Genomic DNA, 1,153,433 nt, shown 5'->3' on the forward strand with positions numbered 1-1,153,433 from the left:
TTAAAAGGCCAGATCGTCAAATGAACTCACTCTTCGGGCTTTGCAGCAGGCCCTGAATTGTCATTCACTTGCTAATTATACAGTCTGTGGTGCTGGTGATTAGGGAGAAGAAAATAAAGGCTGAGTTTGACTGCAGATCTGAAAGTGAGCTTTCAAAGGTGACTATTAGTGAAACCCTCTTTTGACTTGCAAAGTTGATACAGAGAAAGATTAAATCTGGATCCAGGAGTCTTGTTTTGATTGAGAGACATTTCCAGCTGCAGCTACACTTTGCATGGTTACATTTTAGCCCAATCAATATGCATAGCGGGTGGGCCATGAAGAATCCTCAGTATCAACTGCTTACAGGGTTAGATGTTTGCTTTCCAATCAGACATGAACGTTAGGCTTCAGTAAATCTACTGTACTGAATCTGCGAAGCAACGCTTTTCAAATATAAGGCACTATTGAAGTAAGTGAGTATAAAGAAATTGCGTTATGCTGTATAATAGGTAATAACAAATTTTGGCAATGCTTTAGAATAAATGTTCTTCTGATATTGTTCTGTTACAGATATTTCTTCTGAAAGAAAATGCTGTAACTTCAAAAATGGCAGTCTTCCAGAAATGGAAATACATTGATCAACAGGAAACCTAAGGTCTAAAACTGCAAAGGTAAGATTTAATATCAATTTAGAACTTGAAAAAGAAGTTAAAATATATGGTAGGGTATTTTAACAACCAAGACTAGATGATAGCAAGGAAAGAAACTGCGGATGGCTAAAAGGGGATGGATTTAATGATAGCACAGATGATTTCCAAAAATTTGGTGATTTTGTGTGCTTCAGTAGCCAATTTGGGCAATGACTCTGAACTTGAATGGGAAAAAATTGGCTTTATGGAAGTATGGGAATGATGCAAAGATCAAGGAGTCGTTTCTTGGGATTTGTGTCACAGTAGTTTGAAGGAATTGACGTTTGAAACTGCATTTGTACTTGAAGGATATTTTGGAATATGTTCAAGTAGGAGCGGTATGAGAAATTTCAGACAAGGTTCCTATATTTAAGACAGGAAAAACTGTAGTCTAGTTAGGTGTAGGTATATTAGTGTGACATCAGTAATATGCCAGGCTTTGGGAAAGAAGGGTAATAGAAAACACAGCAAATGGAAGAAGTGGGATAACACACAGTATCGGTTTACCGAAAGCAGATTTACTGGATTATCTTGATAATCTTTCTTTAGATTATCCTGATCTTTTTAGACAAATGACATAGCAATGGATGTGATGTATATCCACAGTGAGAGAAGCATCTGACACAGAGATGCATGGAGAGTCATTTGACTGGAAAAAATGAAGATTATACCCAGAATTGTAAAATGGGTAGGAACTGGCTAAAGGAGATAACAGATGATGTTGAAAGAAGAAATACCAGGTTAGAGGGAGATAAAAATGGAGGTTTCTGAAGTCATGTAGTGGGGACCTATATCCCTTAATATTTTCATTAATCAGCTAAGCACAAAAAGAATAAGAATCTGCTAGAGAAATGTGCTGATGGCTTAAGCTGGGAGGGAATTGTCAGCAGCAAGGAGCCTCAGACCATACAAATAAAATGTCCTCAAGGACTGGGGAAATATAAATGGGATTACATTCAACAGGTCAAGTAGCAAGGTCATGTAGCTGGGGACTAATGACAATTTCTAATATAAGGTAAGGCTTGTTAGTTGGACTGATACAGGAGAATTGGGCATATATTTTGGCACTATTTCGGAAGAAGCATTTCCAGTCAAAATTGGACTGCAGAAGGCTTTGGTAAGACTTCCCCAGGAATGTGGAGAACAACTTTGGCCATTAGTGTTTGCAAGAAATTCAGCCTAGAGCAGGAGCAGAGAAAAGGTGAATAATTTGATGGGGGAATAGACATTGCAATGTAGCACACTGAAGGCTTTAAAGAAACAGCCATAAACGTGACAGGAGTGAAGAGGAACACTTTAAGCTGACTAACAGTAAACCACTCATCAGTAATTTTACCTTGCATTTTAGCAAAGAATTTCTAATGTAAGATATGGGTTTCTGGAAAAGCATTTAACAGGAGCTGTGGGAAAACCACTCTTAATTGTGGAAATGGACACATCTGAGGGATTCAGCAACGCATCTTCATGCTGCAACAGCAGACTGGGCTCTGTAGGTCAGTGGTCTCTGTTCAATCATCTTGTTCTCATTCATTCTGTTTTCATGGTCGTACAAAACAATTTCAGCTTTTAACTCTGAAGTCCCCTTAGATGAAACCCAAGCACTGCTGATCCAGAGCAGGATGGTGACACTTGTAAAGGCTCAGCAAATTTGGAGACTGGGGGAGTGTTTTGCCTGTACCCATCTCCTTGGTACTGAGAAGAGAGAAGCAATCAACTGTAGTCCATCAAGAGCTGAGGTGGGGCTGTTCATAAATAAGTGGTGTGTTTCCCCAAATGTTCTTTTGAGTAGTACAATTTTAATCCAGAATACTTAGCTGAAAATATTGGCTTTTCATTGACAAACCGAACAATTTCTCTTCCCCTAGCTATTACTGTTTTTTTTTTTCCTTTTCGTTTCTGCTCATATCTCTTCCATTTCCCTTATTCAATTTGTCTAGCAAGAATGAAATAAAAACATGCTGACATTTTCAAAGAAATCAGATACTTCCCATGAAAGTTTTGATGGAAAATTTTCAGAGCCCTGAGGCTCAGAAGCTAGTTACATTGGGGTGTGGCCAGCTAAATCTGCTGCCTGAATCAGTGGGAGTAATGCCTCAGCCTCTCTTGGACCTTTCAGGTGATTTACTTCCGAGAGGGAAACTTTTGCAGGGAGCCTCGTGCTCTGGGTGGCAGCAACTTTGCTCTCACAGCAGTTGTGGCTGACCTTGCTGCGAGTGGTGCAGAAGGCTGAGCCGTGCCTGCCTCCACCCTCCTCTCCCTCCCCCCTGCACTGCAGAGGTACACGAGAACTGACCACACTATAGCATTAAATGCTTTATTTTTGAATTTTGCCAGACAACACGTGTTATCTGAGGGAAAAAAAAAAAAGGCAGAGAATGGGGTATAAGTGCTTGTCAATGTCAGACTGGATCATTGTCAAATAGGGACTGGATTCTGCAGCTATGCTGCATGCAGCGCTCCTGTTTCCTTCAGTGGTGCTCCCAAAACACAGCAATGAATGCCTAGAGAGATGGATAAAGGCAGACAGACGTAGATACAGACTGACAGAATCAACCCCCAGATGGAGGTTGCTTGAATTTACCAGAAATTAAGATGCTGTACTGCTTAAGAAAGAGTTCCACGATCTCATTAAGTCTCTTTTATGTCTCCCTTTTTATTTTGTCCTCCACCTTCCTACAGAAAAATACTTTGTGTCATTTCAGATTGAATTAGAGGAAAATTGCCTATGGACTAAATAAAATGTTTGTATACTTTCCTACTAGCATAGTCCTACACTGAAGGCTTGTGTTTTTTAAGGGAGATGAAAATACAGCACGTCGTAGTAATGTCATATATTCCAACTTACTGTAGCAAATCAAGACTTCTTAACATTTTCTTTTTAAATAAAAATGCCGTTTATCGTATTCAAATGAAGTGTTAATAGAATCAGCTCATACAAAACTCATGCATATAAATCTATAAATAAATATATATATTAAAAAATCCTTACTGCAAAGAATGATCGAGCACCTCGTCAGCAATCCATATTATATTTGTTAATTTGATTCCTGCTAAAAGATCACTTAAGTGAGACCTGATTTCTTTCTTTAACGCTTCAGGCTCCTTTCAGCTAAGCAGTGTTTATTAACCTATTTCTGGAAATCAGCATAAGCACAAGCTATATTTAATCTGTCCTTTGCATGTTCTTTGTTTTTGTTTCTGTGTTTTATTTTATTTTTAATTCCAGTTTAAGAATTAGTTACCGAGCATTGGTCAGTATTAAAAATAACTGAGTTCAAATAGTGAGAACTGAAATAATAAGTTCTAAGATTTATTATGCGTGCTTATGTTCTTTAGGAGGATTCTGGTTGTAGTTTAATTCCAGAACTAATGATAGTGACAGCAGGAATAGAATACCCACTGCAAGAGTAATATTGGGACCTGATGAGTGAGCGTTTGGGTACTTCCCACTTTCACTGGTGGCCCAATTGTTTTGAAGGCAGAACTCTTGCCCGTATTGCCGTGGTTCCCCATCCAAAAAGTGGACATAAAATATTGAGCTCTTCCATTAACTTGAAATCTGCATATTGTACTCTATGTCTAGAGTACTTTCTCATCAAAACTTAAGGCCCCAGTAACTGAGATATTCAGGATTTCACTCACACGTTTCATCAGGCCAAGGGGAAGGAAGGCTGCAATAAAGCAAACTGTTGTGTTCAGTGTGAGAGCACAGCAACTTAGGATCACCCATGTGAGCTGCACACTATACATCCAGCTACATCATCAAATACCCTCATTCTCCAAGGGTTCCACTTTCTCAGTATTAGAGCTGAACTTTTGCAGCTCTGAGGAGTTTCTCCTAACAGTTTATGTGATGGGAGCTTTTGTCTTTCTCCTAGCTTAGTGTGCAAGGACAAAACTCTTCTGAAACTAAATTCTTTGCTGCATTTAACAACTCTCCATTTGCCCCACCTAGGGTTGCGGCTACAGATTTATAGAGGAATGAACCACACTGACTGGAGATCCACAGAATTCCTACCAAAAGGATGAAACTTCATGCCAAGCTACTTCAAGGAGAAGACTGTGAGAATGAGAGAGTCCTTATAAAAATGAACGTAATCTGAGAGCAGAGGTGAAATGATACAAAAAGAATCAGGTAAGAAAAAGGTATTTTGCTGTTTTAGCCTGTTTATTTATAGCAGTAGGTGGCCTACAGCCAGGAGACAATGTTGGGTCCATTGGAGAAAGTTCCTAGGCATTCCCCATCAGGCATGCAGGGAAAGCAATGAGATGACTTGTTGAATATTAGAGACTGAATCGATCTCAAATTCTTTGACAGAACCCAGAGCAAATACAATTTGCTGGAGCCACTAAGTTCAAACATGTTCCCGAATGTCTTTGTACCTCACAAGTGTCTTGGATTTGCACGCACTGATAAATAGAGAGGTAATAAATCTTCATACTATTTATTGCTCTGCCAATATGTATCTTGGCAATATTCAAAGATATGTATGCATACTTATGAATTTTATTTTTCTTCAAAGGAGCCAGCTCCTTGTACTAACAATCACAGCTATGACTTGATAGACTCCTCTTTACCTGTCATGCCTACAGAAATCTCCAGAGAATTAGAATTCTCATTAAGTGCTCTGGAAAGCAGAATTTAATCAAATGTATGCCAAAGCTCGCTGTGAAAAAATGTGCGACTATAAATTGCATTTCTGTGGAAGTTGTTGCAGTCCTACAGTAACCACTGAAGTCTTTTTTTATTTATCGTACCAAGAATGCAGAATAGATAAAATTAAATCCTCCATAATCAATGGCTGCAATTTACATGTGCTACTTGTCAAAGTGACTCTCCAGTCCCCCCAAAATGCCATGTACTGTGACATCTCACACGTCCTCAGGAACACCCTAAGATGAATCTGAAAGATAAATATTGCAGTTGTGAGTCTTTCTGTCATGATTCAAATAATTTTAAAATTGCTAAGATGTATTCCTCTAACAATGTTAAAATTGTTCTAATGCAGGATAAAATGGTAGTTTTAGTCTCCGTCATTTTTACAGCAGCTTGTAATTTCCTTGCACTCGTTACAATTCTCAGATGAGGAAAGATTATGGGAGAAAATGTTTTCGCTGGGAAGTCTGCTCTGTTGCTCATCTTCCTCATGAAGAATATACTGAGTATTTAGAATTGAGGAAGGCTTTTACAAGTTGTTTGGTACTGTAAGTGTAAAGTTTGGCCATTTGATTTGGATTAGTGCCATTTCTGGACTTCATTAAAGGGATAATGATGAGCCCACCTCCTGGTTTCTCCCCAAAACTTCCTTTTATGAACACTGATGCGCTCATTTATATCTTCTGTCTGGGGTCACTCAGCAGTGAGCTGGGAAATTTTAGAGAACTGTGAAATGTCAGAGTGCAATACTTGTGTCCTTCAGTTCTGCTTTGAATTGGTTTTAAGCCTCTGGATTAGAAGAGCTGTGATTACAACAGAAGGAGCTTTAGGAGAAATGTTTGAACAGTAAAACACCTCAAAATGCAGGTACCTTAAATGTACTGAGATCTGACAGAGTGCTGTTGACATGTGTCACTATTGTTACATGCACTGCACTGAAACTTCGGGCTTATTTGGTGATGTGTACCACACTGATCCTTCCAGGCTGTCGTTGGGCTAGGTGCTGCTGTGACTGCAGCTGTGCTGACATGACTCTGGCTGAGGTTGAGAGAGGAGGAGGATGAGGTGGTGTTCAGAGAGACCTCTGTGAGGTTGTTGCATCAAAACATGTTGAATCGGTGTCTTGAAACATTGATATTAATGCTCTGCTGAGCTGTACACCTACAGCCACTGCATCAGCACTGTGTTTTTTGCTATGACGAGGATACATTTCATAGGTGGAGTACCGGTATGGGCTTAGGTATGTCATTTTGGTACATGAGAAGGACTGTGCACAACTATACTTCTCCACAGCGAGTTCAGGGAAGAGCCTGAGCAGATCAGGCAGGAGGAATCCTTTGGTGACCTGCTGGCATGGAGTGAATGTTTGAGATCAGACAAACCCTCTGCCATGGGACTGGGCTGGCAGTTCAGTGCCTCTATCTGTTTGCCTGGGAACAACCTGGATTCCCAGAGCACTGAAGAGAGAGGGGTTTTTTTTCATATCAGTGGTCAGTAGAGAATTCCCTGCACCCCTCTCCCATTTTATATATCCCCATACCTTCCTGGGGCAGCCACTGGCCTTTTCTCATTCTTTGGCTGCCAGGACTGGCTCTGAGGCACAGTGTCCTATATTACATGCCTAGAGAATAACAAATCTGGCCTGTGCCTTTATACTCTCAACCTTCATTGAGGTAGAGTCCAAGCAAACACCTTCATTTTACTATGGCGAGTTGTCAGGGCGATAGTGCTTCACTGTAATAGGCCACATCTTCTTAACTCTTTCTCTCCATTCTTAGAGTGTGAAATGCCATAATTAAAAATTAAGACAAGTGTATAATACAAACTTTTGATCTAGAAACTAAGAGGTAAGCCTCCTCCCCACCCCCTTAAGAATGCTGTATATCTTTTTTTCTTGAGAGCTGTTGAATACATCATCACCTCAATTACAATTAAATGGCAAAGAAGTTCCACACTGGGAAAGGTTTTCTGAGGGTATATTCTCAGTTACTGCTGAAGATTAAAAATAACCTTCTCAAGCAATAAATTGCTTGAGACAGTAACAGGACCAAAATCATAGTGAAATCAAGTAATGAAATATTAATGCTACCATGTTAAGCTGGGAAAATCATAAAAATTCATTTTGCAGAGCTGCGTTGATCCTATCACAGGTGTCCTGAGCTAGCTGGATTTTAACGTGCAGGGCTTTCTACATGTGTCCTGTTCCTATTTACAGCTCCTATTAGCAGAAAAGATGACCAAACTCTTAAGTCATGTAACTGCTTCAGGAAAGCAAAGAAACCCTGTTGGAGTACATGGCACTAGCTCTCTAGAATTAGAAGGCATGTTGTGAGTGACACAAAGAGAACTGTCAAGTACCTGGTGCTCTGCTTTACTGCTCCGCTAAATGGCCGTTGTAGAGCTGTGGCAGACATACGGGGGAATTTTATTTCTAGGGCAACATTATTTTGTGTGAAACTGAAATTAGATAAAATCTAGGCGTAAAGGTACGTTTGAATTTCAGTTGATCTTTGTATGCTGAAAGGGCCTCCCTCGGTTACTCAGTCTAGCTGCAGGCTTTCTTTCAGGTCCTGGAACCTGCAGCCTTCAGAAGTCAGGCCAATTTAAATTGTGTAGATTTTGTTGCTTTCCATAGCCTATTTGAATTCTGTCGGCTTAAAAACCTGCAAGGTAAATCGGTACACTCTGCATATGCCTGTCCTACTGTCTCAAGCCGTGGCTTTCATGTCACACAATTAAATAAGGCGGGCAGAGGAAGCCTTGCAAGATCCAGCCATGTGTCACTGACCATGGGTGGTGCTTTCCAGAGCAGGAGTAGCTATTCACTGTCCAACCAAGGAAACTCTGTGTTATCAATGTCCTTCATCCTCTAGCCTGTGTCACCTTTCTGACACACTGCAGAGCAGCAGTGTGTTATTAGCAGTGGCCACAGCCCAGCTGGAGATGTCTGCATTGAACTCAGAGATGCGACAAGGATCTGCATACTTTGTTCCACTGGCTGGAAGGAAGGATATGAATCTGGCAGCCAGGCTGGCATCGTTAGCCCAGGAGTAACAATTCCTGGAGTCACACTTGGGCTGAGGTATTGAGTGGAAGAGCCTGGAGGTTCACTTTGAGAGGAAAGAGGACTCAGGATCTGAGCAGCAGTGGCTAGAGAAGCACATCTTGCCACAGAGCCTGTGCTTGGCTGGTGGAGGGACAGGCATAGATTTTTCTAGAAATTGGTATTGGAAGAAAAAGCTGAGCCTGAGACAGAATCTTGAAAAGGATACCCAAACCCACAGGGCTGGCCTCGTGTCTAGGGCAGACAGAGAGCTTGGGGCTGATCTGCCCCCAGGTCAGGGCTGTGAACACCAGCAGCTTGTCCCAGCACCTGGCAGGAATCCTGCTCCTCAAGTCCTGGGCCTTTCCTGTTGCTTGGCAGCTGCAGAGCTGGGAGGCTGAGTTACCTCCAGGACATCATTACGGTGCTTTTTTTTTCTCTAGGGACTGAATCCTGTAGGGGTTTGCACCTCTTGAAGATTCAGAGGAGAAATCAAATAGGAATCAAATACATAGGTGCTTTGCTGCCTGTGTGCCAAGGATAAGGAAGCTAAACAAAAATATCCCAGCAGTTTCCAGGACTATGCCCGTGAGCATCACCTCGCAGCCCTGGTCCCTTGGCACACATGGACCTCACTGGCCTGAATTGTGCCATTTGCTGAAGGCAAGAGCCTCACAGAGTCGCCAGGAGGACTCTGCAGGGTGGCTTTGCTGGGTACTTGTGCCCCAGGGCAGCGCCTCGCAGTGCTGAGCCTCTCATCTGAGGGCTGAAAGGCAGCAGAGAGCATAATCTGTTTTAATGGATCCTTCTGCTGCTGTTGAATAGCTCCCTGGTTTGGATTACTTCTGCTGCAGGCACGATTAGTCAGCATTTGACAGGGCAGGGGGTCTCAGCGGGGAGTCCACAGCTAGCTAAGAATAGGAGCTAAACATTATTTTCTGGCTTATTTGGGAGAAAAAACCTGAAGAGTGCAGAAAGTTTGTCCCTTGTTGTTTTCCTGGGTAGGGGAGCAGTCTCAGAGGTGATGAGACAAACACTTGAGGATGGCTGATAGCACCGGAGTGCAGAGTAAACAAGAAGATGGTACTGGATCCCAAGGCATGGAAAAACATCGGGAAGAAAAGCTTACTGAAATCACGTGAAGTCATAAAACAACTGACAGGATGCACAAACGGTTCTCACCCCTTTCCACCTGAAAGAACTGGGCATGTTGAGAAAATGCTCAGTGTTTGCCTTTGAATAATGAGATAAAATATAATGGTCAGTAAAGTTAAGCTTTTAAGAGTAAATCAGTTCTGTTTTCACTGGAAGGCAGCCTGGATTGCTCTGAACACTGAAGCCATCTGCAGTTCCCACATCGATTTTCTTCTCCATGGCACCGAACATACAAAGCCAGCAGGAGCCTTTGAGTGCTCTCTCAGCCACATGGAGAAAACAGATAAAGCCCTCTGGGCCTCCTGCATGTTTGTGCACAGCCTCACCTGTGTGACACCTGGCTGTGCCCAGCACAGGAATCAGCACAGCGAGCTGGGAAGTCTGCTGAATTGGCATATTTGTGTGGAGGGGGAAATGCTGCCAGGGAACTGTGACCTGCCTCTTTGCAATGCACTGGCGTGCAGCATCCCAACAGGAGCAGCATTGTTTTGTGCCAAGTGCCTCGGAGGCAGAGGAGACTGTGCCCAATTCGGTGGAAATAAAAAGCAACCTCCTATTTTTGTTATTTGCTGCTCTAGTGAAATCCACGCTTAGCCTGATCCATCAGAAAATACTGTTTTCCTTTCAGGCAACCATAGTTTTGGCCTTTTCAAGTGAAAGTGCCCCAGGAGGGAGGCAGCTTTCTGCACTGTGCCTGATGTGCTGCTGCCCAGATGATGGTGGCACCAAGAGCGGCTCCCATGCCTCCAGCTGCTGGAAAACTCCATTCTCCACCAAGCCAAGTGGCTAAGCAGCACGTGGCAGTTCTGTGTGCCTCCTTTCATTAGACACTCAGAAAAGTGAGAATAGCATCAAATTAGGTGAGGTCCCACTATTAATAACCAGCAAGCAAGTGTATATTTACAAAAAAGATGCAAATAAAAACCTGTGAGCTCAAGAAGAGACAAAAAGAGCCTTTGATGTTTCTGGGCACATGTGAGCTCTCAAGTCAGGGTGTAAGCACCCATCGTAGAGCTCAGTCATGGCAGTGCTCTCTCCTTGCATTCAGCATAGCTGCAATTGGTGGAAGTGTACATAGGAGGGAGCAAGGCTGCACGGACTGCATGCCCTGCACTGTATCTGCATCCCCTGCAAAGCGAGTACTTCTGCAAAGGGCACCAAACCCATTCCCTGGCCCCACGAAGCAGAAGACTGGGTGTCCTCATCACTCCTGGTAATGCTCAGCATGGGAATGGCACTACTGCTGCTCTGCTGCAGCCCTGTGTCCTGCAGAAAGCCACAAATGTCAGAGGAAGATGACGGAGTATGAATTCAAAGGTTAGTCTGTTTTTTCCCCTAAGCTGTAAAGGAGGGATTCACTATCTTCTGAGATGGATAGTACCATTAATCAGACACTGAAGGGAGTTCACTCCCTTGTACAGTGCCAAATCATCCGGACTTTTATCTTCACAGCCCTGCGCAGACAAATCTGGGCATGCTGGTGATGGGGGGGGATGGGGACAGAGTTATTAGGGGGAAATTTTTGAAGCATAAACAGAATTTCAGCAAAAGGTTGCTGCTGCCATGACATGATTATAAATGAGGTGATCAACCACAAAGAACATTGTTTTTCATGGCTTTAGCTGTTCCAGCGCTAGAAGTAAAAAATTTAAAGGAAAAGGAAGGGAGTTCTTTTAAAAATTCCAGATATTTTAATTAATGCCAATAGCATTAAAATATTACGGCTTGAGATGCTTATGAAAAGTCTCTTTTATTCATTAAATTTCCTAGACCCAATATAATTAGAATTCTTAACATTCATGATCTCTCAGCATTGGCTTCCAAAATTAATGGTCTGAGTAATTTTTTACAGCAGATGACCTGAGCTTAAAAATAAATGTATTGCAGTAGTAAACATCAGCTTTTTGTAAAGGCGGTGCACCATTTAACTACAGTTCTGAGGAGGAGAATACCCTCCATTTTCTCTCATCCAGATTTCTCTGTTCAAAGGACGTATTGAAAGACCAGAATTTCCCACATGTGTAGGAAATCCCTGAGCATCACACATTCTTCCTGCAGGCTGCTTATCTGTGTGTTGTGGAAGCTGAGAGGGCTGTGATTTTTGCGGTGGGCATGGGGAAGAGTCCTGGGTGAGGCAGCTGAATGGTGTCCTGCAGACGTGGCTGCTGCCAGCTCTTGCTCTGTCAGCCTGTGGCGGTCATTTAACCCTGATGTTTTGCATGGGGCTGCTAAATGTATGCGGCTCATTTTGGCATCTGCTTGCCAGAGCACGGAGCTCCTGCTGCTGGGATGTGAACTCAGAAGAGACATGCAGTGCTGGGGATGGAAAGCTGCTGCTTCCCACCGGGTGTGGCAGGATCACACAGATCGTCTGGCAGCTTCTGACAGTGAGCCTTGGAGTGCTGCAGCCTATTGCTGGGCCTGGAGAGCCAGCAGTGCTGGTTGGTGCAAATCATCTGCCTACTTCCCTGTGTCTCATCCTTTCACCAGGTCTCTCTTTGCTGTGATGGTCTCAACCCCCACTACTGTTTCCCAAGACTCAGTCCCCTTCTCACACTTCAGCAGGGGGCTTCCCACCCCTGCCCCATTGCCTGGCCCCACTAGCTTCATCCAGCCCATCAAACTGTCCCTACCACTCCTTGTGGCTGCAGTTCCTCTTAGAACCTGGCCTGAGTCTCCCCTATGCTAACCCGGCTGAATTAATTGTCCTGGTGGTCTGGATGCTGGAACACAAGTGATCTTCATGCCCACAACACAGTGATAGGGCCATAGGGAAGCTCGGTCTGATGCTCTGGACAGGCAATAATACCTGGTAACCAACGGTGTGTGAGGCTGTGCTGAGGGTAGTGCTGTGTGAGCAGCTCTGCTTTGGGGCTGGAAGGGACTGCCGTGTTTGGGGTGAGCTACAGGGCAAGGCAAGCGCTGCAGGACAGGATCTGCAATGTTTTTTGGATTTCCCACTGCAGAAAGTCTTTACTGAGGAAGTCGGGTTGGATTTTTTTCAAGTGCTCTCACTTGGCCACACTTACATGGATTTTCACAGCAGCAATGAAAGGAGCATCCTTAATACAAAGGTCACAAGTCGGCTAAATTTCTGCTCCCTTATCCAAAGCATGAGGAGACGTGGTGCATCTTAAAGAAGAGGATGTCAGTTCTTTTTCTCTTTTACCATTACAAAACAGTGCATTGTTCCCTGGCCTTGCCCTTGGGAATAGCTATATTGTTTTGGCTGAAGCTTTCAAAAAAAAATTCAGCCTGAGGCAGATGCCCAGAATGGAAAATGACAAGTTACTGGTCAAAATATGACAGTTATAAGCAGCTGAAAGTAGGGTCTTGTAATTGGGAATGTCAGACGGTCTTGACAGTAGGCAGTGCTACCAGCCCACCGACCTCAGGAAGGCAGCTCAGGATTCGTGCGTAGGTGGAGCACTGTGTGCATCTCCTTGAAGCCCTGGTAGTTTTATACGTGCTGCAAAAAGGGGCAGCAGACGTTGCTTTCCTGGGTGTTAAGGCATGGCAAGTGCTGCCGCCAGCTTTGTCCTCTATTCAGCCCCGAGCTGGAGACTGCTGCCAGCTCGGCACAACCCTGCTGCTGCCTCCCAGACAGGGAGAAGGGGACAGAGCCAGAGCAGTGTGGCCAGGCATGCCCCAGCTGCCCACAGCTGCTGCTTGCTGGAGGAGCTGGCGTCCTCACCTTCTGGTTGCTAAACCAGGCTTTGGGAGCAATCTCAGAGGGAGCAGTGCAGGTCTCTGCCAGCAGCCCCATATGCTGTAGGCGTTGGAAGTGCCCTGTGCTCCTTTTCATTTCTTGGTCTGCTACAAGTGCAGTGAGTGGGTTTGTATTTTGTGAGCTCTCTGCCGGCTTCGTTACAGGGCACTGTGACTTGAGCTAGGAAGGCTGCAACAGGCCCCAGCCACTGCGTGAACCTCCGTGGGATGCAATTCCAGTCCCTGGCACAGGGACAACTCCCAGCACCGCAGTCAGTCACCGTGCTTTCATTAAGTTTTATATTTAACTTTCCCCCAGCACCTGGGACCAGGAGGAGTGTGTTAGTGTCTCAGAGCTGGATCACTACATTGAATTACCTTGTTGGTTTATCTGGTCATAATAGCAGGGAAGATCCCACTGCTATAGTTAAGAGTCTGTCAGCATTTCCATTATAAACCTCCTATTCTCAAGAGGTTTCTACTTAGCTGTAAAAATCTGTTTCCGTTGCACAAACTTAGTTTATAACATGGCATAGAACTATATTTTATCTTTTAATATTGAAAATACACACACAGTTCATACCGAAGTATATTTGTGAGTATCCAAAGAGGTACTGCTCTCTAGCACAGGGAACAACCTGTTCAGCATTGCCTCTGCAGTTTAGCTGACAAAACATCACTCTGGCCATTCTCACAGATAAGCTCCTGCAGTTTGACAATCTCTTCTATTACTGGCACATGAACTCATTATATATATAACATACGTTAAAGTGAACATTCACAAGTGCAGCACAGTGTAAAGGAAGGGATGGGTTTGGCACAAAGGCTGCATGCCCTTCTTTTCCCTTTGCTCTGGATGCTGATTCAAGGACAATCCCCTCATGCTCTGAAAAAGCAAAGCCAAGCCTCTGACCGGCTGCCTGGCAGGGAGGGTTTGGCAGATGTGTCGTTGTGGGCTTCTGTGCTGTGCTCTGTGGGGAAGAAGGCAGAGGGAACTGAGGCACAGCCCTGCAGGTCCCTGTGAAGCGCGGTTCTGAGTTTTTTCTTTTCTCCAAATACAGGCTGGCACAGAAGGAGGATCCTTCTCCCAGAACCTCCATCCTCCTGAGGGGGGATGGCGATTGCAAGACACAGAGCAGGACGTGCTGCACATTGAGCCTCTGTGGTGAGTGTCACAGTAACATTTTCCCTAGAAATTTCTTTTTTTTTTTTTTTTTTTTTTCTTCTGGAAAAAAAATTGCTCCTTATGTTTTTCCTTGGCCTTTCTGTCTTTTGAAAAATCACGGCAAAGCAGATTATGCCTTGGAGACCTAGAAGTGCTCCCATATTCCTGTTGTGGCTGTACTGCTGTCCAAGTGACTCTGACAAGGCACCTTTCTGTTGGCTGCACAGCCTGGCGCCTCTGCTTCCCTCCCAGCCATAGCCCACCTTTATTCCTGCTCATTTGGTGACACTGCTGAATTTGATGGTGTTTGCTCAGGTAGGAATTTACCTTCAGCTTCTACCACCTTCACTCAAGGTGGCTTCCAAGTGGAGTCAGGGTTTTCTTGCTCCCAGCTTTCCTTTCTCCAAACATATGTCTTCTTCTAACAGTTCTGTTTCGAATCCTCCCTTTACACACTTCTAGCCCTTTGACAAGGCTCATTTTTCAGGACAGAGGTTATATTTCTCATCAAAATGCTGGCAAAGATAAGGGCCACATAGGCCCATGGACCAGCTGATGGAAATTCATCTAAATCCCACGCTGACGGTTCCCCACCAATAGCCAAGGCTATGCAGGCATGGCTTCGAGCCCATGATTCAGCAACTTTCACTGATTAATCAAGTCACTTCATTTTTTATGCATGCAAGTTTGCCCAAGGCAGCTGTGTTCAGTTGCTTTCTCGTCAGAACGTTAGCAGTGCTGCGGATGTCACAGGGTTTGTGATATTGATATAAATACATATAGATATGCGCAGGTTTCTGATTAGGTTGAGATTTTGAATACTCTTTAGTGGCGTTTGTTCAGCTGATAGAATCCCTTCTGCACATTTACATGCACGTTGTATCTCTGATGCTGCTTTTCTTAATTGCCAACACACTTTATCTGAGCAAAACATGTAACAGGCCCCTTAGCATAAATTCTACCTGTGTGTGTGCTGAGAGCCCTTCCCAGGTGTGAGGGGATAAACACATTAGAAAGCACACACACCTCAGAATGAGTTTAAGGAGTCTTCTCATTTCTTGAAAAGTTCTGCTACGTCCCTTAAGAGCACCAGTGCAGAGCACATGGTGGCTGGGGCAGAGGGAAACTGTGTCCTGTGTTTCCTGCATGACCTCGTGGGTTGCTGGGGATGTGGTGTAGATTTCTAGATGCTGATGGGTTTGGTTTGGTAGCATTGTATGCGTGTGCCTTGAGGCAGCTCTGGTACTGAGCAGTGAGGCACGTTTTGCTGGCAGCCTTGGCCCACAGAAGTCATTGCCTTTCTTGCCATGAATTCAGCTTGGTGCCGTATCCCAAACTCTGCCCCTTGCCTCGGTACAGGACAGGCAGGAGCTCAGGACATGGGACTTGATATTGGGTGGCTCTGCCAAGTATCAAATCATAAAATCACCTTACATTAGTGTGTTAAAAAATGAGGAGGGAATATTAGAATAGGAGCACAAGGCTTCAATGGAGTTAAAGGGATACAACAGATATTTGTGTTTGTTGGAATTTTTTTTATGGCAGCAGTATTTGTTGATGTTTATTTTTCTCCTCTTCAGTAGAACTGTGTTTGTTAATAATTCTAATAATAAAACATCCACAACCAATGTAAGATTTGCCAAATTTTCAAAATTGTGGCTAAATTGAAGAGAAAAAAAAAAGGACTTCTATCTTTTTTCTTCCTTTTTTTTTGGTTTTGTTTTGAACTCTCCCTAAACCCACAGCACCAGGTGCAAACTGGCAGCACCTCCACAGTGACTGCGGCCACCAGGAGTTCAAACACACCCATTGGCTTCGCACTGTCAGTTGCAACAATTATTGCAAATGAACAGACACCACGAACAAAACAGAAGCCCAGCCCTGCTAGAACCTACTCGCAGATGGACAAATTTGTTATTGTTTTCACGATCTTTTGCAATGTGTTTGCAGGTTTCTACAGCCTTGTTTAAATTCAAGCAAGGACCTTTTTGCACCAACTTTGCAGGATTTCATTTGTGAGTTGTACATTTAATTCTCCGCAGCAGATGGTGATGTGTGGGTGTACCGCTGTATATTTGCAACAGATTCCTTATCCTACAAAATTAATTGTCTCATGTGCTGATTTAAAATCAGAATTGCATTGTTTGTAAAAAGCTAATTCTTGCATATCGTTTTGCTGGGACCCGTGCAACTCAAGCACAGTGTAAGGAAGAGAAGGCTCAGTGCTTCTCTATAGCACATGGCAGCGCTGCCAGTCCTGCATGCAGTCTAAGAGCTGTAGATCTCCGTGTTTGTTACTGAAATAAATGTCCTTATTTGATTCTCTTGTGGGGTCTGAAAGGGTGCCGTGGTCTGTGCAGCTGCTGCTGGGAGGAACCCTGGCTCCTTATGGCCCTTGGTGCAACGCTGATGGCTTCTGGGGTGGGATCCTGCACTCAGCACACGGTGTGCATTAGGTCTGAGGGACAGAAGGAAGCAGTCTTGTGCTGTATGTGACTGGGAGCAAGCAGCAAGAGCAGGGGCAAGGCTGGTGATCCCACTGCTGCGATGTAAGGAGGGCACTTGGCTGAGGAGCAGCTCAGGTAGCAGACTTGGGATTTTGATCTTTTGCTATTTCAATGGGAGATAATTTGTAGCCTCTTAACATTTAAAATTTGAGTGAAATTTAATACAAAATAGTTTAAGCTCTTTAAAACGAGCTGGCTGTTTACAAATGTGATACAAGCTTGTAGATAGCAAAATGTCAAGCATTGTGTGAAAAGCAGCTGCTTACGTGTGTTTACATCCTCTTCCCAGTTATTTCTGCTGAAAGGGCATTTCAGAAAATTGCTAATATGATGATAGATGAACCTGTCTGACATCAGATGTGGTTGGCTTAAGTTAATTGGACCTTGTGTCTGTCCCTCTGTTTGCCTTCCTTCCTAGAGTCCTTCCCGGTGCACTTACAGGCTTTCTGAAATGTGGGATATGAGAACAGGAGCTCAGTGACACCTCAGTGGGTCAGTCTCTGTGCTCCCTGCACAGTGTTTCTGCTGATGGCCTCAGCTGTGCCTGTCACCAGTACTCGTGGTTCTCGTGCGGTGGCAGTGACCCCTCACCACCCCTGGGATCACAGCGGTTGCTCAGCACTGGGCTGCAGGGGCTGCGCGCCCTGTGAGGTGTGTGTGGGTTTTGCTTTTTGGTTCCTTCCAGCAGCTCTTATTTTGCCCACTTCAGAACCTACTGAAGCTCGGCTGCATTGTCTCCATCACTTCTGGGTTTCAGAAGTCAGTTATTTTTAGACTAGAAATACTGGATTAGCCTGAGACGGCAAAGCTTTTGTAATGTTCTGGATTTGATCTTTCATTCTGCTCCCAATGAACAATGAATTACTGCTGTGCAGTGAGCCTGGGCCCTGCTCCTCAGGGCAGGGAACGAATCTGCCCAGTCCTCGCTCGCTGACCCGGCTGTACCTCACCTCATTGCAGCCACTGAAGGGGATGTGCAAGGTGACAGCCCTGCCTGCTCCAGGTGATGGCAAAAAGGGACAGTCCCCCGGGCCTTTCTCTCTTGCCCCCACAGCTGAGCCAAGTGCTCAGTAACCTGGGTGAGGCAGGGTACATTCAGCCCCCATGCAGTGCCAGTGGAAGCAATTAATGGCAACAGGAATGAGTCTGCAAGCAACAGACTGCCCTGCTGCCATAGTACTGGAAGCCAGGCTCCCAGAGCAGAAGATCAGGGCCTTCCCACCACCAGCCCCTGCCCACCCTCACCCCACCCCACTCAGCCCAAGCACAGTGCTGAAGGAAGCACCCTCCAACCCCCCAGGTGATTTTCCATTTAGGCAGCAGGCTCGCTAATTGCACAGTGATTACCCTTTCATGAAAGGAATATAAAACTTGATTACTTCCAGTGAGTGGTGGGGAGCAGTGGTTCGGAGCAGAGCCTGTGTTTCAGTGGGAATTCCTGGATCTGCTCAGGCAGGATGGGTGCAGGCAAAGGCACCACCTGTAGCCCCTTTTATCCAGCACACAGGTGTGCTGCTCTCCTAAAGCAGGTCAGGGCTTTACATACCACAGCCATGACACCAACGTGGCTTTTTGCTTTTCTTAAACAGGCATAAAAGCCTTTGTACAGCTCCTATAAGAGTATTTATGAGTGCGATACGTAACAGGGACGTGGGCACCTTACATCAAGATGCTGAGGAACAGCAGCTGAGCCTGAAGTGGACTTAAGGAAATTAGGCCCTTTTATAGTCAGCATCACAACCCCCAGGGCACAAGCAGGCTCCTGCCTTAACCAGCCTGCCCCATGCTGCCTTCTTACTGCTGGTCTGGCCATGTGAGGAACACAGCAGAAAGGAGGGGACAAAAAATAAATCAGGTGAAGGGAACAGATGGCATGGTGTACCTGGTGGCATTCTATTACAAGCACTACTGCCTGGGTAGTTTGTTTGTTTTTAAACAAAGTAGGTTCAGATAAAAAGAAGTGGACTGGTGCATGTTGAAGCCCAAAGTGTACATCTGCATAGAACTAGAGATGGGTAGATGAATGGAAGGCATGCTTCAGGGCCAAGTCTTTAAACAGAGCCACTGCTTCCTGTATTTCACATCGGAGAAGGGGCAGATTGATTTAAGGATGAATAAAGCAAACTGTAAATTTAAGAACCAACTCATGCTGGGGCCTGACATTAATTATTATAATCAACAGGGTAACTTAATCTCACAAAAACACGAGTTTATTAATAGGTGAAGGAGCTGAAAAATTGCACAGTCCATCCAGCCCACTGATACTTCTCCTAATCTGTTACGAGATTCAATGCTGCAGTTTTACAAGGTACACATTCTCAATTAGTGAATGTTACATAACATAAACATGAAGTGAATATTTGCATTAATGGGATTCAAACAAGTCAACTGAAATATCAACTGTTATAACATGGTGAAAAGAATCAAATTGGGAATGTGGTCACACACTGTTGTACAGCAGGTATGTACACTGTTTCATCTCGCGTGACATTCACAGCATGGTCATAGAAAAGTCAAAGTAAATGACTTAGAAAATATTAATGCTGAAATTCTCATTACTGTTGTTTAGAGTTGATATTGAGTTAATATTTTCGTTGTGTAAAAACATCGTATATGGTAGAAACCCTTCAGCATCTCCCACATTCAAATAAAGGTATTGAATCACAGTTACAATTTGGTCTTTGGTGTCAAACATCTTAAATGGCAGATTCCTTCTCGCCTTCAGAAGGAGAAAAAGCAAATAATGAATATTCTTAGTCTGGTCCAAGCAAGACATTCGTCTCCGAGACCTTGCTTCTGAGATCAGACTAACATCTCCCTCATTGAAGGTGTGGCTGGGATCACTACGACATCTGAACACGGTTAAAAATGTGGAAAGTCCATAGCCATTCTACACACTTTCATTTATTGTCTGGACAATTAAAGTACAAATAATTCAAACACAACAAGGTTATGAAAAAAACATTTACAATACTTTCCCTCAGAAATGATCTAAACTAGCAAGGTTAACATGAAGTCATTCATTATAACTAAAGTATACAACTGCCTGGTCCTAAGAAAGATTTTTTTTAAATTATTATTATTCAGATAGTAAAACACATTGTAGAGAAAAGATTCTGACATGCCTTCCCCACTAATGCTTAGCAAATGCATCAAAACTTTCCCAGCAAACTGCGCTCATTCATAGCAGATGATGTATAAAGGTTTCCCTGAACATTGAATGAGTGTTCCTTTAAACTAAAATCTAACATTGTTAAAGTAAAAAACTGATAAAATTATGATGCAGCCTTTGCTTCAGTTATTTGTCTACTACAAAAGTTTGCCTCTTCAGTGTGAAAAAACAATACTTAGTCTACATGCAGTTAGTGGGTATAGCATGGAAAAAATGCACAAAATAAGCACAAGTTATAAATAACCATAACGTTTTATTACCATTAAGACTAAACTTGTATTGAAAAGATTTTATATAACAAGACAAGAAAAGCAATAGCAAATTTAACTATCAACTAGATTATGCATAGCGAGTAACTGTTTCTAGTACTCAGGGAAGAGCATGACCCTTTTTTGTTTTAAATATATAACCGTACAAAGCACAAACATACTAAAATGATCAGTGCACTGGACATGGGAGAGCACCCCCTCAGTCATTTTGTTCCCTTAGCTCTGTTTTCCCCAATCTGAATTACATTAAAATAAAGACCCAGTTGTTTTCTTTTCTACTGTGCAGTAAGAAAAAATATTCACAACAAACATGACAATATATCAAACAATATTTCTACACAAGTTACCTTGATACCTCTGTCACTTAAGTATCATAAGAAAACATTTTAAGACATATACAAACAAAACTAGCAAAGTGTTACAACTTATAATAAATTAACCAAAAGAAAAAATAACTTTATATATATATATATTTATATTATATATACACATACACACACAACAAAATGACACAATAATATGCTTCTTCCCATAGTTTAAGTAAACAAATAAGTAGACTAGCCAAACTAGCTATATTTGATTTTGGCCATATGCATCACATCGGCAATTAAATAAATAAGTGTTTCAAGCAACATAAACAGTGTTCCAAATGTGCCAACACAGCCCAATTATATTAGCATGGGCTATAAAGTGAATTTGAAAATTCTTAACAAATTTAAAGCAAATGTATTCTTTCTAAACACATTACATTTAACTATGATACTAAGATATGTAAATAATTTCGTAGCACCTACTGCTCAAACCAAGGAAGTTTTTGATCAAAATTAAGTTTTTTTTTCTTTTTTTTAAACTTTTGTTCTGCTGATATCCCATACTGATGACTTAAAGAAAAACCATCTTGCAACTCATCTCCTTGCTTTTGGGTTTTGACTGTGGGTAACTGCGTGCCTGGGAAGAACACTCTCCCGTACTGTATTTAATATTTTTATTACATGCTATGAAAAGATACGAAGATCATCTGTTTGTAGCCCATCCTTCAAAAAACAATCTACTAATCCAGTTTAAAACACACATCTTGATCTCTAAAAAGTTACCAGTGCAGTATGAACATGACAAAGTTGTCAATTTCCCCTAAATTAGCCAGTCAAAATATTTTTTCTCAAATCCAGATTCTCTTGTAAAAATTCTTTATATTTTATAAAAATAGATTTTTCTTGAAACCCATTTTCAGCAAAGAGACCACCTCTTTGGCAACATTGTTAATGTTATTTAAATTGTTATGTCATCAGGTATCCCCCTCTACCCCATTCCCTAACAGAAGACTGTTTAGTTCACATGATATAAAAGAAAAAAGGAAAAATAAAAAAAGTTGCAAAATTATGTTCTTCTTTTTGCAATTTTTATTGTTCCTCTTTAATTTACCAGGGGGGTTTACCAATCTGATTAGATCAATGTTTTCAAAAGAAGAAAAGAAAAGAAAAATCTTTTTTCTCGCTTTTAATCCCATTAGTTTGTAAAAATTGTTTCTGTTTTCTTATTTTTTTTTTTCAAATGAGTGAATGGTCATCTTAAAAAGACCCACCTTCAAGGAAGGTAGTAAAACTAGCTGGCCGGGTAAAAATCCCTGCACATTGTTATCTATGTATATTATATTCAACAACGACAGCTATGAAAGAACATTCAATGCATCAAAGGTTTTTTTTTTTTTCTAAGCATTATAAAATCCTTTCCTGTTCCTCACAGGATATCCAATGTTTTAATACTTAGGCAACACTGGCTTATAAAGTCCATGGTTGAATATAAGCCTTGAAGAGTTTTTTTGTTTTGTTTTGTTCGTATATATATTTATATATATATATTTTAGTAAGTAAGGATATGAAATTCAGGATTTGTGGGTTTTATTGGTTTTAAAGGAAACTTGCAATACTCTGTCTCCTAAACGGTATCCATTAAGGCTGGCAATCGCCATGGCAGCTTCGTCGTAGTTGGTCATGGTGACAAAGCCAAATCCCTTGCACTTGTTGGTGTTGAAATCGCGGATCACCTTGACGTTATTGACTGCTCCGAAGGGACCAAACAGCTGCCACAGCACGCTCTCATCTGAGTCGGGAGACAAGTTGTAGACGAAGATGCACCATCCAGTTCCAGTGTGACCAGGGATATTCATTCCGACAAGGCTCGTCATACCATCAATTGTGATCGGGGAGAACCTACCAAGTAAAAAGAGGGGTCTATTCTAAATATATCTCTTGGTAAAAGCTACACGGAACCAAGACTTCAAAGTAAATAACTGGGTGTTAACTTAGGTTCTCAATCCTATCCCTGGAAGATGACCACGTAGCAACCTGAGTCTCTAACTCCTATGCACGCGGAAGGGACCTCTACTAGATAAAAAAGACTGAATCTGGGCATAAAGGCTTTTCCCGCCAAGGATACAGCCAACTGAAATGTTATAAACATCCAGAAGCCTGTCCTTAGCACTTCTTTCAAGTCAAATACGGTCTTCACATTCTGCTTAAAAAAGTCTGTAGGCGTTTGCCTCTTATTTCCAACATCACGTTTCAGAGTGATGGAAAATTCTTTACTTGTAAGAAGTTTGCTGTGCAAAAAACAGAGCCTTCCAAGTTTAAATGAAGGAGTAACAGGAAATACCATTGTTAGGATTCACCTGTACCAGTAACCTCTTTTGGCTGAACGTACCATCAGAGAGCTCTGGAAGTGGTATTTTAGTTCTCCCCTCACAGCCCTTATCTGACAAACTAGGAAAAAAAATCCAGTTTAAAGAGTCCTAAAGCCAGTCAGCCAAATATACGAAGATTTACGCAGCAATCACAAAGTAGAAAAGTCCATCAATGTAATCATGGGGCATATGTCACTAATACCTTCACAATGTGAGACTCCATGTCCATAGCAGGATCTAAGGCTCTTCAGATAGTCAATGTAGAGAGAGACAAGCTCCTGGAAACCTAACACAGAACTCTAAGCCCCCTGCACTGCCTTTTACCCCTTTTTTAGGGGCCTGCTGTGCTTATCTGAACATGTGAACTAGAAAGCTGAAGCCAGGTGATGTGTTCATGGACAAAGAACTGACACAGATAAGCACAGGCTGGGCAGGACCTATGGAGGACATCTGAACAGCCTTCTGCTTGAAGCCAGACTAAATGGAGTGAGACTGGGCCTCACCCACAAAAGGTTTTGAAATCTTCAAGGGTGGGAACTTCACTTGCAAAGCCTCTGCTCTGGGTTCGACCATCCTCACTGTTCACAATCCTTCCCATACATCCAGTTGAATTTCCCCTGCTGCAGCCTGTTTCTGTTAACTCTTGCCCTTCTGCAACTGACCTCCAAGAGCTTGGTTTCATCTTCTTTTTAATGCCCTTACAGGTATCTGAAGACAGCAGTCAGAGGCTGAATTCCCCATCTGCCTTTCCTGAATTTCCCCAGGTTCCTCCAGCTCAGCAAGGTCACCCCAAAAGCAGCCACAGCCAACAGCACAAGGACTGCCCCCACTCCTGCACCACACCAGTGCTGCCCATACAGGGAGGCGTGCTGCAGCCTGTGACTCAGGTTATTAATGAGGATGTTAAGCAGCATCAGCCTTCAGGATCAACATAATTTTCCTTTCATGAGTTTGAAAAACAGACATGATTTCTGAAGCTACACTTTGGGATGTTTTAAAATAACTGCACAAAGTCTTAATAAAAACCCGGTTTCACACCAATTCAATGATGAGTTTTAATACCTGAACTGAATAACAATTATTCCTCAGGAATTTAAGTGAGGACTGAGGGAGTGAAGGGGGGGCACTCGCAGCATCACTAAGATGCTCGCGTTCATGCTCCAAGACTTCTTTTATAATTCCAATGTTTGCACACCCGTTTTGCTATCCACACATTACACAGCGCACACTTCATAATCATAAAAGAAACTGCATGCTTGATGGCTGCTTCTTTTGACTCCTGATGGCACTTTATACATATATTTGAGGAGAGTAGATGCTTGGAATATCCATTTGGAGCTGAAGAACATCACTGGGGTATTGCTACGCTATAAATGAGCAGTTTGCAAGAGCTCACAGCCTTGGATCCTCAGACATACACAGACATTTGTAAAAACAGCTTATTAAGAATAAATGACAGTCTTCCTACTGAACTTCACTTTTGCAAGTGAACATCCTTTAGTTTCTCTCCCACATACTGGATCTAGCAACAATATCGCAACAGTTCGTTCAGCACAGCTCTGCTAACTTGCTTCTAAAGCTCAGGAAATGGAGATGGCAGGACAAAGCCAGTTTAAATGATCTTTTTACCACCTGACATGGTGGAACTTAAAGAGCAGCAAGGACAAGAGCTTGTACAAGCCAACAGCTTCACATTCCTTTAAAGTCAGGAAGATGGAACTAAAAGCCTGTTGCTGTGAAGTGCCAACTGTGCTAGTAACATATGTAAGCCAGGAAAACAGTTGACTGTTTTCTGCTATGTTTAAATTTAACATGAAGACAGCACTAATATGTACACAATCCTGTCCGTGACATTACTATAAAACTGTACAGTGCACAGAGCCATGCCTATCATGCTCTTCCATAAAATTATGCATTAGGAAGTTCTGCATGGATACAAAGGGGTAAGGTTTCACACAGTTTACTGAAGAGCAGTTTTTCCCCTTGAAACATTTAGGCACTACACAGCTTTCTATCAGCAGGCCATGAGCACAGGAGCTAACATGACTCCAAGAAAACATCCATGAAACCAGTACAAGTTTACTGACACAAATAAACATTACCTACTGCTGGGAGCAGAGCTCTGAGTTGCACACGACCTGAAGTCAGTGTCAATAAAACCTATGATCCACCCCAGCATATCTCATCTGCTGCCTGTATACAGGATGCAGGAGAACAAACTGAGTCCCCAAATCCAGGAACACTACACAGTTCAGAATCAGTTCCAGAAGTCAATACAGTATTTTTTTTAGTGACCCTACACCTATAATTACAGAGTTTGCTAGTAAAATTTTTCAAGACCTGAAGGGAGGAAAAAGCTACTTCAAAATGCCTGAAGAACAACTAGTTAAAACAAACAAGCCATTGCTATTTCAAGTTTATGCAGATGTATCACGAACAAGCAGGGAACTCATTTTTGTTCTCTCTGAAGGTAATATGAAATCAGAACTGTGAAGTCTTGCTAGTCAGAACCAAGCACTGCAACTCTGGAGGAGAAAAAAACCCAAAGAAAACTCCCTGAATACCACCATCTTCTAAGAGTTATTCACATCTGATAGATGTTCGAGGCTCTGAGTTCTGCAGTTTCCAGCAATTCATCAAGAGACAAAAGAGGGAAGAACTCAGCAGAAGCAGAGCATGATAGGCTGGTGCTAGTTCTGAGACCACCACCACCAAGATCACAGTCATGAAAACAGTGCACTGATGAACACAAGGAGCGTGCAGGGAAAGCATGCAGCCTGTTTCGAGCACTGCTTCACTTCCATAAAGCGGTCTTGCAGTCTCTGTACAGCAGCTACTGTGGCAGCAGTTAGAAGTATGCTGCTGTCCTCTGCTAGCTACAGATATACTTACCATACCATTCAGTGTGAGCTTTTTAAAAAATACCAAGCCATTTTCACGTGTGGTGAGCAGAACACTTCAGAAGATTAAGCAGTATTTTCGCATCTTAACTGTGGGAATAGCTGGACGTCTTACATCAGGAGTAAGACTACACCTTTATTTTGCTGTAAAGTTAGCTTGAACTGATGCGTACCATTAGGAGAAACACTGACAATGTCAACTCATTTCAGCTATCAGACATTAAACACACTGATGAAACAGCATAAGTGACATCAGCTGGACTTTCACGCACAAGAGCACATACAAACAAACACCGCTACGTGAAACAAAAAATAAATCAGGCATCACTAAAATTTCAAAGTATAAAACCTGTAACAAAAGAAACGTAGGGCAGATTAAGGTGCACGCAGCTACAGCCTGAAGTCAAACTTGGGAAGCCTGATGTAGGACAATGAAGGTCTTAACTGAGATTTGGACAGCAGTAGTCGAATTCCATTTTCAGCTGTTACATTCCACACGATCAAATAAGAAATTACTTAGAAACCTCAAGTTAATAGTTCTGATTCTGAACCAAATAGGATGACTTGAGTTTGAATGCTTGTAGCTGTTGCACCTCAACCATTTGAGAAGCCCGCCTGTAAATAAAAAAAGGTTGAAAAACCCACAGAATTTGTGTGGCCTTGAAAAGGAACAAAACCAACTGAAGTCCAAACTTAAAAAGAATTTGACATGCTGGTGGAAGAAAAGGAATTAAAAAAAAAATAAAGTTAGTGAATTAAAAAAAATAAATTGTAGCACCAATCTGTGCCAACACGGACATCTGGCAATCTGTGGAATTCTAATTACCTCTTTACGCCATAGGCCATATTAAGCAAATTGTCCAGCCTGAAAAGAGAAGGAGGGTCTTTGGGTTAATGTCTCACAGATGGCAAGATCGCTCAATGGAACTATTATTAATAGCATTCCATTTTCAAAGAAGAAATGTTCAACAAGTTTCCCACACATCTAAAGAGCCTAAGAACTCGTGGCCTGCTTTGTTAAGTTTGAGATTGGGCTTAAGTTTCCACCACTGGATTCAAAGCAATTTTAATTCATCTACCACCTTAAAAACCTTACTTCTCCTGGTTTGACTTAGTTTTATCAAGATAGACTTTTGGTTTGTCAATTTAGACAGCGTTACGAAATCTTTGCAAATATTCAACTGCTCACCTTCCAAATTAACTGGGAAAGAATGGCAGTACAAAATAAATGGAATTGAAGAAAACCTTGATTTTAGCTACTTCGACATAATCTCTCCACTAGGATACACTTAGTAGCAATCCTGCACAATACATCAGTTCAAATGACCATAAAGTTTTGCAGAACACATACAGTCATCAGCTTTCTGAAAGCCCTTTACTGACAGAACATTAAGCTGCATTGCAAGATACACTAAATACGTGTTCGCCTTTGAATCAGTCAAATTACTTCATGATCTTCATTCATTAGCACTTAGCCAGCAAAAAACTAGAGTAACTTTTTGAGTAATTTGGTAAAGCTACTCAGTTACGGAAACATTCACTTTTTTCCCAAAGAGGCTTCAATTTGAATGCTGAGTTGCCTGAAAGCTGTTACGAGAATAATGAGGACATCATGTATTGCAAACACTGGTTTATGTATCAGATGGAATACAATATACAATAAAGTATCTCCAAAGATATCTCTGGAAACACATCAAGCACTAATACAAGGTCTCTTCACAGTAAGAGCAGATATCTTAAGCTAAATTTAATGATACTGCTGCCGACTGGAACAGACTCAGCTTTTTTCCTGCTGCCAATCCATTGTCATTAACATCAAAGTCTAGGCTGCATCAAAACTGTAATAATACAGCAGAAAATAAAAGCATTACCAAAAAATGCTAAGAACAGGGTATTCACTGCTCATTTGATTATCAGTGCAACTTTGTTCTGTCCTCCCTTTTTTCTATGAGGCTTCATGAGATCCGATAGTACAGTACTTCGGCTGTTTTAGTAAATACGACATGACTACTGCTGTCAGCAGATTTTCCTCCTCATTCTCCAGGAAAGAATATTTAATTTTACAAAGAAAATCAGGTCAGCCTACGCAACTAAAGCACATTTCTCCTGCATAGCACCTGCCCCACATCATCGTCGCTGGTAGAACTTCAGTTCTTTTCCAGGTAATTACCTGAATCTCTGAGCCTGGTGGTGAAGCGGTCCAGGGTAGCGTCTGTTGGGAGATTGATACAGCTGTGAAAGGAGTGCCTGGCTTGTTTTCTGGCTGGGGTTATTGGCAAACTTCACAGTAATTGGTTCTGTAGCACCGCTAGGCTTCTGGCCATTTAGTCCCTTTATGGCTTCTTCTGCCTCTATTCTCTTATCAAAACGGATAAATCCCACACCTCGAGAAACCCCTGGGAAGTAGAAACGTGCAAACAAATGAATATATGCAGGAACTGCCTCATCTATGTCACGATGAAACAGAACGTTCATTTTGATTTAGCACACTGCTTGCAAATTAAGATAAGTCTTATTATAAAGAAAAATACCATTCCCCAGTTGTGTTCTTTGCAATTAGACCCTACAATATTTAATATACTCATTTCAAGACAGCAACATTGTGTTTTCCAGCCCCTCATTAAAAAAAGCAACCAAGCACAACTCCAAGCAATAATAACTATAGAGTACTAGATATGTGTTTTACACAAGAAGAAAAGTCACATCATCTTAAACCCTACCACCAGCAAGCATTTGCAATTTTACCATCTGGAAAAACATGCACGCGTCAAGGAAACTTTTTTGTTTAACCTGTGACTTGATCAACCAGAATCCGTGAGGTGATGATGCGCCCATATTGTGAGAATAACTGCTCTAATTCTTTCTGGGTCATTGTTTTCGGAAGGCCGCTGACATACAAGTTCGCATCTCTGATTGATGCTGAACTTGGACGGGCATACGACACCTAGGGATTTAAGACAAAGAAATACCTGTTAGTAAGCAGGGCTGCCCTTTGCATTTTAAAGACACAGATTTTCTTCTCCACAAGAATAAACCTTACATGGGCTGAACAGCCCTGAAGCCAAGGTGCTACCTGTCAAAAAAACCAAACCAACCAAACCAGGAAAGGTTACAAGAACAAAGGCAGCTGGAGACTTCGACAACAAATGCAAGGGTTCTTTAAGCACAGGCACAAAATAGCTTTTGTTCAGAGGTAGATTAATGTGCGACCTCCCACGCGCTGCTTTGTAAATTTACCCCCATGAGTTGTGGGTGTATGGATGATGTACCGCATCCAACGTGCAATAACCTTAGAACACACAGCATCCTCAAGTTCTAGGGTGCTTTTCTTCAAGTATCTGAAGCAGATCAGGTTATTTTCAGAATGATCTTTTGTGCTCTTTGTATTCTCATCCTGAGCTGGCGAAACCCGCTCCAGATGAAGAGCAAAGCGCTGGTAAAATTCAACTAAATGAACATCTGCTCAGGGAACTGCATACCGACACTCATTGTCATATCTGCAGTTTATCACAAGAAGTTCCTTGCGCTGCAAGCCCAAACCAGACCATAAAATATTATGACCAAATAAACAAGAAAAGCAAGCTGAGGCACTGCATGTATGCCATCAAAAAATTATTAAATCAAATCCTTCAACTGCTCTTCTGCCTACAAAAACACAAATTCAGAGCTGAAAGAAAAATCAGATCTATAAACTGTAATCAGATCTATAAATTGTAGTATGTGCATGAAAAGCCCTCTGCACTGTTACGATATACACATTTAGCATAGCAAATTGAGCAAGAACACTTCCCAGATAAGGCCTAATTGCAAGCATTCAGCACAGATCACGAAGAACTACTTTGCAGCACATCTGAAACAGAATCAGATCTAAACCTGAATATTTTGCACTTCATCTTGATTTAAATATAAACAGATCAGTACATTCCTGCACCATGTCTTAAAATGCCTTCTCGAAGAAATGAGGGGTCCTGTCACAAATATAATGCTTTCAGTGATCGTCTTCCTCTCCTCCCCAGCCTCAGCCCCAACACAAATGATGTCAAATGGATGCCTTTATGTGTTTTTTGTGTCAAAGAGTTGTCTTTATGCGCTCCGCACCTAAAAATAGATGTTGACTCAACACAGAAAATGATGTGAATGACTAATATTTGCTTCCACTATCTTCTGCACATAATAGCAGACAAACTCAAGATTTTTTGTTTTAATATTTCTGGCAACTTCTTTATAACTCGTACATTTATACATAACCTTTTCAAACTAACATTTTGAGAGAAGGCTAAAAAGAGGAGGAAAAAAATTAGGGAAAGAGATGGAAAAAAAAAGATTAAATAAAACATTTGCATCAGCTGAGACGAGCTCAGGGGAAGCACACAGGCCTAACAAGCTGGGAAACACTAGACATGGTGCTTGAAATCAGCTTTGCTGCATTTGGTTTGGTGGCTTCACCCCTCAGGCAAGTACTGCTGCATGGCCATGGTGCGACCTGGCACGGACCGTAGAAGACCAGGAGGCCCAGCTCAAAGCCTCCCAGAACCGAGACCTGCTGCCAGGCACAAGGAACAGGGACCAGGGTGGGCATTCGAGTTTCAGAGCGTGGCCAGATAGCAGGCTGGAGGATCAGCCCCACATGGGGTGCAGAGCGTGGGGCTGAACCCATCTCCTGAGGTCAGAGAGGTGCCTGCCCACAGCCAGGCCCACACCACATGAGGCCAAGCAGAGCCTCTTTGCACCCGCAAGCACCTTACCTTAAGAGGGCACTGCCAAGGTTCAGACACCTCCAGCTTAACCTGCTTCAGGAATAACAATTTAAAAAACACTTAAGAGCCTCTCCGGAGCAGGGGTAGGGACCTTTCCTATTCCTCAAAACTGAGCTCTGCAAAATTAATAAAGTTTCTAGGAAAACAGCCAGAGGTTTCCTTTGGGTTTTCTCACTCTGGCACATTCATTAACCAAACGCCACATTACAGGGAAGATGAAAAGTACTGGGATATGCAAAAACACTGCTTCCCAGAGCACGGAGTGCCTGACATTTCATATATAAGTACATACACACACCTCAATGGAGGAAAAAAAAGGCTCAGCTCTTTTCTTGTGGGCTATGCAGAAATGCAGAGCTAAGAGTCTGCATGCTCAGAAATTCATCTGCTCTCCATACATGTAAGACGCATCATCACTCAGGTCTAATTCTTATTTCCTCCTGCAATCAAACACTCAGGTTGCAGGGGAGCCTGGGCCAAAGAAAGAAGCTGCCAAAAGCAACTCAGCTCTCTTCAATATCAAGGAGAAAAGGTTGCAAGCTGAATGGACACGAGGCAGTAGTGTCAATTATTTATCTCCTTTTGAATCTTTTTCATCTTCCCTCTGAGGTCAGCCAATGACAAATCGATTGGTTACACCACACCATCCTGCTTTCAAGCTATTATTCAGTTAGTGCTGAGGACTGGATGTCTTCCCATTTATTAACTACCTAAGGAAGAAAACATCCATCCCAACCCTCCCTCCATCTGACCAAAAGCAACGTATACTAAGCAAGCTAAAATGGGTGCTGAAATCAGCCCTCATTTTATCACTGAACTATGAAGGACTCAGGAGGAAGGCTGCATTAATTCTTTATTTTTACATCACGTTGCTCAGAGCTCTGTTAATGCTCTATAATAAAACAGCTTGTTGAAAAAAAAAAAAAAAAAAAAACAGAAATCTCAGCCACCAGAAGAAACAAGCATGAGCCAAAGTACACCAAACTGCTGCCTGAACCAGGCATTTCTCAGCACTCAAGTGCCTGTCCACATGTCCATGCATGATATTGCATTTCACTACATTGTACACAATTCTTTGCTCCTCTGCAAGGAAGATAAAATACCATCTGATTCATTTTACAGCTTACCAACCTCCAATGTTAGATTCTAAAATATACAGAGATTTCCTAGCTAGGAAAACTCTCGTCTGTGAGCATCAACTTGTAAGAGCTTCTCTCTAGGACGAGCTATCTTCAGAAGAATCTAGGCTGCACTGTTCTCTCCGAACACTACTGGGGAGATATAGGGTCCAGTGCTTCATACCTTTCACAGCAATGAACCATTCTCTTTGCTCATGAGCAAAGAAGAATCTCCAAGTCAAAGCAATTACTTTCTCTATTGATTCCGTACTATTTCCCAACGCAGAAAACTTTTTGAAAAATGTCTAACCTCCAGACTTCCCATCACGTAAATCAATGCAGTCTGGTCTTTCCAAGTCAGAGAGCCCACAAAGGCACCTAGAGGCATGAATGCATCCCATTTGTCTTCCAAGGCATGGCTCCGGATATTATCAGCCACCATTTCAAGAATGAAGCTCCTGACCGTTTCACTGCTGTTTCTCTTCAAAGACTCCTTCAGCTCAAATGCTAATCCTGAACTTGTCAAAGTTTTCATGAAACGAACCAGAGCAACCTTCCTGGCTGCTGCCCGCTCCAGAGAGGACATCACTGTTAAGTGACACCCTGGGCAGCCTTCAAGAAGCCCTGTGTAACATCTTCAGAAGTACTGAGCTTCGCTGTGACCTCAAAAACATTTCTGAAAGGCTTTGTTTTGCCTGCATGATAAGCTCTCAGATGTAGGATCTCTATGTGATTTTGGGGTGAGTCACTTAGTTCTCATGCAAGGTCCAACTACATAAAATGGGGACAAACCTGTCCTGTGCCCACCGCCTCCTATGACACTGATGCTTATTGGAAGCACTTCAGAAGCACACATGGACACAAGCACAATCTCCCATTCTGACCATGATCTACATAATGCCAGACAACTCATTACAGCCAGAAGACACTGTTTCCTCACAGCCACTCACTCATGCCTCAATCCTGTGTCAAAACTCAGTCAGAATTAACTTTATCAGAACCAACCCAAGAACTAATATCTGGAATAACTTCATGTCAGAGGCACTACTTTCTCTCCTGTTCCTAGCCCTGCACTAAGGATGGCAGTGATGGGTTTTTGGAGTGACAGTGCACTTTGCCACACAGCAATTCAATGCTGTTTTGCTTGGACTCATGATCACTGGTAAGAAACAGTCTATCCCAACACTTCAGGGGAAGCATCCACAGATGACAACCTACAGGCACTCCGACTGTTTCAAGAGCTGGGCTAAGAAATAATTGCTCCAGCTCTGTAGAATGAAAAGGAGCTCATTGGCAAAACTGAAGCAGTTAAGAAAGACATTTCAATTAAGAGCAGATGCACAAAACTACAGGTAAAGACTCTCTGGTGCCTGCTGAAAGCAGCAGAGCCAAATCTGAACCTTCAAATTCACCCCTGAAAGGTCCTTTGAGTCACATCATCGCTACAGGCAAAGGGATTTGTTAACCAGCATTGAAGTCCAAGCAAGAATGCAGACAGAAGCCCTTAAGGAGCAAAAACCTCAACTCCGTCACAGCTTTCCAGATCCGAAAAATCCTTCCATCCAAGGCTTCATCCAAGTGCCGCAGTGGCAGCATACACTTCTCTTACAAACATTCTAACGTGCAGAAGCTCATGATAAGCGATTACCTTAATGACCAAAGGAGGCACAGAGCAGCTACGTCCCAAACCCACAGCTGCGCATCCCATAACCTGAGTTTCCAGAGAAGGAAGGCGTGCACACGCCGCAGCTCTGTGGAACAGCACATGCAGACCTTCACAACACACAGCCAGCCCCACTGTCCCCATGCTCAGCTCCTGACATCCTCACAGCCCCGCTCAGATCCACCACCAATAGCTGTTCCTTCCACAGAAGGGACCAGAGGTGGCTGATCTTTGGTTATCCTACAGCAACAGAATGGGCTGCAGCCTGGCAGACAACCATGAGAGTTGCACAGAGCCTGAATGCCACAGAAATACCTGGCCTTTAGAGAAACACCAGAGCAACCAATAACCAAGTAGTAACACTTCACTTCCAGAAAATACAGGAGTATTTTCTCCCACAGACCTGTTTGCTGTATTTTCAACTACCACCACCCTGTCCTATTGATCAGAACAGATTAAAGTAGAAGTAAACACATGAACAACAAAAATCGTAGCAGTTCTATCCCTTGTTATTTTTTCACTGAACTGAAAGTGAGAATAACCCGAGATGCAGAAGCAGTCTCTGACCAGAGAGGAATGATGCTACTTCTTTGGTGTTAAGTCCACCAAAACTTTGACACAGAACCAAAAGGAATTCAAGGCTCTCAGAACCCAGCTCCCTTCTCCCCTCACAGAGGGTTCTTTCCACTCCAGCAGTTGGCACAGCACATTACCTGCTCCTGTGGGAGAAGAACAAAACAAATCTATTCCTCAGGCGACAGAGAAAAGGAAGAAGGGGATATAAGACCGCACTTCAGGTGGTCAGCTGCTATCTTTTTATTTCAAACCTGCTTTCAAGATTCTATTCTGCCCTTGTTCCAGCATCCCCCAACGTGAACCAGGTCACCTGAATCATCAGTAAATAGCAGAACACCTCCTTCGTGTCCTTTCAGATGCTGCCTGTTTTTTTTCAGGGCAATGTAGGATTTAAGCAGCCTCTGCCCCACGTACCACACATTGCTTTCTCATATTTGATGCAACTGAATTGCAAGGCAATCTTCAACAGCAGCAGTGACCTTTCATACGCTTTTATGGATGGGCAAATTTAATTTCTAAAAATAGACTCAATTTCTGGAATATACATTTATTTCAACACATGCTGCATCTTCCCTCATTCTAGACTATTTTGTAGAACTATGCCAACCTTTAGCTGTAAAAATGAAGCCCTTTTCCTCTGCCCCGACAAAATGAGGGTGCTATGAAACAGCATAAATAACACATGCCCTGCAATCAGCTGAGGAGGATCACAACCTGTATAACCTATTACCACTGAACGCGTAACACTTCCCTCAATGCTCACATCCCCCAAACAGATTTCTGCAAATAGTCACCTCTCGACTTTGACTTGAAAGGGCATCACTGACTTAAATAAAATGCACATAAATATTTTAGCTGCTTCAGTGAAAAGGGATTATTTATTCTAACAATGAAATAACAAAATGCGTTTCATTCGGTTATTTTAGTCCACACATCTGAGAGCAGGCTGTGCTGGGCTGTTCTGCTGATCCTGCTGGAAGCCAGATCCTCCGGAGCCAGCATGGCTGCTTTGCAACGCATCAGGAGGAAGAGAGAACATTCAGCTGCCACGAGATGTTACAGAAGTGGAAAGGACAGGATCTGGGGACACATGCAGAACTGGAAGCTACTGAAAATGCTTTTTTTCTTCTCGTCAACAGGAATTAAGGCTTCTGGGGTCAAAATACAAGCGCAAATGTGACCCCCTGGAGCCAGCTATCACCCAGCCCAGGCACACAGACATAGGATTGCTGAAGCAAGGAGATGGGAGGGAACAGCCAGCAGGGCCAAGGTGACCTTGGGGTGCGGAAGCGATCCGTGTCTCTAAAAGGCCTTGCACAGCTTATTTATGTGAACTTGCTATCCAGGCAGCTCTCCGACAAAACGCAGCTGAAGAAATGCTAGCGCAGGCTGCAGCTATCCAGCACCCACAGAGAGGCTGAGGCCAAGGGCTCAACCCATCCAGCAGCACCGCACTGCAGAACAAAAGCTGAGCCCTGCTCACAAGGAGAACAGCATAAATTCATGCTCACTACTTTTCCCATTCAGTGTTATTTTAGTGTTTTAACTTATTTTTAGCCTACAGAGCTATATGCCACCAAGTCCCTCTCCATATATCACCTGAGAAACTTTTTTAACGCATTGGAGGTGAGCAGAACGTAACAGCACTGAGCACAGCTCCGCTGCTCCAGGCAGTAGGGACACGGCTGGTGGCATGGGCATGGGGAAAACATGGCTCACTGCTCAGCTGCACCAACACAGGAAAGCCACCTTCTCCACAGCAGTGCCAGGGAGGCAGACTTCATCTAAGATTTTTTTTTAAATGAGCAAAGATACAATTTAGAAATACAAAAAGCCATGGGTGAGGCAGCCACACAATGTTACAATTAAGAACAGGGCTAGAGGCAGCTGGTTTGGTGTCCCTCTGTACAAAGGTTGGCTACTTCAACAGCAGACTCCTTTGGTTTGGTTGTTGATGGTGTTAATATTTAAAAGCACACTGAAGTCTACACAGTTCCTACCAAAATCACTGACAGAATTACGCAGCTCCTGTACATGCAGGTTAGGTTGATCTCTGGTTTATTAGATTTAATGGCTTTCGGGGGTCCAACAAAGTGTCACAAGCTCCAAAGAAGTCCTGCAGCTATTAATAAGCATGAAACAAGCACCAATCTCATGAACTATCAGTATTGATAAAATCTGAAGTGAATAAAAAAAGAAAGGAAAAAACATTTGGTAAGAAGTTTTGGCATGGTAGGTTTCTGCGTAGCACAACGAATTCATTACTAAAAGATAAACCATTAAGCCTTCCCTTTTTAATTCTGCAATTTAATTAAGTGTATTCATGAGAAATGTAAAATCGTTTCAGGAGTTTTTGGAGGTTATTTTTCAGCTTATGTGGTTCTGTAACTGTGGAGTTATCAAATACAACAGCTTCGATCTGGCTCACAAAAGAAACATACAACACAAAATCAGTACTTAAGACAAGAAATGCAGCAGCTTTGATAAGCTGAATAGTGTTCAAAATATAGATTAGTTTTTAAAGATCTAAATCAAGTGTGGCATCAAAGCTGCACGAAGTTTTTAATGAAGTATTTAATAGACAGTAACTGTTCTCCAAATATTTTACTTTTCCTGACAATGTAAAAGTAATCTGGAGAGCAACTCACTGCTCAGCTTTTAACTGTAAGCAGAAGAAAGTGCTGAGTCCAAGTGCACATTTCCACCTGCAGTGGTAGATAAGACTGGAGATTCTGCTGCTCTGCCATATATTTTCCTGTAAGTTTTTCTCTCAATTTAACTTTTCAAAATCAGGTGGAAAGCACTCAGATATACAGCCTGCATCCATATCTTTGGGATGGACCCGTCTGGTCTAAGGAAGGTCTGGAAGGAGTACGGTCCATGCAACTGCTATGCTTAAAGCCCTCAGAACCTCCGCTCCTGAGCAGCCAGAGCAGGGAAAGCTTGCTAAAAAATGATCCTCAGTGGTGCTAAGGAACTAAAATAAATAAATAAACACACTTTTGCTTTAAACAACAACACTACCTAAACCTCAACCATTAGAGAGAAAAAGGAGTACTGACCATATGCTACTTTCTCTAAGATAAACTGGTTCATGCTCCATGGATGCTTTCAAAACAAAATTATTCTATTTTCGTATTCTATAATATTTTTAGCTTTAAGCACAATTGAAGCAAAGAATGTTAAGAAACACATCTAAATTCAGCATTCTCAAATAATCTACTTCAGTTTGAATCACATTTGCTGCTTTGTCCCCTTCAGATTTTTATTCATATGTCCTAAGCTGCACTATTTATCAGATCTCGGGATGGAGAAATCTTCTGTAAGCCTTTCTGAAACAGCTTCATCAGCCAGGCAGCAAACAACGCGACTGTAGAAATTTGCTTTTCTTGTGAGACCACTAAAAGAGGTCATTGAATAACTAATGGTCTATTACAACAGTGAAATGAGAGACTTCAGTGGGATCTCTAATCCCTCCAGCTTTTAAAAAGAGTAAATCAGACTAAGGATGGGGAAACGGAGATTTTTTTTGAGAATGAAATATCTTAACTTGAGAGATGTACCTTCAATACCTGCTAATGACACAAGTGTCACTGAAGACTAACTCCACGTGAAGGTGCTTCCCATAAAGACAAAGGAAAGCGTGCGAGTTAATTACAAATACGCGGTCCTGTATTTTACATCTGTTTATGGTAACAGCATCACTGCGGCTGTTCTATTCTACATTTAGATCTCACTGCAACATTTTAAGGGAGAGGGAGTAACAGAAGGCTCCTTAACAATAGCCGCAATTTTAGAGAAGAGATTTCATCTCCTGCACATCTTTCCCCTGTTCCAAGAAGGAGTTTGTTAGCTGAGTGCCCCTCGCAATGACAGATTAAAGTAGTGGCGAAATTGCCAGAAACTGTTTCAACTACTTTATCTTCTTCCTGAATTGAACAAAAGGCTTTTTGCATTGTCTTACCTTTATGGTTTTGGTCTGGAGTCTGAGTCCATTTAAAGTATTAATGGCTTTCTCTGCATCCTTTGGATCAATGTAGTTAACAAATCCATATCCTAAACTCTGCCCTGTTGAAACAAAAAAACAAGGAAAAAAGGATTCAGTGTGGTTTTTTTTTTTGGAAGCACACAGCTTTCAATATCACGATCAACATTTACTTTCACTGTTCCTTTCACCACTGCTATTCCCTATGGTCTGTATGCCATTCTTCACTACTTTGTTACCATCCAAAAAAATTTTTTTTTTTAAATCAGTTTCTGCTGTTGAAGCTCTCGCTCTGAAGATCCTACTTGCAAAACAGAAGGAAGCAAGTCCCACCTTCTCCAAGAGGTCACTGTAAAGGTACAAGGCTTGACATCAGCAAAATTACATAAGAGTTCCCATTAAACCTAACTGGTTGACTCGCCAGAACAATAAGGAGGCCACCACTTCAAAATTATAAACACACAAATGCTACAATTTATAAACAAATCTGTAGGTGTTTGGAAATGCAAAAATTAGGAAACAATGTCTTCAGATCAACCTTTAGGCAGCTGACTGGGAAGCAGACAGCCACCTTTACATCTCATTCCATTGCTCAGCGAGCAGCCAGGAAATGGGAGGAGAAAGGACAGCTCTCGGATAAAAGATTGCATTAAAGCTTCCCTCAGTGCATATAAGACGACAGCAAAAGCAAAACAGCACAACTGCTGCTGTGCATGGGATGGCAGGAGCCCGTTTCAGCAGCCAAAATCATTCCAACAGCTTCTGTTTTTGCTGTCTGACTAGCCAAACCTTGCTTGTGTTTGCAGCAGGAAGAGGAAATCCAGTTAGGAACTCCAGCACCAGCGATGCAGGGCCAGCAGCACTGTGAGAACCTCATTCACACAGCACAGGAACAGAGCAGTGCGTCCGCAGGGGGCCATGGAAGCCCTACCAAAGACACCTCTTCCCAGTTCCAAGTATCACATTGCAGCATTGATCTGAATGCAATACAGGAGCACAGCTTCCCCCTCCTTCCTCTCACACCTCCTCCTGAAGTTATTTTGCACATTTAGAAAACGCAGTAATTGCTATGTGTTTTTCCTTAAGGCACACGAACTTAAGACCCCACTGGCACAGATAAGCTCACCGCAAAAGCCACACGAACCCAAGCAGGAAGCAGCGCCTCCTGCACCTTGGCCACATTGCTGCCCATGTCAGCAAAGCCAGCAAAAAGGGGGAGTGTGAACACCCCCTAAAGGGGACAGCAGTGCCCTTGGACTCAGCTTGACAGAGGGTTTCCAAACAGCACAGCAACAAACGCAGCTCCCTCTCACTGGAAGAAAGCAGTGGCTGAGAAAGCAGCCGCACACGGAGCGCCTCGATGTACCCTGCAGGCACGGACTCTGCCTCCTCGGCACAAGGCTTTGTTTCTTTGTCTCCTGGACTACAAAAAAAGCATCTGTGTTTTTCTCAGACACCACCAAAAATACAGTGCTTCGCTGTACCACAAATACGGAGTGCTTCTGTCTTACAAAATCTGATCAAAGCACTAAGAGCTGCTAACCACGCTATGGAATACCTAAAAATCCATGGAAACTGCAGCTTGTTCCTAAAGTGCCCACACGCAGGCGTATGGGTAAGAAATAGCTGTTTTAAACTACAATATATTCAGGGAGCAATTTCATCCAATCAATTTAACTACAGACCAAAATCTAAGAACATACCCAGTCCTCTTGGAGAACTGAATTAATCCCAGCAAAAAAATATATTCTTACCTGATTTACATAGCATTAACCAAGAATGAACTGAAGGCTGCCTGAGCAGAAGCTCCTCCTGCTATGCCTTCCTCCTACTGCCTGCCCAAGATGCTCCATACAGCCCTATCCCCTGTGCATCTGAATGTGCCTTAATGCATTTTGTTTGATACACTCCTAGGGAGAAGGGAGCCCTTCGCTAGGAAGCTACCCTTGTTTTGATAGAAGATAAAAGGGATCAGGGCCTGGGTACCCCAAGTCCATCTGCCTGCTCTTCCATCTCTCACATACTGATCCTCAGACGTATGCAGCTAACACAAGGCTGGACAAGCCTTTAATCTTTACACTTCTGAACATCATAGAATGTGTAACTACTGACAGTTGGAAGTTAGCTATCCATAAGCTATCTATGATGACTTTGTGTTAAGTACCCGTATCAAGTATCTTAACTGCTTTAATGGCTGTTCTAAATAAGTTAGGATGTGCCTATCCAGCACTCTGAACACCGAGTTCCTTGTAATTAAAGAAAACCCAAAACTTCAGATAAAAAGCCCAAACCTCACACCCTTCACAGTCTGAATCTCGGCACCGTCGCTTCAATTAGCAAATCCCCACTGCTGCATGAGGCCATATGCTTCACTTTGCACCAGTGAAGCTGAAGGGAAAAATCTTTCCATTAAGACCATACCTCTTCAGAAAGATCTTTTGCTTGGACTACTTTGTGCTTTCAGGTATTCTGTATACAGCACATCTCTCCTGAATGCCACTGCTTAATGAAGACAGTCACACCTCTCACAGAAAGCAAGAAATTGGAAAGAAAATAAACCCAGAACCAAAATCATTTTGTGCAGAGCTTTACGACTGCTGGTAGACATCATAAAGTTTTACTGTGCTAAACATTTACAGCTAAGAAGCAACAAAGAAAGATATACCCAGCTAAAAATATTATTTTCAAATTACTCTCAGGAGCAACACACCTTATGTCAGACAAAATAGATTCCAAAAATGAATAACTAAAAATTGTTACTGGAAAAGAATTTTATTTCTTCTCCATATTCTAGAATATGGAAGTGAGAACTTAGGCTATTATCCATCTCCATCACATATTCCTATTGTATGTACTCTAAAAGGGCAACATTTCTTAGGACGCAATCTGGCACCACAAAGCAAGCAGCTGGACCTCTCAGTGGGATGCCACACAGACACTGAAGTTCATTCCCATGCTACACTTCCCAGGAACAGCACCGTAAATAGTAAATATTTTCTGTGATTTGGAATCTAATAGGTCACTGCATGCTGTGATTCAGTAGGGTACGCAAGAGATACTTAACGATCCTAAATCACCACCTTTCTGCAGCGCTATTCCCACTCCTCTTTCATTACTTGTGAAACTTGTAGAAAGTAGCAGACCTCCTGTGATGAGGTAACAAATGGGTCCAGTTAGTGCTAGAAGCGATCCAGATTTCACTGCCTGAAAACAGTCAAAAAACCCAAACACAAAGCCAAGTCCAAGCCTGCAGTGTAAATACTCGCTATTTCAGAAGGCTTCATTTCAGAGCTGGAAGCCACTGAGATCACAATGAAATCAGATGAAGGTGGAAAAATAAATATAACCTGTTCAGAACATTCAACCACATGCCCTCAAATCTGCAACTATTAAAGAAAGAAAGAAAGCCATACCAAGGCTTTCAAGGCCTGTACTTGCCTTCCTCTACGACGTAGTCTGCTTGAGCCAATGCCATATTTGCACTTGAAGAGATAAAGGGGAAACAGATGGCAACGTAAGTTACAACAGAAATGCCAGCGGAAATTGAGGTAAATAAAGAGCCCAAAGAAACTCCTGGCAAGGAAAGTTCAGAATAACCCTCTTTTAAAAAAAAAGAACTACGAAACTACAGGGTGAAAACAGACCTTCAAATTAGCACTGACTCATTAGTGGATCTTAATAGCAATGGGGCAGAGAGCAGATGTGTTATATACACCTAAAGAAGCAGCATGAAGTGCAACCAGCAACTCAGGTGGACATAAAGCAGCTGCTCCTAGCATTGTTCATGTTTAAATGAGGTGACTGTGCTACTTGCACAGAATAGCCCTCAAAAAATAAGAGGCAAATGACTCGTTATTTTCAGTAATTCTTAGAGCACTAAGCAAATTCCAGGAGCTTAAAGGAAAGAATTCTGCACTGAAATAGAAAGAGGTTGGACTGGTTGACCCAAGTAATTACAGGTCCATCAGCCTAGTGCCAAGCAAGGCAAACTTACAGAACATTTGATACTGGACTCTAATAATAAAGAATTAGTGAAGGGTAATATAATCAGTGTCAATCAAATTAGCTCTATGAAAAATAGATTCTGTCAAACTGAACTGACATCCCTCTTGATGGGATTACAAGTTGGACTTATAAATTTTAAGAATGTCAATTTAGTAGCATCAGTAGTGTCAACTGATAGACTCAGTCTTCTATAAAGCACTTGATTTGTTACTGCCTATTAACTGACTAAAAATTAACATGGTACACATTAGATGAATTAAAAAAATATCAGCTGACATTTCAAACAAGGAGTTGTGAATAAGAAGTCAACAGAAAGATGCTTTCCTGTCCATCTCTCTCTGTAAACAGATCTTGGCCTTGAACTGTTAAAACATTTTTGTTGACAAGTAGAAAAAAAACAAACTCCTGGCTTCAGAATGTTGCAAACAGCAGAAGGACAGGATTAGAGGAAATGAACTAAGATGACAGAACTCAGGTACAGCGCAACTAAAGCTCCCCAAAGCATTCCAAGTAGCCTTGGACTATATACCTTCAGACAGCACACACCCAAGATCACAGCCCTGCAAAGCACAACTCTCAGCGTTATTTCCCAAGCACAAATTTGCAAGGGAAGCAAAAGACTCAGAAATATGGAGATAATCAACCACATGTCAAGCCTGCAATGCTGCCAATAGGGTTACAATGATTCTTTGTAGTATAAAACCCACACATTTGACTAGGGAAAAAAAAAAAAAAATAGTTGCTATAATCCAATTTAGTTGCATGGTTAATTGCCGTTCACCAGACCTGGGCATGGTGCTGCGTTTCATGTTGAATACCAGTGCCTTGGAGATGGTAGAGAAACACCATGAAAAGAGCCAGGATTGAAACGCTCTTTCAATCAAAAGGCTAACAGAGACCAATCCGTGCCCGAGATCAAGGTGAAACTTAACAACACATCAGCATCTGAAGTACAGATTTCCATCTCCCCCCAGTAATGTCTGTTCTCTGGATTACGGAGAAGTATTAAAATCTATGGTCTCCACTACAAAGAATTACTCATGAAAACAGCGGAGAACAGGAGAGCAACAATGCTAACTTCTTTAAGCTGTTGTTTTTTTGCCTCTTGCCCAAATGTAATACCTAATTAAAGCTGCCCGCCTGACAGCCATAACACGCACAGCAGCAAGTGCCGATGCCTCTGTGACATGATATCTTCCTCCAGAACTAGGCCAAGTCTGACAGCTCATCTCGCATTAGCCAGGCAGAAGCCGTCAGACTGTAACAGCCTTCAGTCACTCTGGGTTTAGGACCAAAGGAAAGAACAATGCTTACCGCAAATTCTCTAAGGCTCCTGGCTCCAATTTTCAACCACTTATACCTCAGCCAACATTTAGGGAAGAAAGCATGGCTAGGTTGAATGTGTCTACTGAAAAAGCTGAACTCGGCAACAGCTGCCCACATGTGACTTAGACACATCCACCTGTGTACTTTTGGACCTGACCAACAATCCCCATTCATTGGATACACTCCCAAAAGTGCTATCAACAGTAGCAAGAGAATATGCTCATCACTTCTGCTTGCTGGATAAAAGAGTTACTGTTTTCTACATCTTCTAAATGACAGCCTCAGAAGAGATTTGATGCTCAAGGTTCTGCTCCTGGTAGCCTTCTTTCAGAGCACAACCTTGTAAGCCTCCAATCCATCTCAGGAGTGTTTTAAATGCTTTCCTGGAAGGACAAAGAACGGCTGCAACTTGTATGAAAAGCCATATGAAGTAGAGGCTTTTGGAGAAGGTTACATAAATGCCACTGAGATGATGCATTCAGAATGTACAAAGAAGGTCAAGTGAGCTGTCTGTATTTTTATTTTTGTATGAAGTTTCTGTAACATCAACAAAATGCTGTTTACCTAGAAAAAGGAGATGAAATACGTACAGAACATTCTGACTAAAGGAAAATGATATCCGAGCATAGGACTGAAGCTTTTCTACAATAGCACCACTGGTTTTACTCATCCCATACTACTTCATCAAGAATGAAAACCTGCTCTCACCCCAGCAATGCACTCTGCAGTTACAGAAGGCAAATGGGAGGGAAGCAGCTCGAGCACATATTCCTCCTCAGCCCAAACAATTAAACCAAGGCCGTCACAACTTGCTGTAACAACTACAAAGGTAGCTAGCATGCTCTGTGCTTAGCACAGCTCTCACAGAATCCATCTAGCCTACAGTACCACTGTACTACTCACACAGATGCTACATATTTGTACAGACTAAGATATATTCAAGAAATGTTGCCCATTAGGAGTGAGAAATCATCTTCCACCACAACAGGACTTCCACTACTGCCAAACTTACGGGAAAAATATGTAGCCTTAAAAAAAAAAAAATGAGAGAGACAGATGAGAATAGCTTTTTTATTCCTCCACTTTTGCAGGAAGCTTTGTCTGGGAACTCTGTCAAATTAATGTATAATGGATACCCTTACTAGCTCTTCTCAAAAGATGCTTCTCAAGAATAACAAGCTAGCTGTGTTTAAATATAGCCCAGCCTAGAACCTCAGATGGGTTTGATGCTACAGTACACCTACAACTGAGGAGCACTGCTAGCTCTTAGTTGAAACCATTACTGGCAAGATTCGAATAGCAGCGGAAGATGCATCTGCTGAGGTCCTACCAGAGGAGAAAGGCAGGATTTAGCCTCACACAGGGAAACACTTTTAGCAGATGCCCCCAAAAACGATCTCTGGAACTTCTGGAGTGAATAGATAAGCAAAATTAAACCCAAGTCTCAGCAAAAAATCGTCCTGCTCCACAGGCAGAAGGCAGCTAGATCAAGCTAAGACACCTGTGGAAGTGTACATGCTGACACAAACCCTGCTCAGGAAGAAGATCCCTCAGCAAATTCTTCCCTTAAAACACCGAAGCCCTGATTCCCAAACAGCAAAGGCTGAGCTCTCCCTGTAGGTGGGAGGAAATGCCAGGACTGAGGCAGCAGTAGGAATGTCAGAGAGACCTGGATGAGAGCTTATTTGCACGGGAGACAACGATCTTCTGTGGGCAATTGCTTATGCAATGGACTCCCAATATGATCTCAGCACTGAGGACTCAATGCCCCCAGCCCAAGTGGAAGGGTGTTCTCCACCCCAGTCCCACTCTGCAGGCACAGCACTGGATAACTGAGAATCCCCAAAAGGAAGCCCTTGCCAACAGCGAGCTGCATCCCACGTAAAGCACTCCCTCAGGGAGAGGATAAAAGGGAAAACGAATCAGACATACAGACACCACTCACTCAATTTTAATATCTGAATGGGAAGTGCCAGATACCATGACAACAAGCCTCTAAGAATAAAAGGGGAAAGGAAAAAAAAAAAAACATGGCCCAAAAATGTGAAGCCAATGCTACAAATGTAGCTAAAACAATCAAACCATTACTGTTAGTGAGGTATCTGTGATCTCTGATCTCAATGTTGCCATGAGGAAAGCCACCTGGCCCAGAATAGTCACCTCAAATGAGAGACTCAAAAACCGAAAGCCCACAGCAGAAAACAAGGTCATTCAGCCAAAACCTGCCTGAAGTGAGAACTTGGTTTCACCAGGCAATGCCAGAGGAGATTAAAAGAGGATCCGTTTTGTCCTTCTTTGCAATTTTGACAAATCCCTTAATACAAGACATTATTTAATGCCTTGATTTTCAGAGATGCTGAAGCAGTAACAGTTCTTATAGAAGTGAAATGCCAACTGACAGCAGCTGCTTTCCCTCAGAAAGCAGAACAACACAAAATCAAGGGTGCTAGGCAGAGCCCACTACCATCCAGGCACCACTAGATCCTTCCAAAAACCAGGCTCTCACAGAAATTTCAGGAAGATGTTCAAAACCATGCAATCACTCCTTTTTAAATGTGACCACAACAGTACTATAAAACATGCTTACTCTTGCATATAGTGCTTTAGAGTCTTTTTAAAGCCTTCCAGCATTTCAGATGTTCTGCATCTCATGCAAAAGACAACTTTGCTCTTACCTGCATGCTATACAGAGCCCTAACAAAGTCAGCTGTGTAATTACTGTACTTGAGGACATGGACTAATCTGCATGCAAAGCTTAAGTGTCAGTTTGAGACAGATGCTGCTGACTTGGCTGGAGCCTTCCCATTACCCATACCATGGAAGTGCTTTATCTCTGCAACACACCTTTCCATGCAAACACACTTTCAAGAAAGTACTTTGATTCTTATTTTGGAGGAAGAAAAACTGAAAGGCATTGCAATTTCCAGGGTGAACTTGGATGGCATAACATTATCAGAGCAGGAAACTAAAGCTGTATTCCCCCTTCCCCCCATCCCTTGCAAGACAGTAACCTTATTATTGGACCACAGTGCTTTTGTGTGTTGTGCTGGGCTGGAGAATCCTGTAAACAACACACACATTCCACATGCTGCAGAATATCTTGCCTACTTTCTCTTGTGATATATATATAATTTTTCTTTGCTGCTTTTATCAGCTTCCTTCAAATGCAAGAATTCATTTTCAGCATGGGTGCATACATACTGCTGGATGCTGTGATCAAGTCTGTCTTCAGAAAGCACTGCTCCCGTCATACACAGGACAAACAGTTCAATTTCTGAACAAATATTAGGATTTCCCCTCCCCTAGTTGACATCTCCTACTTTGCTTTTTCAATCTTTTCCCCCTTCCCTAAAGGAACCACACAGCCCCTGAATTAGCAGCTGTTCTGAGAAGAGTAAGGCTGCACTCCTCCCTGCTTTGTCCCTGAACAGAACTGGGACTGTACTACAAAAATCCACTGTTCGGGAGACAGGCATGAATAGAAAAGAAGCAGCCATGACTTATCTATCTTAAGCAGTACATTCAATGCTGAAGAAGGGACAAATTGAACACAAGAAAACACAATACAGAAACATAACAGGCTAAATTATAACAATATTCAATAAGAAGCAGCGAAAACAGACCGCAGAGAAGTGAAAAACAAACCAATGCAGAAAGTGGGAAGCAGCCATGTGGAAAGAAATTTGCAATAGCAATTAAAGGAGTCACTGAATTAGACAGAAACGTGTCATGTGTGGCAGGAAGCCTTCCACAGCCAAAATAGGCTGCTGTCACATCATGCAGAGGGAATACAACATTGCTGGAAGAGCAGTGTATAAAAAAAACAAGCAGCTACCTTCAACTATAACAACAAATGTATGCACTGAAGATGCAAGAAGGAGAGCAACAAACTGAAGACAAATGTCAATGATCAGCACGGTTTTAAATCAAGCATGACTTAGGGCTTGAAATGACTTAGGATACAAGATTAGGAATGTACAATGTTAAAAGAACATGCTACCCCTTGGCTTAATGGAGACTAAAAGGAGAACCAAAAGCCTAAGATACTTCAAACATGTAAATACTGAAGAAATATATTTGAAGCGTGTTACTCAGTGTTACACAAAGGGTGAAATTAAGAAGGGTAAACTACATGATCTAAAACCCAACAGAAAAAGTACCCCAACAGTGAGATCCAGCAAGGTACATCACTGACAGCAAGGGCACCTTCCTCTCCTGCATTCTATTCCAGAAACTGCTATCTCAAAATTTTAGAGCAGAGAGCAACTCAAACATAATACTTAACGAGGGAACAGAAATGGAAGGCAGACTAATTTGATTTAGGTCAGGCTTCAAGCAAAGTGACAGTGACTTCTGAATACTGTGATCCCATCACGCTTCACACAGATTTGGTGCAAGTACACCAAACCTTCAGCTTTTTATAAGATGGCAGACATCCAGAGATTATGTTTGTGAAAGCATGCTGTTGTAGAAGGAGAGTGGAGGGATGAGGAGGAGAAGAAAAGCAGAGCCATGGTAGAGCCCAACTACTCACTGGGCTCCAGCTTCCCCGCTGGATCAGAACATCACCAGCACAGAGAAAAGAAAACTCTGCCTTAATGAAATACAGCAGAGCTGAGTTTATAGGAGATGTTTGTTACAAGATTAAGAAAATGCTCTCCCACAGAGGAACTACATAACTGAAAAATCAGGAAAGGCACAGCTGAAGTATGAAAATCCAGTGAATCTTCAAGCCTGGAAGCACTTTGTGTGGAAACAGCAGCAGTAACACTTGAAAGGAAATGGCAGAGGCACATAAAGCTGGAGAAAAGGGAATATGCTTCGCAAATTACGTAGGACGTAAAACAGCAGCTATATGAAACGTGGTTGGCCGCAAATTCAAAAAGCCTTGGTACTTCTGTCATTAAATGATTTAATTTAGCAGTATTTAGGGTTTTGTACTAAACAGGCTGTCAGACAACAAAAATCCAAAAGCCACCACAAGACTAAGAAATCTCACAGCAATTCCGAACAATGACTCAGAATGCTTATTCTGTCTCAAGCAGCCTGCTAATTAAACTCTTTGAGCTCTACTAGCCAGTCTTTCCAATGCACAGAGAACAGTCATTTATTACAGGCCAGAACACAAAATTTAATATTAGCAACAAAACCTGTCTGCAGCATTTTTGATCTGATCAGTGAAAACAAATAAAAGCTGCAACCTACCAACTCCAAAGGTTAATCTGCAGTATTAGATTTACTGAGATTACTTTACATAGCATCTGGGAAGACGCCGAGAAAAGTAAAAATCACTCGATCATATTCCAAACTGTACTACCTATAAAATTCTGCTGCCTGTAAGTATTTGACTGTATCGAGCCTAATTAAATTTGCTTTAGCTTCAACATCGAACTTTCAAGAACTGCTAACAAGAGGATTTTTTTTAAAAGGGTATTCCCAATGTCTGTTATATTTCTCAGATATTACAGAGCTAATGAAAGCTGCTTAAATCTGAAAGCATTAGAACTGTTGTGTGCATTACTAACCAGTTCTAGCACTCAAACTTATTGATAATTTCACTGAAAAGGAAACCAGTTCTCAGTAATTGCTTCCTTTCCCTCCCCGGTCTGCAGCACGTTTCCACATACTATTTTCAAGGCTATCAGAAGTAATACGCTCCTCATTTGATTTTTTTCTCCAGATTGAAAAACAAGCCTTTTTAAGGGTGACACAGTCTACCAGTACGTTCTTCAATGCTACATGCATGGCTCTAGATACACCACGTGCAGAAGTCACAATCACAAGCAGTTCTGGCATGGTGATCACCACAGAACATGGTACAGATTTTGGTAGATGAGTTCAGTAAGGAGACACTACTTTCCACAATATTAAGCATGTAGGTGTGTAAGCAGTGGAAGGGACAGGACACAAGGAGCAGTCAATTTACACATAATTTCTCCTTCCTTCTGTTTCCAGATGGCCGAGTAGCTCACCTGGAGCAGGAAGATACCACAGCTTTACAAAAGAAAAATCAAGGTAACAAAGCAGCTATTCGAGTGCAGTACAAAGTACCAGGGCAAAGGACCTACCAGCCAGTCTGGCTCCCAAGCTGCTGTTCATAAGGTCTGGAGTTGTTTTGTTTAAGAATGAAGTTTGCAGAACAAGAAAGAAGAAAACAAAATGGGGGGAGAGATGCATGGGTAAATGAAAATGACACAGATACAGTACGTAGGAGAACAGAGGAGTCTAAAAAAGGAATTGCTGGAAAATACTTCTTCCTTGTTACATGTCCTATCTTACCATGCCCTACCTACCAGGGAAACTGAAAACACCCCCTCCATCTAACCAGCAGCATCTTAAGGAAGACGGCCTCATTTTTGGGTCCTAGGATGCTGTAAGCAGGAAGAAGCCTGTGGATGTAAATTCAGATGCTTTAAAAACACATGTGAGAATAGACTACCTGTATAGGGCAGCAAGGACATTGTACCTCCTACCACACAAACAGCATCCCCTCCAGTGCAGCAACAATTAATCATACTGAGGATGCTGCCATTTATTTGCTTGCAGGTGAACACAGTGCAGTTTTTCACCCATCTGTTGTTTCAACACCGTTTTAAAAACCAACTAATTGAAAAATATTCCAGGCTCCTGTGAATAAAAATAATGAGTCCAGTTTTCTCCTCAAGCAGATATATTCCACTGATTAAACAGATGCTATGAAAGCCATAAGAACAGCAGTACTGGGTCAGAGCAGCACTCTGCCTAGTCCAATATCCTGTCTTCAGCAGCACCTGCAAGTCAGTAACTTGCACTGAAATTCCCCAGGGAAACAAGCAGCAACACCTGCAAAGTCAGTGACAGATCCTGCTCAAGGAGAACACATTCAACAAACCAAAGCAGTGAGTCAGCCAAAACAGAGCTGGTGAGCAGAGTCAGAGAAATAGACCTGGACTTAAAATCATGGAATTGCTCAAGTTGGAAGGGACCTTTATAGGTCATCTAGTCCAACTCTCCTAGAATGAGCAGGGACACCCACAGCTAGGTCAGGCTGCCCAGAGCCCTATCTAGAATTCACTGACATGAAGTTTCTTTCTCTCCTTCCTCTACATTTTTAGAGGAAAAAAATCTCACAGGGAAGAAAGGGGCCCTAAGATTGGCATCACAGACGGGAAACGAGTCAAACCTGAAACAAAGCTCAGAGTCTAAACAGAGATACAGAGGATCTAAACAAGACCCATCCTGTACAATCCACTGTATAGGAAGTCAGAGGTTGCAACTCTCTTACCAATGACTGCTCCAGGAAAGGATACGAATCATGAGCCGAAGCTCAGAAATGCCCATTTGCTGCCAGAGGCTGAGCATCAGAACAGCTTCCAATAGCTAACAGATTACTATAATCATGTAACTGCTGTTGAGCTGCATACAAAGGTTACTGGACATGCAATTTCAGCTAGCAAGTAAAACTGTTCTCTAAGAGCGAGTACAGAATAGATAAGGAGCATTAATGATATGCAGTGTAGAAAACTAGTAAATCCTCCTCCCATCTACTCTTCAATATAATGACTGTTTGATTACAAAATGACCCTCTTAAGTCCAATACCTTAGATTTTGAAACACTGGAGTTTGAACCTCTGAAATTTTCTGAAAGCAAAACACAAGGATTTAAAGTCCAGCAAAGCCTTTGTTTAATAGCTGTCCCTGAAGAAGTGCTACCCTCTGCAGAGGGTCACTCACTTGAGACACAGCTGGGAAACAGGCTGACTTGATCACATAAATGGGTCCTCACACAAGTTAGATGTATCAGAATGACTCCAAAAGCAGAGATCTGAGGGACAGGATTTAGAACGGACCAGGGTCTGAAGAGGCAGTCTGATGCACAACTCGGATAGCAGCAACAGAGAGGAAAAAGAGGGGAGTGCTCAATATGTATACTTCCATGGGCAGCAGATCCCAATCTGGATTTGAAGGTCTCAAGGTGACTATTTCCAGTAGCTGAACTGAAGGAAAACTTGCAGTACTCTTTTGGCTGTAGGGAGAAGCATCTGCACTCTAGAAAAAGTAATGATGGATCAGGCCTGTAACAGAAGGGGCAAGAACTTCCTAGCTCATGGAGTCTGAGAAAGCTACTGCAGGCAGGTCAAATCATCCTGATCACAATTTGTAAGACACAATCTTATAGCCAAGAAGAAACTCCTACCACAGTGTAAAAAGCAGAGTCTTGTGAAAAGAAAGCAGGAGCTAGGGCAGTTGCAGAACTATTTAGAGTGGTTTTGCACAGGTCACTTCTGTCCTTGGACAAACTGTCTAAGGAGAGAGCTGGACAGATGAGCAGGGGTTAACTGCTGCAGCACGGCATGGCTGAAATGCAGAAGATCTTGAGCAGCACACAATGGATGAGTGCTTGGAAAATCAACCTTGGAGCCCTGGAAGGTGAAGTATCTCTTGGTGCACTGCTTATTGCTGCCTTAACAGGCAGCAATAACTTCCAGCTCAGCTGGAAGATGGCACAGCATTAACAGACACTGCTTGCCCATCTCCCAGTGCTTCATTGGAGTTTATTCCTTTTCTCCCTTTTATCCTCGTCTTCCTTGTGCTATAAAGAAAGAAACAAAGAAGCTAAATACTGGAAAACTGGACAAGTGCTGAAGCACAGACCTTGTACATTAAAAGGCACTATGGTTTAAAAAAGGGAAAGCAAAACACTGGAGCCAAGGACAGATAGTCACCTAACAGAGGATTTCACCAATCGACCCACTTCACCTGTTTCATGGTAGATGGAACATCTTCATGCATGTGAAGGGCAAAAGAAGCCTTAGACAAGAAGGGCAGCAGATGCATGGAAATGCCTTACCAATAGCCTTCTATCAAGAGGTCACAGTTCCAGAAGTAAATACGCCAGTGCTCTACAGGAAACAGTACTTGTAACTTATTAGACTTGACAGGAAGGTGTTATTTACTCAAAACAAAGAGAACTACAGAGTAAACTAAAGCACGCATTGAAGGCATCTGACACTTGAAAACTGTCCCAGTATTCAGACTGTTTAATCACAGAATGGCCCAGGTTGGAAGGCACCTCAAGGATCTTGAGTCTCCAACCCCCCTGCCACAGGCAGAGCCACCAACCTTCACACTTAATACTTTACTTCAGTTAATTAGAAAGGTTGTTCTCAGCTCAAGGGTCAAGCCTTCTTCCTCTCTGCCTATTTGCCTCTACACTTAAACTACTTCTCCCCAAATAATCAAGAAATGAAAATTCTTTTGTTCACCTGTGCAGAACACGCTCCAGATAACTGCAGAGGTGATAAAGAAAGTGACAGATGCAAATTTGGTCATTATCCCATGTTCAGAAGAGACATCAACTCAAGCCAAATACATTTTTAGAAACCTGCCAAGATGGTCATCATTACTTCTGTGTTCCTTCCCATACAGCACTGATGAATTTAGTTCACACACTTAATGCAAATACTCATTTAGCTGATCAATATTTGGGAATTGTCTTGAATCCTCAGCCTTTAGAATAGGCTAAAACTTTATTTCAGTGTTACTTATCTCCTCTCCAGCAGAGAATATACTTGAAGAAATCAGAAGCTACAAAAATAAATTGATTTTAATTTGGTGACCTAGTTATTTTATTAAGCCTTTAATAGCACTCAGAACCATATAGTTATAATATGGATTTTGGGTTTAAAGAACTCTGACATGCCTGCTTTTTAGGTCTTCCAGTATTTTACCTTCTGTGTGCAACAGATGTTACAAAGACAATTATAGCCAAAAGTTAAAGCATGCTCTGTATTCCATCCCATCTGATTTATGGAAAGATGGAAAGTCCCTTTTTCCAGAACACACTGCAAGAGTTCTGTTTTCATGAGGACCTGACTTTCAGCTATGCTGTTCTGACCACTCTTTCCACACTGCATTTTGACCATGGACTCACCTCTGATGTACATCTCCTCCATACCTACTGAAACATAGCAAGGCCAATCTCAAATCACTTCCTGAACAACTGAAGGTAATTCAGCAAATTTGACATTATTTTCCAGTTAAAAGAACTCCAGTAGGGTACTAACTCTGCTGCACGTTCATCTATCTCCCCTACTTCATTTCAGCAAGTATTTAGCCCTTTATTTTTAAAGAAGTGAAATGGAAGGAAGTAAAATACTACTGTTTACAATTTTTTTTCATCCTCCCTCATTTGGGTTACTAAATGTTGCCCACTAAATGCAAGTTAAATCCCAGAATTGTATTCACTTTGCAAATGGTGAATGCCACAATACACAGTGTTCTTCTATTCTGAAGGACTGCAAATTCTCATCTACCACTGGAACAAAGCAGTCGCTGTCAAGCTGATCTGACAAGATCTATACCAAATAAGTAATCAGAGATCAGTGACTGGTTATCACTGCTTCACAGAGAATTACCACAATATCCTTCCAAGTCAACAAGGGAATAAACTACCTCTACAAGGTATTTTTCTCCTAAACCCTGTTATTAGGTAGGCTTTATGCCATGAGGCATGAGTTTACATACTTCCTAAACGTTTTTATAAATCTTATCAATCTAATCCCTACATTTTGTAATCCTCTCTATTTAATGTATTTTGAATGGGCAAAAACTGCTGGAACCGGTAACATCTCAAAATGGGATGAACTTCCCAAGCACAATCACCGAACAGGACATCTGATGTAGAAGCAGTTGATGCCCAGAGCAGGCTGTTTCACAGCGAGCTATTCTTATCTGCATATGGGCCATATAGCTATTTTCTTCTTCCCAGCAGGAAAGATTTTCTGTATGCCCTTTTACAAAACTGCTACAGCAAACATATATAAAGCACTGGTTGTCTTTGTACATGAAGTTCCTACAGCTCCTAAACATAAGTGATTCAGCAATTTATTTTAAAATAAACAGGTATTTCACCCCATGTTAACAAAAAACCAGCACAGTTTTAATATCTCAGCAACTTCCAAGCTGTGCCTTTCCAGTTCAGAGTACACCACCCAACTGTCATCTACTGTCACGAACTGTATTACATAAAGGTCTCTTTCCTAAAGAGAAATACAACTAGTAGTCTTGCTTCTGCTTTGCATCTTTCATTATGGACTTGGTTTTCAAGCTTTTCAAGTTTGCTCCTGACCCCAAGATGGATACTGTGACTTCCCCCTTACCTACTCTGTCAGGGAGCACAATCTCCCACTGAAATAAAACTTGCTCCAAGCAGTGGGCCAATACCTGAAGAGGCTGGCTTACTATGCTTAAGTACTGTCTTCTTGCTTTTGCACACACTGTCAGACTCAAAAACTTCCCTTCTGGAGAGTCTTACTATTAGGCAACACGATGATACCTGGCTTTCTTCCCTCTTGCCTCCTAGGGTCACTGTCACCTCTTGCAGCACCAATTAATGGCTTCTCCTGAGGACACAGACCATTTTCCATGCAAGGCTCTCAGAAAGTCATTGGTCCTGGATGTGAGAATTAGAACTGCTTTAAAAAAAAAAATTTAAGTCCTAGATTTCACGAAGTGCCAGATAAGAAACCTCAGCACAAAGCATCCCAGACAGAACCAGCAGTTCAGCACCATTCACCATCTAGCCCCGGTTAAATTACATGCGCGCCTTTCGTTTTATAGCAGCACATCCTGGTACCTGTTTGTAAGCTGTTTCTTATACAGGGAGCTTGAAAAAAAGAAAAAAAACAACTAGTGCAGAGATGAAAGATACCAGCTTCACCCCTCACAGGGTTCTGGAGCAGAGCAGGTTCACACTGGTGTGCTGAGAGTACTGCCAGAGTATCCACACCACTGCAGGCTCAATTTACTGGTGCCTGTAGAAGTAAGCTGACATTGTGAACACTGCTCACATGGAAGACTGTGCCTGTCTCATAATACTGTATAATTTGTGATTCTGCCATTTTGTAGCTTTTAGCTGCTGGCTGGACAATCCACTGCTAGACAAGTTAGTAGTTCTCTCCTAACATGTTCTAACACAGATGATACCAATTTGAGTCACCCATTTCTTCATTCTGTCTCTGAATCATCAATATTTATATTTACAATGCCATGATTATTTGTGAAATGCAATCTGAATCCTGGTCTATATCAGTTCTGTCATACTTGAAATTAAAATAAAACACATGAAACTGTATAATCAAGAAGGAATTCAAAAGGAACAATTAAAAACAAATGCTTTTTGGGGATAGGAGCAATGAAGTTCCTTGATTACGCATGCAAAGAACATAAAATTGCACCACAAGCAGGAATATGCAAACTCTTGTCATATGTTAAGTGATGCACAGAAATCCAGTATCAATAAATATTCTGCTTTACAGTGTGCCTGAATCATCGTAAGGTATGAAAAGAGTGAGATCTGAGGATTTTAGATACTGTTCATTTGAAGATCAGGTGATATGAATTGCTCTGTAGAATACAGAGAAAAAAAAATGTAATTCAGAAGAGCTCAGATCAAGTAAAAAAAGAAAATCAAATACCATTCTTAACAAGCATCTTCTCCCACCCACAAACAAAGACAACAAGGACGTGGTTGGCTAGCAGTGCTCACGGTAGTTCTTATAGTCACTACACTGAGTTAATCTTTTACCTCCAAGGATGGGACAGAAGGTCAGGAAAATCTGAGAAAATAAATGCTGATGAACTCAAGCCATTCCCTTCCCCAGCTTAAGTCAGAGATTCACTGCTAGCTTCCTTGGAACAAAAGAAGAAATGAAGTGCATCTGCAAAAACATGCAGTTTAACATCACTTTAAGCACAGAGCCTCATATCCATCCAAAAACTACAGTGCTTCTCCATAAAGTTATCTCCTTTCATCTAAAGCTGTACTAAAATGTTTATGCCATTTGTGGTTTTTTTTTTTTTTTTTTTCAAACTCAAATTCCTTCTCCTCATTTTTGGAAAGCAGCTGATTAAACCTGAACAACTGGGTTGTTGGACGAAATATGCTGTAGCTATGAAATGGTACAGCAGGGACCAGTTTCACTGTTAATTTAAAATGCTAGAATTAATTAGGTAGTGTAAATGAAGAATTTAATAAGCACACTTTACAACCACAAGTTCTGCTTTTATTAAACATCCCAGCCAAATGAAGGCAACTATCTTCAGTCTGTTTTTCCTTGTCTCGCTCCCTTAAAATCTCTGCAGTGGAAAAAGCATTTTCCTATCGCAGCCCCTCCCCCATAATTAAAATTTATGCCTGACTTCCATCTCCTCTTTCAAGTCATTAGCATCTTTTAAAAATGCTACTGTATATCCTGCCTGTTCTGCAAAGCTACCAAACAAAACCCAAGTTTACAATTTTGGTTTTGAATACCAAATTAAAGGCTGTCTTAGAAGCTGTCATCCCTATTCAACTCAGCACGGTGTACTACCAAATTAGCATATATTTTTTAGTAAGGGAACATGGTTGTTTAAACATGTGTCTTTCCAAAACGAGGGGTAACATCACGAATCAATTTCCTTAAGAAAATCTAGTGCTGCTCTAAAAGACCTGCAAAAAGCCTCAGACCAGATGATGATTGCTGACACGTACTCTTTAATCCACTTAAAATAAAACAGCTCAGACCACAAATTCTCTCAAAGGGATACTTTAACAGACTTTGGTTAGCTTTAACTCCCTGAAAAAAAGAAAAAGCCTTTTGAGAATCTAAACATTTTTTCACAGTATCTGTGCACCTGCTTTAATGGGATAGGGAGCACAGGATTTCATTGGTTCACGCAAAAATGTTCAGTCTAACCTCAGAAATATGTTGAAGACTTTATAACATGGTTTCTCCAGACTAGCTACTTAACATGATTTGGTCTGTGACCTTTTCCATGCCTCTAAAGAAATATTTTAACATTTGTTTACCAGCATACATTTAGCTGAGATTTAAGATAAAGTTCTGAACAAACAATGAAAAATTCAAAAGCAGACAAACCCAAACTAATTGTTTCAGACCTTCACGAGCTCAGCGCAAGCAGCTTAAGAATTTAATATTTTTTCTACAGTACAGCTTCACTGTCAAATAAATCTACAGCGATTTTTAATATGGAAACGCAGCAGAAACCCCCTGGGAAGTCAGTTACTCCTTAACAGCCTACTGCTTTAGCAACCCTGAATTAACACAAGGGTGAAAATCACATCCTGAAGTGCAGTGATGCTGTATCATCACAGGTCTCAAACCTGATCAGATTAGATTGTTTTCACAAATTAACAGCCCAGGCTTTACAGGACAATCCTGGTGGCTTTTTTCCTACCTGAATTTCGTTTGGTTAATTTCTACTTGCATCACATTTTAAAACATGGAGGCTCTTACAACACACAGGGATGGTGTCCAGAAAGCATATATTTAAATAAAAAGGAATATTTGCTATGAAGTTACTGACTTTAACTCTTAATAAGCTTTTTAAAGAAAAAATATAGGTAAAAAGCTACCCAAGAATATGTCAGTGAGATCACATCACCAATTTTCTCACATCTTCAAATACAGAGACAAAAGCCTGGAGATGAAATATAACAAGCAGATGAAGTAACAGCTCTCCTTACAAAGGCTGCCAATTCTCTACAAAAACAACATAATATCTACAATTCTGAGATTCTGTTTCAAGGAAATCCCCATCAATGAAGAATACAGGAGGCAAAAAGTTACTAAAATACAAGACCTGCCACAATCAAAATTCAAGCGAGGCACACTTGTAGATGAGTCAGTAATTCACTTGGGTCTTGAGTAACTCAAGTAACTTGCAGTTCTCTTTCCCAGACCATTTTCAGACTGAAAAGAAAAAATACCTGGGGCCAAAGCTTGTTTGGTAGTAGGAATCAAGCGTCATATTGGGACAGACAGGCACGTAAAAGCAGAGAACTTGAGCTCTCAGCATGGACAATTTTTGGAAAGGAGAGTATGAGCAAACTGTTTTTAAGTTGAAAAAGAAGAAGAATAAATAGAAGTCAACTTGATTTTTCAATCTGTTTTTTTCCATACCCTGAAGCTGTGCCCTAATCAGAAAATATATTGAAATAGATACATCATGGTCAACGTGCAAACAGAAAGCTCTGCTGGACTACACTTCTGAGGACTTGAGCTGCCCTGGGGCTACTGCCATTTATTATGTGCCTTGCGTTAAACAAGAACATTGCTGTATGTCAGGAAGTAAATAAAGAAGAAACATTGCATGTTTAGAAGCACTAAGCAGATAACCCTAATGCTGCCAATAAAACAGCTGCCAGGCTGTTACAGATGTAGGTATGAAGACTTGTCTTTTCAATTCCTCATTTTGACAGTGCCTCTTTCCAGATGATGCGCACTCAAACTGCCAAGAGCGCATACTTGAGAAGGGACTGCTCCTGTGCTAGAACCCTTTCCTTCCCAAGTCTGCTGCACTTGGTGCTAAACATAACACTGGTGACATGCTGATCAGCAGAGATGTTTCAGCTCTTCACCACCTACAGTGCAAGTAGACACAACCTATAAAACTAACCTATAAAGCAAACTACATGATGTCACTGCTCACCCTGCTGCTGTTCTGTCCATCAGTGAATTTCTGGTTGTGGCAGCAAGGATGCAGAATAAGTGAAGTGCATCAGCACCTACCTACACCTTCTTTAGCAGAAGCGGAGACACCACTGTCTTCCATGAGGTAAGATCTGTAATTGGAAGCTTTCCTTGTTCTGAAGGCACCAATCAACGGGTGCTACCACAAAGAGGTCACTGCAAACTATGGTGTTTTAGGGAACAACGTTCATTAACCAATAATCACAAATGTTCAAATGAGAACTGGAGCAGTAGCTCCTAACTACACACCACTGCTGCTCCAGGAAGCTAGAGATAAGGGGCTGCAATGGACACATAACCACTGTTGCTCTGAAATGTTAACGTGCAGAAGTTTGATGAAGGTACTATGAAGTCCATAAGAAAGCCAGAGTTATAAATTGTTGGTTGGCTCAAGCAATTCAGATGCATTTGTATAACTGAGTCAACATTCATCAGGAAAAATAGAAGAATGATGAGGAAAGCCATGTCATCATCTGAGCTCTGCTGCAAGAAGCTGCCTAGGAAGAATTAAACGCATGCACACTGGTAGTGTCTGCCCCACTCCCCAAAGCTGTATGTGAGCTGAAGAACAAGGGTTCACCTGTAAATCTACAGCCAGTACACAAAACTGAAAACTAAAGGTTTGAAGGTTTTAAAGGTCAGAAGAAGCTTGCCATAATACCTGCAGCATTTCTAAGCACTTGCAATATGAGCACTGAGGTTTTGCTGACCTTAAGTGTAAACAGACCCTGATGTACAGGAAAGCAACGCTGAAGAGCTTACCTGTGATTTTGTCTCTCACGAGCTTGCAGGATTCTATTTCACCAATGCTCCCAAAGAGACTCCTGAATTCCTCCTGGGTCATGTTCTGGGGTAAATAGTTGACTATGAGGTTGGTTTTGCTGTCATCTGTGGCAGCCCCCGTCTGCATGGGGGAAGGGCAGTTTCTACTGTTGCTGGAGGGTCCATTGGTTGTATTGGAAGTAGGGCCATTCGACACCTGAGGCTCCATGGTGCTAATTATCTAAATTAAAAAAAAAAAAAGAAAAAGAGAAGAAACCTTAAGTTTCATAGATATAACTGCTGTTTTTAAAAGATACTTACAAACGAATGAGTAGGTAGCATTCACGGCCAATTTAGATACTTCAACAAAAGAAGCCGGCTTGATTCCTCTGTTATTGTTGCAAAGTAGGTCATGCTAGTCTTTGGCTGTGAGCATACACTAAGATGCAGTTTAAAAAAATCCTTTTTAGTTAATGCAAAGCTGATTTCTGCTTTCATCACACAGCCATTTTCACAAATGTATATTTAAACCACGTAAATTTAATTATAATTTAAGGTAATAATCATAATTAAAATTATAGTTCCATTAAATCAGATGAAATAAGTGTATGGCTCTATACGAAAAGGTAAAATATTTTACCTATTTAATAACTGTATCACAAAGTGCAATGACAACAACATTAACCAAGCACATACGGGCTGTCTTTAGTTAATAAAGGCACTTTGTCCCAAGACATACCAGTTACTGGTTCCAGGGATGACCTATATTCTCCAGTTATATTTTCACTAATGAACTGACGCCTCTTTAAATAATAAAGCCCTGGATCTGCAATCTTCAGAGATACAAAGGTCTTCAGATAAGTTACTGGAAAGGTTTAATCAGATAAAGCTTATTCAGCGCAGAATGGTATTTTAACAAGTGGTTCTAACTTGAAACATGAAACTCCAGTTTTTCACCAAGACTTCTCCAAAGTGCCACCTAAGAAGCTATTTTGCTCACACAGACAGGCAACAATGTCCCTGCTGTCACAAGTGTGCCCAACCATGTGGGCACAGCTGCCTGCATGCCCCTCCACCTGCAAGATACACACTGGAGAAGGCAGTCTGCAGCAGAGCTATACAGACAAGGATGAAAACAAACCTGGGTGCTTCAAGGCTCTGCAGGGACCTGCTGTGCCCGTGTTTGGGGCAGGACAGAGTGAGCAGGAGCCATGGGAAGCTGCACCACAGGAAGGGCATGGAGGAGAGCTACTAGCACTGAGCCTCATGCTCATTTCATCCTGTAATTATTATAATTACTCATGACTTAATTAGCTTTCTTTTTTGAAACCAGGGAGGTATGTATTGTGACAAATTAGGCTTGTAGTTGGGTGAGAGGGGGGCACCAGAACAGATAAGTATGATCTAAAATTAACTGTACCAAGGTGCTTAAGTCTCTAATTAGCTTAAGTTCTGGTCAGCATTTTTTGTTTTTACATTGATACATGTGTCTTTATTTAAAGCTACATTTATTAAATAATCCTTCGTTTTCATCAATGGAAACAAGTTTTAAAATTACTACTGATTTTGATTACTGGACTCCAGAATACATTACGCGGTTTGACCATTTCCAAATAAAAGGAAACCTTGCTACATTATGCTTAAACAGCAAGGCCTTCAGCCACAAAGCAGAACAGTTCCAAAGAAGTGCCAACCTTGGGGCAGCCAGCAGCCTCAGAGCCCCACTGCCCACTTCGGCAGCCACGCGCACCCAAACCCCGACACCTCGGGTGAGGCAGCACCCAGCCATACGTTCAGCACTGCAGACCGTCTGCTTACCCAGAATTGGCCATACTCTCTTCCCCAATCCGATTTCTGACATGTATTTACTCACACACACTAAGTGCTTCAGATACCACTAAATCTGTTTAGCTCAGATGTCCAGCTGGAAGATAATCTTTTGATCTCTGCATCTCTAGCCTTACAGCAGGTTCTTGCTCCAATCCTAAGCTTTGCTAATAACCCGCTGCCCATGCAGGCTCCTGCCATCCTGAAGATAATATACCGAGCTCAGCAAGCTTATATTATTCATATGCACACACAAACACACCATATAAGTCTCATTAAAGTAAAATCCAGTTGGGGTTTTCCCGCTGTTCCCCCCCCAGGAGCTGATGAGGAGAACACAGGCCATCTCAGGCAGGAGAAGGCCTGGTCCTGCCCCACCAAGCAAAACCTGACAGCCAGGGTCAGTCAGAAGACAGCAGCGACACAGACATGGCTAACAGCAGCTCTAAGTCATCCCACTGTATCCTTTCCAACACAAAAGCCACCAGACACACTGCAGTTTTAGGTACTGGCCCTCTGAAGCCAAGAGGAGCACTTCTTGTGGCTCCAGCTGCAGCAGAAGCTGGCCTTCAGCACGGCGTGCTGACAGAGCTATGTCACCTATTATTAGCAGCAGCAACAAAAGCTATATACAGTTTCCCACGATAAACAGAAACCTCAATCTCTTCAAAAAAATCTACTCAAAATTTGAAGCTAGCTGTGTCCTACTTCTGCATTTTGCAAACTCCTTTTAGCTGCATCTTAAGCATGCTTACCTTCTACTCTATGCAGTAAATACAGTTTAAGGTATTTAACAAATACAGAACATTGGGAGTAACCTAGGCTGCTCAGTAAAGTGTGTTCTTGAACAAATACACTTCCTCATATAGCATCTCCAAATATCTCAGCATAAGCCAGTGTGACCCCAGGCACCAGGGTTTCCTCCTGGCTGCTCTTAGCTCCAGTCAATCTCCAGATCAGTCATTTTACACATATGTACTGATTCATATCATTAGTAAAAACTTAGGAAATTAACACTAACAAGAAACATAAATCCCAGTCCTCCTTTTCAATACTGTCCTCAGCCCTGCAAATCAATGAGAACACTGATAGCAGCTGACTTCACATCAAGAAGCTGCCAGCACACTGTTCTTTGAATACATGTAGTTTCTCCTCATGTAAAGTTTCAGCATACCATTCACTTTGTCCACAACATGAAGACTGCAACTTTGAATTCAATACTTATACCGCAATATGAATATTTTTCAAGATGATGCTACAGTTTCCTCAGCAAATAGTTCATTCTGACTATGTTGTAATTACTGCTGATAACGTTAATTAATATTAGTACTTTTTATAAAATCATAAAGTATGAAAGGAGGTTATGAATTTATCTTTAGCTCATGAAGGGCTCACCTGGATATCAACAAAAAAAGTGTTGAAAACCCACCAGCGACTGCATACAAAGATTTTTTTGCAATATAAATGTACTGTAATTCCTTAAAGATGTTATACCTCCTTACATGTTACTTCAATCTAGCAACATTTTTGTTGTTCTGCAGCTCTTCTCTAACCTACTTTAGCTGGAATCTCACTAATACAACCACCATGTGCTAACGTGCCCGTGCTACTGGTACAGAATCACAGCTTTTTGCTCCCTTCTCACTCCTCTTCTACATGCAGATGAACAATAACTGAAGAAAAAGTAAACTGCAGTTACTATTTTTACGCATTAGTAATTTAAGCACCAATACTTTGAGTGCTACGTGTTTGTAATGTTCAAAACCAAAATTTCTACGATTGCAATTGTGGTGGTTTTTTTTTTTTTTAAAGTTAAAAAAGGCAACTCGTACCTCAAATTCTAGGTACATTTCAGACTGCTGCTTATAAGAATTGCTTCTTGGTGCACTACTTTTCTCAGGATGGCAATGCATCAGCCAGGCACCAGGTATTTTCGTTTGACAGATTTCACAAAGGAAAGCTTTGCTGCTCAGGAATTCAGCATCAGCCTTGCCTGCATTCTGCAATACACTGCTTACCAAAAGTCTTAGTATAACCCCTGCTACAAAATATCAGCAGCAAATACACAGTACAGCAATCCCTATGTTTCAAACTACATCTCAGAAATACTTACCGTATCTTCTTACACATTTTCTCCAATTAATTCAATTAATTTAGTGCTGTTGAATTATTAGTGCCAACAATAATGCAAAGAGTACCTGTATGTATAAACAAAGCGATTACAAACCTTAAACAAGCCACAATGACTGACATTTATCTTCAGCTGCTGTTACAGTAAGTGTGTAACATGCATCTATCATTACAAAGCACAGTTAATGAATCATTTAGAAAACTACCCACAGACTGAATTAACACAGGCTTATCTTCCTATTGCATGCATAAACAATAGCCAATGGCTTCATAAATGTAAATATACATGTTTTATATTTACAAGATTTGCTCTCAGTAGACTGAAAGAGATCTGTCTGTTGGACTGAAAGACTGTCACAAGCACACACTGCGAGGAGTGTGTGCTCAGCAAATTATTTAACACTCATTCTTGTTATTCAAGTTACATAAGCTCTGCTGCCCATTTTCCACAATAAAGAGAAATTTATTTTAGATGTCGAAAAAAAACAGAGCAGCAATTAACAATCTCAAAAATAAGCATAGGCGCAGGCACTGAAGTGTTTTAAACATACCACCACCTCTCCCTTAAGAGACCGAACAAAATCCTAAGGACTCTAAAGGATTCGTGTGGACAGCTCCATTTTGAGGACTCAGAAGTCAAAAATGTTATCTATGAATAATAAACTGTTCACAGCACCTAAATGCCAAGAAAAGCGATGGTAAATTACACCTCATGAAGAATTCATGAGATCTAATTTTATTTTATTTCTAACTGTTCATTAATGAACTCAGAACATTCTCTCAAAAAAATTTAAATAATGCAAAGCTCTTACTTCACCTAAAAAAGCTCTTTAATTAGCATTGCAAGTTGTTTGCTTTTACTCGGGAAAACAAATGGTGCCATGGCAGAGGTCCCACAGCCATCTCCTGAATAAGATGACAAAAGGAAAAACAAACAGAACCTCTCAAACAAAACAGAGTCACAATAGTTTTCTTCCTATAGAAAGAAACAGGTTTTTAAACTCCCAGCTTCTCTCTGCCTGTGAAAGCAAGGAAGTCAGCATGGCACACCAGCCTGGTCCTACAAGAACCTTCCTGCAGGTTGAAAAGCCCATTTTGCAGGAGCTGCCTGAGCAGCTCAGCCACAGGCCTTCCATCAGCCCCCACCAACAGGAACTGCCATGCCAAAGCCAGAGGGTCCCTCACAGGCACTGAAACAAGGAGCTTTAAGACCTGGCCTCCCTCAGCACCGTACGGCCCTACTCCAATCTCATGCTGCTCCTTCTACTCACTTCACTGGCATTAAGCACAGCTCTACATTTTGACTAAATTCTGCTGGATCATAAAAATCAGGACAAATCTTGTCTTCCTCTCACTGGAATGTTTAAAAACAATAAGCCAGAGCTCCAGCAGCATGGGTAACAGGCACATCTCTTCCACACACTCTCACAAGTGCCCTTCCCCTCCCTTCCAGAGGAAGGGATACTTGATGTCTTAAAAACAGATTTGGTCAAAGACTCAGCTGAAGATGAGCAGTCACTGCTGAGGGTGGCAAGGCCTCAGTCTTCTTACTGATGCATTTCAGAACGCACTGTACTCAAGTTGAAATGGTGTCCAAACATTTTCACCATGTTCATATTGACCAGGTGCCACAAGAGCGCACAACTGATCCCAGTGGAGAAGACAAATGCATTCACTTCAATAGACTACTTCTGTTCAAACAAGTTATTTTCATAGCTCAGCTTGCCTTGATCTAGTTTGTTACAGGCTGTTGTGTGACAGTGCCAAAACAAAACAGCCTGCCCCCAAATTGCAGCACAATGAATGTAAAGTTTATTGGCAACATGACTTATCACAGTAATGCCTGAAGGACAGAACTGATATTAGCATCAAGTTATGCCAGATACTGTCAGGGTAAGGACTGTTGCTGCACCAACACAATGAAAAAGTTTATTTTTATTTCAGATTTTGCAGAAGGGGCAAAGCAAAATAAACCAAAAGGAAAGTATCTTAGCAGACTGCTGTAGACACATGCTAAGCTGTGACAGCTCTAGAAGCTCTAACTATATCTGCAAACCCAGCCTAGTCATAGGGTTACCTTTCCTTACAAAACTGGTAAAAGGCAAAACAGCAACTCATGATTTATCTGCACCTCACCAAGCGGTAATAAATGCTTTCTGCTCCCACAGAGTATGGGATTTACAGGTTACATTTGACTTCAATGACAAAAAAAGATCGGGTGGAAAAAAAAAGGCAAAACACTCAAGTAAGTTGGATCCATTTCAACATCAAGGTCTGACTAGAGGAAGCCCTCCTCAGAGCTACGTGTCCAATAACCACACAACAAATAGTAACAAATGCACTATATCAAAAACTTCACCTGGTTTCTTATCCTCATTGCAGGTACTCTGAGGTTGAGAAACAGGACTGGGAAGCACTACAGTTAGGGTCCTGTAGTTCAGCACTCCTCAAACCAACAGGAAGCATGCTGAACTGGAGAGCAAGCACAGGCAACCACCCCAGACAGGGATTTCTGGGAAGCAGAATAAAGCAAGCACTTGTGAAAGGACACTGTCAGAAAGAGAGCATGGAAACAACTTCATCATACGCATTACCTAAATCCACAGTAACTGTGGTTCTTTATGAACTTCTAGCAGGCTTGATTTCCATCATGGCAAGCAGCTCCTTCGCTTTAAGATGTCTATGAAGAAATTACGTATCTTGGAAACTTCAGCACAGTTCGGTTCTATTCTTCAGTGCTCTGCAAGCACCAAGCAAAGGCTTACAGCAATATGCCAAACAGCCGTGGAGTGCCCAAGCAGCTGGACTTCATCATTTTAAGTCCCTCCTGCCTGAAACATTCTATCAGCACGAGGGATAGGAAGAACTAAGGTAACAGGCAGCATCAGGGAAGTTACCTACTACCCCTGCATGAGGTTAACTCTTGCAAAAGAAAACTGACATCTAGGAAATCAACCAGTTATACTTTAGAGTCATTTCACTAGAATTTGCTTGTAATCATTTCTGACATTGAACTTCATTTACATATGAAGATATAAGAGAATTCAGCCTTGATTTCACAGTATTCAATCACAGCTCTGGAATGCAGCATCAAAGGAAGCAATCAGAAAACACCAGGAGAGGAAAGTGGATGCATTTTGGGTCAGCTTGATAAGTTCTACAACCAGCTCAGCTTAGAATACTTTGTAGTTCCTTGCGTGCCACACATCACAGCCCTGAACATGGTCGTGGCAAGGACAGGACATGGCATGGACCTGTGCCAGAACAGGGCCACCACTGTTCCTGCCCACTGTGCCTCTAGGGCAGCCTCTGCCAAGAGGCCCAAACATTTCTGAAACCCAAGCAGAGGAAGCACGGTCAGGCACTGCCTTTAGAAAGAACATGGTTTCAATCATCCTGCTGCCTCTGCTGAACTCCTATTGGACAGCTCCATTCCTAAGAATCTCACAAGGGTTTACTTTATTTATTTAATCAAGCTGTACTGCTCCTTATTCCCTCCTGGCTTTTTCAGAAATCAGGATCTACTACTTGTTCTTTCAAGATGCATATGAAGGCAGAAGGAGTTTGAAAAACAAACAATTTCAGCAGGAAGATGACATTTCTCTGATTGATGCTCCAAGCCAAAATCTGATGAAAGCTTCTTTTTTGCAACAGATCACATTTTATTAGACTGATGCCACAAAGGCAGGAAAGAAGTCTCCCACTAGCTGCTTCATCAGTCTTGAAAAGATGGAGACTAGGAAAACCATATTTAAAGACCTGCCTCTGCAGGGTGATAAAACTGGAAAACAGTGAGTATGATGCAAACCCTGAATTCTGGCAAGGTTCGCAAAAGCCCAGATAGTAAGTAGTACTAATAATACAAGAGAATGCTAGGGTCAGACAACTGAAACAGCTCTTAAGTGTAAAGAAAACAACCCAAGAATACAAATAACCATACAAATTTAAATGTACTTAATCTTTCTATAGTTTTAGTGACTTTCTGAACTCTATTCTTAGCTCAGTTTCGTTTCCTAGCCGCTGCCTACCTTACTGACTACATTACTGTGTTACATATTACTAACCTATGTTAGAATTATATTACGGATGTGAGAATACCTATGTCCCACCACGTAGTTAAGCAGATTTCCACAGCTATGCATTGTTAATGCAATAAGCAGAGAGCTGCAAGTTTTCATTTGCTGTAGAGCTGTCACAATTCCACCTTTTTTCCCTTTAAAGAATACCCAGAATTATTTGAAACCCAGAAATTTAGGTAGTGAGAACTGCACTACAAGCCATACTGTAAAACCACTACGGGATCAAGATGGCAAAAGCCTGAAGTCTACTTACCAGCAGTTAAAGCAAAGGCAGGCCAAAGCAGGCTCTCCCTGAAGCCCAGGGACATCCAACTCCCCACCTCTGTTATTACTACTGAAGTCCTAGAAGCAAAAGCTATGATTTTCAAAAGCCTCTACATGATTTAAGGTTCATTAATGTTCACTGCAATAAGATTTCTGCTTCTAAGCCATTTGTTCTCTTTAGAAAGTACTGCCAGTATGTTTTCCAGGCAAGCGAAGATTATGTAGGAGTTTATAGCTTAGCAAAACACACCACAACCAATGTATTTCAGGCTCTGTCCTCAACAGGACCTTAATGAAGACACACTGGTAAATGCAATTCAGAAGCACTAATGAACAGGTGGACATCTTGACTGCTGGCAATAACATCTCTATAGATATTACAGCTCACGAGTTCAAGAGATATACCCCCAGACCAGACATGGGAACACTGGAATTTCCATTCTACTCATTAGAGATGTTAGCTTACTGCTGAGTAACAGCACTTTACCCTGTCCAGTCTTCAACTGAATTAGACTAGTAATAACAAACATTCAAAGCATTTCTGTAATTAACCTCTAATTCTACTGCCCTGTAACACACCATTATTACTTCCAGGAATACTGTCACAAAAAATAGGGGTCCTTGATTCCGCAAGGTGCTATGGTAGACAAAGTTCAAGTGAATTACCCTGGAGTAATGACCACATAAGAAAGCAATGGGCACAAACACAAAATTTAATTCCTGGCGGTAAGTGATAAGAACTGATCTTCTGGGATACAGAGGAGCTGCTCAGTCTGATGCTATCACAGGTGAAGCACCCACAAAACTGCTTACACAAAGTTAAGCAAAGCAATGTATGGGACAAATACCTCAATAATATAGAAAGATCTCACGCAGAAAGAACACTTATGATGAGATCAAGGACCATTACCCACAAATTAACAGTGTACTATTCAACTGATGAAGGACAAAATATCAAGCACATGTGCGTCTATCACAGGTCCAGCTAAAAGATCCTACCAGCTTATCCCTGACAAACTCCAATAGTGCCTACACTAAAGAAAGGAAACAGGCCCCAGGCCAAGCCAAACATCTTCCTTATTCAAATTACTAGGATGCTTCCTGAAGTTGCTAAATAAACTCATTAACTACATTCTTATTCAAATAAATGAACATACCCTGAACATTCAAATATCTTTTGAAACTCCTGGTAAGGAGTGAGTCTGTGGATAAAGTAACCCTAGTTAAAATACAACAACCGCTTCTGCCAGGTGCAGATGCACGAAGACAACAGGTCTCAGGCCACCTGCAGAGCCCAACCTCAAACCCTGTGCACTGTGTTTTGCTTAGATGACAATAGGCAACCATTAAGAAAGTGAAAACATTAGCGATTATTAGGCAGAACTGTCCTAAAAACCCAAACACAGACAAACAGCTTACAAAGGTACTTAAAGAACTGAAGGAAGAAGAAAAGAAACAATGCTAATACCTTTTCTGTTGAATAGCCTTTCCTTCCAATCCTCAGCGTCTAGACTCAAAGCTTCTTTAGAGCTGGATCCAATCCATCAGTGTTTCACCTCAAACAAGAACTCTGTCATTGTCTCGAGGTGACCTTGGGTCATTAAAGCTAAAAAAGTCCTCTAAGCATCTCTGGTTGCTGGGGCATTCAGCCTAGTCACTTTGGGGTGGGAAGATCTTCCTGCAGCAGCCACCAGGACCACATATGGCTGTAAAGCTCCTTGATAGCCAAAGATCATCATGTAAATGCTTGTGGTTTTTTTTTTCTTCCCCCCCTCTAAGTAGAAAGGACTAATCATGGAAATTAAACTCAGTTTCTATCCCAGTGAGCATCTACATTTATGAACACTTCTTTCAGTAGCTGAGTAATGACAAGCAGAGACAATAAAAAAGAGTCTAAAAATACACTCCTCTTTTTCCTGGATTAGTGTGTCTACAGTTAAATATAAACTGTGCTCTATAAATTATCAAACACAATGTCAAATTCTGAAGCGTACTCCGGAATCTCTCACAGAGCACACGAAACAGAAAATGATAATTTTGTTCTGGCCCACTTAGTCTGGAGAACAATATGCTACTGTGCTGGATCACCGAGGGCCTTCCATCCCTGGTCACACTGAAAATGGCCACCATCACCACAGCAGTTGCGTACTGCATTTTTTAGGGCCCTCTGCATCAAGTGAAGAGATTAATTCCCTGAACAGCTGCTCTTACAGGAAGGAAATCAAACGGCAATATTGCCACAGAATAGCTGGCACATGCATATTAGGAAGAATTTCCATCGTTCACGCTTTCTGCTAAAAATGAACTTCCCCCTACTCATCTACTGCCAGTATCTTCATTTGGAACAAAGATATGCAGGGAACACTATTAGAACTGTTTTTATTTAAGGAATATTCGTTTATATGCATTATTACTTCTACAGCACTGTGACAGTGCCTTCTGCTTTGCAGGAATGAAAGGGACAAGCATGCCCACAAGCCTCAGCCTTTTCCAGAAGCACACAGTAGAAGAAGCCACTGGCCACCATTAGAATACTGAGGTCTATCAGCAGGAGAAGGCGAATCCAAGGACAGCAATTTAGTGCTGCACTTACCTTTTCATTAAGTACCCCCAAGTCTCTGATTCCAAGCGAATAATGTGCTAACAACTCACCACAAAGCAGTGGCTTAAACGTGGGTTAATTTGTATCGTGTAACATGGAACTGCACAAAACTAGGGGAGGCCACACTGCAGCTCGTGAGGGCTGAGGAAAGGCCTGGCCTCCTCCCCACCTACCAGCATTTGACTCTCACCAGAAGGCTTCTAATATTTTGCCCAATTCACCACAAGCTCTCAAACCTGAACTACTATGAACAGGTCAACATCCACACATCATAACAAACATTTAGAATTTAACTGAACTGAATAAAGTCTTCCAGTAATGCTTACCTTAACAATAACAACCTTTCAAGTCACAAATACCAGTTTTCCTTCTAACAACAGTAGAAAAACACAGACTTATGGCAACTGCACTCATCTGCCCCACAAGAGATAACGTGACAGTCAGCTCCTGGAATTCCACATTCTCAATGGGCCACTGCGCACAACATTACGGGATGAGTCAGATCCATCTTAAATTATAAATTGTGAGTATTGTTGTCTTTGCCAGTTTTCAAGTATGCAATGATGAAAAATTCATAAGGGAAGGAAAGAAAAAAGGACGAGCTTCCTTCATCCCTCATGTACCTACAAAAGCTTTTAAGCAGCACTCAACCAGGGAGTGAATACAGAGAAGCCTTCAGCTCCTCCGACCAGGCTCGCACGCAATCACAGGCAATGCACAGGCCCAAGCGCAGTGCAGTGACCTTCCATCTTCTTTTCAGCTGCGTGTGGAGGGTCAGATGGGACCACATCCTCACCAGCCACCTCGGAGGAAGCAAGGACTGAAACAGAGACAGCTTAGTGGCCACCTGACAGCTCTGCAAACACTCCAGACTGGAGCAACCGACTCCAAAGAGCTTTGCTATTGAAAGGGCTCCAGTGGTGCCAGTGCCCTCTGCCAACGCTGAAAGTGACCAACATGGACAGAAAAGCATTACGCAGAGAACATTCCTGAAGCACTGAATTAGAGGGCAACTTTCATTTGCATCTGTTCCGAAACAGATTATCGTGCTGCACCCCCAGGACTTCTGGAAGCTCAGAAACCAAATACTCTATAGCCCCAACCCTGGAAAGTATTGGTGCATGATCTCACACTGGGGAAAATATACCAACTGTAAGATATTTATTGCTATAAAGCATCTCATAAGAATTTAGTAATAAAAAAAAAAAAGTGAACGTAGGGAAAATTATTTGAGACTTCAAGAATGCATAATTCTCCATCACAACAGCATCACTGACGCAATTGCATGTGCCTTAGCAACAAAAGCTTACTACAGAATCTTATATACATCACAACTCTAAATATCAAAGCCAGGCTTGCCTTTCATCGTGTAACTAACCCTCTTCAGAAAGGACACAAAGGTCTAGGTTGTGTGTCTTTTTTTTTTTTAACATTTTCAATCTTTAAATATGGATTTATTTCTTGACTCTTACAGATTTTCTTCATTCAGGGGAGAATCATCAAATATGTTGCAATCAAAGGTAGAACAATAGGTAAAAGATGCTCAGCCCCTTCCTTCACTTTACAGGGTCCTAAAGAAGAAATAATTAGGTGACCCAGTATGATTAGGGAAAACGTGAATTATCATTGCCAAAAATAAAGAGATATCTAACACTGGTGTTACTGAGCTTGTTCTTAATTTATGCAAGCAATGTAACAAATAGAACAATATTAGGTAGTTGAAAAAATTGCTTTCTTACTGTACCTCATCTGAAAACACCTCATTTCTAACAGTGATGTTCCACCACTATTGCATTCTCCCAGAATACTCAAGTAAACAAAAGGTCTTATCTTCACTGCCCCAAGCTATCACCCAAAACTGGTTATAATTGAAGGCATGAACAAAGTAAGTAACAAACCTGCAAAGTCAAGGCTCTGAGGAATCAGCGGGCATCACACCACAGCACCAGCTCAGCTCTACCACTCAATACCTCTCAAGTAGAACAGCGCAGTTTCATGTATTTGTGCTTCAGTTCTTCCCTCCAAGCTTCTCCTTCCTTTTCTAGATAGTTAATTTTAGACAATTATTGCCTCTGACACATTGAGACCTTCTCTCTGCCTTCTTCTTAGTGTGTATCTAGTGACCTACAAAAGCCCCCTGCACCTAAAACATTCTGGTATTTTAGAAAGATCATTTGAAGGAGGAAAAAAGAGCAAGCAAGGGAATTCATTTGAACGCCCACTTCTTCAACATCTTCACTTGACAGTATCTCAAACATTTCGACACACTCAAACATTACATCTAAATCCATATTAGATACCGATTTTACTACAACTAAGTCTATTTTACTTATTAAACTGTAAACATTACCTTCCTCTTTCCTTTTCTACAGAGTCCCGCAAAAACACGTCCTGCTTGTGGAGCTGCTTGGAAGTCCTACGCTTTTGATAACCAGATGTATGCACATACAATTGCAGAGTATTACCTTACAGAAACACCCTTTCCATTTTCATTCCCATGCCAGCTCTTCCTTTCGCATCCATTCGAATGGCACAGAAAGACACACACAGGAACACATGAAATACAGGCATGCTCATCTCTTCCTCCATCCTTTGCGGAAAGGAGAGAAGAAGTGCAGTGGGGGAAGGGTGCCTTTCCAGAGAGAAGCAAATTCTGTGAAATCTGGCCTATCATTTACAAAGGCAACGTGGTTTATCATTGTTTCACTTGCCAAGAAAACTTTGCGCCCACTTCTCCCCCCAAACCCCAATGACATTGAAAAAAATACTGCATTGCAGTATTTGCCAGTGCATCCAAGTGTATCCAGTCAGCTGTCCCACCAACAAACAAATGTACATTTTAATGTGCCCAGGCATGTAAATTAGTTGTTTAGCAGACACAGATTGCCAAAACAGACGAGTAGATTTGTCAAGTTATCTGCATCTCTCTCACTATAACATCCTCTGCCACTGCCCATTTCTTGCCTGGAGTCCCTACTGAAAAATTTTCAAAGTGCAAGTTCCTAAGGAAGACACCAGATTCCCCTGCCAGAATATGGGATGCAATCAGACTTTATTTCTCCCGAAAAACCTCGGGGAGCGCAGAAGATAACCCGCATTTAATTAATACCCTCACAGCATTTCAAGTAGGAAGGTTGGTGAAAAAAGTCATCGTAACCTAAAAGATGTTTCCAAAAATTAATATATGCAAGATTAACACAACCAGATTTTCTTTCAATAGAGTCAAAATATTTATCAGGAGCAAATAAAGATGAGGAAGACTATTCCAAACCCATTCAAGTGAGATTTTTAAGTACACCCCTTCTAATTCATCCTTTGTCACAACAGCTCGGGCTCACTTCGAGAGCTCAAAAAAGAAAAATTAATAAAGAAGAAAGCAGAGGAGGCAAGAAAGCCAGACAACAGCACAGACATCTGAGTCTAACATGGGAACTTGATTAGTGAAGTACATGGAGACAGGATTTAAAACTGCTGGACAGGACTCACACTGCATCAAAACCTAATTCTGAATTTCATCCTTTCTGACTAGGTGTTCACCAAGACAGCAGTGTTCTTTTTTTTCCTTCCCAAAACATGCCTAAATACTGCTGCAATTTCTCTACCTTTTAATTTAAACTGGAAGAGGCTTTACGTTTTCATCTTTCTATAGTAATTCTGAGCAATTTAACTATTAATTTCACTAACCTCACAGCTATTTTCCTATATGAAGGTCTACAGCGTGATCCCTTACATGCAGAAAGAATGCCACTATGTGCAGGCTGTATTCATTAATATCATCCTAAAACAAAGAAAAGAGGAAGACTGAGGCAGGAACACGTGCGCCATAAGACAAGGACTACATTTTAAAATCTTTGTAGAAATACCAAACTGAACAAAAAGTGAAAATGTAAGTGCTAGCTGATGACTCTTAAACAATGCAGCTGTGTATAATAAAGGCACCCTTATTTATTGGCGTGACTAAGTTAACAGATTTAGAACACAGCATCTCTGTTTCAGATGGAAGAAAAATCTTGCTCACACATACAACTATAATACTTGTCAGAACACATCTCTGCACACGGACAGGCTGTGAAATACACAATTTTACACATACACACACACCCTCAAGATTTTTCCCCTTACAATGTAAAACAGTGCAGCTTTCAGAGGGCCATTCAGCCACTTCTTCACAGAAAGGACTGCAGCAGAAGCAGCACTAAAAACAAAGCAAATCAGAAGGGGGATTTAATTTCTTTTTATTCCTACTGAAATCGAGCAATAACGTCCCTGCTCCGATTTGCATTTGAAGCAATTGTGCACGAGAGAAAGGAAGAGAGTAAGAAATAATCTGAAAACGAAGGCAGAAAGAAAGGCGTGTTCTGTATCCGTGCTCCGCTCCTCTTGTGCCTCCTGATGTGTGATAGATGAGCATGTTCTGGGCAACCACATTTTCCTATCTCTTACACTACCGTCTATCGCCCAGTAGCCGCTACGCCGTTAACGCTCCAGCACCGACAGCCTCGCTTAAAGATGCGCTTCTCTATGGCACATTGTTTGCCACCACAATGAGAGCCCATCACCACCAGCACAATATTCAGCTGCAGTTCCCAAAGTAAAGTTGCCACGCGCAGCCTGCCATTGGAAGTGGCACTGCTACAGCAGATGGAGAATAGATGGTGGCTCAAGGTGGGGCTGGAGACGGAGAGGAAAATAATCCCATTATTTTCGTAAATTCTGCTCAGCGCATAAACGGCAGGATCTGGTGAACTCCCCTGAACTGATTATCCTGCCATATAACCATCTGATTTTGTAAAAATACCAATATCACTTAACACAAAATCACCGCTTAGGGTAAATTCATTCTACCTACTGTTCTCATAGGGACATTTGCTGGAAAATTCTAAGAAATGATTTGCAGAAGCTATCAGCTGTGGGAGTTCACTATTATACCTCTGTCAACTTCATTCAATATAATTTACATTTTTTTTTTATACTGCCTCGCAGGATTCCTTGCCATTTTTTGCACGTACAATTTCACAGCAGGGAGGGGAAAAAAAAAAAAAGGAGGAAAAAAAAAAAGATAACCCTCTTTTGCAAAGGAGAAAGAACAGATGCTTAAAAACAGATTTCTAGAAATCACTGTAAGCCTGAGCCAGAAATGTAATTAACACCTATTTATAAGGAATAATTAAAGTTGTGACTGCCACAAAGAATAGCACAGATAATCGAGGTAGCCCCTGCTTTTTTTTTTTTTAGTTTTTTTTTTTTTTTTTTACACTGTTTGCAGTATTCCCACATGATTGCCACCTGCTCCCCCACTCAGCTTCCCCTCTGCTCGTTTCCCCGGCAACCTTTCATTGGCTTTTCCTCCCAGCTATCGCTTTCAGTTCGGCTGCTCAGTCTAATCTTATTTGTTTTACACCCATCAAAACAAGCAGGCAGACAAAGGCAATCCTGTAAGAAAGGGAAAAGACCGCCGCTTTGTTTCCCCGGCCGCGCTCCGTGGCGGCGGCGAGGGGACCGAGCGGGGGTGCATTGTGCGCGGCCCCCCGCCCCCGGGATGCGATCGTGCCATTTTGCACAAGGCGAGCACAAAAGGGGAGAGAGCGGCTCCGGTCCCTCGGCTGCCAGCGCGGGCTAAAAATAGAATTACTATCCGCGCACAGAAATATGGCTTTGCCCTTCTCCTCGGTACGAAGGAATAATAAAAAAAAAAAAAAAAGCAAAAAGCGCACAGACCGCGGCCCCCGGCCCCGCGCAGCCCCGCACTACCTGACTCCCCGCGCACGGCCCCACGCGGGGCCACCCGCACCCCCCGCGGCGCTCCCGGCCCGGCGCGGCGCTGCCCATCGCGGTGGCGGCTCCCGAACAAAGAGCCCCGCGCGGTGCGGTGGGGCGAGGCGCCGCGCTCACTTACCATCTTCAGGCCATTCCACTCCATCTGGGATCGCCAAGATGGACCCTCAGAGCCCCTCACCGAGTCGGAAGCAAAGAGAGCGTTATGTAAAAGCTGACATTCCTTCTTACAGCGCGGCTGCCCAGCGATGCAACAAAATCGACATAGACTAGGCGCTGCAACACACACAGCCTCCTCCTCTTTTTATGAGGTCATGACAGGAAACTCTTTGAAATACAATATGCAGCATTTACCGAAGCTCATATAAATCACTCGCTTTTAAAATTACCATACCTATTGCGCAGTCCACCAAAAGAAAATTACCAATCTCGAGGCTTTTTTTTTTGTCCTCCCCTCTCCTCCCCCCCACCCCCCCCCCCCCGAGGATTTCGCATCTCCGAACGCCGCCGTGCACGCACCCCCGCTCGCACAAAGCCGCCGTCCCCGCGCCCGCCACGCACCGCCCGGCATCAGCGCTCCGCTCCGCTCCGAGCGCACCGCCGCCACCTCGCAACGAGAGTACATCCTTTATTAAAGGACGCGCAGACATTAAATATGAAAGGGAGGGAGGGAGAGAGAGAGAGAGGGAGAGAGAGGGAGAGATCATGGACGAGCACAGCAAGCCACCCCCGTGTGAGACAGGCGGAGAGCGATGCACGTTTGGGGAAATCTATGTCAGCCTCTACGTCTACCTCTACAAACACCCGCTGCGCCCCGAGCTTAAATCTACCAATACCTACCATAACCATTCTTAATGGCAAATATTGGGTCTTGAAAGGCTTCAACTCTTCTACAGACTGGCTAAGGTTTCGGGGACCTGACTTTTATTGGTATTTGTTAAGATCCACCAAGCACAGTGTGCGCAGCGGGCGCGGGGGGCGCGGGGCGGGCGGTGGGGCCGCGCTGCCCGCTCGCTGCTGGCGCTGCCGCTGCTGGCGCTGCTGCCGCCGGCCCCGCGCCGCGCCCATTTATGGCCCCATCTGTCAGCGGCGCCCGCGCGCTCATTGGCCGCCGCCGCGCGGGGAGGCGTCGCGACATCAGGTGCTATTGAAATGAGCCGCCGCCAGATTGACGGTGTTAATGAGCCGCTGACCTCCGCCCGCCGCGGCACCGGGCGGGGTCCCGAACCGCGCCGCTCGTTAAGGCCCGCGCCGAGGAGGGCCGCGCGGCCCCTCCGCGCCTCTCCCCGCGCCGCCGCCCGGCGAGGAGCAGCGCGCGAGGCCTGCCGTGCGCCCCAACGGCCGCGCCGAACGCCCCCCGCTCGGCCCTCGCTCGGCCGGGGCGGCCCAGCCCTCGGCCGGCATTGTGCTGAGCGGAGCGTGCCCGAGTTCACACACACACACCGCTGACAAAACCGCCGCCCCACGCAGCGCGGCGGGTTAGTGACAGTTCGTGACAGAGCAGCGCGTTCCTATTCCATATTCTACGATTCCTCGCTCGCAGGTTGGCCGAGCCAGCAAGGCGCGGCATCCTTTCATCGCAACTGACCTGGAGTTCGCACGCACCCCCACTAAAGCGTACTGCTCTACACACACGCAGGGATCGCCTCGTTCCACCATTCGGGCGTTCCTAGCAGCAGAGACGGTCCCTCGCAGTTCGGTACTAACGGGAGCGCTCCCAAAGCTGAGGTAAAAGCAGAGCGGTGGGATGAGCCCACACAGAGCTCCTTCCGAGGAGAAAGAAGGGCACCTCCGCACAAACCACCACGCACACCTTCAAAAAACACCTAACTGGATAACCACTGCTCAGAAGTTGCATTTTATTTTGCAGTATAGATGTGCCCCCTCGGAGCTGCTCGGCTCACAGCTGACATGCCGCACATCTCACATTGCTTTCAGTCACACACACTCACTGAACACGGGAATACAATGTATGAAATACAGTCAGATTACAAAGCCCAGCTCCAAGCTGACCCATCACCGAGAAAAACCACATTTACAAGGCATCACACAACCTAGCTGCGGAATGAGTACTGAATTTGATTAAAATAGGAACAATGTAAGGATGCTGCGGAAGGTTTCTCTCACCATACATCTTTTTGAGCACATTTCTAGCTTGGTAAAAACTAACAGAGATTAAACTCGCCCAGAAGATCCGTTTCCTAACTCGACTACTGAGGTGATCCACTCTCCACACACCGGCATCACAATGCTACTGAGCCACTTTATTACCATACATTTGCGTGCAAATATACATTGAACACTGAAGTTAAATTTGTAATGCAAATTTTTACTTAAGGTATCTTCTGGGTTAATAACAATTAAAGAAGGAAATCCAGACATTATTTTATGTCTTTTCAAGTTCAGCTTACTTCATTGCAATAAATTGGTTATGCATATCAGAAGATTCAGCCATTTTTCTGAAACAATAATTGCACGCTGCTCCCCTAAAAAACACATCAGCTCTTTCGTTTGTCTGTATATCCAGGTGCTCTGCACACCGACCGCGTTCCCCAAAAGCGCCCCACACACAGGCTTTCCGAGGAGCACTAAAACAAACGCTCAACCGTCCTCAGAGGCCTCCCTCCGTAAAGACAAAGGCAGAATCCTATTGTTGAAAAAGTCAACCTTATTCTCCTCTTTCCAATAGTACCATTTATCTCTCAGGGTAAGCGCCTGGCCACGGCATCACAGTTGTGACACATTCGTAAAGCATCAAATTCTCAATACAGCCCCTCCAGAATCCACCCGCAAGCATATTTTTAATGCAGTCTTCCATCCCCACAAAATAGAAACTTGTCTTAAACAGCTAATCCAATATCAAAATGAAATCACAGGGTTGTTTCCCACCCCCACCCCCCTCTCCTTACCATAAATGAGCAGTTTCTTGACTCATTAATGACAGTTTCCCTTAAAAGAAGTGATCTCATATCACTGAGCCCCTCTCCACCACGCATACATCCCAAAGGTTGCGGGTATCTTAGCATCAGTAGCCGCTAGCAAGCTCTCTCATACAGAGCCCAGATGGACTATACCAGAAGCCAATTCAGCGTTAATAACTACCTACTCTGTGCAGTTTAGAAGCCTTACGTGGCATAATGTCCTAGGCAACAGCAGCCGATTCAAACCGCAAATAAAAGACAACCCAATTCTCCAAAAGCATCAAAAGGAAAAAAATCATAATAAATTCAAGAATGATTTTTTTAATCTCTTACTTTCAGAAGATTAATCTGAAGCCTTCATAAACATAGAAAAAGGAGAAAAAACAGATGCTGCCCAGAAAAAGTGACAAAATATTACCTCATTATTTAACAAAGCAGCATTAAGCGTCCTGCTGATTTCAAACATCTTGCCACAGATTTTGGTTAAGAGAAACAGAAAGAATCCTTTGCAAGCCCTCTGTCTGCAAAGGGTTCTTCAATTTTCTTGCGCACAACAGAATAGTCAATATGTTATTTCCCTAGAGTTCGCACATTAAAACATCTAGTCAGTGAGCTGAATTTTCCCCTTATCACACAGTAGACTCCTGTTATATGTACTGCTCTCTTTGCAAGATTAGCCTGCCCCAAACATGGCTGTTGTTTAAACTATTCTTTAAAGTAACAGTTCACTCCATAACCACCAGGTGGGCAGTGAACACAGATTCAAGTAACCATCTTAAAGATTTCTTCTTGGAATCGCTTTGGAAAGGCTGTGATATACAGCAGAACCCACAGCACTATGCCTATCAAGCAGGAGGAAAAAAACACACGTGTATGATTTAAATACATGTATGTGGTCTGCACTGTTTTGTGCACTTCCCTCTCCAGAAGTAAGCTCAACTAAAAGAAAAAACACCAAAACTTCCACCATTATTATTCTTTAAAGGGACCTTAAAATTTATGAAGACCATTTCATTCAGCAAAAATGGACTAAATGGTAACACCCTATCAGTTCAGAGAACAAAATGTAATTAGAAGGGAAAACACACCCACTGAAATGGTCTGTACTGCAGACCAAAATTAGCATCAAGTTCAGCCTGACAGCATCTCAGGAATACACAAAATTCAGTGTGCAAATAATTCACATGTGGGTAGAGTCTGCTAGAAAATACTAACTATACCTCCAAGCAAATTTGCAGACAACTTGATCAGATAATGCCATGACGTAGCTCGGCTTAAATTCATTTATGAAATCACTGTTGTATGCATCAAAGCACATGACTGAAAAATGTATGGGAAGGACACTTTTCAACAGTGCACGAACCTCCAAATAGATCAGACTCCCCATTCCCATGGCTGAGAGCTTCCCCCCTCCACCCCCTTCTTACTTAAGACCAAATAAGAAATATTTCCATTACTATAATAAACAAATTTACTCAGTGCTCTACAGCAACACCCAGAGGCCTGAATGAGACTGGGATCCTTTGAGCTCAGTGCTATATACAAACTTTTGAAGTTGTTTCTTACCAAAGATTTAGAAAGGCACCAAGACAGCACAACACAGATGTGCAAGAAGGAACAAAGATAAAAACCAAGTGTCTCTGTGGGCCAGGATGGACAGGTATGAGAATTATGGGATCTCCAGTCACTTCCTGCACTAAGGCAGAACCCAAAAGGTTATTTACTGTGGTTAAATAATAAAAGCATGGTATGGACCAGGGATTCTTTAGATTTTTCACCTACAAAGTATCACTAATTCTTTCAAACACAGCAATCCTTGCTGAGTAAGTACAAGCAGAGTAGTGGTTTTCTTTGTTGGCCTTTAACTAATATTAAAGTGATGCAGTAATGACTTAACCTTCTTGAATATGTATTGAGTTTCAAGTCATCCCTTTTTTATACGAGGAGAAAGAGGAGAAAGGTTATTTGCATCGATTTCTGTTTGCATGAAATAAGCTTATTTTCTCATTCACCATATGCCTTGAACACTAATTAAAAGTGTCATTTTCTTCTAATGTAAAAGCATAATCATTCAGTAAATAAGTACCCTTGGCTTTCTGGACTTTGTGATAATCTATTTAAGGACTTTTTATTTCCAGGTACCTTCAGTGCTTGAATTACTACATACTCCTCTGATTTAAAGTGAAGTGTTTTATAAACATACATTTCCTTCCCTCCCTCCCCCCCCCAAACAAAAAAGAAAAGAGGTAGAAGTGCACCTCTAAGGCCCCACACTCCTCTTATCCCGAGGCAAATCCATCCAATCAATATGAAACCATTCACATGCCACCATCTGCCAAGCTGTAGAGCAATGTGGCTGGAACAGACCTCTTATAAAGCAGCAGTAGTCTCATTTTCAGTCTATTAGGAAAGCACCAGAGCTCTCATGTGCAAGGACACAAAACTCCAGCTCAGGCTCTTTCACACCAGTTCCACTGCCGCATAACTCCTGTAATTCTGCTGCTTGAGTTTTCATGCTAATCATCAAAGCATGAGGGAGGAGAAAATGATCAGTAACAGTCCTATTTCACTGCAGTACAAAATAAAGAATTCAGTTTAATTCTATCCTAATATGATTACAGCAAACCATTTAAGTGCTGCTGCCTGCGAACTACAGCCTGACATTTTCCATCGCCTCATTTTTCACTCTTCCAGAGGACTGAACATTTACACTTCGAACTACGTTTATTCTTTCTGAAGACATTTCTATCAAAGTTATTCTTTGATCAGCATTAAATATTATTTTGTCGCTTGACAGATGGAAGGTGCAGGTGGATGAGGAACAAAGGAGATGCATGTGAGTGTAAGAGATGGATTTGAACTCTAAAGTGATTTAATAGAAAACAACAGGCTAGGAAAGGACATTACACAATGCAAGCACTAGGGTTTGCCCTATGCAGTAATTCAAGAACCTCTGCAGATAGTCTCCTCTTCAAGCTATCACATCAACACTATCTTTAACAACACTGAGCTCACACACAGCCTTTTCATCAGCAGATCTCACAGTAAATTAAGAACTCATCCACCATTTACAGCATCGGCAAACTCACTGCATGAGTCTACTTTAAATAAAGCATTAGAAGACAAAGGGAACTATCAGGGCACAGCCACTTATTAACGTACACAAAGAAAGTAGTTCATCTCTTAAAGCCATCCACAAAATGCCAAGAAAATGTGAGAAGCTGCTTGGGAAATTCATGGATGCTGGAAGTCACGAATCCAGACAGACAAAACTAGGGCCAAACAGCCCATGGCACCTCACTGCAAATCAGACTTCAGCAAAGAGAACAGAACAGAAAAGCAACCAAAAAACCAGTCCTCTGGTTCACTGGATCACCAGATCATTCTGAATGGGTACAGGAGTTGGGATACAACAGAGCAGAGGTCTCTCCACCTGCTGCTACTTGAACAGTTCATTAACTTGCTTATATAGATACCACATATATATATATTTTTAAATTGAGTAGTGTTAGAAAACCCAGCAAAATAAAACACTTCACCAGCTACCTTGTGGAAATCAAGAGACTGCAATGCTCTTTAGGCAATTGCTCTTGGAGGTTAGTGAACTTATTAGGTGTTCAAAGAGTTGAATTTAAGATCTCACTATAAAAATGTATAAAAATAAGAGTGATAGCCCACAGGTGGAACACAGCACAGTTTTTGAGGAGATAGGTGCTGAAACAAGACAACCATTGTGGTTTGGAGCTTTTGTTCCCTTCTTCTATTTGATGAGAATCTCACAAGGACAAGAACCCATCACTGCCTCCTGCTCTGTCCCCGTTATGGACCCACCAGAAAACGAACAGCCCTAGGCTGATGCAACATGCTGCCCATGTGCTGAAGCTGCCCCTGGTGCAGGAAGACTAAACATGCCATGGAAACCCTGCCACCTTTCTAATTGGTGCCAACAATGACAAATCCAAGAGGAGTTCAGGATCTAGCTCCTCAAAAATGCCAGGAGTAAAAAGACAAGAGATGTAAAACAGGTATATTTGATACATAAGCTTCCTAAAGAAATCACAATTCAGCTGCTTCTGTACAAATATGCTATTTAATGTTGCTTGCCCACTTTTTTTTCCATGCCATATAAGATGTGTAATTTGGATGCTGCATTGCTGCTCTAAGTATCATACACCAATTTTCCACAGACAGGTATATTTGCAAATCCCACTGTGGATACTTATGTGTGAAAGCTGGGAGACTGGAACAAAGCTCCCAAGGGCACGGCAGAGCACAGAGGTAACAAAATGAGTAGATGTAAATAGCTCTGATCACGAGCAAAGTCTCAGCAATGCACTCAGATTTGGACATGCATGTAGGGCAGTGAATAAACACACATCGAAGAATCTAGAGAAGAATCTCTACTCCCAGGAGGGGAGTAAACTCTTCATAAGGGCTGACAACAGCAGGACTAGGGGAAATGGTTTTAAGTTGAAGGAGGGAAGATTTAGGTTGGATGTTAGGGGGAAGTTCTTTACTAGGAGAGTGGTTAGGCCCTGGAACGGGCTGCCCAGGGAGGTTGTGGATGCCCCGTCCTTGGACGTGTTTAAGGCCAGGTTGGACGGGGTCCTGGGCAACCTGATCTGAATGTGGATGTTTGGTGGCCCTGCTAGGCAGGGGGGTTGGAACTACATGATCCTTGGGGTCCCTTCCAACCCGGGTGATTCTGTGATTCTGTGGTGACAACCCAGCAATCTCATCCCATGCCAGCTCCCAGCACAGGGCTCCTGAGAAGGCAGGCAGCCCCACTGAGGGCCAGGAGGGCTGGGACACACAGGAGTGGCACCTGTCCTACACTTCCCGCAGCCGGTGTTGGCATCACAGCTCCACTCTGAGTCTCAGCAGACAGACACCTCAGAGACCACAGCATCCCTTAGTCATACTGCTCCTCTTCCCCGGCCAAAATTCAATGCCTTTTAAAGAACTCAGAGGCACTGCACTAAAGTAAGAGGCAGAATATATTCTAGGAAGACATGCTAATGAGAGACAAAGCCAGTTCTTTCCTCCCCTCCTGGCTGCTTTACTTTTGCTTCACAAATACACAATTCAACACTTTCTCCCCAATATTGTTTCCTTCTTTTTAAATCTACAGATTTTCAAACTTGGATTCAACAGCAGACAGCACGGAATCAGCAGCTTGCTTTGCCATCACTGTGAGCAGAATTCAACCCTACCTACAAAGAGAGGGTAAACATTTCTACCTGCTGTCAGCTTTGCATAAAAAAGTTTGCAGAGTTTCAACCAAGCACAAATGAAGAAGTTTTCAAAGATTTATGACTGCATTTTTAAAATGTATTTACTTGTAAATAATGAAAGGACTTAAGACACTGAATAAGTCTAGACTTGCCAGGGAGATTTACAAGAGCTCAGCCATTTTTAATGCACCTATGCATGAGCACAAAAGCCCTCACAGAAGTGGAAACTGGGCCCTTCAGCAAGCACTGCCTGGTTTTATAGAGGCTGATGGATTTGATTTAGACTCTTCTGTTGCACGGCATTCTATACACCTTGCACTCAGGCCAAATAATATCAATAAGAACAAAGCTGAAAACCTGAAAGGGGGATTAGTCAGGTGACTTTTCCAAGCTTTGAGACAGTGATCAGAAGAAGATCTGGGGAAGATGTGAGGTGGTTGATAGGGGATCAGAAGAGAGGTATAGCAGGAATCAAAGGAGACCAGCAAGCAGAGTGCAGAAGGGTTACATCTCCTTCAGCCTGCAACTATGCAGGAAAGATACAGGGCCAGGGAAGACAAAAAAATACAGAAACAGTACGAAGAGTTAAGAGTTATCAGTTGTCCCAATTTCTTATTAGAACAGCTGGCTCTTGGAGCATTTCAGTAATAGCAGGCAGAATGTAAACCAGTCTTAAAATTTCACACTTAAAAATTGTCAGTTTCAACTGAGTCAGCCCCATCGCACACCTAACAGTAACAGCCATACTACCCGAACCTCAGGGGCTTAAAAGGCAAAAAACCAAGTCTGAAGTGGCTGAACTAACAAATCAAACTTCTCTTGCAAGTACGAGCATAAGCTCTGGGACACAAGCATCTCTACAGGAAGCTTCTAAACTACATCTATTTTTTATGCCTTTGGTTTTATAGACAGATAAGTAAGGGTTAAAAACCTGCTTGAAGAGTACCCCAAATCCCAACTGAGAGACCAATGGCTCCATCATAAACATGACTCATACCTTTTTGTTGTGCAATCCAGATTCCAGAAGTGACAATTTTATAACAGTAACAACAACAGTAAGGTACAGAGAGGCTAAAAGGTGGAGGAAAAAATCAAGCAGGCACAGTATTTCAGGATGGGCCAGCAATGATTCTGAACTCTCCATACTGAAACACGAACAGGAAGGGGTTAGAGAAAGGCAACCATAGGAACAGCAGAGAAAATCACAAGGGGCTCTTTCTCCCCAGGATTTATGCTGCTCATGTCCTGGCATCTGGATGACTCTCATTGGTCTGAGAGACTTCAGTTTTTCCTGCCCAACTTTCAAATGCTTTTGTTACTTCCATTACATTACTTCTTGCACTGTCACACATATCCTTGCAAATACTTCTCACCTTCCTTTGAATTAAGGCAGATGAAGAACAACAGATATTTTTAAAAGAAAACCTATTCCAAATTAATTTCTAGCAATAAAAACTTCTCTAAAGGTTTAACTTGCTAATAAAATGACTCTGGTTACAACTCCTAAGTACTACATATTTAGTGCTTGGATTTCCAGGGAAGCCCCAAGAAAAGGGTTCCAACCCATCCAATTTATAACTGACAGTACAGCAACAAATTGCATCAGAACAGCTGCTCTGAAAAGCTACCCAGCTACAGGCCATCTCCCTGCAATTTAAAGATTTCACTCCCCCACTTGAACACATTTATACGCTTCCAAGCAGTTTTCCTGATATTTTACAAGGATTCCCCAACACAACAATCTTTCCTTTAATAATACCATGGGATGCACTGTAACCCGCACCTAGGGACACCCAGCTCTGCTCAGAGCAAACTTACTTGTTCTTCTAACATTGAACAAAACAAAAAACAGGAAGTTTAAACTTGCCCAATGAAGTTTTCAAGTTTACCATTTTCCATGGCCCCAGTGCCAACAGTAGCATGTATCGAGAAAACAGTCACTTGGAAAATATTTCAACAGAGCTCAAGTAACCTGCATATACCTAGAGAACAAGGAACACATTTCCTCTGCTAAACCATGACAAATGAGACTTCTCTTGCCTTTGTCACCTTCCATCTACCACTGGCTATGGCACAAAGGCTTCAACGCTACCAGCGCAGAACGCTGTGTCTCCTCACACCCAGATTGCTTGAGGTACAAATCTTGCCCCACTGACATCAGTTCACAACTCCAGTCTTCACCATCAAGACGCTCCACATACACTGCCATAATGCCACAGGCTATGCAAACACCCATGATGGAGATCACACACTGCACACATTGCTGGCAGACGCAAAACTTCCCAAAGCAACAAACTCTGGAATCTCATCACTCGCTTTTCCCTGTGGAAAGCAGGGCCAACCTTTTTGCTGTATCGTAAGATCGTAACAGTAATTTATTAAAAGAATCTGTCAGAACTAGACACTACTGCATGTTTACTAAGCTTTTAAGTAATGAATGAAGGAAAAACATCTGACAGATACATCACATCAACTACACAAACCAAAATAAAAAGATCTAAAAATGCTGTTGAAGACAACATGTAAAAGTAAACACTAATATCCTGCTCCAAGTGCTTCCACAAGACTGACGGCAATAGTTTTAAAAATATTGCAAACATAATAAAGGTTCTACTTTATTCAGATCCCATAAAAACTTCAGTTTCTACACAAGAGATTGCTTGTAAGGCTCAGATTAAGACAGACAGGCCAGATGCTCTGCAGTGCCTAATTCACCCATCAGCACTTTACTATCCTGCCCACAAACTCAGCTTAACCATTCTGTTAACAGTTAATCACTGAGTGCCACATCAGACAGGTTAACAGCAAGGAGGAAGCAGCATGTGGTATGAGACTGCCATTGAGTGACAAAAGGATCCCCAAAGCATCATTCAATGCTAGATAAGCAACGCAACCTGGCAGAATTTCAGCCAGGTTTCCAGGTGAATGATCTGCAGAGAGCAGCATCAGGTTCAGAGAAAGCTTCAGATCAGGCTGCAGCTTCTGGGCTTCCCCTGCCTCACTCCTCAGAGTCTTCTTTGTCTTCAAGAGCGGACGGGAAAAGCTGTGACCCCTGGGAACACCTTTCAGGAGGTATGGCTGGTACTTCTGATGTCATCACGAACCTTACCTAAAGGGTAAGATGAGTGAAATCCATGCACAGAGCCAAGAAGTACACGCCTGTGCTACACTGCAGCATCTCATTATTACAGATGATTTCTTTGAACTCCTGTTTCATAAAGGGTAGTTAGTTCTGGGTGCTAATAACCCTGATTCAGAACTCTACTCAGCAATGTACTCATTAGCTAGACCATCTGTGTAAAGGGAACAACCTACGCTGTCACAGCACACAGAGCCTGGGGCTGACCTTAATATCTTCCCCCACATACCAGCAGAGGACAAGAGAGAAGCCTGGCATCAGTTTCATCCTTTCCTCTACTGGAGGAAGATGTCTGGGCTAGCAAGCAAGCTTCACACCCCTCATGTCACACTGCCAGCTGTGGGAAACGCACTGTAGCAACTCCTTTCTCTACAGTCCTGGTGGTAAGGTGGGAAATTTGGCTGCCCTGTTAGTGCTAAGACATGACAAATCTGACTTAAAGCAAGAGAGACTTTACAGGCTATGTGAAATAGGCCTCTTGACACTATTCACAGCCACTGTGAGCTAGCTGATGGACTGGAAAGCACCCAGTGTGACATGGAACTGCAAAGTCTACAGCATTTGTTGCTTTTCATCTTCTTGTTCCTTCCTCTGTATCACAGATATCCCTGCAAGGACAAACTATCACAAACTGCACAGCAGGCTCTTCTACGGATTCTTCCTACCTGCATGTAAGTCGCCCTCAAGACTCAGACCAAACCACTTGGGTGACCCATTAATGCAGGAACAGCCTTCCCAGACACAGGTTGAAGGACAACAGAACAGTGAGGACAATCCAAAAACAAGTGAAACCGCAAGTTCAGATTTTGTCCTTTTTTCAAGCAACTTAATTCTTCTGAAACCTGCTTTACTGGTCAAGAAGTTTCACAAAGCTGGTATCAGCTTAGCATCTTTGAACTCCTACCTTTTCGTCATTAATTCCAGACAGGCCAAGGGGTTAGAAAGCCATCAAGCATACAACACAAATAAGCAAACAGGATTGAGTAAGGACTTCCCTTAGAAAACTAGCTCACCACCAAAAAAAAACACCAACAAAAACTACTTGAAAACACATCCACTTGAATGGGGAATGGTTATAAATTACTGGCAAGTGACAGACCTGGAAACAGGAGTCTCGAGTACATGACTGGATTCATATAAAAACCTTCTGTAATAAAACTTGCTAACCTCCCATCTAGAAACAGCAACAACCTCTAGCAAAGCCACCAGTACTCAATACTACACTGTAGCATAACCTGATTCAGAACAACCAAGCCCTAAATAAACCCAAAGCAGCCAGAACCAAGTGATCTGCAGATCCCTAGGAAACTGGCATCACCCAGGCAAGGGCTAACTTGCAACATTCCTCAACCAACTGAGCCAGATTAGCTGGGAATATTATATTTCCATAAAACAGCATGCATAAGGTGAATAAATCTTCACAGCTAGACTTAAAGTAATGTGCTTTAGCATCCTGCAGCTGGTCAAAGAACATGCTTAGAAGAATGAGGTTTTGAGGTCTTAGTGGGCAACGTGCACAGGAGATGAGCAAGCCTTCCTTGCCCCAAGGGTGCCAGACCTTCTCTTTTGGACCTAGCAAGCCTCTCCAATAACAGTGTTCCTACTAAATTATGACAGTTTCGATATACCTTGGAGTATTGGGGTTCTACATAAACAGTGAGCAACAGCTCAACCAAAGGTAACCTCACATGTGCTGCTGCAACTAGAAAGGATGTCAAAGTGCATGAACCGGGGTGTGAAAACACTCGGTACAAACCTGCAATTATACCTTCTTAAGCACAAATAAAGACAAAAAGAGTACACAGTGAACAGGCTTGCAGGGAAGATTAAAATCCACTATTTACATCTTACCCTCAAGGAAGCATCAGCAGCTATATGTATTTTTTTAATAGCAGGCCAGTGCACCTAGCTGAAAACTAGAAATAAAGGCTAACTTAAGTAACAAGACGCAAGGATTCTAGTTATACACTGCAAGGAAGTATGCAGGACAACGGTTCAAATAAAGTCAACTGTGTTGGAAATAGTGCATGAAATCCCAGAAGTGACAAAACTACCAGTCAGTGAAGAAGATGAAAGGAACCAAGTGGAAGAAATCAATCAAGAAGAAAGATTTTTCTCCTTTTTTAAAAGGCAGGCAAGGGGCCAGATAACATAAGTGGGCACACACGCAAAAAATACCCCACAACATTAGTGTGAGTACAGCAAATGACAAATTTGATAATAAACTTAGACACAGGGACAGATTTGCTTCAAACTTAGGAATGACAGCAAGCATTGAGGGGTGCAAACAATTTTTCTTGCACTGGAAAAGAAAATTGTTCTAATGCAAATGGATGAGCTGATTAACAAAGCTTGCAGAGTCTGTTGTGAAAGACGGGTGAATGGAGAGAACCCGAGGGAGACACTAAGAGCACGTAAACCAAATCAGGGAGCAGCTGACTGCATTTAGAAGGAAGCAGCTATAGGAGCACTTAGAAACACGAAAACAAGAATATGACCTAGGCACAGTAAACATGCTGAAGTGGACAGGAATAGAAGGCATCTGTTCATCGTATTCTTGAACTGGAGAAGCATCAGTGTAGTTTCACAAATACCATTTGTTATTATTACTTTTGACAATCAGGAGGAGGTAGGGGATTATCAGAGCTGTTATTTTTTACTGAATTCTTAAAAACTTATGTGTAAACTATATTTACTCTTTCCAGCACTAAAACCAACTGTTGAAGAGGGGGGAAAAACCCTTAATTTATGGAAATCCCAAACTCACCCTCCCATGCATTAACTTCACATCATTACTAGGACAAAGGCTACATGTTTTCTCTATTGTGAGGATATACAAGCATTTTTTTCTTGAAAAATAGTTTACTACGTCATTGAAATTGCAGAAGCATCTGTGCACTCTGGGGACTTCAAACATTGCATCAATTATCTGAATAAATAATGAAAAGACACTGTGAATAAAATGTTCCATCAAGCCCCATTCACAAGTCAATTGCTTTTTGAGTCTAGCAATATACTGTAATATTTATATGTTATTCCATTTTACAGGAGGTTAGGAGTTTTCTGTGCTTCTGTGCTATAGTTACTACCGTTTGGGAACAAAAGCTGCTAGAATACAAAAGGCTACAGGAAGCATAACACACACTTAGATCCTCCGCTGTAAAATCTCTTTCCATACTAAAACCAAACAAAGGAAGCATCAAAACTCCAACTGGAAGCAAAGGGACACACCAAGTCCCACCAGCAGGTCAGGCCAGTGACCAGCACTTAATGCTTTAAAATTGGGTCCCTGTCAAGCAGCACTTGGTCAGGGCAGAGCACGAATGCCTGTTTGTTGAGCTGTCGTTTCCAAAGAGTCTCTGGCTGGCACCTGGAAACAGCACAAGCATAAGGCTGATTATCATTTCTGTAACCCCAGAGGAAAACGATCAGGCAAGATGTTTGAGTAAGAGCAATGCTGTTCGAAGGCAGCATTCATAAACAGAACAAAGACTAAACAAAAAGCTAAACAAGTACATCATAATTAACAACAACCACCAAACTTTTAATTAAGATACGCAAGAAAAATCAAGGAGAGCTAATTAAAAAACACAAGCGTATATACTTCCTTAGAAAAATCTGAATTGGTTCTGCAAACCAAACAGGCTAATTGTAAGTGATCACAATTATTTTGTCACTGTTACACAGTTCGGGAACGATTTTTTCAGCCTGCTGCTTAATCCTGATCTTGTTTGTACTTCCCTGTTCTCTGATCTAAGATTCTCCAAGCCAAATTCTCCCAAAACTGAGCAAAACTGAAGAACACACCACAGAAACTTAACTTCACACAGCAGGCCTATTTTGTAATTAGTCTGAGGCACTCTTTCCTGCCTAGGACAGTATTATTCTCACAAGGCCAGAATTCTAATTACGGTGCACTCCCCCTATTCACTCTGAACAAACCCAGAGCTCACAGAAATGGGTCCTGATGCACAGCCACATTAGGGCCACTGCACTCCACCTGCTCTTGTATCCAAGGCTGCCAGACCAATGTAAAAATACGATGCAATTTCACATCTTTATCTGGTAGGTACGAACTTCCCTTAAGGCTAAAAAAGAAGTTAAAGATAATAGTAATCTAACTGACATTATTAAGGTTTTACTTCTTTTCTCATGTAGTACCCTTACATAGAAATACATCCACTTGGATTACTAATCCAACTCTACAAAATGGTACCAGGCCAACCTGAACACTACCAGGTAGTTAATGGTGTCAGAAATGTGCCAAGAATGCAGACAGAATTAAAGAGCTTATTTGCTACATATCTATTTCCAGAAAATTAAAGTTTAATATAGCAAATAGCTATAACAATCCCAAGTATGCCTAAGAAAAAATAAAAACAGGTAAAAAAAGAAATTACCACACAAAATGCCACAACACCAATACCAAAATGACATAACACTAACAGCCTCCACATCTCCCCAGAGCAGAGTAGAAATGAACCTACCATCCCATCAAGACCAGCGCAGCTGAGAAAAAAAACTATCTTTTGAAGTTCTTTCTGTGCCAAAATCCTACTTTCTGAAACACTTAAAATATCTTACATACAATAGGAATTTACAGGCCAATGGAAGTCACATGCAATTGGTGAGGGAAAAGGCTCATTCCAGCACAAAGGCCTTGTTGCCTGCACAGCCATAAGCAACATCTCCCAATCAGTCTTTTTTTTTTCCCCCAAGCCTTAACTGAATTAATTTCCTATGGCTTCTCTTGCTCTCCCCTAAAACAACTCCAAACATTAACAACCAAATAAATGCCACACCGCTTTAACGCCTCTGAACGTTACCTGACGTACAAACCCGATTGCTCCCCACGGCCCCCAGCACCGCGCTCCTCAAGGTGCCCTTCAAGGTGTTGTAAACAAATAAATAAATAGGAATGGCTTAAGAAAAAAAAAACAAAAAACAAAAAACCAAACCCAAACAACTTACTTTAAAGGCCCCAGCCGCTTTTTTTAACCTCGAGCAGCCAGGTGCTGGCACACAACAGCCTCACCCGCACCTGTGCAGAGTTGCAGCACGTGCTGGGGCAGCAGGCGCTCATCAGCAGCCACTTAAAACACATTACTTGCGCTGACCTCACCGCACCGAAACCGAAATGCTCGCAAAGTTCACTCTTTCCCCCCGTTTACATGCAATATCGCAAATAAGCAGCGCTGCTGAGCACGAAGCGACCTGCTAGACCTTAATCAACTGCAGCCCTCTCCCTCCTTCCCCCATCCCACAAAGAAAAGTTCAGAAAACTCCCCGAATCCATTTTTCAGCCCCCTCTTTTAAGCTCCCCCCGACCCCGCGGGACCCCCCATACTGTGCTCCCCCCCGCAGCCCCCATCCCGCGCCTCACCGCGCGGTGCACGCGCATCTTCCGCCGCGGGTTGCAGGAGTCGCGGAGTCGGCGGCCCGAGCAGCGCGTGCGACGGTGGCTGCGACGGCACGTGGCGGCTGCGGGGTCTCCCGCGCTGCAAAGCGGGGCGGGACGCGGCGCTACGCAGCGGCGTGAAGCGGCGCCGCCATCTTGTCGGCGGCAGCGCCCGGCGGATTAGGGCTAGGGGGAGCGGGGATGGGCTTTTTATCTCGGCAGGCGCTGCGGGGAGTCGGCTCCGTGCTCGGCGGCGGCGGCAGCCGGGGGAGCTGTAGGGGCGGCTGGGGTGGGGAGGGGGGGGGGAGCCGCGTGGCTGGGTGAGCCCCGGGCGGGGTGAGCCCGGAGGTCGGTGCCTGAGGGGAAGAACCGAGCCGAGGTAACGTACCCAGCGGGTGTGCAGGCTCTGCTCCCTCCCGGGGCCGCGACGCATCCAGGTGCCTCGCGGAGCGGAGCTGGAAATAAACGAAAGGCAGCCGGTGGGACGCGGTGCGTGCAGACCCCTGCCTGGGGTGCTTCCTTGCCGCCGGTGACCTCCTCCGATAAAGACGTACAAAGAAGAATTTTGAGCAGGTTAAAAAGCCTCTTTTTCAATCAATGCTCAAGGAACGGATAAGATGATGTGACACAAATGTATGATCGTGTGCCACAAATAGAACATTGTGGGAAGCTTTCCCTTAAACATAAGCTTTGTCCTATATTTTTTCAAACAGTTTATTTCCTTGCTGTGTAGGTCATTCTTAACATTAGGCTAAATTTAGCCGAAGATGCACCAACAGCACAGACCGCCTCGGGAAGCTGAGCGGGCTGCAGGCTGACTGCTGGCCTGGGCAGGGGGCTGGCTGCAAACCCTTGGCTTTTTTAGTGACTTTTTCTCTGCACAGCTCGATGAGGGGTAATAAAGCCACAGCTATTTAAATAAAATATCTCGAGAAAACTAAAAGTTTACAGTGTGGTTTGTCTGGTACGCTCGTGCTGCAAGCCTGAATGCAACCTGCATTAATTTCAAGGGTATTTCTGCCATGTAGCGAGGGAGGACTGTTGCCCTGACATCTCAGGGCTTTTGAAGATCTGTACCTGGGACTTCAAAACGGAGGCCTAATCTCTGCTTCCACTAAGGATGGCAGAATTTGTACTTGTTTATGGACTTTGATTTTCAGTTCTTTGTGTATAAATTTAGCTGTGGGTGGGGTATCCTTGGCCAGATTTTTCCCTATATGCTATACATAACAGAATGACAGAAAGACATACATGATTCTGTGTTAGATTGACAATGAATTGCATTTGCTAGCAAATACTGGATCAGATCCATCTGTTTCAGAAATTAGCATAGCAGCAGTTTGTTTGTTTGGCTTCATCTGTCTATTAGTTTGGTCAAAATCCTCATTTTAGAGACAAACTAGCACATACAGAAAGGACCTGTGATATTGTCTGTGCAGGCATCCCATGGAACAAATTACTGTAAAAAATGAGGTTATGAAATGCAATTATCAGAAAAGTAGACAGAGCTAAATTAAGATTTTTTTTTTTTTTCTGGAAACAAGTTTGATTTTTTTTTTGTTAGTGCATTCTAACAGTCTTAATATATGGAAAATATTATACCCCTAAGCAATACGCCAGTAGCAAAATACTTCTCTCCAAACCTAAGTTGTGTTGCTGTACTTGTAGATACTCCACGCCTTTTCTTTTGGTATATTTTGACAGAATTCAGGAGATCCTTCCTGACTCAAGCCTCCAGAGCCATCTTTTGAGGTGGTATTGATATTCTTAAAAATTGAGAAGTCCAGTTTCAAACGAGTCAAAAGGACGTAGTCCATGAAAAGATATCACAGCTTTTCTAAAACCATTTCATTCTGAAGTCCTGTACGCCTAAATTAAATTACATCTTTTAGAAAGATGTGCTGTTTCTGTTTTTAATTTATAGTATATTGAATCTGCACTTTTCCGTATTTCACTTGTTTCCAATGATTTATTAGATTGTTGAAAAAAATATTTAAAAACTATACTAAATATTGGTTACAATGCAAGTATATCTCCACGAGTGTAGGAAAAGGTCTGCATCGCACAGTTAATGATCCTTATGTGATATTTCCTTGTTGATACGAGTCTGGATTCATAGGATATTCCTAACTGTCTTTTAAAACTATAGCAGTAAATAGTGCAAAGAAAGTCTTCGGTAATCTTCAGAGTACAGACTGAAACTTATTCTAAAAAGGACAAATCTAAGTAGGTCTGTTCAAATACAAAGAAACGTGGATGTTATCAATATATCTTACGAATGAATAGTGCTAATATATTTTTAACTATGTGGTATGCAGAGTAGATTTAGTTCATTCTCATGTCACTTTGTTTCTTAGTTACATATCAAAGCCACCAACAAAAACACCTTCGAAAATAAGAACTTACGTTTGTCCTTCAGAAAAATGAGTCCTATGTTGTAGGCAATGGAAATGCTGTGTAGTCTCAACTCAAAGGCTGTGAGGGCTCATTCTACACAGGAATTAGGAAAGCACCTGTGTTGCTTTGTCTACGCACATCTGTCTCTACCTGAGCATCTAATTCATATTACTCCTCCCACAGCCCGCCCCATTTCTTTGTCAAATCTGAGCACCCAACAATAGGCTCCATAGAAGTTTAGGAACCTGGGCTGAATGGAGGGGGCGTGATTTGCTAATGAGAAGTGGCTTACCTGGTGCACTGTTGAAATCATCACAGTTTGATTGTGTTGTGTTAGGATTAATGAGAAATACTAATGTCGGCGACAAAGTCTGATAGCTTCTCGGGGCTATATGAGCATGATATTGAAATCTATTCAGAGTATAATACTCCAAATCAGTATATTGTTAATGCCTACCACTTTTTAGAGTAAATACCAAATGTTGTCAGAAATAAGTATTTATGTGTTTTTTGCAGTAGAGTACAGTTTTCAAGGTAAGCGTAGAAACCCATTACAAAGCTTATCTTTGGCTATAAAAGCTATAAACACATAAAAGGCTTAAAGGACATCAGATACAAACTTTGATTCTTCACGTAGTCAAAACTCCCATGCAGCCAATGTTCCAACAACGAGTGTTCTTCAGGAATGCTAATAAAATATATGGCCGGATTCATTCAGGATTTTCATTTAGATCATGTTACAGTGTATTGAGTAGTGATTTTTTAAATTATAATTAGGTATTGAATGTAAGGCATTGTGGTACTATTTTTGAAAATGCACAGAGATGTGGTTCACTGTAAATACTGAACATGACATCCAGTCATCATGAGCTACTGTACAGAGAGGGGATGAAAATGATGGTGGATCCCACTGAAGATTAGCCTTAAGTCTCTTTCTGGTTTTACTTAGATTCAGAATAGTAGGAGTTGGGAGGAAGAAATAAATAAAACATCTTTTTGGAAAGCAGGTGACTATCAGAGCACTGATTTAAACCATGAAGACTCGTCTCTGATCAGCCCTTTAGCTGATCAGAAGAATAGCGTTAAGAAGTGAGGTTGGTTCAGAACTCTCCACGCTGCCCCCCAAGTGGCATTTATCAGAAAATTCCCGCTTTTCTTTCGACTGCTATTCCATCCTCTCTGAAGTTCTCCACATAATTCAGTCAGTGAGTCCAACTGATTTATCACAGTCACTCAAACATGTTTTTACACCAGTCATTGAATATTTCAGTACAGGTCTAATCTCATTTGGATTTATTACGATTTATCTTGGATTAAGCATTTATCTGCTAAGGATTTTGACCTATTCTATGAGGTACTGATGAAGCATAGGAGTTCAGGAACTTCTAAGCACATTAGGATGAATCAGCAATGTTCTTTTTTAACACAGACTTCACACGTTATCTTTTTTTTCAATCAACTTTGCAACATTCATGCAGATACATTGAATGAGCATCTAATTTTCACTTAATACAGCCAGTAACCTGGAAGACTCAGCATGAAGTAGGAGGAAAGATGCATTTAATTAGGAGCGGCTTAAAAGATCAGGCCTCAGAGCCATGTGACTTCATATTCACTCTCCCTTCAACAACCAGTGTAACAATTGTTTTTTTATGTACCAATTTAAATGTTTTTCCTTCTTTTTGAATTGTATTTTGGCAAGTCTCCTTTTTGTACTTTTTCTTGTTTGCGCAGTCTGAAGTGGAAAAAAAAAACAAAACCAAAAACAAACAAAGATGAATTAGATATTTATCTTAATGTCATTTTTTTCTTATTTGGATAGGTTCGTACTGCTTCCTCTACTGATATACACAGTACTGCACCAGTGGGAGTTGAGTGGTATTCTCATGTGACTAAAAGAAGTTAGCCTTTGGCTTTAGTTTGTGGCAAAGCTACCAACGAATACCCAAAAAGAACTTCTAGATTTTACCATGCTTACTAATTTTGTATATTTATCATGTTTTAGAACTCACATTTTGTGCCACTGTAATTGCGCAAAAGTTAGAATTGGAGTAACCGCTTTAATTTTGTATGTCGGCTTTTCTCATAGCTTGTCTTTCTAATTCATGATAACACAGCACAAAGTGTGCTTAAATACTTTAAGGCAGTCTTTGGTAACACTAGAAATCAGACACTGGATATGAAACTGCACAATTTAACATGTTTACACACTCTTATTAATGGAATTAGGAAGAAAATGTATGTTTCATTTCCAGTACGCATTTCTACCGTTTGCTAAATACAGTCGCATTTAGAATGTGCAGTCATGTAACAAATGACTATATTGTAGTAGTATTAGTCATGTTGAGGACTCTCCTTGCTTACCAGGGAGTTTACAATATGGATGTAACTAAAGAGATGAAACCTATGATTTTAAGAGGACACTAGCACCTGTACATCTGAATTAATTAAATGGAATAATGTAATTTGATTGTGTGTTTCACATGAACACTTCATATCTTGTTTCTTTACAGCATTGACACCTGGCCATTCCATCATGGAAGGCAGATGCACTTGGTCAAGCACGGCAAACCTTGGTCAATCCATGCTGACTACTGTTCGTAATCACCTTCTCTTCCTCCTTCTCCAGAAATTACATGTAAGGATGTGCACCATTATTTTCTCAGAGATAAGCAAATGCTGATTAGCCTATAGGTCTCCAGATTGTCCTTCTTGTCTTAGCAGAATGGGATTTTGGGTGGATTTGTGTGTGATATCAGACTTCCACTTCACAGTTAAGAGATTTGACATAGTCCGTAATAATATGCTCCATATAAACCAGGATTGAAAAGTCTATAAACAGTTATTGATCTCCACATGCTACTGAGGAAATTTTCCAAGATCAGTGACAGCTTGGAATCACTGGCATTTTAAAATTATAGATCACTGCTTCACTTTTTTTGGCATTGACAATCTTGCATTATGGCAATGAACATGTTAGATGTGCATAGGAAAAAATACAAAGTGCTTTTAACATTTTAGCATTATTTGTTTGAGCAATACTAAAGATAGAAATTTCCTGATAGTATTCAAAATAATGGTTTTGTTTATTAAAGATATACATGAATTAAAGTGAAGTTAGGATAAGAAAAGTGCTTGTTTGTGTGAAAAGAATATCTGCTTTCTCTACACAAACATCTCCTGAGGTTACTTTGATTCATACCTGATTACGTTAATGACTAAAACAGGTTTTTACTCCTGGTAACACTGCAGACTGCCTACAGTTATAGAAGAGTAAAAATAATTTTCCATCTGCCCCAAGTCCTTGGCAGTACAACTCACAGTCATTTCTTTTCCTGAAGTTATTTACAATGAGGAGGATTGGTTTCAAGTCATTGTCCTTATAGGCACTGTCAAAACCTCTTTGGCCAGCCACTGAACTTCCCTATCATTCGGGAGGAACTGTGCACTCACCTCCAAAAGGGCAAATTTTACATGACAGGACAGGGTGTGTTTATAATGTGTTCACATGCTACGTGTTAGCTGTTAGTGCATGCTAAACCACCTCTTCATTGTTGATGACAAAATGTTTGGAAATCCTGAGCTTGTTGCATGCTGCCTGAGGTAGGAAGGACCTAATGCTGCTCCCACAGGGATCCCTCCAGCTGGTGAATTCTGAAGGACATTTCACATGCCTTGGCTGGAAAGGTGATGATTTCTATGTATTGGCTGGGAGAAATGAGAAAGGTAAATGAGTGCTAGTTTCATAATTTACTGTATTAGATTCCTGCACCACAAAAGCACATTGTAGATATGTTTTAATAATTTGACTAATAAGATTAGTTGGCAAGTAATATTTTAAGGCAAAAAGAATGCAATAGAAAATGTTAAATCTGAATTTGGAAAGAGGAAGAAGCATTGCAAATGATAGGCAGCTTTGAACTAAGAACTTTGAATACAGACTCAAATTGTCTAAGATACAACTGGGCTCGCTTTATTTCTATGACAGCATCAGTTCATCCACAGTCTCTCACGGCATGATATATGCAAAGGTATCTTTATTTTGCTATCTCAGTTTCTTTTAGGGAAAGAATTGTGATCACTTATCTAGCATTAGGAGTACAGAGACTTTCAAATTTCTCTTAAAATATGTGGTACTGCAAACAACGGATATAAAATGAGATTCACACACATAGCTTTGCTCGTGGCCAAGAACTGTGTTGCAATATGCCGGAAATCCAAACATCCTCCTACTCCCAGAGCCTTGCTGACAGATCTGCAACAACTTCTTTCTCTTGGAAAAGCTACGTACAGAATCAGAATAAGAAATAGAGAAGCATGCTTATTCTGAGAAACTAATCTAATCTATAAAATGAAGGCTAAAGATTCCTTATCAATATGAAAATTGCATTACTTTTGAAAATTCTACGCTGCCAGGTAACAGACAGATTATCTAACCCCCCTGAAGAAACCCCACAAAGAGTAAACCTTGTCATTCCTGAAACAGCAACAACAGCAACCCTTAGGATTAGTGTCATTGTTTTCTTATGTAGGCATTTAGACTGACAAATCGTTTGGTTTCTGCGTAAGTACAGGGGTGTGCATTAATGGAACTTGATACAGAAATAGAACCTTAGTTCAGCAGATCCTCCTTTGTAGAAAAACCAATTAAAAAGCAAACACAGGGGAATAGAAAAACAAGTAACTTTTATAGGAACGTATTTTTTAAACAGAGCACACTTTGCAAGAAGTGCTCTATTAGATACTACATATTTTAATTAGCTGTTTAGAAAATCAAGTTGACAGTGTCCTTTAATTAGTAGACGTTGACTTATTCCACATGTATTATGGCACAGTGAATCTTATTAAGATAAATGTTTCTCTCTGAAGATACAAAAAAAAAAAAAAAATCCACTATCATTTGTTTGCCTACCAGATTGCTCACCATCAATACGTCTGCTACTTAAAATGATGAATTTTAGTCACATATTTAATTAGCTAATAGCTGATCTCACTGTAGGGTCTTGATCCTCCTTACATGTATTCTTTCATCCTCAAAAAGTCTCTGGTTATATCTTGTTTTTGAAGTTTTCTTTTGAAATTGTCCTTGCTACTTTCAGACTTAAAACGCAGCAAATTAAATTAATAAAAGTAAAAATTATTGTGAAAACATTTAAGGTTTTGAGTACAGTTGTATATCTACTGTTCATTACAACGCATTGCTAGAGGCTATGGATTTTAAAAACATTTAAAGATGTTAGTTTTTCCACTTGGATTGCTTCAGATACTTGGTCTGAGAGAAAATTATGTGTGCTTTTAAAGGCTATTCGCTCATTTAAGGGTTCTGTGCACTTGCACATCGCCGCTCAGTATGCAGCCTTCTGGTAGAATTTGTGTTGTTTGATGGCAATAGTTGGACAGTGCAGTGAATGTATTCTGGGTCAAGATAACTGTTAAAAAAAAGATGTCTTATAGTGTTAACACTAATAGTGTTCATGGACATCATTGGTTTGGAAGAGGACTCTTTGGGAGGTACTTTGTTATTAGCTGTTCATGGCGTATGACGAATGGTACTTCTCAGTCTAATAGAGTAACATTCAAGGAGAGTGGTGACTGAAGTGAGAGCCAATGTCTGGGCTCCAAACCTGTGTTTCTCTCTACGATGTGCAGTGATGTATCATGCCACCAGTACCAAGAGGATAAGCGAGAAGAAAGCTTCCTTGTTACAGGGATTGCATTTGGACAGGTGACAGTGACAGGCGTGGTGCTGCCAGCACCAGAGATGGTGTTGCAGTTTGGAGCTTCCCTGTGAATAACCTGGAGGCAGACTGGGGGGCTTAGGGCAATGTTGGCTGCCATCACTTATTAAAGTTCTGAAGAAGCTCTGTGAGATGGATTTGTCAATGAACTTGTAGCTACATGGACTTGTCTGCACCTGCCATTCAGCTGGCTTTAGCTGAACTATTTATCTATATATATACACAAAATATCTGTCTTACTTGTAAATGAATTTTCTTTGAAAGGAAACTTTGAAATGCTATGTGGTTATTGATATGAGTCCTTCATAAACCAGATATCCCTCACTGGCAGATGACTCAAAATCAGAGAACTTGCTCTGAGAGCAAAGGGCGTGAAGGAGCACCTAATGGATGGACTAATGGTATGAACAGAGTCTGATATTTATTAGGCTGCTTTTGCTGCTTTCAGCTTCCTCACAAACACTGAACAGTATTCAAGCTTCTCTATAGAAAAATGACTATATTACTTAAAGAAAATTATTATTTGATCTCTGGAGCATGTTATTACTAAGAGATGGCCATAACTGACTTTTTGGATAGATGATTATTTGTTCTTCCTGTTGTCCTATAACAGCATGGATTATAAACCTTATATCCTAGTCATGCAGGCAAAGCAGCTACCCTAGCCCTGCTGTTTAATTAGTTTTTGCAATTGGACATTGTTTATATCTCAATAAATGTGGCCTGAGTAAAGACTTCCCCTCACCCAATTATACTAGATATTTTTTTCAGTGAAGGTCCTAAGTAAATAGCATCTATTCTCACGTTTGTTTTAAATGCTGCCTGTTGTGTAAATCTCTGTAGGTGTGCAATGCTAGGCTGGGACATTTTACCAACATTTCTATCACTTTTTGCTTCACTGAATGGAGCAGTTCTCTTTAAACATTCTTGCTTACTGTAAATCTCAGGTTTACCCCCACAAACATCAGGACCGTATGTACTCGGCCGGGCCTGAAACTTGGGAAACCAGATCAGTTCATTGCCCTACAGTGGGCTTTTCAAATGATGGAATAATGGGCAAAGCATAATTGTTCTTGCCGTTCGCTGTAGAGCGTGAAAACAAGAGTAAGGCAAGCAAGGACCTTGATGGCTGAGTCTCACTGATCTGAAGCCCACATCAACCTAACTACCAAAGGCTATCTGCATGCACCCTTTGAATTCACTCCTTTGATACATTTAAAATCATTTTTTTCTTTAAAAAAGCCCATGAGTGCTCACTTCTGTCATAGGCTGATTTTACCTCTCTCATCTTTCCAGAGGTACCTACATTAAAATTACCTACATTAAAAGATTTTTACTCCTGTGGATGCTAAAAATGATTAAAAGATACAAGAGAATTGCAGAGTATATAGAATCTTAACGTACAATGCTTAAAATACGCCTGCAAATATAAGTGTAGGAACAGTCTGGAAAATAATAATGCATACAGATTCATTGAAAATAATATTTATTAAATATTTTTCAATAAATATATTAAAACATAACACAGTCATCTATTTCAGTTTGAAGCAGCCACGACTGTCAGTCATGTTAGCACCCTGGAAACATCAACAAGGTACGAGGGTATAATGCATTAACATTAGGTTTGAAAGTTCCTCAGCTGTCCTCATCCACACATTCAGACACCCAGAGATCTGACTCAGCCCTTCACCTTTCCCAGATAAAATGCACTTTTCTTGTGTAGCGTGTAAACCTTTCCAATGGGAACTTAAAAATGAAGGTTCTTAATTTCCCCAAAATAATTTTTGAAAATTGATCTCGTAATAATGAGGGTTTGCTCCTGTCCTTGGGGAACATTTATTTTTCCATTCTGCACCCAGTTGTCTGACCCTGACCTTTCCCTTGGAGGTCTTTCCTCACCAATTGCAAGGCATAAGCTCATACTGGCAACCAACCTCTTTCCAACAAATCTCAGAATCACAGAATCCTTAGAGTTGGAAGGAACCCTTAAAGGTCATCTAGTCCAACTCCCCTGCGACGAGCAGGGACACCACAGCCAGCTCAGGTTGCCCAGGGCCTGATCCACACTCACCTTGGAAGTCTCCAGGGATGGGGCATCCTGGAGTCACGGATTGCCCACCTGTACTCAGTATGGTTGTAATCTACTCACTGGGTTCCTTAGGCCAGTGTTTTCTCTGTGTAATTCCACAATACTGCCACACATCCGTGAGGACAATCATTAGGGCCCAGTAGTTCAAAAATATCCATCAAATGTAAAATTAAATGGGATAGTGCTTTGATTGCATGGGCACAAATTGATCCAACTTTTGTGATCATGGTGTCTCAGGTCTCATATCAGTTATCTCAGCATAACTTTTTGATTATTTCTGAAGTCATGCACGAAATGAAGGAAGACACAGTCTGACCTTTCCAGACTTGCTGCATTTTAATTTTTCTTATGCTTAGAAATAATTCAGAAGAACCCAAGAGGTAATATTATTTTTGTATAGAACATCTGAAGAAATACTAGGCATGTTCAGAATACATTAAAGATACTGTACTGACCCAAGAAATTTACAGTCTGCTTTTTTGTATTACATAACTAATGAGAGCAATAAATGCTAGAGGAATGGAAAGAGTGGAATGAGTTTACAATAATAAGATTATAACATTCCTCCAATATGTATGCATGTTTTAAAATTCACTTCAATTTTTGCTACCTCAGTATTGGCTTTGATTTTTCATTTTGGCTCTTTATCAGATTACATTTTCTGTCTGAATCTACCAAACCATAACATCCTGGCTAAAAACTCAAACCAGACTATTTTTTTTTTGTTTTTAATCGTGTTATGTGTTTGATTGCATTTGGATTGTACCTCCTCTGCTCTGCCTTCACAGCCAATGTTGGTGGCCTGCTTGTAGAAGAAACCCTATGGCCTTTGCTCTGAAAGAAGTCCAACAGATTTGAAGTACTTGCATTGCATGTACTCAAGTTCATGCACGACTTCTATGCTGGGGGGAAAAAAAAATATCTATATGATTTCTATATAATTGCACTTAGATTTTTATATCTCCACTTTGAAAAACATTTTTGTACCATACACCATATGTGAGGTGCTTGAAATGCATGCACAACCTGTGCATTAATATTCTAACTTTCCATTCTCCTCCAGCCTTAACAGCCTTTTAAAAACGAATTGTGAAAAACCGGTAATGCCCTTTTTTGGCTTCTTTTTTGCTATGTATAAAAACGGGTTTTTTTTCTTTTTCAACTTGCCAATTTTTTACACACTCTGAAATTATCAGGATTGTAAAATTGAGTTTTTATTGATCTTTCTGGAAGATATTTGAGATTTCAACAGGTATGTATTGACCCCAGCCACCTCCAGTTGAATCAGAAGGACTGCATGCACAATGCAAATCAATCCGTCTTTGACATATTTGAATTATCTTCATGTTAAGAAAAAAAGGAGTGATTAGAAATAATTTTTCCTTTATTTGCTTTTGTGGCATTACGTTGTCTCACGTTCTTTTGTAGCCCTATAGTATTCTGGGCTGTGGCAAAAGATAAACAAAACAATAGAAAATCTGACATTTTAAATACAAGAAAGATTGAAAAAATAGAGTGCTCCTCAAGTCCCTATGGACTATAAATAAACAGAAAGACAGCACAAATCCATATTTAGAAAAATAATTTCTTGCTTGATATTTAGAACGGAGTTGTCAGTCACATTAATTTTTATGTAAATTTGTCTAAGCTGATGAATCACAACTGAATAATTGCCTCATCTTTGTGGTTTTGGCCAGTATTTCCATTTGTATTTCTATTACTGCAGTTTATTTTTATTTGTTTATATAATGCTTCTAAAGAGTCCATTCTGGGAACCCATATCTAACACAGCAAGAAGACAGGGCCTGCTTCAAGTCACTTTCAGTCCACACAAGTTGATGCCAAAGACAGACAAAGATCAGAATAAGACAACACTAGTCACACTGACAGACAGTAATCTTGGCTCACAGCTGACTATTTATTATCATTTCTTCAGTAGACATCACAGCATAGGAGATTTTTAGGGAGGGATTTGAAGGAGAAAAATTAGGTGAGTGGGAGTGAGAAGCAGCAGTGAGGGAAAGCAAGAAGGTGCTGGTTTGAAAATGTAACAAGTAGAGTTATTACTGAATGAAATGTGTGGGGGGAAGACATTGATTTCTCTATAGGATATTAAAAGATGATAGGGTGGGAATAAGCTGTGAAGAGCCATAAAAGTGAAGTAGCTTTTGCTTGCTAAGATATTGAAGGAGGGATGCAATAAAATAAAGAATATGGCTGAAGTAATAAATGTGAAGATAACCAAGGAGTTAGCATTTTGCTGTAGTATTCTGTTACTCCCTGTTGTTGCGTGATGTCCAAAATTAGATTATTAGCTTTGGAAGGGAAGGGACCAAAGATGTCTTTATATTGAAGAGCACCCTAACATCTTTTCACATGCTCTAAAAATGCATAAATAAAAATGAACAAGTGCTTCTCCTGATCATTCTTTCCCTCATTTTTCAGTCCTCATTCTTCAAGTTTACACCATTCAGGTATCTTTCCCTTTTCAAAAGAACTTTCTATATGAACTTTCCAGTTCTTCTCTCAAGTCAAATTAGCTTACTGTTTTTGGAAAGACTGCATATCATCTATATTTAACATCATTTCAGCTTGGTGAGGTGACTATAACATAGCATTAAACTAGACTAAAAAAAACTTGAGCGTGGCATTTCTAGGTTTTTCAAGTGTGTTAACTCAGAAAAGCCAATTTGACTGAAAAAAGAGTGCTTTCCCCAGATATCTCTTATTTCAATACATCTACAAATATCTGAGTTACTGGCAGCTGGAGGCAAAAGGCCTTTGGATTAGTATTTGTGGTCACCATAGAAGTGAGTCTCTGGGAGAAATGTGAATAAAGAGAAGGTCATACCAAGAACTGATTTGGAAGGTTTCTCCACAGGCACTTAATTCTTAGAAATTTACAGATGAAAAATGCTATCTGACTATTAATAGATAGGAATGAAATATGGATGAGGGGACACTAAAGCTGGAATAGCAAGTGGAACAAAGGGGATAGGGGACTTGGGGACATAAGAAACCAGACAAGAGCTGCAGACTTGGACAGAACTATGTAAGACCTGGATAAAAAAGGAAAGTTTAGATAAAAGAATGAAGAGCTGAATGTTATGAGAAAGTATTTTAAGAAGGACTGGGACATGGCTACCAGGGAACCTTAAATAAAAGAAGTTATACAGACAGGATAAAAGATGAGCAGAAACAAAAAAGTTGCCCTAGCTACTGATACTGATATGGTCAACTTTGCAGGGAGAAAGCCAGAGTTGATAACAGGCTAGAAAAATAAAAGGGAAAAGCAGTCAGGTTAGGTCTGTAGTTTATGTGACAGACAGGCAGGAGGTACAGTAATGCGTGGAGAGTTTCCACGGGAGAATGTAAAGTACATTAAAAACTTGAATTAGTGCTAATAACATTTCCAAATGAATATTTGATGAACATTTGATATAAGCAGTCATCAATGAGGCCTGAATGGACAGAAGAGAATACATGCAGCATAATCTGAAGTGAGGTCTCCCAGGATCATTGCCATCCATCAAGCAAAAAACAAGGCCTGGGAAATTTTCTAGTCCAGGGAAATGGTGTGAATGGAGAGCATGGGGTGGGGTGCTCACCATAGTTCATTGTCAGCAGTGAGACAAACCAGCCTTTGCAGTATCCTAGTTACCACATGTAGTTTATGAAGGCTGAAGAAGTATAGACATTATTTTTTCCAGGGCTTGAATCTAGATGTCCCTTGATGGCTTTTAAGTGCTGGCACAAAGCAAAGAACAATATCCATGTTCCAACAGGACTTCTAACCCCATCAGAAAGCCCCCTTGGTGCACTATTTTAGACACATATTTCAGTCACTGGAACAGGAATGTGGCTGCGTTTGAAAACTTGTGGCTGTGGCTATGGTATAGAAATATGTTGAGAATGAAGAGAAAAATAACCAGAACAGGATGAACTGGAGGAAGAATCGACAAGGCTGTGAAAGCCAAGGAAAAACACAATGAAGAGAAGGTAATAGATCCTACAGAAAAATCTAGCTGTGTAGAACCATGTGAGTCTTGTTGTCAGGTGTTGCACTGGAGCAGAAAATGCACATAGCAGATAGGAAGACAGAGAGATGGAGGAAGGTACAGTTTCACTTGCCTTCATTTTCAGGCTTGGAGTGTTTCAGTAACAGATCACTGGTCTCTGTAGTAACATTAATTTATTAGCTGTAAGTAAGCAAACACATAAATGTTTATGTAGCCATAAACAGTCTTGCCCATTTCCATTGCTTAGCATTGCACACATGCTTCCCATTTCAGTTAGCCACTCATTTTGGAGTGTGTTCATCCCTCGTGTGTCCATGGATGCAAATACAAGTGACTGAAGGATCTGTGCTTGCACTTGTGACACTGCCTGCCCCTCACCTAGGCTTGGAGCATGCACCGAGGACACATGATGAAGGTCTTTGGGGAAACACACACATAATTAGCCCCTCTGCACCACACAACTCACTGCTGTATCTGCCACATGCTGGGTGTCACCCAGCGGGCCTGCAGCACACGTAGGAGCCCTGCCGTCCCTAGGAAGCCTGACTGTGTTTGCCATATGGTCGCACTCACCTGCTAGGGCGAGAGACAGACGGGCAACACACACACTCATAATGAAGCCCCCCACTGGGCTGCCCTAAAAAACGAGGGGAAAAAGTGGCCGTAACTGCCGTCTAATCAGAGCGCCGTGCGGGCTGTGCGGTAGGGCGGGATGGTGGCACACCTCTGCCCGCGGCCCGGCCCCTCACGCGCGGCCGCCACGTTCGCCAGCCTGGGAGACAGCGGCAGCCCAGCGATTGCAGCCCGCTCTCGGGGTGGCTGCGCGCCGGGGTGGCTTCTCCCGGGCAGGGGGCTCTGCCAGCGCGATGCTTCTCCACACCCCTCGCCTCCCCTCCCTTTCGTTCCCGCCGCGCCACGGCGGCTGCGCGCGGTCAGAGGGGGAGCGCGGGGCTCCCCGGCGGTGACGTGCGTTGCCATGGCGACGCCCAGGCGGCGTCTCGCGCCGTGGGGAGGGGGGAGGGGGGGGACTGAGGGGATGACAACAAATATGGCGGAGAGGAGCAGGACGGCAGAGACGGGTCAGTGCCAGCCGCAGGCGCCTGGGCGGGGGGAGAGGGGAAGAGACCCCATCTCCAGGGGATGAAGGCGAGGGGCTTCCAGCAGGGAAGAGAAAGCATGCCTCGCTTGGAGTGAAGGGAACGGAGCTCTTCCCGCCGGGAAAGGGAGGGAAGCTCTGAGGTGCAGAGGGGGCCCGGAGCAGGGAGAGAGCTCCTTGCACGGGTCGCTGCGAGGAGGGGCAAGTCCCATTCCCGGAGGGACGTCTTCCAGGGGCGAGGTGGCCGTGGGGTAGGGAAAGAGGAAGGGCAGGCTCAGGACCCGTGCGGGGACCGCTCCGGCGGCGGGGCTCTGCGGGGCGATCGGCGCCGCGCGCGGGGACGGAGCGCTGTGGTGAGGAGGAGGGCAAAGACTGGCGGGAGGGAGCGCCTCACACGAGAAACCTTTCCCTGCTTTACCTAGAATGGAAAGTAAACGATATGTGAAGGCGGAGGGTTGGAACTGAAGCCGCACCGCGGTGCTGCCGGCTCTGGGCTGACCTGCAGGTGCTGCCTGCCCTGTCCCTGGGTCTGTATGGAGCGCTTCGCTTATGGCACCTGCTGCGCTGTCAGGGGCTCCAGCTGGGGGCTGAAGTGGGATTGTCCCGTTCCGACCCAGCTGGCGATAGCTCTGGCTGTGTGTGCGAAGATAAGTTTGTAGGTGAAACTCAAGTTCTGGGCTTCTTCGTATGTGGTATGGATTGTCTAGGTACAGGGCTCTCTCCTGCTGTAACAGAACACAGCAAAGGTCTTTTCCATCTCACAAAAGCTCCCAAACTAACTTATGAAAACGTATCAACACTGTGACGATGAGACAAAGGTGGTGACAGCTTTTCTGAGTATTTAATACCCCATAACATCATACACATGAATTTCCTAGATTCCTGGACCAAAAGCTCATTTTCGTTGCCTTCTGTGCTGCTGTGCATGTGCTTTTCTCCCCCAGAAGTGGCTCCATGTGTGTGGAAGATGCATTGTCTATAGAACTGACTTTGGATTCTTGGACCACTCAAGGTGAAATAAAGTGAAAAATATGCGAAATGCTCTTGTCCTCTGAAAAACAAAACCACAAGGGCTGTATCTGAGTTGATTGGCCTGAGGTTCTTGAACTCGCAGTCTGTTTCAAGCCTACGCTTTATGAACCCCTGAAACTGTGCTGAGAAGTTTCTTATATTAAGCTTTCCATGGAGCAGGTGATTTGTTTCATCTGCTGTACAACACTGTACTAAACACAGCTGATCCACTCTGATTGCACCATGGAATGGAATGCATCTCCAGTGGCCATTTGACTTTGTCAGCTTTTCTGCAAACTTCATCCACTTCTGCCTATGTGCTTGTTAGTAACTTTCTATATAACATGGTAGAACTTGCTCACTATTTCTGGATTACTGCATAAAGTAACTTTTACATTGTGCTTCCTGCTATATTCTTTAAATCTGTATTTTTACAATATTTGGTTTTTGTTTTTTACTCTGTCATGTCCATTTCAGCTGGGTAATCCATCATTTTCTTATAAATGCACTGGTTCCACGAGCTTGTGCTGAGATCAAGTTTTGTTGCATGTTCCAGATACATGTTCATTTCAATTTTTCAGTGCCTGTCTGGCCATTTTGTAATTCTAATTTGCAGGCCCCTTCCTGTCTGGATTATTAGTTGAGTAGTTTAAATGCAAAAAGTCACAAAAATAGGAAAAAGTCCCAATATTTTCATAGGGCTTGAGGAATCTGAATGAAACAAACTTGTGGTCTTGGCCTATTTATTTAGAGAGGGCATAAAAGGTAGGCTCTGGAAGAAGTGTTTGTCTCCCCCCACACCTAGTATAGGTTTCTGACACAGATGTAATATATTGCAGGTAGGGAATATTCTTGTTCACGGCACATCCCACTTCCTATGTCATCATGCTCTGTCAGATTTGGGACGTTCTTGAGGAGATCTGAGTCTAGCTCTGGAACCTGCATTTTACACACATTTAAATATTTCTGTGTGGTTGGATTGGATGATCTTTGAGGTCTTTTCCAACCTTGGTGATTCTGTGATTCCGAGATTCTGTGGTTTGCAGGGAGAACGAAGCTGTCAAAGGACAACACTGTTCAAACTATGTAAGTTGATTTAGCCGGTGGGACTCTGTTACACTTGCTGTTACATTTTTTGCAAATGTTTCTGTTCCTGAGTCAGAAGATACAGATAATAGCTCTCTTATCTTCCCTTCTTGAAATATTGTTATTTTTTATTTTCAAAGAAAGAACTGCAGTACAGGAAGAGTGAAGGTAATTTACCCAGGCTTTACAGCAACACAGATCACTTGTTATGGAAATGCTGTTATTTTCCTTATTTGCTTACACACATCTGGGGTGTTTTCAACCTGCCTAAATTTAGTTTTGAAATATGCTGTGTCAAGAGGTTCTGTATATCAATTTTTGGTAAGCATTATGGAAAACATACCTTTTATCATGTAAGAGCTTTGTATTTCAGTTTTATTTGTATTTCCTTGTTCTTTTGTCATAAGAAATTAAATGTTAATTGTTCACGCACTGATCATTGTAGTTATTGTTTCTTTATAAAATCTTTTAATATTTTAATTCTTTTTTTCATGTAGAACATTTTTGTTTCTGTAGTAGATTTTGCACATTTTTAAGCCTTTTTTATTTTTTTCTCATGAGGAGGATGAGGACACTCAACTTTCTATGAAGTACAAAAGAAAGACTGCCACCAACCCTTCTTACACTGTCATACTTAGCATTATTTTTTAGATCATAGCTTAAGCCAATCTGTGTGTTTCAAATGAGGCTGAGATTTGATATAGAAGGTAGATTACTTCACATCTGTCTACTGCAGTGTTCATATTCTGCATATTCTGCATATTCTGCTACTGGGCACCCTGGACTAGGCAGACATTTGTTCTAATCCATTCAAATAGTCCCTGTGTTCTGACGTTTGGTTACAGTGCTGCAAATCAACTACTTTTGGCTGGTTCCTCTGAACTTCTCAGACCAGCTTTCTGCAATAAGCCGTAAGTTTGTCAGCTTCTGTGTTTAGGTTCTCCATGTCACAAGTTTGGGATAAAGTTTGCTGGAGAATGAAAAGGATTAAGACTAATGAGTTACCTCCAGGTGCTTGTTGGTTTGCCTTCTTGGTGTTCTGCTCAGTGGCCCCTGATGTCTCACACCTGTAGAAATGTGGGATGCAGCAAGATAACCGGTTCAGTTGAGTTTCTTCAAAAATTAGGCCCACATCATTCTTACAATTCAAACATGACTTTATTAATTGTCAAAGGAAGTTGCAAGAACAGGTCTGAGTGAGTACAGACTGCCTGAACTTGCTTATTTTTTAACCTGTAAACCAACTTCTATCAATATTTACATAATCACTTCATCTTTCTCATAAATTGAACATGAAGATCAAATGAAAGTATTTATCTGACTTCAATGTGATAGTGCTGAGTTGCTGTTTTGAAGGAGAGCTTTTTATTATTCAAAGAATAATTATTCCTTGAAAAACGTTTGTCAGGTATGGTATGAGCACATTCTAGTATGAAGAACTTCCTGCCTTCTTTTAGGTGGCATTAGTTGTTAAATAAAGAGCTGAATTAAATAAGACAACCAATTCTATAGTCAATTTTTTTTTTCTTTAAATATAAGCTTTATGGGAAACTGAACTCTCATTCTTTAGCTTTGTCATGAAGAAATTTAAAATAGGGTAAATTACCTGACTATTTTACTACTAGTACTTATAGTCTTGGTCATTAAAATAACTCCAAATGTCACTGGTATTTCTGCTCTCCTAGGCAAATTTAATTTCTCAAATTGAGTTAGGCTTTCTTAAATTCTTTCTGAATGTTCACAATGTTCACATGTATATCAACAATAAAGCTCATTTCCTAATCTACACAACTATGTAGCTTTGCAGTTGACTAGTCTGTATGCATAGCTGAATCCCAGTGTTGGGGAAAGGAAGTACATCTGCCTCCTGTATCCCCCTATCAGCAGGAAAAGATTTCTAATCAGGCAATTTGTAAGGGTATTGGGCCCAGACTTGCAGATGTTCCCACATGGTAAAGAGCGACTTGCAGATGTTTATGAAATGCTGCAGTGTGTGTTTGTAAACAAATTCCAGATACGTTTTGTTCAACAAAGACGTTTGCCAGAAGTTACTGACAGCACGGGTTCTTTATTTAAGGCATGTCAAAGTCATGGAGATACTACAGGAAAGTGTACTGGTAAATGTTTAGCACTCTAAGGCATTAACTACTTTGCTTTTTATTTATAGAGACGAATAATGGTTGCTACAGAGAAATAATACAATAATCATTACAGTATGTTACTGCTAGTCTCACACTCACCTTATTTCCCACTTTTTAAGTTATGTAGTTGAAACAATCCCCACTGGAAGAATTTGCTGAAGAAGAGCTGCTAATATCTTTTTGGTGCTTATAGCTTTGATCATGTTCTGTTGCATAATTTGCCATATAAGGAAATCTGAGAAATATTAATGAAGCCTTTATACAGCCAGAAGATATAATTTCAGAAAAAGAAAGAGAAACAGCACTGTGTTGGGTATTCCAGTTGCCACTTCTTAATGGTTTACCATTTCCTAGCCATATTTCAAACACTTTTTTTCTTTGACAGATAATCAAAGCTTTTGAAAGTTACTTACCTCAAGCCTCCCAACGTTTTTCTTTCAGAGAAGTTCAAAGCACCCTATTAATTATTAGCACTTGTGAGATGAGGTTTTTGAATTTATAAGAAGTAAAATGAGACATAGTGTGAATTTAAATAGGTTTTATACTGAGATTTGTAAAACAAGTTTCTGCAAGTTTCTTTAGTGCTGCTGTCACCGTATTTGCAGAAATCTGATGCCAAAAAAACCAACAACCAAACAAAAAAAACTCCCAACAAATAACACAACCAAAACCACATCAACCTCAATGCATTTATATGGCCTACTCAGCATTAGCATTTTTTTTAAAGTCCAGTTTAAGTTCATGAAGATAGCTTTTACATTCAGCTTCCTGTGCTAAAAGATTTGATCTCCACGTGGGGCCACTCACAGGCCTGGGAAACTGACCTGCCTCACAAGCAGGATTATTGAATAGGATACCTAATAATGATAGCTGTTATCTGTCACAGATAACTGGGCAACTTATCTAGCCTTTTCCTTCCTCCTGCTCTTCTCTTCTCCAGCAACACCTGCTTAGAAGTAAGAGCAACAGAGTGAAAGGACCGTATCATCTTTACGTTTGCTTTTTTTAAGAGCTAGGATACCACTATAGCAGAGCAACACCAAACCTTGGATGAATCAGGTGCTACAACACACGGGGAAGAATTTGGTACAGACATTTACTGCTAGCATCGTTCAGATCCAGCAGTGCTGCCACTGCGCTCCAGCAGACCCACCTGGCTGTTTGCACCATGCTACATCACTCCAGTTTCTGGAGGGTTAATTGTACTGCCCTTTTCCAGAACTGTGTGATTGTATAGAAACCAGCTCAGCTTTCTCAAGTAATCCCCAAATGTAGTTGGCATGCAGAGCTTTGACACAGAATTGCTATGTTTAGTTTGCATTGTACCTGAGATAATAAGTCTTTCCAGCCTCAAGCTGTGTCTGCAATTAATCTACCATAGAGGTAAACCAAACCAAACTACAAGGAGCTGAGAATTGCAATTGGCTATAGGTGCACATTTACGTGCCCCATATCCCACTTTCCTTGTCACGTTGTCTCAGTAATTCCTCTTTTTTTTTTTTTTTACATTGCCACACAGGGCAAGTTTGTCATTTAAGAACTTTGGAGTGCCATACTTTTTAACATCAGTTTGAAATACGTTTGGTGGGGTTTGTTTTTAAATAGTAATTTTATGATTTGTGTATCAAAATTGTTAGCACGACTCTGATAAGTAAAGATATTCACATATGAATGTGTTCAGTAATGTGCTTTCGTGATTGATTCTAGTTTAGGTCAAATAATGTGTTAAGGTTAGAGAAAACACTTATACAGTGTGGTACATATGGTTCCTAATATACCTGTCCCCATTCTTGCAGCATGGTTAACTGGCTAACTTCATAGATTTGTAGTGGCAAAAACCAACCATTAAAAAGAGTGTGGGGGTGGAAAATAGTAATCTTGAAATATTATTGTTACATACATAAGCTGACTTAATTTCATTTGCTTGCTAATTCACACAGCTGTTTACTAAGCAGTGGCTCTCTCGGTTGTGAATGAGAACTGGCAAGATTTCACTTTTATGTATTATTTCATAATCACCTTGAAAAATGTGTTGAATTTCAATCTCTTCAAAAGCAAGAGGAATACCAGTTCCTGTGAAACACTAAAGCAGAACAGCAGGAATCCATTGCAAAGAAAGCCCAACTGGATTCATTACAGGTCTGCTGATGTGTTTTCATTTGCAGTAAGCAGTAAAGCTACCCTGCGATTACAGTAAACTTTAGAATAGGATAACACCTATCAAGTGGCTATTATGTTTTCATGCATATAATCTGCACATGAGATAGCATACACTTGATGAATGAAATATTCCTTAAATAACCTATACAAATCCAAAGTCGGTGTGGTTTCTTTAGGGAACCTGTCCATGTAAAATAGGATTGGGAGATAAACTTGCCTGGGGACTGCTTACCTGTGCCTGCAGTCTGTAGTACTGCTGAATCACAGATGGTTTGAAACTGCACAGAAGCACGTTATATCAGGCAGTTATTTATATCTAAGGAGTACAAATAGTTATTAGTTTGATTGTAGAGCTTTCTCTGTATAAACCTTCGAGTAGGTAGAATTTTGGTTCGTGTTCTGAATATTTGAAATAATTTGTATGCATTTCACATTCCTATAAATATTGTATCAATGTAGCATTTGCACAGTTAAAAAAACTGCTGAATATGGTGTATTAGTAGTGTGCTCAGTAGTGTTCCTGTTACTACATTGCTGATGCAAGGGACTTAATGGATCAAATTTGCTTTGCTGACACTTTTATGTTAGAAAACAGAAATTCTTAAACAACACTTAAACCTTTTGCTCCACAGTAATTACACTCTGTGAGTAAAATAAAACACCCCAATGATATAATGATTTAATGAAATTCTAGATTATGTTGTAGTGTTTATTACGTAAAGAATAATATCAGCTATTTGTGTGGGCAGTGCTTGGGTGGAAGAAATCCTGAATGGCTTTAAAACTCAGTAAACTAAATAACTCAAAAAATAAACTCAGTGGCTTTTTGAAAGGGACTATTTCAGGAAGTAGAGGGAGAGACACTATTCTCAACTAAGAATTTAAAGGAATTCTTTCAATGAGTAATTATAATTATGGCAGTAATTAATAGTTGATTAATTTCAACAACCTTGGGGAAAAAAGTTATTCCGAAAGTAGTACTAAAATCCCCAAATTATTTTTGATGTATTCCAATTAAGAAAATGTTAACTTTGTAGTGAAGGAATCAAAATCTGCCTTGCTGTGTACAAGACTACCATTGACTGATGGAAAACATGCCTTCTGCTAAATGAAAAGTAAACAGGAAGCAAGGATAAAACCATATTTTAAATTGTGCACATTTGAGAGCCAAGGAAAAGTAGAACTTCAACCCAGAAAAAAAAAAAAGCAAAAATCATGTTGCCTAATGCACAGGATGGAGATCATCACTGAACTTAGAGATGGCCCAATTTTCACTTGTCATACTTAACCCTGGCAGTTGCAGCACTCCACAACTAGCTCTTTTCCAATCCCTTGTGAAATGCAGGGTGTTGAGGAGAAGGGTGGTGCTATGCAAAGCTGCTGATGTGCTCCCCCATAAGATTTTGTGCTTGGTAGAGTCACTGTGGAAGGCTGTCTCCTATGGCCAAGGGTCTGTTGCCATTGTAAAGATGTCAGTGGTTGAGTCAGGAACTGGATTCGTGCCTCTTGACAATTAGACACAGTGATATTCAGTTTTTGTTTTTTTTCTTTAGACAGGTCCATCCACAGCAGTTACTGCAACCACAAAAAATAGGCACCAAAAAAACCCCAAAATACCTCTTAAGAATGGATTTGATGTAGTACCACACCTGATGCATTTGGGGAATACTTGGGAATTAGAGAAACGTCAGATCCAAGTTAGAAGCCACAGCTGTATTGTCTCTGTGCCAAACCTGAATTAATTCACATAGTCTAGTTTGTATCTCCCATCTGTAGCTGGCTTTCTTTGGCCTTTTCTGGCTCCCAGCAGATAAGCCAGTGTCCATCAAAATATGGTATGGACATCTCTTGAAATACAGGTCTGGAAGCCCCTGCAAAATCAGCAGTGAAATGTGAAAGGTGTAATTTTCACAAATGGCAAAAATACTGTTGATAAATTTCTTTTATAACCTAGCCAGTATTCTTGATAGAATGTAGTATTCTTATACTGAAAGCAATAAAGGATGATTGTACTACATAGTCTGTAGGTCAGATCTGTTGCTTATTCAGTGTAAGTATGGATTAAGTCTGCCTCTTGAAAGCCTTCTGCATTTAAAATTAAATTTGATCTGCCCCAACCATAACTAGCTGAATCAACATCTTTTGGCTGGTGCTATTGAGGTTACTCAGAAATATCTTTTAGTAAGCATTTTGTTGGTAGTCATTCTGCATTTAAAAACTTTGTCAAAGAAAGGCTTTTGAAGATATCCGGTGTAGACTTGTGTCTGAATGGTGTACCCGACAGCTTAAGCTAGTTATCCTGCTTTTATTCAGTGCTTCACATCTTGGGCAGATATTGGAACCATGTACGTGCAGAGTGTTCCCTTCCTTTTCTACCACTTCTTCCATCTGCCCCATGTTACTAGAAAAATAGGTGCAAAAAATTGGGTTTTTTTTTGTGGGTTCCCCTCCCTCTCCCCAGAATTACGCAACATGGGAAATGTTCACAGCACTTTAAGAACTCACCCTTCAACTTCTTTCTCCAGTTTCTTATGCATTTCAAAAATGCGTGAGATCCTGAGAAAGAAAGCTGTAGTATGACACAGGGCATCAGCTTTTGCTCTTCAGCTTCCCCTGTGTCATTGAATCCTTATTTCTTCTTCCTTGGTAGGAAATGTTCCCTCCCTCCTCTAATCCTTTGCTGATCTAGAACTTGAATTCTTCTGTAGTCTTCAGCCGGCATTTCATCATCTCCCATTATTCATATGTAGACATAATGCTCTGAGTCATCTCTTATGGCATGGACTTTCTCAAACAACGGCCTTTTTTTTTGGATGTAGTTCTGAGGACTCGCTGAGTCCTGTGGCTGTTATTTACTCCTTTCTCTGCTAGTGGGAGATGTATGTGATGCATCACACTTTTCCTTACTATTTATGTGTTTTATGCTTTTATTTGGTTTGGTTTTTTTTTGTTTAAAGAAGTATTGCTACTATAGCAACTGTAGCATCATGTGATACTTTTGATACTATCAAATGCCAAATATTTGTTAAGGAATAGATCAGTGTATCAGATGAAATTCACTGTTTCTTTCAATGTTTCTAAATAAACATATTTTTCAGTGAACATATTTAGCACTGTTAATTTTTTCAGCATTTTTTTCCTTTATGGTGAAGAGTATTCTAGTGGAGAGGTTAGAAATTGTAAGTACAGTAAAAAGAGTAATGGATATATATATATTTTTTCCTGCTTTACTGCATTTGAAACACAACTCGCATCTTTTTTCTTCTTTTATGTAGGAAAACTGTTCATACCTTCTTGGATATTTTTAGTTTCACTAAAGGGATACAAAAAAATTCAATTTCCATTTGTATCTGAATATATATCCTCGGAGATTGTCCATGTTTAGGTAATAAATACATTTTCTTAAAGTAAATAATGAAGTTACACTTTTAGGTTCAAGACTGGAAAGAAATATTACCTATAAAACAAAAAATAAGTCATATTCTGTCTTCCTACAAACTCATAAGGTAACACCAGTATCTGGACATGAGGGATCAATGTTCAGAGCCAGATGATGTCTTCAGTTTTCTTCACTTGGTTTCAGAAAGGAGGTATAAATGATCTTGGACTGATAATTGGATCTCTATCTGCATTCTTTTTTTTTTAAAGTGGATTAGATATTACAGATTTCTCATCATCTTTTCATGCTTGATCAGCAGTAAGTTGACAACTTTGTCATGGGCAAAGCACCTTTATGTACTTTTTTGTTTCTGCTTCCTTTTGGGCCTCCTACTGTCTGCTCAAACTGAGCATTCAAGCAAAACATCCTTTGCAGTACATACAGACTGTGTGTGAACATCTTCACTGCTTATTGTACTTTGATGTATTTGCACATAAGAACCAGGCTTTTTCTACTCTCAGCTTTGATGCCATTCCTCTGCTTAAGTACATCAGTTTGGACGTATATGGAAAGAGGCGTGAGGTATTTAGGTGTACTTGGCCTTCTGACCCAAAAGAAGTTAATGGTGCATTAGCCAAGGAATTGCATTTAGAAGGTTAAGAGCCTGGTAGCCTCTGTAGAAAAAGAAGCCTATTCAGTAGAAGTAACAACATACAAAATGAAAAACAAATAATGGCAATGCTTCCTTCTTATTTGCACAACCTAGTGCTTTTTCTAGTTGTTAACATGAACTGGCAGTTTATTTTTCCTGAGCAGTTTCAGAACCTTTGCAAAACTCAGAATTTACCTGGTAATCTCTGCAAAAGTTGCGTTTGTTTTTTATTTTGTATGCATTCTTGGTTATGAATATCTTCTCAGTGTTGTGAGACAGTCTCTTGACAAGCAGTCTGTTGGTCAAACTGTGGGAGTAAAGTAATTGAAGTGACAATTACTGTAAAGATGCTACATTTCAAATTGTGTTTCTAAATAATAATACAAGATGTTACTATTTTTCAGAACTAGACCAAGCTGTGAGAGAATGTGCTATTATGACATTCTAATTGCTCTGCTTGATCTGTAAAGCAGGCAGGGGTAACAGTGTGGGCACACTGTACCTGAACATGAGACATCAAGTAAGGTTGGTACCATGGAGGGTGTTTTTCCAAAACCTTGGGATCTGTAGTCTTAATTTAATTTTTTCCTTTTCTGACTACAGATAGTGTGAGTTAAGTACATTTCAGATTGACGGCGCTATGCAGTGTGTTCAGATTCTGAGGATCATGCCCAGTCTTCAGGATGTGTGTTGTGAAGACCAAACTGACAATTGCTGCTGCTTCTTTTTTTCATTGCATTTTCGAAGCCAGTGGAATTGAAATTCCGAGTTCCTGACTGTTGCTGCCATAGAACTTTTAGGATAGCTATAGAGCACCCAGAACTTCTAGCAGACATAAGTTCTACCAGTGTTGCAGAAGCCTAGGAACATTGTTATCTGAATCTTTTAATTAAAATATTGAAAGAAAAGTGGAACATAAAGAGCTACTAACAACACAGATTCTAGGAATTCCCCTATAAAAGCAGATATAAAATACTTTTGATAATATTACACTGTTTGCAGTTCTCTGATTGGTGGAAAAGACACTGTTATTGACATATCCTTCATAATAGTTTCTGGTCCAAAACATAAGTTGAACAAGATTTATCTATGGACTTGTTACATTAGGAACTACTGTTGAACACCTGAGCAAATTTCTGTTTATTGCAGACTGTACTGAGAGTCCATATTCACTTCTTTGTACGGGCATACAACAACTATACTGTTCAAGGATGATGATGGTCTTTGCTACAATACTTGGAAACTTCTCTTGGCCTGTGGAGGATGAGAATCTGGTTATTAGATCTTTAAGCAGTATAAGTTATCATCATAATTGGCCAATATCCAGATAGGGGAAGTATGGTAGCTGAAAAGATAGGTTTTAAAATTCTGTAACAATTTTACTCTATTTGGCATTAATTTAGCCATTAAGTTTCAGGAAGTCACTCAAAATAAAGTAGTTTTCACAGTGTATATTTTAGACCTAGTGGCTTGATTTTGATGTGTGATGTGATGATTTTGATGGGAACTGTTGAGTCACAGCCCAAAGCACTGATTGATCACCTGGGGAAAGGACTGGCTCAGCCCTGGGAGCACAGGTGAAGGCAATTCAGCTGTGTGACCAGAAGGGGGTGGAGCCTAGCTGCACCTTTAGACCTCATGTAAGGGATGACTGTGCCTGTGGAAAGATCTCTGGTTGGAGATCTCTCTCTTGTGGAGTCTTTCTGGATCTTTGGAGATAGCTGAGCACCTTTACTTTTCCTTTAAACTACCATCCTGTCTCTCCATGGTGGTCTCTTTCTTGTTACGTTCCTGTACTGCCCTTCCACTGTATTAATCTTTCTGATTATAACAATGGATCATTCAGAATTCAATTCCTATTCTGGACAGAACCCAAAGTAGAATGTTTAGATTGTTCAAAACTGATTAGAAGAGCCAGCCTATGCTAGATTTGTAATCAAAGGTGAAGCAAGTTTGTTTGTTTTGCTCATTTCCCTTGAAGAATGCTGGATTTTTTTGACTTAATTTTTGACTGCACAGAAGAGATGAAATTAACATGAGAATTGCCATGTTTGGAAGCCAGTTTATTTGCTCATCCTATTGTTAAGAGTGGTAACTTAACAGCAATAGTAGTTCTCTTTTGTGAACTATAGCAAGAATCCTAATTTGGTCCTGATAATAGAATGAGCTGAGAGACGTTTTGATGACACTTCAAAGAAATCCTTTGACAAAGATCAGTTGCAGCTATTGGGCCTTTTTGGGTTATCTTACCTTTCCACTCATGTATCCTTGTTAGGCAGTAAGCCTGATTACGATGTGGGTTTTCCAGGCAAAGTTCTGTCTGTTTTCATGCAGCTGTGCTCTCTGCTACTTAATGTTGCATGGGGATAGCTGCTTGCTGCCATCTCCCTGGATTCTGAAGTTCGTCACAGCTGGAAGTGGGTTTGTTATTTACCCAGTGCAGGGAATAACTATTACTTTCTGCTTCTCTAGAAGCTGCAGGCATTTTTGTTTTTTAGAAAATGTACCTGAATTTGCATGATGTTTACTGTGGCAAATACTGTTTTCAGCTTTGCCTAGATTAAAAAAATTGTTTGCTTTACCCTTTGAACTTGAGAATAATAAGAAGCTCTGGAAGTTTCCAAGTCTTCCTGCTAAGACAGAAGAAATTCCTTGTTACTGATTCTGTTCATTCTCACTCTTTTGATGTGGAGCTTGACCATAGTGATGAATGCAGGCACTGAAAGACGCTATCCAGGTTGAATTTTAAAACCTTGTTTAACAACTTAGAGATTTTGTTCACCTACAGATTTTATTCTTGTTAGAAAATTGCCACTGAAGTTTAATACTGTGGTAGAAGTAAATGGTAGGGATTTGCTGGGCACTCTAAGTATTGAAGGTATGTAGAAACAGTATAAATAGCCATGTGCCTTTCAACCTATAAGGAAAATAATTGACCAAATAAGACCTACAGTATGAGAAAATTTCTTTGCTAAATTACTTTTGCCTTTTCTTGTCTTATCTGACCTTTTTTCCAAAGGACAGCTTGTTCTTGAGAATAGTGCAGTCCGTTCTTCAGTTAATTTTCTTCTTCTTCTTTCATTCTGATTGAGATTGGAGTGCTATTACCCCACCCCACAGTGTTCCCTTATGCATCCAGGAGCAACTACATGGGGTTCCTAACTTGTGAAGAGAAGGGGGCCTTCAGCACCGTGTAACATGGTTCTCACCATCTAAAGATTGTAATGTATTGCGACCAGCACTTGCTGCATCTGCTGAACACACGAGTGTGAAGCCATGTCTATTTTGTAATACAGCAGTGCAAGCTCAGCTTAGGTGTTCTCTATATTGGGTAAGGGAGGCACACCAAATGGGACATGATGTTGTTGTGCAGTGTTGTCTGTTTGTCCTACAATCGTCTTGAAGCGGCCATGCTGTTACCTTTCCTCACTTCATCTTTGTCTAAGTGGTATTTCTGGTATTTCCCAGCAATCTTTCAAGAATTAGAAGCCTATAATTTTTAGTTGAGACTTGCAAGTGAGCATTTACCAAGAGGAGAAGTTCAGTCTTCTTGCTGCTGTACTCAGCTGCCTCCCATCTTTCACTTTGGTCCTTGGCTACCCCAGCATTCCTGGAGGAGATCTGCAGGTTTTCCCTGAGTGTTGCTTTGTATTTTGGACTTGATGCGTTGAACTGCAAACAATGAATTTGACTAACTGCTACAGATACGTGGGGTCCCTTAATCAAAGTGGCACTGAACTGCAACTTAGGAGATTGTTTTTCTGTGGCTGCTGTTGCTAATTGCATGATTCAGAGGGATAAATTGTATTGAGTGATATGATCATGGCCATACAGACATATGGATGCCCTGTTCAGGTCTAGGTCTGCCTCTGGTGTTACCAGCCAATAGCAGCATTGCTGATGCCTTTTGTTTACACTCTGCAGAGTTTAAAAATAAAATAAAAATATATATGGTTAAGCAAATGATTCTATATTTAAAGAAAACAATTACCCACAAATTGCTGTCTATGGGTAATCATTGTAAAACTAATAACATTGAGGTTGCAAATAATAATTTGGCTAAAAAATATTAGCACACGGTATTTCTCAATTTTTGTATTATGGTAAAATAGGGAAACAACTAACCTATCTCTTCTGTTACAGGAGTTCTGAAAGAAAGTTTCAAATTCCTTCTATGGAAGACTGCAAATTTGTATGCCAAGTATTGACATAGATATACGTATTTCTAAATCTGGATTTATATACCTCTGAAAATATGGGTGTATAATGGAAGGGCTGCCAGACCCTTTAGCTGTGGTGTCACTAACACATTGATGTAATTTGTTACCTCAGCTAAGGTGTTTTGCCTCAAGAGGTGGAATACATTTATGTATGGAAAGGTCACTTTTAATTAATAAGCTGTTTTCATCATTCAGGGCAATATGAATTGCTTGTAACATTTGTGTGAAATAGTTTTCAATATAAAAATAAAACAAATTGAGCTTTGTGTCACATTCATCATCGCCTATAACCCATTTAAATGTCAAAAAATCAGTTCAGACCAAAATTCTATTTCTAGAAGCCTCAGTAGCTGTATTTATCAGAGTGAAATAAGATATTATCATCCCATTATTCCATCATGCACCTTCTGCACTTGAAGACATAAAGTTTACTTCTAGTTTTCCCTAACACAGAGTATAACTGTTCTATTGTTAAATATTTTTGTCCAAACAGTAATTAATGAAGAAAATAAGCCAGTGTTGGAAGAATAAACAGCTAATTATATTATTGTATATCTCTTTCATTAAAATGTATAATGCAATATACAAATACTAAATTATTTTCTTCTACATCTCTCAAATGGGAATAAAAAGTCACTGTTTTTGCATTCCTATTTGGAAACAAATTTTGTACACACTGTAATTTACTAGACAGTGTAATTTGACTGAGAGGACAAGGTTTTCAATATATGCACTAATGGTGCATTTGGACAAAAGCTGTGTGGTAGTGTAAAAAAAAATGTGTCCTTGTATTTAATTTTGAAATAAAAACTGTATTTTTGACATTTTTCTTTGCTCAAGTTCACTTTCTGGGCCTTATTTGCTGAGAAAGGAAGGTCTGCATGATCACCTCTCCTCGAATATATTTCTCTTCTAAGGAATTTAAATTCACAAATGGGAGTGGGACCTAAATGTTCTAAGTTTACAGTAAGATGCATGAAAATGGGCACCAGGATAGAGGAAAAAGGTGCCATTGATGTCCATGGGATATGCTGCGATAGGTGTTCAGTTCTGGGCCGTCCATGCAAAGTATATGTATTGGAGAGTTCCAGTCAAACAAAGTAGATCCAGCTGAAGATTAAATTTCATTGCATAAGAGAGTGTTCAACTGCAGGACATTAAAAAACAAAAAATCAGGCTGTGTGTTTTGTTGGAGAAGCTTTAATTTACAATGTTATTTTAACCAAATTCTTAAGTGAACTTTGAAAAGAAAGCTCATTGACTGGTGGGAATTCCGCATTATTTAGAGAAGCACATCCATCTATTAGCTTTTTAATTGTTTTTTTTTCTTTTTTTTTTCATGCTCATGCTTTATTTCTGCTTTTGCTGCAACAGGTAGTGACATAGGAGGCGATGAAATCATAGCAGGGAACGTGAGCAAGTACACTGTTCTCCCAGCTGGTTATTCTGGACAGCCTAAAAAAGGACATCTTGTATTTGATGCCTGTTTTGAAAGCGGTAAGCATTTTCAGCATTTCTTTGTTACCAGACTGTCAGTGTAGTAACACATACATCACTCTTTGATAAAAAGCATCTTAAATTAAAGATTTGTATTGAACACTGTTTTACTCACTGATTCGCTTCAGAGTTGACATAGTGCCCAGTAAGAGAGAATGTGAAGTCTCTTGCCTACAATACACATTTGAATGGGTCTTTCTCTCTTGTTAAATGTAGGCACCTAAATAGGTTTTCTTCTAGCATTATATGCATCATTATACGTGCAGTATTTGTAGAAACAAATTGAAGATTCAGGATATTATAAATGTTATTACAGGAATTCTCAAGTTTGCTGCGGAGGTTAACCTGACAAAGCATCAAGCCCATCCTTATGTAGTTTAAAAAAAAAATTGTAGATATGTACTTGTTTTCTTCAAATATATTTCTTGTTTCAAACTGAAATAGATGCAATTTCTGTAGTCCACTCTTTTATTGTTTTATTTTTATTGTATTTCTTGTGGCTGAGTAATGTGTTGCTGAGGTTGTTCCAAGTTCTGCCTCTGATGTCAATGGGAGCAGATGTAGTTTTTAGGAAGCTATTTCAAATTGAAAGAGAAACTATTTTTACAAAAGTTATAGTTAGTATACTGATTTAAATAATCTTTTAATTATGTATGTTTATGTGCTTGTGAAGGTATATAGATAATATATGTATGAACATGCAGCTCAGCTTAAATCTTCATGTTGCATGTATGCTTGTCTAGATTTTTAGCTTACATCTATTGTTACTGGCTTACAGACCTGCAGAGTGCTGTTAAACACCATATGTACAAAAGGCATTTGGCAAGATAAACTATGGTTTCCAGCATGGTTTATGTGAGAGATGTTAGTAATGCCAAAACTGCTAGAGTGTCATGTAAAATGAGGTTTTTATGAAGAGTTAGATGCCTCAGGGTAGAATAGTGGCTGCCAGTTCCTGGATAAATATTAAACTGAGTTATTTAAATCCTCTGATTATTTTGTGTAAAAGGTGTAAATGACAGTTACTACTAAATAGTATCACTTCTTCTATCTCTGGAAGTTCTAACATTAACACATTTCTTAACTTATGAAATAGCATGCAAAATATTTTATCAATTTATGAATTTTTAAATCTGAAAACAGTTCATGAGGTTTGTTCATTAGCCAAGTAAGAAATTGAGCTTACTGTATGAAGCTGCTGTGCAGTGAAAAGAAGGATCAATTGCAGCCATGAAATTGTATGTGAAGTAATGTGAAGAATGCTGTGGTGGTTAAATTGCAATTCTTGAACAATAGAATTAACTGTATTTTTAAAATAAAGCTCTGATGTAGTTCAAAGGTAATGTTCTTAATTTGACAGTTATAGCATGTGCTAGAGGCAGATGCTGTATGAAATACTGTGTTTACGCTGTAGGATGATGAGTCTCTGTTGCTTTGCATAGTCAGATACCTTCAAAATAGAAATACGAATAAAATTAATAACTTTGTTTATTTTTGCATGATGATGATGTATTAGCAAGAATACTAATAATGTGTTTATTTAACAATAAAGTGAATTTACAAATTATGTCAGCCAAATAATTGTTTACAGTAACTTAATGGGTCAAAACAAATTAACTGCTTACTGAATACTTGATCAAATCCTTATTAAGGCTACAGTCTATCCCCTAATATCAACCTAGGAGTAATATATGGCATTTCATAGCATCATAGAATATTCTGACTTGGGAGGGACTTACATGGATCATAGACTCCAACTCCTGGCTCCTTACAGGACCACACTGAGAACATTGAACTCCTGCAGTCTGGAGTTTTTCCCTGGAAGTGGTCATGGTTCTGATAAAATTATGACAGGATGAAGCAAAACTGACTGACGTTGGTACCTAGAGAGTAACTTGATGATTTCCTTTCCAAATAAAAGCTATATTAAATGCAGTTCCACAAGTGGCTTTCCTATCCTTACATTCTGGGTTTCCTTGATATATCTGGTTGATAGAACTGAAGGGTCCCTTCTGGATTTATTTTTCAGTGACTCTTTTATATTGCAGAAATGGAGGTATGTACCTTTTTAGAACAGAAAGATGACTAAACTTGTAGAAAACAGGGAAAATATTAACACATGTAAAAGAAATGTTAATTAATTGTCTTTCATTTTTTTTGTCGTGGCTGTCACTGTGTTAAGTAGTGTTGAGGTGTGTGAATTTGAGGCAGAGGTGTTTTCATGTAGTCTGAAAAGCAGTGCCTATTTAGCTTTATAGAAGGACCTTGTTTTTATAAAATCGAACTGAAATAGATGCAATTTCTTTATTCCACTCTTTTACTGAAAAGCAAAATATACTACTTGTACTATTCCTGACAGATATTTGTCTTTACTTCTTGCTGAGACTTCTGGTGAGGAATGTTTCAATAAGAAATCAGGAATCCACTCTGATAGTTCTGTTTGCTCATTATAAGAAACTTTTTCTTTCAATGAGAGATGTTCTCACCAAAAATGGATTAGTTCTTTTCCAGCGTGATGGGTACAAAAAGGAGATAATTCCTTTCTTTGGCTTAGTGGAAAGCTGTTATCTTCCCTTGACCTTTCACTCCTCAGGTTAAATAACTGCTATTTTTTCAATAGTTCCTCACTGGCCATATTTTCCAAATTTCCTATCTTTCTTTATTTCCTCTGGATTCCTTCCAGCTGTTCCTTGCCTTTCTTGACGTGCGGTGATCCTAGATGAACACGATACTCAGATATGCTGATGTCAATACCTTGTAGACTTTATTGCATGATATGCCTTGCAATCTATTTACTTCTGTGACTCAGTCCAATCTTCTTCACAATAGCATGGCACTATTGACTTTATTAGATTTGTGATCCTTTGTACTCTCCAGATCATTTTCAGATGAGCTAGCTAACTAGACTGTAGCTTGCACTTAACTTATTCTAGATGAATTTAATAGTAGTGAAAGAATATTTACGGTAAAATAAATAATTGAAAAGGATGAGTAGAGGTTGAATCATTTATCTTATAAATAACAGATGGAGGAGTAAAGCAGAGAGAATATAATCCACTTGCAAATATCAAGGAATTTGACTTTGTGTTCCCATAGTTCGAGCTAATGTTCTAACAACTGGAATTTTCCTTGTTGTCTTTATTAATATTTAAGGATATGAGTCCAATAGAAACTTTTCACATTCATTTATTAGCAGAAGAAAATTTAGATTTCTTGTACTCATATGTCACTATGTATTTTTTGAGTGCTGATTTTCCAAAGAAACATGACTTAGTTTTGGGATGGAATAGGAACACAACTATCTCTACATAGAACTTTAAAAAGTTAATAAGTCTCATACTTGAAATGTATGAATTTGGATCGGTAACAATTTCTTTTTGCTATTATTCATTAACACATTATCAAATCATCCTGCTGGAGTGCAGTGCTCTGCAAATGTTTCTCTTGTCCTCTGCTCTAGAAAAACTGAGAATTTTGCAAAATAAAATCCTTCTAGGAAAGGGCTGTGTTCACCCCTGCTGTACGAAGAAGTCCTTCCTAATTGTGTCAGGCCCAAACTTTGATGTTCTTTAGGGACTCTGGTACTGTAACATCTTCAGGGCAAATTGGTATTTCAGGCATTTTATTTTGTGAGGATCTAAATGACTTTTAAATTTAGTTTAGCTAGTTACCTGTACTATCTTGTATTGGCTTAGAACTTATTTCTGATGGCATTGGTTTAGTCAGTGGTCTCTTTAGTGGTTTGTTTTTATTTGCTCATTTTTGGAGATGATAAACTAGTATCCCCCAGTGATGAAAAAACTGCTTTTTTCTTCTGGGAACTTATGTAACAGCTTCACTTCCATTTGCAGAAGATGATAATTCTTTATTAATTTTGTGACTCACACAAAACCTTTCAAATCTGTTTTGTGAAGTGAACAAAGAAAACATGAAGCAAATGTCTTGGTCTTTAAAAAGAATCTGGTATTTTTATGGTGCAGATGTCAGTTCAACCTTTTGTGATGAGTGCAAGTCTGATGTTCCCTCTCTACAAAAGGGAGGGTTTAGGCAATAATCCTGCAGCATGGGAACTTCAAGAGTTTGACCATAACTTTTGCAGGCTACAGAAATATTTTGTCAGGACTCAGATAGAAGGAAGGACCTGGAAGTGACATTATAACTTTCTTCTAAGCCCAAAGGCATGGCTAAACAAGCCACAGTATAATATTGTAAGGTATTAGAAATAATTCTGTAGCTCTGAAATGGACCACAAAACACGGAGAGATCGAAATCTGTGGATTTGAATTAATGTTTTCTTCTGAGAATGTTGGTGGCTTATTGGGTTCTTTGGGTGTTCAAGCAGACTTCCTTGCACAATCAGCTCTTAAATAAGGAGAAACCACAAGTATGCTGGATTCTTGGAGTACTCTAGAGGGTGCCATCAGACAACATGGATGACTTGTTCTTTGAAATGCTGTCTGGAGACTGTTCTAGGAGGGTACAAAGCATGGCACACGCTGGCATGTATTCAAACTGTGTTTCTACAACCTTCAAAAAGCCTGCAAGTGGTGACATCCACTGAGCAATCATCTTGCTCACTGCACTGGTCATAGTGCTTTGATAGGACCAAATTTCCTCTGAGCTGAGAATACATGTGTACCAGAGAAGCTTGCAGACCACTTTTTTTGTACTGTGCAAAGGCTGTTTTTCAGGATATAGCTGTCTTTGCATCTTAGTCAGAGAGTGCTTTGAAGGCAGAATCAGAACGGATGTGTCTTTTTCCTTCCCCTGATTTTTGATGTAGAGAGCTGGCAAATGAAAACTGTTGACACTGCCAGCTATGTCTCCACTGAAGGTCAAAGCAAGGAGGATTAAAGTATTGTTCATTTTGTTTAGTATCATCTGGATTGTCAGTCTCTATAGGAGTGTTGGTTGGTCAGTCTGGCCTGTACACGCTTCTGGATTAACCACAGCGCATTCTGCCTTGCCTGGAAGGATGTCACGGGGTTAGAGTATAGAGTGTTAGGTGTTGAATTGCAAGGGCAGTTATGGCAATAGAGGAAGGAACAGAAAACAAAACCCTGATGTCCCAAACCTGACAGTTTCTGCTGCTTGTAGCTCAAATTGCTTGCTTTATCATTACATTCGAGGATTAAAGAGGAAGACTGGCTCACAGAGGTTCTTAAATCTCAGCATTCATGCTGTTAAATACAGGGGCCTGTTATAAGGTTTTGAAAATACATATTTTTGTCTTGTTAGTTGAATATAATGCTGTTAAAATGTTAAAAATACTGTGTTTCTTGAAATTAGAAATGAAGCAGCCGTCTGCTTTTATTCTCGTTTCAACCAGAAGTGGAACTCCGCCAAGAGTCATTAAATCTTCCATCCTCTGGATGGATTCTTATTTTTTATGAAAAAAATGTTGTGATTGGGTAATTTGTGTATTGTGGCTTATGTTCAAAAGGTTGTAATTAAAGTTCTGTGAAATTTTAGATTCAACCTCAATTACTGTAAGCCTCATATTATTATGTTGATAGAAATACCACCACCTTACAGCGAATATGTTTGACAAACATAGATGTGTTGTTTCCTGCAGCTGGTTTATAAAATATTTCATATTAGAAATCTGATAAAAATTCAGTGCTGATGAAAATGGTTTCAATCAGCTGGAAAAAAAAATTAAGACATACAATGTGTTAAAAGATCCCATGTGACTGAGAAGTACCCTCGTAAATTTTTTAAGGTTTTAAAAATCTTTCTGTATTTCAAAAATAGGATAATGCACTTATAAAACACTTTAGGCAACACTTAAACTTACAGTAAGTGATTGTAATTCTGCTGATCTCATTGTAGCCACTTACAAGCGTGAAATAGGCCTTCAAGCTTTACCACCAAAGACAGCATAGGATGAATTACCATTTGGGGATACTTGTGTTCCAGTTGCTACGACTTGACATGTAACTTTAGAAAGGTAATATTAGATGAGATTAATCTTACTCGTGATTACAAAAGTACTGTGAAATTTGAGTTATAAGAAATATTCTGAAATGGGTATTTTTGTCTGTATAAAGTTTTTTTTTTTTTTTTTAAAGGCAACTTAGATGATATAGGAGATGATGCTTTTAGTATTATGGACAAAATAAAACTAAAGCGCACCATAGCAGGTAGTTGCATTTTGTCTATCTAATGTACTATTGCAATATGCTTCAAATTTGTAAAAAAAAAAAAGATCCTGACTGTGTGTGCATTTAAAGGAACAGAAATACCTTTCTTTCACCTTGATTTCACTGGCACTACTATAATGTACTAGATGGTGAATGAAGCAATACAAACAAGGGTAAAAATGACAGTAATAGAAATATAAAGTTAAAAAGCAAACAAACAACACTGGTTAAATTACTTTCTTCAATAAACATTGCCTGTAGGAGTCCAACCTGCTTTTTGGAGCAAAAACTTATTTTTGTTCCAGACTTCCTAATTCATGGTAGGCCCTGTTTAGGTAGAATTGCTAGATCAGGTAGATTTTTTTTGGCTTTCACTTCTATAAGGATGCTCACATGCAGTGTAGGAGCAAAATAAATGAGCATTAATATATTATAATTAGTGATGATGCCTGTTTTCAGCCTACTTTTGTGGCATTGAGGTGTATCTGATTAATGAAACAGTTTATTTTAGTTATTTTCTTACTTGTTGGCAGTAATTTATACCATATTTCACATAAAGATATTAAGTGGTTATTGCTTCCAGCAGGGATAATTTAACAAATGTTTCCCTCCTCTGGAAATGTCTGTTTCCAGTTCAGAGCGGTGTTATTCTATCAGAGTATCAATACTTGTGGGCTACTGCAGGTTAGAAGTCACAAAAAAATTAAGAACAAAAGATTGATTTAATATTTTTTATTTTTTAATGATGACCCTGGGCACAGATTAATGGATGTAGCATGCACAAAGTGATATCAGTTAACATACATGACATTACTCAGATGTCTCAAACTCCGGAAAAAGCATGTGAATGATTTATGGAATTGATATTAATCTCTTTCCAGTAAATGCATTACTAAAGTTACATGGGAAATTGATGTTACTGCTGTAATGCCAAATTAATTTCTTTCTTGCTAGGTCAGCATTTCAAATTGAACTAAATATTAACCTTTTAAATATCTAAACAGAACAAGTATGGAAGACGTTTTTACAAATGGAGGAGTGCTTTGTGTTGATGTGGTATCAGCGAACAAACACAGCATTAGTCAAGTATATTAACTTAGGAGAAATGGATATAAGTGACTTATGGAACTAATGACAATGTGATAAGAACTGCAAAGTATAATAGTACTGGTAAAAATTAGGGGATTAGCTGTAGTTGGTGTGATATTAATTTTCGGTCAGTTTACTTGACAATCATGTTGTGTTCTTCAAGACTTAACCTTTCCTTCCGCCTCTTACCATGTTTGCATCCCCACAGCAAATACAAAAACAGAAGTGTTTGATTTGTTGTTTGACTGGCCTGAAGAAGGTTGAGAATAAGCAGCTGGAAATGGATACACAAGTGTCTTAGATTGGAGCAGTTCAGAGCAGAAATTCAATATTCTCTGTATGAGGGACAACCAAATAGAGTAGGACTCCTTAGTCAGGAAAAGAGACAACTGGCAAAGTATATATATATATAATTCTCAGTTAAAATGGCACTGAATATTGAACAGTGGCTCCCTGTCTCTTTGTACAAGAAGTAAGGACTATCAGATGAAAGTAGCAAATAACATGTGGAAGGCAAACAAAAGGCAATGGTTACTTACATGTTGTTTAATTAAGTTGTGGAACTTGTTCCTTTGTGATATTGTGGATGCTAGTTTGTGTGTCATGGCTTTCATTGGCTTTCAACCAATAAAACACCTGATAAGATCAGGGAAGAAAAATAATTTGAGAGCTACTACATATCAACACCTTCTCTGACTCAGAAGTTTCATAAGCTGCTTGTTGTAAATTGAGGAATTATTCAGGAGAGGTATCTTTAAATGATTGAGTTGTTCCCACTCTCTAATCCAGGGATCCCTTCCTGGCACTTTCTGCCTAGACTTTGATCTCACTTTAACCAGATGTAGATACATGTGGTTAAATGCTTAGTCATTTTTAGTTCATATGTTAATCTTTTATATTTGACTATATTCTAAAAATAGATTAAAAACTATAATCACAACATTAGCATCATTCAAATCTATAATTTAATCAGGTAACTTCAAGTTTTTCTTTCCCATTAATGTTTCCATTCAAAATAATTTCTTATGAAGGTAATGGTTGAAGATGCTTTGCTATCATGAGCAGCAGTTATCCAGAAATACCTTCTATATATTCCTAGTACCTACTTAGATACATTTACATCAAAATTTCAGATTTTGGTGTTTTTTTGTTCTAAAATTGCTCTTTGACAGAAAATAAATTATAGAAGATCAACAAGAAAAATATTGCGTACAGAGGTGATTATGATGTTTTTCAGAATAAGTAGAAGAATTTTCATGTAAACGGGGTTCTGAGATAAATTTCCCAGTTTCCTTTTTCTGGCTCCATTCACATTTTTCCATCTGGAAAAATGATAGAGGGAAATGTAAGAAAGAATAGCAATGTCCTTGCCAGTATGAAGGAACATTACATTACATTGAGCAAATACCCTTATCTGAATGTACAATCACTGGAATAAATGCAGCTGTGTTTATTTCAGCATAATCAGATATATTTGAATATAAAATCATTGACATAAATGCAGCTGTGTTTATTTCAAACTGCACATGTTAATATGAACATGAATATAACATCAGTTAATCACTCATGAATGTATAGAGATAGGTATATACAGTGACACAACAGAGGGGCCTGTAACTGTTGAAAGTACCAAGAAAAAAAAACACCCAGCTGAGTTTGTGATTTATCTAAGAATATTTATAACAGCATTGGATGTGGAGTTGCAGAATTCTCCTTTGAAATCCCTGGATTTGAATGAACCTACAGTTACTCCACAGAGAAACAGGTGAACTGTTCTTCGGTTACTAAGGAAATGATCACTTTGAAATATTCTTCAAATAGAGAGCAGGTTAATTTTCTGTCATAGTTGGGTTTGGGTCAATCTCTTCTGGTGAATGTAGTTGATAGCATTGCAGACACTATCTTTACCATAGTTTTTCCTCTGATTTTGAGCCTTGAGAAGAGCTGTGAACCACTGTTACAGAATTTCACTATGGGAGTTCTCAAGTCAAGGGAAAATTCAGAGAAGAGCAGTGCCAGTGGGGAAAAAAAATCAGTATTGTTTGTTTTATTAGGGATACTTCGTGCCCTTTCCCCATTGTAGTTCTCTGCCTTCCCTGTGCTGTTTATTCTTATCTCTTCCTTTTTGAATCAGAGCTATCCAGAATTAGAATAAATTTGTACATGTTCTTTATGCAGATGATGGTATGTAGATGGATCAGAAAGAATTGCTGTACTCAGAATAAAGTGAAGTGCTGTCAGAGTAGTAAATATTTTGTGGCTAAGAGGTAGTTGTAAAGCTTTATTTTTCACCTGGGAGAAGACTGGAATATTCTGCTAGACTCAATAGTGGTATTTTGTTCAGTTAGTTCAATAACCTGCATTATTATTCAAGTTATGAAGAAGATAGCAGCACAAAAGACTTGGTTCTTGACTGCCTAGCAGCTTTGTAAAATGAGTGCAAAGTGATTGAGAAATTTGAGTGCCTTGCATTAGTTTCGTATAAACCAAATGATGAATGAAATTTAGGAAATTTCATATCTTATCTTGTATTACATCTACTGGGATTTGATCCAGCAGTGATGTTACAAAGAGTAAGGAGAGGGGCTGAAGCAGTGAAAATACAGTATGATTTGAACACTTCCATCAGGCCCTGCACTCAAAAGGTCCACACATTTTGGTGCTGCCATTACTCTGCTCTCACTGACATTGAACTAAGGAAAGGAATGGTCTTGGTCATTTCCAGAGGTCACTTAAAATAATCTAGAAGATAGTTACCTGTTTTGAAGTTAGAATACACCTCAGGTAGATTGCATTCATTTCCTTCTCCCTCTACACTGTTTAAAAATTCTCAACTGCCTACTGTTCCAAAGTTAACAATCCAAATTAAGAGCTTTATTGTCTTCAGCTGCCCACTGTAATGTATGAAGAGGCAGAAGACTGAGATATGTAATGGTCTATAGTCCTGAAAGAATAACTGTTGAAAAACACAATTCAGAAGTGGTGTTTCTACATCAAATGTCAAATTTTTATTCTCTGAGTGATACTGTTTGATTTTTAACAGAAAATATTTTGCTCAGCTTAGCAGTACTTTAAAAACATTTGGGTAAATTAAAGGCTGGTTTGCATTTATTGATTCTATTTAGTAACCTAATTGCCTTCTAGGTTTGGCCTTTAGCATACTAATTTTGATTTAGTGTTTGTATTTCTGAAAACAAACTGGGAAGAAACCATATGTTATCACATGCGCTCTTTAGACAGCTACTTTTTGCTACATTCCAAGAACAACTACAATACCATAATGGGAAGGTAAATTACCCTAATGCATTAAGGATTTATTATTATATTCCAACAATTAGTGGTAGAATCACATCTCTGTTTCTCTCAACTGAATCTATAACTTTGTGTTCATAGGAAGTATGATTTATTCTGCTTTTTGAAAATTGTTTATTCTTGCTACTGTACTGTAATGAATAATTTATTTCCGGTAACCTTTTCCAAGTTGGTAAATGAACGTCAAATTTCTGATATGAATAACTTTTAATCTTTTTCATGAATGCAATATTTAAAAAAAAAACCCCACACAACATAGAGCAAAAGAGTAATACATTTAGATTTTTGTTTTAGCATTTTGGTCTTTGACTTAAGCAATTATGTTCACAGTGAGATTCAGTAAGTTTGGATTTTTTGGAGACTGATGTCTCTCCTTTATCTTTATTCTTATTTGCACTTTTTTGTTTGTATTAAGGTTCATTTATGTATGCCTTTCATACATCTTTCATGTTGCTGTTAAGTTATATGATGAAATGACTTCAATGCTGTAGTGATCATATAAAAACATATATATACCTGCACTGAATTGACTGCCCCTTTTGTAGACACATTTTGGGTTGCATAGCAATGGTAGCATATCTCCATATATCTTTAGACAAATACTGAGATGGTTATTTTACTCTTAGTATTGTGCTGTTACATTGCTGTCAGAATATCTGAACTGGCCAGTTTGTGCCTGTGTTGGACAATGTGACATGATGATGCATTTATTCCTCTGAAATGTGTCATAGGCACATTCCCTACTAAGTAGTAAAGCTAAGACAAAGAGTATTACACCAATGTAGTAAGTAATCTATGCTCTTATCTGGAAGCTGATAGATGATAGTAAGTTGTAAATTCAGCTTTTGGCTATTGCTCTGCATTTCCTCCAGTTCTCCTGTATCAGTAACTTTAGAATGGATCCATTTTCACTTACTCCAAATAATTGCCATTTTCTTGCTTGGTTTTCATAATCTTTTGCTGTGTTGGGTTTGTTTCCTCTCTGCATTTTTCTAAATGCTGTTGCTAAAGTATCTTCTGTTTTGTACTGAGAGAATTTTGGGCTTCATTTCATGAGTGCATATATCCAATGCTATATCAAATTAATGCTTGTCATCTGCATCTCCAGGACTCTGTTATGTTCTTTCTGTTAGCATCTACTTTTTTTTTTCACTACTGCCGTCTGTGTGCTCCTTATCCTTTTGGTTTTAGCAATATTTTTGTTTCCTTCCCTTGTATTTGCACTAAATTTTCATCAGGAAATGCTTCAGTCCATTATTCCAGTCATGATTTCCCATTCGCTTGTTTTTCTCTCCAAATATTCCCACAATTTCTCCTTGGAAGATTTCCTTAAATGTATCCTTCCAAAATCTCTCTCTTTTATATTATTTTTTTAAATGGACCAGGATATGCTTAACCTGTCTGTACGTTCTTTTGGACGGGAAACTTTTTCCATAACAAACATTGACTGCGCATTTAAAACTTTTCTCTGGCACGGAGGATTTATGCTGACAGATACTTATGGTGAATCTTTAGGGCCTGGTTACAAGCAGAGATCTTTGGAAAAATTTCAGTAAAACTACAGTGATTTCTGTTGTCTTTGGATGACTCAGAAGTTTGTGAAACTTTCTATTAATGAATGGTCATGTGGCAGTTGGGAAAATGTTCTGCTAGTCAGAGGGCCAGAGGTCAGTATGAGTGAATGCTAGAAGTAAGATAACTGATTAGATGACATGAAAGTAAGAACATTTTGAGTGATTACAATCAGGTTCTATTAAAAGTGTCTGCTTGGTGTGTCTATAGTGCAACAATCATTATGACATCTATGTATCTTTTAGGGTGCTTATGCTTAAAGTCTCTTATTGCACATTTTTCATTATTAATAGTAACATTTAAAGAAACATGCTCCTACTTCATTAATACAGTAAATAAACATTTTTATTTCTATATGAATAAAGAAGCATACCTTATAAAAGTTATGCAGATTGAATATTATCAAAATTAAAAATCAGGAATAATTAATTAGTTCAAAAGAGAATTGTTTTCTTGTGCAACTCCTTGTACAGGAATGAAATAAATGCTTCTAAGGCATTTAATATAGAGAGATTTTTTTGTGCATCACAATGAACATGCTATGACAAGTGCGTGCATGTAGATTCAAACTCAAAATTGCATATTTTGATATATTGGATATATCAAAATATATTTATGGATATATTTAAAAACTAATTTTAATTAACCCTTTTGTCTTCTGGTTTATGTGCTTTATATACCAAAGGACTTATACACCAGTAGCTTCTTACATACAAAGAATTATTTTAAGTTTAAATTTCAGTATAAAATGACCTTGCTATGGATTCTCTGGCAGGGTGTATGTACCATTAGTATAATACAGTATATAACAAAAATGGTGTTTGTTTTTTTTTTTATTGAGAAGATTTGAATACACCTTTGGATTATTACATAAATAGGTGAATTAGCACCTCTCTTTAGAAATCCAATAAGACTGGTTTTGAATAGAAATAGTGCTTTGTGTATGTCACTGCTTTTGAAGACTCAAAATAAATATTTGAGCTGTAACTGATCAAGGTCACGTCATGCACACAAGAAACGATAATACAGCTCAACAATCATTTTTTTCTTTTTTCAAGCATTTTTCTTGCTTCACAATATTGACTTTATTTTCCATTTTTCCCAACCATCTTTTAAGAAAACTTGGTCTGTTTTTAACATATGTCCTTATTTTCTCATTTTGTATTACTATGGTTCTACCAGACAGAAATAACAAACTTGACGATGCAATAAAATTAAGAATTTTTAAAAATAATCCACATATTGAAATCCTCAATGAAGCTTAACTGGACATGCTGATGGGCTGAGAACTCTGGATAGTAAAGAATTACTATAAGAACAGAGAAGCCAGTATCTGATGGGATTGACTTTATCTATTAATACTGGATCATCCCGGCAGACTGTGCCCATAGATAGCCCAATCCTCATGCTTAGCTCTCCTTCCAAGGCTTTTGCAAATAGCTTATTGACTCAAATATGCCTCTGACTATACTGTGTACTCCAGCCTATATATAGACATAAATAATAAGAGAATAATCTGACTGCTCATCTTACCTCTTTCTTAATATGGAATAAAAATTACGCAGATAAAGCATCTCAGCTGAAGACTTGCAGAAAAAATAAAGATCGCTCTTCCTCATTAGGAACCAACTGGTATCTGTAAAACCAGGTGCTACCTGTCTTTCTTAAGTGATTGATAGAAATCAGACCTGCAACATGATGGAAATGCTCAGAAAGAGAAGCTGACAACATGTTTAGGAATTGTAAGGTGGTACTTCCCCTTCCAGTAACTGTGTTTCCTTTTAGCTTAGGAAGAAGAAGACTTGCTCTTATTACATGTAGAGAGGGAAATAAATTTTCCTGTCTCTGTGTTTTAGACTCTTCAAGACCAATCTGGGCCCTCTGACTGCTCTTCGTTGCCTTCATTGCCTACTAGCATAGCTGTGGCATGAAGTACTGTTTTGTCATAATGTTTTTGTTGTAGCAATTCTCTTTTTTTGGCTGTCAGAAAGGCAATAGGATTGTGGAGACTTAGTTGGGAGAGATCACACATTTTGTTAACTGTAGTGTGGTTGTATTTTGTTGTTGTATTTTGTGGTTGTATTTGTAATTATGGTTGTAGCAGAAATGCTAAGTCACAGCTTGAAACAGTGATTGAACACCTGGTGGGCAGGCGGGGCCAACCCAGAGGAGCTCAAGAACATGCAGTGCACCTGAGTGACCAGAAGGGGGTGGAGCCCTGATTCATCTCTTCCCAGACCTCATTCAAGGGTTGGCAGTGGAAGTGATGGTATCTTGTTGGAGATTCCTGCCTATCTGAAGCCTTCCAAGACTGAACAGCTTTTTTTTTCCCTTTATTTTTTGTATTCAGGCTGCTGCACTTGGACTTATCCTTACTTGCTGCAGCCTAGGGCTCTGCTACCCTGCTATTATTGCTGTGCTTTCCATTATATTATAACGTTACAAGGTAAAATAGGAATTAAAATAGTAGTCACATTTCATAGACCTTTTAAAGTCACAATTTCTCATTTTTATGTTTGTGTATTGAAGATAAATATGATAAGTAACAGTAAAAACAAACAAACAAAAAAAGGTGGGAGACTATTGGGCTGGCTTTACCTCTTTGAAAAGAGGAGAACTGAAATCCTGGGTTATGAAAGTAGTATCCTGTAGTAGCTCCTGTAGTATCCTTTCTGCCTTTTGTGAGGACATGTGAAAGCAGAATACAAAGGGCATGCTGAGAAGGAGCTACCTAGTATTGTGAGATATTTATTTAATTGTAGCACTGGCATTGTATCTGCATATATCCATAATATTTGAGCTCCACTAGATATTGTACAGAACCTGGGAGAAAGATTGAAGCTGTCTTTTACAGTGTTGGTTTAATAAAGTTGAAGCAGGAGGAACACAGACTAGTGAAACTGCTGTGTAACTGACACATGATGTTTACTGCTGGTGTCCTGAAGTGGGAGGCTGTATGAGGATACAGTAAATACCTTCTTCTTTCTGTCATACTCTTGCTTCTTAAATCTATTGCTTAGCAAACTAGTCTTAATATTTTCTAACCGTGTGAATCCAATTACTTTTGCTCATTGTATGAGAAAAGTGACCTGAAATTTTAGGAATGTTTCATATACAAGTAACTTGCTGTGCTGTACGGCAAAGCTATTACTTTAAAAATAGCTTGGTATTTACTTGGCTACATACACAACTTCAAACTTCAGCAGCTTCCTTTGGAAGAGAGGATAATGTTACAAAACAAATGCTTATGAAGGATAGTAGCACATTTTTAATGTATGTAATGATGTATTCTAAATCACAGATATACCCAAATGTTAACTTACACGTTTATATCTATACAGCATACATTCATAAAAATTCCTGTTTCTGTACATGTAGCTGTTTTACAAATCTCAGCTGATTAACATTTAAAATTAGAATTTAATTTAACATAATACATCCAATCATAAAAAGAACATCTTTCCTACCAATTTCCGCTTTCTAACAGTCTCTTCCTCAGTTGTCTGCCTTTCCTTTTCTTTGCCCCTTACTCTCTATATGCTTTCAGCATTACTTTCTGATGAAATCTTCACTTGTGTAAACCTGGGGAGTAAAATATTATGTTGATGGTTTGGATTCTGTTGGTATTATGATGATCCCCATGTAATGCGCTGTCATTCTTACCATAACTGTTCAAGGCTGAGAACTTTATTACATTTCTCAATCTTTTTACTTGCATCTGAAAATGAAAGGAAGCTGAATAAAATCAAGTTTACATTTGAACTAAGCTGCATGATCACTTAGGTATATAAAACTCCTTAGGAAACCAGCTTTAATTTTATCTGTTAATACAGTTTTGTTCCTACTTTATGACAATTATCATATAAGGCATTATTTTTTTTTTTTACTGCCACAGTTTCAAGTGAGAGCATTCAGTTAAATTAATTTAACTTTGGTCGGCTAACGGTAATAGTGGTGCTTCAACAGCTGTTTGCTTTCCTGAATTGTCCTTGGTGCTGAAATTGCTTTTGTATCTAAACAGCAAAATGCGTTTAGAGGGCTACAGAATATGGAGATAAATTCAGCCTGTCAAACAGATATTATTGGGGCTTTTTTTATACTGCATTTCTGGGAGTAGATCTTGACTACAGTGCTTTAATTCTAAGCTGTGTTGTGCCTTTGGACATCTTACAGAACTGTCCATGGAGCTTTTCTGTTTGATTTATGACCTTGCCTGCACGGACTTCTGATCAGATTTTATTCTCATTTAGTGCAAGAAGGGCTAATTATGAAAGTGACAAAGACTCTTTCATTGTGCTAAAGCTTTTTGAATGACAAAAAGGGGGCTTTAAATTAAAATGAACTTTAACAAGGCATTTTCACATTGAAGTGATACACACTCTACCACTGATAGAGTAATTCATTTTCAACCCTTTCTGATTCTATAAACACATTGTCTCACAAGATCAGTAATTTTTTACCTCTCAGGCTAATGAAGAGTGGATTGTAGACCAATGAATTCTCTTCTTGCAGAGCTGTTTTGACATTCTTAATTTTTTCTTAAATATCAAAGAAAGGACAAAGAGCTGTGATTTTATTGCATTAATATTAATAATCATTTATCTGCCAGAAAACATTTAAATATCACTTGACATTTGCAGAGAAAGATTAATGTTTAATTTACTACAAACATAGAAATACTTTGAAATAATAAGAAAATGCTTTTGGATTTGCAAAATGGGAAGAAAGAACCCCAAATTAAGACAGACATTCAAATATAGTGAAATACTCTAACTATAGCAGAAGACAAAAACATGTTGCTGCCATTTAAATGTCAATATTTAAATAATCGCTTATGATTGAAAAAATTACACCAACTAGATTGTTTAGTTAAAGTTTTAACTAGATCTTAAAGAAAGTGCAAGGGGTTGTTTTCTTTGTACATCCATGTTGGTACAGTTAAGAAAGCTGCTATAATTTTGATCACTATCATACAAATCAACATCGTGTAGCTTCTTGTACGTAAATTGTGTATTATGCACTGGAATAAAGCTGAGTTGTAAATGGTATGGGCATTTTATAATTGCTGGTAAGACTGGAGTTCAAGGAGGGCTTCCAAAGCAAGCTGGTGACTGGAGGACTGCTAATATAGCAAGGCAAAGGAATCTGAAGAATGTACATGAACAAGTTCTGTTTCTGAAGGATCAAAAAACAGTACAATAAATGGGAACACAGAAATCACCTTGGTGTAAAAACACATCATACTAAGAAGTACAACAGATCAGCAGGTAGATGATGAAGCTGTGCATATCTAATCTGATGAAATAGCTAAAAATGTGCCTAGATTGCAGGAAAATTATAATACAGTGATTTTAGCTCAAGGTAATTAAATAATGGGGTTAGTGTAGTGAATGAGAATAATGTTTCTAGCCCTCAAAATGAGGTGTTTTTTTTTCCTACTAGATTCACAGTAGCATAGAGATCAAATTCAGCCCTAGTAGAAGTTTTATATAGGACAGGCATTTGTAATGAAAATTTATCTCAGGCCAGTGTTCACTGAAACTTTTAAGTTACAGAAGGAAAATGTTAGCTATAACATTTTCAATTTCTTAATTAAAAATAATCCCACTTGTGATCCATCTCAAATGCAAGATTCCTATGCAAAATGATGATTGCAGTCTTTCAATTTTTACTCTTCATTATTACCTTAAATAATAATAACAAAAAATCAAACTTATTTACAGCTATAGTGACTATGGAGCTGTCTTTGAGGAAATAATTTAACTACAGGTCTTGACACTGATTGAGATTTCTATCAAATAATTTTCCTCAAGTGGCAGTTAGTAATTATGTTGTGGAAGGATTCACCTGGAAAAATAGATCTGTAAGTCGGGTGCTAAACTAGACCAATAGCAGAATTACAGCAATGCTGTAATAATAATGCTGTAATAAATGAACAAAAATATCCTTGCTTGTAGGATGAAAGAACTGCTTTGTCTTTTGTCTTAGACCGCACACAGTCTTTGCAAAATGATGGCTATATTGAGAAGTAAGCATTAAATAAATAGGGATACTGTAATGTACTTCAGAATGAAGATGTGTAACTTTCATGTTTTAACTGTTTGCAATGTGCTGCTTGCCCATTTGTGATGTCTAGGCAGCAGATGAATAAAAAATGTCTTCTCGTGTAAGAGACAGCAAAAGCCTTTAATGATGCATATTGAGCATCATGCCTGGGCAAAAGAAGTAGATGTGTTTCTCCCTAATACGTACCAATAATGGCACATCCTGTTGTGGTACAATAGTTCATATTCTCTGATCTGCCTTGGTGTTTTCTTCTACGGTGAAGGCTGCAGATCTTGTAATTTATTTATTAGCTTATTAATTATTTATTTAGGATAGCACCCATTGTATGCTAAATGACTTACAAACAGCAATTTCCCCAAATGCTTTTACTTAAAAAGCTCTTCTTTGAAAGATGAGGTACATACAAAACAGTGAGCTACTATTTCTGATAACATATGTATGTATTTAAAAAAGCTGGATTTCATGATACTGATACACAATTGTATTCTCATTTTCTTTTAACAAAGATTTGCTGCAATGGGTAAATAACTGCCCATCTGTCATTGGAGGCCTCTGGGGAGTTGATAAACAAGGAGCAGAGAAATCAGTAGTATACTGTTTTTTCTGGGCATTTGGTGGTTTTGGTGTAGTGGGTGTACAATGGCCACCTTAGGATATGGGCCACCACTTTTTATGCATTCGTGGCACTCCCATCTACTCTTGTGCCCTTCTACTTTATTGCTGCCAATTTCTATATTTAAGTCATTTCTACTTCGTTAGGAGTATTTATACTGCAGTCTTGGGCTCTACTGATTTTTTTTTTTTTTGCAGTTCTTAAAAATCTCACAAATGTCAGATTAAAAATACTGTTTTTTTCATTCTTTTTCAATTTCTATACAAAATGAACATTGATATTTTATTATTTACAGCTCGAGATTTTTAACTCCTTTAACTGAAAGCATCACTATTTATTGATAATGACAGTTTTGAAATGAGGTTCTTTGGCTGCGAGGGATTAAATATCAATCTGATTTGATCTAAACTACAAAATTCCTGAAGCAAGATTTTATCATAATTTCATTATATATACTGGTAAACCAGCTGTTTACACAATAATGCTTGTAGTATATGGGGATGTCCATTACTATTTTGCTCATGGTGGTTATTTTGAGCAATAATCACAGAATTGGAGGGGTTGGAAGGGACTTCTTGAGGTCATCGAGTCCAATAATAATGACTTAAATATTTAGAATTGTTTGTTGCTTTTTGTCATTGTTCTCTAAACTGACATCAATATCAAAACAGGTTTTGTTAATGAATGTCCAAAGAAGAAATAATCCAGTTCTCTTAGTTTATGCTTACCTGAAAATCATGGTAGAAACAGGACAAAGGTTGCTCCAGAAGTACCATGGAAAGTACAACAAATAAAAATTGTACAATAACACTATTTGATAGAGCAAATTCTAAGCTAAGGCAGTATTTTCAACATTCACCTCTGTTAGCTGTTTTCACTAGTGATGAACAAGAGCCTGCATGCCATGCTTCTAACAGTCTACGTCAGTGGGGATGTTAACTACTGTCACCACTGCTAAAGTGCGTCATGCACCACCTCACTGTTGTGGACAGTGTGAAACAAGTTCCACCTTGTTTCATGTGAAACTCTCCTGCTTGTTTTCTTTCCAAATGGTGTTTATTCTTCTGAATTACCTTTAAAGGAATGTATTGGGTAATGTGAGTAAGAAGACTTTGGGACAAATGCTTGAGAGGATTTAAATAATTTATTTTGTGAAATCTTTAATAGTGTCTCCACCGGAGGAGAACCTTCACAGTACTGCCCCAAAAATATTAATGACAAGTCCTTTTCTTGCAAAGGCTCTTGCTTTCACTAATTTTCTACACTAAAGAAAATTCTTTGGCTTCCTTACAAGTGGCATTTTCCTTTTTTTTTTTTTGGCTTGATTCAGAGGTTGATCTCACAGCCTTTATTTTAACTTAAAATCTTTATTTTAACCTAATGATACGAATTAGAAGCTGTGAGTGATAAATTCTGCCTTTGATTCTAATTACAAAGTTTCGATAAGATTGTAGGTGTGGTTTAGTCTAAACCACACTGTTCATCAAGTTAAATTTCAGAAATATTAATACAAAGGATTTTTATGTTTATTCATTATGCTTCATGGGATCACTCAAGCAGTTGCTGTGATCCTTGATAGTACAGACTGCTCTTAGAGAATGGGCCTAGAGCACCTTACTTGTATCAGTTGTGAGAAAAAAATATTGGAAAAGGTATAACTTGAAGTAGGATCCTGACAAAGTATGGAGAATTAGATCATGCTTTCATAGTTACAAATCCAGAGGAACACCATTAAAATCAATGTTTCACCAAGAAAAGTTGAATTGGAAAAAATAAGAGCATTTTAAGTTTTGGATTCAACACTCTCCATGCTATTGCTGAATCATTTCATAGTGGAATAAATAAACAAATACTTAAAAGACCAACAAGATGTATTTTACGCTTTATTATTCATAGATAAGAAAGGTGTAAAAGCTAGAATTTTGATATGCTGTCAGTCACAATTAGATTTTATCACATTGTCTAATTTCAGTCAGAATGGTTTGGCTTCTCAGAGTTGTGCATTAATATGTACATCTCCCTTTCCAGTGATGGGAGCTGGCCTTTTACCAATTGATGTTCATTCCTATAAAGTCCTTTTCCACAATTAGACTCTCAAAATCTACTCATTTGCTGCCCTTTGGATGTTGTTATTGATAGAAATTTTAAAATTTAATGAAGGCATGGCAATTTTAACTAGTTTAATTGATGTCGGGTGGGATAGAGAAGAGACTATCAATAGAAGTCTGAAGCATGCAGCCATGCTTTTGAAACACTTTGCCTGTTTGTTAACACTGAATATTTTTCTAAGGCTATGTGGATTTTGATAGGATGTTATGATCATCAGCAGTGTTTTACAGGAAACGTCAGGTTCAAAAAGTGCTTAATTTTGAAAAGTATTGTGATTATTTTCAAAATATTGATTTAAGTGCAGAAGCGTAAATATTACTCTGCAGTTTGTAAATACAATTTCAATAATTTAAATATATTTAATTCTACACTTTTTAATTATGCGTATGTGTCTTATGGTATTTGTTTTTATTCAAATCATGTTCTTTGCAGTTTCATGAATGTTGATTTGACATATGCTTTGGGCAGGAGTCCAGATGATGCTAAAATGATCAGGTTTTCAGATATAGTTGTTACTTCATCATAGTTTTTCCTATTTAAAATCAAATTGTATTTACAAGTTGCTTGGTCCTAGTAGTGCTAAATTACTTTCTAAAAAATCTTTCCACAGATAAAGAGCATAAAGCTAGTGGGAATTAACAACTGGTATTCCTAGATGTGAGAAAGATTACCTTCTTCTGAAAAAAGCACAAGAAAGTTTTTATGGATCTTGGTCCCAGTGATTCTGCTTTCATTTAGGACACATCAGTAAAACTTCTTTACATTTTCATCTTGGTGTGTTTTGTGATCTTCAAGTGTGACTACTACTGGGAGTATTCCACTTTCTAGATCTCACCTTATTTTGTAAGATGTGGAATTGCATGAAAATATAGATTAATACTGTATGGTGATCTTTGGACTTGATCTCAGGTTCAGCTGGTGAAAATGATGTATATTCCAATATGTTTCTTGGTTGTTTTTGTTTAAAGAATTTGTATAGATTGAAATGCAGCTGCAAGTGTATTAGTGATTTTTCTATTTCTTACTTGTCAAGATTTTTATTGTGTGGATGAAAAATAGTATTTCAAAACCTGGCAGCATATTGACAAAAACAGAAGAGCACTTTATGTAATTCTCTTTTTGAAAAACTACCTCTTTTAGAGGCAGAGATTGCCTCGGCTCCTTCCATTCATATGTAACTTGATCAATAGATTTATTGATAGCTTTTAGCCAAGGTTAATTTTCCCCCACCCCTCCACAGTTCACCATAGCGCTCGCTATTTGGAATTAAGAAACTAGAATTAGGCTCCTGTAAGCAAGGCACACAATATGCAAGTGCTCTAGGTGTAAAAGGAGGCATTTGACCTTTTGTTGCTAATCTGTGACAGGTGCAGGCTATTTTCTTCCAAATGGTGTTAATTTTCATGTGCAAATCCACCCCCTGAAACCTGCATTCTATATATCCACCACAGGGGAATTGGTGGTCATCATGAGTACTGTAATGGACAGCTGAGAGGGATAATCACTGATATTTCAGCACATTCACGCTTTGCAACTTAGTCGTTTTTAGTGCACTTCTGTTTTCACTGCTTATTAGGGAGGCTGAAGTTAGTTATTCATTGCTGGACAAAAAAGTGTCTGAGAAAGTTCATGTGCAGGGAACAGCACATTGTTACAAATTAGTTTCCTTTACCATTTCTGGCAAACTCATTACAAAGTAATCGCGCCCTGCGCTGAAGTGCACTTCCTCTGGGACCAATAACTGTAAATAAGCAGGGCTGCAAGCTGGCTGATAAGTTGTTGTTCTGAAGATAACGGTCCTTTTTAGCGGAGTGTTTGACCTTTTTCTTTATATTGCCTCAGGCTTGTCTAAGACCCTCAAGGTCTATTTTTCATCTTAAAATTCTCTGTAGGAAAGCACAATGTGTGGTTTAAGAAGATTTTAGGATTGCTTAACATATCTATATTTTTCTAGCATTTTTATGATAATTGTTAAAATGCATAATAAGTTTAGCTAGTGTTTTCTTAAACAGGTTTTCTTTCTTTGTGTAAAGTATACTTACTATTGATGTAGGAAGCAATATATGTTAATATTTTATGAGGACTAAGTGTGTGTTGCATGATTAATAAATAGTACCATGTTTTTTTCCCTGACTTTTATAGAAACTTGAAACGTGTCATTGACCCTTTTTACTACTTGCACTTTGAGAGCATTGCACTAAACATTACTCTGTAAAGCAAATATAATTAAAAATTTCAGCTTGAATGATTAAAGAAAAGGGTGTCTCTTCTTTTCTCAGCATGTAAAGAGTATTGAACAGAACTGTGACTGAAAATTGAGCATGTCTTAAAAACAAACCTCAGGGAGACCTCAGGGCTAAGTGAAAGTCAGTTTATAGGCATTTGGGAACCTGATTTGTTCGCATCTTCCTTCGAGTTTAAAACAAAATCTGTGCCAGTATTTCTGTAAAGTAAAATAATAGGGAAGAAAAACCCACAACTATTCTCAGAGTGGCCAACTCCATAATGGTTTGTAAAGTGCTGACTACTCCAGCAAATTGTTTATTTTTACTGTTAAGATATAGTCAATGATTTCACAACTGCAAGTGCACCCAAGCTGTAAAAAGAGAAATAAAACAAGAAATAACTGAAATTGTCAGAATTCTAATCTTACTGCTTAATTTGTTGTTTTTCCTCTGCTGACCACATTATTTCATTATTAATGATATTTAAGATAAATGTATTCACAAAATATGCTAATCACAAACTATACAGTGATGATCTCTTAACATCTCCTAGTTTCTAATGCATTTCACCGTGTTACGTGTAGTATTGAAATATAATTCTCACACATTAGAATATATTTCCCAGCATCACTGTGATATTAACTTTGATTATGATTAATGTTGGGAGGCTTCTTCTTTGATACAAAAAAATTGATGTTGTTCATTTTCTATGAAGCATATATGAAAGTCAGGAAGTGTTTTGTTCTTGCAGTTCTAGGCTTCTTTGTACCAAAACTGCTGTCTTGTTTAGTGACACTGCTATGTGAGTTGAAATTAGGCTGACAGATTGTGAGCAAAGGCTGTGGTACCACGAACAATAGCCTATTGAGCATGAGGAACTTGTTGAATTGGTTACCAGAGGCATTAGTGTTAGGTCCAGCCTATTTAGCATCTGGAAGACAGAGAAGAAATACTGTGCTAATGGAAAGTACAAATGATACTGAACTGCACATGGCTGCAGGTGACTGCAGCAGCTGAGATGTATTGTGCAGGAACCTAGTAAGGAGCAGTTCCAAAGGCAAAAGGCAATAAAGCGTTGTTGGGAGTCTGTGGGAAATCCTTCACACAGTGTTGCAGCTGCTGCTGGGTTTGAGTTGAGTATGTAGCTTTCCCAGGGCAGACTGGGACCAGCTTTTCACCATCAGAGTTTTCACTGACCAGTTCTAGTTCAGGAATCCCCTGGGCTTTTTCAGAAAAGTAGCTCTGAGTGAGCAACCTGTCCCTGGAACAGTTTAGATCAGTTTGATATTAAAACAGAAGCTGAGATGTGTGATAGGTCAGAAATCAAGATCTCCTTTTGCTCTGTTTTTTATTTATTCACTCAATCTTTTAGTTTTCCATGGCTTGCAGTTGAAATTCTTGATGGTCTTTGAACTTAAGTAAAAACATTCAGGCTTAAATTTTATTTGGAAATCTTTCCATCAGATTTTGTCTGCTGTTTTGTGCTGCAGGTAACTTGCACTGCGTGGGGGGTTATTGTGATCATTGAAGGCTTTTACACCTTGTAGTTTACAAGCAGGACATTTTCTGTGAATGAAGCCTGTATTCATGCCGCCTTCTGCCTTCATGTTAGAGGATCTATCAGCACTGCACAGACCACTTGAGTTGCCATGACTCTGGGTGCCCATGCATTAAGCTATGTCCAGAGAGGGCTTGTGACCCGTGACCTGAAGAGTGGCCTGTTCCTATTCTTGTTTCCCTGTGACCCTATGTGAGGTAACTGGAATCCAACCTATGCTGCTGCACAGCTCGGACCACCCAGCTGTACTCTCACTGCCCTTCCTCAACAGGAGGGGAAGAAAATAAGATGGAAAAAATCTCATGGCTTGAGACGAAGACAGGGAGGTCAGCTAGCAATTACCATCAAAAGCAAAACAGAGTCGATGAGGAGAAAACTTTTAAATTTATTGCGAATTAAAATAGGGTTGGATAGTCAGCGAGAGACAAATTTTAAGTGCCACCTTTCCCCAGCCCTCCCTCTTTCCCAGGATCCTTCATTCCTGCCCCCACAGTGAGTGGCACAGGGGCACAGAGAAGGACAAGTTCTCAGTTTCTAACAGCCCCTCTGTGCTCTGTTGTTATCCTGGCACATTTCCCTGATCTGGAGTGCATCCTGTCCAGGCAGCAGGGCCTTCAGGAAACAGCCCCCTGCTCCAGTGTGCTCCCTGCACGGGCTGCAGGTTGTCTGGCCCTCGGCACCTGGAGCACCAATTGCTTTCTCCTCCCCTGGCTGTGGTGCTTGCAGGGCTGCTCCTTATCTGTTCCCTCAGAGTATGTGCCATGTTTTGCCCCTTGAGCACTCCTTCACCCCCAGCATTGCTGAGAGGCCTGGCCGTATGCTGAGGAGGGGCCATGGGAGCAGGCCCAGCATCTCCTCACCACAGTCCCTGCACAGCAGGTGATGTTATCTGTGTTTGCAAAAGAGATTCTTATTGCACAGCATAGCTTTTCTCCCCCCTCCCCAAAATTTCTAATTCCGAATGTATCCTTCAGGCAAGTGGTTAGGAACAGATTGTTAGCATGAAGAGGTTTTCTGAAGTGGGAATCGGTGAGAAGAATCTTCCTCTGAAAAGGAGGCTGTGGGCAGGAAAGTAGACGATAACATTAAAAATAGGAAAAGTTGAAAGTGCTCGCTGTTCATCTGGTAAAGCCAGTAACAATTTAATGAAGAAATTCTGCAAATGTATTGGTGAACAGATTTGAATGTTATTTACTGCTTCACCCCAAAGCAGCTGATGATCCAAATTTTCCTACTTCTACTCATGTTTAGTAGCTTGCTACTGATGATCAGCTATATTGACTGAGGTGAGACTTGCTGAGGAGGAAGTTGTTTATTTTCAATGATGTTATAAGTAACTTTTTGAACAGCATATATCCAACTTGGGAATATATATTTAAATCAACAAATATATCTGAAATCACAGAAACAGATCAGGTCATCTCATAGTGCTACTTTGTTTTACGGGCATAAACTGTAAGACAGCGAAGTTCAAATTGTAAGGTGTGATAGGATGATATTTGTTTTGGATGAGGAAAATGTGAAGTCTTGTTTCTGAATTAGTGTTTTTGTAGTTCCCTGTGAAGCAGACAGCCTAAACCCTGTATTAGGTATCCTAGAACACTTCAAAGGAAAAATGCCAATTTTGCAATTTAAAAGAACTTAGCAAGTTTTTTGAGTGCTGAACTTCACTTCTATAGACTGTGTGTTGCTTGCTGAATAATGCTGTGGGGGCAATTTGGCTTGACTACATTTAAAGTTTTTATTCCATGAAATTCACCAGGGAAAAGATGAAGGGTTGTAGCCTCATTCTTTTTGTGGAAGGAGGTGATACTGTTCCCACCTTGTAAAGAAGTATTAAGATGGCTTTTGAATCATGGAAAATGTAAAGTGCTTGCCATCTGAGGGAAGAGTGGGACAGCCAGAGGTGCCAGGTGGAAGTCTGAGGCTTTCAGAGGTGCTCTAACATGAGCAGCAAATGGAAGGAAAGAAATCCATGCACAAGGGACCTGAAAGAGATTTAGAGATTTTTTTTTTCCACGAAGTGGGAAAACAAAGTGAATATAAACGTCCTACTATCATTTTTGTTAACTGAAAGAATCAAAGAAGAAGTCAATTTGAATAATAAAAGCCCTTGCAGTTGTCTTTTTGGTGTATTCAGGTATATTTTGTTTACTGGTATGTGTGAGGTTGCTCTGAAAGTAATGCCTCGTAATTTATTGTGTTGGCCCATGACATCAGAAGTAAATGTTGGTGGTATGGCAGAAGGGGTTGAACCTGCTCACTGATATTCCTTTATGTTTTGTTGCCATGTGGCAGATGGCAGTGGAGGGGCAGCCTGACAAAATGGTGTCTGACACGGGAGTGCATAGCAGGCAAGGGGTGTCATTGAGTTCCTCTGTGAGGAAAAAATGGACCCACTGAAATTTGTTGACACTTGCTGAATATTTGTGGAAACCCATAGCTGTGAGTGCAGTGAGGTGGTGGGTGGTGCGCGTCAGCAGTGGCTACAGCAACATGGAATACAAGCCACGTTGTGGATGGTCACACAGATTTTCACAAACATAGCATGCAGTTCTTGTTCATTGTTGTTGGAGACTAGATAGAAAAGTACTGTTTTGTAGTTGAGAATTTGCTCTATCAAATAGTTATTTTGCTCTTTGTAGCTGTTGAATTTTGTGGATATAAACTACTTTTCTTTTACTCTGCGACCATAATTCAGTCATTTAAAAATAATTTTGTTCTATTGTAAAGCCCCTTACATATGTGATATACATTTTAAACATCAAAGTTAATTTTTTCAAAACTTTTCTGTTTGTAGTTCTTGTTCTTATCCATTTATTAAAATCCATTATAAAAATGCATTATTTTTCAAATGCTTTTTATAGGTAACCTTGGAAGAGTGGACTACATCACAGAATTTGAGTACGACCTTTTCATCAGACCAGATACCTGTAACCCACGCTTTCGAGTTTGGTTCAACTTCACTGTTGAAAATGTAAAAGAATCACAGGTAAGTACATACTAATTTAAATAGTATGACAGCTTTAAACGTTGCTTACCCCAGAATATCTTATATTTTCTTTCTAAAAAAAAAAAAAAAAAGATGCTGTCCAGGGCTTGTAACTATCAATTTGTTGTAAAATATGTTTCTGTCCTTTGAATTTTGATAAGTAAAAGCAATTAGCATCCTGACTGGACATCACTGTTTTTTCTGCTGTCTAAAAAAGGTAATCATTACAAAGACAGCATAAGAATTGCCACCTAATATTATTTGTATTAATAATGGCTGATGTATACTAATATATAAACATTCATCTGATCTATGTATGAAAACCAGGTCCATCGTATGTGTTCAAGTCTTAGCACTCAAGCCTTCATTTAAAACATCTAGAACAATGAGCTAGCATTCCAAACAGATATTACTGTTGTGTCCTGTAACAGAAGAGAGGTAGTCTTCTTATGTGGGCCCTGTGGAAAGCGTTTATCTTCAAATGTGAAAGAACTTGATAGGAAACTCCTTCATCTACTTTTAAATAACATATATTTTCATTAAAAAATGAAACCAGGACAACAAAAACATGATGAACAACTGGAGCAAGTAAGTATTTTTGTTAGTTTAAAACAAATGAAAATAAAAAAAGTCTTTATTTTTACACTGACAAGTCAACAAAGATTTATTTCCTCTTTCCACGTGTTCCTCGCATCTTATTCTGGTATTTTATTGTTTATCACAATCAGACTGATTTTTCACCTAATGGGGTGAAAAGCCCCATACTTAGAAAGAGAAAAACTGGAGAATCTTGATACTTGTATTCCTATGAGGCTAATATCTTTATATCCACTGCTGTACTATTCCTGTTACAACTAGAAATCATGAAATTGTTTGTTTATCAATTGAAATGTTTGCTTATCAGCCTGATAGTTTATCAGACAGGCCCTTTCCCCTGCTGTGCCTTAGTCAACTATGATCAAATTATATAGTCATGAGATGAATGAGAATCTGTCTCAAGGAGGCAAAGAGATCTGGTAGAAAGATACAATATATATCTAGTGCTTACAGGATATTTGTTTTCATGGTTGTCTACATGAAAGAGAACGGTTTCACTATTAAGTTTGACTTGTGAGGTCTGTTTTTATAATGTGTCTTCCTATAATCTTTTTTTCATCTCTCCAATTTCCGTTGAAATGAGACCTGTATGAACGTAATCTAGTCTGGAACCTTATTTAGGTCTTTGTGCTAGCAGACATGGGCAGTATTAGTCATTGCATCTCAGCTATATTAAATGAATTCTAGAAATTGCTATTTCAAATGTTCTGTGTAACCTGGTTTGTACATTTTGATTATTTTTATTGCTGTAAAATAACAAAAACCATCCCATGCCATAGCGCTTAGAACTGCTGTACTAATGTGCAAGTAACTTCTATCTCTTTACTGGCAGAGGCACATATCTTAACTCTATGTAAGTAATTGTCTGTATAAATTATACTTAGTGTTGCTGTAACATATAGATAATGTGGTAGATAGACAGATCTTTGTGTTAACACATCTCAGGTCTGGTCTCAGCCATTTAGATGAGGTTACTAAATTTACTAATTTTTCATATTATGTAGATTCAGTTTCCTTCTTACTGTTCCTTTTCATTGTTTAAAAATCTTAGCTTGTTTACTTAGATTTAAAATAAAAAAGAGAATTTTTATGCGGTAAGAATCTCTTCAGCCTTGCTTAATATTTCACACTAAAGCTTTTATTCATAATGAAATTTATTTCAAATTTATCATGAGAAAACAAGCAACTTCCTTTCACTATCTGGCTTAGCAATCATCCATTACATCTTCTGTTGCATCAGACATTGACATCTAACAGTGGCAAACTGATAAAAAGTGAATGAAAAAGGCAAGGTAGAAAGGCAAGAACGGTACAAACACTGTATTTTTCATTTATTTTCCAATTCAACTACAAGAAAGTAGTGATTTTTACAGTATGTTTAGTGCACTGTGGTGTATTATGAATCTGGAGAGACATATGAGGAGAAACCTTGGAGATATTCTTGTCAATCTCACTGTCCATGTGTTGTTCTGCTTTTTATAGTGCAATTTTTGTCTTAAGCCACGGATCTCTCACCACTTGTATTTGGAAACCTTTCCATGGATTCCTCTCACTAATACCATTGCTTGATATTTAGTCTCCAACTTTTCTCCATTTAATCTCTTCATTCTTGGTTGTAATTCTGCTTAGTAACTTCTCCTGATACAAAAAATCCTCTTCATCTTTGACTAACATGTACATTTGTTTATCACATTCTTCAGCATTTATCTCATATCCTAGCTATCATGTTTGGTTCTTTCTGTCCTGCATCTGACAGATCACCTCAGCTTAAAGTATTTTTCTGCTTGGGGACCTTTGGGCTTTCATAAGTGAATCTTTCCAACCCTTTGATAATTATCCTAGTTTCCTAGGGAAACAAGTCTTATATGATCACACAGTCACAGTTACACTTGCTAGCCCAGATTTTTGTGTGGTTAATGATCTTTCTCCACTCCCTTCTCTCTCAATAGCTTTTTAACTCTTAGCCAGTTTCAACCCTACTAGACAAGAATTCCTGTAGATTTCAGGAAAATAAACAGCCAGATGGGCAAAAGACCCCATTAGTGTTCCCACTGGGAGAAAGGCTGTAGTATGAGATCATTTCTTATTGAACATCAGAGAATCCACAGAGGAGGATTCTCTGCACAGGAAAAAGTACTCATTGGAATTTGCATAGGTAAGATAGCAGAGAATCCAACCACGAAATCCAAATCCCTAGCACTTAACGGTTTTACTTCTTGCAGAACTTCTTTTATAATTATTCCTGTTTCTGCAATATTTTCTTCATAATATGGAACTGGCATTTAACAGTCAATTCTGAGTTCACTATCATGCCAGCTTGCAGAGAAGAGATTCTGGTCCCTTTGCTCTGTTGCTCTCTGAGTATAGACAGCTGAAAACTGCAGCAGCCTTTTGTTACTTAGTCACTATGGAAACCCATACCTAATTTGTTGTTCGCTATCATACATAAGTCTTTTTCAGAGTGATTGCTTCCTTTCTTATGTTACACATATGTTAGTTCCCTGTTGTACTTCACTAACAGGGGCGGGTAAAAGAACTGTTATGTAGCATGAGAGCCAGAATCTTTTCAGAATTACTTTTAGAAATTTATGATAAATTTATTTGATGCTTTTTGCTGTACTACATTAGAACCAGTATAAATTTTCTTTCATGGGGAAACTGGTAATCAAACTCCTTTATAACTTGGACTTTCAATATCATACATCATTTTGTTAGGCAAATCTTCTGTTTTGTTTTTAGCTAGGAAAAATAAAGTAGCTAATGGTTTACATTTGTGGGTAGAAAGAACCATTACATAATATGCCTGTGAGTTGTAAAATTTGGCCTTCTGGCCTCCCCATATGGTTTCTGACTTGCAAGTCAGTTGGTCTGATAAGATCTGAATGGTGGATTCCTTTAGTAATTTGTTCAATGAGTTCAATTAACACCGATATGGGAACGAACAACGAAAAAAACCCCACAACTGATGTGTTCTATGTAAGGACTGTCATCATGCTATGATTACATTTACAATAACCTTGAAAAGGAGAATGAAGAAAATAGGATTTTCTGTAGAACACTCATTCTGATGGGCAAAGCCACCAATTTCTCTAATTATACATCTATCACAGGCTACTGTCTATTTCTGGACAATGCTCTTTATTGGGTAAGGTTTTTTTTTTCCATTAATAATTTTAACCATGGCCTCTACAACGCTGTGATTTTGCTAACCTTCTTTGTGAAACTGAAAACTGGATGAACAAATGTCACGTCTAGTTTGCATTTCAAGTATTTTAAATAGACAGTGCTTCAGATGCACGATTGCTTCTGAGCTAGAATGTCATTAAAGGTGTTAGAAGCAACAGTGATTAATTTGAGAACTAAGGAAAAAAAAAAGAAATGTGTGTACATGTGATAAATTATATATAAAAAAAAAGAACTTGCAAGAATACCTCAGAAGATTTTACAGGTGATTAGTAATTATTTCGTTCTGGGGCCATGCCTAGGAATTCTAGTTAAAGTGTTGACCATCAGTGTTCCAGATACAGTAGCCACACTAGGGAAAGATTATCTCTGTACTGGCAAATTTACTTCTGCTGAATTTGAGAAGAGATAAGTGTTGAATGCAGCAAAGTGATGAAAAGATGAAAAATGTCTTTGAGGTTATTAACTACCATAAAGAACAGCAGCCATATTATACCAATTCACATTTAGGCTATATAATCTATTTTGTATGTGTATGTACTCTAAACTCCGCTGACGAATCGTGCTCAGAAGTGATATTTTCACTGAGATTAAAAAAAGAATTTCCAACATAAGGGGTTTCCTAATAGTGCCAAATTTTGTTCAGTAAGTGTTGATAAATACTTTAGGAGTTCTCCATCATAAAGATACTGACAAAACATATTGAGAAGGATAGAGAAAAAAATGGGATATTTGGCAAAGGATTTGATCATTATCTATAGTTAGGAAGTAAATCAAGGTTAAAATCAAAGAACCAAATGTTATTTACTTAGAAGACATTCTCCCTGTTCTAATTCAGTTGCAGCTGGATTGAGAATAGAATATTGAATCAACTTTTTTTGTTTTTCTTATGTGTTTCTATGGAGCAGGGCACAAGGTAACTTAATTTTCTTTAGAAGTTAGACAGGATGCCAAGTTAAGACAGATAGTAAATTTGGACATCACAAGTTCACAGATCTTAGTAATAGTTTATTCTCCCTCCCCCACAAAGTAATTTAAAAAAAGAATAAAAAAAAAACCACCACAAAACAACAGTAACCAAACAAACTGCAACCTGTACAATCTTTATTTTTTCATTCTGTTTTCAGTATATATTCATCACTGGCACTAGGCTTTTCAGTTTTCTCCGGTCTCTATTACTGTCCTAATACAACTTGGAGATCATTATTGGAGATGTTTTTTTCAATATATATCTGCATGCCTTTAAAGCATGAGACAGGCTATTTCGAGTGCATTTTGACATCTTTTAAGTAACTGCATTTAATACAGGGTAAGCAAACTATATTTTTATAATACAGATGCCATTCAGCTTAGGGGGGGAGAGGAAGGAATAACAGAGCCAGATCCATGATGCAAATTTTGTAAGATCTTATAGGACTGTAGCATGTGATAATATGCATCCATTACAGTTGTTATGAGAAGGGCTTGAATTATCTGAAATGTGTATTAGATTGTTTCGAATTATATTTCGAAGGAGCCTCAGAACTTCTAAAAAGTAGTTTCACCAATCTCTTCATTAGAAAGCGTTTCAATATTAATACGTATTAATGTGTAAGTTCATTATTGTAAGTTGTGTAAGTGTATTATATATATTAATGTGTAAGTTGAAAGAGCAAAGTGCTTAGGGTTAGATGGTATGTATAGTAGTAATTGAAGTAATTATTTACTGAAGAAGCCACGTGAAATGTTAATTAAATAAGAAATGAAACAATGACATTGGGAATAGATTTATGTTCATCTCTACATTAAAAAAATAAAATCAATTGAACATACTGCAGCTCTGAAGAAAAATAGTTTTTCCATTTTTGAAACATGTGCCTACGTTGGTCATATATAAAATCAGATTTGTAAACGATGGTTCTTCCAAGCTGGAATCCTTTCAAGTATGCATAAATTTATTTTGGATCGATAGTTTTTGTTGTGCTCGTAATAGGTTGAGGGCGCATGTGAAGCTTTAGTAAGTTCAGTACAGTATGCATGTCCATGAAATCATCCAAAATTGTCATGATGTGACATCTTCTGAAAAGTTACAAAGTTTAGTAAATCCAGACAATATTCAGTAAAACAACTGCTGTCCGGATGAAATTTTCTTTTGGCATGACAGTGTTAAATTCATAAACTTTTCCAGGTATCACAAAGAAAATTCTAGATGCCAGTATTTTTTAATTATTGCAAGCAAACTGTGTGTTTGAGATATTACTCTGGTTTATGCTTACAGGTGACTAATGGCCAGGTGTGTTTAATTTCCTTTTTATGACGGCATCTGTCACTCTGAATGTCAAAAATGTTATAAATGACATAAACAAAATCAGCATTATGTCGATCTTGATGTCAGCGATGTGACATGCTTATTTTCTTTCATTTGAAAAAACTTTATGATTAAATACCTCCTTTTTTATTTCCAGTGTTAATTTACCTTCATGCAAATCTGTTTTAATTCTATTTTTATAAATGGAAAGTGTTTGTGTTATGGTCGTCACTGCAATATTTTAAGGGGACTTGTAAGAAAGATGGAGAGAAACTTTGTATAAAGGCACATAATGATAGGACAAGGAATAATGCTTTCAAATTAAAAAATAGTAAATACAGATTTGTTATATGGAAGAATTATTATTTTTTCCTTATGACAGTGGTAAAATCCTGAAACAGGTTATTCAAAGACGCTGTGTGTTTCATCCTAGGAAATGCTGAAGACAAGGCTGGATGGGGCTTTGAGCAACCTGTTCTCATGAAAGATGTCCCTGCCCATAGCAGGGGAATCAGACTAGATGATCTTTAAACATTGTTTCCAGACCAAACCATTCTACAGTTCTACAAAGTGAAACTAGTGCTGAAAAATCATTTTCTTTTTTCTGCCAAGGAAGTGTAAGCAAGGAATGATATTTTGTAGGACACAGTTAGCTTAGAAATAGTTTGGAAAGAGCAGTGAAGCAACCAGTGCTATGGCAGGTGATTGAGTGTATTAATCATATGCCTCTAAGAAATCCTCTACTCTGCGTTTAAGTGTTAGAGATGAAACAAGAGAGCTAGATCCTGTAACCCATTTCCTTCATCATTGTTTTATGCTACCTGTGATTTTAACACGTGAGCCCAGTGTTGGGTCTTTGTGCCGAGAGTCTTTGCGTTTCTGATACAGTAAATGGGGGGAAAATCAGAAAAAAACTTGAATTTTGTGTTGTGAGAAGTAGTAAATCCTTCACTATAGTGAGCACTAATAGCCTCCATCAGAATAATAAGTACTACAGACTAATAAGAATAAAGCAGTACTATCACTGCGTTTTGTTGGAAAGAGTGTGTATTTGGGAGACCCATTTAGTTAGTGTGGATTCACTCACCGTTCACCAACCAGCAACTCATTTTTAGTCCAAGTATTTCACACATTTTTTTCAGTAAATTTGGTGGAAATCCAGTCATAACTCAGGGCTTGTGAATTCAAATCATATTGCTCTTGGATTGCACAAGAAAACCACGAGCAACTGGTCCTACTCTTAGCTGAAGTAGTCTGACTCACTAAATAAATAATGGGAACTTCTTCAAAGCACATAGTGACAAGGACTACAGCTCTGGAATGTGTGTCTGGAGCTGCTCTGGAAAGCTGAGGGGTATTTGTCTAATAATGAAAAATGATGGAAAAGCAGCCCACTTGTTCTTGCTGTGTTCTGCCCTGTATCACTGATTCTCATCCATCTTCCCTCTTACAGCATTGTTGTCTTGTCATTTTTGTGGATGTTAGAAGTGGAATCATACTCATGTAGCGAGTCAAGTTAAGGATACTTCTAGTCTGGTATCTTATTCTGGACATTGTCCAGTTGATGCTTAAAATACTGTTACAAAGTAGGAAAATATAGAGTTTTAAGGAGGTCATTTTAAACATCTCTGTCAGCAGTATAGGCAGAACTGATCTGTGTGCCAGGAAAGCAGGAAAATTCTGGTTACCTGCTGGCCAGCCTGATGGATATTCATCATGCTGTGTGTTGTGATACCACAGAGTTCTCACCCTTCTAACTGATCAGAAGTCACCAGAAGTTGCCTCCAGATTACTTTGAGCTGGGGCAGGTGGATCCTGTGAAATATTTCATGGCTGTCTAACTTAACTATATATTTTGTAACTTCAAGCAATATTTCTACAGGTTAATTACATGGTTTATATAAAGACTAATTTCTTTTTTAAACATGCTGGTTAATATTCACTATCATTTTTTTCCCATTATGAGAAATAATGGATCAGGTATTTTGTTCTATTGATATATTTCTTATAAACACACAATTGATTTGTCAAATTCTGGAGACAGTAAGTTTTAAGTTATACAACTTAAAAAAAAAAACCAATAAAAAACCCAAAAAACATGCAGGGAGGAAAGAAAACAAATAGCCTCTGGTATTATAGCAATTATTTATTTTTACATTAACTGAAACTGGAAGTTACCTCTGCACATTATAGGTGACCAAGGTATTACAATAAGTATAATTAAAGCAGTTTTTTCTGAAGCCAAAAATCCTTAAATCTTCCTTTGAAGAAACTGTGTGAAATCTTTTTATGGGGGGAAAAAAAATCAAATTTTTGCTTTGGGAAATTATGAAGAATAGCAGTGGATTTATGTATTGGCTCTTCCCCCCCAAAGAGAACCACTGGGTATTTAGTACTTAATATGGTATCACCAACTGATTATAATGGTTGTGTAGAGTTGTGCTGGTGCAAGACCTGGCCTGTAAGCCTTAAATAGCCAATGTCTGCTTATACACTCCTGCTCATGATGGCTCTGATAATTTTTTTTGCAAATTGAGAAGCTCTATGGAAGCTTCTAATTTTCATACTAGTGCTACTGTGATGAACTGCAGCTCATTACCGTAAACTGATGGCAGCTGTTAATAGTATTACAGGCAGACACTTTTTATTTAAGGGAAACATTAGCCAGTAACTGGTAGGTTTCTGACACAGTATTACATAAAGCTTCCTGTTAGGAAGGAGAGCAAAGAGAAATGGATTTGAACCCATTAGTATCAGAATTACGTGTCAAAAAGCTAGAGCAGAGTTCAATTTATTTCTGCAATAAAGTGTAAGCTAGAGATTGACTTGACAATTATTTTACCTTACATTGCTCTGGTTGTTCTGAGATGACTATTCCAACATCAAATCATCTTGTTTGGACATCTTTTACTAAATAACGTGCTAGTCTAAATATGCATTATGTTATGTTGTAGCTAAAACTCAGAAGGCTTTTCAAGAAGAAATGAGTTTTTTATTACTGTTTTTACCAAAGAATGCATATACAGTGGAATGTATTCAGTGTAGATTTAAAACAACTGCAAGTGTTTCTGTGAAATCTGGTGAATGTTGCTGACTATAGTTTACATTGTCATGGAAAAGATAATCTTTCTGAAGCTTTTAGTAGATTGGTATAAGCAATATAAATAATCTGCCCCAAACTTTTGTTTTCTCTAAGCCTGCTACTGTATGAGATTATTGCTTCTGCTTTCTGTTTTCCCTAATAAGTTTCCAATGTAAATGACAACAAATTAACTACATTCTTACTATAATTTTTTAATGTGAGAAGGATGTTCTTATCAATATTCTTTTGTGTTATATGTTTAGCTTCTAACACTGAACTCTAACACTGAAGACCATGAGTTCAAACCCTTAAATTTGCACATTTTAATGGGCTTTTCTTGGAATGTCGAATCTATTTCTCCCTCAATGAAATAGTGATTCTCTACACAGTGCTTCTAGTTGTATAGAGTATTTTCTGTTTTGTGGAGGCTTGTTTAGTGTGCTCATACAACCCTCTGAAAACTCATGTGAAGCTCCACACACAGGATTGTTATTTTTGTGCACTGAGGTATGGTTTCTCCTTGCAGGATTTACACACTTTAGTGCACAACTGTCAGGAGTGATGCAGAAAGTAGAATGTTGCTTACACTGCATCATCTCGTGTGTTTGTATTCTGTGCAGTTCTGTGGGCAAAACTAATCCCAATGCTTGAGGACTACAGAGTATTGTGGGATTTGTGGTAGGACGTGTTTGCTCCTTAAAATTTGATACTGAGTTCCGTATGTTAGATTAGAGTTGCCTCAATAGCCAGATTAAACAGAATATCCTTCCAGCAGGCGTGTGGAATGGCAATTCCATGGGTTTGGAGTAGCCAGGATTCTAGTATAATAGCTGTTCCCTGTGGGCTGTGTCCTCCCTATGGCTGCAGAAGGAGAAAACAAATTTCTGTGAAGCAGAGGCTAATACAGCTTCCTACCTAAGTAAACCATTATTTTACGTGAATTCTAGCTGTTTTTACCACAAAACTTATTTGAGTAATATATATTTATTTTATTGATTTAAAGTCTGCTAACTATAAAAGCTTGCAGAAAGAGACTGTATGCATGGAGGAAAAGAATTTCTTTTTGCCAAGAATATCTCATGCATAAATACAAATGAATATTTTAAATGTAAATGTTTGGTTAGATTAGTCTTCAGAGACGCATATTGATTTTTGTTGTTACCCTTCAGTGAGATTTAATGTAGATTACCAGGAAATCCTTTCCAAGCACATACTGGAAGAAAGAAAAAGGAAAATATTTCCTTGACAGTCAGTGAAAAGAGAGTAAATATTAACAAATTAACTGTGTTTACTCCATCATCCCTACTGGGAGTGTCTTTCAGCTTTTTAAAAAATTACTCATTTGATGCTTATCGCATAGAGGTTCAAATTGTGGTTGATGTGCTTGGAAGAAGGTTTTCCAATTCATAGCTCAGTGAAAACAAAGCTTCAATGTTCTTGATTTTTCTTTCTTACTCTAGATGTAGAGTTGTGGCTCTCTCACTGTAGCAGTAGAAATAATGTAAAAGTTTGTAGTTGAGACTATTGTAACGTGCAATAATTTGCATCTACTGGTATTGGAGATCAAGTTCAGCACTAAAGTATGTTCTATTCAATTCTCTAATAAGCCTTGTATTCAGAAATTTTTGAGTGTTTCAATGGGTTTGATAACTAGGGATTATAGTAATTTTACACTTCAGTGGTTAAATACACAAACTGTTGAAGAAATAAGATACTTTTTCCATATTTTTTTCTTCTTTGTTATTTAGATGTTACAAAGTAGTTGAACAATCCAATTAGTCAGAAGAGGAACTCAATAGTTTCCCTCCACAATTTGTATAATTTTTTTATCTATCTATAAGAAAGTATCATTTTTAAGTCAGTCACTTTTCGTTTTCAAATACTTACTAGAAGATTTGAGACTCAGGAAATATTCTGTGATCACTTGGATAGAACTTTGCAAACTGCATCTGGCAAAGCAGGGATTTTCCCCCTCTTGTCAAATTGGAAGTTTTAGGTAAAGACATTTGAATTAAAACAAAACCCAGACAGTTACAAGGAGTCTTAATATTGTCTTTCAATTCTTATTTCTGCTTGTTATGGGCATTATGTAGTTGGGTCATTTAGTTTGCAAGTAATCCATAGAATTTTATATAAGAAATGCAATCATTCATACGTGAGCTTAAGAGCTATAAATACATGATGCAACAGGTACAAACAGTATCCCATATGAGAAAACAAGTAAGAAAAAGCTTTAACAAGCAAATGCAGTCTGTTGTATTTCTACTGGTACTGATTGTGTGAGTAGAAATTGAAGTTATTTTAAAGCTTACGTAGTGTTTTTGGCTTGACAGTACTGTTAGCTTTAAGTGTTGCACCTTGATATTTATTATCATCTACATCAACAAATCCTAACAAATCATAAGACAGCTATGAAGTGCAACTATTTTGGCTTTCTTGACAGTGCTATTGCTAACCTTCCTTCTTTTCTTGCAAATGGTTTCAAAACTATTAATATCATGTCACTTAAAGGACTGTCAATGATGCAGGAGAGAGATGACACTGCAGCACTCCTGTACATTACTGTATTGTAATAAGGTTAAATCAGATGTCCTATGCTCCACATTGCTTATTGTATAGAATAACAAATATTCAGACTTGTTAACAAAACTCTGCTTCTGTTATTTCAAAGGAACAGCGATGCTTGTAGTTGTATAGGGATAGCTGTAAAGTTACAAATATGAAAATTAAGCATCTATGAATTTGTATGTTCTCAAAACATTTGGGAGCATTTGGAATTTGGCTTTTATTACAATCTCTCTCAGATGTACTTGAGGAAACAAAGCAGAAAGACTTAGGAAAAATATTAGTCTTTGTGATAGAACTGGCTTTATAAAAAGTCAGCCAAGCAGAGGCTTTTAACATAATTTTCTCCTGACTTAAAACAATCTGAATTTTATCACTTTATCAAACTGCATTCCTTTGCATGAAGTATGTGCAGGAGATACTTTGAATTTGCATTTTCATTAGATTTAGCATTCAGCACCTAATGCCATAAATTTGTTTTTGAAACTCTTTAATTCCCCTGAGTGTTCCAACATATTGAATGCTATTTGCTTTGTATTATGTTGGCAGCAAATCTGCAGTGAAAATGCTGTCAATATATATTCATAGCTAACATTGTTAACTAAAAGCAATATTGTTTTTCTATTGTAAGCTGTCACAAATGTTTGGCACCCTGTTGTGCAAGCCAAAAATATGTCAAAGAAAGGAATGAACATTTCTGAAGGAAAGTGCAGTGATAGTGTCAAATTTTCTGCATTGAAATACTTTTCTGTTTGTACAGACCTTTACATTACTATAAAACACAGTTTTTAAGAATTCTAAGGTTAGGATATTGTGAGAGCATGCATGCTGTTAGAGATATTATGTGACATGATAGGAGCACAGTAAATGAGACAGCTATTTCAATTTCCAATGCAGTACTAATCGAGCTGTGAATTCTGTTCTATTAAACAGATTATTTTATTAAAGATTTACTATTTATGGAAAATGAATGAAACTTTAAAAATACGTTCAGGTATAGTTATTTTTATTCTAGATCAAGTGCATAATTAACTGCAAAGTTTTTAAACATTTCTCTAGGAGTTATCCTTATCTTTGTGTAAATTACACTGATTTGTTTATTAGCTTTTTTTTTTCATCAAGAATTCATTCTCTTCTAAAGAAACCGGTGTATTTTTGTGTCTGCATGCACCTCTTGCTTAGGAACATCTCAGAACAAAATACTTCTGTGGGTAGTAATAGATGTAAGAATAAAAAGAATAATCTGTCCACCACACAAATAGCTGTGGTAATGCTAATAAATAATAAATGCCTATAAGTTAAAATAGGACAAATTGAAATCTTTTGTGCCACTCTTGCAAATATTTTAAGCCACTTTTGACTTGGGCAATGTAAATTGAAAGTGCAATAAAGATTGCTTGCCATTAGGTATATTACAATCGTTATCAGCATAGAATTCAGCTAATAACAGGGAAGAACACTGAAAAATGAAAACTTCAACCATGTGTGTGTCTCTCACTGAACTATCAGAGCTTTACAAAGATGCAGATTTTCTAATATTCTCATCTGCCAAAGGTAACTTTTCTTCCATATTTACCAAGGTGAAAGATTAACCCACAGCTATCCTCAAAGAGTCTCATTTTGTGATTCCTTTTCTCAGCCCTTAGAAACCAGTGTCATTTTTGGAATTTACGTAATCATGAGGTCATGTATTTTGGAAATGTGTTTGGGAGAACCTTAACACAGTCAATGTTCAGTGATGTGTTCAAAAAAAATCCCTTATATATTCTAGTCTGCTGCTCAAGTACAATCCTTGGTAAGTCTGGTTGACCACTTCTTTACACCCAGCAGTATATTGGTGATACATACTAATGTGCATTGTCTTTATAGTACTGGCATGTGTCCCAATACACTGATCTAGCTACATGCATACATAATGCTACATAATAATTTAGTTGTTCCTTTCAGCTGATTTTACCACTCTGCTTTATAGTAATCTCTGCTTTCTTATGCAGTTTACCGGGGGAAATTCTACCACAAGTGATTTCACAAAATCTCTGTTACGGAATCACGATTTTCACACATTCTCTGAGAATGACAAAATAAACCGTTTCCAATGACTTCAAGTGAGATTAATAAAGTGCAACCAGTATGTTGGAAAATTGGCCATTGTATTTGCTTGCACAATCTTCTATACAGTCACTAATGTACTTTCAAATATTGCAGAGAATTCAGAGATTCCTGCGGTGATAATGGAACAATATGTGACAGTAGCATAATTGTGGTGTACGCAGCAAATATTTAAACATCAGGAGGCATTTGAAGTAAATATCTTTAATGCTGTTTTGCTTTTTAGTCTCCCGTAAAAAAAAGTTAGGAGAGATTTTCTCAACCTGTTTAGAGCCCACCTTTCTGGGATCATGTTTCTACGTTCATTTTGAGAAGACTATCACCCACCCATAACTTTAATACTTCAAGATAAGAACGTTCATCAGTAGTAACTTTTTCCTCTTAGAAACTGTCTACACAATAGATGCAGTAATGTGAGACATAAATTAGAGAAATAACAGAAACATAAAGGCACATACTGATGGCTCCCTTTACAACTGGGGCCTGTGACGTAGTCATACAAACTTCTATGAGAAAGACAATACTTACTGTTCACTTTCCAGGGAAAATCATAGGCTTTAACCACTTCAAAATATTTTTTGTCCAGGTGTAAGTAATCTTGACGTGGACTGAGGGGACAACTGCATCTGTGTGGGGAGACTCGCAGTACTTCCTAGAATAGTGTAGGTGACATGTCAACAAATGAGGTTGGCCAGTGCAAATGAGGATGACAAAAATCAGAGCCATGAGCATGTGGCATTGTGTGAAGTAAAATACACACTGAGTGTGCCATCTCTAGTAAATTAATTTTGTTTATTGTAACAGCCAGCACTGTATAACTTGGAGCCAAAACTAGGGCTTATTCACTTACAGACAGCATCCACTTCATAGACAAAGGAATAGTAGGTTCTGTTTTTTCACAAAAACAATGTCATTAACAGAAAAAAAAAAGACACCGATCTATGATTAAGTAGACTATAACTTTGCATAGCTACTTTCATTACTGCATCAAGAATGTAAAAAAAAAATCTAGGAAATATTTTCATTTTTAAGAATTATACAGCAGTTGGAAAATGAAATTAGGGCTGAGAGACTTCAGAAAGTGAGAAGTAGATTGTTTTCAATCATACAGCACCTTGGTTTATCACGTCTAATGAATATGCTTGTGTACTATAGTAGTCAAGAGATAGTAACAGAAGCAGGCATATCTGACTATCACATATTCTGTTTTAATTAGGTTACATCTTTTACCTGACTTTTCCACTAATGTCCAAATTATTGACTGTACTGAAAAATAGTGTTTTGTATCTTAGAATTTGTTTCATCAAATAATATTATTGTGCTCTTAGTACTTGTTATAGCTTCCATTGAAATGAATGGGAGCCATTATTTTTTTGTGCAACCTACATACTTATTGTTCAGGATCATTTTCATTGTTTTATTTGTTTTACTGTTTTGTTAGATAAAAATCTGATGCTGTACCAAGAATGAAATGTGTACAACAAGCTACTGTGAACAAGTCTGTTTCTATAGCATTTGTTCTTTGTCTGTCACCCTTGCATGAAAAAAATACAATATTTCTATTTGATACTGTTCAGTTTAGCCTTTATAAATGATGGCCTGTTGCCAGTGTCTGTTTGGAGAAGTGATGGTGCAGAAATGAGCAAGACACTTTTAAACTTTTTCTGGTAGTTAGATTTATGCTTACCTGTTGAGGTATTTATATGAAGACTTCTCTGTGATGTGTTACCCTCTTTTTCTACTAGAAGGAATGACTCAGAATTATCCTGTGGGTGGCTGTTGCTGCAGTGGAACATGAAGACTAAGAAATTAATAAAGTAAATATGAAAGACAGTAAATATAGACCAAAACATCCTCATTTACTGCTAGAAATCAGAAAGGAACAGTATTAAGGTACATAGATGAAACAAACTAGCACTTATCCACAGTGAAATCTATAAAATGTCTTCGATTGCTCAAGGGATCTTTAGATATAGCATTATTTTCTCTATCTTATGGATGACTTGACCACCTCCGCTATGAATTTTTCATGATTTTCCTGACCCAGCAGCTCTTGCCTGTGGAGAGAGTAATACAGTATTGATTTGGGTGTTAGGTTTCTGCCTTTTTTTGCCACAACAGGATTTTTGTAGGCTAGAAACCTCAATCCCTGATTACTCGTTAGAGACTTGAACAACTTTTCTTAGATTTGGAATGTAAAATCTCTTAGCTACATTGTCATTGGTAGCCTTTGTAGTGGAATTTCATCTCATCTTGATAATTTGTGTTGTTGTTATTAAACTTTCCTAATTGAATCGGCACTACTAGGCCTTCAGATTGAAAAGCTACTGTTGTCTGTTTAACAATTAGTGTTTTTGCTGCAGAATTATGCTGGTGATTGTGATTAGTTAGAAGCACACTGAAAAACAGTAGAATAAGTAGGGGTCTGTCCTCCTGCATTCATCCTGGCATTGATGTCTTAGTGACTTATTTTCTGTGCCTCTCAAGCATATTAGAACATTGAAAAGAGGCCACGATGTTGCTATTTCTCATTTAAACTGTTTTGTTGTTTTTTTTTTTTTTTAAATAAAAAATCCATATCTTACATCCTCTGAAAACTTACTTGCAGGATTGCCATGGAAACAAGATTTTGAAAAGGGACTTAACTGAAATTTAGCAGCAGTTTTTATTTCTTTGTGATTCATACTTCATAAAAATGCAAATGTCAGACTAATACATGGTTTACCTTAATATTTTATACTACCATTTAGCCTTAATTGGTCTAATGTTTTTCTTAATTAAATTTTGAGCATCTTTGAATTATTTTGAAATTGTACTGTGGACCTATCAAGCTTTAAATTTTGACTATGTGACAAACATTTAAGACATTGTCATAGAGGAAAATCAATCATTTCAACCTGTAATCACAAGCACAACAAAAGAAGATCTAAAGAGCCTTTTGTCCTTCTGGGAAATTTCTTTTCCTTTGTAATCTTCGTTTCTAGTGAAGTATCATACAGCAAAAAGCATCATTTGTTTCTTTTTCACTTTACTCCATTATACAATGGATTATTGGATAGATTTTGTTGTTCTCTTAAATAAAGTCTTTATTTATATATATCTTAGGAGGGATATTCTGATTATCCAAAGTCAAAGCTTGTACTTTGGTATACACTCATATCAACAGGTGTAAACATGCTACATAACCTGAACATTTTCATTAAAAATGAAGATCAGGACCATTAGAGTGGACAATCTGATCAAGACTGAAATGCAGTGTTGATGTAGAAAGGCAAGCTGATGTGCTTTTGCTTTCAGTGTGTCCTACACTGAAAGAATACTGCAGTACAGACTGAATATGGCTTCGAAATTGTTTAATTTTAGCTGGCTTACAAAGATAGAAAGGTAGAAATGCATTATGTTAGAAGACAGTTGTTGCTGTATCTCATATTCCTAAAGAAATACACTGTTGCTTTTGAGGATGTGTACATAGTCTTTTAAATAATGCCACAAAAGTGTTTTGAGATTTAATCTTTTTGAAAATTTAGATATCAGAAGTTTTACTGCAATGTCTTTTTTAAATGAAGAGGATTCTGGGCTACTGTTAAGGATTCTGCTTGTTTGCAAAAAGTTACGAAGCCAGCTATTTTCCTTATTCTCTTTTGGCTATTACAGACTTAAATATTTATATGAATCTTATGAATAAATACACTTCTTTTTTTTTAACATTGTCATGATATATTTACACAAGCAAAATTCCAAAATTTATGGAAGGTGAAAATCAGTTCCTTTAGTTCTTTATTTTATACTTGTGTATTGTCCACACAAAGCAACTTACACAGTGTTGTAGCTACACTAGTTCTTCACTGGTGACATAAGAATTGGTCCATTACTTCGGTAAAACAGCCACTTAAAACCAGTGTCTTTTCTATGCTATGCAACCTTAAGAGTTTGTATTACTAGTAATAGAAATTTTAACAAATTCACAAATGCACTCACTCAGAAATTGCTTGTGTAGTACTTATGGACAACAGATGCTACAATATTGAACTGTAAATAAACAACATTTCCTTTTCTCTTTGTATTTTAATGTGTTTTGAACATATCAACCAAGTGGAAGATTCATGTAGAATTGTTTTACTGAAGAAAAGAGAAGTGTAGTCACATTAAACGCAGGAATACATGAAAGCTTTTTCCTAATTGATGTAAATCTTATATTAAGAAACTTTCTCTAGTAATTTACATCCCTTATCTTAGTTTAGATTTGCATTACACCTAGTCAAGATTTACAAATGTGCATTCTCCTCTCTCTACAAACACCTTGTTGGGATTAGAAGGGTTATACATGTATGCTGAATGATGAGAGTCAAATTGTATTTGAAGCTAGATTTTATGCTAATTTTCACTGAGATTAAGCAGCATTAAATATTTATAATAACCTGCTGGGAAAGAGGTAAGTTTTCCTATCAGACAGTGGTTGCATGAATTTGACCACTCAGTAGGGTCTGTGGAAAAATGTTTTAGGTATATTTGTAATGTTTAGTGCAAGCGAAAGATAAGTGCATTTATTCTGAAGTTGTCCATTATTTAAATACATGAACACGTCAAGCAAACATATCATCACTGTCTATGGTACAACTGCATTTAAAAGCTCAGAAGCATGTTGGTCATGTTCCCAGGGCTGCCCACTCAGATTTAGATGAGTGTGTATAAAAGCTTTCTGTTGTAAACACAGCAAGTCCTACAGTCTGAGCAGTGTGTTTGCCCATTTTTACATGCTCAGCTTATGTACGTCCTTTTTAGGATTAATGCCTGACATTCGAGACTAGTTGTACTTACCACAATGAAAGATAAAATTCTTCAATATTCAGACACAAGTGTGCATTTGCAGGAATAGTAGTAGAGAACCAAACTAAACATACTGACAACTAATCAAATCTGACTTTTGTACTGAAACAAGCAAATAGTATTGTTCAGCAGTGTATCTATGGACACCGTTGCTAGCATATTACTATCACACCTAATTGACACCATTCCTATTTATGCTTTGAGCATGGTACTACTTGCAACATTCACTTTTCCTTTTTAAGTCCTTGTTTCAGCAAAGTTGAGGCACGTTCTTCCAAGTTCCTGTTTTACTTAAGATGCATATCGGCAAACTTTTTTTTTAAATGTAATTGACATGACATGACATTAAACACATGACTGTGTTTAACAGTTAGTCTTGAGTTCCTCATCTTGTAGTCCTTGAGTGAATTCAGAATGTGCATTTGCCCATAAAAGAGCAAATGATCAGATTCACAGAATCACAGAATCACCCGGGTTGGAAGGGGCCCCAAGGATCATGTAGTTCCAACCCCCCTGCCTAGCAGGGCCACCAAACATACACATTCAGATCAGGTTGCCCAGGACCCCGTCCAACCTGGCCTTAAACACGTCCAAGGACGGGGCATCCACAACCTCCCTGGGCAGCCCGTTCCAGGGCCTAACCACTCTCCTAGTAAAGAACTTAATTCAGCGCTTGTTATCACATGTAAAACTGGAAAGGAGCATAATTGTTTCACTTTCCTATTTCCTCATAGGTGTGCATTCAGTTAGTAGTACATAATATATTAACTTACACAGTTTCATTTCCACTTTGCTTTTTAAGAAGAAACTAAGGGGTAAAGAAAAGTTAATGACAAGATTGTGATCTCTTTCTGAAAGGCACGCTTCTAATTTTCACTTTGCGTAGCATCAGGGCAGAAAACACATTTCTGATAGATTTTAGTAACTGCACGTTATTCAGAAAAAAAGTTCTCAACATGGGAAAACAGGACATTTTGGCTTCGGGTGCTCATGTGATTCCTACATATATTCGTGGTATAACGGAACAGCTGTAAGCAACAGGGTATGCAAAGATGTCTCCAATCTGTAGAGTTATTAAAACAAATAGACACTAATTATTGCTACCTTTTATTTTAAAATTTGTATTACTAAGTCAAAAATAGCGTGGGCATTGTCCTAAAAAGTGTCATCACCAATTTGATGTTCTTTTTCTATTTTGATTCAAAGTATAAGGAAAACTAAATGCAGTTCAACCAGCGTGTTGCTTGATATAATTTTTATTTCTGTGGGATTGTTTTTCTTGTCCCTCGAGAAATCAAGCATTATTGGGTTTGGATATCCAGGCCTGTTTGCAGGGGCTTATTGAATGGATAGCAGTTGCTTTGCCTCCATGAGGGATTCCACTTGTCAACAGCAGGATCATAAAAAAAAAAAAAAGAAGTGCAGAAGTTCTGCACTTCTTTGCAGGAATGTTGTGTTGCTGCTGAATAAAAAACTGCAAACTTATGTGACTGCAGACTGAGTTGATAGACATCGATGAAAAGAGCTGTAACTATAGAGAAGAATGTCATATCAATTCATACTAAGCTGATTCAAGTCAAATGGAATGGTAAACAGGAAGTGGTGCAAGAGAAGATTTTGATTTTAAAAGGTTAAGGTATGAGAATGCAGGGAGAGTAGGACGTAGTAAGAACTTAGGGGTCAGTAGCCGGTCATCCTTTGACTGTCCTTCCTCCTTCTTCTGATATACAGTAGTAACACGATAATGGATGTGAAAGGAGCTTCTAACTTAGAGAGTTCAGTGCTCTGTTCTATCAAACAGTGCTATTGCGCTCTTTGTATCTCTTGTAGTTTCCACAGAGAGAAACAGCAGTCATTACTTTCAGTGCATCCTATGCATTCCTATGCGTGCTGATAGCGTCAAATCATTTTAACGTGTATCTTTTAATGAAAGTAGGAATTAAACTTAGAGTGACTTGTATTTCTAAATGTTACAGTGATTAAAGGTGTTACCACAATAATGAAAACAAGATGTTTTACCAAAAAAAGCTGAAGACTCTATCTGAAAGCAATACATTTTATTTTGTAAGTGCTCTTATAGTCACATGAGTCTGCTAGTTCAAGTTTCTGTGTGTGCTTTTAAAGGTTCACATAAAATAGTAGATGTAGATTTTTAGTTTCTTAAGCTTGTTTAGAGCACTAGAATTCTACTTGAAGGGAGAATGCAGAGCCAGGACTATACTTCAGTTTGATCAATACATTCATTCTTCCATTAATATCAACTCTGGTTTCAATATTATGAGACATAAATAAAATATCAATGCACATAATTTGTGACCTCATATTTTCCTTGGGTAGCCCCAGAGCAATAAAGCATTGGTAAAAATAAAGCTGTAAGCATGGCTGCTGCAGAAGGATAACTTCAGATTAGTATTGAGCAGGAACTGTATCAAATATGGGAAATCTGTGTAATGTGGTTCTTTTCTCATAATAGTAGGTTTAAGTTCAGTTCTGCGTGAATCCTGAGACCACACAAACACATTATCATCATAACAGTTATTTACAATCTTCCACCACAATTCCAGGAAGTCTCACTTTTCAAACTGCAGTGCACTGCTGTCCACTAATACTGTTTTGTTTGTTTGGAATGGTGATCTGAGTAACTCCAAAAGGCTGAGAATAGTAGTATTATGATGACTATCAGCATTTTCCATCTACTGGTTAGTCAGCTAGTCAGGGATTGATAAGTAAAATATTATTAGTCAAGGATGAATGTCATATCAAATGTGTGAATAGAAAATACAAATAGATAATGAAATACTTGTTTAGCAGCCTAAATAATGCCAGTGAACAACTACTTTTTAATGATATGCTACGAAAAAATAAGATAGCACTGTATGAAAACTGGTCTTTCTGCCTATTCTGCAATCTTGAAGTCTATATTATGTCAAGATAAACCAGAGAGTGTTAATAGATAGAAAACTTGAGAATATGCTGCCTAACAATACAGTATAATGCTTTATGTGCATGTATGGTGTGGTTGGGAAGGGGTCTACCAAAAATGTGCTGAAGGGAAAAACCTGACTGGCCAAAATAGTTGGATAAATTTCCCTCTATTTTCTATAAATGTTGTTATATATATGGCTATAATTTACTTGGCCTTTAAGATTTCTTAGAATAGCAATAACTAAAGATAGGAAAGAAATATTAGCTGTTTTTTTTTTTTGAGAACCAATGAAAATTACCACCTAATCAGAGGAGAGAAAACTCTAGTTCATGCATCAGCAAATCTAAATTTGATAGTAACATTTAATATTCTTTACCACACTGAAACATTATGTATTTGTGGTCTCGCTCACTCTGTCTTCCTCCAAGACTGAAACTTTATTTGGTAATGATAATGTTCGATGATATATTTATGATTGTTTTTTCAGGTTTTTTTTTTGTTGTTGTTCTTTCCTCCCCTATTGGTGGTCAGAAATTCCACAATTATGTTATGAAGGAAAATATTCACTATTTTAGCTTTACTTTCAGTGGTAGATTTTCTGCAGTGATAAATTGTGCTGAGAAAATTTTAAATCGTTATTCCTCTTTATTTTAAATAATTTATTTAATTTTTTATCTATTTAGTGATTTATATATGGAATATATTTGTTTTGTAACTGGAATGACAGGAATTTTCCTGGGCAGCTTGTTCTAGTGGGTGGCAACCTTGTCCATGACAGTAGGGTTGGAATTAGATGATATTTAATGTTTCTTTGAACTTAAGCCATTATTTCTATGGGTTGTTTTCAATTCATAGGATTTTCATAATCCTAGCCCTTAGCATTTTTGTAGTGAATGGCAATTCTAGTTATGCTGTATGAACAATGAACAGAGTGCAAGACCCCCTGTCAGAATTACAGACTTCCATTTCGACGTAAGGAATTTTTCAAGAGTAGAGAAATAGACTTTATTGGAGACCATCCACATTTCAGGAAGCAAATTCTTATAATTACTGATTAGGTTGGTTTTCAGCATAAATCAAAATTTGGACCAATGAAATTTAATGCAGTAGTTGAACTTGTAAGTAAGAATCTGATTTTCATAATAAAAGCTAAAAGGCAAAGAATATGCTAACACAAAGAGTAGCATTTTAATAGTGATTTGGAAGTAACAACAGTGGGAAGCTTCATGTGAGAAGGGGAGGTGAAAATGCAAAGGAGGCAGGAGTAGACTTCTCTCAGATGAAGAAAGCAGGGAAAGACTCAGGTTGGTACCAGATTTAGCCAAGTATCCATATTGCCATGCATGTCCAGAGTGACACTCCAGTGTCAAGACCGGGGCTCAGAGTGGAGTATCTAACAAGGGATAGGCCATGTATACATACAGCTCATGTGAAAGTCAAGGTCGAGGCATGAGCTTAAATGCAGCTCCCAAATGAAGCGGCCCATGCTCCTGCTTCTAGCAGTATTTCCCTGAACAACCTGAAAGAAATTGTGCGTCAGGTCTGGCCTTGCTAAATGGGAGCTAAAAGCTTTCACAGAAACTGAGATGGATATTTAGGGGCCTTCAGTAAAGTTTTACTCTTAATGAGGGAGGAATATTGGAAAAAATAGGGGATAAACTGTAATATTTTTTTTGTTTCCTTTTTCCCAACTTTAAAGAGCATTCAGAATCATGATAATAGGGACTGAGGAGTTGAGATTACTAATTGTTTGAAAGTTAATAGTCTTTGTAGCATCAGAACTTATAATTTTTACCTTCTCTATTGTCAGAGGATTTTTACTGTCATGTATTAAAGAGCTAAAAAAAAAAAAAAAAAAAAAAAAAGGCAGCAAAATAATCCTGCTATTGAGGAAATAAGGAAATTATTTTTGTCCTTTTAAAATGCCTGACTTTATTTCTTCTGATTTAGATGAACTGGAAAATGAAATTTGCAGAACCTCTGAAAGTTTCTATCAGTGCAGAATTGTATGTTACTAAGATTTTAATTGTAATGAATAAATATACTTGCTAAAATTTAATATTTTTTTCTAAAAAATCCCAACTGTCAGGAAAGTACCAAAAAATATGAAACAAAGAAATCTGTGAACATATTAATAGAGTGAAAGTAAGAGAATCATCTTGGTAAATATTCTGGAAATGTTTGTGGAACGGTGGAGCGAAGATTAGGGCAGCTGCATACATGACGGGAAGGAAATGGGAACCAGCATGTGACAGTGGGCCAGTCAGCAATTGTACCTGGGACTGTTTTGTTCCAGTTGTAATAATCAGACAAAAGCAGCAACAATGAAAATAACACAAGTTTTTTAATAACATTAATTGTTCCTACAAAAAATGTATGTAGGTGTAAAGCAACATATGCACTGTAGTATATAGAAATGTGAAATATGAAAATAGACAAGATAATTTCTAGTAAGTCGAATGTAAAGAGTGAAACTATGATAGAGGACAGGCATAGAATGAAAAATTACTGAGCATACACAAATGAAAAATAATTACAACAAAGATGAAACTGATCAGTGCAGTACTGCCAAGTTTGGTGACAAGTATAATTTTATTTGACAATTTTCTAAATGATATGGAGGAGTAATAGACCTTGAATTACATTCTTACATTGTACTAAACTGGAAAATGCTGTGTGTTAATGAGGGTAATAATACTTCAAAGGTACTGAAAGGTTTTAAAAATATAAATATATTCTATAAATATTATAAAGTCAAAGAGTTTGAAAATAAGAATCCCTTAAAAGAAAATTAAGCCATAAACGTTATGTTGATCATATATCTGAAAACTGGAAAATGGAGATTTTACTAATCTCAACTCGACTCCTGTTGATTTGGATAGGGAAAATATACTCTGTTAAGAAGCCTTAAAAGAGAAGGGTATACTATCTGGCAAGATTGCAATCCTTTCAAAACTCTTCATTTAAATAAACAATATTTCCTGCAATGTAAAAAATGTTTACTTTAGACAGATTTCATTATGTTTTATGATGCAGATTAACAGAATGCATTAGATGCTGCAGAGTAAATTTTTCTCCAAATCTGAGTGATTTTATATTTGTTTGTTGGTCTTGTTTTTGTTTTTTCATGAAATGGACTGATTTTTGAAGCTTGAATATCAGGCCTATGTTACAAAAGTAATCAGCGAGGGAATATTTATTAATTAAAAGTAAATGTAAAAGAAATACAGCTGAAAGCTGGAATAACATCAAATTGCATACTGCTCTTTAATTTACTCAATAAAAATATGTCGCTACATTTTGCTGAACAAATAGCTTACTTCCCTTATTATTCTGAACATACTTCCCTAAATGTATTATTTTAGCAAAAATTTTTCTCATACCTCTGTCTCTTATTTTCTTGCATTTTACTGCTTTTGCATTTATTATTTTTATCACTTGCAAAAGAACTACATTTTTAAATTCAGCATGCATATTGGAGTGGTATCCCCAAAATACAAGCATGTTAGTAAGTATTGATCCTCCAAACCACAATGTACGTGTGAGGCTCAAGGATGAAAGGTGCTTATTAAATGTTATATATAGTGCACCAGATAACCTCACACAGGCTTCAGAGACAGTTTTGAAATTGAAGTTTTCTACTGTCTCTATCTTGTAACTACGTGCTTTCCCTTCTCACTTTATTTGTGGGCAGGCTTCTTTTTTGTCTATCTGTCATATGAAAAAAGTTATAACTACTGTTTTTTTTCAAGAGGGGCACTGCAGAAAAATGCATTGTCAATCTACAGTAATACAGAGCTCTATTTGTTGTTCAGTAAACAAAAATTTCATCCACAGGAAACCGTTCAAACAAAGTGTGTAATTCACATCCCAGGTCTTTCTTTAAATAGAAATACAGTGATAGAGTTTTCTCTGGCTTCTTTGAGGACATTTAAGTTTCCTTTTACTGGCATTAGGAAGAATTTCAGACGAACGATTAAGTGGTTTCTTCACTGGAACATAGTTTTTATCTGCTTCTCATTTTCATTTGTAGTTTTACCATAATTGTATTGTGCCAATGAAATTTCAAGAATAATATGGAGATGGGAAGTATTGTCGTTAAAGACAAGGATCAGATTTGATGGACGTAGAGGATCGTGTAAAATTTAAGCAATATAGTTGAAATAAGGTATGACAGCATGTACTGAAAGATTTAGTGGTTAATAAAATGAATTTATGTCATAAAATAGAAGCTGTTAATTGCTAAACACAAAACACGAGAAATTTTGTATATTAGCTGATTAGCTGTGACTGTCAGGCATCAACAGTGTCTTTATGAGAGGCAAGACCTATTGCCTTCAATTCTGGTTACTGCTGTTGAGAAGAAGTTCAAAGACTAACCAGTACAGAGAAGGGTTACTACAATTGTAGATAAGTGCAGAGCTATCTTACAAGAAATGACCAACCATTCCTTTACCTAATATCTGTTAATTGTGAAGAAATTGTCCCAGTTGCTGAATAAGTTGTTTTAGCTGTTAATTATCTCAATTAACAGAATGTTGTTCCTTACTTGTGTATTTGTCTAGTTGCAGTTTCTAACTATTGGGTATCGTTATGTCTTTTTCTTTTGGAGAAAATTGCTGTCTATAACTGTCTGGCATTTTCTACAGAACTTCAGCTGCAACACGCAGTCTGTTTTAATCAAAATTAAATTGTTTCAATCTCTTTTAATTCCTTTATCTACTGTTTTAGTTGTTTGAAGGAAGATGAACTTGCTGCTTATAGTATACTTTCACAGTTCCAGAGAAATTCGTCTCTAAGTAAGAAATGTGGATGTACACATACATTTCTGTCTTTGGGAAATAGAAACATGTTTGCTTTCATGTAGCTGGCTGTCTTTACTGACTCTTTAATCTTCTAGCAGCCTGCATGCAGAGCCCTTATAACATAAAGAAAAAAATTTCTCATGGCCTCCAAGTTTTGGACAATACCTACATGAGATGACTTTATGTTTAAAGGAAGAAGGGAAAACACTTATTTTACCATTTATGTGTTAAGTATGTTTATGGATATCTATATAGTGTTTCCCACCAAATGGCACTAAAGTTATCACGGCTTAGTGAATTGGGATTTTAGAATTGCAAGGCTATTCATTCCAAAGCAGTTTTTGTGAATTCTTTTATATGTCAGCTCATGTTGGTAAATCAGTAGATGATTCTTTAATTAGTAATGCCAGCAGGACTGCAGATGGAGACATTATGCTCTGAAGGTGCAAATGAAGTTGAGATTCCAATCTCTAGTGAACATTAAATCTTCTGGGATGCCTTTCATAGATAAGTGTTGACTAAATATATTCACTAGATTGCATTTTGGTCTTTGTTTCTTATCTTATTTCTTATTTCCATCTCACTGTGGTTAGAAAACGTCAGTTGTATTTCATCTGCAAACTATATGTTTGTAATGGTATATAGAGATAATTTTAATGTTAAGTTCAAAATATATATCAGCCAAACAGTCTTACAAACCAATTGAAGCTTAATTTTCTGAAGCTTAATTAGGTTTCTGTGGTTCACAATCTAGTGTTGCATCCTATAGTATTTTCCTTGTGTCAGAAGATAGTTTTGAACAGGACAATGGAAGATGAAAAAAAAATCAATCATTTCTTTGTAATTCTCTCACAGTTGTTGTCTGAGTAAAGCTGATACATATAAAATGCAAAATTACAGACGTTTTGTTTCTAAAACAGCTGGAAAAATGTTATAAGGAATGCAATTTTCTACAGAAACAGTGTTCCCTTTTCTCCATTATCATAAAACACAAAGTATACTCAGGCTCATAAATATATAGGAGCTGAGAACTCCATCGTTATCAGTAAGTGTATAATAAACAATGCAAGAGCAGAAAATTTACTCTTTGAATAGGTTTTATTTCATTCCTTTGACTTCCTGAGCAACAAATTATTTTAAAATTCTGGTACAGGCTCTAGGGATTACCACAGCACCTTTTCATTCAATAACAGAAAGTTTCCCATGTAAAGACAATAATTACAAAATCCAGGGCTGTATCACTTGCAGAGACTGGTCTCCAAGATTGATGTATAACTGGCACATAGACTTAAAACAATGAGGAAGCGTGCATTAAATAATTTTGGATTGAAGTATGTGCTGTAAAAATTACTAGCAGAGCAAGAGCTATTGCTGTTATTTATACACACCAGCCACAAAAATGTCAACTGTAGAAAGGCAGCTTAGAATATGTAACTAGTCTACATATTGCACGACGCTGACATAATTGCTACCTCTATTACAAACAGATATACGTATGGAAGTAGAAATAGAGTCTTCTTTCTAAACTTCACTAAATGTGTTCAGCACTGAAGCTGAAAAGACTTCCTTTAGTTAACAGAAATAGCAGGTTACATGTTCTGTTCTGTTTAGGAAGGTGTCAGAAGATGTAGATATAAAGCCAATGCCAGGCTATCTAGCATTTGTAGGACAGGAAATTCCATTATTCAGGATTTCAGGATGTTTTTTTCTTCTTTCTTTCCTTCCCCCATCTCCTCCTTCCTTTCTTCCTTGTTGCCTGCCTTTCTGCTTCCTTCCTTCCTTGTTTTTTTTTCCCCTGTTTCTGTTTCTCTTCCTCTTTCTTTCTTTTTCTTTCTCTCTTCCCTTTTTCTTGTTTTTTGTTTTTTACTTTTTTTTCCCCCAAAATATTTTAACCTGTGTCTGTTGTCTTGTCCTATTTCCAAGGACATTTGATTCCAAAGGTAACTTTAAACAAAAACCGAAGAGCGTTAACAATATTTATTGACTTCTGCCTGCCAGGAGGTCTTATGGGTATGTGAATTTACTTCCAAATGTCTAGGTGATCAGACTTAATCATCCTTAGATAACAGAAAATTTAGAATTGCTGAACACTCCGTCCTTCTACGTATCTAGAAATAAAGTGTGCAGGGAAGTATTTTAAAATCTCAGTACATCCATAATGAAAGAATCTTTTAGCTGAATGCTAAAGGAGGATGGCATCAGGGTAAACTAGAGCGGTGTTCCAGTGTCACATGGTGCTGAGGATCAAGGCTCAGAGGTGCTACCTCTCACACTGTGATCAGAAGAGAGAAAACTAAAGCACGTGAGCTGTATCTTCTTTGGTCTCATATGGCATATGAAGTCATTCAGTATTTTTTAATTACTGCAAGAAAACTTTTTTTTTATCGTCAAGATTGGACACTACATACATTTAGTAGAATAGGTCAACATAATGGGTTGCTTCTAAGAGCCTGGTTTGTTTATTACTTGAATTATTTAAACCTCTTTTTTCTCCAGCCTAGCTGTTGTCATTGCAGATGCCTCCTCCTTGGAGCTTTTCAAGTCAGGTTGGATGTGATCTTGTGCAAAATGATTTGGTGTAGGGCTTCCTTGCCATAGGCAGAGCGGTTAGAAATAGATGGTGTTTAAAAGTCCTTTCCTACTCAAAGCATTCTATGATTCTATAGCTCTGCAACCTGCAGTAATGCAGATGTTACTGCAGAGTAATTCTGAGCTAAGGACAATCAGAGCTATCCATAACTGACAGAAAAAAAATAAGGAAATCACAACTAGTGAACCTCTTAGAGGTTTTGTTTGAAACATCAGAAAAGACTTCTTTAAATTTCTACAGATAGTACTTTACTGACATGCTGACTGTACAGTCCTAAGACTGAAGATTGCAGTTAAGACAAGATTACTTGTCATAATTCATTTGTTAAAGGAAAAGAGAAAAAATATATATATTCCTCCAACTTAAATATTTCTGATACGCCCTAGAAATGCATTTTCTCTTTAAATAATCCTTTTTTAAAAATTTTGTTAGTTTGCTCTTTTCTCTTTACACTTGAATCTGTTTCATTTTCATTTTTCCTCCTTCAAGCACAGCTGAGCTCTTTTACCTTTCTGACCTGGTCTAACAACTGTGTCCTGGTCTATTTACTAGCTAAGTGAGACTCAAGGGTATTTGAATTCAGTTTGGGTCCATCTTTATTCCAACAACAATGTTGCTGAATTAATATCATTATAGATTGCTATGATACTGACTAAGAACACAGTATGGCTAAGAAATGTTGGTATTGTTTTGTTTTGTTTTTGTGGCCAAAGTAACAAGTGCATGGTTATAATTGATGTTCAAAGATAGTACTGACATACTATAAATTCCAAGCTCTGTTTCATATTCTGCAAAATGCTCTCTCGTCTGTTCTTTTTCAAAGCTGATTCCCTGTAAGAGAAGTTTTGTAGGTTTTTTGCTTTTTGAATGATTCATTTAAGCTCGACACATCTTAGTGAATGCTCAAACACTGGGGACAATATTTTTCCCCATTTGCGTTCTTACCAGACAACAGCTTGTCTCTTAAGAGGAAAGATTCCCCACAGTAAACTGTAAAAGCAATGTGGTTCTTTTTGTTCAATAAAAGAGAGATAATATTAGAATGCTTTTTAAGTTTTACTTACAGTTAATACATAGATGGCTTAACTTTAGTCTGTATAAAACAGTTCTGAAGTGAAGCAAATGTGAAATCCAAAAGAAGCTGAAGTATAAACTCAACAGCGAAGTCAGCATAGTTTCAAAAAAGAATGTTTTGTAAGTTTTATGGATAGAGAAGAAACAGTAAATGCTGTTTAATCCTGATTTATCCAGACTTTTGTCTCTTATATTACTAATAGTAACAAAACGAGGAAATAAGGTCTAGATGAAATTACATTATGAGTGATAGAGTACTGCTTTGAAAGCTATCTAGAGGGTGCTTTTTAATGGTTCAGAGTCACAACTGAAGTATTGAGTGGGACTCTGTGGTGTTCTGTTGCTCCTGTTAGAATTCCTCATTAGACTTGGATGATAGAATTAAACTTTTAGTTAACAACAGCATTCTGGAAAAGATAATTAGTATACTGAGATAGAAAAATTGAATTCAAAATAATCTGACAGCTGGAGAGGAGAAACAGCATCCTTCAATGCAGAAGCAGAATCATAACCTACAAAATATGTGGAGTAAATTTTTAGGTCTGCACTGCATGAGAAAGGCCATAGCGTATCTAATTTTGCATACTTCCCTTGAAGGAAACCGTGAACTGACTGAACACAGCTGAAAGAATGTGAAGAGACTGATCCGAAATTGTGATTGGGAGAGTAACTTACAGACCTACCCTGAGAATTCAAAATAGTTGTTAGGTGAAGGTGTCTGACTGTGGAGGCAGCGAACAGCTTGAACGGCCTGCCTGGGAAAATTATGGGGTGTCCACCATTATGTATCCTTAACACAGATTAAACAGAAAGCTGCTTACAGTGGCAAAGATAGACCTGCTTCCTGTGTGTTGAGTGAGATGCAGTAAATGACATCTGAAACCATTTGCTTTAGAACAATGCTTATTTTCTTGGTAAATCAAACTTTAATTCATGTTATATTCATACTAGCAGGAAAACAGCAGAATCTTGATTTACATCTTGATTACCTCCTTTACCTTCTCATTACCTAGGGGAAATTAAGTAGTTTGCATTAAAATTGGCTTGCATATAGAACAATGTAAAATATTCACTATGAAATATGTACAAACTGCCTAGTGCAACAATTCTTGCATTCAAATTAGCAGTTTCACACATTCCTGTTGACAAATGATAATCATAGGGATTTGTATGTAAACCTTAATTCTCATATGGAAGCCTGATTTATGCAAGTAGCTAAATAAAACTACTTGCTTTTATGATAACAAATAAGTTTCAGAATTAAGATTTTAATTAATTGATTTGGGGTCAGTCCTGTGAAGTTGCAAATTGGGGCCCCCACTTAAGTTGATTGTGTCCAACATCAGTGAAAGTCTCCTTGTGGTGCAAATGAGGAGTTTGCTTTACTGGATGCTTTACAGTATGAAGGCCTGAATATGCATCATCCTAGTTTGCTGAGTCTTATTTAATCAAAAGATTCTTTTGGTATGTTCTAAGGTGGAAAATCATGAGGTGTGTTACAACTTGAGAGAAAGCATGTCAATACCTTGAAAAAATGATGTGGGCCCATGATGTTATTCTGTAGAGGGAAGTTGGAAATAAGGAAGTTCTCTGCCCAGATTACATCTTCACTATATATCCAGGGGTTATCCATACCATTAACTCAGCTTCACCTGCTAGAAAAGACAAAAGTACATCATGTATTTTTAAAATAATGTGTATTTGTGTAAAATACTACATGAATTATTAATACTGTTGTTATTATTTCATACCTTTTATTACTAATTCTAATTATTTTTTCCCCAAAAGAAACATCTCCATTTTAGAATACACCTAAATTCTGTATTTTGTGTGAAACATAGTAACTTAATGAAAGTCAGCTGAAAAAATATTTGTATTTGTTGCATATAGTGTAGAAAAAACAAAGTAGTCTATAACATCCATAGGGCTGTTTAAATTAAAGCATCTAAATTAAGTCTGTTGGCAGAAAGATAAAGTTTGTGTACATACATGTATATCTATTGATTTAAATGGTCTTGCTGCCAAGGCATTACAAATGGGACTGTCAGTAAAGCAGCAGAGTACATCAGCAGTATCAGGACAGGAGACTTGGACAAAATTCTTAATGGACAAATCTTATTTAAGAGCTAATGTAACTCACTTTTCTTTTACTCTTAAATAAGATAAACTATAATTTTGAGGTAAATATGGTATTTTTTAAATGTCACTAAAAATGAATCCAATTTGGGTTGTACTCTATCTTGAATAAGTATTTGGCTATTCCATAGTTTTCTTAAAAATGTCTTTTGGGGGAATCTTTGCCAAATGGATGTGTTCTACTTTTTACAGTGAGAAGCGTATTTGTCCAGATTAGAGTATAATCTGTGCTTTTGCTCCTGATATACATGGGAATATATATATGTGTGTATATATACATGTATATTTATACACATATATATACAGTAGTTGTGTTTTGAGCCATATAATAGCATAGTTTTCTTATGGGTGATGCTAAGTACTCAGGGCTGTACTTGAACTATTTTTGTAAATCAGGTTTCGATCTTCAGATTTTTTCCTTTAAAAATGGGATCTTAGTTCATGAGATGGGAAGTGTTAAACTACATTTGTCCTTGATTCAGTTTGCTGCTTCTTCATGGTCCAAATTGCCCTTCATGCAGAGCTGAGCTTGTAATATGTACTCTAGATGCTGAGTAAATGCTTTCGCTGGCTGTCCCTGGCTAACTTACTCAGCCAGTCTGAGTCACCTTCAAAACATCAAGATTATGTGTACATGCACTGCAATAAATAACCACCTGCACTGAGGTAATGCAAATTGAATTTGTTGAAATATGGCCTATTATATTAAAATTTATGTTTCTATTATAATTTTTATTGTATGAAACAAATTTGTCCTGTATAAAATTACTGAGAAATAAGACCTGTATCTACATACAGGAAAGCTTATCTTTTCTTGTGAACTATTTAATAATAGAAGATATGTGCATGGCAAGAATCTAAGTGACTTTTTTTTTTTTTTGCATCCTCTTAAAAAATTCATAGCTGGATTTTGTCATCCTTAAAACAGGTCAAACGACTTAGTCACAAAGTACTCATGTACGTACTCTGAATATGTATGATTAGAGAGTTGGTTTCTTTTTGTACTTGAACCAGTTATTTTCAAAATAATGTCAATAGATCAGAAATACACCTAAAACAAACTCATTAAAGGAACTTCAAGACAAAACTCAGCTGTAGGACTTTTCTAATTCCGAATCTGCAGAAAAGTAAAGATACGTTGAGAACAGGGGATCTTGTATTGTGCTGTTCAGAAGCTGATGTACCTCTAGCCTTCACTGGGCTGAAACAAGTTACTTAGTGAACCGTGTGCTTTTTCTGAATGAGAGAAATAAACATTAAAGAAGAACATTTGAAATCAATTGGTAAATATGCAGGTACTACATTAGCCTTATTTCATGTTAATTCAGCTTTATTGAATTCATATTGCCATCCATAAAAGCTGCCTCTGCTGTTCAAAGTAATATCCAGTATATCTCAATTAACAGTGTGTTAACCTTTCATCCAAGTTGGCAGAGTGAAGCTACATTGTTTAACTATAAAAAATGCAAATAAAAGCCTAAGAACAAAAAGAGAAGTTAAAAGTATTTTTATTTCTGATCATTGAAAAATTATAAACAGAACAGACAAAATATCATTAAATCATGAACATTCTTAAGTCTGGTAGAATGGAGTGTTTTTGTTTGGTTTTAGATATTTGACTTACAGAAACTGCAAGAGTTTAAAAAGGGTTGATATTGCAGAAGGCCGTACCTGGTTCTAGGTTCTGTAGCCTGTTTAGGCCTCATAGAGAAACATTACATCTGAAGAGGTTGTATCTGTCTATTCCTGCAGACAAATGGGAATCTTGACTGAGTCTATTCTGGGCAGCCTTCTGTGGTTATTTTGCATTAGTAGTCTGCGCTTGCTGGCCACTGCAAGCAATAATGATCTAGGCATTCACTGCTATAATTGGGCCAATGTTTTTCTGTGTATTAAAATTCAAATTCAAATTGAATTTGTTTAGTTTGTAAAATGTATCTTTCTGCTAGCATGTTTTGTAGAGACTAGGACTAAGTATAACAATTGTCACTCATATTTTCGGTCTTTTAGTCGTAGATTTTAATCATTGGGACGGGAATGGGATACTGGCTCTTTGGAATTCAACTCTTATATTTTCTATAATACCAAGATGTTCTTTAATACCAAGGTGCTATTTTTTATTAATTGCTCTTGGCTTGTTTTAAACCTTATTAGCTATATGTGGCATTATTTTTTAATTCCATGTAAAGGCTTTGTGCTTTTACTTTGTGTAAGTAAAGAAATCTTTGATGTTCCAGTAGCATGGCTCACAAATACGTATTATTATGAATTTAAACTGTTTTATTTTTCACTTTTGTTGTCAAATGTAGCCCTAATACCGAGTACTTTGTGTTCTTAAAATACATTATAAATCATATAGGATGGGTGATGTTCCTGAGATGGTGTTGCTATTAATACCTTCACTCTTGAATCCCAAGTTTTGCTTCTTTTTTTTTTTTTTTTTTTTTCTGGTACAATCTGAATATGAAGCTTTTTCTCCTTTACTCACTAATAGAAATGGTGGCTGTCATGAATGGAAGGGCCATATGCTGCTTTGAAAAAGCAGCAGGGGCCATAGAGGCAGTTTATAAATGATCTGAGTAAGAAATGAACAGAGACCAATTAAGCTAGTCAGGAGGCCAAAGGTTTGGGGAAGTGAGGATGCTAAATTTGATTCCCTTCAAAAATAAAGATAGAATGAAAAATTACTAAAAAAATGTTTCTATCTTTTCCCTAATAATTCCTTCTTTGAATAAACTATGGCTTTATTTTTCTACTTTTTTTTTTTTTTTAAATGTGAAACAAGGAGTTCAACATTGGAAGTTGTTGAATGTCAGTGAAATTACCAGGGCAGAAGCAGTGGCCACTCACAATAGGTCTTTTGTCACTGAAGGAAGTCTGCGCATTAAAGAACGCACGCACAATTACCACATTAATCAGGCCGGTCAAAACAGGTGATCCAGTGAATGTCTTTGTGCCCACTGCCTTTTAATGCTATTCACCCATGTATCTATTATAACTATTCATTTAACACTCCAGGTGTGCTAAGTGCTTTGCAGATAACCTGAAGATGAAGCTTCCTTTCTTAAAGAACTTAAATTCAGAATATCCAGAATACAGATTAGATGGTAATAAATGCAGGAAAAATCTGAGTGATACTTTCACCATACTTCTGTTAATTTCCTGATTCTTATTTAGTGTTTGAGAGCTATTTTGGGAATAAGTTTTAGTCTTTTTCAGGTCTCTGGAAATCATCCAATTAGTGAGAGAAGAGGAAATAGCCAACCAAGGGTTTCCAGATGTAAAAGGCAAAACGAAAATGTGCTGCAGAAGGGAGCTAAGGGACAATTTGAATGCAAAAAGCAGGCAGATTAAGACACAAATGTTTTATTATAGTTACTATTATATATTTCATAAATGCTAAAAAAAAAACCACCAAAAAGTGAGTTCAGTATTCTATCTATATTCATTATGTAGAAAGAGAAAAACGGGAGAGACATTGTGCTGACTTAAATGTGTGGGGAAATTCATATTTACAGTTATGAAGACATTGATTACAATAAATTTAATCTTTAGGAAAGAAAACACTTTCTGCTAAGGAACATCTGAGTAGCCTTAGACAACCTTAGATGTCAAAACATCATGGATGTATTTAAAAAAAAGATTACACAGATAAATACCTCAAACTTCATACTGCAGTGTGTGAATGACTACAAGTTATTATTTGACTGCTTAGTGATAGCAGTCACAAAACTAATTCAGTATTTGCTTTTCTCTTGTCCTCTAGCATAACTTTGCCTCCCTCTGTACGTACTATAAAACAATGTGACAAGGGCTAGACTGCTGGTGTATGGGGACCATACATTCAGTTTGACCAGTGCTGTCTCGCTGTTTCCTTATGCTTTCCCATATGTCTGCCTCTTAGTGTACTGTATGTAATGCTCCTTTGACAGAGATCATTTCTTATTTCTGTTTTCTGGCAGCACCCAGAAGAGAGATGCTGATCAATGTCTTAATCTCCCAGTCATCAGGGTTGTATCAGCAGTACACAACAGTAGCAAAATAATGTGAATAATATAGATTTCTGTTTTGCCTAGATAAACAGAACAGCATAACATAGAGTATATGAAATGTACTGCATATTTAAGTACCTCAAAACCCTTCAAGATTATTGTGATTCATTGTAATTGCATCATGATATTGCCATTATATTGCAGTCATGTTATCATTTCAGTAATAAACATTTATCTTAGGAATGTTTGTGTGTACAACATAATTAGTTCTAGAATAAAGCGTGCTAAACATGAGGTGTGATTCATTAGAAGGATGATACAATTGATTTTTAAATTCTAACAACTTCTTTTAACTGTTGCTTGTTAAAAGTGAAAGTAGACAGTAAAGTTTTGTTAATTACAAACTCTCATGTAAAACAAGTAGTGATTGAAAGCTCATACGTATTTAAATACTAGCACAATTAGGTATTGTTGAATTTTTCATTTTCTGTCACTATAAAATCTAATTAGTAAGTCTAGATCTGCCATATTTATGGTGTGAGGTCTTAACTAGGACTGTCCTTTATGTATCAAAAAATGAATTAACAGAACAATTTAAACTGGATCTTCATAGCAAAATCTGACCTTGAGATTCAATATAAAAGTAGTTTTGTTAAGTAGCTATAAAATAAAAAATAATTCCATTCAGTTATTGAGATAATAACCATAAAAGTAGAAGCTGGAAATCTGTATAAAAGTTTGCTGAATTTTAAAAGAAAGTGTATTGTTGTAAGCTAATCACTTAATTATTCCATTTGTTAAAACTTCTGCCTTCTGAGGATTGTCTGCATAAGCTAGTGATCTAACTCCAACTTAATTAGCTTTGTTAGTGGGAGAAATATAGTTGTATTAGATCAATGTTTATATAACAGTAAGTTATACTGTATCCATGTCTTCTGAGACTAAGGATGTCATCCACTTCTAGTAGGTATGACACATAACACCAAAACAAACAGGCAAACAAACCCTGGAATTGTTGAAGCGTCATTTTCGTAACACAATCTAGTAGTTTTTGAGGTCAATGCAATTAGCTCTAGATTGAACAAATTAATTTACATGCCATTTTCACTGCTGCTTTTGGGTTGCTGTTTCTGAACAGCATGAAATTATGCTTACTCATTTACCTGTGTAGTTGCCTACTTGGTTCCTGCTGAACCACCTGAATTTTGTGTCAGTTTGGTGCAATTTCTAACTTAGGTGTGATTACTATTATATGCTTTCCATCAATAAGAATCTTTTAAAGCTATGTGGAAAAAAAAATCAATGTGTTTATTATCATGTAGCATATTATGCTACATATTTCAGCAGATATATAAATGTTTTTAACATTTGTTTTCTGTCTGATTTGATAGAAAAAAATCATACATCTGGACAAAAACTAATGCTTGTAATGAATACTTTTCCAAATCTCAGTGTGCAAAGCAAAAATGGTAGCTTTTGTTTGTGAAGATGTTTAAGGACAAAAAGGGGCTATGGGGAATGTGGAGAATGACCTAGTTCCTTTCAGCTGTGCAGAAGGCACCAAATAATGGCTGGCTTCTTGCAAAGAAAGTTCTTATCAAATTTAACACCTATCAGCAATAACATTTTTCTACAGTACTTTTAGTCACTGTATTACATATCTGCAGGTTTTTAAATTGCTTGTCAAAATTGAGTTCTCTGCAGCTTTATAGGGAAAATAACTATCGGCTCTTTACTAGTCATTATAGGTTAGTCATATTAGAATCAAAGAAACATTATAAGTCTGATCAGGAAGGGATCTATCCAATTTCTATCTAAATCTATCCTGTATTCAAGTTGAAACTTTCTGTAAGAATCGGATCATGTATTCTTCAAGGTGATAAATGGTTGTTTACTACAGGTAAGAGCAGGCCTTTTTTCCTAGACCTTTTTTGGAATTTAATGATGTGTCATCCTGCCAATTCTTTTTTTATTTGAAGTTTTTTGGTGTTATGTTCTCTAAGCAAATCACTAAAGTAGTTAAAGCCCAAACTACTAGAGACTATGAGGTCTCCAGTTTTCATTTGTATGTTTTTCAAAATATTCTTATGAATAATTCCTTTATCTCCTTTATTTTACAGCTTTATGTGACAACTTATATTGTTTCAGTATGGTTTGTTGCACAATGTAACTGCTACCACTTCTAACGCTTCAGAATAAATTTTGGAATTCTTTTACTGTTAGTCAAAATAATCCCTCCATCACGTTCTTCTGTCCACAAAACCGTCTGCACTTATTTTAGCAGTTCCTTGTGTGCTTTGAAAATGGAGGGCCAGATTTCCCGAGATCCGTGTGAATTGCATTTCCCATATTCTTCTTGTCACAGCACAGTATCTGCTTTTATTGAAACAGAAGAACGTAAGGGAAAAGCATATGAGAACTCTTTATCTGATCAACGAAGTAATGTGAAGTATCGGATTCATCAAGTTTGTCAATAGCCAATATATATTTATCAAAATCTGCATAGAGAGCCCAGGATCAGAATAATATCTTGAGTTCCCTAAAATTCATACTAAAGGAAGATAAATCAATGAAAATAATTTGAAGTGTTTAGATTTTATATCAGCCTGATAAATCTTTGGGGACATTTGAAAATATAATATTAATATAATCTGTGTAAAGGTGCAGTTATTACTACATGTGCTATAGTAGGCACACTGTGATGATCAAATAGAGCTTGGCAGATGTGAAATAAAGCCTTATTGCTGTAGTTGAGTTTTATTTTTTGAGAAGAAAATAGCATTATCCTCTTTGGAAATGGTCTCTTAATCTGAAGATATTTTCCTCTGAGGAGATGTGAGTTATGCATGGGAAGTGGTACTCAAAGCTTTGAATATAGACCTCCTACAAATTTTTTTCTTTATAGACATATATACGTGTCTTAATAACTTCAGCAAAGAACCACTTCCTACAGTAGTACGTAATTTTTGAGCTCTTAGAGTTATTTTACTCATCTTTAATATCACAAAAGAAAATAAAATGCTGATGAAGGTCACAATAACGACCAACTGGGAAAGTAATAAATAATGGAAAGGACGGGTGTGCATGCTCGTCTGGGAGGGGAACCTTTATCACAGAAAGAAAGGCTGTGAACAAAACCAGGGTAAAATCAGGGTAAATTATGGACTGAATATAAAAATAAAGTCAAGAAGCGTCTGGATAAATTGAAATGCTCTAGAGAAGAGCCACAGGAATGAGAAAACAGTGCTTTGATAATGAGCTCTAGAGTTCATTGCATAACAGCTTAAACGCAATCACTGAAAATTCATAGAATCATAGAATGGTTTGTGTTGGAAGGGACTTTAAAGATCATCTAGTTCCAAACCCACTCCCATAGGCAGGGACACCTCCCGCTAGACAAGATCATCTCTACTATAAACTCTTCCTCCAGTTGTTTTGCTTCTAGCAAAGTAAATAAAAATGCTTATATCAAGAAAATAGCGCATAATTACTACCAAGTATTGTCAAGGTGAAGTTGTAGGCCTGAAGATTCTGGGAAGTTGTACACCACAACCTGACCACTTCATTTTAATCAGGTATGGTACCTTCCTGAGAAAAGTACATAAATAAATAGAAATCATAGGGAAATGCCTACAATTGAAATGTGTTGTCATATGAGTAGTATGGAAATGAAGCTTGCAGAACTACAAGTTCTGAAATTTGAGAATATACTTATATTTAATCATTAAGAAGAGATATTTCTTGTGTTATGTTCCTTTTCCAGGTTTGTATGTATGTTTCTTTGAAGCAGTGTTAGCTTTTGACTAGGGTGTTGCACTAGATAAACTTAAAAAGGAGTTAATTTTTTGCTAAACTGCGTAAAAATTTCAGGTCAGCCAACATGATTTTCTCTCTTTTAACACTTCACAAACAGCCTCACTAGTTTGCGTTGGAGATATCGACATCAGTAATCATTGAACAATTAGTCGTCCTAAGATTTTGGCTGTGAATTTGCTTCTTAATTTAAAGAGAATGCTGCGTCATTAATACCAAGAAAAAACCTTGGTAGGTAGTGCAATAGGCAGTTACCTGCTGAGTAGCCAGTGTGTTTAAAGGACACAGTGAGACACAGTTCTTCATGAACTGCTCATCCTGAGTCCTTCTCATGAAATACAGTTCTTTAAGAACTGCTCCAGCCTGGATCTTTTCCACAGAGCACGGTGAGCTGTACCTGTTCTATGCAGGAACAGATTGCTCCAGTCTGAGTCTCCCAAGGGCCACAGATCCTTTTAGAAAACCTGCCCCAGTGTGTATTCTCTGTGTGCTGCTACTTTGTTGCGGCACGTCCATCTGCTGCATCGTGGAGTCCTCCGTGAATTGCAGGTGGATATCTTCTCCAATGTGATACACCATGGACTGTATGGGAGCGTTTCTCTAAGCTCCTCTCTAGATATTGCAGGCTAATCTCTGCTCCAGCACCTGGAGCACTTCCTCACCTTCCTTCTTCTCTGACCTTGGTGTCTGCTGAGTTGATTCTCTCACGTTTATCTCACTCCTCTCTCACAGGTCTAGTTTTCCAGGCTAGATCAGATGTTGAAGTTCTCTCTATACATCAAAAACTCCCAAGGCTCTCTGAGGGGCCATTCATTCCATTTTAAAACAATTTCTAAAGGGGAGTGATGGACTGCTCTATAGAAATACCTGTTTGTCTCAATTTCCCCAAACCTGTGCTTTTGATCACACCTATCAGCCTCTTTGTTTGATCTATATCCAAGCCTTGCAAGCTCTTTCTTTCATCTGTCACAGATGTTATTTCTTCCCTACACATACTCCTAAAAATCTTCCTCCGCAGTACTTCCAATTGAATTGCTGTGATTCAGATTTATGGAAGACAAAGGATGAATTTAAGAACCCACACTTACATGCATACACACTTTACATGAATTTATAAGACCAGGACCCACACCAAACAGAATCCCTGTAGTTCCACTGCTCTGTGGATATACAAGCTTCCCATCCCATGTTTCCAGGGAGAGACCACATCAGTATTCTTGTTTTGTCTTTTTGTCTTCTGCTTTGTTTGTTTGTAATCATATCGAGCAGATAAACTTCTCTCTCCTGAGCCAACATCCTGTGGCCACATCTCAGCCAAAAAGAACATTTATCTGTGTGCCTGTTGTCAGTCAGAACACCTTGGAAGGACTAAAATATCTCTTCAAACCTGCAGGTACAAATTTTGCAACAGTAAAAATTCCCCAAAGTATAAATGCCATGGAAAGGAAGTTAGTCATTTTGTTATTAAATGCTGTATGTAAAGGACAGAAGACTGACTTTCCAGAAGGACTAACATTTTTTTGACAGATACAATTGGCTGGTTTTGTCTATGTCCTACCTTAATGGATGACACCTGTAAAAAAAGTAAATCTATTTTTAATGGGATAGTATGCCTAAATGACCCAATTTCAGGAAGAGTGCACTTTCATGAATATTTATCTAATATGAAAACACTAAAGTAAACTAGAAACAACGTTCTATAAATAAAAACAGCCCGGAGGGTCAAACAGTGATAGACTGTATGATATGAAAGGTAATTTAGTATTGCCTTATGCACTAGGTTAGCAAAACAGATGCTAGTACATAGCTGTTCCTCACAACAGCAGTCAATAACTGTTTTCTTACCTTTACACAGGCAGCAGGCAGTTTCCGTGTACTAAGGCACTGAGAGCATAGACTAAGGAATGTCTGACGCAGTTGACACATTTTAAACGTGTATTCTCTAGTTTGCTGTAACGCCCCCCTCCCTTTCTTTCCCCACACTCCGATTTTATTTCCTCCCTCTATACAATTCTCAACATTCGTTGTTAGTGTGGGCTGACATTCCAGTTTATAGCATGCTTAGGCAGGAGATGCGTTTGAGCCTGCACGTACAGCTGAATCTGTAATCTTCCAGATTCTTGCCGGTAAGTTTAATTCCATCAGGATGTTCCTATTCAATATAGACCTCTTTTTCCTATAGCAGAACAATAGCTAGTGCTATCGGATGTCCTGGGAGGTGAAATTAAGACCATCAAACAACATCAGGGGATGTGTACTTATTGATTGTATTCATAGACTATCTGGCAGAGTGAAGTTAGTCCTCTTCAACGCTCTTGAAAATCAAATGAAGTCGTGTAGGCCTACCATGTGATGTATATGTTTTCTTAGGCTGTGTGCAGTTTATTTAGTTTCTAAATATATCAGTAAGATCTAGGAGTGGGCCGCTAAGTACTAATATTAATTAGAACTAGATTGTACTCTTATGTCTGTTATGCTTACAAATGAGGGGAAGCGATCTAGATAATGAGAAGATCAGTATTAGAGCAGAACAAAGGACTGCACTCATATACTCTTCCAAATAAACATATGGAATCATTACGAATACCTATTATTTTAATAATCTTTATCATAAAATTATATTGTAGTCAGACAAACAACATATTTATGCCGAGTAACTTTGTTCAAATTATAAGCAATTACATTTATTTCCAAGTCATTCCTATAAAATTTTGTAATTTTTTAAGTTTGGCTTTTTTATATGTAAGTACCAATACACCTTATTCTTAACCAGTGTTGAATTTGATGCTTTACCCATTAAATCATGTATGGTTGATCATAACATTTCTCTCTACTACTTTTCAGTAGAGTAATACACATTCATTTATGGAACAATCGGTATTTGAAACAAGGCAACATGTTGATATAGCTTCTTTTATTATTATTATTATTTAAGAAACACCAAATAATCACTTTTTGAGATTAAAAGAATACCCAGTTTAAATAACAACATATATAGGAAGCATGTGAGAACTGCTTTCCTACACAGAGATGAACTATATGCAAACCATCTGGTTCCAGGCAGACTGTAACTCCTGAACCCACTAAATTCTTGCAGGTTCTGTTTAGCAGGCTGACCTGGGTTCCTTCCCTTACAGAAAGGCAGGCTATTGTCAGTTAGGTTATCATTAACAACTTGCTGCATGAAAGCTAAAGTCCTCAATGGTATCGGCAGGAACACTGAGACCTGGAGCCACTTCCTTGTAGGAGGATGCTGATTGGATTCATTTTCTCTGTGTCATGCATCAGTCCTGAGCTATTTTAGTATCCACCCAAAGCAGCGAGCCTCTTCACTTACTTGAGGATGGTGAATACTTTATGCACAGTTGTTCCTCACGTATTTAAAATTACATGAGGTACAAGAAGATGGAAACATTTTAAGAGCTGAAGAAAATGCTTTATAGTGGGAGATTTAAATAGCTCAATCTGTTTATCTTATCAAAAGAAGATTGATAGGTAACATGATTACAGTGTGCAAGTAAATTCACAGGAAGAAAATACCGGGTATTAAAAAGCTTTTTAAAATTAAAGTACAGAAGCATGTTAGAAACTAATGCCTGAATCTTAAAACAAATAAGTCAACTTGGGAGTAAGGCACAAATTCTGACTGATTGGCATCATTAACTACCAGAGCAAGCTCTTAAAATGGGACTCTTTGTCTTGTGACTTCTTTGAAATGGGACTCAATATATGCTAGCAAAACCCAGGTCCTTGTACTAAATGAGAGGGGGAGTGGCATCTTTAGTGACCTATGAGCTGTAGGAAGCTAACTTAAACATCTTACAATGCTTTTGGCCAAACCCTTTAAGGAATGAATCTATGAAATGCCAAAATTCTCTTCTGCTGGAGACATATTGAGCCCACATGCTGAGTTTGTAAAAACACTTATGCACATGCTGAACCTTGAAGTGTTCCAAGATAGTCAAAACCAGAAATGGGAATTTATTATTTGCCAGGGCTTTTAAATATTATTTTGTGTGACATTTTACAGCAAAGATTCTCGTGCTGAGGTTCAATAGTAGTGTGCTCACCTCTTGCAGCTGATCAGTTGCAGAGGGTTTTGTTTTTCTGTTTCTGCCTAACAACATGTATTTAAAAAAACAAAACAAAATGTTCTTTGACTTCACAGAAGTCAAAGGCAAACGTCTAACAAGCTGTGACAGGGATTTCACCCTAATATTTAGCTAACACTTTTGTCTGGATATACGCAGCTCCTGTACTTCTCACAAAGCTTTTAAGGTTTTATGAGTTGGCAGATGGAAGGCCTTAGACAATACAGTTGTGAATGAAAGAAGTTGATTATGAAATTACCTTATTATTATTCATTATTATAAGTTATTAATCATAGTAGGTGGAGTGCTATGAAAAAATATTGTGAAATTTTATTTTGTAAAATTTGATATTTTACTTATTGCCATATTTTATTATTATAAGGTCGTGGCAATGCACTGAAATGTTGGACTGCAACAGAATAAACTGGGAGCATCCAATATGTCTCCACATATACTACAAACGTTTTTATTTTAAAAGTCAGTAAAACAAGTAAATGACTCTTTCTTATTTTACCAGTGCACAACTTTTTCCTAGATTGCCACCAGTTTTTCATTTTCAAAGGCCCCATTCTGCATTTTTTTTTGTCGTGCATCCTCATCTCCCTTTTTATAACACTGTCTTGGAGTGATTCATTTGTGACAGTCACAGAAGCATGCACTCCAACACCCACACGCAGGTAAATCTGCTGTGGTGATATATTTTAATTACAGATTTAGTCAAAAGTAATTAAGGTTTTATGTCACAGGGATAGCGGAGAGTTTTAAAAATTCATGTGGTTTCAGTCTTTGTGAGTGTGCAGTTTGTGACACAATGGCTTGCAAAACAAGAACGACCCCTTAGTGCTGTTAGATTAATTAATAGAAAGAGAATAAACTTAATGGAGCTAGAAAAGTGCAAAAAATTGTGTTTTTTACACTGTATATCACACAGATGGAATGGTCGTCCTGGGATTGCGGCGGGGGACAGTAATTGCATTTTAATTACAGTGCTGATGGCTTCTGCTTCCTACCAGATGGAAGGCCCTTTTAAAATAGAGGCACAATAGCAAGCCTCTGCTTATTTTCTCTTCTGATGCTGGCTAACATAAAGTGACACAAGACAAAAGCTATTATGGTATGGTTTGATCAGAAAGACTTTATTCAGTGCTATAATACTTTCTAGTATGAAGCAAATCCATTCTCTGCCAGTATTAAAGAGACACTTTTTCTGTCTAGAAACTAAAATGCAAATATCCAGGAAACTACCTACTGCTTTTATTAGTAACAATCATAGTTAATCACATTGTTGCTAGGTTGATAATTTATAGAAGGAAAGACAGACAACTAAGACTTTCTTTGTTTAGAATACATAGAAAAGATGGTTCTCAGGGTGTATGGAGCAAGGCGTAGGTTAGACTGAAGTTAGCAGATGTGAACTTTACTGTATGTCCTTTATTTTACAAACATTATTGGAAGTTAACAAACATGAAAGTGCTGATTATTGAGAAACTGGTGTTGTGGAGAAGGGTCAGATCTGCAAATAGTGTGAAAATTGCATTCAATGCTATTAAATTACATTAAGAAGCATACCTTTGTAGATGCACATACAGTATTCATAAGTGAATAAATGAATTATATTTAATAATGTTTCACCTCTTTGTCATAGTTTAAATGCTTTATACGTTAGTTTTCTTCAGCAAGATGTCCTTCCACTGTCACTGCATCTTCAAAATTAGTCTTTGTTATTTATTATTTTAAAGATATATATATAGCAGTAATGTTATTTAATAATCTAATAATTAATAAAAATTAGCACATTGTAGCTCAGAAAGGTTTGAATTTTAGAGCTAGGTTGCCAGCAATTCAGCCTTCTCCTGAGCAGTTTCCAATTAACCTGCTGGAGTCATCTCCATATTATCAAGTATTTCTGCTCAGAAAAGAAATTCTGAGCAGGCTGCCCAAAATGCATGCTGTGGGGCTTGTGAAAATGGGGAAAATATTTTGGGAAAATTGGAAGGTCCACCCAAAAGATTCCCCCTGCCCCTTCCACAAAATCTCCTCTGTGGATTTTGAACACAGACAGTAGTGAAACATCTCTAGTCTGATTATTTTTTCTAAAAATATATTTGCAAAAGCCAGCATTTTTTTTTTGCAGCCAAATAAAACATTTACCATCTTCTCACATACTAAATAATGTCAATTTTTTTACTACTATAAAAGGTCACTTTGAGTATCAAAATGAATTACAGAGCAACCAGAATATTCAGTTTTTTCCTCAGTTTGGTTTTCATCAAATTGTAATCAGTTAATTTATTGTAATCAGTTGAAGTGGGAAAGCTAGCAAGCCTGCTGGAATAAGGTCTGAGAATTCTGAGTGATCTTGACAAAACTGCAGAATTGATTCAGAAGAGGCAAGACCAGAGTGTTAAATGTAGGAAGCAAAAGAAAACCTTGAACGAGCTGTAAAATCTCCTAACAGGGAGTGTGCCATCTGAAATGGAGGGTGATAGAGAAATAAAACCTGAATTTGATTTATTGTAGCTGAATGGCAAAAAAAAAACCCAACCCAAATAACAATAATTGCAAACAACAGGTATTATTCTGAAATTTATAACTGCAAATTTGTTGTGTTTAAAACATAAATATTACACTTTACCTTAGTCTGTGGTGTTAACATGGGTAACAACTCTTGCTGTAGAGTTTACTTGAAGAAAGATAGAATAAACTTGAAGTTTAGAGGGAAGCAGTTTAAAGATACAGCGATCAATGATTCTTCTTATCTTCGTGCCATGGGATTTTACTCACAGAGAAAAATATTTAAATTTAATTGTAAAGGGTTTTTCTGACTACAGGGATAATCAGGCATTCAAACAGACTGTCTAGGTCATATGAAGCCCCTTTTATTTGAGACTTTAAAGATATTTCCATAGTCTAACTAGGGATGTGTTGTCAAGATGAAATTGCAGCTATGTGGATAAACGCCTATGAAGAGTAGTTTTGGTATATGTCAGTCTATACTTCGTCACTGTTTATTATCATCTCTTACAGTCCAGATATGATGTGGTTTCTTATAGCTCTTCACTGCTTACGATTCTTGCTTTTTTGTTCTCTCTCCAGTTCCTCTAGATAAATATAAAACAACAGCAACAAAGCCAGGCATTAGATAAGGTGGCAAAGCAGTGCCCATGTAAGATATGAAATTTCTAGTATTGAAAATCGTGTTTGTGTTGGGAGTTATGAAAGTGGTATAAAATGTGAATTTTTTTAAAGCAGCTTAAAGCGTGACTACAATTTTATTGGGACATACAATTCAGAGAAACACTGGTATGTTGAGTAAGTCAAGAGAAAAATGACAAAGATAATAATGAAATGGAAAATAATTACTTGCTACCGTGGACAAGGATTGAAGGTCATGATGCAGTGAGAGAAAACATGCACTGAAAAGTATACGTAGGTACACTGACATCAGGGTTAGCACATCTTTTTGTTAAATGCTCCCTTGGGTAAGGTATGATCAAATAATGTTTGGGAAAGGCACATCGTGATGACCTGTAAATATTTAAAAGCTAAAAAACCGGAAGGAAAAGAATTTTGATGCAGTGTAGGAAACCATTAAAAATTAATGGAATAAAAGAAAACACTATTCTTCTTCAATATCAGGAAGTTAAATATCCATTTACATCTGAGGATGAGGGTAGGATAGTGGGATGTTAGGATGGTTTTCGAAGAGCAGTGATACATAAAAACATAAAGGTGGTAGCATAAGGTTGGAAAGAAGTCCATCTGTGACAATCGCTTGTGACCTTTAGCAGATACTTATGTTAGAAAATAAAAAGAGAAGATGGATGAGTAGAAGCCATGGCACTCAATATTTAAAAATCAGAAGCAAACATTAGTAGAAAAAATATGATAAAAACAATGCAGTACTGATTATTGGAATGGGATACATGACATAACTTTGTGTTCATGGTCAACAATTGCTCCTCATTATTGCAGTGTCCACTCATATTTTAGCTTTTCTTTCTAGATATGCTGCTACATCTTTGGAAATAGGAAAAAAAAAGTATTTGCTAAGTAGAAATGAAGTTTATAATCATTTCTAAATAATAAATATCAATATCTAGTCGTGTCAAGTGGAATTTAGAGTAGTCCCATAAAGGAATAACACAATGAAATGCATACTGACTGCACTGTTTCATTGTGATAGTGATGTTTGTATGACTGTTTGCAAAGGTCTGAAATGGCTAAGAATTCCTCACTGTCAAGCTCTATATTTAAAGACATTTTTACAGGTGCATTATTTCTAGCATTAAAACTATAGAATTATCTCACACATTATACACAGACTAGAGTACAAAAATGGCTTTGGACTTGAAACAATTAATATGCATTTCTTCATGTGAAAATTGCTACTAATCATCACAATACTTGTAAGTAGTTTGTATGATAAATATGCATTCAGCACGTATACTTTTGTACTGACATGATTATGATACTCTGGCCTCCAAAATTTCAAAATAAAAAGTCATAAGTTTTCTTTCATTCTAAGATGTAGAGCAATTGCACAAATATACTTAGATCACAGAAAGTGTAGTAGCATTGTCAAACACAATGGACATTCTTATCAAATATCAACTTTAATTGTTTATATTATGTTTCTAACAATAAATAAGTTAAGATTCATCTAAATACATTGGTTATAGGTGCTATAGAAATTAGTTAAAAGAATCAAATATTTGACATGTGTATGTCCATATTTAGGCAAATTGATGATTTCTGGCACTGCTATAAATTTCTACATTGTAGAGAAAGTTTGCCAGCAAGGAACAGAAGGAATATTGACTTTTTACTAGAATGACATTTCTATCAAATTAATTATAAACTCAGGAAATATTAATCTAATTGAAATAATAGTGGCAAAAGAAAAATGTGTGCATGTGTTTTTGTTTTCTTTTCCTGACAGTTTAACAGTTAGCAGAAAAAGGAAGGACCTGAAATTCAGTAAGAATTAGAGGAAGTAATTGTGAAGATTATAGTAATTCATATAAATATTATTGAAAAATGCTAAAAATAACTGTTTACCTTATTAAAACTCGATCTGACAACTGTGGAAGTAATTTATCTGTTAGTACAAATAAAGATAATTAGATAATTAAATAATAAATAAATAAATATGTAATATTCATTGGTTCTTTATCAAGACACGTGCCAATCAGCAGATTATTACACTTAAGGAATTTTTATGACACAACAGGAATGGCAATAACCAAATTAAAGTGGGATTCACCTTCCTGTTGCATTTTTTATTTCACAGATTAAAGAAAGAGTATCCCAAAATAGATTACAGAGTTTAAATTTAAAAAATTTATTTACTCTTAATGAAGGAAAGAGACTATTGGTGAGGTTAGTAGAAGCCTCTAGTGTGTGCCTCGGGCAGGTGTTCAGATGGACTGTACTAAAACCAGAGTAAAAGGCAGAAGATGAGAGAAAGCTGTGCTGTCTGAGAGCTGAGGAGTTAGGGGGTGCTCTGCATGTTTTAGGCACAGTATTTCAATGTAGAATGGCTTAAATACACAATTCCATTAAAGCACAGTATACAAACACAGACTTAGAATAATAGTAGCTTTTTCACCAAGAAAACCAACCAAACCGATGGACAAAACAAAACAAAAAAACACTGAAAAAACTGCAATGGCAAGCTTCTTGCTTGCATCTGCAGTGAATTTGATAACGATCTGTAAACACTGAATTATCTTTGATGTTGATGCCATTTTCTTTTTAGGTGCATGAGTGGAAGTTGGTGAACCTGGAAAACGGAGCACTGAGTGCTCTTGACCCCAAATAGTTTCCATCAGTATTCATGGCATCTTCCATTATATAGATAAACATATTCTTAGCTTTCTGCAAAGAGAAGCTACACTGGCCTTTGTCACCTCATTTCGTATTGACTGTCAAAAACAGGCTACACAGGCTGGGTAAGGCTGTAAGGTAAGAGTGTGTTTTAGAACAAGCTCAGTAAGTGGTTGATTCTTGAATCAGGAAGTTTGCCTGACAGTGTACAAGACTTGCATCTTTTGTTAACTTCTTTTGTTATCTTCTGAATAACATGGGATGATAATTCCTCCTTTTAATTATATATATATATATATATATATATATATATATATTCCTAATATATTGCTTGGTTTACTGAAGAGTTATTGCTGGAAAGAACAAAATCTTTCTTTGTACCGTGAAAAAACATGGAGCACCTTAATGGTCATCAGTACATATTCCTCGCTACGTCAGCCATATGTATGTTAGGCTATTTATTTGTGGGAGGTTTGCTTTGTGCACTGCGGAACTCAGATGCAGGCCCAGCATTACTCTTGGTTCATCTTCCTTTTGAAACACTCAAGAAAAAGAGATGACTGTCAGATATAAACTTCTAAAGCACAGTGCCCAAAGGTCAGCACAATAGGTCTTTCAAACCTGGATTTCTCTCTCGTCTCAGGACACCTTTGAGCTTTTGAATGGGCACACTTCTCATTTTAAGCAGCCACTTGATTTGGTAAGCATTAACATTTTATACTTTCCTGGAAAAGTGATCCAAAACCAGGTTGAAGCATCGTGTCTTACTGTCTGAGCAATACTAATGTTTTTAATTTTCAAGCTCAAGGTTGCTTTGGGCTTGAGAAGCTAGTTGACTGATTCTTAAATATTAGGATGGGCTTTCCAAGCTCTAACTGCATTAGATTCAGGGAAGGCTGAGGTATCTGGAACTTGATTGAATTCTCTGCAGGTCCTGGTACTGGCCATGTGAAAAAAATTGCACCACAACTGATAACAGCACGTAGCTTGATTTTTGTTAGATTTGCAAAAAGTAAAATAATTGGTGCTGCTTGATTCTCTGCAACTTTCTCTTGAGAGACTGGTTGTATTCACAAGGTAAAATTGCTTTTCCTGCTTGTGAACAGTAGGTGGGTAGAAGCCATTCTTTGGGGAAGGTTGTTAACTATAAAATAGAATGAACCCATTCTTGCTATATCCGAAAGTTGGATTTTGGAAGCAGAACATTTTGCTCCAGTGGCATGCTATGGTGAGGTTTGCGCACATCTATTCCCATGAGTCTTGCCTTTAATCTGGGCTTTCTAAAGATACAGATGAACTTGCTTATTTAGCCCTGTTCAGGAGCTTGCTTTATGCATGTTTTTCTAAATAGCAGTTCTTACTTTTGTTCTGAAAGAGCTTTGTCTGTTTAGGGATACAAAGCATAATAGAAGGGAATGGTTTCAAAAGCAGCTGATACTTCTGAATGATGTGCTATAGAGAATTATATTCCACCTGTAATGGCAGTATTAACTCTGCCCTTATATAAAACACCTGTGCTTTTGGTATAACAGTATTACAAATCCGTTCTTCCTATTATATGTGAAAATTTTATCATTGTATCATCAAATACATCATGGCTGCACATTGCTTATTTTTATTATCTTTGTCACATAATAAAGATAGTGTGAGAATTACACAGAAATGTATCACTTCTCCAGAAACATTTATTTAGGTAAGCATTTGCATATTCTCCATATGTTGATTCGTCAGTGAAGTAGACAACCCTTATCTAAAGGATGCCCACATAAATAATACTGTAAATATATAAAAGACATTTATCAGAGAGCATAGTAAGCATAGTAAGAAAACAATAAACATTTTTGTACCAGTTACTAAGAGCAGACGTTATAGTTGATAGAACACTGAACCCAGACACAGGAGATCATATTCACTGTGTAGGGGAAATCTGCCTGATTGCCTCGTGTTCGATATCTGTACAGTGGAAAAAATAATGCTGTTATTGACTTCCTTTGTGAAACAATTTTCAGATTTAATGCTGAATAATGACATATATGAAGTATTATTCATAGAGTACCGAAAACAGAAGTACAGCATCAAAGGGATGCTTTGTGTCTAGAAATTATCCAGAGTATGGATTTGCAAGTTTTCTGGAAAGCGTGTTACAGCCATTAAAAAGCATGGATACAATTTAGACCATTTAAACTGGGGAATCACTGTAACAGGAACCACATGGTGGTGATGTCCATGAGACGATGTAGAGAGAAGACTTTGTGCTTTGAATCATTGCCTATTTATTCTTTAGCCTGCAACAAGAATTATTCCATTATATAAATCATGTATAACTTCTATAGAGGTTCCGCAGTTTTTAAGTGTTGGCTATAATTTAATTTGATTTATGTACAACAAAGAATTATAGTGTGCATATCAATATTACAAATGCAATAGTTTCATCACTCAATTGAGAAATAAAGTAGTCTGTATGCAGGCAAAACAACTTCAGAGCATATCCATCCTTTTTCCTTTGCCATTTATTATTGGTACTCTGATTCCTCATTACATTAAACAGGATGAGGAGAATTGTGTGTGAATCCTTTTACAAGTATCTTCTCCAGCATTACAAGTGTAATATATCATTCTCTTTTCCAACATTTCTACATAGATTTAGTTCTAAAAATAGATATTCCCTGAGCAGAAATTCTGTTCCACACTGCTCATTCCCATGTCCGAGCCCAGTCAGTCAGGGTGGTTATTGAGAACGTCTTCCACAGCACAGCTCAAAAATTCAATGAGCTTGATGAACACAGACAAAATAGAAATTATGACTTATGAAAGACCATGGAAGATTTTTTTCCTGCCACAGTGTCATCACGCTCTGACAGTTCCTGTTTAAGTTCTGCTCTTCCTTCGTTTCCTGAGTCGCTTTCTAGACCAATCTATCTTCAATAGTTTTCTGGTTTGATTGCCTGAAAATTTCTTTATGTAGGTCAGTTTATTGAAATATAAAATTGAAGGAATATGAAACCTGATTAAAATTCCTCTTAAGACCAAGTCTGCCTGTTTAGATAACGCTCTCCCTAAAGGTTTTCTTTCAGAATAAATGCCTCTGTAAAACTTTTTTTTTGGTTGATTAATCAATATATTATTAGTAAGATCTTTTGCTCATAAATGAATGCATTTTATTAAATGATTCCTTATGAAAAAGGTCTGATGCCTCCTTATGGAGAAGCCTCTTTTCTGTCACATGTTCTGTGCATAAAACTATCTGTTCTTATGCATATAAATGCATGTGCATTTACACTACACAAATAGAGTATTTCTTTATAGACTGCTTCTGTTCTTGCGTATCTCAAATTTTTCCCATTTAAGTAACATTTATTACTACGAATGCTAACAGAGGACCTATTCAGCTGTGATATTCATCTAAGAAGAGAGCAGCAAAAAAACTGTTATGGTTATCATTATCCGAACAACATTTCTGTGATACATATCCATAACAAAAAGTGTAAAAAGAAGAGACATTTCTTTATGAGAGAAATGGTCTGCAAACTTAGCCTTCGTTAGAGCATCATGTCTACAATGAGGTTACAGTATGGCAGCCATTTACGTTTGTATAGAAAAAAGCTGTTTACCAATTAAGTTGTAGCAAAGGTCAGTGAGAAGGAAAGAAAATGTGGGAGAAATACTTAGTATTAAGTACAAGCTATAGCGAAAAATCACAGAATGGCCAGGGTTGGAAGGGACCTCAAGGATCATGAATATCCTGCCACATGCAGGGCCACCAACTTCCCCATTTGATACCAGACCAGACTGCCCAGGGCCCCTTCCAACCTGGCCTTGAACACCTCCAGGGACGGGGCATCCACAGCCTCTCTGGGCAGCCTGTTCCAGCACCTCACCACTCTCTCTTTAAAGAATTTCCCCCTGATGTCCAACCTAAATCTCCTCTCCCTCAACTTAAAACCATTTCCCCTTGTCCTGCTGTTATCTACCCTTTCAAAGAGTTGACTCCCCTCCTCTTTATAGGCTCCCTTTAGGTACTGAAATGCTGCAGTGAGGTCACCCTGCAGCCTTCTTTTCTCCAGGCTGAACAAGCCCATCTCCCTCGGCCTGTCTTCATAGGGGAGGTGCTCCAGTCCCCTGATCATCTTCATGGCCCTCCTCTGGACCCTCTCCAACAGCTCTCTGTCTTTTTTGTACTGGGGGCTCCATGTTTGGACGCAGTATTCCAGATGGGGCCTCACAGGAGCAGAGTAAAGGGGGACAATCACCTCCCTGTCCCTGCTGACCGCCCTTATTTTGATCTACTATTACTATTGGGATTTACTGTAAGCCTTGAAAATTGTGTACAGAGCACAAAATATTTTACTGTTGCACAAAAAGCATGCACACACAGAAATTTTAAATAAATTTAATTTTTTAAAAAATTTAAATTATAAATTTAAATCAATTTATTACTATTATTTTAAATCTACTATTCTGACATGGGTCAGCTAATGTATCATTTCTCCACCTCCAGTTTTTAAGGTAGTAGATTATTTGAAGCCAGGTTGATGTGCTAAAAACAGAAACATGATTACTATTTTTTTTCTTCTGGCATTTGACATAGTTCTAGAATCAAAGACTGAAATTCTATATTGTAGCATTTATTAGGGATTAATATATAGGTGTGGTGTCTCTTATTGGACAGAATGGTGAATATGTGTGTCATATGTGTATTTGTTAGGTTATACTTATGCACTGGCTCATGTGCAGAACAGTAATTGCAAATTTATTTCTTGATTTTACTTCACTAAAATTCTCACCAGCAATATTTCATCAATGTGTTTGTAGAGCTAATAAGTTTCAATGAGCCTCAGTTAAAGAATGTTAATGGCCATAAGTAGATTTCTAAAGTTTTTTGCAATAAATTGCAGTTAAAATATTGAGTTATTACAGTATCATGTGACTTGAGAATTCAAGAGGTGAAGTGCAGTGAATTTAAGGTACTGGCACAGAAAAGACCGATATTCCCTTCACAAAGTTTTAGTCAAAGTGAAACGTCCTTTACTGTTAGAAATAGGTTACACTCATATTTTCAGAGAAATTTACTTCATCAAGGGCTGAAAAAAACCCCACTATACATCTTACCACTGAATAAAATTAACAGTTACATCTCTCCCACCAATGTCAAATTGAAGTCCTGAAAAGAGAGGACAACCTGATGCAAACTCTTTGAGAGGACACAAAAGAACAAAAGAGAAGGATACAGTTCTCTTGTATAGTCAGAGTTCTGCCTAGAAGAAGCCTATGGGTTACAGCCCTGGAGATCCAGGAGAGATGGTTGATTTTTAAGAATCAACTCCTCCAACCACATGAGTAGAAGCAAAGACGAGTGACCTGGGAGAAATATAAACATACTGAACACGCAGGGATAGTGTTTAGAAAGCTAAAGCTCACTTGGAGTTGAATCTGGCTAGAGACCTGAATGACAATAAGGAAACTTAATGCAAGTTCTTAGCAACAAAAGGAAGACATGGGAAATGTGTCCAAACCCCAAATGGGGCAGGGAATAAAAGGCCCAGAGAAGACTAAGGATATCTGAACTTCTCTGTCTTTGCTGCTAACAGCAACTGTCAGGAATCCCAGATCCCTGATACTATTGGTAAAGTGCAGTGCAAGAAAGGATGAGAGAGGGAGGATCTGACTAGGGAACATTTAAACACGCTAGATTGGCTGTTTAGTGGTCTTATCAACGTGTGTAATATACAACGGCAAGGTGTAAAGAAGACACAGCTATGCTCTGTGATGCTCAGTGAAAGAATAAGAGACCATGCATGCAAATTATGATACCAGAAAGTCCATGCAGAGAAGAGTAAACACTTTTTTTTTTTTACTGTAAAGTTAGCTGAACATTTTGACTATGTTAAAATACTGGGTCCATTCTCTATGTGATTACTAAGATTAATGGCCTTCTGTGTAATTCAAAGAGATTTAAATGTACTGAATCTTTATTTAAATTTTCTGTGTGTGCATGCTTGTTGTGCAACAGTAAAATGTTTTGTGCTCTGTACAAAATTTTCAAGGCTCACAGTAAATCCCAATGTTTTTGTATCTCCTTAAACAAAGGTTGAAAGGGAGATAAGCAGGGGTGTCAGTGCATGGTGAGGGAGTATGATTTCAACTTCCCACCTTCCTGCAGTGCAAATGGCAGTTTCTTGCTGTAACTGTGACCTGAGAAATAGGACCGGAATAGTTATGTTATGTTATGTTATGTTAAGGAAGTCTTTTTTTTTTTTTTCCATAGCATTTATCTTTGTTCTGATGCCTATTTCAAAATACAGAAGAGGGGGGATATCTGCTTTGCTTACATTGGTTGCAGGCATCTGGCTTGCTTATTTCATTAGTTTAAGAAATATGTGCATAATAATAACGTTCTATTCTATTAATGAATTTTAATGCAGCTGTTACTTAAAATTCCATTGATTTCTTACAATATTACATATTTTGGCACAGATTTCAGGGAGATTTTGATCTATGCCTTATAAAAGTGAGTGAGAATTAGGAAGTCAGCATGTCTTTCCAAAGCTAACCTTAAATCCTCAAGGATTCTTGTGCGAAGAGATAAAAAGAATGAATTCTGAAAGGAAATCAGTCTGGAACAAATGGTACTTTTATTTACCTTCTGTGTTGTAAAGAAACTGCAAGGCAGGCAAGTCTTTTGGTTCCTTTAGTTCATAAAATCTACATGAACTGATTATGATCACACAAAAAAATCCACTGCATAATCTTATTAGAAATGACAAAGGGCTCTGGGTCTTGTGCTCAAACTGGTAGGTCATATTGCCTCATTTAACTTAGGAAGGTACTAGGATTATTTAAATCAATTACTTGACACTTCAGTCTCAAAGCCAGGAACAAAGATGTCTCAGCTGTGTCTGCAGGCCCTTTCCCTAAATTGCTGCCAAATTTTTTTTTTACACAATTTTTTTTTTTTTAATATATATACCCAATGAGTTAATGAGTCTATTTTCTTGAAGAATTACATAATTTTCTAACATTTCCATATAAAATTAGTATGTATAGGGTGCATGCATGTTTGTGTCCATTTTTTTGGTTAGAGAACATTAGCATGCCATGCAAAGTGGTGCAGTACTTGCCATTAAGAAGTAAGCATTTACCGTTTGTTACTTGCACGGTGATGTACCATAACTTCACTCTGTTAGTTCAGGTGCTGAAATAAAGAACAAGATAACATTTCTGTCAAAAGGTGTTAGTGTAATTCACCAGACAGAAGCACAGAATGAGAAAGTTTATGACAATTTTCAGTTTGCGCCTGTATGAGCCACCATAGTGTTTGAGCCTCGGTTTAACCTAAGATGGGCACAGTTTAGCATCCCAACATATGGGTAAGCAAGCAAGGCTGTACTTCCACATGGTTCATGTTACTATGCTCAACTCCATTTTTAGGTTTATTTTTTTCTATTTAAGACGCATGAGCCAAGAAGGGCCTAGCTTGTCATTCAGACCACAGGTTGCATTTATGTGGCTGGGAGTTAGCATGATTCTCTCTTCAACAGTAACAAGCAATTAGACATAAACACAGTGGAAAGACAACAAACTGGAACTGTAGAATACTTTCTTTAATGCTATTGTTTACTATGGGCCTTTTAAACCACCAGACCGCTGATATGTCACAGCCTGAAGTGATTGATGATTGAGCACCTGGTGAAGGGGAGGGGGGGGGGGGGAGGGGGGGGGGCAAGAAGCACAGGTGCAAACAATTCATCTGTGCTTCCCAGGTGAATCCAGAGCCCCTCCCTCCCTGAGTTCATTTAAGGACTGGCCTCTGAAATAAGGGGCTATTGAAGGACTGTCTTGTGAGAAGGAGTGGGCTGTAAGTAGAAAACCCTATTGCTGGTTGGGTGTGTCAACTTTTTCCTGTATATGATTGTTGATATTTGTAATAATACTTTGCCTGGTATCGCAGAGAACTTGACAGAAGAAATTTCATTGTTTTTAAAGACCAACATCTAATTATGAATGTCAAAAACTGCTCTTAAATAACATAAAAAAAATTAAAAGCACAGATACTTCTTTAACATAAAGTGGGAGTACAATAGAAAAAAAAACTCTGGTTGCTCCATTGAGTTGTTGTGTACAATCAACTGTACATCAACTTTTGAAGTGCCACCATGTTTTTTATACTTTCAACCCACTGAACTTGCAAAGAGAAGAATATTCCTGAAGTTGCAGTACCTCACACTTGAAAACTGGGCTGCCTGCAGTTTTAATTTAAATGTGTGATTAGATGTAGCTTTATTTCGCTAGGGAGGAAAGGATTAAACAGTTGTTTTTGAGATATGTGGTTGTAAGCACTTTCATGGGACTGACATAGGGACTGACAAGCAGGTAACAGAAATTGAAGGATGGGTCTTAAAACATCCTGTTTTTTAATCCTACTTCTATAGACCTTGTAATAACAAGTGAAGTTTTTAAGACTGCGAAGGCTTGATGGCGTTAAGAGCTTGTATAGTTATGCGAATTCAGGGTTATGACAAAAGCCAACAAGTGAAGGAAGAGTTATGCAAAACTGAGATGCAACAAATACTGGATAAGGACGGTACCTGTGAAAACTCTGAGGACTGACTGTGGACTACTGAGGAGCTGGAGATGCCCACGTAGACTTCTGTGTGAGCATGTGTTGTTGTACGGTCTCTAAATACATAATCTGGTATTATTTCTAGTCCAAGGTAGAAATTTAATGAATAGTGATTCAGTATTTTGTTTTATCATGTTCATGTGTGCTTCCAGGCTGCAGTATATGCTGTTTACTGTATGCTATTTAAATGCTATGGTAAAGGCAGAATAATTAACTTCCTCATGGGCTTTTCTGTAGCACTCATTACTGTAAGACTGGAATATCCTACAATCAGAAATAAATTGACACCTCAAACCACGTACCTTGAGGATAAACTATTTCTGCTCTCAAGCATAGACAAACATCAGGCATATTGTATATGCCCAGTTTGGAACATTTGAGACTTGATTTCTTTGAGCACTCGCTGGTATGCAGTGCTTTGTTTGATGCATACATCCTATTTTCTTCAGTTGCAGCTGAGACTACTCAGCCATTCTGCAAATTGCGAGCTGAAGAAAGGATATAAATAGGAGCACCTGGGAGAATCCGCTGTTTAAGTTGTTTGCTCTGGATTTGGAATTTCTCACAGAGAAAAGGGTTATGTGCAGCTCTGTTTTGTATGAGGAAGTTCTTGTGTGCTCCTACTGTCATGTTGAGGTTTTAGTGCAGTAATTTCCAATGCTGTGAGGTAAGAGCTTCAGGTTATTTATGATTTTCACTAAGTTGGAGCAGGTGGATAACACTGGAAAAAACTTTCAAAATTGCCCAACAACACAGAAGCAGAACTCCCATTTTCAGAAGCACATACATTACTTATAAGCTTAGGTGCTTTTGGAAAATTACTTTGTCTTTTTCTGCAATAAAGATGATGAAATAATATCTATATCATTGCTGAAAGACAAAAATTCTAATCTGAAAATTATCTACATGCAATTTCCAACAGTACTTCAAAATTTAGTTGAAAGCTATTAAAGAAGTATAGCTGAATTAAATAAATGCAATATATCTGTCTTGTGAACAATATATAATGATACTTAAAAAAAAAATCCATTGCGTAACAAGGCTGGTTCTTCAGAGAGCTTGAATACTTTTTGAGGCAACATCTTTAACTTTGCTGCAGCCAACAGCAGCACAAATACTTGGTCTTCTATTTATTATTCTTACTCAAAATGCTATATTAAATATTCTTGTCTGAGAGAGAAAAAATCTCCTTGGACTTGCGAAAATAAATTTGCAATGTATTTATGAACATTTCAAACTGCTTTAAACTCCGTGTGGAGTACATTGTCTTCACTGTGCAGACAAAGGTATACCTGTTCTAAAAAGGTCATCATGAGAAAAACAGTATGGTTGAATTTAAAACTGATTATTTCTTAAATTGCTGCATGTAATTTAGTATATTAACATCGATTAGTGCTTACAGCATAATATAATGAAAATACATAAATTGCTTCTCAAAACTGCATGGGAAAGGATGAAATAATACAGGCAATGTCACTTATGAAACCGAGGAACGTTTTCATAATTAGTAACAAATTAATATAGTGCAGAACATAGAATTAAAATCATGCACAATTCTTTCTCTCTATTTATTCCAGATTTCATATGCTTACCATTTCCCTTAAATACTTCTGTTTTCTGTAATGCTCCACTGAAGTATTTGGAGGACTGCTCGTATAGAGTGCAATGCTTTCTCATGAGAATAAAAACGTGTGTTACTATAATGTGCACTTTTAACCAGCTTTTGACTATGAACTGACCTGAGATCTCCAAGTTCAGTTTTCCTATATTTTCCAGAGTTTGTGGTATTGATCTGACTTAGCTCTGTGTTTTCAGTCTTGTAAACTTTTGAAATACTGTCAGTAAGTCAGCTCTACCATCTGGTTGCAAACAGCGTTTTCAGAAACTTTTTCACTGTCAGTTCAGCAAGTTCCTAGTATATCTAAATAATATATACTTACTGATATTCTCTAAGGATAATTCTTAGGTTAGTTTCATGCAGCATGGAATGAGATAGTTCATAAAAGTGCAGGTAGATTACATCTGTGAGATTAACATGATCAACCCTACTTTCAGTTTGAAATAATAAAATCATTTTTGACAAGTCTCACTTCCTGTAAAATCACTTTGTCCGGCATTATTTATATTCTCTCCTTTAATTCTTTATCAACAGAATCCCCATATCAGCTTTTTCCTCTGTTTTCCCTGCAATTTGTAGTTACCTGGGTCATCTGTTTTGCCCTTCATGAGTATTTGCATCATCTTTTAATGCTGTTAGAATTTTTTTTTCCCTAGTTCTGTTCACTTTGTTAAAAGTAGCATCCCTTGGTAGACAACTTCAAGTTTGTCAGAACAACTGAGTGAAAAGACATTTATCTGAATTATTATGTAATGCTTTGAAGCACAGAAAGTGAATCATTCAGCAAGTGAAACTGTACAAACACCAAGAACCATTTCAGATTGTCTGGGCATCATGGGTGTCTTCTGGGATATTTGGGACTGAATTGAGCCCTGACATTCCTTATGATTCTCCCTACTACAGAAGAACAGAATGATTTCCAATAGCTATGTCTAACAGAAGAAATGCCTGTCTATTTCTTTATCTGCATTTAACAATTCCGTATTATAAATCTTGTAACTTTGTTGCTCCAGCTGGCTTGCTAAAAGGAAGTGCATAAGAAAAGAAATAAGTGCGGTATTTGTTGCAGAGTAAGGAAAGTGCAGGAAAGTATGTTTTAGCCAGCCCTTTCACGTTGGCTCGTCTGTGGTTTGGCCTTAACATTGTTCATTTCTCTCCTAGCAGTGATGATGATTCTTTTTGGATGAGGTTGAATTCATCGTATTGTATCTTGTAACATTTTTTTTGAAGCCCATGGGGAAATTACTATAGAAATGCAGCTCATAATTTTATGGCAAGGATTGCATGTGGAAGTAATATTAACTTCATGAGCATAATGAACTTCTTGACTCTGTCCATGTCAATGGCAAAATCATCACTTCATTCAAGTAGGTGTAGGATTTCTGTCTAAATCTTAATTCATTGTCAGGCCTTTTAGTTATCAGTGAAGAAAATGGTCCCCAATGAAACTGAATTCACTTTTTCTTCTTCAACTACGAATGATAATTGTCACTTAAGAGTCTAGAACATATTTATTTTCTCAACCATTCACAATGAAACTTGGAAAAGAATTGCTGCTGCAAAAAAAGTCTTTCCCAAAGTTTAGGTTAGGGACCAACTTGCAGAGGAAGCTGAAGTTCAGCCTTAATGACTAACTTTTCCTTCTGTGCCTCCTCCTCTCTAATGTGTTAATGCCTGAACTTTGAAAGGTCCTTGATCCACTCTGCTTGGCCATGGTAGTGGGCAGATTTCAGTCAGATATGGAATGCGGGGAGGACTTTCAATAACAAGCTTGTGTTGCTAGACTTTGTTACAGTTAAATGTCTATAGGCGACAATTCCTGTATTCTCTCTCCTTTGCTGCCTGCCGTATTGCACATTGAGGATTGAAATGCTAGTCCTTAAACTTTTTTCCCCTGTATATTTATTTATAATGTATATACATATATTAATGTATATATATTTAACATGGAGAAGACTGAGGGGATCTTATCAATGTTTATAAATATGTAAGGGTGAAAGTCGGGGTAAGATGGTCTTCAGCAGTGCTCAGTGGCAGGACAAAGGCAATGGGCACAAACTGGAACGATAGGGAAATCCCATATAAACATGGGTTAAAACCCCTTTGCTTTGAGAGTGACAGAGCCTGTACATCAGGCTCTCCAGAGAGATAGTGGAGATCTCCAAAACCCACCTGGATGCTTTCCTGTGCAACCTAAAGCACAGAGCCTACTTTAGCAAAGGGTTTGGACTAGATGATCTACAGAGATTCTTTCCAACCCCTACAGTTCTGTGAAATATGGTGCTTGGTGTGTACTACCATACATTTATAATAGAATGGCATGTAATTTTAAAGCGTGTTTCTTAAATGATTTTGATGACATTAGAGGCTCTTAGTGAGTTAAATACTGGAGTTAAGTATTGCACAAACTCTGTGAGTCACCTTGTGTATCCTTGATAAGAGCTAAGGCAGAGTGAGGCTGGTAATCAGATCTGCACTTAGAAAGCAGGTGCTTTTCAATACTAAAACACAAGCTTGATCTCCTAATCGTTAAAAAACAAAAACAAACAAACAAAAAAACACCTTAACCTATTTTGAGCCCTCTAGAGAACTCGCCTGCCAAAGCTATGATTCAGTTGCATAGTAGCCATGTCTGGATTTTGTGACATATGTGTGTTTTTTCTCATATTTCTCCTTTCTCTCTTTTTTTTTTTTTCTACTATGCATGTTTCTCTTTTATTTTGGCATTGATTCTGCAGTACAACTCAGACGTGCTCATGTGAGCCCACACAATGTAAGGTAGGTGCAGCAAATTGCACAATCAAGCCTATTAAATAGAATTTTACTTCCATAACAGAATATGACAGCTGTCACTTAAAACTGAGAATTCTTTTCCCCAACAAGCATATTTTATTCTGAGACAGTATCACAGGAGATCCTTCCCCTTCTAAAGAGATAGAAAAATAGATTATAATACAGTTATTTTAATCTTGTTTAATCACCTGAAAAAATATATAGCCTGGACATGAACTGACTTACATGTTTGACAACAAAAGGTGGGGGTAAGAAAATTTCTAGCAAGTGACCTGCATTTCTTTGGTATTCAATTTGAGAAGTAAAACAGGCTTGAGTTTTATTTTGATTATTCCATCTTGTTCATAAAGAAACTATTCTAAACTGAGAACTCAGTGCAGAACAGCCTTCAAGTTCTATATAGCCATTTGTGCTGTGTTTGGATCATTGGGATATGTTCTAGCACTGTTCTGTGCCTGTGTATATGCCAGGAAACCAAAGATAATCATAGAACACAGAATGAGAACTTTACTCTGCACTGTAGCCTTTCCATGGAGTCTGTTAAAAAAAGAAACTCTGAAATTCTCTACAGCAAAACTCATAGGAGGACTTCCAGGAACAGTCTGTGGCATTTTTATTTCTTCTTCACTATGACTTTTATGAATAAGAATTGAAATGCATATTACTGATAATTCTGCTTCCAGAAAAAAACCTCTTCATAGACCAGAAATACTGGTGTTAGCTTATGATCTCATGTGATTTGTGTATATGTTTATAATTGAGGGCAGCAGTCCCAGATTTGGTTAGATAAAGGTAAAATGCTTAGTAGCTAGGTTATTTAGTAGCTTCTGCTTTTTATATGATGCTTGAACTCTGAGTTTATGAAAATACAAAAAAGAAAAGTGTAGAAACTCATGTATATTTAAGCGCCAAGTTAGACAGTAATGGCAATATAGTAGGCTGAAAGGATACTTAGATACAATATTGTAAAAGTGTTTGAAATTTCACATAAAAACAGAAAAGCTACCAGGCAATCTGTAGGACTATGAAACATTTGCCTTACAAAAGGATAAGGTAGTAACAGAAGCTAAACAAAATAAGCATTTTCATTCACATTAGAGAAGTTTAGGGAAGCTAGCACACCAGAATCTATGGGATTCTCACACTGCAGTTTTTATAATCTGTTTTTAAAAAAAGATCTGTAGTATGAGTAATAAAATGCTTGAGAGATCATAGAAAGGAATACGTCTGGTGTCTACTAAATTGAGAGTGGCATAGACAATTTTACTGGATGCTGCCCAGTCTTGTTATCTGGCAGAGTATTTCACACAGCAGAAAATGCTCCTGTAGATTATGTTGCTGGACTTTGTTTTAGAAATAGATTCTTGAAATCATTAGACAAATTGATGTCGGGCAACATCTCCAAGGGCTACTAAAGAATGCAAACTAGTTCTTGGTGTTACTAAAATACTGACTACTGGGGTGTACTGGGAGAAATACCACTCTGTAGCTGTCATGAAATAACCATTTCCATAATGGCCACTGGCAGGCAGGATGCTGTTTTAGATGGACCTTTGTCTGATTCAGTCCTTCTCCTGCTGTGTAATGCTTACAAAGGAGCCATGTTAGACTGGAAAAAAAAGTGAAAGGTTGTAAATAGTGAGTAATGGGGTACCCAGACTGGTGGAATTTCTGATGTGCTCTTGCTAGCACTGCTAGCTGAGAATAGAATAGCTGAGGTTTTCTGTACAGACTGCATGTTATGTTCTGGAAGGAGTATGAAGCTTTGCATAAAATGCACAAATGATGGTAAGTTGTCAGAAATTGAAACTGGCAGTGAGGGCAGTGGCTTATTCCAAGGATCTTGAGGTCTAGTCTGACCTTCTTGGGTCTTCTGGTGAAACTTCCACTGAATAAATTTTTAGAAATGTAATCACCAAAAAATGGCGTTGTTTCTTCAGCTCTTCTGTGTGTACTCAAAAAACTGCCAACTACAGCTCACCTTATAATGTTACATTCAGTGGAATATTTGCTTGTGTGAGGACTACACTGAGCAAGGTTGCCTCCATTAATAGAAAGATTTTTATTCTTCTGAATACATTCAGAATTATAATGAACTTGAACATTTATTTGTGTTTCTGTGAATAAAACACAGAATCCTTGTTCTGTTAGTACAGCTTCATTCATCTGGTTAAGAACTTTGTTTTAATGGGTCTATTCTGCATTAATTTTTACATAAATGTGCTTTTTTCCCCATAGGTTATATGTAGAACTGGCTCATAATAGCAAAGTTCATACCGTTGGAGGCCAGGGTCTGCTATTAAAAATTGCAATATGAATTGACAAGTATTTGGAGAAAAATATCCAAGTTAGAGAATTTATAGAACCTTTAGCTTTGTTAAATAATATTTAATAGTAAGCTGTTGACTGGATGACATTAGAATCATTTTGATGTAGTTTTTTTTTGCTTCCTAAAGCTGTATTTTTTTCTTGTCTCTCTCCTCAATATTAAATTTCATGTTTCTAAATGGTATGAGTTGGCTTTATTTTCCTCAGTCAGAGCCTTTAACGTTGATGTTATTGATTCAGTCTAAAAATGGAAACTATGAAAGGCTTCTTCAAAATACATGAAATTTGATCAATTTTCTTCTTTCAAATTGGAAATACAATATGCCTAGTACTCTAGGATATGTGTCTCTAAGTGCAAGCAGTTGGAGCATACATAATAATTTTCTGTTTTATTTGAATGTTCTGGCTCAGCACCTACATTTTCTAGATGCTGATGTTCTAAAGCTAAGTAAGCTAACGTGGTAGTTTTTGAGTAGTAATTTATATTGCAAGTAAGGTATTATTAAAGTTAAGTGTTTCACAACCAACTTGATCATGTACATTTTTAGAATACTTAGTATGATATTTGTAGGTACGTTTCTACCATATAAGCTTTTAGAATATGGTCTGAATTCCTATCATTTTCTCTCCAATATGAATTTTATCTTGGTGCATGCGGTTGTGTGAGTGCTAAAAGGTGAGTGACGATCCAAGGAGGAAAATATAAACAAAAATGGATATCTTCTGTCGCTGTCTTACGACTGTTAGAACTTGTTCCTGTCTTTTTTAAATTCAATTTTAATCACTAGGGGAAATATCTTTCTTAAAAAAAATAAAATAGAGAGAAAAGGAGAGATCTTTGTCATGTGGGTAATCAGATCAGTTGAACTACATAGTACTGAAGTATTCAACTCTGAATTTCTGCTTTTACTGCGTTGTGACCTAAGAACTGAGGTTTAAGTATTTCTCTAAGGTAAAATGTACCATGCTTATTTTTCTCTTCTAGAGTGACTTCTCTTTATACTGGAAACATAAAAAGAAATCCATAAAGACTTCTTGAATGTAGAAAAAGATATTTAGACTTCAAAGTTCATTTTTGTTGTTTTTAGTAACAGACTGACTATACAGGTAGAACTAGCAGTTAGAAGTATGTAAGTGGAAAGAAAGGATGGAGAGCAAACGATACAAAATATGTGATTGGTTCTGCCTGCTGGGAAGTAGAGAGTAGATGGGATTTTCTCAGATATCTCCTATAATCAACTAAAACCTGAATGTTGTTGTTGAGTTGTCTTTTGATGTTGCAGGTACTGTTAGGAATTTCATAGGTTTCTGGAATTCCTCCTTAGGGTGCAAGATCTGGCCTGTGTTCCAGGAAAAGGTCTGAGTGTGCCTGTGAGGGGCTCTGTGCTTTACCACATCAGGACAGGGGAAGTGATGGAGACACTGCTTCTTGCTAAATGTAGGTGTTTCAGGTGTAGGGAGTTAAGGCAACAGATAGTAGCATATGAAAAGGAAGGGAGTTCTGGGGGAAAGAAGCCCTTGAAAGTTTTACATAACAAAGTAGTATGTATCTAAGATATCTAAATTGATATTACTGTGACTCTGAATTATTTTCCTTCTTTTAAACTAGAGAACAAACATTAGAACTAATACTTAGTAAATGGGATTACATAATAGCAAAATATCTGTCATTCTCTTTGAGGACTGTTACCTAAGGGCTGTGATTTCATGCTTAGAGTTTTTTTAGTAGTCTATTTTGGCTCTCAGAGTGCCGTGTTTTACAAATGGGTATTGAAGGCACCCAGTTTTGTTTTATAATGATGGTTGTTCTGGAACATTCAAAGTATAATATAAAAGAAACAAGCAATACATACTGTTCTTGCTTTCACAGAGTAGATGCACTCTATTGCACGTTTTTACTCACTTTTATGAATTCCAATCTGTCTTTTCGTGACTGCTTCCTTTCTCCTTTTCTGCAGAACTTCACATCTTTTCTCTATGTTGTACCTCCTACTTTTTTTGTGCTTCTCTTCTCTGTTAACTCCCACTGTAACTGTTATTTTAGCTCCTCCTGACCAACAGCACAATCCCCACTGGTGAAATTCTGCCTTTAGCCCTGAAACTAGGAATCTAGATAGTCATGCTGTTTCCTTTGTTAAAAGATGTATGGGATATTAAATTCTCTTTAGTAACAAAGAGGAATTCTAGTCTTTCTTTTAAAATACAACAACAGCAAGTAATTAAGTCAAGAAACTATCTTTAGACAAGCTTTTCATCATGAAAGATCTGGAGTTCTTGTCAAGTTAATAAATGACAGGGTTAGTACCTAAAAAGATCTGCAGAGACTATAGCATCCCATTCTGTTTTGCATATCGCATTTAAGACTATATTTATCTTGGAATGCTGGATGATACACAGCTAAGAGGTTATAAGTCAGCTTGCCTTAAAGCACTTCCTTATTAAACTTTTAATAAGAACATTAGCAATTGGCACTAATGACTTCTGTTTGTACTGGAGATGACCATATTGAGTGAATTGAACTGCATGGATAAATGTAATAACTAACTCAGAGATGCTGCGTTTTGCTGTGTAGTTCATTCTTTAATTAGATTGGTATCTTTGTTTATTTAATGATGGTGATCATGCGCCAAAATGATTTTTTGAGGGCATCTTGTGAAGAAGAGGAAATCTGAACAACAGGAGAGCAATGTTCCTTTCCTTAGCCGAGCTGGGCAGGGCAAGGACCATTTTTCATCTTGGAGGCTTTTGTCCTAAGATTTGTTTGTTTTTTTGCAATTCACATCTTACTTCTCACTAGTGGAGTCTATCAAAATCTTATCCTCAAGCTGGTTGTTTTCATCACTTGAATTGGCAATGATTTGGTTAGTCACTGCCAGTGTTTGGACCTGAGTGATGTAGGATGTTACTCAGAGGTTTGCATGTTCAAACATACTTTAAAGGGGGTTTGGCCTAGAAATGCTTTCTCTAGCAGTCCTTACTGAGTTCATCATTCTTAAAGCTTTATTTTTGCATCTCCAGAAACCTCACTGTGAGTGCATGAAGCTCATTGTGTCCCAGTATGAAAGGATGCCACAAGCATCCTTGATACATAAATGGATATGATTTGTAATTCTTCCAGGCGTTGCCATAGTGCTTGAACTTATTTCTTGAAGAATAAAACTTTGAGGCAAACTGAAAGGGATTTTTCTGAAGCAGTAGGGGGGGCAAACTGATTACTTTAATTCAACCAAACCTAAAACAAGGGCAAGGATGATGTGTTACAGCTTTTTGTATTATCTATCCTGATTTTTATAGCTTTGTTTCCTTGAGTGAAAAGCATTATTTCCATTAAAGACAGGAAACTTTTTTTTAAATCTAAAACTACTTTTTTAAATCAAACTGACATGGAAGTCGTGTATCTACAAAACTGTTCTCAGGCTGCAGAACTTTCTAAGCAGTAATTCCTGCAAACAAATAATTTGTTCTCTTTTTATTTCTACCTTTTCACACATTTTTTTTTTTTCCCCCTGGCACTTTACACTTTCTTTTTGCTTGAGGAGAAACTAAACTAATTGTATTAGAACTCTCAATCTCTGGCATAGATTGACCAGAGAAGTCGTCATAAAGCTGAAACTTCCTTTGAACTCTTCCTTCTGAGAGGAATAATGTGCAACTGCCACAACGTTTCAGCTCCTTACCATGTAGCTGACACTACGAGTCTTATCTAAGAATAAGTAAAGCTAAGAAAAAAAAAAAAACCACCACAAACTCTGGAGGGTTTTCTTTGTTTTTGTATTTTGAATAATAGGTGGCAAGTCATGTTTGACACAAGGCTGCAGAATGATTAGGCTAAGGATTTGGAGTGCAGCTGCACTGATGACATTTGGCAGCCTTATTGACACACTGTATTGCCTCAGGCTGATGATTCTTTGCAGTTTTTCAGACATTTCTCACAGTCTGTTTAGGGAGAAAGCACTTAATTATATCTCCTTTTGAGGTGGTGTGTCTCCAGCCTCCATCTCTCTCAACTTGTAGCAAACTGAAGCAAACATTAGTCACTGCAGAGTTGAGTAGCCTGCTTCTGACACCTAAAAGGAATCCTTTCTTACATGGCAAAATATTCCTCACTGGCAACCTTCTCAAGAATTACAAGGTGAAAGTAGAAAGCTGCTTTTGCTTTTTCCTCATTTGACTTGAGTCATTTGCAAAATAAATTCTCTGTGGTTTGTCACATGCAAGAGTGACCCAGGGTGCTTTCAGGAAGTGGTATCCCCTGCACCTCTGTCCTACTCCTCTCCTTCACTATAATCTAACACAGCATGTCTGTAGCTACATAATGTGGTTACGGTCCAGATGATCAGGATGAGAATCCTGGCACAAGCTAGATAATATTGCAGTCACATATATGACAGTAATTGCTACTGAGTAAATTGTTTAATGGGTTATAAACATCTTTTCACAGTTAACTTCTCTGGCTGTCTGACATGTCTTGTGTGTGCGAATTTGGTGACCCGCATCCTGTCCTTAGCACCTGAGAGCTTCACTGGGCTGGAAGTAAACTTGTGCTTGGATTCATGACACCTGTGGCAATGCTGATCATAAGGCCACAACTGAACCACAGAGTGCACTCTTAAAAGTAGTGCAGTCTTCTGCCATGAGGCACATGCATGTGACATATCCAATAGAAATCACAGTGACTTGAAAAACTACAATTGCTGGAAGCTATGCAACTGTTCCTGAGGTAAACTTGTGTCATTAGATATATAATTCATATTACACATCTCATTGTTGCTGTTCTTTAAAATGACTTTTACTCAGTGGTCAAAAAAAGTCGACTGTGCAGAAATTCAAAGATTTTTCATACTTTTAACTTTGCTGCATTTAAATATTTGGTCTGATATCCTGATTTTATGAGCAATTCTGAGGCCATTTGGCCTAATTTGAATTTTAGAAAGGCAGCTGGGCACTGTTGTGTGACAGTTGTCACTGAGCTTTCCTTTTTCCTTGAAATGTTGTTGCCTGATGTTTATAACTGTGCAGTCATCTGCATCTGAATCTTTACCTGCTCCTCCTCAGTGACATGTGGGTTATCCATTAGCTTGTGAATAATCACACTAGAGGTAATTTTGTTTTTCAGCATGTAGTACTAACTGGATATTTAAATATTCTCTTACAGAATTTTGGAGGCTCAATGTTGTTTTATTTTGTGTGTGTGTTCTACCTTAGGTGAATTCAAGCAAACATGGTCTGTCTAAAAAAAAAAACCCTATTTTTTTAATATATCCAGAGTATTACATTATTTTTCAGACACGTTTCAAATCCAGGATTAAAGATATGGAGTACTATGGGATTTCTCTAAATAAAGAGCCTGCAATGTTACTGTTATATGTGACTTCCAGAGAGAAATGGAAATAAGCTTGAAAGACCTTTAGCTGGGACTTGCAATGCTTTGTGTGTAAAAACTATGCTGTAGTGCCTCTTTTCATAGCAAAAATAATCTGAAGAAATTTGCCTTTTTCCTTCTTCCTGACCACTGCTTGGGATGAGTGAGAGCGCTGACAGGAAGCTCTCATTCTGCTTCTTCCTTTCTAATATTGAAAGAAAAAAGTGGAACTTGAGCAGGAATAGGAATTGGAGAGCTTTATTGAGGCTTGTAGCCCCATGGAATAAAAGAGCTGATGAACTCTGAATGGAGTCCATTCTCCACTCTCCTCCTCTTTATGGTATGAAAATTATGGCAACGCTGCTTGGTCTTGCAATGCCCTTTTATTGAAACATTTAGACAGCAAAGAGATGCATGTGTTATCTACAGGTATTGTACTCTCAGCAGTTGTGGAAGGATTGAAAATCTGGTCATACACTGCATGCTTTGAAGCTAGTTCATGTGAAAATACTTTCCCTAATGAGAAAACCCATTCAGTCACCAACAGATAGTACCAAGGGTAAGATGTGAAACAGATTTTTGGAGAATTCTAATAAGTATTTTTTTACATACAGTTTCTTTTATTTCTACATCATTAAATTTATCCATTTATAAATGCCTGAGTAATCCCACAGTTGAAATATTTCGTGCAGAGCAATTTACAAGCATGTAACTGACTAATACAACTATTCCTTGAAAGCACAGTGCATTTTTTTCCCCTATTTTTGTTGGCAATACTTTCACTCGTTTGCTCAGAAGTATCTCACTACAAACTTTTATGTCTAATATTTAAAGCACTACTACTATCTACTTTTAGATGCCACTATTGGTTGCTGTGAAATATAATCAGTCTTGTAAATTGGCTGTTTGCATTTTTCCCACTTCCACAGTGGAGCTTGATCTTAATGAGATCATTTCTTGAATAGTGCAAAATACTTTCCTGTTTTTGTAGTATTATCTTCATTGGAGTCACTTACTAAAGACCATATAAAGTGTGGAAACAAAGTCTTACCTTTATTTGACTGTGTACAGCAGGAATTGCACTGACCTAAGGCACAGCTGTATTTTATCTGATGTATTTTACTTCTGGCAAAGAAAAATGTGCTTGTCAGTATCATTTTTATTTGAGCCCTAAAATGTGGTAAGTTCCCTTACACACAAAAAAGATATCAGATGGTATAAATATAGCTTTCTTGAAAACTTTTTAAAGGTATCTCACTATTTTCACACACCGGTCAAAAAGTTTTAATGATTCTTGGATCTTCCAGATTTCAGATTTCTCATCATATTATAGGCTTGCTCCAGTTAAATGCTACAGAGCATTTTGTCACTTAAGTTCTTTACTAGGAGAGTGGTTAGGCCCTGGAACGGGCTGCCCAGGGAGGTTGTGGATGCCCTGTCCTTGGACGTGTTTAAGGCCAGGCTGGACGGGGTCCTGGGCAACCTGATCTGAATGTGGATGTTTGGTGGCCCTGCTAGGCAGGGGGGTTGGAACTACATGATCCTTGGGGTCCCTTCCAAACCGGGTGATTCTGTGATTCTGTGATTTATAGCTGTATGACAATCCTTTGCACATGAATATTCAACTATGTGACTTCTTCACATGATTTGTTCCTCAAATCACAAATAAAGGGTGTATGTTGTGGTCACTCATACATAAAATAACTAAATTATAGTATAGGAAATGCACAATAAAACCCCACTTTGTAATGATGGACATCAGCTTTTTGGTTGAATATAATGTCTTAAATTCTATTATAACAAAGGATTAAAACAACAACAACAACCTGGCCTCAGTGCTTTATTATTTGAATGAAGACAGGCTCAGTGGCAACAAACTTGCCACTAAACGTTGTGTTTTCTAGCAGTCGTCCTGTTTTGAGGAATTGCTTTACAGGATTGGCTACCTTTGGATTAGGAAACAATCTAGTGTAAGACATTCATAAAGCAGGAACCTGCTGTATTTTGGAAGAGATGAACTTAGTCAATATTAATTTATTTGGTGGAACAAAGCTCTTATTAAATTACTTCAAATAAAATTCATTATTTGGAGAATTAGAATTATTCCATCTCAAATCATGAGAATGTAATAATTAAAATACATTACTAGTTATGCTGTTATGCAACAGGATTACCTACATTTATTTTACTTTGTATTTCTAATATTTATTCTTGTTTTATTTAACTTATGAAGCGAAATCTGTCAGACTTTCTCCAGAACTGAATGAAAACACATTATGCCTTGTTATTTCTGTGGCAAAATGTCATCTCGTGAGTTGAGATTGCTACTATTTGGTGGGATGTAATATTTACGTACTTACTTTGACACTATGTTCTTTCAGTGCAGCACAAAATATCAGTAAACTTGAAACTGACAATTTAAACCAACCATGTGATGCTAATTGAACTGAGTGTAAAGGTTTTCTTTCTCTACTCTCAAGAGGAACATATCAAAAGCACTGTAGTTGCATGTCAAAACTAAAGCTCTGCTGAGGTTCAAATCCATATCACTTTAGTTGAGAATGAATATGAAGAAATGTGGAAAAAAGTTTCTAGATGTACCAACGCACTTGGAAATAGCAGAAGCTCTAAAAACTGTGCAGTAGGGTTACAGGAGCAAAACCCAGCTGATGTCCTGTTCTGCTGCTGTTTTGACCAGTTAACTTTTCTTGTGTTTTCCTTTTGTATAAATGTTTTACATGTTTAGTTAAGATAAATACCCTTAATTTAAGCTTCTTAGTCACTTAAGTGCTATGATCACTTGGAGCGCTGTTTGTGATGTTTCTAACAGTTTCCTGTGCTTCTGCAGTGAAATTATTAGTAATTTCTGGTTTTGTTTGTAATGCTCCTTTTTTGTCCCATGAAAGGAAAGCACGCCTTTTAAGAATTTAATGCTTTTACTTGATAATGTCCGTATCATCAGGAGTCCTTAGTAACTGAGAAAGACTAAAGGGAAAGTCTGAGGTTTGTTTTGCTGCGTGCAGTTGTGTAATTACTGTGTGACTAATGGGAAGAATTGAGCTCAGTGGGATGCGTTTCACAAAAACTGGAGTTTCCTACAGTTTATTTACTCAAAGCAAGTTAACTTGCCCTGACTTCAACATTTGTCTGAAAAGCTGTTATTTATTCCCCACTGCAAGTCACTGTATTACAATGGGCAGAATGAGTACTTTATATAGTTTTGGTGTCAGTGAACATCATAAAAAGTTATACAGAAAGATTTTTAAACCCACAGGACTCTGCCTGAGGGGCCACAGGAAGACTATTGATGGCGATATCTTTGAAAGGTCATTAAGAGGATTTCAAGGATTAAACCCCCTCTTTTTGTCTGGGTGGAGATTAGTGGGGGAACCTGTACCAGTGGACATTTGGCGCAAGCAGACCTGACTGTGGAGTTCCCTTTGTGCTGTGCAGGCAGTTGGACAAAAGGGATCTTAAGGCTGAGAGCGTTGGCCTTGCAGTGCCTGGCGCAGAGGGGTGAGCAGGCTTTGGGAGAAAGGCAGCTTGAGGGTGAAAGCATAATGTCAATTAAGACAAAAGAAAACACTATTATATACAGATATGGAAGCTAAAGCTTATAGGGAGAGCTTATGGGGCTGAAAAATAGCAGTGTTGTAGTTTTTTTTCTCCTTTATAGCTTTCCAATTTTACAGATCTTGGCTGAGGGTAAATAGGACAGTGCAGCTCATAATTACACAAGAAGTGCAAGAAAAACCACAAAAGAAAATCATCATCACAGTCTTATTCTTCTGGTTATTGGCTCAGTTAGTACAAAAATTTAGTACTGCATGTTTAAGAACATCTTTGGTGTTTGGGATGAAGGACAAAACTTGCTAAATCATGGAAGTACTGAGGAAAGAAGTAGGAAGTTATAGAATGGTATTCATTTTCACATTTCACTTTTTAAATTGGAGTCATTTATTATGCTAACCAAATTAGTGTATTCTTAAGCAGCGGCTGGTGATGACTTCTGTTGTCCATATGTGAAAGGAATCATGGGACAGTTCAGCTTGCTCTGCCTGTCTCTAGACTGACTTCTTGCCTAAAGCAGGACTTGCTTCAAAGCTGAACCAAGCTGTTCAGGGCCTTTCTCATAGAGGTTTGAATATGTTTAAAAATGGACACTTATACTTAAACCCACAGAGGTTATATTTGTTTATAATTTTGAAGTGGTTTTTTTTTCTTTTTTTTTTTTTTTTTAGAGCTTGTTGGAAATTTCCTTGGTGGTTTAAGGCTCTGGACAACCAGATCTAGTGGGTGGTAACTGTGCCCATGGCAGGAGAGTTGAACAAGATGATCTTTCAGGTCTCTTTCAACCCAAGCCTTTCTATGTTTGATATTGTTAAGCCTGCCGCTGCCTCTTGTCCTCTTCCTTTTTGATGTTTTCCTCTTCTGATATTCAAAACTTCAATTACACTGCCATTTAGCTTTCTATTCTCCAGCATGAAAATCATCTCCTTTGGCCTCTTCTGCATTGAGGGCTCCAGGTCCTGCAAATGATCTCTCTGTCAATCTGCTACCATGTCTCCAGTTTTCTGTTTCCTTCTTGTAACGAAAGCCCCAGATAAGACACAGTACTCCCAAAGACTGCCAACTAGTGAACAACATTTACTTTTCTCTGCCCTATGTAGTCTGCATGTCGGTCTTAACTGAGTACTCATAATAGATAGCCATCTTTTTTTTTATTTTAATTAAGAGAAGACTGGAGTAACTTCACGCATTGAAGAGAGCAGTATGACTTAGAACCAGCCCACAAAAGAGAAATGTAATATTTTACACAAAATACACTGAAGTGTCTGGAACTGAATTATTGTTTGTCCATAAAACTGGTAGGGATTTCAGGAAGGAAGAACTGATGCAGGACTGTTGTTTCAACATAGAAGTGATGCTTTGATGTGTGGCCTAGAAAACATGATGGACTTTAGAATAACCCTAGTCTTGTGATCTATTTATTTTTTATTTTAAGGTTTTTTTTTTTTTACTTATTAGTTTCTAAGACTTTGTAATTTGTATTTTGAATGGAAATAAAGTAGTCTCAGTGAAATTAGTCATTTCACGTTTGCATTTTCTTTTCCCTTGTAATAGATAAAAACATTATAGAAGGAAATAAATATTAGAGAAATAAAGAACTTTTATACAGAAGGATTACACCAAAGTGCCTGCTAAAAAGGAATGAAAGAATTTAAGACATAATTGAAAAATAAAAATGAAAGACACTTTCCATAGAATAGTTAGGAACTAATGTTCACGGCTTTGGAGTGTACGAGGCAATAAACTGTTTTCACGGGTGATTAAATGCTGAAACGAAGCTAAGATGTTTGATCACCGTGCAAGTAATTTATTTCAGCACTATGAAACATGATTCCTATTATAAGACAAGATAAAAGAAGATACAACAATATTTCTCTTCCCTTGTGAAGGTTGGTTAGAACAATTAATAAGGGATACCAGATGGTTCAAAGTATAGGCAGTGGACTCTAGACTGTTCTTTTAAATGTGGAAAATATCAACAGTAAATAAGCATTAATATCATCCATTTTTTTTTCCTGCCATATGCAAAGTCAGCCGCTTCTACCAGTCTGTTTCTCATAGAAAGTGTTTGCGGCATCAGAAGTCATCATCATGGTTGGCACGTTTGGTCCTGTTTCAGCAAAAAGAGTAAAGGATACATTGACAGTGTCAATTGGGAGTGAAGTAAATGAGTTTGTAAACTCAAATTTGTGGAATTAGGTGTGCACAGTTGCCCACATATATTTGCAGACTAACAGACCATGTGTAAACACAGATGTATTCTAGGCTTCAGTTCATCTCACTTAAAAAAATTTGGCTCATATCCTGTTCTCTTTTGGGAGTTTAACTATTAGAAAGTACTTTAAAAAAAACAACAACAAAGAAAACAATGGAGTATCCAAGCACCTGAGAAGTGAAATAGAATAACGGGCACAAAACATCATCACCATAAATGATTTATTTTAAAATTAACAGAAAGATGTATAGCTTTAAAATAAAACCTATTGAGGGTTTTTAAATGAAAGTAAAAAGATTGAAATTAAAATTTGAGAGCCTTTCTTTCATGGTAGGCTATGACAGGCTTTCAATAAATATTTTACTGTTCTGTAGTTTATGTGGTTTCTATTATTGATGAACTCCTATGTTGAACTTTCCCAATTAGAAGAATCTGTCCCCTATAAGTAATCAGGCCCATGTACGGAATCCTAATGGGCAATTTGGTACACATTCTTTGTAATAGTCTGTACAGTTAATTATTCTACCATATTTGCATTTATAAATACCTCATTAGAAGTGTTCTTTTACAGGAAAATATATTGGATGGGCTAGCTGATATCTTCTACCTATTGCTGTTGTGGAGTGAAGAAACAAATTGGCTAGGTTTTATGTAGTTTATTGTCTTTTAGTTTGCTATTATTCTAATTATGATATTTCTTTATGCCTACTTTATTTTAGTGGTAGACATCCCAAATTTATCAGTAGCATCTGGACTCCCCAGGGCAGTCGTCTTGGCATCAAGCTGCTTGAGTTCAAGTGTTTGGAGTTCAAGTGCCCTCATACATAGGATTTGAATTTTAGGTGGTCCTTGATGGACCAGAATTTGTCTTGATGAGTAAATTTGGGTATTCTATGACTCTGTGCTTGTTGCTATTGCTTTTCTCTTCAGTAGAAGGGGAAGTAGAACTTTGTATGTCGAAAAGCAACTTCTCTAAAGCAGCAAGCTTTGGCAGTTATAGTAAGCAACATTTAATAAAAAATGGATTCAATAGTCCAGAAAACCTTTAATTCTGCATATGAGGCATCTTCGTTATAATGGAAAAAACAACTTTTATGCATAAGTCTGTATCTGGGATAACTTCTACTTTGTCCATCTTCCTTAGTATGGTAAGTATCAGACACTAAACTGCTGGGAACGTTCTTCATGTCATATCTTCTCAAAACTTAGAGTTGCTTGAAACTTACCACGAAATTAATAAAGCTATGGATGTTATAGATTATCATAAAATAAAAACCTGTGAGATGGAATACAGGCTGCATTTGGGCACAAGGTCCAATCTCTCCTCAAAGATATAAAGTGTAAATATCACAAAACAGGAAAAAAAGTTTAAAAACAAACATATGAAAACAACAACCTCAAAGCCAGAAACATCATCTTCTCATCATGAGTTCTCTTACTCTATAAAATTCCATATGTAAATTATCATATGGCTCAATTTAACCTCGGCAAACAGAACTGACTTATTATTTTGTGTATTTTTGCATATGCTTAGTGCTTTTAGTTGTTTGTTATATTTCTTAATTTTCTGTCACCTCTGCCCTTGACAATTTCTGAGTATTGTGTAGCAGTGACAGATTTTCTTGTTGACTGCAGGATTTTACTTTATTGCATACCAGTGAATTCAGTTTTTTATTTTTGAAGATTAAATGACATTCAAAGGAAAATGAGAGTGAAGCATACAAGTGAATATAGGCTTCCTTATGCGATATGCACCAATATGGATGAAGTCTGGGAATGTGCTGGTATCACCGTGTTTTTTTTTTTTAGTTGTATAACACATATTCATCAAGTGAAACAGAATGCACTACTTCTGTCCTTTATTTGATTGGGAGGGTACGTTTATATCCTCTCCAGAGAAACACACAATTTGCGCAAGGACCTTAGAACGGTGAGCTACAACTGGTTGTCTTGAAGCACTGAGCAGATGGGAGAAGAAAATAGGACTTCTTGCTGGCAAAATGCTGAGTGGGAATCTTTCAGTTGTGCGTAGCAATTGAAAATTTGGCTGTGCTGTGTTTGCAATTGCATTGCACTAATTTCTCCTTAGAGTTGCAGCAGTGCAGCATTGCCATTTGCAGTGCGTAACTTTCCATGAAGCAGTCAGTCCTGAAATGCTATGATTTAGGCAGATTGAGGTCTAATGCCACACTCAGGATCCTATGCTAGTTTTAGTGCTGAAGGACATCTTAGCTTTCAGCTCTTCCCTGTGGCCTCAAAACAAAGATGACATTCATACTTGGGGAGTTCTGACATTCAGATTTATTATGAAGTTCTAATTGGAAATGACTTCTTAATAGAATAGTAACATCCACAAAAGTAATAAGGAAAGAGGATAACAGTGAAGTGCTCTGACTATTTAATTAATGTTAGACTAACCTTAAGATGTCGTAAGTGTCTTTTTCTGTTGCCTGTGTTCAGCCTGAGTTTGGGTTTTAACCCATAGCTATATGTAGTTGGTGGGTAGGCAGAGCACTAAACCTCATCTGCCTGAGGATCATGCTTTGGTGCCTCTTCTTTTCCCTATACCCTTTGGCTCAATAGACATTCTGTTTTCTTCCTCTTTCTCAGTGTCTACTTGTGGCTAATGCAGAGGCTGGCAGACATGCAAACTAGTTTGAGTACCTGATAGCAGTGGGTGTGTTTAATTATAATATCTCTGTTAGCTGTTTATTTTATTTGGTTTTGGTCTTATGGAGCTCAGTACGTAATATTAATAATAGTTACCACGTTTACGATTTTCACAGCATTGTACAAATGCTGTCTAATTTACCCTATCTGTCTACTGCAATACACATGCTAAGAGAGTTGAAGTGGCAGTTTACATGGAAGCTTGGGTCCTCGGGCCTTTCCTTGTGCTTTGTTGCTTGCTCTCAGAGACCTATATTTACCACAGTCCCACACAAATCGTGTACTTCCTCTCTGTAAAAAAAAAAAAAAAAAAAAAAAACAAAACAAAAACAACCTGAGACAGAAAACTCAAATTGTGCAGAAAGGTCCTTATTTTCCCATCCTTATTCTCCTGTTTTTCTGTGCTTAACAATACTCTTTCATCTGTCTCTACTTTTAATGTATTTCCTGACATCAAACCTAGAGCTAATCCTCAGTGCTCCTAGTTAGTATTGTAGCAGTCAAAGTAGCTCTAGCCCAGAGTAGTCTTCAGTGATAGTCTTCAATGACAGGATGAAACTTTGAGTCAGTGCAAAAACCTTCACAATATTTCTTCTGGTGCAGCAATGCCTACAAGACATTTCTTATTCTCTGGATGAAGACAAGCTGCAGTAAGAATCTCTGTGGATCAATCAAGTACAATTTATATAAATTATAACAGCAGCTCCCTGAAATTAAAAAAATGGATCTGGTGCAGCACTCAGTATTTAGTGTTTTTGTTTTTGTTTTTTTTTTTGTTTTGTTTTGTTTTTTTTAGGGACTACAAGCGATTTCTCTTTCTGAGCAACTGGGAATAACTCTTGCTTCACCTTGGGATTCTGGCAAGTTATGCAGTGCAATTACCATCCCCCACCCCCATTATATGTGGGCTGGGTCAGAAAGAATCTACTGCAGTATAATTCAAATTAATTTGTTCACATCTTCCAGCGTTGTTTTGTCAAGTTGTCCATAAAAATAAGGCCCTAAAATATGGTAAATGATAAAACAGTATATGTGCTATTTCACTTCTACTACTGCTAGGAACAGTACTAGTCAGTCACATTGTATTTTCAACTCTTATTCATCAGTTCAGCTTGACATTTTGTATTTGATTTTAGGATAATATATTTTGTGAAATACTCCCCAACGTCGGTTCCATCTTTGCTCAGTAAAATTTATTTTACTTTATTGGAACAGGAATTCTTGGAATAGCAGTGGAAGCCTGCTGCTTAACAAATAGTGAAACTTTCTCTTTACATAAATTTACCTCAATATATGTGTAGGCTCTTATAAATTGCAGCAATTTTCCAATTATTTTCTCTGAAACTAAAGATATGTTTGAGAATGAGATTTTAATTTTTTATGAAAGATTAAGAATGGTTAGAATTTTAATAAAAAAAAAAAGTAAACCTTATTCTGCCTTATCTTTTCCTAGATAAGAAAGTGGAATACAAAAAATGTTTGTGATGTGACTGGAGAAAGCTAGAAAATATAAATTTTAATACATAGATGCAAGGTTCTTAAAGCTCTCCAGTCTTAATGAAATTCATAGAAATTAAGAATATTTGTATCTTTGAAGATGAGCCATTTCCTAGGGATAGGCTGGGGAGTGGGGGGTTGAAATCAGGTTATGTGTTGTTTTTTCTCTTAGCACACTGTGCTGTGATTTTACTTTTTTTCACCTTCGATTGAAGAAGTGTACGGTAGACCACTACTGAAATGAGAGCTCAGTAAGAACCAGAAGGCACAGAATGGTAGCTGCTCTTCACTCTAATTGTAAAAAATTTTTAGAATGCATTTAACATGCTCTGAAATATGTTTTAAATTGCTGATGATAAAACAACTTTTCTGCAGCCAAGTGCTAGTAGACACTGTGGTTTAGTGAGTACAGGAGTGGACTGATAAATCTGGTTCAGTCACTGAACTATGGCACTGTTTAGTGAAATTCTGTTTCTTCAGATAGAATTATTCTATCTGAATATTTGAATTATTCTATCTGAATATCTGAATTATTATCACAGAATGGCCAGGGTTGGAAGGGACCTCAAGGATCATGAATATCCAACCCCTCTGCCACATGCAGGGCCACCAACCTCCACATTCAATACTAGACCAGGCTGCCCAGGGCCCCATCCAACCTGGCCTTTAATACCTCCAGGGATGGGGCATCCACAGCCTCTCTGGGCAGCCTGTTCCAGCACCTCACCACTCTCTCTTTAAAGAATTTCCCCCTGACATCCAACCTGAATCTTCCCTCCCTCAGTTTAAAACCATTTCCCCTTGTCCTGCTGTTATCTATCCTTTCAAAGAGTTGATTCCCCTCCTCTTTATAGGCTCCCTTTAGGTTCTGAAAGGCTGCAATGAGGTCACCCTGCAGCCTTCTCTTCTCCAGGCTGAACAAACCCACCTCCCTCAACCTGCCTTTGTAGATGAGGTGCTCCAGCCATCTGATCATCTTTGTGGCTCTCCTCTGGACCCTCTCCAACAGCTCTCTTTCTTGTACTGGGGGTTATCTTCTTTTCCTTTGTGGATTATTCTACCCTCTCTTGTTCAAAGTATGGAATTAGACTAAGGTGTATAAATAATGATTTCCAAGGAAATATTTTACTTAAAATTTTCCAAGGAAGACTAAGGTAGGATGTGATAATAGCCTTCAAGTTTGTCAAAAACATATCAGAATTTCTGGTTTCTCCATTTAACTATGAGATATTTGTGTCATCTGATAGAGCTGAAAAGTGTAATTAATATTTTATGGAAACACAGGTCTTCTTCATTTTGTAATACTGAGCATTCCTGGAATGTGAACTCCATTCACGTCAAAGCATCTATCCCATCTTCAATAAAACCAGATTTTTTTTCTCTCACATCTGAAAGAGAGGTAGACAAAAAGATTTTCCTTTTGTTGAGGCTAATGAGGGTCAGTCCCTGCTATTGTACTCCCAAGATCATGACAAAGACTTAAAGAAGGTAAACTTCTCCATTCCAGGTGTTTGTAAGTTCTATTCCAACCACTGCACTGACTTGCATCTAGTGATACTCTTTATAGTCTTGAACTACAACTATAGTCTTAAGATAATCTTTAGTTTAATGTATCTTCTACATGACATCATTCTTGGAGTCCATTTGGTCTCTTATTCACCTGCTGCTGTTTTATGGCTTTCAGACAGTTCAGTCAAAGAATATATGTAAGACTCATCGTATGATCTCCTTGACCTGGCAGTCTTCAACTGAAAAAATTCTCACTGTCTTCTACTAACAGCACGTTCTGATTTGCTGATATCATAATCTGAGATAAATCTTTCTCCTAGTCCATTCCTTTTTGCCCCACATGGAGAACTTACCAATAATCTTGAAGGAAGTCTGCTGGCTCTATTTCTTTAACTACTTTTTTTTTGTTTGTTTGTTTTTGTTTTGTTCCTTGCTTACTAGTTCTATTGCTCATAATTAGAAATGTATTGGAAAGCAAACATGAATTTGCTTCTCCTCCCTGAGGCAGACCATTTCCTGGAAGCAAGCAATGTGGATGTTTTTTTTCTGTAGATGTCAATAAAGACAAAGATGAGGAGGGATGACTTTTGTCTTTGAAGGTCAACCTTAGTCCAGCTAAGTCAGCCTTAAACTACACTGTAGACATACATATTCCTTAGAGTTATTTTAATGTTAGAGCATGAAAAGCTTAATATGTCTTGAAAACAGCCTTCAAAAATACAAGAACATAGGACAAAAGGAAGACAGGAATTGTGTAAGTCACAGACTCTAGGGCTTTTCTATTGCAGAAAGCCTCATAAAAGTCCTCTCATTTGAAACACCATCTTAAAATAAATTGGAATTTTTCAAATAATTGCTTAGTGGGTTTTTTTTTTTGCTTTTTTTTTTTGCTTTCAGAACTGAATCATGTGAATAATGTAATAGAAATATGTGGAAATATTATTAAAACTAACTGTAAAATTGCATTTATGTTTAATATAAAAATATGTAGCCAACAAAGAAAAAAGCCTTGATTATTCTTATACAATCCTAAATAGTTATTAAGGTGCTGAACCTTTTAATAAAGAACAAGATTATTTTTAGAGCAAACTCCAAGTAACAAAACCCCTTTAACAAATTATCCATAGGAGATTGTTAGAGTTTTAATCGGTTTCCTGTACTTAAACTCATTTTCCCAGCATGATGTACACTATCTGTGGGAGCCTTTCATAAGAAATTCACACTATGATTACAGCACCAGCTATTTCAAGTAAAAACATTGTGAAATATTGTTTGGGCAGTTGTTGGGCTATTGTTTGGGCAGTTGGAACTGAAATGATTGAGTGAAGGATGATAGTTATGCTGCGGGCTAATTACATGGCTAATGTCTTTGCTTTACATATCAATAGATGCTTCTAGAGATGAGCAATAACTGAGACTCCATTATCAGTCCAATACAATGCACTTAAATTAGCTGCCATTTATGAATACTATTAAAATAAAAGCTGGTTAGTGCTTAGTGATGTTGCACTTTATATGCTTTTTGTTTTCAGTCTCTAGATGCTGCATATGGTAAACTAGGGAGTTTTGACATAGAGAAAATGTTTTAAAAATATTTTGTTATTAACTACATATTGATTAAAATCACAGTTTTTTTTCTCAGTGAAGTATGAGATCACAAAAGGTCATTAGATCAATAGAAAAAAAGGCATTAAAGCTAAATGTTACCTTTGCAAATGCAGCAAACTAGCTAGCAGACTGTTACATCAGTGAGAAGTTTCATTGCCAAATTCCAAAGCTCATTGGTGCAATGCTAATAGACGCTTGGTTTCAATTTTATAGCTGCTTTAGGAGCTATTTTACTTGGAGGAAAGGCAGATTTTATGTTAAGCAAGATACCGTGGCATTGCCACTGATTTCAGTGTGTCAGGAAAAAACATACAGGAATGTCATAGAGGCAGCACACAGATGAAAAACAATTAGGTTTTGCTGATAATGTGCCTCTTCTAGTGGCAGCTTAACTATTTAAACACAAAGATTTAAAAGGGGGGATTAATTATAAATCCCCATTAATCATAGAGTTCTTGTTGGACTGTTCCCCCCTCTCTTCTCTGCTCTTGGACAGCACAGTTCTTATCATATGGGATACTTCACATCTTTTGACAGTAACACTGAATGCAATGGTGATATCCAGAACTGATTAATATTTGGTGACGGCAGGCTTTTTTATTTTTCACTTACTTACACAACATCTAGTCTTCTATAATCTAAAATTTATAGACCAAACTATCAATCTTCAACACAAACATAGTTCTGCTGTGCTATATTGCTGTGGAAGCCAGGAAAAAAGCAAGAATTGTACAGTCAAATTTCAAAATGCTGTCAAAAGCAAATGCTTAGGAATATGTTATTTAATTAAGAGGGGTATGTTTATAGCAAATGCTGAAATTCATTAGATGTCAACTTGCCTTAGAAATAAAGAAGATGGAAATGCCTAAGATGCATTTGAAGAAAGGTAGCAATGTATTTCCCTTGCTACCTATGATATTAGGCAGGAAAGGGATCAGTCAAGTAAAACGGCCAAAATAACTTCTCCATGAAACAACACACTGCAAGGAAAAGTGTGCAGGGTGAGCACAGTCAAGTGATGGCCACGGACTGTGAACCCTTCTTTAAATAAAGAAACAAATTTACATGCAAAAGTTAGTATAGGTATAGTTCACACACAGTTATTTAAACAAAATCTTCACTGAAGGCTGGAAGAGCAGAGAGATAATTAAATTATCTTTGTAATATAAATTTTGATCAATTCTTGCATTCTCTGCGTATTTTTTTCCACACTAGAGGAGATGTTTCAGGCAGCAAGGCTTCAGGGATGTTAAATGTCTGCTGGTTAAATGTTTGCAATTATGATCATCATGTTTCACTTGTGGTAGTTGATATTAATATCAGTTGATTTCATTTTGTTTCTTCACAAGTTGTATTTAAGAGATGGATTTTGTTTTTAATCAGCTTTGTGTCATAGTTATAGACAAATATGGCTTGCTAAGATTGAAGGACTGAGTTTTTGAACCTGCTCTGATTACATTCCTAGGAAATGTTCTTAAACAACCATTGAATTAGAAGTGAAGTATGCCAGCATGGCACCAAGTTGGAGAAGATCTCAGTTATAGATTAAGTTCTTTTCTTCAACTTACAAATTCCAGTAAATGAAGAGGGGAAAGAAAAAAAAAAAAAAAAGGAAAGGGTCACTCTGATATAATTGATTATACAGTTTACTATATGTAGAGCTGCCTGATTCTTAGGCCATTTGTAGCAGTCCAGTCACAGTCCTTAATTCTTTGGCAGGTGGTATGTTTTATGGCCTATGCTTATTAATTTACAGTTGCATGACACTAACTTCACTAACTAGTTTCTTTTAAACCACAATAAAAAGTGTGAGGCACTGTTTTATTTTGTGCTTCACAGTTTTTGTTATCTATATACAATTCCTTTAAAATATTTTTTAGTAAAAGTAAATAATTTGATTGCCTCCAAAATCCCTTCTTAGATGAAAATACTGTGTGGTATTGTCCTGGAACATGCAATAAAACTTCAAAGAATTTCAAATGTGGTCGCAGTACGCATGTTGTCAGAATAGTGAAGTATGTAAAGAAAATATTCCTATGTGGTTATCAGATGCAATTCAATCTATATGTATGTATTATTTGTTTTTCCTATCCGGATGATGTTTTCAAACGCATATCTATCTATCTCTTCTTATACTTAAGAAAATCATAATTGCCAACATTTTACACAGCTTTGGTAAATTCTTGGCTTGTTTAAGTGTTTCGCATTTTCAGAAATATTTTTAAAAATAAGAAATTCAATGTGAGGCTTACATTTGTCCAAACTGATTTTTCTGACAACATTGCCAATGATGTGTGTTATGTCCATTTTAAGTTACCATTTTGTTACTATCCTTCCCACGTGATGCATGTTTGGAGAGAATTACTGTTACTGCTTTGTTAAGGAGCGATTAGTGCTTCATTCTTTTAAATGGTGCAGTGCTAAAAGTCATGAGTGGATGAAGTTCTGCACATACAAAATTTTGTGTGCTACATTACAGCCTTCTGATATTTCCATTCCAGCTATCATGAATGAACAGCCTCATAAGTGGTGATGTCTATCCTCATTCTGTAGACATAGCAGGAATCTTTGCATTCATGGAAAAGAAAGTGATGTTGTTCCAGATCAGAGGTGATTGTAGCAGTGCAATTTGCCTCTATCTGTTTAGTGTACAGTTTGCCGTTTTGTTATTTAAAGAGCTGCTCAGATATCAGAGTTTTTATACTTTGTCTACCAGCTTTGGGAATCAATTCTAGTTTATTTTTTTTTCTAGATCTATTGCTACTGTACAATGGATACCAGAATGAATATGAGATTACACTGACTATATCTATCTGTTCTGTGAAATATTTTCAACATCCCAACTCAAATGATTTTTTCATAATATTTTGTTGTGATAAGAAACTCAATCTTTGTGTGGCAGAGCATTAGATAAAAGCCCCTGGCCAGCTTCTCATTAAAGCATCCATTTAATGACAGGCAACAGTATAGGAGTGTTTTGCATGAACAAGTAAGAAAGTGTCATGTCAGCTTCTTAATATAAAAGAATGTTCTGTCTTAGGAAGTAGCATATTTTCTTACAGAACAATAAGATGCATTATTTATTTCCCATGCTTCAGAAATACATTGGCAAGTCATATTGGCAAACATTTCTCAGGAAGTCAAAAATGGACAGTGAAGGATTTGATCTTTGTCTCCATTTGATCAATGCTATTGGCTATTTCAATGCCATAGACTGTTCTTGGATTTCTTACATCTTGTAATGCTCCAGAGCAAGACAAAATATAGGTTTTCACTTTTCTAACATCACATTCAGCAGGATTACGATCTGCCAAGGCATCAAGGCATTACTCAGACGTCAGACTGATAAATGCAGCTTTGATCTGGCAGTGCTGTTCTCAGTTCTTTAGGCTTGTGACAAACCCAAGGCCTTCAACCTTTTCCATATGTTAATTTTTACATCCTGTTAGTCTTCTTGGTGACCTTCTGCAGGTTTTCAATGCCTCTTGTGAACTGCGAGGAACCAAAGCTGAACGTTTCTGGTGGCCAAACAAATGCTGGATTGAGTCAGATATTTCTTTTTCATTTAATTTCATATTATGAAGAATCTTGTTAATTGGTTAAAGTTGTGTATACTGATTAGCTCTATTTTAAACACTTCTCATAAGTAAATTTTGAAGGAGTTTGTAATATATCATTGCAATTTCTCAGATGGGAAGATAAGGCACATGATGATGAAATAATATTTGAAAGGTCATCTCGCGCACTGAATCTGGGAAGAATCCAGGTATTGGTTATATCTAACTTTGCACGTAGAAAAGGTGTTAAACTATGTGAAAAATGAGCTAGTTTTCTGACTTATTTGTAAAACAATTTCTTTTCAAAGAAATCTTACACAGATAGTTGCTGCAGAATAGCCTGAAATCACAAGCTGATCTTTTTGCTTCGGGTGGAAGTTGCTGTATGAGTTCCTATCACATCAGATTTACTTTATCTTGTTGCTTTACTTGCTAACTCAATATTTTTAAAATTTAACATACAAAGTACAGTCCTTCTCGGAAGGCCTTATAATGTCTAAGAAGTAGTGACAATTTAACAGTTGCTGCTAGCCTTGCCTGCGTCTTAAAAATGTTTTTCATAAACTGCATAGATTCAAGATTAAATTCTACTTTTATAATATACTGAGATAAGAGAGAGAAATATCCGCAACACAGTACTTCATAAGATTGACTGTGAAACTTTGCTTTGAATTATCGATGTCATTTTGGCGAATTACTTTGCTTAAAATAGAAACAGGTCACATGGATTATAATAAAATTCTAAATGCATTAGAGACAAGTACTGAATGAAGCATCACCCTACAGAAATATACTTGTCTACCAAAAAATAATTAGTTTCTGATTGACCAGAACTCAGCCTTCTGGACTGCGTTGCAATGCAGCATGGGGAAAATGAATGTGGAACACTCCGTTCATTGCACTGTAGTCTCGTTTCATGGATTGTAAACCACATCCTATTGCTTCTTAGAGTGATAAAATAGAAACATCAAAAACAACATTAATAAATTTTTGACTTGCTCTTCCTCTCCCCATTGCATTGTTCCTGGAGAAATATAAATTATTTACCTTGGTGATTTGAACGAGTGGATGTAGTTTATAATACTTTTTCAGAAGTCTTTTTCTAGCTTTTCATGCAGTGTTTTTTGGTTCTTCTTCATGATCAGATGGGCAAAAGGCCCAAAACTTCCTCTAAGTTCCATCTTTAATATCAACCATGTTTTCTGATGTACACAGTGTTCATCACAGTCATTTCTGAAGTTATTTTGTTCTTGCAAAAGGAATTGCCATTATTAATGGAAAAATTACTGTAGCAGTGAGGAGAGGCTGTGACCACTGTATATAGAAGGTCAAATGACTACTTAAAGAAAGTGGAACAGAACTTAGATAAAGGAGAGAGAAATAGCAACAGGAATTAGTTTTGATGGTGGTCACGTGGAAAAAATGCTTGAATTGTTGGAAAGTATTGTCAGTAAATATAAATATGTCAGCCTCAATAAGACACTATTCAGCAGTATAGTACTGCTGAAATAAAGTCACTTTTCAGTGGCTCAACCAGATTGATGTGCATTGCTACGGCCTTTCTATTTTAATTCAAATGAAAGCTAGACAGTTATTAAAGAGAAAAACAAACTAATGAACAAAAGCACCTCCATAGTTAAAAGGAAGTTTTTATGTGAACAGACTGCAGATGCAGGGAAGGTTGCTTTTGAAATACGATGCTGTTTTTTGCATTTCCAGATTACTACAACTAATTCTAGGTGGAAATCTTCATTTCCATTTTTTTAATCTGTTTCAAAGTAATTTGTTTCAGGGCATGCGAAGATTAGGTATTAGGAGGAAGTCTTTTACTCAAAGGGTGGTGTGATGCACTGGAACAGGTTGTCCAGAGAGGTTGTGGACACTCCATCCCTGAAGGCATTCACGACCAGGCTGGATGTGGCTCTGTGCAGCCTGGTCTAGTGGTTGGTGACACTGCACATAGCAGGGGGGATTGAAACTATGTGATCTTTGAGGTTCTTTTCAACCCAGACCATTCTATGATGAGGGTAAAAGAAACCTACAGAGCCTAGGATTCCAAATGTACCTTATTTTATGGAGTTATGATACCAGTTAAAGTCTTGTTTATGTAGCTTACTAGTTTTTCTAGGAAACAAACTGCCCCTAAGATTCAAGAGAAATCCTAAACTCTCATTGATTCTCTCTTAGCTGCTAGAGATGTCACTAAAGGCAGTGGAACCTCCCTAAACGTCACATTTACTGATTATCTCAGGCTTTAGCCCAAGAGTCAGCCTTAGTGAACTCAGGGCATTGGTACAGCTACAGGTGCAGGAGCTTCCTCTCAAGAAGTGACATAAAGTAGATGAAAGAAGGTCAATGGAGACAAGCACAGGCAGGCTGCAAAATAACAACATTACTGGCAGAATTATTTTCTTCATTTTTTTAAAAAAAGGTCATTCCAATGCTATCTTCAAAAAGAGATATGAAGATTAAAGGGAAAAGAATCAGTGTTTTCATTTTGCCATTACAGGGTTATATGCAACAAACTGTTTTGCAAGAAAACCTATCATATGTTTTGTATTCTGTTATAAGTCTATGTTTCATAAACAAAGAACAGTTCATGTGGCTTTTTTTCATATAGAAAGCAAGAGTATAATCCTATAATCTGTGATTGTATTTTTACACTTTAAAAACTTACTAAGTATCTCCACTGTGTGAATATTTTTAGAATGGATGAAATGACAGTATAATTATTGATAATCTTTTTGGAGCTATTTGTATTACAATGTCTTTCAGCCTAAAAAATTCCACATTTCAATGGATTTAGGTCTTTAGGGTTGTCAACTGTGACTGGAACTTAGAGACATTTATCTGCATTTAATTGTTGTACTGTTAGGCTTTAATATATGAGTGCTATGAGACTGGTCACTAACTGGAGGCTTATTTCTTTCCTTATATGCACAGTGCAAGGCATTTTGATATTTTTGTTTTTATTTTGTGTAGTGATACAGAAAAGGCGAACATTTCCACAAAAAAAGTTGTAAAGAGTAGTTCAGAGAAAAACTGACATTACTTGTCAATAGATTTTATGATGAGTTCCATACTGAGTAGCGTGCTCAGCAACTAAGTAAATATATTTTTTTTCCAATTTTCTAGGAATAGCACTATTTTTATATTAAGGAACTGCACTTCATCTGGTATGTAAGAATTTAGGGAAGTGGGTAACTTATTTCCCTTTCTTAGATTGTATGCTTGAAGCAAAGGGTTCTCTTTACTCATAGTTACACAGATACTGAATGGTAACTTAAGAAGTGTGTCTTTAATGCTTACCTACCTACCTACTGTTTTCATGACAGAAAGATGCTTTCTTAAAATGGTAACATGCAATGACCTATTTTTAAGGTATACTGTAACTTCAAAGTGCTTACAAAATTATAAGAGATCTTTAAAGACATTTCCATTATTCTTTTTTTCTCAGTAACTTTGCTAATATTTCCAGGAAGGTGAGGTGGATTTCTGTGTCTTGTCTTTTTGTGCAGGAGATAGATGTAAAAAAAGTTTTTTCTGATAAAAACATTTCTGCTCATTGTTACAGTAGGCTATGTTCAATAAACTATATTTAGACTGAGTATCTTCAATTCCAGAGTATTCCTTAGTTGCTTTGCTGCACTCTTCATATATGTGTGCAGTAGTGTTTAAAAACAAACAGGTTACATTTACTGTACTCTGCGTGGCACAGAATGATTATAAACAAGAATTGTACTCCTGTAATGAAAAACATAACTTCTGAACACTGAAAATGTTCCTCTGTTTAATGTCTGTACTGACATGCACGTGTGAAATTAATAGTCACTTAAAATCTGAACAATGAAAATACGGGGAAAATTACGACATAATGATGGAAAGTGATGCAATTGAAAGTATCAGCAGGAAGAATAATAGCTTTATTTGACAGTGTTTTGACATCACTGATGTACTATTGTCACTGGAGACTTTCCGTTCTGTGTTTGTGATAAACTATTTCAATCCGTATTATCCCAATAGAATCACAAACATTGAAAAGATCTGATGTGCAATAGTCTCTCACTAACTGTGAGTTGACATGTTGATTGTTCTTTCGTATCTGGGATTTGTGAGAATACTGTTTAAATGATATTCACCAATACTAATGAAGTACGCACAGTTGACAAAGGAGATATGGGTGTTTGGGAATTGATTAGTATGTAAAGAAGCAAGTTACATTATCTACTCCATTTTGTACAAAGTGAAGGAAAGCAATTGCAAGTTAAAATAAACCTACAGCAATTTCTGCATTAAACTAATCTGAAGTTTATCTTTATCATCTAATAGACCAATATTATAGATCTTTATCCAAGAGACTTTTTGGAACCTTAAACTTCAAAATCTCTATTTTGAGAAATGCACGTAATGGTTATAAATGTACAAAATTTTTATAGAGCTCTATCAATTGTTATTTTTTCCCAAAGAGAGAAAATCATCAGAACTAGCAGATCTAGGGAAAAGCATAACAGAGAAGCAGTGGAAAAACATACCTTGGTGAAAATGATAGAAATCTGTGGTCACTGCAACTGTCAACCAAAATACTTACTGGGTCAGAGCATCTATTTCTCTGGGCAAGCCTACAGTTTTTATGTGATGTTTGGTGGTATGCAGTTCAAGTGCTCCAGGATGATAAAATGTAGGAGAAGGCAACTTTCTTCTCTGTTTCCTTGTGCCTCTTCCATTTTTCTTTGGGTTGTTGGCTCTGTGTAGCACAATATCCTAGTCACAGTAGAAAGGCTGGGTCAGGATGTAACATCCTCATCACGCTTCAATTGCTTGTTGAGATGTCTCATATCAGCAAGTTAGCATATATACAGTCTTAGGCCTGTACAATGTAGTGCAGAAGACCCTTGAAGAAATATGGGCTTCATGGAGAGGACACTGCCAAGACTGTCAGCTGCCAGTCAGCAGAAACAGTTTAGTATAGAACAGCCTCCTGTAGATGGACTGCAGTCTTTTGCTAATCTCTTCTGTTATCTATCATCTCCTCTCAGGAGCCCAAATGCACAATGATGTTAGAAAACAGTAAGGAAAGAACTCCTTCTTTACTACAAAGCCTAATGAGTAAATTCTCTTCAAATTTATTGCACAATATTGGTTGAATATGAGAGAACATAGGTTAGAGTTTGAGAACAGCACACTGATAAAAATTTTCATATGCAGTGATAAAATTTGCAGGAGTTTCTTTCTTGCAACAAATGTGTATATCTAGTTCTTAAAGCCGCTGCATCTTGGCTTTATTTTAGATACTTTTCTCAATCCCTGCCAAATACTTCTTGTTTGGCTTACCAAACAAGATTAAAGGTATCAGTATACATGAAGATGTGCAAGAAAATTTGGTTTGCTAATGCATATTGTCTCTGGAAAATGGGCTCAATTTCTTCATTTAGTTCACTAGTTACTATGTTTCTGGTAAATATTTCAATCCTAGGCATAAAGAAGCAGATGGGAATAACACTTGAGGGTGCCAGGATGTGTGGGAGAGGAAAGGACTGTTAAATTATAAAAAGGAATTTAGTATTCAAAAAGAATAATTTGTGTGAGGAGAGAAGTGGACAGGACAAAATCAAGGGCAAGAATTAGAGTATATAATGTGAGGAAGGAAAGATAGAAGAAAAGTGAAAGAGGAAACAGCAGACTCCAAATGAATAAGTTTTCTGTAGAGCAAAAAGGAAGCACACGATATGTGAGAAAGCTGTCAATGGGTGGAGAGCTGTGCTAATGTTTCTAATCTGCTTCCTGTGTCCTTTTTTTGTTCTCAGTGATCTTGTGTCTTTTACACCGTACTATGGAGGCATACATATATACAGTGGTTTTTATTCTCAGAGAATGAGACTTGTACGCTATTATGGGCCGGGTTATTAATGCAACACTCATAGTAAAACAGGTTTCCACAACTTTGCTTCTCGGACTGTTAGAAATAATGGTCTAATTCAAGGCAGAACTTATTAACGGCTGTTTTATGCCTGTTCATGCAATGAGTTGTTTGTTTTTTTTCCCCCAAACAAGCACTTTGTTGCCTTGTTGTTTTCCTGACGTATTTTTTTCTGCAGATTTGGATTCTTCAAAGCCTTTATTTCTTTACACCTCGCGGTCCCCGCTGAGCCCATGTGTTCGGTTAGCTCCTGTCCATGGTGCTGAAATCTCTGTCCATCTCATCGTGGCTCTGTAAGAGCTCTCTTAATGGCAACCAGAGTGCGTTCAGCGCAGCATCATCCTAATCTGCTGCCTTCAACATGCCCTGTCCCTTGGTAAAGCTCTTAGTCTTGACAGCTCCTGACATCCTATATATAATAGAAGTAAAACAGGAGCTGACAGTTTGCAACATTATAAATAAATACCTCATACTGTGAGTGATACACGAATGTTGTATTCCTTTAAATTGCAGAAGATGAGGCTTTTAAAGTATGTTACCACTGACATTTTTTTCCCCCCTGTAACAAGGAGCTTAGACTGTAGGCGAGGGAATGTTAAATAAATTTCTCAAGTTCTAATGACATCTATTAAAAAAAAAAAAAAAAATTAAATTGGAACTGGTGACCTTGTTATTGCAGACACTGCAAAATTTATTTTACAGTTTCCTCTACCAGCATTAGTAAAAAAAATTTTGTGAAGGCTGGAAAAAAGATGCAGCCACCACTGTGTTAATTTAAATGTATATGTTTTCATGTCCAGTCTTATAAAGATAATTCCAGCACTCAAGCGAAATTTAAATAATGATAAACAAAATAGTATCTGATAATAAGCCTTTCTGTTCACTGACATGAGTAAAGTTAAGTTATATTTTAAAAGTATCAAACAGAATCACTTGTGCAGAATAATTTTAGTTTGCAATCTCCAAATTTTCTTTTTTTTTTTTAAATGACAACCTCTTATTCTTCTCAAAGTATTACTGCAAGCTACTTTAAGCACCCTATCATTAATCCTGAAATATGTATATCTCTTCCTGTATTGTTAGTCAGACGAATGTTTTTTAGCTCTTACGATCATCTGTAGAAAATTACAACTTTGTGAGAAATATTGATATCGTAAATTCACAAAATATAATATGATCTCAAGTGCAAAAATATAATTGCCTGCTATTATAGGAAAAAAATGGATTTGATTTTCAAAAAATACCTCAGGGAACTGCGGAACAAATGCTCCCTAAATTTGAATTTGAATTTAAGCACCTAATTTGTGTAATCTTTGCGATCCCTCCATCTATTAGGTGTCTACAGTATGTATCTGGGATTTTGCCAGAGAGGCTTTTTCTGTGTGTTCATTTCACTGCACGTTCAGATCTGCCTAAGTTATGTGCAAGAATTTACAGCCCTGGCTCCACTAAATGCAATCTGTATTCCAAAAATACGCACTCTTTCGGTATTTCTTTCAATCAGTTTGAAATGTGGGCTGGTATCTTCTCTGATTTATATCTCATAACTAAGTGATCTTAGGGGAAAGCATGTCCATTCAATATTCCTTGTGTTTCAGTATCTCTCATTCCTGAGCCTCTTCAGTCAGTGACTCTCTGCTGAGAACTGCTGAAGCACATGGCCTTTTCTGACTCTTCTTTGGGGAGCTGTCTTCCTCTACCTGAGGTATATATGCCTGCTCCTTAGGTGTAACACAGCGCCAAAACCCCTTGTTGGTTTTGAACTTAAATTATAGTCTGAATTTAAGGAAAAATTGCATGCCTAGTTTTCTGGGCATTTTTCAGTATCCCAGGCATTACAACAGAGCCTCCTAGACAACAGTTGCATCTAACAGTGCTTTATAGCCACTAAGCTGAATTGGAAAAAATCCTTGTAATTATATTTGGTACTCTCCAGATCTCCATTTTCCACCTGGGCAAGTGCTAAAATTGTTCTGTGACTCACTGTCATTTGTAAATCACTTTTCTCATTTTTGTTCTCTCCTGGAAATAATGAACAAAACTTGTTCGTTTTCCTTCTTACTTCAGTAAACCCTAAGCATGTAACCGTGACCTAAGTACTCTGATCCTTATTCTACTGTATATTTCACTATTACAAGATGCAATGGTGCTGTGTTTACTAATTTGATAAAGAAAACTAGTAATTTGGTGAGGTATAAGTAGTAGATCTGTGGCTTATGCTGCTTTGTAAAGTACTTTGAGATCTGTGGTGAAAAGGGTTTAAATATTATTGAAAGGGAAATTAGACTGAGTTCAACTTCAACAAGGAACTTCAGGATCCAGTTTGTGGAGACTGCTCATTTTTCACCGTGTGCCCCTTTGTCTTCATAAATTCTTCATGCTTTTGTTACAATGTGTGGTGAATTAATTTGCCATCAAGTAGAAGTGTGTAGGAGTGATAGTTGTGGCTGGCCTTGGAGCAGGGGCTACCTTCTTGCTTTTGTACACAATCTGGTATTTAGTGGATACGTTTTCTTGCTGAGTTACTTGTTTAAATAGTTTACTTTGACATGTGGCTGCAGCATTGCAAGGAAAATGCAGTTTCTTTTTCTTAAATAAAAACGTCCTTAAGTAACAGTTCATTTATTAGCTATGGCCATTTAGTTTGGAACTTGTGGAGAAGTCCAATAATGTAGGTTACAAGTAAGATTTCTGCTTATAAACTTAGTCGAATTCATGAAACACAAATAATAGAGCTTATACAAATACACCGTTTCATGAAAATACAGGCATGTATTTTGAGAGAAAATGATAAATGACATGGAAATACAGATGGAAAAAGTATAATCATATCTGTTTCCTATTGATTTTTATTGAATTAGTCTTAACTATCACTTAAGCATTTTGTAATCTACTAAAAATGCTTTTATAGTGTAGAAATTTCATTTTCTGATTTGGATGTAATGCAATCAAAACATTTAGGCTAACATCTTCATAGTGGGAAATTTAATCCACCTATTTTTATATAATGCTTTTTGATTAAAGATAGTATTTCTTATAATGACGCATCATACTCTCAGCCATTTTGGAGAGGAGGAGGAGGAAGAGGGTGCTTGTAGCTTGGTGCTATAGGTAGGGTAGATATCTGGAGGTGGATACTGTAAGAGGAAAACACATATGATTCAGGTATGAGTGAGGTAGCCAAGGAAGTAAAGGATGTGCTAGTAACACAGTGAAGTGCAACTTCTATGTCCAAAACTTGTTTTATCTGGTATTGATAGGGGAAGAAAATGTGGTTTTGACTACTGCAGCAGATTGCTGTGTACTGACTTTAAAGGTACGGTGGCCTGGATACAACGTTCATGTTGGGAGAAGCATTTGGTTTCTCAAAATGTTCTGGGCCTGGCAGCAGTAAGCAGTAATGACTCTTTGGAAATCAGATAGAAGTATCAAAGAGATCTTTCCTTTTCCTTGTTTCCTTTTTTTTTTTTTTTTTTTTTTTTTTTTTTTTTTTTTTTTAAATAATATAAAAAAATCCTCTGAATAAAATGAAAGGTGTAACATGTCAGTATATAATGAAAAAAATGAAAAAGAATTCTGTCTCTTGAAATCGTTAAAGAACAACACTTTTTAGAAGGAAAAAAAAATAGTTTCATGTTGTAAATGTCATCTTTTATAGGTCTGCAGGGTCTGGTGACAGTGGGAGCTTTACATGGAGGTACTTAACATATGTGCAACAGGAAGATTGGTTCTGTGAAATGTGCATGTTTTTAACTGTGTGAGAACAAAATACAAAAGAGATAATCCAAAGTATATATGATAGAATAATCCTAAAATACATATTTGTGTACTTTACTTCACAAAGATATTGTTGCAGAACTAAGGCTAATGTAACTTTCTAAGGGCTGTTCTATGCTTTGTGTGCTCAGAATATTTTATCTTTATTTAATACATATTTAAATACCATACTTAAATATTTAAATGCTACACTTTAATCTAAATAATTAAGCTAGTTGAATAAATTTAAATTTTAATATTTAAGATATTTAAATATCTTTATTTGCTCAACCCAGCTTTTTATCTCAAATTTTAGGGAGTCTATTTAGCTGTGAAGAAACAAACAGTCTGTTTCTGAATGTTTTCCATTTAAAAAAAAACGCAAACAAAATCATCCTGAAATGAGAGAAGGTTTACATTCATGTACACAAAGTAATAAGTACATTCTTCTAAAATAGAATGTTTATTTCAAAAAGAGAGGTATATGAGTATATAAATGAGCTCTTACTTTGCACTGAATCAGCTGCTGTGTGGAATTGCTAGGGAATTAAGTTTTAGCAGATCAGTACACACTGACTAAATACGACCCTAAAACTTCTCTTTAATGTTTCAACTTTTTCAACTTAGGAGGTGCAGGAAGGTTGTAGGGCTAATGTGCAATACAGTGTTTATATGTAAAGCAACATAAATTCTATTCCGAAGATAGTTTAAATCATAAGAGTCTTTCTATTGACTTGGATGGACTTTGGATTGAGCTCAAAATGAATATTTTTGCTTAAGTAAATAAGAAACATATGGTAGACAGCTGATTCTCTTTCTGTTGTTTGTTCAGTTAACAGCTTCTTTAGAATCACTGCATTTATTATTGAAGTATATAGATTAGGGATCTAATTAAATAATTTTCAAATTGCCTACTCATATTTATTGGATTCTTGAAAGGAAAGCGAGTAAATTGAACTCTGACTGGTGACTAAGAGAACTTCATTCAGAATATTCATCCTTCAACACTGAGGCATAAATGTTTCCAGACATAGGCATTTTTTTATTAGTAAACTCAACTATTGAATCATAAAAGACATTTAAAAAGAACTTTTTAAAATTCAGAAATCTAAATTGTTGCTTAGTAAATATTTACTTTGTGCCAGCACAATTCATTTTTTTTCATGGAGTTTACAGGTGTAATAAATCTTTTTCTCGCGTCTACAATGCATTAAAGACTTTTCTTCATGAAGAATGTTTATTTCTGATTCTTTTCTTGCCTATGGCTGCTATTACAATATGGCATTGGCTGCTGATTGTCTTCTAAAATAGATTCTCATTTGCTCAAATATTTCTTCTATGTCTAACAGAATATTTACTCGCACAATGTGTCTCCAGTCATAGTAGCTGTAGGCTAGTGCCTTCTGCAGAGTGACTGCATGTCTTACTAGGTAGATATTTTTCTACATGAAGAAGATGACAGCTGTTATCTTCTTTCAACATATTACAGCATATTAAATATGCCAACAGTAAACTGAGGCACACTCTTAACCATTTTTGTTCATCATTTTTCCCCATTTTGTGTTTACGCTGTTGAAAGATTCCTGTTTTGTTTTTAGAACCATTTCATATCTCAGTCAGTTTTGTTTTCCTCTCTTTACTGTACTTCTTTGTTGATCTTTTTTTTTCTCATCATTTCTTTTTATTCTCTGTTTCATTTCAGAACCTCAGTGCCATTCAAGATGATGCCATACCTTTTTGTCTGCCTGTATATGTCATTCCTGCTAAACCTATTGTCTATTTAATATCTGCATCTTCAGTTTTTCTTGTCATGCTCTGCTCTTTCTTGTCCTAACCTTTCAGTCTTCTCCCTCCTCTCTTCCAGGACACACTATGTTTCAGGCTTCTTATTTCATGCTGCATTTATAGACAGCAGATCTCTGCTTGCCAAAGCTTGCAGCTTCACTTGCCTTTTGTGATCAGTTCAGAGAACCGAAGGCTCTTTGATGTATTGTGGGGGGAAGTTTTACTCAAACTCCATTAAATGCATGGGCCTCCTCTCGCCTTCCACATAATTGCTATTTATCATATTGCTGACACATGGATGGAAGCATTCTCTTTTTATGTTAAGCCTGAGCTATGCCAAAACACTGGAAGTCAATAGATACACTGCTGTGGCTTAAGTCAACAGTGAGGTATTTTTACAAGTTTGAACTATTTCCACTCTTAACTAAACCAAGAAAATTATGAGAATGAATAGAGTCAGAGGCTTTTTTTTTTCCCCTCGAATATTTTGATCACAGAATCACCAAAGTTGGCAAGTTAATGATGTCAAATATGTATAGTTGTAAAACCTGAGGCCACAGTCCGGATTGAACAGCAAGATTCATCACTTTGCAATATACAGATTTACCAGTCTATGGGAAGACTTTGCTCTGTCTTTGCCCTGTAAAAAGCATCTGTGATGTATGGGTGCATAAAGAGATTTTAGACTGGAATAATGCACTAGAGTTTGGGGGAAACTGTGCCAAATAGTAAGCATTTATCTACTTATAGTTCATTTTCATCCTCTGGTATGGCTTCAGTATTGTTTTTGTTGGCAGTGTGATTTGTGCTGGTATCACTTCAAGTCTGAGACAAGATGATACTAGAGGACTAGACTGACAGAAGAAACATAAATGCATATAAACTCAGTTTGTTTTTCAATTCATCTGTAAATATGATTGTTGGAATTCGGCAAATACATTATGACAAAAAATGTAGAAACCTACACTTAGATTCCTCTCTGCAGCCACAGTTTGTGTTTGCATCTGCAAAGTGTACACCCCTGGCTTGGACCTGTAATTATTTTTCTTTTGCTACATCTCTGAATTGAAACGTGAGTGCTAATTGAAATGCTTACACTGCTTTGCTTTCTTGTTAGTGTGACTGTAATTCACACCCACTTAAAGAGAAGTTGATGTTGAGAACCTGCTAAGTGAGGCTGTGTAAGTTTTTTAAGGATGTATGTTTTGTCTTTCACTAACAAAGACAGGCAATCAAGTTCACTGAGATATAGATAATCTGAAGAGATGTGAGAGTTTAAATTTCTTCCCCTCCCATACACATTGACTTAGTGGAGATATTAACAATTTTTTTGTTTAAAACCTCAACTCCTCTCTACCTGTCATAGAATATTAAAACATTAACACAGAGGCAAAGTGCTCATTGGCCAAAGAGAAGTCTAAACAAAACTGTCCAGAAAATTGAGGCAGCTCATAGAGGTCAGCAAGTTTGACCCCTGGCCAGCCTCAGAGGCAAGTTTGGCAACAGCAAATGCAGATGCAGGAAATAGGCTGCAAGAAATGTGGCTGGGGAGTCTCAGGGGACACCTCTGCCGTGCCTCCAAGGAAGTATTTGCTGTAGTATGGGTCTTACATCTGCCAAATGGGTGTCTAATGTTATGTGCACAGTGGGCTTTGGTTTCAAGACAATTATGAACAGTAATACCACTGGTTTCCATAACAATGCATACAACGTGCTGATTTAACTGTATAATACTATAAAAAAAATGTAACTACATTTTGCTTACAATTATTTTCCCTTTAGTGGTATGCTCAGTGTCCCCAGGAGGAGATCTGCACAGGCTGGGATGGAATGTAGCCATATAGTGAATTTTAAAAGCCTGATGAGTTGGCAAATACTATTCAGAGTAAATGTTAATATTTACATCACTATCAATTTTATTTGGTCATTTCAACTTTTTTTTTTTTTCTGACAGAGTTGTTTGGGTCTGAATTTCAAGCTATGTGTTTTTTAACAACACTAATATGAATATGAATCTTGTGTTCATATAAATGTATACTCCTATATAAATACTATCATTAACTTATTTGTGAAGTGTAAAGTCTTAAAGAGTTTAAACAAAACAGTGGGAATTTACCAGCAAGTGGGGCTTCTCCTGGTGAAGGCAGCAGTTCTGTATATGTTTTACTACAAATTTTTATTCAGAGAGAACGTAAGAGTTTGGAGAGTGGAAATGAGGGTTTCAGCTCAAAATGCGAAAATAGATGACAAATCATTGATATGTTCCAGTAGTTTAGGACAGTTCTGTTCCTAAACCTTTATTTTCTGTCGCAACAACAGTGTTGCTCTTGTGCTCTGATTGCTGCCTACCACTATTATCCTAATCATCTTGCCACGTTCTATACATCTCCATTTGTCTGTATTCCTTTGCTGTTTTCTTTGTGGTAAAGCATCTAGGGCAGGAGATGTGTTTTTGATCTCTGCTTATATAGCATCTAGTACCTAGAACATGGCACAATGGAGTCCTAGCCAAGGACAAAAACTATGAAGTTTTATGATGATAAAGCAGGTATTATTGCCAACTTTATATCTTTTAGAAAGTTTAGTTATGTAAACTAGCTTATCCCATGTGTTTTATCAAATATTTTATGTTGTTAAATTATCCATGATAAACTCATTCTTACTGCTCAGCATAAATTTAAAATATAATTTTAGCAAGGAAAGAAATATTTATAAAGACAAACTAGAGTCAGAAATAAAAGCGATAAATTAATGAAAATATCCTGGTAATGGCAATAGTCCAGATAATTCTTCTCTCTGATCTGAGGTCATTTGATCTTGTAAGGACATAGTTGCATTTGTATATATTATTTGCTGAGTTTGCCCATCTTTGTAGCCATGGGAGTAGCTGAGTACATGGGAATTTTAAAAAGATTTTGAGGGAATATTACCTTTTAAGTACAATGGCCATTGAGGCATATGTGTACAGTACTGCTGCTGGGAAGTGCTAATACCATTTCAAGTTTCAGTGGGGAGTGGAAGAACAAGAGAGAAGAAAATGGGATGTAATAATAATGAATAACCTTTGAAGAATTGCTGTAAGATAGAGGTAGCAAGAGTAGAGAGAAGAGTCCATGGCCCTGAAGCAAGAGGTTGTTCATAGCAAGGTGTGCCATTTTTTACTGTAGAGAACTATAACCATGCCTCAGGGACAGGTCCCTCATGGGACAGAAAAAGGTTGTAATAAGTTCTTTCTATACAGTAAATATCATATGTCAATTCCATGTTGGATCTATCCTTTACTAGTTTATGTAGACTAACATGTCAGCAACATAGTTCCACTCAGTTTTATGTCATTTTCACAAAGGCAAATATTTGTGATAGCTACATTGGTACGAAAAATGGGATTATAAATGCTTGGCTAAAAATGATCCAGACTATTATGGTCTTGGCCATGGCCTTGCAATCAGGCTTTTAATGTAAATGTAATTTCACTGAGACAGCTTAGAAAAATCAAGGAACTTTGTGTTTTGCAAAAAGAAGAAAGACAAATTGTATATTCATTTTATATTGTAGTATATTTGGAATTAATATTTCTTTCTATCAAACTGGAGGAAAAACAAAAAGGTATTGTCCAAGCAGAAAACACAGATAATGTATTTGTAAAAATTAGGAGGAATTGTTGATCAGTAGGCGTTACCTTAGAAATGCATGTAGATAAGATTTGCTGTTCTGTTTCATACTGCTCCAAAGTCCTATGTTCTAGTGAACAATGACAGTAAGTCTTGCTTTTTTATTATTATTATTCCAGATTTTTGCATGAGTTTTCTGTTTGTTTACTTTGACAGTAATTAGAACAAAATAAGGACCTAGCAAATACAGTGATCATGAAGGTTTTTGGTTCAGAAGGGTGTTGTACAAAAGGCAGGGTCGTTTTCAGTCTTTGTAGGAATATCCCACACTTTTTTTTACAGTAACGACAGCTTTTCTGCACAGTCTTTCTCTTCAGATGTAAAAGACTTCAGAGAATTGATGCCCTCATGGCATCATCTTCATGTGCCTGCAAATCTGGTTGAAGCTTCATGAACTAGCATACTTGTCTTTCTGCGTGCTTGTTGTTCTGTCCTTTCCACTCTGATTCTTTCAACATCTACAGAAAAAAAAAAGCATTCAGTGACCACATACTAAATTGCTTATGGTAGCAGACACCAAGAAGGTGTTGGATTGTGCACCAGATCTTTCTATATTTCAATTATATAACTTAAATCAGAGAATCATAGAGTATCTCGAGTTGGAAGGGACACACAAGGATCATAGAGGTGGCAAATTGGTTCCATGCTGGATAACCCCAAATCAGCCCATATATCTGAGAATATTGTCCAGATACTACTTGTATTCTGGCAGTTTGGTGCCATTACCTCTGCCCTGAGGAGCCTGTTCCATGCCCACTGCCCTCTGGCAGAAAAATCTTTTCCCTGTGTCCAAGCTGAAATTAAATTAAAGATGGCAAGCAAGTGAAAAAGTGTAATTGACTGTATAAAGGACTTTTGTGTAATGCTCCTAAATTCTTGCCAAATGCAAATTTAAAGATTGCATTGCATAAAAAGTGATGATTCCACCAAGTTCCTCAATATATATATGACTATATAATGTATATTGAACAAGATCTGAAGAAAAGAACTGGCAAACACAAGAGTTGCTTATGACAAAGAGAAACACAACAGAAGCAAATGTTCGCATGGTAGCAGATAACTGGTCAAAAAAGGTGGAAAAACTTCAATGTGCTTCTGTTTAGCAAAAAATCTGAAAGCTTCTAAGACAGCCTGAAAAGTCTCTGTAAAATTGGTGGTGTTATACCTTTCAGTAGTGAAGATGCTCAAATGCTCTTGAACTGAATGAAAGAGAAAATCCTCTGTCACTGGCACAAACATTTCAACAGTTTAATATACTGTCTGCCTAAAGCTCTAAATGAAGTTCTGCTGTTCCCCGCATTGGAGCAGCACTAATATCTACAGCAGGTTTTTTGGTTGGTTTTTTTTTCTCTTCTTTTTTTTTTTTTTTTTTGAGCTCTTGTGTAGATATTATAAGGTAAAAAACCATGTCTCAGTGATTTTCCTCCTGAAACATTCAAATGAAGAAAGGGGAAAAGCAAAAATGTTGAACTTGTTTGCCAACCTATGGTTTAGAGAAAATTTTTAGAATTCAGAGAAAACATGTGCCTCCAGAAACAAAAAAGACAACCTGTACTGTGTTAATTATCTGCTGGACAAAATCCTTTCCTGAGCAATGTCAAGTATGTTATTGTGTTTGCTGAACTTCCAGTCAAATGAGATTTTGATTCGGGTGAGCCCCAGCCCAGTGTACTTTTTGCAGTTAAATATTCTGAATAGCAAATAAAAGTAGCCAAGGTTTTGTCCAGGATGGAAGGGCAGGAATTTTCACTGTGAAAAAATGACAAGCATTGCTGTATCTTTACATCACTCTTTTCAAACATCTGTACAGTAGCAAGCAGATGCATGATTCCTTTAGAGACAGTGGGAAGTAGCTGTTGGTATAGTATATTGAAGGTCTCAAATCTACAGGGCTGCAGTAATTGTTAGTGGTATGCATAGGCTTTTTGTGTCATACACACTAGAGAATATGCAGAGCATTACTGACCACTTTAGTTGTGATGCCAAGTTTCTTAGTCTGGTACCACCGCAGCAAAACAGTAGTTTTGCTCCAGATTTGCTCTGGCCAAAAGTATGTGAAGTTAATCTGGGAGCTGACAATGTAGCTTTGCATTTGCCAAATAAATTCTGCTGATTTGTCTAGATGCTATATTACACCTATCTTTCTACTCTTCATGCATATCCAGAATGCTTGGTGCAAGCACCTGAGTAACAGCTCACCAAGCATTGCTTGTATTACAGAACCCCTGCCACAATAGGTAAACAAAGAGCTACATCCTGTGTAGATGTGGCAACTGTGATAAAAGATCTTTTGATACAAAAACTAGATGCATCCTGCACAGTAGTTTTTGCAGCCCAGCAAAAACCAATCAACCTAAAAAAACCCCCCACAACCCACAATAAAATGCCAACAAACCTACTAGCCAGCCTCCTGAAAATGGCCTGCATCTTCTCCCATGAATACTCTCCATGCATGTAGAAACACAGAAGTCAGAATCTGAAGAACCCATTTTACTGTATAGTCGGTAATGAACCACTTCCAAAAATGGGTGAAATTTGTCTCCAGCATAACATCATATGGATTGCTGGAGTTGAAAAGTCATCTTACGAACTTCCAGATACTGTCTATTTGCAAGAGAAGAAGTTAACAAAGGAGGAAATAGGAAAACATGTATGTTACTTCCTAGATATTAATCTGCAGTGATTTCTTCTATGCCTACAACATAAAGAAATTTATAGGATTTTATATTTTTTAGTTTGTAGTTATGTATGAGTTTGCTCTAACAGGCAAGGCAGCCTCTGTAAAACGTTGCTTTTCATTGTTGCTGAAGTTGCTCTGCCTTTAGGTTAGCACAGCCTTCCTGGAAGTAATGGTGTGATTAAATTTCCAAAATATTTTTGTTCCTGACAATTATTAATGAGAAACAACTCATAATGAATCATAGAATCATAGAATCATAGAATCACCAAGGTTGGAAAAGACCTAAAAGCTCATCCAGTCCAACCGTTCACCTATTCCCAATAGCTCCCACTAAACCATGTCCCTCAACACAACATCCAGCCTTTCCTTGAACACCCCCAGGCTCAGTGACTCCACCACCTCCCTGGGCAGTCCATTCCAGTGCCTGACCACCCTTTCTGAAAAGTAATACTTCCTCATGTCCAGCCTGAATCTCCCCTGCTGTAGCTTGAAGAAATATGAGAAATATGAATCCGAAGTGGGACACAGGTAACTGTTCTCTCTGACTTGTGTTACAGTATTAGCTAACACAAGTGCTAGGAGTATTTAAGAAGTTATTTAATTGGTTCCTAAGCACCTAATTTTTAAGAGCGGAGCTTAACTATCGAAATATGTGAAAGCACATTTCCTTGTGCTTCTATCAACACAGTAGAATATAAATGTAGTTTAGAGAAAATCCTAGAAAGCTTCTTAAACTCTTCTTTGGAAAATGGAACACATTATCCTGTAATTTTTATTAGATAAAACAGTTGTCTTTTTTTTAAAGCACATTTCTGATTAATTTTAATAGGACATTCATACATCAGTGAAGAAAGAATATACAGTTTTTGTTTTGAGACTGGGGAGGGGAAATGAGTCTTGAATATAATGCCTAATATCTCAGAAGTTATGAATGTCCTCATCATATGGTGATGTTTCTAGCAGAGCAGTGGAACGAAGGGAGCTGATATTCTATCACCATCATCTTCATGCTACTTTCAATCCTTAAAAACAGGTTAGTAGAATATGCATGCTAAAACACAAAGCGTGTCTGTCTGTAAAGTAAAAGCAAAGCATTGTTTTTCATTTTCCAAATACCCATCAACATCCCCTGGGGCTCAGCACTGCTGCTTCTATTTAACATCTTTATTAACGATCTTGATGAGGGGACTGAGTGCACCCTGAGTAAGTTCGCAGACAACACCAAGTTGGGAGGGAGTGTTGATCTCCATGAGGGGAGAAAGGCACTACAGAGGGACCTGGATAGGCTGGAGTGATGGGCCATTGTTAACTGTATGAGTTTCAGTAGAGTCAAGTGTTGGGTCCTGCATTTTGTTCACAACAACCCCTGGCAACCCTATGGACTTGGGGAGGAAGGGTTGGAAATCTGCCTGATGGAAAGGGACCTTAATGTACTGATGAACAGTTGGCTGAATATGAGCCAGCAGTGTGCCCAGGTGGCCAAGAATGCCAACGGCATCCTAGCTTGTATCAGGAATGGTGTGGTGAGCAGGACTAGGGAAGTCATCCTACCCCTGTACTCGGCATTGGTGAGGCCTCACCTTGAGTACTGTGTTCAGTTTTGGGCACCTCAGTACGGAAAGGAGATTGATGGGCTGGTGCACTTCCAAAGAAGGGCAACAAGGCCTGTGAATGGCTTGTAGAATGTGCCCTACAAGGAGAGATTGAAGGAACTGGGGCTGTTTAGTCTGGGGAAAAGGAGACTGAGGGGAGACCTTATTGCTCTCTTCCAATATCTGAAAGGTGCTTACAGTGAGAGCGGGGCTGGTCTCTTCTCATTGGTGACAGGTGACAGGACGAGGGGAAATGGCCTTAAGTTGTACCAGGACAAGTTTGGGTTGGATATCAGGGAAAACTTCTTTACAGAAAGGGTTGTTAAGCACTGGAATAGGCTCCCAAGGGAGGTGGTTGAGTCACCATCTCTGGGTGTGTTTAAAAACCTTTTGTCTGTGGTGCTTAGGGATGTGATTTAGCAGAGGGTTGTTAGAGGTGGGCTAGTATGATTAGGTTGTGATTGGACTTGATGATCTTTAAGGTCTTTTCCAACCTGAGCAATTCTATAGTTCTAACACAAAGAATTGTAGACAGTGATGCTATACACTTTCTATCCTGGCAAGATTTAAGCTACACTGACACTGTAAGACAAATGAAATGTTTAAGAATTGGCCAGCTTTAAGCAGCACTGTCCCTACCTGTTCTTGGCATTCCCCAGTGCCTTGGACAGGTATTGGGCCATAGGGAAATATCCGCGTAGTTAATTAAGGGATCCTACGGAGAACATTACAATATTTAGTTCTCCTTTCTATTGATTATGGTAGTGTTTGAAACTGGGATCATGTAGGGAGCAGGGTTTACAGTGATGAGTTATATGTTGGAACAATGTAACAGGCAAAAAAACATACAAGCGCTCTGGCATACAATTGCATTGTTTTTCAAATTTAAAAATAGCTTGTTTTACATAAAGCAGTTAAGGCAGGAAATCTGCAAAAAGCCAGGAAATTCGAAGTGATGTCTGACATTCTATTGTTAACTTGTCCTCTTGTGTATGTCTTGCACCACAGTGTAAGCGCAGTATAAAGTGTCATCCTCCACTTGGGTTTTATTTTTGCTTTTGTCAGGTTCTGTCACAACTTTACTGTATCAGGTACTCTTGTTGTGGAAGCAAGGAACAAGAAATTATAGAAAACCTATATATAAATCCTGAAGCACATCTGTATGAGTAGGATAATTTTACTTAGACTTGACATGGAAAATAAAGAGATTAGGTTGTAATTCTACTGGAAATAGGAAAATCATTCTGTCCAAGCACTTCCTTCTTTGAAAAGGTCTTGAGGGAATTTAAGGAAGAATGAAGGGAATTGATGCCCCTAAGTAGAATATGTGTTCTTAAATTCTTTAATGCCGTAATCGTTCTTTTATTACGAGTTGGCCAGCCGTTACAGGATCATAACCCATGGCTCAGGCATGGTTGCATTACTGCAGCACAGTATTTCCAGTAACAATAATCAGGTGTATAGAAGGCACTGTTGCATGAAAGAATTTCTCCTGACAAAGGAGAAGAAATTAATGATTAAAAATAAAATATCAAACAAAAGAAAACTGTGTTTCTCATCATGTGAGAAACATAAGACACCAGGAATGAGAACTGTGAACTCAATATGAGTTTATCTTTTCTCAGCAGAAATTTTGTACTAATGCAATTTCACTGATTTTTAGAATAGTTATTTTCTACTTGTATAGTATTAAAAAAATATTTAAATTAAAAAAAAAAAGATTCCTTTTTCTTTTCCTTCCTTGGGTTTTAGGATTTTAGAAGTTTGTTTTTTTTTTTAATGGACACAATTTGTCTTTGAACTAATACTTTGTTAATGTCTTCTAAATCCAAGCATCCTCACATTTTAGGTGCCAAATAAATGCTTTGTGTAGTAAAGAAAATCTGATGGGAGACGATTCCATTGACAACTGGATGGAAGATGGTATCTAGATGTCCTCATTCACAGCAGTGGAAGTAGAGAAGGCTTTTAAGAAATAATTTTAAAAATCGTATGCTAAGGAATGAAGCTCAGCACTCTGAGGTGCTAAGTCTACTTGCCAAAGAAGGTGTTATAAAGCTCTTTTTTTTTGGCAATCAATGAGAAATAATGAAAGAATTGAAAAGAAACCATCATATTTTAAAAGCACTTTTCCCACGTACAGTACACATAAAAATAACAGCACAAATCATTTAAATGCTGTATCTGTTAAATAACTGTGTATCTATGGTACAATTCTCTTCATAAAAAGACACAAAAAATCCACAGTATTTGGCAAAGTATTTTAGCTCTCGATTCTCTTTTATGCTTTTGTAGCTTAATCTGCCTCAAAGGTCTTGTTCACTCAGGTGTATTCTGTGAATTACTTTATTGCCATGTGCTACATGCATGCAATTTCTGACCCACCTTGTGGAAGACAAAAAAGGTTTCCTCAAACATCTGCTTTTGTGGGTTTTTTTTAGGTTGTTTTTTTTTTTTTCAAAGTGGTTATTTTCATATATTCTGTTCCAAAAGATGTCTACGATGCATTCTTACAGATAGGGTATTTTCTTTCTGGAAAATTTAAAAGAACTGTGAGCCATCTGGTAGGATATAGGAGCTGCAGGTAAGCACACTAATAATAGTCAATGCTACCATAACACGCTGTGTTTTCAGCACTGTAGGCATCAAGTGATGAATTCTCTGAACATTTCTTGTGCTCAAGGTAAATGTTACTAGTCTCTTCAGGGAATCTGCTTGGTCTTGCTGAGAATAATACCTGTGTGCTTGCCAGCCTTAGAACCCTGAAATCTGCTTAATATCTTATCAGCTGATGTTTGTTCTTTCTCTGTCCATGCCTTCTATTTCCTGCCCTTTCTACCATCTCAGCTCAGACCCCGTTTTCCCAGAGAACCTGCAGTGAAAAAAGCAGTCAATTTCTTCATGGATTATTATTTTTTTTCTGAGAGATCTGAATGAACTCAAGGAAATAGTAAGCTCCCATCTAGGTGTAAAGAGAGGCAGTTTTCCTCACAACTTCAAAGCTGTTACCCTATGGAAATAGGATGTGTTGTTCTGTGCAGATCATTACTGTAGTAAATATACATACATATTTACCAAGCTGGAGTCCCTGTGTGTTGCTAAGCTCTTATTAGGTGAAAGAGACAGGCAGCAGTAAGTGTAATATATTGTTACAATTAATGTTGTAGCCTGTGACCATGTTTAATTAATGATTTGTATCACACTAGCAGTATGTTTAGTGTATAATTAATTAGCCTGCAAGCAAAAGAGTAAGGAAGAACAACTTGAAAACTGGTGGGGAAAAGGGTTCTGGTAAATGTTAGTTAAGCTGGTTCTCACTGTCTTTATTCACTGTGGAAGTTATTTCAGTTGTTTTTTTTTTTTTTTTGTTTTGGTTTGGGTTTTTTTTGCTTTGTTTTTTTTAAATTTTAAATGAACGAAATTAATCCCTACATCTTTGTTAAAGAACTCCAGTGGATTACTTGCTCTATATGGGATTCTGTTTGAGTTCTGGATATGTAATGCAATTGCATTTTTTTTTTTTTTTAGGTATGTGTTATCTCTTAGGCAGGAAAATCATCAGTTTCCATTCAGTATCTGTCAGTGCTCCAAGTGGATGTGTTACGTTTTTCTCACTTTCCAACATGACTGACACTGGGACTGCAGCTGTGTGTTGATCTTTCTAGTTCTGGCAGCTGAATTCTAATACTTTCTTGGGGTGTTCTCTGACAAGTGTGCTCTTTGGTAAGGATGCAAGGAACTTCCCATGCCTTTGCAGTTAAAAGCATTGCAGAGGTGGCTCTGCTTCTGTTTTCTGGGACAGATGGACCACAAGGCAGGCAGAGGCACTACCCTTCTTTCCCTCTGTTTCTGGGCCCTTGGATCAGTTCACCTGTGTTAGTGGGCTCAGAGAGCAGAATGCACCCTCTCTGTTATGTAAACCAGTGCACACATGGTGGAAATATCTGTAGGGGAACTCAGCATAGCACTGCATTCAAGTTTCTTCCACATCAGCTGAAGAAGCACTGTGCCATCCTGCCACCTGGCACACCTCCCTGCTGAGGTATTAGGGCTGTAACAGGAAAACAGAGCCTTGTGGAAAAACATGTGACACAGAATACATGCTGACTAAAACTAATAACTTCAACAAACATGTTCTAAAGCATTGAGTCTACTGGAATCAAGGAGAAATGCCCTTCTACAATTTGCAGGTAATAATTAATAGGATTCAAGTAAATTCAATGCTGATCTCACTCCACTGTTTTTCACTGGGTTTATCTGTCTTGCAAATCCATGTCATAACAGAATGAATGGGTCTATGATGATGACGGCCATACGCACACATAAAAGATGATGTAGGAACACTATAGTATGCGTAGTATGTAAGATTTCTACAGAGAAACACTGCCTACTTCTTTCATAACTTGCTCTGTGCTTTATGCAATCAGTAAATAGCATTAACTATTCAAGTCAGTCTTAAGTTTTTCTGTCTCTGAGTGAAGATCCCTACAATGCTTGCACTCTTTAAATGCAGATAATTAAAGACTTTGGCATAATTCTCCTCTCCCTCGACCTAAGATCAGTCATGAGTAAAGTCAGTGAGACAATTGGTTACTGTCACATAAAACTAGCAGAAAGTCTTGGGTATACACTGAGAAACCTAACTTGCAGTTATTTGAATAGCATCTTCTTTATACAAATTTATTTATTTATTTTTAACTTAAATGGCAGAGCTACACAGTAACTGTTATTCAGAGGTAAACAACAGCAGGCCAAGGAAGAGTTGTTGTATTGTTTAACATTAGGCAGGATTGGGACAGGAATGCCAAATTTTACTTTTTTTTTTCATTGTTTATTGTTTAGGGAATAAAGGAATCTATGCTATCTGTTTTGCTTATAATTCAGTAAAATGGGTCAGTGCTTGAGCTAGCAGTTGCTCTGAAATTACAATGACTGACTGTAATTAAGAACTAATTTGTAGTCATAAAAAAAGCCAGATAAGGGGCTACCCACTTCATAAAAGATGAATATAATCAAGATAACTGGCACAGCTGCTGGCCATAGGCTGTCCTCCGTGAGCACACTCAATTCCCATGATTCCTGACAGACCTTACATATCTGCCTCAAAAGGTGACTGCTTAGAAAATTTCTTTTAGATCAATGATTTGAAGTGATAAATGTCATAGAGTGATAGAGATGGGGTTTGGGGAGGGCAGTGCAGCCATTTATTAATTATATAGCATTAGCATTCTGATGGATGTCATGTAAATGAATAGGGTAGAAATGAGTTTTGGTTTGCTAGAAAAAGTCAAGTTTGTTTCAGAGGGAAATATCAAGGCTGAATGTGCCATTTTGTAAATGTAAGCTGGAACTGACTTCAACTCAAGCCATTCTTCAGTTGCATTTGAATACGTGGACTTATTTTCCTTGATATCACAGGCAGACCCAATAGCAATGCTCTGTAACCTTTTCATCTGTTATATTCGACTGAATTCTGTATGAAAACAGTCAGCTTTAGTTTTACTGCAGAAAATATCTCTCTAAAACCCTGTTAACTGTTTTCCTTATGTGAAACAGCAATTATGACCTCTTTGACTTAACACTTATTCTACAGAAATAAGCAAATGCCATTTGGCTCTATTCATTTTGTACTTTGTTTCACACTTTCTTAAGATGTATCAGCAGACTTTTAATTATCCTGAAAATGATTCTATTAAGCATTCTCCTTGCATATTAAATGCAGAAGACATTGTTTTGAGCTTCCTTTGCCTCCTGTGAATAGAATGTGGGTAGACATAAAAAAATCACATTATTTTACTAAATGAAAACAACCTGAGCAGAAGAAATCATTTTGAATAATGACAGCTTGGGTGAGAGTGTCACCATTTTCTATCAGTTTGCTCTACATCACACAGGAGCTCACTTGATGGAATGCTAAAAAAAAAAAAATATATGTGTCTAGTAAAAATAAGCTGTGACAGTCTCTAAGTAAATGTAATAAATCAGGAGGATTTTCAAAGGGAATAAAAAGTGTCATTTATGATGGTTACAGCTTATACGCCCACTATGATTCCTGTACTGGTACAGTTTATACTCTCCCATGGTAGATAACATTATTACTTGATCTGTCAAAATGGAGTGACGAAATTTTTGTGGGTAGACAGCTTGCTTAAGAATAGTAAAGTTCTATAATGTGTTTGCTATCGTAACTCAAAGTACTGTAGAAAACAACAAATGAGACAAAGCAATCGTTGATATGAAACTGGAGAAAAGGGGTTAATAGAAAAAGTTCTTAATGTTTTATCCACTGCATTCTGGAGAAATAGCAAATGTCTTTTAATTGAAGTTTTTTTATTTCAGTAACATCTAAGACCTAAATTCTGGCCCTTTTTTTTCCCTTTTTTTTTCTTTTTTTCTCTAATACCATAAATTTGTTAATTCTCAGAGAATTCACTCAGTGGGAAGTGAATCTCTCAGATCCAGGTGTTCATGACAAATCCAAGAGCTGACTCATTTCTGAATGCTAGCTCAGATTACAGTTTAAGTTTGCTAGACACTCTTATTTGATGTGAATCTGTGATATTTGGCCTGAACATTCAGAGGTGTGGAATATTTAAGCAACCTCAAGTACTAAATGTATGAACAGATGCATTTCATAGCAGTTGCAAGGTAACTTGCATATAGGTAGAAAACTGTCTGCTCTGAGACTTGGTAGTGTGAGCATAAAATGGTCTTCAGACCACTTCTTTAAAGAGGCTTGCTTTGTTTCTAAGTGCATTTAGAGATAATACTTCAGGTTCACAAATCATTGTCCTTTATGGTAGCCTCTACTTTTTGAACAAACCATGTAAACAAGTTACAGTGTAACTGCTCACACAGGCAAATGCATCTCGTATCAGAAGGCTTATGGCTAGAATTAGTCACAGAATCGTAGAATCATTTGAGTTGAAAAAACCTTCAGAGGCCATATGGTCCAACTCCCCAGCAATGATCAGGGACACCTACAGCTCCATCAGGTGCTCAGAGCCCAATCCAGCCTGACCTTGAATGTCTCCAGGGATGGGGCACCTGCTACCTCTCTGGGCAACTTGTTGCAGTGCTTTGCTAACCTTACTGAAGAACACTCTTTTCTTTATATCCAGTCTAAATCTCTCATCTTTTAGGTTGGAAGTGTTTTGGCTTGTCCTATCACAGCAGACACTGGTAGAGCTGTCCCCTGCTTTCTGATAGCCCTTCTTCATCTAGCAAGGTGTCAGCGGTAAATAAGGTGCAACCGTTTTGAACAATGGGAATACTTAGCCTTTAGGATGAAGTGAGAAGGAATATGAAGCATTTGCCATGATTTGAAGCCTTTAATGTTTGATTAGGGGTCTTTCCAGCTCCTTAAACCCAGCAGGAGCTGTAACTGGGACCTTAATAAAAGCCAGACATGCTCTTCTGTATCTTTTTTCCTTTGCCTGCACATTTCAAAAGCAATGCCATGGACTTAGGTTTCCTGTGCTAAATGTGGAGTTGGAGTTCTGTGCTCTGTTAGAAAAGGCAATTAGAGAATGAATTCATTTGCATATTTCCTGAAGATATAATCACAGTTGAAAGGACGATTCCAACATGGGGAATAAGCTCTATATGTGAAACTTGCTGCTAGTTATCAGTTTCTAGATCCCACTGGATCCCACTGAACAAAGAATGTGGTTGTGAAAATTTTGTAGTGATCGATCTACAGTGACTAAAGGTACATCTTCACATACAAAGAAATTCCTTTCTCTCTGATCCACCTTATTGAATGTGTTCTGTATTCATACTGCTGCATACAGGATTCATATTGCTTTGGTATGGCAAAAGGGGAGTCATGAGGGACAAAGCAATCTGAATTGTGAAGCTGTCCCCTTCTTGTGAGATGAAAGAAAATCTGTAAAGTCTGCATCTGCATTTTCCAAAATTCCTGGTGAGGCATTGCTTTGGGGTTATCCGTATCAAACAGAAACTTTTTTTTATGGAATTCAATTCAGTACTGCTGCTTCTATGACTGCAAGAATATTTGTTACAGTGCTTGCTGCAAAGTAAAACTGGGTTTCTCTGCATGCAAAAGTGGACATTCTAGAAAAGAGAAAATGTTCACATGTGTCAATAGAAAAGTCAGCATAATGTAGTCTCACAATGCGGACAGTGGAAATCATGACAAAAGTAAGCAGAGGACATCAAACACACCATAGATTTTTTTTTTCCCAAGAGAAGAATCTTCTAAATATAGATTACAGTAATTTACTTTCAAACAACTCATTTTCAGCATCTGACATGTTCATTAACCCCAGGTAGAAAAATTATTGTGGTGCATTAATTTTTCACCAATGAAGACATTAGTCATATTTGCAAGTATCATTAGTGTCTGCCACCGAGGTGGAAAAGTCTTACTGTCTCTCTCCAAATGGAGGATGCATTAGAATGTTAACTAGGGTCTGCTGAGTTCTGTGGGTTATCAACCCTTTCACACTTTTATGCACTGAATTTTAATTAGACTTTTCTAAAAGTACATCATTAAAAGGCATGCTTTATATAGGAGTAGGACAGATATGTAATCCTTTAGTAAAATAAGGTAAAAAATACAAGGATTTAGCATAAGTATTCTGATAGTTTTTCTGACAATATGAAGAGTACAAGTTCATATATTCAACCGTATGGGTGCTCAGCAATTGTAAGTAAACAAGGCATAAGGCATTGTACTCCACAGGAAAGGAGGGAGAAGGGTTTCAAAAGCTAATAACAGAAGTTGATGCCTAAAGGTAAGGCAGATCAGAGAGACTTGGGTGTTTCTTTCCACTCTGCTGTGAGAAGTCCCTGTTATTATACTTAAACATTCTAAAAGAGAGATGAATTATTCGAAAAAATCTTGAAACAAGTGGTTCCAATCTTTCTCAGATGCTTTTCTATACAATCTTTCTTTCGTTGTGCCTAAAATCTTTCATTTCATCAAATCTTTATAAAAGGTATTTTGATGCAACATTTTTTTTAATGATCTACTTAATCCTTCATGGACTAATTAAAAAAAATATTTCTTGCTTTTATTAAAGAGATGATGGAAAAGTAGAGCAAGTAGCAGCAATATTGCTCCAGTGTTGTTCTATTAATATTTTTTCCACATTAAAAATATTCAAATGGTATTAATGGAAATGAAGACTCTATACCTATATTACATATATAGGGACTACTGTTTCAGATGTTTGGGTTTTTTTTCTTCCGTAAATATATAAGTGTCCTGACTATAGGTGAAGTTGGAAGAGATCTCTTGGGTAATGATCTGGTTGAGAGCTGTGGAAAAATATTTTTGTTGTTTATTCACCTGGATAAACAGTGAGAAAAACTGCATTGCATGTAAATGTGCGATATCATTTATTTCATATTTAATTGCACACTGTGATGATAATACCTTTTTGGAAACAACTACTGTGGCTGCTCATCTTGAAGTCCAGTAAGGCAGTAAATCTAAATGTCTAAATGCTGCAGTTGGGAAATTAAGTCAGGAATGTCCTTTGAACGTCAAATAAAAAAAGCAAATAATCCTCTCAGGGCTTTGTTGTGTTGGAATTGTCATGCCTGTGAAAGCTCAGCTTGACAGGTACTTAATTTAGTCTTGCTATTTTATTTTTTTTTTTTTATAATAGCATAAAGTCTGATTACTGATTGTTTTTAGGAAAGTAAACTTTGGTTCAACAGGTCCTATCTAGTGACCTGTTGATTTTTGTACACGTGAATGATTATTTGACCCTAAAATTTGTGTGTGATGTCCAGATAGAAGGAACAAAGGTTCAGGTGTTGTTTAATTTCAGTGATCGTTTGGATGTTTTGTCTATAATAATATGGCCATACATGAAACATTCTGTAAATTCATTTTCTCAATACAACGTTTTCTATTAAAAACCTTTCTAGGAGACAGAGAGCTAGTTGAATATTTAATCACTGTATTATTTACTCTGTGTTATTTTTCTGACTTTTATACACAGAAAAGATATCTATTGAATTTTCATTTATTTGTCTTTGAGCTCAGCCATAGAAAGCCATTCTCATCTCTGGATACTTGTATTATTTAAGCACTTTTTGTTTTGATGGAAATTACTTTTGTAGGAAGAAATTTACCGCTTTGACTATGATCAGGGCCACAGCTCAGTCCATAACATTCACTGCTGACATGCCTATTTCCTACCTGTCAGAATGAAATACTAATGGTAGGTCCTATCAATTCTGACATTGCTTTCTTACTTTTTATAACCAAGGTCACTTTGCTTCAAGTTTACATTTTCCATGCAAATAGAAATGAAAAGATAAAAAGATGTATTTTTTAACAGCAAATTTGTGCTGATTGTGCCTTATTTTAATATTTTTCATTTCAAAGAATAAAGCATTTGAAAAATTTAAGGTGATGGATAAGTCATTTACTTCTCAGAAAACAGCAAAAAGGTGCCTTTTCATCTTTCTATCTAAAAACGCATGCAAATCCGACTAGCTAATCGGCCAGTTCTTTTCTCAGCATTAATGTTAGTGCATTCGTGTTTAAATGAGCATCTGAAAGGTGTTTAAGGACTGTTTTCTAAGAATTACAAAACACCTGTTTTGCAAAGATTCTGGAAAGTGAAAGCAATGGTCTTCTAGGGTAAAATATGCTACATTGCTCTTGAACACACCGACAGAGGCTTGCATTTCAATTCCCAAGGCCTACTTTTCACCAAATCTTTGTTCTTTGATCGTAATTTTCATTTTTGTTTGCTTAATCTCATGTACTCATTTCTATACTCAGAAGTGAGAAGCCTTGTTTATACTTCTGAAGAGAACAAGAATAGCACCATGGGAAAACAACGTCCTTGTAACATCTGCATGCTTAGTTGTAGTACAGGAAAAACTTCTAACATTACACTGCCAACAACCTCTATCATGTTTTAATGGAATCTCACTTTCAGTAGCCAGGGAGAAACAATTTTTGCCTGCTTAAAGCTGATATTCTGAGGAGAGTTTTCTGGCTGCTGTGTGTTTCCTTTTGTTATTGTCATAACCTCATTCAATATTAATCTATTTAATTTAGATGACATTTTGACTTTTTAGCTTTTTTTTTGTTTCTAATGAAAAATAAAACACTGAATTTTTAGTCAACTGCAGTAGCGTTATTCTAGCACAGCTCTGATAGAGACAATCTTTTCATAAATTGGGGAAATACAGAGGCTTTGTTTAACAACACTTTTATGTATTGAAAAACTATGAAACAGTGTGTTTCTTTTGTTAAGAAATGCCAATAAAAACAGTAGTCTTTGTGGTATTAAACAGGGTGCTCTTGTGATGAAGCCATAGCACTTCATTTGGAATTTGAGTCTCTGTAGCAGCAGAATTGCCCTTAGTAAATATTGTGTCCTGTGTAGTTTTTGCAATAGGAGGGGAGTGTCTTCCAGACTTTGGCTACACTGTACGTCCCTTTGATCTATTCCAGTTTTGAAATGGTTGATTAATTAATTTTTGCAAGATAACGATCTGTTTGCGACATTCAGAAATAAATATTCGTTTTTTTAAACTGATGAGTTTTTGTACTGAATAGAATAATTCATCAGTGTTTATAAGTTATACTCTTTGCAGAGCCTCATCCTTTTTGTCTTTTCATATGAAATAAAAAAAAACTTTAAAACTTCCCAAAATGTAGTTTGTATGTTTGGTCACCTCACCATACATTACTGTTCTTTCTCTCATCTTGCTGAAGCTACGCGTAGTTTGTGATACTGGTAATGTTTTTTACTGCTTTGCTTTACTTATTATTTACTTTACTTGCTAGTTTCCTCTCTTTTCCACCACTAATTTAAATGGTTCAGAGCTATACTATGTTTTAGAAAGGGTTTTTACTCGCTTTACTTACTTACTCAAAAAACAAATAATGTGTAAGAAAAACTGATTGGTTATATTTAAATTATTGTGATTTTCTAATATCACACAATATACAATCTGAGCAGTTTCCCCTTACATGAAGTAAAAGCTTAATCAACAGCATTCTACAATTCAGGAATAAACCAATAGATTCATAGAATCACAGAATTGTTTCAGTTGGAAGGAACTGTTAAAGGCCAACTCGGGTCCAACTCCCTTGCAGTGAACTGATACACCTACAGCTCTGTCAGGTGCTCAGAGCCTTGTCCAACTTGCCCTTGGATGTCTCCAGTGATGGAACATCCACAATCTCTCTGGGCAACCTGTTGCAGTGCTACACCACCCTTACTCTTATTCTTATATTTTTCTTATATTCAGTCTAAACACTTAGAGGACCTTCACATACTCATTCAGTAAGTACAGAATAAATGCAAAAAACTACATTATTTAATTTATTTAATTTTAATATTAATTATTTAAGCATTAGAACTTCTACTCCGATGCTCCTTGCTTGCATAAAATGTAAAATAAGTTCTTTCAGTAGTACTGAATTTGTATAGACTTGGATCATCACTGTTTTTGCCTACTCAGTGGAAAAAAACAGACAAAATCCTTACTCTTATGGCAACTTTTGGTATAGTCAGGACGTTGATGCATGTTGTTATTTCCACAACTTCATCCTTATTGGAGAAATTCCTTTATTAAGTATTGATTTGTGTTTTGTCTTTATTAGTATCATGGGAGATTTTATGGGCTGGAAAAGGCACAAGTAGTACCTGTTATCTTCTCTTTCCTTTGACTGTCAGAGGGATTTTGTGATTTTTATGTGGTGAGCTTTGGAATACTGTAAATATCTGGTTCCTGAAGTAGACAGGTTATTTCAGCAGATGTTTGGGTCTAGAGAACAGCTAATCTGCTTCAAAATCTGCAGGGTTTTCTTTGGTATTCTTTGGTATTGAGATTTCTCTGATGTCAGGAACAGGCAAAAGTACAGGGAGATAATTCAGCATTGGGAGCACTCTGACTCTGAGATCTACCCTTGACTTTGCACCTGGTGCTTGAAAAGCTGTCAGCAGGATGCTTAGTCATGCCTCCATCCCTCAGTGTCCTGGCCCAGAAAGATGTAGGTGCAATTCATAATATTGGAATGCACTGAAGTTCCTATAATAGAACATACAGAAAGGTATTTATGTTCTAGGGAAACCTGATACAGTCCATGACCTCTTCTTATACATTTCTTCATGCACAAGTAACTTTTCCCAGTTGTTTTAAGTTTTGCTTACCATCCCTCAGAGTCTCTATCCAACTAAATCTAAAAATAAGTGAATAAAAGTGAAGCAGAAATAGATGTAATGGGTAATACTTATCTTTTTTTAACTAGTCAGAAGTGTATTTGTTAGATTTGTTTTTGTATCTTCTATATGATGTCATTAAATATAGATATTAAACATCTGTCATTTTTTTTTCATTTTTTTTAATTAAAAAGATTTTTTTTTTCGGAAGGGGCAGGGGGGGGGATATGAACTCAGAATTATTTAATGCCTGTAGCTGTACAGGTTGAGAAAATCCATGGAAGGCATATTAAGGGCTGTTTTCCATTTTGTTGTCAAAGAAAGAGTCTAGGATTATTCTCTTCTTGAATAATAAGCCAAAAGCTCCTATTGTAACGTGTGTACCCAGCATTGTATCTTTTTCCTTTCAGGCTGAAGGGAATAGATTTATTTATCTAATCTGTCAATCTAACCTATGCATTTCTTATGCACACAGTTACCCGAGGTCTGAGCACTGTTTGTGTTGCTCTGATTTATAGAGGTTTTACTGATAGGTGGCCTTGATGTTCCTCATTTTCTGTGTTTTAGCAGTTGGTGACTCTCTTTTGACTGTTATTTGTTAAGTCTTGTTACTACTAGGCTTTAATTATAGCTCCTATTATTTTAAAGCAAATGATTAAATACAAGCTCAAAAAGGGGCTTTAGAAATGCATAAATGAGAATTACAAATGTGATAAGCACACATCAATTGGCTACTGGGGCTTTTCACTTGCCATCTTTCAAATAATAATTAGAATATTTAGAAGATAAGTACAGACTGGAGACAGAAAATCAGATGGAAATGTTTAGATATGATGATATAGTGTACAATAAAAGGGTCTTCACTTGCGTGGATTCACACATAGTATGGGATTATGTACATTTTTCCTTTGTTTTGCAGAACCATTCCTTACAGGATATATAGCATGCTTTTTATAGTAAATGAAACTGCTAAATATGGATTATGTAGGAGCTGAATTGATGAAAGACCTGCAGAACAGCTGTGTGTTTAAATGCAAAAAGGAAAAGAACTGTCTAAACTCTTATGGTAGGGACAGTCTGGGTTTAACCAGACAAGTGTCAGGGAAAACTTCAGAAACAAACAAGTTGAAAGAAGGAAATTTAGTCATTAAAATAGAGCAGATAATAGTGGTGAATGAACAGTGAAAAAAATGATAAATAAACATTTCCTTGAAATATCTGGGCCCATCACCATTATTCATGGGTGAAAGAACTGACGTGACCCTGTGGTTTAGGACCAGCAAGGGTGCATGAAAGCTGTATAGCTGAATGTGATCACAAGAATTCCAAGTTTGCAAAGAGAAATTTACTTTTCTTGCCATTTCTCTACAAATATTGGAAACAGCAGTGATGTCATTGCTGCATTGATGGTAAAACCAATGATTTACTGTAAGATGTTTTAAACCCCCATCCTACAAAGCATTTAATTTTTGTAGCTGAAGCCTTGCTCTCTCGTGACTATTGACTCTCCATGAGGCTAATTCAGCAGTAAATATTTTTTCCTTTACCAATGTAAACGTTTCTGATTTCTTATGCATCTCATCCCCCTGTCTTTATGCCTAGTGATCTCTATAGATCCCTTCTGTTTGGATAACTGTGTGCGTCAGATGGCAAATAGTTGGCTGTTGGTTTCCATGTTGTAGGGATCAATCCTTCACTGTTAGGGCAATGACCTAAGATGTGTCTTTCATCTTTGTTTTATCACTGCAAAATGCAAGTGGGCGTGCAAACCGTAACTCTTAGCCAAAGCCATCTGCTCAAAAATGTTATACAAACAGACAAGTGAGGTTTAAACTAATTACAACTTTCATCTGTTTATAAAAATTATTAATTGATACCGCAACTGTAAATCTGGGCTTCCCCGAGTTGTCATCTTTTTTAAATCCAAACATCTCATCCAGGCACAATCTGAAGACTTTGGACACTTTCTGGTGGTCTGTGCGCACCCACCAGCCCGGCAGGAGCACTAGCAGATTCTCTGATGGTCTTTCATTACTCTTTGTGCAGAGACTGCACATGCATTTTTTCCTAGATTACTGATAGCAATGTGGAAGTCCCCCATTAGGCTTTTTATTACACTGTTTCTACTTAGCTTGTTTTTGCACATTTAAAAGGCTGGTGTGGTTGGAACAGTTAGGATTCAGACTGATACAGTTCTGTCTTTGGTTTAGGCAAGTCTTTGCATGGACAAAAGGATGAGTTTTGTCTGTGTGAGCTTTGTTTCACATAGGCTCAAGAACTTGGACCGAACAGCCTATTTCCAGGGACTCTCAGCCAACCGGAGTTGAACAGTCCTTCCAAGCTTCCATCATCTCCTCTTTCTTCCAGTGCTCTCTCCATCCTGTGGGCTGTCACATCACCTGATTGTATGAAGAAAGCTTCTGGGGTTAAGTCAACAGTTCCCCTAATTCAAATACACTGTCCCCTACATTACAGTGCAGTCTCCATCCTCAGCTTTGTAGCAGCCAATTCAGGATGGCTGCCTGGCCCCTTTCTGCAGGTCAATGAGCTCAGTGCAGGGGCTGCACAGTGATACTGCTGGCTTTCTGAGTAACAGATGGAGAGCCATAAGCTTTGTCACCAAGTGTTGCCCGAGCCAGTAACAGTTGTATGCGCAGTTCAGGGTGTTGGTGTGTTTGAAATTTTATTTGTGTGTTTTTGTGGTGTTAGTGTGTTACTGTAAAAAAGAAAAAAGAAATGGATCTCTTCAATGGTGAAAAAGAACTCCCTTTAAAAACCGTTGAGAGAAAAAAAGAAAACATAGGGGGAAAAAAAAACCTGTTTATAATTCATTTTTCATTGACAGGAAGTTTTAAGATTTTTTTTTTCCAGTCATTTACAAGGTTTTCGACAAATACAGATTTTATCTTTTCAAGTGGTAACTGCATGAGCATTTTAGATGTATTCTTTTGGAGTTACTGGCTGTGATCAAACTGTCCTATGTGCCTAAGTAGAAGGTGATGTACTCCATGCATGTAAGCTGAGAGTTTGATCACACACTTAGCATTCTCTGAAGTGATGACATTAGTTCTCTTTTCCATTATTTTGTTTTTCAACATGTAGAAATCTTTTGCTTTCCCAGGGCTTTTTATGATGGTTGGACTACATATTCTGGTAATACGCATTTATGCTGCCATTTGCTTACACCATAGTCTTGTAGTAGCAAATCTGCAGAGCAGTGCTGTAGGCTTTGCTTAGTGCAAGATAGCACAATATTTGCTTAGAATTTGTGGTGTTGGTTCATTATGAAAAAAAGCAACCACCTTATTTAACTAATTATTGGATTTTTTTAGACATTGTAATAGTAAATAATTAACGATTTTACAACTGACTTAATAAACAAATAACAATTAAACTTCCACATATGGCTTACTTTATAAAGTTCTCCTGCCATGCATAACTAACAGGTTTGCTACCACATGCTAGGGATAATACTGTTACAACTTTAATGAAGCTGGTGGTTTGTCTGCCACAAGAATAACATAAAATCATAGTAAATATCAAATGCAGCACAGGCTACAGATTGTGCTGTGTTTCCTTTTGCCTACACTAAGAAAAGGAAGACACCTTGCATGGAAATTTGCAGAGAAGTTTAGTGCCAGTAAGCAATTTCATCTTACAGTTCAATGAAGAATATTAACCGAATTTGAAGGGAAGTCACTGCTTTGCATTGATGTCTTAGCACTCTGCCTAAATGTCAGTTTTGGAGAAATGTACTCTGATAAAGCCGGCATACTGTTCTTATCTTCTGCTGGTTTCATGTCAGTCAAATGCTGCTCTGTCTGGACATTCAAAACACCTAGGAAGCAACCTGTTTGTAATCTGTTTTCTGAGCTCCAGGCTTGTAAAGCTGACACGGCACAATGGGCAGGGCTGTTTGTATCCAAACATGACCTAGTGGAGCCAGCTGGACGCAGGGAGCGTTTTTTACTTGCACTGGTGCTGTTGTGATGGCTGGGTTCCACAGAACTGGCTAATGAATTTTCACTCACCTGAGCCATCACCAGTGAGGACTAAATTCTGCACAAATTTCTTATGAACCCACGAGCTGCCTACACAGATATACAACAAGGCCACAAGGTTCAGTGAACCTGCAGCCCCTGACAGTCCATGGACTTCCTTTCCAATCTTGCAACTCTGTCTAGAATTTGCAGCTGCTGATGTTGCAAGGTAGGAAATGCAAGGAAAGGGGAGCCAAGGAGCTAGCTGTGAGCCTACTGCGCTGCTGCAGTCACAGCTGGGTGAAACTGCACTTCTGTGTATTTTGTGCTGCTGCCCTCAGAAGCCTTGCATTAAGGAATTACTCTGAGTTCTCTAATTATAACTGAATGAAATCAAAAGATCACACAGATACTTGTAAAGACTTGAATATATTAGAAGTGCAGTTTGATGGATATTTCCTTCATAGGGTGATTAAAATCACCCTCTTATCTGATGCTGAGGTTTTCATTTTTTGGATCTTTTTTACAATTTTTTACTGCTCCTTTAAAAGTTGAATTATTTTGAATAGAGAACCTTGTCACGAAGGGAGATTTTCAACGCAAATTGTCTATATTATTTCATGCACATACTTCAGCTTTACCTTTTCAACTTCCCTGTAATGTTTTATGCCTTCTGACATTTGTGCCAGGTCTATTTTTGTTTCACAAGCAGGCTATGTTCTTGTACACCTCAAACTGTATGTCATCCTTCTACTGCCAAAGAGATCTGGACAGAGGTTAGAGTGCTATCTTTTTCAGACTAATTAAGTTCCAGCATAATAATTATACATAGACTGTATTTGCTTACAGAATAAAGAACTTGCTTTAAGCAGAAGCTTAGATAACATCCCGAGGTTCCTTCTAACCTGAATTATTCTGATTCTGTGAAAGCAAAAGTCAGAGGTGCCTGTTTTGTTGCCTAAAATTTTGTTTCTGAAAATTCTGAGGTCATTTTGTCTCAAGATAACAGAGCAGTGGAAATGGGAAAAAATAGGTTTTCCAGGAGAAAGGTGTATCTCTACCTTGGACACAACTAAAAATATGCTTAAAATTCCCATCCTCTGGCTTCTAGGTAGAAAATACCTGTTCTTTTGAAGTCCATGTAGTCCACAGAAGGCAAACTTGTTTTTCCTGAATGCAAGCATATGCTTTTAAAAAAGACTTAATTGAAGTGGAAGACTTTAATTTAAAAATAAAAGTCCCCACAGTTGCAGGTTGTGGAGAGCTCATGTTGTATGAATTTTTTAGAACACAAATATTTCAGTGGCTGAGTTGATGGATGAATTTGGCAGCCTGTCCTCAAACGATCTGGGATTTTTAGAAAAACAAAAACAGCACCCTTAATGCCAGGCTCTAAACTGTATTTAATAAAAAATAGAGCTTTGTGCAATGTGCTTATTTTGCTTTTTCTTGCTATGGGGCCCATTGCTGTATTCAGCCATTAGCCTCTACCTCATTCTGTCAATATCCAGGATGGGAGAGCCAATAAATTTCCCTGGCTGCCTTTTGGAAGGTGCATGCTAAGGAGAGAAAAACAGCTACAATTTAGCAATGACTATCTTAACTCTTTTTGTTCTGGGTTGGCTGATCATGATTGTTCTCTTCTTTGATCTTGAGAGTCTTTCGAGATCTTGAGAACCTCTGAAGAGCTAGGAGCATACAAGTCCTTGCTCAATAATGTGGGTTACTGTTTTCTGTTTGTAAAATTCTACATATAGTAGTACATATATGTACTCTGACATTGAGGCTTTATCTAAAAATGTGTAATGCAATTTAGGATAAAATGGTAACTACTGAACTTCACAGTTTATTTTCCTGCAGTTTCTATTGCCTTTAAGATTGAAAGCTGGAAGAGAAGAGTACACAAAGCAGTGCTTTAGTAAATATGCAGGAAATTTAAAGCCAGGAGACGGGTCTTTGATTATGTATCCAGCTGTGCTGTAGTTTACTGACTTGGTTTCTTCCTTTCTTAAATTGTCCTTTGTCACAGGCAGTTTCAATATAGAAATATACTCAGTTGGCAATAAATCCACATGCTTCTTTCACTGCACTTGTTATATGTCAGATCTTGTGCAGTCAATCAAATAATGCAAGTTACATAGCTGTTTTATTTACCAGAGAGTACTTCAAACTAGTGCTCCATGTCATTACTTAAAAATAATTAGAAAAAAAAGTTTGTTAGGAGGCTGCGGTAAGAAGTAAGCAATTTAATGCAGCTTAGCATTCGTGCTCTGTTAATTACAGAATCATGGAATCACGGATAATTGAGGTTGGAAGGGACCGCAGGAGAGCTGTAGTCCAACCTCCTTCTCAAAGCAGAGTCAGCTGTGCAGTTAGATTAAGTTGCTGGTAAGAATGAAGTAAATAAGATTTAGCATCGGTGTTTTGGCAACATACATTTCTGTTCATATTGTTAAGATATCATCAAGAAGGCTTAGTAAAACTTACCTATATCATATTGATACTTAAAATACATAGAAATATATTTGAAGGTGTAGTATCTATTGTATTTAAATTAAATCTTAATTCTTTCATAATGCTGTGCATGTTCAATTACAATGGAACCCTCTGTGTAAAGACATGCAGTCAAAAAAAGATAGATAGGTTGCTATGTGTTTCCTGAGTATGTTACTAAGTCAGTACATAGGCTCTAAAATGCCTGATGATGACCAGTTTACAAATCAGAAGTCTGAAAATAGTGGTTTGGTGCAGTGTCCCATGGTTCTGGAATGGGAAGCCAAATCACAAATCCCGTTCCACTGTCCAGGCATTAGATTAATCTTTTTTTCTGGCAGCTGTTTAATTCAGAATAAATGTACATCAGAACTTTTGTTTGAAAACAGTGGCTATTTAATCATGCCAAAATGTTTCCACTGTTCCTGCTTTTTCTTTCATTATATTGAGTACTAAAGAAATTATAATCAGCAGAGCACTAGAACTATCACCTGGCTATCCTGAATCATAATGAAGCACTGTGTGGCATTTTACCATTCCAATTCCTGATTTGTGTTTAAATTTGATATGCAGCATACTGAGTTCACATTATTGTGTAAATATTCTCATTATAAGCTTTAATTTGCTTTTGATCTGAGAAGGTCATAAACATGCCATCAGTTATTTCATAGTCGTATATAGCAATTCATTGTTTTAAGCTACACTTTGAATGGGAGATATCTACAGTAGCTCTATGGCAGTGGCTGACAAAAGCTGACTTATATCAATGGCTTGTACTCCATGCCTTTATCTCCTACAATAACAGCAGTGATTGCTGTTTCTGCTTTATTCTATGGTAGGTTAGTGTTATGCCAGATATGCTACTTTGCATAATGCTATAAAATTCCTACTATTAGGGCCTGAAAAATATTAAATAGTGTTATTGTGCTTTTTGTATCTGTTTTAGTTTCAGTGGAAATAAATTGGAAGTATTACTTTTTGAGCTACCTACATATGGTTGGATTACGGGAGCATTAGTAGAACCAAATTACAGATGTGGACTGACCACACTGGTGTTTAAAGCTGCTGTCTCAAATTCGCTTGATTAGGTATCTGAAGACATGAGCTCTGTCTTGCAAATAAACTGCTCAGAAGTTTTGTTACATGTTCCTCAGAAGGTACAATGAACTGGTGAACAGGCTTTTGGTGTCGTCTGAATGCTTCATATCCAGCCACAATTGACTAATATTTTTTTCCTACCATTATATTCGCTTTCCTTTTGCAGAATTTGCTGAAAAGCAGTCGTGGCTTATGACAGCTCCTCTTATACAAGTTTGTCCTGAGGTGTCAGAACGTTGATGCAATCTGCAGGGATGTGATGAGGATTTAGCCCTATTGGCACTGAGTTTACTCCTGCCAAGGATGTTTTAAAATGAAAAGTAAATCAATTTCCGGAAAAATATGTCACTAATAGTTTATCAATTGAATATTTAGGATTCCCTTCACTGGGATCCTTAACATTTTCACAAGAAGAAGGTAGATGTACATACTACTTATATTACAGGTAAGATTCCTAGACTGAATTTGCTGTGTGTTGTCCAGGATGCTAATAATATTGGATATCAAGCAGAGAAAGCCCAAATTTTTCTGGCAAACTGCTCTTGGCATCACTTTGTCTGGAAAATGATCGCATGGCTTATAAAAATCCATTTCTTTCCACTGTAGTCTCACACAGTAGAAGAATCCAGAGAGCATCCTCATCCTTAGACATGCTTTTTGTGTCTGAATAAGAAAGTCTCATAGTTCTTAGTGACTGTTTTTCATTATTTCTACCTTGACACAGAAGTCAGATAACAAAGCATTTTCATTTTCGCCCCTGACTTTTACTGAGAAAAAGAAACAAATTATCCCCCTTTTATATTTACATTTAATTGGTGAGAGATACTTTTGTTTTTTTTTCTGAAGATCAGGGAACAAATCTGTGTCCAGATAGATGATTTACCAGTGTCGGTCTTTGAAGGCCAATTAATTAAAATATGGGTATATGCCTTCCTGGATCTGTTTAAATATGTTTAAATATGTCTTAAGTATGAAGATGTACACTTTTGTTTTTAGACCAACAGCATACAAAAATGATGAAAATAGTCATTTGTAAGATAATCTGTGTAGTAAAGGAAATTATTTTGCATAATTAACAAAGAAGATAGCAACCATCATTAAAAAAACCAAAACAACTTTAGCCTATGGATGCTTCCTAGTAATTGCATAATACTGTAGAGCAGTGTATTAGTAAAACGTATTGTTAATGTTTTTGCAATTTATTGTCAGTAATGGTCTGTACATAGCCATTCTTTATTTGGCAAATTAATTTTAAATCAGGAATTTGCTTTTGCTGAAAATACACAACACCAAAGGCTGAGGAACAGGATAACTTCAAAATATCTGAAAGTCAGCAGGAAATTCTTTTCTAGATAGAGGGCCTGCATGAAACTCAGCATTTCAGTAATGTTGCATTTAGTTCAGGATAGAAATGGGGATTAAATACTGCCTATGACTACATGTAAAACCCACAGAATCCAAGAGGTGGGAGGCACAGAAAAAGAGATTTTGTGTAAGAATAAATTTGAAGCTGGGACTAAGTTTCCTAACATTCAGGATAAAAGGTGATGATTAAATTTGTTAAAGAAAGCCTTCTTCAATTGTGCTTAAACATGCTAGTTAATGCTGAAGTCAGGAACAAACTCCCACTGACATCAGTGGAACCAAAATTTACCACTTTGGCTGATGGAAGCAGTAGATCATCATTATTTCTATCTTCCTTTGGAACTCTGGCTCCAAGGAGCTATGTGCTTTGTGTTTGCCTTTGCCTCTGGGAGATCTGCTTTTTGCTTCACTAGATGACAATCAGTTCCTTTCTGCCACTGCCAAACATCAAGCAAGGAGGCTTCTCCTACATGTGTGGAGGTGCACCTGAGGAATGGCAGTTTTTCCTTTCATCTTTTGTGATTACAATCAAGAGGAAGTGTTTATAAATGTGTTATTTTTATTTGGAGCTCTGTTAAGGGTGTTGTGCTCTGAATCAGTATCTCCATTTTGACACTAGTCACTGTTCTATTGGTAGTACTGCCTAGTGACTAGAGACTGTGTCTGAGGCCAGCAGAAACCAGAACTGCTGGGAATCTACAGTGGTCAGTCATATGCAAGAGCCATAGAAAAATGCGTGGGAGCAAAGCTTTTTCAGTTTTGGTTAAGAATATACATTTCTGGTGTATCTTTGGCTTTGGAACAGGCTGCCCAGGGAGGTGGTGGAGTCTCCTTCTCTGCAAATGTGCAAGACCTGCCTGGACACCACTTGTGTGACCTGGTATAGGTAACCTGCTTTGGCAGGGGGGTTGGACTCAGTGGTCTCTGGAGGTCCCTTCCAACCCCTGTGATTCTATGATTCTGTGATTCTGGTACCAAGAATATATATTTTTAATCACAGAGGATTACCCTCAGAAAATGTTCAAAAACTCACCAGTCTCTAAAGGCAAGATTCACCCTAATAATGAAGTGTGTGTGTGTGTGTATATATATATATATTTGTATATATATATTTTATATATATATATAAAAATACGATCTTTTCAAAGTCTCCCTTAATTCCCACCCCATCCCCCTTCTTTTTCACAACAGCAACTTTTTTTTTTTTTCCAATTCCTCATTTAACATCTTGTTTGTGCTTGATGTTACCTTTCTCTTTAGGAAATACCAAGCAGTCTGTATTCCACAGCTGCAAAGTTACTGCTGTCTTGAGGCTGACATGGAAACAGATACAGAGTTATAGTCTGTTTAAATGGAGATTAAAATTTTATGTAGCAATTAATGGTTAACTAGGGGTAAATGAACCAAAATTACCCAGCAGAGTCTTTGTTGAACAGGAACACTGCTTAATGTCCCTTGTTTACTAACAGTCTGATAATGACTGAGAAGACGTTTCTTCTTGTATACTGTCAAGTCCACACAGAATCTTAGGTTGTGCTTCTTTGGTGCTGCAGGAAGGGGATCGGGGCATTGTAAGATGTCCCAGACACAGATTTGCTCTCCTTACTCACTGTATGTTAATGTTCTGGGATCTGTGAGCACCCAGTGAAAGTGGCTGACTACTGAAAGTTGTAATCTTTCATTTTAACAGAGTTCTAAGGTAACTGAGATAGCTGTAATGAATGTATGCTGAATGTAGCATTCACACCGTCAGCTTTCTCCAGTATGTGAAATGTTTGAAGGCTCATTTATTTGTTTACCAGTTGATCATGAAGGAAAACCACCTTCTTGTCTACAGGTGTAATGTTCATCCACACTGCATGACAAAAGCAATGCAGATACTGGTTTAAAGCTGAGAGGCTGGGAAATGAGATCCTGGTTTTTGGGAAACTGTTGCCAGAAAGTGGTTCAGGGCACCTTACTCAAACAAACGCAGTTAGAAATGTTGATGGCCTCGTCATCACTGACTATTTTCTCTAAATGAGAACTGTTTTCCTGCCCTCTTAAGATTAAATGAAGTCATGAGACTGTAGTACAGCATATGAAATAATATTTTTTTCCCCTTATTTTCCACAGCAATCCTCCTAAGTTGTCCACTAAAAGAAGCCTTCAAGCAAACAAGAATAGCAGTTGAATCATCTGCTATACATTAAATGTACATATATTGAGAATTAAAATCCCCTGTGAAGATTTAAAGATTGTTTTGTATGAAAGAGTGGGAAGGCAAATATCTGTCAGTGTATTTTATATAAATGCTGTTTTATATATGTTTTATATAAAAACCTGTGACAAATGATTTGAGGAATATAAAGGAAAAGAATCCTGGGGAGTGAAAGTGCTGTTTAATTTTGGTTTTCAATACATGTAGATCAATTTAAAAATTAAAATGGGGAATATCTGATAAGCGCTTTAGTTTATGTGATAATATTTTGCAGGAAAAAAAATGGTTATTTAGATACATAACATACAAAACTATCATCCCCAGAACAGTTAATAATAAAATTACAAATAGCCACTGATACAAAATTCAAGCGTGGGCAGATTACATTTCAAGGCGAGAAGTCATTTTGCATTTACTGGCAGAAGCTGGCATCTGTTTTTAGATGTAACATCCTCAGTGTAGCTGAAGAGCCTCTCAGAAAGAACGGTGCTGGGAAGAGCTCCAAGTGAAGACAAAGCCAGGTTTACAAGATGTGGAAGTGAGCTTGCATTCGACTTCCACCACTCAGCAAGACCTACTGTGTAGTGAGCTCAGTGAGGTGCAGAACTAGTTGATATTTGGCAGAAATGGGAATCGCTTGAGCTTGAGATTGTCATGATCTTTTCCAAATAGCTCATTACATTTGCAGCTTCCAGGTGGGCTGGTTGGTACTCTTTGGTCTTTATTGCTGCTTCTTGGATGACTGGGATTTTCCCCTGATGTTCCTCAGCTTGACTGTGTGTGACAGTTCTTCTGGCATTGTCTTGGCAAATTCGAGAACTGGCAGAGAAGTGCCTGAGATAAGGAATCAGATCTCATGCTACACAGTGTCTTTACTGACACTGTTAAACTACTCAAAAGACAAGCTAACACTTTCTTTTTCTTGGCCTTGGTGCCTTGATCCAGTACTTACATGCTGAGATGGGACTGTGAGAGCCTTGACAGCTGGCATGATGACACACACAGAAGCATCTCTCAAGCTTATTTTTCAAGCTAATTCCTTAAAGGGGCTGTGTATGTGAATGACAATGTCTGCCAGGCTCCACTGTACCTGAGTCAGCACTGCTGTCTCCAGCCGGAAAGCTTTCCGCAATGCTTCTTCCTCACCTGACTGTGCAACATGCAGTATGGGGTCTTTCACCTTGAGGCTGTGCCCTGGGAACACAGTTTGGAAAGAAAATTGTTAGTGTATTTTTAGTGTTTAAGTAGTAATAAACCTGTCTCAGTCCTTGAGAGAGACTTGAGTAAGAAGACTTTTTTGGAATAATCTTGTTTAAATGTTACTCCTGCAAGTGCAAAGGATGTGCTGAAGGCACCTCTCCAATCACCTTGTAGTTGGCAGCCAGTTAGAGCAGCGGCACAGTATAAGTAAGGCTCTATCTAACTACTGTGTAAAAACACCTCACCGTGTAGAATCTTTTGTTGTGTGAGCATGTCCAGAAAGGCACCCTCCGTTCTTGTGTCAGCTGCTGAAGGCCAGGTCATACACAACACAAGACTTGAAATCTTAAATGACTGAATAAAAAGAAAATCTGAGCAGTGTTGTTCACAGACCTTAGACAATCTTGGTATTTTCTGGTTATAATATGGCTGCTGTTCATAGACAACCTTATCAATATGCCTGGGGTGGTAGTATTCAGGAGCAGAAGTGGAGAGAGGTGTTTACAATGGGAAGGATGACACTGAAATTCTAACAAGCACATCACTGATCCAAAGTCTAGCTAATGAGTGATCTCATCTCTTAAGCAAATAACATTTTTGTCATTACAGTAATTAATAAGGAGTGCACACTTAAAAGTATTGATCAGTTGGTTTGTCCAAATGAGAGGTGATTGAGACACCTGCAATCCCAGCCTTCAGTATCCAAACAATAAAAAATAATTCAGAATGACAGATTTTACAGAAAAACAAACAGAAAACCCCCAAAAACAAATAATTAAAACAAAACAAAAAGGACCCCAAAGCCTAACCAATTTAGGTCAAGTGTTTTGCACATCTTTCTGACATGCTAATATTTTTTCTCATTTAAAAAAACTTATTGAAAACAGTATCTCATTTATATCTTGTAGAATGCAATGAAGGCAATTTGTTAGTTCCTATACATTGAGACTCTACTTAAATAAATCCACTTTATCATGTACCCTATTTACTTCTACTCTAAATGCACTTCCAAAGAGTACTTTTAAAAAAGGCACTTAAAGGTGTGCAAGTGATCAATGTTGCTTTGATTCTACCTGCCAGATATTCGGTTAGGTAGTTATTTTTATCTAAAAGTTTTCAGTCTGCACATAGAAGGTAGAAAAATGGAGTTCGTGATCAGGGATTTTCACCTTGGAAAATAAAGAGGAGTCTACAACTATAGTGGAAACACATTTGCTGAGTTGTAACAATTCTTTCTTGGCTATAGACTGACCATAAAGAAAGTATCTAATTGTACTAGACACACTTTGGAAAGTTTCCCAGAGGAATAATAGATAAGTTAACGGAGCACTTTTTTAATTTTGCAAAGTGCACTCTTCCTTATAATTTACTTAATATAGAAATTTAATGTACTGCAGTTTACTGAACAAATTACATTTGAGGTATTTTAGAGTTAGCATGAAAGCTTTGCTTTGGTAGCCAGTTGGACTTTATGATTTGATTATCCAGATAAGGACAAGCAGTAACAAAGTTCTCTGTTTTAAGTGGTTCCAGGGATTATCTCTCAACCATTACCACAGTTCAATGCAGAATTTAAATTCCCAGGAAAAAAATAAAAATAAAAAGGAGTACAGTAGTGCTTTCCAGCCTCTGCTGTAGCTAATACTTAGTTTTCATCTGACCTGTCTGAGAGGATTTCATTTTTATTCTATAACAGATTTATAAATGAACTATGCCTGTATGTAACAATAAAAATTATAGGAAAATACGAGAATGCTGGAAATGAATATGGCCAGAATCAAATATCCTTCTTGCATGTGCTGCAGTACAACTGAGGTTCTCTTTCTATTTATTTGATATCAACAAAAGCAGAATTCTGGATAAGAAATAACAGCATTTCGTTTTTGTTAAACCATTCAAACAGACATATGATTAATCATAAGTGATTCTTCTGCCCTGTCCTGCTGTAGGGCAACCATGTAATTCAAACAAACAAACAAAAAAAAGGACAACGCAGCACACAATTTGTTTTTAAAATTATGTTATGGTTTTGTTGTTAGACAGAAGGTCAAATGAGTGTTTGTACTTGGAATAGATAGCATAAATTATCATAGGCCCCCGGTTAGCTTGTTAAAAAGCTTAGTCACTTACCTGAAGGAACTGTATGTTTCTGTGTTAGGCACAGAACTGTGGACAAAAATCCTTGCTACCAAGGTTTTTGTTGCCTTATAGATGCCATGGGATAGACATGCAAAGTGCTTGGAGGGCAGAAACTTATTTAAACTTTAAGAGAAGCCAGTGTAGAGAGCAGAGTTTTTGTGTGTCCTTGAAAATCTCTGTGCCAGGGCACTGCTGCATGCTGCGCTGTTTGAAGTTTCTATGAATGGTTTCTTTATCAAGAGGAGTCATAGAAAAGACAGGGCATCAAAGAAAAGGAAGTGTGCTTGAACCTTATTGTGTCTATTGCTGTTGTCTTCTGCAAACAGGAATTTGAAGTTGTGCAGTGAGGACAGTGGTTAGGAAGAACCTCATGGGATGTGGCAAGCAAGCTGGTTGAAGGACGTAATATGACAGAAGACATTAAGATGCACTAATGAAACCTAGTCGTTACATTAAACATGACACAGTTTTCTAGTCGAACTCACAGGTGGATGACATATTCTATGATGAGGTGGCTGGAGAGTCTGAGAATCATCAGACTGAAGACTGGTTCAAACTCTTGCAGCTGAGTGTTTCCAGCTAATGAAGAATGCAATGCAATTGCTCTTAAGTTTAATTTCAGCATTCTGTGGATGGTTAACAGGATGTTCTTGTCTTGACATTATGATGGCAGGAATGTTTCTGCAACTGAAGTCTCAAGTGGTTGTGTAGTCATTCACCTCTGCACCTTGTATATGTCCCTCCAGGCAAGAGAAAGGTGTTCTGCAAGAATTTCAGTAAATTTTCCTAGTCTAGCGATTAAATCTGTTGAATGATGCTGTGGTCCATAAGAATGAGTAAATAAACACACAACTGTCATTGAAAACTGAAGACTGACAATGATTCCAGAACTATGTGTAGTTGAAACTAAGTTGAAACTGTTAAGCTTAGTCAACTATTTTTTTCTGTGGTTTTTTTTTTTTTTTTTTTTTCAATCAGACTTTTATGAGTTTCCTTATGAACAATTTCAGAAAACAAAGTTTAGTATCAGATGGCAATTGACTGTCAGTTTTATCAAGGACGGCAGGTAAAATGAAGAAGAATTAACTGGTAGGCAATATACTCTGTTCATGAAAAAGGAAGGAAATGGTGCCAAATCTCTCCAAGAGATGGTGTGTTTCTCTTCCAGCTGTTTTATCGAGTAGTAGAGAAAGCTAAAATTACTAAGAAATGGACCATTCTTATTTTGATGTTTAATATTTTCTGTTGTGCTAAGATGTTGAGGTCAAGCTGTTTCCTGGCTGGTGGAAGGACGTTGTTTATTAGTATGTATTCCAAATGTAAGAAATTACTGAAGTAGGTAGATAAGGTGGTTTTATTTTTTAACACAGCGCTAGGTAATACAACTGTCTGCACTTAGATTGATGGTATGCATCAGAATGTGAATAGTTCTTTGGTGAGAAATGATGGGTAGAGATGAAGAATTAAGTTTTCTTATCTGGAACATAGCTCCAAGATCGTTTCAGGAAAACATTTTATGCTTCTGCCTTTTTGAAAAACATATATACGCTGTTTCCTTTTAGCAGAAACATATAAATGGATGCATCAGTAAAATGGCCTCATGAGATTAACATTTAATTAATGGATGATTTCCTCCAAACAAAGATTTTTAGTATTATGATTTACTGAGAGTAATTAGTCACAGAAGTCTCTACTATCATCAAGTTGAAGAACATGACTCTATCTTAAAGCCAATGTGAAGAATTAGGTATTGCATTTTATCTAGGACGCCAATGTAATATCTCATGCTCTTGTGAAGTATGAGCTTCAGTGACATCATGTGGTCAGGATACAATTTGTTTTATTTGAAAGAAGGCATTTTCAACACCTAAAAATGAAGACATAGCGCTTTCTGAAAACCATGCATGTGAAATGTGAACATATAACCTATGGCTATATCATGCTATCTGCAGACATTAAAGATTGCACTAATGATACAAACCTCCTAGAAACATTATGAGGAAGAATTAGAGAGAAGCTGAAAAAACTGTTTTTTCTTCTATCTCAGAAGATTGCTCTTCAATTCAAGGTTGAGCAAAAAGTATTGTTTTGGACCAAGGAATGGCCAGCTAGAAAAAAGCTGTTTGCAGCCTGTTTCCATATATGCCCTTGGAAGCATAACTGGAATAGCAGAAGTCATTTCTTGTCTACACTTGGGGTCACTTAAAAACATAGCTTAGGTACAGCAAGTTGTTATTATTCACAGTCATAAAGAAAGCATTAAAGGTAAAGATTATCATTAATTTCCTTGTAATGACTTATGTTTTTATATTTCCCAGAAGCCTACCTTCTCTTTGAACTAGCTGCCATGCTTTTGTTAGCTCAGTGTTTTCTGCTGTCTCAATAAAGCTGGAATTCTTTCACAGAAAAAAAGATCTTGAGAATGTTGACACAATGCTCACGAGGCTGTTATAAAGGAGGTAAGCTGTACAGACACATAAAATAGTTAAAACACATTACTGTCCACAGCTGAAACAAAACTTTTTGTAGGCTAGAAAGACTTACATCAGTGTTTTATTTTTGACCTCTGTTTATTTTTACATCTAGCAAAGTGTTGTAAGAGATGGCCTTTAGCTTGTCAGAAAGTAACAAGTGAAATTAATGGGGAGAGTAATCTCACAAATAAGCAAATGTGTAGATTTAGTGGGCAGATTGAACTTTTGTTTACAGCTCATATTTCAAGCCATTATGCCCACTGAATCTAATTGCAAGGAAATTAATATACTCCAGTTACAGTGAAGAAAAAAAAATTTTTTTTTGTTTACTTACTGTCTCTTTTCCACTTTTCTCTTTTGATGTGCATGAAGTTGATACAGACTATCAATTGGTTTTGAAGAATAACGGTGGATGTCATTTAATAAAAGCAACTTTAATAGTTTTCTGCAGGTAATCACGTGTACATCCAAGGAAGATTGACTTCTGCCTCTAACTTTTATATTTACATTTTCCTTTGCATTTGATGAATATAGTTTTGAGACTGACAATTTGAATGAATTTTCTATCTTTTTTTTTGGTGTAGGATGCTACTGCTGCTGAGTGCTAGCAAGTGCATTACTAATACATATTTATAAGTTTTTTGAAATTATAGTTTTAAACATTTTGTCTCTTCACCTTTTCTAAGCATTGATTGTTGCCACCAGATACTTCTCTCCCGCAATTTTCTCACAGATCTCTGTGGGAAAAATAATATTTTTAATTGTGTGTACGCAGAGAGAAAAGTCTGAAAAATAGACTTGGATATCTAGAAATGCCACTCGTCTCATTAGTATTTTGTATAAAAATCTACACAAAAGCGGTGGAGAGAAATAGTGAACAGATTTGAAAGCTCACAACCCAGTAAATTCTGAAAATCTGCTCTTTCTTTGTTTAGATGAAGATTTCAGAGACTTGATAAAACATAAAATGTGAGATAAGCTGGAGGTGTGAAATAGTTCGGTCTCTGTCTCTTTCATTTTTTTCTTACAACTCATTTTATCCAGGTGCATTTGTAGTCAGAAGCCTCTTATCAAATGTGTGCTTATAGTTGAAAATGACACACCTGCCCAGTATCTATGGTAACAAAGGCTCTCTTCAATCTCTGAATTCTTGGTGCTCTTTTCAGCCCTTTTATCCTCAGGAAGCATAGATAATAAATATTTTTAGCAGTTTGTTTTAATTTCTGTTGCTACTTCTGTGTAAATTTTCTGTAGTAATCTGAGCATCCTACCACTGTGGACTGTTCTCCACAGGTTAGAGTGCATTAGAGTGCAGGGTTTTTGTTTTTGTACTTGTAAATATAACTTTTAAATGTGAGACAGAAAGGGTAAAATAAGCACTGTATTTTTAGAAAAGAACTCTAGTCAATTTAGAGTTAACTGTAATACCTCCAGCTAAACAAAGAATTCGTGCTTCTTTAGGTTGACATAAGAAACTGCAGATCTATGGAGTTGCTCCTAATGAAAACTATAATAATCTATACTCCATTTTTTCAAATAGAGAAATTATCTTCTCTTTCAAATATGTACTAAGGAAGCTCTTTCCTCCTGTTGAAATTGATGAAAATGGAGGAACTAGTTTCTCATGCTATCAGTTAGCTTGGATGACTCTGCACTGAATCAATACACCGTGGAAAATAATCAGATTAATAGCTTTATTTATAAGCCCTGACAATTGAAAAAAAAAATAATAATCCAAACACAAGGCCTGTTTTTCCTCTTAAAACACTGCTCACTCTTTTCAGAGTTGTAAGTACAGTCAGTATTAGCTAAAGAAAAGGGCTTTGGTACCATCTGTTTTGTCTTGTTCTGAGATTCTTTCAGTAAAATCAGAAGACAGCTTGGGCATATTTTGAGTTTAAGTGGTATTGTGTGTACGTTCTTTTAAATCAAGGTGAAGAGACAAGTTCCCCTGTGGAGTTCAAGAATCACTTAGCAAACCACATCCTTGTCAGAAAATGTAACAATATTCTTTCTTTATAGTGCACTCTATTCAAGGCTGCCTTTCATAAGACTACCCATGACACAAGGCTGCTATTCTTCAGTTCCTCCTGCACTCCTATTTCTCATTTGACAAGCACCTTCCAACAAGTGCAAAATCATTCACTTCTAAGAACAGTCTTTTATTAAAATGTGATGTATTCCTCATTTATGTCCTATGTATGAAACCTCATAGAACAAATCTACTTTGCAAAGGTCTATGGGTCAGATATTGTCCCCAGGAACAGCCATGTAAATCTCAGCAGTGTCACTGAAGTTACTGTAGATTTATACTCTTGTGGCAGAGCAGTGATCTGTTCTATTTGTTAAATAATTCTTTAACCAGTGTATCATTTTAATAGGAGTGTTAGGAATGTGATGATTTATTATTTTATTCTCATTACAGCATGTCAAATTTGAATACACAATAGACAGGGTATGCATAATATTTTAGGGATGGAGGAGTTTCTTGAAATTACTGAAAAGCATGATTGAATCTTATCCTGAGAAAAATTTTGCAAGTGAAATAGAATAATTTGGATGTAGCAGTGAAGACAAAACCAGTAGATGAATTCAAAGAGTAACGGTCAAAATAGCTGACTGGGAGAACAAACTTTGCAGTTGTGTCTTGAAGAGATATGAACTGCTGTAATCTATAATCAGAACAGATCTGATAACAAATGTTGTGCCATTGGAAATACAAAATAATGGCTGAGAGGATTCACATCTGCAAACAGTCTCTAATCCAATGGCTAGAATCCCAAACTGAGAGATGGAAGGATAATTTGAAATATGTTCTGTTTGACTCTAGGGCAATGGAGATATCCAACAGTGATTTTCCTGAGTTTTGGTAGTGAGATCTAATAGTCGTAGCTAGTTTCTTAAGCCTAAAGAAAACTACTTTGAAAACAACAAACTTCTGTACTTCTTAGTCAGCTATCTGGTTGGGAAATCAGGTATTTGAACATCTATTGCATGTGTTTCATGCCATATATTTCCTTTCTACCAGCTAAACCTAAGCTTTTCCCATTGTTGCTTATTTTTCAAGTTTGCATACGGTTTTCAAGTGTATGAAGTGACTGTGTAGAAAGGGGTTGGGGTTGAGCTGGGCTTGCAAGTTGGGAATGCTTGTACCCTACGCAGCTGGACCCCCTGGAGGGAATCCAGAGCTCAGAAGCAAAAATAGGACTTCATGATGTCAAAGCTGCATCACCATCACTACAGATAATGCTGCCTCTTGGTGAGCAATTAGCTAATGAAGTGGCATTGTTGAAGGCAGAATAAGTCAGACGGAAGAGCACAGATACTCTCTGCTGGGTATTTTGCTTACCACCTATAAGGAAACTTTTTTTCTTATCTTCAGCCTGTTCTTTTTCAGATGTGAACATTGCTTACAACCTGATGCTTAACTTCTGGAAACTGTTGATCATTGAATGATCAACTTTCAGGCGAAGGTTGACCCTCAGGAATGAACAGAATGGGTAGTTTGTTCTTTCTAAGTATATTTAGAGACTGCACTTTATCACTCTCATTTGTATTAACTTCTGTGTTACTGAGACCATGGAAAGCAGTAATAGCAAGGAGCAGAGGTCAAAACTTTTAACACAATTGTTTAATGTTATAACAGAATTATGTTTTTCAAGGTCATTCTAATACCCTAGTCAAGAGCAATATCATCACTGTGTCTTCACATAATCAGGTTATGCTTAATAAAATATAATGCTGAATACTCAAAATGAAGATGGAATCAGAGAAGAAGATTATGATAAAGAAAGTAAAGTTGTCATCATCTTCATTTGATCAAATAATTGCTACTGAACAATGGTGAAGCTCCACCTTGGTTCAGTGAACTTGTGCACAGAGGTCATCCAGAGATAATACGAAATTTTCCATCACCATTTCAATTATCAGGTTGTTTTCAATTTTTCACAGAGCTAGCATGAGTTTTAGAAGTCATGGGGGGGCTTTTTCCTTAGAGGACAGCAAATTCTCCTCAGACAAAATACAAAATAAAACATGAAGTCCTATGTAGTTTTACCCAGTTATTGTGGGCATAAATATTCTCTTTCTTGAAAAAGCTTCTTGAGAGAAAGTCCTTTCTTAGTCGCTTTCTACAACGAAAAGAGAGCAAAGTACAAAGAAATTTGTAAAGGAGAGAGAAATGAGTGGGGAAGGAGCTGAAGGCTGGGAGAACAAAGGAAATGATAGTTCTAAGAGAAGAGAATGTGATTGCTCAGGAAATAATTAGACTTGTTACTTAATAAATAGTGTTTCTTCCTTTTATTATGCAGTTAGAGCTTGTTTGGTGTCTGTGAGGAAATAATTGATTTGACTTTTAACAGACACTTAATGAGTTATAGAATAGCTTAGAAATCTTCACACTGTGAATGGAATTGTTTTCACAGCTGATTTATGAAATTTGTGAAGACAGGCCCGGAGTTCTAAACCAAAAGTGAACTTCTCCTACATGGATGGATCATTCTTCATGCTCAGCCTGCTTGTAGCAATTGGATTAAATGTTCTACGCTGAATTTTTCTTTCTCAGCTTAAGAGTGTTTGAGCCTGAGGTGCTGTTGTGAGTTGCCTTTTGGAATTTTGTTTTACAAGTTGTTTCATGGTGATTGACAGTATCATATCCTGTTGCATAGAAAGAAATGAGGACAGGCTATCTGTGTTTTGGTGCACAGTAAACTTCAGATCCGTGCATTCAGTTATTAATTTAAAATTCACTATATGATTTTATCTCAAATTTTAACATCATAGCATATTTATTTTTGAATTGCTAGAGATTAGAGATTGCTAGGGAGTTATCACTTTTGCTGCACTCCTTACTCTATCTAGTCTTGTTACTTTAAATAGGAGGGGAAAATATGTCTTTTGCAGGCTCGAAGACTTGAAACTCACTAGGGAAAGTGTGACTGTGGTCAGTCGCCTGGCTTTGGTTAATGAATGCTGTTTCACTGAAAACTGAAAGAAAAACCTCCTTTCTCCCTACCTTCAAATATAAGGAATAAACTACTACTCAAACATAGCAGACTTCATCATTTGAAGGCTTTAAACAACCTGATATCTTTTGTAAGCATGCACTGTTCCATCAAAAGTTTCAGGATCTATGAGAGTTGTGAGGTGATGCTAAGTGCTTCACAGAAGGCTAGATAACATTTTTTTTTTTTAATGTAGAAACAAAACAGAAGTTTCATAGCGTTTGCAATCTAAATATATTACTTAGTTACCCTCCTATTACTGTTCTTTTCTTCAGAAAAAACAGAATTTTCTTTTGCCTAAGATGTGGGCCAGAAATGAATGCAGTAGTCCAGCTGGTAGGTTACAGATAACACAATCACAAAAATTAGTTATACTTCAGGTAATTAGGAAGTTTGCTTATTCTATCATTAATTGTGCAGCTGTTTAATTTAAATATAATCTGATTCAAAGTGTTAAAGTTTATTCCAAGCTGCATGTTACTGTTTTCCCTGCAGTCTGCAGCATTTTGTCAGAGAAATATAAAATCTGGCAATAAAAGGAAAACACTATTTTTTGTTTGCAAAATTACATGTTATGCCTATCTGTAATTTTTTTTAATAAAAGGAACTAGAAGTAATGTAATTATTTCTACTGGGAAAACCCCTCGGGAGCAAGTTGTACACAGTAATTATGATTTTAGACTGAGCTGACATCTTTACTAAGTTCTGCGTTATCTTACCCTATATTAAGTTTGTTCAGTTTTTGAAGTGGGTGTTTCAAATGTCTTCTCTTAATTATCACTCTGTAACTGAAGAAAAAGTACAAACTCACAGCCCTTAAATGTGAAGACTGTTTTGATTTGGTTTGTTTTGATATTGTTTTTCACATATAAATCATAAAGAAACATCTGTGACTAAAATGGGGATAAGCCTCCTGGTATTATCTTATTTCTTAATTGTAGGCTCTCATTTTACAAGGCATGTGTTGACTTGGTCCTTTCCTTGTCATGCCCTCCTCCGCTGTTTATTTGCTTATATGCAGGCAAAGCTGCTTATATTTTAAACTTATCTAGGCTGAGCAAGCTTGAAAAATGCATGTCAAATTTGTTTTAATTCAGGAACCATTTTCTTTAGCTACACATGTAGGCTTGCTCCATTCTTTTTTTATTTTTCCTTTTTCACACTGGAGTCATAGAAATGTTTCCTCTGGGGAACAGAAGGAGGGCAGGTGTTATTGAGAGCAGTCTTTCTGAAGAAGTGGAACCATTATTAAAGATACTTTCAGATAAACATCAGTTTTTATACTTTCTGATATTTAACTCACATTTCAACATTTTTCACTTGAGAATCTGTGGTGTGAGGGGAGTCTTTGAAACGATCATGTAGGGATACAAAACAGAGCTTCTATTGCTGTTATGCTGCTAGCACTGAAGTGCTAGACTGAAAAAGCTTTGAAGAATTTTGGATCTAAGCAACCAACATATTTGTCACTTGGTGGTATTATTAGGATCAAAATGCCATTGCACTGCCTGTGGTTGGATGCTCTTCACCTTAGCACCTTAGTTCTGCAGTATTTTCCACTTGATTGTTGCACAGTATTACATGTCACTTCTTTTGCAAATATACTTCCGTCTTTATGAAGTAGATACTGTTTTTCCTGTGATGGAAAAGTGTTTTAAGCAGGAAGGACTAATGAGGGCAATAGGAGAGCTGGTGCATCAGCACCAGCTGCTCTTCCCTCTCTTTAGGTTTTCTTTCCTGTTTATGCATTAAACAGTAACTGTGTCTAAAGAAAATGTTTCATTTGATGTTCCCAGTGCTTTACAGAAATTAATTAAGATTGATAGTATCCAGAAAAGACAGGTTAGTGCTACAATTCATGTTTTGCAGGTGAAGAATGGGGTTCACAGAGTCCATGACTTACCACAAGGTTACGCGTTGTTATCATGTCAGAATCAGGGCTGAAACTTGGGACTGAATACTGCTTCTTTAATAGTGCACAGTGACAAACCAGCCTTAGCTCTGTGTCACAAATTTGAGAAAACATTTTTCCTGCCAGGTTATCTTGATTAATCGACTCCTGTTTGGCAGTACATGTGGTGGCAGTGTCTCAGGCTCCCCGTATCCTGTTTTGTGAACCTTTTAAAGGCTCTTCTCCATCTTGCACAGCTGTCATATCCTATCAGAGTTATTTCATGATTAAGTAGGAAGTGTATTTTGCATCTAGTTTTAATGTGCAAAAAAAAAAATGGGAAATGCAGGCTGGGTGAGAAAGTAAAGGTTGTGCCTTTTAGACAATATTGAGAATAATCTTACAGATGTGATAAATCCATGTCCTTAGATGATTTATATTGTGGTTAGCTGTGCAACCAGGCAAAGAAAAATTAATAGAACAGAGCCTGAAAGTTTTGGAAAACAAGGAAGAGATGAAAGTATTTGGAAACACAGAAGCTGTTTTCCACCACAACTGTAATCTTAAACAATTCAGTTCTGATAGTCTGAAATACTCTGAGAATAGAATGCAAATTCACAAGTCTGAGCGTAAAGAAGCAGCTGGAATTTTCAGGGTTTGAAGGGGCAACCTTCCTCAAGTATTTCTGGGTATGGTTCTAGAAAATGTATGGCAAATGATGCATTTTGCTGAAATGTATTTCAACGCATACATATAACAAGAGTAAAAGGTAAATAAGGGTGATTCTGCCTGCAATTCCAAAAACAACAGAAATCCTGTTAGAGGATACATAGAAATTTCAAAAATAGAAGACAATGCATAGGGCTTTCAGTTTTTTAAGGCATATGTTTCTAAAATAAACACTGAATTCAGAGATCCATTCTGCCTGATTTCAGAAATTTCAGATTTTCTCTCTGCTAGAGCAGCAAAAGTAGACTGATAATGGAGAGTTTTGAGAACAATACTCTGAATTTTCCCATTGCATCTGAAAAATCATATACTGCATGTTTTCCTGTTATTTTGTTAAATTAAAAAAAAAACCCAAATTATTTAGAAGGAATTGCATTTGTGTCTTTTCCCAGTTTTGATTTTTGAATCTTTTGGGGGGTGGGAAGACAGGAGAATGTACAAAGAACACCATCGTTTATTGACTACTTCATGAGCAACTGAGGTGGTGTTTTTTTTTTTCCTAGTAACATCCCCTTCATGACATTACTTATTCTTTGAACCTTGTCTTTCTAATTAATTTAGATAAAATTAAAAACAGCATTTCCCTTACGGATTAAAATAATAAGCTTGCATCCTAATTTTGTGCACTGTAGCACATTAAGATAAAGCATTTTCATACTGCCTGCTTCAAGAGAAAAACTGTGGTCAGTCCATGTGTTTTGCATTGTGAAAACTAGAGTTTTAAATGGATCTACTGTAATCCCATCTCAGTTGCATACATTGTCATTAACTTGTAATTTTAACATGCTCTCTAGGAAGTCAATTTGATTTGTCTGGAACTTAATACTATTTTCAAGTCTATATAAAAAAAGAAAGATGGAAAGATAGTCCAGTGGCAACTGGATGGCAAAACTAAGTTTGTAAGAGTCAACAAAGAACCAGTACTGACTTGCAGGCAGCAAGTCGTTCAGCAGGATGCTGAAGTCAGGCAGAAATCTGTGGGCAAAGATCTCAGTATACAGTTGGGTGTCGCTGCTCCTCTTGGAACCCAAGACTCAAAACTACATTACTTCTCTTGTCTAGACAGTTTTACCTGGGTTTATTCAAGGAGCTTTTCCTCAGTCCTCGTGATACTTCCAGGAATGATATTTCTGAGCCTACAGCCATGCAGAATCTGTAATAAAAAGAATGAGACACTAAGGTATGGCCATGGGAATTTCCTGCACTGTAAACCGATGCAGGCAGATAAGCGTTACCCCTTGAGAAAACACTTGTGGACATTTTTGCAAATGAATCCCACTATCTTTGTGCCATTGCACTTACAATGTCCTACCACTGGGAATACCACTGGAACTGATATTTCCACCCACCTTTTTCATCCTTTTTCTCAGTAGCATCTTGAGCTGTTTATATTTCATTGAATTTAATAGTCTGTTTTCCTGCTGCTGCAGATTTGTCATATGGCCCACTAAATGAGTATTAAAAAAATGTAGTCAGTTTTGGCAGGTGGATTGAGAATTCTTTGTGGCTTGAAAGATGTGAGGCCGCTTTCTGACTCTAAGGTAAATTTGCAGGGTGTTTGTGCTAACGTCATCCACAGTGAAATGGTTAATAATAGTAACTTCAGTGAGATAACAAGTGCCGCTCACACAGCTCAGAGTTATCACCTCTACCTGTCTGTAGACCTGGGAGGATATAACAGTGTATTGGATTATATTTATATTCTGTTCATATTGTTAAAGTGTCAGAAGTCATGAGGGAGGAATACTTCACCGCGCTCTTACTGAATTTGTAGCAAAGGGGAAGAATCACAGGATATTTAAATACCACAGTGAGGGCAAGAACAACACAGTGAGTTAATGTGAGAAAAGCTGGCTGTAACACAGCGGCATCTATGACACGTTCCTTTCATGTGTCCCTTCTCACTGCTTTTGGGTCGTTTTAAGAGACCATGTTTAAAAAGATAGTTTAAATGTACCAAAGTCCTGCTTCTTTTTTTTTTTTTTTTTGGATTGGAAGTTTTGCTGAATGTTATGCAATGTTGGACCACTCACAATGGGAAATCCCACTTACATCTTTACACTGTTTTACAGATATGTCTAAACCTATTTTTTTTGTTAATTAGCTTGTAAGCTCTTTGTGCCAGGGACCAACTCTGTTGTTACGTCTCTGAGCAGTGCTTAGTCCAATGGGATCATTGCTTATTATTCATATCAGAGACAGCTTAACTCTTCTCAGCAGTGTAAGCAAAATTGAATTTTTGTTGCCCCTGGGAGCACTGGCAGTTTTGGTGAGGTTTTCAAGGAGATATGGTGTAGAGTTCTGGAGGGCTTTCAGTGTTGGGAGTGTCATTATGTTTGAAATGACTTTGAAATGTGTGTTGCAGAATAAGTCTAGATTATTACAGACTCTTAAAAACCTACAAGAAGGTCATCATAGTACTGTTTGGATATCTTCAGTTTTGCACAATCCATCTCTGCAGGTGGCAGAAACACAGCCTAAAATGGTTACATACAATATCTATTTTGTGTGGGTCAGTGAACCACGCAAGTGGAATGATGCAAAGCTGGAAGAGATGGAAATGTTGCAACATGAGCTTTGTCATCTTGTTTTGCGTGCTACAAGATGGCCCAACAAGTACGATATCTTGTCCTGGTTTCTTAAGACTTGACCATGCTTCTCAGTGTCACAGTAAGCAAGGAATGTCAGAGAAAAATCAAAACAGGATCAATGTGGATGACAAATATGATTCTACTGGAGCTTCCAAAATCAGAACAACAAATGCATTATACGTAGTCATAATTGCATTATATGTAGTCATAAATGTAGGTCACTCAATTGTGAATGGAAGTAGATTTTTCCTTCAGGATTCAACCTGGCTAAAATGATGCATCTGAACAAGATTTCATGGTCAAAAATATGCTAGCTCCTTTCTCAGGTGGGGAAAAATGATTTAAAGTCTGGTTAAAAAACGATATTCTACTTGGCTACTGGCTTTTCAAAACAGCGCTATCAAATGATTCTAATGCTCTAACTCCAACATAGTTATTTGATTACTTAGAAGAAGAAAGTGCAAGTCTTTTAGAAATATCCAGAAGTATAAAAGGTGGAGTGTGACCACATGGTTTGAGCTTTGAAAGTGTGACCTTTTCATGATAATTCTGGCATTAACTTAGGGTCCTCAGTCTGCCTGCAGACTAACAGAAACTAAGAGTAAGTATTTGCTTTCAGGTGTTGCCCTTTTCATAATATTCTGCATAGTCATTGTTTATAGACATACAACAGAAATCTTTATCATCTTTTTTATCCTTGCAATGTTGCTGGTATCTCAGATGCTTTAACATATGGAAATGATGAGGCATGTCTATCGGATAATTATTATTGCATTCTGGAGTAAAACGGTTCTTAAAAATTCTTTCATCTATTTGTGAGTGTGTTGCATGTTAATTGACAATTGCCTAATTTGAGTCTTAAATTTTTTTGAGAAATGGAAGGTGAGCATGATTCAGTGTTGGTTAAACATTACTGAGGTTTGCATCAGAATGTTTTAAAACATTTTCTGTTTCTGATGCTGCCTAAAATTGGATCTTTGCTCAAACAGTACATAATGCCTTAAAGGATTAAAGGATAGGTTACAACAAAGCATTTATGAGTTCTTCTGTTAAAAATGTAACTCATCTGAAAAGAAATCCTGATGGAGTGGAAAGAAATGACTGAAGTTGTCTTCACTGACATGTTTTTGAGTTCAGAGAATAAAATAACCATGTCCTGTAGTTTTCCATGCATACTTCTGGTGTCTTCAGCTAGGAAATGTTCAATCTTGAAATCTGTTTTTCTCAATTTCTTAAAAAGTGTGGAACTGATGTCTGATTTGTCTTCAAATATGTCAAGACAAAGAGTAGCTCTTTCAATAAGGCATGCAAACGGCTTTATGGTTTTATTAAAACAGAAGACACATTAGAAAGTTTCAAAAGGTGATTATAAATCTGATTTAAATAATATGCTCCAGCTTACGGTAACTAAGTCTAAATAAGTCTAAATACTCACTGCATAGCTTAGAGAAGAACATGACATACTAAATAAAATGCTGTCCTCCTGAGTTATTAGGTGCTTCAAAGTTCTCTTCCTGTGTGTCCCCAAAGTAGGTACAGTCAGGGTGTTTCATGAAGAGAGCTTATGAGGAAGAAGTATTAATTTCCACCTGACTTGTAGAGTACATACATTAGATACAATGTGATGATGAAAAAAATATCCTGGCAGACATAACATTTTTGTCTGACTGGAGCATATTGATGGACTGGGGGAAAATATGGTGTACCTGAGATTTCAGGAAAATTAGGTTTAAGTTGACTTTGCTTGAATTTCACATGGTTTCCTTCAAGGACTGGTGATACTGTATTGAGTGCATGTATGTCCACTGGAGTGGTGAGGATTGTTGCTTTTCTTTTTGGAAATGTAAACTCAAACTTCTTCCTATTTTTAATGTTTAGTATTTTGATTATATGCATGAAGAAGAATGTGCATTCTTTTTTCTTTTCCCTTCCTCTCACTTTTTACCCATACAGGCAGATATGTGTATATAACATTTACTTTTTTTCAACCACTGGCTTATTTAAGAAAATGTGATTACCAACACAAATTCTACATTACTTGATGTAAAGCTTATTTATACACATATCTGGATCTTACTATTGGTATAAGAAAAATAAATGAATGCTTTGTAAGTAACTGAGTATCTTTAAGTATTGTTCCAGCTTCTTTGGTGGAGAAGGTGATTCTCTTGATAGTGGAATTTAAACCCTTATCTCCTGTCTGTGACTTTGGACATTCTAGTTGGCAGCAAATGGGAAATTTCAGAGTAAATAGCTACAAGCAAGCAAATACTACAGATGAATTCAGTTGCTGCTGCAGTTCTTCTGTGTAAAAGCTTCTGAGATATGATTAAAGTTGAAGCCTAAATGTAGATAAAACAAATAGGGCTAAGCTAAGTCAAAAAGGAAAAGCAGAAGAGGTTTATTTACTTTTAGGGAATGAGATTACTGTTTAAATTGCTTTTCATCTCATTATGGGACTGTTATGTCTGTTACCTCGCCTTCTGACATTAAATTACTATATACCACAGTTTCCATTTATGACTTTTTGAGGGAGACATTTAAGACTTTTCCTAAGAGGGCTTATATTCATTTTTCTACTACACAAAAAGATTGAAATTCTATTTGAAAATAATAGTAGGTAAATTTATCTGAATAATGATTAATTATGATAATATGGTCACAGTGATTGCTACCTTCAATGTAAGAAGTCTTTCATATGTTACAGATCTCCAGATTAAATAGCTTGGAACATTCTGATCTGGCATTGGCATGATGTTTTGAAAGTAAATTTGTTACCAAGATGGTGGCAGTTTTCTTTGGGGCCAAGTTCTGCGGTCACTATTTATTCTGAGGTGCATTGTTTTCAGTCAAAGTTTTCTAAAATAAATAAAATAATAAAATACTGCAACTGTACAAAGTTTATTCCCAATTAAAACAGCCAAATCCCTGCAAGCAAATGTGTTAAAGAGCCCTTCTTGCTCACAGATGAAAGTTTTTTGTAATCTAAGTGAGCTAATGTTTATACGTAGATGATAACAATTAAACTGACCTTTTTTTTTTGTCTAGTTCATGACAGTGAACTGTGCAGCTTAAGCACTTATTAAGCTCTTTGTAAGTGATATGACAGGATTCTGTCACAAGAGTTTGACGCATGAAAGTAAATTAATGTTTATACCAGCTGAAACCATTCCTGGTTTCTTGATGAGTACTTCAGCACAGCAGACAGCTTACTTTTCATATAAATAAAAATACATATCAAAGATAGAACCTTCAAAATATTCTGACAAATCCACCGGTTGTAGCAGAATGTCGTGTGAAGGCACTGAGCTGAATTCTGACATTATAGCCTAGATTTATAAAAAATAAATAAATCTGGAAAGCAGCAGCTTCTGTCTTTCTGTAGTTTCTTTTCCTTTGGATGTAGTCATAGATAATAATTTCATAACCAAATGATTGTCCATTAGTAAAGCTGAGGGAAACAGGAGAATTCTGAGACAATAGCAAATTAGTTAATAACCTCTACAAAATCTGTATTAAATGTCTAATGACTTAAACACTTTCTACTTATAAGAAACAGAGCGTAGATCTACTTGACTTAAGATAGGAAATTAAAAGAAAAAAAGGTTGAGGAGAGGAGGAAATCTCTACGTTAATATGACCTCATTTTAATGCACCCACTTTCATCTTCAATTTCTAAACCACAATAAGTCGCAAATGTTTCCCACTTCACAACAGGAGCTTGGGAATGAGAAACATTGATTTCTACCTCACATGTGTTTAACATGATCAAAGAAAACTCCTGGTGAATGTTGTCATGGTATATTTAGGGGCTAGATGAAAAAAAATCACGTATCATTTTTGGAAGAAGAGTTGTTTTGTTTTTTTCTTTAAATTTAACAATACTTGCAATTATGATATCTGATGAGTATTTCTTTGGGTGTATGCAATCTATATTTTCAGGATTGACCATATCAGATGAGATGGAATAGGTTTTCTTTTACATGTAGCCCCGGGTACTGAGCTGAGTAGATATGACATCTAATTGAAAAGAACAGCTACGTGGCTGAGAGTAATGGAGATTAATTAGTATTGTGTAATTGATAGAGAATTGTTTGTGATAAATTTTGCAGGTATTTTGTATACAATGATGGCATGAGAGACTGCATTATAATTGTCATGGGGTTCAAGGATGTCCCAGTTTATGTTTTCTCGCAATTGCTCTTTTCCTCCCTAAACTGTTTTTTCTCCAGACCAGATGTTTCTTCCTGTACTTAGTTTTGGTAAATGGTTTAAATATTGTCATCAAATTCTGTCGATGTGTAAGTAGGTTTAATGCTGTTTGCAGTAATTTTTTTTCCCTGTGCCACATCAGGGCTGCAATTGGCTGGCCAAACAGGATTTGTTCAAGTCAGGATTTCGACCTGGAACAATAATGCAGCTTTAGCATCTGTCCTAACAAAATTCTATTTAATATCCTTAAGTTATTCTCTTATGTCAGTTCTGATTATGTTACAAGTACTGTACAGTTGGAAGAACTGACACAATGACAATAGGCTATATTCATGAAGTATTAGCATTTTTCTGTAATTAGTTCAATTAGTTCAATTTTAATTTATTTATTTATTTATTTTGGAGGGGAGAAATTGCATTTATAGGATGACTGCAGCAATATTAGTAAAAGGCAGGAAGCTATATCATTGCTAATCAATCGAGAGAGCTCTGTCTCTTACAGATGTCAATACACAGTTAAGTGCTAAAATAATTGTAGTGTAGGCTTTCTCATAATTACTGTTGTTCACTTGGTATGTTGTGCAAAAAAAAAAAAAAAAAAGGGAAAGAAAAGAGGAATTTGCTTTGCTGTCAGCAGCCGCAAATCTCTAAGGAGAACGAAAGAAGATAGCAGAAGGCTGATAGTCATCCATCATTCCTGACAATTTCACAGCCTAGAATAACTTGACAGAGACCCAGAACAAAATGTTGTTGAGAATTGAATGCTGCTAAGCTGAGTGAATTGACTTTCTGATGTCAAAGCAGGACCTGCTTGAAGTGGCTGATGATTTTCCTTTTCTGATTTCAGAAACACTGATGCTTAAACTGCTTTGTGAATGCTCTCAGCAGATTTAAAAACCAGGGAACTGTTTTAAAACTTTCTCTCCAGATATTTGTAAGGGCTTTGTACAATAATATAAGTCAGGAAATGTGTGAATTTGGTTGCACTTACTAGGAAAGAGATTTGAACTTTACATCCTCTGCTCTAGACAGTTTGAAGCAAGCATAAGGAATCAGAATTTTTCAGAACGTGTCTTGAAACAAGAAATGTTTCAGTGACCTGGCTCACGTCTCTCCCATTGCCTTTGGGGCTGCATAGCCACTCTGCCACGAGCCTTGGGAAGGCAAGGACTGTCACAGGTTCTTACTGGGCAAAATCTTCTTCTGCAAAAAAAGGGAATGAATTGACTGTCTTTGAATGCCCATTCTATTCTTCTTCTTATTATTATTTTAATTTAAAACGTTTTTGCTTTGAGTTTAGAATTAGGTACAAAATCTCTGCATTAGAACATCAGAATAAGTTGTGACACAGCTCCCATTTAAGTAGCATTTGTTTATAAAGGAGATCATTTTCCAGCTATTTATTTAGGAAAAAAAAAGTGATTGAAAGTTTTCCTAAATTATGATGATTAGACATTTATTTACTAAGAAATAATGCCAGTTTTATCTAGTATTGAAAGACTAACCTTCTAAATTGCTCACAACCATTAAAAAGTACAAAAAACACAAAGTGCAGGGTTTTAGTGGAAAGAGCTTTCATTTTATAAAATCCATGTTAGATCCTAGTAGTATAAAAAGACATGTAATGTAAATAGGATGCGTAGGCTAAGCACACCAGCACTGATCAATAATGCATAAGACTTAGCAGGTTTTGTTGTAAACCTAACTGTACAGGTTTAGTCAGAATGGAGCCTGTTGCTTTGCACACAGACATTTGAAGACTAAGAACAGGGAATTTCATTAGACTGGAAAATCCTCTGCAGCCACTCCCCATTCTCTTTGAATATTTTTCAGATATGCTCTCACATATCTGTTGTCTGTGTTGTTTGTTTCCTTTGATTAATGGATGTATTACTAGTACAGTACTTCATTGCTAATTTAACTCCACTATAAATTGGCGTAAGGAACAGACATCTTCAAAGTGCTCTGCTTCCTAGTAATGATGTTATATCAACTGTCTTTATTCTCATGTAGGATAAAAGGTTACAGAACCAAACCTACTAGTCTACAAAATTTTATCTTTGTTTCCAGTTTTCTTACAAATATAACTGACAGTTCCTATTAGACTGAGGCATGTATCTAGTGTTTTATGACTTCTTGCATCCTTAAAGCAGCACCAAGAGATATTAACCAGGAAATTAGTGAGCCAGTTTTGCTGTGTCTTGATGCTAAAACTAACACAAAAACAAAAAACCAAAATATTATGTACCATAGTGCTGTCACATCCTTCTTTATTTCTTCTTCTTTCCCTTCCCTTTATCACGAGAAAGAAAAAAAAAACCCTAAATAGCTGTCGTTGTCACATTCTAATCTGAATTTACTTCTCCAACTGATATAAAATGTTTTATATCTCTCTAATTTATGCAGTTATTTTCTAAAATATCATATATGAGAGCTTTGCTGAAGACAATTTTCTGTATCCCATTTAATGACAGTTATATCACAACCAGGTTATATGCATTTCTGTGATGTAGGATCTTTTTCTCAGGGTCTAAATATTTAAAAGAATGAAAATATGTAAAATTTTGTATGGCTTTCCAAAAAGAATATTTGAAATGTTATGAATTCACTATTTTATATTTTTGTTTGCAGATTAGTTTCCAAAAATGCTTTTTAAGTAATCAGAGATTGTCATCTATCTGACAAAGACATTGTTTCAGGTCTTCATCATTGCGTGATGTTTGCATTTGGTGTACACTGCTTCAGTAATTCACTTCTGGGAGTAAAAGTTGCTTTTGAGGTTCAGGCACACTGCAGGATGCCAAAAAGGCATCAGATTCTCGTGTATTTAAAGCTTTTGGGCCATCAAGAGATCAAAAGCTGCCAGAATCAAACCTGAGATCTGCCATTATAAATAAGACACCGACATTTTTTCTTGAGAGAAGTTGTCCTTGAGGTGAAAGAAGCAAAGAGAAATGAGTTGCCCAGTTGTTTCTTCCATAAGGGAAATCTGTGTGTAAAATAGCTTATTTATTTGAGAAACTTTGTGCAACACATCAAGGTCTGCAATGAGGCATTCTGATGTTGAAATGGTCATTTTAGCTCACTTAAACATCTACCAAGATGAAAATATATCTTAAAATCCAGTTATCATCAATACCAAATTCTTGGTACAACAGCTGCTCTTGTTTTGAACCACAATTTACTCTTACAATCTTGCATTTATACATGGAAATTTAAGAAATTGAAATAAAATGTGTTTTAATAGATGTTGAAACAGCTTTTTTAAATTTACCAGACCATTTCTGACTGTATATATGTATATAATCCAGACTGTTTATCTGAATTACATTTAATGAAGATAGAAATGGCTGTCATTAGAAAACCTACACCTTAAATTATGTAAGACTTCTTAACAGAAGTGAGCAGCTAATTCGACACATTTACCATTGGTTATATTTATAAAAAGATGCTCTTCCTTTCCCCCATTTCTTGGTAATGTGATTAAAACCCTGAAACTCCTTATAGACATCTTCATATATGTTTCTGTCTGAATGTTTTTGGATTTTTCTGCTTGTTTGCAGTTGGGGTGGACATAATGCAAAACTACGATAGCTATCACCTTAAAACTTAGCAAGAAGATCATCCAAGCAAGTGTCTATAACCATGTTTTTTCAAGACGATCTATAAGAATTGTTCAATAAAGATGCTCCTTATATGTATAATTCTCCTTTATCTTTATTGATTTGTTCATATTTTTAATAGGTTTTAGAATTGTCAGTGTTCCAGTAAAATATCATGTAATCTTGTTTATGGTTAGGGTAATAGAGTTACAAATTTGGACAAAATTGTAATCTATCTAAGTTGTGTTTCTTTTTCCCTACAGTCACTTTTCCCAGTCAATTATTTAAGAAAAAAAGCATTTCTAAACATGAGCCATGGTACACAACGTGAGAAAAGGAGTTGCTCTCTCCGAAAGAAGGTATCTGCCCTACCTTTTTAGGAGGACAGTGTTTAGTAGTGGGCTATGTTTGACCCCATAGTCAATTTTTTGTCAGTGTTTCATAGATGTTGCCATGGTAGAGACAAATAAGCCCACAGTTACTATTAAACTGCCTTTATACATGGGGACAACAAAACCTTCTTGATGGGAAAGGATTGCTTATCTGTGGATATTGATCTGAACTTATGGTGTGCACAGGTTCTGCATATTGGGCTGAATTGTCATCTGAAGAAAGAAGATGCCCACTTTAGGGAGTCTTTGCACCAAAATTTGCACTCAGTGCTATTACAGTGAATGAATGACTCAGCTTTCCCACGCTGGGATCACAGCAGCTGGGGAGAGAACACGGTGTTCAGATTGCTTTGATTTATGCTGAGGAAATCCCTAATGATCCAGAACTAGGGCAGAGCTAAGCCGAATATTTTACCCTCTTGAGACACTCTGCATACTCTTCTTGCAGCTGACACCCCAAATCTGAATCAACATTTTATTTCTCGTAGTCATATTTACAGCTTAAATCTTCATTCCTTGCATATTTAAAATTCCTGTTGACATCAGTGTCAATCGTGTAAGGAGCACAGAAAAGAGTTTTCCTACGTGATGCCTATTTGTGTTTTGCTGGGAGACCACTTGCCCAATTTTGTGAGAAACTCCTTGTTATTTTTGCAGCTTGTGTTAGTATTCATTGTCATAATCTCCTACTCATGCCACCGCATAAATTTCTTCTTTTTCTTGCCTCCTTTCTGATAAATGGATTTCTTTCTCTCCCCGTGCATGGCCATGAAAGTGGTCTTGTGAATTTTTGACTTTGTGTTGGTTAGTTATAGGCTGGCTCTTGATGCAAAATTTGACATACAAAAACTATACATTAGAAGTGAAACTAAAAGGAGGCTTGTCATATGCATTTCACTAAAACAAAACAAAAATACGTGTAAACTGCATCAGTGTTTCAAGATGATGTGGTTGGAGTTTCAACCATACTCTGGAAAACTGAGGATGATCAGCTGCGGTTACTTCACGAGGGAATTAGGGAATGTCTCAGATCTCTGCTTACAAATTTTTGCTAATCTGATGCTGATAATCGGTGTCTTCTGCTGTTGTGATTTTCAATTGCATGAAAATATTGAAGGAATTGTATTTGAATATGGTTTCCGAAACCACTCCTCTAAGTCTTTTTAACAGACCAAGCTTGAATAACACAAAGTCCAAAAGGTCTTCCTCAGCATTAGGACTAATGTTGAGATGTTGTATTAAAATACTTGGTTGTGAAGAAATGTTCTAGCATTTCCTCAGAAGGGATTTCAGCAATTTTAATATTCCACCAAATGAGCATATTGATAAATGTGGAATTGACCTGTTAACATGCACAGAGCATTTGTGGTGGCCTCAAAGCTGTGCAATTGCTGACTTGTAGAAGAATAAGCAGCCATTTCCAGGTAATGCTTTCTCTACCAAGAGGACACTTTGAAACAGATCTCTATACTAGCTTTTGGAAGTGAACTGAAGTAAAATCTAATCCATAAAATATTTAAAGGGACTTTGCTCAAATATAATGCAACTTCTTATAAGACGTTCAGTACTGTTCCATGTTTATCTTCTTTTGGAGGCTCATTTTTGGTGGAAAATTACCAGAAGTTGTGCTCAGTCTTGCTCAGTATCTACTCAATGTTTCTGATAATACAATAGTTTGAGCAAAGTACTTCAAAGTCAATAAAGATGAATGATCAACTCTCAAATTCCTCTTATTCACACAGCATTTCAGATTGTTCTACATAAATTACCAAAACAATATTACTTTTACAGTTGATCTTCTACAGTAATAAAGATGTCCCCGAATCCCAAAGCTGCAGAAGTGTCGCTTCCAATATACAGTGATCAGTTGCTAAGCATAAATGCAGACTATGGGATCTTGGTAAATTCAGCATTTTTCCCCATATTTCTAGACTGTCTTCAAACCTGAATCAGAAATCCACCCCTTCTTCAGAAAGGAACTGTGAGTGTTTACTTAACTTGAAGCCTCTGGGAGCACTAAAAAGTGTGGCTAAATAGATATGTTTGGGAGCTTTTTTGGATATGAATATCCTTTCATTCATATTTAAAGCTGAGCCAGGATAAGATGTAAGCTATACCAATGACATTTAAAAGAAAAAAAAAAGGACCTAACTGCAGGACTGCTGCTATGCTGCGTGCCTGAATACTGATATTCGTTGTCGTTTTTTTCCTTTCTGAATATGGAGTTAGTGCGTGGTTGGAATGACACTTGTGTTATACAACTGCAGCACAGGTCATGTTGCTTTAGGACACTGAACTCTCCTCTTTAATCCTCCAGTTTCTTTTGTTTAGCTCATGACATTGCACTGCCAAAATACATTTTTTACAGGCTGTAAATCACCTTTACAAGTGGACAGAGATCATCATTTGAATCTAACATTCAGCATTTCAGCTTTAGAACAGGATTTTCAACGCCAGGAGGATGTTTCAGATATTCCCTTCCTGTTATGGTTAGTTAGGTTCTTATTCTGAATTCTTATTCTAAATGTCAAATAGACAGGTACATGAAAATAGCAGGAATTAGATCAGATTTCCTTCTACTTACCTCTGTACAAAACGTTGAATAGTCTGTTATTACAAAACCTGAACACTTGGGGAGGAATTTAAGTAGTGAAAATTGAAAACACAAGAAATCGTGCTGGAGTACTTTAGAAATAACTTAGAAATCAATTTTTCAAATCAGTATAACAAACTTGTAGTTGTCAATGCAGAGTCCAATGTACACTAACGTATCAATTATGTTTCTTTATAGAAATAGGTGAATTGTTTAACTGCTGAAATATTAAAAAAGGATTTGATTGTAAGTCAACAACCTGTAAGAGCAAGAATTGTTAATTTTATAGAAGAAGAGGTTATGTGCCATAAAAGTATTCCTTTATTTTATGAAAATAATGATGTATGGTTTATATTTTCCACAAAAAACTGAGTGGTACTGAATGGTTTTCCAGTGACACTGTAGCTTCTTTGGGATCTAAGGATCCCATTACCGTTCTGTCTCCATATAGGGGAAGCAGAATATGAACAAATCTCTATTCCATTACTGTTCACAACTATGTATGGCAGAACAGAGAAGATTCAAAGGTTTTATTGTAATAACAGTCAGAATACTTGAATTAAGAAGAAGAGAAAACCAAGGACCTCTATGACTGACCTGGACACGAAGCCCATCTGTGCTTGTTTTCTGGTGCCATAGGGTGGTTTTATAAGTTTGCAAGGCTAGGATCCTACTAACCTAACCACTACCGCTGGCAGCAGTAATGCTTGTCTGTTTACAGCAAAATGACTTCGCTTTTGCAATGCTTCAGAGAATACTGAAGCAAATATATTGGTGCTGGTTTTGAGCTCTTCTATATACTGTGCCTTTCAGCTTTCTATGCTTTGTAATATCCTTCTTTCTACCACACGTTTTTTCCACAAGCTTCAGACAAACAATTGTTTTTTTAAACAAACAATAGCTTTAATGCCAGCTGCAAAAAAACAAGTAAACAATTGCTGGAAAAACTTCATCCAAATCTCTCTCCTAACAGGGATTTCTGTATCTTCCTTTTGCTTATTGCAATCACACATGAAAAGGCATTTGCTTTCTCACCGTCCAGCTTGAGTATCAGATGGATTACTGCCTTTGTGTTTGAATACTATTTAAATTGCGATTATTATTGTCTGTGTTTTCACAAGTTGAACAAAATCTTGATCCACACAAATATTACTGCTTCTCTGTCATTGCTAGTGCTACTTTCACCTACTGTCTTGCAGCATTTTAGTGAGTGACAGTTGTCAGCACTCCACCTGTATGCTTTAAGCCTGAGTAGTTACGGATGAGCAACAGTTATCCATCACAAATGGCTAACTTGTTGATGAACGAATCTCTTGTTAGTAAAAGTAGCTTTGATTCTTGATCATAGGCTGACTTCTTGATGGGCTTCAAGCACTTCTTGAAGGGCTTAGAAAAGTATAAAAGTTGACTTAGAAGAGAAGAAAGGACTGGTGAGGAGGATGCTCCCACAGGTCAGTACTTGCCACTTCATTCTCTGGTCTTTAGTAGCACATTTTATGCCTGTGCTCATGGGCTTTTATTATTTTGACAGTGGTTTCCAGTAACCATGGCACAGGGTCTATTTCTGGTCCTTTTCACTTTTTCCAGACTGGTCTCATTGTTTTGAAGCCTCCTGTGAGCTCTATCCTGTGGACAGTATTTGGGTCAGAAAACATTTTATTATTATTTTTTATGACAAAGAATCAGTATTATTATTTTGAATCATATGAAACTTTGCAGCATTTCATCAGTGGCTAAAAAATTCTATTAGGAAAACTGGAGTCTTTTCAGCTGCTTCCTCTTGAGGGATGTAAGATATCAGCAAATTTTGCAAATGTGTTCCAGAACAGCCAGCTGTTACTACCCACCTGCAGCCATAATATTGATGGAAATGAGTATGGAGCCTAAACACACATAGCTTCTGTGATTATATGGAAGGAGTTTAATACATGACAATACTTCAAATGTCATCTGGCAACTTTTGCTACATGACATGGAATATATTAGGAAACAATTTAGCTAGCATAGAAGGTCTCACTGGATGACCACCCATTGTTTCTTTATTTAATATTTCAACTGATTCTGAAAACATTACCCAGGTATGCTGAGAAAATAAATGCCACGAGCAGGAGGGTTCATGCATCGAGTCAAAGGTCAGATAAAAGTTGCTCATGTATTCCTACAGAACTGCAATTAGCTAGTAATGTAACTTGGATTGATTGTCCAAAGTCTGTGCATAAATGAAAAGAGAAGAAACAGAAAATAAAAAAATCTTTTTCTTTTCTTCCAGAGCTGATTAAAAAATAAATAAATAAATAAATATTTTTTCCCCTACACCTCTGCTGATATTTTGCTAAAAAGAAGTGAAAATTTTGGCAAGAAGCTTTCAGCTTCAAATCTGTTTTCAATATGTCCGTAGTCTGATTATATGCCCTGTCAGGACTCTTAGTATTTTTTTTTTTTTTTTTTTTTTTTTTTTGAGGAATCAGCACAAAACAAATTATGCTTTCTGACAGAATTTCAAAAGTTTGGAGATTCTGGCCTAAGGAAGCAAGGACCCTGAGCTGATCTTTTATTTCACTGCCATCTTTCTAAAAAGACACTTTTGAGGTCTTGAAACTTCAGATTATTGATGGAAAGTAAAAAACATTACTAGAAAGCTGGCTTCTGTTGGTGGGAAAGGGTGCTCACCAACAAATTTGCTATTTTCCCAAGAATGGTTGAATGGAAAAACTGTGTGTCTTGGTGTTTAGGTCCAACAACACACAGATTAGTGGTCAGCCCACAGCATAATGCTATGGAATAGTGGCTCCTGCTGATTTGAAGAAGCAATTACACAAAATATTCTGTTAATGCTTGCTTGCAACACCACAGTAGTCTTTAGATATTGCGGATAATAATTGTGATGTAGTACTGTAGATGAGGAGACATATTGTTAGGCTGGTCTGCTTTAACAAGGCAAAAAGAGAAGTTTAACAAGGCAAAAAGAAGAAGAGTGCCAAAACAAGATGTTTCCCTTTGTCTTCCTTACCTGTGTGGGCAGAGTGTTCTCGATTATCCTTGCATTTCACAGCAATCTTTGGGACAAAACAATTGTTGGGAGGAAGTAAACGACCACTCCAAGGACTATCAATGGGCTGACAGGGGGCCATCATTGTGCTAGAAGGCTAGATGACATTGAAGATCGCCAAATGTGGCTGTGTATGCTGGGCAGTCACTGGGGGTGGGTAGGATAATGAATTCGGGAATGCAATGGATATGTAATACATGTGAAAAAAATAACCTGTTCACGAATGACAAACTGGTGGAGCATTCTTGGAGCGTTATTTCGATGCTATCCCAGTGCTGCCCATAAAAAAATACCTTGCTAACAGTAACAAAACTTTGCTGTTAAACTTCTACTTATTGATTTCTCACTGCTCAGATCCCTTTGAAAGCTTTGTGTTAGAAGGTGGCCTTCTGCACACTGTCCCCCTCCCCAGGCCCAGGTGAGCAAAATTAACATCAACAGTGAGATTCTGAGTGAGAATTGCTGCTGCACGCAGGTGTTGCAACTGTGGGTCTGCACTTAAGTGTTAATTTGAAGGCGATGAAAGAACTGACAGAAAGGACACTGAAATGGGGCGCAGGCCTAATTTGGTAATTTTTTCAAACTGTAAAGCTTGTCGTTAGCACCTCAGGCAGTGGCCTTTCAGTATCTACAAATGGGCCATAAGAAGGAAGGGGATGGGCTCTTTAGAAAGGTCTGTTGTGAGAGGACAAGGGGAAACGGTTTCAAACCAAAAAAGGCGAGAGTTAGAACGGATATAAGGAACGTGGTTTTTTGTGTTAAGGGTAGAGAGGTGCTGGAACAGGTCGCCAGCAGAGGTTGCGATGTGGACGTTGCATAGCAGTATACCTGATGTCTTACTACAGTAAAATCCTTTGAGTCTTATTTTCACGTTGCTCTCTGTAGCATCCTAGATATTAGCATTTCAGTCTTTTAAGTAGCAAAGTGAGGATCTCTGCTGAGGGAAAAAAATCCTATAATTCACAATCTGTGAGCCATTTGCTTTCGTAAGACTTCGTTACCTTACAAGGGCTCCACAATCTCACAAGTTAACAAGACACAGGTGCAACTGATTAGTGAGCCTGGTGGAGCCCAAGATAGTTGCTAACATCCTCTCTCAGTAGGTGAGTATTTATTTTCCCCTTCTGCGTGCCAGCAGGTTTTGAAAACTCTTTAACTGAAAAGACTAAATGCTATCAATATTTAGAACTTTTCAATCTGAAAGGATGTATAGAAAAGGGAGTATGACTTACTTTAAAACGTTAGCAGTCATGAATGATTTAAATTCTAAAAGGTTAGAGAAATGACCTTGGTAAGATTTCATTGGGGATTTTGCACAGAATGGGTGTTTGTATTATTTGTGATCTTCAGCATCTGTAGCAGTTGCAGGTAACAGTTTTTTCCTCTCTGTTTTGAAGTCCCTTCGGTCTAATTTATTTTTATATAGCCTTATATAAGGTGCTTTGTCATGAAAGATTCCAAAGACCTCCTGACACAAATATAAAAATGTAGTTCTTTTTGTGAGAAGGCAGCAGTCCCATGTTGCCAGTTTCTCACATTCAGAAATGGTGAGTCTAAAATCTCACAACTTGTGGGGTTGGCTTGAGAAGTTCATTTTTCTTTGCTTTGTGGTTTTTTGTTTTTTGTTTTTTTAAATAGAATGTTATTCTGAAGTAGATCTGAACTTAAAAAGGAGGAAAGCTTTCGTTTATAGAAGAGAAAGGAAAGATGCTATGGGAAAACAAAAACAAAAACAAACGAACAAAAAAAAAAAAAAAAAAAAAAAAGAGAAAGGAAAGGATATCTCAGCTGGCAAAATACTGCAGGTTTCAGGAATTCCCCAAATGCTGTAATATCTAAAGAATCAGCAGGAGAAGAAATGAAGCCATAGTATTTGGGCCTTCTGAATCTTTAACGCTTGTTCAGAGCACAAGAGTGCAGACTTAATTTCAGCAGATGCATTCCAGCATTGCTACTTTGTGCCCAGCTTGATTACCTTGTCTGGTTAGATGATGAAATTGCTCCTGTCTGCATTTGAATGCTTAGTCCTTGCGTAGTGAAGGCTGCATTATTCTTGTGGCATGAAGCATTGTCCATCGAATTGGCATTATGTTAGTAATACTACATAGATACAGTCCTTAATATTTAAAATGTGTCACATAAATACTAAGAAAGCCCTTCTTATTAGCAATCCTCTTTTGAGTTAGATATAACTTCTCATATCTGTAGCTATTTGACTGTGCCAGGTGTCTGCCTCAGGCTGGATTCTGTGGTGTTCTTTGGTTTGTTTTCTCCTTTTAATGTCAACCATAGCAACTCTGTTATTCCTGAGAATTTTGCTGGAGAAAATCACCCAAAATAAACCTGGTAGACTTCTTAAGGGCCTTAGTGTGACCTTCTCCTGGGAGAAGGCACTTAGCCGTTAGTGAAGGGGTGACTGATCTGCTGGAGATGTGCTTCAGTGTTGGTAGATTCAGATGGAAAACCTGCCACGATATGAGTGATTTTTATGATGAACTTTTAAGTTTTACCTTAAGGCTTACCTTGTGCTTACAGAAACGTGTTAGAATATGATGTAAAATATGGCCATCCATGCTTAATGACTTCAGCTCTGGTGCCAAACCACCCAAATGTGTGCTGCTCCCCTCCAAAACTAGCAGCTCCTTCCAGCCCCAGTCAGGAATCTGTGTTTCTGGTAATAATACCAATGGTACTACGTGCTTTAGCCATCTTTTCTGCCTGTGTTCAGAGTTTACCTCATTCATGTTTTAAAAAACAAACCATTAAAAAAGAACCATCCAAACAAAATAAACCCAGAGTGAACCTTAACACTTGACTATGCTTTGAATTCCTGAAACAATTTTGCAAAGGTTACCAGAAAAGCAGATTTTTATCAGTAAACTTTAAGGGCAAGACAGATCTATTATTTTTTCTATCTTAATGAATTTAACAGCGAGATACTTCCAACATGCTTAGCGCATGCATCATGGAAAGGGGACTTTGCTTTTTATTAAGTACCTGTGTGGTCTTGTGTTGTCCAGTATCTCCCACCCCTGGCAGTCCAAGAACCTAAGACTGCAGCAGATGCCTTCCTCCCTGCTGTGAAACCCCAGTGTACCCTGATGTGTGCCCCAAAGTGGTTCAGTTGTGCTTGCTGGTATTCTGAGAGGCTTTTCTGCATTGTGCCTCTTCCACCAACCCAGAAGTTGCAGCCATTTGTCAGAATGACGCAGTAGATTGAAAATATGCTATACCAAAAACAATCATATGTGATTTCACTTCAGTTACAAGTTAGAATATTGCTTCTTTTAGTGGTATTTATACCTTCCGAAGTGAATACAAGGAAGTGTCTGTTGTGAAATTTCTCTGCTGTTTTTCTCTGAATTGATGCTCTGGAGAGTAGAGCAATTCCTAGGGAATTTGTAAGTACATTTCATCTAGTTTTATTTTCTTGACTTTGCACTTTTCTTTAAAAATTGGGTGGTTTCTCATTTTTTGAGCTTCTAAATTATATTGCTCATTAAATGCCTCCTGTTGTATGTCTATAATTCATAAAATATATAGTGATAATTTTCTTAGAAGAGAGTGCTTCAGTGTGCGTAGCATATATCTAGTGTTGTTGCCCTGTGTTTTACAACTGGTATATTATAGAACAAGCAAGAATTAAAAAAAATGAAACTAGTTATGTTCAGAAAATTATGCTTGCTGTATCAGAAGCTGTTGTTGTAGTGCTCAGTTCAGAGAAGTTTGCATACCTTATTGAGTGAGCTGCATATTTTTCTGGCTGAGGTGTGTACACTGTAGTCATTACGTTCTTGCACACTTCACTGACTGAGCTGCATGGGCTACTTCAACTATCACCAGGAATACTTGACTGAGTTCTGCTGCTTATTTGAGCGCTTCGGTTTGTGTGCTTTATTACTTCAGCGGTGTATGTTGATAAAGTTCTGTTCTGTGCCGTTAAATTTTCATTCTGCCAATCTAACTGTATGCCGTGCTGAGAGAGCTGCATGCATTGCTAACTGCGTACTCTGCGGTGAACACGAGTGGCTGAAATGTTATAATCTGCAGTGCTTTGTTAAATGAGCTGCATATTTTTGTTTTTGTATACGTTGCTTACCCAGTTGTGTACATTTGCCCTGCTCATTATACAAAATAAGCCTGATTGGAATAAGAACATTGTCTACCAGCTGTCTGCTCTGAGTCAGCCCGTAACAAAATTAGCAACTTTCTCTTTCCAACAGTGACATGATTGCATCCAAAGTTTAAGGCAATTGGTTTGGAGATCTTGTTTGCTTCATTCACTCTGTGCAAACATGGAGATTGACAAACCAATTTGTAGCAACTTAATTTGTTTTCACAAATATGAAAGAAGTTGAGTAACAGAGGAAAAACTCAGCACTGTAGTATAGGAAGATGCTTTCATGTAGGTTATGAAATGCATGCACGTGTGTGTGTATATATATATATAAACAATATATATATATATATATATATATATAAACCTACCTAAATATAATTATCTAACTTAAAGCCTCATGTTGTAAGTGTAGGACAGAAAATAACTGGAGATCTCTTAAGATAGACATTTCATCAAAGAAGCAACATCCTCAGTGCTGAAAATTACAAATATAAAGTTATATGAACTCTGTACTTCCACTAAGAGTTTATTTTTATAACTTATCTCATGGCTGTTACAAAAAACTCAAAATACTGCTAAATACCTGTAAACTCATGTACATAGATATGAAGCTTGCACATTAACATTGATACAAAACTGAATTAGCAGCTCTAAGAAAGTGGTGTTTTTTTTTTAACTAGCTAACTTTGAGCCGTTTCCAGTAAAATCCACAGATTATTCTTAAATTTTGACTAATTTGCAGAGTTTGCATACGTAGCAGCTTGTGCTTCCATTTATGAAATCTTCAATGCTACCACGCTTCTAAAAACCTTCTTTTTCTTGAGTACAGAGATGCTTAATTAGAACTATATGTGTGTAGTTTGCCTGGATTCTTACCTGCCCCACATGCAAATGTAACTGTACCTGGATCCTGTTGTCAGTGTTCCACTGCTGATTGCTTTCACTTTAATGTTATAATTCACTGTGTTCTGAACAGACTGCCTGGAAGGTCCGTGTTTGTTTTTGTGAAATTTTACATATGAAAGCTTAATTGATCTTATTGCTTCAGTCAGAATTGCTAGATTTCAAGCAGTGGCCACTTTTTTCTCAGCCTTCTTATGAACCATTCTTTAACAATGTAAATATTATAATAGTTCACTGTAAAAATATATTTGTGAATATCTCAGGGCAAATATAATTTTTAGCAGTCTTCGCTGACACCCGCGGAAAATAAATGTAGAGAGAGAAATACAAATGAAATGCAGTAGTATATCCTGGAACATCATATCAAAATTAATTTAGTGTTCATGTTTCAGTTTTTCTATGTACACTAATGTTGCATATCAGAGGCATGAGAAACCAGCTATATTGGATTTAATATCTGTAAGGTTAATGTAATACATGAAATGAGCTTGGTCTACTCCAGACTTTCTTAACAGAAACAGGATAAGTAATTCTGCATGAAGTGATTTACAGCAGACAGATGGTAGGGAAGAAGGTTTTGTCTTTTTTCTTTCCTCTGCATGAATTTACTTTTGGTATCAGTCCATTACCAGTGAAGATCTAGACTTTTCTCTTCCTTTGAACCGTTAAACGCCAGCTGTAGTCTCCCCAAGCTATCAGTGTATACTAAGATGAGAATTGGGCTCTCATCACTACCATATTCAAACCAGTGATGGCTATGTGCAATTTCTGATGTATAAGTGTTCTGTGTAGTTTTTACAGAAGAGAATTCTTTCTTTTGTCAGACAAAATGAAGAGAAATAATCTTCTCTTAGGGGGAAAAGAATCAGAAGTTTTTATTTTTCCTGTTGCTGTGTAGAAATAAGAATCTTTAAGTGATGAAGCAGTTGAAAGGTTTTTGTGAGATCAGTTTCCCTGTCTGCCTACTTTCCACTAAGATCTTCAACAGATAAACTGGACTTGCTTTTCTGTTTTTGAATCTGAGTAACCTATTTGTTTGTTTTAATAGGATTCCTACCAGAAAACCAAGTGTATTAAAGTTTACTTTCAAAGTACGTTACTGCTGCAAGATGTAAAATGTAGGCTATCAAAATACTAGGAATAGACTGTTATCTGAGATCTATGGAGACTAAAAGTACTTCAAAGCATAAGATACATATCCATTCTATATTTTCTGTATGTTTTTATGCAGCTGGTATATACGACAAATGTGTAGAGTATTTCATAATTTATAACTGAGATTTATTTCCTTTTTCTAGAGAGTAATTTTCAATGTCGTCAACTTCAGTAAAACAAAAAGCCTCTATAGAGATGGAATGGCTCCAATGGTGAAATCCACAAGCAGACAAAAATGGTGAGTTATCATTTCAAAGGCTTGCTTATTAGGAGAAAAAGTGTTTTACTTGGGATTCTTTTATAGTGAAGACCTTCTGGCTCAGGTGTAGCTTTTAGTAAGAGTAGGAATGAACTTGAATGTATGAGCAATGTTGTGAGAATAGGGTTCTCTTTGGTGCATGTGGTCTGGATGAATTCTAGAGGCCTCTTCCAGCTTTGCTGTGACGATGTTTTAGCGTCTTGTTCCAATAAGTGTGACTGAAGATACGTCTGTTTGAACACATCGAGCAGTGGGGGCTCTGGCTAAATTGCTGTTTGGTAATCTCCTCACCATCCAGCTGTGAGCATGGTCTCTGGCTCTGGTTTGGCTTGTTTAACATTGCACTCTCCCAAATGCTTGTAAATGCTATGAGGTAAACAGAATTTCTAAAAGGCTTTTTGGGTTTGGTTCCCTTGTTTTTGAGAAGTTGCAGTTAAGAGTATGAACTCTGCCCTCTGAGATGACTTCAATTCAATAAGCAATATTTGCTCTTTTATATATTGACGTAGATGCAGCTGAAAACACCAGAAGGTCAAACAACTTGGTCATAAGTTAGGCAGTATATACAACATGGAAAATCATGCAGATATGGAACACAAATAGATGGTGCATTTTTTTTTTTTTAGACCAACTGTAATGAAATGTCTGCTGTGAGTAATATGTAAATCTAATGAGTCTAAATGTATGCAAGACTCTCAAGAATTATATAATTTGCCTTTAGCAAGATTTATTTGAATATGGATAGTGAGGTTAGACCACAAGTGTACAGTAACATATTCTTGAAAGTCTTTATTGGTTAATTATTAATCTGTACGTAATCTTAGTCTTATATATACGTGTCTTCCTTAAATACTTGAACAATCAGAAAACTTGAGTTCACTGAGTCTTAACTTATGAGATCACTTCTTCTTTGTCTGACCAACAGGTAGGGCTATTTATATTTATTTTTTTAAATTAGATGGAAAGGTCAACTGGACAGAAAAAACCTGCCCTGGAAACAGGTAGCAGTTGGAGTCAATTTCAGCTCAATAGGTGTATGCAATAACATTGAAAATTAATTAAGAAAAAATCCATTGGGGTTTTTTTTTTTTTTTTTGGTAGCAAAAATCATGTTACTGTTTACTATTTAATTTCCAAAAAGCCTTTTTGGGGTATTTTGGGGAAACATCAGACTTACTTTAATCATATTTCAGAACCTTTTCTTTCTCTCACTGGAGTCTGGTATTTGCAGCTAAGTATATTTTGTGTTAAGTCTATATATAAATCAGATATTGCTTTCATACAAATTTTATGCCTTACTTTGGTTTCAAATTAAAGTGTAAATCTTACAAAACAATGCAAAATGGGGTTTTTCTAGAACATATAGGCTCCTTCACTATTTTTAAAACTGATTTCTCCTTCACTTCCCAGGAGATCTATTTATTTTTGTGTTTTATATTTTTAGGAGGATGTATTTTGCTCCTATGAAAGTGAGGAATTAATAGCATTGCCTGGAGCCATGCACAGTGTGCAATGCAGCTTCCTTTTACAGGGCTACAACCGTACTTTAATCCTGTTTCAGAAATTCTACCTCTAATTTCTTTCTTTAAAAAAGATAATTATTGCATTAAAATATCTTTTCTTTTTCTAATAGCCCAGGTGCGAAAACTTGCTGTACCTTGAAGGTGTGAATTAATTCATACCGTTATCAGGGCCCTCAGTGATATTGGGGTCTCCTCAGTATAATTGGCTTGATGTTATAGGAATTATATGTATACTTTTCAAGAGGGAAAACACATAGATTATTTTTGAATACATGCTTTCTATTAGACCTGCCTTTCACGTGGCTTGTGCCTCTTGCAATTGCTTCTTTATCTGTTTCCATGGTGTTCTAATGAAATCTGTAAATAAAATTTTCTGTTTCTCTACTGAAATGAAATAAGATTTCCATGCACATGCAGTGTACAGGTAGTTGTGGTGCTTGAACATGAGTAGGGCAACATTTGGCTTGCATTGATTTGGTCTTGTTTGATGCTTCTTATGAACTAATCTAGAAAGCAGCACTGAACTGAATTGTTTAATGCTGCTGAAGTACTGAGGTTTACATGAACGTCCCCAAGATTCAGAGTTGTTGAAGAGAAATACTTAGAACTCTTCACCTTGTACTAAAAATTAAACAAGCATAGTGATTTAGTAAATATAATGTAATTTGGTAGGAAAAGCAGATATTAATTACAGGAAGTTGAAGAAGCGCAACATATTAAAAAGAAATTAAAAAAATAAAACTACTAGAAGCCATGTTCTACAGATTTTCCATAGCTTCATCTCTGAACTCTCCTGTACTAAATATTTTAGGAACTCACCATTATTGTGCCTGCCTGTGGAGGCATGTGATACATACTGAAATTCTTCTAACTTCCTCTAGCCACACAGACAAAAGCAATGCTGTGTCATACACAACTATTCTGCCTTTTTAAATACAATCAGGTCTGAGTTTTATGATGGCAGTATCTACTATTTGTTTTGCATTGGAGCAGTGTTATGCCCTTCTGACTGAAATAAAAAATCCTGCTGTATTCAGGATAGAATTTGACCATATAGCTTGCAAAATCCTCTGTATCAAAAGCAGATTGGCCTCCAGAGACAGTGAATTTTAATGTTTGTTTCGAGTGTGGTTATGTGAACATGGCTCCGAGCTTTGCGTTGTTTTGCGAGTTTGATTCTTGACTCTGGAACAAATCATTGCCAAGTGCTCTTGAAGAAGAGTGTGTCAAACACAGATCAACATTTTTGACCTGTATTCTCTTGCCCTGTGGGGTAAAATCTTTAAATGCAGTCAGCATCAAGGTTTAGCTCAGTGTTAGTGATGTAAATGGGGTATATCACTGTCATCAAAGCACTCTGTGTGGACACAGATGTTCTGGTGTTGACATATTCTTCTCTTTTGAAGTAAGGCCAAACATTTCCAGTAATGAGCTACTTAAAAAGGGGAAGCAGTATGCTGAATGATAAGGAAAAACCAGATTTCATGGTAAAGAATAAGATTATTTTTTAAAAAGAAAACCAGAAAAATGATTTAAAAGATATGCATTTCCACCGTAAATGTTAATAGATTTACTGAATACTTTAAATAGATTTACTGAATTTACTATTCACAAGAAATAGAGGCAGAAAAATAGAAACAAGTTCTGTGTCTCTATTCTCATTTTCCTGGATGTTTTTTTTTTTTCTGTGGGCATGCTAGGTTGTTACTGAATAGTATAGGGTTGTGTCAGTTACATCAGTCAAATCTCACCACAGTGAATCACAGCTCATACATAGAAATGCAGTGCTGTCACACCGTGTTACATCAGTTACGTTTCAAGATGAAAATCAAGGCTTTATTTCAAGCCACTGGAATGGGCCGTGTATGGTCACTTAGCATTTCTGCTGACAATTATCTGCTAATCTGGAATTATTAAACTGAGATTTTGGGTAAATAGTGTTTTTTTTGTTTTGTTTTTTTGTTTTTTTTTTGTTCTTTTTCCTTGATAATGACTACCTCAAATATAGAGGATCGCTGTAACACACACCTGTTCTGTTTCGGTCTTTCTGATTTGTGGAGGTGAAGAGTTGAGGTCGAGGTGGGTTACTGTAAACTGCATTTTTGCTATGCTGATGCAATTTTTAGTGTAATCTCTCTTTTATGCTTCATTTTAGTGTGATCTGTTTTGGTTGTGGCTTCTTAATCATTTCAAACTGAAGTCTCTATTCTTAGGAGCTATTAAAATCTATCATGTGGGCATGGCTGTGGAAGACTGTTTAAGTACATATACCACATCATTATATTTATTCTATGAAGTTTTACAACTTTCTCAAAGTGAAATAGAAGGGTGACTTGTTAGAGAGGCAGCAGATTTTCCAAATGATGAAGTGAGCAAATATTCCCTTTGGGCAGAGAACAGCTATAACTCTTGATTATTCAATGTGAGCATTGCCTCATTGGGGACGTTAGTTTTTTTAAATTGTGCTAATCTTTTAAAAGTAACAACTGGCCACTCATCACCTTAGGTATTTCAGCAAGATCATGTGCAGAAGTCTAATTAGTATTTATAGAACAGCAGCTCATCCCAGTAGAATAGTAGTGGTAGCTGGCAAATATCTGGTTGACACCTGTTAAGTCTTCAGACATCTATTGTATTTTATTCTGCATTTTAAATGAGCAGAGAGCAGTAGGTGAAGTCCTCATAATTAAGGGACAAAGGATAATAAATAACATGGTTTTTGAGTGGATGAATGCAAGGTTAAAGGCTGCTCAGCACTTGTGATACTGCATTTCAGGAAATGTTTGTATGTAAGTAATAATGCTAGCTCAAATGCTATGTAGGCTACATCATACAAGAGAAGATTTATGTCTAGATTTAAATGTGTTTTGTTTATAATGTCAGATTTTAAACTGCTTCTTGGCAAAGCCGTCACTTTCTTTCCCGTCTTTTATCTCACTTAGCACTGATAGCTTTTAACTGGATAGCTGCCTTTGCCAGCAAGCACTCCGCTACCTCTGTTGCTATAACGTCTACTGTTACATTCTCATAACACATTGCTTCTAAAGTGTATTCCTTTTGCAATAAACCTGGAAATACAGAAAAAAATCTAGGTAATTAATTCAAATTTGAGAGTATATGCAACTTGGTAAATATTGTCATGATGAAGAATTTTGGTAGACATGGAGAACAGCAATGCAAGTTTTATGAACAATACTCCCATATGTTCCATTCATCAGAAGGGGACAAGACTGAGAAAATCTGCATTTTGAGTAGCTAAAACGTGTTGTTTCTTGCCAAGTTTCTTTAACATTTGTCTACAATGCAGTGTTACAATCACTACCATGTCTATCAGGCTGCATTATACATTCAGAGACTTCCAACAGCGTTTTTAGTATGTATTTATATATCTTTAGCCATAAGATAAGCTGTTTGTGGAATGAGCTGTCACTTGTGGTGGAACAGTTTGAGAATAAAGCACTAAATTTATATACAGCTTGCTAATCTGAAAGACTAGTAGTGCTTACTGTAAAATATATGGTGGACCAGGGTTATTGATAGTATCAACTTGAATTTAGGCAAAGAAGATGAACATGTTTTTATCATTACCTAGTTTTTTCTTTGGCCTATTTTACAACCTTGGCTATTCTCTGGAAGTTTGTGCCTTTACCAGTTTTATAATGCTGCTATTTTATTTTTTTGAGGGATCTGGTAAGAATGCTTTTGGAAATTCAGAAACATTTTCTCTGAAATACATGGATGTACATCAGTGCAGGTTTCAGCCAGATACGGACATGTCTGGTAAGAGCTGCTCCCTCTGCTGCAGCTCTGCATAGGGACACCGTACTGGTCTCTGGCCATGGTTAAAAGTCTTCTTTTAGAAAAGGAAGTCTGCTTCACCATAGATCCAAATCTGACTGGCTGTATAGGTGCAGCTGGAGGAGTGGAGCAAGGTGGTAGTAAATGTCTGACACAGTATTTAGGGAGTGAGGATTGCTGCTAGGAAAATACCTAGAAAGCTGTCTGTGGAACCATAGTCTCAAATTTAGTAACTTGTGGCTTTTCATTTGGAGAAAATAGGGAAAAGGACATGATCTTACTGAGCTTTTAGAATCCTGTATTAAACAATGAGCAAGAGTTTTGACTTGGTCTTAGTGAAGTTCTTTGAAGGAAAATAAGACATTTTAGGTAGTTCTGGGGAGTGTGTGTATATGAAAGTAAAACAGCTGCCTCCAATGTTGATTCCAGCATAAATCAGTGTTGGTGTGCATATTGTAAAATAACAAAACAGAGTGGTTGCGTCTGCAAAACCATAAAAACAAATGCTCCCTTCTCCAACGCAGCCAAAGTAGTTATTCCTGGGAATTTAAAGCAGGTTATATATCTCTTATCAGCAACAGCCTTTGGAAATAGATGAGAGGTGATCTTTTATGTATAAAACTATGAACTGCATCCTTAGGCTAATGTGTTTGTGTACATGAAATGGGAATAGATTATAGCAAGAAAGCAAGTTATGTTTTACTGACTGGATACTGTACTGGAAGTTTAAGATTCACAGAGTTATACTGGGGAAAGTTAATAGCAAAGAAATTGGATTAATATAAAAGCAAATGAAAATTAAGATTTGAAGGAAACGTAAGCAGCTCCAAATGGCTTCACAGTCATTATTTTAAAAACTGTGCTATTCTGTGTGTGTGTGTGTTTCCTCATCATTGTCTTACTGATTTCCTATATATAATTTTATTTAGATTACAGTGGAGCCCCAGTCAGGATGAAGGCTTATTGTATGTAGTGCCATGGAAACATATAAATAGACAATGCCTTTTTCCAGAGTTGTGAAAATTTTATGATTGATTTCAGTAAGAACAAACTTAGGCCAATACTGAGTGCTTCTGAAAATTCCGTCCTTAAAGATTTATTCCAAGCAGTAACTGTTTAAAAAATGGCATACTGCTTACATAAGAGTCTAAATATTTGATGGTTATAGTATTTACAACTAAAACACCAGAGGCTATGTGCTTTAATACCTCAATCTGTTTCCCATATACTCTGTCAACATGAGTTCCCTGCATTGATTGAGGGCACTCTGTGATCCCTAAGGTTGTATTCATGAAAGGTTACCCTTGGTACTACTTTATTCATGAAAGGTTTGAAGCATGTAGGAAACAAATGAGTCTGTTTCTACTAGGTACATTTTTGGTCTATGGTGAATAATTATTGGGGTGTTGGTGAGAAATTAGAAATCTTAAAGAGGTGATGCTGCCTGAAAATACTTTTCCCTCACTTCAGTGCAAATCACAACAAACTTTGCAGTTGGAAGTCTAAAACAAGTGAACTGTAGTTTTAATTTTCCTTGCTGCAGTCCATGGAATTGAATTGAACGGCTGCAAAATATGACTGCAGCTGTGTGCTGCACCCTATCCTGAAACAGGTCATTCTCCTTTCTCAAGTGATGGGTATTTGGTGGAACTGATTGCATGAAGTGTTCAAAAAACAGTGAGACCCTAACCTTGGCAGGTTTGGTGGAAAAAAAATCTGTATAAAAATTGAAGTGCTTTCCCCTAGATTGAGTTTATAAGTTAGACAAATACAGGCAGCAGTGAACTCAAAGCAGAGTCAAACTGCCAAAGAGGACATTGCAGCTTTTCATTGCAATTTTGTACTTTGAACTAATGGAGCGAAGCAGAATGAAAATCACCTCAGTTAAGAATGGCATTTATCAGTCGTAAGTACTTAGTGGTAAGAGCCCTACACAGACAAAGCTGAGTGTCACCAAGAAATGTACTCGAAAATCAGTCTGTTAACACAAGGCTATACAAATAAGACCCAAAAACTGTAATCAGAAAATGTAACATCTCTTTAAGATTGTTTTAATGGTCTGAAGAGTGCCAGACAAGTTGAATTTAACAAGATGTAATAATCTATGGCAATGTAATTGAGAATGCATCCGGACGCAGTATAGTTAGGTTACATTTTTGCTTTCTTTCACTTAGACTTGCATCTTTAAAGATCTTTTGACATATTTAAATAACAACAAAAACCAACCATAGTACTGGTTGAATATATATATTGCATATACTGTGCTTTTGTTATATATCAGAAATAATATTTTAGGGGAAGTTAGCCGTAATGGCCAACCTAATATTTCTAAATGTTTGAATCATTAACAACCTTTTTCATTCTCTTGCTATGAAAAAAAAAGAAATAACAGTAGCAATGTTCAGTACAAAGCAAAAGTGATGGGGAAATGTTTGTTGGGAACTCCTGATAAAAGTAAAATGGTCCTCCACACCCACCTGAAATTTGCTGTGCTATGGTAAAAGCCAAAGCAATTACTTCAATTTCTTTCAATATAATGGAAAATAAACATTTTTGCTGCACTGTGGGAAATGAGAACCATGGAAAAAATAAGCCATAACTACACCCATTGATATTGTAAGAACAATGTTAAAATATTGAATGCTGAATTTTCTCACGTGGTTTTACAGTTGTATATAACAACGAAATACAAGATCCTACTTTTTAATGCTGCAACCGGAAAGGTTAATTTATGAATTAACTTTTGTATGATATGCCATTGGTTTGAGAAAATTAAATTTTAATGATAAAGATCTTTTCTGCATCTCTAGATGCTGAGGCAGTGGTTAAAACTTGTTTTCGAGCTGCTTCAAGTATGATTATTGAATTCTAGCTTGAAAGTGAAATGTCTTCCTGCTTCACTGTATTAACTATCTGAGATTGAAAACCTAGCGAGTTTCCCTAGTGTGATTAGAAAGTATCCAATATTTTTTGGCAGCAAATATTAATTCCAGTCTTTCTGTGTAGAACTGCTCAGACAGGATAACTGGCTGTCAGATGCTTGGTCTAATGGGAAAATAAGGCTCTGGGATCTCAGCTGGTGGCTTTGCTGATGGTTTCCTACCTCTGGAAAGCGAGGATCATTCTGGGAGAAGAGTTGTGCTGGCTGAGGGAACTGAAAGGTGCTGGCTCTTGGTTGAATATGGTCCATTGGGAAGATGAGCCATTAAAATAGGTATCAATAGAGCAGCCCTCTTGTTAGTGCTCTGTGGTATCACCACTTTCTCTTAGTAAAACTGGTAGAATTTGGAGTTCGTATTTCTTTGGTAGCTGGTTAGGCAGTGTCACTAGTACCACCCCTTAGTCTGGGGCTTATCTGTAGCACGTGTGCAGCTGAGTTGCAGGTGAGCTGTGGCTGAAGTATATTTGTGCCGCCACAGGGCATTATATTTGTTGGATATAAATAAAGCTTAAATGTTGGCCTTTGTGGTTCTCTGCTGGGCAGAGCATCCATAAGCAGTTCTGTTTGGACTCATCATATTGGGATGAGTGTTGCATATAGAGGATGGCAAAATTGGTTTCATGCTTGTGCTTCCTTTCTTGCTCTGTTCCTTCAATAAATGTGTGCAACTCCAGCCTGTTAGTTTGTGTATGTTTGTTATAAAACCCTCCTCCCATGCTCTAAGTAAGTGTGCAAAGGTTAAGGGTTTCAAAACCTTCTTGAAAATGCTCATCCTATCCTCTTACAAATTTTTTTTGTCAGCAATTGTTTCACCTATCAGTGTGTTGTGGGTTTGTGGGCATGCAGCAGTTCCTGGGAGCTCACAGCAGTCAGGTGGCACTGCGTGTCCCATGCACAGCCATGTGGCCAGGCCTCCTGTCATGGGAAGCAAAGTGGAGGCATTTCACTACCCCAGAATCTGATGTGGGTGCACAATTTTATGCTTTTGATTGTCTTGTAAGTGGCCAAGTCTTCCCTGTCACAATCATCAGATCAAGGTTCTGTGGTGCCCTGCTGCAGCTGGTAGCTGTGGCTGCTTTTCTTCCCCTGTGAGAAAGAATTGCATTGGGAATGATGGAGGTTATCTGTTTCCTTTTAAAATAAAAAGAAAAACAACACACATCTAAGTGACAAACAAATGCTCTTGAATCTTGGAATTAATACAACAAGGACATGAAAGAAGATACTTGCATCTGTCTTGTGCTGCAGATGGGAGACTGATATGTCAGTGTGCTTTGTTTGCACTGACCATTAAGATGTTTTTTCAGCTCCCAAATCCTAGTAACACAAACCATTTAAATTTTGAATATAATAAATATAAATAAATAAATATTTAAATAATGCTGGACTCACTGGGGATGTGATTTCAGATGGAGAAGTTCATAACTTTCTGAACTTCTCAAGTTAACTGGGCGATGCTATTGTAATTGAGGAAGAAAATTATTTATGTTAATCTCTTAAAAAAGGCTTAGTTTAAAAAGAAAAACAAAAAATTGTACTCATCCTACAAAGAGTTTTGCAGAGCTGTTTGTTGGGAGTGTGTGATACCCTTCAGCAAATTTATAGGAGAGACCACTGCAGCTCCAGATAAAAGGTGATTCAACTTGAAAGGATAGAGTCACCATAGAAAGAAGTTGAGGAATATCCAAGCTAAAGTAATGTACTGTGCCCTTTGGATAAAATCCTCTCCTAATATTTCTCTTAGTATAGTTAAAAAAGCACTGTTACCTCATGGCTTTGAGACCAGTAGCGATACAATAATTTAGCTTTGATAGGGAGAAGAAATTTTCCCCATCTGCTGCTCTACTGGATAGTTTAATGTTCCTATGTTTTTTTTAAATGTCATTCAGTCATTGAAACAGAGTCATACAGCATATGTGTGTTTGTGTGTAGGTTTTATTAATACAGAAACATAATTCTCTGGGCGCTCATAACAGATTCTTGTTCTTCTGGGGGTGCTGGTGGAGGAGGCTGCAGTGCAAATCCTGCTTGGGAAGTGTTTGGCTCTCGTGGGTTTCATGAACTTGAGGAGTAACTCAAAAGGGAGAAGTGCAGGTGCTGTCAGGTGGGCTTCGCCTTATTTTCTGTCAATAAAAGCTAAGTCAAGGTAAGCAGGAAAGGACACCTCAAATTTACTGGGTGTTAACCCCTGCAGAAATATCAGGTCTGATATTTCTTTAAAAGAAAGAATCAATTAGAGGGAATAGTGTTGGTACCCCCAGTGAATTCAAGGACTTGATTTAGATGGAGTCATGGGTATAAATAGGCAGATGATTACAGTGTGTTCTTCTGTAAAAGTAAGACTAGCCCTGTGTTTTAGTGCTGTGTCACACTCCTTGTGCATATGTGGTTATGGTGACTGTTACACTGTCTGTAGAGCACGTAGGGTTTATAGTGAGTTAGTACATACTGTCTTGGCACTTTGGTGTTTCATCATGTTGTATACCAAGTATGGTTACCAAATAGTTACCTGATGGAAAGCTGTCTAATTGCTGCTTTTGTGCCATTGTAAGTTAAGGGTCTGTCCCTGCCCCCTCTTGAAGCACAGAGGTAAGTGGGGAAAAGTACCAGGCATCAGTTAGAATAATGTACAAGTAGCTTTTCTTTTGGAAGTTTGTTATAGATGCAGCCTTGTTTTCCTGCCATTATCTTTATTAGTAAACATGGGGCTGGAGGTTTGTGCATCAATCTGAAAGGGAACGCTAAACTGCAGATCTGCCAGTAAAGAACAGGGTGCACAGGGGAGAGGGCTTATCAATATTTGAAAAAATCTTAAAGGTCTGTGTAGCTGTCAGTCATTGTGTTTTTCTGTAACCGTGAATCTCACAGATTTATTTTGAAGTATTCCCTTACCTGCCCTGATAGGAGATACTCATATGTTAGAAGTTAATATCTGTGATCTGTGTGGCTGGTACTCTTTGACAGGACTCTCCCAGTACTGTGAAAATAAACAGATCACTCTGGATTTGTCATTTCTAATAGTCGTCTCCATGTACTGGGGAAGAACAGAAACCAATAAGCCTGATGAATCAGAAATGTCTGTGGTGTGTCTGTTTGTGCGTGGGGGATGCTTCTTCAGTTTGTTTACTTTTCCTTATATTTTGGCAAAGTATTCCAAGTTTAGGCTGGGCTTCAAAAACGTATCTGAAGAGAGGAAATGAAAGTGTGGATGAAAATGGAGAGAAAATAGTAGCCCAGAGTGAAATGTGTGACTAACTCTGTGTCTGAGGCCTCTTAATACTAAAATTACAGAAGGAAATAAATTACATGTTGACTGTGTGCTTTTCTTCCAGTCTTAGAGCAATAGAAACCAGGATGTCTTCTAAATAAAGTAACACTGAACTTAACTGCAACCATACATAGGAAACTTTATTTTAGCTCCTTAAAGACTCTTAATCCTGCTGCACAATAGAGCACAGTATTTACATTCCCAGTACTGCCACTGTGTGGCTTCCTCTGAGATTCTGCGTGCAAGGAAAACCATTTTCTATCAACTCTTCATCGCAGTCAAAGCGCTGTGTGTGTGTGTGTGTGTGTGTGTGTGTTTCAGGATGCATACTCATCTACTGTATATTTTTTGTTTTGTTCTGCCTTTCTTGGGGGGGGGGGGGGGTGGAGGGGAGGAGGGTTGCTTATGAAATTTCTGTTGTCCAAGTGTATGTGTATTTCTTCAGCTCCTTAATGTTGGCAGTAGAAGTCGCATGGCTTTTATTTTTTCTTCGTTTTAAAAGTTGCTAGACTATTTTGGTTTCAAGCCCCAAAGTTGCTGTAAATCTCACAAGGTTCTAATTCTTGTACAGTGCAATGCCAGAAAGATGCATCAACTGACAATCTTGTGCTCACATAAAGAGCGTTTGTAGCTTTAACTCAACACGTAATTAATAAAAGCTATTTCTTTTCAAGCCACCAAAAATGTGGATCAAGGCTTAGAAAGCCTTCTGGTAAGTGAAGCTGGGATGCTTCACAGCAAATGCACAAGTGGTGTACATATTCACAGACAACATTTACAAGTATCACTAACACGTTCTGCCTGACAGCATGAGCCACATGCATGAGAAGTTAATGGTCGCTAATGCTTCAATAAAAAGCAGTTTATTGAAATGCTTAAGATGAATCTGTAAGCACCGATATTTTAAATTCTACTTTAAAACTACACTCCCTATGCACTTCTGTTGGTATCTAAACAATTTTTTTAAATGCAAGAGTCATTTTATAAGCAATTAAAAATGTCAAAGCCCCCCAACACTAAGCACAGTAGTTACTGAAGTCAAGATTAAGCAATATTAAAAAATGAAAGCATTAAGTCAGTTGTATTAAATAAAATCTTTTTACTGTGTTGCTACTAGTAAATGAAACTTGGACCTCAACCTGCTGTTGAACACCCATTTTTTTTTTACCTTCACTTTCTGAAAGGCATTTTTGAGAATGTAACACTGGAAGATGCTGAAATACGCAGGCTTCACGTTTTTGTGGCAGATGTGGCGAATGTAGGCCAGAGTCAGAAAATCTGGATGCTAGTAGTGACTTCTGTATCTGTGACAGTTCGACTTCTGCTCTTTTCTTTTTTTCTTTTCTTGATTGCAAGATATGAGCTCCAGAAAACAGTTCCTTGACAACAAGTCAAATGTACAGACTGAAATCAGATGTATTCAGAAGCTGAAGTCATATTTCATGTGCGCAGCAGTAATAAGCAAATTGTGAAGTTTATAATTGCAAACAAACTATTCAGTAAAACTTCTGTAATGAAGAAAGGGGAAAAAAAATATTCCTATTTCAAATAGTGCTACTGCACTTGGATTGTACAACAGGGCTGAAAGTATATCTCTGGAAGTACCATCCAGTCAAATAGCTGATAGCTGTTTTGATCATGCATATAGATAGAAACAATTGCCTTGGGAAGATAAAATGGAAGTCAACTGTGGTAGACTAAGAGCTTTAAAACAAGTAAATAACAAGATCTTGACAGGTTTTGAGGAGCTGTGTATTTTTGCTTGGGGTTTTGTGGGGCAGAAGGCTGATTTCAGGGAATCAGCCGGCTCTAACCAAGGTGGTTGTAACATTTCATTGTCTTCCACATTGAGTTCCATCACAAGATAAAAATATAACGCTTAACTAGTGTTTATTATCGCATTTTACAGGAGGAGAGATAAAGGCAAAGGATAATAGATTTTTTTCAAGGTCATTGTAAGGATCAGCTTCGGAGCAAACTCAGAATTTTTTCATTTGCTTTTCAGTTCAGTGATCTGAAAGGAGGAAAAATCTCCTACCAAATTTACTACATTACACTGTTTCTTTATTATCTTAAAACTACATCCTATTTGTAGCTTGGTATGTAGGTCTTTCTCAATTTGGGCTGTTTATTTTTATTTTTTCAAATTTTTCTAGGAGCTTTAAAAAATAAACTGTAAAAGTTTCCAGATCTTCACAGTGCGGAAAATTGTTTGTTTTGTTTCAGAAGCATATTGCTGCTCCTATCAGGATTTAACACATCTTTTTATTTATAAGGGAATGTTTATATTCATTTATTACGATTTGGGATCCAGAATTTGCATCTCATAATAATACATACATGGACGTTTTCTGCTGCTAGATTTCTGAAAATTCACATTTCTACCCACCTCAGAATACTTGCATGACTTTTAGTGTTTTAACCCTGTGTAAAAATATACCCAGACACTCCAGAGCAATAAAAAAGGCTTCCCATAAGCTCCAGAACAATTAAACTCAGAGTGCCCTTCTAAATAAACCATGTGCTGGGTCAGTAGAGCCCACAAGAGGTGGCCTCTTTAGACTTAGTCTTTGCAGGGCTTTCTGCTGTAGAACTTCTGTGCAGCTCAGAAGCTTGTCTCACTTCTAACTGCCTAGAAAACCTGCATATCGCATTAAGATTTAGCAGTCAGAAGTTTTCCAACTAAGTCTGAACTGCTGAAATGGAGGTTCATAATGGAAAGGTTGTCATACCCTTTGAAGTGGTACCTCTATAATGTGACATATTAAATATTTAACATAGTTTGCAGCAGATAAAAAGCAATTTTGTTTAATTTTTCCTAAATATTAATGCTATCATGCACCTTAATCCTTTCATTATAATAAAAATTTGTTCAAGCTCATTCTTATTAAACATTTTCTAATTTATAAGGATATGGATGTTTTGCTTCTGATCCTAACAAGTAATAAGGCCGAAATGCCATTGTAAAGAAAAAGGGAAGAATAATAGTCTAGGAAATAACTTTTTTTTTTTTTTTTAATTAATCTAAGGACACCAAAGACACCCTAATCTCCCAAGTAACCCACCTTGAAAATTAGTGGGTCACTTGTCCAGGGATGAGACCAAATAACTTGCAAAACACTCATTGAAATGACTTGGAAAGTCATATATGAAGATGCCGCCATTCATTGCTGAGTGAGGAACATTCTCCCATCTTCATCTCTGAACTGTAGAAAAATTAAGGAAAAAAACCTCCCTTCTAGATTAGGACTCAAACCAACTTTTCCCAGACTCTTAGAACAAAAAAGTTGTTGGTAATTATTCATACTGCTAATTTGATTTGTCGTTCCAAATAGTTAATATGTTTGCTGGAGGCAGTAAATAAAACACAATAGTAAATGCTCATTTCCCATAACCCATCCATCTACATTTATAAACAGCAGCAAGGTGTGCTGTACATATAAAAACTGCAGTGGAAAAGAAAACTTTAAAGCAATGCTGTTTTGAATTGGAGTATATTTAGGCAGTAGCAAGGATACAGATGTCTGCACTAATTGCAGCAAAACTGGGTCCATCAGATGTGGGTCTAGCCCATGTTTTGTATTGAGTCTTATGTTTCTAGCTTACTTCAAATGTTCTTTTCTTCCCTTCTTTCTCTCATCTAATTCTAATTTACACACAAGAAGATGTGGAAATTCACACATTTGCTTCAACACCACATTTTTCTAATTATGCTTCTTGTTTTTCCTCATGGAATGACTGTTTATGATTCCCAGTGTATTCAGGCCTTAACTGTACAGGAAAAATATTGTTAATTTGCTGGTACACAAACAACTTTTTTTGCACATTTGGTAGACTTTTTAAAACCAATTTATTTTTTAACATTAAGCTGATTAAAACTGTCTTTGCATAATTCTTAGACCTGCTGAATCCTGTGTTACTTGATATTCTGAGTCAATATAACTTGTGCAGAATGATTATGTGGGTACTTCTGTTGAGAAAGCAAAGGATGAACTTGAAATATAAAGAACTGAATCTAGTGGCTGCAGGGATTTTGAATACAATAGGTCAGTGTTTGTTTTTGTGTCACTGTAAATCTGGAGAAACTTTTGGGTTTAGCTGGAGTTATTTTAGATTTGCATCACTGTAAGATAGGCTACTTACCTCTACTCTGTTATGTTATGGGATATTGTGATTTCAATCCAGTGAAGCACTTGCTTAATCTTGAAAATGTGAGCACTTTACTGAAGTCAAAGTGAAGCACAAATTTGCTGGATATAGTAGTCTCCTCTCAAATGCCAGCCATGCAGAGATTGTCATCGGCTGTGTATTCACACTTGCTTCTAATCCAAATAACTGTCTCCCAAATACTCTCTGTCTAGATGAGATCAGCAGCTGTGTGTAGAGCAGCAGACTGAGGCTGAGGTAAAGGCAGAGAGATGATATTGGTAAAGTCAAACACTCCAAGAACGGGGATGCACTTTTATTTTAAAAGGTGCTTCTGAATGATGCTCTGCTTCTGAAATACACTCATAGTGTGTAAAAAAAAAAAAATAAATGAAAAACAACAAAACAAAAATAAACAAAACCCAATGAACAAAAACAACAAAAAAATCCTACCAAAAACAACAACAACAACAACAAAACCCACAAGGTTGTCCATTCCACCAAAAAAAGCCAAAACAAAAACAAAAAATTCCTTAAATCATCCATTCGCTTTCTTTTTGCTCTGACCTAGAAGACTGGTTGCATATGTGCCAAGAAAAACTTGCAATCTCTTTTCAACTATGTCAGCTGCTTAATCATTCTTCTTTGCATCCTCAAAAAATACTGGGAAATTCTGTCCTTTATTTTACAGTCCCAGCAGCACTGATTAGCCAAAAATGTAGCTCTGTATCTTGCTCTAAGAGCACAAGCTAGGCTTGCTTTTTGCAATTGTCAAAGTGGTAGTTCTATTCTGGAAAACTGAGGTCATATATATCAAAGTTCAAGTTTATGGAAGACAATTTCTCAGTGGGGTTTGTGTTTTTGATTTCTTCTGCTGGATCTAATTAGAAGAGTAAGGAATCTCACTGTCCTCCGTAATGGAATGGAGGACCTTTGTCAGTGACTGTGATGAAAGCCAGTAAAAACTGTTATGGGACATATCAGTACTCAAAAAGGAGTTTTGTAATAGGAAGAGAAGCTTTTAGACACTTTCTTCTAAGAAGATATGGTAACAAATCATCAATCCTAACAGAACCTTGAACTCAGGTTCCCATCAGAACCTGATGGATTCCCATCAGAATTGCCTAGTCATGATATATATATCAAAATGGTATATATCAAATGATATATATTATCAAAACAGTTTCATGAGAATTCCATAAATCCTATGCTTTCTTTTTTATAACTGAGGTGAAAGTTGTCAGCAATAAGTTACATTAGCCTGAGCATTCTTGCAAGGAAATTGGTAGAAGCCTTACTGATGAAACCCTTTCGAGTGGTATGGAAGGAGGACTCCCACAGGGACAAGCAGCTAGATTTCCTTGCCTGAAATCTTTCTTGTCAAAATATTAACTTTACATAGAAGTGAATATGGAAGGTTCTGATCGTAGTCTGGATAGTTGCTACTAAGAACTTAAAGAAGATTTTTTTTTATTTAGTTTGTTTATGCACTGCATGTTGCATGTTCTGCTAGCTCAGTGACGAAGCTATGTGCTTTCTGTCTGTATGTGTAGGAGGTTAGTCATAGTTAATTAGCTTTTTATGCAAATTAAAAGGGGTTGACTTTGAGTAAAAACTGCAAATGCTCAGGTGGACTATATCTAAAGAAATCTTCTGCCTCACTGAAATCTAGAGTTTAGAATTAATTCCTAAATTATTCATTTTTCTGAAGCAGTAGGGACCGAAATGTAAATATTATCTCTTTTTTTTGTCAGTGCTCATAATGTTCTATAGAATACTTTTAAACAGCAAAAGGAAAGACCATGTCCTATGTATCTCACAGTAGCAACAGACAAGTGAACAGAAACGCAACCTATGAAAAGAGAAATGAAAATGAAGGTTTGAGTCTAAAAGTGAAATGAAAATTTGTTGTAGTGGAACAAAAACTACAGTATATTCTGATGTTCATAGATAAATTTCAGTAGCTTCTAAAACGTCTGGAAGTATCTGGCAAGTTAAAGTAAAATGGTAGAAAAGGGAAAGGAGTGGAGTGGGTATCAAGGCAGTTTGAATGTAAACTACCCAGGATTAGATTAGGTAATTTTAGATCTAAAATCCATTGAAAATGAGTCTTGTTTTTCAAGTAATAAGATCCTTAATATTCAGAAAGGTTTATGAAAGTATGACTGTACTCTGCCAGTAATGGTAGAATGTCTTATATTGTATCCATGCCTTTCTTTGCAAATACGAAGGTAACAAATTTCTCTCAAACCTGTAAAGATCTTTGGAGATGCACAAAAATAGGGAGTTACAAAACCCACAGTGCTGTACGTGAAAATATTGAAGTTCTATTTTAAATATTGCTAAGCATAACAGAAACTTTGCAGTGGTAATTGCATTGTCAATCATGTAGTGCCCCATTGCTAAGGAAATAGTAGGTTAAAATCTAGCTATTCTGGGTTTTTAATGGATGCTAAATTGAGTTTTACAGTGAGGAAATAATACAAATGATTCACTCCAAGAATTAAACTGTATATATTGCATAAGCAAGTTAAATCATGAATTGCTCTCTATTTCTGATTTTTTCATTTTCTTAGTCTAGTAAGAGTTATTAAAAGGTTCTTTGTGTACTCATTCTTAGCTTATTGGTAAATATCTGTTGATGAAAGACTTCAAATAAGAAAAAGGCAGAAAGGGCAAATAAGCAGATATTTTAGTAAATTCTTTTGTGTCATAGGTGTACATCAGTAATGAAGATGCAAAAGATAAATCTGGAATTCTTCGTGTGTGAAATTCCAGTTGATTTAAAGGAATATAGTCTGTAAGCATAAACTAAGCGTTCTAAATAGGGTTAGTGAGAGCAATACTCTTTGAGGTAAACTGTGTCCTTTTTAGTAGAAAGGTGGTTCAGTAAAAGGTGATCTGCTGTTGTGGAGTCATTACTTCTGATACTTACTATGATACCATGGCAACATCAGAATTAGAAAATGGGGCAAGCAGTCTGGTAGAATCTAACAAAGAGTACGAAAGTGTAAAAGGGAATCTACAGAAGAAATTACTAATGAGCAAATACTGTAGGGTTCTGGGGAAGAATTGGGAACAATGCAGTTCCCTTTTGGGAACAGCTTCAGTATGATGTTTTTTTTTTCCAGTAGGAAATGCAGAAACTGTAAAAAAGAACATCTAGGTTGGTGATAGAAGTGGAAACATTAAAATGCTACTGTAAAGAGAGAAGTGACGCTTCTAGGATGGGGAGAGTTAGAGATCAGCTAGCTTTTGGAATCCACAAAAGCTGCAATTTGTTCTAAATATAGGTGTTACTACTGTGCCTATATGTTCAAACAACAGTGTCCTAATTAGGTCCCTTCAGTTATTTTTGTGAGTGCTTAAAAGAAGAGCGTACCTTAAGAGCTGTTCAGGGCAATCTGCTGTCCAGATTTACTATGCAAACCTAGCAGAGGATAGAGGCAGTAATTTGCTGGCATTGTTTGTATTGCAGAAACAAATAGGTAACTCAATTTTGATAGAATGCTGTTATGAAGAATAAAGCCACAGAGGCACAATGAGTATATGATTCTAGATCAAAATATTTGATGGTCACAGTGCCTCGGTATTCACGCCTGAGCATTCTGCAAGCACAGATAAACATATGATGGGCAAGATTAAGACAAAATCATATGGATGATTATCTAGAAGACATGAAATAGATGCAGATCATAGCAGTCTGTTTTCATTTGTCTGCTTTTGCTTCTCACAGGAAATGTTTATTCTTTGTTTCAAAGGATTTGTGTACATATCACGAATTTACTGCAGAAGTTGTTGAGTATGTTCCCTGGCTATTGTGTGTGGGGTAGATGTATTGTTCCACTTGTGTAGCTGGAGGTTCCTACTTCAATTGGTCACAGGTTACAGATTTGGATGTTCTCAAATTAGCTTTATGAACTGTTGGTTATTCTCAGCTCAACCTTATGACCTGCATGTTGGAGTTGTTGAAGCTGAACATGAATGAGCATGTGAGGATTATGGTGTTGGCTATCCTGCCATTTAAGTTCAAAAACAAACTGGAAGAAATTGTTTATGAAATTGATTGATCACTTTGGTGTGAGGAAGTGATAAGGTTGTGAGAAGCGTTCAGCATAAAAAATACATTAAGCTTAATGCTCACCTTTACGTTATGGTAATTTTGTGGCTAGTATGACAGCACCCTCTGTGCGGGCCTGGATTTGGCTCCTACAGTCAATAATAATTTCATTATCTATCATTGCATCCTTTCCTTCAGTCTTTGCTGACAAGGTCTTCTAGGCCTCCAGGGCCTGTTTAGTGGCAGGGTTCAAGGAGAGTTAGCAGCAATGGATGAGGGTTGAGCCAGAGGCTGATTAAGGGAACTTGACTCGTTCAGGTCCATGGGAGCAGATGGGTAACATTCAAAGTGCTGAGAGCTGGCAGATGTCCTCGAGAGGTCATTGTGTATCACCTTTGAAATGTCATGAAAACTGAGGGAGGTTCTTAGTGACTGGAGAAAGACAAATGTTTTGCCCAGTACAAAAATTGCCAAGAGATCTATACAAGGAATCGCATGACAGGAGACATCACTTTGGTGCCTGAGAAAATCATGCAGCCGGTTCTTTGGCAGGACAGTGCTGGGCATGTGAAGTGGATGGTGTGTGGATTTAGCACAGGGAAATGAGACATTACCAATTGCACTCTTTGATAAAATAATGGGAGTTGGGGATGATAGAGGAAAGTGATTATTTACCTCAACTTTACCAAAACTTTTGATGCTGTCTTTTGACAGTACTCCTGTAAGCTGCTTTGGTTTAAGTGAATGGGTAATCAGACTATCCTCAGACATCAACTCAGGTATCTGAAAATCAAATAAAGTCTTGAACACATTGAAGGGAATTTAGTTAATTTCCAGAGAATGATTCAAAAATGCGTATGTTTTCGAGTGATGAAGTCAATTACTCTTTGCAGGGTTGGAAAGCATAAACAATGTTTGGATTTTATTTATTAAAGGCCATGCAATTTCATTTTTCAGTGTTCAAGCCACCAGAAGATAATGAAGAACATGCATTAGAACTGCACTAATTGTGTTTGTTTAATAGTAGCAGTATAATATTAAGCCTCCAACTTATAATCCCTCTTTATTAATAATTACTTTTTTTGTTGTTGTTTATTTATGGTTAAACCCACTGTATACTGGGAGGTCATCAAACTCTGGAAATGACACTCTTTGCTAATTAGGAAATTCAGAGCTATGGTTGAAGCTCTACTATGTTCCTTTATTATTGACAACAGCACATTTTTCAACAGACCAACATTGTAATAGAAGGATAAATGTTTTAAAATATTATGCAGTATATTATAGATTGAATTTAACTTTTAGTTCTTATCCTGTGCTTGGCCTACTTAGTCTTCTTGAGGGTTTTTTCCCCAGTCTCTCTGGGGAACTGTGTGGTTAAACACAGCTCATAAATTCATAGAATTGTTTGTTTATATCTGTGAGTGGATAGAACAGAATAGGGGGAAGAAGGAAAAAAAGGCAAGAATACTTTGTTATTATTGACTGTATTGATAGGTGATTAGGCTATGAGCTGGAAGGTCCGGAGGCAGATGAGAAGGGAAACTTCTACTATGCTCTTCTTTAAGCAAGCTGGCAGCAGCCAACTGGGAAAGTGTCAGACATTTCTGCTCTGTTCTCACTTCCTCCTTCCTGTACAATGGCTCATGGTATAGGTGAAACTATGCTTTCTGCACAGGTTTTCAACCACATCAGCCTGCAACAGTTAATTCTGGAAAAGTATGTTGCATGAGGATGAGGACAGACAAAGGCAATCATGGACCAAAACAACATTCCTTATTCTTTTCTGGAATTTATGGGTGCAGTTAGTATCTCCTGCCTCTAAGGCTGATGTGCTAGCACCCTTAGCATAACACTCAGTAGGTAGATCATTAGTAAGGGCTTAGAAGCAGTGCAGTCTTAGGGGGGTTGGATGTAGGAATTTGTAAACTTCTGTTTAATTTCTCTTTTTCTCATACTTCAGAGCACTGTTGATGAGAAAATTGGAGTGACCTTTCTATGTTAGTGCTACATTTTTCCTTGCAAGTAGTAGCACTTCAATAACAGCATAAATTAGTAAGCAGAATTTCAGCAGGCTTATAATGATGCTTCCTAGGGATCTGCACTAAAAACAGTTTCATATAAAGGCATGTAGATGTAGGTTAGAAAATAACTGTTTGGTAACCAATTTCACATACTAAATGAATAAAAAATCCTGACTTGCTCTATTTGAGAGGAGAAAAGACGAGCATTGTACTTCCCTGCCTTAAAAGGGGGATATAACCCTGAGAAGACCAAGCAGTGATTTAAAGGATTTAAATCCAGATGAGATTACAGTGGAACCATACTGAAATATGCTTGTGCGTGCTGAGTCATTGACTGAGGAGCTGATTAACACCTACTTCCGACTGGGTCAGGTGTCTCCACTTGCAGAGTCTCCCCAGCCCTGGGGCTGTCAGTCACTCGCACCAAGCCCTGCTCTGCCCGCTCTTCCTGTGGGTCACAGCTGCTCCACGCAGCCAGAGGACTGGGTACCTGGCAGATGAAAATGTCTGTGCTGAGATGGCAGGGACTGGGAATGCTGTGGGAGAATATGTCCTTGTTAAATAGAACTGGTGGTTTTTAAATATACCCAACATTGTTCTTTTGTCAACTGTTTTGTTTTTTTTTTAAACTATATTCATATTTCTACAAGTTTTCTGCCTATGAGTTTGTTTGGAAGTGTTTTCAGACGATTCAGCATGAAAGATTCCACATAAATACATAACTTCAAATGAAATCTGTAAGACATTGCAATATTACGAATTATCTTGAAATAAACCAAAAGAAGAGGTGCAATACAGCTAAAGCATACGGAATGAAAGAAAATGTAGTCCTTCTGTGTTTGTATGTGAGCAGTTACAATTTGATTTCTTTTCTTTATTCCTATTTTTAAATTGCATTAGCAATTCCAGATAGACACTTAGTCTCTGAAAGAAAGGCCCTTGACATTAACTGCACTGAAAGGTCATTGAGCAGTCATAACTTTGTTTTAATTTAAATGCACTTATCCAAGAAAACTCGGCACTGATGTAACATCTGCTTTTCAAAAGGATTCTGTCTTCTGGCTGAGCTGACTGAGGTTTGCAGAGGTCAATTGAAATGCCTAAGGTCACTGAGAGTGTCAGAATGAGGGGTGGGTATCTGGAAAACACACTGAGGAACAAACCTACTTGTTTCCTGGAAATTATAGGATCCTCCTTTAAACTTCAAGGTAAATAACAGCATCATTCTGAAAGAAAAGATAGGAATGTTAAAGATGCTGGCTCCTGCTGTGCTGATTACTATTGATACTGAGTTATTTGTAGAGGTTTCTAAATTCCTATCTAGAAAAATAAGCTAGTTAACGTGTTGAAAAAGCAACAAATACTGTTAATGCAAAAGGCTGAGATAGCTCACTGCATTGTTGCTACTCACCATTTTTTCTAATTTGTTTCCTAATACTTTCTCAGGGATTGACTTCAGTTAAATTACACTGTCTAAACCAGCTGATGAGCACACTCATAAAATCACATCTATTTTAGGAATGAAAGATCCTCTACCCCGTCATTCAGCAGGGAAGGAGTATGCAGTGACGACTGTGATTAGCATAAGGAAAAAATGTTATGCTGAGGACGAAGTGCCATTTTAGCCTTGGAAATCTGTACAGAATGTTTGCAGGATTGTAGTGATACCGTCCATTTTCATGGCTCTTAACACTCCGACTGACAAAATTTTCAAAGTTTTTCATTCAGTTCAATAAATACTACTATAACAAATTTGAAGAAATTCAGGTCAGTGTTTTGCAAAAACGAGTTCTGGAACAGCGTGTAGTCAGTAATGTGCATCTGCAGTAAAATCACTGCAGAATTGCTGTGAATTAGAAGTAATTAATGCACAATTAATTTAATTCTGCATTCAGTGTATACCTAAATCTCTCATTGACTTTCATAGATATGGAATTTTGAGATGTACAAGGAACACAAATCATAAAACTTGGTGTTGGAAGATGATTGAAGCTAAGGGTAGGTTATGAGAAGTGATCTTAATTGATTTTAAAGGTTGCTGAGTGTAAAATCGAGGAAATGTCTTTCAAGGAGTACAGAACTTTTACCTTCATTTCTGACAAAAGAAACAAACAACTGTGCGATACAAAAGCTAGAAAAAATATATATATTCTAATACTATTTTTGTGAGGTTGTATGTGAGGAGAAAACATGTAGAGGAATAGATGGGAAGTACGAGTGTGCTCTTCTTATTATAGCTCACTAGAGCGATCAAGAGAAATGTGACCTTTTCCAAAGGTGATGCAATCATTGCTGTTTTTAACTTATTTTGCCAATTTTCTGATGTTTCATTTGCCATTCAGTCCCCAGGAGACTTCCCTCCCTTTCCCCCCCTCACACACACACAGGAAATTAAGTAATTATTAGAAATACTGTTTTCTCTTTCTGGGAATTTAGTTGGCATACCACTTGGTACCAAGGTACCGTGGCAAAAAACATTTCTCCCAGGCTTTCTAATGTTATTTTTGGTACGCTTTACAGTCTTAAGTTCTTTTTTTACTGCATCTGCATTGGCCAATAAAAGGTCTGTGTCAAATATTTTTCTTCTGCTTTTAAACTGCACGTGTATGTTTGAAAAACAGTTTTGCTGAAGTAAAATGTAAACTGATCAATCATACAAACAAGACAAAACTCCCACAGAGCACATGGGGGGAAAAGAACAAAGATTATTTTTGTCTGTCTAGTTAGAAGTTTGCATATGCTTGACTATATCTGACAGGTTGTTTGTGCCTTTTAGAAGATGAAAAAAATTTACATTATAGGAGAAGAAGAAATAAAAAAGGACACTGATGAGTACAGTAGCAGTGTTGATTTTTATATGTTTGGGGTGCTGACAGAATTCACAAGTGGCAAAGCAGAACTGAATAAGTTGTGTTATGTCATCCCTGCAAATGAAGATGAATGTCTTGTACTTTATCACAGTGGGTTATATTCCTGACTGGAAAATCTTAAAAATGGATTTTTAACTTTATACTCTTTTTATTTATACATGTATTTAAAATATAAAGGAAGTATTTCATGATTCAGTACCTGATTTACCAGAATTGCATTTCCTGATTTCTTTTGGCCCTACTAGAATAGCATTGCCTTGACATGGCTTAAATAGCAGTGAGCTTCATTTGTTCTATTTGATTTTGATGTTGTCTTGCAAACCCTTTATATGACATGTTATGTCTTTGTTGGAGTATGCACCCTTTAAAGTACTGGCACATCCTAATTTTAAATATGCACAAGGAAGCATTAAATTAGGGGCTGGCTTGGAGAAACAAGAATTATAGAAATTCTCCTGAATAATTTTGAAAATCTATCCTGAATCCTTACTCAAATGTTGAAGCAACTCTATTGAAAAAATAGTAACCCTTATCACTTATCTGGATAATGCTCTGCTTCTCTAAGCTTCTACCTCTGTTTGGATCTGTGAAGCACTGTATTTCACACTGTGTTCTAATCTTCAATGTGTATGAAGTTTTAAGTACAAAAGAATCTTTGTAATGGAAAATAGGAATTAGGTGAGTAAATACTATGTATGATGGACTCAAAGAGCAGACCCTAGTGAGTTGAACCATACCATGGCAATATCTGGAGAGTTCAAAACCAAGAAGAGCTGATTGGTTTATCTCTGGAATAGAGAGAGCAGATCCATTCAGTTTATATCTGCAGAAAACTAAAAAAAAAAATAAATAATAATAATTCTGAAAGAAGAGATGTCAGGTACTTCTGGTATGTGTAGAAAGATGAACTGCAAAGAGATGTGTGAAATGAGAAATGTGAATGTGTTTTGTTGTGTTAGGGAGTTTTGAGAAGGTTTGTATGAGCATTTGAAATGTTGGATGCTAACCCCAAACATTTTGATGAATGCCTGATCAAACGAGTTTTGTGTTCAAAAAGTTGCACAGGCTACTTAATATTTGATATAAGAAATCAATCCTTGTCTAAATTCACGTGTGACCCGTTTTGTATACTTTTGGGGAATATCTGTAGTGAGGCCAAGGAATTTTACATGGTTCTTCTCATTAGTGTATGCACTGACTTTCTGCAACTTGGGAAAATGTATATTTTTTCCTCTCTAGTATAAGACTACGGGGATGTAGCCTTTATACCTTTCTGCTTCTCTGAGATTTATGTAGATCCCTAACATCCAACAAGGTCAATAAGTGTCCCTGTGCCCCTGCTACAACTGCAGAAGTTCTTTTTCTCCCTACCCCAGGGGAAACTTGCAGCATCAGACGCTTCCTAGCTAGCATGTATCTCCAGGGTGTTCTTCAAAGAGAATTTGCCAGTGCAGATGAAAAAACAAATGTTGCTTGTATTCATTTTCCTCTGGCTGTTTGGCTGTGTACCTGCCCTGTGCTCGTGGCCAGCTTCCACCCAGCTGCAAATCTTCAGTCCTGCAGAGAACCTTCTGCACAGCCCAGCTGCCTGAACTATGGGGCAGCTACCTTCTGTTTCTGTGCAGAGATGGAGAGATTTGTGTGCAGACACTCCTTGTTTTGGGGAGATCAGTATGATTTAGAGCTGGCATATCTGTGGCAAAGCAATTTCTCTATATACAATAACCTTTGCTTTTGTAGAGCTAGCTAAAGCATAGTCAATTGAATGTGAAAGAAGCTAATTAAGAGACAGTAGACCGAAGTAGTCATAACAGTAATTTCTTTGGCTTCAGTGAGCTTACTGCATGGATGAGTTTTATTGGAGTTCATATTATTCATACAGAAAGTATGCCTAATCTTAGAAGTTTCGAAGTCAAAACTGTATTGCACCTCTGAATGCTTTTTAGAATTTTTACAGAAGGTTTAAAAGAGTTAAACATAAAATCTCTACTGGATTTCTTGCATTTGAACATTTGAATACTGATCCTTCTTGAACTTTAAAAATAATTGTACTTACTCAAGTTAGCCAGTCACTCAGTGTTTGAAAAGAGGGAGTCCCAAGAGCAACAGAAAATGCACGGAGGAAGCTCTTGAACTGGTGTTTTTTTCCTGAATATAAGTGGTTGGTATTTGTAACATGTTTTCCCAGTCAGAAAAGGATAAAAAATCTGCTTTGTGTAGGTGTTTGTTTCCACATCTTCCATGTAAGTGGTGCTGGAGGGTTCATACCTTATTCACACTGAGAAGGCAGAGTCCATTCCAGGTTGGTTGGCTTGTCTCATTTTATATTCCATCTAACTGAATTCATTTATGAGATTCTAGAAATTATTTTGTGGGTGCCTCACAGCACTAAACTCTGCTGAATCTTGCATTAATAGTCTCTTGAGCTATTTCTCTGCTGTGAGTCTGAATGGCATGCTGGCTGCTAAGACTTCTGGTCCAATTGAGAGGAGCCCATCAACGACACAGAGCTTGATGTAGCACTGACCAGAAAACAAAACAAAACAAAAATCTCCCATAGTGACAAGTGCTGGGATGAATAAGACAGCCTTGGTATTGACAGGTATGGCTAAAATCAGATCTGAGAAGTTTAATTTTGGAAAGAAATATTTTTGAAATCTTTAGAAATTTAGTGTGTACCTCACAGCAATCTGGGCCTGGCAAATTTACTTATGGTCACAAATGGAGCATAAACAGGAACTGAGAACTCTCAAATCCCAGTACAGTGTCTTCACCATTAATCCTTGACTAATTTGATATTGTATGATCTAGATTTTGCTTCAGCCAGCTGTTTTCATCAAGTTGCTAGTGTCACTTTACATTGGGACAGCTGGTCAGAGTAGAATGAGTAACTGTCATCTGCGTGCTTCTCCCATTTGTACCCATGGCATCGTGTGATGTCTGCTGGAAGCTCAGCAGAAATATAAATTATCAACTGGGAAAGAACAGTGTCTGTGAACTTCAAAAAGAAAAAGTTTATGATCAGAGTTTTTGGAGTCTGAAAGTCAATCAGAACTGCTGGAATTAAGTATTGTTTGTTTAGATAACAGCAAATGCTGGAGCAGGGGAATTTAATCTCACACGAAACATCTGTATTCCTGAGCTACATATGCTATGCAGAGACCCAGGTAAATGAATTAAGATGACCTGTGTGATTTGTGCCATTCCTCTTTTTTCTTCTTGCCTACCTGGGGAAGAATCAGGATGATTTTACAAGGAAATAATTTTCAAGTTATATAAGTAATGAGATTTAAAAAAAACAAAAAAAAGTCCAAAAATGATTTGGAAATACTTAAAATCCACCCCTGATATTTGAGAAGAAAATGCTAAGCACAATAAAGGGGCTGAATCTCCACCCCGTGTATTGTACAGGAAATTTGCACACACAATCTTTTATTTGTTTAATGGATTTTCTGTGGACATCTCCCATTAATGTTTGTAAAACTTCAGCTTGAGAAATTTAGCTATGGAAGGGAAAGCATTTGTATTCATTAGATGAGAGCAGACTTTTTTGCTCATGATTTGGGTGGAATTTAAAATGATTAATGCAGCTTAAAGTAGTTAGGTGATAGGAATTTTCTAAAACATTTTGTCTGGATCTAATAAGCCCTCTTGGGGATACAAGATCTTATGATGCATATAAGGAAATTTAGTCAGTTTATTAAAAACACATTTTGGCTTTAATGGTGTTCTTCCATTGTATCTTAAGATTGCCTGGTATTTTACCATCTCCTGCAGTCAGCTTGTAAGAGGCTCCAACCATATGAACTCCATAATCTGAGAGGCCCATCTCTTCTTTGCAGAGACTGGAGTTGCAATCAGATTGCAGCTAAAGTAGATAAGGTTCAGAAATGCTTCATAGAAACTTAGTCCTAAATTTCTTCATTGAGGAGCTCTTTCTTAGTAAATATTCTAGAAAACTGTTCAAGAAAGCAAAGCTTTCCAGATAAACTAAAACCTCAACATTTATAATTAAGCATTTTATGTGATTTTCTGATAACTAAGAATAATGAAAGTAGCTTTTAGTCAAATTTTATATAGAAGGGAAATATGAACATATTATATAACATATTGACATAATATAGAATTGTCTGAAATTAAATCATGGATTTTTTAAGTTTGTAGGGTAGAAATATCAATGTCGATGAGTATAATAAATCCTTTGCTGGGTTTATAGTGGAGACTAAAGCAATACAGTTGCTTCTTAAGATTGGTGGTAAAACAGCCTTTGCAAAGTCACTATTGTTGTGTTCAAAGCCAAAACTCACTCTTAGATGGGAAGATAGTACAATGGTGTTTCAAATATCCTAGTGTAGATTATCCAGCTGATGGATGGGAAATAGGCTGCAGGTACTGGGACACTCAGTCCCACTGTGAATGAGTCACTTTGGCAATGCACTGTGTAGCAATGATACCAACTTGGATGCTCTGGAAGATCTGATTCAGCATTGCTACTGACCTCTCTTTTCACCATTTTTTTTCTTACTGTATCACTTTGCAGCCTAATTTGCAAGAGGGGAATGACAATGGGCAATAAAGTGACAAGCATTCATTAATCTAAAAATTTGCTGAATAGACTTCAGTGCCATGTTTACTGTGCATTTCTGACCTGCAGATTGTATTTGAACTCCTTTGAAGAATGTATTTTATTGAGTTAGAGAAGCAGAAATTTTAAAATTAACAGACAAAAAATATGGATATAATGAATGCTGAATGTTATTATGATGAATGCGATTCAACATAGTAGGTCTGCATCCGTAGGAGAAACTTTTTCTCAGGATAATATTACAGCCAAGTTGCCACACTTCATGCTTATCTGTAAGATCTAGGCTATGAGGATGCTTAGGAAGTCTTCTTGTAGTAGGGAATTTTTCAGGGACTGAGCCAGTTTGCATCCATGATCATAGCAGCAGAAATCTGTAGCCTTGCAGTATCTTGACACTGTATTTGCCTTTGTTGTTTTTTTCACCCTATTCTTCTCACAAGGACTCATTTTAATGTGGCTATAAATTTCCGGAAGGAACATTCTGAGCTGAATGCCACAGAAAATAAACCACTGTGACATAATGCAGTGGTGCTTTGTTTCTGAAAGGATGTGCTTTGGATCAAAAGTTAGTATAATTTGTTCTTTGTTAGTATCTGCTGTATGGTCAAGGTGTGGGGGGGGGGGGGGGAAGGGGCGAGGAATGTTGAGCTTTTAAATTAAACTGCTGGTTACATTAAGATTGAACAGGAAAGGATTTGCAAGGTGGCAATGTGCTGTTGGTGACACTCAGTATTTCAGACCACAGTGCTCCTGGGAAGCAGCAATGTACCTGATCTCTTTGCAATGGTATTCAGCAGTGCTCACCCGGCTGTACTGGCTCCCCAGATTATTGCAGCTACAATGTACAGCTGGCAGTATGGTATCAATGGGGAGACAGCTGTGAAGGCAGATGTTGGGATGTGACAGTGAAACCTGAAATTATTCTGGACCTGTCATAACAAGGATGGATGTTTTTAGACAGGATGCACAGGAAAATAAAACTTTCTGGGGAGAGAAAGTGGTGTAGAAAAGACAGACTGAGTATTTGTTCAGGGAAGTGGTCCTTGGCTTATTGTCTTCAATCAAAATACGGAAATAGAAGTTTGCAAATAAACTCTTTTTAGTTTTTTTAGTTTCTATTTTAACTTTTTAATTAATTGCTGGGGAAGGTGGCATTCTATGGTCTGCTTTTGGCATAAGTGTTTAATAACGTCATGTGAAGCTAAAGTCTGTGGTTCAAAATCAAGGGTGTTAGTACTAGAAATTTTATTAAAAGGTCTTCTGTTCTTTACTGGTGGAGGGATTTCTGCACGCTTTTCTGCTGTCAAACTGTGTACTTGTAAATGTCTCCTTGAAAAACAGAATTTCTTTGTAAGTGCAGATGCTTTTAAAAACTGTGTTAAAATAAGTGTAGAACAAAGGCATAGCTAAGCCTCGGTCATCTGGTGGCAGAGATTCTCTCTTCCTACATATGCACACCTCTGCAGGGACCATAAAACACTTGTAGAACCTGCAGGGATCTACTGCTACTCACAAAGATGCCATGCTTTGGTCTTCTGTGAGACTTTATAGCAATGTAAGGTATGCTGTGTGTAGTTCTACTTCTCATGGAGTTGTCTGTGCAGACTGACTGAAGGGTTGAAGCTGAATCAAATTTATCACTTGTAGTGCTGGATGGAAAAATTTAGTTGGAGGAACTGTTGATGTGAAGGCAGAAGAAAGATTTACTCATTCTCACCTATCTGAGGCAATGAACTATGTTCAGGAACCATCAAAGCCTGCTTTCTTTGGCAGAGGATGGTAATCTATAGCACTATGTAGCTCAATAGCAAATTACAGAAAATTTTCTGCAAGGGCTTTGCCAGATGATTCCTGATGCTTGCCTTATGATCTTATGGGATGTAGATTGCATCAGCTTGTAGAAGAGAGATGAATTCATACAAGTAGAAACAATATGCACCACACCAGATCCGTATTCACAACTCCAAATGCTCCTTTTCTTTGCATTCCATTATTCAAGATAGCAGATTAAGGCAACAGAAAATTTTCAGAATATTTATTGAACTAGTTTATATATTTTTTTTGTCTTCCCTTCACCATCCCCTTCCCACTTAGGGACCTCTTCATAATGGAGAATTAACTGAGATGGTGAATGACAACATAGTTGCATAGGGTGAAAAACTTTAGTTTGGAATTTTGTTAACATACAGTCCATAGCATCTCTAATAAATTGTCATTATAGCTCTCCAGGTTTCTCAATTATTGTTTTAATTTCTATTCTGTGTTTATTGTTTATCACAACAGGGGCTGTTACTCAAATTATCTTTGTTGTTGCATTTTTAATAATTCAAAACAGCGCCTTAAATTTTTGTTCTGTAGAGCAATAAAAATAGCTAGATGGGGAAATGTGCATCTGTTGTGGACTTCAGAGGCCTAGTTATCTTGACTCAAAAGGAACAAGCAGAGGGAGCAGTCTGGGTGACTGTAGACCCACCAATCTGTAACTGTTTTCCTCATCTGCAAATATCATCTTAGTTTACTAAGTATATGATTAATCACAGAATGACTACTGAGTTCATGAGATTTGATCAAAAGAGGGCATTTATTGTAAATGAGTTAGGCTTTAGTTGATTCCCACAAAGATAGACCTAGCCATTACAATTTACTTTCTTCTGTGCTTAATTTATCGGTGGATGGTGTCTTGCAATGTTTCTTGGAAAGCCAGTAAAGGAGGAGTTATTCAGTCCCTGACCACATTACAAGTCAACTAATTATATTCTTGAGAATTTCCCTTAAAAGTTCCAATTCTTTACTTTTCTAAAGTACTGTCATGTCATGTATCTATGAAATGCCTGATAATGTCTTGCATCTGAAGTGGCTGTATTTCAGTTATGAATGAAGTGTTTCTGTAGATGGAGGGTTGCATCCATGACTAGCATGTGTCAAAGTGATGCACTGATTATAGAGAAGGTATTTTAAATATAGCAGTGATGAAGTTGAGTCTCTAGATATTCGTGCTTAGAGTATAAAATGAGGTGAGTTCTTCTTTTCACCAGATTATCATACATACTAATCTGTTCTCAAACTACATTCTGATACTTTACACATACTGACTAGTATTTGTTTCCACTAATATCAGAAAAAAGCAGGAAAAATCCTATAATTTAATTGTTACTAAAACATTCATTGTGTGATCATTTAAAAATGGGTATTTGATAGATGATTGAAACTCATGCCTGTAAGTTAGCTGCACTCCTTACTAAGATTCCTGTTCTCAGCTACAATTGAAATACAGCAGTTAAAAGCTTTTAAACAGTTAATAGTGATAAGTATATTTTTATTCTTCCTTTAGGAAAATGATGAAAACAATTCTGGTTTCAAAACAAAACATCTTCAGGAGTTTGGTATATGTAACTACTTTAAAATCCCTTGAGATACGTATTTGTAGGAAATATTAGGAAGCTTTGAAGTAGTATTGAATTTTCAAATTTGGCATTTGCTTTGTGCCCCCATAGCTGCTCCCAAAGAGTTATAGAGAGCAGTGGAGAACATCAGAATACCTGGATACTGAAAACTCTAAGATAGGGTTAGGAAATTACTTCATTAAATCACTATCATATTGTGTTGAAAATGTACTGGAAAATGAGTCACCACCTTGAATTCTGAATATAGGAACAGTAAATTGCGAAAGCAGAATTTGGTATAGATATATCTTTTTTCCTACAAGTCACATCTAGCTCAAGGTGTGCATCATTCCAGGATGCTGATACATTAGGTAGGCTATCACTTCTTCTTGCATTTGACTTACATTAGCACAATCCTGAGCACTATCTTGTGGCATCAGCCTGTGTTTAGTTGAAAGAATGATTGGAATAAAGAGGTTCTTGGTGGGAAATGCTCTCTTCACCGTTTTTCACCTGCATATTGATAGGCTGGCATTGAGGTGTCTTTTCTGCTTGTTTGCAGTTGCAAATTCTTAGTAAATTTTTAAATTGCAGCAGAACATCTTGTCTGCATTTTATAAATTCACAGCCACTCTACTTAAATACAGCTCTCACCCACACAGCTTCATTTGCACGAAAGTCATAGCAGTAGAATATCAGCTGTTCCCACAGAAATGACAACCCAAGCCTTTACTTCATAATATTGAAAAATTTCCCTAACTTGCAACGTTTCCTGAGGGAATGTCAGAGTTGGCATACATTTCTGCCTCTTTTCTCTAATTTTTAACCTCTTATTACAAATGAAAGCTTGTGGGGCTTTTTTAACAGGTGGTTTTTGCCTGGGAGAACATGACAAGTAGAAAGCCAGAGAACTGTGATAAAAATTAAACTCAGCAAATCTAACTAGTCCTAGTGAGAATGCAACAGGGAATAACAAATCCTCGGTGAAAAAAGCTAAAGACTGCTTAATTAAACATGGTTGCAGAATTAGATCTAACTTTAAACTTGAAATTTAAGTGAATTTCTTCGGTTAAGAAATTGACTTCCAGAATGTCATCCTATTTTCTTTTTCAGGGCTGGCATGAAATGTCATAATGTTCTGCTTCGAGTCAGAGTTGTCTATTTCACACAGAAGGTTTCAAAATTTGGGGGATAGGCTTTTACCTCCGTATTTTGAAGCTTTCCCAAAAGAAAAAAACTAATTAGTGACTTTGCACTCTAGACTAATTTAGAATGAAAACACGTAAGAAGAGTGATGTGGCAGCAAATTTCACAAGATATCTTAGAAGCTCTTGAAATCAGTGACTAAGCTTTTCTAAAAGTCAGTTAAAAATAAAGGAACTACTATTAGGGAGACAGAGAGATAAATGCTTCTTTTGAAGAAAGGTTTGGAGCAAGTAACTGAAAATAAATTTGATGTCCCCTTTCCAAAATGTTGCATTTATGATTTATTCTGCCCTTTGCAACTCAGGAACTGTAGATTCCCTTACAAATCACAACCCTATCGCTTTTTAGCGTGTGGCAGAAGAGTTTGAAATGGATCAAATAGCGTTACCAGAAGTTTTATGAATAGGCCAATGATGTTATTTTAAATCTTCAGAAGACTGTACTGTGGGTACGAGGTGAGCAGGATTAAGTGAGCTTTTAATACCTTGTCGCCATCACCCGAACATCTTTGGCAACTGTCATCTGTCCGGATTTTTGTGAATGTAAATTTCTACTTAGGTTGCATCAAAGACTGTGACAAAAAGTTTTAAGACATTGAACTTCATGGTTTCAGAGGTCCTTGGCATAGATCCTCTAGCAAAGGGCCCTGAGGCGATTCATCTGAAAATGCAAAAGTGATGCTGACTGGGGACATGGCAAGGCCAAGGTGCCTTAGGGAAATGATGGTTCAGTGCTTCAGCAGGACAGCTTCCCTTGGATGATGCCAATTAAGCTGTAGCTGTCATTTAAAGTTGCTGTCTTCTGGACTGCACCTCCTGCGCACAAGTGGGAATCAATCAGTCTCTTGTTCACTGTTATAAATAAAAATGAAGGTTTGTGGTTTTGTAAATGCACCAAAAATCAAAGTCATCCAAACTCAAAAGAGCACAAACTAAACGTTGTTCATTTCCAGTAGTGACAATTATTTCTTGGGCAGTTTCAGGAAATATTTAAGTCAATCATCTCACAAGTTTAGTGTGTTAGTTGAATTAAAATAATTCCACCACTTAAAAATCTTTAGAAGACTGTGAATAATTTTTAAATTAAAGTACTACCATATCAATAAACAAGCATGTAAAATGCTATAGTGTAATCAAGTTTATTGTTTCATAATAGGTTTATAAAATTATGAATACCAGAGTTTTATTAATGGGACTTTTAATTATCCACTGTAGTGAAGAGTGATGTAAAATATCTAACAGCTCTGCTCTGCTAATTAATATGGGGATTCAATGGTTGTTAATTAAGGGCAAATGGGACAGGGCTAACACAATCCACTTTTGACTATGATGAATAAAAAGTCAAATCAATAGCTTATTTCCAAATTAACGTGATTGATAAAAAGTCAGCTCAGAGCACAAGTCATTCTTCCTAAGGGAGCTTCGATTTTAATGTTTAGACAATATAAAAAAAAGAGCACTTCCAAAGACCTTCAAGAGCTCAAAGAGCTAAAATACAGATTTGTAGAACTTGTTTGTAAATATCCAGCTTTGTGCACAGTGAGACTTTTCAGATCACTTTCACTTCAAACAGGTTTAAATCATGCTGATATATGAATGAGTAATGTATGTAATACATTCCAGGAAAATTATCCATTATTTGACTTTCTTTATTTATCAGATATTCTGAACGGCACTTTATGTACTGAAAAAGAAGGCCAGGGAGAGGGGAGAAGCAGCTTGCCAGGAAATGGTTTATCTGTCTCGCTCTCTCAAGTGCTAGCAGCCTATCCTCTTCTGATCACTGTTTGTTCATTCCTTGCTTTCCTGCACACAGCTAAACACTTGAAACTTCTGTTTAAAATATTCAGAAAGTTAAATCTGTGTGTGTATATCTAAAAAAGCCTGCAAGGAAGAATCCAGAGCATTTGGTAATGTACTTATTTGTACCAAGAGGTTGAGACAATTCAGTATAGATGATAACATTCATGCTACTCGGTGGAGTCTGTAGTCAAGACACTCCCAAGTGGTTGTCTGGAATCAGTAGAAATCCCGAATAACTCTATGGGACTTAAGTCTTTCTTACCACATCTCCTTTTGGCTACCTTGCCCAGGACATTGGGGAGCCATTCCCATTGCTTAACTTCTGCAGTCCAGACCTGTCTCAAGATGCCTTGTACCTCCTATCTCACCTGAGCATGCTCCTTAAAAAAAAATTTTCTTCCTATGTGCACTAACTTAAACATATTCACGTGGGATGTATCAGGTATTTTGATGTGGTGTGTAAGGTCTCAAGTTTGATATCCCTGTGGCTTAAGGAGATAAAAACCCATGTTTTTCATGAAGTATCTTACTATGAACTCCTTTGTTTTGGGATTGTTTCTGGTTGTCTTGTTACATCATGGGTGGGTAATCCAGCAGTGAGTATCTGTGGTAAGTATTCAGATAATCTAATTGTGGCATCATGGGCAAAGATTTTAGACAAGGTTGAGCTGTTAGGAAAACAAAACAGAACAACCCTAAAGCATTCAAGACTTATTTTTCTGCTTGTTTTAGTTAAAAACTACATAAAACTAGGAAAATATTTTATCTTTATCAGAGAAAGGGATGTGTGTGTAGTTTGAGATACAGTGAGTGTAATTTGCATAGTTTAATACGAATCTAAGAATTTGGGATTGGAAGGAATTTCTTACAGCATATTACCTTGTCCTCTTCTGTCGCAGGCAATTATGTCACTTAACCTTTTCACAGTCTACCATGTTCCAGATCCTTGGAATGCTGTTTGTATGCTTTGACTCTTGATAGAATGCTGGAAACCTTCTAATTTCTAGTGTAAATTTAGTCATAGGCAGTTTATTTTGGTTTTGTTTGTGGCCACTTTCTTCTGTTCCAGTGCTAGCCTTTACTTTTTCTTCTCCTTGGATTTGTATTTATCAATAAATAAGAACTTAGTGTTATTTAGTGTTTTGTTTTGCTTTTTTTTTTTCTTCAATATGTTTTGGCTTTTCTAAGCAAGTTGATTCCCAGAGGTTCCATTTATTTGATAGGATTTTCCTTTCTAATTATTTTAATATAATTATCTGCATATTTTCCAGTTCATTTTTGTAATCAAGGGTCTAGATAGGACCTTTACAGTGCTTTATGCTGCTCTATGAATACTTTCTTAATCTTAGCTGTGAAATACACTTGTGCACTCTACCTGAAATCCTTTGCCATTCTTTGAGTTCATCCATATCATCCTGTGTCTTTTTTTTCTGTGTTCTACTTTACAGTATTTGTAGTTTATGGTATAAATTCTTAGTAACCTCCAGCTGCATATCCTTTGCTGCGCTCAATTTCATCACACTTCTATTACTTTACTCATCAAGGCTTTCTGGTTCTTTGTATATACTGTCCTAATCTTCTTATGTGTTGACAGCTTCTCTTTTTGTTCATTACTATATTCCATTGTATTCTTACCTTTTCGTAGTGAATATCATCATGAAAATCTTGAATCCAGGGACTGTCATTTTGGTGATGAGTAAAGCAGGTTGTTTCTCACTTGATAAAATGATAAAACCATGGGAGCGAGCTTGACCAAACTTTGTGCTTTAATGGTATCATTAAAAAAAGTACTTAAGTCAATATTGCTGTGATATCACAAAAAGATACCATTTGCTACATGGGCTAGGAAGTTCATCGTGAGCACTTCAGGTTTTAAATGTTTAGCTTTTACTATTGCTAGTCTATATAAACATACATGTAAAGCTATATTAGCAATAAAATTTTCTTTAATTAATTTTTCCATGAATGAATTCCTATTAGAAATTCATTCTTACAACATTGTATTGTGTTGTGATGCACTTTAGTGAAATTAACTCAAAGAGCTGCTCTTTGCAATTTTAATATTCCACTGGGTTTTCCATTCTAGAAAACTCATTATTATACATGTACAAAGCTGAAAAGAAACAAGAGAGAGGCATATTGTGTGAATAACAGTCAGGGAAAAGAGACAGCTGGCATGATAATTTTCTAATAAAGCTTAGAAAAGGCTGCTGTGTCTTGAAAAAATGAAAGAGTTTTAATTTGAGTATTCCCTTTGTTTGGATTTGCTTTGTACTAAAAAGTTCTGAATCTTATTCACACCTTTTATGAATATTAACTGAAAAACAAATATATCTTGTCAAGTCCTTCTACTTGCTAGGTGCAAAAGAATCAGTGGTGTGTAGCCAGAGGGGGATGGTATTTCTTGTTCTTATCCACTTTTATTCTCCTCCAACCAGACTGTACAGTTTGGATCTTGATAAATGGAGATCTTCTAAATCTGGGACAAGTTATTAACACACAGAGCCTTTAACTGTCTGTGTGCCAAATTGCAGCTTCTAAAAGGTATTTGTAATTTTTTTTTTTTTTTTTTTAAATTCTCATCACATTTAAGTTAATGACCTTTGGAGATTAACTAAAAGCTCTCAGTCAGAAAGCTGTGGCACTGGTCTTTTGTTAGGAAGATACTGGGCAGCAGTCATAGGAATTAAACATTTAACCTGTGACCTTCAATCCTTCAAATTCATGCAAATGTTTTACTTATTTCCTTTTCTTCCCAGGTAACATTTTAAAGACTAATAATACTCTCTTATAGGTTTTAAAACAGATTTATACACATGAATGTGTATGAATATTTGCATTTAATTACAAAACTCAGCTTAGAGAGGCATTTGAAGGTGAAATTTTAAAGTAATGAGGAGGGAGAATACCATTCAAGTGAAAGTAGAAACACAATCGTTGGTTAGTACTGCCTTTCAGAACTGGATTGTCGAGACATTAGGTAGCATTCACTAAACTCTGCAGGTCTTGCTTTTTAGATAATGTAATGAATACAGTTTTGAATGCATTTTTCTAAATGTTTTAAAAATGTATTAGGCCAGTAAACTTTTTTTTTTTTCCCTGTTATTCCTTGTCTTGATATATTTTGCTAATATATTGCCCTAATATTAGATTGTCCCAGTTCTTCTCTATTTACATCCGTTCATCCTTTTTACACAATATAATATTGACATTAATGAAGTTACTGATAATTTATTCCACAATAAGAAAGGAATCAGGCTTGTTATATCTGGTATCACAGTACATGAGAGAATCAGTTAATTGCATTCCGTTAGTAATTAAGGTAGAGGAATATGAAATACTAATGTTTTGTAAAGCACGTGTTTAATAGCCCAGATTCCCCATGGTGGTTATGGGGTTGTAGGTGACAGAAAAACAAAGGCTTCCACCCACAGGTAGAATTGTTCTGTTAAAGTAAAAACACTGACAGAAATTTTGAAAACCACACTACACAGTCACACTGTATGTTGATTGATGCTAAACTCTAGTTACTTCTTGACATTTAATTATTAAAATGGATGATTGGTTTCCTTTCTTCTGCTTCACTGCAACATGGGTTTGGGTTGGTTAGCTTTTTTTAGTTTTGTCAGGTCTTTTTCAGTACTTGAACTACTACTTTAGACTCAATTTTCTGTAAAAACTTGTCAGGTGAGCTGTGTGCAGCACAGCGGGTTGCTGTCACTGTGTTCAGTTTCCCAAAATACTGTGTAGGCTTAGGGTTGTTTCAGCAGATTCAGTGCTACAGGTGGCAGCAAGAGGCTCAATTATAGCTACACACCAGCTCCACTGGAGGCAAAGATTGAGTGACCCAGCAGGAAGAAATCCTAATGATAAAGCCCAGAGAGTTTGGGTTAAGAAATCTTCAATTTACATCAAGCGGTATGGACTCTGTTTGGAAGCTCCCTCCTTGGAGCTGAGCAAGAAAACACAGGTACACAAGATAATCAAATGCTGGTACTGTTTTTCCCCTTGGTCTGTAGCACCTATATTTTCTCCATGTAGACAAAGAACTTTACATTTAAAAATCCCTTTCATATGCCTGTTAAATTCATGGAGTCACAATTATTCCTTCATTTGATTCTGCCTACTGGCAACAAATTTTTTAATGATACTGATTTTAATGATACTCTGAGTTTTTTGGTGTCATGGAAGTCATGAGAATCATGTGTAAGAACATGCTGATTTTTGAACCCAATTCTTCTAAGAGGTGGCTTTGCTGTTTAGAAAGACATGCCTGGGAGATTCTGAGGTTACTTTTTTTTTGCATATTCATTATTTCAATTAACTTCATCTAAGAATATACTTTGTGACCGGCTTTGAATAGGTGTTCTTCCAAGCTTCCCATTTATTTCATGCTGAAGTGTATCTATCAGTCCAAGAGCCATTCTTATATCCACACTTTCTTAGTCTTTTTAAGCAATCTCTTCGCTGAATCACAAAACAGCAGGTATTTAGAGTGCCTGGAGAAGAGATTCAGCCCTCAATAGATGACACATTTTTAAAATAAGTGTACGATGCCTAACCACAAAATGGAAATTGTCTTGCAAAATTAGCATTTTAATGCCAGTTATATCTTAGTCCTTTGAATCTCAAAATGCATTAAAATAAAATCAGCCTGTAGAAGGATCCAGTCCACTCAGGTGGAAACAAATTAACCCAGTAGTCCTAGTTTCATTTCCTGGAGAGCATTTGAGTAAAATACCGTGGAACTGACATTGCCTCTGTGTTATCTCCCGGTGACAAGTCTGATGAACATACATACCTTACATAGGAAGCTTGAAAACACAGTTGGTATCAAATTGTCTGCCATGATAACTAGTTCTGGAATCATTTTGGTTGTTACAACTGTTTTCATGAGCTTACAGTGGTGTTGGATTGTGGCTGTGACATGTTTCAAATATGGAGGTTCACTTTGGAGAATTATCATTTGGGAAAAATCTTTAACTTACAAGAGTAGGTTTTCTCCAGTGTCCCACTTCAATGACAGGGGATGTCACCAAGGACCACAAGAGATGGCTGGGTATTGAATTGGGCTTGAGGCTTCACAGAAAACATTTGTAGTTAAAATAATAGTGTACCCAAGGCATTTCCTCCCCACTTCATGTCTTCACTGTTTATTGCTGCCATAAAATTGGACATGAAGTGCACATTTTAAGTGTTCCCTTTTTTCTCTGATTTTCTCTGATTTCTCTAATTTAATTCTTTGGCATCGAATGGCAGTTTATTTGTAAATTAAGAGTAAGTGTGAGTAACAAGAAATGGATAGACCAGGTGATAGGTAACAGACACATAATCTTTCATTTGTAGCTTGCCAGTTCAGATTTGGCTTGGGTCTCTATTGACAGAAATTCATTATCATCTGATGGTTGTCTGGGAGTCTGTGTGTGAAAGGAACTGATGGCATTCACATACAAAAAAAAAAACCAAAACAAAACAAAAAACAAAACCTGTCACAATTACATTATTTTGGCAGCTTCAGTGAGCATGATGATGAACTTCCTTCTGACATCTTAAAGCAGATTCCAGATTAGACTTGAGGCAAAATTGGCAGGATGATGTGGATATTTCTAGTCACTTTCCCAGTTTTATCTATGCTTTGTCTAATCAAAGGACCTTAAGCCTGTAAATGTAAAAAACAAACAAACACAGAAGTGGGCTCTACATGACCTCTAGCTTTTTTTTTTTTTTTTTCAGATGCTCAATGTGCAATTTCTGCCCTCTGATTGCCAGGGAATACCAAGTATCCACAGCAGCTGTAACTGAATAATGTGACTGAGACACTCTAGCTTTTAAAATGTTCATCTCAGAGATCTACTCTTGGGCACATGTCAGTGTGTCAGACAGAAATATAATGGAGTCATTTTCGTCCCTTAACCTTGTGTACAGTTTGGTAAAGTAAACTACCAAACACCAACAAGAGCCCAAAATCCTTTAGCAAGGGTACAGACCACATTTTTCAGCAAAGAATTTTCTGAGTATGATGATAGTTAATTTAATTTGGAAAGTGCAGTGTGTCAGTACGAACTTTTCCTACTCCCTATTCTGTCTCCGTGGCAATCATACCATTTCATGTTAGCAATAAAAAAACCCCTAAAAACTAAGGAAAGTGCCAGCCAAAAACATCACTGCCAACAATTATATGCTGGATGTGTGTGGGCAATAACATATGCACTTAAAAGGACTGAAAAAGAAGGTATGCATGGTTCATAGCATTTTATCCTGTCTTGAGTTTCAGTGTCTCCCTAAATTTAGAATTAATTTCAAAGAGTAAAAAAAAATCTTTGGGAACAGATCAAGTAGGAGCTGTGTGATGAATCAGATTTTCAGACCACAGTTTTCTTACAGTTACAAGGGCACACATAAACAGAATGGCCTTCATTACTCCTTTAAATAATTAATGCTTCCAGTATACCTCAGATATTGATTATATGACCAGTTGCTAATGGACAAAGCTAAAATGCCTTATGGTATTTTTCTTTTATTTATACTTGAAATCTCTAATAACCTGAGCATATGTCGATACACATGTAGGTACAAGGAGTAGGATTTTAGTGGTGACTGGAGTGTGACATGACTCATCTCCAACATAAAGAAAATAGACAAGCTGTATTATAGGGGAAGATTAAATGAAAAACAAAACAAAACAAAAAAAAAAACACACCAAAACCAACAACAAAAAAAAACAACCAAAAAAACAACTAGAGAAACAATTTACAGAATACTTTTATGACGCTTGTTTAGGAATTAAAGTAAGGAGATTAAAAAGGTTATTGACTTTGATCTACTGAGGCATTTTCTATTGTATTTTTAAGAATATGTTTTACCTGTGGTCCAGAGTTAACTGGATTCACTGTTGTCTGTGGGAAGTCAAATTCAGGTCAGTTTTTATTTTTGTCCATTCAAGATGTAGTCCAAATATATTTATACTCTATGGCAGAAGAGCAAGCTTCTACCTCAGCTCTCTTAAGTTAATAGACATGGTAACTCTTTCAACTAATACTGAGGCTAGACAGAAGGGACAACATATCATGAGCTCAATTTATATTATGTACAAATAAGTGAAATCTTATTATCTACACCTACACACTTCTCTGTTTGGCATTTGTGGATTATGTGGCTGTCTCTATTGTAGGAACCATCATACATGGCTCATTGAAGAAGGTAGCTGATTAGCTTAGAATTGCTCATTCAAGAAACTTAAAATCTTTTCATGCATATCTAGTCTATCTAGTCCACGTGTGGAAAAAGTCATTCTCCAGGCTGAACAGGGGTACACTATTTATTCATTAATAACAAAGGATACACTGTGGAGTTTTGTGTACATCTTTTACCATCTACTTTCAAAAAAGGTGACCACCCTTGGCACAGCTGCAGAGAAGGTCAGGGAAGAAAAGAGCAAACACAGCGAATGAGCTTTGTTTGTCTATTCCAATAAAGCAAAGCCTGAAAAAGGATAGGATTTTTCTTATAAATATATTATAGGATTGATGTCCAAGAAGGAATATTGGCATCAAGCTAAAAACAAATGGGTAATACTGTCAGTGAATAAATTTAGACTGTAAGTTTGGAGTCTTTCTGAATACTAGGAAAGAGACGCTTCTGACAGTAGAGGAAATCTACCTCATTTTTAGTTTGAGACAATTTTGAAGTAGATAAGATAATGTACTGTCTTTTATTCCTTGGAAGTATGATTTAATGACACAGGAAGCCTTTTCTAGTCAGAAGGCCCATAGGCCTTAAGTGAGAAGGTGGATTCTGACTCTTATATTGTACCTGAACAGCTCAAACAAGAGGTCATTAATTTTTCTTGTACAGGTCTTTCACACTGGAATATGAAAGTATTGTAGGAAAAATATTGAAGATCACATTCTCCTCATGGCACAAAATGAGGTTTCTGACAGGCTCAATTCTGTAAGTGGCAGCAGCATTTGCTATCTTCTTCTGACAGTGGTTGTGCTCAGGTTCACTGGCTGCAGCAGCTGCAGCTACTTAGGAGCAGCTTTGAGCATTGTTGGTCCATCTGCAAGCTGGGGTTGCGATTGGCCATTAATTGATTGCTGAAAGCTAGGTGTAGTCATGGCTATTCTCTGTTGTTCCCTCTCCCTCTGCTGTTATAACCAAAGAAATAGTGGGTTATTTTTTACAGAACATCTACTTGCTTGGCTTTAGCTCTGGTTTTAATGCCAGAGTCATTTTTAGCTACATGCCTTGCAAAGACTTCAAATTAATATTCAGTTAATAATCAACATTCAGTTGCTATGTAATTATCTGTAACATTTAATGGTATAGCATGTGTTCTAAATGTTTTTATTTTTAAATATGATTTCTATGTGTGCATGAAATACCTGTTTTCTTGGGTTGGTTCTCCCCCTCCCTTTTTGGATACTGATAGTACATGCAAGAATTAGATTTTTCCGTCTTACATTTTCTTGTATTCTACAGTTGTGCCATATGTTTGCAAAACTAAAGTCTACCTTTGGAACTGAGAAATATTGCAGAGATTAATAAACTTCATATATGGCTTTCTATTGCAGCTGTAAATTAAAAGCAAATTATATTCATATTATTTCTATATATTACTGTTCTTTGAAAGGAACATTTTGCCAAAGAATTTACAAATTATGCAATTTACTCTGATACAATTAAAACTGCAGCAGCAAATACTTTCCTTGAGCATTAGACTTGAAAACTAGTGTACTTGGGTTTGATAGAACTTTCATGAGCGACGCTGTGAGTCAGTCACATAACTGAGGGTTATTGATAAACATCTGAACCTGTAAATAAAATGAGCCAGTTGTTTTGCTCTGCTGACTTTGACTGGAGGCACAGTGTTTCCCCAAAAGATTGCATACTGGATTTTGCACTACTGGATCAGAGGATTCAATCGCTTTCAAACTCACTAGTATTCCTCTGTGGCAAGCAAACAATAAATGCTTGAAAGTAGCTTTGGTAAAAACAACAAAGCTGTATCAAATTCATCTTGGTACTCTTTATTGTTTGCAAGTGTCTCACTTTATGCAGAATTCATTTTTAATGATGAAGTCTTAACTGTATGTTAAAGTGATCTTTTTTTATTACCCAGATCCTTATCATCAGGGTTGCATATGTTTAATTAGGATACGTAGTTTGTTCTTAACATTGCCTGAAAGTGTAAGGCAGTCACCATTTTGTACTTAGTAGTTGTCACATGTTGCAGTTCTTACATAAATAATCATTATGAAATCAAGGAGTAGGTGCCTGAATAGACATCTATTCAAACTTATGTAGGGTGTCCTGAATTTTGATGATTGATTATCACAGTAAGTTTTCCTACTCTGTGAGGTTTAGGCAGGAACTAGCTTAAAATTTATTTGAGCAAATCTTGAAGCCTTTAAACATTTTTCTGGAGGGAATATTTAGATTTTGGGATCTTGCACATATATTATTTGTGCCATATATTGGCACAAATCCTGCTGTTGCTACTGATAGTATGGAAATCTCTCAGCTTTCTTGTCCCTGAAAGATGAAAGATGACTTTCTGCTTACTGAATAGAGCTAGGTTTGCCCATGCACCAAGAGCCATGAGAGGAAAGGGGCAGCAGTGTTATCGTGCAGGAGAGGCAGGGGCATTGTAGCAGTCTGTTGCCCTCATGGCACCTTGCTGAGGTTCTACATGCCCAGCTGCAAATGAATCATAGAGGTTCTCTCTTGACTGCCAAAGACAAGTAGCTGTTTTGATGGGAGGACAGATGAATGGGAAGAATCAACTTAGCTGGCCATGATTTATGTATTTGACTTTGCATTCGGATCCTCTCTTTCTTGTGTTTGAATAGAGTTAGATAAAAGTATTGAATTCTTATTATCTTGTTTTATACTGACCACAAAGCCATGAACAGCATTGTGTTTGCTGAGTTGATTCCTCACAATCATAGCCAAATGCTTTGCAATTCTGTAGTTAAACAAATCTGAGTACAGAGTAAGGGAAGATCATTCCCACACTTCCATTCCGTAGAGACCCTTTAGTGCTTTGTCCTGCTGATTTCTATTTTGAAAATAAATTGGAAAAATCTTTTAGAGGAAAGACTTTAGAATATGAAGCCTTTGGGACCTTCCAGTTTGAGAGAAGCATAGTTTTATTTGCCTTTAAATAATAAAGTTTATTCTTTCTGTTTAAGTATTTATAACAAGTGAGACTGGGGGTTACAGTATGAAGTGCAGAATTCCATTTTCCAGAACTTCCTCATAGTTTTTAATTACTATATGCTTTTAGAAAGTGATAATATAGAGTGCTTAATCATTCAGATTAATGAAGTAATATCTGTAGAGCAGGCAAATGCTTTTTGTGAAACTCGGCTTATATGTTATGTATCAGACTAACAGCTGTGCATTTCATGGCTAACCCTTTATCCTGCAAACTGAAGAAGAAAATAAAAATGGGAATAACTAAATGTACCATTCTTTTGAATTTTCACAATGAAGCTTGTCTCATTGCCTTTTAATTTTTGTGAAATACTTCTAGTACTAAATACAGTTTTTCATTGACTGTATTTTTTGTCTTAATCCAGCAGTCTCACTTTACTAACTTTAAGTTTTTATATTACGTTAAAAAGAGACTTTTGAAAAATGGCATTTGGGGAATTCTGTAACCAAGAGGTTATTATTACTGCTCTGAAGTGCTGCTGAGATTAGGCTTCTAGTTCCTCTACTTTGGTTAAAATGTAAGAGTGGAAAAGATCTAATTTGAAATGCCAGAAAACAAAACAAGTTGCTCGAACTAGTAAAGTTCAAAACCAAAGTAATACATTTAGTGTCACAAAATTTTGTAATGAGTCAGTTTTAAAGGCTATTATACTGCAAGGCACAAAGCACTTAGCTGAATTAGGAATTTTTTAGTATCAATGCAAGAAGTTGCTTTGCTGAGAAGCAGATGTATAAATCTGTCTTCTTTTCCCACTGGGTGGTTGCTGATGAATTTAAAGAAATGCCCCAAATTACTGGGAATAAAATAGATGAATTCGGGATCCCAGTGAGTTCTTCATACAATCCGTGTACGGACTGATTCTCCCTCTCTTCTGAGAACAGAATGTACATAGGAAGAGCAGCAATCCAGATAAAGAGTGCTCTACAAGATTACCTTTTTTGCTAGTCTTGTTCTGGTATGGACTCTGTATTGTATCTCCTGATCTGGATGCTTCTTCTCAAGCACTGAATTTGGAATCACAGGTACAGTTTCTTCTTAAAACCACTGTCTGTGCAGCAAACAGTAGCTTTGGATATTCAAGAATTACTTGTGACTCATCAGTTTTTAATGCACAGGTGATTGTTGATGCAATATTTTTAGCATTCTTTGCTAGTCATTTCATTAAAACTTACTTGTTATATCCATCCCCCGGACTGGGCCCCCAAAATGCTTCTGCTTGCATCTTTAAGCCAAGCACTGACTCTCTTTTATTGCTCTGACATTGTGTGTGGGGTTGAGTCTTAAAACTGTATCTGTATTGTTGAAGGTACAAAGGAAACCACATTAATGTTAGTGTGAGTGTTGATTTAACTTTTTCCCTCTCCTTGGACTCCAGAACGAGTTCATAGTCATTACTTTGGCTAAGAAGGAATATGTGATTTTGTTAACATTTTAGTGAGAGCTTCATGTTTTTGAACGTGGAACTCCCAACTCTATCTTTTTTCCCCTTGTAAGAGGTGACCTGTGACAGAATGCACTCAGTATGGGGTCTTTTCCTCATCCTGACTGCTCAATTGTCTCTTGGCTCTTGCTGGGCTAAGAATCTGAAGGAAATGGCAAGGTGGGTGTTGCTAACTCAGATGCTGCAGCTCCAGCCTTGCCTGCCCCTGTACTGACATTGCTGTGTGGGCTGCAGGCTGTATAATGTCTGTCTTAAAACCTGATGTGGTTTTCATTACTGCAGTTCAGACAGAATATGCTGAAGACATTCTAGACCTCAGTTCGGAGATCACGAACAAAATGGTTTTCTGAAAGCTTAGCTCTTAATTTTTCAAATACTTGTCCTTTATCAAAAATACCACCTTGATTAGCATTCAGCTCAAAAGAGACCCAGGACTTGAAGGTAATGTGAGCAGCATGATTCAGACAGCACACTGCGAGCACTGTGCGTGGAGGCTTTCGCAGTGCCTGCCTGCAGTAGGGAGAAGAGCCTTGCTGCAGAGAGAACAGATGCATTTCAGAGTCGCCCGCCAAAGGGAGTATATTATGCTCCCTTTTTAAACTTTCCCAAACACACACCATCTGTTTCACACTAGATACTTATATGGTTTGATCAAATTAGAAGTCATGCTGAAAGGGAAAACTAAGGTTAGCACGGACAGCTTTCTTAAAGCTATAGAAGTCGTGGCTCTGTTACATTAAACTTTGAGTATTATACTCAGTAAGCCAGACAAAACATTGCAGGTTAGTGACATTCCGAAGGCATGTGTTCACTATAGTCTCAATCCAAGCAGTATTTGTGAAAGTGAAATGGAGAAAATACCCTATAAAAGGACAGCAAATGAGAGAAAATGTGTGGTGGACATTAACAGCTGATAAAAGTGAGATAAAAGTACTGAAGCAGATGTTGACTGGTTCAGAATAGCTACCATTAGATATGCCTGACTGCAGAAAAAACCTCCAAAAATGCTGGAGTTCAAAATCTTCCTTCTGGCAAAGAAAGTAGTATCCAGTCCCAAAATCTGTGCTAAGGAAGTCACCTAACAATGGTACACCAGTAATGTGAGTAAAACTGAGACAAGCAGAGGAATGTCAGAGTAGTGCAATTGAATAAGGATAGCATTTGTGGTCAGAAAGGAAGGGCGTGGGAAGGGACTGGAGGATTACAAATAATTCATGGGTTTATCCAGGCAGCTCTTAAACCTGCTTCAGTTCTGAGACTCTGATTTTCTAAGGTATTTAGACATTGCTTCATTCAGCATTACAAAATGTGGCTTCCATTGCTAAGGCAGTGAGTTTCCAGTAAACTTCATCACTTCTGAATATAAAGCTTAGTCTCCTTTGGGTGGATCTTGGTATCTGTATTCAAGCTTAGGTGATATTAGATATTATAGCTGTGTGATTCCAAAGCAAGTTTCCTTGCTGTTCTTACTCTCTGCTCTGAGCTCCCTGGCTGGGCTTGAATACCAACATGTGAAATGCGTGGGCAGAAAAGTTTTGCCTCTATTGCAGTTTGACTGTCCAGCTGCTGTGATCCTGTAGCCCCTGAATAAACCTGGTAAGCATTTAGGGTCAGCGTAGTGATCCTAAACACCTAGCCCTGAACTGTTTGTAGTGAAAAGGATGTGGTACAAGTTGTCTCCTTTTCCTGAGGCAGGATGGTGCAAAACCGGAGATGCAGCTTAAGAAAGCATTATCAAACACTTTGCTTTTATTGTGTTAAAATTGTTTCAGTTAGATTTTAGGCTTAATCACAAAGAACATATGTCCCATATTATCTTGTTTTGAAGTCTCTTTTGATATATTTGAGACAATTCTAAAATAAAACTATAGACATACAAAACACTTCTAAAATAATGCCAAACACTGTGGAAAAGCCACTATGTGGAAGACAATTCTGAGCCATATTAAGATATACTTTTAAATCATAAATATTTCTATTGACCCTTTTGGCATTAGTGGGACACAGCTGGTAGGGCAAATCTGCAATAATATTTTTATTTGTTGTTCCATTAGAATATGGCTTGCTTTGGTGTCTACCTCATGTTCCTCCATTCCTCTGTCCCGAATAGAAATATACAGGCTTAAGACATCTTGCTAGATTTTTAATTACATATGCACAACTTTTTGTTAACTTTTCGGCAGAATCTCTGCATAAAGGAGAGAGTTTTATTCCCTGCACTTTTAAGACTGGGAGACATTGCAATTTCCACACAACATCTTGATTACATTGCTGCAGATGATAGCGTTTTTCTAAAAATTAATTTGCTTTTTAAAGATCATTTCACAAGCCTGCACTGACATTCCCCATAAGCAGAGCGTGATATTGTCATACCAGATAATCTATATCATGAGGTCTTCACAATATCTGCACAGAGAACTTTCAGAGCAAAGCTGCTGTGGTTATTCCTGGCCTATGGGCCAAGGGGATTTAAACTAGCAATGTTGTCAGGATGTTCTTTGCTGATTAGAAATTAATTTCAGATCTTCACTCCCATGATAAATTTTGCACAGTTTCTCATAGGTATGATCTAGAATATATAAATACTACAGTGATATGGTAGAAAATGAATTGGCGAAAGAACTGCACACATCTATCAAATTTTTATCTTACCTTGAATTATTTTTGTATTAACCCTTCCTTTAATCTACACACTTTTATCCCGAGGCAAATCAGTCTTTGCTTTAAAAAACCATCTGCCTGATTTCAAGACTTTCATATCAGTGGACAGAGCTAGAGTAAGACACCATGTAACAATAGGTAACTTGACAGAATCTTGACAAACTTGAGATAAATTGTGATGTAAAGAACACATAATTGAATGCTGACTGATAAACAAATCTTATTCTTAATTTTATTTCTGATGATTGAGAGACAGCTAAGAAGGAAAGCAAAGTCACTGGTCTGTCACACTTGTTGGGAGATGCTATGAGAACATTGCCTATTTTGTCTTGTGTTCTGGAAAGTTGGAGCTTTAAACCTGTAAGGAAGCATATTGTCCTAGTGTCAGCTGGGTGGAAATGATTTTCTTCTTATGTCTATTTATAAATATATAATTCATTATCATTACTGTTATTTGTCTCTTTCTTGTCTGTTTTAGTAAATAGTTTTTATCTCCACTACGAGTGGAAGTGGGTGGGTTGAGCAAAAAACTGTCAGGTGTTCATCTGCTGGCTGTGTTAAACTGCAACAGATACACTTCAAACAAAATAAATGAAGTGAGAATAAAGTAGATTTGTTATCAGGCAGCAGTAGCTGTGTAGTACAGCGAGCCTCTTTCCACTGTTGATATTGTTGGTCAACTTTTTTATGCTATTAGAAACACAATCAACTAGCTTGTGCAGCAATAACGACTGGACCTGAAAACAAGTGCAAAGTGAGGGAATTGTTTTCCAGGTTTTTGGTGGTTCTAAAGAATGTCTGTGCAATCTCTGAAAGATAGAAATGAAAATGCTCATGATGTGATAAAAACAATTAGAGATTGCCAGAGCTGAACTTTAGACAAAAAAGGTACACTTCCTCAAGAACGAGTAAAGCTAGTAAAAGCTATAGTGGTGGGATTAAACACAGTAGGTCAACAAGAGCTGTTGTACCTCTGAATCCAGTAGGACAATACAAGTCCTGGTACTAGGCAGGAATTGTCTGAAGTGAGAAACGTGAAAAGAAAAATTGCAAAAAAAAAACCAAAAAACCCCCAAAAAACGGACACAGAATGTATCTATAATATTCAGATCACCCATCCGTTGTTGCTAGGCAAGTCTTTTGCTGTGTTTGTGCAGTACAGTGAGGTGTTATTCTATCACAGGATCTTTTACATACACACAAATAATAGTAAGCATTTCTATTCCTAGCTGAGCAAATTTAAAACGAGAATGCTTTCTTCAGAAATGCAATATTGAGCGAACAGACCATGAAATCTGTCACTGAGCTTTTTTAATAATCTGTCAGGTTTTATATGCTGTTTTTATAGTACTGGGCTTAGTTGTAATGTCTCACAGGGACATTTTGCAAAGATGCACCCTGTTTTTATTTGCAATTAGAGCTGTTGTCACTCTCCTTAAATAATGCATTTCATAATTTAAAGCAGACAGGGAAGACTAGGCAAACATGAACTTAAGTGTATCTCTTCATTGCTCCTGCATGAAAGTTTAAAATGATGGCATTGTCATTACTTTCATTGCTAAATCAATGTTCCAAATACAGTAATCAAATTTTAGACAAGGTTACCAAAAGAGTTCTCACTGAAAACTGCAATGTTTGGCATTATGTGTTTGTCTATAGCCTACCAAGCAGATGGTAAAACATTAAAAATATACCTGCTTTTACAGTACTTTCCAAATATAATATGTTTGCCAGATCTGTAAGTTTGTCAAGCCATTCCCATTAATATAGGAGAAGATAGTGATATAGTAAAATGGAAAGAGCAGTAAAACTATATATATACTATACAGTATAGCTACAGTCACTATGGTGTATATTTGCTTTTATCCCAAGGTCACTAGGGACAAGGAGAATTCTTCTATTATTTTCATAGAGACTGGATTGTGTTCATTGAAGTAAGTTAATTCTTTGTTCAGAAATTGTGCTAGATCCTATAAAGGATAAAAGAAAGAGATGAGCATGAGTCCAGATCCAAGCACTTTTGAGAAAGTGCAAATCTGAATGTAAACAGTTTGAAGTGGTTTTTCCCTGACTTGATAGTAATTCCAGGTATAAGCTTCTCTTTGAGAGAGAATAAAGAAACCAACAAAATTAATAGAATGTGAATAAAATATTGGGGACTAGAGTCTTTTAATCTGTTGATAGATATCTCATCTTTGTTTAAAACAAATTATATTTAAATATGTATTTGTGTTGAGTCATGGTCCAAGTTTGCAATCCTTACTTGCATCATGTTTCCATGCTTAATGTTTAGTAATGCTAAACAGATCAATTTTTATTCTGTCTTTTTAATTTTTTCCTTATTTTTTCTTCTTTTATGTGCTTTTCATAGACTTCAGTTGGAGTTGTGTGGAGCTGTTGTTATCTTTCCTGACTCGTTGAAGCATATTCTCACCTTCTCAACAACTAAAGAAATTTAATTGGGCAAATAAGTGCCTTCAAGAGTTCAGTGAACAGACCTGAGGCCAAATTTGGGAAGCTTTGTACTGAATCAGAGAATCAGAGAACATGGTATTAGTAACTGCTAAGCAACAGGGATGTGGGAAGAGAGCTTAGGATTCAATTCTATATGTGGCAGAGAAATGTGTGCTTAATTATCATATGCAAATATTGCATTGCTAACAAGTTTAGACTGCAGAATATGGGAGTTATAAACATCTGTCTGATGGTCAACCTTTTTAACGTACTTTCATTGTCTTAAGGTTAATATCATATTGTCCTAACCTGTTCTGCAACAGCATTCCAAGGTAGAAGTGCATTTTGCTGCTGTGAACTGTACTCAAGAAACAGCTGGTTTCCATTGCTTTTCATCCTGACATTGTACAGTTAACTGCCATGGCCTTTCATGAAACAAACCTGGCATCTGTGGGCCCCAGATGCCCATCCCTGAAAGTAATTTTTCTTACAGTAACATATGGACATTAGCATCCCTGTCTACTTTATTGCATTCTTTTTGTTTGTGTCTACTTGTTTGGAAGATGCTGAGAAACTATTAGTTCATTTTTTTCAGTGACATCTTGTCCTTTTAGGTTCTTATATCTGTCCATGCTTTCATTATATTTCTACTGATGAATATATGGAAAATTCTTTAGTAGTTGGAAATGTTCTTCTAACAAAACTTCAGGATCTTCATGGTAAACCACAGCTAGTGCAATCCTCCCTTCCAGCATTCTGGGATATTGAATGTGGCATAATACAGATGTATCTTTATCATTGTCATGACAGTGCATCAGTTTATGCTGTGTATTATCTAAATTTGAGCATAATCTGAAGAAAATAGATGCCAGTGGCATCTGAGAATAGCTAGGTAGTCTTAGACGCAATGTATAACAAAAGGAATAGACATGAAGGTTGCCCCACTGATATGAGTATCAGTGATAGTGATGAGTATCAATAATAGTTCAACTGATACACTGCTGTGTTATTGGAGTCAGTGGAAGAATATGGGACGCATGAAAAGTATCACTGATTAACACTGAAAGGTTTTAGAGAGTAATTATTCTAGAAAAATTTGTTTTATGGAAAGTTTTTGCTGAGTTCAGACTAATTCTCTTTTAACTGTCATCATTACCGCTACAGTGCTGTATTTTAACAACTCTCAGTTTTGTTATGGCTGTGAACCTTTCATAGTTTCTTTGTCCTTAGGATGTCAGACATGAAAGGGAGGTAGTGTCATGCTGTTCATGAATTCTAGGTGCCTTGATCCTTGATCACTTTGTTAAATCATTGGAGGGAGGTCCCTCTGGGAATTTTCAAAACTCTCTGAAGAGTCACTTATGAAAATGAATGTACATCTCACGTAACATATATCACTTCCAATTCCATCTAGAGTCAGGCTTCTCTCTGAAATGTTTCCGAACGTTAATCAGTAATCAGGGCACAGACTGGCACATGCTGCTGGGCTTTGAAGATATTCCTATCCCGTGATTTGTCACATCCTCAGTAACGCACTGCATGATTTTTATACACATCCTATTAGGCTTTCTTGCTTAAGGACTTCAGTTTTCAGCAAAATGCTTGACGGCACCCCAACTGTTGGATATTTTTGAGAGTTTCACATCAGAAAAGTACGAGGTGCCACTTGACAACTCTGACTGAAGGACTTGGAAGTGGGTAATGCTGCCTGTCTCTGTTGTAATGGCACTGCTGGGTAACTCTTCCAAAAGTTGATCCACATCTGTATTTCCCAGCCTGGATGCTGTTAGAATGTATCCCAGCTGTTATTTCCACTCAACAGGAGAGATCCAAATGCTCTGTCTTGTGCTATGTAGTACTCCATACATCTGCTGCCCAGGAGTGGGCAGCTGCTTTCCTTATGATATATCTACTCTGGATGAAAATGAATCACAATAGTTTTTATAGAACTGGCTGGTGTTTATTGGTAAAGTGATTTTTCCTGAAAAAGAGCAGGATTTTTTTTTTTTAAATCCTTCTTATGGTAATAATTATATACTGGAAAAATAAAATTTCAGCAGTGTTTTGAAATTTCAATTTTAATATTTCAACGTTTGTTTTAGACTTTTATGCTCGTCTTTAATAACATGCAAAATAAACAGTTGAGACTACCAGCTGTAAATTAGTGTTTGTGATGATTCTAATGTAACAGAGAAATCAAATTAGTTGCTAGCAAAGTCTAAATTTTAGCAATTTTTCAGCACATTTGCAGCAATTATTTACTCTTACTTACTCTGTGTGTATATGCATGGGGTTGCAAGATATTTTTAGCAAAAGAAACTGAAATCTTATCACTAATGCAATTGACTACTTGAAGTGAATTTTAAATACCATTATTTAAGTGGTTGTGCAAACGTTGCATGTTGAATAGATATTGTTTGATCCTATATAGGGCCAGGATAGATTAAAAAAAAAAAAAAGCAGAAATTCCTAAATCATGTGAAAAACTTTTTTGAATTAATAACTGACATCTCTGGGGTATCACAAATTTGTATCTACAGTCAAAGCATCCAGAGAACATCTTAAAATATTTTAAATCATTCTACAGTTCGATGTGAATTTAGTATCATGAAACAGATTTGACCTAGCATATTCTACATTATTCTACTCCTTTTGCCCCTTTGGTAGCAATATCCTCTGATAGGTTCTTCTCTATTCCACCCCTGCAGGAATTTAGAAGAATATTATAGAAAGAAATTATAGAAACATCTGCAGTGGGGTTAGTTGAGCTCTTATTGAGGAGTCACTTCATTTTTGTGCCAGGCTAGCCAGAAGCTGAAAAGAGAATAAGACCATTTTCTATCACACTCAGATAAAGAGATTGCCTTCCACAGTTGGACAAAAGGCATTTACTGAAGAAATTATTCTGTAAGGAAATAACTAATGGGAAACAGACCTGCAGTGGACATAAGAAATATCTAAAGATGCTCTTGGGAAGAACTTTCAGCTATGCAATGCTAGCAGATAACAGTTATAGAGGATTGCAAAACCACATCTGCCAACTGAAATAACTGGTAGTGAACAAAAGATGATGAGTGAAAGAAAATAACCATTGGCATGGTTGTGAAATGCATTATCTAGTCATTTTCAGCCTCAGTAACAGCAAGCGCATTCCTGTTTTATTTGTGGGAGAACATGCAAGGTTCAAACCTGATGGTACAGCAGCGAATGAATTTGTAAAGTTACGACATTTTCTTTTTCCAGTTTGTCTTGCATCTCATACTATTGAAGAGATATGAAAAACAAACAAACAAAAAAAACCCCCAAAACAAAAACAAAACCCAAATGTGTTTATATAGCATATAAAATATAGCAGAGGAATAAATGTGTACTCTGGAACAAGTTTTCATTTCTCTTTCGTTCCCTGGAGTATATGTAAAAGAATAATGACTGGTGCGTAATTTGTCACTGGCTAAATCCGACCTGACCCCATCAAGCTGCCAGGGTTGCTTTCTGTACTTGAAGAATCAGCTTCCTCACAAATAAAACACCCCTTCCACTAAGACCTTACCTGTGAGCACACTAGTTTTCTTTGTCGTAAATGCTGTCCTGTAGCCTGAGATGGACAAGACAAGAATTCCAGTAGTGAGACTGACAGTACTGAGATGACAAGAACTCCAGTAGTATGGATTATTTTTAGCAATGTGTATTAAGAGACTAGCCAGAGGTGTGAAAGGAGGAAAACAATTTAATTTGCTTGCAAACACTGTGACCTGCATAGGTAGCTGTAATGGAGCAGTACAGAAGCAACAAAGCAGGACTACGGAAGGCCAAATGGATTGATGAAAGAGCCACTATCTGCAAGTATTAGGCCACATTTCTAGGTACCCTACTTGCAAGTGGGTTCCTCTTATGCTCTTTGCTGCCATTAGGTCAGGTAAGTGCTATTAAAAACAGGTTCCCTTCAGTCTAGATCTTCATCTGATGAGTGTATCTGTCCTTAACAGACAAGTGAAACGCATGAGCAGGCTTTGCTAAATTAGACTAATCTACTTTCCAATGACTCTAAAATTTATTACTGAAAGTACAAATAGCTGTCAGCTTTGAACTAATTAAAATGTTAGGATTAACTTAAGGGGTGCAGTTGTCCAAGCTTCCAGCAAATGAGGAAGGCAAATGGACATTTAAATGGTACTGACCTAGAATGGAGCTTTTAAGTAAAGTAGCTGTTGACTTTACATGACATGCTTAACTTCTGAAAGCCAACAATTACAGAAGAAATCCATTTCTTAACTGTAAGTAAAAGTAATGTTCCTTCCATTACCTGAAGTAATGATCGTTTTAGAGGTAAAGTGAGAACTTGATACTTCTCGTTTATAAAAGCAAATGTAATTCATGATATGGTATTTTTCAACAGTTGTAGTAGGTGAAGATTGTTTTACCTGGCAGCTACTTGGTAGTGGACTGCATTTTATCTATAAAAAACTATAACCCCAAGTCAATTTATAAGAAGAAACAGCATTAAGGTAGCAAAATCATCTCTGTGAGAACAGTCAAGATGAAGGATGTTGGAAAATCTTGATTTGGACATGTTTCCATACAACCATAGTACCAGACTTATAATTTGCATGTGCTTCTTGAGCAGATCACATGCAATTCCATTCGGCTAACAGCAAGACATTTCTGAGGCAGACATTGTTGGATATATAAATGTCCACCAATGGGAAAGGAGTTTAAATCACTAAGCCATCCTGTTACCAGTTGCAAATTCAGTTCCTCTCTTGTTACACAGTGGAGAGGATAGGCCATTGAGTCTGAGCTCCTGTCTTAAACTACTTCTAGGCCAGTTGGTGGTTTTTCTTTTTACCTTTATGCTGCCACAAAATCAAATATGAAATTTTGTGGAGTTCAGTTGAAAAATTAAAACTTGCACAGAGATGAACAACTTGTGATTTTGAGAGTTTGTAACCTGTCTAAAAGTCTTACAGTAATTGAAGGGACATCTTCAAGCATCCACTGTGAGAAGTTTGGGTTTACACTGTTAAATGTAAAATGTAAAATTGTTAATTTTATCAACTGGAAACCACTCTCGTGAAGATTCAGGATCTTTGAAAAGCAGGTGCTTTCAACGATATCTTTAATTTAGCTTGCTTTGCAGCTAGAGAGAACAAGCACACTTGTTCTTGACATTACATACTTGTTTTTAAAATCAGTTTCTTCATTTGATGGTTCACCTTTACCTGTTTGTGGTTTTACATCTGAATTATGTAGCTATCACAGTTAATTCTACTGAAACAAGATTGTGATATTTTTCTTGAAAAGCTGCAGTGTCTCTGAAATACATCTGTTCTCTATATCTGCCTTAAATTTGTCAATTAATAATAAATCTCTGTGGAGAGTAATGAGTAAAACATTACAGTATCAAATTAAGTAAAAAGCCAAAGAACAGATGAAATTCTAGAGAATGAAGAGCTTCAAAAGATATATGCAGAAAAATACCCAAATCTGTGCTTTATTTAAACAAGCATTCTGACTAAAACGTTTCTCTAACTTTCCCATTAAGTGTGAGCGAATCTTTAAATTCAATGTGCTGATATGCCTGGATGCATGTGGCACGAAAATAATTGGCTAATAACTTATTAGCATCTGAAATGCATTTGGAAAAGCTGGCAGCCGTTCATTGTCGGTCTGAGGGGTTCTGTGAAACAAAGTGAAAATTCTATGTCATTTCTAGAAAGATGGGCAATTGAACTTCACTTTTAAACTATTGTGCTATTACCACAATGGAACTATCAGTCAGCCAGACAGACGTATTAACCAAGCAAGCCATAAATTCCACAAGATCTTGCAATTGTATTTTTCAGTTTTTTTACTTGTAGCTTTCTTAAAAGTTATTGCTCTTCCACTGGCATCTTCCCACGTATATAAGGGTTCTGTCAGCTTTGACCTTCAAAGCAAACTTTTTCCAGGTGCTTTCTATCACCTTCTGAAGTTACTGTGCATATCATTTGCACAGTGCAGCCATCATCAATCAAACTCATGTCACTAAGCCCTGTTCCTATCTACTGCCCAGTGTCATCCTGGCACTGAAGGCATCAAAAAATGTGTATTTGAGTTCCTCTGATCTGAGTTTCACATCCATATTTATAAAAAGCCCCCAGTACAAGTTAGCCATTGTTCTAGCTGGCATTTCCATGGCATGAAGGATTTTCTCACTGCTAGCCATTCTCCCTTATCAACAGTATAGGATTAGTAAGACTTGTGGCCGGACTGCATGACTAATAGTAAAATAGCTTGTGCATACCCCTTCATCTTATTGCCAGACTTGCAGTTTTGGCTTGTGTGGACTGTTGCTTGGCTGGTGTAAGGAGGTTGTTGCAGACCTTAAACAACTGATCTCCAGTACCATGTTTTGTGGTTACCAGCTCTCAGGAGATTCCCACAAGAGGGAAATAAGGAAATTTGTCCTGCCGTTATTGCCAGTCCTGGTGCGTACAGATCATGAGTCAGCCTGCCAAAGAAAATCTCAATATTGGCTAAAAAATTTATCAGATCATCAGTTTGAAACACTAATAATTTGGTGAGAGAAAGGGACAATGCAAAGGGGAAAATTGGAAAGTGGAGATCCATCAAAGGGAGATATAATTTTGGAGAAAGACCTACCCCTGGGGTACGTTCACCACTGTGGCTTCCCAGCAGCTCCCAAATCACAGAGCTATTGGATCTCTCCTTAATGAAGTGTAACTCAAAACTCGAGGCCTGACTCCGGTGCTTTGCACCTCCTCTCTTTTTCTTCTGCATTTTATGGTGGCAGTCAGTGTGTTTCACCTTTCATGCTGGCTAGTAGTGATATTGTTCTTGAGGACCTCAAGTGTTAGATAAGGCTGTGTTTTTCTAGCATGTTTTCTGTAGATTTGTAGCACAGCTTTTTTTGTTCTAGTCTCATATTTATAATAGAAATTTTGCTGCTGAAGAGAAAGTGATATGTAGTAGTGTTCTGTTACCCAGACACTCATTTGAGCCTTTCTGTATTAGAGTGTAAATTTGGAACACACATGCATAAGCAATAATGCATAAGTAATTGCTTAATAACTTATTAGAGTCTAGCTTCTGTTGAGACACTGGGGAAAAGCTACAGCCAATTAGTTGTAAGAGGGTGGTGGAAAAAAGTTAAACTTTAAATTATTGCTGGAAAGGTGAGCTGATAAACTTTAGACTAAACTAGTATATTAGCACTACAATGGAACTATCAGCTCTGTATAAAACATTAATATGGCAAATTAGTGCTTTGATTGTGCTAGATATAACCATATTTGTATGTTTAATTAAACAATCTAGGCTTCTATTGGTGTGGGTCAATGAAAAAAATGTTAAAAATAAAATTAAACACATAATTAAGCTGACAAGAGATAAAGACCCTTGTGCAGCAAGTTGAAGGCACTTAATTTATAAGGAGCCTGGTCCCTGAAGGCTGTATAGTTTATTAAAGTTACTGAGGCAGAGATGTGATAAAATATTTTATGTAGTTCTTTAAAGGCTAAATTGCTCTGACACTTTTAAAGTCCATGAGATACAGTCAATTAGGATGTCTTGTTATCATGTTGTTTTTCCTCATAAAGTAACCTAAACAAAATCCATGGTTATACAGACAACTTCTTACAGTTCCAGCAGTAACCTTTTTCCAAATATTTCACTGTGCTACATGTGATGACCCCTCATCAGCCATTCTCACTGTGATAAAGTGCATCTGAAACATTATGTCTGTTCCAAAATGACAATGTAGAGATGGTGGGCTAACAAGAAGAGGGAGATAAATTGTAATTTCAGTTAAGATTTAAAAGCCACCTGGTCCTAGATGTTTCCATATTCAATCCACCACAGATGGTCCTGGAATGACCAAAAGAAAGGTGCTATACCATGTCTTCCCTAGATGTCTGGAGCTGGAAGAATATTTATTACATAGTTTCCTAGAATTAGTCTGGATTTTAAAATAATGGATATTTAAATGTTCATGAGAAGACGTATATTCGATCATTTAATTGTTTTTCACCAGCTGGAAAGCCTATTTACCAATTTAGTGATCTGCTTTCTTTTAGGGCTAGAAATATGTTTGTAGGGTTAGAAATGAGTTTTAAAAGGTGGTTGTAGTAACAGTTGCTTGTCATTTTTGGCAAATGTTTGGCAAGTTTGATCTCTGATATTTCTGGGGATTGAAGTGGTTATTTTTCCTGTCCTTTCTAGTGGAATATTTCCAATTTCCAGTTATGCTGCCTTTCAGCAGTCTTTTTTCCTATTCTGTCCTTTATCAAGGTCACAGGGGCATCTACTAAACTTTTACTGGGCTTCAGTATATTTTTTTGAATATAACCCTCTGCTTCTAAACCAAACACGAAGAGGGAAGAAAAAAATGATAACAAACCACAGTTTTTTAGAAAAGGTAAAGAGAGGCACCACAGGGCTATGAAAAAAGGATTAAAATCAAAACAATTGCTTATAACGTCTCCCTGTTTTACATGGATAAATATTAACATAGGATATTTCATTTCTTACATCTAATTCAGTCTCATGATCACATCACTTCCTCAAAATTATCTTACATTTGACAAACTTGTCTGAATTCCACGTCCTGTATTTGTCATACTGTGTAGTGTGATGTGCAGGGCTGGATGGAGGGCCATCTTAGAAATTACTGAAGTGTGGGGCATGCATCTTTTTTTTCATTAGGGATGTAAACAGCTGAAAAGTCGAAGTACATTTGCAGACATCTTTATAGAAATCTCTTGATCAAATAGAGATTTTTCTCTGGGATTTTGCAATGACAGAATTGTCATTTAAATCAAAGTTTTAAATTTATGGGAGTGTAGGCACTTGCCCATAGCAATGATGTTTGCAACTGTCTAAGAGCTACAGGCAAATACTCCATTACAGAATATCCTGATAAGAGACAGAAGGAGTAAGAGGAGTTAGCTGCTCAGAGGTGGGTTATTGTTTGTTCTGTAAGTGATGAACCAACACATGTATAGCTTTATATCCTCTTCTGAAACTTTTTGCACTGTCTATTGTGAAAATAATAACTGATCAGCTGTGACTTAAAATCCTTACTGCAGAGAGGCTCAAGGTCTGTTTTTTTTTTTTCTTCTATATGTTTTAAAGTAGGCCTACACTGAGAATAGAAAGAGGTACACAGGTTTTGTGTTAGTCTTTTAAGGGAAAAAGAAGATGATGTGACTGGATTGACAGTATTTATGCAGAGCTCCTGCCAGGCCTTGTAGCCTATCTACTCCAAATTTTGGAGATCTGCATTGCAGATCTCAGAACCGTCCACAGATCACAGGAGAAAAAAACAGCACCTAGTAATAAGGGATTCCCAAATGAATCTTTGCTGTGTCTGCACATTCTTTAGGTTTCTAAACTTCTATTACTTTTGACTGTAAGTCAGTTTTGATTTATCATTTCAACTGTAGTTTCTATATGAATATCAAAAGAATGAAAATTTTTCTTCAGTCTTATTACAGTGATAAAGGAAAAGACTCCTTTTGACTGAAAAATTCTCACAAGTTAATTTTATTGAAATACAGAGTGAGTTACATCCAGTAACCCATAACCACAATATTTATGAAAAAGATTATTATGCAATACTTTAAAAAGATGTATGCAGGACAAACAAATTGTTTTAAGTATATTTTCCTTTTATTTAGCATAGGAATTTTGAAAGCATTGGAATTTCATGCTTGAGTGCTTCTGTTTTTTCATCAAAACTTCTCTTGCAGATGAAACCAAACATTCAGTGTTTGAAAGTAAATGGAGAGATTTGGTTCACTGTAGGATAATGAAAACTGAAAAACAATTATGCTGCTGCAATCAAGATCTCAGATACAGATAACTAATTTCACTTCTACTGCTCCAAAATATACTGCTTATTGTTCTTAAAATATTTATGTCTTTGAATTATTTACGGAGCAAAGGATGCTTGCACTTCTTTAGCATAGAAGGAGATGAAAGATTGTTTTGTGTCAACATAACAGAAGACAATAATAAATCCATAATGTAAATAATATGCCTCAGAAAAGAACTGTGTATTATTATACGTGAATAGATCACAGCTGGGCTCTCCTTATAATAATTTCTTAGCAATATGGAAATACTTGTTTTGAGGGGAAAAAAGTAATCAGGAAGTCTTTTTCTGCAGTTAGTTTTTTGATACTTGAGATAGTCACCTTGTACTGGGTTTAGATCTGATTGTAGACAAGATTTGAGAATATAAACACCAGCAAACACTGGATTGAGTTCAATTCTTTTCCATTTTTGAAGATGTGGATTTGCATTACTAATGTGAGCAGTGTGGATTCTGATCTTTTCTATTGTTCTGTTTGGAAATAGTGGGTATGATTTCCCATTCCTAGACAAGCGCCAATCTTTTTTCCTTCTAATTTTCTTCACTGAATTTCTTTTAACATTTTCAGTGATATTTCTCTTTATTTCAAATATTTTGAAGAAAGCCAATAACAGAGAAAAGCATCCAGTAAAACCAACAGGATACTTTTGTTTCTTGTGCTTGAAAACACTTTTGCCTTTTCTGTACTTCTTCTTCACTTGCCTCATTGTTTTTTTCCTGGCTATGGTAGTAATGGAAAGAGCAGAGTGTGCAGGGAGTCCTGGACTCTTCTGCAAAGGAAAATTTTTGGTTACCAGGATGTTGAGACTGAAGATTTTGTTTGCATATTTGCCTTTAACCTGCTGTGTGCCTGATCTTCATTAAGCACAATTAGGAATCAAACATTTGCAGTTAATGTATTGGAAATTCCCTCCGAATTTTAGAGATTATTTAGAATGGACCTTTTAAGAATGTGAGAGTTACCAGATATTTGCTTCATCCAAAGACAAGCACCTATAGGGCCCTGTCTACACAAGCCCAAGTTTTAGGCAGTGGTAAATCCTTTTTCTCTAGTTAAATCTCAGTGGAGGTATGTGAATGGCTGTGCAGTCTTCTCACGAGTACTTTTCAAAGGCTGCAGATATGCAGGGCTTTTTATGATGGAGCGATGGAGAATGCTATAACAAGGTTGAGGTCAGTATGCTGGCTTTAGAATCTGCCCTCCAGTATTTCCATGAAAATCCAACCCAGTTAATCTAATATTTTGCATCTTCAAACTCATGTAAAAAAAATTAGCTCTATTTTTAATGTAGAAGCCAAATATAATTCTGAACATCTTTCCAAAAATGAACAATATCCAACATAGAAATTGACACTGTGAAGCAGAGCAGGAGTGTAGCCAACCAGTAAGCTCCAAGAGCTGGTAGTTCAAAATAATTCTTAGGCATCCATGGAATATATTTCCCACATCACAGTTTCTTTTTAGCCCCAGCAATAATGACAAACTATTTTAAAAATTTGAAATGTGGGACAAAACAAAAAGAATAAAATGTTTGAAGAGGGGGGATAATGGTCGCAAATGTTTTCGTTGTGTTTCTTGCAAAAGACCCATAAATGGGGCCTCAGATTACATCCTGCTGTCATTGAAACCAATTAGACTTTTGCATTAACTTCAGTAAGAGCAAATGCAGGTCCCTGCAGATGAAGATTGCTGTCAATCATAATGCAGGTCATAATGGAGAAAGAGATATGATGCTGTCTTCTAATATGGTGTAGGATTTATATAATGGAAGGAGAAAGGCACTTTAATCTGAGGGTTACAATGATTGTATTTGGTCTTCTAAAAAAAATCACATAGAACTGTTCTGTTCAGAAACTACTGAGAGTCTTTCTTGTACCAAAAGAACAATGCTATGGTTTTGGAATTACTGATTTGTGTAGTCAGAGTAGCTGAAGCACATTACTTCTATTTTAAAAAGAACAGATGTTTTAACAAAACTGCCAATTTTTTTTTTTAATTTTTATTATTATTATTATTATTGCATATTTGGGGCATTTGAAATGCAGCAGATCTTTACTGTGCCCCTACATCATTCACATTGCCCTTTTAGATCAGTGGGAGTAAAGATCATTTGCATGAATTAGAGTAGCAAGATGTGGCATACCATGAGAAAAGATCTAAATGGGAATTAGAAGAAAGTTTAATAGTCTGGGATATTTTGCTTATGGTTCTCACCCATAAAATTAGATACTTCTGAACGTATTTAAATACCAACAAAAATAGATGACAGTTCTGAAAACAGAGATGCTTTGGAATTCCAATGTAGCTGAAGTTTTTCAAGCAGTGAATATGCTAGGCAATTTTAAATTAAAATATGCTCTAGGAATATTTGAGTTTGTGATGTTTTCCTGTTGTTTTGTTTTTCTTTTATTTTGGGAACCTAAGCCATGTTTGCATTGTTAATTTAGTTTTTTTTTTATGGGAAGCCATTAAGCAGCTGATTATTGAATTGTAAAATTATTCATATGGCAATGAAATAATTCATTAGGGAGTAGAAAGATGTATGTGAATTGTCATCTTTTCCTTTCAAGAAATAGTTACCAGTGGGAACATATAAATAAGTTATTGCCATGCTGAAATGTATCTGAAGTCTTTATTCTATCCATTGACAACTTAATGCATTTGGTTTTAAATATCCTTCTAATTGTGTGTTTTATCAAATAATGTGCACCTTTAATATTAGCGTCAGTGAAATTGAAAAGAAAATACGTGCAGGTAGCAAGAATCCAAATACTTTCAGTGCACAACTTGTGTATGGTAGAATTTGTGCGAAAAGTTAGTACTGCAAAAGTCTTTTGAGTATTTCTTGCCTATTTCTCCTGTCAACTTTGGAGTAAAATTTAAAATCAAAATCAATATTTATGTTTGGTAAAGATCCAACACAGTTTTCCTTTTCAAAGACAATCAAACTTCCTTCAGAGAGGAAATAGATACTCTGCAGCAAATGCTTTGACTGTGGGAACTTCTATAATTGCAGGCAGAAAGTAACATGATTCTGATTAGTCATGGCTGAACACTTTTAAACAGCATCAACACAACTGATTAGCTTGTTTAAACCGTGTGTTAAAATAAGAAACTGAAAAGAATTGTTCTGCAGTGACCAACACTTCCAAGACCTTTGGCTCCATGGGAGTCAAGCAGGCTGCCAGAGGACTTTGGGATTGTAGCTGGTTGGAAAGAGACTGAAAGCTGCAAACCTTTGGGGACATTGGCATCTTTCTGACTTGGGAAGAACTAGCACCATGAGTAGCAAAAAGTAAGAATGGTCTTTGGAATTGGTAGACAGGCAAGAGTCTGCTAGAATTCTACCTCAGTTTTGCTGAAAGTTTAGAGATGTAACTATTTCTGAAAGTGTCATTATTTCAGTACTCAGTGAAAAATATGTATGAGATTTCTGAACAGCTTTTCTTAGATGTATTCAGAAGCACAAGAATAGAGAATGTAACACAGTGTAGCCTCTACTAATGTGGTATTACTTTTATGAAATAAGCCTGATGATAAGCCTCTGTGGGTAGCTGGGGCTAACACCTGAACCCTCACACATGCAGGAGCAATTTCTATCATCCAGTGTTAATGGGACAATTGAAGCCTATTTTGAAAAATGTGTCTAGGGGCTGCTGATACTATGCACAGATAATCTGTCCTGTTTTGCCTATTGAAGGAGAAACAGATACAGGTAAGTGTGAAATAAAATAGCACATGAAATTCAGTATAGGCAAATATCAGGTGATGCATGTGACAAAAAAAAAAAAAAAATATATATATATATATATCCTAACTTCATGTACCGATGATAATATATTTTGATCTTATCCTGAATGTTCTGAAGAAAGATATTCCATTTACAATAGGAAAGCCTCTGAGTGTGTTGGTTCAGTACTCAATGTCAGAAGGCAAATTTAATGCTAAAAATCATTGGAAAAGGAGCATAATAAAATGGAGAGTATCATTACATTGTTATATGAAAATCCATGATCTCTTTGCACCTTGAGTAAGAGCAGTTTTCATGCCTTGTCTGTGTCAGTCTTTCCATCCCACCTGGCCCCAATCTCCAGCAGGCCATAATGGAACTAAATAGCACTCCACAAAAGATCTAGAAAGATAAACAAAGCTATGGAAGAGTTAGGAATGATTAAATAAATGAGGATCTTCCTGTCTGGAAAAGACTGATAGCTATGACAGGAGTCTATAAAATCTTACAGTGTGCAGAAAAGACTTAATTGTTTATATTCTCTTCTCAGTCTTGTCTGAGAGCCAAGGGAAATCAGATGAAGGTAGCAGGAGCCAGATTCAAAACAACAAAAAAAAAGGCATGGATTTCATGTGGTAGGTTGTTGATCTTGCCAAAAGAACGATGGATGCTAAAAGTTTGTATTGGTTTAAGAAGGAGACAAAGCAAGTTCATAGAGGAGAAATTCACTGAAGGTTAATTAAACACGTGGATATCACATCCAGTTCAGAAAGTCCCTAAGTTGAAAACAAGAGGAGTCTAGTTAAATATTAGGTGAAATATCATTTATACTCTTGCCTGCATATATACTTATGACCACTGTTGGAGTATGAATACTGCACTAGAAGAGTCTTTTGGTTTCACTCAGTACAGTTGTTTTCATGTTCTGAATGACTTTCCAGATTGACCTGAATTTGAGGGATTGTGTACTCTTATTCTGAAAAATACTATTAAATTCTTCAGACTTGGAACACTAAGTCTAAATACAAAATGCAATTTCTGACCTTGATATGAACTTTTTAAAACATGGATGGGAACAGAAATTCCCTGGTAGTAAAGATATCCTTACTATCAAATAAACATTCTTCCTGAAGGTGCAAAACATGGGAATATAACCTGAAAGCAGATCAACAATGATTTGCCCACGCAATCTATTTCTCATCAGCCGAAACAGAGGGAAGTCAGAAGGTTCCAAGTTTGGACTGTTGTTATCATGCTGCAAGAGGAACGTTGTCTTCTCTGGTCTGATTCAGGAAGTTCATGCCTTCAGCTTTGTCAGCAATGTGATGTAGTGATCAGAGTTGATGGTTTGTGCAGGTTCCGGGTAATCCAGAAGGATCACATCTTTCCCATACCAAAAGACAGTACGCATCACTTTGCCTGCTGAGGTCTGTGTCTTGAGCTTTCTATTTGATGGGGAATTCATATGTTGCCACTCCATGGAAGGCTGTTTTGATTCCGACTCATAGTGGTGATATCACGTTTTGTTACCTTTGTAATTATGCTATCCAGGCAACTGCCACCTTCAGCCTTGTATTGGTTCAGTAGTGTTCTTTCTGTTCCTGTGTGAATGTTCGTGCAACTCACTTGGCACAAACTTTGCAATATTCCTGTATTGCCATTGTTGTTTCCAAAGCATTGAAGCTAATATTCAGCCCCGCACACAGTTCCTTGGTTGTAATCTGCTGATTCATACAGCTGAGCTGATCGAGATGTTCCTCATTTCATGGTGTGACGGCTGTGCTTGGCTGTCTGGAATGTGGCTTGTCTTTTCACAGAACAGCCATTGATGCTCTGTAGTGCATCCTGGGCAGACACAATGTAGACTGTGTGTTCAACTTGACAAGTGAGGTGAGACCAGCCTTTCTGGTAAGACAGCCCTATGTGTAAGCCTTCAGATCAGATCTGGGAGCATTTTGTGAAGGAAAAGGGGGCATAGACTGCTGGTCGTGCTGCAGATTTCCTCTGTCTTTAGCTCATAACTTGCTACAGATTTGCCTATTATTCTATAAATCTGGACGGGCGTAGGGTAAATAGTCACAATGTTATCCTATTACATATCCAGGTTCTTTCAATATTCTCTGTTTTAGACAAGAGTATAATTTATTTTCATTCATTTCCACCAGCTATAGAAGCCTTTTCTTTTGACATCTTTGAAGCATAGGTGTGATGGGATATCTTGTGCTAAGAATCGTTTCCCCTTGTAAAGCTTTTGAAGCATTATAGAATCTCATTTTTTCTAATCAGCACTCTGGTTTCTTGTGGGCTAAAATTAGGCTTCCTGTCTCTGGCATACAAGGCGTCAGTGTGTGTGACCTTCAAGCTGCCATCCGGCCTTGAAGTGCAATTTTTGCATCGGGAAATCTAGAGGCAGCAGCTTTCCCCCTTTTTGCAGCAGCAGCAAGATCATCAGAAACAGTCAACTGAGCAGCAACTGCAGGCATATCACTAGCAGGGAGCCATGTTACTGTGTGTGCAGAGAGCTTTCTAGCTCTGAAGTGCTGACGTAGAACAGGACTGATTCTCCGCTGCTGCCTGCGTTCCTGCAAGGTGACCAGAGTCTTTGCATGAATATTAATGGCTAAGCTATAGAATGATGAAGAATCAATACTTTAATCTGCACGAGGATGATGTGCATTCCTTATGCATTGTAAAACGGCTGCGCTACAGTGTGTCTGAATTTCACTTGTATGCTAAACTCATCAACGAGCTCTCTTCTTTTGAATTATGCATATATTACACAGCCTGTTGCCTACAACAGATTTATGACAATCTCATTGCGCCTATGCAAATCTTTGGTTTTAAGAAAAAGCATTTAATGTCTTTTCTCTACTGAAGGAGAAAAATCACTGTGCAGAAGTGAATTCAAAAAGGTTTTATTGCTCATGCTATACCCTTGCTAACTTTCATATTAGTTCCACGTTGTGTCTGTGATGCTTTCAGAACTTTGTTCACTGCAGCTACAGAAAAAAATATCCTTTGCCCCCTTTTTATTTTCACGTATCAACCTTGGCAGCTGATAATAATAGAACAGAAGTTACAGCTTGGTAGTGAGAATTTTAGGTGATTTTAATTATGATGGATGAAGAGGAGAAATGGCAAAAACACTCTTTTAGAAGTACTGAGCAAATACGATGTGCAACCAATATACAGGTCTTCTATTACAGATCTGTCAAATTACCCAAGGATAATTTGGGGAGCTGGCAGATTCCCAGCTCATCAGTTTGGTAGCACAGACAACACATGCTGGTTAGTTTTGCTTGGGCTTGACATATGAATGTCTGACCATCACCAGAGCAGCTTAATTGATAATGGACATCTGATTTGGAAATAGGTGCGTTCCCCTTTAAATGGTAGCTGTCACATCACATCACATCACGTCACATATGTCACATCATGTTCCATTAAATCACATTATATGCTGGCATGATGCAAGATAGCATGTTGAGGGGCTAATGTAACGTGACAGCTAATACCTGCTAACAATTTGAGTGGTGAGTGTTTGGGGCTGAGTGTGTGCCAGGCTTCAGCTGAATGTGTATGAGAGTGCAGTGTCCTCACTCAGATACAGAGGTTTCCTTTCAAGGGGAACTTCATCAGCTGCCCAGCGCCTCGGAAACAGCAGTGGTGTGCCGTGTCAAGTGACTTACAGCACCTTAAGGGACAGTCTAGGGGAGAGATTAAGGGCTGTCTTTCTGACATATAGAAATTTGACATATATCGCTTTTGTTTCTTGTCTCCTGGCCCGTTTTAGGTGTCAGAGCACTCTGATGGTTTGCCTAATACAAAAGCTCATAAATGATAAATCAGCTGAAGCCTTGATTAATGCAAGCAAGTTCAGCTAAGTGATCAACTAGAAAACTTTCAATAATCTGCAAAACATGCTATACTGTTTTCATGATCGAGTCAAGTTTTCACATGGTGTTTATAAAGCACCCTCTGGGATCTCCACAGGTTGAATTACAGTGTATGCAAGATTGAGTTACGACCTGAGCAAAGGCAATGGGGAAAGCACAGTATGTGCAGCTTCCATTTTTCATTGCTTGCACTACATTTGCAGCAATGTCAGGAACATAGACCTTGGGGAATCAGAGTCATTGCTAAATCACAGGGGAAAGTTTTCATGTAGCTCTTCCCAAATATTGATTGTTAGGCAATCTTAGAAACTTGCTATGTAAAGAGTTTTTTTGCTTGTAGACTGCAGGGATGCAAAGGCTTCTAAATTAAACATAACGGAAGATAAAAAGTCTCCTAATTGGTGAGGTTTCGTCTCAGGACTTGTTGCTTTCTGCTCTAAGTCTTATTAATATCCTGAATAACTCTTGTGTCTTGCATTATCTATTTAAAGAACTGATTAGGCTGTGTTTTTTTTTTTGTTCCCAGTCCATTCTTTTTGGATGGTAATTTAACGGCAAAAAGACCAGTCATTTTCTGGAACTGCCATGACACGATCATTTAGAGTATAATTTAAAAACCTGGAAAAGTCTGCATCAATCATGCATGTATAGTAATTGCTGTGATAGCTGTTTCTGGGCACTTAATTATTATGAAACATTAGGACTGTATGTCCTTTTGCAATCTTCTTGATAGCCTTTTAGCTTGCACCATATCTGTGTCATATCCTCCACTTCATGGAGCGTATCAGTCTCTGAACAGGTAAGTCCTTTTGAATGCTTTTAAATGCTGGTTTCCTTGGGTACTTTAGAAACAGCTAGAGTGGTCATTATTACTGAGAATGACCGTTTTTCAACTAATTAAATTGATTCTGATAACTCACAAAATGTCACAGCTTCAACACTCTAGAATTGCTTGTGGGAAATGCTAAATTGACGCTGATCATTAATTATAGATTTTCACCTCTTGCTGGAGTTTACTGTAATGGGGTCCAGTACAGATTAACTTTTGGGAGCAACTTCGAATCTGCAGCTTATATAGAGTCCAGCAGACCCTGCTTGGAGCTGTTGATCAGACTGAACCCATGTTTCAGTCTTAAGTATTATGACCATCAACCATGGAGAATGTCAAACGAACTGCTATTATTTTTCCCTTAAAAAATACAGTTTATTTCATCCATGTTAACAAATACAAGTGATCTATGGATATTTTAGAACTTTAGATTTTTGTATAAGGCCTTAAAATTCACCGGAGACTACGTAAATATTGGTGTTTTGTGATCTTGACAGAAAGGTTCAGTCTACTTATTTTGAAGAAGTGGAGTTTTCCCATTCTCTGCATGTCCCAGCTAGAGAGCTGTCTTGCATCTTTCCTTTTCTGCCCCTGGTGGAGTGTTTGCCACTGCTGCACTCAGACCAGGGAGTGACCTCTATCACGCTTGCTGGCTGTCTCAAGGGGGTAACTGGGAGCAGGGGTGAAATGAGGTTTCCCTACTGGCTCTGCTTTTGAATCCCAGCTGCTGAATGTCTGGCTTTGCCTACATAGCTCTGTTACCAATGGGGAAATTGCACATCTTGTGTTTGGAAGTAGGTGGAGTTCTGAGTTTCCACTGCTTTGCCTCATGGAATCCAGCATTGCTTAAATGAACATAGTGCTGGGGAAGTATGAGGGTACTGTAACAAGTGCTACTGATGAACCCGTGCACAAATCTAACCGTTTTCCTTTCAGCTGAGTGTGGAGAAGGCCATTTCCTTGATAAGGAGAAAGAAAAGTACAGAAGAGCTGGTAATCAATGCTGTGTCCAGCCTTCTATTTTCTTAATAGCACTGGAATACAAACAGAGAAAATCAGCAGCATGATTTTGCTGTTTTGCATATGCAAAGAAAAGGGATGAGTTAAGATTTAAACAATCAAATGTTTCATTTTGCAAACTTGCTGCTATTTTGACATGCCCTTTCTTTTCCACCCATTGTACTTTCCCCTGGTATCCCATGTGCATGCACACGGGCTGTCCAGTGTGTCAGTGGGCATCTGTGCAAAATTACAGACATTTAAACACAGCTGCTGGAGTTTTGCCAGCTTCTATTATTGGTCACATGCAGAGAATGACAGTAGCAGACAAAGCACCCACTGCAGTCTCATTGATTCATACATTCCTGTATTTAATGTTTCTCTTTAGATGCTGATGTCTTGTTGACTGGAACACAGGCATCTGCCTAGAGTTATGTATCTGTAGTCAAAAACTAGATCATCCTGAAAATTAATATTTTGTTATTTATTCCTGTATTCCTTTTAACGTTTCAGCTGTAACACTGGCTGTGATGCTAATGCTTGTGCACACGTCATGGTACAACATGAAATTGCTCTATGCTATTCTGTCAGTTTAGGTTGTTTAAATTAGCTGCTGGTAGTGACTGTGTAGGGAGCTGATTCCTGGAAAACTGAAAGGAAAATCTAAAACAGTCAAGATAAAGTATGTTTCTTACGCTGCATGCTAGGTGGTATAGGCATCTCACATCTGAACATTAGCTCATATGTACACATGATTAAACACCTAAATCTATACTGAAGTTGGTGAGTTGTTTCTTTATTTGAGGGGTCAAGAAAATGGTGTCCGCTTTTAAAATGAAGTAAATAAAAAATATGCATAGGGAGGAATATATGGCAATCATGCTGCCACCTTTTGATTGTATTCAGTAGTTATGAGTAGTACTTGCAAATAATTTCATCCAAAGTAGCAGTTCTTAAAAAAGTACATATTTACCTCTACAGAGGAACAATTATTTAAAGAATTGATGCTATAATTTTAACTGAGCAGGCAGCCATGTTAGGTAGTGCATTTGATGTACGGCTGTATTAAGCAGTTTTGCTCAAACTGTGTAATAACTTATACATTTAAAATGAAAGGACTGATAAAAATGATAAATAAGTAATGAATTGCGACTACATTCTATTCATTTTATGAATTTATCAGGTCTTTACTGTAAAAATATTTTTATTAAATGTATCTTAACTCGGTGCCCCTTACTCTGTCATTAACCAGACCTAGCTCTTTTGTTCTCTGCCACAATGCTTTGTAGAGGCTGCTCAGAGATTCCTCAAGTGACTGCAAATCACCCAATGGGACTGAAGTAACGGCATCTTCTCACATATTGTGTTTGAACTCCTTATATATCAGTGCTGTGTACATATGTCAGATTGTGTAATGGGGCTTCTTCTTGATAGATACATATCCCAGCATAGGAGGAATGTCTCCTTTCTAACAGGTGACACAGGTCTATGGTCAAGCTCATGATGCTGTGTAGTCCTTGCTCTCAAAACATTTTTTTGTATGCTACCAGGCAGAAATGTATATTTTCCAATTCCTGCTAAGTGCGGGAAATAAGAACCTTGGAGTGTTGGAATTTATTTACAGGAGCAATTAACAGGAGCTGACACTTCTTAGGAAAATTGTTTGAAAGGGAAACCATGGTCCTCCCCTACAGACAGGCCAATTACATGAGACTGAAGCAGCAACAGTATGGGAGTGGGCACACGGAGGCCAGAATCAGCACTGTGTTGAGTAAGTGGAGATATTATTGATGGCTGTAAAGCTCTTGTAAAAGCTTTGGGTTGCCAGCAGGTGTGAAATGGGGGAAGGGAGCTCTGGAGCCAGTGAAAGCAATGGAGGAACAGGTAGGGAGAAGTTTAGATGGCTTTCATTTCAGGGCACATTTTCACGATACATGACAAACTGTGTTTGAAATTCTTGGCAATGGGTGAAGAATCTGATTACTAACAGTCAAGAAAAACTGTAATGCACAAAAGTGCTCAAATATTTCATAAGACAGCCCCATGAACAGATTTTGCTCATTTACAGCTGAGTTGTTTGTGCTTCTGTTTATCTCAGATACCTATTACACTTTCATTTACACTATGATAGTGTTTGGCTGTATCTGATTCTCACCAACTCAAGGCAATTAAAACTGCTGGCCCAGTGTCACTTGTCTTGAAACATGCTCAAGAATAGGAATGTTAATACATCCCAGCATTAATACTGAAATGTGTGTATTTAATGGCTTCAGTTATGGTGTAGAATAGACTGATTATAAAAAGGTTAGGTAAGTTGAAAATAAGATGAAAAGCTGACTGTGGTGTTATCATCTGGCTGTACTGATAGCTGCAGAGAGATTCCTAGGTACAAAATAATACTGAGCCTATTATGATAAAGCATTAGCCCAGGTGGTGCATACATACCCAATTCCAGCACAGCATCTTTACCCCTTGGTAGCTGTCCTGCCTAAAAACAAGCTACTAATATTCACGACTGGTGGCAACTAGTCTGTGAATGTATAGCAAAATGCAATTTATCACAAAGGGTAGTCAGAATTTGAATAATGAAACTAATGTGTATAGACCCTGATTTTTTTTCCTTTTATAGAATAATAGCATATCTCTAGGTGAAAAGTGAATGACACACTCCAGAGACGTAGTCTGCTTCAAAAATTGTGGTAGGTCAGCTGGGAGAAACCCTGACCATGAGCAAGTATATCAGCTCTTGGGGGGACCTTTCCCTGCCTCTTCCTGTTCTCTTTTTCTTTTTGCAGCTCATTTCCTGTTTTTGTTTACCTACTTCTCACACGTTAATTTGTTTCATTATGACCAGCCCACATAGGCTTAAACCAGTTTTCAAACCTAGGAATAATTTTTCTGTAGGAATGCTCCTGTGTATTACTGTCTAGTTGTTTCTCTGTCTCATCTGCTTCAAAATGACAACTGGCTGCAAAAGAAATAAATAATTTTAATCACATGTGGTAGCAATAAGTCCTATTGATGTCTGGTACCAAATATGTAGATAAAGCTTTTTTTAACTCATTGTCATTGCTACTGGTCTAAACTTGGCACCTACACAAATCGCTTTGCTATCACTGGAACAGGTAGAAGCGAATAACCTGCCACAGCAACTGTGAGAGGGTAAGATCGCTGTTGGCACCTCCTAATTTTACAGCTGTAACTACCAATAAATAGGACTTTTCAATATTTCCTTGTCTCTGTTCAGAAAAACTCAGCCATGGTATTCCTTAGTTGCAACCCTTAATTCTTTTAACATCTTCAAAAAGTGCACTGGACAGGGATAAATGCTTTGCCAGAACCAACTATCTTTCTGTTTTCAAAGCAGTTCTAATCTGTTCCAGCTCTGTGTTTAATACCAGCATTTTATTTCTGCTTATTGAATATTATTACAGATAATTTTGCTTTTTCTACAGCCACTTTTTGCCTTACTTGCTATCGTGAGGAATCTTTCCCTCCATGTGTTCATTAATGAAAGCTCTCACAGCTTTCACATTTGAATAATTTAGTTTTGTTGTTGATGACTCAGATGTATAAACCATTTGTTTCTTTCCTTGCAATTGTCCAGCCATTCCAGACCTTAATAGGATCATTCCCTTGGATGTTTCATCTTTGTTTATATGCCAGTATGGCAAAATGGCTGTATCACTTGCATTGCACTTAATTTCTGATAATACAGCTACAAAGTGAGTCATTCTAAACAAAAAGGCTGGCTTTAGGACATCTGTAACTGCTGCCAAATCTTTTTTGCGGATATGAGTGTGTGCAAGTAACCCAGTCAGCCCATCTGCTAGCTGCTTCAGGTAATATAACCACCTCAAGGTTAAAACTGAGCTCTTCATTCCCATCTTCAACATGAGATTTCTTTTAATTTTTAAGTGCTAGAGAAGGATCACTGTAGAAATCTAGTCTGACTGTATTGTAGTTGAGGGCAGGACAGCACAGCCTTTGTCACATCAGATGTTCTTGATCATCATTAGTCATATCCACATGGGCTCCAGCAAATAAGCAATAACTATGTTAATTTCCTAGTAACACAGGCATCTTACATGCTCAGCTTACAAAGAGTTGGTAGTACAACACTCTCTGTTGGCCTTTTTAAGGGACTTCCGCCAGATTCATCCCTGCTCGCTCTGTCTGTTCCGCTACCAAGAAGGCAGAAAGTCTCTTCTGCGTTCTGGAAATTATGTGCTTGTTCCCAAGGGCTTGATCTCTTGTTATTTGGCATCATTTTGAAGTGCCAAATACGAAGGTTGTTATTCTGAAACAGGTAACTCTATCCCAAAGCCTAGTGCCTCATTAGATGAGGGCAGAAATTTGTAACATAAGCTGCTTATCTAATATGCCTATGTAGTGTAATATAATTTGGTCAGAGCTTGGACTTTTTCAGGGTGAAATCTGATACACTCACTGGACAGAACATGATAAAAATATTTTGTTTCTCTTATTGTAGTAATCTAATTGCTGAAATGTAACGTGATCTCTTTTTCTGGAGCATGACATCTAAAATAGCATAATTAGTCTAACTAGGAACTATTTATATTTTTCCGTGAAAAGAACAAAACTCATGGGCTCAATTTTATTGGTTACAGAGATAAATACCTCCTTTAATATGTTCTTGGAAGTTGTATTTGTTTATGCCTGTGTAAATAGTATTATATTTTAACCTACTTATGAACTCATAGAGAAATGTGAGAGCAGATATTTGGACATTTTTCTCAAATGAAAATTTAAAATGAATTTTCACATATAAAAAAGACCAGATATTTGTGAATTCAAACCTACACTAATTGCCTGATATTTTTAACTGGAAAATAAGATAAATGGCAATTTTCTGGATTCTTTAATGTTCTATCTTAAATTATATGAAAAACACATTAAAATATAGAACATGAAAGGAAAGGATAGATGATTTAAATAGTTTTAAAATGACTATGGTGGCAATAACTGTGTATTGTGTATTTAAGTAGACATGACAATGACTTTTTATAATGAATAGCCTGTTGGGGGGGGGGAGGTTCCACTACAGGCTACTGTTTCTTGCTTTTCTTCCTTGAATGCTGCGGGGTATTTGACTTCTAACTTGAAAGATTTCTGTTTCATTTGTTCTTCCCAAGTGTCATTCATTCTGTTCTTTGAATGGGCCATGAAAAACACTGCAGAAGTATTTTTGAGATTTTCTCTATTTCTGTCTTTGGGTGTACTCAAGGTTGTGTCAAGCTTGAAATTCTTATTTCAACAGAGACAGGATAATATTTTATTTTGTGTGACTTAGCAAGGTGGATGTGATTTCTAGATGGCTCTGCATTAAGCTATCAGTGGTTGTTGTGGTCTTGTGTCCTTCTATCAAGGCCAATTCAGGAACTAGTTATTAGGGTAGCTAGAGGAGAGAATTTAGGAGAGGCTACATCACTATGAGATGTTGCTGTGACTATCATCTAAAAAAACCCAAATGGTGCCTTTACATGTATAATGAATGAAGGTGGTAACATAATGGATAGATTTAAAGCAGCTAAACTGATTTCCTCACTTTTGCGTTTAACCTTTTCAAGCTTAGGATGCTTTAAAGAAGGTGGTGTGCAATTGGCAGACGTGAAATTTATCTAAATGAAAAGCCTGTTAGTACTTCTGCTTGCAAAACTCTGACTTGAGGTATGAGGTCTCATACCTCTTTTTACCCAGGAGACTGCAGTGTCAGTAGCTTCTTGTGTGTTTAGCTCACTGAAGCTAATGGCTGATTTATCCACTTCTCTCAGGCTCAATGAGCAGCAATAGTCTCTCCATGTCCAGAGATAGCAGTAACAGAAGCTGTATTACACTGCAGGGGATGTCCTGGGACACTGAACCTCATGAAATTTGAGCTGAGGTTTCCTGGGAATGCCTGAAGCCATCCCTGTTAACTGTACATGGGACTACAGAGGAGGAAAAAACATTTACACTCAAGGTTATCTATAGTGATTCCAAAGTGTCTCCCTGGAGAGAAGATCTAAATTCTGCTTAATATGAAAAATTGAGTACTGGTATTAGATAGCAGAGACATATCAATCCGTCGAAGAAGGTAACTTGAACTTCAGGCATCTCTGAGATCCATTACACATGAATTTGGTAATATGATATTAAGTAACTTATCATTGAAGTCTTGATGGAAGTCAAAATTACAACTAATCTACAGCACAAATATATGCCTGAAATAAAAATTTGCACCCAGAGGATGGAATACAGAAATTATGTTGGTTTCTGCTGATGCTCTTGCCATATAGTTTGCTTACAACAAACAGAGGAGAAAATTTGGGCTCACCATATATTAGCAAAAGGGTGTTGCTGTAATTAAGAAAATGGCATGGACTGTTGTACAATAATAATCTCCTGCTGCTGTCTGAGTGTTGAAGAATTTATTTTCTAAGCAGGAGACATTGATCCTGTGGCAGTGTTCTGTTGCTGTAACTTTGTTTACATCATAAAGGAAAAATGATAGATGTAATCATTTAATTCATGGTGCTAAGAAGTGCCAATTGCTCATTCTACTGATATTGATCTAAGCCATTTAAACTGGCTTATGTATCAAACCTCTTAAACTTTCCGATAATTGGAAACCAAATTAAAAGCATAGTTTGGTCAGCATGAAGTTTCCCAAATACAGTCATGTCATTGGTTGCACTTTTTAATAAAATCAAATGTACAGCAAGTAAAGCTTAATTTTAAGAGGTAACACAAAGTGTAATAAACCAAATTTACAATAATACTAATAATATTGAGGACCTTGACAACATTTCTTCCCAACAAGTTCCCCAAGTTCTTTCAAATGGGGTGTTCTTGGATTCTCTTTAGGTAAAGCTTAGTAGAATAGCTTTTTGAAAATAGGATCTTAAGTGCATTTATTTATTTCCACTTTAGCTTTCATGTAAACTTATTAAGGATTTCAAAGGAGTAATGTTTAGCATTTGTAAATTCAAATTAGTAGGATCTAAATTTAGTGAAAAAAACTATTCAAATAAAGTTTGTCTTTAAATGCAGCTGCGTGGGAGCCTTAACCTTCAGAAAGTTTTAAATATATTTGAAAGGAAAACCCACCAAAAACTAATTATGTACCATTTTACTTCCCACCAGCATCACTGAAGAATGAAGAAATTGCCCTCTTCAGGTCCTTTTCTACAGTTTATACCATCAAAAATAGATCTTTCTTCTGCACAACAGGAAACACTGAAAGCCCGGTTTAAATTTTCAGGAAACTCCCTTTATTTTTGATCCTTTGAAATTGTAATGTTAATACATTTTCAATTAAATATGAACAACTCTCTGAGCATCTCAGCATGAAATAAAAAGGGATTCTGGGACCCTTCCAATTACTAAGGCTTGAAGATTTTTCTTAATTATTTAACTTTTGCAGTATTTTTATTTAAAATAAAAATTGTGCTCTAAGGCTCCTTCTGGAACAGAGATTAACATGACAATTCTCTATTTATTTGCCCTTTTAAGTCATTTATCATGTGAAGTCTGAATGGAAATTTAAGATGTTTTTTTCTTTTTAGTATATTGAGTTTTTGCTAACTTTTAGTATCTGTGCTGTTCAACGCCAAAACTTTTGTATGTTCCTGAGGAAAAGACAGGGATGGAGTCAAAACTAAAATAATTACATGTTCACTTGTTTCATCACCTGTAAATAAATATGTTCATGTGACTAAGACAAAATATTCCCCCAAACAACTTGGACAATCAAGAAACAGCTCTGACACTTCACTACAAGGTGTTGATGAGTGAGAAAAAGGTATTTTATGTGCCACAATGTCTAATTATGGTGTTAGGTGACAACAGTTAAGAAAGAGCCTCAGTTTGATAGATACTGGCTGTATGTTCCTTAACTGTAAATAGCAGAGCATGGGGAGAGCAACTAACACTTACATACAGGTGACAGCATCACTAACAAATCGTTACGTTTGATTGATACCATTTAACTGTTACTGCTTTCTATCAGCTGCACGGAAGAAACAATGCACTAATAACACTCAGTGTGGACTTTTCACTTCATGCTCTTAGAATGATGTTTCATTAAATAGCTGTCACCTGCATGGCTGGGTGATGTGGGAAGTTCAGAGTGCTGCCTCCACCCAGCTGTTAGCGCCTGCGTTGTGGTAGGTGTTGCAGAACAGCCAGCTGTGGATGCTATATGTATATTTCTGCCACCTGTGTTCTACACGGTTTTCTTAGAAATGGGGAAGTAAGCATACTATTTCCTTTCCTAATGTTTCTCTTTCATCATAACAAATATTCTATTGTGTTACAGAAATTTCAGATTTACCCATAATGTTGACAAACGGGTCCACGTTTCTGAAAATGGTAACTGTTACTGCAACCTCAAAGTGAGACAGTATGCAAATACTTTTGGCATCCCATAATACAAAGTCTGAGAGGTTTTGTTTGTGCTTGTCTCATATGTTCATCTAAAAAAAAAGATAAGTTGGGAAGAATAGCACATAAGCATAAAGAAGTGATATCTGATGTTTCTCCTGACAGTATGCAACTTCACTTTGCGATGTCTGAGGTGGTCCTGGGTTTATGTTATGTGACCAGCCCCTGTATAACTGAGAATGTGGACTAAGCTACATGTATGGCTGGTAGAATGGAGTTTGATTTTCAGTCAGAAAGCCTCATTTATTGTATTGAAATTATATTCAACACCTTTAGGTGTTCTCTATTGGGTTTATTTTTTGGCCTGAGAAAGCTCAGAGCGAAAGTCACCATGGCTGCATTGGTGCTTTGATATTCAGACTCTCCATCACTGACATTTGTAGTTACAGGGAGTCTCAATATAGAAGTCAAAGTTCATCACATTTAGTACTAAACTTTATCACTATATATATCCCCTTCTCTATTCAGAGCATGGAAAATCTGTTAGGTGGGTTCTGCAAAGACAAATATTACTGATATTTTAGTATGGCTTTTTTTTTTTTTTTTTTTTTCATTCAAAGGAAAAGGTACAGAGCTGGCAAACAACTCACTGTGGAATTCAGAGCTTTTGTTTCCTGGTTCAGAAGTGTGTTTCATGTTGCCTTATTAACTTTTAACTAAATGAAAGTGACATTATTTGAATTATGAGTTTACAGCTTGTGAAGTATGTGGATTCCGTGGTTGTAAATTCATCCTGCCCGGGTCTTTCTACTGCTGCCACTATCAAACATTTGAGGTTTTGCCAAGTATAAAAGCTTGTTAAGAGACCTGTATGGGCAAGGTAACATTTATATCATACTACTCTTCCAACGTGTAGGAATAAATATCTATTCCTTTCCTTCTTTCATGGAACTAAGCAGGATTCAATAACTTCATTCCTCACTTGCACAGGAATGAGATTCACTTTTCTAATCATTCTTGACTTGATGGCAGTGATTTGTGCAGGTGTGTTACAGTGGTGAGAAAGCCTTGGTACCTATGCAGAGTTCATTAACCATGTTTCATGGCTCTTTAGGAATGCAGCTGTTGGAGGAAGAGGAAAACAGATGGATCCTGGTTCCTTGGGGTGGTCCAGCAGGGGCTGTGAGAATAAAAGGTCTTTCCTAATATTTCATAAATGGCTTATGGAACAAGAACAATAAAGCTATGATGTTCTTTTGTTGAAGTGTCATGCTGAGGAGATGTAATAGATGTGGGATGCATCATTATGCTTTTTATGATAGTTTTGAAGAAGAGTTTATTCTTTTTTCTAATAATAATCCAGTCCTCAGATTTTATGTGCCTGCTAGAGGTGGAGTGGTTTCTGGAAAAGGTTTGTTGTGCAGCTGGAAGTGAACTACAAAATATATTGTCTGTTGTTTTACCCATGTAGATCTGCAAGGAACCTAGAAGGACATAGAGACCCCAGGCTTGAAAACACTTGTGCATGCGTTTCAGTATTTGAATGAGTTTGTAGAAATAAGAGCTCATACATTAAGACAAGTAATGTCATGTGAATATTTATATGGATATCAGTGTTTGGGGTTACCCTAATGATACATAAATGTGATTTGTGGAATTTTCTATTTAGTTTGTGCTTGGATCAGCAACAGCTTGTTCTTCTAAAAATTTACAAAGTTCTATTTTATTTTATTTTATTTTTGTGAGTGAAAAAGCAATTTTTGAAGCTAAACTTCAAATAAGCAGTTTTGCAGACATTTTGGGAATCAGAATAGACAAGAATAAATATTGAATAAAAATACCTTGTGAAAACTGGGATCTTTAATCAATTGTTCTACCTTAAATAGTGTTTTTTAAAGATTGGCTACTGTACTTTTACCGACCACGTGTTCTGAATATCCTTGAGTTACTCTTGAGAGCTTTCATTGATGACAGTTTGGTTTAATTTAGCTACCACTACAAAGAGATTAGGTTGTCAAGAAGATATCATTGGAGGTTTAGGGATTGTTGAAATCCTTCTGAAATGAAAAGTAATATACAGTGTAACTTTCTTTGATAGTTCTTTCATGAAGAAACTGGATGAAAATCAACCACAAGGGAACTTCTTTTTTTTCTGGACAAAAGAGAAAAAAAAAATCTTCTCATGTTTAGCAGTTAATAAAAACTAAAAAAAAAAAGAGGGGAAAAATGAAAGGAAAAAATGAAGCTGCAGCTACTAGCTTAACTCCTTAATGGTGAGTGAGCTTTTCTTTCTGTTTTTTCTTTTTCTTTTTCCCCCAATAGTTCATCCTGTCACTTTTACTTATTTCTGTCTAATTTTTGCTGTTTTTGTAATTGGTGCTGGTTTGATTCTACTTTTAGGTGTAATACGAGTTTAGAGATTATGAACAGTGTGAAACTGGTAGTTTGAGAAATACTGCTTCATATAGGAGATAGGAATAGTACAGGACGAGTGTCTGTTCAGCATGGATTGCTCCTGTAGGAGGAATACCCATGCCAGAAATTAGTTCGTTTCTTTAAGTCTGCATGACTCTGCAGAAAGCTGTCAACATTGCTGCAGCTTAATATCTGTGATTTTGATGAGACATTTGTTGAATTGAGGCAGTCAAGACAGACATGCAAAACTCTCTAATTTTAAAGACATAAACGAGGAACCCAACACTCGAACGTTCTGCATAATTTACTTTTCTAGGTCTCCTATTAATAAACATGGTTCATTTGGTTGATCTGTATGTGTAACTGAGCAAGCTTTAATGTGTGCAATCACTTAACTTTATTTGAGCACTCTGTTGATAAGAATATGCCAGGAAAGCCTGTGAGGCATACAACTTCCTGTAATTTTTAGACAGAGTGGTATATGATACTATGCTATCATAGAATCATAGAATGGCTTGGGTTGGAAGAGTTCCCAAGGATCACATCAAGTTCCAGCTCCCCTGTCTCCTTCCACAGGCAGGGCCACCATCCACATTTGATACTAGACCAGGCTGCCCAGGGCCCCATCCAACCTGGCTTTGAGCGCCTCCAGGGATGGAGATCCACAACCTCTCTGGGCAGCCTGTTCCAGCACCTCACTGCCCTCTCTGTAAAGAACTTCCCCCTGATATCCAATCTAAGCCTTCCCTCCTTGGACTTAAAACCCCTTTCCCCCTTGTCCTATCGCTGTCTACTGGAGTAAAAAGTTGATTTCCCTATGGATCCATTACTAAAACAACAAAAACACCCAGCATTTTAAAAAAGCTTATGTCATGTTTTTAAGCTAAAACATTTTTGATAGCTCTAGGTACAATAATAGTAAAGAATGAGTATGTTTGAATTTCCCTTTTTGTTTTTGTTTTTGCTGCTTGTATTTGTCTGAAGAAATCCGACTCACTTTCCCAGAACTAAAATAAGCATAATCCTTGATCTCCCATAAGGAAACTTGGATTCAAAGTCATGTATTTTACTTTGTTTGGGATTAACTAATCCTCCACATTCTATTCCACTCAATTTTCCACTTCAAATGATGTTTTCTTGTGCTGTATATGAATTCAGAGCAGTTACAGTTTCCCAGTATACAAACTGTAATAAGACAGAGTTGTAATTAATTTGACCTACCAGCTCGGCCTTGTCTTGTGCTCAAATGGTCTTCTAAAGTAGCAAGTATGAAAACTGAGTTTCTTGTCAACAGAAATGGAATATTTCTTTGAAGGTAATTGTAGAAAGATATTGGCCAGTTAGAGGGTCTCTGAAACGATGAACCTGCAATTTCTGACAATTTGTTTGTAATCTCTGGTGGTTTCATCTGTCTTGAGCTGCGTCTTAAAAGCTGTTTCATAGAAAATTGTTTACGCCACTTTGTATTTTTTTCCTGAATAGCTGTGAATCTTTAGCTGAGAGTGCTGTTAGCCATCTTGTGTAGTGAGCTGCATTATCTTGTAAACATTTAGCTTTATCCTGTGAATTTCGGCAGATTGGTGCCAAACAACTATAATTCAGTTGGCATAGTTTCAAGAAAACTGAATCATAAATGGCTACAGAGAGTTTTCATTTTGTGTCAGAATGTGTGGAATGTACCCACAAAATCCCCGATAACTTTGTCTCTGCCTGCCTTAATTCTTTTTGCTCCCCTATTTTGAATGGAGGTCATACACTGAGAGCCAGAAACGGTCCTCCTTATAATCATTCATTGCAATATAAAAATGCCAATATATTAGCCATTGATGGAGAAAGCTGGTTATGTCCTTGGATTTGACAGTGATCTCCCTGTGATTAATTCTGGGATGATTTTGTTTTGGTCCTTTTAAAAACTAGCTTAGATCAGGGGCTTATGGCGTGCAGGTTAAGAACAGCTGAATGCTGGAATACAGCTTTGTACATAATATTCCTCCAGGTGAGTAACTGCATTTCAAATTTCTTTGCAGATCAAAGACGAGCATCAGAATGAGGGTTGATTTAAAAGTAGCAGTAGGCAGCACTGAACTTGAAAAAGTAAACTTGACCCATCGTAGAGCTACATTTGCAGCTTTCTAGCTGACTGCTGTTCCTTGTAAAACTGAGCAGTCTGTAAGTTTCCTAATCTTTAAAATGGCATGGTGCAGTTTGAGCCTACATTTCTGGCACAGTATTTGATCTTTATCTTCTTATTCTGAGCAGCAGTATTTGAAGTCTTTATAGGTTGCTGTTTATATTAAAATGTACGGGGGAATGGGAGGAAACATTGTAGAATTCAGTGGCTGGTATGGTAGCTGTCTTTGATTTAAACCTCTGAACAGCACAGGGGATGCTTGAGGAATTCTTTATTGTAACTGAAACATAAAATGAGCCTTCTTCCTACATAAGGCAAATCCCAAATCTCCCTGGAACTGTAATTGACTCAGAATGTGATTAATGTAACTTAATTGTCTCGACTGTACATACATCAGCCACATCACCACCATCTGAGTCCAGGGTGCACTGAATCGCTGTCTAATATCCTAAGGCACTTTAAAGGATGTCATCCTCTTTGTCTAGATGCTGACACCTTTTCAGATGAGGAATACCATGTTCATCCTGTTATACCTTGTTTATACCAAAGATCTGATTGCTGCCTACAATACATTAGGCACATCAGAATGGCATTCTCATTCATCGGTGCCTATCTGACCTGTCATTTGAAGACAAATTGAACAGACTGACACAACCTTCTTCCTTTTAACCTGAAATGAAAAAATATATTAAAAATATTGTCCATTAATAGACAGCAGCATATGGCCATAAATTGCAATGCTGCTGTCTGATATAGTCCTAAAGAAGAGAGCAGAAGTACAGTTGATTCACTTAGAATATCTTTGTGTAAACTCAGCTTTAAAGTTTGAAACTAAATGTTTCAAATGTATTGTACAGTTTGTGACTTAGTGCCCCATCACTCCCCTTCCCATTCCCAGTCATTAAGTAGATGTTATGTTTTGTTTTGTTTTGTGCAATAAGAATGTAATAATTACAATCTTTTGTCAGCTTACCCCTGGACAGGTGTATATTGCAGTTTGAGGTACAGAATGGTAAAGGGGTTCAAATTGGTGACAAAGCCAGCATATAAATTCAAACATATATGTGTATACATTTAAAAGAACATTTGAATTTTGACAGAAAACATTGAAGACATGAAATTCATGGTTACAAGTGAAATGTACCATATGTCCTCCAGCACTTAGACACAAAGATCACATTAACAGAGTAATTAAAGGGCACCCTGTTGTGGCTAGGTGGTGGAGGACATATGGTGTATCATGACTAACCATGAATTTTGAAGTTCTTATTGTTTTTGGTCATAACCTTGTTTGCTTTTAACATAATGTAGTTTCTGTGCATTAGAATTTGTTTGATGTGTTGGATGTTTTACTTCCAGCGCAAAGACCTTTTTGAAGATGTGAGCCTGAAAAATTCATGTTACTTATGAATCTTCTATTTTAATCTATAATAATTTAAAACATTAGCATCCCAAAACACTGACTTATTATTCATAAAGGAGTAGCACATGTGTTTGTGGCTATTCTTTTTTTCACACTTGTACTCTTTTACTACCAGTGCAAGACATAATACATGACACAGAGATGCTTGGAAGTATAGACAGTTGCAGTCAGATTCTGCAGTTTTCTCCTGCTCCTGAAAATAGAGTAACTAACGTTCTGCTTCTTCCTCTTCCTTTGTTACTAATAGCATGTGTTATGCAGTCAAATTCAGCTGAGAATTTTACTGATGATGTGTAAAGCAAAATAGGATCTACTTTGCACAATTTCAGGTGAAAGATATCCAGCTGGAACATAAGAAAAAACATTGATTTATCTGTAAACATGTGTTACTCAGGGACCCAGGCGGTTGTTAAAGGCACTATATTTACATAGCTGAATATCTAAACATAGCCATCCTCTGTATATGTGAGTCTGTTAGAGACTGAAAATCTGTGCATAAATAAGCCTATTGTTTTTAAGCAAATAGAATTCTGAAAGTTTTAGTCTAAGACAGCAAAGTCAAATAGCTGTCTCACCATGAACTATTAGCTGAAACTAGGTATTTGACATGCTTTTTTTTTTTTATGGGGGTAATCAGTGTGAATTTTGAGGCTAACCTTTAGAGGGCTCTGATGAGGGGCTGAGTACCTGGGAAGATCTAGGTTTATCAAGATTTAAGTCTTAGGCTACTTATTGCACTTGAGAGGCCTGATGCTCCAAGGTAGCCATGTAGGTGCTGATCTAACTCAGTACCCAGATTTCCATTGTGAGCAGCCCCTAACATCTGTCTTTTTTACATGTGTGTATGAGTGCACTAAGCCAGCCCATAACAATTGCACAGTGAATTTTTGCCAGCAGTTGATGTGGTGAATGTCCTTAAACCAGTTCTGAATGTATGGTAAACCATGACTTTTCTCCTTTTTATTCCCCAGTATTTAAGAAACTAAAGTTGTTTACTTAGAGCATAAGTTGAGAATATGTATATTTTTCTTCTGCCTCAGTCCCAAGAAATTGCCTCAAACAACCAAATTATGTTAATACTCTCATCCTATGTTTTCAAATCCGCCCTGGTTTGCATTGAATACCTGAATGTTCACAATATCAGACATTTCAGTCTGCTAAAACTACTAAAAGTTTTCAAAATTATGTAGCTATTCATACAGTACATTACACATATACATACACTACATTTCTGGTATTTTTCTCTTTTTTTTTTGAGCGGTGTTTTGCCCACTATCTTAAATAGAAAAATGTTTAATTTAGCTGTGGGATATTTTTTGTTAGAAACAAAACACTTGTCTGGGCCTAGAACAATTATAGTCTGTAATGTCTGGATAATGCAACGTAGCCAAGTGTAACCTTTAATTAGGTTTGCCTTCAGAACATTGCCAAATGAGAATCTGAATTTGTACAAGCATCCAGATCTCCTTTTTGGCATCTTGTTTAGTATCTGAGAGAGCTTGTTTTCAGCTGTTATTTTATGCTGTTGGCTCTAAAGGCACCATTACTGTTAGTGGAAACTGTAGAAGAAGGTTTTATTTCTGAAGGGCTCTTTTACAAATGGACTTGACTGAAATCAGAATTTCCTCAGTGGAAAATTTCTGTGATTTCATCTTCAAATCTAATGAAAAGAAATGTTCAACTTAGGAAAAAAAAAGAAAAAAGAATGTTACGATTGTTTATTCTCCCAAATGATGGGGTGGTTCATATGGTCTTTATGATTTCTTATTCTTCTTGGATTTTCATACACAAAAATTGAAATGTGAACTACTCAATTTCTCTGTTTGGACAGAGAATGTCTTAAAAAGAGTTATCTGGGAATCTTTTCATTAAGTATGTTAAAACCTGTAGCTCTCATCCAAAGCTATACTTCAACATAAACTCTCTGACATGAGAAGTTAAGCCTTATTCTCTTTCTCTCTCTCTTTTTTTTTTTTTTTTTTGTGCTCCCCTCCTTCCATCCCTTAAATTTTTTCTGTTTTTGGAAATATTTTTGTTGATTTCCCTTACATATTTATTTAAATAAATAGGAATAAGATGTATTGCTTAGCAAGCCAGTATTGATTAACTTGCTGAATTATTTAATTAACAGTCTAAACACAAAAAAATAGAAAAACTCACACTGATAACTTGAAGGAATATGCAACATAAGACACAACTCCCTGTTGAATGCAAAAAGCAGTGGTCAAGGTTATGCTAGCTGCATATTATGTTGATTCCAGGGTCAGCCAGAAGGAAAGCATGAGGATATATCCTCGCAATGTTCCTTTGGTTGAACAAAGAAATATGCTGATGCTCCACAATGTTTCTTTGGGATTTAATCAAGGACATGAAATTTGAAAAATAAATAATGTTTTGTTTAGGGAAGCTTATTGTAGAAGCTACTACCTTTTTTTTTTTTTCCTCCTTTTTTTTTTTTTTTTAACCTTTCTTCTTTCCTTTTTGTTGACAATCGTTATAGTGGTAAACAGAAAATCTTCTGAGCAATCTTACGCTGAAATGATAATGAAGTCTTCTTTTCTCTGTCTTGTAGCAGTGGCCAGTGAAGAGTTTGACAAATTTCAGCACTACTTATTTCTGGTGCTGAGTTTGCTGTTTTCCTAATTTCTATTTAAGGAAGTTTAAGGGTTAGTTTTCATTTAGTAATGTGATGTGATTGAAAAAAGAAGCCTTGTTAGATTATTATCACTGGAAGATTTTAAATAAAAATTCACAAAAAAGGAATAATGGAAATGTTCGTATCTTTAGTTTCTTTTCTTTCTCTGCAGTTATTCAACTGCAGGATTTAACCTACTTGCAAATGCAAGGAAATACATGTCAGAAGATTCAAACCTTTATTTTTTCTCAACTGCTGTTCAATTTAAATTAGTGCTTGAATGTTACTTTTAAGTCCTTTGTATCCTTTGGAGTATTTATATAGACTGCTAGGGAACCACTAACATTAAAGAGGAAAATAATTTCTGCTCTGTACAGAATCCTAAAAATCCAACAGAAACTTTAACAACTGTCGTTAAGTATTCAAATCCAATTGTTTAATGAAGATGTATTAACAAGTGAGTTTTCTGAATGTCACTTTAACATCACTCTTCTCAAGGCAGCTGTTTTTAGGATGGAAAAACAACATTATAAATCAAAGTCTATTTGGCAATGTATAATGGGAGATGAGAACACTCACAAATTCAGCTTAGAGAGCTCAGGGCCTCAACTTGCTCTTAGGTATATATTGTGTTAAAAGGAAGGATCTGATCCCAAAGATTGCAACTTGTTGTAAACATGCATTTTTTATGTTTATACTTCTTTATTTTTTAGGGATGTGAAAATATAAATTGATATTGTGTGTGTATGTATATAATTGGAGTATAGGACATTCTGCTAGCTTCACAGGGTAGCTTAGGAAAAACAATGTGTACTCATATTTGTGTATACTACTTGAGGATACTAATAGCATATCCAGCTACTCCCTTCTGAGAGCTTGCCATTTAGAGACCAAATCAAAGCCTTTCATAAGTGGACTGGTGTGACCAAACTGTGTCATGTGGTGCACAAACATATTGCACCAACTTTTACTGTGGTAGGGCATTTGAACTGATGCTGACATTTTTTTACTTTTTCTCCCAATCTGACATTCCCAGCTCACTCTAAGCAGCATCTGTGCAATTCTGTTGTCTAACTCAAGCATCTTATCTCAGCAAACAAATCTCAAACTCAATACGTTATCAACAGGACATAGCAGTATTAAAGAAAGCAGTGGATTCAGGCAGTGTTCAAACTTAATTGCAACTCAAGATTGAATATTTTTCCCTTCCAAGTTGGTATTTACACAGCTCTAAACATTAACTTCTCACATACATTTAGGAGGCAAGTCAGACACTGTAAATGAGCAATGATAAAATATTGGAATAACAGTGATATATTGGGAGTTTTTTAAACATCTATTTATAGTGTGCTTTCTTCTCCAAGGATTGGGGGAATAGAAGCTAGGATTTTCTTCCTTTCCTTGATGAGTGTTACCAATGCATATTTGCTAAAACAGTTTCACATGCAATAACTTATGGTATGGTACTCCTGGTACAGTACCTTATGGCATATTATTTAATGTTTGTGAAGTTTTCTGATTGCTTCCCAGATAATTTATTTTTATTGGCAACTTGCTTTGTGTGCTCATATGGAAATGAAACTGAAGAAAGGTTATTTTATATATCTATAGAATCTGCAAACTGTTTAGAATTAATAATAAACTGTTTAGTTGCTGGTACTGAATATGACTTTAATAAGTTGAAACCATTTTTTTTTAACAAGCTGGAGAATTCTTGCTGAGAAAAATTGCATACTATGAAATTAAAACAGTACGAGGAAGAAACCTTAGAAGTGTCTTACCTAAAAATGACAAGACATGAATGTTCCTGGAGTCATTTTCAGTCCATCTGCACAGGCCCAAGATAATGTTTTCTATTTAGGCCATGAAGAGTAGACTCAGTGCAAGTTAGAGATGTTATTTCTTACTGTCCATTGATAAAATATTTCTGAGTTATCTTCACTTTACTTATATGCATCAGTTCATCTGGGCACTCGCTCTGGTAGCTACTCTTTGTTTGCTGCCAAGTATAACTGCAAGTCCCAGAGCCATCAGCAGCTCTGGCTTTATAGACCTTATTCAAATCACAGTTAAAATCCAATCTGAGGTAACACTGCTATTCTGTTTTTATAGTGTTATGTCTCATTTATGATAAAAAGAGAGATGACTTATCAAATAAAGAAAATTTGTAAGGGCCTTTCCTGCATAAAAAATATAGCCACAGTAATCTCTGTTTTAATTTAGAAAATACTTGCAGCACTTCAAGTAGGATTATTAAGATAGAAATTCTCTGAACTGAAATTATATTACAAAGGTGTATTTGTGCAAAGGTGCATTGTACAGCATTTTCTTTAGCAGATGTTTTGTTGTTTTGTCACTGATTTTAATTAAGAACCATGTGCCTAGCCATTGTATTTTACATGGTCTAGTCACGTAGAGGGTCATTTTACAAACTCCTTCACCCCAAAGGAGCAGATGGTTTGAAAAGCTAGACTTAGTGTGACAAAATCCAACATCTTGCTGCTTCTATTGTTTAGAAACCTTGCCCTTGTTTTATGTGGCATGCTATCTAATGCTCTGCCTGTTCCACTTCTAATTTGCTCAAGTGGAGTATTTTTATTTTATGTTGCATTTCTTGGGAAACTATATCAGAAACCATATCAAACAAGCTTAGCTCTATACTGAAATGATGTTACCTATTTATTTATTTATTTTGCTTTGTCTTTTTCTTTTGCTACAAAGCCAAAGGTTGTTTTGTAGTTCTTTCTTGTACTCATTATATTTCAAGTTATTGCTAAGATTCATAGTGAGTCTCAAGAGAGTTGGAAAAGGGTAGATATAGGTGAGCAGCCAGGAAAGGCAGGAAGAGAAAACTGCAACAAGTAATCCCAGTAGTAATAAAATGGATCTCCTAGAGACAGGGGGTTAAATATGGGTATACAAAGAGACATCTTATACATTTTGCTCATTCAAAATATACTTCAAATGCCAAAATAATCTTTTCTTCTCTCTTTACAAATTGATTCCAATTTGTTAGTCAAAGTTTGTAATGGAATGACTCAAACCATGCCCTTGTTTCACCAAGCAGTTTGTTACAGCATTTTTATTAATTATATTCAGACTGTAAGAACTGTCAGAATGTAAATTCCTAAGGATAATTTGCCAACATCTATCACTGGATTAGAAACAGCACTGCAAAACCTTCAGCAAAATAGATAATATTCCATCATAAAATCAATAGAACTAAGCATTGTCAGCATAGTGCTAATAGTTCCAGCTAAAACAATTTATAATTTTAAAAGAAAATATATTGTAAATAGAAGACAGGCAGCATTTTTTTTTCCTCTTGTATCCACTTGAAAAATACAACCCCTAAACAGGATCAAAATGTAAGCATTTTACTGCTAGCTTGTGTTTGTCAGCCCTGCATGACCTCCCTCCCTTTACCCTTTTTTTTCCTACCACATTTTCCTGAGTTGAATAAATAGAGTTTATCTTTTGTGAACTATACAATGTTCTACATATTGATCACCTCACTAATGGCATTGGCTGTACACGAGAAAACAGCTTATTTCCTCTCCTCCTCCCATGGAAAAACTGCTTTTAGGAGGACTGAAATATACAAGGGAAGTAAAATGATATCTATGCTCATAATTGTGCAGGAAATGCTACTTTTGTTGATGCTGAGATTATCGTGCACAACTGTGGTTATTTGGTATTGCATCTCACAGAGCAGACTTCAAAGTAATAGTCGTATAAATGCTGCAGTGACCCCAAAATGTCAGTCTGGACTACAGTGTAACTCTGAGAAGCTTCTGGTCTTGACTGACAGATGCTAGATAATAGACTTTTAGGTTCCTTTTTTGGTGGTCAATAATCATGATGTTGCTCTTAGTTTCTTGTTAGTTTGAAAGATTTTAGCTTCAACTTTCAATCTTGGACCTTGGCTAGAAGATGGCTACAGAAGTAGGATTTATTCTGAGTTCATTGCTAGGGTACATACCCTTATTCCAGCACTGCGTTTGGGTTTCACTGGACTCACTGTCACTTCAGAGATCTCTTAGGTGGCATTACTTTGATTTCTGCAGATGCCTTGTTATCTTTATGAAACTGTGAATTCCTTACTTGTTCAATATTAGTAACTGAATACAAGTCACATGAAATTTAGGCTGTTTTGATGCATCAGCTCTTATATAAACATATACCTACTCACTATCTTTCTGTAATTCATGCTGTTGAGTGTTTGGCCCAGCTGGGATGCTAAGTAGTTGCCATTCCTTGAAGATCATCCAGGTTCAACAGAGAAGTGTGATAGGTCAGTCCCTGAGAAGTCCATGTTCTTGATGGGATTTTGACTGTAACTGCATGTAGTTGTTGAAATGATTTTCTTCTGTAACTGCAAGGCTTATTTTTCAGGGCATCTTTGAATGCAGACAAACAGTGCAGTGATCTGCCAAACTGTAATTAGAAGGAAATAGACTCATTCTAAGAAGTGTAAACAGTGTGCTAAAGGTAATAAAAATATGGTCCTTAAACAGATCTGTCTTCAACCCCGAACAGGATTTGAGTTTGCACAGAGTTTAATTGCTGTGGTGAGACTCAGCATCTTGCAGGACTATGCATTTAGTGTCCTGCAGTAACACATGCAGTTTATATGGATTTGCCAACAAATTCATGGAATTTTTGTCCTCAGCTGTATCAGCTCCCTGTTGCTTGTTAACATGTTTGGCCAGGAAATTCATGGCATTTTTAGGTCCTCAGCTGTGTATTAATCAACTCCCTGTTGCTTGTTAACATACTTTCCTTTACCTATCTGTGATCACAGTTTATCCTTTATGAGCAAAATTTGAAAACCTTGGCATACCTAAAACTTATGTCCTAACTTCCTTTCTCTTAAAGGCAAAAGCTATTTTATTTTATTTTATTTATGGTGAGAAGGGTAAACCAGGTAAACAGAGAGATCATGGAGTCTCCATGCTGGGAGACACATCCTGCTGCATTGAACCTGCTCAGCTAGACTAGGCTGTGTCCAGAGGTCTCTTCCCAACCTCAGCCATTGTTTTTTTTAAAGTCCAGAATGAAAAAATGAATGAGAAGCAAAAGATTTTCTTGGTTAGACTAACAGCTTGCTATTTAACTTAAAATATGTACAGTCATTTTTCTCTGAATCACTTTTATAATTATTTTGATATATTTTGTCATGTATTATCATTTTGAAATATTGGCTTATTCAGAGACATTTTTTTGTTTTGAAAATGTCTTTTTGTTATACTTCCAGGATGTGTAATGAAAACATGAGAGAGAACATTTGCCTATGTCGTTTCTAAATATCTTTTATATGAATTTCTTTGCACTACAAAAAAACCTAGTTCTCTTATAAAGAAATATCAGTAAATTCTTTTCTCTGAGTAAAACTCAGACAGATATAAAGTGTTTCTCTAACAATTTATCTCCATTTTTTATTTTTTATTTCATTTTATACCTCTGCTTAACATGAATGCTGAATTTCCCAGGATTTTTTTATTATGGTGCACTAATGCCAGGAAGTTCCTGCAGTTAATTTTTAAGGCTGTATACTTTCTAAATGGAAATATAGCTTCTGAGGACAGTTGCTGGAAAGACAAGTTCGTATGTAAACAAATCCTGCTAGGGATGTTCTATTAGCAATTTCTTCTGTATTCCAGTGGGATATTTCCTCTCTTCTCTATTTCTGCACCTGTTTATGAGATCTAATATAAACTGGCAACTGACGTGACTTAAGGGATCTTTTGAAGGCCTCTCGATCACTTTATTCTTTAGAATCCAGTCCTACAAACCGATAAGGAAGAATGTAGGTAGGGCATCCTACAAACACATAAGGAAGACTGTACTTGGACATCTCCATTTACATCATCACCTAGTAACTTTAGTTTTGCATTATGCTTTTATATTAATGCTTTTTTTTTTTTCTTTTTTTCTTTTTTTTTCTTTTCTGTAAGCTATTCGACTGTGTGACTGCTAAACCAATATGTAGGAGAATATAACAAGTGCCTTTGGTTATCTTACTTCAGGCATTCAGAATTTTGAAAATAAAAAATATTACACCTATCATATATGTGCATCCTGGAGAACATTCTCCTCTTGAACAAAAACAACCAGGAGCTCCATGTTATGTTTCTAGGAAAACAAAATAAATATGAATGACAGTGCATCTACCATCATTATTGGCTATTGTTATTGGCAGCTGCAAGTCTTTTGGAGTTGTGAAGGTGACCTAGGTGGGGCTGTAGTAATTGTTGGAGCACGGTAGTATGACATACCACTATCTGTATTTTTTTCCAGGTCGCTGCCTAACCTATTCCAAATACTTACAGAATGTCTGGATTTGCGTATTAATTAGTCTGAATCAAATATTCACCACACCCATGTTGATAGGATTGGTTGAAGATCTGATTAACTTGCTAGTCACTAAGCAGATATTTGTCCAACTGAAGGGATAATTTACCTTCAATCTGTATTTCTTGTTCCCTTTACACAGAATTGCTCCAAAGAAATGTCCAGTCTTGAGCCTTCACTAACCTTTTTTGCACAGTGTGAAAGTCTAACGTAGAGCAAAACTATCATTTTTGGATAAAAGAAAGAGTAAGCCACATTATTAAAAAGATATATGTTTTGATTTTGGAGAAAAAGAGACTATGAAAGTACTGAAGGTTTTCTATATTTTATTCTTAGAAATCTATTACTATGATCAACTAATATTAGTCTTTGGCAGTAATGGTTATGTTATAATAGAAAGAAAGCCAAGTAAAACGAGCTTGTACATGGTGTGGAGGGGAGCAGGTCACTTCCACTAAGCATACTGAGGCCTGCAGAAGGGACAGATGCTGTACTGCAACTGAACCTTTCAGTAGAAGCCATGAGTGAGGTTACTGGAATGCTAATAACCCATTCAGATAGTCAAAATTAGTAAAATACTCAGTATGGTATAAAAATGAGAATAAGATCTATGTGTATTCCTAAGGAGAAAACTATGAGTTCTATAAGCATAACAAAACCCAAGCAACAATGCACAATTTGTTCAATAAAATCATTAAAAATAATGTAGTAGTATATTGGTAACATGCTCTTATCAAGAAAATGTACCTAAAACAATAAGCTGCTTTCAATAAACGAGTCTTTAATATCTCTATGCATTAGAAAATTTAATTTCAATTTTGGTGTTGTGATGGGGAAAGTAAATTAACTTGTGAAATTAATCATTTTATTTTTAATGAAAAAATATAAATACAGAAGCAATTCTTAATCTATTATATGACTTGAGGGGATGATGACTTATATTAAAAATACTATTCTGCTGGAATTTCTGCTACTATGTGAGATAATTTAATTTGTATCATTTGCATATGAAAATATGCAGTGAACTAGCAGCAAAATAACCTTTACACAATTTTATAATAGCATAAAATACATTACACTTTCAGTTATTAAGCATAAAAATGCTCCAGTTTTGCAAAGAAAATACTTTATATAATTCAGAAAAAACTGAAGTTAAAATACTTAATAAGAACTTGTATCAGATCCTTGCAATTTGCTTTGTTATCAGTCAGAGATCTGAATTAGTTAAAGGTATTTTCAATTATTTTATTCTGTGGCTTTTTAATTAGTTTTCTGATGCAGAGGTGTATTCTGTGCTTTGCATGCTTTCCAGTAAGGCCATCTTCACAATAGCCCATATAATCTTCTAGAGATGGACATGATAGAATGGCTTATATCTACGTCTTACATTCCTGTTATGTGTTATTATCTTCCTATGGAAGTCATTTTCTCTAACAACCATTCTTCACTGTCATTTGAATATCTTGCTAATAAATTAACAATCAGCGTTCTTCATTAATGTTTGCTTTATTATTATCATTGAGGACTCTCACTGTGCTTTTAGCTACAGAATATGTGGACTATTTTTCATCATTATTTTGTCTCAATTCCTGATACATCCGTTGCAATAAATGGATAGAGAGCATTAAAAGTTCTCTTGGAATAGGTTTGGATGAGGAGATGATCAAAAATATGCTGCTGAAAATGGTAAGAAATGTCCTTTCCTACCTGATCTTAACATGATTCGGGCACGTTGGGCATGCTTCTTAGATGCCTAATTAATGGTTAGGAGTTATTCTATTATTCTATAGCTTATCTTAAATTCATCCCTATTAAAATGTTCTTTATCAAGTATGGGTTTTTTGTTCATTTTTGAAAGTGGTTCTGTCTGTCCTTTCATCTCTGCTGGGTGAAGGAAATGGTCCTGGGTCACCCAAAGCACATGTTTGTATTCTAGCCAAAGGGCCACTGTCACGGTTTTGAAAATGTTCATGAAAAGAGTATTTCTGAATTTTGGTAGCCAGATAATTCTCTAGTCATTTTAAAATTATATTCCTTATTTTCTCAATCCTCTACCCACATAAATGATCTCAGACCCACTCTGTTGACTCAGATCATACGTTGGCTAGATCTAACTCTTTTCTTGAAGCATGCATCTTGCTGCATGTTTCATTCTCCCCTTAGCAGTCTGTTATGCAGCCCTTCCCCATCACGTTTATTAGAAACAGCCTCTTACCAAAAAGTTGGCACTCTCCTCCTGTGTTTACAGAAAATTTCCCCAAGCATTTGGCCTACGTTTTAATTGGCTTCTGGAAGGTTTTTTCTTTTTTTTCTCTTCTTTTTCTTAAAAACAAAATAAAATATTCATATATATAAATATATATATATGTATGAAGATATCTTGTTCAGGAGGTAGCAGCATCTTGCTACATTTGGTGAAAGCCAAGAGGAAACAATGTGAGTTGAGGAATTTCTTCCTCATTGCATGTGCCATTCTCAGGATGCATAGCCCAAAGCAGAAGAGGAAAACTTCCTTTTTTCTTCTCTTGTTTGTACTCTGTTTTGAATAGTTTCACGTATTCCAAAGTTGCAGTTTTACATAAATACAATTATTATCCCACTGTAAATTGAAGTTGCACACTTCTCATAATATGCCTTACAGTACTACTGCCTTTGTTATCTGCTTTGAGTTTTCCTTATTTTGTGAATTTTAGGCAGAAGAATGGAGAATAGCTTCCAAGAAGGAAACAAGATAAAATGAAATGTTGAAAGACTGATAAGAAAAATATGCAGATCAGATATAATTACAAGTAAAACTTGTTTTTTTTCCTGCTCCCACTATCAAGATAAAGTGTAAGAGGTGACATGTTAATTCTATTCTGATGTTGATTCCTCATCTTCCCATTTTATCTCACAAAAGGATTTCATTCTATGGCACAGACAGTTTACTTCTGCAAAGAGAAATGGATCACAAACCTTCACATTTCTTAGCTTTTGACAAACTAGAAATCAAATAAAAAATCTATTAAAAGATGAATTAGCTTGATGCTCCTGTATGTTCTCAGGATAGATATGCACACAAGAAAAATGCATTATCTCTATCTAAAATGATAATATGTGGATATTAACCTTTTAAAAAGAAAATTAAAATGCCATTTTCTACACTTATATTATAGAAGGTACTAAAATTTTGGTAGCGTGATTCTATGTGGGGTTTATACTGTCTAGCTAGTAAAGGAAACCTTAGCTTGTCAAATAAATGCTTTTTATAGCAATACAATCTCTTTAATTGGTCAGCAAACCAGCTAACTGTGATGCGCCCTTAAGAGTGTCTTCTATAAATTTTGCAGATTAATCAGAAGTGAAATAGAAAAAAAAAAATAATAATAATCCCCTTTGAAAGGCCAAGGGGAGACAAAAACCTTTTACCCGATTTATCTTGTATATCTCTAGTGAAACCCTGACTAGCCTGAAGCATTCACAATAACAGTTGGAAGAGAAGAATGAGCAGTGTTGCAGTCAGCCACACAGTAATTCCTCTTGGAAAAACTTTGGACCCAGCTGCCCCTTGCATCAGTATCTCCTTGTGATTTTAGGACAGGTCTTGATAGACTACTTTTGTTACACCCTAGGCAGATGGCCTTTGGAGGGTCCATGTGTTTCTTCTGGAGACCAGGAATCAAGGTATTTCTTTTTCTCTCCGTTGTTCCCACTTCCATATTCACTGTCTGATAGATCAGTGCTGCAATTTCATAGATTTATTGGTCTGAGTGTATAAAGCTCAGTGTGTGTGATTGCCAAATGCAGTACCTCAGTGTTCTCTCTCTTTTTTTTTTTTATAACAAAGGCTAACAAAGGCTTTCTTCTTCATGCCTCAGGTATAACATTGCCTCTTCTTCTAAATCTTATGGATTTCTGTAAAATATGTGTTTTGTTTTAATACTTATTGTGATTCTCTTTTGTGCATTGATCTTTATATCTTTCCCTATATAGTTTGGAATTATTGTGACTAGTAGATTTCCTGAGGACAAAACCCAAAATCCAGGTTTATGTACTAGAATTGTGTCTATTTACACTCTTTTGGCTGTGATTACAAGTCTTTTATCTGAATTGCAACTTTTTTAATTTAAGATACAATGCAATTAGATGAGAGAAAGCGGGCTTTTTTTTCTCTTTTTCTTTTTTTCCCCAGCAGACCAGCCGTTTTTGCTATCCTTGCTTCCTTAGGAATGCCATCAGGCAGAACTATTCAGCAAGGTTACCAGTAGTTCTTATTTCCATCTCTGGCTCTTCTTTAGTGGCTAGATGCTGATAACCAGAGCAGCGAGGTCGTGAATACTCTGAATACTGAATTTTCTCTGTGTTTTTAGTGACAGTTGAGCTGTTTGAGGATATATGACAAAACATAACTGGCGTATGCTAAAGGACTTGACTCAGACAGATACTTTCAATGTCACATACCTGGCATTTATTGGAATACCTATTCTAATTGATGTCACTCACATCATTACGTGTCTCTGTGCGACTCTATGCCAGTTCTCTTCCAAAAACTGTTATCTGTTGCTCTATTCTGGGCATTGATAGGAAAGAGTCCATTTTCATGTTACTGAAAAGAGACTCCTGATGGCGTACTGAAACCATTATGTACCATCTAACTACATGTAGGTTGCTCTGCAAGTAATGCCTCCTATTTATTTCCAGGGAGACTGCAACAGCTACTAAGAGCACAATAGCAGTATTTGATAGAGAAAATTATGTTACAAGGCACTATTTTTCAAGTTACCACCTTTAGCTAAGCATTTTTACCAGCAACGAATAAAAGCCTCGTTAACATCTGCACCAGAAGTGGTGACCCATTGCCATCACTGCTGCACCATCTCACTGTGCTGACATCCACTGTTTGGTATTTCTGTGTTTATTCCCTGTGGCTCCTGAGGAGAATCAGGAAAGCAAGAGGTCCAAGCGCTGCCCTCCTTGCTGTGGCACTGCCTCTCTGCAGCCTCGTCTTTCAAGTAGGGCAAATGGTGCAGGCCATCTGTATTTACACCAGTTCTCTCAGCAGCTCTCAGAAAGCTTTTACATTGCTTATATATGCAGTTCTTTAATTGTATGGAAATTCACCAGTCACAACTTTAATGAACAACTTTTCTTGTATTCAAATGAATAAGACGTTGATGACTGCTTCTTTGTACACAGCAAATGGTACTTATATGAAAGCCTCAGTAAATCAACAGTGGAAGCTGATTTATTCACTAATTTGTTGCAATGGCTGTTCCCATGCTTATCATAACACTGTGTATTTAATTATCTTTCACTCTAATGCAGGTATATTTTTTTGGTTAAATCTCAAAGTAGGAAAACGGTGTTTGAGTTTTTCAGTGTGGTTTTCTGTTGTTGTCTGGGGGAGTGGAGGTGTTCTTTTTTCTTTCATTTTTCCTTTGCAGCTGGTAAAACTAGCAGAAACTAGCATGTGTCTAGTGATTAAGACTTTTTCTCTTTGTAATTGTCAGATTGATTGGGACAATTGAATGATAATGAAAAACAGCTTGTTCCCTCATTTCCAGAGGTGACACTTTCTGCATAATACTGCAAAATATAACAAAAGGGTTTTCTTGGACGCTGCTTAAAGTTAATTGACAGCATCTGTTGTTTGGAACAACGGAGAGAAATAGCATTCCCTTGGCTCTTGGGCACGTTACTCAGGATTAGGCACTGTCACGCCAGCTGATATCTGAATACAGTGTATCTATCCTTAGGGTCTTAGCTGGGCTTGCTCTTGTATCAGGCTTCCCCTTTGTAGCCATCCAAGTTGGAAAAATACACACGATTTGGTAAATTAATGATGGATTTCCTGAAAAATATATGATCATTAGAAAAAAAAAAAAAAAAAAAAAAAAAAGATAAACTACAATAAACAGTAGGGTATGAAAATAATAGTTATGACCTGTCTTTTTTAGAAACATCTTTTATTTCAGAAGTCTAACTTCAGACTTCCAGTGCCATTTTATAACTGCTTGGGGTCTATATGTCTTTAAAAGCAGTGATCACCCTGGGCACAGCACTTGCTTGGACAGATGAAATTCTAAATAGATGTGAAAGAAATTTTCATTCTGCATTTCTCACAAGCAAAGATGCAGGCTTAATTTTGATCTTCGCTTGGCCATCTGAATTCTGCAAGCCTGACTATCATTAAATATGTACATCTTTCTATCTATTGGCAAACTTTTCCTTTTATTGCTGCTCTTTAGTCAGATGTGCATTTTTCTTTATGAGATTTAATATTTCTCTTTTAAAGCATTGATCAGTGTCCAGAGTCACTTAAGACCAGTGGAAAAATCAATAGGGAGCGCTCATTGGCCGCCTTGGCGGCGGCTGCTGCAGCTGAGCACCAAGAAAGCAGCGATTTGATTTGATTTTGCATTTCCAAGTCATTCCCTTTCTCTGTACCCTGTGTCAGTAAACTTTGAAATTGCTGATTTGAAAATAAATGAACATATGTTACTGTTTGAATCTTTTACTGCTTTTGCTACTTAGCACAAAGTGGCCTGCACAAATATTAGCTTTGTTATTGCTTAGATGGCTGCAGGTGTGTGGCGAACTCCAAGATGAACTCAAGGTCAGATATTTTATGATGTAAACTCTTGAAGCTGCGATTTGTGTTTAGATGAAGGGTTCATCAATCAGTGCATGTTAATGAGCCAGTTTTGTCATGTAATTCTGGCAAGTAATTTGAAATTTTGCTGTTTCACTCCTGTGTTGAATTCAGTACTGTCAACAGTCCGATATTGAACTGATTGTAATCATGACCAAGGAAATATTTCCTATTTTATGCTGTAAAATGCAGAATGCTGTAACGTAAAATGTGCTTCACGATGCAAAATATATCAAATTGCCTTCTTTTGTTTTTCTGATCTCTTTAGGTATTGATAAAATTGCTGAATTGAAATAGAACTAGATTTCTGTTCTGTGCAGGTTGGATGTGGCACTGTATTTTATGTGTTCATGAATGTAAATAATGCTTTGGGAAGGGACTAAAAATGCTAAATGTTCCAATAAAATACAGGCTTGTTGTGTCCTGTGTTAAATTAGTTGGCTTTAAATTGTGCTTCTGCCTTTAATATATATCTGCCTGTCTGTATTGATGTATGTTCACCTGCATAGTGTATACAATAATTTTTCTACTAATGCTTATTTTGTATTTGTAATTAGGAGTAGCTAAAACAAAACAGAGCGTTGTGTTCTGTTTCAGAATTAAGCTAACCTAAGCACGCAAGGATTGCGTTCTTTTTGGTATTGACTGGACTTTAACACTTGTTGTAATATAAATGCTGTGGTATTCACACATCAGCTGCAGATCCAAATGGTGTTTGAAAGAGAAGCTCTGAAGATTTAATATATTCATACAATGTTAACAATGCTATTACAGTACTGAGATACGTAGATTTAGAACTATGTAATTTGAAAATGCTTAATGTAATTGAAAAAAATCTTAATGCTACAAATACTGGTAGGCAAGTTTGGGATATACATTGCTCCCGTAACATTTTCTCTTCCCTTTTGGACTGGTTAGGGCTGATCTCAGCAGTGTCAGTAATTATTATTCTGATTACTTGCCCCTGAAAGGCATTTGCTTGTACCTGTGGGGACAGAGAATCCATTTGCCTGGCGCCGGGGAGTCGGAAGCACAGGCTGGCGCCAGTGAAGAGAAGGGAAAGATGATTAATATGTCTTATAGATTCACTGCCTCTTCACTTGTCCTAGACCTGCCAGTAATTCCACTCCCCTGTGGTTCCACCTTGATCACAGATAATGGAGGCAGATTGAAAGTTTGAAGACACAAGCCTTTCTCTCCTCCTGAACTGACATTACTCACCCAGGCTAAATGAGCTGTACAACCACCGGCACCTGCCGATGGGAAGGCATCTCAGTGCACTTAGCAGTAATGCTGCAATAAAGCAGCAACTGTACTCTAATTAACTGGGTTTCTTTTCTTTCCTTTTTTCTTTCTTCTTCTTCCTCCCCTTCTTTTTTCTAACTGCACAGCAGGCTGCCATTAGCAAAGCTATGATATTGCAGAGGAAACAGTAACAGAACTGTTTCTTCACCTATAGAATTCATTATGGCACATACCTTTTCCTCTTTGTTTCATTACCAGAAAAGTATAATGCAAGCTTGTTTTGTACCAGTCAGGGGGCTGTAGCCAAATTATGAATTTCAATGAAAAAAAACCAAAAAACTATGTAAAGAAAACTATATTGCTATCTATCTTTTTAAAGATGAACATGACTTACTTATTCATTTATTTCACTTAAACGGGACTTCATAGGCCAAATGTCAAAGAAGAATAATATGGGACCATCTTTGCAGAACGACTTTTAAGATAAGTGTATATATTTTTACAGGTTAGAAAATTAGTTTTATTTTTTGAGAATAGAGGAACAGCAAAGAGTAGGGTATTTACCTTATTTTTAAGGAGATGTGACACCAATGTGTAAAATAACATATACATAGACAGTAAAATAATGTTATACATATGCACTTATATATGGGTGTATATATATATACACACGTGTACTTGCCCATTTTGCAGCTTACTTTTAGATAAATGCCTTACTTTGAATCAGAAGAGTTATCAGTTAGAGATAAAATGACATTTTTTCTTTCTTAACCAGGGCTGTATAAAAAGGTTTAGCAGTGGGAAAAGGCATTGTCGTATATATTCTCCAGAGAGATAAGTCATAGCAAGAACCTCTGAAAATAAGCTTTTCTTGTGTGTCCATGAAGTTCTTTGCTCTGTAGTTTTCTGTGGCTGAAGGACTGAACATTTTACAAAGATATCTGGCATTTTTAAAAGTCTTTGATTTCTTGGGAGGAAGTTTGAAAATCCTTAATGGGCACAGTAATTTTAATGTGCTTTTGGCTTGTTTTGATTTAAAAGGTTTGTAAAAACACATTTGTATTTTCTGGATAGTGCATAAGTTTTTAAATCAAGTTAAACAATGTGGTGAATGTAATTGCACTTCTGATATAGATAGTCTAAGAATCTTAGTGTAATAAAAATGTATTCCAGTTAAAAAAAAAAAAAGAGATCCATATAGTCTAACTATTAATGCAAATGCTGAAGAAGACCAGAAGGTCAAGCTAGAGAGCTAAATTATGGCAGAAAGCCTGATTTCATGTGAGAAAAGTGATACCGTTTTAAAGTATCTAGGATATTATTATGTGGAAGGAAGAGAAGAATAAATGAAGTAGTCCAATGTATTTTAAAAATGTAGTAAAACTGGGAGGTCAAATCTTAAAAATCAAGGCTTTAGCAGAGTAGCTACGAGATGCTGTATAAAATAGGAAGCGCTCATATGTTACAAGGTCATAAAGAGTAATTTTGTTGGCAGCAGAGAACACAAAACCTGAATTAAAAAAATATCTCCGTCATTGCTCATCTCATGTAGCCACTGAAGAGGCATCAGTTTGGGGATGATCTTTGAACCTCCAATTTATGGTCCTGCTAGCTGGCTTCTTGGAAGAATTAGCTAATGTAGCGCTAGGGACAACCATATTCAAGGAGAGAGAATTGGGGTTATTGTGAGAAAAAACATGGCCCATTCATATGGAAATTCTGGGCTCAAAAGTTGTAAAGGTCACCAAGCTACTAATGGATGAAGGTTGATTTATTGTAAGAAATAATGGAGAAATGTTGTAGTGTTTTTTCAAGGCAAAAATACTAATTTTAGTTAAAAAAAGAAAAAAGAAAAGAAAGGAAATAAAAAAGCCATGTCATGTTGGAATTTCATTATTAGTCTATGCTCTATTGAGAACTTCATAGCTGTTATCCATTAAGTATTGTCAGACAAAGGATAAATTCCACTGGTCTCCTAGGATCAAGGGCTCTTTCTTCATTGAATTAAAGAACCTGTAAAAAGGGTATTATCTTCTTAAAAGTAAAAACATATAAAGCACCTTTTAAAATAAATTTCTTGACAAACTCACAGTTTTAAGCGTAATATAAGTGGTAAGATACCTGGTTTAAGGTATCTTAATAAGTGGCAGTGTTATCATTTAAAAGCAGGAAATGGAGACCTGGAAAGATGAAATTACTTTCAAAATATCATAAAACAACATATGAGTAGAGCTGAAGACAGAGGACAGGTCTTCTGAAGTTCACTCTCCCATTGAAACCATAGGTTCTCTTGCCTTTTCAGCTATATGAAAGGCATGCTCAGAAATGCAGTCCTTTCTTCACAGTGGTCAATCTGAAAATACTTGAGAGCTGCTAAGAAACAACCTGTACTTCACCAGTCAGGTTGGGTACAAAGCATTTTATAAGGATATTTCCTTTTTGGTTTGGGTGCCATTTGCATAAAGTGGTAACTAATTAGTTATTTTAATCGAGGGAAGTTCCATGGCACATGATTAGCAACTTCAGTTGCCAAGAAAGGCAAGGGCAGCTCTCAACGTTATAGGCAAATGTAGTTTTTCTATAGATTCTTGGAAAAGACAATAAAATAACAAGTTTGAGTCTGAGAAAACATTGTCTATTTTATTTTTTTACTATTTTTTTTTCTGATAGTAACATATTAGTTTGGTATTTGGTTCTTTGGTATTTACTACTAAACAAAAGGAGTAACTATGATTATGGTTATGAGTGGAAGTGCTGATCTGGCAGAGGATGGTAAAGTGTTATAAAATATATAGGAGAGTAAAGTTCTTGACTGTATGTTACTTAAAACATTTAAGAATGGTCAACAAAATCTGCAGTATGGAATAATATGCTGTTAACACCATCAGTATGTCTTCATTTCTTACAGAGTTATGGGGAACAGACTTCCATTTCTTCATTGGATCTGTGCACACATGCACAAAAGATAAGGGTCTTCCTCAAGACCCACATAAATTTTCACTGCATAGTTTGGCATTTTATTGTTTTTTTTAGAAAAATATTGTATTTTTAGAAAAATAAAATAGTGTGTAAATACTATGTGATTTTTTTGTTTTTATGATGGCATCTATAGACTCTTCTGGGCACGGTTGTTGTCATGAACGGTCCCTGTTTTACTACAGCAAGCAGCTCTTTCAGATAGGTGCTAGTGACAGCAAGCATCATACCTACTGTGTTTTCAGATTTAACTTTTTTAATAATGCTGTATGCTGGATATTGGAAGACTAGTCATTAAGTTTAGATGTATAATTTTGCACACAGTGCCACCTGGAGAATTTGGGAATAATGTTTTGAATATGCAATTATTTTTTATTCATTTTTCTTCCTCATATTTATTTATTTTATCTTTTCAAAAGTATTAGTGAGCTTGCCCTAAATCCACTGTGTTCAGTACAGCTACCATTTTGGTATATGAAACACTTACCAGTTGCCTTATCAAGAAGATGGATCTCTTTATAGGGACATGAGTGAGCATCCTGCATGACTGTAATTCTTAAAACCCAAGTTGTTAAAACCTAAGTGAAGTTGTTCAAGTCCTTATAGAGCGGCAGTCTGGCTTTGCAAGCATTTGTGGTTTGTAAGATCCTGTGTTTTGACTTATGGATTTCCTGGATGCTTAAAGTTCTGTGTCTGAATTTATCCCTAAGAGCTTCAGTCATAACAATATCAGTAGCTGAGTCCTAAGCAATGTGTTATGAGAAGAACTGTAAATTGGGTATTCCTCAGCCAGCTGTGCTGATCTGATGAGCACAGAAACTTCCTAGACTTTGCAGAAAACAAGTATTTATATGGTGGCTTGAGAGAGAACCATACCAAATTCTCTCTTCACAGGTGATTTCTACTGAGCTGCTTTCTTTCCAACATGTCTCTTAACCACTTCAGGTAAAATGAAGCATGTGTGTAAGGAGAGAGGCCATTCCCATCTTAGCCTAGCTAGCAGCAGAATGGCTGCTCCTTTCCCTGGAGACCACTTTGGCAGAGGGTCTCCTAATTATTGGCCTAACTACTAACAATACATAACAAGTGACACTGCTGCTGTCTCCAAGGTCTGTGTGTTAGAAGAAAGGAAGTCTCCAAGTCTCCACTTTAAGTTGGAAGTGTCTAATTTCTTTCAACTCTTCAGGGACATGATGCATCTAAGACAGGAGGCAACAGCATGCAACATTAAAGTTGACTGTCCTCTCAGTGAAAGCATTGTCAAGCATTGGAAAACACTGCTCAAAGTTGTGCAATCTCCATCTGGGAAGGTTATCAAGACTTGACTGAATAAAACTCTGAGCAACATGGTCTGATCTCACAGCAGACCCTGATTAAATCTGATGACTTCCTGAGGTGTCTTCCAATCTGAATTATCCTATGATCCTGTAGAGGATCATGGTCCCTAGAGGAGCAAAGCATATGAAATGCCTGTGTCTTTGGCATTTTCTACTGCCTCTTACTGTCAGTGCTGACAGTAGTGTAATCACATTCAGAGGTGCCTAAGTCCCTCTGTACATTGGATAGGCAGAATACATGCTTTATTTAGATTTGTGATTGTTTTTCAGATTTAGTTCTAAACAACCATTCAATGTTCTAAGATTCTCTCATACAAAACCGCTTTGATCTTACAGATGTACAAAGCACGATGAAAGAAAATCAAAGTAACTGCAAGCATTCCTGCTTCGTTATGATTCTGGGCAGATTTGTGGAGGCTTTCAAGAAAATTTGTTCCTGCATTGAGAAAACCCGGGGCTAGATTTTAGGGAAGGCTTACTCAGTTTATGGCTGACATCAAGGTCGTTAGAAATGTTTGAACCGTGCATATTTTCAACATGAATCATTATGGTTTTGAACAAGGGCTGTTTTGAGATTTTGTCTTTATTATTATTTACACAGGTGCTTTGTGGTGGTGAGATTTACAGGATAGAATTTCTAATTTTGGAAGGATGTTATGGTAAACAAATTCACAATAAACAAATGCAAAGTAACATGAAATATTAATGTTTTCACAACCTTTCAATGTATTTTGTGGTGTTTTTTTCCACAAATTCAAAGAATAGTTTTCAAAGGTTCTTTAGGAGATAATCTCATACTACAAACAACATACTCAGAGGATTTTAATTGTCTTAGCCTTTATTGTTTTGATATTCAGTTTTGTTCAGAGATCTTATCATTCCACAGGAATGAGCAAAATTGGTGACGCTTTTATAATGCACTGTCATCATCAGATCGTCTTGTTTTTAAATAATGTTGATGTTTTAAAATAATGTTAATCAAATAGATGATAGGTAACCTGTTTGAAAACTATGACATTAGTCCATTGGAAATGACAAAAATGCACTAAAAGCCATTCTCACTCCTTCAGTGGAGCAAGCTGGGGCAATTGCTTTGGTCTCTTAAGTTCATTAGATTCCCATTACAGTAGAGTAATGGGACTCCCATGACTCCACTGTGAGTCCTGACCAGAGAGTCAAGTTTTTCTCCAGTCCTACTATACCGATCTAAATGACTACCCACAGAGTAATTGAACCAGTAAGTATGCTGCTCAGGTGAAAGGGCTGGACCATTATCCCAGAAATAAGCTTCCTTCTCCTTGAAACGACATTCTGCTAAACTCTGTAGAATCCTTGACTAAAGTGGTTTGTTCTGCTGTGTAATACATTCAGTTTCCCTGATGTGACATGAGGAAGTGAACACAGAGAAGATCAGGCAGAAGTTAACATCTCCTCTTCCTTATGTACGATTTTATTACGGAGGCAAAGTAAAGTTTGCCTTCATCAGTAGTCACTGTGTAGTGTCAGAACTTCTTTGGTTCTGTCCAGGATTTTATGGGTGGGGAAAATATTTATTTTTAAGGGAACATATGGCCCTAACTCTCTCGCTTGTTTGGAGAAGAATGGCAAAGCAGAAAATCCAAACTATTTCAAGGCAGTCTTTCATAAATTAAGGCTTTTATATTCCACCTCTCCACTGACTGGTGTCACACTTTCTCTCCTGTATGTTGTTTGAGTGTGTTTAGTGGCTACATGTGAGAGCAGTGGCATTTATATGAAGTGAATCTATTACATTCTTTATAATGAATAGCGTGTAACTGTAAAACACATATATTTTTTTTCATTTTGCCCTCCTCTGGGAGACTACGACAACATTTTGGCAAGTAGGAGTAAACAGCTTTGTGTTGGCATGCAGTAAATTAAACGGAGTAATTAAAATCAATAGCAAAACACTAGCTAGGCAGAAAGGTCATATAACACAACAGAAAACTGTTGGGTAGCATATTGCAGGAAATCAAAATAAATTTCTGAACTTTTCATTATTCTTTACATGCCTGAAACTGGTCTTAAAAGGCTTGTGAGATACAGCAAGGTATTGATAGAAATAGGATCATTTTCTGAGATGAAATAAAGACATTTAAATGCTAATGTACGAGTATTTGCAGTGTGCAAGTCTGACAGGCACAGTGGAAAATGTAAAAGAAATCTTTAATTTTACTACTGCTTTATAAGATTTCATTTTTTAGATTGTCTTAGGGTATTATTTAGTAATACCTGTAAGAGTGGAAGTCAGGTATGGGTCTCTGTTAGTATAAGTTTCATTTATAAGCTTTAAGTGAAATTCTCCCTGGTCAGCTGGCTGGCCAGTAATGTTCTGCCTCTGACAATTTTGTGAGCTCTTCCAGGTGTTCATCTTGTGGCTTGGGAAAGGATCAAAATTTTTAGATCAGAAAGACAAGTTATTCCAAGGTGAATAATGACTGCAGGAATGCGTCCTAACTGTTAAGAGATATGCTAAATGTTAAGGTATGGGTAAGGTCTTTTCTCTGATTCTGAGGTTCTAGGAAATTGATAACACTTCTGTTTTGAAGATGCTGTTCTAAATGACTTGATTTCTCTTAGCACTGTGGTTTCTAAACTGAAATTTGTCGTAGGTTTTTGCTTTCTCTGCTGAAGAAACATGTTAGCAAGGTGGCAGAAAGAAAAGAGGAAATTGAGAGACTTGATTCTGGTAAAACTGGATATGGAAGATGAGTTATTTAGTTTTTCCTTAGGAGAGACTGGAAAGGAATCAAAGCCATAGCTAACCTTTAATAAGTGTGCTGAGTCATGTAGTTGCCATAGTCATGTTGTTGGAATAATGGTGATGAAAGGATATAAGAAAGTGAATGCAGGTTAAAGGGCACGTATTTTGCAAGACAAATGAGATAAAAGAATGAGATGGGTGGGAGAATCAGAAAACTTTATGTCATGTGAGCACTTCTGGTTGGACTTGTCTTTTTTTTTTTTTTTTTTTTTTTTTTTTTTTTGAGCTTAACTTCTTGTTTTAATAAGCAATATTACAGCCTTTCTTGCCTTTCTTCAATTTGCCAAATCCATTGTTTCTCTCTCAGGCAACTGTCAGAGAGTTCTTGTTGTTTTGTCAGGTATAAAGGGTATGAAATTTTGCATTTACAAGTTTTTCCTTGGGGCTTTGTTTTCGAGTTTGCAGCATTTCTCCTTTGCAGTTTTAAAGAGTTTTTTCCTGATTGTGTTCTGGAGCACTGTGCCATGTTACAGAGCATTCATCTCACAAATCACAGCCTTCATCCAGTCATGCATCAGACAGAGAGTTGTGAAAAGAAAGTATGAGTTATTGTTGGTGTGTGTATACCTATGTATTCTTCAGGTCATTTAATTTCCTGTCCGTTGTTTGTAATTTCAACTTAAAACAACACTTATTGTTTTTCTGCATCTATTTATATGATCTTTTTTTGAATTTCATCCTAGCAATTTTGAAATAATAACAGAGATAGGCAGTTTTGTATGGGTTGGCTATGTGATAACTGCCTTGTCATTTAAAAGCCACAGTGCATTGTAGTATCTGAGAACTAGTAACTGGTTGAAAACACCAACTGTGCAAACGGAATTGTTACTGAAAAGTTGTGTTTGGATTTGGTTTTATGTAGTGTTATAAACAAGTCTTGCAGTGTTACCCCATTCCCTTGAAAAGACGTTGACATCCTACAGTCAGCATGGGATGTACACAAAACAGGTGCTCTCATCTGCTGATGGGAGGCTCCAGCAGTCTGGCCAGTGGGATTATTGTAGTCCATGCGTTTCCTTCCTACAAGTTAGCTGTTACCTTCTAAGATTTGCAGAGAAGGAGCTGGGGGTCCTGATGGATGAAAACCTTAATGTGAGCCAGCAGCGTGCTCTTGCAGCTCAGAAAGCACACAGTATCCTGGGCTCCATCAGAAGAGCAGTGGCCAGCAGGGACAGGGAGATCATCATCCCTCTCTACTCTGCCCTTGTGAGGCCCCATCTGCAGTACTGTGTCCAGGTCTGATGCTCCCAATATAAGAAAGGCAGAGAACTGTTGGAGAGAGTCTAGAGGAGGGTTACAGAGTTGGTCAGAGGGCTGGAGCACTCCCCTGCAAAGACACGCTGAGGGAGCTGGGCTTGTTCAGCCTGGGGAAAAGAAAGCTGCAAGGTGACCTCATTGCAGCCTTTCAGTACCTAAAGGGAGCTATAAAGAGGAGGGGAATCAACTCTTTGAAAGGGTAGATAACAGCAGGACAAGGGGAAATGACTTTGAAGGAGGGAAGATTTAGGTTGGATGTCAAGGGGAAGTTCTTTACAGAGAGTGTGGTGAGGTGCTGGAACAGCTGCCCAGAGAGGTTGTGGATGCCCCGTCCCTGGAGGTGTTCAAGGCCAGGTTGGATGGGGCCCTGGGCAGCCTGGTCTAGCGTTGAGTGTGGAGGTTGGTGGCCCTGCCTGTGGCTCATGATCCTTGAGGTCCCTTCCAACCTGGGCCATTCTGTGATTCTGTGGCCTTTCAGTATACGTTTTCCTTACACTGAATTTTTGTAGTAATTCATGGAATAGGAAATAATATCTACCTTCATGTCTTTTAATGATTAACCCTATTTATAAACATTACTTAAATCTGTGGTGTGTATTCAAAAGGATTGCATCTGCTTAGAACTAAGCTAACGTACTACTGTAGGCAAAATGAGATTGAAGCAGTCTTACACAAACATTTCTAACCTTTCTTTAATACTATGCTATGTAATAGATTATTGCTTTCTTTTTTTTAATTAAATTCATATGTATGTATTTTCCCCTATTACCTCAGGTATAATACCTTTTTTTCAATCTTACTTCAGTATTACACAGCTAAATTTGCCAAAATACCACCATAAGAGTTAATACATATGTGCATGTGTATTTAACACCTCAGTACATTCTTGTCATATTTAACAGATAGGAAATTGTGACTGATATATTGTTTAAAGGGGAGTCAAACATGCTTTTGTATTAGTTGTAGAGTAAAAGCTTAAAACAAACTGACCATCATTGCTACTGCCTACTAATATTTCATTTGCAATACAGAAAGATAAAGCTGATAGAACTGATGGTAGGTTTTTTCACATCAGTTTTTTACTGAAGACTGGTATTTATGACTTGAAGTTAATCATGGTGTTTTTTAAGGTTATCAGTGCAGAAAGTGTTGAGGAACACAGACTGTCCAAACATCTCAAAATGTTTGCTGTATTTCCTTTTCTTAATTTTATCATTACACATTGTAATGTAAGACTCTCTCATGGAGTTATGCCTGCCCACTTTCTCCTTATCTGAAATCTTCAGGCATCACACACAATATTAGGAGTATGTGGTTGTGGGTTTGGGCTAGAGCAGCTGAAGCAACTGCTTAGATAATCTCATTGATCAGGCATTTAAACAGCCATTTTAAGAGTAACCTCTCTGGAGCCTTGCAGTGTGTACCTAGAAACCACTGAAGGCACGATTTTTGCATATGCATATTTATTGCTTGGATCTCAAACTACCTGCCATAAATTGCCAAACCTCTTCCCAGAGAATGCTGAAAATTTGACTCAAAGAATATTTCAGTGGTAAAGGGGGGAAAGGGCCTCCTTTTTAAGTCATTTAAACTGCATGCATTTCCCGAGAACACAGGAAAAAACACTTATGTTGGCAGAACACAAAGTTTCACATTGCACCGGTAATCATATATTGTGAGTCAGGTTGCATTTGCAGTTCACAGCCATACTCTCATGACTTATCAACTTCCTCACTGATCTGTAGGCAGTGTGTGCATTCCTCTGCTTTGTTTTATAGCACTGTAAAGAGCAAGGGACGTGTCTGGAACTGTCATTACCTTTAACAGTAAGAAAATGTGTAAAGTCTTTCAAGGCTAAATAAAACTTTATGTAATTTAACAAGATGAAACCTTTATCCTCTTTGCCTCCTCATCAAATCTACGTAGTATTGCAGAAGAGGTTAAGAGAGGTAATGCTCTTGTATTCTAAACAAACTCAGCAGGATGAGTGGGACGGTACTTTAAAATATGCATAAGGCCTGCAGTTGCTCCATTTCGTGACACTGTTCAGGTAGGGGAAAAGAAAACAACACAGATTTTTCCTCAAATGAGTATGAAAGAAAGGCTGTCAAGAAAAATGATGCTGGACCTATTATTGTGAAAAATTGGAGTGACCTGACTGATATTACACATATAGTTTGGAAAAACAAGATTAACGCAACACATACCATTTTTCATTTCATCCTGTCTTCAACACCAACCACTGCAGCATCTCATTTTTTACCTTGGTGTTTAGGACGAGAAATCCCATGTGTGAGCAATTGCTTCTGGCTGCATGGTCCTTCTGCTCCCAGCTTTCTGTCTGCTTACATCTTTCCATGTGTACTGTAAATAAGAAGTGACTGGGAGGGCAAGATACTTAGTCTCTTCTTAGATCAATACCACTCCATGGGTCAGCAACTAGGAATACCTGAAAAGAGAGAAGGAGGGAATTGTGGTTTATTTCCTCTGTAGATGAGGCCAACACCTTTGCAGTGGGTTCATCTATATTACCTAAGAAAAGAACCTAATAAGGTTATTTCTGAACCAGTATCTGCTGACAGAAAGACCACTGTGAATAAGCTTGAAAAGAATTAAGTCAAAAGAAAAAAAATATTTTTTTCTTATTTTAAATAATGAAGATTTTAATGTCTCAGTGGCCATCTGCATGTTTTTTCCTGGAGGTGACAACAGAAGGGAGAGGGATTGAGACCAAAATGGTGCGGATTTGGTGGGCAGGATGTCTGTGAAGCTCTAGCTCTTAGTCTGTAAATCAAAGTACTGAAAGTTCTGTTGCATGTGTGTTCACTTTCATCTTTGAAGAGAGAGGATTGTTGTATTTACTGTTCTTCTTTTTAGCTAAGAAAACAGACTTTTCATTCCAAGCTTCTTTTTTTTTCCTCTTCTTTTTCATACAATGGCTCTGAGTGCTGTCTGCAAAACAAATGAATGAAGAAGTCGAGCTCGAGTGTGGATCTACAGACAAAAATGCAGGTTCAGCCCTAGAAGTGCAGTTTTGGCATTGTTAGCAGCAGACTTAATACTGGCATGGAGAGAAAAAAAAAAAGGAAAAGAAATACAGGCTTTCCCTGTAGGAGTAAAGGCAGTATGTTTAGAGATGGTTGTTCTGTGACAACATCAAGGATTGCAGGTGCTATAATATTTTTGTAACAGAGGAAAGTGGGAAGATGAAATATGAAGGAGATATTAGAGGAGAATGGAGGACAGAATTTGTGTCTATGCAAGATGGGTAGACTGGGGAAAAAATGAAAAGTTTGCAATGCTAAATTTAATTTTTTTGCCCTCACATTGTCACATCTTGTATATGTTATAAAGGTGATGTGCCTTCATGCAAAGAAATCAGGTGGTTCTACATCATAAATCAGTCTTTATAGCAAACTAGTTTTTGGAAGAACCTATCTTAGATTTGTTCTTTCCTGGCAATAAAGATGAGGAACTATCAGAGATTGAGAAGATGGGGCAAATTGATTAATTAAAAAGCAGTAAATCATCAGCCCCACATGATTTATGCATAAAAGAATTTTGAAGAAGCTTAGGAATGAATTAGCTGAACCACTAACAAAGATATGCGCTCTCATTAAAACCAAGCTCTGTTCCAGAGAGTTGGCAAGTATCTGGGGTTTATCCTATATTTAGACCAGTAAGCATTACATCTGCACATTGCAAATGGTCGAAACAGGAATTTAAAAGGGAATAATAAAACACCTGGAAGATCACGATGTGAGAGACTTTAATGAGAACAGCTTCAGCTAGAAAGAATCACGTCTCGCTACACTGCTCAGAACTTGGTGAATATGCCTGTAAAAAGAAATGGGCATTGCCACGCCTGATCAGACCACAAGTCCCTCTTGCCCAGCACTGTGCCTCAGACAATGCCTTCTCATAGCCATGTGGGAAAGAATAAGGACTAAAAAGAGAATAAAAAGAATTAGATAACCCTTTTATCTGTACTTGATTGGCAGGAACAGTGACCCAGTTTTGGATTTATGGTGGTCACTGCGAGCATGCTGACATCATCCCTTTCCTGGGGCTCAGTGAGAGAAGCTTTCCCCCTCACAGATAGGAATCAGATAGCATAATAAAATGTTTTCATAAAGAGGAGAAAGGAGGAGTCTGACAAGGTAGACGCCCAAAGTAACAGTAACAACTTTCTGAAATATAACTTTGGCTATTGTCTTCTTTTTCTAGCAATATAAGTACTAGTTCACCAGCTTGTTTTCATCTGCCTTCACTTACAGCTCAAGAACAGCTGCTATTGCCAGGTAGTCGAGTGAAATGGAATGTGCTAACCTGATGTGATGCATTTCTTTTTCAGCTTGTTTTTAATATTTGTTTTTAATATTTTAAATATTTTTTTTGCCCGAATTGATTCAGTTTGATAGAGGGATAGAGTTTAATTGGCCTAGACTTCCCTACACTTTCTCTGTGTAATGAAGTAACCCTTTCTAACAGAAATATAATTACAATACATGAAAAAAGAAAGTGTTTCTGGCTTGTCTATCAGTCTTTTCTGTTTATCTCTCTTTGATTCTATCAGATGCTGACATACCCTTTTCCCCTGGGAATTCTTGGGAAGGTTTTCCTCACCTTCAGGTTTCAGCTACCAGGCTTATGGGGAGAGCTGCCTGATATAATGGATTTTGACTTTTTAAAAGCTTGTGACAAAGTCTGTCTCAAGACACTGCTACAAAGGCTAAGTAGTCACATATGGTGACAGGGCAAGTATCGTCATAGATCAAGAAACGACAAGGAGACAAAAAGGCAGAGGGTTAAGCGAGCAGTTTTCATCACCATAAAAGGCTAGCAGCTGCATTCCTTAAAGTTACCTATCAGGTCATATGCTAAATATATTTATTAATGATCTAGGGAGAGAGGTGAAGGATGGGATGTAACACTTAGAAATGATGCAATTACTTAAGTAATTTAATCCTGTAACTCGCTGTTACAAACTTCTGAGCGATCTAAAGAAATTACTCAAATCGAAGTTCTGTCCTGATAAATGAAAAGTTTGTGTGTGGAGACCAAGCAAATTCTTATCCTCTAACTGAAGGAAAAAAAAACACAACTGAATATTGCTGGTGGCAGTTCCATAACAGAAGCCATTTGAGATGCTGTTATGGTGGAAAAAGCGAACAAGGTGCTAGAAGGCGTAAGAAATGGGACATTAAAAATGAATTACTGAACTCAGCCTTCATTGTGTGGAGACAGAGGATAGGATAAAGCACAATATTATGGGTAAGTTTGCCGAGCTAACAAAGTCTGATCCGTGGTGACAATTTCCTGTTTTCTTTTGTCTTTATCCTCTTCATTCATCATCTACTCACAATGATACTCTGATCCTTAACAGAAATAATATAGGTTGATATGGCTATGGTTTCCAGAGGGCTTCAGAGCTTCTTAATGACAGCTCACTAACCAGGATATTACTGGTAAAATCCTGTTTCACATCCATTCTCCTTCCTTTGGTAGTTAGGTAAATGTTGCATCAAAATAACATAAATTAACAATCTCAGCTTTGTATTTAGACTGAGAAATCATCAACATTTTTAACATGGATTTCAGAATTCAAACATTACTGAAATAATTCCTCAAGTTGGGGCTCTTAAGAGACTTATAAATTATTTTTGCATAGAAGAGAAGTCACCTGAGAATAACCCAAATGAAGTTAACATAGATTTTAAAAATTATTCTTGCAGAAGAACAGGGAGTGGTGGGAATAGACGAGCAGATGGGAAAGAGAGAAGAAGAGAGAGAAGAAAAGGCTAATTAGGTAATTGAGGCTAAGAGGCTATTAGAGATGACCCAGTGGTCTACTGGTAGTGCAGTCCAGGGACTTGAATTTGGGCTTGAGGTTGATCCCTTGTTCCCAGGGCCACACATGCTCCAAACATTGCAGGGACTTGATTTTATAGCCTATGTTATCCTGTAAATATATGTTTTCCTGTCAATATAATCTGGAGGGACTGTAGTCAGGATGCAGTGGAAACAAGAAAAAATAAGGTGGTAAAGTGCTGAATTTGAGCATGAAGAGACTGAAATTCTGTGCTGATGGCTAAACTGTTTAGTGAAATTCCCCAGTATTCCTCTGAACTGAATGTCAGAGAAAAAAACTAATTGAAGTAAATGTATTTTGAATAGGTTCTGAATGGGCATAAACTGTTGTTCATCAAGCAGCCTTAAAAAAAAAAAAGTAAAACATTAGTGCATGTGATTCCCTCAAGAATATTTTTTTTTTTACAGAAAGTGGAAAGAGGGAAGTCCGAAAAGGTCATTTATTTCTGAGTCATTCCAGTAACCTGTTTCTGGCTAATTTGAAGCTGGCTTGCTTCAGGTTTACTGGTGTTGTCTTCTTCCTTCAGTTTCCCGATGTATTTTCATTTCTGGTCCACCCAGTTGTAAGTTTTCTTTTCCTTTTAATGTTCTTGTTTCTCTTAGATGTTGGTATATTCATATTGTCTTCTGACACTGTCAGTAGACTTGTTCTTTTGTAGCCAAACAGTCTGGTGTAGGTCATAGCAAGGACAAGCATTGCCATGTGGTTTTCAGATTTATATGCGGAGGTGGAGCATTTCTTGTCCTCACCTTCTCTAGCACAACATCATTCATGTTGACTTCATTCTTTTAAATCTCTCCACTTCTTGAGCGGTATTTGTAGCTATTCTTTTTGAATTGCTTCTGAAAGAGCTCGTTTTTCTTTTTCGCATTTCAAACTCTGAAACATGCAGTGGTATAGCATTCAGAGATGGTTTCTTCCCACTTTCCATACCTTATCCAGTACTTATATTAATTTTTTTCTGCAAATTTTATCTCTTATATTACTTACTTTAAATCTGTGCTTGTTTCTTTCTCAGGAGCAGCATTCTGGGACAGAAATGCTAGCTCTTGCTACTTTGGTTTGCATGTATCGTCTCTTCAAATGACTGTAGTACATGTATGACTAATTCCACAGTGTTCTTTTCTTGCTCAAATATTTTTGTGGAAAGTCAGCATTTTTCATTCTTCTTTTATAAGCACTGCATAGAGATATTGCTATTTGAGGCAGTACATAGGTGGAAGACCTGTGGTCAGTAGGCAAATCATATTTCAACAGCAAAAAAATACCAGCACCATTCATTATCCCTGTGGTTAAAAACAGAGTGTCTGTAGAATAATTGTAGTACTTGAACCAGTGGTTCCAAGGAAAGTCTCTGCAGTGTGATCTTTAGCAACTGGACAGAATAAACAAAAGATGGAAGAGGGAGTGTAGCTTTGGTTATAATGTAGGCAGCAGGGAGCAAAGAAGAATATCTGCTGTTTTGCCATTGGGAGCCCCACTTGTACCTGCTTCTGGTAAAAGACTTTGGATTTTGCCAGCAACTGACAGCTCCCTTAAGATATATTAAAGTGTTTTCTCTAAAGAGGGTTTTGTGCCAAGTCTGGACCTCAGTGAGCAAATTTAGTATTTAGTGGAGATAGACCTATAAGTGGTAGGCAACAGTGAAGAGAACCTCCAACAAAACCTTGTTAAGTTTTGGAGACCCTGAAACAGCAGCTCTATCAGTGTTGCCCTGTCTTATGTGAAACTGTTTAAAAGAATCATTCAGTTATTTTTAAAAGATTATTACTTGCCAGGTCATAACTTAGCAGCTTTCTCATTTATAATATTATGCTTGTTTTAGTGAGTCAAAGGGTGATTTCATTTTTGGCAGAGCCCAAGAACAGGTTTTCAGTATTGCTGTATATCTCATGATGCTGATCTGCTAGCAGGGGCTCACTTGGTGACCCTTCTGCACTGCTTCATTATGCTTCCCACAAGGTACGCACTTTCCTCAGCTATTATTTGTCACTTCTAAGAATAATGACTTCAGCTATTTCCCTCTGGTTTCATGTAGAGTAGTTTCATAAAGGTTTTTTGTTACTGATATTATCATGGGACCTAGAAGACTGGCCCATGGGCAGGGAAAAAAGTTTCTGTGAGGTATTCCACAAACACAGGACGAAGGGCATTTCCCACTGCTACATTCTATTTATTGTTTCTCTCTGCTGAATTTTACTTAGCACTGCATCATGCTGAAGATACAGTTTTGTTAAAAACCTTTCTTAATAAGTTCCCCAAAATGTATCCAAGCATGTGTGAAATATGGAAATTATTCTCACAGTATTTTCTCACCTGAATCTGTTTCTCAATTTTGACTTGTGTATTCTAAATGATACACTTACTACAAATGTTTAAAATGTAGATACTCTTCTTCTTCTTCAAAAACAAAAATTAAATTAAATGCACCTTATTGTGGTCACTTATTTAATTAAATTTAAGAAAAAAAGACAGTGAAATACTCAATGTTTTCCACTTGAAGTTTTAAAGAATAAAGCTCACAAGCAATCAGTATCAGTTCATTATAATTTGAATTATGTCTTTATTGTCTTTATAGTGGTTACTTAGTTATTCCAGTTAACAGTAACCCCTTGAATGCCATATGCTTAATGTCTGGATATCCTGGTTTTTATGAAAGCTATTGATTTACACAGTGCTTCAGTTTTTATACCTAGAAAGAAGAAATTAGATATCTGCATAGGTGAAAAAGCTTGAGTAGGTGATGCAAGGGGATAAAAATATTCTGAGAATATTCTGATAAACATTAGCAAGAATAAAAGCAGAACATAATTTCCAATGTTTGAAACTGAGCTGTGCCAAAATCCATTCAGTTTTATGCAACAAAATATTTAACATCACCAGATATATTTAGTCACTCAAAGTTCTGTGAATCAAATACAAAATTCTGTGAAAGAAAAAAGAAATCTGAAAACTTATTTTGTCATGAGTTCATCAGAAATTCTGAAAATAGTTGGCTCCATTAGTCAACAAGAATAAGCAAGAAGGAAGGTAATGGCTTACACCAGCAGATAAAGGACTTGTTAAGGCTTTCAGTTGAAAAGGGCTGCCTCCCAGAAGAGTTTTCAGTACGTTTTTGACTTCTTTATATTTTCTCCAGAGTTGGTTGGATTTCTTGCAGTTAATAAAAGGGACATTTAGCTCCAAATACTTTGTCTGGTATTTTGGGTGGAGTCAATAAGGTTATCATAAGGTTAATACCTTAAGGTTATTTTCACAATCAGAATCAGGTTTTGTGTTTTGAATCTCTTTAAAAACTAGGCATAATTTCCTTTGAAGCAATGATTCAGTCCCACTCCTACGAGTGATATAAGGAAGCTTGGAAATTTGTAGAATTATTAAGTTGTATCCCTGTATCTGGAAGTAGTTGGCAATTGAAAATGATCTCACATTATATCACCACAGCTAACACAGCGTTGCAATCAGATTCACTTGAGCATTTCCTTCCAAGTCCAAACACTGACATTGTCTTTTGACCATTGATCTTTTACAGAACCTGCAGATTTTTGACTTTCCTTCCAAGGTCATCATTTTACTTGGAAGCCTACTGACTGGGATATGTCTAACCCAGTCTTGTACAGTCAAGGAACTGAATAAATACTTCTTGAGTGCCATATTAAGAGCAGTCCAAAGACTATTTAATCTGCTCATTAAAGTCATTGGAAATTTTGCTGGGCAAGAACTCTCTTCTTCAGTCATGCAACATAGGGAAAATGACCCTCAAAAGGACTAAAAGGAAAAGATCCTTTTGTCTTCAATTAACATCCCTATGTGTTTAAAACCTAAAAAAGAACGGACACTGCATTTCCCCCCATGTTTGTTCTGCAACAACTTGATTAGCTCTTTTCAAAAGGAAAAAAAAAAACAGTAAAAAAAAAAAAAAAACATAAAATTTAGCTTTAAACTCAAAGCTCTAGATAAGCTAGAAATGGGATTAAGTTATAATCAGAACAGAAGTATTGTTAGGATACTAAGTTATGCAGTAAGTATCATTACTGCCTACTGTTGTAGCAAAGGGTACAATCCTGGGGCCTCTGATGTTACCCAGGGAGTTGACTCTGACCAAGGACCTCAGTTTGCTGATAAACTAACAAATTTGATTTTACTGCACTCTGCCAACGTGGGATTTATGTTCTGACTCCAGACAGCAATGAAGAAAGTGTATGGGAAGAGACAGGCACGTGTACTTGCACACTTAGAGTAACACATCTGCTGGGTTGGGACAGCTTCCTTGTCAGACAAGACCCAAGGAGTCTGAATTTATTTCAAAATGATGTATAATACTAAGCATTATTTCTGTGAATGTATTTCTGAAGACAGACTGGAAATGACTTGCTTGCATGTTGTGCTCTGTGGCTGTACTTGGAATTGGGGTGGTTCTCCTTTAAATAACTGCTCACAAGAGAGAAAATTCAGGCAGTTGTGTATCAGTTAGCAGGGTGCATTTCTTCATGCGAGCTGCCTGGAAATGCAAAATGACAAATCTGAGTATTAAGCTTTCCTCTATCGTTTTGCTTTCCTAACTCTAACTACAAATCAACTTCATTGTGACTCACAGTGTAAGAAGTTGGTGCATTTCTGCAGATCCATGATAAGATATTTTCCTCTGGTAAGAAATGCAGTTGCACTCCGCAGTCTGGATCTGTCCCTGCCAGGCCCACATGCATTAGTATTCCACTGGCAGCTGCCTTTAGGTAGGAATATTGTTTTTGTCCATAACCAGAGGGAACAATCAGACTAAGCCGTTCTCCGGCTATAAACCAGCCAAAGTAATTGGGTTTAATTTTAATTTTTGTAATAGCTTTAAATTAATAGGAGCAGCTGCTGCCACAGTGTGTGGGTGTCCTTTTCCAGAAGGCATAGAACAAAAAAGGGAAAGAGTAAACAATAGTGCGTCTAGGACACAAAGGTTAATTCAAGAACTGAGCAATGTCTTTTCGTTATCAAAAACTCAGTTGGTTTCAGTATGTCTCTTTTCTTTTTCTCTTCCCTCCTCTCTCCCCCCCCCCCCCCCCCCCCTTTATTTTCCCCTTTAATTCCGTGATAAGATCTCAATCTGATTAGGCTACCGTGTGTAAAGATGTGCTGTTGGTATCTAAACACTAACTCTCTTTTTCTATATGACTCACAAATAGATTAGCAGTGACAAAGTGCTAGGAGAGATAAAAATAGATTAGCAGTGACAGGAGTACCATTATAATTATTTTTTGAAGATATGGCTTGAATTAAGAGTTTGGGCACTTCCTGCCCTGAGAGGGTGAATTTAAACCTAGGAACTGAGCATGCTTTCTGCTGTTGTGTCAGACACCAGATAGAGAAATGTCAATACCAGATGTCCTAGACATCAAGATTAGCCATAATAGCCAAATGCAGCCATAAAGTGATGTGTCAAAGTGGATAATAAAACAGATGCTTGGCTTCTATAATGAAGGAGTGAAGGAACAAAATATCAAAAGTGCCTTTAATACATTAACAAAGTTGTCTTCAACTTGCTTAAAAGTAGAAAGTTATTGAACCAAGGAGAACTACGTGTCATTTAAGCATTAACTATCAGCACATGAATTTCAATTAGTATTAGCCTTTCTAAAATCTTGACTTTCCTCCTATTGGTCTCATTTTACATGATTTTTTTTATTTCATAAAGAGAGGCTTGTCCTTTATTATTTCTCCCATGCTAATTTTGAAACAAATAAAGTTCAACAACTCAGCAACATACTATTTAAACTTGCATTACATTTTGAGGACTGGGAGTTAGAATACATTTACCCAGTGCCATATCATCTGCTTGATTTGAGATCAAATGAGGGATGTCCTATAGCACTCCGGAGTAAGGGTGAATGATAGAAATATGTTAAGATACTGGAGAAACCTATTAGGTGAGGGCACTGCATGCACACAGCTGGTGGCATTTTTTCCCTACTACTACTTAAGAAAAATTGAATAGTTTTGTTTTTTGTTTCCTATCTCTTGCATTTGTGGCTTAAAAATCATTTTCAGATGTTAATGATAAACAAATATCTTATTTAAAACAAAAAACGCTGAAGAAAATTCTTGAAGCACAGAAAATTCAAGAACCAGAGTAATAGAAGCAGCAAATAAATTCTTATTTCAAGTCTAATTGACTGCTTCACTGGCTCTTTATTGTACTTTTTCAAGAACATCTCAACTCCTTTCTGTTTCTCTTTGTAGCCCCTGAGTCTTGCTGATCAGATTCCTTAACTGCTGCTCATTGGCAAGCGTACTTCTGCATAATGAAAGGCTTTTGTCCTCCATTCCATATTAGCAGTGAAAGGCCATAACTGATGCTCTGCAGTAGACCAGTTTCTCGGAACTATTACAAAGAGACGCATTGCTACTGCTGTCTCTAAATCTTATTACATTTTCCCTCACCGTGATCCTAGTTTAGCTGAGATGTGTTCCAATCATTAGATGAGACCCGTTTATAATATTATGTAATTGATTCAGTTAGAGTCTGCAGGACTGTAGTGTTTCGTTGCCAAACAGGATTGGTAAGTTAGTTACATCAAATTACAAGTACATTGCATGACTAGAGAATCTCCTGCCTAAATAAAGGTGGAAAATCCATCTGTGTAATGAAGAAGGGACACAAATAGAAATATTGAGCACTTCTGCTTCATAGAATCAGAGTTTGATGCACCTCTGAAACATTACTCACTTCCTTTGAGAAATTAAAGAATAACTGAAGTTGGGTGAAAGATGTCAGGCAGACATTTTTATTCTTTAAACAGATACCAGCTTAATAGCAATGACATAAATAAATGTCTGCACTGTAATTATTTACCATCATGTATATTAATTTTTATCATGTCAGCACTATAAGCCAGAGCTATCACGGAGGGCAGCAATCCAATTTGGAACAGGATCAAACATCCTTTTCTCCTTCACTTTCTAATTTAGGACCAGGTTATTTTCCCAGTCCAAAGTTGTTTTTTTTTTTTTTCTCCTGTTTTTGTTTTCCCTAAAGAACTTATCTCTTCTTCAATTCATTGGCTAGGTGTTGATACATCCCCTGACTACTAAGAGGGATAGCTCCTTTGTGTGTATATGTATATTGGCATATATTATACTATGTACCGTATATATACTCGTACTGAAAATCCTTCACCAATTATGCCTTGCCTGTGCATGGATGAACCAGTTGTGTATCATAGGGTTTAGCCATGTTCCAGCCAGAGATTTGGCTGGAAACTCTGTAGCACTATGAGTTCGCACAAGCTTGATAGCAAAGGAGCACGCAGCTCAGCTGCCCGTGTATCTTCAGCACTTCCTGGGAGTTGGTTTGTCTGATTGTGTGTAACTCTCTCCTGCTATACTAGCCCTACAAGCTCAGACCTGGCACAGCAGCCATGGCTGGCACAGCCCAAGCATGGAATTTGTGTGCATGAGTGCTCTGAAATGCAGGCTCTGGGATCTACATTGTCTAAAATTATTTTACTTCATTTACATGAGAGGAAATAGGAATCTCAGAAAGCATTTCAGTTCAGATTTCTTATGAACATATATATGTTGATTTATATATGTTGCTTTTATTTTTTAGGCAAAGAATACCCTCCAAAAATGTGTATTACTATCGCTGCCCGGACCACAGGAAGAACTATGTCATGTCATTTGCTTTTTGCTTTGATCGTGAGAACGACACTTATCAATTTGCCTACTGCTACCCTTACACCTATACTCGCCTTCAGCACTATCTTGACAACCTACAGAGGCGGAACATGGACTACTTTTGCAGAGAACTGCTAGGACTCAGCGTGGTAAGTGATAGGAATTTTTACCAACTAGCAGGCTTCATTATGGATGCTTACCCTTAAATGCTTACAGAGAATAATTCGTCATCCCTGCTAAGGTAGACATGCACACATATTTGTTTCACTCTTGTCAGTGACACACAGAGTAGCTTTACCCACATAGTGAAATATAGACAAATGCTAATTTAATTTCATGTAAAGTATTTCCTTTGTAATATGCAAGGCAATGCTAAAATTCCCACGTAGGACCAACTGACCACTAAAGGAAGTAACTGAAGCAGCTTTATTGAAGAAATGTGATTTTTAGAGTTTTCTATCTATTTGCTTTTATGGAAAAAGCTTTTCTATTCAGAAGGAAATAAGAATCTTTGGAACGAGAATACAGCTTTTCCTAGTAAAGTAATGCAAAGCATTTTAAAAGCAACTTATTTTATTTAGTCTTAAGATTGTCTGCTTTGGTAAATTTAACTAAAAAGGGGTTTAGTTCTCTCAATATATAGACCCTAGTGGCCATACAAAAATGAAATATGACAGTTCTGGTGGAGGAAGGAGGTTTAATGTTAAGGCTGAATATAATTTGCTACAACCTTTCTCTGAAATGTTTCTTGTCCTGAAGATTTGGAAATCATGACTCAGCCACTGCCATATCAATTCAGAAATCATCAGATTAAGAAAAGAAATTGCTGATATTTTTTCCCTTTTGTTTTCTCAGACATGATAGTGCACGTGTTCCATAGTCTAAATCTTTTCTCTGAGATTTGATTTGGTCCAAACTTGTAGTGTATGTGTGTGTCAGAAAATGAAAGCTGCAGTTTTTATGAAGGCTGCTGATTCTGGCAGCTCAGGCTTTAAAAAGAATCCCAGAATATATTGTGAAAATGAGAAGAAAATAATATGAATAACCTGCTCTGGAATAAAGAACTGGTTTCCACCATTAGGTCAGGCCATTGAGCTCCTTCCATGCCATGAAACTCATTGTTCAACCTACAGAGAAGAGCAAAACCAAAATTAACAGAAAAATTTTGTTCTTAACCCTTTTGTCTGTTAAGCACAGTTTTTGCTCTAAAGAGGACTGTTACATATCTCTGAACTGACATTAATGATTAATCATTCCAATTAGGGGGACAAACAATTACAAAGGCACGAGGAATTTTTTTTTTAATTAAAAAAAAAAAAAAGAAGTAAAGTCTTCAGAGGGTGGGAGGAAGGAGCGCTATCATTTTAATGTGTGTAGGGTTTTACTCATTAATCTTAGGGGACAGAGCTATCATTAATTCTATAATGAAACCAAATTTGTTTCCTTTCACTCTGAAAATAGTATATAAACAGTCACATTTGCATATTCATCAGAACCCTGATCTGACTGATTAAAACACTGAGATAGAAGGATTTGTCTTTTATCTGCATTTTGACAGACTGAGCTAAACTCTTAAATCATGTTAACATTGTGTTGCCAGTAGTTGCTAAACATTATTTTTCATATTTCAGCAAACTAAACAAACAGATGCTGTTCAAAATGTGGCAGGAAATGTGCTGTGTACAAGTCCAGATTTTATATCTATATGTACACACACAGTATGTTTTGCAGAAATTGATATGGTAACATTTTGCAGCTCACCATGCTGATATGTATAAAAAGCTTCTGAATCAGGCTTGTGCTGTAATCTTTGTAAGTAACATTACAATCTCAGAGCATTTCTGGCTTTTCTCCACACACAACTGTCCTAGAACAGCTTGGTAATTTAATGTCTTTGCTGAGCTTGAATAGACAATTTCCATAAGTTCTCTGTGAGTTAAATATTTTAACATAGAGCTTTGTTGCTATCATACATCTTTAAATGGTGAAAAACAGCATCCTTCAGTCTTCACTGCACAGTACTTCATCAAAGCAGAAGCTGGCTGTACTTTAGAGAATTGCGTGCCATATAGGATAGATTTAGAGCTGAAAAAGAGAGCTCCATCTCCACGCTGGCCCCTTACGTAAGATAAGAGGAATCAGATTGGCATAACGAGGCCCTTAAAAGCTCTATTCCTGGCGAAGGGACGATACCCCTGGTAGCACATGGTGGAAGGAAACGTAAAGTTGCCTTCTGAGGACAAACTCTGAAGTCCTCCTGCAGGGTGTGGGACTGAATCATGACAGCATGTTAGGGGAAGGCTGTTGCATACCTGCTGAATGCCATACAGCCACTAATGCCTTTTGTTTGTTCCAGCTGATTTTACAGCTCGCTTCATTAGTTTAAGGTGGTGAGGATGGAGAATGGTTTGGAACAATTTAAGTTCTCCTGGATTATGAAGTTTTGATCTGTGCCTCTTGTAGACAACAGAATCTTGCCACAGATCTATGTGGTTATTTTTTTCCTTTGTACTGGAACAGTGAAATGCTAGTCACAAGAAACCATGCTCAGATGATTGCTCCTGAAGGCTTTCTGAGTGCACATTTTCCTGCATGTAATGTTTTCAAGGCAATCTAATTTCTAATCTAATTTCATATTTTCTCTAAAGAAAGTACTATGCCTCCATTAACTCCTTAAATGCTTTCACTAATTCTATGAAAATTGAAAGTGAAATATCAGTGTGGGACATGTAATTGTCATTAGGATGCAGAATGGCAAAGTGGTTCAGAGCCAAATGGCAAAGATTCCCATTGCCATTGTGAATGGGTAACTTAGCTGTTCTGCTTCTGACCTTTTAATGTTTAAACGCTTTACTTCAGAGAGCTATCCCACACTCTGGATGTGCCAAATGATCTTGAAAATAGTCTCCCCTGCAAGCTAACTGTGATGGCCACCCAGGTGTCATTCAAACTGCTGTTTTCATTCTGCCATTGTTGCCTGTAGATAACTTCAGACTTTGTATAGATTGTTCCAGCAGATCATACGTTCAAAATCTGTAAGCATTTGAAAAAGATTGTGCAGTTGTTTTCTGTGCACATTATGAATGAGTCTGTCATCTTGGCAGATATTAGGCAACACTGTACAGCATCTTATAATGAAAAATAATTTATTATTTCATTTGAAAATATAAACACAAGCTCAATTTCTGCTACTTATATACAATCTGTATGTGTAGCGTTATAAACAGTACCACAGACTTGGCAAAACATTTGAGTATCATTGTTTAAAGATGGTGATCTAAGTTAACTTCACATACTTGAAATGTGTGGACGATTGATGAAACCTGTACCTCTACTAGCATTATGCTATCACACATACTAAATTAAATAAGTATTGCCGAGACTGGCTTCTGCAAATTGCAACTGGCTTGGCGATATTTTTGTCGCTCACTTCAAAAACAGAAAAGATTAATTGTAGACAGATACTTCCTTTTACTCCGTTAGGCAATGGTGCTACCAAATTATGCTTGAGGAGTATTGCAACTGCACATAAAAACCACGGGCCTCAAAGGGATTTCCACAGAGCACAGGCACTAGTATGTGGAATTCTGTTAAATTAAATATTAAACATACATATTTTAAAACAAGAAGGCAATATGTCTAATGCAGAGCCCTGTAAGTGAGCTAGTCTCTAAAGTCAGACCTGAAATACTGAGTGAAACAGATTGGAGCACAAGGTGCTTCATTCTGACGCTCCACCATTTCAATGTATGCTTTTAATTTACGTAAATTACTTCTCATGATGGTGTCAGAGTGAATCAGAATCAGGCCCCAAGACTGTAAACCTGCACAGCCGATGTCACATTTTTGGTTCATTGATCAAAAATCCCTTATTTGATGTCTAAACTACTGATAACCCCGGTAAAAATAGCTAATCAGTTCTACAGATATCTACTGGTCCCTTTTAACTGCTCAGTTATTACTGTTTTAAAGCATGAAGCAAAGAAAATAGACAATTTTTCTAAGGTTAAGTTTCCCATTTCTGTGTACAGTGTTAGGTTATATAATAATGGTTCTATAAAAGAAAAGTGTAGTCTTCATCTTAAAAAAAAAAAAAAAATAGAAGTGATAGGCTTCAGTGTGATGTATCATGCCATGGAAATCATGTTGGTATCATATTCTGTACTTTTCAGTGGACCTGACTGCAACTAGGTTGAAATGCCATCTAAATGCAATTTGTGGTAATTTACTTGGTCTGAAATAGGGCACAGAAGTAACGCTAAAAATACCATAAACCTAGCTTCTCATTTATCTAGAATGTGAAAGTGCATCCATACATATGCTTAGGGCACATACTCTTTAATCAGTTATGTATCTATCTATACATATAGTGCTGATTTTCCCATATTATTCATAATATGTATGTTATCCCAAAACTGTAAATGAGATTTTATATGTTTCTACAAATATTTGCTTAGCTGAGTTTGGGTATTAGCAGAAGTAGAGTTGGGCCTAAAAGTAACATCACCACTTTTGGAATTAAAACATGATCAGTAATGTACAATATCATAGTATTGATATTAAACAATATTTTTACTTGTTCATTTATTTATTATTCAAGAAATAACATCATTTCTCAACCACTAACGGAAAAGGGAGTTCTAATGAGCAAGTCACTAAACACGGAAAGTAAAGGAGGTGGACCCTCCTTTACAGCAAAATTATATAAATCACAGAATTACAGAGGTTGGAAGATACTTTTGGAGATCAATGAGGCCAACCCCCATAAAAAGAAAATGCAGAGCCTGGGTCTTGAACCCAGCATCCTTTGGTACATGATCCCTGCGCTGTGTGAGTGCTGTAGCCACTGGGCCAAATAACATGAAAAGTAACAAGGAATTCTTCCATACATATATTCACTTTTAAGGAGAATTTCTTAAAATTTGAAGGAAATTCTGGGAGATAATCTAGCTAGTGAGATTTACAGACAAGGAAAGGCAGACAAAACCGTTAGTCTTGCAAGTTAAGATCTTGCAATATTGAGAAACTTTACCACATATATAAGCTGGTTAAGTCTTAAATTTTAGAAAGAACAATGTTTTCTATCTGAAAATAATTTCCAGAAAGATTCACATATATTGTTGTTTATCAAACTCTAAGTAACAAATCTTAGAATTACAGAATATCCTGAGTTGAAAGGGATTCAGGAAGATCATGGAATCCAACTCCTGGCTCCATGGAGGACCACTCAAAATTCAAACCCTATGTCTGAAAGAGGTGTCCAAATGCTTCTTGAACTCCAGCAGCTTGGAGCCATGCTCTCTGCCCTGGGGAACTGTTCCATGCCTACTGCCCTCTGGTGCAGTCCCTTTCCCTAAACCCCACCTACTCCTCCCTGACACGACTTCACGCCATTCTCTCAGGCCTGTTATGTCTCCAGAGAATGGAGCTCAGTGTTGCCCCTTCACTCCCTGTGAGGAACTGCAGCCACCGTGAGACCTCCCCTCAGCCTTAACTGCGCTGGATCCAACAAGCTAATGGACCTCAGACACTCTTACGTCTTCCCCTGTAGACTCTTGTTCTTATGTAGCTTATTCTATGTGTTCTTTCCCATTCTTTTCAATTGCCTCTTTCTGTTACAAAGGGGAAGTCCAAAGTAACTGTTAGGCATTGCAAATTCCAGGGCCACAAAAGATTGTCATGTTCTTTTCTGTGTTTCATCCCAGTGTCAGTTCATTTGCTTTTGTATTCTAGTCTGTCACCTTTCTTTGTTCTTACTTATGACTCTCATGCTCCCTATTTGTTTCTTCTTCTAATATGTACATCCACATGTTCAAAGTAGGTGTAATGTAATTTATTTGTCATGTAGAGAAAAGAGAGAGAGCTTCAACCTGGAATGGAAGCATGTTAGTATCGTATTGGTCATCCTGACATACCTGAGTTAATACCTGGATGCAAGAAGATAGTTATTTGTTTAATGAATAAATGATGTAATCCCGATTGAAAATAAACTTTCTTTGTCTACAGTCAGCTGAATTCTCAGATATAGGCAACTGTAAGCTTCTGGGAACAGGGTCCACCTCCTTTACTTTCCGTGTTTAGTGACTTGCTCATTAGAACTCCCTTTTCCGTTAGTGGTTGGGAAATGATGTTATTTCATGAATAATAAATAAATAAAATGGAATTCTGGGGTCCTTTACATGTACACTAATGTAAAGCTTTTTTAATTTTAATAATTTTAGGATTAATCTACTAGTTCTGAAGGACAGAAATATATTTTGAAGATACGTGTGGCCCTGGAAATTATCAAACTGCCTAGATTACATTCATTCTTTCAGTCTCATTTGCAGAAATTTGTTTTCCTTCTTTTCCAGCGCAGCATTAAGCAATAAATATATATAGTGATATTGAATGTGCTCACATGTAGGGGAAATAGTGCTACACAGTGCCGTTAGCTGCGTTTGTCCAGTAACTCTTTACTGCATTGATTCCACTGGATTCTGACTGTGTTTTAGTTGGCTTCTATTTAGATCTCTAGTGCAGTTGTTGTGTAATGTATGTGTGAGAACAGAGTTATATATTAATGTATATTCTTCATCTGTAGACCCAGAAAATTGTTAGCCTCACCCACATTATCTGTAGGGTTGAGTTTTTGGGACTGAAGGCTTATTTAACAGTGTTAAAGTCTGCTTAGGCAAAAGGATTTGAATTTATCCCTTTTAATTTAACCAAAGAAAGAATTATGTATTGATTTAGCTTTATGGTAAATATAGAATGTAAATATAATGTATTAAAATCTAATTACTTTAGGCAAAGTCTTGTTCGTATGATTTGTGTAAGCTGAATATTATGATTCTGATGCAGAAAAAGACACATAAACACAGAAATAAACGTAAGCCTGTGAAATATCCTGGTGAAGTTATTGGCATAGTTCCAATCAAATCACATATGTCTAGAAGGGCCTTTACATTCAAGGTCAAAGCAATCAGCACTTTGCAAGATAAAGACTAAGTGCCCTCATGTATAGCCATTATCTTGCACTAGCACTATAACAACATGAGTAAAGGAAAAAAAAATAATCCTAGACTTTGAGCAAAGGATCTCAGTGTTCCTGCCCAAGCATACTTCTTACAAAGTAACAAGGAATAATGATGTTTTCAGTCTGGTATGAATGTAAATGGAACTGGTTATTAGTTGATTTATATTTCAGTTCCTGTAAAATGATTGCTTCAGTAAGCTCCCAAAGGCTTGCTTATCTAAAGTTTCACCTTTACCTACTGTACGCTGAGGCTGAGAGCTGAATTAGAGAGCTGGTGCTAGGATATGAAAAGAATTTGCTTCCTGTCATTGGTAACCAATGTCTAGTGGTTTTGTTCGCTCCTTGTAGTGTAATAATAAAGCAAATTTACAGTGAGATAGAAGTGGTTTCAAATAACTTCCTAATATTATAAATTTCCCACTGGACTAAATTTTAAGACTTGTGAGCCAGTTACTCTCCCCTTTAAAATAACAAATAAACCATTCAATAACAAGCAACCAAAATATCTGTCACATTCAGTCAGGATATGAGTTTTCTGCAAACCTTCCTGCATGCACTCTTCAGATTCATCATCTCTCTTATAATGAAATATACCTAATAGATAATACTCAACAAATAAAAGGAAGTCTCAAATTTGATTTAAAGAAGCGCTTGTCTGCTACTTTATATTTGGATGTTTCATCACTCATTCACATCTTGTTGGATAAACTGGTTCAGGTAATGTATTCTGCAGCCCTTTTTGCAGCTCACTGTAAATTTGCTGAATGCCCAATTGTAAAGAGAAGACCTGTTTGTAATGTATCTATCAGGTGTGCACTTGAGGCCTTCTGCATAAGAGATCAGTGCCAATTCTGTAGCTCTTTATCCCTGGCTTGTAGGTGTTCAGTAATACTTTATCCTGGTTGTCCTAAGCCTTGAATGCTGAAAGATGGCTCTAAAAAACACTTCAGTTTGTGTGTCAAAAGGGAACCTGCATTATCTTTATACCACATAGGAATGAAAAGATAAATGTATAATAAGAATAAGAAAATATTTTAATATTGATGAAGGAAGTGTAGTTCATGTGGTCCAAGCTGCCTGATTGTGCCCTTACTAATGGCTCTAAATATTTGAATATACATACTTGAGAGATAATATAAGGCTTGCCACTACCTACTACAATTATAGAAAGCACAGTGGACAGTGGTGTGTATAGTCTGAGGTCCATTTTTACTTGCAATGTGGATTTAGTGGCCCTTTTTAATCAAAGGATAGTGCAGTGAATAAGTACATCAAGCTTTCATGTAAGAGAAGATGCTGTCACCATTATTTTAAGACATCAGATTATATTCATATATATTTTATGTTAGGAGATCATAACAGTTCCGGGGGAAAAACGAATGTATTTCTAGGAAATGCTAGCTACTTTTGAAGTGTTGTTATTACTCAGAAATACTGAAAGCAATATTTATCTTTGTTTTGAAGACAAAATAAAGTACAAATAACATGAGGAGGCAGGAGATTTTCAGTGTAAAGTAGTAGCTACTTAACTGTAAGCTGGTGTGTTTCGTTGTTGATAATTTTTTTTTTTTTTTCATTTCTTAGGAAATATAAGGTACAATTTAAAGCATTTTGAATACTCCTCAAAAGATATCTTACGTAGCAACCAATTATATTGATACGTGAAAATAACTGTGGTCTCTGATAAAGATCCTCTTATTTATGTTTTCAAACAGCAGCTGAGCACCATACTGTGGCAGCAGAGAACAGTCTCAGAATTGAACACACATTGCAAAGGTCTCAGTTGTGTGGCAGTTTCTATGAAAAACAATGCCATTCTTAGGCCCAGTCCAAAGTTTTCACTCAGAATTCTTTAGAATTACGGACATATGTTTTTAGAGAAAGTTTGTTTTTGCGAGCTACCTTATCTGATGTTAAATTCGTCTGATGATAAACAAATACTGTGGATGAAGACAAAGGAGGCATTTAATCAATTTCAGGAATTTACATCTGTACTCATTAAAAAAAAAAAGCACAGTTTCAGAAAATATGTCATCCATCCAATGGTAGCGTCATTGCAGCCATCTTATAGGTAATGAGACTACTACAGAAAATGGAATTAAATAGAAGCAATACGTGATAAAGACTTTGATATTAATTTTCCTAGTTTATCCATAGTAAGCAGAATTAATTTAAAAGGAATTTCTCTTCAGAATAGATCATTGTGGTCAGGACCACAAGTAGTACAACTGATTTGTCTCCTTGGGGCAAACGCAGTTTGGCATACAGATTTGAAAATATGAAAATACAAAGTTGATCTTTCAGGTGTTTTGACAGAAGAAAAATAATAAAGTGAAACTTTTGATAGTCGCATACCAAAAGGAAATCTAATGTTTTGGGAACCAGATTCCATTTACAACTGCAGAGCTCTTCAAAATGTTGTCCTCAGCATGCAAGAAGATGCCTCATGAGAATGAAAAATAACCTCTAAGGTATTATAGTATATAGTATATATATAAAGTATATCCAATGGAGAATTTATAGGAATGTCAGATGACCTATTAAGGGCACTTTATAGATTAACAGATGAGGGCTAAAATAGAGGTTGGTGGTGATGTGTTGGAAAAATAGGAGGAATTCTGGCATCAAGATGCATCAAGGTTTGTCTGAGACCTGGACATTGATATTAATCCAAACCATGAATATTTCAAAATCTGAAAGGTAATGGCCAGAGAAGAATAGCATTACTGCTCAAAGGCATTGAATCTTTGCTTGCAGTGAGTGGAAATGAGTTAGTTTCATATTGCCCTGTGGTCCGTCTTCTTCCTTATACCTTAAGGGAAATTGTCTAGATCTTTACTATGCCTCAGGCAATTAAATTACCAACGTAAAGTACTTTGTTGTCTTTTGCTTGAGGACCATTTGTTCTTTCAGGAATTAATGGTATTGTGGAGTCCCAGAGAACCTGTAAGTTTTTTTTTAAATATGTGATTGAAGTGTTTTGTTCATCTTAATGAAGAATACAGACAGTATGTATTCTCATCCTCAAGAGAACAAACAGCTCAGCATATGAACTAAGGAAAGAAGAATGTATGTTTCAAAGGTATGATTTTCAGCTGTTGTCTTCATCCTTACAAGATACTCTGGCAGCACCACATTTGTTTTCATCTCTAGCTGATTTTGAAATCCTTCACAGCTTTAGAAATAAAACTGCACATATCCTCTAGATTTCTTGTGTAGAAATAGATAAGATTTTTTAACAGCAAATATCACAGCAGTGCTTCCACTGCAGTCCTCCATTTAGAGGAGGACCCAATTAGGCTTGGGTGCACACAGACCAAATAACATTATAGGCTTATACTGCACAGACGTGTAGAAAGATATTATGTTCCATGTGATCAAACAGAATTCCTATATGTCCTCTCTTGGCTGAAATTCCAATTAGCCATGGCAACCAATGAGGGAAATATGCAGCAATATAAAACGTCTAATTCAGTGCTGACAAAGAGGTGGGATGTATTGATCTGTTTGGCAGAAAACTTCATTTTTTCTTCATTCCTATAATTCAGATTTTCTCATTACTGGACACAGATGGCAAAATATAATTTTATTAACTATAACCATTTGTTTTGCAGTTCATCAATTAAATTCCAAAGAGTACAGAGACTAGTTTATGCTAGCTATTAACAAAAACAAGTTAGTATCTAGAGCTATAATAGAAATGGTGATGGATGTTGCATACTATACTTCAAGATCATTTGTTGCTATGACAGTAATGAAGTAAAATGAGACAGGGTCTCTGGAATCTCAGATTTTTCATGTTCCCAGAGAGTTAGAGATTAAAAAAAACAACAACTTTTCTCTCAGTGAGCTGAACTTCATTCCTTCGAAGCTACAATTAATATATGCTTGTTACAAAATACATAGTGTACTCTCTTCTTATTAGAAAGTTAAATCAGAAAAGAAGGGAAAATGATAGTTTGTAATTATCCTGAATAACAACCATCTCTACTCTTAACATCAGTATGAAACACCAAATTAATATCAGGTGAAGTAAACTGAAAAATCCGAAATTTCCAGAAGTACACTTTTGCAGTAGTGGATGAGGAGTGCATTTGAAAATCCTTTCCTAATCTCCTTTATTGTTTGCTTTCTTTTTTCTACTAAGATGTTCATCTTTTAGGCTTTGTTTTGTTTCTAATGTCCCAAGTGCTACAAGTGTGAGGATGTAGGATAGCCTATACAGTGACAGCAGCACAGACTATATGTGCTATTGGAAAGCATTAATTATTTATTTGTGTCCTTGATAGAACGGGGAGCCTACATGCACAAATGTTCAATTCATATCATTTTGCTTCTCAGGAATTATTACAGGGAAGCTTACTGAAAATTACAATGGTATTAGATCTTAAAATGTTTTCTTTTTTGACTCAAAAATACCCCATAATAATTACAATGTAATGAATGTAGTCTACTGCGAAGAAAAAGATATGATAGTAAACCCCTAACAAACCTCTGGAACTGGTCATACATCATCAGATCTCCCTGGCCACACTTAACTTATCAGTGTAACGCTGATGGCAGATGTATTTCAACAGTGATTATGAATAGAAATCCTTACAGCAGATTCATACTATATTCCATGTGCTGGGACTACCCATCTGTACCCCTGTTTGCAGCCAACAAGAATACTAAATTTTGCAGTTTTGTTCCAGGGACAATGTGAGTCAGATCTCTCTAGGAGAGACCTTCAACTTTACCACAATTGGGTAAGCTGATTTTGTGTTGTTTACTGCCAAGGATCCTGAATGCCAAAGATGTAAAACAGTTTGCTCATAAACAGACAACATATAGCCAAGTCTTCTTCTTTTCAGATATCCATTTTATCTTATTCTAATATGGACATTGTTTTGTGCCAATCTTCTTCTTTTGCATCCTAGTCCACTGCATATGAATGTATCCTGGTTTCAGGAAGTCATGTTCATGGCAAGTTTAAACATGCTATCTAATGATAAACCAGAATCTACCAGAATAGCGTGAATTTCTGGAAGGGAAATTTATTATGTGATAATTTTAACTTTTCCTGCCTACCAGTTAGTAGTATTGGAGTTATTTATTGCTGCTAACTTTTGAAAAGCTCTCCTTTTATCCCCGTCATTGTTTTCAAATCTATATAGCACCTAAAAGTGCCACAGTCAAATCATAATTCATGATATTGCTGTCAGTTTCTGTAAAATTTGTAGAAGGCCTTTGAAGTTCTTTCCACTAATACCAAATCTACCTCCATCATTTCTTTCATTGGGTCACAGTCCCATTACTCTCTCTCCGTCAATGTTGCCTTCTTTTTGAGTTTAATGTCTGTTACAGAGGCAGTGATGCAAGGAGAGCTGATATCTGACCTCTCTTGTGCCATGTTTCATTACAGCAATGGTTCTCCAAGATTACGTTCAAAAAATTTTCTCAAAGGTTTTTCAGAATTAACCGATTATTAAATTATCTGCCTAGGCTTTGTGCTAGTTTTGAGAATGTCACTGACTTATAACATTCTAGAAAGAATTTAAATTTCCACTTGTACACCTAAATTCTTCTGGTATAACCTGTGAGTTGATATCTCATTATGTGACTTCTATACCGGTCTCTACTCCTAACAATACAAAGGAACAAAAGACAGGCCTTTTTTTGGTATTACCTTGCAGATAAATCTTTACTACCTCTTGGATAAATCAATGGGAGAATTACTGGAGTACTTTATATGCTTTATAAGTTTAGTATTGGCTTCTATTCTGGATTTTTTTTTTTAATCTACCCTAGTTTCTTCTTAAGCGGTGTAAGCCTTCGTTTATTTGATTTATTATTTGACAGTCTCACAGTGCTGTGTACCTCTGTAACCACACATAAAAAAAGCTAAGTTTATGTACAAAACTGCTTCCTTGTACCTTCTTGCCCCTCTGGTTCATATAATTTAAAGTGGCCAGAGAAAGCAGGTGCACCAGAGCCGTCACCAGGAGTAAAAGCAGGGAAAAATGGAACGTAAGTCTTTGAGGAAAAAAAAAAAGATGAGATCATCTAGTTATCATAAGATGTAGATGTTTTCAGTAGCTGTTTGTCTTTCAGTGTCACCAATGATGACATACAGTCTTTGTGCTTGCTTAACATTCAGAAGGCACTTATGACAAATAGGGTCATGAAATGATGATGCTTACCAGGTTTGGGAATATGTATTGCTATCATTACTTCAGAGGTCAGTTTTAGCTTTTTGAACTTTGAATTAGGGTCCAATCATCTTCAGTAGAATTGTGTGTTTTGGAAAAATGTCTGTGATGAATGAAATGTAGGCAAAACTATTGGGGTTTTTGTTTTTTGTTTGCCTGTTTCCACATATTGATATTGTTGAATCCTTATCAGAACTGAGCATATGAAGCAAATTGAATGTGACCACATATGTGTTGAGTAGAATTGAAATAAGCAATAGCTATCTTGATTCTGAAACCAAATACTAAGATGAGTCAATGATAGTTCGTAATAGCTTCAGAGACCTTTTTTAATGTGATTTTTTTTTTCATTCCTATCTATTATTCACTGCAAGTAAGCCAAGAAATGAGATCAGAATGCCTTCACTCTGCTTGTAGTCATCTGCATCCCAACTATGATCAGTGAATTTTCACAGGAAAGAAGATAACTGAGAACTTGCAGAATTTATATTTGGTGCTGAATTTCCAGAAAGCATTTCTAGCCCCTAATGATTTGCAGTTTATGAACTTGAGACATCTATGTTAACAAATCCCCTGACAGGATTATTTCCCTCATCTTGATCTTTATTAAAAACCTCTGATCATGTCCCTTGGAAGAAATGAAACATTCAAGAGCAACTTTTTGGATTTCAGGAATGCCAGAAAGGGGAAATGTCTCATATGAAAAATCCAAATGTCTGAAAGGTCTTGCTGAAATGTAGCTGCCGTTGTTAAATTTCTGTCTTCTTGCAAGTCCCCACTCTGCTCTGGAAAGAGAAGTGTGTGCATTTGTTTTCGTCCATCAGAGAACTAAGAGACAGAATAATGTTCAATCATGATCTTAATCACAGCAAAATAGTTTCCACTGAAATGACTCTATAGAGGATTTATTCTCCCATCTATTCAGTTGCATAAAACATTCTCTTAATGGGTGGTGCATGTGCTACAGTAAAGAATAGACCCCATTGTATTAAAATTACATGTCTGGGATTTTAACATAAAAACTGAAAAATCCCACAGTGCAAAACTGACTTAAACTCAATTTCCCTCTCCCCCTCTTATAATGTCAAGATGCCTGAGTGCTCAAGTGACTGAGTAAGTACTAAATATTTAATGCGTGGAGGTTACATTAACTGAGTCTTTGATCTGAAACTTCTTAAAAACGTCTTAAAAGCCCTTCAAAAACGGGTTAGTATTTCATTACAGTCACTTAAAATAGATTTATTTTATCAAAACATCCTGTCAGAAAACCCAAAGCTGTGATTAATAACCTACAGCATTTTTACTAAAGCATCTCCTAATACTAGTTTCTCAGTGTATCAACAGATTACCCATTGCAGAAAAAAAAAAACACAACCAAACAAGCTGGCCCTGTCATCTGTTTGGCAGTTACACTTATGCAGAGTATTTCTGCTGAGTTTCAGCAGATATAGACATTAGAATCCACTGTGGAATTCTGCATGCTGGTGGTATGCAAACAATCTCTTTTATTTAAATTTGAGATTAAATTATTATTATTATTATTATTATTATTCACAGAACAGTGTTTGTGGGGCAGTTCTCTGCAAATGTTTTTGTATAGTAATATTTGCAAGTATTTGGGCAATAGAAACTGCTTGATTTTAATCTGCATAGAGTAATTTGAGAGCAACACTGCTGTGTCATGGCTCTGATATTTAGATTTATTTATCTTTTGAAGTCAACAAACTACAGTATGATATTACATGAGTCTCTGGTAGACATGTAGATGCTAGGAGCGTACTCTGAGACAGGTTTCTTGGTCAAGCATATTCTGGGATAGTAGAGGAACATAAACACTACATTCTTAGTCCAGTATCCTATGCAGTCATATGATACTACTTTCTCAAAGAAAGAGGTAAGGATTTATTCTCAAGTGACCCTAAAAATAGTAGTGAAAAGCACATGGCTGAGCCTTCACAACCTGCTTTGAAAATGTATTTCTCTTGTTTCTTCAGGGAAATGCATCTTTGTCAGTGCATAGCTTATATCAGGAATGCTTTGCATATGAAAACCACGTGTAGATTGAATCCTATTATATAAGTCAAGGCTGATTTTCTGTGGAGTTCTTTTGTACTATCAACATTAAAAGGGGTGTTATAAATAAAAGTGGAATATAATTATAAATGCCCTTCTGATGAAAAAAAAAATCCTTGATTACCTTTGAATTCTTTTGCCCTTTAAAAAGGTTATATTTAACTGGTTCAGTTTCTTTCTTGATGTTTCAGTTCCCAAGGGAAATCAACCTCCAGTACTAACTGTTTCAATTGGGCTATATGACTTTACTTTGTGTCTTGCATTTGTTAACAGACAGATTATATAACACTGCAGGCTAAACGTACATTGTTCTGTTTCCCTCTACCATTGTTACTCTGTGTTTGGAGGGATGGACGGAGAGGTGGGGAATGGTTTTCAATACTCCTGCTGAAATTAACTCTTCCTGATAATAGCATGATCAACTTGAAAGTAAAGACCTAGGAATCACATGAAACGACACATCTTAAACTATAAAAATATGTTCAATATTTTGACATGTTACCTGTCATCCATGTGTTCTTGTTCCCAGTGGCATAAAATCTGGTAGCACTACTGGCTGGATTTTCTTGAGTTTCCACACTGAGAAAGTAATTTGTGCATGTGTGTGCTGCTACACTGAAATGCTGGAGGCTAAATTCTACAGTTACCTTCCATTTCTAAGTAGTTTGGTGTTGAATGACTTTAGATTCATTATCCTTATATTTCATCAAATAATATGCTTTCTTGGTAGAGGAGGAGATGAAAGGACCTTTTAAAAAAGTGGCTGTAGAAAAAAGAGAGAAAAGAAAGAGGAATTTCATCTTGGATTTTGTTGTTGTTGTTGTTGTTGGGTTTTTTTGTTTTGTTTTGTTTTGTTTTAGTTTGGTTTTGTTTTTTGTGTTTCATTTTAGTCACTGATCAGTACTCCCAAGAGTGTGCTGCATTTGGAGAAGAAAGGCAAGCAAGCATGTTAACTAACTAACTGGAAGTTGATTGTAGCATGCTGGTGCTTAGACAACTGATAAGAGGGAAGGAAACATTTATGGTGAGAATCAGCAAAAGCAGGAACATGCTTTAATACTTTGCCTATCTCATGTCACAGGTCCAGTGTACTACATCTGAAGATAAATTCAGACTAGGCTTTCAAATTGTATGGCATAACATTTGGAATGGGTTGGATAATAAGATATGGCAAATGATATTTTGATTCAGAATGCAATAATGTTTGTATTTGAGAGCCTACATTTCTTGTCAATAGTAAGAGTGTATTACTATGATTTGGCTATGATCTATACATTCCTTGTGCAGTGAGGTGTCACAGAGGAAGCATCGAGTTGTTGTACTGGCTGCTAATCCTTTGCAAATAGGTATGTATAAAGTAGTGCATTTTTTACCTGTATGACATCAGAGAGTTCAGTGAAAGCTCATGGGTTTTCATTATTCTACAGTCTAAGTGAGTAAGAAAAGAGTTATAGTAGGAGTATCTACTTCTGCTTTTGAACTTCTGTACTTTTCTAATGTGATTTAAAAAAATAATATTTAAAATAATTATGTTGAATTCCACAATTTCCTGAAAGTATGTATATTATAAAAGCCCTTCCAGAACTTATTCTGTCATTCCTCCTCACCCTTTATTCCTCTTATTCACTGAGATGCCCTGTCATGAGTAAAATGCTGTACTGCATATTCTTTGTGAAAGCCAAGCAGTGACAGATTTACATTACATAAACTCTTTCAACATCTTTTTTAATTATTAGAATAAACTGTTTGCAGTCTATAACTTCTATAAAGTTTTTGTTTAACAAGCAGAATCCAGCTCTTCATCTTCCAGTCTGGTACACTGTGTGCTTTAATTTATTCTATCTTTGGGGATAGTGGATAAACAGTGAATTTGGGCTTCAAAGAGAGGCAGAAATTTTGAGTTGTATTTGCAGTTATGGAGTTGTTTTTTTTTTTTTTAGCAAAACATTGGTGCACTTTGTACATATTTTTTTGGATTTCTTTTAATACAGGGGGAAGTTTGAATTAGAATAATTCTTCCAGTTCTTCTCAAAGCCACAAAAGCTGTTTTTTGTTTGTTATTTTGCATGTGACAGTCTGTCATACAAGATGTTGAATTTCTTATCTACTACCCACATCTTCTTAAGCATTCATATACCTTCAGAGTTGATAGTGCTCTTCTTTAGTTGTCCTATACCTAATTTATTTGTCATGAACAACTTAAGGTATGAGACATTTTAATTCCTGGCTATATGATTATTACATTTTAAAACATGATAGCTCAAAAATTCTCTTCACATGTAATTTTTTTTTTTTTCCTTTATGGAAATTATTTCAAGTCTTTAGGTTCTGAGCAATTCTTTTTACCAGCTGTCTGTTTTGTATCAACTATCTTTGTCCAATAATTTTTCAATATTTAGGAGATTGGCTGGTAATCTTTCATTGAGAAAAAGGACTTACAAAAATACTGTACGACAAAAATCTTATCTGAGTACTAGCTTCAGTCTTGATTTATTGTCTGTGGTATCTCTATATGTTTCACATCCTAGATTGCATTTGATTGCACAACTTGTAAAACTTGTAAAACTATGTAACTAAGTAAAACTTGTAACTATGGAAGAATGGAAATCTTTGAGAAAAAGGTCCCCCGGCTCAGCATTTTGCATAGCTGTTACTTTAATCAGTATCTCAGCAGTAAAGATCCGATATGATCAAAGTCCTGGCTTTCTCAGTGTTCTCCTGTCTATACAGACACTTTTTTATCTGCATTCAGAAAGTGCCCTGAAGATCTGCAAAAGCATCCAGGCTCTCTATCTCCTTCATCTCTCCCATAGTTCTTTCTGCCATTTCAGCCATTGTGTTTACAATTTGCCCATTCTAGTATTCAGCAACAGTCAAAATCCTTCCTGCCAACTTATTCCATAATTTGTTTCGCTATGTTAGCAGAGCATATATTCTCATATGCGAATTGCTTCTTTAGTTTTCTTCAAAACTGTGGTACTTGGAAGTAGATTTCTATAATTTATGGCAGAAGTAACTAGTATGATTAGCTTTTGCTTAAAATTGCTGTCACTACTATGTTATTCTGGGCATTAACTTGGGAACAGGAGCTCCTAACCATTCTAATTCTCCATTACCTTCATTAATATTGTTCTAACATTTAACACATAACCAGAGTAATAGCATGTATACTCTGCAGTTTTACTATTCTTTGCATCAGTGTTAACATTGTGTGTAGTAAAGGTCCCATAAACTTACTGCAGAATAATTTTATCCATGGACATATGGGAGTTAAACTTTCATTGCCTTACAGTTTTCATTAGATAGAGGCTTACTGGTACCATGGCAGAATGCTCAAATAAGCATTTTAATGTTGAATAAAGGTCAACACACTGGAATTTGAAACCATTAATCCTTTTGCTCTTAGAGTAGACAGAACTTTAACAGACTAAATAACACATTAAATAGTAGACTTAAAGTTCTGAAGAAGAAAGATATGCTTTCAAATTAATAGTTTAGACTTTTAATTTAAGCAACAGAAGCTCATTTTATTTTTATTTTATTTATTTTATTATCTTTTGTTGTTTTTCCACATTGTTCTGATGGGAGAGGAAGTTTCTGAGTTCATAGAGCTATGGAGAAAAGAGTTCTCATTTTATTATGGGATTACAGAATGGCTGTAGGGGAGGGGACCTTAAAGATCATTTAGTTCCAATCCTCCTGCTGTTGGCAGGGTTGCCAGCCTCTAGATCAGGCTACCCAGGATCCCACCAAACCTGGCCTTCATTGCCTCCAGAGATGAGCCATCCATAACCTCTCTGGGCAACCTGTCCAGTGCCTCAGCACTTTCTGAGTGAAAAAAATTATTCCTAACATCTGACCAAAATCTCCCCCCTTTTACTTTAAAGCCATTCCTGCTTGTCCTATAGCTGTCAGACAATGTAAAACGTCAGTCTCCTTCCTGCTTGTTAGCTCCACTCAAATACTGAAAGACTGCAATGAGGTCTCCCTAGAGCCTTCTTCTCTCTGATCTAAACAAGCTCAACTCCCTCGATCAATCCTCATAGGAGAGATGTGCTCCAGCCCCTTGATAATCTTTGTGGCCCTTCTATGGACCCACTCCAACAGTTCCACATCCTTCCTGAACTGGGAGCCCCAGGCTTGGACATAATCAAGACAGGGCCTCATAAGGGCAGAGTAGAGGGGGACAGTCACCTCACTGTCCCTGCTGGCCATTACACTTTTCATGCAGCCCTGGATGCTGTTGGTCTTCTGGGCTCAAAGCACACACTGCTGGCTCATTTCAAGTTGTTTTGTCAATCAAGATCTCCCAGGTTCTTCTCTGCAGGGCTGCTCTCAATGAGTTCTTCTCCCAGTCTGTACTTGTATCTGAAATTGCCTCAACCCAAGTGCAACAGCTTGCACCTGCCCTTGCTAAACCTAAACAGATTCTCGTATGCCCACTTTTTGAGCATGCCCATTTCCTCTAGGTGGTGTCCCTCCCTTCTATTGTGTCAACTGCAACACTCAATTTAGTGCCAGCAAACTTTCTGAGGTTCCACTCAACTTCACTTGTCTATGTCATCGCTAAAGGCATTGAAGGGTTCTAGTCACAAGATGGACACCCTGAAGGACACCACTCATGATGGGCCTCCAGCTGAATGTGGACCCATTGACAACAATCCTCTGGCTATGTCCATCCAACCAATTTTTAATCCACTTAATAATCCAGCCTTCAAATTGATATCTTTTAAATTTAGCAATAAATTGGAGTGAGGTCATTTCAGCTAGATGACATCATTTGCCCCTCCGTTATCCACTGATGCTGTAACTCCATCACAGAAGGCTACCAGGTTGATCAGACATGATCTGCCCTTGGTGAAGCCATGTTGGATGTCTCAAAATACTTCCTTATCCTGCATGTTCATGAAAAGCAGGTATGAAAGACCATGTGCAGTGGAAATTATCCCACTGTGTTCAGGTCACAATAATTATATCAGTCTAAGAATAGAGAGGCTGTCCTCTTCAGATGAAAAGATGATCAGGCTCTCAATTAATTTTTGGACTTTGAAAAGTTGTGGCATTGTAGATTCTTGAATTACAACTGTATGGCTGTTTGTTGAACTTTTAACCTATGTGTGACTGAAGCCTGTCTTTTGGGAATGCATCAAGTCTTGATTTCAGGACATCAGGAAACAGAATATCTACTGTTTCCTTTGATAATTTGTTCCAGTGTCTGATTACTCACTGTTAAAAATGTCAATCTAATTCTTGAGTTGGATTAATCTTGGATTATGAAGAGGTCTTGAAGGTACTGGTGGATGCTAACCTGGACATGAGCCAGCAATGTGTCCTCTCAGCCCAGATCTCTAACTGTATCCTGAGCTGCATCAAAAGAAGCATGGCCAGCATCTCAAGGGAGGTGATCCTACTCCTCTGCTCTGCCTTGGTGAGATCTTACCTGCAGTACTATGTCCAGATGTGGAGTCCTCAGTACAGAAGAGCTGAGGATATGTGAGAGCCTGTCCAGAGGAGGGGCACAGAAATGATCCAAGGGATGGAATACCTCCCATTAGAGGACAGGGTGAAGAGTAGAAGGCTCTGGGAAGACCTGAGAGCTCTCTTTCAATATCTAAAAAATAAGAAGGAAGGGAACAGACTCTTTAGCGAGATCTATTGTAATGGGACAAGGGGAAATGGTTTCAAATTAAAGGAGGGAAGATTTGGATTGCATATAAGGAAGATTTTTTTTTACACTAATAGTAGTGAAACACTAGAACAGGATGCTCCCTAAAATCTATCCTGAATCTTCCTGACTGCTTTTAAATCCTTTATGTCTTGCTCTATCTGACATCAGCACAAAGAATAGGCATGTTGTTTGGTTTTGTTTGTGCTTGTGTTTTTTTAAAAAAAAACAAAAAACAAAAAACAAAAGAAACCAAAAAACTTTACAGCTACTTTTTATTTATATCAATTTTTATTGGTTCTCTAATAACCCTAATTCATTAAATTTTTGCTAATGGAGATATTTTCTTGACTTAGATTATTCTCAATTTCTTCTGGATTGTCGCCGTTGAGCCTCATTTTCTGGAGGTGCAGTTCTTCAGAGTAGATGAAATAATGCAACTGCAGCTTTATCAGTGCTGAGTGGATTCTTTTCTGACTTGCAAGCTCTACTTAATTTGTGCACTGCAGTAGGGTGTTTGTCTTTTCTGGAACATCATGGTATTTTTGATTGGTTATCCAGCATGTAATCCAAAACAACTTCTCATTTTCTACAGAATGGCTACCAAATCAGTTGTACCTCATTCCAAGAGGTTAATTCTTTTTGGCTAAATATAGTATTTTACATTTATCCCTACTGACCAAGCTCTATAGCTTACAATCAGGCTTTTAAATATTCAACCAAGGTTATTCTGAATTCTGATCTGTTGTCCGAAGCACCTGTAATGCTTCCAAGCAAGACGCTGCCATAACAAGTATGTTTATAATGCTATTTTCTGGATCATTAATCAAAGTATTAAATGATACCTGACCTAAGAGAGACTCGTACAGATTCTCAATTTGAGATTTCTTTTCCTGTTGATAGGAGTGACATGTCTGTTGGTAACTGCTGTCTGAGTATTACCTTTTGAATCAGTGTCACACACACAGCATACTGTCTTCAATTGAATCATGCTTCAATGGTTTGCTTAGAAGAACATAATGCGGAAGAGGGTCAAAAAATATTCTTAGGTACACATGACATCTGATTCTTTTCCTCTGTCCAGAAGGTCTGTTATATCCTATCAGGGAAGAAAATTAGATTGCTTTGACATGATTGCTCTTGACAAATCCACGTTGGATATTATACATATCCTCATTATCTTCCAGATGCTTACAAATAGTTTGTTTATGTATTACAGTATTTTTCCATGAATTGAAGATAAGCTGATTGGCCTATGATTCTCAGGCTTTCTCTCTTTCTTTTTTAAGCCTACCTTTTTAAAAATAGATATTACTTTTGCCTTTTTTTTTTTTTTTCCTTCCAGTTTCTTTGTAAGTTCTGAAAGATAAGACCCGATAGCTTTCAGATTCTCAGCTAGCTGTTTAAATACTTTTGGATGAAGTTCATTGTGAACTGTTTATAAAAATATCTGTCTTAGCTAAGTACACTGAAATTTGGACCTTCTCCATTTGAAGCTCAGTGACATTAACTACATGGCTGCAATTGACCTTATACATAGGTCAATTCTCTGAAAATAATGCCTCCTATTTATTTCCATGAAAGCTACAAAAGAAACAAAGAGCACAAGAATGCTATTTGGTAAATTCTCATTTACAAAACACTATTTTTCAACACAATCCCCTCCACTGGCCAATGCATTTTCACATGCCATGATTTTAGAAATATACACCAGCAGAGGTCACCTTATGTCACTGGTTGCCACTGCTGAAATGCACCACCCACCCATCACTATGCTTACATTGAATTTTTATCTCCATAAACATTTAGCAAGCATCAATGAATGTTGGTGGGTACCATTTTTTCTGCATGGAAGAATTGAATAACGCACCTTTGCTTCATATTCACTTCTGTGTCAGAACCGTTCTGTCAGACTGCCCCTCTGCTGCCATCTATCACACAGCAACAGAATGAAATGGAGTTCTGGCAGGAAGATTCAATCCCTACTGCCTTACCTCCAACATCTGCCTCTGACATTGCTGGCCAACATAATAAAATAGGAGGCATTACTTTCAGAGCAGCCTTTGTCATAAAGACTAAAGTTGCTAGTCTTTTGGGCATCATCTATTATATTTCATTCCTTCCTTAAATAGTGAACCAATCTTTTCCTTGATCTCCTTCTTACTGAAATGTCTATAATGTGATTTTATTAAGCTTCATGCCTCTTGATGTTTGCGTGTTATCTTGAAGGTATTTGATTTTTTTTTTTATGCCTACCAAATTTTTAGTTAATTTCTACTGCTATGTCAGTCCTTGTTTTAGCCTGTGTTTTTATTCTAAATAGATGATTGGATTTCCTATACCTAATCATACCAGCCAAGGAACATAGTGACACTGTATAACTAACCTGCTCCTCATAATCTCTCCTGTCCATAGCTGACAGCTGTAGCACATCCACCTTCAATCAAAATATTGGACAGTATGAGGATAATACCTATTTATGCGTATTTCCATCAAAAACATTTGCATTATTTTACAATTCTGTAATTACTAGTTCTGGGGAGTTTCATTTAATTAGTTCTTAGGCATTGATCGTATGCTTTATTGAATTTACAGAATTTCAGATTTTTTAATGCTAGAGACATTTTGAAGTAAGTCAAAAGCTTCATGAGTTAATTTCAGCAGAAATCAGTTGCATTTCTTGTCTGTATCGTGATTTTTCACTTTGTAGAGTTGGAAACTAATTGTCCTCAAGCAGAAGCAGGGAGAAGGTAGGACAATAAGGCTGGACTAGGATGAATATGTAACTAAGAATATAGTTATATATAAAAACTTCCCTGTTAACCATAACAGAGCATAGAAATTTCTCTGTGAAACTGGGGGGGGGGGGGGGGAAAAACAAAAACAAAAACAACAAAGAGAAGACAAGAAAGAGGCCTCTGCATGTGCAGCTTGCCTTATCCTTCACCTCTTTTCTGCTGGTTTTCTTAATCCTATGTCTCTGATACAGTTGTATCATGCTCCACCAAATGCATGTCTTCACACATCTACAGGTTGCCAGAGGAAGTCACCTAGGCCTGTTGAACTCAGCCTCTTCCTAGCCTTTGAGTCTGCTATGTTCTTTGGGCAATGGCTTCCACTGTTTCAAAGATGACAATTTATAATGCGGTACTATTGGTTTTGATGCTTATGTTGAATGAATGGTGGCTTCAGAGAGGTGTATGATTGCCCATAGATCAAAGTCAGATTTGCTAGCCACCTCCAGCCCTCTCCAGTATAATGATATGCATTGACAATTATGATACTAAGTGCATTGTGATTGTTTATAGATCATTTCTTGATTTAGCCAATTGAAGTAGTTATAGTATCACTGGTGACACAACAAATATGAGGAGAGAATAAAAGATTTGACTAATATTGTGAAGTAATGAGATAGACCATTTGCTTACAAGGAAACTTGAAGGTTAATCATTCATACTCTAACAAAAAATCAGACTTTGGGAGATCATATTATAGTTAATTGAAGAAGGCAAATTCTATGTATGAGAGTCATCCATTACTGATGCGTAGCCTTATTTATTATTTGACTAGATTTGACTTGCTGGTTAGGATTTCCTCATGTAGAAATGTATTTCTCTCCATATTTGGAGGATGGCAGTGAATGTGGCTCTGTCACATTTCATTATTTTAGACTTTACTCTGTTTCATTTCACTCTGCAATAGGACTGCTTCTGAAATGGGATTATTGACCCCTACCATTGATCATACTACCCCAGTGTGTGTGAGTGGGTGTGCAGTTAGTACTACTATCAAAATATGAACATCTGAAGGTAAAAATAATACATGATCTGCTGTGTAAATAGTATCTATGGATCTTTTTTTTTTCTTTCTTTTTTATCCCCCCTTTTTTTTCTGAGTCTAGCTTAGACTGTCAGCAGGATGAAAGGAAAAATTGCTATACTTGTGCTAAATTTCCCCTGGGAAAGTAAATTATGGACAAGCATCCAAGGACAGCCCAGAAAGAAAGGGATAAGATATTGATGCACGCCGTACCCCTCACTCCTTCTTCCTTGTCCCACAATTGAACACTCCTTCAATGAAAAGTTACGAGTTACTTGTTAAATTGAATTTCTCTCCTCCTTGTCTCACAATTTATTGTGATGCTGAAAATTTTATAACTTGGTAAAAACTGGCAGAAGCCTCATTTGTCCCCACAAAAGGCTATCCAAGTTTGAATAGGTTTTGAAACAGAGCTATGAATGCTCACACTTAAAGATAGATAGTCATGTCAGTACCTAGTTTACAGGAACTTTTTCAGTTACTGCATTTTTTTTCACCCTTTTTAACCATAATGCTTTTTAGGAAGGAGGAAGGATTGTGGAAGGAAGAGTGCTGAGGAAGAGAATTTTGAATGGTGATCTAGTATAGTTTTTCCGGGTCTCTCTGAGCATCGTTTTCTAATTTGTTTAAAGAGAACTGAGAAACTTTGCCTCTTATATTTCAAAATTTAGTGCTTATAGAGAAGAACTCTCTCTACATTCAGTCTTCTCACCAATTTCTTATCCTTATTAACATCAAACTCAGTCTACCATTCCCGCTCTCTGCATCAGGGCTTCTCAGTCACCATACCACTGGTCAATCCTCCTGCTTCTGCATAACTTATTTTTATTCTCAGCATGCTCCAAAATGACATGTGACTCAGCTGGCCATTGCCTTACACCTGGCCACCTGTGTAGACAGGTAGCAGGACCTGGAGTCCCATCAACTCTGATGACATTTAGGATACACTGTGAGAATATGGGAGTGTCATGCACAGAAGAATGCTGTGCTTTTTTTCACAATTTGTAGCTTTACCACTAATCTCAAAGTACAGGAGCCCTTGTGGCATGTAATAGAAAGGAGGTACCAAGGGCAACATCATCCAGGTGTTGTGTATATACTCTCTTCAGTCTTTTACACTCTTTCCTCAGCAAGTTCTTTCATTGCATTTAGTCTGTTGCCTGTGAATAAGGTAGTGTTCACCTGTAAGGCGATTGGGAGAAGAAAACAAGAAGTAGGGACTGGAGGACTGCTGTAGCTGGTGTTTGTATACAAAGATTTGTTTTTTTGAGACTGGCAAAAGTGGAGTGGATGGTGAACTATGGGTAGGGAGAACTAGTTCTAAGACAGAGTGGGTACTGGAATCTGTCTATTTATCATGAGAGAGGTATTAGGCACAACTGCTAGAAAAGAGAAATTAGAGAAATAAACTTCTGGCTGCAGCCTGTAAATAGTACTAGGGCAACCTTTAAAATTGCTGAATGCACTGTCCAAATATTCCTTCCAAGCATACTTAGAAATGATGGACTGCCAATATCAAATAGTAAACAGCCCTAGTGATACATGCCTTACGATTGCGTCTTCTGGTTAGAATGTATTCATTTTTACATTCACAAGATGAAAGTTTCAGCTATTACAGTATGAAACTATATTACTTATCTAGTATATTAGGCATCTGTACCTCATGTGACTATGGACATATTTTACCATGGGTAAAATGTAAAAAAAGCATTTAGATTCTACTTGCAACTTTCCTTTTTTTCTTTTAAGAATTTGATACTGGGAATACCTTTCAAACAACAGGTGTCAGCTTCCAGACTTACCCATGGGTGATGATGATGTGATTTATTTTTCTTTGCTTACTTTTGCATTCAAACAGGGGGGGTACTGCCCTGTGACAAGGGAAACAGCAAATGTCAATTTTCTGAATATTTTTCTGTTGACATGGAGTATGAATCTGCTTGGATATAATTTGACAAACTGTTAAGCGTTCTCAGCTATACTGGGCTTTCATAGGAACAGCAGATATTTGGCACACTTGGACCTAGGGGTAAGAAAATAATGACGAAATTTATGTAATTTGGTTTCTAATTCATATTCTAACTTCTTATGTCTGCAAAAATCTACACTTGCTTAGATTTCATGTACTGCACTAATATGCTCCAGCCGGTAGATAAAAATGTATCATAATACAGACGTAATATCATCCTGGGCTACTTGAGCACAGCTGCCAAAGTCTGCTACCACTGCATGCATAGAAAAGCCAAGGTCTTTAATGCAACATTCAAGCCTTTTTGTACTCCTGCTAATTATTAGAATTAGTCAATTTCAGAAAGTCATAAAATACATTTCATTCTCCAGAAACCTATTTTTTTTGTCATTAGCAATGCCAAGTCTCCTTTTGCCTGATTGGGTTATGAGCCAAGCTGCTCAGCTCTGTCAAAAAGGAGGCAGTTCTGTGTGGGTGCCAAAGAAGAAGTTGTTAGTCTGTAGTCAGCTCTACAGCCACAAAATGTTGAGTGAACAGGATACAGGTGGCAGCTGAGATTTACAACTCAGGATTGCAATTGGGTACCAAAATTTTGTACCAAAATTCCTCCTGATTTCAATTTTTTGCCTTCAAGTCCTTTTTTAGACAAAGTCCCATGTGATGCAGCTGACATTCTTGTCATATAAATATGACATATAAACTCAATGGAGGCAAGATTGTTTCTTTCCTCACTTAAAACAGTATGAATATGAATATGTATATGAATGCGTGGTTGGAACAAACTATTTCTCTGAGGGCATTCTCAGGGTTCTAGTGATCTCGATGATCTTTTAAATAAAAACAAGGTGAGTATATCTGCAGTATGCAAATGCAAAAGATAGTGATTTCCAAAACTGTGCTATATGTAACGTGAATGCCATGCTGTAGCTTACATTCAGTTGTCCTGTGAGCTCTCTATTTTGCCATCCTATGGCACATGTTCCTTTGTCACATCCCTCCATGAGCTACAGTTGGTGAGGCTGGGCAATTTGGCAACCTGGGAGTACCTGGTAGGGGAATAGTGTAGGGATAACGTATCTGGCTTGTATCTCCTCATTGCCTGCTGGTGTCTGTAGTTAAAGAAAAGGGAGTATGATGAAAACATTCATATAATGAAAACTTTTATACTCTAAATATTTGTCATTTTCACAGTGGCCTGAGTTTTGGCTTTTATCCCATACCCCTAGTGTATCACTGGGTTGTTGCTGTAAGGCTAAAAGAGAGCTCAAAAGAGGGTATGGTTTGTTTTCCTGACTGTCAGGTGAATAGTTTATGCCAAGCATCTTGAAAATAGTCCATTTAAATCTGAGTTGCCAAATCAAGTGAGTGTCACTATAATCAGCTCTGTGTTTACCCTAAACAGTGTGCGTCCTTATTAGTGCCTTTTCAGTCCCCTCAGACATGCTGATATTGATTGAATAAACACTAGCGATAATCTCAATCAGCAATAAGACATGATATGCACACATACCGTAACCTTGATGTTACTATCAATAATGCTGGAAGATTTCATTTGCATTCTTTTGTGTGCGTGTGTGTGTTGGTATAAACATCACAGCACTGTTTTCTCAAACTGTCTTTATATCTCCTTCAGTGCTGTGCTTGTTCTGATTTGCTCCCATGTAGAACTTAGCTGTCTTCCTTTGTCCTGTTCTCCATTTCACGGAAATATCTCAAAGCAGCTTAGAAATACTAATCGAGACAGTATAGCCATGCTACTTTGCTGAGCACAGAGCATACGCTCTTCCACATTGTATTGTAGGAGGCAGTTGAGGCAGGCAGGGAAGTAGCAGAGTGGTTGTTTGGCTGGGATATGTTCCAGAACAAGGCAGGGCATCTTTAATTAGAGGAATGGTCAGGATTATGATTCTTCCTCTGCAGATGAAAGTTGATATTTTGTTCTTTCTAACACCATTCCAGAGTCATAGTTCTGACTCATATCAGTGATTGGAAAACTACGGCCTGCTGAGCCATTACTGTCTTTAAAGAAGCACTTATTTGTATTTTCAATTCTGTGATGTTTATATTATAACACCAGCAGGCAGTATGTCAACAAATACGAAGATTTCAGGTTTGGTCATGTTAGAAAGTAAGGGAAAGACTCACATAAAATGTCTCCATATCTGATTTACTTAAAATGTCTGTTTTGCTAGAATGACACACAGAATAGCCCTGCTTCAAATACTGAACTGTATTAGAGCTTGTGAGTTCTATTTGCTTCTTTCTTATGTGGGAAGTACTCCCATCCATGTGTGACCAACTATATAATAAAAGCAGAAAGAGCAAACACGATCTGTTTTCTTTGACTTCTCTGTTTGCTATCTGCCTGTCTTTCATGGTTTCTTTATGCAAGCAAAAATATTTTGTGAAGCATGAAGCCCTGTGGCAAATGCTAATCTAACCAACAATCAGGAGAATAATTGTTTTGCAGGCAATATTCTCATTCTGTAATAGAGAACAAAAGCCTTGCAATTAAGACAACAGAACATTAATAACACACATTTATCATTCTATATGAGCTTATTATTTTCAGTCCTTTGCAAATAGTTTTAATTTATATATCATTCCTTACAAAACTGTATGTTAATGTGATCTGTATTGCTGGGTTAGTATTGAGAAATATTCTTGCTCTATAAACTTCTCTTCTCTGGGTTCTCTGAAGGACAGAGCATAACCTTAAGATCCACAAAATGTGCTCTTAGTCTTTCTTGCCTGGAAATCTGTCATCCTATTCTTCAGTCTAAAAGTGGATTCTAGTTTCCTTTTGAAACAAGTATAATTCCTTCATTTTCATCTCAGTGTTAGCTTATTCCTCCTACCCATCTCTTTTTGCCCTTCATTTTCAGATTTGCATCCTGCTCTGAGCTGGATGTTGTGCTTAGGCTTTCCTATAGCCCCATGCTCCTTCTGGAGACTTTGCAGCTCTTCCTGCACCATCCTATACATCTCAGCTATTTTTTCCCTCTTGGCCAATGCAACTAGGTTTTGATTAGTGCTTGGTGCTATTGTTGCTTTCTCCTTTGCTGTTTGAACCAGACGAAGCTCCTGCATACAGAGCCATGGCTTCACACTGGTAACTTATGGCTGAAGAGCCACTAACTGAATTCAGAAGAGAGAACAAATTGCATCTGCTAAAATGCCATTGCTGCTGGTTTGCAGGTGTGGGTTCTTAATACATAATTCTTATCAAAACTCTCTGTGTCTCTCTGTTGTATTTTAGCCTTACTGTATAAGCAGTGCTCTAGTCCAAAGGCTTTTGTAGTTACCACATTTGCCCATCTCTGTGCATAGAAAGCTGAATGGTGGTGGAGTAGTTCAAACACTAACAGATTTTATCTTTGTAAATCTCTTTAGCAATATATAATTTTTATTTTACAAAACAAATTTTGTAACAAATATTGAGGGCTTGGATGTCAAAGGATTATTTTAAAATGTTGTAAATCAAATATATTACCGTGGCTAGGTTGTGACTAATTTTTGTCTTGCTTTGGCCGTTGCAGGCTGATGCAATTCTCTGGCTGAGATCAAGGGAGTGAGCATGTGAATAAATTACTGATATTTAAACAGAGGTGTTAATTTGCAATGCATGAGCTGCTCCATAGTAACTGCTTATGTGCACACTCTGACCTGGTGACAAATGAAAGATACTGTCAGTTAGTTTACATCACTTAAAGTTAGCCCAAAGAGAGAGCCCTCTTCTTCAGAATTTCTTTTCCCCCTAGAGAAAGCATTTGCAGTGAACTACGCATGTAGCAGTGCTGTTAGGAAAAATATAAAAGGTAATCAAAGACAAAAAATGGAGTTAGAAGTTTGAGAAAAATATTTGCTTATCAGATCTAGAAATGTAGCCATCATAAAGTGAATGAGATAACTTTCCCAAAGTGGTTAATGGCTTTTGAGAGTGAAAGGCTTGTAACACCTCAGAGACGGAGCTTTTCCATTTGATATTTCTTACACTTGGTTAACTTGGTTTGTTGGTATTGTTTAAGATTAGACTTAATTGTCCAATTGTTAATTGTGTTTTTTAATGCCTTTTTTGGATACCCTTGACTAGCTGAGACATTCACAGTGGTCTAGAAAATATGGCACAGATCTACAGAAGAAAAACTCCCTTCCATATGGGCAATAGGAAGCAATTGCACTTATACACAGTTCCTATGTTTGGGCCGTTCAGTTCCTGCTGGCTACAAAACAGACAAATTTATCCTCCGTATTCTTCTTAATCTCAGAAGTTTAGTGAGATGCATGAACTGATCTTCAATATCTGTTTGTCTTTCAATCCAAACAAAAAAATATAAAAAATGGTACAATCAATTTCAAATATATTTATTTGGGAAACAAACACCAACTTTACTCATTTTACTTATTTGGTTTACTCAATTTTCTTGCCAGTGGAGCAAAAAAATTCACCACTCTTCTTAAACCACTATTTGTCATCTCTCGACAGATTGGTGATAAAGGAAACAACCTTTAAAAAGCAGTTAATGAAGGTAAAAATACCATTTAACAATCGTGAGTAAAATACTAAATATTTACTGTTTTGACTTGGATTCCCATACCAGTTTTGCTGAATTTCAGTCTCTGCAGACCTTTCAGTCCTTTACCTTTGCCAGGCTGCGGGTGATTTATCAGCTGTGGGTCATCAGACCTTCCTTCACTGTTAGTATTATTTAGCAGGTGTGCTGCACTATTATTTTGTGCATTCTTATGATAAAAGGATGTGTAAGGTTGTTTTAAAAAGATAAATTTAAAATTTAAAAAGGGTACTTTTTAAATCATGCATTTTAAAAGGATGAAGATAAACAAGGGTAAGTAAGTGTCCTTAGAACTTGGTATAAAATTTTCATCAGTATAGACACTTGCAGGAAAAAAAATAACTCGGAAGGTGTTGCCTCTAGGTAGATAAGTGATATACTTATGACAGTAGCAAGGGGTGCATACAGTTTTGTTTCATTTTGTTTTGTTTTTGTACTTTGAAGCCTGATTTCAAATGTGGGTTTGACAGTGAGGTAAATATAGCAAGTATATTTTCCACTGTTTCTTTCCCAAACTAAAACAAATGTTTTGCTCCAGGGTGTGTTTGGAATATACAATGAATCAGTAGTAAAAGGAAAAAAAAATTTAAACACTATCAAAGTGTTCTTAAACATCCATTGCCATAACATTATGGTATTCTAATGCTGCTGCATAATGTGGAAGGAAAATAGAATACTTAGGGAAAGTAATTTCTGAGATAAATTTGATGTGTTTTTTTGGAGGTAAGAGAGAGAAGGTCTTATGAAATTGTTTTAATGATTTGAGTCTTATCATAGACTCGATAGCAAATAATTTCTTATCATTTCATCAATGTGTGATGTAAGTGATTGTTCATGGTTAAACGTGTGGAGAAAGATCCTTTCTCCACTGAAGAAATAGGACTTCTGCCATTTTTTGTTTTAATTAGTGCAGCTGTATGTCATTTAATTCAATCCAGTGCTAGTCTATCCAAAATGTATGATAGAAGCTGTTTTGGATTGTACTTTTCTCCATTTGTATTTTATCTGGGTGATTTAAAATTTGTTGATATTGCAGGCACATTCCTACTTTGGTCTGTTGTTATAGGCAGCAAATTTCTGGCTGAGGAAAACAGAACAGTCTTCAGTAGGAACTCACATAGTGTTGGGATCTCAAATAATTGCAAATTAAATGGTGTTACATAAGTTTGCCCTTCAGAAATTTGCTTTGAAAATTTTTAAATCCAAATAGAAAAGCCCTTGGTTGCCAGTTACTGGAAAAGTTGCCACCAAATGATATAAAGTACATGCTGTTAGGTATTAGTGCACAGCCTCCACAATGTTACTAGGAGGCTCAAAAAGCTGGATTAGCTATCTTTTGGGAATTAATTTGTTTTTAGCACTAAATACATGGTCAACCACACAGCAGTGTGATTAGCTGCCATGGATTTCTGTTGGCACAATATCACTTTTACTCAGTGGTGTAATTACTGTGTTTTAGACAGGTTAGCAAAGGTGAATTCTTAGCCTGTGGTTTCTTATTCTCCATCTTTTTTTTTGGATTTTTTTTTAAAGAGAGAAAAAAGAAAAATCCTCTAAACACTCTTTATATAATCTCCCATTACAGAAGATGTTCTCTATCTCAGAAAATGCATAAGAAACAGATTTTGCTCTCTGGAGGGCTGTAACTTAGTGGTCAATCTGTAAAGCTTCTACTGAATAACACAGTGACTTCTCCATATTTCTTTGTCTTTCATCTCTGTTCCATTTAAAGGAATCTGAATAGAAACAAAATGGACTACAAAATGAGCCATTGCCAATACTTTTGTTTTCTGAAGTCTGGATAATTAAAACTTTGGTTTTCTCACCTATTTGGGGCAATTTGTCAAGCGGATGATATTAGAAGAACTGTAGTTTAAAAGTGCTTCTGATCACAATCTATTTGGCTGCAGTAAGAATGTGAAAAAAGTTGTAAATTGGTTATTACCCTGAGTGCATTTTCAATATTAAAAAAGTCCTCTTTAAGTGAGACGGAAAAATGGGGACTTAAATCAGCGAGAAAGGTGCACGCTGGCTGTACAAACACAAGGACTCGTTGGTTTCTGTGATGTATTCTGTGGAGGGTAGGAAGGATCACAGCCATTCCTTTGCAAAATAATCAGTTCCAAACTACAGAGACTGCTCTGTCCCAGTGTATGAATTGCCTGCAGTAGCCTGCGGCTTGTTTCCTGCCACAGGAGGAGGGAGAACAAGGACAAAAAATAGGCACTGGTGATTGGCCAAGCTCTCATCTCCAACTAACGGTGTCAGGAAGACCATGTTTGAGACTGAAGCTTTTAAATATATCTATTTTGACTTTACCACCTGTCTTGCACAGAACGAACTCCCGTCAAGGTTGAATTGTGACTTTTTTAAAAAGGACAAGGTGACATCTGAAGAACAAAGATGCGGATGTTAACGTAGGGCCTACACATTCAGATAATTATACTGAACACGGTTGAGTATCCAGAATATATGTTGTCCAGGGCTGCTTGAATTCTATAGCATATTGTGTGTACAGTATTCTGCACAGCCTGGCAAACGTTAGTGAATTCAGTAGCACTTCTGTGGCAGTAATGACATGTAACCATCTGTGATTTCGCACCTGCAGAAGCCAGTGTCAGCTGTTGAAGTTCAGCAGCCTTGGCTTTGCATGAATTTATTGCAAAAAAATTCACTCATTTTCTAGCCATGGAATTCAGATAACCCTTTCAGTGAACTTTAAATTCTTACATATAATAGACCAAAACTGTGCTCCAGAGAAAACCTCTACCAGACTGCCTTTCTGATTAAATACTGTTTGTGCACTGTAGTGCCTTTATAGAGTAAATAAGAAGTTTATATCAAAGTAATAGCGTTGCTGATTCTGGGACACTGCTCAGTGCTCCCACTGGCACTGGGGCCGTTTTGTGCAGGCATTGTGTGAGCACACGCAGGAAGACAAACTTTCCTCTGAAACATAGAAAAGGGAAAATGTAAACAGAGGCCCCAAATGGTGAGCTGGCCTGACAGGCTGTACTGCAGCACCATGGGGAATCCAGGAGTAAAATCTCCGTCTTAATTTTCCCACCAGTGCCTTAAACACTGCTCTATGCCATCTGTCATGAAAATGAACAAGATTGGCTTGCTTTCTCTAGCTTCAGACTCTGCTAGCAGGCACTCGCATGATATGATTTTATATAACTAGTTGCAGAATAAATACAAACTTTGTTTATTCTGCTAACAAGAGAAGTAGTTCTATTAAATTGGAACAGATCTCAGCTGTTTCTTACCAGAATGTGTGCTGCGCTTGGTATTTCTCACGTGACCACTCTGATTCATCACAGATGTCGATGTATTGTTGTCTACATCCTTGTACAAAAGACTTTTGTGGGGATATGCAGGCTTTGCAGAAGCCATCATCTTTTTTATTTAAGTACTACTGGACTGGCAAAACATGCTATAAGGAGATGAAAAAGTCTGTGGGATCAGGTCATTGCCTGAGACCTAGCCATCTCTGTAAAATGAACGTTTGGTATCATAAAAGTTGCTCTCTATGCATAGATACATATATTTTTTAAAGTTTTCTGAGTTTTCTGTAACAACCATGGCCTAATTTGTTACTTACTAAATGCTAGTTCGTGGGAATCGTACTTTAGCTTTTAAGATAAAAACGTTTTAAAGATATTACTAAGATTTGCACTCTTAAAAAATAAGTGTAGAGAAGTGTAAGAAAAAAATGCCTGGAAAAGTTTTTTGCAAGGAGGAGCACACATACATTTATTTTCGACCAAACTGTTCCCATACTGTTGCAAACTTTTCTAGCTTTCTAATAAACTCCCATCAAGTAAAGTTCAAATCTTATTTTTTCACCACTTGTTCTTTTCAGTGGAACAATTAAAAAGGTTCAAAGATGATTATGAATTTTTAAATACTGAATGACTCAAAAAAATGTGAATGGCAAAAATTTTTCTAATGTAATAGACTTCCTACGTGATGATAAATGCGATAGCTTTGGCCAACTTACTGACATAAGATAAATGATTATTTTTCTTAATTCTTGACATTATGTGATTTAAAGAGGAAACATACATTGCCAAGAAAACACAAAATGAGTGAATGATTTCCTTTATCACATAGGCTGGGGAAAAATCGTTTTCTTTATTAATAGTTTGGTAAAAAATTATAATAAAAAATTATAATATTTAACTGATGTTAGTCACAGCCTTTGAAGTTAGGCTATTTCAGATGCAGAATGGGAAATGATGAGAAGCCATTGGAAGATGGTGTAGAAAGGAAGAGATGTGAGAAAGCCAGATCTCTGTGCTGTGAAACCACGTGCACAACTTAGGGAAAGTAAATTATAAATAGTTCACACTCACTTAAATCTGTGTGTATTCCTTTAGCTGTGATTAGGTTATTTGCAGAACAAGTGGATTCCACTAGATGTGGAACCATTAAAAATACGAAGACCTTTGTAAACCTCTCAGAAGGTGAATAGTCCCTTAGTCTTTAGAATAAGGAATATAATCACCTAGTCTTACATGCTCTGGTACCAGTGCACTTACATGAAGTATGTTTATAGACTCACAAGTCTGGAGGCTTAACCAGTAGTTAAATGAGGTAAAGAAATAAGAGTTATTCCTAACAATTAAGAATTGAATCCCGCTGACAATTCATTTCTAGTACCATAACCAAAACTTCCTCTCTGTCTTCTATAAACTAATTTGAAGAAAAGATCCTAATGGATGCAATGGGTTTTTATAGCTTAAACAATAACAGTGCATAACCTTTGGGATCGATGTAATTAAAGAAAATCAGTAACAATAGCAAAATCCCAATAATCCAGACTTGAAATGGTAGGTGTTAGGTGCCAGTTAGGTGCCAGATATCTTCCATATCTATAGTCTTCTTGAGGTTGATCTGATCTGAGTAACAAGTCTCTCTCTTCTTCCTCTTCTGTATCCTACAGTGAGCTTTGTGTAACAAGATCAGGGGTGAAGTTGATTCAGTTATCACCTCCTTTTTGTCCATACCTTGAATACTTCTTAGTCTTTTTCTCTGAAAAGAAGTCAGGGGGCAAATAGTGGAATTTATTCCTAGATGCTGTGTAACAAGCAAAGAATAAATTCTTTGCTCATATCTTAAGCTTTACTCAGTCCTTTACTACAAGACAGCATTATGGTTATTCTCTGAGTCATAGTTATTTTAGATGAATAGTGCTCAAATAGGATATAAAAATAACACTCTGGGAGATAATGAGGTAATCGGAAAAAGTTAATGCAATGCAGTTGAAACAAGTGATCCACAAAATTTGTGCAAAATTGCTTCTTGACATGACTCGTATAACTCATCAGACTGCTTAATATCAAGGTTTCTTTTTAAACATCTTCAGTATTTACTAAAACACAATTATTGTACTTTTAGCTAACACATGTGTATTGTTACTGGAATATGAATCTAGAAAAATAAATTCAGTTGACCAGTTGCAGAGCAAATTTGTGAAGTAGTTTGTTTTACTTTGTTTTTGCCTACACCGTTTTTAAACATTCCTGCTAAGCAAGGTTGTCTCAAGTTTTCAACAAGAAGGTGTGATGAGAAGAAGCTGAGAGATACGTCCCAGAAAAATGCTTCTGTAACACTGACGACATGCACTCTCAATGAACAACAAAATAAATAGTTTTATGAAACCTTTCAATTTTTTAATAAGTCAGAATACACTTTTCTGACAGCATAATTGCTTTTCATAGTAGGCCTTAAATCTGCACCACTATAAAAGAATAATGCTACAGTAGATCATTTGTGAAAACTTAATGAAAACTGAGTTAGTGAACCTCAGACTCAGTAGACCTTGAAATTCACTTTCAAAAACTAATTTGCAGTAAATGTATGAGAAACATATTTAGACATGATAAACTTTCAGTCCTCTGTTAGCTAGGTGCAGAAGTTTATCTTGATTAACTATTTTTTCTTTTAATTAATCATTCATGTAGGTAGCCAATTTGTTGTGAGCTACACTTCCGTTAGTGACACTCATCCAGCAAGAGCAGCATTATTTATTTTTTTCTTGACTTTCATAAATAATCGAATATGCCACACTGTAGCATTTCTTTGGTAGCCTTCACTTTGTGTATCCTATACATCACTCATGATCGATGGGCTACTCTAAATATATTTTGGACAAGGGAAAAAATATAACCTTTGTTGGCAAACAACAACTATTTAAAAGCACTAAGCATTAATTTTATGTGAGCATAAATGCTTTACACAGCTACCAGTGTATAGATAAAATTATAGCAAGCAGTCAACGGATCTTCCACAGTTGCTTCAACCTTCTGATTTCTCTATATAATTTATGTAGATATGGGCTAGTAGCAGTGGTTTAGCCCCTCTGTTGAAGGGAAAGGAGGACGGACCAGTGATGATCCTAGTGGGAGATGCACAATAAATATTAGTACGTTATTTTCCATTATCTGTTTTCCATTAAATGAGAAGAGGTTAGCCCAGGTATGCTTATGATCATGACTTCTGCAGTAATGCAACCTTTCCAGTGTACTTCCTACTTCAGAAAGTGAAAAATATTTTATTTAAAATCATTGTGAGATAATAATTTTGTGTCTTTTATCTCAACCTTCTAATTTTCTAGCCTGGAGATATTTGGCCTTCTTACCAGCAAATGGGCACAGGCCTATGTTTCCTTCCAACCAATAATTTGTCAGTTCTTTTCAGGACTTGCATCAGTTGCCCATGCAAATTGCAAAATATGGTTTTACTCATATGAGTGTAATCTATCTGTTTCATTGTGAATGGCTTTTAGATATGTTATATATGGATTTTATCACCGTAAAGTCGCACAAACAAGAATGATGTTTAAAATGTACCAGACTGATTTCAGCTTTCAAAATTGTCTGTAGTGTAGAAGAAAAATCATGAGACACTGAAAATCCAGGCTTACAGGCCAGAGATTTCTGTGGTAAACTTTCTGCACATGCTTTTTCTCAACAGCTTTTCTAAATGTAGGAGTGTGCAGTCATTGTATTACAGGAGAGAAATATAGAGAGAGAAGGAATGCACAGACATGTTTGTTCTCTTACAACAAAATCAAGTTCAGTTTAGCTTGGCTCAGTGATAAACAGAAATGATTAGATTTTGTTTTATTATCTGATCCATTGCAAAGCTTTCACTTCTGATAATAATAAATAATGGTGAGCAGTTACACAGCCATTGTCATCAATAACTCAGCCCTGCTTGAAGATGAATAATATATATTTAGCCTGATTTTAAAGATGGAGTAAATAAGATGAATGCCTTTCCCATGGTCACAAAGAAAGATAGTATAAAGATTAGGATGTTTTTCAGACTCATTCTTCATCCCAAAAGTCGTCATGAATTTCTTGGTTAAAGCTAAAATATGATCTAAAAGTGCTTTGGCATATCAGATGCAACAGGTAATTTTTCTAGTGTTATTCTGAATAACCATATCAGTTCACTTGAAGCCTACTGATAGCACCTACACTTTTGAAAATCATTTTCTACTTTATACTGTCTCTTAAATTTCTAGGGTCAGACCAAGAGTAAGGGAAGGCCTGAGCACTCTATGACAGAGGAAAAATCCTAGTTTTTGTGGGTTTTTCGTTTCTTTTTTTGTTGTTGTCATTGCCGTTTGTTTGTTTTGTCTTTGTACAGATTTTGGGAAAGGGAACTGATCCACCAGTATTGTTTTTGAATTCTTTAAAAAAAAAAAAAAAAAAAAAAAAAGCTAAAAAGAAACAGCCCCCAGTCCTTGAAAACAAACAAACTAACTAAGGCCAACTCACTGTAACCATAATAATCAGAGCCTCAACTCTAGAATATGAATACTAGGCTTCATTCAGTCACGTTTTAGAAAAAAAACAATTTGAACTTTCAGGCATCTAAAGGCATTTGGTGGAAAATACAGGCAGTTAGAATAACCAGAGGAAGGATGCCATAAAACAGCAGTGGCAGACTAATAATTGCTTGGGTCTGCAATGGGAATTAAATGCAAGGGTTTGTTTTAGTTTCTGTTTGTCTGGTCCAGGTTCTAAATGAAATGTAAAATATTTTTCCTTTTCAGTGACTGCCTGATTCACCCTAGGTAGGGGTACAATCTTTTCCTGTTTCTGGGAGGTGGTTTGCAGCCTGGTGACCTCACTCTACCCCCTTGAAGTCAGTGACAAAATTCCCTTGCATTCACAGAGGCAGCAAGACTGGACCACTGGGTCCACGTCCTTAAGAGATGTGAATAAGTTTACCTTCAAAGCAATGTACCACCTACCTGTTGCCACTAACCTTCAAGGAGGTGAAGAATGGCTAGTTTACAGGTACGAGATTGAACCACTGAGTGAAGTGCTCTAATATTTAAACAGGTAAAGTTTTGCAGGTGCAAAATACCTGCAAAAGCAGTTGTTGCTTTGTAATAGTAAAGAAAAGACAACACAAGTACACACAAATACATTACTGGACAAATCACTCCAGTTGAGAATTATTTTCTTTTCCTTAATTAGATAGATAATGCCCTAATCTGTTTGGTATTGTTTCACGTCTCTCTCAGTCCCTTAAAAATACTGAGATGAGGTTATCACACAACTCCAGATTTGCCCAGCTCTGCAGCCCAAATGTAAATCACTTAATGAGAGTGCTTTTCCAATCATTGCACTTTAATTGGCTCAAGTGGAAATAAATGACGCATGTCAGTTGCAGTCATTGTAAAACTTTTCAATGTAAGGTATGACAGGCTGATGAAGTGAGTGTTATTAAGCAGGGTATGTTAAATATTAGGTATCAACAAAAGACTACTGATGGCCTCCTTTCACTGGCTGGCATAGAAATCTCCTGTTGGTCTTTGCCCACTGTTGCTCACATTACTCCTATGAGATAAAATCATTTGTCTTGCAAAATTCTTTTAGTGAATATTAGAGGTTCCTTATTTTCTTAACTTGGCAAAATAGTATTTTAAAAGGGTAAGTTTTCTTTTGATAAATCTAATTGCTGAAGGAGTGCTTGCTCATAAACTGGAGTAAGTAAAATTCAGAGGTCTTTCCATATTTTACATAAATCTCAAATAATTATAAAGAAAGGGTGGTTAGCACAGTCTGTTTCTTATGCACTTGTATCTACATTGGTTGGAACCTTCTGTGGTGGCACAGGGAAAAGATAATACAGTAAAGACTGATATTTATCTTCTTTTCATATTTAAAATACCAACAATCCTGGCATTTGTACAGCACCATTAAGTTGCTGTTGCAGAGCTTATAAAGCAGTTAAATATGCAAAGTATCCTTTTACAGCTAGATGCTTCTCCTGCTGCTGCCTCAGGTTCAGAGTCATTGCCCAGACTTAAAGTATGGGGCATTTTTACGCTGTCCTTTCACACATGTAATACTGACATGCCCTGGAAATCCTTCCAGACAGTATCAGTCACAGCATGCAAAGCTGGCCTTTAGCTGGTTTCTCTTGCTATTTGACCTGGGATTTAAAGTCTTTATATGTGGCATATCTCAGATTTAAAATAAGATAACAGGATAGAACTCAGTGGGACTGGCAGTGGAAAAGAAAGCTGTTTACTGGGAAGTAATGTGTGCATTGGGATCCAAATTATGTCACTGTGATTCTGGTTCTAAGAAAAATCCAGTCCTAACTTAAACTGTCTGAATCATCCTTTCTAAATCCAGGAGCGTAGTTTGCAGGTGTAGAAATTAAGTAGCTTGGTTCTTAAAATAGGAAGTGTGAATACGGCCTAAGAGCCTTAAAGGCAACTCATTTTTGTTCATCACTGCTAATTGCTAAGTGAATTTTAAGGTTCTTCATTGTGTTAATTACAGGATACTAAGAAATCCCAGAACGAATCTGTGAATTTAGAGAGTGTTGCTATTACTATATGCCTCAGTCTTTAATTATGATAAAATTACAATGGGATTGCCTAATTTTAAAACTTAAGTTTTTAAGGGGGAAATAAATAGAGCCAGCTCCAGTCCCTTAAGCAGCTGTAAAGAAAGCTATTAGTGTATGCCAGCGTTGTACCACTCTGACTCATCCTTAAGATGATCATCTTCATTACAGATGAGGACAGATGAATTCAGTGTGGAGGTGGTGTTTGGCTCACGTAAGATTCCCACACCTCTGCAAATCTCTATGGCCTACATCCATGGATGTACGTAAAAGCAAGGCTAACTAATATTTCGGGATTAGTTTCACTGAAGTCAGAAAACACAGATAACATTTTCAATACCATTACAAGAAGAAGACGATGAAAGTTTGGAAAGGTTTTGCATTAGTATGGAGGGAAACGTGTTTTGATTGCAGTGGAGGAGTCATTTCCAAGAATTCAAGGAAAATGGTCTATGACCATTGGTTCCTTCAGGCACACATGCAAATAGAATCAAGTAGGGTAAATAAAATGCCGACCATCAGCATCATAGACCTTGCAAATGTTCTTCCAAGTTGTGCAGAGACCTTTCACACACACACAAATTCTCAGCTGCGTTTCTCTGTAGGCATGTGGATCCAGTAAAATTATATCGTTGTGTTAATGTGGCAAAGAAAAAGGATCACTGCAAAATAAAGCATATTCTGGCATATTCTGTGATAATAATGAGGCTTGATCTTTCTTCTCTGTTTTGAGCAGCTGAGTAATAAACCTTGTTGAGGCTTCACTTGATTGATAGATGGCTTCTATCCAGTGACTTCAGATAAGACGGTAGCGAAAAAGCAGCACAAAAACAAAAAGGAAAAAAATAAAAATGATCTCAGGCTGTTATGGTCTGATGGCTCAACGTGCTGTTTGTGTCTGCCAGCATATTGATTCTTTGCATTTGCTAGCACTAAACTGGCACTTCTGCCAACTGGAAGGATAGGATCAGGAATGACAGGCTGTAGGGAGTCAGTGCTTAATTTCTGCAGCTTCAAGGCAAACAAGTAACATGGCAATCATTTACCTTTGATAGGTAAAAAAGAAGCTTGTGAAATGGACCTTTCGTTACTAACCTCTTAGTTTGCAGCAAAATCTTTGAAAGATTTTCTTCTCATTGTTATTTTGCAGCACTAGAGAGGTATTGTAATGCAGAACGAACTTATGGGCTTCTCTCTATGTGTGTTACTAGCAAATTGACTGTGTGTGTACCATTGGGCAGAGAAAAGTGTTGTAAATTACTATTTCCATGTAAAAATACAATAATATTAGCAATAGAATCTACATAATGAATCTGAGGAAACCTCACAGATAAGTTACAGGGAGAGTCTTGTTCATGTGACTAATTTGAATTCAACCTTTCTGTATTTATATAAACTATTAGTATCACTAGGTTTCTTATGCATGGAAAAGGAACAGAGTACAACTAAGAGGTTTTGCCATGTAAGTGGAGCATTGTTTTGTGTTCACGATTTACAGAAGGATGTGTTCTGATTTGTTTTGTCTTTTTGACTGGATGAATGTTGCTTGGAAAACTTGTTGAGATGACATACTAGAAACTTTATTATTTGGAGAGTGTCATTACTATATTTTTAAGTCTGCATTTGGAAAGGAAATATATGTACCCACCATTTGAATATAATGATTAATGTACATGTTAAAGATTGTTGAGTTCTTCCCAGTTTCCCCCATGAATAGTCTAGTTTGATGCTTAGAAATCTGTTACTCAGTTGTGCATGTAGCTATGGAAGGTGTAATCAGGGCAGAGACATTTATACATGTTGCAAATAGTCAGATTTGACTATAAATGGATAATATCTAGCAGTGTGCAGGGAGTAATGTGGGAACATTACAGAAAACTGTATTTCCTCTATGTGGGTTAGTTAAAGATTTAATTCTTTATGTAAGATGAAAGGCACTGTAGGTTTCTGAAAGGTGCATGCATTTGCTGAGCCAGAGAATAATTATAGCACAGTGAGTTATAAAATTGATGTTTCTGTGTTCAGTTTCATTGTCTTGTTGTAGCCTGTGTCTTAATGGATTAATTAGCCTTCCATTTGTGTATTTACTCTGGGAGGTTGAGTAGTACCTGCTTTCATTTATCTGACTTGTTTTTTAACTATTTTATGAATCTTTGTTCTTATGAGTTCATTTGATTGCAAAATTCATTCCTAAAGGGAAAAAAAAGATGAGGCCAGGAAGGAACAGATATGTCACAGTATTTCAATTCTGGTTTGCATCCAATTTGCATTGATCAAGTTAGAAGTCAGGTTTTGGTAGAATTCCTGATGTGGTTATTTAGAGATTAATTTTTTTTTCTTTTTCTTTTTCTTTTTTTCTTTTTTTTTTTTTTTTTTAATTCAAAAGCATTGTTATGTATAAATTGGTTTACATTTTTCTTACAAATGCTACCTTTCTTTGTCTTGCAACATTCATTCTTATCATGATTCAAGGTCACCTAATGTTACTCAGCTACCAGCTGCAAATTTTCATGGTGTTGATCTCAGTGAGTTGGTATCTGATGTTTCAATCTGTTTCTGACTTGGAAACCTTTGAGGACTTTGGACCTTGTTGAGATGATTGCTTTCCCCCTTTGTCTGTCCTTCCAGGAGAAATGTCATCAGAGTGAAATTATCAGAACAGCTGCCTGAGTATTGATTCAACAAATATAGCCAAGGCTTCAAATGAGCTGTAAAGAGTAGCAGACCTAAAAGGCTTGAGCATCGGTCTGCTTATGCAGCACCATCTCCACTCCTTTTTCTCTATAAATACTCTTGGCGAAAAGATGCAGAGAAATCTAACCCCTTTCCAGTTTATTCTCCCTGACTTCCATTCCTTTGTACCTGCTCTTTCTGTTATTTATTTCTGATGGTTGGTTATATTCAGTATTGATGCTAAAGATGGTCTGTGAATCCTACAGCTACTAAAAATTCCTTTTCTACATGGGATAGAATAAGGACTTATGATGAGCTCTCTCGCTGAACCAATTGCTCTAAACCAACTCTAGGCTTTCAGCACATAGCTCTAACATGCTACACTGGTAACTTTAGTAACACTGACGTGAATTTTATCGGATTTCAGTTGTGTACTCAAATGGTGGTTTTTATGTGATCATGTAAGGGGAAGCACTGGTTGCTTTTACAATCTTCCATTGCTGTCAGAGTGTGAATCTTCTATTTGCTATACCTCAGGAGTAACATTTTGTCTCATGTATAGGTAATGTCCAACACAGGTTTATGACATGACTGGCAGAACATAGATGGATGATACCCCTTGCACTTGTCAAGGCGCTCCTTGAAGGAACAGGGCAATCAGCTGCATTACTTTCTGGGACTTCTCCATCTTCTGATGACCATCCCACCATTTTGCAGACATGGCCAACACAGTGTTAAGAACACTGTGATATTGTAATTTGTTTAATTGCTTACCAATATTCCTCCTTTAAAATAGCCAGGCTGTCGATAAAGAAAGATTCATACATTCCATTATTTCTTTAAATAACAAGAATGAACTCTTCAGCACAAGTGAAAGCAGACCATATGCCTTCCCTTTGGGTATCCCTTGGCACTGAGGTTCTGGCATCACACTCCTTCATGTAGAAGCCAGCAAAAGATGTTTAATGGCTTTCAGATTCTGAAATGAGTTCTGAGGCCATGTGTGTCCCTCTCCAGTTGTCTGAGGAGATGAGCTTGAATTACAGCTCAGCCATTGCTGCCAAGCACTCTCCATTATTCCAGCAGACCAGGTTGCCAAGCAGGATTTATGGTCCTTTTAACTCAATATCAGGCATGGAGCAGCATTGTGTGATACAGACTGTATACCAGAGATTCTTATCAATGGAACAGGACTCTCTAAAATCAAGGAGATAATCAAGTCTGTGACTACCACACTGGTAATTGGCACTACTCAGAACATAGTTAAAAGTAAAAGTATAAACTAGGAATGCAGAATAAATGACTTTGTTTTTGCTGTAGATTAACACAGATGCAGATCATACAAATAGCTTTCACATTAAGATTTTCTAACCTCCTTCCCTGCCCTCTGCCCACAAAGGCTTGAATATGCGTGCAATACAGTAATTCTTGTGACTAGATACAATCTTGATAATTACAATTGCATATTATTTTTAATCAGTTGTGATCTGAGGCAAAGCAAGCTTGTCTGTTGCTAATAGCAATGAAGCACTGAATATATTAGGCTTATTTTTGTCATTCCTATGAACAAAGAAAGTTATGCTATAGAAGTAAACATTGTTGTTCAGATCTAAAAGAGCAATTGGTTTCTTTTGTTATATTTATAGTTTAAGTCTCAGTTTTAGCTTGAACCAGATGTATATCTTTTCAGTTATTTAAAGCCAGGGAAAAAAAATCAAATCATTTTGGAATGGTCTTCATATATTTGCAGATAAGATAGGCTGTATAACTGCCTATGCTTTTGTATCTCTGCTAATTTGAATATAATGAGCAAACTCTCACCTTGGAAAGATTGAGTCCTCAGGGTTAACGTATTAGCTCTTTATCTCCACTGCTATAAAAAATGTCATTGCCATTCAACTAATTATATTAAATAGTTACAGATATAAAATACATGGAAATAGTTATTCAACAGGCAGACAGAAATAAATGGCATAGCAGCTATAATTTTCTTGATTCCATTTTCCCAAAATATTACTAATTTGTTAGACTGTTGAATGCCCAAGCCAGTGCAACAAATGGTGCTGCTGACCTTTAGTGTAAGCTCAGAAACAACAGCTGTAAAACAAAGGTAAATTGGAATATGGCTTATGTCAGTGTGATTACAGTATCTTTGTACAACCCAATGAAAATAAGAAACAATAAAAGAAGGTACAACATTTGCTCTTTACTATTCACCATGAAGTATTCAATTATTCAAGCAAATTCTTCTTCTGTGATAAATAACTGTTAGTGGATTTTAGTGGGTTGGATTCAGCTTCAAAAAACAGTTTATATGGTGAATCCTTTAAAAACAAGATTTTCCCCCTGTGTCTGTGATAGACATAAGCACCAAAACCTTACATGCTATGTATGAATCTGCTCAGATTTTTTGTGTGAAAACTCCTTTTAGATGTGTATTTTGTCCTGACTACTACAAACAGTTTTTTTTTTTTCTCTTTTATTACATCTTGTTGCTTGAGAACAAAGGCATTGCATTTAGGTTACAAAGCAATCTAACTAATGGCTAAATTAGTGGTATTCAGAGGATACAAACTAAAGCTAAATTTGTATTGATGTTTACAGTTTCCATTAGATTTCTGGATGACTAAAGAAACCAATTATTAAGCTGAAATAATGAGACCTGATTTTCTCATGTTATTCCACCATCTGAGGCTGTGCTGAGAGAAGCACTACAGAAGTCATCCTAGGTTATTAGAAAAAATCCATGGAAAATACGTTCACAACTGTACTAAACCCTTAGATAAATAAAACATGACTTGAACGAGCCTATCCTGGAAGCTCAAGCGCTTTCTCGCAGCAGTGTCAGTCAGACCTCATAGTGTGTTCATGGTTTACTAGGAACTCCATTTTCAAATTTATTCCTTTGGTTGACATTAGTGAGCTTGAAACATAAAGAAACTCTAAAAGAACCTGAAAGGAAAGACCATTTTTTCTTTCACTTTATTAGAAAGGGACTCGGAGGTGCTCTTTTCTCTCTGCATCATTCCCTGTGCCAATAATGAGTTAGCATCTGTTAGGGTCAATTAGGCTTCTCCCCCGTGTCTATGTGGAGTGGGCACCTTGGACATATTCTGTGAGGAGTCTTTGTCCTTCCTAAATTGGATTCATTTGACTTATTTGTTGGTATTTTTATCTGAGGCAATGGAAAAATGAGGCTCTTGTAGTGTATACCATGTCAGAAAATTAATGTGCTCCTTCAGGAGGTCTTTGGGGGTCTTGTCCAGTTCAGAGGGAGTGGGATTTGTTCCTCTAGGGCAGCACTTGTTGGGGATGAGATGCTTCACTTCTGAGTTATGCATAATGGTTTGGATCTTTTATGCCAGCTTTAATTTCTGTTCTATAGAAGTTTTAATGTGAGAAGGTTGGCATATTAAGGGCGAGCAGGCTGTTCTGCCTGTCGATTTTGGAAGACTATATGAATTTCTGTTTGGTGGGTTTCCCTCTGGTTCATCCTCCATTTTCCATTACGTGGAGAACAGCTGCCTGAAGCACCTGTGAGTGTCTGGAGCTTCAGTGTCCAGCATGGGGTACTGCCAGGGATGGGAGAGCTCGTCTGGCCAGAAAGCACTCCCTCCTGGAACCATTTCACTGGCTCACTCTCCATGCTGAGGGGGTTCCCATCCCTAACACGGGCAGTTCTGTGGGAGCAATTAGGCCCATGGAAGTCTCTGGCTTTGTGCTCACTATTCATTGTGCTCCCTTGACTTCAAGGCTGCTTTGGCTTGTGTAATTTTACAAGCTACTGAACCAGGACCTATTGATATTTAAAAAATAATTAAAAGAGGGTATTAAGTATTAAAATGCTGCCTTTATGCAGTATCTACTTTTCATATTACAGCATAAGATTTTTCACTCTACTTTTGCTATTATGAATCCATTACATGTAAATGAATGAATAGTATTGTTAATAACCATTTACAGCATACAGTGTAACAGCTCCAAAGGAGCAATTAGAGTTTACTGTACGCTGTGAATATATATGAAGAACAAAACACAGACCTCAGCTAAACTGTAATGAGTGCATTGACATAACATCAGCTCTTCAGAGCTAAAGCTCCATAGCATGTGAATAGCAAAAAAAAAATAAATAAATCAAAATTGAGACTCTTCTCCTTTAAATCACCTAGCTGCAGTGTTCTGTGATGGGTATCATTACTGGTAACAGTTCTGCAGTGTTGCTGGTAATGGAGAACACAATGATTACCACTTGTACTACAGAGGTCAGTGTTTAGTTCAGTGTCACCTGCTGTAGTGCTGGGATAGCCCTCGAATTTGGGTTATCTTGCATGTCAGCAGGCAGTTTCCCCACTGAACAGGAGTAATAATAATTTTAAAAAAAGGTTTACAGGAAGATTCATACTTTTACATGCTTGATTTGTAGTATTTCAGAATATAGTCTAGGCTTTGTGTAGGCAGGTGCACACTTCCCAGAAAAATATTATGAGAAAATATGGTGTGTAAGTATAGCTATCTACGTATGTATATATTAATCTTTGAGCTCTAGTAACACTTCCAGTACAGATTCATTTCCAAATAAATGCAAATATGTGATAGGTTTAACCCAACCCACTTCAGTATAAATTTCTTCTTCTTCTAACATAAACCTGGAGATAATTTCTTTCAGAGGTAAAATGCATTTTACCTTCTCATTAATTTGATTCTAACAGTCCTGTGACAAACTTTATGGTCTACTGCCTCATCATTGGTGTGGTGCGGGGGAACTGTTCAGACAGAGCTCAATGAGTGCTCACAAATTGCTTCCTACCTCCATTAGGCTGACCAAGGACTCACAGTTCTTTTTCAATTATATTTTGTGTTTTAGTTTATTGCTTTTGATTGTAGCTTTTATCTGTTCTGCAGGAAATGTACTGAAATTCTTCATGTTCATTGACCACACTTAGGAATTAGTGGAAATTGAAAATTAAATGACTGTCCAAATTGGGTTCTAGTACTGACACCCTTGGCTTTTTATTTTAATTTTTCATCATGATCCTAGAATCACAGAATCATTCGACTTGGAAAGGACCCTTATAGGTCATCAAGTCCAAATCCCCTGCAATGAACAGGGACATCTGGACCTCCGTCAGGTGCTCAGAGCTCCATCCAGCCTGATCTTGAGTGTCTCCAAGAAGGAGTTATCCACCACCCCTCTTGGCAATCTGTCCCAGTGCTTCACCACTCTTATTGCAAAAAACGTCTTTCTTATATACAATTAAATCTCCCTTCCTTTTGTTTGAAACCATTGCCCCTTGTTGCAACAGACTCAGCTAAATTGTTTGTTCTCTTCCTTCTTGCAGCTGCCCTTTAGAAACTGAAAGGCTGCTCTCAGGTCTCCCCAGGCTTTCTCCAGGCTGAACAGCTCCAGCTCTCAGCCTGTCCTCAAAGGAGGGGTGTTCCATCCCTCTGATCATTTTTGTGGCCCTCCTCTGGGCACATTCCAGCAGGTCTATGTCTCTGTCATACTGTGCCGGTATCAAGTCAATTTGAATAAGTAGGCCATCTGGCAACATCAGGAAAATGAGAAACATAAAACTTATTCTGTATCTTCATGATTTCTCTAATCCAAAACTAGTGGACTGGTTTTTTTAATATCTGTTTTCTAAGCACGTCTCCTTTAATTAGGTCCTGTACACTTCTTAAATTTCTTTCACTGCCAAAATTAAACTGTTTTCTGTATAGCAAGCATATTCCAAGGCAGATGTCCAATCCTTTTGGATTTTGCTTACTGATTGTAACAAATTTATTCCTTCTCTCATGCAAACATAGAGCTAAATTCTTTTGTTGAGCAACAGACCTACACTGAGTATCTGTAAAACCACAGCAACGCAGCAGGAGCTCAGAAGTATTATTGGTAATAATTTCCTCTGGATGGCATTTCCATGCATTTTACTTCAGGTTTCTAATTCTTATCTCTTCTATTTCTTTAGCCAAGAAATTGGATCAAGCTTGAACTTGACTTTGGTATATGCACCTTATTCTAAAAAGCCCAAGGAATATTGTTCAGGAGGCTTCTCAGACAAACCATGTGCCCAAGCCACTCAGTTTAGAGTATAAATCAAGCATATACCAATAGACTATTTGAACTATCAAAGGGAAGAGCTGGTGTATGAGAGGATTGGATTACCAATCCGATTAGAAAAACTCACTGATAGATACATCAAAGATATACTTAAATGTATTAAGATCTAGATTCATATCTGGTTTAGGGGGTGACATAAAGAATTGCACTAGATGCTTGAAATTAACGGATCCAGGTTTTGTTTGCTTTGGATCCCAAAAAGCTTCGTTATGCTCAGTGAAAGGGCAGAATGAGGTTAGACAAGTAGGATCAGGCTCAATTATTATTCTGCTATCTCTAAGAACTTTAAAAGGGAATATGCTGAGAATGAGTTCCTTGTTCTATTTGAAACGTGTGTCATCTTAAGAGATGGGTTCCCAGAGGTCCAGGTAGTGCGTCTGCAATTTGAAGAGATCCCTGCAGACTCATCAGCCAAAGCTGTAACTGTCATCTGTCTGTATTGTATCTGATTTTCCACATTAAAAGGTCACATTCTACGTCCTTTATAAAAGGCAGGAGACAAATTTTTTAACTCTTTTTGAAGGAAGCTGCTACTTTTGTGAGTAGCTAGAACCACTGTGAAAATCAGCTACAAGTTATACCTTATGCATAACAGATCTGTACTGATTCTATGAGACTAACTGCACATGCACAGAGTAGTTTCTAAGCTATGAACAGCAGTTTGACTGGCTTTGTTCCAGGCTGCAGATACTCTGGAGCAGCTCTGTTCCCAGAGCCTCCCAACTCCTTAGCACCATGTTTGAAGTGTTGTTTATTGTGCAAGTAAACATGCACACAAATTCAATGAGCCTGCCTGAATGCATGAAGCTGTACATGGGGTGAACATTTGCAGTTGAGACCAGACTGAGTGCAGCCAGGTTGGGTTGCTCTCAGGCAATCAACTCCCCAAAAGAAATAAAACAACAAATGTGCCATTTAGGCCATTCTATGTGTTGTTGGTAAGTACTGGAAAGGAGGACAAAGCACATTCTCCTAAGAACTGAAGAGTATTTGTTTGTTTTCTCTTTGTCCCTATTAAGACACTCTCAACATGCCAGAGCTGAGAACCTTTAATTTATCACCTTCCTGTGCTTGGGGCTTTATTGCACTCGTTTCTTAAGCTAATGCAGGTGGTAGTGCCTTGCTTTGCAGCTGGTTCTGCTGTTACTGATGGCTGCAGTACACCGTTTTTCGCTCTGCCCCTACATCCTAGACATATAAATTGTTGCTTCAGCTTATTTCATTTGCATGTATCGGTTCTTTATCATTTTATTGCCACTTCTCTGCTGTGACTCTAAAGGAAGAAAGGCGTCTATTCTCTCTGCTCAGCAAGCTTTAAAACCAGTTCTCTGTCCTACAGTAGTTCTTTGTTTCTTTATAATGCAACATCATCTATTGTTTACAAAGTATTTATGGGCAGTAGAGACTTCCAAGCCTTTTAGAATGAAATGCCTCCCCTTCTTTCTAAAAGTCTCCTTATGCTTTTGTAAAGCACTAAATATATTGGTGGTGTTCAAAAAGTGGAACATGATTACAAGCATAGTAGAGAGCAAGAAAACTGTTCATCTAAAAATGGTTCCTCTTACTCAGCAAAACCTCACTCTCCATTCTGAATCACCTTCTGATAGCACTGATACAGAAAGTAATCCTTATTATACCTGGTAGTACTGCAGAGTTGATATAACTGGAAAGCAGAAGCCGGATTTTAACTCTCACATTTTTGTATCTCTAGCTTCAATTTGGAAACTTGCACGTACTGGGTACAACTTTAAGTACCAATTAAGTGATTTAGGGTTTCAGTGGTATTTTCAGACCTGATTTGGGTGCCTTGGGAAGGAGAAGCTCTTTGTATTTTTACGTCAGTGAGATTTTAGGGAATTTTTCTTTGAAGACAGTGATCATATTGTCATTTGCTGAACATACATTTGTTCAATAAAAGTGTACACACGATGGAGGCTAGTTAACCCCGTAATAGAATCTAGGTGTTGGCACTACCCGGCAGGAATATTGTATAGACTTATGCTAAATCACATACACTGAATATAACACTATCAAGTTCTAAGTAATCAAGTTCTCATATGAGCACATGATAGGTGAGATTAAAGTTTTATTTAAAATCATATGCTCAAATGGAAAATAAGGTCATAAAATAAAAGGCAGTGTGAAGAAGCAAAACAATCTAATTGATATTAATTTTTTTAATACTAAAAGTTACAGCTTGAAGGCTCAAAGGGCTTTTCAGAGGTGGAATGTGAACTGCTTGCATTTTGATGAGGCCAACTTGAAAGTAATGTCCTCCCTGATTAGCGCAATGAGCATCATTGCATTTAATTGGGTAATGACCTCTGCTTAGTGAATGTTATAAACTTGAGTGAAATTTGAAAAGAGGTACAACAGCAAGCTGCAGTAATCATGTTTCTATTGGTATTGCCAATTGAAGATCATGAATGATAAACATTCAACCACAACATGTAAACAGTATTTTCCCTGCAGAATTTAGGCTCAGACTGATCACTTGTCTCTCTTAATATGATTTGTCCTGGCTATTGAAAACAAGGACTCCTCCCTCCCCCGATATCTCTTCTAATGTAATTAGCATCTAGTCAATAATGTTCAGCATTTCATTTTACCGCTTTAATTAACAAATTCAATTTGTTCAAACCGCTGTGAAAACAAATTAAAAGCCCAGTGAATAAAAACCTCTGGTGCCAGAGATGTGTCTAAGGTGTTCACCAACACTTCCACCATTAAATGATCTTCTTTTGTACTTTTTGCCCTGTAAAAATGATTGGGACTTTTAAAAACTTGTTCTGATTTTTCTTTCCCTGGAGTAAATCCTGATTAATGTAAGTGGGGTTTGTCTGCCTTTTTCATAATCAAAAAATGGTTTCACGCCCAATGTCCGAGTCCAAGGAACAAAGCAAGACATTGTTTTCATTCTGCTGGAGCTGTGAGTGCTGAGCTTTTTCTTTTAAGCCTTTCTGAAGGCTCCTCATCATTCTTCAGAGTGCCACTTGGGTGTCTCACTCCCAATCCACACCAACAACTTCCAGCAGGGATTTTTGGTGCAGACCCAGCAGGGGCTGTGCCAGCCACAGCCGCCTCCGTGGCAGCTTGTGTAGCCAGGACAGTGCTGCTGCCTTCTGCTTTGGCTTTCACAAAGTGCAGTCCTTGGGGCTGGAGCCCTCTGCTGCTCTCCCACCTCTGCCCCATGCCCAGAAGGGACACAAACTGCAAGGGCCCTCCTGTCCTGTTTCATCATGCTTCAATTTCATTTTTTCCCATTTTCTTTTGTAGATGAGAGCATTTACTGTACAAACATCGGCAGAGCTCTGGAAAGGTTGAAACAATACAGCTCGGGTTTAATAACTACTGTAAATGTCCCGCAAAGTTGGTCAACAGAGCAGCGCATCTTTATGTGCGCGATAAACACAAATATTTCCCCCCTGCACGGTGGTTTGGAGGTTGGCCTTCCCTTCCTGAAGAAGGTCACTGGCAACTGCAGGCTTTCTGCCAACATTCAGCATTTAGCTTTGCAATATTCATGCAATAGGTTTTTAATATTTACAGCTTTAGATTTGACACAGCTCTCCTTACATTTTCTGATTGCTTTAGCTTTTTCTGAGACCTTCCTAAAGTGGCTGTTCCAGAAACAGGCTTTAAGAGAGTAAATGTTAGCTACTGAGAACCAGGGCAGGGAATGGAGGCCGCTGAGGTGAGCATCAGCAGCTGGGGGGAGAGGAGGAGGGGCAAGGAGAAGTAGAAACAGCAGGCTGCGTGTACTAATTCCCCACTGCCTTTTCTTCATTGGGTGCATGGCAACACTGGGTGTATGTTGTGAGCTTTCCCTCAGCCAGGAAACCATTCTGAGTGCCTCTCCATTGTCTCTTTCTGTATAATCCTTCTATCTGCATTATTGGTGAGATTGCTTTGAGAAGTTTCCTTAATATTGACTGGTGGGTACGATAGCATTAAGGTGACTGCCAGACTAGAGGGAATTTTTGCATAAGCCTCATTTCTACAGGATGAAGAGCTGAAAACGGCCTTCAGATTTGTGTGTTTTCCTATGTAGTGCCCCATACTTCATTCCCCATGAGGATGTGGAGCCTTTAGTGCTCCATTGAGTTTATCTCCATTTCCAGGTGCTCAGAAGTTGATGCAACTGCCTATGAGCACTGCATTTGAATTTTTTGTAATGTGTTTACTTCTAAAAGTAAAACCAGAGGTTTGCTTGTTTCATCACTGTGCAGGACAATTGTGGTATTTACTTCAGGTTGAAGAACTGCAAGAGATACACCACTAAAACCTGAGCTCTTAAGATGAAAGAGTGACAAGACATGAAAAGCACTATTGTGTAGTTACGGAAGCACATTTGAGGTATTCAGATGGGGGTGTTTTTAAAATCTGTGTTCGTATTCCCCACTCAACTTCTCTGCAGTGAAGTCACCAATCCCTATCTTTCCTTTAAAACTGCCATTATAATATTTAGAGGCACAAGCTTGTGGTGTGCCTGAGCAAATCTGCATCTAAAATGACTGCATCTCTGCTCAGATATGTATAGCTCATGTCTGTCTGTCTCTCTCGGTTTCTTTTCTTTTCTCTTCTTTTTTTTTTTTTTTCCCAAATGTAGCCGCATGCCAAATGGTATAAATTATCCAACCATCTGTCCTCCTTCTTCAAAATCCCAAGGGAAAATAGATCTAAAGTGTAGCTCATTTTCACCAAAAATGCCGATTGTAAGAGATCCTCACTTTTGCATCCACTCAGTTTGTAACTGGCGGGAAATCCCACAGTCTTAAAATATTGGTAAACTCGGACACTTTAATAAGCAGGTGGCCTCTGCTGCCTGTATTGGGTGATGGCAGTGGCTCATGGCCTTTGTGGAGGGCTTTCTATCACCCCTGGCCAGTAGAGGAGCTCCCCCTGCCTGTTCCTTCTGCAGTGTTTTTAAAAGGTGTCTGAACTACTCACATTTTCCTGATATTTTCTTTTAGATTTAATTAATGTCATCTAATTATGCAATCTCACCCACCCCCCCCCTTAGTTTTCTGTCTTATAAAATAATAATAAGGAAACTGATTTTGCCACGAGTCAATCTGCGAATCAAGTAGCCTTTACATTTTTTCCCTGTCTACTGAGCTTCAGCACCAACTACCGCTACCGTGTGTGCATGTTTCCCCCCATTCTGTCTTTCTGACTTGTCAGCTGAAGCTGAAATGCTAATTGAAATCGAATCAGCACTGTGGTGCCACCATGCTGCTCTCCCTCTGGTGTGCTTGGTGGTGTGTTTGCTCACTGGGAATTGGGAGCCCTTACGTTGAGGAATCAAAAAAGCAGCTGGGATCCTCTTCTTACCACTGCTGCCACATCATGCAGTGAGTCAAGCTGGTTGAACCCTGTGGCCCTGTGTAAACTCACTGTACTGGCAGCATTCCCCAAAGCCATGTCTATAAATCCATCTTTTGCTAACTGCTTACCAATATAGGTGATGAGCATGAGCAAAGGCAGCTGAATCTGGGATAGTTCTGAAGTCCTGGGCATTTTTTATTTTTTGCTAAGTTTTTATTAAATGGGGATCTCATCAGCTATGCTTCCACATTGCTCTCTAATATATTCCATGCTCAGTTGATCTGAAGAGATAAAGAGAATCAGATTTGAGATTAGGAGAGCTTCAAATACAAAGACCCTTCAAAGATATCTAGCCCTGATGGCATGATGATTTATATATTACCAGCAGAGCTTTACAACAGAGATGAAATGAAGTAGGTAGTCCTGCAACCTCACGTATAAAAACTTTATCATTTGAAGGAATCCATGTGACCCTTAAAGCAGTTTTTAAAATCTCCAGAAGATTGAAAATTGTCCACGTTACATTTGTGCACATTATACTTCTTGTGTCATTTCAGGAAGAAGGTAAAGCAAATAATTTTTTTCCCACATCTTAGTAATAGTAAACATATTACAGGTGAGCTTTTTTACTGGGCTTCTAGCCAGTATATCCACACTGTGTTAATTTTATGTAGCAGTGCATGAATAATACACCACCAATGGCATGCTCCTAGAATTTGCTGTGGTCAGTAAGATCTGTCCTGGCTGAATCCAGGGGTCTTAATAAACCCATAATTCTGGCTTGTTTCCTGGATATACATTAAGACAGATTTTTCATCAGTTTTTCATCAGCTTACCCATTCAGATTCCTGCATGACCACATTTATGACTGTAGACACTGAGTGAAATTTTATTTCAGCTGTGCACAGAAATGTCACTGAGATTTTTTAATTGCCCTTCTTTTAAATTGGCACTGTGATTGGAGCCCAGTCATGATATAAGTGGCATTGGGAAATTCACATACATTTTGGTATGAGAACCTCTGTATCCTTTGAAAATAATTCCTCTACCTCTACGGAAAGCAGGTTAGCTGGAACTATGTAAGTTGTTACAGAAAGAATTTCCAGATCACAATTTTTAGTAAAAATTTGATCTTCTGGCTTATCTCTGACAGTTATTCTGTTTCAGACAAAGATCTTTTCCAAATTCCACTGGAGTTGTAGCTACCCAAGCATGTGTCATTAAGCAGAAATGAAGTATAGTTATTGGAAGATGCATTTTAGCACTGAGGTATTTTAAGTTCCTTTCTAAGGGAGTGGTCCCAAATTAATTTTTTCTTATTAACTAAGTGCACTTTTTTTCTATTAGCATAAGTACAAGGGCTGCTCTCCTATTTTGTTATGTTGGACCATGACGTCAGAGGCAGATGGTGGTATGGCAGTAGATGTTGAATGTGACTTTCATCTCTTTTGGCCAGTGAAAGATGGACTGTGTGGGCAGCATTTTCCTTGCTACTATGCCATCACAGGAGCTGTAAAACAGTGGGTCATCTCTGCTGGTGCAGGTATTTATGAGCACAGCATGCAGGATCTAGTTCTTTGCTAGCAAAAACGCACAGCTAATGGTGGTGACTATGGTGAAAAATAATGTTTTGTAGCTGAGAATTTGCTCTAACAAAAAGTGTTATTGGGCAATTTGTATCTGTTGTAGTTTCCATGGATATAAATAGGTGGCATCACTTGTGGAGCAACCTAAATATTTAACCCCGTTATCTTGTGGATCTGTGCTCACTTAACCCACCATGATAATCCCAGTTCTTCCTATCTCCAACAGACATGGAAAATATAGAACTTGATGTCAGAAGGACACTGCCTTGGATCTTTGCTTTCTCTACCCTTCAGACTTCAGAAGGAAATTAGCAGTTATTGAGACACAAGATCTTTCAAATGTCAATGACCTTCAAGTTCAAAATGAAGTTGGTATGCTCTGGTTTATGATGACAGATGAACTGGTAATTTTGCCCCGATTCCTCAGGCAGCCTACGTTTCCTGCAAGGGCTGTGTTTGAAGCATTCTCCAAGTGTTACGTCTAGTGATACATTTAGAATCTGTTTGCCTTCAGTTTTCTATCCATAAAACGGAGATAATGGTACACCTCAAAGGTGTATTGTCAGGCTTAATCCATAAATTTTTATAAAGTTGCTTTCAGCTTCTGAGATAGAAGGCAAAGGATTATTCATACTATTATTATTTTATGAGTCACGCCAAGATGTTTCTTCCTCATAAGAATTCCAATAAGATCTAATTTCCTTATTGCACAGAGGTATTTTCAGGCTTCCAACATTTCCTCAGAAGCAAACTACAGCTGTTGAAGTGACCAGTACCTTTTTTCAGAGCCAGGTTCAGTGTCAAATTCCCTTTAGTTCTTAACTGTGTTGAAATAATCTGACATAAGCACAAAGATTGAGATTGATACCTTCCAATTACCTGTGGTTTGTAATGTCAGCTTGACAATTTTGCATTTCTAGAAGCTCAGGTTAATAACCACTGTGCTGAAGCTGAATAATTTATGGATTTTCTGGTCCTCCAAGTTAGGAAAAAGCTTTAATAACACATTAAATTAAAAAAAAAAAAAGAGAGAGAGAGAACTGATTACCTGTAATTGCTATTTTATGAAGGTAACTGTTGTAATAACATCAATCTGGGTAGGAAACAAGGCACAACAGGTGTGTTAAATAGATAAACAAGGACAGATGAGGGGTCGTACAAGCAAGATGATAATTCTGAAGCAAATGCATTAGCATAAAAGTAGAAATCTTAGCTTGCTGCTTGCCTAACCAGTGCCAGATTGGAGTGACTTGTAGCTATCACTCAGAGGCAGAGGAAGGTGTTAAGAACATGTTTAAATGAGAAGACGGTGGCAGCTCTACAAATTTTGACAGTCAGTTTATCTGAGGCACAAGTTCTTTGCTCTTTGTTCTTTACCGGTTCCCAAAGGGCTTGATTTTCAGAAGTGCTGAGCACTTGCAGCTTCTATTGACTTCAAGTGGAGTTTTAAGTGTTCTGCACTTGTGAAAATCATGCCCAACTGGATTAGCACAAAGAGGTTTTTCTTTCAACATCAGCCAGGAATCTCTTTGCTTTGTACCTGACTTTTACAGCAAAACGCAATTGCTGTTTCCTAAAACAGACAAAATTGTATTATTCTATTATGTATTTCAGTTCCTTGGTGTCTTACTGAATATGTGTTGGACTTTATTATGTATTCATACCATTTCTCACAGAGTCAAAGAAGTAAGAGATGGAAAAGACCTGTGAGGGCAGCTACTCCATGTCTCCAATAGTTCAGCATTGTTCATTTCAGTATGTTTTCTTGTGTTTTGTCCCTCTAAAATACAGGAGATGTTCTGATTTAAGGTGACAGTGACAAAGGCAGTGTTCTGCCTTTTATCTTTCTTGAAAAAATAATACACATATTTGGAAAAAAAGGAAAGCGAGATAGAATATTTTAAATCCTCTCTCTGAATTGAGAAAGATTTTCTTTTACTCTACAGAGTGTTCTCCCTCTCTTTTACTCTAAAGAATGTTCTTCCTCTCATATTGTCCTCACAGGCAGATTTTTCCTTGGAAAATAAGATTGTAAATGCTGGATTTTCTGTAGATGGGATTCTATTTTGTTTGTTTATTTATTTATTTATATTGAGCGATGCATAAGAAGGGTGATCTCTATTTCTGTTCTTTTCCTGCTTCGTTGATCTCTCCCTCATGATTTCTGGATGCTTCTCCCCTTTGGCATGAGACCAGGGATGGAAAATACCCTGCCAACTACATCCACCTATATATGTGTTTTAGTTCCACAATCAAATATATCTTTAGCCACCATGTTCTGGAGAAGTCATTGCAATAGACATAGTGGGCCATAGTGCTGCTATTAAATCCAATGATAGGAGGAAGTGTAATCATTCCAGCAATAAAACTGGCTGCCCACTGCAGTAAAGGCTCTCCTTCCTCTATCTGCATTAAATATAATTATTGGAAGAGCAATCTCTGGATACATTTCAATAAAATATTTTCCCGTAGTATTCTTTTCTAGGGCAATAGAATTTGTTGTCTGCTTTAAAAGCCCCTTATAAAACCAGCCATCTTTTGAAATTCTCATTATTTACATTCTGAATCTCCCTCAAATTTTCTCCTAGCAAAATAATATTTGCGTTCTTAAAATTTTCATTGTTACATCTAACATCTCGCATCTGAAGATTTTTGCTTTTATTATCATTAAAATGACTGACTAAAAACTGGAGGAGGAGGGTAACCTTTAATTTATACTCCTGCTGGAGAAGAGGTCTTTTTATAGTTACATTCAAGTCTTTTTTTTTTCTTGTGGATCATCTATACTATTAAATAGCTTTTTTTATTCCAATTTAGGAGACATTTCATCTTTAAACCTGTACTTACATTAACTTTTGTACATGGTTGCCCAGGCAACAATGTAATTGCATGAAACAATGGCATTCTCCTATGTACCATTTATGGCAAGTTTGCATTTGAAAAAACTTCTTGTCTTATCATCAAAGCAGAATTTGTAACCTTCTGACAGCTGAAGGAATGTTCAGGGGCCTTGATTCATATTCATTTTCCCTTGTAATTTTAATGGGTACCGTCACCTTTCATTTTCAGTGTAGTTCTTCTTCCCTCTATGATAGTTACTGTTTTACATGAAAATTCTAGAGCAGACAGAAGAAACTGATTAGAAAATAGCTCCAAGAAAAGGCTGCGAGTACCATTGTTCTAGCTTGTAGCCTGTGAAGTTGCCACTGTTTAATTGATCTTCTATAAGCTTATCTTTCCAGTGAGATGTACCATTATTATACATTAATCAGTGCCTCCAGACATTATCACTGAGGTAACCAAGAGCTAATCAAGCAAGAATGGAGATGGCAGACGCAGAGATGTCATGGATGCCTTGCTGTGTTCGAAGTCTGTCAGAGCTTCAGCTTCCAAAAGAACCTGTTTTCACAGGGCTGCAGACTGTGTATAACCTTGTCATTGCAGTGGAAGAAGGGGCAAGCATCCTGAATGTCAAACAGGCAGGCCACGTGGGGAGCTTGCACTCCTGGAACCTTCTCTGTGGCAAAAAATAAAGTGACACTGTAATAATAGTAATAAATGATGCTATTTAAGAATAAACAAAATGTTGACATGTTGATTAGTTTTTGCTAAATAGCAGTTTCCAAGGGAAAGAGAATCAAGCAAAGCAAATTTACAGAGTAAAATATTCAAAATATATTAATCAGTCATTGCAAAGTGCCACTAGAAATTGCATTTGTGCTTTTTAATTGATTTTATTTTATACACGCTCATATAGAAGAATAACCACCCCTCTGAGTTTTGCTGAATGTTATTTCTGGCAGCTAGACACCATCCTGGGAAAATAACAGAAGAGAAAAACAATACGTAAGTGTCCCAGATTCATTAAATCAATTTAACTAAAAGTATGCTTATTCTTGGAGAAAGATCTGTTGTCACTTCACTGTCAATCGTCAGAATCTGTAATTTGAGGTAGAGTGGAGCCTAAATTTTGAAGGGAGGCGGCTGAATCTTTGTGCTGTAGGTTCTGTCATGTGAGATGAGTTACAACTGCTGGCATGTCTGGGCTGCTTGCATGTTGGCATGTTGATGCCTTGGTGGCACAGTTGAAATATTTCTTCCCACAGTCTTTCTGGTGCTGGTAGAGAAACAACTCCAGTGCTGGCATCAGTGATGTGAAGCTGCATTGGGGCAGGCCTGTTTATCAGTCTGTCAATGATAATGATTTGTATAATTTCCCCCAAAAATGTCTGAGGACCTGGGATCTACAAGGTTACCTGAACTGTATGCCAGAATCACAAATTTTGCAGTGGAGCAAGAATGGGGCTTTCGCCTAGAAGGGGCGTAAAACAAATGGCCTAAGTTTGAGACTGACATACAGTTTGATTTTGGAGATTTTAAAATGTCGTTATAATTTGGATCATATGTTTTGTTCCAAGAAATTGTAAATTAAAGAAATACACCATGAGAAATTTAATGACTGAATGTTGCATAGTTTTCATTTTGGAATTCCACTGACTGTTGATGTGTTCCAAATATAAACAGGTAACAGATCAAAATTTGCCCAATGAATACATGCATTGTAAATGTAAAACACTGAACCAACTGCTTGCTGGCGTACATCCATGGACAAGGAGTTTTGCCAAAAGGTAGTTTGGCTCATCATAGCTAGTAATTTGATTATTAATAAGTGGAAAAATAGTCGTAATAGTTGCTAAGCTTTATTGATCCCATTAGCAAAACTGTATTACTTCTATGGAGTGAATCTTTCAGGACTGATTTACAACTCTCATTTTGATTTCAGCAAGGATCTGACATTCATGATGGTTTGCAAAGACCATGATCATTAATGAAGATGATTTCTGTTGGGTGGGAGGGAAGGATAGGTTTTGTTTAATTATAACAACCTCTAAGAAATAGAAATACTGCAGAGGGATAAATGTTTCCCTTTCTGAATATAAACATCTTGGCATCACCTCACTGTTTATTTTCAAAAACCGTCTAAGTTTTGCTTCGATATTTATCTAACAGCAGGGGATCATTATCCTGTGACAAAGTTCTATTCCACTGACATTATCTCTTAATTAGAATTCATCCTTTTCTAGTTCTACGTAGTCAGCCTATACTTCCCCAAAGTCCCATAAACCAATGTACATTTTTAGAGAGGGAAGAGGGAAGGTCTTGCAGACCATTAAGAGCTGTTTAATAATCAGTCTGGTATGGAAAGGGCTGCTTTTATTCTTCATGGGCATATCTACAGAGAATTGCTGATCAGGGCCAGTCTTTTCCCTCTCTTGCATCATGCCAACTGACTCTAAGTGATGCATCAGGCCACGAAGGAGGACAGTGCTACAACTGAGAAAATAAATTGCTTTTCTTCCCTAGGAGAAAAAGAAGAATCAGCTTATGGCTGCAATCACACTATGCTGGTAAAGCAGTGGGCTAAAGAGAAGTAAAGAGCAACTTTGTAAGGTGCAGTGAATATGCACCAGGACTGTGCGCTTCTATTGCTAAGGCTGATCACTCTAGTTTCCTTTGACTCCTCTCTTAGAGGACCCAGACCCCAGAAGTATATGTTTGGTTACGTAAAACAAAAAACTCTGAAAATCAATAATGTAGAGGTGTTAAGACTGTAGCCCTGCTCCTACATCATGACTTTTGGTAATCTATGCCTTACATCATCAGGAAAAGCATTTTAAATGTCTGGGCAATGAGCTCTTAGCTCATATTAAAGTAGGAATTTTAATTAGATGTCAGTAGCTCCATTTCTATGTCCTGCATTCTGTGGGTAGAAATATGGATAGTCTTCCTACTGCTGTTTGGACACATTATGTCTTCTAAAACAAAAAATAACTCCTACCCAAGATCTGCATGCACAAATAGAGCTGCATCTCTTGGCAAAGATGGCGGAACACTGAGCAACTGCAATGTAACATCTTTTCTTTCACATAGTTCATTATACTGAATACCACAGCAGACAGAAATAAATCTAGAAAAAATAATAACTATCCACAGGATGGTAAGAACAGTCTCTGCTACAGGAATAGTCCCTATGTATGGAATCCAGTATGAAATTTCAAGCCACCAGGTATAATTGAGACCAAAAATACAGAAACCTCCCCCCCTAAGATTAGATCCCTGAATGCATATCAAGAAAAAATCAAGTTCTAATTGTCTAACAAGTTTCAGATAATATTAAAGCGTTCACTTCAGCATTAAATTACTTGTGGCATCTAATTGAAAAGTTGGCCAAAATTATTTAATGATGTAGTGGTACTGAGAGCTGTTATAACTTTATTGTACTGAATTATGCGGTATCATACTCCATTGTCAAATGTTTCCTTACTTCTCATTAAGGCTGTGATTCATGCTAATATTATATCATTTAGACAGGTTCCTCAAGCGGTGTTTTATTATTATTTGTTAATTTATGAAGCACAGATTCAGTGCATTGTGATACTTCACTATTTTAAGGAGGGATAGAATATTAAACAACGAAATGCATGCAGATAGTCAAGGATAAGTTAGCTACTGGGAGACAACATGTGTAAAAAGATTTCAAAGACCTATAATGTGCCCCCCAGGAACTCAGAACCATAGAATTGCTCAGTTTGGAAAGGGCCTTCAAGATCATCAAGTCCGACCACAACCTAACTATACTACCCTAACTCTAACGACCCACCACTAAATCATGTCCCTGAGCACCACAGTTTTTTCCTAAATGTTGTCTTCCCTTTCACATGGGCTCACATTCCTTACAGTTTTAATCTGCATTTCAGTGGAAACTGTTGAATTTGTCCCCTTTCTGCAATTAAACAATGAGAAACAATCATTTTAGCAAAAGTGATGTTTCCAAGGGTGGATTTGCTGAGTTCTCAGTTTTGATGCTCTTGTTCCAGTCTTGAAATTTCTAAATTGCCTTTATTACTATGACTGGATCCAGAAAGTTCGTACTTCTTATTAATTTCCCTGCTATTATAAACCATTCACGGAGAGCAGGTGTTATGCTAGATGGATATGACTGTGCATTTACAGTGAAAATTCAGATCAAGTATAGGCATGCACAAAGTTTTCTACATTTCTCCTCGTGCTTTTGTCCAATGTGCTGGCTGAAGAAGTGTTCTGCTGATCTTTTGGCTTCCTCTTTAGCTATGTCACACTCACTGCTACATGAGGCTTTCTTGCACTACTCACATGGTGTGGTGGAAGAATTGTGTCTTCCTTCAGTCTTCTCTCAGCTCTAGAATTACAATGATTTTTCTGCTTTTCCTTCCCCTAGAAGGACAGATTTTCTTTTTTATTTCTACATCCTTGAGATGTGGGAGAGAATCTTGCTGCTAAATAGGTCATCAAACCTCTATCCAGTTCTTAAAATATACTTAGATGCTGAAAAAACATATTGACATCCTGACATAAATACCGTGCCTCTTCTCTTGTTCCTCAGATTGCTGTGTCTGGAAAGCATTTGCAGTATTACAGGAGGTATTTCTACACCATCGTCTTCCAGAAGCTGTTAGTATTGTTGTATTGTAGATGATGAATTACAGGGCAGTGATGACTTAATCAAATTATGGATACAAAATATAATCTTACAAATAGAAGGAACCAGGTGATTTGAAATCCAACCACCTCATTCACTGTCATGGAAATCATGCTAGAATCAAAACCTCAGAATGTTTATTCAAATAGTGCAGAAAATAGTACAGCACAAAGATGCTTCTCACATATACAAATTGAATTGTTCTTCCAGGAAGAGATCTGAATCAACTTTGATTTTGCTTAAAGCATTTTGCTTTTAGTTAAGAAAAAGAAATGTAAGTTTCTCAGCAAGTATCTGAGATCTTTGTGCACTCATTACAAAATGCCAAACAGTTAAGTGCTTACAAAAAGTACTGCACTGAACATGGTGATATTTGTCTCCTTTTTAACATTGGCTGTTCTTAAATTCTTCCAATTCCATTTGCTGTGAAAGAGAAGTATTAAAAGCACGGATTTTTTTTTTTTTTTTCCAAGTTCCCCATTAGTGGTCATTATTTTCCTGCTTTTGTCCTTTTTTTTCCCCCTTACAATTTTGCTGTGAGTGATTCTCTCTGTCATCTTGCCGTAAATTGATTAATACTGCCCACTGATGCAGTGCACCACATGGCTAATATATCAGTTAAATGGAAACAGCAAACACCACCTGCTCCTTCAGGCAAATGGCACTTTGGAAAATGGAATGTGTAATCAATAGAATTAAACCTTAAGCAAAGCACTGCAAACAAATCCAGGGGCAAGGTCTTTTTAACTCTATGGTATGAAAGATTTTCCTTTTTTTTTTTTTTTTGGTAAATGATCTGTTTGGCTTTCTTTCAAGTATATCAATTATTTTCTAGTGATACGCAGTATTCTCACTATAAGTGTTCTCATACAATTCTGCATTGCTTGGATCAAAGGTGATACTTTATATGAAAAGTTGTAGATGTGTTTGATTCCCTTTACATGTTGGAGATTTACAGGACAGGACCAATGCTTGTCAATGGCAGTGATAGGTAATAGGATAAATCCTTCCCGTTGATGGGGAGATAAACGCCGCTTGAATTTCACTTTCAAATCTGCTAGAGACTGCTTAGCATTAAGGCATTTCCTCGTTTGTGAGCACTTTTAAAGATTAAGGATTTGAAGAGCAGATGCAAAAGACAGACAGAACTTTTCAGCTGATGCCAGAAAGATCTTCCCCTAGTAAAATAAGTTTTAGAAATAACAAAACTGATCAGCTTTGGTTCCCTGGTGAAAGAGTAAAAGTTTGAAAAAAGTATTTAAAAAGAAGGATAATAAACAGGGGAGTACACTAGAGCAGAGTACTCTTGCTGTTTGCATATAATAAGAGGGATAATCTGTGATCAAGTACATTTGGAAGGAATGTCTGACTCCTTTAGGAAAGCAAATCATGTCTAAGGGACTTTGTGCTGTCTAACACACAGTATCTAGTAACTGCTTTGGCTCAGCAGACTGTTAAGGAAAATGAACTCTGTCCCTAAACATCCTCTCTATGGATCAGAGAAGCTCTCAGGATATCTTCCACAGTGAAGCAGTGCTGATGGCTCCAGACACTTCATAAATCTGTAGATGAAATCTCATTTAGAACCCCTCTTACACCATATTCCACACCTGTAAATTGCTATCCTTGACAGATCCGTGAGTTTGTTTAGAGCTGCATTTTTGTCTCAGATAAAGCTTGTTAAAAAAAAAAGACGAAGAAGGCCAATCATTAGTACATACCAAGTGACAAACAAGTAGTCAGCTACAGTTACAGGAAAATAGCCCGGGTCTATCTCACGGCTGCTTCTAACAACTCACAGCAGACTCCATTCTCTGTTTGTGGTGTACTAGTAATTACGTTCTCACTGGCAGGATTTAGAGTTTGGTTGCCAGGGCCCAAGCACCATGTAGCAAGTGTTTTGGTAATGAATAAAGACGGCAATCAGCAGCAACCTGAGAGCTAGCTGAATGAGACAATCTGGCGGGCACTGAGGGGGTCCTGCTGGCTTGCTCAGATGGGCAGCAGGCAGGGATGAGATAATTGATAGGAAAGGGTAATGAAAGGAAAGGAAGTAGGAGGGGGGAGAGCAGAGAACAGATTTAGAAAATAGACAAAGATTTTGACCTTAAAGCTAATAGGCTACTTAGGATATTATTTTATAAAGACTGGGATAAAATGAGCTGGCAGCTGAATGTCAGTAGAAAATAATCCTTTGTGTATGTGTGTGTGCTCGTGCACGTGTGTGTGCGGTGGGCTGGGGAGGGGGGAAATCCCCACGTGCAGATTTTAGGTGATCCCTAGGAAATAATAGAAAATATGTGAGTGTTTTTGTTTAGGATCCACAGTACTCCAATGCTCTCTTACCTGCACAGCCTGCTAAAACACATCAACACAGCTGTGAACTTTCATGCTTACAAGGGAGAAATTTAAGGCAGCAGATATGGCCTATTAGTGTAAATAAGGAAGGGTTTCATATTTTGAAAAACTGAATTCTGGTATGAGGCTTATTGAATTCAATAAATGGAGTTCCACTGATTTTTAAAGACCTTGAACTGTTTAACTTTGGAAATTTATAATCATAAAAGCTATGAAAATCCCTACAAAAAGCAGCACATTTTCAATTGTAGAACCTGGCAAAAAAGGAGATTCTAAGGGTTAGAGATGCAGTTGTACTTATTTTTCTTTGCAGATAAATCGTTTACTTAGACATAATTACTTCTTCAGCCTTCACTGACATGGGAATTAAACTACAGATTAAATCCTTAGTCAGAGAGATCTAACACCTCCCAAGACACAAGAGACAAGTTTTGCGGAATGAAGTTCTTTTCCTGTAACTTTGCATCCTTCTGACACCAGGCGTGAGTTCTTGCAGCCTTGTGGGCATAGCAAAGGGTTAACTTTTTGCATTGCCCTTGCTTTGTTCTTCTTTCCTTTTTTTTTTTTTTAAAGAATGACCACAGAGGTCAAGACAAGTAGGTGGGAAGATGGCAGTGCGAACCACATGGGTATATATCATACTTGGTAATGGGACATTTTTGTAGATCCTCTTACATATTTTTAGGATAGGTTTTTGATTAATATTGACAAGCCCATATAGTCACACCTCTAAAGCTTCAGTAATGCTTGATGTTCTTGGTGTTGGGCAGAAGTGCACCAGCGCTTTGGGATATTTGCTATTGAAAACGTACTATAATAGCTAGAAGTTAGCCACAAATGCAGTTTTCCTGCCAAAATTTCAAACAGAAAAGTTATTCTTCATTTTCTGGGATTTTGAAAAATTTCGTGCTGTGTTACTGTGTAGAGTTCATCAGTCCACCACCTTCCGAGAAATATGGAAACATAGTAGTGATAAAAGAAATAATTCCATGTAGAGCTTTACAAAGTGCTTTGGGATCCTTTGAGATAAAAGATACTATGTCAGGCTTTATGATAGGTAGTAGTTATTAATATCTGTCATATTGTGACTTTCTCAATCACTTTTATTGGGCTTAGAACAGTCTCAGGAAGCTCTCTTTTACCCAATTTACCATAATTGTGATGCGACCCATATTGTAACCTCCTTCTTTCCAAGACCTTTTGATATATATTATAGATGCTCTCCACGACCTTTTCCTGAAAGCTTTTTAATTGAAATGTTGTCATGCAGCTTCCATATTTAAGATCATTTTGTATTTTGATGGCTTTCAAACACAAGTTGGAAGTCTGTTACAAATAGGGAGGAGAGTAAAGAGTGGGCCTCTTCCAGATGCAGCAGTAAGTGCTCCATCTAGTGCTTCACTGGATGAGGAGGATGCTGGATGCTCTCAGATGTATCAAGTTCATCTCCATCTTTCCATTCTACAAAATTAAGACCAAATTACACTTGTGCAGAGGATGACTTGTTGCCATACAATATACATCTTTGACTCCTCCATCGTGTTTGGACATAGAATCTCTTTGCTCAGAGGAGCGTGGTAGAGGCTGTGGCTGAACTCAATTGGATTATTATTTTTCTGGGAGGGGACTGTTGCCTTGGTTTGCAATTGAGCAATTCTTAGAGTATGAGAGTCCTGTCTTCTTGTTAGTAAGTTATGGTACTATTAATTATTACTGTTAAAAATAATAACATCTTTTGCTTGGTAAAATGAGTTCTATGACTGAATTAAAACTGTTCTCCAAATATTATTATGTGAATGCCTGTGTAAACACTTTTGACCTCCAGACATGCTTGTGTTATAAATTCATAAACTAAAAGATATCTCAAATATATTTCCTTGAAGATGAAGAAAGTTATGATTTCAGACTGGGTAATTCAGATTCAGACAAGGGAAGAGAAAGCTATGCACTTAACAGTGACTGCATCCCAAAATAAACATATAAGCTAATTCTTTTGACACATAAAACAGAGAATGTAATTCAGAGAACATAATTCAGCACAGTGAGTAGGCAAGGTACAAAAGCCATCATCCCCTTTATTCTAAATTGTAAGTACAAGCCTATACAATGGTAAAATATAATATTGTTTCATAATGACAAAAACCCAAACCTTGAATAAGTTCAGAAAAGGACATTATTTGTTATACTAGAGCACAATGCTGTATTGCAATTCAGAAGTGGATTTATTCATGCTACATCTTTCTGTTGTATATTCTTTACACAGGTTTTCACCAGTTCCATCTTTTGGCCTTCCACATACAGAGAGGCACAGGGTATGCAGCAAAGATCAGACACTGCAGATAAAAAATCTGCAATGTTGATTAGACAAGAGAATTATTCATTGGGCCAGATTCTCTGTGGTATAATTTTACTTAGCTGTATTGAGTTCATTGACTGATCTTTATTGACCTTATTTCTTTGTCTTCATCATGGGTATTCTGATCTACATCAGCTGAGGATCTGGCTCTCAGTATTTAATTTGCACAATAGATGATAGAAAGTCTTTAGAAATGGAATCTGCAGTGTAATTAATGAGAACTGATGCTTAACATTGGATCCTTTCCCAATAGCCTGTTATGTGGCACTAAACATCATGGGCCAAGTACTGATTTCACATTTTGACGCCAAATTCTTATTGACCTCAACAGGAGCTTCATGTGAGAAATGATAGCAGGATATATTCTATTATTTCTCGAAAAGGTCAGTGTTCTGATAAAAGTGGATGAAGCTGTCTTTTTCATAGCTGTCAAGCAGTTGGCTTAATGTAGTCATGGAATCTCACCAGGATAATAGAAATCTGGCTTGCTTGCCCTGATATACCACATTGTAGCTAACCGTGAGTTCTTTTCCTTGCTTTATATGATGGCTGAAATTCAGACCTTTTGAATCAGATATTAACTACTGAAAGTACAAGTGGTTCCAGTTGGAGGAAAATGCATGTATCAGTCACCAACTTGCATTAGCCACTTATATTAATTCGCTACTGAGTTCCTAGTTCTGTATTTTATGTTCTGTGCATGAGGAAGGAAATTCTTGAGTAGATTTTTGGCTCTCAGTTAATAGTAGAGTAATAACTACAATTCAGACACCGAACAGCATTAGCTTCCAGAGAAAAATCAGTTTGTTGCTGATCACTCAACACTATTTGTGGCTCTGGCAAAGGCTAATGAAAATATTCATTAAATTTGATATAGATAGGTGTAATTTACCATTATTTTAGTTTTGTGGATCCACCATTTTGTATCTGTGATTTTTGCCTGCCTCTTGATGTCCCAAATTGCTTTTTAAGTGTGATCAGAATAAAGCTGTTTTGACTGTTTTCTGGTGTCCTGCAAAGAAACTTCCTGTCCCTACAATCCACCAGGGGAGAATGGAAGAGTATAAAATCAGAACCATAAAGAGAAATTTAGTGGTACATTTTCCCCTGCAGAGCTGTTAAATGTGCCTGGAGCCCAGCTGGATCAGCACAAGCTCCGTCTACCCCATCCAGTACTATAGCTTCCTCTGTGGGAGCTGCCCTGAAGCGTGATCTCCTTGGCTCAGGCTCTGTCCTTTCTCCATCCCCTCTCTTTCCATTTTGCCTTTCAGCTGCCAGGCTCTCGCCCTCTGAGCCTGTATTCATTGCTCATTTTCCCCGCTAATGAGGATTTGCAGGTTCTCTTCTTGCAGCAGTTGGTAAGGGCTCAGGCACATTTGTCCTCATATGGTATCTTTTTGTCACAGCCACTTTTACAGGCGTGCACATAGGATGAAATTCAAATGTTTCCTCTTAAGGTGTTTGATTTGCTTGCAGATCATTTTGTTGTCTTTTTGTTTGTTTGTTTGTTTTTGCTTGTTTTTATTCCTTTCCTCTGTATGTTAAAAGACAGAAAGATTCCCTGATTCCATACTGTTCCTAGTAGCTTCCCAAATTCTATTCTAGGTAGACATTTCAGATTCTCAGTCCTGATGATTCTTTGTCTCCTTTAATCTCCATTTCAGCCTCAAAGATTCTCTGTTGAGAAAACCCTCCACATGAGCTCTTAGAATAATAATAAGGGAAAAGGAGTGGGGGGGGGGGGGGGGGGGGCTTCAATGTCTTTTTGAATCCTTGCACCTAAGCAAAATTTTTCTTTGCAGAACAGGCACTGGTGCAAAGTGGGAGTGCGTGGCTTTTTGGTTGTTAAGGTATTGGTCTCCATCTGTACATGTCTATAGCCCTAACAGATCCTGTTTCAGCTCTTGGCTGTTTTGCTCCAAGCTAGGAGCTTATTCTGGGGCTTTCTCAGTAATCAGTGTTGAAAAAGACAATTATAGAGTGAATTTGATCTTTGGTTAGTTCAAATGCTTTCTGGAGGTGTCTGCCTCTCCTTAGCTGTGTACATTTCTTAAGACGAATTAATTCCCAAATAAGCTTTATCAATTCAATTACAAAAGAAAGAGTTTCCTCCTTAATCTAATCCGAGTAAGTAGTTGCCAGGATATTTTCTGGAAAGGAACCTTGATTTTGGAAAAGACTTCTGTCACCTGAAATAGCCTGGATATTATTTCCCATTTTGAGAGGTGCTGTAAGGCTGCAGTGTCCCCAGGCATTTTTGGAAGAATGAATGGAATGGCATGGATGTTTGAGGAATGGTAGTGTTTAGATAAGGCTTTATTTCTGACAAGCCCTGGCACTTAATAAGCTTATATATACTATTATAAAAACAGTTTTCTGTAGTGAGTAGTACATAGGCTTCTATGTGGGCTTCCTTTCTGAGAAACAATGATCCCATCAAATTGCCAGTATGACTCATGCTAAGTGTTTGAATCATTTTTATTACACCGCTGATGATGGCTTGGAAGGCAAGATTTTGGTCATCAATTTATGCTGCATCCTTTATATTGACTGACTCTTGTATATCAGAAACATGGTCAGCTAGACATTTTTATGAGTTCAGGGAAAGATGTTCTGTGTAAATAACATCTAGTCAAGAATGAAATTCAAAATGGGCGCATATGACCTGATAATGTATAAGTGTGATGGCTTTAGAGCTATATTTAGTTTGTAGTATACTAAATCAGAGAAATGGAGAAGAAGATTGCTCAACTGAAAGAAATATGCATTATGATGCTAAAGGACTGAAAAATTTTATTTTTATGCATAGACAGCTAGGTCCTGAAACATAACTGAGAACAGTTTCAGAGGAAAAAAACAGTGAAAAAGAAAAAAACAAACAAACCTCATCCTCCTTTTTTACCATTTATTTTCTGTGGTAAGTTTGTTTTCCAAGTATTTCCATCTTTGTTACACAGACCATTAGAAAATAATAAGTATTCAATTTGATTATTTTCAGGTAAGTTATTAACAGTCTAGCATTGGTTGTGTGCATACTGCATGGGTAGCAGAGTAGTATACTTTTCCAGGATTCATTGTTCACTTTATAGCTCTTTCTTTGCTCTGTATTACAACTCCTTAACATGTCTTTACAGTTCTGCTTCCTGACATCTTTTATAAGTTTCAGGTACAGTTTATATCTTGTTCTTCCTTTACCTTGAAGTCTCTGCCAGTATAATCTGAGAATATTATGCAAATATAGGTTTGGAAGCTTACAAATAACTGGGTCATTTCACCCAATACTTAGTTTTGCAGACTTCTGTGTGACCAAACAAGGACGCAATTCAAAGGGGCTTTGGCTTGGGCTGAGCACCCCTTCACAGTGAGCTATGAGCAAACAGAAGAAGTAATGAAGGATCTGGTGATTCCTCCCACCCCCCTGCCCATCATCACTCTGATTTGCAAATAATCCTGTTGAAGTGCAAATAGTAACATGTAGGAGTTCAGACCTGAAGGCTCAAATGGCTGCTTTTGTGAAAGGATGCTGAAATATATTATATTTAAACACTTCAAGTACATGTATATAAATGCTAGCTTCCAAATAGCTGAAAGCTTTTCAGCCTTTTTATCTCAGCATAAGCTAAATATTATGCCTACACTTTCTAATGAAGAAGGGTTTTTTTTTTTCGCCTCGGTTGTGCTTTAACCACTACATTAGACTGTGAATGAAATACTCAATAATATGCCTCAAGAAAAGCCTAAAGGAAAACCCTACCCTAGAGTCTAAGTACTTTTATCTGTTCATATTAGTTAAGGGTAAGGCTTGCATGTAGTCCCATTATATTCAGTGGGACTACTCCCATTAGTATGGCAAGCAGGATTTGGCCCTTTGTTTGTGATTACACATTCTCTGCCTGGTCTGTTAGACTGAAGGGTATAATAAAATTAAACTATTGGATTAGAATGGTAATTTCCAAACACAAATCAGCAAGGGAACATGATTACACTCGCTCTTAGAGGATAAAGTGAAACATTCCTATTTCTCTCTTGGTTTTTCTGGGTTGCCTATTGGAGGTAATCATGTATCCAGACAAAGATGTGAAAAAAAATGCTGAAATATGGACAGAATAATGTGTTCCTAAAAAGAGAAGGGGAAAAAAATCAAACAACAAACCATATTCTCTTGATTCTTTCTGACATTTAGAGCAGTAACCACATCGGAAAGCTACCAAAAATCATTGTGGCCTGCTCCTGAACAGATTTCTGGAGTAGGAATAGCGTGCCCACATGAATAGCTCTCTTTATTCCCACATTTAAACCCACATTTTTCTTGAATTTATGAACTAGGATTGTCACTGTAAACCAACATGCTCTGGAAGGGGCAATGACTTCCAGTGTCGTTTGGACTATCATTGTTAGGAACTTACGTGTTCATTCAACCTTGTGGTCTTCAAAAGATGATGAGAGCATGGTTTATGAAACCAATGTTATTATTCATTGGTTCACTGTTAAAGCTGGTGTTCAGAGGTAAAAGCTGAGCTTTGCAGGGCATGAACTGCACTTTGGAAATTATTGAAAATTGCCCTGTTGAGTTATGTATATTTTGGATCTCACAGCAATTTGCATTTCAGCTTCTACAAACTTCTTTGAAACACAACAAATTAGGCTTCTGTTTTTTCTGTCAGGATAAATAGCATAAACCTCATTTAACAGACAAGCAGAACTGAGGCCACAAATGATTCATGCGCTTCCATCTACAGTTGGACCACGTTTTTAGTCCTTTGAACACCATTTTCCCACTGTATTTCTTGTTTTCCTTCCTCTCTCCTCCCTGACATTTCAGTCTTTCATCCTAAAAAATGCACTGCTACGCTTTCTTTGTAACCTCCTAGAAACATCAAATTGCATTTCTTGCCTCAACTTTTTTTTTTTTTTTTTTTTTAAACAGCCATGTAAAAGTGCAAGCTGCACAACTTTTAGAGCATATTCACTTTTCCAGAACAATATAAAACCATCGGAAATGCCCCACTGAGTCAAACCATGGACATGTCAAACTGTGCACTGTTCTCCCAGTGGCGGCAGGAGATGCTGTATGACAAGAGTGGATGAGCCTGGCCACTGCCTGCAGTGTCTTCCCCTCCCAACCCCTCAGCACTGGATTAGGGACATTAGAGAACACATCCCTGCCTGTTCCCTTTTGGATTTATTTATGGATCCGTTGCCCCTGAGTTTTTTAATCTCTTTTTGAACTTGCCAACGCTATCTGCCTCCACAGCCCCCCATGGCAATAAATTTGAGAAGCTCAGTGCCTGCTGTTTAAAAAATACACTTTTATCTGTTTTAAGCCACTGCTCTGCTAAGTTCAGTAAGAATGGTAGCACCTGGATTTAACTGTTAGGTTTGGAGAGTAACAGCTCTGTTATTCTGAATTCTGAATTCATCTTACCCACTACCTCCAGGATTTTATAAACCTCAATCACATCTCACAGCCTTCTCTTTTCCAACTGGAAAAGTCCCAGCAATTTCACAGCCTCCTCATTAAGCAGCTTCTCTGTCATCTTGTGCATTTCTACCTTTCCCTGTACCTTCTCTCATTCTGCTATGCCCCTTTCAGGAAGCTGAGACCAAACAAGGTATAAAAAAATGCATGTTCACATGAGTCTGTGTCGTAGCAAAATCATTCTGCCTTGTTTGTGAGGTTTTTTTGTTGGTTCCCAACATCCTGCTGGGGATTTTTTTGGCTGTCATTGTAGCAAATACAAGTAAGAAGTGAATATATGATGTATTTCTTCTTAACTTGGATGGGGAGGAGTGGAAAGAAGTAGTTTACTCAAGTTCTAAATTATTCAGGATGAACTCTTTAAATAATCATTTGAACACAGGCTGCAAACTGAGCTATTTGACATTTTCCTTGTTTTTTAGAGGACAGGGATTTTCTCTGTTCACAATTTAAGAAAGCAACACAAGTGTAGTGCCAATGGTTGATTAGGAAGGTTTATGGTTAGAAAAAAACAATAGACTAGATTATCCTAAAGAAGTCTGCTGTTTGTCATAGTAACTCGCACTGAAACTGAACTAAGATTTAGGAAAGAGAACAGAGAACATGCAGGAAATGTATATTCAGTTAAAATGATACCCAAAAGTTTTAAATACAGCTATTCTAATGGTCTGTGGAGGGCATATCAAACTCCATATAAACTAAATAAAATGATAAACATCTTTCCTTTGTCTGACATGCTGCAGCTGCTGCAGCCTTTTTTGTGTGATTTACTGACAAGAGATTTTGTTAAGGGAGATGGAGACCATTGGATTCACTGAAAAATGTGGATGGAGCATAGGGAAAGGTACTGGCATTTGCCAAGGCAGCAAGTCAAGATGTGTCCAGGATGCTCCCCTGTATCTGGGATGTGCTAGTGGACCTGGCACAGAGATGTGCCCAGTGAGGGAAGAAGATCTGGGGTACTCTGCAGAGCACATATGCCGGCTCGTTGCAATAACTGGAAGTCACATTTTGCTTTGGACTACAGGCAGCCCTCTTTGGCTGGTATTATGTTCCCTCTCATGCTTGTTGCCTGGCATAAACAAGCAGGATTAGGTGCAGTATAAACACAGACCAAAAGGACAATCTTTGTCTCTGAGTAGTTTACAGTGCACATTAAATGGGATGACAATCTTTTTCAACCTCTGAAATGACTGTGAGACCAGAATTGTCCAGGGATTCAGATACAATGGCAATGGAAGTGTATACATACTGAAAAGGATGGATAACTGAATAGAAACAACTGTTCTGGTCTCTGTTAGAAATTAAGTGAACTAAATTTTGTGAACATAAAGAATACAAAAAGTAGACTATAATAATCTAGTACTTTCCTGGGAAAACAAAGGAAGACTATTCCAAAATGTATTCATTTTCATGGCATCCATTTTTAGATCATCAGGTGTCCTCAGGTGAAGCTGTATAATACAGACATACAATTGTGTCCCATACTTGCTAATGACTCCCGGTGATATTCATCATTCAATAACTTTGTCACTAAAAGAAGTAGGTAGATATTAATTAAATGCACTTTTTAAACTAAGGACAAAAAAGAAAGGAAAATCTTAATTAAGGATTAGGTGGAACTTGTGTAACTGAATGCTTGACTAATACTGGGGAAAGAAATTCATATTTGCTGTACAGGAAAGTGTTAAGAGAGTTTTCTGTACTGAACTTTAAACTACAACAAAGCAGAGTGAGGAATTCAACAGATAAAGCCCATCTAATAAGAAACCAGCAGAAAGCCCTTAGAAATAAGTGAGTTTCATTCCCTTTAGGTCTCCAGAATTTACAGTATCATCCTTTTAATTACATTGTGATTAAACTTTCATTTCCATACACTGTGTTAGGTTAAAAAATATAACATTACATTCAGGAAATGGAAGAGAGAGCTTGAAAGTCTTTTTAAAATATCTGGAGAAGGCATTTTGGTGTTGAACCTCACAGCACTTCAACTGACTCAAATAGGATGTAAGCCAGCCTACTTTCCTTGCTGTAACCCATGTATTCCTTAAGTTCTTCAGGAATGAGAGTGCACAATTGTAAAGCAAATATGTTTTTCTCTCAGTGGCATATGTGTATGTATATATACCAATAGTGGTACAGAGAAATTCAGAAATTTGACACAAAAAGCCTGTCTGCCCCATTTTCTAATGGCATGGCAATAACTTTCCAAGCAAGGAAGCATCCTCTGCTCCCCATTACTATGCATGAGTAGTTAGTGGCATGATGAAGCATTTTATTATGCTTGTCCAGAGAGAAGAAAATTTGCTCGGCTGTGTCTGGGAAACAGAGCTGGAAATGAAAACTGCCATGATACTTCAATTCAGCCAGGCACCAGTGGAGTTAATGTATTTCAGCCACATAAACTGCCAATATATGTAACATGGCGTGTATAGAAAGGCCGCTGAATCTTTAAAGGGGAACAGGCAGAGCTAATAGGTTTCTTTGAATATAAACATCAGTATATATTTTTGTGACTCAACTCAGCATATTCTATATGGGTTGTAATTTTAAAATTAGTGGTTGGAGGGAGAGATAAGCACCATCAATAAATTAAACTGTAACCCAGCGGTTTAGTCATGAAAGGTTAAAATAAACTTGCTTGATTGATTATGAATTTTAAACAGTTTTTCTTCAATGTAATCAGTGCTCTACCAATGTCATTGCTCATTAAAGAAAAGATTTTCATTCCAACATTTGATTGAGGATGTTTTTTCTCATTTGCATTTTGCTTTCTACCGAGTAAGCATCTTGCCTTCAGAATTATTAGATTTTTTTCCCCCCTTGTCTGTCCATAAAAGCTGTAAAGTGGGATGGAGCAGTGATTTAGAGGGATACTACATAAAGATTGAATGAAGATATTGACTACCAGGCCCTAATGCAAACAGGACTGTCTGATGGACTGCCTTTGACAGGATGATGGAAGGAGGCCTTGTGGCCTACTTAGCTGCCCTTCTAATTGGCCTTTATGAATATTTAATGAAATCAAGATGAAATTCAATCAGAGCTTTTACCTGCTGAATCTTAGGAAAAAAAAAAAAAAAAGCAGGATATTATTAGATTTTCCTAGCCCTTGTACACAGTAAGACTGTACTGAAATTTCTGTGTGTTAGTCAGGTGGCTGAGATGCTTTGTATCCAGGGACTTGGTTTCTTCCAAAGGAATTAACCTTTTTACCACAAAAAGCAGCACGAATTTCCATTTGCATGCATCACTGGTATTTTATTACTGGCATAGTATAATGTTTAAGCTATAAACAAGCAACAGCTTTTCCCTTTGAAAACATACCCTTAGCAAATTCTTAGTCTGTGCCAATTTGAAGCCTTTTAGGGAACTTTGAGGTCATATAATAGTTTCAGAACTATATAATGTTGCAGCCTAATACTTTGTGCCACATTGGTTGATATATGAGAGAGAATTTGCACGATCTCATTTCTCAAACATAATCTAGGTTGCATCAATAACATTATATTATAGCAATGAGGTATAAAACAGTCTGACAGGCTCCTGCTGTAGTACACTCTTACATTCATTTAAATGTAGATTTTGTTTTTCTGAGTGAAATGCCAGAAAAGCTTTTCATAGAAGCAAAATGGACAGATTAATCTATAAATGGTAAATTCAACAGTGAAGAAGGTTTTCCCCATTTTTAGTATTGTGAATTTTATCATTCTCCCCCAAGATAAGCTGTTTATTCACAGTATGTTGCTTTTATGCATTTTCAGTATCATTTTTTGTACAGAAGAGAGTTTGGTACTCAGAGATAAACACAGCATGTTAATACTAAGCAGTGCATGAGTAAAACCTTATAGATGTGACTAAACAAGAGCAGTTAAATATTGCTATTTAAAGGCTTGATTTTGTTTTAAAAAAAAATATAGTTACGTGGGCATCAGTAATGGTCCCTTGGGTCTCTAATGCTGATGTCACCATGTCTATAGCACAGACTTGCACCACAGGAGCATGCTATTATTAGGTGGAGCATGGATGAATACTTGGCTTCTTTTGTTGTTTGGATGTGTGTGACTGATAATCTGTTCCTTAACACATATACTAAAGAGGCTGTGATTGGAATGGTTTGTACAGTGTTGTGCTTCAGGACCATGTGATAAGCTCCTGGAGACTGAGAGATGCTTTTAGCCTGGTACTCTTTACTTCCATGTGTCGGGCCAAATAACAGCATCTAAGGTGAATAATGAGATAACATCTCATGGATAATGAAGGGGAGACCTCATGTATAATGAGGGGGAGACCACAGGTCTGTGTGTTCTAGTACCTGGCTTCAGCAGCATCCAGTGACAGGCATGCAAGAAGAAAGTTATCTGAGTGAATTTAAGTGAGCTTCCACCTTCTGAGCAAGTGATCACATTAGCTGTTCCTGTCTCTACCATTGGACAGAGCTTTCTCAAGGCCGCCACAAGGCTCTCTGGGTTTCTGTAGGAGCTAGAAATATCCAGAACATAAAACAGAACAAAAAAGGGGAATTACAAATGTTACAGTGAAAACCCTGACAATATCAGGGTTTCTGCGTTTCAACTGCACCTCTATTTGAATTATATAACAATATACTCATGCTTTACTGTGAAAGCCCCAGCTGAGCTGGTGCTAAATGTGCTTGGCCAGAAAAGTGCCCCAGAGCCACAAGGAAGCTGCTATGAAAGCCCAAACTTAACGGAAAAGTGGCTGCACTTTCCTGTTCTGCTCTGACACTGATGCATGCTTTATCTTCTGACTGTATTTTTTTTCTTCTCCCTTTCAGTGGTGTGTGAGCTGCAAAGCCTGAGAGTTGGGAATTCATAAGCGAAGTCTGAATTCTCACAGGAAAAGCAGTTCTCCCCAAAGTTCCATTCCTTTAGGTAGCTCTTTACCCAAGGGACAGGTATCTAATATAAACAGCAGCCTACATCCTGATGACTGAAACAATTTTAGGAGCAAAGTAAATCAAGTCATTTGAGCATATTTCCCTTTCTTGAATCTTTTGAATGTAGACACAAAATGAAAGGACAGGTGAGAGAGTGAATGCTCATGCATGTCTGTGCATGCATGAATGCTGAGCTAAGAGAAATAAACAGTATTTTAGAGACTATAGGTTTTATACAATGACAAGTGCAGAATTGGCAATGGATTCTCAAAGTCAATCTTAGTATCACTTTGCATGAACTGTATACATGGATGAGATATTCCAGCCTCTCTGTCCACTGGGAATAGTGTGTTCTTTGCATATTATTGCCCAAAGTTCTTTTGTAATTTATCCTCATGGCAGGTGTAAATGTCACATATCTTTTCATACATCTGAGAGAAGAGTACACACCAGACTCTGAAACTGAAAACTGTCTTCTGCAGTATTCCTCACTAACTACTCCAAGTATTTTGTGAAGTTTTGTTTAAATGGACTGAGAATTTTAATCTCACAGCTCTACTTCCAGTAGACTGAACACATCAATTTGCCTTCAGACCAAACAGATATGCAGTGGATTTACGCATACAACTTGAACTGCTTATTTAAACACAAACTTTAGCAGAGATGATTGAAAAGAAATATTTAGGGTTTCACAGAAACATGGTCAAAAGCAAATAAATTTTTATGCAGAAAGATAGGTATGCTTGCTTTCTCAGAATCCAAGGTATCAGTATTCTTTGGACAATGCTATGCGAGTGAATGATCTATATATATATATATATAAGAGATGGTTTTTTTTTGAATGTGTAAGAGTTCTTCTATTCATCACTCTATTAAATATCAAAACTTATCTGACATTACATTTTAACATCTTACTGGCCTTCAGTTGTAGTTGTGGAGTTTCATCCAGCTTTCACTCTTGTCTAAACTCGTAACAGTGACCTGAGTCACTGGCAAGGCAGAATAATTTACCACAAGTGAATGATGAGAGAATATGAGGACCATGACAAAGTTTATCTTCAGGTCAAACTCAGCTATTCATGAGGGATGCTTTCCTTCCTGCCGTTGAACAGAAATGAAAGCAGATGCTTTAGATTGGGATGGTACTGCTAACAACACTGGAGGTTGTTTGGAGGTGATAGAGTACACCAGTGACTCTCCTAATACTCTGAAAGGTTTGAGATGAATGGAAAGTGTCCCGATTTGGTCTTGACACATTACAAATAGGAAATTAATTTTTTTGTGTCCCTGTATTTACTTCTTCTCTAATTACTTCTTGGAAGAAACTTGTGCAACATAAGAATCCCATGGTTTCTAGAAATCATGGTCCTGATCTGAATCTCTCCTCATCCTGGGCAGAAGATCAAGCTGCTAATTGTATTGTGGCTACTTACCAATGTGTAATTGCAGAATAGAAGTCACAAGGGGTATTAGCTTATATTCTAGAAAATGAATATTTGATAATAATAAATAGGGTGCTGGTCAACAGTACATTCAGCAGGAGCCAGCAGTGTGCCCCGGCAGCCAAGAAGGCAAACTGTGTTTTGGGATGCAGCATAGCCAGAATAGAGGCTCTTCTCCTGCTATGTTTAGCACTATTGCAGCCTCACTTGGAATACTGTGCACAATTCTGAGCTTCACAGTATGGAAGGGATGTCAAGGTACTTGAAAGCATCCAGAGGAGGGCAGCAAGGCTGGTGAAAGAGCTGAAAGGCATGTCCTGTGAGAAGAAGGTGCGGACACTTGTCTTGTTCAGTCTGGAGAAAAGGAGGCTCAGAAGCAACCTCTTTGCTCTTTGCCAATTCCTGAGGATGGGAGTGGAAAGGGCAATTCTGGCCTCTTCTCCATGGTAACTGATGGTGAGACATGAGGGAATGTCACAAAGCTGTGCCAGGGGAGGTTCAGGCTGGGCATTAGAAAAAAATTTCTATACCACGATGGCGGTCAAACACTGGAACAGAATTTCTAGCAAGGTGATCAATGCTCCATACCTATCAGAGTTCAAGAGACATTTAGATAATTCCCACTTAAACTTTTGGTTAGCCCTGAATTGGTCAGGCTGTTGGACTTCGTGATCTTTGAAGGTCCCTTCCAAGTGAACCGAACTGAACTGAATCTAACTATTCTATTCTACTCTACTCTAGTATTTTTTCTTCATTTATATATAGAGAGACTGAGTAGCATCAGAGAATTATTTTAGAGGCTTTGACAAGATAAGTATTGAGGTCAGGGACAGAATGATAAGCTGGCAGTCCAGATGTTCATCTCTTCTCTTTCGTAGAACTGCCCTTGTACCTCAGCATTTAACAATGATAAATGGCAGTTAATTTCATCCTTTTTTTTTTACCATTATTAGTTTTCTGTATCTTTTTTCTCCCTCTAAATTAGGAACCCCCAGTCTTTGATATAAACCCTGTTGTTACAGAGGTATGCATCCACAGGATTTCTTTCATCTGTTTCAAGCAGTTAATGTTGTTTGAGGTACAGTGACCAGATCTTAATGCAGCAAGTAAAGAAATATGTATGTCTGGAGCATTATTTCTGTCTGATAATCAACTCATATCTTTACGCTTTACAGAGCTGCTGTGCAGTTCACTAAATGTAATACATTTTCAGATCATTTGAGGATAAATACTACCTAGAAGCAAAGTACTATGATAGTATTATCAGGTGCTTTGTATGCCTAAGAAGTGAATTCCATTTCCTGGATCAGACAGAAATAAAACCCATATCCAAGCCTATGTATTATCTATGTACAAATTCAGAATACTCTGATCTCTCACTCTTAGAACATGACACAAGATCTTTCCTCAGCTGATGTGGTGTTAAATTGATTGGAGACATTTTATCTAAAAATACGTCTAGACGCCGGAGCTCAGCAGTCAGAGCTTGTGCCCAGTTTGCTTTAGCTTAATCCCGGTCTTCCACTAGAACTTCAGCAGTGGTTCTTCTCTTTTCCACATTGTATAGAAAATAGAGCAGAGCTGGAAAATGGCATTAAATACAAGTCAGCAATTAATTTGATTTCAGCAGGAATTATATTCAGTAGTAATCAGCCAATGTTCATGAAAACAAAACAGTAAGCAGTAAGTGTGGCATGGTGCTGGTGAAGAAGATTCTTTCACTGCGCATCAGATTAGAGATCTTTAAGGAATTAAACTTCCTGAATATACTATATATACTGAAAAGGGGAAAAAAGAATATCCCAACTTTACAACGGCAGGTGATCAAGTTGAGAAATTATCTAAAAGCCTGGTAGCTGAAGTTAAACACAGTTTGAAATAAGGTATGAGACCTTCAGCTGGTATAAATCAGCTAATGCTGTAACACCTGAAGAGTTGGTCCAACATCTTTGGATTACGATAACACAAAAAATTTTATGCAGCACTTCCAGCAAATTGGAATCTTTCACTGAAGCTATTATTATGAAGAGAAAGGATAATTAAAGGGGAGGAGTGGCTTGTTAATATTAATAATATAATATGAAACAACTGATATAAATTAATCCCAGAATATAGGGTATAAATGTTTCATTGTCTTGAATCTAGAAAGTAGGATGCATTTCAACTAGAATGCATAGGGGAAACAATTACACAGATGCATGTACGTTATGGCATTGCAAGGAAATAAATGAAAACCTTAAATTATTACTAAATAGCTACAATTCTTTCCCCGCTCTTTTCTGTTTTGTCAGGAATAATGACTATGTTTATGTGCCAAAGGAAGACAAATATGTATTAGTCAGACTTCTGGTTCAGGACTGAAGCCTATGACAGTATCTTTAATAATATACAGTCTATTTAATATCCGCTTTTTTTGTGTCCTGCACAACTTATAATTATTGCCAGCAGGCAAAAAAGGGAACAGTAGGGGAAGAGAATACAGTGGAAAAATCTTTTCTGATCACTAAGAAACTGTGAAAAAGATAGGCAGAACATATTAGAGACAGTGTTTGGATTAAAGTGAGTGCAGTGAATTGTACGTATACTGTGAGACAGTTAAACCTGGAAAAGAGGTTACAAAATCTCCATTACATCACAAGAGATGGAGGCTTTATAAGATTTAAGACCTAAAACAAAACCAGTTTCAGCCTGCAGGCCCTTTCAGAGTCCAAAACGTGCAATTACAGGTGCTGCAGATGGTGCAAAGCTGAAGGCGCTATTTATTTTTGGTGGCAGACCAAAAGTACTCACAGATTTTAAAAAAAAAAAAAAAAGCTTCTTATTTGCTTTACTCTGTGCTCCCTCAGAATTGTGTTTTGTGGTTGCTTAGAAATGGACAGGTTTTTAGAAAACCAGCTCCAAGTTCAAGGGCCAAATTCTCTACTGGCACAAGTCCACCAACACTAATGGTGTTAAGGCAGCAGAAAATTTGGCTCCAAATGCAGTCTGGTTGGATAGTTTGTCCATGGGCTCCAAGAAGCCCAGGAATTTGCAGTATAGTTTAACTCAGAGCAGACTCTGAGTATGGGCTGTGTATTTCATAGGAAAATCAGATCTAGTGATGCTCTGTGGTATGCAGTGGAACCGCAGCATTTATCTGTGTTACTAACTACATTTGGAAGACGTGGATCAAAGCTGTAGGAGTTCTGAAGTCAGGAGTTTAACAGGCAAGTGTTATTTCTATTCCCATAACATAGAAACTGGGAAATCACCGTACTGGTTCCTACTCACAGTTCCACTGCAGATGTCTTCTCATAGGGCACTCTCAGATGAAGAGAAGAAAGACATACTGGTCGGGTGGTAGGGTGCCTGGTAGGATGGGAAATCTGCAGTAATAGCCTGTCCAATCCCGGTTATATATCCAGACACATTTATCTCTGAAGTACTGTTTCTCTAATTTTTTTTTTTTTATTTTCATTTTATTTTATTTTTTGTGAATTGAGATTATGTCTGTTGGCTATCCATACAGTTAGATATTTCAGCAATTGATATTTGTCATTTTTAAGTGCTTTTTGTTTTCTTCTGAACAGATATAATGAGATTTTATTGCTCAATATTTTCAGAGATGTTTGGATGCTAGATATATTTAGGAATTAGAACCAATATTTAATGCCCAACAGCTAAAAAAACCTGAACTCTCGCTTATTAAAGGCCCAGGCCATTTTATAAAGACTTAGACCTCTAGTGTCAGCATTTTCAAAACGATATTAACTTTTGTCATAAAATGTACTTCTTAGAGAAATAAAATTAAAATTGACAAAGAAATGCATATATGACCATTTGCACATTTATCTGCAGTAACTGGAAGCAGTCTAACCGGTTTTGTTGCCTGTTTTGGTTTGATGGATTCAGATAGATTTGACTGTCCAATCTAGAGTAAATGTGTCCTCTAATATAAGTGGTATTGAATATTAATGCTGTCAGGAGAGATATTTTGATTCCAAAATTGATCTCTACAAACACAATTGCATGTAGATAGCTGAGCCTGTAAGTTGCCACTGGTATTGTCTATTTTATTGAGTCTCCAAGTCCCCCATTAAAGAATGTGCCCCTACCTAGATTGACAATTTTGGCCCAGACTACTTAGCTTGTTTCTTCTCCTATTCTTGGTCCTATGCAGCTTTTCAGTACTGTCTACTACTTCTATGAAATCTCCAATTTCAGAGAGATTTCATAGTAAATAGAAATATTTTTGTTATTAATCTGTATTTTTCTTCACTGCTACAGTAACTGGCTCAGAAAATAATTTACAGAAACATGATAACCCTCTCTCCAACTAAAAGAAGGTACTGCATCTTTCATCGTGTTCATACTGATGTGGACATAAACTCCAAAGGCCTCCTTCTGAAAACAAGCATGAAGAAAGAAAACCCAGAGGTTTTCACAAGCGCTGGTGCTACATAAGCACCGAGTTCGTTTTGTGACACCAGACTATTTATGATTCTCATGTGAGGTATTCATCGTTCTCAAGCAAACAGGCCAAGACTAACACCACGCATGTCGTTACCATTACTCAGTACTAGATTTATTGGCATCGACTCTTTCAGAGTAACAGGAGGTAGCTCAGAGCCATCCTGATGATACTTATTAAAACTCCCCTCTAGTTACTTTCATATTTTAATCCCAAAGCAACCAGATTAAGGAAAAAGAGGAGAATTAGCACTACGGGGAATAGAGAACTGCATAGACAGCAATGTAATAAAGAGCTGGCTTCATACCCTTCAACTACTGCCGATGCTATTGGCTCTCTGTCTAGCACTATAGGGTTCCAATTCTCTGTTGCTTTCCTCAGCCAAGTCTACACTTAATTTTTCAGATCTATCTGTGACTCAAGGAGAACACACTAGTCTGTTGTCTTATCAGGAAGAATCCTTCTTTCCTAACTCTATCATTTAGAATTAAGCATCTAATCCAAGCTCATTGTCCAGATTTCCTCAGTAATAGATGGAGAGAGAGAAGCACATCTACAGGGCAATTTATTCCATCCTGAACTTGCTGGTAAAGATAGGTGAGATTAATTGTCCTTTGGAGGTGCCTGTTTCTCTCCCGTTAAAAGAAGCCTAGTTGACCAGCTTAGCTGTGATGCCTATCCTTTAAAGATAAGCAAGATAGATCCCATACACTGTGATTTGACAGACTGCCATTTTCAAAACATGTCTATAAAGATAGTTCTCCTTCAAACTTACTGTTTGATAGACCATAGATGACTCAGAATCTTACTGAGTTTCTCAAAGCACAAATGGTCAATGTGTATGTTTTCCCTTAAGATACTTATCTAGCTATGCCTCTACTGTCACAAATTACAATTAGTTTTATTCTGTCACTTTTATTTTACAGAGATCTCTTATTTCCTAACTTACTTACCATTTCTTCTACTTAGTATAATAACCTGATAGAAGTTAATATCATTTCAGACTCTAAAACTGCATGATGGACTTAAAGAACTTGGGAGGAGAGAGCATGAAAATGAATGAACGCTTTTACAAGCCATTATTTTAAACTCCTATTCAACAGGAAAGTCACTTCATCCCTGTCATATTTTTTATTTACAGAGAGGCTTCCCTATCTCAACAATTACATGGAAATAATTTCATTGTTCCTGTCATTTCTCACACTAACTGTTTCTATGCAGATGTGCTCTTCGTATACGTGTGCAAATATGACTAACACAGAGCATATCTAATTCCATTACAGTCTAGCAGAGTTTTGTTTTTCATCTGTCTCTGGAAGCTGTATGTGTGTGTATTTATTTATTTTTATCTGATGTAGTTGTCCCTTATGACAATGTCCCTTATCAATTATGACTGTCCAATATCATGTAGCTATTTTCTTTTACATTCTATATACCCTTCTGGGGGGTGGGGGGAAGCAAAACATCCTATGAGGAACGGATATAGCAACCAGTTAAGCTTGCGTGGACCTGATGACTGGAAGATTGTAGCTCATGCTCACCAACATGGCTGTGTGTTTTTCCTCCACAGCTGCAAAAGCATCATGATGTTTACCCGCATACCCGCAAAGGTTTTCCTAGCTACTGAACATATAAACTTTTGGGAATAATGTTCTTAAAACAGCTATATTCAAATACAGCTTATCTGTTGCTTTTTCATTTGTTTGCTTGTTTGCTTTAGTTATTATTATTCATCTTGCTAATATTTTGGGGTAGGTCTTTTTTGTTCATAAACTGTCTGGTTGTGCAATACCGTCTTATGCGTCTCAGCTTTTCTGCTTGACTGTGCAACCAGTGCAGCACAAATGAGCCTCTAACCTCAGCAATTGTTATACACTAGTGCTAATGAATACAGGTATCTAGCACAAGCAGCAGTGTTGGATTTCAAGCTGCTGGAGGTGATGACTTTAGAGGCACAGAAAGATCAGAAATATTACCCCAAAAAAGCCTTCTACGCCAGACTGTTGGGCAGATCTCTTGTTTCTTTCAAGCCTAATTCAAAGAATTGGCCCTTTTGGCTGTGGCGATGTTTGTATCAAGAGTTCTTCCTGTTCCTTCAGGAGTCTCAATCTCTTTCATTTCTTCATATGTGTTCTTGAAGCTTTGTCTTCTCAAAATACTAAACTTAATTGGATTTCAGAGAACAAACAGAACAAAATGTCTTCAACCCTTAACCTTCTTACCTTTTACTCTCTCATATAAGTTACATCCATTAAAGTTAACTGGCTTTCTGATTCAGAATGCTAGTATTTAGTGCCACTTGAAATTCATCTGGCTTGTTTTGCTTGTTATTTGTGCTTATGTAATGGGGTTTAAAGTATTTCAAAACTCATTTCCCTATTTTTAGGTTTTCCTTATTCTACAGTATCTCTTGCTAAAGAGACTTAAACTTGAAAAAAAGTTTTCTGTATCCTTTCTTTAGTACTCTTGAGAATGCTCCTACTCAAATTAATCTCAAAGCACCTAGTTCAGAAAGAAGCATCAGCAACCAGATGCATCAGGTAAGTAGCTGTCCTCATGTGCCTTCCACTCTTCATAAAGTTTAGGGTGAGTTTCATTTCACTTGGCAACAAACCGTAGTGGAGACCTTGTTCAAGCTAACCAATTGGTTTTAATGGCTAGCATGCACAAAGCATCTCTGGAAGATGATTCTCTCAGATGATTTATCTGAGAGAAATAAAATAATTCGCCCTGTAAAGCTACGTGATTTTCTCCTTCCATTAACAATAACAAACCAAGTCATCTAGCTTACAATTGTAAGCTAGATTACAAGTTGATTAGTTTTTAAAAATATATAAAGTTCTAAAATCAGCCAGTTCTGTGAGACAAGGAATGCAAATGTACAGTCTTGAGGGGCTACCCTCACTGTCATACTCAGGCATGTAAGTGAAGACAGAGTGGATAACTGTGCAGAGCTGAAGGAGAGCAGCCAGAGGACCATCACATATATGTTCTGAATTGCCTTCTGGATCAGACTGTCGTTATGCTGCTAAAAAGAGAGACTAGCCAGCTAATAAAAGCTACTAAATTGAGTACCTAAATTTAGATAATGTCAATACAGCAGCATAGCAGAACTCAAGTTTCAACAGTGAATGGATTCATCATTTTGTGTCTGTTCTGAAATGGCTCCTAATTTACAATCTGGGAATTCAAACGTTGCAACTAAGTGGGTCTTGCTTCTAGTCATTTTTTTAAGATGCAGATCTAGAACTGTTTACGCCAACTGACGATTTCTCCTGCAGTCTTTAAAGAATTAGAAAGACTATTTATGAAAGATTTATTAAAGATAGGCTTCTTTTATTTTCCATTTTATGCCCAAGAAATTTCCTGTTGTTCAATCTGTTTTAGTAAGTATTTTTAAAATATCCTCGTGGTAATATATTCTATGTGTACTCGAGATCAAATGCAATTTCTTTCTGGATATTTATATGCAATTATTTTATCCAGGCTCTTTTCCCCCTTTTGCTGTCTTAGCAGTGCCCAAGGTTACTTTAGATCAACACTGATAAACTTCATTCTTTGATTAAAAAAAGTCTGATATCAAAACTCTAAGTAGACTGTAGACTTCCATTGTTATAAACTCCTTATTGTCTTGGGTTCATAGGCTGCAGTCTCCAGAATATTGAATTACTGCACAGCTTGCTCTCTTTTCCACTCTGCATTTCAAAAAGTGTTCATATATGATCATTTTGTGGATGACATCTGAATACCAACAAAATTGAAAGTTTGCAAAGAGAAGCAGATGCCAGGAATATAACTATTGCACAAAGGCCTCTTTTAAAGTTTTCTGGCTGTTAGTAATAAAATCCAGTAAGTGTTTTAGAATCACCCCTAATTTAAGACACTTTAAAATAATCTACTGTCTATTATTGTCATTACATTTATAAAGGAAACCATATAATCTCTATTATAGGTAGAGTACAGCAGCTTCAGTGTCATGTTGATTTCTGTAGACAGGAAACTAAGAACTTATTGAAGATTATACCAGATGATGGCAAAACCAATAATGGATAACTGATATTTTAGACAAAGGATCGTCTTCCTCTGATATAATAAGTGTGCTCCAAATAGCCTTCAAGGAAAGAAGGATTACCGTTCTGTACTGAAAATAAGGAAAAAAACAAATATCATTTCTGTTATGTCATGTCACAAAATAGGCATTATATTCAGGCTGCACTGCAAGAAAATTAGAATAAAGCTAGCAAAATCTCCAAGACTATTTTTTTCCTAGGAATTTAATGAAGCATCATCTAACCAGGCCCACTCCCAAAAAACGAACCAATGATCTAACTGTGTTGTGAAGCAGACTGTAAAATGTTGTTATACATTTCAAGTACTAGAATGAAATTGCAGCACACTAAAGATGGACAATGCAGAATAGTGCTAGTCCAAAGCACAGGACCAGCTGTTGCTTTTCTTAATTGATCTGTTTGCTGAAATATCTGTTGAACTAAGTTGGTTATAGACTATTCCCTTTCTAAGGCAAGGCAGGCACTGAGTGAGCTGAAAGCTGGTGGCATTTTGCTGCCACTTAATGGGTTTGGAGAGGGGGACTTAAATCCTGATTGCACTGAGAAAGGGACTGAACTCTCCCACAGTAGCACAGTGCTGCCAGCTGGGCCAGCTGCAGCTTATTGCACCCATAGCCCATGGGACCAAAGGTCTTATTAGGAAAGGGAGGAGGCATGCAGGAATAGGGAAATGATGAGAAGAAAAAAAAAAAAAATTAAAACAGTTTTTAACAGGCAGAAGAGCTGAGGAAAGCAAGCAGCTATTGTTGGAGAAAGGAGCAGTGACAGTCAGCAGGAGACTGAGCAACACTAATCACTGCTAAATCACTAGAAGATGTCCCCACTAAGCACAATTGCCACCCCTGCTAACCAGCAGCCATTTGACATTAAATATTGTGGAGCTGAGCTCAGTTCTCTCAGAGGCATGCTGATTAAAACTGCCCTGATGAAATGGTGTCTTCTGAAAGAAGTGCTTAGTATTTTGTCTTCATAATACTTTAAATTGCACTATATCCCCACGAGGTATTTTGCCGTTCTCCATTAAAAATGGGCAACTGACTTCTAGAAGCACAGAACAACTGCAATACTCAGCTGACTTCAGTTTGGTTTTATGGATGCTAAGATTTTTTGGAAACAATTATTTGAGTATTTACTAATTGCTAAGTAATAATGTATTTCTTTTAACCACATTTGTTTTCAAAATGTATCACTGTCTCTAAGTCGTTCTTAATACTTCTTGCCAAAAGGTTGTACAAAAGGCCAGAAACTGTTCCTCCCACATCAGTGGGAGATATTATGGTTATGATTACATTTTTTTTTACCATGCTCACTTAAGCTTTCACAGCATTAGCTCCATTAGGGTCTAAAATGTATTTTCACATCATGAAAGCCTAATATTTTGAAATTATTTGTATTTTAGAACAAATGTATGAAGTACTTAAAAATTATTCCACGCTCAAAATGTTTTCTGCCATCAAGGAAAAAAATCTGGTAAAATATAAGGAAGCAATGAAAATATGTATGTATAAAAAGAACTCATTGTTGATCAAGGAAGGATGCTTCTGATAGAGAGGAGGAAAGTGGGAGGGTTTTCCCTTTTCTTCCCTAACCTCCCAAATGATTGTGATGTCTCCTGCACTATGTACTATCTTGCTACTTTGGAGACCTTTAGAGGAAAAAAGGTTGTATTTTGATATTTTCTTTTTTATAGGAATTCAGAGGAATCTTTCCCAACAAATAAGAATTATTACACAAGTAGAAGAATCCCCATCAAATCCTGCTCTTGAATGAGCAGAGGAGATCCTCTTGTTGTACTCTACGTTGCTCGTTGGAAGTAATCATGCTTTTTTGTATTTCCCTTCCACTGTTGGGTCTAAGGAGGAGAAAAAAAGCTGCACACATAGCATAGACTTCATTCTTCTTTTAAGGTTTTTATCTTGTCTTATCCCAGCTTTCCTTTTAAGCTGCACACCTTTGGAGTAGGAATTTGTATTTGTCTTCTGCAGCCCGAGGGATATTCTCTTTACTTACCAATTCAGATGAGGTTTAAATACTGTACAGTTAGCAAAGTAAATGAAACACATAGGACTCCATTGCCCTTAAGGAATTGTTAACGGTGACAGGAATTTCACTCTGCTCACTCTGTGCAGTGTACTCTGATACATAGAAGGGAAAGGATAAGAGGTGAAAGGAAGTAAAGAGCAGTAAATGAGGAGGTTAGGCAGGACTTCCCCATGGAGCAGGCTATAAGAGACCTGTAGTGCTCTTGTAAAGTGCCCCAGGAAGCAAGTGGCTACCTGTGTAGTTTGGATGGAGAACACCCACTTCAACTCAGCAAATATTTTGCCATACTGTGATTCGAGGACTGCCCATTGATCCATACAACTGAGGGGTTTTTGTTTAACATCATGCTATCTGACCACCTTCTATTTGAAATTAATGTCAGCAGCCTCACTCACAGCTTACTTGAGGGAAAATAAGGATTTTTTTCTTTTCAGGAGAAAGAAGTTTTTGTGGGTTAGGATATTGGGAATGGTCTTTGTTTGTTTGTATTACTTTTATTAGTAGGGTAGATTTGGCGAAGAAGGTTGTGCCATATGTCACTTGCTGAAGGAGGCACCCTGGTCCTGGTACAAAACTTCTTTGAATAAGTCAAGGAAAACCTCACAAACCCAAAGCAGTATTGACAGCCCTAAGAAAGAGCTCTCTTCAAAGCCATCTGTGTTTTGTTCATCTTGAATCTGTAGAGAACCCCCTGAGGCTTCAAGGAGAGAGGGCACTGGCACAGAAGTGAAAAACATCCCTCATCCTCCCCATCACTTGACTAACTCATAGTGTTATATAGAGAAGGAAGGCTGCCTCGGGAAGTGAAGTGCTGGAAATCAATATTTGATCAGATCTGTTTGTGTTTATTGACATAAAAGAATATTTCATAGAATCATTGAGGTTGGAAGGGACCTTGGGAGATCGTCTAATGGACACTTAATGTCAGTAAGTGTTTTCTAATCTGATTGTTCCTTTTTCATAAACAGATATGGTCAGAAGGTACTTCTGCCTCCAGGCAATGATACCAGCTACAGAGGAACTCTCAACAGCTGCTGAGAGAGGCCCTGGCTGGTAAAAACAGTGCCCACAATTCAGGCTGGAATAACCACTTTTTCAGCTGTTTCTTGTATGCTACATAGTATTCATGCACAGCAGGATTCTTCTGCCTTTTTACCATTTTTTTTTCCTAGTGGTTAGTGGTGCTGAGGGCGACTGTATATGTTACAAATCAAAGTGAAATATGAGGTATACCTGTGATAAGTGAAATGATTGTAAAAAGGGTACTAATCTTCAAGGTGGTTATTATCACATTAGTATAGTAAGACCTTTCTCCAGCTCTGACAGTTTACAAACGCCCAGTTCAGAACCTGGACAAACATCCTCTAGACTGGAGGAAGAACTGATTTTCACTGTTTATTTATTAACTGGAGATCTTCTTCCAAAAGAGAGATTTGCATATATCTCCCCATCATGCTTATGCAATTTTGAAGAGTTTGTGGACGCACACTTTGCAGATGGCTCAAAAAGTAGCTCATTTAAATTTATTATTTTTTAAAATCTTCCAGTCATAACTGCTACTCTTCTGCTCAAAGCAATGGCCTCCATTCTGAGGCATGATACTGAGACTTTGTGAGTAGTAAAGAAACATCACTAGATAATTTATTCTCTGTAGGGATTTATAGTGTTCCTCATCACTGTGGTATAAATTTGGCTACAAGTAATAGATAATTATAGTAGATGGCAATAGATATGCCTTCTGTAATAGCTAGCCATATTCTAAACGTATTTCTCTATTGGTATTATGCACATTATTTTCTAAATATACCTTTCTGCAGTCAGACCTGCATTGCCAACTTAGGTAGAAATATACAGTCAAGTCTTGAGTACATACCAGCAGGAAAGTAGCTGGAGCTCAAAGGATTTCAGAATGGGCTGGAAAACTTGCACTGTGTTGGAAGAAACACTGTTCTGGTCTGTACAAAATATACTGTTCTTATACCGTTTAGAAAAGAGAATAGATGATGCAGAGTAATCACTGCATATTTATTATCAAATAGTTAAAGTTAGATGATTTTCATAACCCTACTGAAACCCCAAGGAGTTGAAAACTATTTTATCAATGTCATGAGTACGTGAATGCTGTGAGGAAGGGTAAAATGGGACAGTGCTGAAAACAAAAGGAGAAAAACAAAAAACACACATACATTAAACCTTGGATGGTGAAATGCCAAATGATAACAGAATATTGAATGTTTTGTTAACAGGGGTTTTATAAGGGTTGCTTAATATTGGGGAATGGAATAGATAAGCATATGTAAGAGAACAGAAATGAGAATTTTAAAAGTGTGAAGGAAAAAGAGCAGGTTTGAAGATGCAGAAAGTTATCTGAGAACTGATTGCATAACATACGCATAGAGATGTTAAAAGATCAAAATGGCTGTTGAGAGTGAAGCTGTAAATCGGGTCCTCTAAGAAAGGTTTTTTGCATGCCCATTTTTTCATGGCTGTTTTTTCTCTTTTGTTCCATGTTTCCTTCGTTCTGTGCTGTTGCTCAGAAAAGGCTGTTGGGCACACAGGAGCTAAGGCAGGATTGCTGTGCATGCACAGTAAATCCAAAATGTCTGACATGCATTGCTCTGACTGCACAGAAATAACTGTACGTTACAGGCTGGTTTGGAGAAAGGGATTGCTTGTGTTGTTGTTGTTGTCCAATTCAGTGAACAAATGTGTTAAAGAACTAAAATGCAATGCTAAAATGTGTTTCACCAAAACTGCAGGGAAATCACGTTTTTTCTCTTTCTTGTCATCAACACATTTTCTTTATTCAAGTAAAAGTAGGTGTCATTTTTCTTTAATTATGCCCAGATATCATATGTTGCTTTTATTTGTTGAGGATGTTAGTTTCAGGGAAAATAATTTAGACAGTTCCATTTTTCAGGCAACAATACACTAAATCCTGTACTTACAAATTGCAATTAGATAAGAATTCTTCTTCCCACAATCAAATGTGGCAGTTTCTTACTGGAAAGTAATGATGAATCAAACTTACAGTGTAAAATGGGAAGATCAAAGCATTCAAAGAAAATGTAATGAAGAAAATACACTTTTATGGCTTGGCATTTTAAATGTCCCCTGTTATACATCACCGTGGCAGCGTACAATAATCTAAGTCCTTCTTTGGGAATGAATACAGATTAATGCAGCCTCATTTTCCACGTCAGAATTTACTTCTTATTATGATGATATTTATTCCCACATACCCCCCCACATACCCCTCTCTTCCTCCCCAGAACTTTAAAGTATTTTAAACACATTTAGCCTGTCAACAAGCCTTTGCTAAAGGGTTTTGTAGCCTTTGGTAATGACTTCTAATTTACGTGACTAATTATCCCGGGATAAATAGAGATGAGATGCTTTAGGATAAGGCTAATCTGCATGTCTGCTGGCAGCTGAGTAGTGTATTTTATAAAGATACAATACTCAGCAACTCATTGGAATTAAGGTTCTGACAGAAGTCAGGTAAATTCAAAATGAAGGCAAATAATTTACTTCAAAAGCTGTAGTAGTTGAATGTGAGAAAGATGCCAATGTCACGGCATGAAAATAAGTTATCAGCCCTGATTCTGGAGTTTATTTGGGTCTGTTCTGGAGCCTGAATAGATTTTGCCTATATTGGTTTCATACATTTACAGAATGTCTAACTCCTTCAGGAGCTTACAAGACAGTGCTTATGACATCCAGAGCTAACTTGCACAGAGCAGAGAGAATGACAGGTTACTCAATTCCCCTTTCAATTACTTAACCACAGGATTGTCATTCTACTTCTTCTGAATTGTGGTATATTGATTTCTGTTGTGACTCAAACTATTTTAATTTTTAATAAAAAGTTAGTCTGATATTCTCCTTATATATATAAATCTAGAATAATCTGCCTTTTGCAGGCAGGACAGTCAAGTGGAAAGACCCCACAATACCTACAGTTTTTATAAAAAGTTCAGCCTGAGCTCACTTAGCCAGTATCCCTTGCTTTGCAACCTCACTGGACAGCAGTAATACCAAAGCCTTTGAGGCCTGAAGGAGAGAATTGTAACATAATGAACTTTTAAATTTCAATAACCCTTAACAAAAACTGTTAAAAAGCTCCCACAGTGTGAAATCAGAACTGTAGAATATCAATTGATGTGAATTGCAAGGAAGTAAAGGAAAAAAGTTCACCAAAGCCTTCCACTCTTTCCTATCCAAGGCCAAATTAACAGTTCTAGGTTGTGTTGTTTTTTGGGTATTTTTTTTTTTTTTTTTTTGTGCTGATAAATGCTACAGAACTTGCCTTAAGCTGCTCTTAAGTAAGCTCAACCAACACATAGACCCCAAATTCTTTTTTTTTTTTTTTTGAGAAATATGGTAACAACTCAAGTGAAGATGTTTCCCTTGAAAATCCCTGTCTCCTAGTCAACTGAAAGGCCAGGTGCAGTGAGTTTGCTAATTCATTCCAGGTTTCAGGGCACTGCTCCTTCACAGGTGATCAGCAGCTGTTGGAAATCCTTCATCTAGGTAAGAGCTTTTGTACCAGCAATCCCAATAGCAGGAAATCAAAATTTTCTTGATGTTTTTTCTATTTGACAGCTTAACCTATAGGTAAACTTCCATGGGAGAGATGCAAGTCTAAGCTGACCTTAATATCGAAGGGAAGTTTCTTGTGGACCCTTTGTACTTCCTGGCACGTTTCCCAGGAAGGGAACGAAAAGCCTCCACTTGTTCCTTGGTCTCTCATCTGCGTCCTATTTTCAGGTCTAATCCTGTGGTTTTTATCTCAGCCAATCATACCTTGCCTCCTCTTTGTGGCTGTTCTTGGCCAGCCCCCGAAAGATCTTTGAGGAAGTTTGGAGTTTTGTGCAGTTTCTTGTCATCTGAGGTTTCTGCAGAAGGGCAGCACAAGCAATGTCACAGGGCAAGAACAGCAGCCCCTTTTGTGTTGGTAAGTGAAGGCTTCTATGCACATGAGTTTTTCCCCAAAACATACCATGCAGTAAAGTCAGCCTGTGCTACTGATGCTGAGGTTTCCAGTTGTGAAAGCAAAGAACTTCTTGTGATGAGCCTTACCGGGATGATCTGTGATGTATTTCTTTTGTGACCAAAAGAGGGAGCCCTCACAGGATTATATATGCTGTTTACTTCTGTGATCTGCTCTTTAAAGAGCTGTCTGAGTTTCGGACAGCATGCAGTTAGACAAAGCTTATGGCCTTTTTCATTAAGAAGAAAAGAATTTTGTGGCACAAGTAATGTGAGATGTCAGGCTGGTGCTCTTTGGATTCTCAGTGACTTCAGGTCACAAAGAAAGAAAATACATTTTTCATTTCTGGAGTTATACATCTAGCTGATGTTATTAAGTATGTGACGTGGCTTACATTAAATATCATATTTTAGCATTCTGACATTGGAAATAATGATTTTTACAGTTTGGACAATACTGTTTGGTCACTGGATTTACTGGAAAAGACATACCATTTTCTCTGTTCTAATAGGGGTCCCTTCTGCCTTCTGTTCATGTGAGCTGCAGGTATCAAAGGTGAGGACTGATTCACCTCTTGTCTTTCAGAATAAATCATTCTGGGCTGGATAAGGTTTGTAGTGTGAGTAGGAACCTCCCAGTTTGTCTGGTGATGTAAAGGGTAAATTATCACATTTTTTTTCTTTTTTGTGATTTCTTGTATGGCAACCTTTAGCAAGGGACATTAGGAATGCAATGTATTGCTGATTTTTATCAGTGGACTAGGTTTAAAGGGCTGCAAAAGCAGAAGCTCTTTTATTACTGTTTATCTTTAGGGGAAAGCTTTATTGTTGGGTCTGCAACAGAAAACTGCATCAAATAATAGGTCTACCAGAGAGGCTCAGTAAGCGTTGATTCATAGCTCACCCTTACCTCTTTCTGAGCCTGAAATGGCTAAAGGGAACTCTGACCACACAAATTATAAGTATTTTAGGTGATCTCTGCCATCTTTTCTAAGCCTCTACTACTCCCTAGACTAGTTCCCTCTCGAAGAATTTTTCAATCTGATGGCTTCTGTGGCTCCATGGCTCAAATACCCATTTGGTATTTGTTTGGCACAGTGGCTCTCTTTTCTATCGGGATGCTTTTTGTTGTGGATGTGACAATCTAGCATTTCTTATCTCCCTATTTGGCCTACAGATAAGAAGAAACTTACAGAATAGATAACTTATATACATATATATTTAAAGTACTTTTATCCAATCACTTGACATATTCTGTTGAATATTTTCAAGTGTAAATTCAGAGGCTTCATCTTGACTTTCCTTAGTGAGACTCAAATGCTTAGGAGCAGTCTCTCAAAGATACATTGATGCTCCTGAGACAGTGGATGCCTAATACACTGGTAGGTCAGCTGTTCTAGAAAATGTCGCTTTACATGCACTGCTCTTGGCAAGGCTGGAGCTTTATACGGCAGAGTTGTTGCATCAGAGTAAAATACAGTTTAGAAATGCATACCAATGATTTGCTGTTAATAGGTATTGTGTGAAGATAGCTTTGTGATTCTTGTAGTATAATGAAGATAGTTTTGTGATTCTTGTAGTATAATAGCAGTAAGATTCAGAATAAGTGCCAGGAGTTGATTGGCTGAGATGGAGAGGATCACATGTAGGTGATAACTTTTTCTTCTTCTCCATTATGTTCCTATTGTCTTTTTGAACACCATTACTATTCTCTGTCCTTTAAAGAAACATGCAGGAGACTTAGGGCAGCAGCTAAGTCGACTGCAATCAAAATACATGGTAAAGCAGAAAAAATCAACCCATAAATAACGTTATGCGTTTTACTTAAAAGAAGAACATTCAGAGTTAAGATTGAAATGCCCAGAACGGGTGTTTCTGACATTCTGTGGATGTTCTGCATAGGTAGCGTGCCTCCAAACATTGGATGCTCCTATATGCCATATGTGCTGCAATTCCCAAGCAATACAGCAGATGTTTTAGGTGATCAATTCAGAACTCAGTGCCTTTGTTTAGTTCTCCCCATTCCCAACTTTATATGATGTGAATGTGCCTGTCGTCATAAAGAGAGGAATCACTCCATTTATAAAAATCTGCACATAATTCATAGTGTACACAGTAGCAACACTAGAGCACTCCCCAGACTAGGAAATTTCATGCTCCTGAGACCCTCAAATGCCTAATTAGAAAAAGCCATGGTTGGTAACAATTAACTTTGTGCAGCTTGAATCAAAGTTAACCATTTTGGGTTAGTTGGTCAGTTTTTTATTTATTTTTCATTTTTTTTAAGTTCATTGTGCAAGGTGCATGAAAGCTGATAGTTCTGATTTCCTTGCTGATCAGAGGGGTGGGGGAGCAAGGTTAATTGTTTATTTGTTTTTCCCAAAAGTTTCATCTTATTTCTATGTAATCTCCTCCAAAGCCACCTTCCTAATGGCATCTGCAGTTCTTAATGCTTTCTTCTTTGATATTTTGTATGAAATGTTTTGCCAGCTCTGAATATGGAAAGTGCTTTTTCTGCCCTAAGACATTTTAAACCTTTTTTTTTTTTAATCCCAAGAAGCCTTTTAGCAGTAATCCTAAATGACTTCACTTAGTTTTCTGATCACCTGGGCTGGAAATCTGTTCGAAGTCCATTAAAAACGTCTTTGGAAAGGTATTAATTCTATTGTATCATCTGACTTGTTTCATCTGTTTTCCTTGGGGATTTTAAAAAGACTTGAGCTCACATGTTTTCTTCAGTTGTGACAGCACAGATATGTATCTGATGCCATGACTAAGGCAGTAAAGAGACTTCTCTTCTGGAGTGGTCTGTGAGAAATAAATCTGCCAACACCTGTCCTCTTGTGGGTCTGGGACAGGCAAGGGTGAAGTGTGTTGTGCTCCTGTGCTGGTCTGTGGCTCCTCTGAAAGCTGAACCTAGGCTGCAGAGGAGCTCTACTGCCAAAGAAAAAATGTTCTCTGTCTTTGGTGCCCAAAAGAAAGATTTAACCTCTCTGTGAGGAGTGAATTTAACACTTGGTTTTGCCGCTACGTTTGTGGATGGATGTGGGTGGATGTTTGGTGTTTTGTTTGTTTTAAAGGAAGTCCTGAAATATAGCTGTCTGACACAACAGAGTTCAGGGTAAGAGCGAGGATAAATTTTCGTCATGCGTTCACCTATGAAACTTTGTTCACCTTTCCTATAACTGTGAAATTGGCTTGAAATGATGGACTGGTTCTTCCTTGTGAATTACTATTGACATAGCAGAGCTCTTTCAATAACTGAAAAACATTATTCTTGTTGGGAAAGTCAAATGTTTTTCCAAACACAGTATGTAAATGTTGCTTTTAACGTCTAGAGAGTTAATTTTGAAGACTGGTGTTCAGTGAACATTTGGAAGCCTATTGGTTCTCCTCTAATAAATGAAGAATGTAAATGGCTATGTAAATGGTAAATGATAGAAGCGGTTTAAATGCAGAACTATATTTTTCTGAAAAGTACAAGTTTCAAAGTGACTCTCAAACCATATGTAAACATTGACATTTCAAGTTTTTTGAGATAAATATATTTTCTGTGTAAACCTAAGAACTGCTTTGCAGTAGATTCATAATGTATTATTTTACTCCTTTCATTGTTAGATGTTTGCAACGTGTCTGTGAATAAATCTTGGCTTTTGTCTTCTGGAGACGTGACTCTGAGGAGCACAGTCTGCCCTCAGTGACTGTCTCAGGAAGTGGAATTGAAGAAATTCAGCTTTTGGACTGAGTCACAGAGCAACTACACACTGAGACAAACCCATCAGTTTTATATAAAATTCATTGAGTTAATATTTGGTTCCCTTTTCTCTGCCACAGATGGCCTTAAGCTTTGGGTGCTTCACAGAACAGGCTTAGATTGGTCAGACTTCTGACAAGCTCTTGCTCTGTGTTTTTAGTCACCATTAGATGTATATCAGATAGCAGGCCCCCAATGAATTGCTTACAGCACAACAGTAAAAGAGCAATAATTTGAAACAGTTAGCAACTAGGCTAATGAAAAGAGGATTTCAGTCCTCTTATCTGTGTTAGCTGGACAGGACAAATGTTGTTCCTTATTTCATTAGTCAGAATAACCTGACATAGACCAAAGAGAGAAATGAAACAGTAATATCTGGGTGGCCTCATTTTCTTCCACGGATCCATCTGAGGCTGCTCTCAGGCAAGTTAACTCAGCTCAGTGATTCTGATGAACCAGGTTTTTTTTATCTTCTCCTTGGGTACAACATAATGCATAGAATGTGTATAGCTCTTCTTGACAGTTGTGAATAAAAATGCCTCTGGAGTGGTTTTCATGGGTTAAAGAATCCAGGAGGTGAATTTGGGCTAACGTGCCAAATATCAAAAATGGGATCAAAATGTTCAGATCTGGATCTAAGGTTACGTGGCATCCTAGTTCCAGTAGTCTCCATTGTATTCATTTTTGCTAACGTTTCTAAAATCATCATCCACAGATTAAATGTGAATTTTGCTGAAAAGTGCACAAAGGCAGACTAATCGTAGAAGTGACGGTAAGGAGTCTGATCACTCCTGTTAATTTTGGGGAATTTTGCTGTAGGATGCAGCCTTAGTGGACCTTGATCCTGATTCTGTGCTTCAGGACTTTTCAGATACAGAAATTTGATGATGGTTTTGGAACATGCTGTAGAAAGCTACAAAGAAATTGCTTTAGAAAGGAATAAGGAAGTGTTGAGTCTGCTTGGAAAGTAAGGTTGTTCTTTTTATCTGTGGGTATAGCCCGCAGCCATTGCCACCATTTGACTTCTGGACAGCGTTTACAGTGGCTGTAATTTAAAACTCAGTATTTAGAAGAGTGATGTTGGACTGCCCTATGTGGTTTTTTAAGTGAATATGAGAAGTAGTGGTCCAGTCTGGGGGGAAGGGGGGAGTTGTATATGTTTGAATAACAGAAAAACGCACAGCCAGGGACTGTGGAAGAAAACAGACTCAACCTGAAATGAGATGAAAAGCTTGAAATTAGATGAGACTGCAGTAGTTGGACATATAAATTTATATTTGTCCAAACATACTAGATTCTAATTTAACTTTTCACTATTATTTTGATCATGTTGTCTTGACTTGTATACAATAAACAAATAAATTTGAACAGTATGAAGAGAAAATACTGCTAGAGAAAGCAATCCTCCTAAATACCACATGGAAGCACGGTTCTTTCTCCTCTTAGTCTTACCTGTCCTTATTGCAGATATATCTTTGGCTACAAAACTACCTTGACAGCTGGAACAGGACTTGGAGGAATGGAGTTAGCTGCCTCCATGCTGCAAATGAAAAAATGCTATTTTTGTCTAGCTGTTGTGCAAATCTTTGGAATCTGATATTTCCAGTCTACTGATTTACATTCCCATAATATTAGCAGCTTGAAAATGCAAATGATACTGGTCGATAGCATTTCATCTGTGTGGAGGAAATGAAAAAAGGAGAATGAAAGAGGAAAAGTGAACGTGATGTGAGTAGAGGGCAGGTGAAGTTAGAACTGAAGATTAGAAACTGAAATCCTCCAGTCTGGTGCATTGGAAATCAGTTTCATCAACTCCCTCATGCAGATTTCTCAAAATGAAGCTTCTCTAACCATGCACCCATGGCAGTCGTGCTGCTGTGATTTTGTCAATATACTGTCTTTTCTGTCAGTATACTGTCTTATATCATTTCCTTACGTATAGGTACATAATATGTATACAGCTTAACAAACATTTACTCCTCCTGCAAAAGTGAATAGGCACACCATGGTATATACACAACTGCATGGGCATGCATGAATGTTTATACATGTCTGTGATTGCATGTACCTACACGTATTTGTGTGTATGTATATGGTTTTAGTCATTTTAACTGCAAAAGTAACTTCCAAAATGTAAGAAGCTCTGTCCTTTCCTTTTGAACGCTTGGAGCTGCAGCTGTGAGATAACTGTTGGCTTTGAAACAGAATGCTGATGGTTCAAACTGAAATCACTAAACAAAGATTTTGGAGGTGATATAGACTGTAGATCTCATGCACACCATTTGCCAGTTATAAAGTTCTCCCAGTATTTGTTCTGCTTTGTGTCATACACAAAGCTCAGCTTTTGGAGGCTTACTGACAAAAGTTTGCTTTGCTTGTAGAGCTCAACTGCACACTGCTGAGGTGGATTTTTATTTGTTTTTGTCTTTTTATTTTTTTTTAATGTTTTTTTGATGCTTGATTGAGAGTTTCTTCTAAAGAGGCCTTCTTCTAAATAAAATGGCATGCATTACCATTGTGTGCGAGTCATTCAGTTGCCTTTAAATATTGGCATCTTTGAGAGAAAAGAGAATAGATCTTGAGTGTTTGCAGAATACCTTCCATCACTGAAACCAGGACCTGGAAATTCCTGCATTGTTCTCACACTGCTCACCTGCATCTCAGGAACACTCTGACGCTGTGATAGAAAATAATGCCCAAGATAAAACACGACTGGATAGTTCACATGAAATCAGATGTAAAGTCAGGGAGCTCTTGGAGAGGGAAGAGAGATAGGGCTCTGGGGAGTCAGAGGGAATGGCAGCGAGAGAAGCTGTGTGTTCTCATGTTTATTTTCACTGTGTTGCTGGATCATAGGGACATCTTAACGCATAATTCATAGGTTTTATGCATGAAAATGCAGTAATTTTTGGAAAATTTATATTCAGAAGGAATTCAACTTTTGTGCTGCATCTTTTATGCATCTCCTTTTTTTTTTTTTTTTTTTTTTTTTACCTTCTATTCATATTGCTGTCCTTATGGTACGAAGCCACACGAGTCCTGTTTCTTAAAGGTTGATCAAATAAGTGTTTCCTTTGACTTTGCCCAGGTGTATTAGGGAGGGGATGCTGCCAGTGCTGTAATGCAGAACTTCACTGTGTGGTTACATGCTGCCCTGAGCAGAATGCCAACACAGAGCACAAATCAGCCTGGTTGCAAACACGTGCTGCTCCCCAAACAGGGAAATATTTAACTTCTTCCAAAGGAATAATCTTTCAATGAAAATTTATTGTATTTCAGGAAGCTTCCCGTTGACTTTCTCAGATTTCTAGTTCTACATTTGTTTGTTTTCCCCTCTATTTTGCTGAAAACCATGGTTCTACGAACAATATTTTATTTTCACTCAAGTCAGACTTCTTGCCCCCAGAGTGAGCCAGCTATTCTGGAACAATGGTGATTTGTTGAACTAAGTACTAGTTGGCAAGGACAGAGTGGGGCAAACGGTACAAAGCTGGTAGTTTGATTGTTCAGGTTGGATGAGGATACTGGAGCTTACATCCCAACCTTGATAAATATTTAGTTAATTATACAAAGGAAAGGAGGGGTTGGGAGAATTGATCTGGTGATCAACGTATGCATGGCTGAAGTTCAAGGTCAGGAACCGGATGGAGGAGAGCAGGGACAGGTACCTTTGGTTTGTGCTTCCCTTAGCATGTGTCCGCAAGATCCTGCAATGGCACTGTTAGTTCTAAAATTGCATGTGTTGGAGGTTAATCTGTCTCGTCTGTTATCTAAAACAACCCATAAACAATGGCTCCTTAGTCAATAACCCATTACTGCTATAGGTAGATATGCTTTGTTTCTAATTAAACCTTCATTGAACACTGTTGTTTACCCTCTCCCCAGATCCTAAATGGTGCAGTCTCAGAGTTCATAATTGCTTTTCCTGATCTATCCCTTTTTCTCTCCAAATGCTGCTCTTTTCATCTGTAAGACTTAACAAGGAATTCACAACTAAAGAGTGGCTGCATGATGCCTAAGAAGCAACCTGCATCATGTGTGGATTTTGTTTTTTGATAGCACTCTGTGTGGTCTGTATATTATTTCCTGCCCTGTTCACTCCTTTTTTTTTTTTTTTTTTTTCCCCAAAATAAATAAAATTTAAGAAGAAGAGTTTATTAGCTCCTGCTACTTACTATGTACTTTAAGACATAATCCGCTGCTTGTGGCATTACAGTAATCTCTATAGGCATTAAGTAATTGATGTCACAAACACAGGATTATAACCTCGGCTCTGCAATTTACATAATAATACACCAAACTATGAAAAACCTGCTTGGTGGTTTGTTACCAAAACAAGCCCATTAAAATGCTGAGTTAAACTGTGGAAGGAGTAGATCCTAAACCCTAAGTAAGTATGTAGGCTCCATTTAATAGGTATGTGCAGCCACCTCGTTGTTTGTGGAACTGCAAAGAAGTTCAAATCAAACTTGGATGTGGGGTCAGACTCCCAGGATGTCAGAGAAATGGGCCTTATCCTCTTTCTTTGCTTCCTGCAGGCACAAAGCTGTTAAGGAAGAGCAGAGCAAAGCACAGACAAGATACTGGCTATATCATCCCCTCTTCTCCAGTCTTCACTGGGGCACAAATACCAATGTGTGTGTGTATATACTCTATACAAGATGTGGGGTGACTACAGCCCTGTTTATCTGCAGGTCTTTGAGACCTGCGTTAACTGGGAAGATGGAATCCTATAAAGTTAGGAGCTCTGAGATGTTTGCTTTTTGAGTTAAGTAAAGTGATTGGTTTTGGCTGCTATTTTTTGATGTGGCTGAGAGACTGCACTATGAATTGTCAAAGGTGTCCTTTTATGTACTTATCTGAGAGGTTGCACACATAATTATATATCACTGTATACATCAGTAATGATATAGTTGCTACAATTCTTTATATTGCTTCACCAAAGTGTATGAGGATGCTGGTTTGTTTTTTTTTGTTTGTTTTTTTGTTTGTTTTTTTAATACAGATGTAGAAATATAGAATAAAATTAAGAGATGTTCAGTCATCCTTCATAACTCTCACTGGCAAAGATAAGGATCAGTTCATTCCAAAGCAGCTCATTCCTTGTCTCCTTCCTTCCAGAGATAAGAGTGTCTTAATGACTTTTTGTTGCATTTGCAAATGTTTATAGGGATCTGATGAACTTTTTTGGTTCCTAGTGGTTCAGTTAGTCTCTGGATATTATCCATGAGCACTGTGTATGTAAATGAGGCAACTTATAGATAAAGCACCAGTAGATGTCATTGAAGAATGTATGGGGAAGAGATTGTGTGGCCAATAAAAGTGATGGTGCCCATAGAAAATTGCTACCTCTGTGTGGCTCAGCTCCCATGGCTGTTGCTTTGGGCAGCGATCCACTGCTTTCAGTGGATCTGCTCACCAAGCCTCTGGGGCTGTAACTTACTGCTACCACTAGAGGAACTAGAGAGTGTTTTCATACGCCCAAATAGATCACACATGGTTTTTCAGTATTTCCTGTCTCCATTGCATTGATGTTCTTTCTAAATAGCTTCTGAGCACAGCAGGGCAGTTAGAACTAGGGAGGAGCCTATTAATAAATAATACATTATGTATGAGTGTTGTATTCCAGAGATAAATAGTCCGAGCAGGGAGAGGAATATGTTTTAGCTACTTGTTCAGCAGTGTTTCTGAGAAACGTATCCTTGACACGAAGGTTTTGCGAGAGAAGTGTGCGAGTGTCAGATATTAAGTAGAATAATATGTGAAATGTAAGGAGGAGCAAAGTAGCTTAATGGATCACTGCTGTCTTTTATCATTTTTGGCTTGGTTTTGATTCTAAACCAGAATCAAATTATCAAATATTGCAAAGATCAAATGTCTGTAGAGGTCACTGTTAAAATGATTTTAAATGCTCATTATAGCTCTTAGCATGAGCAACAACATATCCCAAACCACTTTATAAATGTTCCCCCACACCTATATTATCAATAATTGATTCCACAGAGTAGGCTACAGCAGATGCAATTTACTTAAACCCCAGTCAAGTGTCAACAAGCTGACTGGTTCGTTTTATCAGAGTCAGGGAACGTTAGCAGCTAATAATAAAGGAAGTACAGAATGTGAGATCTTGTTTCACTCTAATCACAAAAGCTTGTGATTTCAGGATAGAAAAAAAAGATTATTGCTTGACATCATAATGTAACTTCAAATAATAATAATAAAAAGCTTTAAAGCATCAGATTATCCGTTTTAACAGGATTTGAATTAGTATCTTATTGGGGTCATTACTTAAATTGAGATTCTCTCTTCAGCAATGTCATGCATTCTGAAGGGAAGGAGGGTGTCAGTAGAGAAATTCTCATTTGAGAAACTAGACAGACGTGAAATGCTTGCATAATCATATTTACTTTCTTCTAACATTACTTTAAGCCTTCATTACCCATCTCGTGGCAATGCAAATGGATGGGGTACAGCCTAAACCTTTCCTTCATGGCTTACAATTTCTTTTGTCATCACTGCCTGTTTATAGAAGAAGAAAACTGACTTAGAATTTAAATTTTAGAAATTAATTTAGAAAAGACAAAAATACCAACAACTTGTTGTAAATCAAAAAGTCATCATGCATTTGATTTTAATTTTAAACTCATTGAATTGCATTATAGATTAAAGGTGGTACAAAGAGAACACCTGTTCAAACCACATTAAATTGGGATGAAAGAGATCAAGAGAAGAGACCAGTCTGGATAAAAGACGTTTAGAAAGACAAAGTCTTGCTGGTCACAGAGTCTCAATTCCAGCTTTGTGTGGGTAGACTGTGGGAGGAGACACTGGTGAGATAGCAGCCTGCCCTTGGGTTCAGATCTGCAGGGAACACTGCCTGCAGAGCAAAGTGGCACAGACCTAACAAGAGCTTTCTGAGGATGAAGTTGATTTCAGATCTGGACTTATGAGATTTGTCGTGGCCCATATTAAACTGTGCTTTTAGATAGACAGATAGATAATCAATTAGGGAGCCCCTCTCAGAGCACTGCCATCTCCTGGGATGAGAGTGCATGGGATGAACAAGGGAGCTTTCAGCAGAGGAGCTGCTTTTGTGAAATGCTTCCTATCTTTGCTAGGTGTTGGGTGCTTGGAGGTGATGTTCCAGGGCTGAAGGCAGGGGCAAGGATATCTTTTGGATCCTGGTTAGAGGAGGAGTGTAGGAGGATGAAGATGACTTTATAATTGCTTTTTTTTATCACTCTTTCTAACTATATTGACTTTATACTTGACACAGCTTTGGCTGGCAAGTGAGGCCCAGATACATTCAGAATTAGATATGACACGGTTCATTCTTACATGAGAAGAAAATCATCGGTTGCTACAGAAACAGCTCATATCAGTCTCATGGGGCATCTTTGCATCTGGCTTTTTTTCCTTCTCTTTTGCTAATCTGTAGATAAGAGTCAAAGCAACTGCAGCACATCCCACATCTATGTAAAAGGTTGGAGGAGCACTGCAGAGAGCAGTGTGTGAAAGAGCATCTCATAGATAAGCTAAACTTAAATAAATGATTTAATTTCCCTCCCCACGCACACATTTTTTTTTCTAGTTTTGCAACTCTCACTAAGCTAATTGAGGTGAAAATTAAATGACACCAATCGGCAAGTGTTTTAAAGACCACGAGCATCAAGGAAGGGAAAGGAGATACTCAAAATGGGAGCTGCGAGGAGAAATTTAGGGAGCAATATATGGAGTGAGTAAGAATCTGTCGAGAAAATTGCATATGGCAATAGAATAATATTCCAGATTTGCTGTTAGGCAAGTTATTTCATGTGATAAATTACAGAATTAGTTAAAAATAAGTGCATATTATGGGTGAACAGGGACCGTTCTGCTCATTTTAGACCAGATCACCAGCTAGGATTTTAAACTTTTTTTTCTAAATGTAATTAATTCTCGATGCTTAATAGATTAATATTTATTGAGTGAATCAATGCTTAATGTATTAAAAATTTGCCTTCCTTGTATTTTAATATGATTTATTACTCATCAGTGCTTATTGCATTAATTAAAGACTGTTAATTTTATGGAAGTGAACACGATCTGCTGCAGGTTTGCTGCAGAGCCCTGTGCTGTAGGGACTGTGCCTCTGGATAGTACCAATGATGGAAAAACGCACATAGTGGGAAGCCAGTATGAATCACCAATGGCCTCTTCGTGCCTTTGGGCTTTCAAATAACCAGCAAAATGAAAATGAGAATGTTGCCCCTTACGGGTAGCACAGGATTATAGCACTAGAGATACGGTGATGATAAAGGGAATATTTCTGTTTTCCACTTAGCATTACGGTTGATGCTGTGGAAATCATTTTAATGTGCGTGTGTGTTTGTTTGTTTCCTTTGTGGAGTGCCTTTTTCCCAGCGTAGGTGAAACACAGCATTAGTGATATGGAGCACTATCACCTCTTCTCAGACTAGAAATAATAATCATTATATCTCATAGTGCTCCGGTAGTAATTCTTGGGACATGAGGTTGCCTGAAGATTGGGATAGCCCCAAGTATCTCTGCAGGGGCAGGTGTCTGAGAAGTGGAAAATTACTAAAGGCAAAGCAAAAAGGAGCCAGACATCTTGAGATGAGTCTTTCAAGAAATCTGTCAAAACAGGGAAAGGGTGATCATGCTAGAAGGGGGTAACAGCTGCAAGTGGCAGCTTTCATCACTGAAGGGAGAAGAGGATATATCAAGCCCCACAGCCATGATATTTCTGATGCAATTATTTTATTAACTGTGGACACTTTGTGTAATGCCTTTCTCTTTAAATCCCAATTCTGTTGCTTTTATAGCTACTCATAAGTGTGCCAGTAGAAATGAAAAAAAAAAAAATCCATATAGTTACTAGTCTGCTTGCATCCAGCTGAGCCCTGGAAACCGCAGGAGTTAGCCCCTGAGATCTGAGAGCAGGCTTGAATTTCCGGAAAGTGATTGGATCCATAATTAGTGCATTTTTGCATGTTTAAATGCATGATTTTGAGATGTGTTTTGCTGTTTCCTTCTCTCCAGGGCTTGGGTGAGCATGTGCAAGCTTCCCTGGCTGTGCTAAATGAGAGAAACTTCTTCAAGGTCTGCTGAAGGTCAGAGTAGAGGAATTTTTATTTCCTGGGTGCACAGGTCAGGCAGTCAGCACAGAGCTGCAGCTCAGAGTGCATGCATGGAGTCAGGGCCAAGAGCCTGGTGGCATTTCAAAGTCCTCGCAGCATTTAGGTGTTAGATGCGAAATATCAGTGCTGCTCCATTTGAAGTCAGAGAAATAACTTGTGCTTAAAGTTCAACACGTACACAAAGATTTCCTGGACCTGTAGTTAATTTTTTTTATTTTTTTTTTTCAAGGCCAGTTTGAAGGCAGCAACCTATCAGGAAGAAAAGTTTCACTTTGTTTCATGTGTTGTTTAGCCTATTCTGTATGCTTTTATCTTCTTGCAGTATTGGGTTAAGCAATTTAGGTTTTTATTTAGTGCTTATTTTAAACCTATCTAACATCTTTAGGTCAGGATTGGAAGCCAGTTGGGCTATACAGGCATGTCTCTCTTCAAACACTCTATGGTCTGCAACCTTATTTAATGTAGACTATTTATATTCCACTTTTTTTTTTTTCTTTTTTTTTTTCCTCCCAGTGGAGAAGCTTTTACTTTTCTGCTCTAGCTGTTCATTAGATATACAACGTTTGGAGTTCCAGTTGTGATGAGAAATGTAAGCAAAGCTTTTGGCCCAGTGGGTGCTAAGTCCTAGCACTTCATAGCTTTATACGTGTGACTCAGGATTAAGGCACAGAGTCTATATAAAATTCAACTCATTAGGAGACATTTCTTCTTACGGCTCCCACTGGGGAGGCAGGTCCTTCATTTGTACTATTGCTTACTTTGCATTACTGCTCTCTGGGAGAAGTCTGGAGCGAGCAGAACTCAGTAGAGCTGGGATAACATTTCTGAATGGCTCTTGTGGAGGAGACACAAGGCAATGGGGCACGTTCTTCTGCTCCATTTTACCATTACATTGGCATGCTTGTCTTAGTTTGGCCTTAATGTTTTATAAGAAATCAAATATCAAGCATACTGCTAAAATCATACTCAGAATGCCTTGTCAGAGTTAAGCAAACAAGGAATAATTATGGAAGCAGACAGGAGTTAGGTTTCTCTCAAAGGTGATTTCCACTGTACAAGAGGTACTGAAGGCCAGCAGTGATTCAGAAAATGTGTTTTTCTCAGCCTGACACTTCACTTAGCTTCCCAGAAGGCCAAATTCAGTTTTGGGTTTGCAACTCAAGTATATCCAGTACGTGCACAGCTGTGTTCACGTACTTCAGCCAGTGAAGCTCTACTTGCAGAGAAACAATGAGTTTGGAAAGGAGTTTCATCAGTTGTAATTTCCAGGGATGAACATTCACTGTAGGGAGTACCAAGTCAGTGTTTCTTCCTCAAGGACTTTAAGCTGTCACCCAGAGAATACAGTGAATGTAATGATGAGAATTAGATTAGAGAAAGATCAATAGGACTGACAATAAATGAAAGTAACACAGACATTATTGAGCAGATTAGGAGAGAGAAATTAAACTGGACAGTGTAATCTGAAATGCCAGCTATACACACTAATGATGGGCAAAGTTAGGGAGAAGACAGAAAGTTAGAAAGCTGGGAAGGAGAGGCAGTAACAGGCTGTTTGTGAGATGAGGGGTAGCCATTCCAGTGATGGTCTAGTGGTGGATGCTTGCAGGCCTTCCAGAAACAACTATTTGGTTTAAACTTGATATTTGCCATCATAAATCCCTGGATTTTGTGATCCGTAGAAATATTCAGTGCTGGTCAATTCTGGCAGGCTTTGGGGTGAGGGATAACTGGTGGCAATGCGATCCGCAGGCTAGCTGTGCTCAGCATAAAAAGAAACTTTCCTTTTATCAGTCTTGAATTTGTCTAGATCCCCTTACAAGTCTTTGAAAGGTTTACCCCAAGGCAATGTAATTGTGCTTGATCACATCCAGGCTATGAGTCAGTGATTGATATGAATAAAGAACTTATGGTTTCTTGTCTTGGTTCCTTGTCTCCTTCCCTATGGAATCAGAAACTGCTTTCATAAGTATATCCGTCCATCTGTGCTTCTAGCTATCCATTTCAAGTATATGCTTCGAAGAAGAAATAGTAACACTTCGTAAGTGCAAATAAAAACACATTAAAAAGACTGAGCTTGTTGTTGGTTTTTTTTGTTGTTGTTGTTTCTCATAAAGTACATGAGGATCCCATCCAAAAGAGTTACTGTGAACCATGTAACTTGTAATTAATTCTGCTATAAATGTCAGAACATTTACTTCACAGGTCTAAGCTCACCCACTAAAATTAGTCTCCTTTTAACAATTCCTTTTATAATTTGTTTTTCAGCAAAGACGGCAGCTTGACCTTCTGACAATAACCAGCCCTGGTAAGTGAGCTCTGCTGCATGGCTCTCTTCTCTTTTCTTAAAGAGATGGTTGTCTAAATGTATTTTTTTTTTTCCCCCAGTCTCTGACATGCAAAATGAAAAACACTGTTCCCCAGAAAATCTTTCACGTAATAACAAGTGACAGCTATATTGTGCTTGGCAAAGCCCCGGGCAGTTATCCGTTCACAGAACTGCCTCTTCAGACCTTTACTCTATGAATTTGAGTGTTGATATTTCTTTAAGCCTCCTGGGGTTACAGTTAGCGCTATGTCTGCAGGGCAGATGCCCTCAAATTCACAATGTATGTTTGACTATCACAGAAATGCGAGTTTGGCTTCTCTCAGTGGCAAATATGAGCAGTTTGGGGAGCAATGGGACAGTGGCCCTGTGTGCAAGTGGTGGGAGACAGGAGGTCCAGGTTTGGGTCTGGTGAATCCTGATGTGGTACAGAAAATATTGAGGTGAAATTTGAAAGGTGCTAAATGATCTTCTCCGTAACAGCCTTTCTTGTTTACCTATTGAGAGGATTAAAAAATATATATACTGCGGATGTGGTTGGCTCTTTGGCATAGTGAGCTGAAAGATCTCAGTGCCATGATTAAAATGGTGGCTGTTTGGGTAGTTCTCTTTGATCTCCACTGTTAAGGCTGGGTGGCTATTAGTTTATTGCTGGTTTTTTGTCTCTTTCGTTCTGTTGGCTTCTATAGTAGTTCACTGCCCACCAGCTCCAGGCATAACGCTGTGCTTGAATGGTGCTACCTTTTGGTTATTTTTTTTTCAGTTTTCCAGCTGTATATGCACATTAAGCTTTCCATTTGGCTTTAACTGGGACTAATGAGTTCTGGCTTTAGCTGGGAATAACGTGTTAGGAAATGAACAGGTGTTTTGGGAAGTGAACAAAATGTGACTCATTTGCTTGGATAACTATTTTGCATCAATAATTGCTCTGACACTCTAAATGTAGATATCATCTGTGACATGGTTTCTCCTTCACTAACCTTGTTAAAATAATAAGAATTAAAATAAGGAGGAGGAACACTTTGTTGGGACAGATGTTTGAGGCTATTGGCAATTGCATCACATTTTTGCATGTTCACTTTTCATGCAGTTTGCAATTATGTTAATGTATGCTCAGGGCACTTGCTGATAAAAGCAACAATACAGTGTGATACAGCCATTGTCACTATTCTGACTGTAACTTCAAGGACAAGCATGGCACATTTTTTTTTCATTTTTCATATCTTCAACATTCTCTGCTTCTAGAGGAGAAAGAAAAGGAAAAAAAGACCTCTAAGTGTCTTAATCGTAACAGGCATTCAGATCTTGGATAAGGGCACCGAAGACCACCTACTTCTTTAATTTAATTTAATTTTGATTAAATAAGACCAAAGGAAGGTTGAGGAACAGAATAACCTTATATGAGACGTGTCTGTAAAAGGAATTTTTGATACCTTTCTTGTAATGTTAAATACCGACATCACTGGTACAATGAAAGGTTGACTTCACTGATTTTGTGCATTGGTGTGATTGCAGTAAGTAGCTATTGCTTCAGATCTTTGGGTTTAATACAGCAACTTATTATATCAACAAAGCAATTAATTGGGTTGGTCAAAATAGCTGTATTTGAAAACAGCTTCCAGTGGTTGTGCAGGTAGACATACTGCACTGAAACAGGGAGGAGCCTCTTGCCTAGCTCCAGGTGACTTCTGAACACTGAATCACGTATGCGTGGCACTGGTGGAATAGCTCATTTGTGTGTTTAGTTGAACAGGTGTGCATCATAAATCTGTAAGCTGAACTCAGGGCATTCTGGAGGAGGGAAGAAATGCAGAGAGTAAGAGAAGTCTCATATACAAAGGTGCACAGCTGATCTGTTCCAGTCTAAGAAAGCAGCTCTGGAAAGCTCTACAATGTGCCCCAAACTGGTGGAAGTCTTTGCTTTGCCGTGGGTTTCCAGAAAAAGCCAGGCACAAATGATGCATAAGCTGGGAGTGAGCCAGGCTCCCTCATGCTTGAACATATCCCTTTGAAGTAACTGACACCCATGTAAAATGTGGAAGGGAGTTCACGGCTCTGCCGTACTGCTGAGTAGCTGGAGGAATGTTGAGTTAAATTTATCAGTGCTCTCGCCACACTCCTTTCTTCTTGCCCCTTGACATGTGAGTTACAATTAGACTGCAGTGTGCTGTACGGTTCGGGGTGCCAGGTTCAGAGCTGATGTGCTCAGTGGGGTGGGGGAAAGATTTTAAACATTCATTAGTAGCTGGCAGGGACGTGCTGGCAGGGAGTGGGACATAATGAGGTTTAAGTTTTGGTAATTTAAATTTTCTTTAAACTTAGCTTTTCTGCCTCTGAATTTGATCCAAAACATTTTCTCTACACTTTGTCTTCTAGACTTTAGGTTTCAGGACCAAATTTTCAGGTGGCTTAATCTGATCTGCCTTTAATTTCTGTGCGATCATGTTCTCTAATGCTTCAAACGTGCACATGCAACTGTGTCACGTTTCGTGGTAACCACTCAATAGTTGCAAATAAGATATCCCTGTTTCTATAGCTTTTCCCTGGAGACAAAGATTTTTGCATCTCCTCTGTTTACAATAATAATATAGCTTTCCAGTTTCTCTTCTCGGTAAGTTCATCTCCCACAGAAATATTTTTAATTATTGATACCATAAATGGAAGTGTGTTGGAAACTATTGGCTTTGAAAATAGCTAACATGTGATATTATCCAAGAACCATCAGGAAAATTCTTTTGAAATTCTCTTTGATTCAGCCGTCCTCAGGGCTTTATCCTTTTCTACCAGTCTCTCTACTGCCAATTTAAAACAACATTCTCTTGAAATCAGTGCAATGTCAGGAGAAATTCATCAGCACCGTAGGTGCATGTTTCCCAGATGTATATAAACCTACTACATTTGGCAGCAGTAAATTGATTGCATTTAAAAAACCTGCAGTAGTTGAATATTCTATAGTGCCCAGCTTGGCTACAGCATGGAATATAAAGTATTTTAAGTCTCTTTCAGCTCTGTTTTAGGAGAAATAAAGTAAGAGCTGACTCCATAATTCCTTCCTCTCGATTTGTTCAGATTCTCCTCTGACCACATTAGGAATTTACACACACTGACAGAGTGAAATATCTCTGATCTCTGTGGACTGACACTGAGATTTGATTGGGAATGCTAATGACTGCATGTGTGCTGTCCCCTAATATTCAAGCTCTTGCACTTTTAAATAAGGAAGAAAGCTTGATTTAAAAAGTATTTATCAGACTTATCTGTGGGGTGAAATATTCTCTCCCTCCCCCCCCCTTTTAATATCTTCAGTGCAGCATGCTCTAAAAATGTCTCCATTTCATTAATTTGTGATATGCTGCTACAGGAATTCTTTTAAGGTGGCTTTAGTTTCTGCCATACATATTTTACTGCTTTAAATTATAGATATAGGACTGTTGCCTAGTTAATTTTCTCTGGTTAGGAAAATATATTTCTGCTCTCCTGGTATTGCATAAAATGATATGTGGGATTTGCTCTATTTTTTAGCTGATTAAGTTTTGCATTTCTACATATTACTGCTTATGAGACCTCAAGTAAAACTAAGCAAAGGAAGGAGAAGTTTTATAGTATATTTGAAAGTTTCATTTAGCTATAAATTCCACCACTAAGCCCCCCTACAAGACTTTTCCATTACCTTCCTGGACGGTCTGGCTATCTTCTTCTTTTTAATTGAAGCATGAAAATAATATGAGCCCAGAGTCATGAAGCTGGAAGATGGGTATTAGTAAAAAACGATACAGAATAATAAAATGTGACAGTTGTTTGCTGCTAAAACTTGGCTACTATTTTTGATGGTCCTTATTAATTAATACAACATTGATTTTGTACTAAGGAGGTGTCAAGTGTCTGGGTTTTTAAACAGTCTGACATGATTATTGCTCATGTTTGTTAGTGAAAATTCATATGCTTTTTTTTTTTTTTTAAAGATGGTGGAATAAAGAAATTATGTATCTGTTTGCTAATAAGAGTCTTTCATTGCTAGATGATGAACAGGAGGGAAATCATTTCTTGTATCACTGTGGTATGGTGGTGGTATTAATTCCCCCGTGTGCCCATGGTATTCTGAAGTAGCTTGGAGGAACCGGACCTCACTGCTCTGCAAGGCAATCGACCCCAATTGTTTGAACCCATGGTACAGGAATTTCTTTGCCATGAAAAATAAAACATGCATGCTGAAGTCTCAGAGTGAAATTAGTGTTGTCAGTTTTAGCCGAACCCAAGGAACACTGGAAGAAATTTGTTCCACACTTGGTGATCCTTTAGCAAGATGATGCACTAACAGAGAGCACAGAGAATGCACAGCGCCATTTTAGTGCCATTAGGTTGGTTTTGGCCATCCTGAGCCTGATTAAGAAATTTGACTGTATCCGATTCCTCATCTTCGCAGCATCAGAACAGCTGTAAAAATCTTCATTTGCTGTGATAAGGAGGGTTAGTATTGTTGCTTATAATTACTTATTTGTGCAGATCGGTATCCTCCTAATTCTTATTTATACCTCTCCGTTGGGTTGAAAAGAACAATTGCAGAGATTCCAGGTATCCACTGACTGGTGTTACTGTTCCTCCTGTCTTTCCCCTGCGCAGACAGTCCTCTCTCACAGCATGTCCCAGGAGGGTAAGTTTGCCCTCACCTGTCTGCCTGTTTTTCCTGATTTATGCCCATCTGTCTCCCAAAACATCATATATATCCATCTCAAATATCACACTTCTGAGTTCTATTGAAATGACTTTCTTTTTCCTTTTTGCTCCAATAACCAGAATTTTTCCATTTAGTTACCCGATATTTACTTTCAGTAAGACTGTTTCATCCCCACCTTTGCATTTTATTTTTTTTTTTTAAATGACCTTTTTTGGATTCATGTAGAATAAGTGATATTTACAAAATCAAAATAAGGCTGCAGAAAGGATGTACTAAAGGCTAATCCATTACTTTTGAAGAAAAATATCAAGTTTTTCCACAATACCTTATTACTATTCTGGGTCACCATGATGTTTCCATGCACCTTGGCATGTCCCTTTAATTGGATCCTTACATAGGGAGGTCCGGCATGGCTGCATTGAAAGCTGACATTTCTAACTAACTGACCTTTTCAGGCCCAGTGATACTCCTATAATGATTATCCTCTAGCATTGTTTGGACACAATACCACATACTTCACAGCACATAAAGAATATGTTCTTTGAGAACTATTCAAAATGCCCAATCTCAAGTTAGCAAAATGAGAAAATTGGGTGCAAACATTCATCAGAGTGTTATTGTGCAGGTATCGATTTGAATGCCCTTTCATTTCTCCAGGAAAAAGTGTTGTATTATAGAGCTCTAAATTAACTTCTCTTCGTTTTTTCTTTTTTTTTTTCCCCAGTAAGTATAAAAAGGTCAAATTCATTCATAAGGCTGAATAGTTTTGCAGGATATAAGCAATAAGATAGCAATCAACCTTCAAATAACCTTTAAAGAGACAGTATCTTTTCTTATGACCAGTAATTGACCTGCTCATTAAGTTCCTGTGTACTCTTTGGGGCTCACCTAGCCAAAAAGTGTGCGAGACCTGTGACAAAAAGATGAGATGTCAGCCAGAACAAAACAGGAATAAATCCTCACGTTGAAATATAAGTATTTTATAGCTGGGGGGGGGGGGGGAAGGGGGAAGGGAGTGGGAGGGTTGGAGTTGATGAAAGGCTTGAAGTTGCAGTGTAAACTCCTTAAGTTGACTGCCATAAAGATGAGCGAAAAAGGCCTTGAAGTGTGAATTTGTTATTAGTGAGGGTGATGATGATGGTGTTCATACAAGCTGGAAAGCTGAGTGTATCTTCTTCTGCCCTTCTGGGTGCAAAGATGGATGTGTTTGGAGATGGCTGCAGGTCCCCCCCAGCATGCAGAAGGTGTGTTCTCAAGGTGAAGCCCAATGTGGCAGGTATCACTGTGTGGTTCCACGTTTAGAAGGAGCTAGATTGCCAGGCAGTGGCTTGCTTTAACTGCAAGTGCCGTTTGATTGTGTGCGTTTGTATGGGGGTTAGTGCTCTTTGCCTACTCAGAAGTAAAACCCGAATCTAGCTTGTCCTGCTGTGACCTTCACAGCTCTGTGGGCAGGGGCTGCCTCAGCTATGGAGCTGCAGTTGTCTCTTCCAGATACCAATCGGCAGATTAGTGTTCTGTCCATGTCTGTATTTCTTTTCTGCATGTAAATCCATGTTATGTTTTCAGTATTATTTTTATGAATTGCACATACACTGAGGACTATCTGTGCATAATTGATTACAAGGAGTTGTCTTGGTTTTTATCTTTGATCAGACTTTTCAGAAGCAGCGAGTATCCCAGGTGACGAGGCTTTTCATTCTGTAAATGTTTGCACATAATGCTTTCTGTTGTACTTCACAATGTGCAGAATGAGCTCACTTAGAGGGAAAATGAGCAATTTTGTGCACAGGTGTGTTGTGCTGTTTCTCTTTTTGGGCAAGCTTGAGGAAAACTTAAAATAATTTCCTTCTCTCTCAAAAAAAAAAAAAAAAGACAAAAAAAAATATCCAACAACCTTTCTTAGTATTAGATGGTTGTAGAGAGCATGGAAAGCTTTTTTTTTTTTTTTTTCCTTTCTTTCTAATGAAATTATAATTAGCAAGGGCATCTGTATGGAAACAGTTCCTTCATTCAGGATTTTTTTTTGTCTGTCTGTTTAATTATCTGCTGAGTGACCTGAACAAGACTCAGTGCAAGATCAGTATATTCTCCCTACCTGGAGGCAGCAGGGGTTACACTGACATCACAAAATGGAGGGCAGTGCAGCAGCGTCTGAGCTGGGTGCTATCCCTGCCAGAAACATTCCGTGTCTCTTGTTGGATTTTGCTGGCTTGAGTGTGCTGTCATTCCGGTGCTGCTGGTTTGCACCTGGACCCAAACCTTTGCTTGTAACTTTATTTTAAAACCTAGGTGGGCACATGCATCTAGCTGTGCTCCACTTTATTTTAGTAGTCTGTGTATCCCCACCTACAAGGATGTCGTTGTGCTGGATGTGGACCTTGTGGCACCAAGCTACCCCCCAGTATTTGGTACCTGAAACAGACAAAGCAGGGGTGATGGCTGGAAAAAATAGAGAATGTCAAAAATGAAGTATGATTTTAATAGAACTGCTTTTTATTTTTGAGAAGATTCCCTCTGCTGTCCCACTACCCCTTTCCTTCATTTGCTGCTGTAACAGAAAATGGCCAAGCATTGACACTTACACAGTTAAATGGATGAGACTGAGGAAAAGGGAAGCTGGAACTGCACAAGAGAACATTTTCTTAGCTCTTTTTTTTTTTTTTTTTTTTTTTTTTCCTAAGAATTGCCAGTGGGCTCATTTTTTTGGTATGCAGAACACTTTACTATTAAAGCACTCAGCCAAGGTCACTGGGAAACCCACAAGAAAGGATGACCTAGAGCCTTTATTATTATTTTGAGCTTGTAACTTGAAGGCACAAAGGAATTTTTTAGGAGATTTGAATGAGGAAGGTGTTATGGCTTTGCAAATCTGACTGAAAGTGCAGAATAACCCAAAGTGGAGCAGTGACTTGTTCATCACCCAGCACAGCGCAGTGTGGTACGGAGTTATCTGAGATGCTGCTAAAGGAGATAACATGGGTACTGCGAGGCGGTTGTATCACTGCAGTCCTTTAAAAGCAGGTTAGAGGAAGGTGAAATACTCTTCTGTCACTGCAGTCTGCTTCTGACGTAGCAGCTGGCTGGGATGTCAGCACTGGACTGTGCAGGTGCTGTTTGTGCTGGGACAGAGTGCTGGCAGCGGAGCCAGGGATGCAGGCAGAACAGGATGAGGTCTGCAGCAGGGCCTGGGGAGGGCAGCGTAAGCCACAAAGTCATGTTTGCTGGGCCATACAAATAAAAATGAAAATAAGCATGTTCGAACCATCTAGAAGACAGCAGGGGATTACATTATTCTTGATGTTTTTATTACATTACCTGCTCTGTTACTCAGCTGCATCTATTGTCCTTATCCTCTGGGGACTACTGAAAGGAAGAATCGTTTGTAATGACCCTAATTTTCCTGCCCATCTTTAGGACAATCTCAGAGCGATGCTGAATGTTACTGTGCTGCCGTGCCCTGTGCTCACCCTGCTGCACCTGCCAGGGGCTGGGAGGGTGCAGGGCCCCAGGGTTGATGCAGAATGAATCCCTATCTGGTCACTTAGACCTGCCACAAGTCTGTGCTGGGATGTGATCCAGAGCACCCAAACGGCCTCTTATCTGGACCAAACCCCTAATCTCTGTCAAAGATCTGAGGCAAGCAAGCTCCTGAGCTGTGTTAGCACATGATGCCCAACTCAACTCTCTCACCCCAACGTTCTGCATTTTGTTAATCCTATATTCTAGGAAAGCTTCACAAGCAGCCTGAGCATCCAAAGACAGCTGCTCTGGGCTGCACCACAGGCAGGAGCAAAACAAAGCAAGGCGTCCCCATCCCTCTGGCCAGGTGAGGGCGATCACTGCTGTACAGGGCTCCAGCAGTGGCTGCAGGAGCACTCGTGGCATCTCGACAAATGCCTCCCAAAGCAGGACCCGTGGTGCTGTGCGTTTGTACCCAGCACAAACAGATGCCATATAACAGCGCTGCTGCTAATAAATATAAACCGTATAGATGTCAGGTTGCCCTGAGAATGTATTCTCCCCACAAACCAGGCGTCTCGACTGTGGTGTTCAGGAATTAACTGCAGGAGTATTACTCTCTTAAGGCTTTGTGTTATAGTTCTGTTTTCTTCACCTTTAACCTGGCAATGGATTATGACCATACTTTCTCTTATAACTAAATGCTCTTCTGTCCTTTGACAAAACAGATTTGTGTCTTTTCATAGCTTTCCGTAGAGGGCTAATAATACATGGGAAAGCTTTACTGCCCACAGGAGACTTTTCCCAGCCGTAATAATAAGAAATGCTGTTGAAAAGTCATGATCAATGTTAATTCAGTTATTTTTCATTTTCTTTTTTTTGTAATGAAATCTTCTACTTTGTGCATTTTATCCAGCACAACCCCATGAATTGCTCATTGGAGAGAGGGGTCATTGGTTATAAAAATGAATTCTTCCTGTCTGTTCTCATACAAAAATAACTGCAATATTTTGAAATGATGTATTCAAGGGAGAAAGAAAAGTGGAGTCTTGGATGTATGAAAGATGTAAATGTTGTTTTCCAGGTTTTATGGTTCCCAGATGCCTCCTCTAATTGCATAGCTAACCCTGAGTTTATTAAGTTATTTTCCAGAGTCAAACTCATTTGTAAACATGTCAGAATAAAAACTAAAGTTAAAAAAAAAAAACAAAGCCTTTGGATTAGAATTCTGGAGTGATAAACAAACTAATTTAGAATGTATTTGCATGTAATTTACATGTGCCAAAATGGGATTGCATGTGGTTTGTAAATACATGTCTTGAATCTATTTAGTGTTACAGAATAGTGCAAAAGAAATTAATTGTAGCTTTAAAAAAAAAAAAAAAAAAGGTTAAAATAATAAAAAGATGGCTTAAAATGGCCCATGTTTGAATGTGACTCAATGTGCAGAAACTGGTGAGGAGAGATAAGCACGCAGAGAAAGCTGTAAATTCTAGCAGCAACATCTGTAGTAGTTAGAATACTGTGTTTTATAGCAATCCCTTACCTCCCCCCATGGACATTACTTTGGCATCCAGCGTATTTATTATTCACTTTCTGCAAGGGAGGTTTTGCTAGCATAGCCCTAAAAATAAGGCCTGTTTTTCTCCTTCGTGTTCAGTCTTGTTCACGGTTAATGCCATCAGCTTCATCTGAAGCATCTTGCCCACTTTTGCCTGCACCCTTTGGCACATGGTCACCATTTATAATTATCCTGCTTATTGCAGTGCTACCAAAGGACCAATCAGCCAGTAAATCCTCCACCTTGCCAGGCATAGTTTCCTGAGAGAGAAGAGAGCAAGGAGACAGAACTTTATGTATTTGTATGTTTGCAAACCAAAATTTCAGAGTACTATGACCTGCTATTTGTTAGCAAGGAGGAGCAGATAACAGGAACTCTTTTCATAATTTTTTTCAGGCCATAGTACTTCTATTTCAATGCGTAGATAAATGTCTTTAAATATTTTCTTGTACTTCTTATTATTTCATCTCTAGAAATTTGATTTCCCATTTGAATATGAGCTATTTTGTATATCTGCTTTGAACATTAATTATTAATTAGATCTAAGTCTCTTTAACCATCCATTTCTTCTGAAGGAGGCAGCTGGATGAAATGAGAGAGATGCATCATGATGTAGCTGATAAATTAGCGTCTTATCCCAGGAGAAGCCGATTCCTCGCTGCTGAGGCTGAGGCATACCAGAGGCTGGGGTGGAGGAGACTCCCAGCTTCTGCCCGTTTGGCATTTGATACAGAGCGTGAGCCTACTGGGATGGCTTTTATAATTAAATCACTGGCAGTAGTGAAAAAGGAGTATCAGTCCCCAATCCTCCATTCTTTCAGAGTTACTGCTGGTGAATGGACTCAGTGAGTGGTAGGCTGGTGGTATCTTGAATGTCTTAAGGTTGCATTTGAAAGTGGGAAGTTAGAAACACAATAGCAGATAATTTAAGAAAAAAAAAATGAGGGTGGCAATTAGCACCAATGAGCAGCTGTGAAAACAGGAGTTTTTCTCATTTATTTTAATTATATTTTTGTTCAAATGTTTGCATATTTATCTCTTATTTATTGAAACCTTCCATATCATTTTTCAACAGCAAAGGAGATGCTTTGATTTAAATCTGCATATGATGTGTATTTAGCTCTTTATTTGCCAAGTTCAATGCAAAAACAAATCCTTGTTTACATGAAAATTACCTATATATGCTTATCTATATGATCAGTCAAAAAGCTGGACATTGGATTGCAGAGCTCATCTGGCTAGCTATAAACCTTGTCCAGTAAACACGGGAATGCCTTTGGAAATCTGTAGTGTATTCATAAGACTTTGATTTCATTTTGTTGCTTCATGCTGCTTGGTGCTCAGTGCTGCTCAGTGTCTTTCAAAGATGGAGCGCTTTCTTGGCTTTTTTTACCTGTACTCTTTGTTCATAGATGATCTGTTCCAGAATGAAACAGTGTCCATTCTGATGTTTCCTCCAAACTTCACTAGAGGTCGGGCACCTCGTTCAGTTCAGATGGATGTATAAATACCATACAGTTGAATTGCAGTTGTCTGTAATTCTGCCAGTGATGTAGCCTGATTTCTTTTATTGAAACTCAGGCCATCCTGTGCTGCTGTGGCATTTCTAAGGACCATGGAGAAGACAGACATAATTGAATTTCTGTTCTCTCCAGAACTCAGATGGGCAGCTCAGGCAGATGAACCACAATGGGTCCTAAGCTGGAATAATTTAATTTTCTGATTTCATTAAAATATGGTTGGCAGGAGTGATGTTCATCTGTGATGAACTTAACCTTGAATGACGAAATCCAGGAAGCAAGTTATTTCTACCAGGATTATATTCCATAATATAGAAGTTAAAGAATTCTTTTAGATAAACAGATGCACTGTCCCAAATTTTTATGCAGTAGTTTTAACCTAGCATTTACTGCTTGAGAATGCTATCTGAGTTGTTAAAATGTCTGCTTAGACCTCAATAGCATCAAAAGTGTAAGCAGAATATTTGAGAATAGTGGGGAAGCTGAAATCAGATGTAGCTATGTCGTCCTAGACTCAAAATAGACAGTGAAGCGAGCAAAACACTGGCAAAAAGCAGCGTGGATGATCAGTAAAATGGCTTTCATTTAAAAAGAAATCAAGTTGAAATGTTTTTTTTTTTCTTTTTTTTTTTTTTCTTTTTTTTTCTCTAGGATCTGCCACTAGTGTAAATAGAGCTTGAACTCGATTTCTAAAGGTGTAAGGTCATTGGGTTGTTTTATTATTTTTTTTTCCTATATTTGAAAAGTGTTGCAACCAGTGCCACGTAACTGCATTTTAAACCGCGTGGTTTTGGATAAATACAATAATAAATAAAAGCCTCTACTGGCTTCAGTGTGTGGTTGCCTCATCATAACAAGTTTATATTCATTAAGGTTGAAGAGAAGATGATTACAATCTCAAATGTGGTTTGCTTGAGAAGGGCTGAATTTCTGCAGCTGTATAAAATTTCTAGGAAATAATTGAACAGAAATATGCAAGAGTGTTAGAAAGTAAAACTCAAATATACGTCCTTAATAGAAATAGGGGACAAAAATAAGTATGAAGTTTAAATAGGAGGGAATATTATGATTATGTTTTTTATGTAAGTGATAGAAATGAAGGAAACATCTCAATGAAGCTAAAACTTCTACTTCAAGTTTATTTGCTAGCATCTCTTTTATTGCAAATATACAATAAGTCTTTACAACTCAACAAGTTTGAATTCTTTTTGAGGATGCAGAAAAGGCAGATGTGTTCAGCAGGAGTTTCTTCTGGTTTCTTTCATCTTGGGATGAAACGCTTTCAAGTCCAGTAGTAACCGAAAAGGATGTTGTTTTTAGCACTGCTACAGGTAAATACTCCCAAATCAGCAGGCTGTGACATTCCTTGGGCAGGAGTCCTGGGAGTGCTGAGATCGCGTGAGACACAACGTCATGAGTAATGAGTAGAGTTTGGCACATGGGGAGATACCATTTTATTGTGCAAACACTCAGAAGGGCAAGTAGTGCGGTTCAGGCTCTCATGGACTGATATTTTGACAACAACCCCCAGGAAATTAATGAAAAGACTTACGGAGGTTTAGTTTGCATAAGTTAAACACGAATGAAAAGCAGTCAGCATTTTGTGAGAAAGGGGATTTATCAAGTAATTTATCTTAGTGTTTGAGTATATTATAAATTTAGTTGGTAAAGTTAGCTGCATGATCTTTTTAAGGTGTTTGATTTAGTGCCTTACAACTTTTTTAAAATATAGAACATATTAAATAGGTTAAAGATCAGTCAGCTGCCACATCTCACAAATCACTCATCATGGGAGAATCTCTCTTCAATAGGGCTCTTTTTTAATGGGATTCTTTTCACGGTAGTGGGCCCAATGAAATCTCTAATGATGATTTGTTGGTGATTAAAACATCACTGTTGAGTGGTTGAGAAAGATGTAGAGCAGTTAGTCATACAGCACAACCTTGATCTCTTGACTGGCTGGATCAGGTTGCACTATATGCAATTCAATATAGCAAAATACAGAGTTCTGCTTAAAGCCAAGACTTCACCCGAAGTCTGCCTAATGGAGCAGCATTGATTGAAAATAACTTGGGATTCTGAACTGACATGTAATTAAACTAGATATAGTCTGGAAAGCTATATGCAAAAAATATATATATAAATATTTTTTCTGAATAGTTTTGCAAGTGGTTAGACTGGATCAGAGTATTTTAATTATATTGCAGAGTATAAAATCTATGTGTGTACCATAAACTGTTTAGGTATCCAAAAATGGCACAGAGTATTGGAGAGTGGCTATAGTTGGCTGTATGTGTCTGGGGATATGAGATGAGCACTGATATTGCCATGATAAAGGAAGACAAGATTTTGTAACAGCACATAGAGAACTGAGCAATGTGGAGAGAATGCAGATAAAAGCAGAGCTTTCTTACCATCTCCCGTCATACTGAATGGAAAAGCATCCTTACATACCTACTCTATTTGGTAAAGTAAGTATGTTTTCACACTTAGTTGAAGCATAATAAAACCTGGTCTGGAATTTGTCTGATCTTCCTGTTTTGAACTTGGTTTGGGTGCACAGAATAGTGGAATTCTTTGAAGAAAATTTGGGTTTCATTGTGGCTTTAACACAGAGGTAAGACTCAGAAGTGTATTCTTGCCTGACTTTTAGGTGACCAATCACACCATGTATACTAGCTAAAATATTTCACGCCATGTTAAACAAAGAAGACATAAACAGAAGTAATATGGGAGTAAGGAATAATAACTTGTCTGCTGAAGTACTCTGAAGTTAATAGCACAGGTGGGAAGATGGGTAGAAAACAGAAGATAAAGACATGAATCAGCAATGCCATTGAGCAGTCTACCAAAAATAACATTTCTATTGTGTTACCTTTCTCTTCTGCCTTGAACAAAGTGTCCAATGTGATGAACTATGACTGGAAATCTTTGGGCTACATTTCAGTGTCCCAGAAAAGGAAAAGTTGTCAAAAGATATGAAGATACAAGGAGTGAACAGAACAGCCGTGCTTCTGAAACAAAATGATATTACTCTTATTTTAGATGTGGAATTCTGACAGCGTCTCACCAAAGTTAAAGGTCAAACTGGAAGCAGGGAACTCACAATGCTAAACTAATAACATAAAAGAAAAATTAGCTTTCATGATGTTGAAGTTGCTTTGCTGCTTTTCAAGGCTTTTTTTTTTTGGTTGTTTGTTTGTGTGGTTTGAAGTTGGGCTGTCCCTCTAACAAGGCAAAAGAATTTAATGACTTTATATTGTTTGGAGTTGAGTGAGTGCCTGCAGGCTTGCCTGATGAGAAAAGTGACATCCTGAGGAAACGTACAGCAAATTACAAACAAAACCTTTATTAGTAGTGGCAGTTACCTCCTGTAGTAGGATTGATTTGGAATCCCTGTAAGGATAGTAGTGCTCTCAGCAAGCTCCACAAATAAAAGCATTTCTTAGGAGTTTATATCCGAGTTTCCTTGCTCTAGTAATGTTCAGATTCAAAAGTTATACATACAGCCCTTTTCTCTTGCAAATGCAGTGAAATAAGCTGCTGCTTCTACTCAACTTTAGAGTAATTTTAAAGAAAAACAAGGATTCAAAGATTTGGGATGCTCCCAAAGAAAGATCCCTGGTGTGGATGCATATTTTGGCTTGGCTCAGAAACCAAAAGGATCGTTTTGATTTATCCAAAGAGAGGGCATGCAAAGAAAAGCAGGAGAGGGAGGTATGCAAACAGAGGCTTTGCCAGGGCAGCAAGGAAGGGCCTGGGATGCAGCAGGGAGGGTATAGAGAGAGTCTGAACTATTTGTCAACAAGCAGTGTGAAGCAGTGGCTGTGTTATTTTGGAAACTTTTTCTAAACTAAAATTTTCGTATGTAAGCAGTCTAAAAGCAGCCTTGACAGGAATTAAAACAACCTGCAGTACTTGTTTTGTTTCCCATCAACCACTACTTATGTCACAGCAACAAGTAGTGAAAAGTACCAAAATTTTTGTTCCTCTTTGCTCTGTACAACTAAAATATCTGAAAATACTTTCTTTGAAAACCCAAAGAGGCACCAGAATGGTGACAATAGAGAGAAATGCTCAGATCTAATTCTAAATCATGTTGCCAAAGCTATGTTTAGACTCGCGCACTGTGTGGACTGGCAGGAATGGATTTTTAGAGCAGAACAGTTGATGTTGAAGACATCACGTCTCTACTGTATGTTTCTGAGGTTTTTACTTTGGACTAGGTCTCATCTGACTTCGGTGTCTGCTGGTGTTTGGAGCACATCTTCAGGTTTGATTTCATCTGAGGGGAATCCATTTTGTGTGCTCCAGGATGCTCTGTGATGTGAGCCAAAGCATGAGATGTGTAGATAAGAGGCTGGCTTCAAAACTTAAAATGCCTGGGATGTCATATGGAGGAAATAAATGCTTTGTCAGTTAACTAATTGTCAAATGGTTCTGCCATCTCCCATCTTTGTTTATAACTCAGGGTATCGCCAGAAATGTTCTGAAATTGAATTACTTTTGGTATTGTTTAATTTAGTGAGAGAAAAATCATTGTTAACAGAATAAAATAATGGTTGTCATTGGAATGCATCATGTGGAAAGCTAAGCATTTAAGTCTTTGCTTAATTGTTTTATTGTTTGAACACTGTTTAGTAGCTATTAGTTCTTATCACTTGGAGGTTAGACTTGTGCCCTTGCTAAACACAACTATTGATCTTCAGATGTGAAACCATTCAGAAATGTATTAATACACCTGTTAATTGAATACACTCATATTCTAATTTATTTTTTTTTTCACCTTGAAGTATGTTTTACTATTTTTAGAGGCCAGTTAATTTTCAGAAAGGACCAGTATAGCCAGAATCACAGGCTTAGCTGTCTACTAAGAATTCACTCATTGCTACCTTGCAGTTTGACTGCAAGCCTTGAAAGTTACATGCAATATTTTAGGCTTCTGCCAGCTGAAAGATAAACTAAATAGCAATTCCAAAGTGTCTGCTTACATTGCATCTGATGTATGGGAATAGCTTGCTGCAGGTGCACTGTTGAGTATCTAGGACCAGTCTCCTCTTTTAAAACTGCAAAACAGGATTTCAAATCCTTTTTCAAAGCTTTCTGATTTGAATTGATATTACAATTTAATGCACTATATTTTCTACAGCCTGGGAGGAAAGAAAAAAAAAAGTCATGTTTCATTTCATGCATCAGGACTTCATAATGCAGGGTATCCCAGCACAATGTAGTACTCCATTGCCAAATGCATTTTCTTCTCAGGAAACAATTGGCATTGATTGGTGCTAGTAATGAAGCAGTAGGTTAGCTAGATGCCAGTCTGTTCTTCTAATGATAACTTTGTTTCTGAATAACTCTCAGTAATCAATTCATCTCACTTCAGCAAAGATTTGATATTCCTCACTGATACTATCTTTCATTTATATATATATCAATGAAATATCATATATTCTATGTGAATTATTTTTAGAGGCTTCCCTTTTATGAAACATTTCTTTCTCTTCTCTGCTTGAACTTCTAGGACTTCTTACCAAACACTACAGAGGATATATTTTTATAATTTGGTTGGGATGGGGAAAACATTTAAAGAATTTGATCAGAGTGGATGAATGCAATGAAAAGGGTTTCTTTATGCTTTGTTATTCATTCATCTGTTTAGTTTTGATTTCTTAAATGGCCTCTAAGGAGAGAAGCTACTTGATAGAAGTCTGAATTGAAGCCAAATGAGAGGCTGATTTACTCCAACAATACTACTCCATTTAGCACGTTTGTTTGGATGACTTCTCAGTTGGTAGCAGTCATTCCCTCGTTAGTATAAACATGGTTTACCTTCCAGGGTTACTCTTCATTTATATAAGGGCTCAACTCTTTTACACACTAGATATCAGCTTTGGGAGTGTGGAGACCTTATTTAATGATACACCAAGGTTGTTACCTTCTGCAAAAGCTGGTGCATTAATAATGTCTGAGAACATTTCCTCAGTTTTATCACTGCACTGGTCTTTTCTTTTCAGTGGCAGACTTAAAAAATTTGACGGGGTAACCTAACACATCCAGAACGGTGTTAGAAGCAAGATGCTCCTGTGCATAAGCAGAACACATTTCTTATCCACAAACATTTTGAGGACTGGGTTATTTTTTGAATTTTAATGGAGTGTATGCTGAATGCTGACAAACAATTATTTCTAGCTTTGTGAGGTCACTTCTAAGCATTGTTTGGAAACTGTGCCCTCTGTTTGTTGTTATTACTTGTTTGTTTTTCCTATAAGTGAACAAACTTATGGAGATTCAGTTAGGCTAGGTACTTCAAAATCAAGTTGGGAGTGTGTGTGCCCACAGCAGACTCAACAAGCCCTGGCAGCCCAACAGTGTCCCAGCAACTCTCAACAATTCCCCTAAAGGAAGAAAGCCAGAGGAAGAATGGTTCAAGCCGTCCTTAATGCTCACTCAGCCTCTGGCCTTTTCCCCAGGGCTGTCAGCAAGGGTGTTAATTAGTGTCAGTTGTGACAGCAAGGAATGGCACTGGTACCACAAATACATTTGCTAAACCAATTTGCCAGCAAACAGTCCACAGATGGAAGTGACTTTGATTCACCACCATCTTGGGCTGTGGTTTAATGGCAGATCTAAAGGCAAAAACTGCCTGACTCACTGCTGTTCTCTGAACTCCTCCCATATTCCTTTGCTTATAAAGATGGTTCTGGAAGGCAGCAGTTTAAATGTTCCATTTTCCCATTTTAGTTATTTCCCTGACTGTTGTAGATTGCTCTGTGAGTATTTCAATATTGATGAGGATATTTTCTCAAACGCATCTGAGGCTTTTGTTTATCAGGGATCAAAGGAAGGAATAATCTGTATTTTTGCAAACAGATGCCTGACAACTCGGATATTGCATCTTCAGTGAATTGTGGAGTTAATGCGCCCAGTCTGGTCCAGAGGCTAGTCCAATAACAATGTGCTTTAGACCTTATGAAGTCTACTATCTAAATACAAATAGGAAGTATAGTATCAATTTCCTATTTAGTTGCAAGGTTTTCTGGCCTATCTTGGATGTTTACGTCATGGTTCAGCTTCTCTCTTGTCCTTTTTTTTTTCTTCCCCCCTCCTCCACCGTCCCCCCTTTTATTTCCACAGTTTTCTGCAATGTCGGGCATTATCATTTCAATCCATTGATTCTTTGGCTCGGTGCTCACCCGATTCTAAGGTCTCATTTGTACTCCTCTCCACCTGTTTGAATGGCAGAGACCCAGCTGCCAAGTTCTGCAATATTTTGCTCAGTTGAGGATTGTGGCTGGCATCAATGCAGATTTCATTTAGTTATGCTGGCAGCTTTCACACTACCTCTGGGCTTGCCATAGGTGCAGACGCGAGTGTTTTTGTCACTTATTCTTCTTCCATAGTTTAAAAATGTGTAAAAAATATGCCCAGGCAAGTTGTTTCTTCATCCAAATTTCCTTTATTAAACAGGCATGCCATTTCCAAGGTGGAGGCATGCAATTGTGCTCTTCGCTTGGCATCACGTTCTCATGCTGGCGGAGATGTTTGTGCTGCCCTTGGCATTCCTCCTCTATGTTTTTCTCTATCACTCTTGGGGTGGCTTTGGCAGCTGCAGTGTCCAGATGCAAAGCTCTCACCTCTTTTCCAGCAGAGGCATGTGAGGTCTGTGTAAAAAGCTTTCTGGCAGAGACTGCGTTTTGCCTGGCTCTACTTTGCTTCCCCAAGATTTGCACTTCATCCTACAGAGGTACTATCTCCTGACCCACAAACAAGCACAAGGAATTCAGTTTTGTAGGGTGTTTTTTTGGAGACAAAGCATCTTACCTAGCGCACACTGAAAGCCCTATTAGTTCCTGTCTCTGCTCTATTTCTTTTGTATAAACAGCTAGTTTGACATTTGATGAATTTGTCATCTTATATCTTGTGAGCACAGCAATACCATGCACCCTTTGGAATAAACAGTTCTGTTAACAGCAAGATTAATATTGTATGCTTGAAAGTATGGATTTTTTGATCTTTAATAAGTAGTAAGCTCACACTACAATTTTTTTTCCCCTGGTGAAAATATTTTAATAGTCTCTCCTTTGAATAGTCTGCCTGTTTTCATAAAGAATAAAGGAAATTATTTTTGCAGGCCAATATCTTTTATCTAATAGTTTGTAATAGTTCAACAAGTTCAAGTGTTATTACATGCAGGCATGCTCCACACAAAAAATGGAGATAGAGGTTTCCTTAACCTGTGAGAAAACTGAGGACAAATTCAAGGAGGAGTGTTTTTGTTGATGTCTGCCAGACTGGCATTGTCCTGGAGCATTTGTGCTGGCAGAAAGAAATATCTTAAAAAAATTTATCGTAAAGTTTAATTATTATAAGTGGACTTTTTGTTGATAATTAATTAAGATTCACCATTGGAGGATTTTGATCAAGTTAGTGAATTTGGAAGCCTAACACTTCACTTTAAGATACTTCAGGTAACTATGAAGCATTCTGGCTTCAATCGCTGTACCTGTAACACAGAATCCTTAAATATTATGTTGTCAGTAGAATTCTGAACTTAAAATATCTCTTTTTAGAGCATACAGTAGTGGTAAAGGAGATATCATTGGCCAGCAGGTAATCTAATTTTGCATGGGGAGGGCATTTGGAAAGATACTCTGGAATACTCTGGAAATCTAAGGGTCATGTCCCTTGAGCATGAGAAAGGATTGGATGGCATCTTCAGTTGTTAAATAACTTGCTGTTTTGACACATAGAATTTGGGTTGTTGGAAATATTTTTGTGTTAAAGCTGGTTGTTCACAAATGCTAATGGTGGCAATATTAGTGTCATATTTTGTAACTTGTCAGTTCATAACCTTGGCCTGTATGTAAGAATTGGGGTGAACTGGCTTTTTTTCATCTCTTGTGATTAACAAACAGAGGTTCACAGACTGATGTGATGTGACTCAGTGTCAGAGCCTGCATGAGCTTTGGAAGACACAGCTTCTTTTTTGCGTCTCGCACAAATCTGTTGTTGAATTCAAACAATATTCCTGCTCTTTCTCATTCCTAAATCTCATTTTTCCTAAATCTTTCTGGTCCATCTAACCACTTCACTTTCATAGCTGCAGATATTTATAAGGTGCTTGCTGCAGGAGTACTGAAGTGTCACAACATTAAATGAAATGCTTAACTCTAAATAAGTAGTGCATACTCAACAAACATCATCTGCATTACTGTTAAAGTGTTGCTTATGCTGAAGTTTTCATGAAAAGTTGTTGGATCTTTAAAGGAAGAGGAATCACTACTGATGCCATGGAGAATGCAAATCCAAGGTGCCTCATCTAATGAAACCCTCATGGAGGAAGTAAATGTTCCGATGGACAACTGAGTACCATGTCCAGGGATGTTCACACCAGCAATGTAAAATCAGGAGGTTGCCACTGAGGATGCTGAACGCTTGGGCTGGTATCAGGGAATATTTCTGTTAGGTTGATAGCTTTTACCCTATAATAAGACCACAAGAAAATAGATTCATCATGTTTGATGTTCTGAGGTCATTGAATTGCTAGATCACGGAGGTCTTCATAGCTAATAACCAGTACTTCATTTTGTACTTGGAGTGAAGCTGGCAGTCAGCGTGAGCCCAAGAGCAGGTGCAATATGCTCTTGTCCATTTACTCATCCTCTATGGCAGGCAGCCATGTCCTGCATCAGCTGAAGCTGCCAGATGTCCTTTGGGTCAGTCCCACAACCGCGCTCATTGCAGTAGTCAAGATTTTCCTTGCTGTTTACTTTCACTGACTATTCCCGTCACAGTTGTAACATTCACAGAATCACAAAATGGATAGGGTTGGAAGGGACCTCAAGGATTGTGAATCTCCAACCCCCTGCCACATGCAGGGCCACCAACCTCCCCATTTGATATTAGACCAGGCTGTCTAGGGCCCCATCCATTCTAGCCTTGAGCACCTCCACTGACGGGGCATCCACAGCCTGTCTGAGCAGCCTGTTCCAGCACCTCACCCCTCTCATAGTATAGAACTTCCTCCTGACATCCAACCTAAATCTTCCTCAACTTAAAGCCATTTCCCCTTGTCCTGCTGTTATCTGTCCTTTCAAAGAGTTGATTCCCCTCCTGTTTCTAGGCTCCCTTTACAGAAAGGCTGTAGTTAGGTCACCCCGCAGCCTTCTTTTCTCCAGGCTGAGAACTAACATTAGCCTATTAGTTTAGAATTCCATTATTCCATGACTCCTTGGGAGTGCTATAGGCTGAAAGGGGTCTGTTTTGAGATAAAAGTCTTCTACTGCATGTTGAATTTTTTGTTTTCTCCGCCTGATGAAATCTCACAGTAGCTATCACTGATGCTGTTCTAGATTATCTTTCATGACACATTTGCTCATACTGCATTTTATCCATAGGAACGGTAAGTTTTCCTATATCAAGATGTTCCTACAAAATAACATATTCCATTTTGTAATTACTACATTCTTATCTTCTTTTTCTGAAGTACAAAACTCAGTAGTGCTCCCTTTCAAGCTGAATTGGTAGAACCTGCTGTATGATAAAGTACTGTCATGTCGTTCAGGCTTTTTCTCTAATGGCGGCAGTTAGCTAAAGCAACATTTCAGCCAGCTGACTGCGTGCCTAGGTTATAATTTTCTGAGATGACTTCTGATTGTGGTGTTTGCCTGCTTTGTGAGACAGTGAAGGACATCAAGCACATCTTCATAAATGTTTTGAATTTTTATTTACAATTCAGATCAAGATACATGTTTAAAAGTTTTGCAAAGATGCATTACTTGATGTATACTTGGCAAGAAAAACTGTTACTGCAAAATGAAGTAATCCACTCTTCATAGGCCAAGTAAATTGGAATACTGTTTATAAGAAAAAAAGGAAATATTGGAGATTGCTGAGTAACAAATTTTACTTTTTTTTTTTTTTTTTTTTTTTTTTTTTTGGTATTCTTGTAAGAGCAATTCTGCATATCCTGATATTAAATAATTTGTCTTTTTTGTTTGGACTATGTTTTTCCAGTTGTTAGTGGAAGGGCAGAGATAAGGTTATTTGGCCTCCTTTATCATGTGCCTGTATTGTCCTTGCCTAAATTTTGCTTTTCTGGGCTTTTAGGACTTGGGATGATTTGTTGTTTTTTTTTTTTCTTGTTCTTTGTTGATGATGATCTTTTGCTCCTTGTTTGTTTTTAAATAGCTACTCACATTTTTGCAGAGTTGTTTGTTTACTCCTAATTTGCTCGTATATAATCTTAGGCTACTATTTTTCTTCTGTGTGAGAATATGAATTGTTTGCATTGAATGCTCCATTTTCTGCACTCTCAGGTTTAAAGAGTAACGAGCTTGAGTATGTATGTTTGTACTTTAATAGCATGCACATCCGTCATGTTCCTGCGCTGCTGTTCCACTGATGGTAATTCGGAGAGTGCTCCAAATCCGCATTCACCAATTGCTCCTTCCTCTTAAATGTCATGGTTGTCACTGAAAGAGTGATGTAAAAAAAATTAGAGCGTTTTCTAGATTCTTCTGTGATCTGCTGCTACTTTCTCTCATGCGATGAGTGATGAGAATCATTCAGCAGGGACAGCTTAGAAAATGATAGCAGCTGAGTAAATCTGACTCATAGAATTAAATATCATGGATCAAATGGGCTTGTGCCAAGCTTTCCCAGTGGATTTAATGTAAGACTCTGACCCTTGTGGTATTACAAAAGTGGGTCAAATTTTCTGTGCTTGTACAGTAGGTCTTTTGACATTTTGCCCAATGCCAGTGTACACTATCAAAGGTTTTATCATCAGCTGCCAAGGAGATAGCTACAACTTTTGAATTCCAATAAAGAGTGTAATTGAATGGACTGTGTCTCAAGAAAATAATAGGGGGGAAATGAATAATGGCTGTTACATTTCTGTGTTGCCATGAGGAACTTTGTCACCAAGGCTCAGCTGGAGCCTAGCTGGCAGAGATTTTAGCATCAGAGAAGGGGATGTTTTTGTCTTTGTATGTTGGGAGAAATGCCCTCTCAGCCCCTTCAGCCACCAGATTCCAATCTACTCTGTTGTGTCCACAAGGTGCAGGAGGGTCTTGCATGTGGCTCAAAACAGAGGCTTCTTATGTTTCTTCCTCTTAGTACTAGTGGTCTCGTCCTGATCTTGGCCATCCACTTCAGTCTGACTCTAATTTTAATTCAAAGATTTCGCTGTCCTTCTGCTTCCTTCCTTTTTACTTGGTGTTGGTGGTCCTCAACCCTAAACATCTGATGCCCACTTATCTCAAATTAATAATGCTGCTCTTCTGCACAGTCCCTCCTGTGAGGTAGAGCTGACGAAATTTTTATTGCTGCAGTCTATATCTTATCAGATGGTGAGTTCCTCATTCTGCATCTTTCCAGTCTTTTTCCAGTTGTTTGTCATTTGTGTTCTGTGCGTTGGAGATCAGTGGACCCAGAGTTGAGTCCTATTGCTGTCCCCAGGAGTTACAGCTGCTATAAGGCATCACTTCAGCTCCTCTGCTCTAGGAACAAACTGAGGTACCTCCACTGCTTCTTCTGCATGCAGACCCTTCACCATCTTTGTAGCCCTCAAAAAAAGCCCAACTAAATCTAGTCTTCTGAAATAGTGATAATCCTCCTTATACTTCTGGGATGACACTGGAGGGTAATATTTATTTCTGAGCACATGGCGTAACCTAGAACCAGCTTCCCTTGCAGTTTTTATAAGTCTTAAATCTGGCAGCACAGAAGTTAATAGTTTAGGAAAATTTTGCTTTTTTTTTTTATAATTAAGTCTGTAGAAGGTAGAAATCAACAGTACAGTGCGTTTTCCCAGCAGAGACCGTAAATTAATTAGGAGCAATTTGCTGTCAGAAACAATTTCCATAATTTTAAGTAAAAAAGCAGAAAACCTGTTTTTATCCTGAAGTGATTTAACTCCCGTGAAGACGAATTATGTGAAATTGTGATTTACCTGCTCCTGCCTCCTGGTACCCAGGAACGATGCACATGATGGTTCAGGCAGAGGCTGTTAGTGCTGGGGTAGAATTTCTAAGAGTGATGCCCTCTCCGCCCCACCCCCCACTGTTCAGATCTTGACCTTTTCATAACAGAATTGTCTTTGACACTTGCAAATTCCTGTCAGGAGATAATGAACAAATTGCAGTGCTAATCGAACACAGCCCTTTTCTAGGCTTTTGCCTGATAGTCACGCAGCAAAGGTCACTGTCTAACTAATGAGGGCTTTGGGTGATACCTTCACAATATGTGGGCTTTTCTGAAAGGCCAAAATTTATGGGTGCCACTTGGGGACAATTCAGCTATCACAAGCATCTTAGAAGTACAGGAAGGGATGATCCATCCATCACTAAAGCTCCATTATTGGACTTAAACACTCAGCTTCATATGCATAATTGCCAGACCTTGGGCTCCTCAAAAGGCCTCAGTGTCATTATGATAGATCCTCCTCCCTGTTTACCAGGAAGAATGAACGTTATATGGTCCATTGTGGCATTTAGTATTGCAGCCCATCAGGATTTTAGGGTGATTTGCAGATATCAAGTCACTGAAATGCTGATTTAAATGAAGGGAACATTTGCAGAACCATAAATTTGTCCTGTGAAGTCTATTATGTGGATACCTTTCTGCAGCTGATAAGCATTAAAAAATTTACTGCCCCAGCCTTGCATTTTTCTCCTTTTTTTGGTGGCCTTTTCAGGTGTGAATATATGCTAGTCCTTTTTTTCTTTGCTGATGTACAATTAAAGCAGCCTGACCTCGGGCTGCCAAAGGTTTCACCAAAATATGTTTTAGAAACTCTGGTTTCCAGAAGATGAAATCTGCTGTATCGTTAGTTTTTGCATTAAAGTGATAGGTGCACTTCATTAAAACCACTTCCAAACATGTAGGAATTATAGGCTGGATATGAAAAGGCACTTGAAGATTAATTAGGGCACTATCCTCAAAATCTGCAAGTTACCTGCAGAATGTTAAGCTAGGCAGGAGAGCAGTTATGCAGTAATGGTCCTCAGCTACTCTCACTGTGCTAGCACCAGATCACGATCTGAGCAATTACATTTCTGCTGGTGTCAATGCATTTCAATCTCATACAGACCGATGCTGTTTCCCTTCATAAAGAAGTCTGCAGGATTACCAAGGTGCAGCTGCAGCACTTCAGTGGCAGGTGAAATAATCCCTGCATGGAGTTAGTATATCAGTTGGGCTTGCACTCTTGGATGCTGTGGGATGCAAGGTGCAACATAAATGGATGTTATATAAATAGTTTTCAGTTCTAGAAATACAGGCTACAGCAAATGGTGAATGAGAGTTGACAGCATAATCAAAATCTGCATTTCACGCTGGAGGATGGCACTTTGTGCAATACAGTCTGTTAAGTAACACCCAGCATCACGTTTCCAGATCTCCAGTGAAATTATGAGATGTGAGTTTTGTTTAAGGTTGTATACTCTTCTTTTGTATTTACTTAAAAAGATCAGCTTTTTCTTCTGTTTTTATTTTTTCCTTTTCATTAGATGATTATCTCAAACCTGCCTACTTACTGACAGAATCTAAAACCCCACCAGCTGAGGATTTCTGTGTTTCAGTGGAGTGGTACTTGCTCAATGCCTGGGTACCTCTTAGCTCACAGAACTGCTGAAAGGCAATGAGGACACCCTCTCCTGGTCATCCTCTGAATGCACTAATATATTTTAAAATTTGCAAGTTCTGTTTTACATGTGTGTGTTTTTATTTAAGATTGCTTGGAAATTAGTGCTTATTTAAACTCAGAATCTGGGACAGTGCAGTGAGACTCCTCCTTTGGACTGCCATCACCACGTGCATCAAATGCCAGGTCTGGGTGAATTGTGCTGGATATGATAATTTAGGCATGCTAATCCATGCAGTGAGAAGCACTTTTTGTAACGGGGTTTGAGCACTGCTATCAAGATCAAAAACTGAATGGTTCCGAGGTTTATCTGCCCTTAAAGTTGTGTTGAGGGTTGGGTTTGTTTGTGTAAGGTATCTTATGTCAGTGAATTGTCATTTTGAGTCACTTTGTAATCTCTTCTCCAAGTAAATCCTGTGGTCGTTGCTCTTTCTGTTCATGGTGACAGCACCAGAAAGATCAGATGTGATGCCTGTTGATTAATGGGCACTGGAAGTACTTGGTGTTTTGGTGTGTTTTTTTCTGTTCTTCAGAGATCTTACTTGCTATTAACCAAATGAAAATGTTTTTGCCTTGGGATGGGAGAAAGCTTCGCAGCTCAAGCTGCTAGGAACGGCACTGGGCTCTTGGTGCAGACGTATGAGATGAAATGTGCGAACTCTCACAACTTAAAGGTGTTAAACTTTATCAAATAGACTCTCCTGCAACCTCCTGGAGACCTGCTGTTACCCATTATAACAGAAATAATTTCCATCTGATTTTTTGAAGTACCAACGAGACTGCTAACATTGCCTGCTGATCATAGGTCACCTCTTCTTATGTCCATTTGTGTTGAAGAATGGATCCATAAGACCTAAACTTTGTGAAAGAGGAGAGACTATTAGGAAATCTGGTAGTTTCAGGACAACTCAGCAGGGATGTGAAAAACCTTTTGAAAAACCTTTTTGAATGAAATGAAAATCTAATATGGCCTGAAATGAGATCTATAGCATAGATTTTATAACTTTAGGAAGAGTATTCCAAAATGAATTTGATTGGCTTTTTATGGAACTATTTAGTTCCTTACAACTTGATGCTATTTTGAAATACCAGCCACCTGAAGAGACTTTGTGGATCTGATAATCCTGACGTGCCTAGAAGTGAAGAGTCATGTAAAAACCATAATGGTGTTCATGCCCATTGAACAACATTCTGGCTCTTAGGGTGTTCTGGTTTGGTGAACCTGTTCCTATAAACTTTTTTTTATATAGAGCAGTGATGGTAGATAGCAGTGCAAGGCTGTGCTGTAAGTACTGTATGTTCTATAAGTTTAAGATGCATTAGGTGCCACTCTCCCTGGGGGTTGTAATTGCTGGTGGGGTATTAGCTTTAGGACCTCTGGTAGTCCTCTGAGAGTAAATTTTTCTATGAGCCATAGTCCATAGTATTGTACAATAATGTTAATAATGTTAATAATCCTTTGCCTTGATATGGAATTTAGAACAGTACTATTTAGTTTCTCAAACTGGGGGGATCATTGTAACTGAGAATATACATGACTGGGAGATAAATTCAGTGGGGGCAAATAATAAATATGGTGATGTCCTGTATATTAAACATTTTGTAAAAGATTGGAGCCATGGGAACAAATGCTCTAAATAAATGAGTAAAATTCCTTGTGTTGTTTAAGGGTGAGGAGATACTGCTTGGCTTGGGTCCAAGGCAGTGCTCAAAAGCATGTTAAACTTTAATGAGGTGAATAGTCTCCTTTCCATGGTGTAGAACATTTAGGCTTAATTTTAGGCACATGCTTAACTTCTTTGCCAAATTGGTGTCTAAAAAAGAGTTATGCTTTTGAGAAGCAGGAATGATATCACATGACTTCTATATTTAATCACAACTACTGAAGGCAGCTGGGAATTTGAATACAGAATACTTAAAGCAAACTGTTCTTGATCAATCCATAGAGAAATACTCAGAGGGGGAAAAAATATATACAGTAAATTTGAATAATGAACAATTTTGAGGAAATTGCAATCTGCTTGCAGACATTTGGAGAGCAGAAAGGAAGCTAAATTTGTTGAGTAAGTTACTTGCTGTGATCTATTCTCTTGGCTCTAATTAGAGGGAAGTGAGCAGTGAGGGAACCCAGAAAATAAGACTGCTGTGGACTGAAGTGCCCAAAGAGAAGAGTTTAGCTTGGAAGGCTTTTTTAAGTGGATTATTTTTCCCCAAGTATACTTTAAAGAGGAGAAAAAAAAAAAAAAAAAAAAAGCACACACAAAAAATGATGCTTTAATATGTTCCTTTGAAAGGAATGCAAACTGTTTAAACAAACAGTATTGATGCCTGACAAATTCAACAGAAAACGGGAATTTGAGTGTTTACCATAAGAGGTTACTATAAAAGTAACTATATCAGTTAACAGCAGGCAAGTCTGTATTTTAGTTTACTTTTTATGTTAAGATTTATTACTGCATTGCCTAATTATTTTCACTGGCTACTTCAGCTCAGACTTACTCATTAATAGCATTTAGTTCACAGTACAGCAAATCATTCTCTCTTCTGTCTTTGAACATGTTACATGATGGAGGGTGGCTGTGTGAAATACTAAAATATAATCACTACTGCTATTGTTTCTTCTAAACAAAGCTTCCTGCCATTAAACTTGGGGTCATACCTGGAAACCATTAAATTCCAACACTTCTTTGATCAGGCCTCCCCTTTCTGCCAAGAGGTCTCCAGCAGTTGTCTCAGAGCACAGCAGAACTTAACTCACTGGTGAAGGCCAGAGTGTGCTCAGACTGGTGATGAAAAATGTTGCTTTAGGACAAATCTAGGACTTGTAGACAAATGTCTCCCTTGTCCTTCTGTTCTAAGCTGAAGGCATATTTGGCCTTATTTTCTTCCATTGGAAAATACAGGGCAGTAGTGTATACATACAAAAAACCATGAACAACTGATGAAGAGAGTAAGTGGGAACTCTTCCCACCGGTCACCAGGGCATCTCACTCCATGAAGGCTCTCAGACACTTTTGGTTCTCTGCATACGAGTGCAGTCAGGAATGGCTACTTCACGACGCCAATGAGCTCGTACTCCCAAGTGAATTAACTTCTTAATTTTTATTGTTATTTAATCTTTCCTGTGCACCTAAACCGTATGTTGCGGGCAAGACGAGTGCTTTTTAATTGTTTCCACATTTCCTTTTAAATGTAACTTCCATTCCAAATTTCTGTAATTTACAGTCCTTCTTGTGATTAATGCATCACCACTATGGATTCTCTTACAGAAGCTCTTCTTATACGCTATTATTTAGACATAATTGCAATACCTGTGTTTTAATACTGCAACTGAGTGGACAAAAAAACAACTGAAGTAGTATTTTTTCTCAATGCATGCCTTAAAAAAAAAAAAAGAAGAAGTCTGAAATTACTTCAGTTACTTCCTATTCTCACAAGCAAAATAATCAGAATTTAGTCCAATAGTTTTCTTTTATTCAGCTCTAATAGAAGGAGTGGTGCCCATTCTAGCTTGAGTAGTCTCAGGCAGCAAATGTCAAGACCTCATTCCTTCCTATTTCCTCTCTGTACCAATGACATTCTTGTTCGTGCCACTCAGATCCATGTTTTTTCCTCTTGATTTCATTCCTTGTATGGTAGCCTTGCAGGATTGTTCTCAGAGTAGGACAGCTTGTTGAAAGGTGTTTGTAATAACAATTACACCTACTCCATTCACTAAAGCGTAATCTTTATCTTAATCAAAAAAAAAAAAAAAAAAGAAAAAAGAAAAAAAAAGGTCAGAAGATAAAATATACATCACAAAGTACTCCAAAGTTCTGCTTGAGTTATTTTTCAATTACAGCAGGTGAAGCAGAACGAAATTGTTACAGCCATTTATTGATTGTGTTACTATCCATTAAGGTACAACAGAAGAAGTCCATCATATTGTGTAACAACTTAACTATTTAAAATAACAAAGGCTTCCTATTGTTTCCCTTTTTGCCATCATCCTGATGAATACATTCTACTTCTGCACTGGAAATCAGGTTCAGGAATCATAATGAAGAAATTTTGTATTCAAGTTGACATTATTTCTTTTCCTAGCTATTGAAATTATTCAGCTTTTTCATTGAAAAATAACTGAAGCAGAACAAAGGTAATGAAATATATTAATTATATTAATGATGTTTTAGTGAAACTGGCTGCTTCCTAAAGAGGGTGCATATATAACTATAAGAAGAGATTCTATCAGCGGGTACACAATTAACAGGTAATGCTGTCACAGCAGTAATTTTAGCTGCTATGAACCGCTCATCCATCTGACTGACAAACCCTTTTAAGTTTCGTGTTGAAGAACAAGGTTTCTCAGGTCTCCTAAGGTGGGGGAGTGCTCTCTGCTAGGGGGAGCCAAAAGGATTGTGGAATAAACAGCAGATGTGGCGAGATGGCAGCGTTTAGGTGTTGTGACAGAAGACTGGAGAGGAGCTCTCTCAATCCAGCAGCAGAGGTGTTTAGCTGAGCTTGATGAAAGGATACTGGTACTTAGAAGCAATAAATAATGGGATGTCACTGTATCTAAAATACAGCAATTGTTGTCTAGTTTACCCCAAGTATGATGAATGTCTTGAGCTGAATGCTGAAACATTACTGTAAATGCGTGTGCATGTATACTCACCTGTGCGTTTAACAAGCATCTCAGCACCTCGTCAGCAACCTAAAGACAGTATCTCTGGACTGCTGTGGGTATGTAAACACAGATCCTACCAGAGAGGGAATGTTTCTCCTATGTGACAATGAGAGGTCCCACCAATGCTGGCCACCTCTGCTCAAGGAGCAGAGTGGAGTAGGGGGATGTGCAGTAGTACTTCTTAAAGGCTTTGCCAAGCTTTGTGGCACAGGATCAAGCCTCAGTACATCAGGCCTGTGTAGCATTCAGTTTGTTTCATGTTTATTTTCATAAGTTCTTACTTTCACTTGTGTACCAACTGAAACTTCCTACTGATTGAACAAACAAACAAACAAAAAAAAACTTATGAAAATGACAAATAAGATCCTGATTCTGTTTCCACTAAAACAGAAATTATTAGGACAGGAACCAGAATCTCCATGCCTTAACTATGTTGTTACCACTTCTCTTCCCATTTTCAGTTCTCAGATTCTTCTTCCCTAGCAATGAAAAACCTGTGGTGTTACGACAACTCCTGATGTGAAGCACTCATTGCCTTTGCTGTAACCATAACTTCTCTATACAAACCTACTCACTACACATCAGCTTCAAGCTTCTCGTCATCACCTTGTAGTAAATTAGATATTTTTATTACAAATATCCATTTAAAGACAATGCAGGGGCGGCATTCAGACTGGAGCAAGGCTTTCTGGTGCATTATTTGTATCTTCAAATCTGTAATAATCATTTTGGATTTTGAAATCATTGGGAAGTTTCGTTGCCAATTTCTGCGTTCTCCATACTGTCATTGTGTGTTTGTGCTCTTGCAGCTCTCAGATGTCTTTTATTTGACTGGTACAGTAAATACCTGTCAGGCTCCTAGAGTTCTGTCATCAAAGAACCCCTTGATCTCCATAATTGGTGCTGAAAAGCTCGGTACAAATACTAGTTGTGTGTGTCAGTGCTCTTTAGGATCGACTTGAGAATTTTTTTTTGTAGGGGAATACCTTCTGCATCTGTGATGTTTGGCTGAGGATGCACTGAACAAGTGTTAATGCTCATGGGGACTGGGTAAAGAGGTTCCCAACCCACTGACACTTCAGGGTCTCTGGTTGTTTCAGATCATATGGAGAAGTTGAAAAATAAATATAAGATACCTTAAAACATTACTGTGCACACATATATAAATTTTCTCAATATTGCTTATGTAGTATTATATATTTTGTGTACTATGTTAGGAAAAATGTCACCTACATAACCACTATGGAGGCCAGTTTGGGTCTGACAGTGCAGTGTCACTGATTGCAGAATAAGCATTGCTGATCTACCAAGCGATGAAGGAAAATGTCATAGATAACTTTGTATCACTGAAACAGAAGATACTGTGTGAATGTGTTGTGTGATTGCCCATCAGGGGTTAATTTTGTTCAGAGAGCACATTTGGGACTGTGTTCAGGCAGCATACAAAATCAAGGCTGCGAATCAAAGGAAAGCAGGCTATCTCTTCCCACAGATCTTGCAGCAAAATTTAGGAGCTGAACGATGCAACATGTGCATAAAAGCTTGATAATGTTTTTAAAACATATCACTTGAAATATGTTAACACATATGTTCCTTCATTTAGAACTCTTTCAAAATACATAATTTGGCCCTTTAGCTTCATACCCAACTCGTTAAAGCTCATATGCATACAGAAGCCTTTTAGAAATATTCTTCTGTTCCTTCCCCAACACCAGAGTTGACCTTTCTTCCCACCCAAGCATTACAGAGTTCCTGCTCTTCCCTTGCATCTCTCCCTCCAGCTCTTTCAGTGTCATTTCCAGTCTGGTGGCAGTTTATCCCACCAGCATTTACAAGGGTGGCAGCTAACACAGCGTGCCTGAGGCAGGATTCAGCTCGCTCTCATTTCCAAAGTTTAAAGGTTTCTTGTGGTTCAATGTTGCCTGATTGTCTGTTTGTGAATAATTGGCTCTTTCTAAGCATCAGGCTCATTTTAGTTTTTTTTTTTATTATCATTATTTTTGTATCAAGATTGGATGACTGGGATAACAGAACCTCCATTGCTATAGAAATTTTTGATTAAATAAGAAAATCAAAGTTCTGTGTCAGTTTCTCAAAAACACTGAAATCTAGGTAAGAGTGTACACTCTGATGCACACAAGCTGTGTATGAAACCCAGTTTAATTTCTCAGTCCCAGTAAGATAATGAGCCAGTAGGTAGAATGGTGTTTTCAGTAGGTGTTTTCGTTCGAATACTGGGGAAGAAGCTGATAAATCATTGCTCAGAAGTTCCTTGGGTAAGGCAAGGTAACTCTTTTCATGCCATATTTTCAGTTAAATAAAATATGACCTTTACACGGTGCTGTAAATTGGCCTTGAGCGCACCTCTAGGTGGAATTACCTTCACTTCCCAAGTATCACATGCTGCAAGCTTCCACTGAGCCGTCTGTGCATGCATACATATTACAATGCTGATTTTGTAAAGTCTCCAGTTACTCAGATGTATGGCTTAATCAAATCAGGCTCCTGATTTCTGAATTTTATATAGTTTTGTTCTCTGTAGTCCCCTTTCAAGGTCAAAGGCAACCTCTGTGCTTTTAGGAATATTCTACTTGCAGAAATTTTTGATGCTATTACAGTTCATGTTTTTTACCGGAATGTAGTTTGTCCCACCAGGTGGGGGGGGGGAGGGGTCACAAGATGGTATTGAAGAATACCCGCAGGCAACAGTGTTCTTGATCTGTCTCACCTGCTGTAAAGTGAGGAAGAAACTTGTATTTTAATTACCGCTATTGATGACTTTCCTGTATATTGGGGACATGAAGCCTTAGTCATGAGATTTCAGAATATCAGGTACTGATTGGGATGAGAGGAACTCACATGCTCACTTAGTCTTGAACATCTGAGAGCGTCTATAGATGTGACCTGGTACAGAAATGTGAGAACTGAGGGAAGAAAGAACAAAAAGGTTGCCACACTTTTTTGCCAAAGTCTCGCATTGAGAACTTGGAATCAGACTTGAAACAGAAAAGAACACAAAATGAATATTTTTGTGTGCATTTGCCAGTCCATTTTCTGCATTTTTTACTTTGCTGGTTTAGCCTTCTATTGTGTTTCCAAATCAACAATATTGATCAAATTATTTTTTTAATCTTATTTTCAGTGCTTCCCCACCTTTCTTTGCTGCTCCCCATCTCTGCTTGCTGCATATCTTATCAGTACATGAACAGGCAGAAAGTACAAATAAATATTTTGGTGCGAACTACAGCTCCATTTCTAATGCCTGCTGGATTTACCAAGTTTTAGGAGTAAACATTTTATGTTTGATTATATTTTGATAATGTGGTATGTTCTTCATTTCCCCCACAACATATGGGGGCTTTCTGTTCATTGTCTTTCACTAATTTTCAGCATTTTCCTTTGAGCTTTCAGCAGCAAAGGCATAGGCTACCCTCAGTGCTTTGCATTTCTTCAGAAAAACATTAGGTGAATTTGAGTAATTTCCTCTTGCAAGAATGTTTTGTGTTTGAGTTTAGGTGAATTATATTCTGCTGATTAGTGAAGCAAGTGCTGTGCTCCATCTGCTAGAGAATGGGAATGGGATATTTATAACGTGATGGATGTCACTGTTGGGTGGGTTTGCAGTGCTTCAGTGTGACTAAGCGGTTCGCTAGGGCTGTAAGCGGCTTTGTTTGGTTTGTTTTAAAGAGAACACACTGACTTGGGGATAGGGAGTGTTACTGCAGAACTGTGGCTTTGTGTAAGAACTACAACTAAAGGGTTCAGCAGGGACAAAGCCACAGCATGCCCCCCTTTTAAAAATGAAGTCAGGAAAACAAATGCACAGAAGCAAGGACTGATGCACATGGAATTTGATTTATGCATGAATATTCAATGCTGGATTTTTTTCCCCTTAGAGCAATTAGAGAAGGGGAGATGTCAGATTAGTGACATTTCCCCTGCATTCATGCAGTGTCTAATGGGATGTTCCTCTTGTCCTACTTTGCTTAGAACTAGCCACCTGCATTTCTAGAGTTCTTCTAAAACGGACACTTTTGTTCATCACCAAGGGCTGGCGAGTATTTCAGCGCTGCAGAAATGTTTTGTGACATTGGTATGCTGACACTAGAGAGTGCATCCTTTTGTATCAATACGTGGGATGAGCACTTGAAAACTCTACTGTTCATTTCTTAGTGTACTTTTCCTTACAATACTAACAGCGACTGTTTTTCAGTGTAAAAAGATGACATAGTTATAATAAAGTAAGAAGTCTCAAAAAGATCCCCAAAGCAGGAAAACTAATTACAGCAGAACTGTGCAAGAATGTCTTTAGTACTGAACCATGCCAAAATCTGTTGCTCTTTAAAAGTCAAAGGGATGTATTCCCCTCTTTAGTAAAGCAATTATTTTTCTTAAGGTCATAAAAAACAAAACAGATTATTTGAGCAAATGTCAGAATAATAGAATAATATGTCTGTGATAAAATATAGCATTTACTTGCTTTTAGCATTTGAACTGTGACAAATCTGAAAAGGAAATGAGCAGTTACTGCTCTAGTTAAATAGTCCTTTTAATATTACAAGTACGTTTACATTGCTAGACTCATGTGTGCCTTAATGATTCCTGGAAGCACTATGACTTGGCCCAAAGGGAAACACAAACCTAATACTTTATATTGTATGAATTAAATGCAGCTAAGTGAAGTGTAGGGAAATTAAAAAGAATTAGGCAAAACAAAAACACTACTGTAAAGCTTGTATTAAACACTTAGAAAGTGAATAAAGAACGTGCAGGAAGGAATGAACTTCTGATTCATTTACCCAAATGCTGCTTACTGCAACCTTCTGGCTGGTGAGTCAGGCACAGTCCTCTGTGCCTAACACATCTAGATTCAGAACTCAAACGGGTTCAGACCCATTTGTCATCCATGTGAAATGATCAGATCTGAAAAATGTGATCTCCTGTGCTGCTGGAACAAGTGACCCATTGAAATTGTTACAGATAATATACGGTGTTCTGCCAGCTTAGTTGATGCTGCATGGATATTTTCCTTCTTCCTCATGGACATTAAGATCTTACACCCCAGCCAGCTTCTGCTGAAGTGAATGGAAACAGGAATAGATTCTATACAGTAATAGATAAATTAAAGCACACGATAGCAGAACCTGATGATTAGATCTTCAGGAAGAATAAGTTAAACCTCATTCATTCTGAACACTGAAAAAGAGTTTTCCTCCATCATTTTTATTTTCAGGAGATTATTACTGAGGTGTTTCTTAGAATTTATCTGTCAAATTGTTTTTGAGTTGAGTTTTGTGCTCAGATCAAGAACAGGCAAGAGGTCGATGGACAGAAGTGCATGGGCTCTAACCGACCAGGAGGGCAGGTGACCCCCTGGATAAGAGCAGCCGACAGGATGATGTTGTTAGCAACAAGTGTCCTAGTTTGATTTTGATGGCAAGGAATTTCATTCAGAAGTCAGATGTTACCAGATAGCCAGGACAGGCTTTTTATTTTGGTGGTCATATGAGAAAAAAAGCTAGGAGAAGTCAGTAAGTAGGACAAGATTTAAATGGAGCATGTTGATTTTATAGTCTCTGTGGTACAGAAGATGAACAGTTGCTTTCCTCCTAGTTGCTAGCAGAGATAATGAAGAAAATTTTATTAAAACTAATCGCTAACTGGTTCCTCTGAGGAACAGAGAAACATTAAGGGAAAGTGAGCGAGGATGTAGCAGAGTCTTAGGGCAAATGTATGAAAAAGAAAGCAAACAGGTAGGGGAAGAGGAGGAGAAGGTGAAACAAAAGTTCACTCAATGAAGTTGAGATAAATATGGAATTATGCTAACTCTGAAATTATTTTTTAATTATACAAAACCACAGTGTTTGGGTTTTTGGAAACTAGGTCTTGTATCATTGTCCTTAGGACATCTCAGTGCTTTTATTGTTTTTCTTATTTTTTAGTTCTGACTTGGAAGTGAAATACCTTGCAATGCCAATATTTTAAATTCTACAGGAATCCTGGGTAGCATCCAACTTTTGCTGATGTTATTGTACTGTAGGTTCTACAGCAGGACTATATTGCTCTCCCAGAATTACAGTATCTTGTTTCTGAAAAAAAAACAACCAAAAACTGCCTCTCCTGGCTTTGTCTGTGAGTCAGGATTTTTACTCGAAGTGACCCAGTGATTGTGCATATACCCAGCAGAATTCTGCACTGCTTGTGGTCAGGTTGACCGCTCTGTGAAGAGAGCTAATGTGAGAGATAACAATCTCTGAGAGTGGGTTTGGTTCTCACAGTGAAACATACACTGGGGAATATCACTTAATGCACTAGTTTTATATATTTTCTGCTTTTACTTAGGCCTTCATATCTCTTATTTTCAGGTCATTTAAATAAGAGACATGTGGTGGGACTCTATCATTTAAGCAAAATTGGTATTCTGCCATCCATGAAATTGCATGGACACCTTCAACTTATCCCGAAGTGCAAATTATGTGTATTTCTCTACTTTAAAAAAGTCAATATGAATAAATGCTGAAAAATATGGGTCACAAAAAGCATTAAAAGGGATATATGTTTTTTTCTCACCAGGGTTCATTTTCTTATTTCCAGTCTTTCTCCCCCACCTTCAAAGCACATATATTAAGTTGAATTGTTGTTGGCTAAATAACAGGAGTATTTGCCACCAACTCATTGTTTTAGTCTGGATGCTTTTATTCTCTGCTGGAGAAGCAACCGTACTTCCTAGTCTTTCTGTGGGAGCAAGCCCAGAGAAGTGGCTTGAAGTGTTCCCTGCTCGCAGCTGATACAATCACACTGCTGTGGAGCATCTGTAATTTTATTGCCTATAAACCTCAACTCAATCTAAACGAGTCCCTTTGATTTCTGCCTGGTGGCCATGTAGCAGAGTTCTACCACAGTGGAAGATGTGCATGGCCACACCTAGACCATCCATGTCTTAAAATACAGGAGGAAATATCTAGCTATCATGCTTCTGTTCTCCCCCTAAATTCCAGGTGTCTTGGTTAAAATGCAATATGGAATATTCGATGTAATTACTGGGTCTTGCAGGACCAGAAAATTGTAATTGTAAATGGCTTCCTTTTTATTAACACTCTTACATGAAAGGAATGTAAACACCTTACCAGCAAAGGAGATTGGCCCTCATTGCTCTCTGCTACCTGAAACAACACTGAAAAAAAGAGAATGTCAATCTGTTTTCTCTGTTGGCAAGAGATAGGACACAAGGTGTACCAAAGGATGTTTAGATTCATCATTAGAATTTCTTCACAGAGTGAGTGGACAAGTATTGGGATGAGCTGCCCATGGAGGTGGTGGATTCCTCAATCCTGTAGGTATTTAAGAGCAGTGTGGACATAGCACTAAGGGGCATCAGTAAGTGACGGGACTTGGTTGGTTGAGTTGATGACCGGACTTGGTGATCTTGGAGATCTTTCCCAAACTACATGACCCTATGACCGTACTACAGAGTCATTAATAATCATGCCAAGAGATTCCTCAAGCATCTAGTCCAACTCCTATCCCTAAGCAGAGAAATCTGTTACATGCACAAGGGATGTTTCTGTAATGTTGAGACAGAGATTTCCTGTTCTTTGTAGGAAGTAGCTATGGTGTCTGGCAGTCTTAGTTCAGAAAGGTCTACTGATATCTAAACTAAATTGACTTTGCTGATATGAGAAATCCATTGCTTCTGCCCTCTTACAGAGGGCCACTACAGAGAGTAAATTATTCCTTTCCTTCTTTTTTTTTTTTTTTTTTTTTTTTTTTTTTTTTGCAACAGACTTTCAAACATCCGAAGCTTTTCTTGATACAGAAGAAGTTTGTTTCTTTTTCCTTATTTCTTGAAGCTTTTCTTGATACCAATCATCTTTTCTCCTTTGAGTCATTTGCTCTGTATCGCCTTTGTGAACTTTGCTTTCTCTTGGATTTCCTGCAGAATACTTTTTTTTCATGGATCCAACTAAGGCCTTACAAATGCTGAATACAGTGAACAGATGAAATTCCACTTCAATATTTGTCTCATTTATAAAGTTTGATGCCATTGACTGGTGTTGAGTTTCTGATTTAAAATATGCTATAGTTTTTCTTGCAAAATGGCACTCTTGTTACTTGTCTTCTAGCCTGTATTTGTGCAGTTGGTTATTCCTTATGTATTACTTTGTCCTTATTGATCTGTCACCATTTTTTCATCAGGCTCTTTCTCCGATTTGTCATGCTCATTCTGAATTTTAATCCTGTCTTGCAATATTTCTGTGGCCTTTTCAGCTTGATACCAATGACAGAGTCCCTGAAAATGATGGAGGGGGAGGAACAGGAAACTCAGTCTGGATAACTTATTTCCTAATTCTGTCATTTATTATAAATTGTTTGGTCTCCATGAAATGCTGTTAGTAAGCTGATGCCCACAGTATCAGTAAGATGTATGTATAGCTATTATTTCTTAAGGTACGTTGTTTATGAAATATTGAACTGTTATGAAAAATTATGAAACACTGAAGCTGAAGATGACAAACAATGGCTAAATACCAGCATGGACAGAACTTTTGAGCTCAGCAATCTGAGTAAGCAGTGTAATACCAACTGTTTGCAAATCTGGAAAGAAAAGAGAGCAGTTAGGGCACACAGAAAGAATAGTCCCCAGCTTCCAGTTTGCATTACTGTCCCAAAGACAGGGAATATTTACAATTTAATCTGGAGAAACAGCAGCTAGGCTTTTCAAGATTAGAAGACAGCAATTCAATTCACACACATTAACTAAATGTGTGTGCCTACACTTCAAAATACTAGCCTACCTTTTACAGATAGAAAAACTTCCTCCATCTTTCTGTGTAAGGTAACTTGCACGCTTGTTTCAGCCTGCAGGGTCAGGATGCATAGTGGGATCTTTTAATAATCCCAAATGGCAAAACCTGCCTGCTCTGTTCTGTCTAGGAAAGCTTGATTTGCTCTTCTGGGCCTCCTGCAGGTCTTGAGGGTGGTACAACTTGGATTAGATTTTAACAAGGTAGAACAGGATGAATATATAACAAGTTCTGATCCTATCCTTATGTTGTCTGAATGTGCTGCAGTTGTTCCAAGCTTCCTTGCTTCACCTTGCTCTTCAAACTGCTGCTCACATACAGTTGGCTAAAAAATGAATGAGGAAAAATACATTTCCTTACTGGTTGTGGCTGAATTTATAACTATTGAGCCTTCAACTTTCAGTTATGATCTGTGCCATGTATATAATAACACATTTTCTGCAGGTGATGAGGTTTCTGTAACTTGTGATGAACTGCAGGCAGCACTTTGGTTTATTTTGTAATGCTTCTTTGTGTGTACCTGAAAATGGGTCATTTTTCTCCTGCAAGAATCACAACAGGTATCTCCACAGGGGGACAGGCAGCAGTTGGACTGCGCAGGGAAGAAGGGACGCTGCTGTTAGTTCTACTCTGATTGAACTATCACTGAAGCTGGAACCATACCTACCCTGATGCAGGCTTTAAGCTTGCCGGGTGAAAATTGTTTACTGGAATAAATAAAGAAAAGATGATGATGATGATGATTGCCTCCTTAACACATACAGTGGAGGGAATGGAAATCAGTCAGCTGTGGGTTGTGGTTTGAGGACAGCAGAGATTGTTTCCTTGTGTGACCTTTATAACAGGTGTCAGATTTCATCCTGTATGTATCAGAATACTGTGGCATTGGATATTAATCCCGATGGAAAAGGATTATGTGATTTTTGCAGGTGCTGAGATAGATTATCCTTTTTGGGCTAGCTGGAAGGTAGCGAGTCTGTCTGCAGATGCTGTCAGGGAACAATGTGCTGGAAGAACAGTGCCAGAGAAGCCAAGTATGGACAGCACTTCTGACTGGAACTTTTTTTTTTTCCACTTTTCATTTGTTCTTCCTGTTGTGTGAACGTGCTGCTTTTGAAGACGTACTGCTTCAAGCAGGAGCAGTGACATGAATCGCAGTGGTGCAGGCTTTGAGAAGTCTGCTTGTTAACAAGCTCTTTGACACACTGAATAAAAATACCAGAAGGAAATGTTGGAATATCATTGCATTTTTTAAAGATGCAGCCTATTCTAACATTAAAGATTTTACCCAACATTCTGATTATTTATGTTTTCTCCTTAAGTGATAAATTTGGTGTTTTGCAGCATTACATTTAGCCCTCGTAACTGTTGAGTTTCACAAGGGATGATAAAAGAGGAGCAGTGATGGTTTTGCTGGCTTGTTGTTCTCTGCCCATTTCCATCTGCCCCAGGGGATACATGCCATCCTTAACTTCTCAGGATTGCCACCCTGCACTTCCCAAGTCTGTCCCAAAAAATGCTGCTTCCAGAAAGAGGCTTGCACCACAATACTTCAGTTTGGGACTCTTTGCTGAGGTCTGTATATTTCTTCACTTTTTTCTTCTTCTGTAATATTTGTAGACTCTAGTGTCAAAGAAAATGTGAAGTGAACAAGTATGGAAGACTAAAAACAGTATTTAAGCTCTTCTATATTTGCCTTCTGAATGCTGAGAAATTTCATGCAAAGAATACGATCTCAGACCTCCCAGAGAGCAACCTATTCTAGTTTAAAGTAAGGAACCTGTTTCTCCCTAGATATGTATGTCTTTCCTAGCTGTCTTGGAAGGAACTTCATGGACTTGCACAGCTTTCAGACAGCTAAAGTAGAGAAAAATGAGTGAAAAAAACACTCTATGATGTAAGTGAAGAAATCTTTGGTCTCGATGTCAGTCGCTTCTTCTTCTTAGGTACATAAACTGCCCATTTTATCAGTAAAAACTGATCTGAAAATAAATGTGCAGTGATTCTTTTTTTTTTTTTTCTGTTCCTGAATTTATGTATTTAATTAATCTCATTCTGTTTATATAATCCATTTTTACTCAGATTTTGAAAACAAACACTCTGACAAATAAATCTAGTAGCAAGTGTAGGACACTGCCTGGCATTGCTGTTCTGAATATATCAGCTGCTGAACTGTGTGATTACTAATTGTTCAAGTTTCATTGAATCAAGACACTACAGTTTTATGTTAAGATGGGAGTCCAAAACCTGAGCCCTTCAACTGCTGTATTAGCTTTAAAATGCTTTACTGCCATTCAAGGAGGCATGCCAGTTTTAACTGTAATAATTCAAAAAGTTGTCAATAATTGAAGACAGCTTGCATAGGCTTTTTTTTACTTAATCTGGTTCTTTTATTTTGTTGTTGTTGTTGTTGTTTTGCTTTTCCCTGTACCCTCAAAACCCTCATGGACCCCAGAGAGCAATATATAAGCATCAGGTGAAGGTCATTAAAAAAAATTAGTCTACTGATTTCAATGAAACCCAGGCTCAACTCAGGATATTGCATACAGATTACAAAAAAACCCCAAAAAATTAAAAAAAATCAGCCACACCAACAAACACCAAACAACCCAGTAATAAAAATGTGAACAAGAATTATATATTTTATTCCAAGATGTGCAATTGTTCCACCTTGTCTTTGCAGTAGCGCTTTATATTTCATGATAACGCTTGATGTGAGCACCCCACATCTGTTGCCTGGTTGTATTTTGACTTATTGCCATTCCTGGTTCCATCTCCATCTTTCACAAGTTAGTTTTTGTGCAAGTTAGTGCTGCTGAAAAGAAATGGGCAGTAAAACTCATTAGCTTATAGTGTTGCAACTATCTTTGTCCAAATGAAGATCTCATTTAATTGCTTCCTTTTTCATTTAGTCTCCACATTTCTCCTAGACTATGTTTGTGCTTTCAAGCTGTAGTTTGTTAGGGGTTGTTATATATAATTTATAGTCGTTGCTGGGCACAGTTCTGTTTGGCTGTGCATGTGCATACACTTTGTTGCAGTATTCTTCAGTAATATAATAATAGGTTTAAAAATGAAATTATTCACTTTGGGAGATACAGTGTGATTTTTACAAAGATCTAGCTATTATTTGCAGAAAGATATTATTGAAAGTACATCTTTAGATTTCAACAGGCAGTAAGCTATTCAGACAGACTAAGGGACAGGCAACTGTGTGAGGTGAGTTGTTTCAGGCTGCTGGAAGGCTGTTGTTCCCACTGGGCATACCAAGAGCCTTAACACAACCCTTGGAATAGTTAGCAGCCCCTGTCTCAGTTAACACCACACTGTAAAAATAGTCACTCTGACTAGCAAACAGACAGCTGACCTTATAATGCTCTACACCAGAGCCAGTCATTTTTACACTATTCTTGCTTTGTTCTGCTCCTGGATCATTGCATGATATTGGTAATTTTTTAGGGAGAGTTTCATTCCATGTGGAAAAATGTGAGGCCAGATGATAATAAATAGAGACTTCAGCAAGGGCTCTCCCTAAACTCAGGTCTTTACTAATAGAGGGGCATACACGCAGGGAGAACTGCTTTGTTTTGGGAAGGTATTAAGAGAGATTCCTTTCGACATTTTTGGATGTTTATCATTGGAAATGATTTTCTAATGTGTCTTAAAATTCTTTCTGTCCATGAAATGGATCAGACATAAGGTAAATAAAATGGATTAAATATTCAGACCATGCTATTACTGAATGACAATTGATACTTTCAGTGAATTTTAAGTATCCATCAGTAATAAATTACAAATAAGTTTTTATGCTGTGCCTTCTGAAACTATTAGATTTTATTAAATAACATTCAATTAGTGAAATATCATTCGTCAGGCAAAATACCTACAACATGTGCCACTTATCCCTTTGAAAGGATTATATTAGTCCCTAAAATTGAGGTAAGTGAAAGGCAGTTTCCAAGGAATAGCATATGCGATAAATTCAAGGTCATTTTATCTCAGGGTTACTTCTTGAGCTGCTTAATTATGGTGTTTGTAATATTCCCTTACTCACTGCGTGGCTTGCACTACCTACTCACTTGCTGAAACAATCACACAGCTTGGGAAGTCAGCCTAGCAGACCGATTTGTAACCAGTGGCTTTTAAGAGAGTTTTTGAGGACATCACTTTCTGTATCCCTGCTTAGGTCTAAGAGCAGTTACCAAAATGCAACTTGGTGGCAAAGAACCTCTTCTGCTCGCAACCAAAGCTCTTACTCCTTGAATCCTTTTATTGCTTCCTAGTCTTCTCTATATCAGTGCTAATTCTTTTCTCCTTGCTAAGGCCCACATCCAAATCTTGTCTTTGCACATCTCAGTAGTTATCTCCTGTATCACTTGTAACCCAAACACTCCCCCTATATTCACCACATCATCGTTGTCATCATGTAACTACACAAGGCCTTCCTGATACAGTTCTCTGAATTTTGTTTTTATTCTTAGAACTTCTGTGGGGAACTATTACTTGTTCTTGCACTTCTTTCTTCATCACTGCACAGACAGCATGTCATCATGGGTTGTTTCTCATATATGTGAATCAGAGCTTTTTGTCCCATGCCTGTGAACTGCTGGTAGCTTAACTGGACATACATATGGTTGCAAATGCTCTGTCCTACAGAGGTATTTGCAGGATCATCCTCTATGATTGTAATCATTTCTGGACAGGAAGTGGGTTGGCATTTTATAAGGGGATGCAAGCGTATGTGTGGTCTATTAAAAGTCTCTGTAATTAATGTTGCTCTATCAGATGATTACAGGAATTACTAGCTTGTGCTACCATGACACAAAAGTCTAAGTCCGAGTTTAGCATTTAGGAGGAAAGAAAAAAACTGGGGAGAGCAGTGTCAAACAGTTCTAGATGGAGTAGCTCTTTACATAGTTATAATGCCCAACTGCTCAGAAATACTCCTGAGAAAAGAGCGATATCTCAGTGGGTTCTTTCCTAAATTCTAATTTCTGCTAACGTCTCAGACTTCTGTCTCTCTCCTGGTCTTTGTACATGTATTTGGGAATTATGGGCAGAGAGAACCTTTGCCTTTAAATTCCACCAGGTGTTTCCTTGGGAAATTTATGTAAGCATTAAATTGCTTAATTGTTTGTCAAACTAAAAAAAAACAACCTTCAACAAACAGGGGAGGACAATAATTGTCCCTTCTGCAATCTAGAAAATAATACTATAAAATATTGCATCAGCTGTTGGCAGCTGTAGGCTTGCATGCCTACTAATTTACAAGCACTCCAGAATCCTTTGTAATCCAGCCATTGCTAATTATATTCGTAATGATTTATTTAAGGACTTTGTGCAAGTCAGTGAAAAGTCACCCAAAAAAAGCAAAATGAAGATTAGGTGGCTGAAAGTGCATAGAATAGAGAAGAATAACCCAACAATGGAGCTGAGATGAAGTTTATGCGCAGTGAATATCTTTTAAAAATAAATAAATAAATGAAAGAGAATAGCTTTATTTTCAGCTCATCATACAAGAGGCAGAGTTCCTGATTTGGCACTAGGCAGTTCCTATCAGAGGTTATTAAGAGCAGGGAAACAGGTGTCTGGTGGCTTGCAAGGAAATGAGAAGCCGTGACACCTGAACTGAGATCACAGGCATCTTCCTGACGTTTTGTCTGGAGAAAAAGTCTTAACTGTCTGCTGCCTCTGTTCCTCCTCTGGACGTAGGGACACACGACTCTCAGCTGTTAAAACTTCCATTTATTTGTAAGCCTTTTTTTTTTTCTTTTTTCTTTTTTTTTTTTTTTTTTTTTTCCTGTAGAGGACTGTAACGATGCACATAAACTATATCCTGTCCTGAGCAAAATGCTAAGTTAAGAAAAAGCTATGAAGGATTGTGTCGTGGAGTGCAACACTTTTCAGTGTTGAGTCTCTAGGTCATTCTGAAGCAGGGATTTGAGCAGTGTCCCTTAGGATTTGCTGTTATACATGCTGAAATGATCAATCAAGGATAAAAAATGGACTGTTCTCATCTCATAGATCATTTCACAGTGAAACACTTAAACTCCTGGCTGCTTTCTGAAAAACAGAGGATCTGCATTAATAAGGTGACCTTATCATAGCCACCCCTGGGGGGAAGGAAGGGAGAAAAAAGGTTGTGGAAAGAAAGTGAATCCAATTGTTAATCTTTTTTTCAGGGAGACTTGGATTCCTGAATGCAAATTACTTTATATTTAAATTGTGTGAAAGCACAAAGGGTTCGTGTCTACAATTGACGGTTATTTCGTTAGCTGATTCACAGAGCCGTGCAAATGGTTTCTAGTGTTAACTTTCTTTGGATTTGTTTTCTTTGTTCTTAGCAGATCTTGCAACAGTGATCATTCTGATTAATGTATTCTACACTCCGCTCTACTCTTGATTCATGTTTTTTGCAGCAGTCAGCGTTCTGGCCTCAGTAAGGTGAGGCTGTGCAAAAGGGGCTTTTGTGTTTCTCCAGTAGTGCTCATCTGACAGGCTGTCTTCCAGCTGGAGATGAGAGAAGCATGGAATCCACTGTAATGTATTTTGCATGGTAGCACTCCTAAACATAAGTTAAAACAGACTTTCATCAACAGATGTAGGACGGTCTGAGATGCCGCCCCCTGTGACAGCAGGCAGACCACGCACACGCTCTCTTTACTGAAACACCAGCTCTGTGAGCCTCTCTGGCAGGTATATTGGCTTTGTGTCTCAGTTCAGATAACATGGTGATTCAGCGGGGCTCAATACACTCCCAAACTGGAAACTGTGTGCTTGGCTTTCCAAAAAGCTACCATATTAACATAAGAGTTAATTTTGGAGGAAAGGAGAATGCATAGCTTAAATTCTTCATAGCTTAAATTCTGCCATGTCTCACTTCACATGAAAATTAGGTGGCCTGACTATGACTATGTTGAAGAATCAATAATCACGTGAAGAAGGAGTGGTTCTTCCTACTTTAGATTGATGGGAGATACTGACCCACCATTCACCTAACATATGAACTTTGTTGAGCTGCTGAAGTTTCAGTTAAAGGCAGGCCCTGTCTCCCCCACCTACTGAACTAGACTGGATACCACTGTCAGTTGGCTTTCAACTAGATCATCTCTAAGGTGAGATGATCCAACCACAGTCATTCTATGATTCTATGTAATATAAGCATAAATGTAAAAACAACAGTTACACAAATCACTTGCTTAATTGCTCCAGATATACATCAATCATGAAAAAAGTTACTCGAGACCTGCAAACTCTTAATACCCATTGCCTTTTATCCATTTTGTTTTTTCCAGCCCATTTTCTTTTAAGAACATTTTGGCATTTGTTCTTGCATTCAATCTGCCATGCCCTGCTGCTACCTTTTATTTTGTTGGTTTTTCCAAATCTCTCATCAGTGCTTCAAGCATTACATTGTTCTTTAACCTGCATCAAGTGCCTGGTCCTAAAATACAAAGGCCTCGGTGGCCTTGGTTTTTTCGCAAGCCACTTATCTCCATTAGACTCCTGAAAATCACAGCTTCAGGAATTGTATCATGGAAAAATGCCAGGACAAAATGTCTGACACACAAAGTCAGAGCTTCAGCAATGAAATCAGAAAATTTTCAGGTGTAACCACCTCCTTGCAGTAACAAAAAACATCACTTTGAAACTGTTGTTTCGCATGCACAGCCTCTGAATTCATCAGAGAACTTTTGTCCTTCTGGTGAATATTTTCAAGCCGTTTTCTGTTTTTATAGGAAATCTAATACAGAAAGGGCTTTGTTTTGGTTGTGTAAATCAGAATCTTGTTTTGTGGGTTTTTTTTTCAGGTTCAGTTCCTTTACCTTTTATTTTTTAATCTTGATTTTATATAGCCAACTACAAAAAAAAAAAAAAAAAAGCAAGAAAAGATTTGGAGGGTGTCTACATAGAAGGCTTAGAAAGAAAACGGTGGAAATGTAGATTATTTTTGCCTCCCATGTGGAAGTATTTTTCCTTGTTCTTACTCTTCTAATTTAAGACAATAAATATAAAAGGATTTTTTTTAGCTTCTTTCTTGGATATATTCAGTTTTTAGCAATAGATGTTTAAAGAAGTGAAAGCATTGGGAAACATGATAGTTGATGGATATTTGAAACTTAAGGTGAAGGGAACAACAGAGTGACTCAAGCTAAGTCAAATGAAACCAAAGAATATTTATTAATTTTTTTTTAATACTTCTGATTTGAAGTGAAACTCTTAAAATAAAATATTTGATAGAATTTCATCAAACTGCTTTTTCATTTAAAATTTTCACAAAATATGAGTTTGGTACATAAATGGACAGCACTCCCACCTGCTCTGGGAAAAGAATTCCAATCTGTTCACCCAAGATAATCAAATGAAAGCATACAAATCAACTGAAAGCATACAAATATTCAATGTGCAGAATATTAAAGAGAAGTAGTACATTCTTCTATTTAATGTTTGCTCTAAGTACTTTTTTTTTAATGCCAAATGCTAGACTTTCTGAACACTGTAACAGAGAGCTGTTACTTGTGAACAACAGTTTCAATGCTTTTGGTTGAGTTTCAGCTTAATGTATGAATCCCACGTCCTTGCTGTCATGAAATCTCCATTTTACCACTTTTGCAATATTGCTGACATATGTCTCCAGCTGTCTGTTGCTGACATAGGATTGCTTGTGATTATCTGATGCTGAGCTGTTCTGCTCTGTTTTTGTGTTTTTAATCTCTGCGACAATACCTGAAAGTGCTGTGCAGATCGTGATTATTGAGGCAGAGTACAGTTGTCTTTGAATTTTACTGTCCTGCATAGAACATTGGGAATTCTAATGATCTTTACAGCCATACTGAATGTGAACTAGATTTTTTTCTGATTTCGTAATTTAACACTGCAGACTGTTGACTTATTAACTCTAACATTAGCATTTTTCAGATTGGCAAATTGCCTTGTAGGAGTGTCTCTGTGTCTATTTATATATCATCCGAAGGCTGAAGTATGGAATACATTTTAACTGTATTATACATTATTATATTATAACTGATATAATTTGATAAATCATATCAAAATTTCTAAACTTAAAACATGGAAGTTACATACCAAAACTCATTTTACTTTCCAACACAGAAGTATTGATTACTGAGAATCTTCCGCTGATGCTCATTAAGTAGCATCCCAAAGATCTAGTTGCCACTTTAGAGGAGTTTTTAAAACGGAGGAAATTCTAATGCTCTTCTTGGATTTCCTAAATATGGAATATTTCAATGAGGGTAATTAAAAAAAAAAAAAAAAAAGCTGCATATTCATGTATCAATCTTTTTTTTGTTTGTTTGTTTTATTCATTTACAGTTGTCTTAGAATCTGAAGATGTAAAAAATCAAAACCCAAACAAGCTGAAACATGTATGCAAAGTAAGAAGCAGTGAATATGCTGTCTGAGAAAGTTTTGTCAGGGGAAACATTACCTTGGAGGTATTTAAGGCATTTAAGAGCAAGTCTAATTGTTAGTTACATTTATTGTTTCCCACTTCAGCAGTACTTTTCTCTAGAATACAGATCCCAACATAAATTACTGCAGAATAATAAGCTTCCCTCAAATCAGCTGACTGAGAGTCGCTGCCCATGTATGTGTTCTTACAATTGGCAAATGTGAGTTAATCCACAGTAGTTTGCTCTCAATTGAATGCGTTACCTTGCAGTAGCTTGGTTACCTGCCATGCTTCTACCTTTAGAAGTGATCAACAAGAAGTCAACTATAATATTGTACACTGAGCCTGAGATTAGTAGAAACATATATTTTCATGGGGAGGGGTTGACCTGGGAATTCATGACTGTGTAGATGATGAAAAGGATGTTTACAACTGGAGGCACAGAGTGGGAGTCTGAATCTCTTCAGCCAGATGAGGAACCCAAGTGGGAGATATCTGGTAAGAGATGGGAGATAGCATTGTGGTGCATGCTTTGACCTCGCTGGCCATTTGGTAAGGATAGCTCAGTCTGTGCCTGAAAAGAGTTTTGTGTATATACACATGGAGAATTCATATATCATGCTCTCCAGCCAGCTGACTATTTAAAGCAGTATCTTGAGCTACTGCAATGTGCTATTTCTATTTCATCCTTTGAACAAAATATAGACTTCTTTTGTTCTGTGGTTGGTTTTTTTGTTTTGTTTTGTTTTTTTATCTCTTGTGGTTTTGGATAAAAAATAGGTTTCCTTTCTATTTATGTTCACTAAAAACTGTGGTTATTCTCAGTAGTACCACCTCTGCATGTAATATAATCTTTGTTGTCTCTCCACCTCTCATCTTTTCTATTTTATTACCTCTTGCATGTACTGGTAAATAAAAAGGGAGTGAATTTAGAAGATATAGGCCACTTGGAAGAATGCTGTATGTATCATATCGGAGAGTTCAGAAGATTATGGAAATATTTACAGTTCCAAAAGAGTCAATCTGTATACCAAAATTGAATTTAGGAGTGGACATAAGCCCTGTGTACTTTAGCTCTTCTAGAAGGACTGATTTGCAATATTTTATGGCCTCAGAATAGTAAAACTAGATATGATGAATTTACCAAAGTCTGTATACTGCATTGCTCCACCATTTCTTATTTTCATTGACATTATTTTTTCATCAGTTTGGACTGTGTAAGATGTGCAGACAGTGTATGTTCAAAATATTGGATTGCTGTGCTTTTGCATACAAATCTTATAAAGAAAAAGAAATACCAGACTGTGTGTACAAGCATCAAAATTTGATTATATGCAGGATCTAATCTTAATATCACACCATCCTCACTGAAAAGCATCGCAAGAATATTCCAATTCATATTCTGAATGGTGTGTTTCTCTGCATTCATTCTGCAGAATTCTTATTCCTACCAGGAGAATATCAGTATATTGAACTGAATAAAAATGTGTACATTAAATTGCTTATTCAAATGTCCAGCTTTGATGTTTGTGGAAAATTTAAGCAGGAGGCAATATAACCTGAGTTTTGTTTTATTGATAAGAGGCTAATGTGAGTTACAAAACAGGAAAGAATAAGAAGTTGTATAATATGCTGAAAATGTGAAAAAAATGCAGATTCCAGTTATTAGCTTTCATGGCTGTATTTGCATAGAAATATACTAACGGCTGGAAGACATTTCACGCACGAACTTGATAGAAGATCTTTAAACATATTCATGTTAGAAGAGTGCTTAAAGGAAACCTCAAACTTGAAAATTCTCCTCTTTGTTTAGAAAACAAAAACAACCACAGTTTCCCTACAGTATTTTAGTACAAGATATTTCTTCACGAAACAAAACTTCCTTTATGAGAAACACAGTGGCAGACTATGAAGGTGCCTCTTTCTGATCACACTTTAGAAAAGACTGATTCTTCTGCATGTTAAATACTGTTGTATGGTAGATGTTGCTCATGCTTTTGTGGAAAATATTGGCAAAGCATGAAGTGTCTGGAGGATTCAAACTCCTGTTTTTTTGGATTCCTATAACATTTTCTACTTTGGGGGAAACAACTTCCTTGCAAGTGGGGCAGAGATGATTGCCAATTTTCTTTGTTATGTGAGGTAATTGGTGTTAAGCCCTTCTTCAAGAACTAGAGAAATTCCTGTCTGTTATAGTTAAAGCATGTTAAGAATTTCTGTTACTTGGGTGACAGTAAGCCCTTCTAGTTAATGTTTGTGAGCTGATTTTTTTTGTCGTCTTGTTTAGTTTTAATTCATGTACTAGTGCAGAGCAGGTGCAACTCCATTCTGAACTAATAGATGATAGTGATGTCTGGTCTTAGAAGAAGAGGAGATATAGGAAAGATCTGCATAGCAGTGACTACTTGCACATGCTGTTTCTAGCAGTTTTGACATCCAGTTTGCCAAACGTTACAAATTACGTTCTATTAATTTAAATTTGGTTATTAGTGAAACTGAGGAAGGCTTTTTTTTTTTTTTCTAAAATATTCCAGGGATTTTCTTGCTCTGTTATCTTCATTCACTTTCCAAAACAGGGATTTTACTGCTCACATTAGCTGAGGTTCTTCAAAGGAGCTGCTGGCCCATCTCCAAATGCGACTTTCATTAGAAGTAGAAAAGTTGATCTTCTCTTCTGAAATGGTGAGATGTGAGCATTAATTCCTGGAAATATTTTCTAAAACCTCACTTTCTACTGAACTGTAGCTAGCCCTGAAAAGGATTAGAAATAGCAAGATGAGTATGAATTTAAAAGCACTGAATTATGAAAACTTTAAGCAGTATTGACTTTGTTCTCACTTATGCAAGTCCATTCCTGATGATGATGACTGTCAAGAGCCTTATGACAAAAGCAGAACTCATCTCCAGAATCTGTCCTGTCTCCTGCTGAAATCAGACTTATGAAGGAAAGTAAAAGTGTTGTGTATATACATGGAGGTACCATTTTGGAAAAATGCAGTTGGTAGTAGCTGATTTTTTTTTCTTCTGCTCATATCTCATATTATTTTTGTATACCTCTCAAGCAATATTGGCCTATAGAGAAAAAGGCTATGGGATTGTTTTCCCTGCCAGTATGAGATATAAATGCTGATTACAGATAGAACAAAATGGAAATATGAAAAGAGTCATGACTACTGTCTTACTCAGAATCTCTGTCTGAAGCATAATATAATCATAGGCAGTGTGTAGTAACTGTAATTTACACTGAAGCCAGAAGGTTACATAGAGTTGAGACCTTGCCAAATTAAAGTCCCTTTGATACATATGGTACGGAAGGAATGACATTACTGCAGCGGTGCAAAATGTATATATGTAAAGCTACAGTCATACTACTAAAATAACTACGAAAAGCCAGGAAAAAAAAAAAATCTGGTTTAAATAAAGGAAAGGAACATTTCAAACCAAATTTTCAGAGCTCCAGATAGAGTGAAAATATGTGGGCTGAAACTGTCGGTGGATGGTAGCAAGTTCATTAGGACTGCAACCGCAGGCATGTGCTCAGCACAGTTCTAGAAAATGGTGGCAGCGGTACCAAAAGGACATATTTTAAAGGTGAGTCCATGTCTGAGTTAGCTCAAAGAAAATGTTGTCTTCCATGCTTTCCTCTCAGGCAAGTTTATAGTGTGGAAAACAGCATACCGCTGGAATATAGTGGATGGTGTTTGTCAAGATTTTGAATGGTGCACAGCAGGGTGGGAGCTGGAAGTCACAGTGATTTGAAAGATCCAGTTTCTGGCTCTCTCTGAGTAAATAATCGGATGAGAGCAAGGAGAGCCGTTGCCCCATGCCAAGGCAAGATCATGCTAACTGCCAGCACCTCCTGATTCCTGTGGACTTTCCGTGAGCAGATTCAACCTGTAATTTGGAAAAGGAAAATACAGTCTGGCACCCATTTTCGAAGGGTTGCCAGTCTCACACCTATGCTATAGCATGCCAGAATGGGAAAGGTAAGTATCTTACAGTATCCGCAGTATCAGTATTCACAGCAGCAGACACTGGAATTTTGTCTTTTCAATGCAGAAAAAAAATCCAAAGAATATAATTATTTATTTTCCAGCTTTATAATTGTAATGATGATCTTTGGATTGGGAACTTTCAGCATTTAATGACTGTCTGGCACTTTCTTTGGCCCTTCCTTTCTCCAGCCAGCCAATAACAGCAAGGAAAGCACCTCCTCCAGTGATCCCTCGCTTAAACATTACTTTGTCATGCTACAGAATATACCAGCTACCTCTGGGAAATAAATGTCTCTTGTGTGAACAGAGCCATAAAGTGTTTTTGAGGTTTCATTTCTTTGAAAGAATATTCTGTTAGGACATGCGAGTTTAATGCAAAAGAAGATTGAGTAGCATCCTTAGCCTCAAGAAAGGTTAGACCACTCTCAGGAATTGGGACTAAATAGCCTTGCAGTGCTTCTCCTTCTCTTCTGGGGATGGTTTAAGGACACAGATTTCAAAAGATTAAATCTTAAGAATTTATCTATGTAATCTTGGTACTTTCCTCTTGGTATTGGAGCACTTTGGACATTATATCCAGACAGAAGCATTGTCCTTGTCTGTCTTCTAGGATTGTATAACAACTGGACCTTATTTTTTCCATTTGAATTTTGTGTAGTCATTATGATGCTGAAAGAAGAATGTTGTCTTGAGAGTTAAACATTATTGAAAAAGCTAAAGAGGGATCAACCTTTGGGAATGTCTGCCTTGCTCAGCCTACCAGAAGAGTCTCCTCTTCCAGCCACCCTCTCCCCTTCAAAATACCAAGATGTTGTATATGGCTTTGTTCATAGGGAGATTTGTTTATTTACGCGTGGAAATGAGTTTGTCTTGCACTTTATTATGAGAGAAGACTAGATACTGTGGAAGAGATCAATTTGAAGTATTTTCTGACCACCTGATAGAGCATATTCTTGATCAAAATTTAACCAGATTATGAGTAGATTGAAACATATACATGCATAAGCTTTTGAATAGTCTTCAGTTCTTGACTGTTGTTAAGAGTCTTTAAGTTTATGACTTTAAATGCTATTGTTAAAATGCAGTGAATTATCTAAATAATTGTGAATGCATCTCTCAGGGTACATTTGAACTTTAAAGCAATTATTTAAGAAACATATTGCTTGGAAAAGAAATTCAGAAGAAAACAATAAAATTTTCTAAACCACATATCTAAATAGGGATTCCTATAGCAGTCCAACATATAATTATTACTGAGTAGTCAGGTAGTAGTGAAGCCCCTTCACCTGGACGGTAAAAGAAGATTGGAATTTCTTCACCAGTGCATTTAAAGTCAATATGGAGTCCCTTGAGGTTTTGGTATAAAGGGTGGAAGTAATGTGACTGATGAGCCTAATTTTAATGTTTTGCTGTGGAAGAGATTTAGCACCTGCATAACTATTATTGGTACCATTAGCTTTTCATATTGTATTTTTATGTGAAAACACATCAAAACAGCAGGCATCAGCTTTTTTTTTTAATGCTCTTTTTTTACTTTTCAAGAAAAACAGCAGCAGAAAAATATAGGTTGTGTTCCAGGAAACAGCCGCTCACAAGTCCCAGAAGGGCTGGGGATGTGCTTTGTGGTTTTCCTGACTCTTGGAGTGACACTTTTACTTTTTAAAGCTGAGGCTTCATTTGTATTTTGAAAATATGACAATCTCCTTCTCAGCAGGGTTGCATTGTTTCTAAAAGGCTGAAATTGCTACAGGATTTAAATCTGGTGAGGATCCGGTTATTCCCTTAACAATGCATTTTAGAACACCCACCCATAAAATAGCTTGACATCTGTAAACTTGAGGCCATATTCTCCGGCTAGATAGCACTCAACCAACTGGCTGGAAATGGGGAAGGCGTGAAGGAGAAAGGAGTGCTGCTGTTGTGCATTCTGTGCTTAAACCGATCTCTTCCTCTGCTTCACAGCTAACTGATGCAGATTATTTATAGATTTCAGAGCCAAAAATTAACACAGTTCCTTGCAGGCAGAAGAGAAATGTATGGGATCATTATTAATTCTCTAGCATTATAGTGCCTTCTGGCTCAATGTGCGTGCTGGGGACCAAGTGTAAACACACATTTATCATCGTGACCCTTAATCTGTTCCCAAAAATGTCCTTCAGTGGGGAACTGTAAAACAGCTTTTCTAAAGGATTTGAGACCTTTTTCTTTGCCACTGACACAAAGATCTTTACAGACTTTGCTGTAATAGAACCTTCAAATGTAAAATGTTGTGAATGCTAGTTTAGAATGTTCCATTTTGTGAAAAAGAAAACAAAAAAGCACACTGGGATGCTAGCTGTCTTTACACAAATGCCTTTTGTTTTTCTTTCATTGGGGCAAATTACCCAGGCTGATGAGAAATTTCCTTCTTCAAGGTCTACCCTAATTTCTGCACCCTTAGCTTCTCTTAGTTCCTCCTATTGTTTCTAGTTTCTCCATTGTTGTTTTCCTTTCCCTTGACAGCAGTCTTAGGTGGTGCTAATAGATTTCAGCAGCAGAGGAAATACAGTACCAATAAGATTCGGGTACCGAATCCCTCACTGGCCACTGAGCTTAGTGGGATAAAATTGTCCTTCATGTGATTTTAACAGTGTCCATGGAGTAATTCTAGCCATTGGCCTGTTCTGTCTCTCTCTGCAGCTCCTTCTACCTCCATCATAACATGATGTGGAGGAGATAGGATCCCTACAGCAGCTGCTATTGTTTGATCAGCAGCACAATCTTTGTTGGAATTTCATTTCCCTTGCAGCCTCGCTTCTAGAATTCATTTGTCATCCATACTTTGTAGCACTTATATTTGCCTGTAATTACATACCAGTCTGGCAATACTTTATTGTTAACATAAAGCACTGGTGTTTAAATCCCCAATCTTATGCTGAAGTATTTGCAAAACTCTGTAATTGCTAAAATAATAAAGCTGCCATTATTGTATGGGAAGTTTACAGCCTGTTACTGAAATACTTGTATCAGCTTAACTATACCTGTATGCATTCCTCATGTTCTCATGGCTTAAGAGAGACTTCCCAGTTTCTGTTGCTTTCACAAAATGGCTGAGGTGCGAAGAGACCTTGTGGATCCCTTCGAGCTCAGGATGTTCTATTATTCTGTGACTATGACTTCTGGTAGCCCAGAGCTGCACTCATATGTGTTATCTCAGAGCATGCAGGGGACTCCACAATCTCTGGACAAGCAGTTCCAGGGTTCAGTCAAAACTTCACTTTTTTCTGGGTTATGGTCTGCTCTCATGTACCATTTGTAAGAAGTCTATAGAAGATAGCTAGGAAAAACAAGTTCGGTTTGGTTAAACTCGGTGTAGTGGGTAGAGATATCACTCCAAACGTTTATGGATCTGCAAACCAGAAAAGATAAAGTATTTTGGTTTCATTTTGTGTTGGCTTTCTGCAGGCAGAAGAACAGCAATGCCCCTCTCTTGTTGTTCGTTACTTACTGTGCTGTTGTTTAGCCTTTACACAATCCCCCGCTATGTCAGTTTGCTCCCAAACTAGCTGGGCAAAGCAGACCTCAGCACTGGACACCAGGGTTAGAGTAACTGGTGCAGGTGCATTATAATTTTTTTTTTTTTTCCATACAGAAAGCTCAAAACATCCACACCGAGTATAAACATGTCTCCAGCAGCTTGGGAACTTGTGCTGTAATGAATGGCACGGTCTCTCAGCTTTGTTTTCATACACATGCATAGAACATCTTCACGTGGGGGATGGCAAGGAGACTCTGAGTTCTTCCAACAGCAGCCACTGGACGTTACCATGGGTGCCCCATCGGTGGCTCAGCACCCCACACAGCAGTAGCATCACACTCTCAAGACCTTCACACAACAACGCACGTTCGGACTGCGCTGGTATTGAGCCAATAGGTGCCGTTCTGCGGTGCCGCCCGCCTGCGACCCACCTGCTCTCCTCTCCCCCACTCCTCAAAGTATTGCCCCGGCCTACGTGCGTGCTCCGCGTACCCCCACAGAGCAGGAACAGCCCCGCTTCGGCACGGGCCCCGCACCGCAAAGAGTTCGGTGCATCGAATCCCGAGGGGCAGCGCCTCCCCGCCCGGCACGGCCCCGAACCCGAGGCGGCAGGGCCGCACCCGTTGTGCCCTCGGTGACAGCGCGGCCCCCTCCCGCCCACCCCTCAGCCCGGCTCGCGTCGCTCCGCGCTGGATTGCTCGCGTCTGCCCGGCGCTGGGGCTGCCCGGCTGGCGGCGCGGCCAGGCGAGCTCAGCCGAGCGCAGAGGCGGATTTTGAGGAACAATAACAGAGCGGGGAGTGCGGGACCGGCGCGGCCGCCCCGCCCGCCGCCGCACCATGTACGCCTTTGTGCGGTTCCTGGAGGACAACGTCTGCTACGCGCTGCCCGTCTCCTGCGTGCAGGACTTCAGCCCCACGTCCCAGCTCGACTTCGACAACCAGAAGGTCTACACGGTGTACCGCAACCCCGAAGAGGCGGCGGAGGAGGACGACGAGAGCACCGGCGAGTGGGGGGAGCGCCTGCTGCTCCACAAGGCCCAGATCCTGGCGCTGGCAGGTGGGCGCGGGCAGGGCCGGCTGAGGGAGGGGGCGGGCGGCGGACGGCGGACGGAGCCCTGGGGAGGGGGGGGGCGAGGGAAGACGGGGGGGGATTCGCAAGTGACCCTCAGGGCTGGGCCGGGGGGACCGCAGGGTGGGGAGCGGGGCCGGGTTGGGAGACCCCCCCCCCCCCCCCCCTCCCCGAGGAAAAAAAAAAAAAAAAAAAAAAAAAAGGGAAGGTTTCCCTGCCTAGCGTATTTATAGTGCATGGAGTCATTTCTGTACCTTCGCAGCTCGTGTTGCCACATTGGAGCTGTGTTGCTGGTTTCTGTCTGCTCTGTTAGTTTAAGCGACTTCTCAAATTGGGAGGCAGCAGCAGGGGAAGCAAAGCTTTGTGTGGGGCTTGGTGGTGCTCACTGGGGCTCCACGTTTCTCGTACACACGGCTCCCTACCTACAAGCACTGCTTCAACTGCACATTTAAAACGCAAACCCGTACTTTGGCCATTTAAACCCTGGTGCTGCTGTGTGGTCCCCAAGTCGTGTCCTGTTGGCAGCACGAAGACTTTCTGTAGTTTCTTTGCAACCGCAAAAAGCTCTGTCCTCCTCACAGCTGGCATGGGAAGAAAGTTTGAGGGTGTTTGAAGCGAGCTGCTGGCTGGTGTGGAGGTGTCCCATAGGATGGGACAAGCTGAGTGTCACTGTGTGGCCCACAGGATGCAGGGTTCCGATCCTGAGCTCCACATCTGGGGAGAAATACGGCCCGTGGCCATTTCCCCAAATATGGCCTGGGCTGCCAAATCTGCTCTCCTGCACTGCAAAGGCCCCGAACAGAGCAGCTTGATGTAAATGTAAAACTAGTGTTTTCCTAGTTTTTATTTTATTTTTGGAAACAACAGTTTTGGAAACAACAAAGTAGGTCAGCTGGTGGTCCATCTAGTCCCTGAGTCAGAGAGTGACTTGTACCAGTGGCCTGTGTACAGTAGTGGCCATAAGCAGATGCTTGGTTCAAATAAGAAACAGGAGAGCTTGTACATCATTTCCCTGTAGAGTTTTTCTGATCTGTGAATATCTGCAGGAGTATCCCCAGAGTTCAGAAATAACAGGCCGACAGAGGAGTGGATTCTTCTGCAAAGTTTTTGTCATCCCGTGCCAACATGCAGTGTTTTGTGTGACTTGTCTGTAGCACAGGAGAATTGATACATGAATTATTTGCATGTTGCCTGCTGTGTACATGAAGACAGCAGTGTCACTGCTTGGGGTTTGCTTGGCCTCTTCTCAAAAGTTACCCACATGGAGTTCGCCTTTTTGTTTCTTACTGGGGAAGTGCCCTTTCTCAAGCGTTTCAGAGTTCTCAGTCATGCTGTTTTGCTCATGTGGTGAGCCTGCAAGGTTGCCACTAAGTTTTCCAGCAGAAAGTGCTCTTACTTTAGTCAACTCACTCATCCCAGACAGAGTTTGTTCCTAAGAGAAGTCTACTAGAGAGTTTTCTTCATCTCTCTAGAACCAGAACAAGGCAGTATATATTTTTTCTCCAGAGGGCAAAACTTGTTATCTGTTTTAGAGATCTGCATAATTACTCCTCAGAGATCTTAGTTTTTACAGGAACTTTTCCTACCAAGCCAGGAACACAAAGAAACATAAAGCTATTTTTATCATGTGTGCTCCATCTCAATACATATGATGTGTATGTGTGAGTTACATGTTTCAACATTTTTCATATGAGTCTTTATTCCGGTTCTTCTTTCCTTCCTCTACCATATAAAAATTCCATAACTGAATTAAACATGCTGTAGCCAAAGGATTAGTTACTTTCAGAGTTTTCACTTTCTCACCAAGCTTTTAATGTTGATGTTTATTTTATAGTGGTTAAAACACTGGGGATAAAGGTTGATCTTACATGAAGATACTTCTGGTTTCTAGTGACCAATTAAGTTTGTGTGGCAAACAGATTAAGACAATTTATAGCAAGCGTTATGAATCTGATGTTATGCAACCTGCTTTTGTAATGTGAAAGATGAGTTTAAAAGTCAGTAGTGTGTCACATACTTGCATGGAACTTTTAATCCTGAAGCATTACAATGTATGCTAGCAGTAAAGTAAATAAAATGGGTAAAATAGCTTTTATCTTTAAAATGTATAAACTGAGATGATTTGGAATTTCTGGAGGGGAGCCCATGTCTGCACAAATTAGTGCATCAGTGACTTTAAGGATTTACTGCTTTGTTTTGGGGATTCCCCATTAGGAACAGTTTTTAGGATCACTGTGGTAGTACACATTAAATTTAAACAAAAAAAAGTGGGAGGGGGAATTTCCTTTTATTTTCAGTTAGTTTCAACGTGCTCTGTTATTTTCTTGGTAGAATTTCAACAGGTTGCACAGTGATGTTCCAAAGCTGTTCAAGTAAGCAAAATGATACCTGCTTATATATATTTTCATGATCTAACACTGTTGTTGCAGTGGGAGTTAGAGTACGAAAAAACCTCTTAGCTTTCCTCTCTAGCAACATCGAAAAGGAAGGAGTAGAGAAAGAATGCTGATACAAAATCTAGTTGAAACAACTCTTCTACTGTCTTTAAAAAAAAAAAAATAATACACTTTTACCATCCTGACACTCTAGTTTACCTAGAGATAGATATATGTTCACGCCCACAATACAAAATTTATTGGAGCATTTGTGTTGTAAATCATTTGTGAAAAAATTGTCCTGATTTGAAGGACTCGAGGTGCATTTCTTTGTTCCCTGTGTTGAGGTTGGATATTTGGAAATCTGTACATCAGTGAGAAATGGATGCTGCGAGGCAGGGAGAGCTGAAAAGGGAAGAGTGTTGGACATGCTCAGAACAGCACATAGTTGTGACAGACTTGATATGACGAGGAGATAAATACTGTCTTCTGACAACTTCAACAGCAGTACATAGTGGTATTAGAGCACAGGGATTGTTCTGAGCAGCAGTACGTGTCTGTTGTTCCTCTGTGTGTGTGGTTGGGGAACCTTAAACTATTTCAAAAGTTAGCCAAAGACTAAGGCTGAAATAAAGCAGGTTAACCCCTGACTAGGGCAGTTGTAGACAGCTGAGCCATAGAAAGCATGTTAAAATGAGTGTTCTGTTCCATAACAAGATCAGCATTTGGTTAACAGGCAACTGATGTTACGTAGTTATAAAGGAATCACTTTATTTACCTCTTGAATGGAAAATACAGCTCAGTGGACTGAAGCTGCACTGTAAGGCAGTTTCTTGAGGTGGCATGTTAACTGCTCTTTCTCGCTGAGGATAAAATAAATTGACAGCTTTTCAGAAGGAGCTTGAGCCTTCCTTCTGATCATTCACACCCTTCATTTTTATTTCTTTCGTGTCCTTTCATCTAAACACAAAAGCTGTTTTTCTCGTCCCTCTTGTTGAAACAGGTGTGCCACTTGCAACTTTTTTTGCTCCTGTCCGATGTAATCATTGTCAGTTTTGTCCATAAGCACGTGTACACCTTACTGTGATCCTTATGTGACCCTGCTGGAGCCACTTCTAATGCTCATCACATTGCAAAGCAAGGTGGAACAAATCAATGTACAGGAACTTTTAAAAAGTTCACTACTGCAGGCTGCATCTGTTGACAAGTTAATAGTGACTGTCTTCTAATTGGAGGCATTCTTTCCTGACTGCAGTAAATAATTGCTCTCTCTAGCTACTGCCCTTAGCACTTCCCACCTGCACCATAACAGCAAACACGTCTCAATCAGATCCTGACTGCAGTTCCCTGCCTGCCACAGCAGGCACATTAATACCTGTGTGCATCCATATTCTTCCTTGTCCCTTCATAAAATGTGATGCTCCACTTTTTATTTAAGTAGGTTGTGTTTTTTTATTATTATTTTTTTTTCTTTTTAAAGTCTGTAAAAGTCTGAACAGCTCATGATGAGGTAATTTGCTGCGTTTCAGAAGGATGTGAAGTCTCCGTTCCTGGAACAGTTTTCAAGTAAATGATTTTGTTGCTGAGTTTTGAGTAAGTTTGAGGGTGGATTCATCCTAAGAAGTTGAAGCTCCCTGATTTGAACAATTAAAGGAGGAGAGAAATTATCGAGTGCTGGAGTAGGTGAAAATTTACAAGTTGGGATTTTAGGTTATACCAAGATTGTGCAGCATGTAGGTCAGCAGGTGATGATGGGTAAAGTCATTCTGAATCCTTTCACTGTTCAGACAGCCTGGGGAGCTGCATTAGGTAGAGCAGAGTGTGGCAATGCCATGGCCTGTGCCATGCTCAGACACAGTGTTGCCCCAAGTAAGGTAGTGCCATGAGGGAGTTGTAGGAAGCCTTCCAGCAATCGCTTGTCACAGACTTTGGTCTGTTTTCCTGGGGTAGCTCAGGAGGACCTGTGGGCTGAACTTTGCATGGCTGCGTTTGAGCAGCCAGCCCACTTTGTCCTACCTGAGCACTGGGGTTTGCCTTGGGGTGACCTGGTCACTGAGCAGAGCTGAGCCCAGCAGTGCTGAAGCGAGCTTGTTCAAAACATAGTCCATTTCCTGTTCATTTTTAACTATTTCAAGATGAAGGATGGATTTATTTTTCTTTTTCCCCTTTCCTCTATATTGTACTGTAGGAGTGTGTCTGAGATTTAAAGAGCTTGTACAAGGGTGCCATTTTTCTTTATCGTATCTGTTTGTTCAGCTTTGAGGTAGGGCTCATCATTGCAAAGCTGAAGTGGCAGCATCAAAAAGGAATTTAGAACTTTTAAAACCATATCCGGTAACTGTTATGATAGTGGTGATGGGTACGTATCATCAGCAACATAAAGTGCTAATGAAAAGGGATTTAAAAGCAATTTTACTGCAAGATTTTACCCTCTAGTTATCTCTTTCTATGTATCTTAGTGTGGAAAGAAGTATCTTTTGGTCTCAGCTGACCTGCTTATTCCTCAGTCACTTCTGCTTTTTGCTTCAGAAGAGTCGGAAGTCATTTACTAGTTTGTTTTTATGACGCACACCCTTACGTGTCACCTACAGCATTGTGATTTCTCTTGGTCTTAATACACACATTACAGCATATAACACAAGTTATGCTTGTAAATGTTGCAGAAGCTCAGCTATGGTACAATAAAAATATGAATTTCAGGATTTTAATAAAATTGACTTCAAAGGTAGTATGGGGATGGTAACTATGGTAACTAACACTTACTAATTAAAATATGCTAAATTTTGCTGGGAAGTGAAAAAGGAGATTAATGTAACTTATCATTTTTGTTTTCTTAATTTGACTGTAAAACATTTTTTCCAGTGCTAGCCTAAGTGCTAGTCTTTATTTCCTGGGTTGTTGGGGCTTTTTTTTGTATTTTTTTTTTTGTTGTTGTTGTTGCTTCTGGAAATCCTTTAAAAATAGCACCAACGGAACCACATAATTTTTGTGTGGAAACCAAAAAATACATGAATCTACCCACTATTTCCATAGCAAACTCATTCCTCGGGCAGAGAGGTTGTGGAGGTTTCCTGGAGAGTTCCCTGTAGGCTGCTGCTTTTTCTGGCCTTTGTGATCAGGAAATCATTATCGAGGGTTGGTGCTAATGAAGTTCTTTGGTGTGATTCAGGCTGACTGCTTCTAGCAGGCAAATTGACAAACTGTAGCTGTCATTCCAAGGGTGATGTCTTGAGATGAACTCTAGAACTTTTTGAAAAAGAAACAGCTTTTGTAATAAGTAAATTTTTATGAAATACTTACCATATCCAGCCTTTTGAAAAGTAGTTCCCATAATAGAGTTTTGCATATAGGTACAGAGTAAAGACTTAAAGGATATTAATGTTATGCTTGTTTTCAAGAATATATGTTTTTTCATTTAATGGTAATAATACGTTATTGGTTTTGATTCCAGAAGGATTATGAGAACTGTTCCAAAATAGTTATATTCCTTTATGCTGGAGCAGGCTGCCCAGAGAGGCTGTGGATGCCCCGTCCCTGAAGGTGCTCAAGGCCACAGACAGCCTGGTCTAGTATTAAACGTGGAGGTTGGTGGCCCTGCCTGTGGTGAGGGGTTGGAGCTTCGTGTTCCTTGAGGTCCCTTCCAACCTGGGCTGTTCTATAATTCTACGTTTGACGTGCTCAGAGTGTTGTACAACATTAACAAATCTGCACAGCACTTCAGTGGGGCAGATGGAAGCATTGAGATAGAGATCAAGTTATTCAATGTCTGTTTTTAAGTAAATATCGGATCCAAGATTGGATCCTCACCATTTTGGGGGGAAAAACAAAAAACAAAACAAAAACAACCAAAAATCACCCACCTTGATTTCATGTTTCTCAATCTGCGTGTCTTTACTTGATTTAATGGCTCCATCATTCTCTACTGCCAACAGACACTGTTTTAATCCTCCTCCTAAGAAATTAAATGGGAGGGTTTTGTTTATAAAAAGAATAATAACTTATATTGCTTAAAAATAAACAAATTAAAACTTACATAAATTATTATTTATTTTGGGCCGTGTTGCTTTTGGTTAATTATTGTTGGAGAGGCTTCATATTAACTTCTGAATTAAGAAATACATCATCAGTGAGCTTTCTTGACTCAGGTTTCTGGTACATCATCCTCCTTACCCAATATCTCCAAACCTAACAAGCCTTTTCCCAGTCTCATTTAGAGTTATTTTCAGTCTGGCTTCTATTCTCTCCATTCAAATGCAATTCATGAGGTTTAGCAACCTTTTGGCTGGTTTCTCAAGAGCATGTCTTCACCTGTACATGCTTTTTGGCCTTGTTTGTCAGTGTTGCTGCTTGTTATGTTCTTCCCTGATGTTTGGAGCACACTTCTTTTTGAAGACATTTCCCTAGTCGCTCAGTTGTCTGTTGCTGTCTTTTTCTCAGAATGTTTTTCATGGGTATTTAGTTCTTAAATTTTTGAGGGTGATATTAGCCTTGATGATGGATACTCAGCTTTGCCTTTTTATTCCTTACTTTTGCCACTTCTTGAAATTTCTTTCTAGCTTTCTTCTCTGACATCCTTACGCAGAAATGTTTGATCCCTTCTCTGCCTGCTCCCTTCGTTTTAGCTGCTTCAACTTCAGTGGCTCACCTCCTCGCATACCTTTTGCATTCCTACACTATCCATTCCACTCTGTTGTATATTATTGTGGTTTTGAGTTTCTTCCACTTTGGTAGAGGTCTTAAGCTCAGGGGTGGTTTGTGCAAGAAGAATTTTTCTTTCTCTATGTCCTGATCACCTTCTGAGCCTGTAGAGTTGTTATACGTTCTGAAATCACATCTCCCTCTTAAATCTTTCCTCTTGACTTCCTTAGCATCTTGCATTAGCAAGAAACTTATGGCTCTTCCATTTCTTTCCATTTTCAAATAAACTAGCTTGGTTTGTTCTGTTGTGTTATCACACTGCTTTCATTTTCAGTCACAGCGATATTGATTATTGTTTATTTGTATTTTAGTGCCACTTAGGAATCCATGCTCTGTGGTGCTCCATGCTTGTATTTGTTTTGAAGCACCAAGTATACCTTTGTCTATGGGTTTTTTGTTTTGGTTCTCGAGAGTCTGTCTTGTTTAAAGTGTGCACTGAAAGCTGTGCAGAACCTATGGAGGCAATGCTGTTCTCTCAGGCAGCAGTGAGGCAGTTCCCCCCATGCTGCTATGTTGAATTCTTCGCAGGTGCTGCCCATATGTGTTGGGTATATGCCTAAAAATGGGAAGAGTGATGTTGAATTTTTTGAACTGTCAGTATATCATTTTTCAGAAGGGATGGAATTTTTTTTGAAGGCTTAGGGAAAGGGTGAATTTTGCTCAAGGTTCTCTCATTTTATTATTGTAAGATTTATAGCATCACTGATCCCCTTATTTGGGCTGATCCAAAACCTTCCATCCTTCATCTACTCAGGGTGCAGAGTTTTTCATCTTTGACTCCAGAAGTTAGAGGACAAACAAACTTACAAACAGAATGTGAACTGTTTTTTGAAGGGATTAGTTTCTTCAGTGTGTACCATTAATTTAGGAAGTAAGGAATGTTTTAAAGAGACTTTGAGTTTTCCGTAGTTCTACTCTACATCCCGGAATATAGTTTTCAATTTTAGGTCACTAACATATTTTTACTTGAATTTAACCAACTCATTTCCTGCCCTGTCAAACTCACTTTGTCTGCCTCAGTTCCCTGCTGCTGTACACTCGAAGCTGTTGCATTTTGGCTCTGATCCACCCATTCTGATGCTGAAACGAAGGCCCCGACTGAAGGAGACATTCCAGGAACAGTTTATCCTTCGCTAGTTGATACTGATTCTCTAATGCAGGCATGTTTTTTTGGCTTTTTTCTTTTCTTTTCTTTTGGCAATGCTGAGGGCAAATGTCTTCCCAGGCACTGTGAAATTTCCCAGCAGTTTGCTTTCTTCTTGCTAGCTGAGGAACAATGGGAGATGGCCATACGGACTGAGAAGTGCTGTCACATGCACTGGCTCTTGAGCCCTGTACTTCAATACCTGGTGAGGTTGACTGGTGAGATCTCTCCAAGCCTGACCTTTTCCTGGAGTACTGTTATTCCAGAATTCTTCATTCTGTGTACTGAATCACAAAATACCATTTTCTCTGACTACTGTGCACAAAAGCAGTTTTTCGTGCTCCGTGTCTTCTGGAATGTCTGTTTAAAGGGCAGAGGGCTTCAGTGCTGTCCATGCTTGCATCGAGCTTCTGTGCTGTTTATTTCATTACAAGTACCTAATTAGCGATGTTAAGTGCTAGTTCTCTGTGGTCAGTTTCACTAAATCACTTATTTCACGCACAGGAAAAGCAGTAGATACAACTTAGTGACAGTCTGTTTATGACCACCAAAGGGAAGGTATAATCTTTAACTTGTGTCAAGGTTTAAATGACTGGGGGCAAAGTCTGGACAAACAATTCACGTCATTCCAAAAGGCTCTGAGTGACAGCATTTCTGGGGCTGCCTTTCTCAGTGTGTTCTACAGCTCCAGTCAGCAAATTGCATCTTGTCCAGTTGTTCAGGTTCATATCCTAGTTTTCTTCTGGCTCAGGATTTGTGCATGTTTCACATTTTCTGGATTGCTCTTTTGTCCTTGCCTTTTGTAGGCTTACACAACAGCAGAAATGGAGTTCTAAGAAGAACAGATCAAAAGGCACATTCATGTTTCTCCTACACTTCCCTCTGGTCCACTCTCACTTCCCTCCCACCCCTTCCCAAATTCCATTAATATTTACAGGACATGAGCCAGTACTTAACATTATCCTAAAATTAAGAGGGTTTTTTGTTTGTTTGTTTGTTTGTTTTTCTGGCTCTTTCTGCAGCTAATGTGGAAGACAACAGAAGTTAGAAATGTACTTCAAAAAAAAACAAGAACAAAAAAATCCTGAGCTTTAATTTACACGGGCTCATTTTTACCATTGTTTCTTCAAGTTTTGTGGGGAAAAGTAATTCTTCAACTCACTGGTTTGTTTACAGGATAAGCAGTAATATCAAGAAAACAAATGCAAAGATTTGCCAAATACAGGAGAGACTTGTGCGGATAGTTAGACACCAATAATTGATAAACTAAGCATTCGTAAGGAAGTATATAAATACACTTTTACCTTCAGTCCACCTGTTAAGTCATGTAAATACAGATTTCATAGGCAGACTGCGAAACTGAGAGGGGAATGGAGGGTAAAGAATTCAGATATTATGCATTGTTTTACTTGACCCCCAAACTGGTTATTTTCTTTCATTTCTGTTCTTCAGAGCATCGAATGCGTTTTTAACCTTTACAAGTTGACTTAAAAAATAGAAAGCCAAAACCAAAAGAAAAATATTTCTGTTCTTCCAAATTGTTTTTAGTTTAATGTTTTGTATGTCAGAAAGTATTTGCTGACTTCACTGTAGCCTACACATGCACTTATTCCTCTGTGACTCCTTTCCAGAGTGTTTCAAGCCCTTTTTTTCCCAGGCCATGGGCAGAACTGATGGTGTCCGTTTCCAGTTTGCCTCGGGTTCTGGCTAGGGCTCACCTCAGGTAAGTGCCAGCAGGCACTTTAGGTAACTATGTGAAGCAATTGGATGATGTCCACCTTGTAAAGAGGCCAAGGGTTATTTCAGACCAGAGAAACAGATCTGCATTCTTTAAATGCAGAAGAGATGTAGAATGTTGTTCTTCATGTTCTGTGGAAGATGGTTTGGCAAAGCAACCTAGGAAAGCTTGCTCTGCAATACATTTGAAAGAATTGCGAGCACATATTTTAGTGAAACACTCCAGTGCACCAAAGTATACAGTCACAGAAAAATGTATATTTTTCTTTCCATCTGGATTTATTTATTTTTCAATTTCTGATCTTCCAAGAAGATATCAGTACCCATTAACCTATCCTTCAGTCAAATTTATATGTTTGGGTTTGTCTGTTTTTCAGTAAGGGCTGTCTTATTCTCTGCTCTTTGACAGCAGAAGTGAGCTGTGTCACTCTTCTCATGAACCTATATTTTCCAAATAAATGGAAATGTAGAGTTGGTTTTTGTGTGCTGTTATTATTTTTCTGTTTCTTTCTCTGTGTATTTTTGTGGGTTTTTTTTTTTCCCAACACTGAAACTGTTGGATTGCCTTTTTGTTTTACTGGGATAAGCATCCATGGTGCTCTGGGGAACAGAGAATGATCTAAAATAAGCCTAGCTGTTTTCTGTTGTTTATCTGTTTCGTTTTGCATCTGTCTTAGTATTTATTGCAACCATCTGCATTTCATTTCAGGTTGTCTAATGTCGTCTTCTGCCTTTTCTGTGCCTTTTCTTTTTACATAGCCGTGGGCTGTAATATCACCATTTGCCTACAAGAGATCCATTTCTATCTGTAACAAAATGAATTGCATTCATCTGTGTAATTCATTTCTAATGAATGCCTCGCTCCTCATTAAACAGTGATTTACCTTTGTTTCCCTTTTCTGTGTTGTCAACTCTAACCATTTCAAGGTCCTGTGGAGAGATGCTAATGTGAGAAAGCAGAAGTCAATGCAACTAAACACTAAGAAATGTCATCCTCATTAGCACCTTCAAAAATATTCACGGGACACTTTCTGAAATACAGTTTGCAGGTGGATAAGAAAACTCCAAGCGTTTTCTTATTCATAGACTTTCAGTGCACAAATACAACACTTCAGACTTTAAAGGCATCGCTCCTTGTCGAAGTCCTGCATGGGTAGCCAAGCTGGGAAATTTCTTTAGGCTTGGTTTGCTCTGCAAGAATTTCACAGGTCACAGACACATTTGGGGTGACTGTACTCTTGCTTCCCTGCCCTCTTTGCATCTTTTCAAAAATATTAACATGCTTCAAACATATTTTCAGGAAATACTTAATTTTGAGGTATTTTAGAATCTTTCATACTTGAAAATATTTTACTTAAATTTTTTGAGATTCAAAGATTTCAACATGTCCTGCAGCATCTCCTTTTCCTGCCTTTGCACGACTGCAGAATCTGCCATGCTAGCAAATAAATCTGTGCTGCTGATTGTTGGTACAAGTGCAGTACAGGATAAATAACCAAGTTTATTTTCATTTAAAGCCTCAGTAGAGTCTGAACTGCAGCAACAGATAATGAATATGAAAATACTTTTGGTAAACTTAAAGTAATGCAGATGCTTTTAGGAAGTTGCCTTATTTACAGCATCTTTAACTCTTATTTAGTGATAGTACTACCTACTTGTTGACATTTCTGATGGTTCCAATAAACTTAGCTCGGCATTTTACAATACTTAAGCTTGGGTTTGGCCAGATTGATCTCCTGTTGAAACTCTAGCATCGTCAATGGCTATCAGTTGAGTTACACCGTGCATTAATTTGAAGGGAATGTAGCATGGGAGATATTTTTTTCTTCTTTTTTTTTTTTAAAACGAGTCTTACTGAAGTCATGTAGCATTTGGAAGTAAGAACACTGATTAATGTAACAAAATTTTACTTTCAATATACATTTTAGAGGACAAAACTGACCTTGAGAACAGTGTGATGCAGAAGAAAATTAAAATCCCCAAACTCTCTTTCAATCACGTAGAAGAAGCTGGGGAGGTTACAGATTATGGGGAAGAAGATGTGGAGCTTAGACACAGTAAGGTACTGAAGACTTTCCTTTTTTTTCTTTTGTTTTTTTTTTTGGGGGGGGAGGAAGTGCTTGGGGCATGTACAGACTTCATAGCTTAAGAATTCCAGTGCTGCTTTTGATCTCCTTAAAACATTGTGTTTATTGTAATTGGTTCAAATTAGGAGTGGAGTGGATATGGTATGGGTTTTCAAAAACCTGATTCATGTGCAATCAAACACTTTCCTGTTTATATGGTCTCACATGGCTTAATCACCATTTGAGGTTTTTGGAATGATGCTCTTTCACTTGGGTGCAGAATGCTTTAAAAGTGACCAGCTGTTCTCAGTGGCACTTATGACCTAATGCACTTTGCTTGTTTGGAATTGGAAGAGGTACTCTGAGACTTCTCAAATACAGCAGTGCTTGAGAAGGCAAACTGACAAGGCAGCATCCCTACATTATAACTGCCAGTTGCCTTTTTAGGTCCAGATTGCAGAAGCCCACTATGTAACCATATTTATTTTTTGATATCAGATAATTTCTTTAAAAGCCTGCCAACCTTCAGAATAAAATAATGTTCTGTGGCTTCATGTGTTTTGCAGCTGCAGGAATGATGCTAGTACATCTCTTTATGGTGGGCCAGCATTTTTTTTTTTTTTTTTAGAGCATGCGTGGAGCAGGCATAACATGAAGTAATCTCATTTTCTGCCACATTACTCGTGGATACTGTGGTATGGGAATTGGTAGTGTCAGCTTCTTGTCTCTAGTCTATGAACTACATTTGCTTTCCTTGCAGTTGCTTGGAAGTTCAAATGCTTTTTCCATATTTGGCCAATAAAACATAGTGATTTTTACACGTACATTTTACATTTTACATTTTACACGTACCGTTACATTTTAATACTGCTGTATGGGCCCCCAAAAACAGGTGTGCTTTTATTTATAGAGTTTGGATTTTATTTAGAAGACTGAAGGTGAATTTCTGCCAAGAGTTCAAAGGAGATGAAGCCTCTGCAATGTAGAACTAATAGCGAAACAATCAGTTGATCAGGGAAATGAGATAGATGATACGTTCTGTCTCCAACTTCAGTGTTTTCAATTCCCTTTCATTGTTTTCTGATAGTGTTAACATATTCACCCGTTGGGCTAATGTAGCAGGGGAAAAGTCAGAAGGCTTTGTCTCCTTGTGTGTGGGAAGGACAAGCCCTCAGTGCAAACAGCAGCTTTGTGTGGTATGCTCCTTTGATCTCTGATGTCATCACAGGTGACAAGCATAATTGATTGTCTCTCTTACCTACCAGAAAAGCCATTGTTGTAGGAAATCTAGATGTTAAGCATGAACTTGAATGGAAAAGAGCACTAGATCCAGTGTTCTTTTTTTTTAATAAATTAGCTTTGTATATGGAATGGAGTGACCTGTTACGCAGTCAGTTTGCACAAATGCAGAAAGAAAGACCTGAAAGAAAGACATCTGTATTTCAGAAGCTTGTATATGCATTTTGCATTACGCCTGCATGGTAGCTACAGCATGTGTCTTCATAAGGATTTGATAGGCAAAACATTTTTGCAGGCAGACTATTTTTTTTTTTTCTGCATTTTTTTTAATAAGTAAAAGAATATTAACGGTCCACAAATCTGTAGAATTTTAATTTATATTAAACCTTACTATACTTCTAATTATTGTTATTTTTATTGTAACATTCAGAGGCAAGATGGAAGGAAACAAAGTGAAGGTACACACAAAAGCATCGAAGCAGTTGTTGCTCGCCTTGAAAAACAAAATGGGATGAGTCTCAGTAATACTTCCAGCCCTGAGGAGGCTTTCATGGAGGCTTCAGAAGGGATGAACAACATGGACGATGCTGTAGTCCCTCGGATTCTGTATGAAGAATTGCTGAGGAGTTACCAACAGCAACAAGAAGAAATGAGACACATTCAACAGGAGCTTGAAAGAACACGGAGGCAGCTTGTGCAGCAAGCAAAGAAGCTAAAGGAATATGGGGCACTCGTGTCAGAAATGAAAGAGCTCAGAGACTTGAACAGGAGACTCCAGGATGTACTGCTTCTAAGACTAGGTAGTGGTAAGTGCCGGACTTAAATGGGACAAGTTTTAATGAATTTTGCAAATGTGATCAATAGTAATGGAAACGTTTTTGAAGAATAGCAGTGGTTGTTAAACTGGACATTGAATGTTAAAAGGGTTTTCTGCTATGGCTGTACAATATACGTCGAATTTGTATGATATGTATGTCTGGGTTTTTCTTTAATGGTAGTAGAGGTCTTTGTGCTAGTTTGGCTGAATCAGAGTTTCGTTTTAAGCAGCTGTATTTTAACAGGTCTTTCAACTTCCAGTATATGCTGAAAAAGACAATAAAGTTTAATCTGCAAAATATACCAATATGTTCCAGTTTTAAAAAGAAAAAAAGAAGAAAGAAAAGGCAGTGCAATGAAAATTTGGGCAAAACCTATTTTACTTCTTTCAGTTAGGGTTTTTTGTTATGTAAGTGACTGTTACCTCCCATTTTCTGCCCCCTGCTTCCCGTCAGTAGCACACTGGAATGTGGAATACACCTGAACTTCTTGGCAGTGGCTTTAAACAGCCATGCTGTTTAAAAAATAATGGCTTGTTAAAGACTAATTAAGAGAAACTTTCTATACTAGCGTCCCGTTATCAGCATGTGTTACAAAATGCAGGTTTGTGTAATTTGGATTTAAATTTTAAATATCTTGAGTAATTGCTAAATTGTTTTGGTTTATAACAATTATTTAATCATTATGTTGGAATAAATGGGAAAAAAGACAAAATAAAAAGCTCATCCTTTTCATTGAAGATGATACCCTCGGAATACCTTCAAATATTTTACTGAATTATATTTATTTGCTAATAGAATGTGAAACTGTTGTGTTGAAGATTCGCTTGGTGACTGAAACTTGGTTAAAATTTACGCATCCAGACTTAGCATGCTGTGTCTTATGTCTGCCTTTGTGTATCTGGAAAATTAATTTTTGCATGTTAGTTGGATATTGGCTCTTCTACTTGAACGAATGCATGCAGTTTGCATGGAGATCCATTCACGTACAAACCTGAACCTGATAGAGCATGTGCCTGTCCTGTAGCATGTGTTAAGGTGTGCTGGCAGATTTGGACTCAGGTTTTCGAGGCTGAAGAGTTAAACTGGGTGTTTGGGTGTGAACGCTCATTGTTGTTATGCTCTGCATAATTAAAATGCCATTACTTATTATAAAAATAATAGTTAACTTTTAAAATAAAACAGGCAAGATTTCCACAATCTGAAAAAACACAATATGGTTGGCAGTAGATTCTACTGAGCTTTCGAAAAATTTTCCTTGGATGGAGAGATGTTTCTTCATCTGCAAATAGTTAGCTGGAATTTATGTGAATGGAACATCAACCAGATGCTTGTAGGCAATGGAGCTAAACAGCATCAAATACCAATTTAGTTGGTAGACTTGACAACAGTTTGAGTGGTGAGACCAGCAGTGGAATGGAGACAGCTTCTGAATTCTGTCTCATTTCTTTCACTCTAAGAAAGGGGGCTGCTTTTTTTCACTTGAGCCACGTTAAGAAAGCTTAGAAGAAAAAGGGAAAAAAAAAAAAAAGAAAAAAAAAAGAAAAAAAGAAAAACTTTTGAAAAAAGGCTGAAAAAGAAACGGAACCTTCACTCCATTGGACCCTCTATTGGACCTGTTATCAGTATGTCCTCTGCTACATAATAGAAAATACATCTTGAATACATTGAAAACAATTTAATTGTATGCCTGGACAAATACTAATTATGAATAACTTCCAGAAATCCTTTATAATAATTAGTTGTAACATTAAAACATTCTGGAGGTGGGTTCTCTCCTGGATCCCTTTGGAACTTTTCATGGATGACAAAGGTAGAATTTGGCCCATTGGGCTGTATTGTGTGTGTGTGTCATGTGTGTTATGTGTGTATTGTGTGTGCTGTGTGTACTTGTATACTAACTGCTGCTAACTGTTGCCTTTCATTGTAGCCTCTCTCACAGAGAAAAAAACAAGTTCTAGAAAGATTAGAAAGAGAGATCTTCAGCAACTTATAAATTAGAGAGTCTGATGATACTATGAAAAAGTGCTGTTTTTAATCAGGAAAAAAAAAATCTTTATGTATGTATTTCTTTACTTTCCAGTCTTGTAAATGGAGTATGTCTGAGTATGTGAAGAATCTCTGAGAACGGTTCAGAAAATAGGTTACATCCTGAATCTATCTTTGGTTGTTGTGGTGATCTCCTAAACTCAGAGTTTCAAATGACATGTCATTTAAGTTAAGCTTTACCTCTAGCAGGCTGAACTTAATGCAAACTAATTGCATTTCTCTTTCACCATAGAGACTTCTGATTTGCTTGCATGGGATGACAGCTGTTTTGTGTTGATGAATTGCAGCTGTGGGAAACACGTCCTTGTTGCCATTTTAAACTTGCAGATCAAATATAGAACACCCTCTTGAGTTAACATTCAGTCAAGTATTCAGTCTCTTAATTTCCTGTCAATATGCTGATTTCAGTGTGAATTAAGAAGTCAGTATATTCTGCTCCAGACATAGGCCTTTGTCTCTGCTACGAAATCCTGAGCTGCTGCTGTGGGAGGAGCAGGATTCTCAGTGTTTCACATGGGGACAGCAGAACCTGAGGGCAGTTGTGGCCAACAGCAGTAGTGAAATCACTACTAATCCATGGATAATAACAGAAAGTTTTCCATCATTTCAATATGGATCACTTCCTGGAAGATACAAGAGTTTGACCAGAGTTCTAGGGCTCAAGGCAGTGTGGGAAGAGGGTGATGATAGTGGAAGCAGTCACAGTATCCTATGCTCATGTTCCCTGAAGTGTGTACATGGCCAGAGCCTCTCTGCACTTGCCTACTGTGATGTCAGGAAGCCTTGTAGCTTGTCTTTGCTCTGTTGCATCTAAAAATACCCTAATTTGCCCTGGTTTTATTAAGAGAGAGTGAGATGACTTTGAAAATCAATGGCTTTTCCCTATTTTCCTTACTTTCAATAGATACAAAAGATGAGAAGTTCAGGAACTTTTTCTAAAACTAAGCATCTACAGATTAAGATATGGATAGTTTGCTGTGATTGTATATGACCAGAGGCAGTGAAGTTGTATCAGGGATGCTGTTTGGGTGTAGATACCTTTCAGACACGCGTGTTGCACTGCTAGGAGTTAATGTTCCTCTAGTGCCTAAAAGTGTATCCACCCCAATTCGCTCACAAAGAGCTTATTTTAACTGTGCTGTTTGTGGCGATGCAGTTTACAGGGTCATGGGACTGACAGCAGGATAGGCAGAAAGACCAAGTATTTGTGCATCTTAGCGTACACTTAAGGAATTACTACTGTCCAGCTTCTCTTTATCTGTTTGGCTTTTCGATGAAAAAAATCCAACATTTCTAGCAAGTTGGAGTGCAGGAAATAGCATATGTAAAGCATGATCATTTCTCAGACTCCTGCTGTTTTCACTGAAATCCTAGTAGACTGTGTTAGCTCAGGAGGTGTTTGAAGAGAAGCCTTCTGCCTCTTCATAGCGCATTTGAAGTTGAGGGCCTCTCGGATAGTAAGGAAACTTTACAATCAGAAAGATTTTTTTGAAGAAAGCATTTGTTTCCTTGTTGTGTCTTGACAAATTCTCTTTATTTTTTCATGATCCATACGTAATAAGTACTATTGTTATTCATCTTTTAGATGGCAGCATTTTTTAATACATATGTATCCCTGTCCATTGCTCTTTTTAGAATAAGATGCAGAGCACAAGAGCTACAGAGATAGAACTTTTTAAAGTATGGTGCATGATAAATTAGGCACACAACACCCACTGGTATGAAGGTAACAATGCAAGTTGCATGTCTAACTCACGTGTGGAGCTGAAAATGCACTCTTCAGTACTTACTGAAAGAAACTGGGCAGACTACCTACTTAGAGACAGATTTCTGTTTGAGAAGAAGAACCAGTGGAGTATGAAAGAAGACATTTTCAAGGCTTTCTGTAGGTGATTTCAGCAGCAAAGCATGAATTCAATTAGAGGTCTTTCTGACCTGTTAGAGCTATGGTTACTGGGGACTTCAGTCAGCTATTTTTCTTGGGGGATTCTGGAAACCAGATCCCAGCTGTGTCAATATATTACTGTAAACGTGCAGTAAAAGACTTCTAAGTAGCGAACACTAGAAGTGTTTAGATGAGATAAATGTTTCCTCCTAGTAAGAAAGTGATTATACTTAGGTATCTTCCTCGAAGCAGTTTTCTTAGTATAAGAATAATACATTTGAAGAAAGCTCAAAATAGCACTTTGTTGAAGAGTGTTTTCTTAAACAGCCAAAAGTTCACTTCTCCATGTTAAGTTCACGTGGCAATTACATCCCTGCATCTGCCAGCATGAAGATCTATGCAAAACCTCCGGATGATTCAATCAATCAAGAATTTTCCCCAATTTGACTCATTTTAACACTTTCAAGTGTTGAAACTTCAGTTTGTTTCAGTCTCACCATGGTATACGCATGATAGTTCAAGTGCTTATGAAAATGACTGTGAAATTGTAATGCAAATGTTATGTTTTTGTGATTTCTCTCTTTGTGCCATGCTTGCATTGCATATGGCTCTTAAGACACTATTGGTGGCACTGCTGTGTAGTTGTGCAAGTCAACTTGTTTTTGGATGAGTTCTTGTTGCTGAGCATTGACTGGCAGTCATCTGAGAGCAGCTAGCTAGCTATGTAGATACAGAATAAGCTATAGGATAAAGGTCAAATACTGGCAGTTGGGGAAATGCTGATACGACCATGTGATAATCTATAAATGAAACTGCACAAAGTGGGAGGAATGACTACGTTGGTTGTTCCAGTGCAGGAATTGTTTAAGGAAAATGACCCGAAAGCTCTTGTTCTGAGCTGACTTGCAGCCATAGATCAGTTCAGACTTTGGCCTGCGTACAAGCACTGAGGGATGCTGGTCCATAATGGTGATATGCTTATTGAATTGTCGTTTATTGAATCTGTGCAATATCTGATACGCTGTAGCTCTTACAAGTAGGTGAGTTTATCCTTGTAGTTCTTGAAGGGGGTGATGGCTGTAGTCGGGGCTCTGCGCTGGCAGCTGTGCTGTTAACAAACCACTCTCTCTGCATGGGACTTCTGTGGCTGCTGGAGCTTCTCAAGAGCTTAAGAGGCATCGAGAAACCCGGACAGGCTTCATAGCCTGTTCCTAGATCTCTGGTTTAACTGTTGCCATGAATGGGATAATAAAATCCAATTCACGCATTCTTTTTATTCTTCTGCCTTTTTAGGAGCACTTGATCAATTTGACCAGGAAAAGAAAAGATGATGACTGACAATATAATTATCCTCCTTTGAAACCTCAAAAAAAAAAATGATTAACATTATTCTATTACTTAATTTGTGCTTAATATTTGTTGATTGGTTTAAAAATAAAAATTGGAGTGGTGGATGGATTTGGATGGATTGGAGAATCAAAATTCTAATTTATGGTTTTATTTTGTTTTTAACTTTAAATAATCTTTCTTTGCATGATACTTCAGCATAAGTAGCCTAAGCCTTTTTCCTTCGTGACATTTTTGTAGATGCTTGGAAATATCTAAAGAGTTTTCAAATTTCTATTAAATATAAGTTATCCATATAACGTTAGGTATAATTATCTCAGTAAATTATGGAGGTTTCTACATAACTATATAGTAATTCTTATTTAGTGAATTACTATTCTGTCTTTTGATTTATAAATTCACTACCACTGCAGCAAAATACCCGTGATGTGCACTGAAACAACCTTATCCACATCTGTAAAAGTTCTTATGTGTTAAGAATAAAATTCAACACTTAAATTTAAATTGAATATTTTAATCTTTATAAGACAGAGTTACTTATCCTGCTCTTGCTTACTGATGTTCACAGGATTTTGGTTTGGGCTCTTTCTAACTTTACTGTGAACTTGACCACTGTGATATTTTACGCTAACCATGGGTGATGAAGTGATTGATGCAATGTTCTCTGGGATAGCAGACAGCTCTCTTTTCTTAACTGTCTAGGACCTGCCATTGAGCTTGAAAAAGTAAAACCAGAAACAATTGAGCCTGAACCTGAGGTACAGAAGACCTTCAGTGAGGAAGCAAATACATCAACGTATTTTCCTGCCCCTGTTCCTGTAATGGACAAGTATATTCTCGAGAATGGAAAGGTATTTTAAATTAAATTAAATGTGGCATGAATAGTTTGTAAATGTCCTTCAGGTGTTTTTTTTCTTGTGGAGTTTTTATAATCCTGGGGATTGTGCATGATACCAGCTTATACAAACTTCCCTTGTTTTTGCAAAGGTGTGCTGTTAATGCTGAGGAAAATGATGGAATTATGCAAATGTGAACAGCACTGAAAATTATGCTCAGTGTTGAAAGCATAGAATGCTGTATAACACAAGGAATAAAATTAATGTGCATGCATGGAGTATTCAGTTGATGACACACGTAAATCCACTGAATATGCAGCAGTCAGTGACGCACATTATAGAGTTACATTAGTCTGTTTAACAACAATACCTTTTTTCTTAGAAGGTCTTTAATGTTTTTAGTGTGCTATACTCATATTGCAGAGAAACCTTCATGCTTTGGTTGGAGTCCAGCAGATAATTATGAACCCTGGAATGAAAGTGGGCTCCCCTGAATATGGTAGGAGCGTTGCCTTTGAGATGAGCTGAGGTAGTTCTGCTTTCCAGATGTTTTTATGAAGTTGGTGAAATGCAGTCTAGCTGCAGTATGCCAGCACCTGACTGATAGTTTTTCAGACTCCAGTATGTTTAATCCATTGTCTGCTTATCCACAGAGGCCTGCTTCTATAGCTGTTGCCATTATGATTAAATTAACGTGATATTTCTTTTACAAAACCATATGTCCTTAAGCATTGCCTGTGCAGATCCATTCTCTTAGGATATGTATGCATTCAGTTCCACAATCTGAGAACCCTTTAGGAGGAAGTGTCCATTTCAGCCTTCACATGGAGTAGAATTTAGTAATGGAATAACATCACATGCTACATTTTCAGATCTGTGTTACAACATTGACTGCAAAAGTGCCTGTCTTTCTTAAAGATGATTCAACATAATTGTCGAGGACAAAACGTATATGAAAAATGGTGTAATTTTGGCAGTTTGACTGTTATTTTGTTCAGGTAGCTTTTCTTGCCTAATACACGTATTTAACATGTGTCATTTGCTTTTTTTTTTTTTGTACGTGCATATTATTGGCAATGAAAACTTACAACATATTAGTGTGACAGTTTAGTTTATTTTTTCTCTCTGTAAGGTTTGCAAGCTAGGGTACGTCCGTTAGTATTTGTATGCAACTTTTTCTGCACCTTTATTCCATCTGCCAGCCTCTTGGCACTTGCAAGTTTTCTGTCTTTACAGATCTCTTACTTTATTTTATTTTTTGTATTTTTGGAGTATTTTTAATTTTTTCTTATTTTTGGGGGTGCTTCAGCCAGGTCAGATGCCAGAAATATAAACTAGTAATTTATTTACTGTTGGATAGCATTTTTTTTCCCCATTTTCCTGATTTGTGTCCTTTTCTTTTTTTTTTCTTTCCAGTATTTCTGTATTGATGTACATTTCTAGAGTAGTGGGAAATACTTTTTTAGCAATCTTACCCCTTTGTGGCATTGTGTTTGATCTTAGCAGGATTCTTTCCATGCAGATAAATCTCTCTCCTCCAGAGGGACAGCAGAGTTACTGAACAAGAGCCTATGGCGTTCATTGGAGAGGGGAAAAAAAAGTCCATCTTCTGAGATACATTTTAAATATATTGCGCTTGTTAGCACAGTTACGATGGTGAGCGTTGCTTTGAATTTGCTGCTCTTCTTGTTGCACTGGGCTTAAAGGTTGATCCTGCTGTTGCTGAAGTCAGGGGCAAAGTTCCCATTGATTTCATCAAGCCAAGGGATGGCCCATGGGGCACCTCTTCCAGCAAGAAGGTAGTGAATTCTGAATTGATACAGTAAGCTTCCCATGACTTTGGGAGTAGTAGGAAACAGTACCAAGCCTGTTCTACGGAGAGGTAAACTGAGACGTGGACAGATTAAATTTCTTGCTGTGACACTGCTAGAAATAGAAAAAGAAAGACATAAGATTTCTGTGGCTGTGGCTGTCTGTCACGTCGTTCCTGTTACCATAGGGGTTTCATATCAGGAATCATTATTTTTTAATAAATGAAGGACGTTCAAAGAAGAAGTGATCTGTCAGAACCATAAATATAAAAAATATTTGCTGTAACTTTATTTTTTATTTTAAATAACTTAAAATTAATGAACAAATAAAAGATTAAACAATTTCTAGCAGGAAGGAATCCAATTTTTGATCAAATAGGGGACACTCTCTAGAACTTAGTTAATATAGCAACCCAGAATCTCACATCGCGACATTCTGTATTTCAGTTATAAGTAGCTGTTGTGTTCATTTTTTACTGGTAACTTTTTGTGATTAAAACAAAAATAGCTGATTTATACCTGTAGAGTGACTTTCCTGTGCACAGGCTGCTCACTCTGAATGAAGGTGTCTCACAAAACATATACAAAGCACAACAAAACTTTGAATTATCTCAAAGAATTACAAAGAATCTCAACAACAGCGAATGAAAGAAGGAAAAGGTGTTCATGTTGTGCTTATTACTAGTTCCATTTCTGTTTATTATGAAATGTAAATAAAATGTGGACTTATGAAAAGCTTCTTAGAATCCTCTTAGTATAGCAATTCCTCCAGTAGAGGCAGCTTGCCTTATGGTTTTATACTTCTTTTTTTTTTTTCTTTTCTTTTTTACCAAGTAGCTGGTAGCCAAACCATTCTATTTTCCTGTTTAAGGTTTTATACAAGTACTTACTCTTGAAAGATGCTGTAATAAAATATTTCTTCAGGCTATAGCCCACAATAATAATTAAGGCAGGCTTCCTTTTAAAGGAAAATGGAAGTTTGCTTGAATTTGCTTGAATATGGGCTGTAAAATTATGGCTATATAAAATTTTACAGTAGCTTTGTCCAATGTTCAGTGAATTTAATGGGACTTATGTGATATTCTTCAGATCCATATGGGTAACAGACACAGTTTATGTAACACCATATGAAAGAAGTAAAAATCTGAAAAACTAAGAAGAAAACAGCTAAGCCCAACAAATTCTCCTAATAAAGGAGAGAGTTATGTTCACAGGATTATTTTTTTTTAATGATGAGGAGGCAGTAAGCTTTATTAAGTTTTTCGTGTTACAGAGAGAGCCTCCACTTAATCAGATTTTATGAAACTTGAATTTTGGATGTAACGGTCTGGTCGATACATATTTTTGGTATTTTCCACTTTTACATTATTTTCTGAAAGCAAGTTCTATCTTGTTTTCCAGTGCAGCGAGTTCTATCAGTGATTGGAATAGCTCGGTCATGCACTGCCCTGTCATGGGTACTGAGCAAGTGCGGGCCCAGCAGGGTGAAGTTAATCAGCATGTGAACAAGGCTTTCTGTGTGCAGAGGCTTTACAGGTGTCTGCACTGTATTCCAGGGATCAGGAGCATAGACAGATGCAGGACAAATATTAACTGTGGTTCTGCTGCACAGGGCCAGCATTTGGATCCAGTTGGATTTACTAGTTGCACTCGTGTCAGATCCCTGCTGATTATGGTAGAGTCATTTTCCTTGCTGTTGCTTGACAGAGCCTGGTTATCAGGGGGCTTATCAGCTCAAATGTGCACAGTGCCAGCCTAAGGACGGTGCTCAAGTTCTTGTCCTGCATTTGTCTTAAGTCTGAAGCACTGAGAACATTTAGGGAGGGATGCTGGGTAACCCTGTGGGAGTCAGCCCAGCATATTCAGCACTGAGCAAGACTACGAAGCACAACTACACTTAAGCAGATTTGTGTTGGAGACTATAGTGGCTTTATGCTGCATTTCTCAGTACCTGCATTATCATCCCTTTTTACTACTCTAATGCAATATCTCTACTCCCTGTATCTGGATAATGGAAAGTTTATGATGTTGCAGCAGTGGGTCATTGCCTTACCACAAAGCAGTATTTACCTGGATAGACTGTTCAGGCTAAGTAGACTTTATTATTATAGAGTTTGATTTCTACAGCACTTATGAAGTTTCTTGGCTTATGCTGAAATTGGAACTCTCAAAATCACTTTTGCTCATCAAGTTACTTTAAACAATCAAGCTCAGTCCAGCCAGCAGGAGCAGGATATGGCTTAGGAGGTATTCCCTTCTCTGATACCTCCCTTCTCTACTGCTCCAGGTCTTTTTCAGCCAAAGGGAAAGGGAAGTTTTCACGTGAAAGAAAATGTTTTATTTTGCTCCTAAATTAGGCTGGTGCTTGGTTTATATGCTGTGCATACCTTTATAATAATACTGGATATATTTCCTGTTTCCTTCTTCTATCTCTATTCCTAACCGTAGTCTTGGGAGGTAGGCTATGGGTGGGCAGAAATCAAATTTAAAAGGTAGGGTGAGAAGAATTGAGGAAAACAAGAGTCCCCACAAAGCTGGAGAAGTTTCAGTATTAGGCAAAATGGATTTTTTTCAACCCTAATTACTGTTATTATAGTACCTAATATTAATGTTCAAACAGCACTTGGAGACTGTTGTGTGCTACGTACCATAGATAAGCTGTTATTATTACTACCTTCTAGGTCCATCTTGGCAGTGGAATTTGGGTAGATGAGGAGAAATGGCACCAGCTGCAAGTAACACAAGGAGATTCAAAGTATACAAAAAATCTAGCGGTTATGATTTGGGGAACAGATGTTCTCAAGAACAGAAGTGTCACAGGAGTTGCAACCAAAAAAAAGAAAGATGCCGTTCCCAAGCCACCTCTCTCACCTCACAAATTAAGCATTGTCAGAGGTAGGTTATTTGAAAACTTTTGCTTCCTGCTTTGAAGTTTAACCATTAATCACTGAGTTGAAAGATGCTTCTTCTCAGCTCATGTAAAATTAACTGATTAAAAACTGTAATTAAAATTGCTATTGCATTGTTAATGCATACGTATCCAGGAAAAATCAGATACATTGCAATAGCTGTGCACAGCGCAGTCCTTCACAGTCGAAGAGTTGTATGTTGACTTCAGTAAGGTTCTAGAAGATCATCATTCTGAACCACTTCCAGGACAGGACTCTAAAGCTTGGAGAATACCACATGATTCTGGAATTTGTTTGTAACGTAACAATCTTTCTAAATGCACTTATTGCTTTTAACAAGCCTGAGAGTAGCTTTACCACATTCTTCCATCCAGAATGTAACCAACTCTGACATGAGGCACAGAAACAGTTATAGCTGTCTGTAAAAATATGCATGCTTTCAGAGCTGAGAAATAATAGTTTTACCCTTTTAAGTGGAGAAAATGTAAATAGTAAAAATTAAATGTTGCACTTGAATTGGAATTTGAACAGGAAGTGTAAATCATTGGCAGGAAAAAATTGCAGTGACACTTTCAGTAACTGCAAGCCAGAGTCTATGCATTTAGTACTTGGAGATAGAGCAGGCCTTCTCCTTTATTTAAAATGAATAGTGAATTTCAGTCCCTTTGTATCATCATGCTTGTGTTTCGCATTCATTTCTGTCTCTCTTGGTATTTCTTCTTTTTAAGTTACAACTGAGGCAGTTCCTTGTGGAATACCTAGCAAAATTGGATTTTTGGTTTTGTGTCCAGACTAAATTGCAGTAGGGCTGAAAGCAATCTCCCTATTAAAGTTTCTTCTGCAATTTGATTCAGCTTCGTTATTGTGTATTTCCTGTTCTTAGCCACTGTGTGCTCTTAACTGTGAACTGTCTTATGAGCGGTTGTAATGTGCCTTGCAAGTACCACTTTTTGGAACTAAGAAATACTATTCCTCTTTGAGTGTGTGCGTGTCTGTGTCTTTGTGTTGTGGGGAAAAGTTGGAAGCTGGTATTCCCGCTGTTGCCTTTCTTATTCCATAAGAAATGACTAAAAGATATTTTGTTTTTTGGGTGTTTTTTTATTTTTTTTTCATTAACTTATCTTGAGAATAAATATAGAAATGCAAGCTGTTCCATACCGATTTTCCACTTCTGACCGGGACTTTTTGGTACAATCCTAACATACAGTGATGACATACTGACTGTGTAAGGAGTCCACTCTGTGGATTGTCTGCTCCTAAAAAAGAATTAGTTGCCCAGTTTACAGATGTGCACTGACAAACCTGCAGTAAAAAGGGATTATTGTTCATTGCAGTGAGCCTTCTAGTTTCCTAGCTGAAGGCTGTTGCTTCTCATTGCTGCTGGCAAGGTTACTTATGTGAGAATTTGCTCTTCTACTTCGGTCAGGGCCAGTCTGTGTTGCTTACACTATTTAAATGATAACTTTCTTCTAACTTGTTTTGATTAGTGATTTTGGAAGTGCACTCTGACAGATAAATGGTGAGAGGCAGATTGAGCTCTTCCTTTTGTGCTCTTCCTTAACTTCATGCTCCCCAGCAATTCAGCTCTTCCCCATCTCCTCAGTTTTCTGTGTTTTTTGTCAAACTTTGGCTTCCTGCCTCCACCATCACTTGAATTCTACTGTTTACTCACTGATTTTCCATGTTTTTCTTTCCAGTGTTTCCTTCACCTTGTCTGTAACTCTTTTTTTGTTGGTCTAGAGACTGCACAATTTTCTCTTCAGCCACTTAAACTGCATGGCCAATACTTTCAGGTGGCAGCAGCCAGTGCATAAACATGTTTTTCCACATTTCCGTGTCCTTTTCATTTGTGTTAATATTCGAGATCTTGCCCCATTAAATTAACAGTGACTCCCAGAAAGCTGGAAATATGAGAAATTGTTATGTAATGGAGAAATAGAGAAGGAAAAAAAAAAGAAGAGTAACAGTTGGACAAGTGCAGGAATGCAGGGAAGGTAGTTGGCCACTGGCTTTGTTCAGGTATCACAAAAAGATATAAAGTTCCTTGTTAGACTTCAGTTTGAGTAGACCTTCGAGTTCAGGTCTACCTGACTCTTTGCTTATGTCAGAAATAAGAAGGTGTGTATACTTCTCTAAAGTCAAAAGGCAAAGAAGCAGCAGAACCCTTGGATCAATTTTTGGAGCCCCTGAGCCACCATCTAAACTACTAAACTACTGTTTCTGCAGCCTCTCAGAAATGGAAGAGAAAGAAGATGAAGAACTGTGACAATCCATAGTCATGGATTGCCTGGGTCATACTGACTTTAAGAACTAAAGCTGATGTATTAGTTCTATCAAGTAATTCTTTTTTGTGGCTGTAGCCGGTGTTGTACTGGAAGTTCACCATACTAGGTGTATCTGCTGCAACCTTTTGGGCCACATTTATGAGGTTGCAGCAATACAAGTTTGTCCTGTAAGCGTGCTGGGTTTCTTTGGGTTCTCAGTGAAATGCCTCTTCCTAGGCGTCATCTTCAAATCATAGTTTCCTTATGATTGGCATTTCAGCTATTGGGTTTCATGCTGGTTAATTCTATTTTATATTCAGTGTATATCTTACAACTTCAAATTCGTATTGTTTTGGATGCTCTCATCATTCTGTGGACACAGAGTAGTATATTTAAAATGGATGTCTGAGTAACAAACAGCATTAGCTCTTAATGAGTCTGGTATCTCAGGCTTCTTTAAAAATTTTCTACTGTGTGGTATGTAACAAAGAAATTATTAAAAGTATGATGCATGAGCACTGCTATAAACCTTGTTAACATGAAATAGCCTTTTATAAAACTTCTGAGAGGTTTCAAAGTGAACTACAAAGCATGCATAGTACTTAATTTTCATAACTTTTTAATGTAATGCATTATAAATGCTATAAACCATGTTAATTAAGTGATAATCTCTATGGCTTTCTGTATATAAAGCAATAAACGGACACTGGAATAGGCAAAGCAGAGCTGAGTTTGTTTAATCAGTCTGGGAAGCTGTTTATTGCTAGTAGCCTACTCAACAAAACACATTGTTCAGGTTATGAAAACAAAAAGAAAAGCTTGCCTGTGTCTAAGGAGTTGGGTGTGTTGTGTCAGTTTCAGTAACTTGTGCTGAGTCCTGGTACTGAACTGCCAACGCCATGAACAGGGTTGTCTCTACTCTCGTTGTCTTCATTGCTTTGCAGTTATTACTGTTGCTTGCTTTCTGTGTAACAGTTGAGAACACGAAATGCATTGTGCAAACCTGTGAGAACATAGCTCTTTCCCTGGCTAATCTACTAATAAAAGCAAAGCATGCCCCAAGGCAGGGCACACCATGAAGGTGCAGATGCTAATGTATGATGTACAGATTTAAAAAAAAAAATAATAATAATTAAAAGATCAATGGATGCCTTATCCTACTGGTTACTGCTTCTCTTTCTAACCATTATAATTTACTGAATGTTTTGAAGATGCGATGATAGAAGTGACAGGAAACTGTAAATAACAGTTGTGAAACCATTCGTGTGGGAGAAGATACAAAATCTACTCTGGAGACATGAAAAAATACCAGAGTTAGGTGGGCAAGACTGACAAGGAAGGTTGGAATTAGCCCTGTTTCTGTATAGAAAGCCTCTTAATGCTGTCATGGTGTAACTAGAAGGTTGTCATGCCAAAGATTCAATCCTGGTGAAAAAAATCTTTAACAGAATACCCAGTGAATCAATGAGAGCTTCTGTTGTTTTGCAACAGATACTCTATGGTGATGTCTCTTGAGCAGTTAGCCCCAAACAGGGCTATATTCTCTTCTAAAAATAGACTAATGACGCTTTCCTTTTTTTTTTTTCTTTTCTCCCCAGAATGTTTGTATGATAGAATAGCACAAGAAACTGTGGATGAAACTGAAATTGCACAGAGACTCTCCAAAGTCAACAAGTACATCTGTGAAAAAATCATGGATATCAATAAGTCATGTAAAAATGAAGAAAGGAGGGAAAGTGCAAAGTTCAATTTGCAATAAATTTTGGATTTTTAATAAAATATTAGTGTTTTACATAAGTGTCGTTTTTTATTATTACTTGTGTGGCATTTTTGCTGATGGGAGAAGCTGCCCTGAGACGTTACTTTCATTCCATAACGGATTCATTTTTTGAGCCGTTCTGTCAGAAAGCCTTACGATAGTGCAGTCTGTTTTTAAGTCATGTCATATCGATTGTAAGTCCATTCACAATGAAGCAGTGAATTTTCAGAGGTTTTCCAACCAGTTGCAGTGGGATACCCACACTTCTGTATATAGGCTGTAATCCTACAAACACAAACCCGTCTTGCACATGTTTTGTTTTATTGGAGTTAGTGCATCTAGGCTGCAGGAAAAATCTGTTCAAAAGGAAGAACTCCATAAAATTCACTTTGCTATAGAAAAGGATCTTATTGTATTTTACAACGTGTTTTTCTGAACTGAAATTTTAATCGCTTGTTTTTATAAATATTTGGTCAAAAACACAGGAAGAATGCTTCTTTCTCACTTCGTATCACGTAGTCAGAGCACTACTGCCAATGTAATTTAAAAAAAAAAAAATCCAAAGTTGTAAAATCATGGTAATTTATTTTTTAAAAATATGTAAATATATACTCATATATATATATGTATATATATATAAAAGCCGTTCTTTTTCAGGAACCAAGGAGCCTTTCAGATTTCTGGTTTTGGTACAAAGCTCTCAAGTATGTCCATGTTATTGTTCTTGATACGACATTTGTATTTTCAGAAGATTTTTTAAATGGCTACACTATGGCAAGATTCTGTATAGTAGAAAATCTAATGCCATTTCCCTGTGAGTCTGTAATTTAACCAAGTTATTTTAGCACAAATTTGAATTAGAAATAAATATACATTTTTAACCCTGAAGTTAGTCTTGCAACGCAAAGATACGAGACGTAATTTGTTGTGTGTCTGAATTATATCTTGCTGTCTGTAACTGGAAGAAAATAGCCTTAATTCTCGTTTCGTGAAGGATGAAACATTTTTTGAGCATAAGATAACTTAGGACCTGTACCGATCAGTCCTGAGGATATGTCATATTTGTGATGTTAGTTAACCATGATTACCTGCCTTTCAGCTTGTCTGTTCTGAGTGTCACCATTTGGTTCTTTTCCACCATGGCAACTTTCCTGATGTAAATTTGAGACATGTCATCTCTTCTCATCCTCCTTTAGCACCAGCAGACCGTGACGTGGAGCCTGTTGCAGTGTCCTGTGTGCACAGATAATGAGTGAGGGGCAATGTCAGGATTCCTTCCAGAGCTGGGATAGAGGGAAGGGATGGGGCATGCGGTGTGCTGGAGGTGAGATGGGGGCAATGCCACTTTGTCTGTTTCTGTAGGCCACGTGTGCTTAAACAATGTCTTAATTTAGGGCATAAGTATTTGGTTTTTGCTTTCCAAGGTACAATTTTGTGATTGATTTAAGCCAATCTAAGTATGTCATGCTGCCAAAAGAGTACTTTCTCTGTCCATAACTCTGCATTCCAACCTCTTCTTCCCTTAAACCAGAACAAGTCTGTCAGATCCCACCAATTTCTGAATCTCTTTTCATAGGGGCTGGTACCTCTAGGATGGAGCTGGGGAGAATTTGTAGCGAGGGCAAGAGAAAAAGTGTCTTTTTACGGTGGTTAATGCTTAGTCTGAAATTGCTTTTAACAGCCTTGCTTGTCTCCTGTTAATCTCAAAGTGTTCTTAGGTAGTGTTTAATGAAGTGCATAAATGTTTATGCTTCCTAATTTGGGATGCTAAATAGCAAATTAGTGTTTATAATGTCAGTGCATGTATCCTTTTATTAATTAAGGAACAGAATAGAAGAAACACTTAAACGTCAAGCTTCCACTTTTCAAGCAGACTTGTGGTTGTACAATTTTTTTTTAAGTGATACTAAGAAAATCCACTAGTTTGGGGGGAAAATGTCCACAATTTCCTCAGTCTTTTATGGCTTTAGTACTAATGTGTTTTCATTGTAGCAACTCTAATGAGGAGATCATGCTACGTTTCTTAGAAGATAAGTCTATTTGAGACAGCACTTTCTGAAACCTAGGAAAAGTAGATTAAAATTTAATTAGAGTAAGGAGTCTAGCTGCCCCTAAAATACAAAGATTCTATCTTTAAAATCAGCATCAATCTTTCTCATCTTTCTTCTTGACAGACTTGTCCCATCAGGTGTTAATGCTGTAGAAGAATTCCCACGTACTCTATTGGGAAAGGTATCTGGGAAGTCTTCATATATTTCTTCTGAAGTTTCTTCCACCCTAGGTCCAGCAGGCAATTTTTAGAAGAGTTGAACAGGAGTGTGTTAGGGTAACACAGAAAGGTTCACTTTCCCACATCAAGAAGTGTTGTGGAGGCTAATTGCTTCGGACTGGGCAACTGGCATTTAGCGTGAGCACTGCTTGAAGTTAAAGTAAAGGAACAGGATGTGCTAAAGATAATATGCTGATTTGTTGTGTTTTAAATCACGTTTGTGTTTCTGGAAATTAGCTTTTGCTAATCATGAGCCAGTTTTTCATTCACTGTAGTTATAAAGCAGTTTGTGGAGAGCTCTGTAATGGTTAGCAGGTGTGTATGAATAACATCTTTGTACTTCAGTTTGGCCCTCTTTTCCCTCCACATGAACCCATACAAAAACCATAGAAGCCTTTATCAGTGTCTCTGTTTCAAGTAAGGAAGTAGGGTTTGGTTGTCATTTGTTCCACAATTACCCAAGAAAAAAATAGATGTTTTAAGAGGGTGTGCTTTTCTGAATTGGAATATCGATTGATAAATTAGCTGTGAATTTAATGTCGCTATTTTATTGTGCCTTTCTGACAAATGTTGTTCTTATTGGTACATTAATTCTTTGGGAATTGTGTCTGCTTGTACACCGTTTTGCTTTGCTCATAGGGCATCTGCTGGGAATCTACTAGGAAACATTATGCCACAGCAGTGCCTACTAACTTTTTATTTCATGTGAAACGGCTGAATTGTGGCATAACATGAAAGAGGATTTCTCTTGCCCTGTAATACTCCTGGTTCATCATTCTTAGGTTTGTGCTGTGTTATTGCTTCATGCTGTAAACCTGAATTTGTAAGCATCAGGAAAACACGGACTTAAGAGTAAGTGACTTCTGTCCTGATCAGTGCACGCTGCTTCCTTCTTTTTTCATCAAAATAGAAAGAAGATATTACTGTTCTATGAATGATCTGAGTCCTTTATTGCCACACAGTGTTGCTGCAATTTGTAATATGTATATTCATGACCTGATCCATATTAAAAAGCCTCTGGCACTCCTGCAAGGAAGCTGGACTAGAGTTAACAAAAATGGCTTGATTTTCCATTAATGATTTTATAAGGGAAATGAGCTACTATATTAAAGGGAAGAATCCTAACAGAGATTTTAATACCTTGGTCAAGATGCCTATCCACTCAATAAAAAAGAAAGCTAGTATTTGTTAAAGAGAGAAGTCATCCTGTTTGGCTGTGCAAACAGTCTGCATTTAGTGATGCTTCGTAGAGGTAGAAGCAAGTGCGGATTGTTTGGATTTTTATTTCTTAAACACATCCAGACTAACATTCTTATTTATTTAGTCCTGTCGAATTTCAGCTATCAGCAGGAGGAATTTGAGATTGCACGTGGGTAGCTGTTGAGCATGGCTGTCAGATCAGGCACGATCTCCCTGCGGGAGGTGACTTCTGCGTGCCGTACCTTTGATGTCGTATCTGATAGATCGCTGCGCTGCGGCTTTGTTGTCTTAAGTGTAGATTATTGTTCTCTTGGAAGTTTTAAGTAGCAATAAATTGAACTTTATTTGGTTTTAGTGAAATTGCAGAGATAATTCAGCTTCACGCTTCCTGAATTTGTAGACTTTAAAAAACTAAAGCTGAGTGCAGTTCATTGTTAAAATAATACTATCTTGATGCAAAACCTCAAAGGAATGAGAGCGTTTGGAATTAGGACAGCTTATTAGCTGTAGCCTGGCTGTGTGCTAACCTCATTTGTGTTGCTTGAGAGCCCCAAACTTGGCTGGTTTCTGGAAGAGAAGGCAAGGTTGTGTCATACGGACACAGGAGTGATGCTGGGGATTATATTCCAGTGTTCCATCATTTGGTATGAGAACTTTCAGGAAGACATAAAGATGAAATTTCTGCTTCCTCAAAAAGAGGTGGTAGTTTTCTTGAAAATATTTGTCGTTAAGTGCATGCCTTTAGTCCTGGATTGATGAAGTCATAACATCAATTGCTTTGACTTTATTGGTGTCATTTTTTTCATCGTAACAGTGTGGGATGGTGAAGTGATTCATAGAACACTGGGGCAATAAAAATGCTATGAAGTACAATTATTGCATGTTTCATGCTCAGTAGCTAATTTTTAATTTCACCATCTTGGACACTTTTTCATCCCCTCAGGCTTCCTAAATAGGAAATGAGAATCATTTGGACTTGGAAAACAGGAACAGTAATTCAAAAAGGAATTAATTTACTTGACTGTTCATTTGCTTTACTTTTGCAATTATTTCCGCTGTTGCGTTTGAACAATAACTTTCTCTCTCTGCATCAGATACCACTTGTTCAGTCCTGTAGGGAAATAACAGTTCCGCAGTTGTGACATCAGTTGTTGATCCAAAAGTTGAAAATACCTCACTTATGACATTAGAAGTTCCATTAATGGCAGGGCCAATGTAGAGGTAAAAGCAACTCTGGGAGGAGAGGAAGAAGCTGAGCCTTAAAGGATTTTTTTTTTCTCTGCTGCCTGATAAGTAGACATCTTCTTTCTGTGAAAGGAATTGTTTCCTCCCCATTTTGCAGCACAGCAACTTGAGTTGATAATAAAACTTAAAAGGAACTAAACTCCTTGTTAGTATTTACACCTATTTTTAATGAATCGGGCTTACCTACTTCAATATGAATTTTTTTTCTTTAGTGATTTGGAATTTCTGAGTCACAGAAAATTTACTGAACACCTAAGAGATGCTTTCATTATAGCACAAGAATTGCAAAAAGTTCTGTGAAACGTAAGATAAGAAACTATGCTTGCTGGGGCTTGCATGTCCTTTATAGTCATAATGAGCTTTCTTTTGAGATGGAGAAAACATCCCAAAAGTCCCACTTTCCTGAGATAGACTAATTATCAGAAGAATTGGCTGCGAAAACCCTTTGGTACAGTCAGAATGAACCTGCACTGGGATAACAGCACAGGGAACATGCCTTGATATGGCCGTATCACACTGCCACATGACACACAGAGGGATGAAAGCCATAACATGAGAGCGTTTCATAGTCTTTCCTTTATAGTTGAATATATCTTTAAATAATTCCCAAATATTTAGTAAGAAATAATCTTACTAAATTGCAGCATAGTTAAATTATAACTTGTATTTTCACACGTTTTCAATTTTTCTTGTATTAACTGAATAGAAGTTTAATGGGACACGCCTTTCTTGATGTTTAATTTGAGACATCAGCCCTCTGGTAATTGAAAATAGTTCACTGGACTTTTTGAATCTGTGAACCACACGTGCCAAATTCTCCCCTTTCCATACAGAGTCATCTGCAGGTTTTATGGGAGTTCCTTTTAAAAAGTAATTCTCAAAGTAATTAGGCCTGCATTACATGTGGATGGGCAAAGCATCAACCTCTAACTTACTGCTTTGCATTTCCATTTTTTAAAGTGCCTTTAATTATGAAATGCAAAAAAACAAACAAACAAACAAAAAACCCAAAACTTTTGAAATTTCGCATTTTTACTGAATTGTTTGTCAATGTGCTTTGGCACTTGCTGGTTCTTTGCAGTTCCAAGAATGCTTTAATTCTTCCAGACCAGTGTATACTCACTTAAGTTCTCCATTTCACTGCATATTCTGACAGGAAGAAGCAATCAGGGATGTAGGAATTTGGGACTAAGCAGAGGTGAAGGCTGTAGCATCTGTGCTTTGGAGCGCAGTGCAAGGAGTTGCCCTCCTTGCTGGAGTAAGGTCAGACAATTGATGGGATGGCTGTTCTGCAGGTACATAGGGAAGATTATTTATCACAGCATTGGTGAATATGTACAAATTCCACTCTGTGGCTTTCCTAAATTTAAAATGAAATGGATTCCCTCTAGCAGGACCCATGGCTGGTGGAACAGGGAACCTTGCGGCAGGTTGTGCTTTGCACCTTCCCACAGAGAATTAATACATGTGGTTTAGGTGAAGTCAGCAGCCAAAGAGCAAAATCTCAAGCAGATTGACTGGCATTTAAGGTTACAATCAGTGAGAATTTTCATTAATTATAAAAGTTCAATCACTTGCATACCAGGAATTTAACCTTTAACAAGTAGAGTAATCAGCATTTCTCTTCTGCAGTCAGGACCTCTGTCTTATGCAGTTATGTAGCTGTATGTGTACAGATGTAATATACTCTGTACATTACTCTGTATAACTCTGTGCCATGTGTAGTGGAAATGCTGAATTACAGCTTGAAGCAGTGATTGAGCACCTGGTGAGAAGGCAGGGCCAACACAGGTGCATGTAATGTGCCTGAGTGACCAAAGGGATGGAGCCAGGATACATCCCAGACCTCATTTAAGTGTTGACAGAGGAGGTGGGGGTGTCTTGCTGGCCATTCCTGTGCACCTGAGGCCTTCAGAAGGTAAGCAGTTTCTTTGCTTTGTTTCTGTTCCTGCAACTCTCGTGTTTGTGCAAGTCCTCACTTTCTGCAGCCTGGGTCTTTGCTGCTTTGTCATTACTTTCCATCCTGTTGCAGAGTACACAATTGCATAAATTGATAGTTTTCTGATGTTGGCCAGTCCTGTCTGTTTCCTGGGTGTTTCTTTTCCTCTTCTGTTACTTTTGCAAGGGGGAGATGGTCTGAAGCCCTTGCCTTAAAAGGAAGGGGTCAGAAGCACCTTGCAATCCATGCCTTGCAGGGTTTTGAAGTGAAATACCTACTTGCTGTTTTTGGAGATAAATTATACCGAGCTAGAGCCTTTCCTTGGGAGATCCGGTGTTCTTCCTGTTGCTGTAAGGCACACTTTGCAGTTCAGGGGCTAAATGTAGCAGCGTTTTCTTTTTCTTGCTGTGCTGAAGCAGATCTTGTATGTAGCAAAGAAAATTTTACGCTTATGTGGAGACCTCAAAGTTGTGAGATGGAATTTCCTGTAAATACAAGCTTTCATCAGTATTTGAAATTGTTCCTTAAAACAGAGTTTTCCCTGGTTCTTTTTCATAGACATGGATAGCCTGCAAGCTTCTCACCTAACTGCAGTACTTCAGCTTGGATTGTCATTTCTGTGCTATGAGCAATGGAAAGCATTTTGCACTTTGGCAGATTATACTGATTTATGACTTTAAATTGCCTTATGGTACTCCCTTTTCCCATTTACTGTACAAAAAGCAGCCACCTGTTGGCCTCAGGAAGCAAGAGCTATTTGAGGATTCTGTGATCAAAGCACAGTTGTTGAGAATGTCTCTCTTAGCTGTTGAGTTCTGTTCCATGTGCTGCGTGGAAGCAGTGTGGCAGTGGTCTGGCTGCTTGGTGGGCCGTTCAATGGAGCAGTGTGGTCCCCACCAGAAAACTTCACTCTTTTCCTTCAGAGAGAAGCATTTGCTGGGCTGCAGCATGCTGCTTAGGGCAAGAAGCAGCCTTGAAGATGCATCAAAATGTTAAATCCAACTTTTCCACTAGTAGTTTATTCCAGCCAGCAGGTAGACACCTTGCTATTCGACTTCTGCCTTGTTTTTGTGTATGTTTTTCTGGCTTAATTTCCAGTTCCTCGTTCTAAATTTGTCTTAATATACTTTTGACTCACCTCATGCACTTCTTAATAGACCGAGTTTCTTCATTCTTCCACTGCCCTGCGCTTCTTGAGTGGCAGCTCATTTTTGTGATACATTTTCTCTATGACTACCCAAATTCATTTTAGTTTTGTGGAAGTGCTACCTACAGAAGAGTTGTTGACATTCTCCTGAATACTGTATTTGGTTTAATTAACGTGTACAGTCTCATGCTTTAGGACACGTCAGTTTGTATTAGAATGTCATATGAGCCAGTTGTAATTTAATTTTGTGGGGCAAATGTAATTTGCCTCTGTAGAAGGGAGGGGGGAAGGTACTTAATTTGTTCCTGATCAACTGATGCTGCAATGTAATTCTCTTCTATTTTTTTTAACTGTGTAGCTAAGTATAGCTCTGTTACGACAATGTTGTATTTATCTCTATATGCTTTTCTCTTTGACTCAATCTTACTTGTGTGCCAACAACGAGAGCACATTGTTCCTATTTGTCCAAGTGTTTCTTCTTGTAGTCAGAGCAGAGTGTTCTGCCGAGCTGGGCAGGGATGGCAATATGGGACTGGATTAAAAAGAGCAGTGTCTAATGCAGTGGAGATAAAATGATGAAACTAGAAGGAGAGCAGGCTGCAGTCGTCTTAGCGTCACTTAATTTTGTGTCGTCGTTGGGAGAGGGGTTTGGAGATTTCTTGTTTGGTGACATATAGGAACTGCCAAGAGAAGGCAAGGAGTCCTTATTGTTTTGTTGTTACATATGCTGAGAAGGAAAGGAAGCTTTCCTTACAGAGAGACACAACTTACTGGAATCATCTCAATCGGTAGCCTTTGGCCAAAATCACACAAAGAAATTGGACCTGCCGGGAGAAGAACTTGCTATGCCTCAGTCCTTGCTGTGCAAGGACTTGCTTTGATAAATTAAAGGAATTTAATGTTACATATATTTTGTTTGATTATTTCTTTTAAATAATTAATATTCTCAGTTAACCTCAGAGACAAGATTAGGAACTGCTACATTTCTCCACTGAGATGGTTTAATAAAAATTGTTCTTTGAGAATTCTGAAGGTCAAAACAGAATTAAATATGTAAACGAAGTACATCAAGGTAAAGTGAAAAAACTTGTAATTAATCCTTTTTTAAGAAGCCTTTTCCTTCCTTTGAGAATTTTGAATGTTGTCAGAAAAGGTTCTTCTGGTAATTTGTAAATGCTGTGACGTTGTCGTTCAAAGGTGTTAGAAATTTTGTGTGCCACACATTTTGAAAAGAAATTGTTTCTCTTTTAAACATCTATTGATATTTGTGTATTTCCAGTGGATTTTGAAATGAATGCCACTGCCTATTCCTTGCTGACATGCAGATTCATCCAGGTTCCATTCACAACATATGGGCAGGACAGCATCATGGAGCCAGTCCTGTTCAAATGCTGACCCTCAGGTGATGAGCTCAAGAAAAACATGTAATGTGATGCCTGAAGTTGACTTTTTTCCTCGTGGGGGTGGGGGGGGTGCTGAAGGGTGGCCTCTTCTCATGTGAGCTGGAAAGGCCTGTATAGGTTTTAACTAACTGGAAGGTTAATGATAAGACTTCTCTTCTGGAGATAAGTAGAAACTGGACTCAAAAGATTTCAACTTTGCAGTGCAGGATGCTGCCAGTTGCTCGTCCTCCTTAGAGAAGAAATTTAGTGTCTCATCATAGTCTGAGCCCTGGTGGGATTCAGAAGGTCCCACTTGAGCCCCTTTCTGCAGCAACTCAGCTTGTGCCAGTGCACAAAGGGCAACATGGCTCTGCAGGGGCCACCATGGGCTTGTTGCCTCAGAGGTGTCAATAGCACTGGGATGATTTGCATGCCTTTCTGTATTAGCTTGTGTTCAGATCCTTAGTACTTCCGTGGTGTATTATCTACCCCCACGCTGTCTGCTCGTAGCATTCCAGTCACTCTGTGTACGTTCAGTGTCAATGCTGATAATGGTCAGGTTGTTATAACCTGTGCAAAATTAACAGGGCGTCTGCACTGGGGGGGAATTCTTAGTGATATACAGGCTATGGAGTTTGATATTTGCACTTATGGGTGGTGGGTTTCTCTCTAGTCAGTGATTTGTGGGAGATTCCTTCAGCTCATTTCTCTGTGCATCTACCATGTTTCCCCCTCCCAACTTGAACAAGGAATTTCCCTGAAGTTGTTTTATGCTGATAGGACCTGTGCAACTGTGTTCACTCCCTGGTCTCTAACCTGTGAAAAGGAAACTAACTTGATCCTATCTGTTTATGAAATCAAAGATAGGTCATCTGTGGCTGATAAATTTTTTTCCCCTCTTTCAGAATTTCCCAATACACTTTGTGTGTCTTAGCTATTCAGGCAGTTCTGCAAAAGCTGGGGACCTTCTGTTGCTGGCTAACAGGCTCATCTGGTTTGAGTCACAAACTTCAAAGTAGGATGTTTAGGCAGAAGGTTGTCCTGTTGGCTGGTATTGCCTGTGCTCTGTGTATGAGAGTTATGTGTTTGTACTTTCAGGGGCCCATGTTGGAATTACTGGAAGGATGCAGTCTGAAAAGCACAATTAAAGGAACAGATATTTGTTATTGCAGGATTTTTTCTTTGTTAAATACTTGAGCAGTATTTTGGTAACCAGTGACATCCTTTGAGAGTTTCTCTGGTAACTCATTACATCTGAAAGGCTTTATAACCAAGTCATCTTTTCTTGTCAGACACATGGAGGATGAATAGATGGTTCTTGCCTGCAATTTCCTATCTCGGGGGAAGCGATGCTCAGCTGCATCACTGCTTTTAATTGCCTCCAGGCTCCTGCAGGACTCTGTCTGTCCCCTCTGGCTTGACCTACATCCTTGCAGAACCACAAATCCCTTGGCACTGGTTAGTGGAGTTTGAGCTCAGGATTGAAAGTCCTGTTGTTGTTAATCCCTGTCTCCCAAGGCTGCAAGCATGTGCCAATCTTTTTTTTTTTTTTTTTTTTTTGCGTCCTTAAATTCATCTGGAGGTATTTTGCCTGTAGAAAAGATTATGATAGAAACAGTGAGTGCTGACTTGAGTGTTGTTGTGGATACTGGATGTGTCAATGTGCTGAAATCCAGAGAAGGATGTGTTTGTTTAGAGTACGGGTACTTGTAAAATCAGAAATCCGTACATAATAATATGTATTTATTTTTCCCTTAAGAGAAAGAATGAATAGTGAAGTAGTGATTGCAACTGTAGCCTGGATTGCATCGCTTCAGGTCAAGTCAAAGACAAGTGTGTTACTGTATCAAATTATTCAACTTAATTTGGAAGGGCTCACCTAATGGAGAAATAAGATGATGACATCTAGGGTGAATTAATGTAAACATCAGCCTCCTCTGGAAAGGAAACATTTATAAAATACAAGATCAACATGTTCATTTTGGCACTGGGAAGGACAGCAAGCGCTCCTTTCCAGGAATGTCTGTTCCACCATAATTTCTTATAGTGAAACTGTTTGGCTGCACTAAAATAGGTTATCCCAAAGCCTAGACTTCTGTCAGATGCCAAGGTTTTATTGAATTTGGAGCTAGTCGTTCTTTAGCACTGAATGTGTACAGACCTGTTGTTGGGTTTTGTCACGCAAGATTGAAGTGACCTCTCCCATACAGTTGAAGCCCCACTGTTACTCTTTCTACATTTAATGATAAATGAGGCTAGAACATCATTTGTCAGGGCTTGATTTTTACCTCTCCCGTCCAGTTTCAATTTGTTCATGAGGAAATGGTGTTGTCTAGTCCTAAAATGAGATTTTGCATATTTTCTTTTAATTCCTTTTGTCACTGGAGAGATGGGTTATATATACTTTACCTTTTTAGACTAAACTGCTTTTTACGTTTCACTTGTAAGATACGCTCACTGATTCACCTGCTTATCTCAGCTTCTTCTGTACTTGTCAGATCTTACTTGATCAGTGGTGCTTTGTGCTGAGTTTTATCTGGAGTGGTAACAGTTCCATATGCAATGACACTATCTCTTGAGAAATACCTTTCTCTAGAAATATCTTCTGCTCTTTTCACGTCTTTGTCATGCTGAGGACTCATAATTTAGTGGTAATCAATGACTTTGAGATTATCTTTTCTCTGGGTTCCTGCTGTACACATGGCCTTCATAAGTCTCTAGGAACTTGTATTTACATTGTCAAACTTGATCTCCGCTCCATTACTCCTCTCTTGAAAGTCATGTTTTCCTCCCATCTGATACTCCTCTGCTCCTGCATCGCATTGGTGTTAACCTCCAGCGTGATGCCATTAGTAGATGTTTCTCCTCCTCCTGCTAAGAGTGTGTTCTCAAACAGAGCTTATATCAAAACTGCCTCTGCTTATATGTAAATTTCTGTCTATTCTAAAACTATTTGTAAAGGTCTGTGGGAGCCTCAATCTTACCCAGTGGGTCAGGTATTATTCTGAGCAAGAAATGAGTGAGAATGCTCAGAAATAGGGACCTGGTTACTAGCTCAGTGTCGCACCTTATGACAAAAATTAGCACTGAAGGCATAATCCTGGGTCCCTTGCTCTAAAACTCAAAAAACACTGCCTTTTAATAGGAGATTATACCACATTTTCTAAAAGCCTTTGGGTATGTCAATGTAAACTTGAGGCTGAGATCTGGAAAGCCACCTGGAAGATTAGCTTAATGGGAATTTCATTTCATATCCTCTCCTGGGCAACTTTTCAAACTAAAGCCTGGATACTTTAGCCACCAATGCTTTGGATATGCTCTCGTGGGGTGCCATGTGTTTAAGTTTTGTAGATACTGCTGTAATACCGGGTTAAGCTTCATTGTTGTTTTTACTTGTGTGTGTGTGTGTGTGTATATATGTATATATATGTGTATATATATATATATATATATATATATATATATATATATATACATATACATACTTTGGGTTAACAGGTCAGGTGAGCTGATAGCACCTAATGCCACACTCGTCTGTATTTTCTGTTTCAGTAATACTTATCTCAAGAACTTCAGGCAACATTCACTTGAAATTTACCAACTCTTGAGCTGTATATGTGATATATGGGGGGGAAAAAAAAACCAAACACAAATATCCATGTTTCTCCCTTATGCTTCCAATTTTGTTTGTCAGTGTGGTGTTTATTGTGAAGATTAATCTCGACATGAGGGGTGATTGAGAGCTTAAGTAATAATGCAGAGTGAGATCTCCCAAGGAGCCCATCTACAGAGAGTGCATACATGGAACAAATAAATACCAAGCTTTGCATCTCAATGTGCAATGTGGCACATCCCTTGTAGTTTGGATTGGCATCATTTATTCTGCTGCATCAGCACCACCTTGGAGTGCTTCTTTTCTCAGGAGTACAAAACATTTCCTTGCATAGAAGTTGCCACTCCAAAGTTTGCACACAGCTTTACCAGTGCATCTCATAAAGCCAACCTCCTGACTCTAAGCCACCCCTACAGGAGGAGAATGCACACCAACTGCAAAGTTCATCACTTCCAAAAAAAATAAATTATGGAAATTATCTTTTATGTTTATTTTGGGTACGTGGTAAGACCACCCCAGCAGTGCAGAAAGGTTGAGTACAGTGTTTATCCCTATGCAAGATAATCTTCTGGTGTTGAAGGTTGAAATTTGCAATTAAATTGCTGCAGCTTAGAAATTATAGTTTTGTGTGACTGTTTGTGCATGAGAGCTTTTGGTCTTCAGTAAATGCAAGCTTAAACCTCTTCTCAGCAAGCTGAGAAAAGTCAAGCTGCTTCAGGGTTTGCTGTGATGCTGTGCACGTGGAGGGTTACTGCAGCTCCTGAGATATGGTGAGAACAGGAGTTGGCATGCTGCTGAGGGTGAGATGGGTGCCTGTGGTCAGAGTAAGTTGCTATCAGCACCCGACAGGGGAGGAGGGAACAACGGAAATGGAGTATATGAACAATTTCAGTTCCCACGGTTGCATTTAAGGCTGCAGTGACCCTGAGGGAGTTTTGAAGAGCAGTGATGTGCAGGCTGCGCAAGGAGGTGGTGCGGTCACCGTCCCTGGAGATGTTCCAGAACTTGGGAGATGTTGCACTGAGGGATGTGGTCAGTGGGCATGGTGGGTGGGTTGGGGTTGGACTGGGTGATCTTAGAGGTCTTTTCCAACCTTAACGATTTTATGAATTTCCTGTTTTACTCAGCATATTGTTTTGCAAAGTTGTAATAATTTGCAAATGAGGTGACTGCTCTGTTTTCCACCTGGCTTTCATAGGGCTGGCATAGGGCCCGTGTTATGCCATCAGTCTGGGGTCTGTCCATTTCCCTCCCCCTGCCTTGATCACTGCTTTTAGGTGCATGTCCACAGGGGCTGTGGCAACAGAAATCTAATTAAAGCTGCATGATTCCAATTACAAATGCACAATCTACCCCTAGCACTGCAATCTGAAGGCCTTGTTGCATTCCTTTCTCCTTCCTGTTGTGTCTGCTTGGCCGTGGCCTGGCGGCTGGCCCTCAACATACGTGCAGCGCAGAGCTGCTCTTTGCACCCATTAAAGAGTTATCTTGGTGAGTTCCAGACCCAAACTGCAGAGAAAGGGGTTCTCTGTTACTAAGGGACATGTGGTTGTGACAAGAGTTGCTTGAGCTCAGAGCGGATACATGAGGTGGCCTTTGGGGAGAAGTTCCCTTTGGGAGATTTCCTAGTATGGTGTGTTTACATTGCTGTGCATTGTGAGGAGGCTTTCTTAGGAGCAGCTTTTAATCTTCTCTGATGTGGAGTGCAAACACAGTTTTGACATCAATCATGCTAACAACACGTTTGTACACAGAATAACAGTCACCTTTTAAATAACGATGGGAATCACAAATACACGCTGCCAGAAAAATATATTTAAACGTTTTCAAGTCTGTGCTGTCATAAGCAAAGCAGCCATTGTATTCCACAGAGCTGCATGCTTTAAGTGCCTTGAAGAGAAGAAAAAAAAAAAAAAAAAAAGCAAATTCTGAAGTGATTCACAGTAATAGAATAGAAAGTGTTTACATATCTCAAAACATTCTGCACAGTAATCGTGCCATCTTTTAAAATTTAATTTCAGCAAATTTGAATCCACATGAGATGAAGTCTGAAACATAAGCTTTCATGGTAAGGTACAATTCAGCATGTAATCTTTTGCAGGTGGCTGTTTTTCGTTTATTATTTGTATTTCCATATTGCTTAGCAACCCCAGTGCCGGACCAGGACTTGGGTGCTGTGAGCGCTCTGCTCGTGCTGATGGAGCGGATGGTCGATGCTTTGCAGTGTGCTGCCTTGTACCAAAGCCAAAAGTAAATGGGTAAATGGGTGATTTCTCATCTGCTCCTCTTTGAATGAGGAAAAATGAAGGCCAGCTGAAACTCGGTTACGTGGTTATCATGTATGCAGATCTTGAGATAACCGAAAAAATGCTAATATCTGCAGGCCTCTCAAGCATGCAGGCACAAATGGAGGCAGTTGATCAGACTTTGTTTGCTGATGGCTGCTGAGCAGAGTGCAGGCGGGGCTGCTTTGCTCTGAATAGCCGCTCGCTGACGCAGTTGCTCATGCAAGCAAATAACTGCTCTTGCTTTGTGTGACCTTGCAGTTAAAGATGAGCAGCCTACACCACAATGTGAAATACTCACTAATAACCTCTCTGCAAGTGGCACAGCACCAGTATGTCCTTCAGATGCTATGTATGTTTGCAGATACGTATCCAAGTCCTCGTTTAACCTCTTAAGTAGAGATGCCCTGGTTCTTCAAGGGAAACAGTGTTGGTAGACAGCCATTGTACCTTCATGTGAGAGCTAAGTTGTATGAAGAAGACAAGCTTTCAGTCTCAACATCCTTCCACCACTGAATTCCAAGTGAAACAGCACAGCTGTTCTTGAGCACTTCAGGGGAGGCTGCTGCTGTAAAGTGAGCAAACTGATTTAATATCAGTGGTTTCTGCTAGTCATTATTGAGCTCTGCAGTGGCTGGGTTCATAGCCATGCTGCAGGCAGGGCTCGCTGATCTTCTGTTTTGCATTGTGGATTTACGAGTAGCTGCAATACCATGAGCCAGGACACGAGGCAAGTAATACCTGCAGCCTCAAGCTGCCAGAGCTGGACAGTGCTCTCAGATGTAGGGTTTGGATTTTGAGTGGTTCTGTGTGGAGCCAGGAGTTGGACTCTATGAACTTTGTGGGTCCTTACAAATCATTCTATAACCCTACTGTTCAGATGCCATGCAGGAATAGGCTATAATAGCACCTCAAGGTATGCAGTCCCATAAGGTTAGTGGTTTGCATGTGGTGGCTTATTTTAATAGTAGGCTTTTATTTGTGGAGATGTACCAGGGAACCATATAAAATGCCTTTGTATCAAGAGGTTAAAAAGTAACTTATGTTAATTCTGGATTCTAGTTAATTTTACAGCTGTTTTGCTGCAAGTGGGAGCTAACAGACCAAAAAGGACATACCATTAACATGTCACTCTCTCGAGAGACGCAGCCATCAGCAAACCCAAGCTAGGCAGGTTTGGCTGCAGCAAATGGCTGGGCAGGGGGTGGCTCCTCTGTGCTGGGCATGTGTTGGCATTACAGATGAGAGGAATCTTTCTGCAACACTATGGTGAGATTCTAGAGCTCAGAGTACCAAAGACACTGAATTTTCCTTCCTGGAGCCACGGAGAAAACTCTGGATAACACTGCCCAGAGAAGGGAGTGGCAAACCTAATAGTGTTTTGCTTTTAGTTTACTTTGGTTTTGTTTTGTTGGTTAGTTGTTTTTAAAGTTCCAGTGTGTTCCTGCTTCTGGTAGCTGGGCTACTGGTATATGTGGTGGGTATAAGAGACAAGGAGGAGCCTGGGATGCCCTCTGTTTGTTGGCTATGAAAAGGCTGCAGTGAGAAACTTCTCTGTTCTTCCTTATCTGTTTGCCTTTTGATATTAGTAGCTGACAGATTTCCACTCTTTAGCATTTGTTATCTGCTTTGTATATGCTATTTGTTATCTCCTTTGTACATGACAACAGCATAAGGCTTTTGTTGTACGTATTTTTAATAAAAAAAAAAAAGCCAAAATGTTTGAAAGCTAAAACGGATATTACTTTTCTCATGGAGCGACCAGCCTTCTTTTAGTAGCCTAAACTTTGGACAAAATACGTTGTAAGCTCTGCAGTCAGAAGGTATTTATGTGTTTGGGGCTGGGCCTGTTATCTTTGTGATAGTTCTGCAGTTGGGTCCTGGAGACAGAGCAATAGGAGTTATAATTGCAGGTGGTACTAAGAGGTGATGTTTGGCCTTTGGTTCAAAGCTGAGCTCTGCAAATTGCACTGTTTAGATTTGGTGTCTGGAAGGCACATCTTGATAAGCTGTGGTAGCTGCAGCCAGGGAGAGCCCTATCCACGTGTGGGACCCTGCTGTGCTGCATGCTGAGACAATATATGATAAGAGCTGCTGCACAGATCTTGTGATTTGCATGTGATGTATTGCACTGGGGACGGACAGAGGAAGTTCCTCTGCCTGGAAGCTGCCAGACAATTTTGTGTCACCATGAAAGGGATCAGCAGTGGTTTCAGCACTCCCACAGCCAAACCACTGTCAGAGTTTCTGGAGGTTTCCTGAGAGTTTTGAGAGCTTTGAAAGCAAAGACACAACCCCATTGTTTGATGCTGCAGGGAAGGGCAAACCAAACCACAGTACTACTGTATGCTGAACTCCTGTGAACTCTTTCTCATCCCACTGTTTGTCTGCTAGGCCCTGGGCTAGAACAGCTCTTTGACGTTTTACCTCGTGGCCCTCAGCTCATTGCTGTGTCAGGAAAGCAGTGTGTAACCCTGCATAAAAGTGCCATATAAATGACTGAAGAAGGAACCATTGCAAATCTGCATCTGCCAGAAGGCACCTCCTGCCCCAATTGAAAAAGCAATGCTGCATCTTTAAAAGAAAAAAGAGTAAAGGGCTGTAATAAAAAAAATAAGACTTCTCTATAGCAGTGGATTACATCCTGCTATAAATCCCCATGTAGTTAGGATTTTTGAGCTGGCTGGTTCTTGCATGTCTGCATCTTGCCTTTCTGTGGGTTATTTGCTGCTCTCTCTCTCTCTCTCTCTCTCTCTCTCTCTCTCTCTCTCTCTCTCTCTCTCTCTCTCTCTCCCTGTCCTCAGATGTGGAAGTGAATCATAGAATCGTCAAGGTTGGAGAAGACCTCTAAGATTGTACAGTCGTGCAGTGCACATGCAATCCACTGCACATCCATCACAATGCGCCCCGACTCTGTTTCATAGCCTGAGCCTCTGTGAAAGAGCCTTTATATTACAGGAAGAAAATAATGAACTGAAGTGGAGAAATGCTGGGGCTGCTATTAGAGGAATTTCTTCCAGTGGTGCAGTGCAGATTGAACTCCAACTACAAGAAAAAACTATTAGCAGCAGATATAGAAAGTGTTCTTTGTAAATAAACTGCAGAAAGTCTTCTCTGTGATGTGTTTACGCCCTCTGCGATGAGATAGGCATCTGCTCACATAACCCTTGGTGCTAATCAGAAGGTCTGAATCTGCTTATCAGCTCTGTTTTTGCAGTGCCTGCCTGCCATCCTGCCTTTGGCTCCTCTTTTCACCTCTGCTGTCTGGACTGGGGTGCTTTGACAGAAATGAGGTGAGGTTTAGAGCTGTGTAAGACACCTGCCTTGCACAATGCTGTGAATTTGCTGCTACAGCCCTGGTTATGGAGCACTGCAGGCTCTCCTGCTGGGTTCTGTCCCCCGAGAACAAGTATTCTCAAGATTTGACAAACACACATTGTCTATACGATGTGACTTAGCGAGAGCATGGTGTGTAATCTAAGGGCTGTGACTGCAAGTTATGAATTTGCTAATTAGCACCTAGCCTTAGCTTCTGGTTAAGTGAGGAAATACCAAAACCTTTCTGCCTGGAACTGCTCTTTAAAATAGGGATACTAATCTGTATGGACCTGATGGGTATGCTGTGCCAATTCAGTAGTTAAGATTTTCAAAGCACTTTGAAGATGAAAAATGCTGAGTATTATTGGCCTTTTATCTAAAAAGACATTTTAAAACATGAGGCTGGGGAAAGATCTGCATAAATTAATGCATGTGTTGATTACGCTCTATCTTTCCTTTTCATCTGAATGCATTAAGTAGCGAGAGAACTGTACGAATTTGTATCTTTCCTTTTCATCTGAATTTATTAAACAGTAAAAGGACTTTGTGAATTAGTAATCTAATTTGAACATCAAACCGAAGGCAAAATTCTTCCTAATCCGTCTTGCAGATCTCTCCTCAGCAGTAGAGATTTCTTGCATATCTCAGGTTGAAGGATGATATTTCAGGCACAGGTTTTGATACTTTCTGGATTGATGAGACTTCAATAAGGAATTATTTTTCCAAATCAACCTTGGAAGTCAGTAATAACTCTACTTTTTAGTCAAAAAACAGGAGCATCTATCAAAACTGAATTGCTAGCAGAAGTCAGTAATGTTGAACCAGGAAGTTTTCACTGATTTCAGGAGAGAGTTCTGCTTTATAAATTCCTGTGGCATTTTCATTTGACAATCATTAGTTCAATCATCTGGACTTTTTTTCCTTCAGTAAATGTTCTTGTCAGCAGACAACTCTTTTGCGCTTTGTGAGATTTAATTCACATCTGTGAAATGTTTTTAATTCTTAAATATAGGATATCATCAAAGCGTTTGTCATTTTGGTTTCTGAATGTGAGTTTTTGGAGAGACAGACATCATTAATTTTAATACACAGGATATAGCACAAAACCTAGTGAAGAACTTGGTCTTGGTTCCATGAGCTGAGACACATTACAGGTTAGATATTAGGAAAAATTTCCTCTCCAAAAGAGTAGTGATGCACTGGCACAGGCTGCACGGGGTGGTGGTGTGGTCACTGTTCCTGTAGGGTTCTGAAGAACTGTGTGGATATGGCAATGAGGGACGTGGTCACTTGGCATGGTGGGGTGGGTTGGGGTTGGACTGGGTGATCTTAGAGGTCTTCTTCAACCTTAATGGTTCTATGATGTTATGAAAACTTTGATCCTTTTTCTCCTTCCAGTTTCAAATCTGAAGTGGCAAGGGTAAAAATACAGGTATGTTGTGAGAGTCTTTGAGGAGATTCACAACTTCTCAAAGAATGAAAGTACCATGATGTGGTGAATGGAGATGGATTGATGGAGGAAAGGCCAATTCCAGTTACTTGGGAAATTGCCCCAGAAGTTTATATCATTCCACCTTGCTGCTGATTTCAGCAGCGGAGAGATATTTGCCTTTATGCAGGCAGCAAACTATATGAGAAAAATAGCTGTAGTTATTTGGTTCGTTGTTTCTATTTTGAAGTGTTGCTGAGTTTGTTACAATTTGAAATAAAAGCTATTCCTTGTAATAGCAAAATACTCGTTTATTAAACAGTCTTATTTGTGCTTTGTCACCGGTTTCCCTAGTGCCAGGAAATGTGGCTGTTGAAATGGTATCTGTGGTGGTCACTTGAGTTAAGAATCTGCAATGAGCAGCCACTACATCATCCCACGCTCCTCATCCTCAGCTCCTTGCACCTGGACCTTGAGATGAAAATAAATCCCCTAATACCCTGTTGGCAATATAATATTGCTCTGGCAGGAAGGCTCAGAGGAGGTATTTGTATACCTTCACTGTGCTGTGAGGTTCCTTTTTCTGTTTTAAACTAATTTTGCACTACGGTGAGATGTAATGGATGAAATGTTACCTCTGTGCTGCAGAGGAACAGTTAAATTGCATTTTTTTTCACAGAAATTAAAGAACTCTTTGGTAGCCGCTGGAATAGCTCTAAAGCTCATCTACCAGTCAACTTGGTGTTTGAGTAATTAAAGAGGTCAGGCACAAAAATATCGTGTACCTGGACCTTTGCCAGCCTCTTTTCCCATCTCTTATCATGCTTGTCCATTTGGGATTCTTCCACAGGCTTTGTTATATTCATCATGTAGATTAATGGTCTGCAACTATTAACAACAAACTTTGATGCTACAGAGTGGGAATTGCCTGAATAAACAATTTCGCAAGTAAATGGAGTCAGCTCTGGAAAAAAAGAGAGCTGCAAACTTCTTTTAATTTACAGAGGTCAAAAAGTAAATGGGATTGTTGCTTAGGGAGGGAATTTGAGGAGAAGATGCAGCATTCACTTCAACAGAGGGACAGAGGGGGGAAAAAATTGACTGACTTCTGGAGTTTGAGTTTAATTGGCTTTATTCCTATACTTATCAGCACAGCAGACAAAGAGATGCTGGTAGGTATAGTTACACTTTTTGCATTTTGTCATTGGATGAGAAGAGGTCAGTGTGACTCCTACAAGGGATGAGCAGGAAAGAGTTAGCTCCAGAAAAGAGAGGACAAGCAGCAGGGTGGGAAATGGGAGAGAAGTGGGTCTGAGGCCCTTGTTTCTGGTTGAGTTTCCTGAGTAGCTTTTCCCCAGATGCCCTACAGCTGGTTCTGAGGAGGAGATTTGTTTTATTTCATTGTGGTCTGGGTTATTTGTGCTGAGCAGCGCAGTGCCATTTCCAGTCATTTTTAATTGCAGAAGAATGTCACTTCCAGTGAACAGGCTTTAGGTTTTACTGAATATTTCCTGAGAGGTTTAACAGGATATGAGGAGATCAGATAAGTATCTGTAAAACATCCGACCTCGTGCTATTCACTTCTGATTTATTCACAGCTGAACTTGTTGCCTGCGGTAACAGTACGGTTCCTGCTGATTTGTCAGCCCCATCCACCCTGCCCCAGCATATCCTCCTGGCAGGGGAAGAGGGCCTGGGGCCAGGGAATGCAGAGAAACTCTGGTAGCATCTTAGGAAGAAATAACAGAGGCATTGGATTCCTAGAGGGGCAAACAGGAGGAGCAGCAAAGACCCATGGAAACTACCTGCTGCTGGTGAAGTCAAAATCCTCAGCCTGATTTTATGCTCAGATCCGTTAGGATTAATGAGAACGTTGTTGACTTTCTTCCTAGCCCAGCCAGCTTCCCACTCTTTTGATCCATCCAACTGCAGTGAATGAAACAGTACTCAGCAACTTCACTTCATCGTCGCTCTTGGCAGTACGCACGTAGTTCTGTCCTTCATCCGGACTTTGTGTTCTCTGATCGAGCTTGAGGTCCCAGGCAGAGGCTGTGATTCTGCATTCTCTTTCTGTCCTTGCTCACTGCCTGGGGATGGCTCTGCCCATTGCACCAGGGAGGGTGTTGGTCTCTTCTCAGGTGCAGAGTTAGATGTGATGAGCTTCACAGTCTTTTTCAACCTAAATGATGCTACCAATAAGCCAACACTGAATCTACAGCACTAACGATCAACACCTTCATTAATCAGGGGATAGCAGGGCTACATGCAGGTTTCAGTTGGAAGCTTCTGTTTCCTCTTGTCAAATGAGAGGCTGTTGCTGTTCCACCATGATTCCCAGTGAGCACCCAAGTCACAAACTAAGGCATTGGAAGAAAGCCTCAGCCCTGTGCACTACCTCATTCCAGCTTTCTGGGTGAGCTGTGAAATATGTCATGTGTGCACATCCTATTGGTAATTAAAAGTGACACAGATGGCAATGTCTGCGATGTTTCCTTAACTCACAGCGAGTAACAGAAAATGAAGTGATAGTTCTAGGTGGTGGCACATGTAGCTTCAGGTATGTTTAATATTCAGTGTTTATGCTCTGACTGAGCTGGGATGTGCTTTCAAATGTTATTCTGCGGCTGTGCATCAGTGCATTTTTTTTTCCTTGCTTTTCTTCTGATGGGTGGTGATGTTTTGATTAGAAGTAATATCTTTATCAAACCAAAGCCAATGTTATTAGTGATCATTAATTGGAGATTCATTTGTTGAAGTGGGACATGTGTAGTGGAGGTGTCTAAAATGGATGGAAGGCACCAAGGAGGGCTTCAGAGTGATGGAGGTAGGGATAATAGCATGCAGGGACTGGGGGAACCCTACCTGGGTTCTACCTCTCAGTGTTGCAAGTGGGACTTCAGAGACATAATGTTGCTTTCTTTTCTGAAGATCTTATTTTTGTATTCTTAAAGAAGGAATGGGGATCTAGCAGCACCCTGATGGGAATTCTGGATGCATGATTTAAAAAAAAAAAAAGGCTGTTTTTATATTGTTTATTCACCTGGGTATTTAACTGAGCAGACTACAGATACGCCAGGTGGAAGAGGACTTTATGCAGCTTATTGCACTGAATCAAGACTAGAAAATCAAAGTATGTATCTAACTTCAGCCTAAGTTTGGGCCAGTTGTAGGCTTGTGGGCTTCCTACGGAATCACTGTGGCTAAATATGGGCAGTTTTGGCACGCTTAAAATGCTTATTGGCAAAGGGAGATGCTTATGAAGGAGCTGATGGGTAAGAGAGGGAGAATCAGAAATGGTGAGTTCTGGTAGTTGATGTAGGTGCTGGGTTTTTGTATAAGAGTGGTAGCCCCTGAGGAGGCTCTGTAGCATTCCAAGCATATTTGTATCAAGCCCATTTTATGGACTAAAACCATAATATCTCATTAGTTATCACTGCATATAAGTTCTCCCCTATACAACCTTGTGTTGTATCATGTTCTTCTCTGGAATAAAAACATCAGTCAAAGGAAAACAAATTTTAATTCTACCATTGAAAAACACATTTTTTTTTTTTTATTTTTTTATTTTTTACTTTTATGTTCCTATGGGAAGGTAGATAAACCTTCAAAAATTGAAAATACACTCTCACTTTAAATTATTCTGCTTTTGGGGTCACATTTTAATCAAAACCTTACTTGCCTTCAGGAAAAAAAAAAAAAGGAGTAAAGTTGATTGAATTTAATAACTAAAAGAACATAAACTGTCTACTTTGAAATGTATAATCTCACATGACATTTATTTCATAATATGATCAAATCATATATGTTGTTATGGGGACAGTCTTTATTAAAAATGCCATTTATTTTAACAAGCGCAATAAAAAGAAACCCATACTTTTTTTTACTGTGGCAGAAGGAAAAAAAAAACCTGCTATTAAGCTGCTTTCTGCTAAATGAAAACATCTTTCAAGATTTGTTCTAAAATATTTAAATAAAGTGCTATGGAATTTATTCATTTGCTGCCTTCCAGCATGAATAGAAACCCATTAAATTATCTTAAATACAATAAATGATATAGAAGAATTTGTTTTGGTAAGGAATATCCTTTGCTGACAAAGAATAAGATCATTTAAATATAACATTTTAATATAGGCCTATAATTATGTCATTGAAAGCCCAGTTCCAAGCAGAGTGAAGTATAGAGCTAGCTATCCAGCTGCAACCGCCATCTTTGATAGGCACCAAAGGGGAACTGCCAGTCCGTGTCCCCATTAAAAAGGGAATGAGTGGGAGACCATGGTGAGCATGTAGTATGAGCGAGGCAAAATGCATAGCCTGTCAACAGACTGAGGTATTGGTGAATGGTAGAGGTGGCCTCCCTTCCACGTGGAACCACAGAGGGGATGGGGAAGAACACAGGATCTTCCCCCGGAGTTCTTCCCCCAGATTTGACATAGCAGTTGCCTTGGTGAGAGGAGCCTGTTGTAACATGTGAACCAGATATATCTGAAGGATTATGATGATGATGTTGTGCTCGTGCTTCTCTGAAGAAGAGCTTCATCTCAACTTCTACTGCTTATCCTGAGATGTTCAGACCACCTGATTTCCCACTCAGGAAATCAGTCAAGACTAGCGAAGAGATGTGATTCTTAGTCCTCAAGCACTCTTTCAGTATGTGTCTGGAATGTGTCTATCTGGAGGACAGTGATAGGACCTGGTTATCTTTCAGCTGGGAGAGCAGAATCTGTAGCAACGTGTACAGTGGTTGCACTATTTGCAGGTAAGAGCTAGGTGGACTTCCCCTGTGTAAAATTCCAGAAGCCAGACAAAAGGAATGATTATGTATTGGTTTGTTGTGGAAACAATTCTAACATTTAAGATATACTCTGTTCCAGGTTATCAGTTTAGTTTCAAAGAGAACTTGCTTTACAGTATGTGGAAAGCACTTTATCTATGATGCTTTCTTGAAATCTGTGAAGTTTCCAGCTCTGAAACTTGTAACTACATAGGTTGTATCTAGAGCTGTTAAAGAAAGGAAGATTGTGCAATTGGGTCAAAACCTGTTTAGATTTTTGTCCAGAAAGCCAACTTCTTTGCTCTAGGGGAGGTCATGATGTTTAAGTAAATAAACTCATAAATGCGCTGTTGGACATTTAAAAAATATTTTACAAAAGTAAATGTACCTCATTAGCCTCCCCAGCTAATTATTTGTGTGGAGGGGAAGGCAAAGCATGGCTGCATTGGCTTTTGTCTGGTACATATGGATCTGCTGCCCCAGGGCTGGGTGGGAGCAGCCTGCATATCTCAAGCATGCAGTGTAACCCACAGCAGCAGAGGCACCAGCTCCAGCAGGGCTTCTGGGGCTGGCACACATGATGCTTGCTAAGCTCTCTGCCCCTTTCCGTTGACTTCTACCAGGCTGTATTATATGACCATTCATATATCTAAAAGTCTATAGCATGCTTTTCCTTGTGATTCTCTGGGAGCATGAGTTCATGGGTTTGGTTTTTAACATGTGAGTTTTTTTGTGCTTTTAGTGTTGAGGGTTTTTTTTTTGTTTTGTTTTGTTTTTTGTGGGGATGCTTCTTCTGCCATAGTGTTTATACTGTCCCCAAGGTATTAGCACTCCTCTTGGCTTTCCACTGACTTCTCAGGGATGTCTTCAGTGGTGTCCCAGGAGATTTGCTCTGACAGTCTCTGCGGTCTCCTGGAGCACAGAGGGGCACAGGCTGCATTGATTCTTGGCAAGGAAATTAACTGTGAAAGGCACTGGGGACTACAGGATGAGATGCCACAACCCGGCGTCTTTCTGAAGTTTCTAAGAACATGCTGAACTGTATTTTGGGTCTGAAAGTCAATGGATAGTTACTGCAGTTCCATGACAGCAAATGGTGCCAAGGTCAAGAGTGTCTGACCTGACAAAAAAATCTCTTGTATGAAAATCTGAAGGATTAAGGATTGGTGTTAAAAACAAATATTGTTTCCAGTGATTGTTTACTGAATGCCCAGCTAGCACTGATCACACACTTGCAGCTCTATCACAGGCAAAAAACTAGGTCTAGATGTGCTAACTGAATGTTTGTTTACATGAACACCCAGAGCTCTTCCTTTTTCTCAAAAGAAAACAAAAATTCTCTGTTGTCAATGTGGCTGGATTTGCCGTATTTATACATATAAATCTATTTCAGTAAATAAGAAAATGTGGCAGAAGTAGTCTTTTAAATTATAAAGTTATCAGCAAGGCAGTGTAGTACTCTTGAGTGCAAGTGTTTGAGTGAGTTGTGGCTGTGCCTCTACTTTACCTAAGCTCATTTTTTGAATCAGAAGAGTGACAGGCCCAGAACACTAAGTGATGGAGGATTGCTTTGTGATGTTCTTCGAGGCATTGGGTTGAACTTTGTGCAATCATTTCCTTCTGAATTGGTTGTAGTCCCCTTTGAAATTGTCAGAGTAGATTTCTTCTGCTTCACTGCACTTGAGAAGCAGGTGGATGGCAACTGCTCGGCCTTGTTTGATCCACGCGCTGTTGTTCGATGGATAGAGCATATCAAACTGGAAAGCCTCTGTGATATGGCTGTGGTGCTGGCCTGCTCAGTGTCTGGACTAACAATGAGAATCTCTGTCTCAGACACAAGGAGATCTGTTATCTTTAGTATGCCCCAGGAAAGAAAACTTGTGCCAAGAATGGCAAGTGTCAGTGTGACACTTAAATGCAAAATATATGAAGCCATCCGTCATTGCACAAAGCATCAGCTGAATAGTTCTGGAGCAGAACGATCCACATGAAGTACATTTGATCAAGATTATGGATCACTCTCAGGTTTTTATGTGGAACTCTTTATCCCATCTCTCTCTCATTTTTTCTATCTGAAGAAGGGGAGAAAATTAACATGGCAGTTTTGTGGGGCACAATTCAAGGAAGTCTGCAAAATCCTTTGAGTTCCTTGCACTCAGTATGAAGGAGAGGCCCAGCCTTCGTCAGTATGTTCCTATGCTGTCTTGCTGCATTCTGCAATAAAACATAAGATGTGAATGTGCTCTATGTCTTTGTTTCCTGTAGAAATTCCTTTGCAACTATGAGTGCTGGCTTATTTGAGAATTCACCTGAGGTTTAGACCATATGATGTGAAATAAAATGAGAATGGAAAGAGGACATTTCTTGTCAAATGGATTTGTGTTCTCTCATAATGAGAAATCAGCATCCTGCAATGTGAATTTGTGGATAAATTCCTTGCTGCAAAAGCTCAGCCTGATTCAAGAAAAGTGTAACCAATGAAGCAATCCACAGAGCACATCTTCCAGTGTTTCTTCTCGAAGGCTTACAGGGTGCCTCAAAGTAATGATGTTAGCTATGCAGAGCATCCAGACACATTGGGGGTGATAACATAAACTGTGTGGCATAATCTGTGAGGCTTCTTGAATCATCTTTGAGATTTTAAGGACATGGTTTTAGGGATATGTTTTAGTGGATATGGTAGTGATGGGTCGACAGTTGGACTAATTGATCTTAGAGGTCTTTTTCAACCTTAATTATTCTATGACTCTGTGACCTTGTATCAGTGACCTACTCAATGGACAGTAAGCTGCCTTCAAAGGAACCATATGGAAACTGGATTGTAAAGCCAAATGTTAAGAGAATTGTACACATCAGTGATGGTCTTATTTATCATCTTTATAGCAGCTTGCCACAAAACATTTTGTAAGCGTCTCTACGCTTCACAAGACCAGCAGAAAAAGATTTCCTTGTGTGTAGATGCAGGATACCCAATTTCTTCTCTGTGCTTTGCTATTTCCCTTGTGAATATTTGCCTGAAATGGATTCTTTTCACACGTGGTTTGCCTGAGCAAGGCATGCTCAGTTAAGAAAGGCATGGGCTGTGCTGGTAGCCTGCTGGGTTTATATATTCCCCAGTGACAGTGCAAACTGTGTAATCATCTTCTAATTCTGAATGTACTTTCCTTAGCAGTGTGGTGTGCCAGGAGATGGATGTGTGTGCATGTGCTGGAGGGCTTCGATGCAATGTCTTGAGGAGCACGGGGGTCAGCTCCATCAGTGGGAGCTGACACAGTGACAGAGGAGGAAAAAATGATACAGCAGTGAGGGGACTGAAAGCAGTGGCCAGAGGACTTCCACAGCATCTGCTCTGCTGCATGAGGATGCTGAAAAAGACCAGGTGTTTGGAGATAGGAGGATGTGTATTTGTGCCTTCAAGCACAGGACATCATAATCTCTCCCCCCAGTCATAGCAGTCCCAGCAAGGATATCACTGCAGGAACTTGCTGGCTTGAAAGAGGCTCAAAATCCTGTGAATTTGGGACTTCCACCGTGCTGCTGCATTGGGGTTTTCTCATGCTGTTTTCTGATGGTGGCCTTCCCCAATGAGGCTTTATTTCTCTAATACTTGATACAAATATAAAATGCAATGAAGAAACAAAATGATGTGTAATTCTTGACATGGAATAGAGTAAGGCCAGATTTTCATTTAAAATCCCTCTATCCACAGATACTGTGAATTGAGATGGCACAAAATTGTTAAATTGCTTTACATTTGGGAAACCTCAGTTCATAAAAAATTGTTAACAATTTATTTTTGTACTACATGGTTGACATCATTCTCTCTCACTGCTGGTTATATACTTTTTTTTTTCACTGCATGTCTGCTGAGGTTCCAAGAAAAACCCAAGTGTGTCATACAACATTGCTTTCTGATTTGCAAGTTAAATAGTTTACATAGGCAAAAATGTGGAGCAATTGGAATATTCCCTACCCAAACACTTAGGGACTTGAACTGCACATTTTAGCCAGGAAAGCCTCTGCTGATATTTTTAGCTAGGGGAAAAAAGAAAAAAAAGAAAAAAGAAAAAAAGAAAAAAAAAAAAACATTTTGAAGTAACAAGGAAAGACAGATCAGATCTAGGGGAAAAAAAAAAAACAAAACCAAAACCATGAAGCTAAAACACTATTGGGCATATTTTGTTGAATGTTGTACTTCTAGTGTTAGTATTTATCTTGCTCTGTGCATACAGAAATGCACTGCGCTTTGACTTTGGAAGTTTGAGCCCTTCTGAAATGAATGTATCCGAGATGGGGGTTAGCCTTCTTGCTGATTGATTTAGTCTTTTGGAAGCAGGAAAGCCATCAGGAGTTTTCTGCTCAGAAAGATTAGCATTCAAAGCCTGCTGTTTTTTAATTAAAAAAGCCATTTAAATACAAGGGTTGGGGCTACTGCCAGCAACCATTAAAATACCTGTTTTGTAATTATCCCCCAACCCCTCTTTCTATTTAATTCTTACCTTTTTTTTTTCCCTTCTCTTTGTTTCTCTTAAGTTCCTGACAGATTCTCCCTGTTTCATCTACCTGCTCTCGTGGCACTGCACCTCCTGCTGAGGTTAGCAGCTGGCTGTAAATCTCATGCCAACCCTGCTGCAAGCAGCTGGCAGGAGGTGTGGGAAGGATGTGTTCAGCATCCGTTTTTCAGTGACTGAGCTGATCCTATCCCTCCTGTTTGGAGGATTAGGAGCACCAGCTGAGCTCTGCCGCCAGCACAGCCACAAGACCACAGGGACGTTGTTCTGTGAGGAATTCCCCCCGTGTGTGTGTCACCATCTGCACACACAGGAGGGGTACGTGCTGCAGGACCCTGGGTGAAAGCTTAAATAGGAATTAGCTAATTAGTACACCATGTGGTCAATATGCGTTGTCTGTGTTTGCCTCTCTTTGGGAAACTGGCTTGTGGGCAGATGTACAATCTTATTGTGGGGCAGATCCTCAGCTCACATTGCCTGAATTCTTGTTTTATCTACTTTTAAGATCTCTCTGGGTGTCTCTGTGTGATGCAAATCTCTCTGGGTGTCGCTGTGGTTTCCAAATGCAGCTTGCAGATAAAAAGGGGGAATGTCTCTTTGGGGATACCTCATCACTCTCTACAACTCCCTGAAAGGAGGTGAGGCTTGGCTTCTTCTCCCAGGAAGCAGTAATAGGATCAGAGGTAAAGGCCTCAAGTTCCACCAGCGGAGGTTCAGCTTGAGTATTAAGAGAAATTTCTTCTCTGGAATAGTGGCGATGCATTGGAACAGGTTGCTCAGGGAGGTGGTGGAGTTGTTGTCCCTGGAAGCTTTCAAGGTGTGGCATTGAGGGATGTGGTTAGTGGGGATGGGCAGGTGGTTGGACTAGATGCCCTTAGTGTTTTTTTCCAACCTTAATTATGATCTTGAATTTGGTGTCTAAAGGTGGAGCAAGCACAGTGGTGAAAGGGTGAGTTATGGAGGCTGGGGGTAAACATGAAAACATTGTGCTCTGTCTTTCCTTCTTCCACTTCTGCAGCCCTCCAGTGTAATGTTTGTGGTATAAGAAGTTTGCATAGTGACAGAGCTCTTGACAAAATACCTTGTATGAGCTAGAAGCAAATCCCTGGGGCAGGCTGTTGGTGTTAGGCTACGGGTGGAAACTCTTCCAGCAAATATTTAACAAAGCAATGATCTCAGTATCATCCGGCTGAAAACTTCCTATTACAATCCACGGAGCTTTTCCTCCATTATACGTAGAAAATTGATAGATGAATAATGAAACAGATGCCAGCCTCTAATTTGTCTTTAAATGTACACATCTTCTAGATTTTCTTTGAACTTTCTGTTGTATTCTTTTAATGAAAATGATACACATGCAGTTTTACAAATAGTTTTCATCTGATTTACTGACTGTAGAAAAACTTATGGAAAAAGTGTGGGAGAAATATTAAGGTTCGTAAGTGTCTCTATTCAAATCAGCAATTAAAATTGGCTTTAATTTGTGGTGAAAATGCAGTAAGAGCAGACCAGAATACTTCTGAAATTCCACTTAAGGTGATTATCTGGTATGAAATATCTACTATCCAGCCTAAAGTCCATGATGATAATTTATTGCTGGGGCATTCTCTTGCGCACCGGCGTTTCCCCTGCTGAGGTAGAGACGTGATATCAAACATCTGATTGCACTTGCAGCATAAATGCCAAAAAACAGCAAAAATAAAAATAAAAACAAGTGAGCTTTTGTGTATTAACCTGAAAAACAGCCACTGTAACTAACCCAGCTATGAACTGGAGATTGTGGTTCATGATTCGGCGTGTACAGGAGGAGCTGGGCCTGAGAGATCAAACCGTTTTATGGCTGCTGGAATGGGTCTTAATTTTCTTTATTCTTAGTACTAGTTTGCTGTCAGAGGACAGCCTTGAAAGCCAATAGCAAGGTATACTTCTGATCTCATCTCCTTTTAGAGCTGATTCTCAGATAGGATGAAGGCTTTTACTGCTTTTGGTTACCAGATAAGCTCACATGCTGAGAGCTCTAGGTGGATCTGAAGGATCAAATCTGTTTATAATTCATCTGCGCTCAAGGTGAGGTTATGTGATAGAATTTCCATTTTTATAACTTTGCTTTAAAAAAAAAAAAGATGAACAAAGTTCTTTGGTGTATTTTCAAAGAGCCCCACCTTAAGAAATGGCAGACTGAAGTTGGTTTTGGTCTCTTTACTGAACTCTTGCAGAATTGTGTTAATAACCTTCTTTTAATGTAGATTTTGGGTGTATGATATGCACCAAGAAGGATGTGCACTAGACCATGGCAGTAAATCACAGACCTTATAAGGTGCGTAAGTCAGACTTTTCAGCTGACAACAGCTGAAAGCTTCTTTCTTTATGTCATTTATGCATTTATGCAAGGGTTCTATGTCATATTTCAAGTGTTTCTTACCTTTTTATTAATTTTGTAATCAAAGCAAAATGCAAACTTAGTCCTTATAGAAAAGATAAGAAAGATGATATATCCAGAGATGGAAGGCTCTGGAAGAAGTCATCCTTATGGTGTTGCCAACATTTTGTCTCATGGTCTAGGTTTCCTTAAGCATGAATACTTTGAGGGATTGCAGTCTAGGTCTAGATAAAGCCCAGATGGCCCATAAGGAATGAGAGGTGGTAAAACATGGCATTTTATTATGCAGAGCAGAAGATACTCATGAAAAATAATGTGCTGGTGTCAGATCTTAGCACCTTGGGGAAGATGCTGTCACCATCTAAGTCATTTTCCCATATGACAGAAGTCTGGAGAAAGTTGCCAACACCTGTTATACTGAACAATGTAATGCATATGCACTTCTCCCTGCAAACGTGTTTGTGTAGCACAGTAAAGCTATTGATAGGTTCCATGCTTCCCCATGGGAAAACAAGGGAAAGAAAGAGTGAACTGGAGCAGTATTTTAAGCGATATAGTTATATAATATCTTTGTTTAAAAACATAAAAATCTAACTGCCTCAATGCTCTGCCACATAATTCCGCAGGACATGTGAAACACAGCACAGTACAGCACTTAGTCTGCAGAGGATTCCCTTGTCACTGTCAAAATTGTTTTAGAAGTCTAAATTAATGCATAGCACTGCATTTATTAAAATGTGAAATAATCATAAATTTTTCATTCTTTGTACACTTAAGCTAATTTTCACATAAATGAAGCACTTGGCAGTTGAAATTCCACATATGGTTGACAGTGATGTTTGATGTCAGAACAATGCCCTGAGCTCCATGCAAATTAAACATATTTTAATTATTCTGGATATCCATTCTTCCTTTACAGTGTGTCTAAGTAGAATATTAAAAGGGATTTTAAGTCTAATGTATTGTCAGCAGCTGACTCCCAACAGCCAGGGCGATTCCTCTTTGCCTTGCCTGGTGCTGAAAGGGAGATGACACAAAGTGAAAGTTGTAAAGGGCACAAGAGAAAGCAGAACTTTTCTTAAGCTGTGGAAGCCAGTCTGGTTTACTGGGAACATGCTGAATTCCTCCCTCCAGCAACAGGCTTTGTGGCTGTTGGACAGAGCTGTGGAATTGCGAGGGCACGGAGCCAAGCCAAGTGCAGACGTGTTGTGCTAGGAATGGGAACTCAGGCCCCTGCTGTGGCTTTCCAGGCACCAAGTGTCAGTGCCATATAACACAAACTCCAAGTTTCCATCACAGTGACAATTCCCTGATTTTACTTGAGCGATTCCAGGGGCCGTATGGATAGCAATAGTAACTGTGCTGTTGGCATGTTAGGCGTGAGTCTAGAAATACCCATTTTTCTCCTTAATTTGTGGCATTTGGGGGGAGATCAAGAAGTGGGTAACGCTAAATTTCAGTTTCTCTTTTGGCACTGTTTTGTGTGATCAGCACATTTATAGTAACTAGGTTTCTACAGGTGTTCAGCTGAGTAAAGGCAGGTAACTTAATTCATCCAATCTATGGTGATGTTTAGGTGTTTTCAGTTTACCTCAAGAAAATGAAAGGAATTCAAGCATCTTAAAAATCCTCTTAATGTCTTTTAAAGAATATTTAAACTTAGAATGAAAAAAAAATCCTGGTGTATCTAGAGTGTGATTGCAAAGGTATCCCAATCTTTTTCTCTGAAACAAATGGGAGTGTAGTTGAGGTCCAAATTAAAGGAGATTTCTAAGTAGTGAAAGTAGACTTAGAGTCAAGTCTTGGTAGATCTGCACTCTCTGCTGCTCCTGTCTCTCTGCTCTAACCATGAATCACTTCTGGCCAGTATCTACTCATTGGAAAATGGAAGTTCTGATGCTTTAGTGTGTCCTAGAAAAGCTTTGATCAGTGTTAGTGTATTTGCTTATGTATGTTAATCTCTGGTAACTGTAATTTACTAGTTCTTACTACATTTTTGCTGTTAGTTTCTCAAGCTTCAAGCTGCTCTCTAAACACTAGATGGCTGCAGAAAGACTGAAGAAGGTATGTGGCCCCGAGGAAGATATTAGTAGACAAGTCTAAAGCTATGAAACCAGTGAACTGTAACAACTCAAGAATCAAAAAGCCACTAATAAGCTTCTAGATTATATGGAGGTGAGGATTCTCTTAGCTTTTCAGTCAGACTCTTATTTTCTGTGGAAAGAAGGGGTTTTTTGAGAAGTGGATGCAAACACTCCAGTAAGATCTGGCTCCTTAAACCTTGCTCCTGTGGGTTTTGTGTGGAGGATCAGCTATTAAAATGTACAGAGACATCATTAAAATGAGAAATAAAAATTCTGACACTGTAAAAGTACTTTATTTTTCACCTCAACTTTTCCTGTTTCAGCTTGAGGAATGAAAGCTTCAGTGCACTTATTAACTTCCCAGTTAATGAGATCTTGAAACAGGGATGCTTTGCTTTGCTCTCCTCTGGCTTATCGTGCTGCCTTCTCTTTGGAGAGTGGCAACTGAGTAAAAATGTGGAAAGAAAAGTGCAGGACTCATTTATGTGCTTGGTGGTTGTTGTGAGCAGATAGATACGAAGTTGGCTTCTTTTCAGCTCAGCCCCTTTCCCTGTGTGTGTTTCAGGCTTGCTTTTTGGCACCTTTAGACATAGCAAATACTGGTGGGCAGGGTGCTGTTCACAGGCAAAATATGCTTGCAAACTTTTGCCAACATCTGAAAATGCAGATTTAAGACTCCTGTCTCTGCTTCCTTCTCTGTTTTAAGAACCTCTGCCACGCTCTCTGCTTGTGCCAACAAAGTTGAAATATAAATATAGGAAATAATACGAAGTTGGGTTCCAGCAAGAAGTTTGCTGTTAAATAATATTAGAGCGTCACGTGTAGGACATGACGTGAAAAGTATGTGTGACTGATAGAGAACACACAATTGTTCTTCATTTTGGACTGTTTTCAACAGGTGATAGGACAGGACTGGAAGGCAAGAGAATAATAGGTGTCTGTTCTGGGAACAAAGGTGAATGTTAACACTCAGAGTAATGATATTGCTTAAATTGTCAGAAGATGGAAATGTATCATTGGATTGGACTTCAAAAATATTGAGTTGGCCTATCCTTTCAGTAAGTTTAATTCTGAGTATCTCATATATTCCTACTTATGGAATGAACCATTCCTCCAGTAGTACTACAGTGAGATGTGTAGTGGGAGGGTTCATCTGTGCGTGCGTGTTTGTATCATTCTTTCCCAAGCTGCAGAGTGTGAATCTAGTTTTAGAGAGAAGTTGATTTCATGGGGCTGGTGGGCTCATGCCCAGTATGGCAGAAAGGTGCACATCCCTTTTCCATGCACAACTACCACACACCAATCACTTCAGCTCAAAGCCAACACTTTGAACAAAAAAAAACCTCTTTTGCTGTGCTTAAAGGTTAGTAAGGTAAATGGTGGGAAACAATGAAGCCTGAGAAAAATGGTTCTGTATTGGCTTTCTACCTTGTAAGCATTTAACTGGCTGCTTTGTAGAGGCAACTGGGGGAGGGGAGAACAAGCTGGTGGCTATTACTTAATAGATTGCATTGCTCTAATGAATTGGTGGTCACAGCAGATATTGTTGAGGATGTGGCATCTGAAGATAGATGGAATTGCATCCCAGGATTTCCTTGCTTCAGTTGCATTCCTCCTCTTTCTGTTTCAGCTGCAAGTTCCTAATTGTTCCGTTTCAGCTCAAAGAGAGTGTCCTGAAATTAAAGAAAGGACTGTAAATGTAGCAGGATAAACATATCTTCTCTTGCCTCCTTGTTTACAATGTGAACTGCTCAAATGATTTGAAGGAAGCTGGGGAAAAGACGTCAAGTGTTGCAGGTAGATTCCTTTTAGGTTGCTTTGTTAATTTATTTCTGGGACAGGGTTGAGAAAGAATGGTGGAGAGGTTAGCCTGTGTAGAAACAGCAGATGTGAATTTAAATAGTGTTCTATTTATCTGTTCTATTCAGACTCCTGTGCTGACTTGAAAAGCCATGTAAACATGGTAAGAAATGGCACTACTTTTGGGTCAATTAGGAAGATGGTTTTACCTGTATGATGAAAATGTCCTACAGTTTTATGTGGTGCTATTCTGGGAACCCCAAGTAGCCACAGGATGTGATTGATATGAGATCCTTTACACTTGCTATATTTTTTTTTTAAATTTATTTTGTAAAGCCTACTTCTGTTTGGCTGTTTGCTGAAATATGTGACTTTCCTCCCTTGGTCAGGCGCCTGCTGCTCAACAGGATTAAATTTAAACTGGGATTCTTCTAAGAAAAGTTCTGGAATCAATTGCAGTATTGATGCTATTCTGGAAAAGAGGCAATCAGCATGCAGTCGATGAGCATCTCCGCCCTCAATACTGAGCAGTGCCCTTAGCTGCCCATTGAATTGGTGCATGTGAAGATGGAAGGAGCTGGCATTTTCAACACCCAGGAGGAATAGCTAGGTTGGTAGGGGGTCTGCTAGGTGCTGAAGACTGTGCAAGCCACCTCACCAAAGCCAGGTGCAGGGACATGGGGCTGGCCAAGCATCTAATTGGGGTTCTTTATAATTGGCACTGAGACAAGTTTATACACAGCCCAGCTGGAAATACTGGTAGCTTTTTTCTTCTTTATTTAGCCTTCATTGTATTTGCGGTACTGCCATTTGTATGGACTGCTTTAGGGAATTTAGGAAGTTGTAAAGAAACTAGATTTTTATTCTAATCTGAGAATAAAGTTAAATTATTTATCCAGGTGGAGTGATCGAAGGAAGGAGAGCAGCTGATGAACTTTGCCATGCTGCCCCTCTGTTATAGAACCAACATTCAGAACCAGGTTTTAGTGCTTTTTAGTGCTCACTTGGGATAAACCCTGGAAGATAAAAGTGCATATGATTAATTAAATGTTTAATGAGATCTATGAGGGCAAATTTATTCCAGACTCCAACTGTAAAAGCTAAATATTTTTAAAAAACACTTCTTTTTTTCTAGGCTTTGATTAATCTTTCTTGTAGTCTTCTGTCATCTCCACAATATCTGTGTTTTGTGTGAATGACTCTTCCTGTTCAGTGTAGTTGTTGTTTGGATTTGCATATGCAACACCCCATGCTTGCAGATATGGGGTCAGAAGGACTGACCCAGGTAGAGTAGCTTAACTGTTTAAAATTGACTATGCCTGTTTTGTAAAAGTTTTGAAAGCCCTAAAGGGACTGAGTCAGTTTGTAGGCATTAGCAGCAGGAATTATGTGCCTTGGGAAATCTCTTTGAGTCTCTGTCAGCATCCTTATGTCTTTGAAAAGCTTTGAATGCCTTAGGATCTGAACAAAAGTTTCTGGTAACCTAAAGCACATAGCCATTAACCATACCACAATACCCATGGCTTGAAGCAGACTTCAGTTAATCAGAGGAAGAGCCAGGCAGAGCACATCTGTTTGGGCAGGATATGCTGTGATATCACCATCTGGGTAAATGTATATGGAACTTCATGGCTCTGAACCAGGATTCAAAGTCAGAATATAAAAGCATTCATCTCTTTAGGATGAGCTAGCAAAAGGAGGGGATGAAATGAGCTGAGAGATCTCCAAAAATCTCGTGGGTTAGGTGGTAGGTCTGTTCTTAAAATCTGGGTAACTTCTTTTTGCAATTGGTTGGTTTTCTTTCATCACTAGTGGAGGTATCTAGGAATCTTCTTGTTGGGCTTATGGATTGCACTTCTCATTTTCATTTGCTTATGTAACCTTGCTGGAAAATAGGTACAGTTCAGCCTTAGACTGTGTACTTAGGCTGGGTATAAAAGCTGCCTGCTTTGAGATGTGTCCATGCTGTGTCAACGCTGAAATTCCTTGGCACTTCTATGTTGTTGTGGTTTTTTGATGTTTTTTTTTTTTTTGTTTTTTGTGTGGTGTGGTTTTTTTTTTTTTTTTTTTTTTTTTTTTTTTTACCATCACTAATGTTGATGCAGGACAATTTACAGTGCCTTTCAGGATCACAATTAAAGAGGCCAATAACCACAGTCAATTAGTGGGGGAAAACAATCAATATAACATACAATGAGCCCTAACTAGCAGGAAGGCAATTAAGACAGTGGAGATAAACCAGTGACAAGTGCTAAATCTCTTCCCTGGAAAGCAGGTGAGAAGAAAACATTTGGTTCCTAGGTATAGTTGAGTTCCTTCCTCAGCCTCACTACTGTCTCAGCCCATTACCTTTGCCATATCTGTTAAGTCTTAAATTAGTTATGCTATACTTCTGGTCCTCTTCAGGATAGTAGGCAGGACCAGTGTGAGCTGGTCTGCTGAAAGAGCGAAGGCAATTTGGGCTTTTACATTTCTTGAGTACTGTTATGGCTGTGTAGGTGCTGCCTGTTCAGTTGGAGCCTCGTAATGTGAGCAGTTATTCTCAGCAGCCTGCAAGGGCACTCAAAACCTCCTCTTGGACATGAGAATCAAAAACCACGGAAAAGATTTTCCAGGGTGTGAAGGTCTTTGAATTTTTCTGCTTGATGTCAGTAATTAATTAGCACTGGTGTGATGTAAATTGTACTGTGGTGTGGTTAAGGAAAAGCATGATTCTAAACTGCTTTGGCCTTGCAAAGAGCAGGGGAAATGCCTCTGTGAGGGCACTGGGCTCCTATGGCCACAGGCCCAGGGCAAACGTGTGCTGCATGTTGAGCCTGACCATGCCCCTAAGTATTTGCTGAAATGGGAATTATACGAGTTATACAAGTATGCCCAAGACAGAAAGACTTAATGTACCCTGTATCTGCCAAAGGCTTCTAAGACCCGGAGGGGATAGTGATGCATTGAGGGCAAATCTTTTAATTGCAGTATCCATGTCTGCTTGATTGATCTGATAGAGTCTTGAGGAAAATTTTATAGGTTTAATGTGCATCAGCACCAGAGCTGTTTCCGTTCTCTTTGGTGCATTAGTAGTGTCGTTTGTAAGTGTTCCCACGCTGCCCTGCCTTACTGTGGGAGTGAAAAGTGCAGAAGTTCATGAATAAGTTATAACCTGTACCCTATTAATAGTCCCACAGATGATATGTTATGGCAATCCTCTATTTCCCCCCACCCTCCAGCTTAACTCTTACCCTGCCTGTCAGGAAGCGCACTACAAAATGCCTTCCCTGATGCTGCTGCAAAACCTGAGTGCCCTTCCAGCTGTAGGTGAGCTGTGGGCTTGCGTGATATCTTTTGTTCCTTCCTAAAGGGGGGCACTTCTGGATATTGTCAGAGTACTTGTGTTTCTTTTGGAGCCAATGAAGTTGGGATTTTTAAGGGCAGAACCAGCATTCTTCCATCTTACTGCTGAAACACAACTGGTGATGTGACACCTTAGTCTCAGCCAGGGTAGTAATAGTGTTTTCCAAGACTGATGTTTAAAGCCATTATGATAATCAGGAAGGTGTCAGAGGGTGTTGGCTGATACAACCTTATTCAACAGGAGGGAGAACATGTCACTTACACAGAGCCATTATGCTTCTGACTTCTAAATGCTTGGTATTAAGAGCAAGATAGGTTAGAAAAATGCTACCTGACTTTATGGAGGTGCTTCCCCTGAGATTTCAGGGAGCTTTTATTGCATAATAGTTAATGCCAGAGTGATATGTACAAGCTTTTTTCATACTATAGTAAATGTCTCACCACCACTCCCACTTAAGGAGTACAGCTCCTTGTTCTTTCTGTGGAGCTATGTTTTATTCCTCCTTCCCTGCTCCAAATCTGTCACTTATTTCCTTCATTCAATCTGAAAGAGGAAACTCTTTAGGTGACTTGTGAATAAGGCTCTTTGAATGACTGTAAACCAGATCTTCACGTTTGCCTACGTGAGGAAAATTTCTAGAGAATAAATTTGTTGGATGCTGCTTAACTCCACTGTCACTAATTTAGCCCAGATGTATGGCCTTGCCAGAAGGACTTGAAGTTTTCTATATGTCACGTGCACGAGTACAGTCCAGAAATCTTCAGTGGTTCTCAACCAATTCTCACTCCATGTATAAAGAGCACCTGCACTGCTATACGTCTTTGTCATGCTGGATCCTTGTCAGAGCAAGTGTTAGATGTAGAAACTGATGACCATGGGGGAGTGCTGATGAAATAACATTGGATGAGTGGATGCACGTGGAAGAGTCTTTATCAAGTTGTGATGATCCCAAGCTGCCAAAACCCTCTAAAATTGGGTTAGAGCAACTTTCAAATGCAACTTCAGATTTTCTAATTGCGTGTCGTGTGAAAAAAATTGAATGTTGTTTCTTCCTAATTAATATACAGAAGAATTCATTTTAATTTTATGGCAGAACAAATGATTGTTTGCTTCTGATCCAGGTTGCACCAAGATTGTAGCTAGATTTATGGGAGGGAAAGTGAGGAATTTATCCAGTATTTAAAAACATATGCCCCACAGATTTTCTGACACCACCAAGGAAAACTTTATAAGCTAGCCCAGATAGATGGAAAGCTGTGATAGGTCTTCAGCTGAAGGCATTGCTGAGATATTACAGTGATAGTCATGTTAGAAAAGATGATAGATTAGATGCAGCCCTGCTGGAGGGGGCATGTGTGCGCAGACTGTTGAGTGCTCTGTGCATACAGAGACGCAGCTCTGCAGCCATCACTTAGCAGCTCTGAAATGTCCGTACAATTTTTTATGCTGTAATTTTGTATTGTTCATAAATATTCATAGGTACCGCTGCTTCTCTTGATCATATTTTAGTGAAGCAGCACAGTCTGTTGGTTAGGAAATGAAACTTGGAGCCATTCAGAGCTCCAAACTTCCACCCAAATGGATTACCAGTGGCTGTAACTAGGCACTTAACCTCATCCTGCTCCAGTTTTCCTATCTGTGGCTTAGCTATCATGTTAATAAGTGCCCCCTAGCTGGGGAAGGCAAGGGATTAATTAATGTTTGTAGGATGACTCGGGCTCCTCTGTTGAAAGGTTCCTCAGAAGTGCAAAGGGATTATTGTTATTAGGACTCTTCTCCATACAGAGTCACCTCAAAGAGAAATGCCTGGCTCTCATTAACCATCCTGGGACAGGATCGGTATGGGTGTGACTTCTCTATGTTTAGGAAACAGTTTTCCCATTCTCTACATTTTAGACAAGTTCCACCTTGTTAAACTTGGCCAAGGTGGAGATCAGAGCACCAACTGGTTAAAGTGAAGGGGGGAGGACAGAAGGAGTGGAAGTCCCATGCTTTTGAGGAAAATCGGCACTGAAGTCCTGGGGACATTATGTTAATGGCATTACTCAATTTCTGGAAGCAATGCTGATTAAATATTCATTGACTTTGATTATACTGAAATTAGGACTAAAGTGTGAACTCAAATTGAGTGGAATAATGGCAGTGTAAATAATGCATACTTTCTAAATTGAAAACACCAGCTTGTGCTCTGCTCCCCCTCTCCCCACCCCCTCAGTTTGTCATTGTGCCATTTGTTTAGGAGATGATTATACTGATGTGTGCACATCTAGCTAGCATTTTTACCAGCTGGGGGAAAATGTGAAATTAAAGGTTTTCCACATTGTTTGCTTTTCTTTAGTATTGGAAAACAGAAGTAAATACAATGCAACAAAGGCTAAGCTAGTTTCTTTGATGTGAGAGTCCACAGCTAGAAGAGGGTCGGTCCAGTTGTCAAGGTGTAATATGGGGACTGGGGTCAGTTCTCTGGTCTACTGAAGGCTATTTATGTGACCTAGAGGACACCATCTGATATGGCAGCATGCTGGAGGCTGACCTTTCATAGAGGTGAGGTTTTAAGGAGTCTTGATGGTGTGACAAGTGCTAACACATGCCTTTGTCCATGCAGACAGCGCCTAACTCCACTGTATTTCTCCTGAGGTAGCAGAGCCTACCAGTCTCTGGAAAACACATTTACTGCATGGGATAAGATCCACCTCCCTACCACCAGACAGGCTCTGTTCCCCAGCCACCTCCATCCATCCAGTTCACTCTCTGTGTTAGGGCAATAGCTATTAGCCTTGATGGAGCCATTGCCCCCAACCCAGACCCCAGTGGTACCAGGAGGGCTACAAAGCTTGTCTGGCTCTGGGGCTACGTGCATCCAGATGTGCCATACCGACCTTCTGCAGACCTTCTTGCTTATATTTCTCTTTCTAGAAATGCATCTTCTTGGTTTCTAGGAAGGTGATGCATTAAAAGTATTACTTTCATTAAAAATAATAATAATTTTAAAAAAACCCCTCTTTTAAATCCTTTAAAATCAGAAGAGTATTATTTTTAATACAATCCATAATGCAGAAGCTGTGCGGCAGTTCTGGATGGCAGGGTTGCCAATCAGTTGCTTGTGTGCTGGGAGCTGTGTGGGTTCATCAGGCCAGGACTACATGCTCCAGAAAACAAACCAGTGTTGTTGTGGGGTTGTTGTTGTTGTTGTTGTTGTTGTTTTGTTTGTTTTTGTTTTTGTTTTTTTTTTAAGTTCACATGCTGATTGCAAAGAAAAAGTCCATTAAAGAGCAAATTGTTTAAGGCATAGCCTTCCTTCAAGCCCTAGGGAACCTGCTTTCTGTGACAGTGTGATGGAAGGGTTTCTTATTCATATTTGGCTTTTCCCTATGCAGCAGGCTTCAGCGCTACCTGAGATTTACTCTATTGTGAAGTTCTTGCTGGAAAATAGGGGAATACACACCCAATCTGCCACACCACACAGATTTTTTTGGTGCCTCTTTTTCTGAGGACTTGCTCGTCCTCTCCAGATGAGGTGGGTGGTAATGGTTTTGCTTTTTGTTGTTCCTAATGACTAGAAACTCCCAGTCCGAGGAGGAGACTTTGGGGCATTTTGCAGCAGAGACTCTTCTGTTCTGCAAAATGTCTTTTCTTAAAACTGCTTTTCACAAATCAAAGCAAAGTTGCCATCTGATTAAAACTTTGTGGGATTAATTCCTTTCCTCCTTTCAGTTTCAACACTGCAGCAGAGGAGGATAACAGCATCGTTTCCTATAAACATCTGGACTTTAAGAAGTTAACAAAGTGACATTTGGTATGCTGAATGATAAACAAGTGCAGGGGAATTTGCTCGGATATAAAACAGAGATTTGTGTTGGAGATTGTGTAGTAGTTATAGTTCTATGATTTCTATGAGCTGGCAGACTTTTTTTCCAAGGCTTTAAGAGCATCTTGTATTCATTTTATTTTATAATGAAATATTTGAAATGATATCATCCCACCTGAACAGATGCCAGGCTTGACATTGCCACTTAGTACTAACTACTCACTGTTGCATGCCCATTAAAATACTGGGGCAAATCTCCAAGAACTACTAGATCTTAGGAAAAGATGATAAATTTTAAATAGAAGTCATTGGTGTTTTTTTTTTTTTTTTTTTTTTTTTTTTTTTTTCCCCTCTTTTATAATAAATAAATAAATGTGTTTCCCACAGAGTTAGTTCTACTTGAAGAGCTCTTGGCTGTGCTTTGAAGCGGGTTGGGTGTTTGATAAATGCATCTCTGCAGTCTTGACTGCTCTTAGTTTTTCTCTACCTTCCTTGGGGACATGCTGCATGGGAAGGTGAATGGTCCTTGGGAGCTGCCTGCTCCACGGAATGTTTTCCAGCTGTCTGTGCTCCTGTGTAGCATTTTGTTAGGCTTGCAGATAAATGCAACTCTCTTTGGTTGATAGACTGACATGAGTTTCTTTTCTCTGCTGTAGCTTACTACCGAACTAGGAAGCTATAGCTGTAGTGTGCTGGCTCAAGTCTTTGCTCTGAGCCAATGCACCCTTGTAGCCTTTGTGCAGAGCACTGCACTCTGGAAGCACTCAGATTCTTCTTTTCTGAAAGTTTAGAGTCTGTGTCATTTTTTTTGTTGTTCAAATCTCTTTGCAGCTTGGCAAAGCACACACGTACTTAATAATCTCAGCTTGTCTCTATGTAAATAATTAATCAGAAAGGGAAAATAATATAAATCCTAGATATCATATTGCTATTAAAATTGCAGAAGCATTAGTGCATCCAGTAAGTATTGTTTCTGTAATTAGATAACCTTTCTGAGCTGTATCAGCACTTAGGATAGGGAACATACGACCGTCTGCTTGGAGGCACCTGTGGTAGGAAGGAGGAAGCTTTGGTTTGTTTGAAGACACGGATTTCCATGCAGAGGGAAGGAATCAGCCTAACACAGAACCAGAGAAAATTTATGCTTCTTAGTCCTTGGCTCAGATAATTATTCTGAGAGCTGCCTATTGCAAGGCAGTGGAGGTCTACTGGTGCTTATACTGGGTCAGATTGAGTTGAGTTCTGAAGCTGGGCAGGTGTCTGCAGTCCTGCATGGCTGCTTCCAGATCACAGGTGTTCTCTGGGCTGGCTTTCCACCTGGAACAATAATCTCCAAGGATCAATGAAGTGAAGTAGCGGTGGTGGCAAGTCCCCAGTCAGATAGCCTAAATTTCCAGGACTTTTGCCCATGTTTCTAGATCTTCCCCTTGGTTTCAGAGCTTCTGATCTGTAGAGAAATAAGCACATAAGGGGGAACACTGTAATCACCAGACTCTTCCCTGTGATTTAAACTTACTTTCTGTTGGGCAAATAGGACAAATACTCAGTTTGCCCAGCCATGTTTCAGGTTTGCTCCATGTTATTAGCATCTACATACTGAAAAGCATAAATTCATAACTCTGGTTAACTTTTTGCATGAACGATGCTTCCTTTTTTGCTGAAATGCTGATAAAATCCCATTGGGACGTTGATGAAGTTCTGTAATAATGGTTCTCAATAATATCAAGAAATTCAGTTTCTCACTTGCATCTTGATGTCCTAGAACTTACAGTATACAACCAAGCTTTCATATCTCAGTACCACAGTATAAAATAATTTTGCAGAATTTTCACCCCATTGAAAAAGATGCATGAGCATTTTTAATGCGTTGGCTAGGCAACTTGGACTTTCCCCACAGGGACAGAAGTGGTCTGTTCTGGCTTTTTCCAGAGGAGAGACTTAGGTTTAATGCTGTGTTACTGTGGATTACATGTGGAAAAAGATCTGGCTCTGTCACCACTCCCATTGCTGCATACATATACATATATTTTTTCCATATGGCAAAGCTAATCTATGGTTAGTGGAAATTAAAGTGTTTCTATTGCACTGGTCCAGAGCTGAATTAGAATGGATAGCATTGCCCAGGATGGAGACAGATGGACAGATGCTTTAGGAGCATCTTACTTAGCATTCATTGGATTTATACATGGTAATAGTCAATTCTACTAACTCATATTCTCAAAAGTGGAAAGCTTCTCTACAGGTTAATTTAAAGTGGAATTTTTCAGAGGATCCTAAACAGATTAAGTATCAATTCTTTCACCTTTGAATAGGAACTGAATGCTTTTCTTTATTAGGTTCTTTTGAAAATCTATCACTTGAAGATCAATCAGTAGAATAATTATGATTGGACTATGTCTCAGTTGCAAACAATTGGTTGAAGTCTGGGGCTATTTTCAAGTGTCTAAATCACTCTTGAATGATTTGAAGAAAAAAAGAACTTGTGTGGGTGCTGGCTTGGCGGGTGAGTTTTGCAGCCTCTGCTCTCATTCAGATGTAACTGCTAGAGTGAATTAACCCCCCTAAAAACAAAACTCCAGTAGAACAGGTGGTTGTTTCACTTTCTCTCTCCTTGGGAACAGTGACTGTGAAATTGTGGTTGTGATAGAAATTCTCAAACCTCTCACTGATGGGGATGGGATGGTCCATGCCTCCCCTCTTCCATCTCAAGAAAGTCTGGGGCTGACTGGAGTTCTGTAAGATAGCTGGCTTTTGGATCCATGCCCTGGTCTTCTGATGGTTTCTGATCTGGACAAATCCTTGCTTTTTCCTTCCTCTGACCCTTTCTCAGCAACATGCATGCATATATATATTTGTTGTTGCCAATAAAGGCTAAGAAAAACACTTCCTCTCTTGTCTGCAAATGAGCGAAGGGGAGAAAATCTGTCTGCAGTAACACTTCCAGTGTGTTCTTTTTTCCTTTGAAGCATCTAATGGATGGAGCTGGTCAATCATCCAGCATCTAGTTAAAGTTGTTACATGGGATGAGAACTCCAAATCAACAATAAATTATCCTGCAGCTGCTTCCGAATTCTCCAGCACATCCTATCACAAGGATACTCCATGAACAAATGTTTCTATGGGCAGCACGTGTTCTTCTGATAGCTTTTCATCAGTGTTCTGCTTCATGAGCTCAGGACTTCTGCCAGGTGGGTTAATGGTGGATTATAGAGAATCTGTTTTTCTGCAGTGGCAGGCAGTGGGGCTGCCCACTGTTGTGCAGATTTCTCACTTGTAAAGCATGTCTGCTCTGTCACATCAGACCTACCTACAAGCACAGTAATATGTTCTAGATGTGAACTAGTGCAAGAATTTAGATCCTCGTTATGTGGTGATCTGAATTTCAGCATGCAAATCCATACATATGCAGCTTTTGCTGTTAGTAAATTTTTCCTGTGAATTGAAATGTGATTAGGTATCAATCCTATCACCTTTGAATGGGAACTGAATGCTTTTCTTTTTTAGGTCCTTCAAATGATAGCAGTTGAATTGTTCCTGCTACACGAAGAAATGAAATATACTGTGATCTGTTGAACTTAAGATAGTACTGCAATGTGCTAATTTTAAACTGCTTCTAGTTTTTAATTATTACACCTTTCAGAGTTGTGGCTTTCAATGAATCTTGATTCCAAACCTGAAAAAAATTGTCTTGATCTGTGTCTGATTTTTTTTTTTTTTGAGCTCCTTTTCCATTTCTTTCCCACTTCAAATCCAAGACTGAATGATTTTTAGGTGATTATAATGTCTAATACTAAAATGTGCTTTTTTTCTTTTAAATTTACAGTCTATCTGTCACAAAAGCAAAGGGAGCACACAAGCAAAAACACTGCAGGAATCAAGGTGTTAGTTTGCCACACCTGTAAATCCTTAGCAGCACCTGTGGCAGATTTGGGTTTTGCTCTGCCAATTGACCCAAGGACATAAAAGGGCAGCTGAATGTGTGCCCCTGAAGCAGGGACAAGGGCAGGAAACGAGGAGTTACTTGCTGTGCAGATGCAAAATTTGCAGCAGAAATACACTGTGACCTGTTTAGCTATTCTGAATATAAGGATGTACAGTTAAAGAAGAAAAACAGCCATATGTTTGTTAGGAGTGGATGTGGAACCTTTTGCAACCAGAGATGCTTCCATAGCCACTTGGTGAGCAAGGAGCTCTCACCCAGCACTGCTTGGCCTGTCCCTGAGGTCTTTGCTGGAGCTTCTGGCTGCAGGATTGCTGTTGGTTCTGCAGGTATGTGTGAGTGTGGACATGCTATGTGGAAAGACAGTGTTAGACTCTTGCTAAGTAATGTTCTCCTATTCTTATTTCTAAGTAGTCTCTTTCTCATTTGCACAGTAAAAATGATCATTTTGGGGGGTATGTGAAAGAGGAAGGCTTTTGCTGTGAACATACTGTTTGTTCAGTGCTAAAATGCTCTGTTGCTTTATATAGCCAAGATCACCTAAGGAATGTTTCTAAAGAGGCTCTCAAGGCTTGGACTGAGGAGGACTATCTAAGACTAAAGGGAATCACTTGGGAAAGCCGTATTGTACTGGGGAGTATTACAGGAAACAGGGGCATTACAATATATTGGTGCCCAGGGTAGCACTTGTAGCATTTCTTGGTGCAGACGGTGAGGTCCTGCTGCTGAGCAAATCTACAATTTCCTAGCACTGGCTTCCTGCTAAGGCTGTTGGCTTCATACCCCCTTCTCCCTCACCCCAACCCTCTTCCGTTGTACAGTGCAGACAATCCTTCATTGCAGTGCTGAGAATTATTTTCTTGTTTTAAATCTCAGTTTGAAAATGTCAAAGTTCAGTTTTTGAAGAGAGAGAAGTCTGGGTGCTAAAAGCAAAAATGTTCTTTTTAATTAGAGTTATGCCCTCGAGCAGTGAGAAACCATTATGTTTTTATTCTTCCTCTGTACTATTTCTAAAACCTTTTACATGATCAGACTAAAAGGTAAGTGCAAATGAGTAAGCAGCTAGAGGAGTAAAGCAGATACATATAAAAAAAATACGGAGAAAAAGAACAGCAGTGGGGAACCGTAAATCTTGCTGGTTTATATTTATGAAATAATTGATATTTAAACTCTGTTGCTGTTTCTGGTGACAAGATATTTGAGAAGACCATTTCTGTCCTGGAATACTGTGCTTTGGGTTGTGTGTGTGAAGCTGAGCACTGTTTGTATTCCAGTGCTATCTGTAATGTGATATGATGGTGACATGCTGCTTAGTGGGGGGAGACTGATAGAGAGGCCACTCTGCTACCACACCTGATGCACCTGTAATTCACAGTGGGTGTGAAGTACTGTGAGTGCTGCTTGGCATCACAACCAGGCTTCAGGGTCCCACAGACACTGAGGGGCTGATAAATGTTTTTGCATTATCAGATGGTGCCATATGTGTGTGCACCTCTTGGTGCTGGAGGCATGTGTGACTGACCAGGATGCACCAGAGCTGTTCTGATCTGGAAGCTCCTCACCTGTAAATGTGGGTGGAAACACTGTGCTTATGTACACCAGCCCATGTCGTGCAGCTGTATGGCTCTTTTCCAAAATGCCTGCTCTCTGAGCCCTGCTCAGGGGAAGGAAGTCCCAGTCTGAGAAAGGGAACCCACCTTTCCCCATATTCATCACATCTAACGGTTGACACAGCATCTCTGGAAGCTGTTAGCTCCCGGATGTGCTGTATGCATGCACAAGATAGGGCCCTGCAGCATGCATACTGGAAGATACATTCCTGCATAAATTATATTTATGTATTACATGAAAGAGCGCATCAGCCAATGTGTGAGACTGACAGGCAGGAAACTTTGAGATAACGGAGCAGGGAGGAAATCTCACCTTTTCTGGCTTATGTTTTTCCTAATAAATATTCTTGCTCTGAGTGTTATAAAGGAGGATGCTGTTATTTGATGCAAAATATAAAGGCAGGAATATGTTATCATGGAAATGAAGGCACCTCATTTACCCTGTTCTATATTTGCTGCAAGATTGTTTTGTCTGGGGCAATGGCCTGATTTTCAAAGGCACCTGGATCTTTATTTTAAATATATGTTTAACCTGGGCCAATATATGGCCCCACATTGCCTGTGTTGTGTGACTGGCAGTGATGCTCCCTGCTAAACACTCCTGCAAATCTGAAATGGAGGAGGTGGGGTCTACAGTCATGCATTTATCTCATTTAGTGCATCAGGTACTGAGAATTCAAATCCAGAACTGCAATTCAGGTGTGCAGCAGTCAGTTGACCCATGAGACAAGCCATGCCTTCATGAGCAACCCAGACATTGTGATGCTGGAGGAGCTGTGTGGGTGGCTGATGGTACAATGGGGATCCTATCTTAGCCAGTCCTCTGGGCACTGCTACCAAGTCCTGCATGATGGGAGGATTCCTGGAGGCCACTATCATATTTTGATTTTGAAACAATGCCTCTAAGCTAAATTACCTCTTTAGTGCTGACTAGGAAAGACACAGCATGGCTGTAGCTATGCTTTAGACCTCTGGTTTGAACAATTGCATCATGTATTCAGAAGTTTTATATGTGCCTGAGACCAAACCTCTTGTAGGTACAAACTCAAGAGGAGAAAAGGAACTCTAGGGGTGATTTAATGGAGGCCTGGTAAAGTCTGACTAAAGAAAATAGATTTCTATGTTTTGTTTTGTTTCCATCTTGTTTTTGCTCTGTTGTTAAAACCCATTTTATTTACTTCAAGGGTTTTGTATTTATTCCCACTGTGAAGGATGGAGTGACAGAAGTTGGAGAAATAGAAAAGAAACATTTTGGTGGCTGTGGCTGTCTGTCTAGATGCCAGCTTTCTTCAGGGAAAATCTTAACTGGCATGCTGACTTGTTGAGTCCTGAATAATAAATAATGAGGTGCAGGGTGGACAGATGGGTGATGGATGAGTTCTGCAAGGCTTAAAGGGAGGCAAATTTCCTTTTATTTACTGACTTTTTTTCCTTAAGGCCTTATTCAAACACAAGAGAACCAGATTCTCAGCTGGAAAAATTGACATCCTCCCATTTAAGTGGTGTTTCATTTCCATCAGGCAGAAGAAAACAAAGTTTGGCTTATAGGCAGTGATTGTACCTCCATGCACTGTGGTGCCAGGGATGCCAAGCCACCCCAGCAGGCTGGGTGGTGTCATCCCTCAGCATTGCAACGTGAAGCAGAGAGTGTTTGCATGAGGTGCTCTCTCTTAATGACACTATCTTCATTTTTAATGTTGCTATCTTCATGTTCTTTGTCTGTTCCTTGTAATAATGAATCATTTGAGTCTGGAAACATTTTGGGCTGTGCATGGCAGTGCAAATACAAGTGGAAATGGGCATCTGAGTTTATTTTGACAGGGACCATCTCCTGTGAAGGTGTTTATTGTTGGTTTCTGTTTCTGTGTATACTGGCAGTTACTTTGTTTCTCTGCTGTGCAGTGGTGATAGGACTTCATGGTCTGAGCTTTTGAGTTCCCCAGTCCTGAAGTGATTGTGGGGAGAGGTTGGCCAAGAAGCGTTTGCTTGAGGATCCTTGATTCTTGAGGATTGCAGGAGTCAAAGATGGGTTAAATGAGTGAAATCTGGTGCTCAAGCTGCACCAGAGTGTTTACAGCACTGCTGCCAGCCTGCCCCTTCCTCTCCCTCCATTCAAGTCAATCCCCTCTTCCATGCTTGTTCCAGAAGCTGTAGCTGGCTGCCTCGTACATGCGTGTCTCCAGAGCCCCTTCAGCCTGAGCTACAGACCAGGATTCTGCTATCTGCACTGCGCTCCTTGCCCTAGTCCTGCAGTGCTGGTGCCAAGAGGCACTTAGGCAATAGGAATTGAGATGTCTCTCGGAAAAATTTTCTCTTTACAACAAATTGGGGTAGACCATCTGTAATGGGGGAGCTGGATGGAGCTCTTCATTGGCACAAGTTGATGTGGTGAGAGGACCAGGGTCCTCCCCTCCCATGTAGTGATCCTGGCCATCCTGCAGGCTGTTGGATTACCAAGCACCTGTGTGACTTTTCTGAAATGCTAAGTCTGATGCCAGCTGCATAAGAGAACTTCTAATCTTTCAATTAAAAAGCCAGCTATAGAAGAGGCTGTCTCAGCTGCTCTGCCTTGATCAGAAGGGAAAGATTTGCAATGTGCTGTCAAGTCATAACTCCTTCACGCATGCGCAGGTCTGCTCTGCCAGAAGCAGACACAGAAAGAAAACCTCCCATCAGTTTCATCTCCTCATTGAAATCTATCTTGTCTGACAGGGAGCCTTTTGAAGATAGACGCTTCCCACCTGTAGAACTCACTTAGGACTGGCAGCATCCCATGGATGTTGCCTGAGGTCTTTCCTGTGCTCCCTTGCTGAGATTCACAGTCTGAAATTCCCTCCCTGCTCCTGCCTATTGAAATAAGAAAAATAAAATATAAAACACACCTTAAGAGCACAGGTTTGCCTGTTAATCCCAAGCACATCAGTGTTTAGGCATCAAAAGCTTAATCATCCATTATTTATCTGCTGCTGGGAGAACACGATGTTTAAGTTGATGGTAACAGAAGAATTCCTACAGGTGTTTCTCCACTTGTAAACATTTAGGATGAAGGGAAGTAACTGCCTTAGGTGTGGGTTTTTTGTTTTTTTTGTTTTTTTTTTTTTTTAAAAAAAAAAGCCCTGCCTTGGACTCCTGGGTTACTGATTGGGAATTTCTATTCCTTGAGCAATGTTTCTAACCAGCTGAAATAGCAACTGCTCTGTCAGAGGATTATTCTAGGAAATGAGTATTATATTTGATTATAACATTGATTTCACACTTATTAAATCCTTGCCAAAGAAGGTGCCTAAGAATATTATTTCTATCCTAAAGTGTTTTGTTACAGGCAGCATTTGTGCATGCTAAGCCTTCTCTTAAGCTGGTGGTTATCCTTTAAGAACAGTGTTCATTGACTGAAGTGAGGGTGCTGGTATGCTTTGCTGAAAGAGGGAAGCACAGGCATTTAAAACAGTGTTCTTCTGCTTGCTGAGGGTGCCTGTGTTGCGGGTGTGTGTGTGTCTATGTGCCGGACATGGGTTGCACTTATTTCAGTGATTTGAGGCTTTGGAAAACTTCCATGATTTCTTCATAGTTTCTTCACTGGTTTTGCAGTTTTAGAACCTGGCTTAGTATGTCTCCCTCTCAACACTGGAGGTCTTCTGATAAGCCTCAAGTCTAGGAGCTGGAGCCAGCAGTGAAGATGGGGTAGTTGGTGTTCCTGGTGGAAATGGCTTTTTGGTGGAGATAAATGTATAGCACAAACTTAAATGAGCTTCTTGAGCTTTTCTTGGATATTATTTGTAGAAAAGGAGGATGGTTACTGCTGAGATTACGTGATTTAGCAGTCAGAAGGGATTGTTGTGAGAGTCTTCTCCAGTACCCCATTGCACATCATTTGATGGTTCCTAATTCTTCACAGCCACTAAAGGAATCATAGCTTTTCCTTGAGCTAAGAGGATTCTGCTGGGAAGACACACAGTGCTGCATGCTAAGTAAACCTGCTTACTGGTTCTGATTCAGTTAACAGTGGTATCAATATGAATGTGTGCTCAGCATAGTGGATGGATGGGCACGTATGGTAACAAATCCATTTGAGGACTTGGTTGAGTATATGCTTACTCTGAAATTCCACCAAATGTCTTCGATAATGTTCTGGATGATCATGGTGTCATATAGCATCCTATCTACTGGAGATACCAGCTGAAGGTCGGTGGTGCCACCTGACCCTCAGTAATATCGTAGAATCATAGAATGGGCTGGGTTGAAAAGGATCACAATGATCATAGAGTTTCAACTCCCCTGCTATGTGCAAGGTCACCAACCACTAGACCAGGTATCCTAAATGTTGTTCTTTCCTCGTGTCTCCTTTTTCCTCATTTCCATCAGAGAAAGCTGATGCCATTTTGAGTGTTAGATGTTGACTGGTCTAATCATAATGGACATCTGTGGGAGAATTAATAGCCTATTGCTCAAAACCTATAAAATGCTGAACCCTGAGAGGTCAATGAGCTGTTCCTGCCCAGCAACTAGAGGTGGCTATGTGCCAAAAGAAGGGGTTACCAGAAACCCAGAATGTGGTGGTCTCTTTCTGAGTCAGCTAATCCATAAACATTAATCTATTATGCCAATTAAGTGCTTAGAGAAGGTGAACCACTATGTAAGTACCAGGTGTTGTGGGAAGCCTGGGTCATGGCAATGCCAAAGGTGCCATCTGATGGATGAGAGATTAAACAGGTCTCTGCTATAACTGCTCATTAATGATTCTGTAACAATTTTCATGACAGCAATCTTCCCTGGGAATTGAATGTGAACCCCTGATCAAGATCTGAGCTTATTCTTTCATCTTCTGGTCAGTAAAAATTGAATGCAATTGCTGAAAAACCACGCTACGTTTCTCTACTAATCCATGAGCTATGAAAAACACTAAACCTGAAAGTAACAGATGGTAAAAGAATAATGATGGATCCAGTCAACAATAATTTCCTGTCCTATAATTTCTTCTGGCACTGTGCTGCGAGCTGAAAGGCTGAGCTAATTTCCGGACTGTACCGTGGTCTTTCTGTATGATGTGAGATCAGATCATATAGGTCCATGCTCTTCATTTTAGATGCCTGGCTTTGGTCCCTGGTGATGACTTCAGTTGATTGTTCTTGCAGTGCTTGCAGTGGACATGGCTCCAGCAGCTGGCCCAGTGGTGCTGAGCAATGCCCAAGTGCTCTGGAAGTTGGACCCTCAGTGACTTGGACAGGGACTGAGAAAACAGCCTGAGCCAAATCTCCCTCTCCTGGAGTCATCCACAGGCGGGCTTCCAGGGGTGAGGGACTGTTCTGGCTGCAAGTGAAGGCATCCAGAGTTAATGCCTGTTGTCGGCTGGAAAGGGAATGAAAACGTGCCTCCTTTACAACAGCATGACATGGCCAAGTTCGTTAACATTTATTAGGTAATGATGAGCTGTGCTATTGAAATGCCCGTAAATAAACAAACCATCTACAGATGGCCACTTAATAGGCTCTGCTACCAGGCTGTAATACCTGACCCCACGCACAGATGTTGCTTTCCTGAAGCAGCTGTGCCACGTGGGTTCACTTTCCACCAAGACAGCTCCCCTCCTGCACCAAGGACGACTGAATTTCAGTCTTCTTGAAGCCTATGTGCATCCTCCCCCCCACTCCAGCCCCGTTCCCAAGGTATTATCATTTCCACAGTTTGTTGTTTGGAAAAGCAGGCTGTGGTGCCTGTCATCCTTTGTGTGTGCTTTGTCTTTGTGCCAACTCGCATCCCGAGGAACTGCAAAGTGGCACCCGCGCTCTCTGTCTCACAGCAGGCATGTTTTGCATTTACTGACACATGGGGAGTGACTGAGTAATACTAACATGAAAACAATTCTGACAGAACAAGGGCTTGATGCAGGGGGAAAAAAATATCCAGGAAAACAGAGCGTGTGCAGCATATGCTAGTGCTTTCACCAGTTCAATAAATATTTATTGTATTTCTTATAATTGAGTTTCTCCAGTGAAAACCTAAGTGGAAAAGTGTAAGAGGAAGTTTAGGCAGATGGCCCTTCATTTTTATTTATTTATTTTAAGAAAAGCAAACAAATAAAAACAGGTCTCTCAACCCAAGCACACCAGCAGAGGTTTCTCGCAGCACAAATGAGAAAATATTTCAAAAGAGCGTTTTCCCAGCAGTGCAGATAAGGGGGGAAGAAAAAGAAATAAAACGAAAAAACAGTGAAAAAAGCATAACATATACAGACTCTACAGCCTCCTCTCTCCACTGATTTGAGACTTGGGGTCTTGTTTTGTGACACTTGATTTTGTTTTGGACGGATGTGTAGAATCTTCATTTAGCAAAATTGGATGTCAGATGTCTTCCACTTAGATACTTTAAAAAAAAAAAAAAAAAAAAAAAACTGGAAAAAGCAATAACTGGGAGTGCTGTAACAGAAAGGTTGGGACCATTGAAGACCAGCTAATAGAAAAGACCTCTGATATGGTGGGAATACATCTAAAAATCAGTAGGTCTCATGTTGTCTGGTTATTCTGCCATAGCTTTTCCCCAGTCATCTCTCCCTCATTTCTGCAGCTGACTGCTGGGTCTTTTTTTTTTTTTTTTTTTTTTTTGTCTACCCCTCAGTTTGCCTTGGTTGAGCTGTGAAGCTCCTTGGATTTAACAAGAGTCTTCAGGCTGTTTGGAATTTGTCATTTTTAATGCTGCTTTTTGGCAGAAGCATCCATGTTCTGTGACATTTCCCTTTAATTTAGAGCCACTTTAGAGCATCTGTAAATGGTCATGAGATAGGAATTTTAATTGTTTTAATTATATTCCTGTCTCTCCCAACCCCCTCTCTCCAGTGGACCTTTTTACGTTGCATCAGAGAGAATTTTCTTCCTCCCTCCTCCCCCCAATACTTTTTTCAGATACTGACATCTGGAGACATTCATCAAAGAGTAACTTCTACTGGAAACCAGAAATCCATTAATGAAGCTGGAACTATTTGCATAGCAGAAATTATACTTAATAACGTTTAAGGGGAAAACTCATGTGATTGATGTAGAATACAATTATAGTTAATGGTCAGGGTGCATGGGTGTTAAAGCGTGTTGTTTTTCAGAGCTGCACTTCATTTTCTGTAACACTGGGGCCAGTGCCCCTTTGCAGGGCATGGGGGCTGGAGGAAGGGGCTGTTCCCCATAGCCCTTCTGAAGGGTATCATTTAGGGTGCACGTTGCACCCATAAGCTGCCTGTTGAGGAGAGGAGGCACCTGATCTGCAGCAGATAGGGCTGGCTTCTGGTGGCTGAGCCCTCTACAAGGCCTGGAGGAATGCAGTAGTATTTATTAGCTTGTTTTGGGGTGAGGGAGAAGCCATTTATAGGACTGCTGTGCTGGAAAAGAGAAGGAAAATGAGGTTTGCTTCAGACCTGAGTGTCTGACATCTGGCTATGTGGAGGGCACAGGCAGGAAACATTATGCTTAGTGGCCATGGATGTGATGAGCTTTTTTTGGAAAGTTCAGGTATTTCATGTGTGGCTCCATCCCCTAAGGACAAGTTAATGGGATGGTCGGGAGCCCAGCCCAGGAGGTCACTGAGGAGAGGAAGCATGTGAAGCTGATTCAGATGCTGATTGTGTGCTCTGCAGGGAGGCTGCCTGGGGTAAGTCAAGGCCAATGCTATTAAACGAAATGGCTTTGCACCAGCTTGGAGGAAATAACTGTGAACAGGACCATAGGTCATGCTCCTGCTCCGTGCTCTAGAGCTCAGCTTGCTTTCCTGAGATGCGTTAGCATCCTGGGCCCAGCAGGAGCTTGCTGGGGTGACCAGAGGGTTATTTGTGAAGTCTCTAGCTCCATGGCACTTGTGTGAGCAGGTTGTTCTCTGGGTTCATGGCAGATCTTGAGTTTTTGTGCTGAAGCAATTGAATGCTCTGCAATTTGGAGTTACTTATACTTATGCACAGTGTTAGTGTTTATTCTGGGGCATCAGTACCCAAGGATGGGGAGCGCAGAGGTACAGTGGTTTCGCCCACGTTTGGGAAATCACTTAAGGTGGAAAGCTAAGAGCCTGGATATACTGGGACCAAAACACAGTGAGGTGGAAAACAGATCTGTCTAGAAGACCTCAAGTCTTTGGGGCTCTCCAGTTTGGTAGAGCTATCTGCTTAATCCTCCACAGAGAAAGACCAGGCGTAAATTCCCTTTCCTTTAAGCCCACAAAGCAGCAAGAGATGAGGAGAGCCATGTTCCTCATGGAGATGAAGAGCAGAGTCCCTCGTGGGTCTGAGCAAAGGACACCTGTGTGTTGCCTGGGGTTGCTGTGGAGGACAGGGACCCACACGTCCCTCCTCACAGCTGCAGCCTTACACTTATGGCAGTGAGTAGGAGGCCACTGAAGTTCTATATTCCTCTAGGGATTTCTGGATTATGGGGTTTGTTTTTCTGTTTTTAAAGGGATCAAAGTTTCTAAGCTGATTTTCATTCAGATGTCTAACCGATAGTGGGTGACAGCAAAGGAAATCAAAGGAGGGAATTATTGTCTGTGCATCTCGGTTAGTCATTCTTGTGGCTGCCTTTATCTGTGAGAACGTTTCTGTTCCTTAAAGCCCCACTTAACATAAACATAAAACCTTTTTGGCAGGTGGGCTCTGTGCTCGTACTCGGATTGCTGGATTTCTCTGTAACAGATGGAGTCTTTGTCCCTTTCAGATCTAGGGCTTTGCACTTGTTTTCTGTTTTAAACTGCCTTTTTATTTATTACTCATCAAAGGGAAACCACATAAAGGAAGTGGGGAAAAAAGAACATTTATTATTTTTCAAGCAAAGAAGAACTTAAAGGAAGACCTTCCATCAATACTTCATGAGCCTGGGGTCATTTCAATACATTTTTGCAAGATGATTTCCTTTAACCAGAGCATGATTTGCTGCATCACATGTCAGCTTGCAGGTTAGAGCTGAGGGTTCTGCCTACCAAAGAATTTAGCTGGAGAAATTACCCTTTTGTCGTGACAGCAGTTTGTGACTTGGCATCCTTTAAGATGTTGACCATTATATTTAAACTCAAGTTGACTGGCAGTGCTAATCCTCGTCTACCCATAGTATAACCTGAGAAGACATTCTGGTTCATAGCCTGAGCTTTTGAAAGAGTAAAGGCTCTCTCTTGCATAGCCTGTTTGCTGCTGCATGCTCTTTAGTCACGCCTGTAGCTGTACCATTCTACCTTGGATTAATGTGTGGCCTGGAAGGACCACTTGATGTCCAGACTCCTCGTAACTGGAAATTCAGCCTTGAAGTTTAGTTCATGGCCTGACCTTCTGTAGAAGGCAACTGCAAAGAAGCAGGTAAGACCTACAGATCCAGCTGAGTCAAAAGGTGTGAGAAAGGCCAGGAACAGCTCTTCCCCCACTGCCCTCCCTCTCTGCAGTAGTTCTTATTTCCTATTCCAGGCACATCTGCACCTGAAGCCTCTTCTGTGGAGTGGGAGTTTGGTCAGTAAGTTGCAGAACAGAGCTGTTCAGGAGGCAGAGTCCTGCACTGGGCACAAAGCAGCTCCCTTCTCACTTACCTCCCCTATTCTCATTAGCTGCCTGCTCGACAAAAACAAAGACAAATGTGCACACACAACTACCAACAGAAACAGAGAGAGAGAGAAACAAGGAAACAAAAGCAAAACAAACAAACAAAAAAACAACCTGGCCAGTTGTGCAGATTTGTCAGAAAGAGAGCAAATCAGCTCACCTGCTGCAAGCTATGAGGATGAAAAGCAAGATGCCTAAATCAGGATCCCATCAAGAGCTAAATCTGTATCTGATTATTCCTTGTCTTTCTACTCTTTGAGGATATTTAGAAGATGCTGATGACTTTGATTTCATGCAGAGAGATCCCAGAGCAAATCATAGATTGTATGCAGTGTGATAAATCTATTTTGTAGCCAAAGACCTGCCTGGACCAGTCTGAGGCACATTTCATTTGTATTGCAATGCCATTAGGTGGGATAAAAAAATTAATTTGCCAAACTTCCACTTTGCACTATGTTTGAGCCAATCCGTGAGCCCAGTGCAGGCTGCTGCCCTTCACCCTGCACAGCTGAGCAGCCCATGCAGAGTTCTGGGAACACATCACAGTAGGGTTAGACCTGGGCCAGGTATGTGCGTGCAAGCGGGATCTGCATTTGTTATGCATTGTTATGCTGGGGTACCGCTGTCTATGTGGCAGCTGCTCCAGCCAAGGCTGAAATGCAGCCATTTCTGGGGTGAAAGGTATAGTTTAGGTTTTTTGACCAAACTGCTTAGTATTAGTTGTAAGTTTGTGTTCGGTAGAAAAGAACAAAAGAAATCAGAATTAACTTGGGTAGCAGCTGGCCTGTGGAGTTAGGTTCTCTTCTTGCAGAAACAATAAGCCCTCAGTTCTGTCTTCACTAAAATGTCTTTTTTTTTTTTCTTCTCTGTTCTTTTTCACTTCAGTCAGATCAGTAAAATGATGCCAGCAAGGTGACTGGTTTGAGGAGAAGCTCTCTTGTTTGAACAACCATCTCTTATGGAGCCCAAGTTTGAGTTTTGTTGACTCTCCAACTGTAGTACTGATCCAGACAGAGGGCTTAGCCTGTGATGTCTGATGGGATCAGGGCACAAAGAGCAGTAAGAACAAGTGGATTGAGTACTATGGTTTCCACAAAACAAATCTCACAGTCACAGATAATTGAATAGATTTCTGTGCTTATTCCAGTTTTCTGAGCTCCAGAGATGCACTTTAAAGTGCTTCATTTTACCCCCAATTAACTTTAATTCATCTTGTCTTGAGCTCTTGAGAATGGAAACTCTGCCAGATTGGCTGTCTTTAGTCTTTTTTTTTATTATTTATTTTTTTAAAAAAAAGGCTAGAGGACTTTTTTATTAAAAGAAAAAAAAAAGGCAAAAATATGAGGTTCACATTGATTGCACCAAATTCTTTAAAACAAGAGCATTTGAGTGAACTACTAAATTTTCACCTCTATGGAAATAAGGCTCTGTGCAAAGTGGAGAGCCTGATAAGTGATTATTACTTTCTGTGCAATGTAATGGCCTTGAAGAACTAAAGGGGATGAATAAATAAATAAATAAAACCCTTGAAAAGAAACTCTATCAGTTTAACTCATTCACTTGGTAGTGTCTAATGAGTAATATTAAATTCTTCTACCAGAAAATCAACATTTGGAGGGACAAGTCACTATTATCCCATTTTTTGCATCAAGACCTGAATGTATTAGATACAACTGCAGCTCTAGTTTGTCATGTAAAAGTTGCTTTGGAATGATGAGAGTGGAAGGAAATTGCAATTTCTGTGAGTATGAACATGGCCTAAGTAATGCCATTTTGCATACAAACTCCATTTTGTACAGATGGATTGTTTGCATACTGCATTTTCTTTTTTTTTTTTTTTTCCTTAGTCTTTTCATCCCCGTTTCTAACATACAGAAATGTGTACTTGCTCAGACATTTTGACTACTGCAGTAAGATAAGTTAGGTAAGTAAGTGTGAGGAAAAACAAAATAAGGGCGAGAATAATGCTGAGGAAATGCAGGTGCAGGGCTTCTCAGGAGAAGAGTTAAACTAAATAGAAACCCCTTGAACTTGGAATCTTCCATGGTACGGACATTTCAGTACGGTCAGCTGAGCAATACTGTGGTTTGGGACTACAAGTGCAGTAAAAAAAGGAGCATAAGCAGGGTAGAAACTGGAGAACTACTGAGTGAGTTACAGGTGTCCATCTTGTCTTTGACAGCAAACACTGAGTAAGAAGTTATTTCTATTGCTTTGTTACTCTATTTAATTTGGCAATAAAGTCTCCCGTATAACAAGAGCACTTATTATTGCTTCCTGACCACCTAAAATTGCAGTGCAACAAGAGAACACCTAATAGCCAATATGTTATCCCCATGGAAGGAAATGATCCATTAGCAAAATGCAATAAACTGGCAGGCAGGAGGGCAACTAAGCATTTTGACCCTATTAGCCTGGAGATAGGAAACCTGGTAATCCTAAATGTGATTCCCTCAGAGATAAGTTTAATTACTGAAAATGCGAGAACTGCAGAAAGCCTGCAAAAATCCCTTTTTCTTTGGAGGCAAATGGAAGCAGAACGGTAATCTAGCAGTTAGAATGCAGACAAAAACTCTACAGTTAGCCCAGTTCATTCTCAGGTAATAATAACATATATGTTGACTCTCCAAGGAGTTATCGGATGACCTCTTGAGTATATATTTCTGCTGTGCCTTTGTTTCCCTTTATTGGCGTTCTCTAGTATTTGGATTGTGCCCACAGTTCTGAAGCTCTCTATGCCTGGAGGTTTGTTGTGTCCTACAGTTAGAAGAAGAGCCAAAAGATCTGGTAATAGACAGCCTTGTGACACACAGAGAAGTTAATTTCATGCTTGCTAGAGCCCTGTAATGCTGCTAAACATGGCCATCAAGGAAAAGTTATATTGTGTGAAGTGGGAATCTTTAACCCCCCAAAATCATCCTGTATAAGTTTTTGTATTAAACATCATATCAATTCATGTAAGCATCCAAGTGTGCAAGTAACTGCTGATGACACAGGTTCCGAAAACACCATGCACATTTGAAGGGCTGCTCTGTGCCATTCCTTTGTAGGTTAGTACTTCTGGGCAGCAAGGTATAAGAGGACACCTCGTCTTCATGCAGCTGGGGCTGGGCAGTGCTAGTATCACACAAATTCACATCCTGTGTCCTTAGAACTCTTTCAGGAGCAAATGAGAGTAGTTCAGCCATGCAGACATTTGTGATTTGTACAGCTGTATTTACAAACTTTCCCTGCCTGGATATATATTTTTAATAGTATTATCTACTTCTCCCTGTGTTTATCTATTGAAAGTAGAAGTAGCAGTATTCCAGGTTATATCCTTGCTGATTGTAGTTGATAGGTAGCTGTTTGTCCCTTATTAAAGGCATTATGCACTCTGATTAAGGTTGCTAAAAGAAATCTCTTCATAAGTAGCTAAGGGAAATCCAAAGACAGTTATAAAAAATCTTAACTAGGTCTATGTCACGGTCTGCATTTAGCCTGACAGTCATCCATCTGAGATTCCAGATCTGAAAATATCCGTATGTCTAGCTCTGAACAAACTCTTGCTCTTTGAAGAAGGTGTAGGCTTCTTGTGCAGCTACAGAGAAACTAGGGTCATTCTGCCTAGATGTTCTGAATGTGCAGATGGTTACATCAAAACCTATACAAACACAAAATGTACAGGACATATGCTAGAACAAGTTGTGATCGTTTATCATACTGTGACTCGTGGCTGTCTGTCTGCATCTATGAAGCAGTTGAAGTTAACTCAGTAGAGTCTTAACAATCTCTGCTGAAGTTAACCTGAAGAGAAGTCTTATGCTAGGACCATGTCCGTGAGTAGGGGTAGAAGGAAATTATTCACGTCAAGCAGAGTTGAAGGCAGTGATTCCTGACTTTTATTTTTTCCCTGGGCTTGCTGAGCAACTAGAATTCTAGATGTTAGCTGTATCAGATAATATCCTCTTGAATATTAGTTGTACTGTTTTGTCTTTGGGGAAATAATAGTCTCTTTTCTAAAAGAGTTTGACTTCTTCAGTACAAGTCTCACGTGTTTGTTAACTAGCATGAAAAGAACTGGGTATTTGATTTTTGAAAATAACTGTTGTGTGAAATGCTGAGAGCTCTGAGATTCTTTTTATCTATTCTGGTATGCTGGGCACCAATCTAGGGAAGAAAAAAACTCAGCATAAGTTCCATAAATGTGTCATCCCCAGAGCCTGGTTAGCTTGATTCGTCAAACTTTTCCATCATATCTTCATGAAATAAAGCATGAACTGTATCTGCAGGTTGGAGGAAATTTTGGTGACCTAAGTCAGCACAAGGCAACTTTTCCTCCCTGGGAAGAAAATGCTACAGTTCTGGAAGTCTTACCTGCAGTCCCAGGAGCTAGAAGTAAAACCAGCTCCTCTCATCAGCTGAGAAACAACAAGGACTATGGAATTGTAATTTTGATCAGCAAGGCAGAAGTGAGACTTCAAGATATGGTTCTGCATGTTATCTCATCTAAATGGTTTATAAAACAGTCTCTATGATTGAGCAGAAATAACCGAGCTCTTTAACATCTCAGTAGCAGAGTATATCAATCATGTGGGGGAAAGAAAAACCCAATCTGCTAATAGAAAGTGTGGTTGATTAGCTGCGGGTGCAGTACCTGCCGTTGGTGGTAGGGAAACTAGTTGATAAGGAATCACTTAGAAGGAACCTGCATCATTGATGAGCTTAAGGAAGAGCCATGCCCTCGCATCACTGTGGGGAGAGGGACAGATGAACCAAGACGGGGGAGGAGGCAGGTGACCCCACTGCTTATCTTTGCTTCCAGGCTTCATTGTGCCATCGCGTGGGGCTGCTGCGAAATGCCTCCAGCAAGTCGTGAGACTTGAAGTTCTCACATCTGTTCTTCTTGACTTCAATGCACTGATGCTAAGCCCAGGGTCATTGGTAATATCTTGAAGAAGTAACAAGTGATTGTGTAAATATGTGTCCCCCAGCCGTCTGTTTCTGTTAGACAGTGCTGGATATTTTATCACAAATTAATCATGCATTCTGACAGTAGCTGGAGTGGCATTTTCTGCTAAACTTATCCCTTTAATTAAATGTAGATGCTCCATCTTCAGGCTGACAGTCTCAGGACACCTGTTTAATTTTTTAATTGGGGCCAATGGTTTGCCTGTTCATCATGCTTTTCTGTTTTTGCATCTTCTCATCCCCACGCATGTTCACATAACGCACTGAGCAGAGCTACAGATATTGAACAGGACAGGCTGGGTTGACAGCTAAGGTCATTTCAACGAAGTACTGGAGCGCTTGTGTGCTTCAATGAGAAGGCTGCTGTGTCTGTTAAATGCAGATTGACAGAAGCGTCTAAGGGACAACCTTTCTCTTCTATAGGAAGCATTTAATTACTGCTTTGCATTCAGTGGAAACGCTTGCAAGTTTCTGCACTCAGATCTCCCTAAATCAGCATGTGTCTGATCATTTTTTTTTTTCCTTTCTATCCAGCCTGCTTGAAATGTTTGGGAGTTTTTTTGTTTTGTTTTGTTTTTTGTTTTTCGGTAGAGCATTTGGAGCGTTAAAATGGCCCTTTTGATCCTTTTAGAATCTCAAAACAAGTGGGTGAGCTACTCTTTTCTTTTGAGAATCCAGATGCATCTGCCCTTTCTGTGTGTGATTTCAAAAGGATGGTTTGTAAATACTGTGGTGTTTTGTGATTACGTTCTGAATCAAGTGTTTGATGCTTTATTCCTTTTAAGTGGATGATGATTATTTTTTTCTTCTTTTAATTCATAATGCTTCGTTGAACTCAATAAAGATATATGTATATATATATTATCTTTTAAGTAATACAGTGTGCATTTCCAATGCTTTTCTAGCTAATGATCTTTAAAGACCTTGCAGAATGTAATTAAGCCATGCAACACTTGAGGTCTGATTTCTGCAAGGCTTGTTTGCTCACCACATAAGTTGGCTGCTGATAGTATTTCTCTATGGAAAGACTACTGGGTCTCCACACCTCTTCTTCCAGCTCTCTGAAGGCACAGTCCTCACTGTAACTATCTGCCTTGGGTGCTACAACTCAGCAAGAAAGGAAACTGAAGCTCTTTCTGCTCACATTGCACCTGTTTCTACACAGCAGTTTGCAAGGTAACAGCTGTCAGATGGCTTCTTCTAAAAATGAGTTTTGGAATAATATCCCATTTATTCAATTGACTTAGGTCAGTGCATAGCAGAGCCGTGACTGTGGTTAATTCACAAACCTCATTCATGCTGGTGGTAACTTAGGCTATGGCAGGAAACCCTCCTCGGAGCAAAGTAATTTCACTTTGCCCATGTTCTATATGATGTAAGAGTTGTTCAGAATCATTCTTGTTTACCTTATCTGTGGCAACCTGGAAGCTGCAATCCCATGCTTTCCAGTGTATCCCATTTTATCTGGATCACGTTCCCTTGGGCCAGGGTGCCCTGCATTGGCCCACAGCACATCAGTGTGATGCCCATTTTTATTTTGATTCTGGCACTAAGAAATTGTTTCATTGTTAGATGAAAGTAGAAGTGGGGAGAAAGGTTCTCAACCTTGGGGAAAGCTCCTGCTGCTTAAATTCAGCAAGTCTGACAAAGGGGAAAGAGTCCTTCCACCTCTGCTTTTCCATCTTCCCTGTGTTTCATTAAGTGACACCCTCAGGAAAGAGGAGATGCTGTTGGCATGGTGGCACTGTCCCTGAACACAACTTCTGCAGCTTTGGTTAGGCTTCACCTGCTTCCTGGGGGAGCAGACTTTGTGTTTTGTGCTTTATCATGTTCAGTTATTTAAACCTGCTTTCTTTCTTTTTGCTATTTATTTTAGAATCATCTCCAGAATGCATGGGTTGGTTTTCTTATTTTATGAAAAAGGCTTTAACAAAAAAAGGAATAAAAGATAGCTTCTTTCAGAAACAGTCATTAACCAATAGCAGAGTGGGACACTAATCCTCTTTTTGGTTGCTTCCTATATTGCTCCTTTTTCTGCTCCTCTCCTCCTTCCCTTAAAGTAGCACACAGCCAAATCCTTGGGAGTTGAAGAAGAAACAGTCAAGAGCAATCAGCTCTCCCTACTTGAGCAAGCGGGGCTGAAAGCACTGTGCTGAGTGAGAGTATCTGAATCTGGAGAGGGATGAAGTGCTGAAGTTGAAATCTAATCCAAATTTGACATGTTTTGGTGAAATACAAAGTCTGAAAAATGTTGATGCTTATTTGAAACGCTGATGATGATCTCCTGGCTCTGCACTGACAGCCAGATCTTACAAGTCTCCAAAGTAAATTCAAGTAGATCTGACCTGCCTGCTCTTAGGGTTTAGCTTGTTCTCTTTTATCCCAGGGCTGCTGCTGGACTCATGCTGATGTATCCACAACACAAAATAGAGCCATCAAGAGGATTTCTGCGCTGGCTCTGGATCTTTCTACCCTGATGCAGACCACTGAAGCAGTGTAGAGCAATGTATGGAGCTGTTCCCAAGCCTGGCAGTCATGGCAGACTTAGATATGGAAGTTCATGCTAAAAGCCTACTGTTCAGAAAATATTTTCACTTTTACTCTGGGATTTGCCCAGGAGTGGCTCTGGTGTCTGAAAGCTTGATAGTATTTGTGAATGAGCTGGTCCCAGTCCAATCCTTAATAGCCATCTGTATTTCTCTGCATCAGACTGTGATCTAGCTCAGTCTGATTAACATAGCCCTGGAGAGAGCCACCGGCTAACAATCACAGTGAGAAACCTTATCCTCCAGCTCTGGACCACATCCATCACACCAACAAGTAAAGAGATGTGTGAGATTTTTATTTTTATTTATTATTATTATTATTATTATTTTTTGCCACCAATGGTACAGCATTTGGTCAGAGTCTCTGCTTCTGATTTAAAAGGCTTGGGGACAGGTTCTGACTCCCCTAACTCTGGCTCAATAGTAGCTTTTAATTTACCAGTAGCCTTGCCAGTGAAAATAGTTGCAGAGTAAAGGATAATGTGATGCGAAGAAAGGTAAAAGAATTGGCCCCATGATTAAAGCACTAAAAATAGCTAAATAGAGTTTCAAAGAAGATGTAATTACTTCTTTTATCTGCTCCGCTCTTATCATTTGTGAAAGTTACTGGATGTTTCTTGGTGTGTTTTCAGACCTGTGACTTGATTGCATATTGCAGAGTCTTTTATGCAGCTCCTGAACATTGCAGCAATCTCTGCTTAAACAAAAGTAACGGTGGCAGTCAGGTACCTATTGCATTTGTTATTTTTGTCCTGTCAACTCATGCTTTCAGAAGATACAATTTGAAGTCATTTTCTTCCATATTTATTCTCCATCAGTGAACTCCCAGATCAGATTTGCTCAGGTTTATAGTCAAGGTTTCTGTACCTGCTGGTGCTGAATGTTCAGCCTGGCATCCAAAGCTCAAGCTGTGCTCTTTCTGCCTTTTGCGATATCATATTGGCAGTCATGGCTTTGGAACCGGACCCTCATCAGCAATTTTGCCAGAGATGCAGAAGGTGGAAAAAAATTTGCTTGCTGGTCTGCGTGAGTTTTGGTTTTGTCAGAAAACTAAACATGTGCTACACACAGCTCTTTTCTCCTTTGCATTGGCGTATCTCTGATGTTTTCAGAGCTGCTCCGTGCTTTCACAGGGACTGTTGAGGGAAGAACAGCACTTGGAACAGGCTCTGATGGCAGCTCTGGGTAGTACTATAGTGTCTTTTTTTAACTGACCTTACCCTTTTGCTTGAAAGCAAACAAAAAATACCTCCTTCAGTTTATGGTCTTCATTGTTTCCTGATGCAGCCCATTAGCGAGACAAATGGGCACGCAGTACTGTACAGTACTGTCCGATGTGCTGTGGCTGCTGCATAAATGACAGTGTGACTATTTCCCGTGTGTTTTCTCAGCAAGGATCTTTTTAATTGTTGGAAGGTTTTCTCTCCATCTTCCATTAGTGTGATGTCATTATACTGCAGCTCATGGGATTTTACACTAAATATTTCACGTCGGGAAGCAGAAATGGTACTTTTTTATTTTTTTGCATGTCGTGGTTTTGATTAGGAACTCCACTGATCCTTCTCCAAGAGACCTTGCTGAAATTCAGTTAGGGAATTAGAAGTTAAAAAGTGCATGAAACATTTCTGTCCAAGTTAGGCCAATAGGTATTCTTACAGCTCCTCGGTTTTTTTCTCTTTCTCTCAGACAAGCCTCTTAACCTCTGCAGTGAAACTAATATTCTAGTAGGAAAGACAACCAAAGAGTTTGTTTTGGCTTGAATGTGCTGCTGAATGCAGGAGAAGTTGGTAGGGATATTAGGAAGAATAACCCATACTTTGGATGTTCAGGAATGTTCTGAGGTCTTCATTTATTACAACACCTTTTTCCTTCTAAGTATTTTGGATCTAGTTGGAAGACTACTGCCAGAGGCAGAATGACAGTGAGAAAGTCAGTTCTGTCGTTGTTTTTTGTTGTTGTTGTTGTTTTTTAAACATAAACAAGCTTTAGTCCAAATGTCAATGTAGTTTCCATGTGTTGTTATAATTTGGCTAGCTGGGAAATCTATGGCTTTTTCTCTGAGGTTAAATCAAACTATGCCTATTTATATAAAAAGAAAAATGTTCCCCCCAGTTTCTTCCTCTGGGGCTAAGTTTTGAAGTATGCAATCTCAGGGAGGCCAGCTGCCAGCGCAGAGAATGTGAGCAGAAAGAACTTTCCTTTAATGAACAAGTTTATTTGCCATTAATGCTGTTGATTGGTTTCATGACAAAATATTTCGGTGCAAAACAGAGCTGCCTTGTCTTCCATCCAGGGACTGCTTATCAGCTTTGACGTTACAAGCTACTCCGTTGTACGTTTTCAGAGGACTGTGAAATTTCTTAGAGCAAGTGGCAAAAGGTGATTTTTTTGTTTCTTCAAGGCTGTGCATGCCAAAATCTTGACAAGGTGAAGCCCTGTGTAGTGTATTTGTTGGCATATTTCCTTGCCCTTCTGAAAGTCTGTTTTGATTTTGTTGGTTTTCTGCTCTGTACCTTCAAGCAACAATTCAGCTTTAACAATGCATGTGAAAAACTCCACGAAGAGTTACTTCTGTGTGATGGCTGGCTCAGAAAACAACTCTTTCCTGTGACTTACGTCCCTACGCTCAGCTGCCAGCTGAGACATACAGTGCTTGCTCCACTGGATAGTGCTTATACAAATTGTACTTGCGTGGGCAGCACCTGTCAAGTCCTCAACCTAAGTACTCAACTCTGAGTCCTTAAGGCTTTATTCCCGTGATTTGTTTTTATTCCGCCCCTCCATAGTGTGCCATCACAACTTCTGGAGTTGCTGATTATCATCAGCTAACCAAATCTGAAAGGTGGTAGTCTCAAAAATGAGTTTCTAAAGTCTTTGTGGAAAACAGTTGAGAGGATGCTTTTATGATATTTTCCTCTGCCCAAATTGAAGATGGCAATTTGGATTCAGCTCTTCTTAAATCAGAGAAGCTTACATGGGAGAGCTCTTGGGAAGACCTAACTGTAGTTCTAGAGATTCCAGCTGAAGGTTGTACTATTCTGGCTGTCTGCATTGGTCAGTGATGAGATGTGAATCTGCTGGGAAAAAGGCTTTTCCTATATGACCTGCAAGGTCTCTCGGCTTGTGTAGCTGACAGGGACACACATTTTGCCCCGTGCAGATCTAATTTCAGCTGCTGAGGTTTTTCGTGTTGGTGGTGAACTGCAATTTTTGCTCTTGCTCAGACCTTTCATGGGGGTTTGCCTTCTCCCCACCACCATCAAAATTTCCTGTAGGGGCCTTGCTGGGAGCAATGGACATGCTTACAACATGGAGGGTTGATTCAGCTGCCACTCAGAGCAGTAAACCCTAATTCAAGACATGCTATGTGTTTACATCCTCAGTATTGGACTGGCAGTTATGGGGACAACAAACTATTCTGCAAATTTCCCACATTGTTCTGCCTGTAAAACAATGTCTGTACCCTGAGGGCACACAGCTTGGAGCAAGGATTGATCAGCCAAAGGCAGCAGTGCAGAGCAATCCCTGCAATTTCTGCTCAGGGCTGCTCATGAGCTGTTTGCCTGTCTCTCTCCTTATGTGTAGATTTTTAAAGCATTGGAAGACGTTAGTAGGGAAAGTGGTGCTGTTTTGGAAATGGAACCCAACTCTTGCAGTCTTCAGCTGCAATGGATGAGTGAAAATAATAGGAAATCTGGGTGAAGCTGTAGCTTTGACCCAGGGTGAGAGATGTTTGCTAGTTGTTCTCCAGGAGTTTTGGAATCACTGTACTGTATTACTCTCCCAGTCACAAAAGCTTTTTTTTTGTCTTCCTCTCAAAGTAAGGTTTATTTTTTTCTCCCTGCCAGCCCAATCTCTATCTTCTGTGCTGACTGATACCCAGCTCAATATCTTCCAAACTCTTTGATTTTACAGCTGCTATGAAATGTGTAGCTACTGCGCTGTTTAGATTTAATGAGATACCTCATGCAATTGCTTGCCTGCTTGTGGCTGGTATTATAGCTTAGATTTCCTTGCTATCTATCTTGGCATGCCCCATACTTTATTGGATATTCAGATTAAATCTTGATTCTCTTCTTAAGGTGTCTCTGAAACATGGGTTCAAACTAAAGCCCGAACAGATGGAGAGAGTTGATTGCACTATGTATGAGGGCTGCTCCAAAAGTAATACCTCCTATTTTATTACATTGGCCCATTAAAGAGGCAGATGGTGGCGGTATGGCAGTAGAGGTTGAACCTTTCCACCAGCATTCCATTCCATTTAGTTGCTGTGCAACAGATGGCAGCAAAGTAGCAGCCTAAGAAAACGGCATCTGACATAAAAGTGTGTATGAAGCAAAGGTGTGGCATTGAACTCTTCCATGCAGAAAAAGATTGTGCCCATTGATATTCATCAGCTTTTGCTGAATGTGTATGGACACCAAACAGTGGATGTGAACACAGTGAGGAAGGTAGTGATTTCAGCAGTTGTGAAAGACAAGCCACATTCCAGATGATTGCACATCTGTTACACCACAAAATGAAGAGCATCTCAATCAGTTCATCCACACAAACTGGCTAATAGTGGTTGCTAGGTTGAAAAACAGTGTTTTGTTGTTAAGGAATTGCTCTATCAAATAGCATTATTGCTCTCTTTCTATCTGTTGTAGTTTCCATAGAAATAAATGGGAGGTGTTACTTTTGGAGCAACCAATGTTTTGGTTTTTTTTCACTTGTGGATGGATTTGTAGTTATCCTAATGATGTTCGGCTGATGTCTGAGAAGGGCCAATGTGGCAGGTTGCCCAATGTGCTGCAACTGGTCTGGAATGAGCTGGGAGCCTCCAGATCCTGGTAGGAGGAGGGACTTGGCAGGCACAGTGTCCCACCTTCTAATGTCCTTGGCTTCAGGAATTCTTCATGCCTTTAGCTGAGAAGCTCAGTCAAGCCCAGCATGTCATAAAACAAATCTGGTGCGGATGAAAATGGCATGTTTGCTTCTTAGCAGATCCCATTTAAGTGGCAGCGTGAGCCGAGATATCATCTTCTGTGTGCTCTTTGTTCTGAGCTTGTACAGACGGTGATTTGCATGGCCATCGCTTCCAGAGTGTCGTCTGCCTCAGACCAGATGTTCATCATCCCTCTGCTGAGACTATGCTCTTTTCTTCTTGTTCCTTACTCTTGAAAGAAATCTGAAGACATTGTCATCAAGACTGCAACTCTGCTGCCTCCCTTTGAGTGACTTACACTCAGATAATATCAGTACAGTTAATGGTGCTTAACCCTCCCAATGGCAGCTGCTGCCATTCATACTGACAGTCCCTCCCAGCATCTGTTTTTCAGACCTTTGTACATGTATTAGTAAAATGGAAGTAAGCCACTCTCTTCCATGAAAACAAGACAAACAGCTAGAGGCGTCATTCTATGTGGATACTGATGCCCCGCTGAAAATAAACTTTTCCCATGCCAACTCAGTATGGAGGGTTGTGAATATCAGCTGTTGATGGACTCGAGGGATTGATGACTGACTGAATAAGCCCTGCTAAAGCTGATGGGTTTGGTGTTATGTGGTCAAAGCTGTGCTCACTGGCATTGCAGTGTGATTGTAGGCTTTGAGGACAAGATTAGGGTAAGTTCTATCTTCTATCACGATATACAAAAAGAAGTTCCTGGCTGCTTAATATATTGTGAAAAGTCTTTTGTCTGTCCTGGTAGCGTGAAAGCATCTCCTCTTTGTTTTGTTGCTTCATTTACTTTTCTTGCATTTAATTTTGCTGCTAGAGTTCCTGACTCTTCTTGCAATATGTGAAACAGTTATCCACAGGGAAAAGACTCCAAGATCTTGAATTGCAAAAAACAAGTACAATATGCTACACAGCAAAAACAAGGGTTTTTTCTGTTCTCTCTCTTCTCTTCTGCCCACTCACTATGCCCACCAATGCGTTTTGTATAATACAAATACGATTTTGGACAGAACTTTTTTTTCTGTACTTTCTTTCTTTCTTTCTTTCTCTGACTGAATAGAGCATGTAATTCCTGCAGTAGGATTGCTTTAGGTTATGATGAGGTCTTTGAAAATCTCTTGTTCTTTAAGTGTTCTTGTTCTTGGATGCTGCTATTGAATTTGATCAGTTTTTTACAGATAGCAAGATTCTTGTCTAGTGCTTTTGTGCCTCCCTTTCCGCAATATGGGTCAAATGATGCAATTAATTACAGGGACATGAAACATTGCCCAGTATTTATTAGGCCCTGACAGTGTGGTCTGTGCCTTATGAAACAGGAAATCACAGTCCCTGTTTCAGTACTCTAGACTGCTGAGCAGAGTGGTGAATATTACATCCAAGCAGTGTCTGGGAAGGATCAGATCATCAAAGCTTGGTCTTAAAGTTACACGTGGCTCTTTTGTTACAATTAGTTTGCAAGTCCATGCTGAAGCAGTGTCTCTCTGGAAAGATGTAAATGGAAGAAGTGTGATCAGGCACTTAACAAGTAGACATCCTTAACGTGTTAAAGGGCTGCATTCAAGGGAGGGCTTTGAGAGAGAGCAAAGAGCTGATTGGGAGTGTTAAAGGGAACATGGGATACAAGGAGAAGGAGGAAATGATGAGAGCCAAGCTGCTGGTGGGGTTAGGCTTCTGTGTGTTGAGAAAGAAATCCAGGTTTATTGTGTTTTAAATGAAGTCAGTGGAGGGATTCAAAGATGGGATTAGCACAGCCCAGTGCAGAGAAAGAACAAAACAGTAGAAGAGCACTGGGCAGATAGAGAGTGAAAGGCAGGGGAGCATCGAGGTCACACCTAGGGTGAACAGGGAGAATGAATTAGGTCGGACCTAGATCTCTTAAAACAAAAGTCACTGTTAGATTGAGCAAATAAGACGTGAAGAAAAGCAGGTAGTAGGGTAGTTTGAGTATGCATCTAAATGGGAGAATTCAGTGCTGGGCACATTTCTTCTTCCCAGGAAAGCATTAAAGAAGTATTTTTCCATCTGTGTTTTTCACTTTATATTTTGGAGCATGAAACTTCTCTGGGCTTGGTCAGGCCTGATTTGGGAGAGGAGAGGTGGCACAGGATGGCCAGCACAGTTTCGCATGCTGGGGTAGCATTTTCCATTTTGCTAGTTGCTAAAGGCATGGGTTGAGTATTGGAGTTCCCTTAGTCCCCCACTCCTCAGTACCCAGGTGCCAGCCCTTAATGCTGAGAAAACAGAGAAGGAATAGAAGTAAATGGTGAGCCAGTGCAGACTGTTCTGCAGGATATGGGGTGTTAACTCCTACAAGGGGCTGGCAGCTGGGGCTGCACTTGACAGTGTGATGCCTGCTGAGACTAGAGTCTCTTCTTGTCTATTTGCATTTTCTTGGAGGCTGATTTACATAATGTAATGCAGTAATGGGATGCTGACACGTGACTCTGGAATTGCTTATTTGCATTAATGCCAATCAGTTGGTGCTGGCAACTGGCTTTTTTTTTTTTTATTCAAAAAGGGAATCTTCTAAGTCTCCTGGCTAAACCTGCTAGCTAATCAGCAGGACATTGGACATCAGATTCTCTGTCTTGTATTGAAGTGTCCCTGAATTAAGACTCAGTGATAATAACGCCTCAGAAGAAGCAGACACAGAAACCCAGCTGGAACATTTCCTTGATTGCTTGTTGATGTATTTTTCAAATGGTTTGTGTCAATGAAGTGAGCTGATGCATGTGCCAAATTCATATTTAAATTGTCCTGTTCCTTACTTCCTAGCACAAATATCCACCCACCACAAAGTGCTTTGTGCCATATCTAATGATGCATTCTCGTGACGCACTGTTCCCTTAACATTAATGCTTTCTTTTTGCAGAGGTGGGTCTGTGGCTTTTTTTTTTTTTTGTAGCCCCTGTGATTAATGAAGACAGTGTTGAATCTTGCCTTTTTCTCCAGCTGATGGCTTGCTCTTTCTATCCCGTCAAGGGAGAGTTCTCTGGGGTATCTGTGTGTGTTGGTATGAGCTGGATCAAAGAGATGACAAGCAGAATATTTTGCTGTAGCTGTGAAATCTGAAAGCAGTGCTATTTCTTCCTGCACTTAGAATGCAGGGCTTCGGTTTGCCCAGCCAAGTGCCGGGTAAACTATGAATTATAGTTTAAAAAAGCATTGGGACAGTTCACAATTGTGTACATTGTTATGAAGTCAATAAGCAAGTTATGTCGGGTCTTCCTAGCTGAATACATGTTGTGTTCTTTTAACACACGTTTAAGCTTTATTATCTCCCTGTACTCTTCTGTGATTTTTTGTTTCTCTCTATCCCCTCATTCTTCAGCACTGTAACCACACCTCGGTCTGTCTTTTTGTGCACTGTAAGCTAAATAACAGGGACAAGTGTTATAGCTGCTGTGATTAAATGAGACCTTCTGGAATATTTCAGCAGGGACCAGGCCCCTTGAGCAGACTGGAAAGGGCCCAGGCTTGCATATGGACAGCAGGCTCTGCGAGTTGACAAGACTGCTCCCACTGCACAGGGTGAGCAAGCCCTCGATGTATCAGCTGCCTGCAAACGGTTATAAAGCAATCTGCCACAGATTGGGGAAAGGTTACAAACATATGGAATCACTCATTTGGCTATCTCTGAGCTAGAAAACAAAATAAATCTGTGCAATTTACCCGAAGTATGTGTAGGATACAATGTCATTTTTAAAGGCCTGTTTTAGAGTCTGGTGCTAAGGAACGGTGTGTTCCGGGGCCTCCCTAGTAGGCAGGAAGCACACGCCAAGCTGTAGCTACTCTGCACCCATGAGGTGACAGCGGTGTGGTAGACCATCTGATGCTTAGAAATTAAATATAGCAAGATGTAAAAATGAGACTAGATTCTTAAATCTGTATTTTTTTGTTTTTGTTTTTCTTTATGGATAGGTGTAGCAAATTGATTTTCTCTTTCATGAGGCTTTGCTCATCTGTTGTGGGTGGCAGCGCTATTTATACATGACTCTGGATGCTCAGCTCGTGATGGGTGCTGATGGACACCAGCCAGTTTGGTATTAGACAGGGACATCTCTGCCAGATGAAACACACTTTGAAACGCTTGTGTGAAGGGGCAGAGAAAAAAGGAGGAAAGCTGTTAAGGGATTATCTGATCCTGACTCATCTGACATGATTGTCTGGGTGGAGAAGGCAACTGATGTGAGCAGTTCCTTCCAGTCCTTGCATAGTGCTTGCAGATTTGCAATTGCTACTTTAAAATAAATACTTACATAAGCAGGCAAGAGCTGGACAAAACAGTCAGGAAAGAAGCTGGACTGTACTGGAGGCTGTTTCTAGTAGCACTTTCTGCAAACAAAACAACATGTGCAGTACAAAACCTATTAACTCAATTTGCTGTATTTATGCTTTGTGTATTCAAGAACAGCATGTTGCTATGGGCCATCCTGTAATCCAAATTGCCTCGTAGGGACTCAGAGCTTTAAACTGTTCCAGAAGTTTCACAGCACTTTCTTCCCTCCAGAGGCCACCTGGCAGCACTGCAGATTTCTACATGCGATTTTCATCTGAGGTCTTCCCCAGCTATGCATAAATCATGGCAGCAAAATTATCTGAGAATGCCAGAAGCTTTGAAAAAGCCTTCTGGGGCCGGGATGTAACCAGGCCTATCCTGAGAGACTTCATTTCTCCTTCACTGGGGCTTTTTTTTTTTTTTTTTTTTTTTTTTTCCCCTTGGATCTCCTATGTTGTCCTTTAAACAGTTTAAAAGTGCTTTCAGGAAGTCACGGGAATGCTTTCATGGTTGAGGTGCACTGGGTCAACATCTGCTCGAAGGACGGATGCTGGATTTTAGGCACTGTGCAGAAAATACCTGCTGATGAGTTTGGTTTGCATCTGTGGTGCGTGAGTGCCTGAGCAGACTTGCATGCGGTTGACCCTAGGAAGGGAAGGGATGCTTTCTGCAGGGTTCACTGGGTGCCCTGTGAACCTTTCCATGTGTGCTAATTCCCCTTGGGTGTTGCATGGAAGCTGGGCCCTCCCGCTGGTGGGCAGAGAGGATAACAGTCTGTCAGCAATGGAGTCTCTCTGTGCAGAACTGAGGGCTCTGAAGTGATTTAGGTTCTTGTTGCTTAAAGTGGAAAGATCTGAGGAAGGTGAAAGTTGAAGTTGCGCCTGCTAAGGGGATTCCAATCCTAACATACAATGCAATGTACTAATTAATTTAGCAACTTAAAAGTATAGACCTTGAAGTCACAGGAAACGACTGTGTGGAAGCAGGTATTTGTTATATCTGGGTAAAACATGCCACAGGGGAAAATCCTGTATTGCTAGGAGAAAAGCAAATAAGGGGAAAATAAAAGCAACCAGCAGTGAGATGGTGGGTGAGTCACAGCAGCTTTCAGGTACACATGGATTATTGGGAAGGCTGATGGAAACGTGTTGTTTTCCTCTTTTTGGCTGGTAGGTGGAGTCAGCTCTGGGCCATCATAGCCAGCTGTGCTGTTACTGCCCTAGCTAACCAAATAGGTGCCTGTGCAATTGGTCATGAGATAAAACAGGAAAGAGCTATTATTTTGTTAGCATTGGCTCAGGCATTGTGAATTGGGACTAACAGACACGTTCAGCAGAATTTGGCAATACTGCAGTGTGTTTCTAACCTTATAATTTATTACCAGTCTTTCAGTAAGCAGATATCTCTAATATTGGTTGCTGATCAAAGGTATATATTTGAAGTACTGAAACTAGCGTATGTGTTGCCTGATACCAGTGGTGGGTAGAAGCAATTCATTTATTCTGATCTGAGTGGGCATTAGAAAGCGTACAAAAATGCAGCAGGTGGATGATGCAGAGCTGTTCCATTTTTCCTTTAATGTAGGAAAGCAGACATAATTGCATCAAGTAGTGCTTTTGAAATATCAGATGTCCATTAGTGCGTAATTAGCAAGTTAATGATGTGTTGCCAAACATGCAATGACCTCTTTTTCTCCGCCAAACTTCTAGACACTGTTACTTATTGTGTTAGCTTCTTGAATTTGCACAGGGAAAATGTATTCTGGTGGCAGCACGGTTAGCTGCGTGTTCTTAAAAGGGCTCAACTGTCTTAGTCCTGGCTCTGTGAAACACTCCAACTTCTGGAAGCAAACTGAATGTCTTTGTAACATGCAGTAAAACGTTATTCTTAATTTTTGCTGTTGCCTTGGATGTGTCCAGGCTTCCTTAGAACAGGGATGCTATAACAAAACCAAAATGCCACCAATAAAAATGGAAATTTTAAGCTGTTTGAGAATAAAATGGGGATTTTTACAAAGTTTACTGCAAGAGTCCAGGATTTAGCATCTAGTCCTTTCATATGCTTTTCTGTGCTCCATATATAGTATGTGATTGTCTGAAGGAATAATTAATTACAGATCTACCTTGATCTTTTATTCAGATAAAACTGACTAGCTTAGGAGAGCTAGGTTATTAGCCAATGTAAGTCTCTTGCAATAAGCTTGAATCCAAATGTCGACATTTTAATTGAAAATGGTTGCTGATTAGAAAGGAATGTTCTTTTTGTTCATTTCTGACATAGTATATTATGTTAGGTCAAGTTCCTTTTGGCTCATATTAATGAGATGACTTCAGTGGTGATTAAAAATAATAATTAAAAAATTGCTCTCTAACTAGAAAATCTCTATCTGTTTGGACAGTGAATGTTGTCTAGGGTAAGCAATTGCATGTTCCATCAGAACTAATTTTGGTATTTCATTATGGCACGACAAATAGCTTTGTGCACATTGTAATATTATCCCCAGAAAGATACTGGCTTTTGAAGTTTGCCACGCTACGTGAAAGATTCAGTGCATATCTTAATGGATAAAGGGCAATCTTTCCAAATTTTCCGTATAATTTGGAAGTTACTTGCTGTTGGGTTTTTTCTTTTTTTTTTTTTTCTTCTTTTTTTTAGGATAGTCGCATTGTGTTTGAATGCAGTTATTATTTACTGTCCTAAATCAAGTTTGGATTGCCTTTGCCTGCAAGTATCTCACATATCTCTTCATTCCCCAGGTCTTTCTCTTTGCTATGTTTAAGTATTCTTTGTATAACATATCCCTTTGTTTTGATCACCAGCCTTCATTGTCATGCCTTCTTCCATGGTACTTTTCACATAGATCTGCCTCTATCTCTTGAAAGATTAACTGATCTATCTCCTTTCTTGTTCTTTTTGGACACGGTTTCCTTTGAGAAAAATGATGCTTGTCTGCTAATAAAGACGAGTTGTGTTATGTACTGCTCTGGAAGGTCTTGTGGTGTTACCTTTAAAAAGTTGCATTTGCTAGTGCTGCTCTAAGGTTTACAGCCAGACAAGATATATTTCTTGCTTTGTTAGTCTTGGTCTGAAAGGTCCTTTAGGATCTTTAGTGCTACACAGACTACAACTCATGTTAAGAAATTAATATATAGTGAGGAAAATTCTTGGTTCACATAACTCTTCACAGTCTATTCATTTACATTTGTTTGGGTCATGGTTTTATTTATTTCATCTTAGTGCCTGCTACATCAAACTTCTGTGGTAAGTCAAATTGTGGAGTGATTCAGAGTTCTGTGGAATTTGCTGAGGAAGGCAGGCTTGTAGCCAATTTAACCACCTCCAAAACTTATTCGCTTTCTGCTCAGCACACTCTAATCATAGGTAAATAGAACAGAAAAATTTGCCACTTCTTTTTCTCCATTTGAGATTTTTGAGGGGAGAAAAAAGGTATCTGAAAAATCAAAAGTTACAGAACAAAAATGTGCAATGCACCATTTCCCCCCAGAGAAACACCGAGGTATTTAAGTATAAAGGGGAATTAGAAAGCAATATTTTCTTCACAATGGTCAAAAATAAATGCATAGTAAATACAGGGAGAAAGGAACCTTCTTGTTTCTTGTATAAGAAAATTGTACTTGATTCCAATCTATTGGAGAAATTATTCCAGAAAAATTGTGGTTGGTCTGTGTGGGAAAAAATGGCTGCTTTACAGTTGTCAAGGTTAGTGTGATCTGTTGAAACTTGCTGATGGAAGTGCAAGTCATACAGCTCAGCTGTGCCTTGGGAACAGCTGTAACATGCATAATTGCCCTGAGATGCTGGAAAAGAGAGTGTGTGCTCAATACCAGCTCTCCTGGGTGTCCACCTGTGTCTCCAGTAGCTGTATTTTTTCTTTCTTTTCCAAGACATTCTTCTAAATAACTCAAGACTAGAAAGTCTTGCACAGCTACACAAAAATTTAGCATGGTGTTCCACTGATGCTAACACTAGTAATGCCTTTTCACTGGAGCACCAAGAGACTTTATTTCTGGGCTTTGATCAGTCTTATTCACATTAACTTCCCTATTCACCTGCAGAGCTTGCCAGGTGTGGTCCAAGGTGCTACAAGAGAAGCTGCTAGTTCACTGGGCACAGGGAATCAAATGGTATTTAATGGCACTCTGATTACCTTCCATGAGGTCCAAATTGCTAATATGCTTTCTGTTGTATTTGAGATAGAGCTGGTTGGTAGGTGTAGTGGAAATGCTAAGCCATGGCTTGAAACAGTGATTGAGCACCTGGTAGGAAGGTAGCACCAACCCAGGGGAGCTCAGGTGTGTGCGATGCACCGAAGTGACTTCCCAGACCTCATTTAAAGGTTAGCAGTGGAGGCAAGGGGATCTCTTGTTGGAGATCCCTGTATACCAGAGACCTTCCAAAGGTAATCTTCTTTATTTCTTTGCCCTTGGCTGTTGTGTTTGAGCATATCCTTGCTTGCTGCAGCCTCAGACCTAGCTGTTCTGCTGTCACTGTTGCGCTTTCCATTTCCATCGCACTACAATAGGTTAGTAATTGCAGAGGCCGCTGAGGCAGGTTGTATTCCTTGCAAACAGATTGGGACACCTTGACTCTTTATCATCTTTGTAATGTACAGTATTTGTATAGTATAATAATTGCTGCATTATTCTGGCAAATGGATGTTTTGATATTCTGTTCAAGTACAGCTGTTAAATGAGGTCTGACTAAACAGGAGCACTCAATCCCATAACCCTACCTATGTAAATGGTGGCGATCTGTAAATCCAAATTTGAAACTGACCTTTCTGGAGTAGTTGGTTGGACTGGAGACTGCCAGAGGTCCTTCCCTGTCTGATTTGTTCTATGGTGCTTGTGCCAGGTCCTTCAGAAGAGAAAGGATTTCTTCTAGTACTATTAGTCTGCGTAATTCATTTTTTGTTGTGAATAAACATACGTTCAGTTAGAATGTATTTCCATACATTCTACGTTTGTTTTGATATGTGGCGGAGGGGGCGGTGTCAGGAGCTGATGAATTTAAAGAAAATTGTAAGAGCGTTCATGATAGCTAGGCAGAAAGTTGTGTCACCATTTGACAATTTTATGGCTTAGAAATGCTTCCCATTTTGAGCTGGATGAAGCCCTGAAATGTCAAGCAATCAGTGTGGGTGCTTTTTTGGAGGGGTTGAGCCAGGGGAGGGAGGATTTGCTCTATCTCTGCTTGAGAACAAGGGAAATAAAATGTCATTGGTATTTTGACACACATCCCTCGCTTCAACTGTAAACCAAAAACATGAGGTCATTTAGAAAATGTGGATATGATATGCATGAACAGTCAGGGAACTTGAAGAAGATTACCTTAACTTTGAAATTCAAATTGTGTTAAAACTAATCCTTTCTGGCAAAACAGTTGTTTGGATTAATTGGTGAGTTATTTGATTGTATTTTCCCAGATAATACTGTTTATTTTAAGCTTTCTATTTTTTTAAAGGCCTTACGTTTGATCAATGGCCAAGATACTCCATAAGGAAGCTGGTTGTTTTTTTTTTGTTTGTTTGTTTTTGTTTGTTTGTTTGTTTGTTTGTTTTTCCTGAGGTGAAATATACATCTGGAAAATGTAGTAAAGAAAACCTAGGAATCATAACTTTACCTGCTCTTTAAAAAACTGTTTTTAATCTTGACATCCTAAATAACTGTTTAAATCTTCTACAAGAAGAAATATATCAATACCTTGAACTTATATTTAAAAAAAATAAAAGCAGATGTGACTGGCAGAGTATGCGTATTTATAGCTTCTCTATTGCTGCTGTAATCTACATTCATTTCTCTGTGACTCCAAAGAACTGCACTAGCAAGACTGCATATCTTAAAAGCATTTGAATGATTACTTGTTCATGTCAGTGTGTGTAGTGAAGCAAAGGAAAATTCCTTTCCTCTGCTAATATACCCTGTAAGTAAATACTCTTTAAAAATTATTACCTACTTTGGCCTACATCATGCATATAAATTCTGAAGAAATCTGTGATCTTTTATGGCCTTGGATGAAATTTTATTTTTATTTTTATTTTATTTTATTTTAATTTTATTTTTCCCCGTCCTTTTAGTAACGGAGAATACACTTTAAGTTTTCTGCAGCAAAATATGCTGTCAAGTACTGTAAGCAGTTCAATTAGAATATGCTTATTTTAGAAGATTGCTTAAATGAGACTTAACAGTAGGAGAAATTCATGTGAACTCTGCTTTTTAGAAGAGTGGTGCACCTGCGTTCTGATACATTATGCTCACGTGAAGAGCACAGGACTTGGTCTTTTTGGAGCACTCATTTAGCTGCTGGCAAGTGATTAAGTGGTGCTTGACTGGATTCTGCAATATGTGGAAAACTCTGATCTTTGGCTTCTTCAACTAGGAAATGCAAAGTAATAATGGAGGAAAGAAACAAATACGCAGAACACAGTGAATAATATTTTGTTTTTGCACTTTTTTCGGTCTTTTCAGACTGAAAACAAACAGTCTCTTCAGTGAACTAGGGTGATCAGCTACCTAGAGATACTCCCATTAACGGTTTGCATTTCATATATTTTTTTTTTAGTTTTCTTTGGAATGAACATATGCTGACAATCACAGAGAAAAATCCATTCTGAGCAATATTTTCCCAGAGGCTTATTTTTATTACAGATGTACATGAATTACAGTAGGATGCAGTAGCTTGATCAGGCATGAGTACAACCCTTCCACATAACGTTTCAGTCCTACGATTAATCTAAATCTACCCAGGCATCCAGAAGCAAATGAGAGGAACTAGGAAATGAAGGCAGAGGAAAAGAAGAAGAGATCTATCTTGGGAGAATGATTTATGTACTTTTTTGGGATTATGATGTGATCCGTGAGCACTGAAATACAAAAACTAGATGTGGTAGAAAAGCAAAACAAGAAATTAATTCAAGTGCCAAAAAGTCTTTTTGATGAGCAGAATAGCAAGGAGATTTCACCAAAGCATGCTGTTGACCTGTTTGTTTTTCACCTGCTTTTCCATGGCATGCAAATGATACCTAAGAGGGACAGGTGAGATGTAAAGGTCACTGAAACTTCTGTGCTCACCTTGTTCATTGGCAGGCCCCATATACCTTTTTGTCTCACCTCTTCCCTCTTCTCCTTCCTTAAAAAACATCAGAAAAACTGATTTTTCTTAGTGCTATGATATTTTAGAGGTCTGTTATAGTCCAGAGGCAGGCTCCTGTTTTGAGCAGACTTTGCCTTATGTGCTCTGATGTTTTGTGATGGCAGAGGATGTTGTCACCTCCCTAGGCAAACTCGCAGTGCTCAGGCCAGCAGTCCCACTGGGGGCTTCTAGGCACAAAATAAAGATGATTGTTATGGATAACTTTTTAACCACACAGCACCTGCCCTGATTATTGTTACTATTATTATTATTATTATTTTTGTCTTAAGTAGCACATCTCTTTGCTGACGCTTGACTGCAGTGACTCATCATACACAGCTAAATCAGCCATGTAGCGTAATGCAGTGTGACTGATTCAGCCAGCTCTGATGCAGCACGATGAGAGTAACTTGGAGCAGGAAATTTCAGTGCCCTCCCCCTCTCTCCGCTAAAACTGAGTACAAAGGGAAAGTTAAATATCTTTCCAGCAGTAAAGTGTTTTGCTTAGGGGAGAAGTTTTTCTTTTCTGTCAACTAAGAAGCTTTAAGGAAAGCATTAAGATCTTGAACCAGAACTATTGAGGAATATGTAAGCAAAGCTTGCTAAAAACAACCAAACACAAGTCTTTAGTGCCTTCATCACCTCGGGCATGTACCCAAATGTGCAGTGAGGATTTTCAAGGATAATTCCTTAAAATATTACCTTGTGTTGTATAATATGAGAAGTGTATGTACAGACTTTATCCACTCTCACATGTATATACTTCTTCAGCAGCTGCACTAAAGACACCTGACAAAATAGCACCTGCTTGTCTGGTTACCTGCATCAGCTGGGAGCAGTAACATCATTCTGCCTCGGCACATTTTGCTGAGATTTAAGCTAAGATAATTTACTTCTCAGTCTGAGCATGCTGAACCTCAGCGACCATCTCAGCTGATGCATGGTAGCTTCTCAGGCTCAGTAATTTGATTGTGTGTCTGAGCTTTTATTCTTGGATGCTTTGTGTATTTCTGCTGATGCTGGTAAAGCTGGTTAGGCACACCTGTTGCTGAAGCTCAAATCACACTGTGCTGTAGGAAGTCAACCACACTGCGTGGCATGTTGAGAAGAACTGGAGGAGCAGTGGATTTGGAGGTAAAAGATGAGGGTTTCCTGTTGGTCGTGTGTTTTCATTTGTACCAAAAATCAAGTGAATGCAACTATCACCAAACCAATCTGTCTGTGTTTTGTGAAGGGGAGCTGTCGCCAAATACTCTTCTCCCAGGTCAGAGAATATAGTGTGTTATTTATGAAGTAAACAAGGTTATTTCTAACTGCATCCTAAAATGGAGGAGTAGGGATGTATGAAAAAGGTTTGCTGAACGTCTTTGCTTTTTGAAATGTTTAGCTGAATAGTATCAGAGTACCAAGTAAGAGTCTGTTAATGTGCACCCTACATTTAGATCTTAGGGTAATGATGAGGAGCTCTGCGTTCGGAGTTCTTTCTCCATTGAATTTGGTGTCTGTGCTTCATTTCTTACTGAGTATCATCGATTTTAATAGTCTTGCAACACAGATTCTCTTTGCACAGATACTGTTTTAATCAGTTTGAGGGGCTACCGTGGTGTGTGTGTATAAAATATATATCCTTTTTCTTGTAAGATGAGAGATTCATTGAAGGGAATGAGTTTGACTTCACAGTTGACTTTAATCCTAGATGAGATCAGCTTCTGAGGCCAGAAAAATCAATTGTCAACCTTTAGTTCGACAGAACATCCTGAGAGACTACATCTGATTTTAAATTTTCTAATATTTTCAAGAGTTTTGATTTGAAACAAGATATTTCAGCCTCAAAGAACTCGGTGAATAATCTCTTCCACCTTCTAGTGAAAGAGAAATTTTCATTATAATATGCATGGATATTTTTCCCCATATTGTTGTTCTGTAAAAGGTAACTCAGAGCGTCAACACCTGCTTCTGCAGAGCAAATGCTCATTCATATCCTTCTCTTATGTTCTTCCCATGGTATTGATACTTAGTGATTGAATTTTTTTCTCAAGGTTTGTTTCACAATATCAACTAAAGATTTTTAGACAACAGGATAATAATGATTGTGATCTACAAATCGCTCTGCAGCCTGAGGAATGTCAACACTGAGCATAACCACACTGGTGATCCGTGTAGTGCTGGCAAAGCATTTGCAAGAAAGCATTCAACTGAACTGGATTGTGTTAGAAATGCTCAGCCAGCACTGCTGGCTTTAGTGTTTTCTGTGGGAACCCAGATTTAGTTATTTTTCAGATAATTCTGTGTAAGTCCAATGATGTTTGTTCTTTAAGGAATCTTGCAAAAGTAACTGTCATAAATCTTGACTTTTGTTGTTCCTAAATGATCAAAAGAGTATGAGTAAGCAGAAAGTGGGAGTTGCGTAGTGATTAGTGAGGAACACAGGCATATTATCCATTCCCTGTGAGTTTGTCATTCTGTTTTGCTTACTGACTACATGTCACAGAAATCTATACTGAATCTCAAAGAAATATATGAACCTGGTTCTTTGTGTTGAAGAGTAGAGGCCAATAATTATGTTCAAAGATCAAACTGTTCTCATTCACAACCATAAACTTAGGACCCATAGAAAATAACATTGAAAATAACAGAAAAAAATGTAGAAAATAACATACATTGAAAGGGAAAGGCAGAAAGATTGAGAAACTGAATGTAGATTTAGTTTCTGGTCAATTGAAAATTTTCTTTGATGTAGGATGAGAGCTGTTCAGCATAGCAGAATGCATGCTCAGGAAATGCATAATGTAGAAATGAAAGACTTCAGAAATTTGCTCATTAAACAAAGCAGTGTTCCAATAAGCTGCACAGATTATGCCATTGATCTGATCTTTTGCATGTTTTCTTTAACTTGTATCTCTGCACATACTGAGAATGGTACTTCTCTGTATAGCTTCTTTAAAATCCAGTTTATCTCAGATTTTAATGTGCTTCCTTCTTAATTTTGAAGTTTAAACAGTGCTTTATTAAACATAATTCAATTGTCTTCTCTATTTTCTATGAAAATATTAAATATCTGTACATATTAATGGAAGAGTTCTGCCAATATCTGCCTGATACTTTCCAAACAGACTTATTTCATGAGAAGTAATTTAAATATCAAACACCAGTCTAAGAAACGGTCAGTGCATACAAGTAAAATGACTATTTTTATTTTTATTTTTTTTCAGTTTAAAACATAATTATTTCAAGTTGATGATGCAGAATTTCATAGGCTAGTTTTTTTGATCATGTTCCCAGTGCAGTCCCCTCACCCTTCAGACACTGGCGTAAGTGGTTGTGTTCTGTACCTTGTTCTTCAGTGGAAATTCTGTTGATTACTTATACTTGTTCCCCAGGGCCTGAGGTTAAATCCTGGATGTAACTCTATCAGGAGGTGATAGATGATCTGATGTCGTCTTCATCAGGAACCAGTTTAAATTCTTGTTAGGCTCATTCACTCCAGCCTCCTCTAACATCATGTCTCTCCAGCCTGAGGCCATCTTCCTGCCCACTGCTGTTCCCGTAGGTTGTCTGAATTTTATTTTTAAATCTGTTTGAAATCAGGCTGTGGAGACAAACTTCTCAAAGTCTTATTTGGGAGGGCTAGATCTGGTCGGAGTGTCATGCCAAGGGGTGTGGGAGATCAATCTGGAAGGAGCAGGGCAGATAGCCATGAAAGAGAAATGTCCAGTGAAACTCCCTGGAAGAGTGAAGGATTTGTTGGGATCTCAGTGCTGGGATGCACCTCAGCAAGGGGTGCTAAGGCACCATGGTCCAATGAGGGGTGTAGGGGATGACTGCTTCCATGTCGACTTGAAGCTTCAGCTGTTGAGTGCACATTGCAGTCCTGTGGCTGACATCTAATAAGCACACTGCACACTATAAAAGCTATTCTAAGGGAGCAGTGACTTGTGTAACATTACATAAAATAGCATAAGGCTGAAAGGGTCCTCTGGAGGTCACCTAATGTGATCCCCAGCCAGTCTGGGTTCAGTTACCAGTTCTATCACTCAGGAACTCCGTGTCCTTGGATAAGCTGTTGAACACTGTTTTCTCCTATGTGTATGAGAATGCTTATCTCACAGGTGGGGATTAATCAGTGTTCAAAAAGTAATTTGAGATCTGTGATGAAAGCCACTGTGTAAGAAGAAAATATGTGACTGCACAGCAGCATCTCAAAGATTATGATCACCAGCATTTCCTTTTGTAAGCTTAAGGGAAAGTGGTGGCAGAGATTTTAAAGAAAGGGGAAACGCACTCCTCTGTACGACATTTATTTGTAACACAAAGCACCAGCTCACCCTAAAAACCCATGTGTGTTTTATCTCGCATATGTTGTTGTGTGGTTTCAGTTATCTTTGCAAGAAAATGACTATTCTTGCTCCTGAGACCTATTTAAGCGATTATGACCGAAGTTAGTTCACGACAACCATCCTTTATGGTACTTAATCAATAAACCCTGAAAGCAAACTAAGCTTCATTTACTTTCAGGGGTAACTGCAGGAAAACAGGAATTGTCAGATAAAGCTGGGGATCAGCATTCCTACCTCAAGGCCAAAGGTCAGTTATTAGTACACAGAGATTGTAAATTCAGTTCTAACAGATACTGAAATAAGGGTAGGGTAGAGTGGAAAATTATGCCTCTAGGGGACAACACTTTAATACATGCAATAACTGATAAGATAAGCTTCTTTATTACCAAAAGAATGCATTTAAAAACCATATATAATTTGTCTTCATGCTCAGGGGAGTGACAGAGGAGAGGGGGACTATTTGGTGAAGATAAGTGGATCACTGGAATATTGTATTAATATTGTACTGTTTCCTGAGGATATTTAATGTGTTATGGGGGAATGAGAGGAAAGTACCGCAGGTAAAACACACATCAGATGGATGTTTAGCATGGTTTGTTTCCTTTATGGAAAGTTAGCTTCATACAAACTTGATTCCCAGTATGGAGTTGTTAGCATTTAAATGCAAAAGGGGAAGGGGATACTACAGAGGATACTCTGCCATAGGTTACTACCCTGGATGATGTAAATGGGTGAAGCTCTGATGGTGCCTTCCCAGAATCACTGCAGAATTTGTCCCATAGCTTTAGAAATGCTGTCTTTTGAAGTACATGCATCTCCAGATGATCATGTAGACATGGCGGGTTAAAAGGGCCCAGCTTTGAAAAATAAACTTGGGGTGTGTTCATGATAAACAGAAGGTTAATGACTGTGGCAGTATTTTATGTGCTGAAACTTGAACCTCATCTTATTTCAGCATTCTTCCCGCTTCTTTTAAACTGTGAAACGTTTGAATAAGAAAAGGATACTGTAATTGTTGTTATATGCACATGGCCCATAGGATAATCAATATTGTGCTTTCAGTAAAATGTAAGCACAATTTTCTGTTAGTAATTTTTTTTGGTCTAAATTAATTTAAATGGTGGCTATTCATTACCCTTAGTGTTGGCTTCATTTGACATGGAGGAAGATAGATGCTGGAGTATGCATGCTTCTAAAAAGACAGTACTAGATTTTTTTTTTTGTATCTACCTTGTGCACACTTTGAAGCACATATCATTACTTCACATTATTGTGCTCAAGTATAACAATTTCTTGGCAATTTCACAGGGCAAAAACTTCTGATTTTTCCCTGAGATAGCAGTTGTATAATCTTGATTGTACTTTTTCCTTTTTTTTTTGAAAACTGAAAATAACCTCCTTGTTAATTATGAAAAAACTTGATTTAGTGAAATTGATGGCCCAGCAGTAACCTAATACTCTCTGTATATAATTCTGAATGTGCTGCCTGCAAATATCCCACTTGTCCACCATCATGCTTGACTGTGACACTGCTTCATTACAATTCCCTGCCAGAACAAAATGGTTAGATGGAGGGTTTTAAATGGAGCTTTTCACCGGGTTAATAATTGAGTTCCTAGAGGACCTAGCCATTTGGAGGCCACAACTTCCTTGTAATGCAAGCTATATAAAAGTGGTATAAATCACAGTGAGAGATGAAACAGTGCATTTAAAAGCACTCTGAAAGAAAGAAACCACAGCATAGTCAGGTCTTTTGATTGTTCATTAGCCAATTATCCGCATTATTCAGGAATCATCTTGATCTCTTCAAAAAGCTTTTTTTTTTTCTTTTTTATTTTGGAAATCTCATTCTACTTCTTAACTTCACCTTTCAAAAAAAAAAAAAAAAAAAAAGTATGCTCTGTGAATAACTGACATTTAGCTTTACAGAGGAGTTTATGATAGCATAGTGTTGGAGTTCCACAGAGCTGTTAGCCATTGGTAGCTGAAAGACAATGGTACAATTCTTTTGCTGCTGAACATGTGATGTAAAAGATGACAGAAGGTTACAAATAATATCAGAATTATATTTATTTAAATTATTTACAGCTGTTTTACCATCAGTATGTTACCCAACCTGATCAAACTTTTCTTTGGCTGATGTACAGTAGCTCACCTCCACATACTGCTTCTCTTCTTTGCTCTTCTTTTTCTTTCTCCTCTACTATGTGCATATTATTCTACTGGCAAGCTAGAAGACTGTGGTGTTTGAGTACATTTATTCCAGAATATTTTCTCAAAAATAAGAAAGAACTTTACATGAAGAAATAATGAGTCTGGAAGAAATTTTGAGCACCAAAATACTGAGATATCTGTGTATCTGGAGAAGATATTCCTACAGGTTTTTGATTCTGAGTATTTGCTGTCCCTGTTGTTACCATTTACCTGAAGGGTTCAAATTGAACATATTTTAAATTAACTGTCAACGTTAGTCTTTGCATGTTGTATTCCATTAAAGGCCATTAATATAAACTGATATGACTACCAACATTGTACCCTTTCTTTAAAGATATTTCAAAGCATAAAACAGTTAAATATAACCAGTATTAGTTCTTTGTTTTCTGGTCAGTATACTACAGCCTGGAATGCTGCAATGTAAATTCTTTAAAAATTTATTGAGAAACTTTCAGCAATTCACAATTGCTGAATTGAGGAGCGTTCATGAAGTGATTATTAACCATCCAGTCAATTAAAAAAAAATTCCTTGGGGAAGAGGGGGGTCTGAAAGGAGACAAGTATGATCAGCAAGGGCTTGTTGAGTACAGGTATAGCTGCATGCTCTCTGGTGATTGTAATGAGAACTATGCTTTTAAAGCATAGACAGTTTAACGTTGTTGTCTTCTTCCACAGCTTCCTGCATGCAAATTGAGTATCTGGCAGTTGTTCAATCTCTGCAAAAAATCTCTGAGAGTGAGCAAGTGTTTTTAATGTGATAAATGATGATGTGAGAAACCTTTGGATGCTGATGCAGATCATGAAATGGGTTGATTATTTGATTCAAGAGCTTTATCATATAGGGTTTTGTTGATGGATGAGTGGTGTTTAGTTTTTGAGCTGGTAGCATGGCTGCTATGGGTGGTCGATCTCTTGGAACCAGCTGTCTTGTTCTGTAACCTCTGTCTGACTTGGATGATCTTTCCATCCTGGTGCTCCCCTAGGAACGAGTCTTTTTCTGTGACTAGCTTCAGGAAGTTGATTATCCAGGTTCTACCACTGGAGAATCAGCCTGTGAAAGAGCTTACTGAGTTAAAATTAGGATTCTGTCTGCAGAGCTTCAAACTGTACAACTTCCATGGATATTCACAATAGTGCATTTTGCTTGGTTTCAAACTCCTGCCAAGTTTTTGCCTCAAGTTTAAAACATCTGTAGGTAGCAAGAGACAGCAGTGTGCCTTAACTTAGGGGAAAGCTTATCACAAGAGACATATTTCTACTGTCAGAAGCTCAGCCACCATCTGTAACCAGATTCCCCTTGGTCACCACTCAACAAGGTCATCGTACCTTAGTAATGGGAATAAGAATGCTGGTATTTTTCTGTTGATTTGTCTTATTCTTAAAGGTGTTTTCCTCATCAGTTTTGCCTCTGAGTAAGATTAAATGACCGAAGAAAGCCTTCACAGAGGTTCAGTGGAATTTCAGTACTGGATTTTCACCCACTGAGGCCTGCCTTCAAATACTGGTCAGACTCAGATGAAAAAGAGCATGTTGTTTTCCTGCTCTAATGCCAGTTCTGCACCTTAATAATAATGCTGCAAGTTTTGCCTTGACTGACTGCTCCCAAGTTTTCAAAGGGAGAAATACTGCTGTTCAGGTGTTTGCAGTGATTGGCACTGTATCAGTACCACCAAAGCTGTTGGTCAGTAGTGAGCTGAAATACTGGAATCTTTTTTTTTTTTTAGATAAGCCACTTTCTAAGGAGAACTGATTTACACAGCATCCTTAATGCCACATTCTCCTTTCCCTTCCTGAAATGTAACTGAACATGGGTTTATTTTTATCCAACCAGGAGCAATGCTCGTTCTCCATTGCACTTAACTTCTTCCTCTTAGATGTACATTATCCATTTGCTGATATACTCTTGTGAAGAGTAGTGTGAAAAGTGCATAAAAGGAAATTGAGTTTTGCTAGAATATCTATCACACCTTTTTTGTACCTGCAATATTCAGACCATATTTATAAATCTGTTTAAAATTTCATACTTTACTTAAATATTTCTAAGTACATTTTGGTAGTAAGCACCTTTTGGATTTCAATATGCAGTAGAGAAGCTGTAGTCTCATACATAACTGATGTTTATGACTCTGCTTGTATGCAGGGAGTGGAAACTTCTGTTCTCTTTTAAAGCTGATAATCAGTACCCAAAATTGTCTTAAAAGACATTCTAGGTGGAAGAATGGTAAAAATAGATCTAGATGGTGCGTTCTTCATCTTTCCATCTTTTCAGCGGTGCAAGCTTGAATCTGGATTGGGCTGATAATCTCACAATTCAGGAACAGACCTAAGTTTCAGATCCAGTTTCTGGTCTGATGTTTTGGTTTACTTGGGTACATGAGTGAGGTTCACCTCAGCTCAGATGATTTGAGCTCATCCTTCTGGATCTGAAGACTGAAAACTTTCCTTTGAAAGATCTTTCAGCAAATGGCACTGATTAGGTTTTGCAGACCTGGGTTGTATTTCAGAAAGGAAGGAAATGGGATTCATTAATGGGGTGACAAAAAGGAATTATCTATTTTTAGGAATTAAAGGAATTATCTACAAAGAAGGTAAGGGGAAATGGTACTGTGCTTGGTAATTCATCACTGAACATCCTGTTGCAGGCTGGAAATTATCTTCTCTTGGCCTGACTTTCCTTGTCAAGTCTTCAGGTCATCATCAGGAGGTCACTGAATAACTGAGATTGGAAGGGACCCACAAGGACCACATGAACTCAGAATGGATGAAATTATGGAGCACTTTCACTGTCCTTCATTCTGCTACCTGGAATTATCCATCAGAATAACCCATCTGTAGGATGGGCCTGCAGAAGTGATGGGATGGTTGTGTCTTTTAGAATACCATTGTACATGAGTACTGCTTTTGGCAGAATCGTTTCACCCAATTTCCATTAGTCCAGAGCTGGATTTCAAAAGCAGGCAAACTTGTGCTTACCTTGACAGCTCTTGCTCTGTTGACAGTGCTGAGTAATTCTTAAGTGTTCAGTAAATCAGTGAAATTTTCTGAACGGTGGGAAGTTTTGATGTCATTAACAAAAAGATGAATGTTAACTAGCAGCTGCAAATTGGTGTGAGAAACACAGTAGAAAGTGCTTCTTTTTTTTTTTTCCTACTGCATACTGTGTGAATCAGCAAGGGTGACCAACATTCCAAAATGTCCACAGCATCCAGGATCTGAATCCTGCAATTTCCAAACATTGACTTAGTTTTATGTCTTGCACCGATTGTGCTCCCAGGATATTATGGGTCAGAGCACTGCTTGCCTTACAATTCTTTTCCCTGTCAGTTATCATATTTTGCTTACCTGTAGAGCATATGAACACCTTTCAGCTGTGCATTAGCTACGATGACCGCATGTCTGTCTGTGATCAGGGTGCAGACTTGCCAAATGGGCTTTATTTGTGCTGAGACTACCGTCCAAAAATAGGCAAATAGGATCAGGAAAGGCAAGGCAAACAACATTAAACATGTAATGATACCAATTAATGAGCGTTTGCCTCGTATTTTGGAAGATGGGAAACCGTTTCACAAACCTGCTAGGGTTGTGTTTAAACAATAAGTGCCTTCTTTCTTTTAAAGGGAAACAATCTTACTTTATTTCAGTTCGCTACTTCTAGCAGTGTCAGCTTCTTTAATTATTGCTATTTAATTATGTCTTAGCATTTGAACTCTTCTCATTAACCTACATCAGAGTGAGACACCTAGGATAATGCAATGGCAAAGCCAACATCTTGTGTAATTTTTTTTCTCTCCACCCCCTCCCCAAATCTCCGGAATTCATTAAGTGAATGCGAGAGCATCTGGGCCACTTAAGTATTCGAATCATGCTGCAACATGGGTAGTGTTAGCCTGCTATGGCTCAATAAACCTCTCATTCTCTTGTTCACGGTTCATTTGAATTTTGCAGAAAACTCTGGAAAAAAAATGAGGCGTTCAAATAAAAATGGTGCAGATAATGGTAGGAGGAGATGAAGAACTCAAGCAAATGTTTACCCTAAGTACCATGTGTATGTGGTGCTGTCATCCCTCTAATTGAAAAAGGGAGTGGGCTTTAGAGCAGAAACCCACAAGCCAGAGCAGCCAGGCTCTGTTCCTGTATGACCTTCAGCTGTCACTGTCATTGTCCTCTCTATTTGAAAGCAGAGTTTTTATTCTGGTAAAGTAGCAAAGCCTAATTTCTTATTTGACAAGTGCTCTAAGATCCAAGGAGGAAAGGTATAATAAAAGTGCAAAATAAAACTATATGTGGCAGTATTACTCCTGATTCTAATGGATTTTAGTAGGATCTTTAATCCCTTTATCTACGGTGAATAGATGTATTGTCTATAAAAGAAACTTTAAGCTGTTTCACTCCACTTTGGTAACACCTTGGTAATGCAAATATGTCTTTGGAGTGTGTCTCGTGACAGTGGAAAATGAAAGTGCAGGAATAAAGTGTAATGACTGTAATGGGGATTCTTTAATGCAGTTACTGGACCTGGGTAGGACTTCAGTAGTTTCACTGTAATTCTTTGCTCTCTGCACTACGCAAACCTGATTTATGCTGCCTCTTGTCCCACCATAGTGTATTCCCAAGGTGTCCTTTGGATTACTCAGTTTTGGAATAAAACAGGGAGTATTGTACCTACTGGGACCATATCTGTGAATTGATCTGAAGTTTCGTTGAGGTCTCTGTGAAAAGCAGGAGCATGATGATGTTTTCACACTGAAAATTCCTTATGGTAAGTTTGGTTGTGGTAGCACTGGAAAAGGGCTGGTTGTCTTTTGTGGAGGGAGAAAGGGCAAGAGATTAAGCCACAGATTTGCCTTGGCTGAATGAGAGCTTTGAGCTGCCTGGGTTGGAGACTCCAAGCTCACTCTGCAGTCAGTGCAAGGAGGCTGGAAACTGCCTGAGACTGCCTGATTTCACAAAGACCTGCTTTGCTCTCTAGAGGTAGTTGACTCTACACTTAAATACTCAAAGCCAGATGGGTTGAATCCTGGTTGAGAGTCAGGGTACAAGAAGGCACTTCGGTGCCTGGCTCTTTTACCTTCTAAATCCCATGGATTCAAAAAGGTTTCTGAGTGTCTTCTTGGATCGGTTCCTGCCTAATCTGTCCTGCAGCCTCAGGACATCCTTTGTCAGGCTTTGCTCTCCGGTGTTTTTCCAGTGAACTAGAGGAGCTGTTCATTCCTCTGCCGGAGGCTACAAGCAACCTTTTTCCATGTAACATTTGTTCCTAGTGCTGGCAAAGGGGAGCTCACATTAGCTTGACTGTGCTGCTTGACTTCAGGGACCAATATACAAACTTTACTACTGTCAGCACGCTGAACATATCTAAGGCTTCTACCTGTAGGAGTCAAGCTAAGTGGGAGAAGATGGTTCTCCTCTGAGTTTAGGGTCTGAGGCACTGAATCTGTCTGAGATACGGTTATGGGCTGCTCGGTCATGCAGTGAAACTTCTTTGCTTCTCTTTAGGGAAAAAGAGTTCTGTTGTGCTTTTCAGTGGTCGTGTCACTGGTCAGCAGTGTTCTGGTACTCCCTGCAGTGTGTGCCTGCTGTAGAAGTAGCAATCCTATTGAGACTGTCACTGTTTCATTTTGACTGCTTGTTATTTCTTGCTGAACTTGATGCTTTGGATATTCCAAGGACAGGTTCTTCTCCGGTCCTTAACAATTAGATCTCTGGAATAGATGCTAAATTTGTATCTTCTTTGCCATTTTCTGCCTGCATTCATTGAGGTTTGCTTTGACTCACTCTTCCTCTCCATCCCTTGATAACTGAGCAAACCCTCCCCTCTAGAAACCTTTGACCTTCTCTCTACAGAGAGGTCTTGTCTTCCCCCAAACCGGAATGTCCAAAACCAGGCTATTTTTATTGCTTTCCTTTTGTTTAAATCTTGTATTTTTCCCTGATGTGCAGAAACAAAAAGGTTTTCTTCTTTTTTTTTTTTCTCCTCTTTTATGACTGAAAGCCAGGATAGGAAAAAAGGACTAGAACCATAAGCAGTTTGAAAAATGAGACTGCTCTATGTCACTAACTCTGCAGAACAGGTCACCAGTCAGGGACATTAGCCTCTCACTGCTTATGCTTAATGTTTCACATTTTTTATTTGTGTTTACTCTTATTTATCTGATGTAGAGACATGCATTTTTTGACAATCACCAGCCAATAATTCCACGTTTGTCAAAGAGAAAATGAGATAATCATCGCGTGGCCTGGTATTACTGGAAGGGCAGATTAGATTTGCTCAAAAACAGTAGCATTTTATGGTTACTTTTATGCTCTGTAAATAGAGGAAGAGACAGATTGAAGAGATTACGTTACAAAAAATTCCATTTCAAGTCACTGGGGAGGCAGGTAACCTTCAGAGCTGAGCTTTGCATAAGAATGCAATGGGAGAGAGTTTCTATTAACTCTGCCAACTTCTTTCAAAAAATATACTGTCTGCCTCCTTGCATCAGCCTTCCTCCTGAACTGTTTTCTCCCTGCCACCCACCTTGTCCCCTGGCAGTGCCATTAGAGATGAGCCAGTGACTTAGGTTAGTTTCTCAGCTGAGACAAGTGGTCAGAGCTCCATTGGCTTCAATGGAGCGATAACAATTTATGCTGGTTGAAGGATGCTCCCTCATGGTTTGAACCTGATCCTGTGCTTTTCTACAGTACTGGGATTTTGTTGGGTTCTCTGTAGTGACAGGGATCACTCATGAAGTTTTCTCCTGCATCCAATGTTTGAGGCTGTTCATGACCGAGTATTAATTTGTTTCAAAATGGTTCTGACTCAAAATTTGGGTAAATAGGTTTGGGTAGACAATAAGTCTTTTTTCTGATGGAAAATCTGTGGACATTTTAAAACAAAAATCATCTCTAAAATGAAAGAATCTGTCAGGATCTGGAGGAAATGGCTGGGAAAGAATTCCTTTCTGTGTATCATGCTTTTATAACCATAGGTGTCCATTGCTGACCATTGCTGGAGATGAGGCAGGAGGCTAGTTGGATTTCTGTCTTATGCAAATTTTACATCAACTCAGGTTGTTATTCTTCTGGGTATATGAAAGAATGGAAGTATTCTGTCGGTGGTGTGACAGCATACAAGGAAGAATTGAGGCTTTTATATAGAATGAAGCTCAGTGCATGTTTGTTTGTTTGTTTTGCTTCAGTGAGGTACTAGAGCTGCCATTGCACAAGCACTTGATAATAGTGATCAATGAAAAAAACATTCTCTTGTGGCTATTTGCATAATTTTGAGTATATGTCAAATAAAACCAGAGATCCCCGGATACTTGTTCCTTCAAACATAAGAATTGTCCTTCTCTTTGCTCCTGAGCCATCTACATGGAGAGGAGCATTTCAGGAGCGATAAATGAAATCAAACCATGGATTATCATGCTTGCCTGTACCCACCACAAAAATAAACTGAGGTAGTTAGGATGAAATAGTTGTCGAGCTCAAATGTCTGTTTGTTAAAATATCCACCAATGTTACCTTTAATAAAAGATTCATAGATTCTTTTTTCATCTATGTTTTAATTAGATTTAAATGACAATTATTTTTCATTGTTTGCTCTTCTAAATAATAAATAGAAAATAAATTTCTAAATACTACAGGTGATTGCTCGTCCCTGATTAGTAATATTTAAGGCTGTTTTTTGACACTGATCATGTACCTTGTGCAGCAAGATGAGTGAATTCCCAATCACAGGCTTATTTCATTGCTATGAGGACTTCAGGTAGTGAGGTACTCTGCTGCACTGAAGGGAATGTACTCATTTTGTACGTCTGTACAAAAGAAAACCCTAGATCTACTGACGTTAATGGCAGAATTATCTTTTGGTCCACAAACTTCATGCTTAAGGAGAAATGCCTGAAAGTTCTGAGAATTTAAGCAGATGAGGCCAACGGGTAAATATGGGAAAGGGAACTGAAAGGTCAAAGCAGGTTGGTGTTTGTGTTGTGACAATGATCTGGGGCTGAAGGCCTGCTTAAACCAACATCCCCTTTGGTGGTCAGTAGTGAGGAACTAGATGTTCATCCTGGTCCTTTAGAGTCTCTACTTTTGCTGAGATTACATCATTTCAGAAACCAGAAGTGATCCTTTTGATTGTTTGTGAAATCATCTAGGTGCCCAGTTGCCTGTACACCCTTAAATAAATGATCCCTCTGCAGAGTCTGCTGTCTGAATATAAGATAAGCAATGAGTCTTATGAAAAGTCCAGAATTTATTTCTGGACTACTTTCTTCTGCTGTCTGTATTTACTCAAATAATACCTTGGCTCAGCTGCTGCTGTAGTAGGGAACTTATTATAGATTTATAGGGGGATTGCATTGTTATCTCTCAATGATCTGTTTTGTTGTTACATAAAAGCATAACTTTTTTTTTTTTTTAATTTTTTAAAAAGGGAAATTTAACTTTGCATAAGCCCTGCACGTAATCAGAACAACTGCTTTTACTTATGTTTACTGTTCATCTTGTCAGCCCTAGCAGTGTCCTGTTGAGAGGCCTCCTGGTGTCAAGTGCACTCTCTTTCTTCAGTATAAAAAGGAATTTGTATTTGTAATGAACACTCATACGATAAATGCGACTCATATGATCTGTGTTCCACGGAAGAAACAAAGATTTTTAGCCTCACAAAAGGAGTACTGTTAGAATTAATGTGCAGGGAATTCATGGTGGCACATTCAGAGCCTATCTCATCAAAGGAGCCAATGGGTGCCCTTCTGCCCAAATTGATGGAGTGGCTTTCATTTACCCCAACAGTGAATTTGTTTCCTACCCAGCCAGACCTAATACTTTTTGACACAAATAGATGGGAGGATCAGTCCATTAATGCAGAAGATTTAGTAGCTATTTGGTGAGTTTTTGCCATCTTTGACATTTCAGAATGGAGCTTAATGATGCAGCAGTTTAGCATAAACAACCTGACTGCATGGGGACATTTCTTTTCCTCTTTCTGCTACTTTCTCCTCCAGGCTTGGCATTCTTGGTGCATCTGTGACTTGGGACAGTAGGGTCCCTTTTCAGGGTCTACAGGGTCTGCTTCTAAGCTTTCTTTGTGAGGCAGGAGCTCTAAAAGGGCACAGGTTAGTTTTTCAGAGCTTAAAATAATCCTGTTTCCCTGGGTCCTCAGAATATGTTGTGTTTAAATATATAAGGAAAAAAAACAAAACAAAACAACAAAAAAAATTACACACTTTAATAGAAATACTTTTCCTTCATTAAATTAAATCTCTAAAGCCCAATAGCATTTTCAGTGCTTATATGAAAATGCCAGTGGGGATTTGAGATTAAAAGCGGTATTTTTGTACAAGTCAATGAAGATCTCAATAGGAAAGAACACTCTTCAAATATAAATTCCTCCAGTATCGAGAAAGACAGATTTTCTACTTAGGTCTTTGATAATGCTTCTTCCAGCCTTGTTATGAAATTCTGTTTTCACATATCTGATATAAGGCTGTTACACATTAGCTCTCCATTTAATGAAACCTTATTAACGGTGCCTTTTTTATTATAGAGATATGCCAAGCTACTCAGATTTAATTCATGTTTAATGGTAAACATGAGGTGCTGTGACCCATTTGTATGCAGCTCATGTTTTCTGTTTCTATCCAAAAAAGTAGTAAATTTCATGTTAGAAAGAAAAGCATAATATATTCTCTGTTGACTTACTAGTATCATCTGGACATCATGAAAGGCCACTATATGTGTGTGATCCACAGCCAGATAAGTAGGAAAGGAATAGATTACGAAAACAAAATGTTTAAGAAAACCATATTTTTCTTCTCCCTCTGAAGCCTTCTGTCTATTCAAGCAAATAAAACCTTGAAGTCTGCATTTTTGTAGATAAAATACTGAGTGATTGAGGTGCCGATTTCGGAAAAGTGCTTTCCAAATTTTCCCAGTAAAGAGAAAAGCATGCATGAATTGTTTTCAGTAATAAATGCATGCAGATGTAAAGTTCTTTTCCAATCAAGTATCTCAAAGTGATGTGTTAAAAAACAAACAAAAAAATCACAGGTAACTGTTACTAGTGCTATTAAAATGATTGTAAAACTAGAGAGACAAACAAGGCCTGTAAGTACTTACAGTTCTTGTACCAAGGGACTTTCCATATTTTGGGCAAGACTTTTGATCCTGTAAGTACTGACAGAAACAAATGTTGTTGCCATTGTACTTTTACTGCTATGGTGTTAGTTTATTTTGATTCCCTTCCATTCAGCACAGTTTGAAAATGTTTGCTGAAAGTAGTGGGAGAAAGAGATGCATGTGGATTTGTGAGGGACTTGGCCAAAAGGAGAACTCTGCCTGTGGATGCGGGCATCTCCTGAACTTGGTGACAACTGAATGCAGTTTTTGAAGATCTAAACTTTGGGCTTAAATAGGATTTAGGTTATTTTAGTTGCTAAATCTGTTTTGGTTTTATTCTTGAGTGTCTTTTGAAAGGTTACTCATCAGTTTAGTGGAAGACCAACAAAAAGAACACAGGATTTTGAACTTCAGTCCCTGTATTTCAGACAATGCTACATCACATCCTTGACAGAGGACAGTGACCTTCAAAAAGTTTTCCATTATTTTTGAAGCTTTCTGAAAATTAGGACAGTGGTTTGGGTTCAGCATTGACAACTTCTGAAAAATCTCTTTAGGGTATAGTCCTAAATGTCAGTTTGGACATGTCTGATCTGAGAGAAAGCTGTGGGTTTTTTTTTGTTGTTGGCTTTTTTTGTTTGTTCTCTGCAATGATTTGAAAATCTGCTTGAACTTAATGTCACAAATCTTATTTTTTCCTTTCCTTGGAAACGTGCAGTTCTGCATTACACCATCGCTCTGGAAACAAAACTGCTTAAATTCACTTTGACTCATGCCTGCTGTCTGTATGGTAATACTTGTAGAACCTATCTTCCTTCTCATTAGCCACAGTTATTATAATCAACTGATCAGGAATGCAAAGATAAAGCAAATTAAGAGTAATCTATTCTCTGTTTCTCCTAAATAAGTTCATAAACTCAGAAGGCAGTCATTGCAAGTGCTGACCTAAATTTTCATTCATATTAAGCTTTTCTGTCATTTACTGGTAGTTTCTCATGAAAAGGGCCTTCATGATTAAGTCTTTCCGTTGCTGCTGTTGTTTTTCTACTTATTTGGAGTATCTATCCATTTTTCTTTAGTTTGAAATTGCTCCAAATATCTCAGATGTTTTTTAATGGGAGAAGAGTGGGTAATGTAGCTTCTGTCAGAGATGTGGGTCAGACCAAGCAGGGACAGTCCTCGCAGCCTGGTGGGATGGAGATGGGGGAAGATGGGATGCAGGTGTTTTGCTGGTAGTTACACAGGTGATTTAGCAGCCTGAATTGAGTAAGCTGTTTAACCCACTTGAATTCATCACTTGAATGGGCTTGAAATTGCTTTTCTTTTACTGACAAAGGGCTGCTTGAAAAATACCTCTGCTATAGCCTGAGGGATATTTGGGAAAGATTGTACCTCTTCTGCTATTGGGGGACACTTAGCTCGAACAGACATGCATGTGGTCGTGTTGTGTTCACTGGTTTGTAACTCAAGGAGGAACCCCAAGGTTGACTGTTTGCTCTGAAATCTACCTTTGATAAAGGCAGGTAGTGTTGGATTCCAGGTCCGTTGAAAACCATTAGCATTCTCCTGCTGTATCACATGCAGATTTTCTTGGCTCACAAGAATAGCATTACATGGAGTATGCATCCTATATCAGCAAAAGAAGTGCATGCACGCAGAGCCATAGCCAGGGTTTATAAGGCTTATTGGAAGATGTATGCACAACTCCCTCCTCCACCTCCTCTGTCCTTATTTTCAGCTGACATTTCCCCTGGCTGTGTTTTCCCTTCCTCACTTTTCTGTCCTTTCAACAGATTGGGGTGAGAAGGGTTGTTTTTACTTAAATAACTTAAAATCAGCAGTACAGTCTTTGATTTGTCACTATCCAGTATTGGCTGACCTTTGGATCATCTGATCATATTTGGGGCAACTCTAAGCTCTGTTCTGTAGCCCTGGCTCAGGAATGCAAATGCCAGGTGGCAAAGATCCTTTTGATGAGGGGACATGGATTCAGCCCCCATTCAAATAGAATAGCTGAACAACCAAAACTGTATCAAATGACATACTCTTCAATGTTGAAAGTTCCCCTGTATTTGTCCAGGAACTTCTGTACCATACATCTGTAAACTGAGTCCCTTTGTTTACCAGTGTTATTTGGCTTTGAAGAGGATTGTGTAAAGGGGTGAGGGGTAGAGCTTAATCCTCTTTGCCCCTTTTACTTAATTTGGGTCTTCCCATTCAAATCAGAAAAAAATTAGAAATGCTTGCTTGCTACATGCAGCAAGATGTCTGCAGAGCAAAACTTACTGCTTTTCGACAGAGGAGCCTTTTCCAGTGTAGTTGGTCACTGAGTTTGGTTGTCCAAACATAGTCCCATTTAGTGTCTCAATGACTGTCTGATTCCTTGCCAACAGCGTGCACTAAGTGAGACAACACAACCGTAATCCTGTGTGGTAAGGTCCTTGCTAAGGCTAAACACACATCAGGGTTTCTGGACACGTTTTCACTGCAATCATTGCCACTTTGTTTTGAGAAACTGTTGCTGGCTTCTGTCACCTTTGCTGCTTTCGAGATTCCCAAATAGGCTGCATCAAATAAAGGTGAAGCCTAGAGTAAAACTGTGAGATTTCTTGCTGAATACCAGATCATTTTCAGGACAATGGTAAGGTAACTGAAAAGAATACTCTGGATGAAGGTGTTCTGTGTGAATCCTTTTCTAGAATCCAACCTGTGTTAGAATATCTCCACAAGATAAAGATGAGGCTGTGGGCAGTAGAGTTTATGATCTGAGAGCTTGAAGTGACATGGTCAGATTGCACAGAAGAAAATGCACTGATGCCACAGTGTCAAAGATCTTAATGAGGTTGGATGATTCATGTGGGCAAAGAGGTTACTTAAAGTTCTTTGAAGTGACTTTCTTCCTCTTTTCTCCATTTTTGTGGGTCTTGTAGGGTTTGCACAGCGTGTGTAGCTGGCACCCTTTGTAGAGTTGGATGGATGAATATATCAAAAATGAGTCACAAGCAACAAAGTCCTAGGCTTTATGCTTCTTTGGCATTGAGTAGCACATCAAGTTCAAGCTACTTAATTAAGGAGCAGTAAACAACATGTCAGTGTAGATGGAAAGAAGGACACCATCACAGGATGTGGCATCCCTCTGTGATATCAATTACTGTCTGAATTTTTTTTTCTCCTCTTAATTTTTTAAAGTAAATATCCCCATTCTGCATACTGACTCACATTCTGTATTGATGAGAAATATAAGGCTTTAAAAAACAATTGCACTGTAGCCTCATTACTATGAAAAATCCATTACATGGAAGTCATTTGTCAAAGCCAACTGTTTAGTTGCTGTAATTTACATATTTATCAAGTTTGATTGGAATGTAATGACTTTGACTTTCTTTATTTTTTTAACCTTTCTAACCCTCTTTCCATGATGAGGGCATTTCTTTTTTTTTCTTCGTGGAAAAGGGCAAAACATAATTCAATTTAGATTCATTAATAAATATATGTATTAGGTTTCAAATTTCAATATTTTATGTTGGAAATGAGTTACATTTCCATGTTCTTACATATAAATTGATGTGGGGTCTTACCAACCCATGAAGCTTTTGTCCCTACCAAGGGACATGGCTGGCAAAGAATAGACAGCACAACACTCTGTAAATGAGATAATGAGTGTCAAGATATGCAGTTAATATTGGATCTCCATAATTCTAGTAGTTGAAGGATCAGACACGCATGGGTTTCCAGCATAATCACATGATTTATTATGGATGATTACTTTCATTTGCATCTAGTGCTGGGAGGTTTGTGACAGAGCACCAAATAGAAGCATTATATTCCCTTGAATACAGGTCTGGAGACCTTAGGGACTGCTGAGGACACTGATCCAAGCATCTTACACCCCAGTGAGCTGTTACAAGACAGACAGGCGGAGGTGATGAGAGCTTGCTGTAGCAGCTGATATTGGGAGTTGTTAAAGCTGAGCAGTGTGTCACTGCTTGCTTGCAACTGGCCTCAAGTGAAGAAACCTCTTCCCCCTGCTACGGAAAGGCTAGAAGATATGATTCACTGGCTGTGAGAATGGCAAGTGAAGAGCAGAATGCCAGCTCTTATCTGAGCATTGAAACTTTCTCTATAAAAAGATCATAAGGACATGCGGATTGAGCATGGTGGTGTTCCTGTATGTAGGAGTTCATTTGAAGGGGTTACCTAGTTCCTCTGGAATATTCCACTACCTGAGCAAAAGCTAAAGTATTTGGGGTATGCAAAATTAAGGCATTTTAAAAAATATCAACACCAACAGAAGAGGCAAGTGAGAAATAGATTGAAATTCTGCAAAGGAAATTGCTGGATGAATACCAAAGAAAATATCCTCGGGTGAGACAATGGAATCATTTTCTGTAGAAATTGGGTGCTTGCCAGATGAGGATGCTCTAGATGGGCGTGAAAGGTCCTCACCAGATCCAATGTGAAAGAGAATATAGATATTTTGGTGACTAACTTTGAGACATAGTGAATATCAAGCAGCAGGTGGTCAGGCACAGATATAACCAAAGTGACAAAAAATGAGCTGTGGCATCCAGATCATCAGCCCCTTTTCTGTCCTCTGCTGCTTCACAGCATTTCCCACTTGACATTCCAATCTTTGACGTGTCCCATCCTTTAAATAAATGATGACTGAGAGTGATCCCCTTGAGCTTCAACTTGGAGTGTGTTTTTATTAATTTATTTCTTGCTGTGCTAGATTTCTCCCCCTCCACTTTTAAAAGCTCCTTTGACTTTAATTAAAATTCTCCATAGGCTTATTGCCTTGAGAGAGAGATGGTGCATAGTATAGATTGGTTTTAACAGTTTGATGACTGGCTATGTGATACAAAGCTTGCACAGCCTTCTAGTGTGTGTGTGTATGCAGACAACAAAACAGTTTTTTACATGTGCACTATGCTGTCCATTTGACTTTACTCCTGAATAATGGGACAGGAAAGTTCAATTAGAATAATTGAACTATAAAATTGTTTGAGTTGGAAGGGGCTCTTAAAGGCCATCTGATCCAACTCCCCTGCAATGAACAGGTACACCTACAGCTCCATCAGGTGCTCAGAGCCCCATTCAGCCTAACTTTGAATGCCCCAAGGACAGGGCATCACCATTCTGGGCAGCTAGGTTTGGTAAGCACTTGTGCATATGAAGTTAGTGGGCTGCATGCAAACATTAGAGCAGAATTCTGTCTGTGTGAGGATCTGTTCTCAGTTTGCAGAAAGGCAGGGCACAAATGTAGCAGGCTGGTGCAGACTGCTGGAAGATTTTGTGTGTCCAGGTGGAATTTAAACATTTTGGTTTTGTAACAGAGAGGAAAAAGCCATCTAATAGTCTGTGAATCAAAATGGTAGCTTACTTAATTCTTGGTCCTTAATGAGAAACAAACGTGCTCACCCTCTGGGCATGCATCTCACCATTCTTCTATGAAGGGAAGGACAAGAATGTGGCAGCACTTTATCTTGCCAGGCCACAGAACAGATGGTACAGGCTAAGTGCTCTTATGTGTGCAAAAGAGCTGGTAACTCAAGTTCTCATGAATGAGGAGCTGCTTTCCACCCCATCTTTGCCTTCCCCCTTACATTAAAAAGGGCTGTTTTCTTATCCTGATTTGAAACCAGTGTCTAAGATTACAGTAAAGACAGGATTGCTTTTGGGCTGCTTCAGGGACACGTGTGAGTTTTGCTCTGTGGTGAGCTGAGGGCTGTCTGTATCCCCCATCTTGCTGAAGTATTTTGAAATTTGTGTTGGGTATATAAGCCCCTCTGCTGAGCACCTTAATATCTTGGTGCTACATGCTCAGGTCTGAGTTCTAATTTCAGGCAAGCAGAGAGTATGAAGAGAGAAGCATCTTTTTTTGTCTTGCAGACTTTAGGCTCTCTCTGAAGACAGTGTTGGTGCTTCCTGGAGGTCAATGTCATGTTCTGAAGAGCAGTGTTCTTCATGAATCTCATTTCAGCAGGTTGCTTTTTATTGACTGCAAGCTCAGCTACCAAAGAACATACTGTCATAGTTCAATAAAGGCCAAAACCTTTTGCAGAACACCTTATACGTCCTGCCTGGGATCACTGCTTTCAAGTCAGGCCTTGCACACAGAAGACTTTGTTCTTAACCCTGTCAGTTCCTCACCTTCTTCCCAGGGTGGGTCTGATGCAGTCAAAAGAAAAATAAGAAAAAAACAACATCATCATCTGTGTCTGTACTTAAGCATGGAGTGTGCCCACTCTATTGTAACTGGTATTTTGGGAAGAATAATTCAGAACAGTTCATGATGTTCATATCAGTGTCTGAGAGGTAGAATATAGGAGGTGAACCTAGTGACAACATTGGTTGCATTGCAGCGTGCTTTGCTGATTTCAGCCTTTGCTGGCAGAAGAAGGAAACCTTGATTATTTTTATCTTCGTTTCCTCCCAGAATGAGCCACACCTGACTTAGAACAAAATAGCTGTGTAGATATCTAAACAGCCTTGTCTATCGCTTCATACTTCTCTACTCTTCTTTTTCCACTCCTTTTCCTGTTGAGGTCTGTTGAGGCTGTTTCTTAAGAGAAGAGTGAGGCATAGCCCCAGTGGGTAGTAGCCAGGCACACCTTTCCTGATCTCTACATGCTGGTCTTGTAGTTAGTCCATTCTCTAATACTTTGTTCATTGGCCTTGTGAGATTAGAAGTGCCAGCCTAGTGGATTTTGGAGTTGCATCTCCAAATAGCTGTAGATAGCCTCTTCAGCTCTCCCTTTTATTTTACTTTTCTTTATTTATTTTAAGGTTCCATAGTGCAAGGACGTGACTCTGCATCTAGAAACTTAGGAGAATTTTGGATAAAGCTGTACTGGGGCTCTCAGTCCTCTTCTGTGCACATGTTTCTATGCCTTTTTTTTTTTTTTTTTTTTTTTTTAATTTGGAAAACTCTAAGCACTGAAGTTAATCACAGGCAAATCCACAGCAAAACTGGAACAAAGGTGTCCTGGCTGCTCCTGTGACTGCTGGACTACTCTGTGAGTGGTTGGTAATTCCCTCTTTGCTATCTTGGCTGAAATTCTGACATAAATTATTCCCTTATCTTTCAGCCCATGCATACTTGTAGCAAACAAACATAGCCTTAGCCCTCTCCACTGGAGAGAGCTGATAGAGAATTGCTTTATAACACGCCCTAGCAATATCTTTTGAATCCCTGGATTTTAAAGACAAACTGAAAAGATACCAATGTAACTGTAGTACTGCAGGTGGAAATGTCTTCCATCTGAATATTTTATTTCTAGCCCTTTGTATAGAGTGAAAGCTGCTGGGACAGGGAGCATTTCCAGAGGGAAGATAGCTGTGAAAAGACAGAACAAGATAGGTACCAGTTAGCACTGATTCCTTCCCTAAAGATGAGGCCTGCTTCTGTGGCTGCAGGCAGCTCCTTAGTATTTCTCCCTCTCCTCACTAATGTGTGGTTGTGGAGTTCAGTTAAGTGAAGTTTGTGGAACAGCTGTAGGTCTTTATACTGTCATTCACAGTAACTGGAGAAGTGCTGCTGTGTACGTAAGATACCGCTTTTCTATCTGCATCTGCTGTAACATATTTAAAAAGAGATAAGTGGGATGTGTTTTGGTTTGTTCAGTTTGCAGTATGATACCCAATGCTGCAAGAAAAAAAAAAAGAGTATTGCAGATCAGCATCCATACATTCAAATACAGATGGATTTGTTGTGATGCTACAGAATGGCACTGAAAGGCACCCAAGTAAAATGAAGACATTTAGAAAAAGAGGGCTAGAATGATTTTTTTCCTGCTGGTAAACTTTATTTTCTTGTTCTATACCAGCTGAAGGACACAAGCGTTTTGTGGGATTTGGGGAATGATTTCTGGGGTTCTGGGATTAGGCATCAAATTTAACAAGATGATATATAGCTTTGAGGAGACACATTTGATGTACCACTTAGCTTTCCCATAATTTACTGCCTGCCTGTGGTCTCTGGAGGGCAAGGGGTTTATCTACGCTCCAACTTGACTTTATAAATAGCAAAGCAGGAGAGGGAAAAAGAAAGTAGGCTGGGGACCTGCCTGCTAAACTGTTGTGGTATGATGGTGATGCAGGTAGGTGACATTAAATGCTACTGTCTGCATCCTTAATTATGAGTTGTCATCACCTTGGCCATTTGAGGACGATAATGTGCTGTTCATATTCTAGACTGCTATTCTTATTCATAGAACTGTATGTTCTAACGTTCAAAAGGGTATGTATAATTTAAAGACAAAACCTCAGGTTTTTTTTGGAAGTGTTTTTTTTTCAGCAGAGAGGAGGAGTGAGGAAAGACGATGTAAGTGTACCTTGACTGGTTTTGCATGTGGTTAATTTGCTTTCCTCAGAAGGGTGGCAAGCTGGAAGTATCAGACCAAATAGAAAAATGATTGCTTCCAAAACTTAATGGAGATTAAAAACAAACAAGGGGGTCTGTGAGGTAAGGAGAATCTTGCCCCACAATCATTTGCCATTTCTGATTTGCAAATAGCTTTGCAGTGTCATTTGATCTGTGCTTCAGCACAATTTTTACCAGGAGACACTTCTGGCCTTTTCCTTTACAGTCAGATCCCTTTCCTGGGCTATTAGGTTGAAAATGCAGTCAAGTATTAACATCAAAATTGTTTATGTAACCTCCTGCTGCATGGAACCCCTCCAAAATACCTTGCAATTGAGGGAGGGAAGGGGCAGGAAAGCAAAAGCTGGATGGAAATAGTACCTGCTCTGGGATTTAAATACAGAATCACACAGAATGGCCAGGGTTGGAAGGGACCTCAAGGATCTTGAATATCCAACCCCCTGCCACAGGCAGGGCCACCAACCTCCACACTCAATGCTAGACCAGGCTGCCCAGGGCCCCATCCAACCTGGCCTTTGAACACCTCTAGGGACAGGGCATCCACAACCTCTCTGGGCAGCCTGTTCCAGCACCTCACCACTCTCAAAGTAAAGAACTTAATAGGTCAACTCATTTCAGTATAGAAGTTAGTCTGTTGATATATGCCTGTCTAGTTAAACTGTCATTGATGTTCACTTAGCTGCATTTCAGCAGAAGTTGTTGGCCGTTAAAGATGCCTGAAAGGCATTGTTACAAAGGAATTGAAGGAGGAATAAAGAACTAGCTAGGCAAGGAGACCATTCACGTATTACATTTTCAGATTCCTGGGTGGCACTGAAATGTGTCGATAACTCATTCAACAACTACCTTCCAAACATTCTGAGCCTCTCATTCCTACTCCACCCTTTTGTTTGTCCCTGTAGGATGCTCGCATATAGCACAACCCTAAATGTTCCTTTCTCCCTTTTGGTTGGAGTATATTTAATTTGCTTTAAGCAGGAACAAACCTAAATCTCATGGTCTCTGAATAAGGAGCAGTTATGGAGGGGGAATACAATGAATGTCTTAATCCTGTGTCACCCTGCCTTTGAGACACTGTGTTACATTAAATTGATTTTGCAAATGAAAGCTAAAAGCTAAGCAAAAGCCCCCAATCTATTTTGCCTAAAGATGATTTTAGTGCTCTTTATGTTCCCCTAAATGACAAACCAATTTGTTACCTGCCTACATAAACATTTGCCTATATTAGCACCAGAAATGTTTTATTTTTATTAGCCCAAACTTTATCTTTTTATGAAGACACAAGGGCCCAGTAAAATTAGTGTGCAAATATAATACCCAATTTGCATTTTTCTATGGTCAGCAGAAAAGCTGAGCAAAATCAATTTGATATTAGGTCAGCATATACATCAATAAAGCATACATGCACACAGGACCATTGTAATGGTTCCTGTAATTTCTATGCTGCCAGAGTAGAGAGATTAAATAATATTAAATGCTCCAAAATAGCTTTGCTTTTAAGAGGGATGTAAAAAGAGAAAGAAGAGAGACTTTGGTATAAAATGGGCAATAAAGGATAATAGTTGCACAATCTCCAACTTTAAAACATTGTGACAATGATCTCAGAAGCAGGCTTCCTGCTAAAAGGCCCCAGTTCAGCAAAGCTCTTTTGCCAACACTTACATTTAAGCCCATTTTTAAACACAATAGAAGTCTGTCAAACTAAATCATGTATTTAAGCACCTGACAGAGTCAGGGCCAGAGCCTGAATGAAAATCTGGAACTTGAGAGGATTGGATCCAGTTTAGAGCATGCCAAGCAAGACCATTGCTGGGTAGAATCCAAGCACAAGGGGGGCTTTGAACAAAACTCCTCTGTGCTCTACATAGGACTACTTAAACATGGTGAAAGGTGAAGAGAGGCAGTAAGGGCATCTTGAAGACATGCTTCCCCAGCACACAGCTGACCTCCTGTAGGTTCTTCTGCAAGGCACTTGAGATCCCGCCTATGCCCCTTCCAGGACAAGGGGACTCAGAATAGGCATCTGACTTTTAGAAACTGTAATGTAGTCTTTACTTATTTCTGTGGTATGAAAGGCATCTGTTTTACCTGCTTAGTTTCTTTGCACAGCCTATGTGAGTCTTAAGAAAGAGGATGCTGGGAAGTGGCCTGCAATCCAACTATAAGCCGGCAAGAAGAGCTTGTTTATTTGACTCCACCTTGTCCAGTGAGATTTAGTAGGGACCTAAAATGACATTCTTTTACAACATGTGTTGCTGAGATGTGCGCTCCTACTTGAAATGACATCTGTGACCAGAAGTAACAAGAACAAATGGCATTAGGTGCTAATCTGTTCCCTTGGGAAAAGCCAGAGTACAGTAAAGGCTGCCTGGATTTGATTTGCTAAAGCAGTTTAACGTGGCGGAGACTAGACAGCCAGGACAGCAATGACATCAGTGTTTGCTTTCAACGCAGATGTTGTAGCTCTGTTGGACACAGACAAGGCGAGACAGCGCAGGGGAGTGTAATGCAATAGAGTTCTTTTCATTTCCTCTGTGAAGTCTTCAGCTCACGGGGTTTTGAATACAAAATGCTGGCAACAGCCCACCTCATAGTTCAAAACACCTGAGAAAGGAAGGCAATGTGGAATCTGTTTTGCCAATAGATAAAGAAGCAAATTGTTTAGGTCTCAGTCAAATTCTTCAGGCAAGGCAAATATAGTTAATGGTGACTGCAGTGGTAGACTTCAGATGGGAAGGAAGATGTTTAGCTCAGTCTTCAACATACCTACTAGAAGTAAGAATAGAAAATAATTCCAGAAATTGATAAGTTTTTTTCCTTGGAAAATTTTTTACATCTGGTATTTTGAAAGATCTGTTGCTATGGTAGCTGTTGGGGCATGAGGTACCACAGCAAAATATATACTCTTCATTTGTAAAGTTGGATAATTCATGGCTAAGTGGGTCTGTAGTTTAGGTTTTGGCATCTACTGAGAAAAGGTACACATCTGACCTTTTTTATTATAAATTCCATTGGTCTCTTCCATCCTGATGTAGAAAAGATGCTTCAACTAAAAGATTTTTAGTTCAATGCTAAAATGTGAGATAGTGATTTGTAGCTGTATCTATTGCTGGTTTTACTGGGTTGGCCTTGGCTGGCTGCCACACTCCCACCCAGCTGCACTGAGTGGGACAGGAGAAAATGAGATGAAAAAGTTTGTGGGTTGAGATAGAGATAGGGATCTCACTTACCTATTACCCTCATAAGCAAATAAATTTGACTGGGAAGGAAATTAGTTTAACTTAATTCCATTTGAAATAATCTCAGGTAGTGAGAAACCAAGACTAAAATTAAAACGCCTCATCTTCCCTGGAAAACTCCACTTGTCACCATAGGCTTCCTTTCCTGCTCGTTAAAGTTGGTTTGCTGATGCATCTCCTTCCTCCCACACTACTCAGTGTTAATGCAAATGATGCGGAGTGGTCATCAACTTCTAGCTGATGGTGTTGTATTCCTTTTTACTGCCTCCCACTTCTTTTCTGCAGACAGAATTGACCCCACATCTGCTATGTTTGTCAGAGACATTTCTTTCTTATTTCTTTGCCTCTGGGGCTCTGAAATGCCAGAGTGGTGAAGCTGGAGTATGAAAGAATGAATGACTGGTTAAGTTGCGGGGTAAGCTGCTGTAGAACATTTAGAAGGGCTGAGGAAATAAATGCCCCACGGAGATCTGTTGTCCCATTGCCTCCAGAGAACAATCAAAACCAACCAAAATGTATTGATTATTTCTGTGATTTTGTTAGATATGAAAGCTGTAAAAACTGAGATGAGAGAACTGAACATTTATAAGAACCAGGACTTTTTTTTTTTTTTTTTTAAACAGAAAAACAACCAACCAGAAAATCGTGAGGTGATCTCAGTCCCCAAATATCTTTCTATGTTTGGATATGCATGTAACGCATATACCTGATTTAATTATTTTATTTTTTTAAAAAGCTTGGATTTAGTTTTCAGTTGCCTTTCAATGTAAAAACTATTTCACAGCAGAGATTTAAATTGAATCCTGCTGTGTCCAGTACTTCCCCTGCTGTGTGTGTTCAGATCTAGGAAAGATACTAACTGAGGTCCTGACCTCTTATGGTCCTTAAAATCCCCAAAACCGCTTTGAAGAGGCATAACTTTTATTTCCTGTTTGTTGAATGCTATCACTGCACAGAGGGAACACACTGTGTGACCCAACCTGTTTACAACTAAGCAAATGGCCAAAGCAGTGTGGTTTAAAGATGGTAGGAATTAAGTGCTCAATTAGCCACCTTTTATGGTCCACCTCAGAGGTCCTTGCTATTTAATGTAATAGGGCAAGTCATTTCCTTAATGCAATTCATGTAGTTATTGTCTCACCCCAGTTTACTTCTGATCTCTTTTCCATACTTCAATATTCCTTAGTATCTCTTTTCATCAGAGCAGATGAGGACCCAAACAGAAGAGGAAAGATCCCTCAAAGCAAAGCCCGTGGTAATGAATGTAATTGGTTAGCACTTCACCATGCTTTGGTGCTGCTAAGGCTTGCATCAAGCGTTAGGCAGGGTTCAATTGGCTTTACGATGTGAATGGACCCCCACTGTTCTTGTTGCCCCAGGGGATATTTATCACAAGTGAGAGAGCAATTACCGTGCAGTTAAACTCCCTGTAGTAAATCTTGTTTTATAAAAGGAGAGCTAACTTTGTTGTTGCAGGTTTGGCTGCGCATCATTAGATTTGCAGCCCTTGTGCAGTCTGCTGCTGTGGCCTGGTATGGAGACCCAGTGACGCTGCCTACTTTAATTATAGATTGTGCTTATTTATAATGTATGACCAATTTTAATAAAAGGATATGCTTTAATATTAATGTTCCTTTGTGTCCTACATATGGAACCCAGTTTAAGGATCTTTTGTCTCTCTTTTTCCTTCTGCCACCTGCCACTCTGCTGCAGCGAACCTGCGCCCAGGTGCTGAACAGAAAGTGGTGTTCATCACTGCACGAGTCCATCCTGGGGAAACGCCTTCTTCCTTCGTGTGCCAAGGTGAGTGCCTACAACACCATGGTTTTGTAAGAAATGGGAATACCAGATTGGATTTCCTACAGATTCACTTGTTGGATTTGCCTAATTTTGTTGGTCTGATAGAAGGCTGAGTTCACGTGATGTTTTTTCCCATAATGGAGATAGTAGGGAGTCTGTCACCTCTACCCAGAGATCAGTGAGAATATATCAATCCTGAGATTTGTGAATGTTTGCTGAATTTGGTCAAAACTGAACAGTGGGCTCTGAGATTATTCAGGATTTTTTGACAGTTCAAGATCCATACATGTAATACGATGGCATAAGGCTCCTTCCTGTAGGGAAAAAATGATGGAAAAATTCCAGGAGTGGTTCTCAGTTGAGTGATCATTTTTCTCACTATCTACTATCTTCAGCATCTTTTCTGCTGTGAAGCAGTGGCTCTAGTTCTCCAGTGTAATTCTAAGAGGCCTCTATTTGTCTGAAGCTGCTGCTCTGAGAAGCACAGCTCCCAGTGGCTGACAGCTGTTCCCTGCACAAAGCATTCCTGCTAAAAATAGAAAGCAAATTACCCAGCTCATATTTATAAAGAGCTGTAAATCCCAGGCTTGTGGGTACAAATAAATAAATAATCCTGGCATGTGTTCGTATAGCTTCATTGTATAGGCTGAAATATTGTACTTATGGTATGTGACTTTTCACGGTGGTAAATTGTTGGTGGTATAAATCAATGCAACTTCCCTGAAACCAAGGGAATGTGTTAATTTACTACATCAGCTCAGATATGGCCCTGCCTAACCAATGAGTTGCATCAATCAAGCTTACGCAGAGCTTATTACATTGGCTGCTCGTAATGCTGCAGATTGGTTTGCAACTGGTCCTGTTGGTACCTAAAGACCTCAGTAGGGAAGGTCTGGCATGGCTTCATGGTCTTCTCTGTATGTTTCTCATATTGGCCAAGTCCCATATCTGGCATTTCTCTGAGGCAGAAGGTCAACAGCTGTCACTTTTACTGTCCTAGCCCAATGGGCTAAGGCAGTACCAAGCCTCTTCTCAGAAAAAGGTAAAACACTTCCTTTCAGAGATCAGACCTCCATAGCGAGTGCAGGGAAAGTCAGTTTTCCATCTCCTATGGTAGCATAGTCAATGTAGAGCATTATAGTACACATGGTGTTTTGTTAATGAATATGGATTTTTAATTGGATGCTTTGATTCTGTTCATGGCTGCTGGCAGAGCCCTGTGAAATGAGGGCTGAGGCATGCTGCTGAGGTGGTGTTTTGTAAGTGATATTATTTTGATAATGGAGAGTTTATACAAAAAGAGGGGGGAAAAAAGGATGTGAAAAAGCGGGTGGCAAATTTAGCCTGATGAAACAACTGGATGGAAGTCATGCTCTGATTGTCTGAGGAAAAACTTTGCATTTTACAGGAAAATTAAAACAAAAAGAGAGGGGGAATGTAAGAAGAGAGGAGGGGTCAGTCTTGGAGGAGCACATTAGAAACTTGCTGTGACTGCAGTTATAACGCACGCTTCACTCACTTGGAAATGCACAGATCTGAAGGCACTGAACTCCACTGTGCATCGAGCCATTCTGCCCAGTGCAGATGAAGCTGCCTTGTGTGTATAATTAGTGTCAAGACAAGTAGAAATGGCAAACATTTCAAGGCTGTTGCTGCGTAGTTTCTAGCATTGCCAGATGTGAAATTGGGTGCTTGCTCCATCTTTGAAAACTTTTGCGTGGTAGGGTCAAAAGAAGGGATGAAAAGGATCCCTTGGGCAGTCAAGTGAAGGCATAATAAGGAATTTTATTTCTGGAGTCCTGGGAGGAATTTTGGCAGAGTTAGATACTGCAGATTTAATATCCAAATGCAAGCCCAGTCAGTGTGTATGGAACATGTCAGGATTTTTTTCCTCGGTAGAGAGATTTCTTCTCAAATGCTTGATTATACTCACCACCTGAAGTATTAAGATATGGAAGCTAATCCCAAAGATTCCCCAGGTGCAAGCAGCATCTTATATATGGAAGAGCAGTATTTTGACTGCCTGGGCCTGGATAATCAGCCAACAGAGGAATCAATGATAAGTTACAAGCTTTCATTTTTCATTCTTCTATTTTGTTCTGAATATTTTATTCAGTTCTGGGTCTGTCATCTTTTTTAAGGCACTAAGCTCGTAACTAACTCCTTACCTGTCTTTGGGCTAGCTGCATCGCTTCCTGCTCTCTAATGTAGCACATGCACCAATTTCCTAGGGCCTGACACCACTATACTCTTACAGCTTCCACTGTCTGGTTAGGCAAGATGCCCTGAGAAGAAAGTTAAATAACTTTGATGCATCAGTATGTACTTGGTCCTGACTGTGGATCTTTTGTCTTCCACCTTATCCAGATGTGGAAAACCTAAACAAGAATATTTGTGTACCTATGGGAAAAGACCATAAATACCTCTTTCCATTCCGAGCTGTATTGTTCGGGTCATCCCTCTTCATACTCCATACTGAGGAATCCACCGTAAACTGGGATTTTGATGAAAATGCTCCTCATTCATGTACATGTGAGAACGTTGTAAACTCCGATGCAAGCGCTATTCTCCTTTCTGCTGTGGAATGCTAGCAGCAGTAGCCAGACTTCCTTAGAATCATTAAACACCTCGTCCAGCAGTTAAAAACAAGTGCCATAATATTTCACACATGGTGCGGCTGCTGAGCTGTAGCTCTCTTCATTAAAAGGCAGACAAAACCCCAAAGGGCCTCTTCACAGAAAGATGGATTACGAACTTTTGTTTCTGTTTTGGTCTTTTAAGAGTTATTACAATGCTTCAGGTCAGCCTTTTTAGGACATTTTTCTGATAGTTCTTAACTGCTTGTTGTGAAGTTCGAGGTCAGAGATGGAGAGTTAGTCAACAGAGAATGCATCGCATGAGTACCCGTTACATCCAAAGGTTGGGCAGTGCTCTCCTCCTCAGGCTGTGACACTCATCGTGAGCATTGATGCTTGTCATGTTTGGGGATGAGAAAGTAGAAATAGGGTCTAGGATGTAAAGGGTTCTGTTTTCAGTTTACTCTTATGAATGTTTTCTAACAGACTAGAGTCACTGCTGCTACTGGGGAGTTTTTATCATTTAAAAAAATAAAAGTGAATTCATTTTACAACTTGAATTAATCTCTTGTGGGCTGTTCAGATTTCTGAGAGGTTTTAATTATGATTTTGAATCTTTGTACCTGTCTTAAAAGGTGAAAAAACTGTTCTCCTCTGTTTCTCCAAAGGAAAAAAAAAAAAAAAAAAAGTATTTTTGTTTCAGAAAATATTTTATGTAAAAAATATATGCTACTTACTGTCTTAGTTTCACATTGCACTTCTAGGACAAGCATCTTAAGTAAGTAGATAGATACTTCTATCTTACAGATGGGACCAAATAATGTCTATATACACATGCAATATGCACGTGTGTGCAAAATCTGTCTACGAGTTCCTACCCTCTAATAGCTGATGTTTAGACAGCTTTCCAAAGGCTAATTTCATTTAAGATCTGTCAATAAGTATTTTTTTTCCCAGTGTTCTTAGTCTTATTTTCCTTCCTTTGCCTGCTAGATTTTCTTTGTGGGAGGCCGCAAATGCACGTGGAGTGTTGTAGGAGATTTGTTGGCTAGCATGTTGAAATTTGTTCTGTATGCCTTGGCTTTTGCAAGTCTAGCACCTGCGGCTCTAGCAACTCTAGATGTAGTTAGGCATGGACTGGTCCTCATAGGCTCAGCATCTCTTGTTAGAATGGGAACTATCTGTTGTCTTCGTAATATGTTTGCCAGTGTGATGTTCATAATGCCACTTAAATGTAGAAATAAAATATGGTCCTATAAGCATTTACTCTAAATAAAGTTTGCTGAGCTGGGAGCCCAGAATGGAAAACCCAGTGCTATAGAGATGGCAGAGGGATCCCACAGCCGGGTTTGCAGATGCAGAGCATCTTGTACTAAATGCAGTTTGACCTGAAGCTGACCTTGAAGATTATGGGCTGAACAGGGAGCAGCCATTAAAAAGAAAATGTAAGGAAAACAGGCACCTGGGACTCTTATCCATAAGAAATGGAGCAAAAATGACTTTTCAATCAATCTCTTTTCATTACCGCTGTTTAAATGGATGCTCCCTCTAGCTTCAGCTTAAATCAGATGATATGAAATGAAAAACCAGACTACGCTGGTCAGTGTCTTTTGGTTTTCAGTTAACATTCTTTGTCTGTTTTTTATCCCCACTCTCTTCCCACTAGAGGGCAGGAAAAAAAAACCCTGACACTTGTACAAATTTTAATTCTATATTTAAACAATGGGATAGAAGGGGACAGACTGCCTGAAAGCAATGTTTCCACCAACTGTTTCTGCTGTTGTAGAATAACTCACCAGGCTGGTGGGTTATTGAGCTTGCTCTCTACATGACTAAGGTGCTATTTCCCCCTTAGTGTGCTACAAAGGATTTTATTTCAGGACAGATTCAAAATATTCTTTTATCTCTTATTTATTTGTTTGTTTATATATTTCTGGAGGATCCCTGAAGGAATTAACAGAAGAGTAAAGTTGCTGCAACAGAACTGAGACCCCTTCCCTTCCCTTCCCTTCCCTTCCCTTCCCTTCCCTTCCCTTCCCTTCCCTTCCCTTCCCTTCCCTTCCCTTCCCTTCCCTTCCCTTCCCTTCCCTTCCCTTCCCTTCCCTTCCCTTCCCTTCCCTTCCCTTCCCTTCCCTTCCCTTCCCTTCCCTTCCCTTCCCTTCCCTTCCCTTCCCTCTCTGCTTTTTTTTTTTCTTTTTTCTTTCTTTCCTTTGTGACAGACACATTGCAAATGTGTAGAGTCATTCAGGAACTTGTTGCTTCTGCTTGGAATTTCTGCTGAACTTTGTCATTCATTATGAAAAAATAAGAGAAATAAGCTGCACCTGGATTAAAAGTTGCTTTTCTGCTTCCTTCACTAAGAATAAATCTTAGAGCATTAAGAGTGTAAGTGTTAGCTGAAAGACAGGACATGGCATGTTTTAAATACAAGAGTATACACAGCTAATGAAGCCTTTACACATGAAAAGAACCTTTCTGAATTAACACAGGTGATAATCTTGCTTATCAGTTTCTAGAGGATAAATTTCACCTAGAAAAATGGAACTGTGTTCCATAGGTATTGGTATAGAATGATTTGGTTCTAGCAGCCGTGCTGGAGGAAAACACTGAGTCCCAAAATTGCCTTTTGTGGTAGTGATAGGATCCTCAGGGCTTGAGGGCGTTGTCTGCTGGACTTCACCTAAGGCTGAATTTGTGTTGGAATACATGCTTGCTTTTTGTCAATTCTAACTTCATTCTATGTACTTTATTTGTTGTACTTTTCATTTTAGCAAGCTAGATCTTCATTTCTCAGCTGTATTTCCTAGCAGTGGAAAAAAAAAACCAACATAGAATTCCATAGAATACATGAATTTTACATAAACATGTTTGTCATACTAATGTCAGGTTTCAGTTCTGTCTTCTCTGCTAAATGAAAGCAGATGAAAGCAAATGCTTACACTATGCTGGTTACATCTAGGCTCAAAGAAGTGAATATTTCTGTATGTATCGCGACATAGCTTGTGATTCATCTCAGTGCAGGAGGGTGCTCTGCTCTGGCCATGCTGCAGCTCTCAGACAAAAGACTGCCCTTTGTGGTACCTTTGCCAGTGTTTCAGCTTGCTGACTGCATTTCTGTTACTGAAGAGAATGGAACTAAATAGAAGCTCCTCCTTAAAGGGCTTCATACTGTCTTCCTGACACAAAAGTACAAAAATGCTGAGCTTCCATTCCTTTTCAGTATTCACTTGTATCCCTTGCAAACCTCCTCTCCCAGCTGCAATACATAGGAAAATGCATCTGCCATTTCTGCCATTGCAGAGTGCCATCCCAGAGGTGACTGCTCTTAGTTAAGAGGAAAAAAAAAAAAAAGAAGAAAACTCTTTCTATGAAATGAATGGCATCCTGCGTACAAAAGATATTATGCATATGTTGTGGTGGGAGTGGATGGAAGCACTCTGTTAATTTGCCACAGCTTAGCACTTACAAGCAATGAGGGAGCATGGCAAACAGAAGCTGCAGTTCATGGTCTCTTTTATAGGGGTTCAGGAAACCTAATGATGAGAAGCCGACAAAGACAACAGAATTCAACAGCCCAACCATAAAATGAGCTGCAGGGCTCTCTTAAAGTTGCTAGAACTGCATTCATCCTTCTCACTAGGACTTTTTTTCCCCTCTAAGTGCACAGCTCCTAAGCTTTCATACAAAGGGAAATGCTCTCCTTGACTTTTAAAGCAACATGAAAAACACTATTGTCTGTCCCTTGTAAATCTCCTGGATGGGATTTTAGTGTGAAGTATCCCAGGGGAGGGAGGTTGTTCTGAGAATATAAAGCGTCCATATTGGAGTAACAGAAATAAAAGCTCCTCTTAAAAATGTTGATGTAAATAGGCCATAAGAAGAATTTCTGTTACCCAAAGTAATATTAGGTATTACAAGATAGCACGTCTGAATCAAATTGCTGTGGTCTCAGGCAGGCGTGAGAGGTTACACAACTTGTTTCCTGAGCTGGAAGAAATTTATAATGAGGTTAAATTTTTCTGGCTCTGTAGTTTTGTTATTCACTCTTACTGTTCACTCTTGGTATCCCTTCAGAAGCAGTGGGATGGTGAAGCTGGGCTCAGCAGACAGGTTCACCCCATGAGCCTAGACCTGCATGCTCACTTTGCATCTTCTGTAGTAGGAGTGGACTGGTCTTAATTCCTCATCCCTAGGATAACAAGGTCAGCTTTGCCTACCCAGCTAAGAAATGTCAAGTGGTTTTGTTTGATTCAGTTTGCTCTTTGCCCAGGGCAGGCATTTGACTACCTCTGCTTTACTAATCCTCTTTACAGTAATCAGAGTTAAAGGAGCCCTTGGTCTTCAAGAGAGAATTGAGAAAGGCTTCACTGCACAACAGCAGGCAAATTTGCTTTGTCTCCGGGTGGGTTGCCCAATTAATCTCTTAAATACACTGGTTTTGCAATGTTTTTTCACTGCTCATACTTGTGACTAAACTTGAAGATCGTTTCCTCCCACCCCTAACTAATCCACCTCTAAGCCAGAGCACGTCATCTTTGTAACAGTACACTGTGCCACTTTGTTGGTGTCTGAGGACAGGAAGAAGAGAAAATACTGATATAGCTGAAATTCATGGTCACTTAACTCCCCTTAATGTGGTCTGTTTTTCAGCTGGAAACTGAAATCCAGGTGGGTTTTGAAGATGTTTGTCTCTTCCCAGTAATCAGTTAGATCGAGGCCATTTTACATGCATATAGCTCTGAATAGCTTTGGGCAGCTCTTCTGGGGAGTGGTATTATGCTCATGTTGTGTAGCTTCTCTGGGCCTCATCAAGAGAGCAGGCCTGTGGGAGGTACTTGGTTTATGGCCAAGAGCATCCATTGCACTGTGCACATAGCTTTCCCCAAGGAGCTTGGCTTCCCTGGGTCACATGGTGCTGGTGGATCAGGTGCTAATGGGGAAATCTTGAAGTCCTGCCCAAGTGGAGTTAGACCAGAGCATGAATATGCAAAAATCCGAACAGGGTTGTAAAAAAACACGAAGTTGAGTGTTGTCTTTAGATCCCACCTGTGTGGCTCTGTTGTCAATGAAAAAGCAATGGCTCACAGTGAGTAATTGTCATTAATTTCAAGGAGTCTATGCTGTGAGCTGAAGCCCTTTCTGTAAGGGCAACAGTGAGATATGTACTGATCAAGCTGCAGGTGTTGTAGCAGCATGTCTGGTTTCACAATTAGCTCTCTTCTTGTTTTCACACTTTTCTTTAAGCCTTTTCTTTCTCCTTCAGTAGCATCCAAGCTCTTCCTCACAACTGATATTAATCTTGCTAGTCTATCGTTTCTAGCTTTGTCTTCTGACCCTTTGTTCCTTGCCTGCCCTGACTCAGTTCAACTGAATTGATTTTTGTTTTCATTTTGTTTTCAGTTCCTTTGTCTCAGAGATGCCCTGTGCTTGCCTTCCTTATCCTTTTGCCTCTGCAGTAGCTGCTGCTCTAAGGAGCCTGCATTCATGTGTGGCTAGGACTTGGCTGCTGAAAACTCTTCTTTGACATGAGGGCACCTGGATGAAATTCTTCCTTTGCCTCTGAATAGTTTGCTCACCTGTTTTGTGTGTGTCAGAGTATTGTGTACACGTTTATAAAGAGTCTCCTTGACTTCTGCCGCTTAAATCTCCTTCGGAGGGCAAGTAGAAGGGACTCATGATGAAAGCAAGTTCCTCCCTGAGAGAACAGCACCTTTGCTGAGGTCATCTTTGCTCTTTCAATGTGGTCCTGGTTTGCACTCTAAGGTTTGAGAGAAGGGGGTAATGGGGCACATGCTCCAGCCCAAAGTAGACATACGTGCCTTACCAGTCGTGCTTAATGTTATCTTGAAAGAAATATAATTGTGCAAGTTGTTTTGATGGATAATACTTGGACAAAATTCTATTAAATGCTTTATGGACAATGAATTAGATCATGGGTTTGGGATCATAGAATCTTAGAATCACCAAGGTTGTACAAGACCTCCAAAATAATCTAATTCAACCATCCACTTACCGCCAATATTTCCCCACTAAACCATGTCCATTAGTACAACATCTAAACATTTCTTGTATACCTCCAGGAGTAGTGACACAACCACCTTCCTGAAAGTCACCTTGCCCAGGAAAATTGGGCCCTAAGAGGTAGGAATGGCTGCTAAGTAACCATTTCCAGATGTGCCCCATGGTGCCAAGCTCAAGGGTCTGGTATCTTATTACCCCTTGCTGAGCATGTAATACAATCTACTCATCTGTCTTCTGACATAGAGATTAGTTTTAATATTTGCTTTTTCTTTATGTAGTAAATGATTGGAGATGGCTGAAACGCTAGTTAATTTTTTTAATTCCACAGTTTTTCAAAGAATGCTTTATTAGTAATACTGTGAAAACTCACTTTTGTATTTTTTTTTTTTTTAATCTTGTATTCTTGTCTCCCTTCCCACATTTTTGTCACTTTATCACTGAGGGAAGGAAATATGAAGGGGAGAGGGGTTGGGAAGGGAAAGAAAGAAAAAAAAATCAACTATTGATTTGTTTTCACAGTTAAAAAGGGGAAGAAAGGAAAAATGTGTAGGACTTCTTTATGACAAAAACGTTTCCTTCCAAAGTTAGAAGAAAAATTCGATTTTGAGCCAGCACACAAAGTATTTAAAAAGTTGAGTCCTGCCTTATGTTATGGTCAAACATAAGCCAGGTTTTTGTGTCATTGCAAAACAGATATATTATGAATAATAACAGTATAGCGAGTCATGACACCAAAGTAAGAACAGGAGGATACAGATTCCTTGCTGCAAAACAAGCCAGTCAGGCCTTTTGAGCTTTGAGCAAAACCTGCTCTAGTGTGAGGTGTCCCTACCTATAGTAGGGGAGCTGGAACTCAATGGTTTTAAAGGTCCCTTCCAACCCAAACCATTCTATGAGTCTGTGATCTGTCAAATGGTGGCAAAATTGAAGAGCGGAGCTGCAAAAATACCTTCTCCCAAGAGATGGTACAAGAGTACCATGCTTTTAAAGTTATGTCTGTCTTCTTCTGGGAAGGAGTGGGGAATAGCAAGCTCTGCTCTCCTGGGTGAGAACTAGAATCCCTTGGAAATTAACTCGTAATTCACTGCAGGCAGGCTGGCTGCTCTGCATTGGATCCAGCAGCTGCTGTAAGTGGCTTTGAAATAAGCCTTTACTCCACAGTGCTCGTGTTAGTCTGCGGTCTCAGCTTGCCTGGTGTTTTCAGTGGCACTCCTTCCCTTCTGATTCCCTTCTGATGCCTCTGATTTTTTTTTTTTTTTCCTTCTTCATGACAATTTCCCTGGAGGCTAAGGATAAGAGCAAAATAACACCTTGACATTAGTTTATGTGGTCATAGTGCTGCTGGAGTCTAAACCCATTGCTGCTAAGTGCTTGGGGAGAGGTTCTGTCTGAGGGCTTGCTGGCACTTGAGAGTTCATTTGCATCGAGGCAGGCTGTGAATGTAGAGTGTGGTAGATTATTTCTTGAGAAATTCTTATTCTGGAACAAGAGCATCTTATTATTCCTACTTAGTTTAATATGCTTCAAAGTAGATTCTGCAATAAAAATGTCTCCAAACAGAGTTCCTAAGGAAATGTTTTCTTCCTGAAGCAGCAACAACAAAGCTCCTCAGTCTTAGAGAAGCCCTGAGAGTTATATCTTGCTAACTTCTTCCCTAGTGCTCTTCAGATGGAAATGTGTACTCCTTACCTGCCTGGAGAATTTTACCTCTTCATGCAGAGATGCTCATGGCAGACCTACTCATGTGAGGACAGTTTGCTCTCTGAACATTCCATCTTCATTGTTAATTACCGTCAACTTCAGAATATTCAGTGCAGCTTCATTTTCACAACAAGGCTTTCTTTGGAGGGGGGGTGGGGGCTTACAACTTATTCTGCTGCTTAGCAGCCAGGAGCTCATCTTAGCTCATAGAGAGTGGCCCTCATTTATTTCTGTAGGGCTTATTCTTGCCTGGATACCATGCACTGTAGATAAAAAGAGATCCCTCTCCACTGGTGAGGAGTAAAGCAAAGCTGTTGCAGTATTGTTTTTTTTTTGTTTTTTTTTTTGTGTAGAGATATGGTTACTTTTGTTGCTGTTTTTTTTTTTTTTCTTTTTTCTTTTTTTTTTAATAAAGATTAAAATCACAGGAAAAAAGCATTTTCTTCCTGGAGCCTGGTGTAAGCAGCTATCCAACAAGTCCCCTCCAGCAGCTCTGGAAGCAGCCTGAGGATGTACATCTTTCATCCTGAATTCAAGGCGAGAAAATTCAGATGCAGCCAGCAATTTCTTGGCCATTGTATCTTCCCAGAGGATTAGGATTTTGTTGAATAAATCTCTCTCTTGTTTTTTTCCTTCAGTCTGGTCAGCCCATGAGTCACCCAGAAGTAGTTCGGATATTTCACACAGTCCCTACTTTCATTGTCTGCAGAGACTGAAGTTACAGACTTCGCCGTGCATGTAAGACTTCTGTTTCATCTCAGTTTAGATCAGAATTGCTGTGCCTACCACCGACTCACATGTATCAAGGGGGAAATGTTTGCAGGCCTACTTTTCTCTCACTGTTGGTTTTACCCATGTGGCACTCTCAGATGTTTTTCTGTAGTGCAACCCCACAGAAGGTAGAGTGCTGGCACTAGATTCAGGAGGAAGGTAGCCATATCTTGCAAAGAGTGAGGTCAGCTGTGATGCTGATTCCCCTTTTATGTTTCTTGTGACCAGAAGCAACCACAGGGAAGTATAAAGTTACTCTTTATTGAATCAGCAGGTCTTCTCTTTTTGTTTTCGGAATTTAATAGGTGTCCATTTTAGAGGTACCTATTAGGTTTCGATGGGTGACAAGAGAAATGCACAGTGCCTGTGGACTTTGTTCTGCCCCACTTGGCTTCAGGAGTCTTACAAGTGACTTTGCCTGGGTGGAAACAGATGGGCTGCCTTGCACCTTTTTAGCTGTTTTTTTATAGAAGGACTGGAAAATCCAATAAAAGTGAAGTGATATGCACTGCAAGCCTAGTAGAGTAGAAATCAATGAGGCAACCAAAAGGTGCCGTTATAGATGATTTAGTGTAAGTATTCACGTCAACAATAATAGAAAGTGATCACTTATCCCTAGAGGGGGAAGGAGGGCAAAAAACCTCACAGGTTTTCTGTGGAGGAGGGCTGTCATCATTAGAATCTGGAGAATGTATTCTTTTTTGTACTTGAATTGCAAAGCAGCAGCTCCAGTAGAGGCCAGGACCTGGGGTTCAGTCCTGAGGAGTGAACTCTTTGGTTCTACTCTTCAGCTGAGCAGGCTGAATCTCTGAGCTGGAGCACAAGAAGATGCAGTGTGTGCTCCTTCCCAAGTTCCTGTAAGCTCAGATTCCTGATTCTTTTTGAATCCCTTTTGTGTATCCCACACTGAGGGGCTCAGGGCATGAAGGCACACAGGACCTGGACGGATGGCTCATTCCTCATGTGCTCTTGCTGCTTTCCAGCATTGTGTGCTCTATGTCCACACAAGCAGAGCTGGTCATACCAGCAACCTGTATAGCCAAGTGTTCCACTTGTAAGCCAAAGACAACTGTCACTGGGTTATTAAAGGTGAAGACAACTTAGTAGAGATGATCCCAGATATGCTCTTGTGCCTCTCCACAGCTGAAGGAAACTGGAAAGGATAGTTGTGGTTGACTTTTATGCTCTATCATATGGCTTAGTGTTCCTGTCTACTTCATACCTATTGCTCCAGGATCTCTGCTTGACTGAGCAACACACGAGCAGATATTGGAAAGCATTTTTAGAATGTGTTTAAAATTACAGATTTTTCATTTTTCCTAGCATTATTTATGCAATGCCTTTTTCTCCTTTTTGCTGTGTATTTGATTTTCATATGTAAATATATTCTGTCTCTCTCTAGAGAAATCTACCTTTTGCCTTCTTGCTTTGCAGTACATTTTTGCTTAGGCTGATCTATCTATCTTCTTATGTAGTTATTATTTGTCTTCTGTAGACTTGTATAGACCTTATTTCAGTTAATACTGTAAGAGTAAGAGCAAACTGTGGCTGCATATTTGCATTTAATATGCAAAAATGTATTATATGGTACGTCCTGGAGGGAAGCATTAGGTAGCTGTAGTTCATTCTTCCATTTCCATCACCCACCTTTGTTAAACTAAGCCAACTGGGAGTCTGAAGGGTTCCCAGAGGAAGGCAGAGCTGCCAAATATTGAGGAGGTAGCTCTGGGAATGGGGTGCTCGGAGTCCCAGTGAAACAATTCATCAAAAGGCTTGAAAGGAGAAATGACATCTTTGGCTATTCCTTGTAGTCCAGCAAACTTCAGTGGTTTCCAAGTAGAACAAAGGCTGCCTAGTTTTCCCTACATTCATAAAAGAGTTTATTTTCTTTGCTTATGAGTTCTGCTGGGAATGTTTTTCTGGGTTCAGGAGACTTTGGAAACTTCACACTTGTGGTGTGGTCCCCTTGTTGGTCCCTGAAGAGTTTCTAACTTTCAGATGTCCAGCTGTTATGGAGGGGGAAGAAAATTGTCATGTTCCAGCTAGTGTGGGGTTCAGACTGGTCCTGGGTGGAGCAGCAATAACAAAATAACCTAGATATTGCTCTCTGTAAGACTCTTCAAATAGAAAACTGGAGAATGAAGGGATTTTGTTTCTTTTTCTCCTCTTTGTTCTGTGCAAACATGTGCATGGGTATGCAGCTGAAATTCCCATTCAGTGCCAGGAGCAGAACACTGATGTTTTGTAAGTTGATAGTGATAGTAGGAAACAATGCCTGAGTTAACTCTGCAAATGAACATGCCTGCTTAATTTCTTGTTCACGCACTCAGGATCTTCCTATTTTGCTTGCATTTTTTTCCCTCTTGCCATCGAAGCACTGTCCTGGGTTGTGACCCTCTTATACAACATGGAAGGCAGAATCTCCTGCGTATCAGTTCAATTCTGAGGCTTAAATTGTAGCTGTATTTAACATTTGTTAATTCTGTAAAAATTGAGGGCCATAATCCAGCAAATGTTTTTAGTGCTGTCTGGGAGGACTTGCACTCACGGGAAGGACAGACTTTGAATAATAATGACCAAACGCATCATCTTCTGCAACAACATTTTTAGAACGATTCTGATAAATCCCAAGTAATTCATTAATAAAGCAAGATCATCTGATTCCTGCAGTGTTTCCCCAGGAACTCTATTGTTTCTTCCCAGGAGGAAAAGAGACATCATCTAGGGGATGTTGATCGACTCATTTTGATGCAAAGAGAACTTCAAGCTCCTTACAGCATATTAGGAAAATTAAAGAAAACAAAGCCACCCACTCAGGCTGTGCTGTGCACAGAATTTATAAACTCTTCAGGCAATCCTGCAGCAGCTGCATGCTCTTGCTGCTATGTCCTCTCTTTGACAGCCTGGCATATTCTTTCAAGTTGATTCCACAGGTTTTGCTGTTGTTCTAGTTCTCCTGGAGATATTTATGAGTGTCCATGTGACCTGGGGGAGATTAGTTTGTAGTTAAGCAAGCGACATCAGCCATCAGGGTAATTAAGCAGCTGAAGAAAGGGCTCATCTCTGCAGAGGTCAGGAGGCAGTCTGCTCCCTTCTGTTCATTCCGGCACTTTTTACCAAACAAATCCAGCCCTGGTCTCATTCTGCTTTCCTGTGTGAGTCTGATTATTATTATTTTCAAATTTAGTGGAGATCTCATTACTGTAAGGAAGCGAAGAAATGGATACACTGAAATAGAGGGAAAGATTAAGCTGATACACCACCTGCACTCACATTGAGTACCATGTGCTGTGCTGGGTGGAGGTGGATGTTGCCATTAACGTCCTGCTGCTTCTCTGACCAAATGTTCAAGCAGCCTGCTGCTGCCACGAACCCCTATGCTGGAAGCTGTTGAGGATCTCTGTGCCTTTTTCTAAAACCTGAAAAATCAATGGCATCAAAATGAGTCCTGAGGCCATAAATTGTTGGTTCCAATGAATGAGGCAAAGGCTCAAACTGCTAAGTTCCTCCAGGTCTCCAGGTGTTAAATAACTGCTACAACATCAAAGCAAATCTCAGGGCTTGCCAGAAGCCTGCTTTGTCAGGGTAACCTTATGTAAAATACAACCTAGATGATGGTGGTCTTTTGTAACAGGATATTTCTTGTGGTCTTGTTCCATCATCCAAATTCTGTTTACTAATTTTATTTTTCAAGCAGGGTGAGGTTCTAGTTATAATAAAGAATGTGGAAAGTTTACAAAGTAAAAACTAGACCTGCTCTCACAAAATGTTTGATTGCCTCTTTTGTGGTTGATAGCTTCAACAGACAAATTCAGAATGCCACATTTTACCTGGGATGATGCTGTGTGATGCTGAATACCACCTATGGTTTGTGGAACACATTTAGTGCTCCTTGATTTGTATGGAAGAAAAGATGACAGTAGTGCTGAGAGTACTCAAGCTTGCATTTCTGAAGTGTCCAGCAATTCTCACTGTCTCAATTGCTAGAATGTTTTCTGCCTTCTGTTCTGCTGGTCTGGGTTTTAGGAAGATCTGGGAGAGGGACAGTCAGTAGCACAGACTTCCTGTAGATCTCTTCCAGCTGAGTAAGAATAGAAAAGTTTTCAGGATTTACTTACAATACTTAGCAACTTTTTTTGTTGTTGCTTAATACTTACCGTATTTCCAAGTGTGTTCAGCACTCGTGTTCCATGAGTTTGTTTGCAAAATCCATCTGCTGGTTTTGGCCCCAAAGATACCAGCTTTGTTGCCTTGCAAATCTAGGCATTGCTTTTTCAAGTTAAACTTCATAAAATATCAGGGTCTGGTAACAACCTGCCAACAATCAGCAGTTCTAGAGATCACAGTCTGACTTCTGGTCCCTCACCCTAGCCATCAGGAATGCCAACTTCAATTATGTTTTACTGGTAGTGTATATCTGTATATCTTTTCAGTAACATCAGGATGTTGTACTCTACCCCAGCACCAGCAATCACATATCATCCAAAGCAAGTGTGATTCTTTTTATGAGGAAAGAGCCAAAGCTCATAAAGATACAAAGGAAATCCCGAATACTCACCACTTATTTTTTTCTGCACTAAATTGATTCTACTTCTCTGTTGCTGTTTTTTGTGTTTGACTAGGTGACACTTAGATCCATTCCTCTGCATGGTCTCCCTGCATGAAATACATCTGGAGCACATGTGGTTAGAACTCTTCAGTGTTTTGGGACAGTATTTGAGTGGTCTAAACATAGACATCAAGCAGAAAGCATGGGACAATCAGTGCACATGAAAGATAGATTTATGTAAGAGTATTTCCTTTATGTGAAAACAAAGAGTGTAAGCGTAAGTAAATAAATCCACAAGATATTTTCCAGTCCACTCTATCCCATATGTTCTTAATCAGCAAGCCCATTAAAATGGTCAGGAGGGCCTACCTGGTGGCGTTGTGTGGTCCATCTTATTCAGTGGTTCTCGGTTGTTTTAATGTGGCAAGAAGTTCCCAAATAGTTTTTTTAATTTGTAATCTCAATTTTACTGGAGACTGTAATGGCAGAAATACATTCTGGTTCCATACAGCAGTACAGGATACCTTTATTGTGTTTGGAACGTGATTGAAATACTTGGACCCCAGAATGGCCAGAGTTGTTGGTAATTTTAGAGCTGTAAAATATTAAAGCAATTGTTACTCATAAATTGTGAGGTGCTGATCTGTCCTGGTAGGCCGTCCACTCAGTTGTTGTTGTTCTCAAGCAATTACACACCAAAGAACATATGGGAAAAACCTGGAGGGATGGCGTGGAGGTGAGCAGGTGTGATGCCCTGAATCAGGTCAGGCACTTTCAGAACTGTATGTCTCTGGCAGAATCCATTTGGGAGGCTCTTGATTGCTGTTCCCACCTCTGGCTTTCTTCATCTGGGTTTGTGTTTCAGCCACGCTGACTGCCAGGTTAGTTATTAGTGGGAACCCATGCTGACTGGTGGAGAGGGAGGGAAACAATTTAATTTTTTTTAAGCATTCTTTGAATAAATAACTCCTAGTGCTTAGCAAGCACATTAAAACTTGAGTTAAAATCCATAGTGCCTTGCTCTGCCATTTTAAGCATTTGTTGCTAGTCATTACCAATTCCTTTGCACACAGCCCTAAAGCAGAAGCATGGTTTTCTCTGGAGCTGACATTAGCACTGTTTCATTGGGCTGGCAAAATGCAGTGAGCTAGTGTGTTCCCTGGGAGACTGGCTGTTTTCCATTTATTTCACTGCTCTGGAAACAGGCCTAGCTGTAATGGCCTAACATATCTTAAAACAGGGAAATTACTAATTCAAGTCAGTGAGCATATTTTCATTTTAAAAGAGTAACAAATTAAATAAACTCCCTGCATTTTGCATTTGAGACCTCAGTGTTTCATCTGCTGTAATCTAATTCACCCATTCATTTCCTGCACATTCATTTTATCCCATTATTTGAAATTTCCTTTGCTTTTAATCCTGTGTTTTGAAGAGACATAGAGTTACAGCAGAGAATAGATGAGAGAGCAATGGTAAATAAAAGAATAAACATCCCATAATACAGCTTGATGTGCTCCTAATCAATATGCTTATCACAGCTGAATCCTTGAAGTTAAACATACAACTTTTCTGCCTCTGGTTCATTAAAACTTCTTTAAAGATAGCTGAAATTGGGCCATGTGTGCAATCCATCAGGTAACTGGTGCTGTTTTATTTTTTTTAACAGCTGTGATGGCTGGAGATAATAAAAAATAATAGTAACCCTTCTGAAATGAACCTAGAGATATTTTGAGGTGTTTTCAATCAGTGACACACTCAATCTTATGTAGTGCTAAAATAGTGATTTGTTTGGTTGGGACAAATTGTGTCATGATTAAAAAGTCCTGGTAATCCAGATCAACCAAGCCCTCCACATGTTAGGGAATGCATCTAGGTCACCTTTCTAACTCCATTTTGCTTGCCTCGATTGGGTCCTCTTTGTCTTGTCATGGGTAATGATGTTGCTTAGCCATTGCCTCCTTTGAGAGTTTCATGTCCATGGGAACCATTGGCAGCTTCTCTGTGTTTTCTAGCATTTGATTAGTTTTCACTATGTGGCACCCTCAGGCCTGTACAGTTCTGCTCTGAGCCTATCCTGCAGGGAGATGAAATCTGAGTATCAAGGTGGAGGAAAGGTAGGGTGTGATGAATACTCCCTGATGTCTTAGTGCATGGCATTGCATCCCTCTCTGAGTGTAAGCATTTCTGCTGTGTTTGTGTGCACAGATGATGTCCAGAGAGGGAGTTAATGAAAAACAGGCAGTGTGCTGGATTTTCCCACTCTCGCTAATTGCAGCAACCACTCAGGCATATGCATGCAGATATACATTAGGTTTGGGAGCTGGAAACTGTTAATTTATACTCCAGGCAATGAGATTTCCTTCGTCTAACACTATAACTAGTGTATCTGGTTTATTTTTCCAGTGCTCCTTCACTGCTCATATTTTATTATTTTTTTATGAAACAGACCTTATTTTTGCCACGGATTCCAAAGGAACTTCTGGAAAGGCAAGGAAGACAATTAATAAAGCATCACTTTGGAAATCCATGAATCCCTTTTGTATTGATAAGATTGTTAGGATAAGGTTTCTTGTTTTCTCTTTACTTCTTGTACCACCTCTTCTCCCATTTCTGTCCCAGTGGAAAGCCACAAATAGCTGAGTGGTGGTCTAAGCACTAAGGGGAGGAACAGCACTATGAGAAGGAGTAGGGTCAGCATCTGCAGTGATCCTCTGCTTATGGATCACATGCAATGATCCTTTGTAGAGATAATTTCAGCATCAGCGTGACGTTAGATCATGTCAGTAATCCTGCTGTGAGTCAGCTCTGCTCATTTATCACCATTAAAGTGTGGTGTTTTTTGTTTTTTTTTTGTTTCCCTCTCCACCTCTTGCTGTGGGGTTGAATATTGGAAACACTTCAGGGTGAGGTATTATAGGGTCGTTTCTGGCTATTGACTGTCCTGGGGGCTATTCTGACAGCACAGATCTGCATTCTGCAGCCCCCACATGGCCTTGTTTGGCCTGTGCTGAGTGAGGTTCAGTGTGAAGATGATATCTTTCCTGCCACGCTGGGATGGAGAAGTGTTTTTTATCTGTCATTTTTTCCCCTTTGCAGCCACAAGAAAAGGATGAGGAATGAGCAGACCAGGATCCCTTTTCCAAAACAGAGTTCCTTCATGCCTAATGACAAGACAACAAACCTCACATTCTTGTTTTCCTACTTTTCACAAATGCACGAGCATAACATCTTTCCTATTGGTTTCAGTGTCCTTTAACAGGACATTTCAATATTTATACAAGGATGAGCATTCAGGGCTTCCTTCATATTTATTTTCCAGTGAATATACCATACGTCTGTGTTCATGCTTAAATGTTGTGCTCTCTTTAACATATAGGCTCTGGCAAGCTGACTGTAGGATACCATCAGCTAACCATTCAATGTTAGGAAACGGGTCTGAAAATATTAATCATTTCTTCTTTCTTGTCATATGCTAGAACACAGTCCAGGATACGTTTGCATTAGCAGTTGCCATATTGCATTAGAATCTGTGGTAATTAGGTTTTCAGTAGTAGGAACAGGGCAAATGTATGATATAGTTATACAATTAAATGTATTGTCAGAGTGAAAGGATGTGGTGAGGCAGAAACAGGATAATGCAGGCTTTGCTTTGGAAGGAGCAAATGTGAAGAGGTCATGTTAGAGACAGCAGGAAGTTTAAACAGAGTTTAAAGCAGTTGATTAAGGAAACACCATTTCCGCTGTTCTTTCTGGATAAGCAGAGAAGGTTACTTTGCCACGATACAGGAGGAGGGACGGTGGCAGAGGGTGCTGCTGAAGCACCATAAGCTGGATTAGGGAAGAAAAGTGTCACAGGATCTGGTGTTATGGTAGGTGCGACGTGCTGAGCTGCAGGAGAAATTCCAGCAAGCACATCTGGTCTTGAGAAAGAATTATGGCAGCAACGTGACTCTTAGTAGAGAAGGTCTGGTCCAGATTTGGCACAGTTTCAGTGAAGTTTCTCAGAAAGGACAGATTAAAAAAACAGCAGCTCATTGCTAAGATTTCTAGTATCGTTATGACAGCATATCTAACAGCTTGCAGTTGTCAGCACTGTTTTCCTTTCCCCTGTTTTTACTTCTTTCTTGCCTTCCCCTCACAACAATTGTGGAAAGCTCCTTAAAGTTAATACAAAGTCTGCACTTGGTTTTGTGTGGCCTGTGGATAAGCCTCTTCTCGTGTCATGGTTGATTGCTGATTTCTGAGCCATTCTAGTTCCAGGCAGCATCTATAATTGCATGTTATTATTTAAAAAATGATTATTTTAATTACCAAAAAGTAATGTACCAAAATACTTTCTATTTGTTTGCTTCTTTTAATTGGAGAACTTTTACTTACTTTCATGTGCCCGAATAGGTCTACTCCATCAAGTTCGTTCTTTCATCTTGAAGCGACTTGAAGAGACAATATGCAGTTAATGGGACATTTTCTTTGACCTCTAGCTGTAGAGATTTGTTTTTAAATAATACTTGTCGTATTTTTCATAGATGGTGTGACTGATTCAGATTGGATTATTTCATTTGACCCAAACTGGGGCTGTGGTTCGAAGATCCAACTAATCTGTGGGCAGCCGTTTTTTTTCTTTAATAGCAAACTAATTGGCAGACCAATTAATCTGCTCATCTGTGAAGAGAAAATTTATAGCAATAAGTAGTTCTATTTCCAGAAGTCATTCTCTAAAGTAACATTACAGTGGCCTTGTTTACTTCATGCCCTGCAACATGATCCAGTGCTTCAACAGTAGCACAGGTCAATTAGTGGACAAATTAAGCAATTATTAGCCACTAACAAGGGTGACTGGCATCATTACCCTTCCTGTTTACCAGCAAACTGTTATTTTAATACAAAGATCAACAAATAAATTAGGGCATCTGTTGTATTGCCATGTCTGCCTTGAAGTAAATGATATTAAATGGGCTTTGGTTGCTGCCAAATTCCTAACCCCAGCCTAATGAGATACACTGATATGTCTCTTGCTGATTACAGAAGCTGTAAAATTTAGTTTGTATTGATTTATTAACAAGCCCAAGTTCTCTGGTATAATTTTTTTTTTTTAAATAGTCTGATATCTGTCTTTTTACTTTAAATGTTATTGATCCAGAGCCCTTCAGGTTCCTCTGAAAGACAAAAGTCTATGCTGATTGTATTGATTATTTGGATGCTTACAATAATTTTACGGTGACATTCATGTATGTTTTCATCTGGTGCTTCTCTTGTGCTCCTTGGAGTTGATTTTCTTCCAGGCTAGATTTCTCTTTGTCAGTTATTTTTAACATTTGTTTTGTATTTCTGTCATGGGGTAAGTCTTGGTCAGATTTAAGTAATATGGTCTCCGAACTATGCGAGTAAGCCATTTCTGACTGGGTGAACATAACTGTGGAATGTTCTAATAGATTGAGGATACACTGGGAGATGCTGGGTCTGATTTTCTACCAATCTGCTGTGTGTCCAAGACTAGTCTGTTCCCTCTTGTCTACTGTACCTGGTGCAACAGTGTGTTGTGAAGAGCCAGCATTCACTCATAACATGTTTAGAGCCTTTCATGCTTGGTTAGGGAATAATAATTCACTTTGCAAAGCTGATAACTGCACCTTCTATTGCTGGTTTGCCTTTGCAAGCTCTGTGAGTGTGGATGCATCAGTAACAGGAGGAAAGCAAGCAGAATCTGGACAAGGCTCTTCCTTGGCGTACCTACAGCCAGAGCAAAAATCTCAGACACTGGGCTCTTGTGCCACGTCCTGAATGAGGGATTCCTGTATTGCTCAGTATGGAGAAGAAGAGGAGGAGACTATTTATCTCTCTGTCTACAATTCCTGAAAGGAGATTGTGGTGAGGGGAGCTGCAGGTTGGATACTAGAAAATTAGAAAAGGTCTTTTCCAACCTTAGTGATTCTGTTTCTGGGTGGTTAACTCTTCCATGTCTTAAAGAGAACACAAACAGCTGTAGTGTTTTCAGTCTAGTTGCAAGCTTTTTAAAATTAAAACCAGCATACTGTCTCCAGAACCCAGGACCTAAGTGGAGGATTGAATCCCTTTCAGTAGGTTTGAACCCTCCTGTTGTGCTAACTATGGGTTATGTTTAGACACTGCCAGAGAATGGTCATAGCAGCAGTTTAACTTATCTAAGCCTTTTATGTTTACATACAGGAAACCTGGTTATTTGGGGGTCCAACTGTGTCATTTCTTCTTGTTCTTGCTGTTGTATAATGAGCAAAAGACAGAACACCAGGCCCAATGCAGATCGGTGCTCAATTTCTTTCACTGGGAGGAGATAATTGCAAAAAACATTTCCTGAGCAATATTATTATGTATATGCTAATTTGCCTCAGAAATTCAGGCTTAGTAGCTTTTCCTGTGGAAGACCCAGTTGCAGAAAGGATTTAGTTTTCAGGTTTAGTCGCTAATAGATGAGAAATTTGGTGGTGTTTACAGTCAGATACACCTTGACCACCTTAGGCATTTCAAAAACTTCGTTTTACCCCTTATGCTTCAATAAATTAGAAATAATTCCAATAGCAACATCAATTTAAATTCATTAATATTTGAAATACAAAGTGGGCCTTATGATTTAGCCCAAATGAATTACCAATATAAAGTGTGACATTTGAATCCTGTTTTTATAGAATATTTCAACCAAGACATAAGCAAGTGTTTTTAACCTGGCACATATTTGGATTTTAGTTTGTATTTTTCTAGAGATTTTTACTGCATCGTAAGGAATCAAGTTTTAACTCAACTTTCTGAAGTCAGCTAGTTAGCCCATGCCATTTCTTCTGTGCTGAACTATTGCTTGTTATAGCTATTCTCTAGGGCTTTGCCTTGTCCAACATTAAATGTTTCTGATGACGGGGTTCCACTCTTCCCCTAGAGAGATGATTCCACAGTATAATAGAGCTTGCCATTAGTGAAATTTTACTCATAATCAGCCTTAATTTTTCTCTGCTTAATTTTATCCAGTTACTAGAGCATAGTGATTGATTTATTCTGGGGAAATTCAGTAAATTGTTCTTGCTTCACAGGATGGACATTATGATAAATATCAAACTGTCATGACCGATCTGTGGGTGTCCTGAGATTACACAGGAACTCAATTTATCTCGACATTTGTTCCCTGGAAACCATTCCTGTCAGTACAAACTCAGTGGGAGAATAAGCAATGAATGGAACTTCTAGGCTGCCTGCCTCCTGCCCCAGTGCCAACCTTGGAGCAAGGAGAGGATGAATTACTCCCTGAGCGCAAGCTTAGAGGCAGGAGCCCTGGTGGGGTCTGGTGCTGGATGTGCCTGGAGGAAGGATTTTAGGATCTGTCATTTGCCTTGCTGCCACAATAAAGGATCTGCCTTGATGAAGTGGAGTTGCTCCTGGTTTGTATGGGTGTAAAGCAAGTGAGGAATCTGACCTTATGAATTCCAAACTGTCAATCCCACAGTTTTCCCTGTGCCTGGTACAGAGTTGATGTAACTCTCCTGAATATAGTAGGATATTTTATACCTCTTCACACATTCAGATGACCTGATCTCTGTGTTGAGGGTAGATCTAGATACCTTCTTGAACAAATTTGAGGCGGTTCAGGTCAACGGATTGCCACTCCTGAACTGAGTGGCATTACATGCCCATGTACATACGTGCTGGTCATGTAAGGTGCTAAATTTAAACTAGTCATTTGTTCTCAATTTTACCACTTAAGAGGAAAATGTTTGCTGTGATTGAGCTGATGAGGAGTAACTTGGCTGGTTCTAATGTAGCGGTCATGCTGTACTTGAGTATCAAGGTGGGCTAAGGATATTTATTCTTAATGTTGTTATTTCGGGGGATTTTTTTGTTTTTAAGTAAAAAGTGCTATGTGATTGCCAGTGGCTGGTTATGTTTGAAGCAGAACATTGTCAGGAAGCAAGAGAAATGATCATTTTAATCTTTTATATGTGAGTTTTCAGATAGATACCTGGAAATTATTGATGCTATAAACCACTCTCTTCAAGTTCATCTTTTGTTTTTCTCAGGTATAATTGATTTCCTTGTGAGCCAGCATCCTGTTGCAAAAGTACTGAGAGACCACCTGGTGTTCAAGATTGCACCTATGCTCAATCCTGATGGAGTATACCTAGGAAATTACAGGTATGATATGGAGAATTAATCTCTATATTGTTATATCTACCTTATACACCCTGTTCTTTTTTGTCACCAAATGGCTTATTTTCATTCCTTTCTTTTAAACTGGAGGTTCCCATGTGTCTGTAAAGCTTCCTGAAATTCCCATTGAGGAAGGGGACACAATGGCAAATTTGTTTTCATCTAGGGGTAGACAGAAACTCCCCAAGATAGAAGAGTATCTGCTCTGCAAGCCTCCTTTATGTATGGGAGCTGAAGTCAGCATGGAGCTAGACCTCAGCTATGTTTTATAAACACATTCGTTATGCTGCTCATCCGCATCTCTGTAAATGTGTCAGTCAATCACAGTTTCCTTCAACTACCCAGATCATCCATTAAAGTCACAGATTTCAATCTATTATTGTATTGTAGTAGATAGTGATACATAGAATGGAATAATCACCCACCCTATGCTAATTTTGCTTCATTTTAGTATTTGAATTACTGCTTTACCTCCTCCTCCATTGACAACATACCCAGATAATCTTTTGTTTTCCCTGAAATTGTTTGTTCCTTATGCATTTATTTACAAAATAGATGTGCTGCTGGAGGTGATAATGAAAAGCAGTTGATAAGCTGATGATTAGTTTGTGGGGGCAATTACATCTACCACATAGTCCTCTGGAGAAACCGTTGAGAATTGTAATATAGTGTATGCGGTTTTGCTTACAGTGCAAGACTAAATAACACTATACTCTGAAGCCAGGCTACTTTGAGGTTTGATCTAATTAGGTTTTGCATTGCTAAGCAGAATAAGACTAGATTATTGTGTGGATGGGGAGACCATTGAGGAAGAAGATAGAAATTGCAGAGTTTGGTGCTGCTGGCTCTGCTTTTTGTTTTCAGGCGTGATTCTCAGTCCGCCTGTGCTTTGTTGCTTCCTAAACTGAAGTAGTAGGAGACTGCTTGGGTAATTTCACCACATTTATGCAAGTTTTGTATGTGAAACTTCCAAGGACAAACAGTCACCCTCCAGCTACACCGATACTCACTCAGCTCAGCTAATCTGAAAACAGAGAGCAATACTGCAGCAGTGGTGTCTCACAGCACCAGGAATTTATTGTAATGGCTGTGTCACCATATAGGAATGGCTCTACAATCTGATACTACATTATCTTGTTGCAGGTGCCCTGCACCTAGGCAAGTCCAGTTGCAATTAAGTAGCTTTCTTTTCCTGCCATAAATTCACCTGCCCTGTAGGTTTTTCTCCTGCATTGTTATTTATACCCTTTGAGAGGCATGCAGCTTTAGACATGCATATGGCTCATAGCCTGAAAGGCCATCTGGGAACCCAGGTATTACGAAAGGGCAAGTGAATTCATCTGGAATTGCTGAGCCTGGTATTATACTATTGTTTTAGCCTTTCATGATATGCAGAATTTTCAGCCCTCCTGAACTAAAAGGACTTTTAATGAGGTAGCTGGAAAAGCATTTGATTTCCTTGCAATTCTTCACTTTATTTACAAAAGGCCTAATGTAACTAATAAGTTAAAAATGAGGGTAATAAGCAAAATACTACCTATTATCTTGAGAAGAATATTAAAAAGCCTAGTAATGTGCCGGCGTTGTAGTTAACTATTGCTGAGTGAATAATTTACAGCAAACACTTTATTTCCTGCTCATCCAAAATCCACAAGCACATCAGAATTTATTTGCTTGAATTTGCTGGATGAATTTAAAGGAAAGAAAAAATCTCTAAGGATCAATTGCTAGTATTTGAAAATTTAACTCTTTGGCTTCTCTGTGATTGACTAGATAAGTCTGTTTTATCTCTTTTGGTCTTTGTTCGGATTAGCACATAAATAGAACTTTCAGAAATCTTCAACGTGGCATGGTATAACACAGAGGTATCAGCTGGGGGCAACCCTCTTTGGCTTGCAAACAAGGTTTGTGGTGCCATAGGCAGCAAGAGCATTTCTAGTCATTTGAACTTCTCTTTCCTGTTATCTCCCTCTCTCTCAAAGCAGCAGCTACTGACTATTTCTTTGGTTCACTGGAGGTGCGTGTTCAGAGCTATGCAAGTTAAGATAATGAAATGGGTAATTAAACCTCACGCTTGAGTTTGTAAACTCATCCTCTGCCATGGGGAGAAATTTTGTTTTAACCCCAGCGCTATACAGCTTTATACGGTTGGCAAAGTATGCTGTCAGATGGACTTTGCTGTCCTCTGAAATCCCAAGTGCAGTGAGCACTGTTAGAAGTCTGACTGTGTCAGCAGTTCTTGTAGAGTGGATGGGATGTACTAGTTCTCATGTTCTGCATACACATTTGCACAGGTAATATGGTAACATTTGGCTGATGGGGTTTTCTTTGTTGTTGCTTTCGGAGGTGAAGGACTCTTGTGGATGGTGTGTCCCTGTGCAATTCTCTGAAATACTTTTTTTTCCTTTGTTCTGAGTTGCTTGTGAACTAAGGTCTAGGAGTTTAAGCCAAAACTGCAACAATAATACCAATAATTGTCTATTATCTATAAATTGTTGCTCATTCTCAAGGGAACAGACCAAATAGGTTGTGATTCTACAGGGGCTTTCTTGTGGTGAAATGTTCATAACCAGCAACAAGTGAGTTTAATATCATGGCTATAAAACATGACTGCTCGCGGCACAGAAATACCTGTGAGGGATGTTGTTTCTATGTTGCACATACTTTGAGGGGGCTCTAAAAGAAACCATCATGGGACTGAATGTCAATTCCTTTGATATCCGGTTTAATGCAAAAAAAAAAAAGATTGCTAAACTTTACTGATGTATTCAAGTATGTGCAAGTGTTTGGAAAGTATACTTGTGGGCCCCATACAGTTGGGAACAAAAAGCCAAGGGTCATTCCTAGCTAAAACAGTAGCTCTTTAGCATGACTGTCCCTCTGTTCTGGCAGGTGATTTGTTCACAGTTCTCAACAAAAGTGAAAGACCCTTTTTGATGAGGATGGGGCATAACTTTTTTTTTTTTTTTTTTTTTCATCAGTGAAAAGATCATGGCAAAAATAAGTATATTTGTGTGCTTCTCCATCCTTCTCTGTTGAATTAAACTGTGAAACAATTTCAGAAAGCAAAGGAATACTGCTGTTGAGAAGAGAGATTTCTTGACTTTTCTCTACTTGTGCTATAGCATTATCATCTTCTGAATCTATTACCATCCCCAGGGAGGTGGAGTTAGACTAAGAAAAAAATGTGTTCTTGCTTTAAAAGTCGTGCATCCCCAGGCTTGGCCTGAACTTTCCTTTATCGAGAGCTTGTTCTTAAGCTGGCATTCTGCAGTTAAATGCTGAAATGTGTCCCTGCAGGCAAGATGACTGTACCACACTGTCTTAGATTAGTTCCAATTTGTCAGTCTCACCTTCCAGAGATTAAACCCCATACTAGCACCAAAAGGGATGTATTTCTTAGTCTGGGCAGATCTTCACTGAGATGTCTCAGAAATGCCATGACAAGGTGCTTGAAATACCCTGTTTTCTGAAGGCTTTGTTTGACCCACTAATGCTCCCTTCCTTAATGTTTCTGCATTGCCTTTGATGTTTTAGCTGTAGCAGTGCCACCCTTCTCTAAATTAAAGCCATGAATTAGCTGAAATGTTCTAATACGTCATCAATAGGGTTGATGGTAGAAGAAGGTACAGTCCTTCTGTCTTGATTGTAGGGGCTTCAAGAGTTTGTGTGGATGGGGGAAGAGGGCACATGCCAGTTCTGATCCTTTCTTGTTTCACTGTCAGGTATGATGGTTCTAAAGCCAATAAAGTCTCCTACTTGCTTGTGTGAGGGTTCAACAAAACAATTTGTTGGTTGGAAAGGAGGCCAACCCTACTGAGATTGGAAAGCCAAATTCACTGTAGGTGGTGGGAGAGTTCATACGTAAATGAGAGCTGTTTTGTCATGAAATGTTTTGGATAAATGGCATATTTTAGCCCTGGAAATATGGTTTTGTAAAAACTTGAAACTGCTTGCAGAAGTGGGCTAAATTTGACAGTTTGTTCTGTGTGGGGGAAAAAAAGTGAGAAAGGAAGGCTTAAAGAAACAAATTGATTAGTTTTATCATTTTCTAAGAAAAATCTTTTGTTTATTTAATACTGACATGATCTGCTTAAAAACTCTTTTGGTAAGATCCCTATTGAAGAGTCTGAAATAAAATGAGAAACTTTGCTTCAGATCAAATTAAATACTTCAGATTGATCCTACAAAGGTTTTTTGTGAACTTTATTTCTGTGACTAATAGTCCAAGTGAAACATTGATGTTCACATGTAATGGCTGAAGGGTCATTTGACAGTAAAAGCATAAGAAGATTTTATCCAAAACGTCTTTGAATTAGAACTAGATCTTGTAACATTGGGTGGCTGTCTTTGGTCTTTGATATTAACACTTTCAGATTATATATATATATATTTATATATATATATATATATATATATATATATACCCACATACATAATTGTTCACTGTTCACAGTGGCTGGATATGCCACGTCATCATACTATATCACTTGACTTCTTGCGAGACATGGCTGTTCATGTGCATGTTGACATTTGCCTAACATCTCTTGATTATTTTTCATGTGGTTTTTTTTTTTTGATGGGAAAGGTTTTTTTTTTTCTACCTTCATTTCATGAATGTGAAACACACGCATTGCTTTGAATTGAAAAACTGAGTATCTCAGATGACAAGATGAAGCTCTCGATGGAGTTTATTTTTCCTAATTAGATGTTTGTCATTGTGTATTCTATATAACAGCATATAAGTAAACAATCATGGGCCTTTTGAATAAATTTATTGGTTTTATTTATGTTACTGGGCATAAAAAAATCTATAATTACCAGGTACAGCCGCACTATAACTGGTATTTAATGACAATTACTTTTTGTTACCATAGAAATGAGTCCAAAGTAGTTACCTATAATTTCTCATTCCCAAACCTCACACATGTTGTATTGCAGTATTACCATAGTAATTGCCTATTAGTCATCATAAAATAAGCAGTTACCCAGAAGATATCAGGATAGTGTGAAATTTCTCATCTCCTTCAAAACTTGCAGCACATGCCGCTTCTCGTCTGCCTTCAGTGGGATTTTGCTTGAGTGACAAAAATGTTGGTGGTACATTAACTCAAGGGATGAAAGGATGTGATTGAGAGAGAATTATACTCTAAAAATACACTGCTGGGAAAAGTATGTTCCGTACCCTGAAAATATAAGACTGTGTCGTATTATTTAAAAGAAAAAAAGAGGCATTTTTCAACCGCATGAGATGGAGATTTGTTCCTCGCTATGAGTTTTCTGTTTTTTTGTTTGTTTGATTTTAATCCTCCTGTGACCAAACCAGAGGTTATATATCTGCAAGGGTCTGTGAGAACAGCCGTGCTGCATCAACCTCACAAGTTCAGTTTCCACCAGTGCAGCAGTGGATGGTGCCAAGGGAAAGGTTAGAGCAGGAGATGCTTATAGTGTTCTTTGTCACGTGTACTTTCACAGCTTCCCGTACTTTTCCTTTTCCTGAGCTGATGGGATTTCTCTTTCATTAATCCATCTCTCTAGTACCTGTCCAGTTGAGCTTGGATAAGGGAAGTGCTGGCACTTGTTCTCCTCTGGCTCAAGACTGTTCAGCTTCTGCCCCATTGTGGGAAGCACTGCCTACATGAGGCTGCTGTCAGCTTCACCCACTACTCAGTGGCCTCTCTTTCTCTTTGCTTTTGTTCTTAACTTAGATTGCAGATTGCTCAGGGCAGTGAGCTGCTTTCTCTACCTGCCTATGTCACATTTAGCATCAGCCATTTCTTTGCATCACCTTCTTCCTTATGGAGGTGGGAGGGGATGAGGCATGGCAGAAGAGAAAGCTTTCCCTCCCCCAGCTTCTGCTCGAAATTAAGGAATGTTCAGAAATGGTCTGTGCTGTCCTTCTCCCTGGTCATTGGGATCTATTGTGGATTTTCCAGAATGTGCTGAGTTGGGGACATGGAAAGCAGAGTCTGAAGTGGTTCCTCAGTTGTGATCAGGCGTGCTTTAGGCATCAGCACTGGAAAAGTCCAGGAAGGCAAAGCAAGCAGTGAAGATTTTCTCTTCATAGCGCTGTTGTTCCTCTCTTGCTTTAATGCTTTCTTTCCACTGTGGTTCTTATTGCCCCAAATGCTAGAGTCATAGAACAGCGATCGTGGTTACTGGCTTTGGTCACTATTAATTTAAACAAACAAACAACAAAAAAAGTTTCCTTTTGTTTAAAAATAAAATAAAATAAAAAGTGGTCATCTTTTATCTTAAAACAAATACCAGGTTTGCAAGAGGGTTCCTATCTACTGCCATTGAAAATGCTCTTTATATTGATGTGGTAACTGCTCATTTAAACCATATTACAGCTCCTGAGTATTTTTCAGTTGCTATTGATGTGACAAATTCTCTTGCACAGAGGACTGCACCAATCAATAGAGTCAGTGTATGTGCTTTAACAACAAAACCACTTGCCTTGGGGTTCCAGTTGAATCTGAACCTTTTAGTAGCATTAAATAAAGCTATATTTATTTTGCTTTTGGTACAGGAAAAAAAAAAAGACCTAATTTAATACAACTTGTTGCAAGGGCTTGAAGGCAGCATTATGGGACCAGTTTCACATGTGATGAATACGCAACTAGTGTTGGAGCTGCTATTTTGTTGTTATAAGCAAACCCTTCTCTTTTAGCTAGATTGATCAGGGACTACAGAGTTTAGCTTTTTATTTTTACGGAAGCAGGGAGAGAAGTCATAATGAGAAATACTGAAATCATAGCATTTTTATATCTGCCATTATTCCACTGAGAATGAGACATGATGTCCTTAAAGAGACAGGGCTATTTATTTTCCATTTAAATAGGACCATTTGTGATTATTACCTTTGAGCCGTTATGCAGAGGATAAGCACCCAACTCATGAATCCCAGCCAAGTGAATCGAAGTTTTGTACCCGAGTGCCATTTATGTCTGTGTGTTGCTGTAGGAGCCCATTCTTGACCTTCACTGAATTCATTTTTGCATATCTTTCTCTTATAGAATATATTTGCAATAAATAGGGGTGTTAATGTCAATTCAGATTAAATGCCCATTTCTTTTCCTGCTCTCCTGAATAGCTAATCTTAGATCTGAATGATCTTATTTGGATTCCTTTGCTCTACTTTCAGCTGTAAAGCCAACTAATGTTGGACTTCCTTCTCTTTCTCTGTCCTTTGTCTAGCTTGTGTATCTGAATGTTGATTTGAGTTCTTGCTCATAGTAGCAAACAAATGAGGGAAGTCACCAGCGTTCAAGATGTTTTGTTGTTTTTTTAATCTGCAAAAGACTTGCAGTTAACTTCAGCCTATTTACAGTGGATCTGTGCTTTGGTTTCCCTAGCTGCAATTTAGGAATAAATTAGGTCTGATACACAAGGTTAGCTGTGGACCTTACAATTATTAGTGTGTGGTTAAATAACATTGCATTCATTCCTTTGCTTTGAGGCACTATATAGGTACCAAGCAATATTGCTTAGAAAAACGACATCTTTAAATATACCTATGCAATCAAAACTGTGTTTTGTTTTATTTCTCATTTTGGAAGTGAGAGGAGGCAGAAGCACGTTGAGCTGGTCACTATCTCGTGATGTATCAAGCTGAGCTCTACCTTTTGAACAGCAGTTGCCAGGCCATCCTCAGTGGCTTTCAGACTGAAGGGCTGCTCTGAAAGCCTGTTTGCTGGACACACAAAGTTATTGCTGTGACACTACCTAAGAAATATGCCATGTATTTACAAGTGCCATCTGCTGGTATGGTTTTCTGAGCTATTTCCAGAGGCAGGTGTAAGACATGCCTTCCTTCTAACAGCCTTTTTTTTAATCAGCAATCTGCAGGCATCTGCCTGCTTACATGGGACACAGCTAGCTTCTAACTTGAATTGCACCTTGCATTTACACCAGAGATCCTCCTGCTCTAGCAGGTGTCTCTGCAGCAGCTGTGGGCTGATGTTGCATATGTTGATATGTTTGTGTGGGAAATGTTTGCATAGGTGCTAGCAGTGGGGATCCAGCTTCCCAGTCCCAAGGCTTTGTCTCCTTTTTCCCCCCATATTACATTAATGTACTGCTGCTTTGCTGAAGATCTGGTTCAGGAAGGGGCTCTTGAACACCTACAGCCCTACAGATAGCCAGGCTGTATGTGGGGATTCAAGATGTTCTTGTGCTATCAGGGCTACTGAGACTGTTGTACTCTCACTAGACTGCTGCCACCTTCCCTCACTTTGAGAGGATTCTGTCTAGCATGGAACAACTTGGCTATACTCTCCTGGCTCTGAAGGGGTTCCTAGATGCTGCTGTCTGTTGGTCCAGGGGACACAACCAGGCTACTGTCATATTTTAGCTTTACTAGGGTACATTTGATTGATGGTTCATGCCAAAAAGATTTTTCTTTGCAAAAAGTAACAGAAAAATGTAAACTGCAAAATATTTTCCTGCAGAAATGACCAATTTGAGGTCAAATTTTGCATTAATGAGGTCACCTGCTGTTCATTCCAGGGAACAACTTAGAGAGATAACGTGGAGGGGGTTTTGTTTTCTATCCATAAGCATAGGAACACCCAGCATGTACTTAGCTCGTATCCTATTTTTGGATTATTTCACCGCAGGTAGTATCTTAAAAACTTTCTCACCGTGTCCATTCTGCACTTCTCCTTATTTAATCAGCATCTGATTACCAAGACCTACAGATTTGTCTGCCACTTTTAAGGCAAAGCAGCTGATGAAAAAACTGATAAAAAAGAGGTTTCCATTTGCAGATCATCAGCAGCCACTGATCCCTCTCAGGGCCTCTGAAAAGCTCCTTGCTTCTGGTCAGTATTTATGATGTGACACAAGCAAAGTGTTTAGTGCTCACCTTCAGCTTATGGTGAAAGTATTTCTCACATATCAATGGAGATGTTGTGTATTCCTTTTCCATCTGCTGCTGTGTGGGTAGTGAGGGGGAAATCCCATCCAAATTACTAGGGAAACAATAGCAGCCTAAGGGAATGTTTGTTTAAGTTGCTTTTTGTTGTTTTCTTTTCACTGTGGCAGCTGCTCAGTTGTTTTTTTGTTGTTGTTGTTTTAAATGGTGGCACTTAAAATGATGGCAGCTTGCTGTATAATTTATGATATTAGACCTAAGGGCAGTGTCATATAACATGAAAAAAAAAATCCTGAGACAAATCTAAATAATAAACATCCATTATCTAAAACAATATGGTTTTATTAAACCAGCATTCAATAACCTAATGATGTGCATCACTTCTGGGGAGTGTAAAGGGGCAGATGCCTTTACACATCTTGGCTAGCCTGCTGACTTGCAGAATCCCTAATCTTGGTGACACAGAGGAGCCTTGTTTTGATCCTTTCCAGTAACGGATCTCAGTAGTTTGGTTTTGTGATGTATCACGTCTACACAGGAGAAAGGAAGCCTTTTTGCTTATGCTAATTCGCATAGGTGAAGTCTCTCAGAAGATGAGCTATGTGTTAAATCTTAGAAGGAGTTTTCAAGGTGTTTGTCTGAAAACACAGGTTATGTCTGTAAAAGAAACTTTTTTCTGTAGCTGCTAGTACACAAATCTTTGTTGGTGGAATAGATAGTGATTGGAGACTGCTGTTATATAGCTGATTTAAGCTAAGAAGAGTGTGATCTGGCAGTTCAGCTCTGTTCCCTCCTGGCCACGCATCTCTGCCATCTCCTTTGTGCCACAACTTGTGCTTGTGTGGCAGTGCTATGAGCCAGAAAAGGATTGATCCTGTAGAAATCCAGATTGGTTTTCACTTGGCTTGCACAGCCAGGAAAATGGGACCACAGCAAGAGATAGGAATGAGCAGTGACAGATCTCTTCTATTGATGGTTTGGGTGTAATGCGCTTAATGTTCTGAAGCTGGAGGCTGAGATGTTGGTAGCTGTTGTGCAGTTATTCCAGACACCCTAGAAAAGAAGGACGGGATGACCACTGATTTCCTGAGTGCTGTTGGTACATTCATGGACAACTTTGCCTATACTATCTCTTTCTTAGGTTTATCATTTGCTAGTAGGTGCAAATGGTTATTTTTACTGCCCACTCAGGGGCTTCATGGAGTCAGAGGCTGGAGATGAGTTGTTTCCATACAGCTGTTATGTCCTGTTGCATATGTGGTGGAAAAGTGTCCACGAAATCCCTTTCTTTCTCCACCCCCTTAAAATACAGCAGCCAACATAATGGTGCTGATGTGGCAGCAGGAGCAATTAATCTCATAGCAGATTACCTTTTGCCTGCTGCCTCTGGCACCAGGCAGAGGGGGGATGTCAGGATGCCCTAGGAGGAGGTGTATGTGACATCTGATTGACAGCTGATGGCTCTGCCTGGTTGGTGCCTGGGAGCTGGAGGAAGAATGCTGACATGGATGGGTTGTGGTCAGGAAAGGGATGGATGTGACATTTGTGGACACACAGTGCTGAATCACGCAGGCAGTATCCATCTCTGCCAGTGTGAGTGGGATAGGTATTCTGCCTCTTCTTCCCCTCCCAGACTGGAAAGGATGTATATTAATAGAAGTATACGTGACTTAATGTGCAGCTACTCAGTGTTAACCCATGTCCCCAGGGAAGAGAAGTGCTTATTTCAGGTTGTGCAGATCATAAGCCTGCTGTCTTGTGTGGTGCATGTGCTCTGAATGCTAATGCTCTTTTTCCCTTTTCTTTACTGACACAGCCATTGAGCTGATGAATTGTATAGATTATACAATGATAATGGATGGGGAAGGGGAATAGTAAATCCTGCCTGTTTGTAGAGAACAGCTGGATTCCTAATAACACTGGAATGCTGTTATGGTGGGGGAGGTTTAGTTGCCCCCTCCCTTTCATTGCTGCCATTCAGACATCCCAGTGTTTGCATAAGGATGAAGCTTTCCAGCACCCTGATGCTAATGTAGCAGTTATCCTGGGAGTCTGCCAGCTCTGTTGGATCTAGGAAGAGTCTCAACTTCTCCATGGTGCCTCTGTGTGATGCCTTTGGGAAGAAAGGAAAATAAGAGGCCTTGTATTTGATCTCCAAGTAACAGCTGGGTGAGGGAATGGTTTCTCTTTGTAAACTAGCCCAGTCCCTAGTTGAGAAGTGGGCTGAGCTCTGATCTGATCCTGTGCAAGGCAGCAAGTAATCTGCATTATGGAAAGTTGGGAATTTCAAGATCTGCAAGAAGGATGATGCAGAAGTGTGCAATACTTCCAATATTTTGTATTATTAATAATAAATGATGTATATTAATTTTAATTGTAACAAGCTAGCAAAGGAGACTGAATGTTCAGATGATTGATAAGACTGTGGTGTTCACCAAAAACCACAATCCTTTTCTGCTAGATGCTGTACAAGCACATCATAAATGATCCTCACTTTCCCAAAGTGCTTTCAGAGCTAAAAGTGTGGCGCAGCAGGTGTACAAGGCAATCAAGTGAACTGTTATAGCAAGGGAAGACAAAGTGCTAAATATAATCGGATGAATAATTGTAGGGCTTTTTCTCTTTTTTTTTGTGATTGTTTTTTTTTCCTCCCTCCCCTCTGGTCAATGGCAGGAAACACAATAGATAACTATACAATCAGGATAAGTAATCTTCATATATCAATGGATAGTAGGGCTTCTCTAGATTTAGTGAAGCTGGAGAAGGGACTTTCAGTGGCAAAATATATTTTGCAAAGGGAGGTTGAACCAAAAGGTGCATTTCTTCAAAATGGATTACGTCTAGATGTTCCTCTGTTCTCCCTTTTTACACTGCTTGGGCATCTCCTAGTGCAAGCATTATTTCAATTCTAGCTCTAGGATTTTTGCTGTTCTATTGCAGCTGAGCAATGCTATGGTTCTACTCATTTTTTTGCACCTGGATTAAATCACCATTTTGTGCAGCTGGAGGTAGTTTTGTTCAGTAGGTTTTGGAAATTCACAGGTGTTTAAGGCCAGTCAATCTTTTGGCAGCGCTGGCTAGTGAGGAAGCTTACACAGTGCTTCAAAGCATGTTTATCCAAAGCTACCAATTCCATGTAAGCCCTCCCAGCAAGTTTTGCACCCTAGTGATTGTCCATGGGTAGATCTTCTGTCTGCTCTTCCAAGACTGAAAAGAATCAAATGACAAACTGCCAGTCTTTCTCCTTCACTTTCTGGTATGCCCTTGTAAATCTGTATGTCTTCAGCAGCTAAAATCTTTGTTGTTGTTTGTTTTTAATTCTTCCAGTAGAGTTTACTTTTACTTCTGGTGTTGACACGACAGGAGAAACTATTGGCCACGTAGGCTTGCTCTTGACATCTTTATCTTGCTGATGCTATACTAACTAGTGCAAGAGAAAAACAGGCTACACCCAGGAGATACACACCGTTATATTGGTAAAAGTGAGAAGCAAACACAACCCTAGCAGACAGTTCTTATTCCTTACATTGGTCACCCTTTCAATTACAGATCTGATCTGCTAGTCTTGTCATTCTTATTCTAGTTTCTGTTAATGAAATGCATTTAACTGTCAGCTCTTGTTAACAGTAACAACACAGCAGAAGATTCATAAATTCCCATGGAATTCAAATGACTGCTACTTTAGAGGAACTCAGTCAAGTCCTTTTTCATCTTGAGGTTGGAGGAGAGAACCTCAGCTGGCTTGATCCAACCAACCTGGATATTTCAAGCAATGAATTTATCTCAGACTTATGTCTGATTCCTGTCTGAAATAATCTAGATCGGTATTCTAAGAACTCTGGGGTTTTCAGGTCCATGTCATCATTGTTGATTGGTTATTTTTGTGAATGGGCAGTGCTTCAAGGGAGATATCTGTGTGTGTAAATCAAGAAAGATGATTAGTTAGCCACTTTTTAGCTTTCAAATGTAGGTTTATCAAAACACTGTTTACTGAAGATGGAATTATTTTGCAAGAAGCATGTATACCTGATGATCTCTTGGTCTTCATTAGATACCTGAATGAAAAAAGTTAGACACGCTATCTACTTAAATCATTTAATCCAACACAAGTATCCTACAAGTTAAAGTTCTGGAGACAATTCATTCCTTTCAAATGACAGTTCTATTAGAATCAGTGGAAGCTGGAGGCTCTTTGTTTCAACTGTCCAGTGCAGAGGGCTTTAAGCTTTGATACCATGTGAGCTTAATAGGATACAGAAGAAACATCACAGGAATAGAACTTCATAATCCATTTAACTTTTGCTGATACTTTCCTGAAAACTTGTATTAAACAGAAGGTCTTAGTTTTAAGGTATAAGCATTTTAATTTGTAGTTGTACAAGGTCCACAGAAGCAGGATGCAGGTCAGCTTTGGCCATTTTGATCATTGCTATAATGATCAGAACAGATTTGTACCCACCATTCCTGAATGGCTACTTAGACATGGAGTTTTGTTTTAGCAGTCAGATAAGGAGTAATAAACAAACAAAACCTTTTTTCTCTTTTTAATTGAAAACATAAACTCTCTAATCTATAATATAAAAGCGGTAGTGGGAATGACTAATTGAGTTGAAAGCAGGCCATGAATAAGTGTTGGCATGAACAAAGTAAATACTATAAATATGTTCTTTATAAATGGATCTCCCAGATACTCTACACCTTTTTTGTTTAGTGCTGGAAACAATTCTGTATTTTCCCTATATCTAGGGACAAAAACTGTGTTAAAATCTGAACTCTTGAATAGACTCAATCTGACTTTGACCAGTTGTCCAAAGTAAAGCCTGGTGTTTAGTTTTGTCAGGGGAATATTTTGTGGTTGGTCATCTTAATTAAAATGGTCACCTGAACTACTCCATGTATGTGTTTATGCTACTATTTAATTATCTGAAGACAAGTTTTCTTACAAATTAGAACTGTTGCCAACTATAAATTGAAAAAACATATGGTAGAGATGCCAAACAGTCATTTCCATGGTTGGAACTATTACAATATAACTGGTTGATATTAGGAGCTTTATTTTATTCCACTCCATGTTTCTGAAACATTACTTCAAGAAAATGGCAAAGGATGAATGAGCGTCATTGCTCTTTATATGCACCTGTGCCTTTTTGACTATGTCTTGATGGAGCAGGATGATGCAAACAGCCAACTGGGCAGTGCAGTTCCACTTGTGAAGAAAGCCTTGGATTTGGAAGCTTGAGCTCAGGTTTTCATAAGCAGAGGGTGGTTCTCAGGTGCCATGGTTTTAGTTTTTGACAGTGAGATATGTCAAATGATTCTGGGATCCAGATGAGGAGTGTTTAGCTTTTTTTTGTTTTGTTTTGTTTTTAATTCAAGACTCTCTGTAGCACATCTTGAGATCAAGCACCTAAATAGCTGATTGTGAAATTTTGAACTTTGGAGTTGGAATTGTAGCTTCTCAATGGTGCTTTGTAAAGACTCTACAGTTAGTTAAGATAAATGGATTTTCATATCTATGGGGCTTTCTCTTTTGATTCCTATTTTACTGCTCATTTTATTTAGATGCACATGTATTGGTGGCCTTGTACATGCTTCTTGGTGGGATTTCTCATCTTCTGCAGGCCAGACACCCAGTTCTGCTGTATAAATGTTGGTAATGGCTTGGCTTCCTAACACAGCTGCTGCCATCCGATTTTGTTCCTTTGTGTGAATGAGTCCAATAGGACAAGCAAGCCTAAACCAGCTGCAAGTAAAATTTCCCTGGGGATTGCCTGCAGGCATAAGTGCATCAGTGTTGAGACTGGAGCAGCTGCCTCTGTCCTGTTAGCTAAGGATGTGTTTTGGGGCAGGATGAGACATCTTGGGATACGTGGCATATGAGGAATGAAATTTGGAGGAGAGCATTCAGCTGCATGACAGCATTATGCCTTAATGTAATTTGTTTTTTTCTCTTTTTCTTGAGACTGTTGAACTTATCCAGAGCTTGGAATCCTGAGCTTCTCTATCTGCTTTAAAAAAAAAAAAAAAAAAAAAAAAAGAAAAAAAAAAAAAAAAAGAAAATAAATCTTTGGCAAATATCATTGCAGATGTTTCCCTTTGTTAAATATTTTGTTTAATCAGTGGAAGGTTGCTTCTGAACTATCATTAAAGATTACCAACTAGTAAAGGGCTTTCTGTTAAAGGGCACAATTGGATAATGCCCTTAATAATATATTTTAACTATTGATTAGCCCTGAAGTGGTCAGGAAGTTGGACTTGATGATTTCTGTAGGTCCCCTTCAATTTAACTATTCTGTTCTAATTCTTGAGGTAGCCCTATAGTTATCCTGCACATAAGTGGATGTGGTTTTATCTGAGAATGTATTTCTGAGAGCAATTTTGATGCCATCACACATCGTGGTAGTTTCTGCAATAAATGTTTAGGTCTGCAAGTAATAAGAACGTTAGAACTGCATGTTTCAAGGCTCTACTGGAGACTACTTCCAGTCATTCTATAAGGTCAACATGCTTTGAGTTGTTTTCAGAACTCTATCACAAATTTTTTAATAACTAAATTCCTTTTGAAGAGAGTGTCATTTAATGGGCATTTGCCTGTGTAGCATGTCTCTGTAACTATGTAGGAGTCTCACAGTCTTTTAATCTCTGAAAAGGATGGACAGCAGGCTTTCATTATATTGAACTGAACAGGAGGGAAGGTGCTGTCATCTGCTTTTTTCTCTTTCTCTAAAATACTAAATCTGCTGCCCAGAGATTAGGAGTAAAGGCCTGGCTCCTCAGGGAGGACTCAGTGCAAATTTGCAAACTTATTTTGGCATTTAAATTAGCTTTCAGCTAAGGATGCTTCCTTATTTTATATACTTGGACTACAGCTACTCTGGGGTGTGTATTTAAAGTTAATCTGTGTCAATTATTTCAGCAACATGTTGTGGGACAGAGCCTGGTAACAAGAAATGAAGAATTAGCTATCTTACAATAGGCTGAGTCTGTTGCAGACAAGGACCTGACTTCTTCCACCTACAAAATATAACAAATGTGAGCTCCAGTAGGAAATGAGAGAAGATTGCCACTAGTGTGGGACACACTTTTTGTGTTGACCTTTGACTTGAGTAGCTACAAAGTTCAGGAGACTTTTGGGAATGGTGCTGAGTGGCAGAATCATAATAACATCTGATACTCTGTATTATTCCTGAGCAATAAATGGGGCTGGAGTGTAAGAGCTGAAATTTGCTCTGGGCATAGATGATCATTTGCTAAGAAGGAAAGTAGCAGGTTGTCCTCGCATGAAGCGTGTAGCTGGAAACCAAACTTTGTCCTGTCTGGCTGTGTATGTACAGATGCTTGGTGTCATCGAGTTCCGCGTTGAAAATAAATAAATAAATACAGATGAAAGTGAGACAAGATGAATTTAAGGGTCTGCTGTGACATTTCAGAGTACACGAGTATTCTGAAGTTCTTTACCATTTTTGGGGCTCTGCAAAGCTTAGCTTTCTAGATCAGTTTGGCGTGGCTTTTTAAAAATCTACAACAGCATGCTTTACTCCCAAGCCATCAACAGCATTTTGCAGCTCTTGGCTCCCTGCTGACCAGGGGTTCTTTTTATAATAAACACATTCAGTAAACAGAAAACTTACTGAGGGAATGATGCAAAATTACAGAAGCAATAATTACACTCACTCATGTCAGAGCTCTCTTGCAACAAGAAATAATAATGAAACAACATTTACTTTATCCTTTTTCAGGGGCCAATAAAGGATAATGTGGCCATATTCAAAAAGGATCTTTTTTTTTTTTTTAATACTCTATATTGCCTTCATTAACATTTTTTTCATTTCTTGTTTTATAACCCTTTTAATTGAAAGGGGTGGAAAGAGGGGGGAAGCATATGAAGGGCATGTTTTGGAGAAACAACAACAACAAAGTTTCCTCCTAAGCATTATTGGTTTCGCTATAATATCGAGAATACTGCTGCCACTCCATCATACTGCTGTGGATTAGTGATTTCATTAAAATATTTTGTTGAAGGTCTTTTCATAGAGGGCTTTTTGGTTTCATTTTTTGAAGTCTCATTTTATCCAATTAACTTTTCTATATCTCTGAGGTTCTGCCAGATCGGTGAGACAGTGACTGCTGCTTCCTGGGAAGCCAGATACAGTAGTAGCACAGGAATCACATAGAATAATAAGGTTCATTTTGTTGCTGTGTAAGAGTCAAGGAAGATTGGAGTGCCCCTCAGCTGTTGAGACCTTTTGCCACTCTTGAGGTTGCTTGGTTAGAGTGCTGTGGGAAGGGAAGAGCCATTTGGGTGCTGTGTTGGTGGGTTTTGGCTCTGTACTGAGCTTTGACTATGAATGTGATTTTAGATTTATTCAATACACAGTTGTGTTCTATGTGCTTGCATTTTTAAAAGAAATTAAAATAACCTTGTACGCAGGTTCCTTGGATATAACACAGCATCCAATCAAGAACAGACCTGATACAAGAGAAGACAAGGTAGCAAGCCAGAACTCTTGATGTTTCCCCCAAAGGGTGAGCTCCCAAAAGTTAACCTAATTAAGGAGGGCACTTAGGCCGAGGGGTTAACAGCTGTTCTGGAGGCTACAGAGAGCTCCTTTAGGAGATGAGGTTAGACTTTGGAAATAGTTCCTTGTGGGAGTATTCAGAAAAATTGCTGTACACGTGTGCATGTATGTGTGTGGAATTCAGAATGAAGGGTTTAGATGCAGCAGCATAGACAAGGATGGAAATAGGTCAGTCAGTCGTTTAAGTGCTCTCTATGTGTTCCTTCTCTGTGACAGCTCTGAGTAGCAGTTGGAAGACAGCCTGGGATTTCATTTAAAAGCATGAACCAGAAGAAAAAGAAAGGAGGGGGACATTTTGCTTGTTTTGATGCCCACGTGTCCCATTTTCAATTATTCCTCTCATCCACACTCACTCGGATGCAGTGAGATGCCTACAAATGAGCCATGAGAGAATTTCAAAGGTTTGGATGCTCCATTCGCAGAACTACATGGAAAAAAAAAAAAAAAAAAGGAAAAAAAAAAAAAGAAAAGAAGAGAAAATAAACTTGTACACCTCCTTGTTGTGAAAATATGGCTTGAAATTGCTTGAGGACAGTGTCCCTTGGGGTTTTAGTGTTTTGAAAAACATGAAGGACTTTGTGTACCTGATTAGGGGTTTGCTACTTTCAGTTGTCAGATCTTGCACTGTAGATTTGGATTTCTGCATAGTAGGTATAACACACTTAAGTACCTTTTATAAAATACAAGATTGCTATGTTTTCTTTCTTGTTAGCAGCTACTTCACAAGTTGTAAAATGAAATTGAAACCAGAATCGGATTCACTTTGTTTAGCTTTTAGCCAAAAGTCAGTCATCTGCTCTAGCCTGATGTCTTAGAGCTGTCTGTGGTCGGCAGCACAGTCCCAGGTGAAGTAAGTTGCTGTCTGGATGGATTTCTCTGTTAAAATGGGGAGTGGAGAGAGTTGGGAAGGGTTACAGTGAGGTTGATCTGTGCTCCTTAAGGTGTTTAACATGAGTCAGAAGGTCTGCTCTCCAGCTAGAGTAAATTTACTGACGTCCTTGTGTATAGAGCAACTCAACAGGGTTGCACAGACTGTTACGCTGACTGGATCAGGCCCACTGTTGTTGGGTTTGTGTGTGTATTCTATTGGTGCATTTTTGTCACTGTTTAACTGTAGCTCTACCATTCTCTACTGGTATTCTCTTAATCTTGACATAATTCAAAACCCAATTTTGTCTAATTTTTTTCCTGGCAACCTGGCATTTGTTATGACAGAAGTAGACACATTTGTGGGTTCAGTTTGCACAATGCTCTAGAAATAGATTCAAAAGCCAGACTTGATTGCTCCCATTCTCCATATGTCATAAGCAGTCAAATAATAATTTTGCTCAAATGTCCCTTTCTTGTAGTGATGGATTAGTAAAAGCACACTGTGTTTGCAATAGGACTTTGGTTTTTATAACTTTGTTTTTCTGTTTGAACAAACCATGAGCCATGTTAGTCATCCCAATGTGAGCAGCATAGCCACAGGGATGGCTGCTGAGTGCATGTTGTGTCTGCACTTGGAATGCCGTTGTTCACAAACGGGAGTCCTGACTTCTAATTCCAAGAGTAAGGGGGATCAGAAGAGCTGTGGTCACAAATTTGGAGGAAAAAGATTTTGTCATCTTTGAAAACTGTCTGAGTAATTGTGCTGATTGTCATAGGTAAGATTCCTTTCACTTTTCAATAATATGCTTGTGTATTGTTCATTACAGGGGAGCAGTTTCAAATATTTTTGAAGGAGAAAAAAGTTGATAATTGGCCTGTTTCTGCTTTACATCTATCTCTGAACCCCTGTCTGATAGTCATCCTGTCAGAATTGTCAAGAGAAGTAAAAAAGCAAACATCCTTTTTGTCCCTAATGAAATACTGTTTTTCAGTTACACTTGTGTATTGCATCCCAATGAATGGGGGTAAATCTGTAGTGTTTGTGGCAAGTAGGGCTCTTGTCTTTATTCATTTTCTCCACTCCTATACACACTGGGTAAGGTGCTCTAAGAGACATCAGCATGAATTTGCTTTTACCTTGGCTAAAGTTGCCTGCATCAGTCTAGGGCAAGTTGCTTCTTCACGTCTGGAGATAGTTTGGCTAACTTGACTTGTTTAGCTGTCCTGCGACCTCCTGATGAATGCTATTTGCTCTTTATTTCTGCCTTGATAATTGCCCATGAGTAAATTTGGAGCTGGGGTTCTCTTCTGGTAAAGGAGAATCACTGAGGCATCTTAAATCCTTACATGAGTATCTTGGACCTTAAACATTCAAATGAAATTCTTGTGAGGATATGCTGTTTCGGTACATTTGTTACTTACAGCTGATGGTCTGTCTGGGTTTTCTGTGGGAATGACCTTGCTTGGAATAGCAATGTCTTGTTTGCTGGCTGTAACCCAGAAGCATGGAGGATACACACAGTCAGAATAAACCAAACATTTTTCTGCTTCTTGCAGGGAGGGACATGATTTATTTACTTTTTTTCAGAGACCTGATTTGCTATTTGTGACTCTGTCAGACAAGTCCAGCATGATCTTGTATGATTCATTCAGTCTCTCTCTGTTTCTAGTCATCTTAGTTGCAAAGTGAGACTAATACCATGCACCTGCCTTGCTGCAGCCCTGGAGAGTATTTCATTAATGCCTGTGAAGTGTTCCAAAAACCAATGAAATGCAAACCACGGATGTCTGAGTTTTAGGGGCTTTGATTAAGCTCTTGAAGTACAAAGTCTTTAGTTCTGAAAGTTGAGGAAACTGTAGAACTGTAATGTCTGAATGCAAAATCTCCATCCCTAATTACAGGCTATGTGAAATGGCTCATAGTTTAATAGACAGTGAAGTTCAGGTCAATGTTGTGTACCTAGACATAAACTAATTAGCCACATCATGCAGTGAAATGGTCTGTTTGATAAGAATTGGTCTGTTTGATATTGCATTCTTGGGATCTAAGGGAAATGGAACATATCAGTAAGCCTGTAACTAAAGTGTGGATCTCTGTGAGGGTGGGGAGAACAGAGAACATGACGATGGATGTGATTACATTAGCCTGCATGGTGAGGACATCAGGTATTTATGCTTCCTACCTGACCAGGATTAGATACAGGATGAATTCCTCTTAAGATATTTTCTCTTCTTGATGCTTTTTTTTTTTTTTTCTTTCTTTCTTTTCATCCTTCCTCCTACAGAAAAATGTTTCTTCAAATTTTTGTTACGTATAGTTTGTTAGAACGTGATATTTTTGCTTCTGGTACTAGCATATGGATTTCTGTGTGTGTGACAAAATAACACTTCACTTAGGAATTTTTGTTCCACCTGTTGTTGCTCAAGATCCTCAGTTTTAAATCCCTCTTTTTAGTTGGAATTGCTTTCAGGCATCTACTGTGACACTTGACGTTGTTACAAAAAAAGTAAAAATTCAGCAGCGTAATTTCAAGTGTCTGTCCAGATATCAGACCTTTCTTTTCTGTAGAGTTTTCTATCACCTTGCATTGTGCTAAACAATAATACTAATCCATTCAATCACCTGGAGTATTTTGCTAATCTGTACTTATCCTTTGAAGCTATCTTCAGTATTTAGATAGGAAATGCAAGCTGAGACCAGGGAAATACAAAGTGATTGTGATGTTCTTTTTCTTTTGAAGGAAGCATTTGGTGTCTCTCTTAAATGCACATGCTTTCCAATTCGGTGTCATGTTATTGATAATCACAGACTATTTCTGTGCCCTGCTTTTGTTTAGGAGCTCTTACAAATCAGGCTCGTGAATTTTTCTTTCCTTCCTATGGCATGGCATTAGCATGCTTATTTCTTCGTGTGGCAGCGACATTAGCATATTACTTATTGTATTTAACCTCCTCTGTTGGGATATTTTACTCAGTGTTGTGTGGTGTCTTATCTTATGGCCTTATGGGTTTCACTATGATGTGATTTATCTCATTTTGTGTACCTTTCACTGTATTTTTATCAGATGATTAGAAAACAAATGGAATTAATGGAAGAAAGTACCAGTGCACTTCATCTGAACAGAACAAAACTTTGTATAAGAAAGTAAGAAAGTATGCAGGAACGTGCCCAAATTTTTGAAGATATATTTTGCAGAAAAAAAAACAAAAACAACTCTTATCTTTCTCCACCTGAATTTTTCATCTTCCTTCTCATCATTTCTAATTGTGTTGCTAAAACTGCTTTCTCAGCTTTAAAAATCTTTCTGGAATTAAATGGCTTCTGGATCTTGACAATGCAATGTTTTGATGCATGTGTTTGTCACATCCTGATTAGATTGGCATAACTCCTGCTCTCTCGGCCCCATCTCAAAACTCAATTCATAAGACAGAGTTTCATACAAGATGCTACCGCTAGGGTGACAAAGCAGTGAAATTCAATCATACCATACGTAAGTTATCCATTTTCCAGAGGCTGACGGGAGAAGTTGAATTGTCAGGGCTCTTATGAGCTGCTTTACTTTGTTTTCCTTTGTCTGTTCTTGTCTTCCAGGCTTCAATATATTTTCTTTCAAATGGAAGAAAGTCGTTTTCATCTCGTCTTTGTTCTGGCCACAGAACTATTGTTTCCATGTGTTACCATTACAGGTGAACCACTTAATTTTGAAAGCCTTAAATTTGTTTACTTAGATCTTCTCTTTCAAGCTCATTTGTGGTCAGGGTGACCCATTTCACTACTGTCAAAGTTTGTTTTATTTGATTAATTCCACCCTGTGAGTTTGAATGTGAATTTCAGATAGGGATACCACAGTGTTCTTGGCAAGCATTCAGGTCAAGCCAGTAGAGAAGAACAATTTGATTTTGAAAGTAGTAAATTGCTCTTTTCTCCACATGCCTCCAGCAATCCCATTTCATGGGCCTTAAGAACAAGTTGCTTTGAAATTCTGTTGCAAAGGAAAAACAAGAGTCCACTTCCAAAATACTTAAGGTGGAAGCACTAACTCCCAAAATCAAAGAACTGCTTCGGTCCACACTGGAAGACACAGCACTTGAATCCTTGTCTTAGCTTGAACAAAGCACATATCAGCATCATGGAGCAGCTTTCTGTTCTTGCATGCCGAATATGGAAGCATTTCTCCATGCAAAGTATAGCTGAAGGGGCCGATTCCTGAACCCCACTGGGAAGATGACACAGTGGGATGGGGTGATGCACTTAGGTTTTGCTTCCTCATATTAGAAGCAGATGGATCATGGATGTAGTCTGAACTAATATTCCACGGCTTTTTCAGTTATGCTTCAAGATGAGCTTACCATGGGAGGCACTGCTGGTGCTGAAGCAGTGAGTAACAACTATGCAGTGCCTCATTGCTTTTAATGTTGAGAGAATAAGGAAGCTAATGGGAAAGTCTGCTGGGAAGGTGGGATTTAGATTGTCTGCTTACAGCTTAAATGAGTGTCTATACAAATCTGGAACAGAAGAAAGCTCTCTAATCGCTTAATGATCACTACAAGATCATTGCACTGTCCCATTAAAACCTTAGTCCCATGTCAGCTTGAATATGGGCAGAAGATGAATTTGTGAAAAACAACATGTTGGGGGGAAAATAAAAAATTCATTTAGGCTTTTCAGATTCATAAAGAGCCTTAGCTGAGTGTAAGCTCTTTAGAAGCTATTCCTGTGGCTTTCTCTAGAATCTGTTCACTCATTCTGAATTTTAACTCAGATTTTTAAAAGGTCATATTTGTTAAGGAGAAAGCAACATTTGACAGGGCTGACTTATTTTTTAACAGTCTCGGGGGTAGCGGGGTAGGAGAATTCCGCTTACAGCCCAGTGAATGAAACAGGCAAGCTTCATCTTTGCTTCTAACTTTCCTAAGGCTTTCAACAGTTTTTAAAATGTTCTCTTCGCTCCAGGCTCCCTACTTCTCAGTCTCTCTGTGTCTAGAGGACACTGTCAATATCCTCCTCCCACCTCTATATTCTAAGGATGAATTGTTTCATGTTTGTTTATGCTAAGCCATGAAAGCTTGAAATTGAAATCTGTTTGCTCCTCCACTTCCCACTCATATATGTTCTCATTCATTGTACATTTTTGCTATAGGATTGTATCTCAGGGGTGCTGAACTGTGTTAGACTGCAAATATGCATAAAGAAAAATAAATAATTCCAGAGGCCTCTTGTGAAGCCTGCTGTCCCACAGATGGGTTCTCTGGTGTCTACTGAGCTAAGAGCAGTAATTGAAACTTTCCCTTTATTTAGGGATTTTCACAGAATTAAATGAAAAAGATATTAATGTGGACTTCTGGAGGTTTTCAGTCTGACTCCTATCTGACAGAAGAGCTAGCCTTAGTGTTATATTTGTTTCTTAAGGCTTTTTCCAGTCACATGTTGAAATTCTCTGGATAGAAATGCATGGTTTTTTGGTTTGTTTATTGTGGTGTTGTTGTTTGTACGTTTTTAACATTCAGATTCTCTGTTGCCTAATAAAAGTCTTAGTTCATTAAGTAATATTTTCTTCAGTAGAAATGATCATAGGAGCAGCCTTTTTTCTTCTGCTTAGTTGCCTATGTTCATAGAAATTAAAAGAACTGGAAGTCTTTGACATTATTGTCATCCACTGACACAAAAATTCCTGGAAGATAACATAGGCACAAACGGTGTGATCCAACCAGCCATTTCATTTAGCTTGCAGGATACAAGTCATAGGCAAAAAGTGCTGTGTACTGCAGCATGCACAACCATGTGAGCATTTGCATTTTTTTAACCCCAAGATTGTTTTGAATTGCATTTCCTTCCACTGCTGCAGCATCTTAAATTTCACATATAACATACTTGAGATGATGAATACTTTTTCTCTTAATAGGGGATGATATTGGCTGGCTTTTGCACTTGTGATGTTGACAGCAGCAGGCAAGAGAATTTCTCGGAGATGGTACTGAAGCAATTGCAAGCTTTCCTATAAAACTTGACTGAAGTTATACTGAAGCCATACTTCAGTTTTTGATCAATGGCATACAAGGTTTCTGGGAAACTTAACATATGGCCGAGAACTTCTGTTTCATTTTGCTGTCATAGTTTTAGTATTCCTACGTATCTTAGTGCTTTAACATCCATTAATAATTTGTCTGATTGAACGGACAGTTCACTAGAAAATATTAAAGACCGTGATGCCAGGGAGATGCAGTTAGACTGAGAGAAGTGCACATCTTTGACAGTTATGGAGCTCTCTGGCTGCCAAAGTTGGAAAGCAAAGTTTCTAAGGATGAGAAGAGAAGTAGAAAGCCAGACACGGTGGTGTGTCATAATCTCATATTGGATGATCTCTTTAAGGATTACGTAAGAAAAAAGCATCAGTTCTGCATGGCAGGTTTAACTCAAGTATCTGGACTGACAAGAAGCTTTTCACTCATAAATATTTAGGCAACACAGTGGCTTTTTTGATCAACAAGTATAATGTAAGAAGTAGGATAATAAGTATGCTAAGATCAGCTTCCACCTGAAATCTCTCCTGGTCTGCATGGATAAAGGTTACCAGCAAATTTAATTTGGCATGGTGCTTCATCCTCAGCTCCTTTATTCAGATGTTGCGTGTCCTCCGAAACGGTTGTATTCTTCTATAAATCACAGGAAATTGTATAATACTAAAAATTTTTATTAACAGGCAAAAAAAGGGTTTTCTGGCCATTTTACCCCCAAGTGCTTGTTTTCAATGGATAGCAACAAAAAAAAGTGAATGCTCCAAATCCCTGAATTTTTTTTTTGATTTAACATTCTCATCAGTATTCTCAGACTAATCTTTCACTCTACCATTATTCATTGCAATGAGATGTTTTCAGTGCACCAGAATCAAAATGTGTAGTTTAAGCTTGGCTTAGTATCAAATCACATTCTGCTGGTGCGTTGCAGTGATTCATAGGAGTTACAGTTTGAGTGCTTTTACATTCCCATTCTTCTGCATCAGACAAGCATCCATTTTAGACAACTGACCTCCTATCGCATGCAATGGCACCAGATCTCCTCCTACATTGTCTTGACTTAGTAAGAGGAGATGCCGTGGGGTAATATAAGAAGTAAATCTTTGCCAGGTAGCTTGCTGTCTAGGGCATGTAGCATGGGATTGGTCACATGGAAAGTCCCATTTCTACCAATGGGACTGGTGGAAAATGCAAAGCTAAAGTGATCTGAGGTAGAAATTGGTAATAGAACAAAGACCACTGTGCTGTCAAAGAGTTCCTCCTTTTCTGTGTTGTTTGGGCTGAGGCAATACCATGCAGTGAAGCTCAGATGGTAAAACTCTGCCCCTTAAATTAAGAAGTGATTGGAAAAGATCTGAGCCTGATTTAACTTCCTTTGAAAGCATCTGGGCTTTTTTGTTGATTGCAATCAGTGGCAGATCAGGGCTTTATAGCTTGCCTGCCATCTTCTGAAATGTTATGTGACAAACTTGGCGCTGGTGTTATTTCAGTTATGAAATGTTTACTATTTTATTGTAGCAGTGATTATGGGAAGAACATTTGCATCATGCTCAGAGTTTCTAGTGGACTTTCCAAAGATGTATGCTCTGGTATTTTGTGTGTTGCTGTTTTTTATCTGACTTGGCCATGCTGTCCCTTTGCTAATGTGCAATATTCATCTGGCAGGTTCTAAAACAACCTAATAGAATAAGGTTAATATGCTCTCTTTAATTAGATAGCAATATGTAACACACCCAGTGGGCCAGATGACCTTGAAAAGTAAAGTGAGAACAGAGAAACATTTGAGAGGGGAAAAAAATCTTTAGTTACAGGGAGCTGGGGCTTGAAAGAGCAAGAGGAAATGCTGACATATTTGTATGTATATGTAGATGTGTTGTACATATATATATATATAAAGCCTCAGAGAATTTCTCTCATAAAATAGGCTGGGATATCTTATTGCTTTTAGAAGCATTTCAGAAGAGAATGTTAAGTGTGAAGTAGTGCAATCTTACTGGAAGTGAACCTCACTAAAATTCAGACTGTGTCAGAAAACTTTCCTGTGATTCCATAAACCACTTAATCTCCATCTACAGAGCCTGATATATCCCCATCACTGTAGTGCCAAAGTACTTCATAATCCTTCATGTATTTCCTCTTAAAACACCGTGGAGGGTCAGTAATAAAATTATTTTTACGAGAGGAGAACTTAGGCATTGCATTTTTTCTGTAGGCTGTATAAGATGTCTCCACAGTCTTATGTTACCACCCTAAGTTAACCACTGGCTTATTTTTCCCTCTTCTGTAATATTATGAAACCTGTAGCTTTGTTCAGGTCTTCATGCAATTGTAAATTCACTTAATAGTGGTAAAGGGACTTTGTATTGGATCGCCTGTTTAACAGATGTATCCCTGACTCTACCTGCTGCTAGCCACTGATGCATGGATTTTCAGGCAGCGTGCATGGGTTGAGTATCCCTGTGCAGATACGATAAAAGAGCCTTCTCTTCCACCAGCTCAAAATGGATGGATATTTATGTATCCAATCCAAAACACATTTGCAAGAGGAGCTAGTTGCAGATATGGCAAGACTGTGCAGGAATACAATCAGTATACTGGCTGCGTGTGAGTGGGAAATACCTAAGTATATTGGAGCCTGTTAGCAAGGATAGTTCTAAAAGGAAGCCAGCGGTCAAGCTTTATGATGCTGGGCAGTTAAATCTTGCTAGTTAGCATTCAGCTGCAGGTTGCCAGTCCTGTGCTGCTTTACTGTTTGCCATCTCATCAGAATAGAGAATGTCTTCTTAACAGTTTTGGTAATAAGTCAGACTTGCACTTCAGGGTATCAAAGAGGAGAAGGTCTTTTGAGATGTGGAGATGGATTTCTTCTAGCCGAGTTCTGACATACACCTATTGAAAATGTGTGTGTGTAGCATCACTGTCATAACATAAGTGATGGTTCTGGATGCAAATTGTCTGGCAGCCTGCAGTGTAGTGAAGTAATTGTTTAATGCTATACAGAAGAGTAAGGGCAAGGTCAGGCATGGTGCTAACCATGCAAGAGTTAACTGCAGCAGCACTGGAATTAAAAACAAAAACTAAAAACTAAGGTATAACTGAAAAACACTCCAAAGCCATATATCATCTATTAATATCTTACCATTTGATAGGAACCTTACCTCCAACTCTCCTAACTCTTAAACTTGGCTGTTTTAAATATTCTTCCCACTCATTCATGTGGTCATTTTGGGCCTTTAATACAGTCAGCTTCAGCTCAAATCAGTGTACGGTAGATGCTGAATGCGTAGCATACTATGTAATGTGAAGTTCTCTTGAAATATCTGTCCTTGGCCTTTTGGATATAATGGTCCAAATTCGCAGGCACCTCTTATCTCAGTCAGTGTGTTCCAACAGTTCTTCTATGGACTGGGACAATGTAGTTCCCTCCTGTATCAGTGGAGTTGGGAAAAGAAGTCCATCAGTGTTTTATACAGCTATTGTGTCTTGCAGTGCTGAGCACTTTAGGAAAGCTGTGAGGAACTGAATAGCTCTGTCTCCAGAACAGCTCTGAGCAGCATGCAGTAAGCAGGAGCCTAGGGCTGTGTATCGAGCAATAAGGAAAAGACAAAATATTGAATAATCTGCTCATTAATGAACAGTGTTGATCCTGTGTGCAGAATAAAGTAAGAACCCTGTGGAAAAACATCCTGTGCTACCATAGTTGAAGGCTGTCAGAATAATGATATATGCAGAGTTGAATGAAGGCTGTATGTATCTGTGCAGCTGTGGCATATCGAAACTTCTTAAGAGCATGGGTTTGCGATGTCAAGGTTTGCTCCTTGAACTGCAGCTTTCCACGTGTCATAGATCTGACAGTAGGAGCTGAACCATCTTTTGGGGCATGTTTGTGTAACACCGGTCTAGAGGGAACACACTACTCCTTTCCTCTTGCCTGAAGGTGAGTAGGTTAAGTAAGACTGCCAACTTCATCTGACAAGAACTGCGTGAAATAGATGTTGTAACGTGGGGGATGTTGGCATACAGCAGCTGGAGTGCTATCTAATGATTGGGAGGTGTCATGTATTTAAAGCATGTCTGTCTTTCTGAAGGGGAAGGTTCTGAGAGATCCTGTGGAAGATGAGAAGTGTTGGGAAGACTGGGAAGGAGGACCTGGAGGAGTTTGGGCTGCAGGGAGCACTCACAGAGGTGGAGATTTGGTAAATTAATCTCATGTGAAGCTAAGATTCTCCTCAGTGCGTTACAGCTTGTGATCCATGAGTTGTAGGTGGCTCTTGGTCTGCATCAGGGAAGCTGCGGTGGTCAATATCTGCAGTGGAAATTTTGGGATCCAAAAGTTGGAGAAAAAACTGCTGTTTTCTCCTCATTAAGTGAACTACATACTTTGTTTTGAAAAGGCCAAACAATGAATCAAGCTTGAAAATGGAAGCACTGTAGGCGGTGTCAGTGACATGGTTAAAGCACCTAGGTGTGCTAAATTGATGTGCGTGTGACTCAGCATGCTGCTGGGAGTGGGAGTCCCAGAACACCTTCCTGGGGTGAGACAGAGATGAGCTGCTCCTGCAAAGATCTGCGTGTGGAGCCAGAAACTGGCTGCCTCAGAAAGATCTTGGTGAACCTATGGGCAACCTCCCTGGGAACGTGCTGGGAATGGTGTTTCTTGAAAAACTGAAAAGTGGACTGGAGAATGTGTAGGGAGAAACTGTGGTGATGATTAGATCTTACCACCTTACACCTGAGATCATTCACAGGGTGGGATTCTCCTCTATGAGGGATAGGCTTTATTTCCAGTGCTTTGGTTCGTGCCCAGGAGTCCTTCTGGCATTTCTGAGGACTCAGGCTGTGGAGGGAGAGTTTAATACTGGAATTGAGATGTATCCTGCAGATCAGAGAAGGGAGTCTGCCCATGTCAGGTGCAGAGGCATATTCTCCTTGGTGAGTGTGTCTGTAACGCCTATTACCAGCACTGAGAAATACAAGCATTCATCAGAAAGAGAAAATATCCCTTTGTGTTTATTCTTATTTAACACTGTTTACACAGAAAATGGAGAAACATATCTTTAACCATCATGTACTGTTTAAAATTATGTCAGTACACTATGCAGCAATCATTCTGTAAACATCTACTCCACCGTGTGGTCTCTGGTAGCTAATGCTATTCTGCTCTGTATGGACACTCGTGTTCTGCCTGGAGCACACTGCAGTGGTTATGTTAAATAGCCTTTGTGAAGGTTTCCAGAGCTCTAAATTAAAAATGCAGAAAGCTCGGAAGGAGGGAGAGAAGGATGGGAGAGGGATGCTTTGTAGCTGGAGCGTTAGAATGTCTTGCTACCTAATTGCCTGAGAACATGTGGGCTTGAATGAATCCTCTTTAATGAATAATAGGCAAATGCATAAATCGCAAACCCCAAGCACCCAAATGATGAAATGTGCACTAATGAAGACTCTGACTTCTCCAACAACAGCAGGTGTAGAGTTGATTTGTAAAACGTCGTGAATATAACAGGTTTAAAATGATATATTTATTAAAAGAAACAAGTCTTCCATGTGTTCCTCTTGTATTCACTCATGCTGCACAACTACTCTTCTCGCATGATATTGCAGGCTGCAGATTCTCAGCAGTTTCTTGCTGTTACTCTTGCCTCGAAGAGCAACAATGGAGACCAATTACCCTCTGTCTCCACTTGTATTGCAATAAGCCTGAGGTCCCCCCACTACCTTTTCAATTTCAAATCCTAACCCTGTCAGTAGTGCCATTTGTGGATTTGAACTCCCTGGCTTTATGTGCAGCATTATCTAGAGATTCACCTGGTACTGATCCAATGAACCAACGCAACCTTACAAAGCTGAAGGGAAGAGTGTAGAGTTCTCTTTGTATTAAATCATATGCCATGAAAAAGGATTTCTTTAACTCCTTTCCTCCATTATTCTCTGTATCTCACCTTGTGGAAATGGGTCTGTTAGTGAGAGACTTGGACTCACGTGGTAGGGAAAATGAATGGGGGGCAGGGGGTGGGGAGAAGAACCCAAGAGAAAAGAAGGCAGAGGTCCTGGAGGTTTCTGAAACTTGAAGATTGTAGAAAGTAAAGACATAACTTGAAAGAATAGGAAGCAGCCCTAACAATAAACCTAGCATATGGCTTGATACTAAACCTTCCTCTATTCCAGCAAGAGATGAGAATGTTTTCATTACAGCAGATGTCTAAGAAGTCTGTAAAACCTCTGATAAGTTAAGCCCCCAGAGGCAAGGAGGTTCTGTCCAGACAGTTGCCCAGCAAACTGAATGCAGGTCTGAACATTTTTTGGTTTAACTGAGTTGAGATGGTAACCTCTTGAGATCTGGCTGTCTCCCAAGTAGGGTGGGATAAATACTGCAAAATGTTTCAGTTTCCATTTCAATTTTGAAGCTCATTTGCTTTGACTGAATTTGTACTGTGTTTATGTAAATTTGTAAACACTGTAATAAATTTATCTACTGGTTGGTAGAAAACAGAAATTTTCGAAAAAGACTGAAGAACATTTATGAAGAACAAATTCTAATTCAATCAGAATAGCGATAGAACCTGATTTAAATATAAATTGTCAGAAAACAAAAATATGTAAGTGGCACGTATATCTAGCAAACCCTAACTAGCACAGTCCAAAATTCAAGCAATTGTTAACGGCTTAAATATTTCACATGACATATATGTCATTTTTATCAGCAATTACTCTGTAATACAAACATCAGGTTTTCATAGTATGAATGACGTCTGCATCAGGTAGGTGAGGTAATAGCAACAGTTTGCTACTTTGCTTGTCGTAGGAAACTCAGTTCCTCCTGATTACACCTTTCTCTAACCGGTGAGAGTCTGTACATATCATTCTTACCTGTCTCTATGTCAATATTATCTTCCATGTTCATCGGCATGACCTCATGGAATGCAGTATTTTCCAATGCCCTTACCCTGGAGATGTTCACTGCTTTCATCTATCACTAATTTTGAAACCACTTTTGTCTTCCCTTGAGCCTGTTGGAGTCTGTGACATCTCCTGCTTTGTTTTCTTCCTTATCACTCTTCAAATGTTTTTCTTAAACTGGCCTTTGGTAGAATTTATCTAGCTTGGTTTATGTTGCCTTTTTTTTTTTTTTTTTTTTTTTTTCCTCTATCCTCTTATTTTTGTACAGAGTGCATTAGTTCGATTACTGCACAAAATAAATCTAATCTCAGCAGGAATTATTTGGAAGTCCTTTCCCATTTTGGGAAATACTTAGTCATATAAGGAACCATGCTGAAGCCACTTGCAGTCTGAGTAAGGGAGAGATCTGGTCTTAAATATTGAAAGATACCCTGTTATATCAGTACATAGCTGTTTCCCTTTGCAGAGCTGCTGTTTCCATAGCTTACCTATATTCTCACTTTGCCTACTCAGTGCTTAAAGGAGCAGATGAATAGTTAAGCGATGGAAATAGCATGCAATGTGTACTAGAAACAAACTGTTTAAAGGTTGGTAGGGGGAATTACAAAGCAGTGCAAGATGCAGTTTTTAAGTTATCCTGAGCTTGCATTGGAGGTACTACCACAAGGGAGATTGCATCATCTGGGAGCAAGAGAGTGTAATGTATGCTGGATCTGTAGTAGGCATGTGGGAGACTCTTGCCGTATGTTTTGGTCATGTCCTGATATACGTGAGCTTTGGGAGACAGTTCTACATGTAATAGAGTCAATAACCAAATCTAAAGTAACAAGGAACACAACTTGATGTTACCTTAGAGAGACCACGAGTTTGCAGCAGATAAATAATAAGGATGCGGTAGATACAAATGTGTCTTTAGGCAAAAAGGAAATAAAAAATAGACTTGAAAGAAAAGAAAAAAAGAAAATTTTACACTGTTGCCATACTGGAAAGAAATAGTAATGCCTCCATCAGAAATCAAATTAATTGTTGTTAAATTGATAAAGATGTGATATCACATCAAAGACTGGCTAAATGATATTTGGAAATTGATTTAGGATTCTATTAAATAGAGCTCAGAGGAGCTTCCCAAATGAATAACTTGTTTGTCAAGTATTGCTTCTTTCTATTTATAAAGACTTGTTGAGCCAAGACAACTATCTTCAACTGTTCTTCTTGCCTGAGCTATGAGATTCATTACTAACAAGTGATTCATAGAAAATTTAGCTATTGCAAAATGCAACACCTGGGTATTTTACAAAAGTTAGATATCGCTTACTTCTGTTCCCCGTAGGGATGACTTATATAATGTTATCCAAATAGTCCCAAGCCCAAGATAAGAATATTGACAACCTATGTGTGAATTTAAAGTTTGCTTTTGCTGCTCTATGGCTTGCCCACCTCAGTGTATTTTGGAGCTAGAGTAAAATCAAAATATGCTTGGTTTTTGTAGTGTTATTAGTTTGAAATATTTAAATGGGAGACTTCAACCATGGGGGCATATGATTTGAGGTTCTGAACTCTGAAGAAAGTTGTCTTGTAGGCTGTGCATGCTGTTTTCTTGGGAATTCTTTCAAAATATAATAAGATTCATGATGATCACCACAGCTTCTGTTTGTTAAATGAAAACTCATTCCTGTAATTCTGTACTTCTACCAGTTTTATCCCAATGTAATTCCACCTATGTCTCTGAAAGTACTTCTGATTTTATATCAATGTCTGTGAGATCAAAAGAAAATAGGATTAGGAGAACCGACTGGAGAGAGAGTTTACGTTAAGACAAAAAAATAAAAGGAGAGAAAAAAGAGCTTCTATAATGTTTTGTTTTATGTTGGGGTGGAAACAACAGCCTTAGTTGTCTGCAAAATTGCTGGGGTGTCCAGGCAAGACACACAGCTGTTCTTTGGATGAGCAGACTGGTAATGGCCAAGACAGGGAGGCTATTTTCTCTACTACATCCCGTGTTCATCCCCTCATCTTTCTTAGTATTTCACCTGTCTGTATGCAGCTTTTTTTGGGGATTGATGTATACAGTCATCTTTTTCGACTGCTAGGGAAGTGAGAGCATTTCCCTTTCTTTTTGCCAATTAAACTAATGTTTTTCAGTCTTCAGATTCTTAAAATTTTTATCAAAAGATAATGCCACTGGAGTAAATCTCTATTGTTTACATAGGTGTGTTTAAAAGATTAAGGCTGAACAGGCATTTTCATAATAGACCAGGGATCAATGAAAGCCCTTGTTTTCTCAAGAAGATTTAAGGCTTAGCAATGAAGTTGATTTTTTTTTGTTTGTATTATGTATAAAGTTGCATTTCTGCCTGGGCTTTTGTTATTTCTGTGGATTTTGTGTAATCTTTCATAAAATTCCTGTTGTGATCTTAGATCACAGTTCCTGACATTCTGCTTCTTCTCACTGGTCCCAAGCTCAGCTTGAGAGAGTAGAAGGGACTTATCTTCCACCTTATATCACTGGCCAGGGATTGTCTGGCTGATCTCTGGAGTAAAAAGGAAAATGATTTCCTTCTTTTGTTTATGCCTCCTCCAGATTTTTAATTTCTTGGATGTTTCCCCTACCAAGAGCCTCACATTTCAATGGGGCTTCACTCAGAATGGAATATTCCTCCATAGGGCCAAGAGCAGCAAAATAGAATGTACAGACAGCATACTGAGAGGTATATGAGTCAGGGCAGGAAGGAGAAGCCAAGGTGGCATACGTGCTTCACTGCCCGCAAGATCCGATGGCCAAAAAGCATTCTAACTTAGTGTCTTCGCTGGCTAACTTTTGTATAGGCAATTGCAGAAGGGGAAAAAACTAAGGCCCTGGGTTAGTGGAACAGTTACATTCATGCTTTAAATCCTTTAAGCACGTACTTAATGGCCATTGATTTCAATGCTCTTAACAGCTTTGCTGAGTCAAGGCCTGACTGAGGGCAAAGTAAAGGCCTGGAAATGCCCTTCATCCTTGTAGCTGAGGATCTCCAGCTGCAACACGGCACAGATGGGGATCCCCAGGCACAGGCAGGTGCCACACTCCTTTTCCACACTCATGTGGCCAGCTGGTGGAAGGGGAAGGAGAGAGGGAGCATCTGTGCTGGGAAGGAGAAGGAGGCTGAATGAAAGATAGTTCTACATCTGAAGCCAGAAGTGTCAGAAGCCCATATATATATTGTTGTTCTTTTTGTCTGTGTGTGCACAGGTGCTCTCTGATGGGTTTTGATTTAAACCGGCACTGGGCAAATCCGTCTCCATGGGCTCATCCCACCCTGCATGGAGTGAAGCAGCTCATCGTTGAGATGTACAACAACCCGGTGAGTGGGGAAGGGAACAGCAGCCACTCACCTTGGGTACAGACTGTCTCCTCCTGTGGGCGTTCTGCAAGCTGCCAGCAGCCCTGACATGGCTTAATCCAGTGACAAACCAATATAAGAGAGAAGTAAGCACAAACCACCCCCACTGCATGAGATCACGGAACATCTGAAGTATCTTTTGGTTGCAGAAAGCATCTTAGTGGAGAGAGCAAGTGAAATGAAGTTCAGCTCGGATTAAATATGAAGTAATGCTGAAAGCAGACCCTAAATTCAATTGAGCTGCTCTCGTGATGTCCTGAGCTGGATTTGAAACAGCAGGCCCCCCAAATTGAATTACTGAATGGCATTGATGCTTAATCCATAGCTCTGGCAGAGGTTGCTATGTGGCATGCAGAGCAGGAGGGAGATAATATTTGCAAATATTATATAAATACACACGCACACACTCATGCTCACTCAGAGAGGCAGAGGTGTTCTCGAAGGTGAAATCTTAGCTAATCAGAGGAGATGGATTGCAGGGAATATGGAGAAGCGGGAGGCAGGCAGATAGCTATTGAATGTTTGACATCAAAGTGCAGAAGGATTATTGAATGTGGCACCTAAGAAAAACTGCTGAACAACGATGGAGATGGGTAGGAAAAAATCACTACCGAAAAATAAGAGCAGATCTTACAGCTTGTTATTTTATTCTGTATGGAATTTCTGATATTTGTCCTTTCTTTTTTCTTTGGAACTTTATTTTCACAGAGGCTTTTTTTTTTTTTTTTTTTTCTTTCTGATAGTGTTTTGTTTTGTTTAAAAAAAATAAAAATAAAAAATGAAGGGACCTGGTTTGCCCAGGGTTAATAAAGAAAGGGTATTCCTACCCTTGGCTTCATCTAGTGTAGAACAATATCTAAAGAGCTACTTCACTTTAACTCCTGCTTCTGCCAATATATCTTCACTGGACTTTTTCAGATAGATAGCAGTAACACCTGTGCAGAAGGTGCTTTAGGCACAAAGAAGACAAATTAATAGTTAGTGTCCTAAATAAGGGGAGGAATCCTATTGTATGTAAAATATTTTCTTGTTTGGCTTGCATTTTTTTCTGTTCTGTTTGTGCCATACCTAGCTCTGTGCCTAAAGCTCTTCATCCATCCTATATGTTAGAGTGATGATGATAGAATGAAAAGGAAGGAGTATTCCAGATAGTTTGATCTTTGCTACTCCAAAGAACAATTTCCTTCTAGAAGACAGAGTGTGCAAGCCACTTCAGATGAAGAGAAAGTTGTTTTCTTTTTTTTTTTTTCCAGGGACAAAGAGGTCCTTAAAAATTATGAGAGGGTTGGGTGTAGGGAAAGCACATTAAATAGTAAAGCAACACCTCTTGTCAAAGTTAAAAGTCACTATCAATAAACTAAAGCTATTCTTGGGAGAAAAAAAAGTGTTTTCAACTTTGTCCCATTCCTGGGAAGCTTTAAAGACTCTGGTAGTTTTCCTGTTGCCCTGTGTGCAAAGAATCAATTTATTTGCTCTGGTAGCTGAAATGAAAAATCAGAAGAAATGTTTGGTTGGAGTTGTTATGAAATGGAAATGTTTTTCTCCTCTATCTCTCTGTCTCCCACCCCTCCCCAATGATCAACCTGAGATGAACCAGTTCCAGTTCATTTCCTTCTGAGAAAGAATGGGAGCCTTTCAGACACAAATGTAACATTTCATTTTCAGGGTTATTTAATTTTTTTAAAAAATGCAATTTAGGATTTTTTTTTTTTTTTTCTTTTTAATTAGACTTCTAGCAACATCCAGATGTCTCTTCAGTTTAATTTCTCAGTGAATTAGCTATTCACCAAAAACTTCTTGCCTGCTTTTATGATCCCAAAGTCAGTACCATTGTTGAGGACAGTTTTAGAAACCCCTAGAAATACAGGGCTGTATAAGGGATTATTGCTTGGTTGCATTTTTTTCAGGCAGTAGCAGATTCTTAGTCTCCCTGATCCAGTGATGTTTGTATTTCAGTATATGTGTGTGTATATATGTATATATATATATATATATATATAAGGCGCTGCGACAGAAAGGGAAGACATGTCAGCTACCTCAGACCCTACTAACAGAGTGCCAGAATAAAAACTTGCTTTGAACCAATTGAAGCTGCTGAAAATTGTAAGTACAGTCCAGGTGTACAGTGTACTTTTCAGATGGGCAGCACATGATGGCTGGTTATGTGCAGGTGAGGCAGTGGTAAGGAGCTATTGTCAAACCATGATGGATCAGAGAATCTGCATCCACATTGGTCTGTCCTGTCACCTTTCCCCCCACTGGGGAACATGAAATGAAATAAAATGCAAAGTAATGATCCCTGCAAAGTACTGTAATAAAAAATAACCTCCATCCCTTCCCCTCTAGACAAGATCTGTCACGAGGAGCTGCCCGCAGGAGATTATGTTCTTTAAAGCAGAGGAAGTTCAGCTTCTTGTTGCTATTCCAGAATGGCTTGGTGCAGGCCCCTCAGATATATTCATTCCCTTAAGTCATTTAAGGAAAATTAGCTGCCATAAGAGCATAAAACCACATTTTAAGTATTGCTGCATAGGAGGATTTTTCTTCTTCTGCTGCAGTATGAAAGATAAGCTGTTTCCTTTGAAAAAAGTTCATTCTGGAGAGAGGAGGATGACTAAATAAGTCAAGTGGGTATGAGGCACATACACAATGCCACATGATTCCAGCATTACATGGTCCAGGGCTGAGTGTTTACCATAGTCACTGTATAAAAATAAACGAAAGCATCTCTAGTTCTCTTTTTCTCTAGTTTGCTCTTTTGCTCACACATTTTACAATGTGCGCTTATTTTATTTTTAAAGAGTTTCAAATTTCATAGTGACCACATATTAGGAGAAAGAGGATGGGTCAATATATAAGACACCAAAAGCTTCCAGTCATTCTCTGTCATTGATTTTGAAACAATCACTCCTGATAGTAAGTCACTGTCATTTTGTTGGCCTATTTGAATTGGGGGCTTGCTCTCAGCTCCAGGTCTAGTTTTGTCAGAGCTGCAGACGAGACTGAAGTGGCAAACTTGTTCTTCATCTTTTACTGCTGGCTGAAGGTATTTCTGTTTGCAAGTACCATTCCCTTCCCATACTCCAGACATCACTGCCTTCCCACCTTTGCAGCTGTGATACATGTAGATGTTTCCCCTCTTCCTATTGGGCCAAGGTAGATGAATTTGTTCAGAACATGAATGAACATGTAAACATGAACATGAATGGAGCATTTAAACCAATTCAGCTGACTCTTGCCTGAAGTACCTCAGACAGTGTTCTTATGAACCATTACAGCAACTATAAACAGTGGGACCAGAAAGTTCCTGTGGGGTGTAGAGAGCTGTTGGGAAAATGGACGTCTGTAGTCCAGGCAAGGAATCTGATAAATCATATAAGCACGGCTGGGTTTAAACACATAAACAGTCTGGTTGACTTCAGCAGGTCTCCTTGTGTGCTTATTTAAGCAGGTCTTTAAATGGTTTGGATAGGGGATCAAAAACTCAGCAATGGCAAGCTCAGACTGTAGATGGTCTGTGGAGATCAAACAGTGCTTATCTCTGGGATAACATGAAGCCTCAGAAACAGAGAGCAGTACTGCTCTCTGCTTGATTGACTGGGCTGGTTTTGCATAGCCATAGAGCAATTTTCCTGAGGAGCAAATAACTCTTTAGGACAAGTTCACTGAGTGAACTTAGGTAGCATACTCAATGCTAACTCAGTCCCCTTGAGCATGTACATTATCATATGATCTTTGTGTTTGTGTTACTCACTTGGTCAGACCCTTGCCTCACTGAGTTCTCCAAATGGGAAACTTTTCCATAATAAATAGCCATTTGGAGTCTTGCTTCAGGAGCTTTAGTGTTGGTTGTACAGCCTCATCCTGTACTTACTGTGCATTATTCTGATCCTACACTGACGATAGGATTGTTAACTCCCTTGTGGGCTTTTTATTTTTGTTTATTTCTATGCCATGAGAGCATTTCAGAAAATTTAATTATTTTTTCTGGGCACCTTCATGAGAGACAATTACATTGTACTTGTATGATTCGAGAACAGAGGCTGAGACAGGTACAGCAGAAGTACCTACTCATTTGACATAGATAATTTAAGATGACTGGAACCAGATTGGTTTCATGTCATTCACCTCTTTTTCTTTGCTTATTTTCATTGAAGCTGGAGACTTACATGCAAATGTTTCCAGTATTAGACACTATTAATCTTGTGCCCTGACTGAGCTGGAAACTTGTCAAACAACAAAAAATAAAACCAACACAAAATCCCCACCTACCTGATGTGTGCTCACTAATTATCACCTCCTTTGCCACGCACACATATGCCAAAGTCTTAAATTATTTTTATGCAGGAAACATTTCCCTTTCAATTCCTCGCTTTGAAGCATTGCTGCCTTTGCATACTTTCAATACCATTCTGAGTGAAAGCTTTCTTTGATTCAAAACCAAACATACAGCCAAAACGTAATGCCAGTGTGCTCAAGTCTGAGTCATCTGCTGGGCTGGAACCTTTGGATGCACCACACGGATACTTGCTACATGAGCTGATGAGTTTGCTGATGGCAATGTGCTGCTGCTATGGACTAGTGTGAGGGAGGAAAAGGGACGCTTTGCCTACGGGCTTTATGGGCATCTGCTGACAAGGGAATTAATAAAAAGAAAGGATGAGTAAACATAATACTGCAGACATGGGGGGTGGCAGTTAAGGATGAATAACCACTTCTTTGGTTTTAAGAGATTTTTTAAGATTCCGTGTGCTGGCTTAGACTTAGACAAAAGCATCATAATTTTCAGTCTTGCTGCATCTGTGGAGGTCTTATTTTTGATCCACATAGATTTGGGTGTGCATGTGCTAAGACTACAGAAGACCTGACTTTTGTCTGATAAGTCAATGTAGGTCTAGATTGTTTGGCAGATAGCTGCATTTCTCTTCACAAGAATATATCTGCCTTCTTCCAAACACAATGGCTGTACTCTTTGTTGGTTCTATATTACAATCCACCTATAAACTCTTGTTTAGAAACAAGTGGACATCCCTCTCTGGAGCTGGTTTCGCTCAGTGCAACATCTGATGTATTTACTGCTGGAAGACAGGAGAGACAGCTTGGCCTGTGGAAAAGACCAGTGTGGCAACGCTAGGGGAGTGCTATGTATGCCACAGATCCAGTCCTGTGTTGTTGTACCTGATGGATTTCACTCTGGGCATCAAAACTGCTATCATCAGGCACCAATTTTCATCAATAATTCTCAGCCTAACTTAGTGCATGCTATTCTGAGTTGTTCTGAAGCAAAATGGCTGATATGCTGCTTTTTAGATCTCTCCTTATGAAATTAGAGGAGATTTTATCTCTTATACAGCAAGTGTTCAACTAAGGTAACCCTGTGGCCGCTTTCTGTGGTGTTTGTGTTTGTGCCAGTTTGTTACAGTTGTGGAAATGCGCTGCCATCTTGTCAGTCTCTGCTGACTGAAAGGTAACTTTTTAGAACTGTAAGTGCATTTCTTATTTCAGTCCTTTGTTGAACAAAATGCCAGTGAGGGCAACCTTCTTTCACTGCTGCTAGGTCATAATTTAACAATGAAATAGATAGATCATTGTCTGATTCTGTAGATTTTTCTACCAAGTGCTTTGTATTTTGACTTTACTTTGTGCCATCCTGTTAAACAAGCACAATAGGAGTTAGTAATGCTCTAGCTAACATTATACTTCAGACAAAGTAAAAATATTCCTGTTAAGCTCTTCCCATTGTTAAATATGAAGTCCCACTTGGAACTGTGAACTCCTTCTCAGAGTAATGGTTGTGGAAGGAATGTGCTGGTTAGGCCACCCTTTGCAAACAACCTGACTTTTGTAAAAGCTCTGGAAGTTACAACCTGCATTCCATCTAAACTGAGCAGGTTTTTTGTTTCTGTTTTGTTTTTGTGCTACTCAGTGACATATTTGGACGTTGCTTCACTGTGCTTTTGTCGAGTACTCTAGATTCCTAGGGGATGCACCTACATCTACCAAGCTTCTTTCTGCTTCTTTCTGCTTCTTTCGTGCTGTCGTACCATATCACTGTGGGGGTAATCTCTGACACAGAGATAGTTCTTAATTTTTTTTCTGTCCTCTTTTGGCAATGTTTGTATCTAGAGCAAGAAGTGTTTCAGCTAACCTACCTCTCTCACAAAAGAATGAAACTTTGTTCTGTAGGATTTAAAACAAAACCCCAAATCTTCTCAGTTCAAATGCAATGACATTGCATTGATGTGGTCTGTATCTGATGCTTCAAAGCTTTTCTCCATTATCATATTCCTAAATTGGTACCCTTCTGGTTAACTCTTTTAGTTTCTGAAGTGTGGTACTAATATTTGCAACCTGTGACTTGGGGCACAAGCATGCGGCAGTACTTGCAGGTGGCTGCTCCGTACATCCAAATCAGGCACATTTTTCTTTCCTGTAGTTCACCATTCTGAGAAATCTTTGTACTGATGTTTTTCTGTTTGGGGCAGACATGTTAGTTATGACCTCCACTTTGCAGTGATCTACTGTACACCTTATTATCTTTTCTTCTGGATGTTTTATTGCTATTACATGAAACTCGCATTGTTACTTTCTTAGTTTCAGCTCGGCAGATCTGTCTCTTTCCACAGCTCTTAAGAGCCTTTAGTCAAACCCTTCTTCTCTTTTACCTTGGATCAAAATATTATCCATCAAAGCTTTAGTACCCTCTCTACCATCAAAACATGGTTGTATTTTCCTGGGACATGCCTAGGGGGCTGAACACAACTCGAATATCCCTCTGAGGAAATAATGTCTCCTAAAATAGTTTTTGAAGATGTACAGCCATGTTCTCTCTTTTTCTAGGGGCATCTGCCAGCACCCTGCTGATGAATCAGACCCATCTCTTCAAAGAATTTTCCCCCTTGTCAATGGAGGAAAATATTCCCTTTATATAATATACACTTTTTTTTTTTGTATGCATGTACAGATTCTGTACAGATTATTTTTCTCCTTCTCTCACATCTTTCTGCTTCTACCTTCTTTAATTCCAACAGCTGTAATGTTATTAGATTCTTCTTTTATTGTCTGTACTGGGAAGAGCAGCATTTATCAGGGAGTGGCTGACACATTCAGTGCTGTGTTGAGAGTTTCCCTGAGCCTGGGAGACATCTTTAAGCTCCTCCTCAGCAATTCCAGCTTCATGTTTCTCCTCCCCTTCTCTGTTTTCAAGGAAGATATGGGGTTTGAGAAATTTTTTTTACTCCTGTAAAATTCTGCCTGCTCCCCAGCAAGTGCTTCTATAAAATAGATCAGAGTCAAGGGCACTGGTAACTCTGCTTTGGTCAGAGGATGCATTTCAGCTGATGAGATCAGAAGAGAATGAGCTCTTGCAAGATGCTATGGTCAATTCCAGTTGGCTCTTGCCAGAGATTCTTAGAGATGGGGCTTCTCACAGGACACAAGTGGATATGCCTGGAACAAGCTGATCCATTTTATTTTTTGTACTTCAGACAGCATTGGGAACACGCTCTTTGTTCATGCAGCTCAATTTTGTGCCTGGGATTGCATTTGCCTTTTAAGACGCAGGGGCAAAGTCACTGCCAGGGCTTTTTTATTTAATACAAAAGAGCTCTTAGTATTCAAAAACGATTTACAGACAGCTGGCCAAGTGTTTGACCTAACTATGTCTGTTCATGCTATTCTACTGGTGCGAGATAGCTGTAATAGAGGCTTACCCAGGCAGTGGACAATTAGCCCAATGTATGCAATGAAGATGGGAAAAGTGAAATGCTGATTTTAAATGAGGATATTGACATAATAGCATCTCAATCAGTGGGCACTGGAATAGCAGTGTAAAATTACTCACGAATAGCAGAGGAAAGCAAGCCAGTAGAGGAGTGACACTGCAGATAAAAGAAAGCTCAGAAGCAAAAAAGAAAGGGGCTGAAATTGCATCAACAAGTACAAATCTCACAATCTCGTGCATTAAAATATCATGCCCAAATAAGCTAGTAACAGTAAGCATCCTTTCAGTGGCATGCTGAGAGCAACCGAAGAAGCTTCGAGGACTCAGAGTATATTGCTGGTGACTGGGTAAATGTCATGACCAAATTTGATACAGAAACTGTACTTATGCAGTTTTAAAATGATGTCATCTTCCAGAAAGAAATCAGAGAACCCAGAAGGGAAAATTAGATTTCTTTTTTTTATTATTCTTCCTGAGCAAGGATTAAGACTTGATTGAAGATGTAACTGTCAGAGAATCATCCTGTAGTAATAAACATACTCAAATCCATCATTCCTGGTGGAGTACAAAGGCTAAAAAACCTTTAGATTTTCACTCACTTTTGAAAAGGGAGCAACATAAAGTGGAGAAGAGAACTGAAAGGAGTAGCTAAGAGGACAGAGCAGGATAAAATGGCACTTTCTGGTCACATGGCAACTATGTAAAAACACCATTTTAGGAATCCATTTTTCTGTCTTTACCATTAGGGAGTACACACATACTGCCCCTGTTTAGGAAGCTCCACAACCTTAAAAAAAAAAAAAAAAAAAAAATTAGGCCACAGGAGAAGTTACCAAAGGGGAATACTAGACTGAAGAAGGCCATTAGCAGTAGAAGGACACTCTTTGAAGCCTTGCTCAAATGAACTAAGGAATAAACCCCAATGCACTCTGGCAAGTTACATGCAAAACTGTAATAATATAGGACAAAAACAATTTTGAAGAATAACTTGCTAAAGGCATAAAAACTAATAATAAAAACTTTTTCAAACACATCAGAGGCAAGAAGCCTGCCCGAAGGTCTATAAGGTTGATAGATGATCAAGATGTAAAAGAAGTGCTCAAGGAAAATAAGGTCATTGCAGAAATGCTAAATGAATTATTTGCTTTGGTGTTCACTATGAGTAGCCTAGAGGGAATTCCCAAATTAGAGCTGCTTTTTATAAGGGGCAAGTCAGATTATATGGGGAAGAGTGTTATAATGCTACATGTAATTTTGGAGGAGGAATTTATACTTCACAAGTCCGCTAGCCTCTTTTGGAGGAATTGATAAACATGAAGATAAATGCCACTGCCTGTTGCATATTTTGAATTTCAATAAGCTCTGGGAAAATCGCTACCCACATGATTCTAAAGAAACTATGAATCCACGTTGTTGTTGGATGAGATGAGCAGCTTTCCTTAGGATTAAAGACAGGTTAAGTTACAGGTAAATTGTCACAGCAGATGAAAGTAACATTTGCAGGTCACTTGAGATTGTTTAAAATACTCATAATGTTCAGAACAAGAACGAATGAAGTTTTCTGGTGTTACACAATGTTTGATTTAGTCAAAGTTGCATCACAGAAAAACCTTGTGATACTGAGTCGTACAACAGCAGATGAAGTCCAGTGTCAATAAATGCAAAAGCACTTGTGCCTCTAGCCTGTTGATGGCCAGTTATGCTCAAGACAGCAAAGACTCATCGCTGTGGTACTTCATAGTTTTACCTGTGTCTTGGATAAAGTTAGAATTCTGAAAACCTGATCTCAGAAATTACTGAGCAGGGAAATTCCAATGAAGGGTAAAGAAAGTGAAAATGAAGAATTTGAAATAGTTTGTATATAAAAATCTGTATGGCGTGTGCTCTTATCAAAAATAGAGAAACAAATAATCTAGCAAAGGCTCAGAGATCTATAAAAAAAAAAGAAAAAAAGAAAAAAAAAAGAATGATAGTACTTGGTACAGTATTAATCATATTTGTGATTTTGCTTGCACTGTTTTCTTAGATGCACTTTTGCCAATAGCATCTGACGGCCTTTTGTACTATTTCAAGGAAAAGGGAGAATGAAGTGAGTGAGTGATGGCTGGGCTGGGACTCTTGCTTTCACAGGTGAATGATAGGACTTCTTTTGCCTAAAAGAAAGCTCTCCTCTTCCTTTCTAATTATCCTGTTTTACCTCTGCAGCCTGTAATTATGGTACCTGGGGCTACATGAGACTTTTTGGAGGTAGCATGCAGAGCTATGGAGTATCACTAAGCTGCCAAAAAAATATGTGAAACTATATTCTGAATGAGAAGAGAAAAACATAAAAACGATGTGATATTCCTAGGTGAAAAGACAATTATCTTCAGACAGTGGAGGACGTTAATATTTTCTATGCGATCATACCTAAAAATATAGGCTAGGTCCCTTGATATCTTGGCGTATCTAATTCCAAAGTAGAATTGTACAGGTCAGATTCTCTACTGCTCTTTTCCATCTTGCATCTGTTTTGCCCTGCCTTCCAGAGTTTGAGTGTGAAAATGGGAATCCTGGGAGAAGAGCACAGCAGCTGTTTAACAGCTTAAAGAGAGGTATAGGAACTAATTCATCCAGTGTGGCTATTTCAGGCAGATAGGTTTTAGATGCAGAGTAGATGACCAGAGAGCTGAATGAGTAATACTATTGCTCTTGTGGAAACTGGAATAGATATTCTTTGTGATTTTAAGTTGCCAATATCTTTGCCTTTTTGAAAATTCATAATTCTTATAAATTATAATGAAGGAGAGATGCTTCCTGAGTTATTATTTTTTTGTCAGCCTGAAAAACCTCACTTTTAGACTTTCAGGCATCAAAAATAGCTTAATGCCTGTAGCATTATTAGCTGGGTTTTGCAGGCAGAAACTCTGCAGTTTTGCATATGTTTTCTTGATCTAGAGCCCAGTTTAAGCTGTTGAATGGGGACTGTGTCTGTAATGTTCCCTAAGTGCTATTATACAAAGAGATTGCTTATTTGAATCATTAATCAGTCTCTGGATGGCTGTAAGTTCTTGTATTTCATGGCTGGTTTTCATGATGTATGTGACCTATTCATAATGCTGCTCAAGCCGCATTGGAACAAGACTTAATTCCTCTTCTTGTTAAAGCTTTTCTGCTGACTACCTTCACTACTAGCATAGTTGTGAAGCATATATACTGTATGCTTAGAAACCATCCCAAACCCAAAGGACCAATATATGCAAATCTCTACCAGCAAAAGTTCTTCAGACAAGAAAACTGTAGCTTAACTCTTTCGAGTTAACCTGATAGGCTGTTGTTTCCTATATGGATGTGTTCAGTCATCTTTCCAGAATCTGTTTACAATGTGCCTAGTGAAAAAAAAAAAAATCCAATTAAAATTATTGCATTCATTAGAAGAGTTTAAATTTTATTCTTTTTGGTAGGTACATCCTATTGTTAGAATTTTACAGCATCAAATTTAGCAGTAGCTTCCATCTTATAAGTATTTTGAAGGCTTCTACTTGTTGTCTTCAGCACTGCTGACACCAGTAGATCAATAGGTTTTTAAAACCAGACAGGAATCACTGTGATAATCTAGTCTGACTTACATAGTACTAAATATCATCCATCATGATTTTCCTAAATGGGCATCAAAGTCTGAGCTTCCTCAACTTCTGGTGGCTTAGCTGTTAGAGGGAATGACTGATCTAAAAAATCTCAGACATTTTATCTCACCGGAACATCTGGCATGTCAAATCTTTCTCCAGATATCCTCAAAACCCTATTTCTGAGCTGGTCAAGGCTTGTTAAACTCATCTTTTTTTTCCTTTTCTTTTTCTCCTTTTTTTTTAATGAATTATTTCCTTTTCTACTCAGCATATCTACCTTCTGCAAGCTGACATGTAGGGAACTGCAGTGTAGAGTAGGATTACTGATCTGGGTCACTTTGGTGGCCTGAGCTGCAGAATCTGATAGTGTGATCAATAAGGCCATCCGAGTGTGTAGAAAGCCAGGGGCTCTCCAAGGTGTGAGCTGCTGCCTTCCTTTCTGTTAGGGTTACTTGTGTCAGGGCAACTCTTTTGGAATCAAGGCTGTTAATTATTTCACTACTTCTCAAAATAAGCCAAGAAGAAAAGGAGGGATCACATTTTGGTAAACATAAGCGTATGTCCGGGAGAAACAGAGGTTTGCCTGGTGTAAGCAGCAAAGCCTAAGTTAAGGTGAACACATACCATGGAGTTTTTGCAGTTGAGAAAAGGAGGAACTATGCACTTAGAGGTGCTAAAAAGAGCTCTGCAAAATGCTATATGCTGAGGCTGTAACATGAGTACAGCTCTGCTGCCTCCCTCACCATGGTATTTTGGTCTGTTTTCCCCTTTTCATGTAAAGAATTTGATTTTTTTTGTTGGTGTTCTTTGATGGCTTAGCTCAACAGTATTGCTGCAGAATATCTAATACTGTTGATGTTACCATTTTGTTATGGTAAATAGATTGCTTTGAATGTTTTTATTTATGGACCTTGCATTTCAGTCTGGATTTTCAAAAGTAACATCTGAGATCCTGTCCTCTCTAATTGTATCTTAAATCCAGAGTTCTAAAGCAAGTTACGTATTGGCTTATGCCCTCCTGAAATATAGTCATCTCTGCAAAAGACTCCATCAGCAATATTTGAACGCTGTTTACTTAAGTAGAGAATTTTTTTTCTGTTCTGAGTTCAACTAATCTATTGTTTTGTATATTTTTGAAAATAAACCACCTCAATCTTAGTATTGGTCTTCTGCTAGGGAATTTATGGTGTTTTATGACTACTCCCAAACAGGGTTCTCACTGTAGAATTAAATCTCAGCAGGAGTAGATTTAATCCTCTCAGATGACTTGTAGTCTATGGAAACATTATTGCCTGTGCTCCTTTTGTGCACCTGCCCTTCAGGACTTGGTTGTTCTCCTCTTGCTGCAGTTAACTCATGCAATAGAGACAGCTTTTTATTCTGTTTATGTCCCTTGGTAATGGCTGTATTGATCTGGCCTGATGTAAGCAGAGGTTCACGATTTGCCAAATGTTGCTAAGGGTACCAGACTATTGCTGTGACCAGCAGACACATTCCATCATCCCTCAGCCGCGGTGTGCAGGAGCAGCAGGATGCCACATGTTGGTGACTCAGGAAAATGGCATGTGTCGGTACCCAGCATGTGGCACACTTGGAAGTTTGTAAAATTAGAAAGCTCATTTTTATTTTATTTTTTTCATGTTTGTTTCATCTGCTGAGCGAAGCGGGAATGCTTAAAGGTTATCCTAATTTTCAGCTGTTGCGAAATGAAAGCCACCTTGGCACTGCTGTGCAAGAACACCTATGCATTTTGTTTTTAAATAAGCCAAGCGTTCCTTTCTTTTGAAAAATGAAAAAAGTTGAGTTGCTGAAACAGACCTGAGCAAGAATAGGATCGGGGAGGAAGCTGGGCTGTTGTCCAGCTTGACAGCTCAAGGCAAATCACTTAATTATCTCCTTGCTTGCTCAGTTCTACAAGAAATTTTCAGTAGAAGGTAGCAGCTAAGGGAAAAGATTTTGAGCCGAAATTCTTAAATGTGGTAACTCAAAGTAGAAAGGTAGAAGTCAGAACCGCTGAATCTGCTGTTCGGGGATTTGGATCTTTGTTTAGAGAACCGTTTAAATCTGCTTACCTGGTTTTCCTAGCACAAAATCCCAGCTGTCCTTTGTAATGAGAATTATTCCAGCTCTGCAATGATAAATGTTTCATCATGACAAAAAAAAAAAAAAAAAAAAGGAAAAAAGTGTTTTAGACTATTTTTAAAAGCAAGAGGCCTGAGACTACCAAGTGGCAGTGAGAGTACAGAACTATTAGCTCATTAGATGTGTTTTCTCAGAAACCAAAGTAGTGGAGAGATTAGCTGATTTAAAGGCAAATTGTTTTCTTTTGTTTTGTTTTTGTTTTGTTTTGTTTTGTTTTTTTGAGAGAGAGAGGCAGAAAATGCTGATTGCTTGATCCCATATCATCCTGGTTTTACTCTGTTAATTCCAAAGATCATTCTCCAAGTGGCATGGTTACTTTCTAACAAGATTACAAGGAGAGAAGGGAGAGAGGCAGCGAGCTACTCAGTTGTACTCTAGAGACCCTTGAAAGTGTGATTTGGAGTGGATTGTCTAGAGAGCAGTGCTAAGAGATGTGTCTGACCCCTGCGTTTTATTGCAGGATTTTACATCTGTCACAGTAGTGGATGGTTGCTTGCAAAAACAAATATTTAGAGATTATTGGCAGTGTTAGTCAAAATGATATATACTGCTGTTGTATAAGAAGGTGGTATTGTGTGCAGTGTTTTTGCAAAACTACTTTGTTCATTTCTGCAGTATTGTATAGCAAAGGGCAATGAAAATTTATATCATAATAGACATTTGTGATTTTATGCTATTAGTGGAAATAACTTCAAATGCAGTTTGCCATGTCTGAAATGGAAATTCATCCAAATGAAATATTAGTTTAGTTTTCAGTCTCATTCTGAGATCACCAGAACAAAATCTTCTACTGAAGTCAGTAGAAATTGTAAATGATGATTGTGGCTGCTTTTTGCCATTCTGGTTGATTAATCCTCTGAAACCTTTAATATCTCTGCATTAGGAGAAGAAGTGCATGTGCCTATACATATATTAAACCTGTAGTATTCTTTACACATTGTTTTCCTGTTGATAAGGTATTTATAAAAATATTTATCTGCATCTTTTCCCCTTGGAGTTTCAGAATTGTGGTTTAATCTATTTATGCTGCAATCTGGGGGAAAGATCTGAGCGTTTGGAATAAAGCTTGGGAGCTGTTTACCAGACCATCACAAAAGGTGTGGTTTGTACCAGGTACCCAGGCCCAAAATGCCCAGTGGGAGCTGCCATCTAGCTTTGTAGGCTGCCCAGCATCAGAGGAGTCTGTGCTATCTGCAGCTCAGATCCTCGGTGAGCTGTAGGGAGCCATCCTGCAGAGCTCAGAATTAAGGCGACAGGAATTTTCTCTCTCTAACTGGTGCAAAGGAGATTTGGCTTGAGGACACTGCTGGCTGCCACCCTCTTTCAGGACACTGGAGGAATAAAGCTAGGCATTGGGTTGACTGGCTCTGTGCCTCTGTGAACTTTGTAATTAACAAAGTCAATACCCTCTAACTACATTGGTGTTTGATGGGGAATTTGATATATATATATATATTTTTTAATTCTTCCAGATGAATTTACAGACTAGTTTGCGGGCAGAACAGATGTTACTATCCCTCCATAAGTATAGTTTCTACTTGCCCGTTGCTTCCTTCAGCTTGGTAGAGCTGATACAGTGATGTATAGGGGAAGCTCAAAACATTTGTTTAGGGAATTGTTACATTTCACAAAGAAAGGACAGTGATACTGATTTACCCTAGGGTTTGCAAATGTTTAAAGTCATCCTGACATCAGTGCTCACTCCCTCTGTGCACTGAAAGCCCTTCAGATAAGTGTTTGGCAGCTGTCTGGGCTGAGTATGGAAGTTGTTTTCAGCACTACAGCTTGCCTGCTTTGCCTTCAAGCCTCAGGATTTCCTAGCACTGATTAAGGAGGTTTCAACCCTCTGCTTCCCAGATAGGCCAGACATGCACATGACCTTGCACCACACACTCTAGAAATGGCCCTTACATGCTTTCTGCCCCCCACATTCCAGGCCAAGATGCCTAGAAGTTGGAAACAGTTACATTGCTAGGAGGGTACTGAGGAGAAGTCTGCTTGAGGCAAAAAATGCTCTGAAGATGGCTTTTGGTGTGATCTGTGAAATGAAGTGCCACCTGGGTCTAACAGCCTTGGGTAAAATTACTTCTAAGTATGGATGTTGCATATTTATTCATACATATGTGCAGGTCAAAGTTCTCTGATCTGGCTGTCTAGAAAAAGTCTTTCTATCCACACTGAAACTTTCAAAGATGAACAGTGTGATTTCCACCCTCCTGAACATGGGAAGGCATGCTTGCTACCTGAACATCCAAAAATTAGCCTTCTTTGTCTGTGACTTTCATAAACAAAACAGCTAGTTCTGGTATTCAAGCATTTAGATGCTGTCACAGCTTTTTCTGAGCATTATATTTCAGTACCATTAAACCCCATTTATTAACTGTTCATCTGGACTATTTATACTCAGTACTCCTTGCTTTTCTCATGGTGCTAATCAGCCCCTGTGCATTAAGACTAAAGGGGAGGAAGAGAGCAAGACACACATTTAGAGGTCAAAATGACATGTTTAGAAACCAAGAATATGAAAAGGGAAAATTTGGTTGCAACAGTTTGACATCAGAAACGTTATTCATGAAAGGAGAATATCTGTTTTTTTCCTCTCTCTCAAAATATCTTTAAAAATGCATCCAGTAATGGCCTTGAGGATTGTAGCTTTCAGAAACAATTCTCAGATGGGATTTGTATGAAAAACCATGCTGAAATTTTGCTGAAGGTGCAAGAGGACAAATAGCCAGACAAGTGGATATAGAAGAGCAGGGAGAGGATGTTAGTTTTTTCCTGAACCTGTTGTAAGTGTTCTAAAGTACTTTTGAATAACCTCATGGAATAGGGGGTAACGTCTTTACTGTACTTTGGGCGATACTTGAGCAAGCTTGTTGTATTTTACAAGGTGACACCCTTGGTTATAATAAAGTGGATGAATTGAATTCAGTAACAAAACAAATAACATGCAGGTTACTAAACTGCTCGTGTTACTCATGACCATATTGCATTCAGAAAAACTCTCCATTCTTAAATCTGCTGCAAGCTGCCATGGAAAATCCCATCTGTCTCAGGAGAGCAATGCAGGAGTCCAGGGAGTGCCACAGCAGGCACAGGGCCAGCTTATTTCAGAGCATACAGAACCTTGTTGATGCATTCAGGTGGCGTGCTAAGAAAAGAAAACCTTTTAAGAAGCAGTTCTCTAGACTTCTCAGAGGAGCTACTGATTATTTTTATGGTATTATAAGGGAGATATCCAGTTTGTTTCCTTTGAAGACTTGTTCTCCTATCTAATGTCTAGCAAAGCAAAAAATCTTGAAGTAGAAACTCCATCTGGCTATTTTTAAAGAATCAGAAAGTTAGTTACAAATTTTGCTTGAGAGGCTGCTTGGTGCCATGTGGCCTTCGTGTATTCAGTCACCTGGCAGCAGCAGTTCACTGCTTGAAGGAGACTTTGAGCTATGTGTAAGGGATAGATAAGAGTGCTTGGGAAGAAATGACATTAATTCAGAATAAATGTGCATCTGTAGCCTCCCTAATGGGATATAATCCTTGCAGTTATTTCAGTCAACCTTAGAAGACTGCCTCTTAACTCCAGTCATCATTCGGATGACTTTATCCACCTCAGTGGTACCGCAGCCACAACCAGATTTGGAGCATGCTGCTGTTCCCTCCACAACAGGGTGATGCATTGATAGCTGTGCTGAACTGCTTAAAGATCCAAAGGAAAATAGAAAAACAAGCTGAGCATGTTTTGAGGCAGTAGAGGAGGGATGCAGTCTGGAAGCAAATGAAGATTGTGCCTCTGTTCAAATTATTTTTCTGTAAGGCTGTCATAGTTGGCTGGGTCCATGAAAGGAAAAATAGTCCACTCTTGTTACCAAAGCTGCCTCCTTTGCTCTCTGGTTGAATTTTGTCCCCTTGACAATGTATAATTGATACATTTTGGCCAACAGACCATTGCAGTTTCCCACTCCTTCTTTTCTGAACAACTGGTATTTTGAAAGTTAGGCCTTACATTTCATGTCCATCTTGCATCGGATCGGGCCATTGTCATCTTGTTCACCCAACTCAGGTCAGTTTGCAAGTCCTATCAGCAAGAAGAGGAAGGTGGGGGTGCTTTCTGAGACGAGAATCATTTGGTAAATGATCCCTTTTGCTGTAGGTGGTTTCAGACTTCAAAATGACTTTCTCACTGTTGCGACAAATGTTTCACTTTGCGCCAGGAATTGGCCTGTCCCTTTGGACATTGAATGAGCAGATGCCTAATTAGCCTATTATTTACCATGGTTGAGATAGCTGAATTTTGATGAAAGAAACTTTACTTTAATCATTGATTCATGACACAGATGCTCATAATGTGCATTAGGCTGTTTAACCCTCTGCAAATACAGTTGCCCCATGCATCCTTCCATAAATATCCTGGCAACTGCTCTGTCTTCCTTCATTCTTTGTGAGGGAGATGCTTAGGAGTGCCCAAATTGATCCTTAGTGCTGGTAATGCATGTAATAAATGCAAGCCAGTGACACCAAATGACACCAGGGCACTGTATGGCTTAGGTGTAGAGCTAGCATTCCAGGGGAACAGAGAGATCCCTGTGCTGGCATGGAGCAGAGCATTGAGGAAGATGAGCCATGTCTCCGCTCCATGTTCTCCTTCTGATCTCCACTCCTGGGCTGACAATCCTTTGCTGTCAGAAGGGCCCATCTATGTGTCAGAGAAGCTCAGGTGTGTGGTGGTGGGGGATGCTGTGCACTGAGGGACTAGGCAGGTCCAAGCAGGCTGCAACACCCAGTGTGCCATGGTGTGCTCACAGCTGGAGCGCTCCACACAGAGCAGCCACGTTTCTTTTAAGCAGGTGCCAGTATTTCTGTAAAAATCGTAGCAGAATAATCACCTGGTACTTCCTAAAGGCCTGAAATTTTCTTTCGCAGATCCCTCTTCCTCAATTATGACAGACTTCCCTAGATAAGATCCTGAATTCTGGAGAGGATTGTCACAAATATCATTCGAATGAGCCAGGTGTCAGTAGGAAAGCAAGCCCTTTTTAAAAGGCTCTGAGAGCCTTTTTGAATGCAGTTTTTATCCACCTCTTCACACCCACTCCCCAAGCTGCATCAGCTCTCGTATGCTCTCTGCGTTATCACTGTGTGCTATATGTCCAATGGCTGGCAAAGTGAGAGGCCCAAAGAGGCAGAGCTGTAAAAAGAAGCTGGATAAACATCGATTGCGTTTTAAAATCTGAATAATTGTTGGGTCTGTACTATTGGGAAGAGAAAAGGAGTTAAAGATTTGCTCTCTGTTTGGTGTGATAAATGGCACGTTCTATGTAATACCGATGATGGATGCAGCCTGAAAGGTCAAGGGAATTCCCAGCACAGGGTCTGACCTTTATTTTACTCATTTCTCTACACTGAGTTTAGAATAAATTCACCAGCCAGAAAGAATCTACCACTGGAGGTTTTCTTTTTGTGCTTTATATTAGAATGTGCGCTTTCCCTTTAAATTCTTCTTGGGGATTTTTTTTCTTTAACTTTATTTTTTTTAGTAGAAGGAGGAGGTGAAGAGAAAGTAACATTTTAAAAAAATATATTTGGAAGATCTCAGAGGCCAAACAAAGAGGAGATGCTTTCTTTTTTTGGAGCTTTGAGATTAGTCATGCTGCTGTCTGTTTTGGAAAAGTGTTGATATCGTAATAGAAAGCCCAATCTTGTGTTAATATGTATAGACTGATATAGCTTTCTCTGTGCTGCAGAAATCCTTCCAACTGTAATAATTTGGAAACCCTTTATTCTAAGAAGAGCAATTATCAGAATCCAGCATATTTCTCTCCCTCCCTGCCTTCAAACTTTGTGCTCTCTTCTAGATTTTTGACTTGCATAAGCCCCAAAGAGGAAAGGATTTATTTAATGTTCACCAAAGTTTTAACAGTACAAGTTGATGTGAATAAGTTAGGAGAAAAAATCCCCTAACTGTGGTATCTAATAGGCTGCTGGAGTAGACTCCTCAATGGAGGATACTGTATAGGGACAACTCAGATATTTCTGGGAGCACTGGTGGGTCCGTGCCTCTATGAACTGGATAAATAGACTTATGTCAGCATTTTCAGTGGGGAAACTGAGCTGCAGATAGACTTAGAGAATGCACTGGGTTCTCTTAAAATGGTTGTCACCAGGAGAGGACAGAAAGGTAACATCCTTCACAGGAAAATGACTGCAGTTGGATGTTAAATTCAGTTGAATTCAGAGAAACCCTTTCTCAGGCCAATAAGTTGTATAGTATGGCACAGAAACCAGCCATCTTCTGCATGCGTGCAATTGCACTGTACTGCCTGTGTGCATCACCTGCATTTGCTGTTTTACATTTTTGTTTTAACAGCCAGCATTAGCTGAGCTCCCTTTAAAGACCATTGAGACCATTTAAAGACCATTGTTCAGATAGCTGGCAGAGATCTGGAGGAAGAGCAAGAATACTGATGCTGAAAGTGTCGATATTCATGCAGAATACACATTTGTATAGTTACAATGATTTATTTTAAAAAGAAGTCTGTGGAAGTACAAAATGTCAGTCAAAGAGTACCTACAAAGGTACCACTTGAGCATCAAGACATTCCGAATTTTCCCTCACTTTCAGCTGTGCCAAAAGGCTTTCATATACTTGGTGTCAAGCAATTTCAGATTCCTTGGACAACACAAGGAAGACTTCTGGCAGATGTGAGGTATGCCTGTGATGTGAGGTATAATGTTACTGTGATCATCCTGCTTTCAGAGTAGAAATCTAACAAGGCTTTTAGGAGGTGAGGTAATAATTTTTCTTAGTCCAGCTGGTATTCTTGGACAAACAAAGCAAGTTTGTCTCTGTTTTGTGATGCAGACATTCTGCCAGCAACTTACATCTTACACATCCTATCTGGTCCCTGCAGAGCTGGGGTGAATTTTCACTTCGGAATTGCAGGCTTCTAAAAGCTCTATTTAAATTGTGTGTATATTAGCTTTATAAGCAGGTGTTCATAACACTTTGTTCAACAAGTTTTGAGGCCTGCTGAGTATAACTTGCATATTTACGATCTATTTTGGTGTTTGTGAAAAAAAAAAAAAAAAAAGTAGGGGTCCTTTTTCCTTTTCTGATTAAGTCTCATAGATGACAAACATGAAGAGCCTACAAAATTGGTTAAATGTTATTGGGTATCATCCTTACCTTGCAAGTGTTTAGCTGAGGGAAGTGAAGTTTCTGTGCTTCAAGGAGGTTTAATTACTCAGAGCCTCTGAACGTATAAAATATACCCATCCATAGCAATGTCTGAGCTTACCAGTTTTGAACCTTGTGTAATGAAGATGTTCCTGTTTTGATTGTAAGTTCTGGATTCTATAACACGATGTTAACTCATTACATACTTAGGAGAATAGTTCTTTCAGAAGAAATGTCTACCATAATCCTACTGAAAAGCAAGTCATTGAAAACTAGTTAGAATTTCAGTACATCTGCAAAACAGAAACTTTTGTGCTTGAATTTAAGTTCAAAAGTGCTACACAAACTGTAGGATCTTTTTGTTTGTTTTTCAAGTTAATTTGACTTGTTTGAGAGTTGAATTCCCATCTGAACACTACTAAAGATAACATCTTTGGCTTCTTTCATCTAACGGATATTATTTACAGATGACAGTAGGCCTACTTCCCAAAGAACTATATTGAAAACATGATAGGAGAGATAAATTAAAAAGAAAAAAAGAAAACTTAGATGAATGGGTTTCTACCTTTTGCATATGGCAGCTCCTGAAAAGAATTAACTTTGACCAGTTAATCAGTACTAACATTTATTACTCAAAATGTTATCCCTTTTGATCTGACAGGCTTGTTTGGGATAATTTGTTAAAGATGACAAAAAGGCTTATATGCTCCTCATTCATTTTGACCTTTCTTACTATTAGGAAATTAATTTCAGAACTGAAACAAATGTATTAGTGTTGTCATTAAAAAAAAAAAAAAATGAATACCTTACCTTCAAGCTGTTTCTTCATATTAATCCATCATGCTGTAACATGATCGCTTTTTGACACATAACATCTTAGCAAGATACCTTTGACATTCGCACCAGCTCTTATTAAATACTGCACATACATTCTAAGTGCTGGAAGTTATTGATAGGGAAAGGTGAGTAATAAGAAGTATACATGTGGGAAACACATGGAGGGGAGAGAGTTTTCTTTTGTGAAAAGGTTTACCAGGTCTGGTAATGTGGTTTTAATGTTTTCAAGGGTAGAAAGTATATACTTAGTGCTTTTTTTTCTGTGATGATGCTATTTTTTTTTTAACTGACAAAGCAGGGATCAATAAATAATTCCAATCAGTAGCTTTCTCATTGAGCACTTTCAGGTTTTCTTTCATTTTTGCTTAGTGGAAACAAGTTTTGATCCAGTCAGATTTCAAAGCCCAAAAGTTCATGTTCTTGTTGTTTAACAACGTTTGTTTTCCCCTATTTCATTTTAATGTTTGCTGCTGTTTACCCACTGTGTTTCCTCTCCAAATTGCCTGGAGCTCTCAGAAACGTGTCGGTAGAGGCCTTACTGAATAGCAGTCATGAGTGATCTCTTTCAACCTTTTCAGTGGTATATGAAAGCAAGCATTTGAACCTATATGGACAAACTAAAAGATACCCTACTCCAGTACATAAACTACAGCCTAGGTGAGCACTGGTGGCTGCCAAGTGCAGTTGATGCAGAATGTTGAAATCATATTTGTTAATGAGGGCTTCAGCCAGGCAGGGTCTGAAGTTCAGGTGAGATCTGTGTGAGCATTCAGATATTTGGATGTTTGTTCAGAAGAAATTCTGTTTACTGCTCACATTGCTATGTTTGTAAAACTGGGCTTCACAGCATTGGAAAACTTCAGTGACATGGGAAAGAATGGGAATCATACTAAGATATTGTGGAGATGCCTTTTTGTCAAATATACTTAGCATGTGGTGGGTGGGCTCTGGCCTTATAGAGTTGGTTATATCAGGTAAGCAAATTATTGAACCTTGGCAGCTTCTTTTTCATTTGGGAATTCCACCTTTTCATAATATCCACTTAATATGTGGATTTTAAATCTATGGCTTGTGAGTTGACTGGAGCAGAAGGGTCGCATCATCTGCACTTTAAATACCATCTGGATAAATTGACTGCTATCATGTCAGAACAGCAGCACATAGTGTTTTGTAAAGACAAGTTCAGAAAAATGCCAGTTGTATGCGTATAGATAAAGTCTTCCACCATTCCTCCCACTTATATTCTTTGTGTTGTAAAGTTTGGTTTCATTTTCCTTTAAAATATCCTTTCCGGCATTTGAGTGAGCCTGAGAAAAATGCCATCCAAATATAGGGTAAATTTACAAACTGTAAGCATGGACTGGAAAGTTGAAAAAATGGTGGTGGTGATGGCTGAAAACACCATTTCGTCCAAAAATATAGCATTACATACATAATACTAGAATACCTCAGCTTTCATTTATTTTTTATTATTCTGAATGTATTTACTAAATTGGCTAAGTAAAGTAAGACACATTTTAGAGATTTTCCATCTCTCTCATCTCACCTCACTGAAATTACATATGAATACCTGCTCTCTGACTAATACTTCAAAAGAAATAGTGAACAGATATATTGTTGAAAAAAATTGCTGGCGCTTTGTTATATATCCATAAGACCAAATACAGTGAACTTCTTGCACAATCCAGTAGATACTGTCAACGTGAGCTGGTGGTGCACATTGCTTTTTGAAACTAGACCCCATCTGATCTTCAATCACATCGTCATGATCAAGGGGTAAACTTGTGAAGGCAGATAATCATGAGCCACCTGTACTGACTTCCTAGTAGGTTTGTTCTTCCCTTACAAGACTGAGATAGGAACAATCTTTGAGATCAGCCAGTCCAGCCCCACAGCCAGCCAAGTAGTTTCCTACCCTACTGTGTACAGATCTGTAAAGCATGTAAGCACTTTGTACTACATGTGTGAAAATGGCCATGGTAAAGCAAAACTGATAGAGTTCTGATTCTAGATTTTTTTCTCCTTTCTAAGGGCTGTGGAAGACATGATTTTCTTTCTATTAGAATGAGCTCTCTGTGTGATATTTAGCTTAAACTCAGTTCAAAGATTTATTTTGCGAGGGCATAGGAGCAGAAAAACACACCTGTGCAAAACATGCCTTTTAGATAAGAAGATGTTTTGGTTTGAAAAGTCCTTTAGCTGGGAAGTCTCTACCAGTACTACTTTGGCCAGCTCTTTCTTTTCTTTGAGAGGATACAGGCTGCTGCTGAACCTGCTCCCCCTGTCAGAGGCTGAATTTCTGTTAGTTTCAGTGCTAAATATATTGTTTCCTGCTTGACTTTCCATGTGGATAGTTGGAAGCACTTTGGGGACACCTTCCTTACCTTGAATATCAGTGGTCCTTGTGCTGTTGGTGGGGTAGCAGGCATGCAGTGGGGGACGAAGAATAGCTGCTGTGCTGATGAGGCCCTGAAATCTGCTCTCTGCAGCTCTTTCGGGGGAACTGGGTCTTTTCGTTTGTATTACTCATCATGGACTTTTCATTCAGCTGCTCTCAAGGACTGTGTGTAGGTTACTCTGAGGTTTCTTAGAAAGGGCTTGTAACTTGATCTGTTTTTTCTTTAAATTAATTCAGACTATTTTAGCCAAGGAAAACTTGACTCAGCTCCCACACTGACATCCTTTCTGCCCCTTCTGCAATGGCGCAAATATGTGAAGAGTTGAGAGTTGGAGTTTGGAGCCATAATTCCTCGCTCGGACTCTCCTCTTATTTCCCCCAGCTATGAACCCATACTTCATGCAAGTGGTTTCTGTGCTTGCACTGAGAAGGCAGACGCAGTGCTTAGCCCCCCAAGCCGCAGAAAATGCTAACTGTTCCTTTAAAACATCTGCATGGTGACTTTCCTTTTCCCTTGATCCTGCTTCTGGCTGCCATCTTCCTAACAAGGGAGTTGTTATCCAAAGACTTGTTATCCCTCTCTCTGCTGACGACTCGCCTGACAGCTCTGTCTGTATGTAAATTAACTTTTTTTTTTGTTTTATTTTTTATCCAGAGGCATTTCGGTTTTGGCAGTCTCATCAAAAAAGCATATTCTGCTTTAAATTACCCCCCAGTACTCCAAAATGCCTCCCATGCCACGCTTAAAAATCATTCTTTCTTTTTCTGACTGGGAATTTCAGCAACACTTTAGTCTTAAAATAAATGGCTTGTTTGCAGTTGGATACTCCCCACACGCAGACACCTTTTGTTATTAATATGTGCACATCTGTTTGCCTAATTATTTGATCTCCTGCACGGAATGAAAAGACATAATTTTTCTAGGAGTTTATGTGAGCCGACCACAGAAAATCTCCTGATTTGGGGTCACAGCCACGTTCATTCCTTCGCCTCGTGGGCAGCAGTCCAATGTCAGTCACTTATCATAGATAATCAGTCTCATCAGGTTACTGCGGAGATTCAGCCAATTGCAGACGCGCAGAGGGTAAATCTGGCCTTAACTCCAGGCTGAAAGTGGCCTTTCAAAACTAATTTGGGGATTTACAAAACGACAGACAGGCTCTCCTTGTGTGCTGTGCTGCCTGCTCCTTGTTAGTGCTGGTTGGGTGTTTTTTTTTAATTGCCTAGTTAATATAATCTGACACACTTGTAATGGCCCGCTGGTGAGTTCAATAGGGTACTCGTTTTCATCAGGTGCTGGTAATAAGGTAAAGAAGCTTGGTTTAAAACCTGTTAAAGATGCAGCAATCTTTTTTTTTTTTCTTTTTTTTTTAAGCTCACTGTTAGCAACTCTTCTGGAGTCGGTGCTAAAGGATATTAATGTCAGGGCTTGCTTTGCTACCAGGCTGAATTCTGTGTGCTCTTGCGTATGTTTGGTAAATAGGAAATTGCCAGCCCTTGTGACAAATCCTGGAATGGAGCTTTGGGATGCAGAATACCCAGCTAAGTCTGAAGCAGAATAAACTGGGGTCACGGGAGAAAACCCACTGAGTAGTGCAAAAACACCAAGAGGATTGTCTCAAATCCATACCCTGGTCTGACAGCAGGGATAGATCTATTTCTGACCATCTCTCTTTGGGGAGAGACTGTTCAGGGGAGAAATTCTCCGTTCCTAGAGAGTGTGCAGCAGGTGAGAGAACCACTGGTAAGCTGTAGGCTGTTTCTGGAAAGTCAGGTAGGAACTAAGCAGGTGCATTCTGTCCTTCTGTGCTGGAGTTAAGTATTGCAGCATCCACTGCTGTTGAAACATTCTTTTTTCTTTTTTTTTTTCCTGATAGAGCATGACCTACTTTAAACATTTCTGAGATAAAATGACCATTTTTCAATTCCTTACGTGCCCCAGCAGCTACTCCCAACTCTATTTCTAATTGAAAAGAATCTTAAAACTGAAGTCAAAAGTAAAAAGTCTCACTGAAAATGAAGGTTTTTAAGGTTAAGTTTTTTTGTTCGTATATGTTGCTTCTTCCAAAATGTTAGATGGACTTAAAATGTTTCCCATTTAGCATGCTTTGAATTTCTTGTTGTATGTTTTGATTTAATTCATGTTGCTTAAGAAAACTGAGCATTGGTTGAGTTCCTGGGATTGTTCAGTCTGGAGAAGAGGAGGTTCAGGGGGAGGCTTTGTTGCTGTCTACAGTGCCCTGAAGGAGAATGTACAAAGGTGGGGGTTGGCCTCTGCTCTCAGGTTAACAGTGATAGAATGAGAGGTGATGGCCTTAAGTTGCACCAGGGGAGGTTCAGGTTGGATATTAGGAGAAAATTATTCTCTGCAGGAGTGGTGGTTCACTGGCACAGGCTGCTCAGGGATGTGATAGAGTTCCTGTCCCTGGAGGTGTTTAGGAACCATGGAGATGTGGCACTGAGGGACACGACCAGTGAACATGGGGGGAATGGGCTGGCAGTTGGACCAGATGATCTTAGTGGTCTTTTCCAACCTTAGTGATTCTGTGACTCCGTGACTGAACTTGCTATGATTATTTCTTGTCCCTTGCTGTGAACTTCCCTTCTCATGTATCTGAAGGAACCAAAACAGAGCTGTCAGTGCTCCTTTGACTTTGCAAATAGGGATGGATCAAAGCTCTGGGCTAATTTAGCTTCAAACTGTATATAATTTGGATACATGCTTGCAGCTGAACTTTGAAAAGCAACCTCACTTCTAATTCCAAACCACTCAGGCTTTATTGAGATAGTCAACATTATTTCATCAGAGCCTTTGGATTTTCATGGTTTCTTGGCACAGGTAATAATTAACTGACTGCCACTTGTGCTCTCTGATCCACGCTGTGCGCCTGATATGCAGTCTCTACATTTCCTGCTTACGGGTCTTTGATTGACATCATTTTGCCAGGGAGAATGGGCTGTGGCGAAGCCCTGAAGACACCTGGGCATGCAACGAGCTGTAGGGCTGCCCCATTTGCTCTGGGACATTCAAGGTCAGAGGACCAGAGATACCAATTTTGCTCGGTATTGAGACTGCACTGCTTTCCTTTTGTGCTTGGTATTGTGGCTGAGATGGGAAAGCCTTGCTTGTGCCCTCGTATCGCATTGCTATCCCTTTTATTTTCTTTGTGATCACCGCTGGAAATTTTGTCCGATTAGAAGAAACTTTTACCTCTATTAAGCCCCCGAATCTCCATCAAGCATCTGATAGACTGGGCCCTAACGGCAGCCGCTTTACTTCTTTTCAGGCACCATCCATCAGGCTGACAGTGACTGCCGATGGGCCAGTCATATTGTCTATATTTCATACACAAACATCAGGCCTGCTGACAGCACTTTGCACACTCGGAAATTGCTTTTGCTGTGAGCTGAATTTCAACTAGAGCTTTTTTGCTGGCTCCATCTCTCAGTGTTTATGACCCTCAGGAGCAGAGGAACTGCTGTGAATAGATAATGCTGAAAGCACTCTTGTAGCACAGAAGGTTTCATGTCTGAAGTATTTAATGTTTACAGCAAATTTGGTGTTTGTTAATTTGCATTTTTATGCATTTCTTAAAGAACTGTCACCTTATTCTCCTGCTTGTCCTTTGTACAGATGTGTGGCAATTTCTGCTGGGGGGACGGTGCTGATAGGGGTGGGAGGAATAGGAGAAGAGGTGTTAAGAGATGGGAAGGAGGCAGGGTAGAGCTGCAAAGTGCTCCATGGCTCAGGCAGCAAATCTGAATAATGCTGCTTCAGAGGATGGGAAGAAAAGGTGTGTGAGCAGCGTGAAGTTACCCTTTTGCACCAGGTTGGAATAATTATGATAGATAGCCCATCGTCTGCTTAAAAGTCAAATGCACTACCATGTAGGATAAAGGATAACCTGGAAAGGATTGCATCTGCTTGTCATTTCCATCAAAAAGTAAGCACGTTATTTTCATTTCTAGAAAGGACAGCTACCAGCTAGTAATGCACCCCTCCTAGCAGATTAATTGTATTTCTTGTTGGTACAGAAATACAGTTCAGCACAACTCTAATTGTTACACTCGTGCCATATGTGAGTTTTCACTTGGGTTGCTACCTAAGGGACTGTAAATCTATGGTTATGCTGGAATCTTTGTCTATACTGCTGTGCATGTTTTTCCAGGAAGAAACACGTTGTGTTCACCTATCTCTTTGTTTCCAGCTGTCCTTGAGAAAGTTTGTGCCTGGGTATCTCTTGGAAACTGAAGAGAGGACGGCAAGGAAATAAAGATGGCTTTTTATAAAGTTTGCAGTAGTTTCAGTTGAACTATGGGGGTCACATGGATTAACCTACCCCTGCCAACTGTCCCCCAGGCAATCAGAGTGCTGCAGCCGGCCAGGCAGTTTTATAAGGACTGTAAAGAATGTACAGAGACATATCCCTGTAAAACCATCTCTTACCTGAAAGCTCAATGAGCCATGAAATTCAGGAAAAGAACAGCCATTTCTTGGGAAAACGTAATGTTAAATGTCCCAAAATTAAACTCCAAGCCAGTATATTTTTGATGTGCAGCCTGAGTAGCCTATGTTCAAGGAACATTAAAGAGAAATTGTCAGAATAAAAATCCCATGTTAACAGGAAAAAAAAAAAAAAAAAAAAAACAGCCCCCAGACTTTTCTCCTGTTTCCAGGAACAGTTTATTTTATGTGTTTAAACCTAAAGATGTAAGAAATATTATTTATTTTTTCATTTATCCTAACGGCTTTATTATTTTTTTCCCCACCCCTCTGATCATTTTTCCAGCTTGGATTGAGCTGGAGACTCAACTCATCAGTTTGTCTGCATACATGTACTTGATTTGATTGTCATGCTATAGCTCAATATCTTCTGTTTTGGTAGCAAACTAAAAAGGATAACATTTATCTCCATGTTCTTTTTTGTACAGCCCAACTGACATTGTGTTAGCGATTATTTTTTTTTTCCCTACCCTTTTGTGCTTTGATTTTTAAATGGAAGCTGAACGTTGTGCCTATAACTTCTTGACAGGGTTAAAGAAGGACACTTCTATTTCAAAAGTAATTAGACTTCACGAAAACTGTGGGGCAAAACTGATTTTCAAGAGATGTTATTTTATTGATGGTATATTGTGTGACCTTTTGTTTGATTGTTGTTGAGATATGGGAATAGAAGGAATATTTCCTGCATTGATTTAACCTGAGGTACAAAGCATTGAATACAAGTAAGGGCAGTTTCTTAAGTACACAGCATCTTTCACACAACAGGTTATCTGGATATTCCTATTATAATAACTCTTGCTCTTCCCTCCAGAAACACAATGAACGGGAGTTGTGTTGAGGTCTGTGTAACCATGGGTTATTTGTAGTACAGCAGTTCCTGGGAGCTCATGTTCTGATCAGCATCCCATTGAACTTGCCCTGCCGTACACTATGAGCGAATGTCTTCCAGGAGGAGGTTGTGATTTATGAAGATTAGACAGACAAGTGTTCGGCAACACTGTTATAAAAGTGGGAGCTGAGAGGAACTTGAGTGACTTGTTGAAGGTCAGATGCAATGTCTGTGGTGGAGCTGAGGAATCAGTGCACGTATCATTTCATGATATGGAGGCTTCCTGCCCCTTCCATCTCTGCTGGCTGGGAAACAGCGGAGCGGCTTCCTTGAAGCACTGAGGCAGGAGTACAACCTTCAGTGTGTGATAGATGAGTCAGAAACCAACCACAGGAATCCACAAAATATCAGAGTCCTGAGAGGTATGCTCCCAGGTAGCTGGTGCCTTGTCCTCATCACAACTTGTGTGGAACAGAGCCAATACTGTGTGAGCCAATATTATTTACGTTGGGATATGATTTCACTGCAGGAAATTTGGTGCTGTTCTTGAGCCTTATCTAGCTGTAGTGGGAAGGAAGAGGAAGGATACACCGCTACTACATGATGTATGTTACGATGGGCTGTACGAAGGGAGAAAAAGAACACAAGCACTTAACTCTTCCCTTTGATAAATGTTCACATGGCTGTTAGACTATAAACAGTTCTGAAGCAGTAAAAGAAGTGCTTTGTGATGGTTTTTATCAACTTTGAAGCTCTTCACAGAGCAATAGGTGACTTTTGGTAGTCATGGGGACTTTCACTTTCAGAAGCAACTGCCTACCATAGTAGGTAGCCTGAAGGTCTGAGGCAGGTCCCTTTTGATGTAGAGGATGTGTGGCAGGTTCCAACTCAACAGAGAATCCCATTAGGTATTGCTGGAAGGAAGTGACACAGTCAAGAGGGTATTCAGTCCCTTTCTTTTCTCTTATCCATGGGGAAGCAATGTTTTTCTGTTGTTTGTCATCTTTAGGGATGAGGTAATGATCTCAGCCCTATTCTTTGGATGAGGGAAAAAAAAAACAACAACATTTCTATGTTCTCACTTCCCCCAGCTTTGGCATTAGAAAACTGTGAGGGGAGTTCTGAAAGTAATGCTCCCTGTCTTGTTATGTTGGCCCACAGTGTCAGAGGTGGATGTTGGTGGTATGGCAGTAGAGGTTGAAACTTCTTACCAGTATCCCATTGTGACAAATGGCAGCAGAGGGGCAGACTGACAGAATGGCATCTGACATGGAAGTGAGACAAAGGAAACACTGAATTCCTTCACACAGAAAAAACAGCACCCACTGACATTCATGGGTGCTTGTGAATGTTTATGGAGATCAGGAGGTGATAAGAGCATGAGGCAGTGAGTGGTACATTTCAGCAGTGGTGTCAGGGACAGTGGGTCATCTCTGGTGGTGCAGATTTTTACAAGCATGGCATGCAGGCTGTTGTTCATTGCTGGTGAAAAGGCTGAACTAATAGCTGTGCCTATGTTGCAAAATAGCGTTTTATAGCTGAGAATTTGCTCTATCAAACAGTGCTGTTATTCTTTTTGTATCTTTTGTAGTTGTTGTGGACATAAATAGGAGGCACCACTTTTGGAGCAACCTGTGTATTTCCTCGGGCCCTGTTGTAGTAATACCGGTATCTAGAATTTATACCTGAAATACCTGGAAGTCCCATGCAAACTGTGTTCCATTTAGGAACATTGGGTCCTCACATCTCCCTCTCCCCTCTGCACGTGTATATGTGCATGCAGTCATTCCAGTGATTCTTTCAGGTTGTTCGTTGCAACACTTCCATTTTAGTTCAGTAATTTCTAATCAGCTGAGATCACTTAGCAAATGTATGCAGAAACTTATTTTTGCTGTACATAAGAAGTAATAATTTATTTCTATGTCAAAGGGTAATTTCTGTCTTATTGCTAATCTTTGTATTTTCTTCATGACTCTACAATAAACGACAATAAGTTTGTCATGGAAGGGAGACCTAAGCAGTGTGTAATTTCCAAGATTTCATCCCCTAGAGCTTTCCTGATTATTGACACATTCTGTCAGTTAAGATTTACATCATTGATTAGTGTGATTTAGGTGTCATGGCTTCACATTCTTTGAGCCTCTCTCTAGCAAAGCAAGCAATTTAAAATCATTGCGTGTGATACAAGATTTCAAAGCAGTAATTCAGCTGCAGTGTTATGTATGATCTAGCATTTACTGCCTACCTACTATAACAACTGGCAGTTTATAAAGTTAGAGATTAAAATGATGAGAGCTTTAGAAACTCATATAACAATAATGAAGTAGGATGTGAATGCCTGTGATATTTTTTTCCTGCAGTTTTCTTCAGCATCCTCAGATATTTGGCAGATATTGGGGATGTTCACAGCTGTGTGTCCTATCCATGAAATGCAGATTAGCCATGATAATCAAGCCAGAGTTCAGAGTTGTAGGATTTCTACATGTCTTCTTGATAATGCTATGCAATCTGAATATCTGCCTCTCTGCAGCACATCTCTGTTTGAAGTGTGAAAGTGAACGGCATTGTTTATTCCCTCCAAGCCTCATAGTTATTTAGATTATCAGTGGATTTGCTATTGTGTGGGGCTTAACAGTGCTGCCAATGATCACAGTCAGAAACAAGATGCTGGAGTGGGTGGGTTGAAGGTCACACTGTGTCAGAAAACCTTTACGTTCACAGTTATGTCCATGCTGTTGAAGAACTGGATTGGTCCTTTCTGTTCTTGCCGATGGATTCAGATTCTCATAGCCCAGAATTTTCATAATGGAAGTTGTTTAAAGGTTGTCTTGGCCAGAGCTGTGCCTTGGCTTAGCAGATATTACATTACTGCTGTTTCCAGAGAACTAAAATTTCCCCAGGTCCTTTCATGCGGCCTATCTGTAACATACCTGTTGACATGAAAACACAAGTTTAAAAAAAATGTAATTCATAAGAAAAGTCTAATTATTTGTGACATTTCATCCATCATGTCCTAAGCTTCTCCAGAGGAAAGTAGTAACATTTCGTCTCCTTGACAGCAAACAACACATTGACAGACTGAAAAATGTTCTGCTATATTTCAAACTGCAGCATTTATGAGTAAAGAGCAAGTGCAAAATAAATAGCGAGACTAAAGAGCAGGAACCCACAAAAGTAGGGGGCAGAAGCTTGGAGAGCTTTCTAAAAGCTTTCTTTTGGTTTAAAAGAAAACAACAAAACAATCCTTCAAAAAGTAACCAGAACCTCTCAGGGTAAGCAATCTGTTGGATGGGAGGAGTAGCAATACCACTCAGCCCAATCTTCATCACCTTTCTTAACTGCTCCTGCAAGGAAATGCCTTGTGTGCACGTTGTAGCATAGTACAGGTCATGGAGAGCAGTAGGAACAACTGAAGACAGGTTGCAAATAGACTTTTAGGCTTCTCCCTGCTTCCACCCACTTCAGGACTTTAAAACAAGCATGTATGTGATCTGAAGGGCAGAGAAGAAGAGCAAGGTGCCCTCCTTATTTTTGTTTTCCTCCTTATTTTTGTTTTCCCCGAAAATGATACCTAAGCTGCCAAACGCTGCTGTTCATACCAAAAGTGGCTGTGCTCCTGAATGTTCCTTCTCTGACAAGCTTATCTAGCTAATTCCCTGTGCTGGCATATTTATCTCTGCCTGTTCTCTCTCTGTTACTATGAGGCTTTTTGGTGACCAGCTGGTCACAGATGACCCATCTCTTTCTGCGTGGCTCTTGTAGCCCTGCTTTCAGCCTCTATTCCAGAAACAACAGGTCTCTTCTCACTTCAGCAAAAAAAGGATCCCTATTGGTAACTCACTTTCCTACACATGTGGATATTTGACTCCTACTCTTTTCCTTGGTACTCGGAGATCTCATATATGTGACACATTCTGTTTCCATCCATCGATGGACTGTGAAGGTCACCTGTGATGGCATGCACATGCAGCTCTTGACTTTCCATTCAAACCCTTATGCCATGCTGTTGACAGATCTTGTGTTCTCCGAACTCCATAATTCAAACACTGGCGTGTTTGGGTTGATTGGGGTGCAGAGTCCCAAAGCAGACTATCAGTCAAATCTTCCATCTGAGAAGCATAATGAAGAATTGTAATGAGGTGGAGAATTTTGATGTTGTTTGGATATTCTTTTATTTTCTGATCTCTTGTTTCAGAAGAATCCTCTGCACACAGATGCTGTGGAACAGTATCTCTCTTTTAACTCTGAAAAACTGCAATTGTTCTTTGAGGGAAATGCAGGTTTATGCAGACATTCCCAATCTTTTATGGGGTAGACGCTCTTTCATTTCCATTCTTTTTCCTTTTGTGTTATGCACACACGCACGCACAAAAACAACAACAACAACAACAACAACAACAACAACAACAAAACCTCAGGAGTACATCATGAGCCAGACTGTATTTTCTGTTTATTGCCACCAGGTTAATAACAGTAATGGTGCGAGGAGAAAATGAAGTGTTATGTAAAATCCTGCATTGCAGATTTTGGTGCTGATGCAAAGAGCTCAATAAAGTGTAACACTTTAATCATGGAGATAAAAATCACACAGCAGCTTCACAGTCTTCCAAGATGCAGAGCCTTAAGACAAAATAGAAGTGGGAGACAAAGAGAAACTGATGATATTATTGAGTTCCAGAAAAGTTAAGGTAAAAACAATCCACTTTTCCCACAGTGCTTTGATCCAGGCTCTGTATTTATGAGATAAACAGCTGCAAATGTGTATATGAATTTCCTGGTATTAGAGAGAGCAAAATGCCACAGCCTTGCACACAACTCAATGACATTTACGGGAACTTGAAAACCTTTTAAAAAACAAAGCAAACAACTCCTCCCTGCTGAAAATGAAAAGGTATAGCATGGTATGATGGTCTGTATTGTTGGGGTTTTTTTCCAAGTAATCAAGTGGCCAATCACAGTGTTGACTGTGGTGGTATTTAGTACATATTCAGCATGCTAGCACAGAAGATGGCTTGAATTTGGTGGGTGCTTATATTGTGTGTATCTTTGGTCTCTGTATCTTTGAGCTGGTCCACTTGCTGTGATGCAATTGACATTCTTCTTTGAAAAACGTTTCCAAATGCTTGTCTTCCCCACAGCTTGGCTATTAAAATGGATATAAGAATATTTGCTGGGGGGGAAAAATGACACGCACAAAAAAAAAAAACCTTGGAAATACTTCGGGAGCAAGAAGAATACTTTAGATGACTCAGACCTGTCATGTAGCTTTTCTCCCAGCAACTGAATACAGAGGAACTGAGTACATAGGAGGGATTTCTATAGTGAGTCCATAACCTGACATGTATTTCTCCACACTAGGGTGGTGCAGTGCCAGCAGAGAAGTCATGTCAAAGAAGTTACATACTCAGTGTGAAATGTAATTCACTTTCAGGTGATGCCTGACCCTTTGGAGATCAGTTGCCATTGCCTTAAGGAGCACAGCAGCCTGATGACTCACATAATGCAGTACACGAGCAGACAAGCAGAAGGTAGACAGCTGTACCTTAGCTTTGTTGCTGAGTCTCCACTGGCCTTGCCCTGTCCCAATCCCTGTGTATTTGCAGCTGGTTGGAGCTGCCTGTTTCAATTTACTGCACAGCTATTCCCTTGGGTAAGATTCAAGGTTAATTCAAGGGCATGCTAAACCTTGCTGGAGCTGGAAGGTAACCCAGAAGGTTTAACGTTTCCACCAGCTGTGATAACCATGTGCCTAAGTTAGGGACTGCTGATTGAAAATCTCCTACAGAGACAGAATCAAGCATATGCATTACTGGTTTTTGGTAACTGATAAACTCTGTCATCACTGCTTACCCATGATATGCCCATCATAAAGTCTGTCTGATTACATGGCTGGCTTAATCCATATAGCATGAAAGCTGACATTTTATATTATTTTATATCCTCTTGTCCAGCTGAGTTCACTAGCATGGAATTAACAGATGTCATATTTGGACGTTGTGGGCATGGATGCCACAGAAGTGTGTATAAATACACCAGACCTTGTGGACTGTTAGAATTGGTCATGGTAAGTGATGGCAATGCAGGATATGTTTCACACGATCCCATGATATTAAGATCAGGGTTGTTTCAAGCTGACATCACTCTGGAGGCTAAAACTGCATCCTAAGGGTTTTTCTGAAGCGAAACATGTCTGTGTCCGTGAACAGTAACTGTTTTCCTAAGGTGCATTACAGTATTCATTACCCTTTGATGGAGTCATATTAATGGTATACAGATCTCAACATTTTCTCAGTGTTATACATCATTTTTGGGTTAAAATACCAGGTAGGCTTTAATTACCTACGTGTCTGGAAAGACTGCATACCTAGTGGCTGTGAGCTCATTCATCAAAGCGAAGGGACAGTGGTTCTGGGAAACCTGCCACATAGTGTCAACAGACTTTGTTTGCTTTTGAAGATTGCAGGCAACTGGATGGATTTGAAGTGCTGCCATCTGAAGTAGAGAAACAAATGAAAACAAAGTCCTGTGGGTGTTAGAAAACAAACAAAATAAGCAAAACCCACATCTGTGCAGTCTACTCTTTTCAGGGCAGGTCTCAGCCCAGGTGGGTTCGTGGTGGTCCTTTGGAACCTCTGCTCACACCTCTGGATGTCCAATCAAAGGAAACCAGGAGCACAGGTAGGGCCCACCCATGCTAGATATTTGGCTGGAGTGGGGACAGGCCTAGAGAAAGTATCACAGGGTACCACAGGGATGGACACAGCTATAAAGACCTGAGCTTGGAGAAGGAGACGAGGAATTTTTATTTCTTAGGCAGACTCCTTAGAGCAGGACAGATGGTCTCAGGGTGCTCAGAGGGGATGCTGGTGGTTGTTTGAGGAGAAATCTGATAGAGGTTGAAGACATGTTACGGCTCTCCGGCTCACTTTAAACCCTTTTGTCTCAAGATTAGCTTAAATTCAGAGTCAAAGTTTAAGATGTTCTCAGTCCTTTATATTTTACTTATCCCTTCACAAACAGGAGCTGGAGGGGCCAATGCCACGATGGACGAACATTAGAGTATACTTCCCAGTAGTAAAGTAGTGCTAGGGGTAGTGTCCTGGGGGACTGGAAACACTGTTTTCAACATTAAAAAGAGCAAGTTAGTTAGTGATATCCTAGTGCTGGGTACATGAGCGATAGCACTCCTACCTCCCAGGCATTTAGATTGTATGTGTGCCTTTTCCAGCTATTTATGTACTGTTTCCTCTGCTTTTAAAAATACAGCCAGACTATTTCTGTGATTCTTCTTTTATTCTTTCTTTCTTCATTTGTTTTGTATGAGTCTCTCTCAGTATAACACACAAGAGAGAGTTAAAAACAATTGATGTAAAGCCCCACAGAACGGTGACTGGATTTGTGGTTAACTGTGGTTTTAAAAATGATGAGGTTTCTTTTTGTCTGTATCCTTTTAACACTGTGGATCAGCTCCATCTAAGAAAAAGCCAGAGAGTGGCAATCCAGCTCTGGACTGAATGAGCTGCTATGGTACATCATCTGTTACTGCTGGGCTGCTCCAGCGAGATAAATTGGTTAAAAATGGTGCTGCATCTTTCCATGGACTGGGTTGGCATTCTCTGTGCACGTTATTTATCAGTGTATTTGCTTGATTGACTGTTTAGAGTCAGTACTCGTTTTCCTTGCCAGGAAGAAATGGGAAGAGAAAAAAGAGTTAACTGTTGACAAGCTTTAGGGCCATCACAGTATCTGTCTCCACTTTCATTATTTTACAATAGCTTTAATACAGTGCAATTATGGACTTGTTCTAGGTTGTCTTGTTTTCTCTTGCAAGCAGTCCACCTCATGTCTTGAAAAATCCACAGTAGTTCCAGCAATGAAACCTGTGCTGTTGTAGCTCTGAAATCTCTAAAATTGCAGTGATTTTCAGTTGGATAGTGACCCATTGTACATCTGAAAATGTAGATGTTGCTCTCAGGGAGCTATATTTGGCATCATTTACTCTTTGGGGACGGGGCACAATGAGAACACAACTTCTGCTGGTCTCAGCTGTTGAGTAAATCCCCATCAGGCCTAATAGCCAGTGCTCCTTTCCCCTTGATCAGGTAGGGTTTGGTTATTGCTGACTTTAACATTGCTCATTTAACAAATAACTTTCAGAATGCAAAATTCTCCTGCTATCCTTCCATTTAGGAAAATTGAGAGTTTTTAGTCTTTTATACTCTGCATTCAAGAGATGAGAGGCAAAAAAACACCTAAATGCCTCCATTTAAATGTAAATTTTGACTTTTCACGTCTGACTAAATAGGGTGTTTGTTTTTATAAACAATATATATATATAAATAAAAGCCATGGAATTGAAAGAATAAAATCCTTCTCGTTGTTGTTGATGTATTTTTCAGACAGCAATCTTTGCTCTCATCATGCTATGTATTTTTCTGTTTCTTTTTCCTTTAAAACTAATTTTGCTGTGAGAACAGGAACAGGAGATCATTAGGAGGAAATACTCCGCTGCTGGCTTGCGCAGAGAAAACATGCCATCTGCCTAATGTGTTTCATCTTGTGTCAACTTAATATGTGCTGTTTGGGTTTAACATGCCAGTCACTAGCCTAGAAAGAGTTCATGCGGCAGCTCTGACACATAACCTGGCTAGGGCTCCAAGTCCTCCCTGCCTTTCAGGGACTGCTTACTCTGAAGTAGGCCACAAAATTCTGGACAGAATGTGCAATTCCCATCACTTACCATGTTCTCATATCAGAGTCCAACAGACATTTGTGCAAGGAATTTAAATGGTTTGGGATCATAGAATTGTTAAGGTTAGATAAAACATCAAAGATCGTCCAGTCCAGCCATCCTCCTATTACCAATATAACCCACTAAACCATGTCCATATTTTCAGCCTTCATCATGTCATGCTGTCAAGAAGCAAAAGCAAAGTCCCAGCCTGACAGCGGGCTGGTCAGGCTGAGGAGCTGGTGGTTGAGGATGTGATGGTGTCTCCCAACATCTCTGCAAGCTTTTCCTTTCTCTGCTATGTTAGAGAAGAACGGGAGGAGCCGTTTGGTGTAGCATTGTGCAGATACGCACACTTGAGTCCCAAATGCAGGTTAGTCACAGGGCTGAACCCTCCTCACTCTGAATGAACAGGTCTGTACTGGACTGTTCTGGACTCTTGGTATCTGTCCCTGCTCCAGTGTGCAGTGTGGACCTGGCTACCTATCAGGACAGGACATATTTTTGAGGCTCAGCACCGTCATCTGCGCTCACCTGTAGCTGAGGTTCAGAAATGGGCCCCTTTTCTTTATCAGGTGTTTCCTCTTTCAGTCACAGACTTCTTGCCTGATAAATGGATGGCATATGTCTAAGCTGGGTAAATGTAGCTGGACATATTTTGTTACACTCTGTGTAATAAAGACTTCGCTTATTTTGTTATTAAGAAAAGAAGTTGGCAGATAGCTTTAAATGTCTGCCTAAGGACAAAATGAACTGAGTTTTGTAGATAGCTGGATTTTTTTTTTTCTTAATAAATAAATAAATGGAAAGATTTTTATGTTGATAATAAAAATAACTAATGCAGAGCTTTTTCCACTAGTGCCTGGAGACATGGACAGATGTGAGATGTTGAAGGGATAAAGAAATGAATTCTGTTGGCAGGTAGTTGCTATAAAAATGACTATCCTTCCTGCCTCTTATTACAGACCAGCATTAAACAAATGAAGAGTTTCTGGGAAAGCTAATGATGACAGGATCAGGTTCCAACCATCAGAGATAGCAGAAATCTTCTCCCTTCAGAGAAATCTGAAATTGAAGGGAAGATGTTCTTGGGAGAAAGGGGAGCTTTATTAAAGTATACTTCTGGACTTTCTCTGTTCACAGTGTGATTGTGTGGGAGCATAGAGGGGACCAAACTGCTGGGGAAAATATAAAGAAACAGAGCAAATTCACCAAAAGTTTGGTTTACCCATGAGTTGTCTGCTGAAGTTTAATGTGATTGCTTTCTGCTTCCAGAGAACTTTCACTAAGCTAAGTCATGAATGTTTGGGTTCCATCTTGTTTCTTTGTCTCTTGGAATAACAGGGTAAACCTTGTGGCATTTCTCTGGTTCCTCTGGCTAGCAGAGCCTGTGATGTATCTTAGGGAAGGGAGATCAGCCCTTTGGAACTATTTTGATGTGTTTTTTTACATGACAAACACGGGGCACATGTGACTTCTCTGTATTTTCAATAGAGTTTCAACAAGCAGATAGCAGTTATGTCACATAAATAATTCATTCGTCATTCATTAATTTATGGAGAAACGTCTTATTCTGCAATGTGTTTTGTTGATGTTTCCAGCTTTTCAGAGGGAGATATACTATTTCTTTCCTTGTAATCAAGTATTATTCTCTGTTCTACATAAGGGTTGGGTCAATTCGTGGAATGATCATAAAGGAAAAAGCTAGTATGCAATGTTAAGTGCTAGTAATATTACTGACTGCTGTTTTTCCTTTAACACTCTGATACCATTGCAATGAACTGTTTATTGTCCCTTTTCTTGACCACTGATTTGAAACTATATATAGTATGGCATATGTATATATAAGGTCAGGCATATCGTCATGATTGTAGGAGAAAAAAAAATCAGTAACAAAGAATTAACAACTTCTAACTTCAGCAGTAAATCTAGGAGCCTACATAAGGAGTGCGGTCACTGTTCACTCCCTGCATAGTCAGTGATCAGAGAAGAAACCACCACATTGATTCTGATTTCATTGGTTTCATTCATGTGCTGAAGAAACTCCTGGGATTACTGAGGCAGCATGGAGTCCAAAAAACATTTTATTTTTTTGCTTGACCAAAAAGTGAAAGCTATCTGTTGTTGGGATTTTATATTTATGCAGCAAACTAGACCGAGGAGGAATGGATTATAAGACAGCAGCAAGTAAAAATTAGTCAGATTTGCCTGACTTCAGATCTCCAAACCTAATTAGAGCAGGAAGCTGGCTCCTTAGCCCAGTGTGGGAAGAAAGCATCACTTTTGATTCAGATTTGATTCTACATGCTAGTGAGATGGCCAAGTTGATAACAACATATTTAGGGTTTTTCTTTTACCAAAATTGTCTATATCTTTCAGAATAGCTTGACAAACCCAAATTACATGGTTTTGCAGAGCTAATCGACTGAAGCAGTCAGTACAGTGTATCATAAACTGGCTAGTCAGTCTGGTGTTTAGTGACTCAACCTGAAATCAGAACGTGGACCGTCAGTGCTAATAGTTTTAGGAGACATGGTTTAGATAGCTTAGGAGAGATCAAACATTGATCTATACACATAATGCAGAGCAAATTGTCAACCATTGTGAATGTCAGCAGCTGCTATTCTCTAGGGTGGGAAATACTCTTCTTACGAGCTATTATAGCTTTGTTTAGCCCTGCCCTAGTGAATACTCTTCAGATTATCTCCCTGATTACTTCTTATGCCACTGTGTTAAATTGTGAGTCCCAAATGTTTTACTCTGTGTATTCTTTCTATAGGAATCAGTTTTTTTTATATATGTACGTATGTATGCATGTATAGCAGTCCCCAATATGTGCTTAGAGGGTACATGTTTCCTTTGAGATCTGATGGCTTTACTTATAGCCTCCATCAGTTGCCTTGCTGTTGGTTTGATGGGCAGAACACAAGGTGGTATTGCCTGCAGCAGCACAGTTGCCTATCAGTCAATGTGGGTTGGGGAATATTGGAGGGAAAAAAATCAGATGCATCTGATGCTGATAAGTGCCTTGCAAAAGGCATGATGTGTTGTGCTTTTAGTCATAAAAGCAGATCCTTCCAAAGTGGCCATTACATTTTAACTTTTATAGCATTGTACAGGTAATAAATACCACTGGGTGTAAAGCATGGAGAAAATGTTCTACAGTTTGATGTGAAATGCTATGCTGATCTGTAAGGGTGAGCTACCTCTGAGTCTGTTAAACTCAGGAAAACCTATTCTACCAGCTGCGAATGAATCTTGGGTCAACAAGAGAATGTCATGGACAATTCTTTTTATTTATTTATTTATTTATTTATTAGCTTGTTGTTCCTCCACAAGTAGCTATGGCTCCTGTATAGTCCCTAATCTCTTCCAGTGTCCCTATGTTCTGTGTATCAGCTTTCACTTTTATCTCTTCCTTGGATGTACTTGTCACTGGCCTGAGTGCAAGTAAAGACAAGACAACTTTCAGAGGAACAGAATAAGACTAACAGCTATGGATGGCTTCTGCTTGTGGTGAGGCTGTGCCAGGAAGACAGAGAGATCATTAGTTTGCTGTTCAGCTGTCCATCATTAGCAGAACACATGCACAGTGTCCATTTGTAGCCTTCCTGTTGCTTCCCAAGGAAGAAGGTGGCCACACAGGCTTTGAATGACATATCTCACGTTGTTTCCTTCTACCTGACTGGACAGGTTGGCAGTTTGCATACAGATGTATTTGTCTCTTTCTAACTACACACCGGTCTGTCTTCAAGGACTGTTTGCATGCTTTTCATGAACAAGCAATGCATTAACTTTCTAAGATCTGCAAAAGTCATATTCTGTAATATAAATTAAAGGCTAAATGGAAAATAAGAACAGTGATGCTGCAACACATACAAGGTCTATTTGGCTCTGTATCCAATGGCTTAAAATTGTGGATACTAAGGGACAGACTGGAAGAATAGGACAGAGCTTCTGGCAACATGTCATCTGAGGATTTTCTGATTGAGAATTTGTATTCACTTCTTTGTATGAGATGATGGAATAATTTTCTCTGAATTCATCATCTAATTGATGTTTGTGTTTTGGACAAAACCTGGTGACAGTGATTTGTGCGGTAAAAGGTAATTTTAAAAGTACTTTATTTTGTTTGCCTTAGGTCTTCTGCCAGATGACTTTATACTCTGCCAGCTGTCACTTATTTAATGAGAAATAACGAGTAATACCATATATTGTTTGAGAGGCAATAGAAGTTGGTCATTAGAAAATTTGATTTGCTTACATGTATTTTTGCCCGACTTGATCAGTCTCTACGAAATTAGGGGACAGCGAGTCCTAATTCCTAGCCATCACTTTTGAATCTATCTTTGCCTTTGTAATTGGAAGAGAAGGCAGGCAATGTCTTTTGGCCTTATTTATGTACTTGAAAAGTAAAGACTCTGTACCTTGGTCAGAAGGTTCTGTGACAGTATAATTAAAAGTTATTTGTAAAATAGAAAAATATTAGCACTGCTAAGAAGTGAATAGTTGAACAGGAACTCTTGAACTTAATATAGCTTGAGGTGTAGGCAGCAACTAATGAAGCCTAAAGACATTACATGGCTTGCCCTTGGTTACACAGCAAGCAACTGTCTAAGGAAAAGTACTAAGGAGTATTAAATTCCCTGATACAGCTATTGGGAACATTTCAACTGAGAAAACTTGAAGAACAAGATAAGAGTCAAACTGGATCACCCAGTGACAACATGGTCATTTAGATATTTCTATTTTGTAACTCAATTTTTTTGCAGTTAATTGCCAGAATAACAATGCTGTCACAATGTTTGTTTTTTTTTTAAACTAATTTTCCTTCTATTTTATATCGTTCTTTCCCTTTCCCCAAAGGCTTTTGATTCTTTTCACCATAATTTCCCCCCTCCCTTTTCCAAAAAGCTCTTTTTCTATAGCGCCAGTGCTGCTGCAGACAGGTGAGCACAGCAGGATTTCCAGTAGGGGTACAGAGGATTCAGATCTTGTATGGTTTCTGTGTCAATGGATGCAAAGTACAGACATGCAAGTGAGGTCTGAGCTGTTGATGATCTCAGCTGGCCCTGTACTGTTAGTGTGAGGTAATGGCCTGATAACCACTTCAATCCCAATGCTTTATTCCTACTATGCAGGCTACTAAAGTCTTCAGAGCTTGCTGAGGTCAAAACCCGTATCTCTGGCTTTATTTGCATGTCTGTTCCTGTATAAAGGAGACAGAAAGGATATGACAGAACAATGACTCTCCTTGTTCTGAGTTACCCATCACATTTTTTGCTGGAGGTCAGGCCCAAAATCCAGAAAGAATGTATCTCTTGATTCCTTTTCATCGAGGGTAAAAATTATACAAGAATTTCCTATGCAGCTGACTCAAAAATCTTGTCTAAACTTGATCTGGGTCTTAAAATTGTCTCTTTGGCCCCTTCCTAATTTAATATGCATTTGAACAGCAGTTGCTTCTTGCTAGAGCCTTTCACCTCCAGGTCACCCTTTCAAATCCAATTCAGCCCTGTCGTGACCAAATGTTACCACCATCTGACGGCTTCTCTGCGTCCTGTGTGAATTGCTGGCTTCCATCCCATAGCTGGTGGACAGGTGCCTGAATTGCAAAAACTGCCAGAGCTGACACTAACTGGAAGTCTCTGCAGAGGGGTCAAAGAGTGAATCAGCCTGGCAGATGAATTAACACTTAACTTGTACTCACGGTGATGCTTTATACCTTCAAAATGCTTTACAAACGTCAGCTAATCCTCAGGAGGTGTTGTTATCTGCACTGACAGGTGAGAGGAACAAGTAGATAGAGGAAGAGCCAGGATCAGAATATGCAGGTTGCGGACTGCCCAGTCCAGGTCTAAAAGCACACATTTAGCTCCTTTCAGCCCTACTGATGGGCATACCACATTAGGCTTCAAGTTCACTGAAGGAGGCCCTATGTTATTCTGCAATAAAAACATCTTTTTCTTTGTAAGACAGGTATGATGGTAGCAGTCTTGTTGGACATGTCATCATTTTGCTGCATGAATCCACGGAGCCAACAGAAGTCTCTATCCTCTTTGACTCATGTCAGATTGTGCCTATTATTAAGAAGTATCATTCAGATAGAGAAATTGGCGTGTAATCAGATGGGTAAATAATGACTTCTAAATTACAGCTGATTTGGACTAGTCCACTCTGTAAAACAACAGCTCTCAGAACATTATTGAAACAATCTGAAAAGAAATGAATGAAACATCATGAAGAACTGCTAGTAGATTACTCAAACATTGATGCACATTTTGCAAGCTGTTTTTCAGGAACACTTAAGACATTCTCAGATTGTGCAAAGGTTTATATCTGTAAGAATAAGGAGAAATTGACTTCTGTGCTTGATGTCAGTAAGAATAAGAGTGTATCTGAACTGACATATTCCCATTCACTAGAAGCAAGAAGAGGAGATACTTTTTAAATGTAGACGTTTAGAAGTTTTTTAAAAATAGTAAGCCACTTTTCTACTATTAATTGCTTATGTAAATAATTGCTGCCATTGCCATAGAGTTGCACAGTGGTGATGAATGGAAGGGGAAAGATGAGGTTGCCTCTGTGGTTACAAAGGGGTAGTGGCATGTCTCTGAAATAGTACCTCTAATAATGCATGGCTTACATGTATCATTTGCAGAACTGGAGAAGACACTGTGGGCATCGCTTGCTCCAGAAGTTATAGAGTTATAGAATCAACTTTTTTTTTTTTTTTTTTTTTTTTGAGGCTTTATACTAGCCTTATCAGGTTTACGGAGAAATGTGTAAGAAGGTAGAAGTAAGAAAAGTGATTTCAGCACAATTAACTTCATCCAAATCTGGATATTTCAGGGGAAGTTTGAAAATACGAATCATATCCAGACCACCCAAAATTTGCCTGATGTTCTCTTGTGTAGTCAGTGATAGATGGGTGTTGTGCATCCCTAGAGTGAATCAGGGCACTGGGCAGAGTGCCCTGTAGCTGAGAAGGCAAGGACTGATGGCTTCTAGCTGAATGTCGGCTGCTGAACATGTGATGCTGAATAATCAGTTTTCCTTGGTTTGTCTTATTAGCTTGTTGTGCCTAAGTTTTTTGGTATCACATGTAGGAGCTGCCAAAATATTATCATGGGGTTTATATGGTACATATCTGAAGACATATGTGTGAGATCTTTGCACAATTTTCTTTTGAGAGACTCTAAACCTGAGGAAACTTCAAAGAGCAGGTGTTCTCAGAACTTCTGAATCCCTTCTGACCAAAAAAGGACAAACTCCTTATGTGGTGCCAACTGCTATATGTCTATTTGCTTCAAACAGTGACTGAGCAGTAAGGCTGGACAGTGTGCCTGGAGGCTGTTATGTCCTCTACCACTAACGACAAGCTATGGTTTTAATGTCTTGCATAAAACACTGCAAGGAGTTTATCCCATCCCCTGTATGATATATTGGACTAAAGAAGGCTTTGGGACTGTGTCTAAACCAATTGCTATGTCCAAAAATTAATAATATCCATATTGGAGTGACAGCTGGTGGACAGAGCTGGCTTTTTCCTGCGTCACTTACCTCTCTAGTGGCCCATGTTCTGGGCTCAATGCATATTTATCTTTTTATTACAGCCTTTATTGATTTTTTTTTTATTTCTATTTTCTTAAGAATCATAATTGTACTGTTCAAAAATCCAATTTTGGTCATATTGGCACAGGCTATTAACATCACTCTTTCCTTTTGCTCCTTACTGACCTTCTAAAGGCATCTGACTAATGAAATTAATACTCAGACAAGTGAGAACACTTTCTTAAAACACTTCACATGGTATCACACACCAGTTTACAGTTTCAGTACTGTTTCACATCGTAACAGTGAATGTGAGTTTTCATTCTCTATCCATGGTTTCTTTCATTTTCCCCTCCCTAATTTGTATGTGCATTTCTCAAGCTGTCAGAAGTTTTATTCTGACCCAAGAGAACAGTGAAAAGAATGTGTCATAAAGGCAGGGATTCAAATAAACTTTGGAGCAGAAATTTGTTTGCTTATTCATTTACTCTCTTTTTATGTAGTAAGCATCAAGAAGAGGCAAAGACCATTTTTTTTCAAAGCAGAGGATGTTAACTGTTGTTTTCTAGGAAGTGGGGTTCAATCGTTGTCAATCTAGTGAGTGTTTTGACACACAGAGGAAAGAAATAGCAGAGCTGCATTTGTTTTCTCAACTCTGTATGCTCGGGTCATCCAGGTAATTATAGGTTTACTTAAAAAAGAGAGCATGAGAGAGAAGCTCTCTGCTGCTGCTTGTAAGCACAAAGAAAAGACACTTGAGGGAATTAAATTGATAGATGACTCTTATAAGGCATCTGAATCATTTTGCATTCCACCTCTAAAGCAGAAAATGATGAGTTTAATATAATGTTGTAGGATGTAACTTGTAGTCTCTGAGAAGGCAGTAATGGCAGCCGGAAATGTTTGAGCTTCGTTATTCATTATTTTCTGCTTAAAAGCTGAAGCAAATATAACTATCGGAGTTTGAGCCACATCAAACTTTATTCCCATTCTCACTTGTGGATGCTACTGCATTAGAAGCCATAGCCAGGATGGGTTCTGCTGAGTGGATACTGTCAAATGTCCATGGGTTTCAACAGTGGATTAGATTGGATTATGTTCTAAGTGTGTTCATGTCTGCACATTTGAACAGACATGTACGTTTACTGACTTCATTTTCCCTTTAAAATTCACCACATCTCATTTTTGTTCTGCAGATTATCCTATTTCTTCTGCAGAACATGTCTGCAAGCGTAGTTACTTCGAGTTAATATCCTAGTGGTAAGCTGTTGTCAACCACATGGAGGCCAGAATATCTCTATGCCTTTGAATAAGAGAATTTTTCCCTTTAGGAACCCGTGATATATTAACAGTGGACCAAGTCATTCTGTTCCATAATGGAGAATGCTCAAGATGGATAAATGTTTGATCACCTGTCTAAGTGATGAGTTCTATGTTGAACGTCATGGTTTCCAAATGAGCAATCCGGAAATTCAGTCTTTAGGTCAAGGTGGTACCTGTGCAGGAACAGGTAAGGTTGCGATTGGACTTCATGATCTTGAAGGTCTTTTCCAACCTGAGCAATTCTATGATTCTTTGACAGTGTTTGCTCACAAATAATAACCACCATAAAATGTTTTTGATAATCAAGACAGATCTTAAAAAAAACCTCAGTACTGCTAAGAGACTACCTAAAATTCCCCTGAACACCTTTACCAGTAACTTCTTAGTAAGAATCCTAAGAGACTTTGGAAAATTGTCTATTGATACTGTGTAAGGTTGGTTGACTTGGTCAAATCAAAGCTAAGCTGGGGTTCCACTTACACATACTCTACAGGTGTGGGTTTTTTGCCAGATAATCACAGAATCACAGAATTAATAGCCACATGGAAAGTTGTATGACTGATCAGTGCTTCTGTGCATTTGTTTGTTTCTTTTGGAAGTTCTTTTGAGAACTATGGATGAAGAAGTATCATATGATACTTCAGCACAGATTATAACACCTAAGCCAGCGCTTTTAATTGTGCTGTTTAAGACAGAAATGATACTAGTCTATGGTATATCTTGCTGTGCTTCTCAATTATTTTATATTACTAACTATGTTCCTATGAAGAACTCTTTCTAGTTGTTCTAGAATAAACATGTCTTAGGTCACTGACTTCTTTGTGAAGGACGTTCATGCTTTATAAATACCCACTGCAACTAGATTATCTCCTCCCTTCAACGCTAAGTCACTGTTTGAAGTCTACAACACAATCAGTTTTATGGTGATGGAGAGGTGTACATTTGATCTCAACAAATGCTGTTTCTGATGGGGATATTATCTCATGGAAAAAAAAAACCAACATTATTCAATCTTAATTTTTAATTTGTGCATGTTTGGAGTGGAAGAAAATCATATGTGGTGTTTCATCCTGTTGATGCTAATCTTTCTCTTTAGTGCTATATTTCCAAATTGCAGATGCATGCTTTATTGCCCTGTTGGTCCTCTACAGCACAGCAAAATGTTTTGGCACTAGCAGACAATTTATTGTTTTAGAGTCAAATACAATTAAATGTTCTTTTCCTATGAAGCATGGTCAGATATCGATATTGCCTTAGCTAACATCTTAACATTGGAGAGGCTTAATAAGATGCAGTATTACTCTCTCTAGGCTGTTTAATTAAACTAAACATTCAGTGTGTATTGTACATTGGTTTTCTGCCAAGGGAACGTAAATCTGTATCATATTAGTATCACATACCAAATGATGTTCTCCCCTCATTAGAGACTCTCTAGAAGAGCTGACACTGCTGTCACATGAACTGCTTTTGTAATACATTCAAGTGATATGTAGCTCAGTATTCTCCAGTAGCCTGAGCAACTTTTGTGTGCAGACCAGATGTGTCTGGAGAGCTGCACATTGCATTTTACTGGCAAGGGTTGCTACAAGCAGAGGCGTTCACAGCACTTTATTATGATATTTTTTTCCTGTTGGATGCTACAAAGCAGAGTAAAACAAATTTCCATGTGTAAAGCAGGATTAGAAATTTGTGGTATTTGTCTTTATAAACAGAAATAAACTACATGGGAAATCTTGAAGGAATTCTTACTTACACAGTTTTGAACTTCCAGAAAGGATAGATTTGTGTACTGTAACACAGAGCCATGCAGTAATGCCTTAACAATCTTGCTCTGGAACTGCAAGGTACATATTTTTATCAATGGCACTGACCCTGTGGCAATGCAAAGAAGAATGCCTTAGCTTTATTTTGCATGTTATCCTGTGCTGCATAAATGTTTCAGCCTGCTCAGGACAGATAGAGAAATGTCTGTCAAGGTTCTGTAAGAAGGTGTGATGGCTGGATGCAATAATAGAGTGTCTTTATCATGGCTACCCGGCATTGGCAACATGGGTATATCTGTGGATGGCAGTAGTAGATTTACAGAAGGCATAACCTACATACCACAGTTATGATTTATCTCGTGGTTTGTTGGTGTTTTATTTTTTATCTGCTTTTTTCCCCCTTAATAGAAGATTAACCTGGAGTTCTACATTGACATCCATGCGCACTCTACCATGATGAATGGCTTCATGTATGGGAACATCTTTGAAAATGAGGAAAGATTTCAGCGACAGGCTGTTTTCCCCAGGCTGCTCTGTCAGAATGCTGAAGATTTCTCTTACGTAAGTTATCTTAATTCATTTTTGTGTGTTTATTTTTGATGATAAATTTCTAATTTAATTGAACTGTACTAATTTTAATATGAATATAGGACTATTTTAAATTTTAGTTGTGATTTGCCATTATCCTTCCTCTTATTTTCTCCCAAAGAGGTATGATGTGATCTCATGTATTGTTAGAAGCAGGTTCTTCGTCTTCCACGTTATAACCTTTGGTTCTGATTTATTAGTACATTTAATCTTTATCAGAAGATTTTTTTGATGCAATGCATCAGATTTAGTATTTCACTGTTTATATTACATTACATTCACAGACTTTTGGCTTGTGTGCTTTAAATAATGGTATAATATCAAGTAGAGGTTAGAAAAATAAACTTCATGATAACGGTTGGATAATTTTCTGTTGCAAGTTGTGACAAGGGTTATATATGCTCTTAAAATTATTTGATCCGACTATGGCAAAACATTTTTCAAGAAAACCTGCAATCGCTCAATATGTGTCTTCTAACTTAGAAGAAAGTTTGTGTGTAGTTATCCCTGAGAGTTGGAAATAGATGGCAAGCTCCTATAAATGAAGTGGTAGAGGATATATATATCTTAGGAGTGAGCTTCAAATAGAAAAGATCTTTATCCAGCACTTGTTGTAGTTGCTCTGGAGAAGCTGGTGGATTTAGGGCAACTTTCAGTGATCAGGAGGAAGGGCAGTGAGTGACATTTGGCACATATGATAGGAACAAATTCATTTTAAAATCACTTTGGATTCCTGCACCAAGCAAAAAGGAGTGGAAGAACCTACTTTTTAGGTCCTGGTTTTACATCTGTTATGTTTCTACCCACTTTTGCTACCCACTATATATTTTCTCAGTCTCTGTTATCCTCTTCTTGCTAATACTTCATACTTCATCCTCCTGCTACAGAGAGAGAAGCATGAGTCTTCTCCAGCTGGGCATAGTGCCTGCCTCCTCTGCAGAGTCATCTCAAGTAGCCTATGGCAGTGGTGGTGGAGAAACATTCCAAGTGTTTAGCTCTAGAGAAACAAAATCTAACATCAGACGAAGAAGTAGTTGAGTCTGCACAGCAACATTTGCTATAATTGGGAAAAAGACCATTTTCTTCGTGGTGGGATTTCTCTCAGTTACTGTGGGAGATTGTGTTCCTCTTAGTGGAAGTCTCAGCTGACATTGGGAAAATCTTTGAGAAAATGATGTAGGAAATGGAAACAATAGGTAAAGATACAGAGCAGTCTCTACCCTTTGACTCTCAATCTCCTTTTTGTAGAAACCAGCTATCAGACATGCATCTTGATGTCTAGAGCACCACAGTTTGACTTTGGTGTTATACTCGGACTGCTGAGCTTCCAACCCACATTCTACTGATCTCTGAAGCCCAGAAGCCTTTCCCCTGCCATCCAGCCAAGTCATTCTTACCAGGACAGCTGAGGGTATAGAGATGTTGGAAAAGGAGACAGCCATGAAGTGTCCCATGTCTGGGAAGCAAGAGGAGTGAATATTACTGCTCTGAGTGGGAAAGTTTCTGTTCCCTTCTTTTCAGCTGCAGTCATATGGGTTATGTGACTAGTTAGAAATATCAGGGGTGAATATTGCTGCTGGAAAGAGAGGAAAAGAATCCAGAGCTTCCTATGTTTTCTAAAAGAAGGGAAAGAAAAGTGTTGAAGATTAAAAATAGTGTATGTAAATATGCCCTATTGACTGCTCAAAGGGAAGGGGGGAAGTGCATCGTTAACATTACCAGGCGGGTGTTTGAAAGTGTGGGAATGGACCACTGTTGTTACTAATTAATTTTCCAAAGCTTCAGGAGGTCTCATTTACATTGTGTGCTGCTGCGGCCATTTGTTGGGATTATAATACTTCAACAGCAGCACTTCAAGTGAAAACTGGCGGCTGCATGAAGTGTTGTCCATAATTGACTAGCTCCATGTCTTCACACAGCACAGAGACAATGTTCCATTATGTTATCCATTGACAGTATCATTGAAAAGATTACTCTCCTTAAAGCATCTGTCAACCTTGATTGATTTACAAGGGACAAAGAATTGAAAAGGTTTGAAGTGCGGGTACAATTTTTGCCACCATTTAGCATACATAATGGTTCTCCTTTGATGTCAAAAGCTCATCTTCTATTAATAATGCAGAGGGCTTTTGAATGCAGGCTACTTGTATGGAGTTCCACACTAATAACCTACTTGCTGTGAAATGGGATTCACTTTGGAGAAGCAGTCATTTGTCTGGGTTTTACATGTTCAGAATGAATCCCAACTCAAAGGGATTTCTTTCAGTGCTCTGCATGATTGCAGCTGAGCCCGGCCCGGTTTAGGGGAAGCAGGCAAATCCTAGCCTGCTTCTCCAGCTGAGAATCTGGCAGAAATCACGCAGCCAGATGCAGAGGAGCATGAACAACAAGCCTAGATGATGCGATCAAATGCCTTGTGCTGTTTTGTCTGGCAACCTTCTATTAATATACTTTAGGGTGCATTTCATGCCTGGACTGCTTTCTTCACCTGTCATTTCCAATAGGCCTTCTTATTTAAATGACAGCATGCAAGGGAGGTTGGTGATTAGAATAGGGGATACGTGCCTACGTGGTTAGGACCAAAGGCAAGTCAACCATCATCTCTGTACTCTATCTGCTGAGCAGATCACTTAACCTCACAGTGTGCTGGAGGACTGACTGTGGTTTGAAGGTAAAAGTTGTGAAAGGAGACAGAAGTTCTTTATTTGTATCTGGCTTCATATACTGAGGCCTGCCTTTGGTTTGGCTTTCAGCGTGTGAAGGGAAAAGTGGATGAAAGAAAAGCTAGGAAGGTTTGCTCTCACATGAGAGAGATGCTTGGGCGTCTCAGGGAGAGGACAATTCTGGAAGTAAAACATTTTATGATTTCAAGGTTTAGGAAGGCTATTTTTAAACACTGGGGAGTAAATATAATCTGTATGAAAACTCAAACAGTGAGAGCTGACAAGCTCTTCTGAAAGGCTGACTCACTGGGTTTTCAGGAGCAGCTGTTGACACCACGTCGGAGCGCATTACACATCAGCCATGGCAAAGAGTTGTTGCACTATTTGGAGGAGTGTTCTTCATTTGACCTTTCTTGTTCTGGAGAGTGGATTAGTCATAACATCAAGATACAAGCACTTGAACATTTCAAGAACCTGCTAGTCTTAGGGGTGGCTAATTCTGACCTTTGTGATAGTATGAGAGGAGACCATCTCTGCTCTGGTTCATTTAAAAGAAACAACCACAGCCTTTTATGGCTTTATCATTTTGTAAAGATTGCTCTGCTTTGCGGTGAGATGGAAAAGACTAGCCAGAAGTACTTGGCTTAATCTTGCGATTGTTTTTTTTGTTGTGGGTTTTGTTGTTGTTGTTTGTTTCTTTATTTAATTTTCTTTGTTTTTTCCTTTTGACTCAAAACTGGTGCTACTTTGGGACACCTTTGAGAGCTTGTTTTCTTTTCTTGCTTTCAATCTTCCAGCAGAGCAGCTTCCTTTGAAATACTCTTTGTCATCTTCTTTTACATGCTAGCAAAGACCCTAGTGGTGACTTGGGATCCCACTACACTGGACAGTAGGTAGACCTACTGAGAAAGCCCACATACTTCAAAAGCTTCCAGTCATGTCAGGAAAGAGAAAAATAGCAGGTTGAAAGGCACTTGCTGAGGGAAATAAGAGAATAAGACCCACATTTCCCAAGTGCCACTATCTTCGGCAGTTCACATAGCCTTCTGCATGGCTTAAGCCATGCTGTGCACTCAGTAGTAAAATGTCTGAGCGAGAACCCACCCAATTTCCTTTTGAAACCCTCCAGTGTCATAACCTAGTGACCTAAAACATATTTTTGAGGGTATCATTGACTCAGCAAGATGAAATATCTCAAACATGGAATGGTCTGGTCCATTACCTTTTTTGTTGTTGTTAAAACTGACTTCTTCGTTGTTGTTGTAATTTACTTGGGTTCTTTTAGCTTGGATATCTAAATATAAACAATCAATCAAATGAGATTTGAATCTATCTATATTTTCTGTTGCTTTCCTTTAGGTCTCCTCCAGGTCTACTCATTTCCGCAGTGCTCCCTTGCATATCCAAGCCTTTTTAGGTGAAGCATGTTCCTTCCAGCAAACATCTATCTATCATTGGCAGACCCAACTAGTTGTTGTCACTTACTCTGGCTAGACATTTCCTTCTTAGTCCTGTGAGCCATATTACTAATTCCAGTGCATTTGGGGTTGTCTCTGAAGGAAGTGCTGGCACAAGTGCCAGAGGGAGTAATAACAGCTGGTGGACAGTGAAGGAGCAAACTCAATAATCTGTTCTGAAATAAAGAAGAGCCAGTTTGTATTGCATGTGACTGAGCAGGGAATGGGAGAGCAGCAAGCAGGTTTCTCAGACCTGGAATTCATCCCAAAGTAAAATCCAAATGTCTCCACCCACTATTTTCTAAATACTTCTCTGTTGTGCCAGCCAAAAAGACCTTTGTCCAAGAAAGCATAAATAAGTTGCATTATTGCATTCAGGTAGTTTTGTTAACATCATGAAAGCTTAACAGATCTCCTCAGAATCTTGTTAAAACTGGAGGACAAGAAATGATCCTACCTCCTTTTTTTATTATCTTGTAGCAGGGCATTTCCAGGAAGATGAATATAGCTTTATTTACTTCATTGCCCCTCTGGGATGCATTTCTGCTCACTGCTTTGCTTCTTGGACAGTTTCTCCATACATTTATTATTTATTCTTGGAGGCTGGGTGAGGAGAGAGAGGAAGCATTTGTCTGGTGGCACAAGGAACAGGCTGTAAAGCCTGTTCTTTTCTGAGCATGATAGATTTTTGTCTCACAAGACATTCACAGCTAAATGAAACTGCTCCATTACTGCTGAACCAGTCCACTCCTCTTTTTTAATACAGAGAGATAAATTGACTTGTATTACAAAGAAAAGGAAAAGGAAGGGGGTAAAAGTGTTTGAGTAAACAGATCCTTCTTTCACCACCTTTCTGCTCTGTTGTTTGTGCATATAAGTTTGCAGTCCCTTTTCCATCCCCACACAGGTAGAAATTTTGACTAGGTGCAGAATAAATAACTTTTTTTCTAGTAATTTTATAGCATATTTACATTATTTTTGAGAGACTGTCATAATTTTTACCAAATGCCAAGATGGTGGGAAGAGTTGGCAGCCTCCTAGAATGGTACCAGTAAAATGAGCTCCTTCACATTCAGATGCAAGTCATCTCTCTTGCAGAGTGCTGCAAATTTAGGGCAAGAGGTAATGGCCCTAAGTTGTGCCAGGGGAGATTCAGATTGGATATTAGGAACAATTTCTTCTCAGAAAGAGCGCTGATGCACTGGCACAGGCTGCCCAGGGAGTTGGAGGGGTTACCGCCCCTGGAGGTGTTCAAGAACTGTGGGAATGTGACAATGAGAGACAGAATCAGTGGGGATGGGTTGGGGTTGGACTGGGTGATCTTAGAAGCCTTTTTCAGCCCTAATGATTCTACAATTCTGTGAAATTTCACTGCACTAGGACAAACTATGCAACGAAGGAGGGGTGGAAGGTGGGTCAAGAATTGAGAAACTGGCCCCTTTCCAGCATCTCTTTCTGTGTATTATCATTTTAAGTACATGACATATTAACAGACATAAAATAAAACCTGGTTCAGAAAGGAACTGTTTCTGGAATAGTCAGAGAGTATGGGAGGACTGGATGTAGTGTATACAATATCTCCTCAGGAAGAGTTGTAATCTCCTGCTCTGGATAGAGGAGAGAAGAACGTGTCTCTGCCACAGAACAAACCACTTTTTTTTGCAGAGTATTCAAAGCAACTGCATGTGTGATGGTTGCATTTCCCTTTCTGCTTCTCATTGTCCTAAGTTTCTATCATTTGTATAAATGATTATGAAAGCACTCCCAGGAGACTGCATACATGCTCATAAAACTATTGTAAAGAGAAACATCGCACGCTACTGCTGAAGGCTATTTTACTGTATATTTTGTGGAAACGTCTCATTTTCTACTGACAAATAGGGAAAGTGAGAACTCCAGAGACACAAGTTATTTTCTAAATGGTGTGATTATTCTGTAGAGCTTGGACTAGAAAATGCCAGCTTTGGCATCTTTGGGGAAGGATGTTCTCTGGGAAGCAGTGGTTGCATTTATTTTTTTATTTTTTATTTTTAAAAAAGAAAGAGAGGAGGAGAGAGGAAAGCAGATTTTTTTTTCCTCATCATTAGCAAGAAGCATGCGCAGATCCCTTACAAGTATCTATCCACTCTGCTCAGTAGGGGTGCACTTTGGTGCTGTACTGCTTGAGGAGGTGGGAGCTGTATGTACAACCCATTTCAGTGCATGTGGATGGGTTCTGGGGAATGTTAAAACAGGCCAAATGCCCATGCTGGTGCTGCCAGCGTAACTGGTCCAAGGTGCAGAGAGAGGCAGCAGAGCACTATATGGAAGGGAGCACAGATTACCAGCTGGGAGAAGTCAAGTGCAACTCTCACAGGTGAACAGCTAAAACCATGAAGCATGAAACCCAGTTGGTTTTCTATCTTAAAAGAAAAGCTAATTTGGTAGATTTAGTTTTGAGGCGTGAACTGAGAGCCTGTAAAGCTCCCTCCTTCTAGCTCCTCTGATAATGGCCATGCAAATGTGGGTTTTTGTCAGCAAGTTCAAGCAGGCATGACTGAAAGACACTTGGGAGGGTTGAAGGAAAGGTGTTGGTATCCTTCACAAACATTGGAGGAATAATGGAGACCCTGAGGGAGCAGATGTATGTGTGGTTACAGAGTACTTTTAAACTGTTATTTCTCTGAGGAGAACTGAGCTTTAAAACCTGAGAGTGTGGTGCTAGACAGGTTGAGTTCATGGTACTCCTGCAGTGTGATGCTGATGCTCCTTACAAGCAGTAAGAAGGAATTAAAATAAACCAGGGAATAGAGCTGGTCAAAACGTTTTAAGATTTGAGAATATTTGTTTTAAGATTTCAGTTTCAGGCTTTTCTCTTTCATGTTCTTAGGGATTCTGGGCAAACCATGTCAGATCTCCTCTGTATGCCTTCCCTCAGACTTCTACAAATTGAATTCTCTTTTTTTCCAGTTCAGAAAATATTTTCTTATTAAACCCAAGGCTTTCTGATCACCTCAGTGCTCCCTACCAGGCACAGAAGTTATGAAACAAAAAGCTGTTATCTGTGGAACTGTCAGAAAGATGTGAGAAAACTCTTTCCACAAGAATATCAACCAGTCTGTCTGTCCATAAACAATCTGGAAAACCTCCAAGTAGGAATGATCCCTTTTTTGAAACGATCCTGAACTTTTCAAAATCTCCTGTTCCCAGATTTCATCGGTCATGAATGATTTTGAAATGAAATGCATTTCTCTCCTGTGCATCAGAAATATGGCAAAGCTGCAAGGTGAGATGAGTCAAGGAGCAATTTTGAGCTGTGTTCCCATTTTTTTTCTTTTAATCCATCTACATTTCAGATGCTATCTGCAGCTTCTTTGTGAAATGAATTGGGGATGGCTTCTGAATGCCATGATTTCCATGTCTCCAGACCCAGCTGGCATACAGTTGGTTGCCTATCACCAAAAAAACCCACTAACATGTACACTGTCCTGTATAGTAAGAGAGTTAATGGAGCTGGTAAGAGGAGAGAGTTAAGTTGGCTTTAGAAGTGAGAAGTTCTCTCAGTGCTTCTGGAGAAGTGAGGAGATCAGTTTTGCTGGTAAGATAGCTTGGTGAGCTAATAACTGTGAGAGTGACAAGTTCGAAGCACTGAGTTCTGGCTGTCCCATGGCAATAATTAGCTCTATCCGCATGGAAAAGTGAGCTGCCAGTTGCACCCCTCTTACAGCACCCAGTGGACGGGCTAACAGAAGAGTCAGAATTGGTAACTGCACTATTTACAGTCTTCTGTAGGAAAGATTTCAAAGTCAGTGCATTTCTGTGCTCCCTTTCTAACTTCCACAGACTTCAATAAAGCATTCTAGAAAATGGGAGTGAGTGAGTTATAGCTGGTAACGTAAAACTCTTCATTGAGATAGATTTGACATCATCTGGGCTCCAGTCCATTTCCCAACAGCACGTCTATTCTTCCTTGATGGCAACTATGTCATTCCTTTTCTCTAGAGCACTAACTACTAACTTTTTTTATCTCCTTTTTTTTTTTTTTGCTACACTGGGGCGGTGAGTTGAGGGCTTATAGAGGTCAGATATGCTTTAGAAATAAAGTTTGCTTTTCAGCTAAGAGAGCAGCATCAATAGAGATTTGTGGTGAGATTGTAACCTAGTCCTGCTTACACTTGGCCACTGCTTGTGCAATGAAGCAATTTGTGTATGTAATCCCATTTTATCCCAATAGGTAAAGTGCTTACTGCTCAACTACAAAATGTACAAAAGGTGCGGAGGGTTTTTTTTTGTTTTGTTTTAAGGAAAAGATAGCTTCAGTTGAGAAATAAAGCTTGTTTCCCAAATGGAAATGGCATAAGGTGACCCAGCATATTTTTAATTATGTGTTGTAATATGAAACCATTCTTTAATTATGAATCCTCTAAGTTTTTATGTCTGTGCTCTTCTCCAGGGAAGATTTCTAACAAGATACTCTGTGAGCACACAATTGAACATGCTCCTTCCTTTTCTGTAAGTTACTAGACCTACATCAGCTATCTATACTGGCATATGGGAGGATCTATCTCCTTATTCTGAGTTTGCAGATACTCTCTTTGAAAAGACAAGTGATCTTTGGGAAAACATTTGTGAGCACGCTAGAACTTAAGTTTTTGAAACCCTATGCACTTTGCTCCTTCTGTCCATGGACACATAAAGAATCAATAGTTCTTCAGTAGATGTGAACAGCTGGTAAAATGTATCTGTTGGATTACAGGAACCCCCTAGACCTTGTTAAATCAGAAACTTATCTTTCTCAATCTATTAGAGATTGTGAGCAGATTTCTGTCTGGTTGATGATTTCTCTCCTAATTCATTTTCTAAGTCATCTTGTACTTTGTATTTTCCTTTCTTGCTGGGTTAGAGAAACGTCTCAAGATTGATCGTAAGTGATGCACAGTCTATAGCCTGGTTCCCATGGTAGGAGCCTGGTAAGGTCTGACTGTGCTAATGCCTCGATCCTTTTTCTCTCTAATGTGTTGAGCAACTTGAGAAGAAAACAAAGATTCATTCTCCAATAGCTCTATATAAGAGAGCAACAGTTTTTGTACCATGTCCCTTTCTCCTGTCATCCATGAAAGGTAGAACTGATGCTGCCATCCATCTCCAGCTTGACACTGAGCCTGAATGGTATTTCAGCCCTCTTTGGCATCTCTTTTTCCACAGATCAGTGGACCCACATTTACTGGATGTGCATCCTATTTTCCCTCTTGTGCAACCCTAGGCTTTCTGATGCTATAGCAGGACAAATGCCCTGTGAAGCCACATAGTCACTGAGCAGAACCACTCAGTGTACACCGGGAAGTCAAAGGACAGACTTGGGTACATTCAGTCTCAGATACAGACTTTTGTTGTTTTTCTTCTTTGTCTTTTGGAGCCCCTCTTGTACTTTGATATGGACATGCAGAAATAGTAAACTGCTTGTCTTTGCAATGTGAATATGGACTGCTCAGGGCATTGATTCTACAGATCCTAGCAGGACAGCAGAGCAGCATTGAGAAACCAAGGATATCCATCAGCCGTATTGCAGCTGCCTAAGCTGTTGAATTCACTGAGGGTCACTGTGGTCGAGTGTCCTTACCAGCCAAGAGACAAGACTGCCCTGGAGATAGGGATTCTAGCACACTGAAGTCTGACCAAAGGCTAAGAATGTTTTGTTTTGTTTTGTTTCGTTTTGTTTTTCCATGGGGACTCCTCCAGTAAGGAATTCACATGCAGATTTTTCCTGTGTTTCCATCCCATGCATCTTTTTTGCCACAGTTGTCCGATTGGTTTACAAATTTCTTTGTTTGCCTGGATGATCGTTGTCATTCCTAGTGGGAAAATCAATCATACAGAAAGGGTTCAGCAGAGCATGGGGAAGAGGGATGAGATCACAGAATCACAGAACGGCCAGGGTTGGAATGGACCTCAAGCATCATGAATCTCCAAGCCCCCTGCCACATGCAGGGCCACCAACCTCCACATTCAATACTAGACCAGGTAGTCTAGAGATCTGGTAGGGAGATCTCTGGTAGAGATCTGGTAGGGAGGCCTGGGAAATCTGTCACAAATACCTAAGATGCAGAGAGTGGCTAGATACACCTCAAGGTTCCCGATTTTGTAAGAACCAGGTGTCATTTTCTGGTGTATTTCTTCTCACCAGAATGTGAGGGAATCTTTCATCCTTCCTCTTCCACTCCTTCAGCAGCGAATTATAATTACTTGGCGCATCTCCTAACCCTGAAGATGGCTAATTTGTGTACTGAATTTTCTCACACAAGCTAGGAGGCAGAGTCCTTCTGTGAGCTTTAATGTATCTGTGTGTTTTAATAATGAATTACTGTTGATTTTGTACAAATATCTCTGTTTAAGAACTTCAAAGTCTTTGGTGTTTTTCTTCCCCAACCCTGCCTCCTCTGATTTTGTGCTTTTTGCTGCTGCTGTTGTTGACACTCCCATGCGATTCAGCCTCAGAGAAATAAATATTTGTTTAGCTGTTCTCCTGCTGTGCCTGCTCAGTGCATTTGCTTAATGATGACTTCAGTTCAGCTTTCCAAGGGTTTTCAGCAATAGATTCTCTCAAAGAGAAACAATAGACTCATTTTCTGACATTGGTACCTACATTCTTTCCCCATCTTGTTGTCCCTTCTTCCCCAGGGTAAAGTTTGATTAAATAAACGTGCAGGCAAATGGCTATTTCCTTGCAATAATAATACATGGATTTTTATCCTCTTTGTTTCAGCATTATCAGTTGCCAAGATCAGGAATCAGTACTTACATATTTTTCCATTCCATTTATCTTGAGTTGAGACAGTAACAGATTGAACTCAAGCAAGTACCTGCTGCCTGACCTTGCCATTACTTGAATTGTCTTGAATCTGGAATTTTCTTATTTTCTTCTAGGACATCAAATCACGTTCTTGCTTGTAACATTGTTCTATAGCCAAGCCCAAACCACTGTTTCAAAATCTGCATGTGTTCATACTTTAGGAAGGGTTACTTTATATTTCACTATCTCAACCCACTTCAGTCAAATCAGAGATATTCCTTTCTACTCGAGACTTTTTTTTTCCCCTGTGGGAACTGCAGCACTACCTGGCAGGGAAATGAACAGATGATTTAATTCATGCCATTGCCACTATTTGAAATAATTCTGCACAGGTGAAACTGGAACTTTTCTTTAAAAAGAAAAGAGAAAATTACAACACCAAAGAGCATTACAAAAAATTCAAACTATGGACAGATTCAAATTTTGTTTTCTCTTCTTGGCCATCTAAAAATCCTCCTTTAAATTACTTAAACCACTTACGATGCACTTCTGAAATATGGCAAGTATAATTTTGCCAATAACTAGATCCAACTTCTGAGCTATTTTCTGCCAGAAAGCAGAAATCACTTCAGAGAAGTAATACATCAGACTCTCTTCATCTATTTCCAGCTGATGAGGTTTCAGCTTATAGCAGAGATTGTTTTTTATTAGACTTTGAGTACACGACCTGGCACTTGTGTAGCTGAGTTTCATCTGACTACTATCACTTTGGTCCTTAAAGTCATCCCACTGCTTTTTTGTATGATATTCAGAGCCTCCTCCATAATGATGATTCATTCCACAGTGTGTCATCAGCAAATTTTGTTGGCATGGTCCTCCTTTACTGTGCCAAGAACTGTGATGAAAATATTATGTAAGATTTATATCAAGAATCATCTCTGAGAAATTCAACCAGTAACCTTTATCTAGTTTGACTGAAATTATGGGAATTACAGCTGGAAAAGGACCTCAAGTCCAAACTGGATCCCAAAGAAAGATGAATTATACTTGGCAGATATTTGTCCAATTTGTTTGTAAATATACTATCTTTATGCTACTCAGTGACAGTAAGTACCTCAGCTTCCAAACGACAGGAGCGTTTTTTGTCCTAATGCCTGCCCTGAATCACTTCTCCAACATTTCCATTGTTTTACTTGTGCTGAGCAGAGAAATAGCCTTAGCTCATTTTTCTTGTGAGTGATGCTCGTGCTCACAAACCACAGTAACTGTGTTCTGACACGTTATCTTATTTTGAGCTGGCTCCACACGCCCAAATTCACCAGCTGATGCTTTAGTACAGTAAATATTTCACCATGGACATTCATCTGAACGTGAAGTTCAATCCACCGAAATTAGTGTGCTTGCATTATGAGGAAATCTCCAGAGTATGATCATCTTCCTTTCTGTTTTTGATCTTAACTCAAGATACAGCTTCCTCCAGTTTCAGGGTCTTGGTCTTTTGAAGGCTTCTATTGCAGGAGGTCAGAAAACTTTCCCTCTTCCAGACTTCCCCAAGTATTTTATTCCATACAACAAATTAACAATTCATTTTCCCATCAGTCCTTAAGAGTGCCTTAGCTTTCTGTCCCACAAGTATTCTGACCATCCTGAAAGATTCTTCCATTGCATTTCCTTCCAAATGGCAATTTGAAGGAAAAAAATAGGATACGTATATAGCAGAATAAATTCAGTGTAACCTTTTTCTGCAGTATTGTGTTACCACTCAGGCAGTATCACATTTAGAAAGTCCTACATATAATGCTAATAAGAAACCCAATTCCATCTTATTCTAATTAACCTGGAAAGCCTTCCTTTTTATAACATGAGAGACTTCAAAACATTCAGAATGCTAATAAGCCTACAGGTATTTCCATTCTTCATATCTTTTGGTATACGCCATTCATCAAGAATTGTTGCTCATTTCAGTGTTAGTGTGCTTCTGTTGGTCTATAGAATTTTAGCATTTTGAATGATTGCATCTCTTGTTTGTTATTTTTTTTATAGACAAGATGAAAAGTCTTATTTTCCCTTGTTTTGATACACGCTAACATTATGTTAATAAGAAAATACACAGGTCTTAAGGCTCAGTCAGAGAACTCTCGGTTGCTCAGATAATTCACCATGGGAACGATGACTGAACTGTAAACTATATGCTGAGGGTCCTTTTTGCTTCTCTCTTCTCTGGCAACTTAAAAGTCTTAAAGCAGGAGATATAAAGGCTTCTTATGCAACCAATGCAAGTTGGATCTATGAAGCATAGGGTTTTTTGTTGGCTTTCTCTCCCCTCAGCAATCATTAGGTTGTGCTTAACCCAAAGTGACTTAGTCTAGTGGTTGTTAGGGTCTGGTAACCAGAATGAAATCAAATTCCATTTTTATGTCTTTGGTAGAACATGCTCTGAGATTTTGATTAACCTAATGGTGAGCTCCACTTTAGTATCCAGATAGAATCATGGAATCACCAAGGTTGGAGAAGACCTCCAAAATAAGCCAGTCCAACAGTCCACCTTCTATGAATATTTCGCCATTCAACCATGTCCCTTTTGTACTGCTGTGCCTTCAAAAGAGAGCTAAAACTTGTTTTTGGAAATACTTGGAATCCTCCCCTTCATCCCCCAAATGAATAGTCATAAAGCTGCATGGTCCTTAAAGTCAGTTCCTCAGTAATAGCACAAAATACAGTGTTTAACACTGTGCTACTAGTGCTGTAAAACAGTGCAGTATATTTTTCCACTGGGAGAGCAACACCCAGTTAACACTTAAGTTAGTGAAGTGGAAATTTCTGTGACCTAATTTAAGAAGCAGTCAAATGTCCTAAGTGAGAAAGTTTCACTAAGATGTAAATACTGATGTATTTCTACTTTGCTTAAAGCTTCCAGGCTGGTGAGAATGGCTGAGGTATAGGAGAATTGCAGTAGAAAGAAGAAACCCAATATCCAAATAGTGTTTATGGCTTAGCATTTGAAATGATGGATCTAAAGTGTTCTTTTTCAGCTCATACATGCAACAGGCTTTCTGTAAGTGTTATCCACAAGGGGAGAAGAAAAGGTAATCTTACTTGTGAACTGAGATTAATTTTGTGAAAGTTTGCAAGGCCTTATTTATAGTTCTGTGAGCCAGAATCGTATTTCCATTAATAGTCTCTCCAGGCCACCACTGGAAAAATATTACAGTCTCAAATAACGTAATTGAGATTTGGCAATGTGAATTTCACTGTTTTCTATTTTAACAGTCTGCTTCCCAACCCTTTCCTTGTTCCACTCATGAACTCCCTTCATGTCTCTGTGTTCTTTCCCTGGCAGTCCAGTACATCCTTCAACCGAGATGCTGTGAAAGCAGGGACAGGCCGGCGTTTTCTTGGTGGGCTGTTAAATGATACGTCCTACTGCTACACCCTGGAAGTCTCATTCTACAGCTACATCGTGGGTGGAACTACTGCTGCTGTCCCTTACACAGAAGAAGCATGTATCCTTTTGAAATCCTGCCTCTTCTTGCAGAGCACGTGAACTGAGCACTTAAGGTAAATACTTCTATCTCAATAAGAGTTTGCTGAGATAGGGACACACAAGTGGAAATGTGAGTCTGCTCCTGATGCTTTAATTTCCCTCATATTGATTCTCCATACTATGGAAATTCAAGAAGAGAAAGGCGCATTAGATCAAATAAACCATTTCCCTCTTGTAGGAGATTGTCTCACACACTTACTATGGAAACAAGTCCTGGAGAGCCTCTGATCCATTCCTTTCCACAATCTTCTATTTCTTTCTTCATTTCTCTCCTTATTCTCTCATTATACCTGCATTTGTATTATTGTTTTAATAGCAAGTTGAAAGTGCATCTTTGGTACTGAGTTAAAATAACTTCTCTGCCTTTGAACTGCTGCCAAAAGGCTCTAAAGCGTTCATTAGGTTCTGCAGCTGCCTCAGGGCCAGATCTTTAATACTGGTTGACAAAGAAATGGAAAGCGAGCTCTACAGATAAAGCTGACAAAGTTGTCCCCATTTTTGAGGACTTGTAGGTGCGATGTCTCACTGTTGAAAAGGCACGTATCCATCTGGCTATCTCACTGTATCCAACAGTTTATAGAATTGTGGTCTTGTGACCTGTTTTTATCTTTCTTTTTTTTTAATGGTCCTCGATCAAATAACCATTGCCTATACTTGAAGCCTGAATATCTTATTTCATTTTGTCATTCTATCTTGGTAGCTTTTGGAAAATAATCGGAATCATTTGCATGGTTGTTTTTTGATTTAGCTTTTGGAATGGAAGGTAAAATCTGGGAGAGGAGACCGAATATGTTAAGGTGAGTTTGAAGTCTTGAGCATTTGGAATACAAAGTCCTTTTTTCCAGTCATTTTGATTATTACGCCTGCATGTTGCCACTGAGGACAAAATTTTCATGTTGGTTCAGATATTTATTTCCTTATTTTGGTATTTTGGCCTTGCAAGACATGTGCCTCATTTTCACTTCTTATTTTCCTCCTCACTTAGCACTCTTTGTACCGACAACTGCTTATTTATCCTCTTATTTATCAAGAATAGCTTTTGCAGCGAGGAGTGGGAAGAGTCCCTATACAAATGTGATCATGATTCCCTTGAGTATGTTTTTCTTGATGACCTGCAGGTCATCCTGGCTTAGTTTCTTTTTCCAGAAGGATTCCAGAAGGCTGTCTACCCATGTCATATGCTTTGCTGTCATTTTGCCCTGGTAGATTTTATTATTGCCTTTTCAATGGGATTCAGGAGGGCTACTTATGACAGCTCTTCCTCAAGTGTGCAGTTTCCTAGTTAAAGAAAGAAAAGGAGCTGCTTGATGCAGACTCTGGTCCTGTCTGCTCTAGCACTTGGATTTATGCATGCTGTATCCTGGCAAGGGAGACGTTTTCATCACACAGAAGTGACTGTAACCAAGAGTAAAACAATTGCAGAACGTTCCCATTTAGCCTAAACAACTCTTCCAAGCTATTTGCAAGTCAGTGATTAATTAATGCTCAGATTTTTTAATGAACCTGAACCAAAGGCACAGCCAGTCAACTCACATTGGCCTCCAAGGACAGGCGTGCTTCTGTTAACTATCTAACTACATGCAGACAGCAAGTCAAGCAAATAAATGAAGAAAATGTAGCAAGCCCAAATACTGTGAACTGGTAGGGAAAGTATTCAGGAAATCTGCCTTCAAAGACTTATCTCTTAGGACTTTTTAAAAATTATTATTTCTTATGATGAACATTCCATAGTGATGTTACTGGTTTGTGAGGTTGTTGGTTTTTTTTTTGGTTTTTTGCTATTGTAGTTGTTCTGATGTTGGGTTGTTTTGGGTTTGTTTTTTGTTGTTGTTGTTGTTGTTTTTGGTTCTTTTTTTGTTTGTTGGTTTGGTTTGTTTTTGTGTTTTTTTTTGTCAGTTTTTGTTTTGTTGTTGTTTTTCATAGAACCTGGATCAGGATGGCTGGAATTGCTCAAATTTCCTCAAAATTACAGGCTGTGATTCAACTTCCACATTAGGCAACTCACAGAATTTATGCAACTCACTGTCTTGAACAGAGACTACAGAGACCATACCCCATATTCAGAAGTGAGCTACACTGGCTCAATGAGAATCTACAAAAATATTCATCTAGCCTAACATTTTTCTAGAGTTGCCTGGTAGAAATAAACCCATCTGACAGGTGAGAAAGCTGAATAAACTGTGAATAGTCTTCTGTTTGCACTGGTGGCATGTAATTCTGCCTGTCAGCCTTTCCTTTACAGCATTCAAGGCAAATAAGATCAAAGTACCACCCCCCTTTCATGACATTGTAGAAGTGTATGTTTTTTTTTTAATTTTTTTTATGTTCTTGGGGGTTAGGAGCTACATTACAACCTCTACATGAGTCTGTATTAGATATGTTTCTATTATAGAAACATAAGATTATGGATAAGATTATGGATAAGATTATGGATAAGATTATGCATTTTGTTCAGACTTGCATGGCTGAAGTTACAGTAATTCTTGAAATAAATGGATGAACAGCTTACCTACAAGAAAATGGGAGACAGACGTTCAATGCAACAGCATTATTTGAATTCTGATGTTGTCAGAATTGTACCTCAAAGATTCAGCATTTAGGGGATTACATCTGGTTTGTTCTATAAAAACAAAGAGCAGAATTCACTTTAAATGAAATCTGTGAGTGAAGGACCTTCCATCAGTCTGTGCAGAGCGTTTATGTCTTGGGATCTCTGTGGTGGGATAACAACATTCTGTGGAGCACTGAATTTCTGTTCTCTTCTAAAATAAAAAGAGCTAATGTGGTTACATGAATGTCTCAGGCATCAATTAGCATTATATCAGTGATATTTGCTGGAGTGCCTCTTGTGCTTTGCACTATGAGAATATTGCATCGGATGTAACTTCCTGAACATCCTGTTATACATTCTTTCAGAGGTTCATATGTACCTGGTGGTGTGCCTAACTGATATGTACCTGGTTTACAAGAAACATTAGGGATATGTTCTATAAGCCTGGCTCCACAGAATATCCTGTGATAGCATGCTGTAGATAACAGTGAATGTGCTGTGTTTCAAAGCCATAATAAGAGGATTGTAAGCTTGTCAGTTTGTTGTGTGGAAGTAAATGGACAGAGGAATGTTTAAAACCCTTCTCACACATACACACATTTGGTGGTAACTGATTAAAAAGGCAGCATAGCAACAGTTTGCTCAGCACAAGGTAAAGAAGCTTTAACATGAGCTGATATGCTTCCATTAAATACCATGTTTTACTAGGTATTTACTGGGCTTATGACACGAGGCATGTAAACTGTTCCATAGCATTCACCCCCAGAAGCTCAACTGCTGGGCTGTCTTAGGTACACAACAGCTTCATAGCTGGGCAGGGAGCAAAGGATAAAAGAGGGGGAGGAAGGATGAATCTGCAGCTGCAGGACTCTGAGCGCTGCTGATAGCACACCCAGAATTGCTTTCCTCAATAGCCACTGATCAGCAGCTGTCACAGCCTGACCTAAGAGTGGCCACTAAAGGAGCCTCGCATCAACAGTTTTCACATCTATTGGGTTCATTTTTTTTAGAGCGTTTGAACTGGATCCCTGCTGCACAGCAGGCATCCCATAAGAGAGCATAAAAGGTTTCACTCCTCCTGAGCCTTGCCAAGAAGTAGCAGACAGAAATGATGGAGGCAAGGCAAGAACTGGTGTGACTGTAGCCTGGTAGCTGTAGGGAGAACAATCAAGATGAGTGGGTGCCACAAATTATCAGTGTGTCCTTGGCTTCATTGTGTATTATTTTTATGGTAAGCTTTCCCTAGATAGGAGAGGTCCCACCCAAAGACAGGTCTTTAATCATCTATTTATATAGATTTACTGTTGGCATCACTTCTGCGTGGAGCAGGAGACTGGAACCCTGTACCAGGGCCTGATGGAATAGTTCTCCTTTGTATGGCTTTTCTAAGTACATCAGTTTACTTCTTTGATGTAGTATCCTCAGTATATAGAAGGGATTCAATGATACTTCTTTTGTTTAAAAGAAACAAAACAAAGCTATGCTTTGGAACTCACATTTGAAGAAGAAATGGACATTATTGCTGTTATCCCATTACAAACAGCTGAGATAAGAGCTTGATACTTTAATGCTGCAGCTGAACAGACTTGTAAAGGTATTTATGACTTGTTTTTGCCATTTCACTGTATATATTGAACTGGAGGCTTTGTATTCATTAAACAGGGTACAGTTGCACTGCTGTACTCCTATGTTTATGGACATAAAAGATGCCTTTGTGGCTACATCTTGTATGCACGCTTGTCAGCACATGTAGAATGACAGCTTGGATTGGTTGGAGTCTCTTGATGTGTCTAACAGGTAATTGAATCTTGGACCATTGAGACAGCTGGGACCCAGTTGGCTTTACTCTTATTCTCCAGGCTACCAGCTTGCTGCTTGACCTCTGGGGACGTCAGAAGTTAAATCCTCTAGAGAAAAGAGTCATTTGCTTATATGCAGATTCTTCTTATAGAGTACTTGGATCTCACTGAGTGCCTGTCCAGCAGAAAAGAAATCTGTATGCAAACAACAATTATAGTAAAATCATCTATAACTTTTAGAGCTTCATCTATCTGCTAGTCCTTTAGGGCAATGTATTTGGCTATTTGTAGCTTTTTTCTTTTTTAGCAGCTGCCTGCCTTGATCCTCGCAGCTGTGTTAGTGCTATCCTTAGAAGATCTTCGTGTGCCAGATTATAGCCCTTGCAGGTTCATTCCCACCCAGTAAAGTCAACACTACTAGCAAAAGCCAGTGAGATATGCAAGGCTATGCTGATAAATCCGAGGGAGCTCCTCAGAGGTTACCCAGCGTGGCTTATGTTTGAACTCGAGTTAGAACTTGTTGCCAAGATGATTTCTAAGTCAGGCGTATAGTCAGAAAAAGTCCTCCAGAGGTCTTCTTCTTTATACTTCTTCTGTTAAGCTCCTAGAAAACAGGCTCCTTTCTGTGTGTTGCAGAAAAGAAAAAAAAAGAAAAAGAAAAAAAAATAGCATTAATCCTGATTCTGCAGAGATTTCCCTAAGAGTGACCTCCTTGCACATCATCAGTATTTGATTCTTTCTCAATGCCATGTTTTCGGCTGTCTTTGAGGAAAGAAAACAAAATCCTCTTTCAAATCCCCAATCTGTGTGAAAGAGTGTCAAGGTTTACAGCCACAATTTCAAATGCTCTTAATATTACTGGAAGCATAGAGTTAAATTATAGAGTTGTAAAGTTACTTTATAGTGATAATGCTGTCAAGCATCAATATCTCTGCCCCAGGGCACCATGGAAACTCAGTTAATGATATAAGAAGCTGATATTTTTCAGGGTTGCAGCTGTTGGCTCGTACCCAGAAGGAATCTGTGTGTTTGTTCATATCAGGTATGTACAGGGGAACCTGATCAAAGAAAATTAAGAAAAGGACAAAGTCTGTTTAATGAAGTGCAGTGTAACCAAATTGAAAAGCATTGTGCGGTTTTGCTGTATTCACACCTCTTTCCTCTGTAGAGTTCGATACAGTGGACAGTGCTGTAGAGAAATAATTTAAGAGGAGGAGTTGGGGGGGTGAGGGAGGGTATGTTTGGATGTAGGTTTGTTTATCTCGTTGCCTGTAGCATTGACTGTATCAATCTATGCAGACACCATCTGGGAGTGTCAGTAAAGGAATGGAAATTAAGGCAAGTGACTACAGTCGGATTAGGAATATCTGTAATTTTTGCAATGGATTTCTGAGCATGTGTATCCCAAAGTGCTTTGATAGCCTCAGATGAGAGAGACTATAAAAGTGCAAAGTGTTACAAAGGTGAGGATTTTTTCTTTTTTTCTTTTAGAGAAAGGTACATTTTTTTCAGTAGTATAGAATATCAGCCATGGAAGGTATCTTCAAAGCATTTCCTGAGGATTTAACCATATTATTCCTGTTTCTTTTTGGCTGGGAGCCAGCCATCAAATTCCACGCATGTGGATGGGAAACAATCTTGCAGGTAGCAGCTGTATTCAGAGTGGTCTTACATACTTGGTCCATTTCTCCCCTCGTCTGGGTGCTCTGCATACCTTCTGTTCAGTAAGCGTTCACATGGCTTTCTGGGGGGAAGGAAGGTGAGCAGGTCAGACTTGAGAGCTCTCAGTGTTTTCAAACCTAGTTGGGAATAGGGACCTTGTAAACATTAGGAGGAGAAGCATCTTACAGAAGCACACATGCAAATAGTGACCCTACTTTCGGCCAGCTGTGTTCTATTCTGTGCTGGCAGAGAATGTGCTCTTTGGCCCAGGTAGGGCTGTATCCAGTGACATGAGAAGTCTGATACATATTAGCCAGCCAAGATGAAGAAGCCCAACTCCAAAAATGATCTTGTGTCTAATTCAGCCTTTGGGGTTTCTCTTGAGAGACTGCATGCTAACTCATGCCAGACTGGCACTGAGGCTTTACTGATTGAAATCCTCCCCAGTGCTTTCCATCTGAGCTATCAATGACTTGTGGTTGCTATAAGACCAGCTAAACTAGTGCACAAATCTCTATAATTCAAAATGTTTTTGTTGGTGGTATAAAAAAATCATTTGCCTGTTAGTAATAAATATTGCTACATTTTTTCACTACTATTTCTTTTACCCATGGGAGAAAATAACTTCATCCAGGCACAAGTGATGCTTTCTCCTAACTGAATGGTTAGGAGGTTGATTTACATAAGGGATTGAAGAGTTGTGGCTAATATAAACAAAAGGAAAGCTCCCTCTAGGCACTGCTATCCCTTTTGGAACTGGATCAAGGTCTTGAACGTTTCTCTTCTGGACTGGCTTTTCTGTAAACTTGTATTTTTCCATTGTCTTATCAGCAACTTTGACAAAACTAAGCATATGGAACTGATAGTGAGGCTCTTGGGTATTCAGAATGCAACACAAATGCTATTAGACATGTAGTTAAAATAATTCTTTGGTAAATGTTAAATTCCTATTAGTAACACTTGCTAAACTTAAGTGCAAAGGAAAGGGCAAGGCTAATCTGAAAGGCAATGGAGAGCAAGGCTTAAAAGATATTAACGATTTGTTGGAAATGTCTGAGGGGAGTGCTTAATATGACTAAAGAGTAACATCTGTGGGTTGAAGATTGAAGTTGGGAGAGGGCTTCCGCCAGTGATGTGCTTTGGAGCTTTCCCAAATGTCAATGGGAATAAGAAAAAGATAATCAAAATGAGGTGTTTTTCAAAAAGCAATAAACAGAAAAAATTGTAATGTCTCTTCGATAGACCTGTGTGCTTTCCTGCCAGCCCGTAGTGGTGGTTGTGTGTCTCCATGTTTGTCATCTTTCCTGCTTCTGGCTGGGTATCTTGCCCTCTGCTGGTCCATCTTGTTTGTGACTTTAGGTCATGACCACTACGCCTTGTTGCAACAGTGCCTCCATGACTTCTTGTTGTCTCATCTGATTTTTCACAAGTGGTGTTTCATTGTTCAGACACACCCAATTTCTGTTTCTTACCCACTGTGTGCTTTCTTTCAGTGAAACTATTGCTTCTTTCTTTTATATTTTTTCCACCTAGAGGCTCAGCAGGGTTTTTTTTTGTTTGTTTGTTTTTTTTTTGTGATTGAAGGGAATTCTAGGGCAGGAGCAGAGGCTATTTTTTACTACTACTTCTTTAGTTCCTCATACCAATTTCCTGAAAGGGAATCAGAGATATGTTTTAGGGAACTCAGCAAAGAAATTAGTGTCTTGCTGTATGTGTATGTCTGTCTCAGTTGCTTGACCAATTGCAACTGAATTTGACAGTGATGAAGGTCTCAGAGATATTACGTTCCTACAAGTTTCATGACAAATAGCTGCCTGAATGAGTACAGAGACCAAAATTAATCTCCCTAGTAGGGACAGCTGCATCTCTATTGTTAGAAACCAGAGGAAGACAGTAGGCATGATAGTCAAGGAAACAGATCCCACATCTCACTGCCTTCATTGCCTGTTATTAATGAGGAAAGACTTCCCTTTGCTTTCCTTTTCTCTACAATTTTTTATCCCTAATATCACTGAAATCCTTAGCAAAGGATATGTCATTGTATCCTGAGAAGCAGATGCCCCTTCTCCATCAAGCTACTGTGAAAGGGGCGAAAAGCCTGGCAGGTAGAGTGCATGGGTGAAATGAATACACATTAAGCCAATGCCACTACATGGTCACCCCAAGCCAACAGCTTTTCTTGCAACCAAGAACCCTGACACTTTGCTCAGGGTTCATATCAGGAAAGTCTGAACGTGCCTCAGTCAGAAAGTAAAGATAACCTGCAGCTTTGAAGTAATATTCAGGAGAGTCACCTTTGTGTTTCTGTAAGAGCAGGAGGAGCTGATTCTCTCATGTCTCATCTCATAACAGAACAGCCCAGAATCAGCTCAGATCCAAATCAGTCCTCTGCTGTGTCTTGTCTCTGACAGAGGCCAAAAGCAGATGCCTGAGAATACAATAATAGAATAAGCAAATAATGATACTTCCCCCGAATATTCTCCCTTTGAGAATTGCTTTGAGCAATTAGTGGTTTGGAATACCAGACCTAGGGATTTTGATTATCATCTGTAGGAACACTCAAATGGATGTCTCCAATGAACCTCTATAAATGTTTAGTATCCACAGCACTCCTTGCCAGGGATTTCCACAGCTTAGCACTGTCTTGTTTGTTTTAAGCCTACTACTTGCAAATGTTATTTTTGTGACTCCTAATTGCTACACCGGAAGTGGCATTGATGCCATCTGCTTTCCCCATGGGGCTCAGTCCTCATTTTCTCATATTTGAAGTCTCCTAGCCAACATAGTTATTCTCTGAGTACTTATCCTATACACTGTGAGTGAAGGAACATTTCTAGATCAAAGTCATTCTTTCATTTCTGGAGTTGATATATTGTCTTAGCACTTTCTTTCCAGGTATCCACAACCACATGAGTTGCTAAGCAATGGAGAATCAACTCCAGTGACTCCAACAGCAGGGTTTGTATTTGCTGTACATTGCGATTATTGCTTGTGCTCAGGATAAAGATAGAAGCACCAACATAAGAGATATGGTTTTCAGGTTCAGAGTACACGCTGCAGTCATTATGTGTCCACTTCCTTATGTCCATCTGTGTGTGTTCTGCTGTACTCTCCCATTTCCTAAACTTGAGAGGGATTCAAAGTCTGTTAAGATAATTTAATTTCTGTTGATCATAGGCTGGAGTTTTGGCAGTCTGGTGAAGAGAGCCCAGGAATCAACTACTGCTGAGGGAATACAGGGCTTTTTAAATTTGCTGTTTTAAAGCAACATCCCAAATACTATATTTTCAGTCATTATGGTTGGTGTGCAACACTCTTTCTCAGCACATCAACTCCTGGATTACATACTCCCACAGTCAGTTTGCATGTATGGTTCTGTCAGACCAGTTATTTCTTTCTCTAAAACCAAGCAACCTTTATTAAACCAGAAGCTGTCATCTGATGCCAAAAAAAAAGACCAAATGATAGGTAACAGCCCATTTATCCTTTCTTTGTTTCCCAGACCCTCCGAATTCCAGCTTGCAGGTTGGCTACTTGAGATCTCTTGTGTAGCAAAGAGGGATCTGCAGGCAGTAGATTGTTGCATGTAGCAAAAGCTCACATTGAACAAGTTTCTGCAGATAGTTGGCTGAAACAGTGTTGGAGGACATGCGTAAAGTGATATTTTTCTTTGGATTTTTCCAAGGTCTGATAAGTGGTTGGTCCTGGTGGCAGAATATGGCTTCAAACTCCTTGTTTTGAACTGTGTAGCAGTAATAACTCACTTTGAGAAGCAGTCTATGATTTTGTTAGTTAGGAGTTGCACATTCTCATATTCTTGCTGTGATATCCATGAGGTATGTGAGGTTGGGCCCTCCTTGGGCCAATAGAGTTATCATCCTAGTGCCCCTTCTTCCTCTCTTAATGATTCCTGTTTGCATCACATCCTTCATGTGTCTGCCAAGTAGAATTTGTTGCATTGACTTTCTTTCCAAAGCCTGCCTAGAAGGGCAGCCTTCCTTCAACCAGGATGCAGAAAGGACCTGTGTCTCCAGAACCATCAATATTTTTCTTGAGATGATAAATGAACTGCCAATAAACTGAGGCAGCTGCCAGATTTCTCTGAGAAACAGATCTTTAGTCCCAGTTTATCCGTGCTTGGTTTATTTATGTGTCTGGAAACTTTGGAGATGCAGAGGACTAGCCACTCTGGGAGAGACACTGAGAATTAGGTGATACAGATAGATGGAATGGGAGTTTATGGACTGGTTCAGATATGTTAGCTGATACTCCGTGCTAGTGTTACCTCAAAGAAAAAAAAGTGGCTTGAGATTCATCATAGGGAACACCACAGAAAAGAAACAAAATTCTCCAAGGCAGACCTAACTTCTCAGACTTGCTGTATCATTCCGTTTGGTTTTTTTTTTCATCTCTTCTGGTCTTTCTTGCCTATGATTCAGGTTTTTTGGTTTCTTTTTTGTTTGTTTGTTTGTTTTTTGTTTTTGCATAATGTCTGAAATTTGTGTTGCTGGCAAGATTTTTTCAAGGAGACAAAATATGTTTGGAGGGTTGTATACCCATGTATGTGCTCCTACAAGTAAGGTCTGTAAGGAGATCAGCCTTGTATTGAAGAAGCCTGGTACAATTGGAAAAAGGCAGTCTTTGACTTTAGGGCACTTTTGATGGGCAACCAGTGTGTGTATGTCATATACACTGACACCACTGAGCTGATTTTTTTAGTGTTAGCCAAAATTGGCAAAGAAACAGTTCTCAGTTTGGGCAAGATTTCTAAAAGTAGGCAGCTGAGCAAAAGAGAGACTCAACTAAGGCCTGTGATGGGGAAAAAAACTGGATGGAGTTTAGATGTTATTATGCACCAGAAGGTCTTGTTGCACTGAGAGACATGGTTTAGTGGGAAATACTGGAGATAGGTGGACAATTGGACTGGATGATCTCAGAGGTCTTTTTCAACCTTCGTGGTTCTGTGATTGTATTTTGGGGGCAGGAGAGGGAGCCCTGCTGTAAAAAGCTCCATCGTAGGGAGAATTTCACTAGGCACATAATCCATTTTACTGGAATAAAAGCAAGAATAGGGACAGGGTATAATATGACGCATTGTAGGTGGGGCAATTAATTGCTATTTCAAAATAGACCTGGCCCCGTGCAGAGTCTGCACGACTCTAGAGCACAGGCTCAAGGTCTTTGCATGGTGAGTGTACCTTCAGCAAGGTCAAGGCAGCACAAGTAAGCGAGGATAAGAGCTCAGGGCCCTCTCTGAAGAGGACTCTGCAGAGGACCAGGAGTCTGGTGCCTCTTTGCACATCACAGTGCAGCCAGATCGGGCTGAAAGAAGTGGTCTCTCCATCCCCAGATCCCTGCCTGGGTCAGCACCAGCAGCACATATTGTGTTGCCTGTAGTTCAAGTGCCCTCTTCTGGCGTGAAACGTTTCGTTCTTCAATGGCACGCGACTGAAGAGAAGGGGACATTTATCTGATGGTTGCTGAAATCAAGAACAAAGCAGGTTTTCTCTTCCTTTTTGTCCACTCTATGTCCTGGCTGGCCTTGGCAAGGAATAGAGGTCAGTGAGAAGCCTCCCTGTCGTACCATCGTGGCTGTGTCACAGCATCTCAGTGAGACAGTGCTATAATGAGGTCTTGTTTGCATGTCTGAGGTCATTAAGAATGCTTATTTTGTTTTGTTTTCTTGCCTTGTCTTTAGTTGGTATAAATCTGGAGATGTGTTGATTTACACCAGCTGAGAATTTGGAATCCTTCTCTTGCTTATGTTTTCTGCTCTCTGCTGTATATAAATCATATATTGTCTATTCTTGACCTGTTGATGTCAATAGTTTTCACTGTGGATCCCTCTGGGATCCCAAGTTGACCTGTATTGATTAGGAGGGAATGCTCCATGATAAAATGTGAAGAGAGGAGGACGTGCAGCTGCTGTCAGAGGAGTTCCTACACTGAGCACTCCGAGGGGAAGGGAAAGTTTGATGCACTTGTTAATGTGAATTCAAGGTTAGCAGTAAACAGCACAGCAACTGCATCTGTCTGTGGAAGGATTTAAACTCAGCCTTTAAAAGGAAAAGGGAGTTTCCTGCTCTGCTTTATTGCATCAGACCGTCAGGGGCCTTTGCATGTGCTGTGGATTTTTCTCTATATTTAAGGAGCATTTCAAGCTATAATTGATTATAGCTGAATTTGTGTTATAAAGTAGGAAACAACAGGTCAGGACATTTACACTATGAAGTCTGAGCCTGATTCTCATTTAGATCCTTTATAGCAGCAGGGTAGTGGCTTTCCCCCCCACCCCCGGTAACAGGCACAGTCTCAGCTATTGAGTACATTGCTGTATTAATAATTCTGTACTTATTGTAGGCTCTCTGAATGCAGATCCTTCACACACAAGCTAGATTGGCATAAGCCAGTTTGAGAATCACATAAACAACTTGCACTGCCCTCCACTGGGTTTGTGAGGAGTGAAAGGAGCTGGAGTCAGGATTGCCAGGTTTTGCAAAGCACCGAGCTGGAAACAGAAATCCAGCTTCTCCTTTCAAGGTGAAAAGGACAGAAGAGATTCTGGAGGTTTTGGTCTGCTTGAGGCTCTCCCTGCTCTATTACATGCACTTTAAAACTGCCATTCGCTGATGTTGCTTCTTCGTGGTCACTTTGCTATTAGGTAGTTAAATGAGATCTCAGGACTGAGGTTCAGGAAATGTGATTTCTAATCATGCAGTTTTATTTTAACTCCATGCCTCTGTTTCTCCCTGTGTTCTCAGTCCTGGGTGCTTAAATGATGTGTGAGCAGAGACAGTCTGTGGCTTTATACAGCACCTGGCACAAAGAAATCCTGCTCTTGGTCAGACCCTCGCATTGTTACCACACTAAAACCAACAGTGCAGGGAGGTAAGGGCACATAACAAGATCTGAGATATGAAACAACCTAAGGGTTCTCAAGCCAAGGCAAGTTGAAATGTTTCAGTTGCTAATGTGAACAGACACCACTGGAAATAACTGGTAGTACTCAAGAATTACCTTATGGCTTTCACAGGGATCATCCTTTGTATGAAAGAAGGATAAAGAGAACATACTTCTCTTCTAACATTTCATTTTAAAGCTACTACTCAGCATGGGAAAATATATACATGAATTTGTGTGCATTAGGTACACACACAGAACTTTTTTCTTTCAATATGTTCCCAAGATTCATGAAGCAAATGAATTATGACAGCCAGAAACTCTCAGGTCTCTTTGTGCTGGGGAGAACCAAACCTGCACTGCTGGGAACAAAGGTGTCCCTCTATCAGTCCTCTGCAGACAGCCCTAGAACTGGAGCAACCCAGAGTAATGGTGCTGAGAAGTTGGTATGATAACAAAGCAAAGCAGAGTATAACAGGATGACAGCGCAAGGCAGCAAAAATAGGTGGCTTTTGTATGACTATAATAGCACCACCTGCTTTCAGAATGTTAGTCATCCCGTAAATGTGTCCATTCCAGCGAATATCCTTGAGGGAGCTGACACAGAAATCCATAGAAACGAGGCACGAATCTGAGCAGAGAAAGGGAAGAAGCACAGGGACTCGCCAGGCTGAAAGCAGCGACTGGTGGGGGGAAGGCGAGCAGCCTGAAATGTGTGCTTGTGTGTGGGTGTGTATGGGGTAGCTGAGGAGAAGTACGTATGCTTCTCAGAGGGAAGAATTTGCTTCCTTCCCATCACACCTCAGCCCCTGCTGCTTTCTTTGATTTTCCTCTAGTGGGGTCAATCTAGACTCTCAGTGATGATAAACAGCCTGGTATTGCAGGGTGACACGCACAGTGACATGGGAATATGGAGAGAAAGAGAAGAACCTAAAAGGACAGAGTTTGTGTGATATATTTATGTCTCACGTGTGCTGTGCAGTGCAGGCACCTTGAGAACCTCATCCCAGCAGTCCTGCTGCAGCCTGGTGGGGAGAATGCCAAACTCCCAGTCTTGCTGATAGAAACAGCTCACCCAGAGACACATCCTTTTCCTGATGAGCTGTGTTTGCATTGATCCTGGTAGGAGGTTTATATCCTGTTTGATCAGGGCATTTGGGGACTTTCTGTTTGGTCTGTATGGAGGGTTTTGGCTTTTGGAATAGCTGTGTTCAGCTGTGAGCTCAGTTACTGACTCTGCCAGGCCTTGGGCAAGTCACGCAGTCTTCCTCTTGCATCTCACGATTAGCAGGCTTTCAGCTTTGTGATCATAGCAGGTTTTTTTAACATTGCATCTGTGTGTGCAACTTCCTGAACTTTGCCAAAGCAAACTGAGAGCAGAAGTGATGTTGTGCTGACATGCACGGTGCACCAGGAGGGCTGTGCCTTCAACTCCAGCGCACAGGATGCTGCTAACAGAGTAGCACATTGTCGTTCTCTGCCGGACCCATGTAAGGAAGGAAAAAAGGTACGTTTTGCCAGAGGGATTCCTGACCACTTACTCATTACGAGGCATCTGAATTCTGTTTGTGGCTCTGTGAAGAGCTCACAGACTTGGTACTTTGCTCTGCCTGTCCTTTCCTCCGGCAGCCCTCTTGAATGAAAACACAGGACAGGAGGAGGAATGACGTTGTCTAGACAATGACACAGGGCTAGGACACAGTCTGGTGAGATAAAAGGAGAAGGGAACAGGCACACAGAGCAAAGTGATTTGCCTAAATCTGCACAACCAGATCTCCTGACTCCTTCACTCTCCCTCCTGTGGCTTCTCTTTAGGAGATGAAGTTGATTGATTGAAATTGCCCTTTTTACTGATTACCATTTTAATAATCTGCCCAGTAATGTCAGAAATCCAGCATGAGAGATGTTTTTTTTTGGTGCAATCTGTTTGTCACTTGCATTTCTCTCAGGTAGGAGCCAAAATCGGACCGGTTGTGTTCTCTTTTTATTTGTATTTGGGTTTGTGTTCTTGTCATCCAGGGATAACACAGTGTTACTACTGCAGATGCATTCTCACATGATGGGGGAATATTCTTATTTCAAAGAAGTGAAAATTAAAAACAAAAACACCTCCCCTCCCCAAAAAATTTACCTGCAAAAAGAAACCTTGAACTCTTAGGTCTTGGGAAGATCTCTTTGTGTATCCATGCACACTTCATCTCCTTGGCAATGGCCATCTTGTGTAACATGCCTGCTTTTTCAGTGTGGGATGGAAACTACTGTTGTCTTCTTTGCTAATTCTATTTCCTTGCAAACACCTTCACCTGTTTCAGTCACTTCTTATGCCTTTTTTGACTGCAAAATCTCTGGGGAAAAGACAGCCTTTAGTGCTGATGTGGAGCTTTTGTCTTGTAGTCTTCCCTGACCACCCCCTTCTTTCAGGTTTTAAATAGGTGAATAATAACCCAGCTCCATGCCCTGGGGTTCCGATTCTTGGTGGGTTTTCCCACATGCTGTCAGGCTGCAAATAAACAATACTTGCAAGAAAAAGGGACTGAAACCATCTTGGCTCCTTCCACTGAGAGCCAAATGGTACAGTGGCTGCAATGCAAGAAGAAAGAATATTCCTTGCTCCCCACTCATTTGGCTGACAGCATAATCATTCAGAGTAATAAATCTTCACTAGAAACTGATGGAAATGCATGTGGAATGAGAGTGCTATCAGAGGAGAAGCTGTGAGGGTGCCTCTGCCTTTGTGAAAGAGAAAAAGGGCCACAAGCTCTCCTTGCCTTTCATTCTTTTCATCGGGTCCAAAATGGCTTCCAGTGGCCATGCCCATCTGACAGCTCAGCCCCATCCTCCTGCCCCTCACCTGTGGCCTCCGTGCCCACAAGTGTGGGGCTGAGGAGCAGGGGTTGTGTGCTGGCCCTGTAGTGGCCTTAATGCGCACCTGAGCAGCCTGAAGAGGGGCCAGGAATAAAAAGGAGAGATCTGGAGCAGCGAGCTGCCTGCTGTGCTTGCTCCTTAACCCTTCAGGAGCAAGCGCTTCCCACAGCCTCATGAGCAAACAAGGACAAAAAAAAAAAAGCAAGCTCGGAGCTGAAACATTTTATTTCCCCTACTGGGCCTGCCAATTAACCCTGTCAGGAGTTAGAAAACCACACTGGGCGCATCAACAGAAAATGAGCTGAGGAGGGAGAGTGTTTGAGGAAGGCGGTGCAGAGACCTAATCAGCTCCCTGTCTCTCGGAAGAGCTGAGCTGTGGCACAGGGACAGCAGGAGTGAGTTTGCAAACGCCGTGCTTCAGAAACCACTGCAGGGTAAAACAGCCCGAGAAGGCCAGATCCTGGTGGGAGTCTGTCTCCAAGCTGTCTGTATGTCCCTTTGCAAATGCCACCGCCCCTGCTCCAACCCCTGGTTGCTGTATTGTCTATGGTGAATTCATGATGGGCTTGGTGCTTTGGAGAAGGCTGGAGAGGAGAAGGAGACAGCCAAGATCTCTCCTTGGGGTACAGGTCTGATGAGGAGTGGCTGAGGGAACTGGGATTGTTCAGACTGGAGAAAAGGAGGCTCAGGGACGACCTTATCTCTCTACAAAGCCCTGGAAGGAGGTGAGGTGGGGGTCCGCTTTCCTCCTAGGTAACTGTGATAAGATAAGAGGTAATTGCCTCAAATAGCATAAGGGGAGGTTCAGGTTTCTTTGCCAAGAGTGGTTGGGCATTGGCGCAGGCTGTCCATTGAGGTGGTGGAGTCACCGTCCCTGGAAGTGTTCAAGAACCATGGAGATATGGCACTTAGGGACACGGTTTAGTGAGCGATATTGTTGGTAGGTGGATGACTGGACTGGATGGATGATCTTAGAGGTCTTTTCCAACCTGAGTGATTCTATGATTCTCTCTGGGGCTCTGCCTGTCTGGGACTCATCCTCCCATTGACTGGCTTTAGCACTTGGTTCTGCATATGTTTTCTGTGGCATTACATGAGCTGATTGCCTTTTCCTTTGCTCCAGACAGTGGAAATTTTGAGTTGGGCTAAAAACAGGAGCAGCTGGATGGATCGGACGGAGCATGGTGCACACAGGATGTATTTTGGATGTTTCCTTTTAACAAGCATGAAGAGGCAGTGAACAGAGCAGGGTCTTGTGCTCAGTGTCACGCAAGGGATGGTTTGGTCTGTTTGCTGTGAGGATGGTGGAAAACTTAGCATACATCAGTTTGGCACCTTGGGTACAACTTCCTCCTCCCTGGCCTCCCACTGTACCACTCGTATGTCTCTGGTCCCCAGTCTTTGCACTGCTTTTCTGGTTCCTCTCAGATGCTGGTGGGCTGTGAGGGCTGGCACACAATGCTTGCCCTGCCTTGGCAGAAGAATAATAGCACAGAAGAATAGCACTAATGGGAAAAGCAGGCCTGTTTTAAAGTTGAGCTGTACAGAGTTAATATTCTGATTCTCAGGCCATGAAATCAATCTTCCAGGTGAATTTGTGATCTTTTAAATTCATTTTGGGTACGATGCACATCTCAAATGGAACTGGCTGCAGATTTTGACGTCAGTAAATGCTTTCTTCCCTTCAAAAGAGCACAGCCTGGATTTCATCTTGTTTTTACACCTTCACTTCTCCTTGTAAGGCTCATTGTCACCACCAGGTCTGGTGTCATCCAACTGCGGCAGCGAGACCAACACTCTGTGCTGCAGAAAATCCCAGAGCACAACACTCAGCAGCTGCCAAAGCTTTCTGCTGGCACCTGCTCAAGGCAAGAGAGAGAGAAATATCACTTTGTCTGCCTCCCTTCATTGCTGCCCACCAGGAAACCAGTACAGACAGCACTTTGCTCATTTGCTTGAGAGACGTGCAGGTTAGATGAGCAAGGCAGACACCTTCAGCGTTTTTAGCCTTTTGTATAATCCATGTTCCCTTTGTCCCCTCCCACTTTTCCTTGTAGCGCTTCTGCTGCCCCATCTCACCACTAAGAAACCAACAGGGAATAGCATTTTGCTGTGCTTTTCTCCTGTGTTTTCCCACCTGCCTTTAAATTGTGTGAGTCTAATTGTTTTGGGCACTAGAGCTGATGATGGTTGCCTTTGGGCAAGCAGTGAAGGGATACTTTTAGCAAGGAAGCTTTGAGGAAGATCAAGTATTTCTGACGGTTGTGGGGATGAGTTTCCTCTCACCTCCTTCCTCCCCCTGCTTTGATTCCCTTCTGACTCATGGGTAGCTGCTGACTTCCTGTCTCTCTGTGTAAATTGGTTGGTAATAAATGTATTAAATCCCTTCCTCATGGAAGAAACCCTGCAAGTCATGAATGTCAGCTTCTTGTCAACTGTCTTCCCTTACACCTGCTGGCTCTCGTGTCATTCTGTCATTGCTTGCCCCATGTTCTCCCTTGATCCGCAAGCTAAAGCATGTTTCCGAGGTCTGCTTCTGTCGTCTGTTCTCTTAAATGCTGACGACCTTGTACCATTCTTGATATTTGGCAGCAAGGAGTTCCATAGGTGATCAGTGTATACAGGGAATCCAGTGTGCTGAGCAAGGCCTCCACATGAGATCAGGGCTTGCCTGGTCTGGTCCTTCTGGGGCAACGCTGGGCACTTGGGCAAAGCTTCTGCTTAACTGAAAACTCACAAAACTGAATGAAAATGGGAGAGGTATTGCTTCATCATCCCAAAACAGCTTTGAAATGTACAGATATCATATGAAGAAATATTTTGTTAGACATATATTGAGTTATATTAAGTAAAAGATGCTTTCCCCACAGGAAAAGTGGTAGAGATGGTATTGAAATGGGGAATAAGCATCCTCATCCACTGCAGAGAATGTAGCTGCATTGGGCAGCTAGTGTGCAGCAGAAAATTTAGGCAACAAACCTACCCAAACTTGTTTTCATGTCCTGCCAGCATGAGATGAACAAAAACATGACATAAGGAATTTGATTCAATAGATGAGTGAACAAGGTAAAAAAAAAAATTAAAAAAAAAATTCTTCTTGGTGTTATTTGTAGCACGGACCATAATAGATGGAGGTTATTTCTATTTCAAAATCAGTGTTCTTTAGAGACAGGCCAGTTTATTAGGAGAGGCTGGAATTGTTAAAAACACATTTTCTATGCATCAGAATAGTTCATATGAGGCTCAAGACTTGACTGGTCTGACCTCAGGCAAGGCTATGCACTTTGATAAAGCTTTTAGTGACGATTGAGTTTGACTGAATAGTACTAAAACTGAAGCAAACTGGGAGACATAAGGCAGAGAACACTGAAGCATCCACCCAGTTTTTGCAATCAGGTCATCAAGGACTTCCTGTTCCAGAGGCAGCATCAGGTCATCATTTTTAATAGCCACTGATCTACTTGTCATTCTCAATTCAATATCTAAATGTTACTTACAGCATTGACTCAGTGTCACAGGAACCTGCAAAGAACACAAAAATGCAAGAAGATACAATATCTTGAAAGGAAATAAGGAGATTTTTTTTCTAAGCTTGTTCTACAGAGGAGGCAAGAAATTAATTTACAAGCAGTGAACAGAGCACTTTTTCTTGAGCAGTCAAGACTTGACTTTGTATGGAAGCTGAACACAGGAGGGTAGACCCACTGTGCTTCCTCCAGTCCCACACTGGTAATGTAGCACTGCCTCCCATCTCCTGATTCAGAATGCTGTGGGATGAATGGAGCTGATGCAGATGCTGTGATCCTCTGATGTTCTGGCACAGGGCAGATGGCCCCAGCGCTTGGCTAAGCTTTGTAGGGGTATTTTACAGTTTTGTGATTTGCAGCAGAGGAATGTGCATCCCCTTGTGACCAAACGTGTGACACTGGGTCAAGAAAATAATAAGTGAGTTGCAAAAGACCAAGTGCAGTGTTGTTTGAATGTTTGGAAATGACTGGGATCCATTTCAGAGAGGGTGGTCTATAAAAGTGTGGACTGTTAACTTGCTTATGTTACCCTAAGTGTAGTGAAGCAAGTTAGGATTTTAAAATACGTTGGTTAATTAATGGTAAAGTGCAATGTATAACATTCATCCTTTGTCTTTTTTTCGGGTGTGGGCCAGCTTGTTGCTTTGTGATTTGAATTGTGTTAGGGAAAATACCTTTCTCTGCCACTTTGGGCAGGCTGGAAGGCTTGCTTATGTGCAGTTCCTCTTAATTGCTCTCTCAAGTTTGTCCAGCTGAGGAGTAGAAACCTTGGAGAGTGGAAGGAGGAGTTTTTTACCATTCTGCAGGTTCTGTCGTCCAGAGATCAGCTAAGGGTAAGGAACGTAATACCTTCTTTGTTGTTATGCCAAAGGAGATGAGATGAACTCAAAATGGAGTTCAGCTACTCTGTCATAACACTGTAAGCATTTAACTTAGTGTTAGATTATTCTAACATGTAGGTGATGATTGAAAATCTGCCCAATGAAGGGCAGGTAAGGAGTTCTCACAATCTAAATTGTTTTCTGGCCTGATGCCACATGCATTGATCAAAGTCATGTGCAAAAGTCAGAATTACTACAAAACTGAGCACTAAAAAATCAAGACGTGGATATTAGATCCAAAATACATACTGACTAAACCTTCTTTTCATTGTCCTTGAAAGTTGTATATGCTCAGGAAAGAAAATGGGAGTGGCTCTGAATTCCTCTTTTTGTCCATTTCATGATTGCTTGCTCTGAACAGAGGGGAAAAAAATGAAACTTTCGTTTCCTTGACTACAGCACTTGTGATGTCATTTGTGTTGTATTTTTTATTCCCACCCCCCTTTTAGGATCCTTTCTGATTTTGTTCTCATATGCTCTCCTTTCAAAGCCCACATTTGTCCTATATGTCTTCCTGCTGCCCACTTCTCTACTACAATATGTATCACTTTGTTGTATCTAGGTCAGTCACTTTTTCACAACCAGTGTAGTGTATTTGTCAAAGCATTGGTACTGTGTGGTTTTAATGTCCAAACTGAACAATAGACTTCCAAAGGGTTATCTTTTATTGCTTCTCCTGAAGATGGAGGACAGTCTAGCAAGTTTTATTTATATAATAAGTTGATTCTGCTTCATTTATAGGCTCGATGTCTCTAGCCTGCGCTATGCTGCTGTGTCAGTTGTCTGTGCTGGAGTGGGTGGTGTTTGAATCTGCGTGATAGTTCTGCAAAATTATTCCCTCCCTTCCTCATCTGCAAACAGTTTAAGACCTGATTGTGTGGGAAATAGCCTCTTTTGCACATGTTTGAGTGGGCAGAATTGGAAATAATCTGGAGATAATAGACAAGTTTCCCCCAAAATCTCATCTCTCAGAGATTTGTTTTTCATTTTGGAGCTTGTGTTTTTGTTTTTCCTCTGCCTTATGCAAAGGTTACTGCATTCACCTATATCAAGGTCCTACTTATGCTCAGGCTTGGCAGAATATTACCAATACAGGTTTTTTTTGCCAGCTAAAGACTTTGCTGTAATAGCAGATGTATGTTCATTTTGATGCTCTTTTCTGTTTACCTTTAAGTGACCTGAATGTTGTTTCTTTTTACTGTTCAGCTTGACCCCATTCTTAGCTTAAAAATGAGTTAGGTGGTGTGCCACCTGGTCTACCTCAGAAAAGGCTGCTCTCTTCTTGCTGTAGCCATTTTAGTTTCCCCTTGCAGAAGCCCAAGGCAATTCCCATTTTGTTCTGAGATCTCGCAAATAAATTGTATTGCCTTTGCATTTGTCAACATTAAGGGTTATTTGCCATACCTTTTCCAAATTACCTAGCAAAGCGAAGGACTCTGTAGAATTTCTTTGCTTGCTTTTTTTCCTTTCCCCTCCGTGTCCACTTCCCCAGTTTTGTGTTGTCAGCAGGCTTAACCAGTTTTCAGTCAGGTTCTCTAAGCCATTTATATAAATTAGGCTCAGCAGGGGTTCCAAGCATCGTGTGGCGATGAACATTACTTTGCATTTGTTGACTTTAATTTTCTTTTGCCGTATGTTGACCCAGTTCTAGACTAGATCTAAATTGTTGGATATTTCTTGGCTGCTTTTCTCACGTCCGTTATATGGCCCCGCTGGCAACTACAGGAACTCTGAAAACGACATCCCTTGAAGTAATTTACACAACCTAAAACTAGAGCAGGAAGGGGCATATTCACTGACCTAATTCAGCAGGTCTCATCATTTAGGTCTCTTAATTAACGATGGCTCTCTTTTGCTGTTCTGTAGCCTGCTTGCTATCTGTTCTCATTTGCTACACTAGCTCCTTGCAAAATTTCTGCTGAATGTGCAGCTTTCCATGGAGGATGTAACCAAGCTGCCTAAATAAGCCACAATAAATTGTATTGCGTATCCCTTACTCTTTGATTTACTCTCCTCTCCTTCCAAGACAAGGAATCTTTTAAAAGTTTTCATCATCGCTTATCAACTTCAAAAAATTAAAGCACTTGGATAGAGGTCAGAAGGCTGTACTTGTCTTCACACTGCTTGCTCATAGAAGCAAGAAGCACTTTCCATTTTGTTCTCTAGGATTCCATGTGCTGATCCGTGTCTCAGGAACAGGTGCTCTGTGTGGTATCAGCCAGTGCCCCCATAGTCACTGCACTTTTGTAGCCCTCCTTTCACCTTAGCTAGTCTCTGAACAGATTCAAGAGACCGCAGGGGGCTTGGCACAGACTGACCTCTGCCTTTCTCTTCCCTGTCCAGGCAGAGAAATGTGATCATTAGAATGATTTCTCGTAGGGCCTATTTACCCTGTTGTTTGCAAACATGTTCATTGGTGCTTATGACTGCTCCAAGGCTGCATCCAGCAAAGAGAGGGGACATCATAGACATGCCCTCTGGTCTGTTGTAAATTTGAGTGAGTTGATCATGTCTCAGTTGTTTGTTTTTACATCTTGTCCAGGACTCTTAATGTTTCAACTCAGTAAGAATGGACTGTTCCCATGCTCTCAGCTTCAGGGCCTTCCCTCATTATAAGTTTGCAGCAGCTGCATGTATTTTCTTCTAGGTTTAGGAGAGAGACAACCCCTCTTGGAGCCCTCCTTGGGATCGAATATTTCCACATAATGTCTATATGTGATCCCTGTTTGGCCCAGTAAGGGCAGTATGCTGAAATTAGTCTTGCATGACGTTTTCAGAAATGTATACAGATAGAGTATAATCCTTACATCCCAACCTCCCCATTCCAGCTGTTGTGTGGGCAGGAGTGTGGAGCAAGTGAGATTTCTGCTTTTCGATACTCCGTTTTGTAGCCTGTGAATGCCACGGCACTCAGCTATTGTTTGCCACCCTGCCCTATCTTCAGTAAGGATTTGTAATCTGTACCCAACTAAAGTAAAATAAGGCAAGAGGGCTGCAGCACGGGTTTTGCAAGAATCCTACCTTTACTCTTCCAGAAATAGTTCGTGTGTGTTCATTGCCCTCTCAAAGACCCCCCCATATAGAAAAGGCAGATTGCCTGCCCTCCTCCTATGCCTTCACTGGAAACAGGGCTTCCATTGAGGCAATCAGCTTGTTTCATTTCACCAAGGAAAGGATGGCCAGGGCTGTATTTCAATACATCAGGAGCCCCTTGAAAAGGTGAGGCCCTTTCTGATAGTTCTGTAATGGAAGAGAAGCCTAAAGAGAAGAAATGTGACCATTTCGGGGGCACAAAGTCATCGCATTTCTGCTGTTACATTCTGGGAACAAAAATAGCAGGGACAGGTCCCAGCTGCCGGCCACAGTGTGTTTGAAAAGGTTATCAAGACATTATAGCATGTAAACAGCAGAGCTATTAGCTCTGAGCTGTGAAAAGTTTCTAACCTTCACCGTGAAAACCTTAAATTATTTTTGAAGTGTTAATGAAAGTCAGCTCTCCAAAGATGGATGCAGAACATAGAATTGCATTAGACAAATGGCAGTAACGTTTTAATAGTTATTGCTTTGAAAGCCCCCCTCACAGAGGATCCAAGGGAGCTGAAGACTGGGCACTTACATGAGCCTCATTTTCAGGGGGGTAAACAAAGTGTGTTTTATATCGAGCTGTTTAGGGAAACATGGACACCGTGGGTTTGTTTAGCATGTGTTTGGGATCCAGTTCTTAATTCCAAACTCCTATAAGCATTTGAGTGGACCAAGGGAGCCTGATGCAGGTGTTGGTACCGTGGTGTGATGGGTGCCCACAGCTGGATGCCTCCCTGGATTAGCCAACCCCCACCCATTTCAGCAGGGTTGAAGCATCTTTCTGTATTTTTATATTCTCTGTGTATGCTTCTCTAAAGATATGAAAGACATACTAGTGGCTGATATTGATCTATGCATATGTATCTCTTTTGGGCTTTTTTTTCGTATAATTCAATTACTTAATTGCTAATTAACTCTAATAGGCACTCAGAGAGAAAGGCTGCAGAGGGTTCACTCCTCCTCCTGAAATGCCTGTCTTAGATGACCCCTTTCCAATGGATGTGCATCCAGATTTAACGCTGCTGCACCACCCCCAGCCTGCCTGCAGCAGCACGAAATCCTGTGTCCACAGCACAGGAGTTCATCTGGCAGTGCTTAGGCTGGGAGAGATGAGGCTCTACAGATCAAAGTGTCTTCACCTGTTACAGTGGTTTTCTCCCACCCTTGGTCATAACTTGGCTGCATCCAAGTTGAGGAACTTTCATAAATATTTTATTTGGGATACCTTCTTGCAGCTGGTGCATAATTCTCTGCAAGATGGACCGAGGAAGGATCGAGTTTTGCTCTGTTGTACCTTGGAGTACCTGCTGATGTTTCATGATAGAAGATCAAGAAAAGAGCTGTAAATACAGCTGCATGCAGACTGTAGCTGTATTTAAACACCAGATTCTCTATGAGCTGAGATAGGTTTCAGCCAAGTTCCCTGTACTGAGCATTCTCATTGCATCATTTGGGTTCCCTCTTTGAGACCCATTTGGTACTTTTTCTTCATTTACACATTTTTGTAGGTAGAACCAATTTTATATAAAAGGCTTATCTTTTGCTCTCTTCTTGTGGTCAGGTCAGATATTCTCCTTTCTTCTCCTTTTTGCAACAAGGGGGAAAAAAACCCAACCCTTTCTTTCATAAGCTCCATAACTATTTCATGCATAATAACGTTTTAGGCTTTTATTACTCTGTTGAGACAAAGCAGGCTCTGATGAATTTCAATTCAGCACAGAATCGACCATGCTACAGTGTCTAGTCATACAGAGAAGAAAACCTCCCTCCAATTCTGGAACAGGTTGAAAGACTAGCAACTGTGATTATAATACCAGAGTCAATAAAGCTTAAAGCTCTGTCTGGCTTCCCCACTAAGGAAGGTGAAACAAAACCTTCCCTCACCCCTCAAATCAATTTTAAAGCCATTGCACAGGGAATGGCGTTCATCGGCATTTTCATTGCATACAACATGGACTCATTTTTGTGCTGACTGTGTTCAGTCAAAGGGGCTCTGGCAGTCGGGGCAGGTTTTATAAATGAATCACTTTCTGGCACTGCATCTTCTCCTAATCCTTGCCTCAATGTTTTCAAACTTTTTACATTTATGTTTTCCTCTTCTGTTGTGTTTTTTGTTTTTTGTTTTTTAATTCTCTCTCCTTTTTCCCTGGGGAAGTACATGCAAGAAAAATTCGAAGTACAAGGAAGGGCATTGCTGAAGCTGGAATGCAGCATTGCCAGATGTATATAGGAATCTTTTAAAATGGATTTTTTTTTTTTTTTTTTTTTGTATATTTTTAGGGCTTCGTTCTGTTACAACTTTAAGTTTTTCTCTCCAACTGTGAAACTCCAATTGCATTTTTAAATAAATGCTGGGGAAACCTCAAATAATTCCATGGCTCCTGGAGCCTATGCTTTTATACTAGTATAGAAAATACTGTAGACCTGCAGAAGCTGCAATTCTTTGTAAGCCTGTGTAGCCTGGGAAAAAGGGGGAGCTGGATGAGGACAGCTGGTCTGTCTTTGTGTTCTGCTTGAGAGCAACCAAATTGCTGAGCTGAATGGGTGAAGTCCTGGCCTCAAAGGTTCCCCCCGCCCCCCCGCCATTAAGCTTCCCCATCTCACTGTGACTGTCTGGTTCCATAGGTGTCAAGGGAGTCCATATGGTCCTCTTGCAAGGTCACCTCAGGAGGTGAGGCAGAGGGATGAGAAGAGACGTTTTTGACTTTAAACACCTTGTTCATATTTTCTGTTTGCCACCTCATTAAAAAAAAAAAAAAAAAAAAAAAAAAAGCAAGTGCAGGGAGATACTTTGCCAGTTTGCTATGTGGTGCCATTCACTACCAAGTGTGAGGACAGAGCAGCCAGCTGGGGAAAGCTGTCCTGTCCTTCAGGTCCTTCTTGCAGAGGAGTTTATGTGACTCCTCCCTGGATTTGTCCCACCTTTGTAGTATTTTGGATGATTTTGTATCCTTGCTGATCTCTCATGCATGCTCACATTGTTCCACTGCATTTTCCTTTTCTGTTCAAAGCATCAGACCTGTTTGTCAGTGTAGCTCTACAAAGTCAGGTATTGTGCAGGACAGAGGATCCTACTTTGATCAACCATGCACTAAGTGCACAACCCTCCCTATATTATTCTTCTTGGGATCTGAACTTAAGGTAATGTCCCTCAAAATAAAACGGCATAGAAAACCTTTGTAAAAATCACTCTGGCAGCCAGAAGCAGGAGCTTTGAGTTGAAATTGCCTAGAAAGACTCCTACAGCTACTTGAAGCATCACGTAAGCTTCCAAGTAGTAAGACTAGGGCAAAATTCAATGGAGGCTTTACATTTTTTGGATAGCAGCTGAATAGAAGCAATTTGGTTAGAACCCTTCATGTCCTCGCTTTGAGCCTTGATCTTGTGAAATGGTTTGCATGGGCTGAGTTCTCCTCCTTCCCAACAGTTAAGAATTTCCTATCCCTTGGCCCTCATGTATGAGCTGACATATCCTTCTGCAAATGTCATAGCTCTCTTTTGAGATGGGGGATGGTACTTTTTACTGTACTTAAATTAGGTGAACTGAAGCAGAAGATAGTGAAGATATTTGGAAGCATTTAAAATGCAGAAAATTTTCTCCAGATACAGAGGCCCTGAGACTTCCCTCTGTTGCAAGAAGTTGCATTACACGGGGAAAGTGCTTGATTCAGAGCCTCATGCAAGCACCTTGTCAGTTCAAATTGAGCTTAGAGTGTTCCAGCTGATGAGAATTTGGCCCCACATGTCTTCTTCCATAGTGTTATTTCATGGTTTCTGTTTGGAGGGGGGCAGAGAAAGAGATTTAAAAAAATTAAATTAAAAGAATAATAAATTACAGAGGAGTTGCCTGAGGGTTTTAAATATCCTACTCTTGGCAGAGTAGCTTCATTTTCTGTATAATCCTTGCTTTACATGTTTTGTGAGGGGGGTAAAATCTATTCCTCTTGGAAAATTTTCCACCCCACTTGTATCCAAACCTCTTGACTGTATTGACATTCATGTCTTCAATTCAAGCCCAAATTACAGTGGCATAAGCCTCCATTTAGTGATGGTGCAGTTAAAAAGGCTTTGGGATTTGGTTTAGCTTTGCTGAAATATATCAAGACTGTATTTAAACCTTCTCCCAACCAATTTGTTCTGGAGCTTCTGAGGAGAACGTGCATTCTTAAGGAATGTTTCTCACTGTCTTCTTATTCATTTCAAAAATGTCTTAAATCCCTCTTTCTTGTTTCTATTTTTATGGCTTCCTTTCCTTTCCTTTTTTTTTTTTTTTTTTTTTTTTTTTTTAATTTTCCCTTTTCTGTTTTTAGTTCTGTCCTTGGCAAGTGTCATTTCTTGATTTTCTTGCAACAGAACAAATCTGCAATGTCACTTTGCTAAATATGAAACACAACTGAATGTTTTCAGGCTTGGTGCAAAAAAAATGGGAAAGAAAGAGAATAAAGGAGCTTTTCTGGTGATTAAGCCAAAGGAATCCTAGCAAAGGATCATCCACTCCTGAGTGTGAAGCCCATGCTTTTGGCCAAGGCTGACTCCCGCACCAGGACCATACAACCCTACAACTCTAAGTGAGGAAGTTTGTTGACTTAAACAACTTTAGTGAATTCCCAAAATATCTGGTTCTCTTCTCCCACTAGCAGTGAGCTTGACCCCAGCTGTAAGCTGTTGTTTCACTAGAGCTAGACAAGTCTATGCTGATTTGTACCGGTCTGAGGAATTGATGCTTTTCAAAGGCATAGTTGGTCTTTCAACCTGATGCATTGCCACAAATCTGTTTGCCAGCGTAATTTGTTCTGGGGAACCCCAACTAAACAGTGCTTCTGAAACACTCAGAGGACTGGAAAGTGGCCTGAGGACAAATGTGGGTTGGTAGGGCTGTGCTATTATTGTGCCATAATGACATCTCTGGCAGTGTCATTTAGTCTCGTAACCCAACTGCTTGTGATTTTGCTCAGTGTTACTCCTCTTACCTCCCCATTTCTGCTTTCCCTCCCCATTTCTGACCCACAGTGCAGTCGCCAGCTCTTCAGAGGAGCAGCCTTTGGTTGGTAGCTTCCACTGTGCTCCCTGACCCCACCTCCTTCCTTTGCATCACCAGGTTAAAACAGCATGTATTAGAATCATTAGGTTATTAGTATTTAGTATCATTAGATCTAGAAGAAAAGATGCCAGTGGGCAGAGGGGTTATTTATTTATTTATCTATTTTATTTGTGTGCAATACATCATCATCAGCATCGGTTTTGTCTGTGTTTCCATAGTGAAATAGGAGCATCATGAAAAAAAATCCAAAGGCTCTGGTTTGTTTTAATATCACTACTAGGGACTTACTTGCAACAAGCCAAGCTGGAATGCAGTGGGGGACCCCCAACGCAATCACAAAGCCTCACTGAGTCCAGGAGGGGGTGTACTTACAAGTCACCATAATGCAGAGGAAGCCCTGACTGTTGCAGATATTATAGCAGCACTTGATGTGTCTGTGTCTGCCATTCTCCCTGGATAGAAAGTACAGCAGAGCAGAAATTGCCCTGGAAAGTAATTATTAAATGTTTTCTGCTGATCCATCTGAACAGTACCATTTTCTCAAAGTCAGGCATGGTGGCAGGTCTAACTGAGGAACTTCTCCTGGCAAGAGATAACTCTCCTGTCAAGCAGATCTGAGAGTAATCAGAATGTTGGTGTGTCCTCTATTCTGCCTGCCGTTTGCATGGCTGCATTTGAAACAGTGAAGTTATTTAGTGTACAACACTGTAGCAGGCATCTTCCTTGAACCCAGTCTGCTGCTGTGGTATATGGCATATTGAGGGCCATGGTTAGTGGGCATGCTAGTGATGGGTTGGCAATTGGACTCGATGATCTTAGAGGTCTTTTCAACCTTCGTGATTCTGTGATTTTAAGATTCTACACAAGGTAACCCACATATTTTTTTGGGCCCTTTTCTAACTTCCATTTGCTCAGAACTATGTATTTTCCTGCTTTCCATCCATCGTGACTGTGTGTCAGCCCAGGGCATTTCACCTCTTCCCAGGAGAATATGCAATTAACAGACACAGTGCCTATGGGAAGAATTTCATTGCCCAATGAATAACTGCATCATCTGCTTGAAATCTGGAACATGTCTTGGAGATTAAAAAGACCGTGTACCTTTCCCCCTGTTTGGTAATGGTGACCGTGATCTTGCTTTTCACTCAGAACTGTTCTTTCCTGCTGTCTGGCTGTGCACAAGCGCAGAGCTGTCTGTCTAGCCATCACTTCGAACCTGGTTAAATTAATATTAGCTCTGAGAAATAGGTAATTATTTTCCCTGTTTATTTGGTTGCACCTATAATTATTGCTTTACCTGGTGGGAGCCATAAGCTGTTGTAATTATGCTTCGTTAAAATGCTGATTAATAATGTCTTGCTTCTAAAAGGTGTGCTGTGGGACTTGCTTTTCCCTGGCTAGGTTTATTAATTGTAATGTAGATCTATGTACCTATCTATTAACTCTCAGCTAATATACACAGCAATGATGCTAAGATTATATTTTAGTACCTGTGTTAGACTCACCAACACTAGGAAGGAAGTCCAGACCTTAAGATACTTTCTTCTCATCAAACAAAGATTCTCTCTTGCTATGAATCTATTGCACATTTCCAAACACATCTAGAAAGGACGAGAACTGGTGCTAAAGATCCTGTCTGTAAAGAGTACTTGTGAGCTCCTTTAAGTTCATGAATTTAAGACTGCTTTGGGAAGGAAGGGCAATATCCCTCCATTTTACAGATTCTGAACATGAGGCTTGGAGAATGATGTGTGCACTTTTCACAGGAAAGGCAGTGCTACAGTTTTGGTCATTGATCCCGTGGACATAGATAGGTACAGTATACACATAATTTATGAGCACATGCTTTGCCATGGTTTAGTTAGCCACGCAACAGAAGCAGGCCTTACTGCCTGATCCTCAGTAAGACTGAGAAGGAGGAGTTCAACTAAAACCTAACTTTACCAGCTATCTGATAACTTTTGCAGTGTTGTTTTGCTCCTGCCTTCTCATTCTCTTTTGTCCATGATCTTTGTTATCAAGCTGGAGCAGGTGGAAAATGCTGAACCATCTTGATCAAAATACCACTTTCTCCTTTGAGGCAGAACCAGAAGGTGTCTTTATTTGTTTGATAGTGATCGTATTTAATACAATAACAGAACAACTGTTAAAGTGCCACATAATTTGAATATTTAATGCCCAGAAGTTGAGTTGTTTTCCCAAAGTTTTTTCAGTATTCACGTTCCATCTGTCACCTGTATGCATACGTGTTGCCAAGAGCATCCTGCATTAGTGTGGTGCTTATCTTACCAGTAGGATATGTTTGTGGGGATTTCAGGCTCACTGTTCCTACTATTACTGTGTGTCACAGTGGCCCTGGGATTCAGTGCCGTAAAAGAAAGCATCACGGTCTCCTTATTGTGTCCTCCACTTTTCCAAGCATACCTGCCTTTCAGGTTTTAATCCTGCCAGATTGGTGCAATTCCATTTTTTTCTTTGATTTGAGAGTTTTTTTCCTTTTTTTTTTAGACCCATTCGGTTGTAAAAATAATGCAGACGGACTTTGATTTCAGAATTCCTTAGTCCTGAAACAACAAAAGAAATCATAGGTATGGCTCTAATTTGGATCATCTTTAATAAATTCTGTTAGTCGAGAATAGTGTTGAGAGAGTGTTTCTTGCTTTGTCTGGGCTTTTTTTCTCCTGTTTTTCTTGAGTAAATGGTAACAGCTCTGCCCAACTAATGCAGAGTTTAGTAAGAACAAAGTGCCCTATAATAATTAGCTGTTCTTTAGATTTTGAATCAAATCTCTGAATGTAGAGGACAAAAGAAGTAGTTGATGGCAATGTGTGTGTTAAGGATGATTGAGTGAGCAAGAGCAGCCAGAGCTTACTCTAAGTGAGGCAAAGATTTAGTCCATAAGTCTGTGAGATTGAGTCTATACATCTTCATTAGTGCTTTATGCCTTAAACGTGGTAATGGTCTCAGGAGTGAACACTGTATTTGCACATTAACTTTTTCACTTCTGAGTAACCTTTTTATACTGGCTTTGCCTGGACCAGAACTGATACTGGGACCACGTACTGGGATTATGCAGAGGGCGGTCCCAGCCTTTTTATGTTCCCTGTTCTTGACTTCAGTTAGGTTTGGCTGTGCACTTAACTCGTTACAGACCCTGTTCTGCTCATGGGTTGTCTTGTTCAATGCAGTCTTACTAAGCTCAGTCGTGACAGGTCCAATACAGTAGCTTTTGCAGTAGATTTGGACTGCAGAGGGCAAAGGTTTGTCTCCTCCTTCGTTTCCCAGCTCCTTGATCTTGTTTTGATTTATGTCCACTTGCTTTCAGGATTTCTCAATTTTTTTTTTAATTTTTTTTTTTTTCTAGAAATTAAAAGCGGGTAATATGGGTAGAATCAACAACTGTATAGTGAGCATCTCGTCCCCAGCCTCTTCTAAGCATGGGCTCCATTTTGTGATAGACTGTAACATCCATAGCTGCAGAACCCTTGGCTGCCTCTGCAGTAGAAACACTGCTCATTTGGCAGATAGATATGTTACCCAATGGAGAATGGAGCAGAAAGGCTCTGTTGTGAGGAGGTCTAGGACAGTGTGTGCAGACTCTAGAAGAAGAAGACATTTTGTAATGGTTGAATCACCCTGGTTCTTCCAGATCTGGGCTAAATGGAACAGCTCAGTTCTGCATGGAGGGTACTTAAAATAAACCTGTGATTTATCATCTTTATTCTGATACCTCTTTGTCATAATTACCTTAACCTGTCATGCAAGTAAGGTACAATGATTTGATTCCAGAGCTCAGATACTACTTTGTGGTTTTTGTTTTTTTTCATATGTGCCAGCTTAAGTATTTTCTCTGCATCCCTGGAGCCCAGAACTGATTGGCACAGAAACTGTGGCATAAGTGACTTGTAAGGTCAAGTTATAAGATGCAAGGATTACATGCGAGACATCCCAGACTCTTGGTGCTGAGGAAGGTATAGTGCAAAAGTTGAGTTGTATAATTTTAAATAACAAGTTCAGCAGATGAACAGAAGTTTGTGTCACTTTTGGAGGGAACCAAGTACTGCGGCACGGACAAAGGTATAAGCTGTAAAGTTCAGAAAAAAAATCAGAAACTAGGGTTGAGCTTTACTAGAATTAAGCAGAAACACGGCAAATTAAGAAAAAAAAATTATATCTGAACTTGCACCTTCCTCGCTTTTCATTGGACTTAAATTTTTAAAACTGAACTCTCACAAAATCTGAACAAGCAGAAATGCTTGGGCATTGCAAATATTCCTTCAAATCTTGGTGACTTGAGTCCTGCTGCAAAGATGGGTACAGTGATTTCAACAGTGGTACTGAGTTCTCCTCTGTTCATCTAGTCTTAGAAAAGGATGAGCTGCCTTTTTCCTGATCATAGTAGGCATTTTGCAAAGCTGAAATACCAGTGCTTTCCTCACTGGCCAGAACAGATTGATTCTTAGCAAACATTACTGAATGTTTTCAACCTCTTTTGTATGAACTCTGTTCTTATTTTCATGGGTCTGTCTCATTATAGGATGATTATTTTCCTGTTTATTTTCTTTTATTTATTCATTATAACTAAATTTGTCCTCCTCCACGTTCCTGAGTTAAAGGCTGTTTTATGCTGCCCTCATTCTGTACCGCATCCTACTGTGAGAAGGTTGATTAAGGTATGTTGGCAAAGCTCTCTTGAATAATTTGTGTTTTTCCTGCTAGGCAGACATATGCCTGAGTTTGGAAATGTGTATCCACATCTTTGAGGATGTGTGAAGATAAGGAGTAGAGTAACAGAGCTGGGGATGGCGTTTGTCGGGATTCAGGTAAACGCCACTCCCCGTGTTAACTACAGCTGGGTATGAGTTGATGAGAAGTCTCTGACAGCCACATTAAATTGAAAAACTAGTGCCTTCAACTTGCTACTTATTTCTGCTGTGACGTGGGGATAGGATTACATTTAGCTAAGTTTCTATCCTTAAACCTTCCATTTTCTTCTTGTCTTACAGACAGTAAACTAGTTTTTCTGCCAGTCCATAGTTCTTGCAACTGTGCACGTTTATGATCTGTGCCTTCTACCTCTAGGGAAGCTCTTGTTAGTTTTTGGTGAAGAGAAATTGTAAGTGAGAAAAGAACGTTATCTTGAAAGTCATGAGATTTATGACAAATAAAGACTGTTGTGTTCTCTGTTGGCTCTGCTGATCTCTTGAAGCCTTTAGTGCAGCAAGAAGGCTTGAACATTTTCTATGGCTTTCATTGGCCAAGAATTTCCCTTCTTCTCATTGGAAAAACTAAGGTTTTGGAAATGCAAGTGATATTGCAAGATATGCAAGTACCTTAGGATTGCTAAGAGCTCTGGGGTCAAATCCCTGGGTGATATGCAATTGATTGTTATTAGGACATAACAGAGTCGGTTAGTAGAGGACCTTGTCATTTTTGTCTATTTCCTGCGTAAGGGGAAGGCTGGTGAGAAAGGAATCTTTTCAAACTTTTTTCTCCCTCCTTTTCTAAGAAAATATTCTTATCAGTCACCATATCTAGTCATAGGCAAGCTGATATCACTTTTGTGGCTGGCTTTTCTGTCCTAATAGTCTCTCTTAAAAAAATCCTTCAGCCTGCTGGCTCAGTTTTGGGAAGGACATTGTGTTATTCACAATCATTTCCAGCTAAGGTATACATTATTAGGAAAAATTTATACTGCATATTTAAAAGAGCTTGATTTCTCTTTCCTGTTGTTCCTCTCTCCCTCCCTTTTTTTTTTTTTTTTGTTCTGATTAGACAAATGAATCATGCAAGTGAGTGTTCCCTGCAATGCCACTAATTGATGGGATGCTATACAATTGCATTGCAATAACAAAACACTTTCAGCGTCTGAGAGATTAGTTGCATTGGCCTGGGATTAAGAAACCTTTGAAATCCTGAATCTAAATTACCATTCTTTTGACTGCTGTTTGTGACGCTAATTAGCTGTGTTAATTGGATGTTTTGATACTTGAAGAGCAGAGCAATCCAAATCTTTTTCTTTTTTTTTTTTTTTTTTTGGAAAGCCAAAATTATTAATGAGTTTGGCAAGGAACCCAGAGTTTATTTTAATGCTGTACACTTCTATATTCCCATTTTTGTTTTAGGTTGGTATTTTTTGTTGTTTTTAATTTTGCTATTATTATTATTTAAGCACTCTGAGTAATCAGTGTAGGAGTGAATGGTAAATGTTTGAATGCGCTTTCCAACAGAGAGCTCTGATGCATCACTGTCTCCAAATTATTAAACTGCTGGAGAGAAAATATGTCCAAGCCAACATCATTTGTATTGCTGGGGAAGTGGGGAGATAAAGGGGGAGAAGTGTGAAAGAGATGAAGAAAATTAATGTGAAGCCATACAGATAGAGGGGCTTCCTTTATAATCACGCAGTAGGCCATCTGAAAGGAGCTTGAATTTAGTTTCTTCTGGGTTGTCATGTACTAGCTTGCTATTCTTGTATCGGGCATCATGCTAGCTCCCCAGTCTCTGAAGTCATAAACATGAGTTGGTGAATAGTTGCATGAGTATTGAAGAAGGGATAGAAATCCTTTACCTTATAGGATCAAAAATCAATAATTGCTTCCTGCCAGTGTTCTTATCATATAGCTTCATGGTCTCAATTCAGTTCTGATAAACTTTCTTAGCCCTTCTTTCGTTCTCAGTTTAAAAAAAAAAACAGCAACCAAACAAACAACAAATCATGCCAACTTCTGGAGGAACGGAATCACATTTCACTTTGAACCTAGGCAATGCTGTGATGGGATTTAGGAAACAGGCATACATAGACCATATCTTAAAATTAACATATAGTTGGTGATTTTATGCCTGTACCTCGATCTTTGCCATCTTTGCTTAGCATACAGATCACTTCTGTCAACTCCTGGGGCTCTCTCTATCTGCTGTGCAGGGAGTAAAGAAATGGATTCTGACCCTTGTGTTCTATCTGGACCCTGGACACCAAAAGTTAAGTTGGTGACTTTCTCATTGTTTCCTGAGCCGAAGGGAATTTGACTCTTTACATCCTCTTGCAGCTATATTTCTTTCACAGGCACAGAATTTACTCAGTTACACTTTTAATTATTGGGCTTTTAGTTCAAGTTTGAAAAGTGTTGTCTAAAGGCATGCATCCAGTTGGAGCACCATCTGGATGGGACAGGCCAGAGAGATTCAGCTGCCTCTGAAAAAAAACACCCAGAAAAACATTTTAAAAAAATTGATGTGTAATTACAGTGTGAAACAAAAAAACCCCAGCTTAGCTAACACCTCTGCAGCTTTGTGCCGTGGCCCTGGGGAGATCCTTCTCTCAGGGGCGCTTGGGAAGTCAGTTCCTGAGCAGGCAAGAGGAGTGAGACATGGTGGAAAGCTGATGGATTTGGTCTCCAAGGCAGAAGTGGTTGTTTGGTGATGGTAGGCTTTTTTTAATGACTTTTCAGTCTCCATCTGTCAGTACACTGACGACTGAGTTAGAGAAAGCAGCACCTCTTGGCTTGGTGGCAGCCTGCTAGTGGGAGGGCAGAGAATGGGGCTGTGTGTGTGAGTGTATCTCTAGGGGAGGCTGGAAGCCATACAGTAATGAAATGGAGCCAGGTTCAGATGTCTGCAGCCTAACCACTTCCAAAGCAGAATAAACAACACAACATTTCAGCTTTTCACCATGAACAATAATCAGCTTTCTGTTTTCAAACAATTTTGTAAATACAGCACAAATACAGGAAACACATCAAAACTGTTCTACAAATGCTGAGCTTACATAGAAAATCATTTTGCAAAATGCTTTTTAGCAACAATTTCTTCCATCTTTCTTAAGGTTCAAAGATGAGTGGCCAAGGGTGTCCTTGATGAGGGCCTGATGCTTCTGACAGCCAACTAGAGATGTGTCATGAGTGAATGGCTGTATTTGTTTGGTCAGCTCTTGGTTGCTCTGATCTACCTATCCTAAAGGAAGTTCCCTTAATAACATTGTTGTAATTTAAGGAGATGTAATTGCTCCTGCCTTATGCAGATGATCCCAAGGACACACAGACCAAGCATGGTCATATATGCCAAGGTCGCACAGGAACTCCGAACCAGAACCCTGAACAGTTTTCCATCTCAGTCTCAGTTATTTAAATGCTAATTCACTGGTCTGTGGTGTTCCTGAGGGCTGAGCCCTCATGGATGTTGTAGACCTTATTCCTGACGCTTGGTATTTTGGGTGAATGCATCATCTACAATTCATGGAGTAAGAAAGGACAGGCAATGTCTGAAAGGTCCTCTGCTGTTTGTCTGGAGGAGTATCCTGTGTAGAATTTTGAAAATGGTGACTACGTTGCATTTGTTTTTAACCAAAATGGTGCTACATCCAAAATCCAAGGAACATGCTCAATATAAACATTTGCAACCCTGGCTTTCTCCTGAGAAGAATGTGCCTTCCTCCTAATTAAGGCTGGCTGTCTATCTAGCTATTCCCACTGCTGGCTGCCAGCAATAGTGCCCATTGTAGTGTGGGTGGAAAATACGCAGTTTTCAAATCTCATTTATTCTGTATAGTCTTACATTCTCTCATGAACAGGCTGCTCGTTCTCAGTGGAAAGAAAAAAAGCCAACAAGCCAAACTGCTCCAACAGCAGTGTGGTCTCAGCCTACACACATAGATAAGACAAGGGAACATTTGCCTCAGTGTCTCTTTTCCTCTATCAGCTCTGCTGTGTCTGGCTTCCATGGTCTGCTCCATTTTTCCTAATAGTTTCCCTGCCCAAAGTTTCCCTCCACATGTGATTTTGTGGATTATTTGACTGTATGGGTTATCTGAGGACTTATTTTCCAAGGCTGGTATACTTAAATGAGTGTGAACTATCTGATATGGGGATTAAACACATGAAATGTAAAGGCTGTCATGGGGCATCCCATCCCGGCCGAAAACATTGTCTATATACATAAAAATTTTTAGCAATTCATTTCATAGTGGCCCCTTCAAAGCATAATCACTGATTCAAATTAATGATCTAAGAAGGAGTGCCACTTGCATGTCCTAGGGCTAGTCAGCCCCAGCAAGAAAAAAAGCAAACCCTCTGAACAGCAGTTAGCAGATCCATGTCTTTTACTGTCTCTTGGCGAGAAAATGTGGTGAGCAAGAAGGTTCAGAACACTCAGATTTGAAATTTCAAGTGATTGATCATTACTCTAAATGCTTGGTTGAGTCTTATGTCTAATTGGTATTTTGAAACACTACTTATTTTTTCCTCTAAGCCTTAATGTGCTAGAAGGAGTTGTCAGAGGTTCCTGCTTAGACAGACTCAAAGGATGGACTGCACTTAGAGCTGATTTAACTGATACATTGGACATCAACCTTGGTAACACATGGGATTCTAATAAAAGCAGATCCTTCACTAAGAACCCATTTTTTTTTTTTTTTCTCTAGTGCTTTACACCAGTGCATTGGATATTGTTGGGATATTGCTGTTTCCTGGTAAGGCAGATGACAAAAGCTGTGTCATAACCTTAGCTCTGATTAGAAATGGACATGCACTTCCAGGAATAGCGACAGAAGCTGTAGACTGGGAATAATCAATAATTGCTCTTTTGGCAAATAGATGACCCTGTGGGCTCACAGAAAAGATTTATGGAAGGCAATGTGTTTTTCTTATGAAAAAGAACAATAAGGGATAAAATGTCTGTTCCAGAACTGTCGTCAGTATATAACAGAGGCTGATTTAAACTGAAATTCTGTTCCTTCCTTGTGGTATATTCGCATTGAATGTGATGAAAAGGCAGGCTAAAATTGCTGTGAAAAGAGTACGCATGCACCACATCAAACAATGGTTTCAGTGATGCTGTGACAGCTGCCAGTGTGTCTCTTTGTACGAGATGCGAAGGCACATCAACTGGTTAGTGAGTGAAGATTAGCACAGAGAGCATAAAGGGAGAAATAGATATTAGGGATAAAGTAGCAGCGGAGCCATTGTGATGGCTGAAGTTTTAGACCTTCCTTCAGCTCTGAGCTGACCGTGGAAAGGAAAAAACTCAGCACATCCCTGAAAATGCTCAACAGGGTCTTTGCTAGAAGTGGTGTGGTCTGAAGAGAAAGGAAGTTTCCAGTTTTTGTTTGGTATTGAATTCAGACGTTGGACCATCTTAGCAGATACAAGTGAGCAGGGGGAATCATCTGGTGTTATTTTGCAGCTGGAAACGTGAGACATCCCATTTGCAGAGAACACTGAAACGCTGCCACTTTTGGACCATGAAACGTGGATCACTTAAATACACACTGAGGTACTGAACACAGGTGAAAATGTCCAAACCAAAGGCTTGTAAAATGCGAACAAATATTCACTGCCATTTGTTTGCATTACTCTCTGATCTCTGTGAAGAAATTCTTTAAATTCCATTTGGAGATGCTCTGGTGGTGTAAATAGCTGTGTTTTAATTTAGACTGCTTTAGCTCCCAAGAAGCTTCATTTCCAGTAGTGATTTGAACTCCAAATCCTGTCCTGATAGATCTTGTTTCACCTGACAAATCAGAGTTGCTATTGACTTAGTGCCTGGATTGGAGCCCAAAATGGTACATATTTGTACAGGGATATGACTTGCCATTCTACTAAATGAAGCAATGCAAATAATAATAGTTTTCACTGAAATAGCTTTATAGCCATCTCTGATTTCAGCATCATGCTGGGTCTGTATAGCGTGCTGCTAGGATGTGTTATTGTTTGGTTCACGTTGAAAGACTCTGATGTTCCTGTGTCAATTGGAGCTCCCTCGTGCTATGGACATCAGTAGTGCTCAGGAATTAAGTTGGAGAACCATCACAGACAAAGGGAGGAAGAAAAGGGTCTGATCCTTTGATTTACAAAGGTTAGGAAATTGAACACACACACAAAATTATTTGTCAGTGGGATCATATGCCCTCTCACAAGATGGGGTCCTATATGTCAGGTCACAGTGAGAGTTTCTTTCATAGCAGCAGCGAAGCTGATGTGGCAGAGGGTAGGACAAGCTCTCCTGCTCCTTGACCCTGCACGCTCCCTGATGGGTGAGACTACAGTGAAACTTTGTGAGTACATCAGCTGTGAGCCCAATTAACCCTAATTTAGGCTGGGTTTATAGAAAAGTGATTGATTATGTCTTTATCTCTCTTTCTTTCATCACTGCCATACATAGAAAATCAGATATCAAACAGGTAGCCCAGAGAGGTGGTGGATGTCCCATCCCTGGAGGCAGGGTCAGGCTGAACCAGGCTCTTAGCACTTGATGGAGCTCTAGGCATCCCTTTTCACTGAAGGGGAATTGGACTAGATGGCCTTTTAGGGTCCCTTCCAACTCAAATGATTCTAGGAAATACATTGCAGAGATCACCATTTAGTTAGCTGAGTCTTCTGTGAGCCGGTGAATGAGCTGGAATGGGGTGACCAAGTGCCTGGGATCTGCTGCATCTCAAGTGTTTGTGCAGCCCCTTTGGGAGTCAGGCCCTGCATGACATGCCCAAAGACCCTGGGAAGTGCCTGACAATGTCAGGAACGAAACCCAATTCACTTGGCTGACCCAGGTTACTGCTGTGCACCAAGAAGTGAAAAAGAAATGTGTTCATATCTATCTGTTCACACCACTATAATCCAAAACATATTTAGCATGGGTATAACTTGAAATAGTAATGCTCCTCCGTGCAGGAGTGTATCGATTTGCAGAGAAGCAATGGCACTGTAGGAATATGGAGCTTTTATCCCACAGACTTATTTTCTGCTAGATGTCAGGCTGTATAATCCTGTACAGCTCTCAGCCTGGTTGCCATTGGAGGAGGCTGACAGTTTTTCAGCAGTTTTTCGAGCTCTACCATCCCCCATGAGCATTTGTTCTCCGTGTGTGTGTAGGTGGATTGATTGCTAGGTAGCTCAGTAAATAGGTTGGGAAAATAATACTTAATTGACTTGATATTACAGGTGACTTGAAGGAGTTGGGAAAACAATGTCAATTAAACAGCAAACATATATGTATGTCTGTGGTTAATGTTTTTAAGTGCTTTTGGAAGTGGAAACTCCTATAATTTCAAATGCTGTTCAGCTCTGGAGTGTTTTTATTTGTTTGCGTGTGTGTGTAAGTGGTAAACAGAGCTAAAGCTGTACTTTAATCAATAGCTTCTTCATAAGCCTCATTCAAAACAGGGCCCAGCTCAGCAGATGTTGATGGCTGAATTTCTATGATGTAAAGACCTCTGTCAGATATTACCTGTGATTCTGGATCTTCTGTGTGCTCAGATTTTGGCATGCAACTGCTCACAGATGAATATAGCAAAGTGTGCCGTGCTTTAATACTAGCCGTGCTTTGAGTCACTTCAGGTGGTTGAATATTGCATGAGAAAGCTCCTGAAGTATGTGGGATATCTTAATACAGTATTTCTTGGAACTGCTTGGGCTGAAGTAGAACTTCGTAATCCAAATAATATGGCAGCCTGAGTGTCCACAAAACATCTGTCATTGGCTTCTTACTAAATGTGTATTTGTGTAAATTTAGCATCCGTGACATCTCATAATAGACCAGGATCCCACAGTGCTAACTGTTGTATGAATGCAGAGTAAAGTCTGTACCCTGCAGAGTTTGCAGTCCAAGTCTCCATTAGCGGTAGTGAAGATGCCTCTACTGGTGACAGCAAAGTACACCCATTTATTTTTAGAATAGTTTGTGCTCCAATGTTAGCTTCTAGGGCTGGTTAATAAATCACAGGTAAACGCATACTCATTTATTTGTCAGTATTTACCGAATACTCTGGGCAAAAACCTACCGCTGTACAGACTGTACAGAACTGCTCACAGTTGATTCTTTGTTGGGTAATGGAGCAAAATAGTCACATGATGTGATATCTGTTCTCCCATCTGCCCAGTTTCAGTTCCATTAGGACTTTTAGGCAGAATAATCAGGCTTTTTGGTCTTCTTAATTGCTTGAAATACAATGCTGCTCAAGGTTCCAGAGGAAACAAGCCCCATTGAGGGATGTGAGACACAAACACTAACAGAAAGCCCATCCTGGCTGAGAAGGCTGTAAAATTTAGATGGACAAATGTATTATAGAAGAAGAAAAAGGCATGTGCAAGCTGAGATAGCAAATTAATTGCAGAGCCGAGAACAGAACTTACATCTTGTGCCTGCCAAGTCAGTGCCACTTCCTTGCAGCCACAAGGTCTAGAATTTGAAATCTCCGCTGCAGCATTCAGGATCACCCTGGCCCCATACATTATAGAGAAAAACAAAACAGCATCACTGCAAACTAGCAAAAAATAACCTGAAGCTTGCAATTGAGAACATAATGGCCAGTCATATTTTTTAATATAGGATTCAGACAGCTCTATCTGGTAATTCAATTAGTGAAGGAAGCATTGAAAAATAAGAACTCCTTTGATAGTTCTCCCATTACAACTCATGGAGAACCCAAATCCTTGTGATATTAAAAGCATAGTTTCACTGTGACAGTGTTGTTGCCTGTTCTTTTCATGAGGTTTTAGGAGGAAGTGAAGACCTGCCATAAGAACAAATGCATCTCTAGGCCCACCAAATATTATTCATGCATAACTGCATGCATGTTCAGATTAAATAAGGTATACTTTGGGATGCTTATCTGATTAATCAATGATTTTCATATATCATTCTCTCATTTGAAAGGCCACAGCAGATTCTTTACAAATGCATCAATTCTTTTGTTAAGATCAAAATACCAAGTAGTATTTTCACAGCATACACAGCGATGTGATGCATTTGTCCATTGCTTGTTAAATGGTCAAGTTTCAAGCTGGCCTCAATTTATCCCACATGGTCCTTGGTATAAATCAACACTGCAATGAGTTATTCTCATAATGATAAAAAAGTCCTTGCTTCTGAGGCTTATCTGGGAAGAAAGAAGAAAGTATTGGTTCTGAAATTGCCTGGTTACAATCAGATTGAGTGAAAATTGGAATATAATAAAATACCTGAAATTACATCTTCTTTGCTTCCTTTTATGCATGCCCCTAGCTAGTCGACACACTGTATTTGCTGGGTTCTTCTCCTGTGTCTGTCGTTCCAGTGATATGTCAGAGAGACGAGGACAGAGATTTTTGGCTTCTATGCAGTATGATGCTAAAGCTGCAGAAATAGCACAAGAAGTGTTTCCCAGAGTGCATACAATAAGCAGTAAAAACAAATACCAGACACAGCGGCTCCAAGGACCGTTGACTCTGTTTGTCCCAAGGGTAAACCAAAGGTTTTGTGGGGTCCAAAATAGCTGTAACATAGTGTAGCATCCTTTTGTTGCTTTTTAAAATTCTGTGTTCTGGTAGAAGCCAGAAGTCAGAATGGCAAAAATAGCTAAAAAGTCCACCTCTACTCACCTGGCAGTGGGACACTGAAAGAGTTGCCCATCCAGGAACTGCCATGAATCCAAAATGTTGAACGGAGTCCATCCTTTCACTTCTTCAGACCTCTCCACTAAAGCACTTCTGATCACAGGACCATGTCTGTGCTTGCTGGAGTAACTGTCTTTCTGTCTTCCGCTTTCTCAAAAGATGTGAAAATAATTCTGTCCTTATTTATTTATTTATTTATTAAATCCATATGTTCCTATTTTGTATGATATATAATACTAAGGCCTAATGTTAATGTTTGGTCATTCCAGCAGCTATCTCACTTAACCAAAGGTGATGTGGGTGTAAAGGTCTTTTATAACCCTGAATTTCTTGTGACGACTTCTTGTCCTTTGCTCCTCTCTTGGACTTTTTATACTGTTACTGTATGTTGCTAAGCAGTTACTCCTGTTTTAAGAGATGGTTCCTTGTTAGGGCTAAGTAAAGGTCTAGAACATGTTGGATCATTTGGGGAAAGAACCACTGGTGCTCTTAAATAAGACCATTCCAGTCCAGATTATTGGAGGCAGAAGGGGTTGTAAAATGTGAGGAAGGTGTGGAATTTCAGAGTATGCTGTGAAATTTAGAGGCATCACTAATTAAAAGGAAAACATGTCTAAATTCCCATGCCAAATCCCATAAACTCTGTTGCAAAGCTATTGACAGACTTGCTTTAGGCCCAAAGATAGTGGTATCAGAACGATGAAACCTAGATCACTCTAAACACTGAATTTATATCAATATAATTATGTTGGATACAATTTTGTATAGTTTTGTTGTTTTTTTTTTTTTCTAACTTATTTTGTTTTTTATATAGCTGTTTCTCTAAAAACACTCGATGGGTACTGTTCTACCTTTGGCATTTCTTAAAAGGATTTAGGATCTCTTTCCCTCTAGGATTAAACCATACACATTTGGTAGCTGTGACTACATCTGACTATTATAGAAATATGATAGAACTTTGACCTAACACGGCCAAGGGGTTAAACACCGACACCTAGATATCAGGATGAGGTCTGTCCACCAGCATTCTTTTTTCTCATTGCTTTGGGCATGGGTGCCTGATGTCCTGGGGCAAGTTGTGAGAAATTCAGTGGTTGACATGAGAGTTTTAACTCCATAAGGCTTAACTTATGGAGGGAGTTTGGAAAAATAAGTTTAAGAAAAGTTGGCATCTTGTGAATGAGAGTAACTTTGTTCATATTTTCATTTTAAACAGCCCAGGAGTGGTTAACTTTAGTCCACCCTAAAGTGCAGTATCACTGGGTCTCTGCTCATGCATACTGTTGTAGCATGGACGTATCAGGCAGGACGCATCATGGAGAACTAGCAGAATCATAAAGTGTGTGTTGTCCTTTAAGAGTAGGTCAGTCTGTTCCAGCCTGATAGCAGATGTGTCTCTAAGGTTCTGTTGTTCATTTACCATGAACAGTTATTCTAAGATTTACATCCATTTGTGTCGAAACTTAAACAGGGCTTTATTTTCTCTCTATTTAATTGCCATCTGCTACAAGCACAAAATATTGAGTGAGAGGTGCTTCTCCTCTCCCCTGGCTTCACATTCTTTGTGTATAGTAGGTTCAGGCAAACAGGAGTGTGAGTAGAGAGCTTCTGACCATGTATTTCCATTGGGCATGGTCCACAGTTATGCTTTTCTTCCCTGTGATTAGAACTAATTACTGTTGCTTTCACTGTTGTGCATCAAAGAGAAGACAGCTGAAGATATCTGCCTATGTTAGTTGAAACAAAATGAAAAAAACAGAGAAAAGAGGACAGAACTGCTTTTTGAGGCCAGTGGATGTTAATAGTTGTGCTACTTGCTAAAGAAGTATTTGTCTATTCCATATGTACCCGCTCCCACCCCAATCAATAACAAATCAACCCAACAGACTCCTGAGACGTACAGTGTGCATATAGAATGGAGATAAAAGCAAGTAAAAAACTGGATTTGCATGGAAAGTAAATGCTTTTGCGTAGGAAGATTTTGATATGTTCGTAAATACAGTCCCATTGGCTTTATTTCTTTATTTATTTTCTTTGTATTTTTATTTTTGGTGTGTAATAGATTTTATTTTTCCTAGATTGTTTCAGCATGCTATGCAATGCATTACCACTTTTCTCCCAGTGAGCTGCTATTTCCATATAAAAAATAGAGTGTTTTACGGTCAAGCATATATTTTTAACACCAGGGAATTTAAACTGCACCGTGTGTGTGTAGAGGTTGCTCAGTGCAAGAGCTTCCACTTGAGAAGATCAAACAAATTGGAGAAATGTTCTGAAAAAAAGAGAGAGGGAGGATGCGATTCAGCAAGCAAAAGCAGGAGTCTATGCACAGAAAGAATCAGCTGTACAAATAGATAGGGGCAGGCAACAAACTAAAAATGAAAAGGTTCAGGGAACTGCGGTTCTCCAGCATGACACAAATTCTTCTCTGGAGGGAAAACAGCAGTCTGCCTTGGAAATAGGTACCTGGATGACCCCTTTGCTTTGCTTAGTGTTAATCAGGTCACAGCTGGGGCACTGTGATTAGTTCTGGCTGTGGGTTGTTTGGTGGTTTTTTTTCAAGAAAATTTGGGTCAGGAGGAGAAGAGTTGCAGAAAGAATTGGAGATCTAGAAAACTGGATTTGAGAGGAAGGGTCAAAACAACTCAGGGTTGCTTACCATAGGAAAAAGCAGGATAGAGGAAGAACATGTTACAGTCTTCACTTGTGTGACTACAAAGAAGGAAGTAATCTGTCTTCCATGGTCATGGTAGTTGAGAGTAGAAGTGATGGGCTTAAATTGCAGCAAAAAGTGAGGGAGGGTGCAATAGCAAGGTCTAGGGGAGCAGGAAGCTCAGGGAATACCCATTGCTGCATTCAGAATAAAGCAGATGCCCATCTGTCAGGAGCTGTCTGAGCAACCCAAGGCAGAGAAAGAAGCTGGACAACCTCAGACAGTCCTTTCTTAGAAGTCTGTATGTTTAAATTTCATTTTAACGGGTCCATTTGATCTCCAGCCTCTTTGCTAGACTGCAGATGTACGCCCAGTGGACATATGATCACTGGTGTGACTCAGAAGCTCTGTGACAGGCAATTTGCTTCCTTGGGTCTCCCACCCACGCCCAGCTGGAGGGTGAGCTATCTGATAAAAGAGCTGTGCATCTCTGAGTGTCCGTTCCAATCTTGTCATGGATAGCGCTGCTCAGTCTGCTCCTATAAACCTTCCTCAAAAGCAAATTGGTAGAATACATTGAAGATCTTCCATGCGGAAACCTGTCAGCCTAAAGCAACATCTTACTATCTAGGAAGAGCCATTGTGGGACACGTAACTATCTCTACATTGGCTAGCAAGTGGAAAAGATAACTACAGCCAGATTTTGTCTAGCAACAGATGGGTAAAGCTGATTCGCTCTTTGTCCTCTTGTCTAGCCAGCTCTTCATTGTACTTTTCTCTTCTACCCTTGCCAGCTTCTGAGGTGAGTCCACAGACAGTTAACCTGGGGGATATAGAACCAGCAAACCCAAAATAAGTTGTAATGAGTGAAAAAAAACTTTTTTTCTTATTTTACAGAAAGATTTAGTTACCCAGTGACTGGTGGAAAAAGAATAAATAAGCTTGCTGGTCCTTTCATCTGAAATAAATCTAGAAAAAATATAGAGAGAGCAACAGTCTGTAGATCCCTAAATCTGTTCGTAATTATTGAACTCCTTTGTTATGCTTTCCTCTTATAGAGTATTCTTGGCATTAGGCTGCAGAGGAAAAAAGTCCTGTTTGTAAGTTGCTTTTTCTATGAGTCTTATGTTAGAATCATAGACTCACAGATTCATTAGGTTGGAAAAGACCTCTAAGATTATCCAGTCTGACCCCAGTCCATCACCACCATGACTACTAACTATGTCCCTCAGTGCCATATCTCCATTGTTCTTCAGACCCTCAAAGGACAGTGACTCCACCATCAAAGGGAAAACGGCTCACAATGGAAAATTCAGCTATGGAAAGTGTCAAAATCTATAATCTCTTGAATGTCATATTTAGTCCCCTTCCATTTCTGGAGTGCTAGATACTGAGTTTTGGATCCTGAGATGAGTGTGTTCTGCCAAAAAGCCACAGCTGCTGATCCCCCGCAGCACAGTTTACTCAAATTCTATGCTAGTGCAGTAACCAACAAGCATATTTGGGTCCCTTTATTGTTTTTTGCATATACACTGGTGTAATTTTATTCTTGTCTTCTTGGTTTATGTTTGGGGGATTCTTACCTGGCTAGAAGATCTCATGTTCCAGTACTCAGGATGTGACATTTCAGCATTGTGATTCTAGTATAAAGCCCTGGGGGATAATTCAGAACAGGAAAAGGAGGCCTGGGGAGCATTTTTGTGAAGAAGTATGGTCAGAAGAATATTTAGCTGCCATGTACCCTGTGTAATGGGATCAGATCAGAACCAGCAGACTGGGGAGAGAGCTGATGGGTGAAACCCCAGCATTGCCTTGCACAACAGTCCTGGGAGGCTTCCTATGTAGCTCCTGGCCAGTCTGGGCTCTGATGGATTCGTGGCCCAAATTGCTGCCTCTGTTTATCTCTGTGAGTGTGGTACAAATCCTAGTTATTAAAAATCAAGAACAGAAAATCCAATTCTAAATGTAATATCAGTGCAGGTCCAATTGTGAATAGGTGAAATAAACTAACTTCAGACACCAATGGACAGTTGACTGCTGCACAGTAACACAACACAATTTAGTACAATTTTCCACAGTTGACATATGTTGATCAATATAGGGCTCAGAATTTAACAGGCATAGAATTTCAATTAAACTGAATTACAGAAGAGTATAGTCATCACCATGCTAGAAAAGAGGTGTTTTAGCAAATGAAACAGACAACCCCACTTTCTGCATGCTGTGCTGCAGCTGGTCTGTGAATTAAAAAGTGGGCTTTAGCTTTCAAATTTTCATCAGCACTTAATTCTTAACCAAACCGTATCATTAAGGTAAATTGTGTTTTTTTTTCTTTTCTTTTTCTTTCTCACCTTTTCTGTTACTACTGGGGATACAGACTGATTGCCTCTACACTGACAGGCACTTTGTTCCAGGGGTGGGCATGCAGCAAGACAAGCCAACCCTCACCCAGGTGAGTCAATTGCTTTTTGGTTGTGTTGGCCAGCAGCTGCAGTATGCTCAGCCATGCCAGTACAGGGCTCAGCCATGTACATCTGCTGTGTGGTTAACCATATGTGCAGAAGAACTCACAGATGTGCATTTTAGATGTTCACTGAGATGCACCACTGTGAATATGCACATTTCAAGTGCCCACTTGTTTGTTGCTCTTCCTGTAAACGCCGATCACTTGTTCAAAAGACATCACTTTGTGGGTATGTATATCCTGGTGTCCACTTAATGCATCACAGAATCATAGAATTATTATGATTGGAAGAGTCATCTAGGACCATCCAGTCCAAACCCAACCCATCCCCATGGTGCCCAATAACCATGTCCCTCAGTTTCCACAGTTCTTGAATACTTCCAGGGATGGAGACTCCACCGCTTCCCTGGGCAGCCCATGCCAGTGCCCAACCACTCTTTTGGAGAAGTTATTCCTGATATCCAACCTGAGCCTCCCCTGATGCAACTTAAGGCCATGACCTCTCATCATAACTCTGTTACCTGGGAGAAGAGGATGACCCCCATCATGAAACATTGCAAATACTTATAGAAAGATCCCAACTGCTGCCACTTAGTGCTGTTTACATTTGTTACGGAAAATAGCAAGGAATCAACTCATTTCAGTGAGGTAGACGAGTGGATTTTGACTGAGGTTAAGAGGCAGGAACAAAGCAATAGTCATGAGTGGCTAAATTCATAGCTCAGGAAATTTGCATTGTCAACAGTGTTTTCCAGCTGTGGCAGAAGTGTTTGAGGCATGCTTCCCCTGGTTGAATAAGAACATAGCATAGCACAACAGAGTGCAATTTACTGCCCTGCTGTTTGGCTTTCTCAAAGGGCGTCTCCTGGATACCAAGAGGCTGGTCCAGGTTTCCCTGAAGATGCAGGTGCTTTCAGCTGCCTCCAACTTGTTCTTCTCTGGAGAGCTATTGAGTGCAGACCATTTTTTCAGAGTACAATGCTCTAAAATGCAATTGGTGTGAGACAGTTTTTGTGTTTCTGGGCTCTTCCCTGAAACATCCATTACCAGCCAGGCCACCAGGGTGTAGGGAAAGGCTAGTAACTCTGCATGCAGAGCTGACCCAGTGTCTCTGAGTCTATTGCAGGTCACACTGTGCTGTATTTGAATGCCCCAGAGATGGCAGTGAGATACTGTGAATGGTGTGACATATACAAGAAATTGCTTTTATGTCTTATTATGAGAATGTTGTGCGTGTGTGTGAATTTAGTGCTGGATTATCAGCCCTGAAAAATGTATCCTCTGAAGAGCTTAAGTATGCTGCTGTGTCTTAGCACTCATCTGGGAGGACTAGCTTTAGAGGTGAAAAGTAAAGACCTCTCAATAGGCTGCTGAGTGCCTTTTTTCTCTGTGAAAGTAGGGAACAAGGGTGTCAACCCTGGCAGCAGGCTTTGTCATGTGGACACATTTCCACTGCCAAAGGGACCTAGGACCACCGCAACTTCAGGCATGACATGCACATAGTTGATCCTCATCTCCTTCAGCTGCAAGTTTCTGGTGTGCTGTGGAAAGTCAGATCTGACAATGTCTCTGGCTGCAGGTGAGCATTCTGGAGCCCTGGTACCTCCTCTCTCTCTGTGTCTTAGTGTTGATTATCTGGAGGGGAATGCTGTGCAGGTCTGTAAGGGATCTCACTGCTCCCTTCACGTTTAAAGCCTCCTGCAGCCTCAGATACAGACAGTGCCACCATTTAAAGAGCTGTGCTGTGTCTTCTCCCTTAACAGGCTCCTCCTCTTTGAATATTCAGGGTCTGATTCTTCTCATTTTGAAAATAATTGACATTTCCATCAGACTTCACTTGTTGCTCTTCCTACTAAATGGCATTAAATTCACTTCTCAGTGACTGAGGATACACAAGAGTCCTAACATCTCCTCGTCTGAAAACACAGTAATTGCACACTATTTTCAGTCAGCACTGGCATGTTTGGAGCTGATGGATGGCCCATCAGGCCAGGGCTGCAGGGCTCCATGTAGAGTGGCTCATTTTGGTCTCACCTCCTCCAGGAGACAGAGCCTGGAGAAGCAGGGTGAATTATAAACCATATTATCTCTGGAGGTGTTCAAGAAAAGGGTAGATATCACAGTGAGGGACATAGCTAGTGGGCATGGTGGGGATGGGTTGGGGTTAGACTAGATGATCCCATAATGATTCTGCTGGTAGAATGCTAGCTCTCCTGGCATCACACCGTTTTCAGTTCATGTACAACTCAGGCAAGCTGTGCTTACTGTATGTTCACAACACTGCAGAGCAGCACTGGACAGATCACATATTTAACTATTGGGTTGTATCACTCAAGGGAAGAGAAGCAGTGAGCTATTTGCACACTTGGATGCTAGTTAAGGAGAGATAAATACAAAAATTCATGTAAGTATGTGATCATAGAATCATTAAGATTGGAAAAGACCTCTCAGATCACCTAGTCCAAGCCCGGCCCACCATGCCCAACAACCATATCCCTCAGTGCCACAACTCCACGGTTCTTGAATGCCTCCAGGGACACTGATCCTCCTGAAGCCTGTTTTCCTGCTGCAGTATGGAGACGTTCATTAGTGAGAATGGGTGTGAGCAGTGCAACTCTCCTGTGCTTCAGCTGAAGGATCAATTGTGTTCATATGACATCCCAAAGAGAACAGTTCCAGTACAGATCAAAAACTGCCTGGGCCAAGTAGGGCCTTGCTCATTTTACAGGCTGCCTTCAAACAGATGCTGTTAAGCTGTGTTTTTTTTTCAAAAAATACTTTTTTCTTTCAGGATTTATTATTACTTTTTTTTTCTGTCACTTACCCTTCTGTCTCTGTGAAGTAAATGGAGAGAAAATACAGTCAATCCACAGCATTGCTCTTTTCTTGCTTCCTAGAGTACCTGCTAATTAAATGGTTTGTTTGTTACATTTCCCCTCTTGTATGAAATTTGTAAAATAAAGCAGCCTGACTGCAAAGCCACAAACCCTTGCTGAGAAAGTCATGTAGTGCACAGGAGTGAGCATCTTTTGGGTTTCAGCTTTAAGATTTTGCTTTCCTATAGGCCTGCAGAAGGTTGTATCCAATAGCTAAGTCAGAGGTGGCCCCAGGAATGGTGCTGTAAGGCAGCAAGGGAGCTGAGCTGGGTCTCTCAGTCCTTTTGCTGAGGGATGCTTATTAATGGAGTGCTCAGAAAAAGGGGAGTTGATCTCCAGACAGCAAATGGAGAAATTGCCAATTGGTGGCATTCAGGCACCTCTGAGCTTATCGCTTTGCTGGACCAGCAAAAATTAACTCTTGTTGACAACCACTGGCTTGGGAGAGGTCCTTGGTAATGGTGCAGAGTCAGGAGAGCTACATGGGTCATGGCGGGTCAGCACACCAGAAATGGTGACTGTTGCTTTTGTCCAAAGACTGACAATAAATAACAAGAAGGTTTGACTTTTAAAATGCACACTGAAACCGAATTGAACTGCAGGCCTGTACGAACTTTGTGTTTGCACACATTTGGCAAAGTCAGAGGTTGTGACCTGAGGTCATTGCAGGCTGATGAGAGGGGAGCTCACCTCAGGGAGCACCTCTTCATTCTTGCAGTTACAGAAATCCAGAGATGAGGTGAAGGGAAAGGATCAAATGTGTTTATGCTTAAATCTGTGAGCCCTGAGTGAAGGTTATACAAATACCTGGGAGTGTAAATCTGGAGAGGAACTGTGTACTTACTGAAATAGAAGAGAAAATAGTTTTGTATAGAAAGGATAAATAGTTCAAACAAACCTACGCTGTTCCTAAAAATATCATCCACCCCCTCTAAATGCTATTGCCAGCAAATCTGGCTTTGATGTCTTTCAGAGATGCATCCTAGGGAGGTGCTCCTTCAGCACCCATCCTGTTGTTCCGGAAGCACAGCCTGTCCTTTCTGCTTTCTGCAGTGGCTAACGCAAAGGAAAGGTCCAGCTTCTGGATGACACCTTCATCCAGCTTGAGGATATCCTTGGATATAACTGGGTTTGGAAACATTCTGATCATAAAAATTAAATGAAGATGTAAGCTAAATCTTATTTCCTACTGTTCCTGCTTCTGCTCATCTCTGACATTAGTATTTGATGTATGTAATCAGCTGATCCAGGCTGGAAAGGTTAGAAGCAAAAGATGCTCCTGTCTGTAATGCGTTAGCAAAACAGCAGAGTAGCTTTGGCCTGGTGAGACTTGAGGCAAATTGGTTTAGCCCACACAACTGCAACTCACCGTTTCCTGGGCAGGTTGTAGCCATGGGCTGAGATAGCCAAGTTTCTTTTGGATCAAGTTTTGCTGTACAAACTTAAAAAGAAACTAAAGCACAGGATGGATTTTAACTGTATATTGCTAAAATGTCTTCAGGTTTTTGTCTGTAATCAGCAAAATCAGGCTGCTTCACAGGATTTCTGTCATCTTGTGCTGTAGAAATCTTGTATGACTGCAAATTCTTTCTAATTTTTCCTCAATCTTGAGCTCCCAGGTGTAGGATTAAGCCAAAATCTGATTTCAGTGCCAGGATTGTGCTGGCTGTGTACAGCACGAAAATCACAAGCTAACAGGGGATTTGAGACCAGTCCTTTCCTGTCCCTCTTCTTAGCAGCTCCATATCTATTCATGGCATATCTAGATGTCGCTTCTCAAAGAAATGCTCTTTAGGATGCTCATGACCTCCCCTAAGCTGTGGGAGGCTATGGCTGTTTTTCTCTTGTTACCATTTTGTAAGTAAGATACAAATGTGAGTTTGCCCAGGTGTGTCTGCAGGTGCTCCAGGCAATCTGGAGAGGCAGAATCTGTCAGGACATGAGGGTCAAATGATGGTGTGCCTTTTGAGCAGCAGCTTCTCCTGAGTTGCCATATGTCTCCAGACTGATCTTGCTGTGCCTTTAGCTGCAGATGGATGGCCTGGTGCACACCAGATGCATTGCTATCTTTACAGCATGTTCCTGTTGTTGGTCACCACCCAGCAAAAGGAGCTTTCTCTTTTAAGAAACAAAACCTCAAGGAGGCAGCTACAGGTAGGAAGTATTCACCTGTCTAGTGGGTGTCTTCTGTTTCAAATGATGACATTATCCTGTATCCCAGTGTCTTACTTTTAGTCTCCGTATTGATCCTCCTTTGTGGTTCCATTTCATAGAATCATAGAATCATAGAATCACTAAGGTTGGAAAAGACCTAAAAGATCACCCAGTCCAACCGTTCACCTATTCCCAATAGCTCCTACTAAACCATGTCCCTCAACGCAACATCCAGTCTTTCCTTGAACACCCCCAGGGTCGGTGATTCCACCACCTCCCTGGGCAGTCCATTCCAGTGCCTGACCACCCTTTCTGAAAAGTAATACTTCCTCATGTCCAGCCTGAATCTCCCCTGCCGTAGCTTGAAACCATTCCCCCTGGTCCTATCACTAATGACACGAGATGAATTCAAATTCAGTATTCACTAATGACACGAGACTTCAGTACGAGTTCAGAGCAGTTTTGGTTATTACAGTTTTCCTCACATTCAGTGACTTGAATGTTTTGGTTTGTATCTTTCTTCCACCTTTGTCCTTTGCTCCCAGCCTCTCGCACCTACTTTTCTGGCTGTTTAAAAGGGCTGCCATTGTTTCTTGAGTCGTTCATAACATTGACAAATACTGACACATCTTTTACTCTTCCCCATGAAGAGGATGGGAGTAGAGGCAGGTTTTTGCTGGGAACAAATTCACCAGTGATATCTTTTCAACCTGACAGGCATAAGATAGCTGCCACCAGTTCCTGATGAGAAGTAGATTCCCAATCATCTCTCAGATTGGACTCACTGGTGAGGCACTGGCACTGGTTGCCCAGAGGAGCGGTGGATGCCCTGTCCCTGGATGTGTTGAAAGCCATGTTGGATGGGGCCCTGGGCAGCCTGATCTGGTGCCCTGATTTAATGGCTGGCAAAGCTGCCTGCAGCAGGGAGGCTGGAATTGGATGATCTTTGACCTCCCATCCAACCAAAACCATTCCATGATTCTACGATTATCAAGAGGAAACTGAGCCAGAGATATTAGAGCCGGTTTTTCACTTGAAAAGTCTGGCTGTCTTTTTCAGTGGCTTCCTTTGCATTTTGGAGCCAAGCTCAATGGTGTGTATCTGAGTATTTTGGTTTCTCTGTCCACACAGTGCCTAGCTGGGCAGTCTGCTGGTCTGTCTCAGCTCCCTGTCCTGTGCTTTGCCAGCTGTATGCCTTCCATTTCATGGCACTGCATGGAAACAGTCATGCCTCAGTTTCCCTGCCTGCACAGTGTTGACTTGGCTTAGTCTGCAGAGGGTGCAGAAGTAACTTGGTCTTAATGACAAGTGAGGAAAACGTGGAGGTGTCTGTAGCTCCTGGCTGTACTGCCTACGTGACCTTTACTTTTCACTGTGCTGCAGGACATGTCCCTTTGCAAAGCCACCAGAGAGTCTGCCTGCAAACCTCTCTATCACCTGGACCCAGGAGCTCTGATCCATCTCCAGACAGGAACCTCATCACTCACAGAGCTTTTAATTCCTGGGAGAGGCAGATGAGACGATATTCAGCAGCTGGTTATTTCTTCCTTTCCCTCAGTCCCTCACAGTGAGTGCTGGTTTAGAAAGAAAAAAAAAAAAGAAAGAAAGGCAGAGAACTGGCCATTAGCAAGGAAAACAGTTTAGGGAAGAGACGAAATAAAAATGCAATCAATTATCTCTCGCCGTGCCCAGGTGTGTGGGTGCAGTCAATTTTCAAAGTCATCGAGAATTTTAGATGAGAAAAGGGAAGCTGTTCATGGCAAATTGCAAGTGTTGGGGGAAGGGGGAGGGAGAAGGAGAGAGAAAGCAGAGAGAGGAGAGAAGGAGAGATTAATTTCCCTCTTGAGTGAGAAGTGTGTTTGAGACAGACAGATGGGCTGTAAATACTCCAAACCAAGGACAGGAGCGGAGACAAGGGAGAGGCTGGTGATTGAAGTGTGACTGTGATGGAGGGAGCACATTTCCTGGCCAAGGTGACTGGGTTTGTTCTGAGAGGGGAGATTTCTGAGACACGGCTGCCGCTCTTCACATCAACCTGGAGCATATTTAGACTTGATAAGTGATATCCAGGTCCCAGAGGGGTTTTCCTTAAGGGTCAGCTTCAACTGCCTGCCTTGTAGGGAAGTCTAGGGGGGAGAGGGGAGGGAAGAGAGGGAGAGAAGAAAGGGAAGGGGGAGGGGAAGGAAGGAAGGAAAGAAGAAAGGAAGAGAAAGACGCTCTTCTTTCCTCATTAAAATTATTGAGCTGTCTACAAGTGGTGAGCGAAGGGACCATGTGACCGGCAGTTAATCACATTGCTGTGAAATGTGACTGCTGCTGATAATAGGATCTTTCCTTCAGTAGAATTTCTGTTTCAGAAGTAGTGATTTTCACAAAGAAAAGAGGTTGAGGGAGATATCATTTCAGATCTAACGGAGCCTGTGTACATTTTCTTTAGGGAGAAAGCCTCCTTTTTCCTTTTCCATTTGGCATCCCTGTTTGTATTTTTATTACCATCATCAATTTTTCATCTCAGCCCAAACTCTCCGCGTACAAATGTAACCCAGCTCTGCTCTGTCTGCTGGCAGATTAGTTCCCATTTAGTCATAAAGTTAACCAACCTTGTTCCAATCAATTAATCCCTAGAAGCTTTAATTTATTGATGCCCCGGTCTATGCGAGCTGTCGAAAAGATGAACGTCCTGCTTCAAAATGAACTGGTCTGCCTTTCCTCCAAGATGCCGGAATTACAAGGGGCTGGTAGTAAATAAGCATTTAGAAATCCCTGCTGTACAATCAAAGGCAACAGCAGTAGAGAGAGGAATAAAGGGGATTTTAGCATGCATGAAAAACAGTGCAATATATGAATCAGGCTCTCAGGACAGGAACAGCGGGGCTGTGGGATCAGCTGTCACAAAACTGATCTAATGTACGACAAGTTATTACGGGTGTCACAGGCAAGTGAACAGGTGTTGGTCCAGACACCTTTCTCCCATCAGGTCTGGTTTGCCAGAATCCCTTAACTCCTTGTTTGGGAACCTGAATTACCTTCACCCTTGTTCTCTGGGTTTGGGACAGGATTCAGTGGTTAATCCAACATGAAACTTCTCCAAAGCACGTTGAAATAAGCAGGACTCTCCCTGATGATTTCCTTTCCATGTAGATCAGGTGCTGCTAAAGCAGATGCGCTAGTCAGAACTAATTAGAGCTGATCTGGTTGCATAAGAAGGGAAAAAATGTAGCACTGAAAGCATTGAAATATTGAGGTTGTTTCCACGTTACAAGGTAGGGAAAGGACCTATTTATATTTTCCTTTCCATGTTTTAAGAGTTGTTATTCACACACGTTCTTTTCTGAGCATACCAGATTTGGAAAGCAAAAAGCACCCATCATTGTTTGGATATTAAAAATAAAAATAAAAATAAAAACTTTTACAGATAACAACCACAAAAATTATAATCAGCCTAAGTGTTTCTGGAAAAACAAAGAAGTGCAGGTGGGGGTGCTGAGCTAGGCTGAAAAAAGGGCCAGGTCACAGCTCTTGTGCTCTTCCAGCAGCAGGACAGTTTAGCTCTTCTGTCAGTTTCACCTTCTCTGATCAGTCTGGCATGCTCTCCTGCATGATAAATAATCTGCAAATAGACCCACGTTTTCCAGGCTACATCAGCTCAGGATGACTTGCCAAGCAGTCCTTGGCTGGTTGGTGGACTGTGAGCTGTTCTCTATGGGAGCTGGGCTTTGGCAGGTGAGCTGCTTCAAGTGGGCTCCCCACACCCATGGGTTCACTGCCTTGTTCTCACATGGGCTGAATGTGAGTGAGGTATCACAGGCTGCTTGTGAGAGGTGAGCCAGCAGAATGCTTGTCTCTTGCAAACTGCGAAAAGGGATGTGTTGTAAGCATGGAGGTAGCTGGAACAATTGTCTTAAAGGAAATCTTTCTGGAAATATTGATGATGCTATTCTCTCCTTGCTGTGTCCAGGCTGCCTCCTCTCAAACAGGAATCACCTTGGCCAAGGACAGGCATGTTCCTATGGAGCATGTCAGGAAATTGTTCCTACTCTTGTTTTTGCTTCTGGATTTCCTTGGTGGGGTTGGAAACATTACATCTGCTTTTGTACCTTGCTTTAATCCACATGTGGGAGCTTGTGAGCCTCTGAAAGGTTTTTTCTATTGCTCTGTTAAAGGAGAATTGCTTTATTTGTTGTAGTGACATGTTCTTTATGCATCTTATCTCCTGCGTTAATTTTGGCATGCAAGAATGTGCTGGAGCCAATGCAGATTCTTGGGTCTGTACTTGAAGCTGTACCAAGTGTGCCTGTGCAGAGGGCTCTTTGGATCTTGGTTGGTTTTGCTGGCAACTGAGAAGATAAATTAGTCCTGAAAATGAGTGATTGATTTTGGTGCAGGCTGTGCCCAGGCTGATTTGGGCAGTTAGCTGATCTCACCTCAGGCACTGCACCCAAAGGAGGCGTCCATGCTGCTCCTCTGACCAGGTGGGGTCTCTTACACTTGAAGCATTTATGTTCTTCCTTTGAACACTGTCTGGTGACAAAGATAAGTTGTTGGGGTGGGTTGTTTGGTCTCACCTGGTTTGCTATTTCTTGTGGAAGAATCCTTTATTTCTGTTCTCTGCAGGGTTTTTCTAGAGAGCTCAGAAATTCCCTGTCTTTTCTGCTTTCTCTGCTCTTTCTCTACTAGAACCACTCAGGTATATTTCTCTATTAGCTGAAAATCACTTGCTTTAGTCCCTGCAAAATTGTCCACAGAGTGAGGACCAATTACCTGTACCTTCTTACTCTACTGAATGGTCATCCTACCAGAACGTGGCCCCAAGCACATTGGCTCTCCTGACTGCTGCCAGCCCCTGGCAGCACGACCCAGCTGCCTTTCTTCAGGTTTCCAGCATGCTCGAGGTAGGCCTAAGGGCCCTATTTGAATGTGGTTCAAGATACATAGTTCTGCCTCATTTCCAGTCTCACAGCTTCATTCTCCAGCCTGTCGTCCCTCGTCTCCTGTTCCTGTACCCTACAGCACTGCTGCCCTGCATGCATATGTTTCTTGCTTCCCTTTGATTGCTTTTTGCACTTTCTCCCTTTGCCTACACTCGCTTGCTTTTGCAGGCAGCGTATTTATTGCTAGCTGGCAAATGCGAGCACTTGGACATACATTCAATTATCTTTGAACAATTTCCATTTACTCCGGTGTTGCTTTTCTCCCTTTCAGTTTCACTGAACACTGCCTGCATTTTCTGAGCTTGTCTGACTGCAGTGCAGCCTGCTGCTGTTCTCCCTCCTTTTTTTTTCTTCCTTTTTTTTTTCTTCTTTCCGTTTTTTCCTTGGTTTCATTAAAGCTCCCTCACTGAGCTCTACTGGCCGTGTCCCCACTACTGTCCTTTCTGTACATTTGCTCTGAGAAAGGCCCAAGCTTACCCTCAGTGTGTAAATACTCCCTTCACCTGGTAGGAAATTAGTGGTACAGGCAAAGTGGGATCTCACCTCCTCCCTCACCCCCAAAATGTCTTTCTTTTTGATGTACAGTGATGTACATGTCTACCTCTCTCTCGGTTTCACTCTAATCTGTTTTTCCATTTAAACTTGACTTAACGCTTTACTTTTACATTGCTGAAGTGCACTGTGGAGATAATAAGGGTCACTCCTGCTTACTGTGCAGGTGAAGGTGTGCTGCTGATCAAGTTCTGCTCAAGTATGTAATCTTCCCTGTGAGCTGTGCTCTGACACACTGCTGCCCACTGCTCCTTCTCCCTCCCCTCTGGCTGGCAAAACATATCTCTGTTTGGACCAACTCTTCCATTACATCACTTATGTTTTTGTAAGAGGCATTTTGATTCAATATCCACAAAGAGATGGGGTATTGCAGTGAGGAAAGCAAGTGATTATCCAGCTCTTACATCTTCCAGGCTGCCTGACTTTGTGGGAGAGTCGCTTTGGTCAAAATCTTCAGGAACAGGGAAATATCAGCAGCACAGAGGCACTCCAGCTATTTTTAAACCAGCTGGCTTCGGCACAAGAGAAACAGCATGAGGTGAGCTGTAGTTGGAGTGCTTCTAAGGATGGTTCGAGTATCGCTGTAACACACCGTGGTTACTGTTGTGACTGCAGGATGGAGATACCGGCCTGTCTCACAGCAAAGCATGCTTCTCCTCCCGTGGTGCTCATTGCACTCATGCTCCTTGACTTAATGAATTCTGGTCATCTGGGTGAGAAACGCTAGAGCTATCTAAAGGTTGGGATGCATGAAATAAATGAAGGGAGATGGCAGAGGGGGAACTACATGGTGAACAAGTAGGAAGTTGGAATAGAGGACTTTTAAGGGTTGCTTCCAGCTCAAACAACTCTGTGATTCTGTGAACACAAGCCACGTGTCTGAGCTGTCTTTCTCCACAACTCCATTAGCAACACAAACTAGTGATGGGAGCTACAGTGATGGTGTCTCTTTTAAGCAACCTCCCACCCATGCCAACAATCTATAGGTTCCTGGTGAGTATAGCCATGAGACAGAGACCTTTCCCCTATGTCCTGCAGGTGTGGGGTATCGCTTACTTATTGGGCATGGAGCTAACTGAAGGGTAGTTAATGCCATCAAGCTTTGGGATGTATTTATATTTTTAACTACATGTAAGTGATTATCAACATGATTAATAATTACAGTCTGCCTCCCAGCCCCTCTGCTCCATTCCACCCTGCTAATTGCAATGCTTAGATCTCAATGAGCTCATTATGATTTGTCGATATTCAGCTCTTTGGCTTACTCACTTAGTCAGGACCTTGGGGACACAAATGGGAGCTAAAGATTGAAAATGCCAAGCTCCCAGGGATTTGAGTTAGCGATCATCACTTCTTCATCTCTATGCACAATTTATTCAGAGCTCCACCTTCCCTAATAAATTATAGATCCCTCAAAGGGAAGCTTTGCCAAGGGATGGGCAGTTGTCTTACTTGTGGGGGAGCCCATTCTGTGCTGTATTGAGTACCATTGACATCTGGTCCTCACAGGATTGGATCCCTCCTGCCCTTCCCCTCCACCCGTCTCTTCCACCCCTTTTGGGAAGCATTAACCTTTTCAACGTGATGTATGTGAAAAGGCGACAGTCAGGAGTGGCAGTTCCTAATGGATTCTGTTTGTTTGGTTGTTTGTTTGTCTGAACTGCCTGCACTGCTGTCCAGACCTCTTGGAAAAGCAAGCTAGAGTGCAACCAATATTTTAATAAGTAGCAAAAGGTGGAGAGGCTTTTAAAGAACAGTGTTTAAATTCAGAAAAAAAGAGCAGATGAATGTGGGGCAGGGGATTTGGGATTTAGCCCAGCTGAAGGTGGCAGCACGTACAGCCTTCAGGGAGGATCTGAATTTTCAATCACAGGCCATAATGGTAAGATAACTGTAGTGATCTTTTGAAGGTTTGTGGTTCCAAAGGGATGGATTTGTGCCCCTTACTCTTCCTCCTGGGAATGCAAAAGTAGAGATTGGTGCTACCCGTCTTGCCAAGGACTGAGAAAGATCCTGGCAGAGAAGGTGCCCCTGCTGAGATCTGAACACAGGGCATTGAGTTAGAGGCACACCCCTCTGCCCACCCCTCCATTCTTAAGCAGGATCCGTTTTGCTTGCCCTTCTCCTTATAGCTTTCTTCCTAATTCTGCCTTATGATGGGGATGCTACGGCATCTTTCCAGTGCTTCATTATCACTAGAAAGCTTCCCTCAAAATCTAATCTCAAGCTGTTTTCTTGCATATTCAGACCATCGTTTCTTGCTCCATCACCTGCAGCTGCATAGAAATTTATCCTGCTCTACAGCCTTTACCCATTTGTTGAGCCCTCTCTCTTCACTACTTTGTGGTTCAAAGGCCACACGACCTATCAGTTTATCCTCCTCAGGCTTTCTGGACTCCTGATAATCCCCAGGCAACTAAACAGAAATTCAACCAGCTTTGGGAGCAGCAGATTCTGACTCTGCTTGGTGCCACCACAGCCCTGTGCTGCATCTGGCAGGAGCCTGGGGCACAGCTGGGAGCTCAGCCATCCAGCTCTGCAGGGACTGGGGAAGGCACTGTGCATCACGGTCCACAGCTGCAGCCAACCTCCTTTGGCATTCATGGGCGTATATCCTATGGTGTTTTAATGCAAACACTGGTGAAGGAAGTGGGTCTGGCAATGGGGAGGTCTCTCCAGGCGATGCAGAGCATGGAGCCCTCCTGTGGGGTACTTGTGAATGGAATTATTTCTCGTTATTAATAGTAAAAGAGATTGGGAATGCAAGCAAGACAGTGAGAGTGCAAAATGAGATGTGGCCTCAAAATACAAGAGTTTAATAGGAAAATAAGAAGGTTACATAAGAATATTTTTATTTTATTTTACAAAAATAAAAAACGAGGGGTAAACAGCCTCTTATTCATGTTCTCTTTATCTGCTGGGACTGTCATTCAGCTCAGGCTCTCATTTTATTGCACAGGAGCTGTGCCAGTGTAAGGAGCAGCGCAGTAGACAGGTCTCACCTCTAGAAGGAGAATGTGAAGGGGAAGTGATTTTTATAACCGTAAGTGACACTCTGGAAAATGGAGAGATGTGAGGTTGCTGCTTAGGTCTCTCATAAAATCCAGGGGTTGCTGGTTATATTATGGTCAAAAGCACCTTGTTTTGAAAGCCCTTTTCACTAGCAAAAGCAATGGCTCTGAAGCTGCCCCACCAGTTAGTGCCAAATCCCCTCACAAGCACTTGTGTTGAGTTGTCCCTTCTATAAAACAAGAACCTCTCCCACACTGACTGCGTGTGTGCAATTTCAGCCACTCCAGCAAAATCAGCTGTTGTTTCAGTGAGAGGTGGTGGAGTTTGGCACAGGTTTATTCCAACTTCATTGGAGAAGTGAGGGGAAAAGACAGGCAGTGGAGAAGGGGAGAGTGCAGACCTTTCCAGCATCGTTATTTGGACACAGACGCTCTGCTGCCAGCAGTCCTTCTCTGGGGGTATGATGCAGGAAAGCAAGCCAGTTTGGGTGAGTAGCTGTTTTAGCAAGGGCTTTGTGACAGCAGTCAGAGAGTGTTATTTGTGGCAGGGACTATATATAACTATACGTGTGTGTATGTAGATTAAATATATATGTGTGTGTAGTCCCTTATCACTGCATTCCAGCTTGAGCGTAAAACACAAAGGAAAAATCAAAGGTTTTAGAAAAAGCTAAATTTATCTGGGAATGGGAATTATTATAGCAAAAGAGGAAATTAACTGGGGGGGGATGGAGATTGCAGTAATATTTTACTCCTGCCTTATGCAAGCAAAAATAGCATTAGTTTTCTCTACCTGCTAGTAACAGCCCTAATCTCTCCTGTCCTTCACCAGCACTATTTGGGAGTGACCACCTCCCAGGGACGTGTGTCTGCTGACCTGCAGAGAGCTCTGTCCCAGCTCATGTGTGTCCCTACAGAGAAAGCTCTGAAGTGGCATGGTCTTGAGTCCAAGAAAGCAAAACAAGACAAAGATGAGGTCTTGGCATGCATGGCCCATATTTCCCACCCAGATGAATTTTATTTCACGTAACTCCTCTTGTTCTCTCTTCCTATAGCGCTGTTTAAGCCCAAGCAAAGCTTCCAGAACCTCTGGCACCACTGATCCATCCCTTGAATTGGAAGCTCTCTGATACTCAGCCCATCCTCATCCTTGCAGAGAGGGTAGGCTCCCTGTCTCGGATTTGGCCAAGCAGAGTTCCCATTGTAAAATCAATCCCAAGGTCTTTTTTCATGATCTGACAGCCCTGGAAATGTGTTACTCCCAGCAGACCTTTCTGCTGCCTGCAGCCTACACCACAGTGCCTTATTCAGAATCAATACTTGCAGATGCTGGAGATAACGCAGGGGGAGAAATACATTAACATAGCAGAAGAAACAAAGATAATGATGTTTTTCTTACATTTTTTCCATCCTCCTGATATTACACAGAATAGGATTTTTTTCTTCTTCTCCCCCTAGATCTTTATGATCTTCACTTTAGCAGGGCTCCAGACTCTTGAATTATTTCCCTTTTTTTTTCTCAATAAAACCTTAAATCTTTTTCAAAAACTGCTTGTTTTAATTGAAAATTTTCAATCCATCAATTTGCCTCCTCTCTACCCTCTCACCTTCTTCCCCTCCCCCAAACAGACCCATTTGCAGTAAATAATCTGTAGCCAGACTTCCTGCTCTAAAGAAATAAATAATTCTGAATTTGCTGAATCCCGCCTGATCTCCCACCTCTAAATCACTGCACTTTGTACTGAGCTCAGCCAAAATGTTGAACACACTGAAGCACGACTATTACTTGCAGACTGCAAGTGTTTTTAAAGGTACAGCCTCTGAGGCAGTGGTCCTTTTTCCTCCCAGGACAGTCAGAGAGGAGGTGAGGCAATTTCTGAGGATAAGCTGTCTCTTCCTCACATTTTGCCCACTACAAATGCAGATATTGCCATATCCTGAAGGGATTTATAAAAAGCTGATGGAAGGCAAGAGGAATCCAGTGGGGCTTTGAGCAATTCAAACCCAGCCAGGGGAGGAACGTCCCTGAAAATCACTGTGAATCTTGAAATCACTGCAGTTCACTTTATCTTTCTCTGCTCAAAAACTTCAAAGTCAGTTCTGTGCAGGTTTCTGTCACAAAGAAATTCAATCATCATATTTCTCAATTTCTTAATTTCTCATTGTTCTTAATTCCTCTTTTTTCTTAATTTCTTCCTTTTAGAACAGCTCTTGTCAAAGCTACCATGTCCTGCCTCCGAATGCAAGCTGCACTTAAAGAGGAAAATGCAGCATGCAACAGACTACTGATGCCTAGTTATGATTTATACAATTCATGAGCTTCCAACAATTTAGAGATGAAAAACGCTTTATCCACACTTCGGTGTGTTGAAACATTCTTTCTACCATTTATCTTGAAACTGATTTTGTTTGGGTAGCGGTGAATGTTTTGCGCAAAGCTGTGAGTGGAATCTCTAATGGGGACTGTTGGACGTGAAGCGATGGTGGACCAAGAGGATCCCAAAAAAGTTCCACCCATGTTTCTCCAATGTATTTTGAAGGGTTTAATTTATATTGGAACTGCACTGATCTTGCATTTCCAACCAAACTGATAACAAAAGCATTTAACACTTAAGTTTTCTTGCTGTTTTTCCCTTCTGCTTTTGAGAACATCAATGATAGGAGATTGTGAATGCTGGATTTTCGTTTGAAAATTGCTTCCTCTCCCCTCATCCGTTTTCTGTGTATCTGTATGAGAGAATCAGCTCTGCAATTTTCATTGACTGTGTAAAGAGCTGAGGTTAGCTAATCCCCAAGGGCTCCTTCCCAGATTTGGCAAGTGACCAGAATTAAACAATACAATATCAGAAATGCTAAAATCACAAGAAGAGACTTATCCTGGAGTTTTCTAGACACTGTAACTAATGATCAACCAGACAGCAATGTGAGGCCAGTAAATACTGGCCCAAATTCATCTGGGGACAACTTGACAAGGAGCTATTATAACCAGGTTTTAAGTAAATCACTTTAAGAGTATATCAGTATATAGAGGGATGGTGATGCAGTATTTCCATGAATTCAAATGTCCTGATGCTGAAATTCACCCTTTCTGGGCTTTTCTTTTTCATCCGTGAGCTTCGTTCTGACCTCTGCCCCTCAAATAACCTCATCAGGAGTCAGGGCTGCCAAGGTATTAAATAAACCATTTTCTTTTGTCATTTTACAGCTCAGGACAAATTACAATTTACAGGAGGGCCCTTTTCTATCTCCCAGTGGTGTAGGGGACAGTGAGATGGATAAAATGTAACTTACAGGGGACAATGTGAAGATGGCATTACGATAATGGAGCAGTCAGAGACATCCCTGCAAAATGATACTCATAGTGCTGGTAAATGGCATGTGGATTCAGAGGTAAGAATAGGCAGTGGACCCATTGCATTTTCAGTGTTACTTTGAGACATCTCACACCTCCCTGTTTCTGTGCTTGCTCTGGATGCCCTGTCTGCATATCTCAAATCCTATAATGAAATTAGAGCTCCCCTTTCCTGGCCGCATGTGAAAGCAGCTCTGCAGTTCAGTCTCACATAGAGGTTTCCATCAGTAGCAAAATGTATTCAGTTAGGTGGCTCCTTTGCTGGTGCTGGTGTGTGGTAGAGGGAGAATAGACATCTCCCATGCAGCATCTCTACCTCCTACCATGAGACTCGTCCGTTCCACACCCCAGGCACTGGCTGGGATCTCCTGCTTCTGTTGAGTTCACATGAAGGGCAGATGCGACAGCTGATATTGAAATGAGTTCATGGGAAGTGCGTCACGGTCCTTGCAGCACAGTCCCTCTGGCAGAGAGAAAATGCTGCTCTCCGAGGTACGTGTTCTCCAGCCGCCCCTGTCAGAGGAGGAAGGAAAATTACAGCCCTCTGATTGCTCTGGGAGAGGAGTGTACAACTCCCATCTTCGTAATTTCTTCCACCACAATCAAGCTTTTCAGGAAAAGGGCCTGAAAGCCTGAAATAGTCAGTCAGAGCCTTTCTGCCCAGCTCCTTCCTTCATAACACACAAAAAGAATAAAAAGGAAGACTCGTCATTGCCAGTACATTTCATTTCCAAAAGCGTCTGTGCTGCCCGGACCCACCTTGAATCAGGAGCACAGGCTGCTAGGGATGGAAATACTCTTCTTATGTCTGAGAGTACCTGGGGAAAGCCCCTGTGCCATTTCCAAGGTGGCTGTGCTCAGGACACTAGTAGATTTTAAGGCTAGAGGGGATAGTTGCCATTCTTTCATCTGACCTCTGGCCACATACCAGGAAAGGATGGTCAGCAGAGCATCACAGAATCACAGAATCATTTGAGTTGGAAGGGATCCTTAAAGACTATCTAGTCCAAACCCCCTGCAGTGAAAACCTACAGCTCCATCAGGTGCTCAGAGCCCCATCCAAACTGACCTTGAATGTCTCCAAGGACAGGAATAATAAGATCCACCACCTTCTGGGTGATCTCCACAATGCCCACCACCACTCTTAGCCTCACATGGATGCTACTAGCAGCCCCATGACTATAGCAGACCCTCCCAGGAGCTGTGCCCACATGTACCCTGCAGCCTGGTGTGGTCTGTGCTTGCCTGGCACTGCTCCCAAGAAAATCGATAGGAAGAATGGGTAAGTCAAGGCTGAATGTGGTTCTGGGCAGCTTGGTCTAGTAGTTGGCAACTCTGCACATAGCAGGGGGGTTGAAACTAGATGATTATTATGGTTCTTTTCAACCCAGGCCATTCTATGATTCTATGAAGTCTTGTCCACTCCCGCACTCTCTTTTAGAAGTTTCCTCCTTTGCTAATGATTTTGAAATATGTAACCAGATACACTGGAGTATGTGAACCTGGTTTCCTGAAAAGCCTGCCTTGAGCAAGGATGTAGCATCAGCAGCCAGGTTTGCATTGTGATCAGTGATTCTGAAAAGCCACAGATGAGTCCCCCTCCCCAAGTCTCCGAATTGCCCCAATTGCTCTTTATCTGAAGTACCCCCCCATACACAATTAGACATGTCATTGGCAGCCTCTCTTATTTGTCAGACTGTTGTGTCAGCCCTGTGAAACAAAACAAGTGACTGTGGCAAAAACAGCTCTGCTGAAATAGAGGACTGTTTCTGATCAGGCAGGGTGTGATATAGCACTGTGCTTTAAAGCCGTGTAATGCCATTTTCCATTAGAGCTCTTGTTCAAGTCAGGAAGGGGTTTGATCCATTGATGGAAGCTGTTATAAAGAGATGAGAAAACCTCGTCCATATTTCTCTTGAGATTGTACAAAGCTGACAGTATGCTCACTGACCACAGTCATCTGGGACTCTCCCACACAAAATATCCCTCTTTTCATAAATAACAGGATTGTTGAGTGGTGGACAGAGATTTGCTGCAGAATTCAGTTTTGTCAAACAAAGAGCTTCTTCTGGTTCTTAATTTGAGCTATTAAAAAGATTCATCCTTCTTTCTCCTTGTGAATCCTTCGCTCTTTCTCCCTTCCCTATTTTTCCTTCTTCAATCTGTCTTTAAGATAACTTAGAGCTGTTTTTTGGAAACAAAAGACTTGCGTGGGTCTGATAAGTGATGCGTCTGAATTGGAAGGTCACGATTTTAAATCCTGCTTAGGAGTAAACTTGGACGAATTCCATAAACTAATAACCCAGTGTGGTGTTTTAAATTGATGGAGGTGCTATCCTCTAGATGAGACATAAAAACAGAGATCCAATCTGCTTGGCAGGGACCCCGCAGGACTTATCAAAGATGAGTGGGGGCTGCTAACTGTTTTGCCCTTGTCAAATCCTCGCCACCACCACTGCTTCTCTTCCTGTTCCAAAGCGATGACACTGGACCTTATGAAAATGAGACGACGAACTTGAAGGAGCCATCCTTTCCCTAATTATTTAAAGCAGTTTGCAGTGTCTGGCAAGAGGGGGAAGGAGAGATAATCTACTCACTTCAAAGTGGAATGACCCTGAATTTCAAAAAGCAAAACAAAAGCAGGCGAATGGTGCCACCATGCTCTGCAGCAGCAATATTATTAAATGATCAGCGAGCTATTAAAGCAGCAACATTTAGTACCTCCCCTAATGACTTGTACTACTAACTGGTTTCCAAATTGAGATTCTTATTGCCTTCACACACAGACAGAATAAGGCTGTGTGCATGTTTCTGGAGGCTCCAGCTGAAGCAGACTGTTCACAATAGGATCAGTGAATCTTCTCTGCTGAAAACTAGTAATGACTTTTGAGATCCACACTCCTCCTCTGTCCTGTTTTCATGCCAGGGCCAGAAGCTTTGGGGGGAGAGGCATGGTGGAGATCAGAAGTGTGGGGGATTTTGCAGAGAGCTCTGCCTGATTCTTGTCTTATCTGAACTTCCTAACATCTGCGAAATTTGGCAGAGTTGTGCACAAACAGACTGCTCGGAAATCTCCCCAAAACCACTGATGCCAGTCAAAGAGCAAATATTGCGGGAACAGCATTTTCAGAAGGAAACTTGGGGATGCTGGTTTCCACTTCCAGGTAGGAATACAGAGCATGCAGAACAAATTGATGAAGGAGGAAGGGAGAGGAGAGAAAATCCTGGCAGGCAGTAGAGACAGGCATTCACGCAGCTGCTTCCATTGTGGCTCTCCCAGGTGGGTTTCTGCTGTCCCATGGGAGTTCTTGTGATGGGAATAGCTGGGCAGTCGACTGCAGGTGTGGTTGAAGTTGGGCAGAGAGTTCTTGTGGGCAAAAGCACAGCATGTGTGATTAGCAGAAGGAAAGATGATTACAAAACAAACCACCGCACTACTCAGAAAAGGTGAGTTCTGGCTGTAGCTGCAGTTATTTTTGTGTCTGTGGTATTTAGTGAAACAAAATGGAGTCTGGGTCTTCTGTGCACCCAAAATAAATGCAAATGTCATTGCTATGATTTGTTTCTCTCTATCAGTTCTGCACACTCATGCCACCTGCACTTCTGAGTGAGTCAGGCCATTTCTCACCCAGGCTAGGCAGGCACAAGCAGAGACTGTTAATGCTTTTTTATGTATCAGGTACCTGCTTTCCGTGACAGAAACTACTCATCCTTTGTGGAGGTGGCTGGCAAAGCAGTGGCAGTGGGATGGTATGAGAAGCCAATATTAGAACATGCACGTTTTTTTTTATCCTTTGCTGCCTTGAATCTTACTCCAGACTACAAGCTGTTTCCATTTTGTGACTTTTCAGTGGTTGGATGTGGTGGCACAGAATTGCATGATCAGTTTTGTCAAAGTGTCCATCTACTTTCTGTGTCTATGCTTGGCAAACTGCCTTTACCTTCTCTGTAAACTTAACAAACAGGAGGTCTGTATGGTCTGCAATACGTGGTATGAACTATAGGAAATGGGGATGGATGGGCCTCAGGGGACCTTCTATATTTCTTTTCCCAACTTCATGCAAAACCAGCTAGAGCTACATTGTTCTTACCTGCCATAGGTTTAACCTGTTCTTGAAGTCCTCTGCACTGGAATTTTCCAGCTGTGATTAGGTGAAGTGGTTACCAGTCCTTATTGATAGAAAACATTTTCCAAGAGGTAAAGTTCACCTGTAGAACAAAATTCCTCCAAATCGGGAGTAAAGCAGAGCTGTAAGGCACCATGGAGGAGCTCACGTAGCCACTTCCTCAGCTGCATCCACTCTCATTTTAGGGCTTCCTTTCCAGGTGCAGTGTGTCAGGTATTGCCCACCATGTGAGCACACGTGTTGTAAAGAGACAAAGAAAAAGCAGCAGGGCCAGCTCTGGCGGATCAGCCTTCTGAGAGTGGCACTGACAAAATGTCCTAGAGACTTTACTGAGTCCAATTACCACTTTGCGTCTTTAAAGTGCTGAGTAAATGAAAGAAACTACAAGATCAAGCTATGTTAGTCTTCTCAATCCCTTAAATGCTTGACAGTCTTCTCCCCTTCTTTCTCATTTTCTCAGAAGACTTTGAACTCTTAACCTTTGCTGCTGCTTTGAGTTCTCAGCTGCAGAAACCAAACTACCCACAGCCATCCCCAAATTCCAGTAACAATCACAAAATGCTTTCAAAGAAACTGTGCCCTTCCTGGAATTGCTGAACTTTAAGCTGCCTCCAACTTTCTGAACTTTTGAGCTCGTATGGTTATCCTCATCCATTGGTGCCAGCAAGCTGCAGGGAAGCTCACCAGGTATTGCCACAGCTGATGTCCCCATCCAACCGCTACTCTGTCCATGCAGACAGCAGCCATGAACATCAGCTGCTTGGGCTGTGCTGTACCATTGGACAGAACAACTGTAGAATCATAGACTTGTTTGAGCTGGAAAGGACTGTTAAAGGCTGTCTAGTCCAACTCCCCTGCACTAAACAGGGACACCTACAGCTCGATCTCATCCTCAAAGCCCTGTCCAGCCTGATCTTGAATGTCTCCAGGGATGGGGCATCTACCACCTCTCTGGGGAACCAATAACATAGGTGCCTACAGTGTGCATCGTATTAGAATGGCAATTAGTGTGCCTGGAATAGATCCCTATAATCATCCCCAGGCACTGGAATGGAAACTAGAGTAGTGGAACCAGATAATGGGGGGAGAAAATTAGCGTCAGGAGTCATCCTCAGCCACTTGATCAGGGCTTACTAGCAATGCCAGCAGAGCTGGTGGCTGGCTGATAGTTTTTGGTTGAAGAACTAGAGCTAGAGACTGAGTCATGTCAGTTTGACCTCTCTTTTAAATAAATAAGTAAATGATAAACAGCTCACAGCGATGCCTGAACCTGATGTCTCATGCTCACTTGTTTTGATGTGTCTAATGTAAGTGGGCGGGTACTAAAAGCTTCATTTAGAAGCAAGTGTCTTCACAGCCGCTGCTGGAAACCCCTGGGATGCTGCACTTCTGGAATTTTCCTCTAATGGAAACATCAGCAGATAACTATTGGTGTAACGGAATGTGAACACATGCACACAAAACAACCCAGAAATGGTTTCTTTTCCTAGACTGCTGGATGTCAGATGCAGAAGTATGTTTAGTTCCCCAGGTTGCATGTCCACTTCAGCTTCTGCATTAACACCCCTGAAATCCTGAAATGGCTGCTGTGATGACCAACTGGGGCAGCAATCTTGAAAATCACATGGTTATTGCAGTGTGTGTAGGCATTGGGTCAAAATAAGCAATTAAAAGAGTCCTCGGCTATGCAGCTATGGATAATGGCATCCATTGCATTTCTTCCAGATGAACATCATCATGCAGAGGATAAGCAGGGACCACTCTATAACAGGCAGGTCTAGTGCTGATGTTTCATATAGGGAGGAGGTTCACCCAATGAATATATGATCTTGGATATTATTTTTTTATGCAGTCGTGGGTTATTCAGCTTATTTTTAGGCAACAGAGTCTTCAGGAGGTTCAGACACCCTCAAAGTCTCTTCAGCAGCTCATCTGTATAGTGTTGGGTTCAGGGTTAGCCAAAACAGAAATCGTGGCCAGCGAGGGGAGAGGAGCCCCAGTGTTGTTGCTGACCTCCTGAAGGTAATGCACAGCTCTCCAAGACATTCTTCTAGATCAGTGCTAAACAACCATTTTAGCTTCTGAGTACAACACAACTAGAGAACTGTAGATTCTTCTAGGACAGTGTGGGAGCTCCATGCTAAAGGTGAAGGGCTACAGCTCTGATCCAGCGTTAAATTTTTATACTGGTACATGTCTAGTTTGTACCATGACATTGTTGACCTTGTCTCCTGGAGACAAGTACAGAAATGTCAGAAATAGGTATTTATTTTCCCTGAGCGTGAGAATTGGAAGGCTGCTTGGTCTAGTCTGTTACTTCATGAACACCACGGGGATCTGCAGCCAAGTGTAAAGGGGAAGAGAGACTGTTTCCTCTTGTCTGTAGTTTTATATAGCATCTACCTGTGAAAAGAAGAAGAAAACAAGATGACCCTTGCTTTGTCTGCTTATGTAAGTCATTTTGCCTGAGGTCTAAAGACTGTGGGATGGCTAATGTAAACTTGCTCGTGCGTCAAATAGCAGTAATTTACCTCTGGACTATGTGGTTTTATTATTAATATCCTTAATTATTTCCAAAAATACTCCTTAATTAAAAACCTACAGATATGAAGCTTGGAAGGAATGTGGCCAGGACATTCTTGGACTATTACAGGCTGAACTCCTTGGTGGAAAGACCACTGGCAGCAACTCCTAAAATTCGGTAGGTCAGAAAGCATTTTCTTTTGCTTTAGTGGGGCTGCTTCTTTCATGCCTTTCATGACTAAACTTCAGTGCTCCTTCATTATGGCTTTATAATAAGCATGCCAGTCTAACTGTGCTTATTCTATTAAAATTCCATTCGGAAATAAAGCATTTATGATCAGGAAAGATACCTGGTTTATGCCTGAAAAAAATATTCAGGGGATTTGGGAGATATCAATATCTTTCCTGAATTCTGTCTGCTGTACACCAATCTCACACCAGTATCTTTAATGGACTTACCCTTCGTTTATCTCCCAAGAGTGAGAGGAGAATCAGACTCTCTTTATTTTGAAAAGTTTTAGTTCTGGAAGGAAAAACTTTTTCAGTGCCTCAGGAGGTTATTGGCAAGCCTGTGCTGAAGGCAGTATTCTTCATTTCACTTTGGACCTGTGCTGACAGCTGGATGGCAGGCTTCTCCTACAGCTAGGACCAGGTTTCCCCCTCACTGTGAATCCCTAATCCAGCTTTACAGCCAGTGTAGGCTGTTTGTCTCAAAGTGTCTCTGTTTTTGGACATGAAGTAAGGCCACTAGAGAGGAAGGCACACAGGTATGAAGAGAGGGTTTAAATGCCCAAGCTCTATTCTCTGCAGTGCTGCTGGCCCTCTGCATGGTGTTGGACCACTGATGTCCTTTCAGTGTCTTACCTTGCATGAGCAGCAGTGGCTATACTACGGAAGTGCTGATTGAGAATTGCCATTATTTGAACAGACAAAGCTGGGTAATAATGTGAAGAGAGAAGCTGACCAGGAACCAGAACTCCTGTTGCGTGGGAAACACCGTGTTCAGAATTTTTTTCTGTTCAGAGGATGGAGCATTTTTGCCTCCAAACTCAAAATTTCCAATTAAGTGCATTTAGATCAATTGGAAAGTTTGGAATTGTTTGTTTTAATACCACAGCCAAGCATAATTTATATTTACAATGGAAAATCCAGTTCCAAACGATACTGTTCCTGTCCAGCAAGGACTGCAGATGACCCTTGAATATCACTCCCTTCTTTTCCCCTCTTTTTCCCCTTAAAAAAGTACCTGTGAGAATAGTTTCTTGTTTACAAAGAAACACTTTCCTACTGAAGACTTTCCACTGATGCGTAAGATGGATGCTACAATTATCAGCCCAGGCCATAGAGCAATTGCTGGAATACACTTCAGCAGACTTTAAAAATCCTTTTGGTGCAGCCATTCTGGCAGTTCCTTATGCATACAGTCTGAGCCAGCCTGACTGCATTAGGTGTTTAAAGGCCCTACTTTGGGTCCATCTTCCATTCTGTATTCGTGATCTCGACACAACAGTTTAGGCTGGCTCAAGGAGGATTGTCAGCGCTGCAGCTCTGAATGCTCTTATCTGCAGAGACCTGCAGGGTTAGCAGAGAAAAGCATCCAGCATCTTCCTTTCCTCTGGAAATTGAATGTATCATTTCTTTCAGATTCCCAGGGGCCGCAACCTCCAAGGCTAAAAACCCACAGCTATTACTGAACCTAATTACCACCTGACAGCAAAGTGCTTTTCCGTAGCATCATTCAGTTACCTCATCAAAAAGAATGTTTGTTTGCCTTCTTCGTTTTAAATTAAAGAACCACTTACAGTGGTAACTGAAGCATTTTAATCTCATCAAATATCCATGTCCATCTCTATAGAGACAGCCATGCCAGCAGGGAAAGATACACATCTGTAATCGACTTGAACAGAGCAGATTTCTCTTCTCCCCCCACCAGAATCTAATGGGGTGAGGGATCTTTTGTCTGGGGGGTTCTACCTCACGTTAAAATCCTAAATACTGTAAATGTTCTGCCTAAAGCCAACAGATGTTTTAGGAATAGATTTTGAAAATTCATGTTGTTAATTTCCTGATAGCTTTCAAATGCTGGTCTTCCTTGTAAGTAAACAAATGCCTTCTATTTGTCTCGTGGGTCTTTGTCACCTGACATTTGATCAGAGCCTGTGTATATTATTAAAAGTACATGAACAAAATGAAATCTTCTTTGAAGCTGTCATGTTAACTGCAAACCTGTGCACAAGAAAACCTTGCAAACTGCTGGGCAGGAGGAGGAAGATAGCTGTGGTTTTAAATCTGCCTTGGCTGGGCAGTGGCATTAGGAGAGGACTAGAATATATAAAATGGTACTAAATATCTCTATAATCAGGACTAATTATATGGTAAGGTTATTAGCTTGATGACTGGACATGTTGTGACCATAGTATATGAAAATATATTAAAACATTACCAGATTCCACATACTCATTGAAAGAAAGCTGCAGAGTTAATAAACGTGTAAGAGACAACTAATTGGCTGCTTTGTCCTAGTCTATTGCAGGCAGAATGATTTCTGTTTGAGGAAATTAATGCAGCCAAATGTGTTATAAGGATAGCCCTGGAAATAACAGCAACCTGAATCACTTCCAGAGTACCTCTTGACTGAAGGACCTTAAAGAAGGAAATGTTTACTTTCTTATCACCGTGGTGTACAGAAGGAAACTGAGGCACAGAAAGGAAGGGATGGTCCTGAAAATTGGTTCAAGTATTTGCTAGTGCCCAGATTCAGGCCCCTTTAGCCCTGATGACAGCTATACTAAAGAATAGACAATGCAGGCAGTTCAGTGAGAACTGAATTAGGATCATCTGGTGCAAGAGACAAGAACTGCAGCTCTGGTTACAAGGCAAGAACTGACTGTGGGGCCAAGCACTTGTAAAGCTTATTCCAGGATGGAAAGAGGGATAGCTGTATCTTTATAAGGTGTTTATGTGCATGTAAGTGAATCCAACTTGTTGGATCTACAGTTGGACCTGTGGTATCCCCAGTGTATCCCACAGTCCTACTCTTGCAAGGACCCTGTGATCCTAAATGAACACTTAGTTCAGAAAGATAATGTCCACTGTTACCAGCAAACTAAGCAATTATTTTCCTGAAGGTGATCTGTCTGCAGCAAGATAGGAAAGCATCAGTGGCTCAGCTGGGGAGGGCAGGAAGATTAGAATATTTTCATATGTGAGCTAATGAATTAAAAGCCTTGCTGAAAATGCTGGACACTTTCTGGAGTGATAAACCGATAGGCCCATAGATTTCTAAGAGTGAGACCTGTATGCTGCCTACAGAAGCTGCTGGAGAACAGAGTACTGCCACTTCAGTGTGCTTCAGAAAGGCTCAGGAAAGTCCACCAGCACACAAAGACATCTCTTCAAGGCCAAGTTAAGTGGGGACAGAGCAGGAGAGCACAGCTGTTTGGTTGGCAATGGAAGTTCATACCCTTCCTCTCCTCTTCTTGCAGTGCTGTTTTATGCTGCTCAGCGGCCAACAAATTCTGCTCCTGCTGCACTCACTGGGAAGAATTTGAGTGGGATTCCCTGTGATGCTGTCAGAGACACAAGCAGCTCTTTCTCTTGCTGTGTCTCTGTCCTGAGCACACTTCTCTACTTGTACCAAAGTAAGTGTTAGCACTGGTTGTGTTGAGAGCAAAAAATTGCCTCCACTGAAATCTTTGGTATAAAAGGCAAAATTTTTGTAGGTGATGAAGAAAAAGCAGAGTGCATCTGTTAAAAAAAAAAAAAAGAAAACAGAAACCTTGCCATGCAAAAATTTGCAAATGCAAGTCACCTTGTGCTGCCTTAGGCCTTTGCCCACGCCAACATTGCTCTGTTCTTTCCCTCCTGGCTCATTGACTGTGCAGCAGAGCTGTGCTTCAGCACAGCAGCGTCAGCAAAGTTGCTATTGCCTCTCAAACTGCTGACTCGTTTTTCTGAGAGCTGCTGGTCCCATGTTTCTGGTTCTCTGTGTTCACTGAGGTCCAAATTATGGAAATGCTGAGTGCTTTTGGCTCTGACAAAGGTTAGAGGAGCTGGACTTCGAACAGACACCTCGTAAATACCCTGAAAAATCCCAGCTGACCAGCAGAATATCTCTGTACCAGGTAAAACTCAGGCCCTCTGCTCATTGGGATGTAGAAAAAGAAATCCATTCCTATGTGGGAAGCTCTCTGTTGACGTACCGATACTCATGAAATCCAGGAGAAGAGGAATAGCTCTGTCTAAGAGCAGGGAACTTGATGGCATGCAGCAAGTAATGCCTGGAGTTACACACTGAACAAAAAAAGAGACAAGAAAATATTGACTGACCCATTTTTAATTGCTTGTTCGTTTGTTTGTTGTGCCCTGAATGAAACAGAAGTCTTGTTGAAGAAAAAGTAGGCTGTGATGAGGTAATTAAAGACTGCATCAGAAGGCATATCTGCCAGGAGGCTGAATTAAAATTGCTCTGACAGCCTTTATTCTGGTAATTCCTCCTCTTGCTGCTTGACTTTGCAGCCTTAATGATGATGTATAAGTTCACAGCTGTGTATCCAACCAGATGGATTGGCCCACAGGACTGCCCCGTCATCCTCAGGTGATGGCAACCATCGTCTGCATCACAATGGGTGGAGATGGAGAATGTCTTTTCCTGTATGGGCACAGTCTGCTAAAGAGACACTTCTGCCAGGACAACTCAGTCATTCAAATGCTGAGCCCCCTCTGACACTAAAGAGATGTTCAGTGGTTGTGTGGGCCTCCAGGCTCTGACTGATGCCATCCTGGGGATTTGCTGCTTTCTGGCACATGTGCGGGAGTCCTTCTGTCCCATGGGATCTGGATGTTCTTCCCATCCACTCATGCTGTCTTTCAGAAAAAACTTTTAAGATCTGCCTTCAGGATTTTTGAGGTTTTACCTGCATCTGTCGGCGCTTTCTTTGACCTGGCCATGTCTGAAATGAGAGCTGGGAGTGAAGCCACCTGTCTGCTTTACGTAGATGGCTGCTTCTTGTCATTCTCTTGGGGCCCTGTTTGCTGTCACCGCAGCTCACTTCCCCCAATCTTAAAATGCTGTCTTGTCATCTTTTCCCCCCACCATTTTTCAGTGGGAGAGTAGTCTTTAGGGAAAAACAAAAAAAGAAAAGAAAAAAAAAAGTGTATGTCCTAGCAAGAATTATGAATTTTGTCAGGGCAACAGTGCCCTAGATGATATGTGATCTGAAGTACTCCTAAACACTAGGAGGTCCGGCCATTTCCCTTACCCACACAGGATGCACACAGGCTTCTCATCTCCCTGGGCTACTCATATCACCCCACTTCAGTCTCAGGGTACTGGCAATGGCTCTTGAATGGTGCTGATACAGCCCCTTCCTCCAGAGTTGCTCCAGAGGAAGATCAGCAAAACTACTTACTTACCATTTGTAGAGAAAGGAGGAAACAAAGAAAGAAAAAAGAGAATCAGCTGCAGAACCCTTCATCACCAGCCTGGCTAAGAGAGAGGACTGCAGCCTGTCTTGGGCATCTTGCTGGACCTGGCCAATGGGTGCCCCACAGCCGTGTCACTTTTGTAACGACAGGTTGCACCAGTCTGAATTTAAGAATCTTCCCTGTGCCCCTGGAAGGGCTGTTTGGGGCTGTAGTGATACGCAATCCTACCAGCTAGGACAGAAATGCTTTGGAAGCCTGCAGGACATCTTACCACTTCCCTTCCTGTTCCTGCAGTGCAAAGCTCATGTGAGTGTCTAAATAAAGCCCCGCTTTATCCTCCCACATTGGCCAGTGCACCTTTAAAAGGAAATAAAAATAAAAACCTGCTAAGGAGTCAAACAACTTCAATCTGATTTCCAGGTTTGTAAATGGGAGCACTACTATGGCGTAAAGGAAAATGATATGTTTTGCCTCAAAAAATAATTTCTATTTTTTCCCCCTTCTCAACTGGTAATTATAATGTCAGCTCACTCCCACACATGTCTACGTGTTTTATGCAACTCTTGATACTTGTAGCTGTCATTAAGGAAAGCTTTCCAGGTTTTAAACTGTGACACATTTGAGTGGGTTCAATGAAGAGGATCCCTTTGCAGGGTTTGGGGAGATTTGCAGCGCTCACCAAAACACCCCACTACAACAATTGCCTCCTCAAGCACTTGGGGGCCAGTGTTGGCTAGAAGGATTTCAGCCTGGATTTAGGCATGCACTCTAAAGCACGTGCAAACAGTCAAATACACCTCAGCACTGGTCCTGCTTTCAGAAATCCCCATGTAAAGAATGTGTAAAAACACACTACTTCAAGACTGGTCCAGGGAGCCAGCATGCCTGTACAGCAGGGGAAAGTAATCTGCATTACTGTAGGAAGTAGGCTGGGTCCATGTTAACAATCCCTTTCAAAATGAAGGTGCTGTCAGATGGTTTAATTTAATTTACTCTACCTTAATTTACTTTTGGAAATGAGCTAAATGAATGAATTGAATTATGGCTACTTTAACTCTGAAGGAGCATATCCACATAGGAGCTTACTGTGGTTTGACTAATCACCTTCACGGTTTACACCCTAAATGTATTTGGATTAGCTCTCTTGGGCATCCTCATGTAGATACCCCTGGAGACGCCCACCTGCTTTTCCCTTCCTTCTCCAGGCTTGCTGCTCTGAAGAAGCTGGGGCTCAGTAAGCAGATTTAAATCATCTGTGTTTTTTCCAGCTTCACCCCTGTGTGGACTCTCCTCCTATTTCTAAGGAGGAGGATAGAGCACACCACTGTGAAAGCATAGAGAGTTGCTATGTATTGAATGAGCTCACTTGGTTAATGTCTGGTGTATATAGCATGTTAATCCTGACATCGTATTTCTAATTTGAACAAACTCAAGACACAAAGAGACAATCATTTTTTGCTAGCAATATATTATTCTCCTGCTGCTTCTCTTTAGAAAATAGGAGGACAGAGGACAAGACAAAACCTTCAGTGGCAAAGGGAGAGCCATCTGCAAAGTCTCCTGAGAGGGACTTTGCAGCTGTAATATGGTGCCTTGGCACCACTGGACTGATTCCTGCATTCAGAAAGGTATAGCCTCACGGTAAGGACTTGATGAGATCTCCAGGTAGTTCTGATATTATTCTTCATTCACTGAGATAGTGGGATTTGCAAGGCCCAGAAATCATAATCTGCTGTAAAAGGTGTAGGTGAGTGGTCACCTACGTACATGAGTTTGTGCTTGCTTTCTGGAAATGGACACTGGTGACCACATACAAAAAAAAAATAAAAATAAAAATAAAATAAAAATTCAAGCCTTTGGTAATGGCTAAGGATTTCTGACCTTTGCTCTAACACTGTACATTTGTTTTTATAGCTTCTAATTGCCTTGCTTTGCAGCACGAACGTTATCTAACTGCCAGGGCACTGACCGTCATTATCTGCTGGGTCATTTAATTTGTGTTTTTTTACATTTGAAACTTGTCAGACATTCTCAGAAAATACTGTGCTCCCCTTGCAGTGTCAAATGTGGGCCTGGCTAATTGTGGATCCCTGAGAGTGAAGCATTTGAAGTAATCAGGCGTTGATTGTTTGGCTGCAATGGCGGCCCATCTGCAATGGAAACACACCTCCTTTGAATGGAGGGGAGAGTGTAAAAATTAGATCAGCAGACACACGACAGCAACCAGATTTCATGGTTTCAGGGATCAGAGGTTAGTCATTTTTCAGCCTTGATGATTCATTTTCAATCCTACTCACGTGGCTTTAATAACCTTATTTTCTCCTCCCTTTGCAGTTTAAATACAGAATTCTCTTCTGTGCTTTGGCCCTCTCAGTATGCCAGCTGCAAAGTCACTAACATCTATCACTCCCCACCTCAACGTGCTTCACCAATTGGAAACAAATGTCAAGAAAAGCATGTGTGAAAGAGCCCCAAATGCCACAAGAGCACACCTGTGCTTACAGGCTGTGAGCTCACCTGCGCTGCTTTAGGACAGTGGTGTGTAAACCACAGCTCATCTAAAACATCAGCCTGGTCTGGAGGTCTGATAATTCATTTTGAGATCCTTAAGATTTCCTAACAATTAAAAATACCAGTGAAATTGTTTTAGAGGTGAACATGTGCAGTACATTTGTTGTAGATGTATACAGGGCTTGAATTGCTAACTATGGGCCGAGCTAAAGCAAGCAATGTCTCCATTTTGTAGAACATGAAAAAAAGCCTCTCTGGAAGCACCAAGATGCCAGACCTCCATGTGAGCTATGCTCCTCCTGTATTTAGAAAGAAGCAATTTTGCTGTTGAAATCAGAGGTTGGCATTTTTTCCCATGGGTTCCGTAACTCAAAATTATGTTGAGATCACGCATGTACTGAAGGTTTTTTTTTTAGCACCAAAGGTGAATGTATTCAGATTATTCAAGTGGTGATTTTTTGGATGTACAATTAGTTGACTGAGAGATGCGGTATAAATTTGGTATTGTAATTGCTATGCCTCTGAGATTTGCAAACAGTTTGCATGGCTGCAAGATTAACTGTTGTATGTGCGATGAGCACGCAGCAGGGCTGTGATTTGATCACAACTGTCTATCAATAGGCTGTATGGCCACAAATCACTTTCTCGCAAGAATCTGGTGTGAACTGAGTGCTTGATATTTGTGGTTCTTCAGCTCAACTTGTGCTTGGATAGCTGCTAAAAAAGGGCAGTGAATAAAAATCCCACTGTAAGTGCTGTTGGTTAACCCGAGTTTGCTTTTCAGGTGTTATGCAGATGCAAAAATCCTCTTTGCATGTTTCTTATGTTGCTTTCTTCTCCTGCAAAGAGCAGACAGCCCAGTTTGCCTTTCTGGGAAGGAGGTTGCCTCTGCTGGGGTAAGCCTTGCCTGTTCAGTGCTGGGCATGGGCAGGCTGTCAGCAGTAACAGGGGCAGCCCAAGGGCAGGGATGTCTTGACTGACATGCCTCCCTATGTTTTGTGTGATTCTCTGTTTGGTCCACAGCTGCTGCTGTGTTTGGGTCTCCAGCATTGTCTAGGAACTTGTCAATGTAATTATACACAGAACCAGAGAAAGCACTTGTTCTCACTTCTGTGTGCCTCTCAGGTCTCCCTCACAGGGTCCTAATTTATTTATTTTTGTCTCTGTGTTTTTCTCTTCAAAATTCATAGGTTGGTTGAACTGTAGAGATGCAGTAGATGCTGAAATGGTGGCAGTTGTGATGGCAATGGGGAGGGGAGAGCTGAGGCAGTGAAGCTCCCTCAGCCAGGAGTTGGACTCAATAGGTCTTATGGATTCCTACCAACTCAGGATGTTCTGTGATTCCATGACTCTGTCATGGTGTCCTAAGGCAAAGATTCCTGCTCCAGCACAGCACCAGCACAGCGGGGTACATGGCTGTAGGACCTGTGGACCTTCACGTTCAGCCTCCCATCATAGCTATATCTCAGGGTACAAAGATGTGAGGATTGGTTCCTAGGTTTGGCTCTGCCCAGCAGCTAGATGAGCAGACAGACAGGCTGAGGCTGTTTGTGCCTGTCATGCTGTGACACACAACTGTCAGGAGCCTGAGGGTGGTGGAAGTGGTGGGCTGTGAATTGGGAGGGTTTAATTAAGGCCTTTAAGCAAAGAGGCTGTGTAAGTAAACAGAACAGAAATGTTAAAAAAAAATTAACAGATAATAAAGGCTAGAGATTTACTTTTCCTTAAAGCAGCAAACATCCAGAATGCACACTGTAAACACACACCCGGCAGCACTTTGCCTGGGAAGCACACAGTGAGAGCAGAACCACATGAAGCAGCTCTGCTATACAGGACAGGCTGTGGGAAGCTACAAGGCTGGTGCAGCCATGCCAGGCTGTGATGAGCTCACATCTCTGAAAGAGGGCTTTATATTTCTCCTCATCAGAGATCAGCAATTGAACCCCAACTGCTTTGCGAGGTCTGCAGCCCAAAGGGTGCTGAAAGGGTCAGGCCACAAACAACAGTGACAAGTAAAGTTTTACATTATAATTAAATATTTGGAGTTAATGGAAGTGCTGGAATCACTGGCATCACATGCCACGTGATGGGTGCTCCCCAGCCACATGGGCAGAGTTTGGCCATGGCTGTGAGCCTTCTTCATAGCAGGGGCAATGAAGAGGTGAGCAGACCTGGGAACCAGCTGTCCTGGAAGCAGTATCTACCCCAGAAGGAAATATTCACTGTGACATGATTGCTGATAATGGGGAGAAATGATGTGAAATGTTTCAGAAGTGTGGTGAGGAGAAAACAGTGCATTGGCCTGAAGGGAAACAGGGCTTTCTCTTGGAGAGTTCAGAGATAGTGCAGAGTGCCTTCTGGAAGGACTAACCCTTCTCTGACCAGAGGAGCAGGGCACCAGCTCTAATTTCTCTTAACCATCTCTAATTTCTCTTGAGCAGCCAAAGCCTCCCTTGCAGATGCTTCCCTGTGAGACTGCACGTGCATCTCCTCAGAGCTCAGCCACCCAGGGTTTGCTTACCTGCTGTAGGAACACCACAGCATTCATAACACCTGTCCTCTCTCTCTTCTTTTGGCAGGAAGGAAAAGCTGCCAGCCTTTAAATGCACCACCCAGAAGAGCCAGGGGACCAGCCATGCTGACAGCAAGCCAGGGAAGAGAAGCCAGGCACACCTGAAGGACCAATCTCTCCCTGCACGATGAGAGGAGAAGAGAGGAGAGGAGGGCTGGTTTGTGTGGTGAGGTGGAAGAGTGCAGCTGGAGCTGGAACTGCTGATATTTCTCTTTTTTTTTTTTTCCCAGATAAGTATTTCTAAGATAACAAATAGTCCAGAGGGAAACGAAGGAGAGAGAAATTAGCTAGAAATTTTACCATTGATTCTTTTTTATTTATAGACGGTAAATCAATTTCAAGCCTTTTTCTTTCTTTTTTTTTTTAGCTCTCATCTCTGGGAAAAAAAAGAAAGAAAGAAAAAAAAAAAAAGAGTGACCCAATAGATCTAGAGAAATCATTTGCAGTGGCTGAAAAGCTATTTGTTAAAATGAGAAAGCCTCCTCTTCTTCCACCAGCCCCTCTCTCTCCCTCTCTTTTAAGGGGTAATCCATACAATGAGCAAATGAGGGAGTCCTGGCTCCCCTGCTTCACTATGTGATGTCTCCCCATTTAGTGTCAGGCTCAGAAGCTTTTATGCCAATTGCATGTGCTAGCCCAGTTAGCTTGCATTATGAGAGCCTGATAAATAGCTTCTGGGAGTCAGGCAGGTGCTCCTCAGTGTGCCGTTTATCATCTGCTGCATGGTTAGGCTTTTGCTCTTCTATCAGATCATTTGAGGAAAGTGGTCATATGAGAAATGCTAGTGGTGTCACCTGTCAGGTGCAGCACAAAATTCGCTGCAAGCCCTGTCCTACAGGCAGAAACCATGTTCCTCCAGCAGTAGCTGGTAGGAATCTGGGAAGAGTGGGCTTCCAAAAGATTTATGACTGCGGCAGTGTCAGCGAGGGGTAGCGCTGAAAGAGAAGGTGCTGAGACCCAGTGGATAGAAAGGGGAAGGATGAACCAGAATGAGGTTAAAGGGAGATATGTGAAACAAGAATGAATGAGCTCCCCTTGGTGTCAGGTGGTCCCAAAGAAGTAGCAGTCCAAGACACTCTGTAGTACAGGAAGTGAGGTTGGTTGCTCCTCTTCTCTAAGCCAGGACAAGACCCTTGCAATCTAGAAACAGGGTCAGACTCAGCTGGGTAGTCATGATGAGCTGGATAGAGAAGAAAGCATCCTGGGCAAAAATGAAGATATATGAGAAAAACTGGAAATTATAGGCAATGGACCTTCCAGGCTATTTAAATTTACTGCCCCTAGTGAAAATATTCCCTGTATCTTCAGCAGTGGAGAACTGGCTGCGGAACGTCAGCATTACCAACACTAAACCAATCTATGATCCTACAAAGAACTACCAGAAAGCAACCTGAGTTGTGTTTATGTAGCCAGGAAACTAGTAGTTCCTCATATGCTCATCTGTCTTTGAATACTGTATCTGTCTTAGTGTTATTTTGGGTGTGAGGGAGCTCTGCATAAGGTCCTTTGGGGTCTCTGCCATACAAGCTAACACAAAGCAAGCAGGGTCAAGGTCTGCATTCTGTGTCTTAGGACCTCACACGCTCTTCTGTAGTCCTATTGCACCACCCAGACAGCCCTCTTAGGACCACTGGCACATGGTTTCCAATCTGATTAGCATGACTGCAATCAGAATGAATGAGTGAGCAGGTACAATTTGGGAGAAAAAAAAAAAAAAAAAAAAAGGGCTTTGCATGCCTCTGAAAAAGTGCAAACTACTCAGGATCTGAAAAAACTTGAGCTGATTGTTTCTGTGCATTAGTCAGCTGCTTGCTGAGCTTTCATTAGTCCATTAGTTAGTTAGTTTGTCTCTGAAAAGGGTAACTTGGCTAAAACGAGATACCCCACTGGAAGGAGAATGGTTTAAAATACTGAGCAAATGTGATGTTGTCAGTCTTTCAAGGTGAGGGGGTTAAACTGTGAGCATTTTAAGGAGAATAAAACGCCCCCATATGATGAATTCCAAGGCATCCAAAAGGCATAGTGCTGGCTCTCTGTCTCCTAGAGCAGAGTAATGAATAGCTGTGACAGTGTGATAATTAAAATGACCTCTTGGAGATATGGATTAGAAGGTATGCAGAGGGGGGATAAGTTCTCCTTTGAATTAATCTACTGTTAATTTATGACTATCATTGGGTTTTATAGGGTTTTAGTGGAAGACTTTTCAAAGTTGGTTTACTGGGAGGAAAATGTTCCTTTTGCATATTCAGTGGGAAAATATTTGCAGAATTCCTTGTTATTTATTTTTGAATGGTTCTATTTATATACGTATGCATATATATAATAAGAGAGTTTCAGATATTTGCTTAGCTGCTAAAGGATTTGCTCAAGAAATATGAATAAAGTGATAAAAGCAGCTGAGGAATGTGCGTGTTGTTTCATTTTCAGATTCCATCTTCCCCAAGGGCTCCCAGAGTCACTTTGAGACCAAGAAGTGGACAAGCTGGTTCTGGGAAGCCCTTGGGCTGCCCTGATATCAGCTGTCAGAGATTCCTGCCATCTGACTTGTAAAAGTCAGCCTTTTAAGTTCAGATTTAATAACTGGATTTTCCTGAAATCGCTGTTTCTACTTGTTTTCTGTCACCCACATCTGCCCCAGAGCCTGCAATTTTCAACTCTGTGAAGACCTAATGTGGAATCCTCATCTCTGCCAGAGTGGTATCCTTTCTGCTGAGATATCCCAAGCTTTAGTCGGATAGAAAGGACAGATTGGAGATAGTTACCCATATGGGAAATGATGACATCCCATTTGTCAGCTCCCATGTTGGTAACCTTCTTCCCAGCCCCTCCACCTGCCTAGCAATACCATAACATCCAAACATAAGGTTATCTGCCAAGAGCATCTGCCTTGCTCTTCAGTCAGGCAGCATGCCCGTTCTGGAGCCCACCCTCTCCATCCTTGTTCCAGCACGTTGTGTTCAGATTCATTTCACTTCTGTCTCAGTTTCTCTCTTACATCTTCTGTTCCACTAATAGCTGCCCCCACCCATCTTTCCACTTCGAGACCTCTACAATGTCGCCTCTGAACCCCTTAGGCAGAGCAAAACTATAGTGCTTTTTCCAGAGACCCGCCTCTGCTTTCATGGTTCACCAATAGACTGTTACTTGAAAGCTCTCCCTGGCCTTCTGGGGCAGAGCTTGAGCCCTTCTGCTGGTTCTCTGCCAGCTTACAATTTGATGTGGCACTGTCTGTGACCATTTCACAAGTGCCTGGGGACGCCACCATGGGAGCTGCTCTCCGTCTCTAGTTCAGCTTCCCCCATGTGAGCACTGAGGTCCTTTTCCTCCATCTGAGCAGGCAAATCCCACTTTATAGCCTGTTTCCGGCCAGCCAGCTGCTGTGGTTTGAGTCCCTTTTTCCTGAGAAGTAGATCTGTGTCTCAGCCATAAGGTGCACTCAACAAGTAATTCCTTCCTGTTCTTGTGTGTAAGGTCCAAGGTAAGGTAACACCAGGTATTCTGAAAGGTTTAGAAGACAATACAAAGCCCAAATTGTTGTGTCTGACAGGACATAAATAAATTTTCTTTTGGGAACAAATGCATGTATTTATCTGAGCCCGAGTGGGGGGCTCTCCTTGTGGGGAGCCTGAAGCCCCGCTGCATTGTCCTGCCTGCCCCTGCTCTCTGCCTTGGGAGCAGGAGGGCCCTCCTTTGGAGGAGTAGCAATGACTTTACCTTGCTTTGCCCAGGACTGGCTCATGAATATTAAAATACTGAAATTAACTTGTTTTCTGTGCATTCTGCTCTCCTGACAAGAAAATCCTGCTAGAAACCCCTGCACAGGCAGTCTAACTGCGTTGAATTGGACCCTCGCTGTGAAGGGATTATATATTCTGATTGGGGCTGAGTTTGCAATTATTTTCTCTGCCACACCAAAGACCTTTACTGCTAAGCTACAAACCAGTTATAGGAACATGAAATGCTTTGACTTCTTCACTAGGGAAACATTAATCCAATCACAGGTTATGTCCATTACAGACTATGGCAATATTGTATACAGGAATTCCCAGGAGAAGATTCTACAAAAATTGGAATCTCTCTATAACCATGTTATGAGATTTACTGGTGTGGATAAAATGGGCAGAGTTAAAATTACCAGGCTGGCTATCTCTAAAAGACAGGTGAAGTCTGCTGGCTATCATTGCTTCATAATATTACAAATGGAAAAGCCCTGAAGTAATTGAATAACACATCTGCAGAAAAAAAAAGCTTGTGAACTGTTATAACCTAAAGATAGACTGCAAGGAAACAATGTGCATACAGCACCCGCTTAAAAGAAGAAAGATGCTTTCCTTACCTGGTGCAGGAAGATACCCGCAAATGTAGATACAGATTCTCTCTGCCTCCTATATTATATGTGTCTGTGCCTTATATGTGTATGTATGTCTATCTCTTTTCACATAAAATAAGTTAAAGCAGTTTTCTCCGCAGGCTGAAGCACGGTGCTGGATGGTGACAATTCATAAGCAGAGCTCATTGCATTGTTTTGTACCAGAGGTTGTTAAAAACATTTGACATGGTTGGCAAAAGAGCTGATTTTTGTCCCCTGCACATCTCTCTGTCCTTGCAGTGAAAATGATTTCAAAGCACTTTGTAACGATGGTTTTCCTTGTGTGCTTTTGGATCGGTGTGCTGTGGGCCATAGTGCCAGTGCAACAGCAGAGAGCTACTTCATGGGGTCTGTGCAAGTCCAGGGCTAGCAGGACAATGTGTGCTGACACAGCTGCTGCTCTATGGTTAGATGCAAACAATCTTTTTGTGTAAGCACACCCTGTTTGCACCCTTTGGAAGGGGACAATGGCCCACAGCCTGCTGACTTGCTCACTATCTCCATGTAAATGCAACCATATCATCTTCAAGGATGGAGGAGCTAGAAGGCTTCCTGGAACCACAGGTCCCAGTGCAGCTGGCCATCATCTATTCTGTTCTCTGGAGGTAAGTGCATGTCTGAGGGGCCTCAGATCAGCTCAGACATCTGGTTCTGGTGGGGCCTAGAGGAGCACCTCTCAGTACTCGTGTTCTTCCCCATCTGGTAGCTCAGAGTGGAGATCCAATGGCATCTCGGGAGCTATGCTGCAACACTGTGGCAGTCAGGGGCTGTCATAGCCAAGGACTGTGATTTATTTCCCATTTCATGCAGGCTAGCATGCACAGTACATACTATTTTGGGAGGGTGAGTATGGAGGGGTTTAAATCCTCCTGTGAAAGAAACACAAGGGAGGCTGAGCTCATGGGCATTGGGTAGCAAGGTGCAAGAAAACTTTGAAATCAGAGCCCCTCTTCACATTTTTTCTCATTAAAAAAGCTGTTTGTCATTGAAATATTTCAGACTTACAAAATATAAAAATGCTGCTTTTCCAGCAAGGCTTGAACATCTGAAAGCAGTGGGAACAGAAATCATCCAGCTCTAACTTTACCTGCAGTACCAATCACCTGGGTATATGAAGGAAGATTTTCTTTCCAGCTAAGCGTTTGAAAGAACAGTGAAGTGCTAGAGCAAGTTTTGTCATTGGGGAAGAAGTCTGCCATCCACCATTGCATAGACAAATTATACTGAGTATGAAAAGTCCCCTGCCCATTTTGCACCTTTACAGCTCTAAAGTACAGTTGGTGCTTTAAGCCTGAACAATTGCTGAGCATTTGTACCCATCTCCCTTTGGTTAAAGGTGAAGGTGGGGGTTTTTTTTAGTTTCACTCCCAGTCCATACCACAAAGACTAGTCCCATCGGGGGGATTTTTTTCTGCTGCCACCATGCCTCATTTTAAGGAAGGATGAAGGAATTTCTATAGGAGGAATTTTTTTTAGGCGCCGTGTTGCCCATGTTATGTGATGCAATTTGTGAGATGCCCCATATTGAGCTGTGCTGCAAGAAACTATGAGGCTGCTTGCTGTTGTCTGCAGTGCTGAATGCAGGGCCTGCAGGGAAACCAGGCACAGCTAGTGGGGAAGTTGTTTTCTGGCAATACATATTGTACTTAGCACTTTCATTTCTTCCTTCCCTAAGGGAGATTCCTTTCCCTTTTGGTTGGTCACAGCCCTGTCACATTCCCAAAGAGTTTGAGAAGCTGATTCTGAGTCACAGGGTGGAAAATATATAGCACGTCCAGGGAGATTTGACTAAGTAGGAGGAAGAGGAGGGAAAAAAAAGGACACACTGCATGTGTCCCAGGGCAGTGCTGGAATGGGTAAGTGCTAATTAATAAATTGCACATAGAACAAATTCCTTTCTTAATGTGAGCTCTCTAGGTGAAAAGTTATTGGTAAATTAATAAAAATACAAACAATAATGATACAAGCATTTGTATTAGCAATTGTATAGACTAGCCCACTGTTTCTGCACTTGAGAAGCTCAAGCACATAGAATCATAGAATCATAGAATCACCAAGGTTGGAAAAGACCTAAAAGATCATCCAGTCCAACCGTTCACCTATTCCCAACAGCTCCCACTAAACCATGTCCCTCAACACAACATCCAGCCTTTCCTTGAACACCCCCAGGCTCAGTGACTCCACCACCTCCCTGGGCAGTCCATTCCAGTGCCTGACCACCCTTTCTGAAAAGTAATACTTCCTCATGTCCAGCCTGAATCTCCCTTTCATTCAACGCAGTCAGCTCTTCACTCTCTTAGAACACCTTCTAGTGCTGCCGAGCTGCCCATCATGCATCAGGCAATCATTGCTGGGCTGGTTCTGGCATCAGAAAACAAGTTCTGTCCCAAACCAGGCTGCAGGGCAAATCATTCGTCAGCACGACTGCAGTATGCCAGTGCAAAATCACAGGAGAAACTATCCCTGTGTCCCTGTGTACTTTTAAATCATCAAGCTAATAAGTACCCTGGATGATAAGATGTAATCTTTTAAATGCAGTATGGATTTCTTCCCCTGAATTATGCATGATAACATCTTTAGGCATGAGCTTTTTTTTTTTTTTTTTGCTTTTTTTTTTTTTTTTTTTGAAGGAGCTGTCTTTTGGTAGTGGTGGAAGTAATCACTATGTTTTACAATTAGGGAGGCAGGCCCAGCAAGAGCTCCCTGTTGCTAAACAATCTCTGCTAACGGCTGGGCCCCAGGACAGTGCCAGAATATCTCCAGGAGATGTGAGACTGTTAACACAGTGACTGAATGAGCAGATGTGGATTCCCAGGAAAGGTTCAATTCTCACCTGGGAAGAGATGCACAAGAGGAAAGGGAACGAATGCCTCAGATTTGAGAAGGGATCAGATAAATTCATAGAATCACAGAATTGTTTAGTTGGAAGGGACCTTTAAAGGTAATCTGGTCCAACTCTCCTGCAATGAACACACCTACAGCTCCATCAGGGTGCTCAGAGTCCTGTCCAGCCTGACAGTGAATGTCTCCAAGGACTGTGCACCCACCATTGAGAGCAGATTCTGCCACATACAGTCCCCATTTAGGGCTTGCTGGGAGCTCATGGGTGTGTGGGACCCACACAATCCAGAGGAGGCAATGGACTCAAATTAAAAGAAATACAAAATTCTATCTGAACACAAGTCAACTCTTTTTTTTGCCATGCAAATGGTCACACTCTGGAACAGGCTACCTGGAGAGGCTGTAGTGTACCCATCTTTGGAGATGTTCAAAACCCAACAGGACACAACCCTGGGCAAAATGTTCCAGGTGATTTAGCATGAGCTGAGCTGTTGAATGAGGTCATCTCAAGAACCTTTCCAACCTCATCTTTGCTAAGATATTGTTCCTGTTTCTTATACCAGGTCCTGACCACTATACAAGTCGCTGCAGCAAACCATATAATGATATCAAAGTTGCCTGCAGCAGTTTTCTCTCACTGTTCTGCAGTGTCTACAGAGGTTTGTAGCTCTTCATCCCTTCTCAGCACCTGGGGAAACTGGGACAGCCAGAAAACAAATGATTTGATTAAAGACGTTTGGGAAGACAGGGACAGAGGGACCAAATCTCCAGAGCATCACCTCCCACTCTCAGTCCAGCACTACAACTGCAATGCCTGTGCAGTTGTATTTGGTGAGAGGTGCCAGCTGCACCTAGCATCCAGCCACAGCAGATGCTGAAGGTGTGGGATGCAGCATGCAGGGCAGCCCCAGGGCTGTAAATCACAGCAAATGAGGAATGCTCCTGGGCTTTACCAACGAGAGGATGGAGCAGGCAGCTGTGCTCTGGTGAGCTCAGCTGAACAGCATTCAAGCTGGTGCTTTAACGAAGGGTGCACTCCCAATTGCTAAGAGCAGCCTTTACCCACCTGTGCTTCAGATTGCAGCTTTAGTTTCTGTATAACACCTGTTTTTAATTCTTTTTTTCCAGTGATTCTATAGGTCTGAGATTTGGCCAAGTTACAATGCGCAACAGAAACAGATTATAGATTGATGTTTCTAATATCACAAACATTTCTTAACTAAAGGAATGATTTGGTGACTCAGTGTATTTTGATCTATTGACAAGTACAGCTCTATGAAAAGAAAAATTATATTCTGATTTTCTCATGGACATTGTAAATCATAGAGAAAAGTAGATGTTCGTATTACATGTTACATACACACAAACACAGAGCCCTCACTTTAAGTATTTCCTTAAGTTCCCAGTCCTGACTGACAGGAAAAATCTGCTTGTTGGTCTTTTGGTGAGCTGGATAAATACAAGGACTATGTTTATATGGTATAGGGGAAGCCAGCCATTTATGGATAATTAATCATAGACATGTATTCTTTATTTCCTATTTATGGGTGACACAGCAGGCTGAATTCTAATCAGCTCTCATTGTGGTGGGTTTCCATGTCCCTGCTTTCAGCAGTTAACACTTTAGAGATATCAGCCAAGGGAAGAAGTGGAATGAATATGATTAGGACCACTCTCTGCTTTTAGTGATGACTTTTGTTCCTTCAAAGAAGGAAAAAATTGATGTCTTGTTATTGTGGGCTCCTGTGATGGCACCCTGGAAATGGGTTCTCAGCTATTGAGAACAGGTATCCCACAATACAACGTAGAATGGTGAACTGAGTTAAACTAAAACCAGCGCCTGAACCCAACTTTCCAATGCCCGTATCTAACACAGGGGAAAGGGATTGGTATGACTAGACGTGGGAAGTTTGACAGAGCATGTGCCGTAGTGTTCAGCTCTGATCTTGCTTCCAGCATAGCCCAGCAAATCTCATTTAAGGATTTCCCACACAGGGCTTATTGCAGGAATGGCCCCTCCATTCTTCTTTGTTTTCTAACTTAAAAAATGCACTATAACAGAATGCTTTTCAGCAGAGACACAATCTTAAACCCTTTGTTCAATGAGAAAAATAACTAACAAAGCTCTGACGAAGGTTAATGTGCAGTGTCCTTGGATAATGTGCAGTTTTGCTTTTATGGTACTAAAGGGTTTTACTTACAAGAATTATGTACTGTATCCTGACTTAAGTGACACCACGGTACATCTGAATTTGGGGTCAGACTACTGATGTAACTGGAATTGGTTTGGACTGTGACTGCCACATGTGCTATTCGGTATTTCTATCCAAGCCAGGTAGTGGGATCCTTTGCACCACTCCACACCTGGCCAACCCATGCTGCGAAAAATGCAGTTGTTACGTGTGCTACTAATTGCACAGTAGGCGATTAAAATGGAGAGCATTTTAAAAGTCAAATTGGCCTTTTACATCAAGTAATTTTGGACTGGGGCCAGATTCCTCTGAATGCTTTAGATACCTAACTCAATCAATGAGTATGAGACATCAAAATGCCTTTGGAAAAAAAAAAAAAAAAAAACCTGCAGCCCTTAATCTTTAAATTTCATCTTTAATTTTGGAGTGAAATTGGTGCTTAGAAAATATAGCTTAGGGAGGACAGGGAAAGAAAAGTCCAGTGAGGAAAACTGAAATCTCTCCGAGCAGGACTGCCATCAGCTGAAGAAGAGATGAGACATTAGCACACTGCTCAGGCTCGCTCTCTGGAATACATTGACAAAATTGATGTGGAGAGATGACACCATCCAGCCCCTAAAAACCTACGGCCCTTTAAAATGAGGGCCCCTGGGTGACAGATACTTTTCCAGGCATTAAGACTGGCAGCCCAACCAAAGTACAAGATCAAGAAAGTAAATTTGAAGGAGTTTCTTTATTACAGATAACACAGCCTTTGCCAGATAGCCACGCTTCAGTTAAGCCCACCGAACCAAACTCCACGTTGCAATTCAGTCAGGAAAAGTAGCTTGCCCTAAGATATGATAGAGGACAAGCAAAATTAATAATTTTGAGAAGTATCATCATAGGAAAAATGTGAGGAGGTTTATTTTCCCTTCTTTTTATCAGGACTCTTTTACCTTCAGATTCTCCTCCTGGGCAACTATTCAAAGCCAAACTTTGTTCGTGCCCCTTGGATCCAGTTTTCATGCCCTAGCACAAAAACAGGCCTTGGGAAAAGAACGAACCAAAATGTATATGCAGTGGGCCAAGCAGAAAAGAGGCACTTCAGGTCTATGACTATAGCTACTGACTGATTTAAATTCTTCCAATTTAAATGATTGTTTGTGAAATGAATGTTTAGCCCATAAAGGAGTTTGGTGACACAGAGACTTAAAGGTTGATGACAAAATGATAGATCCTTGCTTCAAAGTCAGTCTGAGACTGCAGGAAGTTACTCTGAAATTACATGCTGGTAATTATCCTTTTGGGATATCGGGGATGCTTTGGCTGTCTCTTCTGGGGTTGCCATCACTATTTTAGTGTCCAAATCTTTTTTATTTTACCAGGAATTAAACTTTCAGATCCCACATGCTGATTTGAAAAAATCACAGTTTGTATGCCAAAAACACCACACACATTTACAACTTGCTCCTTACCACAGGCTTTGTCTACAAGTGGACATGGATCAATGGAATAGGACCCAAACAATGGATGCAGACCAAAGACCAGCAGTTTGCATTCTCCCAGCCCAGGGTCTGCAATGCAACATGTAAGAGCCTCAGCATAGAATCCGGCTGGCAGAATGTGCACGGGCATTTCGATCTTATGAAAACTTCATCCATATCCTTTTGTTACCCCACGGCTTCGAGGGATTACTGCATTAAAGCAGTGATTTGATCTTTAAGGGTTTGACCATTCAAGAGGCAAAGCAAGTCAGCACAATTTCTCTTCAGCACTTAAGCAAATGAATATTAAATTTAGGTGTGTATTTGTTCACCTAGTAGAAGAGAACTGCCTCGGTAGGACAGCAAGGATGCTGGAGCAGACCATCACAGCATTGGCTGAGATTGTTAAAATCCTTATACTAATTAATTTCCTTTTCTTACCTTAAAACCATTTCTTTTTTCAATTTCCATTTGAATCAAGATCCAAGACACAGAAACTACTGAAGAACGTACTCAAATTAGAGGTAGAGTCCAAGCCAGGAGGTCAATGAAGTTCAAGGTGGGGGCATCCTTGAATCACCTGTGCCCAAGTCAGCTGAGAAGGAACTGTACTGCTTCTCCCCTAGGGCTGCTGTTCTTTGTCCTACATCAGGCCTTTGCAAGCCACGTCAGTAAGTATGGTCCCCAAACCCCAGCAGTTTAGAAGAGAAAGCTGTACCCAGTGCATCTTTTTTTCAAAGCAGCAAAGTTACAGCTTTAGAATGATGTTCATTTTTATTTTCCAATCATAGCTAATTAAAATAAATTAATGGAAACATAGCCAGATCCAAAAGTTTATTGGAAAAGAAGCATTGTAGTTTAATTATGCCACTATGTTGTGTACGAAACAAAGCCCACTGAAATCTGAATACTTGATGATCTCTGGAATTTGACTAAGAGCTCTCCGGCCTTAGGGAGAAACTTGACAATTACTAATCTACATATGCTGACAATCTCTACATATCAGGGGCCCCGTGAGGGTCTTTAATTGCTCTGTAAACTTCAAACTGGAGTGTTCTTCAGCAGGAAAAAACAAGATGCTGCATTCAAGCTAAAGAGAGTGGTAGTTGACATGTTTATTAAATACCCTAGACCCAAAGGATTGCAGAGTGGAAGGTTCTCTGGGTAGGAGAAGTTACAAATGCAGCATCAGATTTATTCAAGACAGAACAATTATGTGTGAATGCTCAGGTGCAACAGTGGCATGATGTGTCCAGGAAAACTTTCTGCAAAAGCATTTCAGCCCCTCCAAACCACTCTACAAAAGTGCTTTTTGCCCCATTTCCTTCAGTTTTATGACTGCACATGTAAAATATCTGCATGATTTCATTGCAAACAGGCAGTGGATTTTCTAAAGTTCTGACCAGGGCTTTTTCAAAAGCAAAATATGTGACTTTTGGTTTAGTGTTGTGTGACGGTAGACAGTGAATTCTGCCCATACGTCTGGCAAAGGGGGGGGATTCCACCCTCCACAATACCTTCAACTCAAATTCTGGGAATTTATCCCAGAAATTTCAGTGGGTTTGGCTCAAAATGTAGCTGCAGGAAGACTGATAGTTTCGTATCAGAACTGATAGTTTCATATCTCTTCCCCTTATTTCCAGTTTGACACAAGCTCACACTCTGATGATTAAGGTTACTTGTTATTGACAGCACAGAGGGTTGTCCTTGCTCAGCCTCCTATAACTGGATTGACTTGATGATGTCAGCAATAATGTTCACCTTGCACATTTCCAACATAATCTCCAAGCAAATTTTGATCGTTTCTTTTTTTATTTCTTTGTATGTCAGGAATATCCAGAGTTATCTTCCCACTGCTGTGAGGGTTCACTGCCTGCTCTGAATTAGACACAGCACACAGGGGAGAAAAAAAATGTTGCCATCCCAACAGCTTGTAGTCAAAATCGGAGAGGAGAAAAAGCAGAGTGATAAAACAAGCAGAAGATGAAAGGTAACTGGGAGGTGATGATGTCAACGTGCAGTGATACTCCACGTGTTTCAAGAGTTTTTTTAAAAAAACTTTTGTGGACAGGTAACTGCCCTAAAAAAAAAAAAAGGCATTAGAAGAGCATACCTGCTCTCCACAGACCAAGCCACAGCCACAGGTATCTGTTATAGTTGCTAATGAAGTGCACCTGGATGAGACACCCAGGAGAAAGATAGAACAGGCACTTGGCTGGACTCTTCACCCCCAGAGGCCATTGGATACAGCAGCGTCAGTCCTGGTGAGAGTCTTTATGAAGTGTTTTACCATTTCTGGGGTGCAGAAGGAACAGGTAGTGGGCTGTGCAGCATTGGTCTTTATGTAGGGAGGTCAAGCTGGAAATAGTTGGAGGGAATAATCAGGAAATTCCCAGTGCTGGCCTTATTCTGGTTGCTAACACACCATCCAGACCTCTGAGTTTGGAGAGGGAGTGTGTTATAGATGCAACACATTAAACAACTTTAACTCCAGTGAGCAATGGCACTACTATAACACTTGTTTATTAGCAAAATGCATCTGATCTCAAAGGCCTGCATGACAAGTTCATTACATATCAATTTAATTAGCTGATTTACATTTAATTTACATTTCAATTAATGTCTTTAGCAACAAAACGTTGCCTTAATAGGGTAATTGCCTGTTAGGCAATATGTAAAAGAATAAATAGTCACATTCTGAGGAAGAATTCCTATTTTCAATTTTTTATTACCATAAATAACCTAAATAATTATTGCTCTTAAGGGGCCACGTCCCAGTTCCCTTCTGGGCCTAATTATAAAGACTTAGTACCTCATTAAGCAAAATGGTTTCAGAGTCACAGAAAAGCATTACTCTAATCGTGACTCATTAGTTTCAACAAAAGAGGGGAAAACTGCAAAAGTCGGCACATTTCACCACATCATTCTTGCAGTTCATAAGCAGCAGCAGCACATTTGAGAAGTGGCTGCTACAGCTGTGTAGGCATTTCTGTCCTGAAGCCCCGCTTTCAGAGTGGGTTTTGTGTGTAACTTTGGTCATTAAAAGAGTCCTGTCAGGCTGGAGAAGCTGGCACGTGCAGCCCTGGCACAAAGCGAGGAGTTGGAGCAGGTTTTGCTTTTTTCTGTTGCCTTAGAGCTTGGTTTGAGGCTGTAAGGTGGGACCTGTCTTCTCCTGCCATATCAGCAGGGCTGCTGTCACCACCAAAATACATCCCAGTGCAGAGAAATGGACGTTGGAGTTTGGTGATGCTATATTAACAGCCCTTCGTGACAGTGTTCCTTCCTTGTAACTTGTAGCAAACTTTGAAGGAAAAAGGGACTGATCAAGGCTTTTTGCAGCGAATGATAAATTCCTACTCTGCTAAAAATACACAGATCTTTTATAAAGGAAGTGTTTAACTGATGAGGAAACAACCTTTCCTCACAGTGTTATTTTCCTCATTAACCTTTAAATGATGATTCAGATATAATAGAAACCCCAACTCAAACACCACGCTATTCTTTCTTATGGTGCAGATTAATCCAATGCTAAAAATAGGATTTCTTGATGGTAGCAGTGTGCAAGAACAGACAAGCTGTACTACCATTTTTGTTTGGTTGGTTTCGTGTGTGTGGTTTGTTTTTGTTTTGCCTTTTTATTTTTTATTTTTTATTTTTTTATTACTGGCTAACTGCTACTGTTCTCCTTTCACAGGCAGTTCAATTGGTAACGTAACAATGTTAGGCTATGTTCCATACCCCAAATTGTAAGGAGAGCTCCTGCCCTCGCTGCTCAGCCATCCAGCTCTGATACCTGTTGAAGCTCCAGAGGTAAATCGTCTCAAATTTGTGCACTGGCCAAGTTATTGCCTGAGACTGGCAAGTTCAAGTCCTCAGTGCTTTGTTTTTCCTCTAATAGGGTGCCATATGTATACACCATTAGAAAAGTGAGGGGAAAAAAATCAGGTTGAAGACTTCTAACACCCTTTCACTAGAAGAAGGAAACAGTGCTTTCCCTGGAGGGGAGGAGAGAAGAGGAGAGAGAAGCTTCCATTTCCCCAAAAAATTACCATAAGAAATTAATTGCTTAGGCTCAGATTATCTCCTGGTATTCGGCACTTTGTTTTTGCTCCCACACTTGCTTGATCTGAAATTCTCTTCTGTGCTGCTAACTCAATTTTTTGCTTTTTAAAGCTCGTTTAAAACCTTTCCTACTTCCCTGTATCAGTGATTAACACTAATCCACTCTCCCCTTTCTTTTCATATGGCTTCTTACACTCACCCCTTGCTACAGACTGCAAGAATTCTAATTGGTGTCTGCTCTTCTTTTTGGGTTTCCATTTTTCCTTTCTTCCTGCTCCATTTTCTCTCTGTTGCTGTATGCCATCCTGTTATGCTCCCTAGCCCAGATCTGCCTAGTGCTCTAAAGGATTTGATGATTTTCTTTAGGATGGACTCTAATAATAGCCGCAATCCTTCCCCTTTACAAATCTTCCTCACAAAGGAAAAAAATGTTCTGCCATCCGGAGTGAATTCCATTGAAAACCGAAAGTTCTTGTTTAAGAAAATAATAATAATAATCTTCTTGACATATTTGAGAAATCTTAAAGGAGTAATGTTATAATTTATGAGGAATTTTACATCAGATCTCAGAGCGCCCTATTAAATGAATAACTCCAACAGTTGTTTGAAGAGTGTGTTTTGCTTTTCTTCTGTAATAGAATGCCACACTAAAATTTATACCAGGAAAACAAGCCAGCCAGAAAGTCCTCGAGGTTCTCTAGTGACTTTGCTGTCAATCAAATTAACATGGAAGAACCTCAAACACTGCTACTTTAATGGGCAGAGGGACAAATCTCCTGCCATACTGCAGAAAGGCTTTTCAAAAAAAAAAAAAAGTGACTAGATGCCATCCAAGCTGGATGAGGCTAACAGAAGCCTGAGCCTGGGACTGCAATGGGATGTGATGGATTTGGATCGTTAACTGCCATTTCAGATGGCCTGTGCCCCAAACTGCAATTTCTCAGCCTGCTCTTCAGCTGCTGTCCCAGTCTAGCTGCCCACAGAAAGCCCTTTTCCCTGTTTTACAGTGTTTCTCGCAGCTGATTCTTTGGTGCCAAACTCTCTGTCTGTAGCAGAAAGAGTAGGGACTCCTCTGCTGGGAATGGATATCTCCTGTGAGCACGGTGTAGAAGTCATGTGCTGCAGTGCACACTGCAGAGCAAACTGGTCGGAGCCCTCTCTGTGGCTCTGCCCAGTAAGCAGTGCTTTAGTTTTTAATATGCTCACGAGTCACAACATTCACAGACAGAATGTAATGTCAGGCCATTACTGCAACCTCCTGGATATCACAGACAACAGTAATTAAATTCTGTTGCCATATCTTTTTTTGTTTAGCAGGTTGGGTTTTTTTGTTGTTGTTCTGACAAAACCATGCCTTCCATCTGGTTCTCATTTTCTTTTGGAATTGTCGAAGGTGGAGATTTCACTTTCCCTTTGAGAGCTGATTCCAGTGGTTACTCAATTCATGTATTAAAATACAACGCCTAATTTATGATTCAAATTCTTCTGCCTTCAGCTTCTAGCAACTGCTTCTTGTATGCTCTTCCCAGTTATGTTACCTAACAGTTTTGTATCCTGCATTTTTTCGACACAAAGGTACATAATGGCTGTAAATGATGCCCAGTTTTTGGTTTCCTGCCTAGAGCCACTGAGCTATCAGTGCTGCAGCTAGAGCCATCAGTGCCAGCATTCTGCCTTCACTGTAGCACAGGGGCACCACGTTGGACGCTGCCCCACCAGCTGCTCCACATTCCTACAGGGCCACAATTGCATCTCTGAGATGGTAGAAGGACTGGCAAGAAGGGCTGGAAGACGCTGCTTCCTCCACAACCATTGTCTTGTGCTGTTCTGCCAACCTGACAGTGCTCTTTTCTTTGCTTTTTAAATACAAAGCCATAAATGCATGAGGAATAAAATGCTCTAATTTATTCTACAAAAGTCTTCATCAAGTGAGAGACAGGACTCTGGGAAAAGATTAAGAGCTTACATTTTTCATTTGACTTATTTCGCATAAAATTTCATAGAGGATAAAATGATGGGAGGCAAAGAAGCAATGATATTTCTGTTTTATCTCTGTCTAAGGACCATAAATCTTTCTGAAGTATCATTAATTATAGCAGCGCAATTCACAACGCTATTGTTAAGGGTCTATCAGCAGTCCCATTATAAACCCCCTATTTTCAGGGGTTTATAACTTGGTTAGAATAATTTTGTTTCAGGCAAAAAACTTTGCTGGGGCAACGCCTCCATCTAAGATAATTTAAAAAAAATAATTAAAACACAAAGGAAAGTATTACCTCTTTTGAATTGATTAATGGAGAGCTCAGGAACTTTCTAGGGGTATAAATCTAATACTGTATTGGCTGATTGTATCTGTACCATTTGTGAATTCATAAAACTGAATGCATTGAAGTTATCTCTTAGATGAATTTAGATCGTTCCTTTACAAGGAAAGTTTCCAATTACCATGGCTGAATTCAAGATCTGGAATATTCCTCTAGTGGCTGTAATCAAATCAGATTTGATTTCTTCCTTAGCTGGAGCCAGTCAAGAAAGAATTTAGCAGACCTGAAAAACAGCTTACATGCTAAGAATATTTCAATGTCTTTGGGTAGCTTGCCTTATTTATTTTTTTTTCTCTACTGCAGGCATGACTTACATCAAGAATCAGTGAAGGTCAATGGCCATAGCCAAGAAAGTGAGTTTTGGCTTAGCAGCAATGCAGAAGATTCACTACACAATGGCTGAGCCACAGTGCAGTGTGCTGATAGGTGCTCAGTTTCTCCAGATGCATGGTGAAAAATGCTCTTCAGTAGACCTGAGTGAGACTGGGAGGGCACAGGAAAGAGAGGTCATGGCTTCCCCAAAAGAACAAAATGATCAGGCAGCCTTTTGCTCATAGTAACTTGTAGGTTCATCGAGGAAGCCTGAGAGCTCTGCTCAATCGAGTCCTTGCAGGATAGGAAAGAGCAAGATGGACGTAATACACCAAACCACGATGGGATCGACAAAGCCATTGTGGTCTTTTTCTAAAGCAATGGATATTAATGAATGCTAACTTCTGAGCAACTTCTTTCCTGCTTCAAAGTAGAAAGATTAGATGAAAATGTATTTTGTGAAGAGTGTGCTGACACCCTTAGGTAATCTTCATCCTCTGTCCTCATCAATAATCTAACAGTCTACCTTCCCTGTTACATTACTGTCTGCAGTAATGCAATTCACTTTGCTCCCCTTAGATCCTATTAGAATCTCTCACATTACAACATTCTTCCAGCTCTGCTCTGTAGTGCACTGGGATTGTTTAGCCTTAACTTTTTCTGGATGTTTTCCTCGACTACAATTCTTTGCACAGGAACAGACTTTTGTGAATTGCACATTTAACCTAGCAGTGAGTGAGAAGATCAAAAAAAGCAATGCACATGGGTATTGTCCTACAGGGTCTCTAAAGCATTCTGATTCTCCTTTGAACACTAGTGAATGTAGCTTGTTATAATGAGTTCCACTATCTAAAGTACTTTCTTCTATCAGTTTTGATTGTGTTGTCTTTTAATTTCATTGTCTGTGTCCTTTGAAAGGATAAATAGGCATGGGTAAATAGAAAAACACATTTCTACAAATTACACAATCCCTTATGTACCTTTTTTTGTATTACATCTTACTTTTCTGCTCTCCAAAGTAAAGCAGTCTTAATGTTTTGTTTGTTTGCTTTTTCTAATATGGAAATCTTTCCATATCTCATAATTTGTTGCTGTTATTTGAGCAGATGTCTTCCTGGAATTCTCCACAGTTATTTATGACAAGACAATTACACTCAGTGATGTTATCTAAAACAGACGCACTTCATATACGTAGGCTGAGGTCTTTTTTGGCTGCTCCTACAACATTAAGATCTTAAAGTAGGCAGAAATGGCTTTCTGACAACACTCTTACAAGAACTGCAGTAGAAGGAGGAAAAAATGTGGAAAGCTCCTATATTTCCTTCATTCTTATAGCCGGAATAAATGTGAAATACCACTTTGTACCCACTGTAACTCTTCCTAAGTTTAAGGAGAAAAACATTCATGCCTTCTTAACCAGAAGCGAATCTCTGACACAGTGACATTAGATTTGCTATCTGATCTCCAGTCTTATCTGATCCATTTCTCTCTAATCCACAGTATTTTTTTAGATTCTGGACTTTGCAATGTTTATTGTTTGCAGCTGTGATTCTTGTGCATTTCCCACCTCAGCTCTGCTGTAGCATATACCAATACGCTGAAATTCTTGAGGCCTGACCCTGAGAACCATTGCAAAAATAGGGTATAAAATAGAATTGTTGTAATAATTATCTTAAACCAGTATCTTCAATCTTTTGATAGTATCAGTACTGAGTATTTTGATGAAACTGAAGATACGTGGTAGGGCTTAGAGGACTGGAAAAGGAGGTTTTAAATGGAGAAGATTGAAAAAAAAAACATTAACATAAATGCAAAGCTCTCCTTGAATCACTTTTCCTGCAGTGCAAATATTTGAGTAAACTATGCACTTCATCATGACCACAAGATGGAGGTGGATCTTGTAGTATTGCAGAAAGGGCAGGAAAAACACTGCAGCAGCATCCTTCCCTTCCAAGGTCCAGCGTGCTGAGATGCAGAATGTCTGTAGATCTGAGGGAGGGAGAAGCATCTCTGTGCTCACTGAGTAACCCTCCAGCCTTCCCCAGGTTTTTCTTGGTTTACCAGAGAGAAAGACTGAAACTCACTTTCTGCCTTGCCTTGTGCTCCTTTTCCCAGGGTTATAAAGCATTTCTGTTCCAGGTCACTGCACATAGATGTTGAATTTTCATCACAGACATGATGCCATTTTTTACTTCAGCATTTATCTGTCTTCTAGTCTTATATGGCCACACTTATCATAAAATCTCATACCTCACAATCTTTTAACACATTATTTATCCCTCCAAAAAGTGTGTGTATTGGTGATGCGCTGGCACAGACTGCCCAGGGAGGTGGTGGAGTCACATCCCTGAAGGTGTCCAAGAACTGTGGAGACATGGACTGAGGGACATAGTTAGTGGACATGGTGGGGATGGACTGGGGTTGAACTGGATGATCTTAGAGGTCTTTTCAACCTTCATGTTTCTATAATTCTATATGAAAGGCATCTGAAAATATGTAGTAAACCGTTTTGACATATGAAGCTATGGACCTTTGAGAATTTCCTTCTTATTAATCTTGGAAAGCCACTCATAAGCTTGAGAATGGTAATGCATATAAAATATTCTTATCCAAATGTAAACCCCTCTTTAATGTAGGTATTAGAGGTGTGCAAGTCTCAAACGAGGTTGTTTTTCTTCCAGTCCCCAAATGCAGAATCCTGCCTTTGCTTGAACAAAAACCACAAACCAAAAAAGGCTCACAGCTATTATAGTAATCGACAAAATAGACAGAAAGCCCACATTTCCAGTTTTATTGTAACAGACTGAAATCTAGGAATATATCTCTAGGAATAACTGAAACCACTGTTGACTGTTCTGATGTCTTTAATATATGCATATAGTATTAATTAAAAACCAAAACACACTAAGAATGGTGATTCTTTCCCAATCACATAGTGCTTGTATGGGAACTGTTGAGTCACAGCCTGAGCTGCTGATTGAGCACCTGGGGAAAAGACTGGGTCAGCCCCGGAAACACAGGTGAAGGCAATCCAGCTGTGTGACCAGAAGAGGTGGAACCTGGCTGCATCTTAGACCTCATTTAAGGGCTGACTGGGAAGGGGCAATGATCTCTTTTTGCAGATCCCTCCGTGTTGAAGCTTTCCCCTGTGGACCTGGAATCTTCTGATATGGGTGAGCAATTTTTTTCCCTTCCCTTGTAGCACCCTGCTGGTCCTTCCTTCCTCACACCTTTGTTGTAATGCCTTTCCTGTTGCACTGATCTGTCCAGTTGATACAGCGCAAATAGCCAGTCTGTGAAAATGTGAAATTAAAACACCTGTGGGATACATTTGTGCCACTGCCCTCTTTTAGAAGCAGTTATTGGCACGCTGAGCTGCCTCTACTCTCTTCAGCTGCTTTCATGAATTTGGAAATACGCAAAGGCTTGAACTCCTCCCAGTCTGAGACTGCAGATAGAAGTCACTGTGTTGGTGCAATACATGACAACGGGCACAGTGAGACAACTGCTCAGTGAGTCCAGGGGGCCAAAACCGGGATGTCAGGGAAACCCGAGGATGCACCCAAAATTAACAAGAGGGGAAAAAATAAAAATGAAGGGAGGCGCAAGGCCCTGCAGGAAGGGGATGAGGAGCGGGGCGTTGTGGGAGTGACGTCACTGCGCACCGCCCCGAAGGCTCCTCCCTCAGCACCCGGGCCCCATCCGCAGGCGTTGTGCGCATGCGCAGAGAAAGGCGGAAGCGTGGTGGTTGCCGTGACAACGGCGTCCGGCCCGCGGCTCGGGATCGGGTCGGAAGCCGTCACCCCCGGCCCGGCCTGGCCGCTCCATGCCGCGAAAGGTGCTGCGCTGCGTCCTGCAGCTGGAGATCCGCTCGGTGAGTGCCCGGGCCGCGACTCCTCCGGCCTGCCCGCTGCAGGAAAGCCACTCTTGTTCCTTCCGGAAGGAGTTTGCATTGATCAGGGTTAGAATTGAGTTTGGCATTGCAAATAGGGTCTCACAGTTACCGTAGGTGATGTCAGGGGGGAGGAGAAAAAAAAAAAAAAAGCAGCCCGCAATTCATCTTTTGTATCTTAACGTTAGTCCCTTCACAGCTGCACTGCGGCCACGCTGTTGTTTAACACAGAGATCCTCTAGTAAAACCAGTGTTATATACACAGTAGGTCTGTGGGTCTGTCTCAGTTCTTATTGCTGTTTTTTCTATGTCTTTCTTGTGACCTGTGTTTTCTGAATTTTTATTGAGGATTTTCAAGAGTGTTCCTTGACTTCTTGTGCCGGAATCAATAAAATTGTTTAAAGATGTGGATTCCAGCATATATAGATGAGCATTTTTAATAGCAACCCTTAATTGATGCTCTCATTTTGCTGATGCTGTCCTTTGGCCAGTTCTATATTACCGTAGAACTTTCTTGCTAACTTCCTTCTTTGCATCATAGGTAGCAATATCTGTCGTGGCAACATGTGACATTATTGATGCCCAGATAAAGCTAGATATCCTTTGCCCAGATAACATTGAGTTTTGCTTGCCTGATCTTCTTTTTATTGAACACATGCTGCTGGGCTCTTTTCCTTCTCGTATTTGCCTCCATAGACTTTTTATTTCATATTTAATATTCTAGTTGATGAAGTGTAGTTGCTCAGGTCTCTTTTTCTGCCTCAGAACCGCCTCACAGTTGTTATTTTTCAGTCAGGCAATGTTGCCCTTCTTTTCTCAATTTCTGGTTCTTTTTCAACGCTCTGCGTGTTTCTGAAGCCTCGTGGAAACCTGTTGACCTATGTCAGAAATTCTGTCACATTTGATTTTTCTCTTGCTTTAGGATACGTGTTCCAGTTTGGTTTTGTTCCTTTTGACTTAATCTAAGTTCCAAGGCCTTTTCCTATCTGGAATGCATGAGTCCTTTGGTTTATTTCATAGGCAGTCGTCTTCATTTCTGAAAGGCTGCTCTTCTAAAATTGAAAACCTTAGTTTAAGACCATATTTGGTTTACCCTGCCATTAGTTTAAATTGAATAATTCATGATTGCTCAGACTGAGCTTTCACTGTTATTTGTTTTCTGAGACTAATTTTGGTTCCTACCTCTGCTGCTGGCATTTGGATTGCTCATGTAGCAGCAGAATGAAATTCACATTATTCTTCATGTCACCACTACTTGGAGAATTCACAAACGTGGCAGTGAAGTATGTAAAGCTTTAAGCACCAAGATGAATTAATAGCATTGTGGATTACTGTCAGGTAAGAAGACTAAAATGTCATCTCTTTATATTGAGAAGATTATTTTTGTAACTCTGAGTCCAAAGGGCTATTCTTTATGTAAGCTTGCACTCCCCAGGAGTTAATACTGTCCATTGCCCTTCATGCAGTACACTTTCTGTTTGGTAGCAACGGGCTACTAAAGGGATTTTTTTTGAGGGCCAGCCTTTCTCATTGGTTGTGTATACATGGTATAATTTGAGTATTGAGAACAGAAGGGGGACAAGAAAATAAATACTATATCAGGTGTTGGAGCAGTAGAATTCAGTTCCTTCCCATGAGGTGAATTCAGTGATTTCATTATGGCAGTTTGTGGTGTCCCAACACTAAGGATGGCACGTTTTCATCCTTCTGGAACTGCGCATGGTAACAGCTGTTTCTCTTCAATAGCCCCCCTGGTTGGTTGTAAGAGCAGTAAATTGTTAGAAAATTGTTATACTTTCACCATTTTTAAAATGGTCCCTCATCCTGCCTGAAAGGTTTGCGATCAGTTAAGGACTTCAGTTTGTCTCTTCAGTGTTCTGCAGCTCTTTGCAGCGTATGTTACCTAACACACTTAATGAACTGTGGATATACATGTACATTTGTTTTTTGTTTTTTTTTGGGGGGGGGATAATTTGAAGTTAAGTGAACATGTAGACTTGGTGTTCCAGCCTAGACAATGAATTGTGCTTCTACAACATTGTAGATAAGCAGCACACTGCACATGCTGATCTGTACAATCTTACTTCTACAGGCTAACCAGAATACATATCCCCTAACTGTTTTGCTATGCCTGATGTGTTCAAATCTTTCTCTTTTCTTCCAGTTGCCTTCTGCAGGGTGCAAAGCACTGGTTAAGAAGAATCATAAATTTAAAAGGAGAAATCCCAGCCAAGCTAATAGGAGTTTTAATGTGTGGGTCTGGGGGGAATCTTTCCTTTCTGGATGAAATCTCTCTGTTTTACTCACTCCTCTTAGCACTTGCAGCCACTATCATGAAGCTGTTTAATGATTGGTAGTCTATTTCAGTCAGAATATCCATTATTCTGGTACTCCTTTTGCAGTTTTGAAGTCCTAACTTGCATGGAGAGGAAACTTTTTTTTGTTGTTTTCCAGCATACTTATGAGTAGAAACATTTTAATTTAAGCTTAGACTGTAACTATAGTTAATCTCTAACACATTGGTTTCTGTTATTTTCTTTCACTTGAGGCTGTTGTTCTGCTGTTTATGTAATTTTGTTTTAGCTTCAGCAAGAATTTCTCAAGTAAAATGTTCATTTGGGAGTAAGGGACTGTAAGCAAAGCACTTATTTCAATTCCTGTCACTGTGCTCCTTTGTCTTTGTACCTTGCAATTGAAAGTCTGAACGCTTTCTGCAGCAACCTTATGTTAGAAGAGGCAACCTCATATTTATTATATTGCTATAAAAAGTGAGCAGTAGAAATGAAGTGAAAGGTGACAGTTATCTGGATGGGTAATAGAGTAAAACCATGTGGCTTGGAGAAAATAGCTAACAGTGATTTGTGTACATTGTTGCAGTTGAAACACAGTTAAGAATATCTGATGTTCATCAGAGCTTTAAAAGCTTACTAACTTCTCACTCGATGAGTAAGAATTGGCCAGAGGAAGTTGAGAGATTTGTGGCAGTATCTGGAGCCCAATGAGAGGTCTTTACTGTCTTGAATATGCTCCTGAGTGGACAAAATTCTCCTATAACAACTTGTGTGATATTCCTCCCATAGGAGCAAAACATTTACTTTTTCCTCATTTGCACATTAAAATGTAATGTTAATTCAATTGTGATATTTGCAAATAAGCTTTTCTGTTTTGGTGACTGAACAGAGTATGGGAATTGAAGCATATACATCTACCAGCTTCATTCACTCATTGTGTAGGCTACATTTGGATTTTTTTTTTTTTTTGTATCTTTGCATCATGTAAGCTTCATTCTGGACATCCATCCTTCTGAACATGATGTGACCCTTAATTAACTTATAGATGCTCTGTGCATTCATTATACAGTTCTAAGATCATGATACCACTTTTAGGTTTGGTTTAAGACAGTGGAACATGTTCCCACTGTAAGTAAACTTGCTCTTGATTATTTTAAGGTGGTGACAAATTTTCCTTGTCATTCTGTACAAATAGAACTCCTTTAGGAAAGAAATGTTTCCACTCTGACTCTCAGCAATCAACCGTTTCAGCTTTGACCATTTCATTTTTATCCTGAAAACAGCCATTACTACTTTAACTGAAGTTCAGTTTGTTTAATGAATGTGTTCCTCTTACAGATAACTTGCCCTGGAGTGCTGTTGAAAGACAAAGAGGAGCTCTATCTCAGTGTCTCTATACTTGGGCAGTACAAAAAAACTCGGTGTGTCCCTGCAGCATTTCCACTTTTCTTTCAAGAAAAACTAGTATTTGAAAAGGTAAGATAATGTCAAATGCTGATACATGGCAAATAAAACATATCCCATACACACAAAAGCTCGTTGCAGAACCCTGATGTGCAAGTAATCACACAGAGGTCAGTGCAATATTATATAGCTCCTGCATTTTTTTGGCACAACAGAGGTGTGCAACTGTATTATCCACACAGTGTCTCAAGAAATACACATGCTGAAGATTATTTTTTTTTTTAGGTGTTTATTCATTCTTTTAGGAACTGTCCTTTTTCAGTATCTATTTTCTTAGCTTGGAAAAAAACCTAAATATTATTGTTTTAAAAATGTAACACAAAAACTGTGAGATGTGGGAGAGTCAGCTTAATCAGTAGAAAGATGGGATAGCAGCTGAAACCCTGTTGGTGACATCATTTTCCTTTTGAGATCCTTTATTCATGGTTTGTCACCAGAATTCCCAAGTTAGTATTCTGGCCTTTTAATTTATAGTTGTTTATCACATATTGAGTCCCTGCTAGCTTCATTATTAGTACCACAGGGGTAATGAAACACAGAATCATACAGATATGATCTGGTTCTTTGACTACCTGTGAATAATAATACTTTGCCCTTTCTAGTTCTTTTCCTTTAAGCATCCCCCTGCACTTTCAAATCTAGACTGAGTAAACATCAGTGATACTCTTGTTATGTAGGTAATATAAAAACAGTGATAATTTTACCAACCACTGAAGAATGGAAAAAATAAAAAAGAACACAGTATTTAATTAAAGGCAAACATCCCACAGTCTATTTAAGGGGAATGTACTGAATGCTGGTTTTGTTCTAATTTAGGGGAATTCCAGGACACTGGAATTTACTTGCTTAGAAAAAAGCTTAAAGAGAAAGCTGAAGTAGTAACTATTTTCTTACAAATTGCTGTTGAATGGATCTAAGCACTTGTGGTGAACAGTGCTTTGGTATTTTCAATCAGCAAAGTGATTTATACCACTCCACACTTTGTGCAGAATTACAGGGAAGTCCATTATGTGCTTAATATCCATTGGAATGTTTTTGCAGGAATTCCTGCCCAGTTCCTTGCCATCTCTTGCCATGGGATAAAAATAAAAAATAAAAATTGAGCAGTACTCTGTACATGAATAAGTTAAGCTTAAAGTGTAACTAACATTAAAGAACACGTTCTTCATCTATCAGACATCTAATGTATTCTGTAATTTATCTTTCTCTCCTAAAATTTTCTCAGACAATACTTTCTTCTTTCTTCACAATAGCTCCTAATTTAAATTAGGGCAGGTAATCCTAAAATGGCTAGAAAGCAACCGACAAGAACTGCTGGCTTTCAGTGAATGTGATCGTGTGTCAAATGATAATTCCAGCTTCCTTTCTTTTTTTCCAAGAGGGATAGAACTCCTGACAACCATCTGAAGCAAGGAAGAATATTGATTTTTAGGTTTTTTTCCTTCTTCCCTCAGAGATATGAGATGACTTTGTCTATGCCATTATTTTTTAAAAAATATTTGTTTACTTTCCAGACATTTGCTAATATAGTTGATCCTGGAGACCTTGTGGAGTTGCTAGAAGGTAGGTTCTGCTTCTTATACATATTGTGTTGTGTGCATTAATGTTATATGCATATAGGCTTTAAAGATGTTTTGGAGATTTAAATAATGTTACAATTATTTTTTTTTCTATCAGGAGCCTGTCCTCTGAAAAGTTAGTGGATAACAAATGTGCATTACATACTAAATAAGTTAGGACTTTAGCATAGGTTTGTTATCAGTACAGGCATAAGTTTCTTGCTGTCTTTGGGATAGTACCAACTTCTCCTAAATGCTGTTAACTAAGAAAATGCCCCTAGAATGTATGCTATATGCTTTAGAATGCAAAACGTCCTAATTAGCAGGACATCCAACTGCTTATCCAGAGAGAGAATAGTTTCCTCTGTCTGACTGCTTATTTGATTAATTTCAAGTGAAACTTCTTAATTTCACACAAAACGTCTGTATGTGTGGATGTACGTAGTTAAGAAAATGATATATGCCTACAGTAAGCAGTCTTACCACATCTGGAGCACAATGACTTTTAGTGAGACAGCACCAGCCCTGCATGTGAACTGCAAGAGCATGCTCCCTAATGCAGGGAGGTATCTGGAAAAGTGGTTAAGCTTGCATAATCTTCTTTACAAGATGTTTCCAAAGACAAACTTATAAACAGCTAGAACTTAACAAATTCTTAGTGAAAGGGTTGCTTTTTGTATACTGCTAATGCCAGTGTGTTCATCTGTAGTTGTTTTTTTCCCCAGGATTAGGCAAGTTTTTTATTTGCCCTTATTGTTGGTGTCACTGTGTACAGCACTATCGATCAGCGGGCTTTTATTTCTTTAAGTAACATCTCATTTTAGTTTTTTTAACTTACAAAGAAACTTTTCTTCCTTTCTAGTTGACACAGCAGTACTTGAACTAATACAGCTCATTCCTCCAGGTATTGTATCAATCTCTTCATAAATTATGCAGTTTAATAGGTGAATTTCCATGAGGACATTGCCCATTACAGCACAATCACTTTTTCCAACACAAAAACAAAATAAGAAGCATTTCAACAAATAGTTCTCTGAATATAAAATGTTAATAGATCAGGAGGATCTCATTCTTGAAATAGAATAGCAACTGAATATCAAAACTTACCATGTCAGAAAGTGATAAGATTTAAAAAAATAAAACAAATAAAAAACCTGAAATCATCCAGCACATCACTTATTAACTGCATCACAATTCACTTGCAGAGTGTCTGTCTGTGAAATTCAGAGTGTATCATCTTGTTCTCAGAATGGCACTTTTTTTTTTTTCCCCTTCTGTTTTAATGGTGGCCACTGGGAAAACTCTTATCTTCACTACAAGTTTTACAGATCGCTTGGGATAGGTGACAATAATAAATAGCAATTTGTCATACTTTTGTGATTGGTTTGTGTGATTATAAAAATCTATTTTAATGAAATTCAAGTGTTCCCATGAATAATGCAAGTCTGTACTTTATTGGAAATAAAGTCAAGTTTGAAAGAGAACTCGTTTGGAAACTAGTATTCAAAGCACTCTCTGTTACTCGCCTTTAGTTGTTTCAAAGAAACAATTGCTTCCCCCAAGTGATTCACTGGACTTATTTATCCAAGAAAATGTACTGAGTGTGGACTTTTATTTTTGGGGGTGGGGCGGGGAAGATTCTGACTTCAGTAATTTCAGGACTCAGAGGTACCTGTGGTACATCCCAGTGGAAGCTGACAAAATAACTGTAATAGCACAACTTAAACTTTTATTTTGTTTTAATAGAAACATGCTTTCATGAGTTACCCCTAAAGAAAATATTTTAAAAGAAAGTAGCAGACCACAATACTTGAAGAATCGTACTAATTTCGATGTTGCTTGCATTTCTTTCTGATAACAATTTGCTATTTAAAAGCATCCATGTTCTGTGTTATAAGACAGTTTTTCATGATGTATTGGCTAAAAACTGCTGGTTTCTTCTGTGTCATGGGAAGTAAAGAAGGAGGAAGCTACGGAAGGGATTACCTTGAGGAAATTCCTGTGGCTCCTAATGAAGATTGCCTTAGCTATTCTCTGCATACTTCTTAAATAAGCAAACCATGCTTTTAGGCCAGTGTCTGAATATTTCTGCTGCTTGATGATGTTATTCCCTACTGTGATACGAGTTATAGAGCTTTGCTGCTAATTCAAATTCCTAATTACGGTGTGTGTTTTCTTTCTAGTTGGAGAAATTCTTGCTACTTATGAAGAAAATACAAGAGATTTCCTGTTCCCTGACCCTAAGCATACCTGTCGGCAGCATGGTGCAGAACGTGAGATTTTAATGAAGAGATCTTCTTATTTTACTGTGAGTGAATGCCTTTGGGTTGTGTTTATGGTGCAATGTGTTTCAATGAACACATCAATGAAGTAGTTCATTTTGAACTACTTCAAAAGGAAAAGTGATTTCTTCTGACAGATTTTGCCGGTTCAGGTGTTGAATGTACAAATTCACAGTTGCACCTTCAGTGAAGGTATTTGTGTGTTTGGTTTTTTTTTTTTTGAAAATGCTTCATAAAAGTGTTTGATGTGAAGAAGTTAATTTCCATGCCACGTGGTTTGCATGTGATTCTATGACGTCTCTATTTCAATTTAATCCATGATGCAGATGGTAGTTCAAGAGGGAGACTTTGTATCAAATTCACAATTCTCAACAAAAAAACCGTGTAACCCACTTCTCTAATTTCCCTTTTTAGCGTTTTGTTTTCGTTTATTGTAGTGCTCAAGACTGACAGTCACTACAGATGTATACAATTCTATGGCATCTGTTCTGTGGGCCTCTCTGAGGTCCAAAGTCACCACCAAAAACAGTGACTGAAATTTAGCTTAGTGCTATGTGATTGCTTTTCAGTTACAAAGCCTGTTCTTCAAGATCTGTTCAGCCTATTCATGCTCTCTTAATAACTGCCTTTTCTACAATTTTATAAAAACTATGATAAATGACAACTAATTGGCAGAATAAGTGCAATGGATTAACGTTAATTTTTTGGAGATATGGGCTCGAGTACACATTGAGTAGAAATGAATTCATCTCGCTACCCTATCAGAGAGTTTAGGACTGTTGGATCTTCGATGTCAGTGGAATACCTCAGAAAGGCACTTTGAGGATGTTGCTATTGGCATAGGGAATGTGTTTTGGAATTTAAGTTGTACTAGTGGAGTGACAGAACGTTTGAATTAGGACTCAGTTGCCCTATCTGTTGTGATTGGATTAAAAAACACTTTGTTGGGGTGGGTGGAAGGCTGATTAAAGGTCACTGGTATCATTTAGCTGGTATAATCTTTCCCCTGCAAGGGCAACCTGGAAATTGCCCTGTCACTTGCAATTAGAAGTGCTAATTTGGTGTCTAATGCTGTGCTACATTTCAGTGAATTAAAGCTGTGATTTTGTGATACAAAGTGTACTGTTCTGCAGCAACTTAAACTGTCCCTAAACTGTAAAGAAAAAGACATTTTTTGTCATGGCATCTCTTTGATATATCAAACTTGTCATATGAATATTTTCAGTGGCTAAAGGGAGGGAGGGAGCCACAACAGCCTCCATTTATAAGGCTTTTAAGTTGCTGTAGTTTTGTATCCAGCCTTCAGTTACAGTACTGCATCCCGGCATCCTGCTGTTCGTTCCTTTCCCATCACTTCATCATTTTCTCTGAGTGCAAACACACTATGCACTAGATCAGGGAACTAAGTGTTTAAAAATACGTTCATCAGCAAAACCATGCTACAAAAACAATCTTAAATACAGAGTTCTCAATACAGCCACAATACAGTTGTTCTGGTGTTGTGAATCACTGGGGGAAATACGTAGAGAAGTTTGTGCATTGTTTTTGTTTGCTGGATTAAGTTATTTAATAGAAAAAAATTATTCTCTAGCAAAATAAGGTGTCATAGGTTGTGAGCTGTGAGCAGATGGGCTCAGAGTCATTTGAATGTGTAACTGAATGATGACACTGTGGTAGCTTTTAAATGTTGACTGATGATAGACAGAAATGTCCTTCCTTGTCCTCAGGAGCAGTGTAAATGAAATACATCTCTGCCATGAAATGAGGGCTGCAGAAGCATCAGTTATACTCTATTGCATCTCCATCACAGAAAATCAGAACAGCTCCAAGAAAGGATTTTGGCATACTGACCCCATTTTCAGGAGTACTAATGAAGCTGTGTTTGAAGCAATTGGAGGAAGTCTCTCAAATAGCTACTTGTGGCTCCTCTCTTTGATTGCAAAATGAGATTGCAATGAGAGGATTTGTATCTCCAGAAGTTGTGAAGTCTCCAATGCCTCCATCTTCTGGTGTTCCCTAAGCTCTACTGGCAAGTGTCTCCTGTCAGCACCAAGCACTGAGTGTAAACACTAAACAAAAGGCCAAGTGTTAAACAAGGTCCTGCGGACAAAAATCACTCACATTATTCGTGTTCTATTCAAGCTGAGTTATTCCTATACAGAAAGTTATTTATGGTTAGCTGAGATGTTGAGTATTTTAGGCTGACAGCTGTGCTTCTCTGGCACTTCGATTCCTAATAACTGTCTTTTAATAAAAAAAAAGTAGCAACAGCGAGGTTACAGTTGTGGAGTTCAGATAGGCAGTGACAAGCAGTGTCTGAACACTGCTAATCTGCCAGTTGGAAGGAATCCCAAGTTGAGAGGATCAGGACTCCTCCAGAAATCTGGAACTTGGCTGATAATGTCTCTGGCTAAATGTCTTCTGAAGCTTACAAACACAATATGCGTACCAGATATGCCTCAAGTTATCTCTCCTGGTCCAGTGCTGCCCAGCTGAGGCTTTTGCTGGCTCTTCTGTGTTTCTCTGCAGCCCTTGTCTTTCAGAATATGTTTAAACCTCAACTGGTGGTGACTTCTGACAGACATTCTTATCTCCACTCCCCACCTTCATACGCTATTTACTACTTTACTTAAAACATATTCTTTTCAGTTTTGTTGTCTTTCATTAGCATACCAACAGAAGATGTTCTGTTATGTACATACGCTTTTTAAGCTTTGATATATTCTCATGCTTCTTAAAAGCATATATTAGATTTGTTTTTTTTAACTTGGTTTCCAGTGAATATGAACTACCTTAACAGTCTTCCTATGAAGAAGGTGATAGTATATCTGTGTTGTATCTGGTCAATGACTGCTACAAGAGTACTAACAAGTCTTCCACTGACACCGCTAACACAGTGGCAGGAAAATAGACCCACAAAACTTTCTAACTGGATTTTCATTTATAGAAAGTGTTTAGAGCTATAGAATGGTCTTTATATCTCTACAAATATAAAAGGGAAAGCTCCTTTTTTCTGTTGATCTATAAGTTACTCATGATATACCCACTCCTGTGTATGCAAGTGCTGTCCTATATGTGCTCTCCATGAACCGTTTATCTGAAGAACTGTGGTCTTACATGATTTTTATCTGCAGGCATGTAACAACTCTGTTTTTGTTCTCTGTAAGAGCTCTGCTTTTTATAGACTTGCTAATTCTGGTGCGTCCTTTTTTAAATTGTTGATAGCACTTGACAATTCATTAGTAATAAAACTGAGTTGATTAAAGATGGTCAGCTCGAAAATCTTTTTATATGCCATAACTTGACTTGATTGAATGCCAGACTCTTACTAATTGCTTAACTGAGCTTTCTTGGCATTTTTGTCATTTCATTTTCATAATCTAACCTGGGGCTGGATCGTATGCCCTTGTGGGAAATGAGTGTGTGTTTAGGCAGGTGGTAGGGAAATCCTTTGGTTCAGCAGTAACCTTCACTCATGAAGTTCCTGCTAATTCTCAGCTGTGGGGCAGGATCACAAAATGATGAGCCCCTTTTTGGTTCACAGTAATTTTGTGTTCAGTTGTACAAACGCCTTTGCATACAGATGCCTGGGGCTGTACAGCAAGCTCTCTGTGTTGAAAGGAGAGTAGGAAGTTCTAGGGACACTTGAATCCCTATTTGCTTCTATAGAGCTGTGGTAGATGCTCTTAGATTATTCTCACTTGTCTGTGGTTTGTCTCAGAGATGCAGGGGCCTGCCACTTCGTTATTAAACATGGATCAGCTGAATTCCACTGCCTCCAGATCAGTCAAACTAGGCCTGGCTCTTGCCAGCCACGTGCTTAAGAGGTCATTGAAAAGAAACAGATTATAGGAGACAATCCATGGGAATCAGATGTTGCTCTGGGAGTTACAGAACAAAGGGGACTCCTGATGACACTGTTACAAGTGAATAGCTATTTGCAGTGTAATTGATGGATTTTCAAAATATTCTTACAAAAAGGTGACACAATTGAGACTGTAAATAAATTTCTGAAGTTAGCATTATTGGAACTTCCATATCATGACTGGGATTTTTATTGATGCTATACAGCATGGCATGAAAAATCTTTAAAATTGCTTTTGACTAAGAAATGTATTGAAATGAAAGTCAGACCTTAATTGTTGTACGAAAGCAATATAATCATCTGTAATTGAATTGTCAGAAATGCAAATGTTAGCATCTTGACATTTACCATTGCTGTTCTGTCTTTTCTAATTATCTTTATTAAAGGCTGAAATTAACAAAGGAAATGGCTGGAAATTAGGGATGGTTTGTTACATTAGGTGACATTTACTTCTTTGATACCCTTTATCTTGAGTTGGGGCTTGATGTTCAATTATTGTCTCTCTTCTAGGGAATTGCACCAAAATTGAGATTTTCTACGACCTCCCTTATTACTGAAAGTCTGTTAAGCTCAGGAAGGAGTCACGTACAGGTTAGCATAATTTAATTGTTTGCAATTTAATTTCTAGATTTAATATTGATACGCTTTGTTTCAATTTTTTGCATATGCTGCTCACTTCAAACTTTCCTCATTCTTTTGTTGTGGTTAAAGCAGTTGTCACGGGTGCTTGACAACTCGATTAAGTTTTTAATCGAGTATGAGTAAAGAGTGGGTCTGGTGCATGACAGTAAATGCTGAGAGTTCCTTGAATCTGAAACAATTATCACCTGCTATTTTCTGTGATCAGCTGAAATGTTAATCCCTGGTGTATTGCAGTGGGAAGGTTCACTGTTTGGTACTGGCACTTAGAATTAAGGTGGGACAATGAAACTTAGTGAAGTCAAAGAAAGTCAAAAACAAACCAATAAATTGTTTTCCATAACGATGTCAGTAGCAATCAAAATGAAGATTTCTGTTGCAAAACCTATCACTAATGTTAATCTGGAAACGCTGCTTCTTCGGTGAGTAAAATTAAAGTAGTAGTAGCTGAAAAGAGTGGGGAGAAATACCCTCTCTGATGCATTAGTTCAGTTTGTATCACTTCTCTCTGATTTCACTGGTTTGTGTCATAGCTTCCTGGGACAGACTGTCACACAAAGTTACTCTTACATGCTCCTCCTTCTCTAGTTTATTGCAAATGGTGCAGCATCACTCAAATGGAATTGTTAAGAAGGTATGTGTGCAAAAAGGACGAGGTGACTTTGATCCATTCGTGGTATTGTTCATTAATTCACTGAGAAGATTCAATTTTAGCAAAATATATTACTGAGACACTTGAATTTCTTTATTAAAAAAAAAAAAAGAAAATTAGTGTTGATAGAAAAAAATAAACTCATTGAAGGGGACTTCAGTAAAAGCAGCTTGATTTGAAACTAAAGAATTACCTTAGAAGTATTTAATATGTTACAAAATTTCCATTAAATTTTCATGGACTACAGCGAGGATTTAATTTTACAACTAGTTTAAGCCAGGAAAAAAATGTAGTCTTTTGTTAAAGTTGAAATTATTCTTAGAGTGTTAGATTCTTTTTTGTTTGGGACAGTTTCACACTGTGGCTCACTACCAGCTGCGTAAGTGCAAGTACAGGCAAAAGAAAGCAATGTGAACTGTGTTTGTGATGCCAGATTCACGCTATGCTAGTACAAAACACTCAATTTCATCTTGTTTTCATTGTTATATATGGAAGGGAAGACACAAAGGTAAGCTGGGCATTTTTTTCCTAGGTTCTCCTGAAGTAAAATAGTGCATGCAACATTCGTATTGAAGAATAATGTCAACTTCCTTAAGCTTGAAAAGTAATTGCTAATTGGAAAACCAAAATCTTGCCATGCTTTTATTTTTGAGCTTCTGTAACATGGGAATTTGGGCAAAATTTGGCTTAAAAGCCTAATTATCCATATGCCACTGACTTTAGTAGTCTGATAAGAATGTATAATCTAGAATTTCTTGACCTATAATGCTTCCAGAGTAATTAAATGTACATTTAATGCCAAGAATTGCAAAGGAATGATAATGTATTTCAAATAAAACTTCAGTGTTGGAGTGAGTTTTGCAGTCTTTTGAAGTGGTCACTGCAAATTTGATAATTGTTCGGAATAGGAGCTAATCTGAATTGTTAAGTAGGCTTTCCAGTGGAAAACAAGCAAGCAAACAAAATACTCATGTACTGTACTGTGCACAGGGAGCTGGTGAGGGTGACTGTTTCCCAACTTTCCTCCATTCTGTTAAATGTATTTTAAAAGCAGCATCAACTTGGAGATAAACTTCTGAAGCAGTATTAGAAAATGGTATGATTTTTGTAAATTTTTGGCTGAAAAAATACACGCTTTGGATGTAAACTGGCAGCAATACAAATAAACAGCTATTTCTCTTCTTTTGCAAAAGTATTCACCTGATTCAAGATAATCTTGGGAAGATGGTCTGGTTGTTTTTTTTTGTTTTTTTTTGTTTTTTTTGCTGTTGTTTGTTATTATACAAAACAGTCTTGATTAAGACACACTATTCAAGTAGTAAATTGACTGTGTTCCAAGAAAATATAGATTTCAGAGTACAATTACACTTCTTGTGACTTTTAGGCAACTTTAAATGATCTGAATGGAGAAGAATTTTAAGATAGGTATTTTAGAAGTTTTAAACGGATGAAAAATCTGCCCAATTTTGTATGTCCAATGCTGATAAAGCTTATGTTAAATGAACTTGATAGAAACCCCAATTTTTTTTCTTTTTGCAGTCTCTGTTTGCTAAAGGAATGAGCAAACTAATTGAGTGAAGTATTAGACACTTAACTTCTAACAGGTGGTAATGTGTGTTTTAACCTCCTTTTGGATTCTGACAAAATGGTAAATACATTGTTGCTTTTTAAATTGCTGTCTGATTATAGTCTTCTGAGAGGAATTTCAGCTGACACATAGCATCAATTTCTGTTAAAATTATTAGTTCCCTGTTTCTGTTACTGTCAGTGGTCTTTGTTCTGCATGCTGTCAAAGCAGATAATTTCTCTTTTTCACTTTAGGATGATTTGAATTGGGTACATCACTCAACTCCAAATGGAAAACTGCAAACAAAGTTACCAAAGAAAAACATGCTTTCACCTGAGAAAAGCAGGCACAGTGTAGCAAGAAAGAACTATGAGCAGCCTACCATAGCTTCCAAGTCACGTTCTCCATCTCCATACACAAAAAGACGGATGTGTGAGCTGTCAGAAGAAGCCAGGCAACGACTTGCCCACTTAAACCTTGGTCCTTACGAATTCAGAAGAGAAACTGATAAACCTCCATTTGTAGTTAGACGGGTTTGTATTCTCCACAAAGTGCTTCTAGTTTAGTCTGAGATCAAACATTGTTCTTCCACTGAATACTGTTCCAAAAATTCATTCATCTGTTAGTTTAGATGAATAATTTCTCTCCTTTCCAGTCTGTCACATAGTTATTTAAATATAAAAGAATTTTATTTTAGTTAATGTTATCTGTTAGTAATAGACAAAGATCAAATTCTTTCATGAATATCTTGGTTAAATTCTCTGAGGCCCCATTTCTTTTTTTCCAGCACGGTAGACAGTATAATAGCTGTATAAATTCAACTTGGAAGTAATTGATATTAGTATTAAAAAATCCTGAATAAGACTTTAAAGAAGAGGTGTCTAGTCACATTAAGAACACACACACTGCCTCTTTCAACTTTGTTAGCATTCTCTGATCTTTGAAACACTTGCTTTACTCAAAGCTACGTCTCTGATACTTTGACTTACAGCTGATAACCAGCCTGCATTTAGCACTTACACAAAATCTGCATGTGGAAAAACTGTTCTGAAATTAAGTAGTTACTTGAAGAAACTTCATGTAAGTGCTTTTTTGCAGGTCCAGGTTGCCCAGCCTCTTGGATGAACGTGTTCTCTTGCAAATTGCTTTGTTACAATTTGGCCATCCTCTTTTTTAAGGATATTGCTGAGAACGTGTAGGGCCCAAGATAAAATTGTTCTGACTCTGCTGTGACACGATTTCTCTACAATTTCAAACATTTGTCACAGCTACTGAGATAACTTAGCATTTAATTAGTTTGCCTGTCACACTATTTCATTTTTGTTTATGTACAAGTAGTAATAGCTTATCAAATTCTAAAATTCTTTCAAAAGTTTTCTTCTACTTGTAGGTATGTTTTTCTAGAAATTCAAATTAGTCTTATTAATCCATTAATTATTCATCAGCCTTCAATTTGTCTTTCTCTGTTATTTTTCTTTTATCTCCTGCTAATCAGTTTTTTCTGGTTTTTGATCTATAGGTGAAGTTCACAGTTTAATTACAACATCTGTAAATACTGATTATTGATTTCAGTTGCTCTGTTATATTTGTACAGGAAGGAAAATTCTTGTCTCTTAATGCATCCCTTCCTGGCATCATGGCCTTTATAGAGTGAGAATGCTCTTTTCAGAGCATCTTTACTGCTGAGGTGTCTTGGTTTGGCAGTACTACATTGACAATTAAAATTAAATTATGTTGAAATGTAACTTTTTTAAACCTAGAAACAGTAGCACTTTGTAAGGTCTGAACAGTTTGGAATAAATATGTGGTATCACATGGTCTTTAAAAAGATATCTTCAAAAAGATGTTATAGATGAAGGAGAAACTGTCTGCTTTTTTTATTCCTTTGAACAGCATGACATTCAGGCCTTTCTAGACCTTTCTAGAACTCTTTTTGTTTATATGCGATAATGCTGATAATATAAACATTAAGAACACATTTTTAAATAGCATCTGAATAAGAATAAATGATTTTAGAAAGGACTGGATGTGGTCTTATGGGGGGGGGGGGGAAGGGGAAGGGAATTAAAAATATGTATAGAGATTAAAACATCTGATACTGCACCTCTTAACAGTAGTTTTGCTTCAGGTAGAACAACCAAGTCCTGGAACTGAGCTTTATGCCCGCTGTACCCTGCAAGAAGGCACAATGGAAGCTTGGTCCAAGGTAACCCGTGGTCAGTATTTAATACTGTTATCTCATTTAATGCTTTTTTTTTTTTTTTTTTTTTTTTTTCTCCAGTAGTTTAGTCAGGTGTTTTTTGTTTTTTTTTTTTTTTTTTTTTGGTTTGGTTTGAAACAATTTCTATTGGAGAAAAACCTGCTCCTCTTTACCCTATTGTTGCAAAAGGTGGGTTTGCATATTTCTTTACCTCGGGGAAACTTTGCTTCAGGTAGTTCTACATGATAGGAAAGTAGGAGCAGAAAATACCAGAGTCCAGGCACTCTGTTCCAGTCCACCTGTTTTGATTAGTTGCATAGAGGAACAAATCTGCACCTCAGTTGGTGTGTGTGTTAGTCATGCCTGGAATGTTGATCATTTTGAAATTCAAGAGCTCTGTTGCTTCAAAAATGAATAATGTGTATATCAGCTTTTTTTTTTTTTAAGTGGATCTGTGGCTTACAATTGTTAATGAGCATCCAGGATGCTTGCGTGTGTCTCCTTCCACTTTCACTGGCAACAGTAACTGAGTATTTTATAAAGAGTGTGGGACAAGAAATTTAAATCTTACTTTTTTTCTTGTAATAGTACTGAGTGCAGGATATTAAAGGGTTACTCATTCTTGTTGGGATTGTGCATATCAATCTGTTGTAGCAAGGTAATATAATAGACCTATTATCATCTAGTATTGTTATGTACTTACAAATGAGTTGATGTTATCTAGCCAGTGGCTAGGAGAGAGAAACCTGCCTCACAACTAACATCCAAATGGTTTACGAGTCATGTTTCTATGTATTGAAGCTCAATTCTAATATTTATAAAGCACAAGTTCCTGTGATTGCAGTATGATTTAGTCTGGTTTTGCTTTTGTGCAGATAGATGATAATGGGTTGTCTTTAGGGCTGCTCAGTGCAGACTGATACAACTGATGAAGAAGGCAGACATAATTAGTTGTCATTCCCTTTGGGATGAGGTGTGTATTGACAGTGGTTGGACACCCTGAGCTGGTGTGGATTTAATAGTTCCTCCACTGTTGCTTCTGTGGTCTTCATAACTTGTCTTTATGAGCCAGTGATGAGGGAAAGAACGAGGAGGTGATCAGAGGAGAAAGTGGTGGCGGTAGGGAAGCTTGTTCCAAAAAAGTGTGGGAAGGTAGAGTAATGTAAATGAGATTTTTTTGAGATTATAGAGTTTTACTTTTTATTGATTTATGCAAGTAATATATTAGCAAAATGTGCTACTTCTGTCTATGTAGAAGATTGTGCTTGCCCTGATTTAATGTTTTTAACGCTGTACTGAGTAAAACATGAAGTCATTGTTTTCATCTGAAGGTAGTGAAATATTACTGGGAAGACTGTTTAGAATTTCACAGTCTGTAATAATAACTTGGTTTATTAATGTTTGGGAGAAGAGGTAAGTTATTTTGTAAAAGATTTTATAAAACTGGGCATTCAAATTTTCTTTTGAATTTCTTGAAATATACAATTTTTTTCTTTCTCCAGATCTTTCTCTTCTTGGCAGCTACAGACCCAAGAAAGCCAAAGTGAGTACTCTGTAGTGCTGTTTAGAAACTAGTTTTGGGGGAAAGCTCTGAGTGAGGAGGTTTGATCTGTGTAGGTATGTTTGTAACTATCTACTGCACTACCAAAAACAAGACAAAGGATGTTTAAAATCTGATATAGCTGTGTTTATTTCTGTTGGGTTATTTCAAAATACAAATATGAAACAATATTCTGTGATGTGTCCATGCCTGTAGGTAAAGGACTTCTCTTTGGCATTAAGACTTGTGGTAAGACTGTAGAAGAGCCTTTAGAAGTAATTTATGGAAATCTGCCTGGTCATTCTGAGATCAAACTTTTTTCCAGAATATTATGCAAAGGTAGCTCAAGTACAAATGGCAAGCCACTATTTTGTCATTTCACATTTAATTGTTAATATTTTAGCTGCTTTGTAAAAAGTGGATCTGAAGATAATGTCAGGGTTCTATCTTGTTCTGTTGTAAACCAGGGTAACCCATGGAGACATCTGCATGCTGTATTTCAGATTAAGAGGAGCTATGAAAGGAGTAAATGAAAGAGTTAAGATTGACTAGGAGATAGATGAGAATTTTTCCTGGAGGAAGAAAAAGTCATGAAAAAAATAAGTCTGAGCAGGGGTCCCAGACTGAGAATAGGTCTGAGGTTTATTGGTGTAGACTCTTGAGCGTCACCCAGAATCTCTGAGGATCCTGTGACATGGGAGACTTTACACTATGCAGTCAGAATAAGATGATAGCCTGAAAACCAGGTTTTGCTGTAATACAGAGTGTTAGATACCAGCAGGGAGCACTTCCTAGTTCAAACTAGGGCTCCTTTTGTAAAATGGGGATCTTTGTTCTTCCCCAGCAGGTGGATATTCCTGCATGTATGGAAAGCCTGTAACCCTTCGGTTTAAAAAAGAAAACTGTACCTCTTACCTCTTGATATTCATATTACATTTTAGCAAGGTTTGGTGTTTTTTCTTGTTGTTTTTAACAGGCAAGATCTACTCATGGGAAAGACCATGACAATTCTTCTGATGTTTGTAGTGAGGATGTGATCTCTGGTTCACCCAACAGGCTGGCCCATTCCGGCGGTTCATTAGTGCATTCAGCACCTTCAGCACTTCAGAAGCATTCTCTAAGTTCTGTACTAAATCGATCTTCTCTAAGGGAAAGGTAATAACTTGTTCTTGTTTGTGAAATTCTGGAATCATTAACAGTACTTGCATGACCATAGGTTTTGTGTTTGGAGTTTACACCAGATGAAAAGACAGATCTTTCCCTGTCAACTATCTTGTATTTTCTATTTTTTTATCTTGTACTTTGTAGTTTTATCAGGAGCTGTGTTTGCCATCACCTCTCTGCTTAACGAATACAGTACAAATAATATGGCGATGAAAAGGATCCTTGACCTCTTTCTTGCTGACCTCCCCTGAAACAATAACGTTTCTGATTACATGTCCACAGTGTCCACCAAATCTTAAATAGGGAAAACTTAAATGGGTAAATAATTAATGTTTCAGAGGGCATTAGGCTATCAGGAATACAAATATGGATATATGTTAAGCAGGATATTCTAGAGCTGTTTGGAAACCTTTTTTTCTTCTGTCCTTTTCACCATAGTGTTTGTAAGTATGTACTTCTGGTTGTGCTGTAGTCAAATATGTGACTAGTTTGAGTAATGTCCGTGGGCCAACTTTCATATAATTAGTATATTTACAGACTGAGGTGATCCTTCTGCTTTATTTTAAGCTGAAGTATTGGCCTCTGTAGCAATTCTGTGTATATTCATTTCTGTGTATGTATGTGTGTATATGTATATATATATGTGTATATATATATACATATATATGTAATATATATATAATATATACATATATATTATATATATATGTAATATATATATAATATATACGTATATATATTATATATATATGTAATATATATATAATATATACGTATATATTATATATATTATATATATATTATAATATTATATATTATATATATATATATACACACACAGAAATGAATATACATATATATTTTTAGTCCTCTAATATTAATATCCCCTGATTTGGTGGATTTCAATCCTTAGGTGAGTGTATAACCAAGATGTTATAATTGCAATATAATCAAAAGAGTAAGGCAAAGCAAACAGGGATCACAAAAGAGAATAAGTAGAAGAGCTTACCCTTGGGTTGAGCTCACTAGAAGATATCAAAGAGGAGGATCTCCAGAAGAGATCCTTCCCCTCTGGTAGCCAGCTCTTAAATAGGTCCAGGAGGGGTGGAGCCAGGCTCCACCCCTTCCGGTAGCACAGGTGAATTGCCTTCACCTGTGCTCCTCTGGCTGACTCATGGCTCACCTCAGGTGATCAATCAGAGGTTCAGGCCGTGACTCAGCAGTTCCCATACAGTGAGTATGTAGAGCAAGCATAGAAGTTCCAGTGTCTTGACAGGGTGAAACAGAAGAAATTTCAACAAGCAGTTTTTTCATGTTTATGCACTCCAATCCTGCAAGGAGAGTATTCCCTACTTGCTGCTAAGTAGAATGTGTCCTGGGTACACGATGTTCCTGCTATACATTTGGCTTAATAGGTTACTAGATGACTTTCTAGGGGTAGAAAAGTTGTATGCAAATCTGGGCCTAAATAACCAAGTACCTAAAACAATTTGAACATGCTTAGGATCAAACTGATGTCCTGTCCCTTGATTCTGAAGTATTTATCTAAAGCCATACTTGTGTATGTGTTCTGACAGCGTGTTCACGCTCATTTCTGATTCTTTTCTCCTTATTACCATTGGTACCTCATTTAGTGAGTGCTCAAAGGGTGTGTTTTGTAGCCTACATGCACTCTAATACTTTATTTTTCCTCCAAAAACGGAGAACTATCTCAGTTTTCTCCTTTTAAAAAGAAAAATGACAGATGGCAGGTGGGGATTGAATTTTTTTAGAACTCAGATCAAGTTGGTGGTTTAACATCTTTCTCTGCTTGAAAACTTGCTTGGTTGTTCTTCTGTGTAGTAGTATTTCCTGGGAGCTGTTATGTGAAAATCAGGATGTGTTTGGGTTTGGAAAAAATGTGTTGTTTGGTTGTTTTTTCTTTTCATCATCTTGTCTACATCCCCACATTCTCTCATGTGGTCAATCTCCTCTTCTTACATTGTGCACTGGTTAACTATGTCTGGGTAAGAGATTGTAATGGTGATTGTTTAATTTGCTTATTTAATGACTGTATTTAAAGATGACAAAGTCTTTTCTATTGATAGCAAGGAAATCTTGTGTGTTGTGAGCCACTGTTACTCATTAGTCATGAGCAAGTTAGTCATTCTCCAAGTCATCTTAAAACCATCTGAATGTTCTTGCCTTTTCTCATTACCAGCCCCTCTCTCCAGAAGAGATAAGTGCCTTTTGAAGTTTCTTTTCTCTTCAGAACTAATATTCTTAGCTCTTCTGTGATGTAGCATCTTTTTATGTTAAAGACCTGGGTATTTACTTCTGACAAAAAAAAAAAAAAGGAAGTAAAGGGTATATTTTGGAAAGTTCGATCTTTGTGTTCGTGCTGCTGGGGTAACAATGGATTTAGCTGACTGTATGCAGAGACTTGTAGTTGGAATGACAAGCATGGATCAGAGGTCAATGTTTGGAAATGCATGCAAATGCTGTTCTATAGATTATAGAAATACAGAGGAAATCAGAACTATTGGACGTGTGGCAGTTTTAGAGTATTTGCAAGATATCTTATCTGACAGTGATTTGATTGTTATTTCCTCAATCTTATTTTGAATTACAAAGACAAACAGCTTCACATATACATACTGTTTATTCATCTGATCAATCCATGGTCAATACAAAACTTGACAACTTACCTCAGCCTTTCTTTATTTCTTCCTTTTTTTTTGTTTTGAAATGAGCATGAAGTGAATGTCTGTCATTCTGAGAGTACATCCTCATAAACCTGCTGAATAGTTGTTAAGCCATTGCAATACCTTTTGGTGATACAGAAGTTTGGGGTCTTGCATAATGCCCCCTCGGGAATCTTGCATCCTTTGTAGCAGTTTCCATTTCTTTCATGTGAGCCTTTTTGAGAGATCTCAAATCAATGCTCTCTCCTTTTCCACTGAAGTTGAGCCAATAACAGAACTGTAAACAGTTTTACTGTTGGACAAGGCTCCAAAGTTTTGAATATTTATTTTTCATATTTTATTTTTACACTTTTCATTATTTAGGTCACTGTAGGAAAGATTTGTTGTGTTGCAAACTGAATCAAAATAGAGTGATGAGGCTGTGCATTTTCATGCCCTATTTTGATTTTTATTTCCTATGCAGAGCAGTGATGCATGCATGTTCTTCCCTGCTTATGATGTCTGCCCAGCTTCAATCAACGTGGTTAAAATGTTATTTGCCCCCACAGGCTGGTTGTTTGTGCATAGATGCTTTGTGAAAGCATTAGAACTGCTGTAGAAGAGGAAAATTTGACTTCAGTGCTTGCTTTCATAGTGCCTGTATATCGTCATACATGCCTAGAGGGTGGTGGTTTTCTTGGGGACTTGCAAGCTTAGCCTTCCTTGCAGCACTGAAATCTGCAGCAAAATACAAAGCTAAAGTCATCCTTCTGTAAAGAAAAGTAAGCTAGTGATAGAAGTCCTCTGAATGGAGCTATATGATGGCACAAAAGAAATTCTTTTCTCTAGAGACTACAACAGTCATAGCAGTATTTGATCATTTCTCCTATGTTGAGAAACAAAGTTATTTCTCATGCATTTGAGATCAAGGGGTTTTTTTATTGATCTGAAAAGTAATCACTTCCAGAGCAAAGGCCATTCCAATGTCTTTTTGAGATTCTGGTTGCTCTGCTGAAATGTGATCTTACTGTAAAATCTAACAGAAATCTAAGTTCTGTTTGAAGCAAGACAGAGGTTAACTGCTTGGATCAGATAGCTTCTGTAATATTCCTATACTGGTTTTCTACCATCTTTTTCTATCGTCTTTTTCCTAGTACTAGGGAAATATCAGCATGAAATGCCACCATACTGGATCCTACTACATCCTGACCGCAAGTAGTTTACCCTGTATTTTAGAAAGCAGAATGCATCCTAACCCAAGGTTTACTTCTGTGGGAATGAATGTTTAAGTTCTGAGAGCTTTCTGCTACTAATTGGAACTCTAAATAATTTAGCAGACTTCTCAGACTGCGACTCGGTCTCCAGCTTGATTTTAGCCAAATATTTTGGAAGTTTTGGAATTCACTTTCACAGTGAAGTAGTTCTCAAAACTTTGGGATTTATCATTCTCACCTTTTGAGGATGCTTTCATTATTTTGCGTTCTCTAAGTTAATTCAACTGCTAGGAGCAGCACTCATGGATCAGTTACTCTATACCACGCATTGCAAAGACTGTGTAGTACAGAAGCCTTGTTTCATGTTTTTAACCAACTTCTATACTATTTTATTACTCAGTAGGTAAATTTGAAAGTGACTGATGTCAAAACTTTCGCCTATGAATAAACATATTCAAAGAAGTGGGAAAGCTGCCAAAAAGTACAAGAAAGTGCAGCCCACTACTGACATCTTAAACATCTAGAACAAGAATGCCTAGCACTTTTGATGGTATTATTGGGCCTGTGGTTGAGATCTTGAGCTGCAGTATTGAGCTTGGAAGTTGTCTGCCTTTTGGAACTCACGTAATACATGAGGATGATTTCTCTTGCCCCAATTTTAAAGGCCAGAGCTGAAGCTTAGGAGGGGAAAAGAAAGCATCTGTGAATTTTACATCTCTGCACTGAAGTTGTAACAGTAAATGGTGCTTTTGGAAATGAGAGAAACTCTCTAGGAGGAGTTGCATTTTTTATTTTTTTTTATTGGTGGTTTTTGCTTGTTTTTCTTTTCCTTTTATTTCTTACTGTAGCAGAAGAGCAACTGTCAGCTTCTGCTTCCAAATGCTGAAACTGTTCTTTGATTTAAGGCATTGGCTGTGTGTAGTGGTTTCTGCTTCATAGTAGGTATATTGGCATTGTGAAAGCAGCATACTTCCTTCACTTCAAATATTGTGAGAATGTAAGGATTTTCATATTGTTACTCTTTTATGAATTGTAATGAAAATGTGTGTACCAATATAGTCTCTGAAACACTTTTGCACTTGTACATCTTGTACTGAGGTTTATAGCCATCAGGTATTTTACGAAAAGGCAAAACAAAATTGTATCCTTTATGAAGTAGACCAGTAGAACAATTAAGTGCAGCTCAGCTATTCTTTTGTGCCTCCATTGCAGACCAGTATATATTGAGAACCAAGTTCATCTTGCTAGATTACTGCTTCATGTCCTTTTGAGCAAGTATAAAGTAACTTCTCCACTTTCTGTGCACGCTCATAAATATCCTGATTGTAAAGTCTGTGACTCTTTTTATCCATTTCAGAGTTAAATATATTTGGGTTTTCTGAGAATCTCTTTTGCTCCACGCACAAATTCTTGTAAGATTGTTATTTTCAAGGTTATATTTAGCTTAAGAGTTATTTCTTTTCTCCCTTCCCCCCCAATTACAGTAACATCCTCTCCAATTGTGAATCTGGTACCACAGTACTTCATTGATTTCTATCCTCTGATAGTTTGTCCTTGTATGTGGTTTTGCTCAGCATGAAGTCTGTGTCTTTGAAGCTGATGAATTCTTCATGGAGGCCAGATGCACAGAGCTGTTCACAAGGCTGGGAGGTGTGATGGTGAGGGAAGGGGTCACGATAGGCATTGCAAATATTCTGCAGCAGGCTTTTTGCATTAATTCTACCGATCTGAAATGTATTAGTATCTCCTGCTGAAATGCGATATTAACATTTTTGCTTTGTGCCAGTGAACGATTGGATTGTCTGACATTTGAAAATTCCTGTTTATTACTGCTCTCAAGTTTGCAAGCTGCTGTTTCACTAGAGTAGGTGGATGGATGTATTCTGTTTGTATTTCTAATGGAGTATTTCGTCCTAATGGATAAAATTCTATGCAAAAACAAAACAAAAAACAGCTTTAATCTTTAACACAAGATCTAAACTGTGCTTGGCTTCTTTTTTGTTCTATCAAGGTAGATGTCTGCATGACCTTAAAAAAGAAGAAAAAAAAAAAAGCCTTATCTCATAAAGAGTATAAATGCCTTTAGTCACATTACGAGGGAAAATGGTTCTGTTTCCTTGATTGTACTCAACACAACATCTTTGAAATTAATCTTGAGAAGTTCTCTGATTGATCTGGCTTTTTCTAGGTCACTGAGCTATATTTCCAAAGTGTTTATACAATCTATTGGAATCAATAAACAATTTAAACTGATGTAACTGCAGAATGTTTGCAAGTCCCAGGGAAAATTGAAAGTATGACAAAGAATACAGCTATAGAAGTTTATTTTGTTTATCAGGACAAACAGTCATTGAAGTGAAATGACTTTCCTTCCAGTGTTGCAGTACAATACTGACACCTTAATCACATAAATAAGTAACCAGTCTTTTAAGAAACACGGTATTAGTCATGTTAGGCAAATGGAATCTTGTTGTTTATGGCTTAAGATGCTGTGCTCTAATGCCTGTTCTTAAAACATTTCCAGAAGGAGAGTTACCGTATCATAAATAGGTTTTACTTCAGATTATGGGTGTTACATTTCAAGGCAGGAATTTCAGTATGCATTTTGGTGGATGTAAATATTGACGCTGTGATTTTAAATGTAGTTTAGACTCAGCAGTTATTACTAAAATTAGACAATGACAATGCTAGCAAAACTAATTAAAATAAGCTGATACTGCTTTTAATCATACTTAAGGTTTTGATTCTATTTTTCCCTTGATAAATTCAGTTTGGGATGTATGTGAGTGGCCAACATTTCTTATACCACAGCGCACACTAGTGGATTGATCAATGAAATCACCTGGAGAAGGAAATCTAATAGTTCTTGATTTAAGTAATTTGATTTTCTTCTTGCAGACGTAGCCAGATATTTTCTAAGTGAATATAGTAGCAAACTGTGCTTTCTTTTTTCAAAAGTAAATGCACATATCTCCAAGGATATTTGTAAATTTGAGATTAATAACGATGATGTGAAATCTTACATAAGAATTTCATAAAATTTATTTCCCCAAGGTAATCTGTTCCAACTTCTCACTGCCAGCAACCTGGATTTGGAAGAACAGCAGCCACTGTATAAATATGAGGGAAATGCCATGACTTCATGACTCTAGCTTTTATTTCCTAAAAATTGAAAAGACTCACTGCATCTCGAATGCAGATTTTTAAACATACATTTGGGATGTTCTGTAATATTGGTGTTTGTAAGGGCTAATTGCAAGCCTAGAGATGTTTTTAAGAGCTTTTTCACTCCTGCATGATCTGATGTAGTAAAGCACATTCGAAGTAGTGTGCTTTAGCATGACTACGGGGTTGGGGTTTTGTTCAAAATGTTGCTGGTGATACAGCACACACTTCATAATGCTGTCCATCAAACTGAGTTTGGCTGCATTAAGAAGTGAATGTTCCTGCCTGCCTAAATGACTTAGACCTCTATTTTCTTTAAAGGCAATGCTTTCTAAACAAAATTCACACATATTACTTTGCTTTCTTGTAGGAAAAATTATGTGAGGACTTTTAATGCAACAGATCCTTGCATTCTATATGTAAAGTAATTGAACTGTATGGATTTGCCATACATGCTGTTGGATTTGAAATTAATTGAAAATGTTCAGGATGCCAATATGGATATTCTTATAGCCAGCTCTCTGAAAACCCTTGCCTGTAATGAACCAACAATAAACTCTGTTGGATGTCATTAGAAATCCAGAAAATATATCCCCCCTATAGATTATATGATTCATCCTCACAATATTGTGCCATTTATTGGCACCCTTTCTTGGAGAAAAATAGAATTGTTCAGAAATGGATGATTTGATTTAAAGAAACTCATAAATGGGCTGAAGATATTGGGGTTGTTTAGAATTGAGAGATTTTGGAGAGGTAAACAGTAACTGAGTCTGCGTTAATTATACACGGGACAAGGAAAGAAGCAAAGGCAGAGAACTACTCACTTTGTTGTATTGTTGTATGATAACAGAAGATACGAGAAGTGGACAGAAAGGCTCACAGCCCCAGTCCAGCTGATCTACAGCTGGCTGCTTATATTCATATTTAGCACGAGTTTTTGTGTTATTTTCTTGGTGCAAGTCAGGTTCTTGGATGCTAGGAAATACTGAAATGTAGGTACTTGAACCTGATTTGGCACCCTGTTTCTATTTGCTCTGATGATGTTTTTACTTACACATCACACTCCCAACTCATTTTTCCCCAGTGAATTCATTCTTGGTGTTTTCTCATTTGTTTGTCGGTTGGTTTTAATACATATTTGAGTGTACTAAAGTCTGGAGGTTGGAGTGTAAATAACCCTATTCTTAAAATCTTGATTGCATCCTCTAGTAGTCTGAGAATAACGTGAAATTTCTGCCAGCTTCTGAGCTTGCTGAGAAGGATGAGAACCTTCTTTTATTTTTCTTTCTTGAATAAACTGGTGAAGAAAAGTTCTGCAAAATGTAAAAGAAGATCCAAAAGTGACTGTGGGTTTTAAGTTGCCCAAATCAAGCAAACTATTTTTATTTTATTTTATTTTATTTTTTTTAAAAGCCTTAAGATGTAGCTCCCTCCTATGAAATCAGGATTGTGAATTTGCATTTTTTGAACTCTGTGGGCTTTCCTATTTGCATTGGGGTTATCTTTCTGTTGATTTATTCCAGTGGAAAGAATTTAATGTGTGCAGTATTTGCTTTAAAAAGAGAAAAATGATACCTGATCACTGGGAATAGCATAACTGTACAGCTTTTCTCTTCTGTAGGGACAAACAGACGTTGCAAAAATATTACTTGTTACAAAATCATCAATGCTTTCTGTGCTTTGTATCCTGTGCTGGAATTGTAGATGCATGTTGTTTATGCAGTGCTTCAAAATGTTTATTTCCTTGTACTCCAGAGGAAAAAAAGAATCAAATCTGAACATTGTGTACATTCCAAATAGAAGGAAGCTATGCATGCTTTGTAGTTTTTAGAAAATAAAATAAAAATCAAAGCAAAAAGTATGTTAGAGCTTTTCAACTTGCAAATATTTCTTCTTTTTGTGTGTTTTGTTTTGTTTTTTTGTTTTTGTTTTTCCTCTTGCAGATTCAACTCTGGTTGGCCTCCACCAGCAAATGGAGATGAGATCCATAAAAGAGTGAAAAATATTTTAAGGACACACAGTGCTAGACAGCGCCTAGTGTTTGTAAGTTTGAATACTAAGTCCTTTCTACTTTCCAAGATGACTGAGGAAGAGAATTAATTGTGCTTATACTCTTGAATTTATTACGATGATGTTTTTTGAGGCACATCTGATTTAGAAATGTGAATTTAGTAAGTAAGCTGAACTCTTTCTCACTGTTTTCAGTAGCCTTCTTGTGTGAAGCTCTTGTGGACAGATGGCAACCTCATAAGGGTATAGAGGACAATTACATTTTCTTTATATCTGATTCCTGTGTTTTCACTGTAAGCAAAAAATTTTAGTGATCTATTATAGAACATCGTGGCTTAACATGTTGTGCATCTGCACATAAACAGCTGCTGGTGTCCAGCTGTTTGTAGAGCTAATATTATTCTCCAGTTGTTTGTGGATTTTTTTTTCCTCCCTTTAATTACCTGGCTCTAAATGGGATCTAACATTATTAAGCCTGGGATCAGAATACTTTGTCCTTGAGTCTGATGGAATTTTGAAGTCTGATTTTGGTCAGATAGTCATTTTTTGCCACTGCAATTTTGAAAAACCCACTCCTGGCACAGGATTTCTCTCAGCAAAGCATTTGTAAAATATTGTTCATCTGCAGAGAATTTAGGGGTCTTATGTCTGAGATGAGGTAAAGGAAAGGTAAAAGGATTTAAGGGTGAGAGTAGGTAAGGTAGAGATAAGGAGCTCTGAATTTTTTTTTTTGTCTGACAATCTACTGCACTGATGTTATTGATTGGTTCAAAGAGATGAACCTCTCAAGTGAGGAAAGATCTTTTTTCTTTGCTTCAGCTTTCTTAGAAAAAGGAGTGTTGTCCCCAGAAGTCCACCTCACCCCTCTGCCAGAGTTTACTGTGTATATAGGAGGCATGATAAAGGATGGGGAAGCCTTAGTCTCCCCACCTCACATTTCCATGAAGAGAAAGTAGGTGTACCAGTAGTGCACCAACAATTGAACTCTGCTGACAGAGATGCAATAACTACCATTAACTCCTGGGGCAAAAAAAAAAAAAGGTTGTTGTCTTGATTTGCTGCTGCATGATGTACTGAAGAACATCTGCCTTGGCTCTGAAGTCTTGATTATTTACTTATTTCCCCATCTGTAGCCATCATGGGCAGCGACTTGTGTTGCTTATGTGCTGTCTCAATCTGATTATTTTCTCACTTCTGGTCAATCTTTATTTTCAGTTTAGTTGATGTGCTTTTCATTTTCAACCATGAAAAAGGTTTTTCTTATGCAAGCTAAGATTGATTGATCCAGTTTGTGTTGTATCTTCCTCAGTTCATATCCAAAAATGATGATATTGTGAGCTGACAAATCTAGACTGTGCTGTTATGCAGTGGATGGATGAGGTAAACGGGTCATCTTGAAAGTGAGGGCTTAGCAGAGGAAGTGTAGGGAAACATTTAGATGCTGTACTGAGGGACATGGGTTAGTGGGAAATACTGGTGGTCAGTGAATGGTTGGACTGGATGATCTTAGATGTCTTTTCCAACCTTGGCGATTCTATGTACTTGCAATGGGGTGAGTGGATTTCTGGCTCCAGTTTGGGTGCTCTTCCAAACTTTGAAAGGTTAAAAAAAAAAAAAAAAAAATCTCTCTTACTGTTTTATTCTGAAGAACGTAGTGCTAAACAACCATTCCCAGAAGCATCTATCTGTGTTTTCCAAAATTTTGTTTCCATAGTGCTCTGTAAAAATAGTGTGACTGAAGCTCTGCTGCAGGTTCCTTAGGGTGTCCGCTGTAGCTTTCCACTGTGACATTCTGGCAGTATCATAATATTCCCTTCTTTTTTTTGCTTTCCAGAACATAGTTCGCCTCTGGCAAATGCTAAAGAGTTTTATTTACTGCTGTACCCATTATCTTTATTCAGTACTCTGTAGCCTGTGACTGCTGAAGGAAGAGTTTTCCTGTTTACAAACATGCTTATTACCTGTATTGCAATGCAATAAGTTGTGGTGGATTTTTCCACATCCACTCTCCTGTCATTCAGCTTGTTCTGCATCTTCTTGCTGTCTACTACTCTATTTATTGTCTTTTCTCCCAGGCTTGTGTTAGCAACAAGTTTGATTGTTTTAACTTCACAATTTTGTTTTCAAGTTATTTCTTATGTAGTGTGAAAGGTAATTTTTGTTTGCTAATCTTTGCATCAATTAGCTTCTGCTACAAACATCTCTGAATCCCTTCCCTTCAGTAGCATCCTTGCCTTTCAGAGCAGAGTGAACATGGTTGTATTTGTGTGGATGAAATTCCTCCCATCCTACCTCAGGTGGGCAGCTAGCTTATTTCAAAAGAGTTATTCTATCTCATACATACCTGAGAGGGGTAAATAAGCATTTAAGCATGTTCTCTGCCCTGTGTATGGAATGGAAAATATACAGATGTGTAGAATAAGTCTGTTAAAATACATTACATGAATAATGGTAGCTTAGTGGCAGAGCTGTTAACAGTAAGTTTTTTGTTCTTTCTCCCATCTTTTGCAAGAAACAAAAGTAAGGCAGTTAGCAGCAGGTTTCGTAGCATTTAACCCACGTTTTTGGGTTATTGAAACTTATGCTGTCTGCATGGTTCTTTAGATCTACAATGTCTAGAAATTCTTTCCAGTTTATTACCTGAGAATTATTAGCTGAGTTGCGCTGAACTTAATTAAAAATGTTCATAAATAGCATTTGGCTCATTACACTTTGTCCCTTTTTCCCCCCAAGAAATGTAAGCACTTTAATAGTTTTCTGAGTGGAAAGAAAGTATTTTTGAAATGAGATCATTGTAATCAGAAACCAAGGTAATGAGAATTTGATTTCTGTATTTTGTGTTGGTTTTTTGTTTTTTTAGGATGAAAGCAACTCATCAAAAGGAAACTTGACTAAGACAAGACAATCTTCACATAAAGCACACTTATCCTTAAGTGATCTGCAGAGCAGGTATGGGGTTGAACCATCATTATTTTGCCCCTTAGATAATAATTAAAAAAAATTCTCTTCCTATTTTGAGCTGTGTCATATTAGATTTAGCAAGGTTTTTTGTCTAAAAGGAAAATACAGTTAACTATCATTATACCATTCATTCTGTTTGGCTTTGTGTCAGTATAATCTTTGTTAAATTCCGATTTTTTGTTACTGGATTTGGTCATAAAAATGATCCATGGGCAGAAGCTGTTGGATTTTATCAGTGGATAAGTAAATAACTGAAACTTAAAAAATAGCTGTTTGGTTATCTTAAAGTTACAGGAATGCAAAAGTAATTTTAAGCTTCTTCACTAATAAGACTTGTGGATAATTTGCTTATTTGTTTTTTTCCAAAATAAATGCATGGAAAAGAGGAGCATCTTAAAAAAATAAATAAATAATTAAAAAATGGTGCAAATACATAGGACTTGGTCTAGTAATTCAGTGTTTCATATTTCAGAAGATATTTTGAACACCTTGCTTCTATAAGTTAATTATTGTGTGTTGCCCTCACACTTATAACTAGGTTTTCTTTTAAAAATGTTACTTAAAAGGCACCAGTTGATTTGATTCTTTTGTCCACTTCTGTTGTATAAGTTCTCAGTACTGATAATCTATGTATGTGCACGGTATTTTGTATTACTGTTTGTGTACTTGCTGAAGGAAAGGTATAATATAGTGCAGAGCGTTTCTAGGGTTGTGTGGGTTCTGTTTTTCTTTATGGTACAACTCCTAGAACTGTGGTGCTGAATTTGAGAGAGCTTGACACTAGAGGGGGGAAAAAGAGGTTTTACTTTGCTAATTAAATGTACTGCAAAGTTTTTAACAGAGTCTTCCCAAATCATCTCTGTATTCCATGAAAAGGAGGGTTAGTTCAGTGTGCAGCTAGTGGTAACTTTGACTTATGATGAATATGCTTTAAAAAGTTCATTTAGTTGTTGGATTTATAATTCCCATAATTTGCATCTTCTTCTGTGCAAGGGATCTAATTAGTCTTGGGTTTTCATCTGGATGTGGAGCTGCTGCAGAAGTTGTTAGTATTTCTTTACCTGAGCTCACTCTTGTATTCTGTGTGTAGCCTTTTTGCCTCCTTTGTGCAGAGAGATGCTGCAATTAAATTGTGTAGGATGTGTTTCTGAGAGAGAAAGTGCAAGTTTTTGTTCTGAGGCAGCTTTGGGAGTTTGAGATTGATGCTGAGACTGCAGACAACGGAACAAGAGAAGAAACAAATCCTAATACTAGAGAATCAAGAAGTGATGGGTTATGAAATGTGGCACTCAGCTTGGGAAAAGACCATTCCTTGGGTTTAGAGGCCAGCAGCACTAATCCCATTCACTGAAGGGCGAGGCATAAAAGGACTCGAGGACAGTTTGATTGCTGAGCGTTCACCACAGCGCTCATAAACAGGATACAAGGACGGAGACAGAGTTCACAGAAGGACATGGTTCTGTCAACCAAACGTTGGCAGTAAAGCAGGTGATTCAGAACCGCTGGGAGTAAGGAAGAGGTCCATGTTTTGTGAAATATTTAGTATATGATTCACTCAGAAAAGAACTTCTGGGACTCTTAAAGGAGATGTATGACGGAACAAAAGCATCTGACAGGTATTTCAGAGCAGGGAGTTGCGTGCAGAAATCCTGCTGTTAATATGATTTGTGAGTGTAATTCCCAGATTGTTTAGCTCAGGTTGTCAGTTCGTTTCCAGTCAAGACAGAGAGGGGACTCTTCTCTAGGTTGGCTCTGCGTCCACACCAGTGCTAAGCATCTGGTGTGCAAGGACTAAAACAAAGCTAAAGCATGCATGCTTTCAATTCTTTGTCCGAAGCAGAATAAGGAGTTTGTGGAAGTTGCTGTTGTTCTTAAAGAGTTTATTTTTCTGCAGTTAAATTGGTTGGATTTTGAGTGTCTCTCTGTAGATTAAGCTTTCAGTAGATGAAAATGAAAGTACAAAGCTGACTACAGGAGATGAGCTCCAAGGAAAATGATGCCAGAGCTGTTTATGTATATTTGCAAATTCTGCCCTTATTTATTGGATTGAGAATTCTGTGTCAAAACTGAAGTGACCCAGACTGGGGAAATGAGGGGGCAAAAGTTCAGTCATTGATGGGTGCCCAGAGCATTGACTTGTCTACATTTAACATAGGCCAATATAACTTTTCTATTGATTTTACCGTTTGGTAGGTTGGTTTCATTGCTTCCAAACAGTAGTGAGCAGATCACCCTCTCCAGGATGATGAGTAGGTTTAAATTTTCCTCGTGCTGTTGGCTGACTTAAAATGTTCAGGCTTTATCTGCAAAAGTGGGAAGCTGACCTTTCTTCCTCCTTTGATATTGCAGGCTTATAGAAATCTTTTTAAATGAGGTATTAGTTGATATCAGCATAATACTACTTTTGTTTTCTGTGGGTGAATAGAAGCTTAGATCTGTGAATTTAAAAAAAGCAAACTCATACTACTGATCTTCTTGGCTCACGTTTTTCTTAAATTGGAAACCTTATGATTTAAAACAGCTATCTACAAGTATTTGTGAGTCCTGTGACACAAGCCCTATTCCAATTCTATTATATATGCTGACTGGTACAAACTTAAGTACAAAGTTTTGAGCAATGGCTTGACGATAGTAGATCAACAAATTACATAACACAGTCTAAAACTTCCCTGTGAAATGTAAGCCATTTCCCAAATGAGAATGGTTACCACAAGCTTTGCTTTTCCCATTTCTTTTCCTAGACTGAGAACCTTACTGAAAGGCTGAAGGTAACTCAGTCCTAATTTTTAAGTGTCATAAGTGCCTAAATATTTGAGCATATGTGACAAATGTCACCTCAGTAGTTATTTTCTGCTGATTTTTCATCTGTTTGTTTCATGCTGTATTGCAGGAAAATGGCTCACTTCCTTACATAACATGATCCTTTGTTCTGAGTGTCTCAAGAGAAGGCACACGGTCAGGAAGTTTAGATATACATGCTTTGGATCTGTCAATGTTTTGTAATGATTTTCAGAGAATAAATTTTATTTTGTAGATAAGGAAAATAATTTCTCAAAGTAAACAGACTGCGTTTGGTCTTGAAATGGTGACAAATAAGATGGGGTGGAAAAGGGAGCGCTTGATTGCCATTATGTCATAATGTGTTTGGTAGAATACTTAATCCAAGATGCTTCCGATAGAGCACTTTACTGCTGCAACCACAGTAATTTAATATACCCCTGATAGATTGTCTTCATATTGAAATAGCTGCATTTTGACCTTCAAAGGACACAGAAATCCAACTGTGTTGCTCTTGCATGGGCTCAGTGCCTAGTCACACTGCCTATCAAAATACAGCATAATGACTGCATGCTCTTTGAGAATTAATTCCTTCTTTTTGGGAGGTATTATCAAGTGCACATGGTCAGGTAAGGGAGACTGTATGTGAATGAAAAATGTGGGGTGGGCTCCCATTTCTGAAGAATAGCTGCAGTGCAGATTTTGTTTCTATTTGTGAAAGGTAATCTGTAGTTAGCAGCTTTACGCTCGGATTTCTGTTGGCTTTGTACTTCTAATTCCTCTCATCTCATTTGATCATTATTTCTTCTTTTTTTTTTTTTTCTTTTGACAGTTCACCAGTGCAGCAGAACATCACTGTTCACTTGGATAATGGTGAATTGTGGTCTAACCGTGCAGCTGTATACAAAGGGAAGCCTCACAGAGCAATCTTTGAAGACAGTCTTGGGAAAATATATAGAAACATGTACCGAAAAGCTTCTGGCACTATTTCAGACCAGAAAGCATACTCCTGATGGCAGTTCGGCTGGAAATGCACAGTACACAGTGTTGATATTTCTCAGCAAAACTTTTTTTATGTGACAAGTATTTGTACTCTATTTTTAAGATGCAATTATGGCTGGGCAGGATTTTGGAGGAATGGAGTTTTGGTCTGGGGTGCCAAATGAATGCGATTAGCAGCACCCCCACCACCACAACACCTCTGCTCCAAATTTAAAAAAAACTAACAAACAACAGCAAAAAAAGCTCTAAGCCCCTCTGCAGTCGATGAGAGTGGTGTTGCTCCTTTGAGACTCTCTGAAGATAGCCATTTTAAAGACTAATATGTCTGTTGGATGTTCCTGCCTGACGTAGGTCAGGTTTCAGCTGCAGTCAATTATGATTTAAATAATTAAATCTATGTAGTAACATAAGAAGCAATAAGTCCTAGTGTTCAGTGAGGATATCTGAAGGGGAGGGTAAGTATGAGTGTTGATATAAATGGTCTGCTCTGGGAAAGAGAGAACTTGAATTGTTTCCTAGAAAATCAGCTTTGGATTGTTTTTGAGAAGGGTGGAAGGATGATTCCAATAGTGACCTACAGGCATGCTTTCAAAGTGGTTTCAAGCACCTTTAGTCACAAATTTTCAAATAATGTCAAATTTTAGAAGAAACCTACCCAGATCAGCAGTCTTTGTATTAGAAGAAAGGCTTTCTTTATGTACCCTGTGTGTTTGAAAGTTTCCAGGCTTTCTTGAATGCAGTCCTGACATTTGCAAATATAATTGTAGTTTTTAAAAATACTAATGGAAAAGGAGTGGGGAGGGGGAAAGACTGGAGCAAGGTAGTCAGCAAGCTCATGTATCCAGTACAGACCTTCTGAAGTGCCTGGATTGTGATGCCTGTCCTTGCCAGCCTTCTGGGATCCTGTTGGCAGAAATCACATCCTTTCTGCTAAAGGCCACCAAATGTTCATCAGCGGTTCAATGCTATCCCAAGGGATGGAACCTTTTCAGCCTTGCATTGAACAGATCCCACATTAGCAAGCCAGGGCAAGTTGCCCATCTATTGAAAAGCCAAATGCTTTAAAAGGGCAAGAGTGTCCATCTCTGCTTCCCTTTTAGAATGGGGAGGGGGGGAAAACACATGCATATTCTGGCTCCTTCCCTAACTAAATGAACAGATTCAGTTATACCGATGGCATTTTACCTGTTATGATTGGATAAAAGATAAAGCTTGCAGTACAGATGGCAGAGCATATGACTGTTACCTGCCAGCGTGCCTAGATAAACAGAAAGTTGGTCTACTTTGCCTTCCATCCTTTAAAGCTGAGACAATGTAATTGATTTGAGAAAGCAGTTGGTGAGCAATTATGCTGGTGGGAAAGCATGCTGGAAGGTTGCATGCTTCTGCTTCAGGAAAGGGGGCTCTCAGAGGAAGTGTCTTCCATGCAGACATTTCTATTCCTTGTAACAGTTAAGCACGTTGATGTGGATTAACACTGATCGCTTCCTGTCCCTGCTGCCATTTAACACATTTGTGCTTTCAAAGGGTATTAGCTGCACAGCCTTACTCTGTGGATAACTGTTGAGGCACTCTGTGAAGTAGTATGGTTTTTTTTGGTTTTTTTCAGATGCGAAAAGAAAAACTTAACCTGAGCCATGCCACTGAAGACATGGTGGCCATGGAGTATTGTGTTACCAGTACTTGGTATTCCATCATTAGTCCCATGACACCAGATTAGACCAGAAAGGAATAGTTTCTGTCTTGCTGCTCCTGGAAAGTAAGCTCAAGGCACAAGCAGGGGATGAGAGAGGTTGGAGGCCACTGTGGAAAAACTAGGAAAAGATTTTGGAGAGATCCAGAGGATGTAACTGAATGATCACAGCATATGGTGAAATGACAACTTCTGATTTTTTTTCATCATGGACTAAAACTAGATGGGAGAAATAGAAAGTGTCACATACTGAATTCTGACCAGTATGAACATTCTCACTGAAGCCTTTGTATGCAGCATAACAAGTGAAGCAGATAGGCTCTGAGTGTCACTGGCCCTGCTCCAGCTGCGGAGAGAGATGGTGTGTATGTCTTTCTGCATCAGCTGCTGCAGGATATGTTTCTCTCTTGGGTCAGAGTCATTCCACAGCTTATATGCTGTGATACTGCACAGTTCTCTTCCAAGCACTGTGCTGGAAATCCAGTTTGGTTAATGGAAAGCTATTCTGTGAAATGTGACTTGAAACCCAAAGTACTCTATCTATCCATAAAATCTGCAAGCCACTTGTTTTTTAAAAGCTTTTGGCCCCTTCCCTGTTTGCTCAGCTAACCCTCCAATTAATATGCATACAGCTCAAGTGCACTGAGCACTGCTGCTCCTTTGCTACTGCAGCATGCGATAAGTATAGGTTCAGGCAGCGAACCAACATAGTAATAAACTGTAATTGTTTAGTGCACCTTGCCTTCTAATACAATTTAAATCCCTTCTATCAAATGCAAATTTCTAGGTTCCTGAGTGGAGCTTTAAATAGCATTTTCTATGCTCATTCCTTATCTTTTGCCATCCACAAAGTGGTCTGTTAGTGACATTGGGATGGCATCATTCCACCTCCATCATTTTACCTCCTAAAGGAAAGCTGCCTACTCAAATCTAGAAATAATGGGGTAGATTAAGAGAGAATTAGTGTGTGGTTTTTTTTTTTGTACAGTCTTTCTCTCTCTCTTGCCCTCCATGAGCTATTATAACCCATGTGTATTATCGCCAAATGTTTTTCAGCATCCAGTATTGCTTGCAGTGTGCAGTCTAATCAGTGTAATATTTTAATCACTTTCATTTTAATAAATCGGAGCCAACTTCCAGCATGCTCCCTTTCCTGCAAAGAACTTGATATAGCTTGATAGGATCTTGGGATGGCTCACTAGGCATATAGTTTGTCTACTTATTGGGCTGAATGCCAAATCCTTTGCTGAGTAGCAGTTGCTTTGGAAATCACTTAGTTGTTGACCTATTGTGGTTTAAATGCAAAAAAAATTATCTGACTTGTTAATGATTTGCCTTATCAAAGTTTTCAACAAGAAGCAGGGAAGCTTAAGTTGGTCTGCTGGGGACAGGAGGCAAAGGGGTGGATGGAGTAAGGAACAGCCTTATGAGATAAATGGGTGGCATGTTTGTATGCCAGATCTGAAGAGGCTTTGAAGATGAGGGCTGTTATTTAGATTGTACATCGTGTTTGAACTGTATTGTTACTTAGTAGGTTGCCAAAATAGAAAGAAATCTACCTATTGGGGTTGGGAACCTATTTATGGGGATAAAATAACAGAAGTTTTAGCTCTGCTCAGTATTAAATAGTCTGTGCTAAATTCCCTTTCACCATTACCTCAGCTGTAAAATGGGAAGTTTGTGCTCTATTGAAGCTTAATTAAATGACTGTAAAGTGTTTTGGGATCCTGAAGTGAATGTTACTGAAATTTTCTTGTGGAAGCCTGGCTGAAAATTCCCATCTTATCTCCAGGTTACTAAAATGGCCTTATTCTAATGTTCCCAGATTTATTATGTTTTAATAAGGCAGTTATTAAGCAAGTCTTAAACTTATCAAGGTAGAAACCTCATAAATTCATAAAACTATTGAAAAAGGCAATGCTTTACCACTACAGACCTTCCCACAATGGACATTTTATGCAGTTTATGTCTCTTGGATGATCTGGGTTCATCATGCTTGTACTTCATGGTATGCTAACCAGCACTGCTAACATCTATCACTTTGTTTTCATCACCTCCCCAAGAACTGAGGGGGTGCAGTGGTGTGTGCAACTTGGCAAAGGGAAAGGTTATATGGTGTAAGGGATAGCCTGTTATATAGTGCTGATCTTCCCGATTTTTAAACTTAAAAGTGTTTTCTGGAACACTGAACTATGCAGCAAAATTCTTAGCTTTTTAGCAGTGGCTACTTAATTGTATGAATCTTGTAGTGCGGAATCTCTGGGTTGTAGAAAACCTAACCATTAAACTAATTACTTTGCTGCTACAGAGTGATTGTTATCAGGATGCTGACAATGTATCAAGAGATCTTTTAGGGGGCAAGAAATTTGAGGAAACTTTTAAATTGGTGGAACTTCTTGTTCTTGATTTCTGCTGCTTGCCCATGGAATTGAAGCATCATCAACCAAAACACTTAAAAAGTGGTGGCTGTAGTTCCTTCTGCTAACAGTGTTGGCTTGCCAAAGACATGTGATTTGTTCCTTGTGTTTGTCTTCAGAGAGAAATTCTCTGAAGTGCAGTGATAATTTGTCTGTTTGACAGCATGGAGGAACTGCAGTCCTTCTCCCTTCTTGATCAATGTGGAGACTGTGCTTTCTTTGTGTTTGTTTCCATGCAGCTCTGGGTGATTGCTTCTGACAGAGAACTCTCTACAAGTGAGGTGTGAGGTGTGTATGTCTGAGCTGCCTTCTCATCTCCTCAGGGGAAGGTGTTTGCTGTTACTAAACAAGGTTCCCCCTTGGTTCATATGGATTTCCTCCTCCTTATGGAAACTTATTTAGTCAAACGTTGGTGTGACGGCATGAAACCACTGCGATTAGAAGGGGCAGGGATGGGATCTGGGACTGCTTTGGGGAAAGGCTTTCTGTGCTTTCTGCATTTGTATACCAGTCTACAAAACAACTGTGGAACCCATAAATAGATGTTGAGGTAACAAAAGCAGCACTCACTGCTGAATTCTAACACAGATATATTTGTATTGTTGCACTGACTAATTTCTGTTTGGATGTTGCGCCGATGGCGTAGTTACTATGGCTGCATGAACTGTCCCATTGAGCACTCCACCACTGAACACTTGCTAAGAGGTTGCTTTCCCTGTCTGCCTTGTTTTCACCACAGCCATCTACTGTTTACATACATTTTAGCCTCTGTGCCATTTTTTGAAGGCTTTATTTGTCTCATTTACGTTTTTGGTTCGGGTAATACTTAAATATGAAATCCATCTGTGAAGCATATTGTATACTCACGTTGAGGGGTAAAACCGGTTTTTTAATTAAAATTTTATACAGCGCTTGTATTTCACTTTGTCCTGTTTTATTATGAAACACTTCAATCTTCCTCCTAAAACACATATGTCTTGTGCGTTTCAAGATGTTCCTTGTTGCTCATGCAGAACTGCTTTCTGAGCTCTGTCAGCAGAGCGCCATATGTTCTGGGGTTCATTTTGCTTCTCTGGCGTCCGTGTAGGCAGCATATTGCATGTAAGGCAGCTAAGCTCTGCTCCATTCTTGTCTTTGTAAACTTGTCAAGAGATGAAAAAAGCAGGGAGAAGAAAACACTGAATAATACTTGAGTGATTTGAATGATCAATAAGTTACGGCAACGCGGCCAATCAAAAGTGAGGCTTCTTGTGTACTTGGGGATTTTTCTTAATGGTGGCTTATGCACGGCCTTTAAGTGACACAGCCCTCAGTGCTCGCCTGTGTTACACCCAGAATGAGTGCTGGAGATTAAGATACAGCGTGAGCCATTTGGCAGTGACAGGCATTGTAAGCTCTCTTAATTTTGCGCTGATCTGTTAGTATTAAATTTAAACAAATGTGAGTAATAGCAGATGGGTACGTGAAGGGATTGTGCTCCTCCTTGCTGTCTCTTGACTTTGTGGGAAATAACTCCAGCCTGTTTAGATGGCAGGTACTGAAAAGACAGAAATCCTGGTGGTGTCCTTGTGGTTGTTTTTTGTTGTTGTTGTTGTTGTTTTTTTTTTTTTCAGTTTGGGGTTTTTTTGTTGTTCTTTTTTTTGTCATTTTTCTTAGCAATCTATTTCAGTTTCTTCCCTGCCCACTGTAAGCTAGCAGGTACCATCAGTCTTTAATACAGCACTGGTATGTGGGAGCACAGCCCTGACTGTTTATTGATAGCAGTCATACATTGTCAGATGCTGATCTTATCTGCCAAACGCTTTTCAGCATCTCTGCAGTGACTGTGACAGAGGGCCAAAGTAGTTCTGCAATTCCCTTCTTTAACTAGAGCTTGAAAATCAAAAAAAGGAGGAAAAGAAGAAAGAAACTCGCTAAGCAAGAAAAAGGAATGTGCGTTAAACCGTTCTCCTTTTGCTGAGGTCTGAGGCCGAGGGCTGGGGCTGCTGCCCGGGTGGCAGGAGAGCAAACCTGGTGGAAGTGACAGGCAGCTCCGCTCCTGGGACTCTTATTTACATATGTTTAAAACAAACAGAAAAGCTGCCTTTGTTCCCCAGGAAAATCTATTTACTTGGCATTCAGCTCATGTATGAGCCGGAACTTCTTTCGTGAAAGATGTCGAAACAAAGCATCTGACATTTCTGCTGTGATGTGCGGCTGAAGCTAAGATTTGATTTTGAAATATAAAAGTAAACCGAAACTACCTCCGATTTAAAGGCGGCTTGTTTGGGTTTTTTTTAATGACCTTAAAAGTTTTGTGAAGTTTTTTCCCCTTCCCTCTGGGACTAGAAGAAATTATAACAGTAATCTTACTTAGAGCTGGAAGTCTACAGAGACAGTGGCTGTAGGTTAATGAAAAATTGACACTGCTACTTGCCTGTGCTTCCAGCAGAATGTTTTTCCTTCAAACTGATGTGAACTATTGCACTGCGTGAGTTGGTTATAAGCCTCACAGATTAAATGGAATGCTTCTTTTGTGGAAGCTGTGGGAAGGAGTGAGGGCTGAATGTTTTGCACAGCGTTCCTGTTAGGAAACACACAATAAAAAAGATGGGGTTCTTAAAATGGTGGCTGCGTTCGTTCCCCCCAGGCCTAAAAGTAGAGCCTGCTTGTTTGCTTATTCTAAACCAGAAAGCGGGCAGAGGAATTGCACCCATGGTCACCAAGTCAGTGCTGAGTGCTACTAGCCTAGCCTGCAAGTAGTCCCATGGCCTGAGTATTCCGTGTGCTAATGAGACATCCTGGGGCTCTTGGCACATTGTTCATGTGCCCTCTCCAGGAGCATTTCTGCCCTGTGATCCTGGACAACTTCTTTTGCAGAAATGTTCCCACAAATGGCACAAACTTTAGCAGCTCACACTGACTTGGTTCATACTCTGACATCTTAATATCTCTGCTCGTTGTCCTTGGTGTGGTGGTGCCATCTGGTCTTGCTTGGACAGCTTATCAGTAATACTGCACTGCGTGATATTTCAGTTCTTGCTTCTGACATCTTGGGCTGCCTGAGCAGCACATCGCTACCTGGTGCCAGCCTTTGACCAGATGGCACCTGCTGAAATAGCATCTCCCATCCACTGTGATGGAGATGAATAGACAGAGGTGCTGGAAACTTGGAGATGGGGAGGGAAGGCATGATGTGAGATTTTCGGTCAGGAATTAAAGAGCTGCTGGTTGCCCTGCTGCACTTGAATGATTTGAAACCTTTAGAAGTCTCTGAAGAGTCCCAGTGCTTGGTGTATGTATGTTCAGAGGCAGAATCATTTTCTAACTCCAGGAGTTTCAAAACTCACTGGGGAGGAAAAAATGCATGACTTTGGGGGCTGAGGTGCACTTGGGAAATGGCAAATATTTTTCTCACGTGTTAAAATTTTATTTAGACTTGCACAATATTGATGATTTTTTTTTTTTAATTAAAAAGACTCAGGAAGACTTTTGTGTAGTGATAAAGCGTTTGGCTAAACGCCAGCAGGTTTAACACATGTGGTTGTGCTGCTCCCTGGAGATGCACAAATGCACACTGAGAAATCTTCTTGCCAATACGTCAGCATTTTGAAACTGCTAAAGCTCAGGGTTAGCAGGGTTGTTCTCTTGTCTGGTGTTTAAAACATTGCTTCTGCCCCTGTATTTAGTGTGATAAGATGAATGCACTGAAGGTAAGAAGTTGGCTTTTTATTGTGTGTTGGAGAAACACTTCTTGACTACGTAATCCAAGATTATTTTAAGCAATCTTCTCCCCACCCAGCAAGGAAGAGGAATAATATGCCAGTGTTGGAAGCACTGGCTGGTGGGAAATGGGCACATGAGCTGTGGTATTTGTGGGATCCCACTGCCTAGGATGCCTCAGGCCAGCACTGGAAACTTGAGGAATGTCCCACAATGGTGGGGGCTCCACCAGAGCTGGGCTCCAAGCTGAGATTCGTAAAAGAAATAAAACAGCGTGAAAGCAATGGTAACATTAAGCTTTTTTGTTGTTGCTTGCACTAAAAGGCAGTGTATGATACATTCTTTGGTGTATGGTTATCATTTGTTTTGATTTTTTTTTTCAAATGTAAGAAAGGGAATAACCCTACCCAGGAGCAGAAAAAGCAGAAGAAAAGAAGCATGGCCATGTAAGTTCAAAGGTGTGTTTATTTTTTGTAGTAGCGACCATGAGAGTTGCTTACCTGCCCATGTCCCCTTCTCTCCCTCAGATCTCTGTAAGTTCTATCCCAAAGAAGTTTCCTCTCATAGGAATACAGGAGGGCAATGCTGCCTGCAGGGATCAGAGCTTGAGATCCTGGGTAGCACCACAGAGCCCAGAAGCAACTTCCAGCTGTGGTTCCCCTGGGCACTGATGCCTGCATGCCCTGCTCCCTTTGGCCCACAAAATGAGTGCAAGGAACCGGAGACAACACAGCTCTGCTTGCTAACTTTCTCTCCATCCTGCTAAAATGTATGTATGGCATTTCATTTCTTTTCTTTGTAATAAATTGTGCCTACTGTAGCGTATATTCTTTTAAATAACATTTTTAAGTATTTTCTGGTAAATTAAAGTGATGACACGTTTGTAGGGTTCATTGTTAATTTCATTTCCTTTGGCTCAGCCAGCCAGATAAAATGCAATGTTATTAATCTTTGTATAAAAGAAGATCCTTTGCTGAACAGTAATAAATGATCTTGATAGATTTGTCAGGAAAATGAATGATAATCATTTGCAGATAGACACAAGCCTAGTATGGAAGATTAATAAGAAAATATGTATTGGCATCGTTAATAACATCTGCTGCCAATGGACTTGTATATTGGTTACAGCCCTGAAAGCGATGTGTTCCCGTTAGGATATTGCAATCCATCAGCACGGTGAGGAGCTAGGCTGCTGTGTTCTGCAGTGATGACAGCCTGCTCCCAGGGGAGCACAGAGCTGCTGCTGCCTGACTATGGTTGTGGCATGGTCTGGCTCTGCCTCACCATGCACATCTCCTGGGGGTGGTGCTAGAAGTCTCCTGACCTCATGAATGTGCTCATTCCGTGCTGCTCAGGTGTGACCCAACAGGGAGGTCACCAAGGCTGGAATGGAGGGGCTGGAGATACAAAGGAAGCTCATGTGGGTGTAGGCAGACGGAAGGAGCAGAGGGACTGAAATGAGAACTAGTAGAAAGGGAACTCTCCTCATTTCCAGTCTTCAACCAAGAAGGGAAATAGAATCTTTCCCTTCCTTCTGTGGCCAAGCTAAGGGATGCAGTCACATCGCTTGAAGTATTTTGCTTTAACTGACACAGGCATCATCGTTTTAGGGGAAGCATTGTCCTCCAAGATCTGTGGGTGAGATGAGGAAGGGAAGAGTCAGGGCACAAAGTCCCCAGATTAGAACTGTTTGTATTGTTAAAAATAAAAGGCTTAGTAAGCTCTACTTCTAATCTCTGCAAAAGTAGCATTTTTCTTAGGGGAAAAGAACAGTCTCAAATGCTTTTAAAAACTGCCCCTTGCCCCTCATCCTGCTCTGTGGTGCATTTCTGATAGCTTACAGGATATGTGGTCCAAAAAAACAAAACAAAACAAAAAACAATAAAAGGCATCAAGCTAAGCGCTGCTGGGGGGGCTCTGTGGCTCAGGAGCACTCAGGACCTCTGCCTCAGAGATACTCAGGTGGGAGCCTGAGTATTAGAAATGTGTCCATTTATTAATTAGACATCACCCTGCTATTAATTGCAGCTGGTAACTCGATTTCTGGAGGTGCCCAAGATCAGGTTGGTGGGGCACTGGGCAGCCTGATGTACTGAGGGCACCCAACCCGTGGCTGGGGTTGGAAGTAGATGGGCTTTGAGATTCCTTCCAACCCAATTATTCTGTGATTCCTTCATCTTCATGGTACTGTGATTCACAGGGTGCCCTTACCTCCCTGCTCAGCCTATGCCTGGAAGTTTGGATGTGGTGGAGTAAAGGGTCACAACCCCATGGGGATTTTTAATCTTCTCTAGGCTTCTCAGGTCCTAACCACCATGCAGTGTTATTAACAGTAGGTACTTCCATCTTTTCTTCACAAAGTGGTTTAAAACGTGATGGCTATAGCATGTTTCATGGTAGTCCCAAGAGGAGGCAGGGGGGCCTGGAGTCCAAGTGACCCGGCCCGTGGAGGAGTGTTCATTTCCATCCCACGGCTATGACATGGTGGTCCCAGGGAGACCTTGATGTGTCACTGCAGGATATATAGCCACAATAACCTGGAGTCAAAATTGGCTTTGTTACTAAGGCACTTTTATTGCTGGTAATGCTGTTAAAGGCAAGATTCACCCGGGAGTGAAGAGGGACAGGCCAGGGGCTGGTGGGGGTCTGTCTGCTGCCAATATGGGGTGGGGGGAGGGGAGATTGTCCAGTGTAGGTTTGGGGTAGCTACAGGAGCCTGGATTGTCACTAATTCAGTGATCGCACCCTGAGCCCATCTCAATTTGGTCATGTAAAAGTCTGCAAGAAGTGCTTCAGCCTCCTCCCCCACAGTAATGTAAGCCAGAAGTTCTTCCCCTAAAGCAGTGGGACAGTCAGGTTGCATGAGAGGAGTAAGGCTCCAGGCTTTCCAGACATTTGTTCCCTGTCAGGTTTGGCTCTGCTCTAAAGCTGACCCAGCTCTGTTGGCTCAACCCACATGCTTTCTCATGTATCCTGTCTGCAACCGGGTTTGAGTCTTGGTCACTCCTTGGCTCAGGAGGCATTTCCAGCAAGCAGTGCCTTGGGGAAGGGCCATGCCCAGGCACATGGGGACCATCAGCAGAATCTGTCACCCAAAGCCTCCAGCTCAGACATGAGAATGAGAAGACCTGTAGTAAACCAAAGCCATGCACTGCCCAACCCCATCTCAGCCAAAATATCCCCACAAAAAGACATTAATGGTCAGCAGGAGAAGAGCGTTAACGTTGCAAACAGCCTTCCAGAGAGGCTTCTCCTCAATGCTGGTAAGTCTGCGCTCCAAGGCAGCTCTCTCCTCCTGGGACAGAGTTGATGTGGGGCTGGGGGACAGACCACAGAACCAGAGATACAGTGTTTTCCAGCAGGGAGGCTTGGGTACTGTGAAACACAGAGAAAATATCACTGTTACCATCTAGAGGGGACAATTCCCTGCCTCCTCCTGCCAGATTGTGTTGGCCAAACTGCAATGGCTCTTGAGGTGCACCTGGGATAGGAGATGGAAGATGATGATGGGAAGTGGAAGGAGAAAGCTTTGCCTCTACCAAGTATAGCACAGCCTGATTGCAGCTAGTTGATTGCAAAGCCAATCATTCATTAGTTAATTAACAGACTTCTTCCCCCTCCTCCTTGGCCCATCTTCCATCCACGTTCACAAGTTCCTGACAGCATGATGGTGCTTTTAGAGCTCTCCCGGCTTATTTATTACGTGTGACAGGCCAGGTGAAGTATGTGTTTTAATTGTCAGTCCTACGCTGTGTGTATTTCATTGGCTGTGCTTTCCAAATATAACTTTTTTTTTTTTTTGGAAAGGCAGAATGTCATAAGGCCTTGAAAAAGGTGTTATCCAAGAACTCATTAAACTGTCAGTTTTCGTACTCCATATTTCCTTTCCCATCATTACTAATTACCAAATTACTGAGACATTTGTTTACAAAAAATGAGCCAGTTGAGAGAACTAGGAATTGATAAGAAATTATAAATAAGTTTTAAGTAGATGAACATCTGCATGTAACTTAAGCCCAAGCTTACTCTACTGGAAAAAAAAAGAAAAATAAAGGTACTGCTTTTTTTTTCCTGTTCATTTCTGTTTAGCTTGGCTGTAGTTGGCACCAACGTCCTTTGAACAGACCAACAAAAGGAGGGAGTGAAGAAATCTTGCAGTAGTGATACAGATCTCCTCTAAAGCATTTTGCTGAGCCAGCTAAAGAGATGTGGTGACACAAAGCTCCAGTGCCAATGGGATGATGAGCAGCATTCCAGCTGCACAGACCTCCACCCCCAAGGGTCACAGTAGGTGACTGTTGACTCCCTTCTAAGGAGTCCATCATGCCATGAAGTACCAGGCCTTAGGGGCTAAAGTAAAGCTGCAACCAGACCAGGACTGGATCAGGGTAGTTTGCGTGAGCAAATGACTTGATTTTTGGGTGGAAGAAAAGCATTTTAGTGAATAGTGGGTTTTCTCTGATTCTCAAAAATAGCAGCTCTTATGAGCCATTGAGTAGAGCATGATAAGAAAGAAACACACTAGCAGATCTGTCTGGAAGGCTAAAAGCCACAACGCTTCCATTACTCCCATCTCCATAACTGGTATAGCCATAAATACAAGTGCTTACTCTAACAGTTGACCTCTCATGTGTTGTGGCTGGACAAGTGTGTGTGTGTGTGTGGGGGGGTCCTAGTTACGCACTCACATGCACACAGGTGTGCTTGTACACAGCCAGGCCCCTACCTGCCTCCTCCTTACTGCATGCATCTGCACTTTCGACCAAGTCGTGCTCTCCATTAGCTGGGTTTATCTGTGCTGATCCGCTCTTGTAAGTTTTCAGATCAATGTCAGGAGATTTTTTGTGTCTCGTCCACCATGTCAGGCAAGCAAGCTGAAAAAAGGATGGAGAACACAGGTTATGGCCTGCCAGTCCCAGATGGGTATGCAAGTCAAGGCTCTCTCCAAAACAGTGCTGGGAGAGTGGTTCTGGGGGTAGTGGTTATTCCCCTGCCATTTCCCCTTTGTAAAGGTGTCTACACGCTGGAAACAAAAGGCAGTAGCAGCCAGCTTGAGCTGAAAAGCTCAGGAAAAAATGGTGAGTTAATCTAGCTTCTTTCCATCTGTTTGTCTGTTTTTCTTTTTGCTTAATCCATCCCTGTTTCTACCAGATACCTTTTAGTAGGCACTGATTACTTACTGTGGTCAGTTTAGTGACTTGAAATAATGATGAAGATCTGTGTCCAGAACAGCAGCTGTCCAGCAGGGAAGGGCCATTAAGTCAATTAAAAAGAAAAAAAAAAAAAAAGCAAGAGAGAAATAACGAAAAAAAAAAAAAGCTAGAATAGCCCTCTCTGGCTATTGCCAGTTAAAGACAGCAATTGTACCCTCTGCCCACTCTCAGCAGATAAAGATCAGCTGTGTATTGGCATATGGATGTATGGCCATAGGGCATGATGTGGATACATGGCCATCAGGACACTGCTGTTTGAGTGGCTTCATCTCGGGGATGTGGGAAGAGACTGGAGGATCTTGTCACATCTCAGCTGTAGTTTAATAGGAAAAGCAAACCCTGAAAGAGCATTAAGCCTCACAGCTGAGAGAAGCTCACATCCAAGCAGTAACCTGCACTTCCAAATGAGTTCCTCTTGTAGTTCTTGGTGGAAAAGCAACAGGGTTGTCTCTCTGTTCTCTGACTGAAGCAGTGCAGAGGGACAGAGCCAGAGTGGTGATAAACAAGTCACAGTTTGCAGGAATGGTTATCCTGTGCATTACAGCAATGGGTGTACTTAAAAGAGGGAAAAAAAAGAAGAAAAAAAAAGAATGAGCTCTGGGCATGTTGGTCTGAATTACTTTTTTTTCACTTGGGATTTTTTTTGTTTATATTTAATTCCAGTTTTCTGGAGTTACTGCTCCTCCTTGCATCATGCTTTCAAAAGCCATGTGTGTAAATGAGCTGTGGAAAGGGTTTTGTGGCTGCAATCTCTGTTCTACAGTAGTGGGATGAGCAAAGCCCTTGTCCTAGGGTAGGTCTCAAAGTCTTCTCACATCTTGGGGAGGGGAAGCACATAGGAAGTCCTGCAAGCCTCAACAGTCCTTTCCCCAGCTGTGGGGTGGTATTGCTGCTCAGGTCTTTAAGCTGGGGGCTGCTGCTTGTTTGGCTGACTATGGCACACTGAGGAGCTTGGTGGCCACTTTCTAACTCCTGCATGCTGTGTCTGAGCCAAATAGTAAGGCCACACAACAGCAGTTACCCAAATTCATGGACATCCCATAGAACAAGACTGGGGCAGCAAAGCCCTGGTCAGGAAAAGTCACACAGCTGCCTGATGAGAAACTGTGCCCCTGCTCTGCCTGTATGGAAATGAATGTCTCAAATGGGTCACTTTACAAAGTAACATGAGTTTAATTTTTGAATTTCACACACACAAATCTAGGCAGCAGTTTCCAGCTGACACACAATGTTGCATAATTTCCAGAAGATTTATAGCTTTATTTAAATCATTTTCAACCAAGATGAGCATTGGGCAGGGCTAATCTTTCTTGTCACGATGTGCTAAATTGCTTTGATTTGATGATCCTCATCTTTCTCAAGGATTTTTTTTTTTTTTTTTAATCACTTAGGAAATGTCACTGGAACGTATCAAAGTTTTAGAGTACTGAAGGGTTTGAGAAACTTTTGTCTTTTTGCTTTTCTTCCTGTGTGTCACTGTGTGACCAACCCCCTTCACGCTGCATCCAAACCTGCAGGGCTGGAGATTCCCTGGGGCTCAGGTTCTGCTAGTGAGAGCCATTCCCAGCAGTACAGACATACAGGTAACCCCATCACAGAGCATCACTGAACCACCCCAAACCTGAGAGCTTGTGGATGCCTCATCTCTGGAGGCACTAAAGGCCAGGTTGGATTGGATCCTGGGTAGCCTGATCTAGTGGCTGGCAACTCTGCCCATGGCAGGGGGTTGGAACTGGATGATCATTAAGGTCCCCTCCAACCTAAGCCATTCTATAATTCTATCAAAGTTTGCTTTGCCTGTGCCAACCTCTTCAACACAGCAATCCAGGACCCCAGAGGGCTCCCTGATGAAGCCTCATACCCATTCTCCACCTTCAACCTCCCCAGAGTAGTTTTGGGATGACTAAATTCCTCAAGGTCACTCTTTTCCTCTGTGTCATCTGCTGAAGGACACACACCAAAGAACCAGGACCAGAGAAGCCCAGCACGCGGTGGCCTGGTACTCCTCTCAGGCAGCACACCTAAAGAAAGCACTGAATCCAGATGACAGCACACTGAGAAAACATCCCGAGTTCCAGAGCACATCAGCTGGAATTGCTGATCCATCAGCATGTCAGCATGAGCCCTGACACCAGAGGAGGTGACCTGCTTCTCTAGTACTTGTACTTTGGGAACTGCTTCTCTCCCTTTTCACCCCCACATTCTCCTTGGACAGGGGCTTTTACAAGAACTCAGCAAAGTTTTTCTTCTGTTGTTTGTAAACTCAAATAAATCCTTCTGTTCCAAAATGCCATCTGGCACCTGACAGTTGTGTTTCAGCTTCACAGTCTCAAATTTAATTGTAAGCTCTTTTGCAGGGTTTTCAAGGACAGCGTGACACAATATGGACTACCTACAATGAAGACATATGAACTCTGGAGCATACCAAACAAATTCTTTGCATAGTTGTTTTCCAGCACAGCATCAATCACCACAGGGATGGGAGAGTGTCCAAAACAGCAGGAGAAAATGCTACAGCTTGCAGTTCTCGGATTGTAATTCATTTAAAGTCGGGCACATTAGCTATACCTTTCTAACATCAGATACAAATCTCTTTTCTCCTTTTTCCCATTTGCTATCTGAAAAGAATTGGGATTCAATATTTAAAGTTGTCCTGTGTGGATCTTCAGCTTGTATAAAGTGGCATAACTGTGCTCAGCAGCTGTTGCTGGTCTTTGAAGGCAGTGGAGCTATGCTGATTTACATCTGCTGAAATCTGATCTATCACTGTATTTCATTTGGCTTTTACTTTAGAGGCTTGTTTTTACTTTTGCTTGACATAATAAATGGTGTAATTTCTAGCCCTTATATAGTATCTTTCATCATTACTTCTCGAAGTGCTGCACAGATAAGGGCTGGCAGATTAGCCCCAAGTGATATTTATGGGGGAAGATCTAATGCTCACCAAGTGAATTGCCCAGCACTGGGACTGGGAAGGGCCACAACTTCATACACCTCCAGCCCTCATGCCCACCACCAGTTTTCTCTTCAGCCGTTGTTATAGGGACACACAGTCTCTTCACCGTGTTTCCTTTTTGCAAGCCAAAACCCAACAACCCAAAGTAGCTTGTGGCCAAACACTGAAATCAGGTGCCAGCTTCAGCCAGACTTAGGGGCTGACTTACCTGCTTTGCTTTCTTCCTCCTGCTCTTCTTTCCACAATATTTCTGTCCTTGACCAATCTCAGCGTGGCCACAGACTAACTTGAGATGATGAGGGGCTGTCTCAGCATCCCCACAGCACCTCAGTAGTGAGTCCTGGAAACCCACATTGCTACAGGCATGGCCCAGCCCTATTTACATGCTCAGGTCCAGGGCAAAAGCTGCCCTCAGTCTGACATCTCCATCATCAGATGATTGTCTGAGCATCTGTGTCCAGCATTCCACTGCCACAGCATTAACTGTATTAACTATACCATACAAAGCAAAGAAGCACTAGTGATGTAATTATTAACAAAATGGCTAGATCTGACCAGATAATTAAGCTGTTCACCATCTTCTTAAGGGTAGACCATACCTCATATTGCTCACAGAATTCAGATAGATATGAGAGATGAAGGTAACTTTGTCTATCAAGGCAGGTTAGGCAGCAGTCCTTCTGAAGACCTGATTCTAAGACTCGGTGATTACATTTTAATTTTTCTAAGGTTTGCACCCATCTACAGGAGGTTTTTGGTACCTCCTCCCCCAACACACACATTCCTTAAGAGAAAATGCTTTTACACCTCTGAGCTCAGATCAAAAAGATGCAGGTGCTGTGGTCATTTTCTTCATTTTCTGAACTGGTGGATATGAATGTTCACTATTTGCCAGTGCTATGCTAATGCATCTTATCTTGCTATTGCTGTGGGAAGGGAGCACTGCACACATTTAGTTATCACAGGTCAGATGATGAGTGGGAACTCATTAAACCACAGTAATTAATTGCTGGCAACCATCTGGCCACCCCGAGCAGCAGCGAACAACGTAAGCTGCAGAACTAATGGTGCCTCCTTGCCAGTATTTCTCTCCCATGTGGATCCTCTGATAGCTAATAAAAGCTGAGACTTTATCTCAAAGCAGACACAAAGACAATCTCTCTCTGCCTCTCCTCTATCTGAGCACCTGCTTTCATGTAATCTTTAGGAGCTGGGTATCTTTGACACCACTAACATTCAATCAAACATGGACGGCGCTGGTTAATGCTTTGCAAGTTATGAGGAAGCAACAGATAGAAAATGCTGTGATAGCATCACCCTCGTTTCCTCACACAGTTAGAAAAAAAAAATAAAACACAATGTATTTTAAATCTATCCAGTAACTTTGTTTGGAGGTAGATGGCAGCTTTGTTATATTGACAGCTGCTTTAAAACTTTGCACTGTAAAGAGTCGCTCTGAGGTTTTATTACATGAAGCCTCCCAACTCTGCACCATTTTAATGTGTTAAGTAAAAGAAAGTTGCGCCTGACTCAAAGTTATTAAATGTAATTGAGATCACATTGGGACAATTTTCCTAAATGCCCATGTTGCAAAAGTTATTAATCTTGTTTGCCTGCAAGATTGATGCTGGCTCTGCTGAAACAGAGTAGATGCTACAATTAGATATATTTAATTTCTCCTCAGCAGTGCTCTGTAATATGATTTCCTCTCCCTCCCCCTCCTTCTTTTCTTTCTCTTCCAGCTATGATGGGCTGTGGTGTCTGCCCAGCTCCAGTGTCAGCATGGAAACTCACACTCAATTTCAGTGCCTCAGGAAGCATTAACACTGTGAGACCTGGGGAACAGAAAGCGATGGAGCAAGTGCTTCTTTGCAGCATTACACACCATTTCTTAGCCACGGCATGAAAAGGACTAGAGATTCTAGAGATTTTTGGAAACCAAATGGGGTTTCTGAGAAAAGTCACTTACCTTTTCTTCAGGGATTGGAGGGGTGCAGAGACTAATGAGGACAATGACAGTGGCGGTGAGGACGCAGAGGATGAGCGCGAAGTAGAGGTAGTGCAGGTCCTTCAGCACAGCTGGCCTTCTGTCCTCCTCACCACAGGATGGTGCACTATAAATAAACTCCATGATCATCCGAATGAGACCAACAGCCAGCCCAAACACGAGGCCCCAGAAAGCACCCTGAGGGAAGGCAAGCATAAAGAAACACTCACTGCACAATACCCTTGGTTGAAGCTTTCCTCTTTTTCTTCTTTTCCTTTCTTTCTTTTTTTTTTTTCTTTAATATAGCTCTTTCATAGAGCAAAACCTTTTATGCTTGATAGAATCCCATACTGACACACATCAAAGGAGGATTAGTTTTAAATCCTCATTTTATTTTTCAGTTCTTGAACACGGAATTGATAGAGCACAGATAATGCAAGTCTCCTCCTAGCAACATGCCTCCAACTAGACTTTGAGATCCCATCCTTGAAGTGTAGAACATCTTGGGCTTTTGTGAGTTCAAATGAGACTGACAAAAAGTATTCCTAGCAGTGGCTTCCTGGAAGCAAAACACACACACACTAGAGATTAAGATCTACTAATATGTCCCAGGAAAATGCCTTCTAATCATCATACTTTTTAGCTGGAGTGGTTTTGAGTCGAAGGAATCTCCAAGGCTGGAAAGCGAGAGGAAACATTTAATCATTTATTCTATGTAATTAGGTATGTGCATCAATTGGTATTTCACGTGCCACTTACAGGCTCATTAATTCTCTTGCAGAAGATGGCCAGGATGAAGAGCGCTGTGATGGGTGGAGCCAGATAGCTGGTTATAGATTGAATGTAGTCAAAGAGCTTGCCGCTGTTGGCTGATTGAATGATGGGGATCCAGAGGATGCTGATGACTACCAGGATGAGGATGAAGACTCTGGAAGGTGAGAATAAAATTGCATGAGCTCTATTATTGGAGAAGTCAACCTCAAAATAAAGTTTTGCAGCAAATTCCAATCGCTTCCAGAATTTCCTACCTATAAATCCAGACGTCGCTCTTAAGAATGGTGTTTACATAGGGAAAGAGAAAATAATTCTCTACTATTATCAGATCAATCAAATCCCAGAGGTGATTTCACAGGTTTCAATGTAAGCTGCACTGGGACTTGCCAGACAACATGTGAGAGATCCTCAAGGGCCTGGTGGCTCCCACCATCGGCCAATGCAAACCCCCTCAACTTCACATGTCCTCAGTGACACGTACTTCAAAGGATTTTCTCTCAGACGACATAGAGAGCTGGAAATTTGTGATCATTAGCAACCTTTCTGCCACCTCTACAAGCAGATATCATGCTTGGTCCAGTGCCTTTGCCAAATTCCAACTCATATTCTCTTTTTTAAAATTGATCCTGTGGTCTCAAGTGCATGTTATATCGCTTCGTCATCTTTGCATTGCATGTTAGAGAGGTTTCTCCATGTGGGTGAGGAAGAGGCACTTCCATACTCTACAGTGGCAGAGTGAGGTACAGCCTGTATCCTTCACCTATCCCAGCATAAAGGTTTGAAACAGTACTTGTGAATTGAGAAGGAAATAGCACAAATATGCAGAATGCAGCTTAAATTCTGCTATCAAGAGGAGAACTTTATGTGCCCCTAATATAGTGCAATACTAAGGTTTGCTTGTAAAGGCCACTGTAACTTATCACAGACAAAGAGAGCTGGGAGGCCCAGCTCATCAAGGTTGCTCTTTTTCCCAAAAAGGAGCGACTGCAATGTATTGCCACAGCCTGATGTGAAAATCATGTTTTTAAAGACCTCCAGTGACAGTGACTCCGGAGCACCTTTGCCTTTCCTAAAATGCAGATTTAAGTCAGTATTTTTGCTAAGTTTAGCTAACAGAGAAGTAATGATCTACCTAGCACAGCAGTAAGCTCAATGTACCCTTTGACCAGGTCTATCTGAGATGAAGCTGGATACTGTAATGCTCTTCCCAGGCTGTGTTTCTGATCTATGTCTTTGGCACCAGGTTTTTCTTAGTGTGTCCAGACTGAAGAATGTAAATGCTGCAGTCAAAACAGATGATGCCAGTAAAAAGACATAAAGAAACGTAAGGACCTGCCCACAATCATCAGCTCCTGCTCCGAAGCATTTTTACGGATCCGCTGCCAGATGTCTATAACGAAGAGGGTGCTGCTGCTGTTGAAAATGGAGGTGAGGGAACTCATCAGGGCTGCCATCATCACGGCAATCATCAAACCCCGGAGCCCTGAGGGAGCAAAAAAATCAGGACTAAACCTTTAGCCTCCCAGCACTACTTTAGCATGCCAATGGCTGATAACTGCAGGAAGATTTCCTTGTCCTTAGGATGGATTAAGGCAATCTGATTCTGCATAGAGCTTGGCTCAAGCCCACTTCCATAAAAGTTTCTCACCATCAGGCATGAGCTCTACCACGAGTTTGGGGTAGGCAATGTTGGAACAACCCACTGCAGCTCCACAGATCCTTCTACAGATACTCGGGTCCACACAGCCCACTTCATCTGTAGGAGACATGAAAAGAACAAGAAGTCACGTAAATCCTATACAGCCGTAGGATGTATAACCCAGGGGAACAAATCTTGATGTCCTGTTTAATTTCATACAAATCTGAGGTGAAGCCAAAATGTAGCAAAAGCAAGTAGAGCCGAAGAACATTTTCTGTCATAAAATAAAAGTGAAACTTTGATATATGGTTTTGCTGTTCTGTTTAGTTCTGTCTCCTGGATGTTGTGTATTTTTAATGCCTGATGATTTGTAAGTTTCCATGATCCTGCCAGCTGGGCTACCAAGGACGCTGCATCCTATTTGATGAACTCTGGTAGGGAGGCACTTGAAGCTCCTTCCTCCAGGTATGAGCCTTCTAACAAGGGCATTCTCCCCAGGAAGTGGTGTGCTCTGAAGGAATGAGCAAGGAAAGTTCCTTGGGAGACAACATGAGGGGAATTCTGTTTTTTTTTTCCACAAAGGAGGTCTGCTGCACTTAGTCTACCAGGAATTGCATAAAATTGCATGGTAGACTGCTAAGACTCACCAAATGCATACTGGAAACAATCCATAGAACTTGAAGGAGAACCTCAATGCTTCAAGCATTTCACCTTATCAACTTCCTACACAGAAACAAGCAATATCCACAGCATGATCTCTGTGTTCCCTCTAGCACAACCTGCCCCATAAGGATACTCCAGGTAACTTCTGCCACTGTGAGAGCACTGGAGATGGAGGAAAGGCCTGGGAACACGAGTGCACAACAAGAAAGCATACAAGTATGCCTGAGGTGTGAAAGTGCCGGAGAACCTGTGTGCAATTAGTGCTCATAGCAGGTGTAAAGCCCTGCAGTGAGGAATACGAGAAGGCTTACCTGGATAAAGAGCTCTGCTGATCATTCCTGGCATGACAATGAAAAACATAGGGAAGATTTTCAAATATCCTCCCAGCACTGATCCACCTTTGGCATGGGAGAGGTTCTTGGCGGAGAGGGACCTTTGAACTATCACCTGCAATTGGTCAGAAAGAGAGTGGGAAGCAGAACAGAAGCACTGCAGAGAGAGCAGGATCCATCCTTCCTCTCGTGCTCATGGATGACTTTCACCCAACAGGACCCCAGGCTGCTTTGCATGCCAATGGCAACCTTCCCATCTCAGTGTCTGCAGCCTGCTCAGAGCTCAGCACACAGGCTATGGGAGAGGGCAGAGTGGAAATTTCCTTACAGAAATAATTTCGCCCTTGACTGAAATGAAGCCACCTTGGGGACTGGAGGCAGCAGCTGTACGGCAGCAAGAGACAAGGAATGAAGCAGCCTAATCTGATTCAGTGAAAGATCAGTGGTGGGTTTTGATGATTATCCCATCTTGAACAACAAAAACAAAATTTTGTAAGAAACAAATACAGTTTTCCTTGTTTGTAGCTTGGATAAGGATGAGAAATCAGAGACCCGCTGGAGTACAATCAATTTATCCTGAGATCTACACAAGGTCACTGCAGAGCCAGCTCCAGATTGCACTGCTATATCCTCATTGCACAAACTGCAGCCCACAGGAGGGTAAATTGGATTAAAATCACCTACTCTCTCCACCCCAAGAAGTGCACAAAACCAGCTGCTTGCTGAGGAAGTTGAAAGAGTGGTCTAGTCCAGTAACAGAGGCAGTAACTCCCACACAGCAAGGCACAGTCACAGATCTACAAAGGAGTGGACTGGAGGAGCGGACTGGAAATAACACTACAGGGGACTCCCAGAGAGGAAAAGTCTTTCTTTACCTGATCAGTGCACCAGCACCAAAGAGCCAGCACGGAGAGTCCAAATACAAGGCCCGGCCAAGGAATGTCCCCTGTGACTGGGTCCCTGAACAAATGAAAGGCATCCTCACGTGGGAGGTGACAGGTTGTGTTTGGGACTATGACCTTGGGTATAGCTGTGTTGTATTTCTCCTTAAGTCCTTCATACCAGCCAACTTTTTCGAATCCTGAAAAGAAAATGCCAATAATTTAATTTTATTTCCTTATCTGAGTTTACCGATTGCATTCTTTTCAGTTATCTTCCTCTCATCTCTTTACTTTTCATTCTGCTCTCGCTTTTGGCAGTCAAAGCATGTATAGAACTAAGTTGGATCTTGCCCAGAGTCCTTGTGGTTTTAGCAGTGCATCCTGGAAGAAGATCAATGCGGGAAAACCTCTGTTATCCTAATCCCCACAATGTCCTCAGCACCTACTCTTTGTTCATATGCCCTCCAAGAGCTGGAGGAGGAGGTATGAAATGAAACATGGGTTAAATCTCTGTTTGCCAAGAAGACATAAAGCAAAGACTAATGATGGTCTGTTCCTTGTTATTTTATTTTTTTATAATTCTGTTACACCCAGGTGAACCCACAGTAACTCCCAAAGTCAACATGGAAAGTCAGCAGAACTGTTCTGAATTTACATGAGCACAGTGAGCTGAGTTTGTCTTTGGGGATGCAGTTCTGTAAGCTTGTTGGCAACTCCAGACAACCCCAAAGGAGGGAGGTGAAGTTATCCAGAACCTTACCTCCAGACAGGTAGTACGAAGGATGAAGGAAATCTGACTTGCTGGCAAATGAGGATTGTGCCAGCCCCTATTCTATGAGTGATTAAAACTCATTTCTGCACCTTCTCTCTCCCAAAGGGTGAGGTAGCCTCATAAGCTCTGATGACCTTGGGATCATTAAGCCAGTGCATGATGCCACTGAAGGATCCCCTTACCTATAAACATGAGGACCAGAGCTCCCAGTACCATGATCAAGGTCTGTAGTGCATCTGTGTATATCACAGCTGTTAGACCACCTGTTAGGAGAACAACAGACAACAGATAGAGTGTGTCCACACATACATAGAAGCCTGTATTCCATCTGGAAAAGACTTCCTTGGCCCCAGCCCTGTGACTTCAGTATGGATTCACTGGGGAAAGCTGCCACAGAGCTGGACCCTAGGGCCCTATAACTGCCCCAAGCACTCCCAAGAGGAACATCCTAAAGGGCCTGCCCACAGTTTAGTGTTTTAAAGCCAGCAGTTTACCTGCTATAGTGTAGACAGCAGTCACAACTAGTAAGACCACAGTGGACAAGTAGAGGTTCCAGCCCAAAGAGATTTGGATGAATAATGCTCCAGAAAAAATATCTGTCTGGAATATAATCAAATAATAATTTATAAAAGGAAGTTTGATAGCAGTACTTAATACAAGTGAAATCTAATAAAGCAGGCTACAGCCCTGAGCAGATGAAAGCATTGACAAAGAACATTACAGAGGTGAAGTGGAAGAGGTGGGGAGAGTGTGGGACTGATGGCAGTGAACCTTCACGTTCTCAGTGCAAGGAGAATGCTTCCTTGAGCTCTGAGCTCACAGTGTCTGGGAGTAGCAGAATGAAAATCAAAGTCCTATATTCCAACAGATCACAAAGCCATCAAAATGAGGGCTACTTTACAGACAGCCTTCATGGCACCTGATCTTCATTGACACAGAGAGACAGAAGTGGAAACTCCCACACCATTTACTGCCCCTGAAGCCAAATATGGTGCACAGGATCCCATGCTTTGGGGCCATAGAACCTATGCTTGTGTATCCATAGAAGGAAAGGGGTTCTGCACATCAGCATATTCTGGTGATCTAGTGGCCAAAAGACACTCTCAGCTAGAAAGACCTCTGAAGTATCACTGCTATCTTATGCTATGATTTATTTATCTGAAAACGTCAGCAGCCTGACTCCAGTAAAACAGGTTACACCTGCTGAGAACCTCCCTGGAAAGATAGAAACCCCCATCAGCTTTGTTTTGTTTGGACCTACTGCGAGAGAGATTGAAACCAAAAACCAGGCGAAACCCAGAATTATGCAGATAACATCATTCAGATGCAGAAGGTGATATGGGAGATGTGTACGTGTTGGGAATTCCATCTAAAGAACGCCTGTAAACCTGATATGGGGTGAGATAGAGGTAAAGACATTTGGAAAGCAAGACAGAAAGGATAGGACAAGATTTCTATAAATAAGCACTTCAAAAGCAAGCATCTTGTGCAGCTCCTGCTTTCTGCAATCCCAAGATGGGACAGCAACTGTCAGGAACTGCAGAAGCCTCTCTGCCTTCTGCTGCCCACCCAGCAAAAATGCAAGCAGGTTTCTAGCTGTACAGGATCAGTCCTTCAACAACATAGTACAATGAGATCTCTGCTCTTCTTTGCAAGAGAGGAGGGCTTTGCAGTGTCCTAGTTGCTAACTTACGTGTGAGCAAAAAGCACAGGGAGAAAAATTGTTCTTGTAACCAACTGCCTGCTGTCCAGCCAGCTGCTAAATGAGCTCTCTACAAACAAAGGCACTGTGCTTAATAGAAAGCACCTATCATGCCCATAAACTCCACCAGCCACATCCATCAGGCACATGTGAGTTAGCTGCACAGAGAAGAAACCACGGAGTTGAAACAGCAATGACTGGGGCCAGGGTCCTGCTCTGGAAAGCACTGGCAAATAGAGCTCTGCCAAAGGTTATTCAGAACGATTGGTCTTTTTTCTCCAAATACATTGAGGGTGTAGCTGTGCACACCACCATCACAGGAGAATTCCAGGTACTCAATTCCACTCCAAAAGTCTCTTTCCAAGGCTTCATCTTGGGCAATACTTCAGCCCAGAGAGCGAAACACCTGGGAGCAACGGTGGCAGCGGTGGGCAACATGGCCAACAGGTGGGAAATCCATCCTATGCTTCCAACCTTAAGCTCATTTTAATGCACTTCTCAGAGCCTGATACATGAGAAACCTGGAAGGGCATTGAATCCAGCAGAAAAGGTGCCTCATCTCCATTCAACATCTTCTGAGGCAGTTTGAGATCTGAACACTTCAGTGGGGTCTAGTCAACACTGATTTGTGCTGCCACAGAGCAGTCAGCTGGAGACAAGAGACTGACATTTTCAGCCTCTGTAATGGACTTTGGAATGCAGTTCTCTCCCTCCAAGGGCAGAGGCAGTGCTTATCAAATCCGTGAGCATAAGTTCTTCCTCTTTATTAATGGCATTTAAATGAAATGAAATACCCAGCAGTTTACATTGCATTTAACTATCAGCAGGGTACAATGCTGCAAGCGATCCAGGAAGGACGCTGAGTTTTCTCTTAATCCAGAACCTATCCCTTTTCCTATTCCTTTCTTATGCAGTACAAGTGATAGAAAGACAGAGAAATAATCATAACATTCTTAATGTTGAAAACTCAACTACAAAAACACAGTTCCCCTGTCTGTACTGCCAAAGATTTGGTTTGATGGAAGGGAAAATAGGCAGAAAAATTGTGGCACTTATACTATTTAATAATTAGCTGCTATATCCCTGTATAGTTCTCAATGTGCACTGCTGTTTGAGTGGTCTTTCTGAAGGTAGATTTTCATGATCAATGTAGAGGCAGTTATTTATGTGAGCGAAGCAGCACACTAACACAGGATCCTGGTAGCCGAGCTGGTCCCTTCAAGGACATCTGAGTTATCCCTGCATTGTGCCAGGACAACCTACCCCTGCCCTAGCCAAAAGGGTTGCATCCGGTAGATACATACAGATATCTTGGTGAATATGTAGAGAATGAGGGACAGCACAGACATGTAGATTTGTATCCTCTGCCCTCCAAATCTCTTCTGCAGATACTCAGGCATGGTAACCACTCCAGCTGCAATGTAAACAGGTACAAAGATCCAGCCAAGAGCCAGCAGTGCCCAGGTAGCCTGGTAGAGAGAGGGAGAAAAGAAAGGCACATGATTCAGCACACAGGAACACCTTTCTCCTATCCTGTCCCAATGGACAAAAAAAGAAGTGTGAGGTGCTATGCAATGTATTTGGAACTCTTGAGCTTTTGTCCCTGCTCAGAACTTTTGGGTAGATGGTGTGTTCTGTTCTTCCAAGTTGCAATTGCATTTTGTGGCCTTAGAAACCACTGATGTGGTGGCAGTGAAGAGTTAAGTGATTTAGAGAAGGATGAGAGCATCTGTTTGTTGCTTGATTAGCAAGTGATGAGGCTGAGGCTGCAGACTCTCCCTGTGGAGCATAAAAATAAGCAACAGCAAGACTCTGCTGGGATGTTCTCCTTTCAGGCTGAAGCAGATCTGCTTCTGTTACTTGTAGATAAAGGGGCAGTTCAGCTGCTTCACCACAGGTGAAGAGTCTTTAGAAAGTTGTAAAGGCATCTCCCATCATGTATTTCCTCTCTAAAACCCAGCAAAAACCCAGACAGGAGAAGTTGAGCTTAAATAAAAGTCACTGAATTATCAGACCTCACTTCCTCCATGTTCTGGACATTACCTTTTTCCCAAATACCTTACATTAGTCAGATTTTACTTTGATTGGTTATTTAAGTTATCAGAAATGAAACCAAGCCCTGGGGACAGAGATTGAGTGTGATTGAGGAGAACAGCTGTGTCTCCTGCAGTGGCAGAGATTGGCTCAGGTAAAAGATGCCTATATGATCCCTGCAGCTGAGCGATGTCCCATGCTGAAGGAAGAGAATAATGGCATATCCTAAGGTCCCTTTCCAATTTGAAAGAAATGAATCTAAACTCAGGAAGTTAGATTTGCCTTGACATACAATCTTGTCTTCGTGGGCTTCTAAAATTACTCGAATAGATTTACTTAAAATACAGTGATATGTCTTACATGCATCAGACTGAAAACAGGCTCGGGTTTCTTCACAAAGGACTTAAAGGTGATCTTAAGGGTTTAGAAAAAAAAGAAAAAAAGCTGCAGTGAATAGATAACTCAGGAGAAAGCCTATGGTGGGCCGGGTCCTGCTTGTGCTTGGCAAGTATCCGGCACCATTAGCACTCTCTGCTGATACAGACAAAAGATTTAGAGTTAGGTGAGTGATGTTTATTGTGAGGCTGGCTAGTCTCTCTTCTCATCACTGCAGCTGAGAAATATCATTAGCATCACACACAAAGGGCCTGGTTTTCATGCTCCGTGTGGTGTCAGTGGCAATTTTCCAGGGCATTTCAGTAAGACAGAATGAGACCTGCCTTCACACCCAAACGTTCACCCCAGAGACTTCACTTTTTGGCAGCTGACAGGTGAATGCAGTGTTGCTGATTCTCGTGGTTTTGCATTGAATTTAGGAGCACAAAGTCCCTGTTTCCAGAATCATGCAATTATCCAAATACATATTGAGCACTCGTTATCTTTCATTTTAGTCTCTATGAGCAGCAACTAAATCTTAAAAATATGGCTGTGTGCTTCAGGGAAGGTCAAAGAGCTAATCATTTAAGTGGATTGCACTTAAGCTAAAAGAAACAGATCTCGTGTTTCTAAAGCTGCCTCAATTTCTGGACGGTTCTCTCCTGAGGTTTGAAAACTTAGAATTGTAGAATCACTAAGGTTGGAAAAGACCTCTAAGATCATTCAGTCCAACCACCCATCTACTGCCAATATGGCCCACTAACCCTGCCCCCAAGACATGGTGTTGTCAATACTGTTAGTGTATGATGTTGGAGAGAAACCCACAGTCCCTTTGCAAACCATGACGTCCTCGTAGACAACACAACAGACTCTTACGTTCCACTCAAAGCCCCCAACAGCAAGACCCCCAGCTGCTCCAGTGCCCGCCAGTCCAACGAGTAAGCCACTGCCCACATTGCTGGACATCAGTGATGCTCCAATCTGAAACACATGGCACAGGCACACAAAATCAAATCACAGTGTGGAACTTCTGTACCAGTCCCAGTACTTCCCCCAGGTGCTTCCTTTCCCTAGGATGTTTATCTCCTTGCAGGTAGGTATCTGGGTGTTAATGGAAAGTTGGGTTTTCCTCCCTCAGAATCAGGGTTCACTTTAGCAATGGTTCTCCTGAGTTAAGCATCTGCTTTACAGGGAAGCTGGTGGCAGCCACTTAGAGCCTATGAAATGTGATGGATTTCTTAATTTCCTTGGCAACTTGAAGCTTGCTGACCCTTTGGGATCTGCTCTCCACATCTTGCAGACATCCTGGCCTCTTTTAGTCTTGCACAGAGCATGCATGTGGTGGTTTGCACAGCACTGGGGATTCTGGTGAAGCTCATCCTAAGATAGGATATCCTTGAACTGTAGCCAGATCAATGTTGGAAATACGCTGGCTTTTTATTTTTCACTGTGCTCACATGGGTTCAAAGATATTCAGCTCCACATTATGGAATGTGCTAATTCCTCAGGTTAACTTTAACACTGTCCCAACCATGGCTCATTGGCACTCTAATTGGAAGAAAGCAAACTCCAAGGTGATTTAAACAAGGCAGACTTAATTACCACTTTTCTTTGGCATATAGCCTCACTTTCTTCTTTACACCAGTGCCAAATCTCTCAGGGTCAAATGAGAAGTGATGCTAAGGACAAGCTGAGCCTGTTTCTCTTCAGATGAAGTTTGCTTTTAGCTACATCTTCTGTGAGGATATTTTCTCTCCCAAGTAATGCTAAACTGAAAAAAAGGATGATGGAATTTGATCTGCTTCTCATCCTTGAGCAAGGTAAAACATTAATATGGCATGAATACCCACAATGGATCCTGCCAGCAGCTCTGCCTTCCTGTCTAAGAAAACTCCTGATTAGAGAGCTGGTTGCTGCTACCTGAATTTGCAACTTAGGAAGCAATTGGTGCTCTCAAGAAATGTAAGCTCTTTTTGTGATATCTACAACATCAGACACAAAAATACAGAAGGTGATGTACTACACAGGAGCAGTAATGTAACACTGGGGCTTATTTGAGGCAAACACACTGCAGAAATATGTCATCCCTGTATAAAAAAAGTACATGTAAGCCAGTCACGTACTCAAGGTGAAGGCCATGAGGAGCTGACCCTCCAAGAAGCACTGCAGAGTTGGCATCAGCTGTCTAAATGGACTAACAGATTCAAAAACTGAACGGTGTTTGAGGTTGTTATGGACCTAGGGTTGTAAGTTGAAGATGCCAAGATGCAGGCTGTACCCAGCAGAGTCTGTGGCCACTTGCAGTTTGAGCCAAAAGAAATAAGGAAAAAAAGAAAAAAGAGAAGGAGAAAAAAAAAGAAAAAAAAAAAAGGAGAAAAAAAAAGATGTTATTAGGGGGGAAATATTCCATTTTTTGTGTTTGTTTTTTTTTAATTTTTCCCCTCCCAATCAGAGAAAATCATCAAATCAACCTTTTTCATTAATAGTCAGGTGGCCAAGAAAAAGTACAAAAAATATTTTAAAAATAACTTACCTTACAGACACATATATGTGTCCGATTTATTTAGCCTAGTAAATTTATGGGCAATGCATATACAAAGGGAAAAAAGATTTTAAAAAAACCCTGTTTTGGTTGAGAATTGCATTCCGTTACCCACGACTCACAGGGGAGATATATGGTACTGGAGTTTGGCATTGGCTGAGAAGGATATTTATTCCTGCAGTGGTTTTATTCCTCTCAAACTTTAAATTATCTTTATATGTACCTTTCACTCTCAAGAAAAGATGCCTTCAATAGATCCTTTTTCTTCATAGTGAAGATTTATACTTTGGTGGTTTGAAGTTTATATCCCTTACATCGTTAGTCGATAATCTTGACTTTGCTCTAAATAGCAAGGGCTCAGATAGTCTTGGGCTTTGGGATTATTTTTACGTCAGTCTTTAAATGCTTTTTACTGGATAGCATATTGCTAGATTACCTAATGCTCTCTTGGCTTTGGGGACAATGGAATCTTTAGTGAGTTGGGACCCAAGAGTTTGAGCCCCAAATGGGCAATCAGATCTCCCTCACACCCACCTGCATGGGCAGTTTTATTGCTAACTTTAGCAGAGGAATTGGAAGTTGAAAAAAAATTAAAGATGCTGAACTGCCCTTTGGGCCTGGAAGCTTCACACCACAGTCCATTGGCAAAGTTGCCTGGGGTGATTCCTTATGGATCCTTTTCATCTCAAGCGTATAGTCAAAAAGTGCATGGACAGAGTCCTCTTCTAGGCCTGCCTTCCTTAGATCTAGAACTGCTTTCAAATCATGAGAAACAGAGCAATGCTTTTCACTCACAGGCCACCAGGTCATGGATCGCCCAGCAAGGAAATAACCTCCAATGGTTCCACGGCTTGCCCGTATCGATGACTGGAAACACAGGAAAAATGAAAGTGTTTTCCTCCATTCACTTACCCTCAAGCCAGACCCAATGCCCTTCCCAGCAGCCTGAAACATCCTATAAGCAATATCTTGTGCCACCCTAGTCCTGCTCCCCTGATTGTTGCCAAATCAGCAAGCTTACCCCACTCAGAACAGTGCTTTGTAGTTGACTTTGTGGCAAGCTGAAGCATAGCAGCTCTCAGACTAGATAGCAGCATTGCCACCAAGCTGAGAGAAGATTGAAGTTTTGGCATCAGCATCAGCTCCCAGAATTGCTCAGAGCATCTGTTAAGTATGCCAGGATTCAGCCATTGCTTCTGCCTCTCTTCACTCAGATTTCTGGTAGTCTAGGTTTGGAAGGAAGCCACTTTTACCTATTTAATGACTTCTGGAATGTACTCAATGGGAATGAGAAAAACAGCCAACCAGAACACTGCAGATGTCTATAAAAAAAAGGTCTCCAGAGAGCAACATAAATAAATAATTGCTAACCTTTCCAAAGCTTCTAAAGTCTCATTACACTCTTCTCATCCCTGCCCCAGCATTCTTCTTGACCTGGTCCCATTCCTGTCCACCCCGAAGCATGAGACTACTTCGCAGCACAGGAGGTTTACACCACCCCCAGAACAATCTCTAGGGGATGACCCCATAGTGGACTCCATATGGGGACAGGGGCTCATGGGTGTATCACCTCCCAGGCCTGTTCATTATGGCGTGGGATAATGGTGTGTGCAGAGGATGCCTTCTGCAGGCAGAAACCTTTGTACCCAGAAATGGTCTGGGGAGAATCAAATGCTGCCCCAGGCAGAGCTGAACCCATTCAGTGCAGGCACTCACCCATATTCCAACAGCGAGGACAAAGATGAAATACAAAACCACTACGATGATGTCTGCCACCCCAAAGACAGCTTTCGTCTCCTCTGGCAGCACGGGTGGCTCCATGGTGGCTGGAGTTGGCTGGCTCATGGCTGTGGGAGAACTAATGATTTTCTCCTTCACACTGGACTTTGGTGCACGTTCGCCTTCATCGCTTCCCTTGTAATAATTAACAGGGTGAAGAAGGTGTGAGCGGGGAGCCCCATGCTGCAGGGACCTGCAGCTAGGTGAGCTCATGTGAAGCAGTGTCTGCTGTGCAGATAGCAACAGGGGAAATGCAGGAGAGGAGACAGATGAGCTTTTTGGCATGCACATAGCCAGCAGCAAAGGAGTTAAGCTGCTTGCGTGACAAGCAGAGCTGCTGCCAGATCCCCTGGATGGTTCCAGGAAGCTGCAGTGCAGCAGGAGCAGCAGCTGGCCTGGGCTACAGGCAGGTGGGAGCTGGCCGTGCCCCACTGCAGTGACAAAATGTGAACCACATGGACCTAGAAGGACCCTGCTTAGACATGGCTGCAGGACACAGGGCTTCTTCTGGCAGCTTCCAGTGTTCCATGCAGAATCATCTCCTGCCTCCCCCCATTTTCCCTGCCATCCATGGTTTCCCCCACCCCAGACTTCTGCAGGCTTCATTTGTTCTTGGTTGCACGAGGGGCATCAAAACCACTCTCTCATTTTATTTCCCTCTTTCCCAGCATTTTCTGGCTATGTACTCACTAATTAATTGTGTTGCTAATGGAAGGCCCCCTGTCCACCTCCACTCCTGAGTCTGAAGCTCTCTGGGAGCAGTGCCTCCCCGTGGTCTCATTAACTGCAAAATGCTTTTCAAGACTGAAATGTTTCAACAACCTGAAGTACAGTTACCAGAAATTAAATATCTGGAAGCCAAAATTCCCCACTGCACACAGGCAGCTCTCTGCATGCAGAACTCATTTACACTCACCCACACACTTCTCTTTTAACACTGTGACACTCGAACGCAAGAAGACTGTCTCTTAATCTTGAAATGCATCAAATTCCTGCCGAAGAAGCACATAAGTCAGTATCTCTGGTCTTCCCAAAACAGGAAGCCTACTGTCTATGGGGAGCACAACTCAAAGCCCTCACAAAACTCAACCCCTTTCACCCCACCATTCCAAGGTGCCGAACAAGCAACGATTAACACTTGAAAGCACTTGGAAGCACTTGAAAGCTTGCCCCATGAAAAGTAAGTCCACCTAACAAGCCATTCCCAGCGGCTCTAAGGTATCACAAGCCTGCTGAACCAATAAGTATGACATTGGCTTCAGCCTGAAGGACCCTTCAAGTATTATTTCACTGATTGCACCATCCCAAGCCATAGAGCTGACCCCATTTCTGGTGCAGCAAGGTAGGATTGCATTGGCTTCATCCTGAAAACAGAACATACCTTGTCAGTGGCTATGTCCTTCTCTGCAGCTGGGCAGTCTGGTGGCCCTCCTGTCCTGGTCCCACTGCTCTGCCCACAACTCCTTGGGGCTGGCCATGGAGATGTGCTCCTCCCACAGCCCCCCAGGACATGGCCCGTGTCCCTGCCCACAGACAAGGGATGACACATGTTGGCTCGATGTGACGCACTCCCTGACTCCTATCCCCGGGTGAGAAGCATGTTGCACAGCTCTGGTGGCCCAAGCAGCAGGACAGTGCTCACCTGCTGCTCACCGTGCTCTTAAGTCAACAGTGGTGGCCATTCACCACCAGGAGATGTGGCACTCCCTGCCCTGGGAGAGGATGGGTGGAGAGGGAACTCATGTGTCCAGGAAATAATAAATAACCAACACAGTGACAAATAGTGAAAGCTATTACAGCAGCAGAAGCTTGGCAGGTGCAAGCAGACAGGTCTCCACTGATTCCTGGGGAAGGAAATTCCTTTGTTCCCTCTCAATCCCAAGGGGACCTAGCAACGTACCTCAAATGCTCTGGATAGCTGCAAAACGATCAAACTATCTTCCCCAACAGGCAGAACAGCTCAGAGTGTTCAGGCCACATCAACAAAGCCAAAATTTGCTTTCTCACAGCCAAGGGACAGGTTGGTTTCTTTCATCCCTGGGGGTGGTTGTGGCTGAGGAAGAGCCTGGCACATAGGACTGTGGTGAGCTGGTGGGCATGGGGACAAGGCCTTGCCAGAGCATCACCTATGGCATAAATGTGTCTAGGTGAAAATGACAGCTCTGCTCATAGGTGTAATGGGCAAAAAAGGCCAACACAAAGGATACCTACATCCCCTCCCCGTTTTCTTCCTAAGAAACCTTCTTCATCTCCCAAAAAAGCCTTTCCTTTTGGGGCTGGGGCTACCTTGTATGTCCCACCTCCTTGGCCAGAGATGACCTTCTACCACCAAGCTCTGCACTCACAGCCTCTTCCTGCATCATAATAATATTCAGGCAAGGAGCAGAGTAGACTGCAGAGAAGCAGCAATCCCCAAAACCCACTGTTCAAGCAGTATCTCAGAGCTGCAGCCCTCCTGAAGCACAGCATCACAGCTCCATTAATGCACTCTGCTCTCCATGCAGCAGAAATGACAGGACCTTTAGTATCTTCTCGTGCAGTCTGTTCTCTGATTCACATCACAGCAGCTGAGAATGAGCCCTTCAGAGATGGGAAATCAGAAGTGGCGTTTCAAAGAGTGCAGCTCGAAATAATAATCTATATATACATAAGAAAAAAACACAGAAGAGCAAATGTTTCTGGGGCAAACGGTGTTTGGTTAAGTGACAGGCAATTATTTTTACAAATGTTAATGAATAATGGACTTCCTCTTCATTATGAAGCTACTTCACAGTTGTCAGCAAACAGCTCCAATGACAATTAGTTCATCTCTAAATGGATGCAGAAATTGGCCAGTATACACATAACAATGCAATGAGGGAAGACAATAGCCAAGCCTCTCCTCTCACCTCACCTCCTGGGGGCTTTTTCCAGCAACAGGGATGGGAGAGGCATTCAGCTAACCAATATTTTCCTCCCAGCCCTTTCTCAGAAGGAATATCTCTCGAATTAAAACCTTCTGTTTAATTTTGGTTTGATGTGATCGGGCTTTAAATGCATGTAACGCTTAAAGACAGCGCTTCAGCTCAGGGGAACAGCTGAGGAGCAGCAGGGCGGTGGGAGAGGAGCAGACCCCGGGCAGCCAGGCAGTGCTACCACAGCTCTTTTCTTCCCTCTGCAGGCCACACTCCGATTTTCACTCCTGGACTGTCAGATGAGTCTGAAGCAAGTCCAACATTTCAGCTCTCCCTGCATTATTATTAAGTCTATCCGGCCAGGTGGGATCAGAGGTAACGTCTGTCTGCTCCGGTCTGAAGCAGGGTGTATGTCTGACCGAACTGCAAATCTGCAGATCTTCAGTGACTGCTGGGAAACAAAGCTGAGAAGCCACAGGTAGAGCTTCAAGCTGCAGTTGCCTGGAAAAATAGTTCTGGGACCAAGTAGACGTAGGCTGGATAAAATATGTCATATTTACCAAGTGACTTTTCTGACTAAGAGCCAGACTTTGAAAGATATTAGCAAGGGTAAAACATTAAGTGACAGAACAAGGACGCTTTAAATGAAGGATGTTGTTCTCCTTTTAATTTACTCCCTTGTACAGCCTTGCAAAGATCTCAGCAGAGCAAGTGTCCTTATTGATGGATACGCTACCCTTGTTAAGATGGGACAATACACTTACTTACAGCTTCCATCATTGTCACGGAGGCACAAAGCAAACAGATATAACTAATGAAGATTTAGCTATTACATAATGTCGTTGCCAACTCCATGCAGAAGTCTGGGAATAAATCATTTTTCTAAGAGCGCTTTTAATGAATTTAAGGCACAAAGAGACCTGCGTGTAGTTTGTATTAGGACTCTGGAAGGGTTATTACTTTTCTGGAAGGGTGGTTCAGGTTTGGAGTACAAATGAAGTACCGTCTGAGAAACACTGAAGAAATGAAAGCCACACAGTCCCTGCAATGTGGGCTGTGAATTACAGCATTTGGGGTGATGCTGCACAGCGAGGCCATGCCGACCTGCAGCCATTAGCTACCACCAGCAAAAAGGAGAAGCAAAAATAACGAATAAGCAAGCAGGAGAAATAGAGGAGCTGCAAGGGAGTCCGCCTCATTTCACCAGACTTCAGCCAAGGAGGAATGCAGGAGGAGCTGAGTTGTGCTGCCGAGCCCATCAAGCTCCCCAGCAGAGCAGGTAAGCCAATGCCTCCCAGCCTCTGCCAAGGGTGCAGTGTGGTTGTGCTACAGGAGCAACCAGTTTCGCTTGTTCTGCAATCTGCTGTTTGAGAAATCATGAGGAACTTAAACTGATATGGATAAAAGCTGGAGGTGGTGCTCAATCACCTGGAAAGCTCTTGCCAGACAGGGGAAGAGGTGGGCTCGTACCCATCCCTGTATCCTGGTGCAGTTTTTCACAGTGCTATTCCAGATTACACTGTGAGGAATAAAGCAGCCACTGCTGAATCATTCTGGCATTTGCAAAAAAAAAAAAAAAAAAAAAAAAAAAGCATTCCCTGTGCACAACTAAAAAGTGATGCAATGCATTTAAATTTATACCAGCCAGCCCATTTCAAGAGAAAAGGCTCCATGACAAAACCACAGATGTCAACAGCCCATGTGCTTTGGAAATGCAGATTCAGGCAGGTATTGGCAGCTTTGATCCATCTCTGTATGGTGACTGTTTAGAAAATCCTTCTTCTTCATGTCAGGGAGAAAATGGCAAAGACGTATGTCCTTCATTTTAGAGTTAGGAGCTGGAATAAGAACATTCTCTCCCTTATCAGTCAATGTTTGGGCACTTGTTGGTTGGAGGCAAAATCTGGCACAAACCTGCTTGTTTAGAAAGACTCAATGGGAGAATCAAGGGAAAGCTTAGTCCCAGTTGCTTCTTTGTCCCACAGCTCTGCAGGCATTTTATTAAGGGTGCACTCTCTTCCCCAGGCTCTTCTGGGTTCAGACAATCGTTGAGGGTCTGGAGCACCAGCTCTTGCTCCAACAGCTGGTCCATGGACAGGACTCACTGTTTTTCACACCTGGGCTCTGTGAAAGACACATTTCATGTCACTTCCCCGCATTATGGACTCTCAGGAACTGGGAAATCCACATCTTCCGAATCAAACTCCACAATACAAGACCCTCTTTTTAACTGCAGTAAGAGCCTGCTAGGAACACTGTTAATTTGTTTCTGCTTGCAGTATTTTTCACATCAACCTGGACAGATATATTACAACTATTTTTTCCCCCCAGCTAGAAAGGAGAGTTTTCGAATGATGCTGCATATCCTCTGACCAGTTGATACAATAGATGCCAAAAAGCTCTAAGGATAAAGGATATATACGAAGTGAATACAGTCTTCAGTGTTACTAACCCTAAGGAAAAGAACCAGAAGGGAAGGCAGAACAAAAATGGTTGCTGAAAGAATGAAAAAAAAAAGAAAAAAAAAAGAAAAAAATCAAACTTAATGGTTTGTTACAGTTTGAGGGGAACGAGAAAACAAAGTCTGGAGCTGAAGGAGTTGTCAGGCAGTGAGATAGGGTTACATTTCCTCCACATGGAGCCTGCAGTGCTGGTGTGATTAGGTGAAAGAACTTGGGAGTGCTACAGAGAGAGCTGCCTTGCTCCCTGTCAACTTGCAAAAGCTAATCAGCATCCCAGAATGACAGCTCCCTCCAGGGCGAGATTTCTTAAAACAAAACTAAAATAAAATAAAAATAAGGAGCTTCTTTGGTTGAGTTTCAAACCTAGCTTCCCACCAAAAAAATATCAGAATGAAATAGAAAGGCTGTGACATTCGCCATCAACACCCTCGATGCTAATCTGCACCCTGATAATAATAACTCCTATAACCCCTACATGTTACTCAAGCAGCCTGCATCCTGAGGAATATATCTGACTTGATAAACTACTGCCATCAACTCGCACAGCATGATGAGATTTCACGTGGGAGGATGCTGCTGTTTTGTGATGCCCTGGAGAAGCTGAGGACAAGATGTGATAAAAATCCTCGTGCAGAGCTGAAATTCTAGGAGGCAATTTTGAGTACATAGAAAGGAATTCTTCCAGTTTGGGATGCTGGCAAGAAATAATGCCCTTATTCCTGGCCATCAGAGGAGTGTTGCTATTGCAGACTCCAAGCCTTAAAAATTCTTGAGTTGGGCACCAAAATTAAGTGATATGAGCTATGATATCACAAGGATTTTCATTTTTTTACCTTTTAGCAGAGAAGCTTGCTTGGTGACTATTTAGAGAAATCTTTCTTCTTCATGTCAGAGTAAAATGGCAAAGAATGACATCCTTCAATTTAGAGTTAGGAGCTGGAATAGGGACATTCTCCCTTCCGGCATCTCAAAAAACATTTGGGGCTCAGTGGTTTAACACTTCAGTTTTCCCCTTGCCAGTGGCTCTGACAGTCTTTCTCTACTCCATCATTTATTTTCACAAACCTTTTAAGGACTTCACAATTCAAACCTTTTCATTTTCTACTACACTGGTTTGTGTTGACGAAGGCATCTACTAATACTGGAGCTGATGCTTAGAAGGACCAACGCTCCCCTGCCACCTCCTGTGATCCCCAGCAAACCCCTTCTGAGCTGCAAGGGATAAACAAGAGCTTTGACTGTTCCATGAAGAACCAGAACCACATAACAGGGCCTGGCACCATCTGGGACATCTGTGCACCTATTGGCAGTATGTGGTAAGCCAAAGCAGAAGGGTGACATATTGGTCTTGATGCAGAGGAGACAGATGCTTGCCTACGGGTCGCACCATGGCTGGCCAACATGTTACATGATGCTGGTTGCCATCCCAGCCTGAAATGCAAACAGCTTCACAAACCCATCATTCATGCTGCAGGGAGCAATTGCTATTTATGCAATATATTTCAGATCACTGTAACTTGCATCTCCAGTGGTAAACATGCAGCAGAATAGCTCTGAAGCTGCACAGCTGGATTATAAACAAGCAAACAAAATCACTAGTTAGGCTCTAGACAAAAGCTTCACTTTTTTGCTAGCTTGCTTTGTTGCACCTAAGTGATCAGAAAACAGCAAAAACATATTTTAACAGATTGTTCCCTATCTTTTCCCCACCTCCTCAAGGCAGGTTTAATATCTATCCAGAAAAAAAAAAAAAAAAGATTAGTTTCCAATAAATCATGCAATTTAATGCCATGCTAAAATCCTGCTTGCCCTTCAGCAGTCTGCTGCAGCAATATCGTTTCCCCTGCACGGAACTTGCAAGAAGGTCCTTTGAGTTCAAGTGGCTCTGTGCCACAGCACTGCTGTGACCAGCATGGGATGACAGCAGCCCCTGGTCCCAAGGATGCTCAACTTCGCACCAGCTGGGAAGCATCCAGCAGCGAAGTGTTGGCTCAGCACAGTTACCAGCAGATGGCAGCTGGAGATCACAGAGGTGCCACTCCACAGCAATAAGGAAAGACATTTGGGTTTTCTCCACACTGCAAGCACATCTTGTGGTTAATGGGTGACATAGGTGCGGGCATGGCCTTGGAAATGAGTGGGGATGCAGCCACCCCACTTTGCAAGCCCAGGTGATGTGGGGCAGCTGTGGGAGGTATCAGCTGCACCTGCTCACCCAGAGGAGCTTCTCCCCACTTCGATCCAGAGTCAGAGGTCTGCCCATTGCCTGCTGCACTGACCAATGCACTGACACTGTCAGCAGTTCACGGTGGGCTGAATTAATGCAACTGCCTGGGGCATCCTCTCAGGCCTGGCAACAGAATGCTTCATATCAAGCTCTAACAGATTATGAAATATCCCATGTGTTACAAAAGTCCTGAGGGTGGGATCCATACGCACTTCCAGGATGAAAGGAAGAACTGAGCACCCGCAGGGCACCCAGAGGATGCCCATAGCAAAGCCATCTCACCTATGGGCAGCCACCATGGTCAAAAGCAGATGCTGGGGTAGATCCCGCCCTCAGCAGATACCAGCAGTATCAAGGTCTTGATGGCAAACATCACACAATATAAAATAATGTCTATCCAGACACATTAGACAAAGATCAGGCAGTGTGTCCCCAGTAGGGTGACATTTGAGGACTCCATAGCACAGCTAAAACTGGGTGCATCATCTTCCTGAGAACCTTTTAACCCCTATGAGTTTCCTTCCTATCCTGGCTTCTTGCAGCCTTCCCAAGCAGCAGAGATGGCTCACATGCAGAAAGTTCTCTTGGCAAGGACAAAAAAAAAAACGAAATATCCTTCCCTCCCTTACTTCCAAACACTAAAGCTTCAGTTCTGCAGGAGCTAATGGGGCCAAAAAAGGAAGTGGACAGCACATCAAGTACTACTGGTCTAATTCAACCCCAGTTTCTCATTTACCAGTGTCAGCCTCTTTGGCTTTCATCTCTTTTTTTATCTGTGTTTTGTCTCTGCTTTGCCCCTTCTGCTTTGATCTCTTGAAACTCTGTAATCCAGACCCGAACCCATGATAGCTTTGTAACGAAGAGTTTGTACATTTTTACTTTTGTGACACTCTTTATTTTATTTTTTTTTTCTTCTCTGAAACATCAAGCAGATTCCTTCTGTGTAGATAATAGAGGTTTTAGATGTCTAGCTTGAACAAGTGCCCCTTTTACCATTTCCCATAGACCCTTGGACCTCTGCATTCCTGTGCTGGAAGGTTTTGCTTTCTTCTGTCATATTGCAGTAGTAAAACCCACTAGGTAGGCAAAGGGCTTTACCTGGTTTGTGCAGATCTGCAACAGCCCAAGGATTAATTGGATCACACTGTGTGGCATTTTCTGCTCCAGGTTCCCAGGGTGCAAATCTACAGAGACCCCACAGCTGCAGGGAATGAGCCGCAGCTCAGCCTGGCCCCAGCATTGCCGATGCAGCCCAATCTGCAGCTCTCTCACATTCAGCCTCTGAACCCAGGGTCCCACTGCTTCTCCTCAGGATGATTCCTTTTGAAAGCAGAGTATAGAGCATCAGACCTGTGTTTATTTTCGCCTTAAATAAGAGTGGCTTGATTTTAATTGAGAGATCAGAATAAGGCAAGTTTGTGCAGCTGTCATCAAAAAAGCATTATTTTCCTTTTCTTTCTTTTTCTCCTTTTTCTTCTTCTGCTCCTTCTTCTTTTTATTCTCTGTCTTCTCCCTCTTCTCCTTCTTCCTTTTCTTTTTCTTCGTCTTTTTCTTCTGCTTGGTGACTTGTGCATGGTACCTTCCAGAGACAGGACTACAGGGAACAGTTCCACATGTTTTCCATCTCTTGGTCCTGACTTCCATATGATATCAGAGTTCAAGAAGCTGGATGTTGCTGAAGGAAGGCTCCATATCCATATCATTCTGACTCAAAGCTGCATAGCACATATCTGTTTTCAAGGCTTTGATGGACAGTGGTCATGAGAAGAGCAGAGCCTGGTTATATGGCACTGAGAATGGCTCTGAAAAGAGCAGAATACCACCAGTGAGAGGGTCTTTCACAAGTGTTCTGTGACATTGTCTCCCCAGCCTCCACACATATCTCTAACCTACTGCTTTCTATGAGAGAAGACCAATTTGTGCTGTACAAACCAAACAGGGAGATACAGCCTTTTCCTTTTTTTTTTTTTTTGCAGCTGGAACAGCTGGATTGAGACAGTAGCCTGAGAAACTGGCTGAACTTCTTGATGCATTCAGCTGTCTAGCCTTATATTTGTCCTTTAAATAACTTGCCAAAAACACAAACAAGCCCAAAACAACAAATCAGTGGGAAAAAGAACCCAAACAAAACAAGGCAGACTTCCGTTTCCAGCCTTGCCCTTCTGCGGTGGCTGGCCTGAAGTAGTTTAATCTAAACCAGGCTTCAGCAATTGCTGGAGAAAGCAGTGTCCGTGGTGGGTATTTAGAGAATGGGGCTCGCCTGCCTTACACCATCCAGGGGTTTATTACCTGCTGAAAAAGCTTAATGTGCTTCAGGTGTTACGTGATGTCCAGATGCCGTGGCAGAAGCAGCTTGGAAAGTGCTGGTGATAGAAATGCTGCCGGGTGAATGCAGAGACATTAGTGCCGAAAGTGATACTCAGTCCCCACTCATCTATTCATACAAAAACATAGAATTGGCCAAACTGGTTAAGACCCAAGGTCCACCCAATACTCTGTGGCAGTCAGCAGTAGTAGGCACTTCAGGAAGGAGCAGGGCAAGCACACTGCGACTGAGGGGCAGTGATTTGTGGCTCTGGGATTTCCTGAGCCAGACGTGGTGTCTTTGTATTTAATAGCCCCTAGTGAATTCAGCTTCCAGGAACTTGTCCAGCTACTTCTAAATCTTTTCATACCTATAGTTTCCTGTAAGATCATCTAGTGTGACCATCAGCCCATCACCACCAGACTCACTAACCACGTCCCTCAGTGTTTGAAGTTGGCTATGTTTTCTGTCAGATGCCATTTAAGGTTAGACCTAGATCTAGGTGATATGTGGGAAATGGATGGATGGATGGATGGATGGATGGATGGATGGATGGATGGATGGATGGATGGATGGATGGAGTCTGAAATAATGTGGCTGTTATGTGCAGAAGTGCAGCTGCCAGTAGGCCACAAGCAGAATGTGTTTTTAGGAGCGAAGACAGAGCTCCTCACCTGCCTGGCTGTTAGCAGGTCACAAGCTGCAGTCTGAATTATGGAAAAAGTCAGTTTTCAAGGGTGAACAGGAACACCAGATGGGAACAATTTGTGTGGTAAAGAAAGGACAGTATGGGACAAAATGTGTCTGTCAGATAAAGAATGGTGTGACTGAAGGCAGCATCCCTCATCAAGAAAGTGGAAATTGTCTTCCAACAGCTTTATGCCCACTTTAGGCAAGTAAAAGGGAGTAGCAGGCTGTGGGTTTCCAAGCAAAGACTTGGAATCAGGTCTCTACAGTGATCTAGAAATTATACCACATTTATACACATTCTACCACTGTTACAGTATATGAAACGGCTGATTTCTCCATGAGACAAACCTGGCAGACACTGCTGTCTCTTCCATTCAAGAATGAAGAGCTTTTTGGCTAAAATCCACTACGTGCCTTAGCATTTGCAAGGTAGAATAGTGTCTTTAAATTAAGCCACTCAAGAAGTTCATCCTATCAAAATCACCTGCATCATTTCCACCCCAATCAGGAACAGTAGTGGATGGGAATTGTTCTGAAAACTATGGCTCAGACACAGGGGATTTAGAAATTATTTCAAAATCCACATATGGTAAAGGCGTCACAGTGCTTTATTTCCTCACCAACACCACTGATAGAGCAGAAGTGGGAATGTTTTCTACTTATACTCCAATTTCCAGAATTGCTCAGCCCCCATAGAAGCAACAAAGTCATTGGCCAGATGTGGGAAGGGACAGCAGAAGGGTTGGTGTTGAGCAATTGTATGTCACCCCTCTCTTGAATGAGAAATTCAAAGCCTTGTCAGCTGTCTGGCAGCCTTGTCCAAGGCTATTTGTGGATCCAGAGCAGTTTTGAAAGCTGCATGATTGACTTCAGGCACACGAGATAGATGGTCAGCACATTTTTGTGGGAAAATTGAGTGCAATTCAAGATTTCTTGTAACTTTTTTTGTTCACCTGACATGAACGCTCCAAAGACAGTGAAAGATGAGAAAATAATATGAACTTGATAAATGACCAAAAGAAAGTTTCCAATCTGCAGTGGTTCCCATTACTCTTCTTATTCTTGGCATCAGCAGAGTTACGGCAATCTTTTCTCCCCCTCACCCCAAGCTCTACTCTCACTTAACTTTTTCTCTTTTTTTCCTGTCAAATTCACAAGAGTGGCACCTGGGAACGTTTTTACCATTGGGAAATTGTCTGAGGAGCAAAGTTGTCTCTTTTCAAATACTTTTTCTTAAGGGACTGGAATGAATGAGACTCATAGTCATAACACGGCTAAACCCTCTTTGTTTAACTTAATGTTATATAATAATCTAAGTGTTGCAACACAGCTCCTTGCTGTGACATCCTTTTTCCATTTGCTTAATTTTCACCCCAAATGCACACTGTTAATAAGCTGCTGAGAAAATACGGCTCTTGTGACAAAATCCAGAAACTGAGACCCTGTATGGTGTGTTAGATACACAACTCTTATTTGGACTGGCAAGTGGCACTGAGAATGGTATTGCAGAATAGATCCATTTTTCTTGCTGCCAAATGTGATGGACAGATGCAAAGGGAGGGTTGGAAATGTGGATGGGAATAAGCAGAGTGCAAACAAAATAAAATCACTGACAGAAAGTAACATGCGAATTAGAAGAGACGTAATTGCCAGCAGGGAAGTGCAGGATGCGGGGTGCTTTGTCAACAGCCAATGTTGAAATAAATGTCATGCTGGCCATGAAAACTGCAGGATTAAACTCCTCCTGGTGATTTATAATTTAAGAGAGAATAAGGCAGACAGACACCCAGTGACTGGGCTCAAAAGAAAAACTCCCATTGACTTTAGTGGGGTTTGGAGCTGGTCCAGAGCAGTAAAGGTTCAAATCTGATCTCTGGAGTGAATAAGTGTATAGCCACTGATTTTAATCAACAGAATCAGGCTCTTAATCAAAGTTTGTTTTACATTTCCTGCTTTTTTACTCATTTTGTAGCAAATCTGGAAGTCATATTTGTTTTTTGGGGGTTAGTGAAAGTAAATAAAGTCTGCCATAAAATCTGTGACATCTTGAAATTAAAACACAGTGTAACTAAGGAATATAACCAAACATTTCCCTCTTGTTTTCCCCATCCAGTCCAACACTTTAGCAGAGCTTGAAATAAAGTCTGTTTCTGTAAAAGAGTAATATTTTGGAAGCTCCACAAACTGTCCTGAGCCTTGCTGGGGAAGGGGGTTAGGCCCAAAGGAATTATCCCTTAAAAAGGAATGCAAGTCCATCCCACTAAGTAAAAGCTGCAAGATGTTGTGTAACCTACATAAAACAATGTACAAACAAACAAAAAAGACATAGGACAATGTGAAAAACAGAAAATATAGTAAAAAAGACATAGGTTTCCAGGTGCTTATTCTTCCCATGTGCCTATAGCATTGCGTGACTTTTTTACCAGGAGTTTTCAAGCTGCAATCGAAGAACATATTTCCTGGGCACTGGATACTGATGCCCAACATGCAAAAGCAAGGACAGAATAAAAACCAACAGAAACTACCAACTTCTGCCACACAAACCCTCGCTAAGAGTCTCAAGCATGTTTTAAATTAGATTGGTGTTTGTGAAAGAAGTGTTCAGCACTTCATTTCCTATGTAGAAAAGGCTGTGTCCCCCCGTGTAAGAGCAGATCTTTCCTAAGTGCATAGAAAAGAGAACAGCTAAATGCCATCAAGGCTTTCTGTCTTCTGGAAGTGACAGCAACAGACAGATTTCAAATCTTAAAAGCCTATGACTTTTTAAGGAAGAAATGCACTGATTTCTGTTTCATGCAATAATTAAAAATAACACTGTGCATCTTTTGATATGTGCTTAGTTTTCTTGCAGTCTATTGGCTGCAGATTTCTTCAGAATCTCTTACTTCTGTCTGCTAACAACAAATAAACAGGTGATTAGGTGATTTCCAGTATTTCAGAAATTAAACCTGACCTTGCCAAAAAGCTCCTGGGCAGCTCAAAGGGCTGTCTACAGGAATTACAACTCTCTCTTGGTAATGGAGTCCCCTGCATAAGAGCTTAGCTCCATAGAGCTGGGTCAGAGCTATGGGTTTGTGAACAGAGTCCTTTCTAGAATTCAGGGCAAAATCCTTCTCTGTAAAATGCGCCTTTTACAGATATGTTTCCTGCATAGAACTACAGACAAAAGTCTCTGGAGCAGAAACTTCTGGACAAAAGCCAATACATGGAGCAGGTATTGTTCTGACCAAGGGACCATAGCTGTGATGATCAATGAGAAGAATGACTAACACAGTGGGATAGCTAGAAATCACACTGCTGAGATGACGTCTTCATGCCAGGACTAGGAAAAAAATGGAGAGCTTAAGAAAGAAGGTGTGAGATTGGCCCTGCAGTTGAAGAAAAATGTCCTTATAGCAGTCACTATACTATGTAAATGCTAGAAAAAACTTCTAGCAAAGATTTCTGCTTTGAAGAAGGTGGACACTTCTCCAAGTTCCTTGATGCTGGAGATGAGAAGTCAACACAGCTGCAGTCTTACAGACCTTTGGTCCAAAGGACAAAATCACTCAGGAGAACATGAGCAAGTTTGTCTGCAGATACCACAAATGGAGACAAACAAGAATCATAAAGGCAAATAAAATCTACAAGAATCAATATCCAGAATTGTAGCGATTTATGTCTCTGTGAGACTGCGATTAAATCACACCTTAATTGCATTTTCTGTTTGACATTAAAAATACCTAAAAATACAAAGGCTGTGTAATAGCAGCAATGCTGGAAAGAAAAGGTTCTGAAAAATGTCTTCATACTTTTCTGTGCATGTGCATAAATATTAAACTGCTTTCCTTTCAGACACACCACTGCACTCTGTGCTTGTTTGGATGTTGAACCTGGAAACTTCTCAAAGGTTTTGCGTACGGATAATTCATGAGTTAAAGCCCAAATTGAAATGCCATGTTACAACTTGTAGAAATGTTAGACAAATATAATGACCATATTTTCCAGTTACCTAATACCCACTCAAAATATAAAATCTAAAAGAAAGGAATTGTTTTCATTGCTGTTAACCAGACAATATCACTCCAACTAAATATAGTATGTGATGAAACCAATTTAAATATTGTCCAAGTATTTAACACTGTAAATATTGGACTTAACACTCCATAAAAACAGGCTTTGATGATGCAGGCTGACAAAAGGAGACTAGTTAATTGCAGATTACATCATGGCTAGGACAGCATCACTGCTAGGACAGCTACGATAAATGTGAAGTGCAAAGGAAATCTAATAAAATAAAAACAGTCCCTGTTCAGTGTTCACCTTTATCAGCTTCCTTAACCTTTTCTTTGCAAAAATAAGTGGAATATGTAGCCCCAGATAGAAGAGTATCCTGAACTCAACATGTTCTTGAAACTTGCATTTAGGCTTTGATTCATACGTTTTCCAAACCTGCATTTGACTTCAAGATCTGTTTATGTTCCTTTCACTACAATGGGACTTATGTGTACTTCTGAAATTTTCCCATGGTGGGAAGCTTTCCTGAGTCAAGGTCTGAAGTCTGTTAAATCTACCTTAGTTTTTCCAAGATATAAGTGCATGTTACAGCAAAGCATGGCACAACTCCATCAAAGGTGAGGAAAAAAAGATGTCTAAAGCTTTTTGTTATTGATAACTTAAGAGATTTTCTCAAATTCTTATCTCAGATAACTATGCTGAAAATAGAAAGAATTTAATGGCTTTTCCTTGTAAGGTCCTAGCTGCTGTGGCAGCCATCTGAGAAAGTACCTCAGTGGGAAGTCAGGGAGTCACTGATGAAATCACTGAAGGTGATTACGGTGGCTGATGCATAAGTTATTGCCACCATGCTTTGGATATAAAGCTCACCTGTATGTACCTCAGAGAGTGCTGATCCCCTCCCTTATTTCATGGATCTCCCTGTCCCCAAAACGTTCCTGCACACATAAAATCTTAGTCCCTGTATTTAGAGTCACAGTGTCATTAAGGTCGGAAGAGACCTCTGTGATCATCTTGTCCAACCATCATCCCATCAAACTTCCTATAACATCCTTCAGTGCCTAAAAACCAGCAAGAAATGCTGATCCTGGAAACAGCCTAATGCTAATAAAAGGCACCGGAGACAAATTGTTGGTTTTTTTGTTTGTTTGTTTGTTTGTTTTGATCTTTGCCTCTCCTCTGTGTTAGGCTGCTCTATCTTGCCCTGCCTTGATGGACGCAGGGTCGCCTGCAGCCACGGTCCACTTCAGCAAGTGGTGCTGAAGAGCAGCATGCTGCTGAGGTTGCAGCAGCAGAGAATGTCTTCCAAAGGCCAAGAGCAAGCTGGTCACAAGTGCAGACTGGAGTGGGATGCAGGCACTCCTCCAGCTTCTCTCATTTCCACTGTATTTGTCTTTCTTAATTAACCCTGCACCACCTTACTGACCCAAAGACATGGCAACAGCACCATTGAGAACAGCAAGGATTAAGACATTTGCGTTATAATGCCTCAGCCATGAGATCATAAATGCCCTTATGTTCTGTTTTGTTATGTTGAGTTGATAATGGAGAATGATAAAACTCCCATTTTCTCTCAGTATTCAAGTGAGCTAATGTGTCTGGGCTCATGAGATCCTGGCAGGTGGAGAGAAAGCAACAGTGCAAAGACCCCAGTCTTGGATGTAATCAAATATTAAGGCTGTTTGAGGACATTACTTGTTAACGTATTAGCAGGTACCAGGGGTAAGTGTTTATTTAGTCCTGGTGTAAAAGCATGTCTAAAATGATTTATGCCGGAAGCTGTTTCTCAGCAAACAGGCTGCTTTCATGAAAGAAGGTCAATCACCAGATCCCATCTGCCCTCATAAATCATATTCAGGTGCTAATGTAACCAAAAGGTTTGTATAATCCATACAATAAGCATGGAGGTCTGGGTGGATACAGTAATAGCCTACCTCTGTAAAAGCCTTGTGCATCTAAAGGCTAATATCTGGGGGGAGTCAAATGATGGATTTAAAGACAAAAGAAAATAAATAAACTGCCATAACAAGTAACTAAGCGTACATACAGTTTTCCAGCCACATTTTATATACACAGGAGTAACTTGCCACAGTCTAGATCTGCTTCTTGGACTGTTTTTGCATCAAGATACCTTCCATAAATATGCTCTAACACAAATTAGACCATGATTTTAATGTAACAATGACAGATACCAGAACCACAGTGCCATAAACACAGACTGGCATTATGCGTTCTCCACAATTCTCAGTTACAGGTCAGTGTCACATTATTGACCTTTTTCTTCATGCTGGTGAAGTACACCTTTGGGAGATGACAGGTCTGAAAGGACCTGCTGGACCTACATTCAAAGAGCAATTACATCAACCTCATTTTGAAACTTGTTTCAGATCTTTTTTTTTTATGCTGCTTTTTCTTTATCCTCCCGCCTCTTGTTGCTCCACTTCTTACAAGACTACTTTTCCTTTCTTCCCAGTTTTCAGCCTGAACTTATTCTTCATGTCCTCTTGTCTGTGCCAACATTGTCTTTTGTTTCAAACAATTCTTCTCTCCCACATGTATTTATCACTGGATATATTTCTAGCTTCATGAGGTTTGAGACTTCCACAAAAACACTTGATTCAAAACTTAATGATTTTTGTTCCACTACCTTCAGACAAAAATTTTATAATTTTCATTCATATCAGTCAATAGTGTCTTCTCTCAACCTTCAGTGGTTCATATCCATACAGGAGAAGCCAGCTGATGATATACAATGATTTGGATTGGTTTTACAAGAATAAGTATTCTGGAGTAGCATCAGCAGCACACACTTTCTGTTTAGAAAGTTGCAACTCTCTCTTTTGCTGCCACATTCATTGGGCAGCAACTTCATTCCCAATGTCAGTGCAGTAAAAATGGCTCCAAAATACCGTATCAAAACATTCTCATTTGGGACATTATGTTGTGAATATGAGTGGCAGATCTATTTGTTCAGAGGAATGATGTCATATTATTTGTTTGTAGAATGCATCTGGAAACCTATTGATGGACCACGACAGCCAGACCACAGGTAAAGATCACATAGCCAGGACTTCAGCAGCTAGTTGTTGTTCATTTTTTGTGAGTCATATTATGCTATTATGAAGTCAAAAAGCATTAGGAATTAATAAATCAACATAAAATGATACTGCACAGCACAAATAACAAGTTGTGCGAAAATCAATGAATAGTTGACACAAGCAGATTGAGAGCAAAAATGTTGATGAAACTTGGTGACAAGATGTGAATATAGGAGTAGGAATATACAGTAAGAAAAAGCGCTTCTGTGAGTGGCAGCACTAACTAAAATAGACTATGGATTTCTTCTTATTTAAGTTCTACCAAAGTGGAAAAGTGCCCTCTGTTGAGACCAGTTACACAGCTAAGTCAGCCATAATCCTTGAAATGTGACTTCCCTCTCTTGTAAAGGGACAGTTCAGCTAGTAATTTTTAAGACTGGCTTCTGGACTATGCCATTTATAGAGATGCAGGATTCCAGTGCTGGAATGGAGAGAGAGTGTCATTTTCAGTTGTAATTCATCTAACCACGTTAGGTGAGATGAATGAACAGAGGTGTTGCAATGACTTTAAGCAAGACATATTTTGTACAAAGTTAGAGGAAACAAATTTCACCTTCTTACTGTGGAACTAAAAAAAAAAAGTTATTTGACTTCTGAAATGAAGACACTGCTTTCTAAATCCCTGGGACATCATCTTCCTCCAGGTAAGAAGATGAATGTAGAGTAACATTTAACATAGATGGGAAGCGAAAATAGAAGGAAGCAGGATGTGATGCTGGAGACAGAACAAGTAATACCTCTTTGGTACCACTCAGCAGGATTGCAGGGATGATGGGAACATATGGAGAAGTCCCAGGTCGAGGATAAGAACTAGAGATGTAAATTGTCATTCATTCTCTTACTACAGCTTTGTTAGTACCCCAACATGAGGGGAAAATGAACAAACATACAAAAAACCCCTGATGAGTGGTTAGCCAGGCAGAAGATTTTTTCTATCTATAATAGCACTCATTCATTAACTATAAATAAACTACACTTACTTGCGGGGTCCCCAACAAAGCCATGTGTGCACTGCACAGAGCACTAGACTATCAAGGTATAAACTATTTAAAGCAGCCAGTGTTTGAATTGTCATTTTTTAAGTTTAACATAATGTTGTTTCAATATCTAAAGCCTCCTTCCCCATGCAGCAAAAATGCAAAACACATTGAGAGAAAATGTAAAACATACTAACTTGATTATTACGAGTGCTCTGGATTGTGTCACAATTCACTATTAATTTAGAACACATTCCAGTGGCTTCTCCCTTCCCTCTGCATTCTAGACCAATCTGTCAGAGAAATACAACACCAATTAAATAAAAATATATATATGTGCATATATATATTTTAAAGCCTGCTGCTTGGAGGAAATGTTTTGGATATGCAGTTTAGGGAGAGTTGTTTTCCATTAGCAACTTGAAATGATGGGCTGATTTTGATGGTCATTTGCATAATGAATTTCTTCTGGGCTTTAGGGACATCCACATGGTCAGTTCTACATATACCATCGTGGTCATAATGGTGAGGTTTGTCTCAGCTCCGCCCACCCATGACGGAGCCCCAAATGATAGTTAAATCCCCTAATTGAGAAATTGTAGCAGCCAGAACCAATTTCTGCTTTGGGAGAGGAGGAATGGCCTTGTGGTTACAGCTTTGGAATACAACTCAGCAGAACTGGGCCGTGCTTCTGCCTCTTTTACAGACTTCCTGTGTGACCTTGGGTGATTCACGTATTCTCTTCCACCTGTTAAGTGAAGAAAATTTGCTTTCCTATTTCCTCATCTTAAGAATATAAATTATTTGGGGTACGAGTAATCTTAGATTGTGTTGTGGCAGTACTGGGCACTATGACATCCTTGTCTCAATAGAACTATTGTGAGCATAATATTTATGTGCGGCATTTTGTATCATTTTGTCCAAAGCTGCTTTTGGAAGATATTTCAAACCCTATTTCTCCTCTCATGCACATGATCAGACTTTTCAGAGATTCTAAGAGACTCACATCACTTGTCTGGACACATGGCGTGCAATCAGTAAGGCAGGCATGTATTAAAGAGGCAAATCTTTCTAGTCATTGCTGTTGCTCTTGTACAAAGTCAGAAAGACAAGAGTGTCTTTTAGAAACCACATGGAATCTCCCAGTAGGGAAGTGCTCAGAACTTACCCTGCATAACAAAAAAAGGACCACGTTATGGCTTAGCTCCACCAGAACAGTGGGTGGATCATTGTGGATCTGTGAATTTTTTATGTGCCTGCTTTTCTTTTTTTCTTTCTTTCTTTTTTTGTGCAGTGGTGTTAGTAAATTTGGGGTAGGCAATTCGGGATCCAAGCTCTTTGTAGTCAGACAGCACAGCTGCAATATCTCTATCCAGTTTGTACCCAGAGGGAGCCATAAACACCCAGTTGAACACTCCCATTGCTGGTTTCTTGCTTTTGGGAGCAGAGCACACATCTCAGAGAGGACATCAGCTCTCCAAGTCCTTTTCAGTCTGCATGGGGCAAAGGTTTGAGGGATTGGGTTGTTTGCACACAGAGAGAAAAAAAAACAACTTTGTGACCTATCATAAGTAAAACTTGTTGGTATATGCTGAGCAGCAGCAGAAGTGTACAAGAGCAACCTCAGGTGATCTAATCCTTCTAAGTCCTGACCCCATTGGGAGAAAAATTTGGCAAATGTGAAGCAGGTGTTGAGGAAAATTCTCCTCTTGCTAAGTGGGTCTGCTTTAAAATGAAACTCTCTACTTCTCCAGAGACTGAGACCTTTTCTGTGCTGAAGTTCAGCCGCTCCTCTGAGGGATGAAACCAGACTATGCAGGGTTCACTCTGGAAAGACAGGAGCTGGATTGTGATCTGTTAATTCAAATGTTATTAGCTCCAGTGTATCTCTGCCACTTTTTGTACATTGTTGAGGCATCCGGGCTCATCCTGCCACAGTCTCCAGCAGAGCAGAGTACCTCCAGGAGGACTCCCAGCCCTGCTGATCTTTTCTTCTGACTAGAGTGGGAGCCTAATGCAGGTGTTTCAGTGAAACTTATACAATCCAGATGTAAAATCCAGTGGCAAGTCCCTCAGGATTAGACATGTCTGGAAATGAACATTATTGGGCTGATAAGATTTCTGAGTACTTTTTCCACAGGAAACCCACTGATTTTCATCTCTAGTTCTGGCATCCACTCTTCCTATGGCTCCTGGAGAGGCATACCTCATTGCCTGCGACAAGACTTGAACAGAGGAGCTTCAGCTGACACAAGAGCTGGGCTGGGTGGCAGCTAAGGAGGAAAAGCATTCCGTTCTTTACTGTCAGCTTTGAAAATGTGTTCAGGAAAGGATTACAATGTCAAGATTGTAATACTGGTTGCATAAGAGGTGCTGCTTGGAGGCAATCATTACTTGGAGCAAAAGCTGAGAGAAGAGGCCATTCACTTCATTCCTGCTGATACGCCAAATAAAAAGGGATCAGCTAAACCACAGACAAGCCCCTCTCTGCCTTTGTAGCTGTTCATTTTTTCCATCAGAGCTCAGACCATGGAGCTAAAATTCAGTAATGAAAACCTTCCTTGCAGCCCGTGGCTTTGCAGTGCCCTGGACCAGAATTATATTGAGGTGAAATGGAGTCAATCCTCAATTCTCAGAAATTCAGCAGGACACATGATGGTCTCAGCTTTAATCTGCAAGCAGACAAAGCTCCTGCAGTGGGGCTGCATTCCGGGCTGATGTTTCTCATTGCTCAGTTATTGAGAGCTTGACAGGAAGCAGAGAAATGTTATCAATTCCCACTGCTCCAGACCATCAGTCTTGATCTGCTGACATACCTGACAGCTCAAAAATGATCAGGTAGCAGCTGCTTTTTGATTTCTTCTATTATCTCTAATCCACTGTCTCATGAAACGGTTTGTTAATGCTTTAAGGACATCCTATTGAGGGGAGTGTGTTTTCCCCTCTAGCCAGCAGGTAGAGCCAGCAAGCCTTGCATCGTGTTACAGGTTAACAGCAATTTCACAGAAACCTGGATAAACAGATTGCTTCCTCTCTTTTCGTCCCTCAGAGATAGCCTCGAGTCTAATAGCAGCCCTAAAAGCCAGTGTAGGAAATGAAACATATCATAGTTGCCCAGGTGACCTTCTGTAATGAAGATTCCAGTGTTTGCTCCAGCGACTGCACGAGACCAGGGGACAAGAATCTCAGCTGACATAACCTGCACCCAAACTGTAATTTTTTTATAATTTGCCTTTTTTTTCTTTTTATTTTCTTTTTTTAAGAAAATGAAATTAAAAACAAACAAACAAACAAACAAAAACCTCCCTGCTTTCCACAAACATGTTCCTTACAATGTAAAGGGCAATGCACCCAGGCAGGACTGCTCTGGACATGCTTCAGGCCATCATGCATTTCTTTCTTCTTCACAGCAATCAGTGACTGGGAGAGTCTTTGAGACAATGCAGTGAGTGTCTTTGAGTCACAATCTCAATTTTTTGGCATTTAAAAGTGAAAACAAGGTGGTGCATCCCAGAAGCTCTGTTGGTCTATGCACATTATGCACATCATACTGCAGGCTGCAGAGCTTCTCCCTGGGCACTGCCCAGGCCCTAGTCCTCATCAGAACCTATCACTCTACCTCATGGCCATGGACATGGCCTCACTTAACATATTTTATGAAAGAGTACACTTCAGCTAAGATTGCACATTATTTGTTGTATCTAAGTGAAAAAAAATGAATAATTCTACAGATAACAGTTATGTAAAATAATACATAATTCCTTATGTTAGTACATGTATACACGAACATTTGATTATTTTGGGGAATCTTTAGACTGCTCCATTTCAGCTTGTGGTCACTTTGTGTACATTCATTTTAACACCACTAACGATTGCAGATCTAACATGCTTTTTGTAAAAAATTATTATTGACATTATACTACACTTTTATTGACATTATACTACACTACCTACACTTTTCATCTAAAATACGTAGTGTCTGCTTTCCCCCCAGCACTTTTTAGAAACCTTTTGAATTGCTCTCCAATGCAATCTCTCAGCTTTCCCAGCACGGTCATTTGTCTCTGATAGGCGCAGTTTTTCAGAAAGAGGTCAAGGATGGTGAAAGTTGCTATCACATCACAAGGAGTTGATAGCGCTACTTTCCCCTCAATGCTTTCTTTTGCTTCCCTTGCAAGGCCTCTTTCAGTTCCCTTGACCCCACTGCCCTGCTCCTTTCTAGTGATACAAGAGAAATTAATAATAGAGCTCCGGTTTTCACTGGAGCTGCACAGCCGCTGGGATACGGCAGTAAAACACACAAGCTCACAACCGCTAACCCCTCCACCTCCTAAAATCCATTTGCCTTGGGGCCTTTGATCTGGGGCAGGTGGGAAAGAAAGCAAAAACACCCTGGGAGAATTACGACTGCAATGCCTTCTTAGGTGGCATCGCTGCTTCCTTGGGACTCCCCATGCCATTAATGGCTCCTTTGTGCCAGTCTGTAACAGACCACTGAGACACTTACGTAAAGGCTGTGTGCAGAATAAAAAGCAACATTTTCCTTCTTCTTTCTGAAGGTCAGATTCATTTCAATCTCACAGCAGTTCATGCACTGTTGCTTGGGTAATGGAACAGAGGCTTGGGGGGGGAGAGGTGTTTTTTTTCCTTCTTTTTTTTCTCTTCTGTGGGAACAGCAGTGGCTCCTTACATAAGCACAACATCTCTCCCTCCTTGATATGGAATTGTCCCACTGGTATTTCCAGTTCCCTTAAACCACTTGATAAATCCACTTTTTATTCACCTTGCAAAATTCACTAGTAAAGACAAAGATCCCATCCATCATTAAAGCCTCAAAGATTAGAACTTAATAAAAATCTAGTCCTGCTCTTGGATGCCAGGACTGTCAAAGTGCCATGATTTCTCACAACCTGCAGAGATTAAAAACTGTACGGGTGATGTGGCTGGCAATCAGCTCATTGAGACGTCTCAAGGAGACCTGTACTGCATTAATCCCTGTGTCCTTCCCATTCATAGCAGTTGTCTTTTCATCCTCCTAGTAACCCTTTGGCAGTAGGAAAAGCGACTAACACAATCAGAAATCTACCTCTTCTTCATCCCAGCTCACCCTCTCAACCTATTCTTATCACCTCCTCTCCTCCCCTTGGGCCTGGTACCTACTGTGATTCAGCTGTGCCTATCCGATATGCAGCTATCAGGTGAACATGACCTGTGGCCTGGCCTCTGTCCAGCTGTCTTGCTTTGTAGAGAAACACAGGTGTGTTTTTTCACCATTTTTCTTGAGTCTCCCAGAAGCACTTTACAATGAAGGATGTAGACACACACACACACAGAAGTGCTGGATGTTTGAGGCACTGTCCAAGTGGAATTTCAGTTTACAGCCACAGTGACTTTGGAAAAATCACCGTATTTTTGAAACAAAAGAAGGAAAAAGAAAAGAAAAATAGCAAGATTTGATGATGTCCTTCCATATGATCTCTATGATAAATTCTCAGTAAAGATCAGAGAAGCCCATTCAGACTGAATGGAAAAATGTATGTTTGAACTCATGATCACTAGGCTGACTTGGAGAAAACACTCATTGACTTCTCAAATCTCATGCATCTGTGAGTGAAGTATTGAAACTGAAAATTGAGAGCAATTCCTTTCCCCAGCTACCATTCTTAGACAACACTGTTCAGTTGTGTAACCCCCTGAAGACATTAAAATGTCTTTCTCTTCCTGTAAGGAAAGATTTTCTTTTCCTCTCCTTAAGACATTAATTACAGGGTCACTGAGTTTGGCAGATTCCTTGCTAAACTGAGTTGCATCCTGATATCCCATATTTTATTGTGATGACCACCCATCTTGACAGCCACTTGGGCTTGACCTGAGATTATCCACCACTGAAATCACTACACTTTAAAGAGAGAGGATTAATGGCTGTTTGAAAGCGATCTAAGATCATTAACAAAAGCTACAAGAACTCACCTTTCTCCAGCTCCTGGCTATATAGACCTGCTCCCTACCTTGTATCACCATCAGCAACCACAGAGCTGCATGAGGAGATGAATCTGCTCTGTGATTTGGCTAGAAGAAAGAGTGAGTGGCTTTTTGTTAGTGGTTGTCAGATGGGTGAAAGAGGAGGTCTGAGTCACTCCACATCCTTAGCTGTCACTGCAAGAAGATACAGGAGTGACTGTGCTGCTTTGGGAGCAGCAATGTCCTGCTAAACTGGGAGAACTGGTGTCTCCTCATGGGCTCCAGCTACAGACTATGGGAAAGCACTGGACAGCTGTGAACTTCCCTGTGGCAGGGAGTTGGAACTCGATCCTTGAGGTCCTTTCCAACCCAAGCCATTCTATGATTCTGTGATAACTGATTCCTGTTAGGTCCGTATCTATACTGTACAGAAAATATGAATCAACAACTCAAACCTTAACACCCTGCCTATCTGAGCCAAGTACGGAAATCAAATATGGTTAAGAAAGAGTTACGGGCAGATTAGCAGATCCCATTAATGTAACAGTTGGAGAAACAGAAAGAGCTCAGATCTGACTTCCCTGAACAGCAGTCCTCTCATGTGAAAAAAGACATAGAGACTGACTATTGTTAAGTCTCTTCTCCCACTCCTGATTTAATCTCTCAGCCCCAAATGTGGAATATAACTGAATATCTGGACTTGGAGGGGACCAAGAAGGGTAATCGAGTCCCACTCCTGTGTAAAACAAATGCAGCATCATTCACTGGATTTCCATAGTGCCTATTTTTCCACTGAGTCTTTGAAGCGCAGCCCACTATCAAACTGAAATAAGCTCTCTAGTTGTATGGTAACTGTTAAGTCACAGCCTGAACCACTGATTGAGCAAATGAGGAAAGGACCTGCTCATCCCTGGGAGCACAGGTGAAGGCAATTCAATTGTGTGACCAGAAAGGGTGGAGCCTGGCTGCACCTCTCGTAGATCTCTGTTAAGGGCTGACTGCTACTGGAGAAGGCTTTCTGGTTGGAGATTCTTCCCTTCTGGTATCTTTTCTGAAAGCCTATGTTTTCAATGGCAGGTGAGCACTTTTACTTTATAGCACTGCTTTGTCCCTTTGCTGTTTTACTCCTGTATTGTCCTTCTACCACCTTAATCTTTCTGATTGTAACACTGGCATTTGAAAATTGGGATTCTTGTAAAAAAAGAAAGAAGTTTGGATTGTGTTCTGAGGTTAATGATAAAAGCTCTTCTAATTTAGTAGCTATCATAACAATGTAGATTAAGAAAGAAATTTGGTCTTTCTAATGCCCAGGAGGAAAAGAATAATAATAATAAAAAGGCAGTGCTTTCCTGTTGTCCCACCTGTGGGGAGGGACTGAAACCCCCTGTTCTACACTGGGGCTTGTGGAAGCATCCCCTGGATGCTGTTCTGGATCAGCACAGTGTCCTTGTAGCTGAAACATTCCCTCATCAATAGATGTTAGATGTCATTTATCACAGCCATGAGGTTGTGATACAATGACAACAGAACAGAAACACTGGCAATATTTTCATTAAAAGATACAAAAGATTTGCAGTGTACCTGACAGAGGCCACATGTGACCTGCTTAGTGTTCAGTGGGGCTGATAAAGAGTAAAAGGAGTGTCCTGTGAAGGTAAAGCTATACCTCACCTTAATGAATAGTAACCCAGAGAAGGAGGTGGGAGAGGATGATCAGGTTTCCTCTGACCTGCGGTTCAACTTCTTCAGATGCAACCAGGAGGGGCTAAGATAGCAAGGCAGTTTTTCTTAGTTATAAGTTTTGCACATTGTTTCCTATTTGTCACCTTTTATTTCATTCTAGTGTTTTCAGCTGCTACTGTAAAGTCAATCTAAAACCTTACTGAAGCAGCATAGGAGAGATGGTCTGTACAATCGTACGAAGTGTAAGAGAAGGGGGAACTAGACCATGATCTTGTTTCATGCTGTTGAAAAGTACTTGAATAAATCCAAACATTTCCTTAAAGTTAAACTGGAGGTCAGGGATAGAGGAAGAGACTCAAAGTTTCTTCAGTCCCTATAGACTGAGATCAGAGCAAACCACAACTAACATATAACACCACCACTGACACACAGCCAGCCCTGGAGTGACACTTGGCAGTGCTCACTATGGCCAAACCAGAGGCTGCAATTCCTCTTGCTGAGGGTACTGGAGTGCTTGCTTACCTGGCGGCTGCTGGGAGCTACTGCAGTGCTGCAGGGAAAACATAGCCACTGTTTTGTCAATTAGGCAAATGAACCATGGTGAAAAACTGCTTGTCCTCACAACTCAAAGGTTAATATGAATGAGGATATATTAAAAAAAAAAGTTATTTATTGTTTCTTCAGGTAGCAGCTCTTGTGCAGCCTCACAGTGCTGGAGCTGGAATGCGGTTTCATACAATTATGTAGGTGTGTGTGGGGGGGTAAGTTGTGTGTTACAGCATCCTGACATGCTCTTGTTGTATATCGCATGTTGCTCACCTCACTCCTGCCCTCTGCTTCCCTTCTTTGCTGTCCCATCTGTGCAAAGGAGGGTTTGTAGAGCTGGCAGGGTCAGTGATTAATTACACAAAGATAAACAAAGTTAATATTCTTCCTGGATAGAACTAATTACTCTTGTGTTTGCTTTTATAAAACTTAGATTGATTGTCTCGGGGACAAATCAGTCTAATTGAAAAGACCATTTGTTTTCAAAAAAGAAAAACAACATGCTGGTGCCTCATGTTCTCTGGGCTTTTTTTCCCCTCTCCTTTTTGAGGAAATAGAGGCAGTGAAAGAGGTGGCGTGTATTGGTGCATCCCATACATCACAGGCACCTCTGCAGCTGTGCCTCAGTTCTTCTTCAAACAATTTTCTCTTTAACACAAGCTGTTATTTCTCTTCCTACTATTCTACAGAGGGTCCTGGTGTGTGAGGTGCAGGCTGTACACATACTGATGAGCACCCCCACTCCAACAAGCTCAAGATTTAGCTTAAAAAAAAAAAAAAAGCCCACAGCTGGGAAACTGAAAACAACTGGCATATCATTTCTGCTCCAATGCACCCAAAACACTGTACAACCTTTCTGCTGCCCCAGCATGGTATGCCACCTCCTGCTCTTTTGTTCCCATGGCACTTAGCATCTCAGAGCACTTTGAGCTACTTTGCCTCCCCTTTCAGCTCACCCCTCTGATGTCTTCTGTCACTGATGCCTCTTCTGCCCTCTGCCCTCATCTGTCTTTGTTCCTCTTGGGTAGACTGAAGCACACAGTATGGGCTCCTGGAGCAACTGTGGGAGAAGGGAGAGAACAAAAATGCTGCCTGCATGTCATGACAGAAAATACTGACACATAAGGCAAGGTACAATAGAGATTTGGCATGAATTATGTGACTGGGCCCTTCACCCCTGGGAAATCTCGTCTGTGCTCTGAAGTAAGGAACTCTCAGGAGTGACCTTGACTTCTGTTAGAACAAGATCTCCAGATTGAGGCCAGCAGACTGATCTCCAGCTCCTGATCCCTGCTTACAACACCAGTCTGCTCCTCAGCTTATGTTACGTTGCTAACAATGACACCTTTGGGGAGTGGAAGGGAAGAAGGAGAGAAGCAGCAAGAGGAGACATGGGTGAAGTATCAAGACAACTTGGGGGGGAGTTGGTAGCATCCCACCAGGGAAAAGGAATAAGAAGCTTTGCAGGCACAAGGAGGTTCAGCACCACATGAGAGAAGCCATCTCCTTTTGCTTATTTTCAGCTATGCTCAGGAAAATAGCAATGTGGACATTTTTCTTAAATAAACATGTGTACACCCACTTATTCCACAGTGAAAACAACCCTAGTAAATTCAGAAACAAGAGGAATGATATCTTGATAAGCCAAGTCTGGCCCAGTACTTTCTAATACTTTTTTTCTGAAGAAATTCAAGTTTCTCCAGTCTCCTATAGTGACAAAGCCCAGATGAGCTTTTCTCTTCTTTAAAGAATATAAAACTTAAAGCAGGCAAACACTTCTTCCACAAATACCCACATCAGGCAGTTACTCAGTCCTTTCACTAAGCCATGGCAAGGATGGTGGCATGCTGTTGCACCCTGCATTTTAACTTAGGATGAGAAAGCCAAGCAGCACCTTGCAAATCCCAACACTGCTGACAACCAAAATCAGCAGCAGCTCATTCTCCTGGGAAAGATTTGTGAGAACGGTGCTGAGCTCCCCTTACCCTTAATTATTCTATTCTCATTAATCTATTCCTTCACCTGTTTTCCGCTCATCTTTATCACAAAAGTGAGAATCCAGAGCTGAGAAATATTTCCCTTTGCTCTTCCATACTTCCTCTTCCCTCAAGAGAAGACACTTTAAAGTGAACAATCTGTTTAAAAGGGCTTTTCCTCATCTCTTGGCCTTCCCTTTTGTTCCTCCCTTTTGCTTTGGATGAATCATGTGGTGTCAAGTGTTCTCAGCAGCCATTTCTGCCCCGGTTCTCCAGTGTACCAAATAGATGCTTCCAGAATCAGTGCCACAGAAAGCACCTGCTTCTTAGTATTGGTCTTACAGAGAAATGTTGCAGGAGCTGCAGGTGTAGTGAGAGTAGTCAGCAGTGGGAATGATTTGAGACATTTGCCCTTTCCCTGTTTAACTTGCCACTATCACCTCTCCTTCCCAACTGCTGAAAATAGCCATTAGACTGATAAGCAGTAATTCCCATTTGTACACTGCAAAAAAAAAACAGGGTCTTTTTTTCAGACAGAGAAAATGAAGGACAGGGAATGGCAGGATCTTACGGGAAGGGAACAAATGACTTAAGCCACATTGTAGCACAGTTATCAATCCACCTAGCCTTACATCCTTTCTCCATGTCAGTTTTCTGGATGATAATACTAGACAGAAGTGGTGACCACTTTTTTTTTTGCATCAATAGCACTTATTTTTATAGCTTTTGAATGGCTTTGAATGCAATTTGCATGAGGGATATGACACTGGTCCTCGTGGCAGAGAAGGTAGGACTTGCTGAAGTGCAGAAGTGCACTGCTGCTGTTTAACTTATTAAACAGGCAGAAGCCTTGCAGGAATCTGTTTTTTCAAGTGAAGTGTAGTGTTCCATCAAGTCAAACCCCTTTCAGAATACCTAAAGAACTGTTCTAACAAATCTCTTTACAATTCTTATCTCAACAGCAGAGTGAAAGAAGCTGGTAACAGAAGTGTGTCATGAGTTTTCTCTCTTTCTTTCCATTGCGTTTGTTTTCTGGCATCTAGTAATACCATTCCATAACCTTGTGGCATTTGCTGAATACTTGGGTAGCATCCTAGATTGTGTGAAAATCAAACTACATTTAAAAAAAAAAAATGGAAAGGCGGGTTTTTCTTCAGGACTGCACGGAAGTTGATAGGAACAATTTGTGGTCAAATATGACTACTGTAAAGTTTATTGAATTTGAAACAGAACTGAGAAGCAAATCACTTTGCAGATGTCAGAGCAATTCAATCTGCAAGGAATCTGATCCTAAAAGCATCTGTACTGCACTGGCTTTCAAACATTTGGAAACTTTAAACACTTAAAACAACTGGTAGCAGTTAAGTCATCTTGTATACTTGCAGTCATAACCTCGTAGCTCATGGAAAGGCTTTGAGTGTGTAAGTTAGGGTCATTATGTCCTTCCCAAGGATACAAGAGTGCAACAGTGGGTAAGGCCAATAGTCAACATAGGCTGCCATTCATTCCCCAGTAGAGCTGGCAATAGATTCCTGGGGAAGGAAACACAAACAGAGCAAGTAAGATATTTTCCAAGAAAACTTTGGAAATCAATTGGTGCAGTCTTTGGAAGAGTAACCTAATGAGTGACATTATTCCTGTCTTCAAAAACCTACTGTGTGGCCTATAGGGAAGACCAAGGCAGACTCTTTTGAGAGGTGCACAGTAAAAGATCAAGTGGAATGGGTACAAGCTGCAAGAATGGAAAATCTGATATGTTAAGAAATTAAAAGAAATCAGTGAGAGAAGTCAAACACTGAAAAGGGGATCAAGGAAGCCTTGAAATCTCCCTTCTTGGAGGTATTCAGCACCTGACTCGGTAGGACTGTAAGCAACCTTTGGAAGGTATTTTGAACCAGAAAGCCCCAGAATTCCCTTCCAACCTAAGTCATGTTTTGGCAATGTAAGCAATATTTACGGTATCTTACCTTCTTTTTTTGTTGTTGTTGTTGTTGTTGTTGTTGTTGTTGTTGAAACCTGCAAGATCCATGAAGAGAGACTGTTAGCAATGAATATTTTGGGGTCCTTCTAAGGCAACTGCAAAAACAGCATTATTGTTTTGAGTGATCATACTTTCATAATACAAACAGAATTTTTACTGTCATTATCTCTCGTGATTGCCAAACACTTTGAATGCCTCTTTTATGGTATTCTGAAAGTGTCAGCTTTGGTTCTGCTTCAACAGGTATATGCTTCTCAGAGCAAGAACATAGGGTTTTATTTTGCTAGGTAACACCACACTGTTTTGACTTTCACTAATGGATGTGATTGGAAAAGGCCATATCTATCCTTGTGGTAAATACCATTACTTTGACACTAACTCTTACAAGAGCTAAATATTCAAAAAACAACTTCAACCAAGAAATGAGCCCAGTCTGGAACTTTATTGAACCAGGCAGTGGGTTTGGTGACTCTTGCACATCTCTCTTTTACCTTCTCTAATGTGGATGCTAGATACTCCTTTTTTAAACCCCTAATATTCTGTTCAGCTCTGAAAATGCATCATAAGCCAATGCTGTGTTGTTACAAACACTGAACAATGATTAAGTTGAAATCAGTTAATGGAAAAACACTGAACAAGCCAGGTTTTCTAAAGAAAGCTGTTGAACAAGGAGAAAAATGGAGTTATGACTGATGAGACTGGAACTAGTGTGTGAGAAACTTAGGATATCGAGTACAGTTTGAAACACTTTGCTTTTTGCTTGTTCATTTCTTAGTATTTTCTTGCAGCTTCAAATGTCTTGTAAACTGAATCAGAATACTGACATGAAAAGCCTGGGAGTTTATTACCTTGATGTAGTGATAGCATTACTGCACAGGAAGTCAGAATCAAGAGGTCTTAGTCTTAAGCCAGAAAATCTCTTTGGAAGGTAACAGCGTAGTAATTCTAGATGACTTGTTCATAGCATGAAAACATCCTGCCATTACGTAGAAAACAAAGCTCCACATCAGCAGTTTATTCCAAGCTATTCTCTTTTGACCTACCTCAGAGCCAAGCCCCACATTTAACATTCAATCTTGAATCATCCACTACAAAATGAAACAAAGTCCCCAACGTCCTTCTCCCTCCTCCAGCTAAATAAAACCAAAGCGATTTCAGGCAGAGAAGTCATGAACAAGCCAAGCACAGCGGGGCTGCAATATGCAGCCTGACATTGTTGGCTCTAAACAAACAAACAATTGAACATTCATTTTGACAAACATCTGAAGAGCTGCACTGCACAGAAAGAAGAGTCTAAGGGCCAATATTCATTCCCCGGGCAAGTACATTGGCTTTGGTGAAGTTACTCAATAGGTTTGCAGAGCCTTTGTGTTTCTTTCTCTTCCAGCAACAACTAAGCACATCTGAATCACATTCTTTCACTAAGTTTCCTCTCCTTCTGTACCAGAATGGAGTAGCAAAAAGAACACGCTTTGTTATCTTTTCTGCCTGCTCCAATATTTCAAGCACTTTGGGGCCTTGCTAGCTCCCTTGAACAGCAGCCATTTCTAGGTTTATTCTCCATAAATTATACAATTATGTTTCATATCATCACAAGGCATCTGCAAATGAATAGCAGACACCCCCTTCATACTGAGCCTGTTTAAACAGGATGCTTATGGAGGAAAGAATGTGTAATACAATGAGAGTGCACTATTTCCAATGGCAAGAGCTCTTTTACACCTGCATAAATAGAACTGGGCCTGGCTGGCTGTAGAGGCATTGTCTATTCTAGTTACTTGCCCAGCTGTTATACCAACCATTGTTTTCTTTATGGTTTGGTGTGCTGGCTTGCCTTTCACATTGGCTTAAATCTCTACCTGAGCAAATGTGTTTGTGAAAAGATGGGAAAGTGGCAATAGATGGTAGCAGTATGCCACAAAGATATTCCTGGAGCAAAGAGAAGCTTCACTGAATAAATATGCTATTGAATCTGGTTGCCACAGGCATGAAAAGTAACTTTTTTCAGCTTCTCCACTGGCTATTGAGAAATTTGCTATGAATTCTGAAAACAATGTCAGTGGGCCTCAGATGTTACTGACCACTTTGCGTCTGAGATCCAGATGAACACCTCTGTTCATAGCTTGGGTGAAAGCCAGTTTTCAGCTTTCATTCAGGATCACTCTGACATCTTTCCTCACATCAGCTCCCCACTGATCTTCTGAGACTCTTCTCTTTCCCTTCCATGGGATGTGGTCCAGATGTGACAAAAGGTGATGTGGTACAATTTGGGAATGAGATGGATCACTTGGACATTGAAATGAATCAACTTACACACAGAAAGGTTTTCAAACTTAACCTAGTTGTGAGGCTTAAATCTGGTCCTTTAAAATGACCATGGGTGCCTACCAAATCCTTCTCCCATTCTGAATTCTTGGAGAGAAACTGCAGAAATAAATTAACCTTAATTTATATTGGGTATGAGAGGTGATTCTCCAAAATGAAGGGTTGAAAAGTGTTTTGTATGCAATTTGTTGTGAATTCTATGAGGACGAGGAAAAAAAATAGAAGGAATATGAATTCTTTAGACATGCTGGCATGGATGGGTGAAATGCTCCATCATCAGCTCTCAACTGTCATTAGATGATCAAAAGGCTTTGATATTTAAAACAAACCTTTAAACTAGATGCAGTGTTAGATTAAAATCTATAAACCTGTTTAATTGTTTGGCATTATGCAAGGAAGGGTTTGTTTAATTAGAAGGTATTTGGCAACTTGCTGGATTGTAAAATGTTTGACAATATGCCAGCCAGGCTGTTGAAGCTCTAATGGCAACTTAGGACTTGTGCATGTTGTACATTTTGTGCCACTTGGGGAGTACACACTTTATAATGGAATCATTCTGAAGTAGATTTAATGGCTGGGGAAGATGATGGCTGAGAAATGAAATTATTCAGCAAAGTAGCCACTGCGCAGACTAAGCCAGTGAAAGGTTTCTCCAGGCAAGGCATATTAATTTTGATTCTCAGGCTCTCCCACTCTTTACCTCTGCTGTGGGCTGCTCGAGAGAATCGTTCTCAAGCAGGAGTGGATTTGCCTCCTAGCCAGTGCAGGCAAGGAACTGTGGTTCCCAACTCAGCAATGTGGTCCCCACAATGGTCTGTGCAATCTGGGCTACATGATAGAGAAGCAACCACACTGAAGCTGACTCCATCCCACCTGTGTCTCTCTATGGCCCTCCAGACACTGGTCATCTTGGATCTTTTTCCTAAGCCTGGCACATATCAGTCTTTGGTACGTGACTCAAATCATCTCTTTTAAATTGGGGTTTAAACTTCTAGCAGTCACATCTGGTTGTGGAGGTGGTCAGATAAAGACAAAATGCTCTAGATTTTGTCTGTTACAGTCAAGGTCCTACAGACGTGTATAGCACAAAGCACACTCAGATAAACAAGAATGAGCCATTCATACAAATATATTTCTGCTCATATTGTCATATTTCCTGCATGTGTTCTGAAATTGAATATTCAGGGGATACCAACACAGCTCCTCAGCTTTTCAGAAGGGTAAGCTGACTTTATTATGTTGAACTTGTTGATGCAAAAATAAACAGATGACAACTGAGTAATTTCACTGATTGGAAATGTCAAGGGAGCAGGTCCTTTGGGGTTATATCAGGTAACCCTGCTTCCAGCTAAAGCAGCTTTTTCCTGTGTTTTTTCTGGCCCTTCCAATTTTGTTCAAGCAAGGATACAAAATAGTAATAAAGAAATGTACAGGGCTGCTCAAAAACTTCAGTGCAGAGCTTCATGTTAGAAATAGGCACATTTCTATCCAGCTCAGCTCAACAAAGCGTTCTGATACTAACAACTACATTTTTGGCATGAGAGGAATAACAACTAATCATTTTGATTTCTTTTTTTTTGTTGTTGTTCTTTAAATGCTAAAATGTTATGTGTCAGTAATAATGTTCTGATTTGCTGTTTAAACATGTAGTGCAATATCTGATGTTATGTATATCAGTGCGTACTTTTCACACTTAACATTGTGCTTCAGCACTGAACAGAACATATTATTTGAAAGTTGATTCTGAATAAAGACGTTTAAAAATACTGGAATTCTTTACAGACTGGAAAATTTGGAATGCTTAGCTCGTTTTCAGTTAGAACACAAGAAAAACTTTCTAAACCTTCAAAATGTAAACGTTTGATTTAATTCATTCTTATTATTTTATTATTTGATATCATGCCATTGGTTAATTATTTTTATTATTATTCCCAGACACTGCTCTCTTTTCACTTAGTAAGCAGATAACTCAGGGTCATTGATTTGTAATCCTGTCCTAGGTTACCCATTGTGCAAGTCACCCCAGTTCTCTATGCTTTAGTTCTCAATTGGGAAAATAATAAAGCTATAGAGTAAAATTAAACCTTGAGAGACTACCAACCACATCTTCCTCCATCCTGCTTTAAAAGATTTATGGTGCCAGAGACTCTGAACGCTTCCTAGGAAATCTATCCCTGTGTTTTTTTCCCTTCTCCTTGAAAAGATTTTCCTCCTGCCTAACCCAAACCACCACTACTGCAATTTAAGCCCTTCCCTCCTTGCCTTATCCCCAGTGGATATAGAGAGGAATTCATCACCTCCCTCTTCGTGGCAATCATCAACATATTTGAAGACTGTTATCACAACTGTCTCACAGTTGTCTTTCCTCTAGACTAAACAATCCAAGTTCTGTCAATCTTATACGCAGGAATTATATTTTCAGTCTTTCTCATCATCTTTGTCCTTTGCTGCTGGATTCTCTTTCATGTAGCCACCTTCACATTGATTTCCCTCTGTCAATTTCTGATTGCAGTGTTGCAGCTGGTATGACTTTTCTCCAGGCACATGTGTACCAGCTGGCACAATTCAGACTTGCTGTGCCTTAGCACTGCTATAATAACCTGAGTAAATAACAACAGCACACCATGAACCAGATCACTAGAAGTTACTCACTTTAACTCAGCCATGCACATTAGGTTCTGCAATAAGATATGGAAAAGATGTGACATCAGCCAGGTCAAGATTAGACCTCTTCCTTTTTTTTTTCTTTTTTTTTTTTCCACTCTGCTTTTCTTTGTGTATATTATCTTTATTATTATTATTATTTCCTTTTTGAAGATGAATTATAATAATAAAAAAAATGTTTGAATGAGGTCTAGAAGCACAACATCACTGAAATGTAGGAAATTTCTCAGGAAATCATTTGTCTTTAGAAAATATCAGGGACATAGATTTTCTTTTGACTCAAAATAGTGTTTTTTATTTCATTTAAATCAACAGTTCACAAGTCTAAAATTACTGGGGATAATAGGAGGTCTGGCTCGTGTGCCTAAATGTATGATCGTCGGCAACCAGGTCTTCAGTTTGTTGCAAGAATGTTATTGCTACCCAGATCATTAGTGACACAAAACTCCAAACCACTCTGATCTAGTATCACAAGAAGCAAACTTCACCACAACTATTTTATCTCCAAATACACTTTCCACAAAGTGGCAGCCATAAGATGCTGACTAAAATGGTACATAAAAACACAAGATGTCTGTTATTTAAATCTGGGCTGTTTTTTCAAGTCACATAGATCTTTGAATAATGGGAAAATAATTATTTCAGCGCAAGTCTTAGTATGGCAATTTGGTGAGAAGAGGTAAATATTTATTCCTACACTCAATTCTTGGAAAGTTCTCTTGGCTATAAATTGCTCCAGGCTTGTAAATTCCTCTCTGAAAGCTAGTCACAGCTGTATCTCAGTTAGGTTCAAAGCATGCTTTTGTTTAGGATAAGCTACGCATGCTTCAGAGATCTGACTCTTCCCTAAAGAGCTTCCATTTGCAAAACTGCACTAAAGGTTTCCCAACACTTACACTGAAAACAGTAGAACAGCATTTCAGATGGCTCCTCTAGCATTTTCACTTGCTGACCCTGATCGGAAATAGGAAACACAATATGAAGAAAATTGAACTACTACTGCATATAAAAAAAGAACATTTTTTGGAAACGTGTGGAGTTATGGGCAAAGTCTCCCAATGGACTGGTCTTAGTCAAACCGAGTGCCTAGGATCCATTTAGGAAACATTCAGTGAAGTCTGTCCTTGTGCAAGAGGTCACGCACAGAGGGGTTTCTGTGACAAGCTCTGCAGAAGGTGCTATGGTGAGCTTATGGATAGCTGACACCTTTTGCTGCTACATTCATCCAGGCTTTAGATACTCAAACACAAAATGGGCAGCCACAAAATAAACAGCCCCTCACCTAGGCGTTCTGCATTTCTGGATGCAAATAGAAAATGCAATGATAACAAGTTGACTGTATCCCTGAGATGGCATAGAAATTGATCTTTCTTCTAGCGACCTGCTCCTGGAGATCATCTTTGACGAGCTTTCTCATAACAGCCATCAGATTAGAGAAGGAAATTTGAGAATTCATATTATTATTATAAATGCATAGTATTCACAAGGACTTGGGACTTTTTACGTACACCACCCTCTTTGTGGGCAAAAAGCACATAAAAAGATTGTGGTCCCAAAGTGCTTGTTATCTAGTTGGTAAAAAAAAAAAAAAAAAAGGCCATTGCTGTAATCACAGAGTAGGAGAGTTATAAGACAGAGGTGGTTTGTTTTGCAATCAAGTTCCAGTGCTGGGAAATATTGCACCTGTTAATGTAGAACAGAGCAATTTACCTACAGAGTTTTGGCCTTCAGTTTAGACACCTTCAGCTCTCATTTGTATTCCATTATGGGCAACCTGGGCCCAGTCCTTTTTATCAAAGAGGCTCAGTTCAGCCAAGTGCCAGACAAGGAGAGAAATCTTTCTCTGTCATCTTCTGTCAATTCTCCCTTGTTCTTTAGAGCATCCTTCCCATCCAGCCAGTGGGGCATCTGAAAAGCACAGTGGAGCAATTCAGCTGAAGTCAAGAGGAGTAAGCTAATCCTCTGCTGTCCATCCATCCCAATGTCTGAGGAGATCTCCTTGTCCTCTCAGCTCCAAAAGGGTTTCTGGTAATCAGCAGGACCTTGCACTTTTCCTCCTGGCGTCAGCAATTTTCCTCTTTTATCACATTTGCTGCTGACTCCTTCCAGTCTGCTGCTCCTTGCAGCTGTTTGCCAAAACCAATATTCTCACAGCTGCCAGAGGCAGCTTAGACTGGCACATCATAAAAGGCAGCAAGGGCCACATTTCCAGATTAAAATAAAACCCAGCCACTTCAGCACCTTCTGACAATGTGTTTGACATGCCTGTGATGTAACCTCACTTGTTGGCTCTGACAAGACACAGACATGACCATGACAGCCCACATGGGCATCTTGTCCCCTCTGCATATGCCCAGCAGGAGTGCTTTGTTGGATGGCACAGTGCTACCCTATCCCACTCCTCCCTCACACCTGCCTTCTTTCCTTGGGATTACAGAAAACTGTGGCTGAATACCTTACTGACTCTGCTGCCTTTTGTAGAGCTTACCTCCTAGCCTTGCCACGATTATGTGGATCTACTGTTAATTTATTGCTGTTTTTTGTAATACAGCTTGTTTTGGATGGAAAGTATCCTCTGTGTCCATACCCAACAAGTATATATTCTCAGCCAGCACTAAATACCTATTTTCTGAGAAAAAAATGATGAAGCTGGCACAGCAGCCTGTAATTCCAAAAGACAGGAATTCCTAACCCAGGTGGTCCTTTCCCATTCTGAGTTCCAAAGAAAACTTTGGCTCACGAACAATGTCTAACAGGAAAGAAATTCAGTACAAAACAAAAAGAGCAAGTCCTGGGCAGAACAGGATAAACAGCGTCTGGACCTTGTGCTTTGGGTAGGAAATCTCTTCCTAGGCTTTGAAGAAGAAAGACTGCTTCACTGACCTAAGTCAGTTAGTAAAGTCATTTGAAATTCTCTGGGGAAAGGTCCTAGGGCATACATTTATGGGTCATTGAAGGTGAAAGCTCTTAATCTTAGCTATAGAGTAGCAATCAGTATTTACTGAAAACACATAGTGAAGGACACAGTATCCCACAGGTTCTTACTTCCCATGCTAATAAAATGGAGGCACATGGTGCATGCAGTACACTAACACCTTTGATGGATCAGCAGTGATCTAGGGGTATTTCTTCATCTGTTTCTACTTGCCACCATGAAGCATTTACAGTAACTGGAGTTAAATGCCAACTGTGTTACTATTTTACTGTATTCCTACCTTACTACTCTTTGGCACACTACAAACTGTGGTGGATGATCTGCCTATGGAGACATTCAAGGTCCAGTTGGACCAGGCTCTGAGCAACCTGACATATCTGTAGGTGTCCTTGTTCATTTCAGTTGAGTTTGGTTCCAACTCAAATGATTCTATGATTCTATTCTATGAAATGGGTGTACAAGCTCACAGGTCACATTACTTTCCCTCGCACCATTTCTACCTACCCCCATGCTCAGGAGAAGTCTTAGAAAACTTTAGATAGAGATGAGTTCACAGAGTCTGTGAACCTGTACTGCCACCAGAAAACACTGTTCAGCCTCTAGACTATTACCATTAAGAGGCTGGCATTGGTACTGCTGATGGTTTTTTTTCCCGTCGCAATATTCAGCAACCTGTTGCTGATGACTTTTCCAAATGCTCAGTATTTGAACTGAAGTCATTTCTTCTCCATAGTCCTAATGAGTTCTTACTTTCAAAATAAAGCTTGAAAGTTGGCCAAAAATTTGGCTTTTGGTGTAGCCTTTTGTTGTCGTGTGGAAATTCCTAGATATTTGATCAAAGGAAATTAGGACAAAAATAGATCTGCAGCTGGAAGCTGGTGGGGTTTTTTTGTTAGGTTTTGGGTTGTTTTGTTTTTGTTTTTTTAACATAGCAATTTCAGGGTTGAATATTAGGAAAAACTATCAGAACACTCAGAAAGAGTGATCATGCATTGGAACAGACTGCTCACAGAAGCAATGGAGTCACTGTCCCTGAAGGTGTTCAAGAAAAGGGTACATGGCTTACTGGGCACAGTGGTGATACGCTGGTGGTTGGACTAGATGATCTTAAAGGTCTTTTCCAACCTTAATAACTCTATGATTCTATGAATGTTCAGATATTATATTTATAGACTTTAAATCAGCTGATGTTTGTGGATCTAATCAAGAACCTTTTTAAGTCTCTCTCTCACTCTGCCACTCCTTTTTATGGGAAAATTTATGAGTCTTCTTTTTATGGGAAAATCTTTGGGCATAAAGATGATGTTCACCATCATTTCAAGATGTGGAAAACAAATCTTGCGCTGGGTAGATGATCCATACTATCATCTTTATAAGCTGATAGTGAGAATGACGCAAGTATTTTTGTGCAGTTTAAATGGCGCATATGCATTGTGAGATACCTCTTTCTTCCTCACAGATATCCAAATTCTTCAACTTTTAACACACAGTTACAGAATCAATGAGATGGCTCTCTCTAGACGTGTCTGAGTCTCCACATTGGGCACAGAAGGAGCTCAAACACTACATAGATTGGATGTCAAGATTTTGCATGTTTGAAGTCAGTGCCAGTGTGAAATAAAAGGCCCTTATAAATCTTGGCTATGGAAAGTGATTATATGGCTCTCAAAATGGTTCATAATGGCTCAATAATATGGCTTTCACTTGTATGTTTCATTAGCAAACATTCTACTATTCATTTATTTTTTTATTTATTGAACTAATTTCTTAATTTCTGTGTGAAAAAAAATCTCCATGAGAAGGCAGGGCATCATCTCACTCAAAAGTCTTCCCTGGGAAAGTGTTGATTTTTAAAGGAGTTTGTTGGGTTTTTTTTTGCCAGGAAAATGAAGATAAGTTATTTCCCATTAATGCTGCATTGGCTATTGCATTCCCAAGGAATTTGGTGTTCTGAGTTTGTTCTGACCTTGTCTTCTCTTCAGCTGAGCACTATCTCCACAGAAGTATTTGGAGGGAGGAGTGTTTTCTAACATTAGTTGCTCAGAAGGTAAGCAGTAAGTCAAATGGCATGTCTGAATTCATTATGTAGTCAACAGAAAGAATTAAGCTTCTCCAAACATGCAGTGATCTGTATTACTTGAAATGCAGCATCTGGGATGAGATAACATTCGCTCTAGATGGGCCAATCCCTCTCTTTTATTCATTTTTGAAGACAACTTTTGGGCAACTACAGTTTCAGGAGAAAAAGCTGAACTTCCTATGTCTGAAATGTCCCACTGTCTCCAGATACACCTAACATTTGGTCAAGAATTAATTGAAACCTGATAACACTTCTAACTTCATGGGGGGAAAAACTGGTATTCTTTTCTGCTCTGACATGGGATAAAATGAGAATTTCCCATGAGTCAGATTTTTTTTCCCATCCATTGCTATTTTTAATGCTGTGATGCTGTGTGTGTAGTTGTACAAGAAAGAAAGCTTGCCAAAAATATCAGCTCTTCCTTACCAGCACGACAGATACAATATATGCAATACAGATGGAAGGCAGCATAGCGCAGACACTTTTATAGCATGAAGATTCTCAGCACTGTCAAAAGCAGAGTGTAAAAACAATAGGCTTGACTTTCCTCCCATCTGTCCTCGTCTAATTCAGATATAAATCCACGAGAACTGTGCCTCCATAAAACCAAGAAGCGAGAAGAACTAAGAACTGCACCCATCTCACCTTCTAATCCTTGCAATAATTCAGGTTAACACCACATTGCAGATCTACTTTTACAAAAGGCAAGAGGAGAACCGGGCTTAAGTTTTATGTGGAAACTGAAGCTTTTCATAAATTCCTGTCCTCCCCTTTTCATACACATAGCTTCTGAAATGTAGGAAATCTAAGTTGCAAAATTAGATTTTGTTTCAGGAATTGCTGTACCATATTCACAACAAAAAGTGTAATCTAACCCGCTGTTCAGGTTTCTCTCCAACTTCTGTTTCTCCTTCTCCCTTGAAACTACAGAAATATATTCCTGATCCTCAGCCTATGTTTCTTACCCTCCCAGAGGTAACATGGCAATGATACAGAAGCAATGTTAAAAGAGATGGCTGACAATGGGAAAAGTAGATGTCTATAAAACCATGATGGATCTGCAGAAAATGAAAATGGTATTTAATTTCTTCTGAAATAAGAATGGAAAGTAGGAAACAAATTGGAAAACTGAAGATAAAGGCAGGGGCATGGGGTGGGTTTAGTTCTTCACAGAACACGAGGTTAAGCCGTGGAAATACTTGCCACGGAAGACTAGGTTTAGAAGGTTTACAATAAAGGTTTACAAGAGCTTAAAAAGTTTTGGGAAAACCAAAACAAAAACATCTATCAAGGAATATTAATTACACAAGCACAGGAGCACTCCTGAACCACACTGTGCTAAAATCATAGGGGTATTGTGTGAAAATACCTCTATATCTGCTCTCAGGTCCATTGTCCTTGGCATTTAATACTGGCTGACTTCAGAAAAAAGGGGTGGACCTTTTGGCCTGCCTGTTTTTATGTCAGTGCATGGGATGAGACTTGCTGGGGCAGTGTCTGGATCTCTTGATCTGGGAATGGGTATGACTACAGAATTCATGTGTTTTCCCAAAAATGCTTCTTGTGTTCATCCCCAGATGTCTGGCATTACATGCTGCCTACCCAGCAAGCCAGTGGTAGGAGACCTGGCCACATCTCAGGTTCACATGGTAGCTTCCTTCTTTCTTTCTTGATCCTGTCAGTACCACATCCTGTTCTCAGCTGCACAGTGACTCAAAAAGCCCTTCTGACAACACTTCAAGGCTGTGATCCAGATCCCCAGCATTTAATAATCATGCTTTCCAAATTGTGGATAAAGAAGGAACAAAGTGAAATCTGGTCTCTGAGCGCAGCTGTGCATATAATAGAGGGTTTTTACAACCTAACCCCAGTGGGGCATTTCAAACCCTGGTTGACTCAACAAGCCAGAAGATGTTCTGGAGAGAATACAGTTCCGGTATACAACCCATCTGGATCTACACAGAAGGAAACAAGGCAGATGAGAAGAAATATGCAGGACATGCTTAGAGGATGAAGGCATTAAAATGGACCATAACAGGACTGCAGCGAATTTCCCAGTAATACAGCATCATGAAAATGAAATCCTTCTTGAAAGACAGTAGAGCATAGGATTGGTTTGCTAAGGGTATATGCACACTGGGGAGAGGGCCAGATGAGTGACTTTGCAGTGCCTGAAATCAGACATCTGTTAAGTATTGTACATGACAAACTCTTTGCAGAGTTCATGAGGTCACTTGAAATGGTTCAACATAATAAATTTAATGAGACAATAAAAATAATTAGAAATGGCTCGGCTTGTAAGAGTTTAGATCACAACTTCCACACAGTTCAGGCTGTTTGAATGGAAGGTTTTTGGCCTGTCTACTTACAGAGACAGAAGTGAGGGAAGAAATTAAAACTCAGATCTATTCTCTGCCTTTTAAATGGTTGGTTGTGTTTTCAGGGCACTCATTAACCTGTTCTCATTTCTCTATTTTTATGAGGCAGATACTGAATTTGTACAACTACAAGTTCCTAGGGTTTGAATTTGTTCGGAGTATGAGGCATTAAGATTCTGTGACAGTAGTCTTCAGCACTGCAAGCTCATCTCAATATGCTGATGTATGTTGCTTAAAGATTTTTCCTGAGGTGTTAGTTCAGATTTCCTGAAGGTAATTCCCATATCTATCCTCTGGGACAAACATTCTGGCTAGAAGATCATTACCACTGCTTTATCTTTTAACAAGAAGCAGCCCTCCTTGGGAATCTGTGTGGAAAGATATAAATTGGATCCTGAATGAAAATTTGTCTTTATATCATATTTGTCTCCTACTGTAGAAGAATCTGCTTGGAGAGAGGTAGAAAAGTAATCTTGGTGGAATGGTCTCTGCAGGCACCCAGAGGGATCTGCCACCTGTCATAGACAGAAGACAAAAGTGTTTACTCCAGAGGCTTGAATCATGCTTTGTAAAGAAGTTGGCAGTTTCAGTGTAGCTGAAATGGTAAGTTCTATGTGTCTAAGTTATATACTCTAGACTTTGCCTACTTTAATACTTTTAAAACATTATTAAATAAACATTGAGTGATTCAGTAAAGTAGCCACTTCTTGGAAAAGAATGTGACACATCATGCAGCAAATTGTGCCATTTGTGAGATCCATGAAGACCAAGAACAGCAAAGGAAGAGCACTGCAGGCTGGCAGGGAAGCTGTGCTAGGCCATCCCTGCAGTGAGCCCTATGTATGAGAACTGCTTCAGAGCAGGATACTTCAGAAGCTCAAGCCAATGTTCTGAAGATTTAAAGCTACGTACCACCTGTCTTGAGCAGGGGAGCTGCTATATCATTGAATGGAGCACTTTTTCTCATGCGTGGCACACATGTTTATTTTGTCACATCATTTGTAAATCTCCAGTAACAGCACAAGATTTTTATCTCCAACCATTTTTTTTCATGTTGGGTTTTCGACAAGGTAAATGAGAAAACGATCTCTCTCGGCTGAGTTACAGAGCATAACTTCAAGGGCATTCTTTCATTTCCAACCTTCTGTTGCTCTTGACATAAATCTTGGGAGCTGGACTACTTAAAAAGCAGCAGGACACTCCAGTCAACATTTCCTATTCTTTTCTTTCAAAATATTCTTGTTTTCATTATAAGGTACTCTCAAAAAGGAAAGGTTTTCTTAATTATTTTTTTCTTCAGTGATTCAAACATGAGGAGATCAAGAGCAAAACCCAAATCGGGAAAAATCTGTAGCCCCTAAAAGTGATCCATTGAGTTGTGCTACATATTGCATGTGTGTGTGTTTAACCTCCTTGTTGCTACGGGATTTTTTGTTACTCTTTCTTTCCTCTCTTCCAAATGCTGATGGAGTTTTAAGATTCCAAGGCTAAGATATTTTAAACTTCAATATTAACTGCATGTTTCCTCTGGGATATCCTAGGTAAACTAAATGCTGATATTCTTGGCATGCTCTGCCAAGATTTCATTGCTATCAACATTTTCTGTGTCTCAAGTCACACGGCAGCAAAGTTCCTCTTGACAGTTCAACAAAACCCATGTTAAGAAAAATACATTCTTCCTCATCTTAAGCCATTATAAATTGTGCTCTAGGTATGTGGAAAATCAGGGAAATTAGTATGATGAGTTTATCTGTATACAAGAGCCAAACATGAGAAAATATGGCCCAGGACTCCAGCGACCATAGTGTGAGTGAGAAACAAAATATAGAAGAAACATATCCCTTTCAATTAAATATTTTAGTGTATACACAGATAGGCTTATGCATATATACACAGACAGCCAAAATATAACTGAAAATTAGCAGAGTGAAAGCCCTGTAGAAAGGGTACGACAGAAAGAACTGCCATCTCAGTTTTAACTATGTTCCCAGGCTGCATTAAATGCAGATGCAATACCAGACTACAAAAAGCAGTTTTGAACATAGTACCTATTTTGTGCACACACATACTCACATAGGTGTCAGGAAATGTGTACATGAATTTCTGTCTTGTTCTGAGAAGACCTACCTACCCTTCAGTAAGATGTCTTACAGGCTTTCACAATTGTCATCACTGAGCTTTACAGGGCCTTTGTGATTTTTGCAGCCAACGATCAGATTGCTATTTTCAGTAGGTTTTATGGTGCCACATGCTATCATGCCATGCACCAAAATAAAGATGTAACTACCAACAAGCACTCACGTGCATGTGGCATTCAGGATTCAGAAAGGGAAGGAAGGAAAGCCAGTGACAACTTCTGTTGTGAACTGCCCATGGGAGGCAAGACTGGTGGCTGAATGCAGACATAAAACTCTTCTCAGGTGGGAATTCTCATTCCTTTTAGAGTGTTTGAATCTTTCAATAAGAACATTTCACCGGAATGATATTGTTTTAAAAGTAATTAGCAGATTAAAAAAACAACAACAATAAACACAACTAAGTAAAACTTGTTAGTAGGAAAATACAGCTAATTAATGGAAATATATTTGACTATGTAAACCTTCCCACTTGGAATAGATTTTGAGTTTGGGGGCCCAACTATAAATACTCTACACACAGCTTTCCGTATAATCAGCTTTCAGCTGGGGCCTGAGTGAATAACTGATCTGTTTCAGCTCTCCTTCCCATCTGCTCAGCTCTGCCAGTGCTGTCTGCCTCAACATCCTGCTCTGCTGTTTATCCAAAAACATGGCCATTCATGAGACCCAGCTAGGCCCTCTGAGAAGACCCAGTCTTTCAAGGATCCCTTCAGTTACAGCTTGGAAAAGACTGCTTAGAGATGATCCAGTCTTTCATTAGAAAGAGGAACTTTTGGAAACCAGATAAGTCCGACTGTTAGAAAATAATGTACAGCTGCTGGTAAAGGAGACAAACGGTGTTAAGTTGTGATGGCGAAAGGGAAAATTGCTAGATTTAATTTTATCTGTTTTAAATATGTTAGTAAGTCATATGTACTTCTGACTTCCACGGTCAATGTCTTGGTGTAGGGCAAAGGCTCTTATTTAATACTTCTCAAGAAAGATTTTTCTTACAGACATATGTAGCAGAAAAAATGTTTAAAGAGTTTCTGTTACAACTGCAATAATATCACAGTAGAAGGAAGCCCTGTCCAGGAATTTTCTGTACTGAATATTGAAGGACTTCCCTGAAGAAGGAAAATTAAAGACGATGAATGGGTCATCATAGTCAATGTCCACAATATGTCTTGCTAAGAGCAAAATCTCATATGGGGAATATACTCAGGTGAGCAACAGGAAATGTGTTAACATCACTGATCAGCAAAAACTCTAGATGCTCTACTCTATACTGTTATGCAAACTGCTATAGGCTTAATTCCAAGCTTCCAAGAGTCAAAGCTATGTACAGCACTGGATGTTTATGTCTAGACTGCCTCTCACTAAGAGTCATCTCTCATCTGTACTCACAAGTACCCCAAAAGGTGTGGTGTCCCCATGTGCTCATGGAGAGCCCCTGGTGCATTGACCCTTAGGAAGTTTCTGTTGGAATGGTAATTGAGGAAATCGCAAGACTGCGTTATTTATGGAGATCATCTGGTCTCACAGTTCACTGCACAGTATGGAAACAACATGTAGCTGGATATCAAAAGCCATGGCAGCAGCAGAGGGCCACATCTTTTTTCAATATCACTGCTATAAGGGGGAAAATATCTCCTCTCTGAGCTCTTCTGGATCACTGATTTGACTCAGAGGCTGCAAGGCAGGTATGCAAATCAAAAAGGTATCAGTGAATAGTTTGGGAGTTACTTTGTGAAAAAAAAGTACAGATCATTAAAGTCAAGTTCCCTTCTGTTTCTGATCACCTCTCCCTTAATTTAATCCCTTTCCAGTAAGAATATACAGAATGAATGAATGGCAGAGTATACGTGGCAATGGCCATGAACGTGAGGTATAGAGCATTTGATTCTTGTCAGCCTTGGGCTACACTCAAGGCTGTGTCATTGACAAAATACAGGTAGATCTGAACTCACTTACCTACATTCCTTAACATATAGGGAAAATGGTTGAAAATGATAGGAACAAGACAGGTCTGAAGAAATCTGATCAGTCTCTAATTTGCTGTTTCTAAATATGATCACTGGAAAATGCAGTAAAGCTGGCAATTACTTTGTGCTCAGGATGGCAAGGAAGCTGCACCCTAGAGGTGCATCATCTGGAGTTCTGTTGTCTTTGTAGTTTGCTTATGTATGATACAAAGTCAAGGCCTGGTGAGTTGATGAGAAAATAAAAGAAAGCCTATGGCATATCCAGAAGGGCCACAAACCTGCCTAGATTTCCTAGCCTAGCTGTTTCAATAGAAGACCAGCAGAAAAAGCAGAAGGAGACTCATTGTCTCAGGACTTTCTGAGATGACAATTCCATGACACCTATAAAGCCAGACAAAATTCACTTCAGGTCTTTATTTTTCGTCCACCATAGCATCATTATTTTCCTTAAAAAGACACTGACAAAATATGTGTACATTGCTACAGAGCAGACAGAAGACATGCTGTCCATGTTGTCACTTTTTTTTTGCTTCTTCCTTCCAAACTATGTCAAAAAAAAAAAAAAAAAAAAAAGGCACAGAACTTATTACTTTGAAAATTCTTCCCTGAGAAAGTACTTGACTGATGCTGGGATATGACTGCTTGGCTTCCTAGGCCGTCAATTCTGATTTAGCAGTTCTATGCTCTCCATTCAATCCTATAATCTAAGCAGAGGGAGCAGCAGTAAATGTAAAAGCACAAACACAACAAAACTGATGCTGGCTTTAGGATGGAATCACATTCCACATACCAAAGTCTGTCTGACTTCTCAGTAGAGGAATTCCTAGGAAAAGAAAGACTGCTATTTATTCAGCTTTCTTTCTGTATGAAGAATTCTGGGGAAAAAATCTCTTTCTCGCCCAGCACCTCTGTGCTCATCACAGATGTTTGTAACCTGGTGGGTATTCTTCAGTGCTTTGATGATCTCTATTTCAAAGGCTGCAGAGAGAAGTCTTCCACTTCTCCGAGACCTTTCCACTCAACAGATTACAGTGTTATGTTACACTATGTCACCATTGTTTCTGCACCAATTCTGCTTTCTCAGACAATAAGAAATCACTCCTTTTTTTAATAGCATTTTTATTTTACATCTCAAGTAGAGGGGGAGTTGCATACATGCACTGTCCTATCTCCAGAACCTGCCCCAAAATATTAATGTTGACAGCGTTGTATTTCGATGTAGCATTTCATAGCCACATTTCTGTGCTCTTGGCCATGCACCATGCGAGTGCAGTGATGAATGCATTATAAGACAGACAGAGATGGAAGCAGGAGGATTTTAAAAAATAAATGTGAAATGAAACTGTAGATAAGTTTGAACTCCCAACATTTCCTTATCCCTCAGCTGATGCATTTATTATTTGTACATTTCCAGCAGTGTAGAAAATGCCTTTACCTCATTCCCTGAACTGGAAAGAGAATAGTTTCACCAATGAGAGGGATCCCAGCATGATCTGTGCAAACCAGACTTTCAGGTCTGAAACATCTAAGCAATGAATAATGTTATATGTCTAAAGTCACCATGCCTAAGAACCAGAATGTTGTGCTTCCACCTGCTTTGGATTGGATATAAAGGCCATGTCACCCAATGATTGCCCAGTCTAGAAACAGTAAAGGTTCCAATCACTGAAGTGCACATTGATAAAGGAGTTGGCAATCAGTTTCAATTGGGCTAGATGAGAAACAGATACTTCTGTTAAAAAGGAACTGGTTTGCATTCGGACCTCTTGAGTTTCTCCAGCTTCTAGAGATCTTGAAATTAAGTCTGCTGCACTGTATGTCAGCAGGTCTTCTTGCTAACATCAGGGTGCTTGGATGAACAATACTAGCTTTGAAGCTTGTCAAAGTGTGAAAACTTTGCATGAAACTGGGCAACGTCAAGCAAGAGTTAAATGTAATTAATTGTAGCCCTCCTCCAGACAGAATAATAGGACTAGCCACCATTAGTCACAGTTGCAGAACAATTAATACATTTTTCCTTTGTTAAACAAACGCAATTTGCAAGACTAAACTATATAAAAGGGTGGAGGGGGTTTAACACACGCCAGTTGCCTTTAATTTCTCTGTCTCCAGTTGTCAGCAAGTATAGAATAAGACTGCATTTCTTGGTGTGAATATGAATCTCCAGTTGCATCCTCTGTATGCCACAAAGGCTGTGACTCATTCAACTGCTTTGCACTGGCTGGGCTACTGCTGGGTTTGCATAACCATGTTCTCTCATGACTGGATTCTTGAATTCTCCAACAGACAGGCCCAGATAATATGTGTGATTAAAGCAAGAAAAAGAAGATCTAAGCAGATTATGTATCTTGAACAAAATCTGACAATAGCCAATGAATTCAGGATTCAGTTCCTGTTCCTGATATCCTACCTGTGCCAAAGTCTCTTAGAACAACACCCAACAAAAACCAACTGACCTGTCTACCTCTGTGTTTTCTACTCAGATTTAGAGCAATTTCTAAGATTTGAAATAATTTTCATTCTTCATTCTGTGAAGGAAGACAGGTCATGTCCATTTGTACAGAATGAAGTACAGATGCTTTTCTCATACCTTTTCTCCAGCAAACCGTGCTGCGTCCTTGTACAGATTACTGAAGGAGATCCCTTTGTACAATCTCCCCTCTTTGAATGAGAAGCTTGCCTGCAAGAGGGTTGGCTTAATACCAGTAGAATCACCAGATATAGATAGTGATTTAACAGCTCTTCCAATGCATTTCCCAATATTCCTCTAACAAAATGAGCTGGTACAGTTCATAATCATGATCTCATGTGAGTGCAAGTCACTATTTAAACAGATGTATCACTTTCAGAGTAACAGACTGGACACCCATTTCCATGAATGTTGTGGTGAACTCTTCTGAATTCGCAGAGTGGAATGAATCAAACATCATTTGGTGCCCATGGGAATTCATGCTCTGGTTAGTTTCACAAGGCTCTGAATGTATAATACTGAATTTATGGAGTCTTCTTACTATTTTCTCAGTACAGTGGCTCTTTCTGTGAGAAGGAACCCAAGCAAGCAACTAGAGCATTGGAATGATTGTATTTATTTCATCCTGAAGTCATTGAGAATGTAGCAGAAAGAAGCATCCTCTCAGGATGGACTTTGGTTTGGACTTTGAGCTAGTCCTATAACCAGCTGTTTTAAAAGACCCAAAGAGAACCTATTTAAAAATGATTCAGTTGACAAAACTGCACCATATGAATGACTTAATGGAATTAAGAAGATGAGTGCAATGAAGGAGTGGGTGGACGTAACAACTCAACACTAAAGGTTCATTTGAAAAATGGAGGACAGGCAAGACAACTCATAGATGCCTGTGATTTCCAAACAATCCATAAATGTTTATTGGGGCATTGTGTCTCTGACGCTGGAATGGGATGCAAGCCAAACTATATAAAAAGATACTCCTATACTCCTGGCATAGTTTTGCAATGAGCAGAATATGCTGCATATATGTTTTATGCTTCAGGTTGCAGGGCTCCATGTGGGAGCTTTATATAATGTCTTTCAATATTTATTTAGTTAAGCTTTACAGTTATGATCCTCAGAGAAAATGAATCTCAGATGCTGGCTGCTGGCTGCACAATTTCAGTGAGATTATGCACACACACACACAGACAATCTCTTACTTGTACACGACAACTCCTCTTTTATCTACACTTCTCCAGCTCTCCACTTCAGAGCCTCTCCAATAGCATATTTATCCTTACAGCTACCACATAGGTAAAGCAGTGACATTCCCATTGTGACAGGCTGATATGCAGATACACTCACCTCGGCACAGAGAGTGCCAGTGTTGCCCTGGGTCCATGAGGTTACTGAAGAAAGACTGGTATGTCCAGACTGTGCCTAGTCCCACTGAAGATTTGAACGGTCAGGGGAAAACAGAACCTTCCAAGAAGTTCTATTAGCTTCCTGCAGAACCAGTAGAGCACAGAAGTTTTGGCAGCTGATGTCAACATACCTATGACCAAAGTTAAAGTCACAACAGTAAGTGAATTTGTTTTCCAGATTTCCTTACAACTTTATCTTCTCTGCAAGGATCTCAACCTACAAGCCTAATTTGTATCGGGGGACTATGCTTATTATTGTTCCCTTTCATATAACTTCTCTAGAGCACTTGAGAGGACAAATAAATGGTGTCTATGCTTTTTAAAAAAAAAAATAAAGTTCAAACTGCAAAGCTTAAAGAGAGATACTGTGTTAGCAGATGGTATAGGACCTGGAAAAACATACACTTTGGTGGGACAGTAATTTAATTAAATACTTACTGTGCTGTACATTTCAGTACAGTGGGAAGAGGAACTTGCAAAGAAGATCATTTGCACTTTGATTATTCCAGATCAGAGAAACAGGAACACTGCCCGTTCTTCATGCGCAGGATCTAGTGTATACAACAAGGTGCAAAAGACATTATCCTTGGGACTAACAGCAATTAAGGTTTCATCGCCTGTGCTCAGACACCTGATAACAGACACCTGGTTCAATGGAACAAATTCTAAGTCAGTCATCTTACCCCAAAATAGCAAGCAGCCTAAGAACCCCTTGGAGAGTTCTTCATGCAAGCAGCTGGCTGCACACCAAAATCTCCCCTTGTGTACTGACACTTCTCAAGGTGCACAGAGATTCACCCGGGATGTGGTGATGCCTTGCCGACAGATTCTCAGTGATTTATTGTTTTGAAGCCAAGATTTGATCTTTGATTCATGATGCACTCCCTACACTCTATGTAGCAAATAGTCAAGGATATCTAGCCAGTTTGTTCAGTCACTGTTATCACTGTTTAAATTGCCATCTTATATCTATTTATATCAATACATATCTTTCTGCCTTCCTCTTACGAGTGAAGTGTGCAGTGCTTTAGTCTCCTTCCACAACAGCCACCAGAACTCGAGTGGCACAGAACAAGTCAGTGCAGGCACACATGTGGGGCTAGGCACAGCGGTGAGAACAGTGATGTCTTTACCATTCACATGTAATTGAAGAAGCCAAAGATCTGTCAGCACAGTAGTTCTCATTAAACATAAGCATTTGCCAACGGTGAGTGGAACCTGGCATTTCTCAGACAAAAGTATATGTGCAGACAGTGTGTGTTGCACACATACACACAGCCTGAGGTTTCTGGGAAGTGTCAAACCATGCAGCTATGCAGCGCAGGCCCTTAAGACCAATATATTTGGTTTGCACTGGATTTATTGAACACTGATGGATCTTCTGTACAGCGCAGGCACAGTCTCTCTGGCCAGGAAGCACAGAGCAGTGGGTATCAGAAATGGTTGGGATTTTCAGGTGTAACAGACTTATGATCCATTTATTTCCCTTGAATGCTGCTCAGTAGCTCTCTGCTGGATAAGGAAATTCTAGGCACCTATAAGAAATCCTCAGATTCACCAAAAAAACAATCCAGACAAGTAGAAAACATGTCTATGAAAAGACAGTTATTAAGTTACCTTGAGCATTTGTCTGGATGTTAGGGATGAAGAAAGGAAAAGGTAGGTATCAATCACTACTATGGTGTGTTACATTTCCTCTTGCGTTCCCATGTGAGTAGGTGGGAGAGGAGAAATAAAATATCTTGAAGTTGATTTTAGGTCATCAGACTCTTCAGGGTTAATAGGAGCTGTTATTTCTGACATGCCAGGGAAAACTATTCCAGATCTATCAGTTCTGCCAGAAAAACCAAAATCAATCAAACATTTTAGTTCCTGTGTAGGAAGTAAAAATAATTATTCTGTTATTTATTACTGTAAAAAAAAAAAAAAAAAAGCTTCATTTCATCCAAAATGTCTGAAAAGAAAAAAAAAGCATTCAAATTTTATGTGTTTGTGGCTGTAGGAGGATTTGAGTTGGATGGCTTAAATGACTCCCTTTGTGCGTATGTGTAAATGTCACAACATGCCAAATAAACAAGGGTCTGAGGAGTATGAATATGACTGCATTTGAACTTTGGAAAAATTCAGATTCATGGCCTGGTTGTATGCTGGCACAACAAAGTGAGCCAAAGCTCTTATTCAAACACACCCAGGATTGTGAAAAGTTCAATCCTGCATCCATTTTCTGCTTCCATGTCTGATGCTGCCCAAAGCAAGTAAGGGCTGTATTGGTTATTGTTTGTCACAGATGGACCAAAATTTTCTATCTCAATTTGGAAGTGCCCTTTGTGGCAACTCTGCCACAAGATCTGCCTATATAGCAGGGGTCAAAAAGAAAACTAAAGGAGTTTATTTTCCATTACAAACAGAGTACTTCCTGAAGAAAAAAAGAAAGAAAAAAAAAAAAACAAACTCCTTGTGAACATTTAAATCTGCATGGTGGTCCACATTGCTCCAATGGTATTGCTTTGTATTGCTAAAAGAGAAACCAGAAACTGATTCCCAATCTCATCTTTTCCTTCCCACGCCACTGGAAGCCAAGTCTTCTGCTGAGGCAGCAGACCTCAGACCGATGTGACCTCTGGGACAGTGAGAGAGACCCTTCACTGCTGAAATTCAGCACGAAGCTATAACTTCAATAATCCATTGAGACGCTGTGCACGTCTCAGTGCTTAACAGTGTCCCCTCTGGCTAATGACACATCTCCTCAGTTTTTCTGTAGGTTTTTTTTTGTAGGAGCATTGTTTTTGCAAGCAGAATACCTCCAGCTGTCACTAGTGGTTTTCATCCCAGAACAGGCTGGAAAATAATGATTTCCCCTCTAGTTTGCTTAATAGAAAAATCACATTACAGCAATGAAATTCAGCTGAATGGTTCAATAAACACAAATGACAATGCAACTCCCTGATATCTCAATGGAGAGTTCTAAAATAGCATGTAGATCCTCTGGGTATCATCCTTAATCTGTTAGATGGGACTTTGCCATGTAAACATTCAAAAAGAATGAGAGTTGCTCAGTTTTCTCAGTTTTGGAAGATCATTGGGAATTGGCCCAAGATTGTATCTCACATTAAGGGAAGATTTCTCCAAAGAGAAGTTCCACATGAGTAAGTTCCCTCAGGATGGAAGGGCTCTTGGCTGCTGCTTTTATAAGATATATATGGAGATGCCACGGTATGCTATAAAAACAACTTTACTGGAGAACATTTTACAAGGCCCATTTTCGCAACAATGGCTACCTCCAAGGCTATACAATTGAAAGTGTGTATTCACCTTCTTGAAAAACAGAGCTGTCTTGACAATCTGCTCCAGTTCTGCATGCAAGGATCTTTTGGTTATGTTATGGGTGACCCTCTACACTGTGTTTAATGACTTTATGGGAAGCTGGGAAAACGTCCAATCATTCATAGTTGAAATACTGCACTTTGGACTTGGTACCAATACAAGCAACCTCGTACTTTATAAAACTGACTGGGAACTGGTTCCCCACCCCTTCTGCTTTTCCAAGAACTACAGCTACCACAATAAAGTAGCAGTAGAATTTATGATCATTTACAGTAAGTGGAAACAAAGCTCTTCTGGTATCCCATCCCCGGTACTAGTTTATTTTGCTCAAAGCATTCAAAGTCTTATGAAACACTTCATGAACCATCTCATACAAGTACCTACCAGGCCTTTTGAGCTACTTGGACCTGTCCAGGAAATTAGTAACAAAAATCTCATTGCAGTTATACAACAAGACAAATTATTTGCCCAAATCAAATCACTCAGAAAGGTGGCCCTACTGACTCAAGGCCCGTAAATGCTCTCTCAGTGATTTTTTTCATCTCTTTGCCATTGGTATGTTTTCTGGAAGTTACACTTCATGATAAGGCTTTCTTGAACTCCTGACAAATGCAGAAGGAACTTTAAAGTAACCTGGATAGAGTTGAAAGCAAGTGGTATTTTATTTCAGAAAGAACTGAAAGAGGGAGATCTTCCCAGCTTGAGTGATAGATCTGCAATTTGAGTTAAGGCAAACATAGCTCCCAACCCATCACTCCAGCATCTGGTCTGTTTTGAAAAGAAGGAGATGTTATGTCTGTCAACCTGCCCAGAAATCCTTCAGCTGGCAAAAAGAATCTGAAACTAAGATTGTCAAAAGCCAAAAATGGATATTTTTCAAAGGCTTCAGGGGTGTTTGGACTGGGGAGAGGAAGAAAATTCCTAGAAAACGTAGCTGGAAAAACAGACTGGCCACTGACTCGCAACAAGAGCTTAATCTGCTGCAGTCAAGCACAAATGTGTAGATTCCCAGAACTGTGGATTTCTGGACTGCAAGCAATGGCATAAGCATAGATTATTGTGTGTAAAATGGGATTGAGCAAACAGTATTGATAAACCTGAAGTGCATGAGGGTGGCAAACTCCCCTGCTGTAGCTTCTCTACTTTCTGCATTGGCACTGCAGCACAGTAGGTTTTCTCTAAAGGACCTAGCACACCAGAAAAATGTTGAGCTAGTTTGGTGCATAGGTGAAAGAATTGGGAAGGGACTATTATCCCAGACAGAATCTTTGGGAAGAGCACCTGCTGTCCCCATTCCCAGGCAGGACATTTATTCTTCCTGAGGCTCATAAGTCCTTCTCAAACTAACTGAGGATGGCCAGTAAAAGTGTCAAAGGTTTGTCTTTGCCTTATTGTAGCAAACAGCAGCAAGCACAGGTAAAAATGGTGCCTATCAGATGCCCTTCATTGGTGCAAAGCTTCTAACAAAGAGATTCATGCTGCTTGCAAAAGCACTGTCAGTGCTGCCCAGGAGCAAGTAGTAGCATTTAAACACATTTGATAGCTGTCTATAAGGTACGTCATTCATTTTATGAGTACTTGTAAAACAGGAAATTCAAAGACTGCCTATGACAGTCTGTGGAACTAGAAATATGGCATGCAGCAGTTCAGTAGAGATTTCAGTAAAGATTTCTCTTAGATGTCTGTGGATGATGCAGCTTCTGTGCCACACACATATCTCACAGCTCAGCATTGACTGAAATACATTTTTCTCCCATTTGGACACTGGTCCAAGCACCTCATCACCAGCTGTTCTGACAAGTGTAGAATGAGGAGCTTCATTATCTGTTACCCAGAAATAAGCAAACTGAAGCACTGAGCAGCGAAGAGCCCCTGGCCAGAGGGAGACCAAAAATGGTACTGATCTGAAACACAAGCACTTGACTTAAATGATGTAATTCAGCATTTCCTGAAATGTAAGAGTATGATGTTGGGTGTGGGGAGGTTTTGCCCTTAAAATCACACAGAGTCTCCAAGACACGGGCATGAGCTGACCAGGCAGGAGTTTTTTCCCTCTTCATTTATGTGAATTTATATCTCACGTCTGCTCTGCTAGTTCTGAGATCATTCTTTGAAAACTGTTGCCATTAGCTTCAGAGTTAAATAACCTGAAAGTGAAATGGAGTGATGAAATTGACTGATTTTATTTTCCTCGTTTCAGCAAATGACCCAAAACATTCTGATTTGGGCTGACAAAATACAATTGTCTCCCTTCCTGCCCTAATTTCTCCTTATGACCACTGGGGGAAAAAATCCATTCTTTGTGCATTTTTGACTGATCAGCTCACCTGCAAGTGACCTCATCTTTATATGGCTGATTTGAAAGAAACACATGTTTAATCCAGAAATGTTGTTGGTTCATGATCCTCCTATGGTACAGAGAGAGAGCTTTTGCTGACAAATCTCTCGACAAAAGCAAGCTACATCAGAGAAATTTGCTCTGACTGCTGCATGGAAACACATGAACGTGTAGATTTTTCTTGGCAAAACTAACTCATGGCTCCGAGTACATAGTAAAAACAAAAGCCTTTACAACATATCAGAGGGCAGGAAAACTCAGGGAAAAAAAAATCTTATGCTTCTTGACATTATTTTTTCTTTGCTTTGAAAAGCCTTATTCAGAATGTGTATTAGTTATGCATTGGCACGTTATTCTTGCTTCAACCATTAAGGAGAAAAAGCACCTTAAACAAAAAAAAAAACATATTCACCACTTAAAACTGTCATCAGACTTCAATGGATTTTTGTGTTGGTCTTGCTGTAGAGAAATCAATCCTCTTTGGAAGCCAAGGGCACTTAAAAAAATTCTGTCTCTTTAAAGAACACCTTGTCTTCTAGCAGTGCCTTTTGCAGTGAATCCTGCAGGTGAGCACAGCTGGCCTCTTTTAGGATAATTTGTATGTAAATGCCAAGGTTCATTCCAACACTAACTAATCATGTTATGACTCTGTGATTGGAGGAAAAAGCACCAGATTAGTTCTGAATTATTCAAATAACTGGACCTTCTAACTTTCCCAGAGTATCCTCGCAGCACAGGCAGTCATCTGGAATGCTCAGAAGAGACCCACATTTATCTGAAGGGCACCTGCAATGTCTCTTGCAGAGGCCTCGTGGCAGAAGATGATATACATGATGAAATGGGAAGGGAAGGCAGATTTTTGGGAAAGAAGAAAGACTCTACAGAGACTGTAGAGCTGCTGCAACTCATATATAACTGCAGCTGCTATTCAATTACAGTTTTGTGATTCTGTGACAGGGGCATAGGCCATATAGTAGAAGATAGTTCCTTGTTCCTTTTGCTAACTGCTTATTCATAATGTAAATTCAAGCTTCATCCAGCTTCCAGTTGGGGACTTAGAATTATTTACAAAAAGGAGAAAAAAAATAATAGTGAAAGTACCTAAAATAGAATTTAGGTACTTAAGACAAAAACTGCAGTCCAAAAATTCTACAGATTAAATCTATATGTCTGAACCTGCCAGTTTCCTCTTTAGATTTAGTAGGTTTTATATACCCGTAGTTCTGCCATAGCACAAGACCACTTCTCTCTTGCCCCTATCAGTTTGGATTCCCCTCTGCAAAGTGGAGGGTGGCCAACAGCAGGCTTGAAATTCTCATGAGAATTCTCTTAGGGGAACAAGTGATTTATCCTTCAGGTGTTTGCTTTTAAATCAAAAAGAGAGCCCAGGTGAGATTTACTGCCTAACAGAAACAAATGTCCCTCCTAACAAGGAGATCCTGTGACCATCTATCCTATGGCCGATTTTTGTATTGAGGCAGGAAAGGGAATATTTCTCACTAGTTGATCCTTACCTGGAGGAAACATTCTGGGAAACATTCTTGGGTATTTTATAGTCCTGGGGTTTGAATTCTGTGGTGGAAAGAAAACATTCAAAAAGAAGGCAAGTTGTTGTTGTAGTTGTTTTTCAGAACATCAAAGCAATTTAAACCAACAATGATAACTGCTGTTTAAAGAAAAAGCTATTTGAGCCGTAATATAAATTGCATAAGTCTCTGAACAAATTCAAAATCACATTATTTACATCCTTTGAAAGCATAACACACTTTCTCTGAAATGAAAATGGCAGGCCACAGCAGAAGAGGCTTAGAAAAGCCTAAGTATAACCTAAGTTTTGCTTTCAGCAGAGTTAAGTATGCAGAGGGCACTCCAGGTTGTGAGCAGCCCTAACTTCTCATCCACGCATTAAGGAGAAAGTGTTGTACCCTAAAGCCTCCAAAGCAAAAAAGCACTTCAGGCTTGGACTTTGGATATCCACCTGCTTCCATTAGCTATAAGGAATAAAAATAGGTTTGCATAATGTTTTTTACTGCAAATTCTATCTGTCTAAATATGATAAGCACTCCCTCTCTATGCACTCTGCACGCACCTCAGTGAGTTAGTGGAGCTGAGAACCTCTCACCAGTGATTGCACTTAATGACTCTTTTCTCATTTACACAATTTACTGTGTAAGAGTGTGAAACCACCTGCTCTTATTCCTTAGAAAGCTATTAAATTGATTGTTATAACAAGGATTCTTTGCCTACCAATGTAACAAAGGAGGAGGAAAGACAAGAGAAGGTACAATGAGAATGGATATGCTACCTGGGTCATTATAACTTTGCATCTCTCCTGGTAATTCCTGTCCTCTGAAAACAAATGCAACCAGGGTGGCACCTAACATATTTATCTCTGTGCCCTCAAAGCTTGATCTCAAGGCCTCTGGAGCAATTGCCCTATTCTCACAACAGTCTCAGGAAAAGGCTACGCCCAGGAACCATGGGAGGAGTCCTGGAGCCCTTAGATATCTTCGGAAGACCTAGGGTGCACGTGTACCTCAGATCACTACAGCTTCCTAAGGAGTGGCTCTGTAAAACACACTGTGACAGGAATCTTCCAAATGTCACAGCATATTCATAACTAAAAGTTTAAAGTCTGAAGGATGTTTTGTGTCCTCTGGCTTCATATGTTCTGTTTTATCCAAAGATCTCTAAACGAAGTGCAAAGACTGCAATTTGCCCTAAGCACCTCCTTTCGCACTAGAGAATCTGTCACAGAAACAGAAGGACTCTGCAAGATCACAATGGTGAGGTCCCCAGGAACCATCCCAGGTCATGAAACCTCCTTAGATCCCTTCAACTCTGAGTGAGTCTGATACAGCAGGGAGGTGTTCCAAGATAGACAGTTGTCTGTTTCCATAATGCTATAAGGCAGACTTGGAGCCTCAGTGATGTCTTCAAGTACAGGGGCTCTCCTTATGCCTTAGAGCAAGAACAAATCCCTATGGTGCTTGGGGAATGGCAGACACAGCCACTGTGTGGAGTACCATGTAAGAGAATCTTATTGATACACCCTTCAGTACAGCTGCAAGTCAACCAGCTGGGAGAAGACTTCCAGCTTCAAAACTGAATAGTCTTCAGCAATAAAAGCATGCCAGATTCTGAGTACAGTTCAAGCAACAGGCAGAGACAGCTCTGGAGCATCTTGCTACCTCATGTTTCCCTGGCTCCTTTTCCTGCCAGAGCAGTGACTTTTACTTGTGATCAAATATGGCTTGAGATGCTTATTGTGAAATTCCCTGTAAACACAATTCTACAGAGCCTATGATGACCCTGGAGCAGGTTAAGTGGACACCTCCCTCCCTCTCCCATATATTCAACACTTCGCAGTGCTGAAGGGTGATTCTTCGCCCACCTGGCCAGTGGTGTGATCCTCCTGCCCCTTCACCCCTTGGACAGGAGCTTAGGACAAAAAGCAATGGAAAGCATTCGGTCAACTGCTGCTCATGTTTAGGGCCTCAGCCAACTTCTGGGATTCTGACTCTTGTTTCTTCTGAAATATCAATTATTTTTGCTCTCCAGTTTGGTCTTGTTGTTGTTATTGCTATTGTTGTGTTTTAAAGGAATATGATAAATGAGAGAAACACTATGTCTCAGTGCCTGGCTCACAAGTGTATAGGGGTGCCAGGCCTGGGAATGTCATTAATAGCCTTGTTTAGAGAAAAAGGGTAGTTAACCACAAAACTGCTCTGCTGCTAATTTGTTTAACAGCTCCCATGGTCAGAAGTGTGGTCAGACTCACAGCATCCAGGAGCTGTTAATCACCTGTCAACGGGCTTTTACAGTGTCTTCTGCAATTGAGGCCCTTGCCATTTGAGGTCCTGTCAGCAAGGGAAATTAAAAGAGCAATATTCATAAAGCTCTCAGAGAGAGCAGGGCTGTGGCTGAATCTCATCTGTGGTGTATCTCATCTGGGAATGGATTTAATTTGCTAATGGAAACTCAAATTCTTATGGCATAAGGGATGATACAATTAGCATTATTTTGCAGCTTCATTTTAATGAATCAATATGGTCTCTCCTCTTTCTCCACTCCATCCCTTACAGCTTCTGGACACCAGGGCCAATTTCAACAAAATTTGATGCATGGGAAAAGCCTTGAGCATATTATGTTCCCACCTCTCACAAAAATAAGACAGACGGAGAAAGCAGAAAATGTTTAATGCCTTCCCTAGGAGTACAGTTCCAGTGCAATCTCAGACAACACCTGTCTCATGAGAGAAGTTCAAGTGCCCCAGCTGTGGAAAAAAACTTCAGAGTATGCATGTTATTAGAGGCATCAGAGGAGCCAGCACCATGCTCCTGCTCAGTTAGGACTGCTGTGTTTTTGCATTAGGGTAGGGCTTGTGTTTGAATCCAGGCATGGCATGTGAGTTTCTGTGCTCTGAAGGACCGCTGTCTGTGCTCCACAGAGCTATAGTCTGAGGGGAGCTGTGAACCACGGAACATCAGCAGCTGAGGGGAAGAAGAAACAGCTGAGAGGTTATGCATGTTTCATTAATCAGCTGTGGTGATGCAGGAAAGGAAAGGAGATATCATATTTGATAATATTGTCACTATGCAGGTTTGCTCTGAGATGATCCAGAATAGAAGCATTTAAAAATACTGTGCCCATATCCAGTCCCCTCATTTTCTCAGTGGTTTGTGCTTGAATCTGTACCCAGACACAACTTTACTGCCTGACTCTCACCAACTAAACATGAAGACACCTGGAGCTTAAGGATCCATACTAACCATCCTCCTTCTGTCCACTCTTTCCTTCATAAATAGCCCCACTCCTTTCCAACTGACTCCCTCACCCCAAATTCAGCACCTTACCCCTCTTTGTCACTTAGCCACATGGCTGACTTGCTTTAACCAGTGACTTTTGTCCCTCCTTGTGAAACAGAAGCACTGACACATTTTGTCCTGTCCCTTCTTCTCCCATCAGAGCTTGTCATCCCACTTCACAGCAGAGACAAAAAGAGAGATACAGTCAAACTTTTGGCCCCTCGCTACGTGTTCTCTGCTGGGGTCCCTAGGCCTGTTGGCTTAATATGTTATGAAGGTTGAAAGTGGAAAGACACAAAGTTTGGATGCAGTTTCTTTTTGTTGGTTTGGTGCCCAATTTGTGATCTCTTCTGTGGGGTGCATCCCTTGCCAGAGTTACTAGATTCGTTGTCTTGGGGGATTAGAGGCATCCTGCGTGATTCTCAACACAGATGTGCTGAAAAACATGAAAGCTCAAAGCAAATGCATACCTCCAAGAAAAACAATGTGATTAAGTGATAGGTTTTGATCGCTAGTGGTGGGTATTTTGTCCCACAGGAAATAACTGGTAAGAATCTCTGTGCACTGATTACACAATTAGAACAGAATCACCTCATCACACCCCACAGTTTGGGATTCAGACAGATGCTCAGTGTACTGATACTAAGAGTACTGATACATGCTCCTCTCCACGTCCCACTGAGAAGAGCTGATCTCTGGTGAAATCATTTCATTTCCACCTGGAAAAAGGTGTATCCAAGCGCTGGAGCTTGAGGCTGTAGTAAATGCAAGCCTCTGAACTCATATTCTCATCCAAACTAGACATAAGGTAAAAGACATCTGCTGTTCGTGCTGGGAGATTCTGGACTTCATTTGCAGAACAGTCAGTAAGTAGACCCATAGGAATCAGATCCAGCCTGGCTCTACAGGATTTCAAGGCCACTGGGGACTTACAAGCCTCTTATTTGACCTCCTGCAAAAACAAGTCCATAAACCTCACCCAGAGTTTCCTGCAAGTGGGCCAAGAGGATGAGGAGAACAAGGCCTTCAAAGCAGGGCTGGCTAGCTTTCTGTGAGATATCCTGCCAGTTACAACTATGGGAACCCACAAGCTTTAGCTCTTTTGCACCATGGTGTGCGTATAATACCAGTTAGCCATGCCTTTCAGTGTTGTATCTTGGTTAAGGCCATATATTCCTGCCTATGCACTACTATTTATGCTAAATATAAAGGACTATCACCAACATGCAAAAGATAATGTATGTAGTGGAAATGCTAAGTCACAGCTTGAAGCAGTGATTGAACACCTGGTGGGAAGGTAGGGACAACCCAGGGGAGCTCAGGTGCATGCAGTGTGCCTGAGTGACTTAAAAGGTCTCCACCCTTTTCCAGACCTCATTTAAGGGTTGGCAATGGAGGCAAGAGTATCTTTTTGGGGATTCCTGTGTGCTTGAGGCTTTGTGAAGGTAAGCTGTCCCTTTCTCTTATTTTTGTGCCTACTGCTGTTGTGTTTGAGCAAACCCTCACTTGCTGCAGCTTTGAGCCTTGCTACCCTGCTGTTATTGTACTTCCATCACATTATAGTATACACCATTGATGTGTTGAACCTGGGTCATTTCTGAGGCTGTGGACTAGGACATAAGTCTAAAAGCAATTTTTGTTTCCTTGTTGTTAAGGAACTTGGGTCTGTCTGTCTCACTGAGATTATTTGTGTGAAGGAAGAGGAAATGTCAATTAAAAACAAAATATAACAAAAGAAAATGTCAAATGGACTCTAACAGACTTTTCTCGTATCACTTCAAACTGAGGAGGAACTGTATCTATCTGTTTATATTTGAGAAGTTATTTCCTAATGAGTTGGTAAATAAAGATGCAAAGGGGGGTAAGAGCTAATATTTGGAGAGGATATTAGGTGGTTTTTTTCTCCTCTAATTCAAATTCAGTATTTGTTACTAATTTTTGTTTCTTCTTTCTATTTCATCTGGCAATGGGCTTTTACAAGAAGTAAACTTTCTCATGTTCTCCCTTCTATAAGCTCAGACTGAACACAGCCAAAATTAACTTACACTTGGGTGGTTAAGATGGAAGAAGAGGGAACTAACCTTCACTTCCTACCTTCATCTCTGATATTACATCCTTTATTTGCAAGGCTTTCACATCTGTATGTAAGAGAAAGATGATGATAATTCAAATTAGAATCTGCTATCTGGAAATACTTATCCACTCTACAATAGTAACGTCGCATATAGTTTGACTTCTTGTCTACTACTACTGCACTGATGTAGGAAAAGTAACAGCTTTAGCCATTGCTGAATTCTGTGATTCATTGGTGAATCACAGAAGCAACAGTGTCTTGAAGGGTTGAGAGTACTTACTCTCTAATTTTATAATAGAAAAAGAGGAGTTGTTTGGGCTTGGAAGTGGGTGGGGGGTGGAGAGTGGGGCCACAGTGTGATGGAAGGTTTGTAGCTTGGAGCAAGTACTCTATATAAAACAATGGAATAAAATGATGAATTTTAGATGTGTGCTTCAGAATCAGTGTGTCTCTAGAAAGGGAAATATGTTCTCTTACTAGCATCTAATTAAAATAATAGTAAGCATGTACTTTGTACTTAGGCACTCAGTAGGAAACCCTGAAGTTTCTGATGGCTAGACTTCCAAGTGTTAACAATTCTTATAAGTTTTTCTACAGGTTGTCTTTAGAATGAAGGCTATGTAAACTTGCAATATTTTTGTTTATGCTGTAGTCAGAAATAAAAGTCGTAGATTTGAGTTGATCCCAGACTTTGTCTGAGGCACGTGTGTGTTTCCATGACATTGTTTACCTTTGTGTTTAGCCAGATGAGATAACATAGAGATGTGTCAAACGTGTGACACGTGTTATCTAGACATTATGAACACTCTTGTTGCAGGGACATGTTGACACTACGCTTCTGAGTAGATGAAGACAGGATGATGGTTCCACTTATGCTGAGGAACAAGATAAGTGTTCTTATGCTAATCCCTCCAATGTTTACTGCTATCAACTTGAACTGCTGAGATGAATTCAGCAATACAAATATTAAAAACCCAGTGAGCCTTGTATTAAGTGCAAAAAAGCATTTCACCTTGTTGTTGTGGAACTACAGTGAAAAAGTAGCGATATCCTATATACAGGAAATGCGTGTATGCATGAGAACTTGCCTTCAGGCTAGGTGTACTTTTGTCTGATTTTGTTTTATAAAACATTACTTTCCTTTGTTAAGAGTAAAAGCACAGTATTTGAGACTGACAGGCTTAAAGACATTTAGAGTGAGGAAAAAAACTAAGTATCATTTTTATATTCCATTTTGATCCCTATCACAAATAGCAGCTGGTGCTTCTCTGGAAATCAAGTACTGCCATACTTGCATACCTGATGGCATGAGGTCTGTGATGCTATGGAATTTCAGATCTGCATTCCTGCTTGCACACTATGTGCAGCCTGATGACATCCCTCAATATACAAGGGGATCATAAAGGACAAAACTGAGCTGAAAAGTTGCATTTTTGGGGATTGCAAGGAGAAATTCTCAATATAAATAGCTCTTTAAGAGTGTACCTACCCTATGATATAGAAGACAGCGGGAGGCAAGTGGAAAGGAGCTGGTAGTGATCTGAACTGGATGTCTACCAAGTCCTATATAAAGGTCCTAGATGAAGTCTGGTAGCATGGCAGCCAGATTTTCCTACTTTTGTGGGAAATGGGACTAAATGTCAATCATCTCAGCTGCGAAAGGAAGGCTGGAATGGGCAGATTACTGGAGGTAACACTTCAGAAACCAACCTGGGTCCAGCTGTCTCCCAGCCTCCCTCCCATACAAACAATTTTAGGGGAGGTGAAGATTGTATGACAAATTCAATTAGAGACAAGCCTGAGGGGAGAAGAGGCTGTCAAAACAGATGATTAAAATGAATGCGGATTGAAGCCAAAGGAAGTAACCAACATTAAGTCATGCCCACAAGCAAGGAAAAATAACGTGTTAGGAGCCCCAAGGTAAAGCGGACTCGTTTTTTTTTTTTTTTCATTGTTTCTACAGTTTCTCATTTTCTTCCCCTCCCTCTCTTCATAATGCTACTGCTTGGCTATGCATTAAACACTTTGACAGTCACACAATCATCTAACATTTCCATGGCAGTGAAACACTAAAACATAAACAGTTTATTTCTCATGAAATCTGTAAGGAAAACAAACATTTTTTTAGAACTCCAGTTCCCTCTCCCTTTTCCTCCCCTCTAGCCCCAAAACTATTGCCAATGTGAAAGACAAGAGGAAAAAATAGACCCTAAGTAAACAGAAATGTGAGTGTTATTTACTATCCATGGGTTATACGCCAAGGAGATATCAACTAAACAGACGTTAGGAAAATATTTATCCAAGTATTAATATATTCTTTACACGTGACACATTGCACATCATTATTTAGCTGGGCTGATAACACAGAAGCTTTACTAACAGCATATTTCTTCCTGTGCTTAGAAGTCTTTAGAGCATTTCTAAGTCTAGCAGTAAATCACAGCCTGGTTTGCAGATATGTTGTGTGTATGTGCATATATTCATCTTTGAACCTTCTAATCACATGGCAGAATGTCCATATCTTTTCATCCTTGGTACTGCCATGTCCTTTTTTTATTATAAAAAGAAAAGCAAAACAATCAAGGTCTATCACATCCTAAGTTCCTACTAAAATTCCCTGCATTGCCTAATGAGAGGGCTGATTGGGTGAAGGTGAGATAATATAAGAACTGAAACAAATCTAGAAAGGCCCCTGATATTTTGAAGACTTTCTTGATTTGTTTAGAAGTGCTCTACTGTTTCAGGACTGAGGGCTGATGGGCTTATCCTGGGCTGATGGGCTTATCCTGGTGACCTGTCGATAGATCTGCTCCCAGAACTAATCCCAAGTATTCTCATATTTGGTCTTATTATTATTAAGTTTGGAAGATAAAAATCTTGGGGCAGTTCCCATCTGCCTGAAGAGCTGAATTTCTGGAGGCTCAAACTGTTGCCATGTAATAAATATTAAGTCCTGCATTCAGAAAAATAAAGGGAACTTGATCGCGTTGACTGGAATCAATATTAATAGGCGTATGATTAGAGGCCTGGATTTCTTAAGTATTTGATCAGTGTAGAAGACCTGGTCCTCATTATACAGAGGACAGCATGGCTTGAGTACAGGAGGGGAGGTAGAAGAAGCAGAAGGCAGGGGCAAGGACAGAGAAGGGGCCACTAAGTTTCCTTGTATCAGGCTTTACACCAGCTCCAGCAAGACTTTGAGCCCCTAGTGGTGCCCTCTTCACTATCAAGCTTAGGGGAATGACAAAGGTGTGGATGCAGGGAGTCCTGTAATTCAGCATTGATCCGAAACACTTCTTTGTGCTTCCCAAGGAAGTCATTTTAGCCAACCTCTTCTATAAGTCTTCACAAAACATTAAAAGACATCACCATGCCAATTTTATAAGGAAAACTAGAGCCTGGCAAACTTTAGTGGCACAGCCACAGTCAGTGACACCTTCAGGAACAGAAATTGTGTCGAAGCTCCTTCTGTCCTGCCTGAACTCCCAGGCCTTCATTAAAGAGCTGTGGATGTCTCTGCAGCTATAGATTTGTGCAGGAATCCACAGGGACTCGTAAAGGCTAACATAGCCTTTAAAATGACTTCCTAGGCTTGCAAAGGCAGAAAGCTAAAACTTCCATAGATATGTTGTAACTTACAGTCCTAGCTCATGCCTGCCTACAAATCTCTTCTCACTGAAAAATGTCACAAGCAATTGAGATCATTCTGTTTATAACTGCAAGATCCAAGGACCAGTCAGTCCAACGGCATCCCTCTTTTACTTTGGGATTTGTCATGCTCTTTAACAAAGGGTTGACTTAATAATGCTCTAGTAGTCTATCATGTTAAGAGAAATAAAAAAGATACTTGTTTAGGCAGTAAGATTTACCTCACACATGCTTAAAGGTTTGAAATCAGCATCCTGTGACCTCTCTGTGCCTTTGGCTGATGACACGTGTAATGACTTGCATCTGGGACCTAAAAGGGGAACTTCAAATGCCCAAGACTACTGAAGTGAGTGAATTATTTCAATTATGTTTGTGGTGATTGGTTTGCAGTTTACCCATTTCAGGGCATTCCAGATACATATATGCAAGAAAGAAATAGGGGTGGGGGGGGAAATCCTTCACATAATTTCCCGGTGAGAAACTCTACAAGAGATAAGAATATTTCAGAAATAACTGATAAGCTACATCCTGCTGGTGTTTGTTTTTATTTACATTAACAGATTAGCTGCACTGAATCAAGTATTCTGGGTGAGGAATGTCTCTGAAGCAAATGGGAATACAGTGTTTACGTGTGCGGTGCTCCTCTGGACTGAACGCTGCCTATTGATTCAATAGCAAGAATAAGGGTTCTTTAAGGAAGTGAAGGTTCATCTCATAAATTCATAGATTAAATTTAAAGACCTATCTGGACTATTATCCTGAGAGCCATCTCTCATGTGGCAAAGATTTCGGTCATGCTTATACGATGTCTGTAACTTCTTGTTGAATTGTAACACCTCTCTTAGGGCCGTGAGCAATCTGGACTGAGGGAGATTGCACCTTCTCTCAGGAAATTTCTTGCACTTTAATGAAAACTTAATGGCACAGCAAGATAAATGGCAAGTGCCAATAGCAATACTCCAGCTTGGCTGACTTAGTTTGTTTAGAAAATCTACCATGTGTTTTGCTAGTTTCCCATGCTTAAGCTGATACCAGTTAATTCTGTTTTCTACATACCTCAGGGATATGCATCTCCAGTCTAACTGGTGGAAAATCGGTTGTTGATGCTCAGGAAATAACTGATTTTCCATCTATTATAATGTGGCCTTACTGAAAGTATGCACCGTGGATAGACAAACCACTGGTTACAGTTTTTAGTTAGCAAATGGGTTTTGTCAATTGCCCCAGGCACTGCCTAACAAAGTTGTGCTTAACGGCTAGGCAGACCGATTTCTTTGGGGATATTGCTTAAATGGAGCACAGATCTTGCGTACACAACAGTTGCTATTCATCAGGCTCTGGGGGGGGAAGCCTGGCAGTAAGCCAGAAATGCAAAGCAGCCCTATAAGTTGGCAGAGTAGTTTATAATTACTGCTATTAAAATATACTCTCTCTCTCGCGCGCACACACACACACGTGAGTTTTTCTGAGATATAAAATGCCTATGCTAACTTCAGGGCAATATTTCTATGATGATTTCATTCAACGATGAAGTATTTCGGAAGGAAGATACAAGATATTAATTAAAGCAGAGGATAAATGCCTTCTTAATTAGCTGATGAAATACAATTTGCATGGAAGTGAATTCTTTTTAATAACTGCTGAACGTGCCTGGGGCAACGTTTCAGCATGTCCCCAGCTTTTCCCTTCTGTCATCCTTGGGGAATTCTAAATAAGTGATTAGACACATTCTGATCTTGCTCACTGCTTTCCTGATTTCAGTTAATTTTGGTGCATTTTTTTCTGGCTTAGAAATCATAAGGGGAAATCAGGCCATCTGACTTTGCTTCTTATTTTTCCTCTTACACAGCAGCGTGAAAAGAACTGCCCAGCCCCATGAATAGATGATATTTTTTTAGGTTTGAATACAGAAGAGAGCAGGGAGAGATGTCACTCAATGGGTGCTGTTTACTACCCTGATGCTATTGTCATATAAATCCTCATTTGGGCCTGTTTCTTCACTTTCTTCATTTTCTGATGTCAATGGATAGTCTCTGCTTAGACACCTTTCAGAACAGAAGCTTTGAAAAAGGATATTCTTGCAGTTACTGAATTGCTAAGGCTGAAAGATGACCTTATTTATTTATTTTCACAATGTTTTAGTAGCAACCTTTCCTCATTTAACGGCCTACAAGGAGTGCCAGTTTAATAAGCAGATGCTGAATATTTTACTTTAACATCTAATATTATTATTATTACACATGGTCCAAGGTCATCTCTTTTCAGCACACCACTCAAACTTTGTTCTGAAGTTGGAATTAACCCATTTCCTTATGGCCTCCTCTATGTCATTTATCACAAAGGAATCCAAGTGTTTAATAAATGATGTTGATAATAAGTTTATTTTCACAGCTTACTGGTGAGCAGTTGGTTTGACTGGTGTCACTGCTGTTTTATGTTTCTCTTATGTCTAAGGAATACAAGAAACTTGTGGTTTGAGTTCTCAGCTGATAATGCATTTTGATAGATTGCCTGTTGCTCGGACTACCTTCACCACAGGTAGAAGTGTGAAAGCTTAGGACTTCTATAAAGTCTAGCTTTGCAAAGTTGGTACTGATCTAAATAACTTCTTATGAGAGACTGGTTGAAAGAGCCAAATCACAACCTGGTAGCATGCTCTGCCTTTTCCAGATCTGCAGGCTGGGTTTTGACTGTACTTTTCTTAGTACTTGCTTTTTGACACTGGCATCTCCATAAATTGGGATCACCAAAGTAACTATTTGTTTCACTATGTTATAATTAAAAGAGGGAAGCTTGAGGAAGGGAGGAGATGGCAGAGGTACTTAAAGGCTGCACTGTGTCAAACAACTGCCCTCAAACTTATACTTCTCACATTTATTTTTAAATGAGCATCTGTGTTATTTACATGAGCATAATAATGTATTTTCTCCTCTGTGAAATTTCAGTTTTCTCCTAAAGCAATAATGCCATTGCTGGCCAAGTTGTTAGTTTTCAACCCAAATTTCAACTACATTATAAACAGGTGAAAACAAATTTTTATAATGAGAGGGTTTGATCCACACAAATATTACAGCTATGTTCCTGCCTCACCTGTACTAACCACAGCGTAGGTGAAAGGCACAAAACTTCAGCCTCTCCAAGCAGATGAAGACAGAATTCATTCAATCACTGCAGGCAGCAAAGCCCCAGGGCCGTATTTTCCTTGCATGTTTCTACCCTGGCACCAAATGCTTTCAATATGAAAGACAGTGCAGCCCCTCTCACCAAGCAGCCTCTTCCACAGCCCAAGTTACACAGGTCAGCATCTTTAACAAGTTACTAAATGTATTCTGGTTGTCTGTTCTGCTTTATTGCATTGGTGATTCCCTTTCAAAGTCAAAACTTTTCCCTCAGGTTCTTTATTTAATTTTCCAAACCATTTTCACCTTGCTAACTGGGAAAAGCTTCAGACCAAACCCACCCATCTCCCCAGCCTGGTACTGGTACTTTTTGACCCATCAGGATAGACGGGTGCTTTTGGACACACCACTGACTCACCAAGAACAGGAAATCCTCTGTCCAGGCAAAGATGAAAATAGCTACCTGCCTTGGCACTTGATCTCAAATCCAGAAGAACACTATTATGGGAGGGGGGCCCTTAGACTGGGTTTCTAATGACTGTCATTTATGGCAGGACCTCAGATTAATGTCACATGGATGACAAGATTGTGCTTGTCAGAACACATCTAATACAAGACAACTCTTTAATTGTACTTTTACTGAGTGGTTTGTTTTAGAAGTGTGAGTGAAGTGAACAGGGAGAAAGAAAGGAGTCCTCTTCAGAACTAGAGAGTTCAACAAATGATTTCTGTGGAGAAAAATGCTATTCCTTTTATGCCAGCACCTTTTAGTTTTAGGACTTAAAAGAGCTCAGGGTTCTTTGTTAACCGCTTGGATTGATGCCCAACAGTTGTTTTCATTTATTCTTGACGTTTTCAACTGCACCCATTGAAGTGAGATAAAGTAGCAGAAAGAAAAATAAATGGGTTTTCTTTCTCCCCGTTCTCCCTTCCAGCCACGTGGATCACTGTGCTCTTTTATGGAGATCTGACCAGGTGCCATACCAGCTGAATGGGGAGGCAGGAAGGACAAACAGCTTGTGGTTACAGAGAGGGGCTCATGGTGCTCGGGTGCACTTCCCAGCTCTGCTACAGCCTTCCTGTGCTGTCTTTGCAAAGGCACTTCACCTCTCTGTGTCTCCATTCCTAACCCGTGAAAGAAGATACCGCTTCTTTTTTCTTATCTTGTATCAGCTTTGTGTCTATAGACGGGAAGATTTGTTTCAGGCCAGGGTAATTTCCACCTTCTTCTTCCTCTAAGACAATAAGGATTTGGTCTGTGCGAATGTTCAATCAGCAGAAAAAAAAATAACAAATAGCAAGAGTACTTGTCCAGATCTGCATGTCCTCTGGGTTTGTCTTAGCTTCCTCATGGCCAGAGCTGTTGGAACAGCTTTAATCACTGTATGAATGCGCTTTACAGCATTGAATGAAGCCCAAACCCAAACTGAAAACTGATTCAAATTGTTGTTTCTTTACAACTCCAGAACTGAATCTACACTCTTACTTTGAAACCTCCGTGGGACTCCAAAGAAAACCAAACAGAGCAAAGTTTTCTCTGTAGCTGTACCAGAACTCGATTTTAAAAAAAAAAAAAAAAAAGACTGTTTTGAGTCAGTAACAGATTTACTTCCTTGCTGATTTCAGTTCCCTATTATTCATCAACTTATTCATCCTGAAGGTACTGGGAAATCACCAGCATTTGTGCAAAGATTCATATTCCTGAAAGCTTTGAACACTGTCATAAATGGCTACATTGTAGAAACTTGTTATGAAATTTCCCTGCTGCTTGTAGTCTGTCTTCCATTTAGAAACTTTTGGTCATCTATTTAGGGAGAAAACAATGAGCAACAGAGGTATCCTGCCATAGCAAGCAATTCCTTAAAACCACCAGAAGATATTAAAAAAATGAAACAAAACACAGAGATGACCTGACAATCAGAAATTCTGTTTGGATCTTGTTTTCCAGCTGAGTTCTGGCTGCTGATATGCCTAATTTACTATGCCTGGATATAAGTTCCTCACAGCTTTGGTTAAAAATAAGTAAAGAGAAGTTTGGAATGTTGTATTCCAGACAATGAGGTGAGTAGTGACAGTAAAACCCAGACATGGAGCCAAAAGACTCCTGGGAAAGAGCTATCCCAATGTCTCGCCATATCTTGGAAGATAGGAGCTTACCTCTTGCTCTTGCTATGAGAAGCTGTCCCCTGCTAATGGAGCTGCAACAGATAGCAGGTCAGTCTTGCTGGACAGCCAGAGGCAGCTTTCTTACAGCTGGCCAAAAAGGCCTGTGCACCTCAATCGTGCTAGCTAGAACCAGCAGGAAATTTTTTCTCAATTCACTTTTTGACTGTCTTATCATTCAGCATGAAATATGCGTCTTGTCTTCTGGATTTCTCAGGTTGACTTTGAAAGGAAGAGTCCTGCAAAAACAGAAGTATCCAAATATTTTCCTTTGAGTTTCATGAGGTGTTGGTGTTACTTACCAGTCCCTGCATATTGAGGTACAATTTCTCTATGGACTTTGATGTCTGTAACTGCAGATAGCCACTGTCAGAAGCCAAAATCATTGCGGATTACCTCACATATGAGACAGGCATGCACATGACTGCTCTTCTTGGAAACCTTCTGCCTGTTGCTGTTTTCATAATCATAAAACTGAGGCTGTGCTGAGTGAACCTCAGCCCCAGTTCCACGTGAGCCTTTTGCAACCACCAGAACAACGTTTGGATGATATAATAAGGAAGCCAGTGGGTCAGAAACAGTGAAATATGTTCATGCAGGTTATCTTCTGTAAAATCTGAGATTTATACTCCTAGATAAGGCTGTAAAGCACGTTGTCCTCCACATAAGCGGTAAAGAGAAGGAGTATCTGTCTATAGGAGACACTTATAGGACTGCCCTTGTGAACAATATGATATTGTTATTTGTGCCATGTCAGAGAAAACATGCATAGAGTGCATCTGACCATGGTATGACAACCTTTGTTCATGTTGTCTTTCTCTGGATAAAAAGAAGGCTGAAACTCAAAGGTGGATTGTTCCTCAGATGTTGTTTATTGTTCAGATAGAAGAATAACCAGACTATCTAATTTGAGACACTCTGCTGGGGAAACAGGAATTTTTCTGGAGGCAAGAACAACTATCCAATTCCTGATGAAGACCCATTCATTCCTAAAAGCCATTCATCTCCAAGTATGCAGCCAAGTGACAGAGATAAAGGCCTGTGGTGTTAGAGCAGATATCTTCTGTCTTCCTGGCTCCCATCCTTGTTTGTTTGTCGCTGTGCCCCAAAAGCTGCTCCCAGCCCCCTAAGTGACTGGTGAGTCAATGCTATCCACTGACTTGGAAAGATAAAGACAGCATCCAGAGCACTGAGTGATTAAACAGGCCCAGGCACCTGATAAAACCCCCTCTTCCCCCTCTCATGGAGAGTCTGTAGACAGACTTGCATTTGTTTATGTGCCCGTGTTTGGAGCTGTCTCCTGTGACACCTATGCAGAGGCCAGTCAATTAGGGCTAAGTCCTTCATAATAATTCTCTGGTCCTGCCCCGCTTAGAATGGTGAAGATGGGGTCAGTGACTTGTGAAAATAAGCCAAACTGGATCAGGTGATCGTGTAGGATTAGGTGCAGCTCCCCACTGGGTGTCAAATCCCAGCACACCCACTGCTAGTCCATTATACTTTAATGAGAGTAGGATGATAAGGCACTTCAAAGAGAGAAACAAGACAGGAGAGAGCTTCCTGGATTCCTCTTTAAGGGGAAGAATCAACCTTAATTGAATTCACTCCTTATCTGCTTCCATCACTTTTATTTCATGAAAGTGGGAAGTTTAAAATGGACAGGAAGAATAGCACAGAGAGACTCTTCAAGAGAGAACAGTTTTTCCCTGTTGCTGCATGTCCTTTTTGTGATTTTCTTCCATTACCCTTAGTGGATAAATTGACACAAACCTGCCAAAACTTGTACAGATCCAGAATCCTATCTCCACCCTCCATTCCCAGAGCCTTGTCCTTTGCAGTCTGCCAAAGCCAGGACTATGACTTATGCCCTTTTTTTCTTCTATACCTATAAGTAGAGTCTTCTGGACCTGCTGTCACTTAACTGTAGTTTGGCAATTGTGTCATTGCACTGGGAAACAGTTGCCATTATTCTCTTAGGGTGCAGCTCAAGTGGTTTTGGGGTGCCCTCATTTGAGAGGGATGAGCATTGGTTCAATCTAATAGCAAGAGTAATAACAAAGGATGGAATTACAAGGATTTCTGTTACACGAGTGTTTTCTCAAAGCCGCTGTGTTGTTGTTTTTCTCTTCACTGGGGAAAGAAGCATATATCTTTCCGAGTTTGCCAATATTTGTAAAGAAACATGACAAAGACAGTGAAGATGGAACAGGAGTTCTAAAAATGTGTTGAGAGGTAAATGTTAGCAGCTCCCTGTAGCCTTTTCTCATGGCCTGCTCACACTTGTTCACACAACAAACTTGTCTCCACCAGGTTTTCACCTCAGGCCAAGTGCCTAATGAACCCCAAAGGGCTGTTTTCTTCTAAACAAAGGCCCAGCAAGGTCCACTGTTGTGTCCTCCCCTTCAACCTCCACCTCTGCAAATCCCTCATTCACCATGGGACACAATGGCCTGGGCAAGAAAGGAACAAAGAACAAAGCAGGCAAAACTGTACGGTCACTGCCACAGACAGGTACTACACTCATCACTGTGCCAGTAAATTGTGAGGGTATTTTTGTTTGTTTTATTTCAAGAAAAAGAAAAACTTGATCTGTTTCCTGACCCTCTGGGGGAAATTTCTTCAAAGGCTCATTGCCGGAGAAGCCATCACAGGAGAAACTACTTGGCATTGAACTGACCCTGATTTAATAGCCGGAGCCAGATTCATTAACAGCTACTATACCCTAGAGATAACTGTTGCTGCCCTGTCATAGACAGAGATGGTGAGATCATGCTGCTCTTCCTGATGAACTCTCTTTGGCGGAGGCATGGACTGAGAAAAATGTTAAAAGTTATTTAAGTGCCTTGTGTCTCCCTCCATCACACACAGAAACCGCCTATTTTCTTCTACTTAAAAGAAATGTAGAAGTTATGACCTATCACTATCAGGAATGGGAATGTTAGCACCATTCTAGTGGGAAGAAGGGCAATATCATCATAAAAAATTAGTTCAAATGTTCCTCACAGAGCAGCCTAGCTGGAAATGAATATGGGAGCATTCCTTCATAGCTGAGGAGGTCTGACGCTGTTTTTCCATAATTCACTAGATTGAAATCTAGATTTTAGACTGGTAAAAATGGTATACAACCAAGTGAAAATGTGGCTTCCTCTCCATAATAGACACTTGCTGTTCAGCACATCATAGCTGTTGGATGGGAAGGATCCACAGTGCCATGGAAGGAACACAGGAAAAGGAAAATGAAAGGGGCGGGGTGTTCAAATATTAAGTGATTCCATTTTGCATTGCTGATGCAATCCAAGAAAATCAGCAATTTCCTTTCAGCCTCCTAAGTTTTATGAGAGATCCTATTCAAGCTCTGATAATAAAAGGAACACAGGTGGGTAATTAAAGAGGTGTGAAACATGAACAAATAGCCAGCTTTTCACAAAGCGTTCTGGAAGGCTATCTGCATTGAGGTGCTGAGTGATTGAGTGACCTCACAGGCTGACCTGGGGACTAATTTTCTTCCAAAACTGAACAAAACTCAAAAGGTTTCTGTAAAAATTTTGCTCTGAAAATTACTGACAGCCCTGCCATTTCAAGAATTGTTAAGTAACAAGAGCGCATCAATTCTAATCATGCTTTTCATGGATCATAGCAGAACACAGAGAAGATGGTACTGGGTCAAATCCAAGATCCATCTACTACAAGATTCATCTGAAAGCAGACAACAGTAGATGTTTAGTGAGGAGTGTAATAGGTCACGCACAGAACAAACCTTTACCTTTCACTGCCTTCTCATTCTTGATTTACAGGCTTGCTAGGTAAGAGGTTGCATTCTAACCACTGTGTTTAATAGCTTTCTATGGAGCTCTTCTCCACAATTCAGTAGGAATACACCATCTTAACGGCCATTCCTTTGAAAACTTGCAAGTGGAATTTTGATCTCCTGCAGATACTTTTTTCTGTCTCAGTTCCCTGGGAGAAAAGAAGTACTGCTTGCCTCTGGAATGAGATTGTGACAGAGTTGCCTTGGTTTGGATTGTTACATTCAAACAATGAGGATTTTAATTTTCCAGCAATTCCACTTTCACAAAATTCAGAGTCATAAGGATAAAATTCTGAACGCTTCACTCCAAAGGTACAGATCAAAAGTAAGTAGTCCCTTCAATGTAAAACCAGAGAAAACCATGCAGTTTGCACAGTCTGAAATTCTGCATAAATTAAAGACATTCTTTGTATAGACTAAACCATGCAGTTAACATTTTGATTTACCTCACTGCGCAAACACATGTATTTTAACACTGTAATATGTGAAAATACACATTAACAGAGGAAATTATATGAATATTACACATACCACATAAAGATGCATGTAAGGGAGGAAACAGTACTGACTGCTTTATTTATTTATTTATTTTTAATTTTGTTGTAAACGATCACAATGAATAACACATTTAATCCATCTCAGGTATCATTTTTCTTCCACAGAATTTTTTTCTGATATTCAGCTATTTTGGTCCATGTGAAAGCAAATCTAAAATCAGCGATTCTGAGGCTTACAGCCTCCCTAAAGGATTCTCACATGTACATCATGACACACAAGCAAAGAAAAAGAACCTGAGTGGTCAGGGGGGCTAGGGATTTAAAATTACTCTATTAGTTTTAGTCTGATCTGTGGGACTAAGAGCGTTAATTTCCCATTAACTTCTGCCAGTATGATTGAACTTCCATGTTGTCTGCATGTTTTACTGGGAATCATGATCCAAACTCTACACTGATTTTCATTTCATGTTTAAAATTTATTTATTCTGTTGTTTAGTTTATTTGCCTGTTTTCCTAAAGACAACTTTGGGATACTGTAAAGTTTCTAAGATGCAGAAATAATTATGCATTACAAAAAATGCATTACAAACTTGAGGTCCTGATGTTCCTTCCACATGCAGTTTAACTTGCTAAAGTTGTTTTTACCAGGGACAAATTTTTGAGGCTAGCTGATAACAGCCAGCTAAAAATTTGCTATCTGTTCCAGCTCTCCTGTCCATGGCTTAGCAATGTTGTTTTGGAAGAAGTAACTCACCGTTCTAACGAATCCAAGCACAACAAAGTGATATATTCACAAGAAAAGTAATTTCATAATGAATATATATTAATCCCAGGCATGGCTATCAGATGTTGTGGAAATGCATGTGTGTGTTTTGGTCTTTCTCATTTACCCCAGCCTTTACAAACTGGCACCTCCTCCTTTTCTGGAAAGGTCCCTCCTGTACTGAAATAAGCACAGGAATGTCATTCCTATGCATGTCCTTCTCATCACCTAAAGTGTGGAAAGCTGGACAGCTGCAAAGTGACCTCAATGTCTCCATAGAGAACTATAATCTTGAGATTACATCCATTTAGGCAGCCTGATACAAAATATTCAACTGCAACACAGCGAAAACAAAATCTCTACCAACTATCTCTGCTCATAAAAAATTATTTATGTTGGTTCTTCCCATACATGAACTCTCTTTCAGCCATCTGAATCAATTAAAAAAATATGTATATTAGATTATAATGTTTTTCTTTCTAATCAGGCTTGTGCTCTGTGAGTGAGCAGTTAAAACAAGCATCCTAAAACACAAAATTCTGGAACCTCAGAGGTCCCTTAGCTGTGGGGTGAAAAGAATCAGCAAAACTCATTTGCAGGGAATTGCAATTAAAGCCTTATCATTTGTGCTAGAAATGCTCATTTCAGAGCACAAGTGCAAACTGAGCTGCTCAGATCTTTTGCTCCTGACTAAGCATCCCAACACTGACCTTTTGAATTCAAAGCCTTTAGTTTTTATAGGGGAAAAAAAAAAAAAACAAAACACGTTAGAGACTGTTCTTGCCCCATTGAAATGTTGCAGGAAGGATGTGTGGTACCACGGTCTGTGGGGACATACAGATGTCCTCCCTCCAGCACACAGACTTGCTGTGTCAAAGAGGTGATCCCAAAGTGAGTGATTGTCTTATTGGACACTGCGGGATTTGCACGGAAGAGTCTGGGGCTCAGTGAAGCCTCATGTGCACCAAACACGGCTGTGCAGAAGCACAATCCAGGCCCAGCGCAGACAGCTGAGATCACTTACACTTTGCCTGTGTTCTTGCTGTTTTATTTTTTAAAGTAGCTGCAAAGAACATTGCTGCCTGGACAAGAGCACTTACAGATTTACAATTTTCTGGCATAACATGGGCAGTGCACACCTCCAGGTGAGGTGACTTAAAAATGAACCCAGAAAATCGCCCAAATCAGTGCAGAGGGGAAGGTGGTAGGAGCTCTGCACCCTTGAAGAGCTGGCAAGATAAACTGCAAGAGGACTGAGCAGAGAGTTGTGCAAAGATAAAGACATAGGCATCCTCTGTTTAGTTTTCTTCTTTTTTGATAACTCAGAAGCTTCCATTACCTATGTAAAGAAAAGTGGAAAAAGTGGGAATGCCCCTAATTACCACACAAAGTCTCCACCACCGTGACATCTCCAAGGTCTTTATTCTTTCCTTAAGGCACCGGTAAACACATTTTATTCATTGGCCACTGGAACTAAAGCTGGGTCTTGCTTTGCAGCAAGATAAGTATGAAATGCAAGTTACATAGATGCCTGCTAGCCAAACCTGATTCCTATGAGATATGGGGGAAATGGAGAAAGGAAGATCCTTGTCAGAGCAAAGATGAATAATATCTTGCACGTGAGCATGTCAGATGCTTGAGAATTAAACCTTGGAACTATCCAGTTTCCAGTCACATCATCAGTGTTTACTCTGGAGTAAAAATCAGTGACTTTTTCCATTAAAATCTATTGATCTATTTCTCCAGCAAAAACCTTCTTCATCTAAATCACTGGTTTATTGTGCCTCTGATTGTTTAAGAGGATGTCATGGGAGCCATTGATGAGTCACTTAAAATGCTATTTGTCCTACTACACATAGGCAAGCTATGTTTCCATTTGAAGCATCGCTACATGAATCGAATCTTTCAACATAAAGTGGGCTTTGTTTGCAAAATTAAAATAATACGTATAGTATTTTACATGTTTGTAGATTCTTGCAGAAGACTGGTTGTATCACTCTGTTTTCAGCTCCTTAATCCTCATATGCAAAGGAAATATTAACTGTTGAAATCCACACACACTTTCTAAATGGAATACAAGTAGATGATGGTTTTGTACCAGTAGGTGTAAACAGGGATTGACAGTTCACATGAATACTTCTACAGAGGGCTCACCCAGGGCCTTAAATTTAAAGTACTTGGTGTTTGTGACTCTTTCTCTCATAGTCTACCCAAAGGATAACAATTCAGCTCTTTTGCCAGGTTAAGTAGCAGAAAGGAATCCTTGTATTTTCTGTGATAACCAGTGATGCCCACAGACTACTATGAATGTGAAAAATAAGTGAACAGCCAGTCTTGGCAGCAGGTAGAAATTCATTTTTGTGCACCGTATGATAGTAGGATAAATGAGGTACTCCAGTGTTTGGGAATGTGCTTACAGAAGATGCCTCTAAGCATTAGGGTTGAGAGAGCAGTTCAAATGAAAGATGACCTGAGAAGTCCTCCAGAAAAGGGGATAGCTTCCTCACAGCACCCTTGTTACTGGCAGCATTACCATAGAACTTTGGAAAAGAACAGTTTTCTGGTTATCCTCAGTCTAACAAGCAACAGAATGTAGCCACTTTACCTGATCACATATATTTTATGCTTTGCAAGAGACAACAGTATCACAGACTTGGAAAATTGGCTTTACATGAAACAGAAATAATCCTCCTCCACTTTAAACTGTATATCTCAAGATCCCTAAATTTCATTATATTATTATACTGTCCAAAGTGTATTAAAAAAACATTTCAGGCATTCCACGGAGCAAGCAGAAATTGCCATTGCTTCCCAATTCATCCAACCATGTCCCAAATACAAAATAACAAGAAGTGGAAAAAGGCAGTGGAAAAATAAAAAAGAAGGAAAAACTCTTCCATTTTTTTTGAGCTTTATTCTAGGGAAGGAAATGTTCAGAAGGCTTCAAGTTTGAGAAGGGAATGCTTACCCTCTTCTTTTTTTCTTTTTTTCTTTTTTTTTCTTTTTTTTTCCCCAAAGCATTATGTTTTGACATTTAAAAGTCCTGCATTCTACTATATCCTGCAAGGTTTTAGGAGTCAGTATTGAAATCAGCTAAGCTGATTTCCTCAAAAAGAAATCATTTCATTTGTCCTGAAAAAACGTATCTACCGAATTCTTACACAGAGAACTTAAAATTTCAAGTCAGAATGAACAAGTCTCTGAAACTTTCTCTTCTCTGCCTGATTTTACAGTACAAAGTCTGGCCACATGCAAGAGTTCCTCTGAGGAGAACCACAGCTCTTCAATGCCTGAGAGTCAGTCCCAGCAAGGGTACCAGAGCCCAACACACAGGGAGGGAGAGTATTCAAATGCTTCACTTTTTCCACTGTTCTGCTTTTCTTGGACTGTTACGTGGCTTTTCTTTAGGTTCCCAAGTATGGAGAATTTTTATTATTGTTATAAACCCTGCTTGTGAAGTAGATTTCCTATCCTAACCCTTTCATGCCAGACGTGTGGATAAGTTCAAGTACAGTATCAGTTTAATATCTGACACGTAGTCTTGTGGGAATGATATCCACTGACAAAGGAATAGATGTTGTCATCAGACAGATCCATTCCACCCCTGCTTCTTGCAGAGCTACCTGTTTTTAATAATGGTGATTTTTGAGGAAAACATCTGTGTTCCCTCACCATGTGATTAAAGCTCGAGAGAAAGAGCCACACACTGCAAGCAGCTCTTAGAACTGTGAACTACTGTTCTGTTCATTAAAGCCTACATTCCGCTGGAGGGTGATATTCCCAAATGCTCATGAGTGAGGATCAGCAAATGCCTGTCTTTCATCTGGAAGCTGATTCCCGTGTCAACAAGGCCAGGCAGGATTCATGACCATGTCTTTGCCATCTGTGGTCTCCTTCAGTACAGGTTTCAGACTTCAAATGCTATAAGACGGCTCCCACTGAATGCAGGGGCTACTTCACAAAGAATAAGTAGAGAAAGATCACCGAAATCTAAAGGAGTTGAACTCAGAAATAATTTGTTATTCTGTTTTTAGTCTACTTAGTAATATTCTCATCAAGTTGTGAATGGATTTGCTGTGTAACTGAGGACACAAAGGGGTGTCAGCTCATCCTCACATTAATCAAGGCCTAGTACATTGAGAACTGACCCTTGCAAAACAATGACAAGATTATTCAACTCTGTAATTTAATGGAAAACAACAACAATCGCCATTATTTAGGGAGAATCCAGAACTGGACAGAACTGAACCATATGGCAACTTTCAGATTGCCAAGATGGCTGCTGTTGAAATTCAGAAGTGCTCTGTTTCCTAAATTGTGACTCAGGAAAGATCATGCTTTAGCATCTGTCCTATTCCCAATCATCTCCAGGCACTGGCTGGACACTCAGGCAGCATCTCTATGGAATTTATTTCCTTAAAGCCAAGAACAAATGAACAAAAGGAACTTGGGAGAGAATTACTGTTATTTTTGCACTCTTCTGCAACTTGATCCACTTCCTATCTCCAAAGCTCTTTGTAAAACAATGGATTTTCCAATACATTAGGACGTGTCACTAGCCCAAGGATTTCTGCTGCTCCTGGCAGCCTGCTGCATTGGCAGAGTTCCCTCTGCATCCTCGACCTGCTGCTGATTGATCCCCGTAATCCAATCCATTTTCAACAAGCCACTTCAACTCCAATAAAAACAAGAAGCTTTGTTGATTGCTGGTTTCAGCTGCAGCTGTTGGAGCCACAAATCTGAAGAGAAATATTTTAAGTCTATTTGTAAAAATTCTACTGGTAAAAATCAAATGATTCACTGCTTTTATTGAGTTAAACTAAAAGGGAAATGAACTACAGCTTCTTTTTACATGTTGTACATTTGTTATTTTATTCCTGTGTACTTGGTGTGGTCATGATGTTCCTCTATGCAAACAATCAAAGAAAATGTTAGGACTGTGTTTCCCCAGGGCTTTGGCATATGCAAGCATGAAAGAGCTTACACAATATGGCTGCTGCAAATATTTCATAGACTTTAAATCTTTAATTTAGAAGGAACAGTTCTAATCTGCCCCTTCTAAAAAGCACCACCCAAAAAATAAAACCCCATGTTGCTCAAAAGTTCTTACACTGCAAGCACACTTTCCATGTGAGCTGGGGGGAAAAAAAAAAAAAAAAAAGGAAAAAAAAAAAAAAGCAAGATAACAAATTCTGGCATCCAGAAGATAACAAATGAGAGACGATTCTCGATGCTTTCACATCCATTATTTCAGTTCTGCAGTATTTTAAGACTGAATTTGAAAAGTAATAGTTTCCAACCAGGTTGGAGGTTTTTCAGTAAAATATGCCAGCTAAATTATGTAGTTTTTTAAAAAGAAAGTTTATACAGCTTTTATATTCCATATTCCCATCTTCTTTGGAAAATGGTTTAGAGAAGAGCCAACCCTTTTATTTCCACTTGTAAGGCATGTTTTCCAGATTCAAATCAACACTTTTTTTTTTTTTTTTTTAAGACCTTTTTCAGCTTTTTATAACTTTATTTCTGTTATTAATATTTGTGGCTCTACTGGTTTGAAAAAGATTGTAGATGAATCTAAGGCCTGTGATGGGAGCTCCCAAAGTAGTAGCCATGTTTTGAAGACAGAGTATTCTACAAACTCTTCTAGAATTAAGAGCCACAAAAGGAAAACTGATTTAGGCTGAGATTTCCTAGAAAGAGGGATACAGAGGGGTTCACAACAGACTAAAGATAAAATCTGGTTGAGCAATAAATTTTTCACTTTTTTTTTTATTGTTTTGGGTCACTGTAGTAGTGGCCTTGGACTAGTAGATCAGCTGTCCTCTTGTTTATATCTGTTGCCTACAACTAATTTTGCTATAAGGGCAAGTAGGCAATAGAAATAGAAAACATAGGCCAGAGAATTGTATTGGGAATATTATGAGAGCTAGTGATTTTTTTTTCATTGAGCTTGACATGCTACATTTGGCACAGTAGGGGTTTAATGAAATTTTACTGAATCCAAGGCAAACTTTCAGTGGAAATCTGCCCAGATTCCCAGGGGTCTCTGCTGAAGACCTTAGAGGTACAAATCCTTGGCTGTAGCCCTTCTACTGATGGCTCCATTCTTCAGACTAAAGACCAGGAAAGCCCCAAAGAGGCTTCTTTGTAAAATGATATTGCTGTCAGCAGTGCTGCTGCTATTTGCTCAGAAATTGAAAATATGGTAATTTCCAACAGTACTTGCTGAGTCTGGGGAACTTCTAGTATATTACAAATTAAAAGAATGGATCCTGGTCCGATTTAGACAAATACATGGGGGTAGAGGAGAAAAAATGGAAATACACACTGGAAAACTGTCCCTCAGTATCAGTGTAGAGGAAAGAAATAATAACTTGGAGGATAAATATGGAAATGGGAGAAGGATGGAGGACTGATAACCAAAAGACGCACAAGATCATGCAAACGAGAAGATGCATGCCAATTTGCAGTGAGGAAAATGGAGCTGTCTCTACTAGGTAAACTGTAGCAGAAGTGAAAGTTGCAATATTGCCTACTTGACACTAAAACCACGAAAGCTTTTTAAAGAACTGGTAAACTTTGAAAAAGACACCTATATCAGTAAGCTAATTTACAGTTATGAAACACTGCATGTAGAAGCAAGTCACATTCATCCATTAATAGTAATTAAATAGCAAAGATCCAGGGCTGCCCAGAGTCATTTGTAACTAACAGATATGCTCTTCAGAGCCTGCAGCTGGGAAGCAAACTCTGTTGTTTCTAAACCACAAAAGACTCATGAGGATTCAGACCGAGGAGCTGAGGGGTAGTTCAACTTTTACATGTTTGGGATACACCCAAGGCAAAACTTAGTTCCCTTGGACATGAGAAATGTGTTTATTTGGTGGGGGAAGGAACTTTTCAGGTCACCTTGCCCTTGTCTACAGCACAAGATTTTTTTCTCATATAGAATATCAAGAATTAATGCCTCTAACCATCCTCTGAAGCAAGATTAAAGCTAAAATTAGAGTGGGAAGGGTAGTGCATAGCTGTAATAATAGCAGCGACCTTCATTCTATTGATTATCTTCTCTATTAAATACTTACAGATTAGAGTGCAAGCCTTCAGACAGATATGGTAACATTCAACGTGTGGCTATCTCCATACAACGTGACTTTAGTTTGGCACTCCTCCCAGTTTTTATTTCTCTAGTGATTTCTTCTCCATGTTCTCAGAGGGACTTCATTCTGCTGATCTCAGCGAGCTTTAAAAGGAAATATGAGTCGAGTTTCTTAGAGGTTTGATGTTCTTCTAAATTAGACTTTTCTCCTTGCAAAGACTTCAGTGCAGCAGGTAGCAAGGGGAGAACTGACTACTGTTGGAGAAAGCAGCAACTAGTCATCACATTAACTTGCAGTTCTCTGTTCAGATGAATTTCCTCATTACCTGACACAAATTAAGGCTTAACTCTTTTTCCCTCCCTTATGTGAACAGAAATGCTTTCATGGGATTTTCACACAAGAAAAAAACAGCTAAGGGGCATTTAAACATTTCTTGTTTGTAAGCTTCACAGGGAAAAATAAACCACCACCAACAGAAAAAGAAAGCAAACACAACCAAACACAACCATTGCTACACTGTACAGATACAATTCTAAGCAAGAAACACCTATTACAGAGAACAGCCACAAAGAAACAGGTCTGATAAAGGTTTTGCTTCCCTCACTGATGAGAGCTCATATAAGGCCTCTATCAGAAAGCAGGGAGCCTAGAAATCTGTCTTCATAGCAGTGGCATCCAAGTGCCAGGGTATGAAATCAGCTGGAATGTGTGCTCTTGGGCAGCCTCATGTCAGACCACTCAGTAGGCAAGGTCACTGCACCACTGCATCTATTCTGCTCGTATATCCTTTATTCTCAGATGGGGTCACTTCTCCTAATCTCTGTGACCCTGTAATCTTGTTTCTACCTTGTCCGTGTTTCTTTAAATTTGACATTTAAAGAGCTCTTTAAAAAACAACCAGTCATTCAGCAGCAGAATGAGGGAGGGTAAGTTGAGCTGACACCGGAGCAGCAAATTAGGATGAAATACCCACTTCTTTTTGTCAGATGTTAGGAGGAAGCAATGGCTCACAGAAATTGGGAGAAGGAGCAGTTTTCACACCACTGATTAAGCAGAGCTGCAGACTGGGTGGCAGAGCAAACTGGAAGGGAAACATTTCAAGATAAACGTAGGGTGCCAAGCTCCTGCAGATCTGCACATTGGATTGTGCCCAGTTCTGTGGAAGAATCCTCTAATCCAGAAAGTCTGAATTCACTTTGGATCATCTAGGGAAAGACATTACTATGAAGCATTTCATTTTGTACCAGCTCTACGGCACAGCCAATTTCCAGCTGATGTGGATACAGAAAAAGCCAGCTTGGAACAGAATCACCCAAAAGACTCTAAATGTTTCAGATCATTGCCCTGCACAAACTACAGGCAATAGTGAAGCTTGGCTTAAGGCAGAGTTTATGCAGAGCTTGAGAAATGGATGAAATTAGCTTAGGAAAGTTCCACTACTTGTGTTGGAAATTTCCATTCATCATATCAGTCCATTCCCAACACAAAAAAACAGCCTGTAGAGACTATCCTCATAGGTGTGATAGAAGGCAAATGTTAATAAACGTGGGAGGTCTAGACATAGACTGAAAGCTCATACTTTTAGAACACTATCGAATCTGATTGGATTACTCTAACTTATGAGATGGAGAAAGGTTTCCATTTACTTTCCAATGAAAATTACTTTAGAAAGCAATTCTACTGTTGTTCTTCTGTTATTAAAAAGAAAAAAGAAAAAAAAGAAAAAGGAAGAAAAATGTTGTGCTCAATATTTGGGTACAATGTGCCGTACACAGAGCTGACAACACCAAGTGTACAAACTATTATAAAGCCACCAATGTTGCTACATCACTGAGCCCCAAGAGTGATGCTGCCAAGGGAATCTATTATGTAGGGTGACCCAGAGGCACAACTGGTTTTAAGGCAGAAAGCCCAGGAGTCTCCTCTTCAAGGTTTAAGCCTAGATTTGCATGTTGTTTGTGCTCTTTCACTTCCACTCCTTTTCCTCCCAAAACTTGTGTTATCACCTCTACAGTTAGACTTTTTTTTTTTCTTTTTCTTTTTCTTTTTCTGTACTTTCAAAATCATTTCTCCTTTATCCTTCTGGCTCATTTGCCATGGGTAATCAGCAACTATTTTTCTCAGTGAGGCAAAGCTGACATCAGTACTTAGCGTTAGTTTGATTAGTTAGAATTAATTAGTCTGATTCAGATACCCCACTTACTAGGATATCAGTGCCTTCCTGAATATACACATAATGTTGCTTTGTGTGGATACGTTCTGATTTCTGTGATTCTTCAGTCAAAGCATTTGTCCTCTCAAGTCTGTGGTGGGGCACAGGGGTTCATCTACCACCTCAGAGCAGTGAGTATCTTTCAGTCTTATATTTCAGCTGAAAAGTGAGAAGAAAAGCTGGTTAGAATAGATTGCTTAAAAAGCAGCAATTAGGGAGAAGAGATATTGCACAAGACAAGAGAACAGGATTACAGGATAGAACGGGTTTAGGTACTACAGCACTTGTTGAAACTGACAACATAATGCATGTCACGTAATTCAGAAACGGTGCCATTTCCGTGAAAATCAGAAGCTAATATATGCAGCTCTACGCTGTGCAAAAAATCAATCTTATACTTTGCCTCGAAAAAAAAACAACCAACTGGTGCTGTGATTTATGGCAGAGGAAAAGAAACTTAGATTTTCTTTGACTTCACGCAGTATTCCTTTCACGTGTCAAATGTACTGCCTGCAGCTATGTTTTTTTGCAGAAGGTGAATGTGTTTGTCAGCACTGCTTCTAATAGAGAAACTGATGCTCTTAATTGCTGTTTTTTTTCTTTTTGTCTTCCAATCCATATATTGCATCATCTCTTTTCGATCTGCACAATTTTATTCCCAGTGATTTAAGATTCTTGGGCACTTCTTGATGATAAACATCTCTTTTGAAATACTCAGGAAGAATGACTGAGCTTTGTGGTGGGAGCTATTAGCGTGCTGAGCTTGACACCAGATGTCACATCTAGAGGTAAGAGAGCAAAGTCCTTAACTGGGGTCAATTCCATCTTTGATCTTTCTACTGTGCTAGCCCACAAAAGGGCAAATAATGACAACTCTGATGATTTCTGTACTGTAAATAAGCCTATATTTCTGGATGTTCGTGAAGTATTCACTCCCAAGTTGTCTCACATCAATGACATGTATCAGCAGGTCTTGCAATAAACAGCCTTCCAGTAGCACTAATATAAGCAACACTTTGCAAACCCCCGTGCAAATCCAAAAGCAGACATTTAATAACTGCTGGTCATTCCTGATCTGAAATGGGTTTGACCTGCTGACCTCAGGGTGAAAGGCTCTGTACTGCATTACCACTCCCAAGAGCTCTCGCACTCTCTCTGAGGCTGGGATTTTTATTATTTTGTAGTTAACCTCAAGACAACATCACCTACAATGGATAACATCTGCAGAACACTATCTAGGCATCTGAAGACTTTTTTTTGCCTTACAACTAATCATTAGCACTCAATGAATCTGCAGGTTAAAAAAAAAAAAAAGAAAAAAATGGTGTGGCTAAATACTCCCTGCAGTGAAATCAGAATGCAGGGGAAAAAAAAAACAAAAAACAAAAAAAAAAAAAACCACCAACCTTTAATGGGGCTTTCTTGCCACTCATTTATTGGGTCTTGACATTTCTTTTCATGTAATGGAAGATATCACGATTCGAGGGGAACTCATCAAAAAGTTGTTCATTTTAGCAAGTGAGCACCAACCAACCAGCTGCCCTCTAAAACCATCCAACAGATTATTCTAGAGGAATAGCAAGAAAGCTTTCCTTTCTATGATGAAAACTGCAAACATTAACAATGCTATCCATTACTTAACTATCGGTTTCTATCATTTTACAGAGACTCTTTAAATTTTCACCTGGCATTCTGCAATGAAGATGTTGAAAAGATCATTGAAAAGTTAGCCACAATGGTAAGGAAAGAAGACTTACTGTCAGCAGTGGTAGGGGGATTTTAGATTTTTGTTTCTCTCCACCCACTAAAGATCTGATCTCTGGAAGCCATATTCTCCTCCTTAACAACGAGTCTTTCTTAATTCTGATTATTTTGGAAGTTCTACTTATGTACCTTTGTATACAAATGACAAATCGTCACTTAATGAGCATGAACTGAATTCACATTGAACTGTCCATCTCACAAACATCAAGACGTCCAAGAAAGGAAATTCACTTGTCCATTCCCAGCAGTGCCTTGGGATACAACCTTCAAAAGCAGTGGGAATTAGACACGAGGAAGCAGCAAGATATTTTCCCCATCGCATATTCACCCATCAATCACAGTTCTCTTTGAAACCTGGCTGGTGGCCACTAGTCCCTGCTGGGAAAATGTTAGAAGTGCAAGAAAATGGGACATTTTCTTCTTTGTGCCAACTTTCAGTGTAGAGTTAACTTGGAGCCACAAGTAGCATAGCCCATCTCCTCTCTAGCAGATCTTTCAGAGGAGATCCATTGTGGAATTACACAGCTGGATCTCAGTGTCTCATTCTGCTTGGTGGTTTGATATTTTGGACAAGTTTCACCATTGTTTCCCCAAATTTTCATCTGCAATTTTATTAGAAGAATAAATTTAAAAGAAATTCAGTCCACCAGAAAGTGTGTTCTATTAAATTTCTTTTTCCATGTATAACAGGAGGCCAATGAATGAAGAACCGAGGGCAGACACAGTGCTGCAGATATGGTACAGAAGAACAAATTAGAACAAAACAGATTAGAAAAGGCACTTGAATGGGCCAGCTGGCATTTTCTGGTCCAGATTTCTAGACTTCATTAATCTGTCTGGTTAGTTTGGAAAAGGAGATGACTCCGGGGTGGTCAATTTTGTGTCAGAAAAGACAAAAGCAAGAATCACTATCTCTCGGATGAATTAAACAGCTCTAGGGTGCATGGAGGCAACAGTAATGGGGGGAGATGCAGTGTGTGCCCAAGCTTCTGATCTGTTTTTTGACACTGAGGAATTAAGAGGAGACCAAGCCACAAGAATATGGAAAAATACAGCCCCAGGAAGTTGTAAAACCAAAATAGTCAAGGCAGAAGAATATTCCTGGAGAATAAAGAATGCACAATGTATGACAGCTTCTAAAACAGCCCCAAACCAACATTTTAGAGCAGCCAGATGTCAAGGATACAGACAGAATCTCTCTAGAAGTCTACTCATAAAAGAAAATCTTCCCTCTAAACTTGTTTTGCTTTTCCATTTTATATGTTGATTCTATGCGATAACCTCCATCTTTGCACTTATATAGAACCTAGATATGATGTCTTTAGTATAGGTGAATTTCCACATCATGGAATTATCATAAAGACATCCAGTGGTGTTAGGATACGTGACAAATCTGGCAAGAGCAAGTATTTTGTAGTAAGATTGAGGACTGGCCTTTGAAAAACCTCTCATAAGAAAACCATCGATCATTCATGATACAAATAATTTTTCCATATTGACAAAAACAACAGATTCTGTATGTCTTCCCATATCACCACCACAAAGATGCAAGTAACTCAGTTCCTAGGATTTCTGGGAAAACACACACACCAAAAAAAAAAAAAGAGAGAGAGAGAGAAAGAAATAAACCAGTTGGGATTCAAGGTGACTGTGCTCTCTTCAAAGTCCTGGACCAGCCCTGACCATCTCCTGGAAAAGGACTCGTCTCAGTGAATGCAGTTTCCCAATCTACTATGGCCATTCTGGCACCTGCTTCTCAGCAACAGTTATAAATCTTCTGCAGGATTCTGTGAAAGCAAAAAAATAAACCCAAGTTTTCTTGGCCTGTTCTCACAGATCAGGAGAGGGACAGAAATGCATGCTTCATCCAAAGAAAACTCTGCCTGGCTTTACACTACTAATAGTTCAGTAGGAATGTCTTTTTAACTGTGCATATCCTGTAGAGGTCTCTGGTATATAACCTGTTAGACCCTCACCTACAACACATTTCTTCAGCTTTTGAAGGCTTGCTTGTCTGCAGGGTGTCTGCCAAGCAAAAGAAATGAAGATTAGGGAGCAAAGAAACCCAGTGGCAGCTGTGCATCAGGTCCCAATTAAGACATCAAACTAAATCCTTCAGCCATAGTTCTCAAACATCCTCATATATAATATTTCCCATGAGGCTGAAATTCTTCTGCAAGGTTTATACTGGCTTTAATGTATAGCATCAGGGTTCAGTAAGCCTTCATGGCATTCATACTGCTTTCTGAGACAGCGGGGTATGCTTTTTTATCCCTACCTCTCCAAATAAAGGATGGGACATGCTGTATATAATGACATGACTTGACTTGGACTGAAGTATTAGGTCTGGACTGTTTACCATGAAGCCACATTTGAGTCTGCCAATGAGTCATGCTGGTTCTGAGCATCCTAATGTCCCAAATCCATAAGTTTCTAGTCATAACTTCATAATAGTTATTTGGTCATTATACATTCGAGAAGGAATTCAGTGCCAGGATCAGTCACTCCTTGGCTTCAGGTCCCAAGAAATATTTTTCCCCAATCTCTCTAAAAGTCCCAACAGCACATCACATGTATTTTTGCAGGAAATGACAGCCTCTTGGAAAACAGCCTTCGTATCACTGCAGACTCTTACCACAAGGATAGTGCAAAGTGCCTGGTTTGCTAACACAGTGAAGCCTCCATGCTGGGAAGACCTAAGTCACCCAGCTGTTCTCACTAACAGCTGCTGCACTTATGAGATAACCCCCCACAAACAGGAGCAGCAAGACCAGAATCACTTCCCACAGCTACACAATGGAGATTTGATTTGAAAATATCAACAGTAAGAACAACCACACTTGTCCAACAGGTGAGCTCCTTGGTTTGTCAGATTCTGGTTCTCTGCTTTTTTATGATGCTTTTCCAGATTCCCTTAGAGACTAGCCAGTTTCTTCAGAGAAATCTCAGTGTATTCTCTGGAAGCAGTTTGTTCCAGCAACTCCTTCTATTAAGAAGGTAGAAGCATACTCTCCAGCACTCTGAACGCTAACACCATGAAAAATATCCCTCATTTCTAGTCCCACTGTATGGGAATAGTTGGGTCATGGTCTGAACCACTAATTGAGCACCTGGGGAAAGGAGCAGGGGTCAGCCCTGGGAGCACAGGTGAAGGCAATTCAGCTGTGTGATCAGAAGGGGTGGAGCCTGGCTGCACCTCTCTTAGGTCCCATTTAAGGGCTGACTGCCACTGGGGAAGAATCTTTTCTTGGAGATCCTTCCTTGGTGAAGCTTTCTCCTGCAAACCTGGAATTTTCTGATATGGGTAAGCAGTCTTCTTTCCTTCCTTTATAGCACCTCTATATTGTGCTGGTCCTTTTGTTGTCACGCTTTTGTTGTAATGCCTTTCCCATTGTGTTGATCTCTCCAATTGCTACACCCACGATGTGAAACATATCCTTAATGCAAAATCACATCTGCTGTTAGAGGCTATGGAACAGTATGAAGACTTTTTTCTTCCATCCCAAGCTCCCTGAAATAGGAACACAGATCAAAATGTGATTTCTGGGCATAACTGATCTTCAGAATCAAGGAAACAAGCATGTGTTTCTAGGAGTAACAGAACTATTGGCTTTTCACAGATAGGTGTCTAAGACTAAATTTCTTAACTGTCTAACTAGAGTAAGCGTGCATTGTAAACTGTCTCACATTACCCACTTTTTGAGTTCCATGACTTTTTCAGCAGTTTAATACTTTTGGAATCTGCAATCCTCTGTTATATTTGCTGATTAAAATAAATCAGCAGACTTAAATACTGTTCAGCTGTGAGTGAGGGAGAGAGAGAAAAATAGACATACGAAGCATGTAATGACATGCATCTCATTTCCTTCAGAAACAATCAAAAAATGAAGATGGCAGAGCCCTAAAAAAAAAAAAAAAAAAAAAAGCCCTTACTGAAGAAAAGTGAGAAAAAGAGGTTATTGCTCTTTTGTGAGTTGTCTCTATCTAGAACCTTAAACTATACCACAGGTAACATCTCTGCTGGAGGTAGAAAAATAAAAAGATGAATTACTCTTTAAAATGCAATTCAGAGGATGAGGATAAAGTTTTAGAATGGATAACTCCCCTTTTCAACACTGGATTCAGGCGAAATCAGTTGTTCTAAGTATGATCTAAGGCTTACCTGTCAAGTTACTTCCTGGAGCTAAACATATTAGAGAACTGGAACAGTTAAGGAAAGATTCCTGCATACAGTTCCTTAATCTGATTTATGTTCTCTTTATCTCAAATTTCACCTCCCTCAAGTCCTCTTTTGACTCACCTACTGAGATTACAGAATATGGGAGTTGGAACATTCCGGAGTTGTCACTGCAAGACACACATCAGTCATTTACCTGGCAACACTTTCCTAAGGAGTATTTCAGCTTGAAAAACAAACAGTTCAATGGCAACAGCAAGTTCATAGCAGGTTATATACTAGGAGTTTGTAACTTAGTTCACTGACGCTAGGATGTGAACCATGGCCAGGCTCTGAATTTGTACATTTTCCAAGAATTCGATTTCCCCATCAAAACATCACAGAAGACTTCTCAGATCAAAGAAAGCTGCGGATTTCTAAATATTAATTAGCGAGGCACAACAATGTTTCAGTTGTCATCTTAACAGTGCTTCTTCCTTTGTGTCATATTGTTTCATGGTGTCTGCCTGAATGTTGGACGTTCACAGGATGACATTTGGAAGACCTTGCTGCAGGGTTTTGTCTCATTTTAAGTTTGCAGTCTCAAGACTCTAGTCTGGGGGGCTCTTTTGAGCACTTTTATGTTGAAGATTTTCTTATCTAGCTCTACTTCCCTATGGTTAAACTGCCTATTCCCAAGGTCCCTGGCACATCTAAACAATTTTCTTCCCTTAATCAAAGAAATAAACTTGAGACTGAAAAGAGCAAGCCAATGTAAAAAGGATTTGTATGCCATTCTAAATGCTAGCACTTGAAAATAAAACATAAAATCACATATTACCAGGAAGGTAAGTCACTGTGTTATTTCATTATTTTCCTGGTAAGTCCTTGAAATACGATTTGCATGGGGACAGGGCTGGTAGCAGTATAGATGTGCTCCTACCTTCTGTTATTTAATGCTCAAATGATGCTTTTATCATCCTCTTGAGAATTAAAATTTCTGCCAGGAGATTTTATTTCAGTGGAAACCACCTTCTCCAGTTCTGTGTAAGCCAGATCTCCTTGGGCATGTGTATGGGAACTACTGAGTCACAGCCTGAACCTCTGATTGATCACCTGAGGCAAGCCATGAGCCAGCCAGAGGAGCACAGGTGAAGGCAATTCACCTGTGCTGCTGGAAGGGGTGGAGCCTGGCTCCACCCCTCCTAGACCTATTTAAGAGCTGGCTACCAGTGGGGAAGGATCTCTTCTGGAGATCACCTCTATTGGTGTTTCGTGGTGAGCCCAGCTGAAGGGTAAGCCTTCCGTTTCATTCTTTTTTGTTATCATTGTCCACTTTGCCTAACTCTCTTGATAATATTGTGGTTGTAACATCTTGATATCCATTGATTATACAGTATGCCTATCTTACTACTGCAGTACCAACCTCCACTATTTTGAGCAGAGTCCTGTTTTTGCAGGTGAATGAGTAAAAAGACGATCAACAGGAAAAAGAGGGGAGGAAGTGAGGCTGTGAGAAGCTTCTGAAAACATGGGGGCCAAGTCAGTGATTTTCATTATCTCTGCTGTACCTGCCATTCTAATACTAAATGTCCTCTCAGTTGTCCTCCAGCTGTTCTGTGTCCAGGCCCAGGGTTAGCTCACTCTCTAAGGGGTGGGGGAAACAAAAACAGCATGGGGAGACTGAAAAGGAAATAGGAGCCTGAGTGAGGAACAGTGGAAAAAAATATATTCGTTCTTGCTGACCTGGCCCTTGCTCAGAAGTAGCTGAGAGACTTGCAGGGAAAGGAGCTTCTTTTTGAGTCTAAATCTGGAATGATTTGTTTGGTATAGGACCATCTTTTCACTCTCACAGAGCATCTTAATCCTGGCTGCATGCCATTGCCACACTTCAAATGCAATCAAGCTCATATTCAAGCATTTTTCCATCTCTTCTCATCTTGGGAAATGTTCCCAGTTGTTCAACTCAACCTTTTCTTTTTGTCCTGAAAAACAGAAACCATGAACAGTCTTCCAGTGAGATGAGTTAACTTTGGTTCCAGGGAGACTTCAACAAAGTGCAACGGCTGTGTTTGACACTGGTAAAGCCAGGGTAGAAGGTTTTCTGCATGGAATTCTAGCACATGTTTTGGCTGAGATGGGTCTTATCCTAAAGCAGCTGTTTATGTATTTGACTGTGCAGTGAGACACATTTTGGCTTTAACTGCCTAAGTGCATATTTACACAATGTTTGCAAATCTGTTACGCTGACAAAGATTTATCCTTTAATTATCCAACACAGCCAACCACCTTCATTAGGACTTTTCCCAAGTTTACTTAAGAGGAGGAAAAACTTATTAAGTAAATTACCAAAGCGGGTTTTTTTTTTTGTTGTTGGTTTTGTGTTTTGCTTTAACCAAGAATTTTTGTATCAATGCATAAACCACAAGAATGATCATCACTTTAATAGCTTCCTGCGGACGAACTCTTTCAAGTTGAGCTGTCAGTTAGAAGCATGGATGGGGAGCCCATTTGGAGGATAAGTGAGAATAATTCCTTTTCCCAACACCTTGAAGGCAGCACAGGATCAGAATTACTCTGGGACTCCTCACCTTCCACATGTCGTGGGCAGGTCTCAGCTCTCACTATCCAGCAGTGTCAGCACTGGAAAAGTTGTTCTTCAGCAGTTGTTGCCTCTGAAAAGAAATACGTGTTTTTTCTGATCTGCAGGTGAATAGGAAGCACTACACCACTGAATTTGTGCTGCTGCTGCTCCCATCATGGGATCATTTGTTTGATTCACAAGAGGAGGTGTTATCTGGGCAATTCATCTATAGGAGAGGGTTGTAAAGCAATTGTTTTCCACATATGTTAGTGTTTAAGTGTGGGTTATATGCATAACCTAAAATGCATATTCCTTTTTAAAGACTTTTTTCTAAGACTTTTCCTGAAAAGCTGCTATCTGCCCAATCTATCAATGATCGGATGCAATCATAATTATTTTCTTCATTAAAAATGTTAATTGCATTTGTGTAATTAACAAAGCTATTAGTTTGGTGTTTGTGGGAAGGATATATCCCATGTTAATGGGATATTCACCCTTCCAATGGAACTCCCTTCTGATGAAGGCATTGCATGCTCGTACTTCACAAAAATTGTCACACACCCCCCCCCCCCCCCCAGCTATCAAAAGTGGCTTCTCTTTTTCCCTGAAACTTGCTGACATTTTTCATTATAAAATGATGGTTTTTTTTTTTTAAATACTTGCAAAAAAAAAAAATTATCAAGTGTTTTTTATTGAAAACCAGTGGCTGATTTTAGGGTTTGGTGATTTATTTTCGTTTAAACATCAAACGCACATTTCAGCTTTGAAGATGTTTCAGCACTGGCACTGCTTCTCTTACGCCTGAGATTTTTACAGGAGATCTGGACAGAAATGAACATTTTCTCATGTGTTCTCATAAAAAGCAAATGCCAAGTACATTTTCAAGCAGAGATGGAACAGAGATGCCTGACTTCTAGGTTGTCCAGTTACAGAGAGATTGGTGGGGCTGATGTTATTGATCTGAAAATAAAGCCTGCATTAATTGTTTGATATACACCTAGATTTGCCCATTTTTTGTGTTACTACTATGGCAACAGTGTTTCCCCACTGTAATTCTCAGTATCACAGCACAGACCTGCTCAGTCATGCTTTGAAAACAAATTCAAGGGGGGAAAAAAAAAGTCAATTAAAAAAACTTCATCTAAACTCAGACAAATCAGAACGAATGGCACCAGGAGTGAACACGTGAAAGAGAACGACGTTATGTTAATGTAAAATAGCTTTGTGATTCAGTATTTTTTGTGTTGCATTAGGAAATTGCATTGTGTTGCCTGGAGTCCCATGATGCTGGGATCCTATCTTATGATGATGTTCCCAGATGTCCTTCCTATCTCTCCTCCCACGTTTCAACTGCAACAGCCAAATGCTTCCCCAAAGCACGTAGCATGTATAGAATAGTCTATCTATCCCTGCTCCTGACTTGCAGAGTGAACCTGCAAGTAACCTTGAGTGAAAAGTCACCCACTGCTTACATCTTAGCTTTTCAAGGGCTTAATAATGCCTACAGCAAAGGTAACTTCTGGGGCAGTTGCCAGCAGTTTAAAGGCACTTTGAGATCCTTTGATGGAAGGGATAATAACTGAACGTGCATTTGAAATAAATTTTCAAATGCCTTTTTGCTAGCTCCTTTTTTCTGCTTTGCTATTATCTAGTCTGTAAATAGGGCTGTTCTTTGGCTGTGTTTAATAAAAAGAAAGAATAAAGATCTCTTTGGTTAAAAACGTCTCAGTGGTACCACAGTACACCACAGTATCTTTCTTTAATTAACAATACTATTTTAAAATAATGAGGGATTTTGACCCAATACTTAGACTAAAACATTCCTGTGATAACATGTAATTTTTATTATTACTGCTGTAGAAAGAAAGAAAAATAGTGCTATTCTGGCTCAGTAGATAGAAGAACAGATTGCTCCCTTTGTATTAGGAGAGGGGCCTTAAACTTTTCCCTGTCTGAGGACTCAGAACCATTTTCCAGTGAGGATGAAAAACATTTGGAAAAATCCATGTAGAATTCTGTGTTACTCAGAATAATTTGATTTTATCTAATCCCTAGAGGTCTGCTTCACAGGCTGAAAGCTACTGACCCACACGGTCTTTTCCTACATCCTTCTATGCGCAAGCCCCCCAAAGTTCAAGCATGATCCATGCTAAGGAGTGTGATGCTGGGATGTCAATTTCTAGTGCTGACAGTGGACTGAGCTCAGCATTGATAGGTGAAAACTGTGGGGAGGGGGAGCATCAGGGCAACCCACACTGTGAAGGCTGTGAAGAGAATTCAACCTTCAGCACTGGGTATTATTGCTACATTGCTTCTGTTTGGGTGGTTTTTGAGCTTCAGCTTTCAGAAAAGAGCACCACAGGGAAGGTAGCTGTCAGTAGCTGAAGATGTTGGGCTTTTCATGTTTGTTTTTCTCTCTTCAAGTTAGCAAATCTGAGTTCTTTCTGGAAAATCCTGTCATCTACAGACAGCAAGACAAAAACAGATCTCTCTTTCTCACTCACATCAAGGAAGCGTGACAGGCATGGTCCAACGCTCTGGCACTGGAGCAGATACTGAAGCCTAATTAATTAACAAGATTGGGACTTGCCAGAAAAATCCACTCTAATTAAAAATGGTCAATACAAACTTGCAAAGCAGCAATGATGATTACAATTGCAAATACAGCTGGACAGGCGAAAAAGAAAAAGAAAAAGAAAAAGAAAAAGAAAAAGAAAAAGAAAAAGAAAAAGAAAAAGAAAAAGAAAAAGAAAAAAAAGCAGGTTACCTTCATATCCCCTGAATGCAACTGTTAACATTCTTGACTCACTGTGGTCACATCGAAGGGCTGAGATCCTGTTGTCCCACATACTTTCCCAAGAGATGATACAGATATTTCCCCATGCTTTCTAGTGAAGTCTTATTTGGCCGGACAGGAGTTCCTTGATCCCAGAGAAACAATTTACCAGTCCAGGTTGTGCCCAGTCTAAGTTGCTTTGCCTGCCAGGAAGTTACATTGGGGAAAACTGAGGACCAAACTCCCTCTTCTCTTGTGGCTTGTGTTGGCAATCTTTGGGTGCTTTCTCTCCCACATCATTTTACCCCCCTGATAGCCTAAATCACAGTTTAGTGTCCTACATTAACCATCTTGACATTGAAAATTTCCAAAATCATACACATCATATTCTGTAGTCAGTCTTCACTCATCTCCTTTCACAAGTCAAGACTGGCCACTAAGCAGTTGAAGAAAAGCTATCTCCAGATGAATTAAGTGCCAAGCTTTACAGGCTCCTGTTTTGAGAACTCTGAGGTTGGAGAATTCAGATTTCATCTATAGACTCAGCCACATCAGTTTCTGTTTTCCCTATTCCCTGTAGCCCTTAACACAAAGCCCACAGCACATCTCAGACCTAATAGGCATCCAGCTGTTCCAGCAACACCATGAGTCCCTTTCCTCCTTTGTCCTCCTGTTGCTCTTCACAATGCATTGGGTCAAGACTTGAAAGAATGTAAGTGCTTCAGTGTCAACCGTAGTCCAGAAATTAATGTTTTGGGATTATCATGCAGAGCTGATGGTGTGAAGTCAGTGATAAAACTACCACTGGCTTCCACAGAAGCTAAGTCAGGCCAAAGCAGAGAGCAAGTGCACTTGGAAATGTCACCTGCAAAGTTTTCTGGCTGTCTGCAGCACATGGCAGCACTTCAGCCTTGTCTGGTTGCCGTGTGTGAGGTTGGGCTTGGAAGTGGTTTCACACTGACTTGTTTTTTCCATATAGCTGCCCACAGAGCAGAGTATTATTACAGAATTAACAAACACTTTTGCAGATGTAAAGAAAAACAACCAAGCAAATAGGAAAAAGAAAAAAAAAAGTACAACCAAACCATGAAGAGAAACAAAATATTTTGCAGATGAATCACGGTGAGGTTGAAACAATAAAAACTTCCCTATCAGCCAAATTATGGGAAACATTCAGTTTAATTGAGGTCACCTCTTTTAGATACTGCAAGCAGATGGGGTAGTCTGGTTATTGTTAGGGATGAGAGGAGGGTGAGGAGGGGCTGGGAGTCTCCAAGTGCCTCCAGAAAGCAGCCAGGATGTAGGATCTCTCCAGCTGCCTGTTGCCCTCTGCATGCTCTGCTGGCTGGACAGCACAGCACATAGGCAGCTTTCCCTGCTTTGGGTTCCTTTCAAGATCAAAAACTAAACTCACCTGAGGTAAATGGACTCACAAATCACTTAATCTTGTGTGGCATGATGGACAGATGTTTTCCAGTTACACTGAACTGCACAAATGGGACGTTTTCCTCCGTTCAGGCTCCCAGGTTAACACCCGGCACATGGAGCTGCCTTCTTGCCTTTCTCAGAGGGAGGCCAAAGGCACAGAGCAGGCACCTTGGGTTTGTCTGCAAGTCAGGGGTTGCAGAACCCAACCATAAGATCCTATCAGCAGTAACAGCACCAAGTCACCCCTGAAAATATTTCTTGTGTTACCTCATTTGCACCATAAGAGAAGAAAGCAGGGACAAGTCCATGAACCACAATATCCACTCCTTTCCCATTCCCTTTTCCCATTTCCACATTCCAGTGTGATCTGAATCACACTCACATCAAAGGCCAGATGAGCACAGCTATGTTAAAAGCAGCTGAGAAACCTATACTGCGACATAAGGATGCTTGCAGCTGCTTTCTGCCCATCTACCACCTGGAAACTGTTCCACAGCCTGTGGAGCACTGCGGTTAGCACTGTGCCAGGAAATCCTGTTGATTTTAATTCCTCTCCCAACATTGATTACAGATAGAACCTATATAAACAAACTCCTTACATTCGGTGATGTGCTTGAGTCACAGGAATTGTTCTCCTTTATATTTCGTCTCACACCAAAACTGTAAGGGGGACGCCAGGAGCTTCCTTGCCCACAGAACTCAAGATGAATCCTTAGAGATGGTCACAATTTGAGAATGTTCAGTTTCTTCTAGGGTAGGAGTTTTCAATTTGCTTTCTCTACAGATTTATGGTCAGGGTTACAAACTGGCAGAACCGCGTTATGAAGTTTCTGATTGTGGAGCAGGGAACTGAGCATGCTTCTAACACTTTTATCAAAACTTTGAACAGGCCTTTTATGTTGCCCAGCTTCATAGGCTCAGCCTAAGCTGTTCTGTTGGACAATCAGAAGTGCATGAAATATTGCTCAGTGCTGCACAATAGCTGGCACCAGACCAACTGAAACAAGGATTTGCAGAGATTTTGATATTCCTTTACCGATTTTCACATGTAGAAATCCTTGCATTGCTGCACAAACAGGATTTGCACATGCAAACCAGATCTACCAGTACCTGTTAACAAGTGATTTGAAAGAAGGATCCCTACACATTGTAGAAGTAAGGAGGCCCTTGCCAAGATGATGAAGAATCTGGAAATTTTATCCTAGAAGATTGTGAAACTGCTAGCACAAATGTCCCCCACCAATACAGAAAATGGCACTTCAGCCTTTTACTTGTTTGGATTTCTTCAACAAGCAGACCACTCAGTTCTCTTGGTGTCATCTGGGCGTAACACATTATATACTCAATGAAGCTGTCTGGGGTGAGGAAGACTTTGGGAGCAAAACTGCTGGCTAATGAGAGAGACAACTGAAAAAGCTGACCTCTGTGGAGAGCTTTGTAGAACATCAAGCTGGTGTTATTGGCTTCAACAGTCTTTCCCACCCCCCCCCCAGAAATGCCAACCTTAATGAAATCATCTCTATTAGCAGAGTAATTCCAGAAATAAAAGAAGGAGAGAAAACAAACAAACAAACAAAAACACATAATTGAAATTTTGGGGGGATTTTTTTCCCTTAAACAAACTTTCCAGATAGAAAGAGAATATTTTTTTTAACTATCTGATACATCAAAAAATTCCACCTCAGTTCTGAATTTGACACTGGAATTCAAACAGGCGTTATGGATTTAAGTAACGTAATTAATATGTTTTACATTTGTAGCAGAATTGACAAAGGCTGTTGCTTAATGGTATGTGGAGAATGAATCACCAAATACCTTCAGCCTACACCCTGCACATAGGAAGCACTTGAATTAACTAAAAAGAAGACATAATTTGCATCACTAATTTACAAACTCCCAACAAAATGCAGGTTTTGGCTGGATATTGTCCATTTTTTGGAGATGCTCAGGATGCATCTCTATCAGTAGTACTCTGTTTAAGCAGTGCTATATTCCATTACTAAGCCAAGTTTAAAATCTTGCTATGACAATCTGTAATTTCTTGTAGTGTACCGTAACTGATTTGCCAGAGAGGGAGAGAAACATGATTCTTAAGATTACAAGATTCATTAAAATGGAAACCAAAATATCGTTTCAAAAAGATCATAAATTGTAAAACATGGCATTCAAAAATATTGTCCGTGTTTATTCGATTTTCTCCTCCCATGAGAGAATTTAAAAGGGAATCTGATAAAAACCCCAAATATTACTGCTGTTTTGTGCATTAAAGTTTTCCTTGTAGATCAGGGAGAACTATTTCAGAGTCATTATTTGGTCTCTTGAGTGGCTGAAGCAAAGTAATTATTTTGATTCCTGTATTTATGATTGTAAGCATTCAAGCAGATAGTGAATATTTTCAAGAACAGAATCAGAAGTTGTATTAATGCATTCTTTCTTTCAAGTTAACCATGTGCTTAAGTGCTATGTTAGACTGAGAACTGACACCTGTTTAAATCAAAGCATAATTCCATTGAACTCAGTAGTGCTGCATCTGTACGTAAGCAGTATATGTGAGAAGAAAATGAGACCCATATGGTTTTGAAAAAATCATAGCAAAATGTTGAACAAGTGTTGTGGATTAAAAGGAGGCCTAAACATTGTTATTTTAGTTGACCATGCTACTCTTATCTGGTATAACCTGGATGTCAATGATATGCTTAAGATTACATAGCCTTATCAATTTAAACCAAAGACTTCAACCCTAAAAGTAAATTTTAAATGTATTAGGCACTCCAGAAATCAGATCTTGAGAATTACACTCCTTTAATCAGGGAAGAGAAGTGACATCATACACTTACTATGGCACAGCTCGAATTTCCAGTGTTGCACTGCTAGGAGCAATCCAGCTGAGCGAACAAATAAAATCTTCAGGACCGAAGAAGACATCTGAGAAAATCATGAGGATCCTGCCTACAGAGAAGATGATGGCACTGATTAAATTTTCTTTCTAGTAGAAATATAGAGAAAGAGATATGTACAAATGCACACGTAAATAGCATGACTACACTGTGATCAAGCAAGCAAAGAACAGAGTTAATGTACCTCGCACTGAGCTACATAGTTCACATCTAGATTCTTGACAGACACTGTGCAGTTAGACTAGAACACTCTGTTTCTGTGGCTCCCCAAATGTGCATGTCTACTTTGTCATTTGATAGAATTTGGAGATAAATGCCATTTCTCATATTGCCTGTGTTGCACTGTATCTCTTCAAACCACTTGTACAGACATACTGAATGGATCCATCCATCATTGCTGCAGGATGTGAAACGAAAGTTCATGTTTTTGTCCTGACAAATGTATGCTTTGAGTTTGACCCAGTCATTCAAGGACATAAGTGATTACTAAAGATGAAAAGAATTGGCTTAGATCCCCGGCTGATATGGTTTGGTCTGTGGTCTGATCCATTATAGCCATTCTCACAGGGCTCTCTGTGGCAAACAATCCCAGAGCTGCTGGCCTGCAACCTGCTATTTTCTAGCAATAATTTCTCAGTTGTACACATACCCAAAAATATTCTGATCATTACTAGTTACTTAAGTAGGACAAATGCCAGCGTTAAATAGGAATGCTGTGGTTGCAAGCATACAAAAGCAGTCGACAAAGCAGTACTGATATTGGTGAGGAAACTCTGCTACCTTGGCAATGTGTTGCCTTGGAAAAGCACGCCTGCCGAGCACAAACCAGGGAGCCCTGGGGAGATGAATGTGGTGTGTCTGGAACGAAGGCGACATCCGACTTCACACAAAAGCAAATGTCTACAACACAGTTGTCATCACTCTTTTGTACGCCTGAAAAGATAGGACGATTCATAGCTGCCATGGCAAGCGTTCTAGTCAATTCTTCACGCATTGCCTCCAAGTCTTCACTGGCACAGAAGGGCATGATGAGATCTCTACAGATGAGATCTCGGAGTATTGCCAAATCCTCCAGAGCCCTTCAGGAAGTCTGGGGCACGTGTCAGTTACTAGCAAGTTCAAAGCCACTTCTGATGGCCCGCACTGACAGGACACAGAGATAAAAGACTCCAAAGAAATGCTGTCAGCTCCTGCTTATGGCCGACCATCAGCCATAGGGTACAAAGCTGACAGCCTTGGCTGGGACAAAAGGCATCTTGTGCTGTTCTAAGCTAAGCTGTCCCAGTGCAGAGTGAACAGTGACATATGAAAGCAGAAATAGAAAAGTCTGGAAAGGTACATATATTACAGATACATATATATATATATATGTAATATATGCTACTCTGGGGGACTTGTTTCTTGCTCACTAGGCATCTCAGTACTTAAAAGATGTTGTACAGAAGGAGATTCTTCCTTGCTAGTGTCCTACAGCCTCTCAAGCTCTTGCAGTCCAGACAGTAACTGAGTGCACACCACTGTGGTGGGAACCAGTTTACAGAAGCAGATGGAACAGATCCACTGACTTTTCCTGACAACTCACTATTCTTACCATGCAATTTATAAGATGACACATAATTCTGGCACTCTTATTTCAAAAAAATGCCATCCCTCGAATGCATCATACCACCCTGATGCTTTTCTGCAAAACAGTCTTTGTTGCCCATATTTCTGTAATGCTGTGGCATACTCTCAAGCACATCACGCTTCTGTGAGATATGTGCTTTTGAACATTTTGATCATTGCATTTGATCATTTTGCTCCTTGAATAGGTTATTGCACTACCATGGTTTGTATAGTAAGAACTATACAGAGGGTACTTCTTCAGTGAGTACAAACTACTCTAGCTGTGGTGAGATCTTACTGCTTTAAATTGGGCCCTAACTGTGCTGTCTCCTCAACAATCAGAAATCGAATCCTATCAGTTTTAGCAAGACCAAAAATTTGTCTGGAATTGGTCAGCTCCTACAGAGCCTTTCTGATGTGGGAATGTGAGGACAAGGGACAAAGCAGGCATATGTGGTCCTTTGCAAGTTGATTTAACACTCACTGAAGAGTCCGAATGTGTCTTGTATTGGGCAGGGATACATTCAGTCTGTGCGAGGCGAGCAGCTATTTTCCCATGGGTAGCTGGTTTTGTTTCTACAGCACTGCTGACCAAGGGAAACGGCCTGGATTTTCACTGCCTGAAACACTGGCCCAGTGCAGATAGCAAGAGCCCAAATAGAGTTACAGATATCTTCTGAACTTGGAAGTAAAGAAGACTCATGCAGAGAGGAGAGCCCCAGACTCTGGTCTCACTCGCTCTAATGCAAATGCACAGTAACTCGGCTGGACTCAGCACGGGCTATTAGTCATGTAAAACAACAAAGTTAGTTCCTTTAATCTCTATTATTTTTTTCTTACTCTTCTCTGAACTGTCTCCAATTTGTCAATATTAGGAATTCAGTGTTTGGCCTCACATGCCAGGTACAGCCACAACAGAGGAGCTATTACTTCCTTGCTCTGTAAGATGATGCTTTTCGCATATGCAGACTCAAAACTTCAGTTGTAGAGGGGTTTTGTAACCCATTGAATCATTTTATGTGCTAGAATGATCTCTGCAGAAACACCCCTATGTTCCTATCACTCTTGCTGCATAAGCTTCCTTTTTCTTGTAAATAGATCGGTTTCAGATTTATTTTCTCCACAACGTTCTGGCTTGCTTTCTCTCCCTCCTTTGTTACCTTTCTTTCTAGTATCCCACCTTCATCTTTATCAGCTTTTGTCCAATCTCCCAGTTAAGGAATGTCAGCAGATCTCATGACCAATAACATGCAATGTTCCTGAAAATTTGTTTGGTTTCATTTAGGATCAGCTCTGTAGGCTAAGAAGTTCTACATTGTTCTCTTCAATGACTCACCAAACAAAAACAGACCTACAGCTTAAACCTCTTTGTCTAATGGTGCTCTCTCAGGCAGCATTTTCAGCTTAGCAACAATATTGCTCTCTAGGCCAGCTCTGCATTCATTAGCTCAGTAGGTTTCACTGCAAGTCACCATATTTACCTAAAAACCAAGTAGTCCTGTTTAAAAAAAGAAGTTTGCTAAGCAAGGCTGAAAAACTCATACTGCTTATTTTCATGATTAAAATAGAAGCAAAAGTCCAATGAGGTAAGATGCTCCACTTCAGGTACAGCAACAGGTAACCAGAACAGGTTACTTGAAAATCAATTGCAACATCTACACACTTTTTTTCTGAAATTAAAGACATGTTGACCTACTCCACTGTTTCACTACATTTATGTTTATTAAGCTATTCCCTAAATATCCTAGGATGCACAATTACTTCTTATCTCCAATGTTCGCATGTTCCCCTAACACAGTTATTGAGACTCAGTCTTTCTGACCTAACTTTGCATATTTTTCTTGGAATAGGATTTATTTTTAAAGGCGATCACTGTTTCAGCCAAATTCTGCATCATTGACCACCTCCTCCTCTTTGTTTATTTATATTCTAATAAACCACTAATTTCCCAATCAAGGAACAAGGACAACTTTGGCTAAAAGCCAAACTCAGACACAAAGACAACAGTAATAGAAAAACCTGCATGAAACCAGCTTTTAAAGAAGATAGCAGTAAGTATCAGTTAGAAGCTATGAACGCAGGTAACTGACCAAGGGAGCAAAAGAAATCAGGAAAATTACTGTTGGCAGAGGGAAAGTCAAAGACAAGTTCTTAAGCAAGAATGAAACAGCAGAAATTCTAACAATTACAACTGCCTGTTACCTAACTGACACTGTAAAATTACTGATAAGACATGACTGAAAAAGAAGAAATATTCAGTAAGTAGTTTAGCTCTGGATTTGGAATAGTTAGAAAAGAGGACAGCAGTGTGGAGAGGGATGTTTCACCTTACACAGTGTGGTCTAAGGGGATGTGTGAGCTTCCAAACACTTAGCCAAATGTCATTGGATAATTAGCATGTCCTGAAAAGCTGAGAAATTCAAGAGAACTTGCACATGGTAAATACTGAGTGAGTTTCAGAAAGAATATACATTTTCACTCGCCAATTTTCATCCTACAAACCTGAAACAAGCAAAGCAAAAATAATGGAAAAGTTGATAGATGATTCTACTGAAAGGCAAAGCAAAAATGGATGGCAGAAAATATAACTAATGCCAGTCAGGAAAGTTTTATAGAAAATAGAGTTCAACACGCAGACCTGGTATCAGCTGGACAGCTCTTTGTTAAATGTAATGCATAGAATCCAGGTGATTATATACCATATGCAATACAACATTCCACATATAAACTGGCATTATAATGTATCAACAGAAATATATTTCAGGCAAAACTTAGTTATTTGAGATCCGCAGAAGACTCTAGATGGTGCACTGATGAAATGCAAAGGAACTAAATATATGGCTTATCCTTGACCAGATCAACAGAGAAGACAAGAGTAGGCAAAAGCTTTTCTCTCTTTGTATAGCCTTAGTTCAGTAAAACCAGATCTAGAGTGAATCATTAAAATAGATGCTGACGTTTGGAAATACTTCAAGAGAAAAAGCAGAAGGGATAGAGAAAATACTTCTTAACAACAGACCTAGAGCCTAAATGGTTATCAAAAAGGACAGAGACAGGTTGATTAGATGAAATAAAAATATCTGCAGCCAGTGAAAACACCACAGTTGAAAGGACTCTTTCAGCCAGCAGAAAAGTATAGTTACAGTCTGTGCCTGAAAGGCAGAGCCAGAAACTGAGAATAAAAGACACATTTTGAGTGGGGAGGATGATTAATTTTAGGACAAACTACAAGGGGAAGTGGTGAATTCTCATACGATTTGGGTCAGGACAAGGTGGGGTCCATCTGCCAGTGGCATACAAGAGTTTCGGTTAAATCATTTGCAAACCATTTGCGGCATTAAGGTCTCTGCTCTGCTGAAGAAAACTTGCGTTAATCCACACCATCTGACCCAATAACCCGTGGCAGGAAAATGTCTCTGGTCAGCTGCACATTACAGCCTCGCTCTTCCTTGCTCGACTCCCAGAATGGATTGCTCCCTCGTAAAGTGCCCATCCTGGCAACACAGGAGCTTAAGAGATGAACAGAGCTTGCTTTGAATTGGAGGGAAATTCATATACATACCTTACCAGCAGGGAAACACATACTTTACAAGGCAAACCGCACCTAAGAA

At 39.1% G+C, this 1,153,433-nt stretch overlaps 4 protein-coding genes and 1 long non-coding RNA gene across 21 annotated transcripts; 3 read left to right on the forward strand and 2 right to left on the reverse strand.

Annotated features, from left to right (window-relative positions):
- Positions 1-19,115: 19,115 nt before the first annotated feature.
- ELAVL4 (ELAV like RNA binding protein 4) lies at positions 19,116-93,621 on the reverse strand. 10 transcript variants are annotated; one of them, XM_048945970.1, is made up of 7 exons: positions 93,392-93,621; positions 59,635-59,875; positions 38,006-38,109; positions 28,718-28,871; positions 28,098-28,323; positions 26,754-26,792; positions 19,116-22,557 (listed from the first exon to the last, which is right to left on the reverse strand). In XM_048945970.1, exons 1-7 carry the CDS (start codon positions 93,434-93,436, stop codon positions 22,230-22,232), a joined length of 1,137 nt encoding a protein of 378 aa, XP_048801927.1. In that variant the 5' UTR covers positions 93,437-93,621; the 3' UTR covers positions 19,116-22,229. The 10 variants fall into 10 exon arrangements, with proteins under 10 accessions (XP_048801927.1, XP_048801929.1, XP_048801926.1 ...); XM_048945972.1 differs by lacking the exon at positions 93,392-93,621 and adding an exon at positions 92,989-93,167; XM_048945969.1 differs by lacking the exon at positions 93,392-93,621 and adding an exon at positions 79,651-79,823.
- Positions 93,622-108,285: 14,664 nt separating this feature from the next.
- BEND5 (BEN domain containing 5) lies at positions 108,286-960,044 on the forward strand. 6 transcript variants are annotated; one of them, XM_048944758.1, is made up of 13 exons: positions 108,286-108,325; positions 124,366-124,488; positions 152,043-152,167; positions 319,320-319,414; positions 444,189-444,405; positions 555,930-555,969; positions 753,736-753,825; positions 777,480-777,594; positions 812,081-812,192; positions 861,223-861,375; positions 875,632-875,794; positions 947,236-947,332; positions 957,672-960,044. In XM_048944758.1, exons 1-13 carry the CDS (start codon positions 108,295-108,297, stop codon positions 957,793-957,795), a joined length of 1,485 nt encoding a protein of 494 aa, XP_048800715.1. In that variant the 5' UTR covers positions 108,286-108,294; the 3' UTR covers positions 957,796-960,044. The 6 variants fall into 6 exon arrangements, with proteins under 6 accessions (XP_048800715.1, XP_048800716.1, XP_048800718.1 ...); XM_048944759.1 differs by having other exon boundaries at positions 861,226-861,375; XM_048944763.1 differs by lacking the exons at positions 108,286-108,325; positions 124,366-124,488; positions 152,043-152,167; ... (8 more) ...; positions 947,236-947,332; positions 957,672-960,044 and adding exons at positions 613,214-613,300; positions 623,161-623,252; positions 625,195-625,328; ... (2 more) ...; positions 637,996-638,209; positions 642,086-643,161.
- On the forward strand, positions 648,851-707,620 carry LOC125693194 (uncharacterized). Its single transcript, XR_007377010.1, has 3 exons — positions 648,851-648,878; positions 705,884-706,002; positions 707,213-707,620. It is a non-coding gene; the product is annotated as an uncharacterized LOC125693194 (long non-coding RNA).
- An 18,925-nt stretch (positions 960,045-978,969) lies between the features above and the next one.
- Positions 978,970-1,019,162, forward strand: SPATA6 (spermatogenesis associated 6). Of its 2 annotated transcripts, XM_048945828.1 has the most exons (13): positions 978,970-979,104; positions 982,752-982,889; positions 984,392-984,440; positions 985,299-985,340; positions 986,620-986,744; positions 991,094-991,174; positions 993,696-993,974; positions 995,570-995,657; positions 997,144-997,184; positions 998,158-998,336; positions 1,007,334-1,007,433; positions 1,010,261-1,010,349; positions 1,013,972-1,019,162. In XM_048945828.1, the coding sequence occupies exons 1-13, from the start codon at positions 979,057-979,059 to the stop codon at positions 1,014,150-1,014,152; spliced, it is 1,440 nt and encodes a 479-aa protein (XP_048801785.1). In that variant the 5' UTR covers positions 978,970-979,056; the 3' UTR covers positions 1,014,153-1,019,162. The 2 variants fall into 2 exon arrangements, with proteins under 2 accessions (XP_048801785.1, XP_048801786.1); XM_048945829.1 differs by lacking the exon at positions 985,299-985,340.
- A 753-nt stretch (positions 1,019,163-1,019,915) lies between these two features.
- Positions 1,019,916-1,047,017, reverse strand: SLC5A9 (solute carrier family 5 member 9). 2 transcript variants are annotated; one of them, XM_048946274.1, is made up of 16 exons: positions 1,046,984-1,047,017; positions 1,046,519-1,046,594; positions 1,045,540-1,045,737; positions 1,044,619-1,044,690; positions 1,042,158-1,042,262; positions 1,040,177-1,040,341; positions 1,037,665-1,037,770; positions 1,037,353-1,037,433; positions 1,036,393-1,036,598; positions 1,035,497-1,035,632; positions 1,034,532-1,034,639; positions 1,034,216-1,034,366; positions 1,032,869-1,033,037; positions 1,032,092-1,032,307; positions 1,026,680-1,026,827; positions 1,019,916-1,025,328 (listed from the first exon to the last, which is right to left on the reverse strand). In XM_048946274.1, the coding sequence occupies exons 3-16, from the start codon at positions 1,045,666-1,045,668 to the stop codon at positions 1,025,120-1,025,122; spliced, it is 2,001 nt and encodes a 666-aa protein (XP_048802231.1). In that variant the 5' UTR covers positions 1,045,669-1,045,737; positions 1,046,519-1,046,594; positions 1,046,984-1,047,017; the 3' UTR covers positions 1,019,916-1,025,119. The 2 variants fall into 2 exon arrangements, with proteins under 2 accessions (XP_048802231.1, XP_048802230.1); XM_048946273.1 differs by lacking the exons at positions 1,046,519-1,046,594; positions 1,046,984-1,047,017 and having other exon boundaries at positions 1,045,540-1,045,815.
- Positions 1,047,018-1,153,433: the final 106,416 nt, after the last annotated feature.

The sequence above is a fragment of the Lagopus muta genome, chromosome 5 (assembly GCF_023343835.1).
Source record: "Lagopus muta isolate bLagMut1 chromosome 5, bLagMut1 primary, whole genome shotgun sequence".
Classification (NCBI taxonomy): domain Eukaryota; kingdom Metazoa; phylum Chordata; class Aves; order Galliformes; family Phasianidae; genus Lagopus; species Lagopus muta.

What these genes read in the sequence shown, in the direction of transcription:
- ELAVL4 (XM_048945967.1), bottom strand. Translation starts at nt 79,337, where the DNA reads ATGCTAAGATACCCGCAACCTTTGGGATGTATGCGTGGTGGAGAGGGG. An exon ending in CAAGAAACTGCTCATTTATG is followed by an intron (nt 59,876 to 79,220) that starts GTAAGGAGAGGG and finishes TTTTTAATTTAG; the next exon opens with ATAATTAGCACCATGGAGCC. An exon ending in CACCAGGCTCAGAGATTCAG is followed by an intron (nt 26,793 to 28,097) that starts GTAATTACCTGG and finishes TTCTCTTTTCAG; the next exon opens with GCTGGACAATTTGCTTAATA.
- BEND5 (XM_048944758.1), top strand. Translation starts at nt 108,295, where the DNA reads ATGGCGGAGAGGAGCAGGACGGCAGAGACGG. An exon ending in TGATGCCTGTTTTGAAAGCG is followed by an intron (nt 124,489 to 152,042) that starts GTAAGCATTTTC and finishes TGCTTTTTATAG; the next exon opens with GTAACCTTGGAAGAGTGGAC. An exon ending in TCCACAAGCAGACAAAAATG is followed by an intron (nt 319,415 to 444,188) that starts GTGAGTTATCAT and finishes TTTATTTTTTAG; the next exon opens with GCAAAGAATACCCTCCAAAA.
- SLC5A9 (XM_048946273.1), bottom strand. Translation starts at nt 1,045,815, where the DNA reads ATGAGCTCACCTAGCTGCAGGTCCCTGCAGCATGGGGCTCCCCGCTCA. An exon ending in GCAAGAGAATTAATGAGCCT is followed by an intron (nt 1,032,308 to 1,032,868) that starts GTAAGTGGCACG and finishes GCCTTCCCTCAG; the next exon opens with GGTGCTTTCTGGGGCCTCGT. An exon ending in ATGCAGTAAGGAGGAGGCAG is followed by an intron (nt 1,025,329 to 1,026,679) that starts GTAGGGGCCTGG and finishes TGTGTTTCACAG; the next exon opens with TACCCAAGCCTCCCTGCTGG.
- SPATA6 (XM_048945828.1), top strand. Translation starts at nt 979,057, where the DNA reads ATGCCGCGAAAGGTGCTGCGCTGCGTCCTGCAGCTGGAGATCCGCTCG. An exon ending in TGCAGCTGGAGATCCGCTCG is followed by an intron (nt 979,105 to 982,751) that starts GTGAGTGCCCGG and finishes TTCCTCTTACAG; the next exon opens with ATAACTTGCCCTGGAGTGCT. An exon ending in CTCCATTTGTAGTTAGACGG is followed by an intron (nt 993,975 to 995,569) that starts GTTTGTATTCTC and finishes GTTTTGCTTCAG; the next exon opens with GTAGAACAACCAAGTCCTGG.